Source organism: Triturus cristatus, chromosome 7 (genome assembly GCF_964204655.1).
Source record: "Triturus cristatus chromosome 7, aTriCri1.1, whole genome shotgun sequence".
NCBI lineage: Eukaryota > Metazoa > Chordata > Amphibia > Caudata > Salamandridae > Triturus > Triturus cristatus.
In genome coordinates, this window is record NC_140590.1 from 124,387,446 (window position 1) to 125,362,620 (window position 975,175).

Here is a 975,175-nt window from a genome sequence, read left to right on the forward strand (position 1 = left end):
CCTTTGCTCATATTTCTATTTCCGTGATGTTCAGTTTCCCTCACTCTCGCTCTCTGCTCGCGCATGCGCTCCATAGTAGTTCATATAATTCAGTTTAAATTTCTTGCCGCTCTTGTCTCCGTAGGAGTCTCCGCATGTGTCTGTGAAAATAATGAGGCTACAGTGAAGGTGCGCACCCCCGTCACTGTTCAGGAAGGCCTGTGTGTCCTCATCCCCTGCCAGTTCACCTATAAGAAGACGAAGGAGAAACCAAAGGATCCCCGAGGATACTGGTTCATTAAAGGTACCAAGGAAGACGCCCCGGCCGTGGCTTCCAACGATGATACTAAAAAGATCCGCGAGGACACCAGAGGCCGCTTCAGACTGGTGGGAGATGTCAATCAAAGGGACTGTTCCCTGAGCATCGATGACGTCAGGAGATCGGATGGAAAGAGCTACTACTTCCGATATGAACACAGTCAGGGCTCAAAAATTAAATATTCTTATGAATGTTGTCAGCTGCAAGTTACGGTTGCAGGTGAGTCACGTCTGATGGTAACACTGGTTCTAATTCTAAATTGATTTGAATATCGGTGCCTGGCATAGGTCAACAGTTCACACATGTTAAGGACAATAATCAGGAACACAGCAGGTCAGAAATATTAACTGCTGTTCTTGCGGCTCATGTAAGTCACAAAGAGGAAGATGCCGCTGCCGATAAAGTGTTATTGGAATTGGGTCAATATATAAAGATCACCTCATTAAGAGTAGAGGTGCGGCGTAAGATACTTGTAGGATAAATGCATGCTAATTGTATTACCGCACACTGAAAGCAACATCGTATCCCTACATTATGAATTTGGTGACAACACCTCTCTCCATGGCCCACTGTGTGCATTGACACAACAGCTGGTGCTACTTCAGGTCTTTTTAATACTGAAATCCATGTAAACCAATGCTTGCTTACACGTCATCCCACACCGAAGGATTTATTTATGGCAGTACGCAGAATACTGGAGGGCAAATTTACTAACAATTTGTGCTAGGCTTGCATCACAAAAGTTATGCCAACTCTGAATTTGGGGTTTACTTTCAAGCACCAAACTTCATTTAGTTGGACAGTAGGAATGTATGATGCTACAACACAAACATTTACAACGCATGCCTTTCAATGCAGTTTTTACATCGCAACATCCATTACAACGCATTATTTTACATCGCATGCCATTACAAAGCATTTTTAGAAACTACATTTACAACGCATTCCAGTACATCGCATTATACCATTACAACTAATACCATTACAATGCATACCATTACATTGCATTTAGTGTAAGTGTTGGATAGTTTAGGGGTAAAAGTTACTATTCTAACTCCAGTGAGTGCAACAGTAGGGTAAGTGTTGGATAGTGTAGGGTTACTATGCGTTGTAATGGCATGCGTTGTAATGACATGTGATGTAATGACATGCATTATAATGACATGCATTGTAATGGCTGCGTTGTAATGACATGCAATGTAAAGGATGTTGCGTTGTAATGACTGCGTTGTAAAGGTAGTGCGATGTAATGACTGTGTTGTAAAGGTTGTTTCCCAGACAGTAGCACTAGAGCAATGCAATGCTGCTTTGCATCAAGGGGGGTGGGCGATGTCCCATAATTAGTACAACGGCATTCCTGTACATCCACCGATGGTTTTAGATGCTTGTCTCTATCAATTATCATTTGTAGATAGGACTTTGCACCAAAACCAACTCCTTTTTGAGGCTTAACTTGGGAAATGTTTTGATTTCTCCAAACCTATTTCAGGTCTTCCAGACAAATTCTATGTTTGATATCACGCACACACCTTTACGTTATGGTGCAAGGCTGTATGTGCCAGTGCATGGCAGCATAAAGTGCAGCCACACAGTGTGAGCAGAAAAGTGCTCCATGTCTTAGGAGATATGGCACAGTTTCGCTTCCTCCCTTTCACGCAACGCAGCACAAGAACTTTGGTCGCTGGTCTGAGTTCCATGAAACATTAGTACATCTGCCTCTGTGTTTAGTAAGAGATTAAAAATATGTGCTATTACCATTGAATACTGCCACATATTCTATTACACAAGCCCACAAACAACACTATTTATCGTCCGGACAAGGCACTGTTATCGATTCATTCAGACACAAATAATCTATTTGAACCTTTTTTCCAATAGCGCCTACTAGGATTTGTTCACAAACTGCTCCAGCTTGGTTTTAAAGTAGAGACTTGCCATGGTTTTGTCTAATGCTATGTGTTTATGTAAATGCTGAAAATAAGGTCCTTTAATGTGAACAAAGGGTGGGAAAAGAGTTTGAGAAAATTACTTCTAGGAGTGTTTAAGTTTTTTGCAGTCTTGATCAATTTCTGACAAAGCCTGCAGAAATTGTATAAAGGTCCATAAAAGTGGAGAGGTTGCATGCATACAATGTTTTGAGGTTGCACACTACCTATTTTTATTATCATTTTGTATAGGAGTGTCATTTGATGTCGGCTTCTCTCATGCAGTAATAAGGCACATCATGTTTCAGCTGGAACTAACTGCTATTACGACTACTATGGCAACCACTACTTCGGCTCGTACTAATACTACTACTAAATCATTAAGTGGCAGGCAAAGGGAACGTGTGCAATACCTCAAAGGCCAATAATCACGAAGTAAGTAATCTTTGCAGTCTTCAACTGCATGAGTAAAATTTCCTAAAAAGCCCTAGGTAATTTTTTTTTTTTTACATCTTAAGTTCTAATCAGGTGTGAAAATATTCTGAGCGCTCAGAAACTATAGCACTTTAAAATGACCTCTTAAACGAATCACTGGCTACAAAACTTTGGAGGTTCTGCTGAATATCATTATATATTTATTTCAATAATCTTTAATGTTCAGTTAATCAAATCTTACAATTAGCCATAAAATCAAGATTTGAAAGCATCAGGAAATGAAATCTGGAATTTTAGGTATGTTTGTACCGTCAACCTTCATTTGTTATAAAAATGTTGACGCGCCTAAGGACTGTTGGACTTGGCCCTTCTGGCCGGTTCACCCCGAAACTTTTTGCTTAAAATGGTGACTTGGTTTAGTGATTTTAGTGACTTCTGCGCACTTTACCGCTGTGTCCCAGGGTAAAGTGCGTGCGTGTTGTGAGGTTGGCCTGCCCTCCCATAGGAATGCATGGGGGAATGTATGTGTCCCGGTAGTTCCTGATGCGTGGGGTGTGCAGGCCCGTGTTTGGTATGTGCGGACTCGTGGGAGTGAATGCTGCGCGTTGATGTGTGCGGCGTGCATGTACCTGGTGTGGAAGTGCCACTTCTAGAAGTGGGCACTTCAGTGTGCAGTCTGAAATGTGTGGCTTGTCTGGCGATTGGCTGGTGAGGTCAGGTGACGGACTAGGGAATTCCCCAGAGTCAGGAGGAGTCACCCAGTGGCGAATGGGGAGTTAGCATGTTGATGGCTGGGGAGGAGTGTACCTGGGTCCTGAATAGGACAGGGCTTCCCCCACACAATGCTGGCGCCGGCCCCTGTGGTGCGTCTAATGACCCTAGCCCTGCCAGTGAATAGGGAGAGGGGCTGAGCAAAACAAAGTGCTCAGGAACCTGTTGGAACTGGTTCGCCCCTTCCCTGCACCTTAGACAAAGGATGTGACTGTATAAAAATGGGGCTGTGTCCCCACAGAAGTTGTTCTCTTGCAGGATCCACTTGAGGGAGGCCTGCTGCTGCTGGGCGCCAGGAGAGACCGCCACTGGGGACTGCCTCCCTGCTGGAGGGCCCTGTGAGCTGGCTCTGGGCCCAGCCTTTGCCCCCTGCTCTCTGGAGGACCTTTTTGTTGCTGAACATTGCTTGTAGCGCCTGGGAGCGCTTTCTGGACTTCCAAGCGCTGGGCGCGCTGTTTTCCTGGACTGGCTGTCTCTCAGAGCCTGGGAGCGCTCTGAGGATCCTTTGTAGCGCTGCGAGCGCTGGCTCACCTTGTAGCGCTGTGAAGCGCTTTGATTCGGCTTGCGGGTGCCCACCCCGCTTATTTGCGTATCGCTGCGGCGGGTGCCTACCCCGCCGAGGATTGCATTTACGGAGGGAGCCCACCCCTCTAATCACCGAGATCACCGCTGCAGCCCGGTTCGTGACCGGAAGTCAGGCAAGCCTGGGGGCGGGCCGCCGGGACAACCGGAACTGAGAAGAGGAGGGCGGGAGTCTACCCCGCCTCCTACCGAAGCGTCGCGGCTGCTTAACCCCCGGAGCAGGCAGGAGCCTACCCTGCGCCCCGGGGTACTTAGGAAAGTGACGAGGACGGCCGGAGCTGGAGCGGAGGAGGGCGCGAGGCACATTGTCGGTGCCTGCCCCCTCCGTGTCGAGAAGCAGCCCCGGAGTCCGCCGGAGCAGAGAGAGAAAGCAGCCAACGCGGGAGTCCCCTGCGGACAGCCTGGTGAGTGATTGCGAGGGCTGGGGGACTCCGCGCACTTGCTGGGGAGGGCGGAGGCAGTGCTCACGAGCCCAGTGAGGCTCCAACGGGTGGCAGTGCTCACGAGCCCAGTGAGGCTCCAACCCGGGGAGACAGTATTTCCCGAGCCTGTGAGGCTCTCAAAGGCAGTCGGTGCGGTAGCTACGAGCCCCGTGAGGCTCCACCGGAGGGGCAAAGCATCGCTTCTCGAGCCCAGTGAGGCTCCAACGTTGTGCTGAGCCACGAAGGCTCTAGAGGGCATATTTTTGAATGGTCAAAGCCCAGAGAGGGCTCCAGAGGCACGCAGTGCCTGAAGTTCGTTTTCCAGCTGCCCAGCACTTAGTGGGCAGCTGCCACGTTTAGGTGGGGGACCATTCTTGTTCTAGTCTGCGCAGCTGGCGCAGCCTGACTTTGTTGAACGCAGGGCGTCCTAGCCCCTTCCAGGCCAGTTGGCCCAGGGACTGCCACAGGTGGTGGCATAGGAGTTTTGCGCAATTGTTCCTACTTGCACCTCTGAATGTGTGTTGATGCATCATGTGCCATTGCTTTTACACCTCTGAATGTTTTATGCATCATGTGTGTTCCTTTCATGCACCTCTGAATGTGTTTTGATGCGTCATGTGCCATTGCTCTACACCTCTGAATGTTTTAGGCATCATGTGTAACGTTCTATTACCCCTACAGGTATTGGGATACGTGGGTGGTTGTTACTTTCTCCTAGTACAGGTGGTGCTAGTGAGGTTCTAGTTCCCTGCGTGACAGTCTCCTAAAGGAGTTAGGGTTACGTAGGTGGTACTTCCCCGACACCAGTAAGTACTGGTTGTGTGCTATACATATTATTTTTGTGCTACAGTGATTTTATATATTTTGTGTGCTAAATATCTAAAAAGTGCTAATTCCTGACAGTGGTCCAGGTGGCCCTGTCTTGTACATAATCCCTTGTAAATTCTGCCCGTGCCTGTTGGCACATTGTAAAGTGTGTGTTGTTATCTAATGTGTTTTGTATAATACAAAGGTTATTTTTATAGAATACCTTGTGTGGAGTTTCCTTTGTGGTGGGCCTTGGGTGTTGTTGCTGGGTGCGCGCGCAAACGCTTTACACATCGCCTCAGAGATAAGCCTGACTGCTCGTGCCAAGCTACCAAGGGGGTGAGCAGGGGTTATCTTTGGCGTGTAACTTCCTTGCCCTGACTAGAGTGGTGGTTTCTGCCTGGCTTTGGCGCAAGCCTTAACCAACCAGAATCCCCAGGTCTAACATTGGTGATCAGCGGTGGGATTTGGGACTTGCGTTTGCGCTGTACCGCAGCAGCGACTGGCTACACCACAAAACTCTGCATTAGATAAATCACATTTTAGGGATTATTGTTTTTGAAGTTCCTTTATTTCTTCTCCTGAAGGTATCATTGTGTAATTGTGTCCAGTACATTTGTCCCCCGCCCTGCGCCCAGAGTTTGGTACCTGTGTCACGTGGTGGTCAGGTTGAGGGATCAGGGGTGGTAGAAACTGCCTTACCAGTCCGAGGGGAGGGTTGTGTGTGGATGGTGTGTGGGGTACTAGACAGTGAGTGTGAGTTCTCCAGGATAGAGAGCTCACTGAAACCTTTTGTGAATTGTGTACTCCTGTGTAGCTCCGACCCCCAGGTTCCTTGTGTTGAACTCTTCTCAGGAACGTCCGCCAAAATGGAGCCTGCTTTTAACTTCTGTAGTCTGTTTAGGTACAGTAGGTTGGAGCTGGCAAGGTTCTGTGAGGAGAGGGACATAGAGGTGGGTGAGTCAGATACCCAGTCCAAACTGAGGGACAACCTGATCCTTTGGCAAAAGGAGGAGTGGGAGCGGGAGCGCAGCGAGGAAGATAGGGCCCGGGCCGCACGCCGAGAGGGTGGTGGGTCTGAGGGGAGCCCTGAGGAATCTGAGGAGGAGGAAGGTTACCTGACAGAGACGTCAGTAGAGAGTGGAGACCCCATAGATAGGAAGTCCCTTGCTGGGTCCAGTGTCAGGAGCAGCACCCCCTCCCTTTCCCTGTCCCCAGAGGAGTGGGTAGATAGGAGGGAAGAGAGGGAGCATAAGCTGGCCATGGAGAAGCTCAGGTTGGAGCATGCCCGGGGGATGGCGCAGCTGACTATGGCAGAGAAGAAGCTGGAGACCGAGAGGGTCTTAGCGCAGGAGAGGATGGCGGAGGCTGAGAGGGCCTTCGCCAGGGAGAGATTAGCTCTGGAGGGTAAGTTGTCCCCAGAGCGCAGTGGTAGTTTTCTGGGCTCCCCAGGGAGGGTTGAGTCCAGTGGTGGCAGCAATAGAGAGACCAGTGCGGAGAGTCCCATTCCCAGTTCCCCCAGTATGGTACCTAGTTCCCGGGAGGAGGAATGTAGGTTGAAGTTCAGGGGCAGGAAGAAGCTGCCTCACCAGTCTTGGGAGAAGTTTGTGGAGGAATGCGAGGATGCACTGTTTGATTGGGTATGGGGTAGCACGAAGGAGGATTTTGAAAAACTGTATGATCTGCTCGTCAGAGAGCAGCTATCCAGTAGTTTTTATCCCGAGTTGCGCCAACACCTGTTAGCATGGGGGCACACTGATCCGTGGGAGCTGGCAGCGGAAGCAGACCGATGGGAACAGGCCCCCAGTTATGATGAGGAATGGGATAGTTCTTCCCACACTAGTGACTCAAGTTGTGGTTCAGGTACCTTCCAGCCCAGCGTGGTGGAAGAGGCTCCGTGTAGCCCAGCTAGGTCCCAGGGTAGCGAGGAGGGTGTAGGGGCTTACGGCCTGGCTCAGTGGAGCGGGAGTAAGTGGGTGACCGAGGGTCCCCAGGCGTACGAAACCCTGCCTCGGGACTTGGGTGGTTTCAGGAGGGAACACCAAGTTGGGGACCTAGGCTGTCCTGTTAGCCCATTTGAGGAGGATCACATAGTGAGTAGAGGACCTGGAGCGCCTGTAAGCAGGGCTCCTGTGGTTCTAGAGGCTGGCAGTACCGCTCCGGTAGGGAGGGTACAGGAGTCCAGCGTGAGGAGTGGTTGGGGGATGAGTTTCCCAGTGGATGCACCAGTGGACCAGGGACTAGCCAGTTGGGCTAGAGCTCCTTGGGGGGACCCGGGTGGCGCCACTTCTGTTCTGGGGGATCTTCGCGCACTGTCAGGTGGGCAGGGGACGGGAGATCTGCGCCAGACAGACAGTCACACGACACATGGGTCATGTGTCAGTCTCAGGGGGATGGTGTGTAAGTCCCCAGAAGTCCTGGGGTGCCAGGCAATTATTCCACCGAAGGTTTTAGACCGGAGGTTGGAAGGCCAGGTTCAGGAGCAGCCTGACCTGAAGGGTCTGACTACTGTAACCAGTGTCCTGACCGGTTCTTCTTCCAGAGGGACCGCCCCAGTTGGTAGGGAGCAGGACTCTGGAAGGGGGTGCAGAGGGTGGGAGAGCCCACCTCTGACCCCGGTGCAACCTGAGGGGTTAAACCCTAGGTTGGTAGACCAGTTCTCAGGGAGGGGTCCTGAGCTGGTTGGTGAGGTATGTTACGAGGGTGCCTCTCAGAGGAGGAGAGGGCGGAACCCTAGGAGAAGAGGTAGGGGGAGGAGAGCCTCACCCGTGACTTCTGGTCAGCCTGAGGGTACAGACCCTAGGCTGGAAGATCGGTGGCAGTTCAGAACTGCCCTGATGAGGGGTAGAGTGGAGAATGGCTGCTATGTGCCAGGGGTTACTACCCCCCACTCTGTGGTTAGGCAAGGACCAGTGGCACCTGGGTGGCCTAGGGCCTGGTCTTGGCCGCGGACAGCTTGGGAGTACCAGTGGGGTAGCCCAGTTGGTCCGGAGAATGGTTTGAGAAGAAACCCCAGGGGTTCACCGTGGCGTAGAACAGGAGGGTGTCCCGGCAGTGGCGGGCCCGCGTCCGTGTTCTATCGCCCCAAGCAGGGAAGTCCATCACGGTGGTGATTGGTCTACCCTGCGTTTTGGCTGGAAGGGGGTTGTGTTGGACTTGGCCCTTCTGGCCGGTTCACCCCGAAACTTTTTGCTTAAAATGGTGACTTGGTTTAGTGATTTTAGTGACTTCTGCGCACTTTACCGCTGTGTCCCAGGGTAAAGTGCGTGCGTGTTGTGAGGTTGGCCTGCCCTCCCATAGGAATGCATGGGGGAATGTATGTGTCCCGGTAGTTCCTGATGCGTGGGGTGTGCAGGCCCGTGTTTGGTATGTACGGACTCGTGGGAGTGAATGCTGCGCGTTGATGTGTGCGGCGTGCATGTACCTGGTGTGGAAGTGCCACTTCTAGAAGTGGGCACTTCAGTGTGCAGTCTGAAATGTGTGGCTTGTCTGGCGATTGGCTGGTGAGGTCAGGTGACGGACTAGGGAATTCCCCAGAGTCAGGAGGAGTCACCCAGTGGCGAATGGGGAGTTAGCATGTTGATGGCTGGGGAGGAGTGTACCTGGGTCCTGAATAGGACAGGGCTTCCCCCACACAATGCTGGCGCCGGCCCCTGTGGTGCGTCTAATGACCCTAGCCCTGCCAGTGAATAGGGAGAGGGGCTGAGCAAAACAAAGTGCTCAGGAACCTGTTGGAACTGGTTCGCCCCTTCCCTGCACCTTAGACAAAGGATGTGACTGTATAAAAATGGGGCTGTGTCCCCACAGAAGTTGTTCTCTTGCAGGATCCACTTGAGGGGGGGCCTGCTGCTGCTGGGCGCCAGGAGAGACCGCCACTGGGGACTGCCTCCCTGCTGGAGGGCCCTGTGAGCTGGCTCTGGGCCCAGCCTTTGCCCCCTGCTCTCTGGAGGACCTTTTTGTTGCTGAACATTGCTTGTAGCGCCTGGGAGCGCTTTCTGGACTTCCTAGCGCTGGGCGCGCTGTTTTCCTGGACTGGCTGTCTCTCAGAGCCTGGGAGCGCTCTGAGGATCCTTTGTAGCGCTGCGAGCGCTGGCTCACCTTGTAGCGCTGTGAAGCGCTTTGATTCGGCTTGCGGGTGCCCACCCCGCTTATTTGCGTATCGCTGCGGCGGGTGCCTACCCCGCCGAGGATTGCATTTACGGAGGGAGCCCACCCCTCTAATCACCGAGATCACCGCTGCAGCCCGGTTCGTGACCGGAAGTCAGGCAAGCCTGGGGGCGGGCCGCCGGGACAACCGGAACTGAGAAGAGGAGGGCGGGAGTCTACCCCGCCTCCTACCGAAGCGTCGCGGCTGCTTAACCCCCGGAGCAGGCAGGAGCCTACCCTGCACCCCGGGGTACTTAGGAAAGTGACGAGGACGGCCGGAGCAGGAGCGGAGGAGGGCGCGAGGCACATTGTCGGTGCCTGCCCCCCTCCGTGTCGAGAAGCAGCCCCGGAGTCCGCCGGAGCAGAGAGAGAAAGCAGCCAACGCGGGAGTCCCCTGCGGACAGCCTGGTGAGTGATTGCGAGGGCTGGGGGACTCCGCGCACTTGCTGGGGAGGGCGGAGGCAGTGCTCACGAGCCCAGTGAGGCTCCAACGGGTGGCAGTGCTCACGAGCCCAGTGAGGCTCCAACCCGGGGAGACAGTATTTCCAGAGCCTGTGAGGCTCTCAAAGGCAGTCGGTGCGGTAGCTACGAGCCCCGTGAGGCTCCACCGGAGGGGCAAAGCATCGCTTCTCGAGCCCAGTGAGGCTCCAACGTTGTGCTGAGCCACGAAGGCTCTAGAGGGCATATTTTTGAATGGTCAAAGCCCAGAGAGGGCTCCAGAGGCACGCAGTGCCTGAAGTTCGTTTTCCAGCTGCCCAGCACTTAGTGGGCAGCTGCCACGTTTAGGTGTGGGACCATTCTTGTTCTAGTCTGCGCAGCTGGCGCAGCCTGACTTTGTTGAACGCAGGGCGTCCTAGCCCCTTCCAGGCCAGTTGGCCCAGGGACTGCCACAGGTGGTGGCATAGGAGTTTTGCGCAATTGTTCCTACTTGCACCTCTGAATGTGTGTTGATGCATCATGTGCCATTGCTTTTACACCTCTGAATGTTTTATGCATCATGTGTGTTCCTTTCATGCACCTCTGAATGGGTTTTGATGCGTCATGTGCCATTGCTCTACACCTCTGAATGTTTTAGGCATCATGTGTAACGTTCTATTACCCCTACAGGTATTGGGATACGTGGGTGGTTGTTACTTTCTCCTAGTACAGGTGGTGCTAGTGAGGTTCTAGTTCCCTGCGTGACAGTCTCCTAAAGTAGTTAGGGTTACGTAGGTGGTACTTCCCCGACACCAGTAAGTACTGGTTGTGTGCTATACATATTATTTTTGTGCTACAGTGATTTTATATATTTTGTGTGCTAAATATCTAAAAAGTGCTAATTCCTGACAGTGGTCCAGGTGGCCCTGTCTTGTACATAATCCCTTGTAAATTCTGCCCGTGCCTGTTGGCACATTGTAAAGTGTGTGTTGTTATCTAATGTGTTTTGTATAATACAAAGGTTATTTTTATAGAATACCTTGTGTGGAGTTTCCTTTGTGGTGGGCCTTGGGTGTTGTTGCTGGGTGCGCGCGCAAACGCTTTACACATCGCCTCAGAGATAAGCCTGACTGCTCGTGCCAAGCTACCAAGGGGGTGAGCAGGGGTTATCTTTGGCGTGTAACTTCCTTGCCCTGACTAGAGTGGTGATCTCTGCCTGGCTTTGGCGCAAGCCTTAGCCAACCAGAATCCCCAGGTCTAACAAGGACCAAAACCATGACCAGATTAAAAGCAATATACAATATTAGTCATATAGCATGATTGCGTTGCCAGTACAAATGCTGGCAGAGTGCCTTGGCTTCAAAGATCTTCATGCTGGTAATACTAGGCCAAGAGGAGAAGACGACAGACATAAAATATAATAGCTCTGATAGTGCAAATACTCTAGGAAAAGTGTTTAGTGCTTGGCTTGATTTTCAGATCATCATACTAAGAACACTAGGTAGGAAACTTACAAAGGATACAACATAATAGTTTTCTTGTGCGAATACTCCGGGAAGAAACGTGCTTAGCGCTTTGACTAGGCTTCATTTTATCATTCAGGGGATACTGGATCAGAGAGGAAGATGACTGTTCATAAGGGGGCTCTAAAGTTATTACTATAGGCAAAAGAAAGTGCGTGCAGCATACGTAATGATGTTAAATGCCCTGCAAATACATTCTTAGTAGCAAGTGCATTTCAATCATGACTCCATTTCTATAAGACTAAAGTCGGGACAGGACCAGATCATAGTAGGAAAGAAAGAACACCTTAACAATTCTGTCTTTGTCAGTTTTGAAACTGCAATGCACATAAACTTAAGGAACTTCTCACAGAACATTGTGGGCCAAATTCTCAAGGAAGTGGCGGAGAGAGGCGTCAGCCTTCTTGGCTTAACGCTTCTCTCCGCCACTTCGGAAAGGCGAGGCTGCACCCTATTCTCAAGGATAAGGTGCAGCCTCGCATTTCCCCCCGCGATGGCGCTAAGTTTCACGACTTAGCGCCAACTCCGGCCGCCTTGCACCAGAGTGCAAGAGTGTCTGCAAGCAGGGAGGTTTCTTTATGTACAGGAAGGTGTCCCTTCCCACACATAAACAAACCTAAAATGCCAGTTTGTGACTTACATGTGCACTGCCTTGTGCAGCACACATGGAAAAAGCAAAATGCCATGGTTTGTTTATGTACAGGAAGATGTCCCTTCCTGCACATAAACAAACCTAAAATGCCAGATTGTAACTTACGTGTGCGCTGCTTCGTGCAGCACACATGTAAGTTACAAAACTAATTTTGACGTGGCTTAACGCTGCCTTGTGAAAAGGGCTCAGCCCCTATCACCACAACAACGTCACTGATGTTGTGGTGGCGATAGGGTCTTGAGGATATGCCCTTGTGACTTTTCCTTGAAGGCAGGCTATGATCGCTTGCTGGCATGTGCGTATTCTGGGGCATATTATCAAGACAGGCGATAAAATTATCGCCGCTTTAGCGGCAGAAAACTGCCGCTAAAACGGCGATAATGGGCTTGACAATATGCTCTATGGAATTCCAATTGAAGCTCAGGTTAGATGTCCTTCACATCTAACATGGGCTTTAATTGGAATTCCATAGAGCATATTATCAAGCCGATTATCGCCGTTTTAGCGGCAGTTTTCTGCCGCCAATGCGGCGATAATTTTATCGCCTGTCTTGATAATATGCCCCACTGTTCCTAATAAAGTACTGTCTTAGCAGTCTTATCCATTCTGTCATTAGAGCTGGGCAAATACAGCCAATATGACAAATGTCATCCATGGAGTAGTTTGAAAATCGCTGAGTCGAAGGTTCAGCAGCTGGAGCTTGGACTTTAGCCCAAACAGGTGCCCTAAGTATGACTGAGGTTTGAGGAGGCCCTATGAACCACTTATCATCCAAGCATGAGATCTACTGCATAGCACAAGCATATTCTCAAGGACTTATCGCCGAATTATCTGCATTTTTAACACTGCAAAAGTGTCTAAATATTCATCATCTCATTCTCAAGCTGGTGCAAACTGCCAAAATCGCCAGTTTTGCAGCGATAGCTTCTGCAAAAAACATTGCCATGGATGAGAGCGACAACTAACGCTAATGATATGCAGAGTAGGCGTTCCCATGCAAAAACACACAAAAACACCACTTCGCGATATTCTCAATGATCAGCCAGATCGGCAAAGCGATCCAAAAACAGGCGATAAGGCGCGTTAGCAGCAGTGAATGAACACCTGCCTTGTACTGATGTTAAGCAGGACGACAACCAGCAGTATCAAAGGGAGCCCAGCCCAGAGCCACATCGGCAGATCAACACATGTCATGGAGCTACTGATTATGCAGCTCGGAGATCCAAGAGGACCACAACACCCACCGCCACCACCCCCAGGTCCCCCTCGGACCACCTCCTCCAACGGACTACCAGCGAGGCAGCGCAGGATAAGACAGCGGTCCTTCCGAAAACGCACCAGCCTCACAGACTTAACGCCAGAGGAAGTCATTGCCCACTACAGGATCAAAAGGATAACCATCCTCCTGATCCTGACCCACATTGCCCACAGGCTGATGGTACCAACACAGCAGACAACCAACATCCCTCCGCAGACAAAGCTGCTGGCTGTGTTGTACCTGTTGGTCTCTGGTATCTTCCAACCAACAACCCCCAGAGTCGGAGGAGTCTCACTGCGAGCACAATCAAAGTTCATCACAACTGTCTAGGATGCCATCATAAGTTTGGTACCCCTCACCTTCACTTCCCCCACACTGCACCGGAACAGCTGGAGACCAAGCAAGGCTTCTACGCCATAGCTGGCTTACCACACGGGTTGGGGCAATTGACTCCACACATGTCCTACTTGTGCCCCCTGTCGACACTGCACACAATTACCGCAACAGAAAGCACACGCATTCCATCAATGTGCAGGTAATAGTGGACCACCGGGGACTATTCACCAATGTCGTCATCAACTACCCAGGCAGTGTGCATGATTCCTACATCTTCCGACAGTCCATCATCAACCAGCGCTTCGAGGATGGCAGCTACCGAAATGTACTGCTCGTTGGTAAGTACCAAATGAACACACCACACACCTCAACTCCACAATCATGCAACTCACAACTGTGGGAATGCACCTGTTACAACATCACATAGAACATGCCAAACAACATGCCCACTTGCCAGACATGACAACACAAGGAACTGTGGTAACAGGGGCCAGGCATGTAGATGAACCATCCTCGTCATGGTACCTCTGCCACACAATAGCAGGATGTGGTGAGAGGTGGGAACCAAGGATGTGCGAAGGAAGCAAATGACCCGTGAATCAGAATGTACACAATGCCAAGAGTGGGTGTGATGTGCTGACACAGACTCAAGTATGCAGAGCACAAACATGTCCATGGGGACATATACTGCTGGTGTTTGTAGTGTCGTAGACAGTGTATGCAACCATGTTACCTCAGGCAGTGGGGTAGACCTTGGACATGTAGCTATGTCGTCTCCCCCATGAGCTTAAGCGTTGTGGTCTGGGCCAGCATAGGAGTGGAAATTAATAGCCCAGGGCTCAGGGCGTGGTTCACTTCCGGGATGGCCATCAAAGCAACTACTGTGTGTGTCTCTGCGTCCACCATATCCTCACCATAGGCCTACACACACGTGTCCGGCCACCTTCAACGGCGAATATCACAGTTTTGTTGTAAGGCTTGTGGACATGCGCAGACATTCATGACAATAGTGTGTCTTAGGAGTGCAAGTGATGCAAGCACGCAGCTCACACAAGTAAATAGGCTCAGGGGAGTGAGGAGCAGCTGTGAGGCAACGTAATACACATGGATGCCGCTCATTTTGAAGAACCAGAACCTTTTGGGTCTGGCGGCGCAGGGTACGCCTTAATCTCCTGGGTTCTCCTGCTTCAGCTAACAGAGACACGGGGACACTCTGTCGGCGTAAAAGATCAGATTGTATTAGCTGCAGCTAGTACAGTTAACCTAGAAGTACACACGGTATGTTCTCAGGAGACTGCCACTTCACTCCATGGCGTACACCTTTTTATAGTGTATAGGAGACATATACATTAACCAGAAAACACACCTAGCGCACATATCGAGAACCAATGAGGGAAGTTTAAGATAAGATAGAGCCAATAGAGTAGATTGAAAAACAAAGTATCGAGTAACCCGAAGAAGCCTCTCCTTCAACTGTGTTTGTCGCTCCTCCTTAAGGGTTAATCTATTAACGTGTCCGTAGCTGACTCGCAGGTGGCGAGATAGTGTGTGTGTTTTGGAGGACAGTTGTGAAACGAGAGAATACGAGCAGAAGACAGCGAAGGCCAGAAGATAAGATAAAGTCAGAAGAGAATAGTGTGAATCAACAGATAGTTGAGACAGGGATTAGAAAAACCAGACAGGGATTAGTGTATTCGGCCAGTCCCTAATACCAGCTTTGTAAACAGAGGCAGAAGGCTATTTTGACACAATATTGCAGGAAAAGCAGAAAATACTTTGTTTGCCGTGCTGCCTGAGTGAGGGCAACACAAAATGGCGGCGGTTTACAAAATGGCGGGTCAATACGATCGAGATCGAAAATCAAATTTCCTCAGACCCTCCTTTTGCCAGAACTCAGGCAATAACATACGGACTCATGTTAATCTGAGTCGATGTCAATGGTCATGAGGTCATCAAGCTGTTGTTGCAACATCATTTTGATATTCTCTGTGACTTAGGGTTTGGGATGAACATAGTAGCACAAAGGTCACAAATGGCGGGACCACAGTGCATACAGAGACAACAAGAGAAAATGATGGCCAAAACCATTCCAAGGAATGTTAATACCTTCCAACCCCACTTGGACAGTAGTCCCCAAAACCACCTCAATAACGACCAATCTCCTTCGTCCTGATGAATCGACTCGGAGATTATGTGTAATTTAGAGATGGCCTGGTATACTGTCGGAGCATCATCAGTATATAAATACAGCAACTTGATTTGATCAATTTACAGACTCCACCACGATCTGCAAGAATAATATCTAAGGCAACTCGATTCTGTAATGTCATAAGACGATCCGCCTGTAGTTCCGCTGTAATATTACTTAAAGCTCCTACAGTGATGTCTATGGTAGTCTCTACTACACGAACCAGTTGCCTCATATTCCTACTGTTTGCCATAGGATCCCAAAAAGGAAGAAATCCTTTTAGGAAGTCTCCTCCCTCTTGTCCTGCTGTATCCTTGGAATTAATAATCCCTCTGCCATATCTGTTTTTATGAAAATATGAAGAAGCAGTATATGTAGGAGGAAGAAGGAAAGCTATATAGCAGGTTCCAGAAAAACCAGTTTCCAGAAAAACCAGTCGGTAACCATGTATAGGCTCTATCATGACAGATAAAATACATGCCCTGAGATGGCACTAACGGCGGCGAATTCTGAGATGAATAGATGTACGTATGGGAGCAAAAACTTTTTCTCTGTTCGGTGTCAGTAGTCTGACCATTTATTTGCAAACAGAAATTGCCTTGATGAGGTATAGTCCAAATTGGTGGAGATTTTCCCTGTTTAACCTTGTCACTAAGGCTAGTGATATAATGAGTGACGTTCCAATTAGTATATGCTTTTCTCTCATCGATAGAAATGTTACTATTTTCCATGATTTTAGCCATAGCTACCATTCCCTTTATCAATGAACTATGACTGAAATCAGGTCCACCAATATAAGAACTGACAGGTCGTTTAAATCGGCTTTGATAGGCATTAGAGAAAATGACAAAATAAGCCCAAGCAGAACCTTCATAAGAGAACGGAAGGAGTAAATATGGCATCCCTTTTTCAGTGGCATGGGGCATTAGTCCACACACCCAACAGTCGGTTGTATTAATCACTAATTGGTGTTGATGTAATAACTGGATAAAGGAGTTATTGTAATTTTCGGTTCTTCGAATCAGTTCATGTTGAGGAAGTGTATGAAAAAGATGTGGAGAGATAGGGGAATAAGAAGGCACAGTGATAGAAGAAGGGACAACTTTTTGCTGCATAGCATGAACAATCCAACCTATACACGCCATTAAAATTCACAATAATATGAAAATACATAAGGTTATACCACAACGACTATATATTAATTTACAGCAGTTTTTCATCTTTTCCTTTCTCTCTCTTTCTCCTAATGTAGTATCCATCTTCTAAGTGGATGCTCACGGCAATCTTCCTCAATCACTTGGTTATGATTATCTGCCGTCCTATGACACTGCACGTCCTGCAGACATATTGTCACTACTCAGGTCACAACCATGACTCCTACCGTGATCCTGCAACCGGGATAGAAACTACATGAAAGAGAGAATCTCAAGTTTTCTTCTTCGATCTAGGTCTCAAATTATAACGAGCTTTATCAGGTTCAGTCTCATCCTGAAACAATGTTCGTGGATCTGTGGTATTCAGACGAAGGTGCGGTGGTACAGCTTCCTGGAGAATGTCGTTGTTTTCTTTCTCTGACAATGTTCCATTCAAGTGTGCATCACTAAATGGTACAAAACGAGGAACCTTCTCGCTTTCTAAGTCTCTTAGTCCCTTGCGGACCGTTTGATCGAAAGGCAAAGGCACCTTCTTGCAGTGCACACCGTGAATCCAATTCTTCTTTCCTTCAACTTTCACTGCTGTACGTAGTAGCACCTGACGAGGTTTTCTCCAGCGAGGCTCCAAATTCTTCGTCCTTTGGAAATTCTTCACACAGACCCAGTCACCTGGTTGGATGGAATGACCTGAGTCTGTGGAGGCCTCGGACAAAGCGCTCTGAACCTGTTGATGGAGAACACGCAATTTAGTTGTGAGGTCATGCAAATAATCAATCAACATCGGGTATGGTATATCAGAGTACTTATTAGGGCGAGGGACTCCCCATACATTAGCTGGGCGTCCGAAAACAACCTCATAAGGGCTAATTCCCAAACGAGAATGCACAGCCGTTCTGGTGGATAAGAGAGCCAAAGGTAGGGCATCGGGCCAACTAAGGCCTGTACTGGCTTGTATTTTAGCCAGTTTAAGCTTTAGAGTGCCATTATAGCACTCCACTAGACCCGCTGACTGTGGATGGTTTGCCGCATGGAATTTTTGTTTGATGCCAAGACCCGCACAAACTTTTTGCATGACTTGGCCCACAAATTCACTCCCATTGTCACTCCTGAAAATGCGTGGCAACCCAAATCTAGGGAAAAACTCCTTTAAAAGTATTTTGGCTGTGGATAGAGCAGTATTGTCTTTCAGGGGATATGCCTCTATCCATCTGGAAAAGGCACATACCACCACTAGAACATATTTGAGATTGTTGCATCGTTCCATGTGAATGTAATCGATTTGCAACACCTCAAATGGATAGGTCGGAGGAGCAAAATTACCTGCTGGAGTTGGGGTTCCCTTTCCCGGATTGTACATTAAGCAAATGATACAATGTTTCACTACATTTTCTGCACACTTCGGTATTCCCTCATTCTGTCACACTGGAGCCAAAAGCTTGCATATTCCTTTCGCACTTAGGTGGGCTGGACCATGCACCATAGTAACTACAGGTAGTACATAGGCGTCTGGTAACAGCCAACGTTGGTGCTCTGATAATTCTACCCAACATCCCATCTCATCTAACATTCCAGTACTTTCTTTCCACTTACTCAATTCTTTCTCTGTAGCCTCTTCTTGAATTGATCTCACACTCTCTACTGTGTCTTCATACATTTCTCTTTCTCTGACCCAATTTGCAGGGCCCGCAACATATATGCGACTTGTAGCATCTCTGGCTGTCTTTTTAGCTACTTCATCTGCAAATGCATTTCCACGACCAACATCGTCAGTAATCTTCTTGTGCGCACTACACTTTACAATTGCTATCTGGGTAGGTAAAGCAAGTGACTCAAGAAGGTCAGTCACCAACTGACCATGTTGTATCTTAGTGCCATGGGAAGTAAGGAATCCCCTTTCTTTCCACAGACGTCCGAAATTGAACTCTACACCAAAAGCGTATTGGCTATCGGTATACACGTTCACTCTTTTTCCCTTGGATAACACACACGCTCTGGTTAAGGCTATCAGTTCAGCTGCCTGAGCTGAGTTATGTCTGATGTGTGCTGTTTCCACAACTGTATGCAAAGTAGTAACCGCATAAGCTGAAGTTGTCGCTCCATTAGGGAGCTTAAAACAAGAACCATCTACCCATAGCGTTCCATCCGGATTCACTAATGGCGTATCTGTCAAGTCAATTCTACCTTTTGTCTCTTCCTCAGTGCGGAGGAAACAATCATGTTGTTCTTGAACACCTTTCTCTTCTGGAAGAGGCAACAAAGTAGCTGGATTTAAAGTGTTACATCGTTTGATCTGTACGTGACTAGCCAAAAGCATCAGCTCATATCCAGTCAAACTGGCACTCGTAAGATGCTGTGTTTTTGTTCTGTTTAGCAAGGTATCCACTGCATGTGGCACCATAACAATGAGAGTATTATCTAGCACCACTCCAGCCGATTGACGAATGGAAATAGCTGCTGCTGCTGTCGCTTTAAGACAGCTAGGCAATGCTTTAGCTACTGGATCTAACGTAGCCGAGAAATAGGCACATGGCCGCTCTCTGTCTCAAAATCGCTGCGTTAAGACTGACAACGCACAACCTTCTTTTTCATGAACATAGAGCGTAAAAGGTTTACTGTAATCAGGAGTACCTAGTACAGGAGCAGAACACAGAGCAGCACGTAAGTCAGCAAAACTCCTCTGACATTCGTCAGTCCACGGAAGGGGCTGAGGCGTATCTTTCAAAGTGAGTGCCAACAAAGGTTTGGCCAACAGAGAGAAGTTAGGGATCCACTGCCTACAATAGGAAGTAATACCCAGGAAGGCACGTACCTCTCTTTGGGCCTCATGTAGGTAAATAAATTTTACCGGTTCCTAAATACCGAGCCGTACCGAATCGGTAAATTAGAATCGGTAAGTTATATGTAGGTAAAAATTCGGTAACAGTTACCGATTCGGTAACATTCGGTAAATACGAATCGGAATTCACCGATTCGGTAAATACCGAGGTGATAATTACCGATTCGGAAAATACCGAGGTGGTATCTACCGAATCGGAAAATACCGAGGTGGTATCTACCGAATCGGAAAATACCGAATCGGTACGTACGGATTCGGTAAATAACATCACATGACTTGACGAAACAGCTAATCCTGTGCAACGACAGCCCACCCAACCAGGAACTGCCCACACCCAGGCAGGTGTACACAATTAGCCGAAGTGGCCACACCCAGGCAGGTGTACATAATCAGCCGACCCTGGAGAGGCTTGGAGTGCAGAGGAGAGGCAGGGAGCAGTTGCATGTGCGAGCGGGAAACGAACAGCATGTCCAGCCAGAGAACACAGAAAGACGGAGGGGAAAGGAGGAGGAAGCTCAAATTCAGCCCCAAGGAACTCCAGGTGCTGGTGGAGGAGGTGGTGAAGCAGGACCAGAAGCTGTTTGGGAGGCAATCCCTGCAAGTGCCTGAGGCCGAAAAGCGCAACATATGGCTGGCCATCCAGGCGCAGGTCAATGCTGTGGGAGTGACCCACAGGGACATTGAGGTCCTCAAAAAGCGCTGGTATGACCTGAGGATTGTGACCAAGAGGAAGATGGGCGACATCCAGAAGGAGGCCAGCCAGACCGGAGGTGGAACCAACAGGGCACCTGCCCTCACCGAACTGGAGGAGCTGGTGGCGGCCACACTCGAGCAAGAGAGCGTCGTGGGTCTTGGGGACGCCGACAGCTCTGCCAGAGCCGCAACACACCAAGGTAAGACGAAAGCACAGCAATGTAGCCTCCCCTACCCCTATCCCACAACCCCCATTGTGAAACGAGAATCACATTGCAGTCCACACGTGTCAGTGCAGACAGGCAATGCATTCCGGGAGATGTAGTCAGGGCAACACTAACCATGACGTAAATGTTACAGGGCAACAAGGCATGTCACGCACTCGAGGCACAAGGAGACAGAGGACAGATTGGAATGTGAAATGATTTATTGTGACGCTTGCAATGCAGCCCTTCGGGGACACTGAGCCAATGTTGTTTTTCTGTCCACAGATGTGACATCATGCAGTACAGGGCATGCTGCAGGGGAGACGGCACACCGGCCACAAAAATCACCTCTAGCCAGCACGAGTTCAGACCAGGGAGCAGGCCCACTTGCAGCCGCACCACCTACGCAGCCAGCCTCGCCGCACACAGAGCCAGCATCACCTCACCGAGAGCCAGCATCACCACCACCAGAGCCAGCATCGCCACTCATGTTCGATTCACCGGCCACATCTCCGCTTGCAGGTGTGAGAATGAGGAGGCGTCCAGCAGCCAGGCTACGAGCCTTAGACACCTCGTCAGACGACAGCATGGGCCCAGAAGACCGCACCGGGCCCCAGGAAGGGAGCCATCCCACTGTGCCCCACACCTCACAGGCAGCACAGACGGGAGCAAGAGGGCGCCGCAGGTCGCGTGTCCAGAGTCCACCAGCACCCACTGACGGCCATGGTGTCTTCTTGGGGCTCGAGGGCCAAATGTTGAAGCAACAGCGCCTGCAATCAAAGGCAGTTATGTCCGTCCAGAGGCACATGCGGGTGATGAAGACAAGCTTAGTCAACATGGACACAAACATTGGCGGCATGGCTGCGGGCATTCGGGACATGTCCCAGTCAATCCAGCAGTTGTGCAGCAAATTAGATGCTGACATCGAAGCACGGCGCCGGGAACGCCAGAGAAGGGACACTACCAGCAGGGCACTCAACCGTCTGGCAACTGCGACTTCCCTACTTTGCCGGCGCTCTGTGACGATGCAGGAGGGCCTAACACAGTGCTGCAGCGACCTGTCTCGGGGGATGGTGCAGGTGACAAGTGCACTAGGGGTGCTATTGACTAGTCAGGCGTCGACAACTGCTGCAGGGGATGCTGCGGAGAGCATCGACACCAGCAGCAGCATCACACCCCCCGTCCCCGAAGCACGCAGGAGCAGCAGGCGGCTTGGGGTTGGCTCTAGTGAGGATGCACAGGCCGTGCAATCCACCACTGCAGCGCGTATGCGCAAACATTGATGTGGCCCTGCTTATCCACTTGCCATTGGGTGACGTAACCCTGGACATACTCATTGTATAGATGGCATATTGCCAAATTGGCCTGTTCATGTGTTCATGGCGTGGTGCCACATTAAACTACGTCATGACTTCTCACAACTCGCTGTGTCCCCTCACTTACTCAGAAATAGTTGCATGTGATCTCTGCCCGTCTCTCTCTCCCATCGATTGCAGTTGGCACTCTAGCTGCGCTGCCCTCTGGCTGGCCTGACTCATCCTCGTTGTCCTCAAAATATGTTAGTTCCACATCTGTACCTTTTTTCGTGGCAAGGTTGTGCAGCATTGCACAAGTGGCAATAATCTTGCAGCAGGTGATGGGTTTGTACTGGCGTGCGCCTCCGCTCTTGTGGAGGCAGCGGAACCTGCTCTTCAGTAGTCCAAACGTGCGCTCCACCACATTGCGTGTTGTTTTGTGGGCCACGTTGTATCGTCTCTCACTCTGGGTTGCTGGGTGTAGGTAGGGAGTGAGGATGAATGAACGGCATGCATATGCACTGTCGCCTGGATGAGTAAAAGGGAACCATCAGTTACATGCCTCTATGCACTCTGATTTGCAGGTTTCAAGGGGCGTCACTGTTACTTACCCAGCAGGTATCCCTCTCCGAATTCGCCGGCACTCAGTCGTGTGTAGATCCCACTATTCTGGAAGATGTAAGAGTCGTGGGTGCTCCCAGGAAACTTTGCAACAATATCTGTGATGATGTTCCCTGCATCACAGATCACCTGCACATTGATGGAGTGGGTGGACTTCCTGTTCCTGTAGATGTGCTCTGTATCAGCTGGTGGACAGATTGGGATGTGTGTACCATCAATACAGCCGATGACATGGGGGAACTGTGCCATGTGATAAAAGTCTGTTTTTGTTTTCTGCAGTGCAGCCTGTGTGTTTGGGAAGCTTATGTAGTGGTGCATTCTCTGCATCATGGCATCCAGGAACTTCCTGAAGAAACGGGACAGGCAACTCTGGGATACACCACCCACCGCAGCTGTCACCACCTGATAACTGCCGGATGCCAGTAGATGTAGGCTGCAGAGCACCTGCACATGTGGTGGTATGGCGTGCGCCCTTCTTGTTGGCTGGTCCAGGAGTGGGTGCAGGTCCCTTATCAGGTCCATGATGGTTTCGGGGTGTAGCCTGTACCTCTCATGTATCTCTGCATCAGTCAGCTGGAATAGTGTGATGCGCTGTCTGTAGATTTGTTCCTCCCGTCGCCACACCCTCAGTCCTGCTGCCTGTAGACGTAGGCGCCTTGCAATGACGTACATGGCGGCCATGTTGTCCACGCTGTTGCATTTTGGGATTGCTTATGTGCATTGTTGATGGTTACCACCTGCTTTCAATCCGTGTTAATTACCGACTCTTATTTACCGATTTTCCTGGATTTCTTAATTACCGACTGCTCCTACATGTCATTTTAAATTTTTACCACTTCATATTTACCACTTCATATTTACCGATTCGTTAATTATGTATTCGGTAAATATGAATCGGTATTTTAGAATTCGGTAACTATGAATCGGTATTTACCGCCTCATATTTACCGAAAAGTGGTTTTTGGACTCCTACATCTCACTTGTCTGAATACCGGTCGGTAACGGCATATTTACCGAAAATCGGCCGTTACCGACCGGTATTTCGCTACCTACATGAGGCCCCTTGTGTGGATGGCACAGACATTTGCGCAATTGCTTGGATACGTTCTGGGGTTAGTCGTCTTCCCTCCTTTGACAAGATATGACCCAAGTAGGTAACCTCTCGACGAACATATTGTAGCTTGGAAGGTGAAACCTTATGATTAAGATCGGACAAGTGTCGCAACAATGCAACCGTCACATTCTTACATATTTCCTCTGAATCAGCAGCAATTAACAAGTCGTCCATGTACTGAATAAGAGCAGCACCAGACGGCAAAGAAAAAGCATCAAGATGACATTTCAGAGCTTGACTATAAATAGAAGGACTTTCACAATAGCCTTGAGGTGCGCGCTTGAACAGGAAGCTTCGGCCTCCAAGAGAGAAGCCAAAAATACCTCTACTTTCTTCGGCAATGGGAATACTAAAGAAAGCATTTTTTAGATTGATAACAGAAAACCAAACCGCTGTGGAAGGTATCATTGTCAACAGCGCAGTGATATCTGGGACAACAGGAAACTGTGGTACACCAATTTTGTTTACCTCCCGAAGATCAATCACAAATGATAAACAGGAGGCTGAGAAGGATCAGTGCGTTTAAGAACAGGAAGAATAGGGCTATTACATATGTTTCCTCTCGTTTCTTCAACCACTCCCTTCTGAATCAAATCATGAATGATTTCCAAAAGCGCTTTTTCACCTTCAGTGGAAATTCTATATTGAGGAACGCGTGGCAATTCAGCATTGGGCTTGAGAGTAACAACATACGGTGGGATCTCAAGACAACCAACATCATTTGGACCTGTAGCCCAAAGCGTCGCAGGAAGAGAGAGCAATTCGGGTGGGAATTGATCTTTAGACAAATACATTGGAGAAGTCAATCTCTGTCCTAGAGTAAGATATACACCAGAAGGAGAACAAGATATTGTGGCATGTATTCTTTTTAGTAGATCTAAGCCCAATAGATTCTCGCCGCAACCATTCGTTAAGAGAAGCGGAGCTTCCAAATCATAAGGGCCAATTGAAATAGGCAAAAGGCCAGAGACCGGATTACGAACTGGGGCGCTAGAAAAACCTACAGATACATTCATTAAGCCAGACAAAGGTGCCCCAGGGAGTTTTGAATGAATGATAGAACTTCTCATCGCACCAGTATCTAAAAGAAATGGCTCTGAAACACCCATTGTAGTGACATTAACATAAGGTCCACTCTGATCTACTGGAATCGACACAACTCCCTTACTTTGTACATGGCTGTCCTAGTTAGCATGAAGGCCTTCATTCTCTCCTTCAACATACCAATCCTCATTGTAGTACTGTGTAGACCGAGCGTTTTGCTGATCAAAGTAGTTCACGGAATTAGGAGGAGGAAGGGAACGCTGTTCTTGAGTCAACATACCTCGACCTCTACCTCTGTTTACTGACTGGAGGCCACCACGACCTCGTGAAGCAGATGGTGTGCCATTGCACTGCAATAAAACCGGACAACTATTCTTAAAATTACCTTCCTCCCTACAATAGGCACATTGATTAGGACCTAACAAAGGTCGCAGAATATATGGCTCAGGTTTTTGATATACCCTCTGAAACTGTGGAGGCTGTTGAAACTGGGGCTGAGCATAACGAGGTGGATAAACCTGTTGAAAGAGAATCTCAGTTTTTAATTCTTTAGTCTTTTTCTCTTGATTATCTTTTTCTTCCTTATCCCTATTTTCTTAAAATTGAGCAGTAGCCAATATCTGGGCTGAAGAAGAAACAGCCCATGAACTCTCGGAATCTTTCAACTTGTGTGACAGTTCGGGAAGCAGGTTGAACACAAACTTATCCACAAATAATCGCTGTCCACACTCCGTAGTCATGTCTTGACCACTGTGATCAATGAATGTTTCTTCGAAACGAGTGAAGAAATCGGAGACACTCTCATCCTTCTTCTGTTTGCACGCGGCTAGTTTATCCCAGTTAACTCTGAAGGCAGGCATCATCGTTTTCATTAATGTAATAATCCTACCAGGGAGTTCTGAAATCAAAGCATCGGGCTTCGCACCACCCACTTGGTCTCTATCTGCGGCAGTTATAGCATCTTAATCTCCACCTAATTCTTGGGCATGATTCTCTTTACGAATTTTAGCCCATAATGCTTGTGGGACTACATTCCCCATCAACATGTCAATGTCTGCTAAATTAATGATACAGGCATCAACGGTCTGTGACAATTCTTTATAATAACCTGCAGGGTTCTTACGAGGATCCAGTAGAGACTGTTTAAGAGCCAAAACTTTAGATCTTTTCCAGGGAACATGTACCCATATACGCTGGAAGTGAGCAGGAATAGCTGGATTAGTACCTACTCCCGCAACCTCTTCTCTCCACACAGGGGGAACCTCTCTCATTGGATAATTTTTTAGTGTCAACCTAAATGAGGGATCGGAGTCAAGAAGAGTCTGTGAGGTAAATAAGGTTCTAAAGGTAACAAGTCGCTTTGCGGCGTCCTCAACCTTGGAACCCACAATGAGACCCTTATCAAAATCAGCTTGAATATCTAATAGACCCTGAGGAACCGAACCCAAATCCATATCCTCCCATCCTTTAACGAGAGTATAACACATGACATTGAAAACATATCTCTGCGTAGGCGCATTCCACTGTGAGAAGGTAGGCATAATGTCGGGCACATTATACTGAGGACCCTTCTCAATCCATTTACGAGCGATAGAGTTTAACCTTTCTCATTCTTCGGAAGCTGGGAACTGACTACGAGACTGTCTTCGAGAAAAAGCCGGAGACACATTTAAAGCCTCAAAGAAAGGAGATAAAAGACCAGAAACCGTATCTGTGAGTCGTTTACGCATAGACGGAGAATTGGACATAAGGATAGGGGACAAAGTATTAGGCGAACTAATTGAAAAGGAATCGGTAATTACCGGGGGAGCAGAGGGCAAAGAAGATGAAGGCAAAGGAGTTGAAGGCAAAACTGGCAGAGGCGGCAATACTTGAGGGGGCAAATGTGGAAGAGCCAGAGCAAGCGGAGGTGCAGCTGGCGGCTGAGCAGGCTGAAACAACGGGGGTGCATTAGCACCATGTACATAGGGCGGAGGCAATCTCAATAAGTGAGACATCAAGGGATCTTCCTCTGAATCCTTTCTTTTATCGGAAGGGGAAGTTGGCAACATTGGATAGCATTTATCTATCGCCATATGATGCTGTCTCTCTGAAATTTCCATCGCATTATCGACTTCATCATCTTTAAATTGTTGAGCAGCCTGTATAATTGTCATACCCTGTGTTTTCCTATCTCGTTTTTCTTGCCTAATTTTTTTCTGTTTGGCTTCCTTGCGCCAAAGGCGGAAGGAGTCAAACATTGCCGGACGGGCTTTTCTTTTAAATAAAATAGTTTCCAAATTATCTAGTATGTCAGGCTCAAAACTACCATTTTCTGGCCATTTTAAAACACCATCATTCTTCGTGTATCGGATCCATGCCTCGTTAAAGGCAATGGGGCCAACACCATGTTTAGAATAGAGCTCATAAGTGGGAGTTCCAACCGAAGGAATCGGACAAGAGTCCTCCAGCCGGGAATCCCTATTACAACCAAAGCAACAAAGTTTCCTAAACTTAGTCAGACCAGGCATCGTTATTTCACTGGACTGTTCACAAACATCAAGGGGGTTAAATTACTCAACACAGCACAAATGTACTTACCCCTCGGCTTCGGTTATTGCAATACCCGAATCAAAGACCCATAGAACCTAAGAACCAAAGAACCAAAGGACCAAAGAACCAAAGAACCAATGTGGGAGCAACCCACCAATACTTAACTAAGATATCGTCTTACACCAACAGAGGCCCGTCTATCGTCTCGCCTTACCATACATCACCAAAAAGAGGGCCAAGGCAGGGCGGCAGTCAGGGCAGCAGTCATCAGTAGCCGTCAGGAAGGAGTAACCACGCTGCAAAAGACCTTCGGACCACTTTCGACATACAGGGGTCGCTTGACGTGGCTCGTGATTCCTCCATAATTTTCTTGCGGGGTTCCTCACGACCTTCAGGCAGAACCACTACCTCTGAAACCGCCCCACATTGGGCGCCAGTTGAAGAACCAGAACCTTTTGGGTCTGGCGGCGCAGGGTACACCTTAATCTCCTGGGTTCTCCTGCTTCAGCTAACAGAGACACGGGGACACTCTGTCGGCGTAAAAGATCAGATTTTTTTAGCTGCAGCTAGTACAGTTGTCCTAGAAGTACACACGGTATGTTCTCAGGAGACTGCCACTTCACTCCGTGGCGTACAATTTTTTATAGTGTATAGGAGACATATACATTAACCAGAAAACACACCTAGCGCACATATCGAGAACCAATGAGGGAAGTTTAAGATAAGATAGAGCCAATAGAGAAGATTGAAAAACAAAGTATCGAGTAACCCGAAGAAGCCTCTCCTTCAACTGTGTTTGTCACTCCTCCTTACGGGTTAATCTATTAACGTGTCCGTAGCTGACTCGCAGGTGGCGAGATAGTGTGTGTGTTTTGGAGGACAGTTGTGAAACAAGAGAATACGAGCAGAAGACAGCGAAGACCAGAAGATAAGATAAAGTCAGAAGAGAATAGTGTGAACCAACAGATAGTTGCGACAGGGATTAGAAAAACCAGACAGGGATTAGTGTATTCGGCCAGTCCCTAACACCAGCTTTGTAAACAGAAGCAGAAGGCTATTTTGACACAATATTGCAGGAAAAGCAGAAAAGACTTTGTTCGCCGTGCTGCCTGAGTGAGGGCAACACAAAATGGCAGCGGTTTACAAAATGGCGGGTCAATACGATCGAGATCGAAAATCGAATTTCCTCAATTTGCCACATGCAAGACATGTCAAACATAAATCTCAAAGTCCCACACAACACACACCAATACTAATTAGCCTGCCAACACAGAATGCAGAACCACCGATTGACACATCTCTCTTCCCTGTCACAGGTGATCAAGGATATGCACTCTGCCCGTGGATGATGACACCCCTCTGAGCCACAAACACCCAGGCCCAGAGGCAGTACAATGCGGCCCACAAACTCACCAGGGGCATTGTGGAGCGCTCATTTGGCATGTTGAAGTCACGTTTCAGGTGCCTGGACATCAGAGGTGGAAGACTCCTGTACAGCCTGCAAATAGTGTGCAAGATGATCATTGCATGTTGTGTGTTGCACAACATATGTGTACGCACCAATGCCCCATGGATCCATGTGCCAGATGCACCGGCCGATGATGATTAGGATGAGGCAGGTGGACCACACCCCAGTGAGCAGCAGCAGGAATAGCCCCGAAGGGACACTATCATTAACAATTTCTTCACATGAGCACGTCACACTGGGACTGTCCATCAGGGGACAGGACAAAATGACCACAGGCACAGCATGTGCAAATAAATTCATTCCAAGACACATTCCCTGTGTGCATGTCACTCCTCTGCATTAGCACATCGCTCTGACAAGTGTAAGTGCAACATTTAGTGCTGATAAGTTCACCAATGGCAATGTGGTAAATAATTTAATTACCGGGACTTAATTTGATACAGAAACATAATAAAAATAGCTCAGTAAATAAGAGGCAAAATCCGTGGTATTAGAGGTTCGGAATGGGCTTTATTCCAATGGACGATTCGAATCGTGGACTCCAAGTTCCATCACCACGGAGGTTCAGGAAGTGAAGTACATACTTTATTGATAAGTAATCACTTTTATACAATAGGCATTACAGTGAAGCAAATGCAGGAGGCGTAACAATTGATAGTGAAGATAAAACATACATACGTAGCAAAAGTGGGCGTAACTGGGTGTAACTAAAGAACGTCATCAGGTATGATGTCATAATAGGGTGGTTCCATGAAAGAATTTCGCAATGTCAGCAGAAATACTTGGCAGAAATGCGCGCGCAGCAGCATGACGTGTGATTGACGTGCAACTAGGGGGTGAAGGGGACTTGACATTTAGCTCTACATGTGGCGACAGATGTCTGGAGGGTCAAGTCAACCTAATCCCAAATCATATCTAACATCCTATGTTTAAAGAACTATGTTATCCAAAAGAGAGGTCTCTTAGAGTAGAATCTTATTCTATACTGACTATACTGACTGTTAGTGCGTGTACAAGCGTCTAAGTGTCTACACTAGATGCGAGGGCAGAAGTCTTCCATAATAATAGGGCTATGAATTACTTGCATAAAGACAGAGAAGCCGGGCCTTTGCTCGGTGGCTGGAAGAATGTTTACTTAAACTACTAGACAGGAATGCATTGGGCAGGGAGCGGAGCAGATAATTTCGAAGGTGAAATACAGTTTTTGGCAGGCAACAGGCTGATGTCAGGCACCGTGAGCCGCGCAGGGAATGAGACAAAGTTCATGGTCACAGATGCAGGCTCAGACTGGAGCTTTCAGAGGCAGGAGAAAAGAAAAGCTTGATGACAAAATCAGGGCCTACTTGCCTGGACTGTAATATGGCATAAGTGAACCATATAAAGCCGGTGGCCTTTCATACTTAGGAATGGAATATCCGGCCTATTCATGGCGGATCTGAAAGAGGACATGTTGACGGTGGACGCACATGTGTTTGCGTCTTCATAACTGGAACTGGAGGGAACATACATGTACTTGTGATTCATACATGAAACCGTTGGGGTCCAAGATAGGGGACATAACTGATCAGAAAAATCCATATTTCCACAGCAATTAGATTGTGGCAGTGTCATCTCCGTCATTGGGATCCTGTTTTACTGCGGACTGAACCACATCTTCCTCTTCTTCTTCTCCTTGCCCTTCCCTGAACCCGGGGTCCCAGGCTGGTCCTCCGTGGGGTGTGTGGGCTTCTGGTTGTCCTCTGTACTTGCTCCGGCTACCTCCATGGTGCTTCGCAGTGGTTTGTGTTCTGTTTGTGTTTTTTGTTGCTGCTTTTATACTGATTTTTGCAACCTGACTTGTGGGACTTGCAGGCCTTGCGCGGCTTATCGCTGACTTTTTTATCGTAGTTGGGCCCTATTCAACTTTTTTCGCGTTTGGATTTGCATTGCCGTCCCGGTAATGTTATCGCGAACATTTGACGCGTTATGGGGAAACTATCGCATGTTACCACTGTGTTGAGAATGTGACGTTGACAAGGAGTTATTTTCCCGTGATAGATGGCGATATGTGAAATTGAGTTAACCTATTTTGGCGATGATTATCGCACGTTCTTAAGAATATACCCCTAAATTTCCCAGTGTTGCAGCTTGGACTACAAAATGTATCATTATATATCATTATACATTAAAAAGCTTTAAAACAAACTTCCCATTACAGTGCAGTAAACTTGGTGGTGTGGGCCATGATAGACAGCAGAATATTTAGTTTCTCTGCACTTTGAGAGACATTTCCCGAGTTAATACATTGAAAATACTCCAATTAAATGAAGTTATAGTAAATTTCCTGTCTGTGTCACAGTCGTAGGTGAGTATGCTGCTGGCTCTACTTTTAGTAGTCATAACACCCTGGAGCACTGAATCACACACACTGACAAAATCCCACAGGCGCCCACAAGATCCTCAAATGCAAAACTAACATTAGATGGCTTTTGTGACCAAGTTACAACATGCTATTGCATTGTGTTTGCCATTATATTTTAGACGTAGAGAATACTTAATATATTTGGGCTCCATGAACTTCTTTGGCTACACTTAATGGCCTAAGTGACATACTCTCTTTCCGTTACCTGGCTTTTTTCATGTGCGCACAATAAGTTGATGAACCATCGCCTCCTTTTTCCCCAAAAACATTTTTGCAAAACAGTTTCCACACTAAAAACGTTTTTAGTTGGATTCTCTATTCAGGCCTCACATTTTGTCTACATTTGCATCGTGTATGAAGTTTCTAAAGTGTATTTTTCATTTTGAAAAAGATTCAAAAATGTTTGAGAATAAATTGTTTTTAACTTCACACAACGCTAGTAAAAGCCACATGCATTAGTATTGATTGTGCCTTAATTCCAATATCAACAAAAAGTGATATTCTAAGAAATACTTTTCATACATTTACAAATTGTTACCCTTCACCGAAGTTACGTGCATGGGCTGCTAAACCAAATGGAGACTGCTCACAAAGTCAAAAGCCGCAGAAAAATAGCTGTTTTTGTTTTCATGGTTGTTAGACCAGGCATCTTTTGGCATGGTTACCCCTGACTTTTTGACTCTACCTCCTGTATTTTTTGATGCTATGCTGCATGTCTTTTTTACTGGTATAGATGCTTTGGGCACTTTGCCACTGCTGATCAGTGTCAAGGTGCAAGTGCTCCCTAGGGAAATTGTGATGTAATTGGCTATACATGTTTGGCATATTTGTTCTACCTGCAAGGCCCTAGTAAAGTGCACTGAGAGTGCCAGGGCTGGTAGTACAAATGCTACTAGTGGCCTGCAGCACTGATTGTGCCACCCACAGGAGTAGCGCTAAAATGATGTCTTAGGCCTGCTTGCAGTGCCTATGTGCAGTCCAAGACTGCCATGTCGACCTGGCCAGTGCAACCACTGACCAGGCCTTATCCTTTCCTTTCTCTACATGTCAGGCATCCCTATGGTGGCCCTAGGTACCCCCCTGGGCTGGGTGCAGTGTATCTGAAAGGTAGGGCATGTACTGAGGTGAGTAACATGCCCGGGTAGTGAATTACAGCCATTTTCGTTTTTCACTGCTGAGAGGCTATCTTTCCCATAGGACAGAATGGGGGAGGCTGTTTACATGCCTATCTTCCCCTAAAGGCAAGATAGAAAATACAAGTTTGGTATCTTTGTGTTCAGAATTTAATTATACATCTTTTTAGAAAGATGGTTTTTAAATTCACTGTGTGAGAATAGCACTTTTTAGAAAGTAGCTATTCTCCTGTTTAACCTTCCTGTGTGCCTGTGTGCAGATTGGCTGACTGGTGTCATGTGATGGGCTAGGTGGCTCCAAGAGTCTGGATGAGTCAAGAGAAGGGTGAATAGGGAGATCTGCTCTAGATGGGTGGGAGAAGTAGCCCCTGGGTTTGAGTAGGGCTGCCTCTGCCAGCACAATGCCGGCTCCACCCCCTGCTGGCCAGGCTGAGCACTCTGCCCCTCACTCTGAAAGGAACCAGGTGCTCCAGGGCAGAGCACACCCAGGAACCGGTTTGAGCAGGGGAATCCCCCCACTGAAACAAGGAGAGAGAAAGACTTGGAGGGGTATAAGAAGAGGACCCCAGACACCTAAACTTTAAATCACTGTGGAACTAAGAGGGAACCTCTGCCAAGGAGCAAGCTGGAAGGAACTGAAGAGGAGAAGACTGCCTGCTTACTGCTTTGCTTTGCTGCCAAGGAGAGGGGAAGGACTTTGCTGTGTCCCCTTCTTTTGATTCTGATCTCCAAGGGCCTGAGGAGAGCTGGCTCCCTGTTAAGAAGTCCCAGGAACAAAAGGACTTCACCACCAGCTCCCCTGGAACTCTGCTGAGGGAGTTCTGACCTGCCTTGGAGTGCTTGCCTAGTCTTGGGGCCTCAGGAGGTCGTTTTGCTGTGTTTGGGAGCTGGAAAGCAGAAGCGTGAACAAGAGTAACTGGTACCCATCGCATCATCCATTTGAGGGACGCATCATCCGGTTGCGAGTCACAAGAGCGAGAGTGCGAGGAGAATTTCATTGCGGCGTCATCGCAGCACCCAGCGTCCCCGCATCGTCATGGTGCGTGAAGATTCCTGACACTGCGAGGGTCGTCGCAGAACCAGTTTGCGGGCCGCACCACTGCCGGTGCGTGAAAGTATCCAGTCGCTGCGTGTGTCGACGCAGAGTCCCGTCCCGTGACACATCGAGGGTTGCGGCGCCAGAAGTCAGCACTGCGCCGCGCATCGTGCCGCATCGAAGATCGTCGCATCGTACCTGTGCGTGAAGCTTCCCCCTAAGAGACCTACGCAACGAAAGCCAAAGTCATCGCATCCTCCCCCTACAGATCGGAGCCGGCGCATCCACCTCTGCTGCGTGAAGCAGGGCTGCTGCAAAGCCTCCCCAAGGTCTCAGGAGTATTGCATCGCCTTTGCCATCTTCATTGTTATAGCTTTTGGGAACCTTAGCGCAACTACAGGTACTGTTTGGCACAAGAGTTTTTACATCCTGGAGTACTTTCTGCAAACTCTTGAACTATCTTTAAAGTAACCTTTTTAATTGTAGGATGGTTTTTCTGTAGTATTTGGTCTTGTGAAGTTTTTAGTAAAGATACATTATTTTTCTAAAACTGGTGTGGAGTCAATCTGTGGTGTTTTCACTGTGTTACTGTGAGTGTTGGTACAAATACTTTACACATTGCCTTTTATAGCCTAGACTGCTCAGGCCAAGCTACCTAGAGGGTGAGCAGGGGTTATCTTAACAGTGTATCCCCCTTTCCCTGACTAGAAGCAAGGGTCCCTACTTGGACAGTGGTACCTACCCTGCCAACTAGAGACCCCCAGATCTAACATTGGTGGTCAGCGGTGAGGATTGAACTTGTATTTGTACTTGACCTACAGTAATTGGTGTACATCACTAGTTTAAGTGCAGACCAATAGACAACCACATACTATCTTTTTTATTCTATTTTTGAGTAACTCTTCAAGAGCATCATGTCTCAGGTGGCAACAAGTGAGAAGGCAGAAGTGGAGTTTTCCATTGCGGATTTGTATTCGTACGGAGTGGTAGCACTCAAGCAATTCTGCAAAGACCGTGGTTGCCCCTTTAAAAGTGGAGCTAGAAAGGATGAGCTCCAAAAAGTCTTGAAGGCCTGGTGGGAGGCCCAAGAGGAGGATGATGCAGATGAAGAGGATGGTTTTGTTCCCCAAAATCTGCCCGTGGGCAGAGCAGTCTCAAGGGCTGGCAGCTCCCATTCCAGTAGGGGGCTCACTCCAGAGGAGTTGGAGGAGAATCAAAGGGTGAGAGACCATGAAATGGAAAAAATGAAAATGGAAATGGCAAAGGAGGAGAAAAAGAATGCCCTTGCTTTTGAGGAAAGAAAATTGCTCTGGCTCATGAGTTGAGGATGAGGGAGCTTGATTTGGAGCTCGAGAGGATTAAGGCCATGAGTGTCTCAGCTGAAGAAGAATGGTTAGCTCAAGAAGTGAGCTTTGCTGAGTTGGAGGTGGAGTCCAGCTCAGATGGTGGCAGCAATATTGTAATATCCAGTGCTGAGGGAGAGGTACAAACACCCAGAGATGTGGCGCCTAACTTGAGGGAGGGGGTTGACATACACCAGGGGGTTCAGGTTTATGATGTAGTTCCAGTGGAGTGCAGTGTCCCTGAAGTGGATTGGGGAACTGGCACAGGGGACCATATTCCTAGTGGAGGGAGGGACACTCTACTGACCCTAGATGAGAGGTACAGGGAGAGGGGTTCCCCCATGGTAGAAACCTTGGTGTGTGAGTGTGAAGACCACCCAGAAGAGTGTGAGTTGTGTGACAGAGACAGTCAGGTACTGTCTTGCCAATCTCAGGAGAGTGGTGTGAGGTACTTGTGTGAGGCACTTAAGGGTGAGGCAAACGGTAGCTTGGTTAACAACTGTGGGGGGCTGTGTGATTCATTTGTTGGAGAGCATATTTTAAGTCCCTGTTTTCCAGAGCTATGCCAACACCCAGTGGAGTGTGAGTTCTCTGATTCCAGAGAGCTTGCGTTGGAGGCAGACCTTTCGTTGGATGCCAAAAGGTCTGGAGAGGCATTGGGGAGTGATCCCAATAGGAGTGGCCCAGATATCTTCCTGACCTGTGAGGTGGAAGAGGTTTGGTGTAGCCTGGTTAGGTCCCAGTGTAGTGGGAGGGATGTAGGGGCTCATGTCCTGTCTCAGTGGAGAAGGGGTGAGTGTGGGACTGTGGGTCCCAAGGTGCCTGAAACCCAGTCTCAGGACCTGGAGGGTTCCTTAAAGGAACACCAGGTTGGGGGCCTAGACAGTGCTAGTAGGCCATTTGAGGAGGATCTCCTAGTGTCAGGAGAACCTGGAGCCTCTGTAAACAGAGCTCCAGTGGTTCTGGTGTCTGGCGGTACCGCTCCAGTTGGGAGGGTGCAGAAGTCCAGACTGAGGGGTGAGAGGGGGATGTGTTCCCCAGTGGGAGAACCAGTGGGTCAGGGACCAGCCAGAAGGGCTGAGTCCCCTAGGAGTGACCATGGTTACACCACTTCTGTCCTGGGGGATCTTCGCGCACTGTCAGGTGGACAGGGGCCGGGAGATCTGCGCCAGGCAGACTGTCACGAGACACATGAGTCATGTGTCACCCTCGGGGAGATACTGTGCGAGTCCCCAGAAGTCCTGGCATGCCAGGCAGGTGTGCAACCGCAGGGTTTATTCCCTGGGTTGGGAGGCCAGGTTCAGGATCTGCCTGACCTGGGGGGAAGGACATCTGTAAGCTGTGTCCTGACAGGTTTGGCTTCCAGGGTGCAGCTCTCTGGAAGGGCGTGCAGGGGGAGAGAGTCCTCGCCTCTGACCCCGGTGCAACCTGAGGGTTTAGACCCTAGGTTGGGAGACCAGTTGCTGGAGAGAGGTCCTGAACTGGAGGGAGGGACATCTGTAAGCAGTGTCTCTACCAGTTTGTCTTTGAGGTGTACCGCTCCGAGTAGGAGGGTGCAGAATTCTGGAAGGGTGTGCAGAGGGAGGGAGTCCTCGCCTCTGACCCCGGTTCACCTGGAGGGTTTAGACCCTAGGTTGGAGGGCCAGGTCCGGGGTGTCCCCCCTGACCTGGACCTACGCAACGAAAGCCAAAGTCTGCTCTGCTGCGTGAAGCAGGGCTGCTGCAAAGCCTCCCCAAGGTCTCAGGAGTATTGCATCGCCTTTGCCATCTTCATTGTTATAGCTTTTGGGAACCTTAGCGCAACTACAGGTACTGTTTGGCACAAGAGTTTTTACATCCTGGAGTACTTTCTGCAAACTCTTGAACTATCTTTAAAGTAACCTTTTTAATTGTAGGATGGTTTTTCTGTAGTATTTGGTCTTGTGAAGTTTTTAGTAAAGATACATTATTTTTCTAAAACTGGTGTGGAGTAAATCTGTGGTGTTTTCACTGTGTTACTGTGAGTGTTGGTACAAATACTTTACACATTGCCTTTTATAGCCTAGACTGCTCAGGCCAAGCTACCTAGAGGGTGAGCAGGGGTTATCTTAACAGTGTATCCCCCTTTCCCTGACTAGAAGCAAGGGTCCCTACTTGGACAGTGGTACCTACCCTGCCAACTAGAGACCCCCAGATCTAACATAGGTGGCAGCGGTGGGATTGAACTTGTATTTGTACTTGACCCACAGTAATTGGTGTACATCACTAGGAGAGCAGACCATTACACAGCCACATACTGCTGATTGTTGATTTTTGGTTCCATTTTTGAGGTAACTCTTGAATCAGCATGGCTCCAAGTGAGAAAGCAGCCAGTGTAGAAGGAGAGCTAGAGTTCACCATTGAGGATTTGTATTCATACAAGGTGGAGGAGCTCAAGCGGTTCTACAAGGATTTTGGTTGTCCCATAAAAAGCAACTTCAGAAAGGAAGAGTTGCAGAAGGTTCTGAAAACCTGGTGGGAGGCTAAAGAGGCTGAAGGAGCAGATGATAATAATGAAGGGAATGGGTTTGGGGCAAATAATTTGCCAGTGGGCAACCCCACCAGCGGAGCGGGGAGCCACCATTCCAGCAGGGGTCTCTCCCCAGCAGAGGAGTTACAAGAGAATCAAAGAATCAGAGAACATGAGCTGGAAGTAATGAAAAGGAAAATCACATGGAAATGGCAAAGGAGTAGAAGAAGAATGCCCTTTCTTTTGAGGAAAGGAAATTGCTTTTGGCTCATGAGTTGAGCATGAAGGAGCTGGAGATCTAAGCCAGAGAGGTGGAGACCGGCTCAAAGGGTGGCAGCAAACAGCCAGTGAAAGGGGGTAAGGTATATATTCCCAAGGATGTGGTTCAGAGTTACAGAGTGAGTGATGATATCTATGGGTGGTTTTCTGCCTATGAGATTTCTTGTAAGATGCATAGAGTGCCTGAAGAAGATTCGGGTGCAGGTCTGTGGAAGCATTTTGAGGCCTCAGGGAGGAGTGCTCTAGAGCCCTTGGAAGCAGCCGGTAACCTGACCTATCCCCATATGAAGGAGGCCTTATGCCTCAGGTTTGGGTTAACCCCAGAACAGTACAGTGTACAGTTCAGGAACTCCAGGAGGGAGGGGTCCCAGACTTGGGTAGAATGTGTAAATCTGTTCTCACGTGCACTGGAAGGTTGGATAAAGGGCAGCAAGGTGAATGATTATAAGGGGTTGTTGAATTTGATCATTTGGGAGCACTTGAGTAGTATATGTGTTCCAGAGCTGCGCCAGCAGCTTTTAGACCGCAAGCTTACTGATCCCCTTGAGCTTGCACAGGAGGCGGACCACTGGGTCAGTACCAGGGTCCATAGGGGTTTTGTGGGTACCACAGCCAAAGGTGGGCAGGGTCCCCAGCAGAAGAGTGGGGGGGACAAGGGTAACCAAAAGGAGTTCTCACAAGGGCCCCAAAACAGTTCCCAGGGTAACCAGTCCCAGCCCCCCAAGTCAAAACCCAAACCAACCTGGCCCCCTAAGGGCAGGTCGAATTACAGGGGTCTCATTAAGTGTTATCACTGTCAGGAATTGGGTCACAAATCCCCTGTGTGTCCCAAGAAATCCCAGGCACCCTCTGGTGTTCCAACACCGCGTACAGCTAGTGTAGCTTTTGGTGGGGATTTAATTTCTAGTGATTTGGAGGGATTAGCAGTTATGGCCCTTGTCTCTTTAGGAGACACAGAGATGGTCCGGGAAACCCCTGTCCCTGATAACACTAAGAAGTACAGGCAGTGGGTGACCATCAATGGGAAGAGGGTGGAGGCTCTCAGGGACACTGGAGCCAGTGTGACTTCGGTCAGGTGTCAGTGGGTCCCTGAGGAGCTGATCATTCCCGATGTACTTCACCCTGTGGTGTCAGCTGACAACTCTGTGCGCCTTTGCAAGGTAGCACATGTTCCCTTTGAGTGGGGGGGGGGGTCTCAGGGCCTCTCAGAGTCGTTGTGAGTCAATCTATGCCAGTAGACTGTCTGCTAGGTAATGACCTGGAGAGTTCCCCATGGAAGGAGGTGGAACGCCAGGCTCATTTGGAGATATTGGGTTTGCCTGAGTGGGTCTGTGTGACCACTCGGTCCATGGCAGCCAGACAAGGTTGTGAAGGTGGGTCGCACACCGCTCGTCATACTAGCAAATAGCCCCATAGGATTCTGGAGGATGTAGTGACAGCGGCGGGTACACCTATGCCACGAGTAAAAAGTTAAAATGCCATCCCTGGACACGTGTTTCGAGGTAATTGCCTCTCGTCAGCAGGGAGCAGGTAAGTATGCGGGGTGCCAAGTAGACTGCCAAAAATTATTATCAGGTATAGTACCTCTCATGGCGCGCGGGTGCGGGATCCGGGCTCGTCAACCCATGGCTCAGGGAGCTTAAATACAAAATGCGAGGTGGGTCGCACACCGCTCGTCATACTGGCAAATAGCCCCATAGGATTCTGGAGGATGTAGTGACAGCGGTGGGTACACCTATGCCATGAGTAAAAAGTTAAAATGCCATCCCTGGACACGTGTTTCGAGGTAATTGCCTCTCGTCAGCAGGGAGCAGGTAAGTATGCGGGGTGCCAAGTAGACTGCCAAAAGTAGACTGGCATTTATTTAACACTCGTAGCATAGGTGTACTCGCCGCTGCTACTTCATTGTCCAGAATCCTATGGGGCTACTTGCTAGTAAGACGAGCGGTGTGCGACCCACTTAATGGTTGAATTTAAAGCTCCCTCGAGCGATTGGCTGACGAGTCAGGATCCCGCACCCGCGCGCCGTGAAAGGTATTTAACCTTGTATATTTGGCAGTCTACCGGCACCCCACATACAGACCTGCTCCCTGCTGACGAGAGGCAACTACCTCGAAACACGTGTCCAGGGATGGCATTTATTTAACACTCGTAGCATAGGTGTACTCGCCGCTGCTACTTCATTGTCCAGAATCCTATGGGGCTACTTGCTAGTAAGACGAGCGGTGTGCGACCCACTTAATGGTTGAATTTAAAGCTCCCTCGAGCGATTGGCTGACGAGTCAGGATCCCGCACCCGCGCGCCGTGAAAGGTATTTAACCTTGTATATTTGGCAGTCTACCGGCACCCCACATACAGACCTGCTCCCTGCTGACGAGAGGCAACTACCTCGAAACACGTGTCCAGGGATGGCATTTATTTAACACTCGTAGCATAGGTGTACTCGCCGCTGCTACTTCATTGTCCAGAATCCTATGGGGCTACTTGCTAGTAAGACGAGCGGTGTGCGACCCACTTAATGGTTGAATTTAAAGCTCCCTCGAGCGATTGGCTGACGAGTCAGGATCCCGCACCCGCGCGCCGTGAAAGGTATTTAACCTTGTATATTTGGCAGTCTACCGGCACCCCACATACAGACCTGCTCCCTGCTGACGAGAGGCAACTACCTCGAAACACGTGTCCAGGGATGGCATTTATTTAACACTCGTAGCATAGGTGTACTCGCCGCTGCTACTTCATTGTCCAGAATCCTATGGGGCTACTTGCTAGTAAGACGAGCGGTGTGCGACCCACTTAATGGTTGAATTTAAAGCTCCCTCGAGCGATTGGCTGACGAGTCAGGATCCCGCACCCGCGCGCCGTGAAAGGTATTTAACCTTGTATATTTGGCAGTCTACCGGCACCCCACATACAGACCTGCTCCCTGCTGACGAGATGCAACTATCTCGAAACACGTGTCCAGGGATGGCATTTATTTAACACTCGTAGCATAGGTGTACTCGCCGCTGCTACTTCATTGTCCAGAATCCTATGGGGCTACTTGCTAGTAAGACGAGCGGTGTGCGACCCACTTAATGGTAAGGTTGTGAAGCAGACCTGGAGCCTGAAACAGTAGCCCAGGTCCCTGCCAGAAAGAGGAAGGGCAAGGGGCGTGGTGCGTCCACCCCCGCTGTTCCCCCGGTCCAGGGAGGAGCAGACCCTGAGGGGGATGCCCTGGAGCCTACAGGGGAACAGGTAGCTGAGCTGGGAGACATACCTGAGCTGACCCATTGGCAGCAAGAGGGTGGTCCCTCCAGAGAGGAGTTCTGCCGAGCGCAGAAGACATGCCCTACTCTTGAAGGTCTGCGGCACCAGGCGGCAGACCAGGCAGCGGGTGCTGATCCAAAGAACTTCTTTCTCTACTGGGAGAATGACTTGTTGTACAGTGAGCCTAGGTTTGCTGAGCCCAGTGGATCACGTACCCTGGTGGTACCTGCAGGGTTCAGAGACTTCCTAATGGGTCTGGCTCACGATGTGCCTCTTGCAGGACATCTCGGGCGGGACAAGACCCGACAAAGGCTTGCCACCCATTTTTACTGGCCCGGGATGAAGACGGACGTTGATTCCTTTTGTAAATCCAGGCAAGTGGCAAGGCTGGAGGGAAGTGCAAAGGCCCTCTCCAGCCTTATCCTGTAGTGAGCACCCCTTTCGAGCGGGTGGGGATAGATATTGTGGAGCCACTGGACCCCAGGACAGCCTTGGGCAACAGGTTCATCCTGGTCCTGGTGGATCATGCCACCCGGTACCCGGAGGCTATCCCTCTCAGTACAACCACAGCCCCGGTGGTGGGCCTTGCGTTGATGGGGATCTTTTCCCGTGTGGGTTTCCCCAGAGAGGTGGTATATGACCGGGGTACCAACTTCATCTCCAGGTATATGAAGTCTCTGTGGGAGGAGTGTGGGGTAAGTTATAAGTTCACCACTCCTTACCACCCTCAAGGAAATGGGTTGGTTGAAAGGTTCAACCGGACCCTGAAGGGCATGATCATGGGGCTGACAGAGCCCATGAGACGGAAGTGGGACGTCTTTTTGCCATGCCTATTATTTGCCTACAGGGAGGTACCACAAAAGTCTCTAGGGTTCAGTCCCTTTGAGCTTTTGTACGGACACCCTGTTAGAGGACCTCTCAGTCTGGTGAAGGAGGGTTGGGAGAAATCCCCTGGGAAAACCTCCCAGGATGTGTTCAGCTATGTGCTGGCCATCCGCAACCAGACACAGCGCTTCAGGACACTCGCTCAGGCGAACCTGGAAGCCAGCCAGGATGAGATGAAGAGGTGGTATGACCAGCCTACCACTCTGGTGGAATTTCAACCTGGGCAGATGGTGTGGGTGATGGCACCAGTGGAGCCTTGCGTGCTCCAAGACAAGTGGACTGGGCCATATAAGGAGGTGGAGCGCAAGAGTGAAGTGACCTACCTGGTCAACTTGCGGTCTCCCAGGAACCCCATGAGGGTCCTACATGTGAACCGCCTCAAACCCCATTTTGAGAGGTCTGAAATAACAATGCTACTTACTACAGATGCAGGGATGGAGGAGGATAGCGATCCTCTTCCTGACCTCCTGGAAGCTAAGGAGCAAGATGGGTCAGTGGATGGAGTGGTCCTCTCGCCCACCCTGACCCCAGAACAGCAGAGGGACTGTTGCCATGTGTTGGGTCAGTTTGCATCTCTGTTCTCCCTGACCCCCGGTATCACCAACTGGTGTATCCATGATGTGGACACGGGAGATAGCATGCCTGTGAAACAAAAGTTTTACCGGGTGGCTGACAAGGTCAGGGCCAGCATCAAGAAGGAGGTTTCTAAGATGTTGGAACTAGGGGTGATTGAGCCCTCCAGCAGCCCCTGGGCTAGCCCAGTGGTACTTGTACCAAAAGCTGCTGCGCCAGGTGCCACTCCAGAGCTTAGGTTTTGTGTGGACTACCGTGGGCTCAATGCGGTCACAAAGACTGACGCACACCCCATCCCCAGAGCTGATGAGCTTGTGGATCGGTTGGGAGCTGCCATCTACCTCAGTACGTTTGATTTAACTTCTGGGTACTGGCAGATTGCCTTAACTGATGGGGCCAAAGAGAGGTCTGCGTTTTCAACGCCAGAGGGGCACTTCCAGTTCAGTGTCATGCCCTTTGGGTTGAAGAACGCCCCTGCCACATTCCAGAGACTGGTCAACCAGGTACTGTCCGGGCTGGAGCAATTCAGCGCCGCATATCTGGATGACATTGCTGTGTCCAGCTCCACTTGGGAAGAACACTTGCAACACCTCTGCGCAGTGTTGAAGGCTCTGCACATTGCAGGCCTCACTATCAAGGCCAGTAAGTGCCAGATAGGGCAGGGTTCGGTGGTGTATTTGGAACACCAGGTAGGAAGCAGCCAGGTGGCGCCCCTACAAGCCAAGATAGATACCATCTGGGCTTGGGAACCCCCCAAGACCCAGACAGAGGTGAGAGCCTTCTTAGGACTCACCAGGTACTATCGCCGTTTTGTCAAGGGGTATGGCACCATTGTTGCTCCCTCGACAGAACTAACTTCCAAGAAGTTACCCAAGAGAGTGATTTGGACCAGTGCCTGCCAAGAAGCTTTTGATGCCCTGAAGGAGGCCATGTGTACAGCACCTGTACTCAAGGCGCCTGACTTCTCCAAGGAATTCATAGTGCAGACAGACGCTTCTGAGCATGGAGTGGGAGCAGTGCTCTCACAACTAAATGATGAGGACTTGGACCAACCTGTAGCTTTCCTTAGCAGGAGGCTACTTCCCAGGGAACAGAGGTGGAGTGCTATTGAGAGGGAAGCTTTTGCTGTGGTCTGGGCTTTGAAGAAACTGACACCCTACTTGTTTGGGACTCACTTCCGGGTTCAGACAGACCACAGGCCCCTTAGATGGTTGATGCAGATGAGGGGTGAGAATCCTAAGCTGTTAAGGTGGTACATTTCCCTACAGGGGATGGACTTCACGGTGGAACACCGTCCCGGTACAGACCAAGCCAACGCTGACGGTCTGTCCAAGTTTTTCCGCCTTAGTGATGAGAACTCCCAAGAGGGTGGGTAGTTCTCCCCACATTTCAGCTGAAGGGGACACGATGGTGCTGCAACTATTGGTTTGAAATAGTTTAGCTAAAACAACGGTACAGCAGGCAAGCAACATGTCAGGCAGGGGATGCTCAACACATTTTAAGCATTTTTTTGATAGCACGGATTAAATGTATGATGTCTGTGGTGGTGGGTATATGTGTCTTTGTAAGCTACATGTGGCATTAGTCTACACTGATTAGTTACTGCTATGATAAACAGTGATCAAGGAACAAGTTTAGTATTCTTTACTGAGAAAAGTATCTAGGGGCATATTAACAAGGGCTTTAAAAGCCAAAGAAGCGGAGATAAAAATATCACCCTATCAACCACAGGGTGCTAACATGCAAAATCGCATGTTAGCACCCTTTTTCACTACGCTTCCCTTTGCATCTCTAATGAGATGCAAAGTGGGCGTTCCAGAGCAAAATAATAGGAGATCAAGCTTCACTCTAACCCTGTTAGAGACAAAAAAGCAGCGCTAACCATGGTTAACGCTGCTTTGTTACGTCTGCTAATTTTCAGACTTAACCATGTAATCCAATGGGAGGTGGATTACATGGCTAAGTCCACCATGGGCAATCAACAAGGATATCCCTATCCTTGTAGTTTTATCGGTGCAATACCAGCGAGAACCTCCCAAAATGCCGCTATCGCTGGATTTTTTATCGCCTAGGCGGTTAGCGTTGTTAATAACGCGATAACCAGGCGATATTATCCAGCGATAGCGGGCGTTAAAAAAATTAACGCTAAGCGCCCTTAGCGTTAATTTTCCCTGTTCCTTGTTAATATGCCCCCTAGTTGGTGAACTGTGGAAGGGAAGTTGGACAGTGCATGAGTACTTTTCATGATGGCTGTACAGAAGCAGGGGCTGTTCATCCAGAGTGTATCACTGCTGCCAGTTTGAGCCATTTAGTTATGCGAACAGCTCAGTTTTCGGCAGTTTTTTAACTTTAGATATCTTGGCTGCTAGATTGACAGTGTTCCAGTGCCTTGTACCTGTGCTCCAAGGGATCTTCACTGTGTTTTACTTGTTTGAACTTTGGTTGGTGGGTGGTTGCGTTAGCTTAATACATGTTCATCTTTAGGTCTGGAGTTAGCCAGGACCTTTTGATTTGACTAAACTTATAAGTATAACATACTTACATAAAGGAGCTTTCAGGCACCTATCTTCATCCATTATTATCTTACTGTGCCATTCACATTTTGCTTCCACCCAGCACAGCATACAGCATGAGGCAATGGGTCAGTCTACTTCAGCCACCAGCTATCTTAACTTTGATTGACTGCATTTAGCCCTTTCACAAGGTGAAAATCCACAAACAAGCTAGTTCCCTTCAACGTCAGTGTTTTTGTTATTACTTTGGTATTACTTTAGTGTTGCCTTTGTTTGTAGATCCTGATGTGAGAGCAAAACACTTTCTATCAGATGAGGGCACAGGGCACATTGCATCCCTAACAGTTCCAGTCTCCTGCCAATGCTATTGTAAATTTCTTTTGAAGTGGTCTCTATTTATCAGACTCAGTTTTACAATATTTAGAATCTTCACCACAATCATGTTTCCCTTTTTCCATATGGTATAATATATTATAATATGAAAACCCACTATATAAGAGAGAAAGTATTTCCTGCAGTACATTAGAAGGATATTTCAATTCACCGAGGAGTTCCATAACCATATAGAGGAAAGAGGCCAAAGGAACTCGTAAGTGACTTGCAATTTCATTACCATATACGCGAGTGGGTACTTTATCTCATATAATACATGGTCACACAATCACCTTTACCATATTTGTTGCTCACAGATATGCAGGTCGTTTAAAAAATAAAACAAGCTGCACTAGCTCGGAATCCGTAGATTCATGCAGAAAGATTTGAACTTTTCTCTATCTAAGTAGCGCAAAAAACTAAATATATTCTCACTGCTTGTCATTGTCAGAGAGTAAAATAGAGCAGAAGAAAGAAAACATTACGCTTTGGTTGCTTTACACAGCTGCTTCAATTATGCTCCATAACCTGACCTGCCTTTCCTCGGACATGCTGGCTCTGAAAGGAAGCATTGTGATATCAGAACCTGACCGTAATAATTGATAGTGGTCGAGTTCTGACTGCTTTTCTTTATAATCGCTGACTGAGTACGAAACAAGTAGCCAATTATAAAGAGACTGGCATTTATTAATTGATTGCAGAATCCCATGTATTATAAAAATTCTAGGGCAGATGTTTCAAATTAAGGCCTATGAAGTTTGACCAAATGGCCTTTATTCCCCATTTTAAAATATTTTATTCGATGTAAACCTGGCATCCTTGGGGTGGCCTTCCCCAAGACTTTTTGCAGTTTGCCTCCTGTTTTTGCTGATTCTTTTTGCTGCCCTTAACCCTTTCACTTCTAGGCCTTTCCCCCCCCCCCCCCTGCTAAGACTTTTTTCTTTATAATCGGTGACTGGGTACGAAACAACTCACCAATTATAAAGAGACAGGTGTTTATTAATGTCAAAGTTAACAACGGCGGACTTTTGGTTCTGCACCCCGCGCTATTTCTAATACGTCTTATCCCTGCGCAAACAACTCCCCAGTGCCAGCTGTTGCATGACGCCTCTGTGCTCCAGTTCCAAAATCGATTTCTATGAATGGGGGTGCGCAAGTTGATGAATTCCAATAGGCTGTGAGTAGTGTTAAAAATGTTATTTATTTTAATTTCATAAGCAATTTCAATACTATACAAAGCTCAGCCAAAGCGTTTCATTCCCTCTTGGGAACTTCAACAGGGCTTAAAAGTATTCAGTTAATTTTCAATGACGGATTTTTCATGCAGGTAATTCTCTCCAGTGTATTGCGCTGGAAGCCCTAGGAAGTACTTACGGGCATATTAAGGCCATTGGCATTTTGACCAGATGAGCACTCTAAGGGTAGCAACATGCAGGCCTTATTATGCCTGTAAGTACTCCGAGGGTGGCTTCCAGCACAATACACTACCTGCATGAAAAATCCGTCATTGAAAATTAACTGAATACTTTTAAGCCCTGATGAAGTTCCCCTAGAGGGAATGAAATGCGTTGGCTGAGCTTTGCGTACTACTGAAATTGCTTATGAAATTAAAATAAAGAACGTTTTTGTCACTACTCACAGCCTATTGGACTTCATTACCTAGCGCACCCCCATTGATAGAAATCGTGACTGGTATTTATTCATTGGTCAGATGTTTCAAATTAAGGCCTTTGAAGATTGACCAAAGGGCCTTTATTCACCATTCCCCATTTTAAAATATATTACTTGATGTAAACCTGGCATCCTTGGGTGGCCTTCCCCAAGACTTTTTCCACAAGATTTATGTTGCACTTGCGGCACTTTTGCGCCGCCGTTGCGTCACTTTTGTGACGCAGCAGCGGCGCAAATCCTGCGCCATGGTGCGGGGTATTTACAAACGTGACGCATCTCCCAGATGCGTCACGTTGTAAAGCCCTGCGCCACATGTAGGCGTTCCAGGGCAGGTGGGGGCGTTCTGGCGCAGGAACGCCTCCTAAAACTGGCTGAGTGAAATCTACAAGATTTCACTCAGTCACTTTTAGGCCCATGCTGCGTCAAAACCCTGCGCCTGCTTGAAGCAGGCGTAAGGATTGACGCAGCATTGTAGAGATAGGGCCCCCCAGATCATTGCTGGAGCTGCGTCGCGCTTGCGACGCAACTCCAGCAATGCGCCACTTTTCGGCACAGATGCGTCACGCATCTGTGCCGTTTTTGCCCCATGGTGCGCCGCATTATAAATGCGGCGCATCCATGGTGGCGCAGCGGTGGCGCATAGTAACTGGCGCATCCCTGCTGATATGCAGGGATGCGCCAGTCGTCATAAATCTGCCCCTTTGTCTTTTACCTCCTGTTTTTGAAGATTCTTTTTGCTGCTCTTAACCCCTTTGCTGCTAGGCCTCCCCCCTCCCTCCCCCCACCATGCCAAGCCTTTTTTGGCTATTTGGGGTATTTCACGCTTAGGCCCCTGTAACCTTTTGACCACATAAGGTATCCCGCCAAATTTACGTCCTTTTCTTCCAACATCATGGAAATTTTAAAGGTACCCAGGGTTTGTGGATTCTCCTGGAGGGGACCCAGAAATTAGCCAAAATACAGCTAAATGTTGTTTTTCGAAAAATGGGAGAAAAAGGCTACAGATAAAAGCGCCTGGTTTTGTCCCTGCAAATGGTATCAACAAAGGGTTTGTGGTGCTAAAATCACTATCTTCCCAGCTTTCAGGGACAAGCAGACGTTTGTCAGAAAATCTAAAAAGTTTACACAGTTTTTGCATTTTACTGAGTCATAGCCTATTTTTGCTATTTTGTGTGCTTTCGACCTCCTTCCAGTTTACAGTAAAAATGGGTATGAAAGCAATCATGAATCCTGGAAAGCTATACATTTCTAAACATTAGACAAACATCTGAATTCAGCAAGTGGTCATTTGTGTAGATCCTTCAAGGTTTTCTCATAGAAACTAACAGTTGAAAATAGGAAAAATTGAAAATGAGTTAAAAAAGCAGCCATTTGTGCCAACATTTTCACCTGTAACTTTTTATAAGTATGTCAGATTTTTGAAAGCAGTATACCATTACATTTGCTGGATGCTTCTGGTTGTGGGGATATATAGGACTTGTAGGTTCACCAAGAACCCGAGGAACCCAGAGTCAATAACCGAGCTGCATCTTGCAATGTTTTTTTATTGCGTACCGGATATAATGCAATTCATTTGGGAAAATATAAACAGGGAAAAATCAGCATGAAAGACACCTATGTATTTCTGAAATGGGAACAAAATATAGGGGCATATTATCTAGAAAGTGGCGGTGAGAGGCGTTAGCCTCCTTGGCTTAACGCCTCTCATCGCCACTTCGGATCGCCAGGCTCACCATAATACCAAGGATATGGTGCAGCCTGGCATTTCCCCCTGCGATGGTGCTAAGTCTCTCGACTTAACGCCAATGCAGGCACCCTTGAACCAGAGTGCAAGGGTGTCTGCGAGCAGGGAGGTTTGTTTATGTACAGGAAGGGACACCTTCCTGTACATAAACAAACCTTGGCATTTTGCTTTTTCCATGTGTGCTGCACAAGGCAGCACACATGGAAAAAGCAAAGACGAGGAGAAATGAAGCATTTCTCCTCGTTTCGCCACCTTAAGACCAGGATTTTCGCCTCTCTTGATAATAGGTGGCAGCATCAAAGTGAATGGTCGTTGCGGTGGAACGCCCACCGCAACACCCACTCTACACCCACTCTAATTTTAGCGTAAAAGGAGCTCTATTACCAAGGCAGCGTTAAACCACATAACGTGGCTTTTAGCCACGTTATGTGGTTTAATGCTGCCTTGGCCACGTTATGTGGTTTAACGCTGCCTTGGTAATAGGGCGCTGACCCTATCGCCACCACAACGTAACAAAAAGTGACATTGTGGTTGCGATAGGGGCTTGGTAATATGCCCCATAGAGTTTAGAAACAGTAGCTATTTGCACATCTCCGAAATTGTGGGTACCTATACCAGCATGTGAATATAGGACATTTTTCAAAGTGACTTCTTTTTTACATATTGTCTTACGTTTGGAAGACGGAAAAGCATTGAAAGTCAATAGGTAATAACAGTTTCTCTACAATTCTGTGTTCCCCTAAGTCTCCCTATAAAAATGGTACCTCACTTGTGTGGGTAGGTTTAGTGCCCACGTCAGGAAACAGCCCAAAACACAACGTGGACACACCACACTTTCACAGTGAAAACTGACCCTATTTTTGTAAAGTGCCTAGCTGTAGATTTTGAACCCTAGCTCTGCCGTCACCTAGGGAAACCTAGCAAAGCTATACACTTTTTAAAACTAAACACCCAGGGAAATACAGTATAGGGTGACTTGTATGGCTCTCTACAAGTTCTGTTACCCAGAATCCCTTGCAAACCTCAAACTTTGTAAAAAAAAACCACATTTTCCTCATATTTCTGTGGTGAAAAGTTCTGGAATCTGCATGGATCCACAATATTCTGCCCACCCCCCATTCCCCAAAGTCTTGTGAGAAAAATGGTACCTCACTTGTGTGGGTAAGCCTAGGGCCCGCGACAAGAATCGGCCCAAAACACAACGTGGACACACCACATTTTCACAGTGAAAACTGGCCCTTTTTTTGCAAAGTGCCTAGCTGTAGATTTTGAACCCTAGCTCTGCCGGCAGCTATGGAAACCTAGCAAACCTATATATTCTTCAAACTAGACACCCTGGAGAATACAGGATGGGTTGACCTGTCTGGCTCTCACCAGGTTCTGTTACCCAGAATCCCTTGCAAACCTCAAACTTTGTAAAAAAACAAAACATTTTCCTCACATTTCTGTGGTGGAAAGTTCTGTTATCTGCATGCATCCACAAAATTTCACCCACCCTGCATTCTCCAAAATCTTTCAAGACAAATGGTACCTTAATTGTGTGGGTAGGCCTAATATCCGCGACAGGAAACAGCCCAAAGCGCAACGTGGATACACCTCGTCTTCACAGTGAAAACTGACCCTTTTTTTGCAAAGTGCCTAACTGTAGATTTTGAATCCTAGCTGTGCCGGTACCTAAAGAAACCTAGCAAACCTATACACTTTTGAAAACTAGACACCCTGGGGAATACAGAATGCAGTGAGTTTTCTGGCTCTTACCAGGTTCTGTTACCCAGAATCCCTTGCAAACCTCAAACTTAGTAAAAAACACATTTTCCTCACATTTCTGTTATGGAAAGTTCTGGAATCAAAGTGGATCCACAAATTTCCTACCACCCAGCATTCCCCCAGGTCTCCCAATAAAATTGGCAACTCAGACGCATGGGTGGATCAAGTATCCGCGACAGGCAAGGGCCCAAAACGTATTGAGGAGACATCAAAATTACCTAACACAAAACAACCTGGTTTGCAAGGGGGGTCACCTGGAGTTTTGGCCCCCGGCTCGGCAGCCATCTTGGGAAACTACCAAACCCATACATTTCTGAAAACTAGACACCCAGGGGAGCCAGTGAGGTTAGGCTTGCCTGGGCCTCCCAACGTTTTCCTACCCAGAATCCCCTGCAAACCTCAAATTTAGCTGACAAAAATCATTCTTTTCTCATATTTTTGTGTGGGAAAGTTCCGGAATCTACATGAATCCACAAATTTCCTATCACCCAGCATTCCCCCAGGTCTGCTGATAAAAATGGTACCACATACCGTGGGTGGGTCAAGTACCCTCTTCAAGCAAGGCCCCAAAACGTATTAAGGAGACATCAAAATTACCATTCTCAAAACAACCTGGTTTTGCACGGGAGGTCACCTGGGTTTTTGGCCCAGGCTCGTCAGCCATCTTGGGAAACTACCAAACCCACACATTTCTGAATACTAGACACCTGGGGAGTCCAGCGAGGAATGGCTTGTGTGGATACCCCAACGTTTTCCTACCCAGGATATACCTGAAAAAAACACATTTTCCAAATATTTTTGCGTGGAATCACTGTGCCGGCACAAATGTTCTACCTCACAGCGTTCCCCTCATTCTTCCAAGTAAAATGGTTTGAAGTTTGCAAGGGTTCCTGGGTAGAGAAACAATGGGGGATCCATTGAAACCATACCTCCCTCAACTACCCCAGGTCTCTAGTTTACAGAAATGTGTGGGTTTGATAGCTTTCCCTAGTTGGCTGCTGACTCCGGGACCAAAAATGCAGATGCCTCATATGTATCCGAAAACTACCTGGTTTTGCAAGGGGGTGGGCACATGAGTTTTTGGTCCCAGGCTTGGCGGCCATCCAGGGAAACTTACCAAACCCACATATTTCTGAAAACTAGAGACCCGGGGGAGTCTAGGGAGGTATGGCTTGCATGAATTCCCCAACGTTTCCCTATCCAGAATCCCCTGCAAACCTCAAATTTTGATGAAAAAAATCAAATTTTCTCAAATATCTGTGTGGGCAAGTTGTAGGATCACTGGGCTGACACAAATTTCCTACCACCCAGCTTTCCTCCAGGTCTTTCGATAAAAATGGTACCTCACTAGTCTGGGTGGGTCAAGTACCCGCGACAGGCAAGGCCCCTAAACGTATAGTGGAGACATTAAAATTACCAGTCACAAAAAGATCTGGTTTTGCAAGGGGGTCACGTGTTTTTGGTCCCGGGCTTGGCAGCCATGCAGGGAAACCTACCAAATCCACATATTTCTGAAAACTAGAGACTCAGGGGAGTCCACAGAGGTATGGCTTGTGTGGATCCCCCAACGTTTCCCTACCCAGAATCTCATGCAAACCTCAAATTTTGACGAAAAAATTCAAATGTTTCTCAAATTTCTGTGTGGGAAAGTTGTAGGATCACCGGGCTGACACAAATTTCCTTCCACCCAGCATTCCCCCAGGTCTCCTGATAAAAATGGTAGAAACAATCGAAATGGACCGCACTCCGCTAGCCCCTCCTCCGGGTCGCCCCAAGGGAAGCTGGTACATGAAGTTCTTGAGTGGTTCACCCCAGTGGGTGCAAGTAAGTACTTGTTGAACTGATGATCTCTGATGGAGTCCTTGAGTGGTTCACCCCAGTGGGTGCAAGTAAGTACTTGTTGAACTGATCATCTCTAGACCCGATACATGTCCCGGGTTTTAAAATATCGCCCGAGACATGGCTCGGGTTTCGGGATAACTTCCCTCATCAGTAGAGAAAATAGTTAGGGGTGGAAGAGAGGGCCGCCAAGCAACTGTCAAAGGCCTCAGTGCCCGCACAGGCACGCAGGTGCGTCGTCCAGGAGCTCATCAGCTCAAAGCTCGAGGGAGCCATTTTTAGAAACAATCGGAATGGACCGCACTCCGCTAGCCTCTCCTCCGGGTCGCCCCAAGGGAAGCAGGTACATGTAGTTCATTGAGTGGTTCACCCCAGTGGGTGCAAGTAAGTACTTGTTGAACTGATGATCTCTGATGGATTTCTTGAGTGGTTCACCCCAGTGGGTGCAAGTAAGTACTTGTTGAACTGATGATCTCTAGACCCGATACATGTCCCGGGTTTTAAAATATCGCCCGAGACATGGCTCGGGTTTCGGGATAACTTCATGTACCAGCTTCCCTTGGGGCGACCCGGAGGAGGGGCTAGCGGAGTGCGGTCCATTGCGATTGTTGATAAAAATGGTACTTCACTCATGTGGGTAGGCATAGTGGCTGCAACAGGAAATGGCCCAAATCGTACTGTGGAGACTTCAAAGTTACCTATCACAAAACTACCTGGTTTTGCAGGGGGGGCACCTGGCTTTTTTGGCCCGGGCTCGCGGCCATCTAGGTGAACCTATCAAACCCACACATTTCTGAAAACTAGACACCCTGGGGAGTCTATTACGTATGGCTTGTGTGGATCCCCCACTGTTTCACTACCCAGACTCCCCTGCAAACCTCAAATGTAGCTGAGAAAATGACCTTTTCCACACATTTTTGTGTGTGATCACTGTGCTGGCACAAATGTTCTACCACCTAGCGTTCCCCTTGATCTCCCGAGTAAACTGATACCTTACTTGTGTTGGCCCAATATGCCCCCAAGGGGGGCAGAAAGAGTTGTGGCTATTTTTCAGATGGGTGGGGACATTGTGAAGCCCATTCTGGGCAGCCCCAACCCCTGAATTTTGATTTTTTTTTACCCCTGGTGCCTTAAGAGCTTTCTGCCCCCCAAGGGGGCATATAAGGGGCTATTGCCCCATCTGACTCCCGGGGGGGGTCATAAAGACTGTGGTAATTTTTTGGGGGTGGGGGCATTGGCATGCCCATTCTGGGCAGCCCCCAACCCTACGTATAAATAAAAAATCTATGGTGCCTAGTGGGCTTTCTGCCCCCCCGGGGTGCAGATCAGGGGATACTGCCCCATCTGCTTCCTGAGGGGGCAGAAAGACTGTGGCATTTTTGGGGGGGTTGGGGGCATTGGCATGCCAATTCTGGCCAGCCCCCACCTCTAACTATATAAAAAAAATCCCTGGTGCCTTGTAGGCTTTCTGCCCCCCCGCCAGGGGGCATATCAGGGGCTACTCTCTCTTCTGCCTCTGGGGGCAGAAAGACTGTGGCATTTTCGAGACTGGGTGGGGGCATTGACATGCCCATTCTGGGCAGCCCCCACCCCGACATATAAAAAAACAAATCCATGGTGCCTAGTGGGCTTCCTGCCCCCCTGAGAGGGCAGATCAGGGGCTATTGCCCCATCTGCCTCCCGGGGGGCAGAAAGACTAGCTTTTTTAGGGGGGGGATGGGGGCATTGGCTGCCAATTCTGGGCAGCCCCCACTCCTAACTATATAAAAAAAATCTCTGATGCCTTGTAGATGTCTGCCCCCCACCAGGGGGCATATCGGGGGCTACTGCCCCATCTTCCTCCTTGGGGGGGCAGAAAGACTGTGGCATTTTTGTGAGAGGGTGGGGGCACTGGCATGCCCATTCTGGGTAGCCTCGCCACAAACTTTGGAAAAAAAATCTCTGGTGCCTAGTGGGCTTTCTGCCCCCGTGGGGGGCAGATAAGGTACTATTGCTCCATCTGCCTCCCAGGGGGCAGAAAGACTGTAGCATTTTTCTTGTGGGTGGGGGCATTAGCATGCCCATTCTGGGCAGCCACCCACCCATACGTATTTATATAAAAAAAAACTGGGCCCAATTGGACTTTCTGCAGCCCCCGGGGGGCAGATCAGGGGCTATTGCCCCATCTGCCTCATGGGGGGGCAGAAAGTCTCATGCCTTCTTTAGGGGGTAGGGTGGGGGCATTGACATGCCCATTCTGGGCAGCCCCCACCCCTGGCCAATAAAAAAAAATCACTGGCGTCTAGGGTGCTTTCTGCCTCCCAGGGGGGGCAGAAAGGCTGTCTGGCATAATTTAATGGGGGGAGCAAAGGCCCTTCCCAAGGGGCTGCTCCCCCCTACCTGGTGGCTAGTGGGTGGATCCCTGCTTGGGGATCACCCTCTTGGGGCAATCTCCAATCAGGGAACCACTAGGGAAGGGTACCATTGGAAAGGGGAGATTCTCCCCCAAGTGTTTTGGTGCTCCGGGGCTGTAATAGCCTCATGATTACCGAAACATTGAAACTGAAACTAAGTTTCAGTTTTGTTTTCAATGTAATGACGACAGCGTGCCAAGCGCGCGATCATCACCTCATTGAAAATCACCAAAGGGCCTCAGGAGGTTTGGTAAGCTCTTCCCCACCTCCCGAGGTCCCCAAAAAAATAAGGAAATCCCTCTGCTGTTTGCAGCAGAGGGATTTAGTGCCACTGTCCTCATGATGGAATGGTTCTATCATGATCACAGGAGCACGGGTGCTCATGACGGAACCATTCCGTCATGAGCACCGAAGAGGTTAAGTGTCTGAGCACATTACCACTGCTTACCAGTGCTAAAGTGCATGTGCCCCTCAGCTAAACATGAAGACCTTGGTGTATACCTAATTGGCATAATTGATGTGCGAGTTTGCCCCTTGAAAAGTTGTATACCATATACACAGGACCTGTACTTCAAATGCTAAAAGTGGGCCTGCAACAGTAATTGTGCCATCCACATATTTAGCCTTTCAACCTGTCTCAGGCCTGCCACTGTAGTGCCTGATTGTGCTGTTAAATGCCACTTCGGCTTGCCATTTAAAACTACCTGCCAAGTCTTAAACGCCCCTTCTTATTACATTTAAGTCACACTCCTAAGGTAGGCTCTAAGTCTTCCTCAGGGCAGGGTGACATATTAGTAAAAGGTAGGACATGTGTGTTTAATCTTGTCCAGGTAGTGACAATCCCTCCAATTCATTTTTCACTACTTTGAGGTCTACCCCGCACATAGGCATTGGGAATTCCTTAATAGGCTTTTAGGTGTAATTCCTGATCAGAGAAGAGTGGCTTTTTCATGTTTCATATCTTTGGAATAGTAATGATAAATCCTTCTTACTGGTGAAGTTGGATTTAACATTACTGTTTTAGAACATAGACATGGCTGGAACATCAGGGCATATCGCTGGTGGTTCAACACCTGGCAGGCTTCCTGAACGCCAGGGCGGACGCACTCAGCCGCAGGTGCATGATGGATCACAAATGGCGTCTTCCCTCAGGGGTGGTGCAAGTTCTCTTTCGACAGTGGGGGGAGCCTTGGTTAGATCTATTTGCCACCGAAGAGAATGCGCAATGTCAGCATTTCTGCGCGTTGGAATTTCCGAGGCGGCACTCGCTAGGCGACGCTTTTCGTCACGAGTGGAGCTGCGGTCTGTTGTACACCTTTCCGCCTATACCACATCAGCCCAGAGTGCTAAAGAAGATCAGACGTGACCGGGCCCAAGTCATTCTGGTGGCTCCGGATTGTGCATGAGGAGTCTGGTATGCCGAGCTGCTCAACATGACCATCGATCCTCCAATCCGACTCCCTCTTTGGGAGGATCTTCTGTCGCAGCAGTAGGGGACAGTCCTCCACCCGAACCTGTCCAGTCTCCACCTCCTTGCGTGGAGATTGAGCGGCGACAGTTGAAGTCTTTCGACCTGCCTCCCAAAGTCTGTGACGTAAACCTGGCAGCCAGGCGTCCCTCGACTAAGAGGTATACGCCTGCCGGTGAAACAAGTTTGTGGCATGGTGCACAGCGAAGGCTGTGGATCCCCTTTCAAGTTCTCTTGTTCCTTCTCTCTTTAGCACAGCAAGGCTCTGCTCTGGGCACTAACAAGGGCTATCTTTCAGCCATCTCTGCCTTCCTTCTGCTGCCAAATCAACCTTCTCTTTTCAAGTCCCCGGTAGTTAACTGTTTCTTGAAAGGCTTAACGCATCTCTTTCCTCCAATTCCCTTCATTATGCCTCAGTGGGAGTTGAACCTTGTTCTTACCTATTTAATGTGCGCTCCCTTTGAGCCGCTTCATAACTGTCCTTTAAGACTCTTGACTCTTAAGACTGCTTTCCTGGTAGCCATCACTTCTGGAAGGGTAAGTGAGCCTCAGGTCCTTTCTTCCAAACCTCCTTTCCTGTCTGTCCATCCGGACAAGGTGGTTCTCAGGACCCCTCCATCTTTCCTTCCTAAGGTGGTCACTGCCTTCCACATCGGGTAGACCATTACTTTGCCCACCTTCTTTCCACCTCCGCATCCTTCCGAAGAGGAAAGCTTCTTCACCATTTGGACCTAAAACGTGCACTCTCTTTCTATCTGGATCCCACAAAGCAGTTCCGGGCGGATGACCATCTCTTTGTTGGCTATGTGGGCACCAAGAAAGGTTGGGCCGTACACAAATGCACCATTTCTCGATGGGTCATTTTGTGTATTAAGGCATGCTATTCTCTGGCTAAAAAGGTGCCTCCGGTCGGGCTACGAGCCCACTACTGCCTTGAGAAGAGGAGTTCCTCTAAATGACATCTGTCAGGCGGCCACATGGGCATCGCTGCACACATTTACCAAACAGCCTAGTTCAGAGAGACGGCTTCTTTGGCTGTTCTAATCTCCAGGACATTCTGTTATGATCTTGGTTCGCAGACCCACCACCGGGATAGGTATTGCTGGGGTATCTATTCTAAGGTTAAGGAATCTATAACTTACGTGTTTCTTTCAGATGAACAAGTTACTTACCTTGGGTAACGATGTGTCTGTAAGAAATATTAGTTAGTTATAGATTCCTTACTGCCCCACCCATCCTCCCTGTTCTGCAAACTGATTGCTAGTGTTAGGGATATCCTTTCAGGGCCCTTGTTTTGTGCACCAGTGTTCAGTCTTGCATGGCTCTGCGTTTCTGGTGCGAAAAGTCATGTACAGAACTGATGTCAGCACGCGAGGGCGGCGTCTAAGTAGCTGCTGTGACATCATCCCAGCAACCACGACGACAGACGCAGAGCCGACCGACGCCACCTTCCGACGAGCCGAGGTACTGCTGATGAAAAAACTTTCCTGATTCAGTATGATGCCTGGGGGTAATTCTAAGGTAAAAAATCTATAACTAACTAATGTTTCTTACAGATATATCATTACCGAAGGTAAGTAACTTGTTCGCCAGGCTCTGTGCAAAGGTACTGCCTGTGTGAGTATCATGTTGTATGTATGTATTCCCCTCTTAATGCTAGTCTGGCTAGGCTCATAATCCAATGGATCCGGACTTTGTATGTCCTTCTTCTTCCGTCAGTAAACACTCAATGATGAGCAGGCTTTACTGTTAAGGTATACTCCTATACAAGGCTTCCACATCCAGTGTCAAGAGTAAGTATTTGTTAGGGTCAAAATCAATTTCAGAAAGTATGTTTAGCAGGTGCTTGGTATCCTTTATATAAAACAGCATATTTGTTACAAGGTGATGGAAAAAACAATCCGTTAACTCTGACAGAGGTTCCAGGATGGAACCTATCACAGAGACAATTGGTCTACCTGATACAAGTACGCGTTGTTTATGGATCTTTGGCAGTGCTTATTAATATGTGGTTCTAGATTTTGTTGCAACTGAGAATTCACATTCTTTTTTGTGAGATCCACACATTCTCTTTGGCTAGGTCCACTATGGTTTTTATCTCACCTTGTAAAGCAGGTGTTGGGTCTGATGGTAGAACCTTGTAGTTTCGTTCCTCCCTGAATAGGGTCAAGCATTCCTCGTGGAAATCATCTTTTGACTAGATAACAATCGACCCTCCCACATCAGCCTCTTTTATGATGAGATTTGTCCTTGTTTTCAAAGGTTCTAGACTTGTTTCTCTTCCATGGTGAGGATGTGATAATTAATTTTTTTAGGGACTAGTCTATCAATGTCCGTAGTGACTGCCTCTTCAAAAGATATAGATGGGGTTGGAGGTTAATGTTGGGCTTTCTTTTCAGTCCAGTGTATCATGGTTCCTGATCAATCTGAGGTAGATCCTGGAGGAAGGTTTTCAGTGTCATTTTGCTAAAAATATTCTGCCAATTCACAATGTAATTTGAATTTGTCCGTGTAGTTAGTGGGAACAAAACCCAAGCCCCTGTTCAGTACTTTAGCTCTCCTTCCTTAAGCGTCTCTGTGCTTATTGACCACTAAGTTGACATAGCACTTGTCCCTGGTTGTTGTCTGGTTGTTATTCAGCTGTTTTGCTGGCCATATGAATTAGGCCAAAAATATATGCCATGCGTTGGTGCATTTTGAAAACATTGGTTGGTCCGTTCTTGTCTCTGCGATTATATGGTCTGCTCTTACCACTGTTGCTTGAACAGTCGCTAGACCAGCTGTGTGTATCAGAATTGAGCTATGTGTTTCTCTGTCCTGTAGATGATTTCTGATCTTACACATGATCTTCTCTGAATAGGGATCCACCTTTTTGTGGGAAAATGTTTGTAATCCTAGGCCATTTCTCCTGCCGTTATGGGCAATGTTGTCCAAGACAAGAATCAATTATATGTCAATATTCTATTGTTTATTAACTATTTTGGTTTGTACCAATTGAAGATAACATTCAACATTATAGAACTACATTGCCTATAATTCTTGTTAAAGTTTATCACAGAATTGAACATATTTTCTCTTCATTCATATTGGCCTCATACGGCAGTAGTCTCATTATGTCTTGGTTATTCAAAAATAGGAACATTTGTGAAAATAATAAACAACAAACATGTAAAACAGTGTAAATTCTAGGCCCTTCAACATCAGGGATACAAGAGTTTTTTGGGGTATATTCAGCCTCCACAGGATTTCCATGCTCTTGCATGCTGAAGCGCACACCCTTGGGACTACAATTTCCAATGAGGCAAAGCATTTGAATGATGTGGCGCATGGATGTGCATTGTTCACGCTGCCTAGAGTAGTCTGGCAATAAAAACAGGCAGGGAGGAGAGGATGTCCAAATAGGTGCTAAGGTTGACTTGACACCCTTGGCAAAGTAAGTAGCGGGGCTTAATTTATGACGAGACAACTGAAGGTCTAGACATTGGTTGCATTGTTTCTTGTTCCTTTTCCATTGCTACCTTACTTAAGTTCCATGACTACAGGGACATATCCTTCTCTCATCCCATGTAGCATAACATCCTGAAAATTCAGGGTAGGTGTTTTGGTGTGTTCATTTCTTGAACTACACACCACTGGTTTTTCTTCCTCACAGACCAGTGGATACATACAAGAAGATAACGTTTATGCATGTGCTTATATGTCATGCCTGTCTCTGTATTTATTGACCATACTTTAACTGGTTAGTGATTAAAGATAATGAGATAACCAGAATCAACATCCTCTTTATGTGTCGCACCTAGGATGTTTTCTACTGTTTGGTTCCTATCACAAATAATTGTTCAGTTTAAATCATGTCTTGCTCACTAATTTAGGTGGTGACACATTGAAAACCTGAACCAACGCAAGGCCATTATTTTGCTTTTTTACAGGGACCAAGAAGAGTACGTCATGTGAAAGGGCGATCATCCCTTTGCATGCTATATATGCTTGTATATCATGTGTGTCCTGACTGAATTAGAGTTAGGTCAACATATTATTCCAATTTACATTACACCAGGGCACCAAATATATTTAGTCCTGATGAAAGTCTTGGACCCCTTGGTCTTATTGCTTAAGGCTGAAACATGTTGACTATTACATAGGGTGTTGGACCATTACTTCCACAGGCACCCTTCTCTTACATGGTTTAATCATACCTGGAACTCAAAAATTAAAGGTATACCTAGGTGTTGTGAGATATTTTGACTGTAGAAACCTCGGTAGGAAAATGTCCAAAATGGCCATGAGTTAGGTTTTTTAGGGACCAGGTTGAGATCCAGTGATGAAGTATGATCCCAATAGGGTGGGTGAGGATCAAACAAACAAAACATGTTGTTGACTTGTGACAACTAATCGCCCTTTTTCACTTAGGATACCTTGTTGTGATATTAATATTTTGTAATTCCCTGAATGAGACATGCTGCAACTTGTAGGATGCCCTTAAGAGATGCCAGTGTGAGGTCTGAGAGGCCACGGAGTAGCACACTACCAACATCTAGATGCAAAAGTATGAGGCTTGAACAGCAGTTCAGTAATAACTTCCTGGAAGAAATGGTTTACATTTATTAAAAGAGCGAGCTGGTGCCAGGCCATCTTTATTTCTTTGACAGTGTGTTACTTGAAAGTAGGGTTGGTATGCAGGGTGAATCCAAGTAACTTGGCGTTCTGTGAAAGTTGGAATCCTGTTAAGGTTCATGTCACAGGGCCATGTTTGTACTGTATCTTTTTTATTGTTTTCAAGGAATAACAGGAATTCAGACTAGGTTGGGTTGAGCTTCAGGTAGGGTCTGGATGTTCAAGTCTGGATGATGTTTCATACAGTGTTTGAGGCGGTGGATGTCTGAAGCAGAGGAGATTTCATAGTAGAGTTTGTGTATCATGAGCATGCAGGTAATTCTTGATGCTGTTGTGTTTTATCAAGCAGGTTGATATATAGGCTGAGGATCACTGGAGACAGTATTGAGCTCTGAGGGATGCTACGGGTAATAGGGATCCTTTGTGACCTACACATGCCAATGTGAACAAACTGGCGTTGGTTAAAAGTAAAGAAATATACCACTTGTGGTGAATCCCATTCGACACTCAAAGGTGCATATGAGGTATGGATGGTTGGATCTGTCAAAAGCAGCTGAGATGTCCAACAATATCAGGAGGCAGGGTTCATATCCATTTGATGTCAAGAGACATTATCTATGATGTGTAAGGTAGTGGTTTCTGGCCATGGCGTTATTTGAATCAGGCTAAAAATATGGATCAACCCTGTATTCCAGGGAACCTGGGTACTTAATAGTTTTAGAGTATAATGTTTCCCTTGGAGGAAGCTTCAATTCTGAGCTTCACTGGTGGAACAAGCAACATGCACATCTTATTGTAGTGAAAGAATTTACTGTCACATAGATGAATGAAACAAATTCAGACAAATATGAATTAACATAGGTACTCCAGTAAACAGCACAGTAAAAGTGACACATGTGAATGATTGTATGCTAAAAATGTAAAGAAATGAAGTATAAACTATGTAGATATATTTGCAATTCTGCTTTCGGTTTTTGTCTCAGACGTAGAGAACAATTCAGGTGAACATAAATGAATGGCAGGTAACATACCAAAATGTAGAAGTTTTAGTCCATATTAATTATTTAGGAGGGGTCTTCATCATGAAAAAATCAAAAAAGCCCTGTGGGGATTATTAACTTGAAAATCATCCAGAATGTAGCTAACGAAAAATGAAATTTTCTCATGTACGAATCATGGGGTGAATCACCAATAAATTGGATTGATTTATGAACAGTCAGTAGATCTGTGTCACACTCATGTGTTCAGTAAGCCACTGCTAGAATTAAAGAAACAAAGAGACAGGAGTAAAACCCGTTAACCCAGTCGAGACCCGTGTACAATATGCATACAAAGAGCAATGTCTCAACTGGAGATTATTTCATGTGACAAATTCAGAAGCAGATTTAATCAAAAGGAAGAACAGAAAAAATGGCAGTCTTAGAGAAACAAAGGGTTCTTATTTGCAAGTAGTTATGACAGCACTGCAATACATTGTATGTAAAAGTAGCCATAAGTGGATTGTGCACTGAAAGTGCTAGTGACAGTGAACGTCGCAGTGACACGTGAATGAGCAGCGTGAGCGACGCAAATATTTCACCAAAATTATGGTCATTAACAAAATAAAATATCTACAGGTAAAGTATTTCGTAAGTCATTTCAAATCATTTAAATTGACCACATTAGAACCAAAAAATGACGCTGGGTGGTCGACGGCATTTCGACCAGTCTGACTTCAGGTCGTCATCAGGACCAGGTTACTTGATTTGGTGGTAGTGCTGTGAGATTAACCCCTTGCGTGCCCATGACGGAACCACTCCATCATGAGCCACGGGCGGCGTGTTCTCATGACGGAGTGGTTCCGTCATGCTGCGGCCGCTCCGCCCACGCGTCGCTGATTCCCCGCCTGTGCGGGCGAATTAACGAGTGGGCGGAGTCGTGACGGAACCACTCCGTCATGAGCACAGCTCGCCCGTGACTCATGACGGAGTGGTTCCGTCACGAGCATGGCGGCGCCGCGCTCAACCCGCACCCCCCCAGCGCCGCGCCAGAATTTGCGCCGCTGCCAAGGGGTTAAAAGAGAAATGAGAGAAAGGCCCAAGGGTGGCCAGGTAGACAAGAGCAAGTAGCCTAGAAAGGCCAGGTAGAGAAGAGAGCATGTCCAAGGATGAGAGGGTTGAGAATGTACCTGAATGGAAGGGAGAAAATGTCCCAAGTGGCGGTTGTGGGAGCGGGGATGTCCAGGAAGTTCTGAAGGGGAGAGGAGAAACATGAATAGATGCGATGGGCACCTGAGTAGGGAAGGCAACTATAACGGGCACAAACCAAAGTCATGCCGGCAGGTAGAAAATTAAGGAAGATAAAACATCTGTGGGCAGTGGAAGTGCTGTAAGTAAGCCCGCGTGACACGTGATTCGGAGGCGTTCTATGGGAAACAAGAGGGGCAGGTAGGGAAGGGGGAAGGTGATAGGAAAAATCTTAAACTGCGCTCGGGTTATGCATAGCGGGGCAAGAGAAACCTTGCATACCTGATGTTGGCAAGGTCAGGAGTGATCCTTGTGAGGCGTTCGTCCTGTACTGGAGAAGCCGCTCGTGCAGGGATTCCAGCGGGCTGACTGGACAGCAGCCCACAGATAGGAGAAGGGGCACCAGCTAGCACTCGCGCTCTAAAGTGCTCTGGAACACCCGCGGCATGGGGCAACTGGGCCAAGAGCGGACCCGTCTGTGCCCCTCAGAGCCCAGAAGAGGCAGTGCTGGGACACCCCTCTTGGTGTCCTGCTTTGTCTGCTGTCCCCCAAAAACCTCTAAATAGGCAAAAGGAAAATGGATGTTCAGCGTGCTAGCGTCCCAGCATCAAACTATAGCACTACTTATTTAACTAATGTTATGGGTGTGTTTGAAAGAGAAATTAGTAGTACTGAAGAGCACATAGCTACAGTTCAAAACTTCAATAAACTCCTCTGAAAATCTGCCTGGTATTGAGAAGGCTGTGACTGAGAAGGTGTCAACAAACCAATGTGGCCCATGAGCCTTTCACAATTGACAGATCCATTCTAAATGTGTCCTAAACAATCCCCTCCGCCACAAAGGAAAAGGAAAGCAGTGGCAAAACTGCCCAACAAAGAGCCCATGCAGGCTGGAGGCCTGAGGGGCTGCAGTAACAAGAACAATCTTAAGCAGAAACAAGTCCATTCCAAGAAGGACACAAGTATTTTCTGATGTCTATCGAGGGTCTGGATCTGTGGTTAACAACTCACTGCATCTAGTTTTGTCCATGCCACAAGCAGTTGAAAACAGTACTAGTACATGTATAGCAGTGATACAGGAAGTTAATCAAAAACAAAAGTTTGAGGGGGGGGGGATTATTCATTAGAGATCTGGCACATTCAGCAACGTCTGTTTAGCCCGCTTCTGCTAATCAAGTTAAATTGGACCTCCCACCAGAGTCTACACAGTCTGTAATTATTGTAAAGAAAGTTCCGTCCTTTGAGACCAATCAAACTGTCTTGAGAGAGTCTCAGAAATAAACCCATCAATCGTTTGGGACAAAGAACAGGCCTCACTACCCAGCTGTCAACAATCTAAATATGATTCGTAGGGTAAGCTGGGTAGGTAGGAGCCCAAAGACTGATATGGGTGATTGTGTTGTAATGAGTTTTAGCTCTCCTAATTTAGTCAGGCATGTTTTTCACTGTCTCAGAGGGGCATGGCTTGTAAATACAAGGATTAGTGCTTTACCTCTTGGCTTCTTTTATAAACATCCTGATAGAAGTGATTTTGCTAATAAACAGATGGTTGATCAGAGACAGAGACATGATAACTACCTATACAATGTCCTTATTATAAAGTAATTTGCTACGCTGGGGTAATTTAATGTAAATGATTGAATCAGTGATAAACAAACTGCACTTGGTTTGCTTGCTGTGAGGTGTAGGTACGAAGAAACGGTAAGCCTCATGTGTAAATAGTTACAAGTGTACTAGCCTCAATTTAGACACATCAAGTCAGGTAGATTCACAAAAAAACACTGCTACTTGTGCTGAACAAATTTCCAACCATGATAGAAATGTGAGATGGGTATTTTGGAATGTAGATGGTATTAGGAAGAACATGCAGAATCATGATTGGCTTTCCTTCGTTAAGGTTTTTGGGATCCTGTCTTTTCAGGAAACATAGGCCACTGATAGTTACCACATTAATGGCTGTACCACGTTTCATTCACCAGCAGTTGCCTCCCTTGGGGGAGGGAGGGGGGTGAACAAATGGAGGTCTCATAACTTATATTACCACTTTGCTACCAGGAAATCTTATTTTAAAAAGCTTGATTCACCTTACTAACCAGTTCTTGGTCTTAAAATTGCAGGTAGCATGCATTTGTATACTTTTACTTATTATAATAACATTTTTACTCCGGAGATAGCTGCTGCAAATGGTGTTTGTTTTTTGAATGGAAACACATTTCTCTGTGAAAGATACAGATGATCTGGTGGTTTGGGAGGGAGTGGATTTTAACATCCAACTCTATCACCACCCTGCCAAGGAGATTTGTGGCTATTAAGATCTTCAGGGTCTATCTCACCTTTGTCATGATGTGTATGGCTAGAAACAAAACATTGCACTGTTAATTTTGATTTGGTTTTTGCCAACGAGGTCTCTGACCCGGAGGCTCCTTTTGAGTGCACTTTCATGAGTAGAGATTGTAGTTCAATGATTGATTTTATCTTAATAACCTCTACTTTTAGCTTTTTAATTATGAATTGCAGGACGCATATAAATGGTCTTAGCAACCACAATGCACAACGTATTGATGTATCACCTGTCCAGATAAGAAGACAAAGACTGGTATCATAGTTTGCAGCAATGATATTGATGTGGCCACGTCAAATGAATTTGATTAAATGGAGCAATGTCGCCGCGAGGATTTTCTTTCATATTTAGTCTAGGTAAAATATGCTCAAGTGAATATATGCCTTGATGATAATGCTGAGGATGGGGCTATTAAGAATGCTTTCCTAGGGATTGACATGTTTGCTAAAGCTACTCTGACATGCAACCCAGTGAGATCAACTAGGAACCATAATGGATGGCTTGACTCCAACTATACAAAAGCTTTAAAAACACTGAAGTAAACTGATTACCTAGAGTAAGTCATGAAGTAGTAGCATGTATCTGTGGGGCCTGCACAAATAAAATGTCACATTTGTCCTTTACTGGGAACCAAACACCCTAGTGTAGCGCCTGTCTCTCAGAGGGTAGCGTTGCAGAGCACTCTAAGGTTTACTCAAGGGAGGTGGTGTAGGCTAGTAATCGCCATTACAGGTGCGCAGAAATAACACTCAATAATTGATTGTCCAGTCTGTACTTTGCTTTATAAAAGTAAGAGTACATTTAATAAACACACACACTACTCAATACTATGCACCAACTAAAAAATATAAATACGCTGTTGGAATTACTTTGTGACATTGCATAACATCTCCACCCCTCCTGCCGGAGGGGGGGGCGGGGTCTAGTACCACCACTCCCAAGTATGCACATCATCTTGCCCCCTAATGCAGTGGGTTGACACAACCTGGAACGAGGGTCTTGCCAACTGGCACCATCCCAGTGGCGACCCACCCCATCATCTCAACAAGTATTACAAATAGGTATACCTGCACTGGGGACACATAACCCTGACTGAGCATTGTATACTGACCATACAGTATGCACCTCTACATCTTAGTATCGAACAGTCTGGTTTATTCCTCCCCTAACGCAGTAGCAAGAATACATGTTTGGGCATCACTTTAAATGAGGTATTTATCATGGATGATAACAGTTGTTATGCATTGCAATTAAAGCCCCTAAAAGGCATCACAGTTGAATCACAGGATTAAGCATATACAGCCAGACACCCTAGCAGGGATGTCTAACAACATAACCCCACTTTGCTTATGATTCTACCTTACGCAGGTACTTCACATTACACATGTGCCTTTCAGTCCCTCTAAAAAAAATAACATGATTAAATGCATTCGTGGTGTAATTACACCTCTTCACGTCCAGAGGATGCCCTTCTCCAGACATCCCCAACTCTTCCTTTCCTACCTTGAGGCAGTTCCTAAGGCACCCCCAGCAGCAGAACAAAAGTTCCAGCCATGGGATGCTGATGACCCCTGGCTGAACCCTTGGGGGGTTATTCTCTGTAAGTCCCCAGAGAATTAGGGAGGGACGTTCCATTTTTGTGCTGGGGGAGACTGCTTTGCTCCTGCAGCTCCCCCTGCACCTAGACACTCATCTTGCAGTGACCCCATCCTCCTGGGGCCACCACAAGCCAAGAAAAAGCAGTTTTTCCCTGCAGGCCCGTTCGGGCCTGCAAGGCATTATGGGGTGCTTCTCCTTAGCCCTGCAAATTATAATAGCGCTCCCCGCTGCTTCGGGGAGAGCGGCAATGCCCAAGCCGACGGTCATTTGCTGCGTCCAGACCCTCTGGTAGTGCCCGGTCCCACCCGGACTCCCTGGTGAGTGCTGGCAACTTGGGAAGCCCATCCCCGGCTGCTCCTGCTGCTTGGCAATCTCTGGGACCCGGCCCACCCGAATGCCCCGTATTGCAGGCATGTTGGAGAGCCTCTTGAAGAGCCCACCCGGCGGCTCCCACTGGCTCCCTGTCCGGCCCGCAACCTCGTCTGTGGGCTGCGGGAGCCGGAGGGTCCATTTTAGTCTGCTCGCTCCAGTGGGCAGACACGGAGGCATCTTTTAAGTCTGCGGGTCTTCGGGGGAGTGTGACAGCACTCCCCCCCACCTTCCTGCTGCCACGGGGGAGTGCGACGGCACTTCCCCTGCTTCCGCCTTCCACTCAGGGCCCGGAGATGGGGTCCCGGGCCCCCAGCCATTTCTTCACAGGGACTTAGTTTCTCCCGCTTGGGCCCAGAGATGGGGTCCCGGGCACCTGTAGATTCTTCACTGGGAGCGTGACGGCACCCCTCGGCTTTGCTTCACGCATATGGGGCCTGGAGTTGGGATCCCGGGCCCCTCATGCTATTCCCAGAGGGGCGTGACGGCACTTTCCTGCCTCCAGAGAATACGCAATGTCAGCATTTCTGCGCGTTGGAATTTCCAAGGCGGCACTCGCTAGGCGACTCTTTTCGTCACGAGTGGAGCTGCGGTATGTTGTACACCTTTCCGCCTATACCACATCTGCCCAGAGTGCTAAAGAAGATCAGACGTGACCGGGCCCAAGTCATTCTGGTGGCTCCGGATTGGGCATGAGGAGTCTGGTATCCCAAGCTGCTCAACATGACCATCGATCCTCCAATCCGACTCCCTCTTTGGGAGGATCTTCTGTCGCAGCAGTAGGGGACAGTCCTCCAGCCGTACCTGTCCAGTCTCCACCTCCTTGCATGGAGATTGAGCGGCAACAGTTGAAGTCTTTCGACCTGCCTCCCAAAGTCTGTGACGTAATCCTTTCAGCCTTTCAGCCAGGCAATCCTCTCTGCCTTCCTTCTGCTGCCAGATCAACCTTCTCTTTTCAAGTCCCCGGTAGTTAACTGTTTCTTGACAGGCTTAACGCATCTCTTTCCTCCAATTCCCTTCATTATGCCTCAGTGGGAGTTGAACCTTGTTCTTACCTATTTAATGTGCGCTCCCTTTGAGCCACTTCATAACTGTCCTTTAAGACTCTTGACTCTTAAGACTGCTTTCCTGGTAGCCATCACTTCTGCAAGAGTGAGTGAGCCTCAGGTCCTTTCTTCCAAACCTCCTTTCCTGTCTGTCCATCCGGACAAGGTGGTTCTCAGGACCCCTCCATCTTTCCTTCCTAAGGTGGTTACTGCCTACCTCATTGGGTAGACCATTACTTTGCCCACCTTCTTTCCGCCTCCGCATCCTTCCGAAGAGGAAAGCTGCTTCACTGTTTGGACCTAAAACGTGCACTCTCTTTCTATCTGGATCGCACAAAGCAGTTCCAGGTGGATGACCATCTCTTTGTTGGCTACGTGGGCGCCAAGAAAGGTTGGGCCATACACAAATGCACCATTTCTCGATGGGTCATTTTGTGCATTAAGGCATGCTATTCTCTGGCTAAAAAAGTGCCTCCGGTCGGGCTACGAGCCCACTACTGCCTTGGGAAGAGGAGTTCCTCTAAATTATATCTGTCAGGCGGCCACGTGGGCATCGCTGCACACATTTACGAAACAGCCAAGTCCAGAGAGACGGCTTCTTTGGCTGTTCTAATCTCCAGGACATTCTGGTATGATCTTGGTTCGCAGACCACCACCGGGATAGGTATTGCTGGGGTATTTATTCTAAGGTTAAGGAATCTATAACTTACGTGTTTCTTTCAGATGAGCAAGTTACTTACCTTGGGTAACGATGTGTCTGTAAGAAATATTAGTTTGTTATAGATTCCTTACTGCCCCACCCATCCTCCCCGTTCTGCAAACTGATTTCTAGTGTTACGGATATCCTTTCAGTGCCCTTGTTTTGTGCACCAGTGCTCAGTCTTGCATGGCTCTGCGTTTCTGGTGTGAATAGTCGTGTACAGAACTGACGTCAGCACGCAAGGGCGATGTCTAAGTAGCTGCTGTGACATCATCCCGGCGACCACGACGACAGACGTAGAGCCGACCGACGCCACCTTGCGACGTGCCGAGGTACTGCTGATGAAAAAACTTTCCTGATTCAGTCTGACGCCTGGGCGTAATTCTAAGTTAAGGAATCTACAACTAATTAATGTTTCTTACAGATATATCATTACCGAAGGTAAGTAACTTGTTCGCCAGGCTCTGTGCAAAGGTACTGCCTGTGTGAGTATCATGTTGTATGTATGTATTCCCCTTTTAATGCTAGTCTGGCTAGGTTCATAATCCAATGGACCCGGACTTTGTATGTCCTTCTTCTTCCGTCAGTAAACACTCAATGATGAGCAGGCTTAACTCTTAAGGTATACTCCTATACAAGGCTTCCACATCCAGTGTCAAGAGTAAGTATTTGTTAGGGTCAAAATCTATTTCAGAAAGTATGTTTAGCAGGTGCTTGGTATCCTTTATATGAGACAGCATATTTGTAACAAGGTGATGGAAAAAACAATCCGTTAACTCTGACAGAGGTTCCAGGATGGAACCTATCACAGAGACAATTGGTCTACCTGATACAAGTACGCGTTGTTTATGGATCTTTGGCAGTGTTTATTAATATGTGGTTCTAGATTTTGTTACAACTGAGAATTCACATTCTTTTTTGTGAGATCCACACATTCTCTTTGGCTAGGTTTACTATAGTTTTTATCTCACCTTGTAAAGCAGGTCTTGGGTCTGATGGTAGAACCTTGTAGTTTCGTTCCTCCCTGAATAGGGTCAAACATTCCTCGTGGAAATCATCTTTTGACTAGACCCTCCCACATCAGCCTCTTTTATGATGAGATTTGTCCTTGTTTTCAAAGGCTCTAGACTTGTTTCTCTTCCTTAGTGACTGCCTCTTCAAAAGCAATTACCTTGCAAGATATAGATGGGGTTGGAGGGTAATGTTGGGCTTTCTTTTCAGTCCAGTGTATCATGGTTCCTGATCAATCTGAGGCAGATCCTGGAAGAAGGTTTTCAGTGTCATTTTGCTAAAAATATTCTGCCAATTCGCAATGTAATTTGAATTTGTCTGTGTAGTTAGTGGGAACAAAACCCAAGCCCCTGTTCAGTACTTTAGCTCTCCTTCCTTAAGCGTCTCTGTGCTTATTGACCACTAAAGTTGACATAGCACTTGTCCCTTGTTGTTGTTCATCTGTTTTGCTGGCCATATGAATTAGGCCAAAAATATATGCCATGCGTTGGTGCATTTTGAAAACATTGGTTGTTCTGTTCTTGTCTCTGCAATTATATGGTCTGCTCTTACCACTGTTGCTTGAACAGTCACTAGACCAGCTGTGTGTATCAGAATTGAGCTATGTGTTTCTCTGTCCTGTAGATGATTTCTGATCTCACACATGATCTTCTCTGAATGGGGATCCACCTTTTTGTGGGAAAATGTTTGTAATCCTAGGCCATTTCTCCTGCCATTATGGGCAATGTTGTCCAAGACAAGAATCAATTATGTGTCAATATTCTTTTGTTTATTAACTATTTTGGTTTGTACCAATTAAAAATAACATTCAATATTGTAGAACTACATTGCCTATAATTCTTGTTAAAGTTTATCGCAGAATTGAACATATTTTCTATGACATTCATATTGGCCTCATACGGCAGTAGTCTCATTATGTCTTGGTTATTCAAAAATAGGAACATTTGTAGAAATAATAAACAACAAACATGTAAAACAGTGTAAATACTAGGCCCTTAAACATCAGGGATACAAGAGATTTTTGGGGTATATTCAGCCTCCACAGGATTTCCATGCACTTGCATGCTGAAGCGCACACCCTTGGGACTACAATTTCCAATGAGGCAAAGCATTTGAATGATGTGGCGCATGGATGTGCATTGTTCACGCTGCCTAGAGTAGTCTGGCAATAAAAACTGGCAGGGAGGAGAGGATGTCCAAATAGGTGCTAAGGTTGACTTGACACCCTTGGTAAAGTAAGTAGCGGGGCTTAATTTATGACGAGACAACTGAAGGTCTAGACATTGGTTGCATTGTTTCTTGCTCCTTTTCCATTGCTACCTTACTTATGTTCCGTGACTACAGGGACATGTCCTTCTCTCATCCCATGTAGCATAACATCCTGAAAATTCAGGGTAGGTGTTTTGGTGTGTTCATTTCTTGAACTACACACCACTGGTTTTTCTTCCTCACAGACCAGTGGATACATACAAGAAGATAACGTTTATGCATGTGCTTATATGTCATGCCTGTCTCTGTATTTATTGACCATACTTTAACTGGTTAGTGATTAAAGATAATGAGATAACCAGAATCAACATCCTCTTTATGTGTCGCACCTAGGATGTTTTCTACTGTTTGGTTCCTATCACAAATAATTGTTCAGTTTAAATCATGTCTTGCTCACTAATTTAGGTGGTGACACATAGAAAACCTGAACCAACGCAAGGCCATTATTTTGCTTTTTTACAGGGACCAAGAAGAGTACGTCATGTGAAAGGGCGATCATCCCTTTGCATGCTATATATGCTTGTATATCATGTGTGTGCTGACTGAATTAGAGTTAGGTCAACATATTATTCCAATTTACATTACACCAGGGCACCAAATATATTTAGTCCTGATGAAAGTCTTGGACCCCTTGGTCTTATTGCTTAAGGCTGAAACATGTTGACTATTATATAGGATGTTGGACCATTACTTCCACAGGCACCCTTCTCTTACATGGTTTAATCATACCTGGAACTCCAAAATTAAAGGTATACCTAGGTGTTGTGAGATATTTTGACTGTAGAAACCTCGGTAGGAAAATGTCCAAAATGTCCCTGAATTATGGTTTTTAGGGACCAGGTTGAGATCCAGTGATGAGGCATGATCCCAATAGGGTGGGTGAGGATCAAACAAACAAAAAATGTTGTTGACTTGTGACAACTAATCGCCCTTTTTCACTTAGGATACCTTGTTGTGATATTAATATTTTGTAATTCCCTAGATGAGACATGCTGCAACTTGTAGGATGCCCTTAAGAGATGCCAGTGTGAGGTCTGGGAGGCCACGGAGTAGCACACTACCAACATCTAGATGCAAAAGTATGAGGCTTGAACAGCAGTTCAGTAATAACTTCCTGGAAGAAATGGTTTACTTTTTTTAAAAGAGCGAGCTGGTGCCAGGCCATCTTTATTTCTTTGACAGTGTGTTACTTGAAAGTAGGGTTGGTATGCAGGGTGAATCCAAGTAACTTGGCATTCTGTGAAAGTTGGAATCCTGTTAAGGTTCATGTCACAGGGCCATGTTTGTACTGTATCTTTTTTATTGTTTTCAATGAATAACAGGAATTCAGACTAGGTTGGGTTGAGCTTCAGGTAGGGTCTGGATGTTCAAGTCTGGATGATGTTTCATACAGTGTTTGAGGCGGTGGATGTCTGAAGCAGAGGAGATTTCATAGTAGAGTTTGTGTATCATGAGCATGCAGGTAATTCTTGATGCTGTTGTGTTTTATCAAGCAGGTTGATATATAGGCTGAGGATCACTGGAGACAGTATTGAGCTCTGAGGGACGCTACGGGTAATAGGGATCTTTTGTGACCTACACATGCCAATGTGAACAAACTGGCGTTGGTTAAAAGTAAAGGAATATACCACTTGTGGTGAATCCCATTCGACACTCAAAGGTGCATATGAGGTATGGATGGTCGGATCTGTCAAAAGCAGCTGAGATGTCCAACAATATCAGGAGGCAGGGTTCATATCCATTTGATGTCAAGAGACATTATCTATGATGTGTAAGGTAGTGGTTTCTGGCCATGGCGTTATTTGAATCAGGCTAAAAATATGGATCAACCCTGTATTCCAGGGAACCTGGGTACTTAATAGTTTTAGAGTATAATGGTTCCCTTGGAGGAAGCCTCAATTCTGAGCTTCACTGGTGGAACAAGCAACATGCACATCTTATTGTAGTGAAAGAATTTACTGTCACATAGATGAATGAAACAAATTCAGACAAATATGAATTAACATAGGTACTCCAGTAAACAGCACAGTAAAAGTGACACATGTGAATGATTGTATGCTAAAAATGTAAAGAAATGAAGTATAAACTATGTAGATATATTTGCAATTCTGCTTTCGGTTTTTGTCTCAGACGTAGAGAACAATTCAGGTGAACATAAATGAATGGCAGGTAACATACCAAAATGTAGAAGTTTTAGTCCATATTAATTATTTAGGAGGGGTCTTCATCATGAAAAAATCAAAACTCAGAAAAAAAACCCAGATCTGTGTCACACTCCTGTGTTCAGTAAGCCACTGCTAGAATTAAAGAAACAAAGAGACAGGAGTAAAACCCGTTAACCCAGTCGAGACCCGGGTACAGTATGCATACAAAGAGCAATGTCTCAACTGGAAACTATTTCATGTGACAAATTCAGAAGCAGATTTAATCAAAAGGAAGAACAGAAAAAATGTCAGTCTTAGAGAAACAAAGGGTTCTTATTTGCAAGTAGTTATGACAGCACTACAATACATTGTATGTAAAAGTAACCATAAGTGGATTGTGCACTGAAAGTGCTAGTGACAGTGAACGGCGCAGTGACACGTGAACGAGCAGCGTGAGCGGCGCAAATATTTCACCAAAATTATGGTCATTAACAAAATAAAATATCTACAGGTAAAGTATTTCGTAAGTAATTTCAAATCATTTAAATTGACCACATTAGAGCCAAAAAATGACACTGGGTGGTCGACGGCATTTCGACCAGTCTGACTTCAGGTCGTCATCAGGACCAGGTTACTTGATTTGGTGGTAGTGCTGTGAGACTAAAAGAGAAATGAGAGAAAGGCCCAAGGGTGGCCAGGTAGACAAGAGCAAGTAGCCTAGAAAGGCCAGGTAGAGGAGAGAGCATGTCCAAGGATGAGAGGGTTGAGAATGTACCTGAATGGAAGGGAGAAAATGTCCCAAGTGGCGGTCGTGGGAGCGGGGATGTCCAGGAAGTTCTGAAGGGGAGAGGAGAAACATGAATAGATGCGATGGGCACCTGAGTAGGGAAGGCAACTATAACGGGCACAAACCAAAGTCATACCGGCAGGCAATGGAGCAGGTAGCAAATTAAGGAAGATAAAACATCTGTGGGTAGTGGAAGTGCTGTAAGTAAGCCAGCGCTGTTATTTATGACACGTGATTCGGAGGCGTTCTATGGGAAACAAGAGGGGCAGGTAGGGAAGGGGGAAGGTGATAGGAAAAATATTAAACTGCGCTCGGGTTATGCATAGCGGGGCAAGAGAAGCCTTGCATACCTGATGTTGGCAAGGTCAGGAGTGATCCTCGTGAGGCGTTCGTCCTGTACTGGAGAAGCCGCTCGTGCAGGGATTCCAGCGGGCTGACTGGACAGCAGCCCACAGATAGGAGAAGGGGCACCAGCTAGCACTCGCGCTCTAAAGTGCTCTGGAACACCCGCGGCATGGGGCAACTGGGCCAAGAGCGGACCCGTCTGTGCCCCTCAGAGCCCAGAAGAGGCAGTGCTGGGACACCCCTCTTGGTGTCCTGCTTTGTCTGCTGTCCCCCAAAAACCTCTAAATAGGCAAAAGGAAAATGGATGTTCAGCGTGCTAGCGTCCCAGCATCAAACTATAGCACTACTTATTTAACTAATGTTATGGGTGTGATTGAAAGAGAAATTAGTAGTACTGGAGAGCACATAGCTACAGTTCAAAACTTCAATAAACTCCTCTGAAAATCTGCCTGGTATTGAGAAGGCTGTGACTGAGAAGGTGTCAACAAACCAATGTGGCCCATGAGCCTTTCACAATTGACAGATCCATTCTAAATGTGTCCTAAACAACCCCCTGCGCCACAAAGGAAAAGGAAAGCAGTGGCAAAACTGCCCAACAAAGAGCCCATGCAGGCTGGAGGCCTGAGGGGCTGGAGTAACAAGAAAAATCTTAAGCAGAAACAAGTCCATTCCAAGAAGGACACAAGTATTTTCTGATGTCTATCGAGGGTCTGGATCTGTGGTTAACAACTCACTGCATCTAGTTTTGTCCTTGCCACAAGCAGTTGAAAACAGTACTAGTACATGTATAGCAGTGATACAGGAAGTTAATCAAAAACAAAAGTTTGAGGGGGGGGGGATTATGTATTAGAGATCTGGCACATTCAGCAACGTCTGTTTAGCCCGCTTCTGCTAATCAAGTTAAATTGGACCTCCCACCAGAGTCTACACAGTCTGTAATTATTTTAAAGAAAGTTCCGTCCTTTGAGACCAATCAAACTGTCTTGAGAGAGTCTCAGAAATAAACCCATCAATCGTTTGGGACAAAGAACAGGCCTCACTACCCATCTGTCAACAATCTAAATATGATTCGTAGGGTAAGCTGGGTAGGTAGGAGCCCAAAGACTGATATGGGTGATTGTGTTGTAATGAGTTTTAGCTCTCCTAATTTAGTCAGGCATGTTTTTCACTGTCTCAGAGGGGCATGGCTTGTAAATACAAGGATTAGTGCTTTACCTCTTGGCTTCTTTTATAAACATCCTGATAGAAGTGATTTTGCTAATAAACAGATGGTTGATCAGAGACAGAGACCTGATAACTACCTATACAATGTCCTTATTATAAAGTAATTTGCTACTCTGGGGTAATTTAATGTAAATGATTGAATCAGTGATAAACAAACTGCACTTGGTTTGCTTGCTGTGAGGTGTAGGTACGAAGAAACGGTAAGCCTCATGTGTAAATAGTTCCAAGTGTACTAGCCTCAATTTAGACACATCAAGTCAGGTAGATTCACAAAAAAACACTGCTACTTGTGCTGAACAAATTTCCAACCATGATAGAAATGTGAGATGGGTATTTTGGAATGTAGATGGTATTAGGAAGAACATGCAGAATCATGATTGGCTTTCCTTCGTTAAGGTTTTTGGGATCCTGTCTTTTCAGGAAACATAGGCCACTGATAGTTACCACATTAATGGCTGTACCACGTTTCATTCACCAGCAGTTGCCTCCCTTGGGGGAGGGAGGGGGGTGAACAAATGGAGGTCTCATAACTTATATTACCACTTTGCTACCAGGAAATCTTATTTTAAAAAGCTGGATTCACTTTACTAACCAGTTCTTGGTCTTAAAATTGCAGGTAGCATGCATTTGTATACTTTTACTTATTATAATAACATTTTTACTCCGGAGATAGCTGCTGCAAATGGTGTTTGTTTTTTGAATGGAAACACATTTCTCTGTGAAAGATACAGATAATCTGGTGGTTTGGGAGGGAGTGGATTTTAACATCCAACTCTATCACCACCCTGCCAAGGAGATTTGTGGCTATTAAGATCTTCAGGGTCTATCTCACCTTTGTCATGATGTGTATGGCTAGAAACAAAACATTGCACTGTTAATTTTGATTTGGTTTTTGCCAACGAGGTCTCTGACCCGGAGGCTCCTTTTGAGTGCACTTTCATGAGTAGAGATTGTAGTTCAATGATTGATTTTATCTTAATAACCTCTACTTTTAGCTTTTTAATTATGAATTGCAGGACGCATATAAATGGTCTTAGCAACCACAATGCACAACGTATTGATGTATCACCTGTCCAGATAAGAAGACAAAGACTGGTATCATAGTTTGCAGCAATGATATTGATGTGGCCACGTCAAATGAATTTGATTAAATGGAGCAATGTCGCCGCGAGGATTTTCTTTCATATTTAGTCTAGGTAAAATATGCTCAAGTGAATATATGCCTTGATGATAATGCTGAGGATGGGGCTATTAAGAATGCTTTCCTAGGGATTGACATGTTTGCTAAAGCTACTCTGACATGCAACCCAGTGAGATCAACTAGGAACCATAATGGATGGCTTGACTCCAACTATACAAAAGCTTTAAAAACACTGTAGTAAACTGATTACCTAGAGTAAGTCATGAAGTAGTAGCATGTATCTGTGGGGCCTGCACAAATAAAATGTCACATTTGTCCTTTACTGGGAACCAAACACCCTAGTGTAGCGCCTGTCTCTCAGAGGGTAGCGTTGCAGAGCACTCTAAGGTTTACTCAAGGGAGGTGGTGTAGGCTAGTAATCGCCATTACGGGTGCGCAGAAATAACACTCAATAATTGATTGTCCAGTCTGTACTTTGCTTTATAAAAGTAAGAGTACATTTAATAAACACACACACTACTCAATACTATGCACCAACTAAAAAATATAAATACGCTGTTGGAATTACTTTGTGACATTGCATAACATCTCCACCCCTCCTGCCGGAGGGGGGGGCGGGGTCTAGTACCACCACTCCCAAGTATGCACATCATCTTGCCCCCTAATGCAGTGGGTTGACACAACCTGGAACGAGGGTCTTGCCAACTGGCACCATCCCAGTGGCGACCCACCCCATCATCTCAACAAGTATTACAAATAGGTATACCTGCACTGGGGACACATAACCCTGACTGAGCATTGTATACTGACCATACAGTATGCACCTCTACATCTTAGTAGCGAACAGTCTGGTTTATTCCTCCCCTAACGCAGTAGCAAGAATACATGTTTGGGCATCACTTTAAATGAGGTATTTATCATGGATGATAACAGTTGTTATGCATTGCAATTAAAGCCCCTAAAAGGCATCACAGTTGAATCACAGGATTAAGCATATACAGCCAGACACCCTAGCAGGGATGTCTAACAACATAACCCCACTTTGCTTATGATTCTACCTTACGCAGGTACTTCACATTACACATGTGCCTTTCAGTCCCTCTAAAAAAAATAACATGATTAAATGCATTCGTGGTGTAATTACACCTCTTCACGTCCAGAGGATGCCCTTCTCCAGACATCCCCAACTCTTCCTTTCCTACCTTGAGGCAGTTCCTAAGGCACCCCCAGCAGCAGAACAAAAGTTCCAGCCATGGGATGCTGATGACCCCTGGCTGAACCCTTGGGGGGTTATTCTCTGTAAGTCCCCAGAGAATTAGGGAGGGACGTTCCATTTTTGTGCTGGGGGAGACTGCTTTGCTCCTGCAGCTCCCCCTGCACCTAGACACTCATCTTGCAGTGACCCCATCCTCCTGGGGCCACCACAAGCCAAGAAAAAGCAGTTTTTCCCTGCAGGCCCGTTCGGGCCTGCAAGGCATTATGGGGTGCTTCTCCTTAGCCCTGCAAATTATAATAGCGCTCCCCGCTGCTTCGGGGAGAGCGGTAATGCCCAAGCCGACGGTCATTTGCTGCGTCCAGACCCTCTGGTAGTGCCCGGTCCCACCCGGACTCCCTGGTGAGTGCTGGCAACTTGGGAAGCCCATCCCCGGCTGCTCCTGCTGCTTGGCAATCTCTGGGACCTGGCCCACCCGAATGCCCCGTATTGCAGGCATGTTGGAGAGCCTCTTGAGGAGCCCACCCGGCGGCTCCCACTGGCTCCCTGTCCGGCCCGCAACCTCGTCTGTGGGCTGCGGGAGCCGGAGGGTCCATTTCAGTGTGCTCGCTCCAGTGGGCAGACACGGAGGCATCTTTTAAGTCTGCGGGTCTTCGGGGGAGTGTGACGGCACTCCCCCCCACCTTCCTGCTGCCACGGGGGAGTGCGACGGCACTTCCCCTGCTTCCGCCTTCCACTCAGGGCCCGGAGATGGGGTCCCGGGCCCCCAGCCATTTCTTCACAGGGACTTAGCTTCTCCCGCTTGGGCCCAGAGATGGGGTCCCGGGCACCTGTAGATTCTTCACTGGGAGCGTGACGGCACCCCTCAGCTTTGCTTCACGCATATGGGGCCTGGAGTTGGGATCCCGGGCCCCTCATGCTATTCCCAGAGGGGCGTGACGGCACTTTCCTGCCTCCATTTTCTGTGGGGGCCAGGGAGGGCTCCTGGCACCCCCCCCGGGCACTTTTACGGGGAGCGCGATGGCGCTCTCTGACTTATCTTCTGCTGGGGGCAGCCCCCGGTACCTGTCCCACCCCGGTGGCATTTTCTGGACCAGCGACAGAGCCCCACACGTTTCGTTGTCGATCCTGGCAGAGGACAAGGGTCGCCTACCTTCTAGGGGGCGTATTTCGGCCCCCCGGCGCCTGATCTGCTCCATTCTGGCCTCTCCTTGACCCTGGTGGCTATAGCCAGCAACTGGGAGCACTTTCGTTTGCCCTCTTGACTCCAGCAGGATGAATGCAGCAGGGAGCGGTCGTCACTGGCTTCCTGCGCCAGCTTTTTGCCTGGCTCTCTTCCTGGGCCTCTCTTCTCCTTGCGCAGAGGCCCAGGCTTCTGGTCACTTGTCCTGGTCTCCCCTTTTGGTGCAAGTCAGGTTCCTGGGGCAGAGAGAGGTCCTCTTCCTGTGCAAACCCTTTTAAAGAATTCGGGAGGGGGCTGGCAGGAAGTCTCTGTTTGCCCTATCACACAGCGACACATCACTTCTCTGCCCCTGCTCCCTCCTTCCTGCCCAGGCCTCTGGGTTTGTTCAAAAATGGCGTTGTCCAGAGGTCTCATGCCACATGGTCTCTGAGAGTTCCTTCCCCCCTCGCTGCCTTCTCTCCAGAGCAGCTTGGTGCCTAGCACCAGGTGACAGCTGCTGATGGAAGAACCTGTAGCTCCACCAATCTTCTCTTCTTGGAGTGGAGGCCTTCGCCCTTGGAATGCTTGTGCAGGGCTGGGCCTCTGAGGCGGAAGCTTGGGGAGGAAGGTCATTAATTCAGCCTGGCAGGGTCAGGCCCTGCCAGGCCCTGGTTATGAGCTGACTCAGAGAAATATGACAATTCGGGATGTCCCAAAAGCAGTACAAATATGACTTTGGACTCTGCAGAATACTTCTTCTCACATAAGTTACAGTAGACTTTGATGCGTGTCTGGAATTTGTAGGCCCTAGGAAAGTAGAACTAGCCCATGTGCTCCCCATCCTCTTAAGAGAATAAGAGAATAAAAACAGTAAAGCGCACTGACTTTCCCTCAAAGGTTTCTTCCCATTGTAGAAAGCCTGTTCCATGTCACCACCCAGTTCTGCATAAGTCCTACCACACCATTCACTTTGTAGCTGCTCCTGGGCTGTGCACGCTAGGAATCTCCCCTGCACAGCCATTACACGTGTGCACACGCGTGTGCACACGTGTCTGCATGTAACCAGCCCAGTGCCCCTTACTCTAGCTGCAGCGCAGCGGCATACTCGCGCCAGGGGGACACCAGTAAAATGCACATGCAGTCCCTTTCAACATGAGTTCACTGTGGGTGAGTCCCAACTTATGAGGCTCCCCCACAGTAAAAGCTCAACAAATAGGTGTTCAAAAAGTGAAAAATCCGGGCGTCTCAGATGGTCAGAACCACTTTCTAACAAACATCCCTTGTTTTTACATTAAACGAAGTTTTGAATCTGTTAATGGATCACGTAGCAGGAAGGCCCCTGGCCCAGATGGTATGCTAGTGGAGCTTTTTAAACATAATTTGGAGCTGTGGGGGCCATTACTGATGAATGCTTTAAGAGTCGCTGATTATTCCAATTTTAAAAAGTGGGATAAGGAGATCCAACCTTTTAACTCCAATTTCCTTGTTGGTCTCACTATTAAAGGTGGCTGGGAGAACTCAGTCGGGGCAATATATCTATATGGTTTTAGAAAGTGGGAGTCTTTTAAGTTTACTTATTGGCAAATATGCTGTTGCAAGGATTTATCCCATCTATTTGCATTTATGGACCTCTCCAGTACATTTGATTGTGTAAATTATGACAAACTATGGACTTTAATTATCAAGACAGGTGTTGATTTCTCTTTAATGAGCTTCATTAGGCACATCTATGTAAATGCTCAGGCCAGAATCGGGTTCATAATCAATGGAGAATGCACTGAGGATTTTGATATTAAACTGGGTGTACGGCAGGGCTGTGCTTTGTCCCCCTTTTTATTCATTAATCTCAGCAGGTTCTTAGATGAAAAAGTCCCTTTTGTTCCACAGATCGGCCAAAAAGCCATACCCATATTAATGTATGCGAATGACGCAGTCTTATTGAATGTGCCCCAAATGGATTGCAGAACTTGATTAATCATTTTGGGGAATATATTTATTATGAAATGTGGTGGTAAGGCTGATAAATGTTATCAGTTTAGGATAGAATACACTATGCTTGCGATATCTCTCACCTTCTTTTACCAGGGTTTTCTAGTGTATGGGGCTATGTGAATTTAGAGAAGTTGCAATTCGTAGAAAATGCATACTTAAGGAAGTACCTTGCATTTCCGAATAGTGTATCTACCTCTATTTGCAATAAGGAGTTGGGGCTCCATGTTTTAGTAGATCTCATTATGATTATTGTGGCATAGAATATGGTTACAACTTGAGGCACTTCTAAATAGGGTAATAATTGCAGACTGCCTATCCCAGGATTATGCCGTGAGAATACCATGGATTAAATATAAAGGCTTAAATTGATAGCTGGGGAAGACCAGTTCTTTTTAATGATCCATCCTCCATGCTTAGTTTTCTAAGGCTGACATTAAACAACTAGAACCGTACAAGTTAGAGGAGGACAGGTCTACTAAGGAATGTGCAAAGACGAGTGTTGAACATTATTATTTACTAAGTACAAATAAAGATATCCAATTTTATTTGGAACAAGTTTACAACCCCCAGCACAGATTTATGTTGACCCATTTTAGACTTAACATTATATACTGTTAATGATTGGTCGGCCAAATTGATCAATTGCCAGTGTGATGGTGTTTCACAACAAGGCACGTTGCACCATTCTCTTTTCTTTGATTTTTGTAAAATTCCAGACCTGCACTGCTTTTTTTGCAACAACTGAATTCCCACGAATTCTGTTTTTCTCTCCTCAAATTTCTATGGAGGCTTATTTTAAAACGCAAACAGTTGATTGGGTAAGCTGCTATGAATTAAATGTTTCCTTTTACTACAATAATTGCACAGGTGTAAATTTATTGTGTTGTTTAGTTGTATATTATTTTTATATATTTTCTATTATGAAACGTTGTTATTCAAACTTTTATGGTTTTCATTATAGAAAATGGAATAAAGTATTTTTCTTATTCTGAAAACCAAAGCTGTAAAGCTTTCGACATTGTTCTGGACCTTAAGGTGCGGGAAATATTATGCGCACAGACCTAAACAATGTTAAGGTTTGCTTCTACCATACGCTTGCTACTTTACATAATACTTCAGATATCATATTTTATTATCTTTAAAAATCCTTCTGACTCTCTCCACATGTTTTTACTAATCGTTCTAACACTCTCTCCTAACCCTCCCTCCCACTTACCTTCTTAACCTCACTCACCCTTCCTTGCCTTTGTTTGACGTTACACCATTCTCCCAACTCTCATGGTCTTCACCATGCTTCCACAACACAATAGTAAGATTGCAAATTCTTAAATATTCTGTTTTACCTGCCATGGTGAACAATTTCTTAAACCTTATTGGCTTCAAAAACGTGGTCTTCTGTCCTGCATTTTGTTTGCATTGACAAGGTCACCTAGCCTCACTTTCGTGTCATTTGTTGCTCTCCTCCCGATGTAACATTCATATTCACCACACAGTTAACTTTCTTTCTTGAATCACCACTCATTACTCATGGAAAGTGTTTATCCATCATTTTTTAATTTGTCATTGTCCCAAGACAGACTAATGATTGAGTTGGGTTTGCTGACTCACAACAATCCAAATGTCATCTTTCCAGTGGTAGTGCACGGTGTTAATATGTACATCTCAAACTTTTGTTGCAGGGATTCTGCTCAGGAATAGAACTATGCTTGGGACCATAAAACATCATCATGTAGGGACTGAGGGCCTCATGTAGGTAGCATACCAGTTACCACTTCTAAAATACCGAACGTTACCGAATCGGTATTTTAGAAGTGGTAACTCGTATGTAGGTAATGAGTCGGTATTTTTTACCGATTCGTTACAATTCGGTAATTACCGAATCGGTATTTACCGATTCGGTAATGAGGCATACCTTCCCATTGAGGGGAAGGGATGCCTCATTACCGAATCGGTAAATACCGATTCGGTAATGGTGGAGAAAATGCAAGGGTGGCAGGGTGTCACATTGACACCCTGTTGCACCCCTGATTCGGCCATGTGTGCACATGTGGCACACATACATGCCCTAAGGGCATGTATGTATGCCACATTGCACACTGCTACGCGCTTCAAAATGCATACACACATACATTAATTATTTACCACCAACTATAAGTTGGTGGTAAATACCGACTCCTAAACACACACACACACTCCCCCTACATATCATTTCTGAAATCGGAATTTACCGATTCGGTAAAATTACCGAATCGGTAAAATTACCACATCGGTAACGTTACCGATTCGGAAATTTTACCGATTCGGTAGTTTTACCGAATCGGTAAATTCCGATTTCAGAAATTGACCCCCTACATACCAATAGCCAAAATACCGGTCGGTAACGGTATAATTACCGAAAATCGGCCGTTACCGACCGGTATTTGGCTACCTACATGAGGCCCTAGGTCTCTATACAGCTTCAGTATCTATAAGCCTGAGACCGACTAGCTGTAGTGCCTCACTTGCCCTCCTAACCTTTCCAGAGAAACAAGTCAATTGGCACCCCAGAGCACACAACTCTCGACCCTCCCATGGATAGCGGTAATAGGACACACCATTTCACTCTTTCACTCATACCTGTCCACAATAAGATAGACAAGAGACACAAATGAATTTTATAATATTTTTTTTAAATATCGTGCTCTAAGATGCAGTATTTGTGGCACAATTAGAAACAAATGGATACCAAAAATATCGTTAGTATTGTTGCAACAAAATAACAAACCATATACCATAAAACACCCAGTCATAATATACGACAGATTAGCCTAAACCCCCCTCCCCTTCCACTAAAATTAACTGATTATATATCAAAGATCTCTGGGATTAGTGGCGGACCCAGTACCGTAGCATACATAGATGGATTTTGACATGTCAGCTGATGTGGCAATCTTGCTTCAGGGCTTCGCTCAAAGAGTGCCTCTAGATCTCCTGTCCTCCGTTATATGACATGTTTGTTCACAAACATCAGCTGCATTCTCATTTTATATCTAGATGCTAGTGCCTGACCAGAGAGAATAACAAGGAAGATTGTTATTTGACCTTGTCTATGGTGTTCAGACTAAGGAGCATATGTATGAACAAGCCCCTTTGCGTTCGTTAATGGCGATTTGTAGCAAATTGCTATTAAGGAATCGCAAAATGCTATGTATGTAGGAATCCCAATAATAATTGCGATTCCTTAATATTCCTTAATTGCGAAACGCAAATTGCGATTAGCAATTAGGGACTAAATTCCCATTCATTCCTATGGGCGTAGAGGCCCATAGGAATGAATGGGAAAACATTCTCAATTTGCGATTACCAATTAGAGAATCGCAAATTGAGAATGCAATTTCAAGGTTGCAAGGGTGTCATAAGGACACCCTGATGCACCCCTGAAATGAGCATGTGTGCACATGTGGCGTACATACATGCTCTAAGGGCATGTATGTGTGCCACATGGCACTATGAAAAAAGCAAATAATTCAAAGAATTTGCAAATTATCACCAACTATCAGTTGGTGGTAATTTGCGAGATCTTATCCCAAATTCGCCCAACTTAGGTGCTTTCTACATCCCATTTAAGGAATCGCAATTTGCGATTCCTTAAATGCAATCGCAAAATAGAGAATCACAAATTTTGCGATTCTCTAATTTGTGATGCCCTTTTGGGATGATACATCCCAAAAGGCCTTTTCCCATTCGCAAACGGGCCGATTCTGAGAATCGGGCCGTTTGCGAACAGGAAAAGAGTTTGATACATATGCCCCTAAATCCCATAAAAAGAACAGAATACAATAGAATATGCCGGTGGTGTGTTAAAATACAGTGTGACAGAAAAGCAAGTGTGTTTATGTAGTAACTTGTGCAAAAGAAATGTAGCCTACAATGTGCACAATTAGTCTAACATAGGAAAAATGACAATGGGCAATGCAGGAAACACACAACACTTTTCTAAGAAAACTTTCTCCCTTCAATTCTTTTGATTCGTCTTTGGTCACTGTATTGTCTTCTCAGCACTCAGTGTATTACCTCCACAGTTCAGTTACACTTGTAATTATATAAGAAACACTTTTTTCCATTTATGACTCTTCTTCAAAAAACAATTTTATTTCTGTTGAGAAAGGTTCAACACCATTGTCCATCAACAACATTATGGGAACACCATTGTTAGACCTGGCACCTTGGCGTGAGTCTCCTTTCCACTTTATGTCGCTGTTCCTCACGTGTTTTTTATGGTGTTGGCCGCTCAGAGCACTGTGCCACTGCCAACCAGTGCCACAGTGCAAGTGCTCCCTATTTAAAATGTATATGTTGGTTGGATTCCATGATTGGCTTATTTGATTTACTGTCAGACCTCAGTAAAGTGCACCAGGAGTGCCCAGGGCTTGTAAATACAAATGCTGCTGATGACGGCTGATAGCCAGAAACCGGTCCTAGGATGCTTGATTCCGGTCCAGGAAAGACATGGCTTGACTGGGGGAGAATGTCTGCATTGTCAGCATTCCGTCCATCATTTGTTTGTTGTAACGCTTTTCGCCCTAAGTGGGATGGGTATTCCCAGACGTGGGACCCGTGCTCACTACGCCACTGGAGTCAAGCTATCCTGGCTGATGACGGCCGATAGCCAGAAACCGGTCCTAGGATGCTTGATTCCGGTCCAGGAAAGACATGGCTTGGCAGTTCGGGCTGGACTGTTCCCATGAGGCACAGGGTCAAGACTGATTTGCAGATGGCCATGTCTAAACTGGGGTGGCGTAGTGGGCAAAAGAACGATGGATTTAACCCAGATCTCTTGACTGGGGGAGAATGTCTGCATTGTCAGCATTCCGTCCATCATTTGTTTGTTGTAACGCTTTTCGCCCTAAGTGGGATGGGTATTCCCAGACGTGGGACCCGTGCTCACTACGCCACTGGAGTCAAGCTATCCTGGCTGATGACGGCTGATAGCCAGAGACCGGTCCTAGGATGCTTGATTCCGGTCCAGGAAAGACATGGCTTGGCAGTTCGGGCTGGACTGTTCCCATGAGGCACAGGGTCAAGACTGATTTGCATATGGCCATGTCTAAACTGGGGTGGCGTAGTGGGCAAAAGAACGATGGATTTAACCCAGATCTCTTGACTGGGGGAGAATGTCTGCATTGTCAGCATTCCGTCCATCATTTGTTTGTTGTAACGCTTTTCACCCTAAGTGGGATGGGTATTCCCAGACGTGGGACCCGTGCTCACTACGCCACTGGAGTCAAGCTATCCTGGCTGATGACGGCTGATAGCCAGAAACCGGTCCTAGGATGCTTGATTCCGGTCCAGGAAAGACATGGCTTGGCAGTTCGGGCTGGACTGTTCCCATGAGGCACAGGGTCAAGACTGATTTGCATATGGCCATGTCTAAACTGGGGTGGCGTAGTGGGCAAAAGAACGATGGATTTAACCCAGATCTCTTGACTGGGGGAGAATGTCTACATTGTCAGCATTCCGTCCATCATTTGTTTGTTGTAACGCTTTTCGCCCTAAGTGGGATGGGTATTCCCAGACGTGGGACCCGTGCTCACTACGCCACTGGAGTCAAGCTATCCTGGCTGATGACGGCTGATAGCCAGAAACCGATCCTAGGATGCTTGATTCCGGTCCAGGAAAGACATGGCTTGGCAGTTCGGGCTGGACTGTTCCCATGAGGCACAGGGTCAAGACTGATTTGCATATGGCCATGTCTAAACTGGGGTGGCGTAGTGGGCAAAAGAACGATGGATTTAACCCAGATCTCTTGACTGGGGGAGAATGTCTGCATTGCCAGCATTCCGTCCATCATTTGTTTGTTGTAACGCTTTTCGCCCTAAGTGGGTTGGGTATTCCCAGACGTGGGACCCGTGCTCACTACGCCACTGGAGTCAAGCTATCCTGGCTGATGACGGCTGATAGCCAGAAACCGGTCCTAGGATGCTTGATTCCGGTCCAGGAAAGACATGGCTTGGCAGTTCGGGCTGGACTGTTCCCATGAGGCACAGGGTCAAGACTGATTTGCATATGGCCATGTCTAAACTGGGGTGGCGTAGTGGGCAAAATAACGATGGATTTAACCCAGATCTCTTGACTGGGGGAGAATGTCTGCATTGTCAGCATTCCGTCCATCATTTGTTTGTTGTAACGCTTTTCGCCCTAAGTGGGATGGGTATTCCCAGACGTGGGACCCATGCTCACTACGCCACTGGAGTCAAGCTATCCTGGCTGATGACGGCTGATAGCCAGAAACCGGTCCTAGGATGCTTGATTCCGGTCCAGGAAAGACATGGCTTGGCAGTTCGGGCTGGACTGTTCCCATGAGGCACAGGGTCAAGACTGATTTGCAGATGGCCATGTCTAAACTGGGGTGGCGTAGTGGGCAAAAGAACGATGGATTTAACCCAGATCTCTTGACTGGGGGAGAATGTCTGCATTGTCAGCATTCCGTCCATCATTTGTTTGTTGTAACGCTTTTCGCCCTAAGTGGGATGGGTATTCCCAGACGTGGGACCCGTGCTCACTACGCCACTGGAGTCAAGCTATCCTGGCTGATGACGGCTGATAGCCAGAAACCGGTCCTAGGATGCTTGATTCCGGTCCAGGAAAGACATGGCTTGGCAGTTCGGGCTGGACTGTTCCCATGAGGCACAGGGTCAAGACTGATTTGCATATGGCCATGTCTAAACTGGGGTGGCGTAGTGGGCAAAAAAACGATGGATTTAACCCAGATCTCTTGACTGGGGGAGAATGTCTGCATTGTCAGCATTCCGTCCATCATTTGTTTGTTGTAACGCTTTTCGCCCTAAGTGGGATGGGTATTCCCAGACGTGGGACCCGTGCTCACTACGCCACTGGAGTCAAGCTATCCTGGCTGATGACGGCTGATAGCCAGAAACCGGTCCTAGGATGCTTGATTCCGGTCCAGGAAAGACATGGCTTGGAGGTTCGGGCTGGACTGTTCCCATGAGGCACAGGGTCAAGACTGATTTGCATATGGCCATGTCTAAACTGGGGTGGCGTAGTGGGCAAAAGAACGATGGATTTAACCCAGATCTCTTGACTGGGGGAGAATGTCTGCATTGTCAGCATTCCGTCCATCATTTGTTTGTTGTAACGCTGGTGGGCTTGCAGCACTCGTTGTGCCACCCCCAGAAGCGGCCTAGTAAAATGTGTCTAAGGTCTGCCATTGCAGAACTTGCATGCAGTCTGGTACTGTCATGCTGACTGGGCAAGTGCACCCACTTCCCAGTCCCTAAACCTTCCCTTAACTTTATATTAGTCACCCCTATGGTAGGCCCAAGGGCAGGGTGCATTGTAAGAATAAGGTAGGACAAGCCCTGATGTGTGTGGCATGTCCTAATAGTGAATTACAGCCATTTTCGTTTTTCACTCTTGTTCTCCATAGGCCAGAATGGGCTGTTAGAATTGTTATATCCTATGATCTTAACAGACCCAGGGAACATGGTAGAAAATCGAGTTTACTATGCCTGAACTCAGAATAATAAAATACATCTTTTAGAAAAGTTTATTTTAATATTCTGTGTTTACAAATACCACTTTTAGAAAGTTGGTATTTGCTTGCCTAACCATTTCAGCCCGCCTCTGCTATGATGTGTATCTGCCTGTCTGGTTTGTGTGAGTGACAGGGCTGGGGAAACCCAGAGGGGCAGGGCTAGGTAGCCTGGTGGTGAATGGAGAGGTTGACATACAGATGGGTGGGAGGAGTGCACCTGGACTCTGAATAGGGCTGTGCTCTGCCACCACAACGCTGGCTCCACCTCCTGTGGAGAGGCTGATGTCTCTGCCCTGCACCCTGAATAGAAAGGCAGAGTCATGTCAACAAAGTGCTCAAGAACTGGTTTGGACTGGTCAAAGGCCCCTCTACCCCAGAGGAACAAAGGAATTAGGGGTATAAGTATTGGGACCCTGCTCCCAAGAAATTAGATCCTGCTTGACAAGAAGAACCTCTGCCTGAGGAGAAGGAACTGGGAAAGCTGTAAGGAGGAGTACTGTCCCTGACCTGGGGTATTGGCCTGCAGTGGTTGCCTTGCTGCTGAAAGGAGAGGAGAAAAGACGACAAAGACTTTGATTCAACTTGTGCTTAAAAGATCTCCAAGGGCTTGTGCTGAGCTTGCCCCCTGAACGAAGTCCCAGGACCAGTGGACTTCACCCCCAGCTCCCCAGAGTCTTTTGGAAGTGCCTGCTGCTGTTGTTGGGCCTTCTGAGGGACTGCGTGTCGCAAGGAGCTGGAAGCGCGACTCGAGAAGGAGAAGCGTGCCGCCGTCGGAGCTGTTGCCGTCGCATCTCGCAAAGGGTGTCGCCGCTGCAGCATCGCATCGAGCGGAAGCGTCTTGCATCATTCCGGAAGTATCTCGCAACGCCGAAGAAGCGTGTCGCCATCGCATCCATCGTAGCTGACGCATTGCACCGCTTCAAGAGAAGAGTCTCGCATCAAGGAAGAAGCGTGTCGCCATCGCAGCCATCGTAGTTGTCGCATTGCACCACATCAAGAAAAGCGCCTCGCATCCACGGAGAAGCGTGCCGCTGTCGGAGCTGCTGTCGTCGCATCGCGTAAAGGGGTGACGCCGCTGCAGCATCGAGCGGAAGCGTCTCGCAAACGTCGGGGAAGAGTGCCGCTGCCAAGGCCGCTGTTGTCGCATCGCATAAAGGGGTGATGCCGCTGCAGCCGACGCATCGAGTCGAGTCTTCTCGCAACATCGGAGAAGCGTAACGCATCTGGAAGATCTTCAAGTCTTTATTTCTTTGCACCAAAAACTTCATCGCATCAGCATCGTTGCAACACTTTCGTTGCCCTGCGTGTCGCATCTAAGGTACATTGACTTAAAGTATCGCATTTAAGAACTTAAGAGAACTAAGCAAACTTCTACCATCTAAAGTAACAGTATTGTGTATATTTGTCGTTTAACGGTATTGTGGTAACTCTATATAAAGAATCCTTATTTTTAATATAAAAACCAGTGTGGTGTCCATTAGTAGTGTTGTCACTTGGTTACTGTATGTGTTCACAAATGCTTAACCTATAACGCTCTGAGATAAGCCTTGTCTGCTTGCGCCAAGCTACCTAGAGGGTGAGCAGGGGTTGTTTTAGGAGTGTAACCCCTTATCCTGACTAGAGGAAAGGTTCCCTGCTTGTCACAACTACCTACCTGTGCCAACCAGAGAACCCGGATTCTAACAACCATCCCTGCTGAAACCTTTTTCAAATACTAAATTACATTACTTATAACAATATGATTCACAGTCTCACTTCCTGGACATCTATTGTAACTACACAATAATATACTGCAGACAATATTCTCCACAAACTATCATATGAAATATATGAGAGCCACTCAAGGGGCTCCCTCTAAATTCCTTATCACCATGTGTTGCACTCTGGGGAATCCTATCTCTTCCCCATGAAAAAAAATCAACTAAACATTAACCTTGGTATTTTGAGAAAATGTTATTGACAGGACGTAAAATAATTTCAGTGGCACAATTCCATACCCATTGTTTAAATAATGGTAGGGGGTATTTACCCGGCTACAGGGTGAATAGTGAATTTTCTCAACTATTTACTTAGTAGCTTGATAAATAGCACAAACTATTTACTATTTGTTTGGAGGCCTTGAAAATAGCAGATAAGATTCACAAATTACCAAGCTGCTTTCTAAATAATAGAGATTCTTCACTGCTGAGCTGGCAGCCATGCAATTGGCAGAAAAACGTCCCTATTTGCCCCACTGCTGACTAAATGGTGGAGATTTTGCACTGATCAGTTGGCAGCCATGCGAAGACCAAAAATACTTCACCATTTACTCGGCGCTGGCTAAATAGTAGAGATTCTGTTCTGTTTGGCCAGCTGCCATACAAATAGCACTTTTTACCTTCCTACTGGTTAAATACTACAGAATCTGCACTTTTTGGCCAAAAGCTGTGCAAATTGTAGTGTCCTGGGGCCCCACCAATGACTCGGTCACACATGGAGCTTAATAGTACACGTCTTTATTCAACTATGAGTAACTCTGACACCTACGTCACAGCTCTACGGAGTCCGTTCAGAACCAAAGGGTTCCGTCATAAAACTCGAAAGACACTATTTAATAAAAAAAAGTGACTTATTTAGAAATCATTATACATATGTATGTATATATATATATGTACATTACATCTCTTCAGTCAACCTTCTTGGTGCTTTAATTATTCAACCTGACCTGGTTGCTGGGAGCTGTCATCTTCAGTGTCCGTGATTTTTTAAGATGGTAAAGAGGTAACAGCAGTCACTGAGTTTTTAGGTTCAGTCTTTCCTTCACCATCTCGATCAAAAGACCGATGAATCAAATGCTGAAAGTGAGCAGAGTCTCTGGTAACAGACTTTCCAGGACGCTGGGCAGTCACCACGCGTCACTTTGTGGACACAACTTCTTTGCATTTGTCGAGCAATCACTAGATCTCCTCTCTTAAACTTTATGTTCATTGCATGTCGCCTATTGTCTGCAAAGGCTTTCATTCTCGACTGTTATAAGGCAGACCATTATAAGACTTCAAAATGGCTGGAACGCCCCATGTTGCACAGATGCCATCTAGTCTCTCAGTGACTCGCTCATGAGTTGTGGATGAGAAACGTCTGTAAATGGAAAACCTGACTACTCGTCAACAATTACCATCAGATGATATCCATTATCGAGTGGACCAAAGAAGTCAAAGTCTATTCTCTCCCATGCATGCTTAGAGAGATCTGACAGGTTAAGAGTATATTGAGTGATATTTGTAGAAAGTCAGTGGCATAGATCACGGGCCCTGAGTTCCTTTTCAACCTTTTCATCTAAATATGGAAACAAAACTCGGTCTTGGATAGTCCTTTTGGTGGCAAAAAAACCATGATGTCCTTTGTGAGCCACTTCTAATATTTTCTATCGCTGACTCTCCGGAATCAGGATTCTTGACCCTCAATGTATAACTCCTTCCTCGGATATGGACAGTTTATCTTTAACGTTTTTGTATTTTTGATATTCTCTATCACTGGTGAGAGGTCGAGTGTGTCAGTTCCATGACTGATGTGTAATTATATCTTTCAACTGCAGTCTGTCACTATTATGACTTGTGGCAATGATGATGTGGGCTAGCAAAATAGCAGCTTTCGTATTTGATTTTGCAATTAAATTAATGTGGGCTTCAGCCGTCTTGGGTGTAGGACTCTAACCTTAGATTGGCACTCTGGAAACAAATTCTTTGAGGTTTTCATCTTTCCCTGGACGATGTACAATGGTATAATCATACTGTTTTAATTGTGGTCCCCACCGTTCAATGTGAGGAGGCATCTTGACTTTTGGATTGCCAAAGATAGTCAGTAAAGCTTGATGATCATTTACCAGAGTAAAAGGCTTTCCGTACACAAATACATGAAAATGTTCACAAGCTCATACCACGTCTAAACCTTTGCTTTTGAGTATTTGCGTGTCCACTGAGCTGTGCATGGATAGCACCTAACCTGACTGCGCTAGCGTCAGCAACAACCATTATAAGAAGTTTTTGATTGAATTAGGGCATTTCAGCAGTATTTTCAACAACTTGTTTGATTTCAATATAATGTTTACTGCAGGAACAAATACTACTAGCTGTGAAAATATCCTCTTTCAATTAGAGTTGACAAAAAACGATTCACTCAATGGGATGCTTCTATATCGCCCTCCGGGTCATAGAGAAACATTTCTCACTAATCTGAATATCTTAATCGAGCACTCTGTCACAAGATCAGATTACTTAGTTTTAGGTGATTTTAATTTCCACCTAGAAAATGATAATGACCGGGACACTGTCCACCTATCAGAACTTATGAAGACTATAGGCCTTGATCAAAAAATTGAAGCCCCACTCATTCAGCGGGCCACACATTGGATGGGATTTTCTCGAACATTCCCTCCCTAGTAATTACTGATATTCTTCCCCTAGCATGGTCTGATCACAAGGCCATATTTTTTTCTATTAGTCCCCCCAGTCACAAAATGTGGCTAGAGCGTCCCCAGAAAAGATCCCTAATTCCAGATCTTGGAATAGGATAAATTCACAGCACATCAACACTATTCTGTTAGGCACTCGTCCCTTAACAAATATAGGGGATGACGATGTTGACAAATACAGTATCTGGATAAAGGAGGCTATGGGCCTGCTAGCTCCTGAGAAAAAGCTGAAATTTCGGCGTAGTACCCCGTCTGAACCCTGGTTCTCGAAGACATTAAGGTCTCAGAAACAAACCTGTAGGAGGCTAGAGCGTAAGTGGAGAACTAATTACGACTCGAGTGACAGAGGATCTACAAAAAAGCCATTGTGGAGTATAAATCGCTGATACACAGGGAGAAAACTAAATACTTTACTGAAAGGATTATGTTGGCTGAAAAATCAGCCAAAGAACTTTTTAAAACAATAACAAAATTATCAAAAATGGCAACAAAGAAAGTCGGCACGTTGAATCAAACTCTCTGTGACACCCTCACCAGTTTTTTCCAATATAAAACCACTGAGGTTTTTGATTCGTTTAATCAAAACCATAAGGAAATATCCACTGTCTGTGAACAACTCTCCTACAATCCTGGATAGGTTCTCCCCCCTTGACAGAGAGCAAGTTATGAAACTTATCATAGCTTGCACATCCGGGTCCCCACTAGACCCCTGTCCTCCTAAAATTATTCATCTAGCTCCCAAGATGTTCAAGGAACAACTCACTAATTTTAAATAAAGTGCTCAACACAGGACACATTCCTACTGATTGGAAAATGGTGTCTATTCTCCCCATATTGAAAAAAAAGTAACTTGTATCCCCTGGAACCCAGTAGTTACAGACCCATCTCTAGGCTCCCTTTTCCCGCCAAAATACTTGAAAAGGCACTAAATGCGGAATTGATAATAATAATCTCCTGGATTCTTCACAATACGGTTTCTGAAAGGCGCATAGCATGGAAATGGCTCAGCTTGCCGCCTCCGAAGAGATCAGAGGGGTCTTGGATAAAGGTGATCAAGCCGTCCTGATATTACTCGATCTCTCGGCAGCATTTGACATGGTTAACTATACTATATCGATTAACCATTTAAGGACCATGGGAATCAGAGGAGTTGCCTTGACCTTTTTACAAGATTTCTAAACAAACAGAAGAAACCATGTTGCACTGCGTAATTGCACATCTGAGCAATTTAGTTTGCCATGTGGGGTGCCGCAGGGTTCTTCACTTTGCCCCACCCTTTTTAATTTATACGTTGCTCCCCTGGTGACACTGATAAAATCCTTTGGGTTCTCCGTGGTGTCTTACGCCGACGACACACAAATCGTGGTGTATATGCCCAAAGACTCAACAGAGGCGGGCCTCAGGTTCAGCTCTTGTATGAAGCAAGATGATCATTATATGAAAACGAATTGCCTAAAGCTTAATTCTGGCAAAACTGAGGTGTTAGTTTTCGGTAACAATAGATCTGTCTGGTCTCCCAGCTGGTGGCCTCAGAATATGGGACCTGTACCCATTCCAGTTCAAAAAGGAAGACCTTGCGGAGTAATTTTTAATGATAAGCTCTTTTTTTATCATCAAGTAAAAGTCTTATCTTCCTCAGTATTCTACACCCTAAAACTGATAATGTAAATCAGACCTTTCATCTCAAATGAACTTCAACGACTGGGCGTTACCTTTCTTTTCCTGACCAAGTTGGATTATGCAAATTCGCTATTTATTGGTATCCGCAATAAGTCTCTACAGAAACTACAAATATTACAAAACGCGGCAGCGGGACTTCTCTCTGAAATTCCCAAACATAAGTCAGCGGCTCAAACCTTGATCAACTTACACTGGCTACCTATAGCAAAACACCTAGAGTTTATAAGACTATGCATAACTTTCAAGGCACTACATAACTCTGGACCTAGCTATTTCCATAGTAAATTAGCCTGGTACTCGCCGAGCAGAAAGCTCAGATCCTCGGAAGCAAGGCTTCTATCTATCCCTAGATCAAAACTCATGGCCTGGGGTGGCCGGAGTTTCCTGTTGAAGGCAGCCACACTCTGGAACTCTCTACCTTTAGCCATCAAACGCTGTTCTGAATTCCTGATTTTTTGGAAGCAAGTCAAATTCTGGCTGTTCTCTCACTGATGATTAAGAATTACTCCGTCCAGGCCTCACATCCGCCCTGTTTGCTTCAGCGCCAAGACGCCCCAGGGCATTTGTGCACTATATAAAACCTAAAATCAAATCATTTTCTTGAAACTTCTCTCACATTCTTGTAATTACTTAAATGTCACATTTTTCTTTGTTAACTCTCATATTGGAACGCTTATTGTAGCAAAGTCTTGTATGTGTCTTGAACAGTATCTGACCATGGCAAGAAATACATGTATCATAGAAACATCTTCTGGGGATCAGCATTTGAAAGTGCTTGGACTTTTGCAGGATCAGGTGCTATGTTCCCATCTAAAAAGATATTGCCAAAGAACTTTAACTTTATCTTGTGGAACTTACACTTGTCTGCATTCAAAGTCAAACCTGCATCAGTACGCAAACACCATACTTGTGTGTGAGCTTCATTCTCCTTCTGTGTTGTTCTGTAAATCAATCTGCCATCGCTACAATTGAAGGCATTGACAACAGGCTGTATGACATGTCGAATAACGACTTGGAAAAGTTCTGCAGCAATGACACACAAAAATGGAGTCTCTTGTATGCAAACAGAACAACATGTGTAGATAGGGTTGTTATGTACCTGCTATCTTCTTCGAGTTCCAACTGATGATAGGATAGCTTAGTGCCAGGATGCACCTCTGGAAGTGTCAGTTGCGCTTTAGAAATGCAATACTCATACTCATTCTCATAACCTTTATTAAAATCAAGGCGAGTAAAGACCTTTGCACAATTCCATGCATTATCATTGCAGCAATGTGTGGGCCTGGATTTTGTTCTAGTTCAGTTGACTTGAATTTGGTTTCATAGAAGAAATAATAGTGAGGATGTATGCAATATTGTTGCCAGTTATAGCGTCCTCACCAGCCTGGGTACCCACCCATGACTTCGCCTTACACGGAGCTTAATATTACACATTTTTATTCAACTGCATGTAACTGTGAACTCAACATTCTAAAACAAGCTGTCATTGCGTTCTGCTCTAACACCTATGTCACAGCTCAGTGTAGTCTGTTCGGAACCAAAAGGGTTCCGTCATAAAACTCACAAGACTCTACACAAATAACAGGGAAACTTCACTATTTACCTGGCCACTGTCTAAATAGGACAGGTTTTGTAACCTTCTTTAAAACGCTTATACTGGTTCCCTTTTGAACCCTTTTTTGTTTCAGTTATGTGCAGCCCTCTTTGCTTGGGGTGTAGCTTGTCACAGTCATATTTTGCAGACTGCAGTATTTTATCTACATGCTTGATTTGCCAGCAGAGAATACATTGTGTGATCTGATTGCTAATTTCTGGTTGTGACCCTTCCACAAAGAAGGCAAAAACTCCTCCCATTTTGTCTGCGAGGATGTCATTTAAATCTCTATGCTCCCTATATACCTGTATTCATCTCTCAAAGTGTGCATGTACAGACTCTTCTGGCTTTTGGAACACTTAGAAAATCTTAGGCCAATTAATTTTGTTTTGAGTAACCTTAGTGTTAAGGCGAGCAATGACTGCAGCATATTTGGTTTTGACCAATGGTGGTGGGGCAGTTATGTTTGCAACTCTAGGGGGTTCCTGTGTCAGCCAATCCACCACTCTCTTACATTCAGCCCACAGATCCTTAAGGACAGCTACTTTGAAAAGCAAATTCAAATCTTCGCAGAGGGCCTTCAAATTCATCACTATCTGCGATATCTGAGTATACCATTTCTCAGAATTTCCGTTAATCTCCGGAGTCTATTTGTGAAATGGAAGAGGTCTGTTTGAGACCACGAAATGTGCATATGCTCCTCCCTAGACCTCTCTCAAAGAGACTTCTTCCTTTCCGTTAGATCAAATTCACATTCATCTGGCATTCTTTCCCTTTTTGCGTATTCTTCTCACACCATCCTTGCAGCCTCATACCTCAAACAATGCAAACCATTCTCATCATAATTTCCAGAGAAAGCCATCCCTACATGGCCTTTTACAATTTCTTTAAACATAGTTTTTAATTGAGCTGCATTGAATCTCCGAAGGTGCCTTTTCTTTAAGTTGTGGAGTACTTTGTGAAGTAGCAGTTGTAATGGTCATTCCTGAGATCACCCCCTGCAGGGCTCCAGGATTTAATACACTTGATACATAAACCAATTTCGGGCGAATACTCCGACAGGTATGCCTCCTAGACATGCTAGTGATCTCTAAAGTGGGAGAGATGTCTGGGCAATTAGAAGATGGGACTTAACCAAAGCAGCAGGTGTCAAGGTTTGGACAGGTGGTGAGATAGTATTCTCAGCGTAAGTTGGTGGTGCACTAGCTTCCGGAAGGGTCATGGTGGTCGCTCTATTCTTGTTGAATGCCTGAGCTGTAGCACCTTGTGCCAGTTCTGCATTATATGGGATGGTCATATTCTTAGGAGTTTGTCTATGAAGGTGTCCTCTTCCTCACTCTCCACCTCTGCTTATCCCTAGATTTCTTTTTGTCAATGGACTTTTCCTTCTCTGTTGTTTTACCCTCAATCAATGGGTAAGTTCCTATCTTCTCAATTACTTACTCCCTCTGTCTCTTCTGCCTTTTATTGTCCTATGCGCTTACCTATGAACATCATGGACTTTAAATGAAAATATCTTTGTTTTCTTTTAATTTGCATCCTGCCCCCTCATTCAGGGACTCAAATTGTGTGGATCTAAGCTGGTGTCTTAAGTCATACATTTTCCTCCTCAGGTTTTTGATTTTGGGTATGTGGAACGTGCACCTCAATATAAAACCTTAATTCCCCATGTTTGCATGTGTATTTGTGCCATTGGCTAAGCCACAGGCATATGTGCAACCCTCCCTTTGTTGCCATTTCCCCAGCTGATGTGCTTTTAGGTGGGAATTTCTCTTCCTAGCTTGGATATTTCTGCTTTTTCGAAAAGGAATTTCCAATTTATTCAATATCCACAGTTGCTCTTCATTCTAATCTCATGCACTCTTTACTCTGCTGAGTTTACCATTCTCCCACCAATACCAGCGTGTCTTGGTCAAAGGCCAAGTAATAACATCACGGCTTCACCGCTCACCAGCCAATCAAAGTGTGGCACCTTATGATGTATTCACCCGTACAGCCAGCTTCTTCTAAACAGAAATTTCTAAAATACTATTTACTATTACACAACAACAGACTCTTGACCTGCAGGAGCTTGCTGTACCCGGCACACTCACTCCCATGCCCTAAAAAATGAACAACTAACAGGCGTGTTTAGTACAGTTGCACCACAGAAATGTTACGTCACTATCCTGAGTTGACTGATGGGGCCTGACAGCACACCTAACCTTAGCAGACAACTTCAAGAACTCAAAATATCTGACTGAAGCACCTTTCAACAACTTTATATCGTACGTGTCTTTCAGATGAAGCAATTCATTCACTGTTGTCTTCAAAAGTGGAGAAACGTAGACAAGAGCACAATAACTGCTGTTCCCAAAAGTCAGGAACTATTGCCACATAATAACTGAATTCAAAAGGCGCCCCTTGGATTTCATCACAACATTTCAAACTACAAATCCCAACATGCACTGCTTTACTGCACTTACCATCCAGTTTTCACACACATTAAAATTCCTATTGAAACACAGGTTGTTCTTTCCTGATTACCGAGTCCGTCACCTGTTTGCCCTACAGTCTTCAGATATCAGGAGGAGGTCGTGCTGGGTCAATTTGAATCTCGGACCATAACCGTCTGAACCATGAAGGTACAGTAATCAGTTTTATAGTCATCCAATTAGGCCCAATCAGTACTGGACAGATCCAATCAGAACCATCAACTCTGCTACCAGATCTGTCAACAAGCAAACCGGTGTCTCATTTATTTGCCCATTGTGCACCAACGGCTTAGACCGGGAGCAGTGTAGTCCCTGGCAGTCTTTGGTGGTCTCAGATGGTCTAATCCAATTAAACCTTATACATTAGAATAGAGCTGTAAGCAACAGACTGCAGGCACCAAATGGTTAGGCCAAGTAAATGCCAACTTTCAAGAATTAACATTTCGAGAATTACGATTAAAAATCCTACTTTACCATTAGAGTGGATTTTAAACTACAGTTCCTCAGGCACCAAACTTGATTTTCCTGCCTGCTCCCACTTAAACGTTAGCACTTGATGAATGTAATAAGCTAACCCAATGTTATCCTAAGGGAGAGCTAGGCCTCACAGTAGTGAAAAACAAATGTGTGTGTTTTTTACTACTAAGACATGTAAAGTAAAGTACATGTCGAGCTTTTTAATTACACTGCACCCTGTCCTATAGGTTGTTTAACACCTACGTTATGGTGACTTACATGTAATAAAAAAAAGGAGTTTTAGGGTTGGCAAGGTGGTTATATTGCCAAGTCAAATTGGCAGTTTAAAACTGCTCTCATGCTGCAATCCCATGCCTGAAAATGTTGAGTGGCACAAAAAGTGCTGCAGGTACACTAGTACCATCTAAATTACAGGCTCTGGGTATGTGTTATACCACTTTACTACGAACATATACGTAAAATAAATATGCAAATCAGGTGTAAGCCAATTTTACCTTGTTTTAGGGAGTGAGCACAAGCACTTTAGTACTGGTTACCAGTGGTAAAGTGCACAGAGCCCTAAGCCCAACAAAAAAAATCTGAAAAATAGGAAGATGAAGGCAAAATGACTGGAGAAGACTCCCTAGGGCTGACAGGTCTAGAAATGATATTAAAAGTAAGCTTCTTTATTGTCAGAAATGTTCCCTTGCAGGTTTAAAACATGCTGTAGACAGACTACACAGGTATGCCTGAAGCCATGCTTTCCTTGCCAGTCTAGTGGACGGCACAGCATGTGCTGCAGTCCTCGAGTGACATTTAACTTTTCCATGCAATTGGGTTATTTTTCTACCCTGTGTACTATGGCCTTACTGGAGATTTAAATATGTCAATTAGGAGTAAGCAAATTCTCTCATGGTTTAGGGGTCAGAATACATACACTTGGGCCCAGATGACACTGCCTCAGATGCAGAGTCCAAATACTATCAGCATCAGTTCACAGGAAATGGAGATGGCCTTGAAACAAGAGCCACTTTCCAAGAGGGGAGAAGGCATTTTCCACAATTGACCTTTCTTCTGAAAACCATCAAATTTATTTACAGCCAAAGAGTATAAAAACTCTCATCCGTTAACCAGGATGGTTGTTTTCAATTCAAATGCATAACATTTAGATTAGCATCAGTGGCGGATGTTTTCCCGTTTTTGATGCTCCAATTTTCAGGAAAATGAATGAGTCAATTGCTTTTAAGCCAATACAAGTGTTTATTGAAAACTTTTAGAAGAATAATATGATCACTTAGGGAGGGTTTTGGGATCCTAATTAGTAAAGGCCTTACTGTAGAATATTCTACATGTAAATTTGGTGAAAGCCATGTAACTTATTCAGGACCTATATTTTGTTGTAATGGTATGCTACCTAAACCCTTGTTAGTAGACGTAATGCAGTCTGCATGGAGAATGGGGAAGGTGTGAATGACTGTTGTGGGTGGCCCGAGAGGGCTGGCCAAACACTCATTTGCGCTTAGGAGTGGGCAAACCACTCCTCCCCAGCCCTGCTCCAAAAGCAGAGCTGCCCGCCCAGAAAGGAAACATAAAATGATAATAAATGAAAGTTATTATCATTTTATATTTCCTTTACTTTGCACTGCTCAAAAGCAGTGGGGCGCCGCTCCTCCGCCATAGCAGAGCACCCGTCACTGATTTAGGTATTGCGAAAACTAAACATGCATTGGTATTGAGAGATTGGTCAGAAATTGTGCACAATGTGTAATAACAGATAATTATTTGACAACATCTATTCCACCAATATGTGACGCTGACTCACCAAGAAAACCTTGGAAGATCACAGTGCTTGATATCATGGACCCAAAGGAACTCATGAACACTACATTATAGATTCTCTTTCATGCTGAACAGTTATCATGATAATGGAAAGGGCTTATATTGACTCCCTCCTGGAGTTTATTGATGAAGCATTTGTTTATGTGGATTTACCTGTTGTACTATTTAGTAAACTTGGTGTTCAGTTTTAGTCCAATGAGGCTAAGACTTATTTGGAGAAACTTGGCATACTACACAGAACAACTTCTATTTACAACCTGAGTGATGATTATATGGATGAAAGGTTTTACTGTGTGCTTAAAGGTGCAGGATTATTGGCTAAGCAGCTATAGAATAGATATAGAACTACTGTCAATGATACCACTACATTCTCAAATTTTGACTTGCTGTGACAAACTGTGCAATGACCATCGGGAACCCAGGATGATTAGTTGAGGCTGGCATGGATAATATTCTAATTGATGAAGTTAGAAACAATATTAGAAAAATATATGATGACAATAGAAGGTATCATGACAAAAAAAGGGAGACCAGGTTGGCGTGTGTTGCTGTCGTACAGTGGGCCAGAGTGAAAAAACCCTGAAGGTGTGCAAGAAAGTGAATACATTTTTCGAAGCTCAAAAAGTTATTAAAAGGTTGCATAATGCTTTACAGTTAGGTGATGGAAAAGTGTGGTATTTGAATAGAGTGGCAGTAATACCTAGAAGGGGCAGAAGAATGGATATGAAAACCCAAGTTGATGATGTTCCTGGCAGGCTTGTATCTGATTCACTTCCTCTTCAGAGATTGTCAGATCCTTTAAGCTCACAAGATTCCTTCAGGCTCACGCAATTCCCGCGCTGATTAGTGTATGAGAAATTCCATGAAGGAAGTTTCAGAAACTTCAGCTGATCCTTGTACTGACAACAATTTCTCTGATCCAAGTAGTGTGACTTTGGAAGAAAAATCTTCAGTGGTTTGCGAGTATTGTCCATGTGGTTCAGATGTTCCCAGTAGTGACGGTGATTGTGAAGTGTGTAAAGACTTAGATCCTGTGCCCACTAGGGAGTGTGATAGATCTATTAAAGGTAATGTGATTGTGAGGGAAATACTCTATGCTTGAAGTGAACGATATGCTGCTTTTCTGCATACAGAGTTTGTTGAGGCAATAAAATGAGAGGTCTCTTAAATTGGTGGATGAATAAGTATGTAAGAACCGAATACATTTGTTGTGTTACATTTAAATTACTATGTCTAATTTGTTGCACATACTTCCTATTTTTTTCCTATTCTTTCTTTGCTTTTGATGTTCCTATACACTTAGTTGTTATTGCAGTTTGTTATAGCGTGATTTCTTCTCTCCTTTCTTTGCATTGATATTCTCCTCTCTGTTCAGCCTGAATGATTGTAGAATGTAGGATGATGTCACGGAATGTTGGTGTGTGGTCTTGGTTAGAGTGTCAGTTGAAGATGAGAGTATGAGCAGCAGGGAGGCTGCTCCTGGTGGGGCTACTACTGATTACCATCACATTTACTATCTACTATCTTTCTACTTACCTGGAACTAGATATAATAAATTATATCTTGGAACCTACCACTCTGCCTCCATTTGGACTTCTTTACTTAGTACATTTTGGCGACGATTGAACTAAGAACCTACAAATTTTGGACTATTTTATACAAGGAACATTGAACTTTGAAATAAGGAATCCACCAAAGATACTGCAACATAGTGAATTCAAGCTTAAAGCATCTATGTGTACATTTAAGTCTTCTTAAAGAAACTGGCAGCCCCAGACCCACCAGTGACCTCTATATTGGTCAGCCTCAACTCGGGCATGCCAGATTCTACTTCACTCAAGCCTGGATTTGTTTATCTCACATCAAGGATTTTGCCTGCAGCAACCAACAAATCTGTCAGAGCGTGGCAAGACTTTATTCAACTCTTCTGGCAAGTCTCTGTCACTGCATGTGGAGCCTAATCTAAGCGTGTTTTTCGTTTTTGGACCATTTCTGATGCTGGGAGATTTATTCTTATTTGCTGCATGTCTTTTACAAAGTGTAACCGGTTCTTCATTTATTGAGGAGACAGAAGTGGCGTCTGTTGCGAGGGCTGTCCGCATCGCATTGTGAGTACTTTTTTGGTGTTGTGCATTTAATTTTTATTGTCGCTTCATTATGGCAGTTGAACCGCCGCCATTAATACTCCTCACGAGCTTGAGCCTCCCACTGCGTGCACACTCTCAACGCGCGCTGCCTTACCTATCCATTGATGTCCTCATGCTTGTTCCTATGACGTGTGCACCCTCCTCGGACTACTTGATGTGGTGGACATTTGCTGCACGCTGCTGCCGCCAGCCATCCGGCGCAGCGTCATAGAAGCGTGTCACCATCTTGGGTTTGGTGCTTCACTTCCATCCTGCACTCTACATTGTGCTGTAACCCTTGCTAACCCCGTTTCCTTCAGTATAGGGGCTTTCTTCATATTAATCTTCATTCTGCACAACGAATACAATATAAAGCATTATGAACACGGACAGTTTCCATCATCATTCCTGACCACCGGGCAGCCGTGCTGTTTGCCTCTTGCGTCTTCCACGTCCTCGCATGGCTGAGAATATTGAACTTTGAACATTTGTGAAGCGCTTACTGCTAGGGTTTACCGCAAGGGTACATTTTCTCATTTCATGGCTGTGCATATTGTTCTATGGACATGTTTGAAGCGTCTGTCCTCAGGTATAACCGTAAAGGAACATTTTTTCACCATGTGTTTTCTACGATGAACCTTCGGTTCCTGGTGCAGCCCGAGGCTTATGTTGCTGTGATTACAGCTTCTTTCCTGTGGTGTGTGGGACTGTAGTTCACTTCGGGTGAGATATCGCTCACCGGAGTATTAGTCTTTATTTTGTGATTCCGTTGTTACTTGTTAGTGCATGTATAATGAGCCAAGATGGCCGCTGGGAAGGAGCCCCGCAACAGAGCTCCCGGGCACTAGGATCACCAACCGGTGGAAATCCCTTCTTGCCCCCTGCACACCCCTTTCTGCCCCTCCTCACTGGACCAGGCAATAAAGAAGTCTGAAGCCTGATATGACGCTGCAGCCATCAGCGAGATTTTTCAAGGAAACCGGACGAAGGATCGGAGCCCCGCAATCCGAAACCGACAGTGCCTGGGTCTCAGACACTAAGATCACCGGCAGACTGTGGAAATCCCTGCTCATCCCCACCTCCACGCCACGTCTGTCGTTCCACCACCGGACCACTCTGGAAGTAGAATATAACAACATCCACTGCTTCTGCCGTCAGCTAAAGCTCACAGGAAAACGGCACGAAGGGAGTGAAGACCCGGAACGAAACTGAACGTTCCTGGGTCTTGCAAGCTCCCACCACCCTGCACAGCGCCCATCGGCCCCATGGCGGTTTCAAAACAAACGAAGGAAGAAGGAAGATAGCAATGACATTGGAGAACACTTGAGTGCCCCAACCCCAGCAGCCCCCACTGACGTAGGATCACAGCCCTGCAGCAAAAAGAACGCAGCCCCCGACCCCTACGGCGGACCTTTGAGGGGGAAGATAAAAACGGAATTTCACCCCATGCACCTACCTCAGTGTCGAACCTCTAATGGGGCCACCCGCTACTGGAGCGACGGATGGATAAAAGTGTCTACAAGCCCCCAGGACAGCACAGACTCATGCAGCCCCCGGATGCCTGACTTCAAGATGGCCGTCCTGCCCAGCTACCGGACCAGCTACACTACAGAGCCACCAAGTGAGTACCTGCAGTAAAGCACTCAGACAGCTGCACATTGATCTCCCAGTGGGGCGCACCCCCCTGCATATAATTCCTGAGCCTGCATATAAGACACGAGCTATCAACATCCCCCACCACTCGCCTGTGCCTGTCCTCAAGATGGCCACCATGCCCGCAAATCGGCATGTGCATGTGAAGATAAGTAGATCATCCTCCTACCTTGGCACTGCTTAATAAAAAGTGCATTCAGTAAATACCTGACCAATCTGGCACTCATCAATAGAGCAGTTAAGGGCCCGGGGAACCCTTGCGAAAAATGGTACATTTGGGTGTTTTTCTCTGTGAGGAGCCAATGAAGATATCCTGCACAATGCAACTCCAGGAGCATTTTTTTTTTGTGATGCAGCATCTGATCTTAAGTCTGCATTTGAAAAGTAGCCACTGGTAACAGCTGAGATTGTAGGATAGTGGGGACGGCCAGGAGAAGACCTATAAAAGCTCATCATATGCCCCATCCTCTGTTCTCATGATACACAAGATATGAATTGAACAAGTTACCGACCATCTTTCAGAAGAACACTCTATTTAACTGCTGGTTCCTCACTTTAGAATACTTCCTTGGTGCCAGACTGGCTCCTGATACCTCGTCTAGCGATACTCCCATGCACCATTGGCTGCTATGTTTTGTAGATTTGCAGAGAACACTCACACCCAGGAAGGTTGCCCGGACCTTGAACAGTTGTGAACCTAGCCGCTCATAGGGCCTAGGGGACCGCTCGAAAAATCCAGATCCTCTGCTGCTCGTGGAACTCAAGAAGTAAGGAGAAGACTCTTACGCGCTATGCCACTCTGCTCTGACTCTGTGCTGCCCCGTAAGTGAGGTAGTAGAACTGCATAGAAGAGCCACAACTGCACGCTGACATCAAGTCCTGGCATAACCCCTCCAGAACCATCAGTCGCTGAGCGTGGACAACTGTTGGCAAATTACGACCTGTCCTGGATGCAGCGTGACCATCCCTCGCCACAACCTGTGACTACCCTCTCCTCTCCTGAAGGGTAGAGCTCTCCAGTGCCACTCACACACAATGCCCTCTGCCACGACAACCCACACCGCCCCATCCTCTTTGAACCATGTAACTCCGCACGGCCTGAACTCCCTCACGATCAGTTTCCCGCCTGGCCTCTCACCTCAAGCAAAGAAGAACTTTAAGGAGAAACTGATCAGACAGCATCCCAAATCACTTTTTGCAGACATATACCACTGCTCCTCCAAAGGAAAGCTAAAAATGGACCTTATCTTTTACATTGAGTGACAAGAAGTATGGAAATCGCAGCTCAACATTTCAAAAACCACCAACACTTCACATAGCTGCAAATTGTCAATTTCACTCCCGTACCGCTCAAGGCGCACTGGAAATACCAAGATGACCATCTACACCAACGGCACAGCCCTGATACAAGTCAACAATGACAATCTAGAATCCTTTGATGCCCTTTTCCCCTCTCTCCGGAATACACCCTCTCATGAACCCCGCCCCCGCCCCCACCCTTCCCTACTCCCCCCTCAGAAGAACCGGACGCGCCATCAGAACCCACCCTCTGCTCCGGCATGTCCTAGCAACCACACATGCCCTTCTCCACGCGGCATCCCCCCTACCACCCCCAGGGAGAACAGGACCCCTCCACCTCTCCCTGACGGCTCTCACTGTCACCCACCACTTACCGCCCAACACTCCCTAACAACCTCACCCCCCCACCATATGACATCCCCCTCACCACCCCCAGAGAAAACAGGACCCCCCTTCTTCCCGCCTTAGACTCCCTCTCTCATCCACCAGCTACCGGCTCGCACCCTCACCCGCCACCTGCCTCCTAAACTCCCCAAACCACTACGAACAACCTGAACACCAACCTCCCCAAACACACAGACAATAAAGCACCTACACCCCAGCAAGTACCCTCACCACAGGACATCCCCCTCACCCCACAGAGAACAAGACCCATCCACCCCAACCCACCACGAACAACCTGAACACCAACTTCCCCAAACCCACAGGCAATAAAGCACCTACTCCCCAGCAAGACCCCTCGCCACATGACATCCCCCTCACCCCCATTGAGAACAAGACCCACCCACCCCCTACCTACAGCTCTCATCCCCACTCTCCACCTGCCGGCTCCCACCTCCCACATAACCCAACACACTCCGAACTACCTGAATACCCACCTCCCCAAACCCACAGGCAACATAGAACCCACGCCCCAACAAGACCCCCGACATCCTGCTCTCACGGCCCCGCCCAGACACCACACGGACAACACACCTAAAACAAGTCAGTCCAATTCCCTAAGACTCTCTCCTCCCAGACCCAAAACGAACAACACAGCCACCACTAAGCTACCCAATACCCCACGACCCTCCCCCTCTAGGCTCAACACTCTCGCTCAGGGCCAGCCCCGATACCTCAACGACCACAAGACTGAGCAGCATCTCTCCAAGCTGGAAACCCAGATAGCCACTATTATCCGGGGCTTTATCGATATCCTAGCCAACCTCGCAGCGCCCCAACAGCCTCAGCGCACCCACTCCTCCACCACCCACACTCAACAAAGACCGTCCGTAATCTCCCCGCGGAGATGGGTAGCTAGCCCCATCCCCTCTCTGGCACAGAGACCCAAAAGAACTAGAGACACCATGTCTGAGAGTGATGCGGCAGACCTTGCCTCCTCGTACGACAATCCTTTAGCTGTCACCCTCCAATCCAAAATCCAGGTGATCACCGGACTGGGAAGAGTCCAAGCCCCTCCGAACTCACCCAGACCACCATCCACCCGCACTGCATCCCCACAGCCCCCTAACGAAAAGACCCAAAGCAGAAACGACCCCCACTAACTGCATGCTCATAAACTGCAGATCAGCCATCAAACATGCCACTGAATTAGCAGAATCCATCCTCACTCACGACATAGACATAGCATTCATCACCGAAACCTGGCTCAATGACTCCTTCACACCTCTCCTGGACACTCTCGTTCTCCCAGGCTTTATTATCACCAATAAAGACAGAAAAGACCAAAGAGGAGGAGGCATAGCAATCATCCACAGAGACAATATTTCCGTGTCGGAAACTGACTCCTTCAACTACAACACCTTTGAGTGCCTAACAGTCAACATCAACACGAGCAATAACAAAACACTAACCTGCCACCTTATTTACCACCCCCCAGGCAACCCCACTACTTTCGCTGAACACCTCTCTGACCTGATTGCCAACAGCTCACTACGAGAGGCTAATAACCTTATTCTGGGAGACCTCAACCTACACTGGAATTAAGATAGCAACCCACTAATTCAAAACCTGAGCGAGTTGCTACATAACAACAACCTTACACAACGCTGCACAGAAGAAACACACAACAAAGGAGCAATCCTTGATGCCATTATCGCCAAATGTGACACAGTGAAGATAAACCACACCCTGCCCGTAGACTGGTCTGACCACCACTTAATCCTCTTCCATCTCACTCAGCCAGCCACTCTACAACCTCCCACCCAAGAAGAGCCTAAATGGACCAGAAACCTCACCCCGATCAACATGACCGACCTGGAAGAAAAAGTCAACTCCCTTCTCCCCACCTCCACGGGGGATCTGTCCACGACAGAACTCACCGACCATTACAGCACATCCCTGACATCCATTCTTGACCAGATAGCCCCTCTGAAACTAAAAAAAGCCAGGAACATCCCATCCAGATCCTGGTTCAATACAGACATCAACAACGAAAGGAGAGAACTCAGAGCCACAGAAAGACTGTGGAGAAACAACCCCTCCACTAGCCTACTCGAGTAACTCAAAGCAGCACGAAGAAACTACAAAAAGCACATCCGTAAGAAAAAATCGGACTTTTTCTGCTCCGCCCTGGACAATGAAAAAAACAGGTCCAACGAACTGTTCAAAATCATCAAGCAACAAACCACCAAGCCTCACGTATCCTCTACCCATGCCTCCAAGGAACTGTGCAAAAAGTTCACCATCTTCTTCGAAGAAAAAATCTCTAAAATTGAGCTCTCACTAGACATCACCACCAACCCCGCCTGCGAAAGCCTGCCCCCAGTCGTAACCAAAAGCACATGCCTGCACCACACAAATACTTGGAAGTCCTTCGATCCCATCACGGACACCAAGATTATCAAGATAATCTCCACCTCCAAACCCGCTTCTCACATCCTTGATCCCATATCCTCCCAAATGACCAAAAAACTCAAACTCACAATAGCCCCGTTCTGGGGCAGAATCATCCATAGCTCCCTGAGAACCGGCACCATACCGGATTGCCTTAAAGTCGGCCAAATAACGCCACTACTAAAAAAAAACAGGCCTGGACTGCACAGATCTGAACAACTTCAGACCAGTCTCCAATCTCCCCCTCCTGTCCAAAATTCTCGAAAAATGTGTCCTATCACAATTGAACAAGCATATGGACAACATCAACCTTCTTGATCCCCACCAATCGTGTTTCAGAAAAGGCTACAGCACTGAGACAGTGATCCTAAACATCACAGATGATATTCGCAAGTCACTCGATAACAATCAATGCTGCCTACTCATTCTCCTTGACCTATCGGCAGCCTTTGACACCGTAGACCACCATCTTCTCATCAAGGCCCTACAAGAAAGGGTGGGTGCCGATGAGATGGTCCTTCCTCTACAACCGATCGCAAAGGATAAAAATCAAAAACTTTACCTCTGACCTTCACCCCATCAGCAGGGGTGTGTCCCAAGGTTGAGTGCTCTCACCGCAACTGTTCAACATATATATGGAACCCCTCACCTCCATACTTAAAAATGCTAATATCCCCTTTCACCTATATGATGATGACACCCAGATCTATCTGGAAACTTCCTCCCCAGACGACATCCTCAGACTAAACAACACCCTAAAAGAAATTCAACACTGGCCGTCCCTAAATCACCTTAAACTTAATCAGGACAAAACAGAGATCCTCCTCATCTCCAACAAAGAAGAGAACCCACAAATTTCAGAATGGCTTAAAGCATTGGATGCTCTAAACGGTAATCTCACCCTGGCTATCTCCGTAAAAATCACTAGAAATCACCCTGGACCCCAAACTGGACATGACCAAAAATTCTGCAAAGACCACCTTCCTCAACCTGAAGCTTCTCTACAAGATTAAACCATTCATTCCTAACAAAGACCTCAAACAAGCCACTGAAGCTCTGGTGCTATCCAAACTCGACTATGGTAACGCAACCTTAGCCGGCAATGCTAAACCCCACGTAGCTCCCCTCAAAATAACCCTCAACGCGGCAGCCAGAATGGTCACCGGAATCAGGAAATATGACCACATTTCTCCTGCACTAAAAGAACTAAAATGGCTCCCAATTGATCAGCGGGCGTACCTCAGAACGGCCTACCTCACGCACAAAGCCTTAGACACAGGGAAACCGGACTACCTGGCCGGCAAGCTCAAGAGGGCAGGTCGGACAAGACACCTCGGGAGCTCCAACTCCCTCCTTCTCATCCCCATGAGAGCACGCAAACAATCAACCGCTGCTAGGTCATTTGCGGGAAATACACCCAAAATCTGGAACTCCATCCCAGCAGACATCAGAACAATCCCGTCCTTCACAAAATTCAAAATGCACCTTAAAGCCCTCCTCCTCATCCGCTCCAACCCGAAGGGATAACCGCCACCCCCACGCCAAACCCTATCTCCGTTGCACTTTGACTCTGCACCAACTGACTCACCTCAGCCAAAATCGAGGTTTCTTCAGGACTCGTGAACTACCTCAATAATGCATACAACAAGGCCACCTAAGGACTCTACTACTACCTCAAGAATACGCAGCACCCTTGGACTTCCGAACCTTTGTTTAATATTGCTTTATTAAGCATCTCCTATGAAACATTGTTGTAAAGTGCTCCGATACCCTCGGGTCAGGTCAGCCCTATGTAAAACTCCTAAAATAAATAAATAAATAAATAATATTGTTGTTTGATATTGAGTACCCTTATGCTGCTTTCATGAAGGGGTTCGTTCTGTTCTTTTGCCTGTGGAATTCTGTTACAGGTTACCAGTTACATCTCAGTTTGTGTCATTTCTTTCTGTCTCATGGGTGAGTGCATTCCAGTACATTTCTGATGTTTTCGTGGGTGAGTGTATCCAGTACTTTTTATTCTGTTTCATGGGTGAGTTCAACCCTGAACTCTTCTTTCTGTTTATTTGGGTGAGTGCATCCCAGTACTTTCATTGCTTTTTTAATGGGTGAGTGTATCTCAGTACATTCCTTTCTGTTTCACGGGTGAGAGTATCCCAGTACATTTTTCTTTTGTTTTTTTCTTTTGGGTGAGTGTATCCCAGTACGATCTATTCTGTTTCATGGGTGAGTGTATTCCAGTACATCTTCTGCTGTTTTAATGGGTCAGTACCATATGCCACACGTACTTTTCTATGTTCTGGTTCGCTGTTTGCTTCACGCCTCTTCCTTATCTACACCTATTTTTGTGTTGCCGTTGATGGGATGTACGGAGTGTAGGGGTGCCTGAGACGTCAGGTGTAGGAGTATTGTACGTGCTTTGCTTACCTTGCTTTCTGGTTTTCCATTCGGTTTTGTGTGTTTGAGTTTATGAAGTTTCTCTTGTGCGGATCTATGTTGCTTTTAGTAGTGTTTCAGGGCATACGTTCAACTCTGTGTGCTGTGTGCTTTACAGCTTAGCCTGACGTTTCTACTTGGGATTTACTTCATGTTTTGCCTGAGACTGTTGGTCCCTTCAGGTGTGAGTATTTCATGGCATATGTTTTGTTTTCTTGGTTGTGCTTTTCCTTTGTGGGAAAAGGGGATGGTGTGCGTGCCATTGAATTACCGCAATTTCTTGCTATTGTATTATTGCATTTTTATGCCGTTGTATTATTGCATTGCATTTTCATGCAATTGTATTATTGCATTTGGTGTGCGTGCCATTGAATTACCGCAATTTCTTGCTATTGCATTTTTATGCTGTTGTATTATTGTATTGCATTTTCATGCCATTGTATTATTGCATTTTCTTTCCACTGTATTATTGCATTTAAGATAGTACCCCTTGCTATCTTTTACCCTGTTTCATTTTCTTTCAATTGTTGAATTTATATGTTTCCTTTCTTTATTCATTTTTCCTTTCTTCAGTACATTTATTTTGTTGATGTAAAAAAAGAGAATATGTTATAGCTTGATTTCTTCTCTTTCTTTGCATTGATATTCTCCTTTCTGTTCAGCCTCAATGATTGTAGAATGTAGGATGATGTCACAGAATGTTGGTGTGTGGTCTTTGTTAGAGTGTCAGTTGAAGATGAGAGTATGAGCAGCAGAGAGGCTGCTCCTGGTGGGGCTACTACTGATTACCATCACATTTACTATCTACTATCTTTCTACTTACCTGGAACTGGATATAATAAATTACATCTTGGAACCTACCACCCTGCCTATATTTGGACTTCTTTACTTAGTACACCGATTTCATCAGATATGTAGATCATGTTATTCCTTGCTCAGTTATACTGAAGCATTTTAGAGTTTTCTCTGCTTAAAGGGGGAGGTGTGTTCCATCTACCTTTTGGTATTTTTGCTTGTGCTATTGTTGTCATTCATTCTAGAATTTCACCATGCTAGGAGTCTGAACGCCAGGAGTCTGTAGGAGTCTGAACGCTAGGAGTCTGATCGCTGGAAGTGGATAGGATGGTTGCAGTGGGATCTACATTCAAATGCAGATCTAAATGAATAGGTAATCAGAGAAGAGTATAACATAGTGATCTTTATCTAAGGATTCTGCTGGGAGTTTAACTTGCTCTTAACAGTTTTTGGACTTCGTTAAAATTTGCTGATGGGTAAAATAGACTATAGACTTTTAGCGGAATACTGTTCCTGCAATGGAAAAGATGTTTCCACTTGTGTTCATTTTAAATTCTCCTTATTCCAAATTTCAGGAAGTTGCTGAATGACAAAAAAAATGTCCAGGATTGTGTGGCTGTGATTTTAAACAACTTTACACGCCAAACCTAATGGCTGTTGTATGCAAAAGCTGCTAAGTCAAGCAAGGCGTCCCACTGAAGATGAAAGAGCTACATAGAGACCTTAGGTGCCAGAATATTGCACAATAATTAAGGATGTATTTGACAACACTAATCTCTTAATTCCTGTCTCTTAGGTCTTCAAGATAAGCCCACAGTCGATCTGCCACCAGCACTGATTGAGGGTAAAAATGTGAGTGTCAACTGTACGGCCCCCGGGAGGTGCTCCGGAACACCCCCAAACATCACCTGGTCTGGGGACTGGAACTTTGCATATACTACAATGAATCGCTCAGTTACTGATGCTAATGGTACCCAGTCCCACATATCTGAGATCACCTTCCAGGTAACCAGAGAGGATAACCGCAAACAACTGATTTGTACTGCAAATTTTTCCACTGCTGGAGCATCAACTAGAAGTAATGCCACGCTCAATGTGGAATGTAAGTACAGTCTTAATGGATTTCATGAAAGTATCCTTCCAGTTCGCATCCTTTTGGCAAATACCATTGGTGGATGAATCAGTCTTAAAAAGCAGTGGTTGAATCGCTGAATTATTTTTCCTGCATCACTTCCTCTTATCTTAGTACTGGAGACGTTAACAGATGAATGACTGAAATTTTGATGATCACTCTGTTGTTTTGTGGCTAGGTTCCTGCTATAAAAATACCACACACATGCATACATATATACATACAGTGCAACTCAGGATTCTGATTCTGTCACCCAAGCATTTACTTAGCCATACACAACATATCTGTGGGCTAGAAGTAATGGAAGAGCACGAGTGCCTTGGGCACTAATGCAAGAAGGAAAAAGACCCCCATGCATTGGCTAGTTAAAAATATAAAACAGGTAACTATAATAAGGGTGCCATAAGCCAATCAGACTTCTGGGATGTAGTGACATTGCTGCAGACACATTATAGACAGCCATGCTCATTGTTAGAAGCAATGGTAATCAGTAAGTAGGCAACCATGTGCTGCTGGTTCACTGCAGAGATTTCTCAAACGTTCTCTAAGACAAAGGGACAGATTTACAAACCTTTTACGCTAGGTTTGTGTCACAAATGTGACACAAAACTGCACAGTTTTCTTTTGTGAAGAATAGGTAGCTGAGGAAAGTTGCCTAAAAGTAACAGAATGCAGTGCAACGTGCAGCTTTGTGTTATTCTAGGTCAGAGGGGCGATTCATGGGTGGTACATGGGTGTTCCCATACAACCTCCTGTGGTTTTTGATGCAAAACCCTATCTGCTAACAATAGTAGACAGGGTTTTGCACCAACAAATAATGCCAGTTCAAAGCAGGCATCAAAAAGGAGAAATGCTTTATTTCTCCTTTGTTTTCCGACTTTGCATTTGTGCTGCACTGTACAGCACACATACAAAGTAAGAAAATGTTTAAAGTTAATGTAAGCATAGTATTTTTTACAGGAAGGACACCCTTTCAATACAACCCGTATGCTAGATTTGGATTCACACAGACAACCTTGCACTATAGTTCAAAGGTACATGCATGTCGCAGGGAACCATGATTGTGCACCAGCGCTAGGGAGAGGGGAGGAGAGTGCCACATTTCTGTAGATATGCTGCACTTCCTGGCATCACTGTAAATCTGGCCCATAGAACTGAAATTTTGCCTACACAGCATCAAGGAGAAGCTACTTGTATAATCAATAGATAAAGAGAAATAGCTATTTATAGACAATAAATAAAGATGCATAACATTAATAAAGTGCATAATTAAGTAGTATATATTGGCTGTAATATGAGATTCACTGACTAGGTAGCAGATGGCTAATACAAGAAGAGAAGAATGACAGTTCATGGAAATCCCAGGAGATATTCATTGCTCCCTCATGGTGATGATCCATCATTTGACCCGGCGCCATATGTAGCACCCAGAGTCAAATCAATCAACTGTGCTGCCAAACGATTGGTATTATCAGAAAGAAAAAGCACAGCCAACAGAAACTTGACAGGTTCCAGGCCAAAGTGTGTCTGGGATAGAAAGAAATAATCAGCATCAAACAAAAATACTCAGCCTGGCATACTAACTTAAATAGCAAACAGAAATCATCACTGCAGAACTCAGAGTTTTGAAACTTTGCAGTTATGAAAATGTCATTAGAAGCATATAGAAAAAAATTGTCACTACATCCCAAAGGCTTTGGAAGTTGGAAAAGAGTTTTCTAGAATTCACAGCAAAAATGATGGTATTCTCCACTGATTCTGCTTTATCCCCTGATGTCTAGACCCGTCTCCCATTGAACTGACTGGTAATATTGATTTAATGACTAATGGAAGTTGCCTCTAAAAGTGTTGATGTGGATGTTGTAAAGACACGCCTGTTTTTGCCATCAACCTACTCTTCACCTTCAATCAACTCACCATCATGTCACGTAAAACTGAATCCTATTTTCTAGGGATCTTAATTTGAGTTTTGCAGAGTGGCTGCACCACCACATCTAAAGAGATCCCCCACCATTTTTAAAGTTGGAGAACCACAGTGTTCAATGATTGATTCTCAGCTGGCTCTGTCATGGGAAGCCCCTGATGTGAAGACCCGACTTCCATTGAACTGACTGGCAATATTGAAAGCTGTGCCACCCTTGTATGGCAGGATGACCCTTGCCTGATTTCCTTGTTAGGTCGTCCATGTGAGGCATGGTCATCTAGGGCAAGAAGACTGTTCAATGCCCCTTTAGCAGGGAGAAAGGTCCTGGTCATCACGGCCATTATATTTTTACAGGAGCAAACCCTCACTTTTGGGATTTATTTTTGGAAAGGAAAAAATGTTTTTTAACAGGAACACAAATGATACCAGGACAGCATGCTAGGCTAAACAGTTCCTTAGAGATCACAAAGAAACACTGCAATTTAGAGGAAGACGGCATGCAACTTTGAGAACAAGGCAACAGATAGAGAAGACCAAAGATCTAAGTAGAAGGCAATGGTTTGGAAGAGGTGCAAAGTGACAAGGGAAACAACGTTATTATGGAATAGGTGAACTCAAACATTAGAGCATATCCATGAGTTGCAGTCTTTGGTATTCAGATAATCAAATAATATTATCATAATTTCTAAGCATTGTAATGTATATGGGTATGTGAAGCAATGTAGAAGTCCTTCTGAAAACTTCATTTAATTCCTTGCAAGCTTTATCTTTGTAAAGGTTGCAAAGCTTTAAAATATGTAGAAAGAAATTGGATAAAAGCTATTATACCACAGGTTTTTTTTTCAGAAGAAAAACATATTGAATTTGAACTCAAATTGTATTTTGATATTAATGTATTAAAAATATCATTTTTGCAGGAAATCTAGCCCAAATGTAAATATTGAGAATATGGTAAGCTTATCTAATGTAATGGCCAAATTTGTCACTTTCACATAACGTCAAAGATGCAATTTTAGTAGAACACATCCTTAGTAATTACCAGTTGCTACCATTGCTCAGTTGTATGGTAGTAAATGTATTAATCTCTTGAGAATGAAAGATGCAGTTGCTTTTGCTTGGATTACATCGAATGACCTACAGATCATACCAGATGCCAACAGTGATCATATAGCTAACTGAGACATCTCGGGGAGGAAAGCCAATAGTAAGCAAACTACTGGAGCAAGAGCCTTAAAAACGGAAGGGGCTACTTAGGAGAATGATTCCATTTTGAGACATGATGTCGGAGAATCTCACACAGGGCCCTCATGAGGTATTTAATATTTATGTCAAATTTATGGCTGATTTTTCTGCTAATGTTCTAGCCTCTACTTGAATTCATTATTTTTCATGAGTGCCAGAATTTGTATTTAGTGAATAGATTTAATGAGACTTTGACACATTTTATAGGCACCATACTGTTCCATCAAGGTGAAAAATATTCATTAACACTATTTTTCATTTACAATTTAAAATTTGAATAACATCATAAAATATGCAATTTGTACAAATATTTCACAAGTTTGTGGAGTCAATAACAGTAGAAAGAATCATGACAATGGGGATTATATAGAGTTTGGTGGATTGGGAACCAAGTTGTAAATCAAAGCGGCTCCAACTCATCAAACTTGCTTCTTGTCAGCTCACGTAGAGGTGGGCAAAGCCAAGAATTCCATCTGTTGCATCTAGCCTACCTTTTTTAGAGGCTTCCTTGACCTGGCAGCATCTCTGCTAATAAGCTTCCAGGTCATAGTGATGTCATTCTGTCTTATTTAGGGAGTAAATTAGCCGTCTCCGTTTGGATGAAGGTGTGGTTAGAAATTGGATCCACAGTAACAAGTCTATTGATTGGTAGAAAATAGTGACAGGGCAATGAGATCTTTAGTGGAGTTTCTGAAGGAAGGTGGATTTCGTAGCATGGTATTGTGTGAGCTTTTTCTTGCCGCAATATGAGAGAAGTGGAAATAGGAAGTCTTCAGAGATCTGAGCGAAATGTTGGAATGATGAGTGGAAGTCTTCCTTCTCATTCTGCTTCTTCGGCCTCTTTTGGGTCTTGGCACAACTGAGAAAGGCAGGAGGATCTTAACCACTACATCATTTGTCAGCACCGGTCATGCCCATGTCAGGGAACAATCTACTTTGACTCGTACCCTTTTAAAGCATTCAATTCAATGAAGCAATCAGGGTTGTTGAAGCGCAACTCCTCGCCCGTGAGGGTCTCAAGGCGCTGGGGGTGTTGTGAGGCTATATAGTGTGCTGGGGTCATCTGAAGAGTCAGGTCTTGAGATCCTTCCTGAACATTTATTATATCATTATTTCTAATAAGAATATACTCCTTCATAGATCCACCTGGGACACCAACAATCAATGTATCTATCACAGATAGAGGTAAGGTACTGCTCCCATATTTATTCTGTGTTCATTTTATTACAATGTTTTACTGACCATACCACCATTATTTATGTTCTCAGTTTAATTTGTTGTCTATTGTGAGTGGTGTGTGATTTTGTCCTATTCAGGTTTCTGCAGCTAAACTTTTTTATATTTATTAAACACATAACTAAATGCTGCATTAGGTGAATCAAATTTCAGTTGCAATAACAGACGAGGGCATGTTACACATCTGCATTACTTCCCTAAACACAGGTCTTAATTTAGTGATCCAGCCAATCCAATGTCATACATTCGGGCATTTTCTCACTGACTTGTTGAAACTGTACAAAGAGGAACGTGACCACAATATCAGGCAAATATGAGCTACTCATAACATATTTTCAAGTAAAGTAATTCCTCACATATTACATCTCCCGTTCCAAAGTGCAGGCTCGTCTTTATTCCCCCACTGAACAGCCAATCTGCTGTCAATGGACTTCCCGTTCTAAAGCATAATACATGTTTTACTTTAGTTAACTTCTTTGACATACTAATAGAAACAGAGAGCTCCACTTAAAAGCAATCTTCCTGGAAGAATATCACTAACTAAAAATGAAACACATAAAACCTGCAGATTACTGAATATGTTATGTGCAGCTGAACTAGTTTGTTTTTGGACGGCACTCATTGTGTCATTGGAGTGCCGCAGATCAAGATTGTACAATAATGTAAGTCATCGGCTAAGCATTTTCCTCACTAAAGTCGATATTCAATTCAATGAGTGAATCCGCAAATATAAGCCAGTAAACCTCATTTGAAGGGGTGTCTTCTGAAACCAGCGTATTTAGTACATGACCAAAGTGGTAGCCAATTTTAATTCCATCTTGCTAATAATTACAGCACCTCTCATCTGATTCAACACTCATTACTACTTTGCGCAAAAAGTATCAATTTAATGCAAAATTTCCTTGTTAGTGAATTGGACAAGGAATATTCATCTCATGTGAACAGTTCTTCTCTCACTAAGGATATTTATTGGTGAGGCTATTTCCTCTTTCTATTTGTTCTGCAGGATGAGGGAGCTATAGAGATGTTTCTCCTTGTTTCATCTACCTTGTGAAGGTGCAGCCTTTTGATGCATTTCCAGGTTTATCAGTATTGGTAAATCTGGGAATGCGCCAAAATCCATTGGTGGATGCATGGGAACACCCATGCTCCACCCATGGAACACCTTCCCAAGGCAGAGTAATGCAAGGCAACGACTTGTGCTGCCTTGAATTACTCCAGATTTACCAAGCAATGCAGAACCACGCAAGGTGGCCTTGCCTTGCTTGATAAATCTAACTTACGCAATGCGTTGTCCTTGTAACACCTTGCTAGACATAATGGCACCACAATAGCATGATAAATGTGTCCCTGCATGAGTAAAACCACAATATTTCACCAACACATTGTACTCATATGCTCCGCCTGCACCTAATGTTTGCTCCCTTTTCAGAGAGCTTATCGAATGATCATCAGACTTACATCTTCCTCTCACCCTTCAACCAATCTCCTTTTGACCCCACCATATCTCACCCCTTTCTGTCTATGTGTTTTTACTACCTTTCCTTTGCAAGCATCCCCATAAATATCTTCAACCATGCACACCGAGCAAATATTGATCTTGTTATCTGCAGCACAACTTCCCCCACTCACCCCTGGGGTTTGTTGCACCATAAAGAAGAAATGCTGCAAATTCAGTGTTATCAACAAATAACTTAAAGTAAAAAGAGATACACAATGCTACGTTCTTGCGGTACATTACCTTGACATGAATGACCATGGAATCTGACACCATAGATGGGACATTCACAAATAATTGCCAATCTGTAATAGATGGGAAATAGTGACACTGATCGACAAGTCAAGCACACACATTTCCACTCTGTGCTTGTAATTAATGAGAGTCAGCGAGAGAATTTTTGATGTATGAAAGATGTTGGCATTTAGTTAATCCCTATATACTGATAGTCATTAACAAAAGCGGTTTATTCTAACCAACATGACTCAGAAGTATTGGATATCTCTTTTTAAGTGTTGTATAAAATTATCCGAGAAAGTTGTGAAGCTGCGTAATTGGAGGTAAAATTAATCATTGTGTCTGTTACATGTTTCACAGAAAGGGTCATGAGAACAACCAATGCAACATCTGTGGATCTGCTAGAAGGCTCTGACTGCAGCCTGCTCTGCACTGCGGACAGTAACCCGCTTTCTAATCTCACCTGGAAGAAGGGAGAGCGCATCATTGATGAGTCAGCATTTTTTTCTAATCACCTTAAACTGACCCTCCTCAATTTAACATCCAAAGATGATGGTGTTTACAACTGTGCAGCAGCCAATAAACATGGGCAGAAACAGAGCTCAGTCACTGTCTCTGTACAATGTAAGTATCAGTCTATTGAACTATCTAAATGTAGTGACCGATTGCCCGATAAACTATCTTCTTTTGGACTTTGCGTTAAGTATGGCACAACTTTGGATTTCTTTTCAGACGCGAGCTATTTTTTGAGCTAAATTATCATTTCACTTTTGTTGGTCAGAAATTGATCTCTCTGAATGGCGGTGTCTTCTAATTTTAAATGCTACACAACAGGCTCTCATTTTGCTGTATTATGAACAAGATCAGTTGTGGGTAATTGATCAAGTCTGTATCCATGTTTGGCCACTGTCTCTAGATGTTTGGTTCAGGTGATGCTCTTCTGCTGCTCAAGGAATATCATAAACATTATCCTTTGATCAGGTACTCCTGAGGCTCTCGCAATTATTTTATTACTTCATCACTTCTTATCAATCTAGCCACAGTGTTGTCTGACATGCCCTGAGTTACAAAATTGTTGTAGCAGGGAATTTGTAAATAAAACCTGTGGATTCTCTGCCCCCACCTCTGGCGGATGAAGTGAATGTCAGTTGACTATTCTCAGCGTTTGTTGTTTTTCTATTTCTATTTTTGTTTTTTGTACATTTCTGGCACACCAGAAGCTAGTTTCAAAGGTACCAATAAGAAGGAGAAAACTAACAACAATTTTAAATGCTTCTTTGATTGAGACAATGATTTATTTGGGCAGTTCTCATAGGGTTCAGTGGTCAACAGCTGTTTTGGGGCCTGAGCCTACCAGACAGCATAGCTATAAAAAGGCCTACCATAAGCTTACCAGTGGATTACAGGGGCCTACAGCTCGCCAATTGTTTCCCATTGATTAGCTTTAGTGTCGCTGTCATTTGCTTGCTTCTTATTTTATGGATTTCATTGGCTCAGCTTGCGCCTCTTGTGTTTGCCCCTTTCGTGGAGCACTACTTCTTTATCATATATCTGATTAGCTGACAGCTATCCTTTGTCACTTAGCATTTTATTAGACTGCATGCGTTTTCCACCTCTCTTCCTCTCGTGCTTCTCCCCACCAAATATCCACCCCATGATGTTATCCCCTTAATGTGTTGCAAGCTCTGTCCAGACCAAATGCTGCTGGTAGACCTGCAGCGCTGGTTTGTCCCACACACAGTAGCAGCTTGTAAAGTGTGTCTCAGACCTGCCACTGCAGAATCTGTGTGCAGTCCAGAACTGCCATCTTGGCTGTGAAGTGCACCCACTTCCCAGCCCCTGAACCTTCCCTTGGCATCATGTAAGCCACTCCTATTGTAGGGTGCATTGTATGTGTAAGGTAGGACCTGCCTTGGTGTGTGTAGCATGTCCTGGTAGTGAATTACACCCAATTTCGTTTTTCACTACTGCAAGGCTACCTGTTCCCCATAGGCCAGAATGGGCAGTTTTGATTATTACATTATATAATCCTAACTGACCCAAGGAACATGGTAGAAAAACGAATTTAGTATGCCTGAGCTTAGAATATTAAAATATATATTTTAGTGAAGTTAATTTTTATATTCTGTGTTTGAAAATACCACTTTTAGAAAGTAGGTATTTTCTTGCCTAAGCCTTCCAGTGTGCTCTGCTGTTATGTGTATTGGCTGTCTGGTTTTGGAGGGACAGGGCCGGCTGAGTCAGACCTGGGTTGAATAGAGAGATCTGCATTTGGAGTATGGGGAGGGGTAGCTCCTTGACCTGAATAGGGCTGTGCCTGGCAAGGTGAATGCTGGCTCCACCTCCTACTGTGCGTCTGATGGCAGACCTCCTCTTTCTGAAAGGAAGGATGCAGCCTGGTAAACAAAGTGCTCCAAGACTGAGCAGAACTGGTTCTGGCTGGATTCAGTGACTTATAGCTTCTGAGAACAAAGACTTGTGGGGTATAAATATCTGTGCTGAAACTCCTACAAATGATATTGCTCCCGGACATCAAGACGAACCTCTGCCCGTGTAACTGAAGGAACCTGCAGGAGGTGACTATCTTTGTGCTTGTGTGCTATTTCTTGGATTGGCCTGCAGTGGTTACCATTGGACTTGGAAGAAGAGGGAAAAGGACTTTGAGAGAACGTTTATTAATCTTGCTAAAGCAATCACCCAAGGGCTAGGAGAGAGCTAGCCTCCTGCTGAAGTCTCAGGCACATCACACTTCACCACCAGCCTCCTGATTCCTCCCAGCGAGGATTTCTATCTGAAGGTGAGGCTCCTGTGTGTTCCAGGGCCTCTAGCTCTACTACAGAGAAGAGAGTACTGAAATCGTCGTTAACGCACGTTTGCAAGCTGCCGCAGCTGAAAGCGCACCGGAAAATCATTGTGCTGCTGCCGCTGAGTGCTCGCAACCAAAGATCAACACATCGCACGTTTGCAGGCCGCCAAGTGCTCGCTAACTCCAAAGACCATCGTATCGCACGTTTGCGGGCTTCCAAGTGCTCGCTAAATCCAAGAGATCATTGCATTGAGATCATCGCATCACAACATCGCAGCGCGGAAGCCGGGCGTCCGCCATTTTCATCGCATCGCATCAGGATCGTTGCTCGCACACGGAGGGCCATTTCTTCGCATCGCAACCTGATCGCACACGCAACAGGATCATCGCATCGTCTCCTCCCTCACGGCAAGGAGTCATCGCATCAACGGCCTCGCGTGAAGAAAATCATCGCTACAGCTCCTTTGCGACATTTTGGTTGTTTTGCTACGTAATCCAGGTACTTTGTAAGTAAAAGGGTCGCAGAGACCACTGCTTTGAACTGAACTCCTCTTTGCACACTTTGAACTATCTTTGCAGGATTTCAAGAGTAATCCTATTTTACAGTATTGTGGCTTTTTACTGTTATTGGTCTTGTGTTAAGTTTATATATAAAGATACTTATTTTTTATAACTACTTGTGTGGTGTCCCTTTGTAGTGTTCTTCACTGTGTTACTGTGTATAATTATAAATGCTTCACACACTGCCTCTGAGATAAGGCTAGCTGCTTGTGCTACTTTACCACACGGTTGAGCAGGGGTTATCAAAGGGTGCAGCCCTCTTACTCTGACTTAGGAAGAAGGGTCCCTACTTGGACAGTGGCCAGCCATTGCTAACTACAGACCCCCATTTCTAAAAACAGGCCTGAGAAACCTACAGCAATGTGCCTGCAAAGGATTGTTGTAATGCACCAGGGATGTCTACACACATAGAAATGTGCCAACATGATCATCAGGGCCTTCCCCAGAAGTAGAAACTCTTTGTAATAGACAAATCTCTGATGGGCTGGATGTCTCCTGCTATAGCAAAATGATGCAGGTCTGCATAGGTGCCGTGGCAGGACAAACTAAATCACTCCTAGGTGAAGAAGCCCTCTCTTGCAAGAAAGTTCACCTGAGAACCATTAGGGCCTTTGGAAACATAAGAATGGGATCAAAGAAGAGTATTTATATTTCAGAGAAACCATGGGTTGATATCATGGGATTTTAGACTCCATTGCAAAATGCTGTTTTAGTCCAGGTGATCTGAAGACATAAGTAGACAAACTTTCTGTGATATGAGTAGTCCCTTCCCGCAGACAAATCACACTTATGCAACAGTGCGTTTGGTTTGATTTGTTGAGAAGATATGGGGTAGTTGAGAAGTCACTTCCTTGATATGATTCTCCAAAGTCCTTAGGGAGGGGGGGGGGTCGCTATCAGATCTTCCCAGTCCCTCCTGCTGCAGAGCTGAAACATAGAGGCCCTCAAGAAAAAGGACAGGGTATATCAGTGCTGTGGTCACAGTATCCACTGTGTTTTCTCATCTATGCCTTCCCTGCACTGACATGAATCCTGACTGTCCCAAAGTAAAACAGGCATGCATGCCAGTCTCCACGCTATTGAATGCCCCTGTTAATTGCCGACGTACTCTCCCTTGGTTTCCTTAGTCCCGCTCACTAACTTTTTATGGAAAAAGCCCTACACACAGGTACTTGTCTGAAACTACAGCCCTCCTGGGTGACGGCGTTAGGAGTTACAGCGTCCACCTCCTCTCCTGAATGGCTGGACTTGAGCGCATTGTCCCATTGGTTGTCCTTTTGGTACTAGCGCTGGTCTGGATCCTTCTCCATTCCCTCGTCTCCTGAGTCGTGTCAATGCTTATTGTGAGCCTTCTCTTCTCATCAGTTCTCCAAGCAGTAATTGAAGGCAGCGTCAATCCTCTTGCTTCCGCATCTCCAACTACTTCTGCATGCAAATCGTCTTTTTCTTCTTGCATTAATAGTTCTGCCTTTATATTGCCAGCCATGATACCAGACCACATGATTGCCTTCTGAGCTGCTGCAGCGCTGACACATCCATTGGCCAGAACAACCTCGGTGGCCATATTGGAAGTACCGGTCTCGACTGGCTGCAGACCACATTGCCTTCCCACCGAGAATGGACAATCGGTTCTTTCCAAAACAGAATATTTTGAAAGGAAGTCTACATTACCCTGCAGCTTGCTAGGGACATGGAAAGTCTGAAAAGAAAAAGGATATAAGGCCAAGTGCCTCCGCAGAACCTTAGGAGATACAACCAGGTAAGATGAGCATGGTCAGTCAGAAGCACAAAGCAACGTCCCAACATGGACAGCTTCCATAGCCCATTTAATGACCAAACATTCCTTTTTAAAGGTGGCCATGTGTGGCTCTCTAGGAAAAAGCTTGCGACTCAGGTACAGAACATGGGGCAAACTGCCTAGTGAATCCGGTTGGGACAGAACCACGACCAGAGTCGTCGGTTTGTAAAATAAACATCTTATCGAAGTCCGGACACATGAGGACAAGGGCCGACAAAATGCCGTCTTCAAATGTTGGAATTTATGTTTCTGAGTCTCACACCAGTGTGCCTGCTTGCCTGCAAACTTGTGAGTCAATCTGAAAATTGGGAGACAAACCTGCGAATAGAGCCTACCAGCCCTATAAAGGAATGTTTCTCCTTTTTAGTGGTGAGCGGAAAAATCTTTTGTATGTAGGGTGGATAGTCCCTGCATGTATGGTATACCCTAGGTATTCAACGTGTTCTGTGCCAAATGTAGATTTCCGGGGATTCAAGGTGAGACCGATCTGGTGGAGTGTTTGGAGTGCCCATCCCAAATGTGGTATATGTGTCTCCCAGTCAGGACTGTACACAGCTATATCATCTAGGTATGCCACTACATATTCCTGTTGAACTCTGAGCAATACGTCCATAAGTCTTGGGAAGGTGGAAGGGGCACCATTAAAGCCAAAGGGCAGAACCTTAAACTGATGAAGACCTGATGGAGTAGAAAAGGCTGATTTCTCTTAAGACCCCAGTGCAAGGGGGTTCTGCCAGTACCCTATCTTGAGGTCAGTAGTGATCTTGACTTTTAACCCTTCTATCCTTTCCATGAACTCTTCTACCCAGAGCATGGGATAGTTGTCAAATTTGAAAATGACATTAATTGGAGAAAGTCTATGCAAAAACATTGACTCATCTTCTTTTGGGACTAGGACTACTGGTGAGCACCATGCGCTCTTTGATGGCTCAATTATGTCCTCCTGTATCATGGTTACAATCTCCTGTCTCCTGGTGGCAGGGATACAATAAGGTCTAAGCTTAACCATCCAGGTCCCTTCCATTAGTATGTCATGGGAGACTAGGGAAGTGTGTCCAGGTAGTCCTGAGACAAGCCCAGGATACTGCAGTAGCAGCAACCTTAGCTGTTGTCTCTGTCCCTCAGTTAATAAGGTACCTGTCTTAATGGGCTCTGCTGGGATTGCCATAGAAGTGTGAATTGGAATGTTTAGAGAACATCTGGTCTTGGCACATATGACAGAGGCTACTGGTTTTGCCCTATTTTGGCGTGGTTCCTTCCAGGCGTTTAAGAGATTGTTCTGATATGTTTGACTCACCCGCTCTCTGTGCGGGATGGATAGTCTTTCAGTAACAGGGGTTATTTTCTCAAGGATCTGTTAAGGTCCCTGCCAAGTAATCTAGAAGTTTCTTTTCAGTTTTGATGAGTAATATCAATACGTTTTTGTCTTTGCTCGGCTTTCTCTATGTTAGTGTGCACCTCTTCCCACAAAGAAGATAGGGTTTATTTGAGGATGGTGCTTAACCCTATCAGGGTTTGGCCCTCATCCTCCTCCTCCTCCTCCTTCTCCTGCGCCTCCTCTTCCTCCTCCTCCAATTGATCTGCAGCCAAATCCAAAATGGTACGGGGCATACTCCCAAATAGTGGTTCAAAGAGGGAAAACCCCATGGACTTCTGTTCGTGTGTCCGTATTGCAAAGAGAACCAACAGCCATTTCCAGTCACAGTCCTTTCTAGTCTTGTGGGAGATTTTCCTCAACATAGTCTTGATAGTACGGTTATTCCGTTCCACCAATTCATCTGTCTGGAGGAAATCTGCTGGATGCCTAGTATCTCAAAGATCTGGGCCATCAGACGGAATACAAAGGGGGTGCCTTGGTCAGTCAGGGTTCCTGAGGAAACCCTACCCACGAGAAGAATGACACCATAGCCTGGGCTGCAGACATGATGGTTTTGCTGGTTAAGGGTATCTCTTCTGGATAACGGGTTGCGTAATCCACCAAACCAGTATGTATGTGTGTCCTCGATCAGAAGGTGAAAGAGGACCTACTAGATCCATTCCCTCCCAACTACATTTTACTCCTACAATGGGTAGAGGATGTAAGGTGTCCTGTGCCACCCCAGGGGGGTTCACTAACTGACATCGAGGACATGCTGTGCAAAACTTTGCCACTTCCTTGTACACTCCAGGCCAATAGAATTTTTCCAGTTGGTATTTTAGAGTATTATCTTGACCATAATGTCCGCCCCCGCAGCTGACTATGTGCCAGGTGCTTAATCTGAACTGCGAAGGCTTGTAGTACCAGCAGCTGCTCCCTTGGATGACCCATTCCCTGGGTTACCGTCCTGTTTTTTTTTATAGAAGTAGGAGCCTATCTTATCAGGTGATTCCTCTGTCACTGGTTCCTAGGCATGCATGCGGGTGCTGTTATCCTTCTGGGTGGTCAGAAAGCTTCTTGAGGGAGTCTGGTACCTCTCTGTGGATGAAAAGACACTTGCAGCAGAAAGATGACTACCCAGCAGGAACTGGGTCTGTTCTTTACTTTTCTCACTGCATGTTTTCACCTTTCTCCCAACAGGTGCATCTATATCCATCCCACAGAAGGGGGCTTCCTGAAGCCTTCATATGGGTTGTTTCTAGGGAATTACAGTGGCAAAATACTCATCAAACCATGGTAATTCCTTACCCAGGAGAACGTTTTCAGATAGGAACAGAACAACACTTACCTTGTGCTACTGGGGATCCCCCTCCACCTCCAATAAAGTCTCCGCCAGAGGGTATGACTTCATATCGCCATGGACACAGATAATCTGCACATATTTCCCTGCTCTCATCTGGATAATGGGTATCAGCTCCTTGCTGACCATGGTATGCTGGCACACTGTGTCCAACAAAGCTGTCATGGATTTCCTGTTTAGGTCGATCTGTTTTTCAAAGCCCTTGGGGTCTCCTTCAGTAATAAGGACCCTATCCCTGGTAGAGACCACTTCCATATGTTCAATAATAGAAGCTCTGAAGGGAAAGTCATGAGCTATGTGTCCCTTCTCAGCACAGTGAAAACACTTGGTTCCCTGGTGTTGGCCTGCCTGTCCCCCAATCGGTGGGTCACCCTGGGTGGGGTAGTTGTCCTGTATTCCCTTAAAGAAGACTCATCCTGTGTAGGCTGTTTGGGGGGAGACTAGGGTGACTTGGGTGTGTGTACCCTAAACTCAGGGAAATGGTGAAAGGTGCAGGCTAAATCACCAACAATTTTGACAGTAAGAATTGGATGTTGTTTTACCCGTTACCTGGTTTTAGGGAGTGGGGCCCGGAGATACTGTCCCAGGAATACTCTTTCATTGATTTCTTCCTCAGTAGTTACATTTGGTTGAAGCCATTAGTTGCCTCGATCTCTAATTCGATTGTATAAGTCCCGGGGTGTTATCCCCAGCAGTCCAACTCTCCTTCCGAAAACGGCCCTATAGTACTCCTGGTCACATCCCAATCTTTCCAAAATTGTCTTTTTAATATCGGCACAAGTGGTGACTCCTGCTGCGTTGGCTGTTTGATATGCAGCCTGCAGTACACCATAAAAGCAAGGGTGCTATATGCTGGCCCCATCTATCTTGTGGCCAGGTGGCTTTCGCTGCTTCCCTCTCAAAGTTCACTAAAAACTAACCTGGATCATCCTCTTCTTTGAATTTTTGTAACACTGATCCGGGTACATTGGTATGCACTTGGGCGCATGAGATAGTGTTGGTGAGGTGTAATATGGCAGTGTCTTGAACCTGTTGACTAGTGGTTAACAGCATCACTTGGTCTTTCAGTGCAGGCTGGAACACTTCCTTTTATTTCTGGGCATTCTGGGATTGTTGCTCAAGAACCAATTGGAGGTGGCATTGCTCTTCCGCAAGCTGAGCTGCCATTGCCTATATTGTTATGGACTATGTCAATTTATCTAACAATGTATCCAACTTCTGAAACCAATGTGGAATGAGCAGTACCTTTCCATGGACAAATCATGCTTATACAGCAGGTCAGGGGTAGTTGACAAGTCACTCCCTTGATATGATTTCCCTATGTCCTTGGGGGTCGCTAGTCCTCTTCTTCTCTTGTAGTACAGGGTTGACAAGGGACGTCTATCCTGTTTCTCCCATTTGATCTTTCCAGTCACTCCCACTGCAGAGTTGAGGCATAGGAGCCATTGAAAAAAAGGACATGGTATATCAGTACTGTGTTCACAGTATCCACTGTGTTTTTTCAGCTATGCCGTCACCGCGCCGTATCGTGAATCCTGACTGTGCCCAAGTAACACAGGCATATGTGCCGGTCAACACACTAGTGATTGCCCCTTTTAATCGATGGCTTACTCTGGCTTGGTTCCCTGAGGCCCACCCACTAACTCGATGTGTAGAAAGCCCTACAATAATATGAAAGAAGAGAGGGGGCCCACTCTCCGAGGGACAGGGCACTGTTAAAGTGAAAGAGAACAACTCCCACGGAGGAAATTCTTTTAAACACACCTCAAACAAACACTCACACGTACTTGAATATACATACGGAGGGCATATGTTAAAACTCAAAAGAAGAAAATAAGAGGGTTCCTCTAAAGTCGGAGCCCAAAGGTCAATGAACGTCTTTGATGAAGTCACCCAAAAATTGTTTTTTTTTTTTTTTCTTTTTTGCAATGATAATAAAATCTAAAACAGTTTATTTCGCACAATATCAAGAGAACACAATACTTCAAATAAAATACATTGCCTACTAATAAAAATAAACACAGTAAAAAAAGATACACAGTAAAAAAGGGGGGGCAAAAGGGATTTTAGTCCTATATGACTTAAAAATATGCACACTCACTAATGTGCAAACCTTAGACAAAATATGGCTATAAAAAACACACACTCTAGTCCTACTCACGGGGCTACTCTAGACAGTTTTTACAGAAGTCAATGACCTAGCTGTATGTCGATCTCTATGCAAAAAGTTTTCTAATTTGAAGCTAAACAGACAATCGGTATTATTGCACAGTTCTGTTAGTTTCAATTCGAGATTCGTGTATTCTTGCGTCGACGTGTTTCGGTGAATAAAGATTGGTCTACTTCTCCACCTTCTTCAGGACAATAATGTGCTAGAGTCTTCCTCCTTCTAACCAATAACTATTAATAATAAGACAAACATAAAATGAAGGTCAATATTTTACACAGTGACATCTTGTCCATGGCTCTATATCCTAACACATTTGATATATTGGTTATAGTAACCTGAATGATTGCTGAATACAAGACGATCAAGTATTTTTTTCTTTGTTTAAGTTAAAACAACACGCCCCTAAATTGAAGCTCAAGGGCTCACACTCATACTTTGTACACATGCTTTAACTACTTAGAACCACATTTACACCACGTTCTTATTTTGCAAACTTATAGGGAGGGTATTCACCTCACTAATGTAGGAGATAACATCTCTCTCTCGTTTAAGCTTCTGTTGCAGTCGATTAAAATCTTCACCGCATCAAGGCGTCGCTTATCTAGTGTAGACGTCCTTGTATAAACTGGTAAATACAAAAGATATTTGAAGAAAGGGGAGTTATATTACTGTCTAACTTTTTATTAGTGACTTTACCCCCTTATCCCCAGTGTTGTCACCTATGGAGTATTGATTCCTGCCAATTCTTTACCTCTTTCTTATTATGTGGATGATTGTATGTCGATTATTGGATGGTGGCCCCGCTTGATCATCAGGGGCATACACCCATCTTTCCTGCTATATGCAGAGTAAAGAAAATTGTAAGTTGTAATCAAATAACGTGAAAATATTTATAGCACTGAGTGAGCGTTAAACAAAGTATTACCGAGAGATAATTGGCCGATGTTGCGAGAACAATGCTCTTCTTGTGGATCTTTAATCGTGATAAAGGAGTGGATCCTATTTTCACTCGAGAAGTTTTCAATGTCAAGGCGTTCAGTTGAAAATCTAAAGGGTATAAGATTATATTACTGTAATACCCATAGGAGATATAAAGTGGAACCCTACATTAAGATATTTATTCTAGCAGATTCCAGGTTGGTCTGGCATACCAAGTCTATACCCTCAACGTTACTGCCAAAGTCCCTACTTCTTACCTTAGTTGTGTACTGGCATTCTCCTCTGTACCTCCGCCTGGCTGGTCGGGGCCGAAATGCAGGGATACCATAATTCCCGCCTTTTAAATGTGCCTATATTAACATAGAGAGAGCAACAGCCAATCAGGAGCAAGATATTTGCAACCTACGTGTGCTCTTTCTGGTCCACCTTCTAAATTCCTATGCCTCTAGTTGTATGGAGAGAGCGCCCACCTATCAGGAGCAAGATGCTCTCTATTAGCATAGAGAGAGCAACAGCCAATCAGGAGCAAGATATTTGCAGCCTACGTGTTCTCTTTCTGGTCCACTATTATTCTGTGATTGGAGACTACCTATACATATATTCCTTCAATTCTACATTAAAGACCTATGTAGGTCTGTTGAAATACTTAGGCTTTACGGCATACATGGAGGAAACTCGCCCGCTTACTACAGTGCTCTAACGAACGAATTACCGTATGGTTTTCTACAGTCTATTTACTCATTAACCACAATCTTTTCCCAATCCTCTCTCGTGTTTAAACCCTTATTAATGCTATTAAACTTAATCATAAAAAATTGTTCCTGACTTTTGCGCCGAAGTGTGCTGTTACCCCCTCTACCTGATGTCTGTATCTTCTCAATAACGCTCCACTTAAGGTCTGTCACTTTGTGACCAGCCATTTGCCAATGTTTAACCAGAGGGGCGTTTTCCTTTTTGGTATTGAGGGCCGAACGGTGCTCACATAATCTGACACGCAGTTCTCTAGCTGTCTCCCCTATGTATCCCAACCCGTAAGGGCACATGATGAGATACACCACATTCTTACTTTTGCAGTTGTTAAGGGTGGTGATTTTGTGACTTACTCCGTTCAGTACCACCTCCTTTCCGATCATGCAAAGGGCACAGACGCTACAGTTACCGCATTGATAGTTACCCACTGCCTTCTGGCCATATAGGGTCACTTGAGTTTCCTGGTTTGGTTCCCTATAGGTATGTACTAAAGATTGCCTTAGATTTTTATTCTTTTTGAAGGCGAATAAGGGTTTGTCCAATCGGTTGTTCTCCCCTTGATTGAGGATTTTCCAATTGTGATTAATTATGTTTTTGATCTGATTACTAATGTTGGAGAATTGCGTTACCATTACAATTCTATCCATTTTCTTTTTCTCTTTATGTACTATCAGGCAGTCTCGATCGTAAAAGCGGGCTCTTTTTAAAGAGTGATTTATTATTTTTCTAGGGTAGCCTCGCCTCTTAAATTTGTCTTTCCAACTTTCTGCATGCTTATAAAAGTCCTCCACCGAGGAGCAATTTCTTCTTAGTCTAAGAAACTCCCCGAAGGGAATATTTTCTCTTTGACTCTTAGGGTGGAAGCTATCGAAGTGTAATATTGTATTTTTATCAGTAGGTTTTGTGTATAGTTCTACTGCTAAGGCATTATTGACATCTTTTATCGTTATGTCCAGAAAATTAACTGAACAAGAGCTGACATGGGAGGTGAATTTTAAATTAACATCTCCTAGGTTTATCCATTGCAGGAACTCTTCAAGTGTGTTCCTGGGACCCTGCCATACGAAGAAGATATCATCTATGAATCTCACCCAGTGGTGGATATTTTCATAGAATGGTGAGATTTTGTTAAACACGTGTTTATCTTCGAAGGCCCCTACGTATATACAGGCCAGGCTCGGCGCACAAGTTGCGCCCATGCTAGTCCCTTTGCGTTGTATATACAGTTCATTTTTGAACAAAAAAATGTTGTTCAAAAGAACCATAGATATACAATCTACTATGAATGTTTTATTAGCTCCTACTATTTCATTCTCATCTAATATTTTTTTTATCACCTCAATAGTGTCTATCTGGGGTATATTCGTATATAGTGCCTCGATGTCGAGGGTCACCATATACTCACTTTGTGCATCAAACTTGAGACCTTCCACTTTGTAAATCATATCCGAGGTATCTTTTATATATGATTTCTGTTTTTGGACTAGTGGTCGTAAAAAGACATCTGTGTACTTGCTCAGAGGTTCTAATAGTGAATCAATGGAGGCGACTATGGGTCTAAGGGGCGGATCTATGATGTTCTTGTGAACCTTTGGTAGCCCATAGAAGGCTGGTATCTTAGGGTCAGTATTATTTAAGAATTTGTATTCATCTTCTGTGATCCAATTTTCTGTTTTTGCCTTCAGCAAGAGGAGACCTACATCTTTTTTTAATTTATTAAATTTTTCTCTCTGGACCCTACCGTAATGTTCTTCATTGGACAAAAGGTTGTAGACTCTTGCTTCATAATCTGTGGTGTCTAGTACAACTACACCTCCTCCCTTGTCCGCAGGTTTTATCGTGATTAACAGATCTGCGGACAAGGAGTCAATGGTTGCCCTCTGTGTTTTCGTGACATTATGGACTTGATAATGTTTATTTTGGGTCAGATTGTTTATCTCCATTTTAACTATGTTTTCAAAGGTTTCGATGTTCTTATCTACCATTCCCAAACTAGGTGTAAAAGTGGAGCGGGGTCTTAAACCGGAACCCTCTGGAGGAGATCTTTCTGGTCTTGTTTCAAAAAACCTGTTGAGCCTTATCTTTCTAAAAAATGCCCTTAAGTCTTTTTCCAATTGGAATTTATTGACAGCAGTAGTAGGGACAAAACTAAATCCTCTTTTTAGAATTTCTTCCTCTGATTTATCTAGGGTTCTGTTGGAGAGGTTGATTATAGGAGTCACTTCTACCTCCAGTACCTCTGGCTCCTGGTACTGATGTACTCCTGAGGTTCGTGATTTCTCACGAATTCTGGAGCACCCTGGGTCCTCCCTGGGTTCCTTTGTGGGGTGCCTCTTCCCCTGTTCTGATACCCCCCTTGAAATCTCTGGGGTCTGTGCCCTAAAAAACCCCCCTCCTGATTTTTATTGTTGATCGTTCTTGGGGGTTCTTCCCTCTCTCCTGAGCTATCTTCGCCACTGCTTCCCGACGTGTCTGAGAAATTGACATGTCTTGGACGCCTGTTTGTGAATCTAGATCTGAATGGTCTATCCCAATTGGTGTTCTGTTTTTCAGGAATAAAAATCTAAGGCAATCTTTAGTACATACCTATAGGGAACCAAACCAGGAAACTCAAGTGACCCTATATGGCCAGAAGGCAGTGGGTAACTATCAATGCGGTAACTGTAGCGTCTGTGCCCTTTGCATGATCGGAAAGGAGGTGGTACTGAACGGAGTAAGTCACAAAATCACCACCCTTAACAACTGCAAAAGTAAGAATGTGGTGTATCTCATCATGTGCCCTTGCGGGTTGGGATACATAGGGGAGACAGCTAGAGAACTGCGTGTCAGACTATGTGAGCACCGTTCGGCCCTCAATTCCAAAAAGGAAAACGCCCCTCTGGCTAAACATTGGCAAATGGCTGGTCACAAAGTGACAGACCTTAAGTGGAGCGTTATTGAGAAGATACAGACATCAGGTAGAGGGGGTAACAACACACTTCGGCGCAAAAGTCAGGAAGAATTTTTTATGATTAAGTTTAATAGCATTAATAAGGGTTTAAATACGAGAGAGGATTGGGAAAAGATTGTGGTTAATGAGTAAATAGACTGTAGAAAACCATACGGTAATTCGTTCGTTAGAGCACTGTAGTAAGCGGGCGAGTTTCCTCCATGTATGCCGTAAAGCCTAAGTATTTTAACAGACCTACATAGGTCTTTAATGTAGAATTGAAGGAATATATGTATAGGTAGTCTCCAATCACAGAATAATAGTGGACCAGAAAGAGCACACATAGGCTGCAAATATCTTGCTCCTGATTGGCTGTTGCTCTCTCTATGCTAATAGAGAGCATCTTGCTCCTGATAGGTGGGCGCTCTCTCCATACAACTAGAGGCATAAGAATTTAGAAGGTGGACCAGAAAGAGCACACGTAGGTTGCAAATATCTTGCTCCTGATTGGCTGTTGCTCTCTCTATGTTAATAGAGGCACATTTAAAAGGCGGGAATTATGGTATCCCTGCATTTCGGCCCCGACCAGCCAGGCGGAGGTACAGAGGAGAATGCCTGTACACAACTAAGGTAAGAAGTAGGGACTTTGGCAGTAACGTTGAGGGTATAGACTTGGTATGCCAGACCAACCTGGAATCTGCTAGAATAAATATCTTAATGTAGGGTTCCACTTTATATCTCCTATGGGTATTACAGTAATATAATCTTATACCCTTTAGATTTTCAACTGAACGCCTTGACATTGAAAACTTCTCGAGTGAAAATAGGATCCACTCCTTTATCACGATTAAAGATCCACAAGAAGAGCATTGTTCTCGCAACATCGGCCAATTATCTCTCGGTAATACTTTGTTTAACGCTCACTCAGTGCTATAAATATTTTCACGTTATTTGATTACAATTTACAATTTTCTTTACTCTGCATATAGCAGGAAAGATGGGTGTATGCCCCTGATGATCAAGCGGGGCCACCATCCAATAATCGACATACAATCATCCACATAATAAGAAAGAGGTAAAGAATTGGCAGGAATCAATACTCCATAGGTGACAACACTGGGGGTAAGGGGGTAAAGTCACTATTAAAAAGTTAGACAGTAATATAACTCCCCTTTCTTCAAATATCTTTTGTATTTACCAGTTTATACAAGGACGTCTACACTAGATAAGCGACGCCTTGATGCGGTGAAGATTTTAATCGACTGCAACAGAAGCTTAAACGAGAGAGAGATGTTATCTCCTACATTAGTGAGGTGAATACCCTCCCTATAAGTTTGCAAAATAAGAACGTGGTGTAATTGCGGTTCTAAGTAGTTAAAGCATGTGTACAAAGTATGAGTGTGAGCCCTTGAGCTTCAATTTAGGGGCGTGTTGTTTTAACTTAAACAAAGAAAAAAATACTTGATCGTCTTGTATTCAGCAATCATTCAGGTTACTATAACCAATATATCAAATGTGTTAGGATATAGAGCCATGGACAAGATGTCACTGTGTAAAATATTGACCTTCATTTTATGTTTGTCTTATTATTAATAGTTATTGGTTAGAAGGAGGAAGACTCTAGCACATTATTGTCCTGAAGAAGGTGGAGAAGTAGACCAATCTTTATTCACCGAAACGCGTCGACGCAAGAATACACGAATCTCGAATTGAAACTAACAGAACTGTGCAATAATACCGATTGTCTGTTTAGCTTCAAATTAGAAAACTTTTTGCATAGAGATTGACATACAGCTAGGTCATTGACTTCTGTAAAAACAGTCTAGAGTAGCCCCGTGAGTAGGACTAGAGTGTGTGTTTTTTATAGTCATATTTTGTCTAAGGTTTGCACATTAGTGAGTGTGCATATTTTTAAGTCATATAGGACTAAAATCCCTTTCCCCCCCCCCTTTTTTACTGTGTATCTTTTTTACTGTGTTTATTTTTATTAGTAGGCAATGTATTTTATTTGAAGTATTGTGTTCTCTTGATATTGTGCGAAATAAACTGTTTTAAATTTTATTATCATTGCAAAAAAAAAAAAAAAAAAATTTGGGGGTGACTTCATCAAAGACGTTCATTGACCTTTGGGCTCCGACTTTAGAGGAACCCTCTTATTTTCTTCTTTTGAGTTTTAACATATGCCCTCCGTATGTATATTGAAGTACGTGTGAGTGTTTGTTTGAGGTGTGTTTAAAAGAATTTCCTCCGTGGGAGTTGTTCTCTTTCACATAGAAATCCCTACATACAGGTACTTGCTTGAAACCACAACCCTCTTGGGTCTCGGCGTCTGGAGCCACAGCATCCATCTCCTCTCTGGGATGCCTGGACTTGAGCGCATTGCCACAATGGTGGTCTTTTGGTTTCTTGCACCAGTCGTGGTCCTTCTCCGTTCCCTTGTCTCCTGAGTCATGTCCACATGTGTCGTATGTCTTCTCCTCCCGTTGGCTCTCCCAGCAGTCTCCTGAGGCAACTGTCAATCCTGTTGCATCTGTTTCCCCAACAGCTTCTCCATGAGATTCACGTTTTTCCTCTCGCAAAACTGGTCCTGTCTTTATGTTGCTGTTTGTTATCCCAGACCACGTGCTCACCTTCTGAGCTGCTGCAACGCTGACACATCCATGGGCCAGACCAACCTTGGTGGCCATGTTAGAAGTCCCGGGCTCGATGGGCTCCAGACCACTCTCTCCATAGGCACTTGGAGCACATCCATAAGTATACCTCTGTTAGCACCAGCATCGTAAGGTTAGAAAAGTTATATCCCAATTTGTATAACATTCTGTTTAGGCCCATATTGCAGAGAAGGGTGCAACCAAGTCTAGTCATGGATCCAACCATAGCTCAGTATGTTTTATAAACCAAAGGCTTCTCATTATTATCTCCTTTTTCTAAATTCAGAAGAATTTTTTCTTGCCGTTTTTTTGAATTGTTGTTCATGTTAAGCATATGGTAGAATCATTTTCTAATGTCTAATTGTTTATGCTGCACTTTAAGTGAGCATTTGACAAACATAAAGCACTTATCATTTTTATGGAGGGGAACACAATTACTAATCCCCTGGCTTAATGCCCACTGGTGCTTTTGTATTACTGCTTGATTCGTTGACAAGTCTTTGTTATTATTTGTATGAATATTATTTATATTCACCCGGGGTACCCCTTTCCAACTTAAAAGACCTGTAAATGACTTTGAATACCAACTTAATTACTTGAGATTAGTCTCTTGTTTGCCTGAGTGATGTTAAGACTATAATGCCAATGAAGTTAGCACTTCTTGATGAACCTCTTATTATGCTGCACAAGCTACTTGAGGACCATGCCCCTACTCTGCTTTCAGGTCTTATGTGTATTGGGATGTAGAGTGAAAATATTTAGCAAGCAATGGGGTACTGCAAAGTGAGAAGGAGGATGTTGCAAATGTGTTTCATGGAGTGGGAGTCTCTTCTACTGGAATTAGGGTTTGCTAGGGATCAAGAGCAGGTAACAGCAATTTTACAATCTTGGATGAAGTGTTCTTTGAAAATATGCATATTCAGATTTTTTCTGAATTGTGCAAGCTGATTTGTGGTGTGTTTTGCTCTCTTTCATTAGTGTGTCAAAATATATTGTCCACAGTTTAAATCTCAATTTAGCCATTTCTAGGCTTGTTGATGCCCTGTGAGTTTTTCAGGTATGTAGTACAAGTCTTGTAGGTAATGCATGTATCTTGAAATGGACATAGGTCTTTTTCGGAGAGAGGTAGACATATTTCTTTAAGCTGATGTTGATTGATCCCTTTAAAGCTATGCGTGCCATGGGACCTCCCTCTGAGGTTCATGGACACTTCCTCCAGTGACCATGCCATTTAGAGTAATGATAAGCCAGTGCTGAATGCCACACTGGACATAGAATAGCTAATACTGGAAAAAAGGGCATGTTGGAGGATTGCCTGACGACCAAACACACTGAAGACACACAGGTTGTTCTTCAAATTTTGAAAGCCTTGAACCACAGTGCTGACAAGTAATGTAAATTGTCTGCAATCTTCTGAAAAATCGATGCATTGTAACCAACTCAAAGGAGATTAATAATCCTAGAATCTTGGCTTTCCTTGTGCCTCTACGTTTTTGGTAATCTCTTTTGGCCTGAAGATCTTGGTCTACCTCCTCGATCAATCTCTTGTGTAAAGAATCTTAGGGGCATATGTACAAGGATGTGGCAGAGTGAGGTGCTAGCCATCATGGCTTAACGCCTCACTCCCCCACTTCAGAAACGCGAGGCTGCACCATATTTACAAGGATATGGTGCAGCTTTGCATTTCCTCCTACGCTGGAGCTACATTTAACAGTGTAGTGCCAACGCAGGCACCCTTGCACATAATGAAAGGGTGTCTGCATGCAGGGGAGGATTGTTTATGTGTAGCAAGGTGACCCTTCTTGCACATAAACAATGCCATTTTGTCACTTCAATCTGTGCTGCTTAATGCAGCACACATGGAAGTTGCAAAATGTTATTTTTATAAGGATTGTTTATGTGCAGGAAGTCTCACCATCCTTCACATAAGGAAAAGACACACAATGGTGTAACCCTGAAATCGGTCCTAGGATGCTTGCTTCCTGTCCAGGGAGGACCTGGCCTGGCAGTTCAGGCTGGACTGTTCCCATTGGGCGCAGGGCCAAGACTGATTTGCATGTAACTGGGTCCTAACTGGAAAGGCATGGTGAGAAAAAAAACGATGGATGATTTAGGCCCAGATCTCTGTACTGGGTTGGATTTATGACATTGTTACGCATTCTGTCCATCAATTGTTCTTTTTGCATTTTTTGGGCCGAGTGGGACGGGTATGCCCAGACGTGGGTCCCGTGCTCTCCATGCCACTGGAGTCAAGCTATCCTGGCTGATGAGGAGTGAAACCCCGAAACCGGTCCTAGGATGCTTGTTTCCAGTCTAGGAAGGGCCTGGCCTGGCAGTTCAGGCTGGATGGGTTCCCATTGGGCACAGGGTCAAGACTGATTTGTATATGACTGGGTCCAAACTGGAAAGGCATGGTGAGCAAAAAACGGTGGATTTAAGCCCAGATTTCAGTACTTTCATTCTGTCCATCAATTGTTCTTTTTGCACTTGTAAATAAGGGGCAGCGTCAAAAACAATGGGTGTTGCTGTGCAACACACACCTCAACACCCACTGCCCACCCTTTTCACGCTAAGCGTGAAATGGAGCCTTATTTACAAGGCAGCGTTAAGCCACGTTAAGCGGCTAAACATTGCCTTGTAAATAAGGCGAGGCCCCTATCGCCACCGCAATGTCACTGAAAGTGAAGTTGTGCAGGTTGTGAGTTTTGTGGTATTATAGGGTGTGAAGTAACTAAACCAAATAGTATGTAATAAAATATGTTTTTATTAATAAACATTATTTTTGTATTTTATTCATATTAATATATGTAGGTAGTTGTTATATGTATTTAAATTGTAATATGTTTTTATTTTTTACATTTTTAATATTAAATATATTTTATTTTATTTTTCAACATATTGTTTTTTTATTGACTTTCTTTTTTTTTTTTTAAATGATTTTATTTTGTTTTGACTGGAGTCGGGATAGTAAATATTAACCCTCCGCTATCCAACACTTTCCCTACTGGTGTACAGACTAGAGTTGAAATAGTACATTTTACCCTTCCGCTATCCAACACTTTCCCTACTGTTGCACTTATTGGAGTGGGAATAGTAATTTTTACCCCATTGCAATCAAACACACAGTGGCGGCTCCTCAGCTATGGTGGAGGTGTGTCACCCCACTGCTTTTAGGCAATGCAAATAAAGAAAACATACAATGATAATAACTCAAAGTTATTACCATTTTATGTTTCCGTATTGCTTTGCGGGCGGGCGGGGCTGATCTGCTCTAAGAATAGGGCTGGGGAGGAGTGGTGTGCCCACTCGTAAATAAACATGAATGTTTGGATGACTCTCTGGGCCTTTGTGCATTTGCTTATGGAGAAAAGAACACCTTTGGGAGTAAAATGACGGTAAGAAAATCTAGTGCATTACATAACAGTATTGAAAGTTTTAAAGACAACATTATGAGTGAAAGATCATTATTATCGGGCCAAGAGATATACAATTCCAAAACAACATTCACATCATACAATTGACTGTAAATTGGTATAGGAAAGTTGCTCAATTTTACTCCCTTTAAAAGTAGACAGATGAGCAGATGCTCTCCTGCAGGTTTTCCATTGATTTAAGGTGGTTCATGGAAATTGATGGCTGGTAAAGTTTATAATTCAATAGGTCTTCCCTTCATCAGCTATGGCTGCAAGGAAATTGGCATCGTAAGTTATTTTCACTGAAAAGGGATTAATCGATTTTCCCAAACACCAGCTTGCCCTTAAAGACAAGGCTGGTTTGTAAGCCTTGTTGGTACCTGGAGCCCAGGATTTATTGATGTACTCTGTAGCTTCTGGTAAAATTAAAGGGAGAGTCTGGGAGTTTCCGCTATTTTCCAAGCAGAGAGAGTGAGGGAGTTGTCAACTACAAGGGTGAGAGGAAGTCCCTGCGGATCCTGACAGAGATTGGGAAAGAAAGGTAGAAGAACCGGAAAATCGTTTGCCAGTTCTAGGAGAGGCGGATAACATACCTGTAATTACAGACCAGAACAGCAATGACTAAGGTTGCTTGATCCAAAACCCTGTTAATCATAAGAAAATGGCGTCGTTGATCGCTCAGGACTAGTCTTGTAAAAAGGTATCAGAAGACAAAACTAGGGAGTCTGGGTGCCAGCTGAAGAATTGGGTAAGGGGGGAATTATGTCTTGTCATGAAAAGATATTTTTGGAAAAGTCCCCATATGTGAAGCAGGGACTTGAATTCTGAAGGATGAATCGGCCAATCGCTTGAGTCACAAAGTTAACGAGAATGCCAGTCAGTTATGGTGTTCAGATCTCCTGGCAGATATTTTTCATGAACCAATATCATGTGGAGAAGGCAGATTTCCCAAAAGCTCTTTGCCAGTTCTGCAGGGAAGGAACTATGATCAATTTGTCTGTGTTGATGAGAAAACCCAGATCTGAAAGAAGGGAACAAGTAAGATAAACTTGTAATTGGAGTGTGTGTAGGTATTGACACATTAAAAGAAATTTGTCTAGGTAAATAATAAGTCTGATACCTTGAGATCTGAGATGACCCACAACCGCCTTCATGATTTTTATAAAGCACCACGGTGCCGAAGGAGATCTGAAGAGAAAGAAGAAAATGAATATTTTTTTCCCTGCATTGAACCTGAAGACATTTCCACTGGTCATGGTGAATGAAGAACTGTAAAGTATGCATCCTAAAGATCCAACCATACCATCCAAACGTGTTGAAGTTACCAGTCCCTGAGATGGGTGATAATCCCCATCTTGAAATGACGGTAAATCACAAACTGGTTGAAGTGACTGAGATTGATAACGGGTCACATCTGTTTGTTTTCCTTTTTTACTAAGAAAAGAGAACTGAAGATACGTGAGGGATTGGGAGAGAAAAGCTGGATTGCTTTCCTGTGTAAGAGCAGCTCAATTACTACAGATATTAGGTTAGACATTTTGGACAAGAATTTTGGAGTAAGAGTGGACACAGTTTGAAAAGGCATTATGTTTATCTCTATAGAATAACCTTGTAAGGTGTAAAGGACCCAGGGATCTGAAGTCATAGATTAATCTGAGTTGGACTCCTTGGGTGGTGTATCTGTAGCTTTTTTGACCGCATCCACAGAAAATATCCGCTCTCTGAGGGTAGAATTGGTATTTTTAATCCTGGAGGGTTGCATTGTAGGAGTCTCTAAATACTTGGTTTCAGAAGTTACACCCAGTGAAGCGAATCCTGCCAGTACTGGCCCTGGCAAAAACATGTCGGGAAAAAACATTTTGGAGTGACTGCTGGGCCTTGTCTATGGAAGCAAACATAGTGACGTATTTATTGAGTTTTTTAATGCTGGAATCTCCAAATAAGAGACCTTCTGCCTTAATACCGGGATCCGCAGTTGCGCAGTTTGCCAACTTGGGCCCTAACTTCAGTAAAAGGCCCAACAGGGAAAAACCCTGTTCATGAATAATGGCAGAGTTTGCATTTCCCAGCAAATAGAACGCTCTTTGGATCCACATGGACAGACCTTGAGGATCAATGGAAGAGTTATCTAGTTTAACAGATTCAGCTAAGTTGAAGATACAAGCCAGTGGACCTATAATGTCTAGTACCTTATCCTGGCAAATAGATCAGGTCTTATCCACGCCTTTATGATGATCGTTACTGAAATTGGAGAGAAATGTAAGCATGTTAGGATTGATGGTGGGTGTTGATGTGATATTAGATGTATTAGTAGGTAACAAAGGTCTAGGGAATTCCAATTTTATTGTGCCCTGTTTTTTTTTTGTCCAGTGGTAAACAAAGTATGAATTCACCTACCTCATAGGCTAGGAACCATTTGGTAGAATTTGGGCTTGGGGTCCGTGAGGGCCATGTTTGGGCTCAAACTTGGGCATGCCCTTTGAGTTCAAAACCGATTTAGCACTGAAGGAATTGAGAATGGGCAAGACCACCTTACTCTTCTTAGCAGGAGGGTCTGCATCTCCCAACAAATCTTTGCCATCATCCGGATCACCCATGTCATCATCTGTGCCAAGTTCTCATTCATGTGTGAGGGAACCGGACTTGTCACAAGCTCAACATTAGGTTTGGGGGCTGTTGACTGAATATTTTTATCCGATGATAGAATCGCCATAGGTTTGCGCTTTCCACTTTCCCCCACAGAATGGGCCAAAATAGTCTTAGACTCCAGATTAATGACAGAATTTTCAATATTCTTTGTAACTCTATCCATAGAGGCATGTTCCACAGAGGATTGAGCAATTCCAATTCAATTATTTTAGAAATTGTCCTCATCTTCATCATTTTCATTTAATACTGGGGAGCTATCTAATTCCAAATTTCAATACGGACAATTAAAAGTCGCCTTATAAAAGTCTTGAGGCAGTATAGGGAAAGAAATTACAAAATTATGCCAAAAAAGGGTTAAAATTCAAGTGGGAGGATAAAGAGCACTGTCTCCTCTCAATGGGTGTGGTCCTGCTGAAGGGAACCTGAGGAAAGTATTGGTAGGGAAGGGAGGCCCCTCGCTGGGTCCGAGCTCCAACGATGGAAACGTGCACATGCCGACCGGAGCTCCAAGGAACAGACTGGGGGGGAGGATGGAGCCAGAAAAGGCCCACAAATGGAAATGAGTAAGCAACAGGGCACGAACAGGGCAATTAGAGTGTCTCTTTAGCTGTGCCACCAGAAAATGGCATACGCAGCTGGAACGCACAGACCAGTACGGGAAGTGCGAAGAGCTCATGACCACAGGAGCAGCGGAATAAAGGAAACATCAGTGCGCATGCAAAACAGAATCAAAAAGCATACAGTAACGAATGAAACACTGGTGAAATAGCAATATTATGAGTTGAACCAAGGAATGATAAAGACAAATATTTATCTTGTCTGCGAGGAGCGATAAAAGAGGATTGCTCGCAGTCAAGATAGGTATTATAGGAAATGCTGTCTCCTCATTGGCTGTTCTTAGTACTATGTTTTGTTTCCGATTGGCTCATTGTTTATAAACCTCATGGGATTTGTAGTTTTATGTTTTCTTGACTGCTGCTATTTTTATTTTTTTTAAATAAATGCAAGATCAGAAAAAATAGGAGTCTTTGGTCTTGCAATAAAATTATTAATATGAGATATTTTCATGTTGTATAAAGAACACAGAGTGAAGAGCACCCTATTGTAAAAGAAAAATAAAGTATGGCTACTGCTAGCAGAGGGAGAGGTGGAATGTATTTTGTGCCATATTTTTTTCCATAAGCAAGTGGAATGGTCAATTTTAATTCTCCCTGTAATAGTTCAGTTCTATATTTAAGCCTATCTGTGTCAGAATCCGAACGTTTTTATATGAGAAAGAGGGTTTGATCTCGGTGGAGAAATTGTATAGTTGCATAGGATCCAGGACATTTTCATTATGTGTTGAAGAAGGATCTATAATATTCTGCATAATAGCTTCTAGAAGCAGGTTGTATTTACTTCTATTGGAGTCTGGGATATGAAATGTAGCATGAATCTCTTCAAAAGACACGAACTGGTTTGTGGACAATAATTGAGGAACATTTATTATACCTTTGGCCAACCAGCTACACCTTTGGGTCTTTATGGGCATTTGTGATGTTAGAATTGTACTAAATCGGGAAGAGTGGTGATAAGTTAGATTGTGAGTAGACACAAGAAGGAATATGTGTGCCATAACATTAGAATGATTTAATAAAGGAGAGGAAAGTGACTTAGGTGTATGGCGAATAAGTGCATATTCTGTGAAGGAGAAAGAGTAAATTAATAAAGAAATGCAAGCAGATCTTTAGCTCCATAAAAAGTTAGACAATTTTATTTATTTATTTATTCATGGATTTGTAAAGCGCCTGGTGACCCGAAAGCATCCCCGCGCTGTGAGAGCTAAGTTAGTCAGGAGGGGGAGAGAGAACTTACTTTGGGAAGAGCAAAGTTTAAAGTTGTTTGCGGAAACGCAGGTGGCAGGGTTCCAGCCGCAGACTGCGGGGGAGCGAGTTCCAGCGAGTGGACGCCTTGACGGAGAAACGACGGCCTCCAGCACGCACCCTCCTAAACCTGGGGACAGTCGCCAGACCCTCATTGTCCGAGCGCAGAGATCTCGGAGCTTTATAAGGGGATATCATGTCTCCCAGGATCAAAGGACCTTGTCCGTTGAGAAGCTTGTGTGCAATGCACATTGCCTTGAATTCGATCCTTTCTCGGACTGGTAGCCAATGCAGAGCCTTGAGCGCAGGTCTGGCAGAGGTTCTGGGGGGGAGACCCATCAGCATCCGGGCCGCCGCGTTTTGGGTTCGTTGAAGCTTGCCCAGAGTGGCTTCAGGGGCTCCTAATAAGACAGCATTACTGAAGTCCAATAGTGCCAGGACCAGTCCTTGAACCAGGAGTTTCCTGGATTGAGGGGGAAGCAGTGGAAGGATCTTGCGGACTGACCTCATAAGTCCAAAACAGGTTCCCGCTGTTTTAGTCGCCTGGGTCTTCATGGAGAGGTCCGCTTCGAGCCAGACCCCAAGACTCTTAATTTCTTTTTTTGGGGCCGGAACCTCACCCATGATGTCGGGCCAGACAGATGGTGGAATTGCTGACCACTTCTTCCCCATCAACATAACTTCCGTTTTGGACCCGTTAAGTTTCAGTGAGGACTCGCACATCCAGAGATGAATTTTCTGGAGGCAATGCAGAAGGTTATCTGGGCATTGCTCAAGCTGAGAGAGCGAGACGACCAGTTGCGTGTCGTCCGCATAGCTCACAATCTTGATGCCGAAGGGAGTGACTACGTACAATATACTTTCAATTGATCTGAAAAAGATCTGCAGGATTTTAATAGGAATAATAGCTAGGTGAATATCAATAATGGGTATCACCAACATTTTATTTGTATCTAATCTCCCCCACTGAGACAGGAAAATTGGGTAATCATAGTTCAAAAAGGAAAGATAGCTCAGATGAGAAAGCATCCAGATTCCCAAGTACAGAATCTTTTACTGTGGTTGTGAAAGTTATACCTAGACATTTAACGTAGACATTGAAAATATCTTTAAATCATAGTTGTTTAGGAGATAATACTTTGGATTTGTAAAAATATAATTTTATAACCTGAAATAGACAAGTAAGAAGATAGACTTTTAAGAAAGGCAGGAATGGAGGTTTGTAAGTTAGACACATATAGTAAAATGTCATCTGCATAAGCAGTAAATTTAAGCTCCTACGGTTTATATGTATAATTAGTAAAATTCATAGATCTGTGTATAGTTTCCAAAAATGGTTTTAAGGATAATATAAAGAGAAGTAGGAATAAGAGTCAGTCTTGACTCATGTCTGTTTTAAATGTAAAGAAAGAAGATTCTAAGCTATCAGCAAAGACTGAGGTTGTGGGGGGAATCATATAGCATATTGTCAAGTTGTAAAAACTTACAGCCGAATCTATGCCATTTTAGAGCCCTTATCAAAAATCCTAATTTACTAACACTAGGAGATTGATTACGATGCCGGTCGGAAGGCATTCTGATCGAATCGGTTTTAGAATGGTTTCCGCCCTAAACTGATCCAGGGAGTCTGACAGACCGATTATGATGCTTCCGGATACGATTTGGTCAGATCCCTTTTGACTTCAATGGGAGCATGTGTTCCGACTGAAAACACAGGCTCCTATTGAAGAAAGGGGTGGTTGGGGAAAATAGTGCACCCTGTGGCAGGCACCCATTGGTGCCTGCCACACTATGCATGGTTGGAAAGAGGGGTCCCTTGGGTACCCCTACGAGCTCCATTCCGAAGGCCCCGGGTGAAGGAGGTCTTCTACGGGTCCCCAAAGTCAGATTCCCACAGCTGATCCCAGTCAGGACAACCGAATCTGACATTGTAATCGCTCGCTCGGAAACGTGGTCCGTAGACCTGTACGAATCAGCTCCGAATGACTCGGTTCCTCCAAATGCCATTCGGAACCGAGTCAGAAAGTCTGAACGCTTTATGAACATCGTAATCTGATGTTCAGAAACTTTTCTGAATTGGTTGGAAAGACTTGAATCCGATTCAGAGCCTTTCTGAACGGCATCTTAATCGCCCCCAAAGGCCTTTCACATCAAGTGTAACTGCCGCTAATGGAGTATTTTATCTGGATGCTCCATGGATAATATTAAGTAACATCATAGAGTTATCAGTGGTATTACAACCCTTAACAAAACCTGATTGTTCATTACTTATAAGAAATTGAATAAAATCATTAACAGGAAGAGCCAAAATCTTTGCAAAGATTTTGCAGTCAGTGTTTATGAAGAAGATTGGTCTGTTGTGTTCAGCAGGATCTTTATCTATTTTTGGAATCAAGCATATCATAGCTTCGGAAAATGATCCAAACATATTATTAATTCATAGAAAAAAATTAAATAGTAATAGAAGCTTAGGCACTTGGGTTTTAAAGAATTTTGAATACAATTACATTGTAAAGCAGTCAGGGAATGGAGCCTTGTCTATGGAAAGATTATAGATTGCTTTGAGAATCTCTTCACAACAGAGAGCCTTTTCCAGCTGAGGTAAGTCCAGCTGTCGAAAAGAAACCCCAATTTGATCTTGTTAGAGAAGGAGTGTGTGGTGTATAATTCTGAATTGTATTCAACAAAACTAGTCAAACTACTGGTGTCTTTATAAAGTTTGTTTCCTTTGTCATCATGAATACCTCTATTAAGGATTTTTGTTTCTTGACTTTAACATAATTATCCATTAGCCTACCAGCTCTATTAGATCATCCATAGTGTCTGAGATTGATTCTCAAGACAGTACCACAAGCAGTGCCAATGTTTTTTTAATTTAAAACTTAACGTGAGTAAGGCAATCAAAAGTGTCTTTATAATTAGCAGAATAATCTTCATATTCCACTTTTTTAATTTGTCATAGCAGATTCTTTAGTGGCATGCGTCTATTTTTTGTTAGATAATGAATGAAGCATCCCCTTGCAGTCACCTTAGATCAACCCCAAGCAAAACGAGATCTATATCTAGGAGTGATGTTAATATGGAAAACATTTAGTTAATAATTGATTAAAACTATTGACAAACTATTGATCTTGCTGTAGATAATTTTAAAACATCATGTTTGTACATGCCTGAAGTCTCCTCAATATCAGTGCAATGCTCAATATCAGTGCAATGCTCTGTCAGCCATTAAAGCACAGAAGATAAGAGGGATCAAGCGAGGGAAAGGGTTTTGGGGTGAGAACAGCAGGAAAGGAGGCCTGTAACAAGAACAAGGCACTGTGAATCCATTTTTTGATCCCAGGTATCTTCCTACCACTTAGATGTACTTTCTATAAAAATGAAATTTACCTATGAAGAAAAGTAGTTTTCCCTTATTATGCTTTCTTCGCCTTAAACTACTTTTCTTTCCTTGCCTGCTATGAGGGGTATATAGGTCTGTGCTGAAATGTTACAGCTTAAACAAAAGAGTGTATTGTATAATGCTCTCCAAAAGCATTACACTTAAAAACACAGAGCCAGATTCACAGAGGTAAACTGAGACAGAAGTCTAACATTATGACTTTCAGTATTCACAAAGGCATTTACGAGAAGTAAAGATGAGGGAGAGGAGTTGGCCTAACGGCTAGGGCGCTTGACCTCGGACCTGGGGAACTGGGTTCGAGACTCGGCAATGACGCTGAACATCCTGTGATTCTGGGCAAATCACTTAGGGGCCATATGTAGGTACCTAAATACCGGTCGGTAATGGCCGAAAATCAGAAAATATCCCGTTACCGACCGGTATTTAGGCACTTGAGATGTAGGTGGCTGATTTTCAGGATTCGGTAATTTACCGAATCGGAATTTTAAGAAATTGGTTAAATACCGATTCGGTAAATTACCAAATCCTGAAATGCTATGTAGGGGGCACTCAAGTGAGTGCATTTCTGTTTCTGGATTCGTTATTTACCACCAACTACAAGTTGATGGTAAATGACGAATACCTTTGAAAAAGCAATTTTGTGCTTTTTGGAATGTGCCATGTGGCAGACATACATGCCCTTAGGGCATGTATGTGCACCACATGTGCACTAATGCACGATTCAGGGGTGCAACAGGGTGTCAATGTGACACCCTGCCACCCATGAATATGCTCCCCCTATTACCGATTCGGTATTTACCGAATCGGTAATAGTGAATGGCTTGCCATTCATTCCTATGGGCCTCCAGGCCCATAGGAATGAATGAGAAGGGATGCATTACTACCGAATCGGTAATTACCGATTCTTAAATACCGAATATTACCGATTCGGTAATAATTACCGAATGGTTACCTACATTCTATATACCGATTCATAAATACCGAATCGGTAAAATTCGGTATTTAAGAATCAGTAAATATAATTTACCTACATATGGCCCTTAATCTCCCCGTGCCTAACAAAAAATGAATGTGTGTCCTCATGTAACATAACTGGTGCTATGTAAAGCACTCTGATACCTGATTGGATTCGGGTCAAGTTCATGCTATATAAAACTCTGCAAAAAAAAAAAAATTCTCTCAGTTTACCTTTGTGAATCGGGCCCACACATTCCAACATGATCAGCTTAACACCCACATACATACCACAATTTCAGTCTTTCTTTGTTCCCCAAGGTAAATGTTATGTTCTGTTCTTTAATCACTCCAAAGACCCCTTGTGAAATGTCATTTAAAACTCACAACCTGCTTCACCCGGACAATAGGTCACAAGTACCCCTCACCCCATATGAACAATGGCTCATCACTCGATCATCTGATAAGAAAATGACCTCAGACCTATATAAGATTCTACTCTCCAGATACAAACACACATACAACGCCAGCTGCTCCCGGTGGGAGAAAGATCTGGTTGTGAACTGAGCAGGAAAGAATGGGAGGGGGTTTATTACAGGGCTAGACACACTGTAAGCATCATGGGCCTCATGGAAACTTTCACCAAGTTAGTCACCTAATTGTATTATACCCCAGAACGTCTACATCATGCAGACCCCAAGCAAAGCACAGTGTTGAAGGGGTTGTAGGAAGGTCAGAACACTGATCAACCTCCTTTGGGAATGCGAGCACTTGCAACACTACTGGTCTCAGATTTTAGATGAAATAGATAAGCACTTAGCCATGGAGCTACCCAGATTCCCTAGCTATATTCTCTTGGGAGTGCCCAGCCCTCTCACATATCCACTCAAGTCAAAAAGAGGTCGACAGATAGCGATCGCACTGTGCACGGCCACTCAAAATATCATATTGCACTGGAAGACCTCCCGGATTCCTACACACAGAAGCTGGCTCCAACATCTCTGGCACATACTGGGAACGTAAAAAATATCTCTTGCTGTGGCTGGGAAGAGATCGCAATTTGGAGAGCTCTGGCAAGCACTCTTGGCCATTTTGGTTCAGGAGTTTCGGGAACTCACTTGCCCTAGATACGTATGCCACCTGCGTCTCACCAAGTTAGACACTAACTAGGAGTTTTAACACACCTGCTAACGCTACATCCCCAGCATATCCTTCAACTCATAGCGGACGGGGGGAGGGATAAAGGGAGGAGGGTGGAATTGTTCTTTCCTATCTTCTTTTGATTTAAAGGTTTGCTCGTTTGACATGCTAAGCCACATGCCAGGGCGCTGTGTAGCCCTCAACTTGTTGTCTTGCGCAACGTGCTGTGCTATTTTGGCTGTTCTTGTAATAAAAAGAGTTAAATCATAAAACTCACAACCTAATTGGACACTATTTACTTTCACAGCACTTTAGCACAAAAGTTCTGGTGTAATGCACAATGACTCCAGAGTTGTAACCTTAACGAGTCAACATGACTTCAGGTTTAATCAATGCTGCATCAATTTTCATTGTTTGTATGTAACTCTCAAGTCTATTTTTTCCCAAAATTATTAATTCACTTAGTTTAAAAATGTTCTGTTATTGTTCCCAATGAAATGCTGTGATTACTAAACTCAGAAAGCGTGGTGTGCTTTTGCAACAGTTGAATATCAAGATTAACATAAAAGGAACAGGACGCCCTGTAGGAAGTTGGCTCTGTATATGCCATACGAAAGTAAGGTATAGTGTGCACATAGTCCAGTGGAACCAAAAGGTAGTCAGAGGTAAAGTAAATAGCACCTCACTCTCTATTTGTGGTAGCGTGGTCGAGCAGTAAGGCTTTATCAGAGGACAGTGTTAAGCATTTGTTGAACACTCTCAGTAAGCAAATGAATTCACACACTCAGACTGAAAGAACAATTGTTTTTGCATAAAAATATTCTTTTAGTTATTTTATTTTCTAGAACGAAGCAAGCCTGGCAGATTACAGTAGTGTTACTGATAATGCAATGCATTTGAGAATACAGTACATATACTCTGTATAGGATTTTTAGAAAAATTACAGGTATGTTACTTTGAGATTACTTTTCTTACACAGTGCAGTATGCCTGGATACTGCACTGAGATATTTCCTGTAAACAGGTAAGTAAAAGCGTTTTGGTTAGTTAGTACAATTCTAAAGAATTTCTTTAGGTTTTCCAACTGCACACTTTAAAACTTTTCACAGAAAAACAGTTAATGTTATCCTTTAGAGGAAAATAGTTTTATTGGTTTAATGGTAAGTACTTGGTTGTGGGAGTTAGAGTTCTAGGGTTAGACTCAGGGGTCCCCCAGAGTCAAGGATACACTCCTGTTACACCCTCAGCGGCATTAGGACGGTCGGATGCAGAATGCTGAGGCCCAATGTTATCGAATGGGGAATAGTGGGCCTCCGGTTGGTGGCTGCAAACCAGCAGGCCACTGGGTTGTGGGAGCAAAGCTCCTGGACTTAAGCTCAGGGCAAATGGGGTTTTTAGCTAGCATAAAAGATGCACCCTAAGCAGCACTGGGGCGGCCGGGTGCAGAGTGCTGTTTTGGCATTGGAAGCCCTGTAGCTTTCAAGGGGGAGTCTCCGGTTTGCAAAAGCACTGCAGGCTTGGGGACAAAGGTCTTCTGGGTGCGACCACCACTTGGAGAGGTAAGTTGGGATCTTGGGGGTTGGTTAGGCACCATCGGTTGGGCCTCCCAAGGCCTTGGGGCGTTGGGTGCAGGAGTGCCTTTTAGAGTTGGATATTCTTACCAGCTCCTGGTCACGGTTGGGGGGACCTTCCGGTTTGAGGCTGCAGGTGTCGGCTGGAGGCTTGAGGCAGGTCAGGGGCCCCCGGATCTCGGGTCAGGATCGCCGGGTGGACCTCCTCTTGGTGTCGGGCCACTCGAACTCAGGCTGTGGGTGTTGGTTGCAGAGTGGTGCAGACCCGTGGATCCTTGCGGAACTGGAGTCTGTTGTTTGAACAAATTGGGTGATCACAGGAGCCAGAATATTTGGTATTGAAGGCAGGCAGGTCCTCCAGGTTTTTTGAGGTTACTGGCTGCAGGACACACCGGGATTTTGCTGGAGCAGGTTCGAGGTGGGGACTGACCTCGCCACCGTCCCCCGCATCCGACGAGAGACTGCCGGCGGCAGATCATTCTCCCACCTCGCCACAAAAACCTGGAACACCCTTCTCATCCACCTGCGACAGACCCAGGACCTGCTGGCCTTCAGGAGACTCCTCAAGACCTGGCTGTTCGAGCAGTAGCAGAAACCCGGCCCCCCCGCCCCTTTCAGCGCCGTGAGACCCTCACGGGTGAGTAGTGCACTCTACAAATTAGCTGATTGATTGATTCATTGACAGGCAAGTAGGGCTGGGGCCAAGTCAGTGGGCGTTATCCTCTTGTTAGCTTTGGCTCAGCAGTTCGGTCCTTCTTCTTTTCTTCTTGCAGGTTCTTGTCTGAGGAAGCAAGGTTCAGGGGTGCCCCTAAATGCTAGATTTAGGGGCGTTACAGGTAGGTTAAAAGGTTGGGACCAATGGGTCCCTTCCCTGCGGTGCGTACAAGCTCTATTATACCACCCTCCAATTGGTGGGGGGCGTAAGCCTTTCCCTGGTTGGCTGGGTCCCTCATCTGCAATATGGTGGGAACTGAGAGTTGTGCTTCACCTCGCCTCCCCCACCTGAGGGGTGGAGTTGGCAGAGGTGGTCACACCTCACTTGTTTTTCCCGCTGGTTCTCCCCCCCAAAGTGGGGATCAGAACCAGTGGGGACCAGTTGCAGAGAGCAGCAGGTAGCCTGGTGAAGCTCACAAAGGTGGCAAGTCTTTGAAGCTTCCCCTTTGTGAACCCTGCCCATCCTGGGGGAGGAGGCTTGACACCTCGTCCCGGGATGTACATTGTTTCAGGCCCCCAAGAGCAGCAGGCTCTTAACCCAGGGGTCCAGAAACATGTCTGGTGATGGCAGCTGAAAGCAGCCACTCAGCCTGGACACTAGTGGTAGGTCATTTTTTGGAGGTCATCTCTAAGATGCCCTCTGTGTGCATTTTTCATTAAATCCCACACTGGCATTAGTGTGGGTTTAATGTGCTGAGAAGTTTGATACTAAACTCAGTTTTCAGTGCAGCCATTATGGTGCTGTGGAGTTTGTAATGACAAACTCCCAGCACTGCACTTGCAATGTCTAAGAATGGACTTAGAGACTGTAGGGGTACAGGGCTCATGCAACTGTACCCTCACCACTGGTATAGTGCACCCAGCTAGAGTTGTGACTGATCTATGCCAGGGCTGAGGGTTGTAGACTTGGCACACAGGGATGTGTGCCATGTCGACTCTTCACTCTGTTCTGCACCAAAACACGCAGCCTGCAAAGGCAGAGTGTGAGTGTAATGGTACAGGGCCTCTAAGGGTGGCACAATAAGTGCTGCAGCCCTTAGAGGTCGCCCCTGGTCACATTGCCCTGGGTACCTGTGGTACCATTTACGAGGGGCTGAACTGTGGCCAGAGATGCCAATTGGGTTTTGTTTTTAATGCAGGTTTGGGGCAATAAAATAGGGCTTAGTCACCTGATTGGTAGGAGCCCAGGGCACACTCAGTCAAAGCACATCAGCAGTTCAGCAAAAAGTGGGGACTACCATGCAGAAAGAGGGCACTTTCTCACACGCCCTCAGTACCTGAAAGAGCCAACATGATATCAGAAAACCTATCAGCACACTGATATAGAGGCCAGAGAGCCAAACAGAGATTTGGAGATCATTCTCACCCAGAAACTCAGGAATAATGCACATCGACAAAAGGGCGTGGCAAAGGTATAAGAGTAGCCCTGCCCGTTTGTCGATGTGCATTATTCCTGAGTATCTGTGTGAGAATGATCTCCAAATCTCCGTTTGGCTCTCTAGCCTCTATATCAGTGTGCTTATAGGATTTCTGATATCAAGATAAACTATTGGCAAGGATCCTGGGACATGCAGTCCCTTTAAAAAACACAGTTCTTCTGCAATAGAATAAGGTTTGATGACAATGGTAAACACAAATGGACATCAGCGAAATATACACATGCTCAAAATATTAAAATGGAACTGATGCATAAACTGCTGTACAATCATAAGAAATCTAAAGTCACTAGCTAACCTGGTGAAAAGCCTGAGATTTGAAGTGTCTTGAACATCACTGTACGTACTCCGCAGGTTGACCTCTGACATGAACAGTTAATGTATCTAAATCTGCTATCATGGGGCCATTATCAGAAATTATGATGACACCTTTCTCAACATGATTATTTTTTAATGAGATTTGAGTCTAAAAAATATAATCTATTCTTGATCTAGAATGGTGAGATGGGGACTAAAAAGAGTACTCGAAAAAATGAGGGTTATAAATGTACCAAGCATCAACTACCTCCCTACCAGAAACTATGCATTGAAAAGCCTTTTGCATTGTATTGCATCGAAGGTTAAAACTTCTATCAGGTACGGGGTCCGTCAATTGACTACAAGCACCACCTATCACAAGATTGGCATTCATCTAAGACATCAACTTCAGAGTAAGCAATTCTCAAGACTGCAAGTCAACACCATTGGGACCATACACACTGGTAAAAGAGTAGGAGGTACAATTAATCGTTCGGTCTGAATACAACCATCTTTCAACATTATCAAATCACTGCTTTGGGATATCAACAGATAAATCTTTATGACAAAGAGCAACAACCTCATTTTTATTTTGAGAAGCAGTGGAAAAGTAAACAGAATCAACTCAACATTTCCTTAAGAAGTTAATATCAATCAATCAATCAGCATTTTGTAAAGCGCAACACTGTCACCCCTGGGGGTATCTGGGCACTGTGTCCCCGTCAAAGTATGCCAGCAAGGGGTCTCTACAGACCTGGAGGTCTCTACAGACCAGGAGGTCATTCCAGGTCTTGTCAGCAATATAGAAGAAGGATCTACCACTGCTGCAGCTACGACTGATGCAGGGGGTGTGAGTGAGGAGGAGCGCTGGTGTCTAGAGATTAGGTAGAAAGTCAGTCAATAGTTGATGTAGGCTTTGTAGGTGTGCGTGATGATCTTGAACTGGATGGGGAGCGAGTAAAGGTATCTCATGTGGGGTCCGATGTGGGTTTGTTTGGGGAGGTCCAGGATGAGTTTGGCTTCAGTGTTCTGTATGGTCTGAAGTCTTCTGAGGAGCTAGTTGGAGATGCCGGTGTAGAGGGCATTGCTGAGGTCGCGGCGGTTGGTGATGAAGGCCTGAGTGATGGTCTTTCTGGTGTTGTTTGGGATCCATGTGAAGATTCTGCTGAGCATGCAAAGCGTGTGGAAGCAGGAGGAGGCGACTGCGTGGACTTGTTGTTTCATGGTCAGTTGGCTGTCTAGGATGATGCTGAGATTGCATGCATGGTCGGTAGTGTGGGTGTAGGTCCGAGTTCTGCAGGTCACCAGCTGTGGTCCCCTAAAGAGGTGTTCTTCCTGAAGATCAGTACTTCAGTTTTGTCAGAGTTGCATTGGTGGCAGTTGTCGCTCATCCATTTGGCTATGCTGGTCATGGTGTTGCAGAAGTTGGGTTTGGCTTCAGTGGAGCAGTTGACATCGTCTGCATAGGAGATTATGTTGAGTCCATGGGATGTGACAGCATCTGCAAGGGGAGGTCATGTAGATGTTGAACAGGGTGGGGCTGAGGGATGATCCTTTTGGTACACTGCATATGATTTTTTGGGTGCGGAGGTGAAGGGCTACAGTCAGATGTTCTGTGTGCAGCCTGTAAGGAGGGAGGTGATCCACTTGAGGGCATCTTGCTGTATGCCTATGTAGTAGAGTCTGTTAATGAGGGTGTTGTGGGAGATGGTGTTGAATGCTGCGGAGAGGTCAAGGAGGATCAGGGTCACGGTTTCTCCATGGTCGAGGAGTGTTCTGGTGTCATCTCTGGCAGCAATCATCACCGTCTCAGTGCTGTTTTTGGCATGAAATTCTGACTTTGAGTGGGTGGTTTTGTTCCAGGAATTCAGTAAGCTGTGGGTTGATGGCTTTCTTGAATACCACCTACTGGATAGGGGAGCAGGGAGATTGGCCAATACGTTTTTTAGATTGCAGGGCTTAGGATAGGTTTTTTTTAGGAGGGGTCTGACGTTTGCGTGTTTTCATCTGTCCATGAAGGTTGCTGTGGAGATTTTGAGGATGCTGGTTAGTTGTGTGCCGATAGGGTTTGTTGCGAGGTTCTAGAAGTGGTTGGGGCAGGAGTCGGTGGGCTCCCCAGAGTGGATGGAAGACATGATGGATGAGGTGATCTAGGCAATGATCGGAGACCAGGTGGTAATAGTTTGGCTGATGTTTGCTGGTTGGTTGAGGTCTTTGGCATTGAGGGTGGTGAATTGGAGTTTAAAATAGCTGTAGATGTTAGTGATCTTGCTGTGGAAGTAGTCTGAGAAGATGTCGCAGAGTTTTTGGGAGGTGTGGATGGTGAATCTCTATGGCTATTGGGTTGGAGACTCCTTTGACTATTTTGAAGAGTTCCTTTATGTGGTTGCCTGTGGAGTCAATGCTGTTGGTGATGGCTGCTTTTTTGGCTTCTTTGATGTGCTGAAGATGATTGCTGAAGGCTGTTTTGTGACTTGCTTTGGCGTCAGGATTCCAGGCTGTGCACCATTTTTTCTCCAGTTGGTGGCAGTGTTTGCTTGGTGGTCCTGAGTTTTGGAGTGTACCAGATGGCATGTTTGGAGGTCTTGTTGGATTTTGTAGGTTTTAATGGGGTGACTCTGTCTGTTCTGTAGGTGATCCAGATGGCGAAGTTCTGGACAGCCTGGTTGAGGTCTGTTGAAGCTTTATGTTGGGAGGTGGTGACGGCCTTTGACCTTGCTCTAGCTGCGGTGGGCATAGATCTGATGGCTGGTAAGGGTATGCTGGGTGTCGGTGATGGTGAAGTGTACAATGATGTTGTCAGTCCAGGTAAGTTCTGTGGTTTGCTGAATTTAATTCTGTTTCTGGAGGTAAAAATGGGGTTGAGTGTGTGTCCGGCTTTATGTGGGGTGTGGTGAAGCAGGTGAAGCTGGTGTTGTTCAGGTTTTCCAGGAGGGCGATGGAGTTGGTGTCATAGGGGTCGTTGATGTGGGAAGTTGAGGTTGCTGAGTAGGATTTAGTGGTGAGAGTCAAATGCTAGGGGTGTGATGAGATTGGGGATGGCATCGCAGAATGTTGCTTGTGGTCCTGGGGGTGCCTCTTATTGTGGTCTTTGCGTCAGTTTGTAGTAGGAAGTTGAGGTGTTGCATGAGAGGTGTGGGGTCATCGTTGGTGATGGTGCAGCTGATTGTTTCCTTCAAGATGATGGCAATGCTTCTGCCTTGTATGTTGGTTGTTCTTGGTATATAATCGTGTAGCCTTTGGGAGCGGTAATGGTGATGTCGGGGTTTGAGGAGGGGTTGAGCCACATTTGATTAAGTCAATGTCTGTGGAGAAGATGATGATGGTGTCCCAGATTTCCTTGGGGTGTTTTCAAAGTGAGCAGGCATTGAGCAGGATGCAATGGAGCAGTTGCGGGGTGTTATTGGTCTTGTGGGCAAGAGTGGTGCGGGATCTTTCATAGGTTGTGTCACAAGAGAAGTGGCAGTATAGGCAGGTGAAGGGTCTTTTGGTGGATCCTTGGGAGGACAAGACGAAGCTGTTGTTTCGGTGTCCGGCCTCCAGGAGTTCTTTGGTGGCATATGGCCAGGTGTACTGGTGGTGTACCGAAGGGTATCTTTTTCCAAAATATGAGTCTTTTGCAGGAAATCTATAGGACATTTTAGTTTAGACTAATGTGCAACTACTCTTTGCCATTTTATTGGACTGCTAGGACCTTTAACTGTCCGTGAAACAATTCTAGAAGTAGTCATGAAAAGGAAAGCACATGTTGCTATACAACATTACCTTCAGAAGGGTACGTAATCTAATATAAGAGAAATATGTGAAAGTGAATTCAACACAAGATGTTCAAAAATTGCATAAAACAAATGGTTGGAAACAGATGAAAGAGGAAAAATGTGAAACAATATAACAGGGATCATGATGCAATCCTACATAGATAAGGATCAAGAGTATAGTGAAAAGTTGAAAAGTCTTGCACTGTACGAGTAAAGTTAAAGAGACAAAATACAGTTAATATGGGAAGCAAAAAGGTACCTAAATGGATGACTAGCCAGAATCCCTGATTCCATAGAAAATAAAAATAAAAATAGGAGATAAGGCATATGAGAGTCAGATAAAGTATTAGAAAACATAATAAATGTAACATTATAGAATTAAGGTAAATCTTACCTGAAGATGAAGAAAACAAAGGGGAAATGAACTCATGAATAATGTTGAACATTAAATAATTAGACAACAGCAGGTGAAGAGGGATACAATCACTGACATCACTATGAAATGACAAGGATTTTGAAGAAGGATTGAGAACAGTTTTATATTAGGTAGGAATGAGTATTAAGAAGGCTATGGAAAAGCTAAAGGAAACTGTAAAACCTTACACATGCAACGTACAAAGGTCAGGTGTTGATAATTTCCATAGCTTCTTGTTTGAGAAGCTGTAAGAACCCTCTACGTTGAGCCAGATATTGAAAAGTGGTAGTCTTATCCTTATAAGTGATTTTAAAAAGACATAGGTGAAATAGTCCAAATTTTGCATACACGACTCGTGAGGAAGAGCATCAATCCAGAGATCATTTTCTTCTATTTGCTGTCACTCTTGAGATAAATGTGAGAAAAGAGTCTTCTGACCAGACCATGATGTTTGTTTTCTGTGCTTGGAGGCTGAAAGTAATTTCATGAGATCAGTCTATTGTTTGAAGAAAACAGTTCCTCTAGGCTTGGAGGCAGAGCTAGAAGTAGAAAGATTAGGATGTAAACTTAGAGCTCCATGAATATTGAGGGAGACACTATCTGATAATCTAACAATTTTTAGTGTGTTATTATTCATAAAAGTTATCATTGCTTCCGTGATCCCATAAATTCTGAGATTGTTACATCTATTGTGTTTCTTTAAATCTTTAGTCTGTCTTTTGAGAGAGTCAATCTCCCTATCCATTTCAATGACTCTTGAAGCTGCATTCTGCATGTCTCCAATTCTTTGTTCAAAATTCAAGACTCTAGACTTGATGGTAAACCACCTGTCCTCTAGTCGCTGAGGTGTGGATTTAGTTTCCATGACAGAGGGTTTCAGTAATTTAATCTCCTCCATAAAATCTTCCAGAGTGAGTGAGGAGGAAACATTGTAGGAAAAGCAGAGTATTTTTTCATTCAATACTACCTGTCATTCCATCTTTGCAAGGGAAGGGGCAGCAGAAGACTGCATCAGTCAGTATAGAAGACATCTTGCCATTACCTTCTGCCATTGCACTAGCTGCATCACTGTTATGAGACACGTAGGATGCTGCTTAGATCTTATTGGAAGGGAAAGTGAGTCCATGACACAGTCTAACTCTTCGCATGAAAACACACAGCAATTCAAAATATATCATAGCAGCCTCTATTGGTATAGGAGTAGCAGATATAGAATAAGCAATGGACTGAGAAGCACATTTACTGTCTTTAAAGTGTCATGTTATGCTTCAATCTTGAATATGTCAATGGTAAAGGTAAGTCTGAAAACAGGTTCTCATTGGTGATGAAAAGTACCAGCCATCCCTGTAAGCCCCTTTAGAGAGTAGTCAATAAACCATATCTACCCTTGAATAAAGTTTAAATTATACCGATTGCAGAGAATCAAAGCTTTTGGTATGAGGAAATGTCATTTGCAAAAGGCATAGTTGTGAAGTCACCACTTGGGAGAGATGAAAAAGTCAACATTAGACATTGCACAGGCACTTGTGTGAGATGAGAAGAGTGTGACTCGTGTAGCACCTGCATTTGAGTCAGAGAAGGGCAGTAGCGGGCGGCAGCCCTAGGAAGTGGCAAGTCGGAACTCGTAAAGCAGAAAAAGTATTGATTTGGGACCAGATGCGGTCCAAAACACTCACCAAGCCGCGCACGACCTCCCTTTGAAAAATGTCACGACTCAGGATGCAACAGTTTTTAGCCCATATACCCCTCTAGAGCTTAGGATACAAATAAATCTGATACAAATCAAAATTAGCTCTAGCAGGAAGAATCTAAAAGTCAATTAATCAAATAAAATAACACTTGAATTGTTATTGATCAGATTATTATCACCGTTCTAGTTTCCTTTTATCACTGCCTAGCAACTGAATTCTGCTTTTCCACACACACTTTTGAAATATACAAATGTACACGTTTTGATGCGAGATGATCTTTTGTACCTTATATCTAGCATTGAAAGAAATTAGGTCATGCAATAATCACATCTTTTACACAAATCATCATAAATATCATAAATGTTGCCCATTCCTTGTCAACATCTAATATTTATGGAAAGTGACAGTCATTCTAACGGTTTGAATTATGAACCGTCACAAAGGTAGTCGAATCTCGGATGGGATCGGCTATAGAGGTTATGCGTCCAATGGCTTTGATTATTTAAAGCATGATCCACAGTTAAGTAGAGATTTTCAGTTCATGTCTGGCGGGCTTCTTGTAATGTGGTCAACACATTTCAGCCCAACAATTCAGGGCCTCTTCAGGACAGGGCAAGGGAATGTACCCTTACTAATGTCCACCTTTCCCTATGCTCTCTGGGTCGCTGTTTATTCAGAGCATTCCTGCTTGACTTCGTTGGATGGTCACTGTTTTGATGTGTCTTTCATTCTGCCATCTGTTGTATCAGGCGCAAGAGTGCCATAGCGTCAAGGTGGTCTGTGTGGTGCCTGTGCAGAAAACCACTTGATGCGCCACTCAAGCATCTAAATCTATCTCTGAGCAACAAAACTGCAAAGTCAGCCACGCGACGTCTGAACAGAGCAGGTGGTGTCAGGTCAGTTTAATTTTGCCTATAAATTTCAAAGTGCATCCAGGGGATCTAGAGCTCAATTAAATGGTGCCCATTTTATGGATGTGCATACCACGCTGTTCCCCAGCAATTCAAATCAAAAATTGGAAACCTATTACTAAAGGTTATGGGCATATATTACGCAATGAGAGCAAATATGGTAATCCGATGTGGAGTAATTGTGCCCCAAAATAATGTATCCGCTTCTGCAACCATGATTCATGGCAAAAGGACAAGGGTGACATCCCCTTGAGACTATGAGATTTGATGGTCAGTTTAGCACCTTCCCCTGCCTAGCAGTGCATTAACAGCAATAGATTAGGGGTGGGCAGAAAAGTCTGCTCTGCCGGTTGACTTTGCAGAAGTTTCCCCACTCTGCGATATGTGAGTATCACAGAATTCTGGCAAAACTCCTCAAAGCGCCACGTGGCAGAGTTTTTTCTCACATTAGTGATTTTCAAGCGCTAGAATGCCATCCGCAAAGATTTTCTTAATGCAGGTGGTCGCAGCACGTTTGACCGTTCATGTTAAGAAAGTTGCCGTTCGAGTGGAAAATCTACTCATACGGTAGAAAGAAGTAGTGCCCTCTGGCATGCTGCATTGTGCCATTTGCACTGAATTTACAGAGCGGAACAAGCTCCCAGTGATAGAAATCAGAGCGGCGTGCCAAATTCCACCCACTCATGGAACTCCACAGAAACTCACAGGGTTTTTAGTAACCCTGGGCGTAGTTCGCGAAGTAGCACAACGCGAAGCTACGCAAAGTGCACTTCGCACTACGCGAGCTACGCATGGCACTTCGCGAACTGCGTAGTACCCTGTTCGCACTGTGCAAGATGTCGTTTTCAATGACTGCACAGTGCGGACAAGCAACCGGCACTTTGCAATCATTGAAAACGGCATCTTGCACAGTGCGAGTTGTAGTTTTCTGGCGCTCAAGTAGATTTTTACTCGAGCGGCAGCTTTCTCAACGCGGACTGGTAGTTTCTCATCACGAGCGGTCGCGAGCATACGCGACCACTCGCAATGAGAAACCTGACCTCCTCGAGTTGAGAATCTCGCCGGGAGGTTTATTTCCCACGCTCGCGATGGCCAACTTGATGTTGCTGATCGCGAACGAAGAAAAAGTCTCGCCGGGATGTCATTTTGCTTGCTCACGGTCGCCAACTTGACGTTGAGGACAGCGAGCAAGCAAAAAATGACCGCTGCACTACGCTAAGCGTGTTTGCACTGTGCTACGTGCAATTCGCGTAGTGAGAAGTAGCACAAACTTTGCAAACTACGCAAGCGTAGCGTAGTGCTTTGCCCAGGCTTAGTTTTTATGTAACTACATGAATTTCCATGGAGTAAAACTCACAAGCACCACCCACCCCTACATTAGAAATGCAAAATTGTAAATTAGGGAACATTTTCAATTAGGTTCTCCTCAAACTAAGACCAAAAGGAAAACACAAGGGGTCATTTGGGACAGGACACCTGGGTGAGTCATCTGGAGGCTTTTGACCAACTCTAAGTTATCCGTTTCCAATGTGTGGGGATTTGCAACATTGTTCTTTGCACACTTTCCATTTTCACACATTACCAAATCTAGCCCTTAAGCTGAAAATAGCACACTCTTCAAACATCACAATTGAAAATATCTCAAGTTAAAGGTGCTCCTACAATCCGTGGTGGGCAGTGTAGGCTTGCAGCTTAAACGAAAGCAGTGCTTAATTTGTAAAATATGAAGTGCTAGGAGGGCCACTGCAGCTTGCACTCCCCATCGTCCCAGTCATCGCTGCCCAAAAACTACTAACCATCTCTCCCGCATGTAAATGCGACAGTACAGATTATTCCAGGTTCCCAAAGCTAAAGGAATGGCTGGGGAGGCAGGTCTGAGCAATTTTTTAATGTATATTGTTTTCCTGAACAACTGTTATACTGTTCATCTCTAAATTACATGAGCAGCGCCACCTTGTGGCAGACTGCCCTAAGTGTGATGTTGACAATAAGGTGTCGGTGCCGAGCACCGGAAACCAATTGCTCAGAACCAGAAAGCACCGGCTCAAATTAAGCACTGAAAGTGAAGGTTATGAGCTGCATTATTTATTTCAACATCTTACTTAATATGTAGGGTTGCTGCCTCTTTACCGACCTATATTTCTTTTATTCTCTGGTGAACACTCTCAAAAGGTCAAAATAAACAAACATCAGTGATGACCCATAAATACAATGTCTACACACAGATATTTCTTTTTTTCATCTTCATTTTTTTATTTAGTAGAAAAAGAATTTTTTTGTATCAAAAGTGATTATAGATATTTCATTTCTATATTTTCTTTTTTATGATTCACAAATATGGTGAGGACAAGTGTGTACAAATAGACAAGAATATAAAAAATGTCAAATACATTAATTACAAATCACACTGATAGGACAAATGGTTTTGCCCCTCGGTAGGCAAATTAAGTCTCTACATTCACATCTTGCATACTAATCTTGCATCCTAGCAGTCATACCACAGGCAAATCAATATAGAGAAGAAAACCAATAAAAATGCACAACTGGAAGAGTCAATTATCATCTTGTGTTCAAATATTCTCTCAGAATTTTACTGTAGAAGTTATGGCAACAGATTTAGTTTCTTCTTATTATTTGATCTAAGTTGGTCCAGATACAATTTGTTGTCCAGTTGTGGGGTAGCTGGTCTACGTACGTTTCGGTGAGAGTTTAATTAAAATCACCTTCATCAGGACCATTGAAGAACAAATTTTCCTGTGCGGGGAATTGATTATTTAAATCGCGCTAAGTATGCCTTAACACAGGAATTTAACGTCTGTTAAATTCCTGACTGAGGCATACTTAACATGGGGGGTGGGGGGTGGATTGTGTGGCTAAGACCACAGGCCCCTATTATCAAGGGTATCGCCGTTTTCCATTGAACATCGCTGGAAAACCAGCGATGTTCCATGGAAAACATCGCTATTGCTAGGATAATTATCGCCATTGCGCTGAGCCTTGTTAATACAGCGCTAGCATGGCGATAATTATCTGTGCTAGCCGGCGTTAAACATTTTAACGCTAAGAGTGGCCAGCGATAATTATTGCTGGCCGTTGATGATATGCCCCATTGTTTTTTAGTTTTTCGGGCTACGCCTTGATTCTCTTTTTACTGCATGCAGAATACGCAAAAAATGCATTATATTTATTATAATTGCGTTTGTGCAGTGCGTAAAGCCCCTGACAAAGAGTTGGAGTTTATGGCATGCTACTCCACATTTAGAGGGTAACCCAGGTGTTATTAATTAGTGTTATAAGTCTACAGGTCAATGGCTTAGCATTGTGCTTTAAGGAAACGGAAGCATGCCTAGTGGTGGATAAAGTTAATATGAATTAGTTGTAATTAATACAGTTTTTGCATATTGAAAAAAATAATGACCCTAATATTGTGTCTGGGTTTATTTGAGATTCAGAGTGCTTACAATGTATTTAAATGTAGCTCTCTGTGGTCAGCAAGTATTAAGTAACAAATGAACAGCTAAACCTTTTAAGAGAATTTTCTGATTTTGTTGCTACAGATCCACCAAGAAACCTAAAAATAACCACAGAGGACACCATGACACAAGGTATTAACTAGCATGTGTACATGTGTTCCGTTTTGTGTGTGTATGTGTGTGGGTGGAGTGGTCATGTGTGCGTGTGTATGGTTTGTTTTTTGGCTGTCTTTAGTTCATTTCTGGAACGCAGAATGTTCTACAGTAGACTGGTGGCATGAAGGAAATAGAGCATGGCAAGACTTCCTCACTGGTCATTGTCTATGTCATATTTCAACATATGTTATATACGTTGGTTACTTGTGCATGTCTCAGTCAAACTAGCAGAGCCCGCTTTGAAGGAAATCAATGTCTGAAAGGCATATTTATAAAACATTTCCACTCGGTTTGCATCTCAAAATTGGCACAAAATGTTTTCTTTTATTTACTTTCTTGCACAAACCTTGTTTTGCACTTGAAAGTTGTCTCAAAGTATGGCAAAGAAGCACTTGCACTGTTTTGCCCAAGTCTTCGTCAAAGGGGCATTCTGTGGGTGGTACATGGGCATTCCAATAATAACATAGAAGCCAGGGTTTTGCACCACAAATAATGCGACTTTGAAGCAGGCACTCCTCTCCCCTTCACAATTGGGGAAAAAGCAGAAGATATAAAACCTGTAGTTAGCTCATGGGTTTTTAGGGGGTTTTGGCTATTTGTGGGTGTTTGGATTAGATAGACAAGACGGCATTCATGCTGTTTTGAATGACACTGAACCAGACTTTAATATCATAAATGCAATTCTCAGTTTGGTTAGTTCTTGCAAATTATAATAGGTTAGAAACAAATCATTAATTGAAATTTGGAAATCATATTAATAAATATGTTTTACATGTTTGACAACAGCCAGTTATTATTAGATATAGTAAGTTCAATGTTACTTCTTTAGCGCTGCTTAATTAATCTGCTGTACTGGTTATATTTCGTTTTCACTAACCCTATAAAACAATCCAGGTCGCATCATGATTGCCTGTAAATTTGCAGTCGTGGGGCCACATTTATGGGGATTTGGCTTAGTGCAGCGTACAAGTCACCTTGTGTCCTATGTCAAAGTGAAAGGGCAGAAATGCACTGTATTCACCCAATAAGGTGCATTCCTGTACTTTCTCCCTGCAATGTTGACGTTTCGGCAGCCTCGCGCCAAAGCAGACACTCTTGCACCATGATTCTATTTTCCAATAAGTGATCAATAAAAACTGCATCACTAGTGCAGCGCTGGTGTCTCATTCAGGTCAATGGTCCCTGGTTCACAAGTCTATCTTGCCACTGCGCAGTGTACTACCTCTAGTGATCTAATGCCCACAGCCGTGCTTGTCTGGTGGCATGAGGATGTCCACTTGGAGGTACTGCACACAAGAGCGAAGAGCTGATTCCTTCCCTACTGCACAATGAAGGCTTATGCAATTCATATTCTTGTTTGAGAGCCCACCCAAAAACCTATACTGAATACCCATAAGCTTGTTTCAGCCTTTCATCCTTCTAAAGGAGTAGTACCAATGATCTGAGTAGTATTAACATATATTCTTCAAGTATGTAAGGAGAATTCACTTTGTGCTGTGTGCCACATGAGCAACCACCTTTATGCTATATGCTGTTGCAACCTTGCTTTGCAGATTCACTCATAAGGTAGAAATCTCATGTTTTTGTGAGTTTTATAAGTTCGGTCTGGTGCTTTTTTATTTGTTTATGTTGTGCTCCTAGATGTACACATGTTGCTTATTGCAGACCAGTTAGATTTGAGCCAAAGCCCAGTGGCACTCTAGAGCACAAGGGAGTACTGCAGGTCAGTGATGGCTGCCTTTCCAACCAAGTCTTGGACGAGGGTGGGTCAATGGTTTGCTTCTTGTAGGCTGATCTTGCTCTGCCCACTGCACAGTCACTGGTCAAATGTCTACCTAATATGGTATTTGTTCTTCTTAAACTTTAGTAGACTAGGTATGGATTTTGCTTGGCCATCTTCTGATACTATCTGCGAAAACCATTGTGTTGGTGGTCACACAGTAGCCTAATTTTGTAATTAATTAAAGATGTGTATGAAACCAGGAATCTAAATGGAAAATGAAAATTCGGTGCTGTCCCAAAAGAACATAAATTCGTAATTTTTACAGTTTTTTTGTAACTTGATAGCATGAATTAAGGAATATAAAAAACGGTTGGCAATTGCGGCGGGGTTTCTGATAAGAATTAAAGGTGAAATATTTTTGGGGTAATTTTGTAAAAAAATACTTTTTATTATATGTGCAAACAGTGTATTTGGGGTAATTTTGTAAAAAAAAAACACTTTTTATTACATGTGCAAACAGTGTAATGAAACGTTTAATGAACAAAAAAGAATGGGATACGTAGCCGTTCTTGTATTTCGCTTAACTGCTCTTGTGAGTAGTACTTTACAAAAACTGGCATCTAAAATGAATGAATTAGGTGGATTGTATATATCCGATCGTTCAAATAACGTATTTGATGTGAATATGTATGGCAAATGAAAATATGTGATTTTTTTGCAGGTCAGCTGAGTGAAAGAGAAAATAATTCGACTGAAAAGATACTGGAAGGCAGCTCGCTCACCATGAAGTGTTCAGTGGAGAGCTCGCCCCTTGCTTTCCTGAGATGGATGAAAGTAGGAAACAAAAGTCTCATAGAATCAGATATGTTAGGTCAGAACAGTTTGTCGCTGAGTCTCCCACATGTGACTCCAGAAAACGATGGAGAGTACCTGTGTGTGGCAAAGAATCAACACGGCGCGGTGAACTCTTCTCTGTTCATCACAGTGGAGCGTGAGTATGTGCTAATCTGGGAGCATTGTTGAACTTAAAGGAGATGTTTGTGGATGGAGGAAACAACACAAATGTTGGTATATCTAAAAATGTAATTGATTGTTTTAGAGAGAAGTACAGAAAAGAATTACCTTCATGTGTCTCTGATATGCCAAGCACATCTTCCTCTGTGTTTTTTGCAACTAGTTAGTAAATATGGGCCGTATTTATGAGTTTTGTGGTGCAGGAAAGCGCAGCAAGTCACCTTGCTGCGCTGCCCTGTGTCACACAGAAAGGGCTGGAATGCGCCGTATTTATCCAGTACAGCGCCTTCCTGCCCTTTCGCTGGCGCTTTTCGGAAGCCTAGCACCAATGCCGGAACACTTGCCCCACGGTGCAATAGTGCCTGTTGTAGGCAGGATTGTTTTTGTGCAGGAAGCGGCGTCTCCCTGCACAAAAACAATCCTGAGAGGCTTCTTTTCTCTTTCTATGTGTGCTGCAGCTAGAAAGAGGAAAAAACGAAGAGAGATAAAGATATTTCTCGTCCTCCGCTAGGGAGGTATATCTTTTTGGCGCATTCCCAGGTTTAAAGGCCTTGTAAATGTGGGAATGCGGCAAACGCGTTATGCTGGTAGAACTGAGAAATTGCTTGTCAAACAGAACAGCATCAAATAAAAAACAAAAAAATAGAAACCTTATAGCAAATGTCCTGACTCTCTTCCCTTTCTTTGCAATACCATCTAGCCCAAAGCAGTTTCTACATACTTTGACATGCAGAATCAGAGCACAGCATGTACTTGCTGCAAGAGTGCCTGTATGGGTTATGGGATGGAGCGAGAGGAAGGACTAACAGTAGTGATGCAGCTAGACCTTTTGACTGCCCATGGTGCTCTGGTGGTCCCTGCCTTTGCCGCCCGCTACGGTCCGGGGGGGGTCACCTCATGACGGTTGCAGGTAAGAGTGGGGGGGAGGCCTTCGCCCCCAAACTTCTGCCGTCTATGGCAGACCTCCTGGCCTCCCCTTGCTACGCCACTAACAGTAGTGGAATCTCAATGAAAACATATTTGTGTTCTGCCTTGTCCTGCTCATGCTTTCTACATAGCTGAGAATCTGTTCTAGGAGTCCAGAAAATTACTATGGAACACTTGATTTACAGAACCCCCTTATTGTTTTGAGTCCTTGGAAAGAATCTGTTGTTGAATGGGTTCTCACCAAGTTGAAATTTAGGGCTCTTAAAATGTGTACAACGCGAAGCTCTCCTTCATACAAATTTCATGATGAAGTTGTGTAAATATCGTCAAGAAATTTAATGTGGAATCCTTGGCTTTTGGGCGAATTATGGATTCTCATCCTATCCATAAAGTGGATTTCAGTGGTTTTCCAGTTTCAATGCTAACCATAGCTGCACTTTAACTATGCTACGTTAGATGCATGCTATAACAAACACAACCATAGCTTCACTTTGCCTTTATTTTTTAGGGGATTTTTTGATTATATTTCACATCCCGTAGCTCCTTGTGCCCATCAGCCCTCCGAGCAGCCATCCCCTGTGCAAAGGTTTCCAATACGTTTGTGCAATTTTAATACTTCACTCAGTGTAGTATCCTGCATTTGTAATTAAATGTATTTTACACCTCCTGCTCAGCCAGTGCTCTGTGACAAATAGAATGTTGGAGTCATGATGTGCCTCGGAATGTTTGGACTCAGAGAGGTGAAGTGTCAGTTGGTCATGGGCTGAGCAGCAGTCAGGCTGTTCCTGGTGGGGCTCTCCTTCACAACTTAACTACCTGTTGTCTAGAACTATGCTACTTGTGACCTGTTTGCATAAAGCATCTTTAATTACAACCTTTCTGCGTGGACCTCCTAACTACATTTATTTGGCGATGATCTGACGAAGAACCTACGTGATTTATGAGGATCTCGGTAACTTGGCTACCAAAAGAGGGAATGGAGATGGTGCAATCTACAGATCTACAGACTACTTTTGAGGGTGGAAAAAAAGTACACGAAGAGGTATCCACTGTAAACGAAAAGGTGCCAACATGAAACAAGCGTGTTCTACAATCAACATGAATGACGACAACAAGCGAGAAACAAGCATCAAAAAGACAAGAAAAGAAGACAACAACACAAGTAAGATGAAGCACTATGCCGCTCAGCCCCTCCAGTGTCCGCACCACCGGACAGCCCTAGCCCAGACGCGCTGTGCTCATCTACATTACGCATTATGGACTCTGGTGGTACATGTGCCTTCAAGCAAATATATTTTACAGGTTGTTTGTTTCACCTCATAATTACTCTTCCTCAATTTTTCAATGATTCTCACATTAAATGTATCATAGCGTGAAAACGCCAGTGCACCTTCTTTCTCAGTGATCTTGTGCCATTGTTTAAGCTAGATACAATTGGTAACCCTACATTTATCACTATATAATGGCCTATTCGGGTGGTTCCTCTTCTCCCTCCCAAACAGGTATCATCAGATCTCCCTTAATTAAATCTCGTATGACTTTAAAACATTTCAATTTCTGATAAGTACATCAATAATCACAATTAGAAATGTTTTTTTCAGCACCCAATAACTTACTCACAATTCTCGTTTGGAATCAACAACCAGTAACAGCACAGCACTAGTAATGTAGGCAACCAATAGCATCGTGGCTTTACACCAAAGGACCAGTCCCAGCGCAGCACACTGTGACACCAGAATCACTCCTTTCAGCGGTTCACCCTCCTTTACAATTTGATATACATGCAAACAAATACATTGCAATGGCAAAAAAATGACGATTGTCTGCTTCACTAAAGAAATCTACAGAATTCAATTTTGCAATAAATGATTTGGAACAACTTTTTAGGAACTACTCTGACACACATTCGAATGAAACCTCAACCTGTGGGGAATCACCCTGATTAGTACTGTTTCCCCCTGCACAAGAGGTCCACCACACTAATCATACCTCACTTTCACACATAAAGATAAATGTCCCTATCTTAATTGGGCTGTCAACGATGTCTCATGACAGACACCACAAAGCCTTAGCAGAAAATTACAATACAATGTCTTCTGCACTTTTTATTATCATCCAAGGATCTTAGGGCACTTCGGACCTGTTAACAACTTCAACTTCTTCACTTTAAACACTACATTCACCAAACATTCAAAATACCTCCACCAATCATCACACAATTGCTATACACCACAAGATAAGCATAAGCTGTACACGCGCAACTCTATTAATACTCACTCCTCCGCTGTTACTACTCTGCCACAAACCACTGGAACTCAACCGATCCTCTGAATCGAAACTTAGGGATTTTAACTATTCTCACATAAAGTTTCCAGACTCCCCTATCTCAGAACCTAACCATCCTCTACTATGATCTGCTAATGCATAGTATTGTGCCCCTTTCTCCCTGCAATGGAACTTTCAAGGCATCTGAAGATTAAAAGGAGTTACGGTCAACTACAATTTAACACAGTAAAACTCTGAGTCGTAAGAAGGGATTATGTATGGATTTATTACAAAGTCAAAGCCAGACTGATATTCACCAGTCTCAGGAATATATTGCAACAATACAGGCTTACTACAAAGAGGCCAAAATGACAAATGAAGTTTAGCCTTAGCAATTTAAACCATACAAAAAATGTGGTTGTCGCGATACAGAATATTAAATAGACAATTCGATGATCAGTATACAATTTGTAGTCCTCTTGCCTGTTACACATGAAAAAAATCTAAATCACTTAATCTGAATCTACTCTAAATAATAATAGAAGAAACCCAACTTAGATCCATTAAAGGAGAAGGTGTCAGCTTAGCAGAACCTATGTAGAAATTCTCTAAAGGAAAATAATATTGTACAGCATGAAGCCACACAACAGAGGTGTAGCAAAGACGTCTGCAACTCTCAAAGTCTACAAAGGAATGTGAATATACTGAAATGTGATCAACAATTATACCCACGAAACAATCTCGAGAATACGATGTCACATGTCTAATTATTTTAACCTTCAGACAGTAAAACTTGAAAACTGCACTCAAAACTCCTTTACTTGCGTCCACACATCAGAACGTCCTTGGATTCTTCCCATCGTCCCATTCTACATGAGCAGTAGTCTCCCTTTGTTTCTTAAGGCTTCTCATCCTTGCCAAAAGTACTCCTCGCGAACCTCACTATTTCTATCACACAAAGTGCCTCCTCTGTTCATAAGATCACATGACAGCACCTGCAGAGGTGTGAGGAACATTGCATCCAAAGCAAAAGTTCACATTGAATGTTAAACATTAAGACATCCAAAGACTCAGGTCTTTAGTCAAGTTAGTGTGCTAAGCATCTCAATACATGCTTATATGCATGATTCCAGATACATATACGGTTATAACATAGAGGTAGAGAACTATTCAAATGCATACATTATCAGTTTAAAAAATACATGTCAAGTATTATTTAAATGAGTACGCATATATATAAAAATTTACAATATTACTCAAATCACATAAATACAGATATATATGAGAACTGCAATTCGTTGTTACAACTGTTCAGGTGCACTACATTACGTTAATAATGTTACATCACACAAGTACATGAGGCCATGTGTAAATATATATGTAGCCTAATCAAACGAACGTTTTAGCCAAAATGTTGCTGCTTCATTACTATTTGAGGGTTTTGTCTGTTTTCTGATTTTGCCATTTTCTCTCTTCCTCTGGTATGCTTTTTCACATAATAATTGTATGTGCGAGACTGATTCAAACAGAGAATGTATCATAGAAACTAGAAAATGATGTGTGCAACAGCTGAGAGAAATGCTCTGCTCAAACCAGTTTCCACGTGTCTCTTGCATGACTTTTGAATGGTAGGTGTTCCCTTGCATGCACTTTTCACATAGGTTGCCAACAATATATATTTATTATATTGCGGATTAATTTTGATAAAATTATATGTATTACATAAGTATAAACTTTGTGATTTAGCCCACCCTGATATAATCACCTAAAGAAAATCCATGTTTCCTAGATAGCTCAAAATGACCTGACAAATTCATGTTACAAAGTCACACCTCATGCACAAGCAAATGTCACAACCTAAAAACTGTGTCTTTGCCCATGGCTAGACCAATGGCAAAAAAATGAACAGCTGTCATAGCCTGCAGTAGCCAGTGACTGTATACAGTCAGGGGTAGCAGCCAGGGCAGTAGCTTTAGGGTGGCGTTTGGGATATGATACCCCACTAAATAAATACATTATTGGCTTGGTAGTTGAGTCTGGGGTCCCTGAGGCAGGTCTGCTATCTTTTCATCGGTTTTTTTGTCCTGATCAAATAAAGAATGACAAAATGGTGACTTTTTGTCAAAAAGAGAGAGAGAAACAAGAGAGAGGTAGCTACTCATCTGGTGGCTGAATTTCATAATGTGAAACCAGGTAGCCAGCAATCAATATTGGCTTCCCTGCTTGTCCAAATTGTTTAATCATAGGCAAATATTTTATTTCAGAGTCTACCTTTACTTTATTATCAAATATGAGCCCACATTTTTCAGTGCTTGAGTACAGGATGTGTGCTATACAAGCACCTCTTATATTTGATGTAATTTACTGTAATGTCTACTCTATCTATAATAGGAATCTAGGCCGTGTTCAGGGTTTGCATGACTACTGGCTCGCCTCTTAGTTCATTAATGTCAGTCATTGGGAGGAGCCATGAATGTTTCCTTAATCACCTTCACAATAGTCTCGAAAGTCAGGTCTCATTTAAGCATCAGATTCTCACTGTCACATCCACCTGCTTTATGTTATTAAACATTCTCCACAAAGTGTTAGATGTTCTCCCTCTTAGAGCTAGTAAAACCTAGATTATAAATTCTAGGCTGAATTACTCAAACTCAGTTTACCATGGCCTTCCCACAAAACTCACAACCAAATTCAATTGGTACAAAATTCAGCAGCCAGCTGTAAAATGGTAGCGGCACCTTCAGTTGATAACCTTCAAGTGTTGCCCGGCGGTAATCGCCTCTTATACCATTCGATAATTAACCAACAAAAGAGGCAGGCGCCGGAGACTGGAAGGCAGGAAACAAAGTTTTATTCCGTCGGAGCAGAACACGTCAGATCGGACAGCAAGGTATCGTCTCGAGGTGCTCTACCCACATCTCTGAGGCCTGGCCTCTTATACACAGGTTTATTGCTTTATTACACGTGATACATTCTTGTTGAGACTTTGATGTACGGAAAGACATCCTTGGAATCCCCACTTTCAAGCTTGTTCCCACACATATCTACAGTAGCGGTCCCCACCCACAGTAGGAGATGGCTATCACACAGCTGGACATTCCACCAATTCCCGGGGATGTGTGCGACTGGTCGAGTCTCAGGGGGTGGGGGCCTTGATCTACTGTAATCCCTTTGATGTGAGGCGGTTCCCTTACAGTAGGGAAAATAAACTGCATCCGCAGGGCTAGGTGATGGCCTGGGATCGGTTCGGACAATCGGGCGCAGAGGAAGGGGGTTATCAAAGGGGTGTGTGACCATGTATGGGATGAAAGGAGGTGTTGGTCAGGCGCGGGATGTGGTTCCATGGCAGGGTCACGCAGAAGGAGAGGGTTTATGGCCCATGTATGAGAGAGCGGGGGTGGCCGGCGCGCGGGGGACGTTTGCAGCGCCTGAGAGGCACGCTGGCGCTCGGCAATGAGACCATGGTGCCTAAGATGGCCGTCGCGCGTTTTCGGCGTGTGGCGCTTGGGGAGAGACAAGATGGCGCAGATAATGTTCAGATACGAACTAAATTTCCACAGTCCTCCCTTTTAACATATCTCGCCAGCTTGTTTAGTTCAGATCTATCCCCATAATATCACGTACTTCTATGTCGTACAGGGCTTTCATTTGTTCTGCTTCAAAGTTCAGAGTCTTAGGGCAGATGTAGTTCGTGAAAAGTGAACATAAAGGTGGCAAGCACTGAATCCCCAGGCAACATCCACATAGAATCACAATCGGCATTAGGATAAACGTAAACAACCTCCACCCCCAGTTCTTTATTGAGTCCCAAAACCAATTCCCAAGCGACCATCCTTCTTGTTCCTGATGCACCTCTGAGGAAAGTCTGTGGAGGTGTTCGATCGCCTTGTAGACGGAGGGTGAGTTGTCCGGTACGTAGGTACAACAGCTGAACCCAATGATGCGGCATGCTCCTCCACGATCAGCCAGAACCACATCTAGAACGAGGCGGTTCTGGAGAGCCACCAGGCGGACAGCCTGAAGCTCGGCGGTGTTGTTGGTGAGGATGCCAGCCGTAATGTTCATTGTTGTTTCAACTGCCTGGGTTAAGTGCCAGATGGCATGGCTGTTCGACATTGGACCCCAAAGTGGGACAAGTCCTTTTACTGCATCCATGAACTGGGCTCCGGTGGAGTCGGCTTGCACAATGTCCTTGGCACGTTTCTGCCGGTGGTGGTTTGCTGGAGCCACATATGTTGGAGGAAGGATAAAAGCGATGTAACAGGTGCCTCCCCAGCCTTTCGGAAGCCAGGTGTAGGCCTTAGTACCACAGACGAAGTACATATTTGGGGAGGTAACAAAGGAGGGTGGGTCGACTGAGTCCAATGTTCGGGTGATGAGACAGGAACTGCGGCCCACCGGCTGTGTTCCCAGACCTTCGAGGCACACAAGACCTGTGATGTTGATGACGGACAGAGCCACTGTTAGGGTGGCGGCCGTTCGTTTCCGGAGGTAAGAGAAGGTGGGTCTGGCTGGGTTGTTGAACACCTGCATTTCAACTCGTTCTTTGGCAGGGATGTCCATATGAAAGGAAGTGTTTGATCTTAGAGGACAGAAGGGAGCAGAAGTTTTTCCAGTCTTGTTCAGCCAGAACCCATGGTAGAAGTGCGACACAGTTTTGCTGGAAGTGGCATTGTCCTTGTAGCTTTCTTGCAGGAGGATTAGCCAAGCGAGGCAGGAGCCATGGACAGAGAAAGGTGAGGGGATGAAAGGGATAGAGTGTCCAGTGGCATGCGGTAGCAATCCACAGATCCAGCAATTAGTGGCATTGGCGGCAAGATTGTGTTGGTGGAGCAACTGCACGAAAGAGTTATTCCAGAACTCTTTACGCCTTTCTCGCAGCTGGGGAGAAAGCGAGATCAAATGGTGTTCTTTCATGGTGGTAGGTTGAACAGTGGTCAGCAATGTCTTATGAGCGGGTAAGCTCTCTTCCATGATCCAGAAGGTGGCCATGAGGAGAAGGCAAAAGAGAAGGGTAATAAAAAGCGCGATAGTCTTTGAGCTGTGCAACTTGTCAGTCTTTGGGTTTAGATAGTGGATCTTCGGACGTCCGGTTGCTTCCATCACCTTCATGTTGGGCGCTTCTATCATCTTCAAGGGACTCGGTAGCGGGCAGAACCACTGGCTTTGTTTAGTTTCTCTCCTGGAAGCCCTTTGAGGTGATTTAGGCTACCGATCTGGGATTTCAACTTAGTTCGTGGTCTGCTTAGCCGAAGTTCCCTCTTTTCGTCGCAGGTTGTACCCTTCTTTGGATGGCACAGTGGGGTCGGGATATTTCGTTAACTCAAGTGTCTCTGTATTCTGGTAGCAGCTCAGGGATGGTCGGTCTTTGTCTGGGGGTCCTCCTTGGCCGGTGATGTTGTTGGTTGTCGTCAGGGTCGGTGATACCTTCTTACAGTGATGTGCGTGCAGCCAGGTGCGCTTCCCCTCCACTCGAAGAGCTGTTCGGGTGGTGATCAAGACTTGCAGGGGGCCCGTCCACCCGGGCTCCAGACTCCTTGCACGCTGGAAATTGCGCACTAGGACGTAATCTCCGGGTCGGATATCGTGTCCGGGACCTCTGGAAGCGTCGGGAATGGCTTGCAGCACCTGCTGATGGATAACAGACAATGTTTTAGTTAGGTTGTACAAATAGTCAGACATGAGGACGTCCGGGACGTCGCGAATGGATGTCGGTTTCGGTGCAGTCCAAAGGTTCATGGGCTGCCCGAAGACGACCTCGTAGGGGGTTAAGTGGTGTTTGGTGAGAGTGGAACGCATTGATAGCAATGCTAGCGGGAGGGCGTCTGGCCACTTCAATCCTGTGGTGGCAACTATTTTGGCTATTTTGAGCTTCAATGTGGCGTTATGTCGCTCAACCAAGCCTGCAGATTGGGGGTGGAAAACCGCATGGAACTTTTGTTTTACACCCAACCCTTTTAAGATGAGTTGGATAACTTCGGCTACGAAGTGGGGGCCGTTGTCGCTCCATAAAATTCGACAAAGACCGTAACGGGGGAAGAATTCCTTCAGTAGTACTTTTGCGGTAGTCATAGCAGTGTTGTCGCGGGTTGGGTAGGCTTCCACCCATTTGCTGAAGGCGCACACAACGACAAGTACGTACTTCAGGCTCTGGCACCTTTCTAACTGGATATAGTCCATCTGTAGGACCTCAAAGGGATGGTTAGGAACCCCAAACCCTCCCCGGGGTACAGCAGTTCGTTTACCAGGGTTGTGTTGGAGGCATACCAGGCATTGTTGGACCAGACGTTTGGCTGAGTCTGGGATCTTATCGTTGTGCCAAACTTTGGAGATGAGTTCGATCATGGGGGCAGACCCTATGTGTGCGGTGGAGTGTGTCATGATCAGCATGGGAATCAGGAATGAGTCAAGTAGCAACCATTTGTTCGTGTCTTTAGTCTGCCAGCAGCCTTCATCATCATTCAATCCTACCCGTGCCCATTCAGTCAATTCGTGTGGTGTGCTGGCTAATTGGATGTCCCTAATCGTTTCCCTGGCATCCTTCCATCTCTCAGTTTGTGACCTGGTCACGTACATACGTGTCATGGACCTATTCTCGGCTGTGGTTCGGGCAGTAATGTCAGCCAGAGCATTTCCCTGTCCTATAATGTCTGTCACCTTCTTGTGTGCCTGGCATTTGATCACAGCCAGCCGTGCGGGGAGGAGGACTGCTTCGGTCAGGGCAGAGACTAGATCTCCATGTAGGATGGGTGTGCCATGGGAAGTCAGGAATCCCCTCTCCTTCCATAGGAGTCCAAAGTGATGAACCACCCCGAAGGCGTACTGACTGTCGGTGTAAATGTTTGCGGTTGTCCCTGCTGCTAGGATGCACGCTCGTGTGACAGCAATCAGCTCAGCCGCCTGTGCGGATCGCTGTGTGATGCGGGCTGTTTCAACAACTGTTCGGGCCGTGGTGACTGCATAGGCAGCTGAGGTGGTGCCGTCGGGGAGCTTGATGCATGAGCCATCCACCCACAGTTCTCCGTCAGGGTCCGGGAAGGCAGTGTCTCGGAGGTCAACCCTGCTCTTGGTCTGTTCATCGGTGAGGGTCACGCAGTCATATATCGGGGACGCATTGGGGTCAGTGTCAGGGAGAGGCAGCAGAGTGGCAGGATTCAGGGTGGTGCATCGCTTCAGCGTGATATGGGGTGCAAGCAGAGTCAGCTCGTAACCAGTCAGCCGTGCGCTAGTCAGGGGTTGAGTCTTGGTCTGGTTCAGGAGGGTGTCAACTGCATGGGATACTAGCACGGTGAGGGGGTTTGAAAGCACGATCCCCTCACTTTGTCGGATAGAGACAGCAGTGGCAGCTACTGCTCGAAGGCAGGCGGGCAAGGCTCTGGCTACAGGGTCGAGAGTGGCAGAGAAGTAGGCGCAAGGGCGTTGCTTGGGGCCTATGGACTGTGTTAGGACAGACAATGCGCACCCCTCCCTTTCGTGGGTGAAGAGGGAGAAAGGTTTAGTGTAGTCTGGGGTCCCTAGGACTGGTGCTGAACAAAGGGCATCTCGTAATTCCTTGAAGGAGGATTGGCATTCGGGCGTCCAGGGGAGGGGGAAGGGGACGTCTTTGGCCAGCAGGGAAAGCAGAGGTTTTATGATAAGACTGAAGTTTGGCAACCACTGTCGGCAGAAGGAGGTGAGGCCTACCAGGGACCGCACTTGCTTCTGAGTTTTGGGAACGGGGGTTTCTAGGATGGTCTGAATTCGATCAGGAGTAAGCTTCCTCCCATCTTTGGATAGGAGGTGGCCTAGGTATGTCACTTGGGGTTGGCAGAATTGCAACTTCTTCCTGGAGACCTTGTGACTGTTCTCCGCGAGGAAGTGGAGGAGGTGGATGGTGGCTGTGACTGCGAGTGGAGTGGTGTCGGCCGCCAAAAGAATATCATCGACGTATTGTATTAACATCACTCCATCTGGTAGTTGGACTGCATCTAGTTGTCTTTTGAGGGCTTGGCTATAAATGCTGGGACTCTCAGTGTAGCCTTGGTGTGCCCTACAGAATCTGTACGAACGGGCTTTTAAGGTGAAGCCAAAAAGGTAGCGGCTGTCTGGGTGGATGGGGATGGAAAAGAATGCTTTCTTGAGATCAATAACAGTGAAGGTAGTGGCAGTGGATGGAATCAGGGTGAGGATGGTGGTGATGTCTGAGACTACGGGGTACTGAGGTATGACTACTTTGTTAACCTCTCGTAAGTCGACAATGAAGCGGTATGCTTTCTCATCTCCCTCGCCTTGCTTCTTAACAATGGGTAGGATAGGGCTGTTGCAAACATTACTAACTACTTCTTCTACCACTCCTGCATCGACTAGGGACTGGATGATTTCCACCAACGCCTTCTCGCCTTCGGGCGATATCCGATACTTTGGAAGCTTTGGGAGCACTGCGTCCGGTCGGACAGTTATGTGTACAGGGTCGATCACCATGCGTCCTACGTCTGAGTCGGTTTTAGCCCATAGATGTGTGGGTAATGTGTCAAGTAGGGACAGGTCAGCATCGGTTATGGAGAACATACGTCATGCGAGACAAGGCCTGAACAGATCTGGGTTATCGTGCAGTATGACTCGAACTCCGTCTGGGGAACATCTGATGGTAGCTCGGAAATGTTTTAGTAAATCAAGACCCATAATAGCGTCGGGGGTGTTGGAGGAGAGCAGAAACGTCGTGTCAGTGGTGTTATTTTCCAAGTCAAAGGAGATTGGTGCGGACAAGGGATTAGTGGAGGGCGTTCCATCGAAGCCTATCGAGGTTACGTGTGAGCCAGACAAGGGTGCCCTCGGAATCAGTCATTTAGATAATGCGCTACGTGTCGCCCCGGTATCTACCAAAAATGGAGACTTTGTGCCCAGGACCTTAGCAGTGACGTAAGGACCTTGCTGGTCAACAAAGAGTTCGACTGGATCCCTCCCTTGCCCCTGGCGGTCCTATGCGAAGTCATGGGCGTTTTCATAGTCGGACTGTTGACACTGGTTCTGTCGGGGGCGGTCAAAGGTGTTTGGTCTGCCTGGCCTGTCGCTGGTGGTGTCGTTCCTGTACCCTCGTCCCTGTCCTCTATTTCTGGGGCTATTTGCTATGTCTCTTGTGTCCCTATACTTGTTCATAACCAGAAGGACCGGGCACTGGGATTTCCAGTGTCCAAACCCTTTGCAGAACGCGCACTGATTCTCGTCTAAGTCCCTGCGTCCACCGTAGGGTGTGGGCGCATGGTCTCTAGGGGGTAGTTTTCTAGGAGCAGTCGGTTGGTAATTTCCCTTGGGATGTTCCCTTCCTATGGTCACCCCTTGCAGCTGTGCGATCATTACCCTTTCCTTCAGTTCCTTTTTCTTTCTCTCGGACGCCCTATCGTTCTCGTTCTTTTGGTGTTCGTAGTACTGGGCCATCTGGAGGATAGCCGCGGGTTTGGAGGCTGCCCAACTACTCTCGCTGGTCTGTAACTTCTGGGAGACGTCCTGTGACAGACCCTTCACATAATTCTGGACAAAGAGGTGATGTCCGGTTGCAGTGGCCATGTCCTGGCCACTATAATCGGAAAACACTAAATGCGAAGTGGGTCGCACACCGCTCGTCATACTAGCAAATAGCCCCATAGGATTCTGGAGGATGTAGTGACAGCGGCGGGTACACCTATGCCACGAGTAAAAAGTTTAAAATGCCATCCCTGGACACGTGTTTCGAGGTAATTGCCTCTCGTCAGCAGGGAGCAGGTACGTATGCGGGGTGCTGTAGACTGCCAAAAATTATCAGGTATAGTACCTCTCACGGCGCGCGGGTGCGGGATCCGGGCTCGTCAACCCATAGCTCAGGGAGCTTTAAATACAAAATGCGAAGTGGGTCGCACACCGCTCGTCATACTAGCAAATAGCCCCATAGGATTCTGGAGGATGTAGTGACAGCGGCGGGTACACCTATGCCACGAGTAAAAAGTTTAAAATGCCATCCCTGGACACGTGTTTCTAGGTAATTGCCTCTCGTCAGCAGGGAGCAGGTACGTATGCGGGGTGCTGTAGACTGCCAAAAATTATCAGGTATAGTACCTCTCACGGCGCGCGGGTGTGGGATCCGGGCTCGTCAACTCATAGCTCAGGGAGCTTTAAATACAAAATGCGAAGTGGGTCGCACACCGCTTGTCATACTAGCAAATAGCCCCATAGGATTCTGGAGGATGTAGTGACAGCGGCGGGTACACCTATGCCACGAGTAAAAAGTTTAAAATGCCATCCCTGGACACGTGTTTCGAGGTAATTGCCTCTCATCAGCAGGGAGCAGGTACGTATGCGGGGTGCTGTAGACTGCCAAAAATTATCAGGTATAGTACCTCTCACGGCGCGCGGGCGCGGGATCCGGGCTCGTCAACCCATAGCTCAGGGAGTTTTAAATACAAAATGCGAAGTGGGTCGCACACCGCTCGTCATACTAGCAAATAGCCCCATAGGATTCTGGAGGATGTAGTGACAGCGGCGGGTACACCTATGCCACGAGTAAAAAGTTTAAAATGCCATCCCTGGACACGTGTTTCGAGGTAATTGCCTCTCGTCAGCAGGGAGCAGGTACGTATGCGGGGTGCTGTAGACTGCCAAAAATTATCAGGTATATTACCTCTCACGGCGTGCGGGTGCGGGATCCGGGCTCGTCAACCCATAGCTCAGGGAGCTTTAAATACAAAATGCGAAGTGGGTCGCACACCGCTCGTCATACTAGCAAATAGCCCCATAGGATTCTGGAGGATGTAGTGACAGCGGCGGGTACACCTATGCCACGAGTAAAAAGTTTAAAATGCCATCCCTGGACACGTGTTTCGAGGTAATTGCCTCTCGTCAGCAGGGAGCAGGTACGTATGCGGGGTGCTGTAGACTGCCAAAAATTATCAGGTATAGTACCTCTCACGGCGCGCGGGTGCGGGATCCGGGCTCGTCAACCCATAGCTCAGGGAGCTTTAAATACAAAATGCGAAATGGGTCGCACACCGCTCGTCATACTAGCAAATAGCCCCATAGGATTCTGGAGGATGTAGTGACAGCGGCAGGTACACCTATGCCACGAGTAAAAAGTTTAAAATGCCATCCCTGGACACGTGTTTCGAGGTAATTGCCTCTCGTCAGCAGGGAGCAGGTACGTATGCGGGGTGCTGTAGACTGCCAAAAATTATCAGGTATAGTACCTCTCACGGCGCGCGGGTGCGGGATCCGGGCTCGTCAACCCATAGCTCAGGGAGCTTTAAATACAAAATGCGAAGTGGGTCGCACACCGCTCGTCATACTAGCAAATAGCCCCATAGGATTCTGGAGGATGTAGTGACAGCGGCGGGTACACCTATGCCACGAGTAAAAAGTTTAAAATGCCATCCCTGGACACGTGTTTCGAGGTAATTGCCTCTCGTCAGCAGGGAGCAGGTACGTATGCGGGGTGCTGTAGACTGCCAAAAATTATCAGGTATAGTACCTCTCAAGGCGCGCGGGTGCGGGATCCGGGCTCGTCAACCCATAGCTCAGGGAGCTTTAAATACAAAATGCGAAGTGGGTCGCACACTGCTCGTCATACTAGCAAATAGCCCCATAGGATTCTGGAGGATGTAGTGACAGCGGCGGGTACACCTATGCCACGAGTAAAAAGTTTAAAATGCCATCCCTGGACACGTGTTTCGAGGTAATTGCCTCTCGTCAGCAGGGAGCAGGTACGTATGCGGGGTGCTGTAGACTGCCAAAAATTATCAGGTATAGTACCTCTCACGGCGCGCGGGTGCGGGATCCGGGCTCGTCAACCCATAGCTCAGGGAGCTTTAAATACAAAATGCGAAGTGGGTCGCACACCGCTCGTCATACTAGCAAATAGCCCCATAGGATTCTGGAGGATGTAGTGACAGCGGCGGGTACACCTCTGCCACGAGTAAAAAGTTTAAAATGCCATCCCTGGACACGTGTTTCGAGGTAATTGCCTCTCGTCAGCAGGGAGCAGGTACGTATGCGGGGTGCTGTAGACTGCCAAAAATTATCAGGTATAGTACCTCTCACGGCGCGCGGGTGCGGGATCTGGGCTCGTCAACCCATAGCTCAGGGAGCACCTGCGTTGCTACGAGAGGTACATACCTGATAATGATTTTAGCAGCCTACACAGCAACCCTGCACTCTTTCCTACTCCCTGCTGACGAGAGGCAACAACCTCGAAACACGTGTCCAGGGATGGCTAACGCTATTCACACTTGCACTCACGACACGAGCATAGGTGTACTCGCCGACGCTGACTACAGGGACCACAGTTCTTTGGGGTAACACGCAGGTAGGTCAGCAGTGTGCGACCATTTTGGATTTAGTTATTTAGTGGCTCCTTGAGCCGGGAGAGCCGACGGGCTCTAGGTTACGCACCTGCGTTGCTACGAGAGGTACATACCTGATAATGATTTTAGCAGCCTACACAGCAACCCTGCACTCTTTCCTACTCCCTGCTGACGAGAGGCAACAACCTCGAAACACGTGTCCAGGGATGGCTAACGCTATTCACACTTGCACTCACGACACGAGCATAGGTGTACTCGCCGACGCTGACTACAGGGACCACAGTTCTTTGGGGTAACACGCAGGTAGGTCAGCAGTGTGCGACCATTTTGGATTTAGTTATTTAGTGGCTCCTTGAGCCGGGAGAGCCGACGGGCTCTAGGTTACGCACCTGCGTTGCTACGAGAGGTACATACCTGATAATGATTTTAGCAGCCTACACAGCAACCCTGCACTCTTTCCTACTCCCTGCTGACGAGAGGCAACAACCTCGAAACACGTGTCCAGGGATGGCTAACGCTATTCACACTTGCACTCACGACACGAGCATAGGTGTACTCGCCGACGCTGACTACAGGGACCACAGTTCTTTGGGGTAACACGCAGGTAGGTCAGCAGTGTGCGACCATTTTGGATTTAATAATCGGAAAACACTGTTTCAAATCGAGAGCAGTATTCGGACACATCCTCCTGGGGTTTCTGGCGGCAAGCCGTCACTATCGACCAGTCTACCTTCCTTTCTGGGATTAGGGTCTTCAATTTCTGTACAATCTTGTCTGGGAGTTCCAATATGGCTTTTAGAGGTTTCTGTCCAGGTCCTCGCTGTTTGTCTATGGTATCGAGTTGTACCGAGGTATATCCGAACGGCTCAGCGTGGTCGACTTTCCGGATTTGCTTCCATACATCCGCCGGCAGCCACAACCCGAAGAACAAATCGATATCTGCCAAGGTCATTATAGTTGAACCTAAGGCCGTACCTAGTTCTGTGTAAAAGGCAGTTGGGTTCTTTCTTAAGTCGGGTAGGGTTTTTCTAAAGGTCAAGATGTCTTGTCGGTCCCATGGCTGATAGACCCAGTTATATACAACCCTTCCCTTCGCATCTTGGTGGTTGATGTCGTCGTGTGTTCCCTGACCTCGTGGGGGGACCCAGTAAGGAGCAGCTTCCTTGATGGGCATCATGGTATCAGCTTTTCCTGCCTGGGGTTCAGTCGCTATGGGGGTCTCTGCCTTGGTTGTCTGTCTGTGTTCTTTAAGATGCCGGAAGACTTCGAGTGTACGAGTGAAGAGGTCCGTTACATCTCTCTCTCCCCCCTCCCCAATATCTACCTTCCTATACAAGGTTGCTAAGCCTTCGGAACCTCGATCTTGGTACCTATCCTCATAGGCATTCAGGGTGTGATAACAAAGTCGTATGACAAAGTGTCGTCTGTGGTGGTCGGCATGCGAGTTATACAGGTCTGTTACATACTCCTCACTTTCCTTCCGTTCTACTAGTGTTCTTACTACCTTATCGATTTTGGCTCGTTCATCCTTTGTTAGTCGATTCACTCTGGCGGAATCCCTTTTTCTCATCTCAGGGTCATCTAACGTTATTGCTAACGTTGTGTTCAGTACAAGTGGCTCGGCCGGCGCGGAGGCTGTGAGGACCGAGGCCTTGGTACTGCTTTCGCTTGCGTTCGGGGGTTGCGGGTGCTGCACTATGGGTTGGGAGGGAGCATATGGAGGGGGCATGTAGATGATCGGGGGACCTAATAGTAATTCGTCATTCACTCGTTGCTTGGAAGGTAACTCAGGGTAGAGCGTAGAGGAGGCCCTAACAGGGCACTGGCCTGATGTTTCAAACACTTGTTTTAGTTTAGCTTCCTTTCTCTCCTTTCTCTCTTCCTCTAACTTTCTAGCGGCAAGGTGAGCTGCCTTACGCAATTCCTTTTCTGCTTTAACTTCTTCCCTCTTTTTCCATTGTGTTGCTTCTTTGCGCCACATGCCGATACTGTCAAGCATAGTAGGCGTCATTTTATTGCTACGTAGAGCTATTTCTAGCGTTTCTATTTTATGGTCATCAAAGGATCCCATCAGTGGCCACTGACTCTCGGGGTCCTTCTTTGTATATTTATGCCATAGTTTGCTATAAGCTACGGCGACTAGTCCATATTTAGTAAACATGTCCTTATTAGGGGTGCCTTCCAGTGGAGCCGGATGGTTCATCTCTAATAAGCGGTCCGGGCATAACCAACTACCAATCAGTGGGGAGAAGATAGGCATGACGGGTTACAACGGGGACAAAAGTCTGCACTACCTATCTTTTCACTGCTTGCAAAGACTAGATAGAATATCTCTATTCTACGTTATTTGCAAGTAGAGAATACCTCCAAAGAACCAATATCGAACAACCAATGTTCGAACAATCAATCAATCAAATGGTGAGAAAGAGATAGGCACGACGGGTTACAACGGGGACAAAAGTCTGCGTTACCTACCCTTCACTATTTGCAAAGACTATACAGAATATTTCTATTCTTCGTTATTTGCAAACAGAGAATATCTCAAAGAACCAATATTCTTCAAAACAATCAATGTTCGGACAATCAATCAGTGGGGAGAAAAAGATAGGCACGACGGGTTACAACGGGGACAAAAGTCTGCGTTACCTACCCTTCACTATCTGCAAAGGAAGAGAGAGTATTTCTACTCTTCCCTGTTCGTAGACAGCGAATATCTCAAAAGGAACAATCAAGTAAGCAATACTAGTATTTTCAATCAATCAATCAATCAATCATTTCGCAATTCGTCGTGTTACACGACCTTACCCGGACCGCATGGACAGTTTCTCGTCTTCCGCCTCCAGCGCCCGATCGTCCTCTACTCTCCGTATTTACCGCGGCACTCCCGACGGTTCCCAGTCAGGACCGTAGATCACTCGAGAGAGGTCTGTTCGGAACCAGTGAAGTTCGGATGATCGGCTGCCAGACGAGGGTCTATCAGGCAGGAGCTCTTCCCGATCGTTGCAGTCGTTCACTTTGTCGTCAGGACCTCTCCCACTGGATCCACGTGTCGCTGATGGGCCCCACGCTTGGGACGCCAATTGTAAAATGGTAGCGGCACCTTCAGTTGACAACCTTCAAGTGTTGCCCGGCGGTAATCGCCTCTTATACCATTCGATAATTAACCAACAAAAGAGGCAGGCGCCGGAGACTGGAAGGCAGGAAACAAAGTTTTATTCCGTCGGAGCAGAACACGTCAGATCGGACAGCAAGGTATCGTCTCGAGGTGCTCTACCCACATCTCTGAGGCGTGGCCTCTTATACACAGGTTTATTGCTTTATTACACGTGATACATTCTTGTTGAGACTTTGATGTACGGAAAGACATCCTTGGAATCCCCACTTCAAGCTTGTTCCCACACATATCTACAGTAGCGGTCCCCACCCCACCCACAGTAGGAGATGGCTATCACACAGCTGGACATTCCACCAATTCCCGGGGGTGTGTGCGACTGGTCGGGTCTCAGGGGGTGGGGGCCTTGATCTACTGTAATCCCTTTGATGTGAGGCGGTTCCCTTACAGTAGGGGCAATAAACTGCATCCGCAGGGCTAGGTGATGGCCTGGGATCGGTTCGGACAATCGGGCGCAGAGGAAGGGGGTTATCAAAGGGATGTGTGACCATGTATGGGATGAAAGGAGGTGTTTGTCAGGCGCGGGATGTGGTTCCATGGCAGGGTCGTGCAGAAGGAGAGGGTTTATGGCCCATGTATGAGAGAGCGGGGGTGGCCGGCGCGCGTGGGATGTTTGCAGCGCCTGAGGGGCACGCTGGCGCTCGGCAATGAGACCATGGTGCCTAAGATGGCCGTCGCGCGTTTTCGGCGTGTGGCGCTTGGGGAGAGACAAGATTGCGCAGATAATGTTCAGATACGAACTAAATTTCCACACAGCCTACTACTTCATCTTCAACAAATTGTTTCATCTCAGCTAAATTGATGGACCTTCACTGGCTCCTGATAAAAAAGAGGATTCAGTTCAGACTCCATTCACAGAGCCGTCTATCTTTCTGGTTCACATAGTCTTCAAAAACCTTTCAAGTTCCACTCGCCTGCCAGACATTGTCTGCAAAGTAACTGGAAGCCTTTCGCCCCAGTTATCTAATCTGGGCTGGTTTAAAGACCCACGAAGAATCCATCTTTCGTCAACAGCCCTTGGTACATGAATTGACTTTACCGAACTTTCATGTGCCTCCCCTTATCAGTTGGGAAATACTGGTACAACCTATACATCACTCCTTTTAAAAGAACTCTGCTCTGGACAGCTAATCAGGACTAATATGCTAATATTTAACCCAAAGTGACTTTCACTTTTATGTGTGGATGGGATTTGTGAGGGGGTGAGTCTGGACGTTCATAAATCTTTTTTCTTTTTTTTTTTAATCTTATACTGTAAAGATTTTAAGTAATCATGCAGTTTATTAATAAAATTGTCAAATTGTCAAAATTGTCGCCTGCCAGACCTTTGAGAGATGCTGATAGGTTTCCTATCCTCCCTCCCAAATATTTTGACCTGGGCCCCTTGCTCACTGTGCCATAGGACTTAAGCTATTCCTCACTGATGAGACCTACATAGGTTGAAAAAGTCTGGGGTTGCTTGAGGTGAGTTCTGGAGAGGGCCTTTCCTGGCAGTTTGGGATGGACTGTTCCCCTGAGGAGCAGGGTTGGTGCTCATTTCCATACAACAGGTCTTTGTCTGGATAATCTAGATCAGTGGCAGCTCCTCTGTTATGCCAGAGGAGCGTCGCCCTACTGCTGGAGCCAGTAGGTGGAAACGTGTAAAATAAATGAAATAATGTAATTAACATTTTATTTTTTATGATCGAGGGAGCCCCAGTCTTGGGGGCGGGGCCATTGTCTGCCACCCGGAAGCTGGAGGAGGAGTGGTGGGCACTGCAAGTGATCATAACGGTTTGGCCGGCCGCCTTAGGTCGGCCAAACCATCATACACACTAAGGTCTCTCCAGGCTTTTGCATATAGAACAACAGGCACAGGCTTCATTTTTCAGGCACAGGCTCCGAGTACCTGTAGGAGAATAAAAACTAGCCCGCTCCAACCAATTCCAGTGCTTCTCTCATGCTGGCTATTACCAGCATGAGACCAGCTCTGGATTGGATAGGGGAGTCTCAGAACCTGTGCATCTGGAGCAGAAGACAACAGAGGCGGTGGGCAGCAGGTACGTTTTCTTTTTTAATTTATTTTTGTTCCTGCGCTGTGTGCCAGCCAGCGCAATCTGTAGGTAAGCCGGGCTCAGACCCGAAGGCTTCCCTCATGCATGTGCCTACTCCCATCAATGTGGTGCTGTTGTGTGTTTGCTTTTAGCCTCATGGCTGGATCCCGACATCTTCGGATCCAGCCTTGAGCCTCAATGCAAATCACTCTCACATGTGTTAATGAAGTAATTAATAAGCCTGGGCAAAGCACTACGCTACGCTTGTGTAGTTTGCGAAGTTTGAGCTACTTCGCACTACGCAAATTGCACGTAGCACAGTGCAAACACGCGTAGCGTAGCGTAGCGGTCATTTTTTGCTTGCTCGCGGTCCTCAACGTCAAGTTGACGACCGCGAGCAAGCAAAATGACATTCCGGCCAGACTTTTTCCTCATTCGCGATCAGCAACATCAAGTTGCCGATCGCGAGCGTGGAAAATAAACCTCCCGGCGAGCTTCTCAACGTCAGGTTTCTCATTGAGAAGTGGTCGCGTATGCTCACGACCGCTCGCGATGAGAAACTACCAGTCCGCGTTGAGAATGCTGCCGCTCGAGTAGAAATCTACTTGAGCGGCAGAAAACGACCTCTTGCACTGTGCAAGATGCAGTTTGCACTGATTGCACAGTGCGGACAAGCATCCGGCACTGTGCAATCAGTGCGAACAGCATCTTGCACAGTGCACTACGCAGTTTGCGAAGCTACGCGTAGCTTGCGTAGTGTGAAGTGCACTTCGCGTAGCTACGCTTAGCGCTACTTCGCAAACTATGCCCAGGGTTAGTAATTAACACATGTAAGAGCGCTTTCAAATGCGTAGTTTCAATTTGGGTGCTGTACAAAATTAAACCTTTTTGTACAGAGCACATCTTGTGCTCACTTATTTCAAAATGCTCTCATATATGCTAATGAAATCATTAGCACACATGAGCGCCTTGAAATAAGTGAGTGCACGATGGGTGCTATACAAAAGGAAACCTTTAGACGCTCTCATATATGCTAATGAAGTCGTTAGCACACATGAGAGCACCTTGAAATACGTGAGCATTGGATGGGCACTGTGCAAAAGGAAATTTGCAATGAGCACATCCTGAGTTTACGTATTTCAAGACGCTCTCATGTGTTCTGATGGTATCATTAGCACACATGAGAGCGCCTGAAATACGTAAACTCAGGATTGGCGCTATACAAAAGCACACTTTCTTGGCGCATGCTTTTCAAGGTACCTCACCACTTTCAAACTACACCATCCGCGACTGGTCTAGATGGATGATTGGAAGGTGAGTGCTAGTATTTAAGAAGAATTCAAGCATTCTATTCATTATTTTTCCTTCTTGCAGTTCATGCTCTAAATGCAACAGTAATGCCCAGTGGTCTCTTATGGAGAGGGCCCTGCTTGGAAGTTTGAGACAGACTGTTGCCATGAGGAGCAGGGTCGATATGGATCTGCTTATGGTGGGCCGTTGCCTAGTGTGGCATGGTGGGTGAAAAACAATGGATTAATTACCGCCCGCATCATTGCCAGTGGCCGAAATGAATGCAAGCATTCCATACATCATGTTGTTGCAATTAATGCCCAAGGACTACGGGTATGCCCAGGCGTGGGACCCATGCTCACTGGGCAATTGGACTCAAGCTATATTTCACTGATAAGAACTGATCAGGCTGAAACCAGTCTGGGGTTGCTCGTGATCCCTTCTGGAAGGGGACTTGCCTGAGGTTTGGGACAAACGATGAGGAACCGGGTCAATACTTATTTGCATAAGGTGGGCCTTTGTCTAGGGTGACATGCTGGGCAACAAATGATGGACTGGCATATGGCCCGAGCGATTGCTAATGGCTGAGATTAATTCAAGCATTCCATACAACACCTTGGGGCCGATTCACAGAACTAACTTAAGACAAAATCCTAAACTTACTACTTTTGGTATTCACAGAAGTTAGGATTTTGTCTTAAGTTTGTCTTAAGACAAACTTAAGACAGACTTAAGACAGACTTAAGACAGACTTAAGACAAACTTAAGACAAACTTAAGATAGACTTAAGACAGACTTAAGACAAACTTAAGACAAATTCCTAACTTAAGTCTGTCTTAAGTCTGTCTTAAGTTTGTCTTAAGTCTGTCTTAAGTCTGTCTTAAGTTTGTCTTAAGTTTGTCTTAAGTTTGTCTTAAGTCTGTCTTAAGTCTGTCTTAAGACAAACTTAAGACAAAATCCTAACTTCTGTGAATACCAAAAGTAGTAAGTTTAGGATTTTGTCTTAAGTTAGTTCTGTGAATCGGGCCCTATGTTTTTGTTGCATTATATTTCATAAAGCAATTTTGTTTTTTGGCATACCTCTTCTTCCCTTCATGCAGTTTACTTCATTGATGTAGAATTTTACTCTCTACATAGGTCTCATTTCAAATATATAACTTTAAGTTCTATATTGATTAACTGTAATGTTGCTTCAGTTAGCTGCAGCACATATACCACATGCATTTCTCTGAGAAAAAAATTGCTGATTGACTCAACCCTATGAAATGTCAGCCATTGTATAGCATATCAAAAATATTCATATCTAGAATATAGCCTGTCTCCTCATAACTTAAGCTTTTTTTTGTCCAGCATTACTCCATCAACTGTGAGTACTGCTAAGTCGATAGGTTTTGAATTCTTGAAAGTCTGTAACATTCATGAAACGTTGCATAGTATATTCAAGCTCATGTTACTGTTAAGGCCAATTTAATAGCTGGTGGGGCCACAATGTATTGCTGAAATATGGTGAACATTGCTGTTAGATAGGGTCATAAGGTGATTTGATAGACAAACCACGATGCTGTAAAGTAATTGTGATTGCATTTATAAGGGAAATTGTATAGTAAGATAATTGCACAACCAATTAATTTAGCTGACTATCTGCAATCGGGTTCCTTTTCCAAATGTATAAAGATTAATGGTACTCATGTTAAAGATGCTACAAGTCACTTAGAATACAGAATGCACAACTCCTATTCGGGACAATTATCATAATCCTGATACAGTTTCAATTTTGATTATCAGATTCGGCCCCTAAGTCTCGAGTTAGACAAATATTTCCCAAGATATGCAGATTTTTGAATTCATTTATTTGCCATTTTGAAATAAAATATTTGTTTAATACATAGTTGAAAATGAATAATTGATTCTAAATTAGGAAATAATTTGTTTCAATCTAAAAAAATGATACTGTCAATGTTTGAGGTTTTTGAATATATAATTAGCCCAAATCTGCAAAATAATTTTCAAACTCGAAAGCTCAAAAATTGTAGAGTATGTCTAGGATCGCCTCAGAGAAATTGAGACAACAATATAATATTTGTTGGTTAAACCGTCACGTGAGCGGCATTGGGCAGTAGGAGGAGCGGAGACCTTTTCGAATTTTCCCGGTCGGGAAATCACGGAGCCCCCTGTGTTTGCACAGCGAGAAATGAAAAGAACTGGACCAGCGGAAATGCAGCGATAAAGTAATTCAGCAATTCAGCTCCCGTGTGAACTTTGGTGCGAGCCTCGGATACACCGTAGGCGGCTCGGTTGAGCTGCCTGAAAATAGCCTTAGAGGACTGCCAGCTGATACGCATGCACGCTGAGGTAGCTTTTCTTACGAATGAAGGCAACAACTTGACACAGGCAGGGAGGTGTCGTTTAAACTCACGAGCTTGGTGATATTAACATCGGGTGCCGCTCGGAGGCTGAACTCTTTTGCTGACCTTGCCCGTGTTGTCGTGTCTGCCTGGAGGAGCTTGCTGTGGGGTTCAGAGGGACCAGTACTCAGTACCAGTACTCATTCTACCACTCCACTGTACTCGCGGGACTGCGAGGACCAGCGGGCCTTGCGCCTCTTCTGACATTGATTGCAGCTGGTGCCTCTTCCCGTTCCCTCCCACCCACGACACTTAACGCCACCCACGATACTTAACGCCTCGCTTCGCAGGTGCCGCTCGGAGGCTGAACTCTTTTGCTGACCTTGCCCGTGTTGCCGTGTCTGCCTGGAGGAGCTTGCTGTGGGGTTCAGAGGGACCAGTACTCATTCTACCACTCCACTGTACTCGCGGGACTGCAAGGACCAGCGGGCCTTGCGCCTCTTCTGACATTGATTGCAGCTGGTGCCTCTTCCCGACCCCTCCCCTGATTGCTATATTTGTTCGCCCCTCCTCGCGTAGCGGGACGTGAGCGGGTCGCAGACTGGGGCGTAGCCTGGGCAAAGAGTGGGCCCTCTTAGGTCCTCAGAGGCCGAGTGAGGCTGGGCGGGGCCTGGTTATTTAGCTTTCATTTTCCTGTTCCATGTGTGTTAGTTGAACAGTGTTCCTATGGCGACAGGTCATGACGTAGGTAGTGGGATAAAGTTGGGGGGGCTGTTAAATGGTTGTCTGGATAACTATTTTAAGAGGGTTCAGTCGGATGACGACAGGGAAATGCAAATGGCTGATCGTCGGACTGAGCGTCGTCGCTCAGTTGAAAACCTAAAACTAAGGGCTCCACAGGATTATATCGTCCACGCTTCCCCCAGGGTTGGAGGTAGCTTGACCGGTAATGATGATCCCTTTGTACGGGAGAATACCCCTCCCATGTCGCGGGATCGTCCTTCCTCAATCTGTGCCCCAATTGAAACCCCTCCCCCCACCTCGATTAGTGTACATGCAGATCCCATAAAACAGTTCCCTAGCCGTGGCAAAGTGCCCAGGAAGAAACCTAATAATTCAGAATTGGGTAAGATTCATGGCCCTCCCCCACGGAAAATAAGACGTAAGGTGGGGGTGAGTAAGGTCAAACCCAAGTCAAGTTACTCTGAGTTTGGGAAACATATAATGACCAAAAGCGACCCAGTGTTAGTGGTTGCCTTCGGTAGTCTGCCTGAATCGGCCCCCTCTTTTGCCCCTGTTGTCCTTGATTCAATTGTTAACGGACTTGAGGCATCGTCTAACTCTGTTGAACCATCGCAGCAGGCGGTACTCTCTCCCATTTTTTTAGACTCCCTGGGAGTCTTGGTTAGTTCCCTCATCTCCCCTATTATCGAGACCTTGACGAGGGTGGAGCAGAGATTGTTGGACATTGAATCTATACTAAAAAGTAAGGGTAACCCGGCTAAAGCTCAGCCATATAGGGCCGTCCCTCCCTCCCCTCCTATTTCCCTTTCTACTATTAATCTACCTAAGGACATCCCCCAATCTAGTGCAGTTATCCCTCAGTCATCTAACTTGAGAGAGCCAAACCATCACAGGCAGGTGCCTCTCATTACTGATAAAACAGCGGTCGCAAAACCTGTTAGTGACTCTGTGGGGGAGAATTCATTGGCACCCCTAGGGAATATTTGGGAGGTGTGGGGGAGTAATGGCCATAAAGGGGTTCTGGGGAACCTTGGGCCGCAGGTAGAACTACCCCCAGAAGCTGTTCCCCTGGTGGTTGTCCTGACGGGTGTGCCCATCTTGGCTGCTAATAAGAGGGAAAGTTTTACCCAGTTGAAAAATAAAACCATTCACTGGTTAAGTACATATAGACCGATTGATAAGAGCATCAATGGCGAGATACTCCACGTTAGGCGTCTCCCCTGGCTTGGAGGTAGACCTAAAGATATTAAGGGGGATATAGTGGTGATCAACTTTAGAGATCCAGTTGCAGTTATTCATATATTAAACTGCCCAATGGGATATGGTACTAACTGCATTAACCCAAGAGCCCTGACATATTTCTATCCTAGATCACTGGTATTTCCACCATCCAACACAAGTGATTATGCTCCTCTTTACCCACTCCTTCCCCCGGGACCTTTTACTGGCCATACAGCTTTAGATTCGCAGGGGTGGAACATTGTTCCCCCCAGACCCAATAGCACAATTATCCGAAGATTGGATCATTTGAGACCCTTCACCCCCCTGGAGATAGGGAATAGGTTTGAGGTGTTTTCCGGCATGGACGAGTGCGACTGAAGTTTACAGTACATGCCGGGTTCTTCGGGCTGTTCAGGTGCAGCTAGTTTAGAGGGAAATAGCCCAGAGGTTCCTGGAGCGGTCATGGGTTCTGTTAGTGTAAATAAGGTTGCACTGCCATATCCCAGTTTCGACTCCCTTAGTGCCCTAACTCTCACCCAACATCCGCCATTAGGGTCCAGAGTAGATGGTTGTCAACTTTTAAACTCACCAATTCCACTCGCAGTTACCATCGACCCTATTTCTAGTGGGTTGGTAGGTAGTGAGGGGGTCAGTTCGGTTGGGCATATTGGTGACAAGGAGGTCATCCATCTGATCTCATGGAATGTGGCCGGATTAAAAAAAAAGATAGAGCTCCCAGAATGGAACAACTTTATTGAAAAGTTTGATGTTTGTTTGTTCCAAGAAACATGGTGCATGTCCCCTGTACATAAATCTGGCTATGTAACTTTTTGGCAGCCCGCTTATAGTTGCGGGAAGGGCAGACCTGCAGGTGGTTTGGATAAAAATAGAACTAAATTGGGTGGTTTCTACACACGAATCTGCCTCCAGAGACATCCAACATCTTTCATTTGCAGGCTGTAAGAAGGACAGTAGGATTGACCTATTTAACATCTATTCTAGAGGGTCCCCGGGAGATAATATTCCGTCCACCTTTACTCTTTTAGAACAGGCTTTGGCCAATTGCCCCCCTACTTCTAAACTTTTTGTGGGTGGGGATTTTAATTGTACTTTTGAACCTCTTAGTGGTGATGATCCCCTGGGCACGGAAGATGAGGACTCTAGATGGTCTATCCCTCCCTTGTCATTAGCCCCGATTAAAAAATGGTCTTCCAAGGCAATCCAGATAAATGCCCTTACGGTGGAATATAATTTAAGAGCTTTAAATGGCAGGTCACCTTCTGACCGAGACGGTGCTATGACTTTTAATAGACTAAGCAGACCGTCCAGAATTGATTATATTCTACTGGATGTTACACTCTGGCGAGATTTAATAGACATGGAGGTGGTTCCCTCACAGGATAGTGATCACAACCCTCTATGTATGAAGATACGGTGGTCCAATTGTAATGGTGGTTCGAGAAGTGCCCCATTGAGGTTAACCAAAGAAGTGATCCCTTATAATGGTAACCGCAGGTTGAAATGGGATAAGGTTCACCTACAGACTGAGAACCTGGCAAGGATCAGGGTGCACATTGAAGAGATGACGTTGGAGTTGGGGGGTCTCGATTCGGTTTTAGAGAGTACCCAGGTGACATCCCTTGCCATGGTCTACAAAAACGCCATTGAGGAAGTAGGTAAATACTTCCTATCTCAGGGTAAATGTGGCAGACTGAACAATATATTTCCCAAATCTAGTAATCCTTGGTACTCCGCTCAGTGCAAGGCAATAAGGAAGGAGTTAACTGTTGCCTTGCGAATTAAAAACCAACCTCTAGTCAGATCAGTGAGGAAGGAGTATGCAAAGGAAATGGCCCGGGCTAAAAGAGATTGGGAGGAACAGCATTGGCAGGACCTCAAATGTGCATCTAGCAGAAGGAATGCTTTTCTGTTCTGGAAATTGATTAACAATGCAAGGCAGCATACCAAGCCAGTTTTAGTTAATCACATAACTAGTCTTCAATGGCATTCCCATTTCTCCGCCTTGTATGGCGTACAGGACACGACCTGCCCCTCTCCTCCTGAGATAGTTAGCAAGGCCTCCCCTATACCATTGCTCGAAGACCCATTTTTGGCTTCTGAGGTAATGGTGGCTATTACCCCGAGGCTATTACCCCGAGGAAGGCTGCTGGCCCTGATGGCATTCCGGGGGACCTCCTTATTGGAGGAACCCGCGGCCTGGGGCAAACTTATTGCCCTGATAATGAATATGATCTCTAGGGGACATCCAGTCCCTGATTCATGGAAGGGTGCTGAGGTTATAACTGTGTTTAAAAAGGGTGCTAGAGACGACCCTGCCAATTACAGACCGATCAGTTTGATCGATGTAATCCAGAAAGTGGTTGCCAGGGTCATCATCATGCGGGTGGGTGCCTGGATGGAAGAGGAGCATGTTCTGTCTCACTTTCAAGCCGGCTTTCGCCAAAGGGTGGGCACGATGGACCAGGTCTTCCGCTTTTTTGCGATCTATTGGAAGTCTGTGACCATCAATAAGGGTAGTCTCTACCTGGCTTTCATAGACCTCAGGATGGCGTTTGACCTGGTTCCTCGAACAAGGCTATGGGATGTTTTGAGGAAGATGGGCTTCCCTGGTCCACTTCTGGACTTTATTGTTAAGCTCCATGAGGGGAATTATGCGAGGATCAGATGGGGCTCTCAGGGACAACTGACTGAGAGGGTGCCCGTGAGGAGGGGAGTTCGCCAGGGATGTGTCATGGCACCTACCCTATTCTCTCTTTTTGTGAAAGGGGTGGTGGACCATCTAAGAGAGGTATCGGCTGACGCCCCATCCCTGGCAGGGGAAAAAACACCTACCCTACTCTTTGCAGATGACACCATTCTGATCTCCAAATCCCCAGCAGGCCTCCAAAAGCTCTTGCATTGCTTTAGTGCGTTTTGTATTGACAGAGGGCTTACCATCAATACCTCCAAAACTAAGCTTATGGCCCTTGTACCCTCTAAGAGATTTAGGAATAATCTCTCGCTTAACGGCGAGTCTCTGGAGTTGGTAGACTCCTTTGACTATCTGGGTGTCAGGATAAATAGCCGGATGAGCTGGAAAGACCACCTGGCCAAAATGTCGCTAAATTTTAAAAGAGTTTCTGGGTTGGTCCTGAGAGAACATCGGGAGTCATTGAGTAAACCCGTGGCTCCAACGCTTGCAATATACGAGGGTCAAGTCCTACCCTCTGCCCTTTATGGATCTGAACTTTGGGGGTTTGAAAGCATACCGGAATTAATTACTGTAGAAAATAAGTTTCTGCGAGATCTGGTGGCTCTTCCTGTTTCTACTCCGCTAATCCCCCTTCGTCTTGACATGGGCAGGCGCCCCCTAAACGACTTAGTGCGCCTCCGTCCCTTGCTCTTTTGGGTGCGATTGAGAAGGACCGGGGAGCTTAACAAATATGCTGCCGCCCTAGATGAGCTTATTTTGATTGATAAAGGCAATAAGATTAAGTGGCTGAGTAACTTGAAGCAGTTGGTTGTGCAACTGGGCTTGAGCGATTCCTGGAAGAGCCAATCTCCTCCACCCAAGCAATTCATTAAGAAGTTGTACTGGGATTGGATCCAGACGGAGGCCATTTGTAGAGGTGTAGGGGGTTCTCTTACTGAGCGATTCCTGGAGTTTAAATGGTCCAGGAAATTTGAACCGCTTTTTGATTTTATTGAGAAACCCTTAGACAGATCACTCTATCTTAAAGTCGGGTTTGGGATCCTTCCAGTGAATGATTTTACGGCCGGGTGGAATATCCAGAGTGGTACATCGAAGGCTTGCCCGGGTTGTGCAGCCCCTAAAGAGTCCCTGGCACACTTTTTCTTTGCTTGCCCCGCCTACAGGGTTGCCAGGAGGATATGGTTAAAACCCCTCTGTCAGGGGCTGGGCTTAAGATGTCACATAATGGCCCTGCGCGTCCTCTGTACTGATACGTCCTCAATAGCTATGGTATGTGGTGTAGCAAAATTCCTGGGTAGTGCCTGGATGACACGTATGAGGAGAATTAAGTCGTCCAGCATTTAATCTAATGGTTATGGGGCCTCCGATAGGCATCACCAACGCCACTGCTAGTTGTTTTATGAATTTTTTATTATTAGCTATTGTGCATATTTTATGAGTATATACTCCAAGGCTGGTGATTTTTAGTTTTTCTTATTGTACTGTATTGTATACTTTTATGATGAAATTTTTATCGAATAAAGTATTTCTACTACTATTTGTTTTTATTTCCATTCTGCTAGATTTTATTTTCTCCTGCATTCTTCCACCACATGATTTGTGTGTGTTTAGGAGCTGGATGTGTGGGGACTTACACAGGTTCTAGAGACAGGATGTCATTGATGTCATAAAATACAAGATAACTTGTTCTTCATGTTTTTCAGCGAAGGTCCCTCAAGCCCCTTCTATCGCGGCCATGATTGGAGGAGGACTGGCCGGCATCTTCATCGTGGCTGGGGTTTCCTTGTTGGGCTGGCTCTTTGTTCGAAGGGTCAGAAGGTGAGTTCCATTTCAAACCTCAAGCAAATGAGTGTCCAGACTGCTTCAGTGAAATCCTTAACCATGTGTGTCCTTCATTTAGCAACCAGAGCTTTAAGCTTTACTCTAGAGAGCCTGTTTTTCAATGGGTGGTAATGGATCCTCTTCCAATTTCTGTGAGCGTGGCTACACCAGAAGGCAATACAACTGTGGAATTTACTTCACTTTAGAGTTAGACTAGAGAAGATCCGGTCTTGGATTCTCCTCAAGATCTAGCACTTCCTCCACAAATCCAAGGATTTTCTGTTGCCACCTAACTGTAAATCAAGCTTGGAGTCTTCTATACATGAGGCAAGCTAATGTATCGACAATATTTTTACACAGGACAAACAATGGCAATAAAGGTATGGGCGGTAAAGAGGAAATGGTGGATGATGACACCCTGATTTATAGCGAGATTCACAAGCCTCCGAAGGTAAGTGTTGTTTTCAAATGCACTCTTTCTAACACCTCATTAATAACACCTCGAAAAATAAGTCGGTGCAATTTAAGGTCGGAAGAGCAAATGTAAGGATGAAAGAGCCAGCACTCTGACTTGCACCACACGGAGAGAGAAGAGAGGCGTCATCTCTACTCAAATACAGCACATCTGCTTCTCCGTCCTGCTGCTTTCGGCTGCCATGTGCCAATGCACACAAGAATAAGCATGGGGCTAACTTTGATTACACTGTAGTAGCTGGAGTAATTCGAGTAATTTTGTGTTACACTTTGACGCAGAATTACCGTGGATAACATGATGTAGCCAGCCCACGCAATTAAGTGTTATTTGGGGGAAATCCGACTGCAAGAGCTCCTTTAGCGACCAAGAGCGGCTGCTCGCGCAGCTGTTTATGGCCCGTTGCATTATGGGCCATTTACTTAGCACGAAATGCATCGTTGCATCTGTTTTGAATGCAAGGGTGCATTTTGTGCTAAGAACCTGGCACTATATGCCGGGAGTAAGTTTGGGAAAATCATTCCGCAAGTGCACATTTAGCGAGCGTGAGCGGCTGTTCATTTTCTGTTGCATTTAGTGCTATTTCTTAGAGCAAAATGAACCCTTGTGAGGAAAATTGCACTAAATTACTCTTCTTGCATAATTCTGCTTAATCGTGTAGAATTTCTAGTTAATTGCATGAGACTGTGCTACACTGAATGAAGCATAAGCGCGCTGTGGGGGCACCTAAGGCATGCCCGTCTGTGCCCTTCAGCATCCCACAGGTGGCCGGCGCCGGCCATGCTGCCATTTTCAGCTCAGGTAGGAATCAGACGCTACATTACAGTTGTGAAAAAATGCTGAATTTGAAAGTGCCACAGCCTCTCATAATATAACCACTAATATGGAGTCATGGGTTAACTCTAAATGCCCTGGGTGCAGCTGCTGGGTGCAGCTGGACGCCTCCCCGGCCTCCAGCTGAGTGCCCGTGCCCCCTTCTCTCAGCCAAGATGCCTAAATACGTAAATCCGTTCAGAGATATTTTATTGAATACTCAATCGCTGCACAACATGCAACTCAAATTTTTGATCTGCTGGTAGATGAGGGGCTGTATCTCCTGTTTCTTACTAAAACATGGCTATCCAAGTCCTCAAACCCCTCTATTGCGGCGGCCATTCCTGAGGGATATAAAATCATAAGGAAGGACCGCCCAAATGGGAAGGAAGGCGGTATGGCCATCATCTTTAAAGAAGGATTGGACTGTGTCCCTCTCTCACTAGAGCCGATGGAGGGAGCTGATTCCTTAGGTTTCTACTGTTTCTTATCCCCCCAGGAATGCCTAGCAGGGACATTAATGTATAGATCCCCTGGGGCTCTCTGAAATCTCCTGCCTTCATTGAATGAAGTTATCACTCCCCTCGTGATTAAATATGATCAGTTCCTCCTTCTGGGTGATTTTAATTTACACATGGACAAACACACTGATCCGAACACTATCTACCTGTCTGAAATCACGGCGGCGTGCAATCAGACACAGTCCATCTCTGCTCCCACCCATAATTTGGGGCATACTCTCGATCCGATATTCTGTAGCACAGAATTAAAAACGGACATGCCGTTCCTCATCACTTGGTCCGACCATTTTCCCATCAACTTTAAGATACCTGACCCAGACGGTGGTTTTCCCACTCAGGCCTATAATGACTGAACACAAATATAGATCTTTTCATAAAATATCTCTGCCTTCGCTTAGGGGGGCCTTTGGAATTATCTGTTCTTATACAGGTCAGCCATCTTGAATGTGACATCACCGCCCTAGATTGCTGGCGTAAGTCCAACTTGGAAAACGCCACTGCACTGTCCTCACGGACCTTTAGGGGGACCCGCCCGCCCGCTCCTTGGTTTAATGAACGACTAAGAGCAAGTAAAAGGACGTGTAGGCTTCTTGAAAGAAAATGGCACAAATATCACTTATTGGATGATAGGAAAATCTATGAGTGCCCAGAAATCCCACTGCCTTCTGGTAAAGGAGGCTAAAATGAATTTTTTACAGGCAAAGATTGATACTGCTCAAAATAAAGGGAAAGAAATCTTTAATATCGTGAAATCCTTTACCTTCCCTGGGGCAACAAAGAAAGAATCCCCACACTCAGCTGAATGTACTCAGAAGGTTGCTATGTCCCTCCACATTGAGATCACCTTAATTCAACAACCCTTTGTGGAAATTACGGAAGAGATCCTAGTGACAGACACGTAGGGCCAACTTGTTGCCGTCTCCTACGTTAGTAGAGTTTCTTAAAATAATATTTGCCGCCTCACTCCACTATCTTCAGTCCAGCTCTCTAAGTGATGCCTGCCCGGCTAAACTACTTGCCTCCCTTGCACCTACGATCAATGTGACAGTTAATATGGTATTGAATTCTTCTCTTTCGGCTGGTAAAGTGCTACTTAGCTGTAAACAGGCCAAAATCCTTCCACTTTAAAAAACCCTTCGACTGACCATGATGATCCAGCCAACTATAGGCTGATATCTCTCCTTCCGTCTCTTTCAAAAGTTCTGGGAAAACCTTCTCAATCTGGCTTTAGGGCCAACTTTAGCACTGAGACTACCCTATTGGAAGTAACCAAGTATATTCGAGGAATACTGAATCAGGATGGAAGGGATGTCCTGATATTGCTCGGTCTGTCTGCAGCATTTGATACTGTCCTGCACGAGAGCCTCATTGACAGATTGAGGAATCTGGGAATCGGCAGGACAGTATTGACCGGTAGCTCTGAAATTAATATCGCTACGCCGGACGGGGCTTTGTTGTAAATATCACGAAGCCCCGTTAGTGAAATTCCACAATGAAGTTTCACGAGGCACGCCCACCTTGCATCTTATTAGGGATGCGAGGCGAGGCGGTATGAAACCGGGCTCTAATGCAAGGAAACACACGCTAGCGTGTCCTTGTAGATAGAGCGATAATATTATCGCCGCTTTTCGTCTGAAAACGGACTCTAAAGCGGCGATAATATTCTCGCAAGCCTTGTTAATATGCCTCCAAATTATTTCTTCCTGGAAGGTTATAAAACCTTTTTGTGGCAGCTTTGTCCACTGAGTTGGGGCGGGCCAAAGGTGGCCTAATTATCTTTGTTTCCTTGGACCTGAGTGGGCGTATGAAGGACCATTGCTGAGGATTACTGCTGTTGCAAGGGATGAAAGTAACTATAAGTGTCCTTGTGCCATTTGCAGTAATCAATTGTTATAACACTAAAGCCTGGATGAAAGTACCAACCAATTTCCGTACATTAAGCACTACTATCTATGTCCATATGTCATCCAGGAGGGTGGGGCTATAGAAGATAATTCAGGTGGGGGGCGTCAATTGTCACTTCTGTATAAACTGTTTGGGTCCCACTTGCAGTAGGTCCAAGTGCACGCAGACGGACGTTCTGAGCAAAACACTATTTTAAATAATTATAATTTGTTTTTTTTAACTTAAAATAAAGTCCTTAGTGCTGTTAATCCTAGCGTTCCAGCCATCTTTAGGGGTAGAGAGGGCGCTTCGATAATTGATTTTAATTTTGTATCAACCCTCTGTTTGTCCCTCATTGATAATTTCAACATTGTGCATAGTGTCATCAGTGATCCTAAAACCCCTTTTGCTGGCATTGAGTGGGACAGAGAGTGGCACCAGGAACTTACATCGGACGTGTTTTACCACCAAATATTGGGGGAGGTGTGTCATATGGTCCCATGTGCCTCCTCAGTTCAAAAAGTCCCTTTTTTCTGAGTGGTCAATCCTAAGTGCCTTTGAGGGCATCCCACAGAAAGTGTCCATATTACTGATGGCCCCACAAGGCAGGAAAGGTCCTGTGAGACTAGATGGTTTGGTAGGAATTGCACCAAGGCCTTATCAAAACCGAAGGCGGCCCTAAGAATGATCCCAGAGATGAGGTCACAATTTGCGCCTGTCACAGGGTATATAAAATGGATCTTGCTACCTGCAAGGTTCAGCTGAGATATAGAGTGTGGGAGGATCTAGCACAAACCTGTGAAGTAGGGGCTAGCTCTTTTTTCTGGCTGGTAATAACCTGTCCCAGTCTTGCTAGTGACAATGATCCTGTTTTATGCCATCACATAACCGAAGAACAGTGGGTGGCCTACTTTAAGGGGATCTATTATGGTGAGTCAGAGGGCAAGGACCTCCCACAGATTGCATCCTTTTCAGGACAACCAGACATTGTTTTTACACCAGAGGAAGTGGCCAAGGGTATTCAGGCCCTATTGCGTGATAAAGCACCAGCGCCATACAGGATCCCCCCGGATTTGTGTCTGGGTGATACTGAATTCTGGGCCCCTCTTTAAACAATGGTTCTTAATGTAGCAGTACAAGAGGGTTCGCCATCATAATGGGCTTCTTCAATAATTGTTCCCAGCTTTAGGAAGGGGGACAAGGACAATCCGCAATGCTATCATCCTAATTATTTGATCGATGCTGTGGTAAACGTCATGGGCAGGTTGGTGCCTGAAAGGCTGGTGAGTTGGGAAGATGAGCATAATATTATCTCTGTTGTCCAATATGGGTTCAGGAAGAGTAGATCAACAAATTATCAATGCATTGACCTATATTTGATCAGCAACAAGTATACTGTTGCTAGCCTCGAATCCATCCGCCTCGCCTTCATGGACTTAATGTCCGCGTTTGATAGGGTCAACCGTGGAAAACTCTGGTTTTTGTTTCCTGCCTTGGGGACTGATCCCAATATTGTGCATTTGTTGATTGACTCAAATGCTCACAGAACAGTTCTGTATGGTAATCCCAGAGGGGGGCTTGTACTCGAACCTCGAAGCAGAAGGGTACGCCACGTATGCATCCTTACCACTTTCCTGTTTATGCTGTATGTCAATTGTCTGGAGCAAGCCCTCTTGTCTGCAGGAGCTGATTGCCCGTGGTTGGGATCAAGATCATTAGTTGTCTTATTATACGCAGATGATGTGGTCCTGATGGCAAGGATTGCAGTGGGCCTGCAACTGTTGTTGTACAAGTTTGAGGATTTTATGGAGAGCTTGGACTGCGCATATAACTTCAGCAAATCATACGTGATGGTCTTGGGCCAGAGAAATATGCGTTCAAAAACATTTAAGGTGGGGCCGCACACACAGCTTCAGTATTTTTGTACCTCAAAGTTTTTTCTTATCGCCATAGTAACTGGACACCCCTGGTGGACTCCTAAAATAGTGGAGCTTGTTAAGGCATCGGCCTCTGTCCATAGATTTGCACAGTGATTGGGGTCTCGCCCACCATGTGCCCTAATTAAGGTGTATAATGTAAAGAGTGCATCTAAGGTACTACACAGCAGGGAGGTGTGGAGGTGTATGAGAGCTGAGAGCATTCGCTTGTCGAAAATCTCTTTCTAAGGCGGGTGCTTCAGGTTCCCAACAGCACCTTGGCATTCTCTGTACATGGGGAGTCCAGTACATAGCTGACATGATTGCTTGTAGGCCATTAACCTGCTGGATCAAGATATGGACAAGTAGGGAATCTCAGCTGAACAAGCTGAATTTGAAGTATTGTTTATCCATGACTCCTGCCACCAAGATTCTATGGGTGGCCTACATTAAGGGTGTTTTTTGGCAGCCTGGAAGGAGATGATGTATTCTTTTGCCCAACTACCACGAGCTTCACAGACGTAAAATGGGTCAGAAACACATTTTTTGGAAGGCCAGGCACTCTATTGAGAACAATTTGAGCTTGCAAAACCACAGTCAGGGGTAGCATGTTATTAAAAACGGCACAGCTCATGGAACCATATTTGCGTAGTCTGGGGAATGACAGGGACAGATTCTTACTGGACGGATTTAGATTTAATCTCACTGAGAGGCCGGAACCCCCGAGCTTCCTAAGACCCTGTGGCTGTGATCATCAGTCCCCACAGGATACTTTACGTTGTTTTGTCAGCAATTTACAGGCTGGAAGAAAATGTTCATCAAACCTCTACTGATATCTCTTAATCTCAGACAAGCACAACCAGCCCTGTTGTTAACTATTTCCCAGGACTGTTGTTTTTAAAGGCTGCAATGAGAGAAAGAGACTCCATGATTAACTAATCATGCTGCTAGACTTTGCCTTTTAAGATATGTTAGTCATTTTAGAATACCTTTATGCAAGTCTAATTTTTATTCTGTAACATGTACCTAACCTGTTTTGAAACACAAAGAGATAATGGACGGAGCGCTGAAACTTTTCAGACACTCACTCCCAGTCACAGATCTAGGTTGAATCCATCATCATTCTTTAGCTCTCTCCGCCACCCCAGTTCAGACGGGGAACAACCTTTACAACGCAACTTTTACAACGCACTACCATTACAACGAAACTGTTACAACGCAAGTGGATTTACAACGCATGCCATTACAACGCAAGTCTTTACATTGACTTGCGCTAGATGGCGTGCTAACATTACAAATAGTGTAGTTTACTATCCCAACACCTTCCCTACTGTTAAGTGGACTGGAGTTGGAATAGTAAATTACACTTTTCTAATGTTAGCACGCCATCTAGCGCAAGTCGATGTAAAGACTTGCGTTGTAATGGCTTGCGTTGTAAATCCACTTGCGTTGTAACCGTTTCGTTGTAACAGCATGCGTTGTAACAGCACGCGTTGTAACGTCATACATCCGTTCAGACATACCTATATGCAAATCAGTCTTGATCCTGTGCCTCATGGGAGCAGTCCAGCCCGAACTGCCAAGCCATGTCTTCCCTGGACCGGAAACAAGCATCCTGGGACCGGTTTCGGGCTAACAGCCCTCATCAGCCAGGCTAGCTTGAATCCAGTGGCAAAGTGAGCAAGGGACCCACGTCTGGACATACCCTGCCAACTTAGGGCGAACAAAGCAAACACAAAGAAATAATGGACGGAGACAATTGATCAGAATGGGGATGGGGAACATGGCGGCCGGAAGCTAAACGGCCGCGGACGAGCTCCCCTTGATGCCTGCCCACCAGACTCTCATGGGAACCCGGCGAGTGTCTTAGAAGCTGAAAGATGATTTTTTAAGATACATATCGGCGGCAGACCCCCCCCCCCAACCTTTTTGGCCTCTTTTTATTGATTGTTAACCTCTTCCCCTTCTCCTGCTGGGTTTAGTGTGGATTGTCAAAAGGGAGACACTCATGCTTTTGTCCTTTTCTTTTGTGTGGTGTCTCGTGTGCCAGCCCTTGGAGTCGCGACTGGTGTTTGGGACGTGGGGCGGTATCCCGCCACTGGAGCTCTCGCTGCTGCGCAGGCGCGTAGCTAGTGGGGGGCGGTGGGGGCGGACCGCCCCAGGCGGCACTGTTTTTAGGGCGGCCGCTCAGCACTGGTGGCCCGTTGCGGCTGCGGCGGCCTTTATAATTTATTTAGGGACAGATTTGACTGTCCCTAAATAAATTATAAAGTCCGCCGCGGCCGCAACGGCGCGCGCGGCCGGCGGCCCAGTTACAAAGTTAAACTTGTCTTCAAGCAGCGCGGTGAGCGCGCTGCGCACTGCACGCACCTGACCAGCAGACCTACTTGTTTGTGGTGCGCCAGTGCGTCAGCGCCTGCTGCAGTGCTGCCTTGCCATCATGACGTCGGTCGGTTCCGGTTCGGCAAGACTAGAGCCAGGACTTCGTATTGGTCACCCAGCCTGCTCCAGGGCCTCGCGATGAGAACGTTACGTAGTGGTGACGCGTCACGCGCTTCACCACTACGCACTCGTGAGGACCCAATTCTGTGCTGCACAGGTCGGAGTCGGACTGTCGGAGAAAATACGTTTGTTTATTCCTATTCCCCTTTCCTGACCCCTGCAGCTGCTTATCGCATCAGGCGGTGACACAGAGTTCGACTAGTAGGTAAGAGAATGTGTTACTATTTTTTTTCTTTTAAAAATATGTGCAGGCCCAGCAGGACACATACTTCTGTGCACGTCATTTAAACAGTTTTTATCCTTCTCATGGCCGATGCAGGACACAATATGACAACGCAATTCAGAATGCCCAGATAACGCTAGTGATTAATGATCCTGCTGGAGAGCAATCGTTTGTCTGTTGGTAGTTTTTAAGTGCAGATGAACTGTATTTTATGTGGATAGCTCAGTGGGTTACTCCCTTTGTCACAGAGATCCTTGTGTTACTTGCAGTTCAGAAGTTACAATCCTAACATAGGACAGTGACCAATGAACTGTCATCAAAGAGCTGCATACAAACATGAATGGTATCGTTTTTTTGTTTTGTGATATAGTTAGAGCTTCCTCAGTCTTTCATCATTCTAATGTTGCTAAAATGAGTATGTTTGATGCATTTTTATCAGTAAAGCTGATCCCCATGGAATACTCTTTTAAATCCTAAGGTTGTGTTTCCCCAGACCAAATCCTCTCAAAATGTATGGATAACATGTGATTCCTACACCTTGTAATCCTCATTGGCTTATGTGACATTCCCTGTAGACTGATTTACATACTTGTATGATTGATTGTCTCTGTATAATGTGTTTGTGGTGTAAAGTGCTGACACACTACACTACACTGATATGAGTAGCGCTAAACAACAAATGCATATGAGAGAGGGGCTACGGAGCGATGAGGGGCACTGGTGGAGGGTGGCAGTGAGGGAATCTGAGGAGGAGGTAGTTGGAGGGGCTGTGGAGCGATGAGGGGCACTGGTGGAGGGTGACTGCAGGGCTCGAGTCGGGGTACCAGGCGGGTGGACGGTGTCCCCTCACTTATTTTAACGGGAGCTCGATTACTGGAGCAAATGGAGCCACACATTTACTCTTTGGCCTCTCTGGGGGGAGATTGGAGCTCATTCAGAACGCTGCTCACGCGCTGGCTTCTCTGATGCAATGGCATCTAAGGGGTGAGCGAGGGGAGGCAATGAGTCTGATGGTGCAAGCCACTTTCGTGACATTACTTCCTGTTGTGACGTCAGCATCCCCATACTTCTTTTTTTAGGACTTGTGCCCTGGGTGACAGTGAGGGAATCCGAGGAAGAGGTCATGGTGTCGAGGGGGAGCTAGGGTGAGATGAGGAGCACTGGTGGAGGGTGGTAGTGAGGGAGTCTGAGGAGGAGGTCATGAGGGGGAGAGGCTGCAGAGAGATAAGGGGCACTGGTGGATGGTGGCAGTGAGGGAGTCCAAGGAGGAGGTCATGAGGGGGAGGGGCTATGGGGAGATGAGGGGCACTTGTGGCGTGAGGCAGTGAGGGAATATGAGGAGGAGGTCACTAGGGGGGCCATGGAGGGACGAGGGGCACTGTTGGAAGGTGGTAGTAAAGGTATTTACAGAGAAAGAGGTTATTAGTGTGGCGCCAAAAAAGACTTTCGCATCAGCGCTAAAGCCGGCCCTGTCATGGCCTTTCTGTTTTTGTTTATTTAATTAGCAGTCGGGTCATAAGGGCTACTGTGGAACATGCTTTAAAGTGCTGCTAATTATATTTACTGCTATATTCAATGTTTTAAGTTTTAAGGTGATTTTACTAATGTTTTTACCGGGAAAAAGCAAAGTGGAGCCCGATAGTGCCTGATATGGGGCTGGGGCCCAAGGTCAGCTGTGAGAAAAGGTGCACTGGAGAGAGGAGTAGTGGATAATCAAGCCTGTAAGGGAGAGCGTTGCCGAGTCCGGGGTCAGCTGGAGGTAGTAATGAAGAGGGATCCTCCATGAAGGCTCAAACAGATGGAGCCTGAGTAGTATCACTTGCCTGATACTCCCACCTCAAAAAAATCCTCTTCCCATTAAAGGAACATTACATGGAAAAAGCACTTTTTGTGAGTGATAATATTTAGAAAGAGATTTGGAAAAGAGTGAATTTTACTGGTCCTTATAAGGCTAAGAAGAGATAAAGGAGGGCTCTGAAGCAGGCCTGCCCAGACATATATGCGACAAATCGAGCCCACAGTGGCCCACCCAAATGCACCCTTGGCCCACCCAAATAAAAATTCCTGGAGCCAGGCCTGATGTGTGGCAAAAATATTTGTGCATGTTTGTTATGTGGCATTGCTCTGTGGTGGTGACTGTTTTTAAGCTGCCTCATCTGGAGGCATCCGACTGGGCCTCAGTGGGTTTATCCTGCTGCCTACGATGCATGCTAGTATTTTACAATGAACATTTATGTGCGATGGGGATAGTGATATGTATGGTTAGGGTTGAATGGCCACACAGTGTTAAAGATCCTCAACCCTTTACGTTCAAAGAATGGGTGAGCACAGCTCTAAACGGTTTGAAGCTGAAAGGCTCTCCACAGAGAAGAGGCATGGGGCTTCAGAAAGCATTCCATAAGCGATCAATGACTGGGTGTATAATAATGTTAACAGACAAATCTTGTGGTTCCAGCATCTGAGCAGTACTTCCAAAATTAAGACCCATTACACACATTAAAATCCCACTCCACATTGAGGAAGAATGTAACAGCTTGGACCCAGGGGCTTAGTTGATCCTCGACCATTTACATTCAAACAATGGATGTCTGGAGCTGACAGCATGGCACTCCACAGAGCAGCCCTGCCCTGGCACTGCCTCCCAGCCCGTGTCTCTCTCGGCAGTGGCTCCCTTCCTGTGTCCTGGGTAGACTTGGGGGTAAGTTACAGGCTCAGGCCACAGGACAGGCGGCTCTCAGCTTCCCACCATTGGCTGCACTTCCAGCCCATTAGGAAAATGAAGACCCCTCTCCGGTTGCCCGAGCGGCTAATGCCGTTTTCTGGAAACCCTCCTCATTCTCTTTATCACTCCCTGGCCTCTCTCCCTCACACTGGCCCTCCTCATTCTCTTCCTGTCTCGCCTGTTGGTCGCCCCCCTAAGTATGTGCATCTACAGTCCCTCTACCAATTTGCCTGCCTCTACTCCTTCATTACCTCCCGCTGCTCTCTGACACAAGCCTGACCATGTTATTGCACGTTCTTTTTTCTTCCTGCATCGCGTCCTCTTCCATGAGGTTCCCTCCCTGTCCGGAGTGTGTCTTGCTGTGCATTGCCCTCCCAGGTTCTTTTGTGTCCTCCGTCCCCAGACGTGAACCAACCCCTGCCATAGAGACCCTGGCTCTGGCTGCCACCACTGTGGAGTGCTGCTGGAGGCTGAGTGAGGTAAGAGCTAAACGTTTTCAGAGGGGATATTTAGTGAGTGGCAGAGTGGCAGCATAGCTGCCAAGGTTTCAGATGTGTGACATTTTCTCATAACTTCAGTGTAATTATGATTGACATTTCAACGATTATGAGCATAGCTCCCAAGGTTTCAAATTGCTATGTGTGACATTTTCATAATTCAATTGTAGTTGTGAGTGACATTTCAACGACTATGAGTGACACTTCTTTGCGAGCAAAACTCAAGCAATGAAGACGAGGGAAACATATATATATATATATATATATATATATATATATATATATATATATATATATATATATATATATATATATATATATATATATATCAGTAATTACACCCATTTGAGCAATGAGAAACTCTAAGAAGACTAAAACTGGTACAAATGTCTGCGGCGGCGGACTCATAATTGCAATAAAATTATGAAAATATCACACCCAGCAATCTGAAAGCTTGGCAGCTATGCACTTTGAGGCTGCTCTTTACCAACTGACGTTGGAACTACTCAAAACAACAATGTACAGTAGAACTCTTCTTACTGTGTATCATCTGTGACTTGTCCATGCACATCAAGGGTTGAATCTCTTTGGCAGTACCCCCATATAAGTCATGTAGATTGCACAATTTTCTTCTCTAATGTATAATTCAGATGTAGCTTACTCAAATTATTTTAACTTATGTTGGTAATAGATTTTAATGGGCACATATAACAGGGGGGCACAGTAGTATAGCACAATACAGCCCATCCCATAATCTCCATGATTATCTCATGTACATCCAGGGTTCGATTCCCTGGCTTTACATCCCTTAATTTTCAGTTTGATTGTTATTGTCTTCTTTAATTTAGCCATAATGTATGTGTGGTATTAGTTTGGCAATATATTTAAATAGACACACCTAACAGCATCTCATGTAAGTTTAGCATAATGCAGCCTACCTGGTATGCTCAAGACTCACCTCTGTACATCTACTTCCTTTAATCTAGATGTATTTCACTTAAATTTTAGCAGCTGACAATCACACTTAACATGCTTGATGTCGTCTTTGTCTTGTATCTATTTATTTGCCCTGCACATTTCTTTATTTCGAAACATTGACCATTCTTGGCCGACATCACTGTGGTTTAATATTTCTTGTTTCTTCTGAATATTCAAGGAGTGCCGCAGCGCTGGAACAGTTTGTCCCGGGTCTTGGATAGAGTTGAACAAGTTCCCATGGCCCCCACAACTGTGTTTAAGGATTGTTATCATAATGTGTCGCCCCTCCCTGTATTTTAGCTTTGGGCTCCCAGGCAGGCTGTGCACCATGTGTGTGCTGAGGCTGCTGTGAAGGAGAGATGCACTATTACAAGCTGGTTTTGGGTACCAAGAGCACACGTCTTTTCATTCCCAGGGAGTTGGTTGCTGCTGCTTGGAAGTAATGACAGGGAGCGGCCCCTGGATGTTGCCTTTGGGCCACCAGAGTGGGCTTTGTATCTGGTCTGTGTTGGCAAGGTGGAGCTGACTGACCCCTTTATGCTGCGTTTAGTTTTAAGGGCACACAGTGAGTCATTCCCTGTGAATAATTAATTTGCTGTTTTTGAAAGATAAAGAATCACAGGCTTCGACACTGTTAAGTTGGTTTTGGGTCCCCAGAGCACATTACGTTCGTGCAGGTCCCAACTGCTTTAATGGTGGGACCATGATATATGGTCATTTAATGTCAGCTGTAGATGAAGGTTACATGAACAGTGTCATGTGTGTGCATGTTTGCATTGTGTTGAGGGGATTACCAGGTAATTGTTCACGCAGCTCTCTGATGGATGTCATATGAGGTTTTTCTGAGTCCCCAGATAGATCATGCAGTCTGTGTGTTCTCTTTTGTATTGCCAGTCACCGGTGTATTCAACTGTGTAGCCTTGGACCGTGTCATGTATGTGCATGTAACTTGCATGATCAAGGCAACTATTCGATGCGATATTACGTTTTTTTCGGACCTCTTTGAAGTGCATGCCCTCCCGCCGGGGGGGGCGGCAATCTGAGGGATAGCCCCGGGCGCCACAAGCTCTAGCTACGCCACTGCTGCTGCGGGCTGTTGGTGCGGCATGGGAGTGGAGGCGGCGGATTCTCTGCTTGCAGTTTCGGGTCCTTCATGGTAGAGTCAGCACCAGTGAGTATGCTGGGGCTGCGGGCAGTGAGCAGACAAGATTGAGAGTGCCTGGGAGCCGGGGCGAGGTAGGAGACCGTCTTTTCTTCAATGCTGATAAGAATCGAAGTGTGACTCAGGAGCACTATTGGAGCGGGAGCGGGTTGGGTCTGCCAGAGCCTGCGGGGACTGTTCTGGAGGTGTATAGTGAGGTCCACGTTGCTCAGGCGAGTTTGAGGAAGAGGGTTTGGTTTATTCCGTGGGTGGGTCTTCAAAGCTGTATGGAAAATAAGGAGAGTAGTCTCCCGTGCAATGCCCCCCACAGCATTCAACAGAGCCTCAAACCAACTGTGTGTCGGTATACTCTCCGCAATAGGACTGTAAAATTTGATACAGGTACTGATTCCGTTATCCATACTCGCGCCTCACCCCCAGTTGCAGAGGTAAGGGCCACTGCCAGGCAGGGCAAGGGGAAAGCCACCACAGAGAATACTTCTCCGGGGAGTGGTAGAGGGAAGGGAAGGGCCAAGAAAGCTCTATCCTCTAAAGTTAGAGTAAGTCCCTCCTTGAAGACTTTTTACAAAGTACTATCTGCTCCCTCAGATAAGGGATTAATAAAAAAAACAGTATGGCATCTCCGTGTGCACAGATAGTCCATCTGCAGATTCCTCCCCCATCTAAAAAAAAATCTTGTCTTTTACCCCGCTGCCGCCTTCATCTGGGGGAACGAACGTAGCGAGTGCACTGGTTGAGCCACCGGTTATCATCCACCCCTCCATTGATATATCTAATTAGTACTTGGTTTTAGAAAATCAAGGTAATCAAGACAATATTCTGGAACCTTCTCAAGCATTGGCGACGGCTGATGCGGAGGTGGTATCGTTTTCAGTTTCTAATCTTACTGGTATTCCCGATCTACCGGATTTATCCAAAAAGGATTCCTCCAATATTGTGGGGGCCGGATCACTAGCAGATATCTTGATGGCTTTAAGGGACAATATAGGGAGAAAATGTACTATTTCTGAAACCAACCAAGCCTCAATTCAATCCTCATGCGAGGCATTAGCTTAAAAAGTCGAAGAAGTGTCACAAAGAACTGATGTCCTGGAATTTGAAATCCCAAAAATAAAGAAAGCCCTGCACTGCTCTTCAGTGGAAATGGACAAATTAACCCATCAAAATAGGGAGCTGAAAGACGACATGGAGCGTCTTGAAAACCATGCTCGAAAAAACAACTTAAAAATATTAAATGTTCCTGAAGACTTGGAGGCGGGAGATATATTTTTATTTTTTATTTTCCCTCTTAAAAGATACAATTCTTAAGGACTCTCCGGAATTTGATCTAGCCCAGGATATTCAGCGAGTCCATCGGGACCGTACAAGAGGAATCCTGCAAAATCTAAGCCAAGGAAAATCTTAGTACATTTTCTTACATACTCCTTAGAGGAGAAAAATGTATCCCTGGCCGTGAGAGCTGGCTTGGTTAAATGTAATTCCTCTTCTAGCCCATTCTCCTTTTCCATTAGGTCTGACATATCACACATCACAGCAACGAAACAGTGGGAGTTGGGTAAAAGAATGACAGTCTTGAATTCACTGGGGGCTAAGGTACAACTAAGATTCCCGGCATCGCTTCGAATTATGTGGAACAACCACATGTATATGTATGTGCGACAGATTGAGGAGGTAGATACCCTCATTGATAAAATCAAGAGGAGGGTGAGGTATAGACTGGGGGGATGGGTTCTATCTTAATCTAGTAAACATTACTATGATCATCTCGCAGGGTTTCATAGAGTGGATAGCTTTATGATTTGTATAATTGCATTTTTGATAGCGTCAAGGGGACCCCGCCCCTAGGGCTCATGCCCGGAGGAATAGGGGGGGTTTCCCAGGGTAGTAAGGGGATTCACAGGGGCAGGGATGGGTTGAGAGAGGTAGAGGAAGCACTTGTGGGGGTGCATTGGGAGAAAATCAAAAAAATGTCCTCAATCTCAAATTTGTTTTAGAAACTAAGCCATCCTTAGATCATTTGAACATTGTCTTCTTACTGGGCAGATTCTGCTGCCTTAATGAGTAATACAATTACATTTTTCTCATGGAATATCAACGGGCTCAGATGTCCACGTAGGCAGAGATTGGTTTTGAAGTATCTTGAACAATCTTCTGCCCAGATTTGCCTCCTTCAAGAGACCCATCTGAGCCATTCGGAATGTAAGATCGTCTTTGGCAAATACCGTTGGATTGAGCTTTTTTGCTCCTCTGAACAGGTTGCACATAATAGGGGGGTTGCAATTATGATCAGATCAGGGGCAAAGGGTAATATTAAATCAGTCTCCTCGGACCAAGGGAGATGGATTATAGCACAGGACTGAATTAACAATAGTGTCATTTTACGGCCCAAATGTCGACGATCCAGCATTCATCTGTAATATGCAGGCTAAATTAACAGACATCACTACCCCAATAATTATCGGAGGAGATTTTAATGTCCTTCTTAATCCTATATGAGACAGATCTAATCACAGCTATCATGTAGGAGCCCCACGCATTCGCCAAGCAATGATCAACATGATACATGATCTTGGGCTGGCTGATGTTTGGAGGGCCTATAAGCGAGACAAAACAGGTTTTACCGTTTTTAGCAAAAAATATGGTCACTCTTCGTGGATAGATTATATCCTAACTGATAGGCTGGGTTTAGAGAATGTTGGCGATATCTCTATTCTACCTAGTATTCTTTCTGACCATGCCCCTATCTTTTTTTCTTATGTAGGTGGTAGACAGAGTCTTAGATCCAGGTGGACCCTGAAAAGGGCAATGCTTTCTAATGTTGAAATAATTAGTGCACTTAAAGCATCCACTATAGATTACTTTGCCCTCAATATTGGTTCGACCTCCCTAGACTTTGTCTGGGATGCTTTTAAAGCAAATTTACGTGGTCAGATTCATAGTCTGATCTGCTCAAAAAATAGGGAAGAGTTAATGGAATTTCAGAAATTAGAAAAAGAGATAGGGAAGTTGGAAGATGAGAGGCTGAGTAGCCCTCAGTTATCCACTGAAAAATTGGCACAAGTCAACAATGATCTTGATCGCCTCTGCCAGGAATATAGGGAAAAATTGGAACTAAAAGTAAAACCCCAGTGGTCAGCTCATAACATGCAGCACTATGAATACGGTGAAAAGGCGGGGGCTCTTTTGGCTTGGAAGGCGCGGGAAGATCGAGCCAAGAACAATATAAGCGAATTAACCATCGATGAGAGTGGAGCAACCTCATATAAACAGGAGGATATGCAAAGATGTCTCCTCTCTTTGTTCTTGGACCTGAATAGGGAAGAGATTACCCTCAGCCCAGAGAATATCCAAAACTGTCTGAGGCTTAAAGAATTACCAGTTTTAACTGAGGGTAGTCGAGCTTCCCTAGATGAGTGTGAAATAAAAATGCATATTAAAAAGATTAAGAACAACAAGGCTGCTGGGACTGATGCTCTCCCATGTGAGGTTTATAAAATTCTTCAGGATGAATTGGCTCTAAGGCTGTGTGAATTATTTAACTATGTCTACAGCTCAGAAGGTGGAGCTCCGAACTCATGGAAGGAGGCTACGATCGGCCTTATTTTAAAGCCAGGAAAAGATCCTCTTAAAGCCGATTCATATAGGCCAATCTCTTTATGAGCATTTTGGCAGGGAGATTGGTCAAGCTAGTCCCGCAGCTGATACATATGGACTAAAAGGGCTTTATCCCCGGGAGGTATATTCAGGAACAGACCCTACAGTTATTCGATAGTATTGATCTGGCTGTGGTCCGGTCGGTGCCTCTGGCGGTGCCAGCATTTATCATGGCTAAGGCATTCGATCGTGTCTGCTGGGCCTTCCTGTGGGAAATCTTAAAGACAATGGGATTCGGTCCAATTTTTATACAGACAATGATTAACTGTTATCAAGGCGCCTCAGCAGTGATTCTGTTAAACGGCACCAAGTTTCAATATTGTGAGGGGAACGAGGCAGGGCTGTCCCATCTCGCCCTTACTTTTTGATTTGTATATAGATCCTCTTGCCCAAGCAATAAGATTGGATGAATCAATTGCCCCTTTTTAGTGTCCATCTTTATAGCAGCAAGTTAGCCCTCTATGCGGACGACTTGCTGCTGTATACTGACAATCCAGCCGAGGCTCTTCCAAGAGTGGAAGCCCTTTTGGGGGAATTTGGCTCATACTCACGATATCTCACAAACTCCTCCAAGACACAGGTAATGTGTTGGAACGTTGACAATTGGGTTGGAAAAATAAGCAAGGAATTTAGATACCTTGGGATAATCATAGTTAACAACTTAGATGACATCCCCAAGATCAATCTAAAGAAGGTATCTAAGGAGATCGACTGCCTTTTTGTAAGATGGAAAAACCTGCCTCTGACAATATACGGCAGGGTTAATTTGGTAAAAATGGTCATCTTACCAAAATTGACCTACCTATTCAGCACCATCCACCTTGATTTTCCATGTAGCGATATAAGTAAAATCCAAAGTAAGATAGGCAGTTTTATTCGGTCTTTTAAACTACAAGGCTCTCATGGAAGAAGTTAAGGCGTAAGCTTCTGAAAGAGGGCCTTGCACTCCCTGATAGACTTTGGTATTCTTTTGCTTTTCAGTTTAAAAACATTCGGACACTACTTGGCACGGCGGGGGGATCCAATTTGGGGAAGATACTAAACGAAATGGTTATTTTTGAGGGTGGTGGAGAGGGTTTTTTATATAAGTTTGGTGCGCCGAGATTCTTCAAAAAGGTCCGCCTGAAAGTTTTAAATGCTGCTTTAAATGTACGTTCTAGGGTCAGAAAAAAAATGGGGTATTGGCTACTACTCCGATTTTGCTCCTATTTGGGATTCCCCTGGGTTACCCATTTGTCTGGAGGATAGTCTTGCACTTCCTATTAAGAATGACGGTATCCTGATCTGGTCCAATCTTATATCCTCAGATGGAATTTATCCCTGGGAGTTATTAAGGTCAAAAATAGGATATTCTTTCTCAAGATTTAAATATTTACAACTGGCCTCCTGGTGCACAGCAGAGAAAGACTCCATTGCTGGAAATTGGGAAATTGAGCTTCGGTGTCAGAACACAAATCTCATAAAAAAGGAGGTTGGGTTTTGGTATAAGAAGCTGCAGGATGCCGACGATACAGATTTTCCCCCACAACATGTAGCTTGGAACATGTCAGCCCTGGATGCCATTGCTGTAGATCTGTATGAACCCTCTTTCCAGACATTATACAAATTGGTTAAACCAGCCTCGTTAAAAAATAACCACTTCTACGTAATTAACAGGCTGAATTATACCCCCATGAAAATAGCTAAATTTGCTCCTCTTTCCTCCTCAAAATTTCCAAGATGCGATTTCTCCCCGGCTGATGACCTACATATATTTTTTGAATGTGGTACATTTTTGGCAGAATGTGGAATGCGCACTTGGTGCTATTTTTAAAGTCAAGTTCAATTTGAATCTATCCATAGTAATATTTGGCATTGATAGCAACTTGATGACCGTATTGTCGGTAACACAAAAAGGTTTGCTTCTGTACTTGATTCTTATTGCTCGGAGGGAGATTTGCAAGTTATGTAAGGATTCACAGCCCCCGTTGTATGAGAACTGGCTGAGGGCCTCACTGGGTATGGCTCGCTTGGACCTGGGACATTTGAATGATAGTGGGTACAACATCTGGTCACAGTTCTTAGTATGGGGCAAAGAACTGCCAACTTGAGGCACAGGTTCAGACTGATTTGCATATGGCCATGTCTGAACTGGGGTGGCGGAGTGAGCTAAAGAATGATGATGGATTAAACCCAGATCAATTGACTGGGGGTGAGTGCTTGCAATGTTCAACAATCCGTCCATCATCCTCTTTGGTTTTCCTAACCTGTATTTATGCATCAAATTTATTAATTTTTTTATTGCTTTTCGAGTGCTTTCAGGGTTATAACATAACCGAAGAAAGACTATTTGATATTTATATTGTTAAAAACATGTGCTATAATTTACTTTTTATTTCTTTTAATTACAAATATATATTTAAAAGGCCTCTAAAAATGACATTGACTAATTTTAGTACTTTTAAAATAAATAAAAATAATATATTAATGCTATCATCACTAATAGTTGATTGTTAATGAAAAATGTATCCTGTTTTTTAAAACATTGTTAAAAAAGTATAAAATAAGTGTTTGAATATGTAAAAAATAGACATTTATGTTTAAAAAAAGTTATACTATGTGTACAAATCCAAATGAGTACCATTACATTTTGTGATATGAGAAACATGATATATAAGCCATACTGGGGAAAGTGTTAAACTTTGAGAAATGTTTATTTATCATTCCAACTCCAATGTAAGCCATGTTTAGGAAAATGTTGGACATTTAGGATTGTGTACACTACCGTCTGCTACCTGTCTACCTGCTGCCCTCAGTTTGTCCCTCTTCGGCTCATTCCTTGCTCTGTTTTGCCTTTTCTGCTTGTTTTTCTGCCCTCTGTTTTGTCTTCCCTGTTCATTTTACTGCCCTCTCTTTTGTCTTTTCTGCTTGTTTTCCAGCCCTCTGTTTGTGCCTCCTCTGCCTGCTTCTTGCTTTGCTTCACCTTTTCTGCTTGTTTTTCTGCCCTCTCTGTTGTGCTTTTTCTGCTTGCTTGTTTTTCTGCCCTCTGTTATGGCTTTTTCTGCTATTTTCTTCCCTCTTCCCACCTACTCCTTAAGACCTGCCGCAGAGGGAGCTGGCACAATGGAGACCTCGCACCCAGGGGTGACAGTGCCAGGTTCTACAAATGCTGAATAATTGATTGACCCACTCCAATCTAAGCCACTCTAGAGAAAGTGTTGGACTTTAAACGCTGTGTATTAGTATTACAACACCAAAGTAGCAACCTTAATAAAATACATATAACTATATACATTTTAAATGACGTTTCCCCATTGCAATGCACACAACATAAATAGAAAATTAAATTAAAATAATTATTACTATAAAAAACTCAAAAACCCTCAAAACAATAACATATTTTAAATTATTATACTGATAAATCAATGTAAGAATTAAACTGATATATACAAACATACATATACCTATACCACCAGTTGCTACCTTGTTTCCATAGACAGAGTGTTTTTGTTTTGCCAATAACTTTGGCAACATTTAACAAATCTTCATGAAATTTTCAAAACTAGTTTGACACTCACATCAGCTGCTATCGTGGATGTTTCGAGCTAATCTATTAAGTGGGAGCCGAGAAAAAGGGGGAGGCCCTCAAAACGCTTTTTCCCATGCAATTTCCGATAGGGATTTTACACACGACTACATCCCGAACTACTGAATGGTATTATATCAAATTTGTCAGAAAGCTAGATTTAGGTCCAGAAAGACTCATTTTTGTAATTTGCTGTAAAGCCATTCAGTAGCCCTGGGGGATGGGTTACCCACGTGCAGCCCCTTTCCTATACAAATAAAAATGTAAGAGCAGAAAGACGCAAAATAAAGCCAGCAAGGAGCAGAAAGAGACAACAAAGAGATTCAAAACGAGCAGGAAGAGGCAAAATAGAGATCAGAAATGAGCAGAAACAGGCCAAATAAAGGTCAGCAATGAGCAGAGGCAAGATAAAGCAGTGAGAAACTAGCAGAAAGAGGCAGAATAAAGGTTATATATATATATATATATATATATATATATATATATATATATATATATATATATATATATATATATATATATATATATATATATATATATATATATTTCCACTTTAGTTCGCGTTGATCTCTGCCTCTTCACAGGTGGCGGGCTACCGGCAGGGTCGCGACCCCTCCAAATCCAAGAAACAATCAATCCTTCATAGTGCAAAGACTGCGCCGAGCCCCAATTCTTTTTCAAAAAGCGTGCTTTATTTCAAGCAAAGACAAACACTGTCCCGACGCGTTTCGGAACCGTAGTTCCTTGGTCACGGGTCAAGAGACGTTTACGTGCATCACATGATATAGTGCAACAAAATAAACAATACAAATGAAGGACTACGGATACAACTTTCTTTAAGCAATGCATCACCGCCATATTGGAATGGTTTCACTATATCACCTTATACGAAACATAGAGTTAATAAACGAGTGTTCTCTAACATAAAAATATGTTTCATCATCAAATGTGTTTCTCTACCCAAGTGGGTCGTGAATGCATAAACGAAATTAGTTTCACTGTATCACCTTATACGATACATAAAATTGATGAACGAGTGTTCTCTAACATAAGAATAAATTTCATCGTCAAATATATTTCTCTACCCAAGTGGGTCGTGAATGCATGATCAAAAATAGTTGAAACATAAAAAGTAACAATATAAGTATGAAAATAAAGTTGTCCTGCCCTAGTGGGCTAATCACTACAAGTGTGTGATGCAAAAAGTGATACCATTTCAAGGCGTAATATTACTGCCATTCTTCCCACTCAGTTGAACACTTCGTCTCCTGAAAAAATATAAACCAAATGCACCTATCATTATAATGAATTTTTAGAACTATTAAAATTACTACACAAACATCTTACAACAAGGCAATGTTTTCAGCTTCATAATATTAAAAAATATTAAAAACATAGGATGGACATGTGGTGTTCAAGATTATACGTTCTTCAAGTATACTTTAACCAAGGTGGACTGCTAATTCTTCATCTTTGTTTATACCCCCAGGGGTCATAGTTTCATATTTAATTATCAGTCGAGATTCTAATCTGCGCAATTCTTGCGTTCTGTTTCCCCCTCTTTCAGATTTCACAATCCTGTCCAGGGCACAGAATCTCAATAGTCTGCTATCTTTGTTGTGACATTCCTTAAAATGTCGAGCAATGGGGTATTGCTTATCTTCGTTGGTTATTGCACGCATATGTTCTAGAATGCGCAGTTTCACCTGGTTAATGGTACTGCCAATATAAACTAACTGGCAGGGACATATTAGTGCATAGACACAAAAATCGGATTTGCAATTAAGGTGTTTTCTTATGGTGAATGGTTTCATGGTTTTGGATAAAGTAATCTCCTTACAATTGAAGCTGTTTCTGCAAGCTTTACAAGAGGTACATGTAAAAAATCCCTGAATGGTAGATCTCCCTTCAATCCCTGGAAGATTATTTTTACAGAGTAAATCCTTCAAAGCTGGACACCTGCGAAATGTTATGTTAGGGAACTTATCTATACAATTTACGAAGGTTTCATCAATTCGCAACACTTTCCAAAATCTATTTAAACACTTTCTAACCCCCTTGGATTGATTACTGTAAGTGGTAATAAATCTTACTGTTGCGTCCTCCTCTTCTGTGTTTATCTTAGTCTCAAACATTGCATCTCTTTTTATTTTAGCTACTTTCTCGCAGGCCTTTCTAATCACTTTTTGGGAGTAGCCTCTTTCTTCGAATCTGTCTTTCATCTTGTTCATCTCTTGTGTGAATGTGATGTCTGAGCTACAATTTCTTCTGGCTCTTAATAGTTCCCCGTAGGGGATACTATTGATAAGATTAATCGGATGGCAGCTTGCTGCATGCAGCATGCTATTACCTGCCGTGCTTTTGCGAAACAGTTTGCTCTCCAAACGATTTTCAAAGGATGTTACTTCTACATCCAGAAACTCAATTGTGTTTTTGTTCATTGTATAAGTGAATGTAAGATTGAGATCATTTTCATTCAGGGAATTTACAAATTCAGCTGCCTCTGTCTCATCACCTTTCCAAATGCAAAATATATCGTCGATGTATCTTGCCCAGAGGACAACATGATGGTTGAAGGCACTGATGTTTTTCGCCACTTGCTCCTCCCACCAGCCCAAGTACAAACCTGCGTAACTGGGGGCGAAGCAAGTCCCCATCGCTGTCCCCTGGGCTTGACGATAAATGACATGATCGAAAATGAAAAAATTGTTTTTTAAACATGTTGTCATCATGTTCAGTAGCATCTCTGTGTGCATGAGATAGCAAATAGGTCGATCTTTAAGGTAATACCTGCATGCTTCTAACCCCAAATCATGAGGTATGCAGGTATAAAGACTGTTGACATCTAATGATAGTAACAGATAATCAGGTTCCCAAATTACATCCTTGATCATTCTTAAAAAATGACCCGTATCCTTGATATATGAGGGTAGGGTTTCTACATATGGCCTCAAGAAATGATCAATGTATTTAGAAGTGTTTTCTAACATACTTCCTATAGAGGCAACAATCGGACGTCCTGGTGGGACCACTTTGTTCTTATGTACTTTAGGTAATAGGTACATAGCTGGTAATTTCTGGAATTTACAACATAGAAATTTATATTCGTCTTCAGAAATCAAATTTTCATTCTTCCATTTTCCCAGTTCATTGACAAATATTTCATTACTTCTTTCATAACAATTAAAGTATACTTGAAGACCGTATAATCTTGAACACCACATGTCCATCCAATGTTTTTAATATTTTTTAATATTATGAAGCTGAAAACATTGCCTTGTTGTAAGATGTTTGTGTAGTAATTTTAATAGTTCTAAAAATTCATTATAATGATAGGTGCATTTGGTTTATATTTTTTCAGGAGACGGAGTGTTCAACTGAGTGGGAAGAATGGCAGTAATATTACGCCTTGAAATGGTATCACTTTTTGCATCACACACTTGTAGTGATTAGCCCACTAGGGCAGGACAACTTTATTTTCATACTTATATTGTTACTTTTTATGTTTCAACTATTTTTGATCATGCATTCACGACCCACTTGGGTAGAGAAATATATTTGACGATGAAATTTATTCTTATGTTAGAGAACACTCGTTCATCAATTTTATGTATCGTATAAGGTGATACAGTGAAACTAATTTCGTTTATGCATTCACGACCCACTTGGGTAGAGAAACACATTTGATGATGAAACATATTTTTATGTTAGAGAACACTCGTTTATTAACTCTATGTTTCGTATAAGGTGATATAGTGAAACCATTCCAATATGGCGGTGATGCATTGCTTAAAGAAAGTTGTATCCGTAGTCCTTCATTTGTATTGTTTATTTTGTTGCACTATATCATGTGATGCACGTAAACGTCTCTTGACCCGTGACCAAGGAACTACGGTTCCGAAACGCGTCGGGACAGTGTTTGTCTTTGCTTGAAATAAAGCACGCTTTTTGAAAAAGAATTGGGGCTCGGCGCAGTCTTTGCACTATGAAGGATTGATTGTTTCTTGGATATATATATATATATATATAAACATATATATATATATATATATATATATATTCACTGAAAAAACCTTAGGTTTCACACACGTTATAGTTAGGAATTAGCATTTAAAAAACCTTGCAAATTCACTTAAAAAACCATAGGTTTCACACATGTTCTAGTTAGGTGGATATTTCACTCGTAAAAAAGCAATGAAATTCCCCCGTTATAGTTAGTTCAGATAACTATAACTTGCGCGCCCGCAATCCTCTGCTCATGATGTCACATATTACATCACTCATGACATGGTCAGTGGCATCACTCTTGACATCACTGATGACATCATCCTTGTGATAGAGTGGCGGTCGCGCGAGTTATAGTTATCTGAACTAACTATAACGGGGGAATTTCATTGGTTTTTTACGAGTGAAATATCCACCTAACTATAACATGTGTGAAACCTATGGTTTTTAAAGTGAATTTGTACGGTTTTTTAAATGCTAAGTTATGTATGTATTACTATTTTTTTTTTATGATTATTTTACAATAAACTAAGGATTACATTTTTTAAAATATTTTTTTAATGGTTTTTTACCGTGCGCGCAGCCCCGCGATTTTGTTAAAAACATTTTTTATTGGTTTTTTCTGCCTTCGGGGTCCTTCAGGGACCCCCTGACAAAGGCTAGGCGGTAAGGAACTCTCTACCCTGCCCCCTTTTCACGTTTGCCACCTTCCTTTTCCACTTTCCACTCCTGCACTGAAAACAAACAAAATGGCGGCCAACACTTCCTGATTTCGACCGATTCGAACGTTGACTGACATGTAACCACCAATCAGAATTACGCTCGCGCACGGTGCGCGCACGGTGCGCGGCCATAGATATGTATGTGCTTTTAACTGCAATTTTCTCAGAAACTACTGAACAGATTGACTCCATATATGCAAAAGGCACATCTCTGACCTGAGGACTACCTCTCTGCCAAATTTTAAGTAATTCTGTTCAGCCGTTCGGGCTGTACCTTCGACTAAAGGTCCTATGGGAAAATGAATGGGGAAAACGCGTTTTGAGACCCCCCTTTTTTCTCGGCCCCATCTTGACGAATCCCCCCGAGACTTTCAGGGTAGGAGCTGAGTGGAGCGCCTCATTAGTTTTGAAAATTTCGCGAAGATTCGTCAACCGGCGCCAAAGTTATTCAAAACTATTACTATCTACTGGCGACCGCCAGTAGATAATATATATATATATATATATATATATATATATATATATATATATATATATATATATATATTCACTGAATAAAACATAGGTTACAGGTACGTTATAGTTAGGAATTAGCATTTAAAAAACCTTAGAAATTCCCTGAAAAAAAACATAGGTTTCAGGGGCGTTATAGTTAGCTAGACTTTTCACTCGTACAAAACCATTGAAATTTCCCCATTATAGTTAGTTTAGCTAACTATAACTCGCGCGCCCGCAATGCCCTGCTGATGATTTCACATATTACATCACTCATGACATGGTCAGTGACATCACTCATGACATCACTCATGACATCACTGATGACATCTCAAATGACATCACTGATGACATCATCCAGTAAATGTGTGTTTTTCTGAAAATTACATATGTTTAATATATGTATATCTCAAGGTTGATGGAAGAATAAATGGGTATATAAGTGTCTAAATGGATGATTTGTTTTTGAAAGATGTATTGTATAACTGACTGATTAAGTGTTTCTTAGTGAATACATGGCTTAGTGAGTAATGTTTAAATATGTAAATATCTGTATCAGTCTCTCACTTTGTGTATAAGTGGCTGCATGGGTTGGTGAGTAGCTACATGAGTGTCTATATAGGTTATTAGTTGGTTTTTTGAGTATCAGTATGAGTGTCTGAGTGTCTGTATGGTTCGGTGGGGGGTATTATGTTGTGCATAGGTGCACAAATGAGTGACTCACTGTTTGTATGTGTTGAAGACAGCATGTGTGCAGGACTGTATGGGTGGATGAGTGTGTGCATGGGTGTGTTAGTGAGTGAATGAATGTTTCAATAGTGTATTTATGAGTATCTACATTGGTTTTAAACTAGTATATGTGACTATTGGTGTATATAAGTGAGTATATGTGAGAGTGAGACATTGAAAGAGTTCCTGTATGAATAAGTATGTGTTTCTAGAAGTGATTGTTTAAAAGACTAAGTATGTGTAAGTTTCTGTAGAAATAAGTGTGGTGGTGTGTGTATAACTGTATATGCAAGTAAATGGATGTTTGATTCTTTTTTAGCATGAGTGACTATGTGTGTGAGTAACTCTATGGATGAGTTGTATAACAGGATGTATAGGTGTATGAGTTTATATGATGAGTGAGTACATGTATGAGTGACTGCATAGGCCTGTTGGTGAATTAGTGGATGTGTATGTGGATCTTAGAATTACTGAATAGGTTGTTGCAACTGGTATTTGGAGGTCCATTGTTTTGAAAATTTTTGTTTCTATTTTTAAATGTGTGTATCAAAGGTTATATCATGGGGAGAGGAGGTCTGCCACTCTATCACAAGGATGATGTCATCAGTGATGTCATTTGAGATAACATCAGTGATGTCACTGACCATGTCATGAGTGATGTAATATGTGACGTCATCAGGAGTGCATTGCGGGCGCGCGAGGTATAGTTAGCTGAACTAACTATAACATGGGAATTTCAATGGTTTTGTACGAGTGAAAAGCCTAGCTAACTATAACGCCCCTGAAACCTATGGTTTTTTCAGTGAATTTGTAAGGTTTTTTAAATGCTAATTCCTGACCCTCCACCCCCATTGCAAAATGTAATGCCCATGAAAAGGGTAGGTGGACGCAGTGTTATATAGAACATAGTCCTGAGAGCAAGATTGAAAATGAAAACTAGATATAGTATATGGTATAAACTATGCACCAAAAAGTGTAATATAAGATGAACAGGGGCGTGAAATATAATATGCAATACATTGTGCGCAATGACAGATTCATTGGAGAGCGTGGGATAGCACAGGCATTAGCGCGTGCTATGCGATATGCACCTTGGAGTGTAATATGCACAGGGCAGTGTTGTGTAACCTAACTAGTCTCTAAAGTTGTAATATAAAATATGTGCTGGGGAGTGTAACATTGCATATGCAGTGTGACAAAGATATGGATCCCAGATTGTAATATGTATGGCATAGCGCTGTACGTTATAACATAGGCATTGAGGAAGGCACGTTAGATGGGGAATATAACCCGTGCGAAGGCAAGTGTGGCATGACATATTCATATTCACGGGGTGGTGTTACAGTGCACATGGGCTAGAGAGTGTCATAGCAAACGCACTAGCTGGTGGAATTCAACACAGAGGTGTGTGGCACTCGGCGGGCACTGGTGGGTGTAACACAGCATTGGGCTCAGCCAGGAGCACCGTGTGACTCTCAAGTGAGGTTCATCTCCTTTCCAGAGAGTACTATACAAAGTATTACACATCCGGCGGTGGATGTGTGTTTTATTAACCGTGAGGGGGGTTTCTTGCATAGTTTGGTCGAATTTTTGTCGAATCCCCTTTGAATGGCTTGGTGTGCGTGTGTATTAAATGTGCCAGTCAATAGCTACCCATGTTTGTATAAATAAACAACAAGGGTGTCTACTTGGAGAGTACCCACCGGCGGGGGCGCCGGGATTAGGCAAGGTAGGGCGTCAGACACGTCAGAGCTTCACTAGCGGTGTAAATACAGTCCACATGGATTCATTGTATGCATAGTCGCCTTTGTCGTCATTGTGATAGGCACATACGGTTTGTCCAGCATGTCCTAGGTGTTTCTATAAATATATATTTTTTTTAAATAATAAAAAACAAAGGCCGGCCCCGGGGGATGGGGTCCCCGGGGCCGATTAAGACCTTGGGAGGGCCAAATTAATTTTTTTCAACAAAAACAATTAGGGTGCAGGCCCTGTGGGGTGGGGTCCCCAGGGCCAATAAATTAGAAAAAGAAGGGGGGCCACACAGCCCTCCTTCTTAAAAAATTAAAATAAATAAAAGACCGGCATCGCGCCGGAGGCCACGCCCCCTCCTTGCAGCACTCTGCAAACGCGCCCCCCGTCCAGTTGTAAATTGGGGAATTAATTCCCCTTCAATACTGAGGGTCCCTGAGGGCCAACTAGCCCAACAGGTATCTCCAGTATGCTCCAGGGAGCTGCGTTGCAGACAGGTGTTCTGAGGCCACGCCTCTTTTTACACCTCTATGCAACGCAGCTCTGTGGTGCTTACTGGTGGTACCTAGTGGGCTAGTTTGACCCTAGGGACCCTTAGGATTCAAGGGGACTTAATCTCTCAACTTAGAACGGCCACAGGGCGCGTTTACGCAGTGGTAAAGGGAGGGGACGGGGCCTGAGGTGACGTGTGCAAACACGCCCTGTGGCGCGTTTTAAGTTGGGGAAATCATTCCCTTTCAATCCTGAGGGACCCTGAGGGCCAACTAGCCCACCATTTGCTTCCAGTAAGCGCCACTGCTCTGCGTTGCAGAGAGGTGGTGCAGGCCGTGCCCCTTTTTACACCTCTCTGCAATGGCGCTTGCTGGACGTACCTAGTGGGCTATTTTGCCCCTAGGGACCCTCAGGATTCAAGGGGACTTAATCTCCCAACTTAAAAAATGACCACAGGGCGTGTTTACACAGTGGGGAAGGGAGGGGACGGGGACTGAGTTGACGTGTGCAAACACGCCCTATGGCGCGTTTTAAGTTGGGGAAATAATTCCCCTTCAATTCTGAGGACCCCTGGGGGCTAACTAGCCCACCAGGTGCTTCCAGTAAGCTCCACTGAGCTGGAGGGTCAGGGGGTGTTTCTGCCAAGTGAGCCCAGAGTCACTGTCACAAACGTCCTCTTCTTCCTGAATAAAAGTGAGATTATGCTGCATACTTGTTCATATTTTAAGTAGTTCGCACAGACACACATTTTAAAAACAATAAAGTTCCTAATACCCACCTTCTCTGAACAGTTAGCTTGCTGCCCCATCCACCTCCTCCCTATCCTCTGTTGTCTGAATCCATGGACTAGCCTCCTCCCTCCTGCCATGCATGGTCTGATGTGCTGTCACTGCCCTCCATTTAGCATGATGTACCAGTCCACTCCTTCTGCCCTCCATTGCCCAATTCGATGGCCCATCATTGACCTCCTGCTTAGCCTCTGTGCTTAGCTTGCTGCCCCTATTCTCCTTCCCCCTGCCCTCCGATGTCTTTTTGCATGCCCCTTCTCCATCCTTTTTCCCCACCATGTTCCATGGACCTGCCACTCCTACCTACTCTGAGTGTTCTGTTGAGCTGCCACTCCCCTCCCACCTGCCTAGCATTGTCAGATGACTGTAACCTGTCCCTGCCACCTCCACCCTGCCTGTCCACATGCCATGCCCCTATCCCCTTCCTCCTGTCCTCCATGGTCCAGTTTACTGCCACACCCTTCTGCCCTCCCTGGTCTGTTGTGCTGTAACTGCTCCTCCTGCCTGCCCCGCGTGGTCTGTTGTGAGGCCCCTTCCCCTGAACTCTCTTGTCTGTGCCCAGGTCCTAACCCTCCCTTCTATCCTCCATGGTCCTTTGTGCATGACCCTGCACCCTCCTTCTTGACAATCATAGCCATTGTGCTGCCACTAACCCTCCCGCTTGCCATGTATGGTCTTCTGTGTGGCCCCTGACCCCCTCCCACCTTCACGCCATGGTCTGTGTGTATGCCATCATAGTCTCATTGTTGCTCTCCATGGTGTGTCTTGTTTCTAGTGCCCATCCTGCCTGACCTCCATGGTCATCTTGCTGCTCCTGCCCTGCGCCCTTGCCCCCAGCCCTCTGTTTCCATGTGCAGACCTCTATTTCCTCCCTCCTGGCTTGTCTGTTCCATTGTAATGCTCCGGATCCGTCCCTCCTGCCCTTTATGGTCTGTTATGCTGCAGCTTTCTCTCCTGTCTGCCCATTATGGTCAGCTAGCTACCATTGCCTCTTTCCCCTCTGTTCTCTGTTGTCCATGTGCATGGTCCTGTCCCCTCCCTATTGCTTTCTATGGATTGTTGTGCTGCACTCCCGTCCCGCATTCCCTGTGTGGTGTATTGTGCTGCTGCAAACCCTGATGCCTGCCCCGTAGGGTCAGTTTGGTGCACCTCTCCATGTCCCTCCTGTCCTCTGTTATCCGAGTCCATGTCCCTACCCCAATTCTTCCTGCCTACCCTGTTCCAATGTACCATACTTGCGAACATTTTGAGCTTGGTAAGAGGGAGATTTTGAAAAAAAACTGGGGTATTGATTTTACCCTTTGAGTTACATTGAAAAAGAGGAGATTGTAGACAGGAGACAGATCAAATAAAGCCCATTTGAGCTTAAAAACATTGGACGTTTCCTGGCTGAAACGGGTCTGTTGGCATGTATGGTTGTACTACCACTGCCTCTTCCTTCTGCCCAAAATGGTCTATTATATTGCCACAGCCTCTCTTGCCAGTCCTCTATTGTTGGTTTGTTGCCCCTGCCCCCCTTTCCACTGCCCTCCATAGTCTGTTGTGCTGCCACTGCCCTTCCTGCCTGCCCAGTGTGGTCAAATTGTTGCCTCTGCACTCTCCCACCTGCCTTCAATTTTCAGAGTCCGTGCCCCTGGCCTCTGCCTCTCAACAGTATCCCAATGAACAACTAGATTGCTGACATTCTATATTTATTACAAAAGTGTGGAACACCTGACGTCATCTTGATGTAATCAAAACTGTAATACCTAGAGCATTTCCTTTAGAAATTACATATATGAGAGGGTCTTATTTGCATCAAAATTATGGTTAGTGCTCTAAGAAACTAAAATGAAGACATATTTTCTGAGTTTTCAAATAGCGACAAAGAACTTTTAAATTATTTGTAATCTTTGTTTTTTTTTATCAAGTTGACCACTTGATTAAATGTTGCACCTAGGGGAGAGGATCAGTGGCGGCTGGTGACATTTGAAAGTGGTAGGGCGTAAAAGTCAGGGATGAGTGTTACGTCATGAAGTGAGCGAGCCCGACATCATACGGGAGAGTTCTTTATAATATAAATTTTAAAAAAGAGTGAAGAAATTATTGGTTTAGAATATTTATCCATAGATTTGCATGATTGAGAAAATGTAATGCCTATATCAGTGGAAATGTGCTATTTATGAATGGCAGTGCGCTACTATCCTCTAGTAATAAATTTGCGACAGTGTGCTCCAAACGGCACGACTACTAGTAACATACTACACCCTTACGGATGACAAGCATGAGCCTTGTGTTCTGCAGGGCTGGTTCCAGCTCATCAATAATGGCAGGTTCACTCCCAATTTGGGGATTACACTGCTTAGGCAAAGCTTCTATTTATTAGAGGGGAAATTAAAGAGGATAAAAAAGAGGTGAGGCGCTAAAGAGATAAAGTGTCTTTATTACAATTCTACATGTCGGTTTCTGGTCAAAGCAAAGTATTGGGGAGAGGAGTTTGCCTAACTCCTACGGCGGTCGACCTCGAATCTGGGGAACTGGGTTCGAGTCTCGGCAATGACCCTGCGACTCTGGGCAAATCACTTAAACTCCCTGTGCCTAACACAAATAATGTGTCCTCATGTAATGCAACTGGTGCTATGTAAAGCGCTCTGATACCTGATTCGGGTCAAGTTTGCGCTATATAAAACTCTGTAAAAAAAAAAATTAACTAAAGAGATGACAGCATGCCTCTATACAGCGATAGCTTTGCAGATAGCAATACAACACATTAGTAGTATAGGATTTTAAGTAATGTCATCATCTAAATTCACCTGCATGAGCTAAGGAATGGAGTCAGAAAGGTTAAATGGCAATCAAAAATTACAGTAATTATTTGAGGAAAGCCCTTTAAATGTGTTCTGAAGCAGTCTTAATGACCAAGGACTGATAATTAAAGCAGATACAGATAGAAAGGCAATGGTAAAAATGAAAATAGACGATTTTTCAGAAACCTAAAATGTGAACAAATTGCTGGTAACTTACATAACGGTGGACGAGCTTAGAGGCGACCCCGCCCGCGCCTCAACCCCCACATTACAATCCCGATAATGTAAGGAAAGAGTGCACGGTTCATAATCTTGTAATAGCATTACCGCCCTTATGTCTCACGCTAGACTGGTAGCTAAAGGTTATCTTCCTCATTATAGGCCCTGGATGCCGCTCAGGCCTACAACTGGAGAGGGCCGTAACTGTTAACAACAGATATAGCCCTTTGCAGCGGTTGTTAATCCTCTAATTAAACCGTTGGCTAATGAAATACATCTTTAGAAATTAACCTGTTCCCTAGTTATATCACACAGATATGAGTGGGTGGGAAAACTATTCTGTCTTGTCGGCAGGGGGGACGAAAGGAAGCCAAACCATGCGCTGGAAGTGGAACGTTTAAGTACCCTACAATGTCGAGTGTGTGCTTGGGTACGCATCAAGCAGAGGGCTCAGGATCCGACATTTAACAGCAGGTCTGCCGAGTCCTGGGGTTCAAAAAAAGGGAAAAGGCTTACCTGCACGTGTCGTGTCATTTGAAACCACGGCTGCAGGTGCCTTTTTCCAGCAACAAACACACCCCTCACGGAATTAGGAGCTGCCTGCCAAACTGAAACTAAATGGATAGCCACTCCTGGTCGCCTCAGCCTTACCCAATGAGAAAGCCTCATTTACGGAGGCAAAAGCAGTGCTGTAGTTGTTACCACCCCCTGCACTCAGTGCACTGTGAGCCAGCCCTGCCCCTTCCCATTACTCTGAATGGTGCTCCACTGACCGCGCCCTGGGCCAATTCATTATCGCCCCATTTGAAACCCATTTACTGCCGCTTTTTTCAGCCACTCCCACAAGGCTGATGTCACCCGCCTCCTCGCTCCTCGCTTGTGCCTCGAGGGCGATGAATAGTTCTCGCCCAGCTTTTGCACATGCGCATATTGCGCAGGAAGACTCCGGGACAAAGTATAAGTAAGTAGAAATATATATTTGTTTTACATAGTTTAACTTTAAAGTTTCACGGGGGAGCTCCAAGCAGTGAGCACTTCTTTAAACTGCTCCACTGGTGTTCATTCTCTCCCATTAGTTTTCTACGATGCTGGTAGGTGAGGCAACGCCCCCTACGCCCCTTAACACCAGCCGCCACTGGATAGGATGTGGTGTTACTTCCAAAGCTGCAGACTTTGCAACTGGGCAACCAGGTTGGAGTTTCTGCTTCAGCTCAACATTCTGTGATTCTGGTCAAATCCCTTAATCTCCCCATGTCTACAACCAAAATGAATTTGATCTTGTGTGATGTAACCAATGCTCATGTAAAGCACTCCAATACCTGACAAGTATGCACTATATAAAACTGCAAATACACAAAAAAATAAGTGTTTTGCACACTTCTGTCATTGGGCTACATGTGGGCTACATCTGGATGATATTTGTGCTGCATTTGGGCTCTTTTGTCTCCGTTGGCCATCTTGGGAGATTTATTTGTTATGAGGTTTCCTAATTTCCTCATGTACTGCAGTCTCCTCAGTAGGAAATACTTTCAGTTTTTTATTTTGGTTCCATCAAGAAGGCATTCAGATGTGTCACACATTTGCCATAAATTCTGAATGTTAGCACTCTAGTTGCTCATTAGATCACTGTAATAAAGCTACTGCTCACCAGGGAAGTCTGCTGCTGGTATTCAAAGTGCATGTTTCAGTCTGCATGTCAGAATTTTTGAATGAAATAGAAGAGGATTTGAGAAGTCACTCAAAATGAACCCCCTTATTTTGTTCCTTTTTAAATTAAATGTTTTAAGAGTTACCACTTTATTCCAATCAAGATGGCTTTAGGTGTGCAATACGTTTGTCATAAGTAGGACTGTTAGCGCTCTAGTTGTTCTTTAGAACACTCTGGGAAGCTGCAGTAGAACACAAAGGAATCAACTGACAGTCTCTGCCCTTGTTGGATGTACATGTTTTAATGAGAATGTCAGACTTCATTCACACATGACTGAGAAAGATAATGTGAATTTACAGAAAATATGCTCTCAGTTTAGCTTATTGATCACTTTCCAAACCTCTGTGGGAAAAGCATGAGAAAATAGTTTTCTCTCTAACATGATTCATGATATCACAGCAGAAGGCTTTTTCACATGGTAAAATCACCTTAGAACACACCAAAATTCCTAAAATGAGTATGGTACCATCAACACATGATTTATAATGTAACTAAAGTCTTAAAACCTTTTATTAACTGCAATGCTTTTTCATGAGGTGCTATCATGTATATTGGTCCCAAGATGGCTGCCAACACTTCTTGGATGAAGTACTGACAGCCAATCAGATCTCACGATGAGATGTGGGGTTAGGCTCCGCCCAGATATATCCATCTTGTTAACTCTAATTTTCTCAGGAACTACTGAATGGATTTACACCATTTAAGCAAAAGGCACGAGTCTGAACTGAGGACTACCCCTTTGCCAAATTTGGTGTAATTCCGTTCAGCAGTTCGGGCTGTAGCTGCGTCAACAGGTCCTATGGGAAAATGCATGGGGAAAATGCGTTTTGGGACCCCCTTTTTTCTCAGCCCCCGCTTGACGAATCACCGTGAAAGTTTCAGGATAGGAACGGACCGGAGCTGGCCAAAAGTTTGGAAAATTTCGCAAAGATTTGTCAATCGGCGCCAACGTTATTCCAAATAGAATGTTGCGGATTTCCTATGGAATATAGGTCCTAACTATAACTACCTACTGGCGACTGCCAGTAGGTAATATATATATATCTTCACAGAATCCGATAGTAGTAGAGGCTGTCAAATGGGGCGGTCCTCACTCAGGGTATCGGAAACTCTGCAACAAGCAACACCAATACCTGACGATTCTCAGAAAAAGCAAGGACACCTTGGAAATTGCAGTGTACAGATATTACTGACTGCACCAGCAACACGTTTCAGCTTACGCCTTGGTCACGCTGAAGGCTAAGCAGCAACACCATCTTTTTATTTCATTTTACAAGTGCACTAAACATGGTAAAAGGACAATAACCCCAAAAAGAAAAAAGTGAAAATTTCACAGAAACATAGCGGCCATCTTGTTGCTGTCAAACAGTTAAACACATAAGAAGCCTTGTTTTCTATACACAATCAAAGCTATTTATAGCTTTTCCACATAAGCCGTTGTTACTTATGAATATCTCCAATACAAATGTATTTGTAATTTACAACTATACAGCTTAAATCAACTGTATACTCATGTGGTTTAGACTAATATATGCCATTCAACTTGAACACTTGAGACACCTGATCATGTGCCCATGGCTTGCTTGTACCCATATCATTCCATCTGCTAAATAGCTACAGTAGAACATGCTAGCCAAACAGGCCCATGTTCACAGTATATGTATAAACAATTCTGCCCAAGTGGGCGAAGGATTTCAATATCTCTCCTGTGCAATATTTGATGTGCGCAGTGAACAATTCTGCCCCAATGGGCGATGGATTCCAAACTCCATATACAAGTACATGGCCTGAGTTAAAGAAGTGCACCCCACCTAAAAAATGTGCAAGATGACATAAAACCATTAATCTATATTAAAAAAGTATAAAAAGCAGAAAAATTAGATAAACTTTGCATCTTAAAAAGTTACACTCACTGTTTAGGGTTCCTTACATATATGCAGTTCATTAACCTTACTGTCGTAGATGTACCGCTAGCTCTTCACTTGAATTTAATCCTGAGGGAGTCATAGTTTCCAGGTCAATTATGTATTTTGACTCTAGTTGGCATAATGCCAATTGTTTATTCCCACCCCTTACATTCACTGGGACAGCATCAATCACCACCATTCTTAAAAGTTTCTCATTTTGAAAATGGAAACTGCAAATTCCAAGGTGTCCTTGCTTTTTCTGAGAATTGTCAGCAATTGGTGTTGCATATATATGTGTGTGTGTGTGTGTGTGTGTGTGTTTGCATGTCTGTCGTCCTGCTCCTTAATCATAAGCTTGCCAACAGTCCACAGAAGCAGCAACAAACACTCCTCTCACCTCTGCATGCTGATGGATAATTGCTGCATATTTATTTAAACATGTTTTTCTAGCCCTCCAGTGGGCCTCAGAATGCAAGTCCGGTTTGCATTAAAAAATCCATTGTGCTGTATCCAGGCTCAGAGTAATTCAAAGGCCCTGCAGCCCCAAATACCTTTTTGATGGTGGTGCAGTCTTCCACAGCTGGGGCCCGATTCACAGAACTAACTTAAGACAAAATCCTAAACTTACTACCATTTTGGGATTCACAGAAGGCACTTACTCATTTTGGTATTCACAGAAGACACTTACTCATTTCGGTATTCACAGAAGTTAGGAGTCCTAACTTTAGGACTCCTAAATGCCTTCTGTGAATACCAAAAGTCTTAAAATTAGGATTTTTCTCAGTTTAGTAGTAGTATAGTTAGGACTCCTAACTTTAGGACTCCTAAATGCCTTCTGTGAATACCGAAAGTCTTAAAATTAGGATTTTTCTCAATTTAGTAGTAGTAAAGTTAGGACTCCTAAGTTTAGGACTCCTAAATGCCTTCTGTGAATACCGAAAGCCGTAAAATTAGGATTTTTCTCAGTTTAGTAGTAGTAAAGTTAGGAGTCCTAACTGTAGGACTCCTAAACTGCGAAAAATCCTAATTTTAAGACTTTCGGTCTTCACAGAAGGCATTTAGGAGTCCTAAAGATAGGACTCCTAACTTCTGTGAATACCGAAGTGAGTGAGTGTCTTCTGTGAATATCAAAATGAGTAAGTGCCTTCTGTAAATACGAAAATGGTAGTAAGTTTAGGATTTTGTCTCAAGTTAGTTCTGTGAATCAGGCCCCTGGACTGCCGTGATTTATGTTTCCATGTCTGTCCACTCTTGAAAGGGGCCTCCTGGTGGCACTACTGGTTGCGGAATGAAGTCTTGGGGTTAGCGCACCTGTAAACTAAAATCTGCTGAGTTTTTGATGCACTCCACATTCCGATGGAAACCGCGGAGTGGCAAAACTCTGCAAACTCCGCTGGCGGAGCTGAGTTTACTTCCCACCCTAACAGATACTCACACTCACATACCCATTCAGACCCACATATACTCACTAACAGCCCCACTCATACTCTCAAACTATAACTTACGACCCGCAATGCACTGCTTATGACCTCACATATTACATCTCTCATGACATGGTCAGTGACTTCACTGATGACATTATCCAGTGATTGTGAGTGTTTTCTAAATGTTTGTTTGGTTATTCATGTCAGACTTATTCATGTCATTAGAAGACTTGCAATCTAGTCTAGGCTTTACCACTTCAGCAAAAAATGGCAGCTGCAAATGATCTTGCATTAAAAATCCTGTGCAAGGCCACCAACATTGTGGCATTTTCCTAGGGAAGACAGGTGAGGGGTGCCTCCTTCTATACCACCCCACGCAGTGCAGCACATATTGCTGCCTTGCTTTACCTCGTGTCAAGGAGGCATGATTTCTGACACAAGCTCAGATTTACTAAGGTCAGTAACCTTGGGATTACTTCAAAATGGTTACATCTTTACTCGACTAGGCAAGGGATTATACCCAGGACCTGCAGCGTGCTGACTTGAAAATATCTTTGTTTCCCCTGATACTTTTGATGCAACATACTTTGTCAAATACTACATTATATGCTCAAACCTGCCGCTTCGATTATAAAAGATAATTGCTTCTCTCTAGCCTTGATAAAGGCCTGGGACGAATGACTGCTAAGGGGCAAAACACATGTCAGCTGTTGAATGTTTAAATAAAATTGGCTGTTGAACGTTTAAACAAAACGATTCCTGTAAACCTTTGGAGTATGATGACAATCTATGAACCAGGATACAAACTTGAAGAATAAAAGCAGAAATCTAAAATTATTTGGAATTTAGAATTTTTACAGATTGGAAGAATGTCAATATTTATTAGGGAGAATTATGCACTTACTTGTTCTTATAACATCAAAATAGTGTGCCTGCCAGACCCGGGCTTAACAAGGAGAAATATTTATATGTTCTCCTTGTTACTTCCTCTTTTCATGTGTGATGCATACCACAGCATCCACGGAAAGAGGAATATGCCTTATAAAGATTAATTTTGTGAAGGGAGTTTTCCATTCCTTCACAAAAACGCTCATAACACAGGCCCCCTTGCACCATGGCGGAAGGGTACCTGCGTTGACACTTAACCCTCTGATTATCATATGATAGTTAAAACCTATGTGCAACCTCCACACATATCTTTGCAAGGAGAGTATTTACCCACAGAACTTATGCAGATAGGTAAGACCATTATTTACAGTGATAAGAAACCACAGCAAGAACATTAATTTAAAAAAATGCAAAAACCATCACCAGTGTGTGTGTACATGCACATGTAGGTGTAAAGTGCGTGAAAGTGGTCACTTACTTTTTCAGAAAGGTGGGGTTTAGGCGAGCAGACTGGATGCAGTGGGGGGCTGGAACAGACACTGCATACACGCCACGGTCACACCTGCTCCAGGTGTGGGGCCACATTGGTATTCCCACCCCTCCCGCACGCTTCCCTGACTGCCTCTATCCCTATCCACCACTGTCAGGTGCTTCGGGTGTGACTGAGGCTGCACTGCTTCGACCAGAGAGAGGGAGGGTGGTGAGCGGGGGTGCGAGCAGACAGCGCATGGTGCCCAGGAGGCCAGCAGCAGCAGTGGGGGAGTGCTAAACGCTTATGAAAGATGTTAGAGACTGGGGCAGCAGCTGCGTGTATGTCCCCTCCCCAAACAGCACGGGGCGATGGTAGCTGCAGGTAACAGGTGCCCGAAAGCACTGGGGAGGAAGCAGAAGCATTCTCTTGTTCAATTTAATTCAAGTGGCAGTGTTTTCACTCCCGCATTTCATGCAAATGGCATGGATTCACTGCTCAGCAAGACATTTAATCTATTCTTGACTTGAGTCAAGTCTTGCATGACAGAAAGTTATGCGGTTGGCCTGGGCATAGGAACACATGAAATTACAGAAGTGTAATAATGGTTCATCTGCCTGGTTATGTTGTTGAAACATTTGGGGCCATATGTAGGTAACATACCATTTACCGATTCATAAATACCGAATTTTACCGATTCGGTATTTATGAATCGGTAAATAGTATGTAGGTAAATAATCGGTAATTATTACCGATTCGGTAAATATCGGTATTTATGAATCGGTATTTACCGAATCGGTAATAATGCATCCCTTCCCATTCATTCCTATGGGCCTGGAGGCCCATAGGAATGAATGGGAAGCCAGTTACTATTACCGATTCGGTAAATACCGAATCGGTAATAGGGGAGGCATTATCATGGGTGGCAGGGTGTCACATTGACACCCTGTTGCATCCCTGATTCGTGCATGTGTGCACATGTGGCGCACATGTGGCGCACATACATGCCCTAAGGGCATGTATGTCTGCCACATGGCACTTTACAAATAGCACAAAAATGCTTTTTGAAAGGTATTCGTCATTTACCATCAACTTGTAGTTGGTGGTGAATAACGAATCCAGACACCAATAGTGCCCCCTACAAAGCATTTCTGTATTCGGTATTTCTCGATTTCTTAAAATTCCGATTTGGTAAATACCAAATCCAGAAATCAGCCACCTACATCTCAAGTGCCTCAATACCGGTCAGTAACGGGATATTAACCGAATTTCGGCCGTTACCGACCGGTATTTGGCTACCTACATGAGGCCCCTGGTCCCTAAAAATATAACAAAAATGGACGATAAAAAAAGCCACTATCAGTGCACTTAAAACTAATGGTGCAATGTCGGAAACTCCGCTACGCGGCGGAGGCAGAATTTTTAGGCAAACTCCTCCCTCCGAGTAGTGCGCAAAGTGACAAAAACTCTGTGAACTCCGCTGGCAGAGTGGTGTTTACCACCCAACCCAAAAAGAGATGCAAGCCGTCCTAGTGTCCTGGGAAACTGGCTGCATGCTGTGAGACTGACCTCTTCCCCCCTCCCATATCCCAACGGTCAACAACCTCACAGAACACTATACCACGACTATATCTAACATTCTAGATGATCTTGCTCCGCTAAAACTAAAAAGAACCCAAATCAAAGACAGAAACCCCTGGTTCAATGGATCCCTCAACAAAGAAAGGAGAACCCTCTGGCAGGTAGAAAGAATCTGGAGAAAGCACCCTTCAGCCGCCCATTTGAAACTTCTCCGCCAGACCACAAATGTCTATAACAGGAACATCCTCAAGTCAAAAACAGAATTCTTCAGATCAGAACTGGGGAACGCCAAGAACTGACCTCGCAAGCTCGCAATCCAATAAACTGGCCAAAACCTCTAATGAAACCCCTAAATCTCTAATAACATGTGAGGAATTTTCCTCCCTCTTCTCTGATAAAATCACTGCCCTAAGTAGTGAACTTAGATCTGCAATCTACTCCCAAGCCCCCCGGAACTGCCTCATCTCTCCGCGCTGCCTCCTCAAACACCACCCAAAAACCAAGCGCACTGGTCCATCTTCAAACTTTATGACGACCATTCTGTCTCGAAAATTCTAGACTCCTTAAACCCAAACAACCACTTTAATGACCCACTCCCCTCCAACCACTTAGCCACACTGCTTAATCTATCATTCCTAGTTGGACGGCAATAATCAACGCCTCCCTCCATCAGGGGTCAATACCTGACTCTCTAAAAGCCGGTCAAGTCATCCCCATCTTAAAAAAACCTACGCTGAACCCTGCCACCCCTGACAACTTTAGACCTATATCCAATATCCCACTCCTTGCCAAAGTTCTGCAGAAATGTGTGCAACAGCAATTGAGCCAACACATCACCAACTTCCACCTGCTAGACAACTTCCAATCTGGATTCAGGCCTGGGCACTGCACTGAAACCACCATTCTCCACATTGTGGATGAGGCCCTCCAAGCCCTTGACCAAGGCAAAACCTGTCTAATCCTCTTACACCTATCCTCGGCGTTCGATATGGTCAACCATGAAAAACTCCTTGAACGCCTCAAACTCAGAATGGGACTGGATGGCCCCGTTCTTGAATGGTTCAGGTCCTTCCTACAGAATCACTCTCAGAGATTCCTAATCAACAGCAACGTGTCTGCTCCCTCTCCGATCACGGTCGTAGTCCCCCAAGGATCAATTCTGCCCCCTACCCTCTTTAATCTGTACCTTGAACCGCTAGCAGAAGTACTACGCACCGCCAATATCTACTACCACATGTATGCCAACGACACCCAGATCTACACCAAAATCTCTTCTCCTGAATGAGGCCTTGAAGTTCTCTGTCAAACTAAACGCTCAAAAAACAGAGGGGCATATCAGCAACAACCGGCGATAATTATCGCAAAGCGCACTTAGCGCTAGGATAATTATCGCCGGCTAGCGTGGATTTTTATTGCTGAGATAGCGTGCTATTAGCAACGCTTTTCTCAAAAGTGATAAAAATCCTAGCGCTAACTGCCTAACGTGAGATTATCCAGCGATAACCTCATGAAATGTGGCATTAGCTTGTTGATAGGGCCCCACAAATTTAGCCACGATATCCACCTTCCATAGGATATCATGGCTAAGTCAGTCCTGAAGCAGGCGTAAGGAAAGTAGTGATAACAGGTGTTATCGCTACTTTTCCTGCCACTATGCTTCATAGCGTGGGGCTTGATGATAGGAGAAATGTCGCTTAGCGACATTTCTCCTGACATGTCAGGTCAGGAACTCCCACTTTGCATCTCATTAGAGATGCAAAGTGGGCGTTCAGAATACAGGTTCTAATGCAAGGTTTCACGCGTTAGCATGACCTTGCTAAATAGGCAATAAAATTATCGCCGCTTTTCGGCCAAAAACGGCCGCAAAAGCGGCGATAATTTTCTATCGCCGCCTTGTAAATATGCCTCAGAATTTCTTCTAATCACCTCACCCAGAAACAACCCCGACATTCAGGAATGGACTAAAGCGATCACAGCTTTAAAACTGCCCACCAACCATAGTGGACTATGCCAAATCCCTTGGAATACCTCTAGACTGCAGTTTAAATATGCGTGGCCACATCAACTCGATGGCCAAAGCCGCCAGATTTCACCTGAGCTACCTAAGAAAATTGAAACCTTTCCTCAACGCTCCCGACCTCAAAATGGCAGTCCAGGCACTAGTCATCTCCAGACTCGAATATGGATGCTCTACTCTCTCGGGTCTCCCCAAGATCTCCCTGGCCCCCTTAAAAGCCTGCCTTAATGCTGCCGCCAGACTCCTAACAGGCTCAAAGAAATTCGACCACATTTCACCACACCTGAAAGCTCTGAACTGGCTTCCTCTCGGGGCCAGAATCCAACTTAAACGGGAAACATCCTTTACATTGTAGTGATTACACCGCGATGCATTTAGAACTCTGTCATTACAACGCAAGCGTTACATCGACTTGCACTGGAGGGCGCTCTAACCTAAGGAATAGTAAGATTTACTGTCCCAACACCTTCCCTACTGTACGTAGACTGGTGTTGGAATAGTAAATCTTACTACTTTTGAGTCCAGCGCCCTCCAGCGCAAGTCGTTGTAACGACTTGCGTTGTAAAAACTGTGATTTTACATACCACAATAATTTTGATCGTGTTGTAACATCACATATTCACTTAAATTGGATTCTATCACTCACAAGGCTCTATACACTAAATCCCCTGCATTTCTCGCCCAGAAACTCGTGGTATCTGAAGGAGCCAAAAACTCCCAGTCCACCAGAGACCTCCTGCTCCATCCTCCGCGCTTGTGAAAGAAAAAAACGTACAATCGGGCTTTCTCAGGGGCTGCACCAAGAATATGGAACTCACTCCTGCCCGCCATCATAAGAATTCCGTCTCTGGCACGCTTTAAAAGGGAGGCTAAAACCTTCCTAATGGGCAAATTCCTTTCCAAAGTCCTGTACTGCATTCACGTCAGCGACTTGTTTTATACCCCTTTGCGGCCACACCTTGGATTAACCAGATGCTATCCACCTCCGGGCATCCCACCTTAGACTCTTGGACCACTCGCACTTGTAAAATGTATATACTTGTATTTATCCCAAATGTTTCCACCCCTTTCCTAAGTTCTTGGTATACAAATGTAATCCTGTAAAGCGCTCTGATACCCTAACGGGTCAAGTTTGTGCTCTATAAAACACAAAAATAAATAAATAAATACTAAATGTAACTGGGTTTGAGGGTGAATGCAAGTGATGCACATCAGAGGACCATGTGTGTTATAACAAATGATTGTGTGTGGCCCTGCTGGACTCCTGCTAGTGCAGTGCATTGTAGGTGCTTGATGTGCACATAGAACTGTCACACTGTATGAATGGGGAGACACTGCATAACAAGGTGGTGAGAAAGGACGTGTACTGCAAGGTACCCTCACCATACACACATGCACTGCTATGTCTGACTGGGTCACACTTGTGTTGCAGCTGGTTAGGGATGACAAACTACAGCCCATTATGGTACTATATTCTAAATATCAATGGACCTGGGTGAAGATGTAGCATGTGCCAGAAGGGAACCTGAACGAAAATTGCCTCACTGTGACACATGTATAAGTTGGAGGATGTCAAACAGGGAATTGTCAAATGGTGGGAAGAATTACTTAGCCACCACAAAGGACACGAGTCAGGGAAGGTCAGAGGCTGAGGTGGATGGGCCCAGTTGTGTATGAAAACTGGGTAGGTACATGTCACCATTTCGAGCACTACTACCATGTGTGGTACTGCCTGACCCATAGCCCTCAATAACAGCCTGCCATGTCAGTCCATTGGATATGGTCACGCATAATAGGTGTCATATGCACATGTAAGTCAAAATATGAGTAAAGATCAACCAGGCATAAGGTTGTTGAAAATCCAAATGTATTCTGTTCATTAAGTTACCTCAAGGACACAGCGTATCAATCCATTACAGCTTCAGCCCTCCAGAGAATACATTTTCCCTCAAATTCTAAATTCTCTAATACATTTCTAAAGTTCCACCAACTCAACAAATCTCCCACTTATACATACAAATCACAGTTGTCAACAAGAAGAAAAAGAGAACTTATACTCTTAGAACCTAAATGCAATACTTAAATAAATATCACTAAGGCCCCAATTATAAGTCTGGCAGACTCACAGGAGTGTGGGTGTGGCTGTGGCGGTCTCTCCACCACCCTATTACGAGATGGGAAGTGGGACCTCCACAGTCCGCCACAGCCACCAGGTAACCGCCATTCCCTGGTGGTGTAGAAGCATCTATATGCTTGGCGGGGTTCACTGACAAAATATCGAGTCAGGAAACATCTACATAAAATCATATTGACTCAAACATATTGAATTAAAAATGATGTACTCCCCATACTTATAATTAAAATGACAAAATAAAATTCTTTTCACTAATATAGGGGCTGATTACGATGTGGTCGGAAAAGGCTCCGACCATCCGTCAGAGCACTTTCCGACTATATCGTAATATGCCGGTCGGATTCCTTTCCGACTCATTACCCTCATTCCGTCTGGCTTTCAACGGGCTCAGAGAGCCAGTCTGCCAGTCGGAATCTGTCCAGTATTCATAAGGGTTGCTCTTTCCGCCCTTGGGATTACGATGTCGGGTTTCAGCAGCCTTTCCGTGCCGGCCTTTACGACACAGAAAGGCTGTCAGAACTCTACTTTGTGGCCCCCCTTGGGTGCACAGCCTCCGGTTGGAGGCCGAGGGGGCAGCTATTGTGCCCCCTGTTTATCCCTGCACCCCATGACAGGCACGTTGTGCAGGGATGAACTGCACCTCCTATTTTACAACGGGAGCATGCACTCCAGCCGGTTTATGGCCGTAATACATGCTCCCATTGTAAAGTATAGGAATGCGACAGAACGGTTGCATCCTAATTAGTCGATTGGTCCATTGACCGAGACGATGTCCGACATCGTAATCAGCCCCATAGTTGTCTAAAGTATTGATTTTTAAATATATATAAATTTAAATAAAAACATTAATTAAATTCAATATTAATACTAATATAATGAAAATAAAATATATTCAATGATTATTTTGAAAAATATAACAATTATCATTATTTAAAGAAATTAAAACAAACATATATATTAATATACATAATATTTTTTACATGTATCTAATTAAAAAATATAACAAAATAATACTTTTATTTCAATTATTCTTTAATACTTTTTTAAATGTAATAACATAAAAACTAAGGTGCCACTCACAAAATCCAATTTACTGCCGTTGAGGGACGCCTGGGAAGCGGATTTGCGCCAAACTTGCCTGCAGAAACTTTTCGAGGTCGCGCTGCTGGTGGGAGCTCCTCCTTGATCGACGGAGTGTCCAATAGCTCCCAGCGTGCGCTAGACCCCACTCTAGTTGGCTGCCTGCACCGGGGGACTGCGAGGACCAGAAGCCTTTGCTTCCATCACCTGGTGCCTCTTCCCCCGGCGGTAACGCCCATCACCTGCTGTTCTCTATTTATCCTTCGTGACACCCGCTTCGCGGGTGCCACTCACAAAATCCAATTTACTGCCGTTGAGGGACGCCTGGGAAGCGGATTTGCGCCAAACTTGCCTGCAGAAACTTTTCGAGGTCGCGCTGCTGGTGGGAGCTCCTCCTTGATCGACGGAGTGTCCAATAGCTCCCAGCGTGCGCTAGACCCCACTCTAGTTGGCTGCCTGCACCGGGGGACTGCGAGGACCAGAAGCCTTTGCTTCCATCACCTGGTGCCTCTTCCCCCGGCGGTAACGCCCATCACCTGCTGTTCTCTATTTATCCTTCGTGACACCCGCTTCGCGGGTGCCACTCACAAAATCCAATTTACTGCCGTTGAGGGACGCCTGGGAAGCGGATTTGCGCCAAACTTGCCTGCAGAAACTTTTCGAGGTCGCGCTGCTGGTGGGAGCTCCTCCTTGATCGACGGAGTGTCCAATAGCTCCCAGCGTGCGCTAGACCCCACTCTAGTTGGCTGCCTGCACCGGGGGACTGCGAGGACCAGAAGCCTTTGCTTCCATCACCTGGTGCCTCTTCCCCCGGCGGTAACGCCCATCACCTGCTGTTCTCTATTTATCCTTCGTGACACCCGCTTCGCGGGTGCCACTCACAAAATCCAATTTACTGCCGTTGAGGGACGCCTGGGAAGCGGATTTGCGCCAAACTTGCCTGCAGAAACTTTTCGAGGTCGCGCTGCTGGTGGGAGCTCCTCCTTGATCGACGGAGTGTCCAATAGCTCCCAGCGTGCGCTAGACCCCACTCTAGTTGGCTGCCTGCACCGGGGGACTGCGAGGACCAGAAGCCTTTGCTTCCATCACCTGGTGCCTCTTCCCCCGGCGGTAACGCCCATCACCTGCTGTTCTCTATTTATCCTTCGTGACACCCGCTTCGCGGGTGCCACTCACAAAATCCAATTTACTGCCGTTGAGGGACGCCTGGGAAGCGGATTTGCGCCAAACTTGCCTGCAGAAACTTTTCGAGGTCGCGCTGCTGGTGGGAGCTCCTCCTTGATCGACGGAGTGTCCAATAGCTCCCAGCGTGCGCTAGACCCCACTCTAGTTGGCTGCCTGCACCGGGGGACTGCGAGGACCAGAAGCCTTTGCTTCCATCACCTGGTGCCTCTTCCCCCGGCGGTAACGCCCATCACCTGCTGTTCTCTATTTATCCTTCGTGACACCCGCTTCGCGGGTGCCACTCACAAAATCCAATTTACTGCCGTTGAGGGACGCCTGGGAAGCGGATTTGCGCCAAACTTGCCTGCAGAAACTTTTCGAGGTCGCGCTGCTGGTGGGAGCTCCTCCTTGATCGACGGAGTGTCCAATAGCTCCCAGCGTGCGCTAGACCCCACTCTAGTTGGCTGCCTGCACCGGGGGACTGCGAGGACCAGAAGCCTTTGCTTCCATCACCTGGTGCCTCTTCCCCCGGCGGTAACGCCCATCACCTGCTGTTCTCTATTTATCCTTCGTGACACCCGCTTCGCGGGTGCCACTCACAAAATCCAATTTACTGCCGTTGAGGGACGCCTGGGAAGCGGATTTGCGCCAAACTTGCCTGCAGAAACTTTTCGAGGTCGCGCTGCTGGTGGGAGCTCCTCCTTGATCGACGGAGTGTCCAATAGCTCCCAGCGTGCGCTAGACCCCACTCTAGTTGGCTGCCTGCACCGGGGGACTGCGAGGACCAGAAGCCTTTGCTTCCATCACCTGGTGCCTCTTCCCCCGGCGGTAACGCCCATCACCTGCTGTTCTCTATTTATCCTTCGTGACACCCGCTTCGCGGGTGCCACTCACAAAATCCAATTTACTGCCGTTGAGGGACGCCTGGGAAGCGGATTTGCGCCAAACTTGCCTGCAGAAACTTTTCGAGGTCGCGCTGCTGGTGGGAGCTCCTCCTTGATCGACGGAGTGTCCAATAGCTCCCAGCGTGCGCTAGACCCCACTCTAGTTGGCTGCCTGCACCGGGGGACTGCGAGGACCAGAAGCCTTTGCTTCCATCACCTGGTGCCTCTTCCCCCGGCGGTAACGCCCATCACCTGCTGTTCTCTATTTATCCTTCGTGACACCCGCTTCGCGGGTGCCACTCACAAAATCCAATTTACTGCCGTTGAGGGACGCCTGGGAAGCGGATTTGCGCCAAACTTGCCTGCAGAAACTTTTCGAGGTCGCGCTGCTGGTGGGAGCTCCTCCTTGATCGACGGAGTGTCCAATAGCTCCCAGCGTGCGCTAGACCCCACTCTAGTTGGCTGCCTGCACCGGGGGACTGCGAGGACCAGAAGCCTTTGCTTCCATCACCTGGTGCCTCTTCCCCCGGCGGTAACGCCCATCACCTGCTGTTCTCTATTTATCCTTCGTGACACCCGCTTCGCGGGTGCCACTCACAAAATCCAATTTACTGCCGTTGAGGGACGCCTGGGAAGCGGATTTGCGCCAAACTTGCCTGCAGAAACTTTTCGAGGTCGCGCTGCTGGTGGGAGCTCCTCCTTGATCGACGGAGTGTCCAATAGCTCCCAGCGTGCGCTAGACCCCACTCTAGTTGGCTGCCTGCACCGGGGGACTGCGAGGACCAGAAGCCTTTGCTTCCATCACCTGGTGCCTCTTCCCCCGGCGGTAACGCCCTTTTACTCCCCCTTTAAATCAAACCATACTTCACGCAACGCGGGACGCGCGCGAGGAGAAGCGCGAGGCGAAGCCCGGGCCAAGGGCGGGCCCGTTTCAGCCCGTTACAGACTGTGCAGGACTGGACTGGGCCACGGTATTTCTATTTCTGTCTTCATGTCTATATTTTTCTCCGTTTTCTTGCTGTCCTGTGTGGTCATAAATTAGTGGGAACTCATATTCTAGTTGTAACAGTGACACCAGTTCTGCTTGCGACCCACAAGTTATTGCCCCTGTGACGCAGAGTGCTTAATCATAATCATGTCCAGAGTCACTAGAAGCAAAAAAACAGACAAAACCACCGATATAACGGGTCCACTTGACCTATTTCTACACAAGGCCAATGCAGCCATTGACAACACTATCCAACTGATAGATCGACGGGTGTCTCACGAATTAGAGATGGCCAGAAAAAGATTGTCTATGGGCCCGCTGGCCTCAGCACAAACCCCTATACAAAAGGGGTCGATTATACCCCTGCTGAATCAAACAAGTGCACTAGTTCACACAGTCTCAAACACTGTGGATTTGTCAGCAACACAGTTGTCACTAGGTTCCGATTCTGATTCTAGGGAGGATCTGGAAAAAACACCAGATTTACAATCCCTACATAATTATGAAACGGCCACAGAACTAAACATCACGGGGGCTAGGGAGGGCGCCATACATAAGAGGTTAAATAAGGGGGCGAACCCACATGTGCATCTATTAGTTCCACCAAATGGTGGGATTCCTAGCAACCTGAATATAGACAGCAACAACACCGTACTGTTGCAAACACCATCACCAACCAATAGTGTGATTCTAAATACGCCCCCACGGAACATCACGCCACTGGAGAACCTTGATACACTAGGCGCAGTAGGGGGCATACAAAAACCTTGTACCTCATGTGTGACACTACACGACTTTCTCACAAACAGCATGGGGGAACTGTTAAAATACCATCTGAAACCCCTGGAGAAAAGCTTAAGGGTAATTGAAAAACAACTCGCCAAACTAAATACTCCTGCATTTATGCAGAAGTCACTTAGTACCTTAGACATGGGCGAGGGGAAGATCAAACAACCAAGTAAATTGGCCAAATCGGCTAAACCAATTCAACCATCTACAACACCAGCCGCTTGCCCAAAGTCCTGTGGACCAGATAAAGTAGGGAACATCCTGACCACCAAAAACGTCAAACAGAATCCACAAAATATTCCTAAACCCCAAACTGCAGAGGGAATGGGCCAACTCGTCACCACTAGCGATAACGCACAACCCACCCCAGCTCTAGTAGCCCTAAATACTCAGCTAGCAAACCTAAAGGAGAATACACAAAAACTCCAGAAATCTCAGCCCTCTCAAGCACAGGGGAAACAGAGGACGGGATTTAGACCTAGACGGCCATTCCATCTCCCACCTGAGGCCACCCCGTTCACTGTTGTCCTAACAGGGGTCTCAGAACTAATAGAGGGAGCGGATGAGTCCCAGTGGTCACTGAGAAACAAAGTTCTGCAATGGCTTAGCCAAAATAGACCTATACAGCCATCGCATTATAACAGAATTAACTCAGTTAGAAGAGTGTTTTGGATCGGGGAAACCAAAAAAAGCTTACAGGGTGACTGCGTTATAGTCAACTGTGACGATCCTGCTATGGTTGACTATATCTCTTCCTGGCCAGCACTTGAAAAAAGGGGGGGGGTGGATGTACAGCGCCTTTCCTATTTTTATCCTCCGTTAAATACCCCGAATTATGAAAATAAAACTGGATGGGAGGATGTTCAGGACTGGCCTTGGACACAGGTGGGGTACACTAATAGAAACAGAAATAGGAATAACATTAATAATGGATGGAATAGAGGCTGGAATTCCCGCCCCTGGTACCATAGTAGAGGCAACTCAAATTTCGACTACTGGGAGGGGGTTCCCATGAGGAACAGATTTGACTGTCTAGACATGGTCGATTGACCAATAAAGGTCACCACAGGGGTTTTAGAAGTCACTGCTCCCCTACATAAGATCCATGACGTCCCTTCCCTTTTAGAAGTCACTGCTCCCCTACATAAGATCCATGACGTCCCTTCCCTAGTAGAAAATACTAACCCCGTGATGCCAGAGATTACACTAGTGCAAGACTCGTCTGGAGGTAACCGACTAAGCCAGCAGTTAACAGAAAATTCTAGCAGGTTACGGACTGAGAACGGAACTGGGACAATAACTGAAATTATTAACATAAAACCATATCTGAGTACAGTAGATAGGACCAAGACCCAACTCGATAATGAGATCGAAGCCTTGCAAGAGGGCATGGTCTCACAACTTAGGCAGGAAGAACCCTGCCTCATCACTGAGGGGTTTCATCTGCTTAAGATATCTTCCTGGAATATTGCTGGGCTTGCGAAAAAAGCGCGTGACCAGCTATTTTTAACTTTCATGGAAAAGCAGGATATAGTCTGCCTACAGGAGTGTTGGGACCCATATGAGACATCAGTAGAGGGTTTTAGTACTTTCTACGTTCCCCCGATCCAGGGTAACCGAGGCAGGGGTTCGGGGGGACTTTGTATTTTTACCTCTAACCTCTGTAACATAGAACAGAACATGTACGAGGCAAATGGGCCAAAAGCAGGTGTAGGGAGTTCACTACTAGGATTGTCTTTTAAATTAAATGGGCGCTCCTTTTTTCTGATAAACCTTTATAATAATATGCCAAAAGTAGAGGTAAAAACTCTAATAGCGGAACTGGATTCATTGCTAACCAAAGGCGGTCAGGTGGCAGACTGCTTAATCATAGCAGGGGATTTTAATTGTCATTTATGTCCCTATAGCCAAACAAAAAAATGTGGCATTTTTGACTCACAAGGGGATCCCACCACACATTTTGAACATTCCCTAGCGGGAAATCTGCTAAATCAATTCATGCATGAATGGGATTTGGCTTTTGCAAATGAACTTTGCCAGCCACCCGTAGTGTTTCAAACAACCTTTTTTGGTCATGGGGCAGGTACTGTAATAGACTTCATCCTGGTCTCAAATAGGAACCAAGGTTGGGTGGGTGGGTTTGAAACGGAGGGCCTAGCAATAAGTGACCATTTTCCCATTAGCACTTCCCTTAAATTAGGGAAACGGGGCACGCAAAAAATAACCACCACGGATATATTGCATGGCCGTTCAGTGGCACTGGCCAGGAAAAATGGCTATGCCATTAAATGGGCAAAAATTGAACCCACAAATTTTCTGAAAGATCTACTACTGAAAGAAACTAGTCAATTTAACACCTGCCTGGAACCAAGCATTAACCCAGAACAAATAATACAGGCATTTGATGAGATTAAAGCAGAAATAAACGCCAAGCTAACTACAAAATTAAAGGCAAGGGAGGAAACGAGAACATATGGCTGGTTTAACCGAGCCTGCACAAGTGCCCACAAAACACTTTTACAGGCTTTAAAGACTATACCCAGGGATAGCAGACAAGTCAAGGAGGCTAGACAAGCTTATAAGCTGACTCTCCTGACAAGAAAGAAAGAACTCAAAAATGCAGCTTGGGAAGCCTTGATAAAGGCAAGTGCACTAAGGGATAATACGTCCTTCTGGAAAGAGGTAAATGCTCCCTTTTTTCTAGATAGGAAGGTAGATTCCATGGAAATTGGCATAGCTGAAGATGTCTGGGTCAAGCATTTTACTGCTCTTTATAAGAAAGACTTACTTATGTCGACCTCACAAGAGGAGTTGGCTGAGGGGAGGGAGATCCTTTTACAACCACAGGGAAATTTCCCACTAAAAGTAATGTTCACCCCTGCAGACCTGGAACAAGCGATTTCCCAGAGTGCAAGCCTAAAAGCTCCAGGGCCTGACGGTGTACCCATTGACCTATTTAAAGGGAATGTAGATCTCTGGGCTCCCTTACTGGCAAATGTTCTAAATGCTTATACCAATTTGGGTTTCCCTAAAACATGGAAGGAAGCGATAGTCATTCCAATATTTAAAAAAGGAGATAGACAAGACCCAAAATGTTATCGCCCAATTTCCCTGTTAGATAATTTAATGAAGGTTGCTGGCAGGGTGTTACTAACCAAACTACAAACCTGGTCCAAGACTAACGGGATACTTTCAAAATTCCAATATGGTTTTAAGTCGGGGGTGGGAACCATAGAGCAGGGTTTAAACCTGTCCCTTATAATAAACAAATATATTGGATCAAAAAAAGGGAACTTGTTCCTGACATTTGTCGATTTAACTTCGGCTTTCGATTGTCTGGATCATGGAACCCTGTGGAAAACCCTGACCAATATGGGGATAGATAAAAACATCCTAACTTTTATCCAGGAACTTTACAGAGATGCAGGAGCTACGGTGAGATATGGCAAAAATGGCGAACAAACCAGAAAATTCCCAATTGCAAAGGGCGTTCGCCAGGGTTGCATCCTTGCACCGTTTTTATTTAATTTGTATATAAACGAGGTAGCAGACTCGATGAATGACCTGGAGGTGGATTACCCCAAGATAAACGGACTTGCAGTCCCGTTATTGCTATACGCTGATGATGCGGTGATTATGGCCCGCACTCAGCGGGGACTCCAAAAGGCACTAACAGGCTTTGCAACTTTCATGAGCTCTAGAGGCCTTATAATAAATGTGGGGAAAACTTTCACGATGTCATGTACAACGAGAAAAAAAGTACCAGACTGCAAAACCTTTGTTAATAATTCAAAGATAGCGATGTCGAAAACTTTTTCCTATTTGGGTATCATTTTTAACAATAGGGGGACATGGTCTGCCGCGGTCACCTCCCGAAACCTGGCTTTTGCCCGCGCAATAGGGGCGGTTAAGCAATTTGCTAAAAAACTGGGCGGGAAACCGGTAGACACACTACTTAAGATCTATGCAGCTAAATGTGTGTCCACAGCTGTTTATGGGGCGGGGATTTGGGGACTTGCAGATAGTTCCGAAATTCAAAGGGTGGAGAATGCCTTCCTGAGGTACCTCTTAGGAGTCCCGCGTTCCACATCTACTACTATCTGCCACAACGAACTGGATAGATTTCACATTAGTGACATTATAAAGATAGCGCCAGTGATGTTGTGGCATAAGATCTGGACATGCGAGGACACAACCTTTAATAGGGAGGTAATTCAGGATTGCCTGCAGCAAGGAAATGGCGCTAAACAACCTTGGCTAGCCTACGTTAAAAAACTCTTGAACTCTATCGGCAACCCAGACCTCTTTTCAGACCCAATATCATGCGCCCAAATCCCCAAAAAAGTACTAAAAGAGACGTGTCTTGGCCTATTGGAGGAGAGGAGATACTATTTAGATGGGAATAAATCTACCATTATAGCCCACCGCCAGATTTTGCACGAACATGGTTTACATCCTTATCTAGCGCCAAATATCTCCCCTTACCATAGAATGCTGTTGGCTCGTCTGAGGACAGACTGTTTTTTCAGGTTAATAACGTTCCCTACACCGAATGATTGGTCAGTGAAAATGATTAATTGCCCGTGTGACGGAATAGCCACCCAGTCTAACATACATTGCATATTGTTCTGCAAGTACTATCAATGGGGTAGGAAAAAACATCTATTGCCTCTGTTAAAACTGTGGGGCCTGAGAAGCTGTAAAGCAGCTCTCCACAGATTGTATCTGCTTCAAGACGAATGTGCTATTGGAGTGATGATAAAATTTCTGTCGTTTATTATAAAATGTAGAGGGTCTATGAGAAGTGATTAGAAGGTTGAGGGTTTGTAGAAGTATTATTCTGTGCCTAATAACATCATATAATACATAAATATGTCATATTTACCTCGACCCTTCTATCACCTTTTAGTATGTAAATAACATTGTTTTAACCGCATTTTTGTAATGTTTGCTTATATGGTGTTTTGTCAAATACCGAATAAAGCTATCTTTGAATTTGAATTTGAATTTGAACTAAGTATGAATACATATATCCAATAACATAAAATATATAAAAAACAAACCATTTTAATTACAAATAAAAAACTCAAACTAAATAAAATTTTTGAATTTACTCAAAATAAATAAATAAATAAATTAAAACAATTATTATAAATATTTTGAATAACCAAAACATATTAATGTAAATTTGAACATTACAAAGTAAGCTACAACATTTTAAAATGAATGCTTATACTATACCGACTACAACTTATAAATAGTAGACAAAGTTTCAAACTCAAGAGGTGTAAAATCTACAAAGCCCATTACAGTCAATGCAACAGTAGGTAAAGTTTTGGATGTCGGAGGGGTAAAATTTACTATTCCCACTCCAGTGACTGCAACAGCAGGGAAAGCATTGAATCGCGGAGGGGAAAAAGTTACTATTCCCACTCCAGTCAGTGCAACAGTAGGGAAAGTGTTGGGTTATGGAGGGGAAACATTTACTATTCCCACTCCAGTTAGCACAAAAGTAGGGAGAGTGTTGGATTAAGGAGGGGTACAATTTACTATTCCCACTCTAGTCATAATATAAATTAATAAAAAATATACCCAAATGTATAATCAAATGTATTCAATCTAAAACTATTGTTTTGGGAATACCCTCATCCAGGAACATGCCTTCCAGAAATCTAATGACACTCTAAGTATCAATATGATCAGTAGATTTGGTCACAAATCATTTTGTGTGGTAATCAGTCAGGGCAATCATTTATCTGTCTTTCGTGTCCGGTCTACCAACGGGTCCCAAAAAATCAACGGCCAACCGTTCCCAAGGTCTATTATCTAACTCCACACAGCCCAGAAGTGGCTGCCTCACCACTTTGGTTTTATAATTGTTGGCGCAAGCATGACATTCTTTGCCAATACTTTCAATGGCATCATTCATTATGGGCCACCAAAAAGACTGACGCATATGCTTCTTATTCATATTGCACCCCAGATGACCTTCATGCGCTATTTGGATTAATTATCTTTCTCAGTTTTTCAGGTGGAATAATCTGAGTTCTCTACATCAATCTCCCTTCATGCACACTTATTAAATCTTTCACATTGTGGTAAGTACTCAATTCCACACTGCAAGTTGTTTCAATTTCCCAACCTACAACCACACACATTTTAAAATCCTTCAATTGTACATCCTCTTCCATCACCGCATTCCACTCTTCTTTGTTTAGATCAACTTCTTCTCTCCCTACCATTACCATTTCTAACTACACCTCTGTCTCCTGTTCAGGTTCATCTGCAGGCATTCTAGAAAGACAGTCCGCAACAAAAACTTTTGTCCTTAAGATATTTGACATCAAAATTATAGTCAAGCACCGATAACCACCTAGATATGCTTGGAGCCACATTTCCATCAATCATTTTCCCCCTTTTAAATAAGTGTATTAGCTGTTATGATCAGTCTTAACTTTGAATGACAATCCCCACACAAAATACTTGATCGCCCACCAGCACGTTAGAGCCTCTCTCTCAATCACCGACTATGAGGTTTCTGCTTTCTGGAGCCATCTTGAAGCAATCCCTACACTCCTGTTCTGACCATCTTTGATTTGTATTAACACAGCTCCTATGCCAACACTGCTTGCATCAGTCGGTATGTAAGTCTTAGCGGTAGCATCAAAATGCACCAATGTAGGTTGATTAGGTTGTTCCTTACAAACCCGTTTAGGTTCTTCTCGCACCGCCATCACTATACTTTTCTTTGGTCGAATGCCCTCTTTGGAAATGTCAAGTCAAAGGTACATTACTCAGAATTTTCTTAATGGGCATTTTTCCTTCTTTATCGATAAACCACACTTTCTCAATTGTTCCATCACCTGTTCCATCAATTCATGGTGTTCTTTTCCTGTCTTCTCCACTATCACGATCTCATCATGAAAACATAGGACATCTTTTAATCCATCAAATATGTGCTGCATCATCCTTTGGAACACCGCTGAGGCTGAAGCAAGACCAGTAGGCCCCCAAAGGTGTGAAAAAGGATGTAAGATGTCTGGGACTTTGATGAAGATCAATTTGTTGATATGCAGCAGACATATCAATGTGTCAAAATGTTACCACCTCCCATCGCTGTCAGCATCTCTGAAATATTCAGAAGAGCTTGACTATCTGCCCATATATTTCTATTGCGGTCACACAAATCTATGCACAGACAAATCTTACCCTCCTCCTTAGGGCCCTCCACAGTGGGTGCTAGCCACTCTGAAGATTCAATTGGCTCGATTAACTTTTATTCCAAAATCTTACACAGTACTTTTTGCAAAGGCTCTTTTATCAAATGTGGGATATTCCTCACCTTGTAACCCACTAGAACAGCATCTTTCTTCAGTAGAATTTTATGTAAGAAGCCTTATAGTTTGCCCACACTCTCTGCAAATACTTCAGGGTATTTTTACATTAACTTTCTACCATACAACTCATGAGTGTCTATCTCTGTGACCACACTTTGTATTTCGGCAGGCACAACTGGTTGTTTGGCATTGGGGTATAGCCCTATATTAAGACCCTTTTGATGATGCCAGCCCAATAGATCTGAACCTTGCTTGGTTATGTACACAGCCTAATATTGCTTTCTTCCCAAACTTAGTTTTCATCCATTTCATCCCCATGATGTCTATAGTTTTTCCTCCATACCCTACAGCACTGATGTCCGATGTTCTTCATTCTACATCCTCCCAGTTTTTTCCATAGGTACCTTTAGATATCAATTTGTACAAACTTCCAGAGTCTGCTAGTATCCTCACTTCGTGGCTATCTATATGCAGGTGGCAGTGAGGTTTTTCCAACTTGTCTGTGCTTTCCTTCTCTAATTCATTTTCCTCAAGAGTTGTATTGATCACTTTTCCCTATAATCCAATTCCTCAATGGTGAGTACTATTTCATGTACGATCTCACATGCCTCATTAATCGCCTTCATTTTTACAATTCCACCTTTCAGTCTGCAAACGTTGGCAAAACGACCTATACAACAACAGTTGCGACATTCCTTGCAGCACCCTAGTGCTACATGCTATGTGGCCCGATGCTCCACATCGATAACATTTTGTTACCGTGGAAGATGATTCTGAAAAAGTAGACTGATTCTGCTCCTTTTCCTTTGATTTCCCTTGTTGTTGGACATTCTTATTAGATTTCACCTTCTTAATATCTTCTATCGGTAAAACTATTTGAGATACCTTGGCCTAATATTCCTTCACTAATTCACTTACACCACTTTTATCCATCTCTTTAATCTACATTTGAGTATGCTCAAGCCCTTTGGCAATTTGCATGGTTTCTTCAAGCTTTGGATCTTTGATTAACAGTTTTTCTTTTACTCTTTGTGCATTACACTTTGTTCCCTAATCAAAGAATCTCTCAAATTTTCAAACTGGCACGTCATTGTCAATCCTCGTAAATCTGCTATATAGAATGCAGTGTCCTCATCTGATTTCTAAGTCCTTAAAAAAGACTTATGGTGCTCATATACAAAATAAACTTTTGCCGTACATTGTCCATCCAATATTCGTAAAGATATCTCATATACATTTCAGCCTAATCTTCATATAGCCTGCCCCCCTATAACACCAAGATGGTGGAGCAAAATTGCTTGTCTTATCACTTTCCGATTTGACGATAGAGATATGCAGTAGCTAAGGACTTTCCCAAGTGGAGTCATTGAAGCCTGGTGCCGTTGAAACAGTAGAATAAGAGACTCCGCGGAACAAGAAACTCAGCAATGAAACAGTAAGACTAACAGAAAGAGGTGTGACGGTGTGAACAATAATATAGCCTTATAGCCCGCCGTAGCGGGCTATACCGGCTGTTAAAGGCCCGCTGCAGCGTTAAAGGCCCGAGCCGAAGGCGAGGGACTTTAACAAAGCAGAGGGACTTTAAAAGCCGGTATAGCCCTGCTACCAAGGGCTATTAGGCTATTAGAACATTCTGCCACTAGAGGGCAGAATGTTCTAACAAAACAAAGCCTTCAGGGAGCGCGAGGGGATTGAAATCCCCTCAGGCTCCCTGAAGCCTTTGTTCACAGCCAGAGCTGTGAACAAAGACACATTGGAATGTTGGAGCTCCGGGCTTATACCAGCCATTATAAGCCCGGAGCGCTCCATTGTTTTCAATGGAGCTACCAACATTCCAATGTTCTAATATGCTTCAATAATTGTTTTCACACACAAAATTCCCTTTCTTTTGAGTATTCTGATTCCAGAGTGTGATTGTTTTCCCACACAAAATTCCCTTTCCTTTTCCTGCCACACAGAGAAGGCAGGCAGTAGCTCGTGTCTGCTTATCCAATAATAATGCTGGCTCCTGAGCATCTCACACTTTCAAATACAGAGCTCTTTACCGCGCAATGCTTTCTTTCAAATCTCGCGCACACAGGGACAGTCCGTTATCTTGGGCGCTGAGGCTCTGCCCCTTTTACTTCCCCCCCCCCCACGCTTAAGCTTCATTAAGTTAAGCAGTGTCTTTAAAAAACAAAAATGCATTAAAAAATGCATGCATTGGCATTATCGACCTAGCTGGAAGATGCAGCACTCTGCTCGTGGTGCTGGCACATGCACAGCCTGTCACTTGACATCTGCCTTCAAGAGCATTTGCCGAGCGGACGATCTCACAGCCCTGAAGACTGTGAGGTCATCAGCTCGGCAAAATCATTGCCTCCTAAGCCTAAGCCACCCCCTGAGGACATGGGTATGAAGTTAGCCCTGGGCGCTTCAGGTTAAAGCCCTGCAGCGCCAGGGGTTCCATGTCAATCAGGGACTAGAAAGCATTTTCATCCCACCCTTTCCAAACTCCTCACAGGGTTGGGTGATGTCACTGACCCCACCCTGTGACAGGTTGGTAATAGGGGGGTGAGACTATTGGTGGCAAGCTCGAGTCTGCGCTGTAGATCTTCACATATTTTGAAGATACGGCGCAGAATCAAAGGGGCATATTATCAAGCATGGCGTTAAAATTATTGCCGCTTTAGCGGCAGAAAACTGCCGCTAAAGCGGCGATAATGGGTTTGATAATATGCCCTTGTGAATTCCCTATAGAAGCCCATGTTCACACCGGAACCTGGGCTTCTATGGGAATTCACAAGGGCATATTATCAAGCCCATTATCGCTGTTTTAGCGGCAGTTTTCTGCCGCTAAAGCGGCGATAATTTTAACGCTGTTTCTTGATAATATGCCCAAAAGTGTCTTCTTCGCGCGCTACTTTTAGTTTGAGACAGCACATCGGATGTGCAGGCAGCGGGGGACTCGAAAGCAGAGGGTGGAAAATCAGCCAGACTGCAAATTGCCACACAGGCAGTGCTGGAGCCACGAGACAAGGCAGTTGAGAAAATTAAAAATACATAAAATGGAACCGAGAAACGTCATATTTGGACAGTGTAGAAAAATGTACAGTGATCCGTAAACTGGAAGTTAGATTTGGCAGTCTTTTTTGTAATGCACATTTCATAATAAGTTCCCATAATTCTACTTTTCGTTTTGGCAAGCACGGTGTACATACTGAAGCCAGACAGACACTGGACGGCAGAGGCGTAGCTAGAGCTTGTGGCGCCCGGGGCTATCCCTCAGATTGCTGCCCCTGGGAGGGGGGGGTTGCTGGGGAAAAAGGACGGCAAGCACTTGAAAGAGGACCGAGAGATACGTAGTATCGCCGCTAATAGTTACCTCGATCATGCAAGTTACATGCACATACATGACACGGTCCAAGGCTACACAGTTGAATACACCGGTGACTGGCAGTACAAAAGAGAACACACAGACTGCATGATCTATCTGGGGACTCAGAAAAACCGCATGTGACATCCATCAGAGAGCTGCGTGAACAATTACCTGGTATTCCTCTCAGCACAATGCAAACATGCACATACATGACACTGTTCAGGGATCCATCATCTACAGCTGACATTAAATGACCATTCATCATGGTCCACCCATTAAAGCAGTGCACTTTGTGATCTGCATGGTACATGTTCTTTGCAGCAGGCACATTAACCCTCTGTGCTACCTTTCCAGGAGTCAACCCTTCCACTAGACAAAACTGGGATCCCTCTCTAGGAAGAACATTAATCACCAAAGTTATCATGAAATTTTTATTGTTTCTGAAAATTGCTGGAGGCCAGGAAGGAGGCAGCAAGTTTTTTTTAAACCATTATATACTTGCAAACACTACGCACCCACCCGAAATAGGTACCCAGTGCGGTCACACCGTTCGCACCGCCTTATCCTGCTCAAGGTTCATGTGACCTCAGTGACAGAGTCACAGCGACTGGATCACTGTTGCTCTAGGGTGTGCTGCTTCGTAGGCCTGCCCGCAAGACTGGAGATGAACTTCAGTATGGATTGTGGTGGACAGGCCTTCAAGGTTAACCCACAATTGACACCACTAGGGTACACCTGCTTGTGCTACGACATCAAGCCTTCTAAGGTCTAGTGGGGCCTTCTAAGGTCTAGCATGAGACTATGCTCCCTCAGTAGAGTGGTCTGGTGAACTGGTCATGAAGGCTGAACCCAGTTCCAAATTCGACAGCTCTGGCCATAGTGCCACATCCTCTCCCCCACTGAACACCATACTGCCCCACTGAGAGAAACTCGCACTGCCTTCAGCTATAACCTAATTGTGCCCGCTATAAACACTTGGATGTGGCTCAATTCAAATTATGCACTTGATAAGAGTAATATGCTGCCTAAAAAAAAAAGTAAAAGCAACCACTCATAGGGAATGCAAGATTAAGTAAAGCATGTGAAATGTAAGCAGAAACAACATGGTTACCTTAACAATCTCTCACTCACTATTCAGAAATCAGCGAGTGGTTTTACCTGAAAAGTTAAGGACATGACTACAGGGCCCTGAAGGGAACCGATTCAATGTCCATTGCTTATATCCTTACAAAACGTAAGCAGTATGGTTTAAAAAGACCACATCCATAAACACAGAGCCATGGTACACATTGTGTTTTCCAATCCACCCATCAACCAGGTATTGCAGTCCCTCCAGGAATGGTACACTTTCCCACCTGGGAACAACAATGCTGTTCAAAGAAAGACGAGAAAACAAAAGTAGCGCTTCACTGGCAAACTCTGTAAAGTGAGGCTGATGTATTTGGATGTGAATAAAACCAATCTGGCCACTTTGCAACTGTCTTGCTTTCTTTAGGTATGTATTTATTTTTCATATTTAAAACCTTCTTTTTCTCTCCATCCTGCTGCACTTTGGAATAGAAAAATGTCAGAAAAAGGGCATTTCCCGCAAGAGTGTTTTTCTTTTTTGGATCCATTTCACGGGGAAGCAACTAAATGAAAGAAGGAAAGAGGTTGTGCACCGTTTCTTCAAGTCACGGTTTTCAGTAAGTGAGGAGCAAGACAGAAAGAGAGGGAATAATAGGAAGAGAGGGGGGACAGCTGCCAGCACAAAAAAGAAGAGGACATTGCCCGAGTTCTATTCCTCTCTGCCCGTGCCCGAACGTCCACGAAAGCAAGCCAAGCCTTATCTGAATGCCTTTGTCCGCCCCCAAAATAGTGCCGCCTGGGGCGGACCGCCCCTTCCGCCCCCCCTAGCTACGCCACTGCTGGACGGACGGTAGTAGGAGGCGGGTCCCTCACTCTCCAGTATGCTTTTCATTCAACAAATACCGAAGCACTGCTGCTGTGACGTTACATTAGAACTTACAAGATAACACGACTATTTCACGTCAGGACAGGCCCGGACCCAGGAACTTTTATTTGGATGGGCCAAGGGTGCATTCGGGTGGGCCACTACAGGCCTGATTTGTCGCTTATATGTCTGGGCAGGCCTGCTTCCGGGCCCTCCTTTATCTCTTCTTTGTCTTACAAGGCCCAGTAAAACGCACTGTTTTCCAAATCTCTTTCTAAATGTTATCACTCTCAAAAAGTGTTTTTTTCCATGTAATTACCCTATGATGGGAAGAGGAGATTTCTAAGGTGGGAGTATCAGGCAAGTGACGTTACTCCGGCTCCCTCCGTGCGGGCCTTCAGGCAGAAACCCTCTTCATTACTACCTCCACCTGACCCCAGACTCTGCAGCCTGCTCCCTTACAGGCTTGATTATCCATGTTTCTACCACCCCTCTTCAGTGCATCTTATCTCACAGCTGACCTTGGGCCCCAGCCCCATATGAGCCACCATGCAGTTCCATTTTCATTATTCCTAGTAAAAAAAACATTAGTAAAATCACCTTCAAACTTGAAACATTGAATATAGCAGTAAATGTAATTAGCATGCACTTTAAAGTATGCTTCACAGTTTTCCTAATCACCCGACTGTTAATTAAATATACGAAAACAGAAATGCCATGACAGGGCCGGCTTTAGTGCTGGGGCAAAAGTCTTTTTTGGGGCCTCAACAATGACCTCTTTCTCCATAGATACCTTTACTATCACCCTCCAACAGTGTCCTTCATCTCTCCACAGCCCCTCCCCTTCATGACCTCCTCCTCAGACTCCATCACTGCCACCCTCCACCAGTGCCCCTCATCGCTCAGTAGCTCCCCCTACCCCATGACCTCCTCCTCAGCTTATCTCACTGCCACCCTCCACTAGTGCCCCTCATCTCTCTGTAACTCCACCCCACTCCAGGACCTCCTCCTCGGCTTCCCTCACTGCCACCCTCCACTAGTGCCCCTCATTTCTCCGTAGCTCCATCCCCACCCCATGACCTCCTCCTCAGCTTCCCTCACTGCCACCCTCAACTAGTGCCCCTCATCTCTCTGTGGTTCCCCTCACCCCATGACCACCTCCTCGGATTCCCTCACTGCCACCCTCAACCAGTGCCCCTCATCTCTCCGTTGCCCCTCTATCATATGCATTTCATTTGCTGTATAGCGCTACTCATATCAGCGTAGGGTGTCACAGTACTTTACATCACGCACACATTATACAGAGACAATACATCAGTCTACGGGGAATGTCACATAGACCAATAAGGATTACAAGGTGTAGGAATCACGTCATCCATACTGGTGGGCAATACGTTTTACGAGGGTTTGGTCTGGAGAAGCACGAACTCAGGATTTAAAGAGTACTCCAGTGGTTGGGGGTTGGCTTTACTGATAAAAATGTATAACTGCCCAAACCCTCTCTTTTTAGCAATATTAGAATAATGAAAGACTGGAGAAGTTCTAACTATATCACAACACAAAAAAGCGAAGTTTGTATGCAGCTCTTTGATGACAGTTCATAGGTTACTGTCCTATTTTAGGATTTTAACTTCTGAACTGCAAGTAACACAAGAATCTCTGTGACAAAGGCAGTAACCCACTGAGCTATCAACATAAAATTTAGTTTATCTGCATTTAAAACCTACCAACAGACAAATGATTACTCTCCAGCAGGATCATAAATCACCAGGTATCTAAACATTTCCTATTATTGTTGTACATCGGTGGCAGATTCATTGTCAGGGCCAAGGCTCATGTTTGGGGACCGGGCCTGCGTCAGGATTGCACAATTTCTTCATTCATGCAAAATAGAGCGAATGCATTTGCGGCTTGCCAATTATTTCTGTAGTAGGAAATGGAACACGCAAAGTTTGCAGAAGTTTCTGCACCGTGGCAGAACTGAAGCAAACTAAAGCTGTCCTGTTTCTAGGGTTATTGAATATGGAAAGGAACACTGACAGAATTTCCACGCCTTGAAATCAAGAATATGTCATTTAACTTCAGAAAAACTCAATTTGCACCATTGTTTCTGAAGGCAATTTAAATGATACAAAATCTGTTTGCCTTATTATGTAACAACGTTTCTTCAGGGATCAGTTAATTCTTTACTAGAAACTATCTGACATACTTAAACTAATTTTCCGTTTTTACTGATTTTTACAGATAAATACAGACAGAAAACCATTTATTTTCCTGTCTGTATTTATTTTTAAATGTGGATAATTACGGAATTTGGGTTGTTTTTGTGTGATTCTGAATGCTGTCAATCATGACTGCCAGGCTAAAAGCTGTGCGGATTGACAGGCAAAGGGTTTAAAAAACATGAAGGAATTTTAGTAAAGAGCCTTAAACAGCAGTAGATTTACACAACCTTGATACTAAAATTTGCATGTTTTCTTATATGTGCATATTTTATCATCTGAGCGTGTGTATATATATCATTGGAACCTGTTGGGCATTCAGGCATGAGTGTACATTAACTGGTTAAAAAAATGTAGAAATATACACTTTTCAGCTTCATTTTTTCACAAAACGTAAAATAAATATGGATAAATACAGGTATAATTAGCAAAAAATAAATACGGATACATACAGACGGAAATGACAAAAATATAAATACCATAAAACCGGGAGTCCTATTTATAATCAAGCCAGTTATTGTTTAAGCTATAATAAATGTTCTCAAACTTTTCCCAAGTGCAACAATATGTTCATGTAAAACGGGTCAGAGCAAAGTCTGTTTGTTCGATTTCTTATTTTTTTTTTGCAGCTCTTTATATAGCGCAAATTTGACCGTAGGGTCTGGGAGCCTTTACACGAGCACCAGTTACATTACAGACAGACACATTCAATTTGGGCAGGAACGGGGAGATTAAGGGGCATTTCTACAAGGCGGCGATATAAAATTATCGCAGTTTTTGCATCAGTTTTCGGCCGGAACAGCGGCTATAATTTTATCGCTATATCAGCAAGGTCACGCTATCGCGTGAAACCTTGTCTCCTCGCCTGAATTCCTAATGCCCATCTTTGCATCTCTAATGAGATGCAAAGTGGGCGTTCCTCCCCAGGATAATGGGAGAAATGTCGCTAAGCAACATTTCTCCTATTATCAAACCTCACGCAAAGCAGCATAGCGACAAGAAAAGTAGCGATAACCTCTGTTATCGCTACTTTCCTTACGCCTGCTTTGAAACTGACTTAGCCATGATATCCTATGGAAGGTGGATATCATGGCTAAGTATGTGAGGCCCTATCAGCAAGCTATCGCCAAACTTCGTGGGATTATCTCTGGATTTCCAGCGATAATGTCACTTTTGGCAGTTAGCACTAGGATTTTATCGCTTTTGAGATAAGCGTTGCTAATAGCACACTATCTCAGCGTTAAAAATCCATGCTAGCCGGCGATAATTATCCTAGCGCTAAGTGCGCTTAGCGATAATTATCGCCGGTTGTTGCTGATATGCCCCTCAGTGATTTGGCCAGATTCACAGGATGTTGAGGCAACTAGAACCTAGTTCCCCAGCTCCAAAGTCGGCAGCTCTGGCTGTTATGCCACTTCCTCTCACCTTTACGCCACATTCTGTAAACTATGCAAAATGATCAGTTGCTTCCTTTATATACAACTGCCAAGCTTGTGCATTCTAGCCCTGGGGTGTGTTGGCATTTTCACACATGACTCGTATCAATTATGAGAAATGTCATGATACGCACATGTAATAAGTAAAAAATTTGCTTGCATTAAGGGCATAATTTTAAAGTTGTCAGATGCCTCTCCCACAGAGGTTCAAATGACAGAGCCCATCCCTGGCTCTGCAACCATAAATGCTTGATCTGACAGCCTGCCTGACATACTGGGCCGCCAGGCCATAGCAATGATTGCTCCGCCCTATGAATGCGGGCTCACCTTGACTGAATTTCCATGTGCCACAAGGATCAAAGCCCCTGTGCATTAAGGCCATTGATAGTTTCTTTTTCAAGATAAAGCCGCTCTGTGAGAATTTCATTCTGAAAGGAAAACCAAATGCAGAGCTCATTCAGCATTAGCAGTGACGAAACTCCATCTGCCGCATGCCAGCAGTGGCGGCTCCTCCAGTGGGGCATGGGGGCGTCGCCCTACTACTTTCTCACAGTGAGAGAAGCAGAAACATAAAATGTTAAAACTACCATTTCATGTTTCTGCTTTTCGCACGACAAGGAAAGTAGAAGTGCCTGGAGTGCCTGGTTGGGGGAGGGCGGGCATTCCTGCTCCAGTGCAGGGGAGTCATGGCTTACCTATAGCCTACTGTCTTGGGTCCTGACTGTTTGTTCATTTCCAGGGCCGACCAAACCAGTCATGCACAGTTGCGCACTCTCTCTTTTTATCTATGTAGGCTGCATGCAGCCTACATAGAGAAAATGTCCTCCTACAGGTGCCCGGCTAGGGCGCTGTCCGCTGCACCGCACCAATCACAACACTGCCATTGCAGCATTGTGATTCGCTTAGAGGAGTGGGATGGAGGCTGCCTAGCTTAAACACAGGCCCGGCCGGGAGCAGCAGGAGCTGAGACGGTGGCGCGTGACCCGGAGGAAGCAGTGGGAGGAAGGTACGTTTTTAATTTTATTTTGATTACGTCTGCTTATAGCGTGCAGACACAGCCCACACAGTCGAGGCGGGAGAGGTGCTCTTCACGTGCCTGTAACAGGTTGAGGGACGCACGCGGGCGCACCTGGGATTTTAGCAGGTCAGTGCATGAGTGGTGGTATTTTATTTTTAATGATATTTCTTTCTCCGCGCAACCCAGCGCTCGGAAAGGGATCGAGTGACAGCATCGACTGCCCTGTGTGTGGCTGCTCTTTGTACCATCCTGCCGGATGCCCGCTCTCGGAGCTGGCATCTCAGTTAAATACAAGAAAAGTGATGATCATAATAAAAGGGGATAGGGCAAAAAGGCATGTGCACGTTTTCTAACTGATTAGCGACCCTCTATGAAAAATTACTCTGTTTTGGGCAGCGAAAACATATCTGAGAGAGCAGATTTGTGCAAATTTCCTAAATGAAGCAGTGGAAGCACGCTCACCTACACAAGAGGGTGTGCACGGAGGGCTCGCGTGTTGTGGCTCTGACACATTAATGTAGCTCTCAAAAAGAGTGCTTGTGCCCGAGTCTCACACGTGCACACGTGTGACCATCTGTGCATATATACGTGGGTTTATGTCAGTGTCTGAGAGTGTCTGTGCGTGGAGTATGTGTTTTTGCGTGAATATATTTGCCAATGTTTAGGATTGCCTGTATCTGTGTGTGTGTGTCTGTGGGGGTGGGGGTTAGTGTCAGTGTCTGTGATGTGTTTACGTGGCTGTGTCTACGTGTGTGAACGTGGGTGATCGCTGCTTGCGTCAGTGAGTGTGTGTGCGTCTCTGTGTGGGGCATGTGTTGCATGTGCCTGTTAGACCTGGCACCTTGGCGTGGGTCTCCCTTCCATTTTTTGCTGTGCCTCATGTGTTTTGCTGGTGTTAGTTGCTCAGGGCACTGTGCCACTGCTGTCCAGTGCCACAGTGCAAGTGCTCCCTATTGTAAATTAATGTATGAATTTGTGATTCCATGATTGGTTGGTTTGGTTTACCTTTCAGACCTTAGTACAGTGCACCAGGAGTGCCCGGGGCTTAAAAATCCAAATGCTGCTGGTGGGCTTGCAGCACTGGTTGTGCCACCCACAGAAGCAGCCTGTAAAAGTGTGTCTAAGGTCTGCCATTGCAGAGCCTACGTGCAGTCTGGTACTGTCATGCTGACTGAGCAAGTGCACCCATTTGCCAGTCCCTAAACCTTCCCTTTTCTTCATATCAGACACCCCTATGGTAGGCCCAAGGGCAGGGTGCATTGTAAGGATAAGGTAGGACATGCCCTGGTGTGTGTAGCATTTTCTAATAGTGAATTACAGCCATTTTCATTTTTCACAATTGCAAGGCTATCTGTTCTCCATAGGCCAGAATGGGCAGTTTGATTATTACATCTTATAATCCTAACTGACTCAGGGAACATGGTAGAAATTCGAATTTAGTATGCCTGAACTCTGAATGATAAAATACATCTTTTAGTGAAGTTGGTTTTAACATTCTGTGTTTGAAAATACCACTTTTAGAAAGAGGGTATTTTCTTGTCTAACCATTCAAACCCGCCTCTGCTAGGCTGTGTATTCCTTGTCTGGAGTTTGAGTGACAGGGCTTGGGAATTCCAGGAGACAGGGTGAGGGGGCCCAGTGGTAAATAAAGAAATCTGCATCTAGATGGGAGGGAGGAGTTGCACCTGGGACCTGAATAGGGCTGTGCATTCCCTCCACAATGCTGGATCCACCTCCTGTGGTGCGTCTGATGTCTCTGCCCTGCACTCTGTTAGGAAAGAAGGAGTCAGGTAAACAAAGTGCTCCAGGACTGACCAGAACCGGTTTGAACAAGGCAAAGGCACCTCTGCCTTCGGAGGACAAAGGATTGTGGGGTATAAGTATTGATACCCTGATACCAAGAATTTAGATCACTTTGGGAAAACAAGAAGAAACCTCTGCTGAGGAGAGGAACCAAGAATAAATTGAGGCGAGACTATCCCTGAAACTGGGGGATTGGCCTGCAGGGGTTGCCTACTGCCAAAGAGAGGAGAAAGGAACTTTGTGTGTACTTTTGCTCAACTTGTGAAGGATCTCCAAGGGCTTGGAAAAGAGCTTGCCTCCTGCTGAAGTCTCAGGAACAACAGACTTCACTCCCAGCTCCCCAGAGTTCTTTGGAAGTGCCTGCTTCTGTTTTTGGGCCTTCTGAGGGACTGCGTGTCTCAAGGAGCTGGAAGCGCAACTCAAGTAGGAGAAGTGTGCCGCTGTGGGAGCTGTTGTTGTCGCATCGCATAAAGTGTGTCGCCGCTGCAGCTGTTGCATTGAGCGGAAGCGTTTCGTATCTAAAGGTATATTGACTTAAAGTGTCGCATTTAAGAAATAAGCTAAATTCTACCATCTTAAAGTAACCGTATTGTGGATTTTTGTCGTTTAATGGTCTTGTGGTAAATCTATATAAAGAATACTTATTTTTTATATAAAACCTGTGTGGTGTCCATCTGTAGTGTTGTCACTTGATTACTGAATGTGTTCACAAATGCTTTACACACTGCCTCTGAGATAAGCCTGTCTGCGTGTGCCAATCTACCAAGGGGTGAGCAGGGGTTATTTTAGGAGTGTACCCCTTTACCCTGACTAGAGGCGAGGGTCCCTATTTGTCACAAGTGCATACCTGTGCCAACTAGAGACCCCCAAGTCTAACAGTGCCTAACTGTTAATGTGTGTGTGACAATTTCCATGAGTATGTTTGACTGTGTGTGTAGCTAGGGGTCTCTGTAAAGTTTGCATGTCTGTTTATAATTGTATCCTGTGTGTGTGTGTAGGTGGGGTCAGTGTCTGTGACGTGTGAGTGTGCCTGTGCCAACGTGTTTGGATGTGTGTGTTTGTGTGTGTGTGTGTATTTGTGTAGGTGGATGTCATTGTCGGTGAAGTGTGTGTGCCTGTGTGTTTATAGGTGTGGGTGCCTGCGTGGGTGGTGTCAGTGAAGTGGGTGCTGGTGTGTAGTGTCTGAGTATACGTGCCTATGGCTAGCAGAGGTGCCCACCATGCTCAAAGACGGGGATGCCACAGTGCAGAAGTTTGGTTTCTAGTTTTGACAATGCCCAGCTGGGTGTATTCAGAGTCCCTCACACTCTGTGTATCTCACCTCACACACTTCTGGGGCACCCTTCAGGGGTGATGTCTCTTGCGAGCACCACTTGGGGAGCTCGCTCTTCCTTCCTGTTTTCTGAGTTGCTGTACCTTCACCGACTGGTCTTACATGGAATGGAATCTAAACACTCTCTGAGCCCCTCTTGGCCTGCTTTTGGGGTTTTTCAGACCCCCTCCCACCCACACCCCAAAGCTGCTACATTTGGCCATGAGAGTGGCTGTGGCACCTATTCCACTCTGCCCTGTGAGGAGCCGAGTCGGGCTGGCTTATAGGGCAACCAGGCAGCAACGGACAATCTGACCTGACAGATCCGAGTGTGGGCCCAGGTTTTGGCTGTTTGTGGGCCTGTTAGTGGTCTGCTGGGGTCAGCATGTGTCAATTTATGCATGATTATATTCTTGTTTCAGGCACAACCCTAATCTTACACCCAATAGTATATTGGTTTCTTTTTGCGTGCCTAGGATGTCAGCAGAACAAGCGATAGACAGTTTTGCCAGTCACTGTCTTTGTTAGAATAAATTCACAATTGCTTTATTAACCTTCCTGCTTTCTCAAATTTGCTTGAAAATACACCATTTGCCCACTCTTTTTCAACATTTTCTCAGGGAGGGCAAATACCCCGTAGGTGGTTCGGGCACCCTTGCTATGCTCGCTCGCTACAGTGCTGTGGGACAATGGTTTTACGCTTCACCACTTTCAAATGTCACCAGCTGCCACTGCTGGCACGCGAGACAGCCCTTCAAATAATTCAGATTCCAATTCAAGTTATGTTTTGGGTTCCAATTTAAACAATGCACTTGCGGCCACCAGCAGAATGTACGAAAACAACACCTCAGTACATGAATCTCAATTTCAGATGTGCTTTATCATCTCAATACTGAATACCACATAAAATAGTGTTGATGGCAATATAACCAGGCTCGTACTGCCCTCTGCTGGCTCGCTTCAAAAAGAGATTTGCTGATAAATCCAGCCACTCGCTCACAGGCAAAACAGGGAATAAAGGTCAATTACACTGCCTTCTCTGCATTAGTCAACAGCTTTACACTTAGTTCTTCACGCCAATCAGCTCAGTAGCGCTCAGTTTGAGACTTAATTCCCATTGATAACTGTTGTCTATGCACAGAGTTTATGCTCAAAGTACCTTTAACTAATTCCATTCTTGCTTCCTTTAGCAAAGCTGATAATCTTATCTGCTCCTCAGTCACATTCACATCCAGCTTAAGCACTTCCAGAAATGACGTTGGTTACTCACCTAAATATGAAGTAATTATTTGTTTATGATCCAGGGCTGGAGCTACATCAATATCTGCCCCCGCACAGACTTTAACTCATTGCCAGTCATGTAAAGATCCACCAGGCATATGATAGTTGAATATCCAAGTTTAGTCTATCCATTGACTTACCTCCAGCACACAGCTTTCACATCCATTTCTGCTTCAGTCCTCCACAGAATACATTTTCCCTCACATTCTAAATTCTCTATTAGGTATCTAAAGTTCTACCAACTCTACAAAATGATCTGGGTTCCATCACTTTGTGGCAGTAACTCGGGTGCCAGAACCAAATTGGGGACAGGCAGAGGAGCAATGTACACACACAAGTGCATGGGTCTGATTAAAAGGATGTGTGACACTCTGCAGATAACCAACTCTGGTCATGATGAAATGAGGTTAACATCAGTGATTGTAATCTACCTAGCATGACAGGGCTCATCCCCTCAGAGAAGGCACACAGTGGTAGTGAGAACAACGCTGAGATCCAGCCATCTGACTGGGAACAACAGAACAATTGTCATCAATAACCATGTATAATAAGTGTCCTATGCCACAATGAGGAACTGAATGTGATAAATTTGAAACCGTGATTCTCAACTTGGTTACTCATGTCAAGATCTAACAGAAATCGCCAGTAGCATTTCTCCATCTCATTGCAGAGGATGAACCCATACCTCCTGGCCAGCAAGCTTCCCCGGATTTCTGCAATGATATTGATGACAAACTGAATACCCTCGATCAGGACACCCTCCAGCAAATCCTGGACTCCATGGAGACACCTTCTCTGGACACAGGGAGTCAACAGCATTGTGGGGTCTCCAGATGATCCGCATACCATCCAACAGCCACCACCTGCCAGCCCACCCAGAGCCCAGGACTCTGAGGACCCACAAACTGCATACTGTGGTAGGAGTCCAGTGGGAAGTGATAGATCAGGTGTGTGCCGGGATGGAGATTGTGGCAGCCACCCTACAGGGAGTCAACAGGTGCCTCAGTCCCAATAGGGACAACTCTGCCTCCATAAGAGTCACCTATTCCTCACTCCATGGCCTCCAGCAGACCATGGCTGATATCACTGGCATCATGAGGCAAAGGCATGTGCAAATCCCCAGCCAAAGTGGCACCAGCGAGGTTGCAAACCAGTTGGGGGCTATAAGAACCATCTTGGAGTCCATGGATCAGAAGCAGGACTCCTATATTACTACCATAGCTGCCTACCACCGCAACGTTGGTGCTGTGTTGCAAAACCAGCAGATCCCTCTCGCTCTGGTGCTGCCTTGTATCGGAATCGGAATCCTCTTCTTTAGCCCCTGATGAATGTGTGTGCCTCCCTCGGCTCCCACACCTACAACACCCCCCTCAGGGGAGCCACCACATACATCAGAGGAGGAAGATGTGGACTGACCTCTTTCTCACTCAAAAGTGCCCTATAGCACTTATATGTGCCACATACCCAGTTTCTCCTTTGCTCTGTGCTTATGAATATGCCAGTGTAAAGTCAGCTGGCACTATCCTCCATGTGCTTTTCCACCTGTTCACTTTAACCATTTGTGGACTGTCAATGTGACCTGTCCTCCCTAATATCAATGTAGTCATCCTCCTCACTGAAGCACTCCTCTCCTCCACATGTCCCATAACATGTTCCCCCCATGGACTCTGTCTGGACATCAACTGGCTCCAAACATCTGTTTGAGGTTGTTGTCCTATGAACTGTACCTGTGAGCTTCCTAAGGTTTTGCACATGGAAATAAATGCGCTCAGTACAACCTGTGTATTTTATGTCTGCTTGAGTCAGGACTGAGTTGAACATGGGGCAATGTGTGAGGCGAAGAAAGCAACTGCTTGCCAAAGGGAGATGTGCTGATTGGAGCCAGGGACAAAGCTACACAGCCAGAGTGAAATATATTCTAGTCACCCTATTTGTATGTTGACTAGCAAGCAGTTACTCAAGCTTGCATGCATGAACTGCAACAGGTATCATGAAGTCAATGTTAAGGGTGATTTAAGTCACTCCACTGGTGGCTGCTCTACCCATGGATACAAGCAAGCAAACAACATTTCTGGGACAAGCAAATGTTGCGCGGGTGAGTGTTGTGAGTGTGTAAGGGGCAGGCATCAGTGTGTGAGTACAAAATCTTTAGATTAGGGAGAATGCTTTAACAACAACCTCCCTCCAATGTATGTCACTTGACTTACCCACACAGAACAACTGTATGTGAATACCTGTATTGGGCTGTGTATTCAGTCACATCAAGATTGCCACCTGCACCGCTCAACGATGTATGTAGATAGCACATGCAATTACATGGCCACCCTCACAGGTACCAGTTCATAGGCAATTCACCTAGTGACACGTGTTGCCAAACACTGCTAGCAAAGCCCAATGAATGTACTTAACATTACCTGGGCAGACATGTTAACTCTTACACAGTAAATCATGTTGCAGACTTTTACATAGCACACAATGATATTTAATGTGATCTTAAAACTTTATCTGACTAAAACTACCTAACCTACAGAAACTAACTATTCTAACCAAACCTCCACTACCTTGTCCTAAATACTATCTAAAACTACCTTAACTTAAACTACCTTACTCTACACATATAGCACAACATGATAAAGATCAACCTCCCACCCCCCTTAAAACAAATATTCAGACAAACACAACAGAAACTACATCCATACATCAACTACCCACATATATAGTCATAAACAAATATTTACATTGTGGGAAGCTGGCTCTGTATATGTTATACCACTAGGTGGTTATACCATGCACAGAGTCCATAGATTCCCCCAGAAGAATACAGGGCTCAATGCAAACCCAAAGTGCACTATTTGTGGTAGTGTGGGCGAGTAGCCTTAGAAAACCACAAAGGAGTGTAAGACATTTGTTGTGTACACAATGACCAAGAAATGGCACGCAACTCAAAAAGGAGATCTACACCAATTTTATAAAAAATAAGCTTTGTTTAAGATCTATTTTAAGACCAAGATCTTCGCGAAAAGGTAATTACGTTTTTAAATAGAAATTGTTTTCAGTTTCAAAAGTGGACACAGTTCAATTCTTAGTCTGTGCAATGTTAACCTATGAAGGAAAACAATAATGCGGTTTTGCAGGTATGTAAGCAACTTACAAATCCAGTCTTCAGGTTGCAGGGTCAGCAGAAACCTAAAGCCAGTCCATGACCACACTAGGGTTGGTAGGTTTTCAGGGAGCACTTCTGAGGTCCCCTCTCAGTACGTTTCCATAAATCCCACACTGGTGTTGAGTTGTCGAGTTCTCAGCCCATGTACTGCAGATATGCCCACACCAAAGAAATAGTGCACCCTACCGTAGGGCTTATAAATGTGAATTACCTATAGCTTAGCCAGTGCTAGTTGACAGGCAATGTGCCTTGTCGACTTTGTTGTTTTGTCTGCGCCAGGGCATGCATGCTGCAGTGGCAGTCTGCATGACATAGGTGAGGGTTCTCTAAGGGACTCTCTTCAGTCCCAATTACCAGGTACCATTTACTGGAGACTTAGAGGGGGCCTGAAGGGCAATTGTGGAACAATTTTAGGGAAGGAGACTGGCACAGGGAACCTGGTTAGCAAGGACCTGGTGCACTACAATTGAAACGTAATTTTTCAGGCAAAAATAGGGGCGAACCATGCCAAAAGAGGCTCTTTCTCACATACATGTTTTTTATTTTTCATATTTTTGTAACTTTTGGTATTTTGTCTATAAACACATATACTGTCCATCAACCCCCACCTACAAAAAAGCTAAGTGCCCTAACACCCTAAAATTGAGCCTACCCCACCCAAACCCTTTAAACAACTATACTTATCCTTTTCTACACGAACTAATCTAAACAATACTCTCAAAACATCATATACTAAAAACAACTATGTATAAGGAGAAGGGCAGAAAGGGTCCCTGTGGCCCATTGTGGGCGTGACTGTCTCTCCAAAGCCTGCTTAATATCACTTAGGAGCCAAATTGCACTGGCCATTTGATACTCCAGCCCTGCCACTTTGTGATTTTAAGGTCCGACATGTCCCTCCGCATAGCCTGCTCAGTGGGGGCCACCTTTTCTGCGGACTGAGTGTGGGCTACGTCTGGTCCTGTGTGCTTTCCAGTGGAGTTACTGGCAACCGGTACTGCAGAACCACCCAGGTATGCTCCAACAGCCTTACCTTGGTAGGCCTGTCCACTGTGGGAAGAAGGTCCATATGCCGGATGTCTTATCCTCTGCAACTTTCTTGCTCATTGCCTGATATGATTTGGCAACAAGCCAGATGTGGCTGTATCATTCTTCACGGATAGAGTGTTGCCTCTTCTGCATGTTGCCTGTTGAATCACAATAAAAAACTGTCATACAATGGGAACTGGTACAATTATCATGATGCGTTAATTCTATGTTCAAACATCACATGTTGCACTTCCTATACCCAAAAGTTATCTTGAAGGTCAAAATGAGCATATATCTGCCTAATATCTATCATCTCCTAATTTACTTAGGCCAAAGTACCAAAGCTTAGCAAATGTTGCCTAATGCAATTGCACCATCTTGACATATCTAGGTGTGACCATCTCAGAACAGAGTATGCTTATGAACAATGCTGTTTTTGTACCCAAGATATGGTACACATTCTATTTAGACTGATCATTAGTGTCCTTTCTGCATCCTGCAACGGCCATGAATCCATTGCCATTAGCCAAAGTAGGATGAACAAGGTCTGCAAAGTACATGTATTGTGTCACTACATCAGTCGCCTGATATGGCAAAGACACATATCTGGACATATTGCTACCTACACTTAGATGTAAGAATGGAGGGCGGATAGCTCACTCACATCACACCGAGATGCATGAAACATCTCCTAAATGAACTCTTGTAAGTCCATAGTGGACCATACCATGGCTCTTTACATACTACCAAAGTAATAGCATGTGTCCCACTACACAGCCTGGTGTCTGTCCCTACATATCAGATATTATTGTCACCTTGCTACACATCAGCACTCAGCACATCCATTTGATGGGTTTGTGCATTCATGCCCTAAATCTCATCTGCACAGGTATGTTGTGATGTATATAGCTACTGCTGTCCCAAGTATGATCCTGTTTGCTGTAAAATTGGGAGATTATCAAGGGCAACACAATCTGAAGATGGATTGGGCACTGGCACGTTAGATGCTGTGCAGATATCCCTCTGATCAAACACACCTTGGCATATCTGTGAAGATGACATGGGATAACATGTTGTTATGTCCACCACAGAGTATGGGGCATTACACAACATGAGTGTGGCCTTCAAATACATTACCATGTGTGGAATGGTGACATCCAGCCTTGCTACACTTAGTGGCTTGTTCACAAGTCCATCTGTCCTGGCTGAGCCTCACTTTTTGTGAGGGTCATGTGGTGCTCACAGCAGGGCCATATTTAAAAGACCACATAAAGCCACCCTGCATGGCTTGTCATGACCCTGTAAATATGGTCCATAGTCTTTTTGTCATGACCGTGGTGTAAATCCCCCCTCCTGTGTGGAGTAGCCATAAAAATCAGACTGGGAATGAAATGTGAACAACAACAGTAGAATCGCACTTCTGAATTGCATTTAATAGGTTTCCCATCCCCAGCCCTGTTCACCCATGAATGCAGTACCACATATGCTCACAGACTATGGCATTTTGGTAATTGCTCTACTGCCAAACCATCGGACATGTGGTCCATCAGTGATTGCAAATATATTCACCATGACATTAGTCAGAGCCAACTGCACATCCAACAATTAACATATACATTTCTGACATATTCTTTGTTGCATATGATTTGTTTGTGTTAGGAATGCACATTGAACATGACATTGCACAAAGCAGCCAACATCATACTCATTCCTTGCACTACACAATAAGCATTCAGGATGACACTCACTGGTAATATCAGGATCCTTGAAGCTCTCCTCCTCACCAACTGTGTAAGTGCACCCACTTACTAGGCCAAAACCGTCCATTATTTTACATGTAAAGCACCCCTAAGGTAGGCCGCAGGTAGCCCCAGGGGCAGGGTGCAATGTATGTGAAAGGTTTGACATGTACTGGTGTATTTTACATGTCCTGATAGGGAAATATTGCTAATTATGTTGTTCACTACTGCAAGCACTATCTCACCCATAGGTTATAATTGGAGCTGCCTTGTCACTTCATGCATCATACAAGTGTAACTTTCAATAGGGAAGAGATAGAGATTTGGAGTTTAGGCTCTCTGAACTCAGGATTTAAAAGTACATCTTTCTGTGGAGGTCGTTTTTAAATCGTGTATTTGAAAATGCCACTTTTAGAAAGTAAACATTTTCTTGCTTTACCATCCTGTGCCTCTTCCTGTCTGTAGAATCCGCATCTGGTTTACACTGACAGTTTGTGGATTCACTCTATACAGTCACACAAAGGGAGCTGAGGTGTGCCCTGCATATCATGATTGCCCATCACCAAGCTGATGGGCCTTCTTGAGCAAGATTGACACCTGAATTGGGCTTGCCTGTCCTCTCAAATTGCTGTCTCTAACCTCCTGTAGTGTGTCTGTGTCCAGGACAGGGCAAAGCAGGATCTGTGCACTACTAAGACTACCCTTTCAAGTATGCCTACTTCAAAGGCCAAAAGGAAATTAAGTATTGGACTTGTAACCCCACATTTTTTAACACTTCTGGACTGACGACTTTGCCGAGAAGAGGAGCTGAAGAGCTGTCAGGAGGCGTACTGCCCCTTTGCTGTGTTGCTTTGCTGGGTTGGCCTGTAGTTGTTGTTTCTGTCTGTGAACAGTGAAAGGACTAGACTTTACTTTCTTGAATCCTGCTTTCCAAGTTCTCCAAGGGCTTGTGTGTGCTTGCCTCCTGTTGGAATTCTCAGGGCATTCAAAGACTTCACCTGCAGCCCCCCTGAACTCCTCTGCTGGGAGTTCTGACCTGAAAAGTGGTGCTGACTCCAGTGCTGGGACCTTGGAGGTGGTTTGGCTGCTTCAAAAGCTGAAACTCCACTCATCTCCCCTTCAGCACCGTTCTTCCCACTGCAAGCATACATTTGAAAAAAACAACGCATTGCCGCAGAGTGGCTGAAAAATAAATGCTGTCTCTGTTTGCAGTCAAGAGCACCGATTCTCCGACGTTCGAGACCCCTGCTCTGAATTCGAGGCAGGCCATGTTGTGCACCTGAAGGAATTGTCCTCGGCGATGGACATCGGTGCATCTCCAGTTTCACCGCAGCATCCACCCAGAGCGTCCGGAGTTTACAGGCATCTCACCTGTGGGCCACGTTTCCAACACATTGCCCAGCAGTAAGGAGCTGCTTCTAGAAACCGACGCATTGCTTCTCCTCGCAGTGAGGAATCGACACAACACTTCTGCTTTTAGCCGAACCAAATTTTCTCCATTTCCCTGACACTCAAGAATCGACACATCGCTTGTGTTTTCTGACACTTCCTTCCTTTGCAGCTGTTTCTCATCTTGGATTTTGACGCATCAGAGGTACTTTCTGCTAAAATCCATCCATCCATAGAGTCCCATGGACTGAATTGCTTAAACCTTTAAAAAGTGATATTTTGAGTTGTGTATTTTGGATTTTTATCATTTTGATCTTGTTTGGTTTAGATAAAGATTGGTTCTTTTTCTAAACTGGTGTGGTGGCCTTTTTAGTGGTTTCACTGTGTTACTATGTGTTTTATGTGCAAATGCTTTACACATTACCCCTGAGATATGCCTGACTGCTCGTGCCAAGCTACCAAGAGGGCAAGCAAGGGTTATCTTTGGTGTGTAACTCCCTTATCCTGGCTAGAAGGATGGCTCCCTACTTGAACATGGTACAAACCACTGCCAACTAGAGACCCTCATTTATAACAAACAACAACATTTATGAGATATGTTCCGATGTGTCTAATTCAGTCTGTCAGATCTTTGGATAAAGTAACATGTAAGTGGGGCCCCTGTAACATGCATTCGCCTCATTTACAAGAGTCATGCACACCTGGAGTAAAATTTGTAAGGATGTCATGCTTCATCATTGGGTTATTGCTCCTCGTCGGGCCAGTGCTGCAATGCCCTACGGGTCCCACTTTTTTTTTAGATCTTTTAGATAAAGCAGTAATGGTACGTGGGGGTGAGTGGCAGTGGTGTCCTAAGGTGGAGGTAAAAAATAACTGGATGGGAGGATTTATTGAAGAAAAGAGTCCCTTTGTCATTAGTAAAAACCAAGAAGGTGGTGCTGCTGTGAGGGAAGTAATGGCCTTCTGTAGCTAGGTTTGTGACACACCCCTAGTGGGTATGTTTCTTAGGTTGACATGTTTTGCGCAATTTAACGGTCTTAGTAGGAGATCCCATGTGCTTCTTCAGGACCAGAAAAGCGTGTAGCGATAGATAGATCAGATACGTGTCATGTAGTGATTGATCTAGTGCCACTTAATAAGTAAGGAAGTAGTATTCTGGAACAACAAAAGCATAAAATGGAATTGCATTGAGTTTCAATCTTTGAATATTTACAGCAGTAAAAAGGGGCCTGGGTCCCCCATTGGTGGACCACGTGCTCGCGGTCATCTTTGTTTAATGTTAGCATACATCGTGTTAGGCTATAGTGAGCTATTGAGATTTTAAAAAATGACAATACAGGAAGAACAAACATATAGGCTTACGTGTAGTCGTTTTGGCGCCATGGAGAATGTGCCAAATTTTTGATTGCAGGACAAACAGGACATATAGTACCCAGTATCATTGTCAAGATCGCCATATAGTGCATATGACATATAGATTATACAAGTTCCCACCATTGATGGCAAACCTCCGGTCACCTTGTACATGAAAGAATAGGTAAATATTGGTCATAATGCGCTCACCCAAATTAAGCGGGAAGAAGAAACCCCATGAGAATCGGCTGTGGGTCCCTCGAGACCTGTTGCAAGGATTCGAAAGATTAGGCAATGGTAGCACGACAAAGGAGAAAAGCAATAGGTGGCCATTCAGGGAACCGATTAAGCAGACAATGCAGCAGAGAGAAATCTCTTACTTACAGTTCCTCGTAGGAAAGGGAGCCTGTACACCTACCACCTAACGCCATCTCCGCCGGTACTGGTAGCTTGGTGATACCGTGTTTATAAGCGCTCTGCAGACTGGCGTGGGGGCGTGGCAGTTCCAGGTCATGTGTGGAGCCGTGCTTGGCGGATGCACATGCGTGCGCGTGTGCCAACTCAGAGTGGCCATCCCGGTACAGAAGGCAATGTGGGAATTGGTATTTCCACATTGTGCCCATCATGATCGATTTCAAAGTTAAGAGAAAATTGGCATATTAAGAGTGTGAAATACATGTGGGGCCAATGAGTAGGAGCGAATAGCATAGATAATACCTATGTGTGAGGCTGCCGAGCCGTGGATGTGCTCGGTGATTGTTGGTATATGAGTGGGTGCCATATTGCATACTCTTAGTATGTATGCTGTAGATTGCAGCGCACATTGGTTGTTGAAATATCAAACTCATTAAAATTGCATCTCATCATTCTGGCATGCTCGTTGTTGGGTGGTGGAAACAACCATATCCCTGCATTGGAAACCTTGGGGATTCTAAAATTGCATGCAATCCACGGGTGGATGAATGGGAACACCCATACCCCCTCCCCAGAACGGTTTCCACTCAGAAGTGTAGTGCAACACAGCACAAGACAATGATTTGCATAACCTTTGTTTCTATCCCACACAGGGCAGTTAAGATTAGCCTTTGCCTGGCTTTGGAATTCACTAATGTGATTCTGCATCATGGATGGGCAACCACAGTGATGCAAGTGTTATATATTTTAGAATAAAATGTAGACCTGAGTGCTCTTGTGTGGTTGAGTATAGGGGTGGGCGGAAATTGCGAAATTAACTTTCGCAAATTATCGCGAAAATGTTTAAAATTATCGCAAACAAGCGGAAATATCGCGAAGATGCAGAAGTTTTTTTCCAGCATGTTCGCGAGATTTTCTGCCTGGTTGCGGGTCGCCAACTTACCCATGTGGTTGCTTGCGGGCGCGGCCATCTTGTTTTGAGTTATCTCGCGGTGCATGATCGCGAGAAGAAAGACGTGATCACGCGACGCATTACGTCGCTGCAGGCGCAAACTGTCGCGAGACAGCGCAAATGGCTAAAAACAATACAACATCTCATGGAGAACGCGACCGGATCAAGAAAACTTGTCGGCGAACGCAGGGATTCAGGTAAGGCGATCGCGTGCGCGCGAGAATGTATTATTTTACAGCACGAGCAAGGAACAAATTATCGCCAAGCTGCGGAAACCGGAAATTTTGACATTTTTGCGCTCTCCGCGGAATGCGAAAATGTCAAATTATCGCAATTTCCGCGAACGGAACGAAATTTTCGCCCAGGCCTAGTTGAGTATAGGCCATTCATATTCAAGGCTCAAACCCAACAGGAAAGTAAAAGTTATCATTTGGCAGCACATGCTTCTCATTAATGCTGTTAGTGCTATGCTAGACCACCATGCATGCCTTGGCGTGACATCCTAAATATTGTTGACAGCACGGTAGCATAAATCACACCATAACTGCACTTTGCATCAAGGAACTTTTGCTTGTATGTAGCAGTGGGTGTTCACATGCAACACCCATGTAGTTTGACACTGAGACAGGTAATGAGACTCACATGGATCTGGCACAGTCCAAAACATGTCAGACGTCCCCAGTAGAGCCTGAACAAGGATGTATTAATTAATGTAACCTTGGCTCATCTATTTCCACATGTCCTGCATTCTATTGCTCACATTGGCAATGTAAATAGCTTATGTGGAGGGAAGTGTTGAGAGAACTGTAATGCAAGTTGACAGCAGATTGGGTGGAGGTTTGGGGCTTTTCTACAGTCCCAGGTTGGCATCCATAGTTTTACATGAGTCTCCCTAATTATCCATGTGGGTTAGCTGGCAGTAGTGCATCTACAAGGACCCTGCAATGCACCCATTACACAGAATAACACTAGGCAGCCTCTTGGCGTGCCTTCATTTACTCCATAGCTATGAGTCCAGGATGAGCCATATGTCTAGACTTTGCATGGCCTCAGGGATATTGTTAAGAGGCTTGTGCCACTAGATGGTCCAAGACTGGTGTGACACCAGCATCACCGGCCTCTGGTACCTATGATCATATCTGTGTACATTTCTATCATATGATGTCTTGTGGTTTCAGTACCTACTCAGGGAATGACTGGCAGTCTCTAGTTCAGCCAGTCTACAGTGTACATGACATGCATGAGATAGACTGGCAGTCAAGTTTTGCTATGGATGTCTGGTGGCACTAATGTACATGTTGATAAGTGCATACCAATGGTAACCATAGAGCCTTCACAAACACCCACCATATCATGTTGTAGTACACAACCATCAGTTGTATAGCTTTGTGTCTGGAAGGATATGTATGGTCCATGCACATAGTCTTTACCAGAACGCATAGGCTATGATTTGTGGATCGCAAGGCCAGCTGGTCTAACCACAACTAGTCAGGTGTAGTCCAATCATAAATATGCGTGTCATTGGCCCCCATCACAATATGTTTCTTCATTGTGTGGTTACTTGAAGTTTGGTGATGGGTATGCATTCAGACACGAAGTTCACCTGTGAATTCCTAGCTACATTTGACCACTATATCTTGGGATGCATCAGTGTAAGCCATTGTTTGTGTCTGAGTGCAACACATCAACATGGTAGTCTACATCACTGTTTGCACCATTGGCATGTTAGCCTAGTGGGTCAAGTGTGGCCACATTGTTACTAGGTAGGCACTCTTGAACAGGCAAAGAATAGTATGTAGCGTTTGTATGTGTGATATGAGATCTCCTAATGTAAATGATATGTGGTTGTAGATTTGTATGTTGCATATGTAGACTATAGGGTTTGGACTGTGTTCCCATGCACATACTATGTGGATCACTACACAGCCATACCACTATCAGTAAACACTACTATCATCTATAAATATGAGGCTGTACAAGTGGCCAGCTGTACTAGACAGACACACCGTTATAGCACACTATCTACGTTACCACACCATGTTCATTGTGGTTGGCAATGGAGGACTGTTTGGTACAGGTTATTGCCATGCACACTTGTTTGAATGTATCAGATTTTGTTCAGTGCTGTTTGTTACACATATCTACATAAATTACTATACTATGAAGTAAAATTGCTTGCAAGCTGGCGGTGTTCGTATATTTATTTTCATTTATGTACAAGATGTTCATTTAGACATCATTTTAGTAGTATTTTAGTATATCAAATTTACTCATGCATCATTAAAATGTTTTTGTACTATATGGTCTATCTGTCGTGTTGCTGCAACTGACGGGACATTTTGATGTTGCTCCTCTTCTTCCTCATCACCATCCTCCGGCACTTCATGTCCTCATTGTGATCGCCCCATGGGGCATTGGTCCACACACAGATGTTGTGCAAAATGCAACACACTAATAATTATTTTACCATTGGTGGCGAGTACAGCAATCGGACCCCAGGCAATTCCAGACTCCTAAGGCGGAACTTTAAGAGTCTGGAAATCTGCTCTACTATGATGCGGATCCTGCTTATGGCATGATTGCAGTGTAGCTGGTCTTCAGTTTGAAGGTGTTTATAAGGAGTCATCAGCCACGACTGTGGACCATATGCTTGGTCAGCTGACAAGGCAGGAGGGGTAAAATGAGTAAATAGTAATGGCAGGGGATGGCTCCACATTCATCTACATTCTGTTATGTGTCCTGAATGACTCATACACTTTGCCTACATTATGAGACGTGCTATGTCATTGTGTGCCATATTTGCTAGTAGAAATTTGATATGACTGACACTGTACTACACATACAGCTGTACTGTCCTCTGTGATTCTCTTACTGTCTGTCATACTTGTGACAGACATGTGGGGCCAATGAGTAGGAGCGGATAGCATAGATAATACCTATGTGTGAGGCTGCCGAGCCGTGGATGTGCTCGGCGATTGTTGGTATATGAGTGGGTGCCATATTGCATACTCTAATGGAATTTCACTCTTAGTATGTATGCTGTAGATTGCAGCGCACATTGGTTGTTGAAATATCAAACTCATTAAAATTGCATCTCATCATTCTGGCATGCTCGTTGTTGGGTGGTGGAAACAACCATATCCCTGCATTGGAAACCTTGGGGATTCTAAAATTGTATGCAATCCACGGGTGGATGAATGGGAACACCCATACCCCCTCCCCAGAACGGTTTCCACTCAGAAGTGTAGTGCAACACAGCACAAGACAATGATTTGCATAACCTTTGTTTCTATCCCACACAGGGCAGTTAAGATTAGCCTTTGCCTGGCTTTGGAATTCACTAATGTGATTCTGCATCATGGATGGGCAACCACAGTGATGCAAGTGTTATATATTTTAGAATAATATGTAGACCTGAGTACTCTTGTGTGGTTGAGTATAGGGGTGGGCGGAATTTGCGAAATTAACTTTCGCAAATTATCGCGAAAATGTTTAAAATTATCGCAAACAAGCGGAAATATCGCAAAGATGCGGAAGTTTTTTTCCAGCATGTTCGCGAGATTTTCTGCATGGTTGCGAGTCACCAACTTACCCATGTGGTCGCTTGCGGGCGCGGCCATCTTGTTTTGAGTTGTCTCGCGGTGCATGATCGCGAGAAGAAAGACGTGATCACGCGACGCATTACGTCGCTGCAGGCGCAAACTGTCGCGAGACAGCGCAAATGGCTAAAAACAATACAACATCTCATGGAGAACGCGACCGGATCAAGAAAACTTGTCGGCGAACGCAGGGATTCAGGTAAGGCGATCGCATGCGCGCGAGAATGTATTATTTTACAGCGCGAGCAAGGAACAAATTATCGCCAAGCTGCGGAAACCGGAAATTTTGACATTTTTGCGCTCTCCGCGGAATGCGAAAATGTCAAATTATCGCAATTTCCGCGAACGGAACGAAATTTTCGTCCAGGCCTAGTTGAGTATAGGCCATTCATATTCAAGGCTCAAACCCAACAGGAAAGTAAAAGTTATCATTTGGCAGCACATGCTTCTCATTAATGCTGTTAGTGCTATGCTAGACCACCATGCATGCCTTTGCGTGACATCCTAAATATTGTTGACAGCACGGTAGTGTAAATCACACCATAACTGCACTTTGCATCAAGGAACTTTTGCTTGTATGTAGCAGTGGGTGTTCACATGCAATACCCATGTAGTTTGACACTGAGACAGGTAATGAGACTCACATGGATCTGGCACAGTCCAAAACATGTCAGACGTCCCCAGTAGAGCCTGAACAAGGATGTATTAATTAATGTAACCTTGGCTCATCTATTTCCACATGTCCTGCATTCTATTGCTCACATTGGCCATGTAAATAGCTTATGTGGAGGGAAGTGTTGAGAGAACTGAAATGCAAGTTGACAGCAAATTGGGTGGAGGTTTGGGGCTTTTCTACAGTCCCAGGTTAGCATCCATAGTTTTACATAAGTCTCCCTAATTATCCATGTGGGTTAGCTGGCAGTAGTGCATCTACAAGGACCCTGCAATGCACCCATTACACAGAATAACACTAGGCAGCCTCTTGGCGTGCCTTCATTTACTCCATAGCTATGAGTCCAGGATGAGCCATATGTCTAGACTTTGCATGGCCTCAGGGATATTGTTAAGAGGCTTGTGCCACTAGATGTTCCAAGACTGGTGTGACACCAGCATCACCGGCCTCTGGTACCTATGATCATATCTGTGTACATTTCTATCATATGATGTCTTGTGGTTTCAGTACCTACTCAGGGAATGACTGGCAGTCTCTAGTTCAGCCAGTCTACAGTGTACATGACATGCATGAGATAGACTGGCAGTCAAGTTTTGCTATGGATGTCTGGTGGCACTAATGTACATGTTGATGAGTGCATACCAACGGTTACCATAGAGCCTTCACAAACACCCACATTATCATGTTGTAGTACACAACCATCAGTTGTATAGCCTTGTGTCTGGAAGGATATGTATGGTCCATGCACATAGTCTTTACCAGAACGCATAGGCTATGATTTGTGGATCACAAGGCCAGCTTGTCTAGCCACAACTAGTCAGGTGTAGTCCAATCATAAATATGCGTGTCATTGGCACCCATCACAATATGTTTCTTCATTGTGTGGTTACTTAAAGTTTGGTGAGGGGTATGCATTCAGACACGAAGTTCACCTGTGAATTCCTAGCTACATTTGACCACTATATCTTGGGATGCATCAGTGTAAGCCATTGTTTGTATCTGAGTGCAACACATCAACATGGTAGTCTACATCACTGTTTGCACCATTGGCATTTTAGCCTAGTGGGTCAAGTGTGGCCACATTGTTACTAGGTAGGCACTCTTGAACAGGCAAAGAATAGTATGTAGCATTTGAATGTGTGATATGAGATCTCCTAATGTAAATGATATGTGGTTGTAGATTTGTATGTTGCATATGTAGACTATAGGGTTTGGACTGTGTTCCCATACACATACTATGTGGATCACTACACAGCCATACCACTATCAGTAAACACTACTATCATCTATAAATATGAGGCTGTACAAGTGGCCAGCTGTACTAGACAGAAACACCGTTATAGCACACTATCTACGTTACCACACCATGTTCATTGTGGTTGGCAATGGAGGACTGTTTGGTACAGGTTATTGCCATGCACACTAGTTTGAATGTACCAGATTTTGTTCAGTGCTGTTTGTTACACATATCTAAATAAATTACTATACTATGAAGTAAAATTGCTTGCAAGCTGGCGGTGTTCGTATATTTATTTTCATTTATGTACAAGATGTTCATTTAGACATCATTTTAGTAGTATTTTAGTATATCAAATGTACTCATGCATCATTAAAATGTTTTTGTACTATATGGTCTCTCTGTCGTGTTGCTGCAACTGACGGGACATTTTGATGTTGCTCCTCTTCTTCCTCATCATCATTCTCCGGCACTTCATGTCCTCATTGTGATCACTCCATGGGGCATTGGTCCACACACAGATAATGTGCAAAATGCAACACACTATTAATTATTTTACCATTGGTGGCGAGTACAGCAATCGGACCCCAGGCAATTCCAGACTCCTAAGGCGGAACTTTAAGAGTCTGAAAATCTGCTCTACTATGATGCGGATCCTGCTTAGGGCATGATTGCAGTGTAGCTGGTCTTCAGTTTGAAGGTGTTTATAAGGAGTCATCAGCCACGACTGTAGACCATATGCTTGGTCAGCTGACAAGGCAGGAGCGGTAAAATGAGTAAATAGTAATGGCAGGGGATGGCTCCACATTCATCTACATTCTGTTATGTGTCCTGAATGACTCATACACTTTGCCTACATTATGAGACGTGCTATGTCATTGTGTTACACAGTTGCTAGTAGAAATGTGAAATGACTGACACTGTACTACACATACAGCTGTAATGTCCTCTGTGATTCTCTTACTGTCTGTCATACTTGTGGGTGTCAATGCCATGAATGTGGTGATTTATCACCAGGAAGAAGAGTCAATTAGCAATTGAGTAGACAAATCTCTCACATTCATCTATTGTATTTATTATTGACTACTATTGACATTTCTGAACTGATTCATGTCAGATTTTTAGACCTGTAGCCAGAGCCTGTGAAGTTCCGTACTTCAATCACACATATTTGACACTGAGAGTTGGTGTCAATGTTATTCAATAGCTACTGTCAAGGGGAGTGTAGTGAGTGAATATCAATGTGGGTCATGATAGTGTACACATGGTTGGCAGTCCCCAAGCGGTTTGAGTTATGTGGGAGTCTTGCACTGTACAATGCAACTGGTACACTAACCACACTACTCTGCCAGGCTGATTGGGGACTGGGTAGAACATTCATTCCAAATGATTCAGTGTCCAGAGTTTGCTGCCTGTACTGGCAGACAATGTGCAGCATTGCTCCAAGACAGGAACATTTTTTCTGAGGCTACTGTGTGGCTGCCTGTCCTTGGAGATGTACTTTGTACATAAGGCTGTACCTTGCTGCACAGTCTGAAGCCTTATAGGACAGATAGAGGGGTTTGTGCACTGCAAAATGGTGGACATATAGGATGCGATGTGTGCATATAATGACTAATGTTCTTTACCTCAACACAGTGGTTGGACACAGCATCTCACATAGTGTAACATTAGCAAGGATCTTTCAAATAATTAAATGCACACAAAGGGCCTCATTTAGCATGTGTTGCCACAGGGCAGCACTGGATGTCGCCTGGCTGCGCTGACCTGCATCCAGAGGGAAGGGCTGGAATGAGCCATATTACTAACATACTTCAAATTCATAGTATGTTCGCTTTCGCACCACAACATATTGGTGACTAGTGCCCACCCACACCACTTTGCACCTTAGTGCACGTGTGTCAGCATTGTGGCCTCAAATAATTTATGCTTTAAGGGGCTCATTCCTGCACCAAAACAAACAATCTATGGAATGTCCTCATTCTATGTGTCCTGTGAAATGCAGGATACATAGAAATTGGAAATGGTAGAGACATGTAAATATTCATCCTCATTTCACCTCCCCTTGCGAGGCACACTATTACCAAACAGTCTCAAGGGCACTTATACTTGTATACGTGAAAATTTGTGAGATCTTCATTGATGTTGCATGGGAAAAGCCATTGCAAGGCCCATGGAACACATCCTTAATGCAGGGTGAGGTAACGCTGCACTTTGCTGTGACTTGCCCTACTCAATAACTATGGGGTCATGCAAGGGCAAACAGACTAAGTTTGCATTGCCTCATAGATATCGGTTGGAGACCTGCTCCACCAGAGTGTCATGGACAGTGATGCTCCAGCAGTACTGTTCATATGTGGCCCACAGTGGCATAGGCAGTCTCAATATGTGTGACTTGTAGGGTTGTGCAGCAGCGGCTGCTACTGGATGGGGGTAGGGGGGGCAGTGGGGGGCATAGGAATTAAGTAAAGAAGGGACTTACCTTTAACGGCCAGACTGCCACCTCTCTCCTCTGTCCTCCGTCCTTGTTCTCTTCCTGTCCCCGGGCAGGTAGGTTCCCCTGAGCCAATCACAACACTGCAGTGCAAAGTTGTGATTGGTCTGAGCGCTGTGGATCGGCGCTCAGACTGCACCAGGGAGCCAGTGCATGTTCCTGACCAGACTGTGCAATGTGGCCTGGTAGGAACATGCAAAGCGTGCATGAACTGTTTGGTCAGCCCATGAGGGCCGGCCAAACAGTTAATGCGCACTTAGGGAGTGCACAGCACTCCTCCCCTGCTCTGGCCAGCCCCGCCCCACCACTGACTGCAATTGGGAAAATAAAATGATAATAACAATATGTTATCACCATTTTATTTTTCCTTTTCTGCAGTGGGGCGACGCTCCTCCGCCTTAGCCGCGGAGTCACCACTGGGATTGTGTTGCACATGTGCCATGTAGTATGGTGCAAGTATGTAGCCACATACCTACTAAGTATGTACTGCCTCATTCAGCTCATGAAGGAAGCCGCCTCTTTTTATGGTGTACTAAAATGAAGTACACTGTGCAGAGATTCCAGTGGGTTCCAAATTGGCACACAGGGAAAAATTAGATAATACTAATGCCTATTTGTGCTAGTGTGGGCGAGCACTTAGGCATATTAGAGGGTATTGCTATGCATTTTTTGTTCTCACAGGGACAATAAATGACACACACACTCAAGAAAAAAGCTGAGACCAATTTGCAAAAATAATATTGATTTTTATGTAATTTTTCAGATCAAGAACTTAATTCTAAGGTAAGTACTCTTTATGTTACGATTTTTCAAAGTTCACAAACTAAATCATTGCTGTGCTCAACTACGCACAAAAGTCAATGGAAGAAAAATGGTAAAAGCATGTATTTAGCTACGTAGCAAGGCCAGGTCCAATGTTCCAGCAGCGGACGATCAGGAGCTTCCCAGATTCGGCTGGGAGTAGGGTGCTGAGGTCGTTGATATCAAGTGCGCTATAAAGAAGGGGGCCACCTGAAAACACACTTCAGAGAGTGATTTAAAGTTAAGCCTGGAAGGTCCTACTTGAGGCAGCAGGTGGCAAGGGCCTCAGGATCACAGGAGCACAGCTGTTTCATCGTTACCCACGCTGGACGGGCTGCGTGCAGAGCTGATGGGGCAGCCAAGCATCATGATGGTCCTGGCGGTCAGGGGCAGGAAGGTTGTAGGGACGATTCTAGGACAGCTGGGCCACTCATAAAGCAGGTCTCAGGGTCCTGAAGTCCCTCGATAGGTGTCTGCTTCCTGGGCCGTTGGAGTCCGCATTGGACTCTTTCTTCTTGGTCTTTGATGTAGGGAGTCTGGTACCCTGGGTATTGGCACAGCATTGGACCTAGCGTCCTCTCACTCAGTAGGGGGACACACCTGACCCTCCAGAGCTGCTGTACCTCTTCTTGCTTGGATTCTGTGTTGGGGTTAACGGGATGTAGCAAATCAGTAAACTAGACTTTGCGGTTCGGTTCGGTGCCTGCAGGCTACAGGGGAGTAGCTACTCTACTCCAAGTGCGATTATTACCAATTTGTGGAAGGTTGGAGGCGTTCCAGGGTTCTTGGAGGCCCAACAGTTGCAGGACGAGACGGCAGGCCACTATGGCGGAGTCTTAGAAGCAACCGGCAGGGTTTGGTAGAAATTCTCTGCAGCAGCTCATCGGTTCTCGGGTCAGCAGCTCTTCTTTGTCTGATGCCCTTCTTAGGTCCTTTGAATCTAAAGTTCAGGGTCCAGGGATGCCACCTAAACACTAACTTTAGGGCCGTTGAAGGGAGCAACAGGTAATACCTAATGAGATACCTAGCTTGAGGGTGTCTACACCCTCTAAGTGACCACTTCCTGTGGGAAGGGGTACTACCCTAGCTTCTGGTTAATTCCTGCCATCCCATGATGGAGGAATTGGAAAAGTAGTGTCCACATCACCTGCCCTACCTTAGGGGTGGTGCTGGCTGAAAGTGGGCACTTTTCCTAATCTAACTAGTTTTCCTGCCTGTCCTGCCAATGTGAAGCAGGAAAGGAGGGTTGGCATACTCCACTATCTGGAGATGCCTGAGTTGCAATTCAAAGGTGGCCTCACCTTTGAAGCTTCTCACCTTGAAAGGCCTTCTGGGCCTGGAGGAGGTATGAAGCACCTCCACCAGAGCAGACTTTTTCCTGCCCCATGAGGTCAGAAACATGTCTGGTGGTGGCAGGTTGGCTTAGAGTAGTCAGAGACCACACCAGTGCTTGGTGGGTTTTCAGGGCACCCTCTAAGGTGGCCCCTATGTGCATTTGTAAAAAAAATCCAACACTGGCATCAATGAGGATTTATTAAAACAAGATGTTTGGTACAAGACATCTTAGGGTACAGTGAAGCCATCATGGAGGTAGAAAACTCGTAATGAAAAGTATCCAGCCCATGCACTCTCTTTGGCTTCTCTGTGCACTTACAATATCCAAGAACGGACTTAGATATTGCATGGTCATATCTGCTCAAGCAGATATGTCCACACATAAGACATAGTGACCCTGCTGTAGGGCTATAAGGCCTGCAGTAGTGGTGACTTACCTAAACTCATGCAATGTATGTCGGCATGGAACACAGGGCTGTGTGCCATGTCGACTCTTCAATTTTCTCTGCACCAAGACATGCAGCCTGCAATGGTCTTGGTGAGGGGTCACTAAGGTGGCACAATTTGAGCTGCAGCCCTAGAGGGCCCTCTACAGCACCAATGCCTTATTTGCCTAGTGTACCATTTACTAGAGACTTACAGGGGATGCTGAGGTTGTCTCAATTGTGGTATAGTTTTAGGAAATCGATCTGGCACTGGGAACCTGGTTAGCAGGGGCCCAGTTCACTTTCAATTCGAAATCACATCATGTACCAGGCAAAAAGTGTGGGCTAACCATGGCAAAGAGGCACTTTACCACAGCCCAACACTAATATGGTGAGGTTATCACACATCATGGACTGTTATGTGGTCTGTCATGTGCTTGGGAAGTTCTTACCAACCAGTAGGCCATTCCCATAGCTCCCATTCCGGAAGCGCTCATTCATGATGGAATGACAAAAGATGAAGGAATCATGAGCACTCCCCGGGTACTTGGCCAGGACAATGATGAAGAGCCCCAGATTGTCCATGATAGCCTGCACATTCATGGAGTGCTTGTGCTTACTACTGCGGTATATGTGTGATGTAGCCGCTGGAGGCACAAGTTGTACATGTGTGCAGTCCATTGCCCATAATACATGTGGAAATCCTTCGATGGCATAAAAGTCTTGCTTGTTTCCTGTTGTTTCTGTGTTGTGTTGGGGAAGATGAGGTACTAGGGTGGGAGGTTTATGATGGCATTCTGGACAGAGGGGAGGAATGCCGAAAAGGATGGCTGGGATACTCCTGGCACTCTGGATGTGGTGGGTTGAAATGTTCCAGACACCAGCATGTGTAGTACAGCCAGTAGCTTGGCCTGCGAAGGGATGTTGGTGCACTGCTGCAATGTTGGCTGCAGCCTTGGTGCAATCTGGTGCAGGTGCTGGGCAATGGACTCCCTCCTGAGCCTGCGTTGGGTGATGACGTTCTTCCCCCTGAGATCAATGAGGGTAATCCTCTGGCGGTAGGTCAGCTCCCTTCTCCTGCTCCCGGTCATGATGGTGGTAATGATGGTGGTCTCCTAGGTGCTCCAAGCTGCAGTAGGGGTAGGTCCATGGTGTAGTATAGCTTTCCAGAGAGATTTTTGTATGTTCTGCTTTTGAACCAGTGGCAATGCATCGTTTTTACGTCTGGTTTTCCAAAGCGTTAATTTTGTTAAGCTTTTGCCAAAGTAGCATAATTTTCCCATTTCGTTGTAAATATGGCTGCGTCAGTTCTCCATGACTTTTGAAGGTGGAACGCCTACCTCGCTTATCGTTTTCGCAATCTGACGCATCCGGATCTGGCGCAGCTGAAAATCGACGCAGGAGTGGTAAAAGTGATGTTGGAGGCCTGCGTGAAGAGTGAATGCGCCACCGCTGAGTAAAAATAAATGAAGCTGTGGTGACTCTAGCCCAAGATGTCCTGCATTTCTACCATGTTTCACCCACTGAGTCAAATTGTTTGATCTTAGACAAATCATGCTCTCCCTGTGCCTTTTTCCGTACAGTGAGAGAGGTGTGATTGGAAACCTCAAGAGAGGGATGGTATGGATTGTTTCCTCCTAAAAAAAGTATATTTTTCCAGAGAGTTATGTTGAGGAGGGACGCTCCCAGTTGTAAGTTAGGACTGAGAACATCTAAGGGGTTGTTGCAAACGAAAGAGGAGAAATAATAACAAGACATGTTTTGAGGAGATGTGAAAAATGTCTGCTTCATTATGCTTCATCACTATGGTACTTCAAGCCAATCTCCCGATTTAGTAAAAAAACTGCTACAGTTCTCAAATCAGAACAGCTGAATGTTATGCACATTATGTTTAAAATAAATATATGATGCAAAAAAAACATGTGGTGCATTTATAAAGCATACAGAAAACATAACATAATTATGGGAACTTGTTTTCTGACCCTTCTGCTATTTTTGTGGCTCACATTTTCCCTTCTTTGCATTTTGTGTAGAGTCCCATCGCTGCTACAGATCACGGGGTTGAAAACAAGTTAGGTTCTGACGTCACAAGTACTGAGCCCAAAGAAGACCTGTACGAGAACTCTGGGGAGGACAACCTCCAGTACGCGTCCATCGACTTCTCCAGACTGAAGCCCGGTAGCAAGGCCACCGTTGCCCCGGAAGAGACTTTGTATTCTGAGGTCAATTTGCACTAACAGAGAGCATCGTTGAAAGCCTGGTGGACATTATGAGATGCCGACTGTATTTCATGAGATGTTTGACGTCATGACGGCTGTGGTGATTTTGTTGGGCGTACAACTTTTGTATGGTTCTAGGAAACTGAGATTGATTTTCCTATCAATCAAATAGCCAACACCTGTTTCTCTATACTTCTTGGAGAATATCCCTTTTCCATGGTACCAGTAGCATCTTATTCTGCCTTCTATACATTGATGAGGTGAGGTCATGTTATGCCTTTGCAGTCAAATAGGACAGATCAGGGATGTGTTAACGGCTACTGATGTGATGTTTGCTCATTGATAAGTTGACATGACATATTGATAACGATTATTGAAACTCTCCAATAGATGAATTCATCTACGATAAATCAGATAAATCAGAATAAAGAAGGAGATTAGAGGCAGTCAAAAATCAGTGAAAATTGCAATCTAGTCAGCACATCTTGGTGCTTTTCTGACTGTGTAGAGTTCTCTTCCTGTGCTCAGTTGAGTTAACAATATGTCCATTTTTTAACTGATTTTTTTTTGTGTGCAGTCAGTGTCTTTCAGTTACAACCTATTACGCACTCTTGTGCCCTGTGATGCATTGCCTGAACATGTAACTATCACACTCCACTATCATTACATGCATCAACCTCAGCTACTCACGTCCACATGCCGCGTGAGTTCATCAAACTTATCACCTTCACAGGAGGTGAGACAATTAATGAAGAGTGTTCAAGACATCATCATCTCATATCATGATATCATCATAAGAGTCAATCTAAAAGGAACTCATTTAGACGGTGGCTTGATATCCTACAAACATATCATTGTTCCGGACCTTTTAGACTCACATTTCGAATCTCTGAGGCCAGTGCTTAATTTGTAAAAGAATAAGTGCCGGGACTCTCGTCTGGAGGCCACTGCAGCTTGCACCACACATTGCCCCTGCCAGCTGTCAACGGCAGTACAAACACCGATACTAACCATCACACTCTTGCAAGTGTGACAATTCATACTATTCCAGGCCCCCAAAGCAATAAGAATGTATTTGAAGGCAGGTATTACTCATTGTAAATGTAAACTGAACTAATAAGCAGCTGTTGTTGTGCTCATACGTAATTGGCAAGACAGCACCCCCATGTAGCAGACTGTCCAAAAGCCCCGGTGCTGGCAATTAGGTGCCGGCTCAGAGCACCGGAAACCACCAGCTCAAATTAAGCACTGCCTGAGGCATAATACTAGATAACTACATAGCCTCAGATAAAACTTTTTTGCATTGTTATGAGTCTCTACAAGATAATATGTTAAAGAAAATGTTATGTTGTGTGCAATTCTGATGGAAGTGATCACTCTGCATGCTAATGAGTCAAACTTTAGTATATATTCTGATAGGTCTACTTAGAGAAGGCATACCATATGTCTGCTGTTTAAGACTCATGTGTGTCTGTACAATCAATCAATCAATCAATCAATCAATCAATCAATCAATCAATCAATCAGGGGGTTTAAAGCGTGCTACACACCCATGAGGGTCTCAAGGTGCTGGGGGTGGGGAGGGGTGGAGAGGTGCAGCTTCGGATCAACCAAAGAGCCAGGTCTTGAGGATCTTCCTTAATGTGTGCAGAGTAGGGGAGCGTCTGATGCTGACTTGGAGCTCATTCCAGGTTCTGGCTATGATGTAGGAAAAGGCTCTTCCACCCGCTGGTTTCTGCCAGAGCAAGGTCGGCCGAGCGGAGGTTTTGTACGGGTACGTGGAAGGAGACTCTTTCGTGGAGTTATTTGGGTCCGCAGTTGTGGAGGGATTTGTAGGCGTGGGTGAGTAGCTTGAAGGTTACTCTCTTCTCTGGCTTGATCGGAATTTTGATTTAAAGGAGCAAGGGCTGAAAGTCACAGCCAGTTGCTATGGGATTTTAAGGATGATACGTAAAGTCCTCCCTTTGCTACCTTTTCTCGCCAGAAGTCTTATGGTTCAAGCACTGATCCTCTCCCGGCTTGATTATGAAAATGCCCTTTATTTGGGAGCACCTTGCTCTTCGACAAAAAAACTACAAATTGTGCAAAATTGTGCAGCACACTTGCTCCTGATTATTTTCAAAGCACCTTTCGGCCAAGCTCACTTTGGCGAAACTTCACTGGCCTCCTATTCAGGAGATGGTCCAGTTTAAGGTGCTGTGCATCGCACATAAGGCACTTTCAGGCAAGGGATCGCTCTTTATTCGCTCTATGATTCTGCTGTACCGTCCTAATAGGGCTTTGAGGTCAGAGAATAAGCATCTGGTGGTAGTACCGAAAATCAGAAGAGCACGAAGTGGTGGTCGTCTCTTCTCATATAATGTTGCCAAACTCTGGAATCGTTTGCCCCTCCAGATCCGTATTCAACCAAACTATTTGATCTTTCGGATACAAATTAAAACATTACTTTTCCCTTAACACTGCTCGGAGTTTGTGATTGAGCCGCTAGTAGCGCTGGGATGCCTTTGGGTAACCATGCGCTTTAGAAATGCTGTTTCAATTCAATTCAATTCAATTCTCGACAGGGAGCCAGTGGAGGTCTTGCAGGTGTTGGTTGATATGCTCATGCTGTGGGATGCCAAGGACGAGTTTGGCTGCAGTGTTTTGGATGGTCTGGAGTTTTCGTAGCAGGGATTTGTTGATTCCGGCATAGAGTGTGTTACCGAAGTCCAAACTGCTTGTTATGAGTGCATGGGAGAGGGTCTTTCTGGCTTCGGGGGGGATCCACATGAAGGTCTTGCGGAGGGTGTTGAAACAGGTGGAGGCGACGGCGTTGATCTGTTGGGTCATGGTGAGGGAGGAGTCGAGTATGATTCCGAAATGTGGGGCACGGTCCGTAGGGGTGGGAGGGTGCCTAGTGCAGAGGGTCACCAGGAGTTGTCCCACGCGGTGGTCTTCTGTCTTCTCCTAGTTGAGTTTCAGACAGCTGCTGCTCATCCAAGCTGCAACGTCTTTCATTCCTTCTTGGAAGCTGAGTCTGGTGGTTTTGGGGTCCTTCGTGAGGGAGAGGATGAGCTGGGTGTCATCAGTATATGATACGATGCTGAGTCTATGCTGTCTGACAATGGCAGCAAGGGGGGCCATGTAGATGTTGAAGAGCATGGGACTGAGCAATGATCCTTGTGGAAAGTTACACAAGGACACATTCAATTTTTTTGGAAGGCACGGGGAGATTAAGTGATTTGCCCAGAATCACAGGATGTTGAGTTAACCCCGATACTCGAACCTGGTTCCAAGTTCCAAAGTCAGCAGCTCTGGCCGTTATGCCACATATACAGTAGTAGAGCTTGTAGTAGAACTAGAAGCCTAATTTTGTGTATTTTTACATTATCATCTCCCTCCTTCAATGTGCTTTATTCAATGGTTGACCTACGTGGCCGGGATTCCATTGTATTGTGACAGCAGAAAGTGGAGCCAATAGGCTAAGTAAAAATAAAATGCAATGCAATAGGTCTCGCATTTGTCAGAGTTGGAGCTATTGGCATTGCAAATGGCAATGTGTTTTGCTCATGTTTTTTTTTTGGAATGGAGTGATTATTTAAAGAAAAAAAAGCATGCGTTACGGATGAAGTGGAGCCATCGTAAGACAGGCAGGCATCTCATGTGAAACCCTGTTTGTAACCCCACCTCAGGGATATTATCCCGCCATTGGGTTCAAGATCCATACCATATTCCAGACAGGTACTTCTCATGCTCCCAGGATGTAAATGCACCATCAAGCTGAATCAGGAGTTTTAAAGTATGTCCCTGGCAAACGAGCTCTGGCTTTGTGTGGCTTTATTGTGCTACACTGCTACAGCACCCAAAATGGCTTGTAGCAAGGGGCACACTACTACAAACTACTGTTCTGTCTGTAATCTATACTATACATTTTTAGCACTGTGGGGCAGTATTATTTTAGCTGCTATTTAAAAATGCGTCATAAAGTGTTTAATTTGTGCCGGTGTTTGTCCGTGCTCAGCTCCGGCACTAATTTGTAGACACCGACTGTACATGGTGTCACTGTGTGTACATTTTTTAGCAGAGTCTGTTTATGAGGTATTTGGCTATTTAATATACCTTAAAAAATATAAAACTGGAACTTAAACCACATGTCTACTTCAAGGAGACAAGTGAGTGGTGAATTTTGTCATAGGACAAATGTCAGTACTTTTTAGGATGCTTCACTGAGCTTCTGAAAATGTGTGGACTTGTGCACAGTTTTACTTTAGCAACATGCACAAATTCCACTTTCAAGCATCTTGTATGTTGAGTACTGTTGAAAATTGGATTATTAGGGGAAAAGGTATATCTGCCACTGGAAATAAGGCCACTAACACAGTATAGGGCTCAGAATAGGTCTTAGAAAATCATTCCCATGCTCAACCCTTGGGAGCTTGGCTGCGAGCAGGCAGGCTTAACTTCAAAGACAGGTATGTAAAGCATTTAAAAACACCAATTCAGTAAATAGTTAGGACACAATGCACAATACAAATTCAACATCAATTTATAAAAATAGGAAATATTTGTATCTTTAAAATTACATCAAAACGACGAAAATCCAATTTAGGGAACCGGAGGTATGAATTTTCAAAGATTTAGTAATTTCTAGCACATAGACACCTATAGCACCTTATCGGGACATCTGATTGTGATAGATCGGGTCAAACTTTCATGCCGACCGCGATGGAGCCACTTGGCTACCACTCGCAGTAGGTCTCGGTCATAGTTTTTACCTTCGCAGGGTCCCTCGATGCTCTTCACCAGGCCGGATTCGGGGAGGGGGTGGCCGGCCTCGGGTTTCGACTACTCCAAGTCAAACTCTGGAAGTAGGACTTATAGAGCTTTTCAGCGGGACGAACCTGGATGGCAGGCTGGCTCGCAGTTGAAGGCAGGCAGCTTGGCTGGCCAGGTTGAGTCGGTCCCCTTATGGAGTTTATCTCCAAAGTTGCTCCAAAGTTCTCCAAACTCCTGGAACTTCTTCCTGAAGTTCCCCAAAGGGTCCCAAAGTGTCTCAAACTCACTCCAATGGTCTGGAATCCCCAAGATGGTCCTTGAAAATTGAGGACTTCAGTTCCCACGATCCACTTTGATAAAATCCTTACAAATCCACTGGTAGTTCTCCATGTTAAGGATCCTTGGTGGGGATGTTCCAGGTGAGCTGAGCTATGTTAACCTGTAGCTTGCATGGAGTCCACTCTTTAGTCCTTTTATAGCAAGGTAATCCACAGGCTGTAGTTTCAGATGGTGCAGAAGGTGCAAGGCCTTAGGAAATGCGCATCAAACTTCTCAGCATCGCCCCTCTTGCTTTCTTAGGTTTTAAGCAGCAGATCTGAGAGGCTCTACCCCTCTCAGATACTTAGTCCAAGTTCTCTGGGTCAGCAGAAGGTCACTTCTGTCCATTGGGGGGTAGGGTACTGCCCCAAAATCTGACAACTTCCTGAAAAGTGTGGCACTATTTTGTCCCAGAATGCACCAATTCTTCCAAATTCATAATGGCTGATTCCCCAGGAGGGAGAGAAGAGCTGGCTAAACACACGCCTAGGATGGCTAATCTCCATAGTCGCTCCCCCCTTGCATCTGCTCATTCATTTCTTAATCCTAGCCTCTGGCTGGGTTCAAAAGAGTACAGTTAAAAATGACAGTGGGGCCTTCCCCTTCCCTTGAAGTCCATTGTTTACAACTCTTCCTCCTGCTTTGGCATTCCTGTATAACAGAACACTGTCCTCCCAGCAGAGCTGGTCAATCCTGGTGGGCTCTTTATCACCTCTTCAAAGAAGCCTGGCTAATCCAATTAACTCTGACCAGCCAGGACAGACCACTGGAAGGCTGAATCTGGACTTACAAACAAGAAAGTTGTATAACTTCTTGTATGTACATTTTAGGAGAAATTCAACAATATCATATTGTTGAGTTTATTAATACCATTCTGGGAAGTCTTTGAATGGTACTTTAGCCTCCTCCTATCAAGAGTTATTAGTTAATAACTGTTTGCCATGTTGACCTGTGTGGCAGGGGATTTGCATACAAAACATGACTTGGGCCATTTTTTCAGCACCAGGGCTTATAAACACATATCTTAAAAGTACTCTGCCTATATCTACATGACCCCACCCCTGGTATACCTAGGGGAGACTTTAGGGGTTCTGAATTTGCAGAAATATTGAAGATCCTCCCTCCACAGTGCTCCAAGCACCAAAGCTGAGTTTGTGCAGCACTTTATCACAATGTGTGGAGTGAAATGTGCAATTTCACTTAACCCAGGGCATATAAAACTCATTTTATAAGGGTCCACCCTATAGATACTTGACCCCCCACCCCTGGGACACCTAGGGGAGACCGGGGGGTACCTAATATGCCAAAACATTGTAGGTTATCCATTTTTAAGTGCCCCAAACACCAAAGTCGAGTTTGGGCACAATTTACTTTTTGAAACCAGTCCTGCAACACGGCTACTTTTAAAATGACCTCAAGCTCAGCAGTGCACACATGCAAGTGCAGGAAACGGCTGCTGGCTCTAAACTACCATGCCCTATTATATACTAGGGACTTATAGGGTAGGTCATCACAATCACAGTAGTACCCCAAACCATAGTGTACCCTATTGTATGTAGGTGTTTTCACTGTATTCCAAGTGTCTTTCAGTGTGGTTAGGCAGAGCCCAGGGTCAGTCAGAGTCAGTTACCACCAGTACCAGTCAGCAAAAAGTTGTCGGGTGCCCGGGTCACAAGATGACTTTGCAACAAGTACCACATCCCAAAATTCATATGTACAGGGCTTTAAGTGAGATGAATAAACTGGCGAGGTGGGCTCTCAAAGGGGCGTGGTCGGTGTAATTAAGTGTGTGGCTTAAAAACATGCAAGCTAAAAATCTGTCCTTAGCATACTGTGCCGCCCGACTGGTATTTTGATGCTTCTTTCACTGCATCCAGACATATAATACAACAAGTAACAGTACACATACAACAAGCCATACTATTGGCTTTGCCAATGATTGTTAGTTGCATGAAATAAATAAGCAAGAGCTATGGCTTCCTTATATATAATATTGAAAATGCCTCAGTTTTGAAATGTTGAGGCTATGAAAGATATAACGAGTCTTTTTGAAGTTACATCAAAAACAGTGAGCAGTGATACAGCTTCAGAGTTAGGATTTTTTTTTCACTCTGAGGGTGAGAGCAAAAATGGAGAGCCCGATAGGGACCTGTCTCAGTACCTGCTTTTTAGAACTGCAGGTGCTGAGCAGTGAAAGGACCCGGCCGACTTAAACCTCTGCATATGTAAACGCATACGGACAATCTCACCTCACTACCTCAGGAGCTAACAGAAACCTTTCACTGATGCTAAAAAACTGAGCTAATTCATTCCATACCCCGTTTGGTGCATTAGAATCACGGAACTGAGAAAACGAATTTCACATTTTTGTCATGTGTAAATAATAAATAGAGAAAGAGTGCAAGATTGCACACCCCTAACTTCATATTTACCCTCACACACGGAGAAATTGTGTATTAGAGTCTCATGAAACCAAGGGGCATATTACCAAGACAGGCGATACAATTATCGCCACTTTAGGGGCAGAAAACTGCTGCTAAAACGGCGATAATGGGCTTGATAATATGCTCTATGGAATTCCAATTGAAGCCCATGTTAGATGTGAAGGACGTCTAACCTGAGCTACAATTGGAAATATATAGAGCATATTATCAAGCCCATTATCGCCGTTTTAGCGGCAGTTTTCTGCCACTAAAGCGGCGATAAGTTTATCGCATGTCTTGATAATATGCCCCCTAGAGGCTTACAACAGAAACTTTCTACTGCTACAAAAAGCAAGGACATTTAATTGGCACCGTTCATTCAGACTGCGTGTGAAATAGATAATGTAGAATGTGCTATTTACCCAGCAAGGCCAAAAGGAGAGGTAACTGATTTTATTCTATTGTTGTGCCAGATGTAAATAATGATGGAGATACATATTCCACTTTTCGAATGGGAAAGGTGAGAATTTGTTTTAGACAACATGTTTATGCACTTTCTTTTTATTACAGAAGTAGCACAAATAGTGCAAACTGAGCTGCTTTTCTTTTTCACTGTTGTTTATGGATAAAATCCTTCCCACAGAAACTTTGCACCGAGGCAGAAGCATGCAAATTAATTAGCTCCATTCTTTCGCTTTGTGCAAATTAAATTTGATTTTTTAATAGGACTCTTTATGGACTACAAATTGTTTTGTCATTTTTGGATTGTAAGTGTACATTGACTTATAATCAATAAATATAACATACATGTAAGCAATGGCTCCACAATACATTACATTCAGGCGTGTAAGAATGTCTTTCAAATTGTCGGGCGTTACATTTCTAGGACTCATTTTCAAGTGTTTTATCATTAAATCCGGCCTGAAACAGATGCTGCAAACAGTCTCTCAGGTTCAGATGTATTACATCAGTGAGACTTGTGCAAGGACTAAGATGGATCTTACCAGTATTGCCCTAAAAGCACCTCAAAATTAGTGAGCTCAAACCATCAGCAATGCAGCGCGTCACTGATGGAGGGGGAAGAAGTGACTTAGAGAAGGAGTTTGCAATTTGAGGCAAGATGGCGTCTGAGTAATATCTTACTCGAGACGCTTCTCCGGTCAGACCCCCAGCATGATGGAAATCTACCTGATGCTGTGCCAGAACACCACAAATGAAATATGGTGATAGAGATAGCCGTGGTGCACCGATGCAACTGTTATGTTCAGGGCCCTAGGCCCACATAGTGTAAGAAGGACGACACAGACACTGGAATGTGGTACTGGTAACTAGCCAGGAGCACGTCCACTCAGGCTCTTTTATTTGCGGGGTCACCTGACTGGTGACACCCGTGTTGGATGGGTGAAGGGTTGTGTGTGTGTGTGAGCCAGCCCTTGGGGGAGTGGCTGGCAGAAACACTAAACTGTGTCCAGCAGGACACAACATTCCTCCCAAATTTTAATAAAACGAAAGACAACAAACAAAAGTCCAACCAATGGGAAGGAATGAGAAAAACAACTAAAATAATGGAAGTCTCACAGTTCAGAGATGTAGTTCGCAGGCCAGCGGTGGACAGGTGCAGCTGGGAGCACCCAGACGTCTTGGCACATGTCCATACTTTAACCAGGTATATCTGGGGACGAACACGGTGCTGATGATATCCGGACCTTTCAGCTTCGCTTCAGTTGAGGGATGGTCGACCTAAGTGATGTTCATCGGTCCAGCGTCCTCTTGCTGTGAGGCAATTAGTGTCTTCTTGTTCAACATGGGTGCATCAGGAGCGTATAGAAGAGTCCACAGTAACACCGGACGATTGTGTCGCTTGATCCTTTGACGGCAGTCTAGGCATTCTGTGACCTGTTGAAATTCACGGTTGGATGGCCTGGCTACTTCCTGGAATCCATTGGTGGAGCACAGTAAAGTCCATCTATCACGCTCTGGGAGGCCCCTTGGATGAGCTGCCCCGGGACTGCATATGGCTCTGACTCTGGAGCCACCGCCTCGTCACTCGTGCAAACTTCAGGGGTGGATGTGTCTTGGTCAGAAATATGCTCTCGCTCCCAGGATCAGGACATGCGCCGGTTAAAAAGATGGTCACTGTATTTTCGGATCGTCACTGGTTCTGGCAAGTGGTGTAGGACTCTAGTTATGGTACTTGATGCTCCAAGGATGGTAGTGACGCACATGACAGATGATGAAATGGATGCCATGAGACGACTCGCACAACATGGGGTGATGACTGGCAGTAAGTAGGGATGACTGGCGAATCTTTGCAGTCATGATACTCGTCGGACACTTGGTGCAGCTCTTCTGATTTGGCATTTGTGTAAGCAGAACAGGGATGCCTTTTCTTTACACAGCCGGTGACAGGTGGCTGACAGTCACTGAAAAGAATGACGTGCCCGCATCCCAGTGGCTGGCGTGTGTTAGAAGGTGCACTCTGGTGAACGGCGTCCCTTTGTTGACTTTCACTGCGCACCAGTTGTCGTCTGCTTTCTTGTCCTAGGACTGTAACCGTCCTATATTTCTCCACTCCGTATCTTTTCTGAAAAATGTGGCGAGAAGGCCACGCAAACTTGTACGGATCTCCTGCTCACTCTGTCGTGTTCTCTGAGCTTTGCATTTGCTCCCGCTACCAACCTCTCACTGGTCCAGTCCTGTCAGAGAGGACGGAGCGTCTTCTCAGGTGCGTCCGCCAATTTCAGGGACGGTAGTGGAAGTAGGCGTGCTTTGAGGGATCCGTATATTCCGGCTGTAATTCAGGGTTGCTGTGGAAGGCAAGTATCTCCCTTTTCTTGCTTCAGTAGTGGTGATGCGCCACTCGGAGTGCTGGACTCACCTCCTGCCTGCAACGGGCTGTTGCACACCACAGTCTTAAGGCAGTATTGGGGGCACTCCCTGAATAATCTCTGGCCCACTGCTGGGCGACGTTGGTGCAGGTGGGGTGATTACGATCTCTCTTCCTCCTGCTTTCGGGCCACACGGGGCCCCTCTCCCTTCTGGGAATCTCCTCGGTGTTTTGCAGATGGCGGGTAATCGCCCTTCCGTCTCCTCTTTTCCTTGCCTCTGCTCTGGCAGCAGTGGCGCTGTATACTTGCTTTTCTTGCTGTGGTGGTCACTTGCCATAAATAGTGTGTATACTTGTCTATCTCTTTTCTGAGAAATATCAGCCAGGTTCTCTTTACTGCGACGGGACCATTCACCGCAAGTCGGCGTGCAATGCTCGCATTTCTCATTAGAGCTTGTCACTGTTGCGTGGCTTCTTCTCTCGGTTCACTACACTTTCAGCTTTCCATGGTAGGTAATTCTCTGACTGAAGGCATTGGTAGTGGCATCAGGGTGGCTCTGTGTGCATGGCAGCAGGATGTCTCTCTCTCTCTTGGTCGGGGTCTCTCTCTCCACTGGCCTGGGGTCTCTTCTCTCTCCACCGGCCTGGGGTCTCTTCTTCTCTCCACCGGCCTGGGAGTCTCTTCTTCTCTCTCCACCAGCCTGGGGGGTCTCTCACTCTATCCACCAGCCTGGGGGTCTCTTCTTCTCTCCACTGGCCTGGGGGTCTCTTCTTCTCTCTCCACCAGCCAGGGGGGTCTCGCACTCTCTCCACCGGCCTGGGGGTCTCTTCTTCTCTCCACCGGCCTGGGGGTCTCTTCTTCTCTCTCCACCAGCCTGGGGGGTCTCTCACTCTCTCCACCGGCCTGGGGGATCTCCTTTTAATGTGATGGCTCCAGTGTGTGGCAGAATTTGAGCAGTGGTTGTAATTGCAGCTTCAGGCACCCACTCTAGTTATTCTCTGAATTCTCCTTTGTAACTTCCCGTCACTCGCTGTGACCATGACATCAGTACTTTTTCTCCGCTCCCTTTTATGCAGTCTTGCATTTGCCATGTGCCTTCTTAGTATTATCTTTGGGCACTTTGAAGGTGCTGGGCCTCATGCAAGTCTTGCTTTCTTATTCTGGAAGAGGTCATAGTGTTCTGCTTGCTCCACTCTGGTGCAGCCGTGCATTGTCTGTGTGCCCCGAGTCAGATTTGGGAGTGGAACTGCCATTTCTTTTACCAGCGTTACAGCTCGTGTTTAGGTCTGTCTGAAGGGTGGCTGGTATTACTGGGTATACGCTACTCCCTGAGTCTTTGGGTTATTTTCCGCTGCAGTAGCACAACTGGCCACTAGATGGCACTGCTGGTGCACTCACCATATGAGTTGCTTCAGAAAAATGTGTAATGTTGCGAGCAGAATCAAAGGCCTCAGTCAGAGCCTCGACGGATGCAAGGCTTGCAGTGTGAGAGGAGGGTAAAGATCAGCGGCTTGCAGGTAGGGATACACATTTCTGGTCGGACTTTAAAAGGTACATGCACCGGGCGGCCTGCGCTTTTCCTTTTTGTTTGAGCATGGCAGCTCTTGTATGCAGATCGTCCAGGTGAAAACAGGGCCTGTTGCCCTCGAGTCATTGAGGTATTTTGGCGCTGTGTGGTATTGTGGCCACCAGGTGGCGCTGTAAGTGATTCATGAGAACAGCTCTCTTCAAACCGCAGGCTAGCAGTTGCTGGAAGTGCAAGGTGTGGCAATGGCCACCAGATGGTGCTGTATACCCCCGGGAGGCCTTCCCCATGCTGCAGCCCTCCGGGTGAGCTTGTGATGGGGTGCTGCTGCTGGCTGGAACATTGTTAATTGCATCGCCCAGGACAGGCAGCTGTGTAATCTCCTTGCACAGTGTTGCAGGAGCTTCAGGAGTTAAGGTGAGTGCTACCATGTTTGCAACCAATGCGGAGCCTGCGCCGGGACGAGTGATCTGTTTGCTGCGAGGCCGCTCCCAGCATCAGCACGGCTAGCTCTGGCATCTGCGGTGTCCTCTGGCCTGCGGTGGGCTGTTATGGAACAGCTGTTCCAAGCCTTCTGTGCACTCCCAAGCGGGTCCGCTAAGAAAATCCTCATTAACTCCGAGAAGCCTGCACGGAAGAGACTTTCCCGTTCTGTGGGGCAAGCACCGCTACCAGAAAAAACTTTGTAGCAGAACCTCAGCTACTGTAAGACTCTGCTCTCTGCAAGCAGACATGTCAGACCGTGGCGGTAAATCCACTAAGACTAGGAACACTCAAGCATGCCTGCCAATAACTGCAGCAGCCATCCAGCCTCCCTCGCTGCCGGTAGAAAATCAGGGACAAGGATTTCGGCCCGCGGGGGCAAGGGGAAGGAAAAAATCGAGAAGACAGAGAAAACCGAGACAGTTAAAAAAGCCCCACAGAAAACCCCCGGGACCTGGTGTCCTGTCAGCCTTTAATTACCAATATTTTCGGCCCAACAGAGGCAGACTGACAAAGGGCCCCGGAGAAGGAGAAGGGGGCGGAGGAGCAAACCACAGTAGGCACTACATCTACTCCTGGGGTTCAACCCAGACTTAATCACCAGCCAGACTCTACCTCAGACTTTGCCCTAGATGTTGAAGATCCTACCCTCACAAGTCCCATCCGAGGCCCCCAACATGATAAGAAAATGCCTAAAAACAGCCAGGTAATGACCAAAAATAAGAGCTCCGAGGCTGTTAAGGATCCTGGAAAAGAAGATGTAAACACCTCTCTACTCCAGGCCAGATCTCCTGATACCCTTGAGAAATGTCATTCCTTAATTGATGAATCCTAGATCTCGGACCTGAGTATAACAGCCTCCAGCGAAGAAGAGGGGCGCTATTGGAACAGCAGCACTGGCTCGGAATTTCCCTCAAAATCTCAAGGCCAGAAAAATCCCTAACAAAGAAAGGGAGGAGGAAAGAGATGTGCGAAACCTCCGAATGCAGAAGTCCTGGGTATTTGAAATGAGACAACTCAGCTTCACAACTGACCACTCTCTTAGACCAAACAATTTGATCAGGGGGAAATCTCACAATGACAGGCAACGCTGAGACATCAGAGACTGGGAGCCAGAACATTCTTGCATTGTCATTGGTGCTGCAATCAATCAAGAGTTTCCAGGAGGAGGTAAAGATGGACAATCGGAGAGCACGTCTGGCCGCCAAAAACTTGCAAGGGGCCGTCAGTAAAGTGGGCAGGACCTGTTTGGAAATCGTGGACATAATTGCCTCTGTGGAAGCCGGGACTAAAAATTTGGAGGATGTTGTCACACTGAAAGCACAGAGTGACACACACGAGGAGATAGTAAAATATCTAATGTGGAAAATGGAGGACTAAGGAAACAGGCAATGCCACAATAACCTTCAATGTCTAGGCATCCCGGAGGGAGTCGAATGGAATCACCCCAGGAAATACATCTCTCTTTTCTAAGAGGGGCTTTTCCAGAACTGCGTGCCTGGGACTTGGACAAAGAGATTCAGTGAGCCCACAGATTTCCCCCAACACCTCCAAAACGCCCCTCACCCACTCCTGAATGGCCACGGGCTATAGTCCTATACTTTGGAAACTTTTTACTCCAATAGTCTCTCTAACTGCCCAAAAGGAATTTCATGGAGTGAGCTTCTTCACAAGGCCGGACTTCGCTCATGCCACCATGGAATGGAGGTGAAGGCTCAGAGAGCTCTTTGCCCCTTTCCAACAGCTGGGGGCAGAAGTTTACCTGCAGAACCAGCTCGACTAAAAAATTGTTTTCAGGGGGACAACCCGTAGTTTTATTTCCAAAATCCAGGCCCAAAGATTTCCAGCAGATCCGAGAATGGGGTCTAATGGAAGATAGAGTTAATTCTCAAGGCACTTAGGTTTTGCCCTTCTTTGGCTTCTCTTTTTTCTCTTTTCCTCTCTTCGTTTCTTTTTGGTGTTCATTGCTATAGTAGTTTCACTACACAATTTCTTTAATAGAGAATGATCTATAAGAGTGTTAAGATATGACTCACAGCTTCTAGGATGGCTGGGGTTAAGACTTGAGGAGTAACATCGTCATTATTACTTAGATGACATCATCTTGGCTCGGCCCTAGCCAAGACACCTCAGCAATAGGTGGTGGGAGGGGGAGGTGCTTCTTGGTCCTGAGGGGGAGATGTCCTATAGGTACTGTGCTTCTCTATATCTCAGATGGGTAAAATACATGTAGCCACCATCAATGTTTGGGGCCTGAATGACCCCAAAAAGAGACGGCAAAAAGCAGCTGGGCTTCGGTTATTGATGGCAGATATCCTCTGTATGCAGAAGTCTCACATTGAAAGGACTCAATTGCACCTTTTAAACTCATTTGATTATATATTGGTGGGGACGACGACAGAAAACACTAGGATACGAGAGGTGGCGAACTTGACATCCATCACCACCCTACAATTTAGGCGAACATCAGCGGAACAGATAGGAAGATGGGTAATACTGAATGTTGTAAAAATAATGGAGTATCACTCACTATCTGCTCGATTTAGGGTAGTATCCTGGACGACCCAGGAGTGTTTGAGCAAGTAAATACCAAACTCGCCGCCTGGCCGCTTTGTGGGGATTTCAACATAAACATACCTGCCAATAAAAAACTAAAAAACTGAGCTCGGAAGGTAACTGGACATATAGTGGCAGGAAACCGAAAGTGTACCGCGCCTTAAGGACTTTATGCATAGACCACGGGCTGTGCGATATCTGGAATTGGCAAAATCCAGCAGATCCTGGCTTTACCTATTTCTCTTTTCCACACAGTATGCATGCTCGACTTAACTTTATATTAGTGTCCTACTCCCTGCTTCATGATTGCTCTATAGAGAAAGCCCAAATTATTATTTCTGATCATAATCCTCTAGTGGTTGAGATCAAGGGAAAGATGCCCAAAACTGGGGATGAAATCTGGAGCTTTGTACGAGCCTTTCTCATGAATGAGGAATACTGTAGTCACATGAGGAACTTAATTCCTGAAGGAGAATCTAGGGAGCAGAGGAATTGATATTGTATGGGACACTTTAAAAGTGGGAATACGGGGGGAAACCCTTTAATTCTCTCTGTCTTTCAATTTAAAAAACAACAGCTTTCATATGATATGCAAACTAGACTGGCAGTGGCAGAAGAGGATCTGGTCAAAGTGCTTCAAATGGGTGGGGATGTCGACGAAGCGCAGGCAAAGGTGGCAGCCACAAAATCATCTATCATGGAAATAACCGCAAAAGAAGCCGCAGATATTACAGTGTGCCGAGAGCAAGCATACCAGTGCAGTGAACAGGTAGGGTATCATTTGGCAATAAGAGCTAGACAAAAAGCTTTGCAAAATATAATACAAGAGATCAAAGATCCTGTGCTGGGAGTGGTTAAAGATCCAGACGGAATTAAAAATGTGTTTCACGCATTGTGAGAAGTTGGCCTGGCATATGCTGGTAACTAGTTATAGTGGCCACCTTGCACCAGTCCAATTTGACTCTTATGGTAGATAGGTTTAACACACCCTTTTAAAGAAAGCTATCCTAGTGGTAGCTATGGAGAGTCTCTGAGGAATGTGAAGCAGCTTGTTTTACCTTATAATCTCTTGAATTACCAAATGAACGGACACCACACAGGTATATATATCAAATATATATGTATTTATTTCTAGACACACTCTACTAATCTCTTTATGAGATTAGATTAGAAGTCAGGTACACATTCAAATATCAACGTTTCACAATAAGTTAAGCACAAATATGGCTGGGGCCCTAGGGGCGTACCAGACCATATACTAAAAAAGAGGTTTAGGAAAGTCGACTTGCTTAGGGACAAGGCCTAGGGCCTGTAGAATCGCTTGGGCTTCACTAATCCACCCAAGGCAGGTAAGTAAAAGACCCACGGGAGACGCGTGCAGTGTGAGAACACAGCCGCGGGTTCCCTATTGGTTTCAATGGAGCAAGTCGTGGTTGGATTTTCAAAGTTTTAGGGTACTTTGAGGAAGTCTACAAGCAGGCCACTTACAAGGTAAGTAATTCGAGGGCCAACACACACTAGGGCACCGGAGTACCCGAGTTACCTCACCCAGGGAAGCCGGGTGCATAGGTGTCTTTTGGTGTCGGGTCACGTCGCTGTTTTCTACAGAAGCCAAAGAAGATTTGCTGCTTGCGAAGACTGAAGAAGTGTCCGGTGGAAACCAAGGCAGGATTAAAGATGGAGATGACCTGAAAGCAGAAGGGACAGTGTTCACAGTCACTTGCCAGTGACCCGGGGCCAAGAAGATGGAGGCCCACGGAAGTCGGTGATTTCAGGTGATCAAGGGTGATTTGACTCTTCGCCCACGAGGACCAGGAGGCATCAACGATGACCAGCAGCTGGATTCAAAATGCTACATGACGTCTGCAGCTTACTGAGGTGTCGGCAACCGGATTGGAGCCAACAAGCCTTGGCAACAGCAAGTCTTGTGAAAAATGAATAAAGTCAATGGTGCAGACCAGCAAGGTCTGAGGGACTCACCCAGCGAGGGTAAGTGAGGGCAGGCTTGGAGCAACTAGAGGATCCCTTTGGTTTGATCAGAAAGTCTTCAGGGGACCCCCAAGCCAATGGGCAATGGATTGCAAAGACGCCTGATGAAGAAATGCTTTACAGGAGCCCACGGTCACTTGGGACTGGGTAAGCCTCTGTTTTTCGGTGCACAACCTGCTGGAGGCTTGGGCCACAAATGGTCAAATGCACAAGTTCGTAGAATGTCATGAAGGGGTTGCACTTGACAATAGTGCACGGTACCTGGGTATTGCTGTTCCTCGGTACTCGTGGGGTCCACTCACCTCAGCTCTGCTGGGGACTCACAATGGCTGTCGAGAAGTCAGGAAATCTACTTCTTGGGCTGCAGGGACTTCGGACTCCAGTGAGAGTGGGAAAGTTTGCGACTGTTGATTCGAGTTTTTGGTGCCTGCCAAGCAGGGGAGTCACTTCTTGACTCCAAGGGAGATTCTTCCGTCTTCCAAAGGTAGTGGAACATTAAAGGGCCAGGATTCTTCTTGCAAAGCATCATCCAGGGATAACTAGTTTGCAATGGCAAGGGTTCCCTATCTTATACTAAAAGAAAGGGAGGGACTAGCTTTGTGACCACTCCTCTGAGAGGGTCAGGGTAGGGGGTGGTTACACCCACATCCCTTTGTCCAGTTTCACGCCAGAGCAGGGACAGGTAGCCCCTAAACTGGTTTGAGCTGGCATATGCACAGAGGAGCCTACGGCTCCCCCAGTGCAGGACTTCAAAGCACTCTAGGAGTGCACCCACCCAGCCCCAATACACTAAATCCTGTCTGGAAGGTGGTGACACCTCCCTGTGACAGGATGCCTATAGTTGGGCCTCCTCCACTGCGAGTTTCAGTCAGCAGCAGGAGGGCAGCCCAGTGTCTGTGCTGGTGGCATCCATTTTGCGATGCCAGGGCTCTTTCAGATTTCTACCGTGTTTCCACAGTGGGTACAATGTCGTCCCCTCTACAAGGGTGGGATCATACTCCCACACCAGTTACTGGTGTGGAGGTATAATTCCAAGTTGTTTGACACCAAACACAACATGTTTTGATCCAGTCATTCCAAAGTTAGCATTTACCGTTGGGTTATAATGCACTTAAGAGTATATGGTTTAACCGCATTCACAAAAAGCCAGAGAGAATAGACTCTGCCAGCTGCAGAGGGGTCCTGCTCATGCAGAGGCACCCCCTCACATTGTAAACCAAGCACCCTGCCTTCAGGATTGATAGGGCCTGCCTTAGTGGTGACTGATAGGTCTATATGTGTGTGTATGGTGAGATATAGGGAACCTATACCTCAGTGAGGAGTGCTAAAACTCATCCAGGCTGCAGTAGCAAGCCTGTGGTGTCAGATTTAGTCTGCTTCCCAGGGGTGGCATAATAAATGCTTCAGACCCTGGTAGGTCTGTGAAGTACCTATGCCCTTGGTACCTAGGGTACCATATACTAGGGGCTCATAAGGTACCACAGTATCCAATCACTAGTGCATCTAGTATGCACTCTAAGTTGTTTAGAAAGAACAGAGAGACTGGGGCCCTGATTAGCATGGACCCAGCCAGACTATAGCCAGAAACCAGTGTTAACACCAGAAAAAAAGTGGGGGCAACATAAGTGCAGATCCCACTCTCCTACACGCATACTATCAAAACCTATATCAAGAGGATTCACATGGGGAGCCCAGAGAAGTTAAGGCATACCTGAATTCAATTCCTGCAGATCAATTCTTTCACAAAGACCGACTACTGATATGCAAATTTCCACAATGGATTGAGATACTACTATGCTTCAATTGTCTCCCTAACGGCAAGGCTACAGGTTTGGATAGTAGTCCAGCGCAATTATATAAAAGATTCTCGCAACTCAAAGATTGTACGACCCATCTGTTTATACATGTATTCAAGGGGAGCAGTCCTCCAAACTACTGGTCATATCCAAAAATTGTGACCTTCCCTAAAAAAAAAAACCTGCATGCGAGCCCTGCTCATATCACCCTATAACACTGATCAATAGCAATAGTAAGATTTATTCCAAAGTTTGGGCCACCCGTATGGCATCGATTATCCATAAGGTAATTTCTATCCATCAGCACGGATTCATTTCAGGACAGGGGACAATTGACCACACAAGGAGGGTTATCACACTTTTAGACGCCACTAGAATATCCAAGGTCCCAATGGCGTTAATCTTGCTAGATGCAGAAAAGGCCTTTGATAGGGTCTCCTGCTTTTTTCTATGGGAGGCCCTGTTAAGGGTAGGAGTTGGGAAAGGGCTACTGCTGGCTATTAAAATGCTTTTTTTCCACCACACGGCTAGGCTATTTGTTAATGGAGCACTCGGATCCATTTACCATAACAAGAGACACAAGCTCACCCTTGCTATTTGTGATTTATATTGACCCTTTTCTTTGTCAATTTAGAAAATAACAAGGTTATCAGACCTATTGTGACAAACGGCTGGGAAACAAAAGTGTTGGCATATGCCAAAGATATTGCCCTAGTGACCTCTGACCCCAACACTGCTTTACAGGAAATTGAAAAAAAGGAGAAATGTATGGTACACTCTCGGGGTATGCACTTAATCGTGGTAAGACACAAGTAGTGGCCAATGAGAATTCGATGATAATTGACAACAGAGTGGCCAAAAATGCAACCTACTTACGGATCAATTTCTCTGCAAACATGGATAACATCGTCAAAGATAATGTAGATGCCCTATTAGTGAAAATCAAACAGGATCTATCAAGACTACACAACATTCATCTATCTATCGTTGGTAGATGTAATATCATCCAAATGCTATTCTTTCTTAAGGTTTTGTATTTTCTGCGAGCAATCCCACTGGAATTCTCAGTCAATTGCCTGAAGAAAATAGAAGTCTTTTTTTCCTGATTCATCTGGGCATACGCCAAACCAAGAAGGGCGTACAAGCTCCTTACACTACCAGGGAAAGAGAGGGCTGGGCCCTACTGAACTTAAGACTTTACTACTGGGCCACTACACTACTACATAATCTAGTACTAGTACAAGGGAAACTTTAGGGAAGAGATATTGAAGAGGTCCCGACCCCCCTCGAACTTATAATGAGGGAAGAATCTTAGGGATGGGCGTTACCTAAATGATAATCACTACAAAAAAGTTTGTTTTAAAACATTACAAGGGGGGGTTTAAAGTCTGGTAGTCTGTTCGAACACTAATAGGAGTCGGTCGGCTCAATTTTTATACACCACTTATAAATAACCCAAACCTGCCAGAAATGTTTAAAGAGCACATGATTAAAAGATGGGGTGAGGTGGGACTGACAAAACTCGGATTCTTTTTCCTTCCAAGCGGTCTTGTCTCCTTCGAAAACCTCAGAGAGTGGCTCGAGAAAGACCAAAGAGTTTTCTTCAAATACCTCCAAGTAATGGATTTTTTATATAAGAAAGGTGGCGGACCAATAGGAGTCTCCAAATATGATATAATCGAGAAACTGGTAGAGAACAGGTACTTAATAAATTCAAACACAAATATCTCTACCTATTAATTTCAACACGTACAATGTATCGTCTTCATTAGTGTGCCCACAAACGAACTAGGGCAGTGCGATTCAGAACAATAAACAGAAATAGATTTTAATAGTTTTATTATCAAATTAAATTGAATTGCGAAGAAATAAATTCAGTGTATGTTAGACGGACCGGGAGGGTCGGCCGAGGTCAGGGGGAGAGGTCTCCGGGGAGAGCCGTCTCCAGCGATCGTACAGACAAATAACTTCCCCCCCACAGACAGATACCACACAAGGATAAGATGTAGCGTTCTTTATATGCACTTCTTAAGGTACGATGAAATAGTACAAGGAGGTCTGGACTCAGGGGTCCCCTCGATTTAAGTCTCTCAGGATAGGGAAAGGGGTAGCGGGACAGTCTGTTTACCAGTCTGGTAGTTCGGATGATATGATGATTAGCTCACAATCCTCGAGCTTGGTGGTTTAGCTGGTACGGGCCGCGGCAGCGCCAGCAGGTCCCGGTAGAGATGGTCGGTACACGGTCCGCGGCAGCGCCAGCAGGTCCCGGTGAAGATGGTCGATGTACGGTCCGCGGCAGCGCCAGCAGGTCCCGGTGAGGATGGTCGTTACAACGGGCCGCGGCAGCGCCAGCAGGTCCCGACGAGGATGGATGTTGCAGAAGGCCGCGGCAGCGCCAGCAGGCAGGACGATAGTTCGCAAGATAGGGCTACGGCAGCACCAGTAGTCCGTCAAGGCTGAGTTCTCTCGGTGTCTCTCGACTCCAGGATACAACTGCCTTCCTGCTCCGGAGCTGCTCCAGTTATAGGGCAGGCGCCCTTTGATGTCCGGACCCTCGCACTTGGAGGTCGGAGGGTCCGGGATGAAGGTGTCCAGACACCCAGCAGGGGGTGGAGCCAGCGCCTGGGGGAGCTGGAGGCGATCGGCACCTGGCGGGGGAAGAGCTCTTGACGCTTCGTTCTCCCATTGACCTGCCAAGTGGTCCGCTCACCTCCTGGGTGGATGGTGGTGCCGGGATGTCGGGGCCGGCCAGGCCCAGGGTTAGGGTCAGGTGGAGGCCACGCGGCCTCGTGGTGCAGGGCCCAAGATGGCGGCTTGACCCGGCCGGGGGAGCCGGTGGGGGCTGGGGCCCGTGATACATGGAGGTCCGAGGGCAGGAGTTCCGTCGGGAGACGGGGTGCGGGTGCTTTTCGTGGGTCACGCCTGGCGGGCCGGGGCTTGGGCCCTGTCATGCGGGGAGGGAGCAAGCCCTTCGTGTGGCCTGTCCAACATGCGTCCCCCCCAGCTGAAGGCGGGGAGAGTCACCCATCTTCTTGGGGACTCTCCTCGTCGAGGCGGAAAAAGCGTGACAGGCCATCTGCGTTGGCGTGGTCTTGGCCCGGTCGGTGCTCCACGGTGAAGTCCATTCCCTGCAGGGAAATGGACCAGCGCAATAGTTTTGGGTTCTCCCCCCGCATCTGCATCAGCCACTGCAGGGGTCGATGGTCGGTTTGTACCCGGAAGTGGGTACCGAAGAGATAGGGCCAGAGCTTTTTGAGGGCCCACACCACTGCGAAGGCCTCCCTCTCGATGGTGCTCCAGCGCTGTTCTCGGGCCAGGAGACGTCGACTGATGAAGGCCACCGGCTGGTCATGACCTTCGGGGTTCAATTGGGAAAGAACCGCTCCGATGCCGTGGTCGGAGGCGTCTGTCTGTACCACGAATTCCCGACTGTAATCGGGGGCCTGGAGCACAGGGGCGGTGCACAGGGCGGCCTTCAGCTTCTCGAAGGCCGCTTGACAATCGGGGGTCCAGTTAATCCGCTTTGGTTGGTTTTTGGACGTGAGACCCGTGAGGGGCCCCACGATGCTGCCGTAGTCCTTCACGAACCGCCGGTAGTAGCCGGTGAGCCCCAAGAAGGCTCGGACCTCGGTCTGGGTGACGGGGGGCTGGCAGGACTGGATGGCAGCAATCTTAAGTTGCAGCGGGGCCACCAGCCCGCTTCCCACTTGGTGCCCAAGGTAGGTCACGGATCCTTGGCCAATTTGGCATTTGCCGGCCTTAATTGTGAGGCCGGCCCGCTGGAGGGCCTGTAGGACCTCTTGGAGGTGGAGGAGGTGGTCGGACCAGTGGCGGCTGTATACAGCGATATCGTCCAGGTAGGCAGCGCTGAACTCTTCGAGCCCCGCCAAGACCTGGTTCACAAGGCGTTGAAACGTGGCGGGGGCGTTCTTCATGCCGAAGGGCATGACCTTGAATTGGTAGTGGCCATCGGGGGTAGAGAAGGCTGACCGTTCCTGAGCCCGGGGTGTGAGACCGATCTGCCAGTAGCCCGCTGTTAGGTCGAAGATACTGAGGTAGCGGGCGGCCCCCAGCCGGTCGATCAATTCGTCCGCTCGGGGGATAGGATGAGCGTCGGTCCGGGTGACAGCGTTCAAGCCCCGGTAGTCGACGCAGAATCTCAGTTCAGGTGTGGTGCCGGGGGCAGCGGCCTTGGGGACTAATACAACCGGGCTGGCCCAGGGACTGTCCGAGGGCTCGATGACCCCGATCGTGAGCATTTTGGCCACTTCCTCTTGTATGCAGGCCCGTACCCGATCTGGTACGCGGTAGGCCCGGTGTCGGATAGGGGGACTGTCCCCGGTGTCCACGTCGTGCAAACACCAAGGGGTGACCCCGGGGGTGAGGGAGAACAGTGTAGTGAACCGCAGCAGGAGGTTCCGGCAGCCCTGGCGTTGCTCCGGGGTGAGGGCATCAGAGAGCCGGACCCCGTCCACGGAACCGTCATTCTCCTGAGTCTTCAGGAGATCCGGGAGGGGTTCGGAGTCTTCCTCTGCCCCACTGTCCGTAGCCATCAGGAGGCTGAGTTCTGAGCGCACAAAGTGTGGTTTGAGTCTGTTGGTGTGGAGGACCCGAAGGGGGTTCCGGGAGGTCCCCATGTCGATGAGGTAAGTGACGGGGCTTTTGCGCTCGACCACTTTGAAGGGCCCCGTCCACTTATCTTGCAAGGCACATGGTTCGGTGGGGGACATCACCCACACTTGTTGACCAGGCTCGAACTCGACGGAGGAGGCATTGTGATCATACCATCTCTTCATGTCTTCCTGGCTGGCCTCGAGGTTCGCCTTGGCCATCTCCCTGAAGCGCCGGGTCTGATTGCGTAGGGCCAGGAGGTATTTGAAGACGTCTGGAGGGGTCTTTAGGGGGGCCACCTCCCAACCTTCCTTGACTAGGATGAGGGGCCCTCGCACAGGGTGCCCGTACAGGAGTTCGAAAGGGCTAAAGCCGAGGGACTTCTGGGGAACTTCTCGGTAGGCGAAGAGGAGGCACGGGAGTAGTACATCCCACTGGCGACGGAGGGGCTCTTCCAATCCCCCAATCATCCCCTTGAGAGTGCGGTTGAAACGCTCCACTAGTCCGTTCCCTTGGGGGTGATAGGGGGTCGTGAATCTGTAGGTGACCCCACATTGTTGCCAGAGGGACTTCATGTATTTGGAGATGAAGTTCGTGCCTCGGTCGCTGACGACTTCTCGGGGGAAGCCCACCCGGGAGAAGATCCCCATTAGGGCCCGGCCAACCACCGGAGCTGTCACGGTTCGTAGGGGCACCGCCTCGGGGTAGCGGGTGGCGTGGTCCACCAGTACCAGGATGAACCTGTGTCCTTGTGCCGTGCGGGGGTCCAGGGGCCCCACAATGTCTATTCCTACCCTCTCGAACGGGGTGGTGACCACAGGGAAGGGTTGCAGAGGGGCTTTCAGCTTACGGCCACTCTTCCCGCTGGCTTGGCACGTGGGGCAGGACCGGCAGTGGTTCAGGACGTCGTTCCTCATTTTCGGCCAGAAAAAGTGGGTCACTAGGCGACTGTAAGTTTTGTCCTGGCCCAGGTGTCCAGCCAGGGGGACATCGTGGGCCAGGTTGAGTAGGAAGTCTCTGAAGCGGAGAGGTACCACCAGCACCCGACCGGCCCCTAGCTCTGCGATTCTTTGTTCGCTGTATAGCAGGTCGTTATCCCAGTAGACCCAGTGAGATCCGGTGGAGTCCCCTGCGCTCTGGGCGCTGGCTTGTTGGCGGAGTCCCTCGAGGGAGGGGCAGGTCTTTTGTTCCTGGCGGAACTGTTCTTGGGTGGGCCCCCCTTCTTGACGCCACTGAGCCAGGCCGGGAAAGTCCGGGGGTTGCGCGTCTCCTTCGGTCGTCGGTTCCGTGGGGTTGGCCTCGTCGTTGTCTCCTACTGGGGCGACCAGGGGCGGAGGTGCTGGCCATTCCGGTTCTTCTGATCGGGGGACGGCACGGGCGGCCATGGACCGGGTGGTTATGCAGGCCCAGTCCGGGAGGCCCAGAATCCCCAGGTGCTCTCTTCTCTCGACGGTGGCCCACGGGGAACTCTCGAGGTCATTCCCCAGGAGGCAGTCCACGGGGGCATCATCCCGGACCGTCACCTTCAACAGGCCGGAGACCCCTCCCCATTCGAATGGGACGCAGGCCATTTGACACAGACTTTCAGAATTGTCGGCTGAGCGGACGGGGCAGAGAATGTTCGGCAGGATCTGCTCGGGCTTCACCAGGTGACAGCGGACGGCCGTCACACTGGCGCCTGTGTCACGCAAGGCCTCTGCCCGATGTCCATTAATGGTCACCCACTGACCGTATTTCCTGGTGTTAGCGGGTAGGGGAGCCCGCGGGACCATGTCTTTTCCCCCTAGGCACGCCAGGACCATGGCGGCCGGTTCCCACTCTTGCTGGGCCGGCTCATACTCTTCCTGTTCCTCCGATAATCGCTCTTCCCCCAGGGCGGCGGCAGCTACCTGGCGGGGCTTGGGTGTTTGGTTCTGCGGGCAGCTCGGGTCATTGGCGTAGTGGCCGACTCGCTGGCATCGGTGGCACGTGACGTTGGCTCGGAACCCAGGACGCATCGGGGGGTTGCCCCGGCCGGCCGGAGGCGGGGTGCTGGCCACGGGTGTTGCCGGTAGGGCGTCTCTCCCTCGCCCCTGGCCTCCTCCTCCTCCCCGAGGACGGTGCTGACCTTGGTTGCTTCGGTTCTGCTCGTGTGGCCCTCTCCGGCCCACTCGGGTGCTTTCCCATCGGTCAGCTTCGGCGGCGAGCTGCCGGGGGTCAGTCAATTTACTGTCGAGGAGGTGCTGCCTGAGCTCGACGAAACAGTTGTTCGACAGGTGCTCCCATACCATAAGGTTAAAGAGTTGTTCGTAGGTCGTGACATGGCTCCCCTTGATCCAACCCTCGAAGGCTCGGCTGAAATAGTTAACGTACTCCACCCAAGTTGTACCCGGGATCCGGGTACAATCTCTGAACCTCTGGCGGTACATCTCGGGTGTGAGGCCGTAGCGGGTGAGGAGGGCAGCCTTCATGTGGTCGTAGGACGACATTTGGTGATCTGGGAGCTGCAGCAGGGCATCGCGACCTTCGTTGACGAACCTCCCCCATAGTCCGGCTCCCCAATCACTCCGGTCGATCCGGTGGGAGGTCATGGCGATCTCGTAGGCTTTGAACCACTGTTGTATGTCGTCTTCTCGGGCATACTCGCGGACAACATCCTTGGGGATGTGGACTTTTTTCTCGGTTGGCCCCGGGGTGTGCGGTCGCTCAGGCACCCCCGGTTCTTTATTCTGTTTCCGAAGTTCTATTTCCGCCAGTTTGCGCTCGTGTTCGAGTGTTATTCTCTTTTCCTCAAGCTCTCTCTGTCTCTGCTTTTCTTCTCGTTCTTCTCGGAGCCGCATATGCTCTAGATTTAGTTTCTGCTCGGCTAACTTGAGTTCACCGTCCATCTTGAGTCGTGCCATTTCCAACTCGTGTAATCTGGTTCTTTCTCTTTCCTGGATCTCCTCCTGCGAGAGGCCCGTTCCCCGCTCCTCGGGAGCCGTGGCGTTCCCCTCTGGTGTGACACTGTTTCGGTCGGAGGGCCCGGCGATCCCAGTTTCTGTCCACGACTCAAGGGTGCGCTTCAAATCATCTTTGGTACTCAGGCCGGTGGTAGCAATGCCTAGTTCCATGCAGAATTGTTTCAGTTCGCGGTGGCTGTATTCTTCTAACTTATCCATTTGGAATTTTTCAGTGGAACCGCTATCTTTGGCTGACATCGTGGTTTTGTCGTGGGGTGAGCTACTCTCTGTACGATTACGCGTTGATTCGGATCGCGCCGCTGGCCACCAATGTTAGACGGACCGGGAGGGTCGGCCGAGGTCAGGGGGAGAGGTCTCCGGGGAGAGCCGTCTCCAGCGATCGTACAGACAAATAACTTCCCCCCCACAGACAGATACCACACAAGGATAAGATGTAGCGTTCTTTATATGCACTTCTTAAGGTACGATGAAATAGTACAAGGAGGTCTGGACTCAGGGGTCCCCTCGATTTAAGTCTCTCAGGATAGGGAAAGGGGTAGCGGGACAGTCTGTTTACCAGTCTGGTAGTTCGGATGATATGATGATTAGCTCACAATCCTCGAGCTTGGTGGTTTAGCTGGTACGGGCCGCGGCAGTGCCAGCAGGTCCCGGTAGAGATGGTCGGTACACGGTCCGCGGCAGCGCCAGCAGGTCCCGGTGAAGATGGTCGATGTACGGTCCGCGGCAGCGCCAGCAGGTCCCGGTGAGGATGGTCGTTACAACGGGCCGCGGCAGCGCCAGCAGGTCCCGACGAGGATGGATGTTGCAGAAGGCCGCGGCAGCGCCAGCAGGCAGGACGATAGTTCGCAAGATAGGGCTACGGCAGCGCCAGTAGTCCGTCAAGGCTGAGTTCTCTCGGTGTCTCTCGACTCCAGGATACAACTGCCTTCCTGCTCCGGAGCTGCTCCAGTTATAGGGCAGGCGCCCTTTGATGTCCGGACCCTCGCACTTGGAGGTCGGAGGGTCCGGGATGAAGGTGTCCAGACACCCAGCAGGGGGTGGAGCCAGCGCCTGGGGGAGCTGGAGGCGATCGGCACCTGGCGGGGGAAGAGCTCTTGACGCTTCGTTCTCCCATTGACCTGCCAAGTGGTCCGCTCACCTCCTGGGTGGATGGTGGTGCCGGGATGTCGGGGCCGGCCAGGCCCAGGGTTAGGGTCGGGTGGAGGCCACGCGGCCTCGTGGTGCAGGGCCCAAGATGGCGGCTTGACCCGGCCGGGGGAGCCGGTGGGGGCTGGGGCCCATGATACATGGAGGTCCGAGGGCAGGAGTTCCGTCGGGAGACGGGGTGCGGGTGCTTTTCGTGGGTCACGCCTGGCGGGCCGGGGCTTGGGCCCTGTCATGCGGGGAGGGAGCAAGCACTTCGTGTGGCCTGTCCAACAGTGTACATAACAAATTCATCAAATGACAGAGAGCATGCTTTTCAGGGTCCCAGACACATTCAAACACACACTAACAAACACACTCAAACCAAATTCCTTCTACAACATAAATGCTAAAGTCACATAAATATCTTCACATAAATATCTTACAAAGAAAGAAATTGTTTCCAAAATGAGGACATGATTCAATAAATGTTCAACATAGTATTGGCTAACATGTGTCCACAATTTAAAACAAGCAAACAAGGTTTAGGTGGGCCTCATGTGAACAGGTACTTGTCTGTATGGGTTATTTACAATCTTTTCAACTCACTAATGAAAGATGACTTGGATGAACAGTCGTTAAAATGGAGAGAGAAAATTGGGGTTTCAGTAGATTTATTCTCTCACTCATTTAAATTGGCACAGAGTATTTTTATTCCGGCCCGGTTACAGGCACAGTATTACAAAACTTGCTTTTCACTATATGATACTCCAAATAAGACAGCCAAATGGGGGAGTGGGAAAGGGACATTCTGCCCCTGGTGTGCATTATTTCAGGCAGATTTGGTACATTACATACCTTCGCTTCCTGAAACATGCTTAGTGAGTTAAAACAAGAGATTACTAAATTTCTTAAGGCAGCTTTAGGAGTGGAATGTTCCCTCTCTCTGTCCTTGATAGTGCTGGGGATGGCTCAAATACACGGGGAAAACCGGAGAGGAACTGGTGTTTATAGGTACGGCGATCCTTCGTCTATGTATTGCATCGGCGTGGGTGGATTCCCCCCGGATTTCAGCAGTGGCTTTCCCGCCTGCTGGCAAATTATAATTTAGAAAAGGCTACCTATGCAAAGAGAGGAATGCGCGCACAAATGAAAGGCTTAAAAGCATAGTGGGCGTAGCGGGGCTATGCGGAAGTCCATGGAGTTGCAAACAAACTCTGTGGAGCTCCACTCCGCTACGCTACGCCACCCGCCTCCACCCCCTATATTATCAATTAAATCTACATTACGTATTAAGGAAATTTAAACCACTTACCTGACATGTGTCATCCCCGGGCTGCCCGTCCTCCTCTTCCTCACAGGATCGGTAATCTATGAGAAAACTGCGCGCGCCCATGCATGTGCATTTCTTGCTACAAATGCTAGAGCGCATGTGCGTGCGCAGTTTTCTCAAGGACTATCGATACCGCATTTTGCGGCTCAGAAGCAAAGGAAGATATTGAAAATGCTGGAAATATAGGAATGTCTGGCTCTACTTGGTAAATCGGTTAAATCTGTACTTGGAACACGTAATGGAGTCAAAATATAGGACTGTGTAAAATGTATAGTAATAAAGTTTGAGGTTCTTGCAAACTCCCCGGGGAGGGTGGGTGGACATTGGGTGGATGAAAGACAAAAACGCATAAATTGTTTTAAGATGATGGATTTTAATGTATGTTCAAACTTATCATACTCTGTAATAAAAAAAAAGAGAAGGAACTTGGTTAAAAATAAGTTGGACATGTGTACAATGGACAGAGTACAAGGCCATCACTAACATGGTTGCACTGTGAGTGTGTACAGGATCGCAAACGAGGTGGGGGAGAAATTCAAAGAAGATAGGGGGCAGCAAAGACGAGTGATGCTGCAATCAACCTATGGTAAGCCGCAGGCGGGATCAAAGTCCTTTTACTAATTACACCAGGTTTTTCAGACAGCTGACTAGGATTGTTCTAAAAAGCGATATCATGTGGTCATAAATTTAAAAACAAGTTTTTTTAATTTAAATAATTACATAAAAGTTCAAAAAACGCATGTAAAAACCTTCCAAAAAAACACATGAGCACTTTATTCTTATGATATAGGTAGGAGTGTCATGTCCTTTAGGCTAGTCCTGTCATGCATACCCCTTTTTACATACATTATCTTATCCACATGACAATAACGGTTCTGAAACAGGTGACCTTTTTCATAGTAGCCTGCTCCTGTCTCTTCAACACCAGGCTCTTAGTATTCTATCATAATCTCTGTACCTGATGTACATAAACATGTCCTCAGGCAACGCATAATTATTCTGTATACGGGTCACCACTTTTTTACATCCTTGGCCAACAGCCCGCTGTGCATGATCGCATTGTTTTTGAAAACATTTATGATTGTTTCCAAAACCTTTAAGTTTGTTTTCAAAACATATCGATTCTAGAAGAAACCCTGGAGTGACCACTCTAGTATATAAGACTGTTATTCCCCCCCTGCAAATTAGAGGAGAATACCTTCCACGCTGACCGTGGGTCCTGCATGCTGAATCTTCGACATGCTGCGGTCTGACATCTCTTGCGGGGTGTCATCTCCGGAGCAGAGACGGGGTCTTTCATTTTCTACCATCAGGTGAGGGGTTGGTTCTTTACTGGGTTATTCTTGGCTATATACATACATATATACCTATACACATATACATGCTACACCTACATATCCAGGCTAAGTATCTTTAGGAAAATTACGTAGGGTGCGCATTATAGGAGTAAGCAAATTCTACTGTTTTATCTGAACTGCATATGTTCATCTTCTTAGCACTATGGTAGAAATGTATCTACTGTCTACTACATTAGTACTTGTGATTTCTTTCGTATGCTTCTGTCTCCTGATTGTCACAGGAAATATGATTTACACAAGACTGACGCCGGACCAATAAATGCTTATTGAAACGTCCTAATCGCCATCCTGTATATTTTCTGAGAATAAGTAAGCATGAGTGACTGAGCGAAAAGGGCTGTACTGTTTTCCACGATCCCTCAGGAATCAGGGTTGTCATGTTCAGTGGTTGCCAGAAACTACCTACACCACTGTAAGATACAAGGGGGTAGTAGTGGCACAGTACAGCTAGCTGGTCTAATGGCTGACATATCCTGTGGGGTGTCCGGAAGTGCCCTCAGTTAAGGTCAATCAAAATGCGCAGGTCCTAGGGATTCCTAGGAACTACATAACATGACGCCACCAAAGTTGTTTTGATTCCTTTATTAACAATTAAAATCTGAGTAGTTCAGTCATGCTTTTTCAAAAAGCCCTACTCACATTTTTCAGAGACGTCTGAATTGGGAAGCGAGATCCACCTCAGCCCAGCAGATATACCCTGTGTATTTGCTGAAGGTTTAAAAAAATTGTGTAAGGAAAAGGGTTCCCACATTAAGCAAAGCCCCTAATTACTAAAACCTTTATTCTTCTCCTTTTGAGAATGCCGGAGTCTGTGAGTGGTGGTTTGGATTCAGGGGAAGACACATTTTCAAATGCTCTCAACATTACAGAAAATTTCAGACATGCAGTAACTATGAATTTATTAGAACATGGTGTACCTGCAACGGGACCCCATCACCGCCAAAGCCAATCTCCACGAAGGAATGAAGGCCGTCGCCAACTGGATGAGGATCAGCCGCGTGAAGCTGAACTCGGACAAGACGGAGGTCCTTATTCTCGGCTCCAATCCTTCAGCTTGGGATGACTCGGTCCACTCAGCATATAAGGGGCGACCTGGCCGGTCTTAGCGACATACACTCAACAAGCCTGAGATAGATACACTACCAGTGGATGAAGTCCGTACAATATACAAAGACAAAGTCTGGCTATACAGACGCATTGTTCAGTTTGTCATGTGAACACTAACAGTCCAACCTGCAAATTCTCCAGTCGGTCCACATCAGACCAATTAACTTAATCCCTTCCAAACGGGAGCAATTTCCGTTCTGGATAGCTCCAAAAATTAAATTGCACAGCTGGAAGCAGTATTTCCCCAGGGGTCCGCAGGAAAACATAGAATGCTAACCATTTGCTTGCCAATGGGGATGGTTCCCTCGATTGAGGATTGTACCACTTGGGGTACAATCTTTGCTGCCGTTTACATCAGAATACATGGTACTCCTTCCATAGCAGTCATTCCAGAAGCATTGAAACGGATACAGAATGAGTAGGGGGCAGAAACCTGACCTGGACTTTGGGATGAAACTGATGGGTAATTTTTCCCAAGTCTCTGCAATCATGCTGAGCAACATAAAAGAGGAGGCAGCAGCAGTGGCCATACACCATCGCCTAGGAGCAATAGCTCCTATAAATAAGGAGCGAGAGTTACCGAAAATTATCAAAAAAACCTATGCTGCATTAGGTAGAGATAGTTTGGGAGCCAAACCAGGGAAGCTACAAATGGCAGGTATTCCTGATAAGGACAACTCGGAGAAAGCACCCTCCTCTTCTAAAATGAAATGGGATAACAAACAATCAAAAACTAACATCACAGGAAAAAATTAAAGATCAAGGGGTGGGTCTACCCAACGGAAATCCACTGAAAAGAGGTATAACCTTAGGAATTGTGATAACATTAGGAAACCTGATAGGTATCAGAACACGATACACGTTCCTTTCAGGGTTCATTTAAAAACTCGGAGAGGGACAGGCGATCAGAACAAAAGACTAAAGATCGACTAAAGACAAAAGGGGAAACACATCGTAATTCAGATTACATTATCAAGCAGGAAGAACAACCTAAAGCAAAGCCTCGATCCAAAAAGAAGAAAGTAGCCGACTTAAAAATTAGACATGCCCAGGTTACTGAGGACTCTGTTTCTGAACAGGGAAGACATTGCTGCAGAAGTAACAATAGCTCATCAGAACCTGAAGGATTTTCTGGTGACAGCAGTGTTGAATGAACATATCATGTTGGAAACACCTGATACAAGAGTTAGTGTCCCACATAGACTGTTCAAAATTACAGTCCAGATAGAGGGGAACATCGTAAGAAAAGTTAAAGGTCTCATTTGGGAGAACTTAACATTTGGATATGATATCCTGTTAGCAGAAAAAGATTGGCTGCCAGAATTTGTGATGGATTGCCCAAAAGGGGAAAGCGTCATTTTGCCTGCTTTCTCTGACCTCATTCCAGAATCTTTAAAACATTCCCATACGGGCTTGCGCTAGCTTCGGCACTATACCCCAACCATCTAGGGTGCGACGTGGAGTCTACTCACCACAAAATCCCATTAAAATATACTCCAAATCAACAAAGACAGTGCCCTATTTAAAACGATGAAAAAAAGACAGGTCAAAGAAACATTAGACCAACTTGAATACCAAGGTGTGATTGAAACTTGCACCACCCCAATGTTAATGTTAAAGGGTACTTGTAGAGCGCACAGCTACTCAGGAAAAGAGTCCCGACGCTAAAGAACCTCAGGGCTGGACTGTTGCTATCGCTGAAAAGGGGAAAAAAGCCTTAAGGTTGTTGCTGGAACAGCCAGGTTTTCAGCTGCTTCCTAAAAGTGAGTAAGTCCGGCACCTGCTGAGTGACACCGGCAAAAGCTTCCAGACACGGGCAGCCTGAACTTGAAAGGAGCAGCCACCAGTACGAGTGTGGGTAAACTTAGGAAAAACTGCCTGCTGTTGAGAAGATGATCTCAGGGTTCTGCCGGGGACAAAGTGTAGAACTCTCTTTCTGATGTAGTGAGCGCCCGTACCATGTAAAGCCTTAAAAGCCAAGACCAAGGCTTTAAAGCGGATTCTTTTTCAGACAGAGAGCCAATGCAAAGCCTTCAGATGAGGAGAGATCCAAACTCTGGGTCCAAGCATGAGGACCGCACTGGCTGCCACATTATGGACCACATGAAGTCTGTTCTGTAGGTACTGTGGGAGGCCCATTTATAGGACATTTACATAGTCGAACCTAGACTAGGTCTTGAACCACGGTCTTCCCGTGGGTGAGAGGCAATAGGGGGAGAAATTTCTTGAGCATTCATAGGAGGCCAAAACAGGATCCAGCAACTGCCCGGATTTGAGCTTTCATGGACAGGGTGTCATCCAACTTGACCCCCAAGTTCTTGACTGTGTTTACCAAGGCTAGGGGCTGTGATATGTCAGAAGGCCACCATTGTTTCCACTCATCCCAAGATGAAGTGCCAAAGAAGATTATCTCCGATGTTTCAGTTACATTTTAATTGATTCTCTCTGAGCCAAGTAAAAACGCCAGTCAGGAATTTGTTGATCTTCTCCCCTGCAAAATCCTCACCCTTATCACATGTAAACAAAAGCTGTGTGTCGTCAGCATAGGAAATTATTGTTGCACCGAATGCTTCAGCCAAGGGAGCAAGGGGTGACATGTATAGTTTAAAAAGTGTAGGGCTCAAAATAGAACCCTGTGCGACGTCCACCTTCATAGGGGGGATGGGAGCGGCAAAAGGAGGTGACCAGACCTCGTGCTGTCTATCCTCCAAAAAGGAGGAGAACCACTTGAGTACCATACCGCCCAGGCCGCACTCCTGCAATCTATGCAGGAGTCGGTCTTGGGGCACAGTGTCAAAAGCCGCGGAGAAGTCCAGCAAGATCAGCAACGCTTTACCTCCTTTATATAGCTTCTCCTTAATGGCCTCAGAGATTTTGAGCAGAGCCGTTTCTGTGCTGAAATTAGATCTCAAACCGGACTGGCTCTGGTGGAAAAGATTTTTAGCTTCTACAAAATCTGTGATAACTGAATTCACATATTTCTCTAGGGCTTTAGAGAAGAAAGGGAGGAGTGAGATCGGTCTGTAGTTAGATGCCACCAAGGGGTCGGCAGAAGGATTTTTTAGCAGTGGTAGAATTTTCACACTTTTCCAACTGCATGGCACCTGGCCATTTCTCAGCGAGGAGTTGAGGACAGTATTGGCAGCTGGATTAATAATCTCAGCTACGGATGCCAGCACTTTGGCAGGACAAGGATCCATGGGAGAGCCTGACTTAAGGCCTTTCATAATCTCCAATGACGTCTTTAGTGGAAGGGGGGAAACTGTGTTAAGGATGGACCCTCGCAGTAGCTCCGAATGCTGGGGAATCTGTGCTCCATCCCTTAACCGGGAAGGACTCCGCAAAGGAGTCTTAGATAGTTTTGATTTTGTCATGGAAATATTAGGCAAGTTGGCTTGTCCATTCCATAGTGAGGGTAAAAAGTCTGGCAGCCACACTCGGGGAGCAAAAATCTTTCACAATTTTAAAAATGTCCTTGCCTTTATTACCAATGACTCAACTTTGGATGGAAAAAAAGTTTTTTTGCCTCATAAATGTTATTGTGATGCACTTTTAAAGCTTGTTTATGTTATGTTATGTTATTGGATTTTGTAACGTGCACTGCTACTCCTTGGAGTGTCCCGGTGCGAGCCTGAAGGGTTCCGGAAAGGAGAGAGTTAGAACAAGAAAGTTTTGAGCTGTTTCTTAAACTGACTTAGGTCTTTGATAGCGCGCAGACAGGCAGCGCAGCCTTCGCAGCTCTGACAGCCAGAGATCTGCCCCCCATTCTTTGGAGGCACACCCGAGGAATTTGCGCAAGTAGCTGAGAAGACGATCTGAGATATCTAGTAGGCAGATAGAAAGCAAGTCCTTAAACTCAACACGCTTCAGAACCGGGAGCCAATGTAACATACGCAGATGAATCTCAGTACTCATCCTGGTCGGAATGTTCAGCACCAGTTGGACTGCCGCATTCTGGACCACCTGTAACTTTTTTTAAATATAGTCAGGAAGGCCCAGATACAGCCCATTGGCATAATCAACCCGGGAGAGGATCAGAGCCCGGACTACTGTTTCCTTCGCTGATCTTGGCAGTAGTGGAAGAAATTTCTTGAGATACTTTAGTATCCCAAAACAACTCCTTGCCAGTTTTTTAATCTGGGTTGAGAAGGAGAGCTGCTCATCAAACCAGACCCCTAAGTTTTTAACTGGAAGGCCTGAGCACGATAGATTTATTTGTCCTCTATATTAAAAATATTCCGCCATACTCTTTCCAGCTGTTTGCAGGCCTTCTGCTCTGCCTGAGAGCTTCATTGAACCATGGAGCAGAAGTTCTAGATGACTTGAAGGGGTGAGTGGAAGAAGGTGCAAGCACCAGGGAGCATTGCTGCAACCTGTTTTCCAGGCAGAGCGTTCACTCTCTGGGTTGCCACTGAGTGAAGGCGGGTGATAGACAAGCGCTTCACTCAGGGCTGCTGGAGTAATTCGATGGAAGGGTCTTGAAGTAGTTTTATGATGCTTCCCATGAGAATTTACACATTTTAAACCTATCAGGTAATGATCAGACCATACTAAAGGTAAAGGCATGTCTATTTGGATCTCTGCATTAGAAAAAGTCTGATTGAGTGTGTGACCCTTGTCATGGGTGGGGTGATAAACATAAGGGGACAGATTGAAAATGGCAAGGGACTCAATCAGTGAGATGGATTCCTGCTGTGCAGGTATGTCCATATGAATATTGAAATCACCCAGTACCAGGAAGTGTTTATATTTGGGGACCAGGGGTGAGATTGTGTCACTAAAGGACTTGAGGAAATTCCCAGCAGGACCAGGGGGCCTATAAATTAAGGCTCCAGCCAGGGATTGGTGTGCTGAGAGTACACAATGGAAACCTAAGCATTCAGCCCTGTCCAACTCACCTATAGGGACTATGGTGCAGGAAATGTCCTTTTTGAAATTAATCGCAACCCTGCCACCGTTGCACACAGCACGGTCCCTCCTAAGGATCGGATACCCTGAGGGAATGGTGGTAGCAATAGCGGGATTTGAGGTCTCTGTGAGCCACCTTTCTGTCAGAAACATTATGTCCTGGCTGGATTCTTGCAACAGCTCAGAAACATGCAAGTTGTGCTTTTTTAAAGAGCGTGTGTTGAGTAAGAGTGCCTTAAAATGTCCGCCTTTACTAATCAGGGAGTCTGTTCTATGAACCCTGACAACCTTATCCTCCCACCCCAAGTTAGCCTCACCGTTGTAATTGGAGACCATCCAGTTACAGTGTGTGCACTTCGAGGTGGTACAATCAGAGTTCATAGCAGAGTGGTTGTGGCAGCACGAAGCTTTGCCAATATCTAGTAGCATGGCTCTGCTGTAAGTGATGCGTGCCAGCGGTGCGTCTGTGCAGTGCCAGGCCTTTTATTTTCCAGGGCTGAACAACTGGAGCGCTTACCAATGTCAAAGTGCAAAGTATCAGGTTAAAAATGATTTCAGCGATAATAGTGGCAGAGCAACAAGTCACCCGAGCGGGAACCGAGCAACAGACCAAGCAAATGAACAATCCTTTGTTTCCCGTAATGACACCTGACAACTCATATCGTCTTGCTTTGGATTACTGACATTTAAACACATGCACACAAACATTTGCAGTTCAAAACGCACATAGTGCTGCATTAACCCCTTCAGTGCCCATGACGAGCTGGACTCGTCATGGGCCGCGGTTGCGCTGTGCCCATGACGAGTCCAGCTCGTCATAGACCCCGCCCGCTAATGCAACGGCCGGCACAGGGCGGGGAAAGGGGCGGGCACTGAAGGGGTTAATGAATAACATTGGAAGAAATATAAAACAACCGTAGATATTTGGAATGGATTCTTCTGCCAAAATATAGCTCCAGATATTTGACAGCATTTTCTGCCCGGGCACTCATGGTCACTTCTGTCATTTGCCTCAGGGGTATAAGAATTGCCTGGGGCTATTCTCACCAAGAGTGTCAGAATTATTACAAACATGCGATGAGGAGGCAGTGTCTACAAGTAGATGACATCTATCTCACGGACGATGAATTACTTAAACACTTTGCAGGGTGAACAAAATAATTGTGGTATTCGCCAATTTGGGCTACAAATTCAATTTCAAGAAATCAAAAATTGCCCATCTCAATGTGTCATTTTTGGGATATGAGCTATCAAGTGAAGGGAAGAGCCTTGCAACCAACTTTTTAGAAAAGTGCACGCTGCTCCAAATTCCAAAGACTCTGAAGGGTTTGCAATCCATTTTAAGATTTCTCAATTTTAGCAGAACATACATTCTGGATTATACAGAAAGAGCAAAAACTTTCCATGACTTAATCAGACCTGATTTAACAGCACATCAGTGGACACAGGAACATACAGCTATATGTGTTCCGTTCAGGCTGACATGTTAGCATCAAAACATTTGCCCACACGTGTGAATTCTACCAACTTGGTTGCCGATTCCGATCCGTTAAAAAAATTTACCGTCCGACTCGTATCCGTACTTTTTACGTACCAATCGTACAAGTCCCGTACAAACGGCGAAGTATGATTCGTACGTGAAAAATACATACGAATGACCTCGGGAAAAGTCTACGAGACGTCCCCGGACAGTTTTACGTACGAGTCATAAAACTAAGAGTCCCAGCGCACAAGTCCAATCCGTACCGGCGTCCCGAATACACAAGCGTATGGAAAATGTCCCGTACAGAGCGAACTTTGTACGAGTCCTACCCCGGGTACACTTGTGCCCGGGGTATGAGTTGTACAGCCCCCCCAGCCTCCCACCCCTCCCATGTACATCCGCACCCTACCCCCAACCCCCCCGTATGTACCCGTCGTACCCCCACCCCGTATGTACGCGCCGCACCCCCAGCCCCCCGTATGTACGCGCTGTACCCCCACCCCGTATGTATGCGCCCTACCCCCAGCCCCCCGTATGTACGTGCCGTACCCACACCCACGTATGTACGCGCTGTACCCCCAGCCCCCCTGTATGTACGTGCTGTACCCCCACCCCCGTATGTACGTGCCGTACCCCCACCCCCTGTATATACGCGCTGTACCCCCAGCCCCCCATATGTACGTGCCGTACCCCCACCCCCGTATGTATGTGCCGTACCCCCAGCCCCCCCGTATGTACGTGCCATTCCCCCACCCCTGTATGTACGGGGGTGGGGGTACGGCGCATACATATGGGGGGGCTGGGGGTACGGCACGTACATATGGGGGTGGGGGTACGGCACGTACATATGGGGGTCTGTGGTACGGCACGTACATATGGGGGTGGGGGTACGGTATGTACATATGGGGGGGCTGGGGGTTCGGCACATACATACGGGGGTACGGTGCGTACCGGGCCCCCTTTTCCTTGTGCATCGCGGCGTACTTAGCTTTTCCGGCACTTTTTGGCTCCTGTAAAAATATAGCCATGCAGAGTGCTGTGGGTACGAATCGTACTTGCTGGTCCGTAAAACGCTGCCTGACTCCATGCAAACATCGTGTATGCGCTGTCCAGGATCGGAATTGTATGTATTTTTTAGCCGCACGGTGTTTTTTACGATTCGTACGGAAATGGTATTTCTGTACGAATCGTACTTGCTGGTTTGTACGGTGGAATTCCCGGGTACGAGTCGTACGGAGAAAACGCTCCATACGACCATTTGTACCCGGGTTTTACAGGATCGGAATCGGCACCCAAGTGATCCGTGTTGTCCCGGATTTATCAGACTATACATACATCACTGTTAATGAAGGTGAAACAGTCCCAATTGCATACAAATCACATTTATACACAAATGCTTAAATGTGATTTGCAGCCACAGAAATGATACGGAGAAGTCCAGCAAGATCAGCAAAGCTTTATCTCCTTTATATAGCTTCTCCTTAATGGCCTCAGAGATTTTGAGCAGAGCCGTTTCTGTGCTGAAATTAGATCTCAAACCGGACTGGCTCTGGTGGAAAAGATTTTTAGCTTCCACAAAATCTGTGATAACTGAATTTACATATTTCTCTAGGGCTTTAGAGAAGAAAGGGAGGAGTGAGATCGGTCTGTAGTTAGATGCCACCAAGGGGTCGGCAGAAGGTTTCTGGAAGTTGAAGGAACAAGAACAGTACTTCTTCCGCCTCTTACTGGCAAAAAAGAAAGAAGTTTCGTGTCCATTGATCTGATCAAACTACACTATGTAGCCGATTCTCAACAGTAGGTTGGGTGACATCCTGAGTAGCCGCAGATCTCCTCTAGCTAATATACAGGAAGTTCAGATGGAAACACTAATAATGTTTCAAGACTCCCCTGCACAACATGCAGGAGTATCGAATAATGGAGTATGAATTACACCAGTTGAAATTGAACAACGTCCAAATACAACTGAAACGCTAATTGCAATTTGGCCCAATAATGACATCTACATTAATGTACCATCACAAGAAACACCTGCCAGTTCCACAAACTCTGCAGAGCTATCAAAGATAGATCAAACTGCGTCTGGCTACTTCATCACTTCAATGACTTTTCTTCGAATCCAAGTGAACCTGAGCAAACGGCACCCATTTCCAAAAAAAGAGGAATTTCGACAATTCTGTCTCTGGCTGACAAAGACTTACTTTGTGTCCTCTTGATTGCATCTTTGGTTTGCATTAGGAATCCAGTTCCTGTTAATTTGGAATGGTATAGTAACTGTCTTTTTACTACTACTGAATGGACATTACCTCCAACACCGCTCTGCAGTACAATCTGTGAACTTGGTCCTGAAACCACATAAGTCATCACACCATGAACAGAGAGAACTGTCCCTGGTGAACATTACAGTAGTTCCAGTACCAAATGGTATAGTTTGGGATAGAGTTTCATATGATGTATTTGGTCCTATTGAACATTTGAAAATTCCATATGTATTTAAAATTTCATTTAATGATTTAATTATGTCCAGTACACTCTCCAATGACTGGGACATTGAAACTGTAAATACTATGCTCTCAGATTTAGAATAATCTGCTGCATTTTCTTACAGGTAATTGTATAAAGATGCACCTAATTTTGATACTTGGGGGCCGATTCCGATCTCGGTCGGAAGGGCACCGAATCGGGTTCGGCATTAGCGGATCCGATTCGCAGGCTGATTTTCCGTCCGTGTCGTACACGGGTCCGGACATCGAAGTACGATGCGAACAAGTGTAAAATCTCCGTCCGAATCGTTTCCGGGTCCGAACCGCTCCGTACGACTCGGTCACAAGCATACCGTGGCATGCAATCGAAACGTTTCACGACCGAGCTAGTAACGATGCTCGATTCAGACAGCCGGATCGAGTCGGAGTGTCCGGCTCGCAATAGCTCCCGGAGTTGGACTTCGGGGGTCCGTGTCGGACCCCCCGTCACCCGCAGCCTTACGACTCGGACACAGGGGGAGACCCATGGGTCTTCCCAACACAGGCATATACGTGCGGATGACACCGACGCGTACCCACTGTAGGGGGCACACTTGTCCGCGATGTACCCATTCATTCACTGGGAGCCCATGTACGCGTCGTACAATCGGCTTCCATTGACTTCTATGGGAGTCCTACCAAACCAAGTCCGACAGCATAAGGCTGCATCGTACTCGCTCGGTCGGACTGCAGGAGTCCGGATCAGTCGGGAAACACCCCAGATCCGGCTCGGTCGGAGTGCTTTCCGACCCAGATCGGAATCAGCCCCTATGTATTGTGACCAACATTATGGTCAGCATTTTTTGCACAAACAAGTTTCCCACTCACTGTTAACACTTACCAACAATGGGAACATTGCCCGACACCACCGAAAGGTAGTTCTCCCACATTCAAACAGAAATGTGAATACCTTTCAGGGTTCAATGCATCAGACCCAATGTCATTCTACTATAAGCTTGCTCAGACAAATGCAACTGCGAAGAAAATGATGCTGACAAACACCAAACTTATATATTCAGCACCTTTTATCTTCCAACTGTCTATACAAGATTTCAACTATTGGAGGGACACGATAGACACAAAATCCATTTGAGGACGAAAGAATGATAGGTTCAGGGAACAGAGGCTTTATTGAGAGCTTGCCTCACACCATTAGAGATAATCTTCCTGAACAGAACAGTGCAACAGACTACCTGCTACGGGTTTTCAAACATAAAAGACATGAAGAAACCACACCTATTGAAGGTATATCGAATGATACACTGATAAGTGAGGAGGTACTGGGTACAATGACACAGATTGGTACATACAAATAATCGGCTCCCAATTGGAAGGGATGGTTGGTTTGGCCGATCGACAGGAATAAGTTGATCAAGATTCAGGGGTAAGACCAGAGGGTTTAGTATCCATAGGCCTGACCCACGCTATGTACACACAGACGACCAAAGGGTAGTGACTTCTTATAATGCTGGGAAGTTATGCCTAGAATGGCTAAAAACCTCCACATTCTTACAGGTGAAACAACACTTGTCCCTCCTCTCTGATAACATTGATCTTAGGGATTTCTTGCTAGGGCCCAAGAAACCGCGTAAAAAACGCTTCTTATATGCTATCTACAATGTGGAAAGTCTCCCAACAGGAAGCTGAAGAGAGATAACGTGGAGATCGATAGACTTAACATAGAAAGGCCATAGCTGTGGTAGACAATGGAATGACCACACTTTCTTTACATATTTGGGCAACATTGTGTCCTCAGCAATTGACATAATGTAACTAGATTTGCCTATTCTACAACATGGGCAATCACAATTGCGCTCCATTATGCTTTTAAGCTAAACGCTACACTCATTGCGTTCTGGCCACGTGCCATGGTGGTACATTAATGGCACAAATCTGTTTTCAGCTTATAATATGACCGACAGACAAATTACCATGGCACGCAGAGATGCGAAGTACACCATGCTGCTCATTGAAACAATAGAGAAGTAACCTTTTACAGTAGCAGAGTCACCATCTACGGATTGGTTAATTTATGGCTATATCACTGTGCCAATCACAACATCCAGTTCGAACACTGCCTTAGATACCTCTAAGTAGGCAGGTATGAAGCATTGGATGAAGGGCACATACAGGAAACCTGGGAGTTGCTGTACAGATATAGTTGTAGAAATAAGGACACTGAAGTTTTCTTAAGTGGTACAGAGTGTGAGAGGGCTTTAAGTGGGTCTTTAGTGTGCATGGAGGTCTCGATTCATGGAGCGTGTAATGCTTCAATAGCGAACTTATCTTGCCATGTGAAAAGCTCTCCAGCTGCCGCGTTTCATCCGGTTTTTGAGTTGCTCTTGAATTTGAGTTATTTAATGCTGAATGATCAAGGCTGTTGCAGGATGGCACCTGGCATCTCATATCTACTAACAGTAAACTCCAGGGTTGTTTGGTGTAAGCAAGTATTGTGTCCCCCAGCTCGTGCAGTTAGGGAGGCACCACTGTGGCCTTCATTGAATGTTTCTAGTGTTAGGTTTGATTCGCTGAGCAGACTGAAAGCCATGCTGTTTCAACAAAATGTATTAATAAAGAACAAGGGGAAACACGTAAGGTTAGAAGGACCAGGGGTACTTACTATTTTGAAAAACAATTGGTCCTTCAAAAACAATTCAGAGTAGGAGAAATAAATATAGACCAGAATCGGCTCTATATCATTATGCAATGTCCAGCCGGACACTTGAATTTAATGCTCAAAATGATGAATGATTAGACATACAAACAGATATTGAGTGGGACACAGTCCTGCGTCCTTCAACAAACAACACAATTACGGACAATCACACTTAAAAAACTTTTTTCAGGCTAAAGAGAGAAGCTTATCGTGATAAGGAATAAAAGGGCAAGCTTTCAAGACGGTACACAATCATGCACAAGTTTTTAACACATGTGTTTTACATGCATGTTTGTACAAAAGGTCGACGACGTTTCGATCTATTCAAGCAATACATAGATCATCATCAGGACTAATTAAATGACAAGCCTGAGAGTACACTTCCTGTAAAAAATGAAGGGGGAAAGAGTTGAGGCAGAAAGGAGACATCCATTAGAATCAGGACAAGGATACAAAGAATACTTAATAATGACAGTTGTAATAATACATGTAATAACAAAAGCAAATTTCTTAACCAGGAATGGCTAATGCAGGTGAAAAAAGGTCCAAAAACCACATGATGTGACACTTTTAAAGAACTGGTAAATGCAAGACATTCAGAGTGAAAAAATGCCAAGGTGCATTTACCCAACATGCATGTAAAACACATGTGTTAAAAACTTGTGCATGATTGTGTACCGTCTTGAAAGCTTGCCCTTTTATTCCTTATCACGATAAGCTTCTCTCTTTAGCCTGAAAAATGTTTTTTAAGAGTGCGACCAACTTCTTATTCATTTATTACGGCTCCCTTGGGCCAACGGGCTGACGAGCCTTGGACCTGCACCTGCACGCCATGAGAGGTACTCTACCTGTTTTAATTACATTTTGGCAGTCCACGCGGCACCCCTTTACACTGACCTGCTCCCTGCTGACGAGAGGCAACTACCTCGAAACACGTGTCCAGGGATGGTTAATGCGACACATACTTTTCCACATACACCGTGGCATAGGCGTACTCGCCGTCGCCACTACATCGACCACAGTTCCTTGGGGCAACTTGCTGGTGTGACGGGCAGAGTGCGACCAACTTCTTATTAATTTATTACGGCTCCCTTGAGCCAACGGGCTGACGAGCCTTGGACCTGCACCTGCGCGCCATGAGAGGTACTCTACCTGTTTTAATTACATTTTGGCAGTCCACGCGGCACCCCTTTACACTGACCTGCTCCCTGCTGACGAGAGTCAACTACCTCGAAACACGTGTCCAGGGATGTCTAATGCGACACATACTTTTCTACATACACCGTGGCATAGGCGTACTCGCCGTCGCCACTACATTGACCACAGTTCCTTGGGGCAACTTGCTGGTGTGACGAGCAGAGTGCGACCAACTTCTTATGCAACTCAGTCTCAGTCTCCTCAGGTGCCCACATCACCTCACACACTGCCCCCTTCTGTCCTTTCCCACTCTTTCAAAGCACATCACCCACATCCTCCGCCGCCTTTGCCCGCTCCCTCAGTGGAGGGTAAGGCGCCGTGGATCCCCCTGCTCCTTCCGACCGGCGTCTCAGGGTCGTTTTGCACCCCGCCAGTCCCCCCACCTGTCTACCAGTCTCAGCTACTGGCTTGCGCCCTCCTCACCAGCTGCTCCGACCTGAGAAGGCCCTGACATCACCAGGTCTACCTGCCGTCTTGGCTGTCCCTAACCCCGTCGGTGGGTGACTCCTCTCCTCCACCCACACCCACTTGCCCTTGGGTTCCTGGAAACTCTCTTCCAGCACTGCTGCTGCCTCCTCCTCTGCAGTGGGAGTGGGAGGCCACCCCTCCCAAAGGTCCATATCCCTGACACCCTACTGTCTCAGAGCTCCCCCACCTCTGCTCTGTCTCCTGGATCAGCCTGGGCTCATCCCGCATCTTCTCCTCTCGGGACATCCCTTCCCACCTGGGGAGCAGGGGAGGAGGGCTCCCCTTCTACCTCCCACTGCCTTAGGCCCCCCTTGTCTGCACCCACTGGTCCCAGTGCCCCCCAGGCCCTCAACCCTTGGGGCTGCGCATCCGCAAATATGTAGGCCCCCACAGCAACATTGGACTGTGTATGCCATGGCCTCCCTGACATATCCAGGGGGAATCCTCCTGTTGCCCATCACTGCCTCCCTTCCCCTCTCCCCGCACAGACAGGTTCAAAACCTGTTCCTCTACTTGGTAAGCCCCCGGCCCTCCCACAGCCTATGTAATCACCCTGCTGTCCTTGGCCTCCAGCCGGGCCAGCACTGGCATTCTCGCCCTCTTCCCCCACAGAAATTAGGCCCAGGGCCCTCAAACAGGATGCCGCGCTGCCGCGCGTACTTCTCCTCTGCCCCCTCCACCGGCAGCGAGTCAATTAGGCTTGTGTCATCAAACAGACGTGTGGGCAGGCTCTGCCGCCTGCCCCCACGCCTCCAAGTCTCTAGCTTGGGCTGCCCCCATCCATACCTGCAGTAGTCTTTTTCCTCAGTGGTGAGTCCTCCATACAAGCCACCACTGCAGCAGAGTCGCCGACGGACACCGTGCGAGGTATACAATCTATTCCGACACACGCTTGTTGTAACACACCGGGCCGCAACATATCCTCCTGGCCTGCCTGGTCCAGCACGTGAAATGCTGCGTGGACGGCCTCTGCGTCAGGAACCGCCATTGATGGTGCACCCAGTAACCTTCCTGCAATGTAAATCCCCACTGCCACCTGAAAACGCCCCTGCCAATCGGCCGACCGGCAAACTATCCCTAATGCCCAAATCCCCTTTCCTACACTTCCAAAAAGAGGACAAGTCTCCTCCCCTGGCCCTTATAAAGCACCTTTCTATCCCCACCCCCAGCCCAGCCCCCTGACCCCAGAAAACTGTGTCCTTCTAGCTTTTTTTAAAAACCCCAGGGGAAGACTGGTCTGCGACCTTACTTCCCTCGGGGGCCTCATCCTTATTATCAAAGCAACTGGAATTTATGCGGCAGTGGAGAAGAAAATTATAATGCACAGTGACTAAATTATGCAGTAACAGGCAAATTATGCGGCACAGTGTGGCTAGATATATCATTTCACTACTTTGAGATTTTAAGACATATTGATATTGCCTGGGAAAAAGGTTTCACCTTATTCATAGCACTTTCGCATCGCGTCAGCCACTAGAATGTGACTTGTAAATCTTTGAATGGGTCTTCCACTGCGTCCCGGAGGTGAGAGTGATTTTAGAACGAGCATGTCCCACATCAGAGACGAAGAAAACAACATGCAGCCGCGTATTGGGGGTCAGAATTGGGGTTGACATGGGGATTAATGCATACTTGCTGCCTCTTTCACAGTGGAAACAGGAAGATCTGAACCACACATTAGGGGGCAGTGGGTGGGTGGCTCCGGCTGGCTGAAAAATGCAGCCACATTTAAGAAATCAAGCAGGACCCCCGGGTGTAGCCTGACCCACGCTTTTTGCCCTTATGCCTCGCCTTTTGTTTTGAGTTGTTATTTATGTTAAATGTATGTCTCCTGCTTCTATCGAGCTATCCTGAACCACTTACGGGGCTGGGCCCCAAGAGCCGCCTACTGCTTTAACTAATGTACGATCCTCCCTGAATCTAGCGGCCGGCCCTGGTGGTTGTAGGCCCATACTTGTAACTGATTTATTGTTTCAATAAAACTTTAAAAAAAAAAAAAAAAGAAAAAAAAAAAAAAGAAATCAAGCAGGAGATAGTACACTGACTTCTGTAAAACAAGATGAAGGAGGGTGAAACATGCAGTCAAATGGTCTGGCACTCACCAGTATTGAGTACTGGAATTTCTCAGAGTTCTCCCCTAGAGTAACAGATCTTTGTGCTAGGAGAGTTCCGGTAGTCCTAGTGGCAGCTGGGGTCAGGCCTTGAGTGGAACGTGCCTGTGAGGTGCCTCGACAGTCAACAGCATGTGTATTACAGCGATTGGATTTCTCTCTTGTGATGCTGCAGCCTGGTGTTGTGTCGACTAGTATTGTGATGTCAATTCAGAAAAGGAGTGCTTCTCTGCAAAGGCTAGGTGGTGCTAGTGTACCTTACTCATGCAGTGCTCTTGCTGCTGTCCAAGGTTGGCCTCATCTCGAAAATACACATTCTTATGTGCCTAAAGAAAGAGTTCTGTGCAAAAAGCATAATAAAATTATCTAGAGAATTTCTGGGGGAAATGTAATAGTCATGTGTTGGAAAACGAATTATCAGTAGGAGTAAGTATGCAACCACCACTAGCAAGAGGGCCACCAACCAAATTGATGGTCCAGTCAAGGTCTCAAAACATTAGCCCCTGGCTTATCCCTCGGCAGCTAGCTGAGAGCAGGCAGGCTTAACTTAGGAGAATGGTATGTAAAGCATTTAAAACACACAACACATTAAATGAGTAGGACACAACTCAAAATAAAAATCCAACACTCATTTATAACAATAGGAAATATATTTATCTTTAAAATTACACCAATACGACAAAAATTCAATGTAGGGACCCGGAGATATGGATTTTCAAAGATTAACCTCTTTCTAGTTCTTAAAAACATATAGCACCAACTTGGGACATCTGGCAACGCTGGAGCCATGGTCTGGTACAGAAAGCGAGAGTCCCTGGTCAAAATTTTACCTTCACACTTATAGGGGTTTTTCCAAAACTTGTTCCAAACTTCTTTAAACTTCTGGAACTTCTTCCTGAAGTTCCTGTTTAGCGTTCAAATGATCCAAAACACAGATCCAAGGTTCTAGAAGCTCTGAGTTAGTCCTTGAAAGTCCGGACTACAATTCCCCCAATGCACTCGGCCAAATCCTTCAAAGTCCACTTGGACTCCGGGTTGGGGACTTCTTAAGGGAGATGGTGCAGGGAAGCTTTGTTCACCTGTTGCTTTCAGGGAGTCCTCTCCTTAATCCTTTTTGAAGCAAAGCAAATCATTTGAAGCAAGCACTGACTAAACAACCCACTGGAGTAGCTCACTTGTATTAATATGCCCTTTCTAGCCCCTGCAAATTCCATTCCCAGGACATGCATCCGGCACAGGTATGGGGACCACGCGCCCCCCCATCCTTTAGTTTTAAAAAGGTAAAAAAGGAAGGGGCCCTGGGGAATTGGTCCCCGGGGCCATACTCGGCCCAGGGAGGAAGGCTGCGTGTCCCCCTCCCAATTTCATTAAAGACTGGCCACGCCCCCTTCACTACCACTCTGCAAACTCACCTCCTGGTGCAGAGGAGGTCAGGTAATTAAGTCCCCTTGAATGCTGAGGGTGTTTAGGGGCCAACAAGTCCTCTTGTTACCTCCAGTAAGTCCCAGACAGCGAGATTGATGAGAGGACTTGGACGTCATGCCCCCATTCTCCACCACTCTGCAAACACTCCTCCTGGTGCACTTCTAGTTGGGTAATAAATTCCACTTTACTCCTGAGGGCCTTAGGACTAAAGTGGACTACTTCCCTCAACTAGTAGTGCACCAGGAGGAACATTTGCAGAGTGGTGGAGAAAGGGGGTGTGGCCACTGAACACCTCTGTGTGGGTCTTACTAGAGGTGAAAGGAGAGGTAGTTAGCGCCCAAGGTCCATCAAGAGTCAAGGGGACTTATCCCCCAACTAGTAGTGTGCCAGGAGGAGCGTTTGCAGAGTGGCGGAGAAAGGGAGTGTGGCCACCGAACACCTCACAGCAAGCCCACTGTGTGGGGCTTATTATTATTATTTCAATTTGTATGGTGCACAGCTACCCCGAAGGGTTTCCCGGCGCCTGCTAGAAATGTAGGGGACCAAGTAAAGAGATTACTGATTGCACAACCACGTTTTTAGTCCTCTGCGAAACTGCTCATAGAGTGTTTCCTTACGTAAAGTCAAGGGAAGAAAGTTCCACAGGGAAGGACCTAGGTTGGCAAAAGATCGACCACCTGTGAGCAGCAGTCTAACTCTGGGAACTGAAAATTTGACTTGTGACATAAAGTGGCGGGAACGTGCAGGTACGTAACGATGGACCAAGGATTCAAGGTATAGAGGGGATGTGCCGGTTTTACTCTTGAACATGTAGCTCAGGGCTTTGAATTTAATATGATTCTCTACCCTGAGCCAATGAAGATCACGAAGAGAGCCAGAGATGGAGGCCGTCCTCGGCAACTGGCAGAGCAGTCTAGCGGCTGCATTCTGCACCACTTGCAATTTTTGCAACATGTCTTTATTTTCACCCAGATATAAAACGTTATCGTAGTCCAGCCTGGAAGTAACAAGGGCCTGGACTACGGTTCTCTAAGTGGGGCCAGGCAGCATCCAAAGGATTTTCTTGAGCCATTTAAGGATGGTGAAGCAGGTTTAGGCCACCTTAATGACTTTCTGTTTCATAGACATGATGAAGCCTAGGTTACGAACTTGATGAGACGGGAGGGGTAAAGCACACATTACTGACAGCCAATGCTGGGGACCCCAGAGATCTTTGTTCTTCCCTAAAATCAGCACTTCAGTTTTTTCGCCGTTCAGTTTTAGCAAGTTCGTTTGCATCCAAGAGTCTTGCATAGCAGAGAGCGCAAAAAGTATCTGGGTATCATCAGCGTAGGAAAAAAGGGACAGCCCTGCCTCTTCAGCAATCGTCGCCAGAGGTCTAACATAGATGTTGAATAATAGAGGACTCAACACAGAGCCCTGCGGTACTCCATGTGGGGATGTATGGACATTGGAGCTGGCTGTAGAGCAAAAGAAATGGAACGTGCGATTGGCCAAAAAGGAGTCAAGCCATTTCAGAGCCTGGCCGCCAATGTCCAGCGATTGTAGATCTTTCAATAACACGGTGTGAGATACCGTGTCGAATGCAGCGCTCAAATCAAGCAAAATGAGGGCTGCCGTGTCCCCATTGTCCAGACGGTGCCGAAGCATTTTGGAAACACCCAAAAGGGTAGTTTCCGTAGAAAAACCTGCTCTGAATCCAGATTGAGAAGGGTGCAAGAGGTTATGGGATTCAATTAAATGGGATAGCTGTGAGATGACATGCCTTTCCAAAACTTTAGAGAAGGCTGGAAGCAGTAAAATAGGCCGAAAGTTACTGGAGTTATCAGGAGGGGTACTTGGCTCCTAAGGACATCCTTGGGGGCCAACTACCCGCCCTGCTACCTCCAGTAAGTACCACACAGCGGGATTTCTAAGAGGTTATTGGAGGACACACCCTCTTTCTCCACCACACTACAAACAAAGCTCGTGGTTTCCCACTGGTTACAGGTTGGGGGATGAAGTCCACTTTACTCCTGAGGGACCTTGGGGGCTAAGAAGCCCTCCTGGTACCTCCTGTAAGTCCTACAAAGTGGGATTCCTGAGAGCTGGTCAGATGCGTAGCCTCAACCATAGAAACTCACAGAAAAAAGCAAAGGTTACAGGGACATTATAGTTAGGAATTAGCTTTTTAAGAAACCTTAGAAATTTACTGGAAAAAAATAAAGGTTACAGTGACGTTATAGTTGTCAAATAGAATTTAAACAACCTTATAAATTCACTAAAAAAACAAAGGTTAGGGTCAGATTTCACTCGTACAAAACCACGAAAACTTACACCCGCCCAATGCACTGCTTATGACCTCAAATCACTCATGACATGGCCAGTGACATCTCTGATGACATCTCAAATGACATCACTGATGACATCATGCAGTGAGGGTAAGTATTTTGTAAGAGTTTATGAGTGTTAAGCATATATACTAAGGTACTACAAAACTTAAAGTAGTATACCAGGTATACTACTAATAAGTGATACTACTTTAAATATATCATGTGAGTGGCTGTGTGACTGTATGTATCCTTGTGTGTATGGCTGTGTAAGTGGCTGTATGGGTGTATAAGTGGTTGTGTAAGTAGCTGTGTGGGTGAGTGAGATGTTGTGTGAGTGGCTGTATTGGTGAGAGAGTGGATGAATGGGTGGGTGAGTGACGGTGTAAGTGGGTCTATCAGTGTGTAAGTGGTTATGTAGTGACTGTATGGGTGAGTGAGTGGGTGTCTGAATGGCTGTGTGAGTAATTGACTGGGTGTGTGTGTGGCTGGGTGAGTGAGTGGCTGTTTGAGTAGGTCTTTCGTTAACGGACTTTGTGTGTGAGTAAGTTGGGGCCCATTACAATGGCGGGCGGACAAATTCCACCTGCCGCTGTAACAATAAGCGGGACTGCCAGAGGTGTGGCAGTCCGATTGTGCCCGTTAGGATGCGACCACAACCCTGGCGGTTGCATCCCGCAAATTTAACATTGTGGTGGGCGGTGTGTAAGCAGCACCCGCCACAATGTTAAAAATGCATGTTGTACATTGGCATGCACAACGTAACAGGCACCATACGATGCCTGCCACCTTGTGAATGCCAATGTAGGGGGTATCATGGGTTCCCCAAGAGCAGCCCACCCGCTCCCCGGGGGCCCGCAATGGGCCCCCAAAGTAAACTCTGCATGCTTTCCATGGGGGAGTCTCCGCCTTAGAAAGGCATTCCACCGCACTCATCATAATATGGATGGCGGTGCCTGCAGGGCACTGCCACCATATTATGGGTCTTTTCCGCCTGGCAGGCAATCGTGATGATTGCGTGCCGGTGGAAAAGCGGTGGACTGTCTTTCCATCCACCGCGGTACCCCCGCCATGCTAATGTGGCGGGGGGTAAATGGCCGTCCGGTGGGGTGTTTTGATGGGGAGATTGCCACTGCCGGTCGGACAGTGGTGATCCGCCGCCATGATAATAGGCCCCTAAGTGTGTGTGAATGGTTTAATGGGTGAGTACAGGGATGTGTGAATCAGTATGTAAGTGGTTGAGTGAGTGAGTATATGAAGGTTTATGTGGGTGAGTGAGTGGCTGTGTTGAGAGGTTGATTGAGTGAGTGATTTGGTGTGTGACTTTGTGGGTAAATTTGTGGGTGTGTGAGTAGCTTTATGGGTGAGTGTGTAGTTATGTGACTGGTTGTATGGGTCAGTAACTGGTTGTATGAGTGGCTGTATGCTATGTTATCTATTTACTCTTTTGCTGCTTATAACAGTATACATCTGTTTCTGTCTAATGGTTGTTGCAGCACACGCATTTTATACTAGAATGACGCTGGTTCAATAAATGCTTATTGAAAACGTCCCCACAATTTATTCTGTATATCTCTCTAAACAACAATAAAACATGTTTTTAGATCAAACAAAAGTAATATTTACTACTCTAACTACAATAAAAATAAAATTACATAAAGGGGCCGATTCCGTTCCGGGTTGGAAGGGCACCGAACGCGATCCGGCCGGAAAAACTATGCGCCGTACGCGTGTTTTCCGCCCGACTCGTACAGCTGTACAAGCGAGCAAGTACGATGCGAGCTACATGAAATTCACCGACCGACTCGTTTCTGGGTCGGAACCGTCCCGTACGTATCGGTCGGAAGCTAACCGTGGCGTGCAATGGATGCGATTCACGACCGAGCCGGTACGTTGCACGCGTCGGACAGCCTGTGCGAGCTGGAGTCTCCTACTCGCAAATCATCTGGGTGGTTGCCTTTGGGGGTCCGCGTCGGACCCCCTGTCACCCGTAGCCCTACACCTCGGACACAGGGGAACACAGGCATGTACGGTGCGGATGGCACCGATGCATACTGACTGTAGGGGGTGCACTTGTCCGCGATGTACCCATTCAATGGGAGCCAATGTACGCGTCGTACGACTGGCTCCCATTGACTTCTATGGGAGTCCGACCGAACTGAGTCTGACAACATACGGCTGCATCGTACTCGCTCAGTCGGACTGCAGGACTCCGGCTCAGTCGGAAAACACTCTGGCGTCGATTCCGATCCTGGAGAAACCGGGTACGAACCGTCGGACGGAGCATTTTCTCCGTCCGACTCGTACCCGGTGAAAAAACATTACAAAAATGCAAGTACGATTCGTATGGAAACACCATTTCCGTACGAATCGTACAAAACACCGACCGACCCAAAAATACATACAAATGTGATCCGGGAAAGCGCCGACGTGACGTCGGGACGCATGCAGGCTGCGTTTCACGAACCAGGAAGTACGATCCGCACCGACGTCACCCCGCACGGATAAAATTCTCCGCCTGCCAAAAACTGCCGGGAAATCAGGACGACACGCGGAAGGAGCACCTGTACGCGACGGACAGCCATGGACCCGAACCTCTGTGTCATCCCGGCCCTCATAGCAGTCCACCTGCTCTACAGGAACCGACGCAGATGCCGCAGAAGGTCAGAACAACACCCAGGGGCAAAGGGGGGGGGCAGGAGCAGGACAGGGCACATTGATATTGCCTGGGAAAAAGGTTTCACCTTATTCATAGCCCTTTCGCATCACGTCAGCCACTAGAATGTGACTCTTTGAATGGGTCTTCCACTGCGTCCCAGAGGTGAGAGTGATTTTAGAACGAGCATGCCCCACATCAGAGACGAAGAAAACAACATGCAGCCGCGTATTGGGGGTCAGAATTGGGGTTGACATGGGGATTATTGCATACTTGCTGCCTCTTTCACAGTGGAAACAGGAAGATCTGAACCACACATTAGGGGGCAGTGTGTTAAAAGGTAGCGGCAGTTGCAGTCGATAACCTTTCAAGGATTGCCCGGCGGTAATCGCCTCTTATACCATTCGATGATTTAACCAACAAAAGAGGCAGGCGCCGGAGACTGGAAGGCAGGAAACAACGTTTTTATTCCGTCGGAGTAGAACACATCAGATCAGACAGCAAGGTATCGTCACGAGGTGCTCTAACGGCATCTCTGAGGCCTGGCCTCTTATACACAGGTTTATGACTTTATTGCAGGTTTATCATACATGGCCCATTCTTGAGATCGCTTTGATACATGAAAGAACATCCTCAGAATCCCCACTCCAAGCTCGTTCCCACACATATCTACAGTGGAAGTCCCCACCCCACCCACAGTAGGAGATGGCTATCACATAGCTGGACATTCCGCCAATTCCCGGGGGTGTGTGCGACCGGTCGGGTCTCAGGGGGTGGGGGGGCCTTGATCTACTGTAATCCCTTTGATGTGGAGTGTTTCCCTTACAGTCGGGGCAATAAACTACATCCGCAGGGCTAGGTGATGGCCTGGGATCGGTTCCGACAATTGGGCGCAGAGGAAGGGGGTTATCAAAGAGATGCATGACCATGTATGGGATGTCGGTCAGACGTGGGATGTGGTTCCATGGCAGGGTCGCGCAGAAGGAGAGGGTTTATGGCCCGTGTATGAGAGAGCGGGGGTGGCCGGCGCGCGGGGGAATGCTCGCAGCGCCAGGGGGATGCGCTGGCGATCGGCAATGAGCAGGGAGAGAGACCAGGGTGCCTAAAATGGCTGCCGTGCGCTTTCCTGTGTGTCGCGCTGGGGAGAGACAAGATGGCGCAGATAATGTTCAGTTCGCAAGCTAAATTTCCACAGTCCTCCCTTTTAACATATCTCGCAAGCTTGTTTAGTTCGGATCTATCCCCATAATACTACGAACTTCTATCTCGTACAGGGCTTTCATTCGTTCCGCTTCAAAGTTCAAAGTCTTAGGGCAGATGCAGTTCATAAAAAGCGAACATACAGGTGGCAGACACTGAATCCCCAAGCAACATCCACATAGTATCACGAGCGGTATTAGGATAAACGAAAACAACCTCCAACCCCAGCTCTTTATTGTGTCCCCAAACCAACTCCCAAGCGACCATCCTTCCTGTTCCTGATGAATCTCTGAGGAAAGTCTGTGGAGGTGTTCGATCGCCCTGTAGACTGAGGGTGAGTTGTCCGGTACGTAGGTACAACAGCTGGATCCAATGATGCGGCATGCTCCTCCACGGTCAGCCAGAACCACATCTAGAACAAGGCGGTTCTGAAGAGCCACCAGGCGGACGGCCTGTAGCTCGGCGGTGTTGTTGGTGAGGATGCCAGCCGTAATATTCATTGTTGTTTCGACTGCCTGGGTTAAGTGGCGGATGGCACGGCTGTTTGCCATTGGGCCCCAAAGTGGAACAAGTCCCTTTACTGCGTCCATGAACTGTGCTCCGGTGGAGTCGGCTTGCACAATGTCTTTGGCACGTTTCTGTCGGTGATGGTTTGCTGGAGCCACATATGTCGGAGGAAGAACAAAAGCGATGTAGCAGGTGCCTCCCCAACCTTTCGGAAGCCAGGTGTAGGCCTTAGTACCACAGACGAAGTACATATTTGGGGAGGTAACAAAGGAGGGTGGATCAACTGAGTCCAATGTTCGGGTGATGAGGCAGGAGCTGTGGCCCACCAGCTGCGCCCCCAGGCCTTCGAGGCACACAAGTCCAGTGATGTTGATGACGGATAGGGCCACTGTTAGGGTGGCGGCCGTTCGTTTCCGGAGGTAAGAGAAGGTGGGTCTGGCTGGGTTGTTAAACACCTGCATTTCGACTCGCTCTTTGGCAGGGATGTCCATATGAAAGGAAGTGTTTGATCTCAGAGGACAGAAGGGGGCAGAAGTTTTTCCAGTTTTGTTCAGCCAGAACCCATGGTAGAAGTGTGACATAGTTTTGCCGGAAGTGGCATTGTCCTTGTAGCTTTCTTGCAGGAGGATTAGCCAGGCGAGGCAGGAACCATGGACAGAAAAAGGTGAAGGGATGAAAGGGATAGAGTGTCCAGTGGCATGTGGTAGCAATCCACAGATCCAGCAATTAGTGGCATTGGCGGCAAGATTGTGTTTGTGGAGCAACTGCACGAAAGAGTTATTCCAGAACTCCTTACGCCTTTCTCGGAGTTGGGGTGAAAGTGAGATCAGATGGTGTTCCTTCATGGTGGTAGGTTGAACAGTGGTCAGCAATGTCTTATGAGCGGGTGCGCTCTCCTCCATGATCCAGAAGGTGACCATGAGGAGAAGGCAAAAGAGAAGGGTAATAAAAAGTGCAATAGTCTTTGAGCTGTGCATTTTGTCAGTCTTTGGGTTTTTGTAGTGGATCTTCGGACGTCCGGTTGCTTCCATCATCTTCATGTCGGGCGCTTCCATCACCTTCGAGGGACTCGGTAGCGGGCAGAAACACAGACTTTGTCTAATTTCTCTTCTGGAGGCCTTTGAAGTGATTAGGCTACCGGTTCGAGATTTCGACTTAGTTCGCGGTCTGCTTAGCCGAAGTTCCCTCCTTTCGTCGCAGGTTATACCCTTCTTTGGACGGCACAGTGGGATCGGGATATTTCATTAATTCAAGTGTCTTTGTGTCCGGGTAGCAGCTCAGGGACAGTCGGCCTTCGCCCAGGAGTTCTTCTTGGCCGGCGATGTTGTCGGTTGTCATCAGGGTTGGTGATACCTTTTTGCAATGATGTGCGTGCAGCCAATTGCGCTTCCCCTCCACTCGAAGAGCTGTTCGGGTGGTGATCAGGACTTGCAGGGGGCCCGTCCACCGGGGCTCCAGACTCCTTGCACGCTGGAAATTACGCACTAGGACGAAATCTCCGGGTTGGATATCGTGCCCGGGGCCCCTGGAAGCATCGGGAATGGCTTGCAGCACCTGCTGATGGATAACAGACAACGTTTTAGTTAGGTTGTACAAATAGTCAGACATGAGGACGTCCGGGACGTCGTGAATAGATGTTGGTTTTGGTGCGGTCCAAAGGTTCATGGGCCGCCTGAAGACGACCTCGTAGGGGGTTAAGTGGTGTTTGGTGGGAGTGGAACGCATTGATAGTAATGCTAGCGGGAGAGCGTCTGGCCATTTCAGTCCTGTGGTGGCAACTATTTTGGCTATCTTGAGCTTCAGTGTGGCATTATGTCGCTCAACCAAGCCTGCAGATTGGGGATGGAAGACCGCATGGAACTTCCGTTTCACACCCAACCCCTTTAAGATGAGTTGGATAACTTCGGCTACAAAGTGTGGGCCGTTGTCGCTCCACAAAATTCGACAAAGGCCATAACGGGGGAAGAATTCTTTCAGCAATACCTTTGCGGTAGTCATAGCAGTGTTGTCGCGGGTCGGGTAAGCCTCTACCCACTTGCTGAAAGCACACACAACGACAAGTACGTACTTCAAGCTTTGGCACCTTTCTAACTGGATGTAGTCCATCTGTAGGACCTCAAAGGGATGATTAGGAACCCCAAACCCTCCCCGGGGTACAGCAGTTCCTTTACCAGGGTTGTGTTGGAGGCATACCAGGCATTGTTGGACCAGACGTTTGGCTGAGTCTGGGATCTTGTCGTTGTGCCAAACCTTGGAGATGAGTTCGATCATGGGGGCAGACCCTATGTGCGCGGGGGAGTGTGTCATGGTTAGCATGGGAATCAGGAATAAGTCAGGTAGCAACCATTTGTTCGTGTCTTTAGTTCGCCAGCAACCGTCATCGTCCTTTAATCCCACCCGTGCCCATTCAGTCAATTTGTGTGGTGAGCTGGCTAATTGGATGTCCCTAATCGTTTCCCTAGCATCCTTCCATTTCTCAGTTTGTGACCTGGTCACGTACATGCGTGTTGTTGACCTATTCTCGGCTGTGGTTCGGGCGGTGATGTCAGCCAGCGCATTTCCCTGTCCTATAATGTCCGTCACCTTTTTGTGTGCCTGGCATTTGATCACAGCTAGCCGTGTGGGGAGGAGGACTGCTTCGGTCAGAGCGGAGACTAGATCTCCATGTAGGATGGGTGTGCCATGGGAAGTCAGGAATCCCCTCTCCTTCCATAGGAGCCCAAAGTGGTGAACTACCCCGAAGGCGTACTGACTGTCTGTGTAAATGTTTGCGGTAGTCCCTGCTGCTAGGATGCATGCTCGTGTGAGAGCGATCAGTTCAGCCGCCTGCGCGGATCGCTGTGTGATGCGGGCCGTCTCTACAACTGTTCGGGCTGTGGTGACTGCATAGGCGGCTGAGGTGGTGCCATCGGGGAGCTTGATGCATGAGCCATCTACCCACAGTTCTCCGTCAGGGTCCGGGAAGGCAGTATCTCGGAGGTCAACCCTACTCTTGGTCTGTTCGTCAGTGAGGGTCACGCAGTCATGTGTAGGGGACGCATTGGGGTCAGTGTCAGGGAGAGGTAGTAGAGTAGCTGGATTCAGAGTGGTGCATCGCTTCAATGTGATGTGGGGTGCAAGCAGAGTCAGTTCATAACCAGTCAGTCGTGCGCTAGTCAGGTGCTGAGTTTTGGTCTGGTTCAGGAGGGTGTCAACCGCATGGGGTACTAATACAGTGAGGGGGTTCGAGAGCACGATCCCCTCACTTTGTCGGATAGAGACAGCAGCGGCGGCTACTGCTCGAAGGCAGGCGGGCAAAGCTCTGGCTACAGGGTCAAGAGTGGCAGAGAAGTAGGCACAAGGGCGTTGTTTAGGACCTATGGACTGGGTTAGAACAGATAACGCGCATCCCTCCCTTTCGTGGGTGAAGAGGGAGAAAGGTTCAGTGTAGTCTGGGGTTCCTAGGACTGGTGCTGAACAAAGGGCATCTCGCAATTCTTTGAAGGAGGATTGGCATTCGGGTGTCCAGGAGAGGGGGAGGGGGACGTCTTTAGCCAGCAGGGAAAGCAGAGGTTTTACAATGAGGCTGAAGTTTGGCAACCACTGTCGACAGAAGGAGGTGAGACCAACCAGGGACCACACTTGCTTCTGTGTTTTGGGGACAGGGGTTTCTAGGATGGTCTGAATTCGGTCAGGTGTAAGTTTCCTCCCGTCTTTGGATAGTAGGTGGCCTAGATATGTCACTTGGGGTTGGCAGAATTGCAACTTCTTCCTGGAGACCTTGTGACCGTTTTCCGCGAGGAAGTGGAGGAGGTGAATGGTGGCTGTGACGGCAAGTGGAGTGGTGTCGGCCGCCAAAAGAATGTCATCGACGTACTGTATTAACACCACTCCATCGGGTAGTTGGACTGCATCTAGTTGTCTCTTGAGGGCTTGGCTATAAATGCTGGGGCTCTCAGTGTAGCCTTGGGGTGCCCTACAGAATCTGTACGAACGGGCTTTTAAAGTGAAGCCGAACAGGTAGCGGCTGTCTGGGTGGATGGGGATGGAAAAGAATGCGTTCTTGAGATCAATAACGGTAAAGGTGGTGGCAGTGGACGGAATCAGGGTGAGGATGGTGGTGATGTCTGAGACCACGGGGTACTGAGGTATGACTACTTTGTTAACTTCTCGTAAGTCAACAATGAAGCGGTCTGCCTTCTCATCTCCCTCGCCTTGCTTTTTTACAATGGGTAGGATAGGGCTGTTGCAAACATTACTGACTACTTCTTCTACCACTCCTGCATCGACTAGGGACTGGATGATTTCCACCAATGCCTTCTCGCCTTCGGGCGATATCCGATACTGTGGAAGCTTTGGGAGCACTGCGTCCGGTCGGACGGTTATGTGTACAGGGTCGATCACCATGCGCCCTACATCTGAGTCGGTTTTAGCCCATAGGTGTGAGGGTAACGTGTCGAGTAGGGACAGGTCAGCATCGGTTATGGAGAACATACGTTGTGTGAGACAAGACCTGAACAGGTCCGGGTTATCGTGCAGGATGACTTGCACTCCGTCTGGGGAACATCTGATGGTGGCTCGGAAATGTTTTAGCAAATCAAGTCCCATAATAGCATCGGGGGTGTTGGAGGAGAGCAGGAATGTCGTGTCAGTGGTGTTATCTTCTAAGTCAAAGGAGATTGGTGCTGACAAAGGGTTAGTGGAGGGCGTTCCATCGAAGCCTATTGAGGTTACGTGTGAGCCAGACAAGGGTGCCCTAGGAATCAGTCGTTTAGATAACGCACTACGTGTCGCTCCAGTATCTACCAGAAATGGAGACTTTGTGCCCAAGACCTTAGCAGTGACGTAAGGGCCTTGCTGGTCAACACGGAGTTCGACTGGATCCCTCCCTTGCCCCTGGCGGTCCTATGCAAAGTCATGGGTGTTTTCGTAGTTGGACTGCTGGTACTGGTTCTGTCGGGGGCGATCAAAGGTGTTTGGTCTGCCTGGCCTATCGTTGGCGGTGTCGTTCGTGTAACCTCGTCCCTGTCCTCTACTTCTGGGGTCATATACTATGTCTCTGGTGTCTCTATTTTTGTTCATTTCCAGAAGGACCGGGCACTGGGATTTCCAGTGTCCGAACCCTCTACAGAACGCACATTGGTTCCCGTCTAAGTCTCTTCGTCCAGTGTAGGGTGTAGGTGTATGGTCTCTAGGGGGTAGCTTTCTAGGGGCGGTTGGTTGGTAATTTCCTTTAGGGGGCTCCCTTCCTATGGTCACCCCTTGCAACTGTGCTATCATTACCCTCTCCTTCAGTTCCTTTTTCTTTTTCTCGGACGCCCTATCGTTCTCATTCTTTTGATGTTCGTAGTATTGGGCCATCTGGAGGATAGCAGCGGGTTTGGAGGCTGCCCAACTACTCTCGCTGGTCTGCAGTTTCTGGGAGACTTCTTGTGACAGACCCTTCACATAATTCTGGACAAAGAGGTGATGTCCGGTTGCAGTGGTCATGTCCTGGCCACTATAATCGGAAAACACTGTCTCGAATCGAGAGAAGCGTTCAGACACATCCTCCTGGGGTTTCTGGCGACAAGCCGTCACTATTGACCAGTCTACCTTTTTTTCTGGGATTAGAGTCTTCAATTTCTGTACGATCTTGTCCGGGAGTTCCAATATGGCTTTTAGGGGTTTTTGTCCAGGTTCTCGCTGCTTATCTATGGTATCGAGTTGTACCCAGGTATATCCGAACGGCTCAGCGTGGTCGACTTTCCGGATTTGCTTCCACACATCAGCCGGCAGACATAATCCGAAGAACAAATCGATATCCGCTAAGGTCATTATGGTTGAACCTAAGGCCGTACCTAGTTCGGTGTAGAAGGCCGTCGGGTTCTTTCTTAAGTCGGGTAGGGTTTTTCTAAAGGTCAAGATGTCTTGTCGGTCCCATGGCTGGTAAACCCAGTTATATACAACCCTTCCCTTCGCATCTTGGTGGTTTGTGTCGTCGTGTGTTCCCTGACCTCGTGGGGGGACCCAGTAGGGGGCGGCTTCTTTGATGGGCATCATGGTATCAGCCTTCCCTGCCTGGGGTTCAGTCGCTATGGGGGTCTCTGCTTTGGTTGTCTGTCTGTGTTCTTTAAGATGCCGGAAGACTTCGAGTGTACGAGTGAAGAGGTTCGTCACATCGCCCTCTCCTTCCTCTCCAATGTCTACCTTCCTATACAAGGTCGCTAAGCCTTCGGGACCTCTATCTTGGTACCTATCCTCATAGGCATTCAGGGTGTGATAACAAAGTCGTACGACAAAGTGTCGTCTGCGGTTGTCGGCATACGAGTTATACATGTCTGTTACATACTCTTCACTTTCCTTTCGTTCTACTAGTGTCCTTACTACCTTATCGATTCCGGCTTGTTCATCCTTTGTTAGTCGATTCATTCTGGCGGAATCTTTCTTTCTCATCTCAGGGTCATCTAACGTTATTGCTAACGTTGTGTTCAGTACGAGAGGCTCGGCCGGCGCGGAGGCCGTGAGGCCCGAGGCCCTGGTACTGCTTTCACTTGCGTTTGGGAGTTGCGGGTGCTGTACTACAGGTTGGGAGGGGGCGTATGGAGGGGGCATGTAGATGATCGGGGGGCCTAATAGCAATTCGTCATTCGCTCGTTGCTTGGAAGGTAACTCAGGGTAGAGCGTAGAGGAGGTCCTAACAGGGCACTGGCCTGATGTTTCAGACTCTTGTTTTAGTTTAGCTTCCTTTCTCTCCTTTATCTCTTCCTCTAACTTTCTAGCGGCAAGGTGAGCTGCCTTTCGTAATTCCCTTTCTGCTTTTACTTCTTCCCTCTTTTTCCGTTGCATTGCTTCTTTGCGCCACATGCCGATACTGTCAAGCATAGTAGGCGTCGTTTTATTACTTCGTAGAGCTATTTCTAATGCTTCTATTTTATGATCATCGAAGGATCCCATCAGTGGCCACTGACTCTCGGGGTCCTTCTTTGTATATTTATGCCATAGCTTGCTATAAGCTACGGCGACTAGTCCGTATTTAGTGAACATGTCCTTATTAGGGGTGCCTTCCAGTGGAGCCGGATGGTTCACCTCTAATAAACGGTCCGGGCAGAACCAACTACCAATCAGTGGGGAGAAGACAGGCATGACGGGTTACAACGGGGACAAAAGTCTGCACTACCTATCTTTTCACTGCTTGCAAAGACTAGACAGAATATCTCTGTCCCACGTTATTTGTAAGCAGAGAATACCTCCAAAGAACCAATATCGAACAACCAGTGTTCGGACAATCAATCAGTGGGGAGATGGAAATAGGCACGATGGGTTACAATGGGGACAAAAGTCTGCGTTGCCTACCCTTCACTATTTGCAAAGACTAGACAGAATATTTCTATTCTACGTTATTTGCAAACAGAGAATATCTCAAAGAGCACTATTCTTCAAAACAATCAATGTTCGGACAATCAATCAGTGGGGAGATGAAAATAGGCACGACGGGTTACAATGGGGACAAAAGTCTGCGTTACCTACCCTTCACTATCTGCAAAGGAAGAGAGAGTATTTCTACTCCTCCCCGTTTGTAGACAGCGAATATCTCAAAGAGAACAATCAATAAGTAATACTGGTATTTTCAATCAATCAATCAATCGTTTCGCAATTTGTCGTGTTTCACGACCTTACCCGGACCGCATGGACAGTTTCTCGTCTTCCGCCTCCAGCGCCTGATCGTCCTCTACTCTCCGTATTTGCCGCGGCACTCCTGATGGTTCCCAGTCAGGACCGTAGATCACTCGAGAGAGGTCGGTTCGGAACCAGTGAAGTTCGGATGATCGGCTGCCAGACGAGGGTCTCTCGGGCAGGAGCTCTCCCGATCGTTGCAGTCGTTCACTCTGTCGTCGGGACCTCTCCCACTGGATCCACGTGTCGCTGATGGGCCCCACGTTTGGGACGCCAATTGTTAAAAGGTAGCGGCAGTTGCAGTCGATAACCTTTCAAGGATTGCCCGGCGGTAATCGCCTCTTATACCATTCGATGATTTAACCAACAAAAGAGGCAGGCGCCGGAGACTGGAAGGCAGGAAACAAAGTTTTTATTCCGTCGGAGTAGAACACATCAGATCAGACAGCAAGGTATCGTCACGAGGTGCTCTAACTGCATCTCTGAGGCCTGGCCTCTTATACACAGGTTTATGACTTTATTGCAGGTTTATCATACATGGCACATTCTTGAGATCGCTTTGATACATGAAAGAACATCCTCAGAATCCCCACTCCAAGCTCGTTCCCACACATATCTACAGTGGAAGTCCCCACCCCACCCACAGTAGGAGATGGCTATCACACAGCTGGACATTACGCCAATTCCCGGGGGTGTGTGCGACCGGTCGGGTCTCAGGGGGTGGGGGGGGGGGGCCTTGATCTACTGTAATCCCTTTGATGTGGGGTGTTTCCCTTACAGTAGGGGCAATAAACTGCATCTGCAGGGCTAGGTGATGGTCTGGGAAAGGTTCGGACAATTGGGCGCAGAGGAAGGGGGTTATCAAAGAGATGCATGACCATGTATGGGATGTCGGTCAGACGTGGGATGTGGTTCCATGGCAGGGTCGCGCAGAAGGAGAGGGTTTATGGCCCGTGTATGAGAGAGCGGGGGTGGCTGGCGCGCGGGGGAATGCTCGCAGCGCCAGGGGGACACGCTGGCGATCGGCAATGAGCAGGGAGAGAGACCAGGGTGCCTAAAATGGCTGCCGTGCGCTTTCCTGTGTGTCGCGCTGGGGAGAGACAAGATGGCGCAGATAATGTTCAGTTCGCAAGCTAAATTTCCACACAGTGGGTGGGTGGCTCCAGCTGGCTGAAAAATGCAGCCACATTTAAGAAATCAAGCAGGAGATAGTACACTGACTTCTGTAACACAAGATGAAGGAGGGTGAAACATGCAGTCAAATGGTCTGGCACTCACCAGTATTGAGTACTGGAATTTCTCAGAGTTCTCCCCTAGAGTAACAGATCTTTGTGCTAGGAGAGTTCCGGTAGTCCTAGTGGCAGCTGGGGTCAGGCCTTGAGTGGAACGTGTCTGTGAGGTGCCTCGACAGTCAACAGAATGTGTATTCCAGCGATTGGATTTCTCTCTTGTGATGCTGCAGCCTGGTGTTGTGTCGACTAGTATTGTGATGTCAATTCAGAAAAGTAGTGCTTCTCTGCAAAGGCTAGGTGGTGCTAGTGTACCTTACTCATGCAGTGCTCTTGCTGCTGTCCAAGGTTGGCCTCATCTCGAAAATACACATTCTTATGTGCCTAAAGAAAGAGTTCTGTGCAAAAAGCATAATAAAATTATCTAGAGAATTTCTGGGGGAAATGTAATAGTCATGTGTTGGAAAACGAATTATCAGTAGGGGTGAGTATGCAACCACCACTAGCAAGAGGGCCACCAACCAAATTGATGGTCCAGTCAAGGTCTCAAAACATTAGCCCCTGGCTTATCCCTTGGCAGCTAGCTGAGAGCAGGCAGGCTTAACTTAGGAGAATGGTATGTAAAGCATTTAAAACACACAATACATTAAATGAGTAGGACACAACACAAAATAAAAATCCAACTCTCATTTATAAAAATAGGTAATATATTTATCTTGAAAATTACACCAATACGACAAAAATTCAATGGTGGGACCCGGAGATAGGAATTTTCAAAGATTAACCCCTTTCTAGTTCTTAAAAACATATAGCACCAACTTGGGACATCTGGCAACGCTGGAGCCATGGTCTGGTACACAAAGCGAGAGTCCCCGGTCAAAATTTTACCTTCACACTTATAGGGGTTTTTCCAAAACTTGTTCCAAACTTCTTTAAACTTCTGGAACTTCTTCCTGAAGTTCCTGTTTAGCGTTCAAATGATCCAAAACACAAATCCAAGGTTCTAGAAGCTCTGAGTTAGTCCTTGAAAGTCCGGACTACAATTCCCCCAATGCACTCGGCCAAATCCTTCAAAGTCCACTTGGACTCCGGGTTGGGGACTTCTTAAGGGAGATGGTGCAGGGAAGCTTTGTTCACCTGTTGCTTTCAGGGAGTCCTCTCCTTAATCCTTTTTGAAGCAAAGCAAATCTTTTGAAGCAAGAACTGACTAAACAACCCACTGGAGTAGCTCACTTGTATTAATATGCCCTTTCTAGCCCCTGCAAATTCCATTCCCAGGACATGTATCCGGCACAGGTATGGGGACCACGCGCCCCCCTCATCCTTTAGTTTTAAAAAGGTAAAAAAGGCTGGGCCCTGGGGAGCTGGTCCCCGGGGCCATACTCGGCCCAGGGAGGAAGGCTGCGTGTCCCCCTCCCAATTTCATTAAAGACTGGCCACGCCCCCTTCACTACCACTCTGCAAACTCACCTCCTGGTGCAGAGGAGGTCAGGTAATTAAGTCCCCTTGAATGCTGAGGGTGTTTAGGGGCCAACAAGTCCTCTTGTTACCTCCAGTAAGTCCCAGACAGCGAGATTGATGAGAAGACTTGGACGTCATGCCCCCATTCTCCACCACTCTGCAAACACTCCTCCTGGTGCACTTCTAGTTGGGTAATAAATTCCACTTTACTCCTGAGGGCCTTAGGACTAAAGTGGACTACTTCCCTCAACTAGTAGTGCACCAGGAGGCACATTTGCAGAGTGGTGGAGAAAGGGGGTGTGGCCACTGAACACCTCTCAGCAAGACACTGTGTGGGTCTTACTAGAGGTGAAAGGAGAGGTAGTTAGCGCCCAAGGTCCATCAAGAGTCAAGGGGACTTATCCCCCAACTAGTAGTGTGCCAGGAGGAGCGTTTGCAGAGTGGCGGAGAAAGGGAGTGTGGCCACCGAACACCTCACAGCAAGCCCACTGTGTGGGGCTTATTATTATTATTTCAATTTGTATGGTGCACAGCTACCCCGAAGGGTTTCCCGGCGCCTGCTAGAAATGTAGGGGACCAAGTAAAGAGATTACTGATTGCACAACCACGTTTTTAGTCCTCTGCGAAACTGCTCATAGAGTGTTTCCTTACGTAAAGTCAAGGGAAGAAAGTTCCACAGGGAAGGACCTAGGTTGGCAAAAGATCGACCACCTGTGAGCAGCAGTCTAACTCTGGGAACTGAAAATTTGACTTGTGACATAAAGTGTCGGGAACGTGCAGGTACGTAACGAAGGACCAAGGATTCAAGGTATAGAGGGGATGTGCCGGTTTTAATCTTGAACATGTAGCTCAGGGCTTTGAATTTAATATGATTCTCTACCCTGAGCCAATGAAGATCACGAAGAGAGCCAGAGATGGAGGCCGTCCTCGGCACCTGGCAGAGCAGTCTGGCGGCTGCATTCTGCACCACTGGCAATTTTTGCAACATGTCTTTATTTTCACCCAGATATGAAACGTTATCGTAGTCCAGCCTGGAAGTAACAAGGGCCTGGACTACGGTTCTCTAAGTGGGGCCAGGCAGCATCCAAAGGAATTTCTTGAGCCATTTAAGGATGGTGAAGCAGGTTTAGGCCACCTTAACGACTTTCTGTTTCATAGACAGTTGGTCATCAATGATGAAGCCTAGGTTACGAACTTGATGAGACGGCAGGGGTAAAGCACCCATTACTGACAGCCAATGCTGGGGACCCCAGAGATATTTGTTCTTCCCTAAAATCAGCACTTCAGTTTTTTCGCCGTTCAGTTTTAGCAAGTTCGTTTACATCCAAGAGTCTTGCACAGCAGAGAGCGCAAAAAGTATCTGGGTATCATCAGCGTAGGAACAAAGGGACAGCCCTGCCTCTTCAGCAATCGTCGCCAGAGGTCTAACATAGATGTTGAATAATAGAGGACTCAACACAGAGCCCTGCGGTACTCCATGTGGGGATATATGGATATTGGAGCTGGCCGTAGAGCGAAAGAAATGGAACGTGCAATTGGCCAAAAAGGAGTCAAGCCATTTCAGAGCCTGGCCGCCAATGTCCAGCGATTGTAGATCTTTCAATAACACGGTGTGAGATACCGTGTCGAATGCAGCGCTCAAATCAAGCAAAATGAGGGCTGCCGTGTCCCCATTGTCCAGACGGTGCCGAAGCATTTTGGAAACACCCAAAAGGGTAGTTTCCATAGAAAAACCTGCTCTGAATCCAGATTGAGAAGGGTGCAAGAGGTTATGGGATTCAATTAAATGGGATAGCTGTGAGATGACATGCCTTTCCAAAACTTTAGAGAAGGCTGGAAGCAGTAAAATAGGCCGAAAGTTACTGGAGTTAACAGGAGGGATACTTGGCTCCTAAGGACATCCTTGGGGGCCAACTACCCCCCTGCTACCTCCAGTAAGTACCACACAGCGGGATTTCTAAGAGGTTATTGGAGGACACACCCTCTTTCTCCACCACTCTACAAACAAAGCTCGTGGTTCCCCACTGGTTACAGGTTGGGGGATGAAGTCCACTTTACTCCTGAGGGACCTTGGGGGCTAAGAAGCCCTCCTGGTACCTCCTGTAAGTCCTACAAAGTGGGATTCCTGAGAGCTGGTCAGATGCGTAGCCTCAACCATAGAAACTCACAGAAAAAAGCAAAGGTTACAGGGACATTATAGTTAGGAATTAGCTTTTTAAGAAACCTTAGAAATTCACTGGAAAAAACAAAGGTTACAGTGACGTTATAGTTGTCAAATAGAATTTAAACAACCTTATAAATTCACTAAAAAAACAAAGGTTAAGGTCAGATTTCACTCGTACAAAACCACGAAAACTTACACCCGCCCAATGCACTGCTTATGACCTCAAATCACTCATGACATGGCCAGTGACATCTCTGATGACATCTCAAATGACATCACTGATGACATCATGCAGTGAGGGTAAGTATTTTGTAAGAGTTTATGAGTGTTAAGCATATATACTAAGGCACTACAAAACTTAAAGTAGTATACCAGGTATACTACTAATAAGTGATACTACTTTAAATATATCATGTGAGTGGCTGTGTGACTGTATGTATCCTTGTGTGTATGGCTGTGTGAGTGGCTGTATGGGTGTATAAGTGGTTGTGTAAGTAGCTGTGCGGGTGAGTGAGATGTTGTGTGAGTGGCTGTATTGGTGAGAGAGCGGATGAATGGGTGGGTGAGTGACAGTGTAAGTGGGTCTATCAGTGTGTAAGTGGTTATATAGTGACTGTATGGGTGAGTGAGTGGGTGTCTGAATGGCTGTGTGAGTAATTGACTGGGTGTTTGTGTGGCTGGGTGAGTGAGTGGCTGTTTGAGTAGGTCTTTCGTTAAGTGACTTTGTGTGTGAGTAAGTTGGGGCCCATTACAATGGCGGGCAGACAAATTCCACCTGCCGCTGTAACGGTAAGTGGGACCGCCAGAGGTGTGGCAGTCCGATTGTGCCCGTTAGGATGCGACCACCACCCTGGCAGTTGCATCCCGCAAATTTAACATTGTGGCGGGCGGTGTGTAAGCAGCACCCGCCACAATGTTAAAAATGCATGTTGTACATTGGCATGCACAACGTAACAGGCACCATACGATGCCTGCCACCTTGTGAATGCCAATGTAGGGGGTATCATGGGTTCCCCAAGAGCAGCCCACCCGCTCCCCGGGGGCCCGCAATGGGCCCCCAAAGTAAACTCTGCATGCTTTCCATGGGGGAGTCTCCGCTTTAGAAAGGCATTCCACCGCACTCATCATAATATGGATGGCGGTGCCTGCAGGGCACTGCCACCATATTATGGGACTTTTCCGCCTGGCAGGTAATCGTGATGATTGCGTGCCGGCGGAAAAGCGGTGGACTGTCTTTCCATCCGCCGCGGTACCCCCGCCATGCTAATGTGGCGGGGGGTAAATTGCCGTCCGGTGGGGTGTTTTGATGGGGAGATTGCCACTGCCGGTCGGACAGTGGTGATCCGCCGCCATGATAATAGGCCCCTAAGTGTGTGTGAATGGCTTTATGGGTGAGTACAGGGATGTGTGAATCAGTATGTAAGTGGTTGAGTGAGTGAGTATATGAAGGTTTATGTGGGTGAGTGAGTGGCTGTGTTGAGAGGTTGATTGAGTGAGTGATTTGGTGTGGGACTTTGTGGGTAAATTTGTGGGTGTGTGAGTAGCTGTATGGGTGAGTGTGTAGTTATGTGACTGGTTGTATGGGTCAGTAACTGGTTGTATGAGTGGCTGTATGCTATGTTATCTATTTACTCTTTTGCTGCTTATAACAGTATACATCTGTTTCTGTCTAATGGTTGTTGCAGCACACGCATTTTATACTAATATGACGCTGGTTCAATAAATGCTTATTGAAAACGTCCCCACCATTTATTCTGTATATCTCTCTAAAACAATAATAAAACATGTTTTTAGATCAAACAAAAGTAATATTTACTACTCTAACTACAATAAAAATAAAATTACATAAAGGGGCCGATTCCGTTCCGGGTTGGAAGGGCACCAAACGCGATCCGGCCGGAAAAACTACGCGCCGTACGCGTGTTTTCCGCCCGACTCGTACAGCTGTACAAGCGAGCAAGTACGATGCGAGCTACATGAAATTCACCGACCGACTCGTTTCTGGGTCGGAACCGTCCCGTACGTCTCGGTCGGAAGCTAACCGTGGCGTGCAATGGATGCGATTCACGACCGAGCCAGTACGTTGCACGCGTCGGACAGCCTGTGCGAGCTGGAGTCTCCTGCTCGCAAATCATCCGGGTGGTTGCCTTTGGGGGTCCGCGTCGGACCCCCTGTCACCCGTAGCCCTACACCTCGGACACAGGGGGACACAGGCATGTACGGTGCGGATGGCACCGACGCATACTCACTGTAGGGGGTGCACTTGTCCACGACGTACCCATTCAATGGGAGCCAATGTACGCGTCGTACGAATGGCTCCCATTGACTTCTATGGGAGTCCGACTGAACTGAGTCCGACAACATACGGCTGCATCGTACTCACTCAGTCGGACTGCAGGACTCCGGCTCAGTCGGAAAACACATTGGCGTCGATTCCGATCCTGGAGAAACCGGGTACCAACCGTCGGACGGAGCATTTTCTCCGTCCGACTCGTACCCGGTGAAAACATTACAAAAATGCAAGTACGATTCGTATGGAAACACCATTTCCGTACGAATCGTACAAAACACCGACCGACCAAAAAATACATACAAATGTGATCCGGGAAAGCGCCGACGTGACATCGGGATGCATGCAGGCTGCGTTTCACGAACCAGGAATTACGATCCGCACCGACGTCACCCCGCACGGATAAAATTCTCCGCCTGCCAAAAACTGCCGGGAAATCAGGACGACACGCGGAAGGAGCACCTGTACGCGATGGACAGCCATGGACCCGAACCTACGTGTCATCCCGGCCCTCATAGCAGTCCACCTGCTCTACAGGAACCGACGCAGACGCCGCAGAAGGTCAGAACAACACCCAGGGGCAAAGGGGGGGGCAGGGGCAGGACACAAAACCCCCACCCAAGTCACAAATCATACATGCCCTGGACATACCTGACCTTCAGGGCCTGGTCACTTCGAAGGGGTGGGGGCGTGTCCAGCAACGGAAGTGGATGTAGACACGAACCGGCAACACAACAAGTCCGGTACGTACCGTACCCATGCCTTAAGAGCGTGGGTATGAGTCGTACCACGCCCACCCCTACGTCACCCCAATAATGGCGGTACGGCCCGTACCCATGTTCCAAAGGCCTGGGTACGAGCCGTACCCCCACCCGTGTATGTACGGCGCGTACCAACACCCCACATGTGGATGCACGGACCGTACCCACACCCGCGTACGTATGGAGCGTACCCCTACCCCAACAGTGTATGTACGGACCGTACCCACACCCGCGTACGTATGGAGCGTACCCCCACCCCAACAGTGTATGTATGGAGCGTACCCCCACCCCAACAGTGTATGTATGGAGCGTACCCCCACCCCAACAGTGTATGTATGGAGCATACCCCCACCCCAACAGTGTATGTACGGACCGTACCCCCACCCGTGTATGCATGGAGTGTACCCAGACCCACGTATGTTCAGAGCGTACCCCCACCCGTGTATGTACGGACCGTACCCACACCCGCGTACGTATGGAGCGTACCCCCACCCCAACAGTATATGTATGGAGCGTACCCCCACCCCAACAGTGTATGTATGAAGCGTACCCCCACCCCAACAGTGTATATACGGACCGTACCCCCACCCGTGTATGCATGGAGCGTACATGGCCAGACACAGGAGGGGTGGGTGTAGAGTCCTCCCAGCAGTGCCCAGACACAGGAGGGGTGTGTGCAGAGTCCTCCCAGCAGTGCCCAGACACAGGAGGGGTGTGTGCAGAGTCCTCCCAGCAGTGCCCAGACATAGGAGGGGTGTGTGCAGAGTCCTCCCAGCAGTGCCCAGACACAGGAGGGGTGGGTGCCTATTACTCCCAGCAGTGCCCAGACGCAGGAGGGGTGTGTGCAGAGTCCTCCCAGCAGTGCCCAGACACAGGAGGGGTGGGTGCCTATCACTCCCAGCAGTGCCCAGATGCAGGAGGGGTGTGTGCAGAGTCCTCCCAGCAGTGCCCAGACACAGGAGGGGTGGGTGCCTATCACTCCCAGCAGTGCCCAGACGCAGGAGGGGTGTGTGCAGAGTCCTCCCAGCAGTGCCCAGACACAGGAGGGGTGAGTGCAGAGTCCTCCCAGCAGTGCCCAGACGCAGGAGGGGTGTGTGCAGAGTCCTCCCAGCAGTGCCCAGACACAGGAGGGGTGGGTGCCTATCACTCCCAGCAGTGCCCAGACACAGGAGGGGTGTGTGCAGAGTCCTCCCAGCAGTGCCCAGACACAGGAGGGGTGGGTGCCTATCACTCCCAGCAGTGCCCAGACGCAGGAGGGGGTGTGTGCAGAGGCCCCCAGCAGTGCCCATGGAAAGAAAAAGGGTGGAGTACCCACAGATCCAATGGCCACAATTGTCAGTCAGGTGCACAAAGACCCTGCAGTACATGTAACACATGTGTGCGAGGCTGGGAGTACACACATGCATACAGCCTAAAAGGGAACATGTCCACATGAAGTCATGTCAACAGACTACATACACAAGTACAGTGATCACCAAGGATGCCACGAATGATGCAGGTGGAGACATCGCTCTGCATGCATGGCCAAAGTTGAAGGGGTCCGTCACACACCTAGCTAATGTAGACACAGCTCAGCACAACATATTGGAAACACCCTGCAGGGAAGATGTCAGGGTACACAGAGGAAGGAACACACCTTGGGACAATTTCACCATGCAGTAACTGCTTACATGAACAAAGAAACTTAGCTAACACCTTGTGATGGCACACAGATACCACGGTCCCCTCTATGACCAGCACACTACTACATTTCCCACACACCCAACACATGATCACCCCCCAAAATCATGTAGCAGCCCCACCAACAGCAATACCAGAAAAGCAGGAGTGTGCTAAGGAAAAAAATGGCTTTATTCAGCATGATCAAAAAATGTTTGTTTGGATAAAGTTCAATTTTTACAAAGCCCATAGGGCAGTTCATAAGTCACAGTTGGATGGGGGACACAGTGGGACGCGTGTCCCCTAGCTTGCCTGCACAGTTCAGACCACACAGTCTTCCACGGGGGGGGCATCATGTGGGGGGGAAGGACCAGGTACCGCAGGGACAGGAGGGTCAAGGGCAGGCGTTGTGGGTGCAGGGACGGAGGACTCCACCACAGGGGGTGGGGCAGCGCCAAAGGAGGTGGTGAGGATGGTGCTGCACACGTCAGCAAGGTCCCCCAGCGTCTCCCCTGCACCCGAAGGAACCACAGGCCCCAAGGAGGGGGGGGGCGGAGGAATGGGTCGCAGCACCACTGGGGGAGGGTGTGGACAGGGGGGGGCACTCAACTACCCTGACCGGGGACTCCTTTGCCCGCTTGCGGGGTGGTGTCACTGTTGGGCTCAGGGACAGAGCGGCCATGAAGGAATCTTTGCTGGATTCGTGGCCAGGAAAGCTGAGGGGAGTGGTTTTGGAGGGAGTGGATTTTGCGGAATGCGGACTCCCGCTCAGGCTGCGTGACTTACATTTGCTCCCCGACCCAGTGGGTGTGCCTACCTCACCCTGTGTGTGCGTGCCAGGAGGTGTGCGCTTGCCCTGCCCTGCTGGTGTGGTGCCTGTGTCTGGTGGGGTGCGTGCATGCTGACGTCTGGGTGTACGTGGGACAGGCATGGGAGTGGATGGGGCAGGGGTAGGGGGTGGGACGTTGCACTGCAGGAGACCCACTGCTGCAGTCAGTGTCGAGTCTATGGACCTCAGCAAGTTGCGTTGGTCAGACTGCGCGGCTGAAATGCCCTCCAAGTATGCCTCCATCTGGTCGAGCACTCGGCTGTGGCCATGGAGGACATTAAGCGTCGCAGTCTGACCAACCCGCAACTGCCGCAGGATGTCCACAGACTCGGCATTGGTGGCAGCAGTGGAGACAGGGGCAGGGGGTGCGGTGCCTGGCAAGAAGGAGACACGTGGTGCCCGAGCACGGTGGGAAGGGACACGAGCAAGTGGGAGGCCGGTGATCGGAATGGAGGGGGCGGGTAGGGATGGAGTGCTGGTGTCAGCTGTGGGACCAGCCTCCGCCCCCTCGTAGTGCTCAGCCTCGGACCCGTCTGCGTCATAGTCGGTGGTGGTTTGACTGGACAGGTCCCCTGCTGCACTCCCCGTCGGCCTCCGTGCCACTCGATGTGCCAGACAACTCTGCACTGCTGGCACTGGTGCTCGCTCCCTCCACACGGTCCGTGCCAGTGTCTCCCTCGGTGTCCCCCGACGATGCGGTGGGCAAGGTGAAGAGACAGGAAATAATCAGACACCTGTATACATATGTCACATGAGTCAAATCCACATAGGTCACAGTGCATAGCCTGAAAAGCAACATGAGTAACATCTACAATTCAAGGTGCATATGTAGGCCCTGCAACACACAGTTGGTTGACCCACCATGCCACTGACCAACTATGGAGAGCATGACACAAAAGCAAATAACATGATATGGATTAGGACAGAGGAGCCAGGCACTGGGGATAATCCAGCACAGCATCTGCAGCACACAGCGTTGGCGTAAAAAGGGATGAGCAGGAACCATGTCTATTAACAGTAGGCACATGCTGCAAAGGTAATACTTAAAAACATGCCCAACATTAATGGGTCACTGCACCTTGAGTGTATGTCCAGACAAACATCACACACTGGCCAGACCTAGCAAGGAGACTCCAGGTATAGACATGTAGGCCTTGCCCGCACCAACCACCCCCTACATGAGACAATTTTTTGAGACACAGGAAGCACTTACATCTCTTAGTCTGGAATAAAAACACATGGCCTGCAAGAAATCCTGATTGGACACAAAATACCCCGGGTGCGCCGGTACAAATACATCATCTACAAATGGCCATCATCACATCATTTTACCAAGACACACAGGCACTGGCCCCCGTGAGTATGAACAAGGGACATTTGGTCAGCCTGTACAGTGGACACATGTAGCAGAGTTTACCTAAATACAAATGGTGCCAGGGTACAATGGCACAGAGCACAACCTATGCTGTAGACACGGAGATTGTCGACATTTTTGGATTCCACACATGATACCTAGGAAAAGATGCCCCAGGGGACAGTAGTGGCCACACTACTCCATGGTCCTGAATGGTAATGACTGCAACACAAGCCACCATCCCTGCACTCTGCATATCTCACACTCATGCACATCATGTCACAGGCCACAAAATAGGACATGCATGCTGTAAAGCAATACACTTTAGAGACACACTCCTATGTCTGGACTCAGCATCAGTGACAACTGACATGGACCCCACAAGTACTGAACTGGACAGGGCACAGGCAAGGTCCCTAAACCTGTTACACACCACCCCCACACATGAAGCTGCAAGCATTGGGCACATCGATAAACTGGCAGCCTAGAAACCCTTGTGCAAGTGTGACTACACACAGACCAGGGTACACATGGCAAGGAGGGGAAGGGAGGAAGGACAGCACCGCTACACTTTGGAGACCAGGAACTGCACTGCACATGTAAACCCTGGCAGTGTATCCATGCAACTGTGCACTTACAAATGCTGGTGACACACAGCAAACACACATGTACCTACCCCCTTCCTGCTGCTGCTTTTCCCGTAAGCGCCTGTCCATGTCAGGGAAGACGACCGCCAGCACACGCTTGTGGATGTGGGTCAGACGGCGGTGCCCATGGTTCTTTCGGCTCACAGGTGAGTCCCCCAGCAGGACCCGTGCGATCCTCCGTGTCCAGCAACGGATATCCTGCCAGCGTTTCCTCACCTGGGCTAGGCGCCGCTTCCGACCATCCGTCTTCCTCACGGCACTGACGGCATCCTTCCAGATCTGCTCCTTGGCACAGGCGCCTACCTGTGAGGATGAAAAAGTGAGACAACATCAATACACCTGCGACATGTCACAGAGACACACATTAGAATAATTTGGCTGGTTTTAACAGGGCATAGAATGCATCAAACTCATTACACCTGTGTCATAGGGACATTTTCCTCTGTGGAAGGCAAAATGCACTAGGTGGCATTGTAGAGTACACAGGTGGCATGAGGGGTACGACACAATCAATCATCCAGGCTCACACTGTGCATCACAAGCGACACCAGGATTATGTGCAGCACCTCAAAGCAGTCACATGCCACAGGCCACTGAGGCGCCCTAAGCAGAGTACACAGACACACACAGCCACAGGACAATCACCTGCCATTGCCAACTGCAGCTACACACCTCACTCTGCACATGTGCCACTAGACTGGGGGGGTCACAGGTGTGGGGCTGGCCCATCACCGCAGACACACAGCACTGCTCCCTGCTCACATCAGATGGGCAGGGTATATCCATCCCTCATGCAGCTGGGGTGCTACACTCCACATATGCACTCACCCACATGACAGGGGACTTACACACACACACACACCAATGTCCAGGGGACAAACACATCATTTGTACACTCTCAGCACAGGTACACTAAACAAACACACATCTGTGGGTACTGCCACCTGTCACACTGGGGGGACCACAGATTCACATAATGACTGTAGTAACAACATTCCCATCAGGATTAGACAGGCAGAATGTGTAATGCCACATGCAGTGATTGTCACAGTACACACAATGCAAGTGAGGAGAGCAGACATGCACCACAGCATGCTCTGGCTGGGAGACATTAGGCATTCCCCCACCCGGGACCCACTCTACAGTACATTGCATGTGTGTTACACCTGGACACAATGGCAGAAGCCACAGTCACAAAAAAGGGGCACAGTCTTTGATAGTGGACTCAGCACTCACCTGAACCCCTGGTCGACCATACAGCATGGGGTACTGTGGGAGGATCACATCCAGCAGGGCTTGGTTCTCCTCCTGGGTGAAAGGCTGGGCCCTCTCCACAGACCTGGACATGGTGCCAGAGGATTCACGACCAGCAGCAGTGTTGTGGAATCAAAGGTTGTGCAGGCAAGTGCTCTCTCGTGGGACCTGGCTGCCTTATATCTGCCTTGCTGCCCTGTTTCATTCACAGGAGTACAGAGTGATTGGTCACTCACATTTGCATCCTATGTTTCCTCCAATCCCTTTAAACCTACCACAGTCAGTGCCTTTGCTTTTTTTTTTTTTATTGAGCATGATGTCAACTCAACAACCACTTTGCAACAAAGCAGATTCTTTCAACCGACTTTAGCAGGCCACCTGATGAAAAAAATTCAAACTTTAAACTCCATGACAACCAGCATGCATGTAGGGCTTTATACTTGTCCCTCATGTGTCCCCTATGTAATTTGGACATTCACACACAGGTACGGTGAGTTCCAGGGCCCTAGGGCACCCCAAATGTATAGAAACGGCCCGTACACGCGTATGTACGGGGCGTATCACAATGGGTACGCATACGCGAGCAAACCCATAGTGAAACGGCCCGTACACGCGTGTGTACGAGGCGTATCACTATGGGTACGCATACGCGAGCACACCCATAGTGAAACGGCCTGTACACGCGTGTGTACGGGGCGTATCACTATGGGTACGCATACGCAAGCACACCCATAGTGAAACGGGCCGTACACACGTGTGTACGGGGCGTATCACTATGGGTACGCATACGCGAGCACACCCATAGTTAGACGGGCCGTACACGCGTGTGTACGGGGCGTATCACTATGGGTACGCATACGCGAGCATACCCATAGTGAAACGGCTCGTACATGCGCGTGTACGGGCAGTTTCACTATGGGTGTACTCGCGTATGCGTACCCATAGTGATACGCCCCGTACACACGCGTGTACGGCCCGTTTCACTATGGGTGTGCTCGCGTATGCGTACCCATAGTGATACGCCCCGTACACACGCGTGTACGGGCCGTTTCACTCTGGGTGTGCTCGCGTATGCGTACCCATAGTGATACGCCCCGTACACACGCGTGTACGCTCCGTATCACTATGGGTAGGCCTACGGCAGCACTCCCATAGTGATGGGGAACGTACACACGCCCTCAGAGCGCATGTACGGTGCATTTCACACCTGACAGTGGTGACAGGCAGCACACAGAAAGGAATAGAGCTGACATACTTGTCCAAGGCTGGACATCAAGGCATTGTCTGTGCAGTACTACATGTGTGGGGCACAGGTGTGTCAGGCTGTAATGTGGCACATTACTCCTGAGTTGTGAAGGCAATAGATGTATGATGAGATGTGTACAGCTGTCATGTGTGATGGTGGACTATGTGCCAGACATCCCCTTCACTCCTTTGACATATGTGCATGTAGTACAGAACACTTGTGAAAAGCGTCACTGCCATGGCACAGTCAACAACACACGCAACTGTCCCCTGATGCCAGCTACAGGGGTTTTCACACCTGACATGTGACTACCCGCGTTGCACGATGTGACTATGTCATGTATGTGTCGTGTGTTCCCATTAGCTTGCTGTAGGTGTTTGGTCAAATGCATCTGCAGTTGCGGCAACCAACATGTGTCTGTGTGTAGATGGCCATGGCACAGTGTTATGCATACCAGGCCACATGTGGAATACGACGTAAGGTGTGTATGTATGCATCGACACGGAGTTTCAAAACAAGGACATATCTGCATACTCTCAATGTATGTGTGATCATTCTAGACATGTAATCCTTCATGGCAAGGTGTGTGGTCTGTCCTTTTTCTATTACATGTGACCTGTGCCTCTAGTGTTCCGCAACCTGTCTGTACAATAAACATCCTTCCTCTGCACATATTTGGTTGTCTGTAACTCCTGTAATGCGTCTGCCTTGTCACTTACACTGGCCCACAGCTAGTTTCATGGCATGGCATAATGAGGTTGAGAATCAACGTTTGGAGCTGTCTCTTGGTAGGGCATATTGCACAGACCTGACTCTGTATGTAGCATATGTGTATTGCCTGTTGACCATGTGCTCAGTACATTGACATTGGTGGTGTACTGTACTCACTCTTCGTTGTCCCTTCTAATTCACTGCAGGGCTCCGCCTCTCCCTCGAGCAATTCCGGACTTGGCTGACATGCGGGAAAATGACTGTATACGCCGCAACCGCTTCCCCCAACGTTTGATTGTGGACTTGACGACACGGCTGGCAGCACACCTCCAACCGCTACACAGGTATCCTGGTGCACTGACACCCAAGATGAAGGTGATGGCAGCCCTACATTTCTTGGCCACGGGTACCTTTCAACATACCATTGCCCATGTCCGTGGGATGTCCCAAACCATGTTAAGCCGTGTTCTGTATGATTTTTTAGAGGCCATGTTGGAGCACCTTGATGAGTTCATTAAATTCCCAACTCCTGAGCAGTTGACAGCTGTCAAGCGTAAGTTCTATGCCCTGGGAGGGATGCCCCATGTCATTGGGTCCATAGATGGAACACATGTGGCTTTGGTACCACCACAGGCACAGGAGGTAGCCTTCCGTAACCGCAAGCATTACCACTCCATTAATGCCCTTGCGGTGTGTCTTGCCAACATGGTGATTTCACATGTCTGTGCTTGTTTCCCAGGATCAGCACACGATGCGTACATCATGAGGCGTAGCAGGGTGCCTGAAATGATGCTGCAGCTGCGCAACGAACGGGCATGTATTGTTGGTGGGTATACTCTGCCAGTCCTGTATTTAACGTCATCTTCCTGTCTTACTGCTTCTCCTGACCCACTCTTGTCCATGATGTTTCCATGTAGGGGACGCTGGCTATCCCAACATGCCATGGCTGATCACGCCTCTCAGCAAACCCCGCACAGCTGCCGATCACCGCTACAACAACGCCCATGGGCGGACCAGGCGAGTGATAGAGAGGACGTTTGGCCTCCTGAAGAGCTGATTCCGTTGCCTCCACAAGACCGGTGGCGCACTCCCATATGCACCGGTGAAGGTCTGCAAGATATTCCTCGTGCGCTGCATGCTGCACAACATGGCAGTGGAGAAAGCTGTGCCACTCATCCTGGATCCAGATGAGCAGGACCATCCACCCATGGAGGATGAAGGGCTTGGGCACGAGGCAAGTGATGTGGAGGAGGAGGAGGCAGTAGAGGACATACGGAGTCGGCTCATACGCGACTTCTTTGCTTAGTGGTGAGTTCCAGTGTCTGAGTGTGCACGCATTTGGCTGTGTGTGGCATGTGTTGCAATGTGTGTGTCCATCTGCATGTCTTCCAAGTGAGTCTGAGGTGTTTGGATGTGTCACTCGAGTGATGGTGCAATAGAATAATGTTGTTCCAGAGTCATCATTGACACCTCGCATGTTGACAACCTAATACGTGTCGAGTACATGCACATGCATGCGGATGTGCTTCTTTTGGCTGACTTCTGGTGTGTCTCCCATCCACAGGTACTTGCGCATGCTGTCTGCTGGTGGCATTGTTGTGCTCCTGCTATTCCTCATGAACACAGCAACATGTGCTGAATCAGCGTGACATGCACGGACAAGTTCGAAAATCTCATTCGGGTAAGGGATGCAGCACGGCTTTTTGGGAGTGGTATTTGTTTTGAATGTGTGTGCACTGCTCCTGTTCATGTTTGGATACTTCACATACATGTAGATTCACCATGGGGCACATGACTTGGAGCAGAATTCACCTGAATTGATGGTCAGACTTGGTGACTCCCAGTTACATCAGGGACACTACGGATATCCTACAAGTCATTGAGGCTACACACGATACAAGCAACATTGACCTATTGGTCACGCTGGATGTGGAAGCATTATACACTAATATCCCCCAGCGTGCCACTCTAATGGCAGTTGAAAATGTCCTCAGGAGAGAGGAATGGACTTCTCCCACTCCCATCTCCTTCATAATGGAATGTGCCACACTAGCCCTCACGGAGAATTTCTTCGAATACAACAAACAACTGTTTCATCAATCACAGGGCACTTCGATGGGGAGTACCTTTGCCCCTAGTGTGGCCTGTATTTACATGGCCCCTTTTGAGGAAGAAGTCATTAGAAACCCCAACAATCCATACTCCAACAATTTAACACTGTGGAGGCGTTTCATAGATGACATTCTTATCTTCTGGAAGGGGGACAAACAAACTTGCTTAGCCTTCTGTGAATGGGTTAACGTACAAAATCAATTTCTGAAGTTCACCCACACCATCTCAGAATCCCAGGTACCATTCTTGGATTTGATGATCACATTAGATGACACAGGCCTCAGCACCACACTATATAAGAAGCCAACTGACAGGAACAGTTTGCTTTTATATAGTAGTCACCACCCTAGGGCTCTGAAGGACAATTTACCTTTTGGTCAGTTCCTCCGTATCAGGAGGAACTGTAGCTCCACCACTGAGTACGTAACTGAAGCACACTGTCTGAGTTCCAACCTTAGACAAAGGGGCTATCCTGAACGTCAAATTAGAAACTCCCTCAAGAGAGCACGCAACAATCCTCGTGAGGCCTTACTACAACCCATCAGTAGGGAAAATACAGAAACCTTGACTTGTGTCACATCCTTCACCCCTGATTCAACACGCATAAAGAGCATAATCAAAAGACATTGGGGGATCCTGACTACGGGTGACCTCACCATCCCACCCCCACGTTTTGCGTTCAAACGTACACAAAATTTGAAGGATATCCTCATCAACACGAGACCCAGACACACTGAACAACTGGAACAAAGAACCCTATGGGACCTCCCACCAGTAAAGGGTCACTATCTCTGTGGTTCTTGTGTTGCATGCCATCAGACTTCAGTGACAAAAGAGTTGGTGTTTTCAGACTCCTTCACTTGGACGATGTTGAAACATACCAATTGTAACACTACACATTGTATTTATCTTATCATCTGTCCGTGCGAAATGAAATATGTGGGTATGACAATGAGACCAGTAAAGACACGGATAACAGAACACAAAAGCAATGTAAGGTGTCAGAAAACCACCACCAAACTTTACACTCACTTCAAAGAAAACAACCATAAACCAGATTCCCTAAGATGGTTAGTCCTTGAGGCCCACCCTAGGATCACACAGAAAGCCCTGTTCAAGATAGAACAAAGATGGGTGCATCGCCTGAGGGCTGATAGTGAAGGCCTTAACGATCAAATCCCGTGGGCATCACTCACGGATAGATAACAATTGAGTCCATATGGAATCAGGAGCCGCTTTTACTCTGAAGCGTTGGGAATTGTGCTGGGTTATTGCCCCCCTTTATTCTAACTGTGCCCTGCTGTTACCTCCCTGATACTTCTTGTACCTAGTGGACATTTTTTAACACACTTTTTCAATCTCACGAACCCATGTTTGTAATTTACACCATATACTATGGAGGCCCAATTGATCATAATTGATAGCTCGTCCTTGTGATCTTCCCCACGTCTATTCTCACCTGGCCTTCCCTTTTTGTTTGGCCCATATTTCAATATTATATTAACCTCTGCCAAGATGGCCGCCGTAAACGACAGTCCCAGTACATAGAATCTCCGATTCCTATCACGCACTGACGTGGAGCTTACTTCCGGTTAGTCGGCCCGCCCCCTTTACACCACTTCATCTACGGAGGAACCGGAGCAGAGTCATCCTTCCCGGTTCGTGTGGCGCAAGGGTAGGTTAAACGGCCTGTCCCAGTAACAACCTTGACTACACCAGAAGTCTGGTGTTACGGGTGGCGCAACGAATACGGACAGAAGCAGGGATATACACCCACATAGGTGAGTTCCCTGTAAATTCAGCATGTGAACACCTGTCCTCTATCTCACACTGTAGAGCAACGTTATCTCCGGTCTTCTGACTTTTTAATTGGTGCTTGTTTTTAATCTCACTTTCACTATGAGTATTTAGAACTGTATATTGTGTTACCCTACACTAAGTCACAATTGCCACAGTTCTGTGTCACATTATCTAGGGAGAGAGATTTTGTGTTACTATTTTAATCACAGTTAAATATCAACACTGACCGATGCTGGGGTGATCTTATTTAAAAAAAAAAAATTTCCCTTAGGTTCCCCCTTGCATATGGTGAGACCATTGTCCCATAATACACGTGGCAGGTAACTTTTGTACTCCCCACAGTGTGTGGATAGTTAATTGATAAATAGGTCCTGAAGAATTGCCATGGATCATTAGACCACTAGGCATGAAACATGTTGACCACCACAGAAGAGCATAGCTTAGCTGAAACCTAACGTCAGTCAGCTGCCACTCTGTTTCCTGTTTTTTAATCAAGTGGATAGCCTTTCCTAAATAAAGTCCTGTTTTTGGACTATCCAACTTGTTTTAATTCACTCACTCACATCCACACCCACACCACTAGGCCCCTCACACACACCACATCATACGGCCAGGAACAAAAGATCTCCGCCAAAGAGCCCCTTTAAGGGTGCCCGTCGGGGATTGCAGCGCCGTCCCGACGAGGAGCAGGTCCATATGATGAAGCATGACACCTAGCTTGCTGGGTGTGTGAGGACCCTAGTTCCGACTAGAGGAATTCCCCTTCCTCTATACATAGTCTTTTCCTGACACACTCTCTCTCTCCCTTTGTTTCTGAGGAACTGCATACTCTATTCTTCTCACTGATTAATTGGGCCTGTATGCTGGACCTCTCCTAAAAGCCCACTTGTCCCCCTTGCTTGATAATACTGTTTCGCACGGGTAACCCCCGTGGGACATTACTCAGGATACCATACGGTGCCAGTTGCACTGATTGGACCACTCTTTGTCTGAATACCGCAGTAATTCTGACGGGGTTTGCTGGTTTCCTACCTTCATGGAGGACAACCTAGGACTCAGCTTCAACGATGAAGCTGTAGCAGATATTTTAAGAAAAACTCCCTCACTCCTGGGTGCAGGGGGTTCTGTGGCCTCAGGGTCACAATCAGAAGACTGGACTTCGCTCACAGCATTAAAAAGAGAATGGGTCAAAATCACACTACATGGGGCATTAATGACGGAATACCTACGAGCCAACATAGCTCCTAGTGGGCTTATCATCAATGTTTTTCCTAGGTTATTTCTGGAGGACCCCACTTTCAAGAAAGAATGGTGCCTGGTATCTTGGAAATGCACCAGAGACCTCCTGGTCCTGATTATCAATACAGCCCAACGACTAGCGGATGCCCTACTAGCTAGAATCCAGGCGGCAGAGAGTGCACTGAAATCTACCGTCCAGAATACAGCATTCAAAGCTAAACTAGCAGAAATTAACAGCGAGATCACTGAAAATAGGGAATATCTGCTCAAATTAAAGATAGCCAAATTGCAGAAGGATATTCTCAAATTCGACAAGGAAAAGGTTTATCCTTATCTGAAAGCAGATTTTCAAACAAACAAGAATGGTTATTCTTCGGATGACAATTCAGATAATTCAAGAAGGGGGTCGACTAACAGCGACTCAAGCACAGGCAGTTGGGGAGGCAATCAGCAACAAAGGAATTTTCCTTCTCCCTATCACCACTACAACAACGCACCAGCCTACACAGGTCCACCACAACCACCACCCCCCTTTTGGCAGTACCCCCTGTACCCACACGGGCAGCCCCAATTCTATCCCACTGGTAACCCTCCTTTTTTAGACAGAGGTTGGGGCAGAGGAAGAGGGCGAAAAAGAGGGCCCCAAAAGGTAGTTCAGTGGCAGGATCAGGAACAACTCCCACAGGGACCCAGGGGCAGGAACAGAGGGAGAAAGAATTAGTGGTTAATCTTTCAGATAGACCCTTGAGCTCCTTGGAACAAGAGGTCCTTGGGAAAGGACTGGGTTATGTCCCTACACCCAAAACAGACAGATTTAGAGACAACTGTGAAATCCATGAATTCCTCAGAAAGATACGCTTGAAAGCTTTCTTCAAAGATCAACCAGCTATCGAGTGTACAGACACTGGGCTACGCAACCCATCTACCTTCACTCCGACCAATAGTATGGTCCCCCCTGAAGTACTCACATTTGAAAGAGCTGTTCTCCGTGAGCTTAGTACGATTCCCGCTAAGCACACTTTCCATAATATGTCCAATGCGGAATTGTCAGCTGCGAGAACCTTAGCTAACGACACCAGCATCACCATTAAACAGGCAGATAAGGGGGGTGCCACTGTGATACAAAATACAACTGACTATGATCGTGAATGTAGAAGACAACTTGATAACACTAGATACTACACTCCTATCTCTACTGATCCCACGTCAAGACTTACCATCGAGATTGCAACTATGATTTTCGAGGCAGAAAATAATGGGTGGATCAGCAGGAAAGAAGCTGAATTTCTTACTACCAAAGACCCCAAGATTCCATACTTCTACACACTTCCTAAAATACATAAGGGCACCACACCGGTCCCTGGTCGCCCTATTGTATCAGGAATAGGCTCAATTTTGGAACCCCTCTCCAGATATGTAGATCACTTTCTACAACCCTTAGTCAAGAAAACTCCCAGTTACATCAGGGACACTACGGATATCCTACAAGTCATTGAGGCTACACACGATACAAGCAACATTGACCTATTGGTCACGCTGGATGTGGAAGCATTATACACTAATATCCCCCAGCGTGCCACTCTAATGGCAGTTGAAAATGTCCTCAGGAGAGAGGAATGGACTTCTCCCACTCCCATCTCCTTCATAATGGAATGTGCCACACTAGCCCTCACGGAGAATTTCTTCGAATACAACAAACAACTGTTTCATCAATCACAGGGCACTTCGATGGGGAGTACCTTTGCCCCTAGTGTGGCCTGTATTTACATGGCCACTTTTGAGGAAGAAGTCATTAGAAACCCCAACAATCCATACTCCAACAATTTAACACTGTGGAGGCGTTTCATAGATGACATTCTTATCTTCTGGAAGGGGGACAAACAAACTTGCTTAGCCTTCTGTGAATGGGTTAACGTACAAAATCAATTTCTGAAGTTCACCCACACCATCTCAGAATCCCAGGTACCATTCTTGGATTTGATGATCACATTAGATGACACAGGCCTCAGCACCACACTATATAAGAAGCCAACTAACAGGAACAGTTTGCTTTTATATAGTAGTCACCACCCTAGGGCTCTGAAGGACAATTTACCTTTTGGTCAGTTCCTCCGTATCAGGAGGAACTGTAGCTCCACCACTGAGTACGTAACTGAAGCACACTGTCTGAGTTCCAACCTTAGACAAAGGGGCTATCCTGAACGTCAAATTAGAAACTCCCTCAAGAGAGCACGCAACAATCCTCGTGAGGCCTTACTACAACCCATCATTGGCGAAAATACAGAAACCTTGACTTGTGTCACATCCTTCACCCCTGATTCAACACGCATAAAGAGCATAATCAAAAGACATTGGGGGATCCTGACTACGGGTGACCTCACCATCCCACCCCCACGTTTTGCGTTCAAACGTACACAAAATTTGAAGGATATCCTCATCAACACGAGACCCAGACACACTGAACAACTGGAACAAAGAACCCTATGGGACCTCCCACCAGTAAAGGGTCACTATCCCTGTGGTTCTTGTGTTGCATGCCATCAGACTTCAGTGACAAAAGAGTTGGTGTTTTCAGACTCCTTCACTTGGATGATGTTGAAACATACCAATTGTAACACTACACATTGTATTTATCTTATCATCTGTCCGTGCGAAATGAAATATGTGGGTATGACAATGAGACCAGTAAAGACACGGATAACAGAACACAAAAGCAATGTAAGGTGTCAGAAAACCACCACCAAACTTTACACTCACTTCAAAGAAAACAACCATAAACCAGATTCCCTAAGATGGTTAGTCCTTCAGGCCCACCCTAGGATCACACAGAAAGCCCTGTTCAAGATAGAACAAAGATGGGTGCATCGCCTGAGGGCTGATAGTGAAGGCCTTAACGATCAAATCCCGTGGGCATCACTCACGGATAGATAACAATTGAGTCCATATGGAATCAGGAGCCGCTTTTACTCTGAAGCGTTGGGAATTGTGCTGGGTTATTGCCCCCCTTTATTCTAACTGTGCCCTGCTGTTACCTCCCTGATACTTCTTGTACCTAGTGGACATTTTTTAACACACTTTTTCAATCTCACGAACCCATGTTTGTAATTTACACCATATACTATGGAGGCCCAATTGATCATAATTGATAGCTCGTCCTTGTGATCTTCCCCACGTCTATTCTCACCTGGCCTTCCCTTTTTGTTTGGCCCATATTTCAATATTATATTAACCTCTGCCAAGATGGCCGCCGTAAACGACAGTCCCAGTACATAGAATCTCCGATTCCTATCACGCACTGACGTGGAGCTTACTTCCGGTTAGTCGGCCCGCCCCCTTTACACCACTTCATCTACGGAGGAACCGGAGCAGAGTCATCCTTCCCGGTTCGTGTGGCGCAAGGGTAGGTTAAACGGCCTGTCCCAGTAACAACCTTGACTACACCAGAAGTCTGGTGTTACGGGTGGCGCAACGAATACGGACAGAAGCAGGGATATACACCCACATAGGTGAGTTCCCTGTAAATTCAGCATGTGAACACCTGGCCTCTATCTCACACTGTAGAGCAACGTTATCTCCGGTCTTCTGACTTTTTAATTGGTGCTTGTTTTTAATCTCACTTTCACTATGAGTATTTAGAACTGTATATTGTGTTACCCTACACTAAGTCACAATTGCCACAGTTCTGTGTCACATTATCTAGGGAGAGAGATTTTGTGTTACTATTTTAATCACAGTTAAATATCAACACTGACCGATGCTGGGGTGATCTTATTTAAAAAAAAAAATTCCCTTAGGTTCCCCCTTGCATATGGTGAGACCATTGTCCCATAATACACGTGGAAGGTAACTTTTGTACTCCCCACAGTGTGTGGATAGTTAATTGATAAATAGGTCCTGAAGAATTGCCATGGATCATTAGACCACTAGGCATGAAACATGTTGACCACCACAGAAGAGCATAGCTTAGCTGAAACCTAACGTCAGTCAGCTGCCACTCTGTTTCCTGTTTTTTAATCAAGTGGATAGCCTTTCCTAAATAAAGTCCTGTTTTTGGACTATCCAACTTGTTTTAATTCACTCACTCACATCCACACCCACACCACTAGGCCCCTCACACACACCACATCATACGGCCAGGAACAAAAGATCTCCGCCAAAGAGCCCCTTTAAGGGTGCCCGTCGGGGATTGCAGCGCCGTCCCGACGAGGAGCAGGTCCATATGATGAAGCATGACACCTAGCTTGCTGGGTGTGTGAGGACCCTAGTTCCGACTAGAGGAATTCCCCTTCCTCTATACATAGTCTTTTCCTGACACACTCTCTCTCTCCCTTTGTTTCTGAGGAACTGCATACTCTATTCTTCTCACAGACTTGGTGACAGTCATCTGTAATGGGATTGTGATGGAGCCATCAATGTGTGTAACACTGGCCTCGGAAACATACGGATTGCCCCGGGTTGACAAGCAAGCTCTCCGTGAGCAGCAGGGGGTGTTTAGCTGTAATCCGTCACTTGTGTGCCAGTGCCATGGATTTCCAGCATCTGTGGTGGTAAGGGGGGTGCCAGTGTTGGTCCCACGTGTTCATCCACATGACCTGTGTATGTGTTGACAGAGTTGCATTAGCATTCCGACACACATGAGTAATAAAGGTGTCCCTCTGCCTCCAAGGTGCCTCATCTCTGTCAATGGTGGTCTGTTGCCACTGTGCATGCGGCATGCCTGGCATTGTTCTCAGAAATGGTGCATATGAGTCTATGTGTAGAGTAGCAAGATGCAAGCTGTTTGTCAGGGATTAGATTCTGTATTGTGCATGATGTCCATGGCTGTGTAGGTTTTGTGGCATTGCAGTCTCCACGACGGCCACTGTGCCGCATGTGAATCCATTGTGTGTGTGTGTGTGTGCCATGTTGAACCAGACATTCCTTCCTTGACATACACCTTTTGCAGGGTTCCTTCCTGAGATCCTTGTCTTTGTCTTTGTGGAGAGGTGTGGCTCACTGGTTAGAGGCGGCAGACCCGTAAGCAGAGGACGGCCCGGGACCAGGGTTCGATTCCCGACGCGGCAGGGTCGTGGACCAGGGTCAGCGGACTTGATAATTCTCGCCTCGGTGCCTACTCCAGTCAGGGACCACACTTGGCAACTCTGGGCATTAGCTTGCCTCATCTTCACAACGGCCCCCCCAGACCGCCGGGGATGCTTGGTCGCACCTTAGAGATACCCATTAGGGACCATCTCTCAGGGTGAGCCAGGACGGGTTCCCCAGTGGTCGAAGCGCGGAGATACTCCTCCGGGAGTCGATTCTAGCGCTATATAAACCCACAATTAAATTAAATTTGTGTGCTACTTGTGGCATTGTTTCCTTGACATGGCGCATGCTGCTGCAGGCCCTGCTGCAAGGGCACCCAGTGTCCACGCAAACGAGCTGGTGTTCATCATGGATTGCTTGCTGACATGTGCTATGCTGATCAGCAGCATCTGTGCCTCATGCGGCAGCACACTCTGCATTATGCACAAGATCCACAGTTCCATCCACCTCAAGGCAAGAGGGAGACCATCCCCCAGGTCAACTATGACATCCGTCTCTACTCCTACCCTGCACTCTACGGACATCCAGGGTGCATCTGCACAGCTCTGCTACTACATCCGGCAACCAGGCCACATCAACGTCCAACAGAGGTGGGGGGAGTGGATCACTGCCAGCTGCAGGATGACCTTCTCAATCCACGCACACACTCAGGATGCAGCCCACACCCACAACACAACCTTGTGGGACTGTGATCCAACACCCAATTGTGCCATCTTCATGCATCCAACCTTGGCTGGCCCACCATTCTCCACATCCACCTGACTCAAGCATGCAGGACATGGTTCTGCCACGTGTCTACACATACCTGGGACTCCCACCCCAGGACACTCCACATGATCCCTGACCTCTGCGCATGACTGTTGCTCTTCTAAATAGGTCTGTGGGCACAGTTGTGCGGGCACCCCGTCAGCTGGTTGGGCCCATCACGGGTGAGTATGGTGCTCCATGTCTGTCTTGGATGGTACGTTGTGACCCATGTGTGTCCTGTGCCACACTCAGACCCCAGGGTATGGATGTTTGGAGTTAATTCAGTAATCAGGCATGGCTTGACTTTACAACACAGACATATAGTGGAATAATGCAAAATGACGGCATCATCTTGTGATTGTGATGAATTTTATTAGTGCTGGGGTACGTGTTTCGGGGGGTGACAAGAGGTGCTTGGCGGGAGTGTAGAATCCAAAGTTCACAGGGGGAGTTGGTGTCCTTGCCATAGACAGTCATCAGAGTCTGTGCCACAGTCTTTGTCAACATTGGTCAGACAGTGGCCAGCAAGGCCATGTGGCAGAGAATGTCCTTTGCTGCTGTGCTGCTGTTGGGCCAGAGGGTCAGGTGCCAGGCCAGGTGACCTGGGAGATGGTGATGTTCCGCTGACTCTCACGGTCTCTTTCGTGGACGACCCACCTTCCTGCGGGGACCCTCAGACGCCTGCCTTGACGATGCAAGGTACGCTCCATCAGATGTATCCTCCTCCTCCTCCCTCCCTGGGTCTGGTGCTGCTCTACGCCTGGTGGCGCAGTGAGGGTTTGCCAGGCTTTGGGCGATCTGATGGGGGGATTGGCTCACGTCCCTGTGCACCGCCAAGAGCTCTGCAAGTCTTGCCTCCATCCTGGCATGATGCTCAACCTGCAGGGCCTTCATCTCATTGAGGGTCTCCACTACCTGGGCGATGCCTCTGGAGTCACGCCGGTATGCGTCCAGGATGGTTCTGACGTGTGCCATAGCCGGGTCCTGAGCCAACTGTTCAGGTTCGCGCCTCCGCCGTCCTCCACTCCCACCACCCCTGCCCACTTGCGCCTGGCCTGCCGTTGTGGGCACATCGGGTCTCCGGGACCCGTGAGGGATGGCATTTGCGGTGTCGCCTGCCTCCTCCTGGGTGCCCGGAGAACCTTGTCCCTCCTGGACAGACTGGCTGTGTTGTTGTGTGCGGGCAGGGCTCCTGGGTGTCTCCTGGGATGTGGCAGGAATGGGGGTGGTGGTTGGCACAGTTGTACCTGACGCAGGTGCTGCAGGTGGTTGGACACCAGAGGGGCCAGGTTGGTCTGGGTCATCCACGGAGTGGTGAGAGTCGTCGCTGCTGGTGGGGTCCTCTTCACGCAGAGCCTGGTCCTGTGAGTCTTCCCCCCCAGTGTTGGGGGGAGATCGACGACGTTGACCTGTGTGTGAGAGAGACAGTGCTAATTGTGTTACATGCGACATCCATGTTTCATTCTTTTTTGATTTGGCACAGTTCCTCTGGGTGGTTGGATTTGGCTAGCATTCCTCACACAGTGCACTTGTGCATGGGTATGTCCCTTGGCCACAGCTCTCGACACTTTACCTATGTGTGACACAGTCTTAGTTGATGCATCTTTTGTGAACGCAGTCAGCAGTGTAGTGAGCGGGCGTAGCAAGCCATGCAGAGCCGCCTTACGTGTTGCACTGTACGTGGCCAAATGGTGTTTATTCCATGCTATTTGAGAATGCAGGTAGGTAACTTAACAATTTGTGACAGGGTTCTGACGAACACAGTGGGTAGGTATACTGGGTGTAAGGTTCTGTTTGTGCCTGCAGCATGGAGGTACTCGTGCACAGATTGACACATGGCCTAGTGTTTATCAAAGGTTGAAGGGGGGGTTAAGGCACTGCCAAACCTTGTCTACATGCACACAGTCCACCTGCTGACGAGCGGACATGGCCACACCACCCAAGGGTGATTTCGTCTCCCTCTATCTCCCTTTCTCCCTCCCTCTGTCAGCCTCCTCCCTCTGTCCGTCTCCCTTTCTCCCTCCCTCTATCAGCCTCCTCCCTCTGTCCGTCTCCCTTTCTCCCTCCCTCTATCAGCCTCCTCCCTCTGTCCGTCTCCCTTTCTCCCTCCCTCTATCAGCCTCCTCCCTCTGTCCGTCTCCCTCTGTCTTCCTTCCCCCCTCCCTCTGTCAGCCTCCTCCCACTGTCCGTCTCCCTCTATCTCCCTTTCTCCCTCCCTCTGTCAGCCTCCTCCCTCTGTCCGTCTCCCTTTCTCCCTCCCTCTATCAGCCTCCTCCCTTTGTCCGTCTCCCTTTCTCCTTCCCTCTATCAGCCTCCTCCCTCTGTCCGTCTCCCTTTCTCCCTCCCTCTATCAGCCTCCTCCCTCTGTCCGTCTCCCTCTGTCTCCCTTCCCCCTCCCTCTGTCAGCCTCCTCCCACTGTCTGTCTCCCTCTATCTCCCTTTCTCCCTCCCTCTGTCACCCTCCTCCCACTGTCCATCTCCCTCTATCTCCCTTTCTCCCTCCCTCTGTCAGCCTCCTCCCACTGTCCGTCTCCCTCTATCTCCCTTTCTCCCTCCCTCTATCAGCCTCCTCCCTCTGTCCGTCTCCCTTTCTCCCTCCCTCTATCAGCCTCCCCCCTCTGTCCGTCTCCCTCTATCTCCCTTTCTCCCTCCCTCTATCAGCCTCCTCCCTCTGTCCGTCTCCCTCTATCTCCCTTTCTCCCTCCCTCTATCAGCCTCCTCCCTCCCTCTGTCTGTCTCCCTGTGTCCACCTCTTTCTCTGTCCCTCTCTCTGCCCCTCTCCCTCCCTCTGTGTGTCACCCTCTGTCACCTCAGCCCAGCTTCCTGGGCACACACAGTTTGCAGGGCTTGCAAAGGCCATTGGCTTGTTCATGTGGGTTTGTTTCTTCTCTGCGGGCACCCATTGGGCGGAGTGTCTGAGTCTGCGCTGCTGCTGTGGCGGTGTGTGCTGACACTCTTTCAGTGTGCTGCGTCTTCATTGGCTGCTGTTATGTGCAAATTGTGCCTTCATACCCATGTCGTCCTGCAACGCGGCCACCATTAGTAGGCAAAACAGTACTGTGTGGGGACACACTGTTTGTATGGCTGTGCCCTTAGCCATATGGGCTGAGGGCATTGTTATGTGCTTTAGAGTTGCTCTATGTTGGTTTTGAGGCCCACCCTCCCGGCATCAGGGACATCCTGTCTTGTGTTGGTGTTTTGTGTGGCCTGTGACTTGGCATGGCCTTGCTTGGGGCATGGGGCATGGAGGCGCTAGTGGCATGTGTGTGTTTTTGGAGTGTGGTTGTGTCCGGTGCTGGCTTTGGGGGGGTTGCGTGCATGATTGGTATTTGGGTTGTATATGGCGTTCCCCTCATGTGAGGTGAGTTGTTTGTGTACTCACCAGGCTCTCGGACTCCCCCTAGTCCGTCTACTATCAATGGCGGCAGCGTGGCCATCACCTTCTCCTCCCAGGGATGGTAGTGTACCGGTCTGCGGGGCGGCCCTCCTCCATTGATGTTGGCCTGGTTGTGCTCGTCTGTCATTTTGCGGCGGACTGTCCTCCGCAGATCGTACCACCTGGCTTGGCACTCATGCCTGGTCCTTCTGATGGCCCCAACAGCATTCACGGAATTTACTATCCTCTCCCACATGGCAGTTTTTTCTGATATGCTGGTCCGTCTGACCAATGTTCCAAAGAGCTGTGGCTCGACTCTGATGATTTCGTCGACAAGGGACTCCAGCTCGTCCTTTGTGAACTTTGGATTCTTGTTGGTGGGCATTGTGTGGGGTGTGGGTGTGGATGGTTGTGGGGGTGGGGGTGTGGATGGGTGTGGGTGTGGATGGTTGTGGGTGTGCAGGTGTGTGTGTGAATGTGATGAGGGTGTGTTTGTGATGGTGGTTGTGTGAAGGAGTGCTAGTGTAAGGTGTATTGATGGTTGAAGTATGGTGCAGTGCGTTGTCTCTGGGGTCTGGCAGCAGTGGATCTGTTGCAATGGATCATGGTTTGTGTGTGTTGGGCCTTTTTATTGGTCCATTTGTGGGTGTGGCTGTGTTTGAACTTTGGGTGGGTGTGGTATAAGGAGTGGTAGTGGTTTGGGCCTCTGTTTCTCTGTTTGTCAGTTGCAGGTCAGTGTATAGGATGTATTTGGCCTTGTTGGATATGTTTTGTGGTGTTGTGTGCCTCGGATTGACTGTCCTTGTGTTTTTTTGGTTAGTTCTGTTTCAGTAGGAGTGTTTTTAGTGTCTGTACGGTGCGTACATGGGCCATGTTGTTGTACAGTGCTGTCCTTTGCTATGGCTTAGTACGACTCGTACATGCCCGATGTTGGGTGAGGGTGCTGGTGTGTGGGCCTGGGGTAGGGTGCGTACGAACACGGGCAGGGTGTTGGTCCGCACCGTCCATCGGTGGTGGTGTTTCGCATGGTACATACAAGGGGGGCTGGGTGTAGGGTCCGTACATACACGGGTGGGGAGTTGGTACGCTCCATTCATGCACGGGTGGGGGTACGGTCCGTACATACACTAGTGGAGTGGGGGTACGGTCCATACATACACTGGTGGGGTAGGGGTACGGTCCGTACATACACTGGTGGGATGTTGGTACGCTCCATTCATACACGGGTGGGGGTACGGTCCGTACATACACTGGTGGGGTGTTGGTACGCCCCATTCATACACGGGTGGGGGTACGGTCCGTACATACACTGGTGGGGTGGGGTTACGCTCCATTCATACACGGGTGGGGGTACGGTCCGTACATACATGGGTGGGGTGGGGGTACGGTCCGTACATACACGGGTGGGGTGTTGGTATGCTCCATTCATACACGGGTGGGGGTACGGTCCGTACATACACTGGTGGGGTGGGGGTACGGTCCGAACATACACTGGTGGGGTGGGAGTACGCTCCATTCATACATGGGTGGGGGTACGGTCCGTACATACACTAGTGGGGTGGGGGTACGGTCCGTACATACACGGGTGGGGAGTTGGTATGCTCCATGCATACACGGGTGGGGGTACGGTCCGTACATACACGGGTGGGGAGTTGGTACGCACCATGCATACACGGGTGGGGGTACGGTCCGTTCATAAACTGGTGGGGTGGGGGTATGCTCCGTTCATACACAGGTGGGGGTACGGTCCGTACATACACTGGTGGGGTGGGGGTACGGTCCGTACATACACTGGTGGGGTGTGGGTACGGTCCGTACATACACTGGTGGGGTGGGGGTACGGTCCGTACATACACGGGTGGGAGTATGGTCCGTACATACACTGGTGGGGTGTTGGTACGCTCCATTCATACACGGGTGGGGGTACGGTCCGTACATACACTGGTGGGGTGTTGGTACGCTCCATTCATACACGGGTGGGGGTACGGTCCGTACATACATGGGTGGGGTGGGGGTATGGTCCGTACATACACGGGTGGGGTGTTGGTACGCTCCCTGCATACATGGGTGGGGGTACGCTCCATGCATACACTGGCGGGGGTTCGGCGCGTACATCCGCGGCCGGGGGGCATTTTGCGCGTACATGCGGGGTCTGTGGTGGGGTGTTTGGCGCGTATGCGGGCACGTGTCTCCATTCTTGCTATGGGAGTTCGGTCCGTACGGTGTTTTTTCCATACAGTTGTGAATTCGAAAGGACGGGAGTGATCGTACTTGCGCGGGCGGACTTAATTTTTACGACTCGTACGGTAAATCGTCCGGGGATGTGTCGGACACAATTTCTGACCCGAGGACGTGTGGGGAACTTTTCCGGATGTGATTCATATGGAGTTTTTCCCATGCGAATCGTACTTGGCAGTTTGTACGCTTCTTGTACGATTCGGACAGAAAAAAGTCCAGATTCTATTCGGCCGGGGGAAATTTTTCCAGGATCCGAATCGGCACCTCTGTATCCAGCTCGGTCGGAGTGCTTTCCGACCCGGATCGGAATTGGCCCCAAAATATCACAGTGCAAAATACTACAATTTACTATTCCCACTACAATTAACACGACTTTAAAATTAATATTTTGCAAAAAAAAATCCCACTACACTCAAAGCAATAATAGGGAAGGTGTTGGATTGCAGAAGGGTAAAAATTACTATTCCTACTCCAGCCAGTACAAAATCAGGGAAAGTGCTGGATTGCAGAGGAGTCAAATTTACTATTCCCACTCCAGTCGGTGCAAAAGTAGGGATATTGCTGGTTTGTGGAGGAGTAAAATGTACTATTAATACTCCAATCAGTGCAAGAGACGGGAAAATGTTGGATTGCGGAGGAGTAAAATTTACTATTCCCACTCCAGTCAGTGCAAAAGTAGGGAAAGTGTTAGATTACAGAGGGGTAAAATTTACTATTACCACTCCCGTCAGTGCAATAGTGTCATGTAGTTCCTACAAATCTCTATAGGACCTGCGTGCTTAGACAACATAAACTAAGAGATTGGTGTCCATATTGATTTCAGACACCCCCGGAGGATATGTTAGTCTGTAGACCAGCTAGCTAACAGTGCCAGTATGAGCCCCTCTTATCAAGGCGTGAATTGTTTCTGGCAACTATCGAACATGATAACCCTGATCCCTCAGGGATCGTGGAAACAGTACAGTACTTTTTGCTCAATCACTCATGCTCACTCGCTTTCAGAGAGATATACAGAAGAAATGGTGGGGACGTTTTCAATAAGCATTTATTGAACCAGCATCATTCTAGTATAAAATACGTGTGCTGCAACAACCATTAGACAGAAACAGATGTATATTGTTATAAGCAGCAAAAGAGTAAATAGAAGGTATAATTCTACCATAGTGTTAAAACAGTGAATATATGTAGGCATATCGATACATAACAGTAATAATGCATACTCCTATGAGGCAAATCCTAACACAGTGTACCTAAGTGTACCTTGCATGTATGGAGGTGTATAGCCAAGAAACCCCCTAGAAGACCCCATTACCTGGTGTTACAGAACGAAGGACTCCGCCTTGGGCTCGAGTTGGACACCCCCGAGGGATGTCAGACCACTGGGTCCTAGAGTGTCTGCATGCAGGGACTTCAGCGTCTCATGTCAGTATGGAAGCCTTTTATCCTCTAGTTTGCCCAGCAAAGATGTAGTGCTTGTATACTCAAAAGGTACTGTCAGGGGTTCTACCTAGATGTATCATGGTACTGTGGGCATGTCAGCCAAAGATGACGATAATGGTAACCCTTATACAGAGTTATTATTCATAAGATGGTAATTTTGCTGTGATACTGAGAATTCTCATGCATAATAGATGAGGCTAGTTTTCAGAGAAAAACACACAACATTTATGCAGTGCCTAACTAGGTAAAAGGTCAGCGCCAAACCCGTTATGTAGAACAATGGTAGGACAAATGTAGATGAAGGGTTGTACAACTTCCTATGCCTATATTGGGGTACATTGGGGCTCATAACAAAAGTAGGGAAAGTGTTGGATTGCAGAGGGGTAAAATTTACTAATTCCATTCCAGTCAGTGCACAAGTAGGAAAAGTGTTCGATTACGGAGGGGTAAAATTTACTATTCACACTCCAGTCATAACAACAATAAGAAAAGTGTTGGATTGTGGACGGGTAAAATTTACTATTCCCACTCTAGTCAGTGCAACAGTAGGGAAAGAGTTGTATTTAAAAATAAAAAAAATATATATTATTCCCACTAAGGTCAGTACTACATTACAAACAAATAAAATGTCTACAAAAACAAATTTTAAAAACAAAATAAAAATATTAAAAATAAATATTCAAAATGTAATAGATTAAATGTAAATGAACAAAGTAAATTAAAACATTTCTGAAAATTAAAAACATCATAATAATATTACAAACAATAATAAAAAATGAAATGCTATATTATTTCACATAACAAATTTGATTAAAAAGACTGTATTAATAAATTAAATTCATAAAATAAATTTTGTTATAATTTCCTCCTTACGTCTACCCCTACAAAACTTATAAAACGTACAACCAAAAACACAAAAAAATGCATATTTTGCAATATTAACATACATAATCATTAGCAAAAAAACATAAATGTATATTTATTTACAAATTATTAAATATACAATTACATTCATTCAACTTTCCACAACATAATTCTGCAAAATGTACACCATACTCCTAAAATGTAATAAGAAATGTAATGCAAAATTAATACACTAAATATTAAAAAAAATATTGTTAAAAACAATTACATTTTTTAAAGCTTAAAATGTATTTCATTCCCACCCTCTACCCCTATAAACCAAACAACCGATACCCAAAATAAAAATAAATTAACCTAATTATCAATTAAATAATTCAGATTAATAAAAAAACAATTATTTACAGTTAAATAACTGCCAAACCTGTACACCGAAAAATTCCACAACCACTCACAAAAATTAAAAACATAAACTAACACTATTACCATCATTAATGATGAATTACACTTTTAACATTAATTAACAATTAATTACAGGGAGCGCGCGGCGCGACGATCTAAGATGGCCGCCGGGTGAGAAGCTCCGCTCGAAAAACGCCGACTCGAGCATGAAGGTACCACTTCCAGGCAACGAAGCTCTGTTTTGAGCATGGATTCGGCTTTGGGACATTACAGAGACTGCCTTGGCAAGTTTTGTTGACCGAAATGCGGTCTTTTTGCTACCATAATTGCGTTCTTTCCACTCCCCTCAGATGACGGCCGCCATTTTGTTTTTTCTTCAGCGTTTTTCCTCTATTTTTTCGCTGCCATTGAATCCTTAAGCCAGGTCCCTGATGTTTTTTGGTGGTACTGCGGCGGTGGCTGCATCTGCTCACCTTCTGCCTTCCTTCTGAGCAATTTTCTGTTGGTGCCTGGTCTCTCTGGTAGCTTCTGTGATTTCCTCAGACTGTCTCTTCTAGTAATTATTTAGGAGGGAACCAGTTGTTTCTCAGGTGTCCCAGTGCCCTCTTCTGTGTTAAACCTTGACACTATCAGCGTCTGCTACGCCTCCTCTTGCTGTTGACTACGTAATTTTTCTGCGGTCCTGCCTGTATTCCGCCATTGTTTACTTCTGCTATAGCTGGTGGTGGCACTGTCAGTATGGAGGGCGTACATTCTACTAAGTCTCACGGAAGCGCTACTTGGGGAAGGAAGGACTCAAGCAACCCTTCGGTTAAACGCACCAAAAAGGACCCACCTTCCCCAAATAAATCTCCACTGCCTCTCACTCTTGAGGATATTATGGAGGAGTTGCGCCTTATTCGTCCTTTTATCACAGACACTGTTGCTACGCTTCAGAGGTTAGATGATAAGTGGTCTACTATGGATACAAGACTGTCTGAGGTGGAGCAGAGGATCAGTGATGCACAGGATGTTGTCACTAAAGTTGACACTCTCACCAAAGAAGTTGGCCAGCTCAAGAAAGTGGCGGAAGATTTGAAAAACCGCAATAGGCGCAACAACCTGCACATTTATGGTATTCCTGAGGGTTCAGAGGGGTCGGATATGATTCAATTCCTTAAACCCAAGTTCTTCAAATTGTTGGTCTCCCGAAATCCACAGATTTTAATATACAACGTGCTCATCGTCTGGGGCCAAGAAATGCTTCCTCTGCATCTAAACCTCGTGGAATCATAGCATATTTCCTCCTCTACTCAGACCTTATGATGATTCTCCAAGCCGCCAAACAACACAAGCAAATGATCTGGTCTGGGCACAAGGTCTTTTTCACTCAGGATGTCTCCAAGCCTACGGCTTCCCGCCGAAAGGAATTCTTAGACCTCAGGCCGGCTTTGAAATCTATGAACGCACGCTACGGTTTAATACACCCTTGTTTTTTCAAAGTGACCTACAAGGAAAGAACATACAGTTTTGAGGATCCTGCTGACCTGCGAAAGTTTATTCATACCCACAAGGGAGAACTTATGGAACTGAGCAAATCCTAGTTGCTTTTTCTTTTTTCTTAAAAGTATAGGATTATCCTGTTTTGCTTAATGTTTAGTTGGAAGAATGGTCAGTTCTTATACTTCCTGTGCTCATTCCTTGTTTTTCCTTTGTTTTGCAGGTGTTCCCTTTGTGGTGTTCTTGTCATGGTCATCCTTTTGTCCCATCCCGCTGTTTACAGTGTCTACCCCTTCTGTTGCCGTCTCTTTCCCTAGATGTTCGGTAAATTCCTTCGCTTGTCCTATTTGAGTTTTATATTGTTCTAGTTTTCTGATTTATAATCTTTTGTCTAACAGTTTCTCTTTCTACTTCTATGATGGTTTGTTCTTTTATATGCTTCTCTTGCGCGGCTGTTTTGGTCTTCGTCACCCCCCTCCCACAGTAATGTTTTTTGTTCAATTGTTTTCCGTGGCTAGAGTCTACTGGCTTTTCGCCACCCTCCTTATGATGCCTGTTGGGGGTTTTTGTACCCCTACACCCTTTTTCCTATCCTTTCCCCTCTCCTTTTCGCTTTCTCCCTTCTTTTGCTGCCTGTCATCCCACTCCTTATACCTCTTTTTTCCTGTCCTCTCTATTCTTTTGGCAACCTCTTCACTATTTGATTCACATCATATTTTCCTTTTCTCTTTCTCTGTTCATGGTACTTTTTTGTCCTTCTTTTCTTTTACATCTTCACCAACGAACTTGCGGCAGTTGCCTGCTCCAATTTTTCTGTCCCTTACTATTCATTTAGGCACCTGTGCATTTCATTTTTATTTTCAGTTTGCTCCTCCTTCTCTTTCCTGTCCTAAATTCCATACTCCTTTCGGCCTATCCTTACCTTTTTTACGCAAATGAATGGTCTTTGTGTCATTTCTTGGAATGTTAAAGGAGTTCGCAACCCTGTTAAAAAACAACGTGTCCTATCTCATTTAGCAAGGTTGAAATGTCAGGTTGCGCTGTTACAAGAGACCCATCTTAATTCTCAAGACTTATCGTCGTTGCGTAGACAATGGGTTGGAGAGGCTTTTTGTTCTCCAGCAGCAAATGGTAAAAATGGTGTTCTTATTTTGTTTCATAAGTCATTATCTGTTCAATTGCACAATGAATTACATGATACTTGTGGTAGATGGCTATTCTTAGATGTTACTGTTAATAATACAAAATTCTCCTTTTGTAATGTGTATGGCCCTAACGGGGTGGACTTGTCCTTTTGGAGGGATTTCTCTACACTTCTATCCTCTCATGCAAGTGATAATTTGATTGTAGGTGGTCATTGTAATCAACTAATGGACCCTTTTTTAGATCATAAATCACACACCAGATATGTCCCCAACAAAATGCAAAAGTCCTTTTTTAATGCTATCTCCTCCAGAGGTCTTATTGACTCATGGAGACTTTCCCATCCCGACACATTAGAACTTTCCTTTTTTTCTCCAGTACATTCCTCGCATTCCCGTATAGACTATATTTTTCTCACACAACACTCATTCCAATTTATGACTAATTCAGAATTAGGCTCAATCCTTATATCTGACCATGCTCCGGTTATTACTGATTTGGACTTTCCCTCACCTACTCCCACCTCTAGGCGGTGGCGTTTCAATAACTCGCTCCTCCTAGACCCACAGTTTGTCGACCAATTTACATTTTTTGCAAAGGATTTTTTTACTAATAATCTTCATTCCACTCCTCACTTTCATTCTATTTGGGACTCCTTCAAGGCTGCTGCCAGAGGTTTTGTTATAGCTTTTGTTTCACGGAAAAAGAAAGCGGCCCTTTCAAAGTCGGCTCAAATCCTTAAACAAATTAAAGACCTAGAGCATCTTTATTTTACCACTAACTCCTCAGAATCACTCTCTTCCCTCATCAAAGCAAAAATTCAGTTTAACAAGCATTCCTGGGACTCTGCGAGTGCTACCCTCCTCAATTTTCACTCCAAAATGTATGACGGGCGCAATAAAGCTGGCAAGTCTCTCGCTAACTATCTGAAAATTAAAAAACAAAAATCTAAAATAGTAACTATAACCGATTCGCATGGTGTCCCTCAGCATACTGATGACAAAATTCTCGACTGTTTTGTCCAATACTATTCTACTCTTTATACGCCCGAATCTGTCCCCTCGCCTTCTCAAATAGACTCCTTTTTTCAGTCCCTCCCCTGGCCTTCGGATAGGTCTGTGGATCTCTCTTCACTGGACGTTCCTCCTTCAGAAAAGGAGCTACTTGATGCTATTACTCTTCTTCCCAAAGATAAAACCCCGGGCCCAGATGGTTTCACGGTTCGCTTCTTTCTCCATTTTAAGGATATCCTTTTACCTCATTTATTTTCTTTGATTACTTCCTTTGTGGCTCAAGGGAAATCTCAATGTTCTTTCACTCAGGCTTTGCTATGCTCAATCCCTAAAAAAGATAAAGATCCCTCCCTCTGCAAAAACTATCGACCCATCTCCTTGATTAATACGGACTGTAAAATTTATGCTAAGGTTCTGGCCTCCCGTATTAACAAGGTTATCCCTGATCTTATCAATATCTATCAATCTGGGTTTGTTAAAGGTAGATCCATCACTGACAACTCGAGAACCTTCCTTAACATCATTCACCTGGCCTCTAAGATGGACTCCCCAATCGCTGCCATTACCTTAGATGCTGAGAAAGCGTTCGATAGAGTCTGTTGGGATTTTATGTTCGGGGCTTTGCGCTGGCATGGCTTTAGTCCTCCCTTTATTCGTTATGTTAAGTTACTATACTCTGCTCCCTCCACCTCTATTTGGGTTAACGGGTCGCAATCCTCTTATTTTTCTTTACATAGAGGCACTAGACAGGGTTGTCCTCTCTCTCCTCTCCTTTTCATTCTTGCGCTTGAGCCCTTTTTAGAAAAAATTCGCCGTTCTCCATTGTATGTTGGCTTCAAATTTCAAAACATGGACATTAAGTTTACGGCCTATGCCGACGATATTTTGCTTTATATTTCTAATCCGTCCTCCTCTTTGCCTGCACTCTTTTCTCTGTTACAAGAGTACTCTTTAGTTTCCGGATACAAACTTAATATAGATAAATCAGAGGTTCTGCCACTTAACAAATTTTGCCTTCCTCATATGTTTCAGGGCTCGGGTTTTGAATGGAACTCAGGCAATATTAAATGTCTAGGTATTCTGTATGCCAGCACCATTAGAGATACGATAAAGCTTAACCAGAAGGATATTGTTAAAAAACTCTCCTCCCTTATAGAACGTTGGTCCCCCCTTTTTTTATCCTGGTGGGGGAGGCTTGCCACTATTAAAATGATGCTCCTTCCTATAGTCAATTTTTACCTTTCAATGCTCCCTATCTCCCTCCCACTCTACTTTTTTAAAACTATTAACCGTATTTTTACCTCCTTTTTATGGAATAAACGTAAGGCAAGGATTTCTCTTTCTCGTCTTCAACAACCTAAAGATCTGGGTGGAGTGAATTTCCCCAACATTGTTCGGTTTCACTCAGCTTTTACTCTGAAACAGATTTGGCCTTTTCTATCTGACTTGTCTGAACCCCCTCTAGCAGCCTGGAGCGCTATAGAACTTGCCCAGCTCTCGCCTTTCTCATTCGTTACAGCTGCCCGGCTATCTCATCCTCCACAACGTTTCCTTACCCCTATTTTTAGACACTCTAAGGCACTCGCTCTCTCTGTCTTTCGCTCTTCCTTATCGCAGTTGGAATTCCATTCCTCAATCCCAATTTGGTACAACAAGTCCATTAAGATTAATCACAGAGCACTCTTTTGGAAAGAGTGGATAGATAAAGGCATCATTACTTTGGATTCCTTACTTAGTAATAACTCCCTGCGCGACTTTTCCGATATTCGAGATTCTTTTCATCTCTCTAATGTTCATTCCTCTCAGTATCCCTTGCTCAAGAATTCTTTAGATCTTTTTATTTCTCAGGGCGCTTCACTTTCCACTGATGACTCAACTATTTTCCCCCTCCCGGACTTCTCTATTCCCCTTAAAGCTGCTGCTATTTACAAGTTACTTTCTTGTTCTCCTACAGCAAGAATTAAGTCCAAGCTTGAACTTTCCTGGGAACTGGACCTAGCCCAAGAGTTTCCTCTTCAAACTTGGAACTCTCTATGGTTAAAGTTGCACACTGCTTCACGTTCTGCCAGTACCACACAGACTTTGTATTTTTTCTAGAATAAACTTTTTTTTACCCCTTCTGATTTATAAAACTTTAAACTGATTGACTCTAAAAAATGCTGGTCCTGCCCCTCTGAGAATAGTGACTTTTTACATATGTTTTTTCACTGCCCGTTGGTTAAATCCCTCTGGTCCCGTGTTTGGTCTAAACTGAACAATATCTTAGCTACTGACCACACTTTTGAGATTGTTCATATCTTTTTAGGTGTTATGGCTCCTATATGGAATGTTTCTGCTAATGTTCGTAAATTTATTGACTTGTACATAGCCATTACTCTACAGATAATTACGACCAATTGGAAAGATGCCTCCAAGATCTCATATAATGCATGGTGGAATCTATTATGTCATCACCACCGAATGGATCGTGCTTTTGCCACCACTGTACCCCTTTTGATCAAAAAGGATTTGTTATGGTTGCCACTAAGCAACTTTCTTTCCCAAACTGTTCCCTAAATAGCTGGTTTTATTTCTTTTTTTTTTCTCATGGTATAGATAGATACAGCTTTTCCTAATATGTTTATTCATATATTAACTTTTATACTTATATGATGTTTATTCTGTACAATGGTTACCTTTTTTTTTTCTTCTTTCCCCCTCCCCCTCCTTTTTTTCCCTCTTCTTCGCTCTACCCTCCCTACCCATTACTCCAAACCTAAAAATGCTTTTTACAGATGTACATTCTTTATCTTTTATGGCACTTTTCTCAGATTGTTTGAGTTAGTTTTTTCTTTCCTATGTTCTATTATACTTGCCATGGTTTTTCATTTGTACTGATGTTTTACTTGGTCTACGATATTTAATAAAGCTTTCTAAACTCAAAAAAAAAACCAATTAATTACAAGTAAATTCAATTAACAATTAAAAACACGTATTACCCAATTAAGAAAATTCTATATTTAAATAATCTTTTACAAAAAATAAACATTAATTTATTATAACTAAATTACTTCCCACCCTATACCTCTATAAACTCACAACCTGCACCTAATAAAAAGAATAATTACTCAATAAACACAAATAATTATAAATGAATTATTTAATATTAATTAAAGAACTAATTTTTAGTTAATTAAAATTACATTATTTCCACCCTTCACAACTATAAATCCCACAACCCGCACCTAACAAAAAAAAATTGAATCAATAAACACAATCATGAATTAATTATTTAAAATTAATTAACAACTAATTATTAAGTAATCAAAATTAAATTACCTCCCATCCTTTACCCCTATAAATCCCACAACCTGCACATAAAAAAGATTAATTACTCAATAAATACAATTAATTTCCAATTAATTACTTAATTAACAACTAATTATTGATTACTTACATTTAATATTACATTTAATTTAATAGCTACTATAAATTAAACACACATATCATACAAAAAACATTACATCATACATAATTACAATTTATACAATTTAGACTAAAATACATAACAATAATTAAAAAACGATATTTTAAACAACTGTATTTTTGCAAACTATATTTATGGCTTTGATATTTTAATATCCAATATTACTTACCTTAAATTCGATATTCTTGACATCGACATTCATGCTGGTGATATTTCCCTATCAGGATATTAAAAACTCGATAGTTTGGATAGGGGATTCTTGCAAAGTCATCCTGTGCCCTGGGCACCCCCAACGTTTTGCTGACTGATACTCGTGGTAACTGACTCTGACCCTGGGCTCTACCTAAGCAGGCCCAGGGCCAGTGCTATGCTGAAAGAGACACATTAGAATACAGTTAGAACACCTACATACACTAGGGTACACAATAGTATGGTGGGGTACCCCTGTGATTGGTATGACCTACCCTATAGGCCCCAAGCATATAATAGGGCAGGGGGATTGAAACTACCTAGAAGTCCCTTGTACCCTAGGGCGTGGCAGTTTAGAGGCCCACAGCTCTATTTGCACTTGCATGTGTGCACTGCTGAAGCCTGAGGTCAGTTTTAAAGCAGCCCTGGGTGCCAGGACTGCCTTTAAAAAGTAAATTGTGCCCAAACTCGACTTTGGGATTTGGGACACTAAAAAATGGATAACCTACAATGTTTTGGCATATTAGGCACCCCCAGGGTCTCCCCTAGGTGTCCTAGGGGTGGGGGTCAGATATTTATAAGGTACACCCTTATAAAATGAGTTTTATATGCCCTGGGTTAAGTGATATTTCACATTTCACTCCCCACACTGTGGTGAAGTGCTGCTCAAATTCAACTTTGATGCTAGGAGCACTGTGGTGGGAGGATCTGCAATATTTATACAGATTAAGAATCCCTCAAGTCTCCCCTAGTTGCACATGGGGTGGGGCTCCTGTAGAAATCAGTGAAGTACTTATAAAATTTGTTTTTGTAAGCCCTAGTGCTGGAAAAATGGTCCAAGTCATTTTTCCCATTGCAAATCCCCTGCTACATAGGTTAACATGGTAGGAAGTTATTGATTAATAACTCTAGATAGGAGAGGGCTAGAAGTGCCATTCAAAAACTTCCCCGAATGGTATTAATAAATTCAACAATATGATATCTCAGAGCGTGTGTATGGTGCGTTTCACACACTTACACTGGTGATAGGAGGAGCACACGAAAGGAATGGAGGTCTCCGACTCGCACAAGGCTGTACATCAAGCCATTGTCATTGCAGACTTTCATGTGCAGGGCCTAGGTGTGTCAGGCAGTGATATTGCACATGTCTCCTCATGTAGTTGTACAATTGATGTGTGATGACCTGTGTACACATGTCATGTGTGATGGAGCACTATGTGGCATACTTCTCCTTCACACTTTGCACATGTGTGCCTTTAGTACAAACGTGTCAAGCACAGCATCACTGGTATGGCACAGTCACCACCACCACCCGCAACTGTCCCCTGATGCCAGGGACATGGACACTAACAACTGACATTTCACAATCACCATGCCCGATGTGACTATGTCATGTGTGTGTCATATGTTCCCATGAGCTTGCTGTTACTGTTCCGTCAACTACATCTGCTGATGCTGCATCCAACATGTGTCTGTGTGGAGATGGGCATGGCACACATCTACGCACACCATTCCACATGTGGATTCCCACATAAGCAGGGTCTGTATGCATCGGACATGATATTTTCACCTCAGGACATATCTGCGTCGTCTCAATGTCTGTGTTTTCTGTTTTCACGTGTACCCCTTCATGGCAATGTGTGTGATCTGTACATATGAGTTTTCATGTGACCTGTGTGTCTAGCCTGCCGTCAGCTGTCTGTATGAGATGACATCCTTCAAATGCAGCTATGTGGATGTATGTCACTCCTGTGATGTCTCTGGCTGTTCACTCAGACTGGCCCCAATCTCATTTCAGGGCATGTCATGTAGACTTGCCAATCAACGGGTGTATCTGGCTTTTCGTAGGAGTATCACCAAGCTAGCATACGTGTCCTGGATGTATTGCACACACCAGACTCTGTATTTAGCAGATGTGTAGTAGCAGTTGAGCATGTGCTCTGTTCATTGACATTGATGTTGTTATGGTCTCAATCCTCGTCATTCATCACAACTTTTTGCAGGGCACCGCCTGTCCCCCGAACAATGCCAGACTTGGGTGCCATGAGGGAACGTGCCTGCATCCGACGCTACCGATTCACTCAACAGTTGATTGAGGACTTGAGCGCCAAGGTGGCACCACACCTCCAACCGCGACACAGGTATCCCACTGCACTGACCCCCAAGATGAAGGTGATGGCAGCCCTACTTTTTTTGCCACAGGTAGGTTTCAATTCACCATAGCTGATGTTGGTGGTATGTCACAGACCATGTTCAGCCATGTCCTGCGTGATGTTTTGGCAGCCATGTTGGAGCACCTTGATGTATTCAGCCATTTTCCGAATCCTGAGGAGTTGACAGGTGTCAAGGGTGATTTCTATGCCCTGGGAGGGATGCCCCATGTCATTGAGTCCATTGATGGGACACATGTGGCTTTGGTACCACCACAGGCACAGGAGGTAGCCTATCGCAACTGTAAACATTACCACTCTATAAATGCCCTTGTGGTGTGTCTTGCTAACATGCTGATTTCCCATGTCTGTCCACATTTTCCAGGGTCAGCACACGATGCCTACATCATGAGGCGTGCCACAAATGATGCTGCTGCTGCACAACGAATGAGCATGTTTTGTTGGTGGGTATACTCTGTTTGTCCTGTGTGTTGCGGTATCTCTGGCTCTTACGGCATCTCGTGACCCACTTGTTTACATGATGTTTCCATGTAGGGGACTCAGGCTATCCCAACATGCCATGGCTGATGATGCCTCTCCACAACCCAAGGTCAGCTGCAGATCACCGGTACAACAATGCACATGGACAGACCAGGCGAGTGATTGAGAGGACGTTTGGGCTCCTGAAGAGCCGATTCCGGTGCCTTCACAAGACAGGCGGGTCCCTCCCATATGCACCGGCGAAGGTCTGCAAAATCTTCATTGTGTGCTGCATGCTGCACAACATGGCAGTGGAGAAGGCAGTGCCACTCATCCTGGAGCAGGTGAGCAGGATCATCCACCCATGGAGAATGTAGGGCTTGGTCACGAGGCAAGTGATGAGGAGGAGGAGGATATCCGGAGTCAGCTCATACGCAACTTCTTCTCATAATGGTGAGTCACTGGCTCTGAGTGTGCACGCTTGGAGGCTTGGGTGGCATGTGTTGCAATGTGTGTGTCCAGCTGACTGTATGCTAAGTGACTTAGATTTGTGTTCTGATGTGTCACTCGAGTGATGATGTCATTCCACACATTTTAGCAGGGACAGTTTCTTTTAAATTAGCATGGGGACAACATTGTTCCTGTTTAGTAAATGTCCATGTATGCGGAGAAAAATATTTTCGCTGACTTCTTGTGTTTCTGTCATTCCCAGGTTCTTCTGCATGTTGTCTGCTCGTGTCACCATTGTCCTCCTGCTATTCCTCATGAGTATTGCAACGTGTGCTGAATCAGTGTTCCATGCACGGACATGGGGAAATTTCATTTTGGGTAAGGATTGCAGCAAGGCATTTTGGGGGTGGTATGTGTTTGGAATGTGTGGACACTGCCTCTGTGCATGTTGTGTTACCATGCATACATGTTGACACACCATGGGGCACATAACATGTAGCATGACTCCCATGAATTGACAGTCACCCTTCGAGACAGTCATCTGTAATGGATTTGGGATTCTGATGAAGGCATCAATGTGTGTAAAACTTCCCTCTGAAACATACGGAATGCTACGGGTGGACATAGTGTGGGACATCCCCATGACGGGCTCTATGGGGAATTGCAGCCTCTCCGTATGCAGGAGGAGGTGTTTGGCTCATCCCCTTAACTTGTGTGCCAGTTCATTTGGATTTACTACATCCGTGTTGTGAAGGGGGTGTCCAGTGTAGGTCCCACATGTTCAGTCAAATCACCTCTGAGTCTGTTTGCATTGATGCATTTCCCTCAGTGTGAGCTTGAGTAATAAAGGTGTTCCTCACCCTCTGAAGTGCGTCATCTCTGTCAATGCAGGACTCTTGCCACTTTGCATGCGTCATCTCTGGCATAGTTGTCAAAGATTGTGCATATGAGTGTATGTGTAGTTCGGCAACATTCATGCAGTTCTTCATGGATAATGATCTCTATTGTGCATGAAGTCCATGGTTGTGTATGTATTTGGTCAGGTTGCTCCCACCAACGGGCCGTCAACGCCTGCTGAGGGTGTGTCTCCTGTGCGCAGCTCGGCCTTCTGTTTCCTGATCCTGTGTCAGTCATCTTTGGTGATTGTTCATCCATTTTCTCTGGGTGAGCCATGAGTAACCTGACACTCCTTCCTTTACATGCACCTGTTACAGTTGTCCTTTCTGACATCCTTGTCTTTGTGTGCTACTTTTGGCCTACTTTCCAGTACATGCCGCCTGCTGCTGCGGGCCCTGCGGCAAGGGCCCACCAAGTTCCCGGATTCTGCAACCCACATGCCTCCAAGATGCTCCTCCCTTCCTCCCTCCACCTATTCATTAGGCTATCATCAGCTTATCTGTGCCACTGTTGCGGCCAGGCGGTGCCATAGGCAGGACCGTCAGCGCATGCAACATGCACATTGCACGACTCTCATGTCCCTGCATGACCCACATCACACAACAGTCTCATGTTGCAGCCACCCTCCAAGCAATGTCCAAGCAAAAATCTACTGCCTGCTCTCAGGCATACCCTAACCGCACACACGACACCTTTGCATGCTGAGTGTGCAACTCCAACTGCCTACACAGCGCTGCCCCGCCTTCCAGGCCCTGTCACACCAACCAGGTCATGTCCCTCCTACTCCACACCGGCTCCGTCCAACAGCACACCATTGGACTCTGTTACCTCCTCAACACAACAGGCCCACACATCACCATCATGGCAGTGACCTGGATGAAAGCATCCTCAGCACACAACTTCTTCATTGCCATCTCAGACGGATACAAGAGCACCCGCAGGGACGGCACTAACAATCCCGGAGGATGAATTGATATCTATTCCCAAGTACGCACTCAGGGTCACAAATCCGGTTTGGCACAAACCCCCTGCAAACCATCAGAGTAACACTCATCTACAGATCTCCAGCCCTACATCCACAATTCCGCAAAGCCATCAACACGTCCATCGTCATGCACGCCCTCACATCCATAGGATACATGTGGCTGTGGGCCAGGAAGTTCTGGCTGGATGAGAACAACACCAGCATCCATCATTGGTCCATCCACATTAGCATCCACGTCTCCGACGGACAACACACTGCCACACACCCCGGTACCAATCCCCCAAAGATGCTTGATGTAAGTCAACACAGACATGCTGTGTGGGACACTGGAGCCAACACCACCGCCACACCCTGCAACCTCACTCACTGGATCAGCAACTGATCCAACAATCTAGCCACGTTGATGGACTTTCCTGTGATGCACATCAACAATTAAGCCACCTGGGTCAAGGCAGACCTACTGGACTCATACACGTCTAGCAGGACTCTTGTGCACAGCTTGCAACACAAATATCCATCAGTGGCCTTACAACCCTGGAAAACGGCACACACAGCCATCACCATATCATCAGCAAGGACAATTGGAGATCCTTCAGATGGGGAGGAGGACAAAAAACACCACGACATCAAGGAGCTCATCAGCATCGTGAGTGCACTGACATCAGCTCTCCATCCAAAAGACACCCCACCCTTGCAAGGCTGGGCCAATCCCTTGCAACTTCCTACCACTGCAAGCTCATGGACATACACGCAAGCCTTGGCACACAGAGGCAGAACGCACTATTATACGCGGGACCAACCCCCCTCAGGTTTTGGACTTCCATCATCATCAGATACAACACCCGGCTCATGTGCAACATCCCCTGGGGATCTCCATCAGGCCCCTTCCCACACAACATCTCAACCACATCATTCCCCATCCTTGTAGCCCCCGTCCAGCACGTCATGTATGTATCTTTGGAGTTAGCCACATTCCATGGTAGATAGAGGCATGCAGTGACCCAGGACCTTCTTAGACAATGGATGGCAGGAATGCTAGCTCTCAAGGAACCTCAACGTGCTTCCCTAGCCAGAAAATGTCATCAGGAAGACAGAAGACAGTCAACGAGCAACTGGCAACCTTCCTCCACGCAAAGAGCTCCAGGCAACCTGCACAAGACCGTCTTCCACAGTAATCACCCCACTGCAACCGTCATCATTGCAATCCAACACCGACAACTTTGCCCTGCACAACAATGGTGAGGACACCCCCCTTGACCTCTCCACAGCATTATGCATGATGTGGTCACTCACTGTCAGCTCACACATCTTCAACACTGGGGATGGACCAGGACAAAATCACCAAGTGGCTCACCAGCAAGGCCATGGGAGTGGGACTCACGCCTTCAGCATGTAGTACAGTGGCGTCATCTGGCACATGGCCCAGGGCTCATCTCTCAGCATGTCAATCTTCAATGTGTCCATGACCACCCTCTCCACCATCACATGCACACACAACCTCATTATCAACTCATATGCCATTGACAGCCAGCTGCTCCTCACCCTCACCAAAGACACAGCCATTGCCAGTTCCAACCTTCAAGAAGGCATGAGGTCCGTTGATGAATGGCTGAACATCATCCACCTGAGGCTGGACTTGTACAGGACTGAGGTAATCATCTGAAGATTGTCCCCTTACAGCTGGGTCAACTCCTTGTGTCCCACCCGCCAGGGCACTGCGCCAGCACCCAGTGGCCACGCAAACAAGATGGTGTGTATCATGGACTCGTCGCTCACAATTGCCATGCAACTCACCAGCATCTGTACCTCATACTGCAACACCCTCCGCATGATGCACATGACCCACAGATAGATCCACTCCAAGGAGAGACAGACCGTCCCCCAGGTCCACGACACCAGCTGTGTCAAATACAGAGCAAGTACAGCCAAACTCCCGGAAAACTTGTCCACATCCAGGGTGCATCTGCACACCTCAGCTTCACTATCCCGTGCCCCAGCCACATCACCGTCCACCTGAGATAGCTGCAATGGTTCACTGTCTGCTGCAGGATGACCTTCACACTCCTCTCCCACACTCAGGAGGCAGTCCACAACCCCAGACCCCAAACCAACCTTGGACGTCTGTCATCCAAGACCCCGTCGGGCCAACTCCGTGCATCCAACCTTGCCCAGGCCAACATTCTTCACATCCACTGAACTCCAGCATGCAGGACATAGTTCTCACACCTGGCTACACATACCTGGGACTCCCTCCCCGGGCACCTCCACATGAGCCATGACCTCTACACCTTAATGATGCTCTTCCAAATTGGTCTGTCAGCACAGTATTGCAAGCCCCCCTCAGCAGCTTGAGGCCATCACGGGTGAGTATTGTGCTCCATGTCTGTATTGGATGATACCTTGTGACCCATGAGTGTCCTGTACTGGACTCAGATCCCAGGGTATGGATGGCTGGAGTTCGTTCAACACTCAGGCATAGTTTGACATTTCCCCACACATATGTTGTGGACTCATGCAAAATGACTACAACATCTAATTAAAGAAAGTTTGTTTTATTCTCCGTGGGGGACGTATATTGTGGGTGAAAATAGGTGCTATACAGCTAGAATCCAAAGTTCAAAGGGGGAGATGGAATCCTTGGCATTTGAAGTCATCAGAGTCCAGAACACAGTGTTTGTCATCATTGGTCAGACTGTGACCAGCAAGTCCATGTGGCAGAGAATGTCAGTGGATGAGGTGCTGCTGTTGCACATGAAGGCCAGGTGCCAGGCCAGGTGACCTGGGAGATGTGGATGGTCCGCTGCCTCTCATGGTCTTTTCCGTGGACGGCCCACCTTCCTCGCGGGACCCTCAGATGCAGGCCTTGACGATGTTTGGGACGCTCCGTCAGACGAATCCTCCTCCTCCTCCCTCCCTGTGGCAGGTGTTGGTCTTCGCTTGGTGGCACAGGGAGGGTTGGCCATGTTGTCGGCGAGCCGACGGAGTGAATGGCTTATGTCCTTTTGCACCGCCAGGAGCTCAGCCAGTCTGCCTCCATCCGTCATTGGTGTTGTTGTTGACTGGCGTGTTGCTCAGCCTGCTGGTTCTTAATCTCTGTGAGGGTCTCCACTACCTGGCAGATGGCCCTGGTGTCACGCCTTTATGCCTCCATGATGTTGCGTATGTGTGACATACCCGTCCCTTCAGCTGGCTGGTCAGGTTCTCGCCTCCGCCTGCCTCCACTTCCACCACCCCTGCCCACACGAGCCTGGCCTGCCATTGTGGGCACATCAGGTCTACGGGACCCCTGAGGGATGGCAGTTGCGGGGTTGTCTGCCTCCTCCTGGGTGCCCGGCGAACCTTGTCCCTCCAGGTCAGACTGGCTCAGTTGTTCACTACGGGCAGGGCTCCGGGGTGTCTCCTGGGATGTGGCAGGAATGGGGGTGGTGGTTGGCACAGATGTACCTGAGGCAGGTGCTGCAGGGGCTTGGACACCAGAGGGTCCAGGTGGGTTGGGGTCATCCGCGGAGTGTTGGGATCAGGTTCCTCCCGAGCCTGGGACTGTGATTCTTCCCCCCCATTGTTGGGGGGAGATCCATGACGTTGCCCTGTGTGTGAGAGAGAGACAATTTTAATGCTGTTTCATGCGACATCCATGTTTCATACATATTCAAGTTGGCACAGTTCCTCCAGGTAGTTGTACGTGCCTAGCATTCCCCTCACTGTTCACTTGGGTATGTTGCGGTGGACAGATTGATATGTTCTCCTGAGTGTTTGACATGTAGATTTTTGGCTTGGATGCTTCTTTGGCTATGGATTGATCTTGTTGTGTCACATGTCCATTGTGAGAGTGGGTAAATCCATTGGCTGCCCCGGGGGTGTGTGCTTGTGTAAGGGGTGTGCATGACAGGGCCTGCTGGTGGGTGTAGTGTGATTTGGCTGTGGGTCTCCCAGGTGATGTATCTGTCCCCTTGTGTTGCATGCTGGCATGACAGTGAGTGTGAGTTCCTGTCCTAGATATCTGAGCTTGTGGTGTTGGTGTTTGAGTTTACAGTGGTCCCAGGAGGGCCTTGTGCTGGCTACAGCAGGGCCAAGTGTCAGCTACCTTGTCAGTACTTTGCCAGTCCCTGTGCATTGAGCATGGTGCATGGGTATGTACCTGGGCCATATGGGCTGAGGGCAATGGTGTCTGATTCAGAGTTGAACAATGTGTTTTGTGAGCCCCACCCTCCCAGCATCCCGGACATCCAGTCTTGGGTTTGTGCTTCGTGTCGCCTGGGACATGGCATGGCCTTGGTTTGTGGATGGGGCATACACATGTTAGTGGTATGAGCGTTGTTTTTGAGTGTGGTGGTATCCGGTGAGAGCTTGGGGGTAGTTGCGTGCATTTTGTGTAGTTGGGGTGTGGATGCCATTACCCCCATGTTACGTAAGATGTTAGTGTACTCACCAGGCTCTGCAACTCCTGCGACTCCGTGTACTCCCACAGGCGGAAGCAGGGCCATCACCTTCTCCTCCCAGGGATGGTAATGTACCGGTCTGCGGGGTAGCCCACCTCCAGTGATGTTGCTCTGGGCATAGTCCTCTTCATTTTGCACTTGACTGCCCTCCGCAGATCGTACGACCTGGCTTGGCATTCATTCCTGGTCCTTCTGATGGGTGCAAATTCATTCACACTATCGACGATCCTCTGCCACAGGTGTGATTTTTCGGCTATGCTGGTCTGTCTGACCAATGTTCCAAAGAGCTGTGGCTCGACTCTGATGACTTCGTTGACAAGGATGTTCAGCTCCTCCCTTGTGAACTTTGGATTCTTGCCTGTGGGCATGGTGTGGGGTGAGGGTGTGGATGGTTGTGGGTGTGTGGGTGTGAATGTGAAGGTGTGTGTGGGAATGTGGAGAGGGGGTTTGAGTGAAGGAGTGTGTGTGAAGGTGTATATGTTAAGGTGTATGGGTGCAGTGGTGTGTGTGTGTGGGCCTGAGTTTGAATTTTTGGTGGGTGTGTTATAAGAGGTGGTTGTGAGTTTGGGCCTCTGTTTGCCTGTTTGGATGTGCCAGGTCAATCATTTTGATGTTTTTTGTACTGTGGACGTTTTTTGTGGTGTTGTGCGAGTCGAATTGAGCCTCCTTGTGCTGTTTTACAGTGTCCTGGTTCAGTACGAGTCGTTTTCGCGTAGGTAGGATGCGTCCATACGCGATGTTGTTGTACCGTGCTCGCATACGCAATGTTGTTGTAAGGTCCGTACATACGCGATGCTGGGGGACGGTTCAGGGGTACGGTGCGTCCAAGTACGGTGCTGGGGTACGGTGCGTGCAAGTACGGGGCTGGGGTACGGTGCTGGGGTACGGTGTGTACCAATACGTGGCTGGGGTACGGTGCTGTAGTACGGTGCGTACAAGTATGGGGCTTGGGTACGGTGCGTCCAAGTACGGGGCTGGGGTATGGTGCTGGGGTACGGTGCGTACAAGTACGGGGCTGGGGTACGGTGCTGGAGTACGGTGCGTACAAGTGCAGGGCTTGGGTACGGTGCGTCCAATTACGGGGCTGGGGTACGGTGCTGGGGTACGGTGCGTACACGTACGGGGCTTGGGTACAGTGCGTCCAAGTACGGGGCTGGGGTATGGTGCTGGGGTATGGTGCGTACAAGTACAGGGCTGGGGTACGGTGCTGGGATACGGTGCGTACAAGTACGGGGCTTGGGTACGGTGCGTCCAAGTACGGGGCTGGGGTACGGTGCTGGGGTACGGTGCGTACAAGTACGGGGCTGGGGTACGGTACGTCCAAGTACGAGGCAGGGGTACGGTGCTGGGGTACGGTGCGTACAACTACGGGGCTGAGGTACGGTGCTGGGGTACGGTGCATACAGGTACGGTGCTGGGGTACGGTGCATCCAAGTACGGGGCTGGGGGATGATGTGTCCAAGTACGGTGTTGGGGTACGGTGCTGGGGTACGCTGCGTCCAAGTATGGGGCTGGGGTATGGTGCGGACATGGGGGGGTACGGTGCTGACATAGGGGGGTACGGTGCTGACATATAGGGGGGAAGTGAGGACGTACGCGGGGGGGGCTGTACGACTCGTATCCTGGGCACAAGTTTACCCGGGATACAAGTGGTACAGAGTTCGCTCCGTACGGGACGTGTTACATACGCTTGTATATTCGCAAGGGTGGTACGGATCGTACTTGTGCGCTCGGACTTCAATTTTACGATTTATATGTAAAACTGTCCGGGTACGTCTCATAGATTCGTATGTATTTTTCACGTACGAATCGTACTTCACCGGTGGGACGGGACTTGTACGGATACGAGTCGTACGGGAATTTTTTTTACCTGATCGGAATCGGCTCCTTGGTGCTCAGCGGTGTGGATAAGGACTTGTGTTTAAAAGTACACCTTTCAGTAAAGTGAATTAAGATAATAAAAATCCTCTAAATTGCCTTCAAACAAAACTTTTGAGTTTGATTTTTGGAATTTGGACTAAACTGTTTTTAATCCATTGTTTTGATTTTTCCAAATTGTTCTAAGTCTGTTGTGCCTAGTTTTTCTGACCCGAAACTAGGGGACCATGGAGCTGGACCTGGCTAAACTGTCCCAGTTCAGGATGGCTGATCTTAGGACTCAGTGTAGGCTTAGGGGGCTGCCTGCTACCAAGAAGATGAGGAAGGCAGGGTTGCTTGAGTCCCTACAGGCCTAGGGTGGGGAAGCTGGGGAGAACCAAGGGGGGATGGAGGATGTTACCCCCAACCTCACCCAAGAGGGGAATGAGGATGAGACCTCCTCTATTATTACTAGTGTTAGCCAAGTGATTCCAGATGGTGGGAGTGGGGAAGGGCGCCTTACTCTGGAACCACCACTGTCCCCAGAGAGACAGCTTGAGGCACAATTAGCTTTGATTGCCTTGGAGAAGGTAAAATTGGAATTGGCTAGGAAGAGATGGGAGAGGGAATAGTTAAGAAGAAATGGTGGCAGTGAAAATGACGAAGATTTTGAAATGTCCAGGGGTGGTGTATTTGATCCTAAACTTCCCAAGGGTATAGTGCCCAAGTACACAGAGGGGGATGACATTGACACATTGTTAACAGCTTTTGAGATGGCCCTTAAAATGAGTAGGGTCCCCTCTAGGTATTGGGGTACACTCCTGTGGGAGTTGATTCCAGTAGCTGGGGGGATAGGCTCCTGACCCTGAAGGGAGAGGATGCAGAATCATACCAGCAGATGAAGGTATGCTTAGTCAAGAGTTTGGTCTGACTCCAGAGCAGTGCAGGGTGAAGTTTAGACGCACCCAGAAATTAAGTTCAAAGTCTTGGGTAGACTTTGTGGACATTTCAGTGAAGGCACTGGAAGGCTGTATTGTTGGTAACAAAGTTGACACATATGAGGGATTGTATAGTTTGTAAAAGACTTTAATCTAAGGAATCTCTTCCGCTCAGTAAAAACCTCAAGCCTAACCGACATCTTTTTGGATGTTAAGTCCTTTTATAGCTTTGAGCCGGAGATTGATGTAATACAACCCACTTTGGCGAAGAAGCTCTATTTGCAATTTAGATATGGCACCTTGCCTTTTTACTCAAACACTGATAGGTGGACAGGGGGTCCGGCACACCCTTGCCCAGGTTGTCGAACTGAGGAAGAAACCACTGTACATGTTATCCTTTTCTGTCCAGCATATGTTAACATCAGGAGGAAATGGATAATTCAGTTGTGTAAAAATCTGATTGTAAAGCAATATTTGTTTTTTTTTAGGATTCTAAAAACTGATACCAATGCAGTGATTGTGTCTGCAATAGCCAAATATTTGCTTTCTATGTGGTCAATTCGAAGGGATTTGATAACTAACATTGCTACATATCTGCACTAAGTCTATTTGATAATGAGAGAACAGATTGTATTTTATTTAGCGTAATGATCATTGTTTTAACAATTTTAGAGTTCGAGACACTATTTAAATTTTTTAAGTCTTAAAGGATGTTTGATAACTTAGCTATACAACAGTGATTATATGAATTATATTGACTGATTAATTATTGTATAGAATTGTTTTACTCTTTTTTATGTGCTTTTATGGTAAACCAAACCGCAATAAAGCTTGAATGAATGAATGAATGTATAGTTTGTTTTTGAAAGAACATATTTTGACTCATTGTGCAGAAGAGAAGTTACACCAGTATCTAGTAGACTCAAAGCTGACAGACCCCAGAGAGCTTGGGGAAGCAGCTGATAGAATGGAAGAGAACCCGGGTTTCCATTCAGCACCAGGGGGTGACCAGAAGAAGGAGAGGTCCCTCCCCAGGGGAAAGCCCAGGGAAAGGAAGGTCAAAAGCAGAAGGAGTCATCCAAAGACCCACAAAAACCTGCACAAGGAGGGGGGCCTTGAGCCAACCCAAATTCAAAGGGAGGGGGAATCAGGGAAAGCCTGGTAGGTTCTTTGACCCCTCGAAGGTGGGTAAGTGCTTTGACTGTAACCGGCCAGGGCATAAGCAGGGAGATGCTGTCTGCACCAAGAAGCTCCCCCCTCAGGGTCCATCCATAGGGATTGCCAGTGTCAGTGTAGGGGTGTAGAGTGGTACTCCAGCGAGGGGTAGTCAGGAGGTGGAAGCAACCTTAATGTCCCTGGGTGAGGTGAATATTGCTACCCTTGCTGCCTTACCTCCAAAAATGGACAAGTAAAGGCAGAGGCCTAAAGTGAATGGGACTGAGGTTGAGGCTATCAGAGACACTGGGACTAATGTAACTATGGTCCTGGATGAACTCCAGAGAGGTTGTTGCCTGGTGAGTTTCACCAGGTGCCTTATGCAGACAGCACTACCAAACTCCATCCTATGGCTGTGGTGGATTTGGAATGGGGAGGTGTGACATGCCCTATGAAGGTAGCTGTGTCAAAGGTGCTCCCAGTCCAGTGTTTACTGGGCAATGATATTGAAGCCTCTGTGTGGTCAGAGGTAGAGAGAGGACTCCATAAGAAAATATTGGAGCTCCTTGAGTGGGTATGCGCTGTGACTAGGTCACAGACTAGCCAGAAGGGAGGAGCTGGACACTTGGACCCTGGAACAAAGGGCCAAGCATCCAAGGACAAGGGTACTGGGCCTGGTGAACCAGCCCAGGGAACTCCAGATGTGCAGGAAGAATCTAACCCTGATGGGGAGGATCTGGACTCTGAGGGAGGGACTCCATCCCTGCCAGAGCTGTCAGATTTGGCAGAACTGACAGGAGTAGGTGGACCCTCCAGATAGAAGTTCAGTAAGGGACAGTGAGACTGTCCCACCCTTGAGAGCTTGAGGCGGATTGCTTCTAAGCAAGAGGAAGGGGATGACATTGGGTTTCACAAACTCGATTGGGAAGATGGACTGCTTTATACTGAGGTCAGAAACCTCAAGGAGGGGGCACCAGGAGGTTGCTGGTGCCTCAGAAGTACAGAGAGTTCATCCTGACTTTGGGTCATGATATCCTCTTGGCGGGACATTTGGGACAGACAAAGACATGCAACCGGTTGGTGAACCATTTCTACTGTCCCCATATGTCTGAAAAGGTAAAAGAAGTTTTGCAACTCCTGTGTCACCTGTCAGGCCAGTCGCAAGGCAGGGGGCAAGACAAAGGCTCCCCTAATTCCACTGCCAGTGGTTGGGGTTCCTTTTGAAAGTGTGGATATGGACATTGTTGGTCACCTGGATCCACCTACTAAACCAGGGAATAGGTATATCTTAGTGGTAGTTGACCATGCCACTAGGTACCCTGAAGCCATACCTCTTAGAACCATTGATGCTCCTGCGGTGGCTAGAGCACTGCTTGGTGTGTTCACCAGAGTGGGGTTTCCAAAAAAGGTGGTGTCATATAGGGGCACAAACTTCCTGTCCAGCTATCTGACTGCTATGTAGGATGAGTGTGGTGTTAACTACAAGTTCACCACCCCCTATCACCCACAAGCAAATGGTCTTGTTGAGAGATTCAACAAAACCCTGAAGGGCATGAAAAATGGGTTGTCAGAGAAACTCAGGAGGAGATGAGATGTTCTCCTCCCATGCTTACTGTTTGCCTACAGGGAGGTGCCACAGAAAGGGATTGGTTTCAGTTCCTTTGAGTCGTTGTTTGAAAACCCTGTGAGAGGACCTTTGAGCCTACTGAGAGAGTCTTTAGAGAAGCCTCTTAACGAAGCAAAGGACAATGTGCTTGACTATGTGCTAGGCCTGAGATCTAGAATAGCAGAGTACATGGGAAAAAGGAAACTGGAGGCCAGCCTGGCGCTCATGAAGCACTGGTATGATCAAAAGGCTACTATGACTGAGTTTATTCCAGGACAATTGGTGTGGGTGTTGGAGCCTGTGGCGTAGGCCCTATCCAATCCTAGAAAAGAAGGGTGAGGTTACATTTTGGTTGACCTTGGCACCCCCAGGAACCCTCACCAGGTTTTGCATGTGAATAGATTGAAACCCCACCATGACAGGGCAGATATTACCATGTTACTGGTCACCAATGAGGTGTGGAGGAGGAAACTGGGCCTGTGCCTGACCTCCTCTCCACTAATGGGCAAGATGGGTCAGTGTAGGGAGTTGTACTCTCTCCCAAATTGACAGACCAGCAAAACAGAGACTGTAAGCAAGTGCTGGAGCAGTTTGTTGGCCTGTTCTCTTTGACCCCAGGCATCACTGAGTGGTGTGTGCACCACATTGACACTGGGGACAGCCTACCTGTCAAGAATAAACTGTACAGGTTGTCTGACCATGTCAGAGCTAACATTAAAGCTGAGGTTGCTAAAATGCTGGAATTGGGGGTAATTGAACCGTCTGAGAGTCCATGGGCCAGTCCAGTGGTGCTGGTACCCAAACCTAATCCTCAGGGAGAACCCAAGGATTTAAGGTTCTGTGTGGACTACAAAGGATTGAATGCAGTCACAAATACTGACGCTCACCCTATACCTAGAGTGGATGAGCTCATTGATAGGTTAGGGGCTGCTATGTACCTGAGTACATTTGATTTGACTTCACGTTACTGGCAGATTGCCCTCACTGATGGAGCAAAGGAGAGATCGGCATTCTCCACACCAGAGGGACATTATCAGTTCAAGGTAATGCCCTTTGGCTTAAAGAATGCACCTGCCACCTTCCAAAGGTTGGTGAGCAGGGTCTTGTCTGGGTTGGAACAGTTCAGTGCAGCTTACCTGGATGATATAGCTGTATACAGTTCTACCTGGGGGGATCACTTAAGCCACCTAAGGGAAGTGCTTCAGGCCATGCAGAAGGCAGGCCTGAATATTAAGGCACGCAAGTGCCAAATAGGGCAGAGGTCTGTGGTGTACCTCGGCCACCTGGTAGGTGGGAGGGTAAACACCCAAAATATCGATTCCAAAATATCGACTGCCCAGAATATCGAAGTTAAAATATAGAGTGGACAGAATATCGACTCATCAAAATATAGATAGGTCAGAATATCGAAATTGGGGTACAAAATATCGATTACCAAAATATGGACCTTAAAAATATCGAATACCATAATATCGAATTTTAAAATATAGATTACCATAATATCGATTTTTTTGTGTGTGTTATGTATGGTAGTATATGTGTTAAAATGATGTATTATTTTTGTAATGTATGTTTAATTTATTTCAACAAATGAATGTTATGTAATTTAATTATTGCGTAATTTAATTCCGTAGCGGGTTGTGGGTTTATAGGGGAATAGGGTGGGAAGTAATTTAATTATGGTTAATTAAATGTTAATTATATTTACATGTTTTGATAATTAATTAATTGATAATTAATTATTAATTGGTAATTAATTTTTATTAATTGGTAATTAATTTATATTAATTGATTAATTGATAATTATGTTAATTGTATATGTTATTATTAGGAGCGGGTTGTGGGTTTGTAGGGGAATTGGGTGGGAAGTAAATTCATTGTAATAAAGTAAATAATTAATTTTTTATTATGTGTATTGATAATTAATTGATAATTAATTAATAATTGGTAATTAATTTGTATTAATGGGTAAATAATTTGTATGAATTGCTAAATAATTTTTATTATTTGCAAAATTATTTTTATTAATTGATTAATTGATAATAATGTTAATTGTATTTTCTATTATTGGGAGTGGTTTGTGGGTTTATAGGGGAATTGGGTGGGAAGTAAATTAATTGTAATAAAGTAAATATTATTTTTTTTATTTATGTGTATTGATAATTGATAATTAATTTTTAATTGGGAATTAATTATTATTAATTGTTAATACATTTTTATCAATTGATACTTAATATTTTTAAATGGTAATTAATTGTTATTAATTGGTAATTATTTTTAATGAACTTTTTATCGGTATTGATAATTAATATAATCTTATTTTAAATTTAAATCATTACTTTCCCTACTTTTGCACTCTCAGGAGTGGGAATAGTATTTTTTACCCTCTGCTATCCAACTCTTTCCCTACTGTTGCACTCACTGGAGTGGGAATAGTAATTTTTACCCCTGCGCTATCCAACGCTTTCCCTACTGTTGCACTCTTTGGAGTGGGAATAGCAATTTTTACCCCCCCCGCTATCCAACGTTTTCCCTACTGTTGCACTCACTGGAGTGGGAATAGTAATTTTTACCCCTGCGCTATCCAACGGTTTCCCTAGTGTTGCACTCTCTGGAGTGGGAATAGTAATTGTTACCCTCCCGCTATCCAACGCTTTCCCTACTGTTGCACTCTCTGGAGTGGGAATAGTAATTTTTACCCCTACGCTATCCAACCCTTTTCCTGCTGTTGCACTCTCTGCAGTGGGAATAGTAATTGTTACCCTCCCGCTATCCAACACTTTCCCTACTGTTGCACTCTCTGGAGTGGGAATAGTAATTGTTACCCTCCCACTATCCAACGCTTTCCCTACTGTTGCACTCACTGGAGTGGGAATAGTAATTTTTACCCCTGCGCTATCCAACGCTTTCCCTAGTGTTGCACTCTGTGGAGTGGGAATAGTAATTGTTACCCTCCCGCTATCCAACGCTTTCCCTACTGTTGCACTCACTGGAGTGGGAATAGTAATTTTTACCCCTACGCTATCCAACGCTTTCCCTACTGTTGCACTCACTGGAGTGGGAATAGTAATTTTAACCTCTACGCTATCCAACGCTTTCCCTACTGTTGCACTCACTGGAGTGGGAATAGTAATTTTTACGCTCTCACTATCCAACAAAATCTCGACTTTTTTAAATTACTTATATTATGTTTACATTTTAAGCATTTTTATATTATATTATGTATGTTTTATTTAATTGTTTTTAATATTTAATTAATTTTATATTATTTTTAATACATTTAAAAAATTCGATATTTTGGCTAACTATATTTTGACAGTCTATATTGTGGAATCGATATTTTAGTACTTACCTGTTTGTAGATAGGGAGTCGATATTCTGTCCCTCTATATTTTGGTGTCGATTTTTTGTGTACTCGATATTTTGTCCCTCGATATTTAGTCACTGAACCAGGTGGGAGCCATGTACAGCCTCTCCAAGCGAAAATCCAAACTATTTTGGATTGGACAGCTCCTGTTAACCAGACTCAGGTCAAGCCATTCCTTGGACTGACAGGGTATTATAAAAGGTTTGTTCAAAATTATGGGACCATTGTGGGTCCCTAACAGAACTGACTTCTTAGAAGAGGGCCAAATAGGTGTATTGGACCCCAGAGTGTCAGAAGGCTTTTGACATTCTGAAAGCTGCTATGTGTTCAGCACCAGTACTGCTGGACCCTGACTACACTAAATAATTTGTGGTTCAGACAGATGCTTCAGAGCAAGGGATTGGGTCAGTATTGTCACAGCTAAATGGAAAGGGCCATGATCAGGCAGTTGCCTTTATTAATAGGAGGCTTCTTCCCAGAGAGCAGAGGTGTAGTGTCATTGAGAGAGAGGCTTTTGCTGTGGTGTGGTCCCTGAAAAAATTGAGACCATATTTGTTTGGGACTCACTTTCGTGTTCAAACTGACCACAGACCTCTCAGATAGCTCATGCTGATGAGAGAGGAGAATCCAAAGCTGTTAAGGAGGTCCATTTCCCTACTGGGTCTGTACTTTACAGTGGAACACAGACCTGGGGTTGCCCATGCAAATGCAGATGGATTTTCCAGGTTTTTCCACTTAGCTGATGAGGACTACCAGGATGTAGGTTAGTAACCCATCACCTTTCATATGGGGGGCTGTGTTGCAAAGTCATCCTGTGCCCTGGGCACCCCCAACGTTTTGCTGACTGAAATTGGTGGTAATTGACTCTGACTGACCCTGGGCTCTGCCTAACCAGGACCAGGGCCAGTGCTATGCTGAAAAAGACACATTAGAATACAGTTAAAACACCTACATACACTAGAGTACATAATGGTATGGTGGGGTACCCCTGTGATTGGCATGACCTACCCTATAGGCCCCTAGTATATAATAGGGCAGGGGGATTGAAACTACCTAAAAGTTCCTAGTACCCTAGGGCGTGGCAGTTTAGAGGTCAGCAGCTCTTTTTGCACTTGCATGTGTGCACTGCTGAAGCCTGAGCTCAGTTTAAAAGCAGCCCTGGCTGCCAGGACTGCTTTTAAAAAGTAAATTGTGCCCAAACTTGACTTTGGGGTTTGGGACACTAAATAATGGATAACCTACAATGTTTTGGCATATTAGGCACCCCCAGGGTCTCCCCTAGGTGCCCCATGGGTGAGGGATCAGATATTTATAAAGTACACCCTTATACAAATGAGATTTATATGCCCTGGATTAAGTGAAATCTCACATTTCACTCCCCACATTGTGGTAAAGCACTGCTCAAATTTGACTTTGATGCTAGGAGCCCTGTGGAGGGAGGATCAATATTTATACCCCTAAAGTCTCTCATAGTTGCACATGGGGTGGGGGTCCTGTAGAAATCAGTGAAGCACTTATAAAATTTGTTTTGATCAGGCAAGATGGCCGTTGACTGATCTCGGTGAAATTCGCTGCTACAACCGCCTCCCTCCCTGGGGAAGATACTGGATACTGGATTCAATGGATATGCTGCGATTAAATATTAGGAAAGAATAAGAAAGGATGGTGATATACTCGCACTCACTTACCTGGTTGACTTTCAAAGGCTACCTGTGGAGGGTTGCCGCAGTGAGTATTGCGGCGAGGAGGCTGCTGCTCGCTTTGCTCTCTCCAAGCTTCGCTGACAGGGGGCCGATGGTTGGTGTGAAAAGAATGGATCCGAAAGCGGCGAGAATGGCGGGGGATAGATCCGGCGCACCAACGAGATCTACTGAACCTCCTGTTCCCCAGGGGGCTCAAATGTCACAATTACCCCCCGGATCTTCTGGCCGTGGCCGAGCGGCATCAGTCAAGGGCAAATCGACGAAGAAAGCCGGCTCCAACGCTGCTGGACCGGCCCCGAGTGCTACGAGTGCTCCGGATGTCTCTGCCGCTCGGGGTAGACAAGGTAACACGAAAGAACTCTCCCTGCGGCAGCCTACAGTGATAGAAGCGTTCAGGACGACGGCAGGCTCCCCTGTGCAGGCTGTGATTGCAAGTGGAAGTGCGGCGGCGAGTCTGGAGACCGGAGGGCAGACAGTAGCTGGAGACGATCGAGCAGGATACCACTCAGCCCCCCAGATACTGACAAGTTCTATTCTGTAAATGAGGACTCAGATAATCTTTCCAGCAGTGAGGAAAAATCATCAGGAGAATCAGACTCAGCGACATCTTCTGCCTCCCAGGGGCAGCAGCGCGTAGATGCATGACCCTGAAACGGAGGTCAAAACAACTGCTAAATGCAAGATTGGAAGCTACTGCAGTTAAGGAGCTAAATTGGGATTACTCAGCTACTAGTCAAGTCTATGGGGACACGCCAGAAGCACCAGAAGCTCCTGGAGAGGGTGCTGCCCCTCCGGCCTCGCCTGATCTGCTATACTCCACTCTTAAGCAGATGCAAGGGGAGGACAGGTAAGAGAGCCGCAGAGCACGCCAAGCAACCAAAAAGCTTCAAATATCACTACAAAAGGTAAACAAGCTGTACACGGATATGGTGGAAAGGGTGGACCAGGTTGAGTTGAGAACTGAGAAACTGGAAGAAGAAGTAGGGAGGATTCAGGTATCCAAGAAGGAACAGGAGAAGCAGACGGAAGACTTTATGTGGAAAATAGAAGACTTTGAGAATCGACAGAGACGGAACAATGTTAAACTCCTGGGCCTTGAGGAAAATATTGAGGGTGGTGACATCTTGGCCTTTGTGGTGTCCTTACTGAGGGCGCCTTCCCGGATCTTTCTCAATGGAACTGGGCCACCGAGGTGCAGAGGGCACATCGGTATCCTCTCACAGCTAGAAAGAGCCAGAATGCAGGACAGACGACACACCCTAGAGCAGTCCTTGTCTATATTGGTAATTTCTTATTAAGGCAAGCTATACTAGATAAGGCAAAACCTCACATTAAACGCTCTTTTGACGGACATACTTTTTTCGCTAGGCCCGACTTCTGTCATAGCACTGTAGAGAGAAGGTGGAGAATGCGGCAGATCATTGCACCTTTTCAGGAGAGGGGTAGTGAGGCATATTTGCTATATCCAGCTAGGCTCAAGGTGGTAGTGAATGGTCGGGCCCGAATGTTTACATCAGAGATCAAAGCACAAGAGTACCTGGAAGAATTGAAAGGTACTAGGTGAGGTGGGGTGTGGCCTAGGGGAGGGGCAAAAAAAAAAAGGGAAAAATAACAAGGATTCAAGAATTCAGGTTCGGTCTGGAGGCAGCAGTTGGTGGGGGGAAAAATCAGGGGGGGATGCAGTAGTGGCGACTAGAGATGATCAGCTAGGCTGCCACATATAGGTCATACGTGACCTATTTGCCTGCGATGGGATTGGGGGAGTGGGGGTGGGGCAGGTGAAGGTACGAGCGAGGTTAGGGGGGCAGGACAGGGTGGGGTAAGATGGGGAGAAGGGGAGGGGAGGAGGAGGGGGAGGGGACGAAAGAACACAGCACAGCACAGAACACTTTGGGTGGTACAAGGGAGATGGCAGATTTTTGGATTAGGAAGGCCACTGCATAGTATTAAGCTGCAACGAAAACATAAAAATGAGTATTAGAGCGGCATCTGTTAATGTCTGTGGTCTTAATGATCAACAAAAGAGGTTTAGAGTTGCTGCATATCTTAAGACACTGCGTATAGACATTCTATTCCTTCAAGAGACCCACATTGAGGAAACTAGAGGGTACCTTTTGGAACAATTGGGATTTAAGCTGCTTATTGCCACTAAACAGTGGGTAAGGACAAGGGGCGGTAGCCGTTCTAGCTCGTCATCGGAAACTAGCGATTAAAAGAAAGGCTGCAGATAAATGGGGGCGCTGGGCCTTGGTAGAATGCACATTGCAGGATGAGAGATTTACTATCTGTACTGTATATGGATCAACAGCTGATGACCCAGAGCTTTTGAAATTTTTGGAAGTTGAACTAGCCTCATGGTCTACCCCAGTGATAATGTGCGGGGATTTTAATATTGATGGTATTGGAAGACCTTGGGGGAGTACTGGAGGGGCTTATGGTGGCCGGAAAAAAAAGTCTATTACGCCCTCACCAATCTTTTGCAGAATAATGCTTTGGTAGATGTATGGGGGCGACTCAGGCCTAACGATACGAGTAGTACTTTTTTTTCTGCGCTTTGGGGAATTAGATAGCCGCCATTACAGGGTCGCGAGGCCACGCCCACCTCCAGAGGCCACGCCCACCTCCCTTCCTCGCTATATAAGTCGCGCCGCTCCTCTGCGCACATTAGCCTGACAGCTCCTGAGGCGGAAGCCGGGAGACAATTTGCCGTATCTAAGCACCAATATTTTAAAAAATAAACTGCTTTTAACCTGTGTTTCTCACCTTTCTTGAGCACTTGTCCCCAGTCCTTCATCACCAAAGCCTCACCGCGCAGCCGATCTGAACGCTGCCGCGGCGCTTTGGGGAATTAGATAGCCGCCATTACAGGGTCGCGAGGCTACGCCCACCTCCAGAGGCCACGCCCACCTCCCTTCGTCGCTATATAAGTCGCGCCGCTCCTCTGCTCGCATTAGCCTGACAGCTCCTGAGGCGGAAGCCGGGAGACAATTCGCCGTATCTAAGCACCAATATTTTAAAAAATAAACTGCTTTTAACTTGTGTTTCTCACCTTTCTTGAGCACTTGTCTCCAGTCCTTCATCACCAAAGCCTCACCGCGCAGCCGATCTGAACGCTGCCGCGGCGCTTTGGGGAATTAGATAGCCGCCATTACAGGGTCGCGAGGCCACGCCCACCTCCAGAGGTCACGCCCTCCACCCTTCATAATGTGCCTCACCCAGACGCGCAGCGGACGCGCACAGCGGGCGCGCCATCAGCGCGCCAAAGGTAAGCCCGTCTATGCCCGTCCGGGCCCAGCCGGCCCTAGGCCCAGACTCTATGCTCAAATCCATCAAGGATCATCTCAGCTACACCCAAGAAAACCTCCTCTCATTCAACCCCATGAAAAACGCACTCTGCAACTATACCCACAAAGAAGGGAAACCCTTTACCAACTGCGATCTCTGCAACCCAGCCCACACCACTGGAGGACGCCACGGCTTGCAACTTGGCCTCCTGAACTGTAGGTCCCTTCCGAAACACTCCCTAGAGTTAAACCTCCTTATACAGGATCTCCCAATTGACATTCTGTTCCTTACGGAAACTTGGCTCTCCCCCAACACAGAATCTGATATCGTCAATGCCCTCCCTCAAGGCTTTCTAATCCACTCTCAGAACAGACCCCTCAGCAGAGGAGGTGGCCTGGCAATAATATATAGGGAGCATTTCGTTTGCAGAGCGAACAACGGCACTATCGAAGACTGCGAGAGCTGCCATTTCGCCTTTCAAATCTCACCCACAGTCTCCCTCTCCGGGCTACTCATATATCGCCCACCGGGAGCTCCTACCAAGTTCTCTAGCGCCCTCGTTGAAACTGTTACCTCTATGGCTACGTCATCCCCTAACTTCATAATTTTGGGAGACCTCAATCTCCACTTTCTAGACCCCAAGGACTTGACAGCCTCCGACCTCCTTCTCTACCTCACCTCCTACGACCTAAGACTAGTGAACTTAGAGGCTACTCATGACAAAGGTCACCTCCTCGACCCCATTTTTACCAATATCAACGACCTCAAAACCGCTCTCCCCCTCCCACTGCCGTGGACAGACCACTTCTTGGTCCACATCACTTGGCATCTCAACGTCCCGCCACCCCAACCCCCCAAAATCCGGGTTACGGATAGATGCTGGTCCAAACTCTCGCCTGAAGAATGGGTCACCAGACTCACGCAGTCTCTTCCCCCCCCTGCTCTAGATCCAGCAACCGCAGATGCGCAATTTAATTCCTGGCTCACCCTCCCACTTGATTCTCTCCTCCCTAAAATAAGCACCCTGAAACGAGCCAAAAGAGTCAACCCCGCCCCATGGTACACCCCTGAACTCAAACTGCTACGAAAAGAATGCAAAAAGATAGAGCGCGTCTGGAGGAAAGACGGATCCATATCCAGAAAAGACGCTTTCCGCTCCTCCATGAGAACTTATAAAACCGCCCTACGCAACACCAAAAGCAAATTCTTTGACGAGAGAATAAAAAAGGCCTCTAGCTCTGCTAGAGAAACCTTTATCATCATGAAAGAACTGCTCAAAGTCCCTGACCCTCCCCCAGTTCCTAACACCTCCGAGGACAAATGCCACAAGCTGGCAAAATACTTCGACGAAAAAATCCACAAGATCCTCGCTACATTGCCCCAAGTTAACCCCAGAGTAGACGCAAACGGTCTACCCAAGCCAGCCTGTATCAGACTCCACTCCGCAGCTGGGAAAACTAGACACTCGCCTAGATACTCTCGGCCCGGTAACGGAAGAAGAGGTCCCTACAACGCTTGCCACAATTAAAAGTGGTTCTCCCAGCGACCCGGTGCCCATTCGCATCCTCAAAAAAGTGGCATCCACAATCGCCCTCCCCCTAGCTGACCTCATCAACTCTTCCCTGTGTCAGGGAACGGTCCCTCTCAGCTGGAAGGCCGCCGTCGTCAAAGCCCTTCTCAAAAAACCAATCCTGGACCCGTCAGACCTGGCCAACTACAGGCCTATCTCCCTCCTCCCCGGACTCAGCAAAATTACGGAAAAAATAGTGAACAAAAAACTTTCTCATTTCCTGGAGTCTAACAACCTCCTCAGGAACTCTCAGACTGGATTCCGCCCTGGTCAGGGCACGGACACTGCCCTCCTGGCTGTGGTGGAAGAGACCAGATGCATTTTGGACGCAGGAGGATCAGTGGCAGTGATCCTCCTGGACCTCAGTGCGGCCTTCGATACTGTCAACCACCAGGTCCTCATCCAATGACTTAAAGACATCAGGGTGGAAGGAACCGCTCTAGCATGGCTCACGTCATTCCTAAACAACCGCTCTTTCCAGGTCTGGGAGAATAACACCCGCTCCATAGCGATTCCCCTCCAGTGCGTAGTACCGCAAGGTTCATCCCTTAGCCCTACTTTATTTAATGTTTACATGTCCCCACTGGAGGGAGTGGTCATCCCGTTTGGAGTAAAAATCATTAGCTACGCCGATGACACCCAACTGGTAGTCTCACTATCCCATCCCAACCTAGAACCGTCCAACCTTCATACCTGCCTCGCTGAAATCTTTATGTGGATGAATGAATCAGCCCTTAAACTCAACGGGTCCAAAACTGAGATCATGCTTCTCGGACATAAAGGGCCCACCCTTCCCCCTAACCTCTGGCCCAACTGCCTGGGAGAACCCCCCACTCCCAAAGAGGAGATTAAGAGCCTAGGGATCTGGATAGAGAAGGACCTGTCCTTCAAAACCCAAGCAAAAAAAACTGCTGGGATCTGCTTCGGCCTTCTTAGATCAGACAGAAAAATTCTGCCCCTACTACCACAAACCTCCCGGAAACTGCTCATCCAAGGCCTTATCCTTTCCAGACTGGATTATGGCAACGCCATCTACCTGGGAGCTCCCGAAGCCACCCTCAACAAATTACAACGAATTCAGAACGCCGCTGCCCGGCTTCTCACGAACACCCCGGCCAGAACTTCGGCTAAACCAGCTCTTAAACTCCTGCACTGGCTCCCAATAAGAGAAAGAATAAAATTCAAGGCCCTCTGTCTGGCGCATAAACTTCTACAGGACAAGGGCCCCCCATTCTTAAAAACCTAATCATGCCCTACAAAGCCACAAGGCCTCTCCGCTCGGATCACGAACACCTTATCACAGTCCACAGAGTAAAAAAGGCACGCACAGGAGGTCGGCGATTCCCGGTGAACACGGCTAAAATGTGGAACGCCCTACCTCTCAAACTCAGGAGTGAACCCAGTCATCTCCGCTTCAGAAAACTTTTGAAAACTCACCTCTTCCCTTGATTCACTCCTTTCCTCCACTCCCTGGTCACCCCACCGAATCTGCTGTCTTGGTTTTTTAGCGCTGGGATGCTTCCGGGTTACTATGCGCTCTATAAAACCCACATTCATTCATTCATTCATTCATAAATCAATTTTTAGATTAGATTACTTCTTTGTTTCGAGTACAATGTTATCAAGGTGCAGTATAGAAAAATACCCCTGGGTTGTCTCCGATCACAACCCATTGATACTCACTGTTACTCTAACAGGGTGCCCTAAGCAGAAGCGAGAATGGACATTTGAAAGAGGACTCTTGGTGGAGCCAGAATATCTGATTCATATGAATCAATGGATAGCGTTTTTTGGGGGGTTAACCGTGGTAGCACAGGGGCAGGAATTGTATGGGACACCTTTAAGGCCGGAGTTAGAGGCGAAACTTTAAGCTATAGCCTGTTACGCCAAAAAAATGAAGCGGTACTTTTGGATAAACTCTGCAAGGCATTAGCATTGGTAGAAGAGGAATTGGTGGCTGCAATTGTTGGTGGCAATTCACTGGAGAACATTATGCTGAGAATTGCAGTCAAACGATCAGAGATAGGGGATATCTCCACAACAAAGATAGCTGCGCGATATTTAGTAAAAAGAGAAATATGCCACAAATTTAGTGAAAAGGTGGGGCAAACATTAGCTGTCAGAATAAGACAAAAGAGTGCTGTAGGAGAAATCTCTGAGATTAATGATAGCAACGGCTCCCCTGTAACAAACGTACCTGAGATCCGCAATGTGTTTCGCAACTACTATCAAAATTTATACAGTGAGGATCAGCTGATGGAGAAGAACGGGATTCAAGAATATTTGGGAAAAATCACTAGGGAAACTATGCCAGAAGAAGAAAGGGATAGTTTGGAAGGGGAAATTACGCAGGATGAAATTTATGCAGCACTCAGTGATTTACCTTCGGGTAAAGCTGCTGGGCCCGATAAAATTCCTCTTGAATTCTATAAAACATTTAAAGAGGCTATTGGCCCATACCTGGTAAATATTATAAGGACGGCTCAGTTAGGTCATGCCCTACCCGATTCTTGGTCAATGGCCGAGATAATAGTTTTTCTCAAAAAAGGCAAACCACCGAGAGATCCTGGCTCTTATAGGCCCATTACGATAATGAATAGCGATGCAAAGATTTATTCAAAGGTATTAGCAATGCGGCTTAACTTAATTATTGGCAAAATGGTACATCCCTGCCAACATGGGTTCATATTAGGAAGAGGGACCACCCAACATATACGTAGGGTTATAACATTATTCGACTCTACCATAGTCTCGGGAGACCCTATGACTCTAATTTTAATGGACGCTGAAAAGGCCTTCGATAGGGTCTCATGGGATTATCTACGGGCTGTTCTAATTTGGTGCGGGATTGGAAATAGGTATATAAAGGCGATACAGGCTCTCTATAGAGACCCGATGGCTTACTTAAAAATAAATGTTGGATATACTGCACCCTTGGTGATTAAGCGTGGTACACGGCAAGGCTGCCCATCTTCACCTTTGCTCTTCGCTTTATATATCGATCCACTTATCCGAAGACTAGAGGCTAACGAAGGAATACATCCAATTACATCACATGGGTTGGAGACCAAGATACTGGCCTACGCAGATGATATTGCTGTGATAACCTCTAAACCTGGGGAAGCATTAGTGGCAATTGAAAATGAAGCTTTAATTTTCGGTTCGGTTTCTAGATATGCACTTAACCAAACTAAAACGCAAATCGTGAAAAATGAACTGACTATAATTGATGATCCTAGGGTGGTAGATTCGGCAACATATCTTGGTGTAGTTAAAACTACAGATTTAGACACCTTAGTAGATAGAAACATCAAACCGATTGTAAAGCAAGTTACGAAAGACCTAGATAGAATGAACAATTTGCATCTATCAATAGTTGGATGCACTAATGTTGTCAAGATGATAATTTTGCCCAAAATATTATATCTCTTCAGGGAAATCCCTCTGGAATTTGAGAAGAGATGGTTTGCAACATTAGAGCATCTGGTTAACAGATTTATCTGGGCCCACGGCAAAACGAGAAGAGCTATACGATTTATGTCACTCCCTAGGGAAAGAGGAGGCTGGGCAGTCCCTGATTTCAGGATGTACTACTGGGCGGCAGCCCTACAATACATGGGTATTTTAGTTGGAGCTCAGGATAAGGAGCCATCAAACGGCCTTCCAGAGATATACAAATTATTATTAGGAGAAGAGGCAACCAATTGTTTCCTACAGTTTACAGAACCTAGCTACTTTAAGCGGACTAGATTTAAGACAATATCGGCCGCTTATAAAATTTGGAGGGCACTAGGGAAAAAAATAGGTATTGGCAGGATACATTATTATACACAGCTATATAAGAATTCCAATTTTCCGGAAATTTTCTCCGACAGAGTAATGGCAGATTGGGGACGATTGGGAATTCAAAAGGTTGGAGATATCATGGGGATAAGGGGAATTTTTTCTTTTGCTGAAGTTCAGGCTTCGTACGGGGTGGATATAAAACACTTTTTCAAATATATACAGATTTGTAGTTTTTTAAAGGGGAAAACAGGAGGGGTGACTGGGCTCTCCCCAATAAAAATTATGGATATATTAAAAAAGGGTCAAGAGTGTACTATCAAGAGGACGCGCCTTGTTGATTTGGAGCCACACGACCTCAGAGCCCGCCGTGAGGGGAACGGCCACCATTGGTGAATTGAACTCTTCACCGCTACTCACCGTCATTAGCGCCGCCGTGAGGGGAACGGCCAGCGGTAAAAACTACACTTCCCAGCAGTCTTTGCCCCAGGCGCTAGCCGCTGAAGCCATCAGGCAGCGCCTGGGACCTATTTGAACACCGCTGTTGCCCCGCAGCGCGGGACGCGCCTTGTTGATTTGGAGCCACACGACCTCAGAGCCCGCCATGAGGGGAACGGCCACCGTTGGGGAATTGAACTCTTCACCGCTACTCACCATCATTAGCGCCGCCGTGAGGGGAATGGCCAGCGGTAAAAACTACACTTCCCAGCAGTCCTTGCCCCAGGCGCTCGCCGCTGAAGTCATCAGGCAGTGCCTGGGACCTATTTGAACACCGCTGTTGCCCCGCAGCGCGGGGCGCCCGGGTGGCCCCCGGGCATAGCCCGGGCTAAGGGCGGGCCCGTCCTTGCCCGTCGTAGGCCGAAGGAGGCCGGGCTGGGCAACCCCTCTGTCACCTGAAGCAGGAGTACGAACTGTAAGTACCGCAGTGGTTGCAGACGAGCAAATTGGTTAATCCAGTCTGCGGTTTATTGTGCTATTTTCTGACTGTGAGCTACTCTCCGGGCCTCGTGACCACCTACAATGGGGAAGAGGAAGGTAATAGAGGGTGGGTGTCCACTGGTGTGTAAAAGAGGGAGAAAAGCCAAAAAAGTTGCCCCTACCGCTAGCAACTGTGTCCTATCAAGGATCGAGGGTATAGTGGAGGAGTGCGAGGAGATTTTGGCCACCACTACTGACACTACACCTGCCATTGATGGAAATCAGCTAGTGGCTGCACCGGCACAGCCACTTTCACACGAGAGACACATTACAGCTATGTTTTCCAAGAAGCCATTAAATAAACATTCTACGCTCAAGGGGCACAGCCTAGCGGATAGCACTCATGGACCTATATCTCCATTTAAAAACGTTGATTCAAGTGTCCCTGTAATTGCCAATAGTGAATGTATGTCTGCCCAAATACCCTGCTCTAATAGGTATGCTGTTTTAGACCTTAGTGCAGAGACTATTGATATCCCCACCTGTAGCAAAGCAGAGACTGCTAAGCCCCTCGTTAGCTCTCTATGCTGTAGTGTTTGTGGCCCCCAGAATGACGTCCTCCGCTTGAGAGTGGAAGCCCTTGAAAAAGAACTGGCTACGCTGAGGGAAAAGGTTGATCTGCTTGGGAGTAGAGCTCCTGGCACAGCCCTCCCGGCCCCTAAATCGACCAGTACCCGACCTTGCCAGGGTCCAGCGGAAAATAGCTTTGAAGAGGCCGGGCAGGGATCAGCGAAAGACCAAGGGATTAAAGTTTGGCCCTCCATTCCCACCTCCATCCCCCCCACTCATACTACTAATCTACACCCTGATTCGAGCCCTAGAAAGGGCAGTAGAGGAGATTTAATAGATCGACTCCTCCTGGAAGCCAACTGCGACCATATGGCTATGACTAGGGAAGAGCAGCCCTCCCGACCCTATTCTGGGCCTAACATAGGTAATTTACACTCACGGGGCCTTACTCCTATAATCTTTATGACTAGGGTCCCTAAACCTCTAAACCCCCACAGCCATGAAACCCATGAATCCCTTCTTAAAAAGTAATCCACTGGATACGATATGTGAGAGGTTGTAGGTCAGTAATACGGGAGGACTTGGCAAAGCGAGGATAAAAAAAAAACAGGGCTCGAGGACAGATTGCATTGAGATCAAGCTATTCAATGCTGAATTAGCCGAAAATCTGGTGTCACTCGAATTTCGTACTTCCCCGCCAGGACTCTCGACAATTCAGTTTCGCAACTTTCCATTATGGCCAACAGTCGGGCAAGCAACAGAGTCAGGCCTATCCTCAGTTGATTGACTGGACAAAAAATCCCTTTTAGTTCCCGATACCATTAACAAAGGGGGGAAAAAGGATGATTCAGCCTCCCTTTCAACCGCTAGCAGGGTGGGGCAAGCAGAGAGGGGGTGCTTTCCGGATGAGCCCTCTAGCGATGCAAGTGTAGGTGGTACCGGAACTGTAGTCAACCTCCAAGGACCACTACGTTTCCTTTCCTGGAACATCGCGGGGCTACAAAAAAACTGCTGCTCCCCGAGTGGAACACTTTTATAGATGGTCATGATATCTGTCTGTTCCAAGAAACATGGAGCATGGTGCTTCTTCATAAGCCCGGGTTTGCCACCCACTTTATCCCAGCTACTAGATCAGGGAAAGGCCGTCCTACGGGGGGACTCCACATCTGGATAAATGTTCATCTTAACTGGGTAGTTTCCTTTCACCCAACCCCCTCGATTGATATTTTACATCTGACGATAAAAGGCCCAAAAAAAGATCTCAACTTGGAAATTATCAATGTTTATGCCAGAGGGTCTCCTGGGGCTCAATTTTCACTATATCATTATTAGAGAGAGAGTTATCTAAAACCAACCCCAAATCAGTTGTTATTGTGGCCGGTGACTTTAATTGCACTTTCGAACCTCTTTGTACTCTGGATGTTCTGGGCACCGGCGACCAGGATACTAAATTTGCTATTCCTCCTCTCAGCTTGGCCCCAATCAAGAAATGGTCCCAAAGGGCAACACAATTGTGCGCCCTCACATTGGAGCACAACCTTAGAGCCGTTAATGGCAGGTCACGCTCTGATATCTGTGGGGCCAATACATACAACAGAGCTAGCTGCCCATCCAGGATAGATTATATCTTACTGGATTTACGACTCTGACACGACTTAGTAGACATGGAAATTCTACCTTCCCAGGATAGTGATCACAACCCGCTTTGTATGCTTTTAACCAACTCCTGGTCGGTCTCTAAACCTGTTAATGCAATAAAACTGATAACAAAAGAGGTAGTCCCCTCTCATTGCAACAGACGCCTTAAATGGCACAAGGTTGCACAAGACGAGGAGAAACTGTGCAAAATAAAAACTTTGGTAGAGCAGAAGTCTAGGGAGCTTGGTATACTCCAAGAGCCCCCTATGGGTGCACAGAATTCCCCCTTTTTACACCATTATCAAGATTTTATTGATAAAATGGGTCTTCTTCTTAGTATCCCAGATTCCCGCACTCATAAACCAATAAGTGGGTCCACCAACCTTTGGTATTCCAGGGAGTGCAGGGTGATGAGACGTAAGCTAACAGCTGCCCTCCAAAGTAATAACATCACTATGGTTAGGCATGCGAGGAAAGAGTACGCCAAGACAATTGTGTTAGCCAAGCGTACATGGGAGGAAGCGCATTGGCAGGATCTTCGATCCGCGGCTCTTTTGCGGGACGCTACGTTGTTTTGGGAACTTATCGACAAAGGCAGCCGCATGGGTGAGGCTCCAATCCCCAACCACATCTGTTCGCACCAGTGGCATTCACATGTTACAAGGCTGTATAGCGTGGTTAATTGCCAGCCACAACTGACAACCGACATGCCCCCCACACCTTCTGAGGTCCTTCCATTAGCTGCGATCCCCGTTTCTGTTATGGATTCGGATTTCTTTAAGCCCAATGAGGTCTCTATTGCCATCTCAGGGTTGTCATCCGGGAAGGCGGCTGGCCCGGATGACATTCTGGGCGATCTCCTCCTCTACGCCCCAAAAATCTGGACAGACTTCCTTCTTGTTATAATTAATCTAATTGCTAGAGGTCACCCTGTCCCGGACTCTTGAAAGGGCGCCGAAGTTGTAGCAATATTCAAGAAGGAGAATAGGGAGGAGCCTGCCAACTATAGGCCGATAAGCCTAATAGATGTTATCCAAAAGGTGGTTGGCAGGGTCCTCCTCATGAGGGCCAGGATTTGGCTGGATGAAGCAAATGTGCTTTCTAATCTCCAGGCGGGCTTCAGACACAGGGTGGGCACGATGGACCAGGTCTTCCGTTTTTTTACGATCTACTGGAAAGCGGTTGTCATTGGGAAAGGCAGCTTATATCTGGCCTTTATTGACTTAAAGACCGCATTTGACCTGGTCCGTCGCTCCAAACTCTGGTCGGTGTTGTCTGATCTGGGCTTTCCTCCCTTGATTCTGGATATCATCATGCGCCTCCATGAGGGGAACTATGCAAAGATCAGGTGGGGCAACCAGGGCCAGCTGACAGACAGGGTGGCGGTAGACAGGGCAGTCCGCTAGGGCTGCGTACTGGCCCCAACTCTGTTCTCTCTCTATATAAATGGGGTGGTTGACTATCTGAGAGAGATCCCTTCAGACGCTCCAACTTTGGCAGGGGAGAAAACCCCCACTCTCCTTTTTGCCGACGACACCCTCTTGATGTCAAAAAGCCCAAGCGGCCTACAAAAGCTGCTTGATAGGTTCTGCCAGTTTTGTGATGTACGAGGTTTAGTAATTAACACCTCTAAAACTAAACTAATGACACTATCTCCATCCAAACATTTCAAGAACAACATCTCACTTAAAGGCACTCCACTAGACATCGTAGACTCCTTTGACTATCTGGGAATTAGGATCAATAAGTCGATGAAATGGAACGATGATATAGCCAAAATGTTCCTCAATGATAAGAGGGTGGCGGGTGCCATTTTAAGAAAACAGCAGCTCTCCTTTAGCAGACCAATTGTCCCGGCACTTGAGATCTATGATGGGAAGGCTTTACCTTCAGCTCTATACGGAGCGGAGCTATGGGGGTTTGAGAACCTATGCGATCTGGAGAAATCAGAGAACCACTTCTTGAGAGGTCTGGTTTCTCTCCCTCCCTCCACTCCCCTGCTACCGCTACGTATGGATCTGGGTAAACATCTCATTAGGGACATCGCAAGATTACGCCCACTGCTTTTTTGGGTCCGCTTGAGACGCACCCCCGAACTGGCTAGCTATGCTGACGCCTTGGATGAGATCATTAACATAAATACAGGCACCAAGATCAAATGGATCTCCAATCTTAAGCGATTGGTAACTGACATTGGCTATGGTGAGGCATGGCTCAACCAGACCCCACCGCCAAAGCAAGTCATCAAAAAAGCATATTGGGTCTGGGTAAAGGGAGAGGAAGCTAAAAACCCTAAGAGAGGTTCTCTCACTAACTTGTTCCTTGAGCACAAGCTGGTGGCAAAATCTGAGCAATACCTTGATTATATTCAATGCTCCCGCGATAGAACGCTCTACATGAAGTTTAGGTTTGGGTCCCTCCCACTTAATTCTTGGGTTGCAGGGTGGAATTGTCAGTCTCCAACATCTGCTGACTGCCCTGGGTGCCCTGCCCCTAGCGAATCTATTCCCCATTTCCTCTTTGCATGCCCAATGTACAGGGCGGCCAGGAGGAAGTGGCTCAGACCCATTTGCAGGAATCTGGGTTTTGAGAATTATAGGGTGGCACTCAGCTTCCTCTCAACTGATGTCTCTTACCTGGTGATGGTCTGCAGGGTAGACACATTTCTGGGGTGTGCCTGGTTGATCCGTTCCAAACTGTTGAAATCTCTCAAGAGCCCGGTTATCGGAGATACATGGGCATTCGTCCCTGCTATATCTTGAACTGTTCTTATGTTTTATTATCTGTCTATAATAATTTTTCAACTTTTTAATGTCTGTTGTATATAAATGGATTGTTAGGATGCTCCTCAATGTACATACTTTTATGATATTTTTATATCGAATAAAGTTATACAACAATAACTATCAAGAAAATGTATTCTGAACTGGCTTTATTAAAGGCTAATGATATGGAAAAGCATGGCAAAAAATGGGGAGATAAACTTGGTATAAAACAGGAGGCTTTTGAGAGATCTTAAGAATTGGGGCAAACTGCCCTTTGCTTAGCAGGATTACAAGCCCAACATTATAAAACTATTTTTTCATTATATTATACACCAGCAAAAAATCGCCCAATGGGGTGGGCAGGAGGGCACTACTGCCCCAGCTGTGATAGCTACGATGCAGATTTGATTCACATGATGTCAACCAAGCTGTTGAGTTTAAAAAGAGAAATCGAGACATTTTTTATACATTCTTTAAAAATTAATATTCATCTTACTTCAGTAGTAATTCTGTTGGAAATTGGGGAGGAGAATTAAGCACTAAAGACCTCAGAATATTTCATATTTCTTTTTATGGCGGTGCTGCGAATCTGCATCTGCACGGCGTGGCTAGACCCTAATCCACCAACTTTTCAGCAATGGATTGCCAGGCTTCTTTCGATTTATAACCTCGAAAGAGCAATTTATGATCGGAAGGGGAAGAGGGGGAAGATATTAGGGGAGCGTATATGGGGTCCAGTTCAGAGATGGAAGAAAGAGTTAGATGGAAGAACCGTTTGCGATAATTAAGATACATATACATATATATATGAAATGCTCTGTGAGATATAGTACTCTCTCCCAAAGAAAAGGAATGTATTTAGTTTTTTTCTGTGGTGTATCTCCAAACCTATGCTGTATTGTGACTCTATCCTTTCTTTTTCTTTTTTTGATTTGGATGGTCTGTACCCAATGTACCCAATCTAAAATGAATTATATGAATAATTGCTGTGCTTTTTATGAAAAATATATATATAATAAAAAAAAAAAAAGGAATGCCAAGCCAGGGGGAGGAGTTGTAAACTATGTCCTTCAAAGAGGAGGGCAGAGAACAGTGTAATTTACAATTCTGAACTTTCCACCTTAGGCAGATGGTAGGATTGAGGAAGGTATGAGCAGATGCATGGGGAGAGTCTAGGTAAATTAGCCATCCAAGGGGTGTGTTTAGCCAGCTCTTACTTCCTTTCTGGAAAATCAGCCATTATCGATTTGGAAGATCAGATGCACTCTGGGACAAAATAATGCCACACTCTACAGGATGTGGTCACATCTTTGAGGAGTTACCCTGCTCCCATTGGTCAGGAGTGACCTCCTGCCTGACCCAGAGAACTTTGAATATGTATCTGAGAGGGGCAGAGCCCTCCAGGTCTGCTGCTTGATACTTACTGAAGCAAGAAGTGCCCTTTTGAGAAGTTTTGCTGAGCAAAGATTTCTAAGGCCTGACCTCTGAAGACTGCATCATCTGAAACTACAGCCCTGTGGATTATCTTGCTGAAAAAGAACTAAAGAGTGGACTCCCTGAAAGCTACAGGTTAAAAGAGCTCATCTGGAATATCACCAACTAAAACTGCACCTTGGAGAACCACCAGTGGATTAGTAAGGGTTTTGTACCAGTGGATTGTGGGAACTGAAGTCCTCAACCTGGAGCTTCCAGACCCTTGGAGTGAGTTTGAGACACTTTAGGACCCCTTGAGGAACTTCAGGAAGAAGTTCAAGAAGTTTGGAGAACTTTGGAGCAACTTTGGAAAAAAGCACCATAGAGGGACCGACTTAACCTGACCAGCCAGGCCGCCTGCCTTCAACCGCGAGCCGGCCAAGCTATCCAGGTTTGTCCAGCTAAAAGCTCCAACGGTCCAACTTCCAGAGTTTGACTGGGACTAAAAGGAATCTGAAGGCGCGAACCCTCACTGGATCCGGCTTCATGAAGAGCTTCGAAAGACCCCGCAAGAAAAAGCTCCAGAAAAGTTTCTAAGTCCGCTCGTAGAAAAGGTGACCGTGAGCAACCGCGAACGCCAAGCCGAATGCCTTGCATCGCATGTCGGCCTGGATTCCTGGGTTGCCCCTGTGAAGCGCTAAAGAAAAGGTTTCTCAGTCCGCTCCAGGGAAGTTGACCGGCAGCTCGTCGAAAGGCAATCCGGCGAACCTTCACCGAATCCGGATTGGCTGGGAGCTTTGAGGATCCTCAGGGAGAAAAGCTCCAGAAAAGTTTCTAAGTGTGAAGGTAAAAACTGAGACCGGGACCTGCCGCGAGCTGTGGCTGCCCAGGGCTCCATCGCAGTCGGCCTGAAACTTTGACTTTGACACGGTGTATCGCGAGCAGGTATCCCAATATGGTGCAATAATCTTCTAAGTGCTATATTTTGCTAAATGTTTAAAAATTCATTTCTCCGGTTCCCTGCATTGTATCTTTGTCATTTTGGTGTCATTTTAAAGATAAAAATATTTCCTATTTCTATAAATTGATGTGGGATTTTTATTATGTGTTGTGGCTTAATTATTTACTGAAATGGTGTTTTTAAATGCTTTACATACCTGTCTTTGAAGACAAGCCTGCCTGCTCGCAGTAAAGCTAGCAAGGGTTGAGCATAGGAATAATTTTCTAAGACCTGTGCTGAGTCCTACCATGTGTTAGTGGCCTTATTGCAAGTGGCAGACTTACATTTACCCCTGCCAATAACCCACTTTCCAACACGGATATTTTTGATACAATGTTCTGTCTGAATACCATCCCTTTCTTGATTTCTCGGTTAGCTCTGTGTCAAACAATAATGAGGTAATATAAGACAGAGTTTTGCCCACTGCGCGCCCCGCTTGGAGCACGTAGTTCAGCAAAAACTGTGCCAATTCTCCCGCGTAGGGGAGTTTACTGCCCAGTCCAACTTTCTCTATAGTGCAGCCACTACACTACTGTGTAGTGGATGCGCTTGTCATCAGACCAGCCCTTCACCGCTCCATGTTTATTACCATGGCAACAGTTCTGCAGGCTTTAGCCCCTTCAGCCTCCAAGCTGACATTGATTGATGAGGTCTCAGCGCGGCTCAGCACAATCCGGTATTCCAGCGGCTATGCATGTTTAACAAGGTCACGATTCACGTCATTCATCCTAACCGACTGAAAGAGAGGATCGGAGTGTATCTATAGAACCAAACTCCTCCTCTGGTCTGCTTCGAATGGGGTAAGGGAGCAGCCTGCCACCAACAACAATGCTGCCAGGTCTTAAGCACCCCAGTTCCCCCACTCCTTCCAGCTCAGATTCTCTGCCCTCAAACAAGCAATCTTTCCATCATGCACCTCACTGCAAAGCAGTACCTTTACACCCTCCGCTATGTGGTGACCCCCTGTGGTATTAAGCTCCCTCCACGTCATGTGTGCATCTGTCCCTGTCCTGGCTCAAGTTCTGCCTCTTCCCCGAGCTTCTCGACACTGTGCATGGCACTAGGCCTGGGCGGTAAATTCCGTTCCGCTCGCGGAATTTGCGGAATTTGCGTAATTTCGCGTTCCGCGGAGAACGCGAAATTGCTCAAAAGTCTGCTTTCCGCGATTTCGCGAAATTTTTGCTTGTTCGCGTTCTCAAAATGCGTGTTCGCGAGATATTTCTCCCCGAGCACGCAAACAGCAATTGTGAACAGGAAAAAAGCATCGCGAACAAGCAATTCCGCGTGTTCGCGGAATTTCTGCGTGTTCGCGGAGATTTTTTACCGTTTCGCGGAGATTTGCGTAACGCAATTACGCAAATTCCGCCCACCCCTACATGGCACACCGCCTGGGAGTGACCACAGCCACTTACTCCACACCGAGAAGTGAGAGCTGCTGCCGGAAGAACAAACTCAAGGAGGATTGAGAGAGGAGGAGGGGCTGTAACAGACAGCACAAAAGTGCACAGTGACCGTACTTTATGTCCAGCAGACGCGGCTCCAGCAGCATCGAGCCTCCTGCCCTGACATGGACAGTCACCACCCCTGGGCACCGCTGTCATCCCTGCTGCTGCCCATGGCTTCTGCCCTGCTCCTGGTGAGAAAATGCATTCTCATCTTTCACTGCTGCCAGCCACTTCTTGGAGCTATGCTCCCTGCCTGGTAGCCACCCCTGACCCAGCCAGTGCTGTGGGCACATAACAAAATGCCAGCTCTAAGTCTCTGGATGGTCTTAGGTTACGTTAGCAGCACACACTTACTCCTCCGCTCGCGTGCAGAACCCGGCGGAATTCAGCTCAAAGGCCTATATAATAACTGGTCTCTTTAAATAAATGTTGGTGTCCACCAACTGCAACCATGAGCACAAAGACCTCAGACATGTGACGGACCCAAGCCCCTCAGTTAGTACAAGCCCTCCTGGTACAATAAAAGACATGATATGTAACTTGACTCAATAGGTCTTTGTCTTTCTAGCTGTTACATACAGTATGATAGTTGTGATTTTCTATAAAAAAGGCTTAAACCTCACTTCTCTCTTTTATTTTAGTCACAGTTTTGCTTTTTCACGCCGTGCACTGGTCCAATTCTCACCTCCACCTCACCCCACCCCCTCTGCCCAGGTGCGCCCGACTCATCTCTCTCTATCTAGCTCTCTCTCTTTCTCGTACTCACTCTCACACCTTGCTCTCTCACTCACTCTTCCGGCCTGTGTCATGTGGTTCCATTCAAACCTTCAATAACATTTTCTTTCCTGTGCCTGTTCAACATTTCCGTCCCTCAAACCCATGCTCTCCTCCTCTTCTTGCAAAAAGAACAATTGATAGACAGAATGCAGAACCATACCATTCCAGTTTGAACCCAGCCATATGCAAATCAGTCTTGACACTGTGCCACATGGGAATAGTCCAGCCAGAACTGCCAGGCCAGGTCCTCCTTGGACTGGAAGCAAGCATCCTATTCCCGGTTTTGGGGTTTCACCCCTCATCAGCCAGGATAGCTTGAGTCCAGTGGCATGGAGAGCACAGGACCCACGTCTGGGCATACCCGTCCCACTCGGGGTGGTAAATGCAAAAACAACAGTTGATGGACAGAATGCAGAACAATGTCATACATTCACCCCAGTACAGAGATCTGGGCCTAAATCCATCGTTTTTTAGGTCTCGCTGAGCCCAGCGTATGCGCTGGCTCGAAGAGACATTTTGTATGTGGGAATTTCAAAGTGCTGCTGGCTGGCCTAACGCTAACGTGCACGCGCGCAGCCGGCCGCCAGCAGCACTTTGAAAACTCGTGCGTCATCGCGATCGCGATCACTTTCGCTTTCAGAGCGATCGCGATCACGATGACGCACGCGCACACACAACTCCCGCTTCTCCCCCTCCCTCACCACATATTGCGTATCCAGCCGCTCGCACGCGGCCAACGCTTGTTTTAACATTACTGTGGCCAATGCTTGTTTATTTTATCTTTGCGCGTGCACACAACTCCCGGTCGCGGCCGCACAGAACATCTCATCCCCTTCCATTATGCTTGCATAGCCTGTTAACCATATTCGCCCGCGAGCAATAAACAGCTTGTTTACTTTTGTGTGTGCTTTACCCCTTGTTGTGATGGCTGTCTTCTCCGTAGGCCTTTCGCTGCACATGCCTATTCCGATGCCTATTCCCCACTCTCCAGCGGCAGGTAACCGGCTCACCTCGCATCGGTCCCAGACGCTGCAAGCACCGTCCTCGAGGCTGCCAAGTCGGCGTCACGCGGCCAATGCTTGTTCAGCTTGAAGCTACCCAGTAAGTAACCGATCGCGAGACCGGTGAGCAGAGGGAGCGGGGTGACTTTTGTTTCACCACGTGTTTGTACTCTATGCAGGTTAAATCACGGAGTCTAACAGATAACATTTGTTGTGTAGCGTCTTGATTTACTTCAGAGCTGTGCCACTGGGCAGCAGGTGAGAGCTATAATTGAAGGCTAGAGGGGCATTCGGTCCTTATCCAGAGCTAGACTTATTGTTAGGAGCAACAGGGGGTAGGGTGAGTGAGGGGATGCTTGTCTTACAACCTGTTTGTATTTCAGGCAGGTTGAATTACGGAGATTTATTCCACAACTTCTGTCATCCAGTGTAACGATATCCTTCGGTATTGGTAGGCTGTCCGGAACTCGGTTTAAACCGATTATGCCCGAGAGTACCCTACCGGACGAAAATCAGCTGACTCGGTTTAAACCGAGTGTCACTGATTTTCGTTGTTGTTGCGCGTTTTGGCCACTTGATGGAGCTCCAGGCTACGGGACAAGCTCATGGCAATGCAGGTCCTGCCAAGCGGCTATCAATGGAGAGACAGCAGTGCTGGGCGAGACGGCTATGACAGTGGAAACCACTTCACTCTTCGCACCTCATCAAGACCCCCAGCCACCGCGCCCTTCCGAACAGGCCGTCTGACAGTCTCCACAAGATCTCAGGGTGAACGCCGGGGTAGCCGCACCACTGCACACTCACCAACTTCTCCGAATTGCCGCTGCGGGAGAGCCGCGGTCCCGGGGCACACGTTCCCCTCAGCTCCGATCGCGGCGTGCTCGTTGCACTGCTGCTCCTCACGTCAGGACAATAAGTCACAGACAGCAATGCAGTGCTCTCCGCAGGCCGCCGCCGTCTCGGAGGGTGCGACAGGCTTCTTCAGGGCTCTGGCCGGCTCACGCAGGTTCAGCAGCCCAGCCGGGTGTCACTTCCGGCGGGCGTCTTGTAGACTTGAGTCCGAGACTGTGCGGCCCAATCAGCGCGCTGCCCCGCCGTGTCTGCCACTCCACTCACGCCGCTCCGTCAGGCCTCGGGAGCAGCGCTATCGCAGCGGATAGTCTCTGCAACTCAGGGCACCATGTGGTAAAGTGATATTCGTTTCGGTGATGTAGGATTCCTGCAGGATTTGTCAGTAGTGCGGAGCTCATCCCTTAGGCGGCCATTCTCGGCTCCGGCAAGCTCCGCCGGCTGTAGTTTTAGATTTGTCCCTTCCTTCGGTGGCAAAGTCTATGCAACCCCTCCTTTGAGTTCTTCACACAGGTTTTGAATTATTGCCCTTTTTTGAGGCACTGCATAATATTTTGTTAGGGACTTGGTCTAAGCCAGATAGTGGTGCCCCTGTGGACTATTCTATTGCCTACAATCACCGTCCTGCCTCCACCAACCTGGATTGTCTCCTCCGCAACCTGACAGACCGCAGTTTCGTGGTGCAGTTCGCTACAGCTTCTCTTGATTTGGATTGTCTGCCTCATACTCCTCTTGACAGACATTCCCGGAAATAGTACTCTTGTGGAAAGCACATTTTCTCATCCACTAGTGCTGCTTTGCGTTCCATCAATGCATCTTGTGTCCTCGGACTTTTTCTCCTGCCCTATGGGATCTGTTTCACAGCTGTTGCCATTGCTCCCAGAAGCTAATCGGAACGATCTGACCCAGTTCATTTTGGATGGACAGCAGGCTGCTAAATTAATCATTCGGTGTGGGATGGACACCACCGATTCGGTTGGCCGGCCTAACAAAAATTAATGTGTCTTCATGTAATGCAACTGGTGCTATGTAAAGCGCTCAAACTCGATTCCGGTCAAGTTTCTTAGATAGTGCATTAACGCCAAGCAGCTCAGAACTGCTTCCAGGCAAGCCCGCAGTGCGATTTGTAATGTCGATTTCAGCAAATCCAGTATTTGCACTGATGAACCCCTGGGTGCTTCCAGGAGTGAGGAAGAGCAGGGGACGACGAAAAGCGTGCAGAGTGAACAGGTAAGAGATCTTCATTGTTATTTTTTATACTGCCCCCCGCCACTCCTGTTCGGCAGTAGCTGCCACTGAATAAAAGTCATGGCTTGTGTTCCACAGCACACTACTATTGACGGTGTGGTCTCTGACGACACAGTTCTACAGAACACCATCATTGATGCAGACACCCACAAGCAGTAGTTTATTTTGTGGTGCATATTTTGGGGTTTCAATCACAAAATAGCTCCGCTGTAATGGATTCAAAACTCTGTAGCTAGATTGACTTCTGGTTCCAAAAGGTTTGCACAAATTCCTGCTCTCCCAGCCAATCTGCTTTGACTGCCTATTTGGCAGGGAATTAGTTGAAACTATCTGCACTCAACACAGAGAGGCCTATTCTCAAACTGCATTTGTAATGCAATAGGTGTCACATTTACACGAGTTTGAGCTATTGACATTGCAAATAACAATGCCTTGTATTTTTGTTTTCGTTTTTAAAACATAAATAAAAGGCTTTGTCATTTACAATGCGAATAGCTTAAACTGGCATAAATGCGAGACCTATTGCATTGCAAATGCTTGTTAAATCTGAGCTGCAGAATCAAAGGACAATGGAAAGTATTTCATGAATGTATTAAGCTTCTGAAATGTAGAGCAGTATACATTTTCTGAAGAAAAATGGTAAAAGCAATAATAAAAGCAAAGCGTTCCATAAAAACCGGTAAAACACTGTTTCAGTTGTTTTTTGTGGCGCAAAAAGGAGTAACCACTGAAAAGCACTGTTTTTTTGAGGTATTGAAATCACTGGAAAACACTGAAAAAACACCACCAGAATTTCCCAAAAATAGAAACTGAAAACAGGAAAGCCTAGGTATTGGGCATCCGAGCTGCAGGTGAGAGTCATGACAGGCGGCTGGAGGGTCGTACAGTCTATACTTGACGTGAATAACACTACAGTGTATTCTCTTGCATTTTAGAACTAAGATGGCACATCTTTGAACTTTTTTAAATATCTTCGGCTGGAGTAACAGAAGAGACTGTGGGCTGTGCACTACCATTTGAGACAAGCGGAGGTGCTGAGGTTACGCTTATAGCCATGGTGCGCACATTGCGGGCACCCACCACAGCAGTAGGATCAGTGATGCTAAGCATGGCCAGGGTGAGGTACTCTATCAACACTACCAGTTATTAAATTCACTTGTTGGAACTGCATTGCTGCTTATAAGTGCTGGCGCTGTTGCATTGTATTGTAACATTTAATTATCGCGTACTACCCTCTTGTGGGGCGCTGAATCCCCATGTGAGGCGCTACACCGTGAAGGGTGTGTGAGTGGCATTGTGTTGGAATTTTTTGAACTGATGTGGGAAGTGTGTTCATGTCCTGTGTGAACACCACCGAGGCGCGGTTATCGTGTTATGGGACTTAGGGCCTCATGTAGGTAGCCCAATACCGGTCGGTCACGGCCGATTTTCGGTAAATATACCGTTACCGACCGGTATTTAGGCTTTTGATATGTAGGGGGATCATTTCTGTATTCGGTAATTTACCGAATCGGTAAAATTACCGAATCGGTATTTTTTTACCTACATTACATTTACCGATTCATAAATACCGAATCGGTAAAATTCGGTATTTAAGAATCGGTAAATGTAATTTACCTACATATGGCCCTTATTGCTTAACAGTGTGGTGGCTGAAAGAAGTGTGAGCATGGTGTCAGTAAGCCGGCAGCTTTGAGCAGCTCTGAAGTTGACAATATGCTATATCTGATGTACATTGTCCACTTAGGTGGTTACTGTCCAAACTGAGGTGGTGTGGTGGGCAATAGAATGACAGGTTGGAGAGCTACTCCGAGCTATGGCCCATAGTTAGATTGCAAGCATTCCTCCCCTAACCGTGTGTGTGTTTGATGTACTGCCTTAAGTGGCAAGGGTTTGCTCAAATGTGGTCTTGTGCTCACTGTGCCACCGGAACCAAGCTACACTGTACTGACAATCTCCAATCACGGCAAAACCAGTCTTGGGTTGTTTGTGCTCCTATTCATGGAAGACCTGACCTTGCTGTTTGGGCTGCACTGTTTGTACTTGAGCAGGGTCCAGACCGATTTACATTCGGCTGGGTCCAAATTGAGGTGGCATGGTGGGTAAAAGAGCTATTCTATGCCTGTTCAGTTAGTGATATGTGGTTTGTGTGTCATGGAATGGTACAGTGCTTGGTGATGGATATGACCCTTAGTATTTTTCTCTTATGTGAATGTAAGAGTGCCGCGGGGTAAAAGGGAATTATTATGCTGCCTGTGTGAACTCCAATCAGCTGCCCACCCGCTGAGTGTTATGTATTAGTGTGGGTTACATACTGTTTTGTAATTACATACACTCACTGAAGAAGGAAACTTGAATACATGGCACTCCGATTGAAAAACTTGTGTTTCAATTTTTCATTGAACCTTCTTAGCCTAAAAGGCAGAGCTTCGGTCTAATAATCTGAAGGTTGTGAGTTCGAACCTCTTAGTGGACATGTGTTTTGCGATATAAGTGTTTGCATTTTGATAATTCTCCAGGCACCTATTTTAGGGTATACTTAACATTCTGTCTTCTCCCAGATTCGTTTTGTATCAGGACGTAGTTTGTAAATTAAACATAAGCACTTAATACTTTGGCAGCTGTGTTTATTGGCTGTAGTTTAGATTCTTCTACATTTTCTGTTTGACAATGCATTGTAAATTATTAAGAAGGTACAGTATGGTGCTGGTTTTAATTGGCAAGTTGTGCACACAATACCTTAATTATTGAGCACAGCTGTTTGCTGCACAGCTGTTTGCTCTAAATCGGTGGGCATCCTGGTTGAGTGGCGGGATGCGATAATTGAGTGAGGTTAATCGGGCATTGGATCATCCACTAAAGAGTAAGTGGAGCATGGAACCAGTCGTATCAGCCACAGGAAAGCCTGTCCTCACTCCTGAAACTCTCTCAAGTACCCAGAGCCCAGCCCGCACCCTGATTTAGCCGCACACACTAATGCCCACTTGCTAAGAGCAGCTGGTAAAAGTGAGTGTAATGTACGGTGACCACCTCCCTCCAGAGACACTATTTCCACTCCTGGACTTTTGTGTGATAGCCTAATGTATTATGGGTATTGCAGTCTTGTTAATCTTCCACTGACCTAATTACAATAACACACCTAAAATTCAGTGGTTTGTAGGTGAATAGTTCAGGACTGGAGATAGTGTCTGTTGTGACCTACAGTGCGGTAGCCACCCTATTAGTAGTGTACTTTTCATCCTCTGCCTAAGCACTTTTCTTAATCTGCTCCATTATTCTAAATGTTGCCTGCTGGATGTGTTTATTGTGTCAAAATGGCTTCTTTTGTCATCTTCAATGCAAGATGGTGCACACTCTGAAATCTGTAAAAGTGCACTCTCTTAATGCTTTATTTTAATAAATATATTTAGGGTGATCACCAACCTCTACTTCAGTGTGGACACTTTCTCCAGTCCTTGTCTTCTCTCTGTACGTCACACCTCATTCAATATACCTCAGTGCCCCACAGCACTTACCTCTCATGACCTCAACTTGCCACCTTTCTCCGATCCTACCTCTAGATCTCGGTCAGCTCTCTACCCCTCTCTTCTCCTCAAGTGTCTCTCTCTCTCTCTCTCTCTCTCACTCTCTCTCTCTGTCTCTGTCTCTGTCTCTCTCTCTTCTTTCTGCATCTTGCTGCTCTGTTTGCATCTCACCCCCCTTCATTTCTCTTCCATTTACTTTACCTCCCTCTTAATTTCCTCTCTCTCTATCTTACCCTTTCTATCATTTTTGCCATCTATACCTTACCTTTCTCTACCTCTCGCATGCATTTCTACCTCACCATTCCCTCTTTCATTTCTCTCTCTGCCTCACAACTCACTGCCTGATCTCTCTCTTCCCCACCTCTCATACACTATCTAGACTCTCAATTTACATCACCTATTGGCCTTCTATGTCTCTCTTTTTATTGATGTCCTCTTTCCCTCGCCTTTACTTTTATTTTATTTCTTTCTCTCTACAATGCTCTCCCTACCTCTTCCACTCCATCTATCACTCCCTTTGCTTTCATCTCTCTTTCAATCTCCTTCACTGTTTCCGTTCACTCTCTCTGCTTCCAATGTCTCGCTCGTTTAATACATCTGTTTTACCTCTGTCTCTCTCTCTCCCTATTTCACCATTCTCTACTTCTCCCTCGCACTTCCTCTGTATTAGCCTCATCTCTCTACCTCATCTGCACCTCTTTTTCTCTACTTCTCATATCGTTCTATTTTTTATCCCACCGGCTCTACCTGCCTCACTACTTTGTTTACCTGACCTGTCCTTCTGTGCTTCACCTTTCTATTTGTGCTATCTCATTATAACTCACCTCTCTTCCTATCTTATTTCTCTCTAGACCTTGCCCCTCGGGTTGGCACCTTTCTTAGCAGCCTACATTTAAAACTGCATGAAGGCCTCTAAAAACAAGCATTGGCATAGCCAATAGGTCTCGCCTTTGGGACCTTATACGTTTTTTGCCATGCAACAGTTGATATTATTGCACCAAGGATATTGTGCTGCATAACTAAATACTTATAAGGTCCCAAAAGCGAGACCTATTGGCTATGCCAATGCTTGTTTTACTTACCATGCCGTTCAAACCTTCAATCACATTTTCTTTCCTGTGCCTGTTCAACATTTCCATCCCTCAAACCCATGCTCTCCTCCTTTTCTTGCAAAAAGAACAATCAGACAGAATGCAGAACCATGCCGTTCCAGTTTGAACCCAGCCATATGCAAAATCAGTGTTGACCCTGTGCCTCATGGAACAGTCCAGCCCGAACTCCCAAGCCAGGTCCTCCCTGGACTGGAAACAAGCATCCTAGTCCCGGTTTTGGGGTTTCACCCCTCATCAGCCAGGATAACTTGATTCCAGTGGAATGGAGAGCGCGGGACCCACGTCTGGGCATACCTGTCCCACTCGGGGTGACAAATGCAAAAAGAACAATTGATGGACAGAATGCAGAACAATGTCATACATTCACCCCAGTACAGAGATCCGGGCCTAAATCCATCATTAGCACGGGACCCACGTCTGGGCATACTAGGACGAGACCCACGTCTGGGCATACAAAGGGTGATGCCCTGACACCGGTCCCAGGATGCTTGTTTCCGGATCAGGGAGGACCTGGCTTGGCAGTTCGTGCTGGACTGGTCCCACAAGGAACAGGGTCGAGACTGATTTGCATATGGCTGGGTCCAAACTGGGGTGATGTCGTGAGCAAAAGAATGATGGATTAAACCCAGATCCTTGTGACTCGGGGTGAATGTTTGCATTGTTCAGCATTCCGTCCATCAATTGTTGTTTTGCATTTCTCCTCCTCTTCTTGGCATGTCTTTTGCATACACAGACGCTCACTCTTTTTTATATGTCTTTGGCCTGCTCTCCAATTCTTTCTCTCTTTCTTGCATACTCTTTCTGCTCCTCTGTCTGCAGTTCATTCACCACTTCGTGCAAACTACCTATGCCTCTCTTTCGTCTTCCATTCCATCTATTCTCGGCAGCTCTCACCCTCATCTATTCACCATACCACATAATTACCCTACACAAATACACTACACACCACACAATTCCACCTCACACAATTCCACAACAATTACAATTCAACCCACATAATTCCACTCCACACCACATACATCCACGCCACTCAAAACAAAAACACATGGGTATAATACATTATCATTTACAACACCAATAACTCAAACTCTCCAAAATGTAAGACCTTTGCCTTGCAAATGCCTGTTTCGTCAGAGCACTGGTCCTGGGCGTGGTTAGCAGAGCCCAGGGCACAGTCAGAGTCAGTTAGCACCAGTATCAGTTAGAAAAACAGTCGCGGTGACCAAGCCAAAAGGATGACTCTCTGAGATTGTGCAACAAAGACTGGTAAATTCTGTTATTGAGCATTAAAAGGATCTATGTGAATGGGATAAGTACAGTGAATGCGAACTGAGAGGGGAATAGGAGGAGAAAGTTAGTCGTTGCACCTTAGTGAGTTAAACTAAAATAAAGTTCAATTAGCTTGGTTACAAAGTGCAACCAGTGGTTAAGCAAGGCCGCACACCCCAAAGGCGAGGAGGCTTTTGCTGCCAGGAAACGGCCCGGTTGCCCTGGTGTGTGTGCGCGAGGAGGAAGTTGCTCCGTCATGGTTCTGCTTTTTGTCTCGTCCCTCCATCCCCTGTAAGATGCACTTGTTGGTTCACAGGACGAGCCCACAGGACGCGGGCGCACGAGCTCCTCGACTCCTCGGCTCCTCACGAAGTAAGTACACGAAACCTTCTAAACTGTGTTTATTGCATTGGGCGCTTAATTAAGCCACCAACAGGAGACAGAGAGCAGGCGCTGTTCTGGTGCCTAGCGCAGAGAAGTCCATGGTAAACCAGTACACGCTCAAAAAAGAAACTCAGCTGGACGATTAGGGGAGCCCCATTAACAGCCTTTATGGTGGAGACCCCATGTTGACCAAGGTGCTTTGTATTATGTGACGTGAGCATGCCTAAACAGAATTGCAGGGACCTTCTACAAATGTGCAGCAGGGGGGTGGTGGTGGTGGGGGGGGGGGCTTTAAACAGAATTGCAGGGACCTTCTACAAATGTGCAGCAGGGGGAGGCTCATTTGCGTTGTTTCTCTGGTCCATGAATGTTCTGCCAGGCACAAAAACACAGAAAAGCGTTAACCTTCAGTTGTATACAGAATTACAGACTTATTTAAGAGACTGCAGTTGTACAACGTATATTTGTTGCACTGAAACCATGGTGTTTGCTCTGTTACCCTGGAACCTCATATGTGGTGCAGACAAAACGTTGTAGTAAAAGGGCGGACAGCGGCATCTGACGAATTCGCTTTTGGAGAAATAAAAAGCAAAACACAGGTTCTTGAGTCCTTTGCATTATGTTATATACGGGATAAAGTACCCCCAACTGAGCATAATAGGGATGTCCCTTGAGCATAGAAAGCCACACGGTCTCAGGCCTCTCTCTGTAGGTTCATTTGTCTTTGAGTGACTTGCAGTAGGAAGTATTTTATTTCGTATTGTACAGTAGCGCTGTATCATAGTCTGTATGTAGCAATCAAGGACATGACATATGCAAACTCTCTGTGTGAAAGCCCATTAGATGAGGCACGAAAATCGGCTCCTTCCTGAAACCCCAGATCTAAGAACTGAAGAAGATGAACGAGAGCAAAGAACATCAGATATATTCAAGGAATGAGAAATCCCTTGTTGTATATTTAGAGTTTAGGAGACTCTGCATTACAGTGGACAACTTTTTCACACTGAAAAAGAAAGATTTGCATAATATTTGTGTCCAACCAAATAAAGCTAAAAGATACTGAATTAAAACCACTTGGCTGAGCAGTGGTGATCACTCGTCCATGTAAGACTTACAATCCACCCATGGCGAAGTCGCAACACTCTTAAAACAATACCATCTACTTCTTACCTTCGCTCTTTCATTGAAATAGAGCCTGATTATCAAAGTCTTTCTTTCCTGCCTATTGTGGTTCATGATCTTCATAACCTCAACTTAAACAACTAAAGTCAAAACATTTATTCAAGCCCCTGGGATGTTATGAGTCTAACCAGCTTCGCTTCTAAGACTTGAAAATGTTGATTTGAGCGGATACTGTGCTCCTTGATATGAAATGCTAAATACTAATTCGGTGTTGCCTGCCATGTGGTACTTTTGTGCTCTGTCAACCTGCCTATGCACAAGACCTCATGGACACTTTCATATGTAAAAACAGAAAGCTTTATCACATGGTCCATATTCGACATTAATTGCTGACCACTTTGAATGCTATAATCTGCTTATCTTTCAAAGGGATACAACTGTGGGACACAAACAGTGGAACATTTATTCATAAACCTTTCAATTCGTCATCCATTCCGATTATAGCCCACTTGTGCATGACTACCCGCGATTATACATCTGGGGCACCTATTTGGAAAAAAAAGGTCTTTGGATTTCATTTTTTTATATTTCTAAATTCATCTTTTCTTGTTAATTTCCTATGTTGGGATTCACATTCTATGTTATGAAACTCATATATCCTCTTGCAAGACACTTTTGGACATCTATTCTTGTTCTGTTTTGAATGTTTGAAGACTGAAAAATGTGTTGAAAATGTACAAGTTTTAAATATGGATATTTAGAGAATCTTTCAGAAAGATATTTAAATGTAACATGTTGTTATAGTGAGTATATTTGTATAAACTGGCAACCCAACTTCATTCTTTAATGGATCAGTACATCCAAAACTTCAATAGGGCTGTTGCCTACCTTCTGTGTAAAATAATTATGTTTCATGTGAAGTTCCCCGTAGTGAGCTGCAATTCCTCTTTTGTCTGTGCCGTGCAAGAATGAGAATCATCAAAGCCAGTAGGTCGTTTTTAACTGAAAGTTACTGAATTTTCCATTTTTGGATTTCTATATTAAGCCATCCAGGCACTTTGCCACATATTCATCTTTTCATCCATCCACCCATTGGCTCATTCTTTCTTTCACCCTCTGGACCAGCCACAGTACAACAAACAAACTCACCAATCATAGGCACCAGTTACCAGCAGGATCTATTGCATTCGCCGCTAGCTTGTGAGGGGTGTTAAAGTGCTTTGGTGGTGGTGACTGCTAATCTGATAGGCATGAAGTGCTGTTGGTAGCGTGCAACTGCTCGTATGGGAGGGCTGGAAGAATGCTTGTCTAGTGTGGATGGTAATCTGGGAGGAATGCCAGGGTGCTTCCTAGGGTGAAACAATGCTGCAGTAATCCACCTTTTCCAATTGTGAGCCTCGAGGTCACCCAAAAACTGGATGGAGCATTAATGACCTACGGAGTCACTTCTGCGAATCCATGCCCAATGCCCCCTGGACAGCTGCTCCACCCAACAAGCAGTCATTGTATTCACTAGTGAATCCCTGCCCAATGCCCCCTGGACAGCTGCTCCACCCAACAAGCAGTCATTGTATTCACTAGTGAATCCCTGCCCAATGCCCCCTGGACAGCTGCTCCATCCAACAAGCAGTCAATGTATTCATTTGTGAATCCCTGCCCGGTGACCCCTGGACAGCTGCTCCACCCAACAAGCAGTCATTGTATTCACTTGTGAATCCCTGCCCGGTGACCCCTGGACAGCTGCTCCACCCAACAAGCAGTCAATGTATTCACTTGTGAATCCCTACCCGGTGACCCCTGAACAGCTGCTCCACCCAACAAGCAGTCAATGTATTCACTTGTGAATCCCTGCCCAGTGGCCCCTGGACAGCTGCTCCACCCAACTCCCTCATACATAAATCACTGCTCCCCCTAATCCTGTGCACAACTGGTTGTGTTTACTGTCATCACCAAGTACCAGATACACCAGAGAACAGAGTCTCAGATCACTTCATCTAGATCATATAGTGTTTACTCCAGGACTCTGCCTCCAGCCTCACATGAAGAACTGTGCACAAGCTTGTACCAGCTGAAGCCAGTCAAAGTGCACCAACCCCAAAGCCACTGCAGCTCTGGTGTGTCCACACACCCGTAGTGCACACATCCAGTAAACTGCCCTTCACATGCAGGGTACATATGCACTACTGTGAGCTTGATGGCTGCAACTGCTCCGCCATGAGACATGGTCTCCATACTGCAGATGCGCCCAGGATCACTCATGCATAAACCAAAGAGGACTAATCTCATACACTCCATAAACTAACACATCACAGCAGAGACCACACAACTTGTCATCAGCCAATGGGATGGAGGGGCAGCAGCTTGGTCGAAAGCCCAGGAGCTGGCAAAATAATACACAACACAATCAATGCTGAGGGGAGGCAGGGAGCACATGACAGCAGCTCAGCCATCTGTGTGTTTACTGCCACAGTCTACACACGCCCGCTAACTTTAAATGCAGCAACATTGTTATGTGGGGATGTGATCACCATCCAAGCACTAGGGAGTCCACAGTGTGTCATGTCGCACTGTACCAGCCCTGCTGCTCCTGGCACTCATGCCATGGGGTGGTCCTGCTGTTCTTTGAGTGGTGACCGGCACAGCAGATGTTTGATGTGGATGCCACCATGCAAAGACATTTCCAAGTTGCATGTGTCAAAGAGTGTGCATTAGTAGTGTCTATTAGTTATGAGACATGGTAATTCATTACAGGTGGGATAACACAATTGCTGCCCAGAGATGTGCCAGTGGAGGAAAGAAGTAAAAAAGAAAGAACAATGGGCAACACTGGCATTCATGGTAGCGAAGCGTAATATCGCCCAACTGTGGGGCGCCAGTCAACCGCCTCAAGTGGGAAGTGGAGGGATGATCTGGACTGGTGTATGTTTAGGGAAAAATCAGTCTACATTGCCCGGGGATGCCCGGGGAAGTGGAAGACGTTGTGGGAAGCATGGAATCGTTACAGGGGCGATATTTGTCACCCGCCAGATGGGCAAATAGAGACTGAAGCGCTTGAATCCCCTTGATCTATTCAAAATAATCACTGTGTATGTTTTGGATTGTGTACAATGTCAATGAGAAATGTGGAAGTCATCTACCTGTAACCAATTGAGGTGTCTTGGTCGAACAGTTTAATAAAAAATAAATAATAATAAAAAAGAAAGCAGCAGAGCCAAAGCCCTGGGGTTGCCTTTCTTATCCAACCAAACTGAGCAACAGGCGCACCCCTTTGGCACCTGACTGAGGTTAGTGTAGCAGAGCAGTCCAAGGCTCACTCAGGGAGGTGGTGAGGGTTGAAACTAAGAAAGCACCGCAAAAAATGACCAATAAGACCAAATGTTTTCATTTCCACCAAGTTTTGTTAACTTTTAAAGAGAAAAACTACTTTGCCACAAAACTAAACATGAATCATAAAACTGCAAATTGTGCACGATGACAACTAGAACTCTCTAGCTGCTAATAAGCTAGAAATCTGTGGAAGAATGTCTTGAAAGTCTGTTTGTCACTTAGTTCTAAATGTAAAACTCCATCCTATCACATTTCTCAGAGGTCACAATTTAGAATCAGTTCTCATTGCATTTGTCAGATTTTTCACAATGTGAACTTCCTTCATAGTCTATTTGTCCTGAGGTTATGTCATTCAATGCCCCCTTGCACTGCATGTGAGGCGGGGTCTGCATTAGCAATGTCTTTACTGGTAATGAGCAATAAAGTGTCTTCATACACATTCAACTCAATACTAAACATGACATTTCAAATGTACACTATGAAAACGATACTTCTTGTAAAGTAATGTAATGCAAGGTGGATTTGTAAAGCACTGCTTGTCACTTGCGAAGGTATCCAGGCACTGTGAGGGTATCCAGGCGCTGTGAGGGTATCCAGGCGCTGTTAGGGTGTCCAGGCGCTGAATCCAGATCTCTTTAGACCCCCCTGGACTAGAGATCCGTGGAAAAAGGTCCTACGTAGCTAAGCCATGTAACGTCCTTTCCCAATATATGTGCTACAGAGTGACTTTTAAACTCCCTCAAGGTCATTTGTCACAGACCTGACACTATGTAACTCCCCTCCTACTGGATTTATCTGAGATTCCTGTAGTGTTTGTCAGAGCGTTGAAAACATGTGAATCCCATTCCTTGCTCCTGCTGCATTCCTCATGGCTCCTACTCTACATGACGTGTCACATGTGCACCTATAAGGAAGGCACAATGCATCTGCTTCATGAGCAGGCTAAAGCAACGTCTGTTTAATCAAATGCTCAAAACCAATAACATCAAAAGGGGAAGAGGAAACGTTCCTTCCCTCTTCACTGCCTTTGAATTATTTACTTTGTGCTTCATAGAGGTCATGCAGAGATCTCAAGGGGCCTCTGACAGTGCTCCAGTGCTGAATACCACAAATCCCCTCGCTACAGACCAGACCACAGATCTTCTTTTACACATTTCAGTCACTCATTCACTGGTGGGGCCCATAACACCAATCATTCATTCATTTGCTTTCAGATCAATGGTCCTTAAGAGAGAGGGGAGTCCTTTCTCTATTCCATGCGCTGGAAGATGAGAGGAGGATTTCACCAATCACCTGATGCGTAACAACAAGTTCACCTATCCCTTCCCTACCTCACCAGGGTCTTAATATCTATATAACCTAGCAGTTCCTCCCATACTATTGGCCATGGATCAGCTAGTTGCTGGGAAAAACGACATCTTATTCTTCTAAACAATATACATAAAAATACTAATAATAACCCAACACAGTTCTTAAATGAATTAAAAGTTTTATCTAATCAAAGCATAAGGAAATCATATAGCATTCAATATTTTGGTTCGCATATTTACCTAATCTGGCTAAATGGCGACCTCTATGTCAAATTCAGATCTTTCGTCTCCATGCCCATAAATTAAAGAATTAGTTCGTAAGTTAATTGGGCATTTGATCAGTCCATCAGAGTCTCTGGCAAGCAGCTGTCCAGCAGTGTCACCGTCCTCTCCGTCAGCATAACGTCGGGCAATCTGGTAAAGTGAAAGTGTGCGTGTGTTATGACTACCCTCTCTAGTCTACTTTTATAGTAAAATTTCGATAACAAATGTTACAATACATGTTTTAGAACAAATTCAATTGGTTGAACCAGAATCATTCTTCCTGATTTCCATACATTTAATGTTGCATTAGATGTAGTTCTCAATTTATTAATAAAACTGTAACAGTTTCTAGGCCATCCATGACATGTTTATTCCCATGCGGGTTTGTGTTCATGGTGTCATTATTTATAACAGTTCATGGTTTAAGGAAATTCATTGTTTAAGGCTTGGCACTCCTCCTGGTGTGTCCTTCACGAGTACCGTCTGCCTGGGGTCAGGACGAGGTTATTGTTGCTCATCTTTTAGCGCAGGCGCACTTCACTCAGTGACTTCTGTATCTCGTCTGTCTGTCAAAATAGGGATGGCAGCCATTTTGTGGCCACTCCAGAAAGGTCAGCTTAAGCAAAGAGACACAAAACGTAATTAATATTTTGAAATGACTATTAAAATGTTATTCCCTCACTAAACCCTCTATGTGTGTGTATTTATCTAGCAAAGCAACACGCATTGCGGTTTATACTCACAATTTAAAGCACAATTCACAAATCACATCACAAAAGCAACATATAACATGCAAATTCTAAATATCTGACATTAATACGCGTACAAAATTAGTTTACATATTAATCAGGCCATGCAAATGCGATTCCCACGTGTATTTTCTAATTAGTAATGTTGATTAATTAAACACACCGCAAACCATTAATACTATTAAAGTTAATCAATTATTCATGTTTATTCAAAATGATAAAATGGAGGAGGTATACGATTCTTAAGGCAAACCTCGCTCCAGCAATCCCCCCTTTGGTGATTTTATCACCACAAAACACACAAATTTAGTACCCTTTTACGGAAACTTGAAATGACTTCTTACTCATAACTCAAAATTCAGTTTCTTCATATTCATCTCTTTTTGCTTTCTTATACATATTGTCTTTCCACTCATCTAACGCTATCTCTTCAAAATCCTTTTTTGGATCTTCTCCTTTTCTCTTAAGTTTTTCTCTTTTTATTTTATTATTTGTTTTCTTTTTCCTGCAACACATACACCCAAATCTTTTCACTAACACTGCAACTATCACACATGTTAATGGAAATAGAATTTTACCTATAACAGTATTACCTATTTTAACTAAGAAATTTTTAATAGCAGCTATTTTCTTTCCCATTCTTGTCCATACATCTTCAACCTCCAGTGGTACAAGTTCATCGTGCAATTCAGTAATATTTTTAATGTAAATCTTTAGATCTTTACTTTCGTCTGGAATGTAAGTGCAAAAATGTTGAACTTTCAGCATTCCGCAGACTCCACCCTCGTTTGCCAAAAGAATGTCAAGGGCAAGTCGATTTTGCATCACCATAGCACGCATGGCAATCATTTCAGTATTAACCAATAAGAGTCCATGAGCAGTGCTTGTTGACAAGCGATCCACTACTGTAGATAATCTTCTAATTTTATTTGCATTCAGAGTTATTCCCACTGCCGGTATCAATGCACAAAAGATGTCACCCACAATTTCTGCCCAAGATTCTCTCTTTCTACGCACTAAATGACTATTTAAACTATTTACACCCTCTTCTGTGTCCATGTGAAAAATTTTGGGAAATACCAGGCCTACATAACATGTGCCATACCAATGGTCTGGCAAACGATAATATGCCCTGTTTCCACAGATAAAATATATTCCAGGAAATACTGGATCTCTTCCACCTTTGAATCCCCATCCACCCATGATTCGGTATGTATCATGGCACTCACTATTACCTACAAACAGGTTATCATATGCAGTTTGATTCCTTCTTATACAGAGTTTTCCTTTCTGAGGCCTATCTAAAGCTATTGTTGGTGTTGACTCTCCTTTTGTCAGGTGTTTCTCCATTTCTATGTCCCAAGCTGTTTTCTCAACCTTTCCTTCTGATGCCTTTTTGTGCATCTTTTGCCTTCTTTCCTCAACCATATTCAAAAATGTATTTTCTTCTTTCTGCAAACTGCATGTCAAATTATATTTAAACACAGCTTCTAATGTTAGTTCACTAGTCTCTAAGAAAAATTCACCTAAAACCTTTGCAGGTCTTACCTTATTTAACTTATTATTAGCAGGCACTAATGCAAAAATGTTAACTACATCTGAAAAACAATACTCTAATTTCCCTAGCTCATAAAATAAGCTAGCTATTACACTACATGTTATTCCATAAGCAGCTGGAAGGTGATGATAAGTCACTCCCTCTGCCACACAAGCAGGTAACTGCATGCAGACGTAGCAGTCCCTTACGTCCATAGTTTTTACATATTCATACAATAATTTTGAAAATACATTACTAGAGAAATCGTTAATAGACCTATCTTTATGCAAATTAATATTTGTTTCTACAGTCGGTACTACCTTTGAGAATTTACCTATGTTAGTTTTGTTTTGACCATTTCCTTCTATTGTATCTATTGTGACGTTAAATGATATTACAAGAGCTAGGATGCTCCATAAAAGCATTAATAATCCTGTACAACAGCAACATGTTTTACACCATCTTTTCATGAATGTACATCTACTTTTACTACCATCTGTGTTAGCCATTTTTCTAAATAGACCGTGTCTTTTGACTTAGCCTCTTCTACTTTGTGACCAGTTTCTACCCCAAAGCTTCTAAGCTTCTACTTGGTTCTACTAGTTTTCTACTTCTTCTCTTTTATTATCGTTCTCCACATCAACAGCTTCTTTGATTATTCAGGTTGGCATCTCATCGTCCTTTTCCTCCTTCACCCAATCAGGATACAGAATTTCCTGAATCTCCGCTTCTTCCTCTCCAATGTCGGACAAGAGAACTCTCAGGATTTCTGATTCTTCTTCTTCTTTAACCACTTTCATTAAAGCCTCCTCTGGATTTCCTTGACTATCTGCCTCTTGGGATTCTTCAGGCAGGGCCACATACGTCCATTCCGGCGACTTATACTTCTGGTTAGGTTTTCTTGTTCTTCCGGATTCTTTTGTTACAACTGTTTCTTTTTCCTTTGATTTTTCCTGACTCGTGACTTCATTCACCTGTTCAGCTCTTGGTAATTTTACTCGTCACAGTCGATATCTTAATATTTTTATTTTGTTCGGCCAAACTTCTGGTTTTACTGTTCTTCTCAATTTACTTTCTTTGACATTCTTTTCATTCTTTTCTTCTCTCCAAGCTCTCTTTCCCAGAACTCGACCTTCAGGTATTTCGTTTTCACTCCCTTCTGACTCTGTCCCAACTTCCTTTTCCTTTTCACCAGTCTCTTTATCCACCACTTGTTCTGGTTTCCCTACTTCTTTCCCTCCTCGGGTCTCCGACACGCAATCTTCCTGCTGGCTACTTGTCCCTTCACCTAGCTGGATGTTGCAGTTCCCTACACCTCCTCGGGGGGGGGAACAACCTTTACAACGCAACTTTTACAACGCACTACCTTTACAACGCATTTTTTACAACGCATAATCCATTACAACGCATGACATTACAACGCATGACACTACAACGCATTTTTAAAAACTACCTTTACAACGCATTCCATTACAACGCATACTACCATTACAACGCATACCATTACAACGCATAATATTACACTACACTATCCAACACTTACCCTACTGTTGCACCCCCTGGAGTTAGAATAGTAATTTTTACCCCTATACTATCCAACACTTACCCTACTGTTGCACCCCCTGGAGTTAGAATAGTAATTTTTACCCCTATACTATCCAACACTTACCCTACTGTTGCACCCCCTGGAGTTAGAATAGTAATTTCTACCCCTATACTATCCAACATTTACCCTACTGTTGCACCCCCTGGAGTTAGAATAGTAATTTTTACCCCTATACTATCCAACACTTACCCTACTGTTGCACCCCCTGGAGTTAGAATAGTAATTTTTACCCCTATACTATCCAACACTTACCCTACTGTTGCACCCCCTGGAGTTAGAATAGTAATTTTTACCCCTATACTATCTAATACTTACCTTAAATGCAATTTAATATTATGCGTTGTAATGGTATGCGTTGTAAAGGTAGTATGCGTTGTAATGGAAATGCGTTGTAAAGGTAGTTTTTAAAAATGTGTTGTAGTGTCATGCGTTGTAATGTCATGCGTTGTAATGGATTATGCGTTGTAAAAAATGCGTTGTAAGTGCATGCGTTGTAAAAGTGTGCGTTGTAACGACATACATCCCTTCGGGGGTCTTCCGCAATCTGTCCCTTTCTCTCTGTACCTGTCCCTTCTTCATTCAAATCTATCAATTCAGGTGGAATTTCTCTCAAATTTTCATCTGGGATTAGTTCTTTTTGACTTTCTTTTACTGCTTCTTCTTTGTCTTTTCCTTCCTTCTTTTTAGGTTCTTTACTGGGACCTTTCTTTCTCTGCTCGTCTTCAGAATCTGAGCTGTCAGAAATCTGCAGGCTTCCTCTCAGAGAGACACTTCTGAGGACGAGAATCTGTTTTGGTTCGTTTTCCCCCCTTTCAGGATTTTCACGTGTTTTTGGTTCTTCGTGATCTGATTCAGTACTTGACTCTGATTCATCATAGTACTCTTTCTCCTTGCAATCCACTGGATGTGGTATTCTCAGGGTATGGCTGGCATGGATCCAATTTTTCAGTCCAGCACACTTCACAGCTGTTGTCGTGGTCAGAATGACTTGTCTTGGTTTTCCCCACCTGGGAACCAAACAATTTCTTCTTCTGAAGACCTTTATCCTCACCCAATCTCCTGGGCTTAGATCATGGGCTGGCTTCTTTTCAAGGGTGGTGGCATCCGCTCCAACCTGATGAAACACAGAATGAACTGCGTCAGCCAGGCCTTTACAGTACTCCAACACCATGTCATCAGAAATCGTCATCAGTTTGTTGACTGGTATGTAAGCATGCCTCATGGCACGTCCCATGATTATTTCATGAGGACTTAACCCTGTAGTTCTATCTGGGGTTGCACGTATGGTCATCAATACTAGAGGCAAGACATCAGGCCATTTCATTCCTGTGGCTAAACACATTTTCCCAATTCTGTTTTTGATTGTACCGTTCATTTGCTCAAACACACTAGAAGCCTCTGGTCGGTAGGCACAGTGCAGTTTCTGTTGTACATTTAATGCTTCACTGGCCAATTTCACAATCTCATTATGGAAATGCCCTCCTCTGTCTGATTCAAGGGTCACTGGAAACCCGAACCTAGGGATGAATTCCCTCAAAAGCAGCTTTGCTACTGTCAATCCATCATTTCTCCTTGTCGGGTATGCTTCTACCCACCTGGAGAATAGGCAGACTATGACCAGAACGTACCTCAATCTGTTACATGTTGGCATCTCATGGAAATCTATTTGCATTCTGGTAAAAGGCCCTCCTTCTCGGCCTAATGTTCCTAGGCTCACCACTGTCTTTCTCCCAAGATTGTACTGCTGACAAATTAAACATCTCTGACATAGGCTCTCTGATATAATTCTGAATTTTGGGTTGTACCAGGTAAACAACCTGATCATAGCATCTCTCCCTATGTGTCCCTGGCCATGATATATCCGTGCCATGGTAGACAACATGCTATCAGGCATGACTGGTCTTCCATCTCGATAGACCCACACATGATCCTTTTCCCTTGGTGCACATCCTGCTTTTACCCACTGCCTTGTTTCCTCATCTCCTGCTTCCTCCTGCAATTGCCTCACTTCTTCCCATGTCCCTACAACGTTAGTAAACATTAAGGAATAGGAAGTCATTTCTTTCTCCTTTGCCCGATAGACTGAATAATGATTTCTGGCACAGTACTGTGCCATGTCATTGGCATAACGATTGCCGACAGTAACATAATCCTCCCCTTGGTTATGGGCAGCACATTTCACCACAGCCAATTGTTTAGGCAGCTGTATCGCCTCAATCAATTTTCCAACCACTTCAGCATTCTTTATAGGAGTTCCACTTGAGGTCAGGAAACCTCTTTGCAGCCACAACTGGCCAAAATCGTGGACAACTCCGAAGCCATACTGGCTGTCAGTTATCACAGTCACTCTCACACCTTTCCCAATTTTGCATGCTCGTGTCAGAGCCACTAATTCTGCTACTTGGGCAGATTTCACTCCTTTCAAATAGGATGCTTCCATCACTGCTGAAACCGTACACACTGCATATGCTGCACTCAACACACCTTCTTCTGTTCTCAAACATGACCCATCAACAAACATTACATAATCATTTTCTGCCAAAGGTACATCTTTTATGTCTGGTCTTGGTTTCGTACAATCCTCAAGCACATCCAAACAATCATGATCTGCTTCATCTCTCACTTCCACATTCTCACCATGCAGTAACAACGTTGCTGGATTCATATTCACACATCTTGCAAGGCTCAAATTCGTTGCACCTAATATGACTTTTTCATACTTAGTCAGCCGACTATGTGTCATATACTGAGTACGACTCCTTGTTAAAAGAATCACCACATCATGAGGTACAAACACTTTCAAAGGATATCCCATCACGATTCCTTCACTCTGCTCCAAACTTCGACATGTTGCAGCTACTGCTTTCAGACAACCAGGTAATCCTACGGCTACTCGATCAAGCATCGATGAATAATATGCAATTGGTCTCCTCAATCTTCCATGCTTCTGGATTAACACAGAAAGTGCACATCCATTTCTTTCACTGCAATACAACTCAAATTCTTTTTCATAATAAGGCATACCCAATGCTGGGGCTTCACACAATCCATCTTTCAATCGTTTGAATGCTGCTAATTCTTCTTTGTTCAATTCAAGGGGATCTTTTACATCACTCCTTGTTAGCCATACCAGAGGTTTTGCAATCAGCGAAAAGTTGCTGATCCACTGGCGGCAGTAACCCACCATTCCCAGAAACATTCTCACTTCTCTTTGAGTCATGGGGGCTCTCATTCCTTTTATGATTCTGATTCTGTCTATTGTTATTTTCCTCAATCCTTTTTCAATGTTATATCCCAAATACTGTACTTCCTTCTTACAATACTGCAGTTTAGCTGGGGACACTTTTAGTCCTCCATCTGCCAGGTGATTTAGTAAAGCTATAGTGTCTACTTCACAAGCTTCACAAGTTTTCGACGCCACAAGGAGGTCGTCGATACTGCACTAGTACTGAACTCTCGGGCATTTGCAGACTTTCCAATGACTTTTTCAACAATTGATTAAATATTGAGGGGCTTTCTGTATACCCCTGTGGGATTCGGCACCATGCCAAAATACGATCTCCAAACCGAAATGCAAAAATTTGCTGACTGTAGTGATGCAATGGAATGGAAAAGAACGCAAGGCACAAATCAATTACTGTATACCATTCTGCATCATGGGGAATCTGATGCAAAATCACTGATGGATTTGGCACAATGGGAAAGCATGGTACAACGACTTTGTTTACCTTTCTCAGGTCTTGCACTATTCTGAATTTCCCATTTGGCTTTTTCAGGCCCATTATAGGTGAGTTACATGGACTGCTCATTATCTCTATAAGAATTCCCTGCTTGAAAATTTTCTCAATTATTGGAGTTACTCCTTCAATTATTTCAGGTGTCAATCTATACTGAGGAATGTTCGGATAACTTACTCCATCTTTCACAGTAATTTTTACTGGGTCTACATTTCTCATTAACCCTACATCTTCTCCGGTGAAATCCCAGACCTCTGCTTTTACAGACAGTTTCAATTCTCTGGGCAGTTCATCTGGATTATTGCATATTTTCCAATAGTTTCACATTCTCTGTTAGCTACGGTCATTTTGTACAATACATCCTCATCTGGGGTTTCAAAAGCTATTCCATCTGGAGTACAAAATATAGTGCAGTTCATCTTGCACAACAGGTCCCTACCTAGCAAATTCACAGGACTGGTGTCACACACCACAAATCGGTGCATTTCAGAACATTTCCCTATACTAACCTTTACTGGTTCTGTAAGGTACGTTTTTAACTGTTGGTTAGATACACCAACTACTTGGATTGTTTCATCCGAAAGAGGAAGATTCTTAACATCAGCTGATCTAACAGTAGATCGAGTAGCCCCAGTGTCGACTAGGAAAATAATGTTATCATCATTAATTTTTCCATCTACAAATGGTCCTGTCTGGTCTACTTCTAGAGTTGCGCCAAGTACGCACTCTTCTTCCTCCCTTCGGCACCGTCAATAATCCATTTCTGAGTCCCTCTCATCATGTTGCAGCCAATACTGCGAAACAGTGCGAGCGCGTGATGGTTTATTTACCTGTTCTTCATTGTAGAATCCTGATTCCTTACTATACTTCTGTGAATTTCTGTTCTGTGGAAAAGGTGGTTTTGGCACCTGATTCTGGGAGTTAACCACCTGCTGCTGTTGCTGCAGTTGACCACCCACCTCTTTCTGCACCTCTGGATTCAACGATCGATTTTCATTATTAGTATTTGGAGGGTTCTTACACTCGGATTTCCAATGCCCTAACTCACCGCAATTGTGACATGGGAATTTCTTTTTTGCTTCTTCTATATTACCTTTCCCTTTCCCTGTACCAAATCTTGGTCTTACTCCTGGATTGTTTGCTTGTTCTACCAACTGAGCTTCCTGTCGTTCGGCTACCTTTACCTGTGCCCACATTGCCTTTTCTTTCAGTTTTCGCTGTTTTGCCTCAATCTCATCTCTGAAATATTTTGCATGTCTCAAAACTTCATCTATTTTCTTATTTTGCCAATCAACTGTATGCTGCTTTATCATATCACCAATTTCTGGGCGTAAACCATATACAAACCTGTATACGAAATGACTCAAATCTTTATCATTCAGGTTCTCATCTCCACTGAACTGTTTAAAAGCCTGAATTAGTCTCTCATAATATGCATGTACTGACTCCTTGCTTTCCTGTTGGGTTCTGTCAATTTTTACCCAATCAGTCTCTTTACGGGGTACCTTATTTTTCAGAAATGCCATAACCTGCTCATATTTCTTCATTACCTCTGGGTCAGGAGCTCCCGTCTTAGGGTCCCTAGGATACTCCTGAGTGGGCCAATTTATCATCAGCTTGCACTCTGTCCACAAATCTGCTGGTACTATTATATCGAATAGACTATTCAAATCTATCCATAATACTTTTGCCAATTTTACAAACCTGTCTACCTGCCTGTACCACTCGTCGGGCTTTTCGCGTAGTCGAGGGAAATCATTTGTGAAAGACAAAATGTCCTGTCTTGTCCATGGAACATGGACATACCCTCCCCCTGGAATCTCTCTCATGAGGTATTCTGTTGTTACCTTTTCTTTCTCTCTAACAGGAAATGCTGAAACTGTCTTTTCTGTGATATTATCACGTCTTCTACACCACTTACTTCTCCATCTGTCAACATCTCCCCATTTTCTCAACAAACCAATTATGTCCTTAATTTGACCTATCCTTCCTGTGGTATTCATGTTCTCTATATCCTTCTCAGTGAAATCAACTCGATAGGATTTTTGCAGTGCTTTTACTCTGTCAAAATCTATTCCCATTTCATTTGCAATTTCCTCTAATCTTTCATGCAGGTTTTTCGCTCTCCAAGTTGCACTCTTACAGAGAAACAGCAATTCCTCATCCTGGTAGTTTTTCAGTTTTTCAGTAGGGATAGTTCGTACTATTAATTCTTCCAATACCATTCGTAATTTGGCCACATCTATTGACTGGGATTCTTGATCCTTTTTCTGTAACTCTCTGAGCCATTCGCTTAATTCATCTATGGAAGGTCCTACTGGGTTGTTTACATTATTTTGTTCTGGGGCCTTTTGTGGTTCTAATGCTGTTTCCATTGTCATTCTGCTCTTTTCAGCATAAATCTGATTTACAAATGGATTATTTGAAACATTCGGTTCAAACACATTTATTGCCGGTCCCCACGGATTGTCAATTTGACTCCGTTCAGCGTTTTCAATTGGATTTTGGTTTCTGTATGGTACTGTCAAACAATGTTCAGTATCTTTTTGTTTCTCAAAAATGGGCATTACTGGACCTATTCTTACTGGAACTGTTACAGCTTCTAGATTTTTGGTAAATTCTCTTATTTTCTCGGTTAATTCTAGGGTAGTTTTTGCCAGTTCCACTGAATTTTCCCCATTTACCCTTCTCTCTGTCTGTTTTTCTATCTCTCTTGCGGAGTTACTTTTCCCTAATTCTGGTGACATAGTCCCTGCTTTAATTATTCATAATGTTTCTCTCATTGGGGCACTTGGTGACAATGCCTTTGGTTCTGGTCGATACGGTGGTGGGTTTTTGTAAAACACCTCATCAAGAACATCATCTTCTGATTCATTCACTTCATACCCACTCAAATCCGCATTACGCCTTTTCTCAGTGCATTTTCTCCCTTCATTCTCTCCTACCATTCTCACAGGATACATACCCTCAGTCATACTTGCATTCCGCCACCGTTTCATCCTGTCGTCATGTGTCTCATGTCCGTATGATCTACCGAACATGTATCGGTAACCCCTACCACTTCTCTGCTTTTCTCGTTCATGCATTTCGTCTTCCCATTCCGTCAATGCCTCAAACTGAGTCGGTCTAGGTCTTGGTTCTAAGTTCATCATTTTATCTCTGAGATTTCTCAAAACAGCCAAATTAAAGGAACCATGTTCTGGAAACACCAGGACTCCATCGTCCTTGGTGTATTCTACCCAATTATCCAACCAAATACAAGTATGATACCCATATTTCGCAATCATTGTAGATGCGGGTGTTTTCGGTGGAGGAAGTAACTGTCCTTCCCTAGTCTCAACTATTTTATCTTTCTTAAACCACCTTTTAATTTTCCCAAACCACGATTTCTTTTTTTCTGGTGGCTGGTAATACATTTTCTCGATTTTCGTGTACCGTTTAGTCTTCTTACAATTGTACCGCTATTCTGTCCACTCACAGCGCGACTCTTACTAACGCACCAGTCAGGAGCGTCTACGTCACTATCACAATTCTCCAATCTCAGCGCGACTCACACTAACGCACCAATCAGGGAGCGTTTACGTCACACTGTATTCCTCCAACCCTAGCGCGGCTTTACACTAGCGCACCAATCCGGAGCGTTTTACGCCTCCAATCTACTGTCCAATCCCAGCACGGTCGTTCTGACGTCAGCAGCCGCTGCGGCAGCTCTGCTCTGCTCCCGTCGACCCCTCCTTTACAAGACCGCTCCGTGAACTTTTACTGTAACTTTTACGATTCGATTAGTAACAACACTAAAACATCTCCATTGTCTGCTTTGCTAACCAAAGAACAGCAAAAAACCTTTCTCACAAGAATTCCGTCTGTCCCGAGAGCAGCGCTTACCTCTGCCCTACTACGGAATCGTTACTTCCGTTGATAAAGTAACACATCCCTCTACTTCACCCTTCTATCAAGCATTAGCTAATTGTTTCTCTGGTATTTTAGAAATAACCTAGAGTTTCGCAATCAACCCGAATGCCTTTTCATTCACACTCGTTCATACAAGAAAATGTAGTACATACGCACAGAATCCTGTCTATCCCGAGAACAGCGAACAGTCTGTCCTACTATAGAATTATGACATACGTTAACAAAACAGCGCTTCCCTCTACTTTGTCCTTCTAACAAGCTCAGAGAATACCTGCTACCTTTTCAGTGATAAGCGTTATCGGTATGCCAATTGGTTTCCTGGTACTTAAAGACCAAAATTTCACAAGTGACCTTCGCTTTCATACACGCTTCTCTCACACCGAGAATTTTTCTAATGGCAACACACGACGACGACGCCGAATCGAACCCAGACAATGCGCCGTTCAACTTCACTTGTCACACGTTTTCCCTGTGTACCTACAGGCTACAACAATCCCGTCTTTCCAGAGAGCAGCATCTACCTCTGCTCTACTACGGAACTGTTAAAACTTCCGACTTCCTACATCCCAGAAGCCGTGCAAACAACATATAACTCGACGCAACTCAACATAGAGTGTTAGTACATAAACCAGTACCAATCAATAATCAATAAGCTATTTACAAGCAATCGTCGCTAAACCCCAAAAAATAGCTAACCATCATTCTACTACCAGTAAAACTGCTCCAGCGCTGAATACCACAAATCCCTTCGCTACAGACCAGACCACAGATCTTCTTTTACAACCACATTTCAGTCACTCATTCACTGGTGGGGCCCATAACACCAATCATTCATTCATTTGCTTTCAGATCAATGGTCCTTAAGAGAGGGGGGAGTCCTTTCTCTATTCCATGCGCTGGAAGATGGGAGGAGGATTTCACCAATCACCTGATGAGTAACAACAAGTTCACCTATCCCTTCCCTACCTCATCAGGGTCTTAATATCTTTATAACCTAGCAGTTCCTCCCATACTATTGGCCATGGATCAGCTAGTTGCTGGGAAAAACGACATCTTATTCTTCTAAACAATATACATCAAAGTACTTCAAATAATAACCCGACACAGTTCTTAAATGAATTAAAAGATTTATCTAATCAAAGCATAAGTAAATCATATAGCATTCAATATTTTGGTTTGCATATTTACCTAATCTGGCTAAATGGCGTCCTCTATGTCAAATTCAGATCTTTTGTCTCTATGCCCATAAATCAAAGAATTAGTGCGTAAGTTAATTGGGCATTTGATCAGTCCATCAGAGTCTCTAGCAAGCAGCTGTCCAGCAGTGTCACCGTCCTCTCCGTCAGCATAACATCGGGCAATCTGGTAAAGTGAAAGTGTGCGTGTGTTATGACTACCCTCTCTAGTCTACTTTTATAGTAAAATTTCGATAACAAATGTTACAATACATGTTTTAGAACAAATTCAATTGGTTGAACCAGAATCATTCTTCCTGATTCCCATACATTTAATGTTGCATTAGATGTAGTTCTCAATTTATTAATAAAACTGTAACAGTTTCTAGTGCATCCAGGACATGTTTATTCCCATGCAGGTTTGTGTTCATGGTGTCATCATTTATAACAGTTCATGGTTTAAGGAAATTCATTTTTTAAGGCTTGGCAATCCTCCCGGTGTGTCCTTCATGAGTACAGTCTGCCTGGGGTCAGGACGAGGTTATTGTTGCTCATCTTTTGGCGCAGGCGCACTTCACTCAGTGACTTCTGTATCTCGTCTGTCCATCAAAATAGGGATGGCAGCCATTTTGTGGCCACTCCAGAAAGGTCAACTTAAGCAAAGAGACACAAAACGTAATTAATACTTTGAAATGACTATTAAAATGTTATTCCCTCACTAAACCCTCTATGTGTGTGTATTTATCTAGCAAAGCAACACGCATTGCGGTTTATACTCACAATTTAAAGTATAATTCACAAATCACATCACAAAAGCAACATATAACATGCAAATTCTAAATATCTGACATTAATACGCGTACGAAATTAGTTTACATATTAATCAGGCCATGCAAATGCGATTCCCATGTGTATTTTCTAATTAGTAATGTTGATTAATTAAACACACCGCAAACCATTAATACTATTATAGTTAATCAATTATTCATGTTAATTCAAAATGATAAAATGGAGGAGGTATACGATTCTTAAGGAAAACCTCGCTCCAGCAACAGGACCCTTCTCTTTGGCAGACCTTGTCCTCTGCGCAAGTAAAATGGAACAGGGAGAAGGGAAGGATTAGACTCATATGCCATAGGTTCAAAAGAAGAGACCAAGCATGTGGCAGCTGGGGTGATCTGGCAGGGTGGGGCTACGGCCTGCTTTAGCACTGGTGGCGCCCGGTGCCACAGTCTTTTTTGGCACCCCCCATTACCTCCTTCTCCATTCATTCCCTCTCTATCACTCTCCAACAGTGCACCTCATTGCTCCAGCCCCTCTCTGACATACGTTTAATTTTTTAATGGCGTCACTTATAGTTCACTCACAATTAGTTCTGTGATCTGCTTGGTGCATGTTTGTTACAAAAGGCACATTAACCCTCCTCTCTACTTCATGATGAGTCAATCAATCAATCAATTAATCAAATCAGCTATATTCAGCTGGCATGCAGCCATAAAAGTATGAAATAAAAACAATGAAGGAATATAAAACAACAAGGGACATGTGCAATTATGATGATTCAAATAGCCTGCGTATAACATCTATAATAAGGCCTTCTTAAAGTGCTATGGGGCATATTTACAAGCTGGCGAAAAAAAACGTATCGCCGCTTTTACGGCCGTTTTCAGCCGAAAAGCGGCGATAATTGTATTGCTTAATTAGCAAGGCCACGCTGACGCGTGAAACCTTGTATTAGCGTTGGGATTCTAACGCCCAGCTTTGCATCTCTAATGAGATGCAAAGTTGGCGTTCCTGACCTGACATGACTAGAGAAATGTCGCTAAGCGACATTTCTCCTATCATCAAGCCCCACGCTATGAAGCATAGCGGCAGGAAAAGTAGCGATAACCCCTGTTATCGCTACTTTCCTTACGCCTGCTTCAGGACTGACTTAGCCATGATATCCTATGGAAGGTGGATATCATGGCTACGTTTGTGAGTCCCTATCAGCAAGCTAACGCCACACTACGTGAGATTATCGCTGGGTTTCCAGCGATAATCTCACGTTAGGCAGTTAGTGCTAGGATTTTTATCGCTGAGGAGATAAGTGTTGCTAATAGCACGCTATCTCAGCGATAAAAATCCACGCTAGCCGGCAATAATTATCGTAGCGCTAAATGCGCTTAACGATAATTATCGGCAGTTGTAGCTGATATGCCCCTATGTGTTTTGGGACACTAAAACAGAACGTTAATCTGATTTTCACCCATATGAATTAAAGTCCCACCTTATAATTTAAAAAACATCAGCTTAGTGAAGGTGCATTGAGTGTCTGGAGCGTACAGCAGCCCTTACATATAGGCTTACACAAAAACATGTTTCATCATCACACAGTTGTCAAATATCTGGACTTAATAAAAGACAGTAAGAACACTTTATCATATTTATTATAAAATCCCCCCCAAAAAAATCAAATGAAGCATTGAGAGTTTACAAATATTGTTACATGGGCAAACACGCAATTCTAAATTCTGATGAAAACTTGAAGGAAAGCAAAGTAGATATTTTATTGAATCTGCCCAAAGGTTCAACAGTAAAGAGCATTCCCACCTTCCTCGCCCAGTACACAAATATCTGCTGAGGGTATTGTCATAGAATGAATGAATACGTTTTATTTGTATGATTACCTAAAATCACTACAGTTAAAAGTGCGTAAAAGGCAGAAAAACAATCAAATTTAAAATCAACTTTAAATACCAAAATACTCAGTTAAATCATGCAACAATTTGATGTGTGATAGATTAGCTCTCATCCCAGTGTCTTGTAGCTGTATAAAATTTCTTTATGGCGGGCTTGAAACAGGGCTACTATAAAGTTTGGCTATATTCGATTAGGGGTCTTCAATAACGTGTTAGTGCTTTTTAAAGGACCAACCTGCCGCCCTTTAGAGATCTGCAGTTTGCAGCAATGTGTCTAGGCAGCTCATGGTAGAGTCTGTGGGGTCGAAAGTGACCATTATGGCTTCGGATCCTGTGGGTAATAGAAGATCATGCTGAAATAGGGCCCCTAGGAGCGCGACACTCGTCTGGCGGTTGCTCGCTCCCTGCTGTGGCCATTTTGTCTTTCAGAAGGGAGCGAGGGTGCTCTACACATTTTCCACAATTGGCCAAGCCTTTCCCAGTATCCGAGGTGCACAGCTTGCGGACGGCATCGTTTGCTGTACGAGTGCCCAGGTGGAGGGAGATTGGCCTGAGATGGATTTGAATGGCCTGTTGAATGCCGTGCAGCCTACAAGGATATGAGCAGTGATTGCACTGTCTGCACTCGATGATGCATGCGAGCGACCCCAGGTCGGATACAGTTCTCTTAAGGGAAGCGGAGATAGCCTGGCTGCTAAGATCTGATTTAAGACCCGTTTCTCATGGTCTGATGGAGGTGGGCCTTTTGTTATTAAAATTGTTTGCTGCAGTTTCATGGTTTCATGGAGATCCATTGCCTGGAGAGAGTCCAAGTCTAGACTAGGAGACCACAGATGCGGTTGCTTTTTTATTATTGTTTTAATGGTTGTACAAATAATTATATTTGGTCCCAGTTCTCCATATTCAGTTGCACGGATTCCTTTGCTGCCATGAGTTTTGAGTACCAGGGGTTGTTGGGTCTGGTGAGTGCCTTCATAGAATTATCTGGGTCTGCAGTTGCCAGGTAAAAATACTTTGCCAAAGCTGCCAGCCCTTCGAGCTTTGTTGGATAAGATCAAATTCCAGGCAGACCAAGGTATTTCTTGTACAGTGGGGAAGATGTAATAATTTCTTGTAGGCTGAGCACTGTATTTTTTCCAGATCCTCAGCTAGCATGCCGGGGAATGCCTGCTGCGGATAGTTGACCGATGGAAGCAATTTGACACAATTTTCCACTTCGTATAGCCATTGCCATCCTTTCGACCTCGTTTTCTGTAGGTGGAGCCAGGGTCAGCCTTTTCTCACAACCAAGCACCCAGGTAGTTGTAGCCTGTACACAGTCCAGGCTCAGTGTTCACAACCGCCATTAGATTGTCTATAGATACCTGCAGGTTAAAAAGTTTTGGTTGGCTTTTAGGGTTCTCTCTCGATGCCATAAGCAAGTCAATTACAATGGGGATTGTGGTCCCTGAATTCTGTTTGGTCAATTTCCCTCCGACACCAACCGATCAGACAAATTATTGGAAACAAAGATGTAATCAATAATGGATCATTGGAAAGCCAGCTTCTCCTACTCCTGCCACGTCAAGTACATTATGTAAGACCAAACATGCTAAAAAGTCTCCTATTCTTTACCCCTCTGATCGGAATCCACAGAGAACAACATATGATTACCTCGCACAGGGCATTCCACTTTAGCATTATAGCCCCACTAAACACAAGTAAACTGGATTCCCATCACACTTTACTGACCCAATAATTGACTGAGCAGTTCAGCGAACCTGCGGCTAGGACTGTTTGAGAAGTCATTCTTATAAAAATTAAAATAATACAACGTAGGACTACCGTTGTAAAGCACAGCCGGAAGGTTACTTCCTACATCACTGCCGAGTCAAACTGCCACTAGACAAAATTTGATCTCTCGCCAGTAGGCACATTAATCATCAGAATTATCTTGACATTTTTATTGTTGACGGAAAACTGCTTACTGCACAAGGAAGTTTATGTGCTTTTAAACCAATCATTATTTTCAAACACAGCACTTCCTGTAGGAGAGTAGGGTCTGCAATCCTTTTGCTTCATTGGTTTACGACTTTCCCTGGCTGTGGGCCTGCCAATCAGACCCACAGCCTAGCTGTTCTCTCTCGAAATTAACACACATGTACATTAGGTGCATCCACTAATTGGAACTGGGCCGCCTTATCAGTCCCTGTATCAGCATACCACAGGTATCCAGGGCATCGGTGTACCCAGGGCCTACCAGGGGCTGCAGCATGTATTATGCCACCCCTGGATGGCCGCCCAAATCTGACACAACTGGCTGCACGACAGCTGGGGCAAAGTGGTGTAACCACCCGTTGCTATAGGTGTAGTATTCCTACACCTAACCCTAAAATGGACACATGGATTCCTATCAGTCACTCCTATGGCAGGCCTTATCAATCCTGAAGGCAGAGTGCAGGGAATCATGTGGGACGGTGCTCTGGCACGAGCTGAGCCCGTCGACGGCTTGTGGAACCAAGTCCTAATAGCCGTTCCATGGTGACGCGGGCCAACTACTTTATAATGTATTATAATCCTTGCGGTTATTTGCTAACTTCGGCATCGCTTCACCTACACATGTCGAGTAAGGTGTCATACGAATTGGAATACGAACCCCTCGCCAGTTTTGGCGACGGGGTTAGCATTCTCCCCTTTTAGAGGGGCACGACATGGAAGTAACCTTGAACCCCGGTTAAAGTTGACTCAAGCCTCAGCATCACAAAATGGATGCTGCCACCAGACACAAGTCTGACCTCCTGCTGCTGGGAGACCTTCCAGCGAGGGGAGCTTGGACAAAGGGTTTCCTGTCGAGGGCGGTGTTAGCACCATCCCAGACAGGGTTTGTGTATCCCAGGTAGGCAGGGCTGAAAGGAAGGTGATTGCAAGTGGCACCCCGGTGCTCACTGTGCATAGCCCGGCTCAAACCAGTTTCGGGGGCACACCAGCCCCTGAGCTGGGGCGAAGCCGGACAAAGGATAGGGGTGTAACCACCCCCCTCCTGGCTCCACCCATAGGTAGGACCTAGTCACGGGCCAGCCCCTTTTCTTAGAATAAAGGTAGGAGCGAGTCCCCTTCCCAAATTGAATAATTCTGAATCTTGAACTACTTTCCACGAAAGGAACTCTTGACTTTTTCCGAAGACTCTCCCTTGTGGCTAAGGAGTAGCCACCCTGCACCAGCAGGCACCACCTAAGCGCTTGCGGTTTGCTGTACGTCTCTCCTACGGATCAAGACTGCCCAGCTCGATGAGACCCGGGTTCCCTGCCATCTCTGACCTCTACCTACATCGACAGCCCAGCTGAGATTCGTAGGTGTGACGAGACCTGCGGGACCGGCCATCCTCGGAACCTGCACGACGCTTATCTAGCACGCCCACCGAGGCACCCTCGAGTGAGTGCACCTAGGGTTTGAGAAGCCCTAACCCTGAGCGGCTCCAGCACCGAAGTCTGCCTCCCCAGCCTCCACGAGATCTGCGTGGGGGCCCTTCTGCTCCTTGCTGCTCACTGCGTTGTCCGACCACTCGCCGACCGGCTTGTGGCCCTCTTCACGACGCACCACGACAGTTTTCATCACTGGTCTGGTTGCTCCAGACTGGCTCTTGCTCCCCTTCAACAGAGGAGTACCTCGGACCCTCCTGGTCCACTCCAGACGCCATCTCGACTCCCCCGCGTGGGTCGCCACTGCCAAGATCCGCTGCCCCGTTCCTGGGCCCAGCATCATCGACAGCAGACACCTTCGTGGGACAGCTCGCCCTCCATCCTGGTCGCCGCCGCGCCTCCTGGCCCGAGGAACATCCGAGTCCGACGTCACCCATTCACCTGGTCGAGGCGACTTCAGCCGGTACCTTCCTGGTACCCACACGATCGCTGGTTAGCGGTTAAGAACTGAGTCCCCTCTGCTTTCAGGTTTCCTTTATCACCGATCCAGGCTTGGATCTCGCTGAACATCGACACTGGTCGCCTGCCAGCAACTTCTTCTTTCAGGCTCCCGAGACTACAACAAGGACTCCCGACATCTTGCTGAAACCCCCGCAGCCGCAGCCTCTGGCTAGGTGACTCGAGCATCTCGGTGCTCCAGCGTAGGTTCACTTTACAAGTGTCCAGCTCCTTTCCCGTTTAGTCCAACTGACAGAGTAAATGGTTTCGTGCCCTCGGGCATTCGTGTAAATTGTGCAACCAGAAGTATTTTCCTAAGAGTTTTGTATTGTGCTTAGCTCCCTGACTCATAAAGAGCCAGGGTAGTCTTGTTATAAATAAATATCCTTTATTTTCATAACAACTTGTGTGGTGTCCTTTCACTTGGTGTTTAAGGGGTATATGTGATGGTAAACAGCTGGCTTAACACGCCCTCTAGAGTTTAGCCTAAGACTGCTCGTATCCACGCTACTAGGATAGTTGGTCTATAAGGTTGACTTACAACCAATCATCAATAAGGGTCGTTTGGAATGATACACAGTGATCACTAGAATAGTGAGCACTACATATCAGGCCAACTTCTCACATTGGTGAGCAGCGGTTGGGATTTGAGCTTGCTGTTGTTTACCACACACGTATCCTAAGAATATCAAGTTGAAAGATCACATAAGTACCCAGGTACATATAACTTAACTTAGAATACTCTGAGTTCTACTGAACCAGCTGTTATAGTGAAACAGGGACTAGCACACCCTGACTATAACTCTTAGCAAGGGATCAGTAGGGAAACACATAGTGTAGGTAGGTGCATCACTTACACCTCACTAGAAAGCATGTCGGGCCACGGAGAGTCTGCAGAGACTCCCTTAGTGGTCATCGACCCTCCACAGGTCGTGTCACGATATGCAGCTCTTAGCTTCAAGGAGATGAGACAATTGTGTGCCTCCAGGAAGCTAAACCAGGGTTCTAACCCTACCATCACGTTTTTGATAGGTCTCTTAGAGACGTATGACGCTAGGAGGGCTTCTAACACAGGCCCCCCTAATCCTGATGGGGACATGCCTCCATTAGAGGGAACCCTCGGTGACCCAGACCTCGACCTCCACACAGAGGAGGACGACGAGGAGGAGTTATCAGAAGACGAGGCAAAAAGAAGGTCCAGTGGTAGTCAGCAGGCTTACAAGGACCAACTTAAGCAGGCATGAGCATGGAACTGGGGGAGCCCCGGGCCCACGCTCAAGCAGGCCTAACCTTGGGAACGGACGAGCTAGGTCTCTCTCCAGAGGCTCTGGCAGATCGGTTCATACACATGTCTCTCAGGCATCTTCTCAGAGAGGAATGACGTCCCCTCAGAGAAGGGAGCATGAAGCAAAGATGAGGGAAGTCAATCTGAGGATCGAGCGGGAAGAACTTGCCCTCGCCAAAGAAAGACTTGCCCTGGCCCGAGAGCAGAAATTAAGTGGGTTAGATCCCGCTGGTGGCAGCATTCTCAATAGAGAGAAAGACAGGGGTATAGACACTAGACACCTGAGTAAAATAGTGCCCCCCTTTAAACAAGGGGACGACATCCACAAGTGGATAACTGCTTTGGAGAGGGCCTGCACTGTCCAGTGCGTCCCCCCAAGTCAGTGGGCAGCTATACTGTGGCTTTCCTTTGAAGGTAAAGGAAGGGACAAGCTCCTCACTACGAGAGCTGAGGATGCTAACAACTACCAAGTCCTGAAGAACACACTGATTGATGGGTTCGGCTTAACCACGGAACAGTACCGGGTGCTGTTCCGGGACACCCAGAAAATTCAGTCTCAGGATTGGACTGACTTTGTCGATTGTGCCACTAAGGCTTTGGAAGGCTGGTTGCTGGGTAGCAAGGTTACTGATTACACAGGATTGTACAATCTTATCATGCGAGAACAGATTTTAAACAACTGTCAGAACCAATTGTTGTATCAGCACCTTGTCGACTCGGATCTGACCTCTCCCCAAGAATTGGGAAAGAAGGCAGACAGATGGGTCAGAACAAGGGTCAAGCAGAACCAGAACCAGAACCAGGGTGGTCAGAAGAAAGCAGACCAAAAGGGTAGTAACAAGAACGAACAAAATGACCAGAAGTCTTCGACAGGTCCCCAACAAACCAAAGAGGGTGGGGGTCAGGCTTCACAGAAGAAGAAGACTCAAGAAGGCCAGTCAAAAAGGTGGTGCCAATACTGTAAAAGTAAGACTCACTGGTTTAGTGAGTGCACCAAGAAAGGAGGGCAAACTCCTGCCACTGCAGCCCCTAAGGCACCTGCACCCCCTAGTACAGTCAGCAGTGGTAGTGCGCCTCCCAAGGCATTAGTTGGGTTAACCTTGGGAACCGAGGGGAGTGACGACTTAGTCAGCACGCTCACTCAGGCCGTCCTTGTCTGTACAGGGGATATGGATATGTCCCCTGATGCCAGTCCCAATACTTTGGGCAAATACAGACAGACACCTTTGATCAATGGAAAAATGGCTCAGGCCTACAGGGACACTTGTGCCAGTGTCACCATGGTGACGCCTAACTTTGTGGACCCTGGACAGATCATGCTAGGTACCGATTACCTAGTGACCAATGCCAGCAACGTCACTACCAATCACAGTATGGCAGTTGTTGATTTCTCCTGGGGAGGGATAAGTGGCCCGAAAAAGGTTGTGGTTAGTTCAGACCTCCCCGTAGAATGTCTGTTGGGCAATGATTTGGAAACGTCACAATGGTCAGAAGTGGAGCAGAGGACTCACATGGAAATGTTAGGCTTGCCAGCACATGTCCTTGCTGTGACCAGGTCACAGGCCAAACGATGCCCCACTGAACAGGTGCTGGATCCTGGAAGAACGGACCAGACACCTTCCAAGAAGAGGAGCAGTAAGGGTAAGGCTCCGCCTTCCCCCTTGCCCCAGGTCGTGGATCAAGTCTCTGAGGAGGCTGACCTTAAAGAACTGAGGGAAACTGAGCCGAAAGAGCTTGAACCTGGTCAGGTTGAGTTTCTGGGCTCAGGGGGACCCTCCAGGGAAGACCTGGGGAAGGCACAGTTAGACTGCCCCTCACTTGAACCCCTCAGACAGCAGGCTGCTGCTGAGGCTGCAGGGAACGCCACAGGTACCCACAAAGTGTACTGGGACGATGGACTCCTGTACTCCGAGGCAAGAGACCCCAAACCTGGCGCGACCAGGAGGCTGGTCATCCCCTTGTCTCTGAGAGGTTTCCTTCTTACCTTGGCCCACGAGATTCCCCTTGCAGGTCACTTAGGCCAGAATAAGACTTGGGACAGAATTGTTCCACACTTTCACTGGCCCCACATGTCCGAAGATACGAAGGAGTTTTGCCGCTCCTGTGTCACTTGCCAAGCCAGTGGTAAGTCAGGTGGCACGACAAAGGCCCCCCTCATACCACTACCGGAGGTGGGGGTACCCTTTGAACGAGTGGGGATCGACATTGTCGGACCAATGGAACCCCAGACAGCATCAGGGCACAAGTTTATACTGGTGGTGGTGGACCACGCCACCAGGTATCCTGAAGCTATTCCCCTTAGGACCACTACAGCACCTGTGGTGGCACGGGCCCTACTTGGAGTGTTCTCCAGAGTGGGCTTCCCTAAGGAGGTCGTCACAGACAGAGGTGCAAACTTCATGTCGGGATATCTGACTGCAATGTGGAAGGAGTGTGGTGTCAACTACGAGTTCACCACACCCTATCATCCACAATGCAATGGGCTTGTTGAGAGATTCAACAAGACCCTAAAAGGGATGATTCACGGACTACCTGAAAAGCTTCGGCGGAGATGGGACGTCCTGATACCCTGCCTCTTGTTCGCCTACAGAGAGGTCCCGCAGAAGGGGGTGGGCTACAGCCCTTTTGAGCTTCTGTTCGGACATCCTGTAAGGGGACCCCTTTGTTTGGTAAAGGAAGGATGGGAGAGACCTCTCAGAAAGCCGGCATCAAACATTGTGGACTATGTGCTCGGTCTCCGCTCACGGATGGCCGAGTACATGGAAAAGGCATCTAAAAACCTTGAGGCGAGCCAAGAACTACAAAAAGCTTGGCACGACCAAAAGGCTGTCCTGACTGTGTACCAGCCTGGACAGAAGGTGTGGGTGCTGGAGCCAGTGGCCCCAGCAGCACTCAAAGACAAATGGTCTGGGCCCCACACGATCATTGAGCAAAAGGGAGAGGTCACCTACTTGGTAGACCTGGGAACTCCCCGGAGCCCCCACAGGGTGCTCCATGTAAACAGGCTCAAGGCATATGTCGACAGGGAGGGCATGGGCTTGCTCATGGCCACAGACGAGGGACAGGAGGAGGAGAGTGACCCTCTCCCAGACCTGCTCTCTCAGAACCCTGACGATGGGTCAGTAGATGGTGTTGTCGTTTGAGGCAGCCTCTCTGGACATCAACAAAGGGATTGTAAACAGGTTCTTCAATCCTTTCGACATATGTTCTCTCTGACGCCCAGTCAGACCAATTGGTGTACCCATGAGGTCGACACTGGGGACAGTCTGCCCGTAAAGAGTAAAATCTATCGGCAACCTGATCATGTCAGAGACTGCATCAACACAGAGGTGCAGAAAATGTTGGAGCTGGGAGTCATTGAACCCTCGGACAGCCCCTGGGCTAGTCCCGTAGTTCTCGTGCCGAAACCTCACACCCAGGGCGGTAAGAAAGAGATGAGGTTTTGCGTGGACTACAGAGGTCTCAATGCACTCACTAAGACTGACACCCACCCGATACCAAGAGCAGACGAACTTATCGACCGGTTGGCTTCGGCCAGCTACTTAAGTACGTTTGACCTGACAGCTGGGTATTGGCAAATCAGGTTAGCTGAGGAGGCCAAGCCCAAAACAGCATTTTCTACCCCGGGTGGGCATTATCAGTTCGTGGTAATGCCCTTTGGTTTGAAAAATGCACCTGCCACCTTCCAAAGGCTGGTGAATCGAGTTCTCACTGGGTTGGACGACTTCTGTGCGGCGTATCTGGACGATATCGCTGTCTTTAGCTCCACCTGGGAGGATCACCTGGTCCACCTGAGGAAAGTGTTAGAGGCCCTGCAAAAGGCAGGCCTCACTATCAAGGCCACTAAGTGCCAGATAGGGCAGACACAGGTTGTATACCTGGGCCACCTTGTAGGAGGAGGCCAGGTTCAGCCATTGGAGAGCAAAATACAGGCCATCCAGGACTGGGCTCCTCCAACCACCCAGACTCAGGTTCGAGCTTTCTTGGGCCTGACTGGTTATTACCGGAAATTTGTCAGAAATTATGGATCCATTGTGACCCCGCTAAACGACCTGACAAGTAAAAAAACTGCCAAAAAAAGTTCAGTGGACAGCAAGCTGTCAGAAGGCGTTCGATGACCTAAAGCAGGCCATGTGCACAGCACCTATCCTAAAGAGTCCAGACTACTCCAAACCATTCATTGTCCAAACAGACGCTTCGGAGCTGGGTGTGGGAGCTGTTCTATCTCAACTGAATTTTGATGGTCATGACCAGCCCATAGCTTTTATTAGCAGGAGGCTGACCCCCAGAGAGAAGAATTGGTCAGCTATTAAGAGGGAGGCCTTTGCTGTGGTTTGGGCCCTGAAGAAGTTGAGGCCATACTTGTTTGGCACTCACTTCAAGATTCAGACCGACCATAAGCCCCTCTTGTGGCTAAATCAAATGAAGGGTGAAAACCCCAAACTACTTAGGTGGTCCATTTCCCTACAGGGGATGGACTTCACAGTGGAGCATAGACCTGGCACTGATCATGGCAATGCAGATGGGCTCTCCAGGTATTTCCACTTAGAGCAAGAAGACTCACCTGGTCAAGGTTAGCTTATTGTCCCAAAGTTTGGGGGGGGGGGTCGTGTAGGAGAGTAGGGTCTGCAATCCTATGATCACCCAGATTTTTTGCTTTTGCTTCATTGGTTTACGACTTTCCCTGGCTGTGGGCCTGCCAATCAGACCCAAAGCCTAGCTGTTCTCTCTTGAAATTAACACACATGTACATTAGGTGCATCCACTAATTGGAACTGGGCCGCCTTATCAGTCCCTGTATCAGCATACCACAGGTATCCAGGGCATCGGTGTACCCAGGGCCTACCAGGGGCTGCAGCATGTATTATGCCACCCCTGGATGGCCGCCCAAATCTGACACAACTGGCTGCACGACAGCTGGGGCAAAGTGGTGTAATCACCCGTTGCTATAGGTGTAGTATTCCTACACCTAACCCTAAAATGGACACATGGATTCCTATCAGTCACTCCTATGGCAGGCCTTATCAATCCTGAAGGCAGAGTGCAGGGAATCATGTGGGACGGTGCTCTGGCGCGAGCTGAGCCCGTCGACGGCTTGTGGAACCAAGTCCTAATAGCCGTTCCATGGTGACGCGGGCCAACTACTTTATAATGCATTATAATCCTTGCGGTTATTTGCTAACTTCGGCATCGCTTCACCTACACATGTCGAGTAAGGTGTCATACGAATTGGAATACGAACCCCTCGCCAGTTTTGGCGACGGGGTTAGCATTCCCCCCTTTTAGAGGGGCACGACATGGAAGTAACCTTGAACCCCGGTTAAAGTTGACTCAAGCCTCAGCATCACAAAATGGATGCTGCCACCAGACACAAGTCTGACCTCCTGCTGCTGGGAGACCTTCCAGCGAGGGGAGCTTGGACAAAGGGTTTCCTGTCGAGGGTGGTGTTAGCACCATCCCAGACAGGGTTTGTGTATCCCAGGTAGGCAGGGCTGAAAGGAAGGTGATTGCAAGTGGCACCCCGGTGCTCACTGTGCATAGCCCGGCTCAAACCAGTTTCGGGGGCACACCAGCCCCTGAGCTGGGGCGAAGCCGGACAAAGGATAGGGGTGTAACCACCCCCCTCCAGGCTCTACCCATAGGTAGGACCTAGTCACGGGCCAGCCCCTTTTCTTAGAATAAAGGTAGGAGCGAGTCCCCTTCCCAAATTGGATAATTCTGAATCTTGAATTAATTTCCACGAAAGGAACTCTTGACTTTTTCCGAAGACTCTCCCTTGTGGCTAAGGAGTAGCCACCCTGCACCAGCAGGCACCACCTAAGCGCTTGCGGTTTGCTGTACGTCTCTCCTACGGATCAAGACTGCCCAGCTCGACGAGACCCGGGTTCCCTGCCATCTCTGACCTCTACCTACATCGACAGCCCAGCTGAGATTCGTAGGTGTGACGAGACCTGCGGGACCGGCCATCCTCGGAACCTGCACGACGCTTATCTAGCACGCCCACCGAGGGACCCTCGAGTGAGTGCACCTAGGGTTTGAGAAGCCCTAACCCTGAGCGGCTCCAGCACCGAAGTCTGCCTCCCCAGCCTCCACGAGATCTGCGTGGGGGCCCTTCTGCTCCTTGCTGCTCACAGCGTTGTCCGACCACTCGCCGACCGGCTTGTGGCCCTCTTCACGACGCACCACGACAGTTTTCATCACTGGTCTGGTTGCTCCGGACTGGCTCTTGCTCCCCTTCAACAGAGGAGTACCTCGGACCCTCCTGGTCCACTCCAGACGCCATCTCGACACCCCCGCGTGGGTCGCCACTGCCAAGATCCGCTGCCCCGTTCCTGGGCCCAGCATCATCGACAGCAGACACCTTCGTGGGACAGCTCGCCCTCCATCCTGGTCGCCGCCGCGCCTCTTGGCCCGAGGAACAGCCGAGTCCGACGTCACCCATTCACCTGGTCGAGGTGACTTCAGCCGGTACCTTCCTGGTACCCACACGATCGCTGGTTAGCGGTTAAGAACTGAGTCCCCTCTGCTTTCAGGTTTCCTTTATCACCGATCCAGGCTTGGATCTCGCTGAACATCGACACTGGTCGCCTGCCAGCAACTTCTTCTTTCAGGTTCCCGAGACTACAACAAGGACTCCCGACATCTTGCTGAAACCCCCGCAGCCGCAGCCTCTGGCTAGGTAACTCGAGCATCTCGGTGCTCCAGCGTAGGTTCACTTTACAAGTGTCCAGCTCCTTTCCCGTTTAGTCCAACTGACAGAGTAAATGGTTTCGTGCCCTCGGGCATTCGTGTAAATTGTGCAACCAGAAGTATTTTCCTAAGAGTTTTGTATTGTGCTTAGCTCCCTGACTCATAAAGAGCCAGGGTAGTCTTGTTATAAATAAATATCCTTTATTTTCATAACAACTTGTGTGGTGTCCTTTCACTTGGTGTTTAAGGGGTATATGTGATGGTAAACAGCTGGCTTAACACGCCCTCTAGAGTTTAGCCTAAGACTGCTCGTATCCACGCTACTAGGATAGCTGATCTATAAGGTTGACTTACAACCAATCATCAATAAGGGTCGTTTGGAATGATACACAGTGATCACTAGAATAGTGAGCACTACATATCAGGCCAACTTCTCACACTTCCCACCAACGTCAACGCCAGTTGTGGTTGCCCTGGGTGGAGCTGCGCCTTCACGAAGGTCACTTGAATCTTTTGAGGTCCCTTTAAACTGAGTCAGAGGGAAAATCAATTTCCCGGTTTCTCCAGGGCTCGTCAATTCCACTCTACTGGAGAAGCGGTAACTGCCTTCACTGGTTGCTCCATTTACCTTGCTTTCCCTCTTGCTGAGATCTCCCTTAATGGGCGGAGATTGTGTCTCTGTGACGTCATGTGTATTCCAAAGCCTATCCAGTTGTTTCTGTTTCTCGTCTCCTCCCTACCTCTTCTATTTCTCATGAGCATAGATCCAGGAATGGCAGACATAAGTAGCGGCTGCTAATGACCAGGGATGGTGAGGCAGGGGGACATGAGGAAGGGGGCCAATAATAAAATAAAATAGCACTTACCTCTTTAACGCCGACCACCAGCTATTCTTTCTCCGTCCTCCTTTCAGCAGGAAGCACACAGCCTCCCAGAATCCCCTGACCAATCACAATGCTGCCTTAGCAACGTGTGATTGGTCTGAGAGCCACGGTTCGGAGCTCATACAGGGGCTGGCAGGCTGTAATTCAGCCTGGGTGGAGAACATGCAGAGTGTGCATGATGCTTTGGCCAGCGCTACATGGCTGGCCAGAGTGTCATGCGCACTTTAGGTGCTGCGAACACTCCTCCCTCTTTCACAAGGGCAAGCCCAGCCCCGCTCGCCTGGCTTAAGCTGCAAGCTGAATACAAAAAGCTAAATGATAATAACAAATGTTATTATCATTTTATTTTTTGTATTCAGCTTGCAGCTGAAGCAGTGGGGCGACGCTCCTCCGCCTCAGCGGAGGAGCCGCCAGATGCTTTCGGCTTACACTAGAGTGGAGGTTTGGTACGCACATGTGAGTTCACCCGGTTCTTGCTCGATTCATGACAGGCTCTTGCTGTATCTAAAAGTAATCTTATAAATTATGGTACAGGGCCGATACCCTTGCGAGAGTGCTTCTCGTGGTATGAACCTAAAAGACTTCTTCGTTTATCCAATCAAGGAGTAGTTTCCGTTGCTAAAATCAAACTAGCAATGATGGGTGGCAGGGCATTTAGCACGGCAGCTGCATGCCTTTGGAATAAGATCCCTCAAGAATTGAGATTGGCCGGATCCTTGCTGGGCTTCAGAAGAGGCCTCAAGACCTGGCTCTTCGCCAAGAACAGATAGCAATTTTCCTGTTTAGCTGACTGAACGTTTAATGTGTCTTTATCATTGTGTCTCCAAGCGCCAGGATACCCGTTGCGTGACAGTTGCGCTATACAAAAGCAATATACAATACAATACAATACAATGGTAAGTCTTGTGTCCTGACAATTAAAAATGTGTCTTGGTTTACATTTTGCTATTAAGATTTTAGTGTCTTTTGTACATTAGATTTTAACTCTCTGTAAAAGGCAATTACACCTAATAAAGTAAAGGAGGCAGTGAAATGATGAGATCAATGAAAAGAATTGAGAGGAATCTATCAATGTTTTGCCAAAGTGATTACTCTAACTTGTTGAGGCTACATCCTTGATGTTAGGATTTGTCAACAAGCATTTGCAATGCAATAGGTCTCGTATTTGTGAGAGTTTGAGCTATTGGCATTGTAAATGACAATGCCTTTTATTTATGTGTGTTCAAACCCTGGAAGCAGTGCATAAATATGCACTTTGTACTTATAATTGTTGCGTACGAGAAGCAAGGCTGGCAGTAAAAGAGGCATAGTTACTGCCAGCCTTGCTTCTTGTAAGCAATTACTATATGTACAAAGTACATGTTTACGTATCACTTACAGGCCAATAGCTCCATCTCCAGCAAATGCGAGACCTATTGCATTGCAAATGCAATAGGTCTTGCCTTTTTTAGAGTTAAAGCTATTGGCATAGTAAATGGCAATGTCTTTTACCCATGTGTTTTGGTTTGGAATGTAGTGGATGTATGAACAGGGACACAGCAGCAGCACTGCCTAGAGGACTTAGAATGAGGAATTACCACTTTGACCAGAGAAGCAGCTGCATCACTGAGTAGAGGACATAGAATGAGAAATTACTACCGGCACCAGAGAACCAGCTGCAGCACTCATTAGAGGACTTACAATGAGGAATTACCGATGATATCAGAGAAGTAGGTGGCAGCACCGTGTATAGGACTTAAAATGAGGAATTACTGATGAGACCAGAGAAGCAGGTAGCTAACTGTCTAGAGGATTTAGTATGGGGAATTACCACTGGGAACAGAGACACAGCTGCAGTGCCTGCGTAGAGGACATATAATGTGGGATTACCAACAGGACTTGAGTAGCTCCTCTATGTGATAATCTGGACCCCTGGTCAGGCAGCTGGAAGAGTGAGAAGGTAACATTTTAAGTAGAGACCAGTCATTAGAATGATGTATGTGCGGTCTGGACAAACACGCATCCCTCTCCCTGGTCAGCAAGGGATGAACCAGACCCACGGATGCCAATGCACAGCCGTCCGTCATACCCACCATTCCAGGCCGCAGCAGGAAGCTGAGCAACAAACAGAATCTCTGTAAACTCTTGGATACAACAATGTGTCAATGTCCTGCCAGTTCAGGAGAAAACAAACTGTGTGAAGATAAGGACACTATTCATAAACAAGAAGAAGAAATACACAGATGTGAAAGTAGCTTATTTAACTTTAGCTTCTGGGGCTTAAAGGATTTAGTGTCAGCAGTGTGAGATCTAAACTGAAGCATTATAGTAACACCATCCAGACCCAACCTCTCAGCGAGTCTTGTAAGGTTTCACAGGTCGACACTTGATTATTACTGTTGATTAGCACTGACGGAAATACTAGTCCATTTCCTTGTGAAGCATACATTACTTGGCCAGTAGAAATTGGTAAAATAAGCTACAGCCAGTTTAAGTACTGAGTACTACAAATACAGAATTAGAGTAATGTGTGGAACACAGAAGAGACACAGCTCCTCAGCACTGCTAGCATATCATAATACATATGCAGATTTCTAAAACTGAGCACTGATGAAAGCCAACCCTTTGCCGAGCCACAATATTTGCAAACTGTGGTCCATGTGCTTGGCACCACGTTGTAAGTTATTTCTGTCAGGCAGATGGAAGAGACAAGCACTGGAAAGAAAAACAAATTTACATGCAAGAAAAAAACGACAGCAACGTTTTGCATGAGATTAAAGCCCTGGAAATTTGACTCTAGGCAGACAGGAAAAATGACTTGCGCGAAGCACAGAACCATAAAAAAAGAAAAATGGGAAGGAAAAGATATAGAGGCAGGCAGGGCCCAGGGGAAAGGAAATTTGTGAGACTGGCAAGTAGCCCCTAGAGGTGTGATAATTTCCGTCATTTCTCACTTTTCGGTAAAGCGTAGGTTTCAGAATGTAAAATTATGGGCTGAAAAATCGAAGTGTAGCCAGGAAGCCAAGGTGACAACCTGGAGCAGCGAGATGTCCTTTATGAATATCATATAATGGAGTCTCTGTAAGATTTGTAGAGCGACCCCTCTAAAGAGCATTTCCCTCTGCCTGCTGAACAGCTACAGTGTGGCTTTTCAGAGGTTAGCTTTAGTGTATAAGCCACAGGATAAAAGAAACCACAGGCCACACTTCTTGGGTGCTGCATGACTGCAACCTAATCAATCAGGTGCAGGTTTGTGGTGCGAGGCATTCCTTAAATGATGCTGACTCATTGCTGTACTACCTGCAATCCCAATACATTCTTTTATTTTACTACATCACGTTGTAGCTTATCTTAGTTATCGCTACTAATTTAGGAAAACGAAGAAGGGACCTGAGACACGAAAAGGGGAGGTGATTATGCAAGGATCACACAACGCTGTAAAATGATTGAACCAGATTAAAATACATGGCACACAGTTCCGCAGATAAGAACTTAGGGCCAGATGAACAACCAACAATTTTGCGACTCGCAAATTGCGTCGCAAGTGCAAATCGCAATTTGAGAGTCGCACAATGGGATTTACAACAGTGTCAGAGACACTGTTTGCGATTCTCAATGGGGTCGCAAATTGCATGCCACATCATTATTCATGAGGCACTCACAATTTGCTACCCCATTGGGAATGGCTGGCCCTCCCAGGGATGGTGGCCTGCTGAGCTCAGCAGACCTCCATGTCTGGGACTGCTTTTAAATGAAGCAGTTTTTTTTTTTTAAATGCAGCTTGTTTTCCTTAAAGGAAAATGGGAGGCATTTAAAAAAAAAAAAAAAATGTTTTCGTTTCATTAGGTCTCGCCTACGCAGCGCGCATGCGCTGTTAGGAAAGAGACCTTTAGTAATCGGCACAGCTTTCCCGTCAAAAACGTGCACTCGTTGCATTGCTTCCAATGGCAACGTGTGCACGTCTGGCGATTCACTTGCGGGAGTGAACAGCTGGCGCCATATGTTATCAATTATTGCGCCATGCTGCTCGCTCCCGCAAGGGAATCGTGCAGGCCCCCTCCTCTCTCCCCTCCCCCTGCTGCTGCGCTAGGCACGCGCGCTTGTTTTACTTGCCATTTCCCAGTCAAAAGATAACTGAATGTGGTGTAATGGTCAGTTAGCCTTGGAGCAACGGTGTGGGTATTTTATGGCATTGTTTCCAATATGAAGTGCAGTCTCAAAACATTGCCTCGCTGTGCCTTATAATGCAAGTACGCTCCTGCATAACTCGCCGCTGTAATTTGGAAAAATTCAGTATCAATTTCAACACTACGTTGTTTTAAAACAAGCATCTTACGGTGGCAATTCAGCAAACAATACAGCGACTGAACATTATTTTTCTCTGCACACGGTTGTATGTAGAGCATTCCAGGGTAGAGGATAAAATAATGGTTTTAAATACATAATCATTTGGGGTGTGCGGTTTTGTTTCCTTGCAATCTTTAGCTATTTCTTGAAAAACTGTGAAAAAATATTCTACTTTCCAACATGTTTGTTTGACAATCGGAGCTTTCTCACGCATTTTCAACATGAGTGTAAAGTGTGCGAGTCACTTGCGAGAAAAAGCCAAGCAAGAGATGCGCTCTCAAAGAAAATCACCCAAAATGATCAGCACCATGTAACCCTTGTAAGCGAAAACTGTGCGGGCACAAGAGAAGCAGCAAAACGACAAACTGAAATTGGCCAATAACTCTGCGACTCTACACTCGTGTAATAAAAGCTTTGCACAAAGGCGGGTAATATTCATCTGTTTTTGCGTAAGTATTGCTGCAGCTTTTTTACCATTTAGTAGCACTGTGATCTCCAGGTGTTAGTGGCTATGAGTCACCTCCGTGATTCTGCCGGCATTTAGGCTGAGCGGCGAGATACCCAGACAACCGATCTAAGCTTTACGCCATAAAACAGCCGCACCTGCAGATATTTTTAAAATCTCAAGTTGCAGCTTTAAAAAAATATTTACCACCGTGAATTTTCTCGCCTTTGCCAAAAATGTCAAAATGTTGCCTCAGTGCTGCACCCATACGCTCTATAAAATTGAGATGGAACTTTTTTTCATGCTTACACCAGTCGTAACAACCAGAGTTACCGACTTTGGCCCTGGAGTACCAGGTCCGAGTCTCGGCGTCGGCTCCACATAATGTGATTTTTTTTTACAAATAGTCTTATTTACTCGTGCCTACAAAAACATGAATGTTTCCATTGTGTAATGAAACTGGTGCTCACCTAAAGCTCTCCGATATCTTCAGGTCTAATTTGCACTGTATAAAACTGCAAAATGTATGGCGTCGTTAACAAGCTGCCTGACTTTAATGGTGGAGGTGGGCTGTTTGCCTTGCATATGCGCGGTCTAAACTTCACCTTTGGCGTCGCCGAGTGTTTCCTGTGTGTTACAGCTGGAGGCAGGGTCGGAAATGTTGCTAGGGCCGGCATGTTCTAGGCTTTTGTAGTCATTGATACACAAGGATCTCCTGATTGAAATAAAAGTGACAGGCTGGCTGGCAGTAGGAGGACAGTGCGGAGGCAAGATTGGAACAAAAGGCAAAGCACAATGTTAACACTAATATCAAAGAACATAAGCAATGCCCTGCATCATCTGATATACCAAACTAAACAGTAATAAATACCATGGTATGTGCCTTAAATGTGGTGCATTGAATCAACAATATCAGAAACACACAATGCACAAATGCAGTCTTAAGCACACTGTGTCCCAGGATAATTACATAATACCAATTTAAATACAGTGCACACAATCTTAAATCCTGTTACAAAACTGGAGGATCGCTTTCAGCCACAATGGCTTTTTTTTCATTGGTCAGGGAATATTTAGCCCCAGGTCTGTCAGTTCGCAATGATGGTCACCTCACACTCAATGCTGGTCCACTAACGGTATCTGTGAAATGCACTGAACTGCATAAAACATTTTGAATTGTGACACGAAGAAAGTAGTTTAAGTATAATCCGCATGCCTTCAAAATAAATGTCAACTGAGAACTATGTTGTCAGTGAGGTAATCGGGAAAACAGAAATAAAAAAAAATAGAAAAAAATACATTTCTTTAGCCTTCAGCAGTAAAAGTTGACAACACATTAAGGGATCTTGACAATGTTGAATGTGTTTTGTCTTGAACTGTTTTGGGTGATTAGTCTGCATGTTACAAAGAAGCTAGCGAAGGCAACTAAAATGTCTCCAACAGCTGCAGAGCTGCAATTTTGTTTATCTTCCTTCTGCAACCCCCCGACCTCCAGAGCAATATCAAAAACAGGAGGATCAGCCATAAACTTTATATACATTTTATTTATAATGCGTGTGACTTTGAAACCAGTTCCAAATTCAGGCCTGTAGTAGTGGGTTACAAATGCAGTGAGCCCCAGATCAGTGTTTGCTCTTCACCCACTGGTACCTTTATTCCCAGCCCTTTGCAAGCCAATGTCTCCCATCACCCTGACTGTGTGCTTGGAGTGAGGCAGCAAGAGGCGAGGACATCCAGTAAATAAAAATAATTATTAAAAGGCATTTGCAATGCAATAGGTCTCGCATTTTCGAGAGTTTGAGATATGGCATTGTAAATGACAATTCCTTTTATTTATGTGTTGGTTTTTTAAAAGAGATAAATAAACAGCATTGTCATTTGCAATGCCAATTGCTTAAACTCTCGCAAATGCGAAACCTATGTGATATGAAATGGGGCAAACAGGATTTGCCTCGAAGTAAAGGACTGCTTCAGAGTAAAACTTAGGGGCATATTAACAAGCCAGGCGATAAAATTATCGCCGCTTTAGCGGCAGAAAACTGCCGCTAAAACGGCGATAATGGGCTTGATAATATGCTCTATGGAATTCCAATTGAAGCCCATGTTAAACATTCTTCACATTTAACATGGGCTTCAATTGGAATTCCATAGAGCATATTATCAAGCCCATTATCGCCGTTTTAGCGGCAGATTTCTGCCGCTAAAGCGGCGATAATTTTATCGCCTGGCTTGTTAATATGCCCCATGGTGCCTAATGGTTTTGAACTATTTTTGCTATATTTACTCTGTAAGAAATTGAGAGAATGTGGCAGAATTTTTTTTTCAATCAAGTAAGCAGATAAATTAAGACAAAACATTTTGCACTATTTTTAACAAAGGATTAGCTTTTCTTGTATAAAAAGATATATTATTATACTTGTAAACAGCTTATAGACATTGAAGGCATCATCGCTTCTTTTGGCAGTAATTTCCCCATCGGACCGTGCGTGTGAACATTGTGATCTGGAGACCATACTTCTGGCTCCGGGAGTTGTTGGTGTTCCCAGTCCCATCTTCAGTTCCTGACAAGGGGCTTAAACAAAGCTGTTGTTTGTTCTCCAGCTGCCGGCGTGCTCTCTTCTAAAGCTCGTTGCACACTGTCGACACCCCTTCCTGGGTTGTCAGGTGGTGTCACTTCTGCTCCAGAAGCCTCTTCCCCTCTAACGACACTTCCATTCTCTGCCCTCGGGTCAGCACTCACCTTTTTGAACCATGAAACATTTCTTGCGACAGTGCGATGTCCACATCGGGCAGAAACCATAGCCCCCTGCACATCCGTGACTTCCCATCTCTCTGGTTCATACGGGGTGTGATATTTCCAGCCAGGGTGCCGATCCTTCAATATGACGCAGTCTCCCACTTGGACATTCGTCACCTGTGCTCGCCACCCCTGGCTCGCCTTTTCATTGGAAGTCGTCCTCCTGGCCTGTGCTGCCGTTGCATCAAGTTGTTTTGGACAACACGACAGGTCAGCGGGAATGGTGTCTCAGGGAGCCCTCTGGAATAGTAGGTGTGACGGGGCATACCTTGTCGTGCAATGGGCATCTGGCGATATGCACTTAGGAACTGGTGCAGACGCTGTTCTGCATCTTCACCCTTCTCTACTCTGATTCGTAAGGTCCGGTTCAGGGTACGCATAAAACGTTCCATTGGCCTGTGGACACTGTGGAGTAATCTTCCTGTACTTAATGCTTTGGGATAGCAGGTACTCTTGGAAATCTCTACCCTGGAAGAGGGGCCCATTATCTGATCGTATTTTCATCGGAAGTCCCATCATTGCGAAGATTCTGTCCAGGGTGGTCTTGACCTGTGGAAAAGCAGTGGACCCCATCACCTCTACAGCTGGGAACTTCGAGTGTGAGTCGATCAGAACCAGTGTGCTCCGCCCATCGGGGAAAGACCCAAAGTCAATGTTGACGAGGGTCCACGGGTCATGGCATGGCTCTCGAGTGATGACGGGGTGAGGAAGCGGGTCAGAGCTGGTGATATTGCATGAATGACATGTGCGAATGGTGTCTTCTACCAGGGCATCCATCTAAGGAAACCAAACCTTGTTTCGAAGGCGTGCGCAAGGTCTAAAACCCTTTTCTGTAGGCTCTGAATAATCACTATCGTTGACCCTCTCAGAATCACTCCATGCGATCCTTCGCTCAGCTCACTCCTTACCCTCCATAGGTGTTGACGCGACATTCTCTCTTCGTCCCTCAAAACCCCTGGCTCCATCCAGGAAGTGCTGCCAACTGTGGTCGTGCAGCCCCTTCTTCACCTTGGCAAGGCCTTCATCGGGGTAGCGCTCCCCACTTCCTCCATTGTAAGCGTTGTCAGGCAGGCTTCTTGTGACACCATCCGAACGAACTCTTAGGTGTGCTCTTCATCAGAGGATGGCTCAGCGGGCCCAGTCTGGACTGGATGTCGCGACAAAAAGTCAGCAGGGTTGTTGATGCCAGGGCGGAACACCACATCGAACTGGTAGGCCTCCAACTGAACAGCCCATCTCTCAATGCGGGAAGGCGCCACCCGTGTGGTGCCCGGAAAGAGGGGAATCAGCAGCTTGTGGTCTGTCACCACACAAAACTTCTGCCCAAAGAGGTATAAATAAAAGTGGTGGCATGCCCACTTAATCGCCAGAGCCTCTCGTTCAATTTGGGCATATCTCATCTCTGTGTCGGTCAGGGCGCGGCTAGCATAGGCCACCGTTATCCATTCCTTGGCTGATGTCTCTTGTAGGAGAATGCCCCCTAGTCCAACGGGACTGGCGTCTACTACCACTTCGGTACGTCTGTTAGGCTGAAAGTAGGCTATGACGGTCTTATCCATGAGGGCCTCTTTGATAGGGTGAAATGCTGAATACTCTTTCCAGGTCCATTCCCATGGTATTCCGGTCTTCGTCAGCTTTCCGAGGGGTTCCGATAGCGACACCAAGTTGGGGATGAAGCGGCCACAATACATGGCCATTCCCAAGAAGCTGTGGAATTCTGTGGGGGGCGTTGGTCTTGGGGTGGAGCGTATGGCTGTAGCTTTCTTCGGGTCAACTTGAAGGACATTCCGTGAAAAGATGTAGCCAAAGAATTCCACAGACTCCTGATAGAAGGAGCATTTGGCTCTATGGAGGTTCAGACCATTGTCTGCTAGCCGCTGGGGCGTATTCCTCAAATGTACATGATGGTCTTCCAGAGTCTTCGAGAACACTAGGGTGTCGTCACTGATGTGTATGACCCCTTGTAGCCCTGAGAGTCTCTCTCTGATGGTGTTTTGAAACACCTCAGAGGCTGGTGACACACCGAAGCTCAGCCTCTTGTACCTCCACAGCCCCACGTGCGTAGAGAACGTGATGATGTTTCTGCTTTCCGGGTGCAGCTCTATCTGGTGGTAGCAGGCGTTGAGATCCAATTTTGTGAACCACTTGGCCCCGTTGAGGTCCGCCATTATGTCATCCATGGTGGGCGTGAGGTGTTGCTCCCGCTTCACTGCCAGATTGGGGAGTCGCATGTCAACACGCAGCCGGATTGCACCGGGCTGCTTCGGTTTAGGAGAGACGACTAAGGGCGATTGCCATGGGGTGGGGCCAGAGACTTTCTCGATCACCCTCAGCTGTTCAAGCTTCCGCAACTCTTCTTCCACTTGGGGGCAGAGGTGAAACGGCACCATCCGGTGCCGGAATGCAGTTGGTTTGACGGTCGATATGCAGTTTGAACTGTTTCCCTTTTAGGCATCCTAGACCATTGAACAGCATGGGAAAGTCATTGAGGGGCGTGTTGATCGTGCACTTGGTTGACAAAGAAAACCAACTCCAGGTCCTCCACCGTGTGACAGCTAAGGAGTGTGCCCCTTTTCCCTTCCATGACTTCGATGACCCCTCGCAGGGGCAGTGGCTCAGTACCCTCATACATGTAGATTTTCGCCTTTAAGAGTGTCAGCGGTGGTCGCGGCGACAATCGTTTATACTATTCACTGTCCATGACATTTACCGAGGCTCCGGGTTCTATGAGCGCCTTGACTGTGGACCCTGCTACGACAATGGAGCACATAGGTGGGGGTCTGCAGCGTGGGCCATCCCAACTCACAATGAAGACATTGTCGTCGTCCCCAGCACCCAAACCGCATCCTTATCGGACGGAGTCCGTCGGCTCCTGTGGGTCTTCCAGCAATAGTTTCCCCCCTGCCATCGACACCCCTCACTGTTCCGTGGCATTGGTTCTCATCCTTCCACTGCGACACACTTTCACAAAGTGGTTCAGTTTCCCACATTGAGAGCAGGTCTTTCCCTTTGCAAAGCACTGTCCTGCCGGCAAGTGCTCTAGGCTGTAGTTGCCACATGTCCCTCCGCGTGCCAGTCTTCCTGATCCAGGAGGTGCTGTAGGGCATCTCTGAACGACGTCTACTATCTCCTCCTTTATTGTTGGCGGCCGAGATGTTCCTATGGAATTTTGCTGACAGTTCAGTGCCGCTTCCATTTCGTCTGCCCTAGCGTTCAACAGCTCGTGGGATCTGGCGAGCACCAAGATCTCATCCAGTGAGATGCCAGGTTGCCCGAGTATCAGGCGGCGCAGTGTCACTGATCGGCAGCCCTGGATAACTTGAGCTCTTATTTCTTCCCTTTAATCATAGAGGGTGCATGAGTTTGCTAGTTTCTGCAGCTGTGCGTAAAAGACGTCTATTGACTCCGTCTCTTCTTGCCGTGACTGTTGGAGTTTGAACCTCTAAAAATCAGGGCTGATCCGAGGGTCAGAGTACCGGTTTAGGGCTGCCACCTCCGCATCATAGTTGTCATCTGCTCGGGTATTCGGTAGAGTCTCGAACAGATCATACAGTTTGCCTCCCCCGTAGCACATGAGAAATGATCTCCTCACTCCCGCGTCCGTTTCTCTCATCCCGATAAAATAGTGATCCAGACGGCCGATCCACGACTTCCATCGCGACGCTGCCGTGGCAGGATCAGCCAATTCACTGAAGGGTGGCAGGGGAGCTGCTGTTGCGTGACCTGGCAGTTGTGGGGCTTGCTGCAGGGGTTGCGGTGGAGGCGCCCAGACATCTGCCCCCCTTTGGTTCTGGACACTCATCCCTCTTGTGGCACGAGGGTGCACAGGCGTCTGCACATCGGTGAGCCTGTGGGTGTGTTGGCCAAGTCACTGGGTGGTGCCTTAGTACCGGTGCACTTTTCCTTTCTTCCTTTTGTTGCGTGTGTAAAGCAGTTTGCATTAGCCAAGGATTGGAGGTGATGTAAGGTAGTGTATGTGTACCTTGCAGGTAGCACTGCTTGATTCTGCCCGGTGGCTGGTGCAGAGCTGTTGTGCTTACTGTCGCTTGCCTTTGCCAAGGCTTGATCCTGCTGCAAGGCACCACTGGTGCCTATTTTCTTTTACACTGCTTTGTGCCTCTTCGCGCTGAAGTGTGACCTGCCCGGTCTGTGGGGAGGTGACAGCAAAGTCTCAAGCACCGGGACGGTGCGAGCGCTAGTGAGCGTGTGCTGCTCGGTGGGGGGAGGGGCGCGGCCCACCACACGCATCCTCGCCTCCCTGTTGGCTGCTTGAATGCAGCGCGTTGGAGCGGGCCACACACTGTTGCCCCCTGTGCCTTACTTGATGTCGGAGGTGCCGGGTCGGGGAGTCTTCTTCCTTTGACCTCGCGGGGCGGGCACCCGCAGTCTTGCAGCTTCCTCGTGGCACCGCAGGGTTTAGAGTACGGCTGCGTAGACGCACATTGTTCAAGATGTGCTGCAACTCGCGGCAGTGGCTGGCCAGCAGGTCCGGGCGAAGTCGGCAGAGGCATGGGTGGGATCCACCTTGTCGCCAATGTGGTGGTCCGCGTGTTGCGGTGACACTACCCCGGTACTGAAGGTAGGCCGCAACACTATAATAATAGTAACATGGTTACCCACTCAGTATGGGCCAGGACCCCTAGCGGTCATGCGCCCTTTTATTTATACCTGCGGGCGTGCCCGCCTTCCGGGTGCATGCTCAACAGCATCATTGTATAGTGCGGGCCGGGTGGCTCCGTCACTACAGTATCCAGGCAGACTTTGAATCGGGGTCTGGCTGGAGGTTCAAGCATCCTGTGATTTGGGACATATCTCCTGTATGTCTGTCTGTAATGCAACTGGTGCTCCTTAAACCACTGTGCTACCGTCGGAGCAAGTACCCGCTATATAAAACTGTAGGGACGATATGGAAGGGGCGAGATGGAGGAGGGAAGACTCGCCTTGCAATTTCCTGTGCCCAGTGGATTATCGCCCGCCTATATAGCCTCCAACTTAGAAAACAAGTACCATGTGAGGGAGCAGAGGAACCGAACCAGAGGAGCAGGAAGAGAAGGTGAACCTGGGCAAGGTAAAAGCACAGAATACGCTTGCAAAACAACAGAAGCAGGCTACAAACCAATGTCTGTTCACAGCTCCTCCCTCAACTCCTCCCTCTTCACAGAAAGCTCTCTTATACTCACCCCGCCTCGGAGAGCAGCTCTGAGAACGTGATTCAGCTCGCACCAGCTTTTTCAAAACAAGAAATTGATTCTACCTCAAAGCATGACACAACCGAAACGTCTGCACAGCGAACCGTTTCTGAGCAATCTGTGGATGCATATGACTCCTACGAGGTGCAGCTGTTGCCCGCCCATGCTCCAAGGAACCCTCTGAATGAGATCGGACGGAGCACATGGAGGAGTGGGTGGGGCTGCAATGACTCGTGCCTTTTCACAAACAAGACTCCAACAACCCCAATCTCCCGTAAAAGGAATCCCAAAATGAACCAAATATCCTACCAAAAAAGACCAACTGCCGTACACATCTAAAAGTGCACAAAGGCAGAATATATGCAATCAACAGAGCGGGAGAAACAGAGAAGTAGGCAGTACTGACACAATTGTGGCATTACGAGGAGATGGGAGGGAGGAAAGATAGATTTACATGTCTCCAAAGCTGAACACAGGCAAACAGTAACAGACCAGGAACCCCCAAAAAAATAGTCCCCCCAAGAACACATAAAGAGCCATAGAGGAATGAGACAGTACTTAGTCTGTGCTGCATGGGAGGAACAGGAGGGTAAAAGGAGGAACAAAGAGGCAGGGGTGACCACTAGCAAGCAAGGATTTTTAAAGGATGCTGAAACAAATAAATCAAAAGCAGGGGGATGGCTTTAACCAAACATGAGAAATTACAACAGGTCTTGAATGCTCAACCTAAAAAGGGCCAGCAAACACTTGTTTCATCAGTTACACTTTGAGTAGCACTGATCTACTCCCCCCCCCCCCTTCTAGGCATTGCGGTTCCCCTCTGAATGACCCTTCCTAACTGTGATGCTCATTTCTATTTTCGAAGGGATGCAGCAGAGAGCACCAATGAAACTAGACATAGAACTGGCACTTTTAGGGAGTAATGTAAAGCTTGCCACCCTATGGTTCCAGCACAGGGAGGTAACAAAATGCCATATTGCCACTGGAGTTGAATTTATGATGCTTTGGCTGGGAGTGAGGGATTTACATTGAAATGATCCATAACGCTGTGTCCGGTGTGCAGCTGATAATCCTTGCCCAACTCCTGGTATTAACTACGCAAGCAGTGTAAAAAGTTTGCACATCCAGGACCCAGATTAAGATTTATGGAGGTGGTGGGAGAAATTATTTTTTTCAAAATAGTTATTTCCTTTTAAACATGCATGAAGGAGGGTTGTTTAATAATGTGTATGTTCACGTTTTACTTTTGTTTAGCAAAAAAAGGTTGTGTTTTACTTTTCATTCATTCCCAAATTGATATACTACTCTGCACCTGTTAAAAAGCATTGGTGTTAGGTGGTAGGGAGTCACTGGCATAGACTCAACAGAAGAATACGAGGAGATACAGAACATACATTCTTGAAAGAGTTCAAAAATTAATATGGAAATGAAAATACCATTAAAACGGTATGAAGGAAGAACAATTAAATTCCAGCGTTAGACGTGTCTGCCTCAGGGTGGTCTTCCCCCAAACCTTTTGCATTCACCCTCTGTTGGACTTGGCCCTTTTTGCAGGGTCATCCCTAAACTTTTTGCCTTTCTCCTAGCCTTTTTTCTGACATGGTGTTGGTGGTTCTAGGACTCTGGGCACTTTAGCACTGCTGCCCAGTGTAAAGTGCGTGTGCTCTCTGTGTTAAAAATTGTAAGATTGGTCCACACCTGTTTGGCCTATTTAATTTACCTGTCAGTCCCTTGTAAAGTGGTATCCCATATACCCAGGGCTGGTAAATTAAATGCTACTGCTGGACTTGCAGCACTGATTGCGCCACCCACCAAAGTAGCCTTTCAAACCTATACCAGGCCTCTGCCATTGCAGGACCTGTGTGCGCAGTGTTACTGCCGCTGTGACATGGCACCTAAAGTGTGTGCCATGTCTGTGACCCCCCTTTTACTGCATGTCAGTCACCCCTAAGGTAGGCCCTAGCTAGCCCTATGGCCAGGGTGCATTGTAGGTAAAAGATAGGACATGTACCTTAAGTGTGTGACATGTCCTGGTAGTGACAAACAACCATTTTGGTTTCTCACTACTGTGGGGCTGCCCTCCCATAGGAATGCATTGGGGATTCCCTGATAAGTGTTTCAGTGGTAATTCCTGATATGAGAGGCCCAGCGCGGTCAAGTTTGGTATGTTTGGAATAGTGATAATAAATGCTAAGCAATGGTGTGCGCAGATTTATTATGACTATTTTAGAAATGCCACTTTTAGAAGTTGGTATTTCTGTGTGCGATTTGTCTGCCTGCCTGATGTGAATTGCATGTCTGGCTCTTGAGTGACAGGGGCTGGGAGGTGTGTGTGGCTCCAGGAGGGGCAGGGTGAGTCAGCGCTAGGCTGAATGGGACATCTACATTTTGAGTAGTGGGAGGGGAAGTCACTGGTCCCTGAATAGGATTCTGTCTGCGCTAGTGAATGCTGGCTCCACCCCCCTGTGGTGTGTCTGATGGCGTGCCCCCACCTAACAATAGGGACGAGAAGCCTGGTAAACAGAGTGCTCCAGAACCAGTTGGGACTGGTTTTCCCAAGCCATGTGCTCTGTAGACAAAGGGGGTAAAGTAGTATAAAGATAGGGTCTGTGACCCCATGAAGTGTTGTTCTTGTGCTTACCTGGGCTGGGGGGGGGGCACTCTGCCAGGAGGAACCACTGTGGGACCCAGCTGCAGCTTCTTGGGGGTACCTGCATGCTGGCCTGCCTGGCTGCGCCCTGCTAGGGTGTCCCGTGCCCCAAGGACTTTTTCCTGACTGCTGGAGCTGTGGCTCCTAGGGCTTTGTGAGCGCTATATTTAAAGAACCAAACAGAGGAGCGTTTGGTTTGGGTCTGCAGCGCTGCACTGCGCGGAGAGAGGGAATCTCCGGCGTAGGGCTTCCCCTGAGTTGCGCAGGAATCAGCGGAAGCCCACCCTGCGTTTCTTGTTGCGGTGGCCAGGAATCCTCAGGATCGTACGTTGCTCTAAGGGATCCACCTCTCGACACCCTCATGGTCTGGTCAGATGTACACAGACTCCATGGGGTGATCAAGCGGGGGAAGGAAAGGATGGGGACAGCGGGGAGGGAGACCTGTAGAGAGAAGACAGAGATCAGCACTTCAAGTCTAATACGCCTTCCTATCCTTCCTGGTTATGCCCTCCCCCCAAGACAGAGGGAACTTCGCGTACCTGTAAAGGAAAATACCAGTTCTGCCAAGGCATGTACTCAATGCAGCGTGGGGTAGCATTCAGAACTGTATAAAAAAGGAAAGGTGCATTAACTCCAGATTACGCAATCCTAGAACATGAGAGGCAGCCTTGAGAAGGGGTTATTGATGCAGTCTCGACCTACCACTTAGCCACAAAGAATAGTCATATAACAGGGGAGCGTAGAGCCTTTCGTCCGCTCACTCACTGATCCCCTGCTCGGGAAGACATAACAAATATATAGATCATTTCCCAGTTGCTCGCGTACACCCACTCAGCGAACGGTAGGTATGGTTCCACTCACATCCACAATACGTCTTGGGAGGTGGTCGCACACATCCATCTCACATAAACCAAAATACAAATGTTGTCCCCTATCAGGGCTTAGGCTTTCTTGGTATCGCGTTATTTTGCATCACGCATAAGCCTGATTGGGTACAATGTCATGCTCCTTGGAAATCAGGAACTCAGGGTATAGTCTACTTCTAAGGGAGGGTCTTTCCCCTCCTTTTCGTGCGTCAATGGCAATTCCACGGGATCGATAACCCAACCCCCAGCTCACACCCAATACGAGTGACAGCTAGGAAGTTTAAACAGTTAAACGCTGTTCGTAGCGTTTCACAAAATAGAAAGCTTAGGTCTGACCTGCCACGAAGGAATCCTCCCCTCATGCAGGTTGAAGGTTGCTTCGCACGGAACCCCGGTAATGGGTTCCCCCAACGGAGCAACGAAGGGGCGGGGTCCTGCCCTGCCACCCAGTGCTGTTCGTCGACGGCTGAAAAGAGATTACCCCAATGTACCGCCACGTTTGCCTCACAGCACTGCACCGGATCCAAAGTAATCGGCACTCGGGCGGCGGCGCCGGAAGCTCTTGAGCGCTTCCTAGATGGCACGTCATCGCGTCTCCCGGCGTGCCACAGGGGTGCTTGGGTATTGTAGTTTTTCTAGCATCCACAGCGCGTTCTCACGCGCCGTGGCATTGTTCCCCTGTCTCCCCTCCTATGCGCTGTCACAGTTTCTGCTGCTTTTGGGTTTTAATGCCAGCGGGAGCCCACCCCACGTTGTGGTGTGCATCGGCGGTAGCCCACCCAGCGTTTCTGCCATTTTCTTAGGTGAGTGGGTGCCCACCCCACATTGCCGCTGTTATTGTGTGCTGCCAGTGGGTGCCCACCCTGCATGGGAGTCTTATTGGTGGCATTTTGGATCTAAAAGCGGGTGCCCACCTCGCATTAAGGGATTAAGTGGAAAAGATCACCGTCACGATCACCGAGTCGGAAGTCAGGCAAGAGCCGCCTGACTGTAGGCGGAGTCAGCAACAGGAAGTGCTGGCCGGAGGCGGAAAGAGAAGGAAGTTCGGTCCTGCTCGAGCATGGCTCCCAGGTGCCGGTGGGAGCCCTGCGTGGACCCAGGAAGTCTATAGGAGAGTGTCCCCACATGTTGGAGTCAGCTGGAAGGTGAGAGAGAGCCCCACGCACCCGCATTGCAGCGAGACCTGAAGAGGATTGCAGGGAGGTCTCGGGAGCGGGGCCTGCCAGGCGGTCAGTGGAGGCCCTGCTTCAGCTCTCCCAGGAGAGTCCCGGTGAGTGGGGGCAGAGCAGAGCCGTGTTGGTGCCCTCGGAGGCATCGTAGTACCTGTGCTGCATTCTTTGTGGGGCTTCCAAGGCACCGTGGTGTTTGTGGCATCCTCATAGCCGCACCCCGTTGCGGGCAGCTGCAACGTTGGGACACACTTGTTTCAAGAGTCCCAGTGGGGCTCCAAAGAGGCACGGTGGTGCCAGTGCTGATTTGCTTTTTGGGCGCTGTTGGTTCCCTGAGTGGGGCCTAATGGGCACCGTTGTACCAGGCCTCACTTCCACAGCTGCCCCGCATGACAGTGGGCAGCTGCGACATTTGGGGGCATTTTTGTTAATGAGGAGGGGGGTGAGTTACACTTCCCCAGTGCATATTTCGTGTTTGCTGCTGAAGCAGCCAGGGGGCCCTTTGAGTGATCCCCCTAGAGCCCTGACTTTTTGGACAAAGGGCATTTGAGCCCCAGTGTAAGGCCAGTTGGCCAGGGGTCATTGTAGGGTGTTTTTAGGGGCAGGACCCTTGCCAGTGCTACATGTTGCACTGCTGCTTTTATGAATAAGAGACTTCCTGCCTAATGTAATGCCGCATGTGATTCATACCCAATGAGATGCATAATGTGTTTTATGCTTGTGTGCAATATATCTATGCTTAGGATGTTATGCATAATGGGTTTATGCTGGTGAGACCTAGTGCGTAATGTGTTTATGCCAATGAGGTTTGGGCCTAATGTGGATAGGCCTAATGTCATGCTATGATATTTCAGGATGGTGTCTAATGTTATTGTGATAATGCCTAGGTCCTTATGATACCAGTAGTTACTGGTTGTGTTTTGCATTTACTTACTTGCATTTAGATGGTTCTGACTGTGGCCCAATTGGCCTGGTCCTGCATATAATTCCCTGTGAATATTGCCTGTGTCAGTTGGCACAGTGTAAATGTGTGATTAGGTTTCTATTGTGTTTATGATAATACAAAGGCTATTTTTATATATAACTGTGTGGAGTTTCTTTTGTAGTGTGCCTAGTGTGTTGCTGGTGTGTGTGTGTGTGTGTTGCGCAAACACTTTACACATTGTCTCTGAGATAAGCCTGACTGTTTGTGCCAAGCTACCAAGGGGGTGAAAAGGGGTTATCTTTGGTGTGTAACTCCCTTGCCCTGACTAGAGTGGTGGTTTCTGCCTGGCTTAGGCGCCAGCCCTAGCCAACCAGAAATCCCATTTCGAATACCCTCCTAATATTCTAAATTAGTTTTTTCTGGCCGTAGCACTTTCGTCACATCACCACTGCTAACGAGTGCTAAAGTATTTGTGCTCACTTGCTGAACTTGGTAAGATTGGTTAACACCTTTTTAGCATACTTAATGTAGCAATAGGTCCCTGGTAAAGTGGTATACCATATAGGCAGGGCCTGCAAATTAAATGATACAAGTGGGCCAGCAGCACTTATTGTGCCACCCACTTAAGTAACCCCTTGACACATGTCCCAGGGCTTCCATTGCAGCCTGACTTTCTTTTCATTACATATATGTCAGCCCTCAGAACCAATGCTGTGCTACACATACTCAACTTTGGACAACACAGTGCTCCACCATAAGGATTTAAAGGTATTTTATTCAGCGGGCATAACTTGGTCCCTGTATCCACTTGTTCTAAACTGCAATCGGTCTCAACTTGTGACTTCATCCCATTCTGTTATGACGTGCCTAGATACCCTCTGTTAGCCCTTTGGGCTTTTAAGCACTACTTTGATCAAAAACTTTAAAACGGCATATCACTGGTTATTATAATTGGATTTTTGGTATTTTGGTGTCATTTAATTTAATAAAATATACTCTAGCTTTCTAAATTGGAGTGGGATTGTTTTTGTGTTGTGTTTTCACTTTATATCTGTGTGTGTGCTGCATAAATACTTTACACATTGCCTTTAAGATAAGCCTGACTGCATTTGTGAAAAGCTACCAGAGGGTTAAGCACAGGTTAATTTAGTAACTTTGATGGTTCACCCTGACTGGGATTGTACCTGTTGCTTGGCAGGGTTCTCATCCCACTCACACAGCGGCCAATGGTGGAAGATTTACCGCTGTAAATGGGAAAAGACTTATCTCGAACAGCAAACTACAAATAAAAGCATCGAAACTGGAAACAACCATGACAGCCTGTACCGAGAAAGACATGATTGTATTAAAGTCTGGAGACAACTGGTCGGATGCCTTGCTATCTATTTAAAAAAATATATTATCCAGACTTGTGGCAAATATACAAGAGCCATGATTAAATGTTAATGGAACAAAGAGTTAAACATTAAAGGAATCAAAGAGAATCTATTGTAAGGAGATGCGTTATATCTTAAAACTTCCAATTTCGAATGAGAGGAATACGAAAATACAAGACATAAAGAAAGTATTTAAGAATAGGAACTCACAGATAAAGCGGGATAGTGTGGATACTGCTTATGGTAAATTATATCATGATATTTCGACTAGGAATGAGCGAGGTTTTTGGTCCCTGGTGGGACATGGCACAAATTCGCATAAACAGCCAGATGATTTTTTTGTCTCAAGTCATAAGTGGGAAAATCATATTAAATCTTTATACAAATCATCTGTAATAAGTGAATATATGACAACTAACGTGGATGGTTCATTTGCAGAAATAACCGAAGATGAAATTGTCAAATTAATAGAGAGTTCTCGCTCATCCAAGGCAGCAGGACCCAATGGTATCCCTATCGGCTTGATAAAATTTAACATAACATTTTGGAGTGCGATGTTAAAACAGTTGTTCCTACAGGTAATTAAACGCGGAATTATACCATCTTCCTGGAAAGGAGCGATTATTCACCCGATTTACAAGTGAGGTCCAAAAGAGGATCCGTCCAGCTATAGATTAATAGTGTTGCTGGATTTTGAAGGAAAACTGTTTGCGAAGCACCTCCAGAATAAATTAAGGGCATGGGCGGAGGAAAAATCATTAATACCAATAACGCAAACTGGATTTGGCTTAGGATGTTCGACCCTTGATAACATTGTTTCACTGGCCATGATGGGAAAAAAGGCAAGCTTGCGGAAAATAACATTATATGCCTGCTTTGTGGACTCTTCCACAGCATTCGACAAGGTCAACAGGCAAAGGTTGTGGAATACATTAACAGCATGGGAGGCCAATTTGAGCCTTATAAATTTTATTATTGCCCTGCACTCGGATACATGGGTCAGTGTGAAGCTGGCTCATGATAATACACTACACTATCTCCAAAAATGGATACCACTAACTGTCTTAAACAAGGCTGTGTCCTTGTGCCTTTATTATTCTCCTTGTACGTTGCAGATATTGGCTTGGTGTTAAGTTCAGATATGGGTGTGGCACCTAAATTAGGGGACAAAGAAATACCATACCTAGTGTTAGAAATGGGGGTCTCTAGTTGGCAATGGCTGGCCACTGTCCAAGTAGGGACCCTTCTTCCTAAGTCAGAGTAAGCGGGCTACACCCTTTGATAACCCCTGCTCAACCCTGTGGTAACGTAGCACGAGCAGCTAGGCTTATCTCAGAGGCAGTGTGTGAAGCATTTATCAATCAATCAATCAATAGAGAATTTCCCCAATACCGTACAATGAATTGATAATCAGTAAAGTGCAAATAGCGCAAGGTATAATATAGACCATGTAACAGGTTCCTAAAGTAGATGAGGCAGTCAAAAAGTAAAAAGGCAGCCTCATTGGTCAATACAGATTCTCAATTTAACAGACAATTGTAGGAATTCAGTTACATGGAGAACACTGTCACTGCAAAAACCAAAGGAAATGATGGACGGAGTGTTGAACATTGCAAGCACTCACCCCCAGTCAACTGATCTGGGTTTAATCCATCACCGTTCTTTAGCCCACTCTGCCACCCCAGTTCAGACATGGCCATATGCAAATCAGTCTGACCCTGTGCCTCATGGGAACAGTCCAGCCCGAACTGCCAAGCCATTTCTTCCCTGGACCGGAAACAAGCTTCCTAGGACCGGTTTCTGGCATTTCAGCCGTCTTCAGCCAGGCTTGCTTGAATCCAGTGGCAAAGTGAGCAAGGGACTCACGTCTGAGCATACCCTGCCAACTTATGGCGAACAAAGCAAAAACCAAAGGAAATGATGGAAGGAGTGTTGAACATTGCAAGCACTCACCCCCAGTCAACTGATCTGGGTTTAATCCATCACCGTTCTTTAGCCCACTCTGCCACCCCAGTTCAGACATGGCCATATGCAAATCAGTCTGACCCTGTGCCTCATGGGAACAGTCCAGCCCGAACTGCCAAGCCATGTCTTCCCTGGACCGGAAACAAGCTTCCTAGGACCGGTTTCTGGCATTTCAGCCGTCTTCAGCCAGGCTTGCTTGAATCCAGTGGCAAAGTGAGCAAGAGACTCACGTCTGAGCATACCCTGCCAACTTATGGCAAACAAAGCAAAAACCAAAGGAAATGATGGACGGATTGTTGAACATTGCAAGCACTCACCCCCAGTCAACTGATCTGGGATTAATCCATCACCGTTCTTTAGCCCACTCTGCCACCCCAGTTCAGACATGGCCATATGCAAATCAGTCTTACCCTGTGCCTCATGGGAACAGTCCAGCCCGAACTGCCAAGCCATGTCTTCCCTGGACCGGAAACAAGCTTCCTAGGACCGGTTTCTGGCATTTCAGCCGTCTTCAGCCAGGCTTGCTTGAATCCAGTGGCAAAGTGAGCAAGGGACTCACGTCTGAGCATACCCTGCCAACTTATGGCGAACAAAGCAAAAACCAAAGGAAATGATGGACGGAGTGTTGAACATTGCAAGCACTTACCCCCAGTCAACTGATCTGGGTTTAATCCATCACCGTTCTTTAGCCCACTCTGCCACCCCAGTTCAGACATGGCCATATGCAAATCAGTCTGACCTTGTGCCTCATGGGAACAGTCCAGCCCGAACTGCCAAGCCATGTCTTCCCTGGACCGGAAACAAGCTTCCTAGGACCGGTTTCTGGCATTTCAGCCGTCCTCAGCCAGGCTTGCTTGAATCCAGTGGCAAAGTGAGCAAGGGACTCACGTCTGAGCATAATCTGCCAACTTATGGAGAACAAAGCAAAAACCAAAGGAAATGATGGACGGAGTGTTGAACATTGCAAGCACTCACCCCCAGTCAACTGATCTGGGTTTAATCCATCACCGTTCTTTAGCCCACTCTGCCACCTCAGTTCAGACATGGCCATATGCAAATCAGTCTGACCCTGTGCCTCATGGGAACAGTCCAGCCCGAACTGCCAAGCCATGTCTTCCCTGGACCGGAAACAAGCTTCCTAGGACCGGTTTCTGGCATTTCAGCCGTCTTCAGCCAGGCTTGCTTGAATCCAGTGGCAAAGTGAGCAAGGGACTCACGTCTGAGCATACCCTGCCAACTTATGGCGAACAATGCAAAAACCAAAGGAAATGATGGACGGATAGTTGAACATTGCAAGCACTCACCCCCAGTCAACTGATCTGGGTTTAATCCATCACCGTTCTTTAGCCCACTCTGCCACCCCAGTTCAGACATGGCCATATGCAAATCAGTCTGACCCTGTGCCTCATGGGAACAGTCCAGCCCGAACTGCCAAGCCATGTCTTCCCTGGACCGGAAACAAGCTTCCTAGGACCGGTTTCTGGCATTTCAGCCGTCTTCAGCAAGGCTTGCTTGAATCCAGTGGCAAAGTGAGCAAGGGACTCACGTCTGAGCATAATCTGCCAACTTATGGCGAACAAAGCAAAAACCAAAGGAAATGATGGACGGAGTGTTGAACATTGCAAGCACTCAGCCCCAGTCAACTGATCTGGGTTTAATCCATCACCGTTCTTTAGCCCACTCTGCCACCCCAGTTCAGACATGGCCATATGCAAATCAGTCTGACCCTGTGCCTCATGGGAACAGTCCAGCCCGAACTGCCAAGACATGTCTTCCCTGGACCGGAAACAAGCTTCCTAGGACCGGTTGCTGGCATTTCAGCCGTCTTCAGCCAGGCTTGCTTGAATCCAGTGGCAAAGTGAGCAAGGGACTCACGTCTGAGCATACCATGCCAACTTATGGCGAACAAAGCATAAACCAAAGGAAATGATGGACGGAGTGTTGAACATGGCAAGCACCCACCCCCAGTCAACTGATCTGGGTTTATTCCATCACCGTTCTTTAGCCCACTCTGCCACCCCAGTTCAGACATGGCCATATGCAAATCAGTCTGACCCTGTGCCTCATGGGAACAGTCCAGCCCAAACTGCCAAACCATGTCTTCCCTGGACCGGAAACAAGCTTCCTAGGACCGGTTTCTGGCATTTCAGCCGTCTTCAGCCAGGCTTGCTTGAATCCAGTGGCAAAGTGAGCCGGGGACTCACGTCTGAGCATACCCTGCCAACTTATGGCGAACAAAGCAAAAACCAAAGGGAAATGATGGACGGAGTGTTGAACATTGCAAGCACTCACCCCCAGACACTGTCACTGAACAAAAGTTGTAAATACATTAGTGCTGGTCTGATCTGGTTAAAACTAAGTTTCTTTAAAAGAGCAACCAGATAGCGTTTGCGCGGGTATTCATAAAATTTACATAAAAATATAAAATGCAGCATATCCTGTGTCGACTTTCCCTCGCAGCCACAGGGAGCTGCAACCTTAGTAAAAATGTCTGTTTTAGGTCTAATTAACAGATGATGAAAGATATTTAACCTGAACCTTGTCAGCAGGAACTTCTTGTGGGAGCTAAATGAGCCCGTCAAATATGGCTCCATTGTCTCACAAGTTTTTAACATGACTTATTTCCTGATACTGGGCTTCAGGAGCTCCTCACCGTCTCGTTGAACCTTTCTCCCCATATAAAAGGCACGCTTAATTGCCTCCACATCCCCGTTTACAATCCCGCTTGGATTTTCAAACAACTCCAGACAACCAAGTCGAGAGAAACAGGATTTCAAATATTTTAGCCGGGGGGGTGCACATTGCCTTATCAAGGGATACCAGATCTCTCACAATCAAGTGGGTTCATGGAATATCCTGGTTCAACCACAGTTTTACCCAGCAGGTCAAAGGGCGCAAGGAAAAAATGTCACATAAATATTGTGCCCCCAATTCTTCGTGTACTGCCAAATTAGATGTACCCATAGGAACACATAGAAGGCGCTTCATAAAGGCGTTTTCAGCCACCTGTAGCTGTTCTCCAGCCACATAGCCCCATAATTCACTGCCATAGACAGCAGTTGCCACTGATTTTGCATTATAGAGTTTCATCATGGCATTATTGGGCTTCTTCCCCAATTTCGATGCAAAATTAAAAATGGTGGCGTTAACCCTTGCCAGTTCCCCTTTCTTTTTGACCAAGTGGGGGCCCCAACTTAGTTTAGTATCAAATAGGACCCCGAGATACGAGAACGATTTCGAAATGGGGATGGATACATCATCTAGTTTAAATACAAAGTTCCTTTTTGGCTGTAGGCCAACTTGCATAATAAATGATTTAGAATTGTTGACCATTAGGTCTCTTTCTGTCATAAACGATTTAAAAGCATTTAATAAGGCTTGGAGACCCTTCTCGGTTCTAGAGATTAAAACCGCATCATCTGTGTATAAAAGAACAGGAATACCCCGCCTACCAACTCTGGGACAGTCAGCCTGTACCTTCTGCAAAACGGTATCTAGCTCATTAATATAAAAATTAAAAAGGAAGGGGGCAAGAATACAACCTTGACGCACACCCTTCTTGATGTCGAAATTGCCAGTGGTGCACAGATCCGATGAATACCTAACATTTGCACTAGTGTTACTGTGTAGGTCTTCCCGAAAATTAACAATCCCGTTATCCACGCACTTCTCCCTCATGGACTGCCACAGCCTTCCCCTGTTGACACAGTCAAAGGCTGATGACAGATCCATGAAGGCGAGATGGACAGTGCCCTTCTGAACAACAGTGTATTTGCTTAGTATTAAGAAAAGATTAAGACACTGGGTTATAGTAGAACGACCACTGCAGAAGCCATACTGGGAGATGGACATGATGTTATTTTCCAGCGCCCAGTCTGACAGTCTCTGCAGCAGAATTCTCCCCACTACTTTCATCATAGAGTCTATTAATGAAATTGGCCTGTAACAAAAAGGACTGCCCCTATCCCCCTTCTTAAAAACAGGGACAAACGTTGAGACTCCCCATGATGGGGGACAGACAATTTCAGCAGCTGCGTTAAAGACAGACTCTAAAATTGGTGCCCAAAAGCTAGGTTCAGACTTAAATAAGTCTGGTGGGATCCCATCAGGGCCAGGAGCTTTCCTGGCTGAGAGTCCCTCTATGCCCTCCATAACCTCGCCTCTATCAAACGTAATAATTCCACCATTATTACCAGGGAGCAAGTTGACATTTTCAGTCACCACACAGCTATACAATTGTTTAAAATGTGATTCCCATTCTTCCTTTGTTATACAGCATTCTAGGCCATCACCCGGGTCCTGGACCAAAAATGTTTTTTTACTACTGCCCAGAATATAGAACTACATTTTAAGGTAGAGGGGTCAAGAATCTCATCCCAGGCCTCCATTCTTAAAAACTCCTTCTTTGCGACACAACTTTACATTCGCTTTTATTCTAGGGTTGGCTGCCAAGGCTATCCTTAGATTACGTGCTGCCTTGGAGCAAACATGATTGAACCATCTCGGTCCCTCATTCTCTGTGTTCTTTACTGGGACCATCATCAGCTCTGACACCTTCTCCGTCAAGCTTTGAAAAGCACTAAGAACCTGATTCGGGTCAGGCCCTTCTTGAATGCAGTTCTTAATATCCTCCGTGCAGTTATCCCTAATATTTTTATATAATAGGTCAGGAGTAATCATTGACCATCTAAGGCGCCGTCTCTCATTGGTTGTGCTCAACTTGCCATTAATGCATTTCCGGTCTTCCTTAATTATCCAGGGACCCTTCAAATGAACAGTGAGTGGGTTATGATCACTGAATTCACTTTGTTCGATGGTAAAAGAGTCCACAAAGGACTGCATAGGCAAAGAGAGTAACACATAGTCAATGAAGGTACCCCTCCCATGACCTTTAAAAGTTGGGATATCAAAGCACTCTGTTGGATCCCTCAGTGCCATAGCCAGAGAAAGATCTAAACTGCTCAGTAAATCATTAAAAAATTCCCCTTCCGTCGTATGTTCCAAATGCAAACCGCCGATGCGGTCACACTGCAGATCCATTAAACATTTTGACAGGGGATCACCGCAAGGATGAACATTAAAATCTCCCATAATCATAAGGTTATGGAGGCATTCCCTCAGTGAAGAATTAATAAATACATTTAGTGCAGATATTTGGTTAGAACCTGTGTTGACATTGACAGCATTGTAAAAATTCACCATTCATTCAATACTAAGCCCATAAATCCAGAGTTTTCTGTTAAAATTCTACGAATTTTACAAGAAAGTGTAACGGAAATAAAAGTCACCAGTCCCCCCTTAGGCCTGCCACTACTTGATGCTATTGCAGGAACATAAAAGGCCTTATACCCTTCAAGGAAAAAATCACAGTCCACTGACCAAGTCTCCTGCAAGCAGATGATCATAAATTGCTTAATGTACATAATCCAATTATCATCTGCCATCCTTGATGCCAGCCCTGCAATGTTCCAGGAAATAACATTATTACAACTTACTTTAGCCTGTATGATCTTCATGGGCGCCGTCTCAGCTGGTATTACATTACCGTGACCCACAGACACCTCACGTCAGTCGCACGCCTCCAAGCCAGACAGAACATCAAATCTATTCTGTATATCCACATTAAACCCATTATTGCAATAGCCAACAAAATTAAGTCTATTCTGTGTTTCTACAGAAGACCCATATCCACCAAACGCAGTAACAAAGTGATGAACACTACAAAGGGACACCACACAAGTAGTTATAAAAATAAGTATCTTCATGTATATACTTAACACAAGACCAATAACAGTAAAAAGCCACAATACAAAAAAATAGGGTTACTCTCGAAAGGCTGCAAAAATAGTTCAAAGTGTGCAAAGAGGAGTTCAGTTCAAGGCAGTGGTCTCTGCGACCCTTTTACTCACAAAATACCTGGATTCTGTAGCAAAGCAACCAAAATGTCGCTAAGGAGTTGTAGCGATGATTTTCCTCACGCGTGACCAGCGATGCGTTGAATCCTTGCCGCATGGGAGGATGATGCGCTGATCTGTGTGCAAGACAAAGCGACAAACTTCTTCACGCTAAGCCGGCGATGCGTTGAAATCCTTGCCGCGAAGAGAGGATGATGCGCCGAGCCTGTTGCGTGTGCGATCTTGTTGCGATGAAAAGAAATGGCGGTCTGCGAGGAAGTGACGATCCTGATGCGATGCGATGAAAATGGCGGATGCTCAGCATCCGCGCTGCGATGTCGTGAAGCGATGAACTCGATGCGATGATCTTTGGTTAGCGAGAACTTGGAGGCCCGCAAACATGCGATGCGATAATCTTCTGGTTAGCGAGCATTTGGCAGCCTGCAAATGTGTGATGTGATGATCTCGAGTAGCGAGCACTCAGCGGCAGCAGCGCGATGATTTTCCTTACGCTCTTCAGTTGCGGCGGCTCGCAAACGGACGTTAGCGACGATTTTCAGCACTCTCTTCTCTGTATTAGAACTGGAGGCGCTGGAACTCAAAGGAGCCTCACCTGCAGAAAGAAATCCTCGCTGGGAGGAATCAGGAGGCTGGTGGTGGAGTCTGATGTGCCTGAGACTCCAGCAGGAAGCTAGCTCTCTTCTAGCCCTTGGGTGATTGCTGTAGCAAAAATAAAAGTTCCTTCAAAGTCTTTTTCCTCTTCTTCCATGTCAAGTAGTAACCACTGCAGGCAAATCCAAGAAACAGCACACAAGCACAAGGACAGTCCTCTCCTGCAGATTCCTTCAGTTACACGGACAGAGGTTCTTCTTGTTGTCCAGGAGCAATACAAATTGTAGGGGATACAGCACAGTTACCCAAAAGTCTTTGTTCTAAAGAGTTACAAGTCACTGAACCCAGCCAGAACCAGTTCTGCCCAGTCCTAGAGCAGTTTGTCTACCAGGCTGCATCCTTCCTTTCAGAAAGAGGAGGTCTGCCATCAGACGCACAGTGGGAGGTGGAGCCAGCATTCACCTTGCCAGGCACAGCCCTATTCAGGTCAAGGAGCTAACCCTCCCCATACTCCAATGTAGATATCTCTCTTCAACCCAGGTCTGATTCAGCCTGCCCTGTCCCTCCAAAACCAGACAGCCAATACACATAACAGCAGAGCACACTGGAAGGCTTATTCAAGAAAATACCTACTTTCTAAAAGTGGTATTTTCAAACACAGAATATAAAAATAAACTTCACTAAAAGATGTATTTTAATATTCTGAGCTCAGGCATACTAAATTCATTTTTCTACCATGTTCTTTGGGTCAGTTAGGGCTATAGAGTGTAATAGTCAAACCTCCCATTCTGGCCTAAGGAGAACAGGTAGCCTTACAGTAGTGAAAAACGAAATTGGGTGTAATTCACTACCAGGACAAGCTACACACATCAGAGCATGTCCTACCTTACACATACAATGCACCGTACCATAGGGGTGGCTTACATGATGACAAGGGAAGGTTCAGGGGCTGGGAAGTGGGTGCACTTCACAGTCAAGATGGCAGTTCTGGACTGCACACAGACTCTGCAGTGGCAGGTCTGAGACACAATTTACAAGCTGCTTCTGTGGGTGGCGCAAACCAGCGCTGCAGGCCCACAAGCAGCATTTGGTTTACCAGCCCTGGGCACACACAGGCCACACTACTAGGGACTAACAGGCAAACCAAATAAGCCAATCAGGGATATACCAATTCACACGTCATCTTTACACAGGGAGCATTCACGCTGTGGCACTGAATGGCAGTGGCACAGTGCCCAGACGTTCTAGCACCAGCAAAATCAGAGGAGACAACAGCGAAAAATGGAAGGGAGACCCACGCCAATGGTGCAAGGTCTAACACCTAGCATATGCCGATGATTTAGTCATTTTATCCTTAACTCCTAATGGATTACAGCATCAACTGAACCAACTATAATGGTCTGATAGCTAACTTATCTAAAACAAAAGTTGTTACGTTTGGACGGCCTACACAATAAAAAATGTGGACTCTTGGAGATAATCCAATTGAGGTAGTGGATCAATATAACTACCTCGGCGTAACATTCGACAAAAAGTTATCATGGTTAAACCATATGGTCTGTAAAAGTGAAAAATCTATAACTATTACAAAATCAATTGTGGGATTTATGAAACTGTGCGGAGGGAATGCAGTTATGACATCTCTAAAAGCATTACAGATGAAAATGATTCCGTTTCTATTGTACGCATCTCCTGCCATGAACAAGAAAGTCATTTTTGATTTTGAAAAATGCTTCATGAAATGCGTAAGCACCATACTCCATTTACGACAGGCTACTCCACATTGTATGATACGGTTGGAATTTGGCCTAAAATCTCTGCTCCATAAGATCAGTTGTGTTAACTACATTATTGATTGTGCTAAGGCCGATTCATGAACATTGAAACATCTAATAATGGAGGAACTCCGGAGAAAAAAAGTAAGAGATCTGCAACTTTCTACAATAATGATGGAAATAGACTCTTATGAACCTCCTGATATACAGGAGATGGGAAGAATGACCAGGGATGCGCGGAAAAAAATAATATGTAAAACATTAAAATTAACACAGTGGAATTCAGATCGTTTACAAGCCGGGAAATATAAACACACAGACTTAATAATTGATACATATACCTTGCAGGCTCAAGAATACTTGGGATGGAATTTGACCAGCTACATTAAATGGAAATAGGTAAGGTTCAGACAATTCTATATTCCGATAGGGGAGTTTGAAGGGACTTGGAATAAGGCTCTTAAAGATAGCCAGGGATGTTGGCTTTGTGGAACCGGCAAGGAAACTCTTGAACATTTAATATGCATCTGCCCAAGACTTTTGCCCACACGGAGGTTATATTTATGCCCCATGTTTAAAAATGCCAAAATAGGAACAACTACAGAGGCTATACGTTACTGTTTTAGGCTCACAGCGGAAAGTGCAATCAGAAGGATGGTACGGTTTTCAGAACATGGTTATAAAACATTACTGGACTAGATGGTTTTTATTGGATCTGTATATAGATTCATTATCTGAAGGTTTGGCATTCGGCACTCCAGCCCAAGATTAGAGGGGTTTGGCTTCGATACAGCTTACAAGCTGTGAGAGGTGGATAAAAGATGGACAGGTATCACGACCAATGTATATCTTCTTTATATGATATTACGTATGGTGAATATGTGATTGTTTTATTCTATTTTTATGCTGCGCATTTTCTATTTATTGTAATCAAATGATTAATGAAATAAAGTTTTTTTTTTTTACTACTAGTCTTTGCACTGTACATTTCACTCAACCGTTAACCTATTCTCTTACAACTACTGCCAACGGCGGTAACATATCATCACTACAGCGCTTACCCATTACACAACACCAATTATTTTAAACCATGGCATGGATCATATCTTAATTGAGCACTTCTCTTGCTAGATTTATTTGCTAAAGCCCCAGATGAGGAAATTGAGGCCCTTGAGAACTTCTCTTGTTCCCTCCTGTTACAAAACCACAATAATGTAATAGTCTGTATTTTGTCTAGCCAGAGCATGGTGTTCTTCTTTCACGTCTTTTGCTCCACTCTGTTTATGTGTAGAGCGTGGGATCTTCCTTAGATTTGTGGATTATCAGATTGGCCTGTCTCTCTTTTAGGCTTTGGCTCCAGTTTGTACACACTCCATTGTCCACTCCAACTAGGGCAGTGGCTGCGTGTATTGGTACCCAGACTGTCCCCTTGAGGCTGCACTGAATTTATTTTGGGAGATATTTGGCAGATTGTTACATTCACCTTCTGGCATACAGATAAGCAAAAGCACACCGCCAGAAATTGTTGTTTTAAAATATAGAAGTGGTTGCTTTGTGTAACTGCTTGAGGCCAAACCACACTGGATTCAGCAAAACAACGCCTGACCTATCCCGCTTTCTTTCACAAGAAATATAATGAGTGAATGAATGAGCATTTTGTAGAGCATATGTTACCCCCGAGGGTGCTTGGCACTAAGAGTATGCATGGTGTGAAACAGAAAGAGGCCTCAGGACCAACATGAGGGGAATAGCCAGGTCTTCAATGGTTATTGAAAGAGAGGTAATTATAGGCATGGTGTTCAAGGCCTCAGCTCCCAAAAATGGAGCCTCCAGCTGCACCAGTGCTCCTGATCCTAGACTGGCCCAGTTGATGAGTAAATGCTGAGCAGAGAAGCCTTAGATGCCCCATGTGTCTAAATTTAGGTCACATATATACTTGACCACCCAAAGGATTGAACTAAGACTCTGCAAGAGTATCCCATTAGCAACAGGAAACAAGTGCAGCACGTGGAGATTGGAAGGTGTAGGCATTCCTTGTTTGAGATTAAGACGTAGACTTGCTGCTTAACTTTGCCCCGGCTACAGTTTTGATTTTAGGCGTTTTGGGGCTTGTACTAAGATTTTTTAGCAAGTGGTACAAAACTGTGGGTAAGTATTCTTGCAAAACTCTAAGATAATGATAGCAAAAGGATGGACGAGGCCTTATTGACTTGAGTCATAAGAGAACGTTTAAGATTAAGAGTCACATCAAGATTTGGTGCCATGTGTACCAGTGCCAGAAAGCATGAGGGATAGTAGGTGGCAATGTGTCAAAGGTGGCAAAGATGTAAAGTAAGGTTAGTGGTGCTCTGCTGTTTTCCCTAATGATAATTACAAGGTCATCTAAAATGCGGACTAACGCTGTCTTAGAGCTGTGTAGTGAGCAGAAACACCTAAATCAAAGATGGGTCAGTGGCTACTTTTGAGCTTTGGATCTGCCAAAGCATTTTTTGACAGTGGTGTTAATAAACTTTCCTTCCAGTAAGATGAAACCTCTGCAATTGAGATGGGCAAACTGCAAAGAGTCAAGAGAAGGGCAATGAGAAAGTTGCTGCTAAGAAAGAGGACAGGAACAGTGCATGCTTCCAGTGCTTGATTCACGATGCAAAGGGCCATATTCGATAAGTCAGTTACCATTTACTCTAGAGCATTGCTATTGACTGGGGAATCACGTAAGTGTTTCCCTTTCTCTAAATAGAACTTGGAAAGTGTTTTGCATAGCCACTGTCAATTAGAAGTCACAAGGTCAATACCCTTCAGATTGGACAAGCTGTTTATAATATTAAATATACCTTCAATGAGATGACTGTTGCCTATATGATGGCTTTATAGAATGAGTCACTTGATGTCTGGTCTAGTATTTTTACAGACCCAACGCACTAATGTGCGGTTAGTTCTTCTGGAATTGAATAATCTTTGTAGAGATTTTCTCAAACTTTTGAGAAATCTCCATCCAATCTTTATTTGAAAAAAGTGACTCATTTGAACACCAAGAGTTGGAAGCATTTTGAACTACCGAAGATGGTCCACAGGCTCAAGGGCAGATGAAACATCTATAATCACAGAACCCGGAAAGTGGTTTTATATTATTTTCTATGGTTATGGTTGTGGAGATAAGTACAGCTGTAAAATTCACCTGCCTAACTTTGGCCGTGCGAAATGTATTTTGCAGATTTAGCAAAATACGGTCAATTTTAGGGAATCCAAATCCCTCTGCCAATGTGCGGGCTGTGCTAAATTTCCAATCTGATATAGTGAATCTGGCAGCACCACAAACCACTCATGTATTACTTGAGGATGGTTGCGTTCTGGGCTATGATCAGTCCTGTGAGACAGCAGGATTATATGTTGTATTAGCGAGTTCTGAAAATCTTTTCATCATGGATGAACACTCTCAAGGAATCCACACTATATAATAAATTTTAAAGAAAAATGTAATGTCTTTTCTTTGATTTTTTTTTTTATAGTTGCTTGTGATCAGCCAATAAAAGCAAAAAATAAGCCTAATAAGTACACAGTATCATACACGAGTCCTTGTTGAAAATGGCCTTAAAACACAAGTTACTTGTTTGAAGTCCTTCCAGTTGCCCAATATGATTTTGCATGCTAGGGTAAGCATTAAGTCCAGGAGGTCTTGCTCATTATCTTGGTGTACTTGTGGGTCAAGGAATCCTAGCAGGACGTATGAAAATTATCTAATTGGAGTGATATGAAGAATGTGTGTTATGTAATCATAGATCTTGTCCCAGAATGGTTGTAGAATCGGGCAATAAAATAGCATGTGTGGGAGGTCTCCTATGTGGCGATTGGATGAGGTTGAGTTTGTGTAGCTTGGCCAATAAGCTCTGTTTATGATCATGTACTTCGTTTGAGAGAGTATGGGAGAGATTTTGTTTTTAAAGGGAGTTATGTGTATGCGTCCCAGTTAAATTCTATAAATGCGGAGTTGGCTTCTGTTTCCCATTTCTTTTCATTTTCTGTAATGTTCTTTCCCAGCTTGGAGAGGAGAAATGTATATAAATTTGATACTCTGTGGCCAGTTTTGAGGAGTTGTGTCAATTTGCTTGGAAGGGAGGGGTCTGCTAGGCTTATCGGAGGTTTCGATATTTTGACTTTAAGTTTAAGAAACTTGTATAGGTCCATGTTAGATAGGTCCTTCTCGGGTTGTAATACAGAGAATGCCCTCGGCGAGAAGTCCCTATACAGGTCTTGGATCATGTTAATTCCTTTTTTAGACCAGTCTTGCCAGAAGATTAGGTTGTTATCTAGCTTAGAGAAACACTCCACCATCAAACTTAGTGACTCCAATATGACTGCAATTTGGTTTAACCCTAAATTCAGAAAAGATAACAACCTAATCTTCTGGCAAGACTGGTCTCAAAAAGGTATTAACATCGCTTAAAATATCTTGATCAAGCTTGGCACTCCACTTGGCGGTAAGACTAGACCTATCACCCTCTTGGTCTGTGGACATAATCCAAAGTAAAATTCTGATTGTGTGGAAAAAAAATAGGTCAGGATGTCGTCATCCTTGTTCCCAACCTTATATGCCTGGTTGTGTAAAAAAAGTATAATATATCTGTAAACATTTAAAGATGGACTGTTGTGGAAGGCCATAGAGTGTCTGCAGAGTAGAAGAAAATGCATAAACCCGTGAGAATCAAAAATCTGACTCATGGTCTTAATGCCCTGGTTATACCATCCTTTCAGATGAAGCTGCCTATCGCTCCCTCAAGATGCTTAAAGAAGAGATCTAGTTCCCAAGGATGAATCGCCCAGAATAGATAAAGAAATTTAGGTACTATGTTCATTTTGATAATATTACATCAATCGAGTTTAATGATTGGGAGGCGATTCCATGACTGCATCTTAGAAATATCAGACTTTAGGAGTGGTTCGTAATCGTAACGACACAATACTATCACCATTAGCACAATTCTTAACCCCTCGGTAGGTGTCAGCAGTGATTGTCCCAGGGACTGGGTGATCTCATTGAAAATTCAGTACAGTTTGTGTTTTGGATAGGTTGAGCTTGTAACCAGAGACAGCGTCAAACCGCTTAGCTTCAATTGAAATTTGTTCCATACAGACAGGGGATCAGTAGAGTAGATAGCGACATCATCAGCACATGTGCTTTTTTTTAAAGCTTGAGGCCATTTCAAACGGCAGGAGGATCAAGCAATTTGCACTAAGATGTTATATATAGGGTTCAATGTAGGGAACACTCAATAGAGGGCATAATGGGCAGCCTTGCTGGGTACCACAGTAAATGTCGCATGAGGGAGTGGTATGCCCACTCAACATCAGCCTAGCTGACAAAATTCGATAGGGAAGCCTAACAATACCATACAAAGGCAGAGCAAACCAGAGGAACATCCACAAGAGTCTGTTGAAAGCCTTCCTGGTGTTTATCAAAACCATACCCAGCCTTCTGATGATGGTCCTTGCCGCATCAAAAGCAGCAAGAGCGGTGTTTGTGTAACTTGTTGTATCCTGGCACGGAACAAAACCACTCTGTTGTGGAAAAACTAGATACTGAATCACAAAGGCCAGGTGAGCAGCTAATATTTTAGCAAAGATTTTCATATCAGAATTGATCAACAAAATCAGCCGATATGACCCTCATGCCTCTGGAGGTTTCATTTTTTTAAGGAACACCATAATATTGCTAATATTCCATGAGGAGATTCACAGCCCTTTCAGATACATGTCACCAGATTCAAGAATAGGGGAGCAAATTTATAAAATTCCAGTGGAATAGCATCCTTCTCTTCTGCCTTCCCTGATGCTAGTGATTTAATTGCCCCTTCAGTTTTCTGAATTGTAATACCCCTCTCTAATTCTGCAATTATTAATGAGTTAAGACATGGGAGGTGTGCACACTGAATGTATGCATTAATCCTGTATTGTGCGACATCTGATGAATGACCGTCGATGTCTATATAGAGGTCCATAAACTGTTCCACCATTTCACAAGTGACATGGTGAAGAGCGAGATTATTACCTTTAATACTTTTAATTACATTCTTATTACTTCTTTCCACTATTTGATGAGCAAGAACTCGCTTTTTTGTAATCCAGATTATGTAGCCTGGATACATTTATTCTGGTTAATTTTGGCTCTACCACACTTCATATTGACTGGGATTTGTTGATGGCTTACATATGAGGTATTACATTGCAGTTTATCTTGCAGGCTGATAGACTGAAGAAATAGGAGGTCTCTAAATTCCGTGCCCAGTTTCGAGAGGCGGAATATTATAATTCCTAAGCTATTAAGGATAGCAGTCAGGATGTGTCTTCTATCTATTCAACAGTGGAAAAGCTTAGCTGTATATTGGATTAAGGATTACAAGAAAAAGTTGTGACCAAGTATCTTAGCCATATGACGCTTCAGTAGGAAAAATTCAGGGCCAAATGTACGACCATTTGATTTTGCGCCTCTCAATTGCGACAAATTGAGAGTTGCAAATTGCGAGATGCAAAATCAAATGTACAACAGTGCGTTTAACACTGTTTGCGATTCCCAATGGGGTCGCAAATTGCGAGGCTCATTAATATTAATGCAAACACTACGAGATGATGGGACGAGCGCTGAATCTTTTCAGACACTCACCCCCAAGATCTGGGTTGAATCCATCATCTTTCTTTAGCTCTCTTCGCCACCTCAGTTCAGTCGCAGCTATAAGCAAATCAGCCTTGACCCTGTGCCTCATTGGAACAGTCCAGCCCAAACTGCCAAGCCAGGTCTTCCCTGAACCGGAAACAAGCATCCTGGGACCGGTTTCTGGGTAACACCCTTCATCAGCCAGGCTAGCTTGAATCCAGTGGCAAAGAGACTCACGTCTGGACATACCCCGCCAACTTAGGTGAACTGAGGTGGCAAAGTGAGCTAAAGAAAGATGATGGATTCAACTCAGATCTGTGACTGGGGGTGAGTGTCTGAAAAGTTGTGTTTGCTTCATTCATATTAATGAGCGCCCATTGGGAAGGACAGGCCCTCCTGGGGATGGTGGTCTGCTGGTCTCAACAGACCACTATGTCTGGGACTGCTTTCAAGTAAAGCAGTTTTTCTTTTTTTAAATGCAAAATGCTTAAAGGAAAACGGGAAGCATTTAACAAAAAAAAACTGAAACATTTTCGTTTCATTTTTTAAGGTCAGGCAGTGGTCCTTGGGACCACTGACTGCCCTTAAAACATCATTTTGCATGCATTTGAAAAGGGGAAGTGGTCCCCTGGGCACCGCTTTACATTTCAAATGCATTACCAACTACTTGAAGTAGGTGTTTTGCGACCGCAATTGCAAAACATTAGTACATTAGTACATGGGTTTGAGGAATGCCCCTTCCAAATAGCAAGTCTCTAAACACTTTTTTTGCGATTCGCAATTCATTTGCGACTCGTAAAATTGTGTTGGTACATGGCCATGACAATTTTAGCATGCACAAACGGGTCGCTAACCCATTTGCACATACTAAAATAGTTTGTACATCTGCCCCTTAATGTCTTCATCTAGTGCATATTATATGAACAGATTTATCTACAGAATTACCTTGAAAAGTGGCAATTAAAGTGAATAATAAAATATATTACAAATAATTGCAATTTTGTGTGTGTATTTCAATAATTCCTTGCGTAGAACGAATACATTTGTCTTTAGCCAACCGTTACTTTGAGCCCATAGCTTCAATTCAATTCAATTTAATTTAACTTATTCGATTCATAGAAAGAATCATAAAAGTTTGCAGTTCAATACATGTATGATGATACATTTTGTTTCATCAATTTAAATTTAACAATAGATGAGCAGCAATTTTACTGAAGAAATATATCAGTAAAAAATCAATTTGGTTATATATTATAATGAGAGAAGGTAGACAGTGTATAATAGATAATTTGCTTTCAAATAAAAGACTTCTGGTGAGATATTATTCATCAGGGGCACCAGAGAGCCGACGCACAAGATGGCCAGACTCTGGCAGTCTGGGGACAATATATGCCATCATCCTGCCTCACGACTTTGGGGTGTAGGGCAACTTCCCAGCATTGTCACCTGGTCACCCGTCAGGAGGTAACACTGCTGATGGAGGATCACAGGGCTGACTACTCATTTCAGTGTGGAGCTTCAATACCAGGTGCGGAGGCCAGTCGACAACTCAGTGGTACCGATGCCTGCGGCGGTCATCTGCGATCATGGTCTCCGATGGTTGGGGAGTGGTAGTGGTGGTCACCCTCCCCGAGCACAAAGCAGTTGGATCGTCTGCGGTCAATAGAGTAGGATACCTTTACATTGGGTGTCATACGCCACTTGGGCTTGCAAGGAGAGGCTGTGACCATGCAATGAGTCTGTCTGTTTGTGCTGTTTTGACTCTGCCACCCTTTATCAATTCTTGCGCTGTGCTCCAGGAGATGGACTGGCCTGAATTAATTCTCAGCTTGGTAGGCCTAAGCCCACTCGGGAGCAGGCTGGGTCCCTGAAGAGTGAAAACCGGTCCGATCATAGCAGCGATTGTGTTCTGGCCTAGTATACACCTGGGGGCCTAATGTGTAGTTCCCCTCCTTCGGGAGGGGGGTCTGTTTGTGCACCACCACAACCTAACCATTTGTGGAGGTGAAGTGGGACCCTGCCTTATTCATACCTGATTGCTACAAGTGGTGTGCCTTGCAGGTTATTGTGCACTACCTGTCGCTGACAGCGCTGATCAGATCATGTTGCAATGGGTAAATCTGAGAACGCCCAGCCCAAACTGCTCTTCAACTATCTCTGAGCCCAGAGGGTGGTGGAGGCTGGGTCAGAAATTACTGGCCCATTGTCAAAAATAAATTTGGACTCTTGGCAATGCAATAGAGTCTGACTTAAATCAAATCCAAAGTGGATTCCATGAGCACCAGAATGGATGCCAATACTTGCAAACTAGAAAAGCATGATGGGCATCTCCAGGAGGATGAGCATCAGATTTCTACTGTTGAAGATACTGTGTCCTCCCATGGAGACACTCCTCTAAATATGGAGAAAGTCCTCAAAGTGATAGTTGCTTTAAAAGAGGATTTGAAGGTTTGATCTCTCTGCAATAATTTGTGTATGTTGAGTATGCCTGAATCTGCTGATCCGGGCAAACTAAAAGACTAAGTGGAGAAAATGTTAATAGCCCTGTTTAGAGCAGTCTCCTTCTCGCTTATTCTCATCCTGGATCGTGCATCGCACTCTGTCTGCTTAATCCTCACCGGGGGCCCCGGCGTGCCTGATTGTTGCCCATCTCCAAAACATTTGTGATTGTGACACTGCTCTTCGGATGAACTAGGAGAAATGCTCTCTAAACATTGGTGGCAATGATATCACTCTCTTCCTGGACTTTACAGGTCCAGGAGGCATGCCCTAACTTCATCCTGGTCAAGCAAAAGCTCCCGCAGGCTGCCATCCCATACGCCATGCTTTATCCAGCTTCCCTTTGAATTTCAGGGCAGGATAACGATCATTTCTTCACCACCCCTCAGCAAGTATTGGACCTTATGCATTGACATCCTGCTCGTAAACTTGGAGTGGCTCTCTCAGCTGCCTCCTTTAGCACTGCCTCACCATGTGCGTGACTAGGCTAGATTCTGGGTCCACGACCTGAGCCATGTAACAATATCCTTGAGTCCTTGATATGGTCTGACAGTGCCACTTAGTAATTAATCCCTGCACCCTCAGCCTTTCTCTACAGCGGCACGACCTCCCTGATGATGAGGCTGTATTCATTTCCCCGGACACCCTTGGCATGACGGGGATGTTTGCTTTTCTCCTTCCTTCTATCGGAAGTACTGGATCTGTTGTTTTGCATTCCTTTGTTTTGGGCCATTTGGGATGAGTGGGATTGTCTTCTTGACAGAAACGATCCATCAGGGTGGGAGGGGGGATTATATTTTTCTTGAATACTAGTTGTTGTTACATAAAATGTGTATCCTCTGTCATGCTCCAGTGCTCCGGCCCCATGCCCTATGGCCCAACACATCTCGTGAGTACACTAGGCTCCCTCTTCCTCAACCTGACATGACTAATATGAAGAGCACACGATTGTTCTACCCTTCCACACTCTTAATTTAACTGTATCATCTGGAATATTCGTGGTTTAAGTGACCCACGAAAGTGCAGACATATCCTATTCCTGCTCAACAGACACAGAATTCACACAGCTCTTTTGCAGGAAATCCATCTGGCCCATTCTAACTCTCCATCATTTGCTGCTAAATGAGCTTCCTACAGGGTGTTTTCGTCCTACTCTGCATACGCAAGAGGTACTGTAATTCTTGTATGCAGGGGTGTCGTATATACCACAGGAGTCCCTGAGCGATGATCGGGGTAGATATGCATTCATAAATGGGAAACTCCTCTTGCGCACAATCACTATTGTTAAATACTATTGCCTCACACCACCACTACAACATTATGAGGGACCATGACCTATTGGACAAATGGCAAATTCACAATCCTCTCTTTAGAAAAGGCACTGTCTACTCAGGGGTACATGGGAGCTGGACCATGTTGGACTACTTGGTGGTTTCTAGAGGAGTGGGGCCTGGGTATTGGAGTTTAAACACCTTGCACGCACATTTTCTGATCACTCTTCTGTACTGCTTTCACTTTCCATCTATTCACATGCCCCCTAGGTGCTAATTGGCCCCTTTCCCCACTTGGACTGCTAGACCATTCATTTAAGGATGAGCTTGGGCAGGACATCACTGAATTATTTAAACATAACAAAGGCACTGTGCTGCTGTCTGGCACTTCTGGGAGGCCTTCAATTAGAGTGTTGTGCCTCCCTTGGGAATCATCTATACCGGTTGGAGAAAGATCTTGCGAATTTAGAAACACAGCAAGCTGGCGCTGCGGACCCCTTGGTGGCCCACCAATTCGAATTAGTACTGTTGGTATGTCACGATGGGGCCACTTCTGTGGAAAATATGGCACTGCATGGGCCTATGGAGAGGGCTTGGCCCGGGGAAAACACTGGCTACTATGATCAGACGCACTTGGGCTGCAAAAAATGCACTAAGTATTCGAGGGGAATAGGACCAGCTGCATGTTGACACCCCTAATATTCTATAGACATTTTGGGCATTTTGTAGGTGTCTTTACACGTTCCGCCAAGTGGCACCAATCAAGGTGGGATCATACTTAGAGGATGTAGCACTGGGATGGCTAAGTGACAAGCACTGCACTTATCTTGAACAGGACTTCACCATTGTTGAGGTCTGTGAGGCAACACAACAGTTGCAGGCTGGTAAGGCACTATGGCTAGATGAGCTATCTGCAGAAATTTGTAAGACCTACTCGGATGCTCTGGTGGCTGTTTTGCTTACTGTTTTTAATGAGGCAAAGGGGCAGGTCCCCTCCATGCAAGAGACAATATTTATCTTGCTGCTCAAACTTGGTAAGCCCCCTGACCGTTGCCAATCTTACCGACCACTCTCGCTGATTAAATGTGATGTTAAAATCCTCGCCAAGGTACTTGCCAACTGACTGACATTCTGGTCTGTCTTACACAGTCTGGTTCACCCCAGGGCGCCCTACCTCCTACAACTTACAAACACTGTTTACAGTGATGCAGGATATAGATCTGATGTCAGATATCCGCATCAATACAACACCCGTCACCCCAGAATTCCCATTGCAGTTGTGCCTGTCAGAACTTCAGTACCTGGGGATAGTGATCTCCCGTGATACGGAGGGGGATAATACGCTCCAATTATGGAGCCGCCCTCTCCACACTCACAGACCAAATTACTTGCTGGTTTTGTCTCCCATTGTCACACTAATGAAGATGTTGCACTTGTTCAAGCTATGGTACATCTTCCTAAACAACCTCCTTCAGTTAAACCAGTCCTTTGTTCGCACAATAACAACACAATTGATTTTTTTCCATGAGTAGGGAAGGAGCACCGTAAACAATAGGACACCCTCACATTACCATTTCAGGAGGGATGTTTTGAAGCCCCAGACGTGGAGTTTTACTACCTGTGTGCTCAAGCCACCATGCCATTCACTGGTACCGCCCCACTCTGTTTCATCCTCATCTAGCAGTAGAAAGAGGATATATGGCACTGATTCCTTTTACGTACATCATGAGCGACCCTTCAGGTTATCCCTCGGTTGCCTCCTCATCCACAGTGGTGTGCCCATCGGGTGTATGGTAGAGTATGCCGCATAGTTGGTAGAAGGGCTATGTTCTCCTACTCCTACTAGATTGTTACCCATCGCTGCCAGTCACACATGAAACTCTGTGCTAGCTCCAGCTCAAAAGGTGAGGTTTCCTCCATTGGGGAGGTCTGAATCCTGACAGCCTCTTTATTACACAGGCCGAATATATAGGAGACGTGCCAGTCTCTCGTGTGGATGTATTCATGTATATTTGCTTGAAATGCAATTACAAGGTGGCTATAGGAGACTTTCCAGGTGAACCTCCCATATTCCTCACACTCTATAGCAGGGGTCTTCAAACTGGGAGGTGGGCCCACCTAGCGGAGCCTCAGGTTATTCCAGGAGGTGCTCCAGGCTCTGGCCATAAGAAGCATTATGCTCTGTAATGGGCCATCATTAACATCTTTTGTCATGTATATCCTACCTGGAAGTATGTGTCAAAAGGGAAGGGACTCCAAATATTCTTTAAAACCCCCAGCCACGCACTGTAGATACTTTCGAATAGATACAATTGAATAGAATAATTGTGAAAAATTCTGGGCTGCACCCGATGGTTTTTTTTTTCTTTTTCAAAAGTGGAGGACGGCTTTAAAAAGTTTAAAGACCACTGCTCTAAAGCTTGCTTCAAACTACTAGTACCAGACACCTAGGGGGAGATTAACTAACTGCGCTGCGTTACGTGACAGAGAGGGAGCAGGAGAGCGCCAAATCTTCAAAGATATGGCTCTCTCCTCTCCTTTCCCTTGCGCCAGCGCTGATTTCAGCTGCCATGCGCCATGCTCACACCTTAGCACCGCAGCGCTAGGGTGTGTGCATGTGTGTAGCATAGGTTTTGTACAGGAAGGGTACCCTACCTATACAAAATACTATGCTACACACAAGTGAAAGCTTTTCCCACTTTGCATGCGTGCTGCACATTGCAGCATGGATCCAAAGTCGGAAAAGGAAGGAGAAATGAAATCATTTCTCCTTCCTTGCTCCTAGTTGAAAAGGGCGCAGTTTTCTCACGCTAAACCCAATTTGCTGTTTTTAGTAAATTGGGTTTAGCATCAGAAACCTTGGGTGGTTGCATGGGAACGCCCATGCACCACCCTTGGTACGCCCCATGGCACAAAGTAACGCAAAGCAACGCAATGTGCTGCTTCGCATTACTTTTACTTTATTTCCGGCGCTAAACAAGTTTAGCCCTGGAAAGTTAATTAGAAAAAATTGATTTTGCACCATTTTGCATCACTAATTCACTAATCACTAATTGCTGGGCAGCTGTGGAAACCCTCTCCAGGCATGGGCACTCTGGGTGCCCCCTAAACAAACATGCCCAATCATTGCAGTGGCCCGCTAAGGCGGCACCACTGAGGAAACTGGCCCCAGCACTGGGGAAGAACTGGTCCACAACATTGCTGCTGGATTCTGTCAAGCTGGCAGCTGGAGGAAAATAAGCCCTGGCACGCAGTGCCCTGAGAGTCCCACTCCGGGACTCTAACTTGCCAACTGCCCCCAAAAAGCAATGTCCCCAAGACTCACTCCGGGACTTCTCAAAAGAAAGAGGAGGTGCTCTGAAACGTTGAGGTTGACCGCTACTGGGGTGCAGCTGAAGGAAGCCAACAAGCACTGGCACCCTCCATGCCTCAGGAGAGCATCCCCAGGGGGGAGGCACCGATCCTGCACCTCAATCACACCCCCCCGATATACAACACCGCCTCACTCACTGCGGCTGATCAGGACGCCTACAATCTCCTCTGGTGCAGTATACACGGGGCTCCCCTTTCACCACGGGAGTCCCGTGAGGCTCAACTGCCGTCACTCCCCTCTTTTCAGGTGGCATGGTGGCTCCCACCACTCACGGTGGCCCCGCTCAGGAACACCCCGACTTCCGGACTTCCTCAGCTTCAAGGGCAGACATGACATGCAGGGCTCACAGCGGCTGCGGGAGCCCTGCCTTCAGGATCCCTCCATGCAGACAGGGAGGGCTCCCGCCTGCCTGCAGCTTCTCTCCTCACTTCCACTGATCGCCTGATGCTGCGGGGCTCTCCCTCGGGCATGGGAGCCCTGCCAGTACCGCACTGCAGCTTCCACCCCAGAGGGCGTGTAGATCCACCCCCAGCCAGGAGGCTCTTGCCTGACTTCCGGCTCGCCGCGGGCAGAGCGGCGGCTCGTTTTGGCAATCTCCTGATGGTGCAATGCGGGGTGGGCACCCGCTAGCTAGAAACCTCCACAAAGTAGCAATGCGGGGTAGGCTCCTGTGTGCTTTGCATGAAAACTGCGGAGTAGGCTCCCGCTGGTAATTATGTAAATGCGGCAATAACGCAGGGTGGGCTCCCGCTTCATCAGACACATGCGGGGTGGGCACCCGCCATGAAACGACACGCATAAGCGGGGTGGGCACCCGCATGATACACAAAGAATGCGGGGTGGGCTTTCGCCTCAGCAGCATCACGGGGGAATCCCTCACGCTGGGATTCCCTCTATCTCCACATGCAACGCTCTCCTCTTCCTTTAGGGCAAATTAGCATGAAAGCACTCACAAGGCGCTTACGTCCTGCAAGAGTAAGTCAAGCAAAAGTTCCTTTAGGGATCAAGGGGGGCCATGCTGGGCCCAAGGAGGCAGCCCTCCTGGCATGTCCTCCTGGACCCCCGCAGCAGCACGCCCCCGCAGGTTTTGGACCAGGTACAGACTGACCGCCTCATGGGGTCACAGCCCCTATATTTATATCCAGATTCTCTTTGTCTTTGTCTTTGGGCTTGGGGAACCAGCAAGAACTGGTTCAGGGGGAAATTGGAGCACTCTGTTTGCCAAGCTCCTCTTCCCCTTTGTCAGGTGGGGGCTCGCCATCAGACACACCACAGGGGGGCGGAGCCAGCATTCACTAGGGAAGACACCCTTCTATTCAGAGTCAGGGAATTACCCCTCCCACCACTCTTCCTCCAGGTGTCCCATCCAGCTCAGCGCTGACTCACCCTGCCCCTCCTGGAGCCACCTACACCTCTCAGCTCCTGTCACTCACAAGCCAGACATGCAATTCACATCAGGCAGGCAGACATATAGCACACAGAAATGCCAACTTCTAAAAGTGGCATTTCTCCACCAGTCACCATAAATCTGCGCACACCATTGCGCAGCATTTATTCTCACGAGTTCAAACATACTAAACTCGATCCTGCACTCCTCTCATACCAGGAATTACCATGGACACACATATACCCCATGCATTCCTATGGGAGGGCAGGCCAATCTCACCACACGCACTCAGAGAGCGCACGCACTTTACACTGGGCCATAGTGCTAAAGTGCCTAGAGGCATAAACCCACTACCACTATGTCAGAGCTTAAGGGAAAAAAGTTCAGGGTGAACCTGCCAAAAAGGGGCAAGTCCAACAGAAAAGATGATAGATTTTAATAAAGGAATACGGGGCATATTCTCAAGGAGCTAACGGCGAGTTATCGGCACTTTAGCGCAGCCAAAGTCACGATAAAATCATCTCCCCATTCACAAGCTGGTGCAAACAGCCAAAACCACCAGTTTTCCGGCGACAGCATCCTCAAAATAAATTGCCACGGATGGCCCCGGCAACTATTGCTAATGAGATGCAGAGCAGGCGTTCCTGAGCAAAAAGCCGCAACAACACCACTCCGCAACATTCACATCGACCAACCTGATCTGCGATAAGAACACAAAACAGGCGATAAGGCGCGTTAGCAGCAGGAAACTAACACCTGCTCTGACCTGGTGCAAAGTCGGACGACAACCGGCAGCAGCCAAGGGAGCACAGCCCATAGCCAAATATGAAGAACAACAGATGCCCCACAGCAACTGAACAAGCAGCTCGGTGCCCCGAATAGGACAACAACACCCACCGCCATCCCCCCCGGACCTAACCCCCCCTCACCCATTTCCGACAAAGAGAATGCACATCAACTCCACAAAACCATGACGCAAACAAATGGCCTGAAGTTGCACAACCACAACAACTAACATACAGGTGTGGCCACAAAAATGGAAACACACATCCACATCATATAACCAAAAAAAACATTTATTACAGATGACACCAAAGAAAACAATCATGAAGATGCACGGCGGGTCTTCTCCGGGAATTTCTTAAGTCACAGCCTGCATGAGAGAAAGACAGATAAGAAGGTGTGTCATGCGCCCATCAAAGGACAGAGATGGAGAGCGACAGAGAGAGAGAGAGAGAGAGAGAGGGGGAGAGGAAGAGAGAGAGAGAGAGAGAAAGAGAGAGGGGGAGAGAGAGGGAGAGGGAGAGAAGGAGAGAGAGGGAGAGAGAAAGAGAGAGCGAGAGAGGGAGAGAGGGCGTGAGAAAGAGAGAGAGAGAGAGAGAGGGAGAGAGGGAGAGAGAAAGAGAGAAGAAGAGAGAGGGAGAGAAAGAGGGAGAGTGTGGACACTGCAGACTCAGGCCCCACTGCTCACCTGCAGCCACCGGTGTGTCTCCAAACACGTGCTGGTACACACTGCAGTCCCCCAGGTCACTCATCTGAAACAGTTGCCAGAGACATGAATGGCAGAGTCCATACAGTAGCACACACCATCGTCGCTTGCCTGCCCCTGCGCACACAGGCTGCTGCATCCCAGCCCCTCCTGCCACCCAGCGGAGACTGCCCGCCCCTGTGTGACCAGGCCTCACTGCTCACCTTCTGCCACCGGCGTGTCTCCAAGAGAGCCCACCACATGCCAGGGGGAGTTCCAAGCCCGGGGCCCGCGACCATGGCACCATACACATCATGCAGCCATGCACCACGGGCCACCAGGTCACACACCTGATTCTGGGTCTTGATTTCGCAATGGCAGAGAACATATCAGTGCACCCGGCCTCATCGCAGGCTGCACACGCGCTCAGCCAAATAGATGCCCCTAACTCTGTGAACCTCAAGGCAACGCCACGTGGTGGTAGGCCCGCACTGCGCGTCGGCTTAGGCCTACACTGCGGTCGAGCAGGGCTCACACCAATGCCACCATTCTGGACCCCCCGGACGGCGCATCATCACAGGCTGCACACCCGCTCAGGTGCCCCTATCTCAGTGCACCGAAAGACACCGTCCCGTGGCGGTGTGCCTGCCGCAGTGCATCTGGTGCCATCAAGTCTGTGCACCACTAGCCATGGACCCTTAATTATTGAGTCCCATGGTGCGGACGCCATCAGGTCACCACCGGCACTGGGCAATGTGACGTGGCAGGGACCCATGCCTTCATGCATAACGGACACCCACACAGAGACACCCATTTGGAGAGTAGGAATGGCGTCCAGCACGTGCACCAGGCCCTTTTTATTGGCATGGTCACATGTCCTGTGACGCCGGTGCCAAATGGGTGTGGTGTGGGTGTGAACCAGCCATGAGGGAGTGGCTGTGGCATGCGGATAACTAGACCTGTGAGCAGCAGATCCCTACAGGGAAGACCTGGGACATGTAGCGTTGTCGTCCCCTCCTGTGAGCGTGAGCGGAGTGGGCTGGCCTGGCGTAGGCCAGTCCAGCGTAAGGGTGTAAACAATGACCCCGGGGCTGTAGGCATGCTTCCGTTCTGGCCTGGACAAGGAAGTAACGAATGCATGTTTCCCCGGTCTAGTGTCGGCGCCACCCGGCACGCAATCGGTAATGTGTCACCCTGTGACCCAAGTCGCACAACATAAGCAACATGGACGGAAGGTGAAATCATTGACCCTACATGCATCCATACCTCCACACTTGTAAGATCATAGACATGACACTCTGTTGTGTAAATGAATGTTTAATGCACATTCAATGAAGCGCTGTAGCTGGAGCAGTATGGGGCCATGCAAACCCCACCTATCAGCGCTGGCCCATGGAGGGCCAGCCAGAGTCCTTCAGGGAATTACATGTACATCAACAGTGGAGGAGTTCAGTCCGCAGTCTGATATCTGTGTCGTTGATGCCAAAACAGAATATGGCAGTCCACATCGAGGTCCAAGATGAGTGTCGCAGAGTGCATCGGGGGACAGTGGAAGGGGATGATGCTTAGGGCAGAACCAAGCAGAAACAGGCCATATGACGGACATGAATGCTACTGCTTTCTTCTGACCACGGGGGCAGATTCATCCGCATCTTCGTCCTCAGCTGATGCATGTGCCTGACATATGGGTGGTGGTGTTCTGTCTCCAGCACTATGTGGCCATGACACCGCAGGGGCAGGAGGTGGAATGTCCACTGCACTGTGTGGCACTGACACATCAGGGGCCGGGGATGTGGATGGAGTGGTAGCAGCAGCATGCATCAGCGCCAGGCCTTGTGGCAGTAATGCCATGAGGATGGTCTTTATGGCATTGAGTGACCCAGCTAACTCTCGCTGGTGTGCAGCCGTGTCAGCCGCTGTTTCCGCACTCTTACGCTCCCTGCCCTCTATGAGCCTCCGCATGAGTCCCAACTCCTGGACGAGCTTACTGGAGCCACTATGACTGGCCAGTCGTTCTTGCCTCTGAGTCAGGACCCTGGCGATGTCAGCCATGGTTCGTTGGAGAGCATGGAGCGGAATGTCAGTGTCCGTTAGGGACTGTGAGTGGTCCCTGATGGGACTTAGACACCCACGTATGGCGGCTAGTTTGTCTGCCATGCGGATGAGCCCCACGTGCACCTGCTCGGCCAGCTTCTCCTGGCACCCCAACACACAGAGTTGGAAGGCCATGTGTTCGTCGTGGGGGTCCTGTGAGGCAGCCATGGTGGTGGGTGCTGCCTGCTGTGTGTTCTGTGCAGGGGGTGGGTTCTCCTTATAGCAGCTGGGCTGCCCTGCTCCTGGAAGTGGGCTGCGCAGGCTGTCCCTGAGCTGTTGGAGGGCATCGGAGTCGAAGGTCTTGTTGTCCTCTTCGTCATCAGAGAAGAGAGGTTGGGACTGCTCTGCAGGAGGAGTTGAATTTCCCTCTGCAATGTGAAGGGGAGATGCAGTTTAACATTGTGTTCACATGTATGTTGACGCATTGTACATGTTTACATGCAGACTGAATGACAGTGTACATTGTTACTGTTTGTGGGGAGCTGCCTATGTGATGTGGGACAGTGGACATTTAGACAACTTCACGGATGTGTGTTTGTACTTGTACATTGTCAACTCACATTGCCCTGCGATGCCATATGTGATTGGACAGTTACTGCACACAAGCAGGACCAGTTGTGTCCCCTGTTTTGTTGTGGACGTGTTGCGGATTGTGCCACATCGTTGTCAACGTTGATGTGCTCTGCATGTGATGTGTGTGCCGCTTTTTGGGGGAGTCGCCCCTGCAGCTCTGATTTGGCTGCCCCTGATCCCTTACATGCGGTTTGCCTTTGACTTCTGTGCTTCTACAGTGCTATGATGTTGCATTCTTGGGTGCATTATTATCTTCGTGGGAGTTTGGTGTCTGGGGCATGGTTTGTCTGAAGATGTGCTATGCTTACTTGTGCATGTGTGCCATTGTGCCCATCTCCTCTCTTCCCCCCAGTTCCTGGTCCTTACTCACCATGTTGCTGTTGTGTCCGGTCCTGTTGAGCAGTGTCCAGTCCCCCAACTCCTGCCACCGTCTACCCACTGATGACTGTGGACACTATTTCCTCCATCTCGTCCAGCTTCTCCTGTGGCGCTGGACTCCCACCTCCAGTCTGCATTGCTGCTTTCCGGTTGTTTACGAGTTTCTGCTTGGTTTTGCGCTTGACATCATTCCAGCGCCTCTTGACCTCGTCCATTGTCCTCTTCAGAACTCCGACTGCATTCACCTTGTCCACAATGGTCTGCCATATTCCATTTTTAGTTGCCAGTGACACAGTGGAGGTGACAAACAGTAGTTGATGGTGTTCTATCACCTCCGTTATCAGAATCCTGTTTTCCTGCAGAGTGAACCTTTTCTTCCTACTCTTCATCTCCTTGCCCTTCCCTGACCCCGAAGTCCCAGGCTGGTCCTCTGGGGTGCTTGTGGGGTTCTGGTTGTCCTCTGCACTTGCTCTGGCTGACTCCATTGTGCTTCGCTATTGCTTGGCTTTTGTATGTGTTTTTTTTACATTTTGTAGTGCATTTTACCACATGTCGCGTTCGATTGCAGCCCTCTGGCTGGTTTTCGCAGATTTTTATATCGCGATTGGCGTTATCAACGCTTTTTTCGCGTTGGTGTTTCGCATTTTTGCGGCGGCGCGTTGATTTTAACACGTTTGTTTGATGCGTTGTCGTGGGACTATCGTATGGTGCCGCCGGCTTGGGAATACCACATTGACACAGAGTTATTTTCTCGTGATGGACTGTGATGTGAAGAGTTGTGTTAAGCTACTTTTGCGGTAGTTATCACACGTTCTTGAGAATATCCCCCTACATTTCTTATATTCTTCAGCATTTTAAATTGAAGAACAGTGGTACAGGTTTATGGCAAAGTAAAAAAAATCACAATAGATATTTTAGCCGGTAGTCTCCTGTTTTTTCCAAGGAATAATGCTATGATATTAAGATTTTTTTTCTTTGAACTTCAAAACCATTTGTCAAAAAGCAAGTCAGTTGATACATGTCTATGCGTGTAATTAGTAGGTGTTGTGTTGCAGTGCACGTTTTTTATTTGTATTTATTGTTGTTCTTAATTTAACCTTTTTATTAATTCCCTTTACATGTTGTGGTTTGAAAATGTTGGAATTGTATGTGGAAGGCATTTACTCAGAAGACTAGTGACTTCCCCTTTCCGGAAGTACAGCTGTTCTTTTGATGGGCCTGTTAGGCATTGCTAAGGTTTGCACGTGTCAAGTTGACCTTATTTGAATATATACACATGAGCAAATACGTGTCTGGTGCACAGTGTATGCATTGACTGTAGCTGCCATCTGTAAGCACAGAGTAAGCACAACTTTTGTTTTACGCAGTTTTCTATAGCTTGCACTACACAAACACAGAAAGCAGACTGTTTTACACTACTTAAAGTGACCACTCTCATACAAACAGTGGAGCTAAAGCATGAAGTGCTTTTTAGATTATGCAGGTCAGTTTGTAGGTGATTCCTGCTTTAATCTGGAGCTATAGCAGTGTTGTTAGAATTGGTGAGAAATGATCAGATTTTCCCATGCCTGTAACCACTCTTGCTGAAGTGCTGCTTTGAGCAGGACTAGTAATCTTTGGGGCTCCTAAGAAGAGGATAATGTTCCCATAGTGAAGTCAAAAACTCTACCATTTGTTTAAAATCATTTACAGGCATTAAAGCGTTACAGCCTGAAGTAGGTTTTAATATTTATATTGGTGTCCCTCAACATGCATAGTAGCTTTGTACATGAATTAAAGCACCCACTACTGTACATTATAAGGAAATTGCAAGTCACCGAGGAGTTCTGTGACTATGTAGTAGAACAAGTCCCTTTATAAGGTCACAATGTTTTAAGGTGACTTGCAATATTCCTATAATGTATGGCATAGGGTACTTTATTCCTTATAATACATGGTCACACGTTCACCCGTCATACATACCCTTTACGTCCTTGGTCTCTTCTGCTTTCATGTTCATTGCACAGAAGAAGACTAAAAGCAGAAGCATGACAATGAGTAAACATGTTGCTGTAAATATCCGCTTTTTGCTTTTCACTAGAAAAGATATCAGAAGAAGGAAGAGCCAGTTCCCTTTTTCCAAATTTAAACAGTGGCTGTAATTATGCTCCATGATCCACCTTTCAGGCTGACTGCTGACTCTGGCAGTAGGCACAGTGAAGTCAGAAATCAACTATAATAATAATTACATTGCAGCTGGACAGCTACATCATTTCTTTATAACGTTGGCTAGAGGCATCACAGCTTGCCTTTAATAAGCCAATTAGAGTAGGGCATGTATAATGAGATGGTATGTTCCAATGTATAATTAATTTATTTTGTGCCCTTTTGTCAATGTTTTTATGTGGGCATAAAGGTTTAAGTTTTCTCTTATCAATTTGGCATTCCACTAATGAAGGATTTCAGTTCAGCACATTGATTTAGATGAGCCAGGTGTGCTCAGGAAAAGAGCAGTTGAGGGAAGCTATCGGAAGATGAGATTTAGATACTTTTCTATCATCTGTGATGAATTTCATCTAAGGCTCGGGCTCCATATTCAATTGTCTTTAGGGGATATGATTTTCTTGTGTAGATGTGCATCCATTTTGTAGATAGACTGAGAATCGATTGTGGAAAGCACCCTTCATTCTCATACAAGCCTTTATTCTGTTGATGAGATTAGAGTCATTTACTGTGATAGGTCTCAGAGTATAAGGGAGCAGAGGTTCTCTTGATCTAGCATGTTAACATTGTCTACTAGTTTTAGAATACTCATGTCTGTGCTTCTGGCAGTACTGACTGGAGATCATCCAGTAAGTCATTCTCCTTGAAGATTTGTACGAGCTGGGTTTCTAAGCAGTTTTTGAGAACTTTCTCCATAAAAGGCAGATTAGTAACTTGATTCACAAGGTCAGAACATTTTATTTTTTTATCAGTGATGGCTGACAGTAGGGTGTCTTGGTCATTGGCTTTGATCAAAGTGCTTGCCGACCGAGGTCCTGCATTGTCGTCAAGTCGTGCAGAGCTGTCTCCAGATCGGTACTGCATTGGTGTCGAACGGCACTGCATCGGTTCTGATATGTGCAGTGGTGACAATGCGTCAATTGTTTAGCAAATTAGCTACAGAACCCACTTCTGAAACCCAGAACTGGAGTGGGAACCTCAGGCATGGGTAGGACTCACAGATGGCAGAGTCCAGCAGCTCCAACAGAACTGCAAGAAGTCTTTTGTGTCCCTGAGACATCAGAAACCAGTAGACAAGCCAGCAAGTCCTTATAGATCACTTGGAGGGAAGGCAGTGTCAAACAATCAATCAATCAGGTGTCTTCTAAAGTGAAACTACTCACCCATAAGGATCTCAAGGAGCTGGGGTCCAGCTCTGCTTCAGCAGAATCAGAGATCAGCAGGCAGCAGGGCAACAAACAGAAAAGCAGACCTTCAGATCAGCAGTCCAGTTGAGTTCTTTAAGCAGCACAGCAGTTCTTCTAACACAGCTTCAGTTACATGTCACGTAGTGTCTAATTTTAGGGGGTCAGAGACTTGAACTTTTACTCAAAAGTGCCTTTGATGTGTGTGCGAGTGGTGACGTCAAATTAGCTCACTGAAGTTATGTTATGTTATGTTAATTGGGCTTCTAAAGTGCACTTTTACATTAGGGAGTCCTGGCGCTGAGCACTGTCTAACTGGTGTCCCTCTGCATCTGAGCATATTCTGTGAACAACCACATTTTCATTTCCGTCCTGAAAGAAAGGAGATCGGTGGAGTTCCTAAGATGCATTGGTAGATTGTTCCAGGCATTAGAGGCACCTAAAATAAAACTCCTGCCACTCCAATTGGCCTTTTCTGCTCTTGAAACAATTACTCACTTTGCTTCCATGGAGCGCAGCACTCTCCCAGGAACATACCATTGAAGGCGCCTTCTTAGGTATTCCGGACCACTGTCCATCAGGGACTTAAAAACTGTACATAGTGCTTTAAATTGGAAACGTTATTTTATGGGAAGCCAATGAAGGTGTCGCAGGCCATTACTAACCGATACGAACTTTGGTGTGCCCGTTAGCAGCCTTGCTACCGCATTTTGCACCATCAGGAGTCTATTTAGATGGGTTTTTTTAATATTCAAATACAAGCTGTTACAGCAGTCCAGACGGGACAGAATAAGGGCTGAGACAGCGGTCCTGAAACTTTCGTCTGATAGGAAAAATTGTATTTTCCTCAAAGTTCTAAGTAGGAAAAAACTTGTCGAGACCACCCACTGACCTGGTCCCCAAAGGTCAGTGTGTTGTCCATAATCATCCCAAGGTTTTTGGCCTTCAGCGTAGGGGATGGAAGATTGCCCATTTCCTTGGGCCACCAACCTGGCGACCAGTGGTTGGAGTTGTTCCCGAAGATAATCACCTCTGTTTTGCCTGCATTCCGCTTCAGACAATTTGCTTGAGGCCGTTTCGGCGTCTTTGCCCCGCTGAAGAGACAACACAATTTGTGTGTTGTCTGCATAAGATGTTAATTGCAGCCCAAAAGATCTTATAAGGACAGCCAGTGGGCTCACGTGAATATCAAAAAACGTGGGACTAAGGGAAGACCCCTGTGGCACCCCACAGGGAAGGGATAAAGGCTCTGACCTGTCCCTCCCCAGATCTACCGTTTGTGATCTGTCAGCCAAGAACGATTTCAGTAGGTTCCAGGCCTTGCCTTGGACCCCCGCCCTCGATAATCGGCCCATCAACACATCATGGTGGACCGTATCGAAGGCCGCTGACAGATCCAGCAGGATCAGGATCGCTGAGCCTCCCTGGTCCATAGCCTCTCGAACCTCCTCCGTGGCTTTATTCAGTGCTAGCTCTGTGCTGTGTCCCACGAGGAACCCATACTGAGAGGGATCCAGCGCGTTGTTGTTCTTAAAAAACGAGCTCAGTTGCATATTAATAGCCTTCTCCATTGCTTCGCCGGTAATGGAAGTCGGGAGATGGGTCTGTAACTATTAGGATCGCTTGGATCCAGATTTGGTTTTTTAATCAATGGCAGAATTGATGCTGTTTTCCATGATGTTGGATACTGACCTAACTCCAATATGAGATTCAACAAAGGTGTCAATGTGGTAGCAATAACCTCAGGTGCATTTTTAATTACTTCTGCCAGACAGGGGTCCAAGGGAGATCCAGAGCGACACCCCATCAACAGATTAGTGACCTCTTTGCTCTCCAATGGATTAAAACTTTCTAAAATGTGTGCATTATGCCTCGGGTTTTAACCCAACTGTCGATTGCCCGTCCTCGCCCTTCTGATTCCTAAAAGAAGAAAAGATGACTTATTTAGAAAAAAAGAGTCTAGTGTGTCTACTATGTGCTACAGAGTTCTAGACTACTATGAGTGATAGGTTTGGGGGGGTTCATAAGTTTAGTCACGGTTCTGAGGAGCTCCCTAAAAGAGGATTTGGCTTCAGTGATCTGTTCTGCAAAATATGCTTTTTTTGCTTCCTGGAGTAATTTTTTATAGATTGTGAAGCTTGCTTGATACGTTTCCTTATTAGCAGTGCTATACCCTTTCCTCCAGACCTGCTCCAACCTCTTACAGTCTGTTTTGTGCTGCTGCAGGTTGTCGGTGAACCAGGGCGTTGAGGGTAGCGCTCGTCCAGGGGTGTACAGTTTGACCAGGGCCAATTTGTTGCAAGCGGCCTCAATCCAATTCGCATAGGCCCCCATAGCCTCCTCGATATTACTGGGGAGATTCGGGGCCGTATCTTTCAGAACCTTATCTAAGTCGGAGCTGTCAATGTTTTTCCATGCCAGAATAGCTATCTTCTCCCTGGGCTTAGATTTAAATGGATTAAGTGGGGTCTGAGAGATAGAAAAAATAATGGTGGCATGATCTGTCCAGGGGAGAGGCAAGCCTTCCAACAGGGATAGACTGGTGGAATTCGTAAAAATTCCATCCAGGGTATGCCCGGCCTCATGTGTTGGGCCTTCTACTCGCTGTTCTAGATCCCCTCCCACCATAATTTGCGCCAATCTTGAGGTATCTAGATCAGAGGAATCTTCAAGATGAAAATTAAAATCCCCCAGAATTGTAAAAGATTTGGCACACAACCCCTCCTCCAAAAGAGCCCCAATGGAATCTAGAAATCCACCTCTAGGGCCAGGGGGACGGTAAATTGCATAGCCTTAAAAGTGTCATGAGGGGAGAATCTCACACTAACTGACAGCGCTTCACAAGCTGGAATAGATGCTGTCACGAATGAGGGCTTAAGGCTTTTATGATAGATGACTGCCAGCCCTCCCCCTCCTTAGAGGTCTGTCCAACGTGTGGCAGAGAAAATCCGGGGATAAGGCTTTGACAATATCTGGACCTGAGGCGTTATCCATCCAGGACTCGGTTATCAACGCCATCAAGATGTTATGTTCCTCTATAAGTAGCGAGCATTCCAAACTGTGTCTAATCAGTGATCTGGCATTCAAAAGTAGGCATTTAAAATCAGGAGCAATTCCCTGCTTGCCTGAACCCTCGTTTTGCTTGGATGAAAGGTTACTAGGAAGCGCCAAAATATGTAGAAGTGACCGCTGGAAATTAATGCAGAGCTCGGTCAAAACTTCTGGCTTGATGCTAGGCATGAATCTAGGACAGCGCGCCTTACCCCCTTCTGGGTCCAGTCTCTTTAGGGTATCACTGGTGTACATCCGGCAGTCTGACAGCAAAGGCCCAGGGGGACTGGCCCTGAGCCAGGACCGAGCGCAGATGGGCGCAGACAGGCTTGCCTTAGACGCGTGTCCGTTGCGCGGTCGCATCAGCGTGTGTTTTTTAAGCTGCACAAGGCAACCTCTAGCCCGCCAACCTCCCCAATGGCCGCCGCTCTACCAGTCCCCCGTCCCAGCAGCAACGCTGGACAATGTCAGGCGGCGTCTGCAATCAACCAAAGTGATCAAGATTTGATAATCAGGCTGACAGGTATGTGCAAAACTAAGCGATTTAAAATCAGTTCAATTTTGAAATTTGCCGCGATAAAACCACACTCTGGCAATCCTGGTGGGTATTGAGCACAACCCACTTCCAGGAAGACAGCGCTGCGCGGTCGCGTCAGCATGCGTTTTTTAAGCAGCACAAGGCAACAACTAGCCCGCCAACCTCCCCAATGGCTGCCGCTCGACCAGCCCCCCGTCCCAGCAACAACACCAGACAGTGTCAGGCGGCATCTGCAATCAACCGAAGTGATCAAGATCTGCTAAACCGGCTGACAGGTATGTGCAAAACTAAGCGATTTAAAATCAGTGCAATTTTAAAATTCGGCGCGATAAAACCACACTCTGGCAATCCTGGTGGGTATTGAACACAACCCACTTCCAGGAAGACAGCGCTGCGCGGTCGCGTCAGCATGCATTTCTTAAGCTGCACGAGGCAACAACTAGCCCGCCAACCTCCCCAGCGGCCGCCGCTCTACCAGCCCCCCGTCCCAGCAACAACGCCGGACAGTGTCAGGCGGCGTCTGCAATCAACAAAAGTAATCAAGATCTGCTAATCAGGCTGACAGGTATGTGCAAAACTAAGCAATTTAAAATCAGTGCAATTTTAAAATTCGGCGCGATAAAACCACACTCTGGCAATCCTGGTGGGTATTGAACACAACCCACTTCCAGGAAGTGCACAAGTATCCCTTTCAACCTAGTCCTGTCTGCCACCAGGCTATCTGTGGGGGTGAGTCAGTCTTTTTTGTGGGAACAGAACACAGCCTATTCACATGAGGTGTTAATCCCTTCCATCAATCCTGCCCAGGAAGACCCATCAGAATGCAGATGAATGAAGGTGAGTGCTCAGAATGCAGATGAGCCTCACCTTCCTGCATTTGTGGCAGTCTGGATGGAATGCACAAAGTGTAGCTGTCACTCAACCCAGATGTTTATTGGACATAGGTTGCAAAGCGCACAGAGATATGTCGACTTTCGAAAAGTGGCATTTCTAAAACAACTATGTTAAATCCAATTTCACCAGTAAGGAGGATTTGTCATTACCATTCCAAACATATGAAACATGAAAAACTACTCTTCTCTGATCTGAATAACAGCTTAAAAGTGTATTAAGGAATTCCCAATGCTAGCTCATGAAAGGAGTAGGCATCACAGTATTGAAAATTTAAATGGGCTGTTTGCCACTACTAATATACACAAAGCATACCAATACATGTCCTACCTTTCATTTACAAAGTACCCTGACCTTAGGGCTTCCTAGGGCCTACCTTAGAGGTGACTTGGGGGCATTTTATCAAGAATGGAGTTCTAATTATTGCCGATTTAGCGGCAGAAAACTGCCTCTAAAGCGGCGATAATGGGCTTGATAATATGCACTTGAGAATTCCAATAGAAGACCATATTGTCACCAGAACATGGCCTTCTATTGGAAGTCACAAGGGCATATTATCAAGCCCATTATCGCCGCTTTAGCGTCAGTTTTGTGCCGCTAAAGCGGCGATAATTTTAACTCTGTTTCTTGATAATATGCCCCTTGGTTGTAATAAAAGGGGAGTTTAAGGCTTTGCAAGTAGTTTTAGATGTGAAGTTAAAGTGGCAGTAAACTGCATACACTGGCACTGAAAAGCTACTTATGTGGGTGGCACAATCAGTGCTGCAGGCCCACTAGAAGCATTTAATTTACAGGCCCTGGGTATATTGTATACCACTTTACAAGGGACTTACAAGTAAATCAAATATGTCAAACAGATGTAAACCCATTAGATCATGTTTAGAGGAGAGGAGAGAGTGATAAAGTGGCCAGAGTAATAAAGCCAACAAAAAGGTCAGAAAAAGAGGAGGAATTCAAAGAGGGCCATTTTCCAACAATTACTCTTAAGAGTTATTAATCTCAAAATCCTATGTATTCTGTTTTTAAAAAAATGCTCACTTTAAAAAAAAAATTCCTATCACTTACACCATTCTCCTTTTCCTATTTTTTCATTTTCTCCAAATACTTTCTATTGCATGTATCTCTAAAATACTTGGAGGGGATCGTACACGCATATCTCCCTCTGTTCGCCTAACACTTTCCATTTTCTCTCTTATGTAGCAATTCCCATCAGGTAAATTAATCAAATGTGGGAACACCTATTGCTCAATCAGACTCTAACATGTTCCTGTAGTAATTGACTCTTCTTTTCATCAATTGCTTCGAATATTCCGTTTACAGTCAGCCAACACATGCTTTATCGCTGTACACCATTGACTTCACCATGGCTATCCTGACGTAGCATATTTATTTCCCAGTTAGGAAAAGCAGTGTTTCTTAGTTGGGATTAATCGAAGAACCAATCAAAGAAGGTTCATTTGGGGAATAGTATACCACAGTTTGGGTATTTATTCACAGGGCATCGGCCAATTAAATCGTGACAAAACACACTTTGGCTGGATGGAATCTGAGGGCCAAATTTGTGGCTAAGTAACGCAAAACAGCACAGCGCAGGTAGTCTTCTTGCTGCACTGCGTCGCAGAGAAAGGGCAGACATACGCAGAATTTAAAAGAATATGACGCATTCCTGTCCTTGTCTCTGTGCTTTGGCTTCCTAGTGCCAATGCAGGCACCCTTGCACCATGGTGTTCCGGCATTGTAAATAGGATTGTTTTTGGGCAGGAAGGGGCACTTTCCTGCACAAAGCAATCCTGAGAGGCATTTTCCTCTTTCTATGTATGGTGCAGAATGCAGCACACATAGAAAGAGGAAAAAACATTGACAAATAAAGATGTTTTTTGTCGTTACGCCTCTCCTTGGGAGGCATATCTTTTTGGAGCATTCCAAGGCATACCTGTTCTTCTAAATCTGGGAATGCGTGAACATCCATGGATGTTGCATGGGAACACCCATTCAAAACCCATAGAAATGGCGCCTTGGAGCAGAGTAATGCAATGAAGCGCTTTGCGCTGCATTCATCAGACAAGATTTATTGAAGCCACGCAGGGCCATTCAAGGTGGCCTTGTGTGGCTTCATCAATCTCAATTTTCATTTGCATCCCTCTTGCACCGCATTGCGTGGTGCAAGAGTGACGCAAAGGGGTTCATAAATATTCCCCTGAATATATGGAGCAATAAATAATAAGATGGCTTGATTACTACAGGAACGTGACAGTTCCTGATTGAGCAATTTGTGTGCCACGTTTTTATAAATTTGCAATTAGAGATATTGTCTCTGTATTGATAGGCAAGAGAGGGGCTGCCTACTCTGCTGAGAAGCCATAGTTACTATATATTAACACTTGGAGAACAGACGAGTGTCAACATACCTCTTAGAACTCTAATTTCTGTTCTATTCTTTAAAGTTTCACCTAATCTTAATGCTAGTACTTTACACTTTTAAGTTACCTGATCCCCACCCGATTTTTTTCCTTCTTTTCTTATTGGTCACTGGAGTGTTTCACCCAGTGATATTTAACATGAATGACTAATAGTAAATATTAGAAAGTACCTCCACACCATTAGAGAAACCCCCCAAGGTGTTGGAGTCATTAGTAATATTATTTTCCAAAACGAAACACTGGGATAGGAGTTTGTTGCTGAAAAAGAAAAAAATAAATAAAGTTTGATGTAAGCACGTCACTCAAGACAGACATACATAAATTGCTCTGTATGAACTGCCATCACTGCAGTTTATACAAACTCATAGATTTCACCACAGGGCCTCCAAATGTATCCGGTGCAGGAAAGGCAGTGTGGCAGATGTAAAGTCCTCTGTCACCTTAACCACCTCCGTCCACCATCGTGGGCCTTAAGTCTGAAGGTAGAAACCTTTATGTTCTACATCTATTTATCGAGCTTTATGTTTTCCTTATAACAGAGTAAATCAACAATAAACATGTAACATTTCACTTCACTTAACACATCCTAGTCTTTTTTATTCCTAACAGGAGCAAAAACGTACACCAATCAAATATCTATCTATCCACCAAGAATGCGCCCCTCCTGACGAATTTAGATACAGGCTTACCTAAGGGTTAATAAAGGCGAAGTCAACTCGGGGGCGTGGCTTGGTGCCCGTCGAGTATGGCGGCGTCCCGGTGAGGCTCCCGCAACCGGCTCGGAGAACAGCATCTACCTGCCATCTAACGCGAAGCTGTTCCGCTTCACTTGAACATGAAGGACTGCTCATCCTGCAGGGACTTCGCTTCATGATTTTCTCGTCGCGTCTCCTGCATTTCCTAGCAGGTAAATGCCAGATTGTGAGAAGGCTAAATCGTGGCCGCCATTTTGAAATATTTTACAGCAACGCGGATTTCTGCCTCAAAACAGAAGCGGTAGCTATGCCTTTCCTGCTTATTTTCCATTGCCTGCAATGTGCGCAATTTGTCTGAAGTCTTGGCTAATTGGCATTTCTTCAGAGGAGCACTGTTTCCTTCTTGCTCAGTGCCTCATCTCCTGAGGAGATTTCTATATGTCCGCCATTTTGAGATCTCCATGCTTACAGAGAAACAGCGCTCAGAGTTTCATTGAGATGGGCATGTATTCCTAACACTCACTTCAAGCCCTAACTTCATCACAATGTCACTTGACCACCATCTAATTCATATTTCTTCTCTGCGTAGTCAGACAACAGGAGCATATTGAAGTCTGTCCACACTTGCCTCAGCATTTGTCATAATAGCCCTGGACATTGAAGGTTTTTCAACTTTCCTTGCAGTGCAAGTTATTACTGTTGGTTTACGGGCTGCATGACTTCTTTTCAAAGGATATTTATCACAATTTACTGACTTTTGGTCTGATGACTCAGCTTCCCTACTTTCCTTGCTTGCTATGTAATGGGCAGGACGAAAGGTGTTCTCTGCAGTATCTCTACATCAAAGCGCTGGTTTATCAAGAACTCAAAAGATTTTCTCAGAATTTTCAAAGCTAGAGGATTCAGGCCTTCTTATGTCAGAAAGTGATAACGTAGCAATGGATTCCATACCAGTTTTGCCAGGAAAGTCCAATGTTAAACGCCTGAAAAAGGATCCTCCATCACCACCCAAATCGTCTCCCCCAGTATCAATGGAACTCTTATTACAGGAGATTAGAGCGCTTAGACCCTTTGTCGAAGAAACAAATTCTAAACTCCAAATTCTTTCTGATAATTGGTCGCAACTTGACACTACACTCACGGTTGTTGAAACCAATGTTTCCTCCCTCACTGATACCACTAAGTGCGTCACGTTCCTGCAATCCCAGGTATTGTCCCTCCAGAAGCAGGTTGAGGACCTTGAAAATCGCAACAGAAGAAATACCGTGCGTATTTATGGGCTGATGGAGGGGTCGGAAGGCGCAGACCCTATTGTTTTCTTTACATCCTTCCTTCCTAAGGTTCTTCATCTACCAGAAGACACCACTTTGAACATACAATGCGCTCATAGGCTCGGCAGAGTCTCTTCTAATTGTACTTCCACGCTTCGTCCATGAGGAGTCATCCTATACTTTCTTGAATATACTGATTTATTGAAGGTATTGTGTGCCGCTAAAACCATCCAGCGAGTTACTTGGTCTGGTTCCACATTGTTCTTTGCACAGGACTACTCCAGGGCTACAGCAGCCAGACGCAAAGCCTTCCTTAATATGAGGCCTGATCTCTGCTCCATGGGGGCCAGATATGGTTTGTACCACCCTTGTCTATTTACGGTTACGTACAATAATAAAACAACGTCATATGAAGATCCTGTACGTCTAGAAAGTCTCATCAATTCTCACGCTGCGGCTTATATGGATTCCTCTAGATCCTCCTCTACTCACATTACTTGACTTTCCCGGTATCCTTATATGGTGAATTTGAGTTCCTGCAACTGATATTTTACTGCTGTTACTCTTTTTGTATGCACTGTTAGCTTTTTTATGCTAGTTCTCCAGGTTATTCATGTTTATTTGAATTTTTCTCTAATTTTTCTCGTCTAGTTGTCAATCATTTCATGTTCATTTTCTAGCTTGTTGGTAATTATGTTATTCTTCGCTTCTTACAGTTAAGTCCTGTTATGGCGTGATGTCTCCCCGGTCCAGTTCAGCCCTCCCTAAATGGTTCGTCTACTCCATGTGGTTCCTCCCTCCCTCACTTCCTCATTCCGTGTTTGTAGGTATGTTTTTTCCATTGTCTTTCGTTCTGCGTTTGGTTCTACTTTTCTTTTTCTCTTCCTCTCAAGGTGTCTTTATTACTCTTGCTTTTTTTTCATTTCTTCAATGAGATTTGTATCTCTTATATTGCTTTCACTTGTCTTTCTCTTTAGATTCTTCTGCTACCTATGTATCTCACCTATCTCTCATAGTTTCGCTTTGCTTGTACTTCACCTTTGGATTCAACCATCTCTTGTTTTCACTCACTTTTGGTTTAGGACTATCTGGCACGCTTGCTCTCTGTTTCTCGTTTCTTTTATTCTCTTTAAACACTTCTTTGAATTGGACTATGTATTCCTACTGTTATCCTTGTTCTTTTTTGATCTCCCATGTCACTGAAATTAGTTTCATGGAACATTAGGGGATTCAATTCTCCCATAAAAAGACAGAGGGTTTTGACTCACCTGGCCAAGCATGGTGCCGATATAGTCTTTCTACTTGAGACTCACCTGACAGACATTGAATCCCTGAAGTTAAAAAGAGGTTGGGTGGGGGAAGTTTACTTTTCTCAAGGCGATGGTAAACGAAATGGAGTTGCGATACTGTGTCGTAAGTCTCTACCAGTCACATTTGTTTCACAAGACTCGGATGTGGAGGGTAGATGTCTTTTTGTTAAGTTGTCGCTAAGAGATGTTCCAGTTTCTTTACTCAATGTCTACGCCCCTACTGGAGGTGATACCTCTTTTTGGCCTGCACTGGCTAAACAATTGTCTACCCGTATGGAGGACAATTTCATTTTGGCCAGAGATTGTAATCAGGTGCTTGACCCTTTTATTGATAGATACTCTAAAGTAAAGGAACACAGGAAGATCACGGTGCAGGCGATGATAGGCTCGAGAATAGACTATTCTAACGTCCTCTATCTCGGCCTGCCAGAATACCTGCTTCAACGATTACAGGTTGTTCAGAATTCGGCAGCACGTGCTATTTTTGGACTATCTCGCCGTGCCAGAGCCTCGGGCCTTTTGGAGGCTCTGCACTGGCTTCCTGTCCGGAAGCGGATAGTTTTTAAAACTCTCACCCTGGCACACAAAGCCTTGCATACATCTGGAGCAAAATATCTTCAGAAAAGGCTGTCCTTTTACCGTCCTGCCAGATCGCTTAGGTCTGAAGCCTTGTTTCTTGCTGCAGTGCCCCGCGTGAAGAAAGCTCGCATCGGTGGCCGCTCCTTTAAATTATTAGCGCCTCAGCTGTGGAACAAATTGCCTGTGTCCCTGCGCAGCACCCCTAACTTGTTGGCCTTTAGGAAGGGGCTTAAAACTTGGCTTTTCACTTCTTAGTTTCAGGTCCTATCAGGTTTCCTCTTTTTCTGTCTCTGTTCATTTTCCTTGTTGTGTTTTGAGATTAGTGTGCAATTCAAAGCGTCGGGACACTCTTTCGAGTAGCCGCACGCTATACAAAAAACCTGTATAACATAACATAACATAACATAAAGTGTCTTTTGTTCCCAACAAACCACATAAATCCTTTACTCATACCATTACCCAGCACAAACCTCGAGGCTTGGCGACTGTGTAATCTGACTACTAAAGAATATACCTTCTACTCCCCAGCTCATCAAACTCAGTTCAGAATTGATTACGTATTTGTTTCCCACAACATTTCACAGTCCCTCACACATGCTGAAATTGGCCCTATCCTTTTATCGGACCATGCACCTGTTTTAAATGGCTTCGATATATTACCCAAAATGAATGCCCCTAGGAGATGGCGCTTTAACAATACGCTTCTCTTAGATCCATTTTTCCCGGCCTCCTTTACATCCTTTTTTAATGATTACTTCGAGTTGAATCACCCAGAGTCCCTTTCACCCTCGATTATTTGGGATGCTTTTAAAGCCTCAGCAAGGGACTTCATTATTAGTTTTGTTACAAAAAAACGAAAAATTGCACGAAAAAGCACAGCTGATCTCCTCAAAGACATTAAGAAACTGGAGCACTCATACTATGTTTCTAATTTGAAAGAATATTTAACGGCCCTTATAAATGCCAAATTACAATTTAACAAGAAGTCAACAGAGGATGCCTTGCTTTATTTGTTAAAGTCTAGTGCAAAAATTTTCGGTGGTAAAAATAAAGCAGGGAAAATATTAGCCAACTACTTAAAGATTAAGCACACCAAATTAAATATTGATTCTGTTTATGATGAACATCGTTTTTTAAAACTTAAAGACGATGACATTTTGAATGAATTCTCTCTCTTTTACAATTCTCTATACAAATCGGAAACCCAACCTATGGACAACACTTTATCTTATTTTTTCTCAGACATTCAAAATCCCCAACACAATTTTCCAGATCTATCTCCCCTAGAATCAGACCTTACTCAACAAGAACTTTTAAAAGCTCTTCAAAACCTCAAAAAAGACAATGCACCTGGTCCAGACGGTTTCACCGTCGAATTTTATCTCCATTTTTCCAATCTCTTATTACCCAAGTTGCATTCTTTGATAAACCTGTTTTGTTCTTCTAACAACTCTGATGGTTCCTTTTCGGAAGCACACATATGTCTTATTCCCAAAGACGGCAAAGACTCTAAGTATTGTAAAAATTACAGACCCATTTCCTGGGTCAACATTGATTACAAAATGTTTTCTAAAGCTCTAGCCATACGCCTAGATTCGTACCTAACGAATTTGTTGGGAAAAGTACAATCAGGCTTCGTTAAGGGGAGGTTCATAACAGATAATACTCTGCTTTTTTTCAATGTTTTATCCAAATCCACTCATTTAAATCATTCTTTAGCAGTAATTGCGTTGGATGCCAAAAAGGCATTTGATAGAGTTGAATGGAAATACTTATTTTATACTCTTATATGGTTTGGCTTTGGCCCTAAATTCTTAAATTTATTATCCCTTCTTTATTCAAATCCCCGAGCTGCGGTAGGCGCCAACGGTTTGATTTCCCCATTTTTTAGCTTAGGTAGAGGAGTACGTCAAGGCTACCCTCTTTCTCCCTTTTTGTTTATTTTGGCCTTGGAACCATTTTTATCCAAACTACATCAAAACCCTAACATATACGGATTTCAAACGTCAAATGCCCATATCAAACTTGCAGCCTATGCAGACGATATCTTGCTTTTCATGTCACAACCGAATGATTAGATTCCGGCTTTTTTAGCAGAAGTAAAGTCTTACTCTCTCATTTCCGGATATAAATTGAACAATGACAAGTGTGAAATACTGCCATTGACAAAATTTACTTTTAGCTCCGATTTTCTACCCTCTAAATTTTCCTGGAGCCCTAATCATATTAAATATTTAGGTTTACATTTCATGCCCTCAATCTCTGACACAGTGGCATTATGTATGAAAAATTGCACTCAAAAGATTTCAGAATTAACCTCTAAATGGCATCCCCTTTATTTGTCTTGGTGGGGTCATTTAGACACTATAAAAATGATGTTGTCGCCCATAATTTTATATACCATCTCTAACATCCCAGTCCCAATTTCTACTAAGTTTTTTCAGAAAATTAACTCCATTCTATCCGTCTTTCTGTGGAGCAACAAGAGGCCTCGAATGTCCATACTAAAATTAATACGTCCCAAAACAGAAGGGGGAGTGAATTTTCTGGAATTCAGGACCTACCAGAAAGCTTTTCTTCTGCGTCAAGCTTCTCTTTGGCTGCTTGATTCTACGGACAGATGCCCTTTATGGACCTCATTAGAGTGTCTTTTCTTATCTCCCTATTCATTTCGAGAATACCTTTCATTTTCACGTAAACCACAATTCGTTTCTACTCCAATAATAAAACATACTTCCAAACTCCTTGATTTACCTTCCTCGCCCACTCACATTACCATGGATTCCTTTCTCAACTCAACAATTTGGCATAATGTCAACCTGAAGATCCGCAATAAACCCTTTTACTGGAAAACATGGAGACAGGTTTAATTTGGATACATCAATTATTTTCAGAGTCAAACTTTTTGTCTTTTGCCACACTTAGTTAACTATTCCACTTACCAGCCTCCTTTATTTACAAATACAACACACTTAAAACAACTGTGATGGAAATATATACTCACCTTCTCACAGTACACGACCTCCCTTCTAACGCTGAACCTTCTTCTAATCTCCATACATTATTACGGACCCTGCCCAAAGCATCTTTTATGTATAAATGCTTACAAGGCACTGACTTGATAAGAGAAAAGACTAAAATGAGACTTTACTACATGTTTGTCCTTATCACTCTGGAAGGGCATATGGACCAAGATTCGTAAATCCTCTAGAGCAGCAAATACCACACAAACATTATTGTTTGTTTATAACTGACTCTTATATACCCCAGCCACCTTATACAAACGATTCTCTACCAGAATTTCTTTTCCTTCATGTTTTCTTGGGTAGCCTTTCTTTCATTTAGGATAATGTCTCGCTTAACATCAAAAACATTGATCTGTTATTGGAAATTGCTTTCCAGCAAATTACCATTAATTGGAAAGACTCTACAAAAATCTCTTATAAGGCATGGTGGTTCACTGTTTGTCATAACCATAGATTAGATACTGCCTTTGTTTATCCTATTAATATGGCAATGAAACGTCTTGATTTGTGGTCACCTGTTACAATATATATTGATGCCAGTGCCAAATGATATGCATCATCATCATCATCATCATAGTCTTTATTCGAATTAAAAATAATTCATACAAGACACACACATATACATAAGACAACATTATAAAATCCATTTCAATAAAACTATACAAAGTTTTGGCAATAAATAATTAAAAAAACAGTTAAAATTGAGAATTAAACATATCAATTGACTACAGATGAGCGAGGTATTAAGAAGAAGTGATAAAAAACAGCTGAACAATAAAGTATCCCGGGATTAAACCCTATGTAGGTGGCGCATCCGCTCCCCGTATAGCGTTACATCTTAGGGACCATGCCCATCCAAGGTATTTAGCTAAGGCAATTGAATGGACTGGAAAAGTGCTTGTGCTTAGAATCCTAAGAGCGACGGCAGAACTCCTTGTGCCCAATAATTTGCACAACGGAATCAGCCACCGTCGTCTGGGATTGACATAAACAGGGCAAACAAACAGAAAATGGGCAATAGATTCTTTTGGATTGCCACAACCGGGACAAGTGTCTTTATCTGTGCCGAACCACCCACTAGTTAGAGACCTGAGTGGTAAGGAACCTGCTCTAAATTGAAAATAAAGCTTCCTGTCCCTAGGTAAAGTGATCAAATCCCAATAGGGTTCAAAAAATGGAGTGGCCTTCGCCTCCAAAAAACAACTAGTCATTGAAGAGGAGGCAGAGTCACTCCACACCCTATGATCTACCTTCTCCCAATAAAGTCTTTTCAAAAGCTTCCTAGCGGGAAAGGTAGCACTGTCGGGGTTGCTCCATAGATTTGTCAGACTCAAGTCTGCCAAGATTTCCCGAAGGTTCCTGAGTCACCCTATCTTATGGAACTTGTCGGTCTGGATTACATCCATAATGCCCAATGCATATGGCCGAAGCTCAGACGTAGTCCAGAGTCTCCTCCAGTATAAGACTGGATGGAGTTTGGCCAGGTCCTTGAGGGCTTTTCTTCCTAAGTCATAGCGCAGTGGGACCAGAGGTGTGCTTTGTGGGAGACCTGTTATACAGCGAAAAGATTTGTTTTCAACAACTGTAAGAACCGATAATACATCAAAACCCCACAACTCTGCCCCATACAACACTGCACTAAGGGCCTTTGCCTCATAAACCTGGAGCACGGGCTTGACCGGTTTGGTAGATGATTTTTTATGCTCTTTGGTCAAAGTTCCCGTAATCTGAGAAAGCTTCAGCGCAGAAATCTCCAGATGTCTATTCCACTTAATGTTATCTGACACGTGGATACCTAGATAGGCAAAGCTATTTACCTCCTCGAGGACTTGGCTATTTATTGTAGGTTTACCTGTTCTATAACTTGGGTGCGGGTTAAATGTCATTAGCTTGGTCTTGGTCACATTGACCTCCAGTCCATGTTTATTACAAAAATCTTCAAAGACTTTCAGAGACCTTTGCATACCACTTGGGGTTTTTGATACTATCAGGGTGTCGTCAGCAAACATCAGTATTGGGATAGGGGCTCCAGCCAACTTTGGAGCATCGGTACTGGTTTGGAGCATAAAGTCAACTATGCCATTAATGTATAAAGAGAAAAGTGTGGGCGCCATGATATGCTTTGTTACAACCCTCTCAGCAGGAAGTTCTTAAACCACCTTGAATCTCCTTAGGTTCCATGATTTGTTTTTAAATTATATCCCAATGACATTTATGTCCCCATTATTCTGTTTTCTCTCTTGTTCAAATTGATATTCACAGTCCGACATATATACTTACATTGCAATTTGTTTTGACTGTATTATTGTGATTTTATTATTGTATATTGTACACAGACACCTTATTATCCTTTAATAAAGATTCTTTGAACTTAAAAGGCGAAGTCAACTCGGTCTCTGCCATGATTAACCCCCTCCAAAGGTCCTGCGAAGTACGGGTTGTCAGAGGCAGACCTGCCATTCTGCTCACCTAATTTAGATGGGTGGAATGATAGGTCAGCTCTCACGGCCCATCACCGAAAGGAAAACCTGATGGAAAGGGGCAGTGAAAACTGTAAATTGCTCCCCCTGCATTGGTAGTTTTCTCCCATGGTGAGGAGAGAATTTTATTTTTTATTGTCAAAAAGAAAACCCAATTTCAGGATTTTTGTTTTGAAAATATAAAAAGTAAATTGTTTGGTTTCAGAACTCTGATTGATCCCTGATTGAGCTGTGCACCAAACAGGAACATGTATTGACAGGAACCACCATGATGGCAGTTCCTGGTGGTTCCTGCCAATGCTTTCCAAATACCTGCCAGCTTTGACGGTCATTTGTATATTTGGCGGGTGGTCCCTCCAGCAGGACAAGGTAGCAATTTACTCTGTCACCCTGGGGGACCAATGGAATGTCAACCATGATGCAAATCAGGCTATTAATCAGAAAGTGAAATCTTTCACTGGGATTATCCACTTGTAGTATATGACCGCGCTGCACCATGTTCATCCTCAAATCATGCCTGGAGCCCAATCAATGGCAAACACTGACTAATAATTGGTGCTTTACTTTTCCTTTGCATTTTTTGTCCAGAAGCATTCAAATTTCATATATTCGGTCTCTCTCTTTGGAAAGTAGTCCTTTTGGTGTAATTTTTCATATGAAATTTTTCTTAATTTTTAGAATGTATTTGTGAGATTTTTGTTGCGTTTTTCTTGTCTGTTTCAGGGCTGCACACACTTTCACAAGTTGTCAGGTCTGTTCCAAAGCTACCAACGGTTGATCCTAGGGTTAAATTAGTTAAACTATGTGTTGGACACAGTAGGAGTTTTTAACTTGTTACTTGGAGTAGCCTCCCCAACTGATAACCCATTGTTTTACACCAATACATAAACAAATACACAGGCTGCCTCTTGAAGCTCCCATTAATTTCAAAATCACCTGCATTACCTAGAAGAACACACACACTGGTCTTCCGTCTTACCTCAAAGTCAAACTATCCATAAGAGGCATAAAAAGATCTACAATAGGAAATTCCAACCTCCTTCTTTAAATCCCTAAAGCATGAAAAGTAAAACAGATAATCAAGCCTTGTACTGGCTGCCCATAGACTTGGGAACTGCATCCCCCATGCCCAAGAATGAACCTCCTCTCCCTCAGCAAAGGACCCCTAATTATATCTCTTCAAAAATCTTCTGATCGAATCACTTCCATCAGTTCTAATCCTAGGTGTCCCTCCTCTCTCTGAATACCTTTTCGATTTGTTTCTTCTTCTATGTAACTCAAAAAAATCTTTGTAAAGTACTCAACCGTCTTTGTGGCTCAGTCCAAGCAGTATAAAATAGTTAAATAAATCAAAACAAATAGATACTGTAAGAAAATGGGTCATTAGTTGTGTGACCTGCACAAGTAATCGGTCCACATTTTTCCTGCACTGGGAATCACACACCCCAATGTAGCACATTACTCTCTCAGGGTAGTGAAGCAAAGCAGTCTAAGGACGACTCAAGGTAGGTGGTGTGGGCTAGTAATCACAAATCGCGGGCATGTTATAATGACACTCAATAAATGATTGTCCAGTCTGTGCATTTTCTTTGAAAAAGGAATAAGTACATTTATTACACACCCACTACTCAATACTATGCAGTAATTTACAAATATACATTGCTGATGGAATTGCCTCTTGATGACATTGCGTGATCTGGGTCAACAAATTACTTCAAGACATTCCCTTGTACTTAAATGCAATGATTGAATATCACTTTGAATGGACGCATTTATCATAAATGACTAGCAGCATTATTATCTCCATAGAGTAAAAATGCATGTGCATGTCTGAATGATCTGTGTACTTATAATAACTTTTGGCAAGAAAAACGCAAATAAAACATAGCCCCCAGAGAACCAGCCATAACACAGGTTCCAATGGGGAAAAGGGGTGTGTATTTAAAACCCTGCACCCTGGTGCCTGCCACACATTGCAGGGTGTTGCAGGTGGGTACCTTAGGTACCCCCTTGTCCACCAACTGTAGGCCGTGGGGGGCTAGGGGGCCCTGCCATGGGCACCCAAAGTCACTTTCCGAAAGCCTTTCCATGTCCGAAAGGCCGGCGAGGAAGGGCTGTTGAACACCAAAATCATAATCCTGACGGTGTAAAACGCCATCCATAGGGGGTTGTGGTGTGGTTTGGACCAACAGGAATACTCCGCGAGTCGGTCGGAACCGAGTCAGAATGACCGGCTGATTAACGTTCCGACCGCAAACATCATAATCAGGGGGTCAGACCATCAACTGACCGAGTCAGTCGGAAGAGTTCCTATGCAGTTAGGTAGATTCCGACTGTGGGCTGGAGGCTCTCCGCCCAACATCATAATGAGCCATGTAGTGTATTTTTTAAATTAACTTTTACATATATTAAGAATTTTTGACAACATATATGTAAGAACATTTATTAAATAATATTATTTTTATAATATTATTTAATTGTCTGTTTTTCAGTTACATTGCTTATTTGTACATAGACTTATATATTTTGTATATTTTGGAAAAAAATGTTTTTGTTGACATAATATGTTGTTATATAATTTCTAACATGTTTTGTAATGAACATTTTTACTGTTGGCTAATTAGCATATTTTTAATATATATTAAATAATTTTATAGAACATATATAATTATTTACTATATATTTTACAAACATTGAAATAGATAAAACTGCATGTCTCTGTATGTGGAATATTTAAAATATGTATTAAATAATATATATTTTCATAAAATCATTTAATATTTTATTCTATTTTAAATCATAATAATAGAATAAACAAATACATTTTCAGGTACAATATTTTTGTTAAAATAACTGTTACATTTTGTAAGTTATGTATTATTTGTAAAACATTTTTACACTGTTGTACTTATATTTTTTACTTGCAATTAACAATCTTAATATATAGTAAATAATATTATATATTATAATATTATTTACTATACATTGTACAATTTTTGTAATACCTTTTCTATTAATACATTTTCACATTTTTTGCAACATTTTTAACATTCACATTTTTCCTTTAGTAAAATGCCGTTCGGATTCCTTTTCGACCGCCTCATTATGATGGAGGCGGTCGGAAAGGAATCCAAACGGTCATTTCGACTGGATTCTGACGCGCTCTTTCCTCCCTAGGGATTACATTGTTCGGTTTCAACAGCCTTTCCGTGCGGGCCTTTCTGACACAGAAAGGCTGTCGGTACTCGACTTTGGGGGCCCCCAGCAGGGACCCCTGGGGTGCATGACCTCCAGTTGGCGGTCGAGGGGGCTCCTATGGTGCCACCCTGTCGATCCCTGCACCCCGTGACAGACACCTGAGGTGCCTTCCATGGGGTGCAGAGATGAACTGCACTTCCTATTTTACAATGGGAGCATGCATTCCAGTCAGTTTACGGCCGAAATACATGCTCCCATTGTAAAGTATAGGAATGTGACCGAACAGTGTTCGGTTGCATCCTAATTAGTCGGTCAGGACCGCCAACCGGGTGTCGGTGGGTCCCATAACCGAGATGATAATGGGCGGAGTATCCTCCGCCCAACATCATAATCACCCCTTAGCCTTTTTACAGGTTTATTAGGCGGCCATTTTTTGGGGGAGTAAGTGCATTTTGTATTCTATTGCTATTGTTATTTGTTAAGTTTTGGAGAAGAAAGCTCGTGGTTGGGAGTTGCGTTGGAATGGTTAAGGCAAGTTTGATTGAACTTATTTCTAAGGTAATTTAAGGGTAGAGGGAAGGTAGTAGAGTATTGTATAGGGTATGTAGTGTGTTATTTTTGGTGTTGTTGTATAGTGTAGCCCATTTGTAGTATGTAGAATAGCCTTAGTGTGTTGTTTTTTTAATGATATGTAGTGTTGTAAACTGCTAGTTATGTATAATGAGTATGTGTTGTGTAGTTGTAGGTATTTTAGAGTGAAATGGAAAGTATTGCAATGTATATGTATTTGCAGGAGGGATTTGTTTTTCCGTTTCATATGTGTTTATGTTCCCGAATTGGAGTTGGTCGGAGGATGCGTTTTACTTTTTCTTTAAAGGAAATGTATATTAGTTTACTAAGAACTAATTATTATTAAACATTTCCTTTTTTATTCAGGTTTCCTGGAGCATTTCTTTTTTTTATTAATTGTTCAGGTTTTTTATGGTTCTATGATACAGAGGATTATTTCATAGGATTCCTTTTTTTCAGTTATATGTTTAAATTTTTTCGGGGAGTTCTTAATTTTTAACAAATGAATTTTGAAGGAATTCTGTCACCTGATTTGTTTTTAAAGGTCTGCAGCTACAAAACTGTAAGTAATTTTAATTTTTCTAAAATGTGTGGGAAATGTTATCTATTTCTTTGTAGTTTGATGTTTGAATCTGAGCTGCATTGTTTAATTTCAAATCTGTGGGGGGTTATTTACTTTTGATTTGTGTTTAATAAATTTGTATAATTTTTGTTATGTCAAAAATATTTTTATATGTTGAATATTATTGAAATATTATATATATATCTATATATATATATATATTCACTGAAAAAACCATGGGTTTCAGGGCTGTTATAGTTAGCTGGACATTTCACTCGTACAAAAGCATTGATATTCCTCCGTTATAGTTAGTTCTGCTAACTATAACTCGCGCGCCCGCAATCCACTGCTGATGATGTCACATTTTACAGTATTCACGACATGGTCAGTGACATAACTGATGACACCTCAAATGACAACTCTGATGACATCTCTGATGACATCATCCAATTGACAATCAGATACACCTCATTATACAGTAGTATAACCTTTCATCACTCACTGTAAAATACAGAGTACCATATTTGAATCCATTGACACACCAATACAAGTTTCTAAAGACCCAGTCACTGATTCCTAGATCTACACACACATCTAATCACTTACCTATAGATTCAATCATACATGCTGACAATGATCAATAGAACACTATTAAATATACTTATACACCTATATATCGACATTACACACCAGCACACATCTTATTCACTTATGCAGTCATCCTACTCACTTATGCAAACAATGGATCATACTTACATTTACTCAGCTACACACTTATACAAACACCACTTCATTTATTCATATAGATAGTAACTCATACTTAGTGTGTTATAAAATCACTATTACAAGTATACAGTTATCCATACAGTCACTCATACAATCACTGAGTCTTATATATACTTATTTATATACAACAACTGTCTCATACACTGCCTTTTATTTTTCTAGTTTGTTGGATATGTACCATTGAGAGATATATTTGCTCATCCCCACACCCATAAAGATATTCACTCACCCAAACAACTGTTATAACATGTAGTCTTAACCTCATATACCTACTGAATCAACTATTCACACATCTTTGGGCAGTTACAAACCCCCCACCGAACCCCACACACATTCACTCTCCCATACAAATACTCAGTTAACTAATCAATAACTAATATAGACTTTCACATAGCTATTAACCAACTGGTGCAGCAGTTTACACAACTGACAAAGTGATACAGATATTCACACAGTTTAGTCACTATCCAATATATTTAGTGAGACACTATAAATTAGTCAAGTAAACAGTCAATCACATTGCTACTAAATCCTCCATCCAGATATTTATATCTATATATCCACTCATTCTTCAATGCAGATTGCTATATATATAATACATATTTAAATAACGAACCAAACCACATTCACTGGATGATGTCATCAGTGATGTCATTTGAGATGTCATCAGTGGTCACTGACCATTTCATGAATGATGTAATATGTGACATCATCAGCAGTGGATTGCGGGCGCGCGAGTTATAGTTAGCAGAACTAACTATAACGGAGGAATTTCAATGGTTTCGCACGAGTGAAATGTCCAGCTAACTATAACAGCCCTGAAACCTATGGTATTTTCAGTGTATATATATATATATTCACTTAAAAAACCATAGGTTTCACACATGTTATAGATAGGTGGATATTTCACTCGTAAAAAACCAATGAAATTCCCCCGTTATAGTTAGTTCAGATAACAATAACTCGCGCGCCCGCAATCCTGCTCATGACATCACATATTACATCACTCATGACATGGTCAGTGGCATCACTCATGACATCACTGATGACATCATCCTTGTGATAGAGTGGCGGTCACGCGAGTTATAGTTATCTGAACTAACTATAACGGGGGAATTTCATTGGTTTTTTACGAGTGAAATATCCACCTACCTATAACATGTGTGAAACCTATCGTTTTTTAAGTGAATTTGCAAGGTTTTTTAAATGCTAATTCCTAACAATAACGTGTGTTTAACCTATGGTTTTTTCAGTGAATTTATAAGGTTTTTTAAATGCTAAGTCATGTATGTATTATTTTTTTTTAATATATTTATTTTTATTATAAACTACGTATTTTTTTTTTTTTATGGTTTTACACCGTGCACGCACGGTGCGCGCACCCCCGCGATTTAAAAAAAAAATGTTTTTTTCTGCCTTCGGAGTCCTTCAGGGACCCCCTGACAAAGGCTACGGGGTCAGGAACTCTCTACCCTGCCCCCTTTTCACGTTCGCCTCCTTCTTTTTTCACTCTCGCACTGAAAACAAACAAAATGGAGGCCGACACTTCCTGACTTCGACTGATTCGAATGTTGACTGACATGTAACCACCAATCAGAATTACGCTCGCGCACGTTAGGGTGCGCGCACGGTGTGCGGCTATATATATGTATGTGCTTTTAACAGCAATTTTCTCAGGAACTACTGAACAGATTGACACCATATATCCAAAAGGCACATGCCTGACCTGAAGACTACCTCTCTGATAAATTTGAAGAAATTCTGTTCAGCCGTTCGGGCTGTACCTTCGACTAAAGGTCCTATGGGAAAATGCATGGGGAAAACGCGTTTTGGGACCCCTCTTTTTTCTCGGCCCCCGCTTGACGAATCCCCCCGAGACTTTCAGGGTAGGAGCTGAGCGGAGCGCCCCATTAGTTTTGAATATTTCGCGAGGATTCGTCAACCAGCGCCAAAGTTATTCAAAATAGAATTTTCAGATTTCCTATGGAAACACGGTCCTAACTATAACGATCTACTGGCGACCGCCAGTAGATAAAATATATATATATATATAGTTATCTGAACTAACTATAACGGGAAAATTTCATTGGTTTTTTACGAGTGAAATGTTCACCTAACTATAACATGTGTGAAACCTATGGTTTTTTAAGTGAATATATATATATATATATATATATATATGACATGATATTAATATTTTTATATTAAATAAAATGTATAGAAGTTAGGTTGGTGTGTTTTTTTATGTTGGATAAATTATTCTTTGTTATAGGTTAGATTCCGAGTATGGATTTCGCTATGGTTTCTTTGTATTCTAGACATTTAGTATTTGGATTCAGTCTAACTTTGTATTGTAAATGTTCATACATTGTTTTAGGTTGTTTAGTTAGTTTAGAACATAGAGCTCGATAAGGATGTCGGGCGGAGAGCCTCCGACTAGCGGTCCAGCCTGACATCCTGGGTTTCCGCTCCTTTACTGATGGGCTGTGTGAGCCTGTCAGAGCAGGAACCTAATAGTAAACACTTCAATGACGGTATAGCCAGGCTCGGCTCCGCCGTCAGGATTACAATGCAGGTTTCCAACAACTAATCCATGTCAGCCTATCTGACATGGATTTGCTGTTGGAAACTGACATTGGGGGCACCTAGCAGGGGCCCCTTGCACCCTGGCCCTCTGATATGGAGCCTCCTTAACATCCCTGCACCGTGTGGCAGGTACCGCATGGTGCCTGCAACATGGTGCAGGGATGTTTGAAAGCCTCTATTTGTCCACGGAAGACTTGTGACAGCCCTATAGGTGGTCGCATCGTAATAGTGTGGTTGGAACCCCCGACCTGGGGTCGGGCAGGTCCTTTCCGCAACGGTGTCTGACATTGTAATAAGGGCCATAGTTGTGTTATGGATTGATCTAGTCTATGTTCCTGGTAGCTCTGTTCTTTTTGTATAGCTTCTAGTAGTTTTTATAGGTTGGGTTGACTTCTTCCCTTTGTGGATTGGAAGGCATTATGCCATCCTTCCACTGTGTTGTTGGTCTGGCTTGATGGGCTAGGGTACTGTTGTACACATTCCACCATGGAATGTGGAATTTTGGTTGGTGTCTGTATCCAGATCTATATAGCCTTCCTATCCAGGTAGCCTTGATATAGTCCAGCAGGAGAGATACGTTTATTTTGTTGGCTTGCTAGTCGGGACTATTAATAGGTTATAGTGATTTGCTACTTCAGTTATGGGGACATAGGCCAGACCTATTAATTGTTTCATTTCATATGCAAAGTGGGTATTTGTTGCATATTCTTCCCTTAGGGTAGATTTTTGTAGGTGTCTCCATATGCTCTGGTTAAAATGGTAATAGCACCCTTGTATGGCTGTGTGGGGGAAATTTAAAGAATGACTTGGCCCACATTTTATTCTCCCTCTATATAAGTGATCTCCCAGAATGATTTTTACAACATAATAATTTTCCACCAAAAATAGCATTCAGTAATATTCATATTTTAATGTATGGTGAATATGTTGTAATTTAAGATCTCCTACCAATAGGTCTACAAAGAAATTTAAACGCACTAAATCGCTATGCAAAAGAAAATTTCCTCGTCCCAAATATCTCTAAAACGAAAGTTGTACCTTTTAGAGGGAATAAGCAGTATTTTCATTTTATTTATATTTATTTATTTATTTAATTTATATGGTGCAACAGCTACCCAACAAGGGTTTCCCGGCGCCTGAACGAATATACTGAAAAGGAAAGAGATTAATGATTACTGATTAAAAAGCCAAGTCTTAAGAGAACGACGAAAGTGGGGATAAGACGGCTCCCTGCGTAGGGCAAGAGGAATTGAGTTCCAGAGAGAGGAACCCAAGACAGAAAATGATCTACCTCCCATTCTAGAAAGTCTGAACCTGGGAACATGGAATTTTTCAAGTGAGGCGGAGCGGAGGGAACGAGTTGGAACATACGGACAGACAAGAGTCTGTAAGTAGTCAGGTGCTAAGCCCCACTTGATTTTATACATAAAGGTGAGAGCTTTGAACTCAATCTGTTTGTCAATACGAAGCCAGTGTAGGTCCCGGAGATGAAGGGAGATAGAAGAACATCTAGGAACTCCGCATAGGAGTCGGGCAGCGGAGTTTTGCACAAGTTGCAACCTACGGGATACCGCCTTATTAGCACCCAAAAACAGAACGTTACCATAGTCCAGCCGTGACGTAATAAGAGCATGGACTACGGTTTTTTGGGTGTCCTTAGGCAGCATCCAAATAATTTTTCGCAACTATTTCAGAATGGTAAAACAGGTGCCTGCAACTTTGATAGCTTGATGGTGCATTTTCAAGGAGTCATCAATGAAAAAACCCAGGTTTCGGACATGGTCGACAGGACGAGGAAGAGTTCCCAACTCGTTCGGCCAGTGACGAGCACCCCAAAGATCCTTCTGCTTACCCAGAATAAGGACCTCCGTTTTGTTAGCGTTTAGCTTTAGATAGTTGTTATTCATCCAAACAGCAATTTGGCGTAGGCCCGACTGGAGAACAGAGACAGAAGAAGAGGGATCAGATGTGGAAAGTGAGAAAATAATTTGGGAGTCATCGGCGTAGGTAAAAAGAGATAGTCCTGCGTTGACAGCAATGTCCGCAAGAGGCCTGACATATAAATTAAAAAGCAGAGAGCTCAAAATGGAGCCCTGAGGGACTCCAAAAGGTGAAGGAGAGATGTTGGAGCTGTCCGACGCAGTAAGAAAGGAAGATAACCAGTCCAAGGCTGAACCATAAATGCCAAAAGATTCAAGAGTGTTAATCAGGATGGGGTGAGAGATGGTATCAAAAGCAGCGCTCAGATCTAATAGTATGAGCGCTACTGTATCACCGGAATCCAATAGGTAGCGCAGCCTTTCAGTGACGCCTAAAAGTGTGGTCTCAGTCGAGAAGCCGGCACGAAAGCCAGACTGAGATGAATGGAGGAGGTTATTTGTTTCCACAAATTTGGCGAGGTGGGTGTGGATATGTTTTTCTAAAAGCTTAAAAAAGATAGAGATGAGAGAAATGGGTCGAAAATTAGACAGGACTTTAGGATCAGCAGCAGGCTTTTTTAACAAAGGTACTACCATAGAATGCTTCCAGATTGGAGGAACAAAAGATGATTTTAAGGAGGAATTTAGAACTTCCATAATAACCTGGAGGTGGACAGGATCAAGTTGTTTCATAATGGAAGCAGGTAAAGGGTCATTAGGAGAACCAGATTTAATAGTACCAAGAATAGGAATAAAAGATTCCAGTTCCAAAAGGGGCAAAAAAGACAGTTTAGGAGGGGCACTAGAATGTTCTTGAGGGGTGTCGTCTGGAATTGAAGAAGACTGCATGTGAGTCAGGGGGGAGTTTGCTATTTCTGAATGGATAAGTTCTATTTTGTCCGAAAAACAATTTGCAAGATCATCACAGGATTGCTTGTTAAGAGGCACAGGTTTTGCTAAGGTCTGAGCGCCAGCTAGATTTTTCACTAAGCTAAACAGTGCCTTTGGACGATTCGTAGCAGTGTTAATAGTGTCACAGGTATATGCAGCACGCGAGGATTTGCATAGGTCATGATACATTTTTAAAGAATTTTTGTATGCTATTTTCAAATCTGGAGCATAGTTTCGCCGCCATTTTCTTTCTAATGCTTTGCATTTGAATTTTTCTATCCTGAGACTGTCAGTAAACCAAGGTGCAGGGGGGTGGTGATAAGTTAATTTTTTCTTGACAGGGGAAAGGCATACTTCAACAGCATGGGACAGCCAATTGTGGATGTTTTTTGCAGAAACAGGTACATGCATAGTAAAGGAGGGTGTATTTTCCCGTAACAGGTTGTTCAGAATGTTGGTATCGACTTTTTTCCAGTCCCTGGTAAAGAACATGGACTGGGGTAAAGCAGAGGGTGAACTAACAGGGGCCTGAATTTGAAATTTCAGTAGGAAATGATCCGACCAAAGAATAGGTAACGCAGGTTCACACACAATAGAAAAAATAGGATCTAAGAAATGGCCGGCTTTATGAGTGGGGCCGGAATTACAAAGAAATAGATTCATGGCTGAAAGATCGGAAATAAGATTGGAGCATGTAACATTGGAGGCATCTTCCAAATGGAGATTCAGATCTCCAAGTAGGGAGAAGTTAGAGGAAGTCATAAGTAAAGAAGAAACCAAACCAGGCAAAGTGGCCGACCACAATGAGGAGGAACCTGGAGGTCGATAGATCAAAAGCCCTGAGAAGGAAAAATTAGGAGTGAGTATAAGTTTAAATAGTGCGGCTTCACAGTTAGGGAGGTTGACAAATTCTAAGTTGCATTGGAAGGAGTGTTTATAAATAACAGCAAATCCCCCGCCCAAACCAGTGGTTCTATCCAATCTGGCGATGGCGTAATTAGAGGGAAGAGCAATAACTATATCTGGCCCAGAACTGTTGTGAAGCCAAGTCTCAGTCAAAAAAAAGGCGTCAGGTGAATCTTCCAGAAGGAGGTCGAAGATGAAACATTTATGCTTAGGAAGGGAACGGCAGTTTAAGCTTAAGAAGCGAAACTTAGGGACAGTATTTTCAGATATCGTAGTAGTTCGGCCATTGTACTCCAAAGAGTGGGTCAAGGAGAAGGAGCAGTGCACCCCCGAACAGGTGTGAGTACGAACATTGTCAACAGCTAAGAGGGCACAATCAGCATGGCAGACCAGTCGTAAGACAAGGAGTTGAGACGAGGTGTAAACTAATCGTGGAGACCCTAGAGACGACAAAGGGGCAGGGGTTTTGGCCCCTAGCCCCGGTCAGCCGCGGACTGGCGCAGACGGGCTTGCCTTTGGCGCGCCACCGGCGCGCCCGCTGCGCGCGTCTGCTGCGCCGGTCAGCAGGCATGCCTAATAAAGCCTGTTTAAGGATCACGTGTCCGCAGGGACAATGATACCCCGCCTCCCCACCAACAGACCAATCTAAATTCTTCCGCGATCTCCCTCCACAAACAAACGGGAAAGCCCGTGGTGGAACGGGGAGTGGGCGGATTCGGAAACTGACGAGTATTGTGCAAAATAGCAGGAGGGCAAAGTAGCAGCAATGAAAGCAAACTAAAAACACATTATTAACATTTCAGTAAAAGCAGTTCATAATTAAGAGTTAAGACAGCACATATACGAGGACTAACTTTCCAGCGCTGGACACTGGGTGGAAAATCCTTAGAGGTTGTTAATGAATATACTTACTTGGGGCAAATCTTTTCGCAAACTTTATATTTTCAGCATATTGGCCTTAAGGCAGACGCCCATGTAGGTGCATTACAGAGGTTTTATTCTTCCTCCGGGAATAGTTATTTTTATTCTTTGCTTGAGGTTTATCGTATGAAAATACCTCCCAAATTAAATTATGCCCTAAAATATATATTGATTAAGACTTGGCAACCATTAAAAAAAAGAGAAGAGAACTTATTACGCAAATTGATCAAAGTTAACCAAGCAGTACCTGTCCAAGCTATACGCTTAGAGTTATCTTTAGTTAGCTCTTACGCTAGAGCCATTTCTAATATATTTAGATGGGCATATCATCTATTACATGCTGATTTAAAATTGGAGAGTTTTACAAATGAGTCGTTGCAATATACGTTTAATAAGAATCTCAGTTTTGCACTGAACCTGTCCCATTGCACTGAAGCATTTTTAAAATCTTGGACACCAGCACATTTGAAGCTCTTCTTAAAGAATTTGACTCCAAGAATAGACTATGAACTGGATGGGGGCATGGTCAAGACTGATTTGCATATAGCTGGGTCCAAACTGGAATGGCATGGTGAGCAAAAAAACTATGGATTTATGGATTTAGGCCCAGATCTCTGTACTGGGGTGAATGTATGGCGTTGTTCTGCATTCTGTCCATCAATTGTTATTTTTGCATTTGTCATCCCGTGTGGGACGGGTATGCCCAGACGTGGGTCCTGTGCTCTCCATGCCACTGGAATCAAGCTATCCTGGCTGAAGAGGGGTGAGACCCCGAAACCGGTCCTAGGATGCTTGTTTCCAGTCCAGGAAGTACCTGGCCTGGCAGTTCGGGCTGGACTGATCCCATTGGGTGCAGGGTCAAGACTGATTTGTATATAGGTGGGTCAAAACTGGAATGGCATGGTGATAAAAAAAACAATGGATTTGGGCCCAGATCTCTGTACTGGGATGAATGTATAACATTGTTCTGCTTTCTGTCCGTCAATTGTTCTTTTTGACCTGGATGTAGAGCATTTTTCTCAATGAAAATATTTTGCACTGTTTATATACATTTTTAAAGAGCTTTTTAAAGTTGTTTTCAAGCCGAAATATCATAACTGTTTTTTAATAATTTTATTTTGTATTTGTTGACTTCAGTTGAGGTCAGTTGAGGTCTAAATTAAATTAAATAAAAATCTCCCCCTTTGACACGAGCGTTACACCACAGCGTTTGACTTTTGCCTACCTCACGAAAGTGCAGTGACATTACAATGAACATAACATGTGGTGCACGGTGAAGAAAGAAAGTGTGCGCGATCTACCATAAAACGGGATGTTACTGTTGTGGTATTCCCCATGGATAGTATAGAGTTGGCAAAGTGGTTTGGAACATATTTTAAATGTCCCATCCATCATCCATGGTTCGCATTGCCTTAGTTTTAATAGGTTTGTGGGTGTGTCAAAGATAATGATTATTTTTTCATGACATTTATTGCCATATAATAGGAATAAAGGAATTGTTCCCCTTTGTTATGTATTGCTAGTTCAGGTGGAAATTGTACCTCACTGAATGTTTTTGGGGCAGGTGGAGTATAAGCTGTGGCCTTTTTGGTTCTGGAAATTAGTCATTTTAAGTTGATATGCCAGGTAACTGACCAGTTATGTGCTCTGGGACATGGTGCACAATGTCACTGAGAATTTCAGTTGTAGGTTTGTTGGAGCTAGTGCTTGTTTCTTTAATATTTTCTATCACATCTAAAAACAGCTAGGGGGATATACGGGAAGATATAATTAAGTCTCTAATATCCTGTAAAAATGATGAGGTCTACATGTTTCAGCCAGACTACTATGTATGCTGGCTTTCGTCAGGACCTATGTGTGGGGTGAATTAGTGATGGTCAGGTGTAGTTTGTATGACCAACAATGTGTTGCACTCACTAAGGTGACGTAAATCCCGGTAGCAGGCCGCAGTAGGTATGAGACACGTGCCAGAGATCTTGACAAATGAGTGACTACAGGTCCGGGCCCCTCACGGGATTCATGGAGCTCAGTATGACATTTTCATTGTTCTGAGAGAATGGAGGAATAAAACCTTCCTCACTAAACGCACCTTAGTGAGTGCGCGCGACACATTGTTGGTCATATAAACTACACCTGACCATCACTAATTCAACTCTTCCCCAGCAGCTCAACTTGAAAAAAGGTAATCCATTTGGTGCCCTTGGCAGAGGGATTTCCTGCCCTTGGAATCTAGATGTGACCTCTACTTCCATAGCACCCAAGGAGTTATAAAACCCTGAAAATATTTTGTGCTTCCTATAGCCGTAACAGTAAAATAATCTTTTTGGGGCTATTCACAGTGGGAACATGCAAACATTAAGGCCCAGATGTATGCTACAAATCACCACAGCATGATGCATTTCTGTGCTGCACTGTGCCGCGTGAAAGGGCAGGAATGCACCATATCTGTCCTTTGCTTGCGCTGGCGCACTCAGTGTAATCTAACGCCAATGTACCCGGTACCCCGGTGCAAAAGTGCCTGCATTATATGCAGTATTGTTTTTGTGCAGGAAGGGACTCATCCCTGCAGGAAAACACTCCTTAGGCAAATTTCCTAGAAAGAGGGTATGAGGAGAAATGCAGCTATTTCTCATTGCTGTGCTTCTATTAGGAAGGTGTACAATTCTGGTGCATTCCCAGGTTTACCAGTGTTAGTAAATCTGGCAATGCTTCAAAATGCATGGTTGGATGCATGGGAACATCCACACTCCATGGATGTAATGCCGTCACCGTGCAGTGGATTGTGACAGTGACTTTCCTTGCCCTGCATTGCAGCAGATTTACCAAGCCCCCCGGGGTGCCTCTGCATGGCATGGTAAATCTCATTTTAGGTTTTGCTTCACCCTGCGTCACCTTGGTGACACAAATCTTTGATAAATCTGGGTTTAAATTCTTACATAGTCCACTTTTAAATACCAGGCAACCCTCCCATATAACTAGAAGGCTTACTATGTAGTGACTTACTTACTATTTTAAAAGTAGTGTTTCTCTTCTGTCAAAAGATGCATTTTGATTTGTCTGTCTATAGGTCTAAAGGCGTTACAACAAACAAATGATGGACGGAATGCTGACAATGCAGACATTCTCCCCCAGTCAAGAGATCTGGGTTAAATCCATCGTTCTTTTGCCCACTACACCACCCCAGTTTAGACATGGCCATATGCAAATCAGTCTTGACCCTGTGCCTCATGGGAACAGTCCAGCCCGAACTGCCAAGCCATGTCTTCCCTGGACCGGAATCAAGCATCCTAGGACCGGTTTCTGGCTATCAGCCGTCATCAGCCAGGATAGCTTGACTCCAGTGGCGTAGTGAGCACGGGTCCCACGTCTGGGAATACCCATCCCACTTAGGGCGAAAAGCGTTACAACAAACAAATGATGGACGGAATGCTGACAATGCAGACATTCTCCCCCAGTCAAGAGATCTGGGTTAAATCCATCGTTCTTTTGCCCACTACACCACCCCAGTTTAGACATGGCCATATGCAAATCAGTCTTGACCCTGTGCCTCATGGGAACAGTCCAGCCCGAACTGCCAAGCCATGTCTTCCCTGGACCGGAATCAAGCATCCTAGGACCGGTTTCTGGCTATCAGCCGTCGTCTAAAGACTGCAACAGTCAGACTTTACGTGTATGTAGGCATGAAGCCATGTTTTCCGTGTCAGCCAACAGAATGGCACAATATGGTGCAGCAATCCTCAGGTGACATTTAACTTTCTATACCATTGGTGTATTTACCTGCACCATATACTATGGCCTTACAGGAAATGTAAAGTATGTTATTTAGGGATTATTCAATCATACTACACATTAGGAGTCAGAGCACATATGCTGGGGACTGAGCAAAAGTACCCCAATATGCAGGGTTATAAAACCCGCAGCATCAGTCCATGGGGGAGACTATGCGAAAAAGGGGCAATTTCTCAGTATTAGTTTGATATGGTCTTAAATTTTATGCATTGGAGGTGAGCTAGGCTGCTGCATGTACAGTTGCTCAGGTAGAGACAGTGGATCATATTGGTAGACCAGCACGGGCAGGATTATCTTCATCAATATGTGAACGGTCAAGGGTAGGATCCTCAGTCCTAAAATCCACTGGAATTACAGAGGTTTAAATTTCTTTTGGAGTTGTTGATTTGCTTAGTTTGTTGATGTGCTCGGCCATATGAAGGTTGGAATTGATGACACCTCCAGGGTATTTTTGCTGAATATATTGCCATTTTCCCATTTGAAGGTTTGTAAAAGAAGTTAAACAGCTAATAGGCAAACTATAGATGTGCTGTGTGTTTGCTTGATAAATTATTGTGGTAATATTTTTCAAATTAATTTTAAGATTTTTTCTGTTGTTTGTCTTCACAGATCATCCCAGTGATTACTTGAAATAACCAATGAGACACCAACCTTCCTTGGCATTTCTGGGTGCTGCAGGGATAAGCGAAGATCCCTGTCACTAAGGCATGTCTAAATAGCCCACTATGGACCTGAGAAGTGTGCTGGTACTGTCCCTACTTTGGAAAGGTTAGTGTGACACCTACCTGAAAAAATGCCTGAATCCATCACAATTACAAAAAAGTAAAGAAAACGCTATATCCATAACAAGTTGAATGTATTATCTGATATGCTTAAGCACATCAGTACATCTGCGGGGCAGTAGCGTTGTTGTGAGAATGTGGCATTAGAGTCAAGCACAGAAGCGTCGCCCCCTTCTTTAAAGCAGTGCATCCAGGTTAAGGGCAGGGTAGCCTCCCTTGACGTCGAGGCTGGAGCAGGAGTCGTGGCTGCATCTTAAGTGTGCACAACATATTGGGCGGCCATCTTGGGCCAGGCAAACTGCCATGTGCACTGGACATGTTCTCCACAGGCTGTATCGAGAACATGCCCAGCCTCCAAGCCCCTGTCTGAGCGCTGAAACACAGTGCTTAGACCAATCCCAATGCTGCTTAAGGCAACGTTATGTTTGGTCAGGGGATTCTGGGAGGCTGAGTGCTTCCTGCTTGAGGAGAAGCGACGGCTGCAATGGTGACCTCCAGGTAAGTTTGCTTTTTTTTCTTTCTTTTTTTTTCTACCCCACCAACATTTTCCCACCACCCCGCCTCTGTTCCCTACCAGCCGCCACTGATTACAGTCAGAGCTGCTGACTTTGAAACTGGGGTACTGGGTTTGAGTCTTGGCTTAACATTTTGAGGATCTGGTTACACCACTGAATCTGCCAGAACCAACAAAATAAACACGACCTTGTGTAATGTAAATGGTGCTCATCACAACTGCACCAGCACCTAAGGGTTGAGTATGTGCTGTATAAAACTGAAAAGCAAGGCAAAAAAACATGTGAGTGTAAATGAGTGTGAGAAAAGGCCATGTATGGAAGACAGCCTTCTTTATGTATTACTTTTAAGCAGTTAAATCTGCAGAGCATTCTTTAGTGTGCACACACTTTAAAGTTTGCAACGTGCTCCCTGGATGACATTACATTATATAAAAGCAAACTTGCTAGTAAAGTCCTGGAAGTCCACATGTCATAACGCACTAGAACGGGGTAGATTAGCTGCAGTCAAGCTCACAACAAATCGACAGTGACACTAATTACCAGGTGAAAAATATGCTACAATGTTATTGTAAGCATATTGGGCCTCCCTTTACTGAGCAGGTATTTGTTGATTTTTCCTTTTTAAACATTGTATTGGGAAGTGGATTATTATTAGTGGTAAATATGCATCTATCACTGGCAATAAGGGCACTAACACTATCTAAGGCCCAGAATAGGTCCCGGAGTATTATTTCCATGCTCAACCCTTAGTAGCTTGACTGCAAACAGGCAGGTTTAACTTCTGAGACAGGTATGTGAAGAATTTAAAACAACAATTTAGTAAACAATTAAGACACAAAATAAAAATCCAACACCAATTTATAAAAAAGGAAACAGTTTTATCTTTAAAAGGACTTCAAAATAAAAAAATCCAATGTAGGGAACCAGAGATTTGAATTTTGAAAGATTTAGCACTATATAACACATAGAAATCTATCGCACCTATTGGGATATATTGTCGCGCTAGACCTGGAAAAAGTCAAAGTTTCAGGCTAACCACTATGGAGTTCTTTGCGGCTGCCCCTCGCGGAAGGCCTCGGCCAAAGTTTTTACCATCTGACTTGGAAATTTTCCTGGTGCTTTTTCTGCTAGGCTCGCTCGATACTCTCCACCAGTCCAGTTCTTTCCAAAGTTGCTCCAAAGTTTTCCTGAAGTTCCTATGTCGTCCTAATGTGTTGAAAACTCACTCCAAGGGTCTGGAATCTCAAAGATGGTCCTTGAAAGGTTGGGACTTCAGTTCTCACAAGTCACTTGGACAAAACCCTTGCAAATCCACTGGTCGCACTCCAGGCTGGGGATTCTTAGTGGTGAGGACCCAGGTGAGCTCGGTTAACCTGTAGCTTGCAGGGACTCACCTCTTTAGTCTTCTTGAAACAAGTTAGGTCCACAGGGCTTTAGTTCCAGATTTTGCAGCAGGGTCAGTCTTAAAGAGTGCAGGGCCCCAGTGCTAATCAAGCATCCAGCATGGACCCCTCCTCTTCTCTTTGTTTCAAGCAGCAGATCAGAGAGGTTCTGCCCCTCTCAGATACTTATTAAGTGTTCTCTGGGGTCAAGCAGGATGGCACTTCTGACCAATGAGGTGGAGGGCAACACCCCAGAGCATGACAATTTCCTCCTAAGTGTGGCATAATGGTCTTCCAGAAAGACTTTTTCTCCAATATTTAAAATGGATGAAGTCTAAGCAGAGGAGCAAGAGCTAGCTAAACCAACTTCCTGTATGGCTCATTTCCATAGCTCCCTTCTCTCTCTCACATCTGCAAATTCCTTCTCTAAGCCTGCTTTTGACGGGTCATCAGGGGTGGAGGGAGATGGACCTGGCTGATCTGGCTTGTCCTATCTGTTCTTTGAAGCCCCTTTGGTTTATGACCCCTTCCCCCTGCTCTGTCATTCCTCTATAGCATGGCTTTTTCCAACAGATTAGCTTCTCTGGGGTGAGCCACTTATCACTTTATCAAAGCAGCCTGGCTGATCTTGTTAACTCTGGACCACTGGAAGGTTGAGTTTTGGCTTACAGACAAGAAAGTCTTATAATTTATTTACTGCATATTTTAGGATAAATTCAATAATTGCATATTGCAAATGAACTGGACAATTTTTCCAACACCAGGGAATATAAAACATCTTTTGTAAGGACCCTGCTTATATCTACAGGACCTCCTCACCCCTGGGATAGCTAGGGGAGCCTTTAGGGATCCTGAATATGAACACATAGTGTATATCCTTGCTCCACAGTGCTCCTAGCACAAAAGTCGATTTAGGTAAGCACATTACTACAAGGAGGGAAGTGAAATGTCCTATTTCTCTATCCCTAGGGCATATAAAACCTATTTTATAAGGGTCTTCTTTATAAGTACCTGAGACACCTAGGGGTACCCTATATGACAAAATATTGTAGTTTATCAATTTCTAAGTACCCCAAACACCATAGTTGAATTTAAAAGCAATCCTGCCATACAGGGCTGCTTTTAAAATGACCTTAGGCTCTCAGCAGGACACACAAGCAAGAGCAGAAGGGGCTGGTGTCCTCTAAACTGCCAGGCTCTATTATATACTAGGGACGTAAAGGTAGTTTTAATCCCCCTGCCCTATTATGTACAGGGGTCTTATTGGTTAGGCCATGCCAATTATAAGGGTAGCCTAATATAGTGTACCCTCATGTACGTAGGTGTTTTCACTGTATTCTAAGTGTGTTTTCACCGTAGCATTGGTCCTTGGCCTGGTACGGCAGAGCCCAGGATACGGTCAAGGGCAGTCACCACCAGTACCAGTCAGCTAAAATGGGGATGCCCAGGGCACTGGATGACTTTGCAACAGTGGTATAATTGGCCTACAACCAAATGGTATATTTAATGTACATATAAGACCCTAGTTAATGTTACTACATGGTGCCAAGGCCAGTATATTTAAATTCTACTAGTGGTCTGTATCACTCCTCTGCCACCCACTAAAAAGTAGCAATATAAAACATGTCAGGTATGTCACTGCAACCTGTAGTGCGCTTTCAAACTGACATTTTGTACTTGGCAAAATAAGCCTTTTGCCTAGCCTAAGCCGTCCTTATAATTATACTTATAATTCATGATGTGGTAGGCCTTACCCACTCCTACAGGTAGGGTACATGGTATTCACGCAGTAGGACATGTGCATTTAGGTTTTACTTTTCCTGACTCCTAAAGTAGTTTTTCAGTGGTGCAATGCTGTGTCTCCCATAAAATTAACACTTGGTGACTTTATCAAACCTAATAAGTGATAACATTATTTTCAGACCAGATAGAGAAATGATGTTTGTACTCAAATTATAATTTTGAATCCTCTTTAATGGTAAAGTCAGATTTTAAATTACTTTTCTGAAAATGCCAATTTTAGTAAGTTGACATTTTCCTGCCCAAACTAAATGTTCCTTTCTGTCAGTATCTAAGGTTGCATGGCTGTGAATTGCTCTCCTTAGGTGTGCTCTGCATTGATTCCAGACATTGAAATAAAAGGGGCCTGTATGCGGAAGAAGAGGGTCTTCCTGACAGGATTTCTGGGGAGAATTTATGACTTACCCTGATTACAAGTCAAAGAGCCAAGACTACAGCACACATAAAGGAACATGAGACCAAGCCTGCCCCTGTCTTGGTCCCCTAGCCAGGTTGAAGCCATACTCAGTGTAAAGGGGAAAACTGTCCAAAGCAAAATTGGGAGTAGACCAGGGATATCCCCCACACTAATAGTGACACTGTGTATAAATGTGGCACCTTCAGAACCTTTCATCTGAACACTTCTTGGCTTGTAAAAGATTTGGATTAAGGACTGCCTTGCTGTCTGAAGAAGGAAGGCTGGGCCTGATTGCCTTGAACACAGGATGCTCAGAAGTGACTCCAAGGTTCAGTTCACTGATCTTCAGTGTGAGCCACTGGACACAAAAAGCTGACACATGCTTTCTCTGTAAATATTTAGCAGACAAAAAGCAGCAGGACCTGTCTGAGCCCTGCATTTGGCCGTTGCTGGAGCAAGTCTTTATCCCTAAGGGGTGCCCTTCAAGTCCTGAACCCTTGGCTGGCATCAGAACGTATTCCTCCTTGAGCAAAGATGAACATCCAGACATTTTTGGCTACTCATGACAGCAAAGTGACCTCTTCGCACAGAGAAATGACTGTCTATGACAACCACCAACATGAGGTTCCACCGAGACCTGCACTTTGCATTAAGAGCGACAGCCATCTACGACTGCCAACACAAAGCTGCAGTGATGACCAGCTCCTCGCGCTACAGCAGTGACCATCTGCGACACCTAACCTGCTCCTCACCGTGACAATAGCATCATTGTGGCCTTGCCAGTGCGAAGATCAGATCCTTGTACAGACTTGAGAAGGTAACTCTTCAGTGGGATGAACCTTGTCTCTGTATATGACTGTTGGACCTGGCCCTTTTTGCATGGTTATCCCAAAACCGTTTGCCTTCCTTCTGTAATTTTTGTCTGACCTGTTTTTGTTTGTGTTAGGACTCTGGGCACTTTACCACTGCTGATCAGTGTTAAAGTGCATGTAATCTTTCTTGTAATCTTGGTATAATTGGTCTATACCTGTTTGGTATATTTGCTTAACCTGTAGGTCCCTTGTACAGTGGTATCCCATATACCCAGGGGCTGTAAATCAAATGCTTCTAGTAGTCCTGCAGTGCTGCTTGTGCCGCTTACAGAGGTAGCCTTTCAAAACTGCCTCAGGCCTCTGCCACTTCAGGGATTCCTAGTGCAGTTTATTGCTACAGTGACTTGGCATTTAAAGTTACTTGCAAGTCTGAAACTCCCCTTTTACCACATATAGGTCACTCCTAAGGTAGGCCCTAGGTAGCCCTGTGGGCAGGGTGCTGTGTAGGTAAAAGGAAATAGATGTGCCTTTGCTGTGTGGCATGTCCTGGTTGTGACAAACAGCCTATTTGGTTTCTCACTCCTGTGAGGCTGCTCCTCTCATAGGTTTGCACTGGACATTCCCTGATATGTGTTTCAGTGATAATTTCTAATCTGGAACGAGTAGCGTGGCCATGTTTGGTATGTTTGGAATAGTGGTAATAAATCCTGCTTATTGTTGAAAGAGGATTTTTCATTACTATTTTAGAGATGACAGCTTCCCGAAGTGGGCATTTCTGGTTTAGACTGACAGGTGTCTGTTTTGTGCATTCACTCTAGATAGTCACAAAGGGAGCTGAGGTGTGCCTGATGGGTCTTCCTGGGCTAGAGTGGAGGGAAGAGTTGTCACCTGCACCTGACAGAACTGTTTAATAAAAAAATCCACAAAGTGTCCCTATTGAAACTTTATCAAAATTGCTCATGGGCATAAACAGAGGGCTGTTATTGTTCCCTACACTATCAAAGTCTACCAAGAACACTGTATACTAAATCTGCACTTTAGAAAAGCTCTATAGGAGGCATGTTACTTAAAATATAATCATTTATTACAAATCACAAGAAAACATAAAAACATATATCTAAACCTCCCAAATTTGGGTTACACTCTATAATCGTTATAAAAATAATTGATCCGGTTCATTTAAAAACCACAAAGATTAAAAGTCGACACAGCGTTTCGGTGTTGTTTATAATATTTCCACCTTCTTCAGGACTCAAAACTGTGTTTTTCAAATCTCATCTTTTCAATTGAGAGGGCATTGGGAGGAGGAGTATGACCTTCCTGTATCGAATTTCTCTGCCGGGTAGTTATTTTGCCTTAATAATGATCAGGATTATATACTTGTTCCGCGAAAGCCACCAAAATTGTGTCCTTTTCCACAGGAAAAGAGAGACCACTTAAAACATTGGGAGTTTAACTCTTGTAGTGTAAAGTAGATCAAGGTTCTTGTCCTTGTCATCAATCTTTAAGAGGATGTCAATGCATTAGATTGAAGATATTTCATTTTTCTTCAGTTTCATAAAAACCTTGTCGAATTAATTCGGCCTCCCTGCTATCGCGGAACGTCCAAGGCGGGTTCCTGACAGAACTGTGCCTGCCTTTCACAAAGATGTCTCCACCCCTTTGTAGTGTGTCTGTAGCCAGGGCTGGGGATTTAATGGGGGTGGTGTGCACTTCTAAAGTTTGTATTTAAGATACCTCCACATCAAAGACGTTATGAGTATAAGCACAGGGGTTCTGACTCCATGATTTTGGACACTGCGTGGGATTTGTAAGAAGATTCTGCTGGCTCTACAGACTGCACCTAGCCAGAAGGAACTGTTATGCTGCCAGGAGGAACCACCATTGGACTTCCATGTTTATTGTGATGACCTGTGGCCAGCCGAGATGCAAGGACTGCCTGCTTCTCTACAAGGACTATGTGTGCTGGACTGCTGCATCTATTCCTTCTTAATGCCCCCGTGATCTCCCAGGGCTTTGTGACCTGACATGTGTGTTTGAAAACTTAGCTCCTGGTGAGTGCTATTTTCCTTTGGTTCTGGGCTGCATGAGAAGTGAGTGGTGAGCGTTGTTTAAGTCTCCTTTTGTTTGGCATCTTTCATTGCGTGTTGAGTGCTCCCTTGTGCGCTTTACAGTTACAAGGACCTGCGTGGAGTGCTGCATGTTGTGCTTGACTTGAAATGCAACCCTTTTTCTCCTCCAATCAGAATCAGTTGGGAGTCCTTCGCCAAGAGCTTCCCTGAAAGCAGCATGTATCTCTCTCTAAAACGTAGCCCCCTTCCACAAGGGAGACAGCAACATACAGCGTTATTGTAACCAGCTGATGTAGCATTCCCCTGTGTTCATTTGTTGGCTGCCGGCTGCTGAGAACCCCGCTGGTGAGCCCCTCTCCTCCTCAGGAAGCCACGTGCAGTTGCTAAGCACTACCGCATTTGTTTCAGCAGCTGCACCACATGTCTGTGGGCAGATACCTTTCTCTTTTGAGGACATGGAGACCCAGTGAGGTCTTCCAGCTAAATTTTGGTGAAATGCGTGTGCTTCCACATACCTTTGGGGGCACTGTTGACCCCACTAGCCGGACAAGAAGGAATCCTCAATGGAGGTACCACTCTTAATTTCCCCATGCCAGAATTACCATACACAGCTCAAAAGGAGCCCGGGTGCTCCTAGACCCCATGTTTACTGTCTACATGCAAAGTGTGATTCATGTACTGGTATCTCTCCTAAAAGCATACGTATGCTACATGTCATTTTGGGGCTTATTCCACTGGTGACATGTGGTGATATGTGTATAGTTATACTGTGGGTAATTCTTCTGTTTACCTAACTGTTGCCTTTCATGACCTGGATGTATTGATATGTGCTGTTTTGATCCTTGTAATGACAGGATAACTAGCATCATTTTTTAGGACCTGTATATTATATACAGTGAAGTTGTTATTATTATGTGTGCAACATATAAGTCTTCACTTTAGTGCACTATCTGTGATGACAATTGCCTAGTTGTCAAAGTGATTTATGGTTTGTCATGTTAGGTCTATGTGTTATATACAATATATGAGATTTGTTATATAATATTGTGTGGAGTCTCTTTTGTGGTGTATTTATTGTGTAACTAGTGTGTGTGTGTGTTGCTCAAACATTTTACACATTGCCTCTAGGGTAAGCCTGAGTACTCTGCCGAGCTACTAAGGGAGTGAGCAGGGGTTAGCTTGGTTAGGTAACTGCCTTAGCCTGACTAGAGTGGTGGGTTCTGCCTGGCTTTAGTGCATACCCTAGTCAACCAAAAGTGCCATTTCCAACAATTACCCATTCTGAATCATGTTTGTCGTGAAATTGTGACTTTACCCTGGTCCATTACAATCAGATAGCCTTGAGTGGCACTTTTAGTTTTTTGGCACTATTTTCACATAAAACTTTAAGTAAAACTTTAAAAACGTGGGATTTTTCTAGTTTTGTGCTTTCACTTTATCACTGTTTAAGTGATGTATAAATACTTTTCACCTTGCCTCTAAGTTCAGCCTGATGGATTTGGGCCAGGCTACCAGTTCGTTAAGCACAGGTTTTTGTAGTCACATTTGTAGTTCATCCTGACAAGGATTTTGTTTATTACATGGGGCTCTCAGCTCTCTCAACTAATAAACCAATTCCTCACAAAGCGGCTTACAAAAACGTAAAGGTAACCGAAAAAGCATGCTCTGCTTTTTATGGCTCATTGTTCTTTTTTTGTAATTATGCCTGCTGGGCTAATTTACTATCCTAGATCCATTTGTTTCCAATTAGTGCTAGAACTGGTCCATGTAATGGTATGTCTGTGAGATGGCAATGTTAAATATTAAATTAATGCTTGGAGTACAAGTGGGGAGAAGCCTAATCATATTTTGCAATTAGCAAAAAATGCTATGGTAACTGTTTCAATAAAATGAATTGTATTAGTGATGATCCGTTTCTACATATGTAGAAAGAGGAAAACTCCTCAGAGGATGTTTTTTTCTGCAAGAAGGTGAACTATTTGTCAGGCATAAACCTTCCTTTTTAATACACATAACTCACCCCTAGGTTAGACCCTGGACTGCCCAGAAGGCAGGGTGCAAAATATTTAAAAAGTTGGCATGTACTTTTACAGTTTACATGTCTTGGTAGTGAAAAACTCTTAAATTAATTTTTCACTACTGTAAGGCCTACCTCTCCCATTGAAACATTGAAATGTCCTTATTACATTTTATAAGCGTAATTTCCAATTAGGAAAAGGAAGTAGGACTGCAGTGCTGCTACCAGGACTGCCACTTTTCTGGACTGCTGATCTAAACGAACTGCTTCCCTGCTGTTCTGACCTGCTGCCCTCTTGCCTGGGGAAGAACTGTACCTGAAACTTCATCTTGAACCCAGGACTCCAGAGTGACTCATAGGGCTTCCTGATCTGAGCCTCTGGGACATAAAAGGCTTCACAGCCAACACCTTGACCTAGCTGATTCCTGACCCCCAAGTGGTGCCTCTCAGGTCCTTGATCCTTGGTGTGGCTCACAGAATCTTTAACTCAAGATTTTGGGCTCTTTGCGACCCTGAACGAGCCTGTTCGCACCAGAACCTCGCTGCTTCCACCAAAGTTAGGCATGAGCCACCACCAGCCCATCTCCATACACCAAAAATTGAACACTCACAGAGGACCGCTGCTGCGACACACGGCCTGCTTTTTGCGCCATTCTGACCACTGACCACCACTATTTCCAAATGAGAATGGCTCACGTGGCACAAAACTTGAGAATGTAAAACTTCAGTGGGACTGATCTGGGACTGTATCAGACCCTTGATCCATCGCAGTCGGCCTAAACCTTTGACTTTGACCCAGTCCAGTGTGACCAGATAGCTGTGGTTGGCACTTTCTGCTTTAAGGAGCTATTCTACAGTTTATTCTTAAAAATGTCATAACTCCGGTTCTACTGATTGGATTTTTGTCATTCTAGTCTTAATTTATTTATCAATTCCAACCTATATTATTTTTCAAACTGGGTGTGGAATCTTTATGTGTGCTGTTTTAATTGCTTTACAATTTGAAGAGTTGCACAAATACTTTGCACATTGCCTCTAAGTTAAACAAGAATGCTATGGGCAAAGCTAGCATGGTGTTGAGCACTGGTTAATTTGGGGATTTGCTTGTCCCTTACCCTGACTTGGGTTGTTATACCCGCTTGACCAGGGCTCACATCCCAATCAACCAGTAGCACAATTTCTAACAACCACTATAACTATCACCAACATCATCATTTCTATTCCCGTCATCATCACTACTACCACACATTAGCACCCTCGCCATCCCTACACTTCCACCAACATCATCACCACCTGTACTATGACTACAACTGCTACCATTCTGCTCTCTGCTGGTGCCGCCAGTATCACCACTACTACCACATCCCCACTACTATCACCAGCACTTTGACCGCCACTGCTAATACTACTATGATCAACACTGCTACTATAATTGCCATCACCACCACTACCACTATCACCAGTAACACCCTCCCTATTATCACCACCTTTGACAGCAACCTCCTTAATAGGTATATCCCCACCAGCACTAACCACCACTAGCATCATCATTATTACTAGCATCACCAATACTACTACCATCACCACTATCACCATCAATATCGCCTACAGCACTATCACCACCATAATTATGACAACCACCACGACGGCTACCACTAACACAAAACCATCATCACATCTACACCACCACCTCTATCACCCACAGCATCAGGCTCTTGTACAACTCTAAGAAACCCCTTCTGGTACCCTTCTACCTGGCAAATGTACAAGGGACACAGAGACAAAATTAGTGGGCCTAACACCTTCTTCCTCACAACTTACAGTGAAAACTTCATTTTCTCTCTCTTTTTCATCTTTGACAGTATACCTTAACTATGCCAAAACAGTTGGTTCAGTTATATTATCTTCATAATTATTAAATAAAACATATGCAAAACATTGTATTCATGAAACATAATTTTTCTTCTCTATTTCTCTGAATTTATCAAATTGCATGTTGAATTAATAAGCAAAAACAATATACTGTATCAAATATTTAAGAAAATCACCAATCTATCAGCAAAAGTGTGCTTTAATATAAACAGTACACATTTGTGTTTTTCCTTACAAATGTTGAGATTCATAGGCAAGAAGTCTCGAACATTCTATGATGGCACAAAACTTTAGATATCAAAAATATTTTATAATATGTCTCGATACACTGTAAATATTACCACCATCACGAAGATATTACCAACACCAAATTCACCCAATACATAACCACTACAACCATCACTACTGCTATCTCCATTGTCAGCATCACAATCTTCACCACCGTCTCCAGAGCCATTACAGCCATATCACTAACACTGCCACCACCACCAGTATCACTAAAGGTACTGCTATCACTGTCAGCACCGCCATCAACACCACTATAAACAACATAAATACTGTCACCAGCACTGCTACCACTGTTCTAATTTCTACCACCATCACCACGTTCACGATTACTACCACTACGTCCAATATCACCACTACTAACCACCAGCACTATTACTATCAACACCACTCATGTAAATTCCACCGCTACTGCCACCATTACTAGTGCTACCATCTTCACTGTTTATTCTCTCAAGTTTAGGATCAGGAAATTGCATAATAATTTAGCCTTTAGACAAGAGAGAAATCGTTATATTGTTAAAATTGTATTTGGTGCTTCCTCTCTGTTGTTTTTACAATAAACCTGGTTTTGGTAGTGTGCTTTAAAAATGAGATATTAATACTCCTACTAGTCCTACTCCTAATATTCCTACTATTGCTATTCCTATTACTACTACAACTACTAATTATAATAATAATATTGATAACAAAGACCATTACTACCGTTATTTCCATCACCACTGCTTACTGCTATCAATATAATCACAATCACAATCCCCTGTCATTATCATCACGTCATCATCTCCACCAATAATGCCACAATCACCATCACCACTATCAACGCTATCATTAGCATCATCACCAATGTTAACAGCATCTGCATGATCACTACCACCAAGAATATCACAGCCAACATTATCTCAGCCATCATCCACTATTACCACCACTTTCATCAACAATACCACTGTCACAACCATAACACTATCATCACAATTACAATAATGAACAATACTCCACACCTGTCATCACCACTATCACACTCTAGCATCACCTGTCTTACCAAGTCAATGTTCTAACTGGCAAAGTTCCAGGGGCCTCAGAGATAAAGGTAAATGAGCCTGCTGCCATCGTTCATCACCTGCTGGGACTCAAAACATGTAACAGTCTTGTGGTGGTGCCTCCACCTTACAGGCCTCTTCTCCACATCTCACTACTGTTATGCACTTTCTATGCATTTAGTTGAACTGTGCATTATATCAACAAAATCTTCACATTATAGAGACTTAGGGCCTGACTGAGATTGTGGCGGGTGGGTTACTCCATCAAAACAGTGACGGATATCCCATTCGCCGAAATATAATTCCCATTATATTGTATGGGATTTATATTTTGGTACAGACTGGATATCCGTGACCGAGTAACTTGTCCGCCAAAATCTAAATCACGCTCTAAGTTTCTATATTGTGAAGTTTTTTTTAAATAATACACAGTTATAGTAAATGCATAGGAACCATAAAAACAGCAGTGAGATGTCTGCGGAGATTTAAATTAGGTTTGATCACAGTACCAAATCTAGACCCCCCAACCTTTCAGGGTAACATAGGTTGTTGGTAACCTGAATCATGACCACTCCAATTAGCAAGAAATTTGTAGAAACAGATTTAACTCATTTGTTCATTACTTTTGCATACCCAAGGTGTCAACCAGAAAAGATACCAAAAAAACTTTCAGAAAAGATCATATTCTTGGAAATAAAACATGATCTGAGATTATTAGGCAGATAAGACACGTTGTTCTAATAAGCATTATTATTATTAAAATGGGGTAAAATTCTTACAATCCTACCATGTTAATTTTTACTAATGTTACCCCTATCTGTCACTAGTATCCCTACACTGGAGAGAGAATAGCGGGAGTACCCTCTGCCAGGCCAATTGGGATGATGTAACCCCCATACCTTGGTATTATCTGTGAGGAAGCCAGCCTCAGGGCATTTGTGATTGCACCGTCTAAATGTGCAGGCCTATCTTCCTTCGCATGATGAAGGCTGGAGGCAGCAGGGCTACCTCTCAGTCACAGTGCACAGCGGTTCCATAATAACCTTAGCATAAAGTGGTCCTCTCATCAAGTTTAGCATGGACGCTTTATATATGATAAACACCATCCTTATCATACTGAAGCAGAGGTGCAGATAAGCTTGTTAGTTGATCTAGACTAAAAGAGTTGTCTCCGACGAGCACAGAAAAGTAAAACAAGGGCATTGCATTCCGATTGTACTGCCCTGGAAATAAATGTGCAGACTACAGGGCGACAATGTCTACCAAAAACAAGTACATATGTAGCACATTCCTGTGTTTGAGGAAATATGTAAAATTTACCTTTAGCGAAAGATGTCAAGCTAAAAAGGAAATCTAAAATGGAGGTAAGCACAGGCCCTACAACAGCCTGAGTTTGTTAAGCAAGTCCTACGAGGGGAAGACGTAATACTACCTTCCTTTTCAGTTCCCAAGGACGTTAAAGAAAGATATGCAGCAGAATGGGCACTTGCACAAGCCCCAGCATTGTACCAAAATCAAGTAGGTTGGGATAAGGAATCTCTCATCATATTATACCTGTACGGTCCAGCCCACAAGTGCAACCACAATATCCTATGAAACATAAAGCTAAATATCCTGTTAGGAAGATTCGATCACTATTAGAACATCAAGGTGTGATTGTGCCTTGTGTCTCTCCTATCTAATCTATTATTTCCAGTGACTAAACCAGATGATTCCTATTGTATTGTCATAGATTATAGACATTTAAACAGCCACACACTGATTTTTGCTGTCGAAAATTCGCACAGCACAGCCTTAATACATAATTACAAAACTATTCGTACATTCCAATGTTTTTTCGTCAGACTGTAGCACCTAAAAGCAGGGATGTTAACACTTGCTCTGCGTTAGGAACCCAGATAAGGTTGTGTTGGCTCCCTTAAGGGTATTAGAACAGTCCAGGGCTGTTTGCTGCCCGAGTGACATCAATTTCAGAAGAAATTGACTTAGAAGCATGGTCTTACGTTGACGATATTTACCTTACAGATGATTATTTGAACTCTCACTTGGCCAGAGTGGATTGTATAATTCTAAGATTCACTAACCATGGCTATTTATTAAATTTTCCAAAATCAAAAATCTAAAATTGCTTTTCCCAATGTCCTGTTTTTAGGATATGAATTGTCAAATATAGGCCACATTTCTTATGGAAGTGTGCTCTATTACAATCAACAAGTACCTTAAAAAGATTAATCCTGACTGGCGATGTGAGGAGCCTCATTCGGCTAAGCTCCCTCTGCTAAATGGGTCCCAGAGCCACTTATCCGGTGTGCTAACGCATCAACAGCCAAGGTGATGAGAGGTAAACACCCATGGACGAATGGGAGTTGCAGCAGGTTGGCCCTCCACATGGTGGAAGCACTCCAAAATAATAACAACGCTGCTGCGGCCATGATCGAGCAGCGTGGGCAAGATGGTGGCTAGCGTCTAGCGAAGCTGGTGAGAGGTCGAGGGATTCTTAGAGGGAGTCTGAGCCCTGCGACGGAGAACCCTGCTGTGAAGCGGTGGGGATGGCCGCAGGTCCAAAACCTCACCCCTGCTGAGAGATGTTGTTCCCAAGACCAGGGGCCTGGACGGCATGAGACCACAATGTGTGGTTGTTCCCAAGATGGCAAGCAGCACATAGAGACATTGCTCAGTAGGCCCGTAGTCTGTGGTGAAGTGCTGAGTGCCCCTCTGCAACTGAAACCTGCCCTACAGCAATTAGTGTCTGATTCATGGGACCGTCAGCTGGACCAAGCCTCTACGGAGGACGAGGAGCCTGAGTCACCGCAGTAGTAGAATGCTGGAAAGGCCCCATCCCTTACACTGAGGGGGTGAGCATGGAGCTCACCTCGCGAGTCCGAGGACAGACTGCAATTTGGGCAGAGTGAGCAGGAAAGCTGAGAGGGAACCGCCACAGTCATTGTACAGGCAATTTAGCTAGGGAGGTGCCAGAGCCATCAAAAGGGACATATAGAGACATCCCCTCCCCCCTGCACAGAGAACTGGGGTGACGAACTGTGTGTGTGGGGACCGAGTAATGAGCCCAGCTCCGGGCTGAAGGGGAGACACTGCAGGCAAGTTATAGACACTCAAGCCTGACTTTTCTAGGCGGTTCTAATATCTCCACCCCACCATGCCAGTTGAGGTTATCAGAAAGCATTTTGGTGTAACAATGGGAAAGTCCCGTACTGCAAATGGGGGAGCGCCTGACACAGATGCAGCCCCAAAAGGAGTGAGTGTACACCAATGAGTGATGGGGACGCTTCTCTAGCAACATAGACACCGATCATCTTGGAGGCTGTAAGGGACACGAAGGTGTCATTAGAAACACAGATTGCCACGGTGTTGAATGAAGTGGGCCTCCTATGTGAGGATCATATAAAGCTGGTGGATCATGTTAAGGAAATGGAGGACCAACTGGGTAATTCTATGCTGAATACAAAGGAGCTCACACTGAGGTGCTCTGCAAAGGAAAAAGAAGTAAAGACGCTGGCTAACCGACTTGAAGATGCAGAGAGTAGGTCCCGTTGCCATAATGTGAGACTGGTAGGGGGAGCAGACTAATACGGAACTGTTTGTGGAGAAATGGCTAGAAAAACCGCTCTGACGGGGCACCCACCACGGTTCTGCTCAGTGGAGAGAGCCCATAGAATACCAGCGACCCTTCGACCGCCTGGGGACAGCCGCTCCCAATCATAGTCTCATTGATATATTTCAGGGACAGGGATGTCATCTGGAAACATGGTCCTTGGTTAATCGAAGGCCATGATGTTAACTTATACCCAGACTATACTAATTTGGTCCACAGAAAAGTGTATTTGTGCCAGTAAAAAGGGTGCTGCACCAGCTGGATCTAAAATATGTGCTCATCTTCCTGGGGAGGCTACAAATTGTGCATGGAGACATGGCTCAGTTCATGTCAGGAGGCCTGGTAATGACTGAAAAGCCAGGATTTGTTGTCAGATCCAGGCCTGGGCGTAGTTTGCGGAGCTTGAGTCTGCAGAATTCTGGGGAGTTACCAAAAAACTCCTTGAGATTCTGCAAAGTTCGATGAGCGGATGGAGTACAAAACACTGCTGCTAGACTCCAGCATGAAGGAACAATATGAATAATGCAGTGTTCCAGATAGGGCCAAGCACCCATCTGCTCTGCTGCTAGACACAAAAGCAGAAAGGAGGACACAAGTGTTTGCTTTCCTTTCATTCTGTATCTCAGTATGGAGAGGAGGAGGAATGCGGCAGTGCCGTTGAGAAAAACTTAACACACCTGGTCTGAGCTGTCGCGTGCACAAACACCTACACGCTGAGCCTGTGCTATGCTGCATATGCTAGAGTTCATCCTCTAATTTAGGCCCTTCCCAAACTCCCCCTGTCTTTCCCCTTCTGCACGTGCATACCTAAGTGCTGGATGGCATGGTGGGTGGTCAGGGGCTGTAGTCATGGGAAATTGCTCACACTCCCTCCCTCCTTCGTTATGAACTTCATAGGATAACGGCATAGAGGTCCACTAGCACTGCCTGCTACTGATGTTGTGTCACGTGAAACTGAGCGCACTAGTCTGAGGTCACGATTAAGCGGCAGCCATGTTAGGTGTGTATGAACTCCCCTTCAGTGTGGTGTGAAGTAAAAATACCTTTTAAAGAATCTAAAACAAGCCCACAACTATACACTGATGAAAAGTGACTAAAAGCGGGGCTTCATTGCTTCCCAAAAGATATTTCACAACCACGCTAGTCCTGCCAACAGCTGACTGCAGTGACAGGAACCTAAAGTGGTTTGTTTCTTTGCTGCAGCCTTCTGTGCTCAAAAAACAACAGTGTTTACCTTTCGGCCTGAGCCCTCACACCAGAAACTCCAACCTAAGGTGTCCATGGAGTGCCTCGGTCTCTGGCAGTGCTGATGAAACTCCAACTCTTGCAGGGCAGTAGAAGCTGGAAAGTACCTTTATATTCGCAGGGACAGCTGAGACTGGGAAAAACTCACAGGGAAATCCATTGGGCCCCGGTGCTTTGCCTGAATTGAGGTCACCCAGGGCGATGCCCAATTCCTCCTCCATGAGAGGGAGATCCAGCTCCACGCTCACGTCGTACGGCAAAGCCCGCAGGGGTAGATCATCTAAAAACCAGCCAATCCCGTCTTCGCCAAGACATTCTTTAGGGGCATACAGCTCCTTGAAATACAAGGAAAAGCCCTCAGCTATATCCCGGGAATCTGTGAGGGGGCGCCCATCCAAGCCCACTATCAAAGGGAGTGACTGAGCATGGAACAACCCCTCGCAAAGTCTATGGAGCAGCTTACCGGATTTATCTCCCCATTGATATATGAGACCGCGGGTAGCCATCCAGGCGAGACGAGCCTCATCCAGAAGGAGGGCGGCGTAGTTTTGCTGCGTCTGTACTAACTGTTGTTGTATAAAATGTACCTCCCACCTCGGACTATGACGTTCCAAGCCACGGACATTAGTTTTAGCCTGTATCAGAGCCTCCCTCCGAATCTTATGAGCTGTCGCACAGTAGGAGATATCCACCCCCCGCAGGGTGGGCTTCATCGCCTTCCACAGAGGTTCAGCATCCGAGACCGACCCCACATTAGCCGACAAGTATTGATCCAGCGCATTCCCAAGGCAGTCCCTATAATCTACCTTCTGTAAATTCCACGTTGAGAGACGCCAGCGGAAGGGCCTCCCCGTCCAGCCCATTCGCAGAACAATTGTAATTGGCGAGTGATCCGAGAGACCCAGTGGAAGGATATCCGCCTCCACCACCCGGGCCACCAGCGCATGTGGGACAAACAAATAATCAAGGCGAGAAAAGGAGTTGTGTACAGCTGAAAGATAAGTGTAGCCCTGGGCCTGGTCATGTAACTGACGCCAGGGATCAGCCCAATCCAGCCCCAACACCAAAGAGGAAAGTTTCGTATTCTGGCGGACCAGTGCGCCCTCCCCAGGTCTCCAGCGATCAAAGGCAACGTCTAGAACATCATTCCAATCCCCTCCAACCACTGCCAGGCCGTCCGGCATATCCGCCCATATGGCCATTAGCCGCTCGACCAATGCACAGGACAGCGGAGGGGGGGCATAGACACATCTCAACACCACCGGCTCCTCCCTAATCGTGCCCCGTAGCAACAGATATCTCCCCTGAGGATCTACCCACGTCTTGGTCTGTGTATTTAGGACAGGGCGATGAACCAATATCGCTACCCCCCACAACCCCTATACCTCTGTAAACAAAGTGCTTTTGAGCCCATAAGGTGTGTTTCCTGTAGCATGAGGATATCAGCATATTGAAGAATTGCCCCCGTTTAATCTTGTCTAGGGCACCTCTTACATTCCAGCTTACTACTCTAATGGTTTCGAGGGAAACCCGAGCCTGCTCAGGTAACCCCGCCATGAGCTGAATCAAAGTAAAGGGAAGGTGCAGAGATATGCGAGTGGTGCATGCCCAGTGATCTAGCAGTGTAGTAATGCAGTGTGACATGAAAACAACAACAAAAACATAACCCAACACAACCCAACAAACCCCCCACCCTACACTTCAAGAACGATGAAGCATCTGTTGCGGCAGGTGACGCCTGCAGACCCCAACATGGAGTCCTGGTGCACCCCAGCCAATGGATCCCCAGTGTACAGCCCACCGTCAGTGGACAGTCCCTCCGCTGGACCCCCAACAGAGAAACCGGCCTTCAAGTGGACTCCTCTGATCCCATCAAAAGCGACTGTATTGTCAGGGGTCTAAAGTTCTCCTCCAGCTTAAGTACCCGAGTAGTCCTGTCGGGAGGCCGAGCCAGCCCGTGCAGGGACGCTACAGGAGCGGGACCGGCGATGGGATCTGGACCACCTACGATCTTTAGGGTTCAGTTGAGACTGCTTACAAGCAGCCTCGCCGGACAACGAGTCAGAGTCCCTCCTAGGCGGTGAATGAGGATGCACGCGCACAGTCTCATCCGTCCATTGGAACACCTCCTCCAACGTGTCAAGGAAGTGGGTCCGGGAGCAGTATACCACCCGCAACCGGCCCGTGTACAGCAAGGCATATGAAAGGTTAAGGTCTCAGAGTTGTGCCTTGGCTGCCAGGAAGGACTGCCTCTGTTGTTGGACTAGCTTCGTGTAGTCCGGGAATATCAAAATGCGCACGTTGTCGAAAAGCAATGGTTCTTTGGCCCTAGCTTGTTTAAGAATAACATTTCGATCATGGTAGTTTAGTAGCCTTGCGATGACTGGCCTCGGGCCAGCCTCCGTCGGTGGTTTTTGCATGAGGGTTTGATGAGCCTGCTCTATTACAAAGCAGCGGGACAGGGAGTCCGGCGGGGGCCAACCCTCCAGCCATTGGGTAAGGAACCACTCCATATCTCCCCCCTCACAGCCCTCCGGAAAGCCCACAAAGCGAAGGTTGTTGCGCCGGGCCTGGCCCTCAATATCCTCCACACGCGCTGCCATGGTCCGCTGGGTCGCTTCAAGGGTAGCTACTTTTTTCTGTGGAGACGTAACATCATCCTCCACCCCGGAAATCCACGTTTTAGTCTCGGTAATACGGGCCACTGCGTTCCGCAAACCTGGCGGAGAAGCATGACGTCAGACCCCACTGCCCCGATCCTAGCCTTCAGGGCATCACGAGATTGCGTGATCGCAGCCATGAGCGCAGCATTGTCTGGGATCTCCGGGGCCCCTTCCTTGGCCCCCCACTGGCGTCGCCACAGCGGTCCCGGGGCCCGTGAATTTGTCCAGTGTGCTTTGCTTAGTGGAACTCCCACCCGGCTTATCGCGGGTCATGATATCCTCTGGGGCCCAACCACAGGACCTCCAGCGTGGCAGCCCCAGGAGACGCAACAGGAAGAGCCGAAGCACTGCAGGTTCGGGACCACCACGACCCAATATGGCTGCCGAGCAGAGGGTCTCAACAGACCTCAAGATGGAATCCAGCACCCCCCTTCTGTGCTCACACCCAGCCGCACATATGACCAGAGGGCCGACACTCACTGCCCTCAATGTCAAGGCACCTGGGAAGACCGCAGCAAAGAAGGGTACAGATTGAGTATATTATGAGGGAGGGCCACAATGTACTGATGTATCAGGATGTACTCAGGAGCCCAAAACTAGCGCCAAAGCCAGATGCAGGCGGGCCTCTCCTGCCTCACCCACGCAATGACCCCGCGGCCCGAATCAGGCCGCCGAACGCTCCACCATTTTGCAGGGCATAGAGGAGGGGGTGGGCCAAGCCTCGCGCCACCAACGCCGAGGGGCCTCTTCCCCCTCCCGACCCCCTCACCGTATGATCCGCTGCTGCGTGAGACCTCCCTCGGCCCAGCCGATGCCTCGGAGCTCCACACGCGCTCCGCGCCGCACAACAGCCACCGCCGTCCAAGATGGCGACTGTCAGCTGCCTCCTGTCCGTGCTCCAAGCCACCTCAGCCGCGTCTGCTCCCGACAGGTTAGGGAGATAGACGAAGGATCACTCTCGTCTCCAACGCACCTCCCCAGCTGGGGCACGCACAAGTAGGTAAAGCGGAGTCGAAGGAAAGGATATTTGAAGGATGTTTGTGTAGGCTGGATGGAGCTAGCCTAGCACAAGTCCACCATCTTCGGCTGCCAGGCCACGCCCCTCAACCACACTCTAATTTGAAGAGAATAGAAGCACGTGCTGAGTCAGATCACATTTTGGAAACATATAAGCCACGATCTTGAGAGTAATTAAATCCTGCAAGATAGGTGACAGGAGGGAGAGGCTCAGCAGATTGACACTTGAGAGGAAACTAACACAGTTGAAGAGGATTACTCAGCATCAGCCACACCTCGCTTTAAAGCAGATATAGACCTGAAATGGCCCAGATGACTGTTGGTGGCTAAGGATTAGATTAAAATGACATACCTAGAGAAGTAGAAGCACATATACGGAAGCCGGAGATGGAGCATGTACATTTCCGGCGTGTATTGGTAGTAAGGAAAGGGAAGGAATGTTTATTATGGAGATTGTATCAGTGTCAGGAAAAGCAATGAAGAAAGTGAGCGAATAGTAGAGGAGTTTGCAAGTGTTAGACCTGGCATCCTTGGCGTTGTTTCCCCTGACTTTTTGCCTTCTGACTTCTTGTTTTGCTGACTTCATTTTTGCTCACTTTATCATTGTGGGCACTTTACCACTGCTAGCCAGTGCTAAAGTGCGTATGCTCTGTGCTCTGTGCTCAAAACATGGTAATATTGACTTATTTATAATTGTCATATTTAATTTACTTGTAAGTCCCTATTAAAAGTGCACCATAAGTGCCCACGGCCTGTAGATTAAATGATACTAGTGGGCCAGCGGCACTGATTGTGCCACCCACTTCAGTAGCCTTTAAACATGGCTCAGGCCTGCCACTGCAGAGCCTGTGTGTGCAGGTTTAACTGCCATTTCAACCTGGCAAGTTAACCTCCTTGTGAGGCCCATACCTTCTCTTTTATAACATTTGTAACCCCTAAGGTAGGCCCCAGGCAGCCCTATGGGCAGGATGCAGTGTATTTTAAAAGGTAAGACATGTCCTTATAAACTTTACATGTCCTGGTAGTAAAAAACTGCTATATTCTTTTTTCACTACTGTGAAGACTATTTCTCACACAGGTTAACATTGTGATTGCCTTAAAATATCTTTTAAGTGTAATTTCCTATTGGGAAGGGATAAAGATTTGGAGCTTGGTTTCCTGTTCTCTGAAGTCTTAGGGTCACAAAAGACGTCTTGCAACTCTATTGGTGCTGTTGTATTCTGCCATCTGTGAGTCCTACCCTTGCCTGAGTTGCCCCTCCAGTCCTGGGCCTCAGGAGTGGGTTCTGCAAATCGACGCAGTGACCCCTTTGTGCATATCGGAACTGGCACAGTGCCCTCTGATGCAAACGCAGTGCCAATTCAAATGCAATGTGTGTCCCAACTGCGAGGTTTAATGACAGCACAGTGCCAATCTAATGATGCCGCTGAGAAGCTTGACTACAAACCAGTGGCGAGCCTTTGAAACCGACTGGGCGCCTTGACTCCGATCCATCGACCTGGCTGCGTGAATCAGAACTGATTCAGGGAGTCTTCGACACAGACACTTGCTCCATACATGGTACTTTTTCTGCAGGCCCTGCGTGGGACCTGTAGCCAGCCTGACCTCCATTGCAGTCAGCCAGAACATTGGATTCACACCAGTCTAGTGCGACCTCAAGTAACCTTTTAGCGCTATAAAAACACTATGTTTGTGCTTGATCTTGAAAATTCATATCTAAAGTTCTTCCTATTAGATTTTTGGCATTATGGCCTTGTTTTACTCAGATAAATATTTTCTATTTTTCTAAACTGATATGGAGTTTTTGTGCGGTGTTTTCACTGTCCTACTGTAATTTATGTGTTGCAAAAAATACTTTACACATTGACTCCTAAATTAAGCCTAGCTGCTCTGTGCCAAGCTACCAGAGTGAGAGTACAGGTTAATTTAGGTTCTGTATCTGACTTACCCTGACTGGGATTGTGTGCCCTACATAGACAGGGTGCATAGCTCTGCAAACTAACAGAGATGTATATTGAAACCTATAGCGGGGAGCTATAGGTCCCAGAGAAGGAGGTAATGGCTTTTGTAGATGACTGTCTGGTGTGGTGTCTGGGATCCACACAAGTGATGGACTTAGAGCCAAACAGCTTGGTGGAGGAGGTAGCTATGAGACAGATGCAGACAGGGAAGGCACTAAACCTGAATGGGTTAATTGTTGAGTTGTTCCACAATCTGTCACCACCCGGCATTTGTGAAGGCACTTACAACAGGGCAACTATGGAACATATGAGAATGGTGACATTCATTCTCATTCCGAAAACAGGGAAACCCGTAAGAGATGAGAATCCTATCACCCAATTTCTCTGCTCAATGCTGACAGTAAAATCCTGGCGAAGGTCTTGGCAACCCGACTGCAGGTGGTGGTGAAAGACTGTGGTGCACCTGGATCAAAATGGGTTCATCCTGGGACATGCAACCCACCTAAATCTGAGATAACTCCACAACAAATTGGCTATGGCAGGGGGACAATCCAACCCACGGCTTGATGCAAAAAAAGCTTTCTACTTCATGGAGTGGCCATACCTCTTTGGGATCCTGGCCACGAAATACATTAAATGGGTCAATCTGCTGTGCGATAGACCAGGAGCAAGAGCAAGAATGTAGCTCAACGGTCACACCTCCAAGATTTTTCGGGTGCAGAGGGGTATACGGCAGGGGTGTTCGCTTTCCCAGATGCTGTTTGCACTGGCAATAGAGGCATTGACAGAATGGGTACGGATTAACACGCATATTTGGGGTTAGCTGTAAGGTTCCGGGTGGGAAGAGCATTTATCGATATACGCAGATAAAATGTTGCTGTACTTGACGAGAAAAGACCAAACAATGTGCCCACAGTGGGACGTTCTCTGCATTCCAGCAAGTATACCAGCTTTGCCATAAACTGGGAGTAGCCCTTACTGTTCGTGATGGAGACTTGGGAGCCGGACAGAATACTATCCCTGCCACGCCGGGGGGAAACTAAGCTATTAATACATTGGAATTTGGGCCCATAGACGCTGACTCGCAGCACAAAGCAAACTTGGGGTCTATGCTTAAGGAGTTTTACCAGGATGGAAAACATTAGCATACGTTGCCTCTCTCCTTAATGAGAAAGGTAGAAATATTTAAAATGATAGCTCTTCCCAGACTCATATATTTTACAGAACAGTCTCTGCAGAGTACCTGATATTCTGTTCTTCAGGGTGGGTGCCGGCAAATGGTACCAAGCAACTAGCTGCATATGCTGCAGTTAAAGGTGTCATTTAAGATGGTGTAGTTCAGGCACATAAAACATGTACAGAAACTTTAGGTGGCAGTACTCCTCAGCTTGTTGAATTGAAACCTTTTGTTCTAGCACTGCAGAATATGGATCCAGAATTCCCCACACTAATAGTGTGTGATTCCTATTACTTCATCCAGTCCTTAAATGATAATTTACCTTATTGGCACTTGAATAAATTCAGAGATTCTAAAGGTAATGCTATCAAGCATATGAACAAATGTTACTTACCTGTAAACTGTGGTTCTCCAGTATTTGTGTCTTTCATAGATTCACATGCTTGAATATTCCCCGTCGTCGAAGTGGGAGTCCCACGGTACATAAAAAGCAATAAGTCCCATGTATATATATATACATACATAAACTATATAAGAATAAATACATATCTAAATAAACTTTATATAGTTCAAAATAACATATCAAGTGAAAAATACCATAGGATAACATTGATACATAGGAAAGCATTGAGAACAGAGAATCACTTTACTGACATCTCCATGTCGTTTTATAGTCCAAACTCTAGCCAATCAGGCGCAAGCACCCTCTAGAACCTTCTCCTCAGAGGCTCAGGCCCTCAGATTTTCGTAGCACAAGAGTGACAAAAGAGTCTAATGAGGAGAAGAGAGCCTCTGAGGGGAGGAGGGTGGGTTGCATGTGAATCTATGAAAGACACAAATACTGGAGAACCACAGTTTACAGGTAAGTAACATTTGTTCTTCTCCAGTATTGGGGTGTCTTTCATAGATTCACATGCTTGAATAGAATAGTGAGCAGTACCCTGCATTCTGACAAGGCCGTATCAACGTTGCATGAAATACAGTGACATTGCAAAATAAATATGCAACTGATAACACCCAAGGAGAATGGAAGTAGCAGAGGCTCACCTTATTTAAAGAGATTTCGAAGAACTGCTTGGCCCACAGCCGCATCCGCATCATTAATCGAATCCAGGCAGTAGTGCTTCGTGAACGTGTGCCTGCTGGACCACGTAGCTGCCCGGCAAATCTGGTGGATGGGCACACCAGCGAATAGGGCAGTGGAGGAGAGGACATTGCTCTCGTAGAATGCTCCCTCACTCCAGAAGAAAGAGGCTTGCCAGCCTTCTGATGGCAAAAAGATATTGCTGAAGAAACCCAACGTGCAATTGTTGGTTTGGTAACCGACTGTCCTTTACAGGTGCGCCCGTAGGCCACAAACAGCTGATCCGACTTGCGAAAGGATCCTGTTCTGCTGATGTAGAATTTAAGACACCTCTTTAAGTCCAAAGAGTGTAGACTCTGTTCCGCTGGAGATTGCGGATGAGGGAAAAAAGTCTTCAAAATTACGGGTTTGTTGAGATGGAAATCGGACGGCACTTTAGGCATGAAATCTGGGTTAGTGCGGAGAATAACACAGTCTGATCTAAATTGAAGAAAAGGAGGTTGGATCGTAAAGGTGTGAATGTCACTTACTCTGCGAGATGAAGTCAGTGCAAGGAGGAGGGCCACCTTCCATGTCAAAAATTTGAAATCCGCAGAATGGATTGGCTCAAAGGGCGCCTTCATGAGCTGAGCCAATACGATGTTAAGACGCCACGTGGGTGGAGGACGCCGAATGGGTGGGAACATCCGGAAGAGACCTTTACAGAATTGCTGTATTACTCTAGATGAATAGAGAGAGGACGAGCCGTCCTGACGAAAGCGAGATATTGCCGCTAGAAAGACCTTTAAGGTGGAATGAGACAATCCCGACTGCGCCAACTGCAGGAAGAAAGGCAGAATTTGTGCCGGGGAGGCGTGCACTGGATGGATGTGGACCGACGCACACCAATGACAAAAGCGCTTCCACTTTAGCTTGTAGGTCTTCACTGTGGAAGGCGCCCGCGCCCTAGCCAAAACTTCCCTGCAGGCCGGTGGGATGTTCAAATGAGCAAATTCAAGGTGCTCAGGTTCCAAGCAAACAAGTTAAGTGAACTGGGATTCGGATGGCAGATCCGACCGTCGTTCATCGTTAAAAGGTCCGGCCTCGGGTGAAGAAGGATGGGTTCGCATTGGGAGAGGAGGAGCAACTCCGAGAACCATGCCTGCCGAGGCCACCGTGGAGCTATGAGAAGAATATGGCACGGTTGTTTCCGCATCTTCCGCAACACTCGAGGAATCAGAGGGATCGGCGGAAAAGCGTAAGCAAATATCCTGCACCAATCTATCGAAAGGGCATTTCCGCACGACCCTCTGTGGGGAAACCAGCTTGCGTAGGACTGGCATTTGCTGTTCTGTGGGGTTGCAAAGAGATCGAGAGTCGGGCGACCCCAAAGGCCGAAGACAAAGTCTAGAGTCGGCTGGTGCAACTCACACTCGTGGGTCGATGACATTGACCGACTGAGTGCATCCGCGAGGATATTGGAAATGCCGGGCAGGTGGACTGCAAGGAGCGTAATCCGATGGAGTATGGCCCAGTCCCAGATCCTCTGAGCCAGCTGGGAAAGCAGCGGGGATTTTGTCCCGCCCTGCTTGTTCAGGTAGTGCATGCTGGTGGTGTTGTCCGTCTGAATGAGGACTGACTCCCCTTGAAACTGGAGCCGGAAGGATTTGAGCGCAAGGAAGATTGCCATCAGCTCCAACCTGTTGATGTGCCAGGAACGTTGAACCAGTGTCCACTTGCCTTTGACGGACAGATCTTGAAGATGTCCGCCCCATCCTTCCAGGGATGCATCCGTGGTAAGAACGAGTTCTGGGGCTGTCGCCAGAAAAGACGTTCCCGCTGCGATGTTGCAAGGACGAGTCCACCAATGCATCGCTTGAGCCATGCGAGCAGTCACAACAATCCGGTCATTAAAAGAACCGGAGACCTGACGCCATTGATTGTCCAATTCCTCCTGAATGGTACGACTCTTCAGCCTGCAATGTGGGATCAAAGAGATGCAGGAGGACGCCATCCCCAGAAAGGACTTCAATATGCGGACTGAAACGGACTGCTTTGATCCGATAGAAGTTGCGAGCTGCCGAATCCGTGTTTGCCGATCTGCAGAGGCGAAAGCCATAGCCTTGGCCGTATTGATGGTAGCGCCGAGAAAGGTCTTGCACAGAGCTGGCCTGAGCTGAGACTTCTGTACGTTGATCGACAAGTCCAAAGATTGGAACAGAGTCAGACAGCACTGAGTATCGAGGGCTGCTTGGTGGGAGGACTGAGACTTGATGAGACAATCGTCTCAATATGGGAATATTTGGATGCCTCTCAGTCTCAAATGAGCCACCACCGGGGCCAGGATCTTTGTGAAGACTCGAGGAGCTGAGCGAAGGCCGAAGGGCAGAACCTTGATTTGAAACTCCCTGTGGCCTACACGAAAACGTAGGTATTTCCTGTGGCGTGGTAATATCGGCACATGGAAGTAAGCGTCCTGAAGATCGATTGTCGTCATGAAGTCGCCCTGAGAGAAGAATTGAAGAATGCCCTTCAGCGTGAGCATGCGGAACGATTGGTCATTCAGAAACTTGTTGAGAAACCTCAGGTCGAGGATGGGGCGCCACTCCCCAGATTTCTTTAGTATGAGGAAAAAACAGGAATAGAACCCCAGCTCCTTCTGCAATTTCGGAACCACTTCGCTGGCCCCTTTCTTGAGCATAATGAGGATCTGATTGAAAAGTTCCTTTAAATGTGCGGGAGGAGGTCCGGATGGAGGGGTGTTGCGAGGGATTTTTACAAATTCTAAGGCATGGCCCTTTGAAACAATGTCCAACACCCAACGGTCCGAGGTGATTGAGGACCAATTTGAAAATAATTGGGAGATCCGTCCTCCAACTGGAGAAGGGGGAAAACTGGGGAGAGGGGAACTTAGATGTAAACAGTCATTGTTTCTTAGAGGAGTTTCCTCTGTAATTTGACTTGCCAATATAGGATTTACCAGACTGTTGTCTGTAAGACTGTTGAGTCTGGGGAAAAAAACGTTGGTGTCCTTGGTTGTAGGAGCTGTACTGAGTGGAATTCCCACGAAAGGAAGATGTGGTGCCGCGTACGCGAGCACCCTGAAAGGGCTGCTTTCAAAACTGGAGAGTGCCGAGGGAGCGAGCCGTCTCTGTGTCCTTCTTGATGGTTTGTAAGGCGTCCTCCACATGTTGTCCAAACAAGGATTCCCCATCATAGGGCATATCAAGAATCTTGGCTTGAACCTCTTGACGGAAAGAAGTTGAACGAAGCCAGCCCTGCCTTCTTAAAACAGCCGCTCCTGCCAGCTGACGAAAACCTGTGGAGGCAATGTCTACTGAACAGTCAATGATTTCTGAGGATGCCCTCTCACCCTCTTGCAAGATCTTTAGGGCGTCCGCTCCAGAGGCTACTGGAATGAGCTTGACAAAAGCCTCCATGTCTGACCACATTTGTCGATCGTAACGGCCCAGGATGGCCAAAGAATTTGCCGCTCTTACTGTCGTTGAAGCCATGGTAGAGAACTTTTTCCCGATGGCATCTAGGCGGTGGCCATCACGGTCAGGTGGAGACGAAAGTGGAGACGAGGGATTTTTGGAGCGACGTTGTGCCGCATGGGTGATCACTGAGTCTGGCTTAGGCTGAGACACCAAGCAAGCTGGTGAAGAGTCCGGTGCCTTGTACTTCTTCTCCAATCGCGGGAGAACCGCAGGGATCGAGTTAGGAGTCTTCATCAGCTTAATACCCTCGTTCCAAACAAAGTCTATAATGGGCATGGCCCGTACCTGTTTTTGTGGCTGCGATTTCAAGTCGTATAGAAAGCAATCCTCTTCCCTGACGACCATGGGAAGATGAAACCGCTGAGCCGCTCTTTCCATCAGCTGATGGAATCCTGTAATGTCGACAGGTGGAGAATTTACTGGCGATCTTGGAGGCGATGCGGGCGAATTTATTTGATAGTCATCCCAGTCAGCCATAGTATCGTCGTCGTCTTGGAGCTCTCCTTCCTTCGTATCCTGATTAACCTCACCAACACTTGCTGAAGGGGGATCCAGTGAAGGTGCGGATGGTGCCGTCTCCGTTGACGCCACAATAGGAGACGGTAAGGTTGATGGCGTATCACGTGGAGAACCATGAGATGAAGGTGGGAAGCGACGATTATATTCTTCCAACATAAATTGAAGGTTGGAGATGAGCGACAAAGGAAGCTGCGCCATAGGAACCTGCGCGGGAGGATCTTGTTCCTTCTCCTCATTGTAATGATCATGTGAATAATCATCATCCTCAAAATCTTGGCACTTAATAAAGAGCTCAGAAGGACTGCGAGCAGCCCGGAATGTGGACTGAACACCCTCATCAGAATCCGAATCGTCCTCATCACCAGAGGGAAATAACTGATGAGGTGGCCGAGTGACCGGTGGCATCATAACAGAGTCCAGCACAGCATGACGACGCTGCAACAAGGGTTCGTCAACCGACACAGACGCTGGCGTAGACATTGGCACCAGAGGCAGAGTTGCAAAATTTGACACCACCGTCGACGAAGCTATCGACGACTGAGCCACCGTCGACGAGGCCAGCGTCGACGAGGCCAGCGACGACGAGGCTCGCGCCGACGAGACTGCCGTTGACGAGGAGGCTGTCATCGACGATGTTTTAACCATCGGCGGCGATGACTTCTTTTTCTTCTTTATTATCGCTGACAAAGATTTAGACGTCGACGGGACAACACTCTTCTGAGCCGTCGACGAAGAGGATATTGGGATCGTCGACGAGACAGCCTTTAATGACACACATACCACTGTCGACGGTGAAAACGTCGACGAGGCTGTCGTCGACGACATAGGAAATCTGCTCGAAACCGTCGTCACTGTCGTCGACGAGGTTGAAGAAGTAGCAGATCTCGTCGACGGAGGGACCGTCGACGGGCCCGTCGACGGTTTTGCACGTTTTTTACCAGGAACGTGCACTGAAGGAGTCACAGACGCCTGAGAGTGATATCTCGGGGCGTTGGCGTAGTATCAGAAGGCACTTGAACTGCAGACACTCCCACAAGTTGAAGTTTCTTCTTTTTCAGAAAGGGAGAAGGCAAGTCCTGAACACTACTACGCTTGGAGGAGACTCCGGTGCGAGCAGAAGCCACACTTTCCACCTCAGAAAGGAGATTATCTGTATCCTTCAGTTTTTGGAGCCACAACAAAAGGCGACCCTCCCTGTCCTTCAAAGTCTTTTGTGAGAAAGTTCTACAAATCTTACAGTTGGCTACTTTATGGTCAGGGTAAAGGCAGTAGATACATTTTTCATGAGGGTCCTCAGAAAAAAGCCTTAACTTTCCATAAGAGGCACAGGGACGGAAAAGAGACTTCTTACTTGAAGACATGATGAGCAAATTCAAACCAGAGAAAAGACTGAGCAGAGCTCAGGGAGACTCCCTTCACACGACGTGCGGTAGAAAATCTGAGGGCCTGACCCTCTGAGGAGAAGGTACTAGAGGGTGCTTGCGCCTGATTGGCTAGAGTTTGGACTATAAAACGACATGGAGATGTCAGTAAAGTGATTCTCTGTTCTCAATGCTTTCCTATTTATCAATGTTATCCTATGGTATTTTTCACTTGATATGTTATTTTGAACTATATAAAGTTTATTTAGATATGTATTTATTCTTATATAGTTTATGTATGTATATATATATATATATATACATGGGACTTATTGCTTTTTATGTACCGTGGGACTCCCACTTCGACGACGGGGAATATTCAAGCATGTGAATCTATGAAAGACACCCCAATACTGGAGAAGTTGCTTTGTGGAAAGGTGGCAGTTCTGAAAGATGCTTTGCCACATGTTCATGTCATTCAGACCTTCAGTCATCAACGTGTTGGTGCACACGTTGCAGGGAACTTCTTAGCTAACTGTTTTAGTGACTGCAATTACTCATTCACATACAAGACTAGATGATGACATTATGGCCGCAGTCACTGCTTTGGCTATTGGCAAGCCAATACTTAAAGGCTATTTAGCAAACTATTCCTGTCAGTGCACAAAATAACACTCAGCCTGCATTCCCGGGGTGGGTGTTAGACTCTTACCCAGTAAGGATTTCAGGTTGGAATTAATAATCATTGCTCATAAAGGATTAACAGCTGCCCATACTGGTGTGACAGCTGCAGTTTCTTGTTACAGAAACACTACTGGTGGCAGGGTCTTCATAAACAGACTAAAAAATGTGTCCTTTGTTGTGATATTTGTCAAGACATTTAAAATTCCACCATTGCATGTGTAGGAGAGTAGGGTCTGCTATCCTATGGTCACCCCAAATTTGTGCTTTTGCTTCACTGGTTTTATGACTTAGTGTGGCTGTGGGCCTGCTAATCAGACCCACAGCCCTGCTGTTCTCTCCCTAAATTAATGCCAATGCACACTAGGTGCATTACCAATGAGAACTGGTTCACCTTCTCAGCCCCTGTAACAGTGTACCCCAGGTACCCAGGGAATAGGTGTATCCAAGGCCTACCAGGGGCTGCAGCATGTATTATGCCACCCCTGGCCTGGCCTCACTATTTGACACAACTGGCTGATCACTCTGTGGTAAATAATTTAATTACCGGAACTGAATTTGATACGGAATCTTAGAAAACATAGCTCAGTAAAATAAGAGGCAGAATCCGTGGTATAAGAGGTTCGGAACGGGCTTTATTCCAATGGACGCGATTCGAATCGGGGCCTCCAAGTTCCATCACCACGGGGGTTCAGGAAGTGAAGTACAATGCTTTATTGACAAGTCATCATTTTTATAGAACATACATTACAATGAAACCAATGTAAGAGGCGTAACAATTGATAGCAAAAGATGACATCTCACATGCGTAACAAAAAGAGGCGTAATGGGGAATAACAAAGAAACGTTATTGGTTGTGATGTCACATATGGGTGGATCTATGAGATAATTTCGCAATGTCAGCAGAGATACTTGGCAGAGATGCGCGCGCAGCAGCATGACGTGTGATTGACGTGTAACTAGGGGGTGAAGGGGACTTGACATTTAGCTCTACGTGTGGAGACAAGAAGTCTGAGGGGTCAAGTCAACCTAATCCCAAATCATATCTAACATCCTATGTTTAAAGAACTATGTTATCCACAAAGGAAGGACTCTTGGACAAAATCTATTCTATACTGACTGTGTGTGCGTGCACAAGCGTCTAAGTGTCTATATGAGATGCAAGGGGCAGAAATCTTTCCATGGTAACAGGGCTATGAATTACTTGCATGAAGACAGAGAGGCTAGGCCCTTTGCTCAGTAGCTGAAGGAAATGTTTACCTAAACTACTAGACAGGAATGCATCGGCTGAGGAGCGAAGCAGATAACTTCGAAGGTGAAATACAGTTTTTGGCAGGCAGGCAGACCGGCCGAGGCAGGCACCGTTAGCCGCACAGGGAGTAGGACAAAGTTCATGGATACAGATGCGAGCTCAAGCTGAAGCTGTCAGAGGCAGCAAGCAAGGAAAGGCTTGATGGCAGAATCAGGGCCTACTCGCCTGAACTGCAAAATGGAGTGACTGAGCCATATAAAGTCGGTGGCCTTTTGTATTTAAGAATCGAATATCCAGCCCATTCATGGCGGATCTAAAAGAGGACATGTTGACGGTGGACGCACATGTGTTTGCGTCTTCATAACTGGAACTGGAGGGAACATACATGTACTTGTAACATGCACAGGGAACCGTTGGGGTCCAAGATAGGGGACATAACTGATCATAAAAATCCATATTTCCACAACTCAACTGGGGTAAGTTTGTGTAATCACCTCTTACTTAGATATAGTATACATATATCTAACATATATGACACATGGTAACCTATAAGTCACTCCTATGGCAGGCCTTAACAATCCTGGAGGCAGAGTGCTTGGTTTCATGTGAGATGGTGCTCTGGCATGAGCTGAGCCTGTCTGCAGCTTTTGGAGCCACATCCTTTAGCTGTTTCATGATATTGCCATACCATATTCTCGTGCATTATGTACCTCGCGGTCAAATGCTAACTGGTTTGGCTCTATCAAAACATGTCGAGTAAGGTGTCATACGATTTGGAATACTACCCCCTCGCCAGTTCTGGTGACGGGGGTAGCATTCAACCCTTCTAGAGGGACACGACATGTACCCAACCTGAAACCCGGGTAAAGTTAGACAGAGCCTCAGCATCACAAAATGGATGCTGCCACCACAGGCACAAGTCTGCCCTCCTGCTGCTGGGAGTCCTTCCAGCTTGGGAGGTTTGGACAAAGGGTTTCCTGTCAGGGGAGGTGCTTGCACCACCCCAGACGTGATTTTGTGTAGTGGGTTAGGGAGGGCTGAATAGATTGAGACATGCCTGGGGCACACAAGGTGTCCCGGTGCATATGCCAGTTCAAACCGGAGCTGGGGCTCTCCAGCCCCAGACCTGGCGCGAAACTGGACAAAGGAGAGGGGGTGTAACCACCCCCCTTCCTGGTCTCACCCAGAGGAGGGACCTAGCAGGTAATCCGGCCCCTAGATTTGGAATAAGAGTAGTAGCTGTGTCCCAAGACTGCAGATCATCCTGAAAATCGACTTGAAGAAGAAGAATCACTGGACATCCAGCAACTCGACGACTGCTTTGCCGCCGCATCCCGCCGGAGACCGAGCCCAGAGCCCGACAAGACCCAGACTCCCAGACATCTCAGAGCCCAATCCACAGTCCCTGCAAAGAAGAGACCCGTGGAGGCACCGAGAGAGGACCGGCCATCTTGAAAAGTCCACGACAAGCTGACTGCGCAGCCCCCGAGGCATCCTCAATGCTGTGCAAAGGGCCCTGAGAAGCCCCAACACCGAGCAGCAACTGCACCAAAGACCAGGCCTCCAGCATCCACGAGATCTGCGTGGGGCCCTTTTGCTTTTTGCCACTCGACGCATCATCCCGGTTACTGGCCCGTTGGCTAGTGGCCATCTTGGCGACAAAAATCTACAAACAACACTGCTGGTCTGGTTGCTCCAGACTGGCCCTTGCTCCTGTGAAAAGGAGCAGCCCCTCTGACCTTGCTGGTTAGAGCCCCAAGCATCCATCGACTCCTGCGTGGCTTGCATTAGCCAAGGCCTGTTTGCTCCCATCGAGAAGCCGACACCGCCAGCAGCTAGAGGCTCCGTGGGACAGCTCGTGAGTGACTCCTGGATATCGTCGACATCTTCACTTCCACGTAGCTGCAGAGACGAGCTTCCCTTTTCCACCTGTTGGCACCCGACATCGCCTGGTTCCTTCCTGGTTCCACGCCGGTCACTGGCTAGTGACTCTGAACATTGTCCCCTCTGCTTACAGGTCTTCTACTCTTCAGATCCACCCTTGGATCCACCGGAACTCTTCCCGCCTGGCCGCCTGCAGCATCTTCACCTTCAGGCTCCATAGACCTGCACGACGAAACCCGACGCCCTTTGACACCTTGCACCCGCTTCCTGTGGGTGAGGTAACGCTGGCACTCCGGTGCATCTCTAGTGTCTAGGTTTCCAGTTGCTAGGTTCTGGTCCATCCGGAAGACTCCCTTTCCTTTAACTTTGTGACTTTTACGCACCCATTGAATCCAATAGGTGCACACGTGTAACTTTCAACACTGCACATGCATCCTGTGGGCCTCCTGGTCACTAACTACTGTTAGCTCCTTGTAGTCCCAGCAATTCTCAAGGCCCTAGGCCTTCTTACTTTCCCAGACGTGGTTCTTATACCACTATTTTAGTATTTGGTTTAGCGGCCACCCGGGCCCATCTATAATTGTGCAACTTTTGTATATTTAAACACTGCCTTGTTTTAACAAATGTGCTTCTGTGCTCATAAAGAGTATAGGGGATACTTTTAGTAAATAAATACATATATATTTTGAATATATATCTGTGTGGTGTCCTTTCATTTGGTATTCAAGGAGGTTACATATGGTAAAACAGCTGGCTTCACATGCCCTCAAGAGTTTAGCCTGCAGACTGCACTGTCCACGCTACCACTAGGATAGCTGGTCTATCAGGGTTGACTTCAACCACCACCATAAGGGTTGTTTTGCATGGTACAAGGTGATCACTAGAACTAGTGAGCAGCATATACCAGGCCAACTTCTCACAGCATGCCCGCCACAGATAGCCCTTTTAGTTTCTAACAGGCTGTTACAATGTTTCTATTTAGATCATTGTAGACCACTCTATACAGATGATACATTTATATTGATTTCATTGGCTAGTGATGGTTGTTGTCAATTTCTATTGATGTGGCCACAGTGATTAGTTGATGCTCAAACTGTTATTAAAGATTTGCAAGTCTGTATCTGTACATATGAAGTGTACAGAATGAATATAGAAGGTTTGATCTGTGAGAATCCTCATTAGGAGAGATAGTATTTTCATAGCCAACTTTAATTTTGTACACGTTTCAAATTTTATGACTTTGTGTCTGATGTTTGCCTTGTGAAAAAGCTCACATTCAGGACTGTACCTTTGAGTAGGTTATAGCGACAAGCTACAGTGCTGTTTTTTGCACTGAATATGGTATGCCTGATGCCATAGGTTTGATCTGTTTATGAAACTTTATGACGAAGGCAGTTGGTTGGTCTTATTAATGGTGAAAGCACATATTAAAGCCAGTAAGCATTTAACAGTTGGTTATTATCACATTGTGTTGTAGGCTGCAGAGAGGCATTTGGCTACATGTAATCTCGCAGATTATCATAGTAGGCAAGGGTTCTGCCGTTGGCCACCCACTATAATGTTTGGTAGGATGTATTTTTCTATATGTTTGTAATTTTATAACTGTAAGCTTGATGGTTGCCATTTTTTCTGCATTTGAATTGGCCAAAGTTAAACCTATTTTTTTAGGGCAAAAAAAATTATAAATTTATTTGGAAAAGTCTTGTCTGATTTCATAGGTTTGATTTGTTTATTATAAAACTTTATGACAATAGTTAGTAGGCCTGACCTACTTATTGTGAAAAACATGCATTAAATGCAGATAGTAGGCTTTTAAGAATGGATTGGTATTACACTGTGATTATACCTGTAGGTAGGTATTTTGTTACATGCAATTTCATAGACTACTGTAGTAGGCAAGAGTTTTATATTGGTGATTTGCCCAAACAATTTTTTAGTTTTATGACTGTTTGTCAAGTGGCTGCCTTGCAGAAAACGTATGCTCAGTAACAAGCGTTATATTTACCATTGATCACTGGAGGAAACCATCTGAAACAAAGCACAGCCCTTGCATGGTTGGCAACTGTCGAATTCCACAACTTTTTTTATTTTTGTATGTGGAATCATATAACACGGTACTCTGATCATCGAAAGTCTCGCAGGCTCTCATCACAAATCTTCTTCTTCTTATTATTATTATTATTTATTTTTATAAAGCGCATAGTCACCCGGAGGTATCCCAGCGCTAGAGAACCCTAAAACAGTAAAGACTGAGGACCGAGGCTGAGTTCATGGGGAGGGCATAGGAACTAGGGAAACAGATGTGTCTTTAACAACTTCCTGAAACGCAGATATTGAGGTTCAAGACATAGTTCACGAGGAAGAGAGTTCCAGAGACGGGCCGCTTGTACCGAGAAACGTCTTCCTCCTGAACGGACTTTCCTAAATCTTGGGATGCTGATGAGATTTTCTGCGTTGGAACGGAGGGATCTAGTGGCTATGTAAGGGGTGATAAAATTGCAGAGGACTGGGGGGCCTTGGTTCTGCAAAGTTTTGTGCACAAGACACAAGGCTTTAAATTTGATTCTCTCCCTTATGGGGAGCCAATGAAGGAGTTTGAGAGCGGGTTTGGCCGATGATCTGGCCGGGGTGTTGGTTATAATCCGGGCAGCCGTGTTCTGAATTCTCTGCAGTTTATTCAGAGTCGCTTCCGGTGCGCCCAAATAAATCGCGTTACTATAGTCTAGTCTTGATTTTATAAGACCTTGGACTAGTAATTTTTGCAATTTAGGAGGAAGAAGGGGCAGGACTTTCCTCAAGGACTTTAGAAGACCAAAGCAGGTCCCTACGACCTTCTTTGCTTGCGGGGCGAATGAGAGTTCGGAATCTATCCATACACCCAGACTTTTCACCTCAGTCTTTGGATCTGGGGGAGGACCTAGACATGTTGGCCACATGTCCAGGGGGAGTGAGGTTCCTTTTGGGCCAAGTAAAAGGACCTCTGTTTTTGTCCCGTTTAGCTTTAGGGTTGATCTATTCATCCAATGATGGACCTGCGTGAGGCAGTTGAAGAGATCAGCTTTCTGTTGTTTGGGATGGGACAGAGACACCACTAATTGTGTGTCGTCAGCATAGCTGACGACACTCACTCCGAAAGGGGTGATAACCTCCTCCAATGTGGACATATAGATATTAAATAATGTGGGGCTCAGGGAGGAGCCCTGAGGCACACCACATTGGAGGGGCATTTCGGAGGAGCGGGCGTTCTTCTCCCAGATCTGATAAGATCGTTGTGTCAAGAAGGATGAAAGCCAGGATAAGGCTGTACCTTCCACTCCAACTCTTGCCAGTCTTTCGATAAGGAGTTGGTGGTCAACGGTATCGAACGCTGCGCTAAGGTCGAGGAGGATCACTGCCACTGATCCTCCCCCGTCCAATAGCGTTCTGGCTTCCTCTACCGCCGCCAGGAGGGCGATGTCCGTGCCCTGTCCTGGTCGGAAGCCCGTCTGGGAGTTTTTAAGTTTGTTATTGGCCTCTAGGAACTGCGAGAGTTTCCTGTTGACAAGTTTTTCCGCGATCTTACTAACTCCTGGGAGTAAGGAAATGGGCCTGTAGTTCGCCAGGTTCTCAGGGTCAAGAGCAGGTTTCTTCAGTAAGGCTTTTACCACAGCCTTCTTCCAGCTCGGGGGTACAACTCCCTGTTGGAGTGAGGTATTATTCAGATGAGTGAGGGAGGGAATGATAGAAGGGGCTACCTCCTTAAGGATCCGAAGAGGAGCAGGATCTCTGGGGGAACCGCTCTTCATGGAGTTGAACGTCGTCCGTACTTCGTCTATTGTGACCTGGCCCCACGTGGACAGACCAGTAGAAGATGTCGAACATGGGAGAGCAATTTCTCCCCTCGGGCTCGAGGGAGGAATTGAGTCCAGGATTAGTCGGATTTTGTCCTGGAAGAAGTTAGCCAATTGTTGGCATTTCTCCTGGTCGGCTTTGGGGTCGGAAGGAGGTCCTCGTCCTTGTTCTGGAGGTTTTGAGAGCTCTTTAAGGATAGCGTATGCTTCCTTCCCGGAGCATCCCGCTTTCTCTATTCTCTCCTGAAAAAACACGCTTTTGGTTTTGCGAATAGCGGTTTTATAAGTTAGAAGAGAAATAGAGTAGATGTTTTTATTGGTTCCTGTTTTATCGCGTCTCCATGAGCGTTCGGTTTTTTTACACTCTTGGCGTAGGGCTTTAAGCTCTGGCGTGTACCATGAAGCGGGGGATATCCTTTTAGGCTGTTTAAAGGTGGTGATTTTTGGAAGTATAGTGTCAAGAGACGACGTGATCCAATCACTGAATTGTTTGTCGGCCGTGTTAGGGTCAGAGGAGAGCTCGGGAATGGAATCTGCAAGAGAAAGGGCCCATTTCTCAGGTGACAGTTTGTGCCATTGGCGGTCGGTAGCCTGGGTTTTAGGGGTTAGGTGAATAGGTATGGGAGTTTCCCAGGAAAAAGGGACCAGGAAATGGTCTGTCCATGGAAGGGTCACAGGTGGGTTGGTGGTCACCGTTGCTATATTGGTGAAGATAGGATCCAATAGGTGGCCCTTCTCATGGGTGGGCTCGTTGTTCACTAGACGTACCTTTAGAGATGTAAGGTCGTGTCTAATGTCCGAGGCTACTCGATCCATCGGGTCTAGGAAGTGGAGATTCAGATCACCTAATAAAAAGAAGTTGGAGGTGGAAGAAGCTAGTTGGGAAATAGATTCAAATATGGAATTGATAAAGTTGCCTGGCGCCCCAGGGGGACGATAGGTCAGAAGCCCTGCCAGGGTGAGGGCTGGAGAAATTTGGATGGAGAACTGGCCGCACTCACAGTCCTCGATATCAGCGTTAGTCATCCTACAGATGAATTGTTCCCTGTGAATTATGGCTACCCCACCTCCTCTCCCTTTAGGTCTATTTAAAGCTTGACAAAGATAACCTGTAGGGAGGGCTGTGACAACGTCCGGGTCGGTGTAGTCAGATAGCCATGTTTCCGTTAAGAACAACAGGTCAAGATCCTGATTCTGAATTAAGAGATTTACTTCGGTGGCGTGTTTAGGGAGGGAACGGCAGTTGAGGAGTCCTGATTTCAGAGCAGGTATGGTAGATTTAGGGGGGGGAGTCGGATTGCAGTGTGGGCAAGTCGAGAAGGCCTTCTCTGCACTGAACGTGTGGTAGCAGGCCAGGATGATTTTAGGACGAAGGGCGCGTAATGTATCTGCTGTATGCATCACTCGCTCCTGAGGGTCACCTGGCAGAGTGACGGGGCCAAGGGCCGTCCGGGTCCGGACGGGCCCAGACGGGCTTGCCTTTGGCGCGCCTTTGGCGCGCTGACGGCGCGCCCGCTGCGCCCGTCCGCTGCGCGTCCGGTGATTACACATTTTTATGGGGCTGAGGAGGGGCGGGTGGGCGTGGCCTCAGGTAGGCGTGGCCTTGCTTCCTCGCCGTGAATGGCGGCGGGAAAGTGCTTTCCTGGGTTTGATCGTTGCAGCGAAGGAGTCGCTGTTTAAGCGTGACTCTAGCCCGCTCTGACTGCTTGCCGGGTGAGTGCGCTTTTAAAAAATGCAATTTTTAACGTGGTGACACAGAAATACACAACAGTGACAGTTTTTAAAATATTCGGCGGTCTCCCGGCTTCCGCCTCAGGAGTTTCAAAGGTTCTGTTTGATTAGCGCTGTCAGTCGCGTATTTATACTGAGGGGAGTGGGCGTGGCCTCAGGTAGGCGTGGCCTTGCTTCCTCGCCGTGAATGGCGGCGGGAAAGTGCTTTCCTGGGTTTGATCGTTGCAGCGAAGGAGTCGCTGTTTAAGCGTGACTCTAGCCCGCTCTGACTGCTTGCCGGGTGAGTGCGCTTTTAAAAAATGCAATTTTTAACGTGGTGACACAGAAATACACAACAGTGACAGTTTTTAAAATATTCGGCGGTCTCCCGGCTTCCGCCTCAGGAGTTTCAAAGGTTCTGAACTTCTTTTCCCTTTGTTTTTTTACCAATGTAAGGAGATGTTTACTGGAAAATGTGGTAAATCTGATAAGGTCTAGTAGTGTACCAAACTGGAACGCTGATTTATCGGACACTATAGTGTGCCAAGCTGCCTGAAACATGCAAAACTAGATGAAACTGAACTGAATTGACAGCTCTGCGAGTGTATCTCAACCCTGCATGCAGAGAATGCTGACTGCTGAGCATTGGGATCATACAGCTCTAGCTGTGTGGACCAAGCACTTTTTTGAACCCTTTAAATCATCATGTTTCTTTTACTGTGAATCCCTATTCAGTTTTGTGTGGTACCTGAAAAAGTGTTGTGTATTTGTCCTTTTTGACTAATCATAGGCTGTCTGGGCTTCAATTCACAATGTTGCCAAGTAAAACTTGGCTAATCCCTGATTGGCATGTTTAACTTTCCTATAAGGCAATAGTATTGGGTGTTCAACCTGCACACAAGGTATACAAAGATAAATGTCCCCTGTGACCTGCAGCATCTATTGTGCCATCCAGTAGTGTGGCGAAGGAAAACATGGATTTGGGCCTACCATTGAATCCTCACTGGTGCAATGTAAAACATGTGGAGCAACCTCCTAAAATAGCATTTTAAATAGGTGAACACCTCACTTTTAAATACTACTATAAAAGGGTTTATGGTATTTAAAAGTGGACCATCTAGAACATTTATATTACCATGTTTCTACAGTGAGAAGGCCTTAAAAACAATTTTCACTGTGGAAGGCTAGCTGTCCTATGTAAAAATTCAGAGTAGAGATTAAAATACCACGACTATGTCTCAGGAATGGGACAAGTTAAAACACATAAGTAAACACTATTTTCAATAGTTATTAAAAGTCTAATTCAATGGTAAAGTTGGATTTTTAATTAGTATATATTTTTCTTTTGATATAGAGCAATCAGTCGATGTCAGGAGTTATCGTAGAAGAGTTCCGTACAACATATAGCAATTTGGCTTTAGCCGGCATTCAGTTCCGAATCCACCTTAGTGTATCAATAATAACTATTCTTTACAATAACATGCCTCGGAGAAGAGGAAGGGGGAACTACAAGAGAGGAGAAAGAGAAAATGAAGAAAAGGGGGGAGCGAGGGGGGTAAGCTGCAGCGTATTGAAGAAGAGAGAGATGGAATTCACCCAGGGAACCTTCAGAAGCCTAGGGACATGGAGTCAGTCACAATCTAGAACCTGCCACTCCAGATCAGTCCCTTAAAGGCTGCCTCATACCCATGAGGAAGAGAGACCTCATGCAACCATGCCTAATCTGCGGAGGCGCATCCCCAGCCTGCTCTCGCAGTCATCGATAAGTCTGGAAGGGGCCCCAAATATTCTTGGACTGTGAACGAACCGGCATCAAATCCCACCATGCAGCCAGCTGCTTCAGGGAATTGCTGCATCTGTAAGGCAGTCCTCAATTCTAGAAAGGGGTGGCGGCCCCAGCAGATTGCCACCCTGCAGTAAGAGCAGAATTGAGGTTAACTTCCTTGTCTTTGGGGAAACATTCCTCACAAATCCCAATAATGCAACAAGGGGGGGTATGCTTCAACAGCAATCCCATGATTTCATCCACAGTATCAAAGATTGAGCGCCAGCATCGTTGTATTCCAGGGTATGCCCAGGCCAGAGGGATATAATTCGCACCGGGGCTTGAGCACCGCACAGTGTTCCCTATCAATCCTTGCCTAAAGAGCCCCTTTCAGGTCCTACACAATCTGTGAAGACATTTAAAATGCACCAGGCACGGCCTGTAGGTGAGTGACAATGCTTTCACCTAGGTGCAGCAGAATCTTCACGTCTCCTGTGGTATGGACATGCCCGGGTGATCTTCGCACCCCTGTCGCGCAGGAGGGACCCCTGCCGGCGCCGTACACTACACCTCAGAGCATAGTCTGGTGATGAGCTTGGGCGGGCCGCGGTAAGGGTTCCCTATGAAGCTCTCAAATGCCTGCAGAGGGGAAGGTGATGCAGGAAACGTGGTGTAAGTGGCACGCAAAGCTGCCCTTAGTTGATAATAAGTGAACCGGGCAAGTGCATTTGCATCATCAGCACCTAAAGCCTGCTGCAGCATGATAAACAATCCCCCTGGGAACACGGCCTCCATAGTGGTGAGCTGCAAGTGCCTCAGCCTTTCGCATGTGTCAGCATCCCGGGAGAAGGGCAGGGCTCAGTGCTTAAGCAGCGTAACAGAGGGGGCAAATAGATCATCAAATCGCGCCTGCTGTCGCTGCTCATGCCAGGCTGAAACTGTACAGCCAATCATGTCCAATGTCTCCCGCAGTCGGCGCTGCAGACGATATAAAACCATATGTAATGGGGTCAGCATCACACGATCGTGCTCAGCCACCGTGTGTGCCATGAACTGCATGGGATGTAACCAATAGAACGTGAACCGCGCCTGTGCACAGCTGTAATAAAGATCCTTATCAGGTGCGCCCAGTTCACCCTGTTCGAAGGGGGGAGCAAGAGTCTCCCAAGAAATCCGGGGTTGCCTCCCAGCCCACATCAGCATCACCAGACTCCACCGAAGCCTCCCTGGAAGCAGCGGGTAAGTGAAAGTGGAAGGTGGATAAACAGGTAAAGGAATTTGGGCAATACGACCATTTTAGCAATGGCCAACTTGTGAGGGCGGAAGACGTATCCAGCCAGCCACCCTACTCTCCCGCCACTCCATCAGCAGCCATAGTTCGACTTCCAGGGCACATCTACCCCACATCTCACCCATATTCCCAGATATTAATGGGACCATTCACCCACCTGGGAGGGAACTCTGAAGGGAACTCCCCTGTGGCATCAGTAACCAGGAAGATCATTGATTTGGCCCATTTAATGGAGATACCAGATAATCCACCAAATCTGGTGAATTCCCTGATCAATGGGTCTAAATTTTCAGCCATGTGTGTAATGTACAATGTTACATCATCCAGGAACACAGAGACCAGCACCACCGAGAGGTACAAGCCAAGTCTCGATGCGCATGATGCTCCATAGCTATGGCAAAAAGGAAGGGTGAGAGTGGGCACCCTTGCCTCATGGGACGCTGGAAAAGGGCGGGAGATCACCCCGTTAATCCTGAGGCGTGCTGTGGGTTTAGAGTCTAAGAGTCCAATCAATTGAAGGAATTTTGGGCTAACAACTAGGCGAGCCAACAATGTTAATAGGTACGGCCATTCGAGGAAATCAAATGCCTTAGTGGCATCGGGAAAGATTGCAGCAGCACCCAGCGAAGGCTCAATTACCTGGAGGATTGCAAAAATTGTAAGTAAGTTGCATGTGGTGGCTCTTCCCGGCACAAACCCCGTTTGATCCGGGCAAGCTAAATGGGGATATAAGGGTAGGAGCTGTGAAGCTTTTAATTTAGCAATGATTTTTATCCACATTAATCATGGACAATGGCCTATATGACTTGCAGGACTGCAGTTCCTTGTCAGGTTTTAGGATAGTAAAAGAACGGTCCTGTGCACACATACAATTATACAGTCACTGGTCGATACAGGTAAAAGCAATACAACAAAGAAAACATTCATAAAGGATTAGAAATTTCCGTTTTTAATGAGCATAACCAGCCGACACGTGTTTCATCGTGGGGAGTGTAAACCACGAATCTTCAGGGCTGGAAAAGATACAAAATGATTCATGCTAAGACAAGTGCCAAGGACAAGGCGGCACTGCACAATAATGATTATTACAAACATAGTATGTACAGTCAGTGCGGAAATAAACAGGAAGAAAACACCACAACTCCAAAAAGGTGCTGAAGTAGTAATAAGAAAAATATATCAAAGAAATTGCCTAAACCTCCAATCGGTGTGAAGTCAAAAAAGAAAAAGGAAGAAAGGAAAGAGCAATTAGAAATCACCATGCACCCGAATATGTGATGCGACTCAAAGCATTGAGTCCCTTAATGTTAAAGGAGTACCAAGCAAAAAAACCACAAAAAACCATACCTGAAGCTAATGCCAAACTAACAGTGGATGCTGTAAGGTAAAACAATACAAACAGCAAATAAACAAGAGGTCTAAGAATGACCAGACAAAGGAAAGCGAGGCGTGAGGCACATAATAAAAGGGATATCTTACCCCACTACCGGTGATAATTCCAACCCGGTAGGGTCAATAAAGGGTCAGTCGGACTGCACAGAAAAGTATTGTCTCTCTGTAAATAAAAAGTGATAGAAAGCCTAATGTAGACATGAAGTGGAAGCATAGAGGAGTAAGTGCGGGCCAAAAAATCTACTGTTAAAATAACAAAACATCAAACATACCTTTCAAAATAAAACAGCCAAGTTCAAAGAATAACCTCGTACCGCCAGTCGCGTGAAAATCCAAAGTGCATAGAAATTGTCTTTATGGGAGAGAATCCCGTAATTAGCAGTTACTCAACGTGTTCGTCAAGGCAAAAAAGTAACATCCATGATCTATAATGTAAACCACACCGGCAAACGCGTTAGGCGAAGTCATATATTACCCATTATAAATACTCGAAGGTAATCACAATGTGAAATGTAATCTCTCAAGTCTTGTATACAACGCATAGTTAAATCAACTGACTAAGTACTTACAGTAGAAACGAAGCGTCCAAGCGGCCTGGCGGCATCAATAGCGTGTGTAGGTGTGTCACAGAAGCCCGACCCGGAAGTGCTTAAATAGCCGGATAATACCGGAGCACTAGAACGTAAACAAACCAAGAAAAGTACCCAAAAGAAGACAGACTTCACAGCGATAACGACGCAGTCCCGTAATTGAAAATAATCACACAAAGAGTATAAACCTACAAAGTCGATAGGCCCTCGCCAAAAAAGCATCCATTGTCAAAGCACCAAGTAAAATATGTCCCAAGACAATACGTGGGAACGGAGGGTGAAAAAAATGTCGTCAAAGCCCGCCGAGGAAGGACGCGAGTGATGCGTGTTACTACCTGACGCTACCACGGTGTGCTTACTAATTTATCGATGTGAATGGCAATCTGTCCAGTAAATGAAACACAATATAGGTATTAATTCCCTTAATAAGGTGTAAAAGATAGAGCAACAGGGAAAAAGAAGAAGGAGCGACAGCGTAAAAGGAAGAAGGGGGTGGGACAGTAAATACACGTGACCTCACTGACATCAGGTCAATCCATACATGCAACATAGTGGAGTCTAACACATTGGATCAGAAAATGTTAAAAAATGTCCAACGGTCATCCTAGTATAAGGCGGATAACCGTATATTAATATACATTAGTATGATTCATATTAGTGGTGTATATAGCACATTGGATCAGACAATGCTGAGGAATGGAAGCAGTTACAACTTATAAATAGTATAAGAATATGAAAATCACGTTACAGGCTCTGAATGAGTTAGACCGCCAACAAAGAGAATGTATACTAAAAGCAGAGCACTAAAGAATTCGACATTCGTAATTGTGAAGATATACCGCAATACATGATAATGACAAATGATGTTTGGAGAATACATTGTTTGCAGTAACATATATGAGGGTTCGACTTCACAGACTCAAAGCCAAACGGAAAAGGCAAGTATAGTGAAGTGGGGACCGGACAAAATATAAATACAGTACTTGTCACGAACACCAACTAGCAGAAATATAAAAAGCTAGTAGGCATAGTTCAACCCACATCAGTATGACATTTGATAAAACCTAATTCATTATTCTGTGACAACATCATAATTAGTGCGAAACAAGATATCAACAAAACATGTAAGGCACTGGCACAGAGAGCAAAATGAAACATCAGCAGAATAAATCACTGATACATCAAAATACGGAACCAATAAATATCAACCCAAGAAATATTGCATTTCTGAGTCGTAATTGAGCCCATGCTCAACCGTTTGTAAGCGCATAATCCACATGGCCTCACACTGTCTTAGGCGAAGTTCTCTGTTGCCCCCTCGTGCCCCCACATCAATGGTTTCTATCCCAAAGAATTTAAAACCTACTCGGCTGTCCTGAGCACAGCAGCTAGCAGTGTGTAGTGCTACTGGGTATCTGGCATCCACTTGATGAATTCCCCTGGTGTGTTCTCCAATTCTCTCCTTGAGTGCTCTGATAGTACTACCCACATATTGTTTACCACACCTACACTCTATAATGTAAACCACAAATTTGGTAGTGCAATTAATGTTGGATTTGATAGTGTAAGTGTTGCCATTGTGTCCAGAGAAAGTTGTGGTCTTATGTTTCGCCCATCTACAAACTCCACAACAGCCACATTTATGAAAACCCAATGTCAGTGGTGTAAACCAGGACTGTCTCCTTTGTGTTTTTGGAACCGTAGGACTGAGTCTACTACGAAGATTGAAGCCTCGTCTATACGTAATCTGGGGGTAGCTGGTCAAAAATTCCCGAAGGGAGGAGTCTGTATGGAGAATACCCCAGTGTTTATTGAGGCTCTTCCTCATGACTGGACTTAATGCATTATACTCGGTAATCATGCGTGTGTTGCGCTCTGTAGTAGTCTTGTTTGTGGTCTTAGGTAGTAAAGTGTTAGCACGTTTTACCCTGGCTATTCTATTCTCTGATTTCTTGAGAATTGATGGTGGATAGCCTCTTTTTTGAAATCTATGTTTCATATCCTTGATGCAGTTAGTAAACTCCAAATCATCACTACAGTTACGTCGTGCTCTTAAAAATTCCCCATACGGAATTGCGTTCACCTGATGAGATGGGTGATTGCTGTGTGCATGCAGTAAAGAGTTACACGAGGTGCCTTTGCGAAAAAGGCGGCTGTTCAATTTGTCATTTTTTACAAACAGTTCTATATCAAGGAATGTAACACTAGTAGTGCTGTACTCTACAGTGAATTGTATGCCAAAGCTGTTGGTATTAAGATAAGTGCAAAAGCTCAACAGTTCATTTTCACTACCGGACCACACAAGAAGACAATCGTCTATATAGCGACCCCAATAGATAATGGAGTTGACCCATTCTGTTCCATTAGGGCCCCAGATCCAATCCTTCTCCAAACAGCCCATGAAAAGATTAGCAAACGATGGTGAAAAACGCGAACCCATTGCTACTCCCTTCACCTGTTTGTACCATGTGTTCTCAAATAAAAAGAAGTTATTGTTCAGTATGAGTCTCATCATGGTGATCAGCATGTCGTTATGTAGCCAAAGCGTAGCTGGCCTATTCTCAAGAGTTTTGGTTACTACTTTAAGGCCCAGTTCAGGATCAATACTGGTGTATAATGAGACTACGTCTAAGGTGGCCAAAATCATACCAGGTTGCCACTGAAAGTCAGATAGAATGAAGGGGGAACTACAAGAGAGGGGAACTACAAGAGAGGAGAAAGAGAAAATGAAGAAAAGGGGGGAGCGAGGGGGGTAAGCTGCAGCGTATTGAAGAAGAGAGAGATGGAATTCACCCAGGGAACCTTCAGAAGCCTAGGGACATGGAGTCAGTCACAATCTAGAACCTGCCACTCCAGATCAGTCCCTTAAAGGCTGCCTCATACCCATGAGGAAGAGAGACCTCATGCAACCATGCCTAATCTGCGGAGGCGCATCCCCAGCCTGCTCTCGCAGTCATCGATAAGTCTGGAAGGGGCCCCAAATATTCTTGGACTGTGAACGAACCGGCATCAAGTCCCACCATGCAGCCAGCTGCTTCAGGGAATTGCTGCATCTGTAAGGCAGTCCTCAATTCTAGAAAGGGGTGGCGGCCCCAGCAGATTGCCACCCTGCAGTAAGAGCAGAATTGAGGTTAACTTCCTTGTCTTTGGGGAAACATTCCTCACAAATCCCAATAATGCAACAAGGGGGGGGTATGCTTCAACAGCAATCCCATGATTTCATCCACAGTATCAAAGATTGAGCGCCAGCATCGTTGTATTCCAGGGTATGCCCAGGCCAGAGGGATATAATTCGCACCGGGGCTTGAGCACCGCACAGTGTTCCCTATCAATCCTTGCCTAAAGAGCCCCTTTCAGGTCCTACACAATCTGTGAAGACATTTAAAATGCACCAGGCACGGCCTGTAGGTGAGTGACAATGCTTTCACCTAGGTGCAGCAGAATCTTCACGTCTCCTGTGGTATGGACATGCCCGGGTGATCTTCGCACCCCTGTCGCGCAGGAGGGACCCCTGCCGGCGCCGTACACTACACCTCAGAGCATAGTCTGGTGATGAGCTTGGGCGGGCCGTGGTAAAGGTTCCCTATGAAGCTCTCAAATGCCTGCAGAGGGGAAGGTGATGCAGGAAACGTGGTGTAAGTGGCACGCAAAGCTGCCCTTAGTTGATAATAAGTGAACCGGGCAAGTGCATTTGCATCATCAGCACCTAAAGCCTGCTGCAGCATGATAAACAATCCCCCTGGGAACACGGCCTCCATAGTGGTGAGCTGCAAGTGCCTCAGCCTTTCGCATGTGTCAGCATCCCGGGAGAAGGGCAGGGCTCAGTGCTTAAGCAGCGTAACAGAGGGGGCAAATAGATCATCAAATCGCGCCTGCTGTCGCTGCTCATGCCAGGCTGAAACTGTACAGCCAATCATGTCCAATGTCTCCCGCAGTCGGCGCTGCAGACGATATAAAACCATATGTAATGGGGTCAGCATCACACGATCGTGCTCAGCCACCGTGTGTGCCATGAACTGCATGGGATGTAACCAATAGAACGTGAACCGCGCCTGTGCACAGCTGTAATAAAGATCCTTATCAGGTGCGCCCAGTTCACCCTGTTCGAAGGGGGGAGCAAGAGTCTCCCAAGAAATCCGGGGTTGCCTCCCAGCCCACATCAGCATCACCAGACTCCACCGAAGCCTCCCTGGAAGCAGCGGGTAAGTGAAAGTGGAAGGTGGATAAACAGGTAAAGGAATTTGGGCAATACGACCATTTTAGCAATGGCCAACTTGTGAGGGCGGAAGACGTATCCAGCCAGCCACCCTACTCTCCCGCCACTCCATCAGCAGCCATAGTTCGACTTCCAGGGCACATCTACCCCACATCTCACCCATATTCCCAGATATTAATGGGACCATTCACCCACCTGGGAGGGAACTCTGAAGGGAACTCCCCTGTGGCATCAGTAACCAGGAAGATCATTGATTTGGCCCATTTAATGGAGATACCAGATAATCCACCAAATCTGGTGAATTCCCTGATCAATGGGTCTAAATTTTCAGCCATGTGTGTAATGTACAATGTTACATCATCCAGGAACACAGAGACCAGCACCACCGAGAGGTACAAGCCAAGTCTCGATGCGCATGATGCTCCATAGCTATGGCAAAAAGGAAGGGTGAGAGTGGGCACCCTTGCCTCATGGGACGCTGGAAAAGGGCGGGAGATCACCCCGTTAATCCTGAGGCGTGCTGTGGGTTTAGAGTCTAAGAGTCCAATCAATTGAAGGAATTTTGGGCTAACAACTAGGCGAGCCAACAATGTTAATAGGTACGGCCATTCGAGGAAATCAAATGCCTTAGTGGCATCGGGAAAGATTGCAGCAGCACCCAGCGAAGGCTCAATTACCTGGAGGATTGCAAAAATTGTAAGTAAGTTGCATGTGGTGGCTCTTCCCGGCACAAACCCCGTTTGATCCGGGCAAGCTAAATGGGGATATAAGGGTAGGAGCTGTGAAGCTTTTAATTTAGCAATGATTTTTATCCACATTAATCATGGACAATGGCCTATATGACTTGCAGGACTGCAGTTCCTTGTCAGGTTTTAGGATAGTAAAAGAACGGTCCTGTGCACACATACAATTATACAGTCACTGGTCGATACAGGTAAAAGCAATACAACAAAGAAAACATTCATAAAGGATTAGAAATTTCCGTTTTTAATGAGCATAACCAGCCGACACGTGTTTCATCGTGGGGAGTGTAAACCACGAATCTTCAGGGCTGGAAAAGATACAAAATGATTCATGCTAAGACAAGTGCCAAGGACAAGGCGACACTGCACAATAATGATTATTACAAACATAGTATGTACAGTCAGTGCGGAAATAAACAGGAAGAAAACACCACAACTCCAAAAAGGTGCTGAAGTAGTAATAAGAAAAATATATCAAAGAAATTGCCTAAACCTCCAATCGGTGTGAAGTCAAAAAAGAAAAAGGAAGAAAGGAAAGAGCAATTAGAAATCACCATGCACCCGAATATGTGATGCGACTCAAAGCATTGAGTCCCTTAATGTTAAAGGAGTACCAAGCAAAAAAACCACAAAAAACCATACCTGAAGCTAATGCCAAACTAACAGTGGATGCTGTAAGGTAAAACAATACAAACAGCAAACAAACAAGAGGTCTAAGAATGACCAGACAAAGGAAAGCGAGGCGTGAGGCACATAATAAAAGGGATATCTTACCCCACTACCGGTGATAATTCCAACCCGGTAGGGTCAATAAAGGGTCAGTCGGACTGCACAGAAAAGTATTGTCTCTCTGTAAATAAAAAGTGATAGAAAGCCTAATGTAGACATGAAGTGGAAGCATAGAGGAGTAAGTGCGGGCCAAAAAATCTACTGTTAAAATAACAAAACATCAAACATACCTTTCAAAATAAAACAGCCAAGTTCAAAGAATAACCTCGTACCGCCAGTCGCGTGAAAATCCAAAGTGCATAGAAATTGTCTTTATGGGAGAGAATCCCGTAATTAGCAGTTACTCAACGTGTTCGTCAAGGCAAAAAAGTAACATCCATGATCTATAATGTAAACCACACCGGCAAACGCGTTAGGCGAAGTCATATATTACCCATTATAAATACTCGAAGGTAATCACAATGTGAAATGTAATCTCTCAAGTCTTGTATACAACGCATAGTTAAATCAACTGACTAAGTACTTACAGTAGAAACGAAGCGTCCAAGCGGCCTGGCGGCATCAATAGCGTGTGTAGGTGTGTCACAGAAGCCCGACCCGGAAGTGCTTAAATAGCCGGATAATACCGGAGCACTAGAACGTAAACAAACCAAGAAAAGTACCCAAAAGAAGACAGACTTCACAGCGATAACGACGCAGTCCCGTAATTGAAAATAATCACACAAAGAGTATAAACCTACAAAGTCGATAGGCCCTCGCCAAAAAAGCATCCATTGTCAAAGCACCAAGTAAAATATGTCCCAAGACAATACGTGGGAACGGAGGGTGAAAAAAATGTCGTCAAAGCCCGCCGAGGAAGGACGCGAGTGATGCGTGTTACTACCTGACGCTACCACGGTGTGCTTACTAATTTATCGATGTGAATGGCAATCTGTCCAGTAAATGAAACACAATATAGGTATTAATTCCCTTAATAAGGTGTAAAAGATAGAGCAACAGGGAAAAAGAAGAAGGAGCGACAGCGTAAAAGGAAGAAGGGGGTGGGACAGTAAATACACGTGACCTCACTGACATCAGGTCAATCCATACATGCAACATAGTGGAGTCTAACACATTGGATCAGAAAATGTTAAAAAATGTCCAACGGTCATCCTAGTATAAGGCGGATAATCGTATATTAATATACATTAGTATGATTCATATTAGTGGTGTATATAGCACATTGGATCAGACAATGCTGAGGAATGGAAGCAGTTACAACTTATAAATAGTATAAGAATATGAAAATCACGTTACAGGCTCTGAATGAGTTAGACCGCCAACAAAGAGAATGTATACTAAAAGCAGAGCACTAAAGAATTCGACATTCGTAATTGTGAAGATATACCGCAATACATGATAATGACAAATGATGTTTGGAGAATACATTGTTTGCAGTAACATATATGAGGGTTCGACTTCACAGACTCAAAGCCAAACGGAAAAGGCAAGTATAGTGAAGTGGGGACCGGACAAAATATAAATACAGTACTTGTCACGAACACCAACTAGCAGAAATATAAAAAGCTAGTAGGCATAGTTCAACCCACATCAGTATGACATTTGATAAAACCTAATTCATTATTCTGTGACAACATCATAATTAGTGCGAAACAAGATATCAACAAAACATGTAAGGCACTGGCACAGAGAGCAAAATGAAACATCAGCAGAATAAATCACTGATACATCAAAATACGGAACCAATAAATATCAACCCAAGAAATATTGCATTTCTGAGTCGTAATTGAGCCCATGCTCAACCGTTTGTAAGCGCATAATCCACATGGCCTCACACTGTCTTAGGCGAAGTTCTCTGTTGCCCCCTCGTGCCCCCACATCAATGGTTTCTATCCCAAAGAATTTAAAACCTACTCGGCTGTCCTGAGCACAGCAGCTAGCAGTGTGTAGTGCTACTGGGTATCTGGCATCCACTTGATGAATTCCCCTGGTGTGTTCTCCAATTCTCTCCTTGAGTGCTCTGATAGTACTACCCACATATTGTTTACCACACCTACACTCTATAATGTAAACCACAAATTTGGTAGTGCAATTAATGTTGGATTTGATAGTGTAAGTGTTGCCATTGTGTCCAGAGAAAGTTGTGGTCTTATGTTTCGCCCATCTACAAACTCCACAACAGCCACATTTATGAAAACCCAATGTCAGTGGTGTAAACCAGGACTGTCTCCTTTGTGTTTTTGGAACCGTAGGACTGAGTCTACTACGAAGATTGAAGCCTCGTCTATACGTAATCTGGGGGTAGCTGGTCAAAAATTCCCGAAGGGAGGAGTCTGTATGGAGAATACCCCAGTGTTTATTGAGGCTCTTCCTCATGACTGGACTTAATGCATTATACTCGGTAATCATGCGTGTGTTGCGCTCTGTAGTAGTCTTGTTTGTGGTCTTAGGTAGTAAAGTGTTAGCACGTTTTACCCTGGCTATTCTATTCTCTGATTTCTTGAGAATTGATGGTGGATAGCCTCTTTTTTGAAATCTATGTTTCATATCCTTGATGCAGTTAGTAAACTCCAAATCATCACTACAGTTACGTCGTGCTCTTAAAAATTCCCCATACGGAATTGCGTTCACCTGATGAGATGGGTGATTGCTGTGTGCATGCAGTAAAGAGTTACACGAGGTGCCTTTGCGAAAAAGGCGGCTGTTCAATTTGTCATTTTTTACAAACAGTTCTATATCAAGGAATGTAACACTAGTAGTGCTGTACTCTACAGTGAATTGTATGCCAAAGCTGTTGGTATTAAGATAAGTGCAAAAGCTCAACAGTTCATTTTCACTACCGGACCACACAAGAAGACAATCGTCTATATAGCGACCCCAATAGATAATGGAGTTGACCCATTCTGTTCCATTAGGGCCCCAGATCCAATCCTTCTCCAAACAGCCCATGAAAAGATTAGCAAACGATGGTGAAAAACGCGAACCCATTGCTACTCCCTTCACCTGTTTGTACCATGTGTTCTCAAATAAAAAGAAGTTATTGTTCAGTATGAGTCTCATCATGGTGATCAGCATGTCGTTATGTAGCCAAAGCGTAGCTGGCCTATTCTCAAGAGTTTTGGTTACTACTTTAAGGCCCAGTTCAGGATCAATACTGGTGTATAATGAGACTACGTCTAAGGTGGCCAAAATCATACCAGGTTGCCACTGAAAGTCAGATAGAATGAAGGGGGAACTACAAGAGAGGGGAACTACAAGAGAGGAGAAAGAGAAAATGAAGAAAAGGGGGGAGCGAGGGGGGTAAGCTGCAGCGTATTGAAGAAGAGAGAGATGGAATTCACCCAGGGAACCTTCAGAAGCCTAGGGACATGGAGTCAGTCACAATCTAGAACCTGCCACTCCAGATCAGTCCCTTAAAGGCTGCCTCATACCCATGAGGAAGAGAGACCTCATGCAACCATGCCTAATCTGCGGAGGCGCATCCCCAGCCTGCTCTCGCAGTCATCGATAAGTCTGGAAGGGGCCCCAAATATTCTTGGACTGTGAACGAACCGGCATCAAGTCCCACCATGCAGCCAGCTGCTTCAGGGAATTGCTGCATCTGTAAGGCAGTCCTCAATTCTAGAAAGGGGTGGCGGCCCCAGCAGATTGCCACCCTGCAGTAAGAGCAGAATTGAGGTTAACTTCCTTGTCTTTGGGGAAACATTCCTCACAAATCCCAATAATGCAACAAGGGGGGGGTATGCTTCAACAGCAATCCCATGATTTCATCCACAGTATCAAAGATTGAGCGCCAGCATCGTTGTATTCCAGGGTATGCCCAGGCCAGAGGGATATAATTCGCACCGGGGCTTGAGCACCGCACAGTGTTCCCTATCAATCCTTGCCTAAAGAGCCCCTTTCAGGTCCTACACAATCTGTGAAGACATTTAAAATGCACCAGGCACGGCCTGTAGGTGAGTGACAATGCTTTCACCTAGGTGCAGCAGAATCTTCACGTCTCCTGTGGTATGGACATGCCCGGGTGATCTTCGCACCCCTGTCGCGCAGGAGGGACCCCTGCCGGCGCCGTACACTACACCTCAGAGCATAGTCTGGTGATGAGCTTGGGCGGGCCGTGGTAAAGGTTCCCTATGAAGCTCTCAAATGCCTGCAGAGGGGAAGGTGATGCAGGAAACGTGGTGTAAGTGGCACGCAAAGCTGCCCTTAGTTGATAATAAGTGAACCGGGCAAGTGCATTTGCATCATCAGCACCTAAAGCCTGCTGCAGCATGATAAACAATCCCCCTGGGAACACGGCCTCCATAGTGGTGAGCTGCAAGTGCCTCAGCCTTTCGCATGTGTCAGCATCCCGGGAGAAGGGCAGGGCTCAGTGCTTAAGCAGCGTAACAGAGGGGGCAAATAGATCATCAAATCGCGCCTGCTGTCGCTGCTCATGCCAGGCTGAAACTGTACAGCCAATCATGTCCAATGTCTCCCGCAGTCGGCGCTGCAGACGATATAAAACCATATGTAATGGGGTCAGCATCACACGATCGTGCTCAGCCACCGTGTGTGCCATGAACTGCATGGGATGTAACCAATAGAACGTGAACCGCGCCTGTGCACAGCTGTAATAAAGATCCTTATCAGGTGCGCCCAGTTCACCCTGTTCGAAGGGGGGAGCAAGAGTCTCCCAAGAAATCCGGGGTTGCCTCCCAGCCCACATCAGCATCACCAGACTCCACCGAAGCCTCCCTGGAAGCAGCGGGTAAGTGAAAGTGGAAGGTGGATAAACAGGTAAAGGAATTTGGGCAATACGACCATTTTAGCAATGGCCAACTTGTGAGGGCGGAAGACGTATCCAGCCAGCCACCCTACTCTCCCGCCACTCCATCAGCAGCCATAGTTCGACTTCCAGGGCACATCTACCCCACATCTCACCCATATTCCCAGATATTAATGGGACCATTCACCCACCTGGGAGGGAACTCTGAAGGGAACTCCCCTGTGGCATCAGTAACCAGGAAGATCATTGATTTGGCCCATTTAATGGAGATACCAGATAATCCACCAAATCTGGTGAATTCCCTGATCAATGGGTCTAAATTTTCAGCCATGTGTGTAATGTACAATGTTACATCATCCAGGAACACAGAGACCAGCACCACCGAGAGGTACAAGCCAAGTCTCGATGCGCATGATGCTCCATAGCTATGGCAAAAAGGAAGGGTGAGAGTGGGCACCCTTGCCTCATGGGACGCTGGAAAAGGGCGGGAGATCACCCCGTTAATCCTGAGGCGTGCTGTGGGTTTAGAGTCTAAGAGTCCAATCAATTGAAGGAATTTTGGGCTAACAACTAGGCGAGCCAACAATGTTAATAGGTACGGCCATTCGAGGAAATCAAATGCCTTAGTGGCATCGGGAAAGATTGCAGCAGCACCCAGCGAAGGCTCAATTACCTGGAGGATTGAAAAAATTGTAAGTAAGTTGCGTGTGGTGGCTCTTCCCGGCACAAACCCCGTTTGATCCGGGCAAGCTAAATGGGGATATAAGGGTAGGAGCTGTGAAGCTTTTAATTTAGCAATGATTTTTATCCACATTAATCATGGACAATGGCCTATATGACTTGCAGGACTGCAGTTCCTTGTCAGGTTTTAGGATAGTGACTGTCAGTGCCTCTCTAAGTAGAGGAGGCAATTCCTCCTTCTCCAGAGCTTCACTAAACAAATCGATGAGGTGTGGGACCAAAAGAGCTGCAAACTCCTTATAAATGCAGTTGTAAGGCCAACTCCCCCCTTATCACTGATTGAAAGGCATTCCCATAGCGTTGAGATAGAGTCCACTGTATGTTATGTTATGTTATGTTACAGAGTTTTATATAGCGCATAGCTGCCCCAGTAAAGGGCACCTCAGCGCTAACCAGCAGGAATTGGGAGGCTACTGAATGAAGGCAGATCCTAAGTCAAAGGGAAAAGGTGAGATGGCCTTGCGAAAGCCAGGTAGTTACTGCGGATGTGCACAGGGACAGAGTTCCAAAGTTTAGCAGCGAGGGTGCGGTAGGAACGTCCTCCTGCTGGCATCTTCCTCACCCGAGGAACAACCGCCAGATGCTGGCCCATAGATCGAAGTTTGTGAGTAGGTGTGTAGTGCAAGAGCAGGTTTGCCAGAATACCTGGGGAGGAGAGATTCATAATTTTGAAGGCAATACAGAGGGACTTGATCTCGACGCGCCTAGCCACCGGCAACCAATGTAGTCAGCGGATGGCGTTAGTCGTGGAACAAGTTCTAGGAAGGCCAAGGAGAGTTCTAGCACATGCATTTTGAACCCTCTGCCGGCGTAGAATTTCAGCCTTGTTGACCCGCAGGTAAAGAGAGCTGGCATAGTCTAACCTAGACATGATGGTGGCCTGGATGATGACTTGACGAATAGAAGGATCAAAGAAACCCAGCAGCGGTTTGAGCCCACACAGGAGTCCAGAGCAGGTCCCCGCAACTTTTTTGGTTTGGACCTGGAAACTGAGGGCCGAGTCTACCCATACAATCGGATTTTTAACCACCTGTTTGTGGGCGGCTGCACATCCCAGGGACGCTGGCCACCAGCCTCCCTCCACAGCTCAGAGTCTTTCCCTACCAGCAAAACCTCAGATTTGCTGGCGTTAAGCTGGAGACAGTTAGCAATCATCCACTCCGCGACAGCTGCAAGATCGCTCCGGAACTTGAGAGCATCCTGCATGGAGACATCGTAGAGTGCTACTACCAACTGAGTATCATCAGCTTATGATACTACCGTTAGTCCTCTGTTCCTGGCCACAGCCGCCAATGGTTGGACATACAGATTCAATAATGTAGAGCAAAACGCTGAACCTTGTGGAACCCCTTGTTTCACAGTATGTATCAGGGAGCCGAAAGGGGGGCCGCCACCGGGAAGGTTCTATCAGCAAGGAAAGAGGCTAAACATCTCAGGGCTGAGTCCACGATTTCAGTCTCCTCCAACCGTTGTAGCAAGATCTGGTGTGATACCGTATCGAACGCAGCGCTGAGATACAATTAAATCAGCGCCGAAGTGCGTCCGGCATCTAAGGCTGCCCTCAGATGTTCGGTCACAGCTACGAGAGCAGACTCCATGCTGGGACCTGGGCAGAAACCATTCCGAGAAGCATCAAGCATGCTGTTGTTTTCCAGGAATCCTGTCAGAATGGAACTGATGTAAGCCTCAGCGATCTTGGACACCCACGACAGGAGAGAAATGGGACGAGAATTCTCCGGTTTGGATATGTCCAATGTAGGTTTTTTAACAGAGGGACCACACTGGCTTGTTTCCAAGCCCTAGGAATGACCACCATGGACAGGGACATGTTAATCAGCTGACACAGAGGTGTAAGGAGAAAAGGCAGGGATTTTAAAAATTGCTCAGGCTTAAGCGGATCTGCTGGAGAACCAGATTTATCCCTACTACATAACATACGCAACTCATCCTAGGAGATCGGAGGGAAGACAGCGAGAGTGCAGGTGGAGAGGGATCTATGAACTCATCGAGGTGAGGGGGAAGGTCCTGTAGATGTTCTCTACCTTCTTAATAAAGAAGGTGGCAAGATCCTCACATTGCTGGTCAGATGAGATCAAAGGCGCTGTAGATGACCCTGTCGCTTTAAGATCTTTAAGTATAGAAAAAATACTTTTAGCAGGATTGCTGCTACTCCTGATTTCATCCACAAAATAGGCCACCCTTTCATTCTGGACGGGCCTGTGGTAGTTGTTGATGGCTGCCCGATAATGCTCCTTCAAGACCGGGTCATAATCCCGTCTCCATGCCCGTTCCAACCTTTTGCATGCTTTCCGCATAGTAGCGAGCTTACTGTTATACCATGGACTGGGTTTACTATTGCGAATCTTAGACCACTTAGCAGGGCTAAGTGCATCAAGAGGCCACCAAATCCAGTCAGATAGAGCTTTATCGGCTGCATCAAGGTCATCAGGCATGCTGAGGGTGTGCATAGAGAGGAGTGCATGGGATTGATCAGTGTTCTGTTTGTGCCACGGACGTTTGAAGGATGACTTCTTAACCACCCTCTGAGAGGGCTCTACCCCCGAGAGTGTCATGGTTATCAAATAATGATCAGACCTACTCATCGGGATAGGAGTATTAACTGTAAGGGCAGGAAGATTGGAAAAAACTGGGTCAAGCAGGTGGCATTAAGAATGGGTGCGGCCTAGGACCATTTGAGTCAGCTGACAAGCAGCAAGATCTGCTAAGAAACTACCCATGTCTGCGTCATATGGAATATCCAAATGCAAGTTCAAGTCACCAATAATACTAAAATTGGTAGATCTCATAGCCAAAGAGCAAACAACATCAGTGGGTGCTACCCTAAACTCTTTAGACTTCCCCAACGGGCGGTATACCAGTAGCCCAGACATAGTATAATTGGCGTTAAAGGAGATCCCAAAACGCACGCACTCACCCTCAACCTAGACCTCTATTGCAAAGGTGCAGGTGTAGCAAGATTTAGAAACAACTGCGACACCTCCACCTCTCGTGTAACCATGTTATGCTCAAAATATACCACTATTGCAACCCGGACAGCTATGTGAAATACTTGATCTTTCAAGGCCCTCAGCAGTAGCCACCATGAGAATGTTCGAGCAGGGCACTCCGGTAGAAGAAACACAAGGAGTAAGGGAGAGTGATCAGATAAGGTTTTGGGTAAGTGGGATGCCTCAGTAGCCCAAGTGTCCACATCACTCGAGGTAAGCCAATAATCAATCCATGACCAAGAAGAGTTTGTGGAGGCCTCACAAGTACCCTACTGACTGTCTCCATGTCTACTCCTCCATACATTGACCAAGCTATTATCCATCATAATGGGCTGGAGCTGTGCAGCCTCACGAGGGTGGGGGTGGTGGGGTACACCAGATCTGTCATGCTGAGGGTCTAGTACCACATTGAAGTCTCCGCCCCATATCTCCATGACGGAGCCCAAAATATTCACTAATCTCGAGACCTCAGTGAAATAAGTCATGTCATCCACATTAGGGCCATAAATGGACACAAGTGTCAGTGGGTGTCCCTGTATGGTACCAGAAAGCATCACATACCATCACCGATGGTCACATAGGGCCACGCATGTGCACCAGGGAAACCTCTTTTTGATGGTGATGGCTACTCCTCGAGCACAGTTGGATTAACAAACCATACGTTGTTCTCCAATCCACCCTTCCCGCAAGTGCATATCCGAATGTTCAGTCAGGTGAAGCTCATGGAGGAAGCACATGTATGCACAGTGTCGCTGCAACTACGCCAGTATCAGCCTCGCCTTGCGCTTGTCATTCAAGGCGCATAGGTTCCAAGTAATTAAGCTTCAATTATGCATAGAGAATCCACAGAACACCATTGGTAAAGCTCCAGTAGACAGCTTACAGCACAAAACCCCCTTAGTATAGCATCATGACGAAGAGCAGCAGAAGAGAAAAAGGGAAAGGTTTAGGGAAGAGAAGAAGGGAAATCAAATGCCCCGATTCAAACAAATCTGACCACTCCAACCCCAAACTGACTGGATACAGCAATCCCGCCCCAACCTCAGCCACAAAGGGCTAACATGACAATGCCAAACTGGAATCATCCCACGGGGGAACCACCAGTCACCTGGCAATACCCCAGCTATTTGCAGCTGGGTGGCCACAACAGAATAGTGGACAGCCACCAGTGGCCGCCAAACAAGGGAGGATCTCAGAATGTAATAAACGGGGATCAATAGCTGGGGGCCCCCGTCGGAGACATTAGCCCATCCCACCCAACCAAATAAAATCATACAACACCCATTAGCACTTTCAGGCCCAATGGCAATGTGGTAAATCATTATCACTTATGCGGCCAGATTCATTAGTCTCATGATTGGGCCTTTGGTGGGGCCTAGCTAAAGGGAGGCTCTTGAAAAAACTTGATGGCGGCCTTAGGGTCGGTAAAATAAGTTGTCTTGCCAGCATGAAAGATCCTCCACATAGTCCTCCATGCGATTCATTGCAGTGGACTCCAGCACTCCCTGAATTCTAATGTTATTTTTCCTAGATCTGGTTTCTGAGTCCTCGTTCTCATTGCGGATTATTTCCAGCACTTTTTCTGTTTGGAGTAGTTTCTCCTGGGTTGGATTGCGGTCATCCTCCACCATAGACAAGCTGTCCATGTTGTTTATTGAGGCTGGCTACCTTTTCTTTGAGGTGATCAAATCTATCCATCAGAAGGTCTATTTTACTATCTTATTCTACTATCTAGAGCCGTAAGAGATTGCTTGAGATCCACAAATGTCACCCCTATATCAGGCTTTGGGGGTGAGTCGCTGCCAGCCACATGGTCTTGAGACGTTTCCTCCTGGGGTCTCCGAGCCACGAGGCAACCTCTGTTGCTCAAAGGGCTGCTTGGACTGTCTAGTGTATGTTTTTCACATCTTGGGCATTGGGTGAAAGTAGTGCTATTGGGACCTCTTATGATAGGAACTCTGGTGCAATTCCACCGCTCCCAACCAAAGCAGAGCCAGGAGATACACGCTGATGACTTCTCTGGGGCACGTGCTCACCAGACTCCTAGGGTGGTGTGCCTACAGCAGTCGCAGTGACTGTCAATGGGCTTCAATTGAGAAAAGTTAATCCCTTTACGTCAGCAAAGAATCATATTAAATTGTGCCCTGCCACAGGAACCAGCAGGCAATTATTAGGCAATGCAGCTGATCCCCAGTCTGGTTTACAGAGTGCAGCTCCCATCACGCCACATCCCCCCTCACTGTGTTGCCGTGCAGACCGCAAATTATGGTGGCGTCCCTCTCCTCAGCCTGCAGACAAGGGCAGTACTCCATCACAGTTCTGTCCCAGCTTCCCCAAGAACTGACGTGCTCACCAGCACACAGGCATGCTCAGAGCAAGCAGTATTCCAAGCGCTGTCCTTGCCATCTCTACGTCCCCAGGCAGCCGCAAGTACGCCCATGGCCCCTGGTTCTCTACTCCTCATTCCCAATTTTAAATGGCACCGTTCACTCTCAGCAGCTTCCAGAGGCCCACGGCTTTGTTCAGGAGAATTGGAAGGGCCACACGCAAAGTCCAGACTGCCGCACATAGTCAGATGGGGCTGCCGCACTACCCCCTCAGCGCAGGTCTTCCAGGCAGGGCTCCAATGCATTCACCACTCACAAGCAGTCAACCTAGACTTGACCCAGCTATCAGCCCCCCCAGCAGAGCTGCAGGGAGTATCTTACCACCAACTACACAGATGGCACCACTACTCACGGGCCTCCACAGCACACGGGCACCGCATTCTTGCACCACGCTAGCTGATTCACCTCTGACATCGCCCTCACATTCCTCATGCAGCATACACCACTCAGCCGCCCGGTCCGATGTGCCAGTCCGAAGTACTTTCTGTGATCAGTGGCTCCGCAGTAGCAGCCCCAGTGACTCAGCAACTCCACAGGTGACCTCCCACGTTCCGCAGCATAATGGGAATCTCTCCCGACGATCAGCAGCCGCCAATGCTGCCGGTAGACACTGACAAATGCCGAATTGGTGTTCCAGCCTGCAGAGTCTCACAGAGTAATAGCCATCTTGCGGCTGGGCTCTCTGGCGTACCCCTGGATTTTTTTAAACGTAACTTATAGAACGTTTAGCATTACTTGTCTGAACTGTCAGAAGGCTAATTCTTTGCTAACACCCAAACTTTCCCCAAGCCCAAGAATAGGTGTGAAAAAGGTGTGAAGTGCAATCCAAGTACAAACAATAGGCTGGCCTGAATGAGAAGAGATAAGTTTCCTGAGCTCCACAAAAGAGTGGGGAATGTGCCCATCCATTTAACATCAGTCTGTCAAACTCTGCTTGACAGGTCTGTTGAGCCACATGTCATACTTGGGGCACACAAAGGAAGAGAACAGGACACCACTGCAATTCTTGCGTATTCCCTGTCTGGTTGCAGAAGGTGTGAGAAAGTGGGTGTCTGTTGCAGTAAACCCCCCCTTTTTTTGTTGCCAGACTACTGATGCACTTTGACTTGATGTGCTCTGGGGCCCTGCCAATCAGGACCCCAGGGTGTGTGTATTTTCCGCAAAACAAAACACAATTGACAGCTCTGGCCACAGGTAGGTCCCTAGTAAATGGTACCCCATGTACCCAGGGCACTGGTACCCCATGTACCAGAAACAGCTCCTAAGGGCTGCAGCACCAATTGTGCCACCCTTAGAGGCCCTGTACCCTGGCACACACACACTGCCTTTGCAGGCTGAGTGTCTGGGTGCAGAACAAAACAAAGAGGCGGCATGCCCACAAACCACTGCCCTGGCATACATCAGTCACCCCTCCAGCTGGGTACCCTATGCCAGTGGTGAGGGTACAGGTGCATGAGCCCTGTACCCCTACAGTGCCCAGGTCCATTCCTGGGCCCTGTAAGTGCAGTGTTGCCATTAAGAGTATATGGTGCTGGGAGGTCGACATTACGAACTCCACAGCACCATGATGGCTGCACTGAAGACTGGGAAGTTTGGTATCAAACATCTCAGCACATTAAACCCACAATGATGCCAGTGTGGGATTTAATGTAAAATGCACGACAGAGGGCATCTTAGAGATGCCCCCTGAAACTAACCAACAACCAGCGTCCTGACTGAGAGGCTGCCTAGGCTGCCACCCAGCAGACATGGTGCTGGACCCCTGGATAGAGAGCCATCCGCTCTCGTGGGCCTGCAACAATGCACATCCTGGGGCGAGGTGCTAGGCCCCCTCCCCCAGGATGGGCAGGGGAAGCTTCAAAGGCATGCTGCCTTTGTGAGCTTCTCCAGGCCACTTGCTGTACTCAGCAACTGGCCCCCACCGGTTCTGACCCCCACTCTGGCAGGAAGATCGGCGGGAAAACCCAAGTGAGGAAAGGGGGTGTGCCAGCCTCTGCCAACCCCATCCCTCAGGCAGGGGAGGCGAGGTGAAACACAACTCCGGGCTCTCGCAATCAGAACTCGGCTCCTGCCCCCCACCCACTGGAGAGTGGCAGGATAGGGGGTGTACCCACCCCAGGGAAGGGACCCATTGGTCCCTGACCTTTCCCTACCTGTAACACCCCTAAATTTAGTATTTTGGGGCACCCTGAACCTTCCTTCCTCAGATCCCGATTCCGAAACAAGAAGAAGAACAAGAAGAAAGAAGACCTGCCGTGCAGCTGCTAACAAGAGGACGACACCAACTGACTTGGCCCCAGCCCTACAGGCCTGTCGACCCTCGAACCTGCTCCTGCTAAATCCCGGCGTCTCCTGTGGTCAGCAACCTCAAAAACCCCGGAGGAACTGACTGCCTTGCTTATCCAAAGCCTGGGACTCCCACGAGCAGTGGTTCTGCTCAAACGCAACAACCCCTGGTGCCAGCCTGAAACCGCAAATCCAGCACACTCTTCACCCGCCGAGATCGGCCGGTGCTGGAGTGAGCAAAGATCACGAGGACGTCCCCCCGGCGACTGTGACCAAGAATCCAGCCCCCAAGGACCCTCCTCGACGCTCCTGATGATGCCTGCAGCCTCAACTCCAGGGACCCCCCCAACCGCGACCAGCAGAGGGTAAGATTTCCCGACGCCAAAAGACACCCCTCACCCGGCGCCCTGTGGCCCCCAGTGCCCTACTCCTGGGTGCCTACCTAGACTACAGCTTCCCAACTTACCTCTCGAAGGGGTGGTCACACCTGAAGAATCTCCGTCCCCGAGCTTGCAGCCTTTGTTCATCTTGCAGCTTTTCCATTGAAATACATTGAGCGCCCGACGGCTCAAAAGCACCCTGCACCCAGCCGCCCGCGTGCCCCTGGAAGTGCAGCATCTATCCTATTCTACTTCCCCACTTGCCCTGTGTAAGTGACCAGGAGCCCAGCTCCCACAACCGCGTGGCCTGCCTGCTATCAGCCACCAACCAAAGGCCCCCTGCCCGCCATAGGCTAACATTGGGCCTACTCTCTCTGCACCCGGCTGCCCCTGTGCCGCTGAGGGTGTACCAACTGTACCTACCTGACCCTGGGAGACCCCTGAGTCTATCCCCAGAACCTCAACTCTGCCAGTCGAGTACTTACCTGATAGACGATAACATAGGGTAACATCGACTTTTTTCACTTGGAAATTCTTCTAAGTGTCGAGTTTTGAAACTTTGAAATATTCACTAAAAATCACCCGATCAATGAAAACGAAATTACTCACCTGTTACCAGGAGATATCCCAGTGCTGGATCTTGGTGCCCAGCACTGACCTTTACAAGTAATTACAACTGTGATTTTCCGATAATCAAACTTTCCTCCATAGGATAACATTGCCTGGTTTTTGCCAGAAATTCTTCTAAGTGTCGATTTTTGAAACATACAAATATTCCTTAAAAATCGCCTGTGTAACAAAAACAATTTCTTTCAACTGCTTACAGGAGATGCACCAGGGCTGAATCCAGGATCCAGCCCTGAGTAAGAAAAACCTATGCAAAGTAATTGATATTGCATTTACTTAAAGATTCCCGTTGAGCTCAATGTTATAATTGTGTTTAACTTGTGTTGCCTATTGCAACAACTGTGACTATTGCATTTAAAAGTCTATTGCTTATTGGATGTATTCAACTAGAGTAACTCATTCTGAGAAAGTATTTTTGATACCTACTTGTGGTTCTAAAATAAAACAACAATATATTTTTATATACAAAACCATTGGCCCAGAGTTCAGTTCTTGAGTGTGTGAGACCATTTGCTGACTGAGTGTGTACAACAAATGCTTTACACTGTCCTCTGATACTGCCTTACTGCTCGACCAAGCTACCACTTTAGAGAGTAAGGTTATATCTAACTGTAAACTCTGCCAAACCTCTGGGGACTGTGGACCCTGTGCACACTGAACCTTAGTTTGGTGCAGTATATACAGAGCTACTTTCTTACAGAAGGACCCTGCGTTTATTCTACCATACGTCTGTCTTTTGGTTTGGTGTGGGTACATTGCTTGCTTCAAACTGGATCACACGGAGCCCGGAGTTGTGTCTGTGAGAGAGTGAGCTTATTTTAAAAATGACACTGAATAATAATATGCCTCTGCGTAAAAGGGCCATGCTAGATCCCTCATCGGAAAAGAAGCTCACTCGCTCACTGGGGGGAGGTAGGTGTAGCACCTACAATACCAGAGAACAGCAGCCAAGGCATCAAATAATCCACCCACCAAGAGACCAGATGACAGGGTCAAACAGACACAACACAAACTGATGCTAAAGACGTCATCAACATACAAAGCACAGCATTAGTCACACCGTCCCCAATAGCAGTGACCAGCATCCAACAGTGCTCATTGTGCATAATTCATAGGGTAATTATTTGTGACCTAACTAAGCTGGGATGGGATAGAAAGATGTCATAAGTTACTAAAGAGCTAACGCTGTTTCTTGCAAATAAAGTGCATCCACATTTATACTACCTGAATCAAACAGTGTTGCGGGGATTCTGCTCATGCACAGAACTATGTGCAGGAAACCAGGACCTCAGTGAATTGTGGTGTACCAAAAAACTCACCTCAGTACCCTATCCGACTAGCATCAGTGCCGCATTCGTTCTCCGTATCATATCGAAGCTACCAATGATTAGACAACCCAGAACAAGCGACTTAGAATACTCTCAGGAAGGGTGGGAATCAGAAACAACTTTTCATTGTTATTCTCATATCAGTCCACAACATGAGTAATAAGAGACACGGAAAAGTTTAAAATGTTTATTTTTAACCACGTGCTCTAAGGTGCAGTACTTTGGCTAACATAAGCAGACAAATGATCAAAAATAAAACCATCAGCATTGTTACAATACCATAAAAAACAAAGGGAGAAATCATATTACAATGGTAGTGGAAACAGGTCCTATAATACCTTGTGTACCACCCTCCCATCGCTAGTAAGCTAGTTTTAAATAATAATAGAAGGTCTCTAGGTTTGAATGGGGAACCCAATACCTCAAAGATGAGCTTAGGTGAATCACATCACAGGATCAACTCGGCTCTCTATGTCTGGAAAGGTTTTCTCCAAGAGTCTGAATCATGCATGCAAATGCAATATTAAAGGCACACGAGTTTCAGATATTTGCAGCTGTGTGCTTGTTGTGTCTAGAGTGTGGGCCGATCAACCTGAATTCAACAGCATACATTGTTATTTGACATTGACGGTTTCTGCACACAGTGTTCAGACTAAGGTCACGGTGCACGTCTAGAGATGTGAAAAACAGACCGTTCTCATGTGAAGAAAAGCAAACAAGCAGTTTTACTTGTAATAAAAACTACCTGTAGTGTCGTGTGCAAAAGTGGCAAGATGGCGCTAACTTCTAAAATGCTTATGCTAACATCGCAATGTATGCAGACAAAACCCTGTCTCCACTACAACAGACTAAGGCAAGAGAACCGTCCAGAAGTTGACATAGGTCAAAGAAATGCCTAAAACACAACATAGTCTGATGTTGGATAAAGAAATCACCAAATGAGACTGGCAGGTAAGCACTGGCTCCTACAGGGACTGGCTTGATTGACTTGTACTGCTCCTTAAACTTCAATGATGTATTCCCACTGTGCTTTCTCCATGCTAAAGAGAGTATGTTACATGAGCTTGGGAATAACTTGCCACAGCAATCATGGTGCACTTTGCATAGAATTGTATGAAGATCCTGTTGACAAAGCCATGAGGGATCCACTGTGTAAGTGAGAAAGCCAAGTTCCAAGAACGTGTATCACACTATCTATCACAATGTTTTGCATAGCTGTTTTAGCTGTTTGGAAGGTGGCATATGCAAGCTCACAGCTGGTTATCTGTGTGAATAGGATTGGATATCCCTATGACACCAGCTAGCAATGGAGGAGGATTCAGCCACAGTCCTTCCATGTCCTCTCTACAGGGATCTCTATTGCAACTAGACTAGAGAGAGCAGGGCCAGTAGAAAGACTTGAGCTGAATGTTCCTGACATGCAGAAAGATTAGCCCATTGAAAGTGGCTCTTAAAGGGACATTAAGCTTTTTTGTGAGAAAAAAACACAATATCAGCCTCATTCCAAAAACAAGAAGTTTTCAGTCAATCCAAAATGGTGCTCAATATCTCATCCAATAAACGAGGGCTGTGGCTCTAGACACTGTAGACACTTCAGTGGCCACTTGTGATACAACCAATCGACACACGCTAGTCAAGTCAACATCTAAGCCAATAGTTGAGGAGGAGAATAACACGCAGATGACTCCCATGTTCGTTAAAGAACTGCAGTGATCTCAGATGAGCTTCTCTGCTCCTGGTCAAATACCTGCACTAGCTCTTAGCACTGACTTCACTAAAGGATACTAATACAACTGATACAAGACGTGCTTCCCATGTTAAACATATGTTTGAAAAAACACTTTCTAATCAAACCTGTGCAGCTGAATTTACATCTGCACTTCGCTCACCTGCTTCGAACATTTCATATCATGTGATATCTTTCAGCTACTGTAATTCAGGAAAAAAATGCAAAAGTCTATTTTAAAGGTCATAACACTGGAGTGGAGGCTTGCAGGTGCATCATATTGATCTTTAGTGATAAATGATACAATTGCTAATAAAAGTTGAAAGAGCAAAAGAAAAGCTCTTGGTTGAAAAAATGGATAAAATAGAGGAATAATGTTTTCCCTCACTGATACCTCTGAAGGAGACATTAACTCCTTAAGTCTGGAGGTATCTGAAGATTAGGCAGGAACAACCTTTTGGAACTATGGAGTGAGATCATAGATAAAATTTATTTGAAGATCTGGACATTAACTTGCAACTTTATTCCACTTGAAGCAAGTTAGGTCCACAGGGCTGTAATTCCAGATTGTGCAGCAGGCACAGTCAGTCAGAGCGCAAGGCCTGGTTGGTGCAAATCAAACTTCCAGCATGGACCCTTCTTCTCTTAGTTTCAAATACCAGATCTAAGAGGCTCTGCTCCTCTCAGATATTTATTCAGTGTTCTCTGGGGTCAAGTAGGAGAGCACTCCTGTCCAATGAGGCGCAGGGCAACACCCCCGAGCATGACCACGTCTTCCAGAGTGTGGCACTGGCCTTCCAGAAAGCACTATTCCTCTAAAATTCAATATGTATGAAGTCTCAGCATAGAAGCAAGAGCTAGTTAAACCAACCTTCAGTATGGCTCATTTACATAGCTCTCCTCCCCCTGACACCTGAAAATGCCTTCCTTAAACCTGCCATCTGGCTGGGTCATAGGGGATGGGAGGTAGGTGGACCTGGCTTTTCTGGACTATCCTATCTTTTCTTCGAAGCCCATGCTTTATGACCCCTCCTCCCACTCTGGCAACAGATTAGCCTCTCTGGGATGAGACAGTATCACTTCATCAAAGGAGCCTGGCCAATCCTGTTAACTCCAACCAATCAAGGAAGACCACAGGAAGGCTGAATTTTGGCATACAGACAAGAAAGTCTCATAGCTTATTTTCTGTATACTTCAAGATCAATTTAACGATAGCTTTTTGTTGGATTTTTAAATACCATTCTCCTAAATCCCTGAATGATATTTTTGGTAATCCCTAGCAATAGTTATGCATTCATAAACTATTGTCATGTTAACCTAAGTGGCTGGGGATCTACAATGGGGAGAATGAAATGTGCAATTTCTCCAACACCAGGGATTATAAAACATCTTGTATAATGACCCTGTTCATAGCTACATTACCTCCCACCCCTGGGATACCTAGGGGAGGCTTTAGGGGTCCTGAATATGTAAAACATAGTGTAGATCCTCACTCCACAGGGCTCCTAGCACCAAATTCGATTTTGGAAGGCCCTTTACTACAATGGAAAAATGAAATGTGCAATTTCTATATCCTCAGGGCATATAAAACATCATTTATAAGGACCCTCCTTACAATGTCATAACCCCCCACCATTGGGACACCTAGGGGATACCCTGTGGGTACCTAGCGAGCCAAACTATTGGTGTTTACCAATTTATAAGTGCCCCTAACACCAAAGTCAAGTATGATCACAATTTACCTTTAAAAGCAGTGCTGCAACACAGGGCTGCTTTAAAAATTACCTCACATGCAAGTGAAAAAAGGGCTGCTGGCCTCTAAACTGCAATCCCATATTATATGCTAGGGACTTAAAGGTAGTTTTGATCCCCCTACCTTATTATGCACTAGGGCCTTATAGGGTAGGTCATGCCAATTATAAATATATCCTATTATATAGTGTACCCTCCTGTATGTATGTGTTTTCAATGTATTCTCATTGTGTTTTCACCATAGCACAAGTCCTGTGCCTGCCTAGCAGAGTCCAGAATACAGTCAGAGTCAGTTGCCACTAGTACCAGTGAGAAAGAAATGGGGGTGCACGGGACACACAGAATGACTTTGCAACAGTGCTTCATGAAAAAAACGAAGAAAAACGTAAGCATTTCTCCTCGTCACGTCTGTTCTAGGAAGGTGCAAGGTTTTGGCGCTGCCCCAGTTTTTCCTAATATCGTAAATATGGAGCAGAGTAAAAGTCCATGGCTGCAACTCCCATGGGACGCGTCTTTGACAAAGTGTAAGGCAAGGCAACAACTTGCGCTGCTTTACCTTACTCCATGGCTATGAGGCCATGAAAAGCCACGCAAATTGCCTTTTTGTGGCTTCGTAGATATGTGTCTGCACACTGCGCCTCCAGAGAGTCTCAAAAGAGACGCTCCAGCAGTGCAATTGTGCTTTAGCAGGCTTGCAAATAAGCCCCCTAGTGTAAGTAAATACAGTGTACCTGCGTTAACTCACACTGCCTCGGGGAGGCATGCCATCGTCTTTACAGTTGGTGTTAGCACGTAACACCCATGGCATTTGACACATTCCCAGATTTACAACATGCTTGGAATGCATCAAATGCCTGCCCCTCCCCAGGAGTGGCACAACAGTTGTTAGGTCGCGCCTATAGCGGCTGCACGAATGCGCTGCTCGCTTTGCGAGGCATGCAGTATTCAGTGTGGAGTGGAAGCTCCGCCCACTCTCTGCCCATCTTTTTTATTGACTTGTGTCTTTGTCGTTCCTAAATGCTGCCTTCCAATTGGTTTTATGCTTGTTAGTCCCTCCACATGACCGCCATGTTGTATCCTTCCATGGCTACTGGCCCCTTTACTTTGAGTGCTGCACAGTATGTTTTATCAGAATGTGAGCACAATTTTCTTCCTGTGACTCCCCCGTTCCGCAGTCCGTGCCTTCTTGCCCCCCCTGCAGTTTGTGCCTTTTTGCCCCCCAAGAGCCCCCATCCCGCCATTGCAAATGCTTGGTTTTTTTCTGATAGGAATCGTTCCTGAGATTTATTTAGAGTGTTTGCTTTACCAGGTGTCATTATGTAGCAATATGTTTTGTAAATCTGCCTACCTATACTGTACGCAAATATATGTGAGAGAGCCATGTTTGCTCTGCTGTCTGTGCTAGAGGTTGGGTTCGGGTGCACTGGTGACTGGGTACATTTCTGTGTTTGTGGTGTTTGGTGCCTTGCTGGGGCTTGCTCACCTGGCAGGGCGGAGCTTGGAGGCATGGCCTCCGGGCCTGTTTTTAAATCTGCTTTTCGCACGGGTGGAAACAGACCCGCCGCGTGTAAAGTGTTGCTTAGCCTGAAACTGAACATGATGACGATGAGGAGGCATACTGTTTATGGACGAAGCCCTGCTGGGGTAGTTTGTATGAAGGGGGTTGGGACGTGCCCCCAGATGTCTGCTTTTGAGTCCTACGTCGTCAGCACTGCACATGTGCGCCTTCCAAGGGTGAAGGGACATGCACAGCACTCGGTTGTTTTATGCGACACAGGTGTCCACCGTAGGTCCACGGGGCCTGGGTCCTCGCCAGATTGGGACAAAGTCTGCACTCTTTTACATGGCCACTCTCTCGTGTAATACTGTCTTGGATACGGTTTTCCGGGCCTACTTTTAACACTCTTCCTGTAATATGTACGATATTTGTTGCATGATTGCAGTGAGACGGGTGCTTGTACACAACCTGCGAAAGAAGCCTGTCCCCCAGGATCAGAGAGTCCTGCTGACTTGTAGTAGGGGCTGTTTCACAAATGTTCCTTCGCGTTAAAGACTCTCATTGAAACCCATGAAGTAAGAGTTTTTCTTGTGGAATTCGATTTCCATCAGTAGGTCTCAATCGTATAGCTGAGCCTAAAAGTTCTTTAATACAACAATGCCTTTGATGGGGCAAGTGTTTAATCTCCTGCATGCGGATTTCCAGATAACCCTCCTAGAGAGGTTGGGGGAGGGCGGGGTTGTGTCTCCTAGTGTGCTTGTGATTGGTAGAGGCTCACACCTGCCTTTGCACTATGGCTCAAACTTTTATGCCTGCCTGTCACCAAGACACGTTAATAAAGGCATGGGGTCCCTTAGAGGAAGCTCTTGATCCCATGACACTTCTCGGGCACTGCTGAATCGCCCTCTGTCCACCGTCTACACACACAGACCAAGAGTGACAAATGAATGTCACTTTAAAAGAGATGTGTTCAACTGATGAGACCAGGGCTTCCCATCTCACTGCATTGTGTGATCCTGGGTAATGGCTTTATTTATTCAATTCCCACACCTACAACACCTAGGGGCATATTCACAAGGAGTTAACTCCGATTTATCTCCACCTTAACATAGCAAAAGTGGAGATAAATTTAACACCCCATTCACAAGCTGGTGCAAACTGCAGACAACACCAGTATTCCCGCGATAACTGCCCCAAAATGTATCTCCACGGTGAACACCACCAACTAACACTAATGAGATGCAGAGTATGCGTTCCTGTGCAAAAAACACACAAGAAAACCCCAACACCACATTCACAATAAACTGTCAGATCTGCAAAGCGAAGCAAAAACAGGGAATAACCCACGGAAGTGCTAGGGATTCTACACCTGCCTTTTGCTGGTGCTAAGCAGGACAACTACCCACAGCATGAAATTGAGCCCAGCCAAGAGCCACACCTGAAGACCCACAGATGCCATGGAGGCTATGATCATGCAGCTCCGATACCCATGAGGGTCACAACACCCACCACCACCAGCCCCCGCCATATTTTTTCAATAACCTGCCAACCCCTCAGCATTCACCCGTGAATGCATTTCCATCTGTCACTTGTAGGTGCTGGCTGGCAGGGTCTTTCAATAGAGCGGGGGTACAGGGGTCGGGGAAAAGGCCTCTGTTGACACAGCAGTCTTTCAGGCTGCCTGCCAAATGTTAAATGAACCAGATGTCTCCTGCATTTGTTATTCACTTGACATCCTAACCCTCACATCCTAATATTTGTAGGCCCATGTTTGCAATGCGATATCGCCTGGGTTGAGAAAGGTGAGTTTTCTGGCGCTGTTGTGCCGATCCACAGCTATCGCCTGCTAACGCAAGAACAACTATCACCGTTGCGATGTTGTAGTCGCCTGTTTTCTCCGCCGTTCACTGTTATTATCGGCAAGTAGCGCGGGCTTGTGAATACCCCACTATCACGGCGATAATAATCGGGGTTAGGCAGTGCTAACTTTTCTGCCGATAAATTACTTTGGCGATAGTTATCGCACGTACTTGTGAATATGCCACCTAGTCACTCAAATAAGAAGTGGAAAGCACATGCGTGCGTAAGGGATACCTGCCTCCCCACACACACACTGATTGGGCAACCTCTTTCAAAGAAATCCATCCTTTTTAGAGGGCGTAATTGGCCTCCGTTTCAGGTGTGATTATCACTTGCTAATCAGTCGATCTCTCTGGGTACCATTGTGTCTCTGAAATATCAAACTACTCATTTAGTGAGTGAGCTTCTGTTCAGACTGTTTTACTGCCCACCGTAGCGCCAGCTCAGCTGATAGAGATCAGGGTATCTATAATATGCCCACTACCACTGATAGAGTAATCTCACAGTTACACGCACATACATTCATCATACGCTAGGGCCCATTTCACTAACATACGCTCAAATACTCTACCGGCAATAAACCTGTGGAAGAAAACTCCTAAACACCCTGCATCTGTATCGAGGTCGATAAGACCTGATTATAATGACTGTCCTGATACATAATCTAAACAATCTATACCACAATAATCAAATAATGTACACAATAATCTACAAGAAATGATGACCAACACCGTATTCAAAGATATGGTACTTTATCTAAATTAGTCAAAGAAAGTAAATCAGAATAAATCATTTTTCTCATAGTTACCTATTCTAGCTAAATGTCAGAACGGGTCAGGACAAGTCTCTCGGTAAAAGTCTCTCAAGACGAAGTCCTTTCAGCATCGATCCTCAGCAACGCAGATTTGGTACGCGGCAAAGGCAAATGGCAAGTGGCAAGTGCCCTCTCTAGGCTAACAATTCTTATAGCAAATCACACAAAGGAAAGACACATAAAAGTTTGCAATATCCGCTGAATCACTGAGCAGAGCGAGAAGGAAAGGATGTCACATCGCTACATTTGGAAATCTCCGCTCAGGAAAAGCTCACAAAATAAAGACAACGGAACAGGAACCAAGAAATACATTCATATCTTGTAGATTCCACCTCCCCTCGGCTATGAGACCATAGTTCGTTCAGAGTCTTTCTCTAAGGCTCCTTTGTCTCCCAAGGCTGCCAAGGACGTTTCATTTTCACTTGGAGAACACCCAAAACTGCTGCTGTAAATAAGGACTGTGGTCATTTAACTTCAGGACCATTTCCAGCAGGGGTCTCCCTCGTCACAGTTTTCTACTTTCAACTCAAGGCCAGGCTCATAAATCAGCCATCTTTCGACTAGGCCACCATAGGCCACAACAGATCATCTTAATTAAAGAGACAAAAACAACGTTACCACAGCATAGTGATTAAACAGTGTTAACCCCACTAATACCCTTATGTGTATGTAATTATCTAGCTTTGCAACATAAAAAAAGCATTAATCCGAACAGCATTTCGTGCTCAAAAATAAACAGCACATAGCAACGTTTAAACATGAAAACACATATAACTCGCATGTTATTATCAGTCAGCACGTTTATGCTCACCCTCGTGTAACTTTCTCTTATGTTAAGACAAACGGATTGATTAATATAAACACCCTTGCACAAGACAAATAATTAATTGTTAACTATTCATAAATTAATAAAACGCATAGACATGCCAGAGCTTCAAAAACCAATGAATTTTCAAACTGGAAACTCTGCTCCAGCAATCCCCCCTTTGGTGATTTTATCACCAAATAAACCACAAAAACAAAAAAAATTAGTGAAAATTTTAGTCCCATTTTAGGAGAAATCAGAAATGTCTTTTCCCCTTACACAAGTTACACACCAGTCACTCTTTCATCATCCCTCTTTGTTTCCAAGTAAACACTCTCCCTAAATTCTTCTAATTCAATTTCCTGTGGTTCTCTTTTAAAAATTGTATTTCTCTTTTCAGGTTCTATTTTAACTTTCTTTTTCCCTCCCCTGTTTTTACAACACACACACACTAATCTCAGTATCAATAAAGCCACAATTATACAAGTCAAAGGAAACAATATTCTACCTATAATAGTACTACCTATTCTTGTAATAAAATCCTTAATAGCTATCATCTTATTAGCTAATTTAGTCCAGATACTCTCAGCTTCAAGTGGTACTAATTCTTCATGCAAATCAGTAATATTTTTGATATAGACCTTCAGGTCTTTACTTTCGTCTGGAATGTAAGTGCAACAATGTTGAACTTTCAGCATTCCACAGACTCCACCCTCCTTGGCCAATAGAATATCAAGGGCAAGTCGATTTTGCATAGACATGGCACGTACGGCAATTAATTCCGTATTCACCAAAAGAAACCCTCCAGCGGTATTTGTCGATAAACGATCAACCACTGTAGACAGTTTCCGAATTCCATAAGCATTCAAAGAAATTCCCACTGCTGGAATTAAAGCACCAAAAATATCACCTACGATTTCAGACCAAGTTTCTCTCTTGAAACGTGTTAGTGAATTAATATTCTCTACATCTTCTATTTTATCTACATGGAAAATCTTTGGAAAGACCAGGCCCACATAACATGTGCCATACCAATGGTCAGGCAACTTGTAATAAGCCTTATTCCCACAAACATAGTACACTCCTGGAAAAACTGTATCTTCTCCACCTCTGAAACCCCAACCTGTTGCAACGAAGTATGTATCATGGCACTCACTAGTCCCCACAAAATATGTATCATATTGGGATTTCCTTCTGGTAATGCATAGTTTACCCTTCTGTGGTGCATCTAGAGCTAAAGTTGGATTAGCCCCATTTTTCAACTCTTTTCCCATCTCAATGTCCCAAATTGTCTCACTCACTTCATATTTCCCTGCTTTCTCATGCATGTTCAATCTCCTTTCCTCTACCATATCCAGGAAAGCTTTCTCCTCTTCTTTCAGACTGCAAGTTAAATTATTCTTAAAAATGTAATCTAATGTTAATCCTTTTTCTTCAATAAAAATCTCACCAAAAGTGTTAGCTTCTTTAGCTGGATTCAGCTCTTTGTTCATTGGCAAGTGCCCAAAACTACTATCTCTGTTAGACATCTTATAATCTATTTTCCCTAACAAATAAAAAACACTACTTAAAACACTACAAGAAATACCATATGTAGCTGGTAAATGGTGATAAGTAACACCTTCTGAAACGGATGCAGGTAATTGCATACAGACGTAGCAATCCCTTATTTCCATTGTTTTCACATATTCGTATAACAGCTTCGAAAAAACATTACTAGAAAAATTATTAATTGACCTATCTTTATGTACATAAGTATTACTGATTCCATTTTGTGAATTTTTCTTCGTATTTGTCACATTCTCTGTATGCATTCCAAATGTACTAAAAGTAACTAATAAAACTAAAACACCCCATAGAAGCATTAATAATCCAGTACAGCAGCAGCACATCTTGCACCATTTTCTTAAAAAGGCACATCTTTTTTCATTATTCTCTATGTTAGCCATTTTACTATTTGGACTTTTGACTTAGCCTCTACTACTTCACTACTTTGACTTTAAAATTCTGGATCACTTCAGACAATTAATTTCAGCTTTTTTCTCTTCACTTTTCCAAGTGAATTTTTCTTCACTCAATTTGGATATTCGTCACTCTTTACTTCATTTTCTTCAACATCAAATTGTATTAGATCTCCAATATCAAAATCCTCAGTACTTGACTCTTCTCCGATGTCAGTCAAGAGTACTTTCAGGATTTCACCAGTATCTTCCTCAACCACTTCACGTACGGTCTCCTCTGGATTTGCTTGACTTTCCACCTCTTCACCTTCAGGCAGTGTCACATACATCCATTCCGGCGACCTATACTTTTGGTTAGGTTTTCTTACTCTTTTGACCTCTTCTGGTTCTTTCGATTCTTTTGATTCTTCTTTTTCAGCCTTTGAACTTTGACTCGATATCTCATTCACTTGTTCAGCTTTTGATGAATTTGCTCTTATTATTCTGTATCTCAGCCTTTTAACTCTGTTGTTTCACAACCTTTTTCGGCTTTAATTCTTTATCACTCCTTTCTCCAATCCAAGTTCTCTTTCTCAGAACTCGACCCTCTGTTTGTTCATTTTCATCATCCGATTCCACTTCAAGTGCCTTTTGTTTTCGTTTTCTAGCAGTTTTCTTCACAGATTCTTTCACCACTATTTGAGACTTCCCTACTCCTGTCCCTCCTCGGGTCTCCGACACGCAATCTTCTTGCTGTCTACTTGTCCCTTCACCTAGCTCGTCATGAATGTTCCCTACACCTCCTCGGGGGTCTTCCGCAATCTGTCCCTCTCTATCTTCTTCTGACCCTACTTCTTCAAGTATAATCTCAAGTGGTTCTTCAATCTCCTCCTCTTCTGATTCAGGAGTAGTCTCTGTGTAATTTCTTTTTTCTTTTCTTTTCCCTTCACTGCTGCTCTTTGAAACTTCAGGCTCTCTTGCAGAATCTGATCTCTTCTCTGATACTCGCAGTGGTTCACTTGAAGCTCTTTCTGCTTCTTTTCTCACTGATTCCGTCTCTTCATCATCACTGGAATCTGACTCTTCAAAATACTCTTTACCAGTCCCTTCTTTTGGGTTTGGAACTCTCAGAGTATGACTCGCATGTACCCAGTGTTTCACTCCAGCACACTTTACTGCAGTCGTTGTAGTCAGAATAACTTGTCTCGGCCTTCCCCACCTTGGAACCAAGCAATTTCTTCTTCTGTGCACCTTAATCCTCACCCAGTCTCCTGGACTCAGATCATGGGCTTGCTTCTTCTCAAGTGTGGTAGCTTCTTCTCCAACCTGGTGAAACACAGAATAAACTGCGTCAGCCAGGCCTTTACAGTAATCCAAAATCATGTCATCAGTTATTGTCACCAACTTATTTACTGGCACGAATGCATGGCGCATTGCACGTCCCATGATTATTTCGTGCGGACTCAAACCAGTAGTTCTATCTGGAGTAGATCTCATAGTCATCAGAACTAGAGGTAACACGTCTGGCCATTTCATGCCAGTGGCTAAGCACATTTTTCCAATTCTATTCTTGATTGTGCCATTAATCTGTTCAACCACACCAGAAGCCTCTGGTCGGTATGCACAATGTAGCTTCTGCTGTATTTTCAATGCTTCACAAATCAAACCCATGAGCTCATTATAGAAGTGTCCACCTCTATCAGACTCAATCGTTACTGGAAACCCGTACCTAGGAATCAACTCCCTTAACAGTAACTTTGCCACTGTTAATCCATCATTTCTTCTAGTCGGGTAAGCTTCCACCCACCTTGAAAACAAACAGACTACCACTAGGACATACCTTAGTCTGTTCACTTGGGGCATTTCAATGAAATCAATCTGCATTCTTGTAAAAGGACCTCCTTCTCTGCCAATTGTTCCCAAACTCACCACTGTCTTTTTCCCAGTGTTAAATTGCTGACAAACTAAACACCTTTGACAGATGCTTTCTGCAATTGTCCTGAACTTTGCATTGTACCAGGTCTGCTTGAAAGACCTGACCATCGCATCCCTCCCCAAATGTCCCTGGCCATGATACATCCTTGCCATTGACGACAAGATGGAGTTGGGCATTACTGGTCTGCCATCTCTGTAGACCCAAACATGGTCTGTTTCTCTTGGAGCACATCCTGCTTTAATCCAATCTTTTTTCTCTTCCTCTCCTGCCTCATCTTGCAACTGTTTCACTTCATCCCATGTCTCTAAGACATTAGTAAACATCACAGAGAGAAAAGACATTTCACCCTCTCGTTCCCGATTAATAGATTGGTTTGTTTTAGCACAATATTGTGCAACATCGTTTGCATAACGGTTTCCGACCGTTATAAAATCCACTCCTTGTCCATGGGCAGGACACTTTACAACTGCTAACTCCTTAGGCAGCTGTATCGCCTCAAGTAATTTACCAATCATTTCAGCATTCTTTATTGGAGTTCCACTCGATGTCAAGAAACCTCTTTGTAGCCAAAGCTGGCCAAAATCATGCACCACTCCAAATCCATACTGACTATCAGTCATCACAGTTGTCCTCAAATCTTTCCCAATTTCGCAAGCTTTTGTCAATGCCACCAATTCAGCAACTTGCGCAGATTTCACTCCTTTCAATGGTGATGCTTCCATGACCTCTGATACTTTGCACACCGCATATGCTGCACATAGCACACCATTATCATTTCTCAGACATGATCCATCCACAAACAACACATGATCATTCTCAGGTAAGGGAAGATCCCTTATGTCTGGTCTCGGTTTTGTACAGTACTCAAGCACATCCAAACAATCATGATCATCTTCCATCCTCACACCCACATTTTCAATATCCGGCAAGAGTGTCGCTGGATTCACATTCACACATCTCTCAAGAGTCACATTTGATGCTCCCAGAATCACCTTTTCATATTTAGTCAACCGACTATGTGACATGTACTGGGTCCTGCTTCTTGTCAAAAGAATTGCCACATTGTGAGGCACGAATACCCTTACAGGATATCCCATTATGATTCCCTCACTCTGTTCCAGGCTTCTGCATGTTGCAGCTACAGATTTTAGACAACCTGGTAAACCCACAGCTACAGGGTCAAGTGTCGATGAAAAGTACGCAATAGGTCTCCTCAGCTGTCCATGTTTCTGGATTAACACTGAAAGTGCACATCCATTTCTCTCACTGCAGTACAGCTCAAATTCCTTTTCATAGTCAGGCATACCCAAAGCTGGAGCTTCACACATTTTACTTTTAAGCTCTTCAAATGCTGCCAATTGTTCTGCATCCAGATCCAATGGATCTGTCATTTCACTTTTTGTCAGTTTAATCAATGGCTTTGCTATCAGCGAAAAATTAATTATCCACTGACGACAATATCCCACCATACCCAGGAACATTCTCACTTCTCTCTGGGTTTTTGGAGCTTTCATTCCCCTGATGATTTAATTCTGTCATCAGTCACTTTTCTCAGACCTTTTTCAATATTGTGTCCAAGATAATGCACCTCTTTTTTGCAAAATTGCAATTTGGCTGGAGATACCTTTAACCCTCCATCTCCCAGATGATTCAGTAAAGCTATGGTATCTACTTCACAAGCTTCACGTGTCTTTGATGCCACAAGTAGGTCATCAATATACTGAACTAGTACTGAGTTCTCGGGCATGATCAAGCTTTCCAACGATTTCTTCAATAACTGATTGAATATCGAAGGACTCTCTGTATACCCCTGTGGGATACGACACCATGCTAAAATACGCTGGCCAAATCTAAATGCAAAAATTGGCTGGCTGTCATGATGCAATGGAATTGAAAAGAACGCATGACACAAATCAATCACTGTATACCACTCAGCATCATGTGGAATTTGATACAGGATAACTGATGGATTTGGCACGATAGGACAACATGCCACCACAATTTGATTAACTTTTCTCAGATCCTGGACGATCCTAAATTTGCCATTAGGCTTTTTTAGTCCCATTATCGGTGAATTACACGGACTACTTAGTAGTTCTCTCAGGACTCCCTGCTGAATCATTTTCTCAATTATAGGAGTTATCCCTTCAATTATTTCTGGTGTCATTTTGTACTGAGGAATGTTAGGATATGTAATTCCCTCTTTCACTGCAATTTTCACTGGATCTACATTATTCATCAATCCCACATCCTCTCCAGTAAAATCCCAAACTGCCCTTTTCACTGTGTCTCTCAGTTCTCGAGGCAGATCCTCTGGATTAAACACAGCAAATGCACCAATTAACTCACTTTCTCTATTCTCTAGAGTCATTCGGTACAAAACATCTTCATCTGGTGTCTCAAAAGCTATTCCATCCGGTGTACAGAAAATTGTGCAATTCATCTTACACAATAGGTCCCTACCTAACAGGTTCACTGGACTTGAGTCACAAACAATAAACCTGTGCATGTCTGAAAATTTCCCTATCTGTACTCTTACTGGTTCAGTAAGACGTGTTCTGATTTGTGTATTGGCTACACCAACTACTTGGATTGCTTCATCCGAGAGAGGAAGATTTCTAACATCTGTTGACCTGACAGTTGATCTTGTCGCACCTGTGTCTACCAAAAAAGTAACACTCTCCTCATTTATTTTCCCATCCACAAATGGTCCTGCCTGGTCTATTTCTAGAGTTGCACCAAGTATGCACTCTTCTTCCTCTCTTCGGCACCGTCAATAATCACCCTCAGACTCACTCCCTTCATTCTTTAACAAGTACTGTTGTACCTGGTTAGAACGCCTTGGTTTGTTTACCTGTTCATCATTGTAGAATCCTGAATCCTGATTATACTTTTGTAACCCTCTATTCTGCGGCAAGGGCGGTTTTGGCTCTTGACTCTGCTGTCTCACAACTTTCTGTTGTTGTTGCTGTTGATTATTCCCTTCGTTCTGCACCTGTTGATTTAAGGGTTTATTCTCATTATTTGCTAATGGTGGATTAGGACACTCTGATCTCCAGTGCCCCAATTGGCCACAGTTGTGACAAGGAAACTTTTTCTTTGCTTCCTCAAGACTCCCCTTTCCTTTCCCTGCATATCTAGGTCTATTACCCGCATTATTTCCTGGATTATTCGCCTGTTCTACCAACTGCGCTTCCTGTCTTTCTGCAACTTTCACTTGTGCCCACATTGCTTTCTCTTTCAGCTTTCTTTGTTTTGCTTCAATTTCATCACTGAAGTATTTTGCATGTCTCAGAATCTCATCTATTTTCTTACTCTGCCAATCCACTGTGTGCTCACGAATTCTCTCACCAATTTCAGGTCTAAGGCCATATACAAATCTGTATACAAAATGACTCAAATCTTTGTCACCCAGGTGTTCATCTCCACTGAATTGTTTAAAAGCCAGTATCAGCCTCTCGTAAAAAGCATGAACTGATTCTTTTGCTTCCTGTTGCGTTCGATCTATCTTTACCCAGTCTGTCTCCTTTGCAGGTACTTTACTCTTCAGGTATACCATCACCTGATCATACTTTCTCATTACTTCTGGATCTGGTGCCCCTGTTCTTGGATCTCTTGGATACTCCTCAGTAGGCCAACTCACAACTATTTTACACTCAGTCCACAAGTCTGCTGGAACAATTATATCAAACAGACTATTCAGGTCAATCCACAGGACTTTTGACAATTTCACAAACCTGTCTACCTGCCTATACCACTCGACGGGCTTTTCTCTCAATCGAGGGAAATCATTCGTAAATGATAAAATATCCTGTCTGGTCCATGGAACATGTACATATCCTCCTCCAGGTATTTCTCTCATAGGATAATTATCCACTGGTTTCTCTTTTTCTCTCACTGGAAATGCTGAATAAGTTGTTCTATCCTCAGATTCATCTCTTTTCTTATACCACCTATCCTTCCACTTTTCTACATCACCCCATCTTCGCAATAATGCTACCATCTCCTTAATCTGTCCTGTTCTACCAGTAGCATTCAAATTCTCAATATCCTTTTCTGAGAAGTCCATCCTGTAGGTTCTTTGTAAAGCCTTCACTTTATCAATGTCAACTCCCTGTTCATTTGCTATCGCTCTTAGCCTGTCATGTGTATTTCTTGCTCTCCAGGTAATACTCTTACACATAAACATTAATTCCCCATCATGATGACTCTTCAGAATTTCTGTTGGAACTGTTCCTGTAACAAGCTCTTCTAATTCTATCCGTAACCTAGCCACATCAATTACTTGTGATTCCTTATCCTTTTTCTGAAGAACCTTCATCCAATCATTCAAATCTTCAACTGTTATTTCAGCAGTTTTTCTCACTGGAACTACTCTTTTCTGCGGTTCTAAAATTGGCATCCCTGAACAACTAGGTTCACTAGCATCCAGTATTTCACTACATGTGTCATGTCTGGTTTGTCTCAGGTCACTTCTTTCTGTTCTTTTACTCGAATCTCCTGAAGGACCAACTGAATTTGTCAAATTATTCGGAACATATGGAACCACCAGTCCATTTTCACCTGTCCTCTGTCTGTCAAACACAGGAATAACAGGACCTATAGTTACAGGCACCGTAACAGCTTCCAGATTCTTCGTTAACTCCCTAATTTTCTCAGTCAGCTCTGTTGTGGTTCTGGCTAATTGTCTGGCATTTTCATCAAGGTAGTGATCACTTTCTAACCCAGGTGTCTCATTTTCTGTCTCATTGACACAAACTGTATCCCTTATCGGAGAAACAACTGGTGTACTCTTATCCGGTTCTGGTCTATATGGAGGTGGTCTCTTGTAAATCATGTCATTCAAGACCTCATCCTCATACTCTCCATATCTTCTCATTTCTGACTCAGGAACCCTTTCTGCTCCCCCTTCAACTGTTCTCATTGGATATAATCCCTCTGACATACTAGCATCTCGCCATCTTTTCATTCGATCATGATGAGTCTCACGATCATGTCTCCTCCCAAACATATGCCTGTAGTAACCTCCAGATCTCTGTTTCTCTCGCTCATGAACTTCCTCTTCCCATTCCACTAAAGCCTCGAACTGTGTAGGTCTCGGCTTCGGGTCTAGACATGACATCTTTTCCCGTAAATTTCTTAACACGGCCAAATTAAATGAACCATGTTCTGGAAATGCTAGAACACCATCTTCTTTAGTATACCTAACCCAGTTCCCCAACCATATACAGGTATGATACCCATATTTCGCAGCCATGAAGGATGCAGGTGTTTTCGCTGGAGGTAATAATTCACCCTCTCTCGTCTTAACCTCTTTATCCTTGCTAAACCACTTTTTAACTTTTCCAAAGAATGTTTTCTTCTTTTTCTCTTCTTGGTAATACATTTTAGCGCTTACCAAAAACTCTCTACTTTTTCCGTATTATAAATATACAATACGAGCTTTTCAACCAATAACAGCGCGACTCACACTAACGCACCAATCCTGGAGCGTCTACGTCACTAAACAGCTTTTCCAATCCTTGCGCGGCTCACACCAACGCACCAATCCCAGCGCGAACACTATTCTGATCACTATCCAATCAGAGCGCGGTCTTTCTGACGTCAACAGTCGCTGCAGTCGCTTGTCTCCTGTCTCTGTCACTCGTCTACCCCTCCTTTACAAAATCTCTCAGTAGACTTCGTGTCAAAATTTCTACAAAATCTATTAGTTACAACATAAAAACATCTCCATTGTCTGCTTCGCTAACCACAGAATAGTAAAAGAGAGTCTATTTCTCAAGAGTCAACAAACTTTTATACATCTCATAACTGTTTCCTCTAGGACTTATCCAAGGAGTCTTACAATCAATAAATGTATATGCATCCACGCACATTCATACAAGAGAAAAAAATAGTACATGCACACAGAATCCTGCTTCCCGAGAACAGCGCACAATCTGTCCCACTACAGAATTATAACACACATTAACTAAGCAAGCTTTCCTGCCCAGTTCCTCAAACAAGCTCAGAGAATACCTATTACTCCTCCCGCAATAAGCTTTAACGGAAATCTGGGACTTAAGACCAGAGTTTCACAGATAACCTTCACTACCATACACACTCCTTATATACCAGAAATATATTCTAATAGTAACATACAATAATGTCACTGATTCCGAACCCAGACAATGTGACGCGCGACTTCAATTGTCACACGTTATTCCTTACAATCCCGTCTTTCCCGAGAGCAGCATATACTTCCCTCTGCCCTACTACGGAACTGCTACTAGCTCCCAAATTCCAGAAGCACTACATATAACTCAACATGACGACTCCAACATATAGTATTAGTACATATACCAATATCAACCAAAAATCAATAATCAATAAGCTAATGTACAAGCAATCTTATCAGATCAAGACAACCATCAATAACCATCCTCTGCTACCAGGAAATTGATAGAGATCAGGGTATCTATAATATGCCCACTACCACGGATAGAGTAATCTCACAGTTACACGCACATACATTCATCATACGCTAGGGCCCATTTCACTAACATACGCTCAAATACTCTACCGGCAATAAACCTGTGGAAGAAAACTCCTAAACACCCTGCATCTGTATCGAGGTCGATAAGACCTGATTATAATGACTGTCCTGATACATAATCTAAACAATCTATACCACAATAATCAAATAATGTACACAATAATCGACAAGAAATGATGACCAACACCGTATTCAAAGATATGGTACTTTATCTAAATTAGTCAAAGAAAGTAAATCAGAATAAATCATTTTTCTCATAGTTACCTATTCTAGCTAAATGTCAGAACGGGTCAGGACAAGTCTCTCGGTAAAAGTCTCTCAAGACGAAGTCCTTTCAGCATCGATCCTCAGCAACGCAGATTTGGTACGCGGCAAAGGCAAATGGCAAGTGGCAAGTGCCCTCTCTAGGCTAACAATTCTTATAGCAAATCACACAAAGGAAAGACACATAAAAGTTTGCAATATCCGCTGAATCACTGAGCAGAGCGAGAAGGAAAGGATGTCACATCGCTACATTTGGAAATCTCCGCTCAGGAAAAGCTCACAAAATAAAGACAACGGAACAGGAACCAAGAAATACATTCATATCTTGTAGATTCCACCTCCCCTCGGCTATGAGACCATAGTTCGTTCAGAGTCTTTCTCTAAGGCTCCTTTGTCTCCCAAGGCTGCCAAGGACGTTTCATTTTCACTTGGAGAACACCCAAAACTGCTGCTGTCCTCGTGGAAAGTTTTCAGGCAAGCAAATAAGGACTGTGGTCATTTAACTTCAGGACCATTTCCAGCAGGGGTCTCCCTCGTCACAGTTTTCTACTTTCAACTCAAGGCCAGGCTCATAAATCAGCCATCTTTCGACTAGGCCACCATAGGCCACAATAGATCATCTTAATTAAAGAGACAAAAACAACGTTACCACAGCATAGTGATTAAACAGTGTTAACCCCACTAATACCCTTATGTGTATGTAATTATCTAGCTTTGCAACATAAAAAAGCATTAATCCGAACAGCATTTCGTGCTCAAAAATAAACAGCACATAGCAACGTTTAAACATGAAAACACATATAACTCGCATGTTATTATCAGTCAGCACGTTTATGCTCACCCTCGTGTAACTTTCTCTTATGTTAAGACAAACGGATTGATTAATATAAACACCCTTGCACAAGACAAATAATTAATTGTTAACTATTAATAAATTAATAAAACGCATAGACATGCCAGAGCTTCAAAAACCAATGAATTTTCAAACTGAAAACTCTGCTCCAGCACAGCGTCGGGTACATTTCCCCTACAGTGCCCTTGTAAAAGCCTGCAGTACTCTTTAGCGCTGTCTTTTACTCTGAGCCTTTCCACCCACCAGCGTCTGCCACTTTTGGGGGGCTCGCTGTGTAGTCTCAGTCGTCAGTTAGTACCCAGAGGCAGACCTCGGGGACTGATGTGCGTTGTGCGGCGTGTACCACTCAAATGCCAGCAGTGTACTTCGACCCCTGCCTCACTCTTCCGGGACCTGTCTTTCTATTTTAAGCTGGTCCATTTCCTAAACACATCCTGTGATTTTACTTTTAGTACTGGATTGGGTGCAGCCCTCCAGTAAAACAAGAGTTCCGTTGCTCCTCTCAAACATACACAAACTTTGCTTTGGAAACTCTTGACGCAAACTATGTTTCCGGACCGTCTTCATTGCATCTCTTTTAAAAATAGTCCAGTCCAATGACCTGGGCTTCTTGGAAGCTGGCGTCTCATGTTCTGGTCCACAGCTTTCGGAATCATTTACTCTGGTCTGGTAGCTCACTGACCAATAAACCCACTGCAGGGGTCTGTGTGTGGCCTCATCGTCGCAGGTTCAGACCTGTGTGGGTTCTAGGCTATGTGTCCTTCAGCAGGGTGGGTAAGAAAAATAAAACTTTGTTATCCAGTACCAAGATGCTCCTTGCAGGAGATGAGTTACAAATATACATTAGGCTGTTTTACAGTTGCGACAGTCACCGTCTAGGTCTCGGCACCCATGCCCTGATTATAAACAAGGGCTAAATTCTGATCCTTGTACATACCTCCCCCCCCACCCAGTGAGTATTGGCATGTCAACCCTTTTGAAACGGATGAAAACATGAAGGGAGAGTAGGGGACATTCATTTTATACGAAGAATTGCTTTTGGTCAGCAGCCTTTATCCCTTTCACTGTTACGTTGGCATTCACATTGGGTTTGTCCCCCCACCACATACCACATGGGGCAAAGGGTCAGCCCACTTTACTAATTGGCTCTGTTCACTTTGAGGGACTGCATAAATCCTGTGCACATTATTAACATCCACTTAAAGTAGTTTCTTTCTCTTCAATGACGCATCTGGTTCAGTGTTCCAAATATTTTTTATATTAACCTTAAAAAGCAGCACTTTGTGGTCAGCGCTTTTGCAGGCCTGCTGAATGCTCTTTTTATTTTCGGCCTCCATTTGCTGCTGTAGTGTTTCAGTGTCATTGTCACACTGTAGCTGTCTGCAATGTGAGTGCTTGGTTAGATTGTGTTTTATTCCAGACTCCTTTACTGTTTACAAGTAATGTGCCGATCACGATCCGGTAAAAAAATGGCCCGTACGACTCGTATCCGGTTTTTTTACCGTACGAATCGTACAAGTGCCGTACAAACTGCCAATTACGATTCGCATGGGAAAAAGACCATACGAATCGCATTGGGAATAATTCCCCACACGTCCTCGGGTCGGAAAACGTGTCCGACACGTCCCCGGACGATTTACCGTACAAATGTGAAAAGTGAAGTCCGACCGCGGAATCACGATCCATCCCGTGCGTCCGATCTTACAACCGTATGGAAAAAACACCATCCGCACCGAACTCCCATAGCAACCATGGCGACATGTGCCCACATACGTGCCCAACACCACCCCAGCCCCCGTACGTTCGAGTCGTACCCCCACCCGTGTATGTACACCCGTGTACGTTTGAGTCGTACCCCCCATGTATGTACACCCGTGTACGTGTCGTACCCCCACCTGTGTATGTACACCTGTGTACGTTCGCGTCGTCCCCCCGTGTATGTACACCCGTGTACGTTCGAGTCGTACCCCCGTGTATGTACACCCGTGTACGTCCGAGTCGTACCCCCACCCATGTATGTACACCCGTGTACGTGTCGTACCCCCACCCGTGTATGTACACCCATGTACGTTCGAGTCGTACCACCCCGTGTATGTATACCCGTGTACGTGTCGTACCCCCACCCATGTATGTACACCTGTGTACGTTCGAGTCGTCCCCCCCGTGTATGTACACCCGTGTACGTTCGTGTCGTACCCCCCATGTATGTACACCCGTGTACGTCCGAGTTGTACCCCCACCCGTGTATGTACACCCGTGTATGTTCAAGTCGTACCCCCCGTGTATGTACACCCATGTATGTTCAAGTCATACCCCCCGTGTATGTACACCCGTGTACGTCTGAGTCGTACCCCCCCGTCTATGTACACCCGTGTACGTCCGAGTCGTACCCCCACCCGTGTATGTACACCCGTGTACGTGTCGTACCCCCACCCGTGTATGTACACCCGTGTACGTGTCGTACCCCCACCCGTGTATGTACACCCGTGTACGTTCGAGTCGAAACCCCACCCGTGTATGTACACCCGTGTACGTGTCGTACCCCCCACCCGTGTATGTACACCTGTGTACGTTCGAGTCGTACCCCCCCCTGTATGTACACCCATGTACGTGTCGTACCCCCACCCGTGTATGTACACCCGTGTACGTTCGAGTCGTACCCCCGTGTATGTACACCCGTGTACGTTCGAGTCGTACCCCCACCCGTGTATGTACACCCGTGTACGTGTCGTACCCCCACCCGTGTATGTACACCCGAGTACGTTCGAGTCATACCCCCACCCGTGTACGTGTCGTACCCCCCGTGTATGTACGAACCGTACCCTCACCCGCGGACGTATGGAGAGTACCCCAGGCCCCAACACCAGCACCTTCACACAACATCGCACATGTACGAGTCGTACCAAGCCAGACACAAGGACAGCACTGTACAACAAAATGCCCGAAGTACACACCGTACACACGTTAAAAACGCACGTACACAACCAGGACAAAGCAAAACAACACAAGAATACACCATTCGAATGGCACAAAGCCACTAAACATGTCCAACAAGCTCAAAAACAACACAATCACTGACCTGCAACTGCCAAAATCCAAAACAGAGGCCCAAAACACAACCACTCCTTATAACACACCCACCCAAAGTTCAAACACAGCCACACCCACCAATGGACCAATAAAAAGGGACCACACACACAAACCATGAGCCTTTGCAACAGACTCACTGCTGCCAGACCCCACAGACAACCTACAGCACCATACTAGAAGCTTCAACACACCTTACACTTGCACACCTTCACACACACACCTTCACAAACACCCCCACATCACATTCACACACACACCCAAACAACCACACCCACACACCCACAACCATCCACACCCCCCCCCACCATCCACACCCCTCACCATGCCCACTAACAAGAATCCAAAGTTCACTAGCCGAGAGTTGGAGGTCCTTGTCGATGAAATCCTCAGAGTTGAGCCACACCTCTTTGGAACATTGGTCAGACAGACCAGCATTTCAGAAAAAACAGCCATGTGGCAGACCATCGTCGATGCTGTGAATGCTGTTGCGGACACCAGAAGGACCAGGCATGAATGCCAAGCCAGGTGGTACGATCTGCGGAGGAGTGTCCAAGCCAAAATGACGGACGAACACAACCAGGCCAACGTCACTGGAGGAGGGCCGCCCCGCAGACGCGTAGAATACCATCCCTGGGAGGAGAGGGTGATGGCCAATGGCCATACTGCCGGTGGTGGCAGTGGACGGATTAGAAGGACTCCGAGACCCGGGTGAGTACACAAACAACTCACCTCACATGGGGGGAACGTCATCCACAACCCAACTCACAAACAGGCACGCAACCACCCCAAGCTATCGCATGACTCAACCACACTCCATGAACACGCACATGCCACTGGCGCCACCATGTCCCATGCACCCAGCTGGACAAAGTCAAGTCACAGGCCACAGAAAACACCAACACATGACACGGTAAGCCAGATGGCGGGAGTGTGGGCCCCAAAAATCACATAGTGCAAATGAGAAGCAGACAACAATGCCCTCTGCCCATATGGCCTAGGTCACAGCCAGACAAACAGTGTGTCCCCACACAGGAAAGACTCGCCAGCAAATGGCGGACGCCTTGCATCAACACATGGGGGTGACGGCACGTGCTTGCACATGACAGCAGCTAATGAACAGCCAACACTGTGAAAGAGTGGCAGCACACACCACCACAGCAGCAGTGCAGACACACACACTACACCCAATGGGTGCCTGTAGATCAGAAACAAACTCACATCAACAATCCAAGGGCCATTCAAAGATCTGCTAACAGTGTGTGCCCAGGAAGCTGGGCTGAGGTGACAGAGGGTGACACACAGAGGGAGGGAGAGGGGGACAGAGAGGGAGGGAGACAGAGGTGGACACAGGTAGACAGACAGAGGGAGGGAGGAGGGTGACAGAGGGAGGGAGAAAGGGAGACAGAGGGAGACGGACAGAGGGAGGAGGCTGACACACAGAGGGAGGGAGAGGGGGACAGAGAGGGAGGGAGACACAGGGAGACGGACAGAGGGAGGAGGCCGATACACAGAGGGAGGCAGAGGGGGACAGAGAGGGAGGGAGACACAGGGAGACGGACAGAGGGAGGAGGCCGACACACAGAGGGAGGGAGAGGGGGACAGAGAGGGAGCGAGAAAGGGACACACAGGGAGAGCAAATAAGCCTTGTGGGCTGTGGGAATGTCTGCTCGTCATCAGGTGGACTGCGTGCATGTAGACAAGGGTGGCCAGTGCCAGAACCCCCCCTCTTCTCCATGGCTAAACACAGGGCCATGTCCCAACCTGTGCACGGGCACAACGACAGCCACCTGCATTATCTAAGTGTGCGTACGGACCGTACCCCCACCCCACCAGTTCATGTATGGACCGTACCCACACCCCACCAGTTCATGTACGGACCGTACCGCCACCCGTGCATGAATGGAGCATACCCCCACCCCACCAGTGTATGTACGGACCGTACCCCCACCCGTGTATGTACGGACCGTACCCCCACCCCACCAGTGTATGTACGGACCGTACCCACACCCGCGTACGTATGGAGCGTACCCCCACCCCAACAGTGGATGTACGGACCATACCCACACCCGCGTACGTATGGAGCGTACCCCCACCCCAACAGTGTATGTATGGAGCATACCCCCACCCCAACAGTGGATGTACGGACCGTACCCACACCCGCGTACGTATGGAGCACCCCCACCCCAACAGTGTATGTACGGACCGTACCCCCACCCCACCAGTGTATGTACGGACCGAACCCACACCCGCGTACGTATGGAGCGTACCCCCACCCCAACAGTGGATGTACGGACCGTACCCACACCCGTGTACGTATGGAGCGTACCCCCACCCCAACAGTGTATGTACGGACCGTACCCACACCCTACCAGTGTATGTACGGACCGTACCGCCACCCGTGCTTGAATGGAGCGTACCCCCACCCCACCAGTGTATATACGGACCATACCCACACCCGCGTACGTATGGAGCGTACCCCCACCCCACCAGTGTATGTACGGACCGTACCCACACCCGCGTACATATGGAGCGTACCCCCCCAACAGTGTATGTATGGAGCGTACCCCCACCCCAACAGTGTATGTATGGAGCGTACCCCCACCCCACCAGTACATGTACAGACCGTACCGCCACCCGTGTATGAATGGAGCGTACCCCCACCCCACCAGTGTATGTACGGACCGTACCCAGACCCGCGTATGTATGGAGTGTACCCCCACCCCAACAGTGTATGTATGGAGCGTACCCCCACCCCAACAGTGTATGTATGGAGCGTACCCCCACCCCACCAGTGTATGTACGGACCGTACACACACCCGCATATGTATGGAGCGTACCCCCACCCCAACATTGCATGTATGGAGCATACCCCCACCCCAACAGTGTATGTACGGACCGTACCCCCACCCCACCAGTTCATGTACGGACCGTACCGCCACCCGTGTATGAATGGAGCGTTCCCCCACCCCACCAGTGTATGTGCGGACCGTACCCACACCCGCGTACGTATGGAGCGTACCCCCACCCCAACAGTGTATGTATGGAGCGTACCCCCACCCCAACTGTGGATGTATGGAGCGTACCCCCACCCCAACAGTGTATGTATGGAGCGTACCCCCACCCCACCAGTGTATGTACAGACCGTACCCACACCCGTGTATGTATGGAGTGTACATGGCCAGACACAGGAGGGGTGGTTGCAGAGTCCTCCCAGCAGTGCCCAGACATAGGAGGGATGGGTGCCTACCACTCCCAGCAGTGCCCAGACACAGGAGGGGTGTGTGCAGAGTCCTCCCAGCAGTGCCCAGACACAGGAGGGGTGTGTGCAGAGTCCTCCCAGCAGTGCCCAGACATAGGAGGGGTGGGTGCCTATCACTCCCAGCAGTGCCCAGAGACAGGAGGGGTGTGTGCAGAGTCCACCCAGCTGTGCCCAGACACAGGAGGGGTGTGTGCAGAGTCCTCCCAGCAGTGCCCAGACACAGGAGGGGTGTTTGCAGAGTCCTCCCAGCAGTGCCCAGACATAGGAGGGGTGGGTGCCTATCACTCCCAGCAGTGCCCAGACACAGGAGGGGTGGGTGCCTATCACTCCCAGCAGTGCCCAGACACAGGAGGAGTGTGTGCAGAGTACGTATGGAGCCATCAACACACCTTACACTTGCACTCCTTCACACAACCACCATCACAAACACACCCTCATCACATTCACACACACACACCTTCACAACCACACTCACACACCCACAACCATCCACACCCACACCCCCACAACCATCCACACCCACACCCCACACCATGCCCACCAACAAGAATCCAAAGTTCACAAAGGACGAGCTGGAGTCCCTTGTCGACGAAATCATCAGAGTCGAGCCACAGCTCTTCGGAACATTGATCAGACGGACCAGCATATCAGAAAAAACTGCCATGTGGGAGAGGATAGTCAATTCCGTGAATGCTGTTGGGTCCACCAGAAGGACCAGGCATGAGTGCCAAGCCAGGTGGTACGATCTGCGGAGGACGGTCCGCCGCAAAATGACGGACGAGCACAACCAGGCCAACATCACTGGAGGAGGGCCGCCCCGCAGACCGATACACTACCATCCCTGGGAGGAGAAGGTGATGGCCACGCTGCCGCGATTGATAGTAGACGGACTAGGGGGAGTCCGAGAGCCTGGTGAGTACACAAACAACTCACCTCACATGGGGGAACGCCATATACAACCCAAATACCAATCATGCACGCAACCCCCCCAAAGCCAGCACCGGACACAACCACACTCCAAAAACACACACATGCCACTAGCGCCTCCATGCCCCATGCCCCAAGCAAGGCCATGCCAAGTCACAGGCCACACAAAACACCTACACAAGACAGGATGTCCCCGATGCCGGAAGGGTGGGCCTCAAAACTAACAGAGAGCAACTCTGAAGCACACAACAATGCCCTCAGCCCATATGGCTAAGGGCACAGCCATACAAACAGTGTGTCCCCACACAGTACAGTTTTGCCTACTAATGGTGGCCGCGTTGCAGGACGACATGGTATGAAGGCACAATTAGCACATAACAGCAGACAATCAAGACGCAGCACAGTGAAAGAGTGTCAGCACACACCGCCACAGCAGCAGCGCAGACTCAGACACTCCGCCCAATGGGTGCCCGCAGAGAAGAAACAAACCCACATGAACAAGCCAATGGCCTTTGCAAGACATGCAAACTGTGTGTGCCCACGGAGCTGGGTTGAGGTGACAGAGGGTGACACACAGAGGGAGGAAGAGGGGCAGAGAGAGGGACAGAGACAGAGGTGGACACAGGGAGACAGACAGAGGGAGGAGGCTGACAGAGGGAGGGAGAAGGGGAGACAGAGGGAGACGCACAGAGGGAGGAGGCTGACAGAGGGAGGGAGAAAGGGAGACGGACAGATGGAGGAGGCTGACAGAGGGAGGGAGAACGGTAGACGGACAGAGGGAGGAGGGTGATAGAGGGAGGAAGAAAGGGAGACAGAGGGAGACGGACAGAGGGAGGAGTCTGATAGAGGGAGGGAGCAAGGGAGACAGAGGGAGACGGACAGAGGGAGGAGGCTGACAGAGGGAGGGAGAAAGGGAGACGGACAGAGGGAGGAGGGTGATAGAGGGAGGGAGAAAGGGAGACGCACAGAGGGAGGAGGCTGACAGAGGGAGGGAGAAAGGGAGACGGACAGAGGGAGGAGGCTGACAGAGGGAGGGAGAACGGGAGACGGACAGTGGGAGGAGGGTGATAGAGGGAGGGAGAAAGGGAGACAGGGAGACGGACAGAGGGAGGAGGCTGATAGAGGGAGGGAGTAAGGGAGACAGAGGGAGACGGACAGAGGGAGGAGGCTGATAGAGGGAGGGAGCAAGGGAGACAGAGGGAGACGGACAGAGGGAGGAGGCTGACAGAGGGAGGGAGAATGGGAGACAGAGGGAGACGGACAGAGGGAGGAGGCTGATAGAGGGAGGGAGCAAGGGAGACAGAGGGAGACGGACAGAGGGAGGAGGCTGACAGAGGGAGGGAGAACGGGAGACGGACAGAGGGAGGAGGGTGATAGAGGGAGGGAGAAAGGGAGACAGAGGGAGACGGACAGAGGGAGGAGGCTGATAGAGGGAGGGAGCAAGGGTGACAGAGGGAGACGGACAGAGGGAGGAGGCTGACAGAGGGAGGGAGAAAGGGAGACGGACAGAGGGAGGAGGGTGATAGAGGGAGGGAGAAAGGGAGACAGAGGGAGACGGACAGAGGGAGGAGGCTGATAGAGGGAGGGAGCAAGGAAGACAGAGGGAGACGGACAGAGGGAGGAGGCTGACAGAGGGAGGGAGAAAGGGCGACGGACAGAGGGAGGAGGGTGATAGAGGGAGGGAGAAAGGGAGACGCACAGAGGGAGGAGGCTGACAGAGGGAGGGAGAAAGGGAGACGGACAGAGGGAAGAGGCTGACAGGGGGAGGGAGAACGGGAGACGGACAGAGGGAGGAGGGTGATAGAGGGAGGGAGAAAGGGAGACAGAGGGAGACGGACAGAGGGAGGAGGCTGATAGAGGGAGGGAGCAAGGGAGACAGAGGGAGACGGACAGAGGGAGGAGGCTGATAGAGGGAGGGAGAAAGGGAGACAGAGGGAGACCAAATCACCCTTGGGTGGTGTGGCCATGTCCGCTCGTCAGCAGGTGGACTATGTGCATGTAGACAAGATGTCGCAGTGCCTTACCACCCCCTTCAACCTTTGATAAACACTAGGCCATGTGTCAATCTGTGCACGAGTACATCCGTGCTGCAGGCACAAACAGAACCTTACACCCAGTATACCTACCCACTGTGTGCGTCAGAACCCTGTCACAAACTGTTAAGTTACCTACCTGCATTCTCAAATAGCATGGAAAATACACCATTTGGCCACGTACAGTGCAACACGTAAGGCGGCTCTGCATGGCTTGCTACGCCCGCTCACTACACTGCTGACTGCATTCACAAAAGATGCATCAACTAAGATTGTGTCACACATAGGTAAAGTGTCGACAGTTGTGGCCAAGGGACATACCCATGCACAAGTGCACTGTGTGAGGAATGCTAGCCAAATCCAACCACCCAGAGGAACTGTGCCAATTCATAAAAGAATGAAACATGGATGTCGCATGTGACACAATTAACACTGTCTCTGTCACACACAGGTCAACGTCATCCATCTCCCCCCAACACTGGGGGGGAAGACTCACAGGACCAGGCTCTGCATGAAGAGGACCCCACCGGCAGCGACGACTCTCACCACTCCCTGGATGACCCAGACCAACCTGGCCCCTCTGGTGTCCATCCACCTGCAGCACCTGCGTCAGGTACAACTGTGCCAACCCCCCCCCCTTCCTGCCACATCCCAGGAGACACCCAGGAGCCCTGCCCGCACACAACCATGCAGCCAGTCTGTCCAGGAGGGACAAGGTTCTCCGGGCACCCAGGAGGAGGCAGGCGACACCGCAAATGCCATCCCTCAGGGGTCCCGGAGACCCGATGTGCCCACAACGGCAGGCCAGGCGCAAGTGGGCAGGGGTGGTGGGAGTGGAGGACGGCGGAGGCGCGAGCCTGACCAGCCAGCTCAGGACCCGGCTATGGCACACGTCAGAACCATCTTGGACGCATACCGGCGTGACTCCAGAGGCATCGCCCAGGTAGTGGAGACCCTCAATGAGATGAAGGCCCTGTAGGTTGAGCGTCATGCCAGGATGGAGGCAAGACATGCAGAGCACTTGGCGGTGCAGAGGGACCTGAGCCAATCCCTCCGTCAGATCGCCCAAAGCCTGGCAAACCCTCCCTGTGCCACCAGGCATAGAGCAGCACCACACACAGGGAGGGAGGAGGAGGAGGATTCATCTGACGGAGCGTCCCTTGCACCGTCAAGCCAGGCGTCTGAGGGTCCCCGCAGGAAGGTGGGCCGTCCACGCAAAAGACCGTGAGAGTCAGCGGAACATCACCTTCTCCCAGGTCACCTGGCCTGGCACCTGGCCCTATGGCCCAACAGCAGCACAGCAGCAAAGGACATTCTCTGCCACATGGCCTTGCTGGTCACTGTCTGACCAATGTTGACAAAGACTGTGGCACAGACTCTGATGACTGTCAATGGCAAGGACACCAACTCCCCCTGTGAACTTTGGATTCTACACTCCCGCCAAACACCTCTTGTCACCCCCCCAAACACGTACCCCAGCACTAATAAAATTCATCACAATCACAAGGTGATGCCGTCATTTTGCATTATTCCACTACATGTGTGTGTTGTAAAGTCAAACCATGCCTGATTTCTGAATTAACTCCAAACCACCATACCCTGGGGTCTGAGTCTGGCACAGGACACACATGGGTCACAACGTACCATCCAAGACAGACATGGAGCACCATACTCACCCGTGATGGGCCCAACCAGATGAGGGGGTGCCCGCACAACTGTGCCCACAGACCTATTTAGAAGAGCAACAATCATGCACAGAGGTCAGGGATCATGTGGAGTGTCCTGGGGTTGGAGTCCCAGGTATGTGTAGACACGTGGCAGGACCATGTCGTGCATGCTTGAGTCAGGTGGATGTGGAGAATGGTGGGCCAGCCAAGGCTGGATGCATGGAGATGGCACAATTGGGTGTTGGATCACAGTGCCACAAGGTTGTTTTGTGGGTGTGGGCTGCATCCTGAGTGTATGCATGGATTGAGAAGGTCATCCTGCAGCTGGCAGTGATCCACTCCCCCCTCTCTGTTGGACGTTGATGTGGCCTGGTCGCCGGATGTAGTAGCAGAGCTGTGCAGATGCACCCTGGATGTGGACAAGTAACATGGGATTACGAACGCACATGTCCGTAGAGTGCAGGGTAGGAGTAGACACAGATGCCATAGTTGACCTGGGGGATGGTCTCCCTCTTGCCTTGAGGTGGATGGAACTGGGAACTTGTGCACAATGCAGAGTGTGCTGCCGCATGAGGCACAGATGCTGCTGATCAGCATAGCACATGTCAGCAAGCAATCCATGATGGACACCAGCTTGTTTGCGTGGACACTGGGTGCCCTTGCAGCAGGGCCTGCAGCAGCATGCGCCATGTCAAGGAAACAATGCCACAAGTAGCACACAAAGACAAGGATCCCAGGAAGGAACCATGCAAAAGGTGTATGTCAAGGAAGGAATGTCTGGTTCAACATGGCACACACACACACAATGGATTCACATGCAGCACAGTGGCCGTCGTGGAGACTGACATGCCACAAAACCCACACAGCCATGGACATCATGCACAATACAGAATCTAATCCCTGACAAACAGCTTGCATCTTGCTACGCTACACATAGACTCATATGCACCATCTCTGAGAACAATGCCAGACATGCCGCATGCACAGTGGCAACAGACCACCATTGACAGAGATGAGGCACCTTGGAGGCAGAGGGACACCTTTATTACTCATGTGTGTCGGAATGCTAATGCAACTCTGTCAACACATACACAGGTCATGTGGATGAACACGTGGGACCAACACTGACACCCCCCTTAGCACCACCGATGCTGGAAATCCATGGCACTGGAACTCAAGTGACGGGTTACAGCTAAACACCCCCTGCTGCTCACGGAGAGCCTGCTATACACCATTGAGCCCCTAATGGGGAATTCACACACCATGTCAACCCGGTGCAACCCGTATGTTTCCGAGGCCAGTGTTACACACATTGATGGCTCCATCACAATCCCATTACAGATGACTGTCACCAAGTCTGACCATCAATTCAGGTGCATTCTGCTTCAGGTCATGTGCCCCATGGTGATTCTACATGTATGCTAAGTAACCAAACATGAACAGGAGCAGTGCACACACATTCAAAACAAATACCACTCCCAAAAAGACGTGCTGCATCCCTTACCCGAAGGAGATTTTCAAACTTGTCCGTGCATGTAACGCTGATTCAGCACATGTTGCTGTGTTCATGAGGAATAGCAGGAGCACAACGATGCCACCAGCAGACAGCATGCACAAGTACCTGTGGATGGGAGACACACCAGAAGTCAGCCAAATGAAGTACATCCGCATGCATGTGCATGTACTCGACACGTATTAGGTTGTCAACATGCTAGGTGACAATGATGACTCTGGAAAAACATTCTTCTATTGCACCATCACTCGAATGACACATCCAAACACACCTCAGACTCACTTTGAAGACATGCAGATGGACACACACATTGCAACACATGCCACACACAGCCCAATGCGTGCACACTCAGACACTGGAACTCACCACTAAGCAAAGAAGTCGCGTATGAGCCGACTCCGCATGTCCTCTGCCGCATCCTCCTCCTCCACATCACTTGCCTCGTGCCCAAGCCCTTCATCCTCCACGGGTGGATGGTCCTGCTCATCTGGATCCAGGATGAGTGGCACAGCTTTCTCCACTGCCATGTTGTGCAGCATGCAGCACACGAGGAATATCTTGCAGACCTTCACCGGTGCATATGGGAGTGCGCCACCGGTCATGTGGAGGCAACGGAATCGGCTCTTCAGGAGGCCAAACGTCCTCTCTATCACTCGCCTGGTCCGCCCATGGGCGTTGTTGTAGCGGTGATCGGCAGCCGTGCGGGGGTTGCGGAGAGGCGTGATCAGCCATGGCATGTTGGGATAGCCAGCGTCCCCTACATGGAAACATCATGGACAACAGTGGGTCAGGAGAAGCAGTAAGACAGGAAGATGACGTTAATTACAGGACTGCCAGAGTATACCCACCAACAATACATGCTCGTTCGTTTCGCAGCTGCAGCATCATTTCAGGCACCCTGCTATGCCTCATGATGTACGCATCGTGTGCTGATCCTGGAAAACGAGCACAGACATGTGAAATCACCATGTTGGCAAGACACACCGCAAGGGCATTAATGGAGTGGTAATGCTTGCGGTTACGGAAGGCTACCTCCTGTGCCTGTGGTGGTACCAAAGCCACATGTGTTCCATCTATGGACCCAATGACATGGGGCATCCCTCCCAGGGCATAGAACTCACGCTTGACAGCTGTCAACTGCTCAGGAGTTGGGAATTTTATGAACTCATCAAGGTGCTCCAACATGGCCTCTAAAAAATCATGCAGAACACGGCTTAACATGGTTTGGGACATCCCACCCACATGGGCAATGGTATGTTGAAAGGTACCCGTGGCCAAGAAATGTAGGGCTGCCATCACCTTCACCTTGGGTGTCAGTGCACCAGGATACCTGTGTAGTGGTTGGAAATGTGTGCTGCCAGCCGTGTTGTCAAGTTCTCAATCAAACGTTGGGGGAAGCGGTAGCGGCGTATACAGTCATTTTCCCGCATATCTGCCAAGTCCGGAATTGCTCGAGGGAGAGGCGGAGCCCTGCAGTGTATTAGAAGGGACAACGAAGAGTGAGTACAGTACACCACCAATGTCAATGTACTGAGCACATGGTCAACAGGCAATACACATATGCTACATACAGAGTCAGGTCTGTGCAATATGCCCTGGACACGTTTGCCAGCCATGTGACACTCCTACCAAGAGACAGCTCCAAACGTTTATTCTCAACCTCATAATGCCATGCCATGAAACTAGCTGTGGGCCAGTGTAAGTGAGCAGGCAGACGCATTGCAGGAGTTACAGACAACCAAATATGTGCAGAAGAAGGATGTTTATTGTACAGACCGGTTGCGGAACACTAGAGGCACAGGTCATATGTAATAGAAAAAGGACAGACCACACACCTTGCCATGAAGGATTACATTTCAAGAAAGATCCCACATACATTGAGAGGATGCAGATATGTCCTTGTTTTGAAACTCTGTGTCGACGCATACACACACACCTTACGTCGGATTCCACATGTGGCCTGGTATGCGTAACACTTTGCCATGGACATCTACACACAGACACATGTTGGTTGCAGCAACTGCAGATGCATTTGACCAAACACCTACAGCAAGCTAATGGCAACACACGACACATACATGACATAGTCACATCGTGCAACGCAGGTAGTCACATGTCAGGAGTGAAAACCCCTGTAGCTGGCATCAGGGGACAGTTGCGTGTGTTGTTGACTGTGCCATGGCAGTGCCGCATTTCACAAGTGTTCTGTACTACATGCACACATGTCAAAGGAGTGAAGGGGATGTCTGGCACACAGTCCACCATCACACATGACACCTGTACACATCTCATCATACATCTATTGCCTTCACAACTCAGGAGTAATGTGCCACATTACAGCCTGACACACCTGTGCCCCACACATGTAGTACTGCACAGACAATGCCTTGATGTCCAGCCTTGGACAAGTATGTCAGCTCTATTCCTTTCTGTGTGCTGCCTGTCACCACTGTCAGGTGCGAAAAGCACCGTACATGCGCTCTGAGGGCGTGTGTACGTTCCCCATCACTATGGGAGTGCTGCCGTAGGCCTACCCATAGTGAAACGGCCCATACACGCATGTGTACAGGGCATATCACTATGGGTACGCATACGCGAGCAAAGCCATAGTGAAACGGCTCGTACACGCGCGTGTACGGGGCGTATCACTATGGGTACGCATACGCGAGCAAAGCCATAGTGAAACGGCTCATACACACGTGTGTACGGGGCGTATCACTATGGGTACGCATACGCGAGCAAAGCCATAGTGAAACGGCTTGTACACGCGCGTGTACTGGGCGTATCACTATGGGTACGCATACGCGAGCAAAGCCATAATGAAACGGCTCATACACGCGTGTGTACGGGGCGTATCACTATGGGTGTGCTCGCGTATGCGTACCCATAGTGATACGCCTCGTACACACACGTGTACGGGCCGTTTCACTATGCGTGTGCTCGCGTATGTGTACCCATAGTGATACGCCCCGTACACACGCGTGTACGGGCCGTTTCACTATGGGTGTGCTCGCGTATGCGTACCCATAGTGATATGCCCCGTACACACGTGTGTACGGGCCGTTTCACTATGGCTTTGCTCGCGTATGTGTACCCATAGTGATACGCCCCGTACACACGCGTGTACGGGCCGTTTCAATGCTTTTGGGGATCCCTAGGGCCCTGGAACTCACCGTACCTGTGTGTGAATGTCCAAATTACATAGGGGACACATGAGGGACAAGTATAAAGCCCTACATGCATGCTGGTTGTCATGGAGACCGAGTTTAAAGTTTGAATTTTTTCATCAGTTGCCCAGCTAAAGTCGGTTTGAAAGAATCTACATTGTTGCAAAGTGGTTGTAGAGTTGACATCATGCTCAATTAAAAAAAAATGCTAAGGCACTGACTGTGGTAGGTTTAAAGTGATTGGAGGAAACATAGGATGCAAATGTGAGTGACCAATCACTCTGTACTCCTGTGAATGAAACGGGGCAGCAAGGCAGATATAAGGCAGCCAGGTCCCATGAGAGAGCACTTGCCTGCACAACCTTTGATTCCACACCACTGCTGCTGCTGTTCGTGATTCCTCTGGCACCATGTCCAGGTCTGTGGAGAGGGGCCAGCCTTTCACCCACGAGGAGAACCAAGCCCTGCTGGATGTGATCCTCCCACAGTACCCAATGCTGTATGGTCAACCAGGGGTTCAGGTGAGTGCTGAGTCCACTAGCAAAGACTGTGCCCCTTTTTTGTGACTGTGACTTCTGCCATTGTGTCCAGGTGTAACACACATGCAATGTACTGTAGGGTGGGTCCCGGGTGGGGGAATTCCTAATGTCTCCCAGCCAGAACAGGCTGTGGTGCATGTCTGCTCTCCTCACTTGCATTGTGTGTACTGTGACAATCACTGCATGTGGCATTGCACATTCTGCCTGTCTAATCCTCCTGGGAATGTTGTTACTACAGTCCTAATGTGAATCTGTGCTCCCCCCAGTGTGACAGGTGGCAGTACCCACAGATGTGTGTTTGTTCAGTGTACCTGTGCTGAGAGTGTACAAATGATGTGTTTGTCCCCTGGACATTTGTGGGTGGGTGTAAGTCCCCTGTCATGTGGGTGAGTGCATATGTGGAGTGTAGCACCCCAGCTGCATGAGGGATGGATATACCCTGCCCATCTGATGTGAGCAGGGAGCAGTGCTGTGTGTCTGCGGTGATGGGCCAGCCCCACACCTGTGACACCCCCCAGTCTAGTGGCACATGTCATGTGCAGAGTGAGGTGTGTAGCTGCGGTCGGCAATGGCAGGTGATTGTCCTGTGGCTGTGTGTGTCTGTGTACTCTTCTGAGGGCGCCTCAGTGGCCTGTGGCATGTGACTGCTTTGAGGTGCTGCACATAATCCTGGTGTCGCTTGTGATAGACAGTGTGAGCCTGAATGATTGATTGTGTTGTACCCCTCATGCCACCTGTGTACTCTACAATGCCACCTAGTGCATTTTGCCTTCCACAGAGGAAAATGTCCCTATGACACAGGTGTAATGAGTTTGATGCATTCTATGCCCTGTTAAAACCAGCCAAATTGTCCTCATGTGTGTCTCTGTGACATGTCGCAGGTGTATTGATGTTGTCTCACTTTTTCTTCCTCACAGGTAAGCGCCTGTGCCAAGGAGCAGATCTGGAAGGACGCCGTCAGTGCCGTGAGGCAGACCGATGGTCGGAAGCGGCGCCTAGCTCAGGTGAGGAAACGCTGGCAGGATATCCGGTGCTGGATGCGGAGGATCGCACGGGTCCTGCTGGGGGACTCACCTGTGAGCCAAAAGAACCATGGGCGCCGCCGTGTGACCCACATCCACAAGCGTGTGCTGGCGGTCATCTTCCCTGACATGGACAGGCGCTTATGGGAAAAGCAGCAGCAGGAAGGGGGTAGGTACATGTGTGTTTGTTGTGTGTCACCAGCATTTGTAAGTGCACAGTTGCATGGATACACTGCCAGGGTTTACATGTGCAGTGCAGTTCCTGGTCCCCAAAGTGTAGCGGTGCTGTCCTTCCTCCCTTCCCCTCCTTGCCATGTGTACCCTGGTCTGTGTGTAGTCACACTTGCACAAGGTTATCTAGGCTGCCAGTTTATTGATGTGCCCAATGCTTGCAGCTTCATGTGTGGGGGTGGTGTGTAACAGGTTTTGGGACCTTGCCTGTGCCCTGTCCAGTTCAGTACTTGTGGGGTCCATGTCAGTTGGCACTGATGCTGAGTCCAGACATAGGAGTGTGTCTCAAAAGTGTATTGCATTACAGCATGCATGTCCTATTTTGTGGCCTGTGACATGATGTGCATGAGTGTGAGATATGCTGAGTGCAGGGATGGTGGCTTGTGTTGCAGTCAGTACCATTCAGGACCATGGAGTAGTGTGGCCACTACTGTCCCCTGGGGCATCTTTTCCTAGGTATCATGTGTGTAATCCAAAAATGTCGACAATCTCCGTGTCTACAGCATAGGTTGTGCTCTGTGCCATTATACCCTGCCACCATTTGTATTTACGGGAACTCTGCTACATGTGTCCACTGTACAGGCTGACCAAATGTGCCTTGCCAAAAACCCTGCCTGTTTTGCTGGCCTTCGATACTCTAACCTTGAGCTACGTAGCTTTGACCGCCGCTGCTGCAAACACCCGACTAAAATTGATCTTGGGGAAACCGATGTTACCCCCACTTGTCCCCCCTGCGGCTTTCATGTGCCAATCATCCCTCGGACTGTCACACCTAACTTGGCCAACTTACCTTTAGACAAAAAGGCGCAGCCTGCCTCAACTAACCAACCTCAGGCTACCGCCCCAGACAACCGCTTTCATACAGTGCCACATAGGAATAGATCTCTTAAATGTTTACTTCTTAATGTAAGATCCATGCCGAAGCATAAACATGAGATTGAAGCTCTACTCTTTGATCACAGCACCGATCTCATGTTCCTCACAGAAACCTGGGCATCTTCCGCCTCTGGTCCTGACTGGAACTTCGCTACGCCTGCAGGTTATTCTGTCGAATGCATGAACCGTACAGGCTTCCCAGGTGGAGGTATTGGGATAATTTACAGATCACATCTTAAAGTAATTGCCTGCCCTCAACCATACCTAGAAGCCGAAGCTATGACCTTTAAGATCAAAGAGAACAACCATTTGATCTTCGAGGGACTATTAGTCTATCGTCCCCCTGGCCCTAGAAGTCCCTTCACCAAGGCTTTACTCACTTTTTTAGAAACAACGTTTGACGCACCCACCTACACTATCCTAGGTGATTTTAATTATCACTTAGAATTAAACAACGATCCTGATTCAGCTACCCTTCTTGACAATCTCCTTAGCTTCGATATGAAGCAGCTGATTGACAAACCTACTCACTCAGCAGGGCATACTCTTGATGGGATCTTTTCCAACAGCAACTCCATCACAATTAGGTCTATAACCCCGGTACCTTGGTCGGACCATAATGCCATCTTTTTTAATCTACAAATAAAAAATCCCACATCCCAGCATAGAAGCTACCTACCCCCTGAAAAAACCCGCCCCTGGAAAAAACTCGAATCCAATCTACTTGCTGAGACACTGCATAGAAAACAGCCCGACTTTGAATGTGGTAATAGCGAGGATTGGGCCCTCAATTTTAATAAATGGATCACCGAGGCTATCAATAAATTGGCTCCGACTGAATCAAAGAAATCCAGGAAACGGCTTGCTACCGCTCAATGGTATACAGCCGAGGTGAAGGCAGCTAAGATTAAATGCCGACGCGTAGAGCGGATCTGGCGCTTTGACTATAGCCATGGAAAAAAATTGGAATATATAAAAACTCTACAGGAGTATAAAAATACAATAGTTCAAGCAAAATCTGCCTACTTTACAGAAAAAATTCTAAACTCCGCAAACTCCTCCAGGGAACTTTTCAAAACCGTTGCCCACTTAACTAAAACTCCTCGAGATACTGTCTTTAGACCTGATCAATGTTTTGTCGATGGAATGGCCACTTTCTTTCAAAAGAAAGTGCAAACAGTATACGATGATCTTCGCACTATGGTATCTACCATACCCATGAACGAAACTGAACATGTCACTATAACCCCTCCCCATTTCTCCAGCTTCTCCGCACTCGAGAAGCAACAAGTGCACGATCTTATCATTCAGATGAAATCTGGTTCTCCGCTAGACCCCTGCCCCCCCTATGTACTGCATCTAATCCCTGAGACCATTGCTAATATCTTGACCCCCTGCTCAATAAAATTATTTCTGAAGGAGAATTCCCAAAAAATTGGAAAATGGCATGTATCAGACCCATTCTTAAAAAGGACACCCTCGACCCCTCTGAGCACAAACACTATCGTCCCATTTCCTGTCTGCCGCTACCCGCAAAAATCTTAGAAAAAGCCATGAACCAGGAAATAATGCGGCATGTGGAGGAAAAGAAGCTACTGGATTCATCACAACACGGCTTCAGACCCCTACACTCCACTGAATCAGCCCTTATCATGGCTACCGAAAAAATTTGTAAAACCATGGACGAAGGCGGGAGATCGGCCCTGATACTGCTAGATCTTACAGCGGCTTTCGACACCGTAAATCACTCTGTCCTACTTACAAGACTTACCTCCCTAGGCTTCACCGGTCCTGCCCTGGCCCTTATCACCTCTTTTCTTACTACCCGCACTAACCAAGTGATTTGGAATGGACTTCAATCTGCTGAATTCTCCCTTCCAGGTGGGGTCCCACAAGGCTCGGCACTGTCCCCGACACTTTTCAATCTATACGTCACCCCCCTGGCTGCCCTGATTAGATCCCATGGCCTACAACTGGTGTCTTACGCCGATGACACACAAGTTATTGTGTCCATCTCACAAGCTATTGATGCTACGGCGGAGTGTTTTAGGAGCTGCCTTACTCAGATTAAGAACTGGATGAGTAGTAACTTTCTCAGACTGAACACAGATAAAACTGAAGTCATCGAGTTCGGTCATAAACCTTCCATCTGGAATGAACTATGGTGGCCCCCGGAAGCAGGAACCTGCCCTCTCCCCGTAGACAAGGTCAGAAACCTTGGCTTCTTGTTAGACAAAGAACTCTCTTGCAAAGCCCAGGTGAATCAGGTAACCTCCGCCTGTTTCCATAACATCAAGATACTTAGGAAAATCCTACCCTACATCCCGGACATGTTAAGGAAGACGGTGATGGGAGCCCTTGTAATGTCCCGAATAGACTATTGTAACTCCCTCTATTTAGGAGCAGGAGAAAAACAACTGTCCAAACTACAGGCAATCCAGAATGCGGCAGCCAGAGCCTTATTGAACCTCCCCAGACATCACCCTACGTCCAAAATCATCCGGGAGCTGCACTGGCTCCCGGTCAGATGCCGCATTCAGTTCAAAGCACTTTGCCTGGTACATAGATCGGTACATGGCAAGGGACCTGACGACTTTAACAATCTACTACCGCGATATGTTCCCTCACGCACACTGAGGTCAGCCTCCCACGACCTAGTGTGCCAACCCATAATAAAAAGAGCTCGCTGGGGGGGAAAATCCTTTTCCTACCAGGCAGCTAAAATTTGGAACCTGCTACCCCCAGCACTTCGTGCACAAAAATGTAAAACCAGCTTTAGGAAAGCCCTAAAGACCTGGCTTTTTACCTAGATCGATTTGCCTCTCGCCTTCCCCTCCGTTCTATATCTTCAGCGCCAAGACGCCGCGGCATTCGAGCGCTTTATAAATATTTCAGTCAGTCAGTCAGTCTTGTTCATACTCACGGGGGCCAGTGCCTGTGTGTCTTGGTAAAATGGTCTGCTGATGGCCATTTGTAGATGATGTATTTGTACCGGCGCACCAGGGTTTTTTTGTGTACAATCAGGATTTCTTGCAGGCCATGTGTTTTTATTCCAGACTAAGAGATGTAAGTGCTTCCTGTGTCTCAAAAAATTGTCTCATGTAGGGGGTGGTTGGAGCGGGCAAGGCCTACATGTCTAAACCTGGAGTCTCCTTGCTAGGTCTGGCCAGTGTGTGATGTTTGTCTGGACATACACTCAAGGTGCAGTGACCCATTAATGTTGGGCATGTTTTTAAGTATTGCCTTTGCAGCATGTGCCTACAGTTAATAGACATGGTTCCAGCTCATCCCTTTTTACGCCAACGCTGTGTGCCGCAGATGCTGTGCTGGATTGTCCCCAGTGCCTGGCTCCTCTGTCCTAATCCATATCATGTTATTTGCTTTTGTGTCATGCTCTCCATAGTTGGTCAGTGGCATGGTGGGTCAACCAACTGTGTGTTGCAGGGCCTACATATGTACCTTGTATTGTAGATGTTACTCATGTTGCTTTTCAGGAATTGCACTGTGACCTATGTGGATTCTACTCATGTGACATATGTATACAGGTGTCTGATTATTTTCTGTCTCTTCACCTTGCCCACAGCATCGTCGGGGGACACCGAGGGAGACACTAGCACGGACCATGTGGAGGGAGCGAGCACCAGTGCCAGCAGTGCAGAGTTGTCTGGCACATCGAGTGGCACGGAGGCCGACGGGAGTGCAGCGGAGGACCTGTCCAGTCACACCACCAGCGACTATGACGCAGACGGGTCCGAGGCTGAGCACTCCGAGGGGGCGGTGGCTGGTCCCACAGCTGACACCAGCACTCCATCACTACCCGGCCCCTCCATTCCGATCACCTGCCTCCCACTTGCTCGTGTCCCTTCCCGCCGTGCTCGGTCACCACGTGTCTCCTTCTTGCCAGGCACAGCACCCCCTGCCCCTGTCTCCACTGCTGCCACCAATGCCGAGTCTGTGGACATCCTGCGGCAGTTGCGGGTTGGTCAGACTGCGACGCTTAATATCCTCCATGGCCACAGCCAAGTGCTGAACCAGATGGAGGCATACTTGGAGGGCATTTCAGCCGCACAGTCTGACCAACGCAACTTGCTGAGGTCCACAGACTCGACACTGACTGCAGCAGTGGGTCTCCTGCAGCACTACGTCCCACCCCCTACCCCTGCCCCATCCACACTTCCCACTCCCATGCCTGTCCCACGTACACCCAGACGTCAGCATGCACGCACCCCACCAGACACAGGCACCACACCAGCAGGGCAGGGCAAGCGCACACCTCCTGGCATGCACACACAGGGTGAGGTAGGCACACCCACTGGGTCGGGGGGCAAACGTAAGTCACGCAGCCAGAGTGGGAGTCCGCAGTCCGCAAAATCCACTCCCTCCAAATCCACTCCCCTCAGCTCTCCTGGCCAAGAGTTGGACACAGGGTCAGTCCTGCCCAATATGTCCATCAGCCCCAGTGTGGCACCACGCAGCAAGCGGTGGAGGCAGGACACCGCCAGGGGAGTTGAGCCCCCCCCGTCCACACCCTCCCCCAGTAGCACTGCGACCCATCCCTCTGACCCCCCCCTCCTTGGGGCCTGTGGTTCCTTCGGGTGCAGGGGAGACGCTGGGGGACCTTGCAACCGTGTGCAGCGCCATCCTCACCACCTCCTTTGGCGCTGCCCCACCCCCTGTGGTGGAGTCCTCCGTCCCTGCACCCACAACACCTGCCCTTGCCCCTCCTGTCCCTGCGGTGCCTGGTCCTTCCCCCCCACATGATGCCCCCCCTGTGGAAGACAGGGTGGTCTGAACTGTGCAGGCAAGCTAGGGGACACGCGTCCCACTGTGTGCCCCATCCAGCTGTGACTCATGGACTGCCCTATGGGCTTTGTAAATATTGAACTTTCTACGAACAAACAATTTTAGATCATGCTGATTAAAGCCATTTTTGTTTCCTTTGAACATTACTGCTTTTCTGATATTGCTGTTGGTGGGGCTGCTATATGATTTTGGGTGGTGATCATGTGTTGGGTGTGTGGGAAATGTAGTAGTGTGCTGGTCATAGGGGGGACCCTGGTATCTGTGTGCCATCACAAGGTGTTATCTAAGTTTCTTTGTCCATGTAAGCAGTTACTGCATAGTGAAATTGTCCCAAGGTGTGTTCCTTCCTCTGTGTACCCTGACATCTTCCCTGCAGGGTGTTTCCAATATGTTGTGCTGAGCTGTGTGTACATTAGCTGGGTGTGTGACGGACCCCTTCAACTTTGGCCATGCATGCAGAGCGATGTCTCCACCTGCATCATTCGTGGCATCCTTGGTGATCACTGTACTTGTGTATGTGGACTGTTGACATGAATTCATGTGGACATGTTCCCTTTTAGGCAGTATGCATGTGTGTACTCCCAGCCTCGCACACATGTGTTACATGTACTGCAGGGTCTTTGTGCACCTGACTGACAATTGTGGCCATTGGATCTGTGGGTACTCCAACCTTTTTCTTTCCATGGGCACTGCTGGGGGCCGCTGCACACACCCCTCCTATGTCTGGGCACTGCTGGGAGGACTCTGCACCCACCCCTCCTATGCCTGGGCACTGCTAGGAGGACTCTGCACACACCCCTCCTGTGCCTGGGCACTGCTGGGAGTGATAGGCACCCATCCCTCCTATGTCTGGGCACTGCTGGGAGGACTCTGCACACACCCCTCCTGTGTCTGGGCACTGCTGGGAGGACTCTGCACACACCCCTCCTGTGTCTGGGCACTGCTGGGTGGACTCTGCACACACCCCTCATGTGTCTGGGCACTGCTGGGAGTGAAAGGCACCCACCCCTCCTGTGTCTGGGCACTGCTGGGAGGACTCTGCAACCACCCCTCCTGTGTCTGGGCACTGCTGGGAGGACTCTGCAACCACCCCTCCTGTGTCTGGGCACTGCTGGGAGTGATAGGCACTCTCCCCTCCTTTGTCTGGGCACTGCTGGGAGGACTCTGCAACCACCCCTCCTGTGTCTGGGCACTGCTGGGAGGACTCTGCACACACCCCTCCTGTGTCTGGGCACTGCTGGGAGGACTCTGCACACACCCCTCCTGTGTCTGGGCACTGCTGGGAGGACTCTGCACACACCCCTCCTATGTCTGGGCACTGCTGGGAGGACTCTGCAACCACCCCTCCTGTGTCTGGGCACTGCTGGGAGGACTCTGCACACACCCTCCTGTGTCTGGGCACTGCTGGGAGTGATAAGCACCCACCCCTCCTGTGTCTGGGCACTGCTGGGAGTGATAGGCACCCACCCCTCCTATGTCTGGGCACTGCTGGGAGTGATAGGCACCCACCCCTCCTGTGTCTGGGCACTGCTGGGAGTGATAGGCACCCACCCCTCCTATGTCTGGGCACTGCTGGGAGGACTCTGCACACACCCCTCCTGTGTCTGGGCACTGCTGGGAGTGATAGACACCCACCCCTCCTGTGTCTGGGCACTGCTGGGAGTGATAGGCACCCACCCCTCCTATGTCTGGGCACCGCTGGGAGTGATAGGCACCCACCCCTCCTATGTCTGGGCACTGCTGGGAGGACTCTGCACACACCCCTCCTGGGTCTGGGCACTGCTGGGTGGACTCTGCACACACCCCTCCTGTGTCTGGGCACTGCTGGGAGTGATAGGCACCCACCCCTCCTATGTCTGGGCACTGCTGGGAGGACTCTGCAACCACCCCTCCTGTGTCTGGGCACTGCTGGGAGGACTCTGCACACACCCCTCCTGTGTCTGGGCACTGCTGGGTGGACTCTGCACACACCCCTCCTGTGTCTGGGCACTGCTGGGAGGACTCTGCACACACCCCTCCTGTGTCTGGGCACTGCTGGGAGTGATAGGCACCCACCCCTCCTATGTCTGGGCACTGCTGGGAGGACTCTGCACACACCCCTCCTGTGTCTGGGCACTGCTGGGAGGACTCTGCACACACCCCTCCTGTGTCTGGGCACTGCTGGGAGTGATAGGCACCCACCCCTCCTATGTCTGGGCACTGCTGGGAGGAGTCTGCAACCACCCCTCCTGTGTCTGGCCATGTACACTCCATACATACACGGGTGTGGGTACGGTCCGTACATACACTGGTGGGGTGGGGGTACGCTCCATACATACACTGTTGGGGTGGGGGTACGCTCCATACATCCACTGTTGGGGTGGGGGTACGCTCCATACGTACACTGTTGGGGTGGGGGTACGCTCCATACATACCCGGGTGTGGGTACGGTCCGTACATACACTGGTGGGGTGGGGGTACGCTCCATTCATACACGGGTGGCGGTACGGTCCGTACATGAACTGGTGGTGTGGGGGTACGGTCCGTACATACACTGTTGGGGTGGGGGTACGCTCCAAACATGCAATGTTGGGGTGGGGGTACGCTCCATACGTACGCGGGTGTGGGTACGGTCCGTACATACACTGGTGGGGTAGGGGTATGCTCCATACATACACTGTTGGGGTGGGGGTACGCTCCATACATACCCTGTTGGGGTGGCGGTACGCTCCATACGTACGCGGGTGTGGGTACGGTCCGTACATCCACGGGTGGGGTGGGGGTACGGTCCGTACATACACGGGTGGGGGTACGGCCCGTACCCAGGCCTTTGGAACGTGGGTACGGGCCGTACCGCCATTATTGGGGTGACGTAGGTTGGGCGTGGTACGACTCGTACCCACGCTCTTAAGGCGTGGGTACGGTACGTACCGGACTTGTTGTGTTGCCGGTTCGCGTGTACATCCACTTCCGTTGCTGGACACGCCCCCACCCCCTCGAAGTGACCAGGCCCTGAAGGTCAGGTATGTCCAGGGCATGTATGATTTGTGACTTGGGTGGGGGTGTTGTGTCCTGCCCCTGCCCCCCACTTTGTCCCTGGGTGTTGTTCTGACCTTCTGCGGCGTCTGCGTCGGTTCCTGTAGAGCAGGTGGACTGCTATGAGGGCTGGGATGACACGTAGGTTCGGGTACATGGCTGTCCGTCGCGTACAGGTGCTCCTTGTGCGCGTCGTCCTGATTTCCCGGCAGTTTTTGGCAGGCGGAGAATTTAATCCGTGCGGGGTGACGTCGGTCCGGATCGTACTTCCTGGTTCGTGAAACGCAGCCTGCAAGCATCCCGACGTCACGTCGGCGCTTTCCCGGTTCACATTTGCAAGTTTATTTTCGTCGGTCGGTGATTTGTACGAATCGTACGGAAATGGTGTTTCCGTGCGAATCGTACTTGCATGTTTGTAATGTTTTTTAACCGGGTACGAGTCGGACGGGGAAAACGCTCCGACCGACGGTTCGTACCCGTTTTTTCCCGGATCGGAATCTACACCATAGTAATATTATAAATATAGATATTAGTGACATGGATATTAGTAACATCGATATATTTCATATTTATATTACTAATTTCGATATTACTAACATCGATATAAATCGATATTACTTACCTTAGGGTCGATATTCTGTCAATAGATATTCTTGACATCGATATTCTGTCCCTTCGATATTCTAAACTCGATATTATTGTAGGTCGAAATTTAAGTTTCGATATTTAGACTGCTCACCGTTGTTACTATGTAATCACAGTGTAACTTATGTAAAATGCAACTTGCAACTCGCTGTTCCTGATGTAAAGCGCTCTGATACCTCCGGGTCTAGCCAGCACTATATAAAGCTCAAATAAATAAATAAAAATATATATTGACACACAAGCAGCAATTCAAACTTTACCAACATTGGTGATGCTAGTTTTATTACTAGTCGGAGGTGCTGGCCTTTCATGTGCAGCTTTGTAGTCATGCTGTAATGCTCACCATTGAAGTTGTACTAAATGCTGTTTTCTATGTGAACCTGAGTGCCTACTGGTGATGGGAGACTTGAACACTATAACGTACTTATTTTCCTCATTTGGTGCCAGAGGTGGAGGCTCGAAGTGGTGTCCCTGCTTTTGACCAATGCTCATCTATGCTATCTCTAGGTTCATTGCATTCAGTGTCTGAGTAGGTGGTCTGTATCTATAGTGTATCCCATGTCTGTTCATTAATCCTTTGGTGGTACATGTAGATATACATATGTTTTTAGTGTTTGCATGCTGAGTTATCAAAGGAGGCAATGATACAGCTAATAGGCTTCACCCTAATAGATTTCACTTTTAGGACGTACTATTGTCAATAGCTTTCAGACATGCTGGTGCGTGAAAGTAACACAAGGGTAGAAGGAGGGTGGTGGGAAGCAACACAGCGTGATGGGGAAGAAAAGGATGAGGAGGAGCAATGTTTAGTGCATGGGTGAAAGGCAAACTGGCGAGGGAGTGACATGGAGCTGAGAGTGGGAGAAGCACAGTATTGCAGGACTCCCTTAGCACCAGTGTAGCACCCCCTCAACATGAGCACAGCACCATCCCGGCATCAGCGCAGCACCACCTCTGCACTAGTGCACCATCACCAGTGCAGCTCCACCTCAGCAGCAGTTCAGCACCAATGCAGCACCACAGCAGCATCAGTGCAGCACCATCTCGCAGTGCTCAGACCTCCTGAGCACCAGCTCTGCACCACCTCAGCTTGACTCAGCCCCACAGCATAACTGAGCACCACCTCTGCATCACCTCAGTATCACTCAGCATCACCTCCGCACCAGCACACCACCTGCACCTCAGCATCACACAGAACCACCTGAGTATCATTCAGCGCTACCTGAGCGTTATCTCCACACCACCACCTCTGCATCACCTCAGTATCACTAAGCATCTCTTCCGCACAAGCACACCACCAACCACCTCAGCATCACACATAACCACCTGAGTATCATTCAGCACCACCTGAGTATCCACACCACCACACCACCACCTCTGCATCACCCCAGTATCACTAAACATCTCTTCCGCACAAGCACACCAACAACCACCTCAGCATCACACATAACCACCTGAGAATCATTCAGCACCACCTGAGCATCCACCCCACCCCACCACCACCTCAGCATCACCTCAGTCTGTCTTCAGAATCTGGCATCTGTTGATTCTCTCCTAGTGTCCATCCGCTGCCAGAGTTGTAATTCAGGTGCCATTTCCCTACCTCCACCCTCCCGTTGTTTATGTTCCTCCCCCCCATAACAAAAACAAACTATAACAAACCACCATTAGAACAGGCAGGGAATAAGTTGCCAGCGTTGCAAGGACAAAATACTACACAATATTTTTATGTTTTTTTAATAGTCATTCAGTTATACATAATGTCTTCTTGGTTATATATAAGGTAACAAAATTGCTAATAACTTTTTTTTAATATAACTTTTCAACATGCGGCACAGCAGCCGCACTGTTCTACAACATAGCTAATACACATTGGGAGAGCCAATATCTATGGCTAAACACATATAAGGTCCCAAAGGCGAGACCTATTGACTATGCCAATGCTTGTTTGTGTGAAGGAAGGTATCCAATCCTTCACCAAAAGAATTATATCTCAAGGCAGGCACCGTGCCTGCGTTAGGCATGACAGCCTTTTTTGCACCAGCCCTGTGAAAGCGGACAGGAATGTGCTGTATCTCAGGGCCAAAATATTGTAAATGAGGCCCAAGGGTTTTAATCAAATGGGTGTTGCTTGAAAACGAGGCGTCATTAAATTGAGTATTGTGTGCAGGTCCTTCTCCCTCTCTTGTTGCCTTTGCTCATGTTCTTGTTTTCTGGGTAGTTCCCCTGATGTTCGGTTCCCCCCCTCGGCCTCTCTGCTCGCGCATGCGCTCCATAGCACTTCATAATATAGCACTTCATAATATTCATTTTACATTTCCTGCCGCTCTTGTCTCCGCAGGTGTCCTTTGTGCCCAGAAAGATTATACACTGAAGAGGCGCAGCCCCGTCACGGTCCAGGAAGGCCTGTGTGTGCTCATTCCCTGCCAGTTCACCATCGACGCGACGGCGGGGGCAGCAGAGAGCCCCCGCGGATACTGGTTTATTGAAGGTACCGACATGAACAACGCGGCCGTGGCTTCCAGTGACGGAAACAAAGAGATCCGAGAGGACACCAGAGGCCGCTTCAGGCTGGTGGGAGATGTGACGCAAAAGGACTGTTCCCTGAGCATCGATGACGTCAGGAGCTCGGATGCAAGAAACTACTACTACTTTCGATATGAACACAGTAAAACTTCTAGCATTAAATTTAGTTATAGTGCTACTAGATTTCTTCTTCGTGTCATAGTAGAGGGTGAGTATGCCGTTGGCTCTGCTTTTAGTAGTCAAAACCCAGTGGCCAAACACTAACAAAATCATGTTGGCGCCTACAAAACCTCAAATGTAAAACTAACATTAGAGGACTTTCGAGACCAAGATACAACGAAAAATGTATTCCGCGCGATTGCATTGTGATTGCCATTCTTGTTTAGAGAAGAGTGCGCGTAATATTGGGATGCAGTGACGTGTCCGACTCCCTTGGCTGCACTTAATATCCTCAGGGGCATGTAGTGTCCTTACCAATGACCACAGACACTATATGTACTTTTGTTACAAGCTTTATTCTCTAACTCCTTGCTCGGTCCCCGTCCCTGCTCTAACTAACTCGCCTCCGGCTGTATCCCCGCCTCTTCATCCTGGCCCCCTTGGCTCCGCCCCCACAACTACTATACCGCTCACTTCTACATCTCCCCCTTTGTTAACAAAACAAAATAACTGACTTGTTCATAGTTCTTCAAGTAGTCGTTTTGGCCGTCGAATGTCTCGTCGAGGTCGGAGGAGTACGCTTCCTGATTCGGACTCAGGCTCTACGTGAGTATCATGTTGCTGAACCGCGACTGCCGGTTCAGGCCGTTCTCTCTCCTCACTCTCTGGTCGTCCCATCATCTTCTGGAGCGACTCTCTCATGCCTGGGGTGCATTTTTGAAAATGTGATACATTCCTGGTGATTCTCCTGCTGTCAGACTCTGCGGTCATCATGGTACCCTTTGCTGGGTAATCGTCAAGGGCTCAGCTCTGAACTTGCAGTCCGTTTTCCTTTGCTGCTCCTGCTTAACTATGACACAGTCCCCTTCATGTATGGATGGTGATTTTGCTCTCCGTCTGGCGTCCGCATATGACTTCATTTTGTCTTTTCCAATTCGGTCAGCTGATGTTACCTCCTGATGAACCCGGGCAGGTGAGACCGCTCTCAGCGCACCTTCCCAGGTAGGTATCCAAGTTCTGATTGGTCGCCCAAGCATTAGTGTGGCAGGGCACTTTCCTGTGGTGGCATGCGGTGTTGTTCTGTAAGCCCTTAGAACTTCGTTGAGAGCCGCTTGAAGATCCCTTTTCTCGACTGTAGCCTGTTGAAAGGTCTTTTTGAGAATGGCCATGAACCTTTCAATAGTCCCGTTGGCCTGCGGCCACAAGGGCGTGACTTTACGGTGCCTGAAATTCAAATGCTTTGCGAATTCACTAAATTCGTGTCCATTAAAAGGAGGGCCATTATCCGTCTTGAGTTCTTTGGGAATACCCCATGCCGCAAACACTTCGTCTAACACCGCAATGGTGCTTGATGCACTGGTGGATGATACGAACTGGGCGAGTGGAAATCTTGAATATTCATCCATTATTGCCAGGACATATTTTCCAGACTGAAGAGGTCCATAAAAGTCCATGGCAAGTTCTTGCCACACTCCACTGGGCTGTTTTGTCATTTGCAGAGGAGCTGGGGGAGCTCCTTGACTGACAAGTTGACACTGGGGACAGTCTTTGAGGGTGAGTTCCACCATTTGACCCAACAACGGAAACCACACCCGCTCCCGGAGAGCTCTTTTTGTCGCGACCACTCCCCGGTGACCTTCATGGGCGAGATTGATGATGCCCTGGCGCAATTGTGTCGGAATGACGATCCGTTGGTCTCTCAGCAACAAACCTTCCGAGGTGGCAGAGAGTTCATCACTCACATGTCGGAATGCCTGCATTTCTTGTCGAATTGTGGGATCATTCCCTTCTTCTTCACTGTCATGTCTCCACCGATTAGTCTGCAGTCGGCGTAATACTTTCTGCAGGACGACGTCTTGCGCAGTGGCTTCTTGAATGGCTTCCAGAGGAACTGCGGGCGGCCGAGCTTGGCCCACCACAAAGTGGATGTATTCCTCGGCCATCGATGCTCGTGATGCCGGTGATGATAGAGGGTGTCGTGACATGTAGTCAGCCGGATTTGCTGACTTTCCCAGCTTGTGCAGTATTGTGTATGTATATTCCTGTAGACGCAAACCCCACCGCTCAATCCGAGGTGGCATCTTTGACCTGGGGTTCCCAAAGATGGTGACAAGCGCCTGATGATCAGTCACCATGGTAAAATGTTTGCCATAGATAAAGACATGGAAATGTTTGCAGGCCCATACAACTGCCAGACTTTCCTTCTCTGGTTGAGAATACGCCTTCTCCGTGTCCAACAAACTGCGACTGGCGTAGGCCACAATGTGCCGTTGATCGATGTCATTGTCATACTGAGCCAGAATTGCACCCAGGCCCACAGGGCTAGCATCCACGGTTATCTCCGTCTTTCTCTTAGGACTGAAATAAGCTAAGTTGTCGGCAGACTCAACTGCACGTTTGATGTCTTGAAACGCCCGCTCACACTGAGGAGTCCAGACAAAAGGCTGTCCTTGCTTCGTAAGCGTTCGGAGGGGATGACTAATTGTGGCATAGTCCTTTATGTATCTGGCACAATAACTGGCCATGCCCAGAAACGACCGAATGTCACTGACATTCTGGGGACTCTTGGTGTCATTGAGCGCCATCACTTTTTCAGGGTCAGGCTTCATCCCAGCTCCAGAGAACACATGTCCAAAGAATATGAGAGTGGTTTGATGAAATTCACACTTGTCCTTGTTTAGGGTTAGATTAGCTTCCAAGAGAGCATGACATACCTGATCTAGAGCTTTATCATGTTCCTGAACATTTGACCCATGCACGAGAAAATAATCGCTGTAGTTCAACGTGTTGGGTATATGGTGTATAGTCTGACGGATAGCCTCTTGAAAGATCTCCGCAGCCGAGGAAATACCAAAACTTAACCGTTTGTATCGGAACAGCCCCAAGTGAGTTGCAAATGTTGTTATGTATCTCGACTTTTCGTGCAACTCCACCTGATGGTATCCCTTATTCAAGTCGAGTTTCGAAAATACCCTGGCACCATTTAATGCAGAGATCATGTCACTCAGATGGGGCCCGGGGTGACGTTCCCTTTCGATGGCAGTGTTAGGAAGCCGCATGTCAACACATAGGCGCACCCTCCCTGGAGTGCCTTTCTTCGGCACGATAACTACCGGCGATACCCATGGTGTGGGACCGTCGGTCCGTTCAATGATGTCAGTTGCTAATAATTCCTGAAGTTCATCCTCCACTGCTTGCTGAAGGTGGACCGGCACTCGCCTGGGATGTTGTGCTACCGGTCTTATCTGTTCATTAATGTGAAGTCGAATTTGACATCTGTTCATCTTTCCCAGCCCGGTGAATAGCTTGGGGAATTTGTGTAAAATGTCCGGGTCATCACTAACCCTATACAGAATCTCAACTAGACGAAGGCGCTCTGCAGTGGGTAAGCTGAGAAGACAATCAGCCTCCGGGCCATCAATTACATGTATGAATGCCGGCACAGACATGGTCTGGTGCCTGAGTGTTGTTGGGAATTTTCCCAGACAGGGAAGAGGCTTCTTCGACATCCAGGTAAATACCTTGACGTATGCTGGACTCAAAGGCGGCGGTGGCTTCATTTTCTTGTATTCCGTCACGGGGATATAGTTCAGTGACGCTCCACTGTCCAGAACAAATTTCGTGGCGTGATTCCCTACACTTATATTTAGTCTCGGGTATTTCTTGAGCTGGTCAGGATCCGCGACCATACTTGCATATTCAATAGTGTATTCCGATTCCCGCGACCCTGATCGGGAATCCCTGGACAACGACCTCCTCGACCATTGGGATCTCTTTGATTCTCTGCTGGAATGCGAAGAGCCAGAGGACGACTCCGGTCGATCTTGTACGGCTTTCGCATGATGTCGTCTGGTGTCAGAGCGAGTAGGCCTTGTCCTTTCACTCCTTCTTTCCCTGCGATAGTCTCCACACATTGCTTCAAAATGATTAATCCGTCCACATTTCCTACATTGCTGGCCCATGGCTGGACAGGCATCCCTGTGCGGGAAGTCGTGCCCACACCGATAACATTTCCTCGAGCTGTTTTGTTTCTTGTCTCTCCAGCCTGACTCATGACTTCTACGCTCAGTGTATCGCTGGCGAGAGGACGGTCCTGATCTGTGTTGTCGCTCTTTCGAGTGCCAGCGACTACGACTGGCCTGCACTCGGCATACCTGCTCCCTTCTATCAGTGCGTCCGGTCTCCATGCTCTTGGCGTGTTCCTCTGCTTGATCGTAAGCTCGGGTCATTTCCTCAATCTCCTCCAGATTATGACTCTTTCTTAATAGTCTTCTCCTAAGCGTCTCGGATTGACAGCCATCGATTATTTGTGATCTGATGGCATCATCTGTTGAGAACGCGTCAAATTCGCATTACCTGGACAGTCGACGTAGTCTCGTTATGAATGTGCTCATCACTTCTTCCTTCCCTTGACGGGCTTGATGAAAAGCATATCTCTCGTAATCCACATTTCTCTTAGGTAGGAACTTTTTATTCAGAGCGTCTCGCACCTTATCATAGGTTCCTGTATCTGCCGTCGGCAGTTCTTTGATTAACTTGCTAATTTCTTTACCCACAAGATTTCTCACTGCAATCACTTTGTCTTCATCCTCTGTCACTTTTGATCCCTTTATATAATCTTCAAATCTTCAAAGTCCTCGAGCCATTCCTGCCATCGGGGACCCATGCTCCCTACAGTCGTCAGCGTAAGGGGTTCCGGGGGACGCAGGTGTGACACCCCCGTCAGGAGTGGTTTGACCTCATTTCTTTGTGGAGAGTTGTGGTTCGACATCTTGGCAGTACGCTTTCGTTTCTCTCTTGTCTATGCACGTACTTGTTTGTTGCTTCCCGTTTGCTTTGTCTCGGGGTTATTTCTTATTTCCCCTTTGCATTAGCTTGTGCTTGTTTACTTGTTCAGGCCTTTTCCTCAGTCAATGCTTGTTTGTTTGGCCTTGCCTGACTTCAAAATGGCCGCCCATGAACTTCATAGGGGTGTCTTTCAAGGACGCCTGACTCCAAGATGGCCGCCAAACAGAAACTCTCACACCCCTGAGATTTTGTCTGCAGTCTTTCTTCAGGCTCACCAAGCTTCATTTGGCACTCACCCGCAGCCACTTCCACAGGTGCCAGGACATCAGCAGTGTCTCACACAGTTGTTGGACACTTCACCCATCCAGGTAGGCTCGGGGTAGGCTCCCGACTTTTTCTTTGTGCGAGTGCCGTTCCTCACGCATCGGGGGTGAGCTTTTCTTTTTGTTCTTGGCGCGCAACAGCGCTCTTTATTCCGATCCCTTCCACAAGGCTTCAACAGTGCCTCAAACATCCCCCGATCACCGGAGCAGCAAGGCAGACTCGGGGTGGGCTCCCGATTTCTCCTCTTCACTCGCGTGCCAACTCGCACGCATCAGGGGTGAATCAGAATTTGGCGCGAACCGGCGTTCTGCTTCAGACGCCGTTTTCTTTCTTCACGCTACAGGGGACGGGACGCTCTTCCTGAGGTTCGATGGGTGGTGGGCTGCAGAATCCCACCCTAGTCGCCAGTTGTAGTGTCCTTACCAATGACCACAGACACTATATGTACTTTTGTTACGAGCTTTATTCTCTAACTCCTTGCTCGGTCCCCGTCCCTGCTCTAACTAACTCCCCTGTATCCCCACCTCTTCCTCCTGGCCCCCTTGGCTCCGCCCCCACAACTACTATACCGCTCACTTCTACAGGGCATAAACTCTTTCCGTTACATAGCTTCTTTACTGGCGTACAATATGTTGAGCTACCGTCTCCTTTTCCCCAAAAACGCTTTTGCAAGGCAATTTCCACGCTAGCAATGTTTTTAGTGGGCTTCTTTTTCAAGATGTTGCCTAACATTTAGTTTACATTTATAAACCACTGTCACGCTTCTAAAGCTTATATTTCGTTTTGAAAATGCTTCACATAATTAGAGCAAAATAAAATATCTGCAACTTCACACAATGCGAGTAAAGGCCACATGCGTGAGTAATGACTGATTGGGCCAAACACCAATATTATCACAAGTTAATATCGTTCTCAGAAACGCTTTTCATACCTGTACAGATTGTTATACTTCAGTGAGGTGCATGGGCTGGTAAACCAAGTAGAGATATCTACAAAGTCAAAAACCATAGAAAAGTAGTTTCTTCTTTTTCAATCTCATTGTGCTGCAACTATTGGTTTCAAATAGTTTTCAGTTGGTTTCAAATAGTTTAGCTACAACAAAGTTACAGCACACAAGCAGCATGCCAGGCCAGGCAGGGGGTGCACAACACATCTTAAGCACAGTATTAACATGACAACTGATTACAAATATAACGTTTATGGTGGTGGGTGTATGTGCCTCTGTAAAATACATGTGGCGTTAGTCTACACAGAGTAGTTACTGCTATAAACAGTGATGAAGGAACCAAGACTGGCAAGCTGTCTGCAGCTAGTATACCCCGCTGAGGAATGGAAAATAAAATGCCCCATTGACGTCTTTTACATTGGGAAAGGTAACAGTGTTTGCCGTAGCAATGTGCAACTATCAGAGTGAAACTCTAAGTTAGGTTCTGCCTGCTGTCATGAATTATTAACTCTGCACTCTATTCGTATGCTGCATATTTGTTGCATATATGCACATTTAAATTTCAGCATATTGTGCAAAATAATTAGGCCTGGGCCGGCGGTGGACTCTGCTCCATTCCCCGAGTTTGCAAAGTTTCTGCACACTGCGCCCTGTGGAGCATGCGGAGTGCAGAAAACTCTGTTCCGCGTAGTGCAGCGGAGTTTTTTCCTCACATGCACTCGCCAACGGTAAGTTGGAGAGTGCTGCTCGGGTAGAATTTCTACTCGAGGGGCAGGAAGATCAGTGCAAACGGCAGTTTGCACTGCACTCCGCCACTTGAGGAATGTTTTTGCCACTTCGCGGAGTTCCGCTATGCTCCGCCCAGGACTAGAAATAATCTGGTTTTCTTTTTAATTGGGCCCTTTTAGAAACAATTATGAAAATGAGCTTGAAACAGAGCATGTGTTGGCCTTCTCTTCGCTGTTACCCCATACCTCCATGTCCAGAGAGAGATACACGATAATATCAGCACAGCCTCTCCTAAACATTATTTTGCAGTTAGTGTTGACATTTGTAAGAAGCTGGGTTACTATATGGTGCTCACTTATATAAGTGTAGCACCCTGCACTAATCCAGACAACCCTTATTGTGATTTTAGTGGGTAGATAACCGTAGAAAGCTCTCTAAATGGTAGCTGTGAAGAACAGACTTCAGACTTAATCTAGGAGGAGTGCAAAGCAGCTCAGTTTACCAATATGCAATCCTTTAATATGGGCTAAATGAAAAAGAACCACACAGTGTACTTATAAAAATAGATATTTATTACAATCACGCACTAACACTTTACGGTATCTCCTTCCCGGAGATATATACAATGCACAGAATACTTTGGTCATAGAACAGTAAGTAGCACCAATACACAGTGCTCCCCACGGGGAGACCAGACCATATATCAAGATAGGAGATTACGAACCACAACCTAAATTGAGACTTAACCCAGGAGACGTGGAAGAGTCAGGAACCCAAAGAACCACCCCAAGGAAGAGTCTAGGAACCCCACGGCGTGGGGTGCAAAGAGGATACACAGCCGCGCACTTAATACTGATCAGTGGGTACATTGCGGTTGCAGTCTTATCAGATGGACGAAATAGTTGGTTGGAACCCAGAAGCGAGTTTGAGTCGAAGAGTACCTGGAAGCAGAGGGGACACAGACTATGCCACTCAGGGGTGACCAGGAGGCACAGAAGACAAAGGCCCCTCATGTTCAAGGATGCAGGCAAAAAGAAATGATGAGGAGCTTTAAACGCTGTTGCACTGAGTCGGTAGCTCTACCCGAGCTATCGTAATGTTAACGTCGACAGAGTCCGTCAGCTCCAACCAACCACGTTGGCGCGGGCCAGTTATAGCGGGGACAGACTCATTGACAGAACCTTTTGATGTGCATGACTCTGTTTGCACGAGTCAGTCGAGACATCCGATGCGGTTGCCTTGCAAGAAGCGATGCAGTGACGCGGTGCACAGGAGTTCGGTTGTAGAGACCCTGACGAGGTATACTGGCCTCAAGCTTCGATGAGAAGACAGTTCAGGCCTTGAGGGAGTGCCGGTCCGCAACCTGTGTTGCTGATTATTGTGGAGTCCGTGGGAGACCAGGATTGGCAAACCGGTCAGCTGTGTTGCGTTGCCTGAGGATGCAGGGGAGTGATTCCTTCACCCCAAGGGAGATTTCTTCAGTTGCTTTTGATGTCCACAGGCCTTGGACGGTCCTGTACAGAGCACTTGCATGATGGTCAAGTGAGCTTGCAGGACTAGGAGGCCGGAGCAGCAGGGATCTTCCCCGGTGCGGTCTCAGTGCCCAGGGCAAAGTTCAGCAGAGTCCAGAGTACCCAGATGGTCGAAGTAAAAGTGTAGCTGGATCTGAATCGAATCTCACGACGAATCTAGGGACCCACCCACAGGTAAGCCTTTAAGTACTCTTAGGTGAGGTTTGTGACAATTCAGGGGTCCCTCCCAGAGGAGGGGTTGGCGAGTGTGGAGGATACTCCCATGTCCTTGGTCCAGTTTCGCACCACATTGGGGAGGCTCCCTGATCTGGTTTGAACTGGAGTATGCAAGGAGGGCACCAAATGTGCCCTTCCAGCAGACCATGTGGCGCTGGGCAGCCCCCTCACCCTGGCCTAATACACTAAATCCTGTCTGGGAGGTGGTCAAACCTCCCTGTGGCAGGAAACGTATTGTCCCACCTTCCCCTGCTTGGGCTTTGCCCCATCAGCAGGAGGGTAGGATCGTGTCTGGGGTCGGCAGCAGCCCTAGGTTGCAGTCAGGCTCTGTAAGATTGGTCTAAGGAGCATGGAGGGTTCTCTAGAGGGGTCCTACCGTTGAAAGAATCGTACCTCCAACACCGGATGTGGTGTTGGGATATGATTTCGACATGTTTGATACCAAACATGCCCAGGTTCGTTCCAGCCAGTTTAGAGATGGTCATCACGTAATGACGCATGGCCTCTCTTTACTGTAATGGCTGATTCACTTACAAAGGTCGCAGATGGACTCCAGGGTTTGTAGGAATGGTCTGCTCATACAGTGCCACCCTCACACTCATAAACAAGCACCCTGCCTTTGGGACTGAAAGGCCTGCTAGAGGGATGACTTATAGATTCCAAGTGCAGTGACGTTCAGGAAAGATATCTTTCGTGAGAGGTGCACACAACATCTCATAGAGGCTGCAATGGCAGGCCTGTAGTCATAGTTTGGAGGGTCCCTCGAGGTTGGCATAATACATGCTGCAGCCCACAGGGGAACTCTGGGGTACCCATGCCCTAGGTACCTCAGTACCATATACCAGGGACTTACAAGGGTGCCCTGGTAGCCAAATACGAATGTACTAGTTACACACGATAGCCAATTTAGGGAGGAAGCACAGTGACTGTGGTCCTGATTAGCAGGACTCCAGTCAGACTAGTCAGAAAACAGTTATGACACCAGCAAAAAGTGGGGGTAACCATGAAAGCAGTTCCTACTTTCCCACAACATTGCTAACATCTTAGTTAGAACTGAAAGGTAATTTCACAAATCTAGCCGTTTTGTACCATGTACAGGTTTATTCGCTGGACATTTATTGGGGTGACTACAATGCAGTCTCCAGTTCTGGATTATAGCCCTAAATCCTCAAGATCACTGTAACCTTGAGGAGAGCATGTATCTCCTATTTTAATCCAAGCATGAGTTTTTGCTGTGAAATACCACTTTTCTTAAAATTCTTATGTGTTGAAACCTCCAAGATTCATCAGACCCATGCCATTTGATTATTAAGGGCCACATGTATCATTATTTCATACACCGATTACCTAATTGCGATTCTCTACGAATCGCAATTAGGTAATCGCAATTTGAATGTACGAAACTCAATGAGTTTCATTTAGCGATTCCTAGGGGTTCGCAAATCGACCTACCTCATTAATATTAATGAGGCAAGTCACTATTTGCGACCTTTTCGGAATCCCTAATATCACGGGGATGGCGGTCTGCTGGGGTCAGCAGACCACCTTGTCCGTGATTGCTTTTAAATACATCAATTAAAACAAAAATGCAGCCCATTTTCCTTAAAGGAAAACGGGTTACGTTTAAAAAAGAAAAGTGAAAAGTTTTCTTTTTCTTTTTTTAGAGCAGGCAGTGGTCCTTGCTCTGAAAAAAATGTGTACTACCATTCTTGAAGGGGGTGGGGCCCCTTGGGGACTCCTTCCCAGGTGCGAATGGGTTACCACCATTCGCTGTTAAATGGGGTGCAGGGTGCCACCCAAAAGCATTACTGCTTCCAACAAAGTTTGCCATATTTTTGTCTCACAAAACACTGCACTTTAAAATTCAAAATGGAGATTTTCTCTTCTATGGAATAAGAGCGTCTAAACTGCAGCTCATTTACTGTAACACCCTCCCTCACCTCCTGCAAATCCCATTCCCAGGTCTGCCATCGGGCTTGATTTACAGGAATAAGAGGTGGTAGGTCTGGCATTCCTTACAGTCCTCCTGTCTTTTGAAGCCCAGTTTGATTTACCTAGCACCCTTTCTGGCTCATCCTCTGCAACTGCAGAGCTCTCCCCATCAGAGAACCTCTGCTCTATGCGGATATTTATCACCCCATCAAAGCAGCCTTGCTAATCCTGTTAAGGCTGGCCAATCAGGAGAGACTACTAGTAAACTGGATTTCGTCTTATAGAGAAGAAAGTGCTATGCAGTAAAATTTAATTTGGTATTGCGCACGAATCAACCCATCTGGGTCATCTCAGTGTACAATCAACCAAAATGAACGTAATATCTAAAACAGTGCAGTTTTTAATGCTTTCCTAAATTTGCTGCAGACAGGACAAGTTCAGAAAATGGCAATTTATTCCAGAAGGTAGGAGACAAATAAGAGACGGTTCTTCCACCACATCTAGATCATCAAATGCATGGGACCAATAGAAGCTCAAATTCCTAGTGGGGTGATAGCGCTTAAGCCTCTGGCAAAGATGTGAGACTCTTCTACTGCAGATCATTTTAGGTTAGCTAAAATATTTTTAAAAACTATTCTTTTCTCTACTGACAGCCAGTGTAAAGATTGTAGAAGAGGAGTAGAGGGCGTTCTAGGAGGCCGATTCCGTAATCCGCAATTCTGTAATCCGTAATCCAGCCAATTTACAACAAGAGTCTGTACCAAGGCCAAAGGAAGGAGCGGCAGAGCTTTCTTTAGTATTTGTAACATGGAAAAACAGGTACCTGTTGTGGATAGAACTTGTTCTTTCAGATTAAGTTCCTGGTCTACCTTGATGTCAAGGTTTTTCACTACCTTACTAGGAGTGGGGGCCTTGCCTAACTTCTGCAGCCACAAATTCACAGTCCACAGATTTTAGGCTTGCCCAGAATGAATAATCCCTGTTTTCCCTGGATTCAGCTGGAGAAAGTTATCCAGCATCCACCCTGCAATACCCTTTATTCCGTCCAAGAAATGGTCCTTCACTTTGTTAATATCCTCATTGAAGGAAATGACCAGCTGTATGTCATCTGCACATGATAAGCTATCAAACCCATATGCTCTGATGACTTTTGTCAGGTATGCCACATAAATGTTGAACAATGTAAGGCTCAAGTATGAACCCTGGGGTGCCCCTTTGTCGAATCCACCGAGGTCTGGACTTGAAAGCTCCCAGTGAGATGCTGTACATTCTGTCTTTCAAGACGTGCTGAAACCAGACCAGGGCAGACCAATTAATCCCAATATCTTGTAATCTTAGAAGTAGTTTAGCGTGGTACACGGTATCAAATGTTGCGGATAGGTCTAATATGTAAATGACCAGAATTACATTTAATCAAGTGAGTCAGGGTGTGTGTCGACGGCGTTTCGATCCCCTAAGAATATGGGATCATCATTAGGAGTGGTGATCAGTTGCCTGGTATAAAATTAAACACATGCATTTAACAACAATCTATAACAGTGAACCTCAGGCCAATCCATTTTGTGCCTGTTACAATTAACACATGTATGTACCACCTGAAATAAAAGAGGGAAAAGAAAAGTAAAAAACATAATTGGTAATGAGGATTTCCAGTTCCAAAAATAGGAATATATAGAACATGCACCATTGTGAGAAAAATTAATAAGACTGAGAGAGGTGTTCTAGATTCTGTCTAATCTCAAAATCTTGTCAGATGTGTAGGTGTTAGAAGGTGGTTCTGACACTCTGAGCCGCCCGGATTTTTCGCTTTTTGAGCATCTATTTGTTGAGCTTTTACTGTGGGGGGGCCTCATAAGTTGGGACTCACCCACAGTGAACTCATGATGAAAGAGACTGCATGTGGATTTTACTGGTGTCCCCCTAGCTTGACTGGGCCACTGCGCAGCAGCTGGAGTAAGGGGCACCAGGCTGGTTAAATACAGACACAAGTGTACATGCGTGTGCACACGTGTACAGGCTGCGCAGGGGAGATTCCTGGCGTGCGCAGCCCATTAGCAGCTCCAAGGTGAATGGTGTGGCAGGACTCATGCAGAATTGGGTGGTGACATGAAATAGGCTTTATAGAGTGGGAAGAAACATTCCAGGGAAAGTCAGTGTGTTTTACTGTTTTTCACTTCATTATTCTCCTATGGGGATGCGGAGCCCATGGGCTAGTTTCACTTCCCTAAGGCTTACAAATTCCAGACATGCACTAAAGTCCACTGTAACTGGTGTGAGAAGAAGTATTCTGCAGAGTCCAAAGTCCTATTTGTCTTGTAAAAAAAAATGCACCACAACGATGAGGGTCCCGCACCCATGCGCACAGGGAGTCACTTCCTCAAAATATTTAAATTACCAGTGCTCACTTAACGAATGGTCACCGTTAAACCATCCCTACAATCAAATAATTTCACACTTGTAAGGAGCACTACAAATATACACAATATTTCCAAACAAATATCTTTGATTCAAAAACATTTATTCTCAAATCTCATATTTTTTAAACATGGAGAATGTCCAATTGTTCATGTACCAATGTGTTATTGCTTTGATGCCTCGGTTAGTCCTTTATCCATTAATAAATGTTCTTGCCCCAAAATTTTTTTTCCTTTTGATCCATCCAAATTTTTCTTTTGATCCATCAATCGTTGTTACCAATTTTTTATGATCCAATCACTTTATCATCCTTTTGATCCATCCATCGTTACTTTCCAATTATATAGAATATTGTATGATCCAATGATTAGATCGAGAGGTTATACTTCCATTCCTAATGTCCAATACTCTCAACAGCCGACGCGTTTCGTCCCCTCCCGGGACATCATCAGGGCTGTGAAATAAATGAGAACATGCCATCATAATCAAGACTTTCCTGTCCATATATTCACACCTTCAAATCAAATCCTGCCTATATAACATGCTCCAAAGTAAATCAGAATAGTAAACAAGTTGTTCTAATTTATTCCTACCTATATAACAGGCTCCCAAGTTAATCAGGATGTTAAACCAGTAGTTCTAGTTTGTAACAGACATCATCTCTATCAGTCAAAAATGACACAATTGGTGATATAATAAACCCCATGGGTAATATTCATAGCACTCATTGCAATAAACACCCCATTTTTTGTACCACAAACAAAATCCTTCTATAGAACCCTCTTCGTATGCATCAATCTGTCCCTGTTCTCTCCTTAGTCTCAATTCCTACATTCCTGATTGAAATCTGCCCCTTTTATGATCCTACTTCTGTTGTCTCTATCCTGTACTCAAAGTCCTAAGAACCAATCATCTATAACATCCTTAATTTTGCCACCCTATTTAATTCTCAGCTACATTTCTATATTCCCAGATCAAGTACAGTTGAACCGGTCTCACCTTTATCCAGTAATATTGGTGAGTGCGTCCAAGACACGTTATTTCTAATGCAGTCTGTCCAATTCGACTAGCACAAATATTATCTGTATCAGAGAAAAAGGAGATAACACTTTCTATAACCTTTCCCCAACATAAAAAGTAACCTAAATATTCCAAAAACCTATTTCCCAAATTCTCTGTCCAAGTACCTGTGAAAATTCAGAAGTCTTCACCATCCTCTATGCATCCCCTCACGGTTTCTCTGCAACTCACGCTCCGTATTTTGAACAGTCCGCTCCTCTGGTTTATAAAGGCAAAGTAGCCAATCACTAAGCCTCTTTTCTAATTGTTAACCCTGTTCCCTCTCTGGTCCGCTCATTCGGTGAGCCAATCACTAAGCGGCATTTCAAAACCATACTCCCCTGGTCACAAGGCAAAGTAACCAATCACTAAGCCTCCTTTCTAATTGTTGACCCTGGTCCCTCTCTGGTCCGCTCATTCAGCGAGCCAATCACTAAGCGGCATTTCAAAACCTTAATTCCCCACGATTTCTCGTCTACTTGCACTTCGTATTCTAACAATTCCGCTCCTCTAATTCGACCAGGCAAAGTAGCCAATCGCTAAGCCTCCTTTCTAATTATTGACCCTGTTCCCTCTCTGTTCCAGCTCATTCGGCGAGCCAATCACTAAGCGGCATTTCAAAACCTTACTTCCCCACGATTTCTCATCTACTTGCACTTCGTATTCTAACAAATTCGCTCCTCTAATTTGACCAGGCAAAGTAGCCAATCGCTAAGCCTCCTTTCTGATTCCTAACCCTGTTCCCTCTCTGGTCCGCTATTAAGCGGGCCAATCACTACGCGGCGTTTCAGACTGTAGAATAATAATCCAGTTTCCTATATATCCTGCCTAGTCCAACGACCGTAATCATGGTCATTAAAACAAAAATTCCAATAATCATATCTTGCTACCAACGCGCATATATATCTGAATCCAATTATTTTCCAAATACGTGGGTTTCCCGGTTAGTTTAATAAAAACCCTCTGTATTAATTATTCCGCCATATGCGGTTAATATCCATGTCCAAAATCATCAATCAGTCAACAATGTTTCAACATAATCCACACACTCATACCTCCCGCTCTTCAAATCATCACTAGTATGGTGGCCCATACTCACGCTATATTCTCCTGCTCCAACTATTTATATCAACCACCAATCACCTCAAATCTCCTATTCACGATGCCCCATCATGATGCGTTATTCCTAATCCTGGCAAATTCTCCCCCATCATTCACCCCTTTCCTGTAATTATATACGGGAAAGGTCGCCCATAACACCACTGTCATATATAACTGTACGGTTGTTACCCTATATTGTCTCCACTACGTATTTTTACCAATGGGCAGCCATTCCATATTCTAAAGTTACAACACAATACTCTAGTGCCCCTTTCCAAAGTGTGTGAATTTCCAGTCCACATGAAATCCCCAGTCTCATCCAAAGCAACATCAAGTGGAGTCGTAGTTATCTTCTGATTCTCAACTCAATTGGACTCATTTCCATCCTCACTATGCGGCTCCTCTCTCCACTTCACCACTCCTTATTTTCCTAATCTACAGATTTGACACCTGATCACGTAGCTCGACCTTAAAACACAAGGTACTTGTCAGATTATCAAAATTGAACTTCAGTCCTCACTCCCAAAATATCATCTATCAAAGAAGTTTCTACACCCTTTGCTACGTCACACAACATTGAATAAAGTCCTTAGGCCAAAAAATAATGAAATTCATTATCACTGTTTAAACCCATAGTAACTGCTCTGCATTTACTGATCCATTTTGCTTCTTCCTGTCTAATTCGCAATTCCCAGTCTCCACCCCTCTTACTGGGAAATGTCTTTTGAATACCATGGAATTTAAAATCCTGTTGGGAATTGTGACATTCCTTGATATGCATGTACAGAGGTGATCTGGTATCACAATTGCGAATAGCACGTCTATGTTCCTGTAATCTCAATTTCAAAGTCCCTTTCGTGCTACCAATATAGATCTTCTTGCAAGAACAAATAATTACATAAACCACTCCTGTGCTGTTACAGTTAATAAATTCTCTTATCACAAATCTGTTTTTTGTGTTATACATGAATGCTTTGATTTTGTTAATACCCAATTCACACATATTGCATGTACCACACACATAAAAGCCTCTTGGTTGCTTGGGTAACCAATTAAGACCCTCCATTACATCTGATGGTATATAGTTCCTTGTGATAATATTTTTTATAGTTACACATTTCCTGTAGATTATATCTGGTTTGTCCCCTATTGAACTGAATAATCCTGGTACACCCCTCAATAAGCCCCAATTTTTCTTGAGTGCTTTGTAAATTCCAGTTTTCTCAATACAATGCGTGGTCACAAAAGCTACCTTTTCCTTGAGTTGTCCTCTTTTCTTTTGAACAAGAGTAGTTTCCCTCTGTACCCTTCTTACTCCGTTCCTGGCTGTTAGACCTGGCACCTTGGCGTGAGTCTCCCTTCCACTTTTTGTCGCTATGCCTCATGTGTTTTTATGGTGTTGGCAGCTCAGAGCACTGTGCCACTGCCAACCAGTGCCACAGTGCAAGTGCTCCCTATTTAAAATGTATATGTTGGTTGGATTCCATGATTGGGTTATTTGGTTTACTGTCAGACCCCTGTAAAGTGCACCAGGAGTGCACAGGGCTTGTAAATACAAATGCTGCTAGTGGGCTTGCAGCACTGGTTGTGCCACCCACAAAAGCGGCCTGGTAAAATGTATCTAGGGTCTGCCATTGCAGAACCTGCGTGCAGTCTGGTACTCTCATGCTGACTGGGCAAGTGCACCCACTTTGCCAGTCCCTAAACCTTCCCTTAACTTCATATCAGTCACTCCTATGATAGGCCCTAGGGCAGGGTGCATTGTAAGCATAAGGTAGGACAAGCCCTGATGTGGGTGGCATGTCCTAATAGTGAATTACAGCCATTTTCGTTTTTCACTCTTGTAAGGCTACCTGTTCTCCATAGGCCAGAATGGGCTGTTAGAATTGTTACATCCTATGATCCTAACAGACCCAGGGAACATGGTAGAAATTCGAGTTTAGTATGCCTGAACTCAGAATAATAAAATACATCTTTTAGTAAAGTTTATTTTAATATTCTGTGTTTGCAAATACCACTTTTAGAAAGTTGGTATTTGCTTGCTTGACCATTTCAGCCCGCCTCTGCTGTGATGTGTATCTGCCTGTCTGGTTGTGTGAGTGACAGGGCTGGGGAAACAGAGAGGGGCAGGGCTAGGCAGCCTGGTGGTGAATAGGAAGATTGGCAGTCAGATGGGTGGGAGGAGTACACCTGGGCTCTGAATAGGGTTGTGCTCTGCTACCACAATGCTGGCTCCACCTCCTGCGGAGCGGCTGATGTCTCTGCCCTGCACCCTGAATAGAAAGGCAGAGTCATGTCAACAGAGTGCTCAAGAACTGGTTTGGACTGGGCAAAGGCCCCTCAACCCCAGAGGAACAAAGGAATTAGGGGTATAAGTATTGGGACCCTGCTCCCAAGAAAATCGATCAGATCCTGCTGAAACAAGAAGAACCTCTGCCAGAAGAGAAGGAACTGGGAAAGCTGTAGGAGGAGTAACTGTCCCTGACCTTGGGGATTGGCCTGCAGTGGTTTCCTTGCTGCTGAAGGAGAGGAGAAAAGACTACAAAGACTTTTATTTCACCTTGTGCTTAAAGATCTCCAATCGCTTGAACTGAGCTTGCCCCATGAACGAAGTCCCAGGACCAGTGGACTTCATCCCCAGCTCCCCAAAGTCTTTTGGAAGTGCCTGCTGCTGTTGTTGGGCCTTCTGAGGGACTGCATGTCGCAAGGAGCTGGAAGCGCGACGCAAGGGAGAGAAGCGTGCCGCCGTCTGAGCCGCTGTCGTCGCATCTCGCAGAGAGTGTCGCCGCTGCAGCATCGCATCAAGCGGAAGCGTCTCGCATCATTCTGGAAGTGTCTCGCAACGCCGAAGAAGCGTGTCACCATCGCAGCTGTCACATTGCACCGCTTCGAGAGAAGAGTCTCGCATCAAGGAGGAAGCGTGTCGCCATCGCAGCCATCGTAGTTGTCGCATTGCACCGCATCAAGAAAAGCGCCTCGCATCCACGGAGAAGCGTGCCGCCATCAGAGCCGCTGTCGTCGCATCTCGCAGAAGGGGTGTCGCCGCTGCAGCATCGCATCGAGCGGAAGCGTCTCGCAACGTCGGAGGAGAGTGCCGCTGCCAAGGCCGCTGTCGTCGCATCTCGTCAAGGGTGACGCCGCTGTAGCTGACGCATCGAGTCGAGTCTTCTCGCAACATCGGAGAAGCGTAACGCATCTGGAAGATCCCGCCTTTATTTCTTTTGCACCAAGAACTTCAACGCATCTGCATCGCTGCAACACTTTCGTTGCCCTGCATGTCGCATCTAAGGTACATTGACTTAAAGTGTCGCATTTAAGAGCTTAAGAGAAACTAAGCAATCTTCTAACAACTAAGCAACAGTATTGTGTATTTTTAATCGTTTAATGGTCTTGTGATAATCCTATATAAAGAATCCTTATTTTTAATATAAATACCTGTGTGGTGTCCATTTGTAGTGTTGTCACTTGGTTACTGAATGTGTTCACAAATGCTTAACCTATAACGCTCTGAGATAAGCCTTGTCTGCTCGCGCCAAGCTACCTAGAGGGTGAGCAAGGGGTTGTTTTAGTAGTGTAACCCCTCATCCTGACTAGAGGAAAGGTTCCCTGCTTGTCACAAGTACCTACCTGTGCCAACCAGAGAACCCGGATTCTAACATTGGTGGTCAGCGGTGAGGATTCTGTATTTGCATTTGTGACTCATGTACAGTGATTGGTGAACACTACTTAGTGAGTGCAGACCTTAAACGCAACCAATACTTGTTGGTAGATTTCTTTTGGACTGTCTATTTTTGAGCACTGCCAAGCTTAACCATGGTGGAGAAAGCAGCATCCATAATCTCTGTTGATACTGAATTTAAATGGGAAGAAGAGAAACTAGGCAGCTATACGTTGTCACAGCTGAAATTCTTTTGCAAGAAGTTTAATGTTTCTACAACTGGATGTTAAAACAAGGCACAGTTCTACTTTGCGCTGAGGGCCTGGGTAGAAGCAAGGAATGCCAGTGATGATGAGAATGCAGATGAGCAACTGGATGAGACAGTGGGCTCAAGAGGAAGGAGAAGCCCTTCCCCTGCAGGTAGCAGTGTCTCTAACAAAAGTTTATCTCCAGAGGAGTTGGCAGACAGGAAGGACACCAGAGCTCATGAAATAGAGATGGCCAAACTAAATGGACAGTTGGCAATGGAACAAAAAAGAATGGAAATGGAAGAGAGAAAAATGCAAATGGAAGAGAAAAAAATCCAAATGGAGCATGACAGAATAATGAGGGAGCTCGAGTTGAAAGCCCAGGGCTTGGGAAGCACTCCCTCTGGTGGCAGCACACCCCCAGTGCAGGTAGAGTCCAGAGTGTACATACCCAAAGATGTAGTGAAGGAATTTTTTAAAAATGATGACATAGGGCAGTGGTTTAAGGCCTATGAGGTAGCCATGTCTTCCCACCGGGTCCCTGAAAAGATTGGGGAGCGGGGTTGTGGGGACGGTTCCTTAGTGAGGGGCGGGATACACTGCTGGATTTGCCTTCAGATGACTATAATTCCTATCCCCATATGAAGGCTGCTTTGATGTCTAGGTATGGGTTGACCCCTGAGTTGTATAGGCAAAGGTTCAGGGGTTGCACTAAGATTCCAAACAGTACGTATGTTGAGTATGTGACTTTTTTTTGCAGAGCACTGGATGGTTGGGTGAAGGGTAGCAAAGTGAATGATTTTTAAGGGCTTCTTGATTTAATGGCATGGGAGCACTTGTCCAGTAATTGTTTTCCTGAGCTACGCCAACACCTGATTGATAGTAGACTGACTAACCCTAGGAAGCTTGCTGAGGAGGCGGACCGCTGGGTCAGTACCAGGGTCCATAAGGGTCAAGTGGGAGATTCCGACCAAAGGTGGGCAGGGTCCCCAGCAGAAGAGTGGGGTGGACAAGGGTAAACAGAGGGAGTTCCAGAAGAGGCCCCAAAGTAATCCCCAAGGGAACCAAGGGAAAGGTTTTCAGCCTCCCCCACAACAGAAGCTGACCGGGGCCCCGACAGGTACCCCTGTTCAGAAGGGGCCCATCAGATGTTACAAGTGTGGTAACATGGGGCATTTTGCCTCTGATGTGAAGTGTCCATTATTTGGTAAACCAGCACCCACTGGTGTTCCATCCCGGCAGGTGACTAGTGTATCCCTGGGGGAGGAGATGAATGTCCAAGGTGGGTGGGGTCCCTCAGAGATGTCCCTTGTCTCATTAGGAGACTGTGAAGTGGTCCCCCAAACCCAGCTGCCTGAGAACACTAAGAAGTACAGGCAGTGGGTGACCATAAATGGCCATAGGGTTGAAGCTCTCAGAGACACAGGAGCCAGTGTGACGGCTGTCAAGCGCCACCTGGTGTCTCAGGAGCAGGTTGTCCCAGGAGCATTCTATCCGGTTGTTGCCGCCGACAACACCGAGAGTCACTGCCCAGTGGCTCAGGTTCCCTTTCAGTGGGGGGGGGGTCTCTGGTACTCTTCAGGTAGCTGTGAGGCCCGCCATGCCTGTAGACTGTCTGTTAGGGAACAACTTGGAGAGCTCACCTTGGGCTAAGGTGGAGCGGAGTGCTCACCTGGAGATGTTGGGTATGCCGGATTGGGCGTGTGTCACCACACGGTCACTGGCAGCCAGTAGAGGTACTCAAGAGGTCCTGGAGCCTGAGAGGGAGGCCCAGGGACCGGCCTTAAAGAGAAGGAGCAGGGGCGCAGGAAACCGGCCCCTGAACTTCCCACGGTCCAGGAGGGAGCAGACCTTGAGGGGGATGCCCTGGAACCTACAAGGGAACAGATAGCTGAACTGGGGGACCTGCCTGAGCTGACCCATTGGCAGCAAGAAGGAGGACCCTCCTGGGAAGAATTCTGCAGGGAGCAGAAAGAATGCCCTTCTCTTGTGGGTATGCAGCAGCAGGCTGCAGACCAGGCCAACGGTGACCAGTCTGGAACACACTTCATTTACTGGGAGAACGACCTCCTGTATTCTGAGCCTAAGGTTGCTGAGCCTGGGTCAGCCCGTGTGCTGGTGGTACCCCAGCGCTTCAGAGCCTTCCTACTGGGGCTGGCTCACGATGTGCCATTAGCAGGACATTTGGGGCAGGACAAGACCTTTGAAAGGCTTGTCACCCACTTCTTTTGGCCCCAAATGCGCAAGAGTTCAGATACTCACTGCAGAACATGCCAAACTTGCCAGGCAAGTGGGAAGAGTGGAAGGAAGCAGAAGGCTCCACTCCAACCATTCCCTGTGGTCGGTACCCCATTCCAGCGAGTGGGGATTGACATTGTAGGGCCCCTGGACCCCAGGACAGCGATGGGCAATAGGTTCATCCTGGTCCTGGTGGACCATGCCACCCGGTACCCGGAAGCCATCCCTCTGAGGACAGTGACGGCCCCCGTAGTGGGACGTGCGCTGATGGGAACTTTCTCCAGAGTGGGATTCCCTCTAGAGGTGGTTTCTGACCGAGGTACCAACTTCATATCTAAATATATGAAGTCCCTTTGGCAAGAGTGTGGGGTAACCTACAAGTTCACCACACCTTACCACCCCCAAGGAAATGGGTTGGTTGAGAGATTCAACCGAACTCTAAAAGACATGATAATGGGTCTTGAGGAACCCATGAGGCGTAAGTGGGACGTCCTCTTACCATGCCTGCTCTTTGCTTACAGAGAGGTTCCACAGAAGTCTCTGGGGTTCAGTCCCTTTGAGCTGCTGTACGGACACCCAGTGAGAGGACCTCTAAGTCTGGTAAAGGAAGGCTGGGAGCAATCTCCCAGGAAACCTCCCCAGAATGTATATAGTTACATGCTGGCCTTCAGAAACCAGACTAGGCGTTTCAGGGAACTTGCTGAGGCAAACCTGGAAGCCAGCCAGGAGGAGATGAAGCGGTGGTACGACCAGAATGCCACTCTGGTAGAGCTTCAGCCTGGACAGAAGGTATGGTTCTTGGCCCCCGTGGAGCCCTGTGCGCTCCAGGATAAGTGGACCGGTCCCTTTGAGGTTGTGGAGCGCACGAGTCCGGTTACCTACTTGGTGGACCTGAAGTCTCCTGGGAACCCCTTAAGGGTCCTACATGTCAACCGCCTCATGCCCCACTTGGAGGGGTCCCAAGTGGGCATGCTCTTAGCGACAGATGCTGGGATGGAGGAGGAGACCGAGCCTCTTCCTGACCTCCTGTCAGTCAAGGAGCAAGATGGGTCAGTGGATGGTGTCATCCTCTCTTCCGCCCTGACCCCTGAGCAACAGAATGATTGTCGCCAGCTGCTGGGACATTTTTCTGATCTGTTTTCCCTGGTTCCCGGTGTCACTGATTGGTGCGTCCATGATGTGGACACTGGGGATAGTACACCCGTGAAGCACAAGGCCTACAGGGTGACTGACAGGGTAAGGGCCTGCATCAAGGAGGAGGTCTCCAAGATCTTTGCCCTTGGGGTAATTGAGTCTTCAAGCAGTCCTTGGGCCAGCCCAGTGGTTTTGGTCCCAAAGGCTGCAGCGCCGGGAGCCACACCCGAACTCTGGTTCTGTGTGGACTACAGAGGACTCAATTCGGTCACTAGGACTGACGCACACCCCATCCCCAGAGCTGATGAGCTCATAGATCGGCTTGGGGCTGCCAACTACCTCAGCACGTTTGATCTAACATCTGGGTATTGGCAGATCGCCTTGACCGATGGGGCCAAAGAGAGGTCAGCATTTTCCACCCCTGATGGGCATTACCAGTTACGGGTTATGCCCTTTGGAATGAAGAATGCCCCTGCCACCTTCCAGAGGTTGGTCAACCAGGTGTTGGTTTGGCTGGATTCGTTCAGTGCAGCCTACCTGGATGACATCGCAGTGTTTAGCTCCACGTGGGAGGAACACCTGCGCCACCTCTGGGAAGTGTTGATGGCGCTGCGGAGGGCAGGCCTCACGATCAAGGCGAGTAAGTGCCAGATCGGGCAGGGTTCCGTGGTGTACTTGGGGCACCAAGTTGGGAGTGGCCAGGTGGCGCCCCTTCAACCCAAGATAGAAACCATCCTGAATTGGGAGCCGCCCAAAACCTAGACAGAGGGGAGAGCCTTCCTAGGTCTCACCGGGTACTACAGGAGGTTTGTCAAGGGTTATGGCAACATTGTTGCCCCCTTGACAGCGCTGACTTCAAGGAAGCAGCCCAGGAAGGTGATCTGGACTGACACCTGTCAGAAATCTTTTGAGGCCCTGAAAGCTGCTATGTGCACGGCACCCGTGCTTTTGGCTCCCAACTTCTCCAAAGAGTTTATCATTCAGACAGACGCTTCAGAGCATGGTGTGGGGGCTGTTCTTTCACAGATTAATGAAGAGGGCCTAGATCAACCTGTAGCCTTTATTAGCAGGAGGTTACTACCACGGGAACAGAGATGGAGTGCTATTGAGCGTGAGGCATTTGCTGTGGTCTGGGCTCTGAAGAAGCTAAGACCCTACCTGTTTGGGTCTCACTTCCGGGTTCAGACAGACCACAGGCCCCTCAGATGGTTGATGCATATGAGGGTGAGAATCCAAAGCTGTTGAGGTGGTCCATTTCCCTACAGGGTATGGATTTCACGGTGGAACATCGCCCTGGTACAGATCACGCCAATGCTGACGGTCTGTCCAGATTTTTCCGCCTTAGTGATGAGGAACTCCCTGGGCTAGGGTAGTTCTCCCCACTTTTCAGCTGGAGGGGAAACGTGTTAGACCTGGCACTTTGGCGTGAGTCTCCCTTCCACTTTTTGTCGCTATGCCTCATGTGTTTTTATGGTGTTGGCCGCTCAGAGCACTGTGCCACTGCCAACCAGTGCCACAGTGCAAGTGCTCCCTATTTAAAATGCATATGTTGGTTGGATTCCATGATTGGGTTATTTGGTTTACTGTCAGACCCCAGTAAAGTGCACCAGGAGTGCCCAGGGCTTGTAAATACAAATGCTGCTAGTGGGCTTGCAGCACTGGTTGTGCCACCCACAGAAGCGGCCTGGTAAAATGTATCTAGGGTCTGCCATTGCAGAACCTGCGTGCAGTCTGGTACTGTCATGCTGACTGGGCAAGTGCACCCACTTTGCCAGTCCCTAAACCTTCCCTTAACTTCATATCAGTCACCCCTATGGTAGGCCCTAGGGCAGGGTGCATTGTAAGCATAAGGTAGGACAAGCCCTGATGTGTGTGGCATGTCCTAATAGTGAATTACAGCCATTTTCGTTTTTCACTATTGTAAGGCTACCTGTTCTCCATAGGCCAGAATGGGCTGTTAGAATTGTTACATCCTATGATCCTAACAGACCCAGGGAACATGGTAGAAATTCGAGTTTAGTATGCCTGAACTCAGAATAATAAAATACATCTTTTAGTAAAGTTTATTTTAATATTCTGTGTTTGCAAATACCACTTTTAGAAAGTTGGCATTTGCTTGCTTGACCCTTTCAGCCCGCCTCTGCTGTGATGTGTATCTGCCTGTCTGGTTGTGTGAGTGACAGGGCTGGAGAAACCCAGAGGGGCAGGGCTAGGCAGCCTGGTGGTGAATAGGAAGATTGGCAGTCAGATGGGTGGGAGGAGTACACCTGGGCTCTGAATAGGGTTGTGCTCTGCTACCACATTGCTGGCTCCACCTCCTGCGGAGCGGCTGATGTCTCTGCCCTGCACCCTGAATAGAAAGGCAGAGTCATGTCAACAGAGTGCTCAAGAACTGGTTTGGACTGGGCAAAGGCCCCTCAACCCCAGAGGAACAAAGGAATTAGGGGTATAAGTATTGGGACCCTGCTCCCAAGAAATTAGATCAGATCCCGCTGAAACAAGAAGAACCTCTGCCAGAAGAGAAGGAACTGGGAAAGCTGTAGGAGGAGTAACTGTCCCTGACCTGGGGGATTGGCCTGCAGTGGTTGCCTTGCTGCTGAAGGAGAGGAGAAAAGACTACAAAGACTTTTATTTCACCTTGTGCTTAAAGATCTCCAAGGGCTTGAATTGAGCTTGCCCCCTGAAAGAAGTCCCAGGACCAGTGGACTTCATCCCCAGCTCCCCAAAGTCTTTTGGAAGTGCCTGCTGCTCTTGTTGGGCCTTCTGAGGGACTGCGTGTCGCAAGGAGCTGGAAGCACGACGCAAGGGAGAGAAGCGTGCCGCCGTCGGAGCCGCTGTCGTCGCATCTCGCAGAGAGTGTCGCCGCTGCAGCATCGCATCGAGCGGAAGCGTCTCGCATCATTCCGGAAGTGTCTCGCAACGCCGAAGAAGCGTGTCGCCATCGCAGCCATCGCAGCTGTCACATTGCACCGCATCGAGAGGAGAGTCTCGCATCGAGGAGGAAGCGTGTCGCCATCGCAGCCATCGTAGTTGTCACATTGCACCGCATCCAGAAAAGCACCTCGCATCCACGGAGAAGCGTGCCGCCGTCAGAGCCGCTGTCGTCACATCTCGCAGAAGGGGTGTCGCCGCTGCAGCATCGCATCAGGCGGAAGCGTCTCACAACGTCGGAGGAGAGTGCCGCTGCCAAGGCCGCTGTCGTCGCATCTCATCAAGGGTGACGCCGCTGTAGCTGACGCATCCAGTCTTCTTGCAACATCGGAGAAGCGTAACGCATCTGGAAGATCCCGCCTTTATTTCTTTTGCACCAAGAACTTCAACGCATCTGCATCGCTGCAACACTTTCGTTGCCTTGCGTGTCGCATCTAAGGTACATTGACTTAAAGTGTCGCATTTAAGAGCTTAAGAGAAACTAATCAATCTTCTACCAACTAAGCAACCATATTGTGTATTTTTAATCGTTTAATGGTCTTGTGATAATCCTATATAAAGAATCCTTATTTTTAATATAAATACCTGTGTGGTGTCCATTTGTAGTGTTGTCACTTGGTTACTGTATGTGTTCACAAATGCTTAACCTATAACGCTCTGAGATAAGCCTTGTCTGCTCGCGCCAAGTGTAACCCCTCATCCTGACCAGAGGAAAGGTTCCCTGCTTGTCACAAGTACCTACCTGTGCCAACCAGAGAATCCGGATTCTAACACTGGCTTATAATAGATCAGTCCTTTTATAGCCTCTCTTTGATAGTCTGCTACACAGACCATCCAACTCATTATCAAAATCCCCTTCGGTGCTGCAGTTTCTTCTTAAACTGATCATCTCCCCGTTTGGGATCCCTTTGATCACGGATTTTGGATGAAAACTATCTGCACACGTGGTTTTTCTGTATAGTTTACTCTTAATTTGATCATTTTCCGTAAAAAGTTCCACATCCAGAAACGCTAAACCCTTTGAACTGTAATTCATAGTGAACTTTACATTGAACTCATTCTTATTAAGAAAATCAAATTATTCATGTAGTTCTCCCCCACTCCCTTTCCATATCAATAGAATGTCATCTATGAATCGGACCCAAAATAAAATGCAATCCGTCCATCTTGCTGGCCCCTGGCCCCAGGCATGCTCCTTCTCAAAGAACCCCATAAAGAGGTTGGCATACGAAGGAGCAAACCTGGACCCCATCGCTGTACCTTTAATTTGCTGGAACCATGGCTCCTCATAAAGAAATAAAATAATTCTCCAAAATCAAAGTGCTCATTTGGACCAACATCTCCGAATGTGCATGTAGGCTTGCACTGCGACTTCTTAAAAAGTGTTTTAAGGCTTGTTTACCTTTATCATTATCGATACAAGTATAAAGCCCGATTACATCTAAAGTCACAAGAGTCATTCCATCTTCCCACTTAAAGTCCTGTAATTTATTTAGGACATCCATAGTGTCTCTAATATATGCTGGTAAATTTACCACTAAGGGTTTTAAAAAACAGTCTACAAATTCAGACAGGTGTTCCGTGACACTTCCAATGCTGGACACTATGGGTCTCCCTGGTGGATCCGTTGTTGATTTATGAATTTTCGGTAGAGTATAAATAAAAGGGAAGGTAGGATTAGATACGTTCAGATATTTATACTCGGCCTCATCTATTAAACTTCCTCTTTCCAAGCAAACAATCGTCCCAAAATTAACTTCTTCACCTGCTCCATCGGGTTCTCTCTTATCTTCACATAGCAGTAGGGGTCCTTTAATTGGTTATGTATTTCCTGAACATAATCTGATTTCCTCATTATAACAATATTCCCCCCTTTATCTGCTTCTCGGATGATTATCTTTTTGTCATTCTTCAAGCCCTCCAATGCTATTCTCTCCTCCCTGGTGATATTATCTTTTAACCACCTCCCTTGAGACCCTGCATCTTCCATTCTATGAAATTCCTCTAAAGTCTTTTTCACAAAAATATCAATTGCTGCGAATTGTGACCCTTGTGGTATAAATTTGGATTTCACACTAAAACCACTGGTACAACCATTGTCAGTAGGTACATCCAACATTACTGCAACATCATCCATTTCAAACCTCTCTCCTTCTGTCAATGACATTAATAAATGAACATTCTGCAATCCTATTTGTCTTGCTTTTGGGTCATCCAGAAATGTCATATTTCTCTGAGTGAGCTCATAACCAGGGCCTGGATGGGGCTGACTCTGGCAGGCTGGATTAATGACCTCCCTTCCAAGAGCGAAGGCCTCCTCTCCAAGAAGAGAAGATGGGTGGAGCTACAGGCTAATCCATCAGCAGCTGTCACCTGGTGCCAGGCACCAAGCTGCACAAGGAAGAAGGCAGCGCGGAGAAGGGGCTTTCAGAGTCCATGTGGCAGGAGACCGCTGGACGACGCCATCTTGAACCAATCCAGAGGCCTGGTTAGGAAGGAGGGAGCAGGGGCAGAGAAGTGAGGTGTCACTGTGTGATAGGGCAAACAAAGACTTCCTGCCACCCCCTCCCCGATTCTTTAAAAGAACTTTTACAGGAAGAGGAGCTCTCTCTGGGGTGTGGTCTGCTGAGGAAGACTGTTGCTGGAGCCTGGCGTCATGGGCAGCTGGAAGGAAGAACCTCCAGACTGGCCCAGGACCCTGCCTGGTGCCACCGGTGAGGACCAGTGAGCAAAAGCCTGGGCCTCTGTGTAGGGAGAAGAGAGGCCCAGGAGAAGAGCAGGGCGAAAGGCTTGTGCAGGGAGCCAGTGAAGACCACTCCCTGCTGAATGCACCCTTCTGGAGACCAAGAGGTCAAAAGAAAGTGCTCCCAGTGGCTGGGGAGCGCCACCAGGAGCAAGAAGAGGCGAGAATGGAGCTGATCGGTGCCCTGGGGGACTAGATAAGCCCCCCAGAAGGTAGGCGACCATTGACCTCTAAATAGACCGATGATGAGGAGCGTGGGGCTCTGCCGCCGGTCTCAAATATGCCCCCGGGGTGGGTCAGGTCCTGGGGGCTGCCCCCAGAAGAAGTAAAGTCAGGAAGCGTTGTCGCACTCCCCTTGAACTTGCCCATGAGGGGTGCCAGAAGCCCACCCTGGCCCCCGAAGACATCGTTGGAGGAGGAGTGCCATTGCGCCCCCCCTCACAGAGAGCTCAGGGGCCCAGGATCCCAACTCACGGCCCCGATGGGGATGGCGCTGCAGAGGAGGGGGGTGTGCTGTCGCGCATCCCCCCTCGCGGAAGAAGTCCAGCCGGGTAGTGCCGTCGCGCTTCCCGTGAAGAGGAGCCTGGGGCCCGGGACCCCAACTCTGGGCTCCGATGTTGTTGGCGAAGATGAGGGGTCACGCCATCACGCAACCCCCCCCTCGCAAAGAAGACGAAGTCGGGGAGCGCCGTCGCACTCCCAGTGATGATCTCCCCGTGCTTCATGGTCACTTTATCATTTTGGGGGATTTTAACTTTCATTTTAATGACTCGTGTAATAACACTGCCTCCCTTCTTGCACTGATGTCCAATTTTGGTTACCCAGCGGGTACTCTTCCCCACACAATCTGCCAGACATGTCCTTGATGCTATATTTGCCAATCACGATGAGCTGTCTATTGAGCGTGGTCATCCCCTTAGTTGGGCTGACCATCAGGCAATCACATTTACAATCCTTCTCCCAAGGCCTACACCTGGGACAGCCCGGGTTACGCCTAAACAGATAACTAGTAGAAATCTGAGCAAGATCACTTCTGAGTGCCTAGGACAAGCTCTTAACATAACCAGAGTCAGACCCAGCGACTCCTCTGTATATTATGCAGAAGGCTTCCAAGTATGGGTCAGTGCTGCTCTATCTTCCCCCTTCAGGTTAAAACAGTAACCAGACATAAACCATCTGCACCCTGGTTCTCAGAAGAGCTCAAGGTCCTATAGCAAAATTGTTGTAGACAATAGAGGAAATGGAAGGCTAATTCAAGGTTAGAGGAAAAAGAGAAATATAAAGCCCTCCTATTGTGCTACAAACAAGCCATCTTCTAAATCGTCCTTTTTCACAGAGAAAATTAGGACTGCCAACAATTCCTCGAAGCTACTTTTCAAAGTAGTGAAAGAACTGTCCACTCCTCCCTCTCAGAGCTCTCTGAAGTCATCTTACGACTTTTGTGTCAGGGTAGCATTATACCTCCAGGATAATATTTTGAATATGGATTCAGGCTTCAATCTACCTCTGGAAAGCGAGTCTGTTCCCAAAGCTGCTTCATGAGGTTCTCAGGCCAACCGGCTCTCTAAATTTCCCCCTAAACAAAGAACCTGCTGCTTAGCATGAAATGAGGTTCTCTGTCGGATCCCTGTCCAACCACAATGTTTGAACTGGCCCCAGATCTAGTCGCCGATTTTTTGCAGAATGTTTTCACTCTCACTATGCAATCTGGAATATTTATGGCACCCTAGAAAGAAGCGATCATGACCACACTTCTAAAAAGCCCAATGCGAATCCTGAAGATCTGTAGAACCTCTGCCCTATTTGCCTCCTACCAGCTCAAGCCAATAAACTCAAAATATGTATCAACCAGGAACTGGTTAAATTAATTGACACATAACATTCTGGAGCCCTCGCAGAATGACTTCAGAAGTGGCCACAGAACAGAATCTGCCCTCATTGTGACTGCAGATAGCATCCAGCATCGGGTGGGCCAGGGTGGGCTGGCCATTTTGGTGATGCTTGATTTGTCTGCAGCATTTGACACCATCTCGCCTGCATGGATGGTCCAACATCTGCAGCAAGTCTTTGTTTACGGAACCGCCCTGAGGCTCCTCCATTCTGTTCTGACCAACAGATTATAAATTGTCACCTGTGGGGGTTTCAGGGTGGAAAACTTTAGTCTTCCTTTTGGGGTGGGTGCCCGAGGGCTCGTCCCTGAACCCAACCCTTTTTAACATGTATGTGGCTCCACTGGTGGAATTGGTGCACTCCTTTGGGTTCCATTTATTGTTATTTGCAAATGACACCCACTTCATCATGTCTATCTCCAACGACCTGACATCGGTCACGGAGAAGTTCAATCTCTGCATGTCCAGCACCAATAGATAGATGAAGGACAATGCCTTAAATTCAGTGCTGACAAGAACGAGGTTTTGGTGTTTGGCATTCAGGAATCCATCTGGTCCAACATCTGGTGGCGGGAGGACTGCGGATCCCTTCCCACTCTGGTCATATAAGCTAGCAATTTAGGTGTAATTTTCTATGACACCTTGAGCTTTGGGACTCAGGTCAGCCAGACCATGACCACCTGTTTTCTCATCATTGATCCTGACCAACATCTTCCCATATATCCCCTTGGAACTATGTCAACCAGTCAGTATTGCTCGTGTCACCTCGCAACTGGACTATTGTAGCTCATTGTATCTCAACATCAAGGCTTCCAGCCTCAATTAGCTTCAGGTCATTCAGAATGTGGCTCCACAGATATTTCTTGGTCAGAAACGGGATCCACTCCATCCATTGGTTCACAGTCAGAAAGAGGATCACCTTCAAGGCTCTCTGCATGTTTTTTCTTGCCCACATCAGAAAGGACCCAGCCAACTTAATACACTCTTTCGCTTGTACATGTCTGGATGGACTCTCAGATCTTTCTTCCGTAAGACGATGATAATTCCCAGATTTTAGAAGACCAGATGGGATGCTGTTTCACTTCGGTGCCTGTTGCCAAATTACAGAATACCATGTCTGCTCACATTGCTGAAACAGAATCACTGACTGTTTTTAAAAAACACCTGAAAACATGGGTCTACTCCACTTTGTCCTCTTAGTATCTCTTGGGGCATTTCCAGAATGTCGCCCGTCAGTGCTTTGACTCCTCCAGGTATAGTGTGCTTCATAAGCTCTTTCCATTTCATTTCATTAAATTCTATTCTATTCTACACTAAGCCACCCTTAGTAAGGTGTTTGTTCTTCAGTGTAGGGTAATTCACAATTTTGGACAACCTCAGACCCTGTTTTCACTGTCTCCACATTTGCTAGTATTATCCTTCAATATGCAGAACACACATTCATCAGTGCTCACAACAATATGCGAATCAAAACCAGACACATCAGAAACTGCAGGATTCTTAGTCTGATGTTGCATTCTCCAGACAAAGGACATAGTCCAATTTAGAACAGTAAACTGAAATCCGTATCAACATGTGGCTCTTCTTAGTAGCGCAAGCCCTACACCCTTTGTACTAAATACATTTACGACAAATATCTGAATCCTCTGCAATGTAAACTCATTTCCTTAAAAGTATTATCTGAAATGCTGCCATTAATATTAACATGAAAAATGCTCATGTTTATATATCAAACAGCTGGCTACAACACCTCTCAATGCCCTTCATGTGAATACAAATAATCATCATGGCCTTATTAGTGCAAAGACAATGTACCCAGACCACATATTTTCCTACCTTGCATTAATCTGCTGCATTCTCCACATAGGCCCTGATTACCAGTGGGTTGGCATTTTCCAAACACTGGTCAAACGCCTGAATTTGGATTAACGTACCAAGTAATCGACCTTTGTTAAATTTTGACAGGTAAAGCTTGTCAAAATTTAGCTGGGGACAAGTGTACAGCATTTACCGTACCATGCAGTATTTGGTGCAGTAAACCCCCAAATCCACATGTTATTCCCTTAAAACACGGAATAGGTATTGCATCTGATAAATAACCTACCTACGGGTGTGATTATTTATTCGGGGTCATAAAAAGCACCTTGATTCTGTGGAACCAGAATCAGGATCGCACATTCATTATGAGCTATTAGACTTGTGCGCCAAAACCATGGATGCCAACCACTCCAAACGTCCAATTTACAAAGATCTTATTTGTTTTCTGAATTTGTTCTTCAGCCACACTGTGGAATTGTATGACGTTTGTTAACACAAACCTGGGCATTCTTTTTCATCAGTATCCCATGGCAAAAAAATTTGAGTTTCCATAATCTCTCACTGAACTCCTCTGGGAGTCTTTATACCTACTTGATACTATCTACTACTCTAGTTCACAAGCCACAGAATTCCTCCAGATAAATATTTCTCCCATCAGCATTATTTCCCCAAACTTCAATCTGGGCTTAAACAGTTGTTATCTTTTCATAAGCAAAATCATTACATTTCCTCAGTTTATCCCCTTGGAACTTCCAAAAATGTTTCTCTCTTTATACATTTAAGGGGTTCCTGAATATGCCATGACTCACAATTCTACTCCATTAGCTGTTAATTGCAAAACAACACATTACCCTTCTTCTTCGTCTTAACTAATGATGACCTCTCACAGGTGAGAGAACATGTAGCAATTTATTTGTGTGAGAAATTGGGCTGGAGGCCGACTGGGGTGTGAGGACTGATCAAGTAGCAGCCCCAATCCCTGGCAGGGTGAATCAAAAAAAGTCACAAAATTAACCTGTGGTTAACCCTGGGTAGCTTTGCACAAAAAGCAGTCAAACTTAACTTAGAGACAATGTGCAAAGTATTTATGCAGCACACAAACAGTAACAAAGTGAACACAACACAAGAAAAATCCCATATCCATTCAAAATAGAGTAATGCTTAATTCATTAGTTAACACCATAACAGCGAAAATCCAATCAGTAGATCCAGAGTTTTGAAGTTTTAAAGTTTTTAGAAAAGACTGGTCCCTAACAGATCAAAGCAACAATATCTGACATCTAGTCGCCCGAGACTGGGTCAAAGTTGAAAAATATGTTCGACCACGATGGAGCTCGGGTTAGATACAAGCAGTCGATTGGGCCCGTTCAGCACTTAGATTCGGATTTAGAAGGAATTTTGAGAAAAATATTCTGAGAAGGTAAAGTTCAGCGGCACCAGGCTGCAGGCGGTGTCCGAGGTGGGAGCATCGTCGTCTTGGAGCCTTGAGTCAAAGCCGCAGTGAAGATTTCTAGGTCCGGATTTCGTCTTATTTATGGAAGTTGAAAATCTCAAATGGGACAAGGCAGGAGGCTTTAGCAGAAAACAGTTTTAGGGGCTCGGTTAGCCTTTGATGAAAGAACCAGATTTGCTGCTGTGGAGAAGAATGTGGCAGGAGCAGCTTTTAAGTCAGGCCGACTGTCTCCCCTCTTGGAGTCGTTTTTAGCCAAAACAAAATTCTAAGTCTTCAGGTTGGGAGTTTAGCTATCTGGGCACCTTTAGCACCACACCCAAGTGTCCAAGACTGGTAGGACAGGCAGTCCTCTGAGAGTCTCTCTGTAGGTCCAGAAGTGAATTGAAGAGTGGGTCTGAGGGCCACATTTTTACTCCCTACTTTGAAGTTGGGAGAAGTTTTGAGAGGTTTCTTCTTTGAAGTACATGAAATTTCCTGATTCCCCTGCCCTGGTGCCACGCTGGCTGCAGTGACAATGCAGAGGTGATAGTTCTTATGTGAAGGCAAAGCACAGCCTATTCAGTTGCAAGGGAGGCTGTGCTCAGCTCGGCCACCATTTTGCCAGCAGATGACCCATTCAGGCACACCTAATCCCTCTATTACATGGGTACTCGGGCGAAAAAGTAAAGTCTGGGGAGTGCCCCTAGGGCCACATCTATGCTGGTGCATGCAGGGGTAAATAGGGTAGGGTGGGGTTTATAGGGGCAGAAGCTGATATGCACCTTTCCAAATGATTAGCAGAAACAAAATTCTCTCAAATACACTTTTTTTTGCACAGTTTGCAGCAGCCTATCTCATACTATGTGTAACCCATACACTTTCTAAAGTTTTGTGAGTAATACGTTTCTAAACCAATTACATATTGTAGGAACCTGGGGTCACCAGGCCCTATAGGCGGTAACGTGGCGCGAGCCGGTCAGGCAACCAGAGGGCTATGTGTTAAGCAACCATACACCACACGCTTCTCATGGACTAGGGACACACACAATAAGTGACGCCACACCGTTGAAATTATGCAAATACTTCAAGTTTATCCAAGTAGAGCTGGTTATAGGCAGTTCAAGAGATCACAGTGTCATGCACGAGTTGTAATACAGACATTAAGCCTACACCGGTCATACATGAGAGATGAATGCAGTTCCCCACCCAGACATGCAGTACATGGATATGGTCAGGCACGGGTGATTCTAGCGCTGCGCGAGTTTAAACAAGGTTTCTCTCTGAACGGGCCATCTAGCACAGAGCAATACTTGTAATGGGTGACACTGGGTACTTCAACACGGAGCCCGTAGAACGAAGCGCTCCGGGTACACAGTGACACGTAACCCTTTGAAGCAGAGCCTGTAAACTAAGCGCTACTCGTAAGAAAGGACATGTATTCCGATCAAGCGGAACTTATGAAGCAACGCGCTTCTTGTAATCACGGGCATGTGATACTTGCGGGCAAAACATTTAAAGCAATACGTTTCTCGTAATCACGGACATATAATACTTGCGGGCAAAACACTTAAAGCAATGCGTTTCTCGTAATCACGGGCATGTAATACTTTCAGGCAAAACATTTAAAGCAATGCGTTTCTCGTAATCACGGGCATGTAACACTTGCGGGCGAAACATTTAAAGCAATGCGGTTCTCGTAATCACGGGCATGTAACACTTTCAGGCAAAACATTTAAAGCAATGCGTTTCCAGTCTCTGGCTCCTGGGACGATGAACCGGAGCAGGGGAAATCAAGCGCCGCCCGTAATCCAGGCTAGTCAGTTTCTCTCGGGGGGAGCCTTCAGCGAAGATCGCACCAAGACCCGAAGAGCAAGTCTCTGGGTGCCGGTGCAGTTCAGAAGGTACCGTGCTCAGTCGCACTGAAGGGGGCACACGGAAAGGATCCCTCGGCGGGGTCTCTCCGTCGCGCAGGCAGGGGGGGGACTCCCACGGAGGGGACAACCCGGGCCGGGTGCGGTGAGGCTCCCAGACCAGCAGGGGGCGCACCAAGGGGAATCCCGGCCTCCGGGCTTACCTCCGTCTCGGCGTCAGCAGGCGTCCGTCCTCACGATGATGGGGGTACTCGGCCCCGACCTTGCGCTTCTCCTCACACGGCTGCGACGGCAGCGGCGGGGCCCCGGGCTTCTCCTGGGCCTCGCGATACAGCAGGGCACTTCTCTTGGCCTCCAGGCCGCGGCGGTGAGTGCTCTGGCTTCGTCGACGCCGGGGGGGGCTCAAATTAAGGATAGGGGTAAAGTGCTCAGCGGAGCACGCTGCCGGGGGTCCCAGACCAGGGCAGGGAGCGCGGGGGTCACAGCGCTAGTACCTGGTCGATCCCCGGTGGCTTGGCAATCGGTTTAGCAATTCGTTCAATCTGTTAGCTGGGACACGCAGTCTCAGCTCGGGCATTCAAGGCTTACAGCTCGCTCTTGTCATGCAATCTCAGTTCTTGACGTTAGGTTTCAGTTCTTAGTTGTCAGATAAAGTCTTTTGGCGCAGATGTCTCTGGCGCCCTTAAGGGGTTCTGTTACTGGGGATAGGAATGGAGAGGGCGACTAGATCCTTCCTAGTCAGGCTGGCAGAGAGTCTCTGGGTCCTCCTACTACTGGGCAAGATCAGTGGGATTCACAGGGCACCTCACTCACTTAAGAGGCAGTACCTAAATCCTGTCACTCTCAGAGGCATAAGTCCCTGGCTAGGCCCTACCGCCTACACTCCTGGTGGATTCTTCCAGCTCTGCTTCACCCCAATGGCCAACTCACCACAAAAGTTTCCCTCCCACTCTTCAGTAGCCCTAGGTCAGGTGACCTCTAGCCAAGGCGGCAAAAGTAAAACCCCACCTCCCTTCTAGAAGGTTCCAGCACATTCCAGGAGCTTCCCCACTCTACCTATGGGACAAAAAGGCGGGCTGGTGTCGCAACATTGTTGTGGGTCCCAGCCAGCTCCTGGCAGCTAGGGTGCTACTATGAAAAACGACCACCCTGCAGTAGCAGGGGTCTGTGGCAGCCATCTTGGGAGAAGGGAGCACCTGCACCTTAACACTGATTGGCAATGAAAAGGCGCCCGGAGACCTAGTCCAACATAAAAATGAGGGTGGAAAAAATGAGGCACAATACAAAAATAGACGGGGAGACCACCCTAGGGCTGACAGGTCCAACACATATATTCACAGTGCTTGCTGCCATAGGATGGGGCCCAATACCACTATAAATACACATTGCTTTTCCCTAGTGCATCAGCAGGAATTCACGCAATGACCCTCCAGTCATACTTAAGGCTGCATTGATCAAACTGCCCTTTCCTATCAAAACAATATTTAGAGAATATTGTGTTCTTTTTAGCTACCTGCCGATCCCTTTCTCAGACTCACTAACCCTGCTCTGTTATACTCATGTTTGTAGTTCCCAAACTTTGCCTTGCAATTTTATCTGCCAGCTTAGGTTTCCCCTATGGGCAGGAATGCCTTGTTGACAATACTTGCTGAACTAGATGTAGAAACAAAGCCTTTACCCACAAAAGCACCAAAAATTATACCCTTGAACTTTTGTTGTTGTTTTTGTTTTCTGACTATGAACTTTGTTTCTATAGCAATTTCAGTTTGTTCTATGAGCAAGGCAGCTCTGCTAATAAAACAAGCTCCAATAACTATAGAAACAGACCACAAATCGATGTTGCTTGGTTAACAGCAATAAAGAAAATGTCACTCAATCAGCTTTATTAATCTGCTGCAGTATACCAGGTTCCCAGAGGAAGGTCTGCGGGCCACAGGGAAAGGTCTGCCAGGCCACTAGGCCGCCAGCAGCCCGCGGTCCGTACCTTGAGTACCACTGCTCTATTGTGTGACTGTCTGGCAGACATTTACTAAGTCTAACTGTCAGTAACACACAGTCATGTGGTCTAAGATAGGGTGCAGACATCAAGATCCTAAGGGCAGGAAAATGTCTACTTTCTTAAAACGTAAAAAGTATCAAAAGATGGATGGAATGCTAAACCCTGTCAAACATTCACCCCTAGTACAGAGATCTGGGCCATTTTGGACCCAGCCGTATGCAAATCAGTCTTGACCCTGCTCCCCGTGGAAACAGTCCAGCCCGAACTGCCAGGCAAGGCCCTCCCTAGACCAGCCTAGTATCCTAGGACGGGCTTCGGGGCATCACTCCACATCAGCCAGGATAGCCTGACTCCGATGGCATGGGGAGCAGAGGCCCCACGTCTGGGCATACCTATCCACTTGGGAGGACAAATACAAAAGAACAAAAGATGGACGAAATGATGTACAATGTCAAACACTCAGCTGCAGTACAAAGATCTGGGCCTAAATCCATTTTTGTTTTGCTCACCACGCCATTCCTGTTTGCTGTACTTTGAGTGCCACTGCTCTGTTGTGTGACTGTCTGGGAGGAATTCACTAAGTCTAACTGTCAGTAGCACCCAGTCATGTGGCCCAAGACAGTCTGCAGGCACCAAGAGCGGAAGGGCATGAAAATGCCTACTTTCTAAAAGTACAAAAAAATTAATCTTGCTGTAGTCTTTCAATTGTAAATAACACCAAAATAAAGGGAATAGTAAATTAATCGCCTAGCCCCTTGTTTTATTCACATGTTTTTTCAAAATGTATTTCAAGCCTCAAGCGATGCCACATTCGCACACCCTTTTCACATCTCAGTCCTAGGATGGCTGACACCATAGAACGTTGTAAGTATGAGTCCAGACTCGTTGATCCCAGCGCACCCTTCTGCATCCTTTCAGAATGGATGATCTACATGCTCATAGCTGCCAAGGTTTCAGATTACTATGTGTGACCTTTTTATAAAATCAGTGTCATTATGAGTGACATTTGAACCACTATGAGTGACACTTTTTTGCGAGCAAAATCAAGCATTAAAGAAGAGGGAAACATATATAAATATCAGAAATGACACCTATTTGAGCAACAAGAAACTGTAATACAATCTTAAACCTGCTGCAAATCAGCAGAAATCTAAGGGAACTAACCTTTTAAACGAATCGTGGTTTTGGGAATATGCAGTGCATCATTGGTACAGTCAAGTGCTTTCAACAGGGATTGTTAACCCTTCCTCAGTGTGACATTACTGTGGTAGCCTTAATTTAATAATTCCTGTTGTCTAGTAAAGTCACAAGACTACACTGCTGCTCCTTGGTGGGAAAAAATAAAAAATACACTCGCTGGCTCAGCCGGCTACATACACTCCCAGCTGCTGTACAGTGGCCAAGTCAGTCTATCCCCAGTCGCGACTCTGGTGGTGAGGAGCTCTCACTGCAGAACTGGCACTGCTAACCTAATGTGAGAGGCGGGCCATGGGCCTGCCCTAAACACCACCTGCCCAGCCTCTCCCGGACTCAGAGCACGTGTTGAAGGAGAGTTCTAGTGTTGTCAGACGACGACAACAATTACAGGGGCCCGGGCTGGGGCACAGGCTGGGGGTGGCAGATCTCCTGGTAGAATGAACTTTCATGAAGGCCCAGAGTGCCTTTCAAGTTCAACAGCATATTATGTCTGTTTAGCAGTGTGTACACCTAAAGCTTGTATTATATTCATTAAGTCATTCAAACAGTTGTTACCACTTATTTATTGTAGTTTTGTACAACACTGTTTAGCTCGAATCGAAGCAGAATGGCTACGAAACATGAAGTTTAAAAAAAAATAAAAACATACTTGCAAAACAGCAACATCTTATGCAGGAAAGCGTGAAAAAATTATATTATACACGGTATCATGCGGGGGAAGCGAACAGCTGCTTCATAACAGCCGCAAAGCGCACCGCAATTAAAACACCGACATTTACAAACAGGGTTCCACGTCACCAATTCAGCTGCCATGATTTACAAGAAGACAGACTTCAGTTTTCGACAAAGCACACTGACACATAGTTTCCATTACTGCACAGAGTGTCGATAAGCCTCACTCTAGCGGACTAGGAAATACAAAGTTTTCCAAAACGCATGCCTGAAGCCAAGTGTTGCAGTCAGCGCTCTAGCAGTTGCCGCTAGAGCGCCTATGTCACAATTGACGTGCGTACGTCACGACGGTGGCGTACGCTCGAAGCATAAATAAAGGGGGCGTGCCCCAGTTGGGCACTCGCGCACCGACCCATCAACCTGGCGTGGTCTCCGTTATTGCGCGCTGATGCTGCTAGGCCCGCGCTGCATTACAACACAACACTGGCGACGAGAGACGGACCCGCCGCTTGACCCGCTGACAGCGCCACCTCCCCGCTGAGGGCATCGCGGCAGACCCGCGATCGTGCACCTGGTTCGAGTGATCCCCCTCAAGCCTGCCCTGCGGCTGCACCAGCTGCTCCAGCGCCGACAAGGCCTGCTCCTCGAGGTGAGCACGTGTGCACCAATCATTGCCTGCAGTGAATAGCGGATGAAGATTCCCGCCCTCCAGCCCTGCCTCAGGCCTGCACCTCCAAGCCACTGCTTCTAACCAGGCTCACGTGCCTGCCGGTGCCTGGGGCCCCAGCTGTGCTGCCCGTTGTCCAGCCTTGGTTCACCTGCTCCACCGCCCAGAGCCACCCTACAGTGAAGTGCCATGGGGGATGACAACCCCCCACCGCCTAGTCACCCATTCCACCCGCCTACAGGCGTCCTGCCACCGTTCAGTGAGACTGCTGACCCTGCGACGGCCGCACCACGCTGGCAGACATGGATCGGGCGGCTAAACAATTATTTCATCGGCTCCAGGGAGACGGACGGCGCGGTGAAGCGGTCACTCCTTCTTCACTACGCGGGGGAGGATGTCTACCTGCTATTCAAGCACCTCCCTAACACTGGCGGCGCAGACGACTACGACGCGGCCGTGACGGCCCTCAACACGCACTTTGACCCCCAGATGAATCCGGATTTCGAGGTCTTCAAAATGCGTCAGGCGAAGCAAAAAGAAGGGGAGTCGGTGGACGCATTTCATGCACGGCTGAGGGTGCTTGCGGACACCTACCTGGTCGGCGACCGCGCGAAGGAGGAAATCAGAGCGCAGCTCATCTACGGCATCCGCAGTAAGAAGTTGCGGAGCCTCATCCTCCGCCAACCGAACATTCCAATGGCTGACATTTTGGTGCTAGCCCGCTCCCACGACCTATCCGACGCACGGACGGAAGAGATGGAACAAGCACTCACACGAGGCGCGGGGCAAAGCGTGACCGTCAAAACAGAGCGCGCAGACGCAGTGCGGACGCACGAGAAGAAACGCCGACCAGCAGCTAGACAGTCTCCCCCGACGCAATGCGACTACTGCGGGTATGAAGAACATCAAGGGAAAACCTGCCCAGCGAAAGGGAAGACGTGCACCAACTGTGGCACCCTGAACCATTTCTCCTCCGTCTGCAGGAAGCGCGCCACATGGAAAGATGCTCGAGGGAAGAGGCCCACAAGAGGCATGGTGAGGCAACTATCCCAACTATCCCTCTCCTCCAGAACCGACAAAGGGCCTCGACACACGCAAGCCCTACAAGAGGACGACTCGGAGTCCGACGACGAAGAAGAGACGTACGTGGTCTCGTTCACCAGGGCCTTAAAAAGCACGAGACGTCCTCAGCCTCGGTGCGACATCATGGTCGCCGGATCAAAGGTGAACGCCGTAATCGACACAGGAGCATCCGTCACTGTTATGGGAGTGCAGCAGTACAACCGCCTCCGACCAAAGCCAGAACTCAAAACCTCGAAGGCCCGGATCTATGCCTACGGCAGCGATGTTCCCTTGCCCCTCCTAGGGAAAATGACAGTGCCGGTGGGAACGGAGGATGCCGAAATCACCATTGAGGTGCACATCATCAATCAAGAGGTAGACACCATCCTGAGCGGGCATGCCGCTGAAGACTTGGGGCTCCTGATGTTCCTCCGGAAAGTTCAAGATACACAAACGGCCGACCTTCTGGATCAGTTCCCCGAGCTATTCACCGGCCTAGGGAACATCAAACGCCCACCGGTCAAACTCCACATCGACCACTCCGTCACGCCCACAGCCCTGAAGCACAGGCAAATTCCGTTCTGTCTACGACCTCTGGTAGAGGAAGAACTCAAGAAGCTGGAAGAACAAGGGGTCATAGAGACAGTCACCGGCCCCACTCCGTGGGTGTCCCCGATGGTAATCGCGGAAAAACCTCGTCAACCAGGCAAGATCCGGGTGTGTATCGATATGAGGCTCCCCAACAAAGCCATCAAGAGGGAGAGGCACATCACGCCTACCATGGATGACATCATCACAGACCTTAACGGCGCGCGATGGTTCTCCAAGTTGGACCTAAACGCAGGCTACCACCAGCTAACGTTGGCCAAGGAGAGTAGGTACATCACCACTTTCAGCACACACCTAGGACTGCGACGATACCCGCGACTTAACTTCGGGATATCGTCAGCGGCGGAGATCTTCCAAAACACGATCAGAGACATCTTACAAGGCCTGCCTGGAGTCATGAATGTCAGTGACGACATCCTGATTCAATCTACAACCGTAGACGAACACTATCGGCGGGTCAGAGCCACACTGACACGCCTCAGAGAGTACGGAGTCACACTTCACAAAGACAAGTGCCAGCTGTTTCAGCAGCGGATAGAGTTCTTCGGGTGCACGTTTACAAACGACGGCATCCAAGTGGATCCCCGAAAATCCCAAGCCATGAAGGACGCTCCGGCACCCACATCCGCTGCAGAGGTACGCAGCTTTCTGGGGATGGCCACGTACTGTGGAAGGTTCATTCCGAACCTAGCAACAATTGCCGAGCCACTCCGACAACTCACGAAGAAGGACGCCCCATGGCAATGGGGGCCCCAAGAAGACTCGGCGTTCCAATCCGTCAAAACAGCGCTCCTCGACCAGGCCACCTTAGTATATTTCGACCCGGCACGGAGGACAGAGTTGATAGTCGACGCCAGCCCAGTAGGACTTGGGGCAGTCCTCACCCAGGAGCAAGAACCAGGCCGGTGGGCCACGTTGGCTTACGCAAGCAAGGCCCTCACAGCGACCGAACGGAGATATTCCCAGATTGAGCGGGAGGCACTAGCCATAAGATGGGGCTGTCGACACTTCCACCTGCACGTTTGTGGACATCCGTTCACGGTCGTGACGGACCATCAACCACTGGTACCCCTGTTCAGAGGAACAGCTCCACACCCCCCGCCGCGAATAGAACGGTAGGCCATCGGACTGCAACAGTACCACATGGACATAACGTACCGGCCTGGCGCCAAGAACCCGGCCGACTTCCTGTCCAGACACCCGGGCCATCGCGAACACAATCCGGCGGGGACAACGGAGGAAGACGATGCCGAGGCACACCTCGACTTCATCGCGGCACTGACATTCCCACAAGTACTGACGCTACAGGAGATTATGCAAGCCGCGGAACAAGACCCCGTGATGACCAAGACCAGGGAAGCCCTACAGCGAGGGTCGTGGGCCAACTTCTTACAGTCTGCCAACACGTGGAAACAGGAAGAAAGGGCGGACTTGCAGCAGATCTGGCGAGTACGGAACGAGCTCAGCACCACCAGAGACGGGATAGTCCTGAGAGGAGCCAGGATCGTCGAGCCAACAGCGCTGCGCCGTCAAGCCACCCTCCTTGCCCACAAGGGACATCAAGGGACAGAGAAAATGAAGGCCAGGATGCGAGAAAAGGTGTGGTTCCCGGGACTGGACGCCCTGGTGGGTGACATCGTAAGGAGCTGTCCAGCGTGTCAGATGACGAGCGGACCGGAACATCCAGCCCCCATCGCAACTGAAGAGCCAGGAAGACACCCCTGGGACAAAATCAGCATTGACTTTGGGACCCTCCCCGACGGGAGAGTAACGCTAGTAGTGATGGACAACTTCTCCAAGTACCCCCTGGTGGAGGCGCTGCCGTCCACCGCGTTCACGTTTGTAGGGCCAGCACTGGAAAATATATTCCACATGTTCGGACGCCCTTCGGAACTAAAAAGTGACAATGGGCCGCCGTTTCAAGGCCATGAGTTTAAGGAGTTCCTCGCCCTCCACGGAATACGACACCGGCGGATCACCCCGCAGTGGCCTCAAGCAAACGGCGAGGTCGAACGCTTTATGAGGACACTAAACAAGATCGTCCGCATTGCCAGTGCCGAGCGACTGGACCCTGAGCGAGAGGTTCAGCATTTTCTCGGAGAGTATCGGAGCACACCCCACTGCTCCACCAAGCAAGCCACCTGGGCCCTCATGCTGAAGGGGACCCGCCGGGATGGGCTACCCACAGTCCCAGGGTGGGCCCCCCACACCGTTTGAGGCGGAACAAGCGCTGCGACGACGATCACGTCGAAACCAGCAAGTGAGCCGGGCGAGAGGGTGTCGGGAGCGTGCCCTTGGGCCGGGGGACAATGTCCTCATCAGGGACCGACGACCAGGGGGAAAGTTCAAGCCACGATACGAGCCGGGAAGTTGGACGGTAGAACGCCGCCGGGGGACAATGGTCACGGCTCGCCGGGGAAACGAATCAGCCACCCGAAACATCTCGTGGTTCAAACGCATCCCCACAGCCACAAGACACCGACCAGAGTCCGGGGGAGAGGAAGAGGAGGACGTCCGAGTCCCCGTGAGAGAACAGTCACCACTGCCTGACCAGCCCGAAGGGATGGCAGCTCAGGACGGGCCCAGCTCCGAAGCTGAGGAAGCGGAACATGACGGCCCGGCGACTACCAACACCCGAGCGACAGCCAGGTACGAGCTGCGACGGAACCCTCCGCCAAGCAGCCGTCTCAAAGACTTTGCCTGCCAAGTAAGTGACTGAAAAGAGGGACTCCCGATCCGAGTTTTATTATCTAAGTTGGATAGGGATGTTGCAGTCAGCGCTCTAGCAGTTGCCGCTAGAGCGCCTATGTCACGATTGACGTGCGTACGCCACGACGGTGGCATACGCTCGAAGCATAAATAAAGGGGGCGTGCCCCAGTTGGGCACTCGCGCACCGACCCATCAACCTGGCGTGGTCTCCGTTATTGCGCGCTGATGCTGCTAGGCCCGCGCTGCATTACAACACAACACTAAGGAACCCAACAACATTTACATAGTACCTTTTTACAACGGCGCTCTAGTTTGAATCTCGCTGTCAGTCTAGTTCACCGTTGGGCACTGACTGTGACGTCAGTTTAAGTTAGGTGCCACGTATGTCGGCCCGGGGCGCTGGCTCTACAACACTTGCATACATTGTAGCACTGCAGGACTCGCAGAGCTGCGACCACCTCTTAGCCTCTGCTTGCTGGGAGAAGTGTGCACCACGCTCACAGCCACTGCAGCTTGCTCAGTCGATCATGTGCATTTTAGCAGCACTCCACATGGCAGTTGAGGAGGCCCTATAATGTGTGACAATGTATTTCAGTGCTGTGATGCGGACTAACACACTGAAATGCGTTAGACTCAGGTCTGGTGCGTGGTACTTGCAGGGCTCCTTGCTGTGGCTCATAGTAATGCAGAACGAATGCTGATCATGGGCGAGCCCTTCCGAGGAACAGATACACTGCTGGTCTGTGATGAGCCTGTAGGGGAGAGCCTGTAGATCATAGACAGGGCTGGGTGTGAGTACTCTGTAGACACTGATGTAACAGGCACACATTCGCCCACAGAAACCGCTGTGACTCCTCACTAGGCCTTGCAACAGAACATTGCGAGACCTAATGTACCTGTTTCACAATCCCTTGTGTTCATATTCAAAACACCTCTTGTCTGCAACTTTGTAATGCCTGCCTCTTGTCCCTTAAAATCGAACAAGTTTAGTTCAGGTGTCCACAATTCACCACATGGTGTTTTCAAGAGTGCCCCACCACCACAGAGCAGAAAAGTGCATGAGTTTTCAACAGTTACTTAGGCCTGGCACAACTTTTTCTTGCTCGGTTACCGGCACTCACTTTAAATGCATTCGGTAACTATAGAACATTTTCAAACATTCCTGAGATTTCATGTGTGACTTTTTTGCAGCCGAGTGAAAATGAGAAAACCACAGGCAAAGTGAGAAAAGCTTGTATAAGGCATGGGGTCGGTATTCAATACGGTTTTATTTACTATTTCATTATACTGTTACAATTTTTTTTTTAATGAGGATTGATGTCTGTGTGTTCCTCTGACAGAAAGCAGTGCCTATGGATGGGCTGTATACATCCGGGGACTAAGGGGGTTGAAACTGATGCACGTTTATTTGTAGTTCTGAGATGTGATGGAGAAAAGGATTTTTAAAAGTATCAAAACAAGAGGAGCAGGCAAGAGAATTTGTTTGGGGTGGTTTCCTTTTCAAGCACCTCTCTATGCAGTTCTGTAGACACAGCCTTTTTTGTGGGCCATGCTCCTCGCAGCAGGGCAGTCTCCAGCCTAGAGCACCCACAACAAAGACACAAAGAGGTGTGAACCATTTGAATCTGGCTATGAACAGCCACAAATACAGTGATCAGGAAAGAGAGAAAAAGGCCGGTCTCACCTAAAGGTAGCTTCTCACCCTGAACAGACTGCAGCCCCTTCGCCCCCACCACCTACCAAGTGGCTGCACCTAATTGAATCTATATCTCCTCCCTCTGCATCCTGATACACTTCCACTGTCTGGGAAAGAACTTCACCCCCACCCTGTGCACAGAAATAACTGGGACATCCAAATGAAGCCCACAGGCCTTCATCTCTCTGCTTTGCTAATACATATACTGCACATTCTACAATAGTCACACACAGAGCAAACACGTGGACAGGTTTAGGTGACAAAACATGCTATAATCTCTTTGTGCGTTGGCGAGACACTATTAGCCAGAAATAAATAACTAATTGTTAGTGAGTGAGTGAAAAAAACCCTTCTATTTACAGAATAGTGAAGGAAGACATTTAAGAAAAAACTTCTCTTTTCTGCTTCAGCTCCTCTTGTGCTTCGTGCAGAACCTGTACCAAGGTTATGACACTCCAGACTATGCTTAAGAGGGTTGTCCTAGGCTTGGAACACAGCAGCTAGGGCTCTTAATGTTTAAATGATGTATACACCTGGAATCACATGTTTATGCTGTCTTTCTCGGATATGGAGCACTATGTAAAATGTTACTCTACGGCTTACATTCTCCAACTACTTGCTAACTCAGAAAACCTTATCCCACTATACTCCTAAACCATGCATGAAAAATTGACACTGATTTATTCTCGCATTATTCTTCTCTGTTCTATATTCACAGTGGCTCTCTTCTTACCTTCCATCCTCCGCATTCTTACTATTTCTGAGCATAGCCTCCTCTCAGTCTTATGCCTGTCTGCCTCAGTCCTTCCTTTTTTAACTTTCCAACTGTCTGATACCTCATTCCATAGATCACAACCTCTCCTCTTTAAAACCCTATCCCTGTAACCTAACACTACCTAGTATCCACCATCCTAGCTATCCCACCAGCTATTCACCTAAAACCACATAGCTCCCCTTAATGATCACACCTAACTGGTATTAACCCCTTGGCTGCGGCAGGAATTCCGCCGCAGCGCTGGGGGGGGGTTTGGGGGCAGTGCGGTGGCGCTGTGCTCATGACGGAGCCACTCCGTCATGAGTCACGGTTGAGCTGTGCTCATGACGGAGTGGTTCCGTCATGACTCCACCCACTGCGCTAATCGCCCGCACAGGCGGGGAATTAGCGCCGCGTGGGCGGAGCGGGAGCCAACGGCCGCAGCATGACGGAACCACTCCGTCATGAGCACACGGCGCCCGTGGCTCATGACGGCGTGGTTCCGTCATGAGCACGGAACGGGTTAATATATCACAAAGTAACCGGAGTAAATGGATGCAAGTTTTCTTGAGAGCACATGGATAACCACAATAACCAACAATAAACAGTGAACTAACCACTAACTACTAGCCTTGTGTTCCAGAGTACCGTGTTACTCGCCGTAAAGAGCTTCAATGCTTTGTCAGCGATAGTAAGCGATATATAATTACATTACATTAAATGTAACTTTTTTTCAAGTTTCCAGAAAGTGGCTCGAATTGCTTGTTAACTTTAATAAAAGCCTTGGACCTACTCCTGTTTAGAATGCTCAAGATGATTAAGTAACATAACCACCCACTTGAAAATGAGTCCTTGAAAAATGAGATCATAATCTTTCCTGATTTCTCTCAAGACCAATCGTTATACAAGGTTAAATTATCAATCAATCAGAAGGCTGCCATAGGGGATTGCACATTAATAGTTGATCAAACATCTAAAAGACCTTTCCCTTGACATATTCGATGGCGAGCAGCTGGCCCAGTGACTGCCTGTTATTAGCTTGAAACATAATTCTACTCTCCCCTGTGGTGGTGATTCATGCATCAATAATTTAACCACCCAGCAGTTAGATCCGCAGGTCACACTCAAATTATAGTCTGACACATGCCATAATTTTGGTCCAGAAAGGAACTGTAACTTTAGTTCTGATTTCACCTCCCCAATCCTTTTCCTTCCTTTCAAATGATCAAATCCCCAAAACACGCAGAAATGTTCCCACCACAGAAGCAAATCTGTGGTCCCATTAAATAAACATTAGAGGCAATGGCTAGATCTAGACATTAGGCACATAGAGTATACTTTTTTATCAGCATCTGACACCCCCATGTGAACTCTCAACAGTCGTCCACTTTTTAGTATCCCAAGAGGCTACTGAAAACAAACTCATCCTGTCAGATGGATTATGTAATGATATGTCTGAATTCTTCTAGGAGAAAATTCAAACGATATATTTAAAATTACAGAAGAGGCTCCCCTTAATAGTTTTGCCAATTTGAGGTTAGATATTGGATCCAAAATTACTTGTCATCTACCTTATTTTGTCAGGGGACTTGGCTAAGGTACTTGCCAATTGTAAATGCAGATCTCCTTTAGATCTGTGGCCCTCTCATATCTTAAGCTTTGCATCTACCACTATCAACCTAGAGATAAACAATATTTTGAATAATTTCTTGAACATCGCTCTTTTTTCTATGAGCTGGTAACAGGCTCTACTGCTTCCCTTACTGAAGAAACCAACAACTGATCCAACTGCTACGTAATTTCTGACCAATTTCGTTCCCGCTGCAGCCTCTAAGATTCTGGAGACATTTGTTAAGAACCAGGGGCCATATTAGCAACAAACTGCGCTAAATATCGCAGAGCGCTGAGCGTGAAATTTTTTATCGCCAGCTATCGCTGGAATATATCGTCACGCTAACGCTGTATTAGCAACAATTAGCGCTATGGCGATAAATATTCCAGCGATAGCTCGAGGGAAGGGCCAACATCGTGACAAAATCAGCGATGTTGCATGGGGAAGGGGGAAAACCTTGATGGTCGTATCAGCATAATCCACTCCCCATGTTACGTATGGTTAAGTCAGGAAAAAAGCAGGTGTTAAAAAAACGGCGATGACCCCGGTGAGCGCGACTTTTCAAGTCGCCAACCGGGGCCAAGGCCCACTTGCTAATAGGCGATAGGCCTGTTAGCGGCCGTTTACCAGGTCAGTTGGTCGGGAACGCCTACTTTGCATGTCATTAGCAATAAATATCCCTGACATGCACAGCGGCACCCAAACCGGTTGCTTTCGTCAGAAAGCTGTCGCTAACTGCTGTTAGCGACAGCTTGCTGATAGGGCGATAGAATTATCGCAGCTTTAGCAGGAAAAGGTCCTGCTAAAGCGGCGATATTGCCCTTGCTAATATGCCCCCAGGTAACTCACTTGGTAGAATCAATAATTTCTTATATGGCTCTCAATCCGGGTTAGAAAGACCAGGGTTTTTCTCCTATGGTGGTTTTTCTTGATTTATCAGCCGATTTTCATACAGTGTCACACCCGATTCGGTTGGACAGGGTAAGAAAGATTGGGTTCCAAGAACAGACCTTTGCTTGGGTAAAATCCTTCCTTGATGACAGGTAACAGGTGGTTTATCCTCTGCCGTTCACTTCTCCTGCCAAACGACTCTGCTGTGGGGGCCCACATTGCTTGGTTTGAGCCCCACTTTATTTAATATATACCTGGAACCATTGCTTAGTTAATTGAGTCTTGGGGTATATAATGGATTACTTATGCTGATGACGTACAACTTCTCCTGTCTTTTCATGAAAACAATGATGAGGCTCTGTCAACTTTTAAACAATGTTTGAGAAAAGTAGATAAGTGGATGAACAAGAACTGCCTCAAATTAAAGTCAGACAAAACTGAAATTATTTTCTTTGGCTCAAATAGCAGACGGGCTAGGTGTTTCTCCCATACCTTCTTACACAGTGAGAAACATGGGAATGAATTTAAACACCAATCTCTCTTTTTTACCTCAAATTCAGTACATTTCCTATCTGTGTTTCGCTAAAATGAAGTCTTTTAAAATAATTCTTTCACTTCATCCCAGAACATGCTCAAAAGGCCATTGTTCACACAATAACATCCAGCTTGCAATTGGGCATGCTGGCCAATGTGTTTTGTTTCACCGGCTTCAGATTATACAGAATGCAGCAGCAAGATTCATTCTAAGTATACCCTATCAACAATATACCACTCTGCAATTGAAATGTCTTAACTAGTTTATCTGACCCCCTTCTTGTGCCTGAAAGCTTTCTCTCCCATTAGCATCAGGACACTTCCTTTGAAGCAGCTGCATGCTGCACTAATTGATTATTATTATTATTATCATTAATATTAGTACTGGTATTGTTATTATAATTATTATTAATCATATTATTATGATTACTATTATCATTACCATCAAGAATGTCTCATTATCAGTTGGCAAAATGGAAATTCAGGTTGATTTGCTACAATCATTAGCTGATTATGTCATTCACAAAGATCCTCATCTTGGGAGATTAAATGAATTTATTCTTTGGTTGAGAGGAGAGGCAGAAAATAACTCAAAGACCTATTAACGCTCATTGATTCTTGACAAATTGGTCTTGCTTCCTAACATGTTATGTACTCTTTTAGATGATATAAAAAAATCTCCCAACCTCAACTATCAAATGTTAATATAGCAGAGAATATATGCACCACCACTCTGCCTAATAACAAACAACATATTTAATGCACACAAGCTGCAGTCACTACTGGTGTTAAAGGGAGTTCTACTAGTGGAACAGAGTTAACTTAACTTCCTGCTTATCTCTCTTATCCAGGTGTGGCCTCTGATAATATGCAAAACAGCATCTCAATAAAAGTTTATGCATGGCGGCCCCATATTGTTTGCCTTTTATTGGACCTGGTTTTGCTGGACTTAGATCGTTGTACACTGTTAGCCCTGCTAAGTATGACTAAAGTGCCTGTGCTCCCTCTTTGGAGATGGTAAAGTTGGCTTATCCCTGATTTACATATTTAGCCTGCCTGTAAGTCCCTAATATATGCTATAGAAAATGTATTAGGGGCCTGGAAGTTAAATGCAACCTGTGAACTGCAGCACCTAATGTGCCATCCACAAAGTGGGGACTGGAAATCATGGCTTTAGATCTACAATGTGTAGCCTAAAATCAGCAGCCTAAAAACCTGCTGTCACCCCTGTTGAAATATTTTCTGACATGCTGGAAACTCCTCTTTTAAATATGAATAAGTCAACCTTAAGTCCACCTTGTTGCTCAAAAGGTAGGGTGCCTAATATTTAAAAGTGGAATATGTGTGAAATGAACTTTGATATGATCCTCCAGTGACTAGAATCCCACATTTTATTTTAATTGGAAGTGCTTGCCTGAATCCCAAGAAAATGTTAAAGTACAGATTCTAACTTTGATCTGTAGCTTTTTTTCATATGTATTGAAAGACAAATTTATATCTGAAATTATATTTCTTTTAATAAATTATTAGTAAAAGTAACTTTTAGAAAGGTACATTTTCCCTTCCTTATGCTCCTAGAGGCTAATTTTGCATTAGCTCTCCAGCAGTTACCAAGTCAGTGGATAGCCTTAATGAGCTGTGATAACTGCTCTCAAGACAGTAACAATAGCATGGCTGTGTGGAGGTGTTTATCTACCCCTTGCAGGTTCTTAGCGCCGCACTTATTACGTTTGACCACAACTTGCCTTGTCCTTCCCGACTCCCCAACTGGATTGCTTCTAAGCCTTTTCTCTTGTCCATCTCTTGCCTGACCATCTATTATATTCTTGGACCTAGCCCTCCTTTTAGCCAAGTGCATGGTCACTATGAGGTGTCAACAGTTCTCTGTCCCCTCTATTGCTGCATGGTCACAGGAGTTGATTCTGTGGGCCCATGCGGAGAGTAGTCCTTTGCATAAAGAGGAACAGGTGGGACTCCAAAAGTATCACATATCACAGTCTGGGATACACTTTTGGAACAGTTTAAAAGTATTATTCCGTATGATACCTGCCAGCCATGATGGCTCTTTGGGGATTTTACTGCTCACAATTTGCCCACTGGGTTTAGGGGTGTTCAGTTGTACAGGTGGCCCCTGAACTGGGCTTTGACATGTTGTTTGCGTGGCTGTGCCCGAGTTCTCTGGGGAGTGTACTACGGTGTGATCCTTTCATTTTGTAAAAAATTTTAGCAGGACGAATTTGGTGCCATAGGATGGGACTTGTTGGCACCATGGGGTGGTGGGGCTGGGCTAAGACCGTGGCAGAGAGGTGGTTGTTTAATTTTTTCTAACACCCAAAATTGGGAGGTGGTTACTATAGTTCCACTTCGGGCATGACCTGGCTGGTCCTTTGTATCCCCCTTTTTTCCAGCTGCCCTGTTTATAGTACTATTGCACCTGTACACCAATACACATTTGCTAAAAAACGAGTATGGATGAAACCATTGTGTGAAAAATGAATTTGGATTAATCGAGCTGCAATCTCTTACAGTTCTGTTGGTATTTTTAATATTTTCTAAGGAGGGGAGATGTATTTTCATCTGCTGTCTTTGTAATGCTTTCCCTGCTCCTTTCCCTTGCATCTGTGCACTGTTCAGCCAACGCTCAAGATGTTATAGAAAGTTGGTGAGTAACTGGAAGTATAGATGGCAGTTAGAGAGAGTGGGATCAGCAGAGGATGCTATTCATGGTGTGCTTTCTACTAAGTCTCCAATAAACCTTCAACCTGCTATCCTACCTGAACTGGCTACCTCCCCTGCTTACCTCGTAGGAATCTACAATTATAACAAGCTGCCTGGAATAAATCTGAGGGAAATTAAATTTCTGTATGCATTTATCTCTATACATGGTATTTTTATAGCTCAAAACTAGCCAAAATGCAGCAGATTGATGTACATGGTTTGAGGATGCCTAATGAATCATGATATAGTGTATTTAAGTGGTGAGTGTTTAACTATTTCCTAAATAGGCGCATCATTGACACAGTTTTTTAGTGAGATGGGGATGTTGCTTCAGATACTGGGTGCATAGATGGAAAATGCATGCTGTCTCACTTTTTGTGACATTCCCGTGGTGATACAGGCCTTGCCTTTTTTACAAGGCATCGTTAAGCCACTTAACGTGGCTTAATGTTGTCTTGTAAATAAGGGCCCCTTTCAAGCAATGCTTAGTGTGAAAGGGGTGGGCAGTGGGTGTAGCGGTGGGTGTTCCACCGCAACACCCATTGATTTTGATGCTGTGCCCTATTTATAAGGGCAGTGTAAATAGGAGGCAGCACCAAAATTGAGACCAGGGAAAACTTGGTCTTAAGCTGACGATATGAGAAGAAATGATTTATTTCTCCTTATTTTTGCTTTCCCCATATGTGCTGCCTTGTGCAGCACACATGCAAAAAGCCTTGGCTTATTTATGTACAGGAAGGTGACCTTTCCTGCACATAACCAATACTTATAAAAAAATGAAATTGTATAACTTCCATGTGTGCTGCATTAAGCAGCACACATAGAAGTGACAACATGGTATTTCAGGATTGTTTATGTGCAGGTGGGGACACCTTCCTACACATAAACGATCCTCCTCTGCAAGCAGACACCCCTGCACTATGGAACAAGGGTGCTTGCATTGGTGCTACACTGATAAGTGTAGCGCCAGCAGCTGTGCAGCGCCAGCGTATGGAGAAAGGCAAGGCTGCACCATATCTTTGTACATATGGTGCAGCCTTGTGTTTCTGAAGTTGTGGATTGAGCCGTTAAGCCATGAAAGCTAACGCCTCCCTCGTACATATACCCCTTAGTTTTTTCATTTTTGCAATTCTTAGTCTGCAGTCTGATAGTACCCTGGGTGTGGGTTTTCTGAGATCCACCAGAGATGCTGAGTTTGTCTGTAAGATAAGCAGCAGTGCGGATAATAATAGCTTTGTAAATGATGCAGCTGGTTTTGAAGATGATGAGGGCCTGTAAGTGGAGCCAATGGAGTTCCAGCAGGATGTGGGTAGTCCGAACCTATTTCTTTAGGTTAGCACCACAAAAGAGCTTATAGCAACAGAGAGATCACTCAAATGCTATATGGGGTAAGAAAGGGAAACCTAGGATGCGTTCTCCCATCATCAACAATATCACAACAAGGTATCCTAAGTGTAAAAGGGAGATTAGCTGTCAGAAGCCCACAACCTTTATTGTTTGTTTGTTAGATCCTAAAACAACCTAGTGGTGTCATGCTCCATCATCGAATCTCATTCCGGTCCCTAAAAACCAAGATGGGCCCATGTTCCAGGGAGCACTTTGTATAAATTTCTGCTGTGTTCTCTACAAAAAAAATACTGATACACATAGTTATCCCTTTATTCTTGATGTTCCTGGTGTGATTAAAAAATCCAAGTTAAGGGTGCCTGTGGACGTAATGATTCTACACCCTCTGAAAAAGTCAAAAGGTTTCAGCTTTAAGCAATAAGGCCAAAGGGTCCAGGGCTTTCTTCACATCTAAATAAATTTAGTTCCCCGGTGTAATGTCAGTTTGAGTTCTTTGAACTCTAATTCAGTCAGGGCACATATGACATGTAAACATATAGAGTATGCAAAAGGCTGGATCGCTCTTTCCCACGGCTGCAACAATGAGACCATTAGAAATGCTCCTGCACCAGTTGATAAGGACACATTACGTTCTTTTCTGAGCCTTTGTGAATACTACGCCAGGTTTGTTCCTGGTTACTCTCTTGCTGTTCAACCTTTGAGAGATCTTCTGAAAAAGGCGTTAAATTTGTCTGGAGTGATTCCTTGTGCATAGTTTTTGAGAGACTCAAATGTTTTGTAATCAATGCCCCTGCATTGCACTCGTTTGACCCCTGTGGTGATTCTTTTATCCCTGTTGATGCTGGTCTGAAAGGATATGGGGCTGTGGGTAGATGGACATGAGAATGCCATTGCTTTTGCCTCTAGATCACTTTCCGAAGCTGAGTGCCGCTATAGGCAGTCAGTCAAATAATCTTTAATTCGGTCATAGACCCTAAAAGATACATACTTACAGACAATATCATTACTAGTATTTACAACACTTAAAAATAGGAACACAGAACAGTTGTCATTCAATGTATAATTTTTTAAGAAATATAAAAACATTTAGGAAGGACACAGGTTTGCAATTCTTGATTAGTTTCTGGGAGATAAATATATATCCTTTTTTTCCCCCTTTTCTTTTTTCTTTTTCCCTCATTTTTTATTTTTATAAGAAAGATCTTCTCCTGCGCCACATAGCATCGATGAAACGCGAAACAGAGAATACAAGAGGAGTAGAAGTGTTACATTTAGGTATTCTGAGGGCCTCATTATGATGTCTAAACCCCAGATTTCTGCAAAGTTGGACAAGCCACTGTTGCCGTATGGATTTATACTTTGTGCAGAAGAAGAGAACATGGGACTCAGTCTCTCCCTTAGCCCCACAGGCTGGACATTCTACTGTCTTGTTGGCCGACCATTTATAGGAGAAAACCCTAAGCGGGAGTGTGCCATATCTAAATTGCAAGTAAAGTTTTCTCACTGCACTGGGTAGAATCTCATCTAAGAACGGCTCAACTCTATATTCATCTTTTATATTAAAAAAGTGGAGGGTAAGTGAGCCCAAACCGGAATTGCTGAGGGTATCCGTGATTCTATTCATGCAATACAAATTGACCAAATCAGCACGCGACAGCTCAGCAAACGCTACTGCAGGATTGGACCAAAGACCTGATAAACCCAGTCTCATACTTTCTTTTTTTATAAAAGCAAACCAGGGCAATTTCTCAGTCCCAGGAAGGCCCAGTAACTCTTCAGTTTCAGCTCTAAAATGTGTCAGCTTAGGGGTAACCCAAAGTCTGCGCCAATAGGTTAGGGGCCGTAAAGCCACTTCTTCTTCTATGGATCTAATACCCATGTCCATTCTCATGGGAATAAGAGGGGTACTGGATGGAAGGGCCAGCAGTGATCTTAAGAATAGATTTTCAGTCTTACTGATACCTTCTACTGAGGAATGTCCCCACAATTCCGGCCCATATAAAATTGCTCCCCAAGCTTGTACTTTATATATTTCTATAATGGAAGCAACTGGCTTAGAGGTGGATTCCCTGTGCAGTTTTAAAATACCACCTGTGGTCTGCGTAAGTCTGAGTTTAGCCTTAGCCAGTTGTGGGCCCCAAACCATTCTATCGGTGAGGGTGATACCCAAGTATTCAAACACAGTTACCCTGTCCAAAGCTATGCCATTCAGGGAGGGATTGGCACATCTGGTCTTTGGTGGATTACAGACCATAAACGTAGTATTTTGTGTATTAATCTCCAACCCCCTTTTATAACAAAAATTGACAAAGCTGTCCAGGGCACGTTGGATTCTCATTGGCGATTTTGACAATAAGAGAGTATCGTCAGCAAACATAAATGCCACCACCTGATCGTTTGTTAGCTTCGGGGCATCGATATATTTGACCCCCTTGAGGTGGGCAATCAGTGCATTGACGAAAAGACAGAATAAGGTGGGTGCCAGGACACATCCCTGTCTTACTCCTCTATTGACTGGGAATTTATATGTTAAGCCTCCCCATTTACCACTCCTCACTTGGGCAAAGTTATCTGAGTGAAGTCTCCTAATGATGTTAAGGAAATATGCAGGGATCCCCATATCCTCCAATACTGCCCATAGTATTTGACGGGGTACCAAGTCAAAGGCAGTTTTAAGGTCAACAAAAATTAAGCAGAAGCTGCCACCCTCTACTCTCACAGTTTTCCAGTACAAAAGTTGGAGCCTTAGTAACTGGTCGACCGTGGATGTCTTTTCCCTAAAACCAGCCTGATAGGCTCAGGATCAGTTGTTCCTCCATCCAGATCTGAAGCCGATCGAGAATGATACGTGCAAATAGTTTTTGACTAACATCGATCAGTCTGATCGGACGGTAATTAGCCGTGAGTAGGGGGGATCCTTTCTTGAACACTGATATAATCTCAGCTCCCACCCAGGTATCAGGTAATTTAGAACCCTGGAGTATAGCGTTGAACAATAAACAGAAATATGGAACCCAGATCTCTGTTTGGTCCTTATAAAGATCACCAGGAATTTTGTCGAGGCCAGGCGCCTTACCTACTGGGAGCCTTTTTACAGCAAGTTCAACCTCCTTCAATGTTACTTTGATATCATATTTTTCATTATTAGTATGAACTAAGGAAGAATTATCGAGGAAGCAATTTAACGTCTCATCGATGTTCTGAGACAGTGGCTGTGCAGAGGGATCACAAAAGGGATTAGCTTCTACCGGAGGGGCATACAGCATCTGAAAGTGCTCAACCCATCGCTCCGGTGCAATATTTGGATCATCTGCCTTTTGTCCATCCCTACTGCCAGTTCGTACTATTGACCAGAATTCCCTTATGTCCCTTTTCCCGAGGGCGTTTTTTATGGCATCCCATTTGCTATTTTCCCAGTTCTGTTTGGCCTCGTTTAGCACTTTCTTGTATTCTAGCCTCTTGCATTTCATTAATGGTCTGTTCGGGGATTTAATTGCGTCCAGGAGTGCCCCCTTGGCTTTCTTGCAGTTGGAATCAAACCATGTAGAGGCCTTCCTATTCTTCCTGGGTTTAACCATTGGTGGATTTAATAATTCAGCGAGAGCGGTCGCTAGACCTGTGTGTATGTTATATATTTGGGTAAAAAACACTTCCTGCCCATGGTCTAAATGACCACTTAGTTCAAAGAACGCCTGATGGACAACTTGGTAGAGGGTACTCATTTTATCTGGGGACTTTTTCACCGTTGGCCATTTAAGCCTTCTTCTGTCGTTTGAAAGAAGGGGTGTTCCTCGGTTATCCAGTCTATCCCCCATATTTAAGCCGATCTCAGGAAGGCTTATATCAAGTACCAGAGCATTATGGTCACTATCATGACGTGGAAGGATCACAAAGTCAATTACCTTAGACCAAGTCCTTGCCTCTACCATGATGTAATCTATACGGGAAAGCTGATCTGGGCGGTTAAAAGTAGCATTACCCTCCAGGTCGGATTGGGCACGACCATTACAGGCTCTCAAAGAGTAAGCCATAGTAATGGAGCTCATTTGAAGAGAAAGTGGTGTCCATGCCTTAATTGAAGGTATTTGAAGATCTGGAATGGACCAAAGCGAATCCTCCTCGCTAGTGTTAGATTCTATGATGCCCGGCAAAGGTTCATATTGGCAGTTGAAAAACCCTGCAACAATCAATGTACTCTCCTCCTGTACTGCAGATATAAAATTATCTAAAATATCCAATGTAGGTGATTCTTTTCCCATCCTAGTGGGACGGGAATAGACGTTAATAAGGATCACACTAAATTTAGACAGGAAGGAAAGTCTAATACATTGAAGATCTAGGATTGGGGTATCTAATTGCGTCACTGTGCATCCTAAGTGCGAACCAATCAGGATGGACAAACCCCCAAAGGGTCTACCCCTCTCGCCAATCAAAGCCAAGTTATTAACTGACAAAAAGCCCAACCTAAAGAAATGTTCCCTGATCCAAGTCTCCTGGAACAGGCAGACATCAAACTGGTCAATGAAAAGTCCCCAGTCGGGGCAGGACATCTTATTAGAAAGCCCTGCCACGTTCCAGGACAAAATGGTAAGTCTATTATCAAATGCCAACAGCCCTCTACCATCATCAATTGAGACCCTTGTCGCCGTAGCTAGACCAATGGGAGAACTAATAATATTTTCACTAACAGAATTGATAGTTTTGTTCTCCTTACATGGCCATAAAGGCAAAGCAGAAGATGACTGATGAGTACCTACAGTTGGACCAGACCTTGTTACATCAAAATTTATTGGGAAATCCTTGTTATGTGAGTTAATTCCAGTCCCCAAGATACTAGTGATCTGACCAGAATGGGTGGATGGATCAGGAGGGCTTGAAGGATATCTACCTGTATTTAAGGCGTCCAGCCTTCCCAGTCAATCTACTTCCTCCAGTGGGGCGTATCGATTAGATACCGGGATATTAAAGAGAGGAACATTTTGATGGGAACTAGAAGAAGTAATATGAGAATTCATACCCCGTCTTTCATATTCAATTGAGAACTGAGGGGCGCCCGCCCTCCGGGAACATGGGTAAAAGAAATCTAGAGTAAGGGCTCGGATAGTCGTGGGATGTTCCCTATGAAACGGGGATTGAAATGCTATTCTTTGGATAATTTCTGGGTACCTAAAATTAATAATCACACAATCCTCACAGATGAACTTATGTGTAGGGCCCACCCAAGCAACCCTCCTTACCATCAAGATCTCACCTGCCTTATCATATGGGAATTACTTATTTTTAGCCAGCCAGAACAGAATCTTATTGCGTAGTTCTAACTGTGATTCTTTATCCCCTTTCTTAAGTTACGGAATTTCTGCCAAAATTATTACATAAGGGACAGCCTCAGGGGGAGATTGATTATAGGAAGACAGGGTTGTTGAGTCACACAATCACCTCCCCCTGCGTTCCCTATAGCAGATGGCAGGGCACTTGTATCAGTAACGGTTGCATTTCTGCCTGTTGGTAAATTGCAGATTGGCGGTGCCCTCACAATATTGGGATTGTTCTCCTGCAAACTTTGGGATGATAACCCGGGCAAGCCCTTGTCCACAGGCTAGAATCCCTCCATTGACATTTACACTGCTAACTTTGAGATTTAAAAGAGCTCGATCTTGAGGCAATTTCCTAACTTTAGATGGCTGCAATGCCCGGCTGGGATGCGCTTCCTGTATAATAGAAGGCTCATTGTTATGAAGGAAAGCTGTAGCATTTGCCACAAATTCCTGGTTAGGGTGGGCTTGCGGTAAATTCTTGATGAGTGCATGGTTCTGGAGATGTTGGAGAATGGGGGCAATCTCTTCCCTCACGATCACTCTACACTGGGCTAAAAAATCAACCATTAGAACTTGGACCCAGGGGGGATAGATCTGGTGGAGCGGGGACTTGGGAGAATTAGTCAGAGGCGTTCCACTATCGGTTGACCACGCAATACCTCTAGCAGACCCTCCCCTTGTTTTTTTCCCTTTAGGGCCCCCATTATTGCCTTGTTTTCTTTTCCTAGATTTACGGCCCTTAACAGTAGTACCCTCAATTCTAGACTCAATGCTTGGTGTGGAGATATGTTCAATATTAGATGGAGCCACACTTTGACAATCACTCTGTTCTAAAAAATGTGTTGGATCAGTTAAAGCAAGTGGCGTCGGATGAAAGCAATCGGGCGTAATTGAAAGACGTCTTTCAGTCTGTTTTATTTTGGATGTAACAACTCCTATCGCCTTCTGGAGCATTAAGTCAATTGCTGTGGGCACTAATGGCTGCACAAGGGTGTCTCCCCTACATACGTAGAGGGGGATTTGGGGGAGCCATGACAACAAAAAAGAGAATAGATGATAGTTGCACAGACAGGGGGGCAACCAAGTGGCCTAATAAGACTCACAGTACCTTATATTTAACGGATGGATAAATATAGAACCCAAGGATCTAGGGGTTAGAGGGGTTGCCCAGCCCAGCCTCTTCCAGGCGATGACAGGCAAGAACGGGCCCGCCCTTGGCCCGGGCTTGTCCCGCGCTGCGGGAGCCCTGCAGGAGATTTAAAGCACCCCCTGGGCGCAGAAGGATTATGCAGCAAGTAGGCGCCCCCGGGGACTCTGGGAGATGGAGTCCCAGGCGCTTTGGGCAGCGTGGCAGTCTCCCGTGGACTGTTCCGGTATGGAGCAGCAGGCTAGCGTGGCAGTAGGTGATTTTAGACCAGACAGGCTCCTCAATCCCTCAACACAGCGTACACCCTCCCGGATACTACTGCTTCTAGACCCGGAGGACGTAGTCACGCAGAGTTGAAACAGACGCTTGGGTGAAGCTGCTCTAAGTGTCTTTTCCGTTTGTGATTCGTGGACTGTTCCCAGTATAAAGGTGGCGATATAACTAGTCCGGTTTAAGGTAGTCGTGCAGTGTATTGTCTGCTGTCCTAGAGATTGTGGGTGCGCAGTATGCCGCAACCGTCCTCAGGATCCCCTGCCCAGGCAGCGCCTGGTGATGTTCCGAGCCGGCGGTGTAACAATTTAATATCCCAGCTTCCTCATCCTTTCATCCGGTGTTATGATTGTTCTTTGCAAATGGCGGGCGGTGTGGCTCAGGCTGATGTTGTTGCTCTCTGTGCAGCGCATGAGTGTCCTCCCCATACAAGCTCCATTCACCCTCGCCCGATGCTTTGCTTGCAGTCCGCCCGATGCCGGCTGAGCTGGTCTCAGTACGGGACTCCGGTGCGAGAGGGGCGTTGGCCGGGGCGTGGGCTCGTACTCCTGCATGGGGGTGCGGCTCGCTGCCTCCTCTGCCGTTCCTCAATCCTTAGTAGCTCTAGCTCAGAGCATGCGCAGACGTAAAAAAAATAAATAAAAATGAGGTGCTCGTGTCTGGCATTCTCTATAGCACCATTGAAAGGAAGGCCCTGAGTATTGTTTGGGCTATGCAAAAGTTCAAGACTTACATTTGGGGGACGATATGTGACATTTTCACAGATCACAAACCGTTGGTGTTTCTACTGGCTGGAAATGGTCTGGGTAAAGCTTCTGCTTGTCTTGTCAGACTTCTCTCCAAACTACAAGAGTATGAGCTTTATATCAAATATATCAAAGGTGGAAGGAATGTCCGTGCTGATTGCTTATCCCGCATTCCTTTACCTTGTAATTTCAGTTCTTTGACTGTGCTGTTGATGTCATTGATGTTGTTTCTGCTGGCGGTGGTAAATTCTCACATGAAGATTGAATTCTAGCTATGCAAAAAAACTAAAATTTGAAGAAAGTTTAGTTTTTTTGTTCGGAACAAGTGGCCTACTAGTAAGACATTATTTAGTGAATTGAGATCTTTTGCTCAAGTCAGTGAAGAACTATCTTTTGAAAATGGCGTTTGCATTCGCAAAAGTTTGTTTGTGCTGCCTCAATTTCTAAGGGACAAGATTGTTGCCATTGCTCATGAGGGGCATATGGGCATGTCTGCCACTGCTAAGAAGATTAGCCAGGTTTACTGGTGGCCAGAGTTGGACTCTATGGTGGTCAATTTTGTTTCTAAGTGTCCCAAATGTGTTGTCTCGAATAAGCACTGGAAACTCAACAAAAAACCCTTGTTTCCCGTCCCTTTTCCTGAGAGGCCTTAGGTGAAAATTGCCCTTGACTTTTCTGGACCTTTCAACCTTCTTCCATCTCGATTGATGTATTTGCTAGTTAGAATAGACTACTTTTCCAAGTGGTTGTATTGCTTTTTTGTTGAGGTGGCTAACTCTGCTTCTGTCATTTCTTTTTTAGAGAACATTTTCAAGATTGAAGGTGCACCTTGCTCGTTGGTTACGGACAAAGGTGTGTCTTTTGTCTCTAAGCAAATGACTGATTTACTAGAAAAGTTTGATATTAAACACCACCAGGTTGCCTTGTACAGTCCCTCTGCAAATGGTTTAGTTGAAATAGCTAATTGTATCCTCAAGGAAGGTATTCAAACTGCTGTAGCTGCTAATGTTGATGTTGCAGATTTCTTGCAAGAGAAGGTTTGGGCTTATCTTACTTCTCCCCATTCCACCACTGGAGTCACTCCTTTCAAAGATCTCAGAGGTAGGGAAGCAAGATCAAAATGTATTCCGGAATGGTTTTCTAATCTTAGTGCTGGTTCCTCATTGATTAACAAGAGGTTTATGATTGTGATGTTGTTAGGACTAGAGTTTTATCTAGTCAAATCAAACAAAAGAGTCATATGACACCAACTCTAGAGTCAAATCCGAACAATTTTCTGTTAACGATTGGGTTCTCATTAAGAAACTTTTCAAAGTGTTCAAAGGTCAATCAACCTTTTCTCTTCCTGTACATGTAATGAGGGTTAGTGACCCTCCCTATTGTTGGATGGTATGGAATGGTGGAATAAGGATAGAGTTGTTAAACTCACTAATGAGCAAGCTGGAATTTTTAAACAAATTTAAGATGATAGAGAGGATTACAGTGAATGTTCTTCAACTTTTGATATTTATCCTAGCATCTCGCATGGGTCTTTCATTTGTTTGAGCTCCTGGTGCATCTGTTCAATATTTATTTGCTCTTGTCAGAATACTGATGATTCAGGGTTGTGACTAATGGAATTTGGAGCTCTGGTTGACGAGTGAGAGTCAGTTACTCTCAGCTCGTCTGCCTGCCTGCTGTGTTGCTGTGTGTTTGTTTCCTGACAGATTTTATCTTGAATAAAAAGCTTTCCTTCCACAAGAAACAGTCTCAGACAGTCATTACAGCTTATCTCTGTACCACACAGGGACGTTATAGTTAGCACATAGAATTTAAAAAACCTCAGAAATTCACAAAAAAAACAAAGGATTTAGGAACGATATAGTTAGGCTGACATTTCTCGCGTACAAAACCAGAGAAATTCAGCCATTACAGTTACCTGAGCTAACTATAACTTGCGCCCCCGCTCTGCTTATGACCTCACATATTACATAACTCATGACATGGTCAGTGACATCACTGATGACATCACTGATGACATCTCAAATGACATCACTGATGACATCAGTGATGACATCATCGAGTGACTGTGAGTGTTTTTAAAAAGTTTATGAGTGTTAAATATATATATACCTAGGTGTATTGGTGAATCAGTGGGTGTATGACTGACTGTTTGGATGACTGAGTGGGTGCATAACTGACTGTTAATACTATAGCAAAGAAATCACAGTATGTAGCACTAATACACCAGGGGGCCCCAGGGGGGGACCAAACCACATACTAAGAAAGTGGTATAAGAACCACGACTCGAGTCAGGACAATGTCGAGAGTACGTAGATTTGCTGGGGACTCACAGAACCACCCATGGTAACACTTGTTGCCAAACATGATAGGATTTGTTGCAGCCGTTTTTGAGATGGTCATCTCAATGGCCCCTCTTTTTAGTATATGGCTACTTCACTGACAATCCAGGAGATGGACTCCGTATGTTGTAGTGGTGTCCTGCTCATGCAGGGGCACCCTCTCACTTAGAACCAAGCACCCTGCCCTCAGGATTGTAAAGGCCTGCTATAGGGGTGACTTATAGGTTTTAAGTGATGTGAACCTTATATATAGTAAACCTATATCTTTAGTAAGTGGTGCAAGCACCAACTTACACATACTGCAATAGCAGGCCTGTAGTTCCATTTTGAATGGTCTCTCATGGGTGGCATAATACATGCTGCAGCCCATGGGAGACCTCTGAGGTACCTATACCCTGGGTACATGGGTACCATATACCAGGGACTGACAAGGGTACTCCAGTATCCAATCTGGGGTGTACCTAATTAAATAGCACAACCGTTTAGGGAGAAAGCACATAGACAGAGTCCCTGAAAGTATTTTTCGGTATGAAAACCAAAGTTGTAAAACTATCTACATTGTACTGGCCCTCAAGGTGTGGCAAATATTATGCAAAGAGACGTAATCAATTAGAAGGTTTGCTTCTAACATGCACTTACAACGTTACATAATCCTTCAGATATCATATTTTTAATAATAATTCTACCACTTTTTCCACATGTTTTTAATCATGCTTCTAACACTCTCTCTAAATTCTTCCTCCCACTTATGTCCTTAACCTCACTCACACTTCCTTGCCTGCACCATGCTTCCACAACACAACAATAGTAAAATTGATAATTCTTAAATCTTCTTTTTCAACTGCATCGGTGAACAATTAATAACCCTTATTGGCTTTAAAAACATACCTCTTCTGTTCTACATAATGTTTGCACTGACAAGGTCACCCATCCTCACTTTAGTGCCCTTTGTTCCTCTCCTCCTGATTAAATATTCCTTTTCAGCACACAGTTGACTTTATGTCTTGAATCTCCACTCATCACTCATGTAAAGTGCCCTTTTATCACTTCTGAACTTGTCATCTTCCCAGACCAGACTAACAATTGAGTTGGATTTTCTGGCCTCAAAGAATCCAAATGTCATCTTTCCAGTGGTAATGTATGGTGTTATTATGTACATCAGAAACTTTTAAAAAACTCCCTCCCTTCAATACTTTTGATTCTTCTTTGTGCACTGTATCTTCTTATCAACACACTGTTTATTCCCTCCACAATTCAGTTGTACTTGTGATGATATAAGGGACACTCTTTTTTTCAATTTATGACTCTCCTTCAGAATTTTGTTTTCTTTCTGTTGAGGCAGGTTCAACACCATTGTACATCAACAACATTATGAGAACATCGTCCATGCTGAAACATTTTCCAAATACTATATTGCATTACTTGTATCAACAGTATTTACAATCTCACTTCCTGGACATCTAATGTAACCACAATAACATACCACAGACAGTATTCTACAAAACTATCATATATAAATCTGATAGCCACTCAAGGGGCTCCCTCTAATTTCCTTATCACCATGTGTTGTACCCTGGGGACTCCTCTCTGTTCCCCAGGTATACAAATCAACTAAACTTTTACACGCATATTGAGAGAAAATGTTGTTGGCAGCACAGAAAAGCATGTCAGTGGCAGAATTCCATACCCATGTTTAAATAATGGTAGAAACTATTTACCCAGCTGCTGGGTAAATAGTGGATTTCCTCTACTATTTACTTTTGCTAAGTAGTAGATATTATATACTATTTGGCTGGCGGCCTTGAATATAGCCAATAATTTTCACCAGCACTGTTTAGTTGGCAGCCATGCAAGTTACAGAAACTCGGCCGTATTTATCGCACCACTGGATAAATAGTAGAGATTTTGCACTGTTCAGTTGCCTACCATGCAAATAACAGGGACACTTCACTATTTACCTTGCCACTGGCTAAATATCACACGTTTTTTTAACCTTCTCAAAAGCTTTTATACTGGTTCCAGACATACCTATACATCCCCTTCCCATTCCTGAAATTTCCTCCATAAGACATGGATACTCCTTTTAGGTCTCGCTGAGACCAGCGCATGCGCTGGCGCGGAGAGACATTTTGTATGTCGGATTTTTAAAGTGCTGCCTGTGGCCTAAAGCTTGAGTGCACGCGAGCGTGCACGCGAGCAGCCGCCAATCACTGCTGCGCGCGCACCACTCGCGTGCTTGCCACACACTCGCGATCACTTTCGCATTGATCGTGATCGCTATTACTTTCGCTTTCACGGCTGCGCGGCCGTTACTTTTACGGCCGCGCGGCCAATTCTTGTTCTATCTGTGCCTCTCATATTTTTCTTTCTTCTTCTGTCACAATCTGAGCTTTACCTATGATTCTACTGTCGCCTCTTTGCACATTTCCATTTTTTCTAGCTCCAGTTGCTTGCAGCTATACAACCTTTGTAAGATTCAATCACGCCCGACTCTCCAATCATCTAAAGCATTCATTTTATCCCGCACTGACTATTGTTTTACCCTGCTAATTTCTCCTCCCTTCTTATTCCGTCACTTCTCTTAAATCGATCTTTAACCCCACTTGCTTTTCTTTAAACCATCCCCCACTCCAAGACTCTCCCTTTCCTATCTCACGTCCCTGGCTACCTTTCTAATTTCATCTTCAACTGTGTTTCTTATGCATGGTCTTTATATTTGTTCAAGGCTTGGCACCCCCTTACCTAAATTTTCTTCTTTAACCCTGTAACCCTCCTCATTCCCTTTGTTCTACCTCTCAGTTTAGACTGGTCTCCATCGTCCTCTCCATGGCCCCATCACAGTGTAAATTGTTTATGCTGTGGAACTGCCCCTCCCCTATGCTGCGGAACTCTGTCTGCATGCCCCTCCACTTATTTGCATATTTCTCAGGAATCTCAGAAATCCCATCTCCTGTGTGTGGCTTTCCCTGGAACTTTCTAATTTGCTTTTCGAGCATAGCTCAGTTGCAGTCTTTGTACACTTATGTTATTTATTTTGTACCGTTTCAATGTTTGCTGATTGTTTCTAACATATCACATTTAGGCGCAGATGTTCTATACATAAAATAAAACGAAGCAAAGTGAGTATAGTAATGAATAGATATATATTTTTAAAACTTCAATTAAAGTAGAATTGTTTATTTTTATATTTTTGGTGTTCATGAAGCGCTAAAGTGTAGGCTTGCAGACTCTCAATGTAGATGTATAAGTCTTGTTCAGTCTCTGCAGTATATTTTCAGAAACCAAGCAAAAGGAATTGGAAACTATTGAACTGGTAAAGCAGTGTTAAGAAGCCATGTAATCCTAACTCCTCCCAATGCATTGCTGACAGCATTCTGCATAGAACTACACTGCATCTTGAATGCCATGAATTACTTTACACATCACACCCCATACGACAGCATAGGAATGACAAGTTTAACAGACAAAGATTTCAGGACAAATGATTAGCAATGGCCACATAATTCTGTGAGTGCCATGGCTCTAAGTAGAATGAATGTGTCTGGTGAGGTGCATTCCACAGGAGTAGTGTGAAATGTAGAATGGTATGGCTTTCCTTATTTAGCTAGCCATTCACTACATGTACATCTTTGAACCCAATGAAAGCATGGGTAAAACAAACATACAATCAGTGTTGTCTTCTTAGCTTCTACAGAATGTTTACTTTCTATATATATGTCTAATGTTGCTTGGTGTGTAGGATTCAACCAGGTAAGAGACAACAGGGATGTATTTCACAAAGTTTCGAAGAATTTAGCTGTAAAACTCAAGTTTCAAGACTATCCTTGGGAAAAAGATGGACTCTTGCATTTCTAGTCCCACTGGTCAGCTCCGCCCTTCCAATGTATGGGGTATGGATTGTCCCTGTAAATAGCTACTGCATGACAACTTCTTTAGAAGGTATGATTTGATGATAATTGTTTGCCTCTCTTCCGACCTCCTTGCTTCAGCCACCTCTGATGCCATGCAGCTTGACGTTTACGATGGACCAGGGACTAAGACATCCCACAAGCACACACTGAATGGTTTCCAAAGGTCCATGGCACAGATCGTTGTACATCCAGCCTAGACCTCTAAGACCTTTAACACAATCAATCACCAGTGGCTGCCTCAGGAAGCATATGACCTGGCAGGAATCGGATGACCACTTTGCAGGGAACCTACTTGTTCAGAAGAGGACTTGAGGGTGTCTTGGGTTCCTATGAGTTTCCCAGGGCTCACTTCCCTCCACCACTACTGTTATGCCACACTGGTTGATGGTGTTTTTCTAGCATCACTGATATGGTAATAACTTACAGGGTGTGGGACCTTCATCCCTCACTGCCTGTTTGACGAAGGATGTTACTTGATGGGGCAGAAGGGGGTGAACTGTAATCCCAAAGAGACAGAAATGAAGGGTGTAGGGTGTGAGGGCAGTTACAGAGAGCTCAAACTCTGACTATAGGGAGTTGGGCTGCTGCTGTTCCAAGTTGTGCACCTAGGACTACTTTGGGACCAAATGCTTAACACATAACTGGAGTTCGTTGCTCTGGACAGGTTGTGTTTTTTCAAAGTACATTGTGTGGGCTGCACTTTCTTTGGTCAGTGAGCTAAAAATATTTAGACAATGATCTATGCTTCGGTAGCAACCTATGTGTGCCAAATGAATAGGATGTTACTGAAAAAGTGTCTGTGTGGGCAGGGACAGCCAAATCAAATGCTGGGACAAGAGTATCACTTTCAGCTGATGAGCAACGTCCAGTGAATTTCCGCACTCGCTTTAAGTCTGTCAGTTCAGCCAATAACGCTTTTGGGGACTCAGGGCTAGACGTGCGAACAATACTAATATCGATTACCAAATAGTGAGTTATTGCGAATCTCTATCTGTTAATCATTATCACTAGTGTACAAAGGGATTATTTAGCCCCCATTCCTTAAATAGCAATTCGTAGTGGGTCAAAATTAGACCAACCTCATGAATATTAATGAAGTAAGTCACAATTTGTTATCCACTACGATTCGCTCCCATCACAGTGATGATAGTCTGCTGGGGTAGGCAACCACCATGTCTGTGATTGCTTTTTAAACAAGCATTGGCATAGCCAATAGGTCTCGCTTTTGGGACGTTATAAGCATTTAGTTATGCAACTGTTGCATGGCTAAACACTTATAAGGTCCCAAAGGCGAGACCTATTGGCTATGCCAATGCTTGTTATTTCTACAGTAGGGTCAATGTTTAGTCCTAAGCTCGGTATGTTTAACCCTTTTCACTTCAGTTCTCTGTTAACTGAGTCTGTGCTAGCACAAACCTTTCCCTCAGTCCTCTTCGTTTGGCATGTACCGTATCATGAGAGAATTTCTTTTGAAGGCTTGCTTTGCCGGCTGAGAACACCTTGCATGATCTGATTACTAATTTCAGATTATAAACCTTGCACAAAGGAGGCAAGAATTCCTCCCATGTTGTCTCTGATGGGGTAATTTAGATTGCTATGCTCCCTGTACACATGCATTAATCTCTCAAAGTATGCATGCATGGGTGCTTTGGGCTTTTGGGATGCTTTTAAAATCTTAGGTCAATGAATTTCTTTTTGAGGAACCTCAGTCTTAAGGTAAGCAATGACTGTGTCATATTTGGTTTTGACCAATTGTGACGAGGCATTTGTGTTTGCAACTCTAGTGTGTTCTTGCATCAGCCAATCCACTACTCTCTTACATTCTGCCTACTGGTCGTTTAGAACAGCTACTTCGAAAACCAAATCCAAATTTTCCCAGACGGCCTTCAAAATCATCACTATCGGCTCTATCTAAGTGTACCATTTCTCATGATCTTCCCTTAATCTCGGGAGACTATTTGTGAAATGGGAGAGGTCTTTTTGAGACCAGAGGACATGTGCATATGCTCTTCCGTAGACCTCCCTCAAAGGGACTTCTTCCTTTGCGTTAGATCAAATCCACATTTATCTGCTACTCTTCCAATATTTGCATATGCTTCTCATGCCACCCACACAGCCTCTTACCTCAAGTAAAGCATTTCATTCTCATCGCAATTTCCCAAGAAATCCATGACTACATTTCCTTTTACAATCTCTTCCAACTCGGTTTCTTATTTAGATACAACAAATCTCTGATGGGCACTGTTCTTTGAGTTGTGGAGTAATTTGTGAAGTAGCAGTTGGAACATGCATCCCTGAAATCACTCCCTACAGGGTTCCAGGATTTAATACACTGGATACATATACCAATTTTAGGGTTATACTGAGAAGGGTATGCCTCCCAGGCATACGAGTGATCACTGAAGCTGGAGAGATACCTTGGCAATTAGAAGATGGGACTTAACCAAAGCAGCAGGCATCGCGCTTTGGACAGGGGGTGAGACAGTATTCTCAGGATAACTTGGAGATACACTACCTTCTGGAGGGGTCATGCTGGTCACTCTGTTCTTGCGGACTGTCTGAGCTGTGGCACCTTGTGCCGTGCTGCATTATATGGGGTTTGTCATATTCTTAAGAGTTGGTTTATGAAAGTTTCTTCCTCCTCACTCTCCACCTATGCTCATCCCTAGATTTCTTTTTATCAATGGACTTTTCCCTCTCTGTGGTCACAACTTCTATCAATGGGTAAACTCCTATCATCCCAATCACTTACTTCCTCAATCTCTTCTGCATTTGATTGTCCTGTGTGCTTATTCATGAATAAGCATCACTGACTTTTAATACAAATGTCTTTCGTTTCTTTTCTTTGAATCCTGGTCCCTCATTCTGGCACTCAAATTGTGTGGGTCTAGGGGTCTTAAGTCATTCCTTCTCAGGCTTTCGATTCTCGTTATGTGGAACGTGCACCTCAATGGGAACCATAATTCCCCATCTTTCCCTGTGTATTCTGGCATTGGCTAAGCCACATGCATGTGTGTAACCCTTTCTTTGTTGCCCTCTCCTTAGCCTATGTACCTTTAGGTCAGATTTTCTCTTCCTAGCTTGGATCTTTCTTCTTTTTCGAAACGTCTTCCCCATTTTTCTATATTCACAGTTACTCTTTGTTCTACTCTCAGGCACTCCTCACTCTGCTGTGGTTACCATTCAGCTGTCAATACCAGCATGTCTTAGCCAAAGGTCAACCAATTGCAGCACAGCTTTAGCGTTGACCAGCCAATCAATGCATGTCTCCTTATGATGTAATCACACGTACTGCCAGCTTCTTCTAAACAGAAATGTCTGCAATACATAGGGTAATATCTACTTTAACACAACAACAGACTCTTGACCTACAGGAGCTTGCTGTAGTCCGCATACTCACTCCTGTGCCCTAAAGAATGAGCAACTAACAAGCGCGTTTAGTATTCTTGCACAACAGAAATGTTATGTCACTATCCTGAGTTGACTCATAGTACCTCACAGCACACCTAAGCTAGCAGACAACTTCGACTAAGGCACCTCTCAACAACTTTATAATGTATGTGTCCTTCAGATGGAGCAATTCATACACTGTTGTCTTCAAAAGTTGAAAAACATAGTCAAGAACACAATAACTGCTGTTCCTAGAAGTCCCGGAATAATTACCACATTACAATTGAATTCAGAATGCTTCCCCTGCATTTCAGCACAACTACACATCCAAACCTTCACTGCTTTGCTTCACTTTCCATCCAGTTTTCACATACATGCAAATCCCTATTGAAACTCAGGTCGTTCTTTCCGGACTACTGAGTCAGCCACCTCATTGCCCTACAGTCTTGAGGAATCAGGTTCAGGTAATTCTTGATCAATTTGAATCTCTGGGCAAAACTGCCTGAACCATGAAGGCATAGTTATCAGTTTCATGGTCATCCAATTAGGTCCAAACAGTACCCGACAGATCCAGTCAGAACCATCAGCCAGGCTGTCAGATCTGTCAGCTAGCAAACCGGTGTATCATTTATTTGCCCATGGGGCGTCAACGACTTGAACCGAGAGAGTTCCCGTCCCTGATGGACTTTGGTTCTCCTTGATGGTCCAATCCAATTAAACCTCAAATATTAGAATAAAGCTGGAAGCAACAGGTTGCAGGAAGAACATGGTAGGACAAGGAAATGCAAACTTTTGAAAAGTTTCATTTCCAGAATTATGATTAAAAAATCCTATTTTACCATAGGAGAGGATTTTAAAATTACAATTCAACGTGCATCAAACTTAACTACCCTACCTGCTCTCAATCAAACATTAACAGTTATTAAATGTAATATGGTAACCCAATGTTATCCTAAGGGAGAGGTAGGCCTAACTGTAGTGAAAAATTAACATGAGAGGTTTTTACTTGTAAGACATGTAAGACTTAAAAGTACAGTGTCGAGCTATTTAATTATAATACACCCTGACCTATGGGCTGCTTACCACCTACATTATGGTGAATTATGTATAAAAAAGGAGCTTTATGGTTGGCAAGGGGGTTATATTACAAAGTTGAATCAGCAGTTTTAAACTGCTGGCATGCTGCAAAGGAGAGGCCTGAAACATGTTGGGTGGCACAATAAGTGCTGCAGGTCTACTAGAAACGTTTAAATTACAGGCCCAGGGTATATGGTATACCACTTTACTAAGGACTTATAAGTTAATTAAATATGCCAATCAGGTGTAAGCCAGTGTTACCATGTTCTAGAAAGTGAGCACAAGCACTTTAGCACTGGTTAGCAGTGGTATAGTGTACAGAGTCCTAATGCCAACAAAAACAAATTCAGAAAAAGGGTGAAGGCAAACAAGATTGGAGAAAGACCCCCGAAGGCTGACAGGTCTAACAACAAAATTTAAAAGAGAGCTTCTTCATTGTCAGAAAGGGAAATTTTGACAGGTTCCCTTGAAGGTTTAAAAGCTACTGTAGTCAGGCTACAAATGGATGTCTGAAGCTTTGTTTTCTTTGCCTGCATGGATGGCACAACATGTGCTGCAGTCCATCGGTGACATTTAACTTTTCCTTGCAGTTGGAGTATATTTCTACCTCGTGTACTATGGCCTTACTGGAGATTTAAATATGCCAATTAGCAGTTAGCTACTTTTCTCATGTTTTAGAGGTCGGAATACATACACTGGGGCCCGGACAGCACTGCCCCAGTATGTACAGTTCAATAACTGGCTGCATCAGTTGATAAGTAATGGGGGTGACCGCGACACAAGAGGTACTTTACCTTTCTTGCGCAAAACATAAAATTTGTTTACAGCCAAAGAGTATGAAACACACATCCATCACACAGGATTGTTGTATTTAATACAAATGCATGCCATTTAGATTAGCATAAGCGGTTGATGATTTCCAGTGGATGATGTTGAAGTGACCTGGTTCCATAGGATGATGTGACACAGCAGACGTAGCCAGTATATATCTTTAGGTTATTTATTAAGATAGTAAAGTCCATAGTATAGCCCCACCAGGAGCAGCCTGCTAGCTGCTCAGCCCATCCTCCTAACTGTCTCACACCACACCAACACCCAACATTCCAGTCACGTCAACATTCCACATGGAACTCACACTGGCTGAGCAGCTAGTTACAAGATACAGTAATAGCCTTACATGAAGATACTACAATATCTCCCTTCTTTACAATTGATGATAAAACAAACAATACTAAAAGTACAAAGCAACTAAACACAAAATATAAACAAGAGATAAATAGTCCAAGACCCAAGGGTAAGATGAATAAACAAAACCACGAAAGGGACCCAGACTATAAAACGGCAGAAAAAGGATAAGAAAAAGGATGAACAATAAGAATGAACTATCACCATCCTCCTCTTATAATAAGAAACTAAAGAGAACATTAAACTCACACACTATCACCAACCTCCTTCTTTAATAAGACACAAAAAAAACGTTAAACTACCAAACGGAGATTGGAAAGACACCACATAAGATACATATGAAAGAAAACACAGAGAATCACGATAGAGAATGACAAAAAAATACTCTAGAAACTGAAGAAACATACAGGAAGAATCACTCCCAAACAAATAAACAATGGGTGGATGTCACCCATCACTAAAATGTAGGTGGGACTAACACCCCCTAAACTCTGAGTATAAGGGACTAACACCCAAATATACAGAATACAGAAATGGGACTAAAACCCACAGACTAATGCAGCAAGCATAAAAGAAATGCAGCACAGTGAGGCATCAAAAGACAGATACCCACACACACAACCGCTAATAATTAAATGAAGGGACTAAAACCCAACACTAACGTGACAAAGGTGGGACTCACACCCCCTTAACATTTAGTAAAAAGGACTAATACCCATTACTAATAACATAGGAGGGACTAACACCCCCTGTACACAAGGTAGATGAGACTTACACCCATTACCAATAACGTAAGTGGGACTACCACCCCTTAACAACTGAGTAAATGGGACTAACACCCATTAACAATGACCTAGGTGGGACTAACACCCCCTAAACACTAAGTATATAGGACTAACACCCATTACTAATTTAATAAGTGGGACTCTCACCCCCCATAACTGGGTAAATGGGACTGACACCAAACTCAAAAGTTACACCTAAGTAACTAAACAGTAACTTGCGACATGGAAATAGGACTAAAACCCATTCCAAATAACTAAATGTGGAGCACAACATCCAGAATGACCAATGTATAGCATAACATGACAAAAACATACACACTAGTGGACCAATATGCAGCACAAAACAGAACAACAACACAAGCGAGAAAAATTATATTAGCGCTTCAAAAGGTCTAACACATAGCTATAGTGAAACAAACGCCGGTGAGCGAACTCCCACCCAAACAATGAGATACAGGGTACACTCTCAACACGTGCACTCACAGCTATGAAAAATTTCACATATAATATAGCACTGACAAATGCATTTAAAAAAAACAGAGACACATCCCATCCCCATAAAATGAATTGGTGCCAAAAACACAATTTTGACAATACCACAATACCTTAAATAAGGGAAAATAGATCCGAAATACAAGAATTTGTTCCAGAATGTAAACTGCAAACTTGAAATAAAATCAAAGAAGAAAAAAAAACACTCCGATGCATTAAACTGTGAGCCAGTTGCGAAATGTAAATACCACAATATGGGATCATGTAGCTACAAATTACAAGGGACTGTTGTGCAGCATCACATTAAAAAACGGCATGTATATAGTTATGCAACCGAGTACAGAAGACAAACGTATAACCGACTTAAAAGTTCAATCTGGTCATAACCTCCGATGTAGCTTGTTCAAACTTTATTGCATCCAAAAAAAACGTGGTTGGCAAAGAGCAGTACGGTGATTACGTGACTGCAATACTACGAGAGAACAAACTGCAGATGTCAATCAAAAGATGGCGGCGCGCCTTATGACGATAAGCCGAATGGCTAACAGCACGTCAGTGCATACAATGTCCAGAGGCAGCTAAGCACAGGAAGCATGGTGGAACGTCACAAACGATCCATGGAAACCGAAGAAGCAGGTAAGGGTGCGCGCAAGCTGGAAATGTCACGTGCATCCATTTTCAAAGCATCCTCATGACTCGTGCCACTTTTAAAAACTGTGACGGTTGACTCCACACACTGAAGGAAATGGCCAAAATTCAAACAGTAACAAGTATAATGCCAATGCCGATGACTACAAATAACGTGTAATTTACCACCTCTGGAAGTATTCACGCAAACCCGGTAACGCTCTCTCCAAACTCAAGCCTTTCGCTCAGGCGCACAGCTCCTCGCTCTTTGTCCTCAGTCAAGCTTTTCCAAAGCTGAATTGAGCCCGATCCTTGCCCCGATCACCACATCAAAAGGTGCACAGCATCCTCGAACACTCACAGTTAACACAAGGGCCCAATCCACACCCTTGAACAACCCGATGTGCTCCTTACATGGTGTACGTCATGACTGCAAAACACAATAGTTTAACACCGGGGCCCGATTTTTGCCCCCGAGCATATTTTACCAAATCAAAATCACCCATTTGTTGAAGCTAAATGATTAGCCATTTCACTAGTGGGTCCTCTGGGGAACTTCTCACGATGGAGACACTCTTCCCAAGCAACAAAACAGCACAGACAGTCACTTATACCTAGTTTGTAGAGGCACATTGTCCTTTAATACTGGAGCCTTGAAAGTTGGTTGATGTACTGGCCCTCCACAGACCAGCAAGTACATATCCTTCACGAGTGTCACAGGGCCAGCAGCAATCATTAGACACCCATCTTGGTCATGAAAAAAAAAAAACAAGACGGCTCAGGGACCCAACACCTCGTAGTAGACACAGGACTGAGTCAAACCTCTGTGCTTCGCTAGAAAACATCTAGCAGCTCCACTCCTCACTCCAACTGGCACATGGAGGTTTCGGCGACCGGTGTTGTGGTCACTGGTGGGGCTCACGGTGCCAGGAGGTTCCGCCAGATGAGGAGTTTCTTTTCTTTAAGTCAACATCTTCAAGTCACACTAGATCAGTTACACACCAGTCTATTCAAGTACACGCATGGTTCCTTTAGTCCAACTCGTCGCCAATTGAAGTGACCTGGTTCCATAGGATGATGTGACACAGCAGACGTAGCCAGTATATATCTTTAGGTTATTTATTAAGATAGTAAAGTCCATAGTATAGCCCCACCAGGAGCAGCCTGCTAGCTGCTCAGCCCATCCTCCTAACTGTCTCACACCACACCAACACCCAACATTCCAGTCACGTCAACATTCCACATGGAACTCACACTGGCTGAGCAGCTAGTTACAAGATACAGTAATAGCCTTACATGAAGATACTACAATATTCACATTTTTGGGAACATTAATGAGTCAATTGCTTTCAAGGCAATGTACTTGTTTATGAAAAATGTTTGGAAAAACGTGAGCGTTTAGAGAGCGGCTTTGAGATCTTAAATATTTAGGAGCTTGCTTTAGAATATTCTAAATGCAAATTTACTGAAAGCCATGTAACTTATTCAGGACCTATATTTTGCTATAATGATATGCTAGCCAAACCCTTTTTAGTAGAAGCCATTAGTAATTATTTTTCATCAGTGAGTAAATAGGATGTGCAGTAATTTTTGGGATTTACTCTAGATGTGTGCAGAAGTTTGCAAAGAGGACTTTTCACAATGGGCAACCCCTAAATAAAGAAAGTGAATTTTGATTAGGATTTAAAGTGTTAGATGTATTTTAAATATTTTACATTTCCAACTGTGAATGAACTTGCACTTAAGGGTTTTGACAGTTCTACAGAAAGAATTGTCCCTATGAATAGCAGTTCGAAGAGGTTCGGGGGGGTGTTGACTGTGTAGGAGAAAAGTTCGGGAGACGCAACTATTGTCAATGCTCCGCCGACCTCGCATTCGCCACCGTCCCTCGCATCTGGAGAACAACCACATGCGGAAGATCCTTCTCCCACCTCGCCGCCAAGACCTGAACACTCTCTCACTGAGCCTACGACAGACCCAAGTTCTGCTGACCTTCAGGACGCTACTCAAGACCTGGCTGTTTGACCAGTAGCAGCCCCCTGCCCCCACCTCCCAGCGCCTTGAGACCCTCACGGGTATGTAGTGCGCTCTACAAATGATTGATTGATTCATTCATTGTCACCAATGGTAGAGCAATATTCTGTGATAGAGAGCTTTGGAACATTTATTTTCATCCTTGGGGAAAAACATTTATCTTCCATGGTAATCATATGTCTCTTGTGAACCCTTGACATCAGAAAGTATTATCTATGATTCTGCAAGGACAGCAAAGTTTTCAATGAGAATACAACCAGAATTTCAATAACAATATGTTGTATATTCTAGGAAAAGAATATGTTGTACTAGATTGATTTGTTGAGAATGCCAATTACAGTGTTTAGAGTACATGGATGATGTGTGGGATGAGTACAAGAATAGATCTTGTGCAAGACAATACAAATGTGGTTTGAGACTGACTTCTTTGCCACATGAATTCTGGAAAGCTTTCACTTCCACAAAGTTAATTTTTTTGTGTACTGGTAAACCTGGGCTTCTATTGGAATTCGCAAGGGCATATTAGCAAGCCCATTATCCCTGCTTTAGTGGCAGTTTCCTGCCGCTAAAGTGGCGATAATTTTAAAGCCGTTCTTGATTTTATGCCCCAGTGTGATTCTATATCATTTTGAGGGAGAAAATGAAGTAAAAACTGAAATTTAAGGTCTGCACTATTTTGTATTTGTTCTTTTATGCTCTGGAACTGTAGTGAATAAATTTTACTGACTGACTGAGTAGAGTGGCAGTAATATCTAGTAAGTGCGGAAGAATGTATATGGAGACCCACAACATGTTTGAAGTTGATGATGTTCCACGCAAGGTTGTTTCTGATTCACTTTCGCTTCGGAGATTTTCAGATCGTTCAGGCTCATGAGATTCCTGTGCTAATTGGTTTGTAAGAAATTCCATGAGGAAAGTTTCAGAAACATCAGTTGTTCCTTGTACTGAAACAGGAGAGGACATTAGTGTGCATTTGATTCCTGCATCAAATGATGAAAACAATTTTTCTGTTGCAAGTAGTTCGAGTTTGGAAGACATATCTTCAGTGGTTAGTGTGGCAGTGGAAGCTCTTTTTGCCGAAGGTCATCTAGCACAGGGCCCATGAGAGTGGTCATCTTTTCAAATCTAATTACTAGTACTTTATCACAGAGGCATTGGTCCTCTGATGGACCTTTCTTTGTTGTAGTAAGGAATGGAATTTAGGATAACTCACTTCTGCTATACCCAATGAGGACCATTAATTGGTAGCCAACTCCCAAACAGTTTCAAAGAAATTACATTAATGTCAAATAAAAGACTCACAACAGATCTTTACAATAAATTGATTATTGTATTAGAATTTCAAAATTAACATAAGTAACATTTTTAACAGTTCTGTCATGCATAATGATGCATGCAGCAAAAACTTAAAAATGTAGTCAATAAATCAAATGCTGCAAAGAACGGTTTCCAAGGTATTAGAATTTAATACTAATCTTTCAAAGGGAATTAGGATTCAAGTTAAAGTCCATGAGGGGAAAGTCTTTAAGTATAGGCAAAGGGGAATGGAGCATTTAATAAGAAAATTAAAGTCTGGATTCTCACCAGACATCTCCAAATAGCCCAGCAATTAAATTAATTAGCATAACCCAATAGCAAAAACAAGACAGTTTGGCAGCCAAAATAAAGTCAAGTAGGTGATGGAACAATGGCAACGGCCACAGTTCTCAAGAGCATTGCCAACAGATTCCTCAGGAATAATAGTTGAAAAGGTAAGGCAGTGGCTAATGGCTGAAGGTGGAAAAAGCAGGCTCCTCCTAAATCCAATAGTCTTTATGGTGTATATTTGTCACCATTATGTTGCTGTCAGTCCACTGTCGAGTGAGCCCATGTGATCACACTTCCATGTAGCTGGTACAAATTGATACTTAAGACTGTTTTCTCATGCATTTCATGAGAAGAACAGTAGATTACATCCTCGCAGGTTTGTCGACAGAAATTTTTAACAATGTTGCTTGCTCATGGACACAGTCAAAAGGTTAGGTTGTCATGAAATCCACAAAAAAGAAGAATTAGGAAAAAATGTCTGGTTGTCCTTTAAGGGATGTGGCATGATCAGAACAAATAAGCAACATTTATTTGAAAATGTGTCACAGTTCACTGCATCACATCAGGCCATGGAAAAGACACAGCCTAAAGAGAAAAGTTAATTCAAACATCTATTAAACTCGTATCTCATTTAGAGTTAAACTCCTAATTTGTGTTAAAAAAGCATTATAAAATCACTCAAATATCTCGCATATAAGCATTATGTAAGGTTTGTCAGTGATCAATACACATAAATGTGCAACTGTGATTATAGCCTTTTACTGCATTCTCAAACATAGCAACATGTAAAATATTTTTCTAAGCATTTAATCAAAATCGTTTGCACAAATCTAGAAACTATATCATATTAGGCATTTATACAAAAAATTGCGAAGCTCCACCATGTAACATAAATGTGTTTCACCTATACATGTTGTCAAGTCACTCTACAAGAAATGCTGCGTTTTCATGTTTCATTTTCACAACATGTTTGTTCGAAGTTTAAGTAAATAGTTATATAATCATCTCATAATCACTATCTTCATTGACTTTGCCATTCTGTAACTAACCAATCACACTTTTAAGGTGCAGGATGATTCAACTTAATTAAGTTTTAATATTTTTCTCAACACACGTGCAAAGTACACATTTAAACTTCGTTGTTGGTTTCGATGGTTTGTCTTAACCAGAAAAATCCGTATTTTCACTCTAACAGCGTGTAATGTTCAGGTTTCCAGTATTGAAGGTGAATACTGAGTGTGTATGCACTCAGATCCTGTGCCCACTAGGGAGTATATTACATCTATTGAAGGTGATGTGAGTGTGAAGGAAATCCTTTATGTTTGAAGTGAATGATAGGGTACTTTTCCAGTGTACAGACTTTGTGCAATACAGTGAGAGACCTTGTAAATGGTTGTATGATTAAGTATGTGAGGACAGAATGAAACCTTTGTGTTCCATGTGGATTTCCACGTGTAATGTGTTTCCCATATCTGCTATTTTGTTTTTTTCCCCTATTCTTTCTCTGCTTTGGCTGCTTTTATACACTTAGTTGTTGGTGATTTTATCATATTTGTACATCATATTATTCCTTGCTTAGTCGTAATAAAGCGACTTCGGGTTATTTCTGTTTAAAGGGGGGAGGTTTTTTGCATCTGTATTTGTTTTGTCTTTGTGCAGTTGTTGTCATCCATTCTACACTCAGAACCATGCTAGGAGTCTGATCGCTGGAAGTGGAGAAGATGGTTACAGTGGAATCTACATTCAAATCCAGATGTGAATGGAGAGGACATCACACAAAAGCATTACCCAGGGATCTTGATAAGGATCTTGCTCTTAAGAGTTTGCTGTCAGCCCACCATGTGCAAGTTGTCAGTGTGCCAATATGATGACACAAGCACACAAATGGTGCCAGGCCTGATTATAAGCTGTTCACATATTGCTTAAAAGAGGCCACTCATTTATGACTGGGCGAGCAGCCAGACAACTCTATCTTCAGTTTCAAAATTGTGTATTGTGTGATGATATACTTCAGATAAACGTTTGCCCTATTTTGAGGATTTATGGTGGTATTGTTAATGTTGTCTAACTAAATATTTTTGCATTAAAATGTGCATTTTGAATTTCACAAATTAACGGAATAAAGTCTGGGACCATACAGAATTTAAATCCAATTGGCAGAGTTGCGCGATGTTCACAACTAAGCAACGCTGCGAAGTGAAATGTTTGTGGACATTGTTCAAATTTGCTGATGGGTGAAATAGACTGCAGGCTTTAAGTGGAATACTGTTCCTGCAGGAAAGAGATGCTTAAACTGGTGTTCATTTTGAATTCTTTCCAATCCAAATTTGAGGAAGTTGCTGAATTAAAAAAAGAATGTACAGGATTGTGTGGATGTAATGTTCAACAACTTTACACACCAAACCTAATGGCTGTTGTATGCAAAAGATACTAATCCAAGGAAGGTGCCCCACTGAAGCTGAAAGAGCTACATAGAGGCCTTTGCTGCCCGAATAATGCACAATAATTAATTATGTATTTGACCATACTAATCTCTTAATTCCTGTCTCTTAGGTCTTCAAGATAAGCCCACAGTCGATCTGCCACCAGCACTAATTGAGGGTAAAAATGTGAGTGTCAACTGTACGGCCCGCGGGAGGTGCTTGGGAACGCCTCCAAACATCACCTGGTCTGGGGACTGGAACTTTGCATATTCTACAATGAATCACTCAGTTACTGGTGCTAATGGTACCCAGTTCCACATATCTGAGATCACCTTCCAGGTTACCAGACAGGATAACCGCAAACAACTGATTTGTACAGCAAATTTTTCCACTGCTGGAGCATTAACTAGAAATAATGCCACGCTCAATGTGGAATGTAAGTATAGTCTTAATGGATTTCATGAAATTATGCTTCCAGTGCGCATCCTTTTGGCAAATACCATTGGTGGATGAATCTGTCTTAAAAAGCAGTGATTGAATCGCTGAATTATTTTTCCTGCATCTCTTCCTTTTATCTTAGTATTGGAGAAGTTCACAGACGAATGACTGAAAATGTGATGCGGGCTCTAATGGCCTTTGGCTAGGTTCACGCTATGAAAATATCACATACATACATGCATACATACATACAGTACCACTCAGGGTTCTGACTCTGTCATCCAAGCATTAATTTAGCCATACTCAAAATACTCCTAGGCTAGAAGTAATGGAGCAGTACAGGTGCTGTGGACACTAATGCACCCAGGGGAAATGTCCCCTCAGCAATGCATAGTTAATAATTTAAAAAAAAACATTAAATTGGGGTGTGATTAGACCCTCAGACCTCTGGGATTTAGTGACATTGTTGCAGGCTCATTATAGACAGCTATGCTCATGGTAATCAGCAAGTAGACACATATGTGCTGCTGGTTCACTGGAGAGATTTCTCAAACTTTCACAAAGACAAAGGGCAGGATTTATAAACCTTTTGCACTAGGTGTGCATCATAAATGTGAAGCAAACCTGCACAAAACATTTTCGTAAATGATAGGTAGCCAAGGTAAGTTGCCTAAAAGAAACACGATGCAGCGCATAGTGCTGCTCTGTGTTACTCTGAGTCAGAGGGGAGTTTCATGGGTGGTACATCGGCTTTGCCATGCAAACTGCTGTGGTTTATGATGCTAACAACAGAAGACAGGGTTTTGCACCAAAAAATAATGCCAGTTCAAAGCAGGAATTAAAAAGATAAAATGCTTTTATTTCTCCTTTTACTTTGTTTTCTGACTTTGCACATGTGCTGCACTGTACAGGACACATACAAAATTAAACTTTTGAAGTTAATGTAAGCATAGTAGTTTATAATGGAAGGATACCCTTCCAGTACAAACTGTATGCTAGTTTCAGATGCACAGAGACACCCTTGCACTATAGCGCAAAGGTACATGCATGTCGCAGCGTTGCATGGTTGTGCACCAGCACTAAGGAGAGGGGAGAGAGTGGCATATCTCTGTAGATATGGTGCTCTTCTGCTCTCTCCTTGTCCCGCAGTGCAGTGTAGCAACATTTGGTCCTGCTCTGCACTTCCTGGCATCTTTGTAAATTTGGCCCTTAGTGCTGAAATACTACATAGCCAGCATCAAGCAGCAGCTACTTGAAAAAACAATAGATAAAGAGAAATAGCTATTTATACACAATAAATACACATGCAAAATGGTAATAAAGTTGACAATTAAGTAGTGTACAGCCAATGTAACATACAATTAACTGACTAGGTAGTACATGGTCTCCTAGGCATAGGGCTTATACCATTGGGTGATCTGAACAGACACTGGTCATAAAACCCACTCCGACCCCAGCAACAAAAGTCAGCCTACCATTTCCTCCTGGACCCCAGTCACCACTGAAGACCCCTCATCCACCATGAAAAGCATTCACTCAGTAGTCCCCACAGACCCCTGCCCTCCGCACATCTTCCTCAGAGCTGCCGCCGCCATCACACCTGAGCTACGATGCACCATCAACACCTCCCTCGAATCCAGCACATTCCCCGACAACTGGAAACGTGCAGAAGTCAAGCCCCTCCTCAAGAAGCCCTCAACAGATCCAACGAACCTCAAGACCTACCAACCCATTCTCTCCTCCTCTTCGCAGCCAAAGTCACAGAAAAGATCGACAACGTCCAACTAGCAAAATTCATAGAAGAGAACTCTGTCCTTGACCCCTCCCAATCTGGATTTCACAGCAACCACAGCACCGAGACCGCCGTACTCACCACCACAGGCGTCATCCGCACGCTCCTCGACCAAGTATACACCGCGGCCCTGATCCTGCTTGACCTCTCTGCAGCCGCCGACACCGTCTCCCACCGCACTCTCACCGCCAGACTCCATGATGCCGGCATACAGGGGACCACCCTCAACTGGCTTTGCTCCTTTGTCACCAGCAGAACACAAAGAATCAAACTTCCTCTCTTTTGCTACGAACCAACAGAGATCAGCTGCGGAATACCCCAAGGATCATCGCTGAGCCCCACGCTCTTCAACATCTACATGGCCCCCTTCGCCGCCATTGTCAGACAGCATGGACTTAGCATAGGATCTACACCGACAACACCCAGCTCATTCTCTCCCACACCAAGGACCCCCTCACCTCCGTACTCAGATTCTAGGAAGGAATGAAGGACGTCGCAACATGGATGAGCAGCAGCTGCCTGAAGCTCAACTCGGAGAAGACAGAATTCCCTGTCCTCAGACCCTCCCCTTCTACATGGGACAACACCTGGTGGCCCACTGCACTCGGCAGCCCTCCCACACCTACGGACCATGCCCAGAAGCTCTGCATCATACTCGACTCCTCCCTCTCCATGACCCGACAGGTAAACGCTGTCACCTCCACCTGCTTCAACACCCTCCGCATCCTTCGCAAGAACTTCAAATGGATCCCCCCTGAATCAAGAAAGGCCGTCACCCACGCACTCATAACCAGCAGATTAGACTACGGAAATGCCCTGTACCCAGTGATCAACAAATCCCTGATTTGCAAGCTCCAAAACATACAGATCACCGCAGCCAGACTCATCCTCAGTGTCCTCCGACACGAACACATCACCCCACATCTGTGAGACCTCCAATAGCTCCCTGTCGAGAAGAGAGTGACTTTCAAGATGCTTACCCACGCATACAAATGCCTCCACAACATTGGACCCCAGTATCTCAATGAAGGAATTGCCTTCCACGTACCCAAGAGAAACCTCCTATCCGCCGACCTCTCCTTCGCCAAAACCCTGCGCATCCGCAGAGCCAGAACAGGTGGAAGAGCCTTCTCCTACGTCGCAGCAAAGACCTGGAATGAGCTCCCAATCAACATCAGGCACGCATCCACTCTGCACATCTTCAGGAAGACTTTCACAATTCCCTGATTGATTGAGTGATTGTTTGATTGATTGATTGATTGATTGATTGATTGATTGATTGAAGTGACTGACAGGCAACATGCAGCGCTCTATAAAACTATCAAATAGCATTGGCAAACTAATGGTATTATGAGAAATGTTGGAAGTGGGTGTCCTTGTCCTTCACCGCTGCCACCATATGCTGGAGGCGGGAGTCCCTGTCCCACACCGCTGTTGCCAGGTGCGAGATCCGGACCAATCGTTTCAACGTTAGGCTAAGTAAGGACACCGTCTGAGATAGCCCTGCTCACCCCCTTAGTAGATTGGCACGAGCAGCCAGGCTTATCTCCAAGGCACGAGTGTACAGTATGTGCAACCACACTCACAGCAACCCACCGATGTCATCACAAATAGACTCCACACGAGTTTTTATAAAACGAGTATAATCTTTATATAAGAAGATATAAGATATGACCACACGCTACAAAACCAACATATAATAATGGGTAGTATTCCTTCAGGTGGATTGATAGGTTCTAATCCCAACCGCTGGTTCTAACCAACAGTCAAGTTTACTTCTAACCGTTTCGAAAAGGTTAGGCAGGTCGTATTGCTAGAATCACACACGTTGCAAAAGAAAAGAAATGTTGCAATGCGTAACAATATACCCCCGTACTGTGCACTAGAGAAACAATGCCATACGTAGCGCCGCACTCATGCAACAGAAGGAATAATGCAATGCGTATCACTACCAGCATGCACTGTGCAAGGAAGAAACAAAGGAAGAAACAAAGCAATGTGTCACACTACAATCATGTACTTGCGCGATGGAAAGACAAAGCAAGGCGCCACTTAATAATCCTGGACTATGCGATGAAGAAATAATGCAATGTACCACGTTACAATCATATACTCTGCAAGGGAAAAATAATGCAGTCCGTAGCGCACCCAGCATGTAGTTCATTAGGCACAATTAAGGTCAGGCGTCATACGACTGTTCGATAGTTCGTTAGCAGCAGTAATGCAAAGTGTAATGCAACAGTTGCCCCCAATCATCGATCAATGATGACACAAAAGTACCTCTTCGCACTCCGGCCCCAGTACTGCCCCTCCTTGGGCCAGCACGGGCCTAGATCCGAGCCGAAGCAACAGGCTCGCGCAGCTGACTGAAGCGAGAGGCCAAGAGAGGGTCCCTCCGGGCCCGCATCCCACCCTAGGTGGTTATCCACTTTACCTGGGGGTGCACGACCCCACTATCCTCTCCTTCAGCGAATTGGGCCTTGATCCAGAACTCTGTCAAATGGGCACGGCGAGCTCAGGCCGGCGGCTCAGCTCCTCCGGGGCTACCGGTCTGGGCCGCTACTGCTTCACACCGAGGGCCCGATGACCTGGCACTCTTTCCGGCGGTCTACGTAGACACTTAGACCCACCCTCAGCACTGTGGAGACCTACTTCAATTTCGGTGCACACACCACCCAGGCACTCCTCACCAGCGCCTGTGGTTGCACCGTGACAAGCACTCTCCGCTGAGCCCTCCCAGGCGAGGTCGCCCCCACGCTCCACTGCCTCCTGCTGCCTCCTACCTCCTGACCCCTGCCCTCCCTGGGCACCACCTGATTTGCCATTCTTGTGGGCGACCCAGCCTCTGCTGAGCCGCCCCCTCCTGCTTCTCCCGCCGATCCCTTCCCACCGATTTTTTTCCTATTTCCCGCTGCTGCCTCCCTGCGGCCCCGCCCCCCTCCTGCCCATTCGCTACCCCGCTCCCGCCACCCAGCTGACCCTCCCTCCCGGCTCCTTACTTAAGGGGACCGTGCTGAGGGCAGGTAGTGACCTCTGAGCCCTCCCAGGCGAAGTCGCCCCCACGCTCCACTGGCTCCTGCTGCCTCCTGACCCCTGCCCTCCCTGGGCACCACCGGATTTGCCGTTCTTGTGGGCGACCCAGCCTCTGCTGAGCTGCCCCCTCCTGCTTCTCCCGCCGATCCCTTCCCGCTGATTTTTTCCTTTTTCCCGCCGCTGCCTCCCTGCGGCCCCGCCCCCCTCCTGCCCATTCGCTGCCCCGCTCCCGCCACCCAGCTGACCCTCCCTCCCGGCTCCTTACTTATGACGCCCTCAGAGCGACCGCGCAGCAGACGCGCGCAGCGGGAGTGCCGTATGTGCACTGAAGGTGCGCCAAAGGTAAGCCCGTCTGCGCCCGTCCGCGCCTGGACCGCGCCCAGCTCCAGACCCCCTGGTCTTCGCTGTTGCCAGCGCACCCGACTCACCTACGAGGCCTCAACCCTCCACGCACTCAACGGCGAACAAAACACCGCCTGCTACCGAGCCACCCGAGACGCACTCACGGACCCTTCACCTGCCAAGCCTGCCGCTTCACCTGCCTCCGTACCTGCCCCACCCCAGCCAAACCGAGCAGGCCCAGCAACAATCATCTGAAGTGCATCCTGCTCAACACCCGCTCCGTCCACAGGCATGCCGTCGAGCTCTGGAACCTCCTCGACTCGGCATCACCAGACATCGCCTTCCTGACGGAAACCTCGTTGAACGCCTCCTCAGCGCCCGACGTCGCCATCGCCATCCCAGACGACTACAAGATCACCAGGAGGGACCGCGTCAACCAGACGGGGGAGGCATTGCCATCATCCACAAGAACACCATCCGCATCACAACCAACTCCGATGACATCCTCACCTCCGCCGAACACCTCCACTTCCAGATACACATCGACTCCAAGACCACGCTCAGAGGCACCCTCATCTACAGACCACCGGGACCACGCACACAATTCAGCGAAGACATCACAGACTTCGTCAGCCCGCATGCCATCAACTCCACCGACTACATCCTCCTGGGAGACCTCAACTTCCACCTGGAAAACAGCAAGGACCGCAACACCGCCACCCTGCTGGCCAACCTTGCCAACCTCGGACTCAAGCAACTGGTTACCACCCCCACCCACTACGCAGGCCACACGCTGGACCCAATCTTCTCATCCAGCAAGTACGTCGCCTTCAACCACTCCACCAATCTCCAATGGACTGACCACAGCTGCGTGCACTTCAGCTTCAGACGAACAACGACCCACCACCGCCCACAACAGGCCCCTCGCAGGAGCTGGAACAAGATCACCAACGACCAGCTCTCCGCCTCCCTTAGCCAGAACCCCCCGCCAGCTCAACGGACCCCAACATAGCCGCCAACAACCTCACACAGTGGATCACCAACTGCGCAGACGCCCTCGCTCCACTGACGAACTCTCCTAGCAGACACAGCAGCAAGAAAGCATCTTGGTTCACCGACAAACTCAACACCTCCAAGAAGAACTGCCGCTCCCTGGAAGCGACCTGGCGCACCAACCAGACCACAGACAACATGGCTGCCCTCAAGCACGCCACCCGCAAACACCACCAACTGATCCGCGCCACGAAGAAGACAGCCTACAAGGACGTCTGGACAACAACACCCACAACAGCAAGGAACTCTTCAGCATCGTCAAAGAGCTCTCCAACCCCGACGCCAGAAACAACGACATCACTCCATCGCAAGACCTCTGCGACTCACTCGCCACCTTCTTCCACGACAAGATCGCCAACATATACAGCAGCTTCGGCCCACCAACCACAAACCCCACCACCGAATCCACGCCCTCCACCACCACCCTCCGCACCTGGACCACGTTCAGCACCGAAGACACCACCCGCACAATGAACACTATCCACTCTGGATCCCCCACTGACCCCTGCCCACACCACATTTTCAACAAGGCCGACTGCATCATCGCACCCCACCTCCGCGACATCATCAACGCCTCCTTCGACACCGCCACCTTCCCGGAGTGCTGGAAACACGCCGACATCAGCGCCCTGCTGAAGAAACCAACAGCAGACCCCACCGACCTCAAGAACTTCCGCCCCATCTCGCTCCTCCCGTTTCCTGCCAAAGTCATAGAGAAGACCGTCAACAAACAGCTAGCCGACTTCCTCGAGACAAACGGATCCCTCGACCACTCACAGCCCGGCTTCCGAGCCAACCATAGCACGGAGACCGCCCTCATCGCCGCCACAGACGACATCAGATCCCTTCTGGAGAACAGAGAAACAGCGGCCCTCATCCTCCTGGACCTCTCCGCAGCGTTCAACACTGTCTGCCACCGCACCCTAGTGCAACGCCTGAACAGCACCGGAATCCAGGACAAGTCCCTGAAGTGGATCATCTCGTTCCTCGCCGGAAGAACCCAAAGAGTCCGCCTCCCCCCGTTCCGGTCAGCGGCCACCGAAGTCATCTGCGGCGTTCCACAGGGATCATCGCTCAGCCCCACCCTCTTCAACGTCTACATGCGCCCCCCTCACAGCCATCGCACGCCAACACAACCTCAAGATCATGACATACGCCGACGACACCCAGCTGATCCTCTCCCTCACCAACGACCCGGACACCGCCAGAGCCAGCCTACACGAAGGGATGAAAGACGTCGCGAATGGATGAAGAACAGCCGCCTGAAACTGAACTCAGACAAAACGGAGGTCCTCATCCTGGGATCATCACCTTCCGCCTGGGACGACTCCTGGTGGCCCCCTGCCCTGGGCACCACCCCCAAGCCAACGGACGACGCATGCAACCCAGGCTTCATCCTGGACTCCTCCCTCTCGATGACCAGACAAGTCAACGCCGTCTCGTCTTCATGTTTCAACACCCTGCGCATGCTTCGAAAGATCTTTCGATGGATCCCCACAGAGACCAGGAAGACGGTCACCCAGGCACTCGTCACCAGCCGGCTGGACTACGGGAACACCCTCTACGCCGGTACCAATGCCAAACTCCCGAGGAAACTCCAACAAATCCAGAACGCCTCAGCACGACTCGTCCTGGACATCCCCCGCCACAACCACATCTCCGGACTCCTGAGAGACCTGCACTGGATCCCCGTCAGCAAGAGGATCACGTTCAGACTCCTCACCCACACACACAAGGCCCTCCACGACCTGGGACCCGGGCTCCTCAACACCCGCCTGACCTTCCACACACCCACCCGCCAGCTCCGCTCCGCCAGACTCGCTCTCGCCGCCGTTCCACGCATCTGCAGAGCCACCGCCGGAGGAAGATCCTTCTCCCACCTGGCAGCCAAGACATGGAACTCCCTCCCCATCCACCTCCGGACTGCCCAGGACCACCTCGCCTTCAGGAAGCAACTCAAGACCGGGCTGTTTGAGCAGCAACGTCCCCCCCCCCCCCCAGCGCCTTGAGACCCTACGGGTGAGTAGTGCGCTATACAAATGACAATGATTGATTGATTGATTGCGTGTCCAAGTCTCGCCTCTTCTCTGGTGCACACGATGACCTGGCGCTCTTCATCAACGCCTCGGCTTGCACCTCGACATGCACCCTGCACATCCGAGTCTCACCTCTTTCTTGGTGCACACGATGACCAGGCGCCCTTCACCAATGCCTCAGCTTGCACCACGACACGCACCATGCGCGTCCGAGACTTACTTCTTCTCCTGGTGCACACAACGACTAGGCGCTCTTCACCAAAGCCTCGGTTTGCACCACGACACGCACCATGCGCGTCCGAGACTCACTTCTTCTTCTGGTGCACACAACGACCAGGTGCTCCTCACTAATGCCTTGACTGCACCACGACACGCTCTCTGCGCATCCGAGTTTCACTTTCTCGCTCGGTGCACACAATGATCAGGCGCTCTTCACCAACGTCCTGGCTGCACCCCGACACGCTCCTTGCACGTCAGCAACTCAGTTTACTCCCGTGTGCCCACGATCACCAGGCACGACTTCTGAGGGTCTCAAGCTCCAAAAGCACATGCACACCACGTAGCTTGGGACTTCTCCAGAAACTTTTATGTTCCTGTGCTTCCAAACAGGGAGCCAGCTCAAGTCGGGCCCTGGTGCTTCAGGACGGAGCACAAAGCACAGTCCTGCTCAAAAAGGGGGAAACACCACCTACTACAATATCCATTCAGTGTCTTCCTTTGTAAAAGCTACAAACTGCAGGCCAGCCCCAGGTCACAAAGCAAGGGTCAGTCCTATCCAGCAGTCTCTACAGCAACTCCTTCCTTGGCAGAGGTTCTTCATGATCACAAAAGAGGCTAAAGCCTTTGCAGACTCGACCTGTCCATTTCACCATTCAAAACTACACCAAATTCTAGGGGTTTCAGTTCTCTTAGTTATACCCCTTCATGTCTTTGAAGTTCTTTGTGCTCAGGGGTCCCTGACCCCTCCCTAAATCAATTCTGGGTGTCTCCCTCCAAGTGTCCCCTTCCTCCCTTTGATACTGGGGGTCTGGATCCTTAATCACTCAGCTGGAGATAGGTCAATTGGTGTATAGCACCAGCCCAGGCCTTTTCACCACCTAGGCTTCTCCTCCCCCTGCTCTTCAGATGCAGGGCAGCCTGGTTCCATCTCAACCCCTTCCTGGGTCAATACCTCTCCCAGCTCCCCTCACCCCACAGATCCAGACAGCCAATCCACATTCAACAGACACACAGAAATGCTTAAAGCACAAACTCAGCCCCTTTCTAAAAGAGTGGTTTATGAACACATAGTGACAAAACCACTTTCACAGAAAGATGTGTTATGACACTGTGAGTTCATACATACTAAACTTCACCTCTCCATTATAAACTTACTGGAAACTTGGCTACCAAAACACAATACCCAGCCTCCCCCATTCTATCCTATGAGCAGAATGTCCTTTCACCAGTGAAAAACGAAATGGAGTGTTTTTCACTGTCAGGACATAACACAAACCTCAGTAGATTTCCTTTTACCTAAACGGCACCCTGCCCAGGGGTTACCTGGGACCTACCACAGGGTGCCCCATGTGTATGCAAAAGGGAAAGTAAGGCCTGACCAGTGGTTGCACTTATCAGGACAACATGCTAACTTAGCACTCTGCGCGCAGGCCCTACACTGAAGGCCTGAGTTCCCTTCTCTGCGCGCCTTTGCATTACTAGCCCCTGCACACACAGTGCACATCACAATGAACTTTACTAGTAAGGCCAACATACTAATCATGGCCAACCAATTACCATTACACTTTACATAGGGAACCCTTGTACTTTGACACTGATTAGCAGTGGCAAAGTACCCAAGCATCTAAATTGCTAACTCTATATCAGGAAAACGGTCTAGGGGGAAAGCAAAAAGTTTAGGGAACTTTAGCCAAAAAGGCCAAGTCTTACAAGAAACAAAAATCATTGCCAACAGAAATTGACAGGTAGTAACCCAAAGTGTGTTTGGGATAGAAAGAAATATCCAGCATCAAACAAAAAATTCAAAATGATGCACCAAAATCATCACTGCAGAACAAACATTTGAACATTTTGGAGCTTTACAGGTATGAAAATGTCATTAAAAGCATGTAGAAAAAATTGTCACTAAAACCCAGATGTGTTAGAAGTTTTCTAGAATTCTCAGCAAAAATTACAGTTTTCTCCACTCATTCTGCTTTATTTAATGACTAATGGAGGTTGCCTCTAAAAGTGTTGATGTGGGTGTTGCAAAAACACGCCTGTTTTTGCCATCATCCAACTCTTCCCTTTCAATCAACTCAGCATCATGCCAAGTAAAACTGAATCCTATTTTTACGGATCTTAATTTGAGTTTTGCAGAGTGGCTGCACCACCACATCTAAAGAGTTCCTCCACCAAATGTAAAGGAGGAGAACCACAGAGTGTTTGATGACAGATCCACAGCTGGCTCAGTCATTGGAAACCCCTAATGTGAAGACTCATATCCCATTGAACTGACTGGTAATATTCAAAGCTGAACCACCCGTGTAGGGGTGGGTTGACCCTTGCCTAATTTCCTTGTCGGGTCCTCCATGTGAGGCAAGGTCATTTAGGGCAGAGAGATCTCTCAATATCCCTTTCACAGGGAGAAATATCCTGGTCGTCACTTAAGTGGAAGACAATGGATTGGACGAGGAGGCAAGTGGAAAAAAGTTATTATGGAATAGGTGAGCTCAAATATTAGATCATATTCATTAGTTCCATAAATGAAAAGTCTTTGGCATTCTGAATCATATAGTAAAATATTATTATTTGTTATTTATGTAATGCTTATGATCATCACATTAAGCGGATGACTTTGAACTCAAAATAAAGTGTTTCTACAAAAGTATTAAAAAATCATTTTTGCATGAACTGTAGCCCGAATGTGAAGTATTGGGAAGCTGATAAACTTATCTAAGGAAATTTCAAAGTTTGAACAAATCTTTAGTGAATACCAGTTGCTACCATTGCTCAGTTTTATGGTAATAAATATATCAATCTCTTGAGAATGAATGATGCAGTTTGTTTTCATTTGATTACATCAAATGACCCGCATATCATACTAGATGCCACCAGCGATCACTTAGCTGACTTTGAAAAAGCCAATATTAAGCAAACTACTTAACCAAGAGCCTTAAAAATGGAAGGATCTGCTTAGGAGAATGATTGCATTCTACTAAGTTTACATTTTATGACATGACGTCAGAGAATCTCAGACCGGGCCCTCATGAGGTGTTTAACATTTTTGTCAGATTTAGGACTGAATAATTGCAGTTATTTCCTTTTTAATTTCTAGCCTCTACTTGAATTCAATACTGTTCTTGAATGCCAGAATTTTGACTTGGTGAATGGATTTAATGGGATGGACTTTGACACATTTCTCAGGCTTCATAATGTTTCATCAAGGTGAACAATATTGAATAATATTATTTTTCACTTAAAAATTTTAAATTTGAATAACATCATAAAAAGTTATTTTTTTACGAATATTTCACAAGTTTGTGCAGTCAGTAACAGTGGAAAAGTTCATGACCATGGGGATTATAAAGAGTTTGGTGGAATGGGAACCCCGTTGTAAATCAACAAGGCTTCTGCACATCAAACTCACTGTTCGTCATCTGCGTAGAAGTGGGCAAAGATCAGGATTTCCATCTGTGGCATCTAGCCTACCTTCGTTAGAGTATCCCTTGACCTGGCAGCCCCTCTGCGAATAAGCATCCATGTCATAATGACGCCATTCATTCTTAATTAGGGAGTAAATCAGCCAGTCTCTGTTAGGGCGAGGGCATGGTTAAAATCTAGATCCAAGCTAGAAATCTATTGATTGGTAGGAAATAGTGACAGGGCATTGAGATCTTTAGTGGGGTTGCGTAGGGATGTGAATTTAGTAGCATGGTATTGTGAGAGCTTTTACTGGTCGCATATGAGAGAAGTGCTCAAACAGTTTGGTTGTGAGTATTGGTTCTAGCAATGGAAACAGGAAGTCTTCAGAGATCTGAGTGAAATGTTGGAATGATGAGTGAAAGTCTTCATTCTCAGTCTCCTTCTTCAGCCTCTTTTGGGTCTCGGCACAACTGATAAAGGCAGGAGAATCCCAACCACCACCATACTTGTCAGCACCGGTCATGCCCATGTCAGCTTACAAACTACTTTGACTAGTGCTTCTTGAAAGCATTTTGCTTATATTTCTAATATGAATATACTCCTTCATAGATCCACCTGGGACGCCAACAATCAATGTATCTATCACAGATAGAGGTAAGGTACTGCTCCCATATTTATTCTGTGCTAATTTTATTACAATGTTTTATTGACTATACCACTATCATTAATGTTCTCAATTTACTTTGTGGTATGTTTTTAGCACATGGGCTTATTTTGAGTGCTGTGTGAATTTGTCATATTCAGGTTTCTGCAGCTAGTATTTTTTATATTTATTAAAAACAGAACTAGATGCTACATTAGGTGAATAACATTTCAGTTTTTATATTACAGTTATGAAAATAGACGAAGGCCTGTTACACATCTGCATTACTTCCCTAAACAAAGGTCTGAATTTATTGATCCATACAATCCAGTGTCATACATTGGTGCCTTTTTTCATTGACTTTAGGTTGTACTGCTGTACAAAGAGTAACATGACAACAATAGCAGTCAAATATGAGCTACTCAACACATTTTCAAGCTAAGTGATCTGTCACATATTACTTCCCCCACTCTGAATTGCAGGATTGTCTTCTTTCTCATACTGAAGGGCCAATCTGCTGTCAATGGACTTCCCATTCGGAATCATAATACATGTTTTACTTTAGTTCACATCTTGGACGTACCAATAAAAACAAAGAGCTGCATTTAACCCCTTCAGTGCCCATGACGAGCTGGACTGCGGTTTTCCTCTGTATTGGAGCACATAGGCCTGCCGTGCAGCAACACATTCACCTTTGTACCATGGTGCTTGGGTGCCCGCATTGTGGGATGATTATTTCTGTGCAGGAAGGGAAACCTTCCAGAAAGAGACTTTTTCTTCTTTCTATGTGTGCGGGAGAATGCAGCACAGATAGAAAAAGGAAAAACGAGAAATTAAGATATTTCTCTTCGTTGTGCCTCCCTTACCCCTCCCCTGGGGAGGCGTAAGTTTTCGGCGCTGCCTCAGATTTACAATTACTCGTAAATCTGGGGTACTGTCAAAAAGCCTTGGCTGTTGCTGTGAATGCCTCTAGCAACACCCATTTTATGCCCATTTAATGCAGAAAACTGTGTTAAAGGAAGCCATAGTTACGAGGCAGCATTAAGCCAAGAAAAGTGGCTAAGTACTGCCACGTAAATATCGAGCAGGCTCCTGCACCACGGACCGTCACAAAAAAGTGACGTTCTGGAGGCGCAAGGGGCTCTATAAATGAGGACCTAAGCATTTTCCTCACTAACAATATTCAATTAGTCTCGGAGTGAATCCACAAACATAAGCCATTAAACCTGCTTTCATATGGTTTCTCCTGAAATCAGCATATATAAGACATGACCAAAGTGGATGACAATTTTAAATCTATCATACAATCAATTCCAGCAACACTCATCTAATTCCACACTCATTACTGCTTTGCTAAAAATATCAATTTAATGCTAAATGCCTTTGTAGTGAATTAACCATGGGATATTCATCTCATAAGAATAGGTCTTCTCTCACTAAGGATATTTATAGGTGAGGTGAGGCTATTTCCTCTTTCTATGTATGCTACAGGATGAAGGAGATATACAGATATTTCTCCTTGTTGCATCTCCCCTGGGAAGGCATAGCCTTTTTATGAATTTACAGGTTTACCAGTATTTATAACTCTGAACATGCGCCAAAATACATGGGTGGATGCGTGGGAACAGCCACACTCCACTCATAGAATGCCTACCCAAGGCAGAGTAATGCAAGACATCGACTTGCCCTGCCTTGAGTCACTCCAGATTTGCCAAGCAACTTAGGGCCATGCAAGGTGGCCTTGCCTTGCTTGATAAATCTAACTTGTGTATTGCATTGCCCTTGCAACACCACGTGTGATGTAAGAACAACACAATTACATGATAAATGTATCTCTGCACGAGTAAAACCCCAATATTTCACAAACACATTGTACTCATATGCTCCGTCCGCACCTAAGGCTTGCTCCCTTTTCAGAGAGGTTAGGGAATGATCATCAGACTAACATCTTCAACATCTTCCTCTCGCCCTTCAACCAATCTCCTTTTGACCCCACCACATCCCACCCCTTTCTGTCTATGTAATTTTCCTACCTTTCCTTTGCAAGCGATCCTCACAAATATCTGCACCCATGCACATCGAGCAAATATTGATTCTGCAGCACAACATCCCCCACTCATCCCTGGGGTTTGATGCACCATACAAAAAAATGCTGGAAACTTAATAATAAGAACAAATAATCAACTTAAAGTAAAAAGCGATACACAATGCTATGTTCTTGCTTTATTTGACGGTGACATGGATGACCAGATCATCTGACACCATAGATGGAACTTTCACAAATAATTGCTAATTTGTAACAGATGGGAAAAAGTGACACTGATCGACAAGTCAAGCACACACATTTCGACACTTTTACAAACTTTTTTTCCACACCTTTTGCTTGTAATCAATGAGAGTCAGCGAGTAAATCATTGTTGGATGACAGTTGTGGGTATTTAGTTGACCGCTATATACAGATAGTCATTACCAAAAGAAGCTTGTTTTAATCAACATGGCTCAGAAATATTAGATATCTCTTTTTAAGTCTTGTACAAAATTGTCTGACAAAGTTGTGAAGTTTCGTAATTTGAGGTAATAATCAGAACAAATTCTCTGAAATTAATCATTGTGTCTGTTACATGTTTCACAGAAAGGGTCATGAGAACAACTAATGCAACATCTGTGGAAGTGCTAGAAGGCTCTGACTGCAATCTGCTCTGCACTGCGGACAGTAACCCGCTTTCTAATCTTACCTGGAAGAAGGGAGAGCTCATCCTTAATGAGTCAACATTTATTTCAAATCACCTGAAACTGACCCGCCTCAATTTAACTTCCAAAGATGATGGTGTTTACAACTGTGCAGCAGCCAATAAGCATGGGCAGCAACAGAGCTCAGTCACTGTTTCTGTACAATGTACGTATCAATCTATTGAACTATCTAAATGTAGTGACCGATTGCCTGATAAAATATCTTCTTTTGGACTTTGCGTTAATATGGCACAACTTTGGAATTCATTTCAGACGCGAGCTATTTTTTGAGCTAAATGATCATAAGATCAGTTTTGGGTAATTGATCAAGTATGTATCCATGTTTGTCCACTTTCTCTGGATGATTGGTTCAGGTGATGGGTTCAGGTGATTGGTTCAGGTGATTGGTTCAGGTGATTGGTTCAGGTGATTGGTTCAGGTGATGTTTTTCTGCTGCTTTAGGAATATCATAAATATCATTCTTTGATCAGTTACTCCCGAGGCCCTTACAGTTATTTTATTACTTCATTACTTGTTGCCACTCTTGGTTCTAGCCACCCTGCATTATCTGACATGCCCTGAGTTGGAAAATTGTTGCATCAGGGAATTTGTTAACAAAACGGTGGATTCTCTGCCCCCACCTCTGGCGGAGAAAATGAATGACTGTTGACAATTTTCAGTGTTTGATGTTTTGCTGTTTCTGGTTTTTTTTGTGGAAGTTTCTGGCACCAATATGCTTGTTTCATACGTGACAATGAGAAGGAGAAAACTAACATGTAGTTTAAATGCCTCTTTGAATGAGAGAATGATTTGTTTGGGCTGTTCTCATAAGGTTCAGTTGTCAACAGCTGTTTTCTGGGTTGAGCCTACCAGTCAGCACAGCTGTAAAAAGAGCTACTGTGAGCTTACCAGTGGCTTACCAGGGATTACAGCCTGCCAATTGATTTCCATTGGTTAGCTTTAGTGTCACTTTGACTTGCCTGCTTCTTATTTGATTGTTTTCATCGTCTTAATTGTCGCTCTTGTGATTGCTCCTTCCCTGGAACACTACGGGGCAGATTTATGTTTCCTGGCGCATCCCTGCAAATCAACAGGGATGCGCCAGGAAAGATGCGTCGCAAAAGTTTACCCTTGCGCCATAATAGATGCGCCGCATTTACAATGCAGCGCATCGTGGCGCAAGGATAAACAGATGTGTGCCGCATCTGATGGCGGAAGGTTGGCGCATTGCTGGAGTTGCGTCGCAAGCGCGACGCAGCTCCAGCAAGGCTCGGGGGTGCCCTATCGTCACAATGCTGCGCCAATCCTTACGCCTGCTTCAAGCAGGCGCAGGGTTTTGACGCAGCATGGGTTCAAAAGTGACTGAGTGAAATCTTGTAGATTTCACTCAGCCACTTTTAGGGGGCGTTCCTGCGATGGAACGCCCCCCCCCTGCACAGGTACGCCTACTGCTGGTGCAGGGCTTTACAACGTGATGCATCTCCCAGATGCGTCACGTTGTAAATACCCCGAAGCATGGCGCAGGATTTGCGCCGCCGCTGCGTCACAAAAGTGACGAAACGGCGGCGCAAATGAGGCGCACGGGGCTCATAAATCTGCCCCTACCTCTTTATTTTATATCTGACAGCTATCTTACTACTGTTCACTTTTAGGTAACTAATTTCCTTTCTTTTTCACTAAGCACTGCATGAGAGTGCATGTGTTTTCCACCTCTCTCCCTGTTGTGCGCCTCCCCACCAAATTATGGGCTACTTGCTGTGTCCGCCTTGTTGCTTCTCCTTCAGTTTAAGCTTTACAAATCACTTTGCTTGTCCTGTTGCTTTGTCCACTACACCCCTGTAAGGTCAGGCAGGAAATTGCTGCCAAACACTCTGACTGAAAAAAAACTTGTTGTCGCTGATTCAATTTCATATGATGTTTTAATTTCTTATCTATCTTGGATCAGAAATGGCAAGCGGGTCATTTCATGGGAAGTGTATGTATGGTGACACAGGCACGTTTGTACAAAATGACGTGGCTTGCTGCATCATTGTGCTTTTTTTATTTGCATTTATATTACTTGTGGCCATGCTGCATAGTATCTTGCCAGTCCCAAAGGTGAGACCAATTGGCTTTGCCAATGGTTGTTATAAGTGTCCATACAAGTACTTTAATTTGCTCGATATGTGGCACATTAATTTGCTTAAGTACCACTGGGGAGACATCGCTGCAGGGCTCGTTATCCCAGGAACCTGTTGGGGCCAGGAGACATGTCCAGACTTACAGCTTAGCTGTTTTCATCAAGTGCTAAAAAGCGCCACGCCTGCTCCCACACCTGTCCGTGCATGGATGAGGCTGGGCTGGGCCACCCCCTTACATTGCCTGCTTAGGGTTAGTCCTTGACAACTTGCTTACTACCTGTGAATCTTGACTGCTGGTTGATGCTGTGTCCATTCCTATCAAAGCTGAGGAGGACTGTATACCCCAGGGTATACTTATCCAGGAGGCGCTGATTGGGTACAGCTGGTATTGGCAGAATTGGGCATATAAACGCATCGCCTTCCCCGCAGTGCAGGACCACCATCTGCTGGAGTAGGCTGGGCAGAGTCTTGCCTCTTTGTTCTACTATCAAAGGTACTGAGTCTTTCTGCTTCTCACTCTATTTGTCTTATTCCTCTTTATACTGTACGTGTTATCATATTTGCCACCTTGTCACTGTGTTTGGGCATTATTGACCTTTTATTATTTTACTGTCTGGCTGACCTATTATTACTACTTTTACATAGGGAGGCGGAAGGTTGCTCCTTCAAAGACAAGACCGGGCACAGCCCTTGAGGGTTTCTTGCAGCGTGCTGTGGGCATTATCAGCAGGGAAATTGACCTTGCTGAGCAGCATTTATATCTGAGTTCCTTGCATGAGCCAGTATATGAGCCATCACATGTACTCTCTGAGTCTAATTCATCTGATATTATGTGTCTGTCTAACCTGGACTCTCCCTTGCAAATGAAAATTCCATCCCATAGTATCTTGGATGCCGTTGTTGGTGCCAGGACCCCGGATGCCTCCTTGTCCATGGAGCCTGGTGGTAACTCTGGGATAGATCTACCACCAGTCCATCTGTCCAATTCTGAAGTGACCAAAAGCCTTTGGGGGGAAAAGGAAGAGACTGGATAGGGTTGCTAAATCAAAGAGTCAATGTCCTGGGCCCCCAGCTGCAATGCTCACCTCAGCCTCCACTCAATCTTCTAGGGCTCATATGCTGCATCTCCCCCCCCTTGATGACTCCCTTTGTTGTGATCCCGAAAAAAGTTCCCTCCATAAGTTGAGGCATACATGAAGATCATGATCAACTAGCTAATAAGGTGGTCCACTGGACCAATAGTCAATTGGAAGGTCCGGAGTTATCCCACAGCCAGATCAACCTTGTGAGCAGAGTTCCCTGCGTGGGCAACATACGAAAACCTGGTGTCACTGACTGTATTCTTACCAGTTTTAGAGATAGGAAGATGTCCAAGGACATTTTGACAAACTTAGTGTTACCTGTCCACCCTCACCAGTGATTCAGGCCCTTCCCCTTTGGTTATTTTTATACACCTGAGTTTTGTTTATCTTCTCCTGTGTCATCTGGGATCTCTGCTCCAACCTTTAACAGGTTTGCCCCTCTTTCATTTCTGAATCATCTGGACTAACTCCCTGGTGCAGTATTATCCCCCGACATTAGTGAACTGCTGGAGCATATACAAGTATTTTTACAGATTTTTCATCACCCCCGACTTTGTCTACCCCAAATCTGGACCTGGATATGACAATTGGCCGATGATACATTTAGCCTCATGAAAAGTGGGGCCGGACAGACAGACTGGCTTAAACATATGCTACTGAGCAAGTGGCTACTGATAATTTGGCTGCCTCATCAGCCAGTGAATTACCAACAGTGTGTGCTCCCACACGCTGATGGCTCAATGTATGGATAACATGTGTGAGTGGCAAATGTTCCTTAAGAGCGGCCACTCGGACCCAAAGGGTTTTATGCTTAATTGCGCTACGTTTAGAATCACAAAAATAATTTTTTGTCCAGAAGAACAAGTCGTCATTGAAGGATTGTACACAGTAATATGAACCGCACACTACAAGTGTAGGGACTTCAGGATCAGCAAACTCAAGAGCCAAAACCAAAGCACATAACTCGGCCAATTGTGCCGTGCAGTCCTCAAGTGGATGTGTGTGCACCAAGGAGGATTTGATAACACCATCCACTATCGTGCCTGCCACAATTGCCAACGGCCAAAGGCTGGCTGTGAAGACCCTCCAGTATAAATAATGCATTTGTACTGATCAAGAGGGAGCAATGAAAAAGGAGGAGGATGAACATGTTCATATTGTAAAAACTCATGTGTTTGCAAAGAAAGGTGAAATATAAAGTTGACATCAGCGGACGTCAAAGAACTAGCCCATTGTATCCAACGTGGATGCAAAGCTTTAGAATTCAGTACGCTAGCCTTCATCACTGCTTCTAAAGAAGGCACTGGCAAAACCATGAAAATGTGTTTACCCTGAGTTAGAGAGCCTTCTTTCAGAATTACCATCTGAACTGCTGTCAAAACACTTTACAGTGAAAGACAAACACATCTCAGCTTGAGTATACAAATGAGATTTATAAGCAATAGGAACCGTGTTCCCTTCATTAAAAGTCACGTAAGTAGATCCTAACGCTCCTGGTACAATCTGTATGAGCAAATTTGTTGTATTGTCTCTTGTTAATAAGAATTGAGTCGCAAGCAGAACAGACTACAAAGACCTAAGCACTGCGGTATGTTTTAGAAGCCAACTGGAAGATGAAAAAGAGGGTTGCATTAATGTGTAGAGCTGTTTGATACGCTGGGCATAATCAGGAATATAAGTCCTGCCGAAATGTTTTAAAAATACGTTAAAGATTGCAATTGTTTAAGGTTAGAAGGAGGCTGCAATTGAGCACATTTCTCCAAAAAGTGGGGGGCCAACCTCCTACCTTCGTTATTGAGTTCATAACCAAAGAAGAGTACTGGCAAAAAGGCAATGTGTGATTTTTCAAAATGTAATTTGTAGCCTAACTTCGCAAAAAGTGTGACGGTGCCGACCACGTGCATAAGATGCATATTCAGTTCATCATCCGTCAAATAAATGTCATCCAGGTACGAAAAGGCATCAGGGTCAATTTCATGGAAAATCGACACAGAGCATGCCGCAAATGTTTCTGGGCTATTCTTGTATCCCATAGGCAATCATGTATATCGTCTTTGATTGCCTAGAGCACTGAATGCAGTCAAGTCACGGCTTGAAGGAGAAAATGTGTGGCTGAAAAATCCATTGGAAATGCAAAACATAGTCTTTGATTTCTTTCGAACAATGTTATTTACTAATGCAGAGCCATGTGTGTTCTTTACAGCAAAGGTACCAACATGACCAAATGTCTTTCATCTAAAACTATACTATATGAACCGTCCGGTTTCAAGATCGGAAAAAGAGGATTATTCATTGACACAACTCAGGGTTCAGTCACATCACTCCCTGATATTCCAATTGAGTCAAAATGTCACCCACGGACCCTTTAGCGTCACATTTAATTCAATATTGCAGTTGAGGCTGTGGTGTAACAAAGGAATTACATGCACTCGTGAATCTTTGTCCCATCCCGCCTGATTGCAATATAATGCAGGATCCAGGGCTAATGCCCACCTGGAAGCATAAGCAATTTTAGCCTCTTCTGGTACATATTGCAAAAAACATTTTCAGAATAACATCCTCTCCTCTGGAGGAAGCAAGGACAAAAGGGGGAGACCAATCACCCCCGCCAACAAAATATCAAAAGAAGTTGTGAGACTGTCCCAAAAGACTGTTTTAACAGTGCGTTTAATATCACATTAAATTTGGAGGCTCACTTCATAAAGCTTATCTGGAGGAGCAACACAAGTGTCAGCTGTTTCAACCGTAATAAGTGTCAGTTGCTTTCGCATCCAGATGCTGGTGGAGTGTCTGCCACACTATGGTAACATCCGTCGCGCTGTCGAGGAGGGTTACAATCCAACTCCTGTCGAGGAAAGAGGGGTCTCACCGTCTGAGGCATACTTTACAGTCAAAGCGGCAACGTTTTTCTACTGAAATAGGGCTCTATATTGAGGTGGTTCCTCCTGCTTGACTTTTACATGAAACTGGCAATGTGGGTCACGTCGCGTCTGCGTAGACTTGCCTTGTCTGCGATCCTGTCGTCCTCCTCCACCAAATTGTTGATCCGATGATTCCTGAAAGGAATGAGGAGAACGAGGATCAGGAACTGGAAACCTCTCGGGTGTCTTAATTTTAGAGCGGTCACGCTAATCATATCTGTGTTAAGAAGCATCTGGTGGAGGCAAACCAGCACGAGAACCAGGCTCCTGTTGTTGCTGTAGCACATTTTTATTCCAAGCCTTTTTAGGAAAGACTGGTTGATCCTCCTTCTCGGGAGGGAGTTTACGTTGTGCCTGTGTAAATGGTTGAATCCCTAAGCTATTGCAACCCAAGGAGGTATACACATCCGCAATAAAAATCAGTAACTGTCACACGATGGTGCTGGTGCACTTGCAAGGAAAACTACTTCACCTTTAATGTTGGTCATAATAATATCAGAGACAATAGGGAACATGCCCACTAATTTCATCCCCATATCCAGGGCTGGACCAGCCCCGTGTTCATCCTGTACCTTTTTCAGAATGCTCGGCAGAACGCTCATGGAGTGGGTGCCAAACCATTGTGTATAAACTGAAGCAAACACTGCTCCCCAGGTGGTGCAGTCCGCAAAAGGAGGAATCAGACCACTCAGCAAACTCATTGTAAGGATCCTGTGTTTCTCAACAAGAGGCTGCTCAATTTTTTGTGCAATCCAAAACGGTAAGTCCTCACCATTCGGAGGACATTTTCCCAGCACAGAGTTAATCATGAAAATACTAATCACAAGTCGGAGCCAGAGCTGCCTGAAGTGCACAAGACATTAACTGTATGTCTCATCTATGTAGCTTAACTATTTGTGTGTATAGTAAAGGTAGCTCCACATTAGTAACATTGAGATAATTGAAATGTGGTGTAAAAGCAGCCAAAGCAGGCCAAGTAGCCCTATCGATAAACAAGGGGCCCATTCAAACAAAAGAGACAGGGTGAGGGAGGGCGCCATTAAACCAAATGGTGTGCACCCAGGTCGTCGGCGGAACTTCAATTAATGCATAAGGACGATACGCTGCTGGCTGGAGGAGCAGCGGCCGTGTAAGCATGACAAAATCATCATTCGCATCTACTGCCGGAAATGTAACCCAAGAATAAAATACCTCAAAGCGCTATGGTGGATCTGCTGCAACCACAAAATAAAGATAGCCCCTGCATTGGGGACTCCGTGTTGTGTCACGTAAGCTGTAACCGCCGCACGGTTGTGTGCCGCAATAGCAACCAGTTGTGCCATATGTAAAGTTAAAGGAACAAGTAAAACGGTAGCGCAAAATAGGGTCAAGAAACCTTTAAAACTCCAAGCTTGAAAAACCTATAGAAATAGGGATTCCCTGCAAGTGTAGGAGGCTAAGCCCCCCCACCACGGACGTCTCCGTGGACCAGTGAGAGGGTATCATGGACAAGCACATGCGCTACTTCGGGGTCTCGTTAATAAGTACCGCCAAACTTTGGCAGCGCCATTTTGCAGAGATTCTGCTAAAAAAAACAAACAATGCGAAGCATTATGGGACCTTAGTGCATAGAGACTGAGTCATCATACCACCTTGGTATCCATGAGCCCATGAACGACTAGTGATAGTGTCTCACTTGCTCTCCTACTCACTCACAGAGAGACAAATGATTAGACACCCCAGAACACAACACTCTCGAATCTCTCAGGAATCGCGGTTGCAAGACACACCCTTTAACTCGCACTCATATACTTGTCCATGATAAGACACAAACAAGATTAAAATGTTTATTTTAACTAACTTGCTCTAATATGCAGTATACGTGCCACAACTAGCAGAAAAATGCATAATATAAATATGTTCAGCATAGCAGTTATTCCATAAATCATGACAGGAGATGTCATTATGAAAATACAGTATAGCCCAAACTCCCTCCAATTGAATAGAAGAAGTATTATTATATATTTATTAGAAGATCTCTCTGCTTTGTCTGCAGACCCCCTACCTTAGCCTATAGATGGTAGATCTACATTATAGGTGCTATCTCGCTCTCACTCTTCTCTCTGGAAAGGTCCCTCTCCATGTGTGTGCTACCTATTTGTGTATTCCAATAAAACCAAATTATGTTGTCCCAAACAGCTGCATCGGTATGTTTTGTCTAGGTGCTAAGGCCAGGCCAGAAAAAAATCACAAGGGGCATTGTTGTTCGACCTTTACAATGTTCAGACTAAATCCCAGGAACCTGCAGAGTGAGAACAGAGCAATGGGTTCTCATGTGAAAATGGCAATAAAGACATTTGCAAGTCTTGTAGTAAAGTGTGCAAAGCAGCAGGCAATCTGCAGCATGCTCATGCTAATTTAGAGAAGACGACAATGTCCCCATGGGCCATGTGACAAGCGAGTCTGGCGGTCAAAGACTGCCAGACTCGTAATTGGCCCCTAAAAGACCTTACTTTGCTTTCAGGTCTTATGTATACTGGGATGTATAGTGAAAACCTAGCAAGCAATGCAGCACTGCATAGTGAGGTGGAGCAGGTTCCAAATTTGTATTTCATGTAGTAGGATTGTCTTCTACTGGAATTAGGGTTTGTTAGGTGTCAAGAGCAGCCTACAACAATGTTTCAATCTTGGCTGAAGTGCTCATTAAAAAGATGCATAATCAGATTCTTTCTGAAATGTAGAAGCTGGTTTGTGGTTGTGTTTTGCTGTCTTGTATTAGTGTGTAAAAGTCTTTTTTTTCAAATCTTAAATTCCAATTTTGCAATTGCTTAGTTTTTTAGGCATGTTGTGCAAATCTTTTCGGTAGTGCATATATATTGAAATGGACATAGGTCTTTTTCGGAGAGAGATGGATATATTTCTTTAGGCTAATGTTGATTCATCCCTGTAAAGCTAGGCGTGCCACGGGACCTTCCTCTGAGGTTCATTGACACTTCCTCCAGTGACCTTGCCGTTCAGCATAATAATAAGCAGGTGCTGAATGCGACACTGGACATTGTTCTCCAAATTTCGAATTACTTGAACCACTTTGCAGACAACTAATATCAATTCTCTGCAATGTTCTGAAAAATAGATGCATTGTAAATAACCCAAAGGAGATGAATAAACGTGGGATCTTGGATTGTCCTTGTGCCTTCTACACTTTTGGAAATCCCTTTTGACTTAATGATCTGGGTGTGCCAGATTGCATGAAGAGTCTTAATGTCAAGATTGATGGAAAATTGGCACTTACAGCAGAAATATATGTGCGGTAGTCGATTCGGTCGTATCATTCTTCACATAGATGCATGCGGAGTGGGGAATGCCTCTGAAAGGAATCTTGTGTGTGAAGATTCATGGTGTTACAGCATAAATTAGTATGGCTGCCATTTAATGCTTTCTCATTCTCCATGGGTTTGCCTGATAATATCAGGAAGCCTACTAAAGTAATCTCTTGAATGAAGAATCTTAGTGTCAAGTAGAAAGTCAATTCAACACTAGCAGGAGAATTAGGGTGGTAGTCAAAGGATATTTTATTGTTTCTCTTCCTCACACAAGATATTGATCATAAATGCTGTTATATATTCCTATATTGAGTACTATAATGCCCTGTATCGAGAGCTATCTATTTTGTCTACGGTTGATTCTAAATGCTGCAGCCAGGATTCTTTTCATACTGTCTAAACATGATCACCTGTATCCTGTTTCACTTTCCTGCATTTGCTGGCCATGCAGCAGTACATTTTGTTCAAGTTCCTATGCTTAGTTCACAGGGCTTTGCATAATTTGCAGATCGACTAATTTTAAATGCTGTTACACTTCTCGATTTCTAAGATCGAGGTGTCAACATCTCTTAAAAGTCCTTAAAACTAAAAAGACATTTTATTGGTGGCACAGCTTCTCAGTTGCCATCACCATCAAATTGAACCCATTCTATCTGATCATTTCCCAAGAATTTGGCTTATTGAGGTTCACGGAGGCCTTTAAAACTTGGCATTTTCGGTATAACAACCAGCTGAGCTCAACTTTCTCCAGTTTTGCAGTGATTAGCACCATAGTGCACCAGAATTAAAGTGGTCTTAACAAAACCAAATACAAATGTGAAATAATCAACAGTCACCACTGATCCCACACTCTAAATGTATTTTCGGCATCTCTCATTCAGTCTTAAATAAAGGTGTAAACAAGGCATCTATTTTTTCTTTACACTAGAACTTAAATCCTACATAGCCTAGGGAAGCAGAAACAGTAGGGCTACCAAATAGGGATACCTCTTTTCCACCTTCAGGAACCATCATTGTTGATCCCCACATGTTCCACATGTTGTTCCAGTGTAGATCTTGAAAGCACCTAAGTGAGCTGGCTCCAGCTTATAATCACAATCAATGGCAGCGGATCAGTAGACCACTGCTAATCCGTTTAGGTGCATGCTTATTGCTGCAAAATCAACTCAGTTAGTCTGGGGAAGTTTTTCTTCTCAGAGGTGATGCTGAGTGCAGCAGGTCCTACATCCATTATGGGATACATTAGTTGGTACCTACAAAGAGGCAGCCTAAGGAGCCTTTCTGCGAGGGGAACATTGTGTATCACGGTCAGGCTTGTCCTGGAGAAAACGAAGCCAGGATTGCCTCTCCTTGTAGTTTCTGTAGGAATCATCCATCTTCCATCTTGTGCAGATCATCTATTGATAATCAGTTGCTGCTAGCACTAATGATAGATGTAGTTAAGATAATCATGATCCCCTTTCTGCTTGGTCATATTTAAATGTTTACCATTATTAATGCAACAATAATCCCATAATTTTCCCCAGTACATCTTTCATATAAGTTTAAAAATGCTTTATTATAGGGTTACTCTATTCTTCAAGTTACAAGTAATTACTTGAAATGCTATAGCCAGAAGAAGCTAAGCAAACTTTCCTTTCATTTTAAAAGTCAGCCCTATGTTGCAATCTGCGTGTAAACTGAATTTCTATGCAAATTTGCCTACGAAACAACCTTTTTTTTATGTCATCCCTAAGGGTTATCCTGGATATCCTTAGGGCAGGAAGCCATGTACAAATAAGCAGGACTCGGGAACCTTGTATTTGTGTTGTGGACACTTTGAACCCTTAAGAGGAATTTCAGGAAGAAGTTCCAGACATTTGGAGCAACCTTTGGGGAAAGCTCCATAAGGTGACCAACCTGAAGTTGAAAGTCATGCCGACTACCTCGCACCACGACCTGGCCTTGATTTCAGGTCTGTCCTGCTGAATCCTCTGGAGTTCAGATCTTCTAGGAGCTGACTGGGGGCTCTGGCTGAACCAAACTGATGAAGCTGCTGCGAATCCAACTTGCTGGGGAGGCCCACTCGACTTCAGGAGAAAATCCTCCAGAAAAGTTTCAAAGTCTGAAGATAACATTTTGACCTAGGCCTCCCGCTTAGTGATCTAACCAGGGCTCCATCACTGTCAGCCTCAAACTTTGACTTTGTCCAGGTCAAGTGTGATCAGATTTTACAAATTGCCACTATGGGCCAGATGTAGGAAGCCAAATTGCGATCACAGAGCAATGTAGGTAGGCAAATACCCTCTCGCAAAATAAGGAATCGCAAAATTGGCGATTCCCTATTTTGCAATTGCATTTAAGCAATCACAAATTGCGATTCCTTAAATACAATGTAGGAAGCACAGAAAAAGTGTGATTTGGCCTTAAGGAATCTCAAATTACCACCAACTACAAGTTGGTGGTAATTTGCGATTTCTTTGAAAAATTCAAAGGAAATTGACAATATAAGTTGTTTCCGATGAAAAGTGATTGATAGATTTTCCCAAACACCAGCTTCTACATTCACACCATGCTGATTTGTAAGCCTTGGTGGTACATGGAGCTTAGTATTTATTGATGCACTCTGTAGTTTCTGGCGAAATGAAAGGGAGTTGCTCGAAGATATCCCCCTATTTTCCAGGCAGAGAGAGTGAGGGAGTTGATTAATGCTAGATTGTGAGGAAGTCCTTGCGGATATATAAGGAGATTGGGAAAGGAAGGTAGCTGAACCGGAAAATCGATTGCTAGTTCCAGGAGAGGGGGGAACCTTACCTGTAATTGCCAGAATGCAACTACATTTAGTAAGGTTGCTTGTCGTCGTCTGACTTGAGCCAAAACCCTGTTGATCATAAGAAAAGGAGGGAAGGCATATTTGATCGCTTGGGACCAGTCTTGTAAAAAGTCATCTCAAGACAAAGCTAAGGGCACCCAGATGACGTGAAGAATTGGAGAATGTGAGAATTAAGTCTGGTCACAAAAACAGCTATTTGGAAAGGACCTCATATGAGAAGCAGGGAGTTCAATATCGAAGGATTAAGCCTCCAATTGCTTGAGTTGCCAAGGTAACGAGAATGCCAGTCGGCTATGTTGTTGAGATCTCCTAGCACGTATTCTGAATGAACAGATATCTTGTGGAGAAGGCAGAATTCCCAAAAGCTATTTGCCAGTTCTGCCGCTGGCTTGGATCTGGTGCTGCCGAGATGATTAATGTACCCTACTGTGGTAATGTTGTCCAAGCGGAGAAGGATGGAGCAATGCACTTTTTTTTTGCTTGGCTTCCAATTACACAGGAACCTGCACGCATCTCTGAACAATTTATATGCAATCTGGACTGCTAGGGAGACTATGTACCCCCAGTTGACATTGGACCACACCGGGCGCCCCAACCTGTCTGACTCTCATCAGATGGCTGACATGAAGATGGTTTGGCCGTTCCAGGCATCTAAATAGTCTATACATCATTGGAGTTCCAGTTGAGATTCTGGATCTAGACAGATGGAATAGGAGTAAGGAAGACCCCTGCACAAGTGGTGAATCTTTAGTGCTTGGAGGGCTCGATAGTGGAGAGTACCTGGAAAAATGGCCTCGACGGAGGAGGAAAGAAGATCCACGATTCTCACCAGGAATCTGAGAAAAATTAAAGAAGTCTGAAGAGTCTCAAGAATCTCTGATTGATGGCTTTGACCTTAGTGAAGGGTCAGTCAAGCGTTGCATTTGATGAAGTTTATCAAAAAGCCTAAGAATTCCATCTCATTGGAAGAAACTTGGATTGATTTTTCGGTGTTGATGAGAAAACCCAGATCTGAAGAAGGGAACAAGTAAGGCAAACTTGTGATTGGAGAGTCTGCAAGTGTTGCCACATTAAAAGAATATCATCTAGGTAAATGATAAGTCTGATAGTTTGAGATCTGACATGACCCACAACCGGCCTCATGTTTTTTGTAAAGCACCACAGTACAGAAGAAAGTCCAAAGGGAAGAGAAGAAAATTGATATGTGTTTCCCTGCCATTGGAACTACATAAATGTTCTGTGGTAGTGATGAATCGGAATTGTAAGGTAAGCATCCTGAAGATGCAACCGTACCATTCATGTTAAAGTAAGAAGTCCCTGAGATGGATGATCTTCTCCATCTTGAAATGACAGTAAATCACAAAGTGTTTGGAGTATCTGAGATTGACAGCTGGTTGCATCTTTTTGTTTTTCTTTCGTAATAAGAACAGAGAACTGAAGAAACCTGAGGGGTTAGGAAAGGAAAGAGGGATTGCTTTCTTGTGTAATAGCGACTCGACTTCTATGGATATTAGGTTGGACATTTCGAACAAGAATTTTAGAGGGAGGGGCAACACAGTTTGAAAAGGCATTGCGTAAAGCTCTATAGAATAACCTTGTATTGTGTTTAGGATCCAGGTACTTAAAGTTATAGATTGACATTTTGTTGGAATAAATCAGAGTCAGCCTCCTACAGGATGATGGCCAGAAAGGAATCTTAACTGCTTGGGTGGTGTATCTGTTGCTTTTTGGCCTCATCTGCGGAAACCTCTGCCTCTTTGATGGTATAACAGTGACTTTTATTCCTGGTAGTTGCATTGTAGGAGCCTCTAAATCCTTGGTTTCAGAAGTTAAGGCTGGTAAAGCGGCTCTTGCCTCTAGTGGTCCTGGCGGGGAACAGCCATTACAACGCGGGTTTTACCTCGCGTTGCTATTACATCGCATGCGTTACAATGCATGCGATGTTACAACGCGTGGTAAAACCACGCATACCATTACATCGCATGCGCTTTTACAACGCATTCAATGTAATGTGGCGGCTATCCAAGTCGCTGTGAGGAAACTGAGGCTGTTTCCTCACAACGACATGGACCTCTGATGACGCAGGAAGCAGGAACCGGGAGCAGAGACGGCGACGCTGGACCCATGAGGAAAGAGGTAAGGCTGATTGTGCTTAGGGTGAGGGTAGTGGTTTAGTGTAGGGTAGTGTGGTGTAGTGTAGGGGTGGGAGTAGTGTGGGTAGTGTAGTAGTGTTTTAGGGTTTAGGGTAGTGTAGGGATGAGAGTAGTGTGGGTAGTGTTGTAGTGTTTTAGGATAGTGTAAGGGTTGGAGTAGTGTGGGTAGTGTTGTAGTGTAGTAGTGTTTTAGGGTTTAGGGTAGTGTAGGGGTGGAAGTAGGTCGGCTAGTGTAGTGTAGGGGTAGGAGTAGTGTGGGTAGTGTAGCAGTGTTTTAGGATTTAGGGTAGTGTAGGGGTGGGAGTAGTGTGGGTAGTGTTGTAGTGTAGTATTGGTTTAGGGTAGTGTAGGAGTGGGAGTAGTGTGGGCAGTGTAGTAGTGTTTTAGGGGTAGTGTAGGGGTGGGAGTAGTGTGTTGTGTAGGGGTAGGGTTGTCACTTACCTTGCATACTTTTACCACGAGTATAGCTTTACCATGCATGTCTTTGCGTTGTAATGGCATGCATGGTAAAGGCATACTCGTGGTAAAAGTATGAGATGTCATTGACATTGCGTAGTAATAAGCGCGTTGTAATGGCACGCGTGGTATTAGTATGCGTTGTATCATCATACATCCCTGGCGGGGACAGTCCTGGCTAATACATGTTGGGAAAAAAACTTTTTGAAGCGACTGCAGAGCCTTATCTATGGAGACAAATGTAGTGACACATTTACTGAGTTCTTTAATAAAGGAATCACTAAATATGTGACATTACGCCTCAATACCAGGGTTCATAGTAGCAAGGTTTTCCAACTTGAGATCTAACTTTATTAAAAGGCTTTTTCTCTGTTCATAAGTTATGGCAGAGTTTGCATTTCCTAACAAACAGAAGGCTCTTTGGATCCACATGAACATATCTTGAGGGCCAATGGAAGAGTTATCTATTCTGGTAGATTCAGCTAAGTCGTAGATACGAGCCAGTGGACTTATAATGTCTAGGACCTTATCCTGGCAAGTAGACCAGGCCTTATCCACTCCTTTACGAGGATCTTCACAGAATTTGGAGAAAAACGCAAGTATGTTAGGATCAATAGTGTGTGTGGATATGATTTTAGATGACAACAAAGGTCAAGAGCATTCCAATTTCATTTTGTCCCTGGTTTGTTTGTCAAGTAGTAAACAAAGTCTGGAGGCAATACATTCACCTACATGATCATCTGGGGACCATTCAGTAGAAATTGGGTGGTGGATAAGTATGGGGTGAAACATGGGCATGCCCTCCGAGTCCAAAACAGAAATAGCAATAAAGGGGTCAAGTGTGGGTAAGAACACCTTACTCTTCTTAGCAGGAGGGGCTGAGAAAGGGTCTGCATCCCTTAACGAATCTTTGTCATCATATGGATCCAGATCATCTATCTAATCATCTGTGTCAAGGATTTGGGAAATCACAATTTATGATGCTTCGATATCAATATTTTTTAATTTAGATTTACATTTGGCAGCCGCTATATTACTCCCCTCCTTAGAAGGAGGCCTGGGAGGAACCAAGTACTCAGTCGTGTGAGGGAACCTCACAAGTCACAAGCACAATCTTTTTTGTTTGGGGCCTGTTGACTGAATATTTTTAGATGATAGGAGAATCATCATGGCTTTGCGCTTTCCCCCGCAGAATATTGCAAAATTGTCTTAGACACCAGATTAAAAAAGGATTTTTCAGTATTTTTGGGAACTTTATCCATCGAGGCTGCCACAGCCTGTTCCACAGAGGATTGAATAAATGAATTTAAATTATTTTTGAAAACTTTCCTTATCATTTTTATTAAATATTGGGGAACAATCTAATTCCCTATTTCAATATTGACAAGCAAAACACGCCCTATAGAAGTCTAGAGGTAGTATAGGGAAAGAAAAGACAAAAGTTGGTCAAAAAAATTTCAAATCAAAGAGGCGGGAGAAATAGCACGTCTCCTCCCAATGGGCGTGGATGCTCTAAAGGGAACCTGAAGAAAGCATTGGGCAGGTTGTGAAGCAAGGTCGTGCCCCTGGGAGTGTCCGAGCTCTGATTTCAGAAACCTGCAGACCCCGACCAGAGCTCGGACAAACAGGCTGCAGTGGAAGACCGAGCCAGAAAAGGCCTGCAAATGGAAACGAGTAAGCAACGGGACATGAACTGGACAATAAAGGTGTCTCTCATGTTGTGCAACCAGAAAATGGCAAATGTGGCAAGGGACATGCAGACCAGTACACGAGGTTTGAAGCTGTCTTGACCACGGGATCAGCAGAGTAAAGAGCATGCAAAACAGAATCAAAAGGCATACAGTAAGTAATAAAATACTGGCAAAAGAGCAATATTATGAGTTGAGGCAAGGCAAAATACTTATCTTGACTGCGAGCCACAAGAAAAGAGGACTGTTCGCTGTACCAATAGGTATTATAGGTAATGGTGTTTCCTCACGGGCTGTTCTTGTTTTCCATTGGCTAGTTTTTTCTAAGCATCATGAGATTTGTAGTTTAATGTTTTCTTCACTGCTGCTATTGAAATAAATGCAAGATTCTTGAAGAATAATAGGAGCCTCCAGTCTTGCAACTAAATTATTATTATGACTTTCATGTTGTATAAAGAACATAGAGTGAAGAATACACTTTTGCAAAAAGAAAAATAAAGTTTGGCTTGAGCTATTAGTGGGAGAGGTGGAATGTATTTTGTGCCATACTCCTTACCATAAGGAAATGGTCAATTGTAATTATTTTTCTTATAATAGCTCAGTTCTAGATTTTGTGTCAGAAATTGATTCAGAACTTTTTTCTATAGGAAAGAGGGTTTGATCTTGGTGGAGAAATCATAGGGTGGCATAGGATTCAGGACATTTTTGTGATGTATAGAGAAAGGGTCTATAATATTGTGCTTGATAGCTGCTAGAAGCGGGTTGTATTTCCTCCTATTAGAGTTTGAGATATGATATGTAGCATGAAGCTCTTCAAAGAACATGAATTTGTTTGTCGACATTAATTGAGGAAAATTGATGATACCTTTGGCCTTTCAGCTATATCATTTAGGACTTTATGGGCATCTGTGATGTTAGAATTGTACCAGATGGGGAAGATTAATGATAATCGAGATTGTGAATAGATACGAGACAGGAATAATCATTTCATATTACTAGAATGATTCAATAAAGGAGAGGAAAGTGGCTCAGGAGAATGAGTGCATATTCTGTGAAGGAGAAAGGGGAAATCAAAGCAAGCATATGTGTATGCCAGACAGGGATATTTTTAGGTGAGGGGCGCATCAGGGAGATTCATTTCTGTTTTAAGGTGAGGACTGTGTGGTATTGAATGAAGTTGGGAAAATTAACATCACAGTTAACATTTTACTCAAACAAAGGCCTTACAGTGTCAAGTGTAACTGCCACTAATTTAGCATTTTATTTGGATGCTGCATGGATAATATTGAGGAACATCCTAGAGTTCTCAGTGATACTACAACCCTTAACAAAACCTGATTGTTCATTACCAAGAAGTTATGAAATAAAATCATTAACATGAAATGCCAAAATCTTTGCAAAGAATTTGCTGTCAGTGTTTATGATGTAGATTGGTCTGTGATTTTTACATTCAGCAAGATCTTTATCTATTTTTGGAATCAAGCATATCGTAGCTTCAGAAAAATATCCAATTATACCATTAATTCATGGAGAATGTTAAAGTAGTAATAGAAGCTTAAGCACTTGGGTTTTAAATAATTTGGAATAAAATTACATTGTAAAACAGTCAAGAACTGGAGCCTTGTCTCTGGGAAGTTTAAAGATTGCTTTAAGAATCTCTTCCCAATATAGATCCTTTTCCAGCTGATGTAATTCCAGCTGTCAAAAAACTCAAAATTGATCTTGTTAGAGGAAGAGTGTGCAGTTTTGTATTCTATAAAACAAAATAAGTCAAACTATTGCCGTCTTTGTAAAGTTTGTTCCCTTTGTCATCATGAATGACCTCTATTTTGGTGTTTTGTTTCTTGACTTTAAAGTAATAAGCCAGTAGCCTATCATCTCTTAGATCCTCCATAATGCCTGGCATTGATTTTAAAGACAGTACCACAAGTTGTGCCAGTGTTTTTTTTTTTGTAAACAAAAACTTGGCTTGAGTAAGGCGATCCAAAGTGTCTTTACAATTAGCAGAATAATATTCATGTTTAATTTTTTTTATTTGTTGTGGCGGACTCTTCAGTAGGATCCGTCTTTTTTTGCTACAAAATTAATGAAGTATCCCCTTGCAGTCACCTTAAATGAGTCCCAAACAAAATGAAATTCAGACTTAGGATTGGTGATAATATACATTTTTTTACTTAATAACTGATTCAAACCATTGACAAACTATTGCTCTTGCTGTAGGTAATTATTAAAACAACATGTTTGTACAAACCTGAACTGTCAGGGTGAAGGCTCCTCAGGATCAGTGCGATGCTCAAAAGGGTCCACCTCTCGACAGCTATAATTCTTCTAGCCATTAAAGCACAAGAGATGAGAGTGATCCAGTGAGGGAAAGGGTGTGGAGGTGGGAACATCAGGGAATATGTCCTGTAAGAGGAACAAGGCAGTGTGTGGGAGGGCGGGTCGGATATACAGACGCGGAGGCTGAATATATTTTCCAAGTGAGAATGGTTTATTGTCAGACAGGCCACTCTTTGCTGTGGGGGTCGGAAAGATATCAGTTCTTGTTCCTGAAGAAGTACTGGGGCCACGCTGGTCGTCGTCTTCTTCCTCTAAGTTGGACTGCAAGTGGGTCTGCTTCGCTTCTTCGGCCGTGGTTGGTTCCTCCCGAAGGCTCATAAAAAGAAGAAAACAGGGGGGCCGTCAGTGTCAGGTTCACTTAGTGTAAGGGATGCTGTAACCGTCACCTCACCCGTGGTTCTGTGTGGGTTGGTCCTATTACGGGGAACACCGTGCTTCCACTTTGTGCATTTACAAAAAAAAAAAACCAAAAGTAAGGGGATTGTATATCCTCTTCGTCACCCTAGTCTCGGGTAATTCAACTCACGCAAAAAAGAGCAAAGAAAGAAGAAAATGGACCAAAGGGTCGTGCGGGGAGGGGTACGTCTGGTGAGGAGTTTTCGTGTCCGGTGGCTTGATATACAAGACCCGCCAGACCCGCTCGGTGTTCAGGGAAAAGTACGAAGGGACACGCAGGACAACAAAACCCAGTGCAAGGTGAGTAGCTTCCAGTGCCCCGGAATCCCGTCTATGCCGATTCCGCCCACCCACCCTCAATGTCCTCCCTCCGCCCTCTCCCCTACCAGCCTTTCCCCTGGAGTGTCGTTACTCACCCGGCCCCGCCGCAACTCTCCAGAGCTGCGGCCGCTCCACAGCCTCCTCCGGGGGACACCACCAGTCCTCACTCCAGAACTCCTCCGGCTCCTCAGTCTCGGTCTCGTCCTGGTCCGGTTCGCGGTTGGCCGTCTCCTCTTCTTCCTGCTCTACTCGCGTCGTCCTTCCTCTTCCTCCTGCTCCGCCTCGAGACCCTACGTCCTGGTCCGGGTCTCCTTTGAGTGGTGGAGTCGGTCGACTTCCGGGGTCAGCTCCTCCCTCGTGCCGCGTCAGGTCCGTCTGCAGGGAAAGAGGAAAGGGGGGTGTGGTAGACGGACGATTCGGCACTATGTTTTGAGACCTGCGCTGTCCCTCCGGCGTTCGTATTCCCCGTATATCAGGTGAGATAGGGGTTGGATATCGTGGTCCCGGCCCCACCTCCTCACACAGTGTAAATCCATTTTGTTTCACTGGGTATCTTCCTACTGCTTAGATGTACTTTGTATTCAAATGAGATTTACCAATGAAGAAAAGTAGTTTTCCCTTATTACGCTTTCTTCGCCTTTTACTACTTTCTCCCAAGGCAATGCACTTAAAAACATTCATTTCAACATGATCAGCTTAACACCCACAAACATACCACAATGTCAGTCTTTCTTTCTTTCCCAAGGTAAGCGTTATGTTTTTTCCTTTTCTTTAATGACTTAGTGGAAGAGGATACTGCACTGACCTCCCCTTGTAAAATGTCAAATAAAATTCAGCACCTAAATGAGCAAAATTAGAATCTGTTTACTTTCACAGCACTTTAGTGCCAATGTTCTGGGTTAACGCACAATGACGCCGGAGTTTTGTAACCCTAACGAGTCAACATGACTCCAAGTTTAATCAAAGCTCCAAGTTTAATCAAAGCTGCATGATAGTTCATTCTTTGTATGTGACTGTTGTTTTTCCCCCTAAATTATAAATTCACTGAGTGTGAAAATGTTCTGGTATTGTTCACAATGAAATGCTGGGATTACTAAGGTCAGGGAGCGCGGTGCACTTTTGCAACAGTTGAATATCAAGATTACCAGAAAAGGAGTAATATGGTCTTGTTGCCTGAAAGAGCAGATGTGATCTCTCAAATCCTATCGGCACACTGATATGGAGACCAGAGAGCCAAACCGAGAGTCGGAAATCCTTCTCACACAGATACTCAGTAATAACGCACATTAACAAATGGGCGGGGCTCCTCTTATACCTGTGCCCCACCCAAGATGGCCAGTTGCCAACGATGCTTGGACAGGTAATCCCTTCAAAAAACACAGTTCTTCTGCAATAGAACAAGGTTTGATGAGAATGGTAAACAGAAATGGACATCAGCAAAATGTACATGTGCACAAAATATCAAAATGGAACTGCTTCCCAAACTGCTGTGCAGTGATAGGAAACCCTAAAGGCACTAGCTAACCTGATGAAATGCCTGAGATTTGAAGCGCCTTGAACATCACTGTTTGTACACTGCAGGTGCACCTCTGACATGAACAGTTGATGGGCCCGATTCACAAAAGTAATCTGAGACAAAATCCTAACTTTACGACTTTCGGTATTCACAAAAGGCATTTAGGAGTAGTAAAGTTACGATTTTGACTTAAGTTTGTCTTAAGTTTTGGTCTTAAGACAAAATCCTAACTTAAGTTTGCCATTAATTACCGAAGTCTGAATTGAAATGTCTATCAATACTTGAAGAACTGAGGCTATTTAGAGAGATGATGAAACCCTCTATTTTTAAGAATCAGCTCATCTTGATTAGCTATGACATGCAACCCTACCTAGCTATTGTGTACAATCCATGCCATAGATTTGTGCTGACAAGGTTCCAGTGAAATGCTCATGTGATAATGATTCTATGCAAAGTACCATTCATATTTTCTTTTTTTGTCAATTTTATTCAGACTTGAAAAAACTTTTTATTAAGCCTCTGTTAAAACAACTAGGTTTTGTGCAATGCCGTCCAGCTTATACTTATCTACAATCGCTTCCGAGTTTGTATATATGCGCAGTGTTGTCACAGTTTTTACTGGCTGCAATAAGATATAGAAAGCAGATTTAGAAATCTTATTGATCAGCAGGGAATGCTACTGTCTGTTTTTATCTTAAGTGTTTTTATTACTTTTAACTGATTTTTAAATTGATATTATTATATTTTTGTAGTTTTTATGATTCCCCACGTGATTCAAATAAATCTTATTTTGACCTGACTTGAAATTGATTGCAGTCAACACCAATCACAAGATTGGCAATCATCCAAGTCATCAATTTAAGGGGAAAGCAATTCCCGAAATGTATGTCAACACCATTGTGACCATAAACATTGAAAAAAGAATAGGAGGTCTCATTAATAATTATGTCTAAATACAGCCATCTTTCAAAATCATCAAATTCCTGCTTTAAGATATCAAAAGATAAACCTTTTAAGAAAAAGAATAACAACCCCATTTTTTATTTTGAGAAGCAGTGGAACAGAATCAACCCAACATATCTTTAAGAAATGAATATCTTTTTCATAAAGATAAGTCTCTTGCTGTAAAGACATTTTACTGTTGACAGATGTGTAACTACTCTTTGCCATTTAATTGGGCTGCTAGGACCTTTAACATTCCATGAAACAATTCAAAAACTACTCATGAAGAACAAAAGCATGTTACCTTCATAAGCGTAGTTAATCTAATATAAGAGAAATATGTGAAGGTGAATTCAACACCACAAGACGGGGAAAATTGCATAGAAGAAATAGTAGGAAACAGATGAAAGAGGACAAATGTGAAACAACATAACAGGGTTCGAGAAGCAATCCTACAAAGATAAGAATAAGAGAATGGACTAAGGGGCGTTAGAGGGCGTGCAACCAAGATCGCCGCACCTGTGTGAGGCTCTGGCAGCCCGGGTGTAATTATCCGACATCATCCTGCTCCCATTAGATGTGGATTGACTGAACACACCAGATAGCATACAGGAATAACTTACCGTCACCAAAAGCTGCAGAGCTCCGCTGATTGCTGATAAATGTACCATCTTACGCTGCCACTGTGACTGCGCGGCCACATGATCTTGAACACCCATGGCCTACGAGAATCCCGGAGCGAGCCGCTGAGGTGCTGCGGCGGGCCCCCTTCTTCCTGAGACTCTGTGGGATACGTGTGGCTGACTGAGCTTCGCTCTGCACCGGATCACTGCAGAGGCTGCGGTCGGGAGAGAGGTGGATGTCTGCCCTCCCGATTGCGTGACAGAAAATTTATGTGGAGTAGCCGCGGCCCTGCGGCCTGAAGAGGGCCTGACCAGGCTCGCTGCCATCTGTCAGGGCATGGCTAGCTGCTACATCCCGGTACCCCAGAGACCGGTGACAATAGTTGCTGCAGTGGAGGTGAGTGGTGCATCCCCCCCGGTGAACTGAGGGCCGCAGGTGCATTGGGCATGCAGCTGGAGCTTGGGGCCCGCCCGGTCTAATCAGCCTGCGGGCTCGGGCGGCAGAGATGCTCAGGAACCTCCATCCTGCGCAGCGCCAGATGGGGGCAACACACCATCAGCAGTGAAGCAACGGCAGGCCAGTGGTCCCCCTGGGGTTACAGGGCACCACAAACTGCCAGGAGAGGACGGGCCCAGTTGAGGCCTAATTGAGGAGGTAGGGGAGGTCCTGCAAGTGGCGGATCTACACGCACTGCCTCAGGCAACCGGACATTTATACAGCGGTGCGGCAGGCACTGAGGGACATTCAGCCACACTAAAGAACTATATAGGGCAGTCCTCCACAGCGCGAGGAAGCGGGAGGAAAGCAGAGATCGAGGGGCCCCACCCGCGACTCTCCGCCATATTGGGGATTGCCGAGGTCTATATGGACAATGCCCACACAATATCGCTGACCCTATACCTCAGTGAGGACAGCATGAGAGCGCTGCTTTATATCCCAGATGCTGACGGGTCCTGCGGAGGATCGGGGCCCTCCCATATTTGGCACATTGGCGGATGCACCTGTGGGCAGAACACCCATGACACTGTAGAATGATCGGCCATGCCGGGAGCCTGCAGCCTCCCGACATAGAAACGCCTAGCACTGGAACATCTGCAGCACCCCTACCCACTGGTAGACAACTCAGGGTGAAGAGAATAGCCCAAATCTCTAGACTCCCCCCTTGAGCGCCTCATGACCAGAGTCGCCCTGCGACAAGGCCTTTAATATATACCGAGAATCCCACAGAGGGTACCGGGCGAGCTACGATCGCATGCTATGGGGAAAATGGACCCAAAGCAGCAGAAGCTGACCTTCGAGGCCCACAGAATGCCAAGGCACCAGAGCGACCCTGAACAGTCACTATCAGGACAACACACCGATGATATGCCACCAGCGGAGGACGATCTGAAAGCCCTGCTTGTCACCATGAAGCACAGCTTGGTCTCTATAGAAGCCAAAATGCCCACTATGTGTAGCAGGTTAGACCTGATGGCGCAAAAACTGGAGAAACATGATGCGCGGATAGAAGAAACGGAGCACAGAATCTCAGACCTAGAGGATGCAATGACCTCTTCCAGGAAGCAGATAGAACAAATGGACAAACTACTAAAGGTCATAGCGGCGAAGAACAAAGACCTTCAAGCACGCTCCTGATGCAACAACATCTGCGTTTTTGGAGTTCCAGAGAGTGCCAACACTGGTGAAATGGAAGAATACATAGAGAAAATGCTGCACGCTCTTTTTGGCCCAGATGCCTTTTCAAACCTACTAGTGGTTGAGAGGGCACACCACTCTCTAAGACCCAGACGCCTCCCGCAGCACCCGGTAGACCTATCGTCGCCAAAATCTTGAACTACAGAGATTGAGATGTGGCTCTAAGGCTCGCTAGAGCGAAATCACCTTTGACCTATGATATATACACAGTAGCCTTCTAAGCAGACTTAACTTTCGCTGTCCAGGAGGCCAGAGAGAAGTTTGCACTGGTAAAGCGGAAGCTTATGCAAGCACAGATAGACTATGCCATGCTATATCCTGCATGATTGCGGATCACTCACCAGGGGTTGCAGTGCTTCTACACCAACCTGTAGCAGGTAGAGGACTACCTGCGGAAACAGAAGAAATCACAATCTACTCCAGATGCTGGTGATACGGGGACTGGCTTGTCCTCTCAGATGTCGGACAATGACTGACTGTTCCTGATAGGGAATGCACTGTGAGCAACGACTCCAGAAGATCTATATAAACATGGAATGGTATGACTTATTGTATCGGTTAGTACTACATCATTCTGAACAACGGGTGAGCAAGTTTTGCCGATTCCCGGGTGCCCTGCCCCCGTGGTTTACATGCCACTTAAGGGAGAAAGCGGGGAAATTCACTCTCTGGCATTACCCCACAGGGTGAGCCCCGTAAATCCGTTGCACCTGTTAATGGACACTAATTTCACAAATGGTCTGTTGGGTGGGGTGGGTGGGACTATTTGTTAATGACAGGTTGGGGATGTCGATGCATGACACCCATACATCTGCCCGCTATGCTACTGGCAGTGGAGGAGGCTTCCTCACTGGTCAGAGAATAAGGCACATGACAACCTTATCAGGTGGGGCTGATACATACTCCTCGTTGAATGCACTACTGCATAACACACAGCATTTGCCAAGAGGCGCGCGACCACAACTGCACATTACTAGACTTTTTTACCCTAGCTTGCTACACTCATAATGACACCAACCTCACCTCTTATAGATCGGACCCATATGCCTTGATGGCCTGGACAGATGACTGACCCTGATGTTGCCTCCACGATACGTCTGCTGACTTAGAATGTCCGAGGGCTTGGGGACCTGGGCAAGCGCAGGCAAATCCTGGCATATTTAGATAGACATAAGATCCAAGTCGCATTGCTCCAAGTAACTCACCTGTACCCCCAACGACTGCAGAGATTTGCTGCTAGATGGGCGGGGCACAGCTGCTTTCATCCTACTCCACTTACTCCAGAAGTGCAGCTATATTAGTCCACAAAACTGCTCTATATGTTCCAGCTGGGAATCTTATGTACCCGCAGATATATTTGGGGAGCACTCGCTTCACACTCTGTAACCTTGATCAGTTGCTATTGCACTAACACAGACAATCCAATTTTTTTGCCACATTATGGGGTAAAATTGCAAAGATCGGTTCCACTCATGTGATGTGGGGGGACCTCAGTATCACTCTTAATCTGACACCCGATAGATTTAACCCGCAGCCACATCATTATACCCGGTCCCAGCGCCAATGAGTGAAATTATTAAACATTCAGGCCTCTTAGATGTCTGGAGACACCTATGCCCGGTGCGCAGAGAGGGCACATGTCACACGGTGACCCATGAGTCATGGTCACGATTGGACTATTGGGTGGTTTCCAGGGGACTTGGCACGTGGTTAATGGGGGCGACCCATCTAGCATGCACCTATTATGATCATTCTCCAGTGCTCTTAAATATATCGCCACCACTGACCCACACTCCCTACATAAACTGTCGCCTCAACCCTGCTACGTTGCTAGATACAGCTCTCTGAGCTAAAATGGATCAAGAAATACAAGATTTTTATCAGCGCAACCTGTGCTCGGTAGACACGGTGGGGATGGTTTGGGAAGCCTTCAAGGTTACCGTCAGGGGTCTCTTCATCGCTAAGGGAGGAGAATGCTCAAAACCTTGCGACTAACGCTCACCCCCCTAGAAAAAGAACTTAAACATATAGAGGCAGATAAAGCCCGCTCGCCAACCCCTCAGACGTACGCCAAACTTAGGTACAAAATATCTGAATATCAGGAAGAGGCAGACAGAGGATGCCGATTCCGAGGGAAATATTTCAAAGCTCTGCGCTACGGGAGAAAGAGCGATGTGTATTCCACCACTGTGAAGTGCACGGTGGAGGCGTGAGGGGAAATCATGAACCGACTGAACATGGTGATGCTCTACTCCCCACTGCTCCCAGTAGCTGGACACACTGCTCTGGAAGTCACCCGGGATCCACAGTGTTGTCAACTCTTTACTAGGCTGAATATAGTGACCTGGGGTGATCTGTACCTAAACAGCACATTTCGCACCAAAGACCAGTTTTTCTACAATAAATAGCCTGGCCCAATGGATTTATTTTTATACGTTCAGTTAAGGCAGAGTGTTAAGGGGGTGACCCCTGACTATCCTGCCGAGCCCCCTACGTTGAAACTGCTTCACAGATCACTCCAGACTGATAGCCCAGCCCACGTCGTGTCCCTTATATTCCATAACACAGAGACAGAGACACACGGGCACATGGGGACAGCCAGGACACAATGGGAGCAAGCGATAGGAGAACATCTGGATGACAGCAAGCAGACAGGCAAGATATCAGTGTATAGCTGGCTACGAATTATTCACTATAAGTATCTTCAACGGCTCTACTACACCCCAGAAAAACGTTTTAAATTTAAGCTGCATGATAGCGATGCTTGTGAGTGGTGTGGGCAGGAGAAGGAGGGATTCCTACACCTGGCTTGGGAGTGTGGTGTGATACAAATGTTCTGGGAAGAGGTTTTGGGGGCACTAGGGCAAATAGCTGCAATAACCATTATACACTCACCACTGGTGGCCCTTTTAGGCTACACAGTAGACATACCCCCGTCATTCCGCAGACTCATTGCATTGGGGCTCCTACTAGCTAAAAAATGGGTGGCGTGCAGGTGGGGTAGAGGGCGTGCCCTTAAATTTAAAGATTGGCTTAAAGACCTCCTCGTGTGACAGTAGCAGACACTAATATGTGCAGAACTGCTGCCCACCACCTCTAGTCCAAGGGGCATTTGGGACCCATTGTGCGCGTACCTGCTGGCACACCTGGCGACACGACTGACCCCCTGCCTCCCCCCTCCACTGACTAGGAGGGCTGAACTGGCTGGATCACGGGCCTGGACTCCTTCCCACAGACAAGTACAACCCTCTCCGAGTATGGAACATCCTTGCAGAGTTTGTGGCTCGGTATCGAGGAATGGGGGAATGTCAACGATGGTCTATTGTATGACTGATACGCTCTATCTATCCCGATCTACGGGACGGACAATGTCTTGGGTAATTAATGCAAGCAACAGGGGAAATGTCTTGGCCGATCTGTGTTCCATGTCATATGTATTTAAGAAATGTTAATACAAATAAAACAAAATAAAAAAAAAAGAATGGAGTAAAGTGGAAATGACTTGAACCATAGAGTAAAGTTAAAGAAACAAAACAAATTTAATGTGGGAAGAAAAGAGGCTCCAAAATGGATGACCAGCCAGACTAACGACTTCATCTAGAAGAAAATTAAAAAAAACACAATAAATGTCCAATTATAGAATTAAAGTAAAGTTTATCCAACCATGAAGAAAACAAGGGGAGATTATTTCATAGATAATGTTGAACTTTAAATAATTAGTCAACAGCAGATGAGGAGGGATACAATCTAGGACATCACTAAGATCTGACAAAGAATCTGAAGAAAGATTGAGAAACAGTTTGATATTAGGTAGAAGAGAGTAGTGAGAAGGCTATGGAAATGCTAAAGAAAACTGTGACACAGTATACACAAACAACATATACAAAAAATCTGGCGTTGCTAATTCCCATGGCATCTTGTTTGAGAAGCTGGATGAATTTTCTAATTTAAATCACAAAAGTGGTAGTCTTACCCTTTTAACTGACTAACACAAGGTTAATTTAGTGTCATATACCGATGATAGCCAATTGATTGTGACTCTCTCCGAGGCAGGGGGCGTGCCAGTAAAACAGTTTAAATATTGCTTGGTGTTAATTGCCCCCCAAATAATCTGCTTCCCCAAAAGGATTCATGGCAAAAGGTCAAGGGTAATATCCCCTTGCGACTATGAGATTTGCTGGTCAATTTAGCACCCACCCCCGTCTAGCAGTGCATTAACAGCATAAGGTTAGGGGTTGGGTTTAACATTTTGCTCCACCGGCTGAGTTTGCGGAGTATTGCCCACTCTGCGCTACGGGAGTATCACCGAGTTCTGGCAAAACTCCTCCAAGTACCACTGTAAAACTCTGGTGGTGGAATTAAGATTGAGCAAACCCATAATTGAAGCATACATTCTCAACAAAAGGTACTGCATTACACAGCACCACCATATTCAGTTTCAGGTTTGTATAGCATATGTTTTCAGAAAAAGGGGCTACTGAGACTGGTGATATTTTTTTTTAGGTTGCAAATCCCAGATACTCTTTTTGCATGCAGAATACGCAATAATTGAATTGTATTATAATTGCATTTATTCAGCACTTACAAGCCATGACAAGGAGTTGGAGTTTATGCCATGCTGCTCCAAATTTAGTGGGTAATCCAGGTGTTATTAATTATTGTTATAAATGTACAAGTTAATGGCTTAGCCTTGTGCTTTGAAGAAACTGAAGCATTTCTCGTGGTGGATGAGGTTAACAGGAATTAGATGTGATTACTACAGTTTATGCAACTTGAAAAAAACAATAACGACCCCTAAAATTCTGTGTCTGGGTTTACTTGAGATTCGGAGTGCTTACACTATATTTAAATGTAGCTCTATGTGGTCAGCAAGTATCAACTAACAAATACACAGCTAAACACTTTAAGAGAATTTTCTGATTTTGTTGCTACAGATCCACCAAGAAACCTAAAAATAACCACAGAAGACACCATGACACAAGGTATTAACTAGCATGTATATATGTGTTCTGTTTTGTGTGTATATGCGTGTGTGTGGGGGGAGTGGCCATGTTTCCGCATATGGTTTGTTTTTTGGCTTTCTTTCTTTTTAGTTCATTTCTGGAAAGCAGAATGTTCTACAGTAGAAGGTGGCATAGAGGAAACGGAGCATGGTGAGACTTCATCACTGGGCATTCGCTATGACATACTTCAACCTATGTTATACGATGGTTACTTATGCACATATGATCCAAATAGCAGAGCCCGCTTTGAAGGAAATCAATGTCTGACGGGCATATTTATAAAACTGTTGCACTCGGTTTGCATCACAAAAGTTATGCAAATTGACATAAAATGTTATCTTTTATTTACTTTCCTGCACAAACCTTGTTTTGCCCTGGAAAGTTGACTCAGAGTAAGGCAAAGTATCACTTGCACTGCTTTTCCTAAGTTGACGTCAAAGGGGCATTTCGTGGGTGGTACATGGGTATTCCCATGTGACCACCCATGGTTCTTGACACAACACCCTGTCTGCCGACAGAGAAGCTGGGGTTTTGCACCAAACAAAAGGGCACTTTGAAGTAGGCACACCTCTCCCCTTCACCAATGGGGAAAAACCAGAAGATATAAAACCTGGTGTTAGCTTATGAGCTCCTAGGGGGATTCGGCAATGTGTAGGTGTAGACCAGTCTAAATTTGATAGGCAGGATGGCATTTTAGCTGTGTGAATTGTGCTAAACGAGACTTAAATATCATAAATGTAATTCTCAGTTTGGTTAATTCTTTCAAATTATAATAGGTTAGAAACAAATAATGAACAGAAAATTGCAAATCATATTGTTAAATATGTTGTGCATATTTGACAACAGCCAATTATTGTTAGATACCTTTAGTTCCATTTAACTTCTTCAGAGAGAGTTATTCTCCAGCACTGGTTATATTTAATTTTCACCAACCCTATAAAACAATCCAAGTCGCATCATGATTGCCTGGGTATTTGCGCTTGTGGGGCCTCATTTATTGGGATTTGGCGTAGGGCAACACTGCAAGTCCCCTTGCTGCATTCCCCTTCGTCAAAGTGAAAGGGCAGGAATGCACCGTATTTATCCATTATCCAATATTTCTGTCCCTTCCCCCTGCGCTGGTGCCATTTCCGCAGCCTAGTGCCAACACAGACACTTTTGCACCATGGTGCAAAGATGTGTGTTTTGTCAGCAGGATTGTTTAGGTGCAGAAATGGGCACCTTCCTGCACAGAAACAATCAACTGAGGTGTGTTCCTCTTTCTATTTTTTCTGAAGAATGCTGGTAATCTTGCTGTGCAACTGCCCAGCCAGTGGCTAAATGCCTACTTAACCGCTTGCATGCTCATGACGAGCCCAGCACGTCATGAGGCACAGTGGAGCTGTGCTCATGACGAGCTGGGCTTGCCATAACGGCCGCGGCCCGCCCACACGCACGATTGATTCCCCAGTGAGCTGGGCTCGTCACGAGCACCGTGGCACCGCCCGCGCCCCCCCCCCCCCCCCGCGCCGTGGGGGAATTACCCCCGGGCGAAGGGGTTAATATGTGTTTTGTTCAAATTAAATTTTAAAAGACATGGTATGAATTTTGCTTAGCCATCTTGGGGGGTACTATCATCGAAAATGATTGTGTTGGTGGTCACACAGTACTCTAATTTTGAAATTAATTAAAGGTGTTTATATAACAAGGAATCTAAATGGAAATTCATAATTGGGTGTTATTGCCAAAAGAACATAAGTTTCTAATTTGGTACAGTTATGGTAACTTGCTTGCATAAATATACAAAACGGTTGGCAATTGTGGATGTATTTCTGATGAAAATTAAAGGTGACATTTTTGGGGGGTAATTTTGCCGAAACACCACTTTTTATTACATGTGCAAACAGTGTAATGAAAAGTTTAATGAACAAAAAAGAATGGGATTCGTAGCCGTTCTTGCATTTCGCTTAACTGCTCTTGTGAGAAGTACTTTACAAAAACTGGCATCTAAAATGAATGAATTAGGTGGATTGTATATATCCGATCGTTCAAATAACGTAATTGATGTGAATATGTATGGCAAATGAAAATGTGATTTTTTTGCAGGTCAGCTGAGTGAAAAAGAAAATAATTCGACTGAAAAGATACTGGAAGGCAGCTCGCTCACCATGAAGTGTTCAGTGGAGAGCTCGCCCCTTGCTTTCCTGAGATGGATGACAGTAGAAAACAAAAGTCTCATAGAATCAGATATGTTAGGTCAGAACAGTTTGTCACTGAGTCTCCCGCATGTGACACCAGAAAACGATGGACAGTACCTGTGTGTGGCAAAGAATCAACACGGCGCGGTGAACTCTTCTCTGTTCATCACAGTGGAGCGTGAGTATGTGCGGCCCTGGGAGCATTGTTGAACATAAAGGAGATGTTTGTGGATGGAGGAAACAACACAAATGTTGGTATATGTAAAAATGTTATTGATTGTTTTAGGGAGAAGTACCGAAAAGAATTACCTTCATGTGTCTCTGAACACCGAGCACTTTTTCTCTGGTTTTTTCCCCAACTGGTTAGTAAATATGGGGCCATATTTATGACCTTTGTGGTGTAGGGCAGCACAGCAAGTCACCTTGCTGCACTGTCCTATGTCACAAAAAAGGGCTGGAATTTGCTGCATTTATCCAAAACAGCACATTCCTGTCCTTTCCCCTTTTGCTGGTGCCGTTTGGAAGCCAAGCACCAATGCAGGTACCCTTGCACAATGGTGCTAGGGTGCCTATGTTGTAGGCAGGATTGTTTGTGTGCAGTAAGGCCTGAGAGACATTTTCCTCTTTTTATGTATGTTGCAGAATGCAACACAAATAGAATGAGGAAAAAACGAGAAGGAATAAAGATGTTTCTCGTCATTACGCCTCCCCTGGGCGAACAAAGCAAACACAAGGAGATGATTGACGGAGCGCTGAAACTTTTCAGACATTCACCCCCAGTCACAGATATCGGTTGAATCCATCTTCTTTCTTGAGCTCATTTCGCCACCTCAGTTCAGACTAAGCCATATGCAAATCAGTCTTTACCCTCTGACTCATTGGAACTGCCTAGCCAGGTCTTACCTGGACCGGAAACAAGCATCCTGGGATGGGTTTCTGGGGACCATGGGGAGGCGTAACATTTTGGTACATTCCCAAGTTTAAAGGTCTTGTAAATCTGGAAGTGCATCAAACACCATGAGAACTGTGTGGGAACACATGCACAATGCCCATGCAATGCCTACCCAAGGCAGAGTAATGCAACACAGCGATTTGACTGCGGTGCAATGCTCCATATTTCTGGAGCCACTAAAAGCCACACAAATATGACTTAAAGTTTGTTTCTCTCTTGCACCATGTTGAGTGGTGCAAGAGTGACTCAAATCAGATCATAAATATGGCCCTGAGTGTGATGCTGGTAGATGCTGGTGTCAAACAGAACTATTAACTCATATAATATAGCCTTTGAGGAATTCTATGTCAGGACTGGAGGCGAGGATTATGCCTTCTTCCTTCTCTTTCTTCGCTGCTGCGCAGCCAGTTAAGTCCCCTCAGGTTTTCTACTGTTTGGGGGGCTTTATTATATGCTTTTATGACTATTTTGACGGTATATTGTGCCCTATTAGGGCTTATTGCTTGAGTCTTTGTCTCGTGGCAAGGTTTGTAAATGTATAATCTATAGCGTATCCTTTTGTCAAGCTGACACGTTCGCTTTGTAAGCGTTTATTATTTATTTGTAAGCGTTTATTATTTAATGTTGCAGCGTTTGCTTCGTTTCTTTTTTCCCCGTTTGTAGTGAGGGGGTTGTTGTCGCTACAATTGGATTAGTCTTCACCGCGGGACCGAGAGTCGTCTCTCGCTCCTACGCGGTGGTGCTGGCGCGCTCCGGGCCTCCCGCCGCCTGGGGGCGCGAGAGGCGGCGTTTAGAAGCGACGCGTCTCTGGTTTTGATCAGTTTCCAGAGACGCGCGCGCGTTCAACCGCCACCGGAGCCTGGGCTGAGAGAGACGCCGAGTCGGTCTGTACCGGCCCGCAAGCTTGTTTCGCTAACGGGCCTCATTTACATAATTGACGCTTGTATCCCGGTTTTAATGGGATTCAGGTCCTGTATTAAAAAAAGTATACTGACGCCTCCCTGGAGGTTGTATTTTCGCCATCAGGCTTGATTGTATACTGACGCCTCCCTGGAGGTTGTATTTTCGCCATCAGGCTTGATTTGGGGACACTATCCAGCCCAGTTCCTGCATAAATTTAAACTTGGGATCAGCCAGCTTTAGGTCCCCTCAGGGCTAGTCACCCTGCATGAAATTGTGGTTTGACCTTCTTTCTCCACTTTAATCACACAGCAGCACAGAAAGAACAACAAAGACTACATTTCCCATGAACCATAGGGAAACAAGGTAGTCAACAACAACATTGTGTCAACCAATCAACAGAGAGAAAATTGTCCAATCAGGGCTTCTCCAGTTACTGATAGTCCCTTGTTAGTGTCCAGATCTCCTCTTTCGAAGCGCGAAGACAGCCCCGCACTCAACTTCAGGAGTCCTGTTTGTGGGTATCCGAACCTGCAACAAACAAGGCAGTATTACCAGGGGAAAAAACAACCCTAGGTATCAATTCAGAAAAAAGAAAACAGAACCTGTAAAGCAGTGCATATTCTCAAGAACCACTTCCTGCTACATAAACATGAAGGGAAGAATTTACTTACTTCTATACGGGGAGGGGTTTCCTCTAAAAACACCGGGCGGGATAATCCTCGCCTCCGAGTCCTTAATAGAATTGAAACTTTCCGTTACGATAGCTAGGAAAATTTTCATTCTATGTCAGGACTGGAGGCGAGGATTATGCTTGTTTAAAGCTTGCCCACAACCAGCTGAGCCATATTGAGAATTGGCTTGAAGTAAAACTTCTTGAAGGTGGAATCCGAGGACCAGTCCGCCGCATTGAGGATATCCTCCAGGCGGGCACCCAGACCAAACGCCTTCGAGGCCATGGCCCCTCTCGCGGAATGCGCCCCAAAATGCCGGAGGCTAATCCCCGCCTCTTGCATCACCCAGCGCACCCAACGCGCGATCGTTGGGGAGGAAACAGCCTTAAAGGGTTTCCGGAGCGCGATGAGCAGCTGACGCTCCCCCGGAGGACGGTACTCCTCTGTCATTTCTTCGTAGGCCTTGAGACAACGGACCACACAGAGCTTTGGAGAATCCGCGAAGGCCGGGTAAGAGACAACTCTTGTATTGCACTTTGTCCGACGGGAAAGGGTAAACGTCACCCCATCCGGAGTGAAGATGCGACCCGAGATATCGAGTGCCCGCACATCCGACACTCTACGACAAGAGATCAAGCAGAGCAGCATTGCCAGCTTCGCCGACAGCTCCTTACGGGAAAGAAACCTATTTGGTTGCCAAGACAGGAATAGGTTTAACACCTGATTAACATCCCACAGGGCCGAATACCGCGGCTCTGGAGGTAGGGAAAGCCGAATGCCCCGAAGGAGCCTGCAGACCAAAGGGTGTTCACCCACCGCCGACCCACCAACCGGGACGTGGCCCGAGGAAATGGCCGACCTGAAAGTGTTAATGGACCTATACGCCAAGCCCTTAGACGCCAGATGTGCTAGAAAGTTTACAACATGGACCACATCCGTGACCACGGGATCAAAACCCCGTCGCAAACACCAACGGGACCATCTGCCCCACGCAGATCTGTATCGTTTAATGGTGCTATCCGCCCAGGCTTTAGACAGGAGCTCCTCAGCTGATCGCGAAAGGCCCGGGGCTTGCCATCTACCCCGGAAATCCTCCATGCCATGAGCCACAGCGAGTTCGCTGACACTAGAGGATGAGGATCGCCGTACGGACCTGTGAGGAGATTCGGAAACCGGGGGAGTAGGATTGGAAAATCCCAGGAAAGTTCCAGAAGAACTGGAAACCACACTTGAGACCTCCACAGAGGCGTGATGAGTACTAAGTCCGCTTTCTGCCTGCGGACTTGAGCCGTTGTCCGGGTAATCATAGCGAATGGAGGAAATGCATAGCCCCGATCCACGCTCCAGTCTTGGAGAAACGCATCCGTGGCTGCCGCCCGAGGATCGGGCTTCCAGCTGAAAAATCTCGGTAGCTGGTGGTCCAGGCGAGATGCAAACAGATCCACCGTGAACGGACCCCAAAGGCGGTTGAGGGAGGCAAACACCAACTGATCCAACTTCCAGAGGCTGAAATCGCGGAAGTGGCGTGATTGATAATCGGCCTCCACGTTGTCCCGGCCCGGAAGATACTCCGCTGTGACCGATACCTGACTGTCCAGACAGTACTGCCAGAAGCTCGCCGCCAGATCGGAGAGGGCTTTCGACTTGGTGCCGCCGAGGTGGTTGATATAACGGACCGCCGAAACGTTGTCCATTTTCAGAAGTACGCAAGACTGCACTGAGTCTCTGGTCCAACATTTGACTGCAAAGGAGCCGGCCAGAAGTTCGAGACAATTGATATGTAATTTCCGTTCGTCGGGAGACCACAAGCCTCCCATAGAAAGATCCCCGCAGCGGGCGCCCCACCCAAGCCTGCTGGCGTCTGATTCGATGATCAAATCTGGAACGGAACTGAAGATTGCTCTGCCGTTCCACGCCTCCATGTGTGTTAACCACCACCGGATTTCGTTCCGAGCTTCGTCGGATAGACGAATTTTGTGGGAGTACGAATACCCTTTCCGCAGGAAGTACGCCTTGAGGCGTTGTAGGGCCCTGTAATGGAGCGGACCCGGAAAAATCGCTTGGATAGACGCAGATAGAAGACCTACAATCCGGGCCAACTGGCGCAGAGAGACGCGCTGTTGAGATACAACGCGACGCAACTCGTGGCGAATCTTCGTAAGTTTCCTGGACGGCAGGCTTAGAGTAGCGGCCCTGGAGTCGATGACGAACCCCAAAAAGGTAACGGACTGAGCCGGCTGAAGAAGGGACTTCTTTCCATTGATCACAAACCCGAGGTTCTGGAGCAAGGACACCGTCATCTGTAGCTGGTCGGCTACAAGGCTGGGGCAAGAAGCCATCAGAAGGAGATCGTCTAAGTAGACGATTAGCCTGACCCCACGAGCTCTCAGGAATTCCACCACTGGTTTGAGCACCTTTGTGAAGCACCAGGGTGCGGAAGACAGCCCGAAAGGGAGGGAAGTGAATTCGTAAGTGCGATGACGCCACTCGAATTGAAGGAAACGGCGGTGAGGCCGAAAGATAGGAATCACCAGATAAGCGTCCTTCAGGTCCAAACGCACCATCCAGTCGTGAGGACGAAGAACATCCCGCAAGAGGTGAATACCCTCCATCTTGAAATGGCGGTATACCAACCACTCGTTGAACTCGCTGAGGTTTATGACCGGACGCTTGCCGCCATCGGACTTGTCCACTAAAAAGAGATTGCTGAGGAAACCCCTTGGGTGGCGTGTCGCGAGAGATATAGCGCCCTTGCGAAGCAAGGAATTGACCTCTTCGTCCACCAGGAAAGCGTCGTGACTTGAAAATTGCATAGGGCGAGGGGGTGTCTTTTGAACAGGATTCCCGCAATATTCTATGTGAAACCCCTGTATCGTCTGAAGAACCCATGCATCGCTCGTGAGGGATGACCATGCCCCGTAACAGCCCGCCAGACGCCCCCCTATGCTTTGTGGGGAAGAAAGGGTAACACTCACCAGAGTTTGCGTTAGACGCTCCTCCCCTGTGACCTCTGCCTTTGCCACGGCGTCCTCTTGTGGGGTAGAAGTTTCCAAATGTTGACTGGTCTTGATATTGACCGGAGCCTCTCTGGTTGGCTTGCTGATTTTGTCGACCGGTCGAGCGGCCCCTTCCTCGACCGGCCCCTCGAAAAACCCGAGGGAACACTTTTTTAATGGTGGACTGCGCCCTGTCCAATGACGTGAAAGTGTTTACAAACTTGCCCAGTTCCTTGATGAAGGGCTCTCCAAAAAGGCCCCCTTGGGCAATCGCCCCTGCTTCGGAATCCGCTAAGTCACCCAGTTTTGGGTCAATTTTGATTAGAAGGGATCTCCGCCGCTCGGTGGAGAGGGCACAGTTGGCGTTGCCTAGAAAGACCACTACCCGTTGAGCCCAGCCTGAAAGCGTTTCGGGAGATATCATCGAACCTGAGGCCTTCGCTTCCTCAGCCATATCAAGAATTTTGGTGGCGGGCCCCAGGGCGTCCAAGAGCTTATCTTGGCACGCCCGCCACGACCTATCTATGCCCTTCTTGGGGTCTCGAATAAATTTCTGCAAGAACGTCAGCATTCGTGGGTCAATATCCGGGGTCAGGGCAACTTTACCCTCCAGGGAAGGACGAGGACACTCCGCTCGGAGACAGTTGCGGGCCTCCTTTTCAAGCGGGCGCCGGATATGCTCTGCGACATAAGTCGCCACTTTGTCCGCTGGAACCCATTCTGAGGAGCGAGGATGGACAATATCGTTGGGGTCCAACATGTCGGAAGGTGTAGGAGGTGGCTGTAGATCAGAAGGTGCCAAAGGGACCTGTGAGGGACGGGACGGAAGCCAAGGTCTAGACGGGCTGGCATCCGGATCCCCCGAAGGGCCTGGAAGTGCAGGGGAAGGGGAGAGGTTAAGAGCTAGCGAGTCGCCAGTACCCTCCATAGGGTGGCTATCAATAAAGGCTTTTTTGAGCCGCTCAAATGCATCCACATCTACACCCGGGGCACAAGGGCGTTTAGGGGGAGGAGGCCCGGCAAGGTCTTGGACCTGGGATGGTAAAGAACCTTTGCGTTCAAGGCGTAAAAACGCCTGCTCTATTTTTTGAGTCAGCCTGTCCTCCAAAGGAGAGATGGCCTGGTCCACTGCCCTATAAATCGAGGTATCCACTGCTTCATAGAAAGCATCGCCCCATGGCATATCCGCCAGAGGATCCTCCTCCTTATCCTGATAATCACCGTAAAAATCCATACTAGAGGGAAGGGCAAGAAGACCTTTGCGCTGCACTCGCAAGTAAGTTGGTACAACTGGGTGACAGTTGATACGTTTTATACGTGGTCAAACCACAATTTCATGCAGGGTGACTAGCCCTGAGGGGACCTAAAGCTGGCTGATCCCAAGTTTAAATTTATGCAGGAACTGGGCTGGATAGTGTCCCCAAATCAAGCCTGATGGCGAAAATACAACCTCCAGGGAGGCGTCAGTATACAATCAAGCCTGATGGCGAAAATACAACCTCCAGGGAGGCGTCAGTATACTTTTTTTAATACAGGACCTGAATCCCATTAAAACCGGGATACAAGCGTCAATTATGTAAATGAGGCCCGTTAGCGAAACAAGCTTGCGGGCCGGTACAGACCGACTCGGCGTCTCTCTCAGCCCAGGCTCCGGTGGCGGTTGAACGCGCGCGCGTCTCTGGAAACTGATCAAAACCAGAGACGCGTCGCTTCCAAACGCCGCCTCTCGCGCCCCCAGGCGGCGGGAGGCCCGGAGCGCGCCAGCACCACCGCGTAGGAGCGAGAGACGACTCTCGGTCCCGCGGTGAAGACTAATCCAATTGTAGCGACAACAACCCCCTCACTACAAACGGGGAAAAAAGAAACGAAGCAAACGCTGCAACATTAAATAATAAACGCTTACAAATAAATAATAAACGCTTACAAAGCGAACGTGTCAGCTTGACAAAAGGATACGCTATAGATTATACATTTACAAACCTTGCCACGAGACAAAGACTCAAGCAATAAGCCCTAATAGGGCACAATATACCGTCAAAATAGTCATAAAAGCATATAATAAAGCCCCCCAAACAGTAGAAAACCTGAGGGGACTTAACTGGCTGCGCAGCAGCGAAGAAAGAGAAGGAAGAAGGCATAATCCTCGCTCCGAGTCCTTAATAGAATTGAAACTTTCCGTTACGATAGCTAGGAAAATTTTCATTATTCACACATATTCTTACCACATTTTACCATGGACACATAAGTGATTCAAATGATTAATCATGCATCAAATAATAGTCATGAGGCAAGATGGCGGCCGTGAACACGGTTGTGTAAGCCCGAGGTCCCGGAGCACTGCCCTGCCCCATAGACCATGTTACTATACTAACCCGGCATGTACCGGCATGCTGTGGAGCACCTGTCTTGTGGCGGCAGTGTCCCGTGTAACTCTCTTGCGGCTGCTGGATTCAGTGAGGCGGACTTCTGGGTATACTCGCGTCAGTTTCAGCAGGCTGCGGAGGGTGGCGACGGAAGGCGGAAGAGAATCTGGAGCCTGCTCGACTGCGCGCTACACTACAATGCCCCCAAAAGCTGGACATGGCAGAACACAAAATACTATGGAGGCTGTTGATATCGCAGGGGCACGAGACGCTGAAAAAAAGAAAGGCGACCCGAATTCGACAAAGAAGGACGGCGCCCGTGTGGAGGGTTGCGGCAAGAAGACGGTACCCTCATTGTTTCTAAGTGGGAAACCGAGGAAGCAATTCCTCTCAGCACAAATAAGCCCGGGAAATGGACAGAGCAGCGGTATTGGTAAGAAGATGGAGATTCTCCCGCCAGTTAATCTTGTTAATCAGGAGGGCTCAGCTTGTGACACTCCCGGGGGTTTGTTAAAAGATGGAGGGGATGTAATGGGGGAGAATGGTGCAAAGAATTGTGAACTGGCCCCTGAAAACTGTGATTTGGTAACCAAGAAAAACATCATAGCAGTCTTGGGTGCATCAACCTGTCTAGGGAAAGATTTGGAACACTATGTATAATCAAGACATGCTTGAGAAAGACAAAATGTGCGACCAGAATATTATTAAAGGTAGTGACTCCGGGGACTACTTTTTTTTGTTGTCTGATCCCTCAGATACATCAGGTGATGAATCCAAATCAAAGACACTGGACAAGCGGAAAGGTGGCTCCCCTGCTATTGGGCATAAGGGGTCCAGCAAGGCACAGATGGATGATACAATAGAGAGGGGGACTGATTCACTGGGTACCCCAGACAGTAGCCCAAAACCTGTGCGTAAGAGGGGTGGCTCAGGTGCTGGTTTTCAGATACCCGAAAGTACAGACCCCTACAGTGGATTTATTCTTTCTTGGGTGAATCTGGAACCAATGGAGTGATCAATGGGACACAACCAAATCAGGAGGTCTTGGAGAAAACCGAAGACATCTCTCTCGCTGTTATATACCAAAGTATAATGGCCCATAGGGAGGAGACACGCACGGAGAGCCAGCGCACACAGGGGGCCTGCCGCAAACTCCAGAACTCGGTGCGAAGCATAGCTAAATCTTGTTTCGAGTTTGTGGATAGGTTTAATTAGGCTGAAACACGCATTTCAAATTTGGAGGATTAACTAGCTTCGCAGAAAGCATCAACGGAAGCCTTGCGTACTGCAAAGGATGATACCCTCTGGAAGCTCACAGACCTTGAAAATCCCCTTTTGCATAATAATCTTCGCGTGCTCGATATTCCCAAGGGGTAACAGCACACAGATTCCCTTTTACACAGCGTACAAGACCTGGTCAGAACACTACCAGACCCAGGGCTATTTTATTAGCGTTTAGTAACTTTCTGGCACACGAAGCAATTTATGACCTCGCACGACCAGACCGAAAGAAAAGTGGGAAAAGGGATAGAGTTCTTTGTACGCCCAGATTATTGTCTCCTGACTGTGGAGAAGAGATGGCAACTACGCCAACTTATTACCCCGTTTCAAGATAAAGGCGCACAAGCTTACTTACTGAACCCAGCTAAGCTGAAAAACATCTATAAGGAACATGTGCAATTCTTTACTTCAGAACTCGCGGCCAAAGAATATTTGCAGTCTCTGTAAAAAAAATAAAAAGGGGGAAAAAGGGGGTCCATCTTGCATTACAGGATCGGGTCACTACAAGCTACATACATAAGATTTATTGTATGGGGAGAGTTTGGTCTGTTTCTGAGTTTAAGTTTATTCATGTTCCCTTTTCTCTTTAGTGTTTTTTTCTATTTGATTTTGGAAGGAGAGGTGTACGGAAGGGATACTGGTTAATAATACACGGTATACTGTGGGGTAGGGGGATCCAGAGGGGCAGGAGCTTGATTCATCTCAGAGACCTTGAGTCTCCGAGCCTCTTGTTTGGGGCAGGGAGGGGGTGGGACAGGGCTTCAGACAAAGCCTTGTGTGGGGTTGGGGGATGGGGGCATGGTGGGGGCACACGGGGTTGGGGGGACACCAAGTGAAAGGATCCATGATAGCGCAATGAAACAAAATATGAAGCTCAATGGTTTAGGTTCACGGTCCTAGAGTACACTGAAATGTGGAAGATAGATGGGGATAGGAATACACACTTGGGTATACGGATCTGCTCTCTGAATGTATGTGGGCTGAATAACTATAGCAAGAGGCAAAGGGTAGCGACTGAATTGTGGGTGCTCCAATCAGACTTAGTATGTATTCAAGAAACCCACATTCCATGGGGCAAAAGAAGCCTACTGGCTGAACTAGGATTAACCGGATTAGCATGTACACAGCAATCCACTGCTACACTTGGTGTATCGATATTGGCAAAGAGCTACATACAAGGGACAGGAAGAGTGCTGGCAGATAAGCAAGGGAGATGGGTTATCGCCGAATGCATAATTGGCAGTACAAAGTGCACAGTCTGCTCGGTATATGGTTCGAATTTTGATGAGACACCACTAATAGAAGGGTTGCATGTGGAACTAGTATTGTGGTCAACTCCGTTAATTTTTAGTGGCAACTGAAATATACATCTTCATCTTGAACCAAAGGGCTTGCAGGATGACATTAGACGATACAATGGTAGGAAACCTAAAGTATTTAGAGCACTCCAGCACTTATTAGCAGTTCACGGTTTAGTGGATACGTGGGCGGCTCTACGGGGGTCTGATCCTAAATATAAATTTTATTCATATCTGCATCAGAAGTTAGTAAGACTGGATTATTTTTTTTGTACCGAGTTTAATACTTTCTGAGGAGGATATACAGGTGCATCCATGGATCACATCAGACACATGAAGGAGTGGATCAGGCAATTTTTGCCCATAAATCGTAACTCCACAAAGGCTGGTTTTGTCTGGGATGCTTTAAAAGCCGGTTTTAGGGGGGAGACCCTTAGCTTTGTGGTATATAAGCAGAAGCAGATGAAATTGGCACTTCAGGAAATGTACAGTAAACTCACAATAGCTGAAGAAAACCTTATGCGGGGGATTCAAGCAAAGGGTGATATTGTGTTATTGCAAACAGATGTAGCTCGCTGCAAGGCCAAAATAAATCTGCATTGGAGCAAAGAAGCAGCTAGGAAATATGCTATTAATAAGAAACAAAGCTATGAGTTTGGGGAGGCAACCGGATGCTGTTTGGCGCAAAGGCTCCGATCAAGAGAGGTTGCCCAAAGAACTGGATCTGTGGTTGATTCTTTGGGCAACTCTGTACATACCCATGTTGGGATTTTAAGTGTTTTTCATGACTTTTATAAAGCACGTTACACTGGAGAGAGCCTTGATATGCAGGCTGGTGATATACTGCTGTAGAGCCTCAACTGCAGAAATTTGAACCCCCAAGATGCAGTAATGCTACAGGCACCTATAACCACCGAAGAGCTGGAAGCAGCAATTAATAGTTTAGCCACTGGCAAAGCAGCAGGGCCCGATAAACTCCCGCTGGAGGTATATAAAATCTTCTATGGAGAGCTTAAGTCTGACATGCTTTTCACTTGCCAGCAAGCACAAATAGGTGCAACACCTTTGACATGGGATAAGGCTAGCATAATTGTTTTAAAAAAAAAAGACAAGCCATCTGAACAGCCGGGCTCCTATCGCCCTATATCGTTATTAAATTCCGATGGAAAAATCTACGCCAAAGGTTTAGCGACCCGATTGGCAGAAGTTGTATCTCCGTTGGTGTTGAGTCGACAGCATGGGTTTATACCCAAGAGGAGTACAGTTAATCATATTAATAGGGTGATAACCCTACTAGATATAGCCAAGACCACGGGGAGTAAATACGGCTTGATGTTATTAGACGCTAAAAAAGGGTTCGATCGGGTCGCATGGGAATTTTTATGGGCAGTTCTGCGTTGATCAGGTTTTAGACAAGGTTTTATTACAGCTATCCAGGTTTTTTATCGATGCCCGACAGTCAAAATTTGCATTATGGGCCTTGAATCAGATTTGGTATATATTACAAGGGGCACAAGGCAGGGATGCCCATGCTCCCCTTTGCTGTTTTCACTAAATATCAACCCATTTTTAATGATGTTAGAGCAAAACGCAGGGATAGAATCAGTAATTTGGAGGCAAGAGCATTACCGGGTATTCGCGTATGCGGACGATGTTGCGGTCGTTACTCCAAATCCTGTAATGGCTATGCCTAGGATTGAACAGCTCGCTTTTGAGTTTGGAGCTGTCACAGGATACAAACTTAATGGGCCCGATTCACAGATCCTAAACTTACTACCATTTTGGTATTCACAGAAGGCACTTACACATTTTGGTATTCCCAGAAGACACTTACTCATTTCGGTATTCACAGAAGTTAGGAGTCCTAACTTTAGGACTCCCTTAATGCCTTCTGTGAATACCTAAAGTCGTAAAGTTAGGATTTTTCTCAGTTTAGGAGTAGTAAAGTTAGGAGTCCTAACTTTACTACTCCTAAACTGAGAAAAATCCTAATTTTAAGACTTTCGGTATTCACAAAAGGCATTTAGGAGTCCTAAAGTTAGGACTCCTAACTTCTGTGAATACCGAAATGAGTAAGTGCCTTCTGTGAATACCAAAATGAGTAAGTCACTTCTGTGAATACCAAAATGGTAGCAAGTTTAGGATTTTGTCTTAAGTTAGTTCTGTGAATCGGGCCCAATGTGTCTAAGACACAAATCTGTGTTTGAATCAAGTGGGCTATAATGACCATCGGATTTTGAGCGAGGTATCATATCTGGGTGTTAAATTAAGGACTTGTTTAAAGACACTTGTGGAGATCAACTGGAGCAATATTTTAAACTCTGTACAGAAACAATTAGATCGCTGTGAATGTCTGCATCTCCCATTGGTGGGGCGCTGTAATGTTCTTAAAATGTTAATATTACCCAAGGTTTTGTACTACTTTAGATCCATCCCGTTAGAAATTTCTCGTGCCCAACGGTTAGCACGCCAATCAATCTGTTCTAGGTTTTTATGAGCGCAGGGGTAGCCACGTAGAGCTATGCGTTTTATGGTCCTCCTTCGTGAGAAAGGTGCTTGGGCAGTACCGGATTTTGCCTTATATTATTATGTGTGTATACTGCAACATATGAACAAATTATTAACTGAGGAAGAGCTTCTTAATACAGCTGAATCTCCTTCTATATATAAGATGTTATTGGGCAGTGATGCCAAATATCGTTTGTTTGTGAGGCTGGAGCCAAGTTATTATTAAAAACCATTTAAACGATTCCCCTTCCTAAATCCAACCTTAGTAATTCCTCTCTATTATAGGTCATGGTGTCTGGGGCCCACCGACCAGGGGGACTGGCACTGAGCCCGGTCCGAGCGCGGATGGGCACAGACGGGCTTGCCTTAGGCACGGCTTCGGCACACATAAGGCGCACCCGCTGCGCATGTCCGCTTCGCGTCCGTGTCAGCATGCCTCTTACGTACCCAGCATCCAGCAACTGGTCCGCTAACCCCCAAAATGGCTGCCCCACTTGTTGCTTCCAACTCCCTCCATCTGGTGCAAACAGGTCTTGTGGCAGAAGTAAGTAAAATGCCCAGCAAGTTTAATACAGCTGTAAATGTGTTTAAAAAATAGCAGCAATAGAAATTAAAGTCACCCCCTGGTAAGCATTGAACACAGTTACTTCCAGGCAGGCAGCGCCAGACATACCAGATTTATTACCAGAAATAGAATATTTATTAGCTAGAAAGGGTTTCCAAATTTGGATGAAAGTTCCAACACTGTCCTGCAATCTATGAATGAGTTTTTCATATGATGCAATTTTATACATTTAAATTAGCCATTCATCATGTGTTGGACATTGTGGTGCCTCCACTGTCTTAATATACAAATGTTTCCTACAGTGAGTGCAATAGCTATCAGTCGTTGTGTATGGTTTGTTAGTTTTGGGATAACAGTAACATCATCTAATAGCACAAATGTTTCCGTTAAAGGAATGGACACTTGTATAGCTCTGTGTAGAGAGGCAGTTATGGAAGACCAATATTCCTTTTAAAATTGGACATCGGAATAAAATGTGCAGTATAATGCAGTTCTTGAGAGAGCTCCTCCAACAGGTAGATTGGTGTATTAAACCTGCTGTCTTGAGTTTTTGTGGTGACCAGTACCAGTTATGAAGAATTTTGAAGAGAGTAAATTTCATTCTGACCTCTCTGATTCCCTTATTCATGTTCATAATAACATCCGCCCATTCCTCATCTGAATAAGCTACAGTATTTAATCCTTGCCATGTGATGTGAAGTTGTGCTAGTAATGGTATGAGTGTAATTTATGCACTATTAGATTATAAAATATAGAGACTGCGCCTTTGAATTTCCCCCAAATTTATCAATATTGTAACTCTGGGGAATCCTCAACTATCCAAGGAAATGGTTCTAGTCTACGAAATAGGGCTTGCTTTATTATTATTCTTATTTATTTGTTTATTGAGCAGGTTGTATAGTACACATCAGGTTCTCACGCAAGAGGCCAAAACAAGAATAGAGATTTAGTAATTACAAGCGCTAGTTTGTGTCATAGAGCAAGAAGAACAACCCACAAAACTCCCACGTCCCTCAACCCCTTGTTCCCGGTGGCACTAGAAAGAAGCATTAAGACCACAGAGGAGCATGTCATCACAGTTTGCAGTATTATAACACATGGTAGTCCCAAGAAATAACACAATTAGAACATCAGAATACAGCATCTATTGTACATCCGGGTTTGTAAGTAAATACACTGAGAGTGGAGCCCAAAAGCCATTAGGGCAGGAGGCTTCAGGCAGTTCCTCTGCATATGACTCAAGTTGTTCTTTGCAGTACAGTAAGTCTCGGTCCCACTTATTTAGAGTTGGGGTGAGTCTAGAGCCCCAGCACTGCACCACTGCTCACTTAGCTAACAAGGTTGAGACAGCCACCAGTGTACGATTGCAGGGCTTTAGTTACTGAACCCAGCCTAATAGACAAACCTCGGGAGTACATTGCACAGGTTCAGCCACAACCTTCATTAGCAGATCAGTAACTTTACCCCAGAATCTATATATACCATTAAAGAACCATGCAAGATGTAAGAAGCCCGCATCCCCCTGCCCACATTGCACACAGCAGGAGCTTTCCCGCAGACCAAATCGCATCAATTGCATCGGAGTATGGTACAGCTGGTGCAGATATTTAAAGTGGATGATGCGGAGGTTGCAATTCACAGTGAGTCGGCCAGTGAGGACGTAGCAGAACCTCCACATCTCCGGTGTCTGCGAGGTCCCCAGCTGTGCCACCCATTTGTTATACGAAGGGGGATCGATCTGTTCCCTTTCCCTAAGAAACATTGTGTACAGTTTTTTGATCAGACCTGTGCGATCCGTGCCTGTCAGCACCGCCTGCAGTGCTAACAACGGCGTGGATTCTGCAGGGTAAGCGGGGTAAATAGCATGTATCGCCTGCCTCACCCACACATAAGAGAACCGGAGCATGAACCCCCGGTCCCTGCCGCCCTGTATGTCAGTGAGAGATCTGAACTGGCCTGGTTTATAGAGGTCCCCTAATTGGGTTATTCCTACCACACCTAACGCTTTAGGAGCTGCAGGTTCTTTTGCAGCAGAGATATCTGGATGCGCAACGAGTGGGAGCCATGGGGCGTGGAGATATGGCAATTGTGCGCATGTTGCAACCATCTTCTATGCCCATGCCGTGCAAAGTGCAGGTTTGATTTCAGTTTGTGGTCCGTGGCTCCCTGCAGACAAGGCAGTCGCAGCCAGGGCCATCGGAAGGACTGCATCAGCTTCAATAGCCACATGCGGCTGGAAACACTGTGGGAAGAACCAATTATGGGCAAACTGGGCCTCTGCACATAGATATTAATGAACAAGTAAAGAAGTTTGGGCAGTATTATCATTTTAACTACTGATAGCCGTCCACTAAGGAGAGGGGGAGTTTGGCCCAATGCATATCTCGTTCAATAATTTGGACTAGGACCCGACCATAATTCTCCAAAACAACTACCTCAGGGTCTCTGTAAAGCCACACCCCCGAATACTTTACAGGGTCAGTTGACCATGTTAGAGGGAAATCCATCTCTATACACCGCTTATGCCGAGCCTTGAGAAGCGTTCGAATTTCACATATTCCCAAAGTAACTCTAGGAGAAATGTTTCGGGTTCACAGACATACAGAAGCATATCATCAGTGTACTTTGAGACTACCAATGGACACTGTCTAAATTGCAGTGCCACTTGTGCGTGACTCTGGTGGAGCTTACAAACCAGCGGTTCCAAAGCTTGTGGGAAGAGCATCGATGACAGGGCGCAACCCTGCCGAGTGTCCCGCTGGATGGAGAACACAGTAGATACCCAACCATTGACCCGGACTCGCGCCGCCGGCGCCTCGTATAGAAGGTGAATCCACTTCAGGAAAAGGGGGGTAGCCCCATACTGAGTAATACAGTAAACATAAACTCCCACTGCAAGGAATCAAATGCTTTTGCTGCGTCAAGCAGCACATCAAAAGCTTGAAAATTGGTCTCAAAGTAATGCAGGGTGGAGGAGATCGTACGCAAATTGTGGGCCGTAGAGCGGGCAGGGACAAAACCCGACTGATCCGGGAGGACCAGATTGGGGATAAGGGGCTGAAGCCTGCTTGCAATCATTTTCGCCAAGATCTTGGCATTAATATTTATAATGGAGAGTGGGCGGTAGGAGTTGCACCTGTTAGCCGGCTTGTCAGGCTTGAGAAGCATAACTAATCGGGCCTCTTTTAGCTTGGGGGAAGGAGTACCACTATCATACACTTCTGCAAAGACGTCCAGGAGTCTAGGCGCCAGTTCATCAGCATAGGCCTTGTAGAACGCACTGGGGAGTCAGTCTAGTCCAGCAGCTTTGTTGGTGGGCAAGGACATGATGGCCAATTTCACATCATCAACAAAGGGTTGGGTGAGGTATTCGCATTGGTTGAGAGACAGCCAGCCTAGAGCAACGTCGTCTAGATAGTCCAGCACCACCTCACTGATCTCCGGGGTTATATAATGCGGCACTACCCCCGAATCCAGCATCTCCGTAATGTAGGCCGGAGTCCGAGGTGCAGCCAGTTTCTGGGAAAACAAACGACTGGGACGGCACCCCTCCCCATAATATTGCGCCGTAAAGCGCCGTGACGTATGTGCTATCTCCTGATCCTCTGTGTCAATATACTCCATTACCAACACCTGAAAGGTAGCAAGTATATGTGAGGCAGGGTTGTGAGCGTATTCGCGCTCTAAAGCAGATATCTCATCAGCCAGTTTATGCATCTGACGTCATAGGTCTTTTAAAACCCCCGCCTGTGCACCCATGCAGATACCCCTAATAGTAACTTTAAATGCCTCCGACAGGGTCCCAGGGCTGTCTACCAATCCAGCGTTTTCTTTAAAAAAAAGTCACTGATGGCCGCACCTATGGTGCATCTAAATGCCTGGTCTGTAAGTGAGGAGGCTGCAATCGCCAGTGAAACGGGGGCACTCACAGGTGGGAACATGCACCTCTAAGAGCACAGGGGAGTGGTCCGACAATGTTTTGGCCAAGTGGCGTACATCTACAACCCAAGTACATGCTATCTCAGAGAGGAGCCAGTAGTCCAAGCGGGACCATGAGCCATCCACCGTAGAGACAAATGAGCTTTCTAGAATTCCCGGGTGCCGCACGTGCCAAATATCCTGTATATCCCCTGCGTCTAGAAACCCCAGTAATGCCTCAGTGGCCTGGCTGTGTCGCATGACGCCGCCCCCTGTTTGTCTAGGTGTCCGTCCAAGCAGGCATTAAAATCGCCACCCCAGAGCAACGCAGCCGAAGAAAACTAACTTGGAGATGGGCCGCCAAACATCTGTGAAAAAGGAAGGGTTGCTACGAACCTCCCACATGGCGGGAGGAGGCTGATCAAGTATATGAGATGTACGAGGATCGGCAAGCAAACATCAATCAACATGCATCAAACCTAATTCTGTCATAATGTAGTGCCATCCATAAAGGGTAGTCGGCTTGGATAATCGAGGACAATAATCCACACAAGTAACATGAGTATCCCTGTGAGGTGAACAAGTGAACATTGCATAACAGAATCCCATCAGTGTCCAATCACGGAGTGAGGGGACACAGGTGAGGTGCAGCACAACCCAACAGTAGTGTGTTCAAAGGGTCACAGCAGAAAAATTTTAAGCATGTCAGTAACACCAAACTGTGGCCAGAAACAGAGCACCCAAGACACAAAATCACTGTTCCTCGTTGTCCGGATCTGCATCTGACGCAGTTCGTTTCCACTTCAGTTTCTTGACATGATCCATTTCTGCTTTGGGAGATGTAAAGATTTTGCTATCCCCATCTTGGCCGACCCGTTAACGGGCAGGGTAGAGCATGGTATAGGGAATACCTTCATTCTGCAGACATTTTTTGACTGGGCCAAATTCTCATTGTGGCGCCTGGACGGCCACTGTGAAATCCGGAAAGAAAGACAGCGAATTCCCCTCATGGTAGACAGTGCCCTTCTCCCTCACAAGTCTCAGAATGGCGTCCCGGTCTCGATAGTTGAGTAGGTGGGCTATGATAGGGCGAGTGGGGGCACCCGGTACCAGTCTCGCCGCCAGCGAGCGATGGGCCCGCTCCACTATAAACATAGGAGAGATTTTCAGGGCCAAAGATGTCTTTGAGCATGGACTCGATGAAGGTCTCTTTCTTGCTAGTATTGGTGGATTCCGGCAGACCTGTGGCGCGAATATTATTGCGGCGTGACCGGGCTTCCTAAATCCTCATTTTCTGCCTCAATAAGCGCTAGGACGTTCTCCATATTTAGAGCCTTTTCCGCCGCTTCACTAAGGCCATCTTCATTTTTGGAGATGCGCTGCTCTATCTCCCCCATCCTCACATTCTGTTTTTCCAGTTGGGACGCCCTGTGGTCAAGTCTATGGTTTATTGCCGCCATGTTCCCTTTGATAGCCTGGAGACTCTTTTGCATAGCAAGCAGGGTCGCTTCCAGCACGGATGAGCCCTCGCCCGGGGCATCTGCCTCGGAAGTCCGAGGCGGCCCTCTGCTGCGGCTTGGTAGTCTTTCGCGCCTCAAACGTGAGGCGAGGCTGCGACTTGTCAGTTCTGCCCATGACCGCCGTCAACAGAGTAGGGAGGGCGTCACTCCCCCAAGTTGGGTCCCAGAGGCGTAAGCACAACAGGTGGTGAATGCAGATCAATTGCGCGAAAAATCACAGCACCAAGTTGCAATCATCCACGTATCAGGTCTTATACAATGGCGAACCAGAGGCAGGCCAGCTCAACCAGGACCTCAAAAGCACAATATGTCCAAACCGAGGGGCCCTAGGAGACCCACTTCCACAAGAGTACTGCAGAGACACGGGCCCGGACCAATCCACGCTAGCGCTCTCAAGTGGCCCCACGAAGTTGCCTCCAGCAGCACCAGGAAGGCCCGGGGTGCCCCAGAATCAGTTACCACAGTTCTCAGCCACAGGCTGGTGGGTTAGCAGTATCACAGTTCAAGGCCTGAGATGAGGGGACAACTCCTGGGCAGTCAAGTTATGTCTGAGGCAGAGGCTCGATGTCTGGACCATAGGAACTCCTCCTGGGCAGGAGCCAGCAGTTGTTGCACAGGGCCCAGGTCTGCCACAGCACACCATGCGCCTTGAAGACAGGCCGCAACTCGCAGGCCGCAGCGTAGCGTATAGGCCCACTCCCGCCTCCGAAGTAATAGGCCAGAACACACCCGCACCCACTCACCACAGCCCGCTGCAGGCGGCTGCTTGTCTCCGGCGGTGAGCGTGGGACTCCACGGGCCCTCGTCAGTAGCTTGCAGTCATGTCCGCTCCGCAGATTAGCTCAACCACATCACCCCCAGGCAGCCTCGCACGGACCCAAAGAGAAGCCAAGGTGAGGCAATCAGCGCTTGTAAGACCTGGGGTCTCCAGGCCCTAAGGGGGTAATGTGACACAAGCGGCTGGGCACCCAAAGGCTTGTGTGTAAAGCGACCATACAACACACGCATCCTCTGAAGCAAGGAACGCACACAATAAGGGACGCCACACTGTAGAGATTTATGCAAATAACTCAAGTTTATCCAAGCAGTTCGAGATAAACGCAGTTCCTGAGATAAGAATGCAAATCATAAGATAATAATGCAGTTCAGAAGATATCAATGCAATTCATGAGATATAAATGCAGTTAATGAGACATAAATGCAATTAATGAGATATAAATGCAATTAATGAGATGACAATGGCAAGCTTCACTTATATTAGCATTTGATTCCTCAGCACCATATTCACCAGCATGTTATTCACCAGTATGACATTCACCAGGATGATATCTGAAGGCTCTAGGCCACCCTCGTGTTTCTTACTCCCCGTGGTAGGGTTTGGGGCGCACAGCGCCACTCCTGGGGGCGTGCAGGGACCCAGGGCAGACCTCGCGGGCCTACCGCTACTTCGGTTACCTATAGCGCCTTAGTGGCGATTACCGCGCTATACGCGCTAAGCGGTGAATACCTCAGAGTAGAGCAGTGGAATATAGCGCTACTCGCAATCAGTAGCAATGAATACTTCAGAACAGAGCATTTAGAACAGAGCGCTACTTGTAATCAATAGCAATGAATACTTCAGAACGGAGCATTTAGAACAGAGCGCTACTTGTAATCAATAGCAATGAATACTTCAGAACGGAGCATTTAGAACAGAGCGCTACTCGTAATCAATAGCAATGAATACTTCAGAACGGAGCATTTAGAACAGAGCGCTACTCGTAATCAGTAGCAGTGAATACTTCAGAACGGAGCATTTAGAACAGAGCGCTACTCGTAATCAGTAGCAGTGAATACTTCAGACCGGAGCAGTTCACGGAGCACAACGCTCCTTGACAGTCAATGGGGAACAAGGGGGCGAATCCCTCGGAGGGGTCTCTCAGTCGTGGTGACCAGGGGACTCCCACGGAGAGGGAACCCGGGCTCAGGGTGCGGTGTGGCTCCCAGCCTGTAGGGGGCGCACCGGGGTCAGTCCCAAGCCTCCGGGCTTACCTTGCTCGACGTCGGGAGGCGTCCACACCGGCTCCGAAGTCCGCAGGTGATCCTGTTGCGACGGGGGCCGGCCACGGCCTCACGCACCTTCACCACAGCTGTGACGGCAGCGACGGGGCCCGGGCTTCTCCTCTGCCCTCGCGACGTTGAGGGGCACTCTTCCGGCCTCCGGGCCGCAGCGGTGAGCGCGCTTCAGCCTCCAGGACACAGGGGGGGGGGGGCTCAAATTAAGCTAGGGAGCTCCGCCCTCAACAGAGCACGCTGCCGGGATCCCAGGCCAGGTCAGGGAGCGCAGGGGTCACAGCGCTAAGACCTGGTTGATCCTCAGTGGTTCCGCAATCAGCTATGCATATAATTTCAAGGTTCAGTCTGGACACGCAGTCTCAGCATTCAGTTCCTGCAATCAGTTGCTCTAGAAAGTCTTGATGGCGCAGATGCATCTGGCGCCCTTAAGGGGTTCCGTTATGGGGGGTAGGGAGTGAGTTGGCGACTAGGTCCTTCCTAGTCAGGCTGGGCAGAGGTTCCCTGGGTCCTCCTACTGCTGGGCAAGATCAGTGGGCTTTACAGGATCCCTCACTCACTTAAGAGGCAGCACCTAAATCCTGTCACTCTCAGAGACATAAGTCCCTGGCTAGGCCCTACCGCCTCCACTCCTGCGTGGATTCTCCAGCTCTGCTTTACCCCACTGGCCAACTAACTAGAAACAGTTCCCTCCCTCACTTAAGTAGTCCTAGGTCAGGTGACCTCTAGCCAAGGCGGCAAAAGCAAAAACCACACCTCCCTTCTAGAAGGTTCTAGCACATTCCAGGAGCTTCCCCATTCTACCTATGGGACAAAAAAGGCGGGCTGGTGTCGCAACATTGTTGTGGGGTTCCAGCCAGCTCCTGGCAGCTAGGGTGCTACTATGAAAGACCACTCTGCAGTAGCAGGGGTCTGTGGCAGCCATCTTGGGAGAAGGGAGCACCTGCACCTTAACACTGATTGGCAATGAAAAGGCGCCCGGAGACCTAAGTCCAACATCAAAATGAGGGTGGAAAAAATGAGGCACGATCAAAAATAGATGGGGAGACCACCCTAGGGCTGACAGGTCCAACAGCGCTCCCGCCGGGGGGGCTGCCGGCCACCGCGGGTGCCACCGCCATCCCTCAGCAGCCCGCTGTGGACACCTAGAATTGACGGATTCTTTCCACGGGTCACCGCACTCTGCTCCAGGCCCAGCAACAGTTCAGTAATGGCCCAGTGGGGCATGCACAGTCACCCCCAATATCGGTTGTGCAGCCTGAAGAAAGAGGGGTATAGTCGATACTTGTGCCGCTTTCGCAGAAGGGCACAGCGAGCCGGTATCTTTCCCCTGAACATAGTCTAGGTCCGTAAACCTCACCGCAAGTCAGTGCTCGGAAGTGGCGGTTGCCATTTTAGTATCTCACCGGACAGGGCTTCAAGGTGTAGATTCCACCTTGTTTCCAGCGCCCCCAGCAGTCATCGAGGCCCCCACCTGATTTGGGGGTGTCCCGCTGTACAACACCCCCGCTTTACAGCAGAGACACCCCCGAGTTGGTTAGGAGGATATTGGCTGGATTGGTGATCAGCCTGGCGGAACTACACTAAGGTGCGGCCATCTTGCCTGGCGCTCTCTAGCGCCCCCCAAAAAATAGTGCTTGCTTTAGTTGTAAGTATTTCCCCTTTTGGGTGATAGGGAGTTGAAATTCTAACTGAAGCATTCAAAGGTTTCAAGCTCACCTTCTAACGTGAGTAAGTGATCCAATATTAGAATACCTGCTCTCTCCCATATATCCCAGTATATAGTCTGTTTACCTATTCTAATATCAGCGTTATGCCATATGGGGGACCTTTCAAGTAGTCCTGGGTTACTCTTAAGGAGTTTGTGGGCATGTATCCAAATCTTAAGCATTAATTGAATAATAGGGTTGGAAGTTTGTAAAGAAGGTGATTGATGAGTGTAAAACATATGCAAATCTGAAGTTGCCTGTACAGTTTGTCTTTCAATGAGAACCCATAGTGGAGGATCATCCTGTCTGGGCCAAAGATAAACCAATTGAGATAAATGGAGGTCTGTATAGTGATGCTCAATACACGGTAAACTAAGACCCCCATATCGCCTGTGAGCAATCAATTTTGAGATTTTAAGTCTAGGTATCAGAGATCCCCAAATAAAGGTTTTAAAACCTTTGTTGATATCTCACAATATTGATATTGTCACTGTCAAAGGCAGCATACCTAGAACATAAGTGAAACAGGGTACTATAATCATTTTCATTGCCTGAACTCTACCCCAAAACAACATGTTAAGATGGGACCATTTTTCATACTCTGACTTCGTTTTGGCAATAAGTGGATCTAAGTTATCTTGAATCATATGTTCTAAACCTGTGTTGATATAAATACCTAAATACTTCAGGCGGTCCACTTTCCATTGAAAATTATAGCCTAAAATAGCTGCTTTCGTTGTACCTCTGGACTTTCACTCTTATTCCAATTGACTTTGTAGCCAGAAATGATCGAGAAGTGAGAAATGGTAGACATGAGTGTCGGGAGTGAAGTAGGCAGATCAGTTAGTGTGAGCAATATGTCATCTGCATAAAGAAGTATTTTTGAGATCCCTGCTGGTGTAGGAAGGCCTGCTATTTGTGAACACTGTCTCATTGCCGCAGCCAGCGGTTCGAGTACATGAAAGAACAAAAGAGGCAATATAAGGCAACCCTGGCGGGTTCCTTTTTGCACTACAAAAGATTTTGAAAGGAATCCCCCACAATTTACTTGTGCGGATGGTGTCTCATATAACCATTTGACCTTAGGGATATATTAATTGGCTAATCCCAGCCTATGTAGTGTACGGAACATATAGCTCCATTCAATACGGTCAAAAGCCTTCTGGGCATCTAAGGATAAGGCTACTCTGTCTTCTCCAGCATACTTGGAAAGCCAGAGTATGTGAGCCAAATTGCGTAGATGGTTACGAGAGTTTGTGCCTGGCATGAATCCCACTTGAGAATTATGTATGAGTTTAGCGATAACTTGTTTGAGTCTTATGGCGAGAATGGTGGCTAATATCTTTGAATCTGTATGCAGAAGAGAAATTGGATAATAGGTATTGCAGTATAATGGATCTTTCTCAGGTTTGGGAAGGACCGTTATAACAGCTTTATTTGTGAGAGAGGAGAGGCTACCTGTTTCCTCTGCTTCTTTATAGGCATCGCAAAGGTCTTGGAAAAAGCCGTGCAGTTGCAACTCACGGAGTACTTGGAAAGCAACTCACTACTGCACGACTCACAATCTGGTTTTCGGGCGGGATACAGCACAGAGACGGCTCTGCTGGAAGTATCGGAGACAATCCGGGAGTGCGTGGACAGGGGCGAGGAGGCCATGCTAGTCCTCCTCGACCTGTCCGCTGCATTCGACACGGTCTCTCACCCCATCCTCCTTGACCGACTAAAACAGATTGGCATTGGCGGCACTGCATTTAGCTGGATCGAGTCCTTCCTTTCAGGAAGAAGTCAGAGGGTATTGTTGCGGCCTTTTAAATCGGAGGAAAAACCCCTGTCTTGCGGTGTGCCACAGGGCTCTGCCCTCAGCCCTCTGTTTTTTAACATCTACCTTGCCCCACTGGCCGGCCTGGTGGAGTCCTACGGAGTCAGGGTGGTCTCCTATGCTGATGATACCCAGCTAGTGTTTTCCTTTAGAGACCACTCTGACTCCGCGTTCTCCAACTTCCGCCAGTGCCTCAACAACATCAGTGGTTGGATGTCTGAAAACCATCTAAGACTCAATGCAGACAAGACAGAGGTGCTGTTTTTTAACCAGAAAAACTCCATCCCATCCTCCTGGTGGTGGCCCGCGGCACTTGATCCCGCTCCCTCTCCCGTCCACTCGGCCCGCAACCTGGGTTTCCAGTTTGACGATTCCCTCTCATGCAAGACTCAGATTAATAAAGTGACCTCTGCCTGCTTCCTGAAGTTGCGCATGATTAGAAAAATACTTCCCTATCTCCCTCTGGACTCCCGCCATACAGTTACCCATGCCCTTATCACGTCCCACCTGGACTATGCCAATAGCCTCTATGCGGGTGCTCCCCAATACCTGATTGACCGGCTGCAGATTATTCAGAATGCGGCAGCCAGACTGATTGGCAATATTCCCTACCGTCAATCAGTAGCCGCATATCGTAAGGAACTGCACTGGCTGCCTGTGGCCAGCCGTATCCAGTTCAAGGTCCTCACTCTCACTCACCGAGCCATCAACGATCACGGACCAAACTACCTGAAAAAACGTGTCTCAATATCCCGTTCCATCAGATCTTTGAGATCCAATGACCTACGCCTTCTGATCTCTCCCCGTTTCAGACTATCCAGAATGGGTGGCAGAGGGTTCAGTGTAATTGCGGCAAAACTATGGAACGCACTGCCAGTCGATCTTAGATTCTGTCCTTCTGTATCCATCTTCCGGGCCAGACTCAAAACTTGGCTTTTCTCTAGACTCTGATTTACTACGCTACTTCCCCTTCTTGCTCCTCTCCTCTCCTTGGAGGTTCAGGTTCTAGCGCCGGGACACCCCTTTGGGGGTAGCTGTGCGCTCTACAAACTACATAAAATAAATAAATAAATAAATAAAATAAAGGGCGTCTATGCTTCTGATTTTACCCAACGGCAAAATTCCCCAGGAAAACCATCTTCTCCTGGTGCTTTATTGTATGGAAGATTAGAGATTGCGTGGGCAATTTCTTCCTTTTTTATTTCACCTGCCAGTATGAGACGATCCTGTTCATTGAGGCGGGGGAGCGCTATTTTAGCAAACAATTCCTGATCTTTGTGGTGATCATCATCAACATCTAAGCTGTATAACTTCTCATAATAATCTTCAAATGTATTAGCTATTTACTGAGTCTCAGTTATTAGCCTACCTTCGGAATTATAAATAGCTGGAATAGCTGTCATAGCTTCTCTCGCTTAATCGTGCCGCTAGTAAACGACCAGCTTTTTCTCCTTGTTCGTAATTTCGAGCCTTGCGTCGATATAACATAAATTCTGCTTTAGAAGTATGTAGTGTAATAGGCTCCATTCTAGCCTTTTCCAATCTACATCTGGAAGCTTCGGTTGGATTGGTAAAATGAACATGTGTCAGGGTTTCGATATAATTTTCTAAAATAGTCTGTTGTTCTGTTCTACGTTTATTGGCAATGCAGAATCTCTCAGAATTTGCCCCTTAATGGTGGCTTTTGCAGCTGGCCATAAAATTTGTGAAGAAGAAACTGAACCTTTGTTGTCTTTCATATAAGAAGTCAAATGTGATTGTAATTGTGATTTTTCTGTCGGTAATATGTATCGGGATATGTTAAAACGCCATGTGCAATTTCTAAAATATCACAATCAAGTACTTGTGGTATGATAGAATGTGAAATAAGGAAATAGTATATTCTAGAATAGGAATCATGTACTGCAGAGTGATATGTAAACCCCTTATCTGAAGAATAAAGTACACGCCAAATGTCAGTCCACCCATGATCTTCACGGATGTCTCCCAGTATCACTCTATCTCTGCCATGTGTTGTGTCTAGGGGGACTGTTCTGTCTAAGATCACATCCGGGGCAAAATTCCAGTCACCTGAGAGCTACTTTGGAAATTCCCATCTCCGTTAGAATTTTGTTAAGATGAAGGAAAAAATGAGCTTTGTTCCCAACGGGGGCATAAATAGAGCCCAATCCTAATATGTTATTACCGATTTAAGGGTAAAACAAACTGACCATCTTCATCTAACCAGGACTGTAGTATTTGAAATTGCAGTGTTTTCTGTATCAGAATGGCTACACCTCATTTTCTAGTAATAGTATATGATATGGGATCTCCTGACGTGTGAGAAGGCGGTTTGCAGCTGTAAAGAATCTGGCCTACCCAATCTCGTTTTTTTATTTTTCTGATTCTATACTGGATAAACATGTTCCTTGAATGAGAGCAATATCTGTATGTTTGGAGACTAAATAGGAAAGAATTTTCTTCCTTTTAATGTAATTAGTAAAACCATTGACATTGATAAACATAATGTGCATAGGACTAGTTGTCATGATGCTGATTGGAAATGTTGGAGTATGTTTGTATTGTGTGAGAATGGGTCAAAAGGGTAAAAAGGGAAAGGAAGATTGATAAATGATGTGGGAATGTGGCAATGGAAAATTAATGAAGCAAGAGAAAAAAAAGGTATAATTAACCTAAAACCAATATGTGCAAATATGATCACTAAATATTGTATACTAAACTCTAAGTGGTGTAAGTACACCGTTCTACCTGCTAGAAAGGAAAAGAACACTACAGATCAAACAATGGATATCTTTCGTCTGTGGGTCTAAACCTCAATGCGAGACGCAGACTCCGCAGGGAAGAAAGCCATTTGTGGTAAACAGATTATGAAAAGAACCTAGCCATGGAGTTATAAAGTCCATCTAGGAGATTTGTATATACAAATACAGTATGAGATATACATGGTGTATTGAACAATGATGTAGGAGAAACGGAAATGAATCATATCCATCAGAGGTAATAACTGCAGTAAAACAGTAATAAAATTAAATTAATAAATAGCATGCATATATACTCATCTAGCTGGAAGAAGCAACAGTGGAAGGTTTAGCATCAAATACTTTATGAAAAGACGTGGGTGACTTCAGAGGTGATCTTGATTTGTCTCTGGTATTTTCCTGTGTGAGTACTTCTACACAGTGGACCACTTAATCTCTTTCAGACTGTTTCTTAAAGGTACGAACATGTAATCTACTAGTATGGTGGCTTTGAGGATCATTCTGTAATTGGAGTTGACTATTCATAGTTGTTTCAGTCAGGGGTGGTGGTGTTAATTCCATGTGTTGGTCCTCTAAACTGTCCAGGAAGCGTACCAGATCCTCAGGCTCTGTGTGATCCCTTGATTTCCCATCCTTTGCGATCCACATTGTAGCAGGTTCTAAAAGACCATATTTAGTATCCCATTTCCGAAGTCTTGGCCTAAGTTGCAGAAACGCTTTTCATTTAGCATTGGTTTCTGTGAAGTCTGCAGCAATAAATACTTTATGGCCTTTCAAGTCGTAAGGATCATGTTTACGAGCAGCTGTTAGTAATTGATGGACCTGTTCATGATGCAGGAGACACGCAATATTTGTTCTAGGTCTAGATTCAAGGGTTGAAGTTGAAGTTCTTGACCGAATCCTGTGAGCTCCCTGCAACTCAATGGGATGTTCAAAAGATATGTTCAGTAGCCGCGGTATCAAGGTTAGTAGCAAGCTCTTCACGTCATTATTCATTTCCATTTTTTCTGGAATTCCATAAAAGCAAACATGATTTCTTCAGCGCCTGTCTTCCAAATCTATTACTTTTTTTAAATGCCAGATATCTGGACCCCAACACTCTGCATTATCTAATCTTTCTTCCAAAAGGGTGGTTTGTTTATCTAGAATTTCCACTTTGGTATGAAAAGAGTTTAGGTCCATTCTTATTGGCTTCATTTCTGTTGCGAGATCTGAGATTTTGACATACATAGATCCTAATCGTTGTCCCACAGCAGAGATCTCTTTTAAAATAAGGTCCATAGAAGCAGTATCTTGTGGGACAGTAGTAGAAGTGCCTGAAGGTAGAGTGTTCCCTATTACTTGTGTAAACAAAGGCTTTCTATTAGGTTTTCCACTGGCCATACTGTTATACTTCATTGTTAGATAAGACAAGAAATAAGTTCTGCCTAGTTACCAAATATGATATCCAGTCATCTCACAAAGCAGTTCGGTATTAACACTCTAAGCACAAACACATATTTGGATATAGACAGACTTCTTGGATTCTCACAAATTAAGGCTGCATGTTTTCAAACAAGGGGTGCTGAAAAACAGTCTATTAGAAATGTCACGCAGCTTTCACCTGTTTGTCTAAGTTTGCTCTGCACACTTTGCTGATAGGACTTTCCTTGTCTTCTTAAATATGTAGGAGAGTCTGTGCTGTCAAATAAAGAGAAATACCTTAGGTTTGAAAGTTCTCATATGCTTCCCCTGCACACTGTGAGAAGTACAGCAGTAATTCAAAAACAGCCAGCAGCCTTTCCACTTAAAGAAAGGGATTGTCATTTAACTCTTCAGAATCAGGTTGTGTTTCCTGACAGAATGAGTCATTTTTACACAGACTTCTGGGATTCTAACAAATTATGACTGCATGTTTTTAAAACTGTCACCGGGCAATCAGAATTAACACTCAGCTTTCCCCTTCAGTGTTTCACAGACTTCTGGTATTCTGGTATTCTTAGAGTTGAAAGTTCTTATATGCTTCTCCTGTGTCATGTGAGCAATTAAAAAACAATTCTATTACAGGACCGGAGTGTTCAGATTATGCTTTCTCTTTCATTCCCAGAATGCTTAGCGTCACATTATCAACACCATAGAGACTAGCCCTATAAATAACTGTCCACACCGGAACACTTCCTCTTTCTTTGCTGCTCGTCCCAGAGTTAAGTGCTCAATATTATTCTTGCCATACCACATATTGCATTGTTTGCCTTATATTGTCTGCAACGCTAATAGGCTATTTAATTGATCGTTATACGCAATGTATTCTATGAATTCAGCTAATATGCTGTATTATTGCTTGTTATACGCAAATGTATTCTAAGAGTTCAGTGTTGGTTTAACTGTCAGCGCGTTGCGCTAGCGCTTGCATCGGCCTCTCAGAAGGTGGCGGTTGTCCCCACATGCGCGTCTACCTTCCAACTGCCTTTGTCCTCACCAGAGTTTACCGCGCGTCTCTGTAGCTGTACGCTGAGCCTTCCCTCATCGGGCCCGCATTATAATAGAGCCTTGCATCGCGTGGCCCGGTTGGGCTTGTTTTGGGCTTCATTTGGGCTACGCGACGCCCATTATCATTTTCCTCCTCGGTCTGCGTGTTTTTTCAAAGCGGTCCAGAGCTGTAGCTTGTACTTCCTGTACCCTTTGCAGATGCCTCTCCTGGGCTGAAGAATAAGGCAGGCCATAAGCCGTGTGCAGGCTTTTATAAAACGAAATTCTGGCTCTTGACGCCCTTTGGGCTACATTTTTTATTACAGCTTTGCTGAGGAGCATTAAGGTTATTACTGAATTTTCACATTTACTCTTGCACTAGGGCTGCTCCCCCTTGACGGATTCCATTGGGATCTTGCTGATTGGTCATACAGTCTCTCGCTTTAAGTTTAGCGATGGAAGACTGGACCTATTTCTAGGAGGATGAGTATGGGTACTATGAGGAGGAGCATGGGCCCCTCCTGGAGGACAACCTTGTCAATGCCCTTGACGCATCTGTTCAAGACTCCGTCAATAAGGCGGTGGAGGTAGCAGTCCCTAAGACTGTTAGCAAGGCGCTTCCAACCGCTTTGAGGTCTATTACGGCGCAATTGGAATAGTTTGCTAAGCGACAAGGCATGCTCCAACAAGATTCTGGGAACCCTTCGAAGTCTTCGGACGGAGGCAACACCGCTGCTGCCAAGACGTCCAGTTGGCCGCACGCGCAGGCCCTGTCCAAGCTCTTGCCCCCTTCTACACGGGATTATACTTATTCTGTAGCTTCAAATTCTTAGCCTTCATCTTCCAAAGTGTTTACTGATACTAATACTGATACTGGTACGGACACTGACTCAACTGGACATACAGCATCCCCTAAGAAGAAAAAGGCAAGAGACCTTCTATCCGTACCCAGTCTCCCCCAGTCTATCAGCCCACGGATTACATCCATCAGAATTTGAGGCGCTGTTTCGACAGGGAGGTCAGGAACCGACTGAGTTGGGAATGCCTGCGCCCGGATAAACCTGACAAAGTCACAGAGACACCCGATATCGACCTGAAAATGTTGGCTTTCCTCAAAAACTTTCCCAAAGATCCTAAGAAGGGCATCGATCGGGCCCGGCGGGGGTGCCAGGATAAATTGTTGGATACCATCGGTCCCTTGTCCAAGATCCTGGAGTTGGCCCTGTTAGCCAAGGAGTCCGGAGACCCGGTTGACCCAGATATTCTTGCTGGGTGGACGCAGCGTGCCATCTGCTTTTTGTGCAACGCGAATTGCGCCATTTCAGCAGAGCGCAGAAAGTCACTCCTGATGCACATGGATACTAATTTAACCAAACTAGCGGCTGCTGAACCAGGTCCCTTGACAGACGGCCTTTTGTTCGGGGTGCGCTTCATCAAGGGTGTCTCCAAATATATAGGGACCTTCACTTCATTAGACAAGGCCCAGACAAATATCAAGAGGGTGTTCGACATGGGACTTTTTGGACGGGCCAGGCGAGGCAGGGGCCGCGCGCCAGGCCACCAATACCAGTAAGGCCCTCCCAGAGGGGGTTAAGGCCGCGGTCGCAGAGACTACCAGGATCCCACCAGAGGCGGCACATTTTACCCCACAAGGCGCTTCAACCGGCGCCGTTTCCATCGAGGAGGCCAGAGGGGTAACTTCCAGCCTCAAATTACAGCAGGTAAGCCCTCTGTCTCTGTCTCTCTACCCTTTGGGGGGTCGGATTTGCCACTTTCTTCACAATTGGCACGTCATTACTCAGGATGCCGGGATTCTCCAGACAGTACAAGGGTTTCAAATAGACTTCTTTCAAACTCTCACGCAGGAGTATTCCCCGCCCCCTCTGTGTTTTTCCCAACAAGACAAACTTTTTATAGATCGCGAAATAGAAGGCTTGCTGGAGAAGCACACAGTTGCCTACGGGCTTCTGCAGCAACATCTTTCTGGTGCAAAAGAGGGGCGGCGGTTACAGGCTAGTGCTTCAATTCCTTCATGCTTTACCATCACTTCAAGATGGAGGGGATCCATCTTCTAGCGGACATCCTGAGACAAGGGGATTGGTTGGTCCGTCTCGATCTCAAAGACTCGTATTTATCAGTTCCCATTTTTCCGCCTCATCGCAGGTTCCTTCAGTTCCAATGGCGCGGCAGAATATTTGGTCCTGCTTTTCGGTCTCTCCTCGGCTCCTTGGTGCTTCACTAAGTTATTGAAACCGGTGATTGCACACCTTCGGGAGCAGGGCATACGCTTAATAGTTTACCTCGACGACATCCTGATAATGGCCCCTTCGGCTTCCCTAGCGACCGTTCACCTGCAGATAACAATGAAAATGTTAAAGGGTCTGGGATTTGTCATAAACAAGTCGAAGTCAGTTCTGGTTCCGACACAGTCCTTGGAATTCTTGGGATTTGTGATCAACTCCCAGTCAGCCCAGCTTCAATTGCCGAAGCAGAAGCTGAGAGACCTGAAGAAGGAACTGAGGAAAACTCTAGACACACAAGTGATGTTCTTCCGGGAGATCGCTTGTCTAGTGGGCCTATTAGCTTCTTCCATACAGGCGATCTTCCCGGGACGTTAACATTACCGAGCCCTTCAGCGTATCAAGACCAGACATCTCCAAAATGGCCTGTCTTACTCGGATCAGGTCCCTCTGACGGACGAACCCTGGGCAGAGATCCAATGGTGGTTGACACACGTCTATGCATGGAATGGTTGGGCGATCTTCGGATCTCTCCCAGATGTGGTCATAGAGTCCGATGCCAGCAGGTCGGGTTGGGGAGCCAGATCCCCTAGCGAGAGCGACTGATGCCTTGACTCAGGATTGGTCTCAGAATATCCAGTATGCATTTCCACCGTTTGTCCTGATACCCAGGGTAGCAAATCAAGTGATTCGGCAAGAAGCAGAGATTATGATGGTCACCCCACTTTGGAAGTCGCAGCCATTTTCCTGTCCTGCTGGAGATGGCGTGCGACTCTCCAATTCGTTTGCTGTGTTTTCCAATGATGCTCCAGGGTCCTCAGGGGGAGCTCCACCCATTGGTCCTCACGGGGCTGCTGTCCCTGAAGTCTTGGAGGCTTTCTGGCAACAGCAGTCATTGCCAGGAATTTCGGAGCAGGCTTCCAGTTTTATCCAACAAGCCTGGACCCCTTCTACCAGGAAGAGATACGGTTCCGCTTGGAAGGCTTGGTTGGGTTGATGCTTGGAGAGACACCTGGATCCCATGGAAGCAGATATCTCTCAAATTGTGAATTTTTTTATCACAACAAGCCGCTGATGGTTTAGCCTATTGATCAGTGAACAATTTCCAGTCAGCTGTTTCCGCGGGCCATGCACATCTGGAGGGCAGGCCTGTCGCTATGCATCCCATAGTGTGTAAAGTTCTCAAAGGGATACGTATTGCGAACCCTCCTAAGGCTAAGTATACCTCTTTCTGGGATGTTTCTAAGGCACTTGTTTGAACAATGGCCTAGTAATGAATTACTGTCCAGGAAACTATTGTCAGCTAAGTTGGCCATGTTGTTATGTTTATCTGCATGTTGCAGGGTTTCTGATGTCAGAGTGTTAGACTTGGAGGGTAGAATATTTTCTCCTGAAGGTGCGACTTTTGTGATAACAGCTCGCACTAAAACATTTTCCAAATCTATTGATTACAATGCCTTTCTATTAAATGAAAAACTTTGTGTTGTCAAATGTCTTAAGGTGTATGAAGATTATACACAGTCTCTTAGACCAGCTGGTTGTTCAAGGTTGCTAATTGCGTTGCAAAAACCTTTCAAACCTGTTACCTCTGCTACGATTGCCAGGTGGTTTAGATATGTAATGTCAGAGGCTGGTATTGACACCGATTTATTTGGGGTGCATTCAGTCAGAGGCGCTATGGCCTCAAACTCATTTATGTTGGATACTAGTATAAAAGATATCATGAAAGCGGCTGATTGGTCTCCTAGTTCTACTTTCAAACAGTTTTATTACAAACCTGTGAGCGACGTTGCTTCTGTTGTTTTGGATAAGCGCTAAACTAGCATAATCTGAAGCCTCCGGTCCTGTAATAGAATAAAAAATTCTTGAGCTTTCGCGCCAAGAATTTTCAATTCTATTAAGGACACGGAGGCGAAGATTATCCCGCCCAAGGTACTTATTATGATGCATAATTCTGTTTAAGTTGGGCTCTGCTCGTTGGGCAAAGAAAGAGAAAGTGTTCCGGTGTGGACAGTTATTTATAGGGGTAGTCTCTATGGTGTTGATAATGTGACGCTAAGCATTCTGGGATTGCTTTACTTTCAATATGTTTTGAATGTTCTTATTGGCTGCTGTTAATTTTGCAGTAAAGAGAGAGAAAGCATAATCTTCACCTCCGTGTCCTTCATAGAATTGAAAATTCTTGGCGCGAATGCTAGCAAATTTTTTATTCAAAAACATGCAGCAGTCTTTCCACTTCAAGAAAGGGAATTTCTCTTAACTCTTTAGAATCAGGCTGTTTCCTGACAGAATGAGTCCTGAGTATTAGAAATGTCACACAGCTTTCCCCCGTCTAGCAAAAATTCCCTCTACACTCTCTGCTGACAGGAATTCCCTTGTTACGTAGCAGATTCTATGCTTCTCCTATGTCCTGTGAGAAGTACAACAGAAATTCAAAAACATGCAGCAGTCTTTCCACTTCAAGAAAGGGAATTTCTCTTAACTCTTTAGAATCAAGCTATTTCCTGACAGAATGAGTCATTTTTCACAGACTCTCTTAGCTACAGAAATGGTGCTCTAATTTTCCCTCAACAAGCTCTGCTGACAGGAAAACTCCTGCCCTTCCCCTCTCCCGGCGTGAAGCGTTCAACAGTAATTACATTCCCCTGAAGCAGCCTCTATGTTTAAAAGCAAGGAAAGTCACTTATCTCTTGAGCAGCTGACTGTTTCCAGACAGAATGATTTGTGAATCTCAGCTGATGGAAAGACCAGGCTTCAGGACTTCATTGAAGAACTCTGTTTAACTGCAATTTCTCATATCAAAAATAACCTCAAAGTTATGTTGCCATTTGACCCCTTCATTTTACTTTCATTCTGGCTCCAAGGACACCTTTTGACAGCTGAATGCAAGAATTCCCCCCGCCGAAGTCCCGGAGCTCTACACAAAGGTGGCCACTTCAGACGGTGGCCAGACTCCGCCCCCTTAAGACTCAGTGTTGTTGACAAATATAATCCTGTGAATACTAACAAAAACAAACTAATCAATATATCCAGTGACTGAATTCTTCGCCAGCTAACAACAAAACATGTGTTCAAAACCCTGTGAAAAGTGCAATAAACACACCAACCTACATATACCCAAACACATGGTATAACAAACACCTGTTCTCTGTATCGTGAAAAAAATGCACCTAATGTGTCCAACCTTAGAACCAAATTACTAAATCTCCATATGTATAATTATCTTACTTCCTTCTCAGCCAGATACAAAACTAATGCTAGCTGATGCATCTATTACGTACTGCAAGAAGAGGGGTACAAACAAAGACAGAAAAGTAACTCTAAATAAAAGATTAAACATACAAAATCCATTCCTCGTAGAGCTGTCTTACCCGATTCTACTATCAATTCGGATAGTCCTCTGTAGAAAAAATATAACGCCAGCCATTAATCTTCCTCTAATCATATACGGACTGGGTACAGTGGAAACTTCCACCCCTGAACACATATATACACACTTACTTCCAGTCCTTGCTATTTTGTCCAAATCATATCAACAGTGTAAGCAGGCTGCTGCGGGCTCAGCACGTCAAAGCTTTATGTACTTGGTTGAGTGCACGCATTGCAGATCACGCGTACGGAACTGCAGCGTGATCGCCATCTTAAACTTCCCCAAGAATGCTCAAACACCATTACGGCTCTATTACCAGCCCATATTATGCCTTAAAGAACACTTACCCAAAGTCCCTATATACAGAACAGCGTCTAATAAAAGCAAAAAACAAACAAATGTAACCCAATGTCCTGACCCTTTTCCATTCTTTTGCAATACCAACTAGCCCATAACAGTTTCTACATATTTTGACATGCAGAATCAGAGCACAGCATACACTTGCTGCAGGAGTGCCTGAATGAGTGTAGGAATGGAGGGAGAGGAAGGACTAACAGTATAGAAATCACAATGAAAACATATTTATGTTCTGTTTCATCACACTCATGCTTTCTAAACCCCTTATGGTTGTGGGTCCTTGGAAAGAAGATGTTATTGAATGGGTTCTCGCCAAGCTGAATTTAGGGCTCTTGAAATGTGTACAATGTAAATCTCTCCATCATCCAGATAATCATGATGTCGCAGTTAAAAAAACACAACATTGTGATGCAACTGTGCGGATAGCGTTAAGAAATTTTGTGAGAAATCCTTGTTTTTTGTGCGATTTATGGATTCTGATCCTAACTATAAAGTGAATATTAGTGGTTTTTCGGTTTCAATGCGTCACCATAGCAGCACTTTAACTATTTTTTTTTAAGACATGTTATCATTAAAAACAACCATAACTTCTGTGGTAAATAAAATTCCTTTACCGGGACTTAATTTGATACAGAAACATAATAAAATAGCTCAGTAAAATGAGAGGCAGAATCCGTGGTATTAGAGGTTCGGAATGGGCTTTATTCCAATGATCGATTATAATCGGTTGCTCCAAGTTCCATCACCACGGGGGTTCAGGAAGTGAAGTACATACTTTATTGACAAGAAAAGACTTTTATAGTACATACATTACAATGAAGCGAATGCAGTAGGCGTAACAATTGATAAGGAAAATGACGATTCATATGCGTAACCGAAAATGGGTGTAATAAGGAGTAAAAAGGAACATAATTGGTTATGATGTCACATATAGGTGGATCTATAAGATAATACTTGGCATAGATGCGCGCGCAGCAGTATGACGTGTGATTGACGTGCAACTAGGGGGTGAAGGGGACTTGACATTTAGCTCTACATGTGGAGACGAAAAGTCTGGGGGGTCAAGTCAACCTAATCCCAAATCATATCTAACATCCTATGTTTAAAGAACTATGTTATCCACAAAAGAAGGACTCTCGGACAGAATCTATTCTATACTGACTGTGTGTGCGTGTACAAGCGTCTAAGTGTCTACACTAAATGCGAGGGGGTAGGAATATTCCATGGTAACGGGGCTATGAATTACTTGCATGAGGACAGAGAAGCCGGGCCTTTGCTCGGTCGCTGGAAGAATGTTTACTTAAACTGCTAGACAGGAATGCATCGGCTAAGGAGTGAAGCAGATAATTCGAAGGTGAAATACAGTTCTTGGCAGAGAATAGGCTGATGTCAGGCTTCGTGAGCCGCGTAGAGAATGAGACAAAGTTCATGGTCACAGATGCAGGCTCAGACTGGAGTTTTCAGAGGCAGAAGGCAAGAGGAGTTTGATGACAGAATCAGGGCCTACTTGCCTGGACTGTAAAATGGCATAAGTGAACCATACAAAGCCGGTGGCCTTTCATATTTAGGAATGGAATGTCCGGCCTATTCATGGCGGATCTGACAGAGGACATGTTGATGGTGGACGCACATGTATTTGCGTCTTCATAACTGGAACTGGAGGGAACATACATGTACTTGTAACATGCACATAGAACCGTTGGGGTCCAAGATAGGGGACATAACTGATCAGAAAAATCCATATTTCCACATTCCCTCCTTGTCCCCTACTTGCCCGTTAAGAGATATCAATCTTCATCAATCCATTGATCTGTTCATATAACATCATTTGTTCTTCTTTCTTCTTCCGTGACGAATGAAATCTTGGTGGTGGAATACACGATGTGGCACACAGACCACAAATCGCTGGTCCACATTGTAGACATAGACAGCAACTGAATAGTATGAGAAGGCCAATACCTAGGAAGGATAAAACTCTCCATCCCCAGGCTGATATCACACTCCAAAACCAACTGGACCAAGTCCAAGTGCCTGGGTTCTGGTGTATCTGGTTTACAATCTTATGAAGGCGAGTGATGGCTTTATATACAGATGGCGAATTTTCTGGTATGAATACGCAGCAGCTTGATCCGATGACCCTACAAGCTCCGCCCCTATCAGCCAGGATGACGTCAAGGACAAGACGATTTTGAAGCACAACAATCCGCATAGCAGACTGCTCTTCTGTTAAATTGCCTAAGGCGGAAATAGTTTCATTCACTACTGCTTCAAGGGTTCTAGTTAATCTACGTATCAGCTTACTATTAGTAACAGTACCTATATAGGGAAAGATGCCTTTATTGAAATCTACATACTTGTCCCATGCCGTCTCAGTATAATCGACAATGGGGAGATCTCTCCGCTCTCTATTGTGTACTAAATGAATATTTCTGTAATAATCAGGAGGAGCTAGGAAAACAGGTGGCAAAAGGAATGCAATGTAGCAGGTACCATCCCAATCTAGAGGTAGACGCATATATGCAGTCTGACCACATATAAAGTAGGAGTGGCGATAAGCTCTAAATGAAGATTTGCCTTGATCACTGAATTCTACTATAGTAGTGCATTTACTATGGCCCATATGTATGGAACCAACTTTTCTTACACACAATTCACCCTTCGCTGGGAATACTGACATGGTGGGTAAAACTAGTTCAACTTCGGATTCGACATTCAGAATCATGAGATTAGGTGTAAAATTACCTAATCCATATACTTCATTTTCTAGATCAGTTCCTGTTCTTTTGGGGCGACCCTCCTTGTCAGGGTAGCAGACCTTGAGTAAAACTAGGTTCAGGTTTCCCCATACCCAATGATCTTGGTAAACTGCTGTGTCTGAGTCTATGGAATTGATTAAACTAAACCATGCTCCACAGGAGCCATTATGTGTAAACGGATGTGGAAAGAAAGGCAGGACTCCTTCATAATTCTGATAGGGAGGGAGCCGGCCACACACCCAACAATTAGTGGCATTACTAGTCTGATGGGAATGATGTAACATACTAATGAAAGTGTTATTGCGCAGCGCAAGTCTATAAGACAATTCATGCGGAGGTAAGTCACTAAAAGAATGTTCAGCAGTAATATTATAAACATGTCTAGAAATAGGGTAATATATGTGCAACAATATACTTGCAGTAATTATTAAAAGACTCAAGAAAAACAAGATTAATAATGTCACTATGCAGTGGCTACGCAGTGATTTACAATACACCTGTCGTTTCAACATTTTCCGGGTGTTTTCTCTACTCAGGTCCAAGGGATACATGTCAGAGACAATTCAACCGCTTCACCTTGGAAAGGACTTAAACAATCAAATTGCTCGACTGGTTGGGCCTAAGCTTTAGTTTATAGTGTTCAGAGTTACTCTGTTCAACAAAAGGAAGTTTTGAGTCAATGGGTGAAGTCACACGAGATGGGCTGTTTACATCTGCAGGAAGTCCATGAAATTTCTTGATATGACTTGAATGAATCCAGCCTTTCCTGCCTTCAATCTTCACGGCTGTTCTTGTGGTCAGCAGGACCAACTTGGGCGACTTCCACCTGGGCTCCAGCTGAGTCTTTCGGTCGAAATTCCTCACAAGTACGAGGTCCCCCGGAACTACGTCATGGGGTTTCACCTCAGTGTTGTCGGGAAAGGCTGCAGCTACCTGTGAACGACAAGATTGTAGTGCAGACATCAAGGAAGCCAAGTAATCCGTCAGCATATTACAGTCAATATCAGTTATTTTACGTGGTATAGGCGTCCCCCACATATTTGGTGGTCTGCCGAAGATCACCTCATACGGGGATAGCCCTGTTCGAGAGTGTGCTACCATTCTCATGTAAAAGAGTGCAACTGGTAACGCTACTACCCAGTCGACACCTTTCTCTCTGCATATTTTGGACAATCTGATTTTCAGTATCTGATTATGTCTTTCTACGAGACCTGCTGCCTCGGGGTGTCGGACACAGTGGAATTTCCACTGATATCCTAACAGAAGTGAAACATGTTTCATTAATTCGGATGAGAACGGCTGGCCGTTATCTGAGTGAACAACACGTGGTAAACTGTATCGTGGGAAGAATTCTCGAACCAACTGTTTGGCAGTAGTCGGGGCAGTGTAATCTGAAACCGGGTATGCCTCCGTCCAACGGGACAGAGCGCAAACAACTACGAGAACATATTTGAATCCTCGACATCGTTCCATCTGGATATAGTCCATCTGGAGTACTTCAAAAGGGTGATTAGGAGGATGAAATCCACCCTGTTCTACGGGAACGCTTTTTCCTGGGTTAAACTGACAACAGATCATACAGGTACGAACCTTTTGCTTGGCTGCTGCTCGTAAATGTTTATTGAACCAAATGTGTTGAATGCTGTCTAGCATAGCTTTTTCTCCGAGATGTGCTGGACTATGTGTAGTGTTAATTATAACTTGGACCATTGAATCAGGAAGGAACCATACAGACTTTTCCTTCATCATCCATCCTTGGTCCGTTTGGATCCCTCCTAATTCAGTCCATTTCTTTATTTCGTCTGGTGTAGCATGTGTCTGTATGTCAATTACGTCAAGAGTAGGATCTTTAACTGTCATACAATGTGTCGGCATCGGGACTATTGTCTTTGTCATGTCGGGGGTTTGAGTTTGAGCAGTCTGTTTAGCTGTTCTGTCGGCTAGGTCATTGCCTTGGGAAATGATATCAGTAACCTTCGTATGAGCCTTACATTTCATAATTGATATTGCAGTGGGTAGATGTATTGCATCTAATAAGGCATGAATGAGGGGTCCGTGCTGAATGTGGGCACCGTGGGAAGTTAAATAACCTCTCTCTCGCCACAGCACGCCGAAGTCATGTACAACTCCGAATGCATAACGTGAATCAGTGTATATGTTGACTTTTTTATTCGTGGCTTGAATACAGGCTTGTGTCAGAGCGATGAGCTCTGCGGCTTGAGCTGACAAAGTATTTATACGATTAGTTTCAATGACTTCAGTATCTGTTGTGACTGCGTAAGCAGCCACTAACTCTCCTGTATTTGTTCTCATGCATGAACCATCTACATACAATGTCAGGTCTGGATCTGACAATGGGACATCGGTTAAGTCTTGTCTAGGTTTTGTCGTTATAGTAATAACTTCAATACAATCATGAGCTAGTGGGTCTGTTCCGGTTACTGGCAACAGTGTGGCAGGATTTAATGTGTTACAGCGTCTGATTTCTATATGTGGCTGAAACAATGTAAGTTCGTACCCTGTAAGTCGCGCTATAGTCAAGTGTTGTGTTTGCGTTCTATTTACAAGAACCTCTACTGCGTGTGGTACTTGAACTGTCAATGGATGTCCTAACACTATGGCATCGCTTTGTCTGATTGCTAAAGCTGTCGCTGCTACTGATTTCAGGCACGCAGGCAGAGCCTGGGCTACGGGATCTAATGTACTAGAAAAATAAGCACATGGTTTGTGTGCTCCTGCTTGTTCCTGTGTGAGTACTGACAAGGCAGTACCTTCGCGTTCTGTAACAAAAAGTGTAAACTGTTTTCTGTAACATGGCGTTGCTAAAACAGGTGCTTGACATAAAGCTTTCTTTAGGCTTTCAAAAGCTTGTGTATGTTCCTGAGTCCAAGGGAGAACAGTCGATGTGGCTGCCTCCTGTGTTGTCAACTGAATGAGAGGTTTTGCTAGAAATGCATACTGAGGGATCCACTGCCTACAATATGACGTGAGGCCTATGAAAGCCCGCACCTCCTTTTGTGTCTTGGGTATTGGCATGTTAGCTATTAACTGAATGCGTTCGGGTGTAAGCTGCCTTCCCTCCTTGGACAGCGAGTGTCCTAGATAAATAACTCGCTGGACACAGAATTGCAGCTTAGAAGGGGACACCTTGTGCCCCTTTTCGGCTAGAAATTGTAAAACTGTCAGTGATGCTTTTTCACATTCAGGTTCGCTTCGGGCGGTGATCAGCAGATCATCAACATATTGAAGCAGAGCAGTGTTAACTGGCATGTGGATACTATCTAGTTCTCGTTTCAGTGCTTGGCTATAGATGCTGGGGCTTTCTGTAAATCCTTGAGGTGCGCGTGAGAATTTAAAGCTACGCCCATTTAAACTAAATCCGAACAAATATTGACTTTCCGGATCTATTGGGACGCTGAAAAAGGCATTCTTGAGATCAATTACAGTAAAGAATGTCGCTTCGGAATCAATAGCTGTCAGTAATGACGAGATATCTGGGACCACAGGGAATTGTGGCACAATGCATTTGTTTAACTCGCGCAGATCAATAACCAATCGATATACTGGCGGGGCCTTTGGATCTGTTCGTTTAAGAATCGGAATTATCGGTGAATTACATACATTGGAGTCTGTTTCCACAACTACTCCTTGGGCAATGAGCTCGTCAATGATTTGTAGTAAAGCCACTACAGCATCTGGTGGTAACTTGTATTGTCGCATTCGTGGTAGCACCACTCCTGTCTTTAATGTGACTCGATATGGTGTAATATTCATGCAACCAACATCAGTAGGGCCTTGTGCCCATAGATGTGTAGGTAAAGTCTGCAGTCGGGGATCCATGTCTCTAGACACATAGTGACCTTTAAAATCACGTAAAAACAACCTTATTCCTTCCGGAGAACAACATATTATGGCTCCTAGAGCTTTCAGTGTTTTTATTCCTAACAGATTTTCTGGACATGATTTAGTAAGCAATAAATCTGTAGTTCGGGTCAGAGGTCCTATCGTAAGTGGAAGAGGCTGTGACACTTCATTAACAATAGGTTTTCCTGAAAAACCAAGGGAAATATTCTGAGAGCCTGAGAGGGGTGCCCCTGGAACTTCACTACGTTTTATAGTTGTTCGACTTGCCCCTGTATCGAGTAAAAATTTTCTATCTTGGCCTAATAATTCACTATGTACATAAGGTCCTTCTTGATCTACTGGGATTTCAATAAGGGGTAAGTCAATTTCCCTCTCTAGGCTTTTTCATGCGTAACGCTGATACTCAGGATATTCATACTGTGCGGTCTGATACATTTGTCGTGTTGTTGTCTGTGTGGCAGCAACAGGCAACGGTGGTGCAGCTGGCACAAACTGTATTGGTTGTTGTGCGGCTGGCATGGCCTGTGCATGCTGCGGAGCTCCTTGTTCATTCTGATCTTGTCTGAGTGGCCGTGGTCTTTCTTGTGTTTTACCTATGGCGATATTATGTTTTAAAACTGGACAATCGTGTACGTAATGACCTGGCTTTTTACAATAATTGCATGTCCCTTTTACAGGTCCTGCTGAATCGGAATATGTCATACCCTTTTTATGTCCTTCAGCTGGAACTGTCTGGGAAACTAGCATTTTCATTTTCGTGTCTTTCATGCGTCTGTGTTCATGTTCTTGTTCCTCTCTAATTCTATTGTGATGGTACTGTAACATTTGTAACATTTGTGATGGAGTGTTACCTTGCCAGGTACTCTCGAATTTTAATACTCTATTCTTTACTTGGGGCAGGGCATTTTCTACTAATTTTGTTACAAACAGATGCGGGTATGATTCGCTACTTGCTTTTAGGCCACTATTTATACCAAAACATTTTTCAAATCGAGCATAGTAATCACTAGTGTCTTCATCTTGCTTCTGCTTACAGGCTGAAATTGTACCCCAATCTTCCTTTTTCGTAGTTAATAAACGTGGCAGTACCTGTACTAGTAGACCTGGTAGTGCTTTAGTTTTATCCCCAAGTCCTGCTCCTGCAGTTCGGGCCTTTTCTTCCGCTTCTAATACTGACCATTCTATCTTTTGGTCTCCTACCTCCCACTCTTTTTCCTTGAGTTTCTCATAAATACCAGCAGGCATCAATACCTTTAATATTGTCATAATGTCGGGATAGGTATACTCTCCCATGAGTAACATGTCTTTAATTTCTCGGTGAAAACCCGCTGGATCTTTGTCATGACTGGGTACCACTTTCTTCATTTGTAACAATTCTATTTTCGATATGGGCGTATATACAAATACGCGCTTAAACTCGTTGTCCTCGCCTTTTATTGGGTGCACTTCTCGTAAGGGATTCTGTCTATCCATGTAATACGTGGTTCTTTCCTTGACGGGCAATGAGACATGCTCTGAGCATACAAAAAGAATATACTGCTTTCTTGATTCTAGAATTTCTTTAATTAATTTAGCACCTGAACCTCTCCACTTATTCATAAGCAATTCAGTCAATATGTCAGGTAAGGGACCAGGGTCCGAATGCTGACTCCGATATAGTATAATGAGTTGTTGAATCATATAAATTCCAGCTAACCTCTGTTCATCTGGGGTGATATTCAAAAATGTGCGTGCTACTGTATCATCACTATATTTTCCGGGACTGTCCACCCAATGGACAGCTGCCCTGGCTAAATCTTGTTCATCCATAGAATCGAGAAAATGATAACCCCTTCGTTCTCGGAGTAGTTTGTCGGCGGTTTGGAACGAATGCTCGTTAGACCTTATATTAATTATAGGTATTTGGAAATTCCTGTTATTATCTGGACATATCGGACGTACCGAGTCAATAAGACATCTATTACTATTACAAGATCTTCCTCTACCTACATAGGCTATGGTGTCCGACTGTCTCGCGGGCAGTCCTGACCCTTCTTCCTCGCTTTGTTCGAACTCGTCTACCTCTAATCTTTCTTCGTGTAGGCGTTCTATTTCTTTACGGATCTTTCGGCACATGGCTATTATACAATTTTTCTTATCATGTCTACCTTCTGATATATTCTGGCTCCATCTGGTAAGAATTTGCATTGCTTCCGGGTCTACCCCCGGTCGGTCTTGATTTCTGATCACACAATTTATGAGGAAACGTAACAGTTCCCCCTGTATCTCCACTTTCTGGTATTCCATAGCTCTGTTAATACATTCTGGATCTCGCCCTGTTTGGACAAAATGATATATTTTATCTAGATGCGCAGTCATTCCTGGTAACTTCCCTAAATACACTGCGGCTCGTCTGATACGCAATGATGCCAGGGTCATTTCGTCCTCTTTACCGGGCACAGGGTCATATCTACAATCTATAAGAAGTTCCTTAAGCGTACGGGCACTTATGAGTTTGGGTGTACGTGAATGTGCTGACTCTTGAAAAGTAAGTTTATTTATTCTGGGTGGCGTAGAAAAAATATTGGTAGCACCTCCCGTAGCCCCATCTGGGGTGTCGGGTGTGAAAGGATTCGTTGAACGTGACACAGCAACTATAGGTGTGGACACAGCTATAGAGGTAGCTGTAGGAACAGATGCAGAAACAGATGTGCTTGCCGGAACTTGTGTGTCGATCTGTTGCTGTAGGGATACGGGTACTGGATCTTGGCGTTGGACCTCCCTGGTATGCGGTCTATGTGGGGCGGAATTAGCATACTCGGGAGCTGCGTCATCTAAATATGAGGAAAGAAAAACATCTTCTGCGGTTCTAGGATGCCCCTTAGGATGTACCTTTATTGGGAATAATGGGGGTGGCAAGTCTTTCGGTATCTCTGGAGTAGCCTTAGGTAATCCTTCGGCTAGAAGGGGATACATACCATTCATAAGGGCATTTCTTTGTCTATCTACTTATTCTGATTTCACTCGGATCCCTTCCTCAATTAATAGATTTTCTCGAACTTTATTTGAACTCTCTTTATTCTTTTCTTCCTGTCGGAGTGCTTTTTCTGTGCGTCTATGAGATTCTTTACGCCATAACTCAACGGCGTCTTTCTGTGACTGTCTGACTTTCCTTTTCCATAACTCTTCCTCGACTTTCATGATGCACTCTGCATCCCAGGTCCCCGCTGCGGGCCACCTCTGACTTTCTGGTAATTCCTTGGTGTAGTCTACCCATAAATCAAGAAACAATATAGCGTCTAAGCCATGTTTATGATACATGAAGTGCCCTGGAGTGTCCCTAGGAGGAATAGGAACGGCTTCTTCGAGTACCCCTTTTCTCGTAGTGATCTGTCTTAGTTTTGAAAAGAGCGGCATATTGACAACTGATCCGATACTTAATCTTGAACACACTTAATACAAAAGCACAGTAATGAACAACCATTCATACCACAATATGCAGGACGTTTAACACATTAAACATTAAACATTAAACATTTTTTTAACCTTTAAAATAACCAACAATGATGATCGTCTGCATAACTAATCACCAAGCTTAATTCTTGACAATAACTAGATACTTCGGAATACTTGATATACTGCTAAACAGTACAGATACACTGCTAAAACAGTGCAGACCGGATTTGTGTACCCAAACCCGTCTTGACCGGCACAACCTATGTGCACGTCAGAAATGCCTCCCCAGTAATGGTACTCACCGGGTAGCTTCGGAAACGGAAGGCCTCGGCAACTGGACTTGAACCGGACTGGACTCGACTCGACTCGTCGGAAACTGGACTCGACTTCGAACTGGTGGGCCTCTGTATACCTCGGATCTTGCTCTCTCAGCTAGGCTCTGGTCGGGATACTTCGCACTTCTCACCGCCTCGTCTGGGTGTTGATCGCAGCCTCAGTCGCCCCCGCTTGACCGGAGGGAGATACAGGAAATCCTGCTGGTACGCGTTATTGTCCGTCCAGCTGTGGCAGGAGACCGGGCCTGCAACTCACCGCCGGCGCGTGAGATGAGAAAGTGTCCCTATTCGGGCGCCATTCATGTGGTAAATAAAATTCCTTTACCGGGACTTAATTTGATACAGAAACATAATAAAATAGCTCAGTAAAATGAGAGGCAGAATCCGTGGTATTAGAGGTTCGGAATGGGCTTTATTCCAATGATCGATTATAATCGGTTGCTCCAAGTTCCATCACCACGGGGGTTCAGGAAGTGAAGTACATACTTTATTGACAAGAAAAGACTTTTATAGTACATACATTACAATGAAGCGAATGCAGTAGGCGTAACAATTGATAAGGAAAATGACGATTCATATGCGTAACCGAAAATGGGTGTAATAAGGAGTAAAAAGGAACATAATTGGTTATGATGTCACATATAGGTGGATCTATAAGATAATACTTGGCATAGATGCGCGCGCAGCAGTATGACGTGTGATTGACGTGCAACTAGGGGGTGAAGGGGACTTGACATTTAGCTCTACATGTGGAGACGAAAAGTCTGGGGGGTCAAGTCAACCTAATCCCAAATCATATCTAACATCCTATGTTTAAAGAACTATGTTATCCACAAAAGAAGGACTCTCGGACAGAATCTATTCTATACTGACTGTGTGTGCGTGTACAAGCGTCTAAGTGTCTACACTAAATGCGAGGGGGTAGGAATATTCCATGGTAACGGGGCTATGAATTACTTGCATGAGGACAGAGAAGCCGGGCCTTTGCTCGGTCGCTGGAAGAATGTTTACTTAAACTGCTAGACAGGAATGCATCGGCTAAGGAGTGAAGCAGATAATTCGAAGGTGAAATACAGTTCTTGGCAGAGAATAGGCTGATGTCAGGCTTCGTGAGCCGCGTAGAGAATGAGACAAAGTTCATGGTCACAGATGCAGGCTCAGACTGGAGTTTTCAGAGGCAGAAGGCAAGAGGAGTTTGATGACAGAATCAGGGCCTACTTGCCTGGACTGTAAAATGGCATAAGTGAACCATACAAAGCCGGTGGCCTTTCATATTTAGGAATGGAATGTCCGGCCTATTCATGGCGGATCTGACAGAGGACATGTTGACGATGGACGCACATGTATTTGCGTCTTCATAACTGGAACTGGAGGGAACATACATGTACTTGTAACATGCACATAGAACCGTTGGGGTCCAAGATAGGGGACATAACTGATCAGAAAAATCCATATTTCCACACTTCACTTGTTTGTTCGGTGATGTTTTGTATTTTTTTTGATGATATTCCCCATCCAGTACGTCTCTCTGCCCATCAGCCTTCTTAGAAGTCATCTACTGTGCAAAAGTTACCATTATTCTTGTGTAATTTTCATTCGTAACGCAATTCTACATTACTCAAACTAAAATGCCAGAAATTAGATAAGCCTAAACTTTTCCACACTTTTTGGTTTCTAGGCAACAGTTTGTTCAAAAAATATCTTGTGGGAGATAGGGTCATGTAGAAATTGTGAAAGTGAGCCGTAGCCGAATGTTCATTTCGTGTAATTTAGGCATATTTGTATGTAATTTTCGAGACAATCAGTGTAATTTCAGCAACAGAACTATGTGATTGTGTTACCCTGGTACCTGCTGAACTGAAACCAACACAAACAGGAGCTCGACAGAATAAGCATTGTGCTGAACACTAGAGAAGAGTGATGTGTGATGTCACTGACTGCAGTATTTGAACAGGACTAAACAAACATGCCAGAAGCATCTACACAGGCGTATTGTGGCCACAAATTGCATCTTTATTTTACTTATCTTGCATCTATGCAAAATCCTTACTCCAGTTACTCCAGGTTGTCTCACGGAATAACTTCGGATATTCTGCGTCATTGACAGACAGCATCAGGGCATGTCATCCTTTTCATTGGGATGGGTCCCATGCTTCCAGTGACCTCCTACCGAGCCGCCTTGTGCTAGAGGCCCCTTCTGGTACTGTCTGCTGAACTATGAGGGTAAATGCGAGGTTATTGTAGACTCTCCACTGCTTTGTGATGTTCTATGGAGGGTTACTGGAGCATCGCCAGATACATCAGTATCAGTATTCAGTACCAGACATACAAGCCCAGGCAAGATTTAATTATGAGCATTAATTATAGTGTGAAATACTGATGCAGGGATTGAATTAAAAAGTCTTAAATATTAATAATAACAAAGATTTGCACAGTAAGAAGACCAGTCTGCAACCACTGAGCTCAGGTTTTAAGTGAGATTCCAATAACCTGACCAATATTGAGGGTCAGAACAGAATTAGTGTAGCAACAGAGTTAAATAGCACAATGTTGTGTATGTCTTTCCTTAACATACCAAGAAATTGCGAACTGTCAATGATTGAAATTAAGTAAACAACATTATTTCCAGTTAAGACATGTCATAATCTCTCAAACAGTAAGCCTTATTTTAAATCTTTTTCAGGGACAATCACTGTTCACAAAAAACTTAGATTCGCTCTTCCCAATGTCTCAAAGCTTTGCGTGAATTGTGTCAACTACTCGCTCTGGAACACACAGGTTCCACATGCTATCATCTGTTAGCTCCATATACATACTTTGCACTCTCATCACCTGCACTAATTAAAAAAATGAAAAAAATAATTTATTGACTCTATCTTCCTGTCTCAATTTCATCCAATCATTCACCTTTAACCATAGTAAGGTCAAGACTCACTTTGTCTCCTTTTACCCCTGTGGTGATCCCCTTTGAGCATCAAACTTGGCTTCAGTTTCGAGCTTAAACCTCTGATCCACATCAGTTGTATGGTGTTTCATTCACAAGTAACCGTGTTTGGAGGTGTGTGGTACGTCCACACCATCCTTTCGATACTGTACCACTAATTGCCACCTTAACACTAAGCCAGCTGCAAACATTGTTTTCCCAATCTCTTCCACCTTTCTGTGAGTCTATAGCTCTGGGGATAATATACTGAAATCCTGTCTGTGACTATTTCATCATGTAGCCCTTTCCACATGAATAGCATTTCTCACAACTTTCTTGACACATTTTAACTCTCGCCATCCTGAATAAGAATCCAACACCACTAGCACAAACCTGAAACCAGAAGCTAGCATGTGGAATGGACCGATACTTTTCAAATACCTCATTATTCCAAATGCCACTAGCAGTGTCCATCCTCTATGAAGAATAAGTCATAATTTATTAGCATTTGCCACTCAAGGTCTAGATTATACTTTGCCTGATCACCTCTTCTCTATACATTCTATTCCACAAAAAGTCAATTGTACTTCACATCATGCCCCTAATTCCCACATAACCTTCATAGGTCAAATCCATGACCCTTTTCTTAAGTAAACTGGTGTCACTAATGTTTTACTTTTCCTGAACCCATCACACTGCTACATAATTGCAATTTTATATTGTTGCAAATCTCCTCCTCCTTATTACGCTCTTTCTTTTTTGGCCACTGTGCTTGAACATAAACATCAATTTTCTTTATTGTCTAATCAAATTGCATTTCCTGTACCCACTCTGCATTGGAGATGCATCTACTCATCAAATCTGAAACTTTGGTTCCTAAACTCCACCTACTCAGGCTCTTTAAGATTGTTGGAAGGTTGATTATTAGTAGGTGTTAGTAGGTACTTGCCACTAATATTAAGACAACTATCACAATGAAAGGTCCAATCAAGGTGCTCAACCCTTGGTAGCTGGCTGCGAGCAGGCAGGCTTAACTTACAAGACAGGTGTGTAAAGCATTTAAAAGCACCAAGTACATTAAATAGGTAATACACAGCACAAAATAAATATCCAAAACCAATTTATAAAAATAGGAAATATTTTTATGATTAAAATTACACCAAATGACAACAATTCAACAATGTAGGGAACCGGAGATGTGACATTTTAAAGATTAAGTACTTTCTAGTGCCTAAAAATGAAAAGCGTCAACTTGGGACTATTGGTAGCATTTGACCAGGACAAAGTCGAAGTTTTAGGCTGGCCTCGATGAAGCACGGTTCGCATACACTTAGCAGGAGCAGGAGGCCTCCGTCACGCTTTTACCTTCCCACTTACTCATTTTTCTGGAGCATTTTTCTCGACGACAGTGGCTTGGCTCAGCACAAGGGCTCAGTCAAATCCTGGAAGTCTCGTCAATGACAGGAGCTACGGAGCTTTCAGTGGGACAAACCTGAAATCCACACCGGGTCACAGTTCAATGTCAGCAGCTTGACTCTCGACGATGGGTCCGTCAACTTATTGGAGCTTTTTCCAAAAAGTTCTTTAAACTTCCCCAAACCTCTGAAAGGTCCTCCAGATGGTTTGTGGGCTCAAAGTGCCCCAAACAGCAATCCAAGTGTTTAGAAGCTCTGAGATGGTCTATGGAATGTTGGGACTATGTTTCCCACAATGCACCTTGCTAAATCCTTAAAAGTCCACTGGATGCTGTCCAGCTGGCTTCTTCTTGGTAGAGATGATGCAAGTGGGGATATTTTTAGGCAGTTCGACGTGCCTCACCTAATTTTGTGGGACAAAGAAATCTTCAGGGTGACCCTGGGGGGCCCTGCTGAATGGGTTCCCCCTCACGAAGTCTGATTGTTATGGCATCTTCCCCGTGACTGCACAGGGCGAGTGCGGCAGAAGTTCTGGTCTCGTGGACAATGAGAGTCTTTGTTGAGCCGGATGCAAAGAGTGAGCACAAGCTCTGCAGGACTGTTGAAGGGGAAATGGAATGGCATGGCAGGAAGGACTGCATTCAAGGTGGGTGAAGGAGTAGGGAAAATGACTTCCTCCTCAAAAGGTGAGATCACGGGGAAGTATTTCTATTGTGCATGAGTTACTGAGGAAGGTAGCAAGTTCCTGCAATACTGGGGACAGTCAATGGAAGTTTGTGATGTGAATGAAGGCGTGTGGGGTTTAATAAGAGTGGCAGGGTCCATGGAGTCCCCTCAAGGGGAAGTAAATCGGACCACAAATACCTGTGGTGCAAAGGCAGTAAAGGAGAGAGGTGAGTAGATGGGGAGGAGATACTCTTTAATGGTAGGTCATTTTTTAGGAAATAACTCCTAACAGAAACCATCACCCAAATTAACTGAACAGGGAGGTAAATTCTCATTGGTTAGACACCTCCAAGACTCATCCACTAAGGCCCTTTTAGCAAAAGGACAGGCGGTTAAGCAGTTGATGGTGGGAAAACCTGTGACGTCAATGAGACAAGGTAAAAGTACAAGGATAACGCCATCCCTGAGGTCGTACTGCAGGGTCAAATAGGGTGATAACATCTACTCCCCTAATTTATGCCGTTCGAAGAGAAGGCCCCTCAAGAGGAAAGAGACAGATGCAAGAAAAGGCAGTGACTGTGGAAAAGAAATGGAGGAAAGCAGGGAAGACAACATAGGAAGAGGGGCAGAAACCAGAGTGGCTGTAATTCCAACAATAAACCATTTTCTTATGGAGCAAGAAGTAATAGAGCAAGCAGACCCCAAGGGAGGTGAATCAGGAGATCCCAGAACAAGTCCCGGGGAGGGGGGCTGAATGAGGATGAATGGAGTCACCAGATCCTGGCCAAAGGTGACCCGAACAGTGAGATCATTGGGAGCATTCAGAGCTGCGGAGGTGGCAGGCATGCAAATCCCTGAGCTCCCTCCCATATGTTCCATCGATTTATAGCAATTTCAGAATTTCAATTACCATTAGTGCTTCCACCTCCCATTACTGAGGTCTCATTTTAAGGAGATGGACGTTTAAAAGACTATCACTATTATCAGTGTCACTATTCTCACTTCTATCAGCTGATTCTCCTGTCTCATTTTCTCTCCCTCTCTGTTTCTTTTCTTTCCTGTTCTTCTCAAATTCGCCACCGGTCAATGTCGGATACAACTTATCTCCTTCTATATTGTCGGTTCTCCACTTCTTCTATTCTGCATCCTACCTCGCATCAGCAGTGCGTACTACCTTTTTAGCTCTTGCCTGATATCTTTTTTTCTCTCTGGCATGAGCAGCCCGCTCCCAAGTTTTGAGCGCTTCAAACTGTGTAGGTCTAAGTTGTGGTTTCATCTCGTAATCAATCCTCCTCAAGTTTTCAATGATTCTCACATTAAATGTACCATAGCGTTGAAACACCAGTGCACCTTCTTGCTCAGTGATCTTGTCCAATTGTATAAGCTAAATACAAATGGTAGCCCTACATTTATTGCCATATAATAACCTGCGGTATCTTCGGGTGGTGCCTCTTCTCTCTCCCCATAGGTATCATCACATCTCCCCATATCAAATCTCGCATGACTTTAAAACATTACAATTTCTGATAAGTACATCAATAATGTTCGTTCAAAGCAGGACCCAATATACTTACAATTTACGTTTCAAATCAACAACCAATAACAGCACGGCACTCAAGAGCGGCTGTACAGCAATCCAGCGCAGCACACTGTGACGTCAGAATCACTTCTTGCAGCGGTTCACCCTCCTTCACAATTTTCCCAAACGCACTCTCTTCAGCGATACGCATGCAAACAAGTACAATGCAGTGGCATGCAGGGCAAAGAAAGATGGACTTGGATGCGGCCCGATCGATTCCCAAAGGCTGAGATTAATTTAAGCATTCCATACTGTTGTAATCTTGGTCTGCTCTGCCCCCCCCCGTTTTCCTTCCCTCTTGGTACCTTCCCCCGCCGGCTGTGAACGTTCTAATGCAGCCTCCTCTGGCACTGTGCTGTCAGAGAGGTTGAGACGAGTTGGTGATGCCTAATAAACGTATTCTTACCTGAGTACCTTCTTCATTTTACAACACTGGCGACGAATACTGCGTGGGGGCAGTGCATCACCATCCCCAGCTTTGAGCATTTCTCCGTCCATCCTCTCTTTAGTTCCTGCCTGAAGGATCCTTTCTCACCACCGATCAAGGACTCCGTCTTCGGTGTTCCGGTTCAAGTCAAGTGAGTGCGTCTGTTGCGGAGTTTATACTGGCAGCGGCTGTATGGCAGCGAATGTGTGCCGACAGTTGTGAGTGCGAGGAACCAGGTTCGACACACTTGGACACCTGTCACCTCCGTTTTCGTGTCCCTCCATCAGCTGATGTCCAGTAGTAATGCGCGTAACAGACTGACAGAGAAAAGCCGGCTGGACACTACTCGTCCGTCCCTTCAGACTGCCATTCACATAACGGCCTTTTGCTTGCGGTGCTGTTCGTGTCCTTCAACATGTGGGTTGGCATACCGGGGGTGTGTGGCTGGTGATTCTCCTTTGAGTTTTGGTGCCTCACCGCAGTTTCGTCTGAGTGGCATTCGTGGCTGGATTTCCCATTGGTTAACGCTGCTACGCTTCTAGCAACTCTCTTTCAGCTGACTAAGGAAGCTCTCCGTCCGGTTCTCCTCAGCGGGTCTCTTTATCCTGGGTTCACCGGGTGTGGGAGCCGTTAAGAGGAGTGATTTTGTGTTCTGCTTTCCGCAACTCGACCAGATTCTCCGTGTCCTGAGGAGATTTCTTCAGAGGAGCGCCCCTGGTGGTTTTACGGTTCCTTTCAGCAGATTCCTTGTTCAGTCAGAAACTATTTTGAAGGAAAAATAGTTGATATTCCGTTACTCAGTTTCCACACTTTCTCAACGCTGATGGGCACAGCTTTTCGCCTGTCTTTGAGGAAATTTGCATTCGATGTTTTTGTGTGACTTTGTTCTACACGCTGACAGGCACAGTTTGTCTTACTTTCTTCAACGCTGATGGGCACAGCCTTTTCGCCTGTCAGGGTAACTTGCTTTCTCTGGCATTTCGTGACATTGTTCTGCATGCTTATAGGCACAAATTGCCTTTGCTTATTATTCCTATGATATATATATTTACATTGTATTGCTGATTTATCGCATTGTATAATTGCAGAAATTGTTATCTCTTGCTTTATCTTCCGCTTTATTAAGTGGTGGCAATTTTTCCACGCTAATTTTTCCCATTTTGTTTCATACTTTTTGTCATTTTTTCTACTTCGCGTGGTGTGTTTTCCAGTCAGGGTTTCCAGTATGGCTGCGTTAAATATGGCGTTACCTCCGTCTTTCCTCAATGAAGCAGGGGATCCAGCCATATGTTGGAAAGATTGGAGGGTCATTTTTGAGTCATATCTAGTTGCGATAGGAGGAGAAAAAATTTCTAACTTCAGGAAACAACATATTTTGCTACATAATCTAGGAATAGAGGGTAGGAAAATTTATAATAACTTGGAAGGACCTGATACAGAGGATGAAGGAGGTAGTGAAGGGGATTTCAATGTGTATTTGGCTACTATGAATAAGTTGGAGAAACAATTTGGGAAAGCGATAAATGTGGTATTGGAGAGACATACATTTTTCTCAAGGGTTCAAGGCAAGAGTGAAAAGGTAAAATCATACATTGCTGCTCTTAAGGGGTTATCCAATACGTGTGAGTTCGAAGGGTTAACTGATTCCCTCATCAGAGACCAGTTGGTCAGGTGTACGAATAACCATAAAATTCAAGAGAAACTGTTAACAGGTAATCCGGATCTTAAACAAGCAGTGGACATAGCATTAAGTGTTGAGCACACAGCGGAGTGCATAAAAGAGATCAATGTGGGGGATGATACTAAAACTAAATGTCATGAAGTTAATGCTATTGTCAAGCAAGAGAAGTCAAAGGAAAAGGAGGTTAAACTAAAAAATGTGAGCACTTCTAGTGTCAAATTTAAATGTTACAGATGTGGTAATCCTGCACATTTGGCTAATAGTCCCGCTTGCCCGGCGAGGAGTGCTACATGTCATAATTGTGGCAAGAAAGGACACATAGCCAGAGTATGTAATAATAACTCTATGACAGTCTCCTTGGTGGATTCAGAAAATGTACCAGATGATATTAAGTTTACTTTTCAGGTCGTAGACAAGGACAGTACTGTTAACTTTCCGGAATGCACCATCACGGTTGACAATAAGTTGATAAAAGTCTTTGCTGATTCATGCTCTCCATACACTTTGTTAGATGGCAAAGTATTTGAAGGGTTATTTCCTAACAAAGTAGGAACTCTGGAAAAAGCTGACATAAAACTCAGAGGGTATGGGGGAGACCCTATCCCGTTGTTAGGTATGACTACCATGAGAATTGAGTATAAAGGCAGAAGCACAGTTGGGAAAATCTATGTGTCAGAGAAAGGATCTAATTTAATTGGTTGGAGACATCAAAAAGATCTAGGTATGAAGCTAGACCCAAACAGCACTGACCAAGTTCTTTTAGTGGATAGATCAGTGTGTGGTCAAACCATCTGTGAAGAATTCCCAGAGGTGTTCACTAATAAATTGGGCCTACTTAAAAACTACCAACATTGCATAAAATTGAAAGACAAGGCTAAAGCCATTGCACATGAAGTGAGGCCTATCCCTCATTTAATGCATGAACCGTTACAAAAAGAACTAGACAGATTGCTTGAGCTAGGGGTCATAGAACCCATTGAATGTTCCCAATGGTTGTCTCCAATTGTTATCACGTCCAAGGCTGCCAGCAAGGATATTAGGCTTTGCATTGACCTTAGGGACTTAAACAAAGAAATTTGGGTAGATAGGCATCCGCTACCCAGAATACATGAAATTCTAACTTTAATCAAAGATGCCAGTCTTTTTAGTGTCCTTGACTTATCATCAGCCTACCACCAAGTCGAGTTACATCCGGAGTGCAGACATTTAACCTCTTTTGTGACTCCGTTAGGGGCATTTCAGTACCGCCGCATGCCTTTTGGGCTAGCCTCGGCGGCAGCTGCATTTCAAAGAATCATGCAGCATGTACTTAAGGATGCTCCAGGCACGATGTGCTTTCAGGACGATATTTTGATATTTGGAAAAAATGAGCTTGAACACAATGACAGGTTGAGAAGTACCCTTAAAAAATTGAGCCAAGCAGGTCTTACCTTAAAAAGAGACAAATGCCAAATAGGGGTAAAGTCTGTAGAATATTTAGGACACACCATCTCCAATGAAGGTATCAAACCTAAAATGAACTTAGTGGAGGCAATACAGGAAGCAACTGCCCCCACTTATGTAGAAGAAGTAAAATCCTTTCTAGGGTTATCTGAGTACTACTCTAAGTTTATCCAAAATTATGCCGGAAGGGTAGAACCGTTAAGAAATCTTCTCAAAAGTAAAGTACCATTTGTATGGAACGAGAACTGTAAGGGAGCTTTTGCTGACATCAAAAATTGCATTACCCAAGCTCCTTTCCTGGGTAGGTTTGATCCCACTAAAACTACGTACCTTTCCACGGATGCCAGTAATAAAGGGTTGGGAGCCAGCCTTACTCAAAAAACAGGAAATACTGAACAAGTGATAGCATTTGCATCCAGAACACTAAAAGGTGCGGAACAAAACTACTCGGTCATCGAGAAAGAAGCGCTAGCTTGTTTTTGGGCTGCTAACCATTTCAAGTTTTTTTTTGGGGGATACCGTTTACTATCAAAACGGATCACAAACCACTCATGTATGTATTCACGACCAAGGGGTCTACTAGGCTAACCCCAAGGATAGCTAAGTGGATGATAGGTCTGGAAGGGTTCAATTTCAGGGTAGAGTATGTACCTGGGAGAACAAATGTAATTGCTGACTTCCTTTCTCGATCCCCTTTACAAGTCATCGATGATGGAAAGGAGGAGGAAAGTGATGTGATTGTATTAGAAGTAACAGGTTTGACTAAGGAAGAATGGGAAGAACAAAAGGAACTAGATGAGACATTGAAAACTGTAAAAGAATGCATCCGTAAGGGTTGGCCAGAGCAAAAGAGCATGTTGACTGACCTGGTTGGAAAATTCTGGGAAGTTAGACATGAAATGGTTGAAATCAATGGAACTATACATAGGGGGGAGAAAATTGTACCCCCTGAAGGTATGAGGAACAAAATTATTACCCTAGCTCATGTGGGTCATCTAGGGCGGAGTTTAACTAAAAACAGAGTAAGAGAAGGTTACTGGTGGCCTAGCATGGACAAGGAAGTAGAGGAAGTGGTAAAGAACTGTGAGAACTGTGCCAAGAGTGACAAGACTCTGTCTACTAGGAAACCTCCTTTATCACCCGTGGAAGTTCCTGACCGTCCCTGGGCCAAACTGGCATTAGACATTATTGGACCGTTAAACCTAAGACAAGCCTCTGACCGCTTTATCCTGGTCCTTATAGACTATCACTCAAGATGGGTAGTTACCAAATGGGTGAATGTGATTGATACCAAAGTTTTGATCCAGTTCTTAAAAGACACTTTTTATGAAGAAGGTATTCCGGATGCCATTGTGACGGACAATGGAGTCCAGTTTACCTCAGAGTTGATGAAGGAATTTTTGTCTGGCCTACGCATCAACCATTTGAAAACAGCTTTGTATTGTCCGAGAGCAAATGGTCTTGTGGAGCGTATGAACAGGGTCATTAAAGAATGCATACAAAGAGCAGAGGCCACGGGCATTCCGGCCAAACAAGCTCTACAAGAAATGATATGGTCGTACCGAACGGCACCTAACACTGTCACTCATGTTTCTCCTTTTGTGTCTTTGAAAGGAAGGAAGCCAAAAACCATTCTCACAGCAGGATGGTTGTGTAATACCTACAACTGCAAGGTAGACAGGTTGAACATTGCGAGACAAATTGGAAAGCGACAGGAGAAGTATAAGTTGAGGTATGATTTGAAAAAAAGCGTCAAAGTACCTTCAATGGAATCAGGTGATTGGGTTCGGATAGACTTACCACCTGCCAGAAGGAGGAATTCTTCTAGGTTTTCCGAGCCTATCAAGATAGCAAGTGTTGGAAGGAATGTGGTCCATTTGGATAATGGACAAACATGGGGTATGGACAAGGTGGTAAAATGTGGCCCTCCAAAAAATGAGGGTGGTACTTATGCACCGTTGACTAGAAACCACGACCAGGTTCGCAGTTCTACTAGGAACACTACTAGTCCTGCTTGGCACAAAGACTATGTTATTACTTAGTTTAGCAGCTTTATTATCTGTTGCTGTATTTTATGTTTGCCCAGGGAGATGTGTTGTAATCTTGGTCTGCTCTGCCCCCCCCGTTTTCCTTCCCTCTTGGTACCTTCCCCCGCTGGCTGTGAACGTTCTAATGCAGCCTCCTCTGGCACTGTGCTGTCAGAGAGGTTGAAACGAGTTGGTGATGCCTAATAAACGTGTTCTTACCTGAGTACCTTCTTCATTTTACAACACATACATCACCTTGTTGTTGTTGCATTATTTTTAAAGAAGACATTTTGTTTTTTTGGCATACCTTCCCGTCACGCAGTTTACTTCATTCATGTAGAATTTTACCCTCTACATAGCTCTCATTTCAAATATGTAATTTTAAGTTCTATATTGATTAACTGTAATGTTGATTGTTAGCTACAGCACATGCATTTCTCAGAGAACAGCCTTGCTGATTGACTCAACGTACAATACGTGAGCCATGGTATAGCATATGAAAAGTATTCATATCAAGAATATAGCCTATATCCTCATAACTTAAACTTTTTTTGTCCAGCAATACACCATCAACTGTGAGTACTGCTATGGCGATAGGTTTTGAATTCATGACGGTCTGAAACATTCATTAAATGTTGCATAGTATATTCAATCTCATGTTGCTGTTGAAGCCAATTTAATAGCTAGTGTGGCCACAATTTATTGCGGAAAATATGGGGAACATTGCTGTTTGATGGGGTCATAGGGTGATTTGAGAGATACGTCATGGTGCTGTAAAGTAAATGTGATTGCATTTATAAGGAAAATGGCATAATACGATAATTGTACGAGCAATTATTTTAGGTGACTGTCTGCAATCTGTTTTTTTTTTCCAACTGTAAAAAGATTAATGGTACTCGTGTTAAAGATACTACAAGTCAATTAGAATACAGAATGCACAACTCCTATTTGGGACAAATAATGTCAATTATCATAATCCTAATACAGTTTCAATTTTGATTATCGGATTCGGCCACTAAGTCTTGAGTTAGAAAAATGATTCCCAGAAATAGTCATATGCAAATATTTTGAATTAATTTATTTGCATTTTAATATACAATATTTGTTTAGTACATTGTTATAAATGAAAAAATCATTTTTTCAATCTAAATAAAGGATACCGCCAATGTTTGAGGTTTTTAAATATATAATTAGCCCAAATCTTCTAAATAAGTTTCAAACTAGAAAGTTCAAAAATTGTAGGCAAATATTTTTAATTGTTCTATAATAACACTTAAAGTAGAGAGGAGGCAAGATCAATGCTCAGTTCAAAAACATTATTTTCCAGGAATTAGTAGTGAGCAAATAGAAACAAAAAAAAATAAACAAATGTTTTAAATTGGCTAATGTAGGCTCATTGCACAATAGTTCTAGGAAATTAGGGAGGTCAATGTTGATAAGATCATTATGCTAGCCAATGGGTGGACTGCTCGAACCTGGTTGTCTTATCAGTCACCACGTTCCACACTTGCTTGTTCACTAATGAACAACTAGTCTGTCTTGTTGATAAGCTTAGGAATTAAGATGCTGGTCTGGGAAACCACAAGGTTAGACTTCCAGTAGTAGTACTATGAACTGCCCAAAGTCCACAAACAGTGCATGCAAGAGGTGCCACATTTGAGGAAGCAGAAACCATTTGCATTGAAGCCTGGGCCTTAAATTAAGCCATCCCGAAACCTGAATAAGAATGTATATATATATATATATATATATATATATATATATATATATATATATATATATTCACTTAAAAAACCATAGGTTTCACACATGTTATAGTTAGCTGGGCATTTCCCTCGTAAAAAAACAATGAAATTCCCCCGTTATAGTTAGTGCAGGCAACTATAACTCACGCGACCGCAATCCGCTGCTGATGATGTCAGATATTACATCACTGCATTTAGACACTTATTTACCCATGTCTTCTTCCATTCATCTTTAGCTATACATATATTTCATATTTTTTTTTTCAGAAAGACACATATGTCATCAGTGATGTAATATCTGACGTCATCAGCAGCGGATTGCGGTCGCGTGAGTTATAGTTGCCTGCACTAACTATAACGGGGGAATTTCATTGTTTTTTTACGAGGGAAATGCCCAGCTAACTATAACATGTGTGAAACCTATGGTTTTTTAAGTGAATTTGCAAGGTTTTTTAAATGCTAATTCCTAACTATAACGTGTGTGAAACCTATGGTTTTTTCAGTGAATTTGTACGTTTTTTTAAATGCTAAGTTATGTATTTATTAATATATTTTTTTAAACAAAACTTTTTCACGGCGCACGGTGGACACGGAGCGCTTCGCCCCCAAGGGCCAAATACATTTTTTTTTTTTTTGAAAAATCGCGGAGTGCGCGCACGCTGCGCGAACTGCGCAGAATTTTTTCGGTTTGGGTGGTGCACGCAGGGTGCGCGCACTCGGCGATTTTTAAAAAAAAACAACACATTTTTTTGCCCTTGGGGGTCCTTCTGGGACCCCCTGACCACGGCTAGGGGGTCAGGAACTGTCCACCCTGCCCCCTTTTCACGTTCTCCACATTTGTTTTTCACCCCCTCAGAGTGCGAGAGACAAAATGGCGGGCGACACTTCCTGGTTTCGACCGATTCGAATGTTTACTAAGATCTAACAACCAATCAGAATTGCGCTCGCGCACGGCAAGGTGCGCGCACCCAGCGCGCACGCTGCGCGCGTACAGATATATATATTGATTTAAATGCTATTTTCTCTGGAAATACTGAGCAGATTTACACCAAACCTGCAAAAGGCACTTCATGGACCTTATGGCTACCTCTCTGCCAAATTTCACGTAATTCTGTTCAGCCGTTCGGGCTGTAGCTTAGACTAAAGTCCCTACGGAAAAATCCATGGGGAAAACGCGTTTTGGGACCCCCCTTTTTCTCGGCCCCCGCTTGACGAATCACCCCGAGACTTTCAGGGTAGGAGCGGAGCGGAGCGCCCCATTAGTTTTGAAAATTTCGCGAGGATTCGTCAATCGGCGCCAAAGTTATTCAAAATAGAATTTTGAGATTTCCTATGGAAACTCGGTCCTAACTATAACTATCCACTGGCGACCGCCAGTAGATAATATATATATATATATATATATATATATATATATATATATATATATATGCTTAGAGCATGTCTAGGATCGCCTCAGAGAAATGGAGACAACGATATGATTTTTTTAAAATTTCCATTCAGTTAGATTTTATTTTCTCATGTATTCTTCCACCACATGATGTGTGTGTGTATGAGTGTTTGTATAGGAGCCAGATGTGTGGATACTTACACAGGTTCTAGAGACAGGATGTTACTGATGCCATAAAATACAAGATAATTTGTTCTTCATGTTTTTCAGGGAATGTCCCTCAACCACCTTCTATCATGGCCATGATTGGAGGAGGACTGGCCGGCATCTTCGTCTTGGCTGGGATATCTTTGTTGGGCTGGCTCTTTGTTAGAAGGGTCAGAAGGTGAGTTCCATTTCAAACCTCAAGAAAATGACTGTCCAGACTGCTTCAGTGAAATCCTTAACTGTGTGTGTCCTTACATTTATCAACCAAAGAATTAAGCTCTACTCTAGAGAGCCTGTTTTTGCAATGAGTGCTATTGGAACCTCTTCCAATTTCTGTTAGAATGGTTAGATCAGAAGGCCATACAACTGTGGAATATCCTTGAGAGGTAGACTGGAGAAGATCTGGTTTGGGATTCTCCACACAATTTAGCACTTCCTCCACAAATCAAAGGATATCCTTTAGCCACCTAACTGTAAATCAAGCTTGGAGTCTGCTATAAACGAGGCAAGCTAATGTATTGACAATATTTTTACACAGGACAAAAAATGCCAATAAAGGTACGGGCGATAAAAAGGAAGTTATGGATGATGACTCCCTGATTTATAGTGAGATTCACAAGCCTCCAAAGGTAAGTGTTGTTCTCAAATGCACTCTTTCTAAAATTGACAACAGTTCATGAAACAACCTTGAAAAATAATTTGTATGAATTTATGGTTTGAAGACCAAATTAAAGAATGAAAGAGACAGCACTCTGAGGTTACAGGCGAAGGCCTAGATTTACCAACCTGATTTACTGACTTGCATCAAATGAAGAGAGAAAAAATCCACCATATCCACTAACATATGACACATTTGTTTCTCCGTCCTGGTGTACATTTGGCTGTCATGTGCCAATGCAGACCGTGATAGGCATGGCAGTAAATTTAATTACACCAGAGTAATTAGAGTAATTTTGTGATACACTTTGACGCAGAATTCCAGATGAAAACATGATTTATCCAGCCCACGCAATTAAGAGAAATTTGGGGATAAATTCTACCCCTAGAGCAGATTTCTGCGAAGGGTTTTTAAAGAACAGGAAAAGAATGGCGCTCAGGCAGGTAAACAATAAGGTGCAGCGAAAGAAAACAAAGAACAAAAGCTTCACGGTGCAAACAGTACAGGGGAAGACCCAAAACCCCTGTATGAGGTGTGGGTTAAAAACCCATACCAAAACAATAACAAACAAGTCCTGTGCACACGTCTAGGATATAGATACAATAATAATTCTGTAATCAAGAGTAGGTCAACGATGAAGGTTCTGTAAATGTTGGTTTAATGCAAGTTGAGATTGTCAAAGCAAAAACGCCAGCCGACACGTGTTTTGTCAACAGGTAGTTTACCTGTGACTCTTCAGGGCTGATTGAAGCGCGTTGTTTGAGCGTCGAGATGTCGGTGAAAATTCCATGGGATTCGAAGGTTAAAGAAATCTCATTCGGAATGGATGTAAAATGAAAATCACAGGCGGGTGTGTCCGTGTGATTGAGAAGCCTGGTATAGGCGGGTCCGGCTCGTGAGTAAATCGCTGCCAAAATGCTATCACTAGAGCACATTTAGCAAGCAAGAGCAGCTGTCGAATTTAGGGCCACTTACTTAGCACTTAGCACAAAATACATAATTGCATCTATTATGGATGCAAAGGTGCATTTTGTGCTAAGAACCTAGCACTATATGCCGGTAGTAAATTGGGAAAATCATACCCCAAGTGCACATTTAGCGAGCATGAGCGGCTTCTTGTGCTGCTATTCATTTTCTCTTGCATTTAGTGCTATTTCTTAGAGCAAAATGAACCCTTGTGAGGAAAATAGCACTAAATTACTCTTCTTGCATAAATCTGCTTAATCTTGCAGAATTTCTAGGTAATTACATGTGACTATGCTACACTGGATTACACGTGTTACACCCACTCCTACAAACAACCTTTTCCATTGTGAAAAGATGTATGAATTCTCTAAATCATAGGTTTTGGGCTGCAAAGGATCCCATCCAGTATAAAAGCTATCCTTTAATACATTCCCACTTTATAAGTGTGCCATACAATGCGGCACACATGCTAAATTGTGAAAATAAGGAGAAATGAAAACATGACTCCTTGTTATGCTTGCCATGAAAAGGCTCAAAGTTTTTGTGAAAATGCTTGTCTGCAAATGTTAGTAGATGTATTTTTGCGTTAAAACCCATGGGTTGTAGCTTGCAATGCCCATGACCCACCCATTAAACGCCACCTGGACACAAAGTAGTGCAAAGTTGAACATAGAACAATTTTCAATTACGTTAGAGAACTTTCCAATGCAAATACTGGTTTATGTTGGATAGTAAGTCTGATCACTACATGTTCCACAAGGCTTGCGCCAATTAATTGCAAAATGTTAGTAAATCTGGGCCTGAGTTTTAACTGGAATGGGCTTGTATCCTAGATTATGAGCGCTGTAGAACTGTTAAATGTCTGATAAGGTCATCCACAATTTATGATCAACTCAGTCAAGCATCCTGCAAATGGCAATCTTAACTCTGAAAAGGGCTAGACAGTGATTTTGTCTACTTGGTCTGCACTCGCAACCTCCCAGAAAGTTAGGAATCACAGAATCCTCTTTGAGAGAAACCCCTTAGTCACACCAACATCAATGTTGTGGTTAAGATTATTAATATATATATCCCTTTAATCTGTACATTGCCAGTGGGATGCAGCAACAATTGTGCCACCCAGTTCAGTGACAAGGTAAACATGACTGCAGGCCTGCCAAAAGACCCCTAGATGTAAACGTTTTAAATGCAAATTTATTAACCCGTCAAACCAACCTCTTTTGACAGACCTATAACTAACTTTTAGATATTAATGTCACCGCTAAGTGGGCATACTCCCTATTAGGCATGGTGCATGTTTTTTTATGCCCCCATATCATCTCGAGTAAGCACCCTCTTGATCTAAACTTCCCTTTGTGCTTATGTCGGGGTCGACTTCAGTCAAATTCATGGACAAAACTACCTTACCAGTACATCTCTGGCCAAAACTGATCAAGAGGTATAATCACTGGACATGATAGTCTACATCAAATATCAGATAAATTCCAAAATGCCCCATCATCTACCTCGTTCTTACTCTTCTTACTCTTATTGTCCAATTACCTGAAGTACCTCACTGACTTCCACGAGTGACACCATGTTGGGGGTGAGGGTTGACACCACTATTTGCATACCTCCCTCCTCGCCAGGAGAATCACGTAAAAGATCAGCTTACTTTGTGATTTCGAGGGATACACGCTGAGCTATACCAAACATAGTCAAGATGGGTCTTACCTCCTTATTCATGCCAAGATGTCGGAAATTGCATTACCCACACGACCAAAAACCTTCCAAGGGCGGGCAGCCAGAAAAAATATAGACATCATACGCCTCCCTGATTCCACATCACCTACATCCGGAATACTCATCTCCTCTTATCTTGGCTAGCTTCACCGGGGTCCAGTAGGCCCTGTGTAGGGTGAAAAAGTGTAGCTGATTTAATCACAGAGTAGAGCATGCTCATTGATACTTGCCATATTTCTTTCAACTCCGCTCCTGGCAAGTATCCATCCCAGAAGTGAGGGGGTTTCCTGCTTTCCATTGCAGCTTCCATAAAATACAGATACCAACATGATACCTCCTTCCTCCTTGCCTTGGGTTCCTGGAGATCCTTTTCCATGGAGCTCAACTCAATATCAGTCCACCCTTGGGTCCTAAACCAAGCACTCAGCTGATAAAACTTAAACCTAGAAAGTGGCCCATTAGTCAACTCCCTCCAAAAATCCCAGGAAATGCCCCTTCCCCCTTCCAACATCTGCCCAGTGCATGGTACAGGGTTGGCATGATGTTAATATTTGCCTAGACAGCAGCTACAAAATTCATTTTTAGGCTGTTCAATATATTTATGACCAACCCAAATCATTGGTAAAGTCAGATTTGTCATTATATTTTTGTACAGCTACTTTTAGAGACATATTTGTTTCCTTCCTAAAGCCTCTGGAAGCCCATTTGCGTGAGCTTCCATTTGTCACCCAGGAACAGAATAACTCCTTTCATGAGGTGTAAGTTTGCTCTCAGAGCTGTGTCAAAGGCCTTAAATGTTGGGAGGTATCCTGTTCCTCTGGCATGCTAACCATGTGGGCTGTGCTCTGGAGCTTACTTAACTTGTGACCTAGTGTAGTGTGACCACAGAGGAGGGGTTGCTTATTTCCTTGGCCACACCTCTTGGTTGGTTACAGGAGCTCTGCCATATTGGTTTAAGGCAAAGGGGGGGCACTGTGGGATTGTTTACGGAAGCGCATTCAGGAAGGGCTGCAAAAGTGGGTAGGTTCGCCCCAGGAAGCTTTTACCCCATTGGTTAAGGAGTGGTAAGATGTCCGGTACCAGGCATAAATAAAGATGGCACCCACAGTATCCTTCTCGGAGCACTCTCTGGACCTGTGGAAGAACAACCCAGGACTTGACTAGCAGTCTGTTATGTGAGAAGAGCCTAAAGACTGGACGTGCTCTCCTGCACCCAGGACAAAGCAGTGGAGTCCAAGGGTCATAAGCCTGATGCAATCTTCCAACTACAGAGACGTAACAAAGCTACAAGAGGCCTTTTCTGAAATTTCCCAACTGACCAGTTCCAACTGGACCTTTCATGGATGATGCTGCTGGCCTCTACTGGAGTGAACCTTGAGCGCCAACTGCTGTCCCTAAGTTCCTGGACCATTGACTGGTGTCATATTGAAGTGGTCCTGTCAAATCCTGAAACCGTAGAATCTGTTTGGCTCCAAAAAGTATGGTGAGGGACTATCTCTGACACGCGACCCTACGCGAGAGAGTCGAGTGTGGAGTTCGGAGCCCGGAGCAAGCTGTGTGCGTAGTGCGTGGTGCATAGGGGCGGAGCCTCAGGCAGTAGTGGTAGCAGACCGTTTGGCTGGTTGCAGCGACGGCTGGCAGTGTTGTCGGGTTGTGGCGGCTGTGGCGCTGTGTGGAGGAAAAAGCTTGGTGTGGGGGCGGCGGCGGTATAACGCTGTTGGGGCTCCCGTGATCTTTCTGCGGACTTCCGCAGAGGGAGTTGGTGAGTCTTCTGAATTTCTAATTTTTTTGGGCCCCCCAGTAGCTTCTCCTCGTGGTTTTAGTCCCCCACCGCTCTCCCCGGAGACCTATGGAGATCCATGGTGTCTCAAGACTCTAACTTTTATCCACCAGTATAACACCAGCATAACATCAGCCTGCAGCCGCCTCCTCTGGACCGTGTCACTCATGTTGCCTGGTCCGTGGACAGTGGTTAGTGTGGCTGCGCTATCCTGCACTGTATTGAACTGCAGCTGCCAAACCTGCTAGCCCAGCCCAGCCCGGTCTGGCTTGGTTGGCTCCGGCCCTGATCACCCCACTTCTGCCCCGTGCTGCTCTAGTGCTTGATCTGCCTCGCCCGGCTTGGCCCGGTTTCTCTCCTCCCTGCCCCGTCATCCATCCGACATCCCAGCCTACATTTTGACACTGACCTTACTGGCTTCTTGGGACTCTTGTATACACCCCATACACATAATATACCCCTTCGGTTCCATTTTTTATTGAACTAATCGAGGTGGCAGGGCCACAAGGGTCGTAAGGCAGGTTATTGTGGGCAGGAAGGAGGAGGGGGGTGGAAGAAAGGGGGGGTGTCTAAGAAGCAGCGCCTGTAGCCACCAGTCAGGTGAACCCACTGTAAAACCAGTAGAATTGGAACCAGCTTTTCATTGGCAATGCTATCAAATCAAGTAGAGCGATGAGATACAGGAGAACAAGGAAGGTGTTTTCATCACCGAAACAAAAACAATTAAAACAGCTGGCAGTAGTAGCAGAGGGAGCCACAGCGAAGGCTTTTAACCAACCGATGTCCATGTCCCCATCGGACTCGCTGAATCCCTCCCCCCATGGGCGAGACCCTGTTGGTAATAGAGACCGCATTTCTTCGTTGTGCCACAAGACTATGCAACCCCTTTCGATTCTGGAATATTTAAAAAAAAACACCTGGAACAGTCAAGCCCCTCTCCCATCTACACATTTTGGTGGAGCCTAAGGCTAGCAATTTCCAACAAATAATAAAGGCAACCATCCGTACGTCACTAATTAGTAAAACCACACCGTCAGTGGTTACCCCCAGCACTAACCCCAGTGTCAGGTTATCTGAGGACGATTAGAAAATGCCCCCAGCGCTTCCCATGGTAACCTTTTCGGTCACCCAGCAGTCTTCATTTTGTCACTCATCTGCACCCCAGGAATGCCGCATGCTATTTGCTTTAAAAAATCACTCTTGGACTGAAACAACTGAACTAAAATCTAACGCTGTGCTACAGCAATCAGATATTCTCACGTCTATGTCACCACAACAATTTGTGCTCAAGCCCTTTACTCGCACAAAACAACCAACCTTCAAGCTTTGGAACACCTAGTCCCACCGTAATCCAACGGGAAGGTCTCCCCGAAGGAAAATGTCACACCGTTTCTGCTGCAAACGCTCTCAAACGTAGCTGCAACTACAGTAGCAGTCACAGCCACGGCTACAGCTGCAGCCACAGTTTTCACAAAGTCCGAACAAGGAACTGACACAAAAGATCTAAAAGATCAGTCGTTACTGGATCTCTCTTTCTTTCTCAAAGATTCAGATAAATTATCCAACTTGAAATTAGAATCTGATTCACAAGCTGCTCCTCTGTCATCTATGTTAAACATTTGGCCACAACTGTTGCAAACTTTTCAATCTACAGTCACGGCATTAAATTATCATTCTGATAAATTGGTCGTGCAAGTCGACCTTTTGAACACCCTAGCCTTGTTTACAGCAGGTATTGACAATAAGTTAGAGAATCTAAACAATCTAATAATAAGGGCTCAATCATCTTCAAACTTGGTCCAGTCAGTCTGCTGTTGTTCACCCATCATTGACAGACTCTCAGCACTCCCAGCTTTTTTAAACTGTGTTTTAGATGAAGTCAACCAACTATCATTGTTCCTGTTTTCATTATTTATGAATTCATTATGCATTATGATGTATCTTTTATGATCTGTTTTTATGAGATCAAATAAAGAGCTTTGACTCTGGACTCCTGTGACTGACTTGCCCAGTCCTTAGCCGCTCAAATTGATGTAGCTCCCCAGTGTGCTACAGTCTCTGCTGTGGCCTCTCCTGACACCTTGACCATGATATCTAATCAGCTTTGCCTGTTATCCTGGAACATTGAAGGGTTGTCAGCCAAGTTTAATGATCCTGATTGGTTTGTATTTGTCAGAAACTATCATCTGATGTGCCTCCAGGAAACGTGGGAAGAACCAAATAATTTCTTCCTAGAAGGTTATCAAACCATTTGTGTAGCAGCTTTGGCCACTGAGTTAGGGTGGGGCAAAGATTATTCTAATTATCTTTGTTTCCTTGTACCTGTGTTGGGTTATGAAGGACCCTTGTCAGTGGTTACGGCTGTTGCAAGGGCTGAAAGTAACAGACCTATTTCTATACATTGAGCGCTGCTATCTTTGTTCTATCATCCAGGAGGGTGGGGCTGGACAAGATCATTCTGGTGGGGGGCTTCAACTGTCGCTTATGTATGAACCTTTTGGATCCCACTAGCAGTAGGTCCAAGTCTACGCAGACGGAGGTTCTGAGTTAAACACCATTTTAAATAAGTATAATTTGGTTTTTACTTTAGATAAAGTCCTTAGTGCTGTTAATCCCAGCGTTCTACCCATCTTTACGGGCAGAGAGTGCACCTCTTTAATTGATTTTGTTTTGTATCAGCTCCCCTGTTCGCCCCTCATTGATAATTCTAACATTGTGCACAGTGTCGTCAGTGATCATAAACCCCCTATCGCTGGTTATGAGTGGGACAGAGAGTGGCACCAGAAACTCACATGTAACTTAGGGTGTGTTTTCCCACCAATATCGGGGGAGGCATGTCAGATGGTCCCACATTGTGCCTCCTCAGTTCAAAACGTCCCTTGAGTGGTCAATCTTAAGTGCCTTTGAGGGCATCTCACAGAAAGTGCCCATATTACTGAAGGACCCACAAGGCAGGAAAGGTCCTGTGAGACTAAATGGTTTGATAGGAATTGCACCAAGGGCTTATTGAAACTGAAGGTGCCCCAAGAATGGTCCCCAGAGACGAGGTCACTATTTGCGCCTGCCACAGGGTATATAAAATGGAATTTGCTACTTGCAAGGCTAGGCTGAGAGAGAGAGTGTGGGAGGATCAAGCACAAACTTGTGAAGTGGAGGACAGCTCTCTGTACTGGCTGGTAATGACCCGTCCCAGTCTTATTAGTGGCAATGATCCTGTTTTATGCCATCACATAACTGAGGATCAGTGGGTGGCATACTTTGAGGTGATCTATAAAGGCGAGTTAAAAGGGCAATAACTTCACCCAGGGTGCATCCTTTTTAGGACAACCAAATCAAGGGCCCGATTCACAGAAGTAATCGGAGACAAAATCCTAAACTTACTACTTTTGGTATTCACAGAAGGCATTTAGTAGTAGTAAAGTTAGGATTTGTCTTAAGTCTGTCTTAAGTCTGTCTTAAGTTTGTCTTAAGTCTGTCTTAACTCGGTCTTAAGTCTGTCTTAACTCGATCTTCAGTCAAAATTAAGTCATACCTCTACTGATATCTCCTACTCTCAGAGAAGCACAAACAGCCCTGTTGTTTCTTCAATATTTTCCAGGAGTGTTGTTTTTAAAGACTGCAAAGAGAGCAAGAGATTCTATGCTTGATTCATCATGCTGCTAGCCTTTGCCTTTTATCATTTGTTGGTAATTTTAGAATACCTTTATGTAAGTCTAATTTTGATTCTGTAACTTGGGTCTTATCTGTTTTTATGCATCGTATTTATGTTTTTTTTTTTATTGCTACGCAAGTGCTTTTATGGTTATAACATAACCGAATAAAGACTATTTGATATATATTGTAGAAAACATGTGCTATAATTTACTTTTTATTTCTTTGAATTCAAATTATTAATAATGCAAATATATATTTAAAAGGGCTCTAAAAATGACATTAACTGATTATAGTACTTTTAAAATAAATAAAAAGAATATATTAATTTTCTCTCCAAAAATGTATTGTTTATAAAAAATTGATATTGTTTTTTAGAGCATTGTTAAAAAAAGTATAAAATAAATGTTTGAATAAGTAAAAAAGAAAAGACAAATATGTTAAATAAAAGTATACTACATGTACAAATCCAAATGAGTACCATTAGATTTTGTGATATGATATATAAGCCATACTGGGGAAAGGGTTAAACTTTGAGTAATGTTGATTTACTATTCCCACTCCAAAGTAAGCCATGTTAGGAAATTGTCAGACATTTAGGATTGTGTCCACTACCTTCTGTTGCCTGTCTACCTGCTGCCCTCTGTTTGTGTCTCCTCTGCTCATTTCTTGCTCTGTTTTGCCTTTTCTGCTTGTATTTCTGCCCTTTGTTTTGCCTTTCCTGGCTCATTGTTCTGCCCTCTGTTTAGCCTTTTCTGCTAGTTTCTCTGCCCTGTTTGTGCCTCCTCTGCTTGTTTCTTGCTTTGCCTTTTCTGCTCGTTTTTCTGCCCTCTCGGTTTTGCCTTTTCTGCTCGCTCGTTTTTCTGCCCTGTGTTTTGCCTTTTTCTGCTAGTTTCTTCCCACCTTCCCCTAAAGACCTGCTGCAGGGGGGGGCTGGCACAATGGAGACCTCAGACCCAGACACCCCCAGGGGTGACAGTGCCAGGGTCTACATATGCTGATTGATTGATCAATCCCACTCCAATCTAAGCCACTTTTGAGAAAGAGTTGGACTTTGAAGGTTGTAAATTAAGTATTGCCACACTAAAGTAGCAACCTTAATAAAATACATATAACTATATACACTTTAAATGACGTTTTCCGATTGCAATGCACACAACCTTAATAGAAAATGTAATTAATATAATTATTAAAATAAAAAAACACAAAAACCTTAAAAACAATACCATAATTTTACATTATTATACTAATAAATAAATCTAAGAATTAAACTGAAACAAACAGTTTTTTAAATATATAATTGCAATTTGTGTATATATAGATTCACTGAAAAAAACATAGGTTTCATGCCTGATATAGTTAGGAATTAGCATTTAAAAAACCTTAGAAATTCACAGAAAAAACCATGGGTTTTAGGGGTGTTATAGTTAGCTGGACATTTCACTCGTTCAAAACCATTGCAATTCCTCCGATATAGTTAGTTGTACTAACTACATTTTGCAAGCCTGCAATCCACTGCTGATGATGTCACATATTACATCATTCATGACATGGTCAGTGACATCACTGATGACATCTCAAATGACATCACTGATGACATCACTGATGACATCATCCAGTAAATGTGGTTCGGTTCGTTATTTAAATATGTGTTATATATATATAGCAATTTGCATTGAATAATGAGGGAATATATAAATATAAATATCTGGATGGAGGATTTAGTAGCAGTGTGATTGACTGTTTACTTGACTAATTTATAGTGTCTAACTAAATATATTGGATACTGACTAAACTGTGTGAATATCTGTATCACTTTGTCAGTTGTTGTGTAAACTGCTGCACCAGTTGGTTACTAGCTACGTGAAAGTCTATATTAGTTATTGATTAGTTAACTGAGTATTTGTATGGGAGAGTGAATGTGTGTGTGGTTCGGTGGGGTGTGTGTGACTGCCCAAAGATGTGTGAATAGTTGATTCAGAAGGTATCTGAAGTTAAAACTACATGTTATAACAGTTGTTTGGGTGAGTGAATATCTTTATGGGTGTGGTGATGAGCAAATATATGTCTCAATGGTACATGTCCAACAAACTAGAAAAATAAAAGCCAGTGAATGTGTCAGTTGTTGTATATAAATAAGTATACATAAAACTCAGTGATTGTATGAGTGACTGTATGGATAACTGTATACTTGTAATAAGATTTTATAGCACACTAAGTATGAGTTACTATCTATATGAATCGATGAAGTGGTGTTTCTATAAGTGTGTAGCTAAGAAAATGTAAGTATGATCCATTGTTTGCATAAATGAGTAGGATGACTTCATAAGTGTTATGAATTGTGCTGGTGTGTAATGTCGATATAGGTGTATAAGTATATTTGATAGTGTTCTATTGATCTTTGCAAGCATGTATGAGTGAATCTATAGGTAAGTGATTAGATGTGTGTATAGATCTAGGAATCACTGAGTGGGCGTTTAGAAACTTGTATTGGTGTGTCAATGGATTCAAATATGGCACTCTGTATTTTACAGTGAGTGATGAAAGGTTATACTAGTGTATGATGAGATGTATCTGATTGTCACATGGATGATGTCATCAGTGATGTCATTTGAGATGTCATCAGTGATGTCACTGACCATATCATGAATGATGTAATATGTGACATCATCAGCAGTGGATTGCGGGCGCACGAAATGTAGTTAGTACAACTAACTATATCGGAGGAATTTCAATGGTTTTGTATGAGTGAAATGTCCAGCTAACTATAACACCCCTAAAACCTATGGTTTTTCTGTGAATTTCTAAGGTTTTTTAAATGCTAATTCCTAACTATATCATGCATGAAACCTATGGCTTTTTCAGTGAACTTCAAAGGTTTTTTAAATGCTAATTCCTAACTATATCAAGCCTGAAACCTATGTTTTTTTCAGTGAATTTCAAAGGTTTTTTAAATGCTAATTCCTAACTATATCAGGCCTGAAACCTATGTTTTTTCAGTGAATTTCAAAGGTTTTGTAAATGACAATTTTTAATGTATTAATTGTTATACTTTCTCAGAATGAATTACTTTACTTTAAAAACTTTGCAAATAGGCAATACAATTTTAAGTACAGTATTTACAGTTGTTGCAATGGGCAATACAATTTCAAACACAATGCAGCATTGAGCTCAATGTGGATTTCTAGTCAAATGCAATTAGTTACTTTATGGATTACTTTTCTAACCACAGGCCTGGATCCTAGATTCAGTCCTTGGACTTCTCCTGTACACAGTTGAGTAAAAGCGTTTTGGTTACAGTAGTGATTTGTAAGGAATGTTATTGTATTTTAAAAGTTGACAGACATTTTTTCACATAGAATCACCAATGTTATCCTATGGCAGAAAATTCACTTAGCAGGTAAGTAGTGTTGTTAGTTTTTCTTACTCAGTAGTGGTTCCTGGATCCAGCACTGGTGCATCTCCTGTAAAAAGTTGAAAGAATGTGTTTAATTCATACAGATGATTTTTTAGGAATATTTTTGTTTTGTGAAAATAGACACTTAGAAACTTTGCTGCTGAAAACCACAAAATGGATTCCTATGGAAGGAAATACAAGTTACTGGTAAGTACGCTTAGAATTACTTTTCAGGGACAGTGCTGGGCTAAAAGATGCAGCACTGGGTTCTCTCCTGATAACAGGTGAGTAAATCGGAATTCGTAGTTCGGCTGATTTTAGATGAATATTTGTACGTTTCAAAAATCAACACTGACACTTTTCTGCTGAAAACCACACAATGGATTCCTATGGAAGGAAATACAAGTTACTGGTAATTACGCTCAGAATTACTTTTCAGGGCAGTGCTGGGCTAAAAGATGCAGCACTGGGTTCTCTCCTGATAACAGGTGAGTAAATCGGAATTCGTAGTTCGGCTGATTTTAGAGGAATATTTGTACGTTTCAAAAATTGACACAAAGTTTTCTGCTGAAAACCACACAATGGATTCCTATGGAAGGAAATACAAGTTACTGGTAATTACACTTAGAATTACTTTTCAGGGTCAGTGCTGGGCTAAAAGATGCAGCACTGGGTTCTCTCCTGATAACAGGTGAGTAAATCGGAATTCATAGTTCGGCTGATTTTAGAGGAATATTTATACGTTTCAAAAATTGACACTAAGAAACTTTTCTGCTGAAAACCACACAATGGATTCCTATGGAAGGGAATACAAGTTACTGGTAATTACGCTCAGAATTACTTTTCAGGGTCAGTGCTGGACTAAAAGATGCAGCCCTGGGTTCTCTCCTGATAACAGGTGAGTAAATCGGAATTCGTAGTTCGGCTGATTTTAGAGGAATATTTATACGTTTCAAAAATTGACACAAACTTATCTGCTGAAAACCACACAATGGATTCCTATGAAAGGAAATACAAGTTGCTGGTAATTACGCTTAGAATTACTTTTCAGGGTCAGTGCTGGGCTAAAAGATGCAGCACTGGGTTCTCTCCTGATAAAAGGTGAGTAAATCGGAATTCGTAGTTCGGCTGATTTTAGAGGAATATTTGTACGTTTCAAAAATTGACACAAACTTTTCTGCTGAAAACCACACAATGGATTCCTATGGAAGGAAATACAAGTTACTGGTAAGTACGCTTAGAATTACTTTTCAGGGTCAGTGCTGGGCTAAAATATGCAGCACTGGGTTCTCTCCTGATAACAGGTGAGTAAATCGGAATTCATAGTTCGGCTGATTTTAGATGAATATTTGTACGTTTCAAAAATCAACACTGACACTTTTCTGCTGAAAACCACACAATGGATTCCTATGGAAGGAAATGCAAGTTACTGGTAATTACGCTCAGAATTACTTTTCGGGGTCAGTGCTGGGCTAAAAGATGCAGCACTGGGTTCTCTCCTGATAACAGGTGAGTAAATCGGAATTCGTAGTTCGGCTGATTTTAGAGGAATATTTGTACGTTTCAAAAATTCACACAGACTTTTCTGCTGAAAACCACACAATGGATTCCTATGGAAGGAAATACAAGTTACTGGTAAGTACGCTTAGAATTACTTTTCAGGGTCAGTGCTGGGCTAAAAGATGCAGAACTGGGTTCTCTCCCGTTAACAAGTGAGTAAATCGGAATTTGTAGTTTGGCTGATTTTAGAGGAATATTTGTACAATGGTGAAGGATGGGGGCAGGGCCTGAGGTGACGTGTGCAAACACGCCCTGTGGCACGTTTTAAGTTGGGGAATTAATTCCTCTTCAATCCTGCGGTCCCCTGGGGGCCAACTAGCCCACCAGGTACCTCCAGTATGCGCCAGGGAGCTGCGTTGCAGAGAGGTGTTCAGAGGCCAAGCCCCTTTTTACAACACTCTGCAACGCAGCTCTGTGGCGCTTACTGGAGGTACCTGGTGGGCTAGTTGGCCCCTAGGGGACCTCTGGATTGAAGAGGAATGAATTCCCAAACTTGAAACATGCCACAGGGCGTGTTTGCACACATATCACCTCAGGCCCCGCCCTCTACCTTCACCACTGAGCAAACGCGCCCCATGGTGCATTTTAAGTTGGGGGATTAAGTCCCCTTGAATCCTGAGGTCCCCTGGCGGCCAATTAGCCCACCAGGTACCTCCAGTAAGCGCCACGGAGCTGCGTTGCAGAGAGGTGTAAAAAGTGGCGTGGCCTCATTACACCTCTGTGCAACGCAGCCCCCTGGCGCATACTGGAGGTTCCTGGTGGGCTAGTTGGCCCCCAGGGATCCCCAGTATTCAAGGGCAATTAGTTCCCCGTCTGCAAACGCGCCAGGGGGCGCGTTTGCAGGGTGGTACAAGGAGGGGGCGTGTCCTCCGGCACGATCCCGTTTTTTTATTTTTTAAGAAGGTAGGCTGTGTAGCCACCCTTCTTTTTCTAATTTATTGGGGACCCCATCCCCCAAGGCCTACCCCCATTTTAAAAAAAAAAATCAAAAAATCGGGAAGGGGGCCATAATTTACCCCGGGGACCCCTTCCCCCGGGACATGGCCCTTTTTTTGTTTCTTTTTTTTTGAGGAGGGGGGCCGCATGGCCCCCCTCCCGGGCCACTACTAGCCCCAATCTCCCCACGGTGCCAGATGGCTCCCCGTGTCCTGCGGGAGCCGGCATTGCTTTTCCACATGGGGAGCAGCTAACATGCTGCTTCCCCTGTGGAAAAGCAATCTGCTTTCCTATTTGGAAGAGAGAGCAGGTTTCCTGCTCTCTCTTCCAAATAGGAAAGCAGTTTGCAATGACAGGGTGGGAGCCGCGAGGCTCCTGCCCTGTCATTGCAAACTACAGTGTCCCGGGGGTGGGCACCCCGGGACACTGCAGGAGCCGGTCCTGAGGGGTGGCAGTCCCCAGGGCCTAGACCAGGCTCCAGGAGGGGGGCCGCGCGGCCCCTTTCCCACATTTTGAAGAAGCCCCGGGAGGTGGCGGTCCCTGGGGCTGGGGGAGCCTGAGAGCCCCCCGCCCCATTATAATAAACCCCGGGGGTGGTGGCCCCCGGGGCTGGGGGGGCCTGAGAGCCTCCACACCCAATATTACTAAGCCCCGGGGGTGGCGGTCCCTGGGGCAGTATGGGGGGGATTGGGACCCCCCACACACTGTTTTTTGAAAATGCCCCCGGGATTTGACCCCCCCCCCCGGGAGACCGCACATTTTGCCGATTTGGAAAAAAAAATGCTTTTTTTGGCCTTGGGGGTCCTTGTGGGTCAGGGTGTTTCTACCCTGCCCCTTTTCATGTTTTTCACGTTTTTTTTTTTAGGTTTCTTGTGCCTCGGTTCTACTCGGTTCTACTCAGGCACAAGTTGGCTGCCAACACTTCCTGATCTGAACTAAGGACTACCTCTTTGCCAAATTTGGTGTAATTCCGTTCAGCAGTTCGGGCTGTAGCTGCGGCTAAAGGTCCTATGGGAAATTGCATGGGGAAAATGCGTTGTGGGACCCCCCTTTTTTCTCAGCCCCCGCTTGACGAATCACTGTGATAGGAGCGGACCGGAGCTGGCCAAAAGTTTTGAAAATTTTGCGAAGATTCGTCAAGCGCCGCCAAAGTTATTCCAAATAGAATGTTGTGGATTTCCTATGGAAAATAGGTCCTAACTATATCTATATACATATATATATATTCACTGAAAAAACCATAGGTTTCAGGGACGTTATAGTTACAAATTAGGATTTAAAAAACCTTTCAAATTCACTGAAAAAAACGTAGGTTTCAAGGACTTTATAGTTAGTTGGACATTTCACTCATACAAAACCATAGAAATTCTGCTGTTATAGTTAATTGAGCTAACTATAACTCACGCCCCCGCAATGCACTGCTGATGATGTCACATATTACATCATTCATGACATGGTCAGTGACATCACTGATGACATCTCAAATGACATCACTGATGGCATCATCCAGTGGATGTGTTTTTCTCTAAAATTAAAATATATATTATATACCAAGCTGTATTGAAGAATGAGTGGATGTATAAGTGTCTGCATGGATGATTTAGTAGGTGTGTGACTCACTGTTTAAGTCAGTGATTAAATGTGTCTTACTGAATACATAGGTTAATGACTAAACTGTGTGAATGTCTGTGTCAGTCTGTCTGATGTTGTATAACCTGCTGCATTAGTTGGTCTGTAGCTCCACGGGTGTCTATATGGGTAATTGATTAGTTGCCTGAGTAATTGTATGGGAGATTGAGTGTGTGTGTGGTTGGATGGGGGGTGCGTGACTCTCTGCATAGATGTATGAATGGTTGATTGACTGGGTGTATGACTTTAAGAGTGCATGTGGAAACAGTTGTATTGGTGAGTGAGTGTGTGTATATTGTGTTGGTGAGTGAATGGATATCTCAGTGAGTGAATGGATGTCTCAGTGGTAGATGTCCAAGTAAGTAAAAAACTAAAAGGCAGTGTATGTTAGAGTTGGAGTATATAAATGACTATATGTGAGAGTTAGTGATTGTGAGAGTGGCTGTATGGATGAGTGTATACTTGTAATAGTGATTATGTAAGAGAGTAAGTATACGTTAGTATCTGTGTTACTAAATGAGGTGGTGTGTGTATAACTGTGTAGGTGAGTAAATGGAACTGTGGTTGATTATTTGCATGACTGACTAGGATGAGTGCATGACTGACTAGGATGAGTGGTGGTGTGTGAGTGTCTGTATAGGTGTATGAGTGCATATGATAGTGTTGTATTGATCAGTGACTACATGTATGAATGGTTGTATGGGTAAATGAGTGAATGTGTGTGTAGACCTAGGAATCAGTGAGTGCATTTGTAGTAACTGGTATTGGTGTGTCGATGGTTTTGAAAACGTTAGTCTGTATTTTACAGGGGGTGTATCAAAGGTTATATTAGGGTGTGAGGAGGTGCATCAGATTTTCACGTGGATGATGTCATCAGTGATGTCATTTGAGATGTCATCAGTGATGTCATCAGTGATGTCACTGACCATGTTATGAATAATGTAATATGTGACGTCATCAGCAGTGCATTGCGGAGGCGCGAGTTATAGTTAGCTCAACTAACTTTAACAGCGGAGTTTCTATGGTTTTGTATGAATGAAATGTCCAACTAACTATAACCCTGAAACCTATGTTTTTCAGTGAATTTCAAAGGTTTTTTAAATGCTAATTTCTAACTATATCCTCACTGAAAACTACTATTAATAATAATAGCGGATACTTGTGTAAGTGACTAGTCCATTTCATCAGTATATGACTAGTAACTGGAATAATTACAGTGCTGCAAACAGAGTGCATGGTGAATTTATAAGTGCTTACGTATTGCCTGGATGGGTGATTGGAGAAGTGCATCGGACTCACAGGAGGATTCCTACACTGCATGGGTAATAACTTCGTATTTAGAGGAGTGTATTAATAGTATATAGGTGGTTAAAGATCTGCATGGATATTGTACAGAATATTGTAGCTGTACTTGTATTAGTAATTAAGCCATTCCATAAGTATGTGACTAGTAACTAGATGATTATAGTGCTGTAAAGAGAGTGCATAGTGTATTTATAAGTGCTTGGGTATTAGTGGACAGATTGCATTAGTATATAGTACTGGCTGGGTGACTGGAGATGAGTATGGGGAATGACAGTGTCTTTGATAGACTGCAAGGGTAGTACCTGGGTGAATTAATCTTACCTGTTTTCAAGTAGATATCAAATTAATAGTAAATTATATTCACTTATTTTTTTAATGCAAATTTAAAATATTTTAAACTTTAGTAAGAAGGTCTGTAAAAAAGAAAACAAATCTGTTATTACATATAATTTTATAGTTTTTGCAACACAACATAAGTATAGAATTACATCACATATTCAATTTGCCTTTTTTTGCTGTCTTCAGATTGTATTGAATTTCACCATAAACAGTGATTTCAATGTTAATCATCAGATGACAGCGGGCAGAAAAATACAATCTATAAGATTATTTAAACAAAACATATTTCTCTTCAAAATACCTACAACAAACGCAGCTTGGTATTTACATTTTCACAAATGAACATCCTTAATAACATAGTATATAATACAAAGATCAAATATATGACCACCTTCTTTCGAACACAATTTTCCAAATGCAATATGAAAGAACAGAATCAATAATTGAATCCGTAATTACCAACATCTTCCCAACTGGCCGAATGATGTTTCTGAAAATATTTCCATTAAGTATATCGAAAATAAGTTTTTGAATTCATATACACACCTTCCCAATAGGCCGAATAATGTTTCTGAAAACATTTGCAATGAGGATATCCAAGATAGACTTCTAAAATCATATTCACATGCTTCCAATAGGGAGAATGATGTATCTAAAATCATTTGTAGTGGAAATATCTAAAATATAGTCAGTAATTCATGTTGATATGTTCTCATAATTTTGGCATAAAAAATATTAAATATGAATTCTGTAATTCATTAGGCAACCGAAATGTATTCTCTAAATGTGCATCATTACATAGTGTCTATCCTTTATTGCATTTTAAATATACAATATAGTGTCCAGTTGTTGAAGTAATTCTATCGTGGAAAACAATAGCCACTGTTTTAAAAGTTCTTCCTGAAATTGAAACTTGACCTGCCACAATTTTTTTTATTTTGGTTTACAATTTTGTTCCATCTGCTCTACAACGTTGCAGCATTAAAATAATATACTGTCCACATCTTTGTATAAATAATGTTGACAAGATTTCTGATTTGCACTGAGTACATTCCATATGTTCATTAGCTGATTTTACTAAATCGTTGAAAGACACTGTTTTCAAATCTGGCATTGTCAAATATATGAATCGTTCAGTGTCTATTTTAGTAGTAGATGAAAATGAACAGCTGTCACATGTATGAACCCATCTGTAACGTAGTCCAAACAGATTTTCAATTTGTATACCTTCATCTTCTAATACTGCAAGCATAAAAATAAGAAATTCCTGAGCATCTTGCTGTACATTCTGTGTAAATTGTGAAGATCCAGAACATATATCCAGAAGATTCCGCACATCAGAAGCAGTATGGATTTTCGTTTTATCAGTTTTCAACTTCTCAAAAATATAATGTAACAAAGAACAAAATCTTTTTTTTCAATTTTCCATAATTGCATGCTGTAGATTTTCTAAAACAAAACACAATGTTGACGATTACATTAGCATAGCAGTAGATACCTGAACTATTTTCAAACTGATATCCTACAATATTAGCAACCGTGTTCCCTTCTATTTTCTTTCCAGACTCATCATTCTTTTCAATTCTTTAGTTTCTTTGCAACCTCAGTAAAATCTTTAACATATTTTCATTTTGGATGTATTAAACGTTTTTCATAAATAGGATATTCACCTAAGCTAGGAGCATAGAGTCTTCTTAACCTATTGTAACCTATTGTAATCTACGCCATGAGACTCTTCGGAGTGATATGTTTTGTGCTATAAAAATGCCTCTGACTTGACTTTTACACAATTTACATCTGCACTAATCTTTTCTTCATCAAAATCAATCAAATACAATCCGGATAACGTTCTTACTCGAGAAAATGCAACATATGCCATAGCCTCCTTAAACATTGAACTTCCAATATTTACCAAAGCACTGTCTACACTTAAACCTTGAGATTTATGAATAGTCACTGCATATGCTAAACAAACAGGAAACTGTTTTCTATGAACATGCAAATCTTTTACAAGCAAGAAACAAACAGAACAGCGTCCAATCTGTTTCACCTCTTCAATCTGATCAAATGTAATCTTCAAAAATTCTATTCCATCTCTATTTGCTTAACTAACAAAGTCAGCAACTTTCCCCAATGCTCCATTTACTGATCCTTTCTCAACGTCTAAATTACACTGTAATATTACCCGGCAGTTTAGAGATACATATACGGTCTTTTCCAAACCAGCAGTCTTAGATATTGATTTTTCCAAAGAGTCTAACTTTAACTGCAATTTCTCTGACAAAAGAATAGTTACTCCTTCATGTTCTATATTATCAAAAGCTACCATTTTCATTATCCGTTCATTCTCCAGTTTCAACAGTTCTTCATTGAATGTAGAGCATTCTTTCAGTGTTGGCATAAGGCAAATTATAGATTTCTTTTCTGCAATTCTTCGGTAGATTGTTTCAGCTGCAATATTTTCTTTTGGAAACAAGTTTCTTAGTAGCTTACTTTCTAAAGCATTTTTCCATCCTTTGTTAAGACACCTATTCTAATATTTTGAAGAATATTTCCATAATCTTCATCTTTTGCTTGTCGCATGTTCTTGATAAGTTCCTTATATTCAAAATAACTCCAAATGTTCAGATTTTCAATACTTCCCAAAGATTTTTTAGTGTCTTCATGAAGAAGGGTTTTAAAAACTGGTTGGCCTTACACAGGTATGAGTTGTAGTAGATCACCAAATACAATTACATGTTTTCGTCCAAATAAAACATCGCAATTTGTTTTTAAAATCTGCTGCATCCTCAAATGTACAAACGCATTAAGTTTGGGACCATGCTTACTTCAGCAATTACCAGAAGTTTCATTTTCTTCAGTACTCTTGAAACTTCTAAACAAGCTTCTCCCGATAGCTTGTGGTATTCCATCTTATTTTCATGTTCTACTGGTAACATAAGTAGATAATGTAATGTAATCCCTTTAATGTTGTGTGCTGCTAACCCAGTTGGAGCACTTACAAGACAAGAAAATTGTGAATCTGTTGTTTTGTGTAGATAACTTGACAAACATTTAATCAAGAAACTTTTCCCCATTCCAGCTTGTCCACTGATGTACATAAGAATAGGTCTAAATGATGTACATTGGCAATCTTTTTTTCATGCAGTAATCTGTTGTATCTGTTGTGTAATTTGGTGATATATTTATTTCTGTTCAGTATTCAAACGTTCCTCCAAATTTTCTACATCATTATCCTCGTGTTGTGCTTGCTGCATCACCGTTTCCACTTTGCTCATTGCTTTTGCTGCTTCATTTTCAAGTATGGCTTCTCCTAGTGGATCTTGACTTTGTGGAGCAGAACTCTGACTATCTTGAGAACTATCTCAAGCAATTTCAGCTGCAATAGTTCTTTCTTGATTAATCTCTTTGTTCAACATTTGTAGATAATTTGGAAAAAATGTACATTCAATGCTATCTTTACATGCATTGAAAGAATCTTCATAGCAGTCAAAATCTCCAAGTAATTCCATTTCAGTCCGCCATAGTTTGAAGAGTTACAGAAGAGCTAAATAGAACAACTCTGTTTTATCTGGAGTATCACAACTTAATTTCATGTGATTAATCAAATTTCCTTTGTCATGCTTTACCAAACATCCTTCAGATCTAATTAAGCGTATTTTCCTTCATTTATTTTTTCTGTAACATTTTTTTTAAAACTATAATGTTGTAGTATTTTATATAGACATATGTTTTCCAGGTATGGACTTCTATTTGGATAGTACGTGTCCAACATATTTGTTTTCAGAATATCTGTACTTTCCGGTTCATTCAGTGCCAAGTATTCAATTTCTTGTACAGATTTAAAAACTCGATTTCGTGTTGCAGCAAGACCTAGACTTATCCAGATGATTCCTCTTGACTTTGAATATAAACTTGCAGATGTCAATCGATCTGAACATACATACGATCCAATTTCTCGATGTGAAAGCATCTTCAAGCTGAAGCTGTACAATTTTTTGCTAAGTGTCTTCTCCTGTGAAATTTCCTCCCACATGTCTTTTAATTCTGTCTTCTCAGATTTCGTAATATATGACGTGACATAGCGAGCAACAGCAATTGAGTTATCTGCAACATATTGTATGTCCATATTTGCATTCCACATCTTCAAAATCACGGGACTGTAATCATTAATGCACTTTGATTCTTCTGTTCTTTTTATATTATAAGTATTTTTTGGTGATTTTCGATTGATAGTATGCCTCATTGCTGACATAAAAAACTGTTCACTCTTCCTTTGGAAATTACTGGACGTGGAAAGCCAAATCGACATTTTGTGTAAAATTTATCCTTTGACTTATTTTTCCGTCAGCAATATTTTCCAAATCGATGACTCTGAAACCAAAAAACATGCTGTCTTAAGATATTTTCTCCTCCTGTTTTCGGAATTGCACAGGTAACATACTCTTCACTAAAAGATAAAACAGTCTCATCCGAATCAGTTCCAAATTTCAGTGCATTTTTGATCCATAAAAGCATATGTATATGAGGAGCACCTCTAGTTTGGTATTCTTTTCTCCCAAAAAAATCAATAACTTCGCCAATAGGTGGATTTTTTTTATTACTGATGAAAGACATCATAACTTCAAATCTATGATTAAATCAGACATTTACAGGGTCTAGGGAACACAGTTCTCCAGGTGTCTTCAATTATATATTTTCTATATTTGAATTTGCTTCTCGTAGAAAATCCAGTAAATCATCCCATGCGTACTCAGCACAGTTAAGTGTAACAAACCCCGTAGAGGTTCCTAAGTTTCTTAACATACATTGTAGTTCCCCATGACGTCGATACCAATATTCATTAGTGCCACATTGACATGCCATCAAATTAATTAACTGTGATTCTAAATGTTTGTCTCTTTCTTCAACTTTGTCCATAAATTCATTTGCAGAAACATGTGAAAGATGCGTTCCAGTTTTTAATATATGGTTGACTGCATATGAAAGTGCAGACAGATCACTCTCAAATAAAAGATGAAACAAATATGGAATACACTGACGAAATCTTGGTTCTTCTGAGTACAGTCATAAAGTACGATATTCTAAAGCTGGAATCTGAACTGGTTGTTCATCATATCATCCACCTTTTCCAGTAGGGAACAGCTGTGGAAAACAATGAGCTTCCAAAGTTTTTTCCCACACACTCATGGGAATTCCTTTTTCTTTTTTCATCTGGAACAATTCAATAGTATCTCCTATCAGTTTTTTTTAATGTAGAGGGTATATAGTATAATGTTCATGAATGTCTTCTTTTCCGGAATACTCCACTTTTTCTATTTGTCCACTTGAAAGATGTGTTTCATCTTCTAAAGTTATTTCTTCTTCTTCTAAATTTACACTTTTATAGTAAATATTGTTTTGCACCAGATATAAAGTAACCTTTTGGACTTTCGTGACATCTACTAACTCTTGCCATATTTTCCGAATCTTTGTGGGTACACCATTAACAAGAATGACTACAGGTTCAGTATGCTCTCTTTCGACACCAACAGTTTCAAAATCTTTCTTAAAATCTAAAGGTAAATACACAACTCTTCCTTTTAAACCTCTTTGTAGATCTGTTGCAGGCAGCTTACCTGTTTTAGGCTCTATACGAATTATAGCCTGAAAGGGTGTACAGATTTTATAAGGATGACCTCATATGTATTTAAATCTTTAAGTTCAAGAGGTATAGCTACTAATTCTAAGTCATTATGGACAGCTCTAACTGGCATTTTGTTTTCTTCTAAATTATTATAACAATATTTACAAATACATTGTACAGTACCTAACTCAAAACGACCTCCCACAAACAGATAAGCAGCAAATTCTTTCCATTTATCATTGTTTTCATTTCCACTTTTTAAAAACACATCTACATTCCTAGGTTGAATTTTATAATGAGTACGTCGACAACAAATACAAACATAGTTGGGATTTTCAACAGAAACTACATTAAACTTTGTTATTTCTTTTTCAAACTTCACATCAGTACTATCTTCCATCTCTTGTTCAACAGCTACACTTATCAAACTCTCACTTTCTCTACACTCCTCTTGAACAGCAAAGAAACGTAACTCTATATCATCACAATTTTTTTTACATCCAACACTGAACCATGCAAAAGAGCTATATTAATTTCATTTAGACATAATGCAGGACTTTTCACGTAGTATAATCTTCTAACTAACTTTTGTATTTCGGAATGATGTACTGCTAACATTCTTAAACGATGAAAACGACTTTGACACACTTTCCTAGAAAGACAAGCCAGAGAATGACCTTGCAACCCTGTATTTTTTCTCACTTTGCAAGGATCCAGTCCTTGTGATATCTTAATCTTCTGTTTCACAGTTTTTCTTCCATATTCTCTTAAGTAAAATACCAATAGATTGTTGACGTACACTACAAATACTACCACAATCCCATGTAAACACTGGAGCCTGGGTACGTCTCCCTTGAACTTCCTCAGTTATTACTTGTTCAACATTTCTAGGAACTATCTTTTTCAATTGGACAACCATTTTTCACTTCATAGCAACGACCACAGTTATCAACTGCATATAGTAATCTATTTTGTTGAAAATAACTTTCTCCATTAAAAAAAGGTTCTGCCCTAGAAGTATGCTTCCATTCCCCGGAAAATATTTTACAAAAATTAGTTCTATTTATAATTCTTTTTCTTTTACATTTGTCCTTCATACGCTGCATTATTGTGTTTAAAGTCTTCAATCTTTTTAAAATTAAGATTAACAATTTTCTTAGAATCTCCTTTTTTTGTCTGTAAAATGCTGATCTCCTTTTATATATTTTACATTTTTTTTAGTACATTTTGAAGTACTCTTCTTTTATAGATTCTTTTTTGAATTTCTGAAAATTGTTTCTTCCTGCTTCTAACATAATTCTTTTTCCGATAATCCAATTTTCCACTTTTTTGTAACTGTTTCTTTTCCTTTTGTTTCACTGTCCTTGTTGTATCTGTCTGTTCTTTATTTTTTAATTTGGAAACAGTTTTTGCAAGTTTTTAAAAAAAATCTTTACTTCTCTTACAAGAACACTTTTTCTTTAAAGATCCATGTTGTAGTTGATCTAATTCCTCTTTTCCTTTTTTTTAATAAACCTCTTTTCTTTGTTCTCTTTTTCTTTGCTCTTTTCTTGTCATTTTTACTCTTTCTTAATAATTATGCAAAATATCTGTAAAATAAGAAAAGTTTTGAAAACAATTTAATATAATTAAAATAATTATATATAAATCTTCACATGTATATCTATACAAATACATACAAAGAAACTAGATCAATAATTTCATCAATGGAACAGTGCTACCTGCATAATTGTAGTAGTCTATGAGTAGTGTGAAAGATACTGGAGCACAGCATTTGTAGTACACATGTAATTGTGGAACTGCATGGTTACAACCTGTATCATTCCATGAATACATGGCTAGTGACTAAAAGATTACAATACTACAGGGAGAGTGCCTGAGTGCATTTATAAGTGCTTAGGTATTGGTGGAGTGATAGAATAAGTAGATACTGCTGGATGGGTGACTGGAGAAGTGCATAGGACTGACAGTAGGACTCCTATACTGCATAGGTACTAACTGGATATTTAGAGAAGTGTACCAATACTATGTAGCTGGTTAAAGGTCTGCATGGATAGTGCACAGAATATTGTAGGTCTACTTGTGTTAGTGGCTAGGCCATTCCATAAGTACATAACTAGTAACTGGAATTATTACAGTGCTGCACACAGAGTGCATGGTGAATTTATAAGTGCTTAGGCATTGCAGAGTAATAGGGTAAGTAGATAGTGCTGGATGGAGGATTGGAGAAGTGTATGACACTGACAGCAGTATTGCTAAACTACATGGTACGCAGAGGGACACCTGTGGGTCAGCTAGCAGAGGAACGGCTGCGGGCCAAATACTATAGTAAAAAGTACGGGCCGTCGCCTTGCAAAGAGATAGCTACGACCGGTAATGTCAGAAGAGGGAGCATGAAGGGAATATCTCGCAGAGAGAACTGTGGTAAATTTCCAGTATTGGCTTGCAGGCGAAGAGCTGCGAGCCGAACAATGGTTTACAGAGGGAGAGCTGCGAGCTGGCGGGCTGGCTCATAGAGGAAGACCTGCGAGCCGACTGACTGGCTCATAGAGGGAGAGCTACAGCCCGTGGGCTCGCAGAAGGAGAGCTGTGGGCCGGCTCACACAGGAAGAGCTGCAAGCCAACAGCTATTTGGAAAGTTGCAGGCCGTCGGCTTGCAAATCGTAAGTGCGGGACGGTGATGTGGGGAGAGAAAGCATGATGGGGGTATCTCATAGACACAGACCTGCGGCAGAGCTACAACTGCGGGCCCAACGACTCACAGACAAAGAGTTGCGAGCCGACTGGTGGTTCCCAGAGGGAGAGTTGCGAGCCGGCGGGCTGGCTCGTAGAGGAAGAGCTGCAAGCCCACCAATGGTTTGCAGACAGAGAGCTGCGGGCCGGCTGCGGGCCAGCTGGCACGTAGAGAAAGAGCTGCAAGACGATTGACTGACTCGTACAGGGAGAACTGCAGCTCATCGGGTCACAGAGGGAGAGCTGCAGGTGAACTGGTATAGGGATAGCTGTGGGACGGTAATGTGGCGAAAGGGATCATGAAGGGGGTATCTCGCAGAGAGACAGAGCTGCGGTATATTTCCAGTGTTGGCTTGCAGAGGTACATCTGTGGGTTGGCTCGCAAAGCAAGAGCTGAGAGCCAAACAATGGTTTGCAGAGGTAGAGCTGCTGGCCGGCGGGCTGGCTAGTAGAGGAAATGCTTCGAGACGACTAGCTGGCTCGTAGAGGAACAGCTGCGGCCCGTCGGCTCGAAGAGGAAGAGCTGAGGCTGGCTCGCACAGGAACAGCTGTGGACTGACTGCTATAAGGAAAAATGCGGCCCATCGGCTTGCAAAGGCATATGTGCGGGACACTAATGAGATAGGGAACGTGAAGGGGCTTTCTCGTAGAGTGACAGCTGCGGTATATTTCCAGTGTTGTCTTGCAGATGTACAACTGCAGTCTGCCTCACAGAGAAAGAGCTGTGAGCCTACCAGTGGTTTGCAGAGGGAGACCTATGGGCCAGCGGGCTGGCTCATAGAGGCAGTGGCGTAGCTAGAGCTTGTGGCGCCCGGGGCTATCCCTCAGATTGCCGCCCCTGGGGAGGGGGGGGGGGGGGGCGGTGCTGGGGAAAGAGGACGGCAAGCACTTGAAAAAGGTCCGAGAGACACATTGTATCGCCGCTAATAGTTACCTCAATCATGCAAGTTACATGCACATACATGACACGGTCCAAGGCTACACAGTTGAATACACCGTTGACCAGCAGTACAAAGGAGAACACAAATACTGCATTATCTAGCTGGGGGCTGAGAAAAACCGCATGTGACATCCATCAGAGAGCTGCGTGAACGATTACCTGGTAATCACCTCAGCACAATGCAAACATGCACATACATGATGACACTGTTCGGGGATCCGTCATCTACAGCTGACATTAAATGACCAAACATCATGGTCCCCCCATTAAACCAGTGGGGACGTGCACAAACGTGATGTGCTCTGGGGACCCAAAACCAACTTAACAGTGTCGAAGCCTGTGATTCTTTATCTTTCAGAAACAGCAAATTAATTATTCACAGGGCATGACTACCTGTGTGCCCTTAGAACTAAACTCAGCACAAAGGGGTCAGTCAGCTCCACAACCTTGCCAACACAGACCAGATACAAAGCCCGCTCTGATGGCTCAAAGACAACAACCAGGGGTCGCGCCCTGCCATTACTTCTAAGCAGCAGCAACCAACTCCCTGGGAATCAAAAGACATGTGCTCCTGGGACCCAAAGCCAGCTTGTAATAGTGCATTTCTCCTTCAGAGCAGCCTCAGCACACACATGGTGCACAGCCTGCCCAGGGGGCCCAAAGCTAAAATACAGGGAGGGGCGACACATTATCATCACAATCCTTAAACAAAGCTTTAGGGGCCATGGGAACATGTTCAACCCTATCCAAGGCCCGGGACCAACTGATCCGGCGCTGCGGCACTCCGTGAATAATCAGAAGAAACAAGAAACATTACATTTTTCTGCAATTTTGTTTTCAGATTACTTTCATGGTAACCAACAGTGTTAAAAGTCCGCAAAAACAATAAAATCATAATAATGTGTCTAGTATGGAACGGCAAGGCTTTGTAACACACTACACTGTAACACATCTTCAGCTGCCTCCCAGACCCGAATGTAGGCATGGCAGAACCAAGGTCTGGAGAAAAATAGCCACTTAAAAGAAGTTTGGATACGAAGTAAGTTATGTGTGCATTTACGCATGTGTGTTTCAGTATGTCCACGGCTCAATCATTGGAGAGTAGTAGCTAGCTACTACTGGTATTGATCTACTCACAGACATCCGGGAATAAAGCCCTTCATCAGATCCCTTGCGCATTTCAAAAAAGTCAGAACCTTAGTAGTACACAGACCTGGATGCGCCTAGACAACTGCTGACTGACTGGAGCAATCACACTGGCAACCTGTGATCACAACTGGAGCTCTCGCAACCTAGGCCCTGGTGCCCTGGGATCAGAGAATACCAGGTTCTTCTCTTGTATCTTGTATCTCAATCTTTTGTGTTCCTTTTCTCTCACAAGCCAAAACTCTTAAGGTAAATAGCTCACACACCATTCAACTCTCTCTAGAACTTTAGGCTCTACAGATGAATGCATTATTTAGGAAGAGAGAGTAGAAAGGCTTGCCTGTGCATGCAGGTAAATGTATCAATGAGAGAATGGAAGCAGAGAGGTCAGTTTATCCCTGCTGTTTCCTGAGGAGAATTACAAGAAGACATCAACATCAGGGCAGGGTACAGACTGACATTTACCCAGAGACAGGTGCAATAGCCCACATGTCTAACTGGCGCTAACAGCACAGCCACCACTTGCTCAGATGAAGACTTATTCCACACTCAGCGCTTATAGTACAAGTATCACTCATATGTCACAGATAGCAAAAGTACTACTTACGTGCCACAGTGACCACAGCTATCATCACATGTCAAAGGCAGCTGATTAGTACCATTCATCTGATCAATCCCTTGCTCTTCTCCGCAGACAGCTATGTCAGCCCTCTTGGACTCAAAGTGAAGTTTGGCTGGTGGGGCATCTGACTTCCCCATTGTAGATGCCAATGCATATGTGGCGGCGTGACAGTGGTGTCCCCAGTCGAGGCCTTCACATCTGGCTGTCCTGACTGAATGCATCACGAGTGCAGATCATACATATAGGAGGGGGGAGAGGGGGTAGCCCCCAACTAGTCCGCAGAATGTCAGGCAGCATGCTGGGTGGCTGGACGCAGATTCAGGAGGCTGAGTTCCACAGTTAAGCACCCCGTTGAGCGTAATTGTGAGTGAATGCAGGGCTCGCCGTGAAGTGCATTCTGGAACTATCTGAGGTGATTTAACACCGTCATCTGCCAGGCAAAGCCTGGATCTTACAAGGTAAGCTGTGCTTGCTGTGCCTTCTGGAAAGTCTCCGCCTCATGTAGGCGACGCAGGAAAAGCCAGAGGGTGTCGCAACGATGAATGTCTCATGGGCATTTGATGTCCCATTAGGTGTCTGTGCGGGCCAGCTATCCCTACAGTTGCTACCTCAATAGGGCCCTGTGATGTTCAAGCACCTCGGGGCTGTCTCCCGATGGTTATGTGTAGGGAGTTCCCTCTCTGTCACCGGGCAGCACAAGCGATGAAGTGGAGCCGATGGGACCCCGTCCAATTGGAGAGGGGGGTGCAGTCCTGCCAAGAATCACGCATCATGGGTTAGACTAACGCATTTCAGTGTGGTACTCCGCATTACCGCACTGAAATGCTTTGTCACGCATATCTGTGTTGTGGTTTAGCTGTCACTGATAGCGCCAAGGCAACTGGTAGCGTGCCGTGGCATGCTCTGATCACGCTGTGTTCCTGCAGGCTTCGGCTCTCGCGCTGTAAGCTAAGGCAGTGCTGTCAGGGGCACACTATAATGCGCTGCTGGTAGTCCGGGAAAAGTACTTTTCGTTTCTGCTAGCCGAGCCTGAACTTGCTGCTTTCGATCGCAGGAGGGGGCGTAATTTAAACTGAAAAGACAGAAGAAAAACTGTAATCAATCTAACAATCTTTCTTCTGCTTTGAGACTCGCACCTAAAGGTCGAAGGCAATTGCCACCCACCTTCAATACTCATTGCCTAAGTCTAGTTGCATCACGTACTCTATGTAGGCACAATGGCAGTCGCCTGTCAGGTTACCATTGTGACAAATAAGCCTCCCTACAATACTTGTTGACCCCAGTAGCATGTTGCACTAAGGAAGAGAAGAAGCTGCTTCCTATAAACACGTCACGTCAGGCCATGCTTTTTCAAGATTGAGTCATAGCTGCCAAGGTTTCAGATTGCTTATGTGTGACACTTTCAAAATGTCAGTGTGATTATGAGTGACATTGAGTGACTATGAGTGACACCGTCGCACGAGCAAAATCAAGCAATGAAAACGGGGAAAACAAATAAATATCATCCTCCTTTCTCCGTGCGCATGTTTCCCTCTCTTGCTCTGAGTTGAAGAAAAATAAGTGCTGGCCTGGCCCCCAAAAATAAGTGTTGGTGGGCCCCCTCCAGCATTGGCTTTGGGTATCTGAGGAATATAATGCTGACATAGTGTATTGAAACTTATTGCTATGTTCAATTGTTTCGTACTCTAATTCTTAAGTACTGTATCAGCTGACATAAACCTAAGGGAAGAAGGAAAGTAATTACAAAGTAATTACAACTGAAAAACGTGTCACCCATCCGAGGGGAGGTGTAGCATCACTTGTTTAGCTCCTGAGTTAAAAGAGAGGATTAACCAAGAAGGTCAGAGATTCATTACCACCACATTTGACACCTACAACAAACACTCACCATCCCACTCCACCAAGCACTTGCCTTGACACTCATAATTACCTTAACAAACACAACTGTACAGCACCAAAAAACACACACACACACACACACGCGCACACACATGCACTAAAATCATGAGGGAAGCTTGCACTGCTGAATCTATGTGTGGGGAGTTGAAAGTTTTTACCCATTTATGTGTTCTTTGCTGCAGCTGGTGCCATTATTGAGATCTGTAAACTCTTCCATAGTGCACAACTGCAGGGTCTCTTAACTAGACTTTGAACTGTTCCATGATGGTGCCACGAGTGGCCAAAATAGCATTTTGTTGACCTCTAGTTCAATACGGAAAAGCTGCACAATACAGAGTTAGAAACTTTCAAAAACAAAACGTTGGTTAACAACATCAGCCTTTTTTTTCATCTGTGTTCGAGTTATTCATTTCTTTACTGCTTCTTCTGTATACCTTTCATCCCTAATTCTTTCTCCCTTTTTGTTTCAATCTTTCTCTTTCTTTCCTAACTCCACTGCGCCCTTCCGTCCCTTATGCCCTTCTTTCACATCCTTCCTTTCTTCATCGTTTTCATTATTTACAGTACACGGTTTTCACAATGATATGTAATTGTTCATTAGTTTCACACCTTATTGCACCTATTGAAAAACAGTCCTGTGAGGCCAGTCCTGTGGTTTGTGATTAGCGCACTGTTTTATATGAATTACGTGGCAAATACTTTAAGTGCTCTGCTCATGCACAGACTCTGAGAGCCAGAGCCGCTGCCGGCTTGGCTCTGGTTAAGCTCTCCCTCTTATTTTGTTCCCGCACTCACCCCAAGCTCCACTTGCACCAAGGAGCCGTCAGAGTTTCCGGAGACTCTCTCTCTCCACGTCTGCGGTAGTGGGGAAACTGATTCATCTAAAATCTTGCTGGATTGACAAAATGAAATAAATGCAGCAGCTCACCTCAACTCATGCACTACGTGAAGATAACCATCAGCACACTGGCAAAGGGGCATAAAGCAGGAGGGACGCAGCCCACGGCACCGCTGCCTGCTCGAAGACCAGAGTTCCAGAGAGGGTCATCGCGCAGTGTCTGTCACCTAGTTTGGAGTGACGTTCATGGCACAGGAAAAATCAGAGACCTGCCGCCCCGTGACCCAATAAACTCTGTTGTGACAAGTAGAAAAGGTGTCGGATCCACATGAGCAGCTGATCTCCACGACCAGCCTATGCAAGTGAGACCCCGTTTTTCTGTGCTAGCTTTTTGAGTCACTCATGCCACGAAGATAGACAGGCCTGCTCACTCCGTGACTGCTGATCGGGGCTAGCCGGCACTCGCGGTCTCCCCTCTGTTGATGCCTGTGTCTCAGGTACAGGGGCCGGGTCGGATACAAAGTGCTGCGGGTGCTGCTATATTGAGCAGCGAGGCCAGGTCCACATATTGGCGCGAACAGCTTGAGCGCAAGGAGCCTCATTTTCAGAGCGTCATGCAGTCACGGGCCTATCCTAGGTGGATGGTGGCGTGCGTGCGCTGCGCCCTGCAGGTAGCAGTTGCAAGCAGCAGGTGGCGGTGCGCTGCCCGCTTGCACTTCAAACAGGGCCACGCGCGCGGCACCGGTGGGCCGTTGCGGCGGCCTTTATAATTTATTTGGGGACACTGACACTACGTAAAAGTAGTGTCAGTGTCCCCAAATAAATTATAAAGGCCGCCGCAACGGCCCACCAGTGCCGCGCGGCCGCCGCCCAAAAGATAGTGCCGCCTGGGGCGGACCGCCCCCACCGCCCCCCCCTAGCTACGCCTGTGCATAGAGGAAGACCTGCGAGCCGACTGGCTGGCTCGTAGAGGAACAGCTGCGGCCCATCGGCTCGAAGAGTGAGATCTGTGGGCCGGCTCTCACAGTAACAGCTCTGGACTGACTGCAATAGGGAAAGGTGCCGGCCGTTGGCTTGCAAAGGCATAGGTGCGGAACAGTGATGTGAGGAGAGGGAGGGTGAAGGGGGTATCTCGTACAGAGAACTGCGGTATATTTCCAGTGTGGCTTGCAGAAGTACAACTGCGAGCTAGCAAGCAGAGGAAGTGCTGCGAGCCGAACAATAGTTTGCAGAGGGAGAGTTGCGGGGCGGTGGGCTGGCTCATAGAGGAAGAGCTGTAAGCCGACTGACTGCCTCGTACAGGAATAGCTGCGGCCCGTGGGCTCGTAGAAGGAGAGCTGCGGGCTGGCTCGCACAGGAGCAGCGGCGGGCCAACTGCTATATGGAAAGGTGGGGGCCATTGGCTTGCAACTCATAGGTGCGGGACAATGATGTGAAGAGAGGGAGTGTGAAGGGGTATTTCGCACAGAGACAACTGTGGTATATTTCCAGTGTTGGTTTGCAGAGATACAACTACGAGCTGCCTCGCAGACAAAGAGCTGCGCGCCCACCAGTGGTTTGCAGAGGGTGAGCTGTGAGCCAGCGAGCTGGCTCGTAGAGGAAGACCTGCGAGCCGACTTGCTGTCTCATAGAGAGAGAGAGCTATGGGCCACCTCACAGAGGAACAGTTGCAGGCCAGTGGGATGGCTCGTAGAGGAAGACCTGCCAGCCGACTAATAGAGGGAGAGCTGCGGCCCGGCTCACAGAGGAACAGCTGCAGGCCGAGTAGTATAGGGACAGCTGCGGGCTGTCGATTTGCAAAGGGATATCTTTGGAACGGTTATGTAGGGAGAAGGAGCGTGAATGGGGAATCTTGCAGAGAGAGAGCTGCGGTATATTTCCAGTGTTGGCTTGCAGAGGTACAACTGCGGGCCCAAAAACTCGCACAGTGAGAGCTTATTCCTAAAACCATGTAATCTTTCAAACATATGTCACGTCCGTTTTCTACCATTGAAACTGATAGCCACCTTCTCTATACACTACAGATCCCACAAACTTGCCAAAAAAAGTATAAGTGCTATTTTATACTAGATAAAGCTCTATTACTTAATTTTTAGAAACACTACTACAGTACAGCTTGGGGCACAAAATGGTGGTGAGAGCTGGACAGAGTAAATAAAGGTGTAATTCCCAAACTTTTTATGTATCGTCCCTTTACTATACACATATTAACAGTTTTAAGTGGAATGAAAAATTTGGCAACTGTCTTAAAATGGTGGCGGAGCTCAGTACCAACAAGACCCGGCCCACTTAAATGCCTGCGTATATTCAGCAGACAAACACACTCTGACAATTCCCTTCCCTAATAATCATATTTACTTTAGCACTGTGAACAAAATCGTACAGAAAATATACACAGAACATTTTCATTTATTTTTTATCTCTCACATATTTATAAAAAATGTCTTCTGAAGAAATGCTCCCCAATAACTTCCTTTTGATAACAACACTAAAATCCAAAGCCTCCCAGTAACACACCAGTCTTGATTGATATTGAAATCTACCGCTCACTATAAAAAATACCACAAATTGTCCACATAATATTTCTCGTTTTTGTTTCATCTCTGTTAAGTTAATAACACATTAATTTTCTACTCTTACCCCTTCCCCACTATTTCCACACTAAGCGTAATTTAACTTACGTTCGTAGTTGGTATGCAGATTCCAAATGTCACAAACGCATGCAATTCTTTCTTTGTCACACAGTACATGTAATGCACCGCTCTCGTCAAGAATGGAATCTGTAATGGCACAATTTCCCTGTTCCTCCACACATAAATACATGTAAAGAACAAATCAGAATAGTTCCTTGATTTCTTCAAATTGCAAAACTTCTCTCTATTGGTTATTTTTGAACTTTCCATATAAACAGTTTAAAAAATGTAAGAACACATACAGGTGAGAAGTTCAACGTATTCTATCAACACACTTTCTAGAACATTCTACAACACGTGCAGGTTTAAAGTTCATATTTTTTTAAAACCTAACGATATTTTTATGCAATATTTTCTTGAACATTTAACGCACCTGCAGGTTAAAAGTTCACCATTGTTTTAAGTTCGAACAGTGCCTTCCAAATGCAAGTAGCAGGTGTGGTTGAACTGAGCAAACTTTATCCTATCATATGTACTCCACGTTCAAACTGCTTTTTATTAACCAATGACAAAGATGCTTTTCGACAAACTAATATGCACCCTACTTTTAAGTAAACAATGCTTTTTATCTCCATATCAGTTATCGTTTTGTATGAGAAAAAAAAGTAGTTCCCCATCTTTAAACATATCTCTTATTCTACAAATGGTCTGCATGAACTACAGACATCTATCCATATCTTCCAGCTATACCTTCAAAATGCTAGTGTGGATCGTAGGACATAGCTATGTTTTCTGGTGCAAGAGGTATGCAGAACAGACACGTATTGACTTAGACCTAGATTTACAAAATGTGGACATTAAATGGTTTGGACAGAGAGGATTGACGTGGCACCAATTGCTCCCTTTGGTTAAAACCTATTTGCATCTCCAACACCCTGACCTCATGATCGTGCACTGTGGTGGTAACAACCTAGGCACATTGACTGGGGTACATTTGGAAATGCTAATGAAGGACACCTTTAGACAATTGATGTTGCTTTTGCCTCAAACTGTCTTTGTATATTCCAATATATGCCAAAGACAGAAGTGGAAATGGTCAAACCAATGTTGTCCTCAGATTGAAAAATCTAGGAAAAATGTCAGCAAAGCTGTGTCTGCATACCTCGGAGACCATAGAATGGGGTCGATCTACAATAACATATGTTTTGATATGGTTGATATCTACAGAAGTGATGGAGTACACTTCACAGATCAGGGAAATTGAGTTTTTCTGAATAACCTGAAGCTGTGCATCCGCACTTATATGTAACTCCAACTAATAAACACAAAGGGTCTTTTTAGAGCTGCCTTATATTTACAATATCGGTTCGCAGAGTGACAGCTGCGATCCGGCTAGCACAGGGAGTCCTGCGGGCCGTTGAGCAGCTTCACAGAGGGAGAGCTGCGACTCGTGGGCTCGGCTCGCACAGAGAGAGCTACGGGCCGTCGGCTCGCAAACGCACAGTTGTGAGCCAACAGACTGGTAGTGTTTTATGGTTTAGAGAAGTACAGTGCTGTTTGGGTAGGGGGTCGTGCTGGGGGTAGCGTTTTACGGTTTAGGGTAGTGCAGTGGTGTTTGGGTACTGTAGGGAGTCGTGCTGGCAGTAGTGTTTTAGGGTGTAGGGTAGTGCAGTGGTGTTTGGATAGTATAGGGGGTTGTGCTGGGGTAGATTTAGGGTTCACAATAGGGGAGTGATGTTTGGGTAGTGTAGGGAGTCATGCTGGGGGTAGATGTAGGGTTTAGGATAGTGCAGTTGTGTTTGTGCAGTGTAGGGGGTTGTGTTTTAGGGTTTAGGGTAGTGCAGTGGTGCTTGGGTAGTGTAGGGAGTCATGCTGGTTGGTAGTGTTGTAGGGTTTAGGGTAGTGCAGTGGTGTTTGGGTAGTGTAGGGGGTCATGCTGGGGTAGTGTTTTAGGTTTTAGGGTAGTGCAGTGGTGTTTGGGTAGTGTAGGGAGTCGTGCTGCCGGTATTGTTTTGGGGTCTAGGGTAGTGCAGTGGTTTTTGGATAGCATAGGGGTCGTGCTGGGGGTAGATTTAGGGTTTACGATAGTGTAGTGATATTTGGGTAGTGTAGGGAGACGTGCTGTGGGTAGATTTAGTGTTTAGGGTAGTGCAGTGGTGACTGTAGTGTAGGGGGTCATGCTGGTGTAGTGTTTTAGAATTAAGGGTAGTGCAGTGGTGTTTGTGTACTGTAGGGGGTTGTGCTGGAGGTAGTGTTTTAGGGTTTAGGGTAGCGCAGTGGTGTTTCGGTAGTGTATGAGGTCATGCTGGGGGTAGTGTTTTAGGTTTTAGGGTAGTGCAGGGGTGTTTGGATAGTGTAGGGGGATCTGCTGAGGTAGTGTTTTAGAGTTTAGGGTAGTGCAGTGGTGTTTGTGTAGTGTAGGGGGTCGTGCTGGCAGTAGTGGTTTAGTGTTTAGTTAGGTAGTGCAGTGGTGTTTGGGTAGTGTCATGCCGACTGACTGACTCACAGAGCTCTGAGCCAACTGACTGGTTTCTAAAAGCATAGCTGCGACCTTGTGATGTCGGTAGAGGCAGCGTGAAATGGGTATCTCACACAGACACAGATGCCAGTATTGCACACCCGATGGCTTCTACACGGAGAGGTGTGAGCTGACAGACTAAGTCACAAAATGCCTGCCAACACTTCCTAGTTTCAACTGTTCACAGCCAATGAGCTGCGAGCTCATGCTCATAACCCCTCAGCCAATCAGATGTCAGAATTCTCAAATATCGATATCTGTATAATTTGATATTTCTCAAAAACTACTGAACAGATGTACACCATTTCAACTAAAGCGCGCTTTCTGAACCACAACCTTTCTCCCTGGCAAATTTGGCGTAATTCCATTCAGCAGTTTGACCTGTAGCCTTCTCTAAAGTTTCCCATGGAAAATGCATTTAGAAAACACATTTTGGAACTCCCCTTTTTTCTCAGCCCCCCCCAAACTTTCGAAACAGGAGCTGATTGAAAAAGAGAAACTTTTTGGAAAATTTCGTAAAGATTCGTCAAACGACGCCAAAGTTATAAGCACAAGGAGGGCTCCAGGAGAGGGGCAGTGCAACCCCCCTCCCAACATGAGTGAAGCCCCGGGGCTGTGGGGACCCCAGCGGGCCCCCATAGCCCCAGCGAGCCCCCACTATTATTTTTTAAGAAATGCCTAGCCCACCCGGGGGCCTCATTAAAATAAAACGCGGGAACCTGCGAACCCCAGCGCGAATTTCGTGTTTTTTTGTGGGTTTTTTTAAATGCTTTTTTGGGCCTTGTGGTCCTTGTGGGACACCCTGACCAAGCCTAGGGGGTCAGGGTGTTTCTACCCTGCACCTTCTCTTGTTTTATACCTTTGTTTCTCTGTTTTCTAGTGACTCTACCGCAAGATGGCTGCCAACACTTCCTGGTTTGCAGTGTTGGCAGCCAATCACAGTGAAGCTCGTGCACGGGACTTAGGCTCTGCCCAGATATCTAAACTTTTATTTTTCTAATTTCTCAGCAACTACTGAACGCATTTACACCATTTAAAAAAAAGGTTGCTTTCTGAACCAAGCTCTATCTTTCTGCCAAATTTGGGGTAATTCCGTTCAGTAGTTTCGGCTGTAGCCTTGCACAAAGTTTCCTCCGGGTAATTGATTTTTTGACTCTTATTTTTTTAATTTCTCCAAAACTACTAAACGGATTTACACGTTTAAAAAAAAAGGTCGTTTTCTGAACCAAGCTCTACCTTTCTGCCAAATTTGGTGTAATTCAGTTAAGCAGTTCAGGCTGTAGCTCGTCGCAAAATTTCCTATGGAAATTACCATGGGGAAAACCCGTTTTGGGACCCTCCTTTTTTCTCAGCCCCCTCTTGACGAATCACCCCCAAACTTTCAGGATAGGAGCTGACCTGGATAGACTTTTTTTTTTTTTAGAGAATTTCGCGAAGATTTGTCAAACGACGCCAAAGTTATTAGCAAATCAACAAATGCTTTTCCTATGGAAACTAGGTTGGAACTATAACTACCTACTGGCGACTACCAGTAGGTAATATTATATTTTAAAAACTGTGTTTATTTCAGTATATCCATCTCCTACTGGTGGTCCCCAGTAGGTAGTTATAGTTAGGACCAAGTTTCCATAGGAAGAGCATTTTTTTGTTTTACTTATAACTTTGGCGCCGTTTGATGAATCTTCATGACATTTTCCAAACTAATTCTTTGTTCATCTCAGCTCCTATGTTGAAAGTTTGGGGTGATTCGTCAAGGGGGGGCCAGAAATAAGGGGGGGGCCCAAACGTGTTTTCTCCATGCAATTTCCATAGGAAACTTTAGACAAGGCTACAGGTCGAACGGTTGAACGGAATTACCCCATATTTGGCAGGGAGAATGGTCTTGGTCTGGAAATCACGCTTTTGTTTATTTGGTGTAAATCCATTCAGTAGTTTTTGAGAAATATCGAAATTTACAGATATCGATATTTGGGAATTGTGCGATCTGATTGGCTGAGGCGTTACGAGCACGAGCTTGCTGCTTATTAGCTGCGGGCGGTTGCAACTAGGAAGTGTTGGCAGCCATTTTGTGATTCCGTTGAAGTGAGTAAGGGGAAAAAAGGGCGAAAAGAGTAGGAAAGAGGAGGGTAGGAGCAGTGTGAGCTCTGTGGGGTGGTTAGGGTGTGCTACACAGGGAGTGTGAAGGCGATGTATTCACCCCTAGCGGTGCGAAAGTGCTGTTTTGCCCAGAGTGAGATGGTGCAGAGGTGAGGTGCCGGTACACTCGGGGATGAAACCGTGAGCTGATTGCTGTAAACTGATGTGCTCTGAGCGCTGTAGCATACTGGCCGCTGTAGCATAGCTGTGCAAGTGGTGTTAGTTTGGGTTTAGACTATAGCGGGGTGGGAAGCAAACTACTCACCCCTACCAGTCTGAAGACTTGAATGGGGTGTTTTAGCAAGCAGGAATAAAGAAATAATTGTGAAGAATATATGCAGAATGTTGCAATGCCACAGAAGACAAATGGTGAAATCAGGTGTGTTTATGAAAGTGTCTGTGTCGGATAAAGCGATGGAGTCTGCTAGTTATTTAAAAAGTGTCTTTATTTAAGTGCCATAAATGGACCCACTGGTGCAAGAGCTAAGGCATCCAGCTGAGGCAAACTCCAACTGCTTCTGCTGTATTCAAACCTAAGCTCCTGCATCAGTCAATTCCACATTACATGTTACAGTTCCATGTGACATAAACAATACCTATTAGACATGAATGACTGTAAATTATAGAATGAAAATAAAGGTAGGATACGATTACCGCACTGTGCCAACCTGTTCCTAAACAATGCCGTGTTTTTTTATCTTGATCGCCAGCTCGTGAGCAGAGGCTGAGGATGAACTAATTTGTGTGAAAGGGCTTCGTGGATAACAGGCAGGCAGAGAGACGTATGTACAAAGAATAGACATGGTTTCAAAATGGATGTCGGGTTTAGGCTAATTTAGCAATTAAATAGCGTATTTGCATAGGCCATACATCATCCATCCCTGGCTAGTCTGGAGACGTAAGGGCCAATAATGAAAACAGAGTTCAAATGCCTAACATACTTAGAAAGTTATTATATGAAAATAGTTCAATTGAAGTGTATTAAAAAATGTTATAGGAAAAAGTCAAAAAAGTTGGGCAAAAATCAATCCAAGAATAAAGTGAATATCTTACAAGTCTTGGAGATTGCAGTCCGGAAGTTCTTCAGCGGCTTGAGATGCGTAATGTTCCAAGAGGCAATTGTTGCCATCGTGTGAGAAAAGCGAAGCGATTCAATTTATATCCTCGAAGGGACAGTAATGTTCCTCAAATGTTGGAGCGGCAATTTGAATTGGCAGGCACTCTGCAATGTTGTTAAAGGGCGCATATTGCAGGAGATCTTTCGCGCCTGCGCAGGAATCCCATTCCGCCAGAATACCTTTTTGCATTGCATCCGCCATTGCTCCACTGCCCGAACAATTAAGTTCATGGTTTTCAAGATACTCCATTACCTGCTGGATATCGGATGCGTTTGCTGGGATGTTGGCAAGGCATAGATCTATTCGCCAGTCGATTGGGCAAGTTTTGCAATAAAAAGATGGTTGCACGCAGATTGTATATGTGTAAATAAATGTCATGTTGTAACTGGCTGCGATAATAGATAGAGGAAGGCAGCCTAAAAGTTGTTCCATTTTTTCACGGTATTGATGTAGCTTCACTTAGAGGCGTATTCTGTTGGACATGCTTGTTACCACAGGGAGCGCAGCCATTTTTAACAAGCTAAAATAGTAGTAGGATGGCCGCAAACATAGCGAGAATTATGGGCACTGTTCCTGTTATTCCAGAGATGATCGAATGAATGAAGTCTGGTATTAGACTAAAAACAGTTTGAAAGCCTGTGACAAGGCCGGAGGAAACAGTGTTAAAAAAGTGTGCCAGACCTTAAATGTCAGATGTGTTGAAAAGTGTGTAACAATTCACTAAGTGTAATGGGAGGTTCGTATTTAAAAGGGAGTGTATTTTACGTGAAGTTCATGCTATCTGCAGTCGATAAATTACTTTTGTAGAAGTGAGGTACACTGCTGTTTGAAACAAAAGCGCTTTCAGTTTGCTCCGTTTTATAAAATCTGTTTTCAAAGTAGGTACTGAAGGCCAAGTTGAACTTTGGGAGTTACTTTGTGTGGGTGGGAATAGAGATTGCGTAGCAGTCCATGTTATTAAGAAGCAGATAACTGCCATTAGAAAGCTGTGTGAATGTTGGTCTGATTGTGGGAGTTGGCGTGTTTTTAAGAAAGCACGCAAGATTGGGGGCTGTAAGGTTAGAAGCGTCTTGCAGTTGGACATTCTTGCATAGTAATGAATGACTGCCATTGTTGTCCCACTTTTCACCTGTGAGAAAGTTCTGTATCCTCTTTAACACAGCGATATGTAAATGGGAGAAACCACTGCTCGTAAATAAACGCGCTACCTTATATAATCACATACAACATGACAAACAACATGTACACCTAGCAGACACAACAACACTGCGTACTGTGGGAACCGTGGCTAGCCATGTACACAAACCAAACATAGCACCTCTGCCACACAATGCAGAATGCGGGGAGAGATGGTAGCAAAGTATGTGCAAAGGTGGCAAGTGATTCTCGATTATAAAAGTATACAATGCAAAGTGTTGAGGGGATGTGCCGGACAGACTTGAGTATGCAGAGCACAGACATGTACGTGTCAACCTACACTGATGGTCTTTTGAGTGAAGTGGACAGTGGACGCAACCATGATAGTACAGTCAGTAGGGAAGATTACGAAAACATAGCGCATACGTGCCCCCTCCACCACCCAAATCTTTAGCGTAGTGGGCTCAGGCGTACGCAAGGCTGGTGTAGGGGTATGAATAAAAGGCACGTTTCTCTGGGTGTGGTTCTCTTCCGGAATGGCGAACATGTCTGTCAGGTCTGCACAGCTTACACCACCACGAGGCTGACGCCGTGAGCGAAGGTGACTGCGGGAATAATGCTCTCAGCCTGCTGGTACCCAGAAACTGTCATGGCCGCTGCGACGAACATATGCCCCACAGTTCACCTTTCGACACCGCCGAATGTGAAAGAGGGCCCACCACGTGCTGGCGGAACCTTTTGGGCCGAGGTCTGCGAGCTGGGAAGGCTCCTGAGATCAACGCTGGCTACCGCGACACAGGCAGACAGCACCCAGCCTGAGGCCCAGCACCGTGGAGTACTCTGTATACTACTAACACAGTAGTCCAACAGTTACCAACAGTGGAACGGTGTCTTGATCCCAGAATGGACGATGTTAGAACTACATCTGAGAGTGGAGATGAAGGTACTCCTTTCGACCAGGTGCAAGCAACTCTAGGCCCCAAGAGTGGATCGGTGTCTTGATCCCAGAATAGACGATGTCCGATATTAGCTGCTGCTTGTTGTTTTTTACAGAACTCCCTCCGTTGAGGTGCATCAGACTCTGTGCTTCCGTAGCTAATTGCTGCACATGATCATTGGGCTTGGCTGACTGCAGTCGCTGGAGTACACCGCGGTACAGCATGTTCGAACAGTGAAACGTGGTCTTGATCCCACAATGTACAATGTACGATGTTAGAACTGCATCTGAGAGTGGAGATGAAGGTACTCCCTTCGAACAGGTGCAACCAACTCTGTTCCCAACAGTGGAACGGTGTCTTGATCCCAAAATGGACGATGTCCGATATTACCTGCTGCTTGCTTTTCACAGAACTCCCTCCGTTGAGGTGCATCAGACTCTGTGCTTCCGTAGCTAACTGCTGCACATGATTATTGGCCTTGACTGACTGCAGTCGGTGGAGTATTCCGCGGTACAGCAGGTCGGAACAGTGAAACGAGGTCTTGATTCTTTGATTGAGGATGTCAGAAGTTAAAGTCTGTGATGATTTGTGTGTACCCCCCTCCGATCAGGTACAACCAACTCCGTGCTTTCGAATCCAACGGCACGTGGCTGTGAGGCGTTAATGACCACTGCCTCTGGCCTACACTGCGGTCAGCAGGGCTCAGAATTCAGATCGAGTGGTGATTAAATTCTTCTTGGTAGTGGTAAAGAACACTGAATAACAGTCTACACAGTGGACAGCAGAGATCGCAATTCGAATTTTTTGATTTATTTATTGCAGAGTTTTGTGTAATTTATGTTGTTGTATTTTGTGAAGAGGAAGTGAGAAAAAGTATTCATAAATGACTGTGCTCACTACTGCCTTCAATTTACACTGCAGACAGCAGTGTTCACAATTCAGATTGAGTCGCTATTGTAGATGACGCTGTCCTGTAGGCAAAAGACATTGCTCCAGTGCGCTCTGTCCGCACCACACATACACATCATCACAGGGTCCGCTCATGGTTTTTGTTGCTTCGCGTACTGTAAACAGGACAGGTCAAGTCAACGCCACGTGGCTGTGGGCCCTTGCTGACTGCTCTCTGACCTACACTGCAGACAGCAGTGTTTACAACTAAGATCGAGTCGCTATAGCAGATGAGGCAGTCCTGTAGGCAACAGACATTGTTCCTAGTACGACCTGCCCGCAGCACGCATCATCACTGGCTGTGCACATGCTGAATGCTTTTGATGTGATGTCACTGACCATGTCATGAGTGATGTAATATGTGACTTCATCACCAGTGCATTGCGTATGCGTGAGTTATAATTAGCTCGACTAACTATAACGGGCGAATTTCTCTGGTTTTATATGAGTCAAATGTCCAACTAACTATAACGTCCCTGAAACCTATGGTTTTTTTCAGTGAATTTCAAAGGTTTTTAAAATGCTAATTCCTAATTATAACGTCTGTAAAACCTATGGTTTTTTCAGTGAATATATATATACATATATATAATATTTTAAAAACTGTGTTTATTTTAGTTTAATTCATATATATATGGCTTCCGTAAAGGCTGCAGCACTGAAACTGCATTACTAAATATAGTTGATGACATCCACCACAACCTGGAAAATGACGAGACCTGTGTACTCATTCTGCTAGATCTCTCTGCCGCCTTCGACAAGGTCAACCATTCAACCTTACTCAATACACTTAAATGTTGTTTTGGCCTTAATGGCACTGTCATAAAATGGGTTCACCTAATATTTCCAACACAGAAAAGAGCAAATTAAAATCCCAAACTGCGTTTCTAATCCCACTCCTGTCTCCCTCGGTGTTCCCCAAGGATCTATCTTCTCTCCCGCTCTCTTCAACCTATTTTTTTTTAAATGTCTTTATTTTTCATTTCAGACCAACGTGTCAAATCAACACAGTAAACAAAGGACACTTTCCTATGTAAATGGCATTGTAGTTGCAAAAAACAAAATACTGACAGGAGTACAGTGCAGAGTAAAACAATACAGTATTCAATTAGTATCACGTATCATAATTATATTGCTACCCATCCTCACCACATTGTAATGGCAAACCAATATTGACCTCCCAGCTACAGTTTATCCCGGGGACTAATGAGCTTTCGTACTTCCCCACACCTCTCACTGGAACCCTATAGGGTAATATAACTTGTTGAGGTGCATTACTGGGTAACAATACCACCCAACAATGTACGCTCGAAACTCGTCACTCACCCTCAGCAGTATCATTGGTGCCTCCCTTAGCAGCTCTATACGCACTATAAAATGCCCAGAATTTCTTAGGCCTATTGCGGGGAGGGAGGAGCTTGCTAAAGAACTCCATTTGAGTACAACAATAGAGCATATAAGATGTCCATTGGGTTTGTGTAGGCAGCAGCCCCTCAGACCAACAGATCACCACTCTACGTTTGGCTATCAGTAGCCCCATGTCCACCAACCTACGTATCTCTGTAGATAAAGATTCGGAGTAGCCCAGCAGCACCAGGGCTGGCTCCGGCTCTAGCGCCCGCCCTGTAATCGCAGCCAATTCAAAGAATACACTCTCCCAGAATTTCGTAACACCCGGACAATACCATGCCAAATGCAGGAAATCAGCACCTGTTCATTGCAGCGCTCACACCTCGAGTCGTCTCTCAGACCATACCTTCTAAGTCTATCCGGAGTGTAATAAACTCTATTAAGATATTTGAAGTGTATCAGTCGGTATCTACCATTGAGAGATACTCTTTTCGTGTTAGTGCAGCAGTATGCCCACTTGCATCATCGATCTCCATATTCAGATCACTTTGCCATGCCAAGCGAGCCTTTGTAATATAATTATCCTTATAGGACATAGTATGTTTATACATTTTAGAAACTTATCTCGTTGGTTCCTCAGTTTTTATCACTAATGAAAGGTCAGTCAGTTCTGGCGGTTCGGCCAATGCAGTTCCCAATAGCTGGAGTAATGCATGTCTAGTCCTGTAAAATTGAAACCTGGTTAAGAGAGTGAGTGTTTCCCCCCAACCGATACTGCGTCCCAGGTCTTTGCTATGCCTCCCTCAAATAAATCCCCTGCTGTTGTGATCTTAATGGAAGCGAGTGCACATACAACACCCCGGTCCCTGCACGGCGGCAACCAGTGACACCACTCCAACAGAGCGAGGGTTGAATACAGTATGGCCCCTACTGCATCTTAAGGAGATGATGCCAGGCGTGGGTGGTCGCATTAATCGAATCCAGTATTCCCGTCCTACGATCAGGGAGCGAAAAAAGCAGCATAGGCAGAGGGGGGGGGGGAGGCAGCCTCCCTTTCAATGTGAAGATGTGGGATGTCTGGTGCGCCGTGCATCCAAAGAGAAGCATGTGCGCACTGTGCCGCTCTATAGTAAAGATCGAAATCAGGTGCCCCTAGGCCCCCCATGTGATATGGTAAAGTAAGGATTTGCCATTTGACCCTTGGTTGTTTGCCGGTCCAGGCTAGTTTGAACAGAATAGAAGTGAGCCGCTTGAAAAACACCCCAGGAAGACCAATAGGAATATTCGTAAAAAGGAACAGAAACCTAGGGAGTATGACCATTTTCATTAAAGAAATTCTGCCTAAGAGGGACAGCGGTAAACTTTGACCAGTTAACTCTCAGCCCGAGACCCTACCAAAGCTGACTATCTCTCGTAGAACAGAGGAGAGGTGTCGCTCCGGATCACGAATGTAGAGGAGCGTGTCGTCCGCGTATGTCGACACTATAAGTTCATAGCCCAGGACTCGTATACCTTTATAGCAATGGTACTCCCGGAGAGTGCAGGCCAAGGGTTCAGCTACCAGAGCGTAAAGAATCAGGGAAAGGGGGCAGCCTTGACGCATACCCATAGTAATACTTATAGAGTCCGTCTCCAGGTCCCCAAGTTTTATTCTAGCAGTAGGTGAACTATAAAATATCCCGAGCAGCTGTAGGAAGGCTTTCCCAAGCCCAATCCGTAGTAAAACCTGCCTCATGAAGGGCCATTCGACAGAGTCGAAGGCCTTCTCCATATCGAGAAACTGCTACAGCTGCAGTGTCAGGTTTAGTGTGCTGTAGGGCACCAAATACCGTGTGCAAATTATACGTAAGCTTTCGGCCAGAATGAATCCAGCCTGTTCAGGGGCTACAGGCAGAGGGACCAAAGGGACCAATCTATTCGCCAGGATTTTAGCGAAAATGTTATTATCAGCATTGAGTAAAGAGAGAGGACGGTATGACGAACATTCCTCAGGAGCATTGTAGGTGGCATAGTGTCAGACACGCACATATCCTTGAATAGAGTGGTTAAGTGTGGCAACAACAAGTCTAGGAAAGTCTTATAGAAGACTACAGTCAAGCTATCTGTCCCCGGGGCATCCCCAGACTTAATTTTGGACAAGGCCAGGAGAATCATCTCTTTCTCAATCGGGGGCATCAAGAATTGGCGATGTGTGTTAGTCAGCCAGGGCAGCCTAATATAAGTTAAATATTCCCGAATTTACTCCTCAGTACCTGAACTACGTGACGAATATAGGCTCAAATAAAACTGACGAAATCTCTCTGCTATGGCGGTGTCCTCAGTGAGTACCGCACCATCCGCAGACTTAATTTCCGTTACAGCAGCGTGTCCGTGTCGCTTCTTTAATAACTGCGCAAGCACCCTGCCCGGGCGCTCCCCCTCCCATACGTGCGAGCCGTAGTGTATTTTCCAAGGTGCTTTATTTCTGCATCAGCTGTTTCATGAAATTCCTGCAGTTGGAACTTGAATTCCAACTTTACCTTGTCATCCACTCCTTGGAGCAGTCTCGCCTCTAGATTGGACAATGAGGCTTCCAAGTCAGCAAGCCTCTTGCGCAGCGCCCTGAGTGCTTGGACTTGGTAACTCCGCGTGTATACACCTTGAATGCTTCCCATACCACCTGAAAGCTTTCAACTGAACCCATGTTTTTATCAAAATAAGTTTCAATCGCTTCAGCAAGCTCTGCCTTGAATACCTCATCTAGCAAGGAATAAGGGGGAAACCTCCAGGTGAAAGGGGGAATAGTCTTCAGGGGGACGTCTAGCACCACCAGTACTAAAGAGTGATCCGGCAGCGTGCGGGGAAGAACCTCAAACGCTCACGTATGACCGTGTAACTCTCCAGAGGCCAACCAATAGTCAATACATGTATGTAAATTGTGGTATGCTGAGTAGTGCGTGTATCCCTCTTTGTCGGGGAACCTATGCCTCCACACATCATGCAAATCCATACGCACCATAATATCTGAGAGCATCCTAGCCGCCACAGAAACATGCCTAGCCGGACCCCCCTAGCGGTCCCGGTCAGGGTTCAAAACTAAATTGAAGTCACCTCCCCAAAGCTGTTGCACCGTCCCAAATTTGCGCACCCTTTCAGACAGGGCAGAATAAAATTCAGGATTGTCATAGTTGGGACCGTAAACATTTATGATTAGGATATCCAGACCCCTCCCCTGACATCTGGAAATGACATATCTACCGTCAACGTCTATAACCAAAGGGTCCAGTGTGAGTGATGCCCTAGGGAGAACCCAAGTTAACACCCCACTGGAATGCGTGGAAAAGCCTGCCGCGTGCACAAGACCCTGGATCCCCCTACATTGGAGCATAGGACTATTAAGTAGTAGTGTGTTTCTTGTAATCAAGCAACATCTATTTTTTTGTCTCGTTAAGTATGCCAATACCTTACGTAATTTTCTGTGGTCATTTAGACCCCTCACATTCCATGTGAGTGCCCTTACCCTACCATGTGTTGTTTTTCTGTGAGTGTAACTACCCGCTGTCACATCAGCTTGTAGCTCCGAGCTGTCACTATTAGCCATAGGAGTGCTATTGTAAAAAAAAAAGGAAGTACCATCCAGAAACCACACCCACTCCAGGCAGTCCCCAACTGAGCCTAGACGAAAAACTAGGAATCGGATCTCCAGAACCAACATGAATATAACTCAACGGCGAGTGTATGCGCTTCAATCAAGTCAGAAATGTGGTCTCAGACATCCCCCCCTCAATACACAAAACCCCAAATGTGTGTAAGATGCGTGGGGAGAAGTAGCACGCTCTGCACTTAGAAACCTGAAGCAAATTCAAAATCAGGCCTCCACCCTGCAAGCCATCAACAGAATATGCATCTAAAGCCGATAGGGAACTACAAATGTTCACTCCAGTAACATGCATCGAAGCATCACTGTACAGCAATCCAGCGGATCCCAGCAACCATTCCATCCCAACAACATTAATGTCGATATAATTTACCAAAGTAAAAGTCCTAACGTCACCATAAAATTTCGTGCATAGAAAAGTTATTGTAATGCGCATAGTCCCCATGGATGAATAAGTGGAACATCAACAACAGAGACAAGAGTGAAAGACTTAGCTGGGCAAAGGGCAGTTCAAGTATCAGTCCTGTTCATCCAGTCTGCCACCCTCCACTCCTTCCGATCTCTCTGGGCTACGACGCTTGTCTTTAGACCATTCTTTCATGGCTTTTTGCAAGACTTTCGGGTGCGTGAAGTTGCAGGATTATCCTTGACGATTGACCCGAAGTCTGGCTGGGTACAGCATGGCATAGCCGATGTTGTTGTCTCTGAGCTGTTTTTTCAAAGGGGCAAACTGACGGGCTCTTGCACTTTCATTGTGAAATCAGGGAACAGCGATTTAGTAGAGCCCTCATATTGCAGTGGTTGCTTGTCTCTTGCGACCTTCAGTGCAGAGTCTCTGTGCCGATAGTTAAGCAACTTCGCTATGACAGGGCGCGGTGCAGTGCCTAGCGCCAGGCGCGGGCCCAGGAAGAGGTGCGCCCTTTCCACCACAAACATGTGCGAGAAGGTCTCATTACCGAGAAGCGTGACAAGCAGTTTTTCCACGAAAAATCCCATATTGCCTGTCGGTGTCGATTCCGGAAGGCCTATGATTCTGAGATTGCAGCGCCGAGAGCGCGCTTCCAAGTCCTCCGTTTTATCCTCCAGAACCTTCATTACCTTCCCCAGCTGTTTGTGGCCGGCGTCCAACGATGTTTGTGCCTCTTCGACTTCAGTGACTCGACGGTCCGTCATATCTAAGCACTGTGCGTGCTTATCTAACCTCTCAGACATCCTGTCCATGCGATAGGAGAGAGTCCATCTTAGAGCTAAGTACTGAAAGGCTACTTTGCAATCCCTTCTCCATCGCGGCGATCATAGAACGAATGTCACCCTCAGCATCATCCAGAGGCGACTCAGGAGTGTGTTCGCCTTCTTCTGTAGAAGCATCACACCCCTTAGATTTTCTTTGGTCAAATGAGGGTTTTGGTTGCATACGGTCAACCTTGCCCATCTTCAAAGTAGCTTTACTGCCGGACTAGCCCTAGTAAACCGCCAACTCACGCTTAACTCCAGCTCCACGTCGCTCTCCACAGGAAGCAGCCACTAAGGCATTGAGAAGTTATTATGGCTGGTCAACAACGTCGGGACCGCCGAACAAGCCCACCACCGCGCCAGTCTCGCAGTCGTAAGGTTGGATACAGCAGACGGCGGAAGGACACCGATCACTCCTCACACAGCGTCCTAGAGGGTCGTACTCATTGCTGGAAGCTCAACACCGGTTCGGGGTTGACTGCGCCTCGCCCTCTGCTGGCCGAAGACCCCAGCCGAGTAGGGCACAAGGCCTAATCAGGAGCACCCAGCACCACAAAGGGATCCCATGCCCTGCAGGAATGCCTTCCGCATTCAAGGGTACCCAGTCAAAGGCACCAGGTCCGGCTGCCCTCAGGCCCAATCTGGAGGCCTCAGGGACTCACAGCACACCACACCGCTGCAGCTTCCGTCCCAACCGCAGTCGACCAAAAGCTCAACAAGAATATTCAGAGCCACCGCAGATCAAGATGGCGGGCGTTCCTCACCTTCTCCTCAGTGTCCAATGATTTGCGCAGCAGGTAGGTACAGCCCCGGACTGTGGTTGCAATTTCCAGGCACAGTGCAGGGCTTTAGTTCCTCCATTCGGTTTTCTGCATCAGCAGCTTCCGCAATGGTGTCCGCGAGTGAGGCAGACAGTGCCGGCGCACTCTGTGGGCACAGCGGCCACTGCGCTGAGCTCGCCGCACGATCAAGACAGCCCGTGCTCCACCGCCGGGCTCGTAGCGTACAACGCTGCCGCTCCTTAGTGGACTAGGTCACCTCAGCTCCGAACGGCAGCCCGAGGATTAGGGCCCACCCCTCGCACAGCTACTGATGCTTCTCACCACGCCGTCAGGGCGATCCAAGCCGCCAGAGACAACTCATTCTCCTCCGTAGGTCTGTCCATCGCGATGTCGGCCCTGTAAATGCCGAATATTTGCCTTAGATGCCAGATAGAAGACAGATAGTTAGATAGGCTTACAGAGCTTCTCGCTCAAGCTGCCATTTTGGTCGCGAGCAAGCTCCGCCCCCCTCTTCAACCTATTTATGGAGCCCCTTACCCTCATACTCAAACAAGCCAGTATTAATTATCACCTTTATGCCGACGATACCCAACTGTACGATAAAATTAAATCCCATGCAGATGTCCTGCACTTCAACACCGCCTTGACTAATATACAAAACTGGTTCTACTCCAATCATCTCAAACTCAATCCAAGCAAAACTGAAATCATTCTTTTCTCTACTAAAAACAACCCACTGTGAGAAGTTGGCCTGGTATATGCTGTCCACTAGTTCTAGTGGGCACCCAGTATCAGTCCAAACAACCCCTTATTGGTTATAGGTTAAAGACAACCTTTATTGAAAGCTATCCTAGTGGTAGCTATGGAGGGCAGCCTTCAGGCTAAGTCTTGAAGGAATGTAAAGTAGTAGTAGTAGTATAGTATAGTATAAAGATTTATATAGCGCGGAGAAACTGTAACCCTACGGGTATCCAGGCGCTCTGACCAGATAAGATGTTTTATCGCGCGAGAAAGGAAGATCAGGGACTTCAAGCTACTGGGAAAAGGCAGGTCTTAAGGCCCCTTCTGAAATCTGTCAATGACTGCGTCTGCCTAAGAGCGGGTGGGAGTGCATTCCAGCTTTGAGCTCCGACCACCCTAAAAGCCCTCCCTCCTAGTCTAGCCCGTTTAAAGCTGGGCTGTACCAGCAGGTTGGCCCTGGATGACCGCAGCTGCCTTATGGGGGAGTACCGGGCAAATCTTTCCTGTAGTGGGATCGGGCCTGTTCCGTGAATTGCCTTATGCACCAAGCACAGAGATTTGAAAAGGACCCTCTCTCTAACAGGTAACCAATGTAGTTCCCTTAGTGCCTGGGTGGAGGATGAGTCGAAATTGCGACCGAGTGCCAGCTTGGCAGCAGCTGACTGCACTCTCTGTAGCCCCTGCAGAATGTGATGGGGGGCTCCGAGGTACAGAGAGTTACAGTAATCCAGTCTGCTGAGGATGACGCTTCTAACAACCATGTTGCGAGAGTCTATAGGCAACAATGGGAGAACACGGCGTAGGAGTCGTAGCAGGCCGAAGCAGGTGCTGGAGGTTTTCCTAGCCTGTGAGACCAACTGGAGGTTATTATCAAATAAAACCCCCAGGTTCCGTACAGTACTAGCTGGGGTCAGTGGAGCTGAGTCTGGTGTAAGCCTAAGTTCCACAGGAAGATTTTGGATCCGTTTCGATGGTGCATAGAGCAGCAATTCAGTTTTGTCTCCGTTAAACTGTAAACAGTTTTTCCGTAGCCAATCCATGGTCTGCCTCATGCAGCTTTGGAACTGCTCCAGAGGAACTGCCTGTTTGCCTTCCAGGGAGAAGGCCAGTTGGGTGTCGTCCGCATAGTTTATCAGCTCCACCCCGAACGCTTTAATGATGGAAAATAGCGGTTGTAGATAGATATTAAACAGGATGGGGCTGATACTAGATCCCTGTGGGACCCCAAATTCCACGGGTGTATTCTCTGAGACAAAAGGTCCCATAGTCACCATTTGGTGCCTTCCTGTTAAGTAGGAGTGAAGCCATTGTAATGCCTGGCCCTCCACCCCAACCTCCGTCAACCGTCCCAGCAGCATTTCATGATTCACGGTATCGAATGCGGCTGACAGATCTAGGAGCACCAGCACGGCGGTGCTCCCTGTGTCAGCCCGCATCCGCAGCGAGTCCATCATGGTGACTAGTGCAGACTCGGTTCCGTGACAAGGGCGGAAGCCGAACTGGTCCTTGTCCAGCAGACGATTTGTCTCGAGATAACTCGAGAGGGATCTGCTCACCGCCTTCTCCAAGATTTTAATTGGGAACGGGAGGAGAGAGATAGGCCGGAAGCTGGCGGGAACCGCTGGGTCCAATGTTGGTTTTTTAATGAGGGGGGAGACCGTGGCCTGTTTCCATCTGTCCGGGACCGTACCCTCTGCCAGCGACTGATTGCAAATCTGGCACAGCCAGGGGAAGGTCGGGTGGCCAAATAGCTTCCAAGCCTTCTGAGGCAGAGGGTCAAGGGGGGAGCCCGATGAAATGCTATGTGCAGTTTTAAGAAACGACTCGTCCGAAAAAGGTGGAAAGTTAGTTAGAGAGCAATCCCTGCCTGACTTCTCACGGGTCGTTCCTTTCCCTGAACCGTCGGCCATTCTATCTGTGGCCCTAAAGAGATCCGTTATCTTCGTCACCTTACCCTTGAAATAGGTGGCGATCTCATCACATAACCTCTTGGAGGGTATAACTTTATTTTCAAGGCAGCTTGGGGCCGATAGGGATTTCACTATTCTAAAAAGTTCCCTCGCCCCATTTGGGGCAAGCGCTATGGATTCAGCGTAGAAGCTCGCTTTACGGTCCAGGATAAGTTGCTTATATCTACTCTGTGCAGATTTCAGCGCTATTTTATCCCTGGCAAGTAGCCCCTTCCTCCATTTCCTTTCGACCCGCCTACACAGCTGTTTTAGCTGTCGCAGATCGTCATCATACCAGGGCGCTGATGGCCTGCTCCTAACTCTTATCATTTTTTTCGGGATTAGCAGGTCCAGCTCATTGGTTATGAACTTATGGTAGGCATTATAGTTTGCCTCCACCGATCTGGAGGCTGAGAAAAGGCTAACTGTGAGAGGGGTCAGCAGAATTCCAGTTTTAGTCAATTTAACCCAGTTTCTGCCCTCCCTGTATGTTGCCGTGGTTTCAGGTTGTGAGGATATAGCTGTTAGTAATACTTTAAACTGGATGCAGTAATGGTCTGTCCAAATAAGCGGGTGAATGTTTGAAAGCTCAACCTCCGCCTTATTGGCATACAAAAGATCCAGTAAATGACCTTTTTGGTGAGTGGGGGATGTGACTAATTGGTAAAGATCAAGGCCATAACAGGTGGACGTTAGGTCCCGCAGCTGGTTTTTAGTGCTTGCGTCCTCCCGCCAGTTAAAATCACCTAAGACAATCATTTTAGAGTGTGTGATTGCTAAATTGGTGATTAAATTCAGGAGAGGTTGCATTGGGGTGTGCAGCCCCGGGGGGCGATAACAGAGCAGACCTGTAAGCAAGTTCCCTCTGTCACCTTGTAGAGAGAAAGCCATTGCTTCAATCCCCTCAAGCCCTTCCATTTGTAGCAAGGTCGGACATAAACTCTCCCTGCAAATTAGTCCTACCCCACCACCCTTACCCCCTTGTCTGGGTTTATGTAGAAACTTAAAACCCTCCGGACAGGCGGAGGCAATCTCCACTACTGCATCTATCCTGGCCCAAGTTTCGGTGAGGAAAAGCGCATCTAATCGCAGATTATCTAGTAATAACGCAATTTCAATGTGATGCTTAACTAGAGATCTGCAGTTCAGCAAAGCGCAGTTGAGGGTACTCGGCTCCTTTATGCGTCTATTACCTGTTCTGATTCCTAAGTTGGGGGGTTGTGTGGCACTCATATTCTGAGTGGGTACCGTATGACCCACCCTACCCCCTATCTCCAGGAGCTGTAATCTAGTATAACGGTGTTGTCCCTCGGCGTCGCCCGCAAGGTCCTGGGTCGTCCTGTGCTCGTCCGAGGCGCGGACGGGCGCAGACGGGCTTGCCTCTGGCGCGCCTCCGGCGCGCCATCGGCGCGCCCGCTGCGCGCGTGCGCTGCGCGCTGGCATGTGGCCTCTTTTATGTCCTGCCCCCTTGAGAACCTAGTGCCCCTAGCAGTATGGCGCCCGGCTACAGCCTTCCTGCCTGTCCCAAGATGGCGCCTGACACGGTGTAGGGCGAGGGGAGTCCCGCTTAAGCAGCAGGTGAGAGGGATGTAATTTTAAGTGCAAGTATGCGGATGTACACAAAAAGGATAAAACCGTTTTTTAAAAATACATATACACATAATATACACAATTAATCACAGTTAAAAACGAGATCGGATCTATGTCAAAATACGTCCCGTGTGAGCTCAGTGCAAAACGGCAGTAATTAGCAGCAAGGATGGCAGTATTTCAAGAATATCTTAGCATCGACTGCCCCCGAGACAGCCTGTTTTACCAGTCTATAATCTCTTGAGTCACTAAATGAAAGATATCAACACCAGGTATATATATAAAATATATGTATTTATTACTAAACTCACCCTCCTAGTCTCTTTATGAGACTAGAGGTCAAAACACGGAAGTTAGTCCGTTCAAATTGTTGAGAGGAAGAGAGCCAGCCTCTAAGATTTGTCCGTGGTGGTTTCGGGAGAGGTGTGGGAAACAAATTACGAGCAGGGAATGTGTAAAGGACATTGCTTCAAAAGTGAAGGACAAACAGCAGAAAACTTGTTTGTGGTATGATAAAAAGTGGAAAATCCAAATACCAACTTTTAGAGTTGGTGATTGGGTTAGAATTTTGAAACCAGGAATCATCTGCAAGGGTTCTAGCAAATTTGGTAAAGCTATTCAAATTAAAAGAGTTTTTAGGAACTCTGTTGCCACTCAAGATGGGAAAGTCTGGAATGTTAGAAGGGTTGCAAAGTGTCCATCCAGGGTGAGGAGCAATTTTCCAACTTATGTTCCTGATGAGTCAAACCTTGTTAATGGAAGTAATGCTGGTACCTCTGGTGATTCCGGAAGTTTGAGGAAAGACAGTTCCTTTTTCCCTAAGGCCAGAACCTCTACCCGTGTAAAGTATTTTCCTAAGAAGTTGAACGATTATGTTTAGTTTTCTTTTTTTCTTATCTTATGTTTTCTTTTCTTTTTGTTTTTTTATTATTTTGTTCTCTTTTGTTTCCTTTCTTCTTTTCCTCTCTTTGCTTTATTTAAAGAAGGGGGATGTGTTGTATTATAGGTTCATATCACTTTAAGTGTTTAATGTATGTTGTCAATGGCATGTGCTTTGTTATCCTTTGTAGTGCGTTCCAGGTTCTAGTGTGGAACTGTTTGATTAGCTTTCCAGTAGATGACTCAGTGTTTGGGAGTCCGCTGCTGGGAGGATGTACTGCCGTGCTGTTTACAATAAATTTATTGCAAATGAGATATCATCGATTTTAATAGGTGCATTCAGGTGGGCCACTGTGGCAGTCACGGCCGGCATGACTCGCGGGGGAGGGAGAGGGGGCAGTGGGTTCACGAGGGGCGGGGTCCACGAGGGGCGGGGTCATGCGGGGAAGTTAATTTAATAATATTTATTATTAAAAAATGTAGCTTACCTTTCCGCTGGCCATGTCCCACTTGTTCTTGGCTCCTGCTCTCCTCCCTCGGGCAGGAACAGGATGCAGGCAGCCAGGCTCCCTCCCCAAAGCCAATCACAACACTGCAAGCAGTGTTGTGATTGGTCGGGACGCCGCCCAGCCAGGGGCTTATGTGGAGGCCATGTTCTACAAGCAGGCTGCATTGCAGCCAATGCAGCCTGCATGGAGAAGGGCAGAGTAGGCATGACTAGTTTAGGCGGCCCCAGAGAGCCGACCAAACAGTTTTTGTGCACTCATGACCTGACTGCTAATTAAATAAACAAAAAACAGAAAGGGCATGACAGGACTGGCTTTAGCACTTGTGCAAAAGTCTTGTTTGGCGCCCCACCAATGACTTCTTTCTCCGTAGATACCATTACTACCACCCTCCCACAGTGCCCTTCATCTCTCTGTTGCCCCTCTCTCATATGCATTCCATTTGTTGTATAGCTCTACTCATATCAGTGTAGAGTGTCAGTACTTTACATCACGCACACATTATACAGAGATAATGAATCATACAATTAGGTAAATCAGTCTATAGGGAATGTCACATAAGCCAATGAGGATTATAAGGTGTAGGACGTCATCCATACTGATGGGCAGTATATTTTTCGAGGGTGTGGTCTGGAGAAGCACAAACTCAGGATTTAAAGCACACCCCAATGGTTGGTGGGTTGGCTTTACTAATAAAAATGTATATCTGCCCATACTAACTCTTTTTAGCAACAGTAGAATAATGAAAGACTGAGGAAGTTCTAACTATATCGCAACACAAAACAAATGTGAAGTTCTAACTAAACCATTCATGTTTGTATGCAGCTCTTTGATGACAGTTCATAGGTCACTGTCCTGTGTTAGGATTGTAACTTCTCAACTGCAAGTAACACAAGAATCACTGTGACAAAGACAGTAACCCACTGAGCTATCCACATAAAATACAGATTATCTGCATTTAAAAACCACCAACAAAGGATTACTCTCCAGCAAGATCATTAATCACCAGTAAACTGGACATTTGTATTGTTGCCTTGCATCCATGGTCATGATAATGATAAAAATGATTGAAATGAAGCATACACAAAGTATGTGCCTTGCTGGGCCTTTGCAGATTTAAAAAATAAGAACAAATAGTCACACATTTTCTTTCCTACTTCATACATAGAACTCTGCCTCACAGTCTGATCTGAAAAGCAGCTGCAGGGGTCCCAAAAGGTGCATTAGGATAAACAAACTTCTTTTCTCCAGCACAGAATAGAAAAGGAAATATCCAGGCAGCCAGTGTCAAAGAAAGAATCTGTCCCCTTCCCCATGCTTCCACTGCCCTCTGCTGGCCAACTTTGAGAAGAGATTTGCTGACAAATCCTGCCACTCGCTCACAGGCAAGTTGGAATAAAGGTCAGTTACACTGCCTTCTCTGCATTAGTCTAAAGCTTAACACTCACGCCAATCAACTCAATCGCGCTCAGTTTGATAATGAATTCCCATTGATAACTGTCGTCCATGCACAGAGTTTATGTTCAAAGTACCTTTAAATAATTCCACTCTTTCTCCCTTTAGCAAGGATGATAATCGTATCTGCTCCTCATTCACATCCAGCTTAAGCACTTCCAGAAACGACATTGGTTGCTCACGTAAATGTGAAGTAATTATTTTTTTGTGATGCAGAGGTGGAGGTACATCAATGTCTGCCCTCTGCACAGACTTCATCTCGTCGCCAGTTATGTAAAGATCAACCAGGCATATGATAAAAGAATGTCCAAGTTTATTCTGTCCGTTAAATTACCTCTAGCTTTCCAATCCATTCCTGCTTTAATCTTCCAGAGAATACATTTTCCACCACAGGCTAAATTCTCTATTACATATCTCAAGTTCAACCACCTCTGCAAAATGATCTGGGTTCCAACACTTTGTGGCAGTATCTCGGCTGCCAGGACCAAATTGGGGGCAGCCAGAGGAGGCACGCACACATACAAGTGTGTGTGTCTGACTAAAACAATGTGTAACACTAGGCAGATAATAATTTCATGACGAAATAGGGTGAACGTCAGTGATCGTAATCTACCTGGTATGACAGGGCCCATTCCCTCAGAGTAGTCACCCGGTGTTAGTGAGAATAATGCTGAGGTCCAACTATCTGAAAGGGAACTACAGTGCAATTCACCATCAGTGCCCTTGCGTGACAGGTGTCCTAAACATCAATGAGGAACTGAAAGTGATAAATATGAAACCTTCACAGTCAACTGGGTGACTCATGTCAACATCTAACAGAGATCACCAATAGCATTTCTCCAACTCATTGCAGAGGATAAACCCGTACCTCCTGGCCAGTAGGCTTTCCCAGATTTCAGCAATGATGTGGATGACAACCCTCAACCAGAACACCCTCCAGCAAATCCAGGACACACAGGGGAGGTCACAAGGCAGCACCGTTATTATTATTATTATTAATAGTGTATTGTTTAGTGATTTAAAACCATAACAATTTTACATATACAATTTCCTTCACTCAAAAATTTTAAAGTTAAGCTTTGTATTTTTCCAATATAAAAATCATCATAAAGCGTGCAAACAGTATTAATATCAGTCTTCCCCTGTTCAAGTTAGCTCTTTAAAATGCTTTTGCTTTCAGTGCTTGTTCATGAGTGCGTAAAAACTTTATCAATTTACAATTTGGGGATCAGTTGCGTCCAGTCCTCTTATGATGGCAGTTCTACACATATGTATTCCTCTGTCCAAGAACACTCTCCTTAACCTCTTCTGTGCCCATGACGAGATAGTCTCGTCATGGAGCACGGTTGCGCTGTGCCCATGACGAGACTATCTCGTCATGAACCCCGCCCGCTAATGTAACGGCCGGCACAGGACGGGGGAAAGGGCGGGGCACTGAAGGGGTTAAGGTGATTTGCCCTGGTTGCAGTTTCTTACAGTGACATACAAGATGAATAAAATCCTCCTTTTTACTGCTGCAGAGACGGCATTCTTTGTTCTCCAGGTGTTTCCAGTGCGGTGCATCCGCCAGAGTGGGGAACTTCCCAAACCGCAACGCCATTAGTTGATTTTTTATATGAATAGAGAAAGTAGAATCTAGGTAGGCAGCATGTTTAAGGATTTTATAGTTATTGATCACTGTCCAAGAGTGAGGTCTTTTAGCAAAGATGCCTTTGTCAACTAGCAGCGAATGTGTTATGCCCTGCATAGTTTACTTATTTCTTGTAGTTAATCAATCTTCCTGCTGCTCAGCCCGTGTGTATGTTTACTGTAGAATGTTGGGAATTCAGTGATGCACGGAATGTTGGGTGTCTGTGTGAGTGAGGAATGACAGCTAGAGATGGGCTGAGCAGCAGGCAGGCTGCTCCTGGTGGGGTTTGCTGTTACTTGGAAACTAAGGAGTAACTACTGGCTAACCTACATCTACAACACCTGTTTACCTGGACTTCCTATTTGATGTACTTGTGTTCCATCTTCATATACTTGGACCAGCTACAGATTAAAGGTACTTATGAACTTCACTTGGCTACCAGCGTTTACTTGTGTCACGCGATACAACATTATTTTGATGACGAGGATGGGATGGAGACTTTCCCACTTGCCTACTTATCTCCACAATTGGTCAAGGAAGCAGAAGATGGCATCTTTAACCATTCCAGAGGGTAAGAAGGAGCCACAAGTCTTACTGTCAACTGAGAAACGACGCTACATCAAGATTACTAGAGGCAACAAGTCAAGCAACACAAGAGGAATCATCGCAACAAAAGAATCTGGTTCAGCTTATTCAGCAACCCCACCAGTGTCCTGTACATCGGACAGTACCAGTGAAAGCATGCTGTACTGTGTGTTTTCCACAAGACCTGCACAATCAAGGGAAGCGTGTTCCTTAGTAATGACTTTCAACGTGTACAAACTGTGCTTGTATGCAGCACATGTCAAGATTTTGGCAATGACTTTCAACGTGTACAAACTGTGCTTGGATGCAGCACATGTCATGATTTGTCCTGCGCAAAGTCTGTCTGCTACTGGATGTGAGCGCTACTTTGAGGTGCCAAAAAAAGGATTGTAAGTGCTACATGTATCTACTATGGTGTAGAAATCTCTGCAGTTGGATTCACACAACGATTTGGATTTGTAAACAAGTACTGGCTGTGATGGACATTCTCAGCGTGGAGAATTCACATGAAGGAAAGGTGTGGACTTGACACGGAGCCTCAATGTCAAGCTTTGGGCAAGTGTGAGGCAAGCTTTGGGCAAGTGTGAGGTTCTCCGAGACAGTGGCTAGTGGTGTGGTCCCAGTTTGTGGCACATGTTTGGCGCATACAGATGCAATGTCACAGGGGGCAAACTCAGGTGAGACACATTTTCTCATTGATTGTTGGTCTATTTTGAGACCTGATGTCTGCTGGGATATTCAACGGCCACTTTTGAATTTTAAAATGAGGCACGAGTAATGAGTTGCGCGAGGAGGTTTACCTTCTTCGTGGGTGTCTCGCGCTGTTCCTCATTTTGATTGTGACGTTCGAAGAAGCACCAAGTATGCCCTTCACTTTTAGAGGCACCGGCGTGCCGTGAGCCACTCGGCATGACACTATTAACGTGCCGCCATCTTGGAGTTGGCAATCGCCCATGCTACAATCGCCCATGCTAATTGTTGGTTCTATGAGTGTCAGTATGCTAACCAAGTATTTTGCCAACCACTTTGTTCACTCAGTAAAGTTCAACAAAATCATCGGCAACGTCCCAGAGTGAAGGTTGTCTCCTTTCCATCTCTTCTGGTTGTCAGCAGTTTGTTTTGTGGAGCATAAGAATATGCAGGTACATTTCTTACTTTGTGCATGTCTACGTCAGAACGCTTGTGCACAGTCGGAGGGCAGCTTCAACTTGCCCCTGGAGACACCGGTGGCTCGCACAGACCTGTGATGCTGCTCTCGACATCTTCCACTGCGTGGTTATGTGCCGATATGACCTACGGTTTCTTTGCATCAAGGTATGTAGATGTTCTGTGGACTATAGATTATAGTGGTCCTGTGTTTTTGTGAGAAAAGGCAATACTGTCTTCGTTAGCATACTCGTCGGAGAACATTCTCATTACAGGTCTTGCTGGTTTGGTTGAAGTGAAGTCAAAAGTAATTCTCAAATGATAACTCTTTTCTTGGGTTGGTGTCTCGGTTGCAGTAGTGTACATCGCCTGCATGGGTTTTGAGGGATACCATTACACAACTTGTGTGAGAAATCGTTCACCGGGCATGTGGTAGTTTTTAGTAGAATTCTTACAAGTGTCTGGGGAAAGGTCTTTACTTGACTAGTTGTACGTATTGTGATAATGATTTTCTCATCATTGTGTTTTAGTGATGCCACAGTCTAGGTTACCTCATATCTGTGGCGTCCTAGTCTTCTAGTGGGTAGCTGCGCTACTCTTTCCCTTATTTTAGGGATGGGCATGGGCCTGGGAATGAGTCCCTTTCTCATAAAGCGTTACACGCGGCCTCTACAAAGGGGTGGGTTAATATGAGTTCTTATCTCAGTAAGCATTACACGTGGCCCCTACTCTGGGGTGGGTTCTTGGGTTTACTTCCCATTTACAGTTGTTCTATTTGTTCTGTTTGGTAACCCTGACATGGGTTATGTTTATTGGGACTTGACCAATTAACATAACATATAACCCTTACACTGGGTTGGTTTTGGTTCATGGGTACGATTCCCATTAACAGATGTTCGTTTAGTAAACCTTATGAGGGATATGTTTATTGGGTCTTCACCAATTAATATTACCTGTAACCCTTACACTGGGTTGGTTTTGGTTAATGGGTACGGTTCCCCTACACAGGGTGTGTTTTCATGGTTTATTGTCCCATATACATGTTTAAAGTCTTAGACCCTTACAGGTGGGTGGACTTTATGGGTCGCTATCCCAAGTGTTTGTACCTTATGAGGTGTGAAAGATTGGTTTTAGCGCCATCTTCACAATGTTTGTAAGTTTCCTTACGTGAAGAATCTTCTTTATTCATTTGTTCCCTTGCAGTAGGGATCGGATTTGTGGGGTGTTTTTATGCCCTTTGCAATTCGCAACAAATTTTTCTCATTATATTTATTGGGTGAGAATGGGTTATTTTACTCAATTTATTGCTTGTAAGTTATCCATTCTCTTTGTTTCTAATGGCTCTGACCCTCTCGTGGTGTTTACATTATTGCACATCCCTGGGTTTTGAACTGTTTATTACATTTGTAATTTTTCTGACCCTCTCGTGATGTTTACATCATTGCACATCCCTGGGTTTTGAACTGTTTATTGCATTTGTAATTTTTCCGACCCACTCGTGATGTTTACTTAATTGCACATCCCTGGGTTTTGAACTGTTTATTGCATTTGTAATATTTCTTGTGTATAGTTGTTCTCTTAATCTTTTCTTGCTTTCAGTCTTTTTTTCAAAACATCTATTGTGAGGACGAAAGAGTGGTGGACTCCAATGTCCAGAGCTGACTCAAGGACATCCCTCTTCCCTCCCTCAATTTCGAACAGCAGCAACAGTTAGTTCGAGAAGTTACCCAAGCAGAGGTTAGGGATGTTATATCGCGCTGCAAGAACGGAAAAGCTGCGGGCCCTAACAGGCTCCCAGCAGAGATTTATCGATCAATGAGTGATAAGTTTGTCCCTACCCTGATAAAGCTTTTCAATCAGATACTACAAGAGGGGCTAAAGCTCCCAGCTTCGTGGAATGACGCCACAATTATTCTAATTTTGAAACCCTGGAAAGTCCCTTCATGTCCTGGGTCATACAGGCCAATTTCACTTTTGAATGCGGACTATAAAATCTTCGCTTCAATATTGGCGGCCAGGTTGGGACGTGTGGCGGGTGATATCCTCCACCTGGACCAGAAGGGCTTTGTCAGGGGAAGGCAGCTATCAGACCTCACTTACGACTTTATAGAGGCTATCGATGTGGCGTCTGCGTATTCTCTACCTTTAGCAGCAATGACTCTTGATGCCACTAAAGCGTTCGATAGGGTGAACTGAATTTACCTGGCTGAGGTTTTGGGGAAATTTAATTTAGGGCCAAAATTTGTTCGATCGGTGCAGCGGATTTACCAGAATCCAACGGGCCAGACTCTTTGTGAACGGTAACATCACTGATTCTTTTAAAATCTCGAGGGGGACAAGGCAGGGCTGCCCACTCTCCCCTCTCCTTTTTGACGTATATATTGAGCCATTCACTCAACGGCTCAGGGATGATCCCAATATTCAGCCATTTAAATTTGGAAAGTGGGAGAGGAAGGTCGCCCTGTATCCTGACGATATTTTAATTATGTCAGCTAATCTGCCAACAGCTTTTCCAGCAGTGATAAGTCAGGCACAGGAGTTCGGCCTAGTCTCAGGTTACGAAATCAATGCCGCCAAGACAGAAATCATGGTTTGGAATCATGAAGGGACACAGCACCAGCACCAGTATCAGATTAGCTCCTAAATGAGATGCCTGGGGATCAATGTTGTTCAAGAGCACCAGTATCAGATTAGCTCTAAAATGAGATACTGGGGATCAATGTTGTTCAAGACATTACCTAGATTGTTGAGATCAATCTAGCCGGGGTGGCCAAAGAGTGTCAGAGGCTGTTGAAGTCTTGGGCCCTGCTTCCATTGTCCATCTTTGGTAGGGTTAACCTGGTTAAGATGTCAATACTCCCTAAGGTTACCTTTCTTTTTAACTGTATTCCCCTCCACTTTGAAAAATCAGCCATTGATAAATTACAGCGAGATATAAACTCCTTCGTTTGGGCATACAAATCACCATCGATAGCCTGGAAGAAGTGGAGGTGGAGGAGAGAAAAGGGTGGCCTTGCCTTGCCAGATTTCCAGTTTTATGCTTGGGCTTTCCAACTCATGCTCTCGCGTATGCTGGTGAAAATGCCAGTCAAAACCGGAGCAGGGGCTATGTTCCTAGCTATGCTTAGAGGCGCCAATCTTGTTGAGGAGGGTTTTTTGTTCAAATTCGGGGACCCAACATTTTTTAAAAAGATCAAGCTGAAGGTCCTTCAAGGATTTGCTAAAACCTGGGTGAAACTTAGGGGAGTGACCGCACTCATTCACTTTTCCGGCCTGTCTCCCATCTGGGACTCTCCTGGTACTACGGAGTGTTTAAGTGATAGGTTGGCAATACCCTTGAGAGAAGCGGGCCTAATGGTTTGGGAGGATCTAGTCCCCGATAATTGCAGCTTACCTAAATTTGGTGAGTGTGAATTAATTCTGTTGAGCTTTCCAGATAGGTCTGCGATAAACAAGTTAAACAGGTGCGAGGCCAGCATGCACCCGTTTCAGGCCCATGGTGGTATACAATTTTCTGGAGATTCTAGCACCATCCCCAAGCTTCACTCGAACCCTGGTATCTGTATAGAACAACAGTAAACCCTTTAATATTCTCTCCGGTATGTCCCAGGCTTTTAATTTTGATCACAGTAGTTTCCGGTCTACGCTGTCAAATTCAGCTTTTAGGTCTATGAAGCACAGGTGCAGATCCTGTTTCTTGTTCCTACATTTTTCTGCTATCAATGAGATTGACAGAATGTTTGAGATAGTTCCGATCCCCTTTCTAAATCCTCTTTGATTTTTTCGGATCAAATTGCATTCCCCTGACCAGTTGACCAGATCTTTAAGGAGTAGTGAAGCAAAATATTTAGCTTCAACATCCTGTAAGGAAATTAGCATATAATTTGAGTGGTTAGAACTATCTCCTTCTTTGTAAATAGGGGTTATAATCGATCCCTGCCAACTATCTGGAACTTAATTATTGATCTCAACATCAGGGTAAAGCTTCTCTAGATGTGTGCTCCAATATTCCGAGTCATGTTTGACTGTGGCTTGCGGAATGCCATTCGGGCCAGGTGCTCCGTCGCTTTTGCCTTTGTTTATTATGTTTATTATAAACTCTGTTGTGTAATGTGAATGATTTGTTGATGGGACCAATTCATACACTGCTGACTGAACCACAGCCAGTGATTGACAGTCGACCACGTCTTGGGGTTGTTTCTGTTTAAATTTCTCCATGAGAAAGTAAACCCATTACTGCTCCTGAACGTTTGATGTTAAGATGTTTCAATGCCTGGTCAGGTTATTTATTGTCTGACAGAATTTGTTCTAATTTGGATGTCTTATATTATAGATTAATGTGGATGAAAAGCTTTCCATTTTTGCTTTTTTATATTCCCAAATCCTCTTTTAATATTGTTTCCTTAATTGTTGAAATGTCGCCCATAATATCCCCTCGGTCTTGTCTAAGTGCAAGTTTCGTTGTGTTCTTTTTAGATCTCATTTTAGCTTTTGTAGATCCTTTGGTAGGTCTTTAGTTTGATCGTATCTTTTAACTTTGACTTCGGGTTCTTTCATTTTTTTTTACCAATTTGTTTAGAAGGAGAGACCAGGCTTGGATCCTTTTCATGGCTTCAATTGTTAGTTCAGCCAGGGGATCTTTTATTATTATTAAACCAATCTGTTTTAGTTATGTTTGTCCATTTCAGGTGTTTTAAATTTGTTAAAGTGATTTGGTCCTCTGGTATACTAGTAGATTGAAATCTTGGCACGTTTAGATTAAATATGATGTGCTGCATCGAGTGATCGCTCAAGGTGGTGTACTTGATGAAAAAACGTGCCAATAGTGGCATTAGGGGAAGTGTTATAATTGTAAAATCTAGTGTCGTTTGTGCCCTTGGGCCGTGGTATGTTTTTTTCAGAGGGCGATCTTCTTCCGTTCTTCCATTAAGCACTCACATGCCTTGGGATTCAAGTTCTGTTGCAAGTTGCTGACCTGTACGGTCCACGCGACTCGTCCCAACATTAGATTGCTGTTGAACACACCAACACGAATTATCAGCTTTTAAGATTTCATCTTCATTCAAATTAGAGTTAAAATCTCATGTCACTATTAGATTCTACGTGGGCTCATCACAACGTAGACCTGATATTGTTTTAATTAGGAGGGCGTTTTTCCCCTTTATAGTTCAGAACTTCGGTTGTGTATAGTAATTAATTAATATCATTGTATTTCTTTTACCTAAGTATTGGTCTGAGAATTTAACAAGTTGTATGCTAGGATCAGGGGATTTCAACTGTTCAGTTATCATTTTTAAAGCTGTGGATACGTATACTATCAATACACCTATTGCACGGCCATATTGCTTGCATTTTTCCGCTGCTACTGTGTAGTGAGTAAAGCCTGCTTTCGGAAGTTCTTCCTGTGACCAAGTCTCTTGCAGGGCTATTATATCGCATTTGCCCACTCATTAAGCACCACATTCAGAGCTAACAGCCCTGACTTTCTTTTGTCAATTACTACTTTTGTTACTAAGTGCACTGGGTAGCCAGTTCCATTGATCTTAATTTAAGTCGGTCTCCCTGTGTATTTCTGTGACTGGTCTATCTGAGGTCTGGACTGTTCCACTCTTACCTTCTGCATTTTGTAAAATTGAGTAGACCTGAATGGATACTGCTGTCTGATATACTTTCCTTTTGTTATGTTGCGTTACAATTTCTTTCAATGGAAATGGGTTACGGGGTATTACAGGTGCTGATATTTGTATACTCCAGGCTGTAAATCGATCAGAGCTACTTAGTATTAAGTGTGCTAACTCTGATGTCTGCAATGTGGTTAATGTTCGTTCTTTTGTTGTATTGTTGTTTCGCTGAAGAATTGGACTGCTACAAGGTCTGTGACGATTGTATGTGTTTTAGTTCCTGAATTTCTGCCATAAGTTTCATAATGTTGCTTCTATTTAGGATGTCATAACCTCCCTGCATTTCATAGTCTGGTGTCTGTATTATCTGTGGAGTGACCTAAATACCATGCGCTATTCCCCGTTGTATGTCTTTGCCCTTGTAATTCTTAGAATGAGGTTTAATTTGATTGGGAATTTGAAAACTTAGTTGGCCGTAAGATGAGCATTGCTGCTTCATTGCAGTATGTCGTTTGTTGGGTTTTTAAATACTTCTGGGCTGCATTGATCTATCACTTCATTTATTGGCTGTCAAGATAAGGATGTTATTTTCGAGATAAGGATGTTATGTAAGGCAGCACCAAACATACACCAGCAGCAGCACAGGGGTGGCTTGGTGCAGCGTGCAAACACGGTGTTGGGCGCCCAATGTAAGTAAATGGAGAATCTTCGATTTGAAAACAGGCTGCAAGCGTCAAACCGGAGGATTCACAAAGAACACCAGCAACAGTAGACATAAGTTGGGATGCCATAGGTCGCAGAAACACTGTCAGTCGAGGTCCTCAAGGCCCAGAGGCTTTGGGTGCATGTGTGTACTTTGACATTGGGTTTCTCTTACCAGAGCCAGTCGTGGCCGGGGTAGCCTTTGGATTCACACTGCAGGCGTCGTCGTGGACTCCAGTAGAGGTCAGCCAACACTGGACTTGGACTCAGGATCACTGGAGAACCTTTTCTGGATCAGTGGGCCACCTGGAAACAGGCCGGAGGCGACGGGTGCAGATTGGTCAGGGATGGCAGATCCGGCAGGCACCAGAGTCCTTTGTGTTGGTTTCTTATGGACAGAGCCACTGTCATCTAGCGTTCTGGTCTTCTTCAATGGTATGCAGTCCTTGTTCTGTTTGGAGAAGTCCCCCCATCTTCAAGATGGTGGGGACTGAAAGGTGGGCTTCACCTCGCCTTCTGCACCTTAGGGATGAAGTTGGCAGAGGTGGGCACACCTCCTATACTTCCTAGTTTTTCCTGCCAGTTTTCCGGCCAAAAGTGGGGTCTAAACGGGGGGCTGCCATCTGTCGCTAGCAACAGAGCCTGGGGGTTGCATTACAAAGGCGGCAGGCCTTTGAAGCTTCCCTCTCGACCGCGGTGTCCATCCTGGGGAGGAGGTGTGACACCTCTGCCCAGGATGTGCATTGTTGTTGGTCCCAGCGAATGGGGGTCTCGACTCAGGGGTCCAGAAACATGTCTGGTGGCGGCAGGCTGCCTAAAGCCACTAGATTTGGTAGGTTTTCAGGGGGCACTTTTGAGGTGCGCTCTGAGTACGTTTCAATAAATCCCACACAGGAATCAGTGTGGATTTATTGAGATGAGTGGTTTGGTACCAAACACTTCTGTGTTCAGAGAAGCCATCATGGTGCTGTGGAACTCGAGTTGTCGAGTTCCCATCCCAGGTACTCTCAATGGCTTCCCTGGCATTTACAATATTAGGGAATATACCTAAATACTATAGGGGCATATCTGTTCATGCAGATATGGCCACACCTGAGATATAGTGCACCCTGCCTTGGGATTTTTAAGGCCTGCTAGAGGATGACTTACCTACACCTTAGGCAGTGATAGTTGACATGGCACACAGGCAATGCGTCATGTTGACTTTTTTCGTTTTGTCTGCACCAGGACATGCATGCTGCAGTGGCAGTCTGCATGACCTAGGTGAGGAGTCCTCAAGGGAATCTCTTCAGTGCCAATGCCCTAGGTACCCAGGTACCATTTACTATGGACTTACAGGGGACCTGAAGGGCCAATAGTGGAATAATTTTAGGGAAGAAGCACTGGCACAGGAGACCTGGTTGGCAGGGACGCTGTGCACTACATTCAAAACCACATTAATTTTCAGGCAAAAAGTGGGGTTTAACCATGTCAAAAGAGGCACTTTCTCACATATATGTTTTTGTTTTTTCATATTTTTTTAGTTGTTTGTATATTTTTATAAACATATATACTACACATCAACCCCTCCCCCTGAAAAAAGGTAATTGACTCAACCCCTTAAAATTGTACCCACACCATTGAAAACCTTTAAACTACTATACCTACCCTATTTTACACTAATGGATCTAAACTAAGCTATAAAAACATCATATACAACAATAACTATGCATAACAGAAAGGGCAGAAAGAGTCCCTGTGGCTCATTGGGTGTGTGATTGCCTTTCCACAGCCTGCTTAATTTTATTGAGGAGCTGAATGCACTGCCCATCTCATACTCTAGCCCTGCCACTTTGAATTTAAGATTTGATATGTCCATCTGCATATCCTGCTCAAATGTGGCCACCTGTTCTTTGGGCTGAGTGCAGTACGTCTGGTCCTGTGTGCTTTGCGGTGGAGGTGCTGGTAACCTGTAGTTCAGAAACACCCAGGTCTGCTCCAACAGCCTTGCCTTGGTAGGCCTGTCCACTGCAGGTGGTCCCTGTGGAAAGAAGGCCCATTTGCCGGATGTCTTATCCTCTGCAAATTTCTTGCCTGTTGCCCAATATGACTTGGCAACAAGCCGGCTGTGGCGGTAACATTCCTCACTGATACAGTGTTGCCTCTTCTGCATGTTGTCTGTTGAATCAGAATGAAAAACTGTCATACAAAGGGAACTGAAACAATCATCATGATAAGTTAATACTATGTTCAAACATCACATATGGAACTTCCTACACCCCAAAAATTATCTTGAAGGTCAAAATGAGCATACATCTGCCTGATATCTATCATCCCCTATTTTACTAAGGCCAAAGTACCTAGAGCCCGATTCACAGAACAAACTTAAGACCAAATCCTAAACTTACTACCATTTTGGTATTCACAGAATGCACCTAGTACTTCTGGTATTCACAGAATGAACTTACTACTTTTGCTATTCACAGAATGAACTTAGTACTTTTGGTATTCACAGAATGGATTTACGACTACTATACTTACGTCCGCACTCGGGCCGGAAATTCCGGCCCGGAGGCGGAGCTTCCGGCCCGGAGGCGGGGCTTCCGGCCCGGAGGTGGAGCTTCCGGGCCGGAGGCGGAGCTTCCGGCCCGGAGGTGGAGATTTCGGCCATAGCTAAATCGGCCGGAATCCCCACCTCCGGGCCGGAAGCTCCGCCTTCGGCCCGGAAGCTCCGCCTCCGGCCCGGAAGCCCCACCTCCAGGCCGGAAGCTCCGCCTCCGGGCCGGAATTTCCGGCCCGAGTGCGGACGTAAGTTTAGTAGTCGTAAATCCATTCTGTGAATAGCAAAAGTACTAAGTTCATTCTGTGAATAGCAAAAGTAGTAAGTTCATTCTGTGAATACCAGAAGTACTAGGTGCATTCTGTGAATACCAGAATGGTACTAAGTTTAGGATTTAGTCTTAAGTTTGTTCTGTGAATCGGGCCCCTAGACTTCGCAAATGTTGCCGAATGCAATTGCACCATCCTGGCTCATCAGGTATGACCATATCAAAACAGAGAATGCTTAGGAACAATGCTGTTTTGTACGCATGGTATGGTACACATGTCATTTCTACTGATCATTAGTGTCCTTTATGCATCCTGCAATGGCCTTGATTCCATTGACATTAGCCAAAGTAAGATGAGCCAGGTCTGCAAAGTACATGTATTGTGTCACTACATCAGTCGCCTGATATGGCAAAGACACATACATGGACGTATTGCTACCTAAACTTAGATGTAAGAATGGAGGGTGGATAGCTCGCTCACATTACACGGAGATATTTGAAACATCTCCTATATGAACTCCTGTAAGTCCATGTTGGACCATGCCATGGCTCTTTACATACTAGCAATGTAATTAATAGCATGTGTTCCACTACACAGCCTAGTGTCTGTTCCTACATTTCATATATTAATGTCACCTTGCTGCACATCAGCACTCAGCACATCCATTTGATAGGTGTGTGCATGCATGCCCTACATCTCATCTGCACAGGTATGTTGTGATGTATATAGCTATTGCTGTCCCAAGTATGATCCTTTTTGTTAGAAAATTGGGAGATTATCAAGGGCAACACAATCTGAAGATGGATTAGGCATTGGCACGTTAGATGCCGTGCAGACATCCCTCTGGTCAAACACACCTTGGCATATCTGTGAAGATAGGCAACGTCCCTCTGGGTGCTCCGTTGAATCTTCGCTAAAGCGAATTAAGAGTTGTAATGAAGTGTTGAAACAAAAAAGGTTGATGCTCTGTTGGTCTCAAAGTTTATTGGCAAGACTTTATAAGTAATCCATATAGTTGTATGCTGAAGACTTCCCAATGAAATGATATCGCTGTATAAGCTTCATCTCAACTATTAGACGTGATCCCAATGCATTACGGGCATCATCAGGCCCTTCATCAGGGGCATCTAAATAATAACAGATAGCATTCTTCTGTGTTTTTACCGTATCTTATGTTTTGGAATTGTTCACCAATACGATGAAGCAGTGACATTCATGCACAAACCAGATTAAGATCTTTAGACTTATCACTTTAACACACCGTTTCACCACGGGATCTTACTCTTATTTACCTGCTAGGCATTGTCCTTTTGTCTTTTGTTGAAATGGCATAACCCCTCATTATAATATTTAGTCATACATATATATGTTCCTTTGTTATTTAGATTCCCCTGATGAAGGGCCTGATGATGCCCGAAATGCATTGGGATCACGTCTAATAGTTGAGACGAAGCTTATACAGCGATATCATTTCATTGGGAAGTCTTCAGCATACAACTATATGGATTACTTATAAAGTCTTGCCAATAAACTTTGAGACCAACAGAGCATCAACCTTTTTTGTTTCAACACTTCATTACAACTCTTAATTCGCTTTAGCGAAGATTCAACGGAGCGCCCAGAGGGACGTTGTCTGTTGACAGCCGACGCATGAGAATGTTTTGACTACTTACACTCCTTGGGTTATGAGAGTGATACCTCTGTGGCACACGACAACAATTCAACTTTATCACCCTGTGGTTTGTGCACGTCCCAAACTCTTTGTGGTCATATCTGTGAAGATGACATGGGATAAAATGTTGATGTATCCACCATAGAATATGGGGCATTACACAACATGAGGATGGCCTTCAAATGCATTTCCATGTGTGGAATGATGACATCTGGCTTTGCTACACCTAGGGGCTTATTCACAAGTTGCTCTGTCCAAGCTGAACATCACTTTTTGTGAGGGTTATGTGGCGCTCACAGCAAAGCCATATTTAAAAGACCACATAAAGCCACCATGCATGGCTTGTCATGACCCTGTAAATATGGTGCATAGTCTTTCTATCATGACTGTGGTGTGAATCCCCCCTCCTGTGTAGAGTAGTCATACACATTGGACAGAGAATGCAATGTGAACAACAACAGTAGAATCGCACTTCTAAAATGCATTTGATAGGCTTCCCATCCCCAGGCGTGTTTACCTATGAATGCAGTACCACATATGCTCACAGACTATGGCATTTTGGTCATTGCTCTACTGTCCAACCATTAATCATGTGGTCCATCAGTGATTGCAAATATATTCACCCTGTCATTAGTCAGAGGCAACTACATATCCAACAATTAACATCTACATTTCTGACATATCCTCTATGTTGTATATGATTTGTTTGTGTTAGGAATGCACATTGAACATGACATTGCACAAAGCATCCAACATCATACTCAATCCTTGCACTACACAATAAGCATTCAGGATGACATTTACTGGTAATATTGGGATCCTTGAAGCTCTCCTCCTCACCACCTGTTTAAGGCTCAGGTCCACCTACAAGAAATAACATGATACATTGCACTGTTATTGACGGACAAATACACTGTAGTCAAGATAAGCACAGAACATAAGAATAGCAATTGGTTATGTAACCCTTCTGGTTGTAATAAATCCATGGCTCAGGTGACATGCCTCAATATTGCACATTGGTAAAGCAGGCTGACATGTACACACATATGACGAGCCACACATGCATCAAGTGGGCACATTGCAGAAGCAGTTCAAATACCTCACTACTAACAATTTTGACAAGGGTAGCTGACGTTCATGGCTCCCTGCACCTAAATAACCCACATACCACACTCAGCAAGGTATAGCAATACCTGTGCCTTTCTCATTTCTTTACATGTACATGACTATGCTAGATATATCACACAGTAGCCCTCCCTGTTCTTTATTTAACAGAGATCATTACCTGTCAGTGCTGCATAGTACCAGACCATTTAAATGTGCACCGTGGTGCATACAAATAAAGTGTTCACTAGGCATGATAGGGCCACTGATCAGTGTGAGATCATGAGAGCCCAGTATTCAAATGCCTTTTGTGGCATGCTTCATCTGTGTTGGACTTGGCCCTTCTGGCAGGTTCACCCCTGGACTTTTTGGCTTTTTATTGGTGACTTGGTGTGGTGATTGTTTGGTCTCTGCGCACTTTCCCTGTGTCCCAGGGTAAAGTGCGTGCGTGCTCTGAGTGCATGTGGTGAGATAGGCCTGCCCTCCCATAGGAATGCATGGGGAATGTATGTGTCCCTAGTAGTTCCTGATGCGTGGGGTGTGCAGGCCCGAGTTTGGTATGTGCGGACTCGTGGGAGTGAATGCTGCGCGATGATGTGTGCGGCGTGCATGTACCTAGTGTGGAAGTGCCACTTCTAGAGGTGGGCTCTTCTGTGTGCAGTGTGTCTGTCGCGTGATTGGCTGGTCATGTCATGTGACGGGCTAGGGATTCCCCAGAGTCAGGATGAGTCACCCAGTGGTGAATGGGGAGATCAGCAGCTAGATGGGTGGGAGGAGTACACCTGGGTCCTGAATAGGACAGGGTTTTCCACACACAATGCTGGCCCCGCCCCCTGCGGTGCGACTGACGACCCTAGCCCTGCCAATGAATAGAGTGAGGGGCTGAGCACATCAAGGGTGCTCCCCAACCAGCTGCGACTGGTTTTCCCCCTCACCCTGAACCCAGAACAAAGTGTTTGACTGTATAAAAATGGGGCTGTGTCCCCACAGAAATGGTTCTCTGCCAGGATCTTACCTGAGGGGGGGCTGCTGCTGCTGCTGGACCAGAGGACCGCCACTTGGATTACCTCCCTGCCTGGAGGCCCAGTGAGCTGGCTCTGGGTCCAGCCTTGCCCCCCACCCCTGCCCTGCTGCATGCAGGGAAGAACTTTGCTGGACTTTGTGGTGTTTTATTTTTATGCCTAAGCGCTGGGAGCGCTTTGTGTCCCTCAAGCGCCTGTAAGCGCTTTTATTTGCCGTTTAGCGCCGGAGCGCTTTATTTCTGAAAGCCGGTGCCCACCCGGCGTTTGCCCCGTCTTTTCAGATTCTGAATTCCCCTGGCAGGTGCCCACCCTGCCAGGGACATTGTCGTAATTCCACGGCGGGTGCCCACCCCGCCGTATATTTCATATCGCGAGGGAGCCTACCCCTCTTATTGCCGAGAGAAATCACCGCCGCGGCCCTTGGGCGAACCGGAAGTCAGGCGGCCCGTGTGGGGACGTGGGCGGGACGTAGCAGCATCCAGGAAGCGGACGGGAGCCTACCCCGCGCTCCTGTACCAGGTGATTCAGCCGGAAGCCTACGGGAGGCCACCCCGCGCTCCGGTGCCGCCAGAAGAAGTGCCGGGTGAAGTCTGCAGGGAACGAGCCCCGCAGACCGAGTTCTGCCTTCGCCACCTCTCCCCCAGCCGGTGAGTGAAAAAGGGAGTCCGGGTGGGGAGAGGCGGGTGCAGAGCGGCCCCGCTTCGCAGAGGCCGCTCCAACTGGACCGCAGCGTTGGTCTCCGAGCGTGAGTGGCGCTCCAACGGTGGGGGCCATTGACGCTGTCGGGGGCATTAATTGTTAACGAGTCCCCTGTGCGGACTCCAACGGTTGGGGCATATTTGTTGTCTTGAGCCCACGAGGCTCCAACGAAGGGGCCCATTGTTTGTTAAGAGCCTGTGAGGCTCACGAGTCCCCCGAGAGGACTCCATCGTTGGGGCATTATTACTTTAGAGCCCAGAGGGGCTCCAACGTTACAGGGCATTGGTTATTTAGAGCCACAAAGGCTCTAGGGGGCATTTCATTCGTTTCAGAGCCCTGGGAGGCTCCAACGTTGGCCCCAGCATTTCCCCAGTTGCCCAGCACTTAGTGGGCAACTGCCACGTTTAGGTGGTGCTTTGTGCGCGCTGGTTTGCGCAGCCTGCGCCGGCGCGCCCTGACTTTCTTGACAATAGGGCGTCCTAGCCCCCCCTACAAGGCCAGTTGGCCCAGGGACTGCCACAGGTGGTGGCTTATGTGAGTTTTTGCGCTGTTGTTCCTACCTGCACCTCTGAATGTGTTTATGCGTCATGTGCTTTGCTTTACACCTCTGAATGTTATGCATCATGTGTTTATGTGCTTAGACCCCTACAGGTATTGTGATACTTAGGTGGTTGTTTTCTCCCTAACACAGGTGGTGCTAGTGAGGTCCTGATTCCCTGCGCAATATTTTCCTAAAGGTGGTTAGGGTTGCGTAGGTGGTACTTACCTGATGCTAGTGTGATGACGCTGAGGTCATTATTGCGCCAGTAGTTACTGGTTGTGTGCTATATGTTCTATTTTTAGTGCTACAGTGATTGTATGTGCTATGTTCTAAAATATTATTCCTACGTTCTAAGTGCTATTTCTACAAAGTGCTAATTCCTGACAGTGGTCCATGTGGCCCTGTCCCCTGTATATATAATCCCTTGTAAATTCTGCCCGTGCCTGTTGGCACATTGTAGAGTGTGTGTTTTTATCTAATGTGTTGTGTATAATACAAAGGCTATTTTTATAGAATACCTTGTGTGGAGTTTCCTTTGTGGTGGGCCTTGGGTGTTGTTGCTGGGTGCGCGCGCAAACGCTTTACACATCGCCTCAGAGATAAGCCTGACTGCTCGTGCCAAGCTACCAAGGGGGTGAGCAGGGGTTATCTTTGGCGTGTAACTTCCTTGCCCTGACTAGAGTGGTGGTTTCTGCCTGACTTTGGCGCAAGCCTTAGCCAACCAGAAATCCCATTTCTAACATTGGTGATCAGCGGTGGGATTTGGACTTGCGTTTGCGCTGTACCACAGCAGCAACTGGCCGCACTACAAAACTCTGCATTTAGATAAATCACATGGTATAGGGATTATTGTTTTAAAATTGTTTTTAATTGTCATTTCTTTGGAAATGTGGTTTTGTGCACTGTGAGTTAGGTGTCCCTAGCTCGGGAGGGTAGATCATCCCCCTTAGTGCATTGTGTTTTCTGGATTCACCAGAGGGTGGGATCCAGTGGTGGCAGCGTCATAGTGTCCAGTACATTTGTCCCCCGCCCTGCGCCCAGAGTTGGTACCTGTGTCACGTGGTGGTCAGGTTGAGGAATCAGGGGTGGTAGAAACTGCCTTACCAGTCCGAGGGGAGGGTTGTGTGTGTGGATGAATGGTGTGTGACACTAGGCAAGTGAGTGTGAGTTCTCTGGGTTAGAGAGCTTGCTGAATCTTTTTGTGAATTGTGTGCTCCTGTGTGAAACTCAGACCCCTAGGTTCCCTGTATAATTTTTACCATAAGGTCCGCCAGAATGGAGCCTGCTTGTGATCCCTACGAGCTAGCTTGGCGCCAGAGGCAGGAGTTAGAAAGGTACTGTACAGAGGGAGAGTCCGACACCCTGTACGAACTTCAGGACCACCTGGTCCTATGGCAAAAGGGTCCATGGGATGTTGAGCACAGTATGGAAAGGGCCCGGGCCTCACACCTGGAGGGTGGTGGGTCTGTGGGGAGCCCTGAAGATTCAGAAGAGGAGGTAGAGGATGACAATACCTGGACGCCAGTAGAGAGTGAGGACCCCATAGGTAGGGCGTCCCTTGCTGGGTCCAGCGTAGGAGGCAGCGCCTCATCCCTTTCCCTGTCCCCAGAGGAGTGGGAAGATAGGAGGAAAGAAAGGGAGCACCAGCTGGCGTTAGAGAAGCTCAGGTTAGAGCATGCTCAGGCTATGGCGCAGCTGGAGGCCAGGAAGCAACAGCGAGAGACTGAGTGGGTCTTGGCGCAGGAGAGGGTAGAGGAGGCTGAGAGGGCCTCCACCAGAGGCAAAGTAGCTCTGGAGGGTAGACTATCCCCTGCGCGCAGTTTTAATTTTCTGGACTCCCCAGGGAGGGTTGAGTCCAGTGGTAGCAGCCAGATAGATTCCAGTGTAGGAAATCCCAGTCCCAGTTCCCCCAGTCTGGTACCTGTTCCCCAGGAGGAGGAGTTAAGGTTGAAATTCAGGGGCAGTAGGAAACTGTCTCACTAGACTTGGGAGGAGTTTGTGGATGGATGTGAGGATGCAATGTTTGATTGGATTTCCACAGCAAGTGATTTTGATATACTGTGTAATCTGGTTCTCAAAGAACACCTGCTCAGTTGTTGTGTGCCGGGGCTGCGCCAACACCTGTTGGGGTGTGGATTGTCTGAGCCATTTGACCTGGCGGAGGAAGCAGAGCGCTGGGAAAGGGCTAGAGGTTCTCTAGAGTCATTAGGGAGTGACTCCAAAAGTAGTGGTCCACGGCGGGTGCCCACCCCGCCGTATATTTCATATCGCGAGGGAGCCTACCCCTCTTATTGCCGAGAGAAATCACCGCCGCGGCCCTTGGGCGAACCGGAAGTCAGGCGGCCCGTGTGGGGACGTGGGCGGGACGTAGCAGCAACCAGGAAGCGGACGGGAGCCTACCCCGCGCTCCTGTACCAGGTGATTCAGCCGGAAGCCTACGGGAGGCCACCCCGCGCTCCGGTGCCGCCAGAAGAAGTGCCGGGTGAAGTCTGCAGGGAACGAGCCCCGCAGACCGAGTTCTGCCTTCGCCACCTCTCCCCCAGCCGGTGAGTGAAAAAGGGAGTCCGGGTGGGGAGAGGCGGGTGCAGAGCGGCCCCGCTTCGCAGAGGCCGCTCCAACTGGACCGCAGCGTTGGTCTCCGAGCGTGAGTGGCGCTCCAACGGTGGGGGCCATTGACGCTGTCGGGGGCATTAATTGTTAACGAGTCCCCTGTGCGGACTCCAACGGTTGGGGCATATTTGTTGTCTTGAGCCCACGAGGCTCCAACGAAGGGGCCCATTGTTTGTTAAGAGCCTGTGAGGCTCACGAGTCCCCCGAGAGGACTCCATCGTTGGGGCATTATTACTTTAGAGCCCAGAGGGGCTCCAACGTTACAGGGCATTGGTTATTTAGAGCCACGAAGGCTCTAGGGGGCATTTCATTCGTTTCAGAGCCCTGGGAGACTCCAACGTTGGCCCCAGCATTTCCCCAGTTGCCCAGCACTTAGTGGGCAACTGCCACGTTTAGGTGGTGCTTTGTGCGCGCTGGTTTGCGCAGCCTGCGCCGGCGCGCCCTGACTTTCTTGACAATAGGGCGTCCTAGCCCCCCCTACAAGGCCAGTTGGCCCAGGGACTGCCACAGGTGGTGGCTTATGTGAGTTTTTGCGCTGTTGTTCCTACCTGCACCTCTGAATGTGTTTATGCGTCATGTGCTTTGCTTTACACCTCTGAATGTTATGCATCATGTGTTTATGTGCTTAGACCCCTACAGGTATTGTGATACTTAGGTTGTTGTTTTCTCCCTAACACAGGTGGTGCTAGTGAGGTCCTGATTCCCTGCGCAATATTTTCCTAAAGGTGGTTAGGGTTGCGTAGGTGGTACTTACCTGATGCTAGTGTGATGACGCTGAGGTCATTATTGCGCCAGTAGTTACTGGTTGTGTGCTATATGTTCTATTTTTAGTGCTACAGTGATTGTATGTGCTATGTTCTAAAATATTATTCCTACGTTCTAAGTGCTATTTCTACAAAGTGCTAATTCCTGACAGTGGTCCATGTGGCCCTGTCCCCTGTATATATAATCCCTTGTAAATTCTGCCCGTGCCTGTTGGCACATTGTAGAGTGTGTGTTTTTATCTAATGTGTTGTGTATAATACAAAGGCTATTTTTATAGAATACCTTGTGTGGAGTTTCCTTTGTGGTGGGCCTTGGGTGTTGTTGCTGGGTGCGCGCGCAAACGCTTTACACATCGCCTCAGAGATAAGCCTGACTGCTCGTGCCAAGCTACCAAGGGGGTGAGCAGGGGTTATCTTTGGCGTGTAACTTCCTTGCCCTGACTAGAGTGGTGGTTTCTGCCTGACTTTGGCGCAAGCCTTAGCCAACCAGAAATCCCATTTCTAACAATCTGTTAAACAATGTATTTGGGGGGGGCATGGCACTTTTGTGCTCAGACAGATGTGAGCAGAAGACACTAAGAGCACAAATGTATGGGCAAATGAAACACAGGGAAGAAATCACAAAGTAATGCGTACTTCCCAACAATTCCACCAACTTGGATTCCAATGTAGTCCAGGAGGACATGTTCACGGCTGATCACATCAGCCAAGCGAGGTTTCAGTTTTTCATATTGTCCGGTTTATATCAAGAGCCTCAACATCTGGTGCTGAACCTTCGTTCATCTGAGCTTCTGCGCCTCGGTCTTGTAGCCCTAGATGACCCGTCCACCACTTGTTATCATGTTGGGCAGGTAGTGTTTTATGAGCCACAAGAACCCCCCAAACTCCTGGGTATTCATATTATGTGCCATTCTCTTGCCAGACATGTCCCTCCCTGAGCCAAAACAAACCAAAAAATCCCGAAAACACCCACAACCACCCCTAATGACAAACACCTGACAGTACACAGCACAAAACAATACAATAGACAATTACAAAGGACAATTTAAACGTTAGGGACACTACAGGGACAGCAGACACTAACACTTTCCAAAAAACACCACTTCTCTCTCCAGCACAACCAAAACACACCATCTCATAAGCACAGACAGACAAACTATGAGTAAAAGTGAAAATGAAACTAACCTCACAGTTCCTGGTTTGCAAGATGCCTGATCCATTACACCACTTCTTGGGCAGATACATCACATTTTCAGCTCATGCGTCGATTTCTTTCATGCTTCCAGCCAATGCATGAATTTTACACAAGGCTTGACAAGGCACCATGCAGTAATTCAGATGCATCGGTAACCTCTGGCTGACGCAATGGATGTAGAAAATTACAAATTAGGCTAATGCATCTTTTCTGACGCAATTAGGAAAATGGGTGTTTTTCTGTGTGGTGTGATGTGCAATGCATGTGAACATTTACAGGGATTTCTTTGTTGCCTGTGAATAGTTGAGATGACCTGCTTGCTGCTTACTGTCTTTTCATGTGTTTAATGTGTATGTTGACAGTGTACATATGTGTGAGTACATGCACTTCAGGGATCATACTACACATAGAGCCCAGTCCCTCTGGTAGCACCAGGGCAGACCTTACAAGAGATTACATTGCTCGAGCTTCCCCAGGGATGCTGCAGACTTGCGCTGCCATGGGTTCAAGGCACCCACATTTAAGACAGTGCAGCCTGCTGCCAATTTGCGCCAAGTAACACAGTGCAGCCAGCAGGCTGTCGGGACACTGGGGGGGCGGGGGAGGGGGGCTTACAGTTTCCCTTGCAGGCAAATTCTGTGATTGGCTGCACCCACCTGGAAGGGGGTGTATGGATGGGGCCATATGTCCCCTTTTCACCCTCCTGGTGGGCACCCCTCAGGGGATGCTCTGCCAGTGCAGCTCCAGAGATTGACTTTGCCTCTGTCCCCACATCTTACATACGGCGTATGGGCCGAATCAAAGGTTTTTTTCACATTACCATTAACCATACACTCCTGCACAAGAGGGACCATCCTCTGTTGATGGCACAGGCAGTATAAGTGTCACTATGCCAAAGGTTTGTCATGATTGTCAGTGCACGCATGTGCAGCCCCTTAAAGCATTCCAACGGCCCACGGGTGCACAAAGTGCGTGCAAATGCACATTGTGCACCTGTGGCTCTTCTACCATACAGCAACTGGTGTGAATGCTGTGGCACATAAAGTGCCATTTTCACATTGGCTAGCATGTGAAGGGACTCATTGAGTGATTTGGGAGACAGCACAGGGCATCCAGCCAATGTTATGTGCTGTGTTGCTTTGAAGAGCAAGGACAGGTTTGGGCCATACATGAGAATGTGGAGGTTTCTTTCACTTCCTTGCACTGATGCACTTATTGCAGCCTAGAAGCAACCCTGCCATCCTAGCACAATGGGGCTTGTGTTGCAGCATCACAAGGAGATTGTTGTGTGTGCAGGTAGGGAAACATTCTGCACACTAGCAAACTCTCACAGAATTTCACTCCTAGTATATGTGCTGTAGATTGCAGTGCACATTGGTTGTTGAAATATCATAATCATTAAAAAAGCATCTCATCTTTCTGGCATGCTCGTTGTTGGGTGGTGGAAGCAACCATATCCCTGCATTGGAAGCCTTGGGATCCTAAGATTGTGTGCAATCCACGGGTGGGTGAATGGGAACACCCATACCCCCTCCCCAGAACGGTTTCCATTCAGAAGTGTAGTGCAACACAGCACAAGACAATGATTTGCATAACCTTTGTTTCTATCCCACACAGGGCAGTTAAGATTAGCCTTTGCCTGGCTTTGGAATTCACTAATGTGATTCTGTGTCATGGATGGGCAACCACAGTGATGCAAGTGTTATATATTTTAGAATGAAATGTAGACGTGAGTGCTCTTGTGTGGTTGAGTATAGGCCATTCATATTCAAGGCTCAAACCCAACAGGAAAGTAAAAGTTATCATTTGGCAGCACATGCTTCTCATTAATGCTGATAGTGCTATGCTAGACCACCATGCATGCCTTGGCGTGACATCCTAAATATTATTGACAGCACGGTAGTGAAAATCACACAATAGCTGCACTTTGCATCACATGCAACACCCATGTAGTTTGACACTGAGACAGGTAATGAGACTCACATGGATCTGGCACAGTCCAAAAAGTGTCAGACGTCTCTAGTAGATCCTGAACAAGGATGTATTAATTAATGTAACCTTGGCTCATCTGTTTCCACGTGTCCTGGATTCTATTGCTCACATTGGCCATGTAAGTAGTTTATGTGCAGAGAAGTGTTGAGAGAACTGTAATGCAAGTTGACAGCAGATTGGGTAGAGCTTTTCTACAGTCCCAGGTTGGCATCCATAATTTTAAAATGAATAATACTGATTATCCATGTGGTTTAGTCAGCAGTAATGCACCGACAAGGCCCCTGCAATGCACCCATTACACAGAGTAACACTGGACAGCATCTTGGGGTGCCTTCATTTACTCCATAGCTATGAGTCCAGGATGAGCCACCTGGCAAGACTTCGCAAGCCTCAGGGATATTGTTAAGAGCCTTGTGCACCGGATGGTCCAAGAGTGGTGTAACACCCGCGTCACTGGCATCTGGTACCTAGGACCATATCTGTGTAAATTGCTGTCTTATGATGTCTTGTGGTTTCAGTACCCACTCAAGGATTGTCTGACAGTCTCTGGTTCAGCCAGTCTACAGTGTAAATGGCATGCAGGAGACAGACTGGAGGTCTAGTATTGCTATGGATGTGGGGTGGCATTAATGATACATGTTGATATGTGCATACCAATGGTTACCATAGAGCCTACATAAACACCCACCATATCATGTTTGTAGGAAACAACGATCAGTTATATGGCCTTGTTTCTGGAAAGATGTGTATGGCCCATGCACATAGTCTTTGACACCACGCATAGGCCATGATATGTGGATCACAAGGCCATCTTGTCTAGCCACAACTAGTCAGGTGGAATCCAATCATAAATATGTGTGTCATTGGCACCCTTCACAATAAGGTTCTGCATTGTGTTGGTACTTGGAGTTTGGTGATGGGCATGCATTCAGACACGAAGTTCAACTGCGAATTTCTAGCCACATTCAACCACTGTATTTTTGGACGCATCAGTGTATGGCACCTTGGCTGGAGTGACTTTGCATTATGTGATTTCTGATGGTCAGTTGTGTCAAGTTCTGAACCTCGTTGGTGTGTCTTAATATCACACTAAGACTTTACCGATAGGAAAGAAGACATTGTTTGTATCTGAGTGCAACACATCAACATGGTAGACTACATCACTGCTTGCTCCATTGTCATCTTAGCCTAGTGGGGCAAGTGTGACCACATTGTTAGTAGGTAGAAACTCTTGCACTGGCAAAGTATAGTATGTAGCGTTTGTATGTGTGATATGAGATTTAATGCAAATGATATGTGGCTGCAGATTTGTATGTTGCATATGTGGACTATAGGGGGTTCGACTGTGTTCCCATACACATACTATGTGGATCACTTCACAGTCATCACACTATGAGTAAACACTACTATCATCCACAAATACGAGGCTGTACAAATGGCTAGCTGTACTAGACACACACACAGTTATAATGCACTATCTACGTTACCACACCATGTTTATTGTGGTTGGCAATGGAGGACTATTTGGTACAGGTTATTGCCATGCACACTAGTTTGAATGTACCAGAATTTGTTCAGAGCTATTTGTTACCCTTAGCTACATACTTTTCTGTGTGGTAATTACTAGCAGGTATGATGTTTACTGTGACTAAGAAGTAAAATTGCTTGCATACTGGTAGTGCTTGTTTATTTATTTTCATTTATGTACACTGTGCTCATATAGTCATTATTTTAGTACATCCTCAAAGTTATTCATGCATTATTAAAATGTTTTTGTACTATATGGTCTCTCTGCCATGTTGCTGCAAGTGACGGACATTTTGATATTCCTCCTCTTTCTTCCTTATCCTCCATGACTTCACGCTCCTCATTGTTATCGCCCTATGAGGCATTGGTCCGCATACAGATGTTGTGCAACATAAAACTCTATTATTATTTTACATACCATCAGTGGAGAGTACAGAAATCGGACCCCAGACAACTCCAGACTCCTAAAGCGGAACTTCAAGAGTCTGAAATTCTGATCTACTACAGTGTGGGTCATGCTTAGGGCATGATTGTAGTGCTTCTGGGTTTCCATTTGGGGGTGTTTATAAGGAGTCATCACCCACGGCTGCAGACCATATACTGGGTCAGCTGCAAAGACAGGAGGGGAAAAATTAGTAAATAATAGTGACAGGGGATGGCTCCACATTCATCAACATTCTGTTAGGTGTCCTGAATGACTCATACACTTTGCCTACAGTCTGAGACTTGCTATGTCATTGTGTGACATATTTGCAAGTAGAAATGTTATATGACTGACAAAGTACTACACATACAGATGTACTGTACTCTGTGATTCTATTACTGTCTGTCATACTTGTGAGTGCCAATGCCATGAATGTGGTGATTTATCACCAGTAAGAAGAGTCAATTAGCCATTGAGGAGACGATCTCTCACACTCATCTGTGTCTATTATTAACTACTATTGAAATTTATGAACTGATACATGTCTGATTTTTCGACCTGTAGCTGGAGCAGGTGATATTGCGTACTTCATTTACACATATTTGGCATTTAGATTTGGAGTCAATGTTGTTCAATAGCTACTGTCAAGGGGAGTGTAGTGAGCATGATAGAGTACACATGCCAGTGCACTGTGTCCAATCGATTGACAGTACACAAGAGGTTTGAGTTATGTGGGAGTCTTGTGCTCCACAGTGAAACTGGTACACTAACCACAATTCACTGCCAGACTGATTGGGGACAGAGTAGGACATATTTTCCGCATGATTTAGTGTCCAAGGTTTGCCCCCTGTACTGGCAGACAATGTGCAGCATTGCTACAAGACAGGCATATTATTCCTGAGGCTACTGTGTGTCTGCTTGTCCTGGGAAATGTACTTTGTTCATAAGGCTGTATCTTGCTGCACAGTCTGAAGCCTTGCAGGACAGATAGAGTGGTTTGTGCACTGCAAAATGGATGTGTGCATATGATGACTAATGTAGTTTAGCATGGTGCACATGATCGTGCAAGGCTAAAATATAACTATATTTCTCATTTTCACTGGTCTTAGATACATCGCATGCCTTACGACCATGAGAGTTACCTGTGGACACACAGACAACAGTAGGGGAGTCCCTTACTTCAACATAGTGGTTGGACACAGCATTTTACATAGTGAACATTAGCGAGGGTCTTTCAAACAATTGAATGCACACAAGGGGCCTCATTTAGCATTTGTCACCACAGACAGCACTAGATTTCGCCTGGCTGCGCTGACCCGCATCCAGAGGCAAGGGCTGAAATGTGCCATATTACTAACATACAGCACATCCATAGTCTGTTCGCATACGCACCATAACATATTGGTGACTAGTGCCAACTCACACCACCCTGCCCCATAGTGCTTGTGTGTCTGCATTGTAGCCTCAAATATATTATGCTTTAAGGGGCCCATTCCTGCACCAAAACAAACAGTCTAAGCACTTTCCTCATTCTTTGTGTCCTGTGAAATGCAGGATACATAGAAATTGGAAATGGCAAAGAGACGTATTTATTCATCCTCATTTCACCTTCCCTTGGGAAGACTACTTGCTAACAGTCTCAGGGTCACTGTTCCTTTGATATGTGGAAATGTGTGAGATCCTCATTGATGTTGCATGGGAAAAGCCATCGCAAGGCCCATGGAACAGGTAACGCTGCACTTTGCTGTGACTAGCCTTACTCCATAACTGTGAGGTCATGCAAGGGCACACAGACTAACTTTGCATTGTCTCACAGATATCAGTTGGAGACCTGCTCCACTTGGGCATCAGGGACAGTGATGCTCCGGCAGTACTGTTCATATGTGGCCCACAGTGGCGTAGGCAGTCTTAACATGTGTGACTTGTAGGTTTGTGTTGCACATGTGCCATGTAGTATGGTTTAAGTATGTAGCCCCAGGCCTACTACGTATGCACTGCCTCATTCAGCCCATGTAGGAAGCTGGCTTTTATATAGTGTACTAAAAGAAGTACACTGTGCAGGGATTCCAGTGGGTCCCAAATTGGTACACAGGGCAAAAGTAGATAATACTAACACTCTATCTGTGGAAGTGTGGGCGAGCAGTTAGGCTTATAAGAGGGCAGTGCTAAGCATTTGTTGTACTCACAGAGGCAATACATGATACACACACTCAAGAAAAAATCTGAGACCAATTTGAAAAAATAATATCAATTTGTATGTAATTTTTCAGATCAAAAAGTTTATTCTAAGGTAAGTACTTTTTATGTTACAATTTTTCAAAGGAAATCTCTGCTGTGCACAATAATGCACAATAGAAGTCAATGGGAGAAAAAAGGAAAAAGCATATCATATCACACAGTAGGATCTTGTGGTTCACCTACTGGATTTAGGTACGTAGCAAGGCCTGGTCCAATGTTCCAGTAGCAGAAGATTGCTAGTGCTCTGGATTCGGCTGGGATCAGGGTGCTGAGGTCACTGGTAGCAGGCACGCTATGAAGAAGGGGGCCACCTGAAAATACACTTCAGAGGAGGATTGAAAGGTAAGCCTGGAAGGTCTTACTCAAGGGAGCACGTTGCAAGAGCCTCAGAATCATAGGAAGACAGCTGGTTCATCGTTTCCAAGGCCGGGCAGGCTGAGTGCAGAGCTGATAGGGCAGCCAAGCGTCATGTGTCGAGAAGGTCCTAGAAGTCAGGGGCAGGCAGGCTGTAGCAACAATTGCTGGACACTTGGGCCACTCATGCAGGAGGTCTCAGGGTCTCAAAGTCCCTCAATAGGTGTCTGCTTCTTGGGTTGTTGGAGTCCTCATTGGACTCTTTCTTCTCGGTCTTTGATGTAGGGTGTCCGGTACCCTGGGTATTGGCACGGCATGGCTCTGATAGGTCCTGGTGTCCTCTCACCCAGTGGGGGGACACATCTGACCCTTTGGAGCTGATGTACCTCTTCTTTGCTTGGGTGCTGCATTGGAGTTGATGGGGAGCATCTAATCAGTAAACCAGACTTTGCGGTTCGGTGCCTCCAGGCCACAGCGGAGGAGCTCCTCTACTCCAAGGGAGGTTCTTGACAATTTCTGGAAGGCTGGAAACATTCTAGGGTTCTTGGAGGCCTCACAGTTGCAGGATGAGACGGCATGCTAATATGGTGGAGTCATGGAAGCAGCCGGCAGGGTTTGTTGGTAATTCTCTGCAGCAGGTTATCGGTTCTCGATAAGCAGCTCTTTGCGTGTTGCTTTTCTTAGGTCTATTTAAACAAAAGTTCAGGGTCCAGGGATGCCACCTAAATACTAACTTTACGGCAGTTAAACGAGCAACAGGAAATAGCTAATGGGATACCAACCTTTAGGGTGTCTACACCCTCTAACTGACCACTTCCTAAGGGAAGGGGCACTACCCTAGCTCTGATAGGTTAATTCCTGCCATCCCAGGAATTGAAAATGTAGTGTTCACATTACCTGCCCCACCGTAGGGGTGGTGCTGGCTGAATGTGGTCACTCTTCCTAATCTAATTAATTTTCCTGCGTATCCTTCTGCCAAATGTGGAGCAGGGAAGGGGGGTGGTATCCTCCACTATGTGGAGATGCTTGGGTTGCATTTCAAAGGTCGCATCACCTTTGAGGCTTCTCACCTGAAAGGCCATCTGGGCCTGGAGGAGGTGTGAAGCACCTCCACCTCAAGCAGGCTTTTTTCCTGGCCTCTGAGAGTGCTGGCTCTCATCCCATGAGGTCAGAAACATGTCTGGTGGTGAAAGGCTGGCTAAGTCTAGTCAGTGACCACTTTAGTGCTTGGTGGGTTTTCAGGGGACCCTCTAAGGTGTCCCCTATGTGCATTTAATAATAAATCCAACACTGGCATTAGTGAGGATCTATTAGACGAGATGTTTGGTACCAAACATCTTAGTGTACAGTGAAGCTATCATGGAGCTAGGAAACTCGTAATGCCACGTATCCTGCCCATGCACTCTATATGGCTTCCCTGTGCACTTACAATATCCACAAATGGACTTAGATATTGAATGGTCATATTTACCTATAACTCATGCATATCATGTGGGCATGGAACACAGGGATGTGTGCCATGTCGACTCTTCAGTTCTCTCTGCAAAAAGACATGCAGCCTTCAATGGTAGTTTGTATGGTCTTGGTGAGGGGTCCCTAGGGTGGCACAATTTGAGCTACAGCCCTAAAGGACCCTCTTCAGCACCAATGCCCTGGGTACCAGGGGTACCATTTACAAGGGACTTACAGGGGTTGCTGAATTTGTGCCAACTGTGGTAGAGTTTTAGGAAATAGATCTGGTACTGGGAACCTGGTCAGCAGGGATCCAGTTCACTTTCAATTTGAAATCACATCATGCACCAGGTAAAAGGTGTGGGCTGACCATCGCAAAGAGGCACTTTCCTACAGCCCAAACCTAATATGGTGAGGGTATCACACAATATTGACTGTTATGTGGTCTGTCATGTGCTTGAGAAGTACTTACCAACCAGTAGACCATTCCCATATCTCCCATTCCGGAAGCGCTCATTGATGATGGAATGACAAAAGATGAAGGAATCATGAGCACTCCCAGGTACTTGGCCAAGACAATGATGAAGAGCCCCAGATGAGTCATGATTGCCTGCACATTCATGGAATGCATGTGCTTTCTATTGCCGTATAGGTGTGATGTAGCCACTGGAGGCACAAGTTGCACATGTGTGCAGTCTGCCCACAACACATGTTGAAATCCTTCAATGACATAAAAGCCTTGCTTGTTAGGTCTCGCGAGCCAAAGGCTCGAAGAGACATTTTATATGTGGGATTTTCAAAGTGCTACCCACAGTTTTGGCTGGCCTAAACCTTGAGTGCACGATCACATGCACGTGCACAGCTGCTCCCACTCCCCCCTCCCTCCTCCCTTCTCTATAGCTTTGGCTCCTTTGAGCACTTCAAAGGGTCCGCTCCCCCGCCCCCAAGCGCTCACGCCCACGCTCCGCCGGGCTTGTCTTGTTTTGTGTGTTGTAGGGTGAACACAGACAAATGTAATTCATTCAAGCAAGATGCTAGCAACGGGGATACAATGACCATCTTTTATTCATTTCATATTACCTAGAGTGATTTTTGTTGGGCACACACCTCCATGAGGAATATTCCTTCAAGCACAATGCTGTCAGTCAAGTACCTGATGGCACTGTGTGTTACTAACAAAAAAAAACGCTTTGTGGCCACGTGAAGCCGAACATCATGAGATATAGGGTTCAGTAATGCTGACACTACGGCAAAACCAGCTTCAGATAAACGCAAATGACGGGACTTTTATTATAGCCGAGTAATTAACTGACGTTTCAACAAAACTGGAATAAATTGACCCCTGAACTGAATTTATTTTAATTTTTCTTCCCTCGGTACAACCCTACGACTTCTTTTATCACCCGCTCAGAGATAGTAAACTGTGTGCGCATATCACAGTTCAATGCGCTCCGTGGGAAGCATTCATACAATCGTTAATTACCTCTCTTTGTTTACCATTTTGAAAGGAAACTTGGCTAAGTGCGCGCAGTTTAATCATATCAAAGACAGATTTAACACCCTACGCATTGATTTCCGAGTGTTGTGGCGCTGGCTAATGAGTACAGATGGAAACACTTGTGGTTTTTGCCGGAATTGTGTCTTTTGCGGAGCACACACGCCTCGTTTAGCAGCTCTGAGTTAAACACTGCACGTATCTCAGACTTCAGGGAGCGCGAGGAGCTCGCTTTGAAATAAGGTAAAGCAGGGGGGCTTAATTTGAGCCGGTGGTTGTCGGTGGGGGCCACCAACACTTATGTTTCCTGGGTGTGGCCTAACGACCAGGAGCTGCTGATCTTGGAGCCGGGGATTCAAGTTCGAGTCACAGCATCGTCTCGATATCCTGTGATTTTGAGCAAATCACTTACTCTTCTGCGCCTACCAAAAAAACCCAAAAAAACATTAATGTGTCTTTCTGTAATGTAACTGCTGTTCGTGTACAGCACTTCAATACCTTCAGGTCAACTTCGCTGGTTTTTTATGTGACTAGCCATGAGACCCGACCCACTTAAAGGCCAGGCTACAATTCATGCACCTACCAGCCGTCCTTTATCAGAGAAGACTCTTACAGACAGAGCCCCGAAGTATTTGAGCAGCTCTTCCTTGTCCTCGTACGTTAGTTCTGCAGTGATCTGCTGTCTGTGAAGATGCGTTTGCAAGCTTTAGAAAGCCATTCTTCCACAGGGGAGCCCCCTTTCAGGCCGTTTCAGTAGATGAAAGAACCCATATTAGACACCTCAGTTGTCACCCCACGACTTTAGTATACCATGAAAAAAAATGAGTTAGGTGTTAGTGCAATGTTACGTTTAGTGTGATTTTTGTATCGTTTATTGCTTTTTCATTAGTCAGGCGTGACAACGCTCCCTGCCATGTCATTAAAAATGCTAATTACTTGTCACGATACAAAAGACAAACTGGCGGGATGAAATCAGACTTTCTATTGACTTGTAAGACCTTCAGCACATTGCAATGCAGCGATTGGTCATCCTCAACAACAATCACTTGCGTTTGCAATCCCCGGGGAAGAACTCACACCCTACGTGGTCAAGAACAAAGCAATTTCTTCGAAAGGAGTAAAGGGCAAATAAGTCGAAGGGTCATCATCATAAAAAAAAGGAATATTTTCTGGAATATTAAATCTGATCCAATTAATATGTGCAGAGCTCAGTGTAGCAAACGTCGTCATATTACTCTACATAAAACACGTCTCTAGTCTTGTACGTTCAGTTACCAAATCTTAACAAAATATTACATCTGGGAGTTTATATCTTGCTTCAAGTTAACTAACTGAATTAATATTTATGACAACAATGCATTGTGCAACGAAAGCCGAGGATTTAATTAATGTGCTTGGCATACATGGAGCAATTTGTCAAACATAAACGTGACACGAGTTAGTACTTAATAAATGTAGGTATTATGGATGAAATTAGCATGCCGAGTGCACTGCAGTTACCCACAGGTGATTTTTCCAAAGACTTCAAATAATGGAATAGGCACATAGACTGAAATATTCTTTTACCCAGTAGGAGTGATTGCAACAAACAGAGGCCAAGGACTGAATGGGTATTGAACCTACTCTTCTATCTCTACCTCAAATGTGATTTTCACTGCCTTGGGGCTCCGGAATAAGCTTACGTCTCTCCAGCATCCGTTTTGGATCTATCCATCTGACACCGTCCATCAGTTCTTCATTTTTCTGTCTGTCACATAGTGTATGTATGGCTCTATGATCATTGTATGTGACCGGTGACTGTGTGACATCTGTGTCTGTATGTGTGAATGAAAGAGTGGCTACATGTTGTGCGCTATACACAAGTCATATATATTGGCTTCATCAATGCTTTTAGGGTCTGTCTTGATAGTGAAGGTATCTGCGAAACTACCGGTACCAGTACTCTAATACTTTGAATATATACATAGAGTGGGATTTGGCTCCGCCCAGATTCTTATCTTTTGCTCTCATCTCATGCGTCAGTCGGCATCCTATGGATTGTTTATATTGTAGTTCACGAGGGCTAATCTTACAACTGAAAAGTACATTGAATCATCAAACATTAAATGCTTTATCTCATATTTGCATTATATAGAGAACGTAATCGATTTTTTTTTTCTTAGTTTTTTCACTGTAGCAGTTTTTCTAAGATGTTTTAGTTAGGATTCAAAATGCCAGGCCGACGTATTGGCTTCGGCAATGCTTGCTTGAAACGGAGTTCCACCCCAGTGTCTGTGACGTCACCATGCCCCTGTGTGCTTATGCCAGTCACTTCAAAGCCGGGGGCGCTTTCTGTATTTGATCACATGCTACCACCAGTCAGGCCCCTTTCTCATTGTCTTCACGCTGAGTGAATAACCCACGTGTGATTAACAAAAGTAGTACCACAGGGGGCCTCACTTCACCCACATTGCCTCCGCCCCAACACCAAAAGAAAGGATGCGCAGGCATTTTGAACAATAATTGAGAAGGAACATTCGCGCCTAAACTCAAGACATTAGATTACACAGTTGGTGCATTTACGACTATCCACAATAAGCAGACACACGGGCAGACACAATGACAGACACTCAGAGAGCCAGACACACACTCATACAGAGATACAGACTCGCCTCTAGACACGCAGACACACAAGCAGACACATTTACAGACACTCAGAGAGGCAGACACACGCACCACGCTTACACCCAAACACACTTACACACTCGCACCTAGACACACAGACACATGTACAGACACATACGGCTCTAGTCACCTGACCTGGGTGAAAGGGCTGCACGTGCTCTTCTCCTGGGAAAAGAGGCTGGACTCACTCTGAGAGCCCTGGTAATAGTAAACAAACAATCTGGGTTGTTGCTGAGGACTCCCTGCTCTGTTCTGCTTGTCTTGAGGAATGTGCTTCCTTGAGATAAGCACAAGTTTTATGGGGTCCCTTTGCTCGACCGAAGAATTCCTTGTCTTTGCTTTTGAAGTGTAGTGGGGGGCGGGGGGTTTATGACCCCTCTATCCCTTTGCTTAGCAAACTTTTTGCAGACGTGAGCTGCATCTGGTGTCGCGTTAGAAGTTCTAGAGCCCAGATATTTACTGTTTGCGATAAACAAACAAGCATTTGCAATGCAATAGGTCTCGCATTTATACGAGTTTGAGCTATTGGCATTGTAAATGACAATGCTTTTTATTTAAGTTTGTTTTTTTAAAAACATAAATAAAAGGCACTGTCATTTACAATGCCAATAGCTCAAACTCGTATAAATGCGAGACCTATTGCATTGCAAATGCTTGTTTTTCCTGTTGTTTCTGTGTTGTGTTAGGGAAGACGAGGTACTGGACTGTGAGGCTTATGATGGCATTGAGGATGGAGGGTAGGAATGCCGAAAAGGATAGGTGGGATACTCCTGGACTCTGGCTGTGGTGGATTGGAATGTTCCAGATGCCAGCATGTGTAGTACAGCCAGTTGCTTGGCCTGCGGAGGGATGTGGGTGCATCGCTGCAAAGTGGGCTGCAGCCTTGGTGCAATCTGGGGCAGGAGCTGAAAAATGGACTCCCTCTTGAGCCTGTATTGGGTGATGATGTCCTCCTCTCGGAGGTCAATGAGGGTAATCCTGTGGCAGTAGGTCATCTCCTTTCTCCTGCGCTACTTCAGTGGTGATGATGGTGGTCTTCTTGGTGCTCCAAGCTGCTGTATGAGTAGGTCCATGGTGTAGTAGAGCTTCCCATAGTGATTTGTGTATGTTCTGCTTTTGTAGCAGTGCCAATGCATCATTTCTAGTTTGCAGAAGCGTTACTTTTTTGAAGCTTTTGGGACTCTGTGCATCTTTTGCCAAAGTAGTGTCATTTTCCCATTTCGTTGTAAATATGGCTGCATCAGTTCATGGTGACTTTTGAAGGGGGAACGTCTACCTCGCATATCTTTTTCGCAATCAGACGCATCCGGATATAGCACAGCTGAAGATCGACGCGGAGTGGTAAAAGTGAACTAGAAGCCACTAGCGTCACTTTGTAAATATGGAGCAGTGAATTCGCCACATGCCACCACTGAGTATAAAAAAATTAAGCTGAGGTGGCTCCTTGTAAATATGCCCCAAGATGTCCTGCATTCCAACCATGTTTCTCCCACAGAGTCAAATTGTTTTATCGTAGGGAAATCATGCTCTCCCTCTTCCTTTTTCTGTACAGTGAGAGGGATGTAGTTGGGAACCTCAAGAGAGGGAGGCGTGGGAATGTTTCCTCCTAAAAAAGGTATATTTTTCCAGATAATTATGTTGAGGAAGGGAGGCTTGAAGTTGTAAGTTAAGACTGAGAAAATATAAGATGTCATTACAAAGGATAGAGGAGAAATGACAAGACATGCTTTGGAGAGATGTAAAAAAGGTCTGCTTTATTATACTTTATCACTATGGTACTTCAAGACAAAGAACTATCGGGCTACCCCTTTCTCCGATTTAGTAAAGAACCACTACAGTTCTCAAATCAGAACAGATGAAAGTTATGACAATTATGTTTATAAAAAATATAGAATGCAAAAAAGCATGTGGTGCCTTTATAAAGCATATGGAAAGCATAACACAATTATTCGAACATCCTTGTTTTCTTACCCTTCTGCTATTTTTGAGGCTCATATTTTCCCTTCTTTGCATTTTGTGCAGAGTCCCATCGCTGCTGCCGATTACGGGGCTGAAAACAATGCAGGTACTGACGTCACAAGTACTGAGCCCAAAGAAGAACTGTACGAGAACTGTGGGGAGGACAACCTCCAGTACGCGTCCATCGACTTCTCCAAACTGCAGCCCAGGGACAAGGCCACCGCTGCTCCAGAAGAGACTTTGTATTCTGAGGTCAAACTGCACTAGCAGAGAGCATCGTTGAAAGCCTGCTGGAAATTATGAGATGTGAAATGTATTTCATGAGATGTTTGACGTCATGATGGCTGTGGTAATTTTGCTGGGCCTGCAACGTTTGTATGGATCTAGTAAAGTGAGATCTGTTTTCTTATCAATCAAATGACCAAACCTGTTTCTCTATACTTTTTGAAGAGTTGGATCCCTTTTCCATGGTGCCAATAACGATTTATTCTGCCTTCTATACATTGATGACGTGAGGTCGTTTTATGCCCAAATAGGACAGAATAGACGTGACCCATCAATAACAATTATTTAAATACTCCAATTGATGAATTCATCTATGATAAATCAGAATAAAGATGGAGATTAGAGGCTGTCGAAAATCAGTGCAAATTGCAATCTAAATTTGGTAGGATTAAAGGCAATATATAAAAAACAAGCACTTAAGTACATACAAATATGTAGAAACAAGCAGTTACAAGTAAGTAAATTCAAAATGTCTTTATTCTTTGTTGTGCTTCGCAAGATATGACCCAGCCAACGCGTTTCGCCCAAACATGGGCTTCTTCAGGGCAATTTGATATTATAAAGAAACTTACTTGTAACTGCTTGTTTCTACATATTTATATGCACTTAAGTGCTTGTTTTCTATATATTGCCTCTCATCCTACCAAATTTAGCTTTACTATTTTTGTGATCTACAAGCAGCAGATCACTTGAGGTGGGCAGTATACTATACTTTGGTGACTGTTCTGGTGGTGCAGTCACTTATGTCCCGGCTGCTTTAAATTGCAATCTAGTCAGCACATCTTGCTGCTTTAATATGTATAATTATGTTCCTGTGCTCTGTTGAGTTCACAATATGCCAATTTTTTAACTGAATAATTTGTTTTAGTGCAGGCAGTGTCTTTCAGTTACAACCTATTACGCACTCTTGTGCCCCGTGATGCACTGCCTGAACATGTAGCTATCACACTGCACTATCATTACATGCATCCACCTCTGCTAATCACGTTCATATGTCTCGTGAGTTCATCAGACTCATCTCCTGCACAGTTCAGGGATACTGTAATGGGTCTCAGTCACACCAGTTAACTGGAGGTCATATTGACTGAAGCTGTCCATAGTATGTGTGGATTGGGTCCCAACAGAGCGCTGTGACTATGAACTGCACTGTGATATTATAGGCAGCATAGTTTCTTGTGGTTGTGTTATAGCGATCATCTAGGACTATCGAAGAACTTCTAAGGAACTTTTATACCAAGATTTTAGCTTAGCGCCTAGTGATAGTTCGGCTGTCTAAAATCTAACCCTTCTTCCCTTCTTCTGCTGTGTGGTCCAGTGGCTAGTTCTTATGTGAAAGGCTTCTTAGTAATTATGTCAGGTGCGTCCAATGCGGGTCCTGTCTAGGTGAGACAATTAATGAAGAATGTTCAAGACATCATCATCTCATATCATGATATCATCATAAGATAAAATTGCTCGGAGTCAGTCTAAAAGGAACTCATTTAGATAGTGGGTTGATAACCTTCAAACATATCACTGATCTGGACCTTTTAGGCTTACATTTCAAATCCCTGAGGCCAGTGATTAATTTCTACAAGAATAGGTGCTGGGATATTCGTCTGGTGGCCACTGCAGGTTGCACCACAAAGTGCCCCTGCCAGCTGCCAATTGCAGTACAAACACAGCTACTAACCATCATAGAAGTGGGACAATTCATACTATTCCAGGCCCCCAAAGCTATAAGAATGGCTTGGACGGCAGGTATTAGTCATTGTAAATGTAAACTGAACTAATAACCAGCTATTGTTGTGCTCATACGTAATAAGCCAGACAGCGCCACCTTGTGGCAGACTGTCAAAAGCCCCGGTGCTAGCAATTAGGTGCTGGTGCTAAGCACCGGAAACCAGCGGCTCAAATTAAGCACTGCCTGAGCCATAATTCTAAATAGCTACATAGCCTAAGGTAAAACTCTGCTGTTTTTTTATGAGTCTCTACAAGATTAAATGTGAAAGAGAATGTTATGCTGTGTGCAATTGTGATGGAAGTGATCACTCTGAATTCTGATGAGTCAAACTTAAGGATTTATGTAATCAACTGATAGGTCTACTTAGAGAAGAGCCTTCAGGATCCGCATACCTTAAGGCATACCGTATGTCTGCTGTTTAAGACCCGTGTGTGTCCATTAATGGACCATTGATGCATCTGGTTTAGGCCTTCTGGACTGAGGAAAAACGCTTTGTCTTGACCATCACATGAATAACATACAATACAACCAATATGTTTAAGATAAGTATTCATCACAACTTCCCCGATATCTAAGTCCTCAAAGTGTTTTATATGTGCGTCAATTTTATTTACCAAATGTGTCTAGTAATTTTAGTGAACTGAGGTGGTCTTCCCAAATCAAACAGACTTTGTATTTTCCTGGAGCCATGTAGACCTACCACAAAGTTCTCCAGATGATATAAACTATAACTATAAGTTTAGTCTGACTCAAAACCTTCAGGACAAGTCCCCTTCTTCTAGGGTTGGTGGCTTAGTAGAATAAAGCATCAACTACAGGGGTATGTGTTTGTCCTCATTGTCACAGGTTTGAATCCTGGCATGTCCACTCTGCATTTCCTCCTTCTATTGTTAAAAGAAATTAGCACAATTGAATTGGGTAGCAACAAACATCTCTTATTTTAGCACAAAGATAATCTTCTGAGTGAACTTATATTTTACAAATGTTATGTCATTGTAACTGGTTAGCCTTAAATGAACCATGCTTAGTCCCCTTGAAATATGAATCTGTTTTTACAATGTCATCTATCAGTCATACTTCAATTTGTCCATTGTACTTTTTTTTTTTTTTTTTTTTTGTGTTGAAATTTTTTATTGAGTTTTTATAAGACGAATACATCAGAGCATATACAACAATGAATAAAGAGAAAATAAATCCATGTTGAAAGGAATAGTGGAAAAAGATACTGATGAATAAATACGATATAAATATGCATTTGAATAAATAAATACTAGTTAATGCAACAATGAGATCAAGACAAAGAATGATATAATAAAAATAAGTTATGAGGAAAAGAAGAGGGGGAAGACCTAGAAAATAAAAAGTGCAGAAAAAATAAATAAATAAAACGAAGAAAAAATAATTGGATCAAGACAAAAGAACACATCAACGGATGAGGTAAAGGATGGAGAAAGCAGAAAAGAAGAAATAAATAATGGACAGAAAAGAGTAAAAGCTAATTAATGTGCTTGGGTAGAAGTGGAGGCAGTGGGTTCAGCAGCATTTGATTTAAGAAATGGAGACCAAATTCGGAGAAAAATATCAGCTTGGTCCTGAAGGTTATAAATTGTGCGTTCATGGGAGGCAGTTTGCATCATTGCCACCAACCAATCTTCCTGAGAGGGAGGTAAAGATGATTTCCAATGATGCAGTATACATATTTTGGCAGTAGCAAGTGAGGTATGAAAAAGGCGGAGTTGTGGTTTCATGAGCTTTGGGGAGTGACGTAAATCATGCAAGAGAATGTTAGTTGGTGTGAGTGGCAATTTTAAGGGCATAGTGGAGTTCAAAGTAGCACCAATAAAAGTCCAATAGGATTGGATACTAGGACATTCACAAATGATATGAGTAATATCACAACCTGAATTGGAACATCTCCAGCAATTAGAATGAGAAAGAAGACCAGCTTGGTGTAATTTGACTGGGGACCAATGCCAATCATGCAGAATTTTGAAAAGACAAAATTTGAGCCTTGATTCTCGAGCTCCCTTATTTAAACTCTCCAGAAGCAAATCCCATTCAGTATCGGAAAAGGAGATTGAGAGGCGAGATTGCCATTTACGCTGAAGATCGTGTGAAAGAGTTTTAGAAAAAAGATGAGACGAAAAAATTTTGTATATACCAGAAGTAACACCTCTAAATTTCCCCCAGATGTGCAAATAGGATAATATAGGGGAGTCTTGCAGAAGCCACGGTGGTGATCCCATATGGGTCTTCAAACATTGCTGAAGCTGAAGGTATTTGGAAGAATGATGAAGGGGAAGATTAAATTCTACACTAAGCTGAGAGAATGGTTTAAAATCCCCATCATGCAGAAGTTGATCCGGACAGAGGATACCTGCAGCTCGCCATTCAGGCCAGGATAACATATGACCATTGATACGGATACCCGAGTTATTCCATAGGGGGGCCTTAATATGGATTCTTGGATTTGAGCCTAATAATCTATGACTTCTCTGCCAGGATTTATGCATGGCAGATAATATCGGATTTTTTGGGTCAAGACGACTAGTGCCACTACCATACAGAGGAGTAAGATTCGATTCTGAGGATAGAAGATGTCGTTCTATTTGAACCCATTGTGGTAAGTCTTTGATACCAGGTAAAAAATATGAGATTTGGGAAATATGTAACGCCAAAGAGTAGTGTTCAATGGATGGAAGGCCAATTCCACCAGATAACTGATGAGCCTTTAACTTAGCTATAGCAAGGCGAGGTTTAGCGGTACCCCAAATGAAAGTTTTAATCTGGGCATCTACTGATCGAAGTAAAGATAAGGGGATCTGTAGGGGAAGCATACCTAAAATGTATATAAACCTCGGAAGAGTAACCATTTTAACAGCCTGGGTTCTACCCCAAAGAGAAAGACCCAAAGCCTTCCATTTATCAAAATCCCATTGCATTTGGGAGATAAGAGGAGACAAATTATCTGCAACCATATCGTGCAACCCTTTATTAACAAGGACACCCAAGTATTTAAGGTGTGAAGGCTGCCAGTGGAAAGGAAATCCATAAATGGCTGCTTTTGTGGTACCGTTAGAGATGGGTAAAGCCTCACTCTTGTCTCAATTAATCTTGTAACCTGAAAAGGAAGAGAAATCATTAATAATTTGAAGAAGAGAAGGGATCGACCGAGGAAGACGGGTAAGGGTGAGTAAAATATCATCAGCATACAGGTATATTTTGGAATGTCCAATTGGGAGGGGGACACCAGAGACCTCATCAGATTGACGAATGGTAGCAGCCAAAGGCTCCATAGCCAGAAGAAACAGAAGGGGGGATAGTGGACAACCTTGGCGTGTCCCTCTCTTAATCGTAAAGGTGTCAGACAAAAACCCACCACAATTTACCTGGGCAGAAGGGTGATCGTATAGTAAGCGTACCTTATCAATAAATTTCGTTCCTAAACCGAATCTATCCATGACCTTGAAGAGATAATTCCATTCGATGCGGTCGAACGCTTTTTCTGCGTCAAGTGAAAGGGCTAACGCATCTTCCGTAAGATGTTGAGCCGACAACAGTGCGTGGGCCAGAGAACGCAGATGGTTCCGGGAAGAACGTCCCGGAACAAAGCCTACTTGAGAATGGTGTATCAAAGAAGGCAAGACTTTACGCAAACGAGATGCAAGAATACTAGCCAAGATTTTAATATCAGAGTTCAACAGAGAAATGGGACGATAACTACTGCAAAGCTGGGGATCTTTACCTGGTTTCGGAAGCACAACAATAATAGCCTTGTTAGAAAGGGGTCCTAGTGAAGATGCACTGTCCGCCTCCTGGAATGCGGCAAGTAGAGTGTCAATAATAGTATGACCTGCCCATCGATAAAATTCAGGAGGAAATCCATCCTCTCCAGGGGCCTTGTGGTAGGGCAGGGCAGCGACCGCACTAGAAACCTCATCCCTGGTTATTTCACCCTCGAGAATGGCTCTGCCATCCGCCGAAAGAGAAGGAAGATGCACCTTTGCAAGAAATGCTGTCATCTTATCCGAATCCATTCGATTATCAGAAGTATAGAGGGATTCGTAAAAGGAGGCGAACTCATAAACAATGTCTTGAGGCTTTGTGCACAAGTGCCCTTGCGCAGATCTAATGGCCGGAATTGCCATAGACGCCTCCCTCTGACGCAACTGCGCAGCTAATAACCTTCCCGCCTTTTCCCCTTGCTCGTAATGACGACCTTTCATTTTCTGTAAAGCGTATTCTGCTTTAGATGTAAAAAGACTGTTTAAGGCCATGCGGGCTTGCTCAAGTGATTTACGATTTTGTAAGGACGGAGATGTGGTGTACAGGCGAGAATAGGTTTGTATGTCATGTTCGAGCTCAACTTGTCTCTTTGCATTTTGCTTATTAGCGATTGCTGCATCACGCATTAATTGTCCCCTCAAAGTAGCCTTCGCCGCAGCCCAAAGAGTCCTGCTGGAGGCCACTGACCCCTGATTCGTAGAAAGATAATTTTGAAGGTGTAATTGCAGTTGGTATTTACCAGTAGGAGTCCTGTGGCGTTGGATATTCATTCGCCAGGGCTTACGTCCAGGCCTAGAAAGTCCCAAATCAAGGGAAAGGAGAACCGGAGAATGGTCAGACAAGGCCGCTTCCAGAATGCAGGAATCTGTAACCAATTGAACTACGTTATGTGAGATGAGGAAATAATCAAGACGAGAAAATGTACCATGAACCGATGAAAAGAAAGTATATTCCTTATCCGTTGGATGACTGAAACGCCAATGGTCAACCAACCCAATATCTGATATGATGTCCCCTAACAAAGCTCTATCTGACGCATTGCCCCTATCTAATGGGCCAGTTTTCTCTAGAATGGAGTCTTGCGTTACATTCCAGTCTCCGCCAATCAAATATTGCGATGCATTAATCTCGAGCAGCAGGCGGGATAGTTAAAGAAAGAATGTTTTTTTGGTACCCGTGGGGGCATAAACAGACCCTACACAAATGTGAGACTCTCCAATTTTGAGTTTAGCAAATACATAGCGGCCATTTACATCTGACCATGTTTTAGAGACAGTGACCGGAAGGGATTTGCGAAGAAGGATTGCAACTCCACACTTGCGGAGGGGGCCTGCGTCTGTGGAATCATCTTGCTGAATGCTGCTATGAATAACCTTGCCCACCCAGTCTCTACAAAGTTTATCTGATTCTAGAGCATCCAAATGGGTCTCTTGAAGCAAGGCCACATCTACATGTTTAGTCTGGAGATAAGAGAGTACTTTCTTCCGTTTTATGTAATGGGTGAGGCCATGTACATTCCAAGTAATTGCATTAAGAGAATGTGCTTGTGCCATATTAGAATAAAGCAATAATCAGAAACAGGAGAATGAAGCAAAAAACAACGTGTTGAACCAGACAAAGGAAAAAGGAAAGGAAATGACAAAAAGAGGGGGAAACAGAAGGAAAATAAGTGGAAACGATACTCTGATTTAGGTGAGATACATAAAAGGAAACAGTAAAAGGAGTAATGAGGAAAGGAGATGAGATTTAGAGAAGCGATACAATAATAAAGAAAACTATAAAATATTGAATAATAGCAAGTAGAGAACAAGAAACCGTAAACTGTTACCCGCGGGTCTGGGCGCACTAGAGCGCCGCCGTGGGAAAAGACCCCACAGAAAGAGAGAAAAGATTAGGAAGGTAGTAATAATATAGAAGGAAAGCCCAGAAGAGCATTGTAAAAAAGGGATATAAGTACAATAGAAGAGTAGAAAGAACAAAATAGAAATTGAGAAGCAACATTACTTAAAAAGAGAGATCTAATAATAATTAGATGTAAAGTAACCTAAGAGCATAAGGCATATCATGTGCATATCCAAAAAGCATAGACCAACATGCATGCGTGCAAAATAGAATAATACAACTATAATCAAACAATTAGACGCCAAAGCACCCAAGTAACTGCAAAACCAGTTAAAAAATATGCAGTAAATTGTAACATGGAGAGCAATAAGTACAGGAAGAAAAAAGAGTAATATTATAAAGCAGAGAAATAACAGAAGGCAGAGTGAAAGAGAGAGGAAATAAAGTAGGAAGCTAGTGAGAAAGAGATGAAAAAAGGCAATCAAATCTTATAAGAACAGCAAAATATGCCAAAAATGTGGTAATTGGTTAACAATAGAGACAAGACTCACAAGAAAAAGGAGTCTACAATTAATTACCACTAAGACTGGAGATAACTATTTCCACGGGAGAAAGAATTATTCAGTCCGCATCTGAAGGAGTTTTAAGAGGAGAACGGGACTTGTCTCTCTGCAAGTCTTGTGGGAATGTAGCAGCCGAAACCGATTGTAATGCAGATTTCCTATCTTCTTGTGAGCGATGAAGTCGTTCAAGATCCCTACCCCGAGGCCGAGGGCTACTGGGAGGGCGCCTGTTACGATCTGACATTGGAGTAGAAGACTTAGAGGGTGATTGGGACGGAACTTGCTGTGAAGATGTAGTGAGAACCTCCATATCTTGAGGGGGAAGGCAGTCCAAAAATTGCTGAAGATGCTCTGGGTCAAAAAAGTCCTTAGAGACTCCATCTTTGGTAACGCGAAAACGTGCAGGCTCAAATAGACCATTCTTGATGTCTAACTGACGTAGTTGAGGTCGCATGGAGAGAAAGGCTTTCCGCCGCTCATTGGTTTCCTTGGAGAAATCAGCTGCCATATGGATGCGATGGCCTTCGAAAGAGAAGGAGCCTTGAAGCCGAGCAGCCGACAGTAATTGTCTTGTTTGTTCATGGCGAAGAAAACAGGCAATGATCGGCCGTGGGCACGCAGCAGGATCACCACGTGGAGGGCCAATTCTATGAGCCCGCTGTATCTCCAGAGGTGGATTGAAAGAAATGCCAGTCAGCTTTGGAAGTATACGACACAGAAATGCACTGGAACTCTGCCCTTCAATGCGCTCTGGAAAGCCAAAAAAACGAACGTTGTCCTGTCCATTGTACTTTAATGTTTATAAATGGTGTAAACTGTGCTTATGGTTGATAAACTGATCTTGTGAGTGCACACATGTATGTATGTATGTATGTATCGCGTATTTGTATAGCGCAAAACTGTCACCCGAAGGGTATCCTGGCGCTCACATGTTGAGATAGTCAAGGCTGAAGGAGGTTGTATGGACATGAGTGAGTATCTGCTTCAAGATTTGTTATCAGGAGGTGTGTAAGAGGTGCCTTGCAGTATTTCTCTTTGATCAGGGATGTACAGGTCCAAACTGAACAATGGCCAGTTCCCTGAATATTACTTATAATTTCTCAAACAAGTGTTTTAAATGCAAAGTGAAGTCCTCTCTCTTTAATAGATACATAGGGAATGCCTATATCAATGGCAGATTCATTATATTTGGTAATGAAGAATGAATTGAACTACTGTGGAGTCTGAATTGACAATTAGATGTATTGTGGTTTTAAGATGAGGAGCAATGTTGTGAGATGCTAGTGCCATATAGATTCTAGAATATAATAGTGGGGTAGAACAAGTGTGCATTGCCTTTCTTGAGCCTGATGAATCGCCCAGTATCCTACCTAACTTAGTAAAGCCCTCTAATATATATATTGGGCCTTTGTCAGAGATCTTTTTGATAAAGCTGTGTGGGTGCCTTTTTGGAACAGATGTAGGGGTAGAGGAAGGAGAAAAAGCGACCAAAAATAGGTCCAATAGTCAGACACCAAGGACCAGTGCTGGACCAGGAGCCAGACGAAGAGAAGTTAGTGGTCATTCTTTCACGGAGGACACTTACGGCCACTGAGGAATCAGTCCTTCAGAGGGGACTAGGCTTTGTCCACACCCCCAGAGAAGACTCATTCAAACTTACAGGGGAACTTCACTCCTTCTTTAGAAAATTGAAACTACGATCCTTCTTTCACACACGCAACAACGAGCAAGTTGACATCATGGCAAAGGACTTGAGTCTCTGTAACTCGTCCAAGTTTACACCCACTGCAGCAACTACACCCAGTGAAATTCTGATGAACTAGAAGGCTATCCTGCGTGATGTCAACTGAATCCAACCAAGGATCACCTTTGACAATCTCCCAGAAAGGGAAAGAAGAGCCTTGAGAGACCTGAACGACGATCCAGAAATCCCCATAAAACCAGCAGACTAAGGTGGGGCCATAGTTATCCTAAACACCAATGACTATAACCACAAATGCAACAGACAACTGGCGAACACCACATACCACCAAAAGATGGATGTAGATCCGACTGATTCACTTTCCAAAAGGATCAGCATCATAGTGAATGAGGCTGTATCAAATGGATTAATCTCACGGAACGAAACAGACTACCTGGTGAAGACAAAACCAACAACTCCATATTTTTAGATCGTACCAAAGATACATAAAAATGTGATGCCACCACCTGGTAGGCCAATTGTATCTGGGATCATCTCCATTCTCAAACCACTAAGCCAATACTGCGACCATTTCTTGCAACCACTGGTTCAAGCGACACCATTGTTCCTAAAGGACTTAAAAACCACTATCTACCTCATTCAGAAAC

The 975,175-nt window shown here is 45.7% G+C and overlaps 2 protein-coding genes and 1 long non-coding RNA gene across 5 annotated transcripts in view; 2 read left to right on the top strand and 1 right to left on the bottom strand.

Annotated features, from left to right (window-relative positions):
- The window catches only part of LOC146809008 (sialic acid-binding Ig-like lectin 13), a 349,688-nt gene extending 55,697 nt beyond the window's left edge, over nt 1-293,991 (top strand). Inside the window, exons 2-10 of the mRNA XM_085615797.1 lie at nt 125-517; nt 113,022-113,327; nt 117,664-117,708; nt 119,855-120,118; nt 164,586-164,633; nt 167,102-167,371; nt 198,113-198,227; nt 198,591-198,681; nt 292,497-293,991. Of these exons, the coding sequence (XP_085471923.1) occupies nt 125-517; nt 113,022-113,327; nt 117,664-117,708; nt 119,855-120,118; nt 164,586-164,633; nt 167,102-167,371; nt 198,113-198,227; nt 198,591-198,681; nt 292,497-292,700 (1,736 nt within the window). The 3' untranslated portion in view covers nt 292,701-293,991. The remainder of the gene's footprint in view (nt 1-124; nt 518-113,021; nt 113,328-117,663; nt 117,709-119,854; nt 120,119-164,585; nt 164,634-167,101; nt 167,372-198,112; nt 198,228-198,590; nt 198,682-292,496) is intronic.
- A 151,237-nt stretch (nt 293,992-445,228) lies between these two features.
- LOC146809010 (sialic acid-binding Ig-like lectin 13) lies at nt 445,229-967,915 on the top strand. 2 transcript variants are annotated; one of them, XM_085615798.1, is made up of 12 exons: nt 445,229-445,666; nt 542,500-542,610; nt 565,916-566,074; nt 681,119-681,511; nt 762,396-762,701; nt 775,193-775,237; nt 777,859-778,122; nt 807,259-807,306; nt 809,413-809,682; nt 871,190-871,304; nt 871,665-871,755; nt 964,691-967,915. In XM_085615798.1, exons 3-12 carry the CDS (start codon nt 566,032-566,034, stop codon nt 964,892-964,894), a joined length of 1,779 nt encoding a protein of 592 aa, XP_085471924.1. In that variant the 5' UTR covers nt 445,229-445,666; nt 542,500-542,610; nt 565,916-566,031; the 3' UTR covers nt 964,895-967,915. The 2 variants fall into 2 exon arrangements, with proteins under 2 accessions (XP_085471924.1, XP_085471925.1); XM_085615799.1 differs by lacking the exon at nt 542,500-542,610 and having other exon boundaries at nt 445,536-445,666.
- LOC146809011 (uncharacterized) lies at nt 694,541-931,515 on the bottom strand. 2 transcript variants are annotated; one of them, XR_014966306.1, is made up of 4 exons: nt 931,439-931,515; nt 883,331-883,367; nt 874,464-874,638; nt 694,541-694,798 (listed from the first exon to the last, which is right to left on the bottom strand). It is a non-coding gene; the product is annotated as an uncharacterized LOC146809011 (long non-coding RNA). The 2 variants fall into 2 exon arrangements; XR_014966305.1 differs by lacking the exon at nt 694,541-694,798 and adding an exon at nt 809,677-811,887.
- Nucleotides 967,916-975,175: the final 7,260 nt, after the last annotated feature.

Excerpts from the sequence above, each read along its gene's own strand:
- LOC146809010 (XM_085615798.1), top strand. The coding sequence starts at position 566,032 with ATGGACCTGAGAAGTGTGCTGGTACTGTCCCTACTTTGGAAAG. Across the intron at positions 871,305-871,664 it reads TTTGTTAGAAGGGTCAGAAG|GACAAAAAATGCCAATAAAG; the intron begins GTGAGTTCCATT and ends ATTTTTACACAG. Across the intron at positions 871,756-964,690 it reads AGATTCACAAGCCTCCAAAG|AGTCCCATCGCTGCTGCCGA; the intron begins GTAAGTGTTGTT and ends CATTTTGTGCAG.